Source organism: Triturus cristatus, chromosome 1_2 (genome assembly GCF_964204655.1).
Source record: "Triturus cristatus chromosome 1_2, aTriCri1.1, whole genome shotgun sequence".
Lineage (NCBI taxonomy): Eukaryota > Metazoa > Chordata > Amphibia > Caudata > Salamandridae > Triturus > Triturus cristatus.
Genome location: NC_140580.1, coordinates 869,553,451 through 870,695,333, shown reverse-complemented (window position 1 = coordinate 870,695,333; position 1,141,883 = coordinate 869,553,451). Strand labels below are relative to the sequence as shown.

The 1,141,883-nt window shown below is 44.0% G+C and overlaps 1 protein-coding gene across 2 annotated transcripts; it reads right to left on the bottom strand.

The window, feature by feature from the left end:
- Positions 1 to 254,677: 254,677 nt before the first annotated feature.
- MMEL1 (membrane metalloendopeptidase like 1) lies at positions 254,678 to 1,082,460 on the bottom strand. Of its 2 annotated transcripts, none has more exons than XM_085609192.1 (23): positions 1,082,324 to 1,082,460; positions 899,074 to 899,237; positions 564,175 to 564,234; positions 537,009 to 537,170; positions 532,769 to 532,849; positions 492,560 to 492,655; positions 445,721 to 445,839; positions 401,885 to 401,950; positions 390,384 to 390,518; positions 388,965 to 389,054; positions 386,808 to 386,944; positions 381,159 to 381,252; positions 376,747 to 376,875; positions 369,014 to 369,112; positions 336,758 to 336,841; positions 323,727 to 323,830; positions 313,797 to 313,855; positions 273,864 to 273,983; positions 273,590 to 273,723; positions 270,411 to 270,476; positions 258,963 to 259,058; positions 258,414 to 258,490; positions 254,678 to 255,398 (listed from the first exon to the last, which is right to left on the bottom strand). In XM_085609192.1, exons 2-23 carry the CDS (start codon positions 899,225 to 899,227, stop codon positions 255,299 to 255,301), a joined length of 2,262 nt encoding a protein of 753 aa, XP_085465318.1. In that variant the 5' UTR covers positions 899,228 to 899,237; positions 1,082,324 to 1,082,460; the 3' UTR covers positions 254,678 to 255,298. The 2 variants fall into 2 exon arrangements, with proteins under 2 accessions (XP_085465318.1, XP_085465314.1); XM_085609188.1 differs by lacking the exon at positions 1,082,324 to 1,082,460 and adding an exon at positions 900,542 to 901,327.
- Between the last annotated feature and the right edge of the window lie 59,423 nt (positions 1,082,461 to 1,141,883).

Sequence of the window (1,141,883 nt, the reverse complement as noted above, 5' to 3'; positions counted from 1 at the left end):
TACTTGCCTTTTTCTTTAAGTACAGTGTTTGTGTGGTGCACATGGCTAACTTATTTTTTTTTTTACATCACTAAATTGTGTTCTTAGATAGCTATATTTGTACATAATTTATGGTAACTGGACGAAGAAGGATTAATTCTTCTCACTGGTGTGCCCATAGTTTGTAAACATGGCAGCTGAAAAAATATAAATATTAGAGAGATGACCTTTTGTGTTCCGCCCAGTAGGAAGAAAGAAGTTAAGTATCAGTAGGTTTCCACTTGCAGTTTTTGAAAATCTAGCATTGTTCAAAATAACAAGCTGAGCACGAACTGACTCCTTCTTGCTCCTTTAGACACCATGCTTAAACAAGCATTTGCAATGCACTTGGTCTCACATTTGCAAGAGTTTGAGCTATTGGTATTGTAAATGACCATGCCTTTTATGTGTTTTGAAGACCTGCAAGCGCTGCATAAAAATGCACTTTGTACTTATAGTTGTTGCTTACGAGAAGCTTGGGAGGCAGTAACTGTGCCTCTTTAACTGCCAGCCATGCTTCTCGTAAGCAAGGACTTTTATTACAAAGTACATGTTTATGCACCGCTTGCAGGTTTTCAAAACGCATAAATAAAAGGCATTGCCATTTGTAATGGCAATAGTTCAAACGCTTGAAAATGCGAGACCTATTGCATTGCAAATACTTGTTAGGTCTCGCTGAGCCCAGCACATGCGCTGGCTCGGAGACACATTTTGTATGTGAGTTTTCAAAGTCCTGCTGGCTGGCCTAGCGCTTGCGTTCACTTGACCGTGCACGTGCGAACCGCTGGCCTTCAGCAGCACTTTGAAAACTCGTGCGCAATCGCGATCACTTTCACTTTCAGAGCGATCGCGATGACGCACGCTTTCAATGCTTGTTCCATATGGACCTTACGTGATAAGGACGACTGCTGGTTGATAAATAAGCCATGTGTGGTGCACTGTCTATATCTATATAAAATGAAATAGTTACCTTTTGGAGTAAAAAAGGTACCGCTCTTGTGCAAGATGGCAGCATGGTTTAGAAAATCTAAAAACTCCATGGTCAAGGAGCATAGTGGTTGCGACTAAATAGTGTACTTCAGCGGCCATCTCAGAATGTACACACCTACGAGAAACTCAAGTAAATGATATGTATATGTTGACTATCAGTTTCCTTTCTAAATGTAATAACTACATGCCCACGTGTATTATTTGATACACGTCACGCTTGTTAATATATGCATAGTTTTAAAATATTTGCATACTTCTTATTTCTTCATGGTGCTGACAAATATTCGGAACCTTGATAACGTCAATACTGTCTTGAGAATAAAAAAAAAAATCACAGACCGCTTTCGTGCAGGATGACCTAGATTCTCTCCCAGGACGTTCAAGAGACACTATCCTACCCGTACAGTGCTCACTTTGTCTGTCCGTCCTTGGTTTCCATGCTTGACGTTCCATTACCTAAAGAAGCATGGCTGCCCCCTTAACCATCATGAGCAGGACCATAAACAGAACCCTTTTGTAACGTGCTTTTCTTTACAGATTTCTACTGAAGTTATCGCACTGCTAACTGAAGAACGTTATTGTCCGCTGCAGCAATTGTAAACACTTGCCAGTGTCAGGGTGGTACTTTCCTGTTCCAGCACTTATTTTCCCTGAATTTTCTTCTTCCTGCCTGTTTGATTTGCATCCTTTGGTTCCATCTAGTCTTAGATGTACCTCCCTAATCCTTTCCCTACCCAGACTCCATGAAATGTTGTCTTTTTTCCTGACGCGTTTTTTCCCTGCATATAAAATTCTGCACTTTGCACATACTCGCATTTGTTCTCCCTGCCCATTAATGTTGTTGTTCGAGCACTTCTCATCTATCTGTCCTGTGGTTCTTGCTACTGGCCTTCACTTCCCCATGCCCAGTTCTTCTGCTGAAAAACTTGACATGTATTGTTCCTAGAGTATCCAGAGATTAGTGCCTGGACACACGCCGTGATGCACATGGCGCTAACCATCCTGCCAGGTCTTGCAAGGCTTCGCCCTATTCAGATCAGTGTACCCTATAGATATCTTGCTCAATTAGCAGGGAGCAGGAATAATGATGACCCCTTACCAACATTCAAGTATGTTGGCGATAGGGCCAAAGAAAGGACAGAGTCTTTGTCCGGGGGTTCTCTTTCACAGGGGCCCTCGGTATTCCGAGCTTTGTGGTCCCGGACACTGGCAGGAAAACACCTAAGAAAATGCAGGTTTACTCCGTACCGATTGGACGTGAATGAGAAAGTAAGTAATGTCGTCAGTCACATTGCTACCCCATAAAACGTGACATTGCCAGAGAAAGTCCTGCATAGTGGTTGTAGGGTGACCAGATTTTGAACATCAAAAAGTTCAACATTTTTGCATCGCCAGTGGTGAAAGAACGACTTAAGTAACAAAACTCACCAACATAGAAAATACAGACAGATGGAGCAGTCTGTGATATTTATCGAGCATTATAAATAACACTTTTGAGAGTGAGTCTCTGCAATGCACACATGGTTGCAATACAGGGGAAACGGCAAATATTTTATTCTCCTAGGCTAGTTGTGGAAGAAATCATTTTTAATCTTCATCGATGATTTGATACTGTCAATGTTTTTGAAAGACCCCAATTGTGTTGAATCTGTCCCAACGTGCATGCATTCTCTTTCCCTCCTCCAGCTCCCCATGATTTCACCCACTCTCCAGTGTCTTTCTCACCCTCCTCCCTCAAGTTGCTTGACCCCATTCAAACCTCTGTGCAGTTTTTCTTGTTTACATATTGCACAGAAGGGCAGACTGTTGTGCAAAGTACTATGCGCAATCAATGCTCGCCGTGTCCTAGTGCTTTTTGCTGTGAAACATGTAAAAAACCTTGACTCATAGGCGAAACCTGTGGTCTTTGCTAATTCTTGTTTTAAATTGCTGTTCCCGGAGGGGATAGGGAGATACCATTGCTTTATTCCCTCCTGTGTTCCTTCTCTGCCCCTTTTTTAGGGGCCAATAACATCCTCTCCACCTTCGTCTCCCATTTTAAAAGCTCGCCTAATTTCACCCTCCTCAGTGCTCCTTCTTTTTCGCTCTTCTCTTTTTTTGTGGCAGACTTATTCCATACCCTCACTAGTATACTTAAACCTTTCCATATCCTTTCTCCCTCTCATTTTGTCTTCTTAATTCTATCTCACGTTAATATTAAAACTACGTTCACTTACTGGGATTTGCTATGGGTGTCCACATTTGCTGTCTTTTAAAACAGTATATAAAAAAAAAATATTTTTTAAATCTCCTTGCTCAAATCTCCTTATTGATAAATGTTTAAAGTTAGGTACAATATATGCTTTGTCATACAGAGGCACTGGAGATGGACATAAACACTAGACAGAAGAAAACAAGCATTGGCATAGCCAAAAGGTCTCGCCTTTGGGACCTTATAAGTATTTAATTATGCAGCACAATATCCTTGGTGCAACATCAACTGTTGCATGGCTAAACACTTATAATGTCCCAAAGGCGAGACCTATTGGCTATGCCAATGCTTGTTTTTTTTCTGCCTCCAAGGTGGAGTATACATCATTCAGTTTTGACTGGGCCAAGGACAAGGGATGTGGAGGTAATATAAAATATATCCATCTCCCATTCTTTTCGTCAGTGCACGCACATGAAAACAAGCTGCCCACTTTTTCTGGGATCCAGCATAGTTTGTTTGAAAAAAAATCACAATGGCAGAAAGCCATTTTTAAAAGAATTTTGCCTTGGTTGGGTTTTCTGACCTGTCTTCTTGCAGTCAACGTATTTTACTTTTAAACGTGTTTTTTGTTTTTAACCAAGTACGTTGCATCCCAATTGAGACCATCTCAAAACTGTTTTTTATTCAGTGAAGTTGTTTAATGCGAGGGAGGGCTCTTAAACACACAAAGCATGTGATTTGCAAGGTATGTAAAATGTTGAAAATGAGACCAGTCCCGGTTTTCTGCTGGAAGTTTAGTTCCCTCTAGTGGACAATGTAAGAAGCAGCACGAATTCTGTTTGTCCTGAGACTCGAAGAAACAGAACCATTAAGTCCCGTTTTCAAGAACCGTTTTACCGAACATAACATGCAATAGGTCTCGCCTTTCATTAAGTTAAAGCCATTTGCTTTGCAATACATTAGCAAAGCAAATGGCTTTAACTTAATGAAAGGCGCGACCTATTGCATTTTCAATGCTTGTTTTAGTGGTATTGGAAAGGAGTTACCAGCTGAGCTGTGAGGTGTGTGCTTTTTAAATGGGCGTTACACAGCCCTCTGTGCCGAAGGAGCTGCAGGGGTCGGTGTTATGCTCCTAACTATTCTCCACTGCTCCAATCGGGGTTCAATTCCTGGCTGTCTGGTTACAGACACAGACCCCTGCAGTGCATGAACTAATGGAGGTTTCATACGAGCGTGCATTTCCCACTGATTAACTTAATTTAAACTTAATTTAGATTTGTGTGTTATTTTACATATACTTACCAGAAGGTGAAAGACCAAAAAAAAGTTACTGAATATTTTTTTTTTTACCCACGCCTTTGTACCCGCCCCCATTGTGCCAAACATTACAGTTCCCTTAATTTTTTAATGCACTTTGACAGCTGGCCTAATGACAGGGTTTAGACAGAATCCTAACACAAGGTAATTTATAAAGCCGTGAATTAACCTCGAGGTATTCGTAGTGTGACCAGGTGTTCCGGATCTGCCAGGACAGTCCCAGGCAAAATTTACTAACTATAGCACGTTTCGTTTTTTAGGTCTCGACCTGCGTAGGCTGCGCTTGCGCAGTCTCGCCGGCGAGATCTTATGTTTCTTAGTGTGGGGCTTGAACCCGCCCCTCTTCTCCATTGGCTGGCTTCCTAAACGGAGGCCAGCCATTGGAGGAGAGGGGCGTCTGTCCATTTAAGCCCCGTCTTTTTCGGATTTGGGAGCGTGCTTTTTAGTTTCTTTCTCTCCTCTGGAATGTAAACATTCCAACCAATGGGAAGAGGAGAGAAAGAAAAACACGCCCCCGAATCCGAAAATGACGCTGCGTTTCTCCGAGGCATTTCTGCTTGACCTCGGAGAAAGATGGTGGTGTTCATGGCGTCAGCGAATTAACACGGTGTCTGATCTTCTGTTCCATCAACCTGTTGGCCATTTCGAAATGGCGTATTTTCCTGTAGAATGTGTATTGTAACCGGACAACTACGTTAAACGATTCTAGATTTATAGAAATATATAAGCACAAAACTAGAAGGGGGCACCGCTACCAGCATATCGAAGCTGACACTATTCTGCAAATACAGCTTTACTAGCTAGCTTGTCATTATGAGCTACGATATAGTTACATATAAGATTCCTATCCCGGGATCTAAACGTTTCTAATGATGGACTAACATTTGTTGTCATAAGAAATCAAAGGACTCTTGGACTCTTAAAGATGGCCGATGTGTTGTACGGCACTTCACTACCGTACCGCCTCTTCGCCGTGGTCGGAAGCGCGGCGATCGCACAGCTCACTGTCGCGCGCTTGGGTGTACTGGTTGCACGCGCCCAATCATGCACCGGCCCATAGCCCCCTTGTAAGTCTCCACCCCTCCCCCAGCAGCCCGTGAGTACGTCTGCCCCCCCCCCCCCCCTTTCCCCAAGGTTCCGGAGGAGCGTGGCCTCCCGGACCCACATCGACTCGGCAACCCTACCCGTCCCCCTCGACGGACCCCCTCTTCTCCCTCCTGCGCCCCCACCCTGGAGCCAATATTCTGGAGAAGAAGCGCCCCCCCCCCCTGCGGAGCGCGGCCCCGGATATGGAGGCGGGAGGAGGGCCCAGTGAATCCCGGGGGGAAGATGGACCTCCGACCGGTGAGTGACCCAGAGAACATTGGGAGGGGGCCACCAGAGGCCAAGGGGAGCTGACTCAAGGAATTGGGGCCTCCGAGGTCGTGGGGGACCAACAGACATGGCAATTGCGTGTGTAGTTCTGATTGAATTGGGTGGTGGGGACTAGCGTGTGGATTTAAGTATATCTTGGAAGGGAATCTTGGGATCTACAGTAATGCTCCTGATGGGGTCGGGCCCCCGGATGAATGGTACGTATTTAGTGATTGAGATAGTCATGCAAGGCAGTTAACGGAGCGAGGTTTCTGGACTGGGATTGGGGATGGGAGACCTAAGGAAAAACACTGAAGGGGTACGGATTTTTTGTGAATGGGAGGGCAGATGTGGTGTCAGTTGTGCACAGAACCAGTTCACTTTCTTTGTTGCGTCTTGGTGGTCTGTGACTCCTTTTGGCATCGGTCTTGGTGGTGTCTGTGCGTCCACTTGGTTGCTCGTGGTGGCATGTGCCTTCCTTCGGCGCCCTGGTGAAGTGCATGACTTCCTTGAGTTGGGTCATGTAAGGATGCACTCCTGTCCTTGAGTTGTGGTGCCGTGCATTCCTCTCCCGGTGTGGATCACAGTATTGTGCGTGCATCCCCTTGGTTTGGGTGTCATGGGCTCGTCTCCTGCAAGCCTTTCCTTGGCTTGTGTCTCAGCTTGTGATAGAGCCTGATGGCATGCATTCCCTTTATTTATTAAACTTTATCATATCCCTACGCCAGTTCAAAATGTGGAGGGATCCCCCTCACTTCACTTCTTCAGCCCCTCCGATCAGCAGCTAATGCTACGTTAAAGATAGCGGTGATAACCAGTTTGAAGTTGAAATCTCTTGTTCTTGTTGGAAACTCGGAAATATTACTCCCCATAAACTTGTGTACATCTGTTGCCCTCCCACCTTTGACATTCATTTTTAGGTCTCGGCCTGCGAGATCTTATGTTTCTTAGTGTGGGGCTTGAACCCGCCCCTCTTCTCCATTGGCTGGCTTCCTAAACGGAGGCCAGCCATTGGAGGAGAGGGGTGTCTGTCCATTTAAGCCCCGTCTTTTTTGGATTCGGGAGCGTGTTTTTTAGTTTCTTTATCTCCTCTGGAATGTAAACATTCCAGCCAATGGGAAGAGGAGAGAAAGAAAAACACGCCCGAATCCGAAAATTACGCTGCGTTTCTCTGAGGCATTTCTGCTTGGCATCGGAGAAAGATGGTGGTGTTCATGGCGTAATCCCCGGCCACGGCCCGGGTGGTGCTCGTCCCCTCCCCCTGCTCTCGGCTCCCTCTGTGCTCCTGTGTCCGGCTGCTGCTCTGGTCTCCTTCCCCCTGTCCTCTCCGGCTGGCGCTGTTCGCTCTCCTCCCCCTGGCGCTCGCTCCCTCTCCTCGGGCTAAAGATGGTGGTGTTCATGGCAGGCCGAAGCTACCCCGTGACGTGACGCGCAGCTCTGACGGATGGGCCTGCTCTGGGAGAATCTGCGGCCTGCCGCTTGGGTGATTTGTCCCCTCGCCCTCTCTCGCCTCAGCGCTGCTGCTTACTCTCGGCCCCTCATTCTCCTGGGCTCTCCCCCCCCCCCCCCCACCCTACGCTCCTGTCCGGGTTAAGTGAGACCCTCGGGGTCCCGGCGTCAATTTATTTTGGAGGATGCCCAGGTGAGTCAGCAACTAAATTCCTGATCTTTAGCAGCAACAATTTAGTTTGTGTTGAGAACATTTGAACAGGAGGTGAAGTGGGTGCCACTTCTGCTTTGGCTCCCAAGATCAATGTGTATGTGTCTAGATCTATGTGTGTGTGTGTGGCTCTCTGTGTGTGTGTGTGTGGGTGTGTGGCTCTCTCTGTGTGTGTGTTTGTGTGTGTGTGGCTCTGTGTATGTATGGCTGTGTGTGTGGCTCTGTGTGTGTGTGGCTCTGTGTGGGTGGCTCTGTGTGTGTGTGTGGGTGGCTCTGTGTATGTATGTGTGTGGGTGGCTCTGTGTGTGTGGGTGGCTCTGTGTGGGTGGCTCTGTGTGGGTGGCTCTGTGTGGGTGGCTTTTTTGTAGGTGGCTCTATGCGTGGTGGCTCTGTATGTGTGTGGGTAACTGTGTGTGTGTAGGTGGCTCTATTTGTGTGTGGGTTGCTCTATGAGTGGCTGTGTGTGTGGGTGGCTTTGTGTGTGTGTGGCTCTGTGTGTGGGTGCAAATGCAATAGGTCTCGCATTTGAGAGTGATTAAGCTATTGACATTGTAAATAACAATGCCGTTTCTTTAAATGTTTTAAAAACAAAAACCTAAACAAAAATAATGTCATGAGCAATGCCAATAGCTCTAACTTTAACAATGCCGAGACCATTGCATTGTAAATGCTTGTTTATACAGGCTCGACTGAATGAGGATGGAGGCAAGTTTTTAGGTGTTGCAGTACAGAAAGAATTAGTATTCAGCACAAAAGCAATTTAGCTTACACTAATTATGTTTATAACAGTGCGTTTTATTCCCTTAGAGTCAGAGGTCTTCAAACTGGGGGGTGGGCCACCCTAGTGGGTTTAAGTGATGCCAGGGGGGGGCGCCAGTCTCCGGCCATAAGAAACATTATGCTTTATTTTCAGCCCAAAAAATGAGCTGCAGTAAGCTTGTTTGTAATGGGCCATCATTAACATCCTTTGTCATTTAAATCCTGGCTGGGAGAAGGCGTCAAGAGGAAAGGGACTCCAACTTTTCTCCGAAACCCCCAGTACCATTTCGAATAATCACACTGTGGATACTATTACACATTAGTAAGGCCTGCCTCACCAGAATAGTCTGTTTGGAAATTCTGTATTTGTTTGCATTTCTAAAACAGTGACAGAACTTAGCTGCAATGTTTAAATAAGTCTAGAAATATTTAAACATTGCCAGTTAAATAGAATAATTGTGAAAAATGTTGAGGGGGGTCCCGGTGATTTTTTTTTTTCTACACTTGGGGGGACACGGAATTAAAAAGTTTGAAGACTACTGCCTTAGAGTCTTCGTTGTTGAGCACTATCATTCTATAGCCCTCCATGGATGCGAAATTGTAGTCCTACTTCTATGTTTGTGGAATGTTTAAAAAAACAGTCACACGATATCCTGACAAAATAGAACAAATGTTCATTGTTACCCAGACCAATGGTAGTTATTTGCTCGACCCTGGGAGAATGAAAGGCTGAAAAGAACTTCATAGGAAGGGCAAAATGAACAGAGGTGCCCGATCATCTGTGGAATCCAGCAGTCAAAGTGCATTAAAAAATATTGACCTGCTATCATGAGTGCAATTAGGATGGGGTCTGTGAGTGTGGGATTGGGGTCACAAGCAATAACTAAAAGAACAAAATATTCTGTAACTATTATCACTTTCCAGGAACTGCTTATAAAATTACACACACCTAAAAAAACATGCTAGTTAAACTAAACACTGGAAAATGCACTATTTTACATTCTGAAACCTCTATTCGTTAATTCGATCACTGTCTGCGTGAGTAATCAGTCACAAAATTGAATCCTGGTTAGTGCAGGGAGGAAGAGTGACTTGTGAATTAGTAGTGCTTTGCAGAGGTGGGCGAGCGAGAACATTTGTGGGAAGAACCGTGCCAGAGTCAAGACAGGGCTCTGGCTTGGCTCTAACAGCCTAAGAACGAGCCGAGCCCCAAATAAAATGCTTCCACAATGTGTAACATCTATAGCTAGTAATGCTCTTATAGAGCAAGCTTTCGGCCTCTTGTTCATACCCACACACGTTTAGTACTCTTTGATCTCTCAAACACACTTTTTTTTTTTTTTTTAATTCTTAACCTCCTTTTCACTCGTTTTCTCATCACAGGCCTCACACTCTCTCTCTGACTCTTCATCACCAGATCTCTCTTTCTTTTTCTTTCTCCTCTTTTCTCTGCTCTCCTTTTCCTCTGCCCCTTCCCGGAGTCCTGCAATGTTAAAAAGAAAGAAAACAACACCCCTTAGGTGTGCTAGTTTCAGGATGTCCGCACCGCAGCATCTGAAGGCGGGATGCAGCAGAGGCCGAACACTTCTTCTTGACCTGCATCCAATGACAAAGTCTCGCGAGGAAGGGTGGAGGATTGCGTGACTCCAAGTAGAATTCCAAAGCACAGTATGGCCTCTTCCTGGAAAGCAGTGATGCAGGTGCTGATGAGCTCGAGGTAAGGCATGTGACATTACACCATGGTAAACACATATATGCATGTTCAAAGGTGTTCGGTATGGCGGTGTCATTGTTGAAAGGGAAACAAAAGAGAACAAAACGTTTGAGTGTACGGCCATGTTATCAGATTCCCTTTCTCTAAACCGTCTGTTATCAGCACACCTTATACATCTTGTTGCGTTGTTAGTGGGTGCTTATTTACCCTCTCTCGTGCTACTTTCACCCTCCTATTGCTTTCGCTCTTCTCGTTCCATTCCTGGAACACAGAACCCACCCAGTCAGAACCTGCAGACCCCTAGAGACGGGGCTGTTGCTGAACTGCGCTGCCCAAGCTAAGAGACGGCCGGGCCACTGACAGGGGTGAGGAGTTGCAGCAAAATGGCAGCCAGGCTATTTAACTGATAGCGTACAGGGGACGTAAGAGGCCCCTTGACTGTGCCATGACTGCGAGAGGGGCCAGGAACGACTCCCACGAGGGGTGGCTGTGCCTGCATTGCCGGGCGACAGGAAGAAATGTGCTGCCGAGATCCAGGAGCAGAAGAGGAGCAGGGAGGCGGCACCTTGGCCCTGGAGCGGCGGAGGGGGAGCTTCCCCCCCTTGGTCCCCATATGGCCTGGTACTACCTATACCCCCTCCTCCATTGTTCCACCCCACAAAATATCAAGGAAACGGGTATTTTAGTTGGAAAAGGGGGTCGTAGATAACCCCCGGCCATATTTTTATTCACAAAAATTCATCAAACATTAAATATTAATTTTCATCTTTACGCAGACAATCATAATATTGACATTCGATTACATTGATATGTACAGATATCAGATGGCTAACCTGGACATCACTCTAATACAAGTTATTTCCTATCCGAATCTAAGCATACATCATCATAATGGCAATCATTTTCTGCGTATCCATGCTTGAGCCTACGGCAAGGTCAATAACTGGTGTCAGATCCTTATCCCTTAAACCCCGCCCTCCAGCCTGAGTGCGCATGCGCAGAGGGCCCGTTCACTGTGAGGGTACTCCCCCCCCCCCCCCAGTTACCCCCATACGCCCTGTATACTCTCTCCATCGGGGGTCCTTGCAGTTCTGCACCCTTTACTGGCGCCATTGTGCACGTGCGGGATGGCCAACAGCCTAGGAAAAGCGTAACTTTCCCCCGCACCCATACAGCCACAACGGCTGTAACTGCCCCTAGAGAGTTCTAGGAGTGGACTCCCTTGGGCAACCCCATTCAAGGAATGGCACCGCCACCCTAAGGACCTTAAATTTACTGCTCACCAATCATGATCTTACCGCCTGACAACGCAAATGCACTAAAATACGACAATTTTTACCTAAAAGAGAAAAAGGGGAAAACACAAGATATTTACACCTCACAATCTGAAAAACAATAAGACAATTATATGTATAAAACACAACCTTTCGCTCTAGGGGATGGTGGGTGGGCAAATATTATCAACAGACCTCCTAAGGAGGTCACACAATAAGGCTGGGGAGCGCGGAAGGCAACAGAGGAAGATTCCTCTGCTCCCCAGCCTTTTATTTATGGCGAGTACTCGCCCCTCGAGAGGGGCGGGCCCTGGCCACTTCCATGACCCGGAAGTGGAACTTCCACTTCCGGGCCTTGTCTCACTGGGGGCGTATAAGAGGTCGAGCCCGTCGCGTCACCAGGGACGCGACAAGCCCGCCTCCGGTGTCGTCGGGGCCGGCAGGACCGCCATACCATCGGCAGGTCCGAGGCTGGCCCCGCCTTGCTAGTTGGGCAGCCTGGTAACTGCGCGGGCAGGGCGCCCTCAGACCGCGATTGGCAGTGCGGCGCTGGAGCCTGGTGGGGGGTGCGGGCCTCTTACTGCGTGGCCCAGAGAGTGAGCGGACCGCGAGTGGAGCTGGGGCATTAGTGCCCATGTCTGGTGACTGCCTCACAACCTGCCCCCCCCCCCCCCAAACAACACCGCCACAGAACAGCACAGCACTATAGAAGGCCCACAGCATAGTGGTGCAGGAGACCTGCTGCCACCCAGGGAACAATATTGCAGCAGGGCGAGATCCCAAGGTCTGGCTAGAGGGCCTATGCCCGGAGCTCTGGGAGAGGAGGGTCCCCCCTCCCCCACTGCCAGCTGAGAGGTGGCGAGGCCGAGCTGGTGCTCGCTGGGGGCTGGCAACAGAGGATGGTGCCAGCCAGAAGCGCATCGCCAGAGATGAAGAAAAAACCCCACAAACTGCGGTAGGACAAGGTGGACGGCCAGAGATGCGAGATGTGCTTCAACACGGTGGTCCCCAACAGAGCGCGAAGAGCCGACGACCAAGAGGTGTCATAGCATGCACACTAAGGAGACGTCCATAGGGAGAACAACCACAGCCGCGCGAAAGTGAAAGCGATCGCGCTAAGGCCACGCTATTTAAAAGCAGGCCCGAGCTATGGCAACAAAATGCTATGGGACTGTCCACTGTCCCACGGACACGCGCATGCTGTCTGCTATGGACAGATGGCGAGAGCAGCCATCTTTGTCCATGCAGGCGCGTGCCTGAGCCCACAGCGGAGAATCTATTGCAAAAGGTCTCTCTGACGAGGGCAGCACATGCCCTGCTTTTCGCCAGGCGCCACCTAAAAAGCATTTGCAATGCAATAGGTCTCGCATTTGCGAGAGTTTAAGCTATTGGCATTGTAAATGACAATACCTTTTATGTATCTGTTTTGGTAATTAACACATAAATAAAAGGCCTCGTCACTTGCAATGCCAATAGCTCATACTCTTGTAAATGCGAGACCTATTTCATTTCAAAGAAGCAGCTGCTATATCCCAGGCTGCTTGGAAAGTAAAAGCGCGCGCGATGCACTGAATGTTGCAGGAAAGCATGTTGTGCCTGCAGTAGGAGAAACTCATTAATGGAAATAGTACTTACAGGCCAAAAAAGACATACCATGTAACAACGATAAACGGCCATTACAACGGGGCTGTTACCCCGCAAGTCATTACATCGCATGCGTTACAACGCATGCGATGTAACAACATATAGCCATTACTACGCATGCCATTACATCGCATGTGCTTTTACAATGCATGCAATGTAAAGGCTATCCACATCGTTGTGAGAAAACTGAGGCTGTTCCGTTTCCTCACAACGACGTGCACTGGGACCAGGAGAGAGGAATCACGAGGAGAGAGAGGTAAGGGGGATTGCGTTTGGGGTGGGGGTTACTTTTTTAGGGTTTAGGGTAGTGTCGAAGTAGTGTTGTAATGTTTGTGTAGTGTAGGGTTGTGTTTTAGGATTTAGGGTAGTGACGGGGGGGGTCGTGCAGGGTTGTGTTAGACTGTATGGACCGGACTGGGGGAAGGGAGAGGGTCGGCTGGGGGTAGTGTTTTAGGGTTTAGGGTAGTGCTGTGGTTTTTGTGTAGTGTAGGGTTGTTTTTTAGGTTTTAGGGTAGTGACTGGGGTCATGCAGGGTAGTGTTTGAGTGTAGGGACCGGACTGGGGTTAGGGGGAGGGTCGTGCGGTGGGTAGTGGTTTAGGGTAGTGTTGTTGTGTTCGTGTAGTGTAGGGTAGTGTTTTAGGGTTTAGGGTAGTGTTGGGGGGGTCGTGCAGGGTAATGTTTCAGTGTAGGGACCGTACTGGGGGACGGGGTAGGGTCGTGCTGGGGGTAGTGTTTTAGGGTAGTGTTGTTTGTGTAGTGTAGGGTAGTGGTTTAGGGTAGTGTCGTAGGTCGTGTAGGGTAGTGTTTGAGGTTAGGGACCGGACTGGGGGTTGGGTCGTGCTGGGGGTAGTGTTTTAGAGTTTAAGGTAGTGTTGTGGTGTTTGTGTAGGGTAGTGTTTTAGGATTTAGGGTAGTGTCGGGGGGGGTCGTGCAGGGTAGTGTTATTGTAGGGAGAAGACTGGGGGTCGGGGGAAGGTCGTGCAGTGGTACTACATTAGGGTGTAGGGTAGGGTGGAGTCCCTTACCTTACAAACGTTTACCATGAGTATACCTTTACCACGCATGCCTTTGCATTGTAATGGCATGCGTGATGAAGGCATAGTCGCGGTTAAAGTTTGCGTTGTAATGGTATGTAATTGTAATTGACATTGGGTAGTAATACCCACGTTGTAATGGCATGCGTGGTATTGCTATGCGATGTAATGACTCATATTCTGTAACAACAGAAGTAAAGAGGCCAGTCTGCATGGGAGGTTACAAATGAAGACAGAGCGGTACTAAGAAGGGACTAACAAGTCTATTAACGAATCAGAAGCCAGCATGTGCAATGGACAATGACACAAGCCAATGACAAATATGGGCGGAGATTGGGCCTGGCTTTGAGTCTATACTTGAATACAGCATGCCTCGCAGAGCAGCGCATGCGCTGCCCAGGCTCGACCTAAAACAAATTAGGGAGGAGACTCACAAGAGCGAACAAGTTGAGCTATGTATGGTTTATCTTTCCAAACCATAAAGAAGGGAAAAGGACTTGCATATAAAATGACGAGTCTTTAATATATTGAGACAATTTACTTTTTCGCGAAATCACATTTATTTACTTTACAATTTTTGCTTTCAACCATACTAGAAGATTTCACTCTATACTCTATTCATCACTTTGCTCCTTACTTTTCTTTATGGGTTTTCTGTACACATACACATATGTGCATAGAAAAAACCCCGAATTTTTCACATAACATACCAGCAAAATAATGATTTCAAGAATATTCAATAAAGACCAAAAAAAACGAATCTGTCTAATCAAATGGGAATTGAATAAATGTGTTTCGAACTATGTTCCATGACAACCCACATAGCTACTTGTTTTGCTGATTGGATGAGTAAAAATCATGAGCGCAACAGAAAGAAATTCAGAAATAGCCTTGAAATGCTTTATTAGTTTTATACGTGTTTTAAAGCAGTTAACTGCCAGAAGGGGATATCACTGCCTTGCTCCTTTAATGACGCCTCAGAGGTTTTGTTGCTTCGTTCTGCTGATGATTTATAGCCATGAAAGTCACATTCTTTCCAGATAAGTTTAACTGGGTGAAATGGTATTTTAACAGATAGGGCAAAGGACCCTGCAACTGTCTCAGTTGTCAGGCCGGGTCTGCAAGGCATCAGGAGCCTCCAGAGAGAGCTGGGATTAGTGGGCAAGTGTAAATAACTCTGCTGTGCCCTCTGAACCGGTGTGGAGGAAGGGTGAAGGAGGAGGGGGCTGAGAGAAGAAGGAGCAGAGAGGGTAGGCGCGGGCATTCATATTCAATCCTGGCTTTCTCCGAAAACCTCGCACATCCAAAATAAGTGTGTTGTGCCAGTTGCAGTAGAAATGTGTCTCGGAATCGTTGTTGTAGCTTCAGCAGTGCACTCCGGAATATCTAGATGAACCTGATTTACAGAGCATGAGTGCTCTGCAAATGAAAACGGAAGCTTTGCCAAACAAAAGCAGGAAACCAACAAAATAAAGTCCCCTAAAGAACACATAAACATGACAAAGCATAATGTTACAGTAGTTAGTCCTTGCTGTGTGGGAGGAATGAAAGAGAAAAAGAGGGACCAAGCGGCAGGACTGACCACTAGCAATCAAAGATTTATAAAGCACACTGCAACAAACAAATCAAAAGCAGGGGGTTGGCTTTAAGCCCACAAGAGGAGTATACTAAAGTATGCAAGAGGTTGTACGCTTGCGCTCAGCCGAAAAATAAATTAAAAGTGTTGATGCAAGGACAGGTTTAGACACATGGACCATTTGCTGGAGGGAATGCTGAAGCATGGAGTTACGACTCCAGATCCGAAGACACAATAACGTATACAGGTAGGCGTTGCATGACTTGGCACATTGCAGAGGACATACTTAACCCTACTCTTAGACAACTGGTTAACATTTATGTAGGAGCCAGTGGGATGTGTGATGAAATAGGCTTGTAACATATGTACCGTTTGCTAGAATCTTTATATAATTATTGATGAGCTGTTTATAATACTTAGTAATTTTAAACTTCATGATTAGTAGCAAATATTAAATAATAAATACCCAGAGTAAAATATCAATCACTGTGTGCTTGTGGATTACAGGGCAGTGCTCTGTGGGCTACCCATGCATGAGAGATTCTCCAACAGGCTTGTCTTACTCCTAACATTCCTCCCCTTTTGAGCTGAACTCAGTGGGGGTGGTGTGAGAGATACCGGTTGGTTCATATTTTCTATCACTTCAGGAGTTTAAGGGTTAGTCAGCAGTAGAATATCTGGTAGGCATTTTTTAAAGTCCTTTATACTCGTTTTACAGTCAATAAACTCTGGCAGGGAAGAGAGTGGAGTTTTTCTAGGACGGGTTGCTGCAAAGTTAGAAGCTAGACTACTGACCATCAAGATGGTGGGACATTTAGGTTATCAGCCACTGCCAGGTTAATTGAGGGAGAGTTGTAATAAACACCCATACTTTAGTACCCATTTGTCAGCAAAGTTACGCAGTTGCCTTGGCTTCCTGCTTCGATTGTTTGTTGACCCCCATTATCGTCCTGCACGTTTGGTGTGTTTGTCCATCTTGGTTCCGTCAGGTTCCCTGCCGTGTTTTCTCTTATTGTTGGAGTTTGTCTTGTTTATCTGGCATCAGCCAGGTGCTGGTAAATGGTCTCCGAAATCTGGGCCTTTTGAGGAGCATCACCATTATCTGGCTCAACATCGGCTCTCACGACTCCAAGACCCACTCAGGATTCAGTATGTGTTTTTATTTAGGGGTCTTGAGCACATGCAGTATCATTAAATGCCTTTGTTACAACCTTTTGTCTTAATTTCCTTTCCTTAAACTCAAACAGATCATCTCCATGTTGCTACTAGAATGAATGTTGTGTCTACCTACCAGTATCCTATACGTGCAAAAGAGGCTTACCATACTATAGCGGTGAACCAGAATCCAGGACAAATTTGAGCAACTCTGACTTACAACAGTCACAAGCGGTGATGTCTCTCACTGTTTTCGCTGTATTATCTTTCATCACTAGCAATCGGACACATCTGGAGGATAGCTGGGACTCTCTACTAATCCAAGTCTGCTGTAGAAGCTTGACAGTTTGCCGGGCTGCATTTAGACCGGGCCGGCTTTAACACTGGTGGCACCCTGTGCGAAAATGTTTGGTGGTGCCCCCTCCAACGACCACCTCTGCTCAGGAATTCCCTCACTAGCGCCATTTAACAGTGCCCCTCGTGTCTCCATATCCATTGTCTCTTAGATTAATTTATTTTTATAGCACCACTCATACCAGTGCAAGGTGTCAGAGCACTTTACTTCACACACACATTGCACTGACACAATCATATGTGTGTAAATCAGTGTGTAGGAAATGTTGCATCAGACAGCACTACAAGGTGTAGTGTAGGAGTGACATGTCATCGATACCGGCAGGCAATATAGTTTACGAGTCCTTATTCTGGAAAAGCACAAATTCAGAATTTGAAACATAACCTCATTGTTAGGGGTTCTCCTTACTAATAAGCATTGTTTTCTACCCAAATGAACCCATTTGGCAAGGTTAGGATAATGAAAGACTGGGCAAAAAAAAAAACATAGTTCTACAATATACTTTGCAGTTTGCATGCAGTTCATTGACAGTTAACAGCTCAATGTTCTATATTAGGATTTTGACTTCCAAAAACGACAGGTAACAAAAGGAGCTCTCTTACAGAAGCAGTAACCCACAGACTTTTTTACATTATATGCACTTTATCTGCATGGTATACGTTCTTAGCAGCAGGAATTTTAACCCTCTGCGCTACCTTCGGATCAGTCAAAACTTCCAATATACAAACCTCCAGGAAGACAATTAATCACTGGACTTATCTTGACATTTTAATTGATGCCTTAAAATTGCTACAGGCTAGAAACATGTCAGCAGGTGCTTTTAAATGATGATATACTTGCAAAAATGACACCCCCACCCCAAGTCAGTGCCCGGTGCGGTGGCACTGATTGCCCCGCCCTAGAGCCGGCCCTGCATTTAGACATGGGTTTGGCGAAGAGCTCCTTTCAGGAAATAGCCCAGGCTGTCATGAAAATTCAGTGTGGTATTATTGTTGTAGTTGTTTGTTCTTTGTACACCTGTAGAGATACAGGTGTAAACCAGTTACCAACAGATGACTTTCTTTCCAGTTGGTAAGATACATGCACTTAAAACTTTGGATATTCGCTCACCATTCTGCATTGAGGTCTCGGTATGAGCTCAATAATCCATTCACATTAGGATGTTGAACTTTATGGAAGCAAGAGACTGCAATAGGAAAAAAATTGGACTATTTCAAGTAACAAAGACTCATGATTATAGTAAATGTTTGTAACATAATTGTTAATAGTGTTAATTTTAAACACACTTTCTGAGAAAACGCGTACTACTTGAAGGTTAATGTATGGAATCTCCTATGGAGAAGTATTTTCAGCACAGCACCATGCGCTTTGGGGCTGCTCATTATACAGAGTATTTCACGGATCAGCTAGATCAGGCACTAGGTTTTTCTGTATTTGTTTTATCGACAGAGGCCGACCAAGCTTTGAAGGAGTCACTGTAGACCTGGGTTAATGCAGTTACGCAGGAAAAGTCCTGAGCGTCATAGTGGTGTGTTTTTTTTTCTCTCCTTTTTTCCCTAGATACTGTCATCATCTGCAGGGTGTGTTTCTGATTCTCGGGTGGGTGCAGAGCTCTAGGTGGCATAGGGAATCAACTTCTGGGATATTCGTCTCACTCCTACAAGACTGCACAGCCAGCAAGTACATTGGTTGTGCTCCGACTTTACAGAACCCTACTTTTCTGCATGATTCCAGGACTCTCAGCGTGACTCCAAGGGTAAGTTGGGTGGTCTCCTGATCTGAGCTTCAGGAACAGAAATGGCTCCAACCATCTGAAACCCACACCTACACCAGCCTGAGTCATCCCTGTCCCCTCTAGTCCTGGACCCTTGGAAGTGGTGCTAAAGTTGCCCAGATCACCTCATACTTAAACACTTTTCAGCCACCTACCTGCTGGCCGATCCACCCAGAGTGCATCGCCGGTTGGCCTGACTTTGTGGAATCTTCAGCTATGATCTTCTCTGCAGCAGCAAATTCTGTTGCGGAAGAGGGATATCTGGCCTCGTGTAGCCCTTGTTGGCTACAGCCTGCAGCTTTGTCCCACTAGAGATTTCTGACTTCCAAAAAAGATGCTAAGTCCCAACAGAGAAATCTTGACCTTGACCTTGTCCAGTGGCACCGTGTTGAGGATGGCTCCTCCTTGGAGACCGCTGCCTGCCTTACCCAGCAGAACTTTTCCTTCTCCAACATTCTTTCTCAAAAATTCTTCTAAGTCCGAAGGTAAGCGGAGACTGGGCCAAATCCACTTAGTGTGTCTGATCTGCGCTCCACTGTGGTCCACCATAACTTTCTGCTTTGCCCCAGTCTTGTGCAACTACATGTCTGCGGTTGTAACTTTCATCTTTTTTTCATATTGAACTTTACAAAGTCATAACTCTGGTTCAACTGATTGGATTTTAATCATTTTGGTTTCAAATAATTTATAAAAATGTTCTCTATTTTTCCAAATCTGCATCTGATTTTTCCGTGCTGTTTTCACTTTGTTGCTGTTCCGAGTACTGCAGAAATATTTTACACATTACCCCTGTGTTAAGCCTGACTGATTTTGTGCTAAGCTACCATAGTGTTAAGTACTGGTTAATTTGGTGACTTTGTGGTTCACCCAGATAAGGGTTGAGGCCGTTGCTTGAGAAGGCCCACACCCCCACCCCATAACCAACAACCCAATATCTCACAGAAGGTAAGAGTAAGTCACCAGGCAAATGAACAAGAAAGGCCATTTGTGCTGCAAAGAAAACCTTCATAAAATCACCCTTCCTTCCATGCCTGGATATGAATATTCATTTTACTTTAGGAACAGATGCCTCTTCCTTTGCTATAGAGGCAGTATTAACACAAAGAACTCCCAACTCGTACACTTTACATTCTGTGTCTCTCTATAGTACGGAAAATATCTAAACAACTTATGACAGGCAGGTCTTAGCCTTAAAATAAGCCTTTGCACATTGGATGCATCATTTACAAGGAAACAATCACAAGGTTAGGGTATGGATGCACCTCAAGTACCTCAACTATGTCATGACAATGAAGTGTACCAATGCTCTTCATACTAGGTGACTGCTCTTCTTCTCCTCTTTTCATTATGAAATTACTTTTCGTCTTGGTCATAGATTTGGTAAACGGACACACTGTATAGACAACCAGGAGCAGAATACCACTATCTAGCAATTTGGCCACCAATGTAGGATAGAAAAAAAAATTTCTGCCAAAGGTGCTAACAGCTCCATCAGTAGCTCTAACTAGTTGAATCAAGTGCCCATTTAACACCTAAGAGAGACCTGTTGTATAGAGGAGAAGCTTTGTGTCTCCCTAGTAAAGACTTCTAAAAACAAGCACTGAAATGGTGTCATGATTTACCCATGGCAGGGCATCCTGGCCGATGACAAACCCTTGAGTTAACCAGTAGACAAATTTGTGACCAGAAATGAGAGACTCATTAAAGACTTTTGTACAGCGGAATAACATTTGTTCAAAGGCTAGGCCTTATTGCAGGAAATTGGCAGGATTATTCCCGACCCTCACTACACCATCACAACTTAGATTTGCTTTGTCATTATAGTTTATTGTAGACTTATCATCTTCCTAAGGATTCACTACCAGCTAATGATTTTCATAGTTTTCCAAAATTATGACATTTTATGGAGCGCAAACAGCTTCCCTCAGCAAATAAACTGGCTCAGATGTTTTTGGACAGTATCTTTAGACTTGAAGGATTCCCAGAAACTATTTCTTATGGGGGGAAGGGGCATCTCAATTTACAGTTCACTTCTGGGTAGAATTAATGATAAAATTAGGAGCTAACAGTTACCACCCACAGAGGGATATCCCAGCACAATTGGTTAATCAGTCAATTGAACAGTACCCCAGGTGCTTTCTTATGCACCATCAGTCCAACTTGGTTAATTGGTTAAGTTTGCAGAAATTGTATATAATAACTCTTTGTACACCTCTTTAGCTCTCAGTCCCTTTCACTTCACCTATGACTTGTATCCCCCAATGTTTCTGGTCAGGATACAGTCAATGTTCCTGTGCAGTGGATAGTGTGTTCACCTCTATTACCGTCCAACACATTTGTTGTGTTTTCTGTTTTTCGTTCCCTCATGTTCCCTGCCCTGTTTCCGTGTTTCTTGGAGTTTGTCATTGTTTATCAGGAGTTGGAAAGCTGCTCTAATGTGGTCTCCGATGCCTTGGGAGATACTTTCCTGGCATCACGGAAGGAAGGCTCTGTCGCTAATCAAGGTAAGTAGGACTGTGAGTAGCTTTAATAAGTTACGATCGTCATTTGCATTAATTCGAAAATTGTTCAGGGGAAGGAGGAGCAATGGGGTATATCTTTTCCCTATGTGGTCTTTAGATTCCGGACTGATCTCCTTAATAGATGAGGCAATGTAACTATTGAGGAACATGGTACAGGCAAGATCACGGACTCATTGTCAGTAAAATTGCTCTCCCACCCTCGCGGCTCCACCATTAAGTGAGGCCTCCCCGAGTCCCTGCACTCTCGAGTGTTGGTGTTCAAGGCCCTCCTTCACCAGCAGGTTATACCTGTGCATCATCCCTGGTGGTCCAGTGGACCTCTGTCTCCTTTCTCTCGCTCCGCCTTCCCTCTCTGTTTCACTCGTTTTACCCTCATTTCGACCTCTCCGTCTCACTCTCCTATGTCTTTCCTCCACCTTTCTGCTTTATTCCACTTTTTATTCCTCTTTTCCCTTTCCACCCGTTTTCCCCACCGCTGCTGCCCCCGCGGCCCCTCCCCCCCAGCATGACCAGCGCGACTGGCCCAATCCAGCTCCCCTCCCCACTCCCAGCTGTTCAGCCCTACCCGACCCCTACTTCATGGCAGCCGCTGCAGGGAGAGGCGAGTAAGACCACTGACTCATTGTCAGTGAAATTGCTCTCCAACCCTCGCAGCTCCACCATTAAGCGAGGCGTCCCCCGAGCCCTGCACTCTCGAGTGTTGGTGTTCGAGGCCCCCCTCCACCCGCAGGTTATACCTGCGCCTCATCCCTGGTGGTCCAGTGGACCTCTGTCTCCTTTCTCCCGCCTCCCCTCTCCCGCCTCCCAGCTGTCCAGCCCTCCCCGACCCCTACTTAATGTCCGCCGCGCGCAACGGGCACGCCACTGGCCGCGCCAAAGGCAAGCCCATCTGTGCCTGTACGCGACCCAACCGCGACCAGCTCCAGAACCCTGGACCTCCGCACCACCAACGCTATGATCCAGCAACACTCCACGCACTCAACCCAGGCGACAACAACAACTGCAAGCTAGCATCACCTGCCGACACCCACAGACTCTTCAGCTGTCACCGATGCCGGCACACCTACAGGACCGCCAGGAACACGGGCCCAGCACAACCTGCCTGCAAGAAAACACCTGAACCGAAGACCCTACATGCATCCTTCTCAACGTCGGATCACTCCACAAACACGCCACCGAAATCTGGGACCTCCTCGACAGTACCACCCCAGACGTAGCATTCTTCACAGAAACCTGGACCAACATCACCTCGGGGCCGGACATCACCATCGCCATTTCCCAAGGATACAAGATCTCCAGGAAGGACCGCCCCACCCGCCCGGGAGGAGGAATCGCCATTGTCCACTAATCCACCCTAACCCTGAACACACTCCCGACGAGCCCACAGACCTGATGGAACACCTACACTTCAAGATACTGGCCAGTCCTACCACCACCCTCCAGGGAACCCTCATCTACCGACCACCTGGACCCCGCGGACCATTCGCCAACTCCATCACCGACATCATTTCCCCGCATGCCATTGCATCCACCAACTATACCCTGCTGGGAGACCTCAACTTCAACCTCAACAACCAACTAGACCCCAACACAACATCCCTCCTGGACATCCTCCACAACATTGGACTTCGCCAGATCGTGACCGAACCCACACACTCCGTGGGACACACCCTCAACCCCCTCTTCACAACAGGAAACTCCATCACTTTCAGCCACACCCCCGAACTCCTGTGGACAGACCATCGATGCATCCACTTCACCTTCAGAACACCCACCATCAACAGACACCAGCACCTGCTCCCACGAAGAAACTGGACAAAAATCACTGACGACCAGCTCACCTCCTCACTCAGCAACTCCACCCTGACCACCGTGGAAGACGACGCCCCCAACACCGCCGCCCGAACTCTATACAGATGGATCACTGACCGCGTCAACACCATAGCCCCCCTCAAGAAGAACAACAACGCACACACCAAGAAGGCCAGATGGTTTACCCCCGAACTCCGAGAGCCCAGGCGCACCTGCCTCTGCCTCGAGAAGACCTGGAGGAACTCCAAATCCACAAAAGCCCACAACAACTTCAATGCCTCCACCACCGCCCACCACTAGCTCATCAGAAACACGAAGAAAACCACGATTGAAGACAAAATCTCCACACACGCACACAACAGCAAAGAGCTCTTCAACATCATCAAGGAGTTCGCCCAACCCACCAGCGAGCCGACGGACATTCCCCCCTCTCAAGACCTCTTCAACAAACTCAGCACCTTCTTCCACTGCAAAATCAAGAACATCTACGACAACTTCGACGAAGACAACCAACACACGGAACCCCCACCAGCCACCCTGATGCCAACGATTGACAGCTGGACAGCCCTCACCACCGAAGACACACTGAAGACGATGAAGTCAATCCACTCCGGGGCCCCCACGGACCCCTGCCCCCATCACATCTTCAACAGAGCCGCCAACACCATCGCACCCATGCTCCGCCACACCATCAACCGCTCCATGGCAAATGCCTCCTTCCCTGACGACTGGAAGGAAACACACCGAGATCAACCCCCTCCTGAAGAAGCCCTCTGCAGACCCCACTGACCTCAAAAAGTTCAGACCCATCTCCCTGCTCCCGTTCCTAGCGAACGTCATAGAGAAAGCCATCAACAGCCAACTCGCTACCTTCATCGAAAAGCACAACATCCACGACCCATCACAATCCTGCTTCAGAAAAAACCACAGCACAGAAACCGCCCTCCTCGCCACAACAGACGACAACGGCTCCCTACTGGACAAAAGAGAAACAGTAGCCCTCATCCTCCTCGACCTCTCAGCGGCCTTCGACACTGTATCCCACTGCACCCTAATACGCAGACTCCACGACGCAGGTATCCAGGACAGGGCCCTCAACTGGATCTACTCTTTCCTCTCCGGCAGAACGCAGCGAGTCGGATCCCCCCCACCCTCCCCCCTTTCCTCTCGGACCCTACACCAACCACTTGCGGCATCCCCCAGGGGTCCTCCCTCAGCCCAATGCTCTTCACCATCTAAATGGCTCCTCTCGCCCCCATTGTCAGAACCTACAGACTCAACATTGTTTCATATGCAGATGACACCCAACTCATCCTCTCCCTAGCCAACGAAGCCAATGCAGCCGAACACAACTTCCAAGAAGGCATGGAAGCTGTTGCCAAATGGATGAACAGCAGCTGTCTACAACTCAACACTGACAAAACAGAAGTACTCATCATGGGCCCACACCCCGACGTCTGGAACGACACCTGGTGGCCCCCCGCCCTCGGTAGCCCACCCAACCCCACGGACCACGCACGCAACCTTGAAATCATCCTAGACTCCGTGCTCAAAATGGACCGCCAGATTAACTCCGTCACATCCTCCTGCTTCCACATCCTCTGCCTCCTATCTAAGACCTACAAACGGATCCCCCCCCAAGCACAGAAAAACCATCACCCACGCCTTCATCGCCAGCAGACTCCACTACGGCAACACACTCTATGCCGGAATAAACAAAAAACGTACCCGCAAGCTACAAAACATCCAGAACGCTGTCGCAAGACTGGTCCTCAACCTACAACAACACTGCCACATCTTCCAACACCTGCGCACACTCCATTGCCTCCCCATGGAGGCTAGAATAACCTTCAAGATCATCATCCACGCACACAAAGCCCTCCACAACACCGGACCAGCATACCTCAACAGCCGAAACAACTTCCACACACACCAAAGAACCCTACGATCAGCCCAGCTATCATACGCTGTAGTCCCCCGTGCCAGAAAGACCAGATCATGAGGCTGCTCCTTCTCCTTCCTCGCGGCCAGAGCATGGAACACCCTCCCGCTCCACCTCAGGCAGACAACATCACTCCCCATCTTCGCGAGAAACCTCAAAACCTGGCTCTTCGACAGACCCCCTCCTTAATGGACTGGAACCTGCACCTCCCCTCCTTCCCAGCGCCTTGAGACCCTTACGGGTGAGTAGTCTCGCTTTAACAAACCCGTGATTGATTGATTGATCGTATTTCTGGGAGCATTTCCAGTACCTAATCAATGTCTGCCCTCATCTCTGCAACATCCACTCAAGATTAGGATCAACATGTTTGCTTGGGAGTTTGGGAGTACACACAGTATTATTGCATGCCTCACTTATAACCATTTGTCTTACCTTCCTTTTCTTATACTCAAACAGATCCTTACCATAGTGCTTCCACAGCAAGTTGTGTTTCCAACTAGGAGTATTCATCTAGGAGCACTCAATATGTGCAACAAAGACTTGCCATAGCAGAGCACTTACCCAAGGTCTCTACCATCTCCAAACCACAGCTGGTGTCTCTCTCTCTCTCCCTTCTCTGTTTTCCCTTGTTTTCTTTATTTTGTTGGGTTTCTCTTGACCACCCACCTCTTCGAGGGGGTTGACGAAAGCCTGGACTCTCTGCAAATTCATTCCTTACTTTGAAGATTGCCATTTTCTCCAAAAAGATTGAATTTTCTTTTTGGGGATTAGGGGATCTACGAGGTGTGACACCAATAAACTGGGGCTAATACAGCAATATAGATAGATATGATTACTATAGGATTCTCATAATTCACCAACTAGCTGGAAACATACTGCAAATCGAAATCATTATATGTATGTAAATCCATTGATTAAAACTTTATGTATATCTTCAATATAAGAACAGTTAAGTGAAATGATGAGTCATAAATAATCAGTTTGGGAACTGAAGGCTCCTTCTCATCATTTTGTGCTCAAGGTTACAATGTCTACTTCAGGCATTTGGTGTACAATCATTGAAAAGACTCACTCAGGAAAACAATAGAAGCAAAGGAGCTTTGTGTATGGATAGCTCTGTTTAAAAGTCAACTTTCATTGGTGGACTTCCAACATAAGCTGACAGGCTAAAGTGAGGAATTCCACTCAAAAGACAATTCAGATGCTGATGAGCCTATAAAATCTGCAGTTCAGGTACACAAAGTAGCAGCAATAATTTGGTCACAGACTAAAATCAACTGAGAAATAACATCAATGATACATGAACACAATAAAGCAGCCCGGCCTCAGGCTTCGGAGCGAAGTATGTTTACTTCCTGGGACAAGCTGGTTCCCAAAGGTTACAATCCCAGGAGTAGGTGGACGTGTTATTCCAAGTGAATCGGCACAATTTGATTGAATTAGGGCAGCTTACTAGGGGACAGTTTCCACATGCACTAGAGTCTCAGTCTTTTAGCACAAATTACTTGAGTGTTATTGGTGGGCTCTATATGGAGAAAGCAACCTGGTATAAGCATTGCAGTTTAAAATACTACAGTTAACAGAACCTTCAATGTTTGCATGACCTCCACAAAAGTCTCCCACAAAAGCAAGCAAACCCTTTCAAATAATTTAAGGCAATTACATTGGTCAACTCCCACCAGTGAATAAACACAAACTTCATATGAGATGCCATGGCTTGTGTATGTTAAAATTTGTAAAACGCATGTTTACCCTTGGGTGTCTTGATGCTAGCAACAGCTTGTGCACAACTGGAAGAGCCGTAACTTAATTTAGCTATTAGAAAGCCAAGTTTAGGAGCTTACTAAAAGCAAGCAGAGATGTTGCAGTCCTGATGTTGGAAGGCAGTGTTTGGTAGCTCCAGTAACACAACTACTTCCTCCCCATTTCACTCTCTTAAATCTAGAGGACACAGCTTTCTTTGCTCCTCTGGATCATACATTCCTGTTGGGTTTGTACCATTTGAATGCTTGTTTTAGGAACTCTAGGCCATTGACATGCAGGGCTTTGTAGGTTATACAGAACGCTTTGAATTTAATACGGTTTCTGACTGTCAGCCAGTGAAGTCCCTTTATTGCCTGCAAGACAAATTGAAATTTGGGAATAACCAAAATCAACCTAGTTGCCACATTTTGCAAAATCTGCAGTTTGTTATGGTATTGTTCTTGTGAATCTAAGTGCAACCTGTTGCAGTAGTCACTTTTTGATAAAAATAAAGTTGAGATTACTGTTTTTGTGACCTCAGGTGGAAATGGAATTTCTTTATTACCCTCAGGGTATCAAATGAGAAGGAGACTACATGGTTGATTTGACTGCAGAAGTTCAAATTGTTGTCAATTACAACACATAGGTTTTTAGCCTTTGTTACTGGAGTTGGATGTGGTCCCATTTTCATTGGATAACTGGAGGGATCCAGAATTGTGGACTGTTTCCATAAAGAATAACCTTGCCCTAGTTTAACTTTAGACAATGATTGCCCATGCAGACACCCATATATCTCATGCAGCCGTGATGCTTGGAACCTATAATGTTAGCATAATTAAGAGCTGACAGCACAATTTGCATGTCGTCTGCATAGGAAGTGAGGGAGAGTCCAAAGGATTGACTCAGTGAGGCTAGCTCTATTACATATAGGTTGAAAGATGTGGGGCTAAGTGAGGACTATTGCGGGACCCCACAAGGAAAAATCAAATGGTTTAGAAATATATTTGTCAAATATCACCTTTCAAGCCCGTTCTCAGGTGTGGAAGAGCCTTCTTTTTTATGCCTAATGCCGCAAGGCGGTAGATCAAGGCAGAGTGGTCGACCTTATCAAAGGCCGCCGACAAATCAAGGAGAAAAAAGGCCCTAGTTCCTCCTTTAACTAGAGCCACCCTTATTTCGTTGGTGGCCTGTTGCTGTGTCTAGGTCTAAACCCAAACTGTTTGGGGTCTAGAAGAGGGTTTTCCTGGATATATGGGGCCAATTGTAGATTCATTATTTTCTCTACAAGTTTTGCAGGAAGTGGTAACTTCTCTAAGTTACCACTTCCTGCAAAAATTGTGAAATTGTAAATTGAAAATGTGACCACTTCCAACTCCAGTTACAAAGGCTTGTAATTATGGGGCAATAATTGTCAGGATCCTCTGGGTCAAGATTCTACTTCTTCAGAAGAGGAAGATTTGAGACCTTTTTCCTTATTGACGGAAAATGTACGACCACAAACGTGGAGTTGAAGATGCTGGTTAAAATTAAAGATATTGGCTCAGTGACCAATTTTACCACTGAAGATGGGCATGGGTCGTAAGGAGACCCTGATTTGATGGATTGGATTAGCCCAATCACCTGCTCCAGAGTAACAGGAGAGAATTCAGTGACTGTCCTCCAGGGCATTAGAAATGTTGATTGGGCTAAAATTAGTATTGTTGGAATCATCCATAGCAGAGGAGTTATTGATGATCAGGAACCTTTGGTAAATTTGGTCAACCTGATTACGAAAACAGTGGGCAATTAAGTCACAGAAGGTTTGAGTACTGCTTGCTCCCTTGTTATCAGGAAGTTTAGAAAGTTTGGTAATCACCTGAAATAATTCCCTAGAGGAATTGTTTGAAGATTCAATCTGTATAAAAGGCTGTTTTTCTTTTGTAAGTAGCCCTTTATTTTTGGTTTGGGGGAGTTTATATATTCCATTCTCCTGTGCATCAAAGTGAGACCTCCATTTTCTCTCAAGCCTTTTAAAGTTTTGTTTTTCATGTAGGAGTGCCTCTGTAAACCATGGTGCAGATGGTTTCTTTCTGTCCGATTTAGGAGATTTAAGGGGATCTAGTTTGCAGATGGCAGAATTGAACCAATCTGAATATTCCATGGTGGCTAATTCTGTTGTGTAATTTGTTTACTATTTAGCTTATTCAAAGAATGGTAGCTGGTAGGTCCGCCTTGTGCATTCTTAGATTGGATTATATTGGAAGTATTAAGTAAAAAAATTATAGCACGGTGGTCAGACCAGGGTAGTGGCAGAAAGTCTCACTGTGATAGGAGGGCAATTTGAGAAGATCCCATCTAATGTGTGACCAGCCAAGTGGGTAGCTTTATGTAGTAGTTGCGGAAGACCAAAGGCATCCATGGTTTCTAGTATGGCCATAGTGTCTTTATTGTCAGGGACGTCAAGATGGAAATTGAAATCACCTATGAAGGTGTAATCATTTGCGCAAATCCTGTCTTCTAATTGTGAGTTTAAGGATTTTATACAGCAGCTCTTAGGACCCGGAGGGCAATAAACAAGCAACCCTTTAAAGGATTGTTTTTTAGTTGGCTGAAAACAGAAGATTTTAGCCAGTCTTTATAAATATTGCATAGCCCCTGCCCCTTTTAAAGGGTCTATCCAACCTATGAATAGAATAACCAGGAGGGGTTGCATCAATTAAATCAGGACCAAACTATTCATTTGTCCAAGTTTCTGTAACAAAAAGTATGTCGAGGTGGTGACTATCAATCAGCTCAGCTGGTTCTAGTGCATGTTTAACTATGAAGTGGGCACTTATGAGGGTGCTTTGTATCATTATCAATGGGTTTGGGCTTAATACCGCAGGATCGTGCTGTAGTTGAAAGCCACACTGAACTGGGACGTGCTCACTGAATTCCAGGCACCAGTTTATTCTTCACAGACTCAGTCTCCCAGGTGGCATTGCTCTCAGAAGGGAGGCGGCAGCATCCGGCATCGCGCATAAAAGCGCCAACAAACATCGCGGCGCGGGCCGCGCTCACTGAATTCCAGGCACCAGTTTATTCTTCACAGACTCAGTCTCCCAGGTGGCATTGCTCTCAGGAGGGAGGCGGCAGTATCCAGCATCGCGCATAAAAGCGCCAACAAACATCGCGGCGCGGGACGCGCTCACTGAATTCCAGGCACCAGTTTATTCTTCACAGACTCAGTCTCCCAGGTGGCATTGCTCTCAGGAGGAAGGCGGCAGCATCCGGCATCGTGCATAAAAGCGCCAACAAACATCGCGGCGCGGAACGCGCGTGGGCCGTGCCCGGGCGAAGCCCGGCCAAGGGCGGGCCCGTCCTTGCCCGTCATCGCCAGTAAGAGCCAGGGCAGGGCCAGCCCCCTAACTCACGGGCCCCTGTGCTTACACTTGGATTGATGAGAAAGGTATAGTGATCATCTCTGTTGTTTCTACGTGGGAGCGCTTATCAGAACCTAATGATTGAATGCTGAGAATGGCGTGCGGCTTGTGAGGATCTCAACCAACTCACACGGATCCACACAATATTAGCATTGAAAATAGGGTGATAATAGGTGGAAAAGTGACCGGATTGGGGTGACTGTTGAGACTGTTGAGATAGTGCGCAGGTGGGGGTTTAAGGCAGTGTCATCAAGGTTCTGTGTTTTTGTGTTTCCTGCGTTTTCCTGTGTGGGGAGGGCCGATAATATTGACGCTCTCTACCTGAAGGAGGTCTGTGTAGGTCTGCGTGGGACTCTCAGTCCCAGGAGCCCGGTGATTGCCTCACCTGAACTCACCTGAACTCACCTGAATTTGGGCCTCTTCAACGCCCATTGACTTCTGGTTAAGAGGCTACCTAGTTGGCGCGCTGGAGAAAAGCCCGGGGCAAGGGCGGAACTATTTGAACGCAAGCTTGTGCCCCGGTGTTAGGGGCTGTGTGCATTATTATCAATAGCATAATTTGTGTTTTTGCATTGTTTATTTGATTTTTATTTGCTTATGGCAGGTAGCCGTGAATCAATTGGGAGAAGCTCTAACTTTGGTGTTGCTGGGACATTAGATAACTTCATTATAAGAGCTACTTAGGTCTTGGAAAAAGAGATCGCATTGGCGGAACGCCGAGTGTCTCTGGAATTGGAGTATACTAAACGTTCCTCGCTGGAGATATTGGCCAGAGTTCCCTCCCCGGTTCAACCTCCACCTGATGGCCTAATTCAGTCCCACCTGGTAGACTTAGTGTAGTAACTTCCTGTAAGGTTAATACTGTTCTCCTGTATCTTGTAACTAGCTACTCAACCAGTGTGAGAGTTCTATGTGGAATGTTGACGTGACTGGAATGTTGGAGGTTGGTGTGGTGTGAGACAGTTGAGAGGATGGGCTGAGCAGCTAGCAGGCTGCTCCTGGTGGGGCTATTCTATGGACTTTACTAACTTAATAAATACGCCTAAGATCTATCCTGACAACATCTGCTGTGTCACATCAACCTATGGAACCAGGTCACATCACTTAGCTCTGTCCCTATCTGATCAGATTGTTCATCCAGCAATTGAGGGATTACCACAGAGTTCTGCTTCAAATCCTGTGACATCAAGGGTGTCAACGGGATCTACACCGCATTTGTTACCAAATAAATCTGTGTCCTCCCCCCTAGGTGCACATGCAGGTAAACGTAAACGGGGTGGAGGCTTATTTAGACAGACAAATGCGAAAGCTGGTAAATCAAACAATGGTACCAAAATAGGGAAAGGGAAGCATAGTGATCCTCCTGATCCCCCGACCAATAATGCCACCCCGGGCTAGGTGCAGATACCACCACCCAATGAAATAAGGGATGTTCCATCTCCAAACTTAGGTGCTAGATTCTGGGAAGAAATGGAAAATTTGGTCTCTTCAATTGTCTCTCCTTTAAATGAGCGGCTAACGTGTATTGAAGAGATACTTCGAGCCATAGATATGAGGGTGGGCTCAAATGTTGAAGCGGTGAATATATTAACAACTAAGGTGGTGAGTTTATCCGCACCGATGTCGGTGCCATGTCAGCTATCCTCTTTAAATAACCCAGGGCTACCAGTTGCGCAAGCAGGTGTTTTACCATCTCCCAATAACATTCCTATTACGAGGTTGGTTGCCGCACCTGTTAACACTGATGCAGCGGACAACATATCGCTTGAGAATAGGGGGTTCCATCCTTCTGCCCCTAGAGTTGCTAGTACTGGAAGCCAACTGAGCAGTGCTCGAACTGTAACAAAGCCAAATAAGGTCCTTTTGGACTTACCCCCAGATTGTGCACCCTATGTTGTGGTCTTGTCTGGGGTTCCTGAGCTTGGTAGTAATACCCCAGAATCTTATGACGAACTTAAGAACAAATCCTTATATTGGTTGAACAAACATAGACCCTTACCTTTACATGTGTTTAGTGAGATCATTCATGTGCGTAGAGTAGGTTGGGTGGGTACCCGAAAGAAGGATTCTACAGGTGATTGTATTGTTCTCAATTTTAGAGATAAACGAGCTGTGAAATTTATCTGTGAACGGGGAATTGAGGGTATGGCATCTTGCATTAAGTCTCATCCTCTCTCTTATTTTTACCCTCATGGAAATTACTTGGGAAGGCAGAAATGGTCGGCCCCTGTTTACGACATGAGGGAGCGAGAAAGGGGGTGGTTAAACGATTGTTTATATAACATTCCTATAAACAATAGTTTTGAGGGTTTTGGATCAGGTGGATTGACTCTCCCTTTCTACAGGGAGTTCTGAACCCAATGTTGGGATGGCTCTTTGTGATGGTGGGGGTGGTAATAGGCCGGAAAATATTGATGGTGAGATTTTTGGTGGTTTCACAATGGCTTTTGGTGAATTAGAAAGGCCGGACACTGTGATCCCTGTGTATGAGGGTTCAGGTTTGGGAAGGGAAAGATCACAGGGTCAAGTGGTATTGGAAGCCCACACACAGTCTGTAAATGCTCACTTTTTGCCAGGCCAGAGTAGTTATCCTTCTTTGTTCATGTTTGCTTCCTGGAATATTGCAGGTTTACAGCGTAGACTCCCGGTAACTGAGTGGTCAGACTTTGTGGAGGAGTATGACATCTGGGCTTTTCTGGAGACATGGGCTGTCGAACCCACTCACCGCCTAGGATATCTAAATTGTTTTAAAGCAGCAGTGAGAGGGAAATTAGGTAGGCCCTCGGGGGGCCTTACACTTTGGGTTAGGCAATCAAACAACTATTGTCTGGAGGAGATTCCTACAAATAGCCCAGATATCCTCGCTGTTAAATTACACCGTCCTGCCCTACAGGATATTCTTATTGTAAACGTATATATGCGAGGGATGCCAGGGGGGCAGAGTTCGAAAACCTTTGCTGATTTTGACTCCCTTTTTGATTTAGTGGGGCATGATTGTATTACGATCATAGCGGGGGATCTTAATTGCACATTTGAACCCCTAAACCATGAAGGGGAAAATATCATGGATGAGGAGGACGCCAAGTGGAATATTCCTCCTCTCGATTTACCACCAATAAAGAAATGGTCTGAATCGGCCTTACAACTGCTGGGCCTTTGTTTGGAACGTGGCTTTAGGGCAGCCAATGAACGATCAACTTCAGACAAAATGGGTAGGGCCACTTTTGATAATGGTCTGCATAAAAGCAGAATTGATTATATTCTAATCAAGATTGAGTACTGGTCTATTTTAGGTGACATGATGATCCTTGATCGTCCAGAAAGTGATCACAATCCTTTGCTTCTTAGTCTCAATCTTATTGTAACGTCTACTAGTAGTGAACCAACAGAGGTGGCCACTGCTGATGCCCTACGAACTAACGATTTACATAGGGTTCGATAGGCAAGAGTGTTTGATGATATGGAGGCCCTAGAAAATATAAGATCAGAGGTTGTACGGTCATTGGTTATATTGCGATCCTTTAAAACCCAGGCTGAAATTAATGATAGTATCTCCAATATCCATGAAGATCTATTTTTGAGTTTAAAAACCCATTTTTCTAGCACCACTAGACCCCAGAAAGTAATGAGTCAGTGTAGAGATAAATCATGGTACAATAAGTTGTGCCGTGAATCTTACAAACTTTTGTCTCTGGCAATTAGGTCTAAACTAATGCCTAATATTAGGACGGCCAGGCGAAACTATAGAAAAGTCTTGCATTGTGCCAAAAAAGAATGGGATGAGCAGCATTGGAAAGATCTTCTCGATGCTAGTAGATTAACAAACATGGCCAAGTTTTGGCATATTGTGAAATGGGGAAACGGTATACAATCACAATCCCCCGCAAATTATGTTTCCCCAGACGACTGGGTAAATCACTTTGGTGCCCAGTTTTCTGTGTCAGGGGTAGTGACTGATCCCTTGCCGTCTGACTTCTTATTGGAGTTTAATTTTTGTACTCAAACTAATAAACATATTATACATTTTGTCAGTAAGTGGTAGGGCCTCTGGCATGGATTGTGTTCCTGTGGATCTTTTCAAGTATGATACTGCCAACTGAGTGCCCTATATAGTATTTATTGCGAATGCAATAGCTAATGGGGCACGCATCCCAGATTCATGGCGGGGAGCCGAGATCTTGCCAATTTACAAGAAGGGTGACCGCTCCAATCCAGGAAATTACCGTCCGATCAGTTTGATCGATTGCATACAAAAAATAGTTGCAAGGATGGTTCTTGTAAGAATACAGAGCTGGATGGAGCTTGAAGATATATTGTCCCCACTACAGGCTGGGTTTCGACCATGTGTAGGCACCATCGAGCAAGTCTTTAGGTTTTTATTGATTTATTGGCGTGTGGTGAGTTTGGGTGGTGGCACCATCTATGCCGCCTTCATTGACCTCAAGTCTGCGTTCGATTTGGTGCCTAGGAGTAAGCTATGGGGGGCACTGAGCGAAATGGGGATGCCTTCGGATTTATTGGCCCTAGTTATTAGGCTACATGAGGAAAATTGTGCACGTGTTCGCTGGGGTCTACAAGGGCAGGTTACAAACAAATTTATTGTGTCACGCGGGGTTAGACGGGGTTGTGTCCTAGCGCCAACACTCTTTTTGTTGTTCATCAACAGGGTAATGGAGTACTTTTCTGCTTTTCCAACGGATGCTCCATCCCTGGATGGCACCAAAGTACCATTACTTATGTTTGCAGATGACACTCTCTAGTTATCTAAAACCCAGTCGGGAATGCAACGGGCACTGAACAAATTTGAAGAGTTCTGCTCTGAGAATGATCTACAGGTTAATGTTGATAAAACCAAATTCATGATACTCTCTAAGAAAAAGCAAGTGGATGGCTCTGTAACTATGAATAATACCAAGTTAGCCCAGACCAATGTAATGACCTATTTAGGAATTACATTGGAGTCCAAATTAAAATGGTAACCCCAGATTGATGTTTTTTCCCTCAAGTTCGCCCAGTTGACAGGATGTCTAATCAAAGAACAGCGATCGTCCCTGACCAAAAGGATAAGTCCTGCCCTTAAAATGTACAATTCTAGGATTAGCTCTGCGATTCTGTATGGAGCAGAGCTATGGGGCTTCTCTGACCTATCCATGTTGGTTAAGGTTCAAAACAAATTCTTGAGGAATCTGACAGGTCTTCCTGGTTCTACTCCATTAAAGCCCCTCTTAATGGATTTGGGATGTTATTCCATTGAGGATGTGGCACGTTACAAGCCGCTGGCTCTTTGGCGGCGGATATGGATTACCCCAGAACTTGATCTATTTGCCAGGGCAATCCTGGATGTTAGATCAGTAGCAGTTTCAGGAAACATCCCATGGTTTAAGGAAGTTAGAACGCTTTTGGTGGATATGGGGATGAGTAACCTGTGGTTAGATCCTGTTAATAGCCAATTTCCCACAAAAAAGGTCTTTAAAGAAACATACTGGGCACTAGTATGTCACAAATATATAATAAAGACTGAGGCTACTTCCCTGATTGGACTATTCTTCGAACACAAGATCGTCCCCCTTATGGAGGACTATTGGGATATTATCACTAGGTCTTGTGATCGTAAATTGTATCACCAATTTAGGGTTGGTAGCCTGCCCATCAAAACCTTCACCAAATCTTGGAACGGCCTGCAGGATGATGTATGCAAATGGTGTATGGGCCAAAAAGAATCTATCGCCCATATATTCTTTGTATGTCTAGCCTACACTGCCCCACGCAATCAGTGGCTGATACCTATTTGCCGAAATTTAGGCACACGTGTAGGCTCTGAAGCGCTGAGGATTCTGAGAACTAACACTCAGGAATCCCTGGTTATAGCGGTTGCTAAATTTCTCGGTTGGATGTGGATTATTAGGTCCGGGAATATACAAACAACAATAATCTAATTTGGGGTCTTCCTGATTGTTGCTAATAGAGCTGTTTCTCTGCCCTCATTCTGATAACTGACGTTATAGGACTGATAATAATCGTGTGGTTTTAACTTACCGAGAATTTTATTAACAGTTTTATTAACATTTTTATCTTTATATTTGTTTTTCAAGAAATCTGGATCTTATTGTATGGTAATATGCTTTATGAACAAATTGGAATATATTGTATGGTATTTTTAATTATGACTGATTGTCATTTTTACTTGTTCTCTTGTTATTGTTATGTCTTTTATGATGAAATATCGAAATAAAGACTAATGAAATGAAATGAAAGCCACAATTAGTTCAAGTGGTGACCGCACCAGGTAGGTGTCACTCAAATCTAAACAAACAGAGCCCTATTTGTGAGGATTGAACAAGCGTAGCTCCTTACTGGAGTAAATCTTTCTGGTGTGCTGGTACAGTTCATAACCGGCAGGGGTTCTTGCGCGATACGGGTGCAGATGGGCTTGCCTTCGGCGCGCCCGCAGCGTGTAGGTCCACTGTTCCGGATCGCTGATGGGGATTTAAATAACCCTCCATATGAGGGGGCATGTCTGACACGCCGGCACTAGCAGCGCGAACAAACCGCGAAAACAACTGTTGAAATAACATGGGAGCAAATCCAGGGTCCAGCCACCCTGCAGACCCACACAGGCTCCCCTGTGAAGCAAAGTTACTGAGAAGTAAAACAAAGAAAGTAAAATGATGAGAAATTAAAATCAATAAATGATTAAAACAGAGAGCGAGCTATTTCTAAGATGGTGCCTGAAATCAGGGAGCCAGGAACCTCCAACCGGGAAGGAGTGCCTAATGCACCCAGCACCTACAAGGAAAATGACAAGTAATGCAGGTAATGGTAGTCTCAGTTGTGCTCTGCTCTTGAACAATCACAAAAGATCTGTTGTGTTTATTAGCAGTAGTACAGGTGCTCTTGGGTCAAGGGCTATATGTTACATCCAAAGTGTTTACGGAGGCACTTGCTGAAATGGGAGAGATACTCTAATTCTTAAATCCAGGGGGCTCCGGCCTTTGCTGCTATGAGAGTTACTTATGATAAATGAAAATCATCCATAGCTACTAATATTATGAATGTTGTAATAGTGACAACATCAGACAATATTACATCAGTGGCCCCCATTTGTAATATTAGCATTGATGGCCTCCGTTCATCAGGCATGGTTGAAAGCACTAATGCATAGAACACTTTGTTCATGTTGAATGCCTCTTGGCGAGTAATACATAACAGTCATAGCTGCAGTGTCCCAGCACAAATGTAATAATATTAGGAATAAATCTCCCCAGCACATTATTTTTAAAATACAGTCATTTTTCTCCAAACAGCAGCTTATAAATTTCTGAAATTGGAAACATTCTCGTCTTGAAGTTTGGTTTGCATATATGAATTCAACCAATGCATTATTTCTAATTTAGTAGGCTTAGCTGCATACAGGAAATCTACTGACAGGTAGTTGGAGAGCTACTGGCAGCTCACAAGCTACTTGTGGGAGAAGCTTGTTGTAATCTATTCAAGAGCAAATAGCTGAAAGTTAAGTTTTTTTGGGTGCACTGGGAAGGGGGGAAGATGGCGACTTGTGACTAGTCACGGTCAGGCCTAAGACCCTCCTGAATTGCCTGGGGCTCATGCTCTCTCGCTACCTTGCCCTCTCCGGGGGTGATTGTTGATCTGCTGGTTTCTGTGTGCCATCACTGTGACCCGGGTGGATCGGTTTGGGTCGTTCTCGGGCAGTGATTACCAGAGAAGGCAGTGTCCTCCCTTGGTTCACTGTTCTGCAGAGGGTGTGGCATCTCTCTCCCATGGCTGGAAGCCCCTCGGCGGCTTCGCTGGGATATACCAAAAAGACCGCCTTAGCATTTTCATGCCGTCGGCCGGATGGATGAGGCTGTGGGATTACATTCCTACTTTCACTCGCTACACTGTTCCTGTTGCAGTGGGATGAATTGTTTTACAGATGGCAACATTGTTGCAGCGTTTCATGGAGTATCAATGTCAACTGGAGCAGTTCAAGGTAAATTCATCTGGTACTGTTTGTTTTCTGGACACTTCTGCTCGCATTTACTATTTGAGTAGTGGCTCGCTCTATTAGGACAAGGATGCCGATTAAGGTAGCAGCAAGGGGTTGGGGGCGGCCTCCTGCAGTCACCCCTCTTAGCCCACAAAGAACTGGAAGAAAAGAGCTTCTGCTAGGCAAGGTGGACATCAAGACAGTTGATAGTTCAGGGGAATCCAGAGTCTGCTCAACCTGCTGCCTCCAGCCTTTTGGGCACTTCTGGTGCTGATTCGGGCCTGCCTGGATTGGACAGGAAGAAACAGAGGGACAAGCCTAACCTGCCAACTGACCCTGGCACAACATTGACCTCTTGAGGAGTAATAGGAGCTGGTGCTGGAAGGGTGACTACGTAATTTCAGAGGACCATCTCTCCTCTATCCATGGTTGTGAGGAGTAATGGTGGGTTGGTGTTGCCACTCTAATGATAGATCTAGTGCCTTGGGTGCCGCAATAAGTCCTGTGATAGTAGCACAAGTTCTGATGGAGTTATCAGCTAGTGCCAGCTCTTCTCCATTAATTTCTACGTCCCCACAGGCTGAACCTCCTTCTCAGGGAAAGGATAAATACTCTCCCACCTAGACAATTATCTTGGGGACGGATACATCTCTGGTTCAGTAAAGGCCCAACCGCCAGCACTAACGAACCTACAGTCACAGACCTGCTGGCAGAAGGTGGCAATTGTTTGGGTGTCATCTCTGCTTGCCGCTACTGTGCCAGACTCTCAGAAGGCATTTTTTCCCTTGGATCCAGGCAGCCTGTCTGATACTGATGACCAGGATCGGGGCCTCAAGATCGAGGGATGTCCCCAGCGCTAGTCGGAGTAGCAGGCTACAGGCTAGTATTGGTCCTATAACAATGACCCAGCTGGAGAATCTGTCACGTCTGCCTTTGACCAGGGTGTCCCAGACCTTGCTTTCCCCCTAGCTGGGGAAGACCTGCTCTGGGACCTAGATGGGATTGAATTAACGCCCACTAAGCCTCTTCCACCGGCTTCTGGTCCCTCTATTACCTCCTCGGCCACAAACATGACTGTCTCTAAGGTGTTGGCTTTGGTTGGTGCTAGAAGGAGGCCTCATCAGCTCCGGATGCCCCAACCATGGTGGTTATTTAAAATGTTCTTCTGCAACATTGGGAGAAATACAGGAAATACTCTCCCGCATTTAAATCAGCCTATCTGAAAACTCCGGTACCTACCCCGGTCTTGGCCCCTAGCACAGTGGAGTCAACTGTGTAGAAATTTGAGAAAGCCGTCAAGAAATATGGACATTATTCAAACCTGTCTGCCCTTCACATAGCTGTTCGTGAAAACCGATCATCTATTCTCCAGCACAAATCTCAGTTCTCCAGACTTTAACTAAGGTTGATGATCTTGAGAATGGATTAGGTAAATATAATATCAGCGGTTGGGCATTGCTCAGTGGTCAGAAGGGGATGATCCCAGAGGTTATGTCACTCATCAGTTTAGAGAATGTTTTCCTGCACTAAGCAACTGGGACATGCACAGTATGATACAAAGAGCATGTTGCTTTTTATTATGGTTGTCTAGCAAGGTTGCTCCCCACCCTTCGGGATCCTTGTGCAGTCCTTATTTATGTTGGCAATTTTATAATAAAACCGGAGATCTACTGAGCAGCCCACCCTAATTTACCTATTAATACCTGTGGGATTGATTTATTTATTCGCTCTGATTTCTGTCACCTAACTGTCGGCAGTGGCAGCTTTGGGAGCATATCTCAACTCTACAAAGATTGGGGTGAAAATCTCCCTCATGAAGCCAGCAACATTGCGAACTAAATATGATCGGAAAATGCATTTTTGCTGTGATGGACCAAACGTTTTGGAATTGTTCGCTAAATGGCAACCTGTGAAATGATTATTTTTCTTCACTAGTCTTGTCTAGTATAACTATTGGCTTGTGTCCTTATATGTCCTCTCTCTGATTTCTCTCTTCCGTTTCTTTTTTTGTATGTAGGCTTGCTGCCCTTTAACTCTGCACACAATCTATTTGTTTTGGGGTCCCAAACAGTGGGTGGTACTGCCCTTATTTAGCTTTGGAAGATTGTTTTTGCATAAATAATCAGCAGGCGTTCCTTCCTCCTATAGGTCAGAATTCACTCAGAGAGGGTTCCAGTTCTGTTCCTATCCATGAACTTGAGCAATCTAGGTCACTGGTTGGCCTCTGTGGGTGATGGCCCATTTGTTAGGGCATAGATTTGGGGGGCTGGGTGGTCTCCTTAGTTGTGGGGTGAGGGGTGGGTGAGAGAGACTACCTGATGTCAGCGTTGTTGGCTGGTTTTGGTTTTGGGGTAAGGGGGTGAAAGGTCTAGAGGCAAAAATTGGAGCAATTAACTTTATGGGACAGTTTTAGGTTAACAGTGTCTTTAGAGGAAGCATCTTGCTAGTGCAGAGACAGAATATTGAGTAAAAAATATTGAGTTGCACAAATATCAAGTCATTATTATCGTGGTTCAGAAACATTGGCAGCAAGAATATCGTGGTCAAGAATATCGACTTAAGGTAAGGATTTAAAAAATATCGAAGTGTTTAATATCGTTTGCAAGAATATAGTTGTTAAAATATCATTTTTTGTAATTAATTTTATGTATTTTAGTATATATTTTATATGTATGTGTTGCATTTTTTTTGTATAAGAATTGTTTGTATTTTTAATATCTGTTACATTTGTAGTAGTTATTAATTTATTTTTATTTGAATTTTCGTGTTTTGTTCCGTAGCAGGTTGTGGGTTTATAGGGGAATAGGGTAGAAAGTAATTTAATTATATAAATGTATTAATTATTTTTTATTTATTAATATTTTGTTTCATTGAGATGTTATAGGGTTAAATGTGTGAAGTAATGTATTAATGAATAATTGTTTGTTAATTATTTTTTATTTATTAATTGGTAATTAATTATGGTAATCGTGTAATTAATTGTAGGTGTGTGTTGTGGTGTTTATAGATGTAAAGGGTGGGAAGTAATTTATTTTTAATTTATGAACTTTTAGTTAATTAATTTTCATTAATTTATTGGTAATTATGGTAATTGTGTAATTAATTTTAGGTGTGTGTTGTGGTGTTTATAGGTGTAAAGTAATTTATTTTTATTTGATAAATTCATAATTGGATGTTAATTACTTTTAATTAATTGGTAATTAATTATGGTAATAGTGAAATTAATTTTAGGTGTGTGTTGTGGTGTTTATAGGAGTAAAGGGTGGGAAGTAATTTGTATTTAATATATAGTTAATTAATGTTAATAATTTGATATTTATTTTTGGTAATTGTTTATTTTGTGTGTGTTGTTTTTACTTTCAAAGGGGTAAAGGGCGGATATTAAATATATTTTAATTACTTAACTATTAGTTGTTAATAGTCATAGTTTTTAATTTAAAAATATGTTTTAATTGTGTTTTCTTATTATATAGTTTAATGTAGGTGTTTTATGGATGTCATACTGTTAAGGTGTGTGTTAGTCAATTAATGTTTATTAGTTCTTTTTTTTAATAATATTTTTTAATTGATTATTAATTATGTTACTTACAGAAGTAAATGTAAATAATGTTGAAGTGTTTTGTTTTTGATGTGGGGTTATAGGATAGGAAATAAAATATATACATTTATGTATTAATTAATTTTTTGGTTTGTACATATTTTCAAGTTTAAAAGAATTATTGTTTATAAATGTCTTTATTATTTTATTTGATATATTATTTGTAGGTTTTTGTTATATGTAATTAATATTATAATATGTTTTCTTTGTATATATTTAATATATTTGATTTTTTATTTTTTAAATATTGTTTATTCATTTTTGTTAACATTTAAAATATTTTTTATTTTTGTTTTAACTGTTTGAGTGTCTCTCAGCTATCCAACACTTTCCCTAATGTTGCACTCACTGGAGGGGAAATAGTAATTTTTACCTCTCCGCTATCCAGCACTTTCCCTACTGTTGCACTCACCGGAGCGGGAATAGTAATTTTTACCTCTCCGCTATCCAGTACTTTTCCTACTGTTGCATTCACCGCAGTGGAAATAGTAATTTTTACCCCTCCGCTGTCCAACACTTTCCCTACTGTTGCACTCGATGGATTTGGAATAGTAATTTTTACCCCTTCGCTATCCAACCCTTCCTCTACTGTTGCATTCACTGGAGTGGGAGTACATTTTTTTACCCCTCTGCTATCCAACACTTATCCTACTGTTGCATTTAGTGGTGTGGGAATAGTAATTTCTGCGCCTCCGCTATCAAACACTTTCCCTACTGTTGCACTCTTTAGAGTGGGAATGTAATTTTTGCCCCTCTGCTATCCAACACTTTCTCTACTGTTGCTCTCACTGGAGAGGGAATAGTACATTTTACCCCTTTGCTATCCAACACTTTCCCTATTGTTGCACTCTTTGGAGTGGGAATAGTAATTGTTACCCCTCTGCTATCCAGAACTTTCCCTACTGTTGCACCCTTTGGAGTGGGAATAGTAATTTTTTCCCCTCCCCTATCGAACAATTTCCCTACTGTTGTACTCACTGGAGGTGAAATAGTAAATTTAATTCCACCGCTATCCAACACTTACCCTACTTTTGCACTCTCTGGAGTGGGAATAGTTATTTTTACCCCTTTGCTCTCCAACACTTTCCCTTCTGTTGCACTGATTGTATTGTGAAATTTAAGTTTAAATATTTTTTAATAGTTTAATGTTTTAATTTGTTATGGATTTTGTTTTTTTATATTTCATATCAATAATGTATATTTTATTTTTTATTTTATTTTTAACTTTTAACATAAATTAAAAATAATCGTTTATTAATAGTTTTAAAGTAAATATAAAAGTATAAATTATTGTTTGTGTCTATTTTGTAATAAGTTTATTTGTTATATTTTATTAAAATGTATATTAAGGTGCCGATTCCGATCCTGTAAAACCCGGGTACGAACCGTCGGATGGAGCGTTTTCTCCGTCCGACTCGTACCCGGGAAAAACACCTTACAAACCCGCAAGTACGATTCGTACAGAAACACCATTTCTGTACGAATCGTAAAAAACACCGACCGGCTAAAATATACCCACAATTCCGATCCGGGACACCGCGTACGCGACATTCGCACGGAGTCAGGCAGCGTTTTACAGACCAGCAAGTACGATTCGTACCCACAGCACTTCGCACGGCAATATTTTTACGGGAGCCAAAAAGTGCCGGAAAAGCTAAGTACGCCACGATGCATGGCGAAAAGGGGGCCCGGTACGCACCGTACCCCCATCCTTACACATCCGCACCATACCCCCAGCCCCCCCCATGTCCGCACCATACCCACAGCGTAAGCGCTGGGGGTCCGCACCGTACCTACGGGGGTGGGGGTGCGCTCCGTACCTACGGGGGTGGGGGTACGCTCCGTACCTACAGGGGTGGGGGTACGCTCCGGACCTACGGGGGTGGGGGTACGCTCCGTGCCTACAGGGGTGGGGTGGGGGTACGGCGCGTACTTGGGGGGGCTGGGGGTACAGCGCGTACTTGGGTGGGGCTGGGGGTACGGCGCGTACTTGGGGGGGGTGGTCTGGGGGGGTGTTCGGCACGTATGCGGGCACATGTTTGGACGTCTCCATGGTTGCCATGGGAGTTCGCTCCGTACGGTGTTTTTTCCATACGGTTGTGCATTCGGACGGACGGGACGGATCGTACTTGCGCGCTCGGATTTCAGTTTACCGATTCGTACGTAAAACTGTCCGGGGACGTGTCGGACACTTTTTCCGACCCGAGGACGTGTCAGGGAATTTTCCCATTGCGATTCCTATGGATTTTTTAACATACGAAACGTACTTGCCAGTTTGTACGGGACTTGTACGATTCGTATGTAAAAAAATCCGGATACGATTCGTACGGGGAATATTTTTCAAGGATCGGAATCAGCACCTAAATGTAATTAATTTTGTTAAAATTATATTTAGTATTTAAGATATTTGATATATAATATTTTATTTTATATTTTGTTAAAAGTCAATATTTTATACATCTATATTTTTTTGTCAATATTTTTGTACTTACTTGTTTAAGTATAGGGGTCGATATTTTTGGTGTCTAAATTTTTTACTCTATATTTTTTTACATCGATATTTTTTACATCGATGTCGAGTCAGTGATCCATCTTGGATTTGACACATTGGGGTAGTAGCTAATAATGATATTAGCGCCCGCCGCAATGCTCAAAATGCATGTCGCGCATTTCAAAGCGTAATGTGACAGGCACTGCATGGTGCCTACCACGTTGTCTATTGAATTGCAGGGGGGGCATAGTTACCCCCCATGTGCACCCCCTACCCCCCAGAGTCCCTGGGGGCCCGCAAAGGGGCCCCCACAAGCAATTCCCGCATGCCTTTCCATGGCAGCAATGCCGCCACGGAAAGGCATGTTTCCGCGCCCATAGTAATATGGCTGGCGGTGTCTCACAGACACCACCACCATATTAAACTCTTTTCCACCCGGTCGACTTGTTGACCGGGCGGAAAAGCGGCGGACGGTCTTTCCGTCCACCACGGTCCCCCATAGTAATATGGCGGGGGAGGAAATGGGTGGCGGGAGCCATGCGGGCGGTGGTGATCTGCCCGAAATCCTAATGGGCCTTTAAGTGTGTCAAAGTGCCCTATAAGTGTAGGATAGTCAAGGAAGAATTACATAGTCTAAAACCAGAAATGGTCTGTCTCCAGTCATCGGAGCAAGCATCATTGTTTAATGAGGTGGGTTATAGAGTCTTATGTACTTCCTGCTCTACTTCAGCACAGAGCTGGTGTGGGATAACAAATGGGTTGTTGATGTTCCAGCCCCACTCACCTGAATCACAAGCACTGCGGGAACAAAGAGAGTCCCATTCACCCCTACCCTGTGACTCGACCCTTCGTGCCAATCAAATAAGCACGAGCAGACAATGCCCCGGGTGGGGGGGGTGATAGGATGGTGTAAAACACAAAGAGGTTTGAGAGAACACTGGAAGGCTTCCCTTAGGATTTCGCCAAGACTGCAGGCGCTCCAGCAACACATCAACAGATACTCTCTGTTTAAAGAAAACACAAACATAAGTGAAAAGGCCAAAAGAATCCAAAATAGTACCCCTCCTGAGGATGTGCTTAGTGAAAATGCATGAAATGCGGGAACAACCGCATTGCGACCGCCCTAAATCCTTAATAGCAAAAAGTGTTGCAGGGATTTCATATACAAAAGAAACAATAAGAATCAGTGCACTGACAATAAATACAATCCACAATAACGAGGAGTTAGCTCCCCGCTAGTAGTAGAAGTTCCAAAATGTCCAGGAACATTAACGAGTTCTCTTTTGTCCCAGCCTGAACAAAACCAAACAACTGTACAAAGAAAACAACGAGGACATCCACTCCAAGGATCGTAGTCTTCTTTATTCAGCCGGGCGCAAGAACGCCGACGGCCAGAATCCTTCCGGGGCAAGGAACCGGAAGTAAACCCAAGCAAGGAAGTGCGGGGAGACGCGACTCATATACGCCTCATCCTGCCTTCTTCACCCACCGCGGTTGTGCAGGAAAGAGGTAACAGCGCAGCCCACGGAACACAACAAGAAGGGAAAGCCCACCCTCGGAAACGAAAGAGCAGGCAAGAGAAAAAGGACAACCCGCCAGCCAAAAGGAAAACTGGACAACAGCAAGGTAAGAGGGAGGAAATACGTCAGACCACAACAGTTGTGAGACAGAAGGGTGAAATCGGCGGACAATGGCTTATTGTGACTGTACGTAAAGAAGGCATGGGATTCCTCTTCTAGGAAAACAAAGGAAATTAGAGCCTGGAATAAGGTAGGAGAGAAAGAACTTACTGAGCTGCTATTTTCAACACAGGTTTCTCTGCCCTTGGAGGCGGAGGAAGCTTCCGTTGCGTACACTGCTTGGATAGATGATGCCTGTCACATCTTAGCTCCTAAGAAAGTAATTACTCCCAAAAGGACACAGCCCACTGCTCCTTGGTACTCTCAGGAGCTAAGGACCCAAAAATTGAAATGTAAACAACTGGAACGGTCCTGGAGGAAGGATTATCATCCAACTGATAGAGCTTTATATAAACAAGGCCTCCTACACTATAAACAGATGCTCTTTGAAACTAAATGCAAGTTTTTTGCAGGACAGATTAAATTAGCTTGCAACTTGTCTAAGGAACTATATAAAGTTGTTACCAGACTTGCACATCCACCGCCTGCAATTATTTCAACCAGCCAGGCACTCTGTGAAGAAATGGCTACGTTCTTTCAATCCAAAGTGGAAGCTATTTATAGCACTTTTAAGGACCCTGTCGGTAGTATATCAGCGGATTTGTCCCATGACGTTGAGGCAGGTCCTGGACTAAAACTTAGCATGGATAATTTTCCTCCAATATCCTACCTAGACACACTTAAGCTTCACGTATCTGCTAGATCAGGCTCACCCCACGATCCGTGTCCAGTAGCAATTGCAAAATTGGCTTCTGAACCTTTAGCCGGGACTCTTACACCCCTTTTTAGGTCTCGCCTGAGCCAGCGCTTTAGCGCTGCTCTGGCGAGAGCTTTAGTAAACGGGGGATTTGGAAGTGCAAACTAGTGCTTTTCAGGCCTCCAAATGCAGTGCATGTGCGCCGGGCGCGCGCACCATTTGGCAGCCTGCGTGATCATTTCGCGGCCGCTTTGATGTTCTCAGTGAGCCGCACGGCCACTGAGAACATCAAAGCGGCCGCGAAAGTGCACACCATTTGCCAGCCTGCGTGCCTCTCTCCCCTTAGAGGGTGCGACGTGCCCTACCCCCTCCCTTATCCCACTTCCTGCTTGTCCTTGTTCTCTCCAGCAGTCTATTGCCTCCTGTCTCACGCACGTCCTCCTTTTCCCCTGCCTTCCTTCTCCCATGCTTTCCTTCCTCCTTCTTTCCAAGACTGGTGTCTTACGGAACGCCTATTATCAAAAATTATGTCAACAAGCAATTTTATGTGTAAAACATATACCATGTGATAGTGCTAGTAAGCTATCAGTTTCAAAGAGCAATTAACCAGTAACGTTGTGTAAACTGCATAGATTAAAAAATATTTCCTCCGAAATCTTAAACATATCCTGATATTAAACTAGTATCCTGTTACTAATGAATTTAAAGCTTCAGTTGCTTGTTTAGGGCTGTCTTTACAGCCAGCCTTTTTGCTCATACACACGTCCCTAGTCTGTAGACTTGTTACATCAACAGATAAGGCCGTGGAATGTCTCCAGGGCTGACTCTGTTTAGTTTCACCACAGCCCCTCCCCCCCACCCTGCCTTAGGCTATTTCTAGGCAGTCAGACGAGGTGTTTGTAAGAGGCCGCGTCTCCTATGGTGCGTTTATAATGCATATATGTTGTTTGGGTTCACGAAAGCAAACAAAAGCCCCAGCACTCCTGGCAGCGCCACTGTAGCCATACAGGGGTTTAATTTAAAGTGGTATTTGCCGGGATGCTTTGCAGCAAAAGGCATTTACACATGCCATATACCATGTGATAGGGCGGTTTATAAATGGGCTTTTCAACTCAAAGATTTTTTTGGGTTTGCTTTTTGTAGTGTGCATTCTTCTCTCTCAGCCCTACCCTTGACTATCTTCTTTAACACGCCGTTCTGTTAGGGTTGGTCTGGGCTAAAATACAGATGTAAGCAGGCCTAGTGAAAGGTAAGGGAAACATTGTGGCACGCGTGAGCACTTGCCTCTGACGCGCATATGAGTGCGTTTCAACTGTGTACCATTAGTAGCGTGCTGTGCGTTGTCTTTTCCAATGTTGTCTTGGGTGTAAATTTTTATAAAAACGGCCATATTTATAACACAAATCAAGTTGCCCCGTGGCACAGTGCCTGCTGTCACCATCCCATTGGCATTCGCCGTGTTAGCCTCAGAATGGTCTGAGGATATACCACTGTGCAGCATGCATATTATATACAAACTACTGTAGTGAACACTAAACTCGCTCATCTATCCTAACAGTTGTAATAATGCAATAACTTATTAGAAATAAATAATTTAAAGAAAAAGCAGCTAGGTTAAGCACGTATGCACTGCCTGGACATGTCACTTTTCAGTAGTGAGAGTATTGCCCACCTCAAATGGCCAGCTGCTTAAAAGACCATAAAGGATAAATATATACACAAATGTATGAGAGGCAACACAAAACAAATTTAACTAAGACAATGTACTACGAAGAAGGTTGTAGAGTCCACACAGAACTTGTAAAATTTCAAATTTTCTTTATTCCATAGTTCGACACTGTCACATTTACAGCCAACGCGTTTCGCCCAAACATGGGCTTCTTCAAGGCTGTTGGAGATCATACAAAATAACAAAATGTCACAAAACTTTATATAAAGAAATAATTTGTTTCAAAAACATGTTATTTCGGGCTTCAGTGCTAGGAAGACTTCAATTCATTCTCATTTCTCTTTACTTATGTTCAATTCTAGGTCTTTGGCTTGACAGACATCTAGGTAATGGTGTGTTGTCTTTCCCTATTTTTTCATAATTCAATCTCTTGTTTGTTCTTCAACTTTTCTTTCTACTTTATTACTTTGTTTTTGAAACAAATGATTTCTGTATATAAAGTTTTGTGACGTTTTGTTATTTTGTATGATCTCCAACAGCCTTGAAGAAGCCCATGTTTGGGCGAAACGCGTTGGCTGTGAATGTGACAGTATCGAACTATGGAATAAAGAAAATTTGAAATTTTACAAGTTCTGTGTGGACTCTACAACCTTCTTCGTACTACATTGTCTTAGTTAAATTTGTTTTGTGTTGCCTCTCATACATTTGTGTACTTATTAGAAATAACTATATGAAGAGCACTATTTAAGGTAAGATGTGCTTTCTGTCTTTGGCAGAAACAACTTTACAAAACTTCATTACCGCCTTCTTTTTACCATACCATCTGAACCTTTATACTATAACACAAATCCTTACATTGTGCATTGCTCTCACTGCTACCACATCCCTCCTCAAGCAGCATATATTATTTGCGCTACAGGCCGCCATATCCTGCAGTGCGATTCCTTCAATGGAAATACCTACAGACGAATTCACACTCAAACATCAACATTTCGCTACCATCCACCTAGCCATCTGCAGGTTACAGGCGCCACATCAATTAACCTACTAAACTTCATCAAAGAACTCAACAATTAACAGGACCAACCGCCATCTAAACAAAAACAGTGCTACTAACACCCTACTGCTAATGTTTTCACTACTTCCCCATTCACACCACGACTGGCTTCATCTTGCCCCAGGTCATGTAGCCAGGATCTCTCTTCATCCTGAAATATGTAACCCCGCTCTACGATAGTAACCGGGAAATCATAAGTCACAGTTCAAAGTTGTTTTCATCACCCGCTCTCCCCCTATTTTTTCCTGCCTCCGCCGTTCTTTTTCTCTCCAACACTGTATTACCTCCTGTCGCACGCCCGTCCTCCTCTTCACCTGCCTTCCTTCTCCCTAGCTTTCCTTCCCCCTTCTTTCCATCTCTTCTGCTCTTTCCCCTAGCTGCCTCTTCTTTTCTCTCCCACTCTTAAACCCCCCCTTCCCCCTTTCTAGGGGCTTTTAACGTGTGTTTGACGGAACACTTTTTATTAAAAAGTATTAGCAGTTACAATCAGATAAGTAAGTTTTACAAACTCGGGTATACATTTTTCAAAACTGTAGAAAATTCTATGGGCTTCAATAAAAATGACTTGTTAATTCAGGTATTCATTGATGCAGTCGTTATTGCCATGTATGTGGAGTACAGCCTAGCTGGGAAACAATTGAGCGCTGCGTTGATGGGTTTGGCAGAAGGGAAGCCTCTTACTATTGTTAAAGTTTACTCAAGGTGCAAAGAGATGTACATTTTAGTTGTTACGCTTTCTTTTTCTCCCCATCTTTTCCACACAAATCCTTTAGAAACTTCCAGTGTATGTGTGAGCAAGGGCAGTGACTCTGAGTCACAGCTACCATCTGGCCCCAAATCATAGCGTGCTTTTGCCAGCCCTAGGTCATGTAGCCAGGATCTCTCTTCATCCTGAAATATGTAACCCCGCTCTACGATAGTAACCGGGAAATTATAAGTCAAAGTTCAAAGTTTTCATCACCCGCTCTCCCCCTCCTTTTTCCTGCCTCCACCGTTCTTTTTCTTTGCAGCTGTCTATTGCCTCCTGTCGCACGCCTAATATGCGTCGCTCTTTTTTCATTTTCTGCCCCCTCTACCTCCCTCTTGCTTTCATCACCTGCTCTTCCTCTCTTTTTTCTTGCCTCTGCTGTTCTGTTTCTCTCCAGCAGTCTATTGCCTCCTGTCACACGCCCGTCCTCCTCTTCACCTGCCTTCCGTCTCCCACGCTTTCCTTCCCCCCTTCTTTCATCTATCCTGCTCTTTCCCCTTGTTGCGCTTTTCTTCTCTCCCACTCTTAACCTCCACCCCCCCCCGTTCCAGGGGCTTAATTTTAACAGGTGTCTTACGGAACGCGTATTATCAAAAAGTATGTATGTAATCAATTTTACATGTAAAACATACCTGGCTTCCATCACATGCTAAACAAGCATTGGCATAGCCAATAGGTCTCGCTTTTGGGCCTTATAAGCGTTTAACCATGCAACAGTTAATGATGTTGCACCAAGGATATTGTGCTGCATAACTAAATACTTATAAGGTCCTAAAAGCGAGACCTATTGGCTATGCCAATGCTTGTTAATGCTATGTTCTCCGAAGGGCTTTTCCCTAAACTGTGGAAAACTGCTTCTGTCCTGCCGCTTTAAAAAAAAACCTAGCCTAGATAGTAAAGACCCAAGTAGCTTCCGCCCCATTTCACGCCTCCCTCTGCCCTCCAAATTGGTGGAAAAATACATGAACATTAAATTGAGTTCTTACCTATGTGAAGCTAAGATTTTGGATCCCACCCAATTTGGGTTTAGAGAAGGTCACAGTACTGAAACGGCCCTCCTTAAATCCACGGAAGAGATTAGGATGAGGGCTGGACCAGGGAGGAATGGCGGTGTTGATCTTGCTTGATCTCTCAGCTGCCTTCGATACGGTCCATCATGGTGTATTGATGGATTTATGGGATTGAGGAGTGAGAGATAAAGCCTGGTCTCTCCTTAAATCCTTCCTCTCAGACAGATGCCAGACTGTCTCATTGGGTGAGTTTGTTTCCAAACCTTTTTCTCTTCCTTGTGGGGTGCCTCAGGGGTCTTTCCTGAGCCCTACGCTTTTTAATGTTTATGTTCCCTCTTTGGCCCCCCTGATTGAATCCTTCGGCTTTTGCTTAACATCTTATGCCGATGACACCCAAATTGTCATCTCCTTGCAACCAGGTCAGGAGAAGGCAACGGGTGAGAGGCTTCATGACTGTATGGGGGCAGTGGGAGGCTGGATGTTTCAAAACTGCTTAAAGTTGAATCCTGGCAAAACAGAGGTGATTCGGTTTGGGAACAACGTTAATCTCTGGACTCCTAGTTGGTGGCCAGAGGCCATGGGGACTCTTCCAGTACCCTCCAGAAAAGTTAAGAACCTGGGGGTGGTGCTGGATGAACATCTTGACATGCGTGATCAAGTAAATGCCGTGGTCTCTGCTACCTCTTACACCCTCAGGACCATGAGGAAAATTCTGCCCCTTCTGCCGGCTGACTGCAAGCGTACAGTGGTTACGGCCTTGATTATGTCAAGACTTGACTATTGTAACAGTCTTTACTTAAGTATCCATGAGCGCATGTAGTGATGGTGTATGAATCAGGAATCAGACGAGGTAGTATATTTAGAAGTTTATTCCAAGTAGAAGATGGAAGCTTATGCAGAGACCCCACCAGGAGCAGTATGTTACTTGCTCAGCCCAGCTCTCAACTGACTCCTAGAGTCCACTATCCCAACATTCCAAGACATCACATGAATGATAACATTCCACAGGATAACTAGAATGGCTAAGCAGAAATGCAAGATACTACACATCTTCCCCTTTATAAAAACATTAAAAATGCAAAGTATAACCATAACAATAGAAACAGAGTGAACGATGAGGAAGGAACATTAAGAAAAAACTACAAAGCATTAAGAAAAACTACAAAGCAGGAACACCAAGAATAAAATGAGAAGACAACACTAAATACATAGAATATAATTAAATGAATAGGAAGAGCAATAAACGAGTACAGCAAGAATAAGAAGGGAAGAGAACACTAATTACATGAGGTGAATAATTACAAAATGTGAATAAGATGTGACGCACAATACGAAAAACATAGCAAAGGTAAGAAAAATAAAACAAGGATGAAAGAAAGAAGACACAACATCTTCTCTTTCAAAGACAAAAGAGAATTAAACCATACGTTCAAGGTACAGCAAAACACACCAATTGGCCAGACTGGTATGAAGGCGAGAACCGACGAACGGAAGGCAAAGAAGAGAAACACAAAAAAACAAGAAAAGTACTCCTAACAGGAGAAAACAACAAGAATCTCCCAGAAATAAAGAAAGAAGAAAGGTGAGAAAACTACACCTAACAGGAGTACAAACCATCTAAAAAATGGAAAAACCACAATTGCCAGTAAAATTTCTAGAAAGAAACCCTTACACAAGGTAAAACAGAAACTGGCAAAACATTTGAAGAAGAATCATACAGAACTGTTGAAGAAAAATCATACAGAACTTTTGAAGAAGAATCACAGGAAGAGGTTTCGTGCACAAAACCAAGAAAACTCATGAGTACAGAATAAATACAGAATAATGAAAATGCAGGTGACAAACATCAAGAAGAATATGCGAAAAAATTCTAACATAGTTTGAAGGGTCTAACCTGCGAAGAAAATAACGAGTGTCATTAAACATCATTAATCAGAAGAATGTGAAAAATCAATTTCAAGTGATGTACGTCTACACACAAGAAATTGCACAGATCATGAGAAATAAACTGAAGGCAGAAAATGAAATGTGAAGCACGAAAAATGCAGATGACAATGCAGATAGCAACCAATGTCAATTATCACAGATTTGCAAAAAAAAATTGAAAGTTACAAAGCTGGAATTGCGAATAAACAATTGTAAGAAATAAGCAGAAATTAGTAAAAACAATTAAAGCTTGTAGAACAAAATTTGGAATACAACAATAGAATCATTAAGTATCCATTAGAAAATTACAACAGCTACATAATACTTACAGGTGAGCGAATTCTCAACCGATAAGTGGGACTGTAGAAGAAAATCATGCCAGAACATAAAAATTAAGGTGGAGTGGAAACTTGAATAAAATTAAATTAACCATGTATCACACAGTAAATGTCTCCAAAATAATAAGATAAAATAAATAAGGTAGTCACCGTTGTCCATTGGCGAAAATAAAGATCTAGTATGGTGAATCCAAGATTAATATCAAATTTAATATTCAAATAAAAACCAGTAGATGGCGCTGTTGAATTAATTCAGCTCATGTAGTAAGTCAAAGTGGTGGAAGAAAATACCGAGTGAAACATGAAATAAGTAAATCATCAAATGCTGACCTTGAAGTTAAGTTCCTTGCTCTTAAAGTTTGCCTCAAAAACTTAAAAATTAATTGTGAGGAGAAGGCATCGTAAATCATAATATACAGTACATGCTGCATGAAGAGGGAGTTGACATTGCCAAGTGGAAACGTGGTTGGCAGGATGGTTGGCAACAAGCAGTAGAAGGCAATGTAACGTGAAAACTGTGCCTTATGCATAAAATGGCGGCACGTATTTTACGCTGCGCCGGGTGGCTCCCGGCATCATCGTACTCTAAACGTCAATAATGACCAGAAGCATTTTTTAATGAAGAGACGTCATGAAGACAGAACGGCATCGGAGCTAGAGGTGAGAGTGCTTGCGCTGTGTGAGAGCATGCTGTCGAAGGCTCATGCGACGTTTACAAAAAACAAAAACTAAAATGTCAGTCGAGGCAGTTAAACTGCCAAAGGAAGGTGCGCACTGTGCCATATTGAAAAATAATAAAAATAAGTTCAAACTCACCACGAATGTCCCGAATCAGGTGACGGGCCTCTTTATAATGCATGACTGTTCATTGGAGATTTAACCTTTACAAAACGTCTGGGAAACAAGGTTAAAAATTCAAAGCAGAAATGGAAGTCGCTTGAATGGAAGGTTTCCGTTAAGACCTTTAAGACATCCGGGCATAAATTGCCGATTTAGTAGAAAACACTTCAAGTTCTTTTTGCACACGACAATCATTTCTCCCTCGACGTTGAATTCATCACGATAACATGTCATTAACAAAAGTGCACACGACAATCATTTCTCCCCCGACCTTAAATTCATCACAATAACATGTCATTAACAAAAGTCTTCTCCCATATGACTCATGGTTGAAATCATGAATGAAAGAAGAAGTAACTCTGCACATTAGGGCCGAAACTCTGCCGAGCAACATCACGACGAAGACCTTGTGGAAATTCTTTTGAAGGAACAGGCATCTGTTAGAAAACGCTCGTTTCAGGGCAGCACAAAAGGAAGTAAGCAGTGCTGTAGTCATGTAGTTGACAGAAAGGATGTCAAACAGCAAGTAGGCAGGAACGATTAGTAGCTTTGGAAAACTGGCCATTAAAGAAGCAGGGAATGGCAGGAATTTACAGATTTTTGAAGAAGGATTAAGCAGGGACTGGCACTTAAAGATTGAAAGGCGACCGGTTGAAAGGTCACTGGTGGGGTTCTTATGCTGAGGTGCCAGTATGCTTGTGAAAGATAATTGAATGAAAGCGAAGTTCATTACCTTGAGGATTCCTGGTCTTGAAAATCTTTTTAGTTGTAGGCTGAAGTGAAATACGTCCAAATCGTCGCCAAAATTGTAGCGATGGTGTATGAATCAGGAATCAGACGAGGTAGTATATTTAGAAGTTTATTCCAAGTAGAAGATGGAAGCTTATGCAGAGACCCCACCAGGAGCAGTATGTTACTTGCTCAGCCCAGCTCTCAACTGACTCCTAGAGTCCACTATCCCAACATTCCAAGACATCACATGAATGATAACATTCCACAGGATAACTAGAATGGCTAAGCAGAAATGCAAGATACTACAGCGCAGTTTAAAAAAACTTCAGATGCTCCAGAATTCAGCTGCCAGGCTGCTTACGGGAACTCCGAAATTTGCTTCCATCTCGAGCTCAATAAAAAAACTTCACTGGCTGCCTGTATAAAAGCGAATACTTTTTAAATCCCTTTGTTTGGTTTTTCGAGCACTTAAGGATTCAGGCCCATTTTATCTGAAGCAACAATTCCAGTGGTATGTGCCCGGAAGATCGTTACGTTCATTAGGAGCAAAACTCACTGTAGTACCCACCACTAAGAGAGCTAGATGGGGAGGCAGAAGTTTTTCCGTTGGGGCAGCCAAGGCCTGGAATGAACTTCCTTTTAGCTTAAGAAATTGCAATGACCTATTTGCTTTTAAGAAAAGCGCTCAAAACATGGCTGTTTTAATTCCTCTGGTCGGAACCTTAGTTAGGAGGACTGCAGCAAGTGCCGGGACACCTTTGGGTAGCTGTGCGCTATATAAGTTTTACTTACATAACATAACTATATGCATACTTTACGGCCCAAATGAGGATGCCCCAACAATTTGTGACTTCCTATTGGCCGAACTTCATTGTTGGCCGTCACCTCTGGTCTTTTGTGGGGACTTTAAAGTTGCATTGTGCCCTCAGATAGATTCCACACATCAGGGGCCGGGAACTCTAACTTGGCCAATAGGGTGAAGCAACGACTCAGAGGGGCGTTAAAAAAAAGGATGGCTTCCTATACACTTGGTGACATTTGGCGACACGGTAGAGCTAGTGAATCTGGATTTACTTTTTAGTCTGCCCCCCACAAGCCCCTCTCATGTATCGATATGTTCTTGGTTAGTGATTCTTTTGAGTCGCTATTGAAGATTCAGGCTTATCCATGAATAATATCTGACCACAATTCATTATACTTATTTATGGAAACGGGAGGGCTTTTCCAGTTTCTGGGGCTGCGAGGCTGGACTTTTGAGTGAAGACTGCTTCTTGAAGACTACTATATTCACTCAATGAACTTGTTCTTCAGAGAGTACTTGGAGGCTAATGTTGGCTTGGCATCTATTGTCATTTGGGATGCGGTTAAGGCTTTTTGCTGGGGTCACACACTGAAATATGCTACCTATATATGTAGGACAGCGACTTCGGAGTATACTCAAGTGCTGTAATTGTTAGCTTTAAAGAGTTTAGCTTGGGGCGCAATATAATTTCCCAGGGCAGACAATGCACTTTATTTATTTGCGAGGAGATAGCTGCCCTGCAAACGTCCTTCAGGAAACATATATGGAACAGGGTGATCAAAAAATGTTGCAGCTGTTAGGCTTTGAAAACAAACAGTGAAGAGATGGGCTGGTCACTCTCCTCAGGTCCAAGGACTAAATTAGCATTAAAACCATGCAGTGAATTAGGAATGAAAAGGATGACTATGTGGTGGATCCAGCAGGTATTAGAGAGGTTTTATGACTATAATATCAAAACCTCTATCAGGAAGATTATTTAGGTTTCCACAGAGGCTGTGGATCAATTCATAGGTGGGCATTTTCATTGCAGATTGAATGAAGCTCAGCAGGCAAGACTGGAAGAGCCTATAACATTGTCTGAGGGAGCAATAGCTGTTACGTCACTAGCTAAGGTAAGGCTTCAGGCCTGCACCAAATTCCTATGAAGTTTTACGCGGTCTTTTCACATATGTTGGCATCGGTTCACCAGGATCTCTTTAACTCTTTTGACTCATTGTGACAGGTCATTAGGAGAGACTGGTTTTGCCATTTTTCTTAAAGAAGGGAAGGACCATACTCAATGTGGCTCATACCTTCCGATTTTTTTATTAATATTGACTCTATAATCTATACTTGTGTCCTGGCTATTAGGGTATCTGTGGTGAATTCGGGCTTAGTAGATTTAAATCAGCATGGATTTATTCCTGGATGCGATACAATCTTGCATGTCAACACTGCTATTACAGCTCCTGAAGTTGCATCCGTGGACGGGACTTCTGTTGGGAAGATCCTGCTAGACACAAAGAAGGCCTTCAACCGGGTTATCTGGTCATTCCTCTGGGCGGCCATGGAGGTCTCTGGACTTTGCCTTTTGATTTTTATACTGGGTACGTCACCTTTGTTGACTTGAAGGCCAGGATCTACTGCTCTGGCTTACTCACTAGCCCTATCAAATTCTCCTGAGGTACTCGGCAGGCTGTCCTCTGTCACCTCAGTTGTTTGCACTATATATCACGCGATATATTCATGTTCTTAAAGGGTCTGAGGATATTCATTTGCTGTTCATACATCAATTTGAAATGAAGGTTTTAGCTTATGCAGACAACTTGGCAGTTCTAACTCCTACCCTTAGCACAATGAAGGCAACTGTTCAGGAATTTGATGCAGTCTTGGGATTCAAATTCAGCCTTGATTAAAGCAGGTTTTGCCTAATATTATCTCCCCACTCATGATAAGAGGTGGGTACATTTGTTTACCTATTTGGAGCTAGAACTGACCTTGCGAATGGAGGATATTATTGAATATAATTATGGGAAAATCTATTGACATTCAATTGCGGTCTTCAACAAGTGGAACCATCTACATCTTGGTTTGATAGGGCTGTGTCATCTTATTAAAATGATTATTCTTCCTGTGATTTGTATCTCCTTAGATGTATACCCTGCTATCTCTCAAAGGCTTTCTTTAATAAGATCGAGGCCTGTTGGCAGAAGTTCATCTGGAGTTCTAAGAAACCCTGTTGTAGTATACAAGTATTTTAGACACCCCGGGATAAAGGCAGGGTCTCCCTCCCGACAGTGCAGCTGTTATATTTGTCTGCCTTTTTGTCACGCCGCCGGCTGGTTATGGGCAGGGGAACATGTGTCTTTGGGGCACATGTTCCTGGATTATCTATCCTTGGGGATAGATATCACTCCCTGTATTGGCATGTTCGACACTGTGTACTTTCAGAAGACTCAATTTAAGACCTTGAGGGTGTTTCATATAATTTGGGGATATCTTAAACTAGTATTTCCAGATACCACCCTTTTCAATTGATTTACTTATCTGTAATATAACCCTAACTTACCTCTCTGTATCCACCATAGCTTCCGCGAGAGCTGGGAGGCAGCTAAACTCTACACTCTGGGAAAAATGTTTGAAGGTGATGTACTTCTTCCCTTTGCGACTGCAGCAACTATTCTCTCTTCCCCATATTGGCTATTTCAGGTACTTACAAATCCAACATTTTATAACTGGTATTGGAAAAGTTGAGATCGGCTGCTCACAAATGATTCTTTTAGGTTTTCCAATGAGAGCTCCTGAGAAGGGGAATATCAGCATGACATACAAGTTAATTTCTTCTGTGGAGCTGGAGCAATGAGTTGATCTCTTCCAGCTATGGGCAGATAAATGGAGCAGCCATCTCGGTACAGAAGTAACAGTGGATAATATGAGGCTTAACAACTCTTTTGCGGAGAGTGTCCTCAATTTTTCTCGCATAAAAGCCCATCACATCAAATGTATTAATTACTTTTATTATACGCCCCACTGTTTATTTTCAATGGAGCTTAGAAGATACGAAAAGTGCTTTAGGTGTAGGACTGATGGGTCAAATGCAGTTAATATCTTTGCTGCATGTCCAGTGTTATGTAATTATTGGGCCTTTGTTTTTGGGAATCTTAACAGCATTTCTTATGTTGATATTGTGTGGGATTCCAAATTAATTATATTGTGTAATTCACCTGCTTTTCCACCAATTATTGTAAGGTTATATTTTTTCTCTACCATTCCATACTGTTCTGGCAAGAAATTGGTTACTAAACAAGGCTCCAAGTCCCTGGGTCTGGTGGCATGAATTTTTGAATACATGTTCTCTGGAAAGTCTCTGTTAGATAATGATGTTTGTAGAAGGAGACTGAAAAGAATTTGGGACCCAATCAGGCTTTAGATGTGCCAACCTCCGACTGACCAAGACATCATGTCTGTACATTGATGAATTCTTTTATGTCTTAAAGAATTTGTTTTTGCATGAAGCTTCCTCTATTATTGTTTTGTCATATTTCTATTTTTATAGCCCAGATTCTGCTGATACTACTTTTTCAATTATTCCTATTCTTCTCTTTTGATCGGCTAATGTCCTCCTGTATTTGGCCGCTCCTATGAAGAGCTGATAGCAGTGATGGCTACAGAAGGTACATGAACTGTCTGTCATAACACTGCTACTGCCTAGATCCAAGAAAAGAAGTCAGATGTCAGTGGAGTTGGTCAAGCCATAACTTGTGACCTATTTTTTCACAGTCACTCAGAAATGACACCACAGAATATGCAAACTGCAGCACTGGAAGAAAACCCCCATTAATTTGCAGCCATTTCAAGGATCAACTAACAACAGGTAAACACTGGTGGCTGAAAATGAAAGAGTTAGGTTCCCTAATCAACTCCGTGAATGGAGATTGAGAAGCGGCCGTTGACTGTGTCTGATCTACCACCTGAGGTTGTTGATGTCATCCCTGCCACCAGGCCTTCCTCCACAAAGTCCATATACATCTGGGATACATTTGTGGCCTGGTGTGGAGTCCACAAAATGGACCTCTTGTAAGTCAAACTCTCAGGTGTTCTATTGTTTGTTTTGTCTTTCACCCAGCAAGGTCTGACAGTGGACCCTCTTGAAGGTTATCTTTTAGCCCTTTTTCCTTTCTGCATTTTCCGGGCCAACCATCCTTGTTTAACTCACCTGTTGTAATGGTCTTTATTAAAGGTTTCTCCCACAAACCTTTTGTGACGCCACAGTGGGATCTTGATTTGGTCCTTATGTTCCTCATGTGAACCCCTTCAAGCAGATGCACAGCTTTTTCTTGCATCTTCTGACACTCAAAACAGCCCACCTCCTGTTTCCTACAGAAACTAGAGTTCAGGACTAGGGTAGCCTTTTTGGCAAACGACTTCACTCATTTTCACGTTGGGCAATCCACCACCTTCCCAACGGTCTTTACTCAGCCTTAGCCATTGAAAGAGAAGGAGAGACTCCATCAACAGGTCTTATGCTTTTACATCAATAGCCTCCAAAAGACGATGGGGTGGATGATCATCTTTTTGTGGGCTACTGTGGGTAAATAAAGGTAGGCATGCTTAGAAACGGGCTCAATTAAAGTAGGAAATGCTATAAAAACCCTTGACAAAGATCCCCAACAAGGTGTGCAATTTTAAAGATGGGCAGCACAAACAGCCAACCTTCACAGCTAGATGTGGTACAATCGGAAAGATTTAGCCATGGCAGTGGGAGACTTGACGTTTAATCCTGGTTTGCCACTTTCCCAAAAAATGCTAGTTGTGAACTCTATAGTAAAGGTCTGGGCAGGTTCCACAACACAGTGGCATTGTTTTGACAGGAGTAGTTAATGAGTCATACCACTGGAACCACTCAAACCCCAGTTGTTGTGTAATGAGCAAGATGGAAACTATGGAGCCAAAAGACATGGGGCCAGATGTACGACACTTCCAATTTGTGAGTCGCAAATTGCATCATTTTGTGACTCGCAATTTGTGAATCGCAAAATGGAATTTACAACAGTGTCTCAGACAGTGTTTGGTATTCCTAATGGGGTCGCAAATTCCTTGAATCATTATTATTCATGAGGCAGGTGACATTTTCAACCCCATTGGGACTAGCTAGCACTCCCAGGGATGTTTGTTTGCTGTGGTCAGCAGACCACCATGTCTGTGACTGCTTTTTAAAATAAAACAGTTAAAAAAAAATGCATCACGTTTTCCTTACAGGAAAATGGAATGCATTTAAAAAAGAAAAATTAAACACTTCTGTTTCATTTTTTAAGAGTAGACAGTGGTTCGTGGGACCACTGCCTGCTCTTATAAAATAATTTAACTGCCAGTCACAAAAAGGAAGGGGTCCAATGGCGACCCCTTCCTGTTTGCGAGTGGCTTACCACCTTTTTGAAATGGGTGGTAAACTGCTAGTGTTTTGCGACCGCAATTGCAGTCCCAAAACATTCGTACATTGAAGAATGACTCGCTATTACGTAGGGACACCATTGGCATGCCCCTTCCTAATAGCGAGTCGCGAACCCCATTTTGCAAGTTGGTAATATGTGATGTAGTGAGAAAGTCATGTCCCTTGAAACAAAGAGCCCTGCACAGTGCCTTTAAATGCAATTATGTAATAGAGGTGGGTGAGCCACTAAAAGCTCAAGCTAAATCCCAGATGCTTGGTTCTGGCTCAGCCTGAGGTTCTCTTTGATCCATGAGTCCCAAACAAGCTGAGCCTCCATGTGGCTCTTGTTTACCACACACGCTCTAACCTCGTGTGCCAAAAATTAAAGACAAAGCATTACCTTTTCATGTAAAATGAGACGGGGTGGAGATACCCATCAAGTGGCTGAATTGTGCAATGTAAAAAGAGAAAACCTGGAATCAATCACAATTTCTCCGCTTCACCAAATTGTGCGATCCTAGGCAGTTGTTTTATTTCACCTTCCCTCCTTTTTCTACATTATGACATATGGGAGTACTTGAAACACATGAGTTCTTGATGTGTGGTGCCCAACAACTGCTTCTGTTTAATCTAATAGACTATAATTGTGTGAATAATAGCCTGGGCCACACAGAGGGTGAACATGATAACTAACTTGCCTCTTTTTCACTAATGGCATTGTCATCAGAGATGGACGATGGCATGAAATTCTAATTTCATTTTTGAAAGCTATCAGTTCTAATAATTGGCATTCAGTACAGTGATACAATCTGATGTACTGAGGTGAAACACACCCACATGTTTGAAAAATACACTTTATTTTCATACTGAAGAGTTTTTATCAGTCTAACCTGTTTGTTGCATGATGTCTTTAAACCTGAAGTTGTCAAGGTGTTTCTAAAGACAAGTGGTGCTGTACACCTTTGTGTTTCTTTTTCTGTACTTCAGATAAGGAGTAAATAAATGCTTGCCCATTTGTTTAACATCTTTTTGAATGCCAGAGCTTGGTCAAATAAACTTCAGATCAGTGATGTAAAGGTCATATGGCCCACATACTACCCCCATCCCATACAAAGAATATCCCTGAAGTAATACAATCTCATACTTTTACAAAAAAGATTAAGAAATGGGGGGAAGATATATGAAACTGCTTTGTAATCGTTCAGCCTGCAATTTGAGAAAACACACATTTTGAAACCGCAAAACAGTATGTGCAGTATACTAAAGCTTCATTGTAAGTTGGAAAAGTTTTTTTTTCAGCGATCATTTCTGGGAACATGGCGGCTGTCAGCTAAGCGGCCGCTGGCGGGCAGTCCTTGGGCGCATCCTTGACCTCTTTGGGGGGGGTTCCCACACCCTATAATGGTATGAAGTGTCTGCCCTACCTTGTCCGCGCATCATGGTGACTCCAATTGTTGTGCCTCTCTTCCTTTGGGTCCTGACTCCTGCTTTCCCGCTTCACTTCCGATGGCTGCGGAACTCCGGGGAGAAACGCCAGTGCTTCTTGCTTCACACTGGGAGTGCGGGGCCCGAGAGTGGTGCCGAAGCCGAATCGCATGTTTCCTGGTCCGGGCCATGAGCGGTAGAGTCAGCACCGGAGCCTCACTGGGGGGTTCAGGCTGCAAGTGGCACAAGGCGGGGGAGCAAGTCCCACAGCTAAACCTGAAGACTGGGTTAAAGATGCATCCAAAATGGATCGATTAGACCAGGGAGGAGGAAACGAGAACTGTTTGAACATTTGGCAGGCCTTTACAACGTGGGGTAGAGGTCTGGGGTTATTATAACTACCTTTGGCTCATCTTGGTCCTATGGTTACACCAAGCCACCAACAAAGGGGTGGGTCTGGTTACCGGCACAGACCAAAGCGAATGCAGCAGCCGCGGGGTGCATAGGTTGGATGGGCGGCTTTTGAAGAATTGTAGATGCATATTTAGTGAGATAAAGACAACAACAAAAAAAGGTGTTTTTTGCTATCCCTACCAAAAGACAAGAGTGCATGTAATGGGTGTTCAGCTCTCTTTTGCGAGTTGCTGTCCATTGTATTAACTCTTTGTGATGCATTTGAAATCAGAAGTGATTCATCGCTGCAGACACAAGAGATGGGCTTACTTTAAGTTTTCCCGTGACAGAGCCCCGTGGGCTCAGTTGAAGGAAAACTTCCTTTGACCGCCCGATAGAGATGGGGCCATCGGAAGTAGTACATAACAATGCCTGCCCTATCTAGATGGGATAGTGTCATATCTTATTTTCCTTTATGTCACCGCCAGGAAAAACCTTGCAGCGAGTGTAATAATGTGTAAATGACATTATGATGTCACTTAGTTCCAAAGGATGTTAAGGATGTTAAGTTTAAGGAATGCACTTGGGGTATTCAACTGTTGTACTAGGATTGATATGGAAGCTGATTTACAAGCTCCATTAAAAGACACTACTAAACCATAATTATTGTGTCTGGAAGACTCTTTTACATTGGCGACGAAATTGGGATAAGAACATCTACAAAGAATGAAGATTTCTCTGCCAAAAGAAACGTGCTGTGGGAATTTCTTAAAGAAGTTCTTTTAACTGACTGTGGCTGAGCGCTGGCTGTTTGGAAATTTCAAAGTGCTGCAAGCTGAATTGTATGGTTCTAGGAGTTACATGGACTACACAAGACATACAAAAAAGGCAGATTACTGAATGACTTCCATCTAAAAAGAAACTCTTCAAGGAATTCTGATGATGATCTTGATCTGTGAGTAATCTAAAAATTGACTTTGGCAAGGCTTATTTTAAATTACAAGCGAGAAGTAGGATTTTATTTATAAAAAAAAAAAGAGTTATTTTGCTGTCATTTAGATAAAAACAAGAAGCTTAAAGATGTTCAAAATTGCAAATTAATCATATGCATGTGAAGTTTTATATTAATTGGAATAAACAGCATAAAGTTAAGTGCTTTAGAAATAAATGGAAGTATCCCTTTTCAAAAATAAACAAAGCCTACAGGTCTGTACAGCTCAGCATGAAGTAATTAAAAGCGGAGGCTAAGTAAAGCATTGAATTGAAAAGTAAACATTGTCTTCAGCGCGTGTGTTTCAGCGCGTGTAACCAAGCATAAAAGGAATAAAGTTGGTAATTGATTAAAAGCGGAGGCTAAGTAAAGCATTGAATTGAAAATAAAACATTGTCTTCAGCGCGTATGCTTTAGCGCGTGCAGTCAAGTGTGAAAGCTGAGTAAATAAATAAAGCTTTCAGCATAAGTTCCTTCCTAAATAAACAAAGCGTGAATCACAGGCAACGCGCGTGTGAAGGCATAAACGTGTGAAGGCAAGAATAAAGGCATTTAAAATAAATGCTATTTAAAGTAAACATAGCGCGAGTCAAAAGCAACATGCGTGTGAAGGGAGAAATTGAAATACAAATAAAGCTTGCTTTAAAGAAAAATCTATACCTGTGGCAGTTGAATTGAATTTAAAAGGAGTTCTCTTCCCTTCTGCCCCTTTTCTTCATGTGAAGCCTCTAGTCTAATCTAAGGGAGTTAAAAGAAAGAAAGGACTTTCAAGTCAAAGCTTCCTGTTTTGTGAACCAAAGAGACTTAAAAGAAAGAAAGAACTTTCAAGTCAAGCTTCCTGTTTTATAAATCAAAGGGAGTCAAAAGAAAGAAAGGACCTTCAAGCTTATATGTTGTGAAACAAACAACAGACTCTCAAATTATTTTTAGAAGAAGAAGCACATTTTCTTTTATTCTATTGATTGAATTATATTAAAAAAAAATATATATATATATAGTAAATAAATAACGATTTGAACCAATACTCATTAAAACATGACTGGAGAGGAAACAAGTGATGTTATTGTAAATATGAATTTAGACATATATAATTAGGAAGATGCTAATGAAAGCATTTCAAGTACCATTTTCAGAAGACCATTACCTTTTAGTTTATCTGAACAAGAAAATATTGCACAAAGGGGGGAAAAATGGACTAGAAGATTTAAACATTTTTTAAAAGAAACATGCAAAAAATACTCAGATGAACAAGCAAAAGACCTATTGCTCAACCTTGTAGGTGAAGATGATGAAGACTTAATAACTACATTTCCAGAAGAGGAAAAAAACACCTATGAAGGAATTATGAAATGTCTGAATGCACAATTTGATCCTCAGAGAAATTTAGATTTAGAAAGGTACAATTTTAATATAGCATGCCAGCAAGAAAATGAAACAATGGGCAATTTTGTCACGAGACTTAAAAAATTAGTTACATTTTGTGAATTTGAAAAATTTAATAACGAAGAAGCTATTCGACTAAGCGTGATATAAGGATGTAACTCAATAAAAACTTTTAAAAAACTTGGAACAGAAATATGATTTTCAAGAAATAATTTGCATGGCGAAAACAGAAACACAGGCTCAAAACATGCTACAAATATGGAAGAAGGAAGAATCAAAGCAATCGAACAAATTAGAGAAATGAAACACAATGTAAAGGGAAAAAATCGTGCTACAGGTGGTATAATCATTTTGCAAGTGTCTGTAGATTTAAAAAAGAAAATAAAGAGAGTTGGAAACAAGTTAATCCGATTAAAAAAAAAAAATTGGTAGCGCAAAATACATAAGACATGGAAGAAATTGAAGGAGAATCTGAAGAAGAAATTGAGCAATTAGAAAAATTATAAATGATGCAGGAAGGTAACACAATGCAAGAAAACTACATTTGTCAACAAATCAATATGATTAAAAGAGAAAATATTTTAAAAACTACATCTGTAAATGTATTAGTTGGGTCACAAGAAGTCCCTTTTGTATTGGACAGTGGGGCAACATATAACATAATGTGCGTAACTGAATATATGAAAATGAAAAATCAACCTATTTTGACGCCATCAAATGTTAGTGTTTTTCAATGGGGTGCCAAACATCCAGTTCTATGCCTGGGAAAATTTTAAGAAATCTTAAAATATGGAAATACAACAAGTAAAGACGATGTGCATGTGTTGTAAGGTGAAGTTCTTGTTTATTGAGCAATGTAACTGCTCAACTAATGGGTTTATTGGCAATGAATTGTAGTATTTCAACAGGTCATCCAATTTTAAAGAAATATCCTAAATTATTTGAAGGACTAGAAAAATTCAAAGGAAAGGAAATTACCCTACACATAATTGAAACAAACACATAGAAGAGTACCAATCCATATGCAAGGAAAAGTTGAAAAATAAATAAATTATACTTGAGCAAGACATAATTGAAGAGGTAAAAGGACCAACGCCCTGGGTAAGTCCTATTGTCATAGTTCCAAAAAATGATACTGATGACATCAGGATATGTGTGGACATGAGGATTCCTAATACTACTATTGAAAGAGAACATTATCCAGGCCCTCATTTAAATAATATGATAAGTACCATAAATGGAGCAACAGTTTTTTCGAAACTTGACCTATGTAAAGAATATCATCAGTTAGTAATTGATAACCAGTCAAGGTACATAACAACATTTTCAACACACCTGGGATTATTTAGGTACAAGCAATTGAATTTAGGAATTTGTTCTGCAGTAGAAGTTTTTCCAAGAAATCATAAAGAATGTCATAAGACCAATACAAAATTGTATGAATTACAGTGATGATATTTTAGTCTTTGGAAAAACACAAGAAGAACATGATCAAGCATTAGAGAAAGTATGTCAACAACTTGAAGAAGCGGGATTAACTTTGAAAAGAAATGTGAAATAAATGAGAATGAATTAACATTTTTTGGTCACATATTTTCAGAAAAGGGGATGAGACCAGATCCTATCAAAAAACAAGTCTTGAATGCAATGCAAAGACCAAAAGATATAGCAGAAGTGAGATCTTTTCTTGGAATGGCAAGTTGCTGTGCAAGATATATAAAAAGATTTGCGACCATAGGTTCACCTCTGAGAGAGTTAACAAAGAAAGGAAAAAAAATTCAATGGAATATTGAATGTGATCAAGCGTTTGAAAAAATAATGTTAGAAATAACCAACGCAGCAAATTTAAAATATTTTGACCCACATCTATGTACAGAACTAATAGTGGATGCCAGTCCTGTAGGTTTAGGTGCGATTTTGGTACAGCATAAACCTGGAAGAGAAAGTCTGAGATATGTAGTTTCGCATGCCAGTAAAAGTTTATCTGAAATAGAACAAAGGTATTCACAACCAGAGAAAGAAAGTTTAGCCGTTGTTTGGGCATGTGAACATTTTCATGATTTTATCTATGGAAAGTCATTTGTGATTGTCACTGATCATCAGGCACTAGTCTCTATTTTGGGAAATCCTAAAACGAAAATGCCCCCGAGAATTGAAAGATGGGGAATGAGGCTCATGGATTATGACTTCAAAATTATCCATAAACCAGGTAAAGAACACAATCCAGCGGATTATTTGTCAAGGCATCCAACCAAAACAATAGATGAAGATCAGCTAGAGGTGGAAGAATACATACATTTTATAGTAAGGTATGCAGTTCCAGGAATTGTTAAAGAAAGTGAACTAATGGAAGAAACAGAAAAAGACAGTACTCTCCAAGAAGTAAAAAAAATCTTGCATGAAAACAAATGGAGATTAATAACAAATGGAAGTCAATTTCATAGAAAAAAATGATATACTAGCGTTCAAAAACATAAGTTCAGAGCTGTCCATAACCTCATCAGGAATATTACTCAGAGGAACTAAAATAATAATACCAGAGAGTCTTCAACGTCGTGTGATTGATCTAGCTCCTGAAAGCCATCGAGGTATCTCAGCAACAAAAAACTTTCTAAGAGCAAAATTATGGATTCCAAGATTAGATAAACAGGTAGAAGAAATTATTCAATCTTGTCATGTTTGTCAATGCACTGTAAAAGAAAAAGGAATTGAAGAATTACGTATGTCAGATCTACCAGGTGCTGTATGGTCAAACTTAGCAGCAGAGTTTTATGGACCATTAGAGTTTGGACATTATTTGCTAGCAATAGTAGATGAGTATTCTCGTTTTCCAATTGTGAAACTAATATCTTCCACCTCCACTTCAACAGTGCTTCCAGTATTAGATGAAATATTCTCGACATGGGGAATACCTAATGTATTGAAGACAGACAATGGGCCACAGTTTAGCGGAGAAGAATTTGGAAACTGTATGAATTACTTGGGAATAATACACAGAAAGATCACGCCAATGTGGCCTAGAGCAAATGGAATGGTAGAAAGATTGATGGCAACTTCAAAGAGCGAAACTTCCTCAAATTTCAGTAAACCAAGCATTGTGTCAAATCCTAAGAGATTATAGAAATACTCCGCATATATCTACTGGAAAATGCCCTTCAGATTTAATGTTTGGGTAATCAAGGCGAACTCGTCTGCCCCAGTTGCCCTCAATTCCTCCAAAGGTACACAATGAAGTACTAGAAAAAGACAAAGAAGCAAAACAAAAAATGAAATATTATGCAGAAAAAGGAAAGAAATATCAGAGTCAAGATTATCAAGTTGGTGACTTGGTATTAGTTCGATAACAACAAGTAAAAAAAATCACAAACCAGATTCCACCCTACACCTTTGGAAATTACAAAACTACAAGGTACAGCAATGACTGCAGAAAATGATAATAGAACAATAATGAGAAATAAGTCTTTCTTTAAAAAAGTTACAACAAATGTTGAACAACGAGTTACACACTCAAATGATCAACAGGATAAATGGATGCAGAGAAGATCGGAAAGAATTTCAAAAAGACCAAAAAGACTAATCGAACAATGTTGATCTATTTACTTTGTAGATATTATTTATCTTATTTCATTCTGTTTTAGGGGGGAGGGGGGAGAATGTAATAATGTGTAAATGACATTATGATGTCACTTAGTTCCAAAGAATGTTAAGGATGTTAAGTTTAAGGAATGCACTTGGGGTATTCAACTGTTGTACTAGGATTGATATGGAAGCTGATTTGCAAGCTTCATTAAAAGACACTACTAAACCATAATTATTGTGTCTGGAAGACTCTTTTACAGTGTGTGCCAGAAAAAATGTTTTTTACCCCACACCCTGTAAGAAAACTTCCAGGATTGGGGTCATTAGTTTTTTTTGTTTTTACTCCTACTTTTGATATTTGTTTCAGAAAAACAAAAACTGTTGGAAAGTTAGATGAATCAGCGTCAAAACTGATGGCGACTGTCCACTTGCCTTTTGGTACATTGAAAGGAACCAACTTGGCAGGGGTTTCTTTCAGAGATGGACCCTGGGCCTGCAGTAACCTGTAAATTTGTCGGAAGGTGGTCTGTCAGGGTAGCTGAGGTAATGCCCTCTGCTACCCTGACTGATCGGGTTCTGTTCATCAAATCCTAAATAAGGTCCTGAGTCCTAAAATGGTGTGGTAACAGATTTGCAAAGTGGAAGTTGCCTATGAGGCACAGCTTCTTCTTTGTGATTGCTGGTTGCAAGCTTTGGAGGGGGGCAGACAGTGGTCAGAGGGTGAGCTTCATTCTCCACTGAGTAATGTTACCTGAGTGGCAATTTATATTTTAGAAGGTATCCACTATTTCGTTGCAAAAGGGCTCCTCATACATTTAACAAGTCACACTTTTTAGCAACCTCTATGAAAGGAAATTTTGGGATGCAATTGATTAATACATCAGTCACAATGCAAATTGGGGGTCATGTCGGAAACCAGTTTGTGTACCAAAAGAACCTCACTGGTTTGTGTCTTGACCATATTTCAACAAACCAAACGAATCAAGTCTGTGCTATTTCTTTTGGTGCTGTTTTCCGACAGGAAAGAGTGTAGGTCCCATACAATGGTCCACTGATGTACCCGATGCCTTACTATTATGGCCCACCACCTCCGCCCCATATGCAGCAACTGCCTTTCACACAAGGGGATGCACGAGTGGGCCCCTATCAAGTCAATCAAAGACAGCCTTTTTTAGGGAAAGGTCAAGGCCGCATCAGAGGCAAAATGAAGAGAAGAGGCCAGGTACAATGGGCCCCACCACCACAGGAAACAGTGGGGATGATGACCAGGAGCAATGCATGGGAACCACAACCAGGCCCGAGCAACCGCCCAGTCTAGTCGTCAGCCTAACTGGAGAAAGTCTCACCCACCCACATATGCAGGTTCTAGATAAATGATTGGGTTTTGTACCTAAGACAACACTGGATAAATTCAAATTAAACTGAAAAATCAATGAGTTCCTGAGAAGGATTTGCAGACAAACCTTTTAAATCAGACACACAGGGCGATATAGGTTTTAGGATGAAATACACCTTCACATCACCCTCCACGGCAGTTTCGGTTGAAATTGTGCCTTGTGAAAACAAAAGGCCTTCCTGAAGGACATCGTGGAAATTGACCCCAGTCTGATCAAAACATTTCACAACACAACAAAGGATGGAAAGGCAGCTATCAAGGAACCAGCAACAGCAAAGACCAGGTGATTAAACCTGCAGAGAAAGGGGGAGCAATAGTCATCCAATCGACTGAGGCGTTTAGCCAAGAATGCTCACTACTCCTTAATGATGAGTGGAACTATGAAGAACTGCCCACCAATCCGACTGATTTCCAAAGAACAAAATTCGGCTGTATAGTTGAGTAGGTCTTGCCAATTATTGTATATCACAGAACGAGGGAGAATCCCTGATTAAGAACTCACACACAATATCTAAAATTCGTAAGAACCGGCAGCATCCTCCAGGCTGCCCAATGGTGTCAGGGATAAGCTCTATTTTGCAACCTTTGTCCAAATTTGCTGATGCATTCCTCAGACCCTTAATTCAGAAAACAAGTGTGTATCTTAAGGATGCTAAATATGTACTATGCACCTGAAAGATATCACTTTCAATCTTGATACCTACCTCCTACCGGGTCTTGATATAGAAAGTCTTTCAAGGAGTCTCCAACACACAGAGACCTTGAACATCATCGAGGTGCCCTGTTTGAGAAAGATTGTGACCACCTAACAGCCAGAAATTTGGTAATGGAATGCTGCAAATGGGCCCTCACCGAAACTTTGAGTTTAAGGGGACCTCCTACCTACAGAAACACGGGACCAGTATGGGCAGCACATTTGCGCTGAGCATAGCCAACCTCTATGTCCACCATCTGGAAAAACAGAAAATCCTTAATCCACATAATCATTTCCTTACACATATAAATCCTTGGAAGAGATACATTGATGACGTCCTCGTTTTTTGGGAAGGGGAATGAGCACACAGCAAATCAATTCATGGTGTGGCTCAATGTACAAGATGCATTTCTCAAATTCTCGCACACAGTCAGGGATAAAAAAAATAGTTTTCCTAGACCTGAATATAATAGCTGAGCAAGGCACATTGAAGACAACCACACATGAAAAACCAACGGCAAAACAGACAGTTTAGCAAGGAAGTTGAAAGCCAGAAGATACCCACACAACATTGTACAGAGAGCCATGAAACAGGCACGCAACAATAACAGGTAAGCCCTATTGGAACAGATGCCACCTAAACTAAAAGAGGAAAGACCCATCTGCGTTACCACATTCAATGAGCTGACAACCAGGTGTGCAAAATCATCAATAACCACTGGCATATCTTGAACAGTGGAACTCTGAATTTTCCCAAACCTATGTTCTCTCACAGATGGGTCTGTAGAATTCAACGGCGGTTACAAGAAAAGTACAAGGCACCATATCCCAAGTGGTGGGCCACCACCTTTGAGGTGGATGCAGCCTATGTCATCTTACAAAGACAACAGCAACAATATCCTTCATCAATAATACTATGTGGGAACTCAGGAGTTTCTCTAATTGCAATACCAAGTGGGTGGTACACATGATTACTTAGGCATGACGACTAGAACAGTGACGACCTGAATTAGCAAACATCGCAGTAACCTCAGGTGTGGTAGAAACACAACTAAAATGTCAACTCACTACATTCAGGTGAAACACATAGTACAGGACTATCGATGGCTGGTTATGGAACAACTTGTGAACACAACCAATTATACATCCAAGCAATATGAGAAAGAGCAACATTGGATGTTCAAACTAAAAACACATATTAGGGGCCTTAATGCCAACATCCAGTGGACTCAGTTCACTACAAAAATACCTACTATTTTTTACCAACCCACATCGAGATTCAGTGTGTTGAGTCCATTCCCTCCCACCCCCCCCCCCCCCCCCTATTTACTGAGGCTGCCAGAACCATCTTGTATACGAATGTACACAAGGTGCACTTAGTGAATGCTACAGTTATTTTGGGACTTCATGAAGGTCACATATTTATGGAGAAGAGTTAGGCTCAATTTAGGTGACAATCTTCCACACAAAACTTGTTTCCAGTCATTATATGTATTTATTTCATTTTTTTTGTTTTGCCATATTTCTATAGCTTTTCCAGACATTAATTTTCCAAAAGTTAGTGCATTTTGCAAGCTAAAAGCTTTTTTTAAATTTTTTAGTGAAAGCAAGCACCTGGTCTCTCTCTTTTTTTAATAAAAAATCCTTTATATAAAAGAATCCCCGTTTCTATTGGCATGAGGAGTACCTCTCCCTGTATTTATACCATTTTATTCTATGTGGCCACGTTTTTCCCACTATTTCCAAAATTCATATCCAAACACGAGAGGGACAAGGAAGTGATTCCCCTTGTGGCCCCCGTGTTGAAAAGTCAGCGGTCCAGTCTTTCACCTCGCTGGACACGATGCAGTGAGCACACGCTGCCCACGTCCCTCGAGAATACACTGGTAGGCTATTTTAACACCGGGTTGAGAATGAAATGGTAATATTGGGCCCCGAGGAGTCAGTACCTAGGATAATGCTCTAAGGTGCCACTTTAGTGTTGTAAGTACAGCATAGCCGACATGGTATCCTTCTCTTGTTACTTTACCAAATCAGATGAATGCTTACTATGTGATTAGGCAACTTTATTTTTACCATGTAGAGTGTGACTACAAGCGTACCTCACCACCGGAAGACCTATGAAGCAAATTTTGGCCATTTACATGTATGTGATGGTTTTTGTGTTACGTGTCTGTGTGTCTAGCATGCTCTAGGCTGCAAGTTCAAAAGGGTATAATTACCACACTAGATGTGTTCACCTCAATACATGTTATAGTTGAATCCACATGATTGATCACTTTAAGGTCTGTGTTTGCCATATCGCATGATTTTACAAAGCACACAGAAAGAGATTTTATTGAAAAACTTTATTGACAAAAGCGTGTGAAATGACTTATGCATCCTGCCGGGTCTCCTGCCAGTTAACTCTCCCATTATATATTACAGGTATGAAGCAGTATTCCAAGTAGGTATTAAGCAACAAAACAGGTGCAATCAATCTATATTCATTATTTTTGCATGCAGAGTGTGTGCTGGAGTCATATTTGAGAACTACCTTAGGGGTGGAATCAGGGAGCTAATTTCCTTGGTCTTGATGAAAAGCCTTGGGGGTAGGCTTCAAACATGTAGACCCGTAGGAAGGCAGGCACATTATCATATAGACTTCCCACTTTCTCCCTGATTTTTAGGTCTCGGCTAGCGAAGGCTGCGCTTGCGCAGTCTCGCTTGCGAGAGATAATGACTTGGAGAAGAAGGGCTTGAACCCGCCCCTCTTCTCCCCTCTTCTCCCCTCTTCTCCATTGGCTGGCCTCTTGAATGCTGGCCAGCCATTGGAGAAGAGGTTCGTCACTCCGAACAGGCCCCGTCCTTTTCGGATTCTGGGGCGTGTTTTTTGCAACTTTTCTAATTATCTCCTCCAGCCAATGGCAAGAGGAGAGAAAAGAAAAACACGCCCCCGAATCCGAATCCGCCGCTGCCTTTCTCCGAGGCATTTCTGCTTCGCCTCGGAGAAAGGCAGTGGTGTGCTTGTTCATTGCACTTAACAGTAGCGTTCAGTCAACTACTGTCAAACTCGGTATACAAGTAAGGTTACCAGAAGGTTCTATTTCACAGAGAAAGCTGTGTTCCAGTCCTGGGATTCCGTTAAACAACCTAAAATAAGCATTCTGGGAATTGTAGTCTTAAATTCACTTCGGCTGATTCAATTGAACTGCGCCCCTCCTGAAACAATGATATATGGCCGGGTCTAAGCCTTGTTTTCTTTCTGTGTTTTTTTCTTCACCTTTTCCGTTACCCCTTAGCAACAAACTAGAGGCTGTTGAAGCTTCACTCACCCTCCTTTGGAGAGTGTCGCTCTCCTTGCCCTGCCGTCTAAACAAGCAAAATGTTTCTCATTCTTACGAAAAACACCTCCCTGGCCCTCCAAACTAAAAACGTCATCATCATTGACGTCAATGCCCCCCCCCCCAAAAAAAAACCCATCCTGTCTCACCCACGTTAGGAAAACAAAAGTCTGATAGGTGGAGTTTACGGTCGGACAGGGGGTCAATTATAGAGGGCCAAAGTGTGTGTCATTTCATTTCCGCCACAACTACTTTGGGGTGCATCGCGGTCCGTGGAGGCCGGGGACGGCTGCTTCACGACAACACCCTAGACTTAGAAAGCACGTGTTTTCATTCCGGGCACGAGGGGGGCGGAAGAGGCACGGATGAGCCATGGAGACGTGGATTGCACAACCGGCGTCTGCATGAAATCTGTCTGGAATGTCCTCTCAAAGGACGCTCTCTTCTTCGTGGGCAGATACACAGGTTTCAGGGCGCTTTGAAGCGTGGCGCTTCAGACTCTAGCAGTGCCCTGACACACGCAGATCCAGAAACGGGAGCTATGAGAAGTGAGGGGGCTCTGTTCCAGGCCCGCTTCCGGGCACTGACTAACGCTGAGCTCAGCCGGGACAGCTTATTTATACAAGGGCCTCCGCTCCCCCATCCCCTGCCCGGAAAGAAACACATTCTCAGGTGCGATAAAGGAAGCAATTGGGCCTTTTTCATCTTTTCAAAGATCGCTCCCGGGGCTGGCGGGGGACAGGGGCCTGTGAGGCGCGGTGACTCAATCGCCCGGCTTCAGGAAATCAGAGGAGATTAAAAGTAGTTCTTAGCGACTACACATGACATGAGCCGAGAGAGTAAACACAGCGCGTGCCTGTGACTCACTGGGGGTTTTGATGTACACACCTCCAGGCCGGTGCCCTCTGCGACGAGGGCAGGCAGCAGCGGCCAAGGATGTTATTACTAGAGGGCTAGTGGGCACAGAAAGGAGCACTGGTAAAACCTTTGTGGCCTCTATTGAAAAATAGTATATTGGTTAAAAAAAAAAACACAAACATTACAGAACATGGCGTGGCCACTAGGAATGTTCGTGCACTTCTTATGTGTATACGTTTGATTCAGTGTTTTTAATAGTGCTGGCATGTGACCAGCAGAGACTTCGCAGCGCTACAGGTAACAGGTGATTGCTGTCCTTCCTTCATCCATGATTAGTGAGACACAATTCAGTCGAAGGTGGGACGTTAGGTCATAGTAATCGGTCAAATATCAGCTCAGATATCCTGAGGCGAGCAGATTTGGGCTAGCTCCAAAGTAAGGCGCTAATCCGCGCGCAAGACACTAACATGCGTTCTAATCTGCTCTGAGCACGAAGGAGCCGTTAGGTACCCGTTCTGGGGTTACTATCCAGGTTAAGGTACAATTCATAATTTATTCTGATCAGATATTTGACCGATTACTATGACATCACGAACAGGATAAGGAACCGAGTCAATTTGTAGTGCAGATAGATGCTCCGGGTCCTGAAGAATCGTCACTAGTTCTCACTGGATTTACAGAGGCGAAACATGTTGACCATATTCAAGATTACACACCATTTAGTCTTATTAGGACCATTGTATCCTGTATAAGCTCCACATTTTTAACTAGGATAGCGAGTTCCATCTATACCTATTTTAAATCACTTCTGTTAAAACTTTCACACACTACAAAATTCACCACCACTTCATCATACGGAATATACAAATGACCTCCGGCAAAGAGCCTCCTCGGGGGTGCCCGTTGTGCACTGCAGCTCCGGCCCGACAAGGAGCCTGCCCAGTGATGAAGCATGAAACCCCTTGGGTGTGTAAAGTTAGGCCTACTAATGATGTTACATATGATATAGAGCCACGTAGAAGATGTGTACATTGATATTTGTTGTAGGAATGTGTACGTGTGAAGCACAAACCAAGTGAAAAGGCAGCAGAGCATTACAGTCACTGGAGCATAACTCCACTAACTTCTATTGTAGGGAAATAAATCCACCTGGTTCTACTGTAACCACAATAAGTGCATCTTTCCTATATTGCTACAAACATAATGCAATACAAAACAAATGAAAATCTGACTCTTTTGGGCTAAAAAATCGAAGACGCATCCAAAATACTACAGGTTGTCCAATGGTTGCCAAATTACTCCAAAGAGTTGTCTGGTTGCTCCAAGATAGCAGGGCACCAAGTTTCCAGTCACTGTCTTTTATTTAAAAAATGAGTGTATGCTCGGAGTGGTAGTCATAATTTACTTTCACTGAAGTTACAAGCAAGCGCAAAAACTCAATATTAATGATGCATGATAAAAAATTACTTCAGGGAGCGTTCTAGCAACCCTCATGTGCCCAAAAGCATGGCACTGCTTTCTGAATTAATACCCCCCACCCCCAAAAAATCTCCTGTCCTCCTTCATCTGTGGTCCTTCCCTCTTCGCATGCAATCAAATGGTTGAAATAAAGATAAAGAAACATCCGCTCTCACCAAAAGATCGCGAGTTCCAACTGTGACAGGGCCTGCTCAGCCGTTCATCTTTCTCAGATCAAGAATTTAAGCAAAGTTTGGGTATATATTGGCAGATATTTAAAGCCCTCCTAAAGACAATAACTGCTATGAAGTGCAATACAAAAATATATTATTACAGCAGTGAAACTAGCATGCCGCCCCTCCCTCACTGCTTCTCTAGAGCTGGGAGCTACAGGTCGGTATGAACAGCGCCTCCCCGCATCCAGACTCCCGCCCGCCTTGCTGATTGAACTATACGTAAACTAATTAGGCCCACGCGCCATTCATCACAGGACTTGACGAGATGGGATGCGTAGGAAGGAGTCTTTGAATATGGAAGCGGTTTGCCCGCTCCTGATCTCACCCCGTGCAGAAGACATAACAGAAGCCAGTAGCAGGGAAAGCAGGCGGGGCCTACCTCAGAGCCTCCAACCCCTGTGCCTGCCTAGGGCCCTACCTCACAACCCACACCTCTGTTCTGTGCCTGCCCGGATGGTTTCTGCGTCCACGGGTCTGACATCACATGCAAGGCTTGGGTCAGCCGCAGATGTCTGACGCTCTGAGGATGGGCTGGCGCGCTCTCCTGACAGAGAGTAAGAAAGTGACATCAAACGCACTTCCCGCGCTCAGGGGATGAGGTCACCTTGAGGGAAAGGGGATACGGCGCGCAGCCGCCAGGCCCTGCCTGCAGGGCGACCTTTGATTTCAAGGAGCATATATGTGTTTGGGAGGCTCTGTGTGTGTGTGGGAGGCTCTGTGTGTGTGTGTGTGTGTGGGAGGCTCTGTGTGTGTGTGTGGGAGGCTGTGTGTGTGTGTGTGTGTGTGTGTGTGTGTGTGTGTGTGTGTGAGGCTCTGTGTGTGTGTGTGGGAGGCTCTGTGTGTGTATGTGAGAGGCTCTGTGTGTGTGGGAGGCTCTGTGTGTGGGTAACTCTGTGTGTAGAATGCTCTATGTGAGTGGTGGGGGTAACTCTATGTAGGTTGCTCTATGTGAGTGGCTCTGTATGTGTAGGTGGCTCTGTGTGTTGGGGTGGCTCTGTGTGGGTGGCTCTGTGTGTGGGTGCAAATGCAATAGGTCTCGCATTGGAGAGTAATTAAGCTATTGACATTGTAAATAACAATGCCGTTTCTTTAAATGTTTTAAAAACAAAAACATACAAGAATGTCATGAGCAATGCCAACAGCTCTAACTTTAACAATGCCGAGACCATTGCATTGTAAATGCTTGTTAATCATACTGCCTAAAGCTTAGATTAAAGGATTCACCAACCCACTAGGCAGGAATTTTTAACTTCTACTCAAGACCCCTCTTACTCCTATTCACTTCTGTCAACTTAATATACTATTCAGTGCTCCCACGTACCCTGTAGGTCACAGCACGCTCCGTTCTGCAGTGGAACGGGAAGAAACCGATGATGAAGCATGCCATCAAAGGTCATCTCTGGTGGGCAAGGGTTATCTAAAAAAAATAGGTTTTTCCCATCATCCTGTGGAGGCTTAATCTACGACTGAACGGACAGGCGTTCTTTTGTTTGTTAGAGCTGTTGTACATTATGGTGCAAGGGTGCGAGCATTGGTGCTAGGCTGAAAAAACCGCACAAGCGCAGGGGGGAAAAACAGGAATGCACCTTATGCCATAGATGCCGCGTATTCCTGCCCTTTCCTGCTGTGCCCTGTGCCAAAATCTCATAAATCTGCCCCTGGGTTTTTGCCTTGCTGTGAAGTTATGTCATTCTGATTGGTATTTGATCTTTGCTGTTACCTTTGAGCATACGCCAGTTGCTATTGTCCTATTAAAAGGTTCATTGCGTCTGGAACCCCTTTCTCCATCTGTGTTTTTAATGATGTATGCTGTTTTCAAGTTTAATTGTTAAATGCTGTTATACAAGGCGGAATACGACAATGGCCTCCATTTATATGGATAGAAATTTAAAGGAATACTCATTTAGAGAGATGCTGTTAAGCTCTTACGGAGGAGACAGCCCTTGTTTGTTCTTTAAGCCAATTTCTACATTGAGCATCTGTACTTCGTTTGCAAAAAGGGTAGTGTTAATACACATAGAATGTTGCACTGGATTGTAGAGCAGAGGCGATAAATCCAGTTCCCTTGACTTCGTTTTGCACGTTTTTATGTCTGGCTTAACCGTGCTATTGTCTGCAATACATATTCTTAGCAATTGTTTAAAATATATAGATTTGGCTCCACGATGAGTTTATTCTCTCATATCGAGCTGCTAAGTTTTTGTTGTATCATCTCGCCTTCCTTGCATGCATGCATGAGGAACTATTTTACTCCCGAATTCATTTTCTCCGTTTGCTGCCTGTAGTGCTGTTCCACTTATTCAAAACATAAAGCTTTGCTTTTTTGCTACATTTTTCCACCAATGTCGTATTTAGGGTCGGCCTTAACGTGTCTATACCACATGTAAACAGAATGTGTGACTGCATGAAACCATATTTAGATCATAAACCAGAAAGAAAGAAAGAAATAGGAAATTGTAAGGCAACACTGCCACCTAGAGTCAGATTAAGATAAACCCCCGAATAATTGACCGTGAGGATTTGTTCCGTCATTTCCTTTCTAAAAGGAAGAGCGGGCAGGTTCTTGCTTTTATTCTCAGATCTGCAGCTCCATCAGCCCGCATGTGTATGTCACAAGAAAGGCAATGACCCTTAAGTTGTTTTGTGATGTTAGTAATATGTTAATTATGGTGATTTATATGCACACATTTGACAAAATAAGCATCCAAGGACATTCATTTCATAATCGTCAAGTTAACATGCGGTAGCCTGAGTAGACCACGAAAATACCGACAATTCTACCTTACACTTAAGTCGTATTTCATAAGAGCGCGTGCCATTCCTTGGGCCGGCGTAGGTGTGAATCATGAAGAGTTCTTTACAAGTGTTAATTTATTGTGAAAGCTATTTATAGCTCAGTGTTCCCATAAAACCAATCCAAAATGGATGCCCATTATTGCTTCTAAACCAAATACTTATTTGCGAAGAATCAATCGGGACGTCTTTGTGTTAGGTGTGTAGTCATGTAGGAGAAGAGTGTTCTGCTGGGGTAACTGACCATCACAATACAAAAGGGCCAGCCACATAAAAAGTTGTATTCTTCGGGTGCGAGAGGGGAAAGGGGGGGGGGGGGGGGGACCAACCACAGGCAAAGTGTTGGGTAGACCAATGTGTGGTGGATGTTGGCTAGCGTAAAGGAGACCCGTTTACACAATGGCAATATATTTTTGCGATTTAACAATGCACTTTGTTGACGTCCTCGCAGTGCGAAAATGGGCAACTTATATCTTGCGTAGCATAAAAGTAAGCAATGTTCATGTTAAAAAAACAAATGGTGCAATTAGCCTTTGAAAGCCCACTGTGGCATATAGGAAAGTATGCTGAAAATATGACAATCTTTTTCTTTAATGCCCTCAAGGTGCTTTGCCCGCCTCTTTGTGTTTGTTCTCAACTAGATCACAAGGCCCTACCCCCTGGTCTGCACTATCGGCTATTACCGCAGAACTGAAACATCCTTCAAATCTCTGGCAATCAGTGGTCGATGTGGGGATAAAAAAGTAGGGGAACTGTGGGCGTAGAATCAGAGGGCGGGAATAACCCGAGGACTGGGTCAGTGGCAGAGTTAGAGGTGTGGCCAGCAAAACATCCCAATTTTTAGTATTTGTTAGGCATTCCTCTAACAAGTTACAACTAAATGCGTTATTTAATTCAACCAATGGATACACATGTTTATATAAGGTTTAATGTGAATTATTGACATTAAAATACATTCACAAAGTGGGATGCTTTTCAAATCACAGAATGTCCTAAATATGCTTAAAAGTGGAATCACAAGCCGTTTGTCTCCGAGCCATGCAGTTTCTGTCATCAGCACTTTTCCTCAATTTTTCCACAAAAGCAGTTCAAACATGAATTGCAAAATATCCTAGTTTGCAAATGTTTTCCACATAAGTATGGCTCTGCCATATTTGCCACATAATACATCCTCTGCTGCATAAGCTGATGGTTTTAACAACAAAAAATGTTTGTAGATCAAAAGGATCAAATGTTACTAAAAAATGTACCTTGTATTGCTGTGAAGTGGAGGGCTCTTTGCAAAGGTTGACTGGTCACCTTTCTCACTGCTGCATTTGTATGTTAATGCAAAAACAACAGTTGATGGACAGAATGCAGAACAATGTCATACATTCACCCCAGTACAGAGATCTGGGCCTAAATCCATCGTTTTTTTGCTCACCATGCCATTCCAGTTTCAACCCAGCCATATGCAAATCAGTCTTGACCCTGTGCCTCATGGGAACAGTCCAGCCCAAACTGCCAAGCCAGGTCTTCACTGGACTGGAACCAAGCATCCTAGGACCGGTTTCGGGATTTCACCCCTCTTCAGCCAGGATAGCTTGATTCCAGTGGCATGGAGAGCACGGGAATCACGTCTGAGCATACCCGTCCCACTCGGGGCGACAAATGCAAAAACAACAGTTGATGGACAGAATGCAGAACAATGTCATATATTCACCTTAGTACAGAGATCTGGGCCTAAATCCATCGTTTTTTTGCTCACCATGCCATTCCAGTTTGAACCCAGCCATATGCAAATCAGTCTTGACCCTGTGCCTCATGGGAACAGTCCGGGAATATAAAGAATGGTCTGAGTCTATCTTCAGTTTTGAAATCAATTCAAATATACTAAATATGTGTTGTGTCAAAGGCTACAACACTGGTATTGAATCCCAAATGTAAACCACTACGATATTGCAATATTTTATAAATACATATATTATGTTATCAACGCGCCAAAACACAAATACCATTTGTATGTATTTATTTTTATCAAAACATACTTTTATACATTTGGTAATAGGTTGCATAGAAAAAAGGCAAAGGGATATAGGACGTGCATTTGTGGGGTAGTGAAGAAAAGAATCATAGATTCAGAAATAGACAGTTGAAATTATTTGTAACAGTTAACTGGTAAGGAAGACCAGCATTCACAGACCTGTCCATAATATAAACATCTATTTACAAAAATGTTTTAATTTTAGTCATGCAAACATGCATATTCATGAAAGGGTAAAACGGGGTAACCGGTACAGGTCTAAGGTGGAGAGCATCGACGTTTCGACTCGACTAATGCAAGGAGGGCAAGTGGGGACCGCAGCTGCGAGTCTTCATCAGGACGCCGGCCACACGCTCGACCCCCATCTTCTCCTCAAGCCCGCATGTCTCCTTCAACCACACCACCGAACTCCCCTGGACCGACTACCACTGCATCCACTTCTCCTTCCAGAAACCCACCACACACCACCGCACCCAACTGATCCCCCGCCGCTGCTGGAGCAAAATCACCGAAGATCAACTTCACGCAAACCTCACTCTCAGCCCACCCACCAAACCCTCCAACGCCGACGACGCTGCCCACAGCCTCAGACGCTGGATCGAGGACTGCGCCAACACCCTGGCCCCGCTGAAGAAATCCTGCCACAGAGACACCAGCAAGAGGGCCAGCTGGTTCACCCCAGAACTCCTAGCCTCCAAGCGAGCCTGCCGGAAGCTAGAGAAGAAACAGCACAGCGAACAGACCCCGGACAGCTTTGCAGCACACAAGGACGCCATCCGCAACCACCACCGCCTCATCAAGGCTGCCAAGAGGACCTCCTTCAAAGACTGCCTCGACAACAACGCACATGACAGCAAGGAGCTTTTCAACATCATGAAGTAACTCTCCAACCCCAGCTCCAACACCAACGACATCCCGCCGTCACAAGCCCTGTACGACTCCCTCGCCACCTTCTTCCACCGAAAGATAGCAGACATCCACGACAGCTTCAACACCCAGATCGCCCCAACATACAGCAACACAAAACAGACTCTCCTCACATCATCGACTACGACCCCCTGCTAGCCTGTGCCAGCGTGAGCATCGATGACACCATCAAGACCATGAGCACAATCCACTCCGGCTCTCCGTCAGACCCATTCCCGCACCACATCTTCAACAAAGCAAGCAGCTCCATCGCACCCCACCTGCGCAACGTCATCAACCTCTCCCTCGAGACCGCGACCTTCCCAGAGAGCTGGAAACACGCAGAGATCAACGCTCTTCTCAAAACACCCAAAGCAGACCCAAGAGACCTCAAGAACTTCCGGCCCATCTCTCTGCTCCCGTTCCCGGGCAAGGTCATCAAGAAGATCATCAACAAACAGCTAACCCAATACCTCGAAGAAAACAGAATCCTGGACCCTTCTCAGTCAGGGTTCCGCAGCAACCACAGCACCGAGACCGCCCTCATCGATGCCACCGACGACATCAGGACCCTGCTGGACAACGGTGAGACCGCAGCACTCATCCTCCTAGACCTCTCCGCCGCCTTCGACACCGTCTGCCACCGCACACTACGCGCACAACTCCACGCAGCAGGGATCCGAGACAAGGCTCTGGAATGGACCACATCCCAGAGCGTCCGCCTCCCCCCATTCCGATCTGAAGCCTCCAAGATCATCTGCGGCGTACCCCAGGGCTCCTCCCTCAGCCCGACACTGTTCAACATCTACATGGCCCCGCTTGCACACATCGCCCGACAGCACGACCTCAACATAATCTCCTACGTCGACGACACCCAGCTGATCCTCTCCCTCACCAAGGACCCCATGACCGCCAAAGCCACCCTCCACGAAGGAATGAGGGCTGTCGCCGACTGGATGAGGGCCAGCCGCCTGAAGCTGAACTCGGACAAGATGGAGGTCCTCATCCTCGGCTCCAACCCTTCAGCCTGGGATGACTCCTGGTGGCCGACGGCACTAGGGACATCCCCGACACCCACAGACCACGCACACACCTGGGTATCATCCTCGACTCAACGCTCACAATGACCAAGCAAGTCAACACCATTTCCTCCTCCTGCTTCAACACCCTCCACATGCTCCGCAAAATCTACAAATGGATCCCAACGGACACAAGAAAGACAGTCACCCAAGCCCTCGTCAGCAGCAGACTCGACTACGGAAACGCCCTCTACGCGGGAGTCCCGACCAAACTCATCAAACAACTACAACGCATCCAAAACGCCTCGGCACGACTGATCCTCGAAATACCATACCACAGCCACATCACCCCTCACCTGAGAAACCTGCACTGGCTCCCCGTCAACAAGAGGATATCCTTCAAGCTCCTCATCCACGCACACAAGGCACTCCACAAGACCGGCCCTGCCTACCTCAACAGCCGACTCTCCTTCTACATCCCCAACCGCCAGCTATAATCCGCCGACCTCGCACTTGCCACCGTTCCACGCATTCGAAGAACTACCACCGGCGGGAGATCCTTCTCCCACCTCGCCGCCAAAACATGGAACACCCTACCGCTGAGCCTACGACAGACCTAAGACCTGCTGACCTTCAGAAGAACACTCAAGACCTGGCTCTTCGATCAGTAGCAACCTCCCCCCCCCCCCCCCAGCGTCTTGAGACCCTCGCGGGTATGTAGTGCGCTTTACAAATGTTTGATTGAGTGATTGATGGGGTAACGCAACCTGGGGGTAAAGGCCCAGGGGGACTGACGGCCGCTGGCACGGCGCCATCCCTGCCTGCCCGTCTGGACTCTCACCCTCTAGGAGATGGTGCTGCAGTCCCCGTCCCCTGGGAGCCCCCCCACCGTGCCACCTGGTGGCAAGCTCCGCCATGCGTTACCTCGAGAGCACCTCCGCCGGCGACTGGTGCTTTCTCTGATCCTCTGCGAGACGTCTGCGAAGTGCGGGGCGAGGCTGAAAAACAAAGCAAGGGAGTGAGGGGGGTGGGGTAGCTGTCACCGCCTGCCATGGCCACTCGGGGGGGGCGGAGGTGGGGTGGTTGACCCAGGTCCACTTGACCACGTGGCACGCAGCCCCATGCCAGATGGAGACACCCCCGCCGCGGACTGCTGCTGTCTGCCCCTTCATATTCCCTGCCTAGGGCAGCTCTTACTCTTTTCCTGTGAGGTCCTAGCGAATCCTTGGGAGTGGAGGGGATACGGGGGGGAGGCCTTGCATCGGTCCCTACCTGGATGGAGAAATCAGATCAAATGAGTACATTCGCAACGGTCGAGGCAGTTTCAAATAGGCAGAAAGGATAACCTCCGCTGGCGCACTGAGCACGGCCGGCCTGACCCACAACTGCACGGGGAGTACGCTAGATGTGCACTCCCAGGGGAAGGCCCTATTGAAGTACCGCCAAATTTATTTATTTATTTTTCTACGTGTACTTTGTGTGCTCTTGTAACCTGCACATGTCACCTTTTCCTTTTGTAACGTTTCGTTTGCTACCTCTTGTAATTTGTTTGCTCTTGATACTTGCACAATTGTCACTATTGCCTTCTGTAACGTAACGTTTGCTTTTGTAACATGCTCACTTTGTAATTTTTCTCCTTATGTGTCATTACTGTTCCTATTGTGAAGCAGTCTGACACCTTCGGGTAAAGTCTGCGCTATATATCAAATGCATTAAATAAAATAACAAATAAATAAACTGCCCCTATACTGAAGGACCCCCGGTGGCTGTGCATTAGGAGCCGGGCTGAGCCATGGACAGACCAGGATAGGACACCCCAAGTTGCCGTGAAAGCGAGGGTGAGGCCAAGAACATTAGGCCGGGAGAACTCCACCCAAGGCGTGGCTGTGATCGGTGCCCGAGCTTAGATCACGCGTTGTAAGGGTGTTGTGAGTATCGCCATGAGCCCACAAATAAGCCGGGGGTGTCGGGCCCACAACGCGTGAAACAGCACAATGCCCCCAGTGCCGGCCGGCGAGCACGAAGGAGGCCAGCCTCTCAGCCGCACTCCAAGCCAGACATGCCTTGCCCCAGCAGGCATGGGTCGAGGCCTCCTGCGCCGACCGCGCCCGAGGCCACAGTACTCCTAGGGGGGGCTGGTGATAAAAACCTTCATGGCCATTGCGCCGGGGGCGAGAGGCGGGGTGCGCGACACGGGGCACCCCACGCAGGGCCCACCCCCAACAACGCCCATACCTCGGAGGCCCCACCCCCGCAGCGGCAGGAAGCCTCGGGGCCCACGGCCGGAGCACCAGCCCCGTGGCCGGCCGCCAACGCCGGGAGCCACCCGCGAGAAAACCGGGGACGCCAGGGCCGAGCCGTGGCTCGCTGGCAGGGACCCCCGTGCCCGAGAGGCCCCCACCACACCGGCAGGCCCCTGCTGGTGAGTCTCCGTGCTGCATGGGAGGGGGGGCGCAAACGTCCGCAATCTTGCAGTTAAACTTGCCATTGCTCTGCGAGTCCAGGCAGCCCGACCAGGGGTAGGACCCCTGACCCCGGGCACTGCTCAACCTTCCACACCAGTGACCGTGACCCACCTGGCTACCGCGCTTCACGCGGAAGCCATGCCCCCAGTCGCCACCCTGTGCACTGCCCCTGAGGCGGCCTGTGGTCTCCTGCACGACCCGAACCCGCCTCCATGCCAGGTCGGCCTACCTACCCGCTGCTGCACTAGGAAACAGAGCAGAGAGGCCTTGGATGTACAGGGGGGGGGTGGGGAATAAAGCACGGGCCGCGCGCACGACCCCACCCACAGACCCCACGACCCACAAGCAAGGCAGGGGGTACGGGGGCGCCGCGCAAGGACGAGGGGCCCCATGCACTAGGACAGTGGCGAGAAGTGCGGGGGCCACATCCCCATCGCAGGTGGGCCCGGGCGAGGCCGGCTGCTAGCCCGCGGACCCCGACCCAACCCCGGAGCTACCCTGCTCCAGCCCGACCCCGTCCCTGGCAGCCTCCAGCATAGGCTGCACCGCCCGTCATAAATCACCCGCAGTGGGGAGATACGGCTTTGGGGCGGGGTAGGGGGGCAAGGGCCGAACTCACCGCCTACGAGTCAGCTCCAGCGTGTTGGAGGCGAGGTGTCCACGGTGCGTCCGGTGTGGGAAAGAGGCAGAGGAGGGGGTGGGGGATACCTATGTACCCCTCACCCCACCTCGCACACCGGACGTGATGCGGGACACCCGCGACCAAGGTGGGACTCCTCCCTAGGACAAGCTCCCCCCCAAGGAAAAGGGGGGGGGGAGAACCGACGAGGAGGGGGGGGTGGATGTCCGATGCCACTACAGGGCCGCCCTTCTGAGTGGCCCCCTGTGGTGGCCTCTGGCAGCCGCATTTCACTGGCAAACTCTGTCAAGTGGTGCTAATGTGTGTGGGTGTGAATAAAACCAATCTGGCCACTCTGCGACCACCCTGGCTTGCTTTATTTAGTTATTTTTCGAATTTTTAACCATTTTTTCCACGGCATACCCGAGCCTGGACTTTGGAATAGAAAATGTCAGAAAAAGACGACATTTCCAGCAAAAGTATTTCTTTCTTTTTTGGATTTATCTCACAGGGGAACGAATGAAGGAAAGGAGACGAAAGAAAGAGTATGACCCGTTTCTTGAAGTCACGGTTTTCAGCAAGTGAGAAGGAGCGAGACAGAGACAGAAAGAGGAGGAAGAGAAAGAAAGGGAGAGAGGGGGCAGCTGTCCGTGGCAGAGCAGGAGAAGTGGTCATTGTCATCTCTGGGCAAGAAGGAAAAGACAGAGTCCTTTTCCTTCTCTGCTTTCTGCCCATCCACGAACGGCCGAGCCTTATCTAGGCCTTGGCTATTTCTGCCGTCCTGGGATCCGTTTTTAAAATAAAAAAGTAGGGGAATGGATTCTATTAAATTAAAAAAGTTAGGGCATACTGTGCCCTGCCGATCGTGCCCACTTCGACCACAGCTGGCAATGAGCCATTTGTTCCTCGCTACCCCAGCTTCGGAGAGGGTTTAGTAGGGCTTTACAAAAACCCTTAATACAGTAAGTAAATATTGTAACCTCAAAAGTCCACTTGTACCTTGTCCACCGGTGTTCACCATTATCTCACTGCATAGAGATCTACGGAGCTCTCACTGCTCACCTGTATGGTGGACTCCAAGCTTTGGAGCATATGTCTCGTCTGGCCTGGCCTGCAGGACCAATAGGTGTTCTATTACTGAAAGAAATACGGAGCCCCTTCAATGCACTCTTTTGGATGTCCCATGCACCCACCTTACAGTACTGAAGCGAAACACCAAGGAATACTGCTAATAAGGGCTACTCTAGCACACAATACACTGCAGCAGGGGCTGACCCAGCACACACGACAGAGCTATGATAGTTCATCTGTAATAAAATACTAACAGCAAGGGGTAATACAGGTCACGGAGCCTGCCCACAACATGTGGCTCTGAAGAAAACAGAATAAACTCTAAATCACGTTAGTTGTGGAAAAGGTTAGCATATGGGAAAAGGTTGTTTATTTTCAGATACAAGTTATTTAGACAAAATACGACTCCGTCTGCAGCAAAGCACCCCCCAAAAATTCCCCAGAGACATGCAGTGTAAGGTGGAAGACTGAACTTCAGACCCCCGCCTCCCCCAGCGCCTTGAGACCCACACGGGTGAGTAGCCGCACTATACAAGACCCCTGATTGATTGATGTGTGGCACAAGCCCAGGAGTACAAATGGAAGAGGGTTAAATAGTGCAGAGGATCTTGACATGTATCAGCAGACAATGTGCTTAGTAAGAACATGGGGGTGCACAGCAAATAGAAGCCAGGTACGTCAGCAAACAGTGGGAAAAAAGAGCAGATAAGGGCTGCACAGTGCCTAGAAGCCACGACATCTTAAGTGCTCTTCAGGCTGTGACAAGACATATCTACTAATTGGAACAAGTGTGAATTTATGACTCATTTTCAGCTAATTCAAATCCTGATGAGGCTAAACAAGACAGAATTATATATTACATTTTAAGAAAGAAATGTGGGTGTGCAAAAAACAGCAGAAAGATCATGCTTCCTGATAGCACCAACAGAAAGCTGAAACAGGATTTGAAAATGTGTTTCTTTTTGCTCTTAGCTTTAGATTTGTTTTGATTGTAACACCATTTTATGTGAAATTCAGGGGTATATTTACTAAGCATTAGCACCGTGTTTTGTGATGCAAATCCATACTAAAACTTTTTTAAACTAATGTAGGGGCTAATTTTCAAGCCCTTTGCGCAACCGGTGCCTCACTTTTAATATGGGAAAAATTGACGTACCAGCAGTGCAAGGGGCTTGTAAAGGAGGTCCTTACTTTCCCGCATTAAACTTTAGCGCTGGAAAATCACTTGAAAGTAGCACAAAGCAGCGCATAGCACTACTGCCCATTACCTAACGCCAAGGCGTACCATGGATGATGCATGCAACCACTTAAGGTTTCTGATGCTAAACTCTATTTACTTAAAACAAGTAGACAGGGTATAGCATGAGAAAAGAGTGTCCATTTCAAATAGGTGCTATGAATAGGTGCTGTGAAGGACAAATGCTTTAATTTCACCTTTCTTTTCCAACTCTGTGTGTGCTGCACTGTACAGCACACAAACAAAGTGGGAAAAGGTTTAAAGTCCGTCTAAGCATGGTATTTTGTACTGGAAGGCTTCCCTTCCAGTACAAAATCCATGCTATACTCACGGAGACACCCTTGCACTAAGGTGCAAAGGTATGTCCTTGGCACACGGCAGCACATTTCTGCACCAGCATTATTGAGAGGGGAGGAGAGTGCTGTATTTCTGTAAATATGGTGCTCTCCTGCTCTCTCACGCAGCACAGTGCAGCATTTGCGGCTGCTGCACTGTGCTGTGTGAGAATCTAGTAAATCGGCACCACAGTGTCTAAGTAGACTGTTCCTCCCATTGTAGGAAAGACACAGTAAAGGTGACATGTTGAATGTTAAGCAGGCAAGTGCATAATTGAAAAATCAAACATAGGCACATACTGCTTGAAATTATAGCTTTAATTGTTAGTTATTGTTAACCACCCTTTCCCATCTTCCCAGATGTCATTCTTGCTGCAATAAAGAAAATCAAAACATCATGCAGATGATTTTCATCATTCCATTCCATGAAATTTGATATTTTATCCTTAATGTTCATCCCCTGCTTTGTCTCTGATCTCCTCTTTCTTTGCTTACACTTCTCTGGCTCGCCATTGACCTCCGAGTTTGTTGAGTAAGAGAAATTGAAAGTGTGAGAGACAGAAGGACTGAGATGTAAAATGAATTGTGTGATAGAAGAAGAGAAGCATAAAACGATGGGTGCTATAGATATAGATGAGGAAGAGGAAGAGCCATAGGTCAGACAGATAGGGCTCTTTGGTAAAGATTGGCAGGCTGGATTGCCAGACGTAAAGCCACGAAGAGGTAGAAAGAAGAACGGAAGAGGTGGGTAGAGAAAGTGTGCTAGCGTGATGGATCCTGTTTTAGAGAGAAGTTGAGAGGTAGGCTTAACAGGAAGAAAGGAATTTAAAAAGGGAGAGGAATGGGCAACATCAAGATGTGATGTAGACAGAGCAGAAAGAGAGGTGAGCTAGAGAGAAGAAGAGGCAGTGAGAAGTAGATGTATAAAGTTAGCAAGGTGATGCAGAGAGAACAGTATAGAGCAGGCTTCTCCAACGAGTAGCTGGAGAGCTACTGTTAGCTCTCCAGTTACCTGCGAGTAGTTCTCCTGTGTCCAGTTATTCCTACTAATTTAGAAGCTTTTGCTTAACTGAATTAATGTATGCATACCAACATTTAAAAGTGTATTCTAGGCGAAAAGTTATTTTCAGAACTCATAAATTGATGCTTGGGAAAAAATGTATTACTTATGTGAAGGCATTCCAAACAAAGCCTTTTTTACTTTACTGCTCGTGGCTCTGCCTGATGCATTGAGGTTGTCATCGCTAGTAATCTTTAATGGGGTGGCTACTAATGCAATCTTGTCTGATGTGTCACTATTACAACACTAATAATATTAATAGCTTGGGATGATTTTTATTGATCATAATTAGCTCTTATTAAAGAAAAGTTTGGAGACCCCTGGTATAGAGAGATGCAAGGTTGAGGGAGATGCAACATGAGGTGGTATAGAAAGACAGGTCAGATAAATAGTTTAATGAGACAGAGAGAATAGTAGTGAGATGTGCTTGAAAGAAAGATGAGATGTAGAGAAAAAGAGATATGGATACAAAAGAGAGCTGAGGATGAGGCAGAGTTAAAGACAGAGGGGATGAGGTAAAGAGTTGTGAGACAGGGAAAGAGCCATCTTAAAACTTTTTGGAGTCAGTGCAAGACATCTTTTGAGGCCTCCTTTTCAGAACAAGTTTAAATAGTCACCCTTCCTAATAAAACAATATTTGTAACATTCTTTTATGTAGAATTCAGTATCCAGAGAAAAACAATGGTTATCCCCTGGCCAAAATTAGAGGCTATGCTTTCAAAAAATGCCCTGTCAATAGTAGAAAAAAGGAACAAAATAGTTTTTCTTTTGTTAGAGCCTCACCCACTCTAGTAGTGGCATGCTTCATCATTGGGCCTCATTCTTGTCCCTAAAAACCAAGATGGACTTGACCATGTAACAGGGAGCACTTTGGATATTTTCACTGCCGGGTTACCTATAAGGATAAAAATACCTCAAACCAACCTTGTTTTCCCTGTATTATAGGTTATTTGGGTATGGTTAAACAAAATCTCAATTGGGAGTAAGGATATTATGGTCCTCTAACCCTAACAATTTGTCGACATGTTCCAGCCCCTACACCAAGGCCACTGGGGTCCAAGGCTTTTATAAGGATGTCACATAAATACTGCCCCAGATACACAATCACTCCACACAATAGCATGCAGCACTATCTTGCATGAAAGGTGAGTTATTACTCAGCTATCTATAACCGTAATAGGTCTTGATTCCTATGGTAAAGAATATATATATATATATATATATATATATATATATATATATATATATATATATATATATATATATATATATATATATATAAAATATTTTCCCCAACCTTCTATGATTATGACAATGGAGAAGAGGAGAAAGCATATGCGGAGGGGGAGGTTCAAACGCTGAGAGCTGTAGCTCTCTTGGTGGAGACTGTGACTCCTCTGCTTAAGAGCATATCCTCACCCTGGTATAACCACCCTTCCGATGTAGCTGGACACCGCAAATCGCACTGGCCAGGGAAGCGGTGGTGTCATGGGAACTTACTACTGCTTATCGAGACTGGTTGCACTGGCCACACGGACTTGAGTTTTAGCAGCATGAAGCCGTCACCGTGAGTCCTTCTCCCTGGTAACTTGATCTTCTTGTATTCACTATTGAGGTGTTTCTGGGTAGAAAAGTAAATTGCCATCATAAACGGAGACAAGTGGGAGAAGTTGATAATAATATGCAGAACGACTACGCTGGAAAGAACTCTGTCTACACTGGCAGAAATGCGTAACTTTTTGGGCTTTTAAAAGAATATTATTGGGATGCCATCTTTCAATCTAAGGACGTGCAATAATCCAGTCCGGGCTTTGCGAGTGACGTAGAAATGCATGATGGGACTTTTGAGTATAAAATGAACTGAAAGACTTAAATCCTCAGTAGCACAGGTGGTAAAAGAACAGTGAAGTAATGTTATCTGTAAGCTTTACCCTGTTGCGACTTTTTCTGAGCATTTATAGCTGTGTATTTTATTTTGTATACAGTACAGTGAAATTCTCCAAGTGCTCCCTGAAAAATGGTCGAACCCATCCTGGTTTTTAGGGACCAGGATGAGACCTGCTGATGAAGCATGACACTACTAGAGTGGGTGAGGATTTAACAAAAGTAAAAATATTATTTTCCTTTTTTCTGATATTGACAGGGTATTTTGTGTTAGCATAGCCTCTAATTTAAGCAGGGGTTACCCATTTGTCTTTTTTCTGATTTAAGTAGGGAGAGTCTATCCCTTTCCTGTTTATTTAAGGTCTCCCTTCCCTTCTCAGGAGTCAGGCCACGGTGTGGACCCTACTTAAGGGCTTTTTGCTTTGGGAGAATTTAGGGCCAGATGTACGAACCTTTTTTGCGCTTGCAAATGGGAGATTGGCCCATTTGCGACCGCAAAAAAGGCTAATGGCATGGTCCAACGCTATTTTGCAAGTCACTGACTCACAAAATAGCATTTGTGACTTTACGCTATTAGGAAGGGGCGTCCCTTCCTAATAGCGGGACTCACTGCCATGTACCATTGTTTAGCGACCATTAATTTAATTTTCCTAAATTTTCTTTCTCGATCTGAAAAAAAAGAAAAACAGTATTAATATTTAACAATACATTTTAGAATACAGTACACATATTTTCATATTTAACAAAGTAATTTTTTGCCCTTTTTTTGCTGTTTTCAGAATATATTGAATTTCACTGCAAATTGTGAAACCAATTGCATTCATCACTTAACAGCGGGCAAAAAAATTAACAATCTGAAAGATTGTTTAAAAAAAGCCCTGAATCTCTTCTCAGTAAAACATACCTTGATAGAAATGTAACATATATAATAAAAATATCTTCTAAGAACAATAACTATTTGCAATAAATAACGTCTGTAAATCTTGTTGCTTTAGCACATACACCAAAATAATATCTGTCAAAGAAGTCCACAAGAGAAATTTTTACCTTTCCATGAGGCCAAATGGTAATTTTTTTATTCTTTTTTGGAGAAATAACCAATGGTAATCCAATGAAATCAAAATAATGGTTTGTTCAGATGCTGCAATTTGTATCTAAAATTTTGGTTTTAGAAAAATTAAGTAGGAATTTGGTAATTCTGCAGGCAAACGTTGCTTGAAAATCAATTGAGAATCATTACACAGTGTCCAGACTTTTTCACATTTTAGATAAACTGTGTAATGACCAGAAGTTATAGAAGGTCCATCATGGAAAATTATTGCAACTGCAACAAAAGTTTTTCCAGATATTGATAATTGATGTCCTGTAAACTTCTTTATTAAAGTGTCCAATTTTGTACCATCAGCTACTGTCCATATTTATTTAAAAATAACGTTGATAACATGTCTGATTTACATTGAGAACATTCCATGTTGTGATTTGCATCTTTAACTAATTTACTAAAAGTCACTGATTTACTCTCTAGTAATGTTAAATGTATGAACCTTTCAGAATCAACATTAGTGCTGGATGTGTTCATACAGTTTTCACATTAATGTTCCCATTTATAAGAGAGACCAAACATATTTTCTATTTCTACCCCTTCATCTTCCAGTACCATAAGCATATACATTAAGAATTCCTGTGCATCTTGCTGGACATTTTGAGTAAACTGTGTACATCCTGAACATACATCTAAAAGTTTTCTAACATCAGAAGCACTTTCTATTTTAGTTTTATCATTACTCAGCTTCTCAAAAAGAAAACTCAGCAGAGAACAGAATCTTTTTTCATGATTTAGTATTATCTGCTCTTGCAAACTTTCAAGATAAAATACAACTTTCAGCACTACATTAGCGTAGCAGTTGACACCAGAGCTATTTTCAAAATGACAATCAACAACCTCTTCAACATTGTCCTTTTTCTTTTTGCTTGGAATCACATCACTCTCCTTTTGTTTTCTCTTCTGTACATCCTCGTTACAGATATTCTCAATTCTCCTTTTCCGACAAACAACACGTTTTTCAAACACAGGATACTGACCTAAATGAGGAGCATAGCTTCTTCTTAATCTATTATATTCCTTTACACAGTTTGCATCAGCACTAACTTTTGAATCATCAAAGTCTATCATGAATAAACCAGATAATTTTTTCACGCATGACAAAGCAACATATGCCATACCTTCTTTAAACACAGTAGATCCAATGTTTACAAAAGCACTATCTACAGTTAATCCTTGAGATTTGTGAATAGTTACAGCATATGCTAGAGAAAATGGAAACTGCTTCCTACGTACATATAAGTCTTTCACAAGCAAGAAACGAACGGAACAACGACAAATGTCTTTAACCTCTTCAATCTGATCAAATTTTATTTTTAAAAATGCAATTCCAACTTTTTTCTGGTAATTAACAAAACCCACAACTTTACCCATAGATCCATTCACTAAACCTTTTTCTACATCCAAATTACGTCTTAAAATTACTCAACAGTTCATACATACATAAAGATTCTTTTCTAAACCAGCTGTTTTCGAGATGTTTTTCTCTAGAGAATCCAATTTAGTTGTCAATTTGCTTGTCAATATAATAGTTATTCCCTCATGTTGTATTTTATCCACAGCTTCCAGTTTGACAATCTCTTCATTTTCCAATTTCAAAAGTTCTTGGTTGAATATAGAGCATTCATGTAGTGTTGGCATTAAGCAGATTACAGTATTTTTCCAGCAATTTTCTTGTATATTTTCTCTGGAACTATTTGTTCTGTTGGGAACAAATTACATAGCAATAGACTCTGTAAAGCTTTTCTGCCATGTTCTGTTAGTAGTCCAATTCTGATATCTTTGAGAATACTTGCATAATCATCATCATTTGCCTGCCGCATATTGGTAATGAGTTCTTTATACTCAAAGTATGTCCAAATATTCACATTACCTATACTTCCTAACGACTTTTTTGTTTCTTCATGTGTAAGAGTTTGAAATACTGGTTGTCCTTTAACTGGAGTGAGCTGCAGAAGATCCCCAAAAACTATAACATGTTTTCCTCCAAATAGCACGTCATAGTTTGTCTTTGGAATTTGCTGCATTCTTAAATGCACAAAGGCAAGCATTAAGTTTGATACCATGCTTACCTCATCAATGATGAGAACTTTCATTTTTTTCAATACTCTTGAAACTTCAAAACATGCTTCTCCTGTTAGCTTGTGGTATTGTATTTTGTTCTCATGCTCTACTGGTAACATTAGCAAACGATGGAGGGTAACTCCTTTTATGTTATATGCTGCTAACCCAGTTGGAGCAGTAACAACACAAGACAAAGTTGAATCAGTTTTTTTCTGTAGGTAGCTTCTAATTACTTTAATCAAGAAACTTTTTCCAGTTCCGGCTTGTCAACTCACATACATTCTGATTGGTTCAAATGATGTGCATGAGCACACTTTATTTTCATGTAGTAATCCATGATCAATTTGTTTTGTGACTTCCTCATAAATTTGTTGTTGTTCATCATTCAGTTGCTGTTCCAAATTTGGTAAGATTATTAAATCTTCCTGAGCTTGATTCATAGCTGTTTCCACTTCAGTCATGGCTATTGCAGCTTCATTTTCTACGATTAGTTGTCCTAGGGGATCTTGACTGAGCGTCCCAGAACTTTGACTGTCTTGAGAACTGTCTCTAGCCACTTCAGCTGCAATTGTTGCTTCTTGTTCAATTTCTTCATTTAACATTTCTACATAAGTTGTGAAAGTACTGCATTCGATGGTATCTTTGCATGCATTAAAGGAATCTTCATAGCTTTGAAAATGTCCAAGTAATTCATCCTCTGAGCGCCATGGTTTAAACAACTGTAAAAGTGCTAAGTGGTAAAATTCCTTCTTGTCAGTAGTGTCGCAACTCAGCTTTCTGTGATTAATCAAACTTCCTTTTGTTTGTTTTACCAAACATCCTTCCTCACCAATGACTTTATATTTTCCATTGTTGATGTCTTCTGTTGCATTCCGTTTATAAATGTAGTTCTGCAGCACTTCATAGAGACACATGTTCTCAAGATGATGACTTCTCTTTGGGTAATATGTGTCCAACATGTTTGTTCTTAAAATGTCTGTACTTTCAGGTTCGAACTCAGCTAAATATTCAATTTCTCGAATAGATTTCAGTACCCGATTTCTCATTCCTGCAAGGCCTAAACTTACCCAAATTATTCTTCTGGATTTGGAGTACAGACTTGCAGATGATAACCTATCTGAGCATTCGTAGGATCCAATTTCTCGATGCGATAACATCTTTAAACTGAAACTGTATAGCTTTTTAATGTAGGTCTTCTTGTGAGAAATCTCTTCCCACATTTCTTTCAATTCCGTTTTCTCAGATTTAGTGATGTAAGATGTGACATACCGAGCAACAGCAATAGAATTGTCAGCTACATACTGTATATCCATGTTAGCATTCCACATGGATAAAATGACTGGGTTGTAGTCATTTATATATTTTGACTCTTCTTTTCTTCTTAGGTTATAGGTATTCTTAGGCGATTTTCTTGTAATAGTATGTCGCACAGCTGACATAAAACTTTTTACTCTTCCTTTTGAAAGAACAGGTCGTGGAAATCCAAATCGACATTTTGTGTAGAATTTATCTTTACTCTTGTACTTTCTTCGACAGTATTTTCCACACCGATGACTTTGGAAACGTAAAACTTGCTCTTTTAAGTTTTTTTCTTCTGTGCTTTTAGGTATAGCACATGTTGCATATCCTTCAATGAAATATAAAACTGCATCATCAGAATCTGTTCCAACTTTTGGAGCATCCTTGATCCACAACAGCATATGATATGAGGAGCACCTCTTGCTTGGTACTCTTTTCTCCAAAAGAAATCCACAACTTCTCCAAGAGGTGGATTTTTTTTATTGCAGATGAAGGACATCATAGCCTCAAATCTGTGATTGAAATATCTGCAAACATTAACCGGATCCAATGAGCACAATTCACCTGCTGTCTTGTATTGGATATTTTCAATATTTGAATTTGCCTCTCGAAGAAAATCCAGTAAATCATCCCAAGCGTACTCTGCACACGCTTAGGGTAAGGAACCATGTAGGAGTTCCTAAATTCCGTAACATACATTTCAATTCTCCATGGCGTCGGTACCAATATTCATTAGTCCCACGCTGACAAGCCATCAGATTAATTAATTGTGATTCCAAATGATCATCTCGCTGTTGCACTTTGTTCAGAAAATCCTTTGCAGACACATTATGTAGATGTACTCCAGTTTTCAAAATGTGATTTACTGCATAAGATAGTGCTGATAAGTCACTTTCAAATAAAAGATGGAACAAATAAGGAATACTTTGACGAAATCTTGGATCTTCTGCATATAACCTTGTAGTCCGATACTCAGAAGCAGGAATCTGTACTGGACGTTCATCATATCGTCCACCTTTTCCTGTAGGAAACAGCTGGGGAAAACAACGAGCTTCCAAGCTCTCCTCCCATACACTCACTGGAGTTCCTTTTGCTTTTTTCATCTGAAAGAGATCAATATTGTTTCCCATAACTTCTTTAGAATGAAGAGGATGTATGCTGAAATGTTCATAAATTTCTTCTTCTTTTGACTTATCCACTTTTTTCAATTTGCCCAGTTGGTATTCCTGAGTCTCCTAGTAAATCTTCTTCATCTTCTTCCATATAAATTGATTCATACCATTTATTATTTCTTTTCAAATATAAATTTGCTCTTTGTACTTTTCGTACATCCACCAGCTCCTGCCAAATTTTCTTGTTCTTTGTAGGTACACCATTAACCAGAATAACTAATGGTTCAGTTTCCAAACTATCTGCATCAATTGTTTCAATATTTTTTTTCAAATCCAATGGCAAATAGACAACTCTTCCTTTTAAACCTCTTTGTAAATCCAAAGGAGGTAATTTGCCTGTTTTGGGCTCCATACGAACTATAGTCTGAAACGGATGGACACATTGAACGAGTATAGACTCATACGTATTTAAATCACTAAGTTCTGCAGGAATATCAACCAATTCTAAATTATTATGTACAGCTCTAGCTGGCATTTTATTTTCTTCTAACTTGTTATAACAGTATTTACAAATACGGTGATATTCACCCAAATCAAAACAATTTTCCAGAAATAAATATGTAGCAAAATCCATCCACTTAGTATTATTTTCTTTTTCACTTTTTTTTATAGAGATCAACATACCTTGTTAGATTTTTATAATGGCTTCTCCGGCAACAAATACAAGTAATATTTGGTCTTTCATTAGAGATGATAGTAAATTTTGTCATTTGATCTTCAAATGTTTTACTAACAGTGGGTTCTACATTCTCTTCCACATTTTCTTCAATAACTGTGTCATTTCCTGCACTTTCTTGCTCTGGACCAAAGCAACAAAACTCAATATCCTCACAAACCTTCTTCACATCTGTTACAGATCCACGGAACAGAGCATTATTCAACTCATTTAACTTTAAAGCTGGACTTTTAGCAGAATACAATCTTCTCACAAACTTTCTCATTTCAGTATGATGAACTGCCAGCATCCTAAAATGGTGAAAAACACTTTGACAAACTTTCCTAGAAAGACAAGCCAGAGAATGTCCTTGCAAACCAGTATTCTCTCTCACTCTGCATGGATCTAGTCTTTGAAGCACCTTAATCTTCTGTTTAACACTTTTTTTTTACTATATTCTCTTAGAAAGTCACGAAATTTATCAATAGATTCCTGTCGTACAGTACAAATACTACTACAATTCCAAGTGTACACTGGGGCTTTAGGACGTCTCCCCATAACCTCATCTGCTAACACTTCTTCCTCATTTCTTGGAACCATTTTCTCCTTTTCCATTACACAACCATCCTTATCTTCATATGCTCGACCACTGGTGTCAACTGCATGCAGCAAACTATTACTTTGAAGATAACTCTCTTCATTAAAAAATGGTTCAGTACTTGAACTATGCTTCCATTCTCCTAAGAACACTTTACAAAAGTTTTTTTTTTACTTCTCTTTTTCTTTTGCATTTTGACTTCATTACATTCACTAATTTATCTAATGTACGGATCCTGTTCTAAATTAAAATGAATAGTTTCCTTTTTAACTCCAAAGCCTTGGCAACAATTGTTTCAATATGTTTTTTTTCTTATAAAATTTGGCTTTCTTCCTATATTTTTTCACATCCTTCAGCAAATCGAACATCACTCTTCTCTCAAACATTTTTCTACGAATGTTTTTAAAATTTATTTTTCTTTTTAACTCATTCTTTCTTACTTCTGTTTGTACATTACCATTTAGTATATTCTGTCGATTGTCTGGTTGTTTTCTACTTGAAACACTATTTCCAGTGGATATATTTCTTATATTTTTTCTTTGCTTGAAGATATTTTTTTACAAATCCTTAGTCTGCTTACCAGAAGGCTTTTTCTTTTTTCCAACATGAGGTTCTTCAACTATTTGTTTTTGTCCAGTTGTCTTCAAATATAGATGTTGTTGCTGTTCTTTTCTCTTTCTTGATTTTATAGGCATCTTTAATTTATTTCAGTGTTGTTCAGCAATACCTGAAAGAAACTAAAAAAAAAATACCTTTATGTAATTTAAATATATTACTATATTTTTTATGAGCTTGTCAAAACACATCATATGAGCTATCGTACGACTGCAAGTCTTACACAATAAAAGCGACACAAATTAAATCTCTGACAACAAATTCCTGTGTGCACACAGACTCATGGTCTGATTCTAGGCAGAAAACGATTTTTCATTGGCAATTTCAAAGCACATTTACTGCAGTGGTTTTGCAAGTGATAATTACTGTAAGAGCCTGACACATTTTCCTTATAGTTTAGAGAGGCAGAAAAGAGCACATGTCCAAACAGCTATTTGAGAGCATGAGCATGTTGAACCTGGGTGAGTGATTAGACTAGAGCAAAGGAAATGAGTCTTGGTGATGTTGAATGTGGTAGCGTAACACACTACTCTCTAAAATACCACACAGTGCTGAATACTTAGCATGGGAGTGCAGCAGAAGCTACTGCCTGAGTGCTAAGAGTGTGTTTCTGGAGACTGTGTATTGTCAGGTGTAAGAGAGATCTGCATGGACGCTTGCAGAACTGCATGAAGATTGCACAGATGTATGTAAGAGTACATGTGGGGTAAGGGTTAATTGCAGTTTTGAACATGTTGGATCTACCTCAGCCATGGCAGGTGTGGAAGGAAAATCTACCCTGTTGTTTTCAAATGTGTTGGCATTTGCCTCTCATTTGTGAGATAGTGATTTCTGCTGAATGCAAACCATCACAGTTAAAGAATACAAGCTTCCTCTTTCCTACGAATGCAAGTCTTACAGAACCAGACCAACACGAATTAAATCTCTGACAACAAATTCCTGTGTGCACACAGACTCATGGTGTGATTCTAGGCAGAAAACGATTTTTCATTGGTAATTTCAAAGCACATTTACTGCAGTGGTTTTGCAAGTGATAATTACTGTAAGAGCCTGACACATTTTTCTTATAGTTTAGAGAGGCAGAAAAGAGCACATGTCCTAACAGCTACTTGAGAGCATGAGCATGTGGAACCTGGGTGAGTGATTAGACTAGAGCAAAGGAAATCAGCATTGGTGATGTTGAATGTGGTAGCGTAACACACTACTCTCTAAAATACCACACAGTGCTGAATACTTAGCATGGGAGTGCAGCAGAAGCAACTGCCTGTGTGCTAAGAGCGTGCTTCTGGAGACTGTGTATTGTCAGGTGCAAGAGAGATCTGCATGGACGCTTGAAGAACTGCATGAAGACTGCACAGAGGTATGTAAGAGTACATGTGGGGTAAGGGTTAGTTGCAGTTTTGAACATGTTGGATCTACCTCAGCCATGGCAGGTGTGGAAGGAAAATCTACCCTGTTGTTTTCAAATGTGTTGGCATTTGCCTCTCATTTGTGAGATAGTGATTTCTGCTGAATGCAAACCCTCACAGTTCAAGAAAACAAGCTGCCCCTTTCCTACGAATGCAAGTCTTACAGAACCAGACCAACACGAATTAAATCTCTGACAACTATTTCCTGTGTGCACACAGACTCATGGTGTGATTCTAGGCAGAAAATGAATTTTCATTGGCAATTTCAAAGCACATTTACCGCTGTGGTTTTGCAAGTGATAATTACTGTAAGAGCCTGACACATTTTCCTTATAGTTTAAAGAGGCAGAAAAGAGCACATGTCCTAACAGCTACTTGAGAGCATGAGCATGTGGAACCTGGGTGAGTGATTAGACTAGAGCAAAGGAAATGAGTCTTGGTGATGTTGAATGTAGCAGCATAACACACTACTCTCTAAAATACCACACAGTGCTGAATACTTAGCATGGGAGTGCAGCAGAAGCAACTGCCTGTGTGCTAAGAGTGTGTTTCTGGAGACTGTGTATTGTCAGGTGTAAGAGAGATCTGCATGGACGCTTGCAGAACTGCATGAAGATTGCACAGATGTATGTAAGAGTACATGTGGGGTAAGGGTTAGTTGCAGTTTTGAACATGTTGGATCTACCTCAGCCATGGCAGGTGTGGAAGGAAAATCTACCCTGTTGTTTTCAAATGTGTTAGCATTTGCCTCTCATTTGTGAGATAGTGATTTCTGCTGAATGCAAACCCTCACAGTTCAAGAAAACAAGCTGCCCCTTTCCTACGAATGCAAGTCTTACAGAACCAGACCAACACAAATTAAATCTCTGACAACTATTTCCTGTGTGCACACAGACTCATGGTGTGATTCTAGGCAGAAAATGAATTTTCATTGGCAATTTCAAAGCACATTTACCGCTGTGGTTTTGCAAGTGATAATTACTGTAAGAGCCTGACACATTTTCCTTATAGTTTAAAGAGGCAGAAAAGAGCACATGTCCTAACAGCTACTTGTGAGCATGAGCATGTGGAACCTGGGTGAGTGATTAGACTAGAGCAAAGGAAATGAGTCTTGGTGATGTTGAATGTAGCAGCGTAACACACTACTCTCTAAAATACCACACAGTGCTGAATACTTAGCATGGGAGTGCAGCAGAAGCAACTGCCTGTGTGCTAAGAGTGTGTTTCTGGAGACTGTGTATTGTCAGGTGTAAGAGAGATCTGCATGGACGCTTGCAGAACTGCATGAAGATTGCACAAATGTATGTAAGAGTACATGTGGGGTAAGGGTTAGTTGCAGTTTTGAACATGTTGGATCTACCTCAGCCATGGCAGGTGTGGAAGGAAAATCTACCCTGTTGTTTTCAAATGTGTTGGCATTTGCCTCTCATTTGTGAGATAGTGATTTCTGCTGAATGGAAACCATCACAGTTAAAGAATACAAGCTGCCCCTTTCCTACGAATGCAAGACTTACAGAACCAGACCAACACGAATTAAATCTCTGACAACAAATTCCTGTGTGCACACAGACTCATGGTGTGATTCTAGGCAGAAAACGATTTTTCATTGGCAATTTCAAAGCACATTTACTGCAGTGGTTTTGCAAGTGATAATTACTGTAAGAGCCTGACACATTTTCCTTATAGTTTAGAGAGGCAGAAAAGAGCACATGTCCTAACAGCTACTTGAGAGCATGAGCATGTGGAACCTGGGTGAGTGATTAGACTAGAGCAAAGGAAATCAGCATTGGTGATGTTGAATGTGGTAGCGTAACACACTACTCTCTAAAATACCACACAGTGCTGAATACTTAGCATGGGAGTGCAGCAGAAGCAACTGCCTGTGTGCTAAGAGCGTGCTTCGGAAGACTGTGTATTGTCAGGTGCAAGAGAGATCTGCATGGACGCTTGCAGAACTGCATGAAGACTGCACAGAGGTATGTAAGAGTACATGTGGGGTAAGGGTTAATTGTAGTTTTAAACATGTAGGATCTACCTCACCCATGGCAGGTGTGGAAGGAAAATCTACCCTGTTGTTTTCAAATGTGTTAGCATTTGCCTCTCATTTGTGAGATAGTGATTTCTGCTGAATGCAAACCCTCACAGTTCAAGAAAACAAGCTGCCCCTTTCCTATGAATGCAAGTCTTACAGAACCAGACCAACACAAATTAAATCTCTGACAACTATTTCCTGTGTGCACACAGACTCATGGTGTGATTCTAGGCAGAAAATGAATTTTCATTGGCAATTTCAAAGCACATTTACCGCTGTGGTTTTGCAAGTGATAATTACTGTAAGAGCCTGACACATTTTCCTTATAGTTTAAAGAGGCAGAAAAGAGCACATGTCCTAACAGCTACTTGAGAGCATGAGCATGTGGAACCTGGGTGAGTGATTAGACTAGAGCAAAGGAAATAAGCCTTAGTGACATTAAGGGCCTCATGTAGGAAGCCAAATACCGGCCGGTAACGGCCGTAATTCGGTAAATATCCCGTTACCGACCGGTATTTAGGCATTTGCGATGTAGGTGGCTGATTTTCTGGATTCGGTATTTACCGATTCGGAAATTAAGAAATCGGTAAAATACCGATTCGGTAAATACCGAATTCAGAAATGCTATGTAGGGGGCACTCAAGTGAGTGCATCATTGGTGTCTGGATTCGTTATTTACCACCAACTACTAGTTGATGGTAAATGACGAATACCTTTCAAAAAGCATTTTTGTGCTATTTGAAAAGTGCAATGTGGCAGACATACATGCCCTTAGGGCATGTATGTGCGCCACATGTGCACACATGCACAAATCAGGGGTGCAACAGGGTGTCAATGTGACACCCTGCCACCCATGATAATGCCTCCCCTATTACCGATTCGGTATTTACCGAATCAGTAATGGTAACTGGCTTCCCATTCATTCCTATGGGCCTCCAGGCCCATAGGAATGAATGGGAAGGGATGCATTATTACCGATTCGGTAAATACCGATTCTTAAATACCGATATTTACAGATTTGGTAATAATTACCGATTGGTTACCTACATTACATTTACCGATTCATAAATACCGAATCGGTAAAATTCGGTATTTAAGAATCGGTAAATATAATTTACCTACATATGGCCCTAAATGTGTCAGCGTTACACACTGCTATCTGAAATACCACACAGTGCAAACCATCACAGTTCAAGAAAACAAGCTGCCCCTTTCCTACGAATGCAAGTCTTACAGAACAAGAGCAAAACAAATTAAATCTCTGACAACAAATTCCTGTGTGCACACAGACTCATGGTGTGATTCTAGGCAGAAAACCATTTTTCATTGGCAATTTCAAAGCACATTTACTGCAGTGGTTTTGCAAGTGATAATTACTGTAAGAGCCTGACACATTTTCCTTATAGTTTAGAGAGGCAGAAAAGAGCACATGTCCTAGCAGCTACTTGAGAGCATGAGCATGTGGAACCTGGGTGAGTGATTAGACTAGAGAAAAGGAAATCAGCATTGGTGATGTTGAATGTGGTAGCGTAACACACTACTCTCTAAAATACCACACAGTGCTGAATACTTAGCATGGGAGTGCAGCAGAAGCAACTGCCTGTGTGCTAAGAGCGTGCTTCTGGAGACTGTATTGTCAGGTGCAAGAGAGATCTGCATGGACGCTTGCAGAACTGCATGAAGACTGCACAGAGGTATGTAAGAGTACATGTGGGGTAAGGGTTAATTGTAGTTTTAAACATGTAGGATCTACCTCACCCATGGCAGGTGTGGAAGGAAAATCTACCCTGTTGTTTTCAAATGTGTTAGCATTTGCCTCTCATTTGTGAGATAGTGATTTCTGCTGAATGCAAACCATCACAGTTCAAGAAAGCAAGCTGCCCCTTTCCTACGAATGCAAGTCTTACAGAACCAGACCAACACGAATTAAATCTCTGACAACTATTTCCTGTGTGCACACAGACTCATGGTGTGATTCTAGGCAGAAAACGATTTTTTATTGGCAATTTCAAAGCACATTTACCGCTGTGGTTTTGCAAGCGATAATTACTGTAAGAGCCTGACACATTTTCCTTATAGTTTAAAGAGGCAGAAAAGAGCACATGTCCTAACAGCTACTTGAGAGCATGAGCATGTGGAACCTGGGTGAGTGATTAGACTAGAGCAAAGGAAATGAGTCTTGGTGATGTTGAATGTAGCAGCGTAACACACTACTCTCTAAAATACCACACAGTGCTGAATACTTAGCATGGGAGTGCAGCAGAAGCAACTGCCTGTGTGCTAAGAGTGTGTTTCTGGAGACTGTGTATTGTCAGGTGTAAGAGAGATCTGCATGGACGCTTGCAGAACTGCATGAAGATTGCACAGATGTATGTAAGAGTACATGTGGGGTAAGGGTTAGTTGCAGTTTTGAACATGTTGGATCTACCTCAGCCATGGCAGGTGTGGAAGGAAAATCTACCCTGTTGTTTTCAAATGTGTTGGCATTTGCCTCTCATTTGTGAGATAGTGATTTCTGCTGAATGCAAACCATCACAGTTAAAGAATACAAGCTGCCCCTTTCCTACGAATGCAAGACTTACAGAACCAGACCAACACGAATTAAATCTCTGACAACAAATTCCTGTGTGCACACAGACTCATGGTGTGATTCTAGGCAGAAAACGATTTTTCATTGGCAATTTCAAAGCACATTTACTGCAGTGGTTTTGCAAGTGATAATTACTGTAAGAGCCTGACACATTTTCCTTATAGTTTAGAGAGGCAGAAAAGAGCACATGTCCTAGCAGCTACTTGAGAGCATGAGCATGTGGAACCTGGGTGAGTGATTAGACTAGAGAAAAGGAAATCAGCATTGGTGATGTTGAATGTGGTAGCGTAACACACTACTCTCTAAAATACCACACAGTGCTGAATACTTAGCATGGGAGTGCAGCAGAAGCAACTGCCTGTGTGCTAAGAGCGTGCTTCTGGAGACTGTGTATTGTCAGGTGCAAGAGAGATCTGCATGGACGCTTGCAGAACTGCATGAAGACTGCACAGAGGTATGTAAGAGTACATGTGGGGTAAGGGTTAAAAATCTACCCTGTTGTTTTCAAATGTGTTAGCATTTGCCTCTCATTTGTGAGATAGTGATTTCTGCTGAATGCAAACCATCACAGTTCAAGAAAACAAGCTGCCCCTTTCCTACGAATGCAAGACTTACAGAACCAGACCAACACGAATTAAATCTCTGACAACTATTTCCTGTGTGCACACAGACTCATGGTGTGATTCTAGGCAGAAAACGATTTTTTATTGGCAATTTCAAAGCACATTTACCGCTGTGGTTTTGCAAGCGATAATTACTGTAAGAGCCTGACACATTTTCCTTATAGTTTAAAGAGGCAGAAAAGAGCACATGTCCTAACAGCTATTTGAGAGCATGAGCATGTGGAACCTGGGTGAGTGATCAGACTAGAGCAAAGGAAATGAGTCTTGGTGATGTTGAATGTAGCAGCGTAACACACTACTCTCTAAAATACCACACAGTGCTGAATACTTAGCATGGGAGTGCAGCAGAAGCAACTGCCTGTGTGCTAAGATTGTGTTTCTGGAGACTGTGTATTGTCAGGTGTAAGAGAGATCTGCATGGACGCTTGCAGAACTGCATGAAGACTGCACAGATGTATGTAAGAGTACATGTGGGGTAAGGGTTAATTGCAGTTTTGAACATGTTGGATCTACCTCAGCCATGGCAGGTGTGGAAGGAAAATCTACCCTGTTGTTTTCAAATGTGTTAGCATTTGCCTCTCATTTGTGAGATAGTGATTTCTGCTGAATGCAAACCATCACAGTTCAAGAATACAAGCTGCCCCTTTCCTACGAATGCAAGTCTTACAGAGCCAGACCAACACAAATTAAATCTCTGACAACAAATTCCTGTGTGCACACAGACTCATGGTGTGATTCTAGGCAGAAAATGATTTATTATTGGCAATTTCAAAGGACATTTACTGCTGTGGTTCTGCAAGTGATAATTACTGTAAGAGTCTGACACATTTTCCTTATAGTTTAGAGAGACAGAAAAGAGCACATGTCCTAACAGCTACTTGAGAGCATGAGCATGTGGAACCTTGGTGAGTGATTACACTAGAGCAAAAAAAAAGAGCCTTGGTGACATTGAATGTGTTCGCGTTACACACTGCTATCTGAAATACCACACAGTGCAAACCATCACAGTTCAAGAAAACAAGCTGCCCCTTTCCTACGAATGCAAGTCTTACAGAACCAGACCAACACTTTGTAAATCTCTGACAACAAATTCCTGTGTGCACACAGACTCATGGTGTGATTCTAGGCAGAAAACGATTTTTCTTATGCAATTTCAAAGCACAGTTACTACTTTGGTTTTGCAAGTGATAATTACTGTAAGAGTCTGACACATTTTCCTTATAGTTTAGAGAGGCAGAAAAGAGCACATGTCCTAACAGCTACTTGAGAGCATGAGCATGTGGAACCTGGGTGAGTGATTAGACTAGAGCAAAGGAAATCAGCATTGGTGATGTTGAATGTGGTAACGTTACACCTCTCTTTAAAATACCACACAGTGCTGAATACTTAGCATGGGAGTGCAGCAGAAGCAACTGCCTGTGTGCTAAGAGCGTGCTTCTGGAGACTGTGTATTGTCAGGTGCAAGAGAGATCTGCATGGATGCTTGCAGAACTGCATGAAGACTGCACAGATGTATGTAAGAGTACATGTGGGGTAAGGGTTAATTGCAGTTTTGAACATGTAGGATCTACCTCACCCATGGCAAGTGTGAAAGGAAAATGTACCCTGTTGTTTTCAAATGTGTTAGCATTTGCCTCTCATTTGTCAGATAGTGATTTCTGCTGAATGCAAACCATCACAGTTCAAGAATAAAAGCTGCCCCTTTCCTACGAATGCAAGTCTTACAGAACAAGAGCAAAACAAATTAAATCTCTGACAACAAATTCCTCTGTGCACACAGACTCATGGTGTGATTCTAGGCAGAAAACGATTTTTCATTGGCAATTTCAAAGCACATTTACTACTGTGGTTTTAGAAGTGATAATTACTGTAAGAGCCTGACACATTTTCCTTATAGTTTAGAGAGGCAGAAAAGAGCACATGTCCTAACAGCTACTTGAGAGCATGAGCATGTGGAACCTGGGTGAGTGATTAGACTAGAGCAAAGGAAATAAGCCTTAGTGACATTAAGGGCCTCATGTAGGAAGCCAAATAACGGTCGGTAACGGCCGTAATTCGGTAAATATCCCGTTACCGACCGGTATTTAGGCATTTGCGATGTAGGTGGCTGATTTTCTGGATTCGGTATTTACCGATTCGGAAATTAAGAAATCGGTAAAATACCGATTCGGTAAATACCGAATTCAGAAATGCTATGTAGGGGGCACTCAAGTGAGTGCATCATTGGTGTCTGGATTCGTTATTTACCACCAACTACTAGTTGATGGTAAATGACGAATACCTTTCAAAAAGCATTTTTGTGCTATTTGAAAAGTGCAATGTGGCAGACATACATGCCCTTAGGGCATGTATGTGCGCCACATGTGCACACATGCATGAATCAGGGGTGCAACAGGGTGTCAATGTGACACCCTGCCACCCATGATAATGCCTCCCCTATTACCGATTCGGTATTTACCGAATCGGTAATGGTAACTGGCTTCCCATTCATTCCTATGGTCCTCCAGGCCCATAGGAATGAATGGGAAGGGATGCATTATTACCGATTCGGTAAATACCGATTCTTAAATACCGATATTTACAGATTTGGTAATAATTACCGATTGGTTACCTACATTACATTTACCGATTCATAAATACCGAATAGGTAAAATTCGGTATTTAAGAATCGGTAAATATAATTTACCTACATATGGCCCTAAATGTGTCAGCGTTACACACTGCTATCTGAAATACCACACAGTGCAAACCATCACAGTTCAAGAAAACAAGCTGCCCCTTTCCTACGAATGCAAGTCTTACAGAACAAGAGCAAAACAAATTAAATCTCTGACAACAAATTCCTCTGTGCACACAGACTCATGGTGTGATTCTAGGCAGAAAACGATTTTTCTTTGGTAATTTCAAAGCAGATTTACTACTGTGGTTTTAGAAGTGATAATTACTGTAAGAGCCTGACACATTTTCCTTATAGTTTAGAGAGGCAGAAAAGAGCACATGTCCTAACAGCTACTTGAGAGCATGAGCATGTGGAACCTGGGTGAGTGATTAGACTAGAGCAAAGGAAATGAGCCTTAGTGACATTAAATGTGTTAGCGTTACACACTGCTATCTGAAATATCACACAGTGCAAACCATCACAGTTCAAGAAAACAAGCTGCCCCTTTCCTACGAATGCAAGTCTTACAGAACCAGACCACCACAAATTAAATCTCTGACAACAAAATCCTGTGTGCACACAGACTCATGGTGTGATTCTAGGCAGAAAACAATATTCCTGGGTGATACTAGTACACCTTTACTTATGGTGAAGACATACTCCATAATATCTGACAAGTTCAAGGCAGTTAAATATCTTCCAAAACATAAATTGTAAAACACAACTTTAAAACAAGAATCTCATTTCTATTTTTTATATCATAATGCACCTCATACATCCCCTCTCAAATTCATAACTCACCTTTAAAAGTAGTTAGTTGAGGAAGAAATGTGGCACTCACACAGCAGATTATCAGAGCCAGAATCTCTGAACTGTACACCTCTCAGCAGAACCAGTAAATGGCAATGTTTCCCTCTCTTTTTTCACACATATACATGTCAACTTCAAATCACTGTGCTTCCCACATTTTTTCAAATGGAAATGCACATTTCTATTGGTTGCAAATTCCAACCCTTTCCAAATGATCCCTACCCCCCACATGACTTCTGCCTCCTACCATAGCAACAGGTCATGGAACACTGGTGTGAGCAGAGAGGTCAAAAGTTCAGCACACAATGTTTCTAATCCAAAGAGCAAGAGTGCTTGACTTTTCAAACCTAACAGCAAATCCAAAGTAATGTTCTGTGGGAACACATTTTTCTAAACCAATACAAAACATGCTTTTAAAAATTGAAACATACAGCCTAGTTTTTAGTGTTGAATGGTCTGAAACAGCCAATGAGTTCTTTTTATTTAAAAAAAAAAGTATGTAAGCCTCCATTTTACAACTATCTTTCTTTTCATATTGCCATTCTACTGAAAGACACCTTCTGAGTGCATCCAGATCTCCTTGAAAGATGTTCACAGTGTGGATTGTAGGTCATAGCTGTGTCTTCTGGAGTGAAAAGTATGCAGAAAAAAGAGGTATTTTCAAATACCTTGCTTTGCCAAATGTAGACATTAAATGGATTGGTCAGAGAGGGTTAAAGTGGCACCAATTAATGCCCTTGGTGAAATCTTTTCTACATCTCCCACAGCCTGACCTTATAATTGAGCACTGTGGTGGAAATGACCTAGGCACTTTAACTGGGGTAGGTCTGGAAATGCTTGTTAAGGACACCTTTGTGCAATTGATGTCACTTTTTCCACAAACTACCTTTGTATATTCTAATATATGCCAAAGGCAAAAGTGGAACTGGTCCAACCAATATTGTCCACAGATTGACAAAGCAAGAAAGCACGTCAATAAGTCTGTTTCTGCTTTCCTCAGAGACTATGGTATGGGTTCTATATACCACAACAACTTGCGTTACAACATGCAAGGCATTTATAGAGGAGACGGTGTTCATTTCACGATGAAGGCAACAGAGTCTTCCTCTTGAACTTTAAACTCTGCATCGGTACTTACTTGTAGGTACAAAAAAACACTCAATTAACACAACGGCTCTTTTTAGAGCCAACCACCATCTAAACACTTATACTTGATTTTTTAATCTATTTTATTTATGTTTTTTTTGCCACCGTGCGCGCACCCCGCGATTTTTTGAAAAAAAAATAAAATGTTTTTTTTCACCCTTAATGGTCCTTCATTGACCCCATGACAAAGGCTACGGGGTCAGGAACTCTCTACCCTGCCACCTTTTCACGTTCTCCACCTTTCTTTTTCCCTGTCACACACACAACACACAAAATGGCGGCCGACACTTCCTGATTTTGACCGATCCGAATGTTGACTGTCATGAATCCACCAATCAGAATTACGCTCGCGCACGTTATGGTGCGCGCACCGTGCACGTGCGGTGCGCGGACGGTGCGCGGCTATAGATATGTATGTGCTTTTAAATGCAATTTTCTCAGGAACTACTGAACAGATTGACTCCATATATGCAAAAGGCACATCCCTGACTTGAGGACTACCTCTTTGCCAAATTTCAAGTAATTCTGTTCAGCCGTTCGGGCTGTACCTTCGACTAAAGGTCCTATGGGAAAATGCATGGGGAAAACGTGTTTTGGGACCCCCCTTTTTTCTCGGCCCCCGCTTGACGAATCACCCCGAGACTTTCAGGGTAGGAGCTGAGCGGAGCGTCCCATTAGTTTTGAAAATTTTGCGAGGATTCGTCAACCGGCGCCAAAGTTATTCAAAATAGAATTTTGAGATTTCCTATGGAAACACGGTCCTAACTATAACTATCTACTGGCGACCGCCAGTAGATAATATACACACATAAATATCTATCTATATATCTATATATATCTATATATAAAAAAAAAATTTCCACAAAGCCCTGTTTTAATCACTGCTTCACCAGGACCAACAGAAGGATGGCACACAGAAATCCTTTTGGTGAGGCACTTTATTAGGCTTCAAAAGCTACCATGTGTCATGGACCAAGTAACCTGCAAAGTGCAAGGTGTATATTAATCCACAGACAGACCTACGCGTTTCGGCCGTAGCCTTCTACTGGGACATATATATATATGAAATCTGACTATCTTTTAGGGAGCAGCGAATCGTGTTTGTACATGATCTTTCACTAATGGTGATGATCAACAATTGCATTTTACTCAGTGTCAATACTGAGACACTTCTATTGTGCATGCAGTCATGCACAAATTCAATATCCACGCAAATATTATACTGTGAATATTACATGTGCCACACTCTGTGTGCATTATTGTTCCATAGCTCCAATACAGTCAGCATACCATGCTCAGTGGTAAAAGTGTTCTATTGCATAAATCAGTGCAATCTCATTCCTATATTGGGACTTATCCTGCTGGGAATCTTAAAAAGTCACATGGCAGGAGGGGGAGCATGCCCCTGTGGTCACCCACTAAAAAGGGGTAATGCACCATCAGCAGAAAGAATGTACCAGAGACCCCACATTGTAAAAAGTACAAAAAAGTGAAATAGATATTAGAACACTGGGTCACTAAATTCAGAAAGAAGTAATCCCTGGGACATGGGAGGTGCAGCACTTACTTCATCATAGGGTCTTTTACCTAAATTGTAGGTCCACTCACATCCGCCTCGATGTACCGGTGTTTCAGAAACTCGGTATTTGTTTCTCTTCAGCTGCATTTAGAAGCGTACCACTGAGCGTACCTGGTGATATCTGTGGCATGATTAAATCATGGGGTTTGTAATTCCACAACCTTTCATTTTATAATTCAGAGTCAAGTATACAGATCTTATAGAATTGGGATATAAGGAATTCAACTGATTCCACAGGATTTTCCCACTAAGGCCCTTTTTATTAGTTTTTAGTCAATAACCTAATGTTGCGCTTTCTCTAAATGTATCTTTTTCACGTTGTCAGTGTGTGTCACTTTTTCTATTATGGTCCAACATATCTGCCAGTCCTTATGTTCCTTCTCAGTGAAGTGTGCTGTTAATCTAGTTGGTGTTTTTTTTGCTTTTTGCAATGGATGTTTTTAAGATGTTGCCCAATTCTGAACTTAATTTTTCTTGTATTCGTACATACTGTAGTTTACAGGGGCACTTAATCAGATAAGCAACTTTTTCCGAATTGCAATTTGTATGTTTGCGTTGTTCCCAGGGAGTTATTAGGCCTAAATCCAAGGTCTTGGTTTGACTAGTAAGGGGCAGGCCATACATTGGCCACAGGGATAATGGACAGCAACTATATGAAATACCAGGGGGTGTTCTGGAATTAAGGGAAACCATGGTTGGTTTGAGGTACGCCGGCATAAAATTCTCCAAGTGCTCCCTGAAAAATGGTCGAACCCATCCTGGTTTTTAGGGACCAGAATGAGACCTGATGATGAAGCATGACACTACTAGATTGGGTGAGTATTTAACAAAAGGAAAAATAATATTTTCCTTTTTTCTGATATTGACAGGTTATTTTGCGTTAGCATAGCCTCTAATTTAAGCAGGGGTTACCCATTTGTCTTCTTCTGATTTAAGTAGGGAGAGTCTATCCCTTTCCTGTTTATTTAAGGTCTCTCTTCCCTTCTCAGGAGTCAGGCCCCGGTGTGGACCCTACTTAAGGGCTTTTTGCTGTGGGAGAATTTAGGGCCAGATGTACGAACCTTTTTTGCGCTTGCAAATAGGAGATTGGCTCATTTGCGACCGCAAAAAAGGCTAATGGCATGTTCCAACGCTATTTTGCGAGTCACTGACTCACAAAATAGCATTTGCGACTCTCACTATTAGGAAGGGGCGTCCCTTCCTAGTAGCGGGACTTACTGCCATGTACCATTGTTTAGCGACCGCATTTGCGACCGCAAATCACTTGAAGTTTTCCACGTACTTCACGTAGGTGGTAAACCACTCGCAAATGGGAAGGGGACCCCAGGGGACCCCTTCCCCTTTGTGAGTGTGCGATAAATTATATTTTAAGGGCAGGCAGTTATGCAAGGGACCACGGCCTGCCCTTAAAAAATGAAAGTGAAATGTTTAATTTTTGTTTTTTAGTTTTTTTTAACTGTTGCACATTGCATTTTGCAACTCGCAAATTGCGAGTCGCAACGCAATACAATTTGCAAGCCGCAAAATGCATGCTTTGTACATCTGGCACTTAGTATCCAGCCAGCCTGCTCCTCCCATTGTAGTAAAGAGAGGGGAAGGGCGACTTAGTAGATGGCTAGCGGACTAGTGTATAATAATAGAATACGAAATGCACACATCACTTGAAAGTGTATCTTTAATAGTAAGATATTCATGATCACAAAGAACCTCTCCATTTAAGAACTATTATTGTCACTGCAGCAGGGAAAATCAAAGCACTGATCTGAGAATTTTTGTAATTCCTGTGAGTGAAATTAGATACTTTTATCCTCTTCCTCTGCCTTGTCCCTCCATTGTTTATTCTACATATATGTTACTCTGACTAGACATTAATCTCCACCTATGTAGAGTAAGAAAAACTGTAAGGGGCACAAGAGAGGAGAAGGACTGTGGGATAAGGAGAATTATATAACAAAGAGAGAGAAGGGAAGTAGAGATATAGAGTAGTTAGAGAGATGGGGGATGTAGGGAGAGACCTATGGGACCGAGACAAAAGGTAGTGAGAAAGAAATGTACAGAGGTAGCTTGAGGAAGAAGTAGGTAGAGAAAGAGAGGAATAGGTAGGTAAAGTTTCCGAGTGGCGTAAAGTAAAAGTTAAGTGCACTCGAAGTAGGGAGAGTCAAATGTAGAGAGAGGGGTGAGGTACAGAGAGCGAGATAAAGTAGAAAGAGAGGTGAGCAGCGGCAGCTCCTCCGTAATGGCAGAGGAGCATTGCCCCACTGCCCAGAGCCAGCAGATGATAAAAAAATGATAATAACGAAGTGCTATTACCATTTTATTTATCGCTGCCTGAGCCGAGATGGAGACGGAGTCCAAGCAATTAGTATAGAGCGGGGCTGGGCATGGCAGGGAGGAGGAATATTGTGCACTTGCAAGTATGTATGGCAGACTTGCCTGCTGTCTTAGGCCGGCCAAACAGACATGCACACTTATGTTTCTCCAACCCAGCTGTGTTACACAATCGATTTGGAGAAAAGCCACAGACTCACAGGCGGTGTTTGAGCGGCAAATGAGGCCGCTCAAACCAATCCTGGCACTGCTGCTGTCATAGGATGAGAGCAGCATCTTCATTGGGTTGGGAGCCTGTGCTTTAAGGGCCCATTCACTACCAGCTGGACGAGAGGAGTGACGGGGCAGCCAGCAGCATCAGCAGAATAGGACCGGCAGGTACGTTTTTGTATTGTTATTCATTTTCCCAACCCTCCACCTACTCCGACGACCCTACCACCTTAGGTAGGCGGCAACTGCCACTGGAGGTGAGTTTGTGATTCCAGAGGCAGAGAGAGTAGGCAGCAGATAGGTGAGGTAGTGAGAGAGGTATTAGGTGTGAGGTAGTGAGTGGTAAGGTGGAGGGAAGGGTAATATAAGAAACGAGTTACAGAAAGATATGTCATGTAACGAGAGTAGTGAGTCAGAGATGAAGGTGTAGAGAGAGGGGATGAAAGGGGTTAAAGAGAGATATGTAGAGATAAAGGGTGGAGAGAGAGAGAAGGAGTTGTAGTCAATAAAGAGAATCACCTTAACAGTTATTGAATGCCGCAATAAGCTGAAGTTCTGACTGTTCCCTTAAGCCAGGCCCATCTAGGCGCAAACGGTTTCTGATTTTTTAGTGTCAGCATACCGTCCCTGGTGAATCCCTAGCTTAACAAGTACACGTAACGTAACACAACATATAACATAACATATAACATAACATAACATAACAGAACATAACATAACATAACATAACATAACATAACATAGAGAGAAAAGGTTAAGACAAATGAGACCGAGAGAAATGATGAAAGAAGAATGAGGTATAGAATGATGATGAGGTAAAGTGAGGTATATAGAGAGATGAAGAATAAGAGACAGAGAATTACAGAGGGTGAGATGGAAACATAGCAGTGAGGTCCATAGGGAGCACACTGAGGAGGACAAAGCCACAATATATCAGTAGAGATGTAAGGACAGAAAAAGAGAATAGTTGAGTGAGGGACAAGTTGAGCTGGATCTGTAGAGATCTTAAGTAGAGAGAAGTGCATTGAAAGAGAGGTGAGTTAGACAGAGGTGAGGTAGAGAGAGCAGAGCTGGAGAAATGGGATGAATATATAGCGATGTAGAAGTAAGTAGTGAGAAGGAAAGAGAGGGGAGAAGTAGAAGAGGTGAGGTGAAGTAAGGAGAGAGACATGAGGCTGAAAGATAGTTGAGGCAGAGTTGAGTTAGAGGTTAGTAGAAAGTGTTGACAGGTAGATATAGGGATGGGAAGATATACAAGGTTATAATGATTAGTGAGATGGAGCAAGAGATTAAGTGCACCAAAATAATCCATGCCACATAATTTATAGTAATAGTCTTAAAGGGGATTGGGACTCACACACACACCTGCAAACAGGGGTGCTGTTAAGTTTATAAAGACTTACATGCTTCATTATTGTTACTCGGGTCAAATTGTTGTTGCGTATTTCAGATAGATTCAAAGTAGGCTTCAAACTCAACTTTCAAATAAAGATGGCCACTTCTAGACTTTTCGACCACAATACATGGTTTTTGACACAAACCTCACGCCTCACCAAAGTGAGTGACCGTGGGCAAATCATTGTACCTCAATGGGCCTTGGTTCCTCTATCCATCCAAAACTGAGAGTGCTTAGTGGTGATTTAAACAAAAATGAATAGCAGATTTTGGAGTCACTAGGGGCCACATGTATCAAAATAGAGTTTTGCGATTCTCAAATTGCGATTTTTAGCGAATCGCAATTAGAGAATCCCAAAATGCAATGTATGTAGGATTTGATAACAATTTTGCGAATCCTACATAGTCCTTATTTGCAAATCGCAAATTGAGATTCACAAATATGGAATACCTTCCCATTCATTCCTATGGGCTAGAAGGCCCATGGGAATGAATGAGAAGACATTCTCAATTTGCGATTACCAATTAGAAAATCGCAAATTGAGAATGCAATTTCAAGGTTTCAAGGGTGCCAAAAGGACACCCTGTTGCACCCCTGAAATATGCATGTGTGCATATTTTGCACACATACATGCCCTAAGGGCAGGTATGTGCGACATATGGCACTTTTAAAAAATCAAAAAAGTGCTTTTTTAAAGAAAATCGCAAATTACCACCAATTTAAAGTTGGTGGTAATTTGCAATTCCTTAAGACCAAATAGCAAATTTCTGGTGTTTCCAGAATTGTATTTAAGGAATCGCAATTTGCAATTCCTTAATTGCATTCGCAAAATAGAGAATCGCAAATTTTGCGATTCTCTATTTTGCAATGGCCTTTTGGGATGATACATCCCAAAAGGCTTCTTCCCATTCGCAAACAGGCAGATTCTGAGAATCTGTCCGTTTGCAAACGGGAAAAAGGCTTGATACATATGGCCCTAGGTCACTTATGACTGGCAAGAATACGTAGAGGCCCATTGGATCTCTAACAGTGGGGAGGTATTTAAGGATTTCCAGGCAAATATATATGAAGTTTCTTTCCTGAAACTCAAAGACAGAGAATTCCAGACCTGACTACCTTATCTGAATTGTCATACTTAATCCTTTCCTATTAACCTTTGCATGTGTTGTTTACTTGATTCTCATTGTGGCACGCCATCATCTTTAAATCCCATAAAGTAACAAATAACAAGGCCCTTTTACGTTTGACACAAAGAATCTGCTTTAGCTGCTTTGCCAGAAAGTATGCAATATGCAAAACAAAAACACATAGTGAAGAACCTTGTTTCAGTTTCCTTGAGTGGCTTGTTTATTGAAAGTGTAATTCATATGTTCTAGCAGTCCACAGAAGAGCATACATTGAGTGGAGCAAGGGGTCAATCCCTTTCAGCCATTGTTTTGCTGGGAGTGTCAATCACATTTTGGATCAGTCCACAAGCCAGCAGGTTGGAGTTTGTGTGTCATTCATTGTGAGGGATGTCATTTTGCTTGTTTTTGTTTAAATCCATATTTGAGAGGCATAAGCCAAAGGAGTTCCACTCCAGCCACCATCATGAGCAAAGCACACTGCCCCTCATGAGAGCTATTGTTTGAAGCACAGAAGGTAAAGTCAGAGATAACAGATGGCCCAAACATGGAAGCTGACTGTAGCTGACAGTAAGATAAGCCGTCTCCTAAAAGCATAAACGGAGTAATGTTCCGCTGCTGATCGCGACTGTACTTGCATCAATAGAGGAAACCAGGCTTACAGTTACTGAGGCTCAGATCAGCAGGAAGAGTGTGGAAGCTGGCACCAGCACAGAGAACTCCTTCCAGACTAGACAGCACCATCATGGGTGCAGCACCACTAGCCTGGCATAAGCCAGCACAGATATCCTTGGTCTGGGAGCCGTATTAGCAGACCCACATCACAGAGAGAGCTTCCTTCAGTGGTAGACGTTCTGCTGATGAAGCGGGTGGTGCAGGATGTGATGTAAAGCCCCTAAGGTCAAACTCATATGACTTTATTCTAAGTAGGCCCCATTGACATTTTAGATCATGGAGGACACCATATTTTTCTATTCATGCAGAAACATTGTCATGTCTGCCATTTGACGCAGATGTCATCTGACCTTATTGTTTCTAAGAGCAGTGAAAATGTTAGGCCATTCAACGGATGAAACAGATGAGACATCAGTCTGGGTCAAATGTCTACCAATCACCATGTCTAGGTCAAATAAGAACAAATACACACATATAGTCAAAATAGTGTGGTCTGAATGGCTGTCCTCTTTTGGCAGAAATGTCACTGTCTGATAAGATTTAGCATGTCAGGACTGCCGTTTAACCACTTAAGTGAGAGATTCTTCACTCAGATTATTGCCTGAGATTCTGCCAGAAGATTGTCTCAACTACTGCTGCCACACTTTGAAGATGTTACATCTCAGTCAGTGCTGACAAAGCTAAGTCAGCAAGGAAGGGTGCTTCCTCCGCACATATGTCGCTTTTGCAGGGAACACTGCCTTCAAGCTTCTACTAATAACAACATCCTTTGCTGTCAACAAGGTATGCAGTGCGTCACTTCTCCCTAAGAAACTCTGGACTGCAAGCTGTTGCGCTTTCCATGCTCTCTCACTGTAGTGCATAAAAGTAGGTTTTAGGAAGTTAGGTTTGATATTACATTTTTTTTTTAAATAATTATTTTTATTGAACACACAAGAAAAAAGGTCATGTTGTACAAGTGATCATTACCAATTCCTATGGTACAGTGTCTTTAAACGGCAGTAGCATTCTACATTATTTTAGCGTACATTACTACGATGTTCACATTCTGTTGACTTCAGGGCGTTAAGGGTTTGTCAAGGGAGGGGACAGATGGGGGCTCACACACATTTCCACTATACACATTCCAGTTAGCCCAGAGCGCTATCCATTTTCGGGGACAGCCACGGGCCACATACACTGTTTTCTCCCGTGCCATACACCAATCCAAGTCCTCTCTCTGGCATTGAGTGTCGGTGGTGCCGCTGCTCCCCAGAGTCGAGCTATATTTCGCTTGGCTACCATCTGTCCAAGCGTCACCCAGGTTTTGCCCTTTGCATTCAAATCTGTGGGCTCCCAGATGTTTAGGAGACATCTTTTGACCTCAAGTCTAAGGTCAACCCCCCAAACTGTGCTCATACACTCATGCACTTTTTTCCAGTAGTTTTGGATTAGTGAAGATTCCCATAGTATGTGTAGGAAGGTCCCCTCCAGGCCACACTGCCTCCTACACATCCCATCACCACTCCTGCCCATTGGGACTAGTCGCTGTCCAGAGAGGTACACCCTGTGTAGTTTAACTGGATCAATCTTAGTTTCGCTGAGATGGCGACTTCCCTAGGGGAAGAGAGTGCTTCTTGCCATTCCTCGTCGTCTATTTCTAGACCGTCCCTCCCCCATTTCTCCCTCAGTGCCAGTAAAGGATCTGGAGTGTGATGTATCAGCTTTTTATATGTAAGGGATATGCCTCTCTCTGGCAGGTGTCCATCAAGTAGTCTGTCCTCCAGAGGGGAGGACTCTGGAAGCGATGACCCAGCTGGGATGTTGGCCTCAAGGAAATGTCTGACTTGTGCGTATCTAAAGTATTCCGAGTCCGCCAGCTCGTGTGTCTGCTGTAGTGAAGTAAAGGACACCACTCCATGTGGTCCCCAGAGGTCTCCTATATGGGAGATGCCTATGAGGTCCCACTTGTCGAATCCCTTAGACCGCCCCAATGTGCCCAGACGATCGGAGTCCCAGAGTGGAGTTGCGAGTGTGAGTCTATTAGCCCACCCCAAGCTACGGTTGACCACATGCCAAAGTTGTAATGAGTGTCTGGTAGGCCCTGTGAGGGGAAATCTGGTTGGTTTAGAGTAAAGCGCCCTCGTAAAGTCCCCACCCGGGAGAATCCACCTATCCATACAATAGGCGGGTCGTCCCCATTGCTGTACGTACAGTGGTTTATAGCGGATAGGTGTGCTGCCCAGTAATTCTTTCTAATGTCAGGGAGGCCAATACCCCCATCGTACCAACCAAGAGTTAGTTTTTGGAGCGCTATGCGTGGTTTCCCGTCCCATAGTAGGTCCCTTTGTGTAGCTTCAATGTCTTTAAAATACGCATGTGGGACTGGATCTGGGTAGTTCTGGAGGGCATAGAGGAAGCGTGGCAACGCCATCATTTTCAAAAGTGCTGCCGGTCCTAGGAGGGACAAAGGGAGTGTTTTCCAGGTGTTGGTATCACGTCTGAACCTCTGCAAGGGCGGGAGGAGGTTCCGCTCGTAGCGGGTCTTGGTATCAGTAGTAATAAATATACCAAGGTATTTAAATCCTTCTGTGACTATCTGAATGGGGCAGTCCTTTGGCATGGAAGGGGGACTCCCATGTAGGACGTATAACAACGATTTGCTCCAGTTAATTTTATAGCCAGAGTTCCTTCCGAAACTGGTGAATATGTCCAGAACCACCCTTAGTGACTTTTGAGGGGAAGCAAGGTAGAGAAGGATGTCCTCTGCGTATAAGGAGATCCGGTCCTCCCACCCTCCTGCCCATTTAAGTCCTTGGAGAGAAGAATCCCTTCGTATCCAGGCCGCGAGCGGCTCAAGGGATTGTGCGAAGAGCAGTGGCGAGAGTGGACAACCCTGTCTCGTACCCCTACCGAGTGTAAATACTTCAGAGATTTTGTTGTTTACTACTACTTGGGCTTATGGTTCCGTATAGAGGAGCTGCACCCATCTGATAAAATTAGGGCCAAAGCCCATCTTTTTTAGTACCGCCATTATGTATGCCCATTCCAGTGTGTCGAACGCCATTGTTGCGTCCAAAGAAACTACTATTGCATCTTATTGAATAGTGGAGCAACGCCCCAACACCCCGTGAAGACGTCGCAGGTTAAGGGCAGTATTGCGGTGAGTCATGAAACCTGATTGGTCTGGGTGGACCAGTTTAGCTATTATTGGCCGGAGTCTATTTGCTAAGAGCTTGGCAAGTATTTTGGGTTCTGCGTTTAACAGGGAAATCGGTCTATATGAAGCACATTTGTCTTTTGGCTTCCCCTCTTTAGGAATGGCCACCAGCGTGGCGATACGTTGGTCTCTTGGCAGTAGCCCCACCTCTCCACTGTCTTCATACATACGTTTTAAGTAGGGTGCCACTCTATCTGGTTTGAGCTTGTACAGCTCAATTGGTAGACCATTGGGACCCAATGCCTTGCCTGGTCGGAGGTCCTTTATTGCTTTAGCCAATTCATCATTGGTGAGTGTGCTCTCTAATGCTTCTCGGTCCGGGTCAGAGAGGGTAGGTAGTCGGATGTCTGCTAGTAAATTGGAAGAGTCATCTTCCGAGAGTTTCGAGCCCCTTTGGTACACCCGCTCGAAATGCGCAGCGAACTCGCAAACTATGTCGTGGGGTTCACTAAAGACAGCGCCTGCACTGCTTTTTAGCTCCGATACTAATCTCTGCGCCCTCTCTTTTTTGTCCATCCAGGCTATAATTTTGCCCGCTTTGTCTCCCTGGTCGTATAAGCGTCCGTCCCTATCTCTTACAAGAATTTTTGCAGTGTCAGTTGCTATTGCTTTCTATTCAGCCTCGATAAAGTTAGGGTGCCAGGTTTGCCCAGCTCTTATGTCTCATGGCGGGTGGCGGTCCATCAGGCCTGATACAACCGAATTGAAATCCCTCCGACTATAAGTTGTCCCTCCGGTAAGGAGAGCAGGAGCGCACCAAGATCCTTGTAAGATTGCGTTTGGAGACCTGGTGGGATGTAAACTGTTAACAATGTGAGTGTGCGTCCCTCCCATTGTCCTGAGATCGCTGCAAAGCGCCCCAGTGGGTCAGTCCAGGTGTGTTAGATACTTAGTGGGAGGGCACGTCTGAGTAAGATACCTACCCTCCGAGAACCCGATGTGAAGCCGGCGTGCGCCACCATTGTGTATCCCCATCTGTTAAGTGCCTTACAATTATTTCCGATTAGGTGCGTCTCCTGGAGCAGGGCGGCATCTGGGAGGTGGCGCTTTATATGTTGGAGCACAATACTTCTTTTTATTTTGTCTCCCAACCCATTGATGTTCCAACTCAATAGTTTCAGACTTTTATACCAGTGCGTACTTATTGTGACAATGGACAGCTCTGCACAACCTGCGACACATGCCATCGGCTCGCAAAACTTGCATGACCAGTGTGTAACCCCCCCGCTCCCTCCCCTCCAAAACCAACAAAAACAATTTACAACACATTTGACCCTTAATCCTCCCCTTCTCCCACCCCCCTCCATGCTACCCTGCCATGTACGTTTGAAACTACCCACATCCCCAACTAGCAGAGTGCCTATCGCCCTAGAAACTAGTCAACAATGACCTGGGGAAGTGGGCTAGTACCAACTCCGGCCGCTAGAGGCCCCCCCCTCTTACTTTACAAAGTTTTGCCAGGTTTGAGATCCCAAGATAGTAACTGTCCCATCGCAAACAACATTGTTTTCACCCCCCTTACTGCCAGGAACCTGCATTACCATTAGCGATGCAAAGTTAGCTTATTAGTCTGGTACACCCCAAACGTCGCTAGGAGTTTGTTCAAGATTTGGAGCTGCCACCTTTCTACTAGTCCGAGCCTTACGGGCCACCCCCCCCCCACATTTTATCAACAAGACAAATTATACATTACGGTTTGTCGATATAGTCCCATCAACTCCAGCTCAGTAAACCAGATTCAGTCTGTCCCTCTGGGTTACTGGCAATCCCGGGCTACTTGATCTTGATCTCGAGGAACGCAGGCTGTGCCTTTCTGTGTCTGATCGTTCTCCTGTCAATTCCGATGAGCGGGCGTGAGACTCTCTCCAGCCAGCCCCGTTCCAGATGTCTTCTTCTGTACTGCCTTCCCGTCCAGCCAGTCCTGCACCTCCAGCGGGGTGGCGAAGAAGAGTGATTTTCCGTCTGCTATTACTTTGAGCTTCGCTGGGAAGAACATCATATACTTGATTCCTCGTTGCTGGAGAGCTGCCTTCACCCCCTCGAAGGATCGCCATTCCTGCTGGACTTTAAGTGTAAAATCCGTGAAGAATCGGATAGTCGAATTCTCGTATTGTAGATCTCCCTGGACTCGAGCTGCCTGCAATATTGCGCCGCGGTCTCTATAGTTGAGGATTTTTGCGATAATAGTCCTGGGGGCCGCACCCGGTTTAGGCCTGGGGATCGGCGCCCTCTCAATGGTGAAGAGCGAGGAGAGCCGCTTCGGTTTGAGGTGATTTAGGATTAGATTTCCACGGCCTCCGGGACCCCAACCACTCTAATGTTACTTCGGTGGGCCCGCCCTTCTTGGTCTTCGAGTTTCAGGGCCATTTGACGGTGTTCATGAATCAGGGTGTAGACCCGTTCTTCAAGCTTTTTTGTAGAGGTCTGAAGTTCTAGGGCGTTAGCTTCATTAGTTTTAACTTTGTCGGCTGTTTTGTTCATATCAGCTCTCATCAAGTTCATTTCAATGGACATTTTATCAATTTTTGTTTTGAGGGTGGTCCCCAGCCCCTGGATAGCTTTGTTAGATTGCACTGCTGTGGCACCCTTGGGCTTCATTGTGTAGTTTCACTGATCAGGCCCACACTGCAATAGAATGGCACCCTTCCTCGTGAGGTTCTGCCCCCCTCTCGAAAAGCTGTAGGCCACCTGAGCAGTAGCCGCCCGTGACCGCCATCCACGGCCTCTGCGCCAGGATGTGTTGCAGGAAGAGAAGCTCTCACCGTGGTCTCCAGGGGTATCCTCGCTTATTTGCCAGGTAGTGATTTCATCTGGGACGCAGGTTAAATGGTTGAGAGTCTCTGGAAACAAGCCACCCCTCACGGCGCTCGTCACGTCTGCGGGCACCAATGAAGACTCACCACGTCAGGCGGTAAGGTCGTAAGCCCGTTGCTCCCCAGTCCAGAAGAGGGAGTGACCTCTTCTATTAACTTCTGCCTCAGGCACGGCTCGTATAATCACTTCAGGGCGCCCTAAGCAGTTCCGCAGTTCTTATTGTTAAGTCTGCTGTCCCCGCCTCGGGAGGGGAATGGAGCCCTCTGTCCACTTGCTCCGCGAGCGCCGTACACCCCAGTCAGTCCACCTCGCCGCGTTCTATCCTTCCCTGGGGTACGAGGGTGCACCAGGCCCGGGGCGGTACAAGAGGGCCTCCGCTCACCTGGATAGTCCAACGTAGTTGTGGGTACACCGTGCCGCCACCAGTGGCCGTCCCCGCCCGGCGTCCACAGTAGTAGGAGCTTCTTATCTGAAGGCCCAAGACCAGCAGCCCCTCCCCACAGGTGGTGTCAACCTCCGATCGGGCCTCCCGTGTTGATGGCGGGCGTCCGCTGAGCCCCACAGATGCCTTACAGGGGGGTGGGGAGGTGGAGGGGGGGTCAACAGCACAGCCCAGGTCCCCTTTCTGGTGCGCGGATCGAAGTGTGCGGCGTGGATGCCAGCGGCCGGCCACGTCCCACTCAGGCCGCACTCAGTTATTCAGGCTGCTGCTGCGGCGTCTCCCGGAGCGCTAGGCCGCCTCTCTGCCCTCCATCCCGCCTCCAGATACAAGGGCGTGCCGGGCCAGGGGGCACACTAGAGAGCCTCCGCTCACCTGAGAATTCCGGCCAATGCAGGATCCGCTACACCGCATCGCCACCAGCGGCAGCCCCCGCCCGGCGCCCACCGCAGCAGGAGCGTCTTCTCGGAGGGTCCGGGGCCGGCAGCCCTTCCCCCAACAGCCGATGTCGATGCCCGTAGCGGGCCTCCCGCGACGCTGTCAGATGCCCGCAGAGCGCCGCAGGTGCATCCCAGGGGGGTAGAGGGTCTAACCGGGCAGCTCAGTTCTTCGTGCAGGGATGTTAAAAAGTTTTAATTTATTTTCATTGCTTACTAAATGCCTTTTTAATGTTTTATGATATCCTGTTTGGTTGTTTTAGATGTACTGAGAAACAGGTTACTCATGTCATAATAAACGCTTTTATTTAAAGTGTCCTTTCTTCTTTGTGTGTGTGTGAGATACTGTGAATGACGAAATAGGTTTCTTTCTGTTTCCACGGTGCCCCTTATCCCTTTATAGGGATTGTTAGTAACCTAAAAGCAATAACTCTATTTCAACAATATATTGGATAGAGTTTTGTGGGGCTACAATGACCTGAGTTTCACATTCAGCTCTAGTGCGTTGAACTGTGTTCACTTGTGTCACCCTGGGTGGTAAAGCAAACCTTGTAGAAGTACATCAAAGTTGTAGTTTATATAACAGATGCTTGACTATAATTGATTAGAGACTATTGCTTGTTGCATCACCCAACATTGCTCCATTATATGATGTGTGAGCCATTTGACTCCCTTTGGTAAAGGAGCACTTGGGTTCTGTGGCTTCTAGAGTTCACCTTTCTCATTCAGCATGGAAGAGACAGGAGGCATATCAAACGTCTCACATTGCCCAACTGTAATAGGGTAGGTGGGTGTTGGTTCAGGGCAGGACATTTAGGATTTTGTTTTTTTTGTAGTGGGGAGCAGGAGATGAGATGGAGAATGTTAGAACTGTCATCTTTAGGATAGTCTTCCTCCAAACTGTTTGCCTGCTTTCCTCCACTTTTTACTGTATCGTTTTGTTGGCCTTAGGACTCTGAGCACTTTACCACTGCTTACCAGTGCTAACGTGCATGCGCTTATCCTCTAAAACATGGTGACATTGGTGTATACCTGATTGGCTTATTTAGTTTACTATAAGTCCCTTGTTAAGTGGTATACCATATACCCAAGGCCTGTATTATAAATGCTACTAGTGGGCCTGCAGCACTGGTCGTGCCACCCTCACATGTAGCCTTTCAAACCTGCCTCAGGCCCACCATTGCAAGCTTGTGTGTGCAGTTTACTGCCACTTCAACTTGGTATTTAAAACCTTTTGCCAAGCCTTAAACTCACCATTTATTACACATATATCACCCCTAATGTAGTCCCTAGGTAGCCCTAAGGGAAGGGTGCTGTGTTAGTAAAAGGTAGGTCATGTACTTTTAAGATTGACATGTCCTGGTAGTGACAAACCGCTACATTTGTTTTTCACTGCTGTGAGGCCTACTCCTGTTGTAGGCTAGCAATGGGAATTCCTTAAAACACATTTAAGGTGTGATTCCAGATTTGAAAGGAGTAGCTGCATCATATCTTTGGAATGGTAATTATAAATATTGTTTGCTGGTGAAGTTGGATTTAAAATTACTGTTTTACAAATACCACTTTTAGAAAATGGACATTTCTCTGCTCTTACTGCTTTGTGTGCCTTGCAGCCTGTCTCCAATACATGCCTAGAGCGGGTGACAGCTACACTTTTGCATTCCCTCTAGACAGCCACAAACTCAGGAAATGTGGTTGACAGAGAACTCATCTGCATTCATCTACATTCTGATGATAGCTCTTGCTGGGCTAGAAGAAGGAGTTGAAGCTGACACTTACACCTGAATAGGCAGTGTACTGTGTTCCACACAAAGGGCTGATTACCCCCCAAAGATAGCTCGGCAGATAGGGTTGGGTTAGGAGACATGTGCACTTCAAGGGCCTGCTTTTAAGTCATCCCCCACTTCAAATGCACATTTGGGTATAAGTACTCAGGCTCGCACCCTACCAAGACAGTACACTACTGGACCTGTGAAGAACACTGCCAGTAGTAAGGGCTAAGTGCTACAATGATTGCCACTTTGACTGCTGTGCTGAAGGAAGTGCTTCCTGCTGCCTGCTGATCGCTGCCCTGCTGCCGACAAGGACTGGGCCCATTTCATTCGAACTCAGGTGTCTCCAAGGGCTTGCTGGCTTGTCCCCTGTGCTGGAGTCTCAGGGCCATCAAAGACGTCCTTCAACTCTTCAGCAGCACTGGGCCTCAGTAATCTGTGAGTCCGGCCCTGCCAAGTGATGCCAATCCAGTCCTGGGCCCTTGAAAAGTAATTTCTGCCATCTAGACTTATCAAAATCGACGCATTGATGACTTTGCACCGATTGGAACTGACGCAGTGCCCTTTGATGCAGGAGGCGATCAACAACATCGCTTGACAGATTGAGCGGCTCACCAATGACGGACAGTGCAGCTCAAAGACGATGCAGTGCCTGCATCATAAAGTGGTTTGATGCCCAAGCCTTTATTGACTGTGCGGATTGGCGCCAATGCTCCGCCTCCATCCACAGTAACGTTTTAGTGCTATTTGCTTCTAAGCACTATTTTTTATTTATTCTTTAAAAAATCATAACTCAGGTTCTACTTATTGGATTTTTGTTGTTTCAGTCTTGATTTATTCATAAAATAATTCTCTATATAATAGTCTAAACCAGTGTGGAGTCTTTATGTGGTGGTTTCTTTGTGTAACCATGTGTGTGTGTGTGTGTGTGTGTGTTGCACAAATAATTCAAACCTTGCCTCTTTAGATAAGCCTGACCGCTCTTTGCAGAGCTATCAGAGGATGAGCACAGGTTATCTTTTAGTGTGAATCTAGCTTACCCTAACTAGGACTGTGATCCCTTTTTGGACAGGTTGCATACCTCTGCCAAATAGAGACCCAATTTCTAACAGAGAACAAGAAGCATTGTGAATTTTTAGTTTTCTTTGTCCTAGGCATTCCCTATTTGAGGTACATGTTCTAAATAAGTAATCCAAGTACTGAGCACACATAATTCTTATGATACATATTTGGTTTATATTATTATGTTATGCAGACTCTGTCCCTTTAAAAAAAAAAATGAGTTCCACATGCTACCGCTCCCCTTTGCAATAACAGTGCCCTTGACTCTGATTCTAGAAAGGAAAATGAGCTCCCATGCCATTTTGTAAAGTAAGACAGTAATCACACCCTGGGCCCTAGTGTCACTGCACCTGATTAACTTATACTAGCTTCTGCCTTGCAAAGGGGGCTTTCTCTTCTGCTCTTTGTTAAAAACATGGGCCCCACTTTGCCCATTAGTCCAAAAGCCCAAAGCAGCACACACACTGCCTGAGTGCAGTGGGCACTAATGCAAGTAAGGAAGGATAGTAAAACAGTCATAACTGTGGTTTAGTTAGCCCCTCACAGTCCTGGGCCTTGGTGCCACTGCACCTGTAGCATAAGGATACCTCCAACCTTATGCTGTGAAGCTGAGGGAGGAGCAGAGAGGAACAGTCTTTTACAATGAGGTGCCTGCTACCTGTGAGAAATGTAAACGTGAAGGGTGCTTGGGAACTAGTTTAGGTTTTAATTGATTTAACTCATTCAAATCTTCATAGGGACAAAGATTTATCCTTTTGAGGGGTGATGTAAGGATGTACCAGATACGTTCTGGAGTGCGTCTTGATAATGGACACGTGTAACAATGTTGTGCTAGGTACTGTCTGATAATAAATTACTAAAATGTATATTTTACTTTCTGTCACAGTCTTAGACCTCATCATAGATCTGTACGTACACATCACTATTCTCCACTGCTCCGACCAGAATTCAGTTCTGTGACTCTCTGGCCCCACACACACACATGCAGACATCCAAATGTCATTGCATTAACCATCTGATGTTTCATAACGTAAAAGAGTGCATATCCTACCGAGTAGTTACACTGGCATTTATGTTATATTTCAGGTGTTTGCCTTGTTTAATATGCAGATACCAAGGGCCAGATGTACGATGGATGTTTGCATGCGCAAATGGGTTTCAGACCTGTTTGCGCATGCAAAAAACTTGTGGGCCATGTACTAACCCTATTTTGCTATTTAAATAGCGACTCGCAAAATAGGGTTAGCGACTCGCTATTAGGAAGGGGCATTCCGAGGGCGTCCCTTCCTAATAGCGAGTCAGAACCCTATGTAAGAATGTTTTGTGACCGCAATTGCGGTCGCAAAACACTTGCAGTTTACCACCCTCTTCAAGAGGGTGGTAAACCATTTGCAAATGGGAAGGGGTCCCCAGGAGACCTCTTCCCCTTTGCGAATGGATGCACAATTTGTTTTCAGAGCAGCCAGTGGTCACAGGGACCACTACCTGCCCTTAAAAAATGAAACAAAAACGTTTCATTTTTTTTTAAATGCATGCCATTTTCCTTTTAGGAAAACAGGCTGCATTTAAAAAAAGAACCTGCTATATTTAAAAGCAGTCGCAGACATGGAGGTCTGCTAACCCCAGCAGGCCACCATCCCTGGGAGTGCCAGCCATTCCATATGGGGTCGCGAATTGCAACAGACTCATTAATATGCATGAGGCATGCAACTTGCGACCCCATTGGGAATCACAAACAGTGTCTCAGACACTGTTGTATATTGGCAATTGCGACTCGCAAATTGCAACTCGCAATCTGGTGCAATTTGCGAGTCGCAATTGCCAATGGACGTAAATCTGGCCCCTAATGTGAAAAAACAACAAAATAGTCACAGAATATTGTGTTCTTTGTAGCCACTTCCTTCTCCCCTCCATCACAGTCACTGTTCCATGGCACGCTGTATCAAAATGTCCATACTTTTTTTTAGGGACAAACAGATCTTGCTTGTAAATGTAGACAGCCTGGAAATGCAAAAAATAAACAAGTTCACGTTTCGAGGCCATATTTGTGGTAATGTTTGCACCCATTTGATAATACAGACACAGGACATTGCGCTCAACAGTTTGAAGACCTCTGCCCTACATCTACGTGAAATCAAATGGCAAAGCAGATTCCAGAAAGGTGCATTTCTGATGCACTAGACCTGTGTTTCCCAAACTGTGGTGAGTCCAAGCAATAATTAAAGGTGCCTTTAAATTCTGTATTTATCTAGTCACATTTGCTGCGCTTTAAAGACAGAGAGTTCAAGTGTGAGACTATGTCTTCTGACAATTAGCTGCTTATTTTGTAAACATGGGGATTGGTGTTTTCAAACTCCTCTCAGAGAAAGAAAAGTAAAGTGAACTATGTGACAATCTTGCTGGGCTACAGAGACTGGAAAAAGGAAAGTCTGTAGGTTGTCATTTTTTTGTCATTTTTCTGTTACACACAACAAGATGTAGATACTTGTAAATGATCAGTACACATTCAGCAGTTAGAAAAGCAAAAATGAAGCTCATTGTTTTGTAAATTTGAAGTGGGAAGGAAGCAAAGATTCAAACAGGATCAAAATAATATCAAGACACTTTACTTGGTGAGGCACAAATGATAAATATTCACTGAAACCCGATTTCCACACTTTATCATTTGTGTACAATATAGTTTTATCAGTAAATCTGTATGTCTGTGCAGATTTAGTGGCCATTTCAACGGAAAATGTGATGTGTATAGATGACAGTGTGCTACCACAAATGCCTTAGTTCCATTAAAAAACATGCCTGTCTCTTGTCTGTTAAAGCTAGGGGTGCGGCAAATTTTTGTAGTTCTAAAATGTTGGTCATGGTCATGGCAATAAAATGTAAAGCACTGAACTAGACACACATCTTGCACTGGTACATTGTCTGTTACATATTGACAAGCATTGGTAAAGCTAAAACCTTTGACTTTTTAAAAAACATGAAAATGCTTCTTCCCTGATTAGCGTATGTGTTTGTGAACTGTTGTCAATAAATCTAAAAAATTAATCAATCCGCAGGTGAATGGATGGGTATGTGACTGCATGGTTGGATGAATGCATAACATTCACACCTGCATGCATCCATTAATCCATCTATGTCCGGTCACTGACCAGTTCATCCATCCAATCACCACTGCCACCAGCTTATATTATAAACCTCACAATGAATGACCTACCCATCTATACAACCCTACACAAACTTGCCCATCCTTTATCAAATTCTTTCACTGTGTAAACTAAGATGTTTTGTCTTTGACCATTCTTTTTATGTCAAGCCTACACAACAGCACAGCTGCCTCTTTGCGAAAGACATATTGAAGCCTTAGCCCAACCAGTGCTTAACTTTGATTGGATTTCCTGTCCCTCTCATTTGGCTGATTCTTATTGGTGTTCCAGCTTATCAAAATTGTATTTGACCATTCTTTAAAACAGAAATCGATCAGCATTTATAAAGCACAGCACTGGTACCCCTAGGGTAATCTGGGCACTGAGGATGCAGAGTCTCTGTCAAAAAAGCCAGGTCTTGAGTCTCTTTCTGAAGTCCTCCAGAGAGGGTGCTGTTCAGAGGGGGAGGTCATTCCAGGCATATGCGATGATGTAGGAGAAGGAGCTGCACCTGCTGTGGCTTCAAAGGATGCAGGGGATGTGGGCGAGAGCAGGTGAAGAGGAGCACAGGTGTCTGGAGTTTTGATGGAATTTCAGTCAATGGTTGATTAGGATGGTCCTTGATCATGGAGTACTTTGTTGGTGTGCATGAGGATCTTGAACTGGCATCTCTTCTGGATGTGGAGCCAGTGGAGGTTTCTGAGGTGGGGGTGATGTGCGACAACTTGGGAAGGTCCAGGATGAGTCTGGCTGCCACGTTCTGAGGAGCTGGGTGGAGTTGCCGGCATAGAGAACTTTGCCGTGGTCAAGGGGCTAGTGACGAGAGCCTGAGTGATGGTCTTTCTTACGTTGATAGGGATTCATCTGAAGATTCTGCAGAGCATGCAAAGAGTGTGGAAGCAGAAGAAGGCAACTGGGTTGACCTGTCATCTTATGGTTAGTTAACTGTCAACTAAGCCAACTGGTATCGACACCTACTCGCGACAAAAGACATACATTGGACCTTATATTCTCCAATGACCCCCAGGTTATGGTATATGATGTAATCCCAGTCCCCTAGTCTGACCATTGCCTTATTCTTTTCAGGTTACCCAGACCTGCCAAGCAGGCCAAGGTTAAGGCTGCGACCACTAGGAGTTAGTTGAAGCTTGAACCAAAAATCTGGTCAACTCCCCTGAAGAACCCAATCCCAAATCTCATAGGTAGCTTAGAGGAGGACTACCAGCAGTGGGAAAACTGGATTGGTCAGGCTCTGGACGCATGTGCTCCCTTGAATAAAATACCTAATCAAAAACCACATACTAAGAAAGCGCTATGATACAACAGCCATCTTACCGTATTGAAAAAACAATATAAGAGACTTGGAAGGAGTACTTCCCAGACCTTAAAGTAAAATACAAAGCCGTAATAAGATCCTACCACAATGAATTAAAAAATGCACAGTCTGAATTTTATGAGGATAATAATCACTCAGGCATTAAACTCATCAGTGGAACTCTTCAGAGTGGTCAAAATCCTGACCACCCTTCTCGAAAGTAGTGTGTTTCCTCATGCCACTAAAGAAAAGTACAATGAAATTGCATCTTTTTTCACAAGAAAGTGACAGATATCTATAGCCTTTTTCATGACATCACTGAATAGTCGCAAGAGGGGTTAAATAAGGTCAGTAAACCAGCTCCAGCCCCCAACTCTTTCACAATTCCCCAGGCTCAAGGAAGAAGCTAGCCTCAACCTAATAAGGTCCACCAAATCAGGATCCCGTTAGACCCATCACCCCCTCATGCCCTACTCAAGGTGACAGAGGTTATTCTTCCCCAACTAATGGTGCTACTTAATAAATCACTAGATTCCAGCCTGGTACCAAAACATTGGAAGCATTGCTGTAATCAGACCTATTTTGAAAAAAAAAAAACTTGATCGAGCTATACTTGGTAATCTGCGACCCATCTCGCTACTGCCTCTTCTTGGCAAACTCCTGGAGGGACATGTCAATCAGACATTAGTCAACTATCTGGAGGAGAATAAAATTCTCCACCCAACAGAGATGGGCTTTCGTGTTCACCACAGCACAGAATCATCTCTCCTGGTAGTGGCGGAGGAACTCACAGCCCTATTAGCCAATGGAGGGTCCTCCGGCATCATTTTGCTCGATGTCAGTGTGGCATTTGATACCATTAATCATGCCATTTTAAAAGATAGACTAAGAGAAATAGGAATCCAGGATAAAGCGATGGACTGGCTTACCTCTTTTTTGGAATACCAATCCTACCAAGTGATAGAAAAAGACTGCTTCTCTCAGCCCTTCGCTATTTAACATATATGTGCGACAGCTTGCCTCTATTGTGCAGGAGTTTGGCATTTCGGCTGTATCTTATGCAGATAACACCCAGCTGTTTGTCTCCCTGTCTAATGGCCCCAATCAAGGAAACCAACAACTGGCCCCCTGCCTGAACAAATTGTCCCTCCGGATGTCGAACTGTTACCTAAAGCTAAACGGAGAAAAGACAGAACTAATGATATTAGGTAACATGTCCGTACCCAGACCACTGAATAGTTGGCCAGCAGGTATGGGTAATCCGCCTGATCCCAAACCCGTTTGAAAAACTTTAGGTATCTGGATAGATAGTACCCTTGCAATGATCTACCAAGCAAACAAATTGTCTGGAATCTGCTTCGGGCATTTAAGGATGCTCAGAAAAATACTGCCACTCATCCCAGAGCAGTAAAAAAAAAACGTCATGCAGTCCTTTATAGTCTCGCGCCTGGACTACGGCAACTCTCTTTACCTAGGCTCACCAAAATATGTTATAAAGAGACTTCAGGTTGTGCAGAATGCGGCAACAAGACTCCTGCTATACATCCCTAGCTACGTCTCCATAGGAGAATCTCTTAATCAGCTCCATTGGCTGCGGATTCCTGCTAGAGTCAAATTCAAATCCTTATACTTTACACACAGGACCATAAATAATAAAGGCCCAGAAATTTTTTGAAATCTGGTATCTGCCCACGCCCCCACCAGGCTATTAAGGTCCTCCTCTTCTACACCTTCTTCGCACGACTATAATCAAAAGATCGAGATGGGGAGGAAGATCCTTTGCACACCTGGTACCTAAATGAATGAGCTCCTGCTTGATCTGAAAGCTTTGCAAAACGAATTCACCATTAGGAAAAAACTCAAGACCTGGCTGTTTACCCTAAGTCACTAATGGGCTCCGCTCTCACTACAGCACTAATCAGCGCGGGGAAGCCCTCAGGCAGCCATGCGCCCTACAAATCACAAATCAAAGCAAAGATTATCCCTAGGTTGCGTGCATGGTCTGTTGGTGTGGGAGTTGGTACAAGTTCAGCGGACCACCAACTGTGGTCCCAGGCAAAGGGTTTGTTCCCAAAGATAAGTACTTCAGTCTTGTTAGAGTTCAGTCTGAGGCAGTTGTCTGAAGCATAGTATCTATGCCAGCTCTTTTGATTATGGATTGTCAACTTCTTTGTTACCACTGCACAACTTTTTCTTTAGGGTTAAGAACTCCACAATAGTGCATGTGGTCTGGATTTTCTGTCAGGTATTTCCCTACCCCTGCACTCTACGTTGCTCCCCTCCACCCACACCCTCCATGTTGCTCTCCCCACCCGTTTAAAAAAACAATCTTTAGCAAAAATGTTTCTCTTCATTAGCTGACCCAACTTCGATTGGCAAATACACAGGAAAAAGGCGGCCTTGTCACAGGAGTTTTTCCTTCCTGTTCAATCATGCTGCAAAGCTGTATTGTATGCCTAAAACCACGGATTTGCCAATGTTTGTTAATTACGGAACTAAAAGTCTTCTTATTTTATCTAGGCAATTGTGCAGAGTGCTGTTTACTTGTCACAGGTGAAGCAAGATATGGTTTGACAAAAGTGGAGTGTTTGAGTTGCCTGTTGCACTCCAGTCTGCACCTTTGTCTTTGTCCTTACTGCTCCCCCTTCCATCCTGTATCCATCCACCGCTCACCTCGTTCTACTCTCAAGTGTTCCCTATCATGTAGCACCTAAATTCTCTTCAATTAAAAAGCAAACCCTATAAATAAATACATAGGTAAACTAAACAAATTAAATAACCTCCCCAGAGTAAATGCTACAAAACGAAACTTCAACAGAAGAAACCGAGGTTCAAAAGCAATGGATCGAACGTTAAAAGAGCTATTATCTAATGAGCGGAGGTGCCCAGCAGTGATGGGAGTTCCACTAGATTTGAATTAAACCAATGATATATTCACTGAAAAAGTTAGGTGAAATGTTCAGTAACAACGTAACGCTTCAAGCGCTAGAAACCACTGAAAATCACCAGTTATAGTCATATTTATCTCAAGTAACTATAAGTCATGTGCTAAGGTAACTATAACTTGCACAGCTTTCTCATCAATAATTTAATTGTAAATGTTGCAGTGATATTATCAATGATGTCATGAGTAATGTAATATGTGGGGTATTTAGCAGTCCAAGGCGAATGCTCGAGTTATGGTTACCTTAGGGCACGGGATATAGTTACTTGAGATAAATGTAACTATAACTGGTGAATTTCAATGTTTTCTAGAGTTTGAAACGTTACGTTGGTACTGAACATTTCACCTAACTGTAACGTGAATTGCTAGGGTTTTTTCAACGTAAAGTAATATTTAATTACAATATGTAAAACCAACCCCCACTGTGCATGACCTTCTGATGTGCGGTTTGGGAGAGGGGGTTGGCTGCAGGGCCAGGCTTGTGGCCAGGCCCTGCGGCCAAACCCTGTATGCAGCCAACTCCACGCTGCGCACATCTGTTGGCCGTGTGCAGCGGGTAGGCCTGTGACCCGGCCCTGTGGCCAACCCCCATAAAGACAGCCAACCCCACACTGCACAGGGCCTTCGGTTGTGCACGGTGAGGGTTTGGCCACAGGGCCTGACCTATAGCCAGGCCCTGCAACCAACCCCAATGCATGCAGCCAACCCCTCACCGTGTGCAGTCTTCAGCTGTGCACAGGGGGTTTGGCCACAGGGTCTGGCCCTGGGGACACCATTTCCCAGGACCTTTTTTTTTAAAGGGGAAGGAGGCCATGTGGACCCCGTTCCTGCACTTATAATGTCCCTGGGGACCCTATCCCCAGGGTCATATATATATATTTTAGAGGGCAGGGGGCTGTGTGGCCCCCCTCCCAGTGCCTCACTAGGCCCTGGGGACCCCATCCCCAGGGGCCATATTTATTTTAAAAGGCAGGGGGGAAACATGTGCCCCTCCTTCAACCTTATTAGGTCCTGGGGACCCCATTCCCCAGGGCTTTTTTTATTAAAGGAAAGGGGGGCTGCATGGCCCTTGCCCAAGTCTTATTTGACCTCCGGGACCCCATCCCTTAGGGCTACTACTTAGAATAAAGAGGAGGGGGCTATGTGGCCCCCCTCCCTGAACCTTATTAGGCCCTGGGGACCCCTCCCCGATGCTGTTTTTCTTGAATTTAAGGGCGGCCACATGGCCCCTCTCCCCAAGCTTTGTTAGGCCTTAGGGACCCGTATCCCCCAGGGCCATTTATCCTAATTAAAGGGGAGGGGGCCGCATGGCCCCCCTCCCTGGGCCTTGTTAGGGCTTGCGGGCACACCAAAAATTAATGGGTAGGCATGGCCACCATTAATTAAAGGTGGGTGCACTGGTGCCCAACCAGGGCACCCACCATATACTCGTTGGGTGCTACGGAGGAAGCCCAAGGCCTCTGCAGCGCCTCTGCAGCACCAGCCTGCTCCCCACATGCAGCATGAGCAGGCATTGCTCCCGCCACAGGAAGCAACTACCAATGCTGCTCCTTCCAGCAGGAGCAATATTTTGATCTGTTTCCCTGCCCACATCAGTGCGGGCAGGGAAAAGTCCGCTCCCTGCTGGTGGGAGTCTTTTCGAAGCTCCCGCCCACTGGGAGAAGACTTTGTGTTTGCTTCCACATGGCAGCAGTTTTAAAAATGCTCCCACCAAGCCGGAGCAAACACAAATTTCCCTGACCGTGCCAGTGCGGGCAGAAAAACAGCTATGTCCTGGGGGTGGGCTGCCTAGCATAGCTAGTGAGTCGGCCCCAGGAGATTGTGACCCCCGGGTCATTAATGGCTTAGGGAAGGGGGCCTTTCCCTTTTCAAGAGTTTAGCATCCCCAGGGGATTGGGTCACCTTACAAAATACATCTGACCCTGGGGGATGTGGTCCCTGGGTCTGAAAGTGGCCTGCGTGCCCCCCTTCTCCTCAAAAAGACATCAGACCCCCGGGGGATGAGTTCTCTGGGGCTGCAAGTGGCTCAGGTGGTGGGGTCACATGCCCCCATACCCTCATAAATAATTCAGGGCATGGGGTACCTGGGGCTGAAAACAGCCTGGGGGTGTATGACCCCATCCCCCTAAAAACACATAGGCCCTAAGGATGGGGTCTTCAGGGCTACAATTGGCCTGGGGAGGGGGCCCACATGTGCTAACCTTTACAAAAATATATTAGATGGCAGGGTAGGGATAACCGGCGCCCCTAGGCCCCATGGGGGGAACTAAAGGGACCCCTTGGGGCCATAATTGAAGACAATGGATTCCTGTGGGATAGGAAAAAAATAAAACAAATTGCGACCCGTAGCTGCATTGTTTAAATAAGGGGAGGGAGCACGCGGCTCCCCTCCCCGAGCCATTATAGGCCCTGGAGGGCCCACCCCAGGGTCTCATTACATAAGGGGAGGAGGTGTGCGGACCCTCTCCTCGAGCTTTCAAAGGCCCTGGGGACCCCATCTCACCAGGGGTCAATATCTTTAAAGGGGAGTGGGCTGCGGGACTCCCCCTCCCCAAGCCTTTATGGTAATATGGAAGTTACCCACAACTAACTAAACTATAAAATGTACTAGCACACTCATTGGATGATGTCATCAATGATATAATCCGTGATTTCATCAACAATGTCATTTGAGATGTCATCAGTGATGTTATAGAACATGTTATGGTGATGAAATATGTGAGGTCTTAATTAGTGCATAGGAGGGATATTATCAGAAGACAGTGTCTGACAGCAGTAGACAGCTACAGGAGATGCAAATTCCGGAATCCAAGAGTTAAGTTTGGAGGTCGACACTGATTAGGAGGAAGGTCTCCAAAAAGGGCTGAAATGTACAATATCCTTGGTACAAATAGTAGAGGATGAGTTTAATTTTTTACGAATAGACAGAGGTTGGAATCTGAGACCAAGAGGAGAGCAGAAAAAAGACCAAAAGGAGGAGGAAGCAGCAAAGGAGAAGATTAAAGAAATTTGAAGAACTAAGAAGGGAGCAAGTAAGAATGGAGACGGAGGAGATAGATTGTGCTCATAACTCAGTAATTAATTTATCAAATGCGAACCTTACAAAAGCAGAGGAACAAATATTGAATTTTGACTTTTGTTCTGCATAATAAATCATTGAACTATGCACGACAAAAGTGGATGTTTACAAATTTATTAGAAAGTGGATATTGTAAAAATACAATGCAAATACTACGCAAAGCAAGTGGGTAAAAAACCAAAAAGATCATCCGGGGGAGAGGCACATGAACATTTAAAAGTATCAGGTTTTGAGTTAATGAAAGAGTTGCAGGAATTAGAAAATAAAATTCTGGGCATTCTTGTTTATGGAGAGGAAAAGACTGACTTCAAACCATTCTCAACATTTTGCTCAGTAATGCAGAGGGATGTGATTAACTTTTATTCAGAATTGGTGGCACAGTATATCAAGAAACTCTATGTTAATATTTGTGCTAAAAGATCAAATGTGCAACATAAAACTAAACAATACATAGAGTTACTACAAAGATAAAGGAGGGAACATTGTTTTCTGGCCTTTAAAAATTTACATGGAAGAAGCTTATAACCAGTTAAATGATAGCACATGCTATGTCAGGTCCACAAAGGAAGCAATAACTAAAGCAAGAATCAATTTTCATAGCGAATTAATGGAAAGGCGTATTATGGATTTATTGAGTCAAGATGAATACATGCTCCTACGTAATGATTACATAAAGATGCCAATGTTCTGAATGATGCTGAAGATCCATAAGAGTATCACAAACCCCCCGGTCGGCCAATAATTCCAGCTAATGATGAGATTTTTGAGATCACATCTAGATTTGTTGATTATTTCTTGCAGGATCATGTAAAAAATCTACCCTTTTATATATTGATGACTTCTTAAAATTGCTTATTTGATATACCTTGGGAAGATGACTATATGCTGATGTCTACATCGCTGTATTTCTAATGAGGATGGGTAAAACACTTCCTGCGCATAAGATCGTTTAAATGTACACAGATGTTACTAAGTATGTTCAAGTCGTGCCTCACTAACAATTTAATTCTTTTTAATAATGAAGTGTTCAGCAGCGTATAGGCACATCTATAGGCACCTTTGTCACCCCCAGCAATGCTAATTTGCATATGGGCTGGTGGTAGGAGCAGGTGCTGCAGACAGATCACTTTGAAGATTGAAACAAAATATACCCTGTGGAGAACACCCTCCTATGAAAAGAAATTTGTAGTGTGAATTAGAAGTAGAGTGTTGCCCAAGAAGAATTGGGGAAGAGATGTCAACAAAGGGGGTATTTCCCACAAGTGATAGAGAATGCTAGACATAGAGCCAGACATCAAAAGAGAGAGACGATCTGATGTTTGCTAGAAAAAACAAAAAAGATTTTGGGTCTGTATGTAAAACTAGGTTTATAACCACATTTTCCAGGGAAGGAAGACAGTTAAGATGGGTAATATGCCAACTTTGGCACTAGATTAGGCATGACTCTATACTTGGTAGTTTGTACGTAGGAGGCCAGGGATTACATATAGAAGCCCTAGATCCATGAGAGATGACTTGGTAAAGGCCAGCCCAGACATGACAGCAAGATTACATTGGTTGGTTTAGAGGCTTTAAGTGTAGTAAGTGTAAAGCTTGTCAAAATGGCAGTCCTAAAACATAGTTCTCCTCCCCACTGTAAAAGAAACCCATGAAAATCTTGGGGACATACCATTGTAAGACTGATCACGCTGTATATATATTAACTTGCCCTTGTGCTTTGGTATATGTGGGATACGTCATCTACCAAGTACATCAGTGGATTTTGCAACATGTTAGGGCAATCCAAGACAGGAGCTATCTGATGGCAAGCCTTTACGCAGAAGCGTATTCCGAGGATGACAAACTATTACAATGTTTGATATCATGCTGAGACAATACAGATGTGGCAATAGAGAGGAAGAATTGTGTAAACTTGAGTTGAGATATTTAATGGAACTGGATAGCAAGACCCCATGTGGGCTCAATATAGATGAAGACTGCGCACATCTCTCCAGATGCGTCAGATATGCTACGCATTCAGAAGTGCTGAAGGCGTGTCTTTCAGAACCGTGAGTAAACCGGTTCTCTAATTGGCCATAGGTTAGGGTGCACCTTAGTGAGTGCATACCGCCATGGTCCCTGGTCCTGAGGAAAGCCTCGCAATTGGCACACAGAGGCTGAAACATGTCGACCTAATGTTTTAATTTTGGATGTGGCTGATCAATCTAATCAGTCACAACGTCCACCATACAATTTTTTAACCTAGTCTTACTACCCTGTCATTAAAATTTGTTTAAGGAGTAGTAAAGACTATTTTAACATCACTTTCTGCACCATCACTTGCACTCAACATTAAAAAATCCTGCTCCGCTGTAATCAGGCGTTGAAGCATACCGGGGAGGCATTCGGCCTCTCTGGTGGGGGTCCAATGATGAAGCATGTCACCAACCAGGTTGGTGAGTGAGGACCCTTTTAAAAAACATGAGTGATTTTTGTTCATAGCCCTTGACATTTTGGCTTCACTCTTTTGTTGTTTATACGTATACATCTGGGGATTAAGATTGGAGATAAAGAGATTCCCTCTCTCTCTCTCTTTGTTTTGATATATAGATGAAGACCTGCACATGCATCTATCATGCTGTACCTATAAAGTTTGAGGATCCCTGTAACTTTGCTGGATAGGCACCTGCATTAATGCTATGAGACTGTGATTGTAAGGAATAGAATCACTGGACTTTAAGAGAATAGGGATGTAACTATTTTCCATTTGAGATTGATTTATTTGATATATACTGGGTACAACTCAAGCCAATGCTACTGATTCATTTTTTTAACATAATTTTGACTTAACTTGCAGTGTGTTTTAGTGTCAAATTAATCATCACATGATTTGGTGAAATGTAGTATTTTTTGTTATTTTCATATTTGTCAGAAATGTTGCAAAAGTATTTGTAAATTTTTCTATTTTTTTTTATTTGGTAATTGCACTTTAATGGCTGCATGTGGTATGTTTTCTAGTTCTGTGATTGGTTCATCACATATAAACGTAAGGAATTACATGACATCCTGTGTGTGTACATAGCCGAAACACATTGCAACAGCTTTTTGGAAACAAACAACATCATTATTGCGCGGCTTTGGTGTGTCAGTACCTGTTTGAATACAAATTGGATGGGATTTGTGTGTGTGTATATATATATATATATATATATATATATATATATATATGTGCACTGGGTGCCTTCTCAAGCGGTGGTGAGCTGTTTACGTATGCAAACACAGCAGCGGACCAGATATATATATATATATCCTACAGGGTTAGCCAGTAGGTAGTTATAGTTAGGACCAAAGTTTCCATGTTAAAATCATTTTTTGTTTTGCCAATAACTTTGGCGCCACTTGATGAATCTTCACAAGATTTTTACAAAACTTTCCCTTTTTGGTTCAGCTGCTGCCTTGATTGAAAGTTTCAGGGTGATCCGTCAAGTGGGGGCCGAGAAAAACTTTCCCTTTGTGGTTCAGCTGCTGTCTTGATTGAAAGTTTCAGGGTGATCCGTCAAGTGGGGGCCGAGAAAAACTTTCCCTTTGTGGTTCAGCTGCTGTCTTGATTGAAAGTTTCAGGGTGATCCGTCAAGTGGGGGGCGAGAAAAACTTTCCCTTTGTGGTTCAGCTGCTGTCTTGATTGAAAGTTTCAGGGTGATCCGTCAAGTTAGGGGCCAAGAAAAAAAGGTGGTCCCAAAACGTGTTTTCCCCATGATATATCTATGGGGATTTTTCATTTTTTGAACACAACTACAGCCCGAACCGCTGAACCAAATTACACCAAATTTGGCAGAAAAGCTAGATGTTGGTCCATATGGAGATATTAAAGTTTTAAGAATATAGATATATGGGGATGCGAGTCCTTGGACCTTAATGATAAAGAATTGAGAAAAGATGATTTGCAATATTGATTGTCAGTGTTATATTATTGCCCAATGGAGGGTTGAAAGGTGATGATCACAAAAATAATGATATGGTTACAATGAGAAACAAAATGTGAATCAATATGAATATGCTTAATATCATACATATAACTCTGAAAATAGAAATGAGTAAATTCACTTGTAATGAATATTGGTTGAAAATTGAAACGGTATGTGAAATCAGAATGTTTTAACTAAAAAACCACAATTACCAGAATGCAAAGTGGCGCTGTAGAGGAAATGATGTCATCATGTTTAAATATGGGGTTGTAATGCCGCACTTTGTGTTTGTTTGATCCCCGTGAACAAGGTCTCAGGGAAGACTGAAACGCGTTGGGGTAGCTGGTATGCTTTAACAATAATAAAACATCGGAAAAGCAACATAATCTGGAGCGAGATTATTTACGAATACTGCGAGGGCGCGAGAATTTCTCTGAGAAAAGAGTGTTATGCAATAGTTAACGGCAAGGCTCTACCGTATCTCGAACGCACCGCCGAAGAGTGCCCCTAGGACCGGAACAGGGTGGCCACGGTTTGGAAACAATATATATATATATATATATTCACTGAAAAAACCATAGGTTTCACACACGTTATAGTTAGGAATTAGCATTTAAAAAACCTTGCAAATTCACTGAAAAAACCATAGGTTTCACACACGTTATAGTTAGCTGGACATTTCACTCGAAAAAAAACATTGAAATTCCCCCGTTATAGTTAGTTCAGCTAACTATAACTCGAGCGCCCGCAATCCACTGCTGATGACGTCACATATTACATCACTCATGACATGGTCAGTGACATCACTGAGGACATCACTGATGACATCACTGATGACATCATCCAGTGACTGTGTGTTTCTGTAAAATTTAAATATGTTTTATATATTTATAGTGAAAGGCCTGTGGAAGAATGAGTGGCTGTACAAGTGTGTGAATGGATGATTTTCTATGTGCGTAATTGACTGGAAAAGTGAGTCATTAAATGTATCTTACTGCAGACTAGTGACTAAACTGTGTGAATGTCTTCATGTTTCTGTCTGTTGGTGTATAAGTGGCTGCATGTTTTTGTGAATAGCTATATGAGTGTCTATATGGGTTATCGATTGGTTGTCTGAGTATCTGTATGGGTGCTTGAGTGATTGTGTGGGTAGGCTGTGTGTGACTCTGTGCATAGATGTGCGAGTGGGTGATTCCATGGGTGCATGGTTTTAACAGTGCATCTGTGATGGACTGTATAGTTGAGTGAGTGTATGTATGGGTGTGTTAGGGATTGAATGTATATCTCAGTGGTACATTTGTGACTAACTACATATGTGAAAGGCAGTATATATGCGTGTAAGAGTATATGAGTGGGTATATGTGAGAGTGTGTGATTGTGAGAGTGGCTGTATGGATGAGTGTGTGCTTGTATCAATGATTGTATAAGAGCGTAAGAATGTGGTACTATTTTTATGAGTAAGTGAACTTGTGTGTGTATAACTGCATAGGTGAGTAAATGGGAGTGTGATTAATTATTTGCATGACTGACTAGGTGTGACAGTACCTCTATGGATGATTGGTGGTGTGTGAGTGTCTATGTAGGTGCATAAATGCATATGATAGTCTTGTACGGAGTGACTGTAAGTATGAGTGACTGTACATATGAATGAGTGGAGGTGTATGTAAACCTAAGAGTTAATAAGTGGGTATGTAGTTATTGGTATAGGAGTATCTATGGTTTTGAGAATGGACGTCTGAAATTTTGAGTTTGTGTATCATCGGTTAAATTAGGGTGTGAGAAGATGCAGTAATTTATCACATTGATGATGTCATCAGTGATGTCATCAGTGATGTCATTTGAGATGTCATCAGTGATGTCATCAGTGATGTCACTGACCATGTCATGAGTGATGTAATATGTGACGTCATCAGCAGTGGATTGCGGGCGCGCGAGTTATAGTTAGCTGAACTAACTATAACGGGGGAATTTCAATGGTTTTTTTCGAGTGAAATGTCCAGCTAACTATAACGTGTGTGAAACCTATGGTTTTTTCAGTGAATTTGCAAGGTTTTTTAAATGCTAATTCCTAACTATAACGTGTGTGAAACCTATGGTTTTTTCAGTGAATTTGTAAGGTTTTTTAAATGCTAACTCCTAACTTTAATGTGTGTGAAACCTTTGGTTTTTTAAGTGAATTTGCAAGGTTTTTTAAATGCTAATTTATGAATGTTTTATTATATTTTTTAATTATTTATTTTACAATAAGCTACCTATGTATATAATTATAGATTTACTGTATCCTGCAATATGGAATGGCTCAGCTTTTTTATTTTTATTTTGGATATAGTTGAACAGCATAGTTAATATCTTCTATAAACCTCTAAACATATATATATATTTTTTTAAGGGTTTTTGACCGTGCGCGCACGGTGCTTGCATGCGTACGTGCTCCGTGTGCGCATGCGTACGTGCTCCACGTGCGCATGCGTACTTTGTATGTGCTCCGTACGCGCATGCGCGTGTGCTACGTACGCGCATGCGCGCATCCTCTGAACGCGCGTGCTCCGTACGCGCATGCGTGCTTGTACCGTGCGTGCTCCGTGCGCGCACCGTACGCGCTCGGTGCGTGCACACCAAAAGTCATGTGATCAATAAACAACACTTTTCATTGGTTTATAGTAGTTTCAGGTCATGTGATTAAGAAACAACACTTTTCATTGGTTTATAGTAGTTTAAGTTCCAGAAACTTCCAACACCACACCCACTCCCCTCATTATTACTTCTGATTCCCTGGGAGAAGGAGCTGAGCAGCTTTTCTAGTACTTCAGTACTTCAGAATGGCAGAGCAGCAGTCATCTTCTGGGAGTGAGCAGCAGACCCTTGTGAGACAGAGGAAACAGAAAGACTCTTTTATATGGCAATTTTTTATATTTCCACAGGGGCAGAAGAAAGTGAATGCTCCCAAAAAAACCTGCACTCTTTGTGATCGTGTCTTATCAAGAGGAGATTCTAAAAAAAAATACTCTTTTAGTATCTTCACTATGATCAGGCACGTTAGAGATGTACATCCTGTGGCTTATGCTCGAGCTGCTAGAGAAAACCCTCCAGCAGCTCAGCCGAGCACATCCGCAGCAGCTCAGCCGAGCACATCATCGGCAGCTCAGCCGAGCACTTCATCTGCGGCGGCAGCTTCACCTTCTTTGGTTCCTCTGGATATACACCCTCTGTTTGAGAGGGTGCATATACGGTGCAATGCGTGTAATGCTCTTCTCTCTTATGCGGACACCAGCATTCCGCTAATAGAGAGCAAGATACAGCAGCACACGTGCGGCACCCTATAATTTTTGCCATGTCTTTTTTTTCCTCTGTCCCTCAATTAACACAACGGCTCTTTTTAGAGCCACCTAACATCTAAACACTTAAATTTGTTTTTTAATTCTATTTTTTTAATGTTTTTTTTCCCGCCGTGCGCGCACCGTGCGCGCACGGTACGCGCACTCCACGATTTAAAAAAAAAAAAATGTTTTTTTCACCCTTCATGGTCCTTCAGGGACCCCCTGTCAAAAGCTAAGGGGTCAGGAACTCTGTACCCTGCCCCCTTTTCACGTTCTCCACCTTTCTTTTAAATGGAAACACACATTTCTTTTTTTTTAAATTTCAACCCTTTCCAAATGATTTCTACCCCCAACATGACTTCTGCCTGCTAGCATAGCAACAGATCATGGAACACTGGTGTGAGCAGAGACGTCAGAAGTTCAGCACATAATGTTTCTAATCCAAAGAGCAAGATTGCTTAACTTTTCAAACCTAACAGCAAATCCAAAGTAATGTTCTGTGGGAACACATTTTTCTGGACCAATACAAAACATGCTTTTAAAAATTTAAACATACAGCCTAGTTTTTATTGTAAAATGGTCTGAAACAGCCAATGAGTTCTTTTAAAAAAAAAAAAAGTATATAAGCCTCCATTTTACAACTACCTTTCTTTTCATTTTGTCATTCTACTGAAAGACACCTTCAGAGTGCATCCAGGTCTCCTCCTCACTCCCTGAAATACACTGCTGTTCTACCATTTTCAATTAAAATTGATTGCTGCTCAGCTCCTTGTCCCAGGTAATAAGAAGAAATAGTGAGGGGAGTGGCTATGGTGTATGAAGATGCTTCTGAGCGCATCCAGATGTCCTCCTCACTCCCTGAAGTAGAGTGCTCTTCTGCCATTTACAACTAAAATGTATACCTGTTCTGCTCCTTGTCCCACGAAATAAGAAGAAATAGTGAGGGGATTGGCAAGGCATTTATAGAGTAGACGGTGTACATTTCACAGATGAAGGGAACAGAGTCTTCCTCTTGATCTTTAGACTCTGCATTGATACTTACTTATAGGTACCAAAAACACTCAATTAACACAATGGCTCTTTTTAGAGCCAACCAACATCCAAACACTTAGGGCCTCATGTAGGTAGCTAAATACCGGTCGGTAACGGCCGAAATTCGGTAAATATGCCGTTACCGACCGGTATTTAGACAAGTGAGATGTAGGAGGCCAAAAACCAGTTTTCGGTAAATATGAAGCGGTAAATACGGATTCATAATTACCGAATTCTAAAATACCGATTCATATTTACCGAATACATATTTACCGAATCGGTAAATATGAAGTGGTAAATATGAATCGGTAAATATGAAGTGGTAAATATGAAGTGGTAAAACTGGAAAAGACATGTAGGAAAATTCGGTAATTAAGAAATCCATGAAATTCGGTAATTAAGAGTCGGTAATTAACACTGAGTGAAAGCAGGTGGTAACCATCAACAGAGCATATAAGCAATCCCAAAATGCAACAGCGTGGACAACATGGCCGCTCTGTATGTCATTGCAAGGCGCCTACGTCTACAGGCAGCAGGTCTGAGGATATGGAGACGGGAGGAAAGCATCTACAGACAGCGCATCACACTCTTCCAACTGACTGACGCAGAGATACATGAAAGGTACAGGCTACACCCCCAAACCATCATGGACCTGATAAGGGACCTGCACCCACTCCTGGACCAGCCAACAAGAAGGGCGCATGCCATACCACCACATGTGCAGGTGCTCTGCAGCCTACATCTACTGGCATCTGGCAGTTACCAGGGGGTGATAGCTGCGGTGGGCGGTGTATCCCAGAGTTGCCTGTCCCGTTTCTTCAGGAAGTTCCTGGATGCCATGATGCAGAGAATGCACCACTACATCAGCTTCCCAAACACACAGGCTGAACTGCAGAAAACTAAAACTGACTTTTATCACATGGCACAGTTCCCCCATGTCATTGGCTGTATTGATGGCACACACATCTCAATCTGCCCACCAGCTGACACTGAGCACATCTACAGGAACAGAAAGTCCACCCACTCCATCAATGTGCAGGTAATCTGTGATGCAGGGAACATCATCACTGACATTGTAGCGAAGTTTCCTGGGAGCACCCACGACTCTTACATCTTCCAGAACAGTGGGATCTACACACGACTGATTGCCGGAGAATTTGGAGAGGGATACCTGCTAGGTAAGTAACAGTGACGCCCCATGAAACCTGCAAATCATAGTGTATAGAGGCATGTGACTGATGGTTCCCTTTTACTCACCTAGGCGACAGTGCATATGCCTGCCGGTCATTCATCCTCACTCCCTACCTACACCCATCAACCCAGAGTGAGAGACGATATAACGTGGCACATAAATCTACACGCAATGTGGTGGAACGCACGTTTGGACTACTGAAAAGCAGTTTCCGCTGCCTCCACAAGAGCGGAGGCGCACACCAGTACACACCGATCAACTGCTGCAAGATCATTGCCACTTGTGCAATGCTGCACAACCTTGCCACGAAGAGAGGTACAGAGGTGGAACTAACAGATTTTGAGGACAACGAGGATGAGTCAGGCCAGCCAGAGGGCAACGCAGCTGGAGTGCCAACTGCAATAGATGGGAGAGAGAGACGGGCAGAGATCACATGCAACTATTTCTGAGTAAGTAAGGGGACACAGCCAGTTGTGGTATGTCATGACGTAGTTTTAATGCGGCACTACGCCATTACAACAAGATCAAGCCAATCTGGCAACATAGCATATTTACAAGGGGTAAGTCCAGGGTTACGTCACCCATTGGGAATTGGCTACGCAGGGCTGCATCAATGTTTGCGCACACGCGCTGCAGTGTGGGATGGCACGGATTGAGCATCCTCACTACTGCCAACCCCAAGCCGCCTGCTGCTCCTGCGTGCTTCTGGGACGGGGGGTGTGATGCTGCTCCTGCTGCTGGAGTCGATGCTCTCCGCAGCATCCCCTGCAGCAGTTGTGGCCACCTGACTTGTTAATAGTACCTCAAGTGCACTTGTGACCTGCACCATCCCCCGAGACACGTCGCTGCAGCAGTGTGTCAGGCCCTCCTGCATCGCCACAGAGCGCCGGCAGAGTAGAGAAGTGGCAGTTGCCAGACGGTTGAGTGCGCTGGTGTTAGTGTCCCTCCTCTGCCGTTCCCGGCACCGTGCATCTATGTCAGCATCTAATTTGCTGCACAACTGCTGGATTGACTGGGACATGTCCCGAATGCCCGCTGCCATTTCACCCATCCCCACTGCCATTGTGCTGATGTTCTTGTCCATGTTGACAAATGTTGATTTCATGCACCGTATATGCCTCTGGACTGACATGACTGCCTTTGTTTGCAAGCGCTGTTGTTTTAACATTTTGCCCTCGAGCCCCGAGAAGACACCATGGCTGTCAATGTTTGCTGGTGGACTCTGGACACGCGACCTGCGGCGCCCTCTTGCACCCGTCTGTTCTGCCTGTGAGGTGTAGGGCACAGTGGCATGGCTCCCATCCTGGGGCATAGTAATTTGCTCTGGGCCCCTGCTGTCGTCAGACGAGGTGTCTAAGGCTCGCAGCCTGGCGGCAGCACGCCTCCTCATTCTCACACATGCAGGCGGTGATGTGGCCGGTGACTCAAACATGAGTGGCGATGCTGGCTCTGGGTGAGGTGATGCTGGCTCTGGTTGAGGTGAGGCTGGCTCTGGTTGAGGTGAGGCTGGCTCTGGTTGAGGCGAGGCTGCCTGTGTTAGTGGTGCGGCTGCCTGTGGCACTGCTCCCTGGGCTGAACTTGTGCTGGCCAGAGCTGATCTGTGTGGCCGGTGTGCCCTCTCTCCTGCAGCATTTCCTGTCCTGCGCGATGTCACATCTGTGGACAGAAATGCAACATCGGCTCAGTGTACCTGAAGGGCTGCATTGCAAGCATCACAATAAAATCATGTTACACTCTCACATTGTCCTCTGCCTGCTTGTGGCTAATGTGTGTAACATGCCTTGTTGTCCTGTGCTATTTACTTCATGGTTGGGGTTTCCCTGACTACATCTCCCAGAATGCATTGCCTGTCTGCACTAACACATGGACTGGAGTGGGATACTCATTTCACAATGGGGGATGTGGGATAGGGGTAGGGGGGGCTACATTGCTGTGCATTCGTCTTACCTTGTTGGGTGGCGGCTCTGGCAGAGCTGTCGGCATCCCCAAGGCCCACGACGCTCTCTTGCTCGATTGTGGCCTCCACCAGCTCCTCCAGTTCGGTGAGGGCAGGTGCACTGTTGGTTCCACCTCCAGTCTGGCTGGCCTCCTTCTGGATTTCCCCCATCTTCCTCTTGGTTACAATCCTCAGGTCATACCAGCGCTTTTTGAGGACCTCTATGTCCCTGTGGGTCACTCCCACAGCATTGACCTGCGCCTGGATGGCCAGCCAAATATTGCGCTTTTCTGCCTCAGGCACTTGCAGGGACTGCCTCCCAAACAGCTTCTGGTGCTGCTTCACCACCTCCTCCACCAGCACCTGGAGTTCCTTGGGGCTGAATTTCATCTTCCTCCTCCTTTCCCCTCCATCTCTCACTGTCCTCTGTGTCGACATGATGTTTTTGTGCTGCACAAACAGGCACTGGCTCCCTGCCTCTCCTCTGCACTCCAAGCCTCTCCAGAGTCTGTTAATTGTGTGCACCTGCCTGGGTGTGGCCACTTCCGGGTTGGGTGGGGTGTGGTTGCACAGGATTGGCTGTTTCATCCAGTCATGTGATTTTTTTTTCCCGATTCGGTAAATACCGATTCGGTATTTACCGATTCGGTAAATTACACTTTGGAATTTACCGATTCGGTAAATACCACCTCGGTATTTACCGATTTGGTAAATTCCGATTCTTGATTACCGAATGCTACCGATTCGGTAAATATTACCGAATTATTACCTACATATAACTTACCGATTTTTAAATACCGATTCGGTACGGTTCGGTATTTAAGAATCGGTAATTTTTATTTACCTACATGAGGCCCCTAAACTTTATTTTTAATTCTATTTTTTATATGATTTTTTTGTCGCATCTCTATGCTTCCCCTGCGCAGGTGTACAAACTGCAGCCATGCGCAGGCTCCCTTGCACCATGGTTCAAGGATGCCTGCGTGGTGGGGAGATTGTTCTTGTGCAGGAAGGGACACCTTCCTGCACAAAAACAATCACAAGAGGCTTTTTCCTCTTTCAATGCATGCTGTAGAATGGAGGACGCACTAAAAGAGGAAAAAACGAGGAGAAATAAAAACATTTCTCCTCGTTGTGCCTCGCAACACCACCTCTAGGGTGGCGTAGCATTCACACGCATCTTCAGAGTTACGATTTCTCATAAACCTGGAGCTGTGTCTAGTTCTTTGTGTGTTGCGTGGGAACACCCACAACAACACCCATGGAACGCCCCTTCAACGCAGAGTGCTGCGTGTGAAGTGGCTGTATTTATGTGGAGAGGAAAAGTCCCGCAGGGTGGCTTTTCCTCTCCTTGTAAATATGGAGGAGCTCCCTGCGTCACCAGTACGTTATGAAAAGTGACGTAGTGGTGGCGCAGGGGCCTTGTTAATCTTCCCCAGAGATGTTAAGCAAATTAAGGGTAAGACAGACAAAGGGAGAGAGACAGAAACAGAGACAGAGAGCAAGGAACTGAGAAGGAGTAAGGCAGTTAGAATGACTGAGACACATGGAGACAGGGAGAGATACATGGTTGAAAAAGTAGTGATGGAGGCAGTAAACCTAGGGGAGTAGTATAGAAGGAGGGAGGGAGTTACGAAAGAGCAGTAAAGGAAGAAGAGACAGAGAAGGGGAATGAGAAAAGCAGAGTGAGGAGAAGTGAAGAGAAGGGAGCATGAAAGTGAAGGGGTGAGAAATACAGATATTTCAAACTTACCTCACCAACAAAATAACTTAATTATAAATAAATGTTTTTTTTTAATTGCTAGAAAAAAGGATTCAATTTCCTAAATTTTCTTTCTCGATCTGAAAAAAAAAGAAAAAAAGTAGTAATATTTAACAATACATTTTAGAATACAGTACACATATTTTCATATTTAACAAAGTAATTTTTTGCCCTTTTTTTGCTGTTTTCAGAATATATTGAATTTCACTGCAAATTGTGAAATCAATTGCATTCATCACTTAACAGCGGGCAAAAAAATTAACAATCTGAAAGATTGTTTAAAAAAAGCCCTGAATCTCTCCTCAGTAAAACATACCTTGATAGAAATGTAACATATATATTAAAAATATCATCTAAGAACAATACCTATTTGCAATAAATAATGTCTGTAAATCTTGTTGCTTAAGCTCATACACCAAAATAATATCCGTCAAAGAAGTCCACAATAGAAACAGTTACCTTTCCATGAGGCCAAATGGTAATTTTTTTATTCTTTTTTGGAGAAATAACCAATGGTAATCCAATGAAATCACAATAATGGTTTGTTCAGATGCTGCAATTTGTATCTAAAATTTTGGTTTTAGAAAAATTAAGTAGGAATTTGGTAATTCTGCAGGCAAACGTTGCTTGAAAATCAATTGTGAATCATTACACAGTGTCCAGCCTTTTTCACATTTTAGATAAACTGTGTAATGACCAGAAGTTATAGAAGGTCCATCATGGAAAATTATTGCAACTGCAACAAAAGTTTTTCCTGATATTGATAATTGATTTCCTGTAAACTTCTTTATTAAAGTGTCCAATTTTGTTCCATCAGCTCTACAACGTTGCATCATTAAAATTACATACTGTCCATATTTCTTTAAAAATAACGTTGATAACATTTCTGATTTACATTGAGAACATTCCATGTTGTGATTTGCATCTTTAACTAATTTACTAAAAGTCACTGATTTACTCTCTGGTAATGTTAAATATATGAACCTTTCAGAATCAACATTAGTGCTGCATGTGTTCAAACAATTTTCACAAGAATGTTCCCATTTATAAGAGAGACCAAACATATTTTCTATTTCTACCCCTTCATCTTCCAGTACCATAAGCATATACATTAAGAATTCCTGTGCATCTTGCTGGACATTTTCTGTAAAATGTATACATCCAGAACATACATCTAAAAGATTTCTAACATCAGAAGCACTTTCTATTTTAGTTTTATCATTACTCAGCTTCTCATAAAGGAAACTCAGCAGAGAACAGAATCTTTTTTCATGATTTAGAATTATCTGCTCTTGCAAACTTTCAAGATAAAATACAACATTCAGCACTACATTAGCGTAGCAGTTGACACCAGAGCTATTTTCAAAATGACAACCAACAACCTCTTCAGCATTGTCCTTTTTCTTTTTGCTTGCAATCACATCAGTCTCTATTTGTTTACTCTTCTGTACATCCTCATTACAGATATTCTCAATTCTCCTTTTCCGACAAACAACACATTTTTCAAACACAGGATACTGACCTAAATGAGCTTCTTCTTAATAGCTTCTTCTTAATCTATTATATTCCTTTACACAGTTTGCATCAGCACTAACTTTTGACTCATCAAAGTCTATCATGAATAAACCAGATATTTTTTTCACGAATGACAAAGCAACATATGCCATACCTTCTTTAAACACACTAGATCCAATGTTTACAAAAGCACTATCTACAGTTAATCCTTGAGATTTGTGAATAGTTACAGCATATGCTAGAGAAAACGGAAACTGCTTCCTACGTACATATAAGTCTTTCACAAGCAAGAAACGAACTGAACAACGACTAATGTCTTTAACCTCTTCAATCTGATCAAATTTTATTTTAAAAAATTCAATTCCATCTTTTTTCTGGTAATTAACAAAACCCACAACTTTACCCATAGCTCCATTCACTAAACCTTTTTCTACATCCAAATTACGTCTTAAAATTACTCGACAGTTCATACTTACATAAAGATTATTTTCTAAACCAGCTGTTTTTGATATGTTTTTCTCTAGAGAATCCAATTTAGTTGTCAATTTGGTTGTCAATATAATAGTTATTCCTTCATGCTGTATTTTATCCACAGCTTCCAGTTTTATAATCTCTTCATTTTGCAATTTCAAAAGTTCTTGATTGAATATAGAGCATTCCTGTAGTGTTGGCATTAAGCAGATTACAGTATTTTTTCCAGCAATTTTCTTGTATATTTTCTCTGGAACTATTTGTTCTGTTGGAAACAAATTACATAGCAATCGACTCTGTAAAGCTTTTCTGCCATGTTCTGTGAGTAGTCCAATTCTGATATCTTTGAGAATACTTGCATAATCATCATCATTTGCTTGCCGCATATTGGTAATGAGTTCTTTGTACTCAAAGTATGTCCAAATATTCACATTACCTATACTTCCTAACGACTTTTTCGTGTCTTCATGTGTAAGAGTATGAAATACTGGTTGTCCTTTAACTGGAGTGAGCTGCAGTAGATCCCCAAAAACTATAACATGTTTTCCTCCAAATAGCACATCATAGTTTGTCTTTAGAATTTGCTGCATTCTTAAATGCACAAAGGCAAGCATTACGTTTGATACCATGCTTACCTCATCAATAATGAGAACTTTCATTTTTATCAATACTCTTGAAACTTCAAAACATGCTTCTCCTGTTAGCTTGTGGTATTGTATTTTGTTCTCATGCTCTACTGGTAACATTAGCAAACGATGGAGGGTAATTCCTTTTATGTTATATGCTGCTAACCCAGTTGGAGCAGTAACAACACAAGACAAAGTTGAATCAGTTTTTTTCTGTAGGTAGCTTCTAATTACTTTAATTAAGAAACTTTTTCCAGTTCCAGCTTGTCCATTCACATACATTCTGATTGGTTCAAATGATGTGCATGAGCACTCTTTATTTTCATGTAGTAATCCATGATCAATTTGTTTTGTGACTTCCTCATAAATTTGTTGTTGTTCATCATTCAGTTGTTGTTCCAAATTTGGTAAGTCTATTAAATCTTCCTGAGCTCGATTCATAGCTGTTTCCACTTCAGTCATGGCTATTGCAGCTTCATTTTCTACGATTGGTTGTCCTAGAGGATCTTGACTGAGCATCCCAGAACTTTGACTGTCTTGAGAACTGTCTCTAGCTACTTCAGCTGCAATTGTTGCTTCTTGTTCAATTTCTTCATTTAACATTTGTACATAAGTTGTGAAAGTACTGCATTCTATGGTATCTTTGCATGCATTAAAGGAATCTTCATAGCTTTGAAAATGTCCAAGTAATTCATCCTCTGAACGCCATGGTTTAAACAACTGTAAAAGTGCTAAGTGGTAAAATTCCTTCTTGTCAGTAGTGTCGCAACCCAGCTTTCTGTGATTAATCAAACTTCCTTTTGTTTGTTTTACCAAACATCCTTCCTCACCAATGACTTTATATTATCCATTGTTGATGTCTTCTGTGGTATTCCGTTTAAAAATGTAGTTCTGCAGCACTTCATAGAGACACATGTTCTCAAGATGATGACTTCTCTTTGGGTAATATGTGTCCAACATGTTTGTTCTTAAAATGTCTGTACTTTCTGGTTCGTACTCTGCTAAATATTCAATTTCTCAAATAGATTTCAATACCCGATTTCGCATTCCTGCAAGGCCTAAACTTACCCAAATTATTCTTCTGGATTTGGAGTACAGACTTGCAAATGATAACCTATCTGAGCATTCGTATGACCCAATTTCTCGATGCAATAACATCTTTAAACTGAAACTGTATAGCTTTTTACTGACAGTCTTCTCGTGAGAAATCTCTTCCTACATTTCTTTCAATTCTGTTTTCTCAGATTTAGTGATGTAAGATGTGACATACCGAGCAACAGCAATAGAATTGTCAGCTACATACTGAATATCCATGTTAGCATTCCACATGGATAAAATGACTGGGTTGCATTCATTTATATATAGGCTTTCCTGTTCTCAGTTTTTATTTTTGGTAAATTCTGGTGGGGCTTTTTCAGTTTTTTCAATACCTTAAAAAACAGTGGTTAGCAGTGGTTACACTTTTTTGCGCAATTAAAAACAACAGAAACAGTGTTTTTCCGGTGTTTATGGAATTTTAATTTAATTGTAATTATTGCTTGCTTTCTGCACTGATAGTGCATGAGTATAGGTAGTGTGTGCAGAGGGTATATGAGGACCAAATAAATTTTTACTGCACCAGAATGGACTACTAAGTCAATAGCATTCTTCATTAACTCTGAAGATTGTAAAGATGCTTTCAGCATACCATCTAGCAAGTGACAAGGATCTCTTACAGGGAAGCACTTCAGCTCAGGTATCGATTTTGACAGGTCATCATACAACTTGTTCATATACGTAGCTGAATTACTGCAAATGCAAAAATATCAATCCAATCTTAATTGAACTTGGTAGGAACTTTTTTCAGCAGCATTCCAAGTGACACTGTGTTCCATGTTTACCAATCGCCTGGTGTCATGTTTTCACCACTATCTTAGATGCTTGGTGACAACATTCTTTTCACACATACCTGTCACTACATCTTGCATTGAATGTTTGAAAACTGGAGTGTTTGGCAATTCACTTACAATCAATACTGACTCACTAGAAAGGGGGGCAGATGTATCAAAGGATTTCACCCATTCTCTGTCTGTGGGTAAATGTGATGCTACATATTAGGAAAGATTCTCATTAAACCAGCCATTTTACCTATCAGTGAAGTAAAATGTAGCCAAAATTTCAAATATGATTTTGATATTTCCCGATTCTCTACAGTTTATAAAATAACTAAATAAGACCTACAAATGCATCTAAACACTGCATCTTTAGACCAAAGACCACACACCTAAAAAAAGCAGAAGGAAGAAGAGACAATGTTTCAGTGACATCCCTAAACAACAAAACTCAAGCAGAATAATGTTAGCCCAGTCTCTCTTGATACTACCTTGTATAACAAAGTTACATTGTATTGGCCCCTTAAGGAGAAAATAAAAATGACTCTTTCACTCATCTTTTCCTTTCTTTGAATGACACTTAGTTTTTGGTTGCAAAGGTGTTTTTTCAGTGTTTATATGATTACACCAGTGATGGCTATTTTTCTTTCGGTGGGGTTTTATCAGTTTTTATAGGTTTAAACCTAAAACCAAATAGCCTATTTATATATTTTGACTCTTCTTTTCTTCTTAGGTTATAGGTATTTTTAGGTGATTTTCTTGTAATAGTACGTCGCACAGCTGACATAAAACTGTTTACTCTTCCTTTTGAAAGAACAGGTCGTGGAAATCCAAATCGACATTTTGTGTAGAATTTATCTTTACTCTTGTACTTTCGTCGACAGTATTTTCCACACCGATGACTTTGGAAACGTAAAACTTGCTCTTTTAAGTTTTTTTCTTCTGTGCTTTTAGGTATAGCACATGTTGCATATCCTTCAATGAAAGATAAAACTGCATCATCAGAATCTGTTCCAAATTTTGGGGCATCCTTGATCCACAACAGCATATGAATATGAGGAGCACCTCTTGCTTGGTACTCTTTTCTCCAAAAGAAATCCACAACTTCTCCAAGAGGTGGATTTTTTTTATTGCAGATGAAGGACATCATAGCCTCAAATCTATGATTGAAATATCTGCAAACATTAACCGGATCCAATGAGCACAATTCTCCTGCTGTCTTGTATTGGATGTTTTCAAAATTTGAATTTGCCTCTCGAAGAAAATCCAGTAAATCATCCCAAGCGTACTCAGCACAGCTTAGGGTAAGGAACCATGTAGGAGTTCCTAAATTCTGTAACATACATTTCAATTCTCCATGGCGTCGGTACCAATATTCATTAGTCTCACGCTGACAAGCCATCAGATTAATCAATTGAGATTCCAAATGATCATCTCGCTTTTGCACTTTGTTCAGAAAATCCTTTGCAGACACATTATGTAGATGTACTCCAGTTTTTAAAATGTGATTTACTGCATAAGATAGTGCAGATAAGTCACTTTCAAATAAAAGATGGAACAAATAAGGAATACTTTGACGAAATCTTGGATCTTCTGCATATAATCTTGTAGTCCGATACTCAGAAGCAAGAATCTGTACTGGACGTTCATCATATCGTCCACCTTTTCCTGTAGGAAACAGCTGGGGAAAACAACGAGCTTCCAAGCTCTCCTCCCATACACTCACGGGAGTTCCTTTTGCTTTTTTCATCTGAAACAGATCAATGGTGTTTCCCATACCTTCTTTAGAATGAAGAGGATGTATGCTGAAATGATCATAAATTTCTTCTTCTTTTGACTTATCCACTTTTTCAATTTGCCCAGTTGGTATTCCTGTGTCTGCTAGTAAAACTTCTTCATCTTCATCCATATAAATTGATTCATACCATTTATTATTTCTTTTCAAATATAAATTTGCTCTTTGTACTTTTCGTACATCTACCAGCTCCTGCCAAATTTTCTTATTCTTTGTAGGTACACCATTAACCAGAATAACTAATGGTTCAGTTTCCAAACTATCTGCATCAATTGTTTCAATATTTTTTTCAAATCTAATGGCAAATAGACAACTCTTCCTTTTAAACCTCTTTGTAAATCTGAAGGAGGTAATTTACCTGTTTTGGGCTCCATACGAACTATAGTCTGAAACGGATGGACACATTGAATGAATATAGACTCATACGTATTTAAATCACTAAGTTCTGCAGGAATATCAACCAATTCTACATTATTATGTACAGCTCTAGCTGGCATTTTATTTTCTTCTAACTTGTTATAACAGTATTTACAAATACGCTGATCTTCACCCAATTCAAAACAATTTTCCAGAAACAAATATGTAGCAAAATCCTTCCACTTAGAATTATTTTCTTTTTCAATTTTTTGTTATAGAGATCAACATTCCTTGTTTGAGTTTTATAATGGCTTCTCCGGCAACAAATACAAGTAATATTTGGTCTTTCATTAGAGATGATAGTAAATTTTGTCATTTGATCTTCAAATGTTTTACTAACAGTGGGTTCTACATTCTCTTCCACATTTTCTTCAATAACTGTGTCATTTCCTGCACTTTCTTGCTCTGGACCAAAGTAACAAAACTCAATATCCTCAGAAACCTTCTTCACATCTGATACAGATCCACGGAACAGAGCACTATTCAACTCATGTAACTTTAGTGCTGGACTTTTAGCAAAATACAATCTTCTCACAAACTTTCTCATTTCAGTATGATGAACTGCCAGCATCCTAAAATGGTGAAAAACACTTTGACAACCTTTCCTAGAAAGACAAGCCAGAGAATGTCCTTGCAAACCAGTATTCTCTCTCACTCTGCATGGATCTAGTCTTTGAAGCACCTTAATCTTCTGTTTAACACTTTTTTTTACTATATTCTCTTAGAAAGTCACGAAATTTATCAATAGATTCCTGTCGTACAGTACAAATACTACTACAATTCCAAGTGTACACTGGGGCTTTAGGACGTCTCCCCATAACCTCATCAGCTAACACTTCTTCCTCATTTCTTGGAACCATTTTCTCCTTTTCCATTACACAACCATCTTTAACTTCATATGCTCGACCACTGGTGTCAACTGCATACAGCAAACTATTACTTTGAAGATAACTCTCTTCATTAAAAAATGGTTCAGTACTTGAACTATGCTTCCATTCTCCTAAGAACACTTTACAAAAGTTTTTTTTTTTCACTTCTCTTTTTCTTTTGCTTTTTGACTTCATTACATTTACTAATTTATCTAATGTACGGATCCTGTTCAAAATTAAAATGAATAGTTTTCTTTTTAATTCCAAAACCTTTGCAACAATTGATTCAATATGTTTCTTTTTCTTATAAAATTTGGCTTTCTTCCTATATTTTTTCACATCCTTTAGCAAATTGAATATCAATCTTCTCTGAAACATTTTTCTACGAATGTTTTTAAAATCTATTTTTCTTTTTAAGTCATTCTTTCTTACTTCTGATTGTACATTAGCATTTAGTATATTCTGTCGATTGTCTTGTTGTTTTCTACTTGAAACACTATTTCCAGTGGATATATTTTTTACATTTTTTCTTTGCTTGAGGATATTTTTTATAAAATCCTTAGTCTGCTTACCAGAAGCCTTTTTCTTTTTTCCAACATGAGGTTCTTCAACTAATTTTTGTTGTCCAGTTGTCTTCAAATATAGATGTTGTTGCTGTTCTTTTCTCTTTCTTGATTTTATAGGCATGTTTAATTTATTTCAGTGTTGTTCACCAATACCTGAAAGAAACTAAAAAAAAAATACCTTTATGTAATTTAAATATATTACTATATTTTTTATGAGCTTTTCAAAACCTATCATATGAGCTGTCCCTTTCCTACGACTGCAAGTCTTACACAATAAAAGCTACACAAATGAAATCTCTGACAACAATTCCTGTGTGCACACAGACTCATGGTGTGATTCTAGGCAGAAAACGATATTTGATTGGCAATTTCAAAGCACATTTACTACTGTGGTTTTGCAAGTGATAATTACTGTAACAGCCTGACACATTTTCCTTATAGTTTAGAGAGGCAGAAAAGAGCACATTTCCTAACAGCTACTTGAGAGCATGAGCATGTGGAACCTGGGTGAGTGATTAGACTAGAGCAAAGGAAATGAGCCTTGGTGATGTTGAATGTGGTAGCGTTACACACTACTATCTAAAATACCACACAGTGCTGAATAGTAAGCATGGGAGTGCAGGAGAAGCAGCTGCCTGTGTGCTAAGAGTGTGTTTCTGGAGACTGTGTATTGTGAGGTGCAAGAGAGATCTGCATGGACGCTTGCACAACTGCATGAAGACTGCAGAGATGTATGTAAGAGTACATGTATGGTAAGGGTTAATTGGAGTTTGGAACATGTAGGAACTACCTCACCCATGGCAGGATTGGAAGGAAAATCTACCCTGTTGTTTTCAAATGTGTTTGCATTTGCCTTTCATCTGTGAGATAGTGATGTGTGCTGTATGCTAACCATCACAGTTCAAGAAAACAAGCTGCCCCTTTCCTACGAGTGCTAGTCTTACAGAAGCATAGCAACACGAATTAAATCTCTGACAACAATTCCTGTGTGCACACAGACTCATGGTGTGATTCTAGGCAGAAAACGATATTTGATTGGCAATTTCAAAGCACATTTACTACTGTGGTAGAGCAAGTGATAATTACTGTAACAGCCTGACACATTTTCCTTATAGTTTAGAGAAGCAGAAAAGAACACATGTCCTACCAGCTACTTGAGACTATGAGCATGTGTAACCTGGGTGAGTGATTAGACTACAGCAAAGGAAATGAGCCTTAGTGATATTGATTGTGTTAGCATTACTCACTGCTATCTGAAATACCACACAGTGCTGAATACTTAGCATGGGAGTGGAGGAGAAGCAGCTGCCTGTGTGCTGAGAGCGTGCTTCTGGAGACTGTGTATTGTCAGGTGCAAGAGAGATCTGCATGGACGCTTGCACAACTGCATGAAGACTGCACAGATGTATGTAAGAGTACATGTGGGGTAAGGGTTAATTGGAGTTTTGAACATGTAGGATCTACCTCACCCATTGCAGGAGTGTAAGGAAAATCTACCCTGTTGTTTTCAAATGTGTTAGCATTTGCCTCTCATTTGTGAGATATTGATTTGTGCTGAATGCTAGCCATCACAGTTCAAGAAAACAAGCTGCCCCTTTCCTACGAATGCAAGTCTCACAGAACCAGACCAACACGAATTAAATCTCTGACAACAATTCCTGTGTGCACACAGACTCATGGTGTGATTCTAGGCAGAAAACGATATTTGATTGGCAATTTCAAAGAACATTTACTACTGTGGTTTTGCAAGTGATAATTACTGTAACAGCCTGACACATTTTCCTTATAGTTTAGAGAGGCAGAAAAGAGCACATGTCCTAACAGCTACTTGAGAGCATGAGCATGTGGAACCTGGGTGAGTGATTAGACTAGAGCAAAGGAAATGAGCCTTGGTGATATTGATTGTGTTAGCGTTACTCACTGCTATCTGAAATACCACACAGTACTGAATACTTAGCATGGGAGTGCAGGAGAAGCAGCTGCCTGTGTGCTAAGAGCGTGCTTCTGGAGACTGTGTATTGTCAGGTGCAAGAGAGATCTGCATGGACGTTTGCACAGCTGCATGAAGACTGCACAGATGTATGTAAGAGTACATGTGGGGTAAGGGTTAATTGGAGTTTTGAACATGTAGGATCTACCTCACCCATTGCAGGAGTGTAAGGAAAATCTACCCTGTTGTTTTCAAATGTGTTAGCATTTGCCTCTCATTTGTGAGATATTGATTTGTGCTGAATGCTAGCCATCACAGTTCAAGAAAACAAGCTGCCCCTTTCCTACGAATGCAAGTCTCACAGAACCAGACCAACACGAATTAAATCTCTGACAACAATTCCTGTGTGCACACAGACTCATGGTGTGATTCTAGGCAGAAAACGATATTTGATTGGCAATTTCAAAGAACATTTACTACTGTGGTTTTGCAAGTGATAATTACTGTAACAGCCTGACACATTTTCCTTATAGTTTAGAGAGGCAGAAAAGAGCACATGTCCTAACAGCTACTTGAGAGCATGAGCATGTGGAACCTGGGTGAGTGATTAGACTAGAGCAAAGGAAATGAGCCTTGGTGATATTGATTGTGTTAGCGTTACTCACTGCTATCTGAAATACCACACAGTGCTGAATACTTAGCATGGGAGTGCAGGAGAAGCAGCTGCCTGTGTGCTAAGAGCGTGCTTCTGGAGACTGTGTATTGTCAGGTGCAAGAGAGATCTGCATGGACGTTTGCACAGCTGCATGAAGACTGCACAGATGTATGTAAGAGTACATGTGGGGTAAGGGTTAATTGGAGTTTTGAACATGTAGGATCTACCTCACCCATTGCAGGAGTGTAAGGAAAATCTACCCTGTTGTTTTCAAATGTGTTAGCATTTGCCTCTCATTTGTGAGATATTGATTTGTGCTGAATGCTAGCCATCACAGTTCAAGAAAACAAGCTGCCCCTTTCCTACGAATGCAAGTCTCACAGAACCAGACCAACACGAATTAAATCTCTGACAACAATTCCTGTGTGCACACAGACTCATGGTGTGATTCTAGGCAGAAAACGATATTTGATTGGCAATTTCAAAGAACATTTACTACTGTGGTTTTGCAAGTGATAATTAGTGTAACAGCCTGACACATTTTCCTTATAGTTTAGAGAGGCAGAAAAGAGCACATGTCCTAACAGCTACTTGAGAGCATGAACATGTGGAACCTGGGTGAGTGATTAGACTAGAGCAAAGGAAATGAGCCTTGGTGATATTGATTGTGTTAGCGTTACTCACTGCTATCTGAAATACCACACAGTGCTGAATACTTAGCATGGGAGTGCAGGAGAAGCAGCTGCCTGTGTGCTAAGAGCGTGCTTGTGGAGACTGTGTATTGTCAGGTGCAAGAGAGATCTGCATGGATGTTTGCACAGCTGCATGAAGACTGCACAGATGTATGTAAGAGTACATGTGGGGTAAGGGTTAATTGGAGTTTTGAACATGTAGGATCTACCTCACCCATTGCAGGAGTGTAAGGAAAATCTACCCTGTTGTTTTCAAATGTGTTAGCATTTGCCTCTCATTTGTGAGATGTTGATTTGTGCTGAATGCGAGCCATCACAGTTCAAGAAAACAAGCTGCCCCTTTCCTACGAATGCAAGTCTTACAGAACCAGACCAACACAAATTAAATCTCTGACAACAATTCCTGTGTGCACACAGACTCATGGTGTGATTCTAGGCAGAAAACGATATTTGATTGGCAATTTCAAAGCACATTTACTACTGTGGTTTTGCAAGTGATAATTACTGTAACAGCCTGACACCTTTTCCTTATAGTTTAGAGAGGCAGAAAAGAGCACATGTCCTAACAGCTACTTGAGAGTATGAGTATGTGGAACCTGGGTGAGTGATTAGACTAGAGCAAAGGAAATGAGCCTTGGTGATGTTGAATGTGGTAGCATTACACACTACTATCTGAAATACCACACAGTGCTGAATACTTAGTATGGGAGTGCAGGAGAAGCAGCTGCCTGTGTGCTAAGAGCGTGCTTCTGGAGACTGTGTATTGTCAGGTGCAAGAGAGATCTGCATGGACGCTTGAACAACTGCATGAAGACTGCACAGACGTATGTAAGAGTACATGTGTGGTAAGGGTTAATTGGAGTTTTGAACATGTAGAATCTACCTCACCCATTGCAGGAGTGGAAGGAAAATCTACCCTGTTGCTTTCAAATGTGTTAGCATTTGCCTCTCATTTGTGAGATATTGATTTGTGCTGAATGCTTGCCATCACAGTTCAAGAAAACAAGCTGCCCCTTTCCTACGAATGCAAGTCTTACAGAACCAGACCACCACGAATTAAATCTCTGACAATAATTCCTTTGTGCACACAGACTCATGGTGTGATTCTAGGCAGAAAACAGTATTCCTGGGTGATACCAGTACACCTTAACTTATGGTGAAGACATACTCCATGATATCTTACAAGTTCAAGGCAGTTAAATATCTTCCAAAACATAAAATGTAAAACACAACTTTAAAACAAGAATCACATTTATATTTTTTATATCAAAATGCACCACATACATCCCCTCTCAAATTCATAACTCACCTTTAAAAGTAGTTAGTTGAGAAAGAAATGTGGCACTCACACAGCAGATTATCAGAGCCAGAATCTCTGAACTGTACACCTCTCAGCAGAACTAGTAAATGGCAATCTTTCCCTCTCTTTTTTCACACATATACATGTTAACTTCAAATCACAGTGCTTCCCACATTTTTTCAAATGGAAACACACATTTCTATTGGTTGCAAATGTCAACCCTTTCCAAATGATCCCTACCCCCAACATGACTTCTGCCTGCTACCATAGCAACAGGTCATGGAACACTGGTGTGAGCAGAGAGGTCAGAAGTACAGCACACAATGTTTCTAATCCAAAAAGCAAGAGTGCTTGACTTTTCAAACCTAACAGCAAATCCAAAGTAATGTTCTGTGGGAACACATTTTTCTGAATCATTACAAAACATGCTTTTAAAAATTTTAACATACAGCCTAGTTTTTAGTGTTGAATGGTCTGAAACAGCCAAGGAGTTCTTTTTATTTAAAAAAAGTATGTAAGCCTCCATTTTACAACTATATTTCTTTTCATATTGCCTTTCTACTGAAAGACACCTTCTGAGTGCATCCAGATCTCCTTGAAAGATGTTCACAGTGTGGATTGTAGGTCATAGCTATGTCTTCTGGAGTGAAAAGTATGCAGAAAAAAGAGGTATTGTGAAAGACCTTGCTTTGCCAAATGTAGACATTAAATGGATTGGTCAGAGAGGGTTAAAGTGGCACCAATTAATGCCTTTGGTGAAATCCTTTCTACATCTCCCACAGCCTGACCTTACAATTGTGCACTGTGGTGGAAATGACCTAGGCACTTTAACTGGGTTAGGTCTGGAAATGCTTGTTAAGGACACCTTTTTGCAATTGATGTCACTTTTTCCACAAACTACCTTTGTATATTCTAATATATGCCAAAGGCAAAAGTGGAACTGGTCCAACCAATATTGTCCGCAGATTGACAAAGCAAGAAAGCACGTCAATAAGTCTGTTTCTGCTTTCCTCAGAGACTATGGTATGGGTTCTATATACCTCAACAAATTGCGTTACAACATGCAAGGCATTTATAGAGGAGACGGTGTTCATTTCACAGATGAAGGCAACAGAGTCTTCCTCTTGAACTTTAGACTCTGCATCGGTACTTACTTGTAGGTACAAAAAAACACTCAATGAACACAACGGCTCTTTTTAGAGCCTACCAACATCTAAACACTTAAACTTGATTTTTAATTATATTTTTTAATGTTTTTTTTGCTGCCGTGCGCGCACCGTACGCGCACCGTGCGCGCTCCCCGCGATATTTTTTTTAATTTTCTTTTTGTGACCTAAGGGGTCTTTCATGGTCCTCCTGAGAAGGCCTAGGGGGTCAGGGACTCTCTAGCCTGCCCCCTTTTCACGTTCTCCACTTGTGGTTTTAGCTCTCTTCAGCCTCTAAATCTCAAAATGGCGGCTGGGGGGTGCGCGCACCGTGCGCGCACCCCGCGATTTTTTGAAAAAAGATAAAATGTTTTTTTCACCCTTCGGGGTCCTTCAGGGACCCCCTGACAAAGGCTAGGGGGTCAGGAACTCTCTACCCTGCCCCCTTTTCACGTTCTCCACCTTTCTTTTTCCCTGTCACACACACAACACACAAAATGGCGGTCGACACTTCCTGATTTAGACCAATTCGAATGTTGACTGTCATGAATCCACCAAGCAGAATTACGGTCGCGCAGGGCACCGTGCGCGTACCGTGCGCGCACGGTGCGCGCCTATAGATATGTATGTGCTTTTAACTGCAATATTCTCAGGAACTACTGAACAGATTGACACCATATATGCAAAAGGCACATCCCTGACCTGATGACTACCTCTTTGCCAAATTTCAAGTAATTCTGTTCAGCCGTTCAGGCTGTACCTTCGACTAAAGGTCCTATGGGAAAATGCATGGGGAAAACGCGTTTCAGGGTAGGAGCTGAGCGGAGCGCCCCATTAGTTTTGAAAATTTCGCGAGGATTCGTCAACCGGCGCCAAAGTTATTCAAAATAGAATTTTGAGATTTCCTATGGAAACACAGTCCTAACTATAACTATCTACTGGGGACCGCCAGTAGATAATATATATATATATATATATATATATATGTATATATATTTCCGAAAGATGCACCAGCAAGTTAAAGCCGGTCTCCAACTCCAGGTAAGGAAACAACCTTTGTTTTATGATAGGCAGCTTCCCATTCCGTTCGTATGTCCCAAGGTGTTTCAAGGATTCTGTCTTCTTCATCAGAAGCCTTTGATTCAAAACGGAACGTTCTGTGCATTTCCCGTGTTACCCTGCGCATTTTTCGCTTTGGATTAGTGGCCTCAGGTGTGCCTTTGATGTCAGTTCTTTCCGTTGCACGCTGGTAATTGTGGTTCATTTTCCGCACCTTTTACGCCCTCCAGTGGGCCCAATTTGAAGCAATTTCTTTGGGGACCATTTACAGCCCACATTGGGCTCACGAATAGGACTCTGCCTGCTCACTTAAAAGTACCTGCAGTGCCATAACACAAGAAGATTCAAACCGCATGGCCCCTTTTGATGTTGCGGTGGGGGGTGTGTTGCTTTCACGGCCTGGAGCGCGACGTATCAAGTATTTTCCAAAGTTGCACCAGCAAGTTAAAGCCGCACTCCATCTCCAGTAAGGAAACAACCTTTATTTTAAAATAGCAGGCAGCTTCCCATTCCGTTCGTATGTCCACAGGCTTAACACGTTTCACGGATTCTGTCCTCTTCATCAGAACCCTTTGATTCAAAACGGAATGTTCTATGCATTTCCCATGTTACCCTGCGCATTTTTCACTTTGTATTAGTGGCCTCAGGTGTGCCTTTGATGTCAGTTCTTTCCGTTGCACGCTGGTAATTGTGGTTCATTTTCCCCACCTTTTACGCCCTCCAGTGGGCCCGATTTGAAGCATTTTCTTTGTAGACCATTTACAGCCCACATTGGGCTCACGAATAGGACTCTGCCTGCTCACTTAAAAGTACCTGCAGTGCCATAACACGAGGTACTATATATACACACACACACATATATATACACACACATCTATATACACATACACACATATATACACACACACATATATATATATATACATACAGTATATATATATATATATATATATATATATATATATATATATATATATATATATATATATATTATATATATATATATATATATATATCCACAAAAAAGAACTCTATTTTACCAGGGGCCACCAACCTTGCAGAGCGGCTTCTGCCATCAGGAACGGAGAATCCTGTTGTAGCATGCAGTGCGGGAAGAGAATACAGAGGCCCAATTCCGACTTAAATTGTGACATTTATTTATACATCGTGTCAGCAAATTCACTCCTTCAGTCCTTACTCATTTCGGGAATTGATGCCTTGATCACAGGTGAGTGTATTTAAAGCCAAGTGGTCACCTGACCTGAGGTATACTTCCTCCAGGTCCCAGAATGCACCAAAATAGATCATTTAAAGTTCGTGATGTGGTGCTTTTTTTCTTTATTGTTCAATAGCTTTTACTAAACACCAGAGTCCGAATTACACATGGTTATTAATGGTGCAAGCTGTTTTTAGATTGCCAAGTGCATATTGTTGCTTCCACTAAACTTACTTGCACAGAATGCGGAATCTCCAGAGGGAGAAAAACCTCCCTCATCTCTCTTTCTCACTCGTAAAACCAGAATACCACTGAAGTCCAATGTCTGGTATGTCAGCAAGCAGGTCTTGCCCCCTCAATAATATCCACAAAAAAGAACTCCACTTCACCGGGCGCCACCAACCTTGCAGAGCGGCTTCTGCCATCAGGAACGGAGAATCCTGATGTAGCATTCAATGCGTGAAGAGAATGCAGAGGCTAAATTCTGACTTAAATTGTGCCATTTATTTATACATCGTGTCAGTGGCAGCAGATTCACTCCTTCGGTCCTTACGCGTTTCGGCATTGAACACAGTTGGGTGTATTTAAAACCACGTGGTTACATGACCGGATTCAAACTTCCTCCAGGTCCCAGAATGCACCAAAATAGATCATCTAAGTTCATGCTGTGGCACTTTTTTTCTTTATTGCTCCATAGCTTTTACTTAACACCAGCGTCTGAATTACACATTGTTATTAAGGGTGCAAGCTGATTTTAGATTGCTAAGTGCATATTGTTGTTGCCACTCAACTTGCACAGAATGTGGAATCTCCAGAGAGAGAAAAAATTCCCTCATCTCTCTTTCTCACTCGCAAAACCAGAATACCACGGAAGTCTAATTTCTGGTATGTCAGCAAGCAGATAACAGTAGGTAGATATAGTTAGGACCTATTTTCCATAGGAAATCTGCAACATTCTATTTGGAATAACGTTGGCGCCGATTGACGAATCTTCGTAAAATTTTCAAAACTTTTGGCCAGCTCCGGTCCGCTCCTATCCTGAAAATTTTCACGGTGATTCGTCAAGTGGGGGCTGAGAAAAAAGGGGGGTCCCAAAACGCGTTTTCCCCATGCATTTTCCCATAGGACCTGTTGACGCAGCTACAGCCCGAACTGCTGAACGGAATTACACCAAATTTGGCAAAGAGGTAATCCTCAGTTCAGACTCGTGCCTTTTGCTTAAATGGTGTAAATCTGTTCAGTAGTTCCTGAGACAATTAGAGTTAAAAAGATAGATATATCTATGGCCTCGGAGGATCCGCGCACCCTCCCGAGCACGAGCTGAATGCTAATTGGCTGCCAACACTCTGAATCAGGAAGTGTTGGCAGCCATCTTGTGCCTCGGTAGAACCGAGGCACAAGAAAACCGAAAAAAACCCCGCAAAACTTGATAAGGGGGCAGGGTAGAAACACCTTGACCCCCTAGGCCTGCTCAGGGGGTCCCACAAGGACCCCCAAGGCCCCAAAAAAGCCATCCCGCTGACGGAAAAAAAACGAAGTGCGGGCTTCTGTGCTTCGTTTTTATTTAGTTCCCGGGGGGGCCAAGTCCCGGGGGCAATATGTAAATGATAATGGGGGCCCAGAGGGGCCCCAGCCCCGGGGACCGCCACCCCCGGGGCTTATGTGAATTATGGAGGGGGGCTCTCAGCCCCCCCAGACCCGTGGACCGCCACCCCCCGGGGCTTCATTATAGATGGGTGGAGGGGCTCAAAGGCCCCCCTAAGCCCCGGGGACCACCCCCTGGGGCTTTAAGTAAATGTATGTGGGGGGCTCAGAGCCCCCCCGCAGCCACGGGGACCGCCACCCCCGGGGCTTATTTTTTTTTTAAAACCCTGTGTGGGGGGGCTCGAGCCCCCCCACACGCCCAGGGGACTGCCACCTCCCTGGGGCACTAATTATTTAAAATAGGGTGTCCGTTACGGACCCCCAAGCCCCGGGGACCACCACCCCCTGGGGATTTAAATTAAGTGGTAGGGGGGCCGCCACCCCCCAGAGCCGGCTCCTGCAGTGTCCCGGGGGGCCCACCCCCGGGACACTGCTGTTTGCAATGGCAGGGCGGGAGCCTCGCAGCTCCCACCCTGCCATTGCAAACTGCTTTGCTTCATTGAAGCGAGAGCAGGGAAACCTGCTCTTGCTTCAATGAAGCAAAGCAGATTGCTTTTGCACATGGGGAGCAGCATGTTAGCTGCTCCCCATGTGGAAAAGCAATGCCGGCTCCCGCAGGAAGCGGGCAGCCGGCTGGGACCGTGGGGGGATTGGGAACCCCCCCTTGGTCCCCAACGAGGTGGCCAGGCCCCGGCGGATGGGGTCCCCGGGGCCAGTAGTGGCCCGGGAGGGGGGCTACGTAGCCCCCCTCCTAAAAAAAATTAATAAAAAGAAAATGTCCCCGGGGAATGGGCTCCCCGAGGCCAAAAGGGGCCACAGGAGGGGGGCAAGGCAGCCCCCCTCCAAAAAACAACAACAACAAAAAATAGGGCCATGCCCCGGGGGATGGGGTCCCCGGGGCAAATTAAGGCCTTGGGAGGGGGGCCACGCGGCCCCCTTCCCGATTTTGTTTTAAAAAAAAAATTAAAAAAATTGGGGGCAGGCCCTGGGGGATGGGGTCCCCAGGGCCAATAAATTAGAAAAAGAAGGAGGCTACACGGCCCCCCTTCTAAAAAAAGAAAGAAAAAAAAGGGATTGGGCCAGAGGCCACGCCCCCTCCTTGCACCACTCTGCAAATGCCCCCCCTGGCACGTTTGCAGAGGGGGATCTATTTACTCTTGAATACTGGGGGTCCCTGGGGGCCAACTAGCCCATCATGAACCTCCAGTATGCACCAGGGGGCTGTGTTGCAGAGAGGTGTAATGAGGCCATGCCCCTTTTTACACCTCTCTGCAACGCAGCTCTGTGGCGCTTACTGGAGGTACCTGGTGGGCTAGTTGGCCGCCAGGGGACTTCTGGATTCAAGGGGACTTAATCTCCCAACTTAAAATGCGCCACGGGGCGCGTTTGCACAGTGGTGAAGGTAGGGGACAGGGCCTGAGGTGATATGTGTGCAAACACGCCCTGTGGCGCATTTTAAATTGGGGAATTAATTCCTCTTCAATCCAGAGGTCCCCTAGGGGCCAACTAGCCCACCAGGTACCTCCGGTAAGCGCCACGAAGCTGCGTTGCAGAGTGTTGTAAAAAGGGGCATGGCCTCTGAACACCTCCCTGCAATGCAGCCCCCTGGCGCATACTGGAGGTACCTGGTGGGCTACTTGGCCCCCAGGGGACCTCAGGATTGAAGAGGAATTAATTCCCCAACTTAAAACGCGCCACAGGGTGTGTTTGCACCTCAGACCCCGCCTCCTTCCTTCACCATTGTACAAATATTCCTCTAAAATCAGCCGAACTACGAATTCGGATTTACTCACCTGTTATCAGGAGAGAACCCAGGGCTGCATCTTTTAGACCAGCACTGACTCTGAAAAGTAATTCTAAGCGTACTTACCAGTAACTTGTATTTCCTTCCATAGGAATCCATTGTGTGATTTTCAGCAGACCATTTTCAAAGTGTCCATTTTTGAAACGTACAAATATTCCTCTAAAGTCAGCCGAACTCCGAATTCCGATTTACTCACCTGTTATCAGGAGAGAACCCAGTGCTGCATCTTTTAGCCCAGCACTGACCCTGAAAAGTAATTCTAAGCGTACTTACCAGTAACTTGTATTTCCTTCAATAGGAATCCATTGTGTGGTTTTCAGCAGAACATTTTCAGTGTCCATTTTTTAAACATACAAATATTCCTGTAAAATCAGCCGAACTACGAATTCCGATTTACTCACCTGTTATCAGGAGAGAACCCAGGGCTGCATCTTTTAGCCCAGCACTGACTCTGAAAAGTAATTCTAAGTGTACTTCCCAGTAACTTGTATTTCCTTCCATAGGAATCCATTGTGTGGTTTTCAGAAGAAAAGTTTCTAAGTGTCTATTTTCACAAACTAAAAATATTCCTAAAAAATCGTCTGTATGACTTAAACACATTCTTTCAACTGTTTACAGGAGGTTGGCCAGTGCTGGATCCAGGATCCACCACTGAGTAAGAAAAAGTAACGATAACAATACTTACCTGCTAAGTGCATTTTCTGCCATCGGATTACATTGGTGATTGTATGTGAAAAATGTTCTAAGTGTCAACTTTTAAAATACAATAATAATCCTTAAAAATCACTACTGTAACCAAAACGCTTTTACTCAACTGTTTACAGGAGATGTCCAAGGACTGAATCTAGGATCCAGTCCTGTGGTTAGAAAAGTAATCCATAAATTAACTAATTGCATTTAACTAGAAATTCACATTGAGCTCAATGTTGCTCTGTGTTTGAAATTGTGTTGCCCATTGCAACAACTGTAACTACTGTACTTAAAGGTCTGTTGCCTATTTGCCAAGTATTTAAACTAAAGCAATTCATTCTGAGAAAGTATATTTTGTATTGTAATGTATAATGTAATTATAATGTAATTAAAAAAATATATCTAAAAATAAATAGTTTAAGAAATGTAGTAAATCAGTATCAAAAAAAATCAGTATAACAATTAATACATTAAAAATTGTCATTTACAAAACCTTTGAAATTCACTGAAAAAACCATAGGTTTCAGGCCTGATATAGTTAGGAATTAGCATTTAAAAAACCTTTGAAATTCACTGAAAAAACCATAGGTTTCAGGCCTGGTATAGTTAGGAATTAGCATTTAAAAAACCTTTGAAATTCACTGAAAAAACCATAGGTTTCAGGGCTGATATAGTTAGGAATTAGCATTTAAAAAACCTTAGAAATGCACTGAAAATACAATAGGTTTTAGGGGTGTTATAGTTAGCTGGACATTTCACTCGAACAAAACCATTGAAATTCCTCCGATATAGTTAGTTGTACTAACTACATCTCGCTTGCCCGCAATCCACTGCTGATGATGTCACATATTACATCATTCATGACATGGTCAGTGACATCACTGATGACATCTCAAAAGACATCACTGATGACATCACTGATGACATCATCCACGTGACAATCAGATACACCTCATCATACACTAGTATAACCTTTCATCACTCACTGTAAAATACAGAGTTTCAGATTTAAAACCATTGACACACCAATACAAGTTTCTAAACACCCACTCAGTGATTCCTAGATCTATACACACATCTAATCACTTACCTATGGATTCACTCATACATGCTGTCAATGATCAATAGAACACTATCAAATATACTTATTCACCTATATCGACATTACACACCAGCACACATCCTAATCACTTATGAAGTCATCCTACTCACTTATGCAAACAATGGATCATACTTACTTTTACTTAGCTATACACTTATAAAAACACCACTTCATCTATTCATATAGATAATAACTCATACTTAGTGAGTTATAAAAACACTATTACATGTATACAGTTATCCATACAGTCACTCATACAATCACTGAGTCTTATGTATACTTATTTATATACAACAACTGACACATTACACTGGCTTTTATTTTCCTAGTTTGTTGTATACATAAATTCACTGAAAAAAACATAGGTTTCAGGGCTGATATAGTTAGGAATTAGCATTTAAAAAACCTTAGAAATTCACTGAAAAAACAATAGGTTTTAGGGGTGTTATAGTTAGCTGGACATTTCACTCGAACAAAACCATTGAAATTCCCCCGTTATAGTTAGTTCAGATAACTATAACTCGCGCGCCCGCAATCCACTGCTCATGACGTCACATATTACATCACTCATGACATGGTCACTGGCATCACTCATGACATCACTGATGACATCATCCTTGTGATAGAGTGGCGGTCGCGCGAGTTATAATTATCTGAACTAACTATAACGGGGGAATTTCATTGGTTTTTTACGAGTGAAATCTCCACCTAACTATAACACGTGTGAAACCTATGGTTTTTTAAGTGAATTTGCAAGGTTTTTTAAATGCTAATTCCTAACTATAACGTGTGTGAAACCTATGGTTTTTTAAGTGAATTTGTACGGTTTTTTAAATGCACCCCGCGCTTTAAAAAAAAAAAAAATGTTTTTTCTCCCTTTGGGGTCTTTTAGGGACCCCCTGACAAAGGCTAGGGGGTCAGGAACTCTCTACCCTGCCCCCTTTTCACGTTCGCCACCTCTCTTTTTCACTCTCGCACCCACAACAAACAAAATGGCGGCCGACACTTCCTGATTTCGACCGATTCGAACGTTGACTGACATGTAACCACCAATCAGAATTACGCTCGCGCACGTTAGGGTGCGCGCACGTGCGCGGCTATAGATATTTATGTGCTTTAACTGCAATTTTCTCAGGAACTACTGAACAGATGGACTCCATATATGCAAAAGGCACTTCCCTGACCTGAGGACTACCTCTCTGCCAAATTTCAAGTAATTCTGTTCAGCCGTTCGGGCTGTACCTTCGACTAAAGGTCCTATGGGAAAATGCATTGGGAAAACGCGTTTTGGGACCCCCCTTTTTTCTCGGCCCCCGCTTGACGAATCACCCCGAGACTTTTAGGGTAGGAGCTGAACGGAGCGCCCCATTAGTTTTGAAAATTTCGCGAGGATTCGTCAACCGGCGCCAAAGTTATTCAAAATAGAATTTTCAGATTCCCTATGGAAACACGGTCCTAACTATAACTCTACTGGCGACCGCCAGTAGATAATATATATATATATATATATATATATATATATATATATATATATATATATATATATATATATATATATATATATATATATATATATATATATATATATATATATATATATATATATATATAGCGCCTACGGTTGAACCAAACCGTTGGATATCGAAAACACTCTCCTCAAAGACAAGAAATGGTCGCACTCCACAAACGATGGCAGTTTTAATAAAGACACAGCATCGGCAGTCCTAACATGTTTCGGTCATCTTTGACCTTTATCAAAGGTGTGCCCCAGACATCATGCTGAGCAAAGAAAGCCCAAGTCAATTGCAATTATTTATAGTATCGCCCCCTGGTGGGTGCCCGAATAGGTCAAAAATGTTGCATGCTGGCACTTGCGGTTTCTTTGTTCATTAAATTCAGTCCCTCTAGTGGCTGATGTCGTCAAGATTTCATTACTGTTGCCTTTTAAGAGTTTGTTTGTGTCTCAAAACAAACCCATTTTAAAGGTTGCCGAGTACCATGCCGAAGTTCGTCTTCGGCGGCACCAGTTACCCTTTACACTTCTGTGAGCACAACACCTGGTTCACTGTCCGGCAACTCCGGCGCTCTTGCTGGTGGTGCGTCGCCTACAGTTGAACCAAACCGTTGGATATCGAAAACACTCTCCTCAAAGACGAGAAATATATATATTCAAACAAAGTTCCAGTCCGCTTGCAGAATCATGCGGGGATCTTCTGGCACGGACCTCTTGGCAATCTCCATCAAGAAAAAGAATGAAGCCACACCAGGATTGCAGTGTGCAGTGCAATTTTTATTCCAGCATATAAATCCAGGAATGTTCGGGCTTAGTGCCCGCCAATGACGCGTTTCGCTCGCCTGTGTGAGCTTGATCACATGACGCGCTAGCAGACGGGAGGTACTAAATACAAGAAAAGTGCACTATTGGTTGTGAAAACTGACTACCATGTGGCTAAACATGAAAAACAGACTGTGGACATACATGACTGCCGATAAACTGCCCACAGATCTTCAGAAAGGAGAAATGAAGGCGATGCAAATTAACACCTAGTATTTAAACAAACATTTGAATTCAATCCTGAATAAAAACGTGCTCATTACAAAGTATGTCATGAGAAATAATATCAGCAATTGATACACATAGGTGCACATTACTTATGCTTTCGAAAATTACAGAAGTCACATTTAAGAATATCGGCTGCCTGTGCAAATACTCGCAATTAATAATGCCTACATGTCAATTTGGCCTAATATTCTATGATCTATAAAATAAAGTGCAAGTGCAAAAAATTTTATTCGAATTCCCAATATAATTGCCATGATTAGAGATAGAGCGGTGTCTATGCAAGTGCTATTTGACAATGAATTCAGCTATCATTCAGCTATCATTCTCGCTGTAACAATTAAAATCCATCTGTAGGGAATGAATAAGTAAATAGCAAGTAAAGTGCAAGTGCAGAAGATTGTCCTGATGGCCAGAGGTTATAGGATGTCGAAATGGGCAGAGGTTATATGTGTTAAAACCCAAATGTAAACATTCAAAAAGTGCAAAAGGCATGTGTTGACATAACAATGTGCGGATAATGTTAAAACCAGGAATAAAATCACATACGCCTATATTTAGTAATCTAATTTCATACAATATTGAAGAGAGCTATCAGGTCTAAAAATCGGCATACATGGTCTAATCCAAACAGTCTGTAAAGTGCTATAGTGCCAATACCTGTGCAAAAATAGTGCAAAAAATTCAGAATCATATAAAATATAATATGAAGCAGCATATATACTCTGTCCAAGCCTGAACAGATTATCCTCATATTGCCAAAAATTTAAGAAGAAATAAAAAATTAATTATATATGTATACAAGATCAGATTTTCAGAATATGATTCAATTTAAAATGAAACGAGAGACATTAATGATGGGGTAAAAGAAAAAGGGGAAGAAAAGGGAACACAGTAGGAATGCATTTATAGAAAGTTATGCATGTCTTTTATTGAGGCCGTTTGGCATCTTGGTATCGAGGGACAGTATAAAATGTGTCTTCAACTGGCGAAGAGTCTTTTCTCGATTCCCACCCCGTCCGGAAATGGGAAAACCCCTTATAGCTGTGTATTCCAAGTCTTTCAATTTGTTGTTGTGAACCAGCTTAAAGTGTCTCGCCACTGGGTAATTGGGGTCCGAGTTGACAATGGCCCTCACATGTTGCAGGATAAGTTTGTGTACAGGGAGCTTTGTACTGCCAATGTAATCAAGTTGGGAAAAAGGGGGTGGTGATGGACAGAGTTTCTGAATGATGCAGAATACTCTTACCAAGTCAAGAGATCATGGTTTTAATCCATCACCGTTTTTTAGATCACTGCACCATCCCAGCTCAGAACCTGGCTACATGCAAATTAGTCTGTACCTGTCCCAGTGCATGATGGGAACAGGGCAAACCAAACTACCAAGCCAATTCTTATACTGGGAAGGAAACAAGCTTCCGGGGACCGGTTTCTGGCATCACAGCCTTCGTCGGCCCGGCTTGCCTGAATCCTGATGGTGCAATGAGCAAGGGACTCACGTCTGAGCATACCCTCCCACACTGAGTGTGGATAAAATCGATTTGGGAAAAAGGGGGTGGTGATGGACAGAGTTTCTGAATGATGCAGAATACTCTTACCAAGTCAAGAGATCATGGTTTTAATCCATCACCGTTTTTTAGATCACTGCACCATCCCAGCTCAGAACCTGGCTACATGCAAATTAGTCTGTACCTGTCCCAGTGCATGATGGGAACAGGGCAAACCAAACTACCAAGCCAATTCTTATACTGGGAAGGAAACAAGCTTCCGGGGACCGGTTTCTGGCATCACAGCCTTCGTCGGCCCGGCTTGCCTGAATCCTGATGGTGCAATGAGCAAGGGACTCACGTCTGAGCATACCCTCCCACACTGAGTGTGGATAAAATCGATTTGGGAAAAAGGGGGTGGTGATGGACAGAGTTTCTGAATGATGCAGAATACTCTTACCAAGTCAAGAGATCATGGTTTTAATCCATCACCGTTTTTTTAGATCACTGCACCATCCCAGCTCAGAACCTGGCTACATGCAAATTAGTCTGTACCTGTCCCAGTGCATGATGGGAACAGGGCAAACCAAACTACCAAGCCAATTCTTATACTGGGAAGGAAACAAGCTTCCGGGGACCGGTTTCTGGCATCACAGCCTTCGTCGGCCCGGCTTGCCTGAATCCTGATGGTGCAATGAGCAAGGGACTCACGTCTGAGCATACCCTCCCACACTGAGTGTGGATAAAATCGATTTGGGAAAAAGGGGGTGGTGATGGACAGAGTTTCTGAATGATGCAGAATACTCTTACCAAGTCAAGAGATCATGGTTTTAATCCATCACCGTTTTTTAGATCACTGCACCATCCCAGCTCAGAACCTGGCTACATGCAAATTAGTCTGTACCTGTCCCAGTGCATGATGGGAACAGGGCAAACCAAACTACCAAGCCAATTCTTATACTGGGAAGGAAACAAGCTTCCGGGGACCGGTTTCTGGCATCACAGCCTTTGTCGGCCCGGCTTGCCTGAATCCTGATGGTGCAATGAGCAAGGGACTCACGTCTGAGCATACCCTCCCACACTGAGTGTGGATAAAATCGATTTGGGAAAAAGGGGGTGGTGATGGACAGAGTTTCTGAATGATGCAGAATACTCTTACCAAATCAAGAGATCATGGTTTTAATCCATCACCGTTTTTTAGATCACTGCACCATCCCAGCTCAGAACCTGGCTACATGCAAATTAGTCTGTACCTGTCCCAGTGCATGATGGGAACAGGGCAAACCAAACTACCAAGCCAATTCTTATACTGGGAAGGAAACAAGCTTCCGGGGACCGGTTTCTGGCATCACAGCCTTCGTCGGCCCGGCTTGCCTGAATCCTGATGGTGCAATGAGCAAGGGACTCACGTCTGAGCATACCCTCCCACACTGAGTGTGGATAAAATCGATTTGGGAAAAAGGGGGTGGTGATGGACAGAGTTTCTGAATGATGCAGAATACTCTTACCAAGTCAAGAGATCATGGTTTTAATCCATCACCGTTTTTTAGATCACTGCACCATCCCAGCTCAGAACCTGGCTACATGCAAATTAGTCTGTACCTGTCCCAGTGCATGATGGGAACAGGGCAAACCAAACTACCAAGCCAATTCTTATACTGGGAAGGAAACAAGCTTCCGGGGACCGGTTTCTGGCATCACAGCCTTCGTCGGCCCGGCTTGCCTGAATCCTGATGGTGCAATGAGCAAGGGACTCACGTCTGAGCATACCCTCCCACACTGAGTGTGGATAAAATCGATTTGGGAAAAAGGGGGTGGTGATGGACAGAGTTTCTGAATGATGCAGAATACTCTTACCAAGTCAAGAGATCATGGTTTTAATCCATCACCGTTTTTTAGATCACTGCACCATCCCAGCTCAGAACCTGGCTACATGCAAATTAGTCTGTACCTGTCCCAGTGCATGATGGGAACAGGGCAAACCAAACTACCAAGCCAATTCTTATACTGGGAAGGAAACAAGCTTCCGGGGACCGGTTTCTGGCATCACAGCCTTCGTCGGCCCGGCTTGCCTGAATCCTGATGGTGCAATGAGCAAGGGACTCACGTCTGAGCATACCCTCCCACACTGAGTGTGGATAAAATCGATTTGGGAAAAAGGGGGTGGTGATGGACAGAGTTTCTGAATGATGCAGAATACTCTTACCAAGTCAAGAGATCATGGTTTTAATCCATCACCGTTTTTTAGATCACTGCACCATCCCAGCTCAGAACCTGGCTACATGCAAATTAGTCTGTACCTGTCCCAGTGCATGATGGGAACAGGGCAAACCAAACTACCAAGCCAATTCTTATACTGGGAAGGAAACAAGCTTCCGGGGACCGGTTTCTGGCATCACAGCCTTCGTCGGCCCGGCTTGCCTGAATCCTGATGGTGCAATGAGCAAGGGACTCACGTCTGAGCATACCCTCCCACACTGAGTGTGGATAAAATCGATTTGGGAAAAAGGGGGTGGTGATGGACAGAGTTTCTGAATGATGCAGAATACTCTTACCAAGTCAAGAGATCATGGTTTTAATCCATCACCGTTTTTTAGATCACTGCACCATCCCAGCTCAGAACCTGGCTACATGCAAATTAGTCTGTACCTGTCCCAGTGCATGATGGGAACAGGGCAAACCAAACTACCAAGCCAATTCTTATACTGGGAAGGAAACAAGCTTCCGGGGACCGGTTTCTGGCATCACAGCCTTCGTCGGCCCGGCTTGCCTGAATCCTGATGGTGCAATGAGCAAGGGACTCACGTCTGGGCATACCCTCCCACACTGAGTGTGGATAAAATCGATTTGGGAAAAAGGGGGTGGTGATGGACAGAGTTTCTGAATGATGCAGAATACTCTTACCAAGTCAAGAGATCATGGTTTTAATCCATCACCGTTTTTTAGATCACTGCACCATCCCAGCTCAGAACCTGGCTACATGCAAATTAGTCTGTACCTGTCCCAGTGCATGATGGGAACAGGGCAAACCAAACTACCAAGCCAATTCTTATACTGGGAAGGAAACAAGCTTCCGGGGACCGGTTTCTGGCATCACAGCCTTCGTCGGCCCGGCTTGCCTGAATCCTGATGGTGCAATGAGCAAGGGACTCACGTCTGAGCATACCCTCCCACACTGAGTGTGGATAAAATCGATTTGGGAAAAAGGGGGTGGTGATGGACAGAGTTTCTGAATGATGCAGAATACTCTTACCAAGTCAAGAGATCATGGTTTTAATCCATCACCGTTTTTTAGATCACTGCACCATCCCAGCTCAGAACCTGGCTACATGCAAATTAGTCTGTACCTGTCCCAGTGCATGATGGGAACAGGGCAAACCAAACTACCAAGCCAATTCTTATACTGGGAAGGAAACAAGCTTCCGGGGACCGGTTTCTGGCATCACAGCCTTCGTCGGCCCGGCTTGCCTGAATCCTGATGGTGCAATGAGCAAGGGACTCACGTCTGAGCATACCCTCCCACACTGAGTGTGGATAAAATCGATTTGGGAAAAAGGGGGTGGTGATGGACAGAGTTTCTGAATGATGCAGAATACTCTTACCAAGTCAAGAGATCATGGTTTTAATCCATCACCGTTTTTTAGATCACTGCACCAGAATTACAGAAGTCACATTTAAGAATATCGGCTGCCTGTGCAAATACTCGCAATTAATAATGCCTACATGTCAATTTGGCCTAATATTCTATGATCTATAAAATAAAGTGCAAGTGCAAAAAATTTTATTCGAATTCCCAATATAATTGCCATGATTAGAGATAGAGCGGTGTCTATGCAAGTGCTATTTGACAATGAATTCAGCTATCATTCAGCTATCATTCTCGCTGTAACAATTAAAATCCATCTGTAGGGAATGAATAAGTAAATAGCAAGTAAAGTGCAAGTGCAGAAGATTGTCCTGATGGCCAGAGGTTATAGGATGTCGAAATGGGCAGAGGTTATATGTGTTAAAACCCAAATGTAAACATTCAAAAAGTGCAAAAGGCATGTGTTGACATAACAATGTGCGGATAATGTTAAAACCAGGAATAAAATCACATACGCCTATATTTAGTAATCTAATTTCATACAATATTGAAGAGAGCTATCAGGTCTAAAAATCGGCATACATGGTCTAATCCAAACAGTCTGTAAAGTGCTATAGTGCCAATACCTGTGCAAAAATAGTGCAAAAAATTCAGAATCATATAAAATATAATATGAAGCAGCATATATACTCTGTCCAAGCCTGAACAGATTATCCTCATATTGCCAAAAATTTAAGAAGAAATAAAAAATTAATTATATATGTATACAAGATCAGATTTTCAGAATATGATTCAATTTAAAATGAAACGAGAGACATTAATGATGGGGTAAAAGAAAAAGGGGAAGAAAAGGGAACACAGTAGGAATGCATTTATAGAAAGTTATACATGTCTTTTATTGAGGCCGTTTGGCATCTTGGTATCGAGGGACAGTATAAAATGTGTCTTCAACTGGCGAAGAGTCTTTTCTCGATTCCCACCCCGTCCGGAAATGGGAAAACCCCTTATAGCTGTGTATTCCAAGTCTTTCAATTTGTTGTTGTGAACCAGCTTAAAGTGTCTCGCCACTGGGTAATTGGGGTCCGAGTTGACAATGGCCCTCACATGTTGCAGGATAAGTTTGTGTACAGGGAGCTTTGTACTGCCAATGTAATCAAGGCCGCATGTGCAGCGTAGTTTGTAAACAGCATATTCAGTGCGGCATGTCAAGTGATCCTTAATGGGAATTTTTTTCTCATTAAAGGCTGTGGTGTAATCTACACTATTGGTAGCAAACGTGCATGCCTGACATGAATTACACTTAAAGAAACCATTCTTGGTCAGCCAGGTGTTTTTGGGAATGATTTCTGGGCTGGATTTAATGAGGGCATCCCTCATAGAAGGAGCCGGTCTGAGTGTAAGAGTAGGTGTTTCTGGTAGGATTGATTTAAGTGTCATGTCTGTCAACACTATCGGCCACTGAGAATACATATTGCTGCGAATTTTGCTCTCTTGCTGACTAAAGGTTGTAATAAGTCTTACATTTCTTATGTCAGTATCAGCATCAAGTGAAGGCGGGACTGAAGCTGTTAATTGGTCTTTTTTAGGAATAAGTAATTCCTCCCTAGGTGACAAGTTTGCTTTAGTTAGGAATTGGTTTAATAATGTTTTGGTGTATCCTCTTTCAAGAAAACGGAGGAAGGCCTCATGTTGGCATGTATCGCATTCAGATTTCTCACTACAGATGCAGCAAATTCGAAGGAATTTGCCGTAAGGTATACTGCGTATAGTGTGATGGGGATGTGCACTTTATGCATGCAGAATGGAATTGCCTGCGATTGCCTTACGGTGTAGTTTGATATGTAATTCTCCCTTATTCACATACAGAGATACATCAAGGAATTCAACACTTTTATCATCAATGTTGGCCGTAAATTTCAAATTCAGATCATTGCAGTTGATGGACTCAATAAAGTCATTAGCTGATTGTCTGTTACCTTTCCATATCATACATATATCATCAATTTAGCGGCAGAAAAACATCACATTATTAGCCCATTCTGTCTGATATTTTTCCCTGAGGACATGTTCCTCCCACCAGCCTACATGGAAACTGTTGGTAAACGTCACAACCAAAGAGGAAATGATTGTTGTAGAGGCATATTTCAATCATGGCTATTAGCATGTTATTATGTTCCCTCATACCAATACTTCTTTCAGACAAATAATATTTCACTGCTGACAGACCAGCAACATGGTTGATGCTAGTGTATAATGATTCTATGTCCATACCAACTAGCAAGAAGTCCGGCTGCCATACAACATCCTTGATTTTGCTTAAAAAGTCAGGGGTATCCTTGACAAAAGATGGTAAGGCAGAGTCGTGAGACTGAAGATATTATAGGCCTGCCAGGAATGGGGACCGTCTTCTTATGTACTTTCGGCAGGAAATACAAAATAGGGATTACTGGAAACTCCACTTTCAAAAAATTGAGTTCATCTTTAGTTAATAGACCCTGCCTTTTCCACTGCATGAGGCTTTTTGTCACTTTGTCTTGAGTCAGGCAGCTCTCTTGTCTAGAAAAGTTTCTGGAACAGGAAGTGTCAGAGAGATGTCGTTTAGCTTCTGTAAGATATTGGTCTTTATGCCATAAAACAACATTACCGCCTATATCAGACTTATTGATGATAATATTGTGTTTCCTCCTTAGTTTATTCATTAGGGGATGATATTGGTTGTTTTTTAAATTTCTGCTTTTGTATTTGGAATTCACATTAATGTTAAGTAATTTTAGCTCATCAACCACTCTTTCACTGAAAATGTCCACAGCATCTCTTTGCATCAAAGGTTGGAAAGTGGATGATGGATGAAAAGGGTCTGGGTGCTAGTTGGTTAGTAATAATGCCCATATTTCTCATATCGTCTTGGGTGGACTTACTATTGACATCATTAAATTCAGTGTCAGAGAGGTGGTGTACAATTGTAGCAGAGGAACATCTTTTACTTGCAATGTCCCATCAGAGATAATGTTGGTCGATACTGTGTTGGCAGAAGGAGAATATTTGTTCAGTTAGAAAAATGTCATCAATTTAATTATCCTAATGAATTTGAAAATATCAATTCTCATTTGGTTATAAGAAAAGGTGTTAGTGGGACAGTATGTAAGTCCCAAATTTAGAATGTGAATTTCAGCATTAGTTAGATTTTCGTTGGTTAAATTGATCACTGTGTTGTTTGGAATGTTCTTTGATTTCTCCATTTCTTTCCCGTATTCCCTCTGTTGGAAACTTTTGCGGCATTTGATCCGCCTCTCCCTCCTGCTTCGGTTGAGATTTGTCCTTGCTGCCCTTGCTGTTGATGAGGATTCCTCGGTCGCAAGGTTTGTCTCCGATCCTCGCTGATAAAATTAAGTTCCTCTGCTGGTGTTAGATTGTTGATATTCACTATTGCAGTACTTGAAATGGTACATCCACTTTCATCTGAATCACTATTGGAAGTCACGGAATCCTTATCTGAATCTAAATTGACAGTTGGTTTGGCACCAGTGGGCCATGCCATTGATTTTGGTGCTCTGCTTGTGAGTGCTTGACGTTTGTAGTTATCAAATTTTTTTGAGAAAGTAAACATTTTTCCTGTTATATAGTCATTGAGGTCACGTGCAAATTTAAAGGCTTTTCAAACTTTAATAGTGTCCTCGTGTTTTTTGATGCAGATATCAATATCTGCACGTCCTTTGATAACCAGTTCCTTATCACCAGTTGCATCAAGTAGCCCATTAATACGCTCAATTTCCAAAAGAATAGCTTCCCTGTCAATTTCCGCGTATTTAATGAGTATATGGACCATATTCATGGATGCTTGGAGATTGTTGTCAGCCCACTCTTTCAACATTGCAGGGTTAGGGTTCTCAAAAGTGGGCGCAATGAGAACCAATAACCCCCTAGGTACGCGATTTGCATCTCTATTTTTCTAGACTTTTCTTTTCCCACCACTTTGTGAGCTCATTTCTCTAGTAATTTTAAAAGTGATCTTGTGTCATTAGTTGCAGTGTTGCTAGTTGATGGTTTTTGTGCCATGTGGACACTTGGCAAGTTGAGGAAAAGTGTCTCTGCCGCCGCTTCCCTGTCTCTAAGCGCGTCATTGGTTGACATATTTCAGGATGGAGAAATTTGCACTGTTTGTGCACCGCTGTAACAATATGTACTCTCTTTCTCTCACAGGAGTTCAATCCCACACCCGAACTCGTCAGAAAACGTAAACCGCAGCAAGAATCGCTCTCACCGGCATGGGCTCCGCAGTCCTCACAAGTCCTCCGACTTTGTATGTTCAACGGCATCCCTGACGCCGTCCGAGCGATTTCCTGCTTATACGTAGATGCACATATATATATATATCATTACCGAATCTGAAAAAAGATATAAAAGGCATCATCACTCCTTGGATGTGTGTTTCATTGGTGTGGTGCGATACATACAACACACACATATATGTACACAAACAAATGTGTATATTTACATATACGTTTATTTATATACACACATACACATACATAGATGTAAATATAGATATTACCACAAAAATGCGTGGTAAAGTTCCACGGTTTAATGCAATGTGTTGTAAAAGTCAATGCACCTCCAGTAGCGGCCAGTTTGTGACGAGTGGCGGGGCGGGCGTGAGGGGGGAGAAGGGGCAAAGGGGTCACAAAGGAAGGGGGCAAAATAAAAAATAAAAAAAACGTATCTTCAGCGGGCCGCGTCTCGTGTCGTGCTCCTCTCCTTCAGATGCAGGCTTCCAGCCTGCCTTGCTGTCAATCCCAAAGCCGCTCTCACTTGGGAGTCTGTGCCTGCTCTCTCCAACCCAGCAATGCAGCTGGGGTTGGCTTCAACGCGCATGATGGCCAAAGGTCATGCATAGCGAAAGGAGTGCACTACCACGCCCCTCAGTGCTGTCACCCTCTAGATGCTGCCCCCAAGACTTGGCAGGAAAGGAGAAATAAAATGAATGTTGTTTTTAGGTCTCGCCTGGCGTGGGCTGCGCACATGCGCAGTCTCGCTGGCGAGATTTAGTGATTTGGGTATTTTCTGTAAAGCGCATTAAGCCCCACCCCTCTTTTCCATTTGCCGGCGTCACTGTTTATGCTAAACGGTGGCCAGCCATTGAAAAAGAGGTGTTGGTGACGTTTTCGTTCGGCTTTCTGAGCCGTCCCATTTGGACGGGCTCGTCTGCTTTCCTTCTGCTGTGAAAGCTTTCTTATCTTTATGGGGCCATGTGTTTCAAAACACATGGCCCCATAAACATAATAAAGCTTTCAAGTGAAAGCGGACCGTGCTTGTTAGCTCTTCCAGGCTTTAGCCACTCGGGTTCACTCTTTCAGCCAGCAATAAATCTCACAAATAAAGTCTGCTTGCAATTTACGGGCCGTGCCGTGCCAGAATCAATTGCCGTAAATTCACTAACTCAAAGCATCAATACATTAAGACTTACCTACCGTCTCGCGACGGAGGATCTTCCATAAAAAGATCCGATATCTCCGCTTTGTTTTTTCGACTCGAAAGTACTTAACCAATTGAAGGCAGAGGAAGCCAATCATAAAGCTTGCTCGTATTGAGTGACAGGCAATGGGCAGTAGTGGAGCGGGCAGCATTTCTACACCTCCCCATGAAGCCAGCAATTTTTTCAAAGGGAAAGGTACGGACTCATTGAAGACAACCCCTTTCCCAGTAAGAGTACCGCCCCCGCCGACAGGAAGTGACCTCTAAGTCGCTGGTGCACGAGGGAACCATTCCAGGCTGCATGCGCTGCTGGTCGTGCAGAAGGGGCTCTCTGATAGGCTGACATCGGGGAAGTCAGACCTCTGTGGCACATTTTTTACGGCGGGGTGTTCAGTCTTATGAAGCTCTGTGTATCTTGATGCCTTATTTTCTTGTGAGCGCATGTGCCTGATGATATGCATGCACACTGAAATATTCTCTTTAAAACCTGTTTTTCACAACTCCCCAATCGCTCGGCAGCGGAAGGTTAGCAAATAACTAGAGCATTTGATAGCTTTGTTTTGATGCTTGGAAGCTGAGAGGCCAGACAACATGAAACCTTAGATGAAAGTAGAAAGACAGTAACAAAAGATACGGAGGAATGCAAAAAATGGAAGAATAATACAAGATCAAAATAGCCAAAAAGAGACCAAGATTCAGAGAATGTAAGAAGGCTGTAAAGGCCCGGAGAGGAGAAGAAAGTTTTACTGAGCATCATTAAGTGACATATAGCATGCACTGCAACAGCACAAGCTTCCCTTAAAGACAGTGAATATGCCCATATAGGTGACAAAGCAGTCCTTTCTCAAATCTACCTCTTCTGATAGACCCTCAATGATAACCTAGAGCAAGTTGCATTTCAGGACGTATAGTTTGCATTTTACCATTGAAAGTAAAGCCTCGCAAATTACAGCAACGTAAGAGCTATTTACTTAAATGTCAGCACAGTTAGATGGTGTCAGTCATGGCTACGGTTGCCACATCCTGTGTTTTTTTTGCAGCATGACCAGTATTTTAATGTCCTGATCTGTCCGAAAAATTATTACAATTGCTAAGACCGATATTTTCCCCTCATCAGTACACACTTTAAGCAGTAAAGACGAAATGCTTTAAAAAGAGTTTAAAGCTGCCTTAATGATCCCTGACTGATAATCGAAGAAAACGAAGAAAAGTCATGTTACAAATGAATACATACGATTTTCTGTAAATTCATGTATAACTATCATGTCCAAGCCTTCTTCTAGGATATTACTGTTTGCTTTAGTCCTCATGTACTACACTCTTGTATTGCTTTTCTCCACATTTCTATTGGCTACACCTGTAGCTCCCGCATAAGCATTAACTTTTGCTGCCCATATGGGTGTTGATGGAGACAGCGGGATGTTGAAGCGTTATAGAATAACTCCTCATGGTATCTACTATATATTTAATTTTTCAAAACGACAAAGTTTCTTTTTTATAAACTGTCATGTCCAAGCCTTTGCAGTATTTTAAAACGTAAATTTATGGTCAGTATTTTTTTTCTGGGAAAGGTGGAACCCTACACATGCCATTGAGTCACTTGGAAGGTATTCCCATTCAGATATCAAAGCAGCAGCAGCAAAAGCACACAGAGTAGTTACTGTCAGGTGTTCCAGTTACAGGCGCTTGGCAAACAAGGCAGTTGCCTGGGCTGAGAGGCCAGATTAAAAGGAAAAAAGCATAGCCTTGATCTGGATGGATATATATGAGTGGTATTTGTTTAGCACAAGCCCCACCAAAAGGCAGTTAAGCGCTGTACAGGTGTCACAGGCAAAGATTCCGCCAATGAATGACTGGAGGAATATCTGGATCCCGGGAGCCAAAATGAACTTATATGTCATGCTCTACTGTTCTTTTAAAAGAAGTGTGTCTTTGCCTCTTTTCTAAATACAATTGGGACATTACTGATATCAGAGCTGCCAAGTTGCAGATTGCTTATGTGCGGCATTGCCATGGTTTAAGTGTGGTTATGTGTGACAATCCATGCTTTCATGTGTGACACTATGAGTGAAACCTAATTGAAACTAAAACCAGGAAGAAAAATCCCCGTAAAGATAAATATCAGAAAGTACCCCACTTGGTACCATATGAAGTGCTAGAAGTAAGTGCCAATTGCTTTTTGTTCAAATATACTTGCACTGAGGTAGTGCTGCACACTGCTATTGAATTTAGTCACCTGCGTCTGCAGAAAGCAGGGGCCACCCACCATCAGCCTGGTAAAACAGTGCACACTGTCTGAGGTTTAACAAGGGTAGCTGTTAATATTTTGATACCCTTCATCATCTCTCCTGGCTACAACACTGGTAGCAGCTAAATGCTGAGCTTCAGAGTATTCATCGGGGTGCTGACAAACAGCTTCTTACTGCTGCTGAGTGTATAGGAACTCTCAAAATTGTCTGACAAAATGTTCAAGTGCAGGAATGACTAACGCAGTGGTGCTGGAACAATTTTCACAGTGGGGGTGCAGGAGAGTGGTATGGGTGTGATATGTAGTGTGTGTTGCATTTAGGAGCACATGGCCACAAATATATTACAAACCATGGGCACTTGCAAACATTTCCCCGGAGGCTGCAAAGTACTGTCTGTGGTGTGCCCGAGGACCGCACTAATGCCAGCAAATGTGAGGATAGGGGTGATGAAAGGTGGGCGTAGGGGGGATGCGAAACACATGCATGGTGTGAAAAACAATCCTAGCCTTCATGTAACTTCTGTCTGCCACCAACACTCTATTCTCGTGCACCAAGAATTGACGTCAAAGCATTAACTTCTAATGTAAAACGAGAGAAGGAAAGAGATAATGGCTGAATTGGAAAATGTAAAACCAGAAAACCTGGCATTAGTCCTGGCTTCCTCACTTGATGAATCTGTGTGATCCTAGGCAATTGGTTATTTTCACTTTGCCTCCTATTTCTTCATCACCACATATGACAGCCCCTTAAAATATACAAGATGTGTGTGTTTTATTTAATAAACTATAATGTTCAAATTATATAACAACCAAGGCTACACACAAGGTTCACCTGTCAAATTACTTGCCTCTTGGTTCACTAATGGCATTGTTTTCAGAATGGGGGCGACACAAATGTTTCCAAGATCATGTTTGATAACTATTGCTGCTGATAAATGCCTCTCAATGCAGTGATATAATTTGATCTATTAATGTAAAACGCTCAAGCCTGTTATTAAAATACACTTTTTTAAGTTAGTAGAGAGTTTATCATGTTTTTATATGTTTAGTGCAAGATGTCTTTAAAACTAAAGGTGTTCCTAAAGATAAGTTGTCTAGGACTCCTTCTTTTCTTATTTACCGTTACTTTAGTTAATTGTCAATAATGAATGCCGATTTGTTTCACAGCTTTCTGAATGTTCCTGCTCTGTCAAGTAAACAGCAGGCTGCAGGCGGGCGTCACTGAGCAGCTTAGAGGCACGAAGAGTGAATAACGTCATTCGATAATAAAGAAAGAAGGACGTCACCATCACGGAGGATCCGCACGACGCTGGGGAAACGGTGAGATGCGCGTGCAGGGGCTTCGAATTCAAACGATGAGCTAATGTTTACCAAGGGTCCACTTTAAAAGATAAATCCCCGAAAATAAAGTGCTCCATTTCACCAGAAGACACACGATCTCACCCAAGGTGCCGCTACTCGTACAGTGAATCACTCTGCCATTTCCACTAGGAAGAATTGCTGTAAGCCGTTTGATGTTGTCACTGTCCCCATTAAAGCACTGCCCCAAATTACACACACAAAGGGTGCTTGTTGTGAAGGTTCAGGCTCCTCATTATTCAAAAGACCAGTCTCGCTCAAGACACCAGGTTACTCTCACTGTGAACAGTGTAGACCTTGTCTAAAAACTGCTGTCAGACTCCGACTCCCCACACAGATTTGGGCCCAAGTCAGACAGGCAAACACAACAAGAAGAGCAAACCTGTAGAGGTGTCCAGATGAGAGCAGTGTTCTCATTAAAGTGAAGACAGACGCCCTGGCTGCAGGCTGTCCAGATGGTACAGGACACTGGTGGGGCTGACCAGGGCGTTACCCAAGTTTCAATTGACGTCTTGAAAATTATTAAAGTCTTTAGTTCCTCTTGCTATAGTTCCTTGGTTCCTCAATAGTCTTAACTCCTTAATGCACACGTCAGTTCTTCATATCGTCGCCAAAATTGTTGTAAAGGAAGCTACATAGTCCATCTGTACATGTAGGTTACTTCTTTATTAGTAGCTTGGTTCCAGCATAGGTGGTCAGGATAGTAGGAGAAGAAAGATGGTACAAAGATAGCCCCACCAGGAGCAAGCTCCCAACAGCTCAGCCTGAGTTGACCAACTGCCACTCTAACCCAGAGAGGCACACAGGCATTCTATGATGTCATGGAACATTCTAGCAGAGCAGTACAGTGGAGAACAGTAGACAAGTAATTTACTTCACAGCCCAGTGCTGTTCACCAGGGGGTCGCAGTTAAATGTCAGGAGGGCGGCTTGTGGCCCTCGGCCATACTTTGAGTATCCCTGTTACGAACGCATGGTGTGGTGGCACACTCATTTAAAGACAACACATTTCCATTGAAATGATCAGTAAAGTCGCACAGATATGCAGTTCTACTGATAAACCTGTTTAGTGCACAAATAATAATGTATGGAAATTTAGTTTCAGTGATTTTGTCATTTTCACATCACATAGTAACATTTCTTGACTTGTTTTGATCCTAATAAATTTTTTATTTTCATCACACTTCAGAATTAGAAAAAAGAGATTCATTTGTGCTTTTCGATCTGTTTATTTATTTTGAAATATTTTTACAGTTCATTTGTAGGTATTTAAATTGTGTTGTGATTTAGAAGAAACTGACATCCTGCAGCAATTTCTTTCACACGAGCCAAATTGTCACATAGTTCACTCGCACTTTTCAGTAAGAAAAGAAACAAGCATTGGCATAGCCAATAGGTCTCGCTTTTGGGACCTTAAAAGTATTTAGTTATGCAGCACAATATCCTTGGTGCAATAACATCAACTGTTGCATGGCTAAAAACTTATAAGGTCCCAAAGGCGAGACCTTTTGTCTATGCCAATGCTTGTTCTTTTTCTTTTCCTGACGTTTTTAGAGGGGTGGGGGACAACGTTCTCCGCCATGGTGTAGGTGCCGCCACTGCTCACTTCTGCAGGTGTAGATCAGTTTCTGTCATACTAGTCAGCACTTGCTGAGTCTGTCTAAATTGTTACTGGAGCTTAATACTGGTGTTTTTATTTGAGCCGTTTGAAAAACCTGAGGCACAGGGAGATAAAACGTTTTGCACAGGGTTAAACGGTATAATCAAATGGAAAGTGAGGATTAGGACTCGGTCCCATAATTCACACTTACTAATTAACTCGCTAAACACAGGACTACCACTCACGACGAGAAAAACACTTCCCACATGATCTCTAAACAAAAACAACACTCTTCCAACCACACCTCCTACACGGGGTAACTTGCTTTCCGTGTGTGTAAGCGCCACATGCCCCAGCAGTTTAGATAGAAAACTTGTCTTTGTAATAAGAACAGACTTATCCTGGATCTGTCAATTTATGCCTAAAAAAATGTGACATTTCTATTATGGAAGTGCGGTGAACCAGCGATAAAGATAACAATTCACCTTTATTAAACTGACTTCTGGGTGACTCCAGACATAATGTAAACCAAGTTTTCGGCTTTAAATCCCCATGTTTTGATGATTTAGGTGCACATTAGTACCCTTTAGTTTCTTTTGTAATTCCCAGATTCTGAGAGCAGCAACTGAATGTCTAGAAGTCAATAAACAATTAATAAAACCTCAGCCTTCCAGACCTTCATCAGGGGTGTCCTATGCATTCACCTACAAAGGGAAAGTTCCTTGTCCAAAACTTTCTTCCTGCAGTGCCAACAGCTTTCGTGTCCTAGAGTTTCTCTCCTCTTTATCTGGAGATAAGTAAACAAGAAGACACTAGAGTGCTGTTTCTGCTGACACCATTACCATGGGTCATCTTTTGTGATGGAGCCAGTTATTTCTGTATTTCACAATGATCAGAGTACCTCATTTTCCTGCACCTATGTTAATGCTCAGATATCAAAATATAGCATATTCGGCTTATCTAGGTTAATAACAACAGCCAAAGGCAAGTCACGTTTTTTAATAATGAAATCTTAAATTACAAGTACACCACCTAGAAGCACGCTTCTTTATAACCCAATGCTTTCTTCATCTCGGGGCATGGACCATTTACATAGGATGCTCGAAGCGTGAAGACAAGGTGACAGAGGAAGAGAGATGCAACTAGGCAGGTTTGCATGCGCCCACACATATATTTACCTCTACAGAGAAAATAGGCCTCAACCTCTCAATTAATGAAAAGCAAAGAAATGAGAGACCAATTCAAATATGTGAGGAGTAAAGGCATTTTTCAAATGTGTATAGAAAAGTGGAGGTGGGTCCAGGCGACATTCTGAAAATGGAGGTAAACTCGATTTATGATTGAAAATGTGTATTTTTTCAACATAAAACTACAGTATGCAACATTTAAAAAAAAAATGTTTACGCAGAGTTCTGCCATGGCCCTTTCAGTGAGTCTCAAGAATCAATAATCCACAGTTGAAGCAAATAAGGTCCGGTCTTCTAGGCAGCCATGTATCAGGAAACTGGGGCCGAATTCTTAAAAAAGCATAATCTCTGTTTCAGCACCCTGAAATGAAAAAAGCATCTCTTCTTCCCCCTACTCGGGGAGTAGGTGGCAGGCCACCACGGGCCTGCCACGTGGTGGCAGGCCCGTGATGGATGCAAGGCCTCGGGTGCCACTAACCCTGTGCAAGCCCTGTCAGTGCCACGTGGTCAGGGGCCGGAGTGGATACTCCTGCCGCATTGTGGGGCACTGACACACCAGGGGGGGAAGATGTGGATGGTGTGGGGTCAGCAGCATTCATCAGCGTCACACCTTGTGGCAGCAATGCTATGATGATAGTCTGCAGGGCATGGTATATCCCAGCTACATTTCGCTGATGTACAGTGGTGGCTGCCATCATTTCCGCCTCCATCCGCACCATGTCCTCCATGAGCCTCCGCATGTGTGCTAGCTCACAGCTGCAATCGCTGGAGCCCCTCTGAGCGGACAGGTGTTCTTCTCTCTGGGTCAGGACTCCAGCGATGTCAGCCAGGGTTCATTGGAGGCCATGGAGTGGGCCTAGACACCCATGGATGGTGTCCAGTTTGGTAGCCATGAGGTCGAACCCCACACGCACCTGCTCAGCCGTCTCCCACTGGGTCTCCAGCACACAACGTTGGAAGGCCATGTGTTGTTCCTGGGGGTCTTGGGAGACCGGCGGGGCCATGGGTGCCTCCTGCTGGGTGGTTTGGGTGGTGGGTGGGGTCTCCTCGATGCAGCTGGTCAGCCCTGATCCTGGATGTGAGTCGCGGATGATGTCAATTATGTCTAGGAGGGCTTGGGTGTCGATGCTGGGGTTGTCCTCCTCGTCATCAGTGAAGAGTGGCTGGGACTTCTCTGCAGGGGGTGTTGACGGTGGCCCTGCAATGTGAAGGGGAGATGGTGTATTGCAATGTGTCCACATGTATGTAGCCGCATTGTACATGTTGACAGTGAGACAGCATGGCATTGTACATTGTGACAGTCTGTGGATCTGGACGATGACCCAGAGTCATTGAGGGTGTGCACTGTGCTCTGCTTGATTGTGCATGTGTGCCATAATGGCCATCTCCACCCATCCCCCCAGTACCTGGTGGTCACTCACCCTGTTGCGGTTGTGTTGTGTCCTGTCGAGCAGTGTCCGGTCCCCCGACTCCAGCCACAGTATCCACACTGATGACTGTCGACACCAGCTCCTCCATGTCATCCAGCTCGAGCTGTGGCGCTGGGCTCCCACCTCCAGTCTGCATTGCTGCCTTCTGGTTGGCTGCGAGTTTCTCCTTGGTCTTTCGCTTGATTTCATTCCATTGCCTCTTGACCTTGTTCATTGTCCTCTTGTGCTCTCCGACAGCATTCACCTTGTCCATGATGTCCCGCCATATTCCAGTTTTGATGCCCAATGACACGTTGGAGGTGATGGTGTTCCATCACCTCCGTGACTATGATCCTGTTCGCCTTTCGGACTGAACTTCGTCTTCCTCTTCTTCTTGCCCTTGCCCTTCCCTGTCCCCGAGGTCCTGAGCTGGTCGTCCGGGGTGCTTGTAGGGTTGCGCTCGTCCTCTGCGCCTGCTCCGGCTGCCTCCATGGTGCTTGGGTGTTGGTCACTTTGTGTTTGGGTGTTTTTTTCTACTTTTATGGAGATTTTTACCGACGGCCAGGCGCTGCTTATCGCTGATTTCCTCATCGCGCTTTGGCCCATTGCAGGTTTTTCGGTGTTGTGGTTTGTGTTTTTATCTCCATCGAGGTGGTTGTGTCACGGACATTGTCCACGGTTTCGGAAGACTATCGCATGGTACCACCTTGTTGTGAATTTCACGTTGACACTGGGTTATTTTCCCGCGATGGGCTGTGATGTTGACAGTTGCGTTAAGCTACTCTTGCGGTAGTTATCACATGTTCTTGTGAATATACCCCTATATTTCTTGATACGTGATCCCTCATCAGCAGATAACTCACCCTGTCCCCTTTCCCTGGGGCTAACAGTGTATCCCTCCATTCACTGAGATTGTGCCCTCAGAGACTGGCCCCCAAATCCTCCTTAGGGGCCTGTGCATCTCATGGACAACCCCATAGGCCTCAAACCACTTATCTATATCATCACCCACAACAAAGTTAGGCATCAGGTCCTGGGTATGTGGACCCTCCTGTCTCCATTGAACACTTTCATGTCACGACCACCATTATTGCTGGAATCTTAGGCTTGCTTGAGCTTTAGCTCCAGCTCCTTTATACTCAGTTTATGAGCCAACAACACTTTCTCTCCTCCATGGCTCTCTCTGCATTAGCCTTCTCCTTTGCCAAATATTCTTCCTGCCTCAGCCTTTATCTCCTCCACTACGGCTGTTTCTGCCTCAACTTTTCTCTCTGCTGCAACTAGTCTTGGTAGCTGCAACTTCAGTTGAATCATCAGTTGAATCATTGAAGAACCCCACCACAGAGTGTCACACTGTTAGCCATCAGCGCTAAACCGGCCCTGGCCCTCCTTGTTATGAGAAGGCCCCTGCCTGCAAATTGCTGCAAGGTGACCTTGTCTTTCAGATTAGATCTCAGAGGTTCTGGAAGTAATACATTGCCTGCGTGAAGGACTATATTGATTTTTCAGGCTTTCCTGTGTTAATCACCTAATGATTAGTTGATTGAGCAGTATAGGGATTGTAAGGCTTGACAATACAAATTGTGGCGTGTTTAGAGGATGACATGATTAACAAACATTATCTTCCTTGTTAAGACATCAATACAAAAATTTATTTTCGACATGCCTACAGTGTCTTTTTTTGCACAGTGATAGCGTGACTCATTAAAAGTGAGTCTTAAGTGCACTTTGACATTTTATATGCAGAATCTCTAATTGAACTTATAACTCACACTTAAATAAATGCCTAATTATAATTAAGTGGCTGGGTATCCTGGTGCACTGTAAGCTCTTCATTTACTATTCTTTAAAAGCTAATACAATTGAATATATAATGAAAAAAGTCCTGTAAAATGCACTGTTTTTGCTATTTTTCCCTAAATTGTCTTGGGGGAGAACATCTCCAAACCCCTTGTCGCCAGCCAGCTAACTTGTTTTGTTCAAAGATTTGAACTTTATCAGTGCTCTTTTAAACAAAACGTGTTGGCTGGCTCTTCTCTTGGCTAGTTTTATGAAATATATGGAAAGTGCAAAAGAAAGCTTCAACAAGATACAGAGTTGTGGACCTTTTAAGTTTTTGGGTGCACCATTCCATGTTACTATTTCCATTTGTCTCTTCTTAGCAGCAGTATCATGCAAATGCTGGTACAGTGAATGAAGTGCACCAATACTTGATTGACAGGAACTGTGTGAGAGGTGCGGTTGTATGTGCCCGCAGCTGTTGTTTGGTTCTTTAAACAATATATTATCTAGGTAATTAAGGAGCCTCACTACCACTGGTCTGGGGAGCTACTGCATGTGGTGGGCAGCATGGGATCCTGTGTGTGCGTTCAATTGAAAAAGTTTAATTGCTTGTCAGCCAATACTGTGTGCATCAATCATTCCTTTAAGTAGAGATCCATGCTGGGATCCACCACACTCTCTGGTAGCCCAACGATGCACAAATTATTTCTACATGAGTTTTTTTCAGTGTCATCCACTTTTATTTTGAGATATTGTACCTCATCCAGAGAACCTGGAACTGTGGCTGTACTTTGCACATAGAGGGCCACATCAATGCAATAGTGGATTCATTGGTTTCCACCCTGTTGGATAGTTTTTGTGGTCTGCTCTTAGCAGCCCTACTTCCAAGGCCACAGTTTCAATTTAAGGCTTCAACATATGTTTGAAACCAAGGATAGCTTGCAGAATAGTCTCAAATTTGTCTGTGTGCTCCTTCAACGTCTCAGTGCCCACATTAGTGGAGGCCGGCTGGAGGTTCAGGCTGCTAGCTGTGGAGTCAGTGCCATCTTGTGTGCCCCCCGGGGCCCTTGAGTTTGCCATTGACTGTTTTCCCACCACTCCCGGTGTTGATCTCCAGTATCCTTCACCACATGGGTAGGTTTTGTCACTGCCAGGCTGACAATCTGGGGATTAATCGCTGGTGCTTTGCGGTGTATGACAGCAGCCACTAAGGAAAAATCACAAACCACACACAACGCACTGCCCCTAGTTCACAAACCACCCCCCAAAGTTGGATTGCTGGCTTCGAAAGGCCCACAAGGTGTAATTCATGGTTGGGATCAGGAGAGGGGTTGATGGAAAAGGAGAAACGAGGCTCCATTATTGGGGTGCATTCACGTGCTGGTTGTCTGCCCCACAGAATGTGGAAGGATGTTGTCGGGCCCTTCCCAAGTCCATAGGGGGTGCCCCACAGTATCATTAGTGGCTGCCAGAAATCAACTTCGGGTGCTAACCAACCAACTCCAGCCAGCAATGGAAGCTGGGGCTGCAGGTGCAACAATAGGCTGCAGAGGCCATCTGTTCTCCTCCTTCACCCGGTGCACATGACACCTCCTGCCACCTCAGTATGAAGCTCACCGCAAAGGGGAGGGAAAGGGAAGCTCTGTTAGTGGGGCACAGTCTCCTGCATGCTGTGTGCCCCCCTATGACTTTGAGGACCTTTGTCAGGGTTATCCTGGGCAAGTGCCAAACACCCTGCTTCCAAGGAGAGCTGGCTGATCCGCTGGGCCAGTAGCAAGTCACTGATGATGGAAGGCAGGATTGGCCCTTAGTGTTCTCCACCCAGCTCCGGGTGACAGCAGAGGTCAGGCTGCGGGTGTGATGGTTATCCATGCACGTCCATGGCCCACACCCACCCCGGTGCTCATATCACTTACTGCCGCAATGATACAGAGCATGGTGCCATCTAAAACAATCGGAGCTGCCCGTTAGGGGAAGGTTACAAGGGCAACAGGATACTGTTGATGGGCGACTACAGCACAGCTCACTGCAATGTAACTTACTCGTCCTCCATTATGTCCACACCCCTGTGCACAGTGTACTTTACAAAGCGCATAAAGATCATGATCTGAGCCAGCTCTTACGTCATGTGACTGCAGCCCATCTCTTTATGCTCTTGCACATAGAGGACAATTGGGCATGGCTGAACAGCAATGCCATTTGCTCATTACATGAAGATACATCCTTTTCCTACATATGAATCGTGCACTGATTATGGGTGAATACCATGCTTTTATATGGTCTACATACAAGTGTGCACTCTGCTCATGTCTGTAGCAAGCACAAAGCATACCTAAAGGGCATTTTCTGCACACAATTCATAATAGGCTAAGACAAATAACCATGTGTCCTGACATAAGAGTTTATACCAAATGAAAAGTTAAGATGCAATCTACTGCCATCAGCTTGCAGACTTTCATAGCCATCCACAACTCCCTGAAAATGTTTACTGCATCGTTCATGTCCTCCACCCACACATGACCTTTGGCCACTTTCTCTTGTGATGATAGCTCTAAAGATGGCTTATTTCCACACATTTCACAGTGTTTCTGACTCCTTCTGATGTCCCAGACCAGACACAAGCTCGCATTTCGCTACATTTCAACTCTCCCACTCACAAACCATTGTGTCTGAGGGCTATTTATCTTCCATCCACCTCAATGCTATACCTGTGTAAGTGCATGCATGGCTTGAGGTCGCTTGCTGTCCCACCTCATGACGTTAGCACTCAAAACTCACTCGATGCCTACTCCCTTGTCATAAACATGCATCACTTCCTTAAAGAACTCTCCACATGGCAATATCGACATCATTCTTACAGACATCTGCAAAGAGGAAAAAATAACAGGCATGGCTAATCAGCTCTCACATCCATCTCCAGGATCACTGACCTTTGAGCACAAATCCAGTAACCACCAACATCAGCAAGATGACCTGAAGATACTCTCCATCCCTCATGCCTCTTCTACAATGAAATCTTCTACACAAAGAGAAATTATTGTAAACTGCCACCACCTACACCTACATGGACACTTTTACTACTATGATGACACACAACAACTCATCTTTTACATAACTCATTTGCTATCCCTACTGACAAAAGCTCCTTTACGCAAGTCCTTTCTCTTCTCATGTTCATTTAGGACATTTATTAGGCACATAAGAAATCAGTTGAATAGGCACTGTACAAATCATGCTCTCATTATCCCTGAGACCCCTCCAGATCCCAATATTATCCTGACATTCAATGCCACAGAAAACAACACCAAGTAAAGCTCAATATGATACACAAAATTCAAAGACACGAAAGACCAGGAACAATACCAGAACTGTCTGTTATGCTAACACACGGGATTGGGAATTTACAGAGACTAATCCTCATGTCTGCCTTAACTATATAATGTAATACTGCTAATCTGCAACTGCTAAACTTGCAGCCCCGTCAGCAATACCTCACAGTGAAGATACTGTCATCCTAGGTTGCTCTGAGACCTCGCTCACTGATTTCCCTTGCCACCTGTAATTGACATCTTTTTGCTTTTAGGACCAAGAGATCAAAGGATGTATAGTGGGCCTCTTCAGTATCCCTAAGAGGTTATTCGCTTCTCAACTAGCTTGCTCTCACACAGCACAAATTACCTGTTTTTAACATTGCTTTTTGACTAAAGATATCACAAAACTATTTCCAAAGTTAAATTAAAATTTTAAAACTTAAGTGAAAAATAACTTTGAATCATAGCTCCAGCATTTTCCAGCATAGAAAGAGGGATTTTAAATCATCTATATCTAGGCCTGTTTCTTGAAAATAAAGCTTTACCTACACTGTGAAAACAGCATTTGGGTAATTGATCACTGTGAGGGAATACTATTCTCATTTTTTTATATTAAGCACCCATACTGTGGGCTTTCGTTATGTCTTAGCTAAGGTATAAAATAGGTTTTCATACATGGCAAAGATTATTTTCCCTGCCATGTGCCGCTGAATCACTTTTATGCTGCAGACCAGCCAAGCACAATGGTACTCTATAACGCCATATATTGTTGTCAAATATGTTGTGGTGTAGATGCATACTGAAGATTTCAGTTCTACACCAGTGCAATTTCTGCATGTTCTCACAATGACATTACTGGTAAGTTAAATACACCAATTGGGTGAAACCAGTTTTACAGTACAGTTGTAGTGACAGGGCACACACGCTGTGGCAATGAATATCAGTGTCACAGAGTGCAGAGTTAAAATACCACCAAAAAATGGGTGCTTAAAAAGGTGATAAATCCGAAGTGTCCATGCAGGAAAGGTGGATTAGCCACACTGTCAAAGAATAACTTGAAGAGCATTGTCAGGCCAACAATAATATTTACGCATAGGATATGGTAATGTCTTTTTCATTGTATTTCTTAAGGAAATACACTGCATATTAAAGTCATTCTTAAATTTGCTTTCCGACTGTTCACTGCACCTGTACTAACTAACCTCTAATAACTATTCTTGAAAGATTGCAGTGCACCGAAGCAAATTTATATTCCATACAAAACATTCCACATTGACACTCCAGTGCACCTTAAAAAAAATCAAGAAGTCTAGAAAGAACAGAACTTCTAGAAGCAAATCTCTTTTTTAAATTGCAGTCCGAAGGTTCAGGAAAAAATCCAACCTGAAAGTCTTCGTTTCTGGCAATTCCTTTAAAGACTGGAACTCAGTGACAACCAACATGTAACTGGCTTTCACTTAGAACGAATGCAAAAATGAACTACACAACCAACATCTAACTATGAAGCAAAAACTCCTAAATGCACTCCGGGCTCGGCTTGAACGCAGTTTGTTATCCTAACATAGGGTGTTTAATCTCACCTTAAGTGGATAACCACTTCTATTATAGGGGTGCTAAACTACACTCCAACTTTGTGTGCTCATTGACATTTACCCCAATTCTATTGTGAGCTTTCCCACGCATTTTTTAGCCTCAAAAAATGATCTTCCAATATTTTTGCCTTTCAGGCTTTATCTTGTGCTGTTTGTATTCTTGTTTGTCTACAGCCAAGGCTGGCTTTAGCGTTGGTGGCACGTGGTGCCACAATGTTTTCTGGCACCCCGCCATGACCTCCTCCTCAGATCCCCTCACTACCACCCAGCAAAAAGGGCCCACTTCTCTCAATGCCCCTCTCCCACATCTGTTTCATTTGTTTTAAAACGCTAGTAATTGCTGGTTTTACTAATCCACATAAAATGCAGATCAGTTCTTTGCAGCAGGCATATTAACCCTCTGCGCTACTTTATGGCGAATCCAAATTGCCCTAGACAAAACTCTGATTTCTCTTTCTAGGAGGAACACTAATTACAAGAGTTATCTTGACATTTTTATTGCTGCCTGAAAGCTGGAGGCACAATAACTCTGCAGCCAGTGCTTTTAAAAGTTATTTCTAAACACAGTGCTCCCCCTGAGGTTAGTGCCCCCCCTCCAAGTCAGCACCCTGTGTGGCTGCACGGGTTGCACCACCCTAAAGCTGGCTCTGTCGGCTGCTCTTATGGTGGTGAACATGCTAAGTGCGCATGACGGTTTGGCCGGCCAAAGATGGCGACAAAACCGTCATTCACACATTTTGTGCAGCAACCACTCCTCCTCCCTGTGAGGACAGCAAGGCACAGCCCGCCCTGACCTGGCTCAGGCCTCGGACAAAAAATAAACTGATAATAACGTAACATTATTAATGTTGTTTTTTTATCATTCCTGTGAACTCAGTGGGGTGATACTCCTCCACCTTAGCTGAGGAGCCGCCACTGCCAGCCAGCCATCCAGCCATTTGTCCGTACGTCAATCAATGGCATTTGCTAATCTGCAGTGCAGTCTCTCAGCTGGTGTCCTAACTGCTCTACGCCTGCCTTACTCACTTCTCTCCCCTCTACGTCCCCTCTTTCCACAGATGAAGGCTGGAACGCCAAGGTAATTGAGACTCGGGAGAGCGTCAAGGCTGATCCTTGATATCCGTCCAAAGCACAGCTCAATGAACCAAGAAGCAGAGGCTTTTGTTGTAACAGATTTATCCTCACGTTTGCCACAGATTCCGACATCTTGTTCATATTAACATTTTGTTTAGGCAACTCAAAGAGCAGAGCGCACTAGTGTACACGTACATCATGCCCTGGGGTCACAGGGAATTTTTCTCTTCCTTCTGCATCAAAGATTCTGTTTAGCCCTGTGGTCTGCCAAGCAGATGTCCTGAGTTTGAGGCGCAAGGCAACTGAGAGAGAATCGATAATACATGGGAATGCAAACTCATACCAATCACTGGGACAAATAGCGAGTGTTGCTGCATTGAAAAGGTATGAAATGTTATAGAACCTGTGATGATCGCATGAAAAGGGGCTGTGTGATATCTGTGGCTGAGTGGTCTCATTGGCTGTAAGATAGATGAGAGAGGATTGCTGAAAATGTGTGCAAGGAAAATTGGGAGTAAATACTACACAAACTGTGCTAGGGAGGATTGGAACTCTTTATGTAATGGGGTCGGGAAGGACATTGGAAGCTGATATGTCTAAGTAGTTCATGTATGTGTGGGAAAGTACCCCTTTTTGCATGGTCACCCCCATTTTTTGTGGACTGATACTGCTTGTTTTTGGACTCATAATTTCCTCACCCCTGCCACTATCACTTTGCTGCGTGGGAATTCAGGTGAGCTGTCAGTCACCAGACAGAAGGTCAGGAATATTGGGGTCAAATGTCAGAGATTTGATCAAGTAATGAAGAGCCAGATGTACTACCCTTTTAAGCGGTGGCAAACGGAGAATCGGGCCTTTTGTGGCTGCTGAAACGGCTTGTACAATGTACCAACCCTATTTTGAGAGTCGGTAACCTATTACTGACTTGCAAAATAGGGTTTGAGAGTCGCTATTAGGAAGGTGCGTTTTAAGGGCGTCCCTTCCTAATATCGAGTCGCAGTGGTATGTATAAATGTTTTGCGACCAGAATGCAGTCACAAAACATTCATAGTTTACCGACTTCGTGAAGGAAGTAGTAACCCATTGGCAAATGTGAAAGTGGGTCACAATTTTTTTTAAGAGCAGGCAGTGGTCCCACAGACCATTGCCTACTCTTAAAAAAATGAAAAGGAAACCTTCCATTTTTCTTTTTTAAATGCATCCTGTTTTCCTTTAAGGAAAATGGGCACCATTAAAAAAAATGCTTTATTTAAAATGCAATCACAGACATGGTGGTCTGCTGACCCCAGCAGGCCACCATCTCTGTTAGTGCAGTCCATTCCCAATGGGTTGCAAATCGAGACCTATCTCATGCATATTGATAAGGTAGGTCCTTGCGACCCCAGTGTGAATTGCTAAATGTATCTGGGGCACATTAGTAGATTTCATTTTGTGAGCCTCTAATTGCAAGTTGCAAAAAATCGCAATTAGAGACTCGCAAAATGAAATGGTCGTACATCTGGCCAGACATGCTTTGCTGAATGTGTTTTCTCCATGTGTTGCAGTGAAGTGATGTAAATTTTAATGTTATGCACTGTGATGCCATTTATTATGAATACAATGTTTGAAGCTAAATGTTCCTTTCCATTAGGTGTGGAGAGTAAGACTATTTTATGTCCGAATACTGAATGCAATGGTGCCCAAGAGGTGTTTAGCATATCACATAAAACTTTAGCAAAATGTTAGAAGCATAATTTATTTTACGACAGCGCAGTTGTGCTGATAGCTTTATTGGGTGGTTATAACATGCCCGTCTTAACCAGTGAAAAAATGCTTAATCTTTGAATATGACAGCAATATATTTTGCCTGCGGTTTTATACAGCGCAAACCTTACACAAAGGTATTGCAGCACTGTTACAACTCAGGGACCAGAGCTTATTTTTCATCATCAGACTTTGACCCAGAGCAACAGACTCAGCTCTGGCTCGCAGTAGCGGCCATAACGCTGGACGAATGGTGAGGCGGGCGGGTGGGGGATGGTGAGTTATAGGGGTCGTGGGTAATTCAAATAAATATAACAATAAAAAAATGTACCTGCAGCTGGCCGCGTCATGCTCTTCTGCTCCTCTTCTCCAGGCAACACAGGCTCCCAGAATGCCCTGTGGCCAATCCTGAAGCTGCTCTCACACATGAGAGCAGCACGCACCTACGAAACGCGGGGCAGACGAAGGAGCAGGAGGGACAAAAACCACCAAGGGGCTCCAACGGCCAAGGTAGTGAATATTTGCAATCCAGCTGGAGCTTACCTAATTGAACACAAGACGCAGCAGCTAGCATTGAAGTAAGAGGGGGGACTGCAAAAGAGCAGGGCCTTGGCCAAATAGCTATCCAATACATTGGGCGGGAGAGAGGCTCAGCGTAACCCCAAGTCACCCAAGAGGCGCCGCCAAAGACCAAATTAGAGAGAAAAGACTATTAGGGCTCCAAGTGACAGTTCTACCACAAACCGAACACGGAGTGATAGAGAGCTACAAGTGTGGGGAACCTGGGCGTAACCCTGACAGGCAGCAGGGGTTGTTTGCCTACTCCTGGCAGGCGGCAGAAGTGCACCCGGGGACTACAAAGGAAGACTGCCTAGGGCGGCTTGTCCAAGCTGAGAAGATGTCCGGAGGTAAGAATACTAAGAGGTCCCACCAAACCAAACTGGATAAGTTCAGCCCAGGACCAAATACAAGAATGCCCTACACTTGAGACCCAGGCAATACAAAATAATGACACTCTATCTCTGCATGATATAATGGCTGCAATCCATGGCGTGCAAACAGCGCTGGAAACCCAAATAGACTCAGTGACGATCGATAGAGGTGTTCCTAATACGAGTGGACCTGCGCAACATGGGGGCGAGAGTGTAGACGGTAGAAGACTCCACGAAAACTCTGCTCCAAGACACCTCAAGTCTTATGGCCCAAATGAAAGATCTGCACACATGAACAGCCCAGCTGGAGGCCAGGCTTGAAGACCAGGAGGGGATATTGTGAAGGAACAACGTCCGAATCGTAGGGGTCCCTGAAAAGGCAGAAGGGGGGTCACAGTCGACCTCTTCATGGAGGAACTGATTTTGGGGCAGCTCCAACCGAAAGGTCTCTCAAAGTTTTTCTCGGTGGAGAGAGCCCACCGGATAATGAGTGTTCGTCCCAAGCATGGGGCACCACTTAGACTCATCATCGCATGCCTCTTTAATTATAAAGATCGATGTATGAGAGCTATGTGAAAGGGAGGAGTGTGTTAAAATTACTAGATGGAACCCTGAATCCGCTTTTTTCATCACAATTTTTTTATCCTTATCACTGGTCCTGACGAAGCGCAAATGGATCCCTTATGGACCACCTGAGTGCGCGAAACATGTTGACCCAATCACGTGTTCTTAATACTATCACATTTATCCTGTGAGCAGCAGCTAGTTATACACCTGCCCTCAAGATTCTTTTCCGTAGAGGTACTCCAGGATCCACCCCATTTTAATTTACAGACCGGACCCGTGAATAAAAACTTCGGTTAATGGTTCCATCTAGTAATTTTAACACACTCCTCCCTTTCACATAGCCCTCATACACCCACGCACAACTGCGGCGACTCTTTAAAAAGATCTCCGTGAAAGAGCCCTCTTGCGGGGCCCGTGAGGAAAAGCAGCGCCACCCCCACGAGGAGCATCGCCGTATGATGAAGCATAACACCCGCTAGGGTGTGTGAGGGCCCAATAAATTATAGGAGCAATTCCTCTACCACTCACACTAATTGACTCTATGTGAGTGTCACTTTCATCTACCTGGTCTTGATTCTCCTTTTTAGAGGAACAGTTACCCCTTTGTTTGAAGCCTAATTAAGACCACCTTATTACAAGTGTCAAAGGCTGGAAAGAACTTGTAATATGGCAGACAGGTCATCCACCACACCTGCAATGTTGTATCCTATCCAACAAAATCTAAATAAGGCCTTATGCATTAATAATACAATGGCAAGATTACATATATGTTTCAATTGCAGGTCACTTTCATTGGATGACATAATTTACAAAGGGAACAGGTGGAGAGTTATAATGTGCACACTATAGGTACTCCTATATTCTTTGAGTTGAGGAGCCAATTTGTTAGAGAAGTCTCAAAGAATGAAATTTATCTTCTATGTCCAGAAATATTATATGTGGAACTTAATCAAGATCCGTCCTCTGGTAAGGAACTGGTCATTGCAGATTATCTCATTGTAAGGCCAACATCACCAGTACAATTCCATGCTCATGCACTTCTCAACTACTAAACAATAAAAGGTCTGGCAATGATAGTACACAAGAACTCCAGTTTTGTAATGTCCACTAGAACTCATGGATGATGAATACAAATGCAGTAGTTTAACAACTCAGCCTGTAGTTGTGGTACTATTTTATTGCAGAACGTATGAAGAATTCTGACTCAAATATTTCTTGCCATGTGCTTTGGCTTCCACCCTTTTAGGATACTAGTCTGGCCAGGGTCTGTGACCTGACGGTGCACCAGACTGGTACTCATCCACCTTTAGGAGCCTTTGGGAGCATGGAAGGGATTGGAACATGACCCCAGCTCAAAATTGTTTGCCTCTTTCATTGTAGTAGGAGTAGTTAAAATCTAGGCCTTTAAATATTTTGTTGTTTTGTCTCAGTTTGTCAAGCGTGGTTCTGAAAACACAGATAAAACACAGACATGCATTAGGGTGCACTATGTATTAGGGCACACAAAAAATTAGCATGACCTACCCTATAAGTCATTAGTAGTTAATAGGGCAGGGGAATTAATGCTACCTACAAGCCCCTATTATATAATAGAGCATAGCAGTTTAGAGGCCAGAGCCCTTTCTGCACTTGCCTGTGTGTACTGCTGAGCACCTGAGGTCATTTTAAAAGCAGCCCTACATTGCTGCACTGTTTTTGTAAAAGTATATTAGTTGGAAACTTGACTTTGGTGGTAGGAGCACTTAAAAAGTGATAATCTACATTATTTTTACATATTAGGTACCCCAGGATCTCCCCTAGGTGTCCCAGAGGTGGTGGGTCATGTAATCATAAGCAGAGTCCCTATAAAATATGCTTTATATACCCTGGTGATGGAGACATTGCCCATTTCATTTCCCCCATTGTATATGCCTAGACATATAGGATAACATTTGAATAGTTTATGAACACATAAATAAGTAATAAGACGTTCTTGTCTGTAAGCCAAAATTCAGCCTTCCTGAAGTCTTCCCTGATTGGTCAAAGTTAACAGGATTAGCCAGGCTGCTTTGATTAAGTGATAAGTGGCTCACCTGGGGAGAGGCTATCTGCTGGAGAGGGTTCTGCTACATAGGAATGCCAATGCCGGGGGGAGGGTTCGTAAAGCAGGAGGCTTCAAATGAGGAACAGAACAGGCAGAGAATGCCAGGTCTGCCTACCCCCATCCCCTCTGACCCAGCCAGATAGGAGGCTTAAGGAAGGAATCCTCAGATGTTAGTGGGTGGAGAGCTATGGAAATGGGCCACAGTGAGAGTTGGTTAAGTTAGCTCTTTATACTCTGCTGAGATTTCAGCCACGATGCATTTTGGAGGAATAGTGTTTTCTGGGAGAAGATTAAGCAATGCTTTGGAGGAAGTGGTCATGCTATGGGGTGTTGCCTTGCACCTCATTTGATAGGGGTGATCCCTTGCTTGACCTCAGAACACTCTGAATAAACATGTGGGAAGTGCAGAGCCTCTCAGATCTGCTGCCTGAAACTAAGAGAATAATAAGAATTGCCATGGTGGAAACTTGATTCGCACCACCATACCCTGCATTCTGACTGACTGCGTCGGCTGCACTATCTGGAACTACAGCCCTGTGGATGTACCTTGCTTCAAAAGGATTAAAAAGTGGACTCCCTGCAAGCTACAGGCTAGCGGAGCTCACCACCAAGAGACCCCAACCTGGAGTGCATTCAGTGGACTTTTAAGGATTTGGCCAGGTGCATTGTGGTAATTGTGGTCCCAACCTTCCAAGGACCATCCAGGAGATTCCAGTCCCTTGGATTTGTGTTTTGGACAATTCAGGAAGACCTTCCAGAAACACCTCCTGAAGTCTGGAGAAATTTTGGGAAAAATCTCCAGAAAAGCATTTAAGAACGAAGGTAACATTTTGACCGGGGCCTCCACCTTAGTGTATCCGGCCATGGCTCCATCGCGGTTGGCCTGAAACCTTGATTTTGTCACGGTCAAGCGTGACCAGATGTCTCAGAGTGGAGCTATAGGCTTTTAACCCCTTCGATGCGTCAGACGGCCAGGGGCCGTCTGACACACCAGTGCTCATGTGCGTAGGATGGCCCGCGGCCGTCTCATCACATGGCACTGGGAATCCCTCAGGTGCGGGCGAGCTTCCCCAGCTCCCGAGGCTGTGTAGATGGTTTCCCTAAATGACGATCAGCGCGCACATCGCGCTGACATAATTTCAGTGAAACCGAAACTGAAATGAGCCTTGAGGCTCATTTCAGTTTCACTTTCTACGTGCTCAGGGGGCTATCACAGCCCCCCGAGCACGTAGAAAGACAGGAGAGGTATCATTGGAAAGGGAAGAATCCTTGCTAGTGGATCCCTGCTTGGAGATCACCCCAGGAAGGCGATCCCCTAGCAGGGATCCACCTACTAGGCAGCAGGGAGGGGGAGCGGCCCTTGGGCAAGGGCCTTTGCTCCCCCAATAATTTTTGGGGTGAATTCAGTATTTCTGCCCCCCCGGTGGGGGGGGGCGAAAGCCCACTAGAAACCAGGGATTTATTTTACTATGTAAATTAGGGGTGGGGGCTGCCCAATATGGGCATGCCAATGCCCCCACCACCCCTGCACAATTAGAGTTTTCTGCCCCCCCGGGGGTCAGATGGGGGCAGAAAGCCCACTAGACACCAGTTTTTTTTTACAATTATTTTAGGGGTGGGGGCTGCCCAAGATGGACATGCCAATGCCTCCACCCCTCCCCCCCCCCAAAATAGTCCAGTCTTTCTGCCCCCCTGGAGCAGAAAGCACCCTAGACACCAGTTATTATTTTTTTTTATAGGCCCGGGGTGGGGGCTGCCCAGATAGTTCTGGAATCTGCATGGATCCACAAATTTCCTACCACCCAGCGTTCCCTCAGGCCTCCCAGTAAAAATGGTACCTCACTCGCGTGGGTGGGTCAAGTACCCGCGACAGGCAAGGGCCCAAAACACATTGAGGAGACATCAAAATGACCTATCACAAAACAACGTGGTTTTGCAAGGGGGTCACCTGGGTTTTTGGCCCCAGGCTCGGCGGCCATCTTGGGAAGCTACCAAACCAACACATTTTTGAAAACTAGACACCCGGGGAGTCCAGCAAGGCATGACTTGCGTGGATCCCCCAACGTATTCCTACCCAGAACCCCTGCAAACCTCAAATGTAGCTGAAAAGACCTAATTTTCCACATATTTTTGTATTTAATTACCATGACGGCACAAATGTCCTACCCCACAGCATTCCTCTCAGTCTCCCAAGTAAAATGTGGGGTAGGACATTTGTGCCGACACGATGATTCCACACATAAATATGTGGAAAATGTGTTTGTTTCAGCTAAATTTGAGGTTTGCAGGGGATTCTGTGTAGGAAAATGTTGCGGGATCCAAATAAGCCATACCTTGCTGGACTCCCCGGGGTGTCTAGTTTTCCAAAATGTGTGGGTTTGGTAGTTTCTCAAGATGGCAGCCGAGCCCAGGGCCAAAAACCCAGGTGACCCCCCTTGCAACACCAGGTTATTTTGTGATAGGTAATTTTGACGTCTCCTCAAAATGTTTTTTGCCCTTGCCTGTCGTGGGTACTTGACCCACCCACGCGAGTGAGGTACCATTTTTATCAGGAGACCTGGGGGAATGCTGGGTGATAGGAAATTTGTGGATCCATGCAGATTCCAGAACTACCCCACACAGAAATATGAGAAATATTTGATTTTTTCAGCTAAATTTGAGGTTTGCAGGGTATTCTGGGTAGGAAAACTTTGGGGATCCACGCAAGCCATACCTCGCTGGACTCCCCCGGGTGTTTCAGTTTCAGAAATGTGTGGGTTTGGTAGTTTCCCAAGATGGCCGCCAAGCCCGGTTCCAAAATCCCATGTGACCCCCTTGCACAACCAGATTGTTTTGTGATAGGTAATTTTGATGTCTCCTCAATAGGTTTTGGGCGCTTGCCTGTCGCAGGTACTTAACCCACCAACATGAGTGAGGTACCATTTTTGTCGGGAGACTTGGAGGAACGCTGGGTGGTAGGAAATTTGTGGATCCATGCAGATTCCAGTACTTTCCCATACCGAAATGTGAGAACAATTTGATTTTTTTCAGCAAAATGTGAGGTTTGCAGGAGATTCTGGATAGGGAAATGTTGCGGGATCCACAAAGACCATACCTCCCTGGACTCCCCCGGGTCTCTAGTTTTCGGAAATGTGTGGGTTTGGTAGGTTTCCCTAGATGGGCGCCAACCCCGGGGCCAACAACCCAGGTGGCCCCCCTTGCAAAACCAGGTTGTTTTGTGATAGGTTATTTTGATGTCTCCTCAATACGTTTTGGGCCCTTGCTTGTCACGGGTACTTGACCCACCCATGCGGGTGAGGTACCATTTTTCTATGAAGACTTGGGGAATGCAGGGTGGGTGGAATTATGTGGATCCATGCAGATTCCATAACTTTCTACCACAGAAATATGAGGAAAATGTGTTTTTTTGACAAAGTTTGAGGTTTGCAAGATATTCTGGGTAACAGAACTTGGTGAAAGCCAGACAAGTCGCCCCATCCTGGATTCCCATGGGTGTCTAGTTTTTAAAAATGTATAGGTTTGCTAGGTTTTCCTGGGTGCTGGCAGAGCTAGGGTTCAAAATCTACAGCTAGGCACTTTGCAAAAAAAGGGTCAGTTTTCACTGTGAAAATGAGGTGTGTCCACGTTGTGTTTTGAGCCGTTTCCTGTCGCGGGCACTAGGCCTACCCACACAAGTGAGGTACCATTTTTCTCAGAAGACTTTGGGGAAAGCGGTGGGTGGAATTTTGTGGATCCACATAGATTCCAGAATTTTCCACCACAGAAATGTGAGGAAAATTAGTTTTTTTTATAAAGTTTGAGGTTTGCAAGGGATTCTGGGTAACAGAACCTGGTGAGAGCCAGACAAGTCCCTCCATCCTGTTTTCCCCTGGGTGTCTAGTTTTCAAAAATGTATAGGTTTGCTAGGTTTCCCTAGGTGCCGGCAGAGCTAGGGTTCAAAATCTACAGCTAGGCACTTTGCAAAAAAAGGGTCAGTTTTCACTGTGAAAATGTGGCATGTTGCATTTTGGGCCGTTTCCTGTTGCCTACCCACACAAGTGAGGTACCATTTTTATCAGGAGACTTAGGGTAACACAGAATTGTAGAGCAACTGTTATTACCTATTGACTTTTGATGCATTTCTGCCTTCTAAATGAAAGACAATGTGTAAAAAAGAAGTTACTTCGAAAAATGCTCTAAAATTCTCATGCTAGTATGGGTTACTCACAACTTCGGAAATGCGCAAATAGCTACTGTTTCTAAACTCTATATTTTGTTCCAATTTCAGAAATACATAGGTGTCTTTCAACCCGATTTTTCACTATAGATATTTTCCCAAATTATTTGCTATATGCCCGGTGCATTATAAAAAACCATTGCAAGACCCTGCTCAGTTATTGGCTGTGGGTTCATCGGGTTCTTGGTGAATCTATAAGTCCTATATATCACCACAACCGGAAAGGTCCAGTGGATGTAATGGTATATTGCTTTCATACATGTCTCATTATTAGAAGAAGTTACAGGTGAAAACGTTGGCACAAATGGCTGTTTTTTTCAACTCATTATCAATTTTTCCTATTTTCAACTGTTAGGGGGATATTCTCAAGAATGTGTGATAACTACCGCACAATTAGCTTAACGCAACTCTTCACATCGCAGTCCATCATGGGAAAATAACACCGTGTAAACGTTGGATTCACACCCCGGTGGCACCATGCGATAGTCCCATGATAACGCATCAAATGACTGCGCTATGCCCCAAATCGCGATTCAAAAATCAGTGACAACCAGCCACAGACCTGCAATTCCCATGCGTCATGTGGGAAAATGCACTATAAAGCAAAAAAGAACACACCAAAACCCATTCAAACTGCGTAGCACCATGGATGCACCCGGACCCAGTGCAGAGGACAACCCGAACTCCACAAGCCCAAAGGAGGACCAGCCAGGAACACCGTGTTCGGGGAACGGCAAGGAGAAGAGGAAGAGGAAGATGGGGTTCAGTCCGCAAGAAGACCGGATCATCGTCACGAAGGTGATAGAGCACCACCAACAACTGTTCGTCACCTCCACTGTGTCATTGGCAACACAAACGGAAATATGGCAGTCCATCATCACCAACGTGAATGCAGTCGGAGTGTTGAGGGGGTCAATGGTGAGATCAAGAGACGCTGGCATGAAGTGCACAGCCAAACCAAGGAGAAACTCCCTGCCAACAGAAAGGCAGCAAAGGTGACTGGAGGTGGGAGTCCTGCACCACAGGAGGAGCTGGATGAGCTGGAGGAAATAGTGGCCACAGTCATCAGTGTGGAGACGGTGCAAGGAGTTTGGGGTCTAGACACAGCTCGATATGACCTGACCCAACAGCAAACAGGGTGAGTAACGACCATGGACTGGGGGGGCGGAGGGAGATGGGCACAATGGCACACATGCACAATCATGTACAGCACACTGCACACCCACAATGAGTGTGGAACATGTCCCTGATACCCTTGGCACACTGCAGCACACATAGAAACACCAAGTAGGCCCCTGTCCACAATGTTCACAAATGGGCCCCGCTTCATATCACCAATGCCACAACCTACCCATGCAAATGTGCTGAATCCAGAAAAGCAGTGGCTCTGTGAGCCACACTGACAATGCAAGTGACACTGCATGACAGATAGCATGGCTTCAGTCACAATACATGACATGGTGCACAAGTAGACATTGAGGTGGCTGAGTATAGACCACATCCGTAAAGGAGCAGGCCACATTCTGACACATCTAAGTGCACCTGCAACCCATAACGTCAAAAACACATCTGCAGACAAACAATGCAGAAAAGTACAAAATCTGTCCAAGAGCACAAATGACCCAAGTTGCAAACATCCCAGCACCCCAAAAGCACACAATTCAAAGGCACATCTACTCAAAGGGATAAGGGGCCGCCAAATCAGAGCAGCAGGGGCGACTCGCCAACAATGCAGCACACACATATAGCAATCACAGTACATCAACATTGATGACAATGTGGTACAAAGTGCAACCCTCACACCACAGGACAGAGGACACAACTGGTGCCGCTCGTACGTAGAAACTGGCTAATCACATCTGGCATTGCATGACACTGTGAGATGAAAATATATGAGTACAACCACACATCCGTCATGTACTCGAAATGGCCACTGTCTCCCATCAAATAGCCAGCTTCACCAAAACAGCCACAATGTACATTGTCATACAGTCTGAATGTAAACATCTACAATGCGTCAACATACATGGAACACACTGTTAACCTGCATCGCCCCGTTACATTGCAGAGGGACAGTAACACCTCCTGCAGAGCAGACCACACCTCTCTACAGTGATGATGAAGAGGATACCCTGCACATTTGCCCCAACACCCTCCAACGGCTCATGGACAGCCTCCACACCCCACCCCCAGAAGCAGGCAGCCCAGCTGCATAGCGGTGACCCCACACCCTGCACAGACCACACAGCAGGAAGCACACACCACCATGGCTGGCTCACAGAACCCCCACGACCAACACATGGAATTCCAACGCCGTGTGTTAGGGTGCCAGGAGTAGATGGCTGATCAGCTGCGGGTGGGATTCGACCTCGTGGCAGCCAAACTCGATGCCATACGTGGGTGTCTGAGTCCCATCAGGGACCACTTACAGTCCTTAACAGACACCCGCTGTCCGCACCACGCTCACCAACAATCCTTGGCTGACCTCGCTGGGGCCATTACTCGGATACAAGAACTGTCTAGTCAGACAGGCTCCAGCGATGACAGCAGACAGTTGGCACAGATGCGGAGGACAATGGAGACCATGGAGCCGATTCAGCCTGGAAGTATGGCTGTCACGGCTGAACACCAGCGAGACATAGCTGGGATCTTCCATGCCTTGCAGATCCTCATCTTGCCATTGCTGCCACTGAGTCTGTACTAGATGAGTGGTGCAGGAACCTCGACACACACACATCTCCACCCCCCTGATGTGTCATTGGCACACAGTGATGCAGCCTTATCACCTTCGCACCCTGATGTGTCAGTGGCACACAGTGATGCAGGCATAACACCACCACACACACCTGACACACCGGACACAGAATACGTCTCAGAGGAGTAGGATGTGTAGGCTAATGACTGTGTGAGGAAGGAGGTAGTAGCATCCATCCCCACCACATGACCTGTCCCTGCCTGGTTCTGCCCCATGCATCATGCCCTGGAACAACACCTCCCACTGTCCCCCCGAAAATCTCCGACATTCACCTGGACCCCGACATGGACTGCCATATCTGCTCTGGTACCAATGACACAGCAATCTGGCTGCGGACCAAACTCTTCCTCTTCAGATGAACTCTGCATTCCCCCAAGGACTCTGGTTGGCCCACCACTGGGCAACCATGTTATGTGGGCGTGAAATGGCCATGTACTGCTCCAGCTCCGCAACTCCCCAGAATTTGAATACAACATTCCAAATCACACATATGTGTCATGTCTATGTTCACTCACGTATGAAAGTATGGATGAATGTAGGGACATTGATTGCACAAAAAGGTACACCCTGGTAAATGTCATCAATGCACATGTAAGACCCTGACCCACGTGGCCAAATGGATGACTGTGAAGGTGTGAACTAGCTGTGGCCTCATTGCACATGAACGACAATTATGCAATCCCCCAACGTAGCCACACATCTATGTATTAATTAGGGCTGTGTGTAGATATGGCAAAATCTGTAGCACGCCTGAAGTAGTGTCCCCCATCACATGTGGCCACAGAACATTTCTTCGAATGACCTACTCACACACATCAGTGTGGACACAGCCTGTTTTGATGGATCACATTGATCCACATGGCAAGGAGTTGGACACCATACTCACATTGCTGAAGACACGTAAGAGCACAGGTCTACCAGCAACTATCCCAGACACAATGTTTGGCTCACAGAGGTGGAGCTGCCAATAGGGACTCGCTACCAATGTTCATGCGTCAGTCTGTCCCTCCCTGTGTACGGATAATGCTCATTGAGGCACACGATTTCTCATACTAATCAACACTCATCACAGTTGTACACTGGTGAAGTTGCATAGACTTTATTAGCATGTGTGTGTCAGTACAGGCAAGGAATGGGCCACAACATGCAGACAAATGCTTAAGACACTTAAAGGCAGCATGGTATCGTGTCGAGGTGTAAGAAATGGGGAGGCAGAAATGAACACAAATCATTACGGATGGCAATGGTCTCAGCCCACTTTGCCTTGCTGGACGAGTTATGTGATGTATGGCGTCTGCTCATTGCCCCGTGTCAGGGGACATGACTCACAGCCCATGGGATCTGCATGGAGCAGTACCACCGGACTACGCCGACTGTGTGCTCTGCTGACACTAAGCAGGTGAAAGGGACCGACAAGGTCACATTTCGTGCTACATTGCCATGTGTGTAGTCTCACTCCAGCAGTATGTCAGATTTAGGAACGTTCCAAACGATGCTGTGCAGCTCTGCCCATGGGGCTGCATCACCTTGCACAGGTGTGTGTCAACACGCATAGGTGCATGCACAGGCATTCTGAGTCGGGGTGAATGCAGACATGTCCACTGTTGTTCTGGGATATGTGGGCATTCCTCCACGATGCAACACGGTGTTGGGACATGTGCTCTGGGTGTCAATCAGTTGTGGCTGCAGGAAGGTAGTTACTCGTCCATGAATGCGAGTGCAGCTTCATAGGCAATCAGTTCCAGAAGTACGTCGTTCTCGAGTTCGAGGAACACGATGGAGAGTCAATCCATTAACTGGTCCGGACAGATGTGCTCCGTCCACGCAGTTTCACCAATCCGCAACACAGCCCAATAGGGGAGCGCCTCGATGTGGTCACTGCACACGATGACTTGTGCAATCTCCCATCCACTACTGCCAGCACATACCCCACATATCAAGGCATCCCATGCACGGGTATCTCGGTTGCACTCCTGTTCGTCGGCCAACAGGCGGCGCACACACAAGTCATAATCCAGTTCAGCTACCATTGTGTTGGATAGGCAGACATCCATGGGCCACTCAAATGTGCATGATCGACAGTGGAACCAGGGCTGGACGCATGTGACGTACACAAAACGGAAACTCAGACGGTAACTGATTCGCAAAACTGCCAGTGGCAGTGATCCCAACGGATGCAGCATTCGTGCACGGTACAGTTCCATGTGACAGGGTTTGTGCATGTGCCCGGGATTGCCAGCCATTGGGTTTGTTGGTCTCGTACCACCTGCTCTCCTCAGACCGGCGGCAGTTCTGTGGAAGATATGCCACAGTTCGGAGCAATGAGTCGTATGTGTGTTCAACGTTTGGACGTATGGGTTATTTTTTACCAATGTATCAGGGGCATCCCGTGCAGGTGTACCTCGAGCATGGACAAGTGTGTGTGGGGTGTGGACAAGTTGGTCTTTCATTAGCGTCGTTCGTGGTGTGGAAGTCATCAGAGTCTGGTATGGTATCTCACTCAGGGAGTGCCAGGCGCATTCAAGACCAAGGTCGGAGGTTCGGATGTCCTTCCGCCTTGTGTATTGAGACAGAGGAGCTTTCATGCCTAATTTTAGTGTGACTACTGCTTGCATTTCTGAAATGTGATGTGGACTTCGCAGTGGAATTGAAGCCAGGCCTTAGATTTAGGGTGCAGGTTGTAGTCCGACTTTGCACCAGGTCAGAGCAAGTGTTAATTTCCTGCTGCTAACGCGCCATATTGCATGTTTTGGGGTCTTATCGCCGATCGGGCTGGCCGTTGAGAATGTTGCGGAGTGGTGTTGTCGTGGCTTTTTGCTCGGGAACACCTACTCTGCATCTCATTAGTGACAGTTGCCGGGGTCATCTGTGGCCATGTTTTTTGCGGATGCTATCGCAGGTAAACTGGTGATATTGGCTGTTGCTCCACCTTTTGAATGGGGCGATAAATTTATCGTGACTTTGGCTGCTATGAAGTGCGGATAACTCGGCCATAGATCCTTGAGAATATGCCCCATACTGGCACATGCATCAAGCCAAAATGTGCTTGCAAAATTAGCGATTATCTAATTGCGAGCGCATTCAAGCGATTCCCCATGCATCAACCAAATAACCAATATTCGCTAAAATACCGACTCGCAAATACCGGTAATCCAGATATAGCAAATCGGAATTAGCGCAAACCTGAATAGCGGAAGCAAATAAGGAATCGCAGAAAATAATTGCTAATGGACGCATCAAAAATCGCTAATAGCGATTTCCTCAAAATTCGCATTTTAGCAAGTGCAGATTAAGGAGAATCAGAAGCAGGTGGTAAAAATATTTGTCTGCCATTTAACTGCAATACAAATGATGGAGCTGGTGAGGGCCATTGCAACTAACCAATGAGTCCATAGAGGACGCACACAAAGGCGGCACACTACTTGTTTGTGATGAGGATGAGGACCCATGCAGCAGGCCAGGGCAGAAGGAGTTTCCAGGAGAGGGCATTCTGCCTGCGCATCACTCAGATGTGACACACTGATGAGGAGATATATGAGTAGTACATGATCAACGCTGTCATACAACTCAACCACATAGCTGAATTGGAAACACCAATGCAGCGCAAAACACGTAGGACCCATGCCATCCGTCCCCATGTCCAGGTGTAATGTTGCCTGCACCTACTTGCATCAGGAGGTGTCCAGGGGGTAGTGGCATTAGCGGGAGGGGTATCACTAGGCTCCCACTCACGTGTCTAGAGAACCTTCCTGGCTGCCATGATGACTCAGACCCACGACCACATCAGCCTCCCCAAAACCCAAATGGAATTGAACCCACCCAGACTCCATTCATATTGAATTGCACTGTTCCCTAATGTGATATGAATGCATAGATTGCACACACGACCCATATGTCCACCATCAGTCAATGAGTAGAGCTTCTGTAACCGGAATTGTTAGCACTCCATCAATGTCCAACCAATGTGCATGACATCATGTCGGACATCGCAGCGCAATATCCTGGGAGCATCCATGATCCATACATCTTCCGATACATTGGCATACACACACGCCTGCTCAGGGGGGGATATGGCGAGGGACACCTGCTAGGTCAGACAATATACTTATGCACACCAAATCATTCTGTAATGGCAATGCAAACCTGACACATACACATTCCACACTACCCTGTAGGTGACAGTGCATGCGCTGTGAGGAACTATATCATGACTCCATAGTTGAACCCAGGCGCCCAACAGGAGCAGCGGTACAACGCAGCACACACCAGGACAGGTAATGTGATTGAACGGACATTTGGATAGGTCAAGAGTCGCCTCCACATCCTGCACAGACCTGGTGGTGCGATGCAGGACCAGCCGGTGACCTGCTGTCGGATAGTGGCAGCATGTGCAATGTAGCCCATCGTAGCTCCCACGATATGCATACCCATAGATGGCCACGGCACTGCGGACAATCAGCCCCCTGTACACCCACCACACCCGCATCCTGCAAGCTCTGCGGAGGGGCAGTTGATACGTGCCCACATCACCCAACATCACTTCAAAGGTACGTAATCATGAGACAGAAACGATCATTCTTCACATGCAAAGTTTTTATTTGCACTTGCACATGGACTCTTGTGTGTCTAAACATACACGTAGCCTAAGGATACATTCACGTCATGTACCGAGGCACTATTAGGAATAAGGTTTTGGACTCCATGAGCAGTCCCTCTGTATGTCCTGACCATGGTTACGCCACCATGGCTAATTGTCCGGAGGGATGTGAGTGCTCAGCGCTTCCTCCCACGCACACCGAGGCGTCTATCTCCTGCAGCGCCATCCCCACCCATTGGTGCAATTGTAGGTGTCGAACGGTGTGCACTACACCTTCTGCCGGTGCTGACTGGCGCAGACATGCTGCTCACGCTGGATGCCCCCTCACTCCCCTCATCTCCAGTGGCATTGCTGAGGCCACCTGCACCAGCCTGGAGCTGCTCAACAGCTGTGGTAACTTGGCCAAGGGCCCTGGTCACGTCCCCACAACAATGCCCCATGTCAATCTGCATTGCCACCGACCGACGTGACAGCAGTGCAGTGGCATTGCACAACTTGTGGTTGGAGCGTGTAAATCCAGCCAGGCGCCCCATGAATTGCCGATGCCTCCTCGCTCGGTGTTCTGTCCCTCCTGCATCACACGCACGAGCTCGTGCAATGTGGCGTTGGTGTCCCTGTTGCCCTCCACAACTGCTTGAGTGAGTTCACTCATGCGATCTGCCATGGTGGAGAGGTTTCTGTTTAATTTGGCCATTTGCAGGCTGATGGCTCCCATGTGGCGTGCCTGCAGGCGCTGCACCCTTGTCATCTGCAGCTCAATGGCTCCCCAGACATTTGGAGTCGATGCCTCCTGTGCAGTTGTGTGGCCCCTTGCCCTGCGTCTTCGCATCGTCGGGACCGGTGTCTGCGGAGTGGTGGTGGTGGACCTGACACGAGGCTGGCCTTCTGCAGTTGCCCTTTCAGGTTCAGGAAGGCACTCCATTGGCTGAATGGGAGGGACTGTAGCCCTGCGTCGTGTGGGTGCCTGGGATGTTCTGGGAGGTGTGACTGGTCTGGCGACGGCAGGCTCTGCGGTGGACTGGGTGCTCTCCCTGCATTCGCTCCCATCACTGTCTCCTTCCTCAGCACCTGTGGTGTGAAACAGTGCAGGTTTAAAATTTCATTGGATAATGTTTTGCTACATGGTGATTATGTCTGCTCTTACGTTCTCACTCTCTGTATTCGCTGTCTGTAATGCATATTGGGCACAATGGTCACACAAAGTGCAATGTGACTCACTAATTGGCTCAGGGGACTACAACTCCCAGGATGCATTAGTAACTGTATATGGACTGTGGACTGGGGTTGGTTACAGCTGCCTGCCTTCTTATTACTGTATGGGTGCTATTTTAATTTACATTGATGGGTATATTATAGTGCCTCTTACCTTGTGTACTGCAGGCTGCGCCGGATGTATCCATATGCGTCACCCCACAGCAGCTTCCGGCAGGATTGTGCCCTCCACCAGGTCCTCCAGGGCTGTGTTGTCCGGGACTGTCGAGGGTCCTCCTCCGGTGCTCTTTGCCTCCCTCAGCCTCTGGGCAATTCGCTCCTTGGCACGGCTCTGCAGATCGTACCAGCGTTTCTTTAAATCATCAATGCTGCGGTGTGTCTCACCCACAGCATTGACCCTTGACTTGATCTTGTTCCAGAGGCGTCTTTTCTCAGCCTCTGGGACTTTAAGGGAGAGCTTCCCAAAGAGCTTGTCATGGCTCTTCACAACCTCTTCAATGAGGTACTCCAGTTCCCTCTCACTAAACTTTCTTTTTCTTTTTCTGGCACCTGCCCTCTCCTCTGCTGATGTGTTGGCCATTTCCTGTGTTTGCAGTGGTCTGGATGCCAAGTCTTCCTCTCCACAGCTCTCCACAGGCACTTAACTTCCTGCTCTGGCTTTCTATGGACACAGACTGCACCATGGGAAGAGTTACTTCCTGGTTGTGATGTCATCAGGCTGTTTCCAATGCGACTCGGTAAAAATGCGAACTCGCAATTAGCGATTTCGCTAATTGCGACCTCGCTAATAGCGATCTCGCTATTTGCGAGATTGCAATTTGTGAGTTTTCAGCGATTAGCGGTTTTGGGCTTTTTTTCGCCTACGCGTTTAGCGATCTTTACCGAATCGGTGTTTTTTCGGTATCTGCGTCATGCATAGGAGATAGCGATTCCTTATTTGCGATTCCTTAAAATTCGCAAATAAGGACTCGCTATTTCTTAGCTTGATGCATGTGTACCTTAGTTTCTATAAAGAAACCTTGAAGGATCTACACAAATGGCCCCTTGCTGAATTCAGAATGTTGTCTACTTTTCTAAAATGTATAGCTTTCCAGGATCCATTATTGTTTTCATACTCATTTCTACCATTAACTGGAAGAAGGTTGAAAGCACAAAAGATAGCAAAAATAGGCTATGTCCCAGTAAAATGCCAAAACTGTGTAAAAAATTTTGGTTTTCTGACGAACGTCTGTCAGTCCCTGAAAGCTGGGAAAATTGTGATTTCAGCCAAACAAATCCTTTGTTGATACCATTTGCAGTGAAAAAAACAGACACTTTCATTTGCAGCACTTTTTTTCCCATTTTTCAAAAAAACAAAAAACAATAGCTGTATTTTGTGTATTTTGGCCAATTTCTGGGCCCCCTCCAGGGGAATCCACAAACCCTGGGTACCTTTAGAATCCCTATGGTGTTGGAAGAAAAGGACGCAAATTTGGCATGGATACCTTATGTGGTCAAAAAGTTACAGGGGCCTAAGCGCGAAATACCCCCAAAAAAAGGCTTAGCACGGGGGAAAAGGCCTAGCAGTGAAGGGGTCAAGTACTATTAAGTGGTAATTCTTTAAAAATTCATATCTCCAGTTTCCTACATTAGATTTGTATCATTTTGGTGTCATTTAAAAGATAAAAATATCCCTTATTTTTATAAATTGGTGTGGGACTTTTATTGTGTGTTTTGTCTCAATTATTTACTGAAAAGGTGTTTTTAGATGCTTTTCATACCTGTTAGCTAAGTTAAGCATGCCTGCTTACAGCTGACCTACCAAAGGTTGAGCATGGCAATAATTTATTGAGACCTATACTGAGCTCTAGACTGTGTCAGTGGCCTTATTGCCAGTGGTAGATGTGTATTTACTACTACTAATAATCCACTTTCCAACACACATCTATAAAACTTCCTTCTCACTTCTGCTTCAGTTCATCTCTCCGATGACACTTGAGCATTTCAGAATACCACCGGCCACAGATTGGTGTCATCACATTATATTCTCTTATATACTTCCTTGAGGAATGAAATGCCCTCTTATTAATTGCTAAACTACTACCCACCTATGAGTACATTCCAGTGCACTTACTCTATGTAAGTACATCCAAACACACTAACAAATCATAAATGTAGTTTAAAATCAATACAATGGTCAGTCAGAACAATGAGACCGTTTCCTAGAGGTCTTTCTGTAGAGTGGTCTCTCACATGCACTGGTTTCCTTCTGTCTCTCTTCCCACATACTACTAATTTCAAATTCCATAGTCTTGAATCATCCATCTTAATAACATTGTTCAAAAGCTTGACCTTGGATAGAAAGGTTTAGCATTTCCCCTACATTCTACTGGCAACCTTATTATCACAACATCTCCAACTAACTACTTTTTGTCTTTTACTGCTTCTCTCGTGGTACTGCCCCTTCTTTGTATCAATTGTCTTCTTTTCTCTCAGTTTCCATGCATCCTATGTCTCTTCCACTTCCTTGGCATAATTCATCTATTTATTTGCCATCGCCTCGCCATATTGGGAAATGTTCGTTTCTCTGGAAAAGATGGCTATCAACGCAAAATTAACATGAATCTCTTTCTAAAGCTTGTTCTAGGGTGGATTCATGCAACGATTATGAACCGGGTGTGATGTCTAAAAAAGATGATGGATCACTATGGGCCTGGCTAGCTGGTTGGTGAAACACCCGCTATATGGCGGCCCCAAATGTGAAGAAGCGGAGTGTTTAGTAGTGGGCCTCCTTCCTTTAAAATTGTTTTTCAATAATAAATTTAAACCATAAAATTGTTTTTAACGGATAGAGCGGGCTGCTGGAATAATCTGGTTGAAATCAAGAATTTTGATTTATTGGGTCCTGAGGTAATCTGCTTGCAAGAAACATGGGCTCTGTGTGCCTTTGAGGTCGAAAATTTCTACGTAATTTGTTGTCCTGCTGCAAAATCAAAGAGAAGCCAGGCCAGCTGTGGCATAGCCACACTATTGTCTACAAAGTTTACTGGGTCCTATCAAGAGTATTTGCTTGAACAGTCTTGATATTCTATCATCTTATTCAGGCAATCAGGGGAATATTTACAAGTCCCTATTGCCACCACAGCGTCAATTTTCACAACATTGTTGTGGCGATTGGGGCTTCGCCTAATTTACAAGGCAGCAGCTTAACGCTGCCTTGTAAATAAGGCACCCTTTCACACTATACTTAGCGTAAAAGGGGAGAGCAATGGGTGTTGTGGTGGGCATTCCACCACAACACCCATTGATATTGACGCTGCCCCATATTTACAAGGGTGGCGTAAATATGGGGCATTGCCAAAATTAAAACCAGGGAAAACCTTGTCTTACCCTTTCGCAATGAGGAGAAATGTTTAATTGCTCCTCGTTTTTGATGTTTTCATGTGTGTGCATTGTGCAGCACACATGGAAACAGCAAAACACCATTGATTGTTTATATGCAGGAAGGTGTCCCTTCCTGCACATAAACAATCATCACAAAAATGACGTTTTTCAACTTCTATGTGTGCTGCTTAATGTGCAGGAAGGAACAACTTCCTACACATAAACAATCTTCCCCTGCAACGCAGACACCCTTGCACTATGGTGCAAGGGTGCCTGTGTTGAAGCTTGGCAGCTAAATTTAGCAGCAGCGCAGGGGCAAACGCAGGGCTGCACCATATTGTTGTGAATATGGTGCAGCTCTGCGTTTCAGAAGTGGCGGAGCACAGCGCTAAGCCAAAAAGCCTAACACCTCACTCTGTCACTTCTATTGTACATATGCCCCTCAGTTCCTGAGGGTTAATACAAATACAACAAAGATTATGAGGTTCTGTACAAAAGGGCGTCATACAGATATAAACTATAAATGGATCTATAATATTTCTGCCTTGAAAGTTGAGCAGTTTTATTCTTACCTTGGAAGAATTATGACCAACTCCCCATGTGCATCCGAACCCCCCATGGACCCACACCCCACATTGTCTATATTTTTGTCCTTTAAAAAACAAAACCCTCCCACTATACTCCCTCTTGACCATGCAACGATCCGCGCTGGATTGTACAGTACATCAAGGGAGGCCTCACTGGCTCTCGCAGGAGGATTGCTGGACCATCAGCATGAAAGAAACCTAAATGTGTGCCCCACTGGGATCCCTCACAAGGGCAAGGGAGTCAGGGTACCTCCGCCGCTGCATATTTTATATTTTTAATACTTGCAGGACACAGTGACCAAATCTCATTGTCCTGTTATATTGCCTGCAGCATTGGGGAAAATGTGTTTTTGGGAATCCCCATTTTCTCAACCCCGCTTGAACGATCACCCCAAAACTTAGCAGGAAGAAACTGAAGAGGATGAACTTTATTTGAAAATGTTTGTGAAGTTACATCTAAAGGCAAAACAATCAGCTCTGTTCCTATGGAAACTCTGATGTAACTATAACAACAGAGTAGTGCCCGCCACTGTGTAATACATAGCTAGATCAATAGATCATAAAAAGACATACACTGTATATTCCTATAATGCACATATATGTAGTAGACACAAGTCACAAATAGCATGGGAAGTTTCCCATCAATGTTTTTACAAGGTATGTGCATGTATTGGAGAAAATATTTGGCACTAGAGTAAGCAGACAACCCGACTCTCAAGGAGTTCAGTAATGTCCGCTGTTAGTGTAACTTGTCCTCTGTTATCATCTTGTACAATTGTAAATTCATTCTTTGCAATGTCACCTTAGTTGCATAAAATGTTCCCTTAGTTGGATTGTAGTAAAAAAAAGTTTTAGAATCCTTAGTAATTTTTCTTCCATTATATTAACATTTTATGTATCTAATGCACACTTATCTTTATTACATTAATATTAGTAACATCAGTTTAATTTTGTGTTAGAATTGTTTGAGTAAAAAATTTCTAACCAAGACTTAGGCCACCATTTGATATCTGCCGGTTGGGCCGTCAACCACCAGAGGTGCGGAGTAAATTACTCTGTCGCCCTGGCATAAGTTCCAACTGTCAAATTTGAAAATGTCTGTAGGGCAGAAGAACATTTCAACTATTGGCAGCAACTGCCGTCAAGGCAGTTCCTGCCAATGTATTCTAACTTTGCCGTCTGGCTTTGTCATACATGACAGAACCCTGCGGCAAAGTTACACTGTTTTTATTTTCAAAAACAAATCCCCAAAGCGGGATTTTGATTTTGAGAATAAAAAATAGGATGCCCCTAGCTCCCATGGCTAGGGGTGCATGTTTCAGGTTTCCTTGCCCAATACAGTGAGGGTTTTCCACAAGCTGACGGGAAGTGAAAACTGACCTGTGTATCCGCCCATCTAAATTAGAATGGCAGACCTACAAGTCAACCTCCAACTGCTCTTACTCTGTTCGGCAGTTGGAGGGTGTAACCACAATGGAGAGAGAGAGTAGGCTCTGCTGTGGTTACCCCAAATATCCACCAAAATTTAAATTGGGAAGGCACACCATTATGTTGGTTGAAAGTGGACTCCATCGCTATTGCTATGGAGTACCCTTCCACTAACATATAGATTGGGCCCTTAGTCTAAATGTTCTCATAACCAAAATGACACCTTTTCAATAGATTGTCTTAAAATTTAAGGTTTACTGTTGTTGTATTTGATATTTATTTTTATTAAGCGCGATGTATGCCTGAAGGCGTCGTGGCACTGGCGCCTTTACCAAGGAGGATTATCTGCATTTAGGAAGTGTTTGCATCTACATAGAGAGTGGGAAACAGTTTTGAGCTGTTTCCGAAATATCAGCAGGCTTGACTGCCTTCTTAGGTGCCAGGGGAGTAGGATCCAGAGTTTGCAAGCTGAGTGTATAAAAAGTCTGCTACATCAAGAGGCAGTATCAATTCTTTGTATCCTGACATGTTTGGAGATCTCTGAGCGAGGGCATCTTCCTGGAAAATGTGTTCTTAAGTTATTCTGGCCTGAAGCTGTGGGGTGCTTTGTGTGCGCTGTGCACAATTCCTTAAATGCCTCTCTTTTTTATTGGGAGTCAGTGCACTTCATCCAGGGCCTTTGAGACTGGGTCAAATATGTTGATGTTTTTAATCAGCCTAGCAGCTGCATTCTAAACTCTCTGTAATTTCTTGAGAGAGCCCTGAAGCTTGGCCAAATACCAGGCATTACCGTAGCCTTGTCTTGATAGGTCCAGAGAAATGACCACGGTCTTTTGTAAAGCTTTTGGAGTAAAGAGCAGGATTTTCCTGAGTGTTTTTATTCCATAAAAACAGGCAGATGTGAGTTTATGTGTTTGTTACGTAAACAAGAGTTTGGAATCAAAATGATTCCAAGATTTCTCACTTTAGAAACTGGGGTCAGGATAGGTCCCAGTGTCTGTGGCCAACAAGAATCACTCCAGAAGGAGGTATCCTTCCCAAAGAGAACTACTGCATTTTTTCCTAAATTCAGCTTAAGAGAATGGTTGCTCATCCAGCTAACCACTGCTTCCATACACTTGTTGAACCGTTGTGCCACCTTCTCAATGTTGCTCATGATGGACACCACAATTTGTGTGTCTTCAGCGTAGGAGATTGTTGAAAAGCTGAAATAAACAATGAGTTTGGCAAAGGGGGGCACATAGATATTAAATGGGGTGGGACTAAGCGATAATCCCTGTGGAACGCCGCACGGCAAGGAGACAGGATTTTAGACAAAATCTACTAGCATGACTGTTTGCTCTCTATCCGAAATGAAGGAGTGCAAGAGATCAAAGGCTGGCCCGACAATTCCTATCTCCATTATCCTTTGCATCAGGACTGAATGGCTTTCAGTGTCAAAGGCTGCAGATACGTTCAATAGGACCATCGCAGCTTTGCCTCTATTATGGCCCCAGACGTCGCCTTTCTGACAGAGACCTGGCTGAACCCCTCCTCAGCACCCGACATCGCCATAGCCATCCCGGAAGGCTACAAGATCACCCGCAAAGACTGCACCAATGGAGTAGGAGGAGGAATCGCCATCATCCACAAGAACACTCTCAAAATCTCGACAGACACCGTTGACACCCTGAGCACTGCCGAACACCTGCACTTCCAGATCCACACCGACCCCAACACCACCCTCAGAGGGACCCTCGTCTACAGACCCCCCGGACCCCGACAGCAGTTCAGCGACACCATCGCCGACTTCATCAGCACACACGCCCTCGCCTCCACGGACTACATCCTTCTAGGGGACATGAACTTCCATCTCGAGAACAACAACGACCCCAACTCCTCCACCCTGATCGACAACCTCGCCAACCTCAGACTCAGACAACTCACCACAACACCTACCCACACCGCTGGCCACACGCTTGACCCCATCTTCTCAGCAAGCTCCCACGTCTTCTTCAACCACACCACCGAACTCCACTGGACCGATCACCGCTGCATCTACTTCACCTTCCGGAAACCCACCACACACCACCACACCTAGCAGATGCCTCGCCGCCACTGGAGCAAAGTCACCGAGGACCAGCTAACCACCGCCCTCGCCCAGAGCCCACCCGCAGACCCAACCGACCCTGACGCTGCAGCCCATAGCCTTCGACAGTGGATCGATGACTGGGCCAACACCCTCGCCCCGCTCAAGAAGCCCTCCAACACCCACACCAGCAAAAGAGCCAACTGGTTCACTGAAGACCTCCAGGCCTCCAAGCGAACCTGCCGAAAACTCAAGAAAAACTGGATCCGTGAACGAACAGCGGACCGCTACACCGCACACAAAAACGCCACCCGCAGACACCACCACCTCATCAGATCCGCCAAAAGGACCTCCTTCAAAGACCACCTAGACAACAACGCACACAACAGCAAGGAGCTCTTCAACATCGTGAAGGAACTCTCCAACCCCAGCTCCAACTCCAACGACATCCCACCTTCACAAGATCTGTGCAACGCGCTGGCCACCTTCTTCCACCGCAAGATCACAGACATCCACGATAGCTTTGACGCCGTCACCACCCTGGCAACAGCTGGAGCCCCCACTCCCATGACCACCACCCGCACCACCCGCCTGCTCGCCTGGACAGACATCACCGACAACGACACCATCAAGATCATGAACACTATCCACTCCGGATCCCCGGAAGACCCCTGCCCCCACCACATCTTCAACAAAGCAAGCAGCACTATCGCACCACACCTCAGGAAAACCATCAACATCTCCTTCGAGACAGCGACCTTCCCGGAGAGCTGGAAGCACGCAGAGATCAACGCCCTACTCAAGAAACCCAAGGTGGACCCCAAGGACCTCAAGAACTTCCGACCCATCTCCCTGCTCCCGTTCCCGGCGAAGGTCATCAAAAAAGCCATCAACAAACAACTGACCAGCTTCCCCGAGGAGGACAGCATCCTGGACTTGTCCCAGTCTGGGTTCCGCAGCAACCACAGCACCGAAACTGCCCTCATTGCCGCCACCGACGACATCAGGACCCTGCTCGACCAAGGAGAAACCGCGGCCCTCATCCTCCTAGACCTGTCAGCCGCCTTTGACACGGTCTGCCACCACACACTACGAACACACCTCTACAACGCCAGAATCCAAGAGAAGGCCCTGGACTGGACCACCTCCTTCCTCTCCGGCAGAACACAGAGCATCCGCCTCCCCCCCTTACGCTCCGAAGCCACCGAGATCATCTGCGGCGTATCCCAAGGCTCATCCCTCAGCCCAACGCTGTTCAATGTCTACAAGGCACCACTCGCCGATGTCGCATGACACCACGACCTCAACATCATCTCCTACGCTGATGACACCCAGCTGATCCTCTCCCTCACCAAAGACCCCCGCACCGCCAAAATCAACCTCCACGAAGTAATGAAGGCCGTCGCCGACTGGATGAGAAACAGCCGACTGAAGCTGAACTCGGACAGGACGGAGGTCCTCATCCTCGGATCCACCCCCTCGGCTTGGGATGACTCCTGGTAGCCGACTACACTAGGAGCACCCCCACACCCACCGACCACGCACGCAACCTAGGGGACATCCTTGACTCCACCCTCTCCATGAAGAAGCAGGTCAACGCCGTCTCCTCCTCCTGCTTCAACACCCTCCGCATGCTCCGCAGGATCTTCAAGTGGATCCCAACCGAAACAAGAAGGACGGTCACCCAGGCTCTCGTCAGCAGTAGACTGGACTATGGAAACGCACTCTACGCAGGAGCCCCGGCCAAACTCCTGAAATGACTCCAACACATCCAGAATGCATCCGCACGCCTGATCCTCGACGTCCGTCGCCACAGCCACATCACTCCCCATATGAGAGACCCCCATCAACAAGAGGATAACATTCAAACTCCTCACCCATGCACACAAGGCTCTCCACAACACCATACCAGCGTACCTCAACAGCCGACTCAGCCTCTACACCCCCACCCGCCAGCTCCGCTCCGCAGACCACGCCCTAGCCACCGTCCCCCGCATCCGAAGAGCAACCACAGGCGGCAGATCATTTTCCCACCTCGCCACCAAGACATGGAACACCCTCCCCATCCGCCTACGCAGACCGAAGACCTTCTAACCTTCAGGAGACTCCTCAAGACCTGGCTCGTCGACCAGTAGCAGCTCCCCCCCCCCAGCGCCTTGAGACCTTCACGGGTATGTAGTGCGCTTTATAAATGACATGATTGATTGATTGATTGATTAATGATGTCCCTATTTTTTTCTGTGGCCACTATGAGTGCAGATTCGGTACTGTGCGCCTTTCTGAAGCCGAATTGGGCTCCATCCAAAATCTCATTTCAGTGAAGATACATGAATATGGTGATGTTGATGTGATTTTCCAAGAATTTTGCAGGGTAGTGAAGGATTCAATGAGGGGTTTTTAAGGAAAGGCATGATGGAAGCTTTTTTCCTCTTAGTTTGAAAGGAGCTTGTGTTGATAATGTGGTTTAATACTGTAGTGAGATGGTGCGTCACAGTGCTTGCAACCTCGTGGAGTATTTTGGGGGGGACAGGGGTCAGATGGGGCACCTGATTTTGTTTGTTTGACCAGGTCCAGTACTCTCTTAGTAGAGAGAGAAGGAAAATTAAGGAGCCTAGGATAGTAAAGTTCCTCCAACTCATTTACATCACCAGGGGTCCTAGTATTTGTAATAATGTTGAAGTCCATATAGATGGTCTCAACTTTGTTTTTAAAGAATTCTGCCAAGTTATTGCAGAAATTTTGGCTAGGTACTAACATATTGCTGAAGGACGAACAGGTCAGTTGTTGAACCATTTAAAATAGTTCCTGACTTGAATCATGTGCCCTATTGTTCTTTTCTGTGTAGAAGGCAGTTTTTCTTCATTAATCATGTTTTTATAAACCTGAATTAGTTGTTTATATTTTGCTTTGGCGTCAATGGAGTAGTTACTCTTCCAGTCTACCTCCTGCTTTCTACAATTCCTTTTCAAGTCCCTAAGTTTGGGGGAAAACCAGGGTGCAGTTATCTGTGTTCTTAAGATTTATTAAATTTGGCTGGAGCCAGTTTATTGGCTGCTAGATTCATCCTTTCCGTGTAGCCCGCAGCAGTGGTTGGGAGGAGTCTAAGATATTAATCATATCTTCTTTTTTGATTTTATTCCAAGCTCTCACTAGCTTGGCTTGGCCTGAGTTTTTGGTGACTGGTTTCTCTAAGCGTAAGTTGATACTAAACCCAACTGCTATATGGTCTGACCATGTGAGGGGAAAGATGTCTCCTAACCGGAGATCAGAGAGATTTGTGAAGATGCCATCTAAAGTATGTCCAGCAATGTGGGTGGCCGTATTGGGCAATTGCCATAATTCAATGGTCGCTCAGTATAGTGTAAACGTCATTGATCATTCTAGGATTCACCTTCATGCTGTTTTTTCTAAGTATACATTAATTTCCAGTATAATTACAACAGTATCATCATTTTAGTAAGTTCTGAGTATTATGATATGTATTTAGACTGGTCTATATCTGTAAGCCAAATTAATTTTTTATAAGCTGGTCTGAGCATATTTAGGTTTTCTTCGAATAGAGAAGAAGATGTTTCATTTCATTGCTAATCTATCATACTTTCTGACACATCTAGAATTCATGTGAGATGTACAGGAAACATGCCTATGCATATGCAGCATGAAGATAATATTTTTTTGCGTGACTACATCTGTTCCTGTTAGCCATTCCATGTGCAGTAATGCTGATGGTCAAAGAATGAATTTGATCTTCTCTTAAGGCCTGATTACGTACGAGTTTGGTGGTCCATCGGACTGCCAAACTCACGGTGGAGGTGCAGTTGTGGTCGGGGATTGCCGCACCAGTGGTTTGACTGCCATATTCCGTATACGGCGGTCGGAGCGCTTTGGGACAACTGCAACTGACAGGGATCGGCGCGGCAGTCTGGGGAAGCAATATGCATGGCGGTGCCGCTGTGGCACCGCCATGCATACTATCAGTTTCACCACCGGCAGCCTTAAGTTTTCATCGAGGTGAGCTCGCCATGAAAGGGCTGGCGGTGGGGAAATATGTGGGCCCCTACGCATGGGTGTGCATGCAGGGTGCACCCCTGTTCCTGCACAGCATGAACTGCTCATTCCATGCCGTGCAGGAACGTTCATTGGCAGTCCTGCGGCAGTGCACTTATAATGCTTACTATGAGCCTTCAAACTGCGTCGCACAGGACCTCCACACCACTCACCCACCAGTCAGTGAAAATATTCGTAATCAGGATTTCCGGCGGTTGGCTTTGTCGATGTGGGAGCGAGGCAGTGGCATGGCTGCCTGCTGCCACACCTCCAAACTCGTATTCAGGCCCTTAGCCTCAAGAATGTATGAAAGTCCTGGCAGAGAGACAAGTGTGCTCTAAAGAACCAGCATCAGTAATTTAGTATCAGCCAAAAACTAAATTCGAACCATAGCTATAATTTAGTTGGAATAACTGCAGTTTAATGTTGAAATGTTTACAGCAGAAATTGTGAAATTATATTTGTGGGATTTTACAAATGCAAATTTCACTTATGACAATGAAAACATCAACAACTAAGAAGATTCTCTGTTTAAGGATATGGAAACAATGTGAAAGAGATGAGTGTAGGGCACTGACAATGTTAAAAACCATGACATTTTGGCGGGCGGGGGGTGTTCACAAACATAAGTGTTGTGTTTTCCAAATATAAATGCAAACATATATATAGTTCCCAAAAAGGTGGAGTAAATGTAAATTTAGTGTGTGAGAATTGTCAAAAAACCCCAATTTTTTAGGGATTTGTTTGATATACCATGTAGTGAGACAATAGAAAAAATTATGTTTTAATACACATTTACCCCAAATGAACACAGTGTATTGCTGAACTTTGGACAAACCACCTGGCCCATTCATAATGATCAAATTTGTGTTTTAACCGTGAGAGCATACAACTAAGGAAATGTTAAGACTAGTAGATTTAACACAATAGAAAACCACATGGCTAATGTCCGATTGATGGCGACAATGGTACCCAGGAATGTTGGGGCAGAATTACTATGACATTATGTCAGGGTTGCGACACCTGAAAATGTGTCAAAATACTACGCCTCACCAGTAACGAGCAACGAGGATTAATATATTTATTTCTCCTTGTTACTTCCTCTTCCTATGTGTGTTGCATGCTGCAGCACACATAGAAGCAGAAATATGCCTCTAAGGATTGGTTTTGTGTATCAAGGTTTCCCTTCCAGCATAATGCAGAAACCCTTCCACCATGGTGCAAGAGTGCCTCTGTTGGTTTTAGGCAGCCTTCAGTGCACCATCGCAGGGAGAGCGCGGAAAAGCGCCTTATCTTAGTACATTGGTACTCACAAACATTTGGCTAGGGACCACAACGTATGGTCTGTGATGTGACCCGGGGCAGCACTATGGTGGTAGGGGGACCTGGGTTGTTCAGGGATTGTGTAAAGAGGTCTAAGAAATGTTAAATAAACGAGCAAGCATTTATTTGCAGGTTAACTAAAGTTCAGTGGTTCAGGACACCACAGTAGTTACTTTATTTGACTTGCAAATAAATGCTTGCCCATTTATTTATTTAGCATTTCTTCTGAATTTTAGTACTCAGCGAGTAAACAGCAGCTCGTACTACTGTTCACCAGGGGGGCCGCATGTGAAGGTCAAGAGGGCAGCATGTGGCGCCCGGGCCATACTTTGCGTATCACTGTCTTAGTAGATATGGCGCTCTTCAGCTCTTTCCCATGCACACAACATGGCACAGATACTTGCCTTGCTGCACTGTGTTGTGTGAATTCTAATTAAATCTGCCCTTGGGGCCTCATTTATGAGGTTTTGACGTGGGGCAGCACCGCAAGGAATCTTGCAGCGCTGCCCTAGGTCAAACCAAAAAGGCAGGAAGGGCCAAATCTATGAGATATGGTGCATTTCTGTCCTTTTCCCTAGCATTGTGTAAGGGTGCCTACATTGTGGGGCTGATTGATTTTGTTCAGGAAGGGCCACCTGTGCCACTGGAATGTCAAAAATGTGACGCTCCAGGGGCACAAAAGTGCCAGTAGGGCCTCATTAAATAAGGCCCTTAGTGTGTTGATGGGTTGCATCAGAGATATTAAGATGGGGTATGGAATCTGGTCTAAAGGCATATTAACCATCTGTGTTATTTATGATTTGATTCTGTTTTATTATACCTTTTGAACATGATCTAAGGCATTCTCCTGATCAAGGTACTGTTTTACTGTTGAAATGCATCAAGAAGATTCATAAATGACTGGGAAATCATTCATGAGAGAGACAATTGGTTTACAATATTTTAATAATAATATTTATTGGGGCATGGCTTGGAGCCCGGGAAAGATGATGGCACCTGAGTGAGACTCCTCGGAGAGGCGTGGACGGAGGGCAGCAGACAAATGTCTCAGCAGGGCAGGTGAGACGTCCTGGATGGCGGATGCCTCCCTGAGTGGGTGGTGTCCTTTGCAGCTGTTTTCTCAGCCCCTGGAACTGCATTTGCTTGAACAGGATTCCGGCATCAGTACAACGTGTTAGATGCAGCCACCATTTTAAATGTAGGAAATCTCCGGTGACGTAATCTCCTCACAACATTTTTCAACATTGCATTTCATATCTATTGAGAATGTATTATGGAACACTCTTCAGAACTTCTGTGCCATTAACAAAGGCTATGAGCATTTTTCACCATTAATGTCCTGAAACTCACTCCTTGGGATAGGCTTAGTGAATCTGTTGGGATTAATGGCCGCCATTTTAGATATTCCTACCATAGGTTCACATGCTCATATGTGTTATTTTTTTGATAATGTCAAAATCTCTTACTATTACATCTCTTTTATACACTAGTCTGTGAGGATACCTACCCGGAAGGGAACGCTTCACTCCTTGATTGCACAACAGTTATTCAGCTTTGACGTGGATGCCCTTCGTGTCAGCACTGCTGCGTTCATTTAAATATCATTCTTTCTTATCCTATTAACCTTTATGGGAAGATTGAAAAATTGAGCTCGCCCGCTTCATGTTATACACTGTCCTTTGTCAAAATCAAAGATTTTTACTGAGTTTTCTAAAATGGAGGACTCCCTATTATCTGTATCTAAGGGACTTCCACCTTCTACTCCTATACCCTGAACAGCGGGGAAGGGAACTACAAAACGCTTGAAAACAGATCCTCCTTCTTCGCCAAAGCCGTCTTCTTCTGTTTCCTTGGACATTCTGCTGGAGGAGATACACGCTCTTAGACCTTTCATGGAAGAAACAAACACCAAGCTGCAGTTCCTCACAGACAACTGGTCCCAGATGAATGACAGACTCACGGCGGTGGAGCAACACATATCGTCGCTTGGATGCACTGACGCTAAAGTTACTATATTACAGACACAGGTTTCCTCACTTCAAAGACAGGTCGAAGACCTTGAAAATCGAAATAGAAGAAATAATATGTGCATTTATGGACTGCCAGGGGGAACAGAGGGCTCTGACCCCCTCCTTTTCATCAAGACGTTTCTCCCTAAGTTACTGAAACTACCGGAAGAGACTCTGCTCAATATTCAACGTGCCCACAGGTTGGGTCGTCAAATAACTGGCATATCAAATTCACGAAGGCCGAGAGGAGTCATTCTGTATTTCCTAGAATACACAGACTTGATGAAGGTCCTTGCGGCTGTCAATGCAATTCGAACTGTGTTTTCTTGGTGCGTTTCTTGAAAATGTCTTTAAGGTATTGAATACCATGTACAAATCAGTTGTCCTACCCGACAGAACCATTTTTTCCTCATTTTGTATAATTACCCAGGTTCTGTGGGACACAGGGTCACCCCATTATTTCTAATGTCAAGGCAATTCAGCGTTCAATATGGTCCGGCTCAACCCCATTATTTTCGCTGGACTATTCAAAAGCTACAGCATACAGACGCAAGGAGTTCCTCAACATGAGACCTGAAATGCATTCTTTAGGTGTACGTTACGGACTTTTCCACACGTGTCTCTTTAAAGTCACTTATAAAAATAAAACTACAACATATGAAAATCCTGCAAAACTACAGATCTTCATCAACTCTTGTAAAGCGGAATCTATGGATTTTTCTGGAGCTTCAACATCTTCGACTTCCTGATGTCAACGAACTTTCAGGAGAATCTCCTTCGTTCTTGTTAGTAATGGGATTACTGCTTGGCTAGGGCATGCGCCTAAGCCAGGCAGAAACCACCACTCTAGTCAGGGCAAGGGAGTTACACAGTGAAGATAACCCCTGCTCACCCCCTTGGTAGCTTGGTACGAGCAGTCAGGCTTATCCCAGAGGCAATGTGTAAAGCGTTTACGCAACACACACACACAGCAGCAACACACTAGGCACACCACAAAAGAAACCCCACACAAGGTTATATAAAAAATAACCTTTGTATTATCCAAAACACATTAGAATCATAATCACACATATACACTGTGCCAACTGGCACCAGGTCATAGTTTATAGGGGATTATATACATGACAGGGTCCATCGGGACACTGTCAGCACCATCAGAAAGTACAAGTAATGAAAAAACCAGTAACTACTGGCGAGGGTACACTTATCACGAAGGCATTAGACATAAAATATTATTGGCAGCACATCAGACCCATAACACATCATGCCCCTCCTAGGCATAATCATAACTGCACCTAGCGTGAAGTATTGGGCATGAACCTCACCACATGACACCGTATAGCATACTATGTCAATACATCTGGGTGCCAATGCACCATCACTGCACCTCATCAGTAGGCCCCACCATTACTGTAAGTGCGTCTAGCGCAAAGCATTAGGTATGAATCCTAATCATCAGAATAGCACATCATGAGTAGCAATAGTGCCTCCAAACTACCCTCTTCCAAAGGGCACCACATGTGCGCAGGGGACCACTTCCAGGGCTCACATAAGGCAAAAGATTTACAGTAGAGCACAAGTACCCACATTTCATACATACTTCAGCAGTGCACCAGAGTACCCACAAGTAGCGTGCACATACTACCAACTCAGCCTAATAAACATTACAAATGAAGGCAGGGTGCCTATGAACCTACCCTGAGCATGCTCAACAGTTCACCATTGTTCTCCCCCTTACAGGCCGTACACATTACTATGTGGGGTTCCGCAGCTGTCCTCCCTGTCCTGGGAGGCAGCTTCCAAAGTACTGCGCGAGGGCCCATTCTGGGCTGGCCCCAAAATGCTCTTGTCCCCTAAAATGTCTCCACTGGGACCGTGGCCCGCCGAAGTGGGCTCCACTATGGTCACAGGCGCAGTGGCAAACACGGGGGCGTTGTGCCCTGCCCACCTCTGTAGGTCAAAACTCAGCACCCTTCCTGCTCGCAGATTCAATAGGGGGGCTACACACAGCACACGGCACAGCTCCGGTCTCCTCTCTCCCAACTAGAGAGCCATAGAGGGGTGCGAGCACACCGTCACTGGGTGCCCGCGCTAATCAGGACAACGGGGCTTCCAGCTCGCAATTCACAGATAATGCAGCTGCTCCAGCGGAAAAGGGCAAATTTACATATCCTCCCTGCGTCACAGACCTTTCATCACACTTACTCATTCATACACGCATTCATTTGTGGCGCCCATAACACCAACACTCACAAGTCTCACTCGAATCTGCACAGAGGAGGGAAAGAAGCGCTGGACATGTGGGGGGTACCTTGTTACCTATCAGGAGAAAACTCTTTACACTATATACATTATATACATCCGTACCTATAGAATCCTAACTTTAACATCAAGGCACTCCACCACTTGGTCGATGGACCAATTAGTTGGACTGGTTGATGGTGATTTAGAACCAGGTAAAACACATTTAAAGCTTTAGAACCTTTCAATTAACTTTCAATACCTTATTAAAGAATCACAGACTCATTTCTGATTAATCAATGTGTAGTTTATCTAATTAATTCACTCTGTGAGCATATTCAGAATTACAGCTCATATCAGTATTTTAACAGCGATTTTGATCTTTGATCTCGAAAACAATCTACAGAACATTCATATTTACCTAAATTTGAATATTGGCAACCGTTTCCAGAAGAACCCGTCAACCCACGGCATAAATCCAAATCCCTTCAGATGTAATCGTCCCTTTAATCAAAGAGAAACCCAGGTAAAACCAGGAAATCTCCCTCTGCATGACGCAGTCCCCACAATTTAGCCAAGGACCAGGCGATCGCACCAGCAAATCGATCCTCCACACCAACAAGTCACCAACGGAAAATGATACAGACTTTTTTCCTCATCTAAGTTCCCCCCTTATATACCCTTTTTCTCCTTACTTTTAGGACAATGTGCAGAAGTGTTCTGATTGGCGAAATCCTCTGAATTTTGCAATACTTTTCAATATTCTCAGGTTTGCCTGTTCCCATGAGACCGTGTATGACATATCCCTAATTGTATTCTTTTCTGCAATTTCATAGGCGAAAGTTCCGAAGTAACAACGTATAAACCTTCTTGTATAGGTCGGTATTGTCCTTTCAGTCATTCACACTAGTTTGGATTTTGGCAGTCCTCCACGTTCCTATCCTTGACAAGTACATCTCGTCTTTCTTCGGAGGTCGCCTGGAGATCTTCAGAGCCATCCGAGTCTACGCAGTAGACATCGCGCTCACATGACGGTGGCCACATCCGAACTCCATTTTACGTACTGCGGCCTAGTAGGCCCGAATGCCAACTTACACAAAAACAAACATAACAGTAATTGATATATGGAAATGAAGATTCTAATGTTAAACCCACACTAATCCCAATATGTATTAGTATTTTCCTAGCCCGTAGCAACATTTAAAGCAATAATTATCACCATTCTGCTACAATAGAAGCACAAACCATCACAAAGGCAACATAAATCATGCAATTCTCAATTTTAACACATCCTACAGTTAGTTTGCGTACCATAGTTAATCATTGAATTATTTAGCCATGCAATTTAGCATTTTAGTCCCACGTGTATCTTGTGTTTATTAAGGTGCAAGAGTTGGTTAAATATAACACTCCACACTATTAGTACGAATTAATATTTAGAATGATTACATAATTAATATTTTCATGCAAAATAGAGAAGGTATACACATTTTTGCTTTACCTGCTCCATCACAGCCGTGTAGAAATTTAGCCCAGCACCTCTCCTGCGATCCTGCAATCACCGCATCTTCCGGGGAAGCCCTCAAACTCAGGCCTCACTCTTGGGCAGCATGCGAGGCTCTCACTGCCTCACAGGAGCCCAGCCCCCAACCAGGGGTCCTCTGCCTGACTCCTTACGCCGTTTCCCTTGGCAGCTTCCAGGCAAAGCGCGGGGCTTCCCTTTCCTCATGGGAGCCCTGCCCACAGACAGGCACAGATTTGCCTTACTTCCGGTTCGCTAGGCAACGCTCAAGGCTCCTGCGGCACTCCCTCACCTGACGAGCGGCCGCCCTTGGTCTTCAGACATGGCTTTGGCCTAGGGTTCCTGATACATTTAAAAAGGCTCCTCATGTCGTTCAGGAGTAAAACCGGCTGCATAATACAGCGCTCACCACGCGCTTTTGTACACAAGAGCGCTTCTTCCACGCTCTCTCTGCTAACCCACGGGAGGAGGGGGGGAGACTCTCTCGTCCCTGCACTGCGCTCAACACGCACTGGATCCAAAATTTACAGAGCGTGGGGCACAGGCAGGCCAGCACACCAGGTCTCTCAGCAGAGGGGAAAGTCCTTGAAGTTCCCCCTTTCAGCAGACCTGCAGGTCAATCCTCAGTGGCTGTTTCTCCTGGCAGTCCAGCAGCCTACTGGCTGCAAGTAAGCATCAAGCAGTTTAACAGACATGGGGTTACAGCCCCAATATTTATATTAACCAGGTCTTTGTTCTGCCCTGGCACAGGGCTTGGGGAATCCAGTAAAAACCAGTTCTGGTCTGGTAGGGCACTCAACATTTTATTTACAGTGCCCAACAGCTCCCTTTGACATCGTAGGTCCTGGCCCCAGACACACCGTAGGGGGGCGGAGCCAGGATCTGCCCATTCAGCCTAGCGCTGACTCACCCTGCCCTCCCTGGAGCCACACACACCTTACCAGCCCCTGTCACTCCAAAGCCAGACATGCAATCCACATCAGGCAGGCAGACACATAGCACACAGAAATTCCAACTTCTAAAAGTGGCATTTCTAAAATAGTGATAATAAATCTGTGCACACCATTGCGCAGCATTTATTATTACTATTCCAACTATACCGAACTTGACCACGCTGCTCCTCTCATATCAGAATTACCACCGAACCATTTATCAGGGAATCCCCAATGCATTCCTATGGGAGTGCAGCCTCACAGCAGTGAGAAACCAAAATGGCTGTTTGTCACTACCAGGACATGTCACACACTTATGGTACATGTCCTAACTTTTACCTACAATGCACCCTGCCCATAGGGCTATCTAGGGCCTACCTTAGGGGTGACCGCCATGCAGCAAAAGGGGGGTCACAGACATGGCACACACTTTAGGTGCCACATCACGGCGGCAGTAACACTGCGCACACAGGCCCTTCAATGGCAGAGGCATGAGACGGGTTTGAAAGGCTACTTTGGTGGGTGGTGCAATCAGCGCTGCAAGCCCACCAGTACCATTCAATTTACTAGCCCCTGGTATCTGAGATACCACTTTACCAGGGACTGACAGGTAAATTAAAATATGCCAAACAGGTGTAGACCAATCTTACTATGTTTACCACAGAGAGCACACCCACTTTACACTGGACAGCAGTGCTAAGGTGCCCAGAGTTCTAAAACCACCAACACCATGTCAGAAAATAGGCTAGGAGGAAGGCAAAAAGTTCAGGGATAACCCTGCAAAAAGGGCCAAGTCCAATAGTTCTCTTTTATTACTTGTTGAGATCCTAATCTACAGTTGGTTAGTTTAATGCTACTGTTATGACATATGTTAACATGTTGTTCTGTTGTGTCTGTTCACCAATGTTTATTTTCTCTCTTTTTCATCTTCACAGGTGTATTGATACCTATATCTCCATTGTTGTTTTGTCACGTCTGGTGCGGTCTTTCTTCGTCCTCCGATCTGTTGAGTTTGAGTGTGTCATATATTCCTTGTGGCTTCATCCCCTCACCTACCCTTGTTTGGTATTCCTAGGTATGTTTCATCTTTCATATCCCTACTTTTTTCTCTCCTTTGTCTCTCTTTTCCTCTTTTTACTACCTTTACCTTTTCCCTATCTTAATATACTATGCAATATCTTTTTCTTTTGTTTACTTCCTCTCTCATATTCACACTTTTATCTTTATCTTTCTCTTATATTTATTTGGTATTGTTCGTTCAATTCTACATACAGTTGGGTTGTTTTAGGATATGTTTTTTTTGTTTAAAGATCTTCCTTGATTGGTGTTTTCTATTTCTTTATATATACCTTTCATGTCTTTGAAATTCGTCTCCTGAAAGAGGTTTGAATTCTACTATTAAAAGACTGAGGGGCATATTCTCAAGGATCTATCGCCGAGTTATCGGCACTTTAGCGCAGTGCAGCCAAAGTCGCGATAAATATATCGCCCCATTCACAAGCTGGTGCTAACAGACCATATCACCAGTTTACCTATGATGGCAGCAGCAAAAAACATCGCCACAGATTACCCTAGCAACTAACGCTAATGAGATGCAGAGTAGGCGTTCCCGTGCAAAAAGCCACGACAACACCACACCTCAACATTCTCAACGACCAGCCAGATCGGCGATAAGAACACAGAACAGGCAATAAAGTGCATTAGCTGCTGGATTTTAACACCTTCTCTGACCTGGTGTAAAGTCGAACGACAACCAATAGGGCAACAACACCCACCGCCACCACCCCCATGACCCCTCAAATGCCCCCCCCCCACAAAGAGATATCACATCAACTGTACAAAATCCGGAACAAAACAATTCGCCTGATGTCGCACAATCACAACACCTAACATACATGTGTGGACAGAAAAAGCATTCATCTTAGAATATCCAAATAATTTGTTTATTACAGAATAAACCCAAAACAACAATTCTGAAGAGTCATGGCGGGTCTTCTCAGGACATTCTGTAAGTCACAGTCTGCAAGACAAAAACCTAGATAAGAAGGTGTGTCATGCGCTCATCAAAGTACAGAGAGAGAGAGAGATAAAGAGTTAAAGAGGGAGAGAGAGAGGGAGAGAGGAAGGGAGGGAGAGAGAGAGAAAGGGAGAGAGAGAGGGAGAGAGAGAGAGAGAAAGAGAGGGAGAGAGACAGAGGAAGAGCGAAAGAGAGGGAGAGAGAGAGGGAGAGAGAAAGAGAGGGAGAGAGACAGAGGGAGAGAGAAAAAGAGGGAGAGAGACAGAGGGAGAGCGAAAGAGAGGGAGAGAGAGGGAGAGAGATAGAGAGGGAGAGAGAGAGAGGGAGAGAAAAAGAGAGGGAGAGAGAAAGGGGGAGAGAGAGTGCTGACACTGGGGAACCAAGTCCTCACTGCTCACCTGCTGCCACCGGTGTGTCTCCAACCACGTCCCAGTACACACTGCAGTCCCCCAGGTCCTCATCGGAAACAGTTTCCAGAGACATGAATGGCAGAGTCCATACAGTAGCACACGCCATCATCGCTTGCCCGCCCCTGCACACACAGGCTGATGCACCCCAGCCCCTCCCGCCGCCCAGCGGTGATTGCCCGCGCCCGCTCAAGCAGGCCTCACTGCTTACCTTCCGACACCGTCATGTCACCAAGAGGGCCCATCACATGCCGGTGGGAGCTCCAAGCCTGGGCCCGCGACCATGGCACCCTCCACATCATGCAGCCCCACACCGCGGGGCACCAGGTCATGCACTTGATTCTGGGTCTTGATTTTACTATGGCAGGGAACATATCAGTGCACACGGCATCATCGCAGGCTGCACAGCCCGCTGGCTCAGGCCTACTCTGCGGTCCAGCAGGACTCACACTAATCATACCGGTACGGACTGCCAGGACGGAGCATCATCGCAGACTGCACACCCGCTCAGCACTTAAGGTGCTTCTACCTCAGTGCACCAAAAGACACCGTCCCGTGGCGGTGTGCCTGTGCCTGCTGCAGTGTATCCGGTGTCACCAAGTCTGTGCACCGCAAGCCATGGACACTTTATGATTGAGTCTCATGCTGTGGACGCCATCCTGTCACCCCCGGCACTGTGCAATGTGCTGTGGCAGGGCCCTGGGCCCTCATGCATAAATGAGAACCACACGGAGACACCCAGTTACAGAGTGGACATGGCGTCCAGCATGTGCACCAGACCCTTATATTGGCAGGGTCACATGTCCTGGATGGGTGTGGTGTGGGTGTAAACCAGCCATGAGGGAGTGGCTGTGGCATGCTGACAACTAGACCTGTGAGCAGCAGATCCCTACAGGGAAGACCTGGGACATGTAGCGTTGTCGCCTCCCCCCCCGTGAGTGTAAGCCGAGTGGGCTGGCCTGGTGTATGCCAGTCCAGTGTAAGGGTGTGAACAATGATCCCGGGGCGCTGGGCATGGTTCCGTTCTGGGCTGGACAAGGAAGTAACTAATGCGTGTGTCCCCATTGTAGTGTCCGCGCCACCCGTGCCGTAATCGGCAATGTGTCACCCGTGACCCAAGTCCCACAACATGAGCAACATGGACGTAAGGGGAATCACTGACCCTACATTCATCCATACTTCCACACTTGAAAGATCATAGGCATGACACATCAGTGTGACCATGAATGTTTATTGCACAATCAGTGGAGTTTTGAAGCCGGAGCAGTACAGGGCCATGCAAACCCCACTTCACATTGTTGGCCCATGTAGGGCCAGCCAGAGTCCTTCAGGGAATGACAGGTACATCAGAAGAGGAGGAGTTCAGTCCGTAATCTGATAGATGTGTCATTGGTAACCAAACAGAATATGGCAGTCCATGTCGAGGTCCAAGGTGAGTGTTGCAGAGCGCATCGGGGACAGTGGAAGGGGATGATGCAGAGGGCAGAACCAAGCAGAAACAGGCCATAGGGCGGAGATGAATGCTACCACTTCCTTCTCACGACCAAGGCAGATTCATACACTTCTTCGTCCACTGATGTTTCATGTGCCTCACATGTGGGTGGTGGTATTCTGTCTCCAGTACTGTGTGGCAGTGACACCTCAGGGGCCGGAGGTGGAATGTGTGTTGCACTGTGTGGCATTGATACATCAGGGGCCGGATATGTGGATGGAGTGGTAGCAGCAGCATGCATCAGTGCCAGGCCTTGTGGCAGCAATGCCATAAGAAGGGTCTTTATGGCATTGAGGGACCCAGCTACCTCTCGCTGGTGTGCAGCTGTGGCAGCCACTCTTTCCGCCTGTGTCCGCTCCACGTTCTCCATGAGCCTCCGCATGAGTCCCAACTCCCGGGCGAGCTCGCTGGAGCCACTCTGACTAGACACTCGTTCTTGTCTCAGAGTCAGGACTCTGGCGATGTCAGCCATGGTTCGGTGGAGGGCATGGAATGGACTGTGGGTGTCTGTTAGGGACTGTGAGTGGTCCCTGATGGGACTTAGACACCCATGTATGGTGTCTAGTTTGTCTGCCATGCGGTTGAACCCCACCTGCACCTGTACAGCCAGCTTCTCCTGGCACCCCAGCACACGGCATTGGAAGACCATGTGTTCGTCATGGGGGACCTGGGAGGCAGCCGTGGTGGTGGGTGCTGCCTGCTGTGTGTTCTGTGCATGGGTGGGTTCTCCTCTGTTGGAGGGTGTCGGAGTCGAAGGTGTGGTGGTCCTCTTTGTCATCAGAGAAGAGAGGTTGGGACTGCTCTGCAGGAGGTGTTGGATTTCCCCCTGCAATGTGAAGGGGAGATGCAGTCTAACATTGTGTTCACATGTATGTTGACGCTTTGTACATGTTTACATTCAGACTGAATGACAGTGGACATTGTGATTGTTTGTGGGGAGCTGCCTATATGATGCGGGACAGTGGACATTTCGACAACATCACAGATGTGTGTATGTACTCGTACATTGTCAACTCACATTTCCCTGCGATGCCATATGTGATTGGCCAGTTTCTGCACACAATCGTCACCAGTTGTGTCCTCTGTTCTGTTGTGGACGTGTTGCGGTTTGTACTACATCATTGTCAATGTTGATGTGCTCTGCATGTAATGTGTGTGCTGCATTTTGGGGGAGTCACCCCTGTAGCTCTGATTTGGCTGCCCCTTGGCACGTACTTGAGGTGTGCCTCTGGCTTCTATGCTTATGCAGTGCTGGGATGTTGCATAATTGGGTGCATTGGTCTCTTGGTGGGAGTTGGGGGTCTGGGGCATGGTTTGTCCGCAGATGTGCTATGCTTACTTGTGCATGTGTGCCATTGTGCCTATCTCCCCCGTCCCCCCAGTCCCTGGTCGTTACTCACCCTGTTGCTGTTGTGTCCGGTCATGTTGAGCAGTGTCCAGGCCCCGAACTCCTGCCACCGTCTCCCCACTGATGACTGTGGACACCATTTCCTCCATCCCGTCCAGCTCCTCCTGTGGCGCTGGACACCCACCTCCAGTCTGCATTGCTTCCTTCCGGTTGTTTGCGAGTTTCTGCTTGATTTTACGCTTGACATCATTCCAGCGCCTCTTGACCTCTTCCATTTTCCTCTTCAGCACTCCGACTACATTCACCTTGTCGATGATGGTCTGCCATATTCCATTTTTAGTTGCCAGTGACACAGTGGAGGTGATGAACAGTAGTTGATGGTGCTCTATCACCTTCGTTATCAGGATCCTGTTTTCCTGCGGACTGAACTACTTCTTCCTATTCTTCTTGTCCTTGCCCTTCCCTGACCCCGATGTCCCAGGATGGTCCTGCGGAGGGCTTGAGGGGCTCTGGTTGTCCTCTGCACTTGCTCCGCCTACCTCCATTGGGCTTCACTGTTGTTTGGCTTTTGTCTGTGTTTTTTTCCGACTTTTATGGTGCATTTTCCCACATGACATGTGGGAATTGCATGTCTGTGGCTGGTTTTCGCGGATTTTTGTATTGCGATTAGCCTCATCGCAGCTTTTTTTGTGTTCGTGTTTTGCACTTTTGCGGCGTCGCGTTGACTATATCGCGGTCATTTGACGCATTATCGTGGGACTATCGCATGGTGCCGCCAGGTTGAGAATACCACATTAACATAGATTTATTTTCCAGCGATAGACTGCGAAGTGAAGAGTTGCGTTAAGCTGATTTTGCGGTAGTTATCACACGTTCTTGAGAATATCCCCCAGAGGGCTCTAACCCACCTGGCCAAATTGGAAACGGACATGGCTTGTATACAAGAATCTCATTTACCAGCGGAGGAATCTTTAAAACCAAAGAGGGGCTGGGTGGGGGAGGTCTTTTTTTCTCCCGGAGATGGTAAACGTAATGGGGTTTTAACTCTTTGTCGCAAATCGCTTTCTGTCAAAGTATTGTGCCAATGTTCTGATGAAGATGGACGATGGTTATTCGATGGTTATTTACCAAACTGTTGATTGGGATGGCTCCGGTCTCTTTACTTAATATATATGCTCCTACTGCTGGGGATCCCTCTTTTTGGACATCCTTGGTTCAACAAATTTCAACTTGTATTGAAGATAACTTTATCCTTGCAGGTGACTGCAATCAAGTCATAGATCATAACTCAATGGTCTCTTTTGTCCCACATAAGGCTTATAAACTTTTTGTCCAAACCATCAAACAGTACAAGCTTATTGATGCTCGAAGACTTTGTAATCCTACTACACCAGAATATACTTATTACTCTCCGACTCACCATACCCAATCTTGTATAGATTATTTTTTTATATCTCATAATATTTCCCATTCATTCGTAGCTGTGGATATTCACTCCATTCTAATATCCGATCACTCTCCTACAATCATCCAATTGCATATTTTACCAAAACCTAATACCCCTAGAAGATGGCGTTTTAATAATGCTCTCCTTCTAGATCCAACATTTACTTCCTCTTTTATCTCCTTCTCCAATTAATATTTTTTACTTAATCAATCTGACAGCTTACCTCTTCCTGTTATATGGGATGCTTTCAAAGCAGCGGCTAGAGGTTTTATTATTAACTATGTCTCCATGAAGCAAAACATTTTGCGTGAATTAACCAAAACTATCTTAACCAAGATAAAGAGATTGGAGCATTCCTATTATTCTTCAAAATCAAAAGATTGTTTAACTGAACTTATAAATGCAAAGTTTAAATTTAACAATTTAACAAGGAATCGACAGATAAGGCCACAACATATTTCTTAAAGTCAAGCGCAAATTTTTATGGTGGCCAGAATAAAGTTGGGAAAATATTAGCAAACTATCTAAAAGTTAAACATAACAAAACTAATATGGAATCTATTATGGATGAGAAACACACATTGAAATTGAAAGACACTGACATTCTGAATGAGTTTCTTCACTTTTATAGAATGCTCTATACCTCAGAAATCCTCCCTTCAGACCTCCACATTTCTCAGTTTTCTCGGGTATTCAACAACCCTCTGAAAACAGACCAGATCTTACTCTCTTAGAATTCGACTTGTCACAAATGGAACTCCTCACCGCTTTACAGACACTACAAAAAGACAAAGCCCCAGGACCAGATGGGTTTACTGTTGAGTTTTTTTCACATTTCACACAACTGTTATTTCCCAGATTACACACCTCTTGGATTTCTTTCTACACTCAGGCAGATCCTCTAGCTCTTTTTCAGATGCTCTAATCTGTCTCATCCCCAAGAAGGGTAAAGATTTTCCAAAAATTACAGGCCTATTTTATTAGTTAACATTGACTACAAATATTTTTCAAAAGCTTTGGCTTTATGTTTAGAATCCTATTTACCCAAACTATTATTGAAGGAACCATCTGGGTTTGTTAAAGGTCGTCTCATCACGGATAATACCCGTTTAATTTTGACATTCTGTCTAAATCATACCACGTATCCTAATCCTTGGCAGCAGTGGCCTTAGATGCAGAAAAGCATTTGATAGAGTGGAGTGGCCCTACGTCTTCAATACACTCAAGTTGTTTGATTTTGGTCCTAAAATGATATCTTTAATATAAATTCTCTACTCTAACCCAAGAGCGGCAGTATGTGCAAATGGTAGGTAACACTTCTTCGTTCTTTGATTTGGGTAGAGGTGTACAACAGGGGTGTCCCTTATCCCAGTTTCTCTTCAATCTAGCTCGCAAACCTTTTTTATCCAGAATTCGTCAGAATCAGGATGTACATGGTTTTGTTTTTCAAAACACTCACATCAAATTAGCAGCATATGCGGACGATGTATTATTATTATTTATGTCACAACCTCAATCCTCTATCCCATACAAGAAGTTGAGTACTTTGCTTCTGTTTCAGGTCTAAATTGAATGAAGATAAATGCGAAATACTACCTCTAACAAAATATACTTTTAAGGATGATTTTTGTGTCTCGAATTTCACATGGAGCCCTCATATTAAATATTTAGGTATATATTTCACTTCCTCCATCCCGGATAAATTTCTCGTTGAATGGATAATTGTCTACAAAGGATCTTCACATTAAATGCTAAATGGCATCCCTTATACCTATCCTGGCGGGGTCATCTAGACACTCTAAAAATGATGCTGACCCATATAATAATCTTTACAATCTCTAATATTCCAATTTCCATCCCTTCAAATTTTTTAAAGAAAATAAATTCTATTTTATCCTCTTTTTTATGTAGTAATAGGAAATCACGCATGTCATTATTAAAATTGATACGTCCAAAATCTGAAGGAGGATTTCCCTTCATACCATAAATCTTTTTTAATCCGCCGATCTTTGAGATGGCTTGTTGAGTCTTTAATGGATTGTCCTTTATTTGTCGAACTTGAACGTTGCTTTATTTGCCCCTTCTCATTTCAAGAATATATATCTTTCACCCACAAGCCACAATCTATATCCACTCCAATACTCAAACACACATGTAAAATCTTGGAATTCAACTTCCCATCAACTCCTACAGATTTAGACTCTTTCTCCAGATCTACAGTTTGAAATAATAAATTGGTACTGATACGAGATAAACCTGTGTATTGGAAATCTTGGAGACAAAGGTTTTTTTGGGGATACATCAATTATATGTACAAGAAGAGATCAAGTATTTTGCTCAAGTCAGTGGACTTTTTAACGTACCCTCATACTTTCAATCCAAATATAACCTCTTGAAGCAAGCTATTTTATCTGCTTGTGACAAGTTTATATCACCTATTGCCTCCAACTCCTCTCCTGTTAATACATGACACACCCTCCTTCGTACCAATCCTAAAGCTTCTATTATCTATAATTATTTACACACCTCATGCACTACATCTCGAAACGTTTCCGGCTGGCCCTACTGGGGAGAAAAACCCCGCATTGTGGATTTAGTTTACCTGCACCGCTTGTGAGGCATGCATGTGGCTGGAGGGGGAGGGGCCTGCGGGCCTGACTTGCTGTGTCCCCTGGGACCGAGCCCGCGACTGGGAGGTACGTAGACTTTGGTAGCAGCCATGCTCCGTCCCACTACATGCAAAACACTCCTCTGAACGAGACGATTCCAGACCATCCACTGCCAGGGAATCCTTTCCTATGCTGCGTTCCCCCTCTGACTGTACTCAAAGGAATCCTGCTCTCTGGGTTCTTCTTCCGCATTCTTGACTTTGGTGACTCTTGTGCATCCCGCCATTTTTGGAGATGGTCTCTGTCTATACCCACGACCCAGACCCACCATTTTGTCTGACCTTTGTTCCATTCCTTCTTCCCTCCCGACTCCTCCTGATGACTCTCGATAGTTTTTCTCTTTTTTGCTGGACTGCTTAATATATATATATATATATATATATATATATATATATATATATATATATATATATATATATATACCACCACGCTCAGCTCGCCTATCGGAGCGAAGCTGGCGCTACATAAATCTGGACACTGACAGCACCTGTTGTTGGAAGAGGCATCAGAAGAAGGAACTCACTCCGAAATGCATCATGCCCGGTCAATAAAGCTGCCGATTACCTGAAAGCCTGTGCGTGTGCCTAATCCTTTCATCAGAGGGGACTTGGTCTCAAGTTGTTGGTGCTTCGGCCACTCAGCACCTGGGCACCCCATCCTACAGCAGCGCAGCAGAATAAGTGGCAGCTTTGGTGATTTTCAAAAACTTTGGAAAACTGCTGCACCGCCGCCATTCCTGCATCCAGCAACACTTGTTGGGGCGGACTTTGATTACTCAATCCATGCCGGGATCTTTCGAGGGCTGGAATGGCGGCAGGATGAAGGCTTCTGGGAAAGGTAGTATTGTGCGCGAAGCAGTGGTGATTCTGGCGGGAACGAGGTCGCCACCCACTTGGGGAAGGTACTTACCCTGGATGCCTCAATCCATGCCACTCCCACCACGCTCAGCTCGCCTATCGGAGCGAAGCTGGCGCTACATAAATCTGGACACTGACAGCACCTGTTGTTGGAAGAGGCATCAGAAGAAGGAACTCACTCCGAAATGCATCATGCCCGGTCAATAAAGCTGCCGATTACCTGAAAGCCTGTGCGTGTGCCTAATCCTTTCATCAGAGGGGACTTGGTCTCAAATTGTTGGTGCTTCGGCCACTCAGCACCTGGGCACCCCATCCTACAGCAGCGCAGCAGAATAAGTGGCAGCTTTGGTGATTTTCAAAAACTTTGGAAAACTGCTGCACCGCCACCATTCCTGCATCCGGCAACACTTGTTGGGGCGGACTTTGATTACTCAATCCATGCCGGGATCTTTCGAGGGCTGGAATGGCGGCAGGATGAAGGCTTCTGGGAAAGGTAGTATTGTGCGCAAAGCAGTGGTGATTCTGGCGGGAACGAGGTCGCCACCCACTTGGGGAAGGTACTTACCCTGGATGCCTCAATCCATGCCACTCCCACCACGCTCAGCTCGCCTATCGGAGCGAAGCTGGCGCTACATAAATCTGGACACTGACAGCACCTGTTGTTGGAAGAGGCATCAGAAGAAGGAACTCACTCCGAAATGCATCATGCCCAGTCAATAAAGCTGCCGATTACCTGAAAGCCTGTGCGTGTGCCTAATCCTTTCATCAGAGGGTACTTGGTCTCAAATTGTTGGTGCTTCGGCCACTCAGCACCTGGGCACCCCATCCTACAGCAGCGCAGCAGAATAAGTGGCAGCTTTGGTGATTTTCAAAAACTTTGGAAAACTGCTGCACCGCCGCCATTCCTGCATCCAGCAACACTTGTTGGGGCGGACTTTGATTACTCAATCCATGCCGGGATCTTTCGAGGGCTGGAATGGCGGCAGGATGAAGGCTTCTGGGAAAGGTAGTATTGTGCGCGAAGCAGTGGTGATTCTGGCGGGAACGAGGTCGCCACCCACTTGGGGAAGGTACTTACCCTGGATGCCTCAATCCATGCCACTCCCACCACGCTCAGCTCGCCTATCGGAGCGAAGCTGGCGCTACATAAATCTGGACACTGACAGCACCTGTTGTTGGAAGAGGCATCAGAAGAAGGAACTCACTCCGAAATGCATCATGCCCGGTCAATAAAGCTGCCGATTACCTGAAAGCCTGTGCGTGTGCCTAATCCTTTCATCAGAGGGGACTTGGTCTCAAATTGTTGGTGCTTCGGCCACTCAGCACCTGGGCACCCCATCCTACAGCAGCGCAGCAGAATAAGTGGCAGCTTTGGTGATTTTCAAAAACTTTGGAAAACTGCTGCACCGCCGCCATTCCTGCATCCAGCAACACTTGTTGGGGCGGACTTTGATTACTCAATCCATGCCGGGATCTTTCGAGGGCTGGAATGGCGGCAGGATGAAGGCTTCTGGGAAAGGTAGTATTGTGCGCGAAGCAGTGGTGATTCTGGCGGGAACGAGGTCGCCACCCACTTGGGGAAGGTACTTACCCTGGATGCCTCAATCCATGCCACTCCCACCACGCTCAGCTCGCCTATCGGAGCGAAGCTGGCGCTACATAAATCTGGACACTGACAGCACCTGTTGTTGGAAGAGGCATCAGAAGAAGGAACTCACTCCGAAATGCATCATGCCCGGTCAATAAAGCTGCCGATTACCTGAAAGCCTGTGCGTGTGCCTAATCCTTTCATCAGAGGGGACTTGGTCTCAAGTTGTTGGTGCTTCGGCCACTCAGCACCTGGGCACCCCATCCTACAGCAGCGCAGCAGAATAAGTGGCAGCTTTGGTGATTTTCAAAAACTTTGGAAAACTGCTGCACCGCCGCCATTCCTGCATCCAGCAACACTTGTTGGGGCGGACTTTGATTACTCAATCCATGCCGGGATCTTTCGAGGGCTGGAATGGCGGCAGGATGAAGGCTTCTGGGAAAGGTAGTATTGTGCGCGAAGCAGTGGTGATTCTGGCGGGAACGAGGTCGCCACCCACTTGGGGAAGGTACTTACCCTGGATGCCTCAATCCATGCCACTCCCACCACGCTCAGCTCGCCTATCGGAGCGAAGCTGGCGCTACATAAATCTGGACACTGACAGCACCTGTTGTTGGAAGAGGCATCAGAAGAAGGAACTCACTCCGAAATGCATCATGCCCGGTCAATAAAGCTGCCGATTACCTGAAAGCCTGTGCGTGTGCCTAATCCTTTCATCAGAGGGGACTTGGTCTCAAATATATATATATATATATATATATATATATATATATATATATATATATATATATATATATATATATATATATATATATATATATATTATATATAAATATGTATTATATAATTGTCCAAGCCCAATTGCTTTTAAAATGTAATCCTGTGTGAATTTACTCTAACCACTAGCATATGTAGATCTTTGTACTTACCACCATTCCTATGTGATTTTAGAGTTTATCTTGTTTGTATCTCTTCCTTGAGTGACTTTACAACTTGTACATGTGCAATCAATTGTTTCCTGTTTATATCTCTTCCTTGAGTGACTTTACACCTTGTACATTTGCAAAAAATTTTCTGTTTGTATCTCTTATGTAACTCATGTAATCCAAAGTCCTTATGTAACGCAACTGGTTCGTTTGTAAAGTGCTCTGACACCTTCGGGTAATGTTCGCGCTGGGGAACAACCTTTACAACGCAACTTTTACAACGCACTACCTTTACAACGCATTTTTTACAACGCATAATCCATTACAACGCATGACATTACAACGCATGACACTACAACGCATTTTTAAAAACTACCTTTACAACGCATTCCATTACAACGCATACTACCATTACAACGCATACCATTACAACGCATAATATTACACTACACTATCCAACACTTACCCTACTGTTGCACCCCCTGGAGTTAGAATAGTAATTTTTACCCCTATACTATCCAACACTTACCCTACTGTTGCACCCCCTGGAGTTAGAATAGTAATTTTTACCCCTATTCTATCCAACACTTACCCTACTGTTGCACCCCCTGGTGTTAGAATAGTAATTTTTACCCCTATACTATCCAACACTTACCCTACTGTTGCACCCCCTGGAGTTAGAATAGTAATTTTTACCCCTATACTATCCAACACTTACCCTACTGTTGCACCCCCTGGAGTTAGAATAGTAATTTTTACCCCTATACTATCCAACACTTACCCTACTGATGCACCCCCTGGAGTTAGAATAGTAATTTTTACCCCTATACTATCCAACACTTACCCCACTGTTGCACCCCCTGGAGTTAGAATAGTAATTTTTACCCCTATACTATCCAACACTTACCCTACTGTTGCACCCCCTGGAGTTAGAATAGTAATTTTTACCCCTATACTATCCAACACTTACCCTACTGTTGCACCCCCTGGAGTTAGAAAAGTAACTTTTACCCCTATACTATCTAATACTTACCTTAAATGCAATTTAATATTATGCGTTGTAATGGTATGCGTTGTAAAGGTAGTATGCGTTGTAATGGAAATGCGTTGTAAAGGTAGTTTTTAAAAATGCGTTGTAGTGTCATGCGTTGTAATGTCATGCGTTGTAATGGATTATGCGTTGTAAAAAATGCGTTGTAAGTGCATGCGTTGTAAAAGTGTGCGTTGTAACGTCATACATCCGTTCGCGCTATATAAAATTGCATTAAATAAATAAAATAAATAAATAGAACTTTCCTGGGAATAGGATCTAGGGGTATGTTGGTCAACATCCTTTTGTAACAAAGATTGGACCTAAAATTAGGAAATCCTCCAGAGCAGCAAACTCTACACAAACACTCTTTTATATATACAACAGAACATTTCTTTGCCCTGTTACTTTAAACAAAATGCACACTGATCTCCCAGATACTTATTGGACATGTTCCTCCCCACATGCTGATTTACATCATCTGCTTTTTACCTGCCCGCTTATTCACAACTTTTGGAAAAGGGTTTGGTCTCAAATTATTTTAATCTTTGAATCTAAATGCCCTTTCTCCATTTCTCATGTGTTTTTAGGAAGCTTGTCCCCTGTTTGGACCAATTGAACTCTTAACATAAAGATTATAGATTTATTGATAGAAGTTGCCTTTCAACAAATAACCAAAAATTGGAAGGTCTTCACCAAACTATCTTACCAAGCATGGTGGTACGCCATTTGTAACAACCACAGACTGGACACAACTTTTGTACATCCTATTCATATGGCTACAAAACGTTTGAATTTATGGTTACCTATCACATTGTTTATTGATGCTAGCGCTAAACGCTCCTTTTCCCAAACCCCTCTTCAACAAGAGGTTTCTCAACCTCCATGACTTTCCTTATATTGATACTATATTAATTAGACCATTTTGAGACTTTTTATTGTATTTTCTGTATAGATTGTAATTTTCATATCCCTTTTCATGTTCTCCTTTATACATTACTAACCTGACATTTATATCCAACTGTTTTGTGCCTAAATTATTGCTTTAATGTAGTATGTATTGATACCTCATTTCCTTCAATAAACTTACTTTTGAACTTAAAATAATAACATTTATTTCTAAGATCATCGAATAACCTTAATAAACTTACACAATTTGCCTATCTTGCGAGTTGGTGGATACTTCGATTGTTTAATTACAATCTTCAAAAGGTTACCGCATGTGGCAGCCTGGAAATGTGGTACCACAATAAGTTGATGCTTTATATTGTATTTTTGATGTGAGCTATGACGATTAGCTGAATCATGGTGTCACAACATGTCTTTATGTTAACACATTCAGTACAGTGAAAACTCACAAAGAAAAAGTTGTCCACAACAAACCACGCCCAGGCAGCTGTGTATTTCTTTCTTTTTTATTTATTTATAAGGGAGGGGAAGAAGGACCACGGAGGGAACATTGAAAAGTACTTGAAAAGCACAAAAATTCACTGACTTTATCTTCAACATCAAAAATAAACCACTCCAAACAGAACAAAGACACATGTTTGCACATATTTTTCAGTAATGAAAAAGCAGTCAACAAGACTTATTAAAACTTTGCAAGGGGGCGGACGGACAACAGACATGCCAATGGAGGGTTAACACTCTTTTCTTAAAAATAATTCCATCTTTCCATAAGTAGTCTTGGAAACCCCTGACAGCAGTGTGTGTGTGTTTAAATAACAGTCAGTATAAGCCATTAAAAACAGTCATTTCCCCCATTAAAACAGTCATTTACCCCATAAAGCATATCCCTCAGCAGAGAGACCACCATCCAACATACGAAACACTTTGCATATATTTTCGCAGAACCTTTTTTAAAGTGTTAAGCTCGACTAGCTGCACGATAAACCTTGGCTGTGACTGAATGGGGAAACATCAGTCACGCTGTTGGCTCGTATACTGTTCGGTATCCCTCGCCAGGCTAGCCGACAGCTTCAGGCTGTGGAGTCCAAGTGCAATGTATGGTCTCTCTTTCGGCTACCAGACCCGACATGTCTCTACTGGGTGCATCTCTGTGCCCTTTTTGCAGTGGAATGCTTCAGAGAAGGCCTCAAAGTTCTGTAAGGAGCCCATGACCCTGCAACAGAAAATAAAAATACATTTATGATGTGTTAGCAAGGATCTTCTTGCGACCAAAGATGTGGTATAGGAAAAGCAGGTTGAAGCAACAAGTCTTTATTTCACAACTGGAAACCCTAGGACTAGTGGGCGAGGCAGGAATTTGGAATGGGTAGTCGAGGAGTTAATTCTTGGACACATTCAAATAGAATGAAGGGTTGTGAGTATATTGATTTGTTTCCAACTGGATTGGTGGGGACAAAACAATCTAAAAACAAAATTCGGGTCATAAGCCAGGGTTGTAAAGCACAGGCCCGGAATGGCTAGATCCAGGTCAAATTTGTATAATTTGCATATAAAGTACATTTGTATGTATTCAAATTGAACTCACTTACATCTGCCGTGTATCATCTGTTCCTGCACACACCTGGTAAACATGCTACTATAGAAAGCCAAAATCAAGCATACATGTGGAGGCTAGCTCTATTCTGATGTTATAAAGCAGACAGGAAAAAAGAAACATTAGGTGAGCCTATGGCATGTCCTAATTATTAAAGGTTTTGTTTCTTTAATCCACGGGTACTAGCTGACAGTTCTCAAGTGCCTTACCGAAGACATACTATCAATGCTGGTTGTTCTATCAATGAATATACTAATGATGCACACTGAGGTATGTTTCATGGGAATGTATCTCATTCATAATAATTATGGAGATCCTAAATGATAGACAGGGATTCTATTTATATATGTAGTTATCATTTATCACGAATTGAGAGCTGTGACATCCATCAAGAGTATTTGTGCTACTGCAAGAGCAAATTAAATTATACAACAAACAGTTGTTGATATATCCAATCTAATAAATTGAAAATGTTTGTAGAAGTGCACTAGATAGGAGCAATGGCCTATGTCTCAGCAGACTAACGCATCCACTGCAGGGCTTTCTCTCTGACTCCCAGGATGTAGGTTTGATTCCTGGTGGGCTCAGTTAGCCTTTAATCTGCCTGCAGTTGTGGAAATAGATATCAAGAAACATCACTTGTCACAGGGACCCGGACTGGCCAAATACCCCAGGCTGTGGTTGGTGGTAGGAGTGGGGGTTGCAAAGCAAAATGTTGCATGGACTTGGAGATCTCAGTTGCCTCCAATAGTTGCTGATTGGGAACGGGACATGGACTCGTGCGAGCAGGCAGAGAAGGTGGTCTATCAGACTAGGGGGTGCCCCCACAAATGGGAAAAGGTGTGGGGAAACTGTAACAAAAATCGCGGGCATGGTGGGCTCTAGATGTGGTTCGCATAGGAAGCATTGTCTGATCTGGGTGAATGGCTTGGACTATATAACTATTGTGATAGTTCAACCTTGAGTTATTTAATCTTTTTCATTGCCTTACGTGTTTATATTTGATCAGCAAGTTTATATTGTTATTTCCCCCTTTTTTCTCATCCTTTTGTATTTCTCCTTCCTTCCCCCTTTTAATATACAAAAGTATAAACAGCTTTCTTTGATATCATGATATTAATATGCATACATTGTTCTTATTTACTTTTGTTATTATGTATACTCACTTTTATGCAAATGTACTTTTAATAAAGCGGATTACATTTAAAAAATACTTAACGGGGCCCTCCAATTAATGACGTCATAACAAGTCTAAAAAAAAACAGCTAACATCATCAAACAATGAAAAATTCTAGAAAACCTATTCGTGGTGATTGTTAATGATGTATGACTGAGAAAGGAGAATTTTTATTTCACTTAACTGGATGGCCCCTTTAAGCAGAAAGTTTCATTGGTTCATATTTTTGGTCACATGTTTAGAGGTTTTACACCAGAGTTTTGCAAGTGGATTGCATAGTCTTTAAAATCTATTGTTTTTCCCAGCGCACTTTAGTAAATTGTGTCGCCTTTGAGTCCATGCTGATTAGTTTTTAGAAGCCTGTTCATCCATATCACCTAACGCAAATGCAATGCTACAGCAGAGCTGCATACACATTCAAAGAGAAACTTGTCTTAACTTGATTACCCACAAAGATCTGCCCCACGTTCTCACTTTTTAATATGACTTTATTTATAGTTCCTCTATTAATATTTTCTTCTTAAGATTTATGTGTTAGCACCTTGAGGAAACTTAACTTCAGATTTATGAAAACCGGGCGTTGTATCAATGGCTGAGAAGTTTGGAAAATAGGTGCAAGTTGTCATGGATGTCATTGGTGTAAGGGAGACTAGAAATGGCCAGTTGACCAAAGAAATTGCATTATTGCTGGGCATTAGGACCCGTATTACAAATAGGGCTCACTTTTCTTATGTGCGCCTTTAAACAGGAGCGCCAGGTGCAAACAACGAAAGTGCACCCTATTATGACGAATGCGCTGCCCTCAGGGCAGCCGCAAATTCAGGCTGCCCTAGGGAAGCATATTTAGTGAAACACAGAGTGGCTGATTAATAGTCTCTCTGTGTTTCTCTGTGCAGGAGCCAGCCCTTTCAGTGCGCCTCCTAAGGCCATGTTAGCCTCTGCGTCCGCATCTGTAATATGTCACTGGAGCACAGGCAAAGGGATTCCCTCGTTTGCATGGGGCCACACCCCCATGCAAATGAGGGAACACCCTCTCACAATAGCATTGGTGATGCATATCTACCAGCGCTATCATATCACAGAAGGTGCCGCACAAGCATCTGCAGTCCTTTCTGTAACACCAAAGTGCCGCAAAGGGCGCGCAAAACGGGGGCAAAACTCCTGCAGCACAAGGCACTTTCTGTAAAATGGCCCCCGAATTCCACGGCTGGAAAATGCACATAGGGAAAAACAAAGGTATAGACAGACAGCACCAGAATGGATGGCCTACTACCAGTCATTGGGAAACTCCAGCACTCTGAAACCAAAACAAATATCTATGTGATTCAGTGCTATATATATGATCTGAAACCAATTCTGCACCCTCATTATTACGTATAGATCTGGGAATCGGTTTTGAACCCCAAGAAGCCATCATATTAAGATAGTACACATATTTATCAATGTCCTGAATTTACCTGTATTTCAAAGGACTGTGGACATCTGTTTTGATGGACTGGCTAGCGTATTCTGGCCTATAGGAACCACACCAAACCTAGAATGGAAAATTAAATAATATTAATTTAGATTTAGCACATTCTATTTCCTACTAAACTTCATAAGATATATGACACCTTCCAAGAGGCAAGGCAGAAGAGCAGAGATTGGGGCAGTATACCAATTGCCACCACAGATGTTATAATTGACCACTGCATCATCTAGTGATGGAGCAATGTTAGCACCATGCTACTAGACTAGCCTCAGCAACCTTATTCCATGGGAGACACACTCTAGGATTCGCCCGTAACAGAAAAGACAAATAACACAATAATCCACAATTTGAACGAGAAGAAATATCTATTTTGACCATTCAGGTACTTTGAGGTTTTACCATTTCCCCAGCAATCACTATACTTTTGACTGAAAATAGTAAGATGCTGTGTTTTTGCTGTGTAGGTACATTACTGTTTTACAAAATAATGAATCTTATAAGAACAACTCATTGAACACAGCAAAACATTCCCTACCTGAGCAAAGTTGAGGAAGAAGAGCTGCTTGTGTGTAAGATTAAGTCCAGGCAGTTTGGGCTCCTTCCCCTCACGTTCCACCCATTTCAGGTAGGCCTAAAAAAAGAGACACATTTTGAGGAAAAAGTTATGCTTGACATGTTTTTCCACTCTAAGCCATTATCTATTCTCTCCCTGCCCCACACCTAGAAGCGCTGGAACGAGGAGCTAAAGCGGCGATAATTTTAACACCGTGCTTGATAATATGATACGCAATTCTCAAAATGTATGTAAGCAGCGTGACACAATGTCATGGCAAGCGTGCTATGGCCCAAAAGGAACCAAGGAAAATAGGCCAGTTGACGTTGATGCTCAGCACCCCCACTTTGAAAATTGGTCCAGTACCACTGCCCACAACATAGTTCCATTAATAGAAATGGGATTAACTTCTGCTCCCATTTATTCCCCCTTAATGAAGTGGAGTTGTATCATTTTGTGCCAATATGTGTGGTTCTTCTAGTTTGGAATCTGATCCACCTATCCAGTATTTCACCACGCACAGGCAGTTAACCCATTGAAAATATTTATTCAAACGTTTTGGTTAATGAGTACCAACCAGTTTAATATTGCATAATTTTGTATACCCTTCCTAGTAGTCTGTAGACCCCCATGAATATTTTCATGTATGATATTCCATTTTTAGGTTGAGCCTGGACAACGCATGCGCTGCCCTGCGAGGCATGCTGTAATTTAGACTGTGGCTTAAAGCACCTCCCATCTTTTAAAATGTGTTCAAGTTCATGCCCTTCAAAAATGTATACTTTTGGTTGGTCAGAATGCTTAATTAGTCCCGCCTTTTTGTCTTTCAAACGTTCCTAGGAGACTGCCCTAGTTACACGTGGCCTTTTTTATATAGGTTCTGGTGTGCGCACTGTTATTTTTCTTATTTGCCTCAGCTTGTGTAGTAGCACAGCGTCCACTTCGCAGACGCTGTGCTTTATGTTTCAGTTGCAATTTGCATCGCAGCTTTAATTATTGGTTTACTTGGGAGGCCATGCCCCTTTTAATGATGTGCCCACTTTCATTTTCACAATGGTGTCTTCTTTCCTGCAGTCTCTTCCTACCCCTTCAACCCTTCACCCTGCCCCCACCCCAACCACCCTTCTCAGATCGTTGCTTGTATTTCAAGTAATTTGACCAGAATCACAGGATGTTGAGCCGACGCCGAGACTCGAAGTCCAGAGTCGGCAGCCCTGACTGCACACCCTTCACAGCATGTTTGAAGCTGTTTCATTGCTGTTTGTTAAATGTTGCCAGATGGAGTAATTTATAAGCTCAAATGATGTTCAAGTCACATTTACGTGCTGTCCCACCCACCCCCTCACTGCTTTTATTTTCACCAGCATGTCTTGTATCCTGCTCGCCTTGTGCTGTCTCTCCATACCCCTTTACCCTGCACTCACCACCCCTCAGAGATCGCTGCTTGTATTTTAAGTGATTTTCTCAAAATCACAGGATGTTGAGCCACCACCGAGACTTAAACTCCTGGGTCCACAGCTCTGACCGCACGCCCTTCACAGCATGTTTGATGCCGTTTCATTGCTGTTTTTTAAATGTTGCCAGATGGAGTAATTTAAAAGCTTAAATGCTGGTCCAGTCACATTTCGTGCTGTCCCTCCCACACCCTCACCTTTTTCATTTTCACCATCGCGTCTTGTTTACTGCTTGCCCTGTGCTTTCTCTCCCTACCCCTTAACCCCACCCCACCACCCCTCCGATGTCGCTTCTTGTCTTGGAAGTGATTTGTACAAAATCACAGGACACCGCTTGCTCCTCAGTGACTTGGCACCCTGAAAGCTCCAGGGCCGCACAGTATACTGCATTACTAAATCCTTATAAGGTTCCAAAGGTGACACCATCATGCCTTTTCATAAGGACCAGGGGGCATATTATCAAGCACGGCGTTGAAATTATCACCGCTTTAGCAGCAGAAAACTGCCGCTAAAGCGGAGATAATGGGCTTGATAATATGCCGCAGAGAATTCCAATAGAAGCCCATGTTTACACCAGAACATGGGCTTCTATGGGAATTCTCAAGGGCATATTATCAAGCCCATTATCACCGCTTTAGCGGCACTTTTCTGCTGCTAAAGCGGCGATAATTTTAATGCCGTTTCTTAATAATATGCCCCCTAGCAAGGTTGCCAAGAGCACTAATGTAGATTTAGAAAATGGACTCTGCCACCACGCTTCCCTCTCCTAGAGAGTGCAAGCTGTGGAAGCCCAATCTCCCCCAGAGTGTACTCTGCATTTATCCCCAAATAAAAGCAGTCTTTCAGGCACAAATTTTGCAGTCCATTGTGCACGCAGTCAGTCAATATATAATGGTCACCATCATGCCTCCCTCACAGAAGTGTATCAAGCTTATCAAGAGCCCTAATACAACAATAAAAAATGGACCCTTCACCCTGCCTCCAGCGAACACAAACTGAGCGAGGCCAATCTCACCCTGAGAATATACAATCTATTTAGCCTCTTTTCTACAAGTGTTCTCAATTTCTACTGCCTCTACAGAGACAGCTATTGTTTCAAAGTTAACATATACAGCTCAAATGCTCATGCACTAATCTTGTAAACTCATGTTCATCCTCACAGTCCCAAGTTTAAGCTTCACATTTACCACAAACATATGCTATTGATCGCCACTTGAGGCTCAGAACAGCCACTGCATGCCAGGTTTGACATCTGCATGCCAGGATTCTGACAAAACCTCTGAGTTGTCACCTGTGGAGATGAACCATACATACAACACAAGATTGGAATGTGTTTCTCATATCTTTCCTCACATGGGTACCATTGAGTAAAACTTCATAATAATTCAATTACAGAACAACGTGAGGTCCGATCGATTGGCAACAACCTCTCATCATCACCCCAGGAGAAACTGCTAGCACCTTGAATTTCATTCACTCAGGGGCTCCAATGGACCCCTGCCCCCACCACACCTACTCCAGAGGACTGCAACCCATCAGCACCATGCGCACACCCATTGTGACTCCCTCCCCTTCTCCCATGACTTTCCTGAATGCTTGGAAACACACAACTGTTGTACCATTACTGAAGAAACCCTCTGCTGACCCTTGAATGCTCTCTAACTATAGACCATGCTACCATTCCCGGCCAAGGTCTCAGAAAAAATCACCAACAGACATCTCACCAAATACCTCAATGACCACCAACTCCTCAAAAACACTCAGTCTTGTTTCCGACCCAACCATAGCACGGAAAGAGCCCTCATCGCCACCACGGATAACATTCACATGCCCCTTATTTTCCTGAACTTCTCTGCAGCATTTGACACAGTCTACCACCTCATTCAATGCCTACACAACATTGGAATCCAAGGACATGCACTCTGATGTGTCTGCTCCTTCCTGACTCAAAGGACCCGTCAACCTGGCACTGTATACCTAGGACTCCTGCAACCTTATCTATGGAGGTCGGCAAGGTTCCTCCCTGAGCCTGACTCCCTTCAATGCATGCATGATCCCTCTAGCCAGCATCATCTGCTCTCAAAATATCAAAGCACTCTCCTACACTGATGAGATGCAACTCAATCCTTCCCTCACAGACAAAATGCTGAGTACCCGGATTAAGATCAATGCCTGCATGGCTTAAACTGCTCACTGGATGAATACCAACTGATTTCACAATCCTTCCAGACACCTTCGCTCATTGGAACTCCTACTTGCACAAATCCCGCACATATGAAAAACCAGATCCGGAAGTCGAGCCTTCTTCTACATCGGTCCTAAAGCATTGAAAAACCTACTGCTACACATAAGAGCCTCCTCCTCACTTCTTGAATTCTACAAGGAGATGAAGTCCTGCCTTTTTGAGTAATCTCACTAGGCTCTAGGTGTGCCTAGACTCACACCTGCTCAGTGCCAGGATGGTGTGGGATGGTAGTACACACTACAGATCTTCATAACATAACATAACTATACCAGGGCATACCAAATCAATTCATTTGATGCTGCATTTGTTGCTTGAAAACACCAGTTCGGCATAGTAATTCTGTTCAGGAATCTTGTCTAGTTCTATCCCTATACCATACACAAGTAATCTGCCCCACTGTTCCTGATCCTTTTCTCTCAACAAACAGGAATAATAATCTTGAAGGACCACTGAAAGTCCTAAATCTAATGTGATTTGAAATACTCATCCAGGTCAGTATTTTCTGGTACTGGTAGTCTTGTATTCATAATTGTGAAAACAAAACATGAGTACTACAATATCAGAAGGAAACCATCACAGATAAACTAACCTGAGAGTACTGGGTAGATCATAGTCTTATGGCAATTGTTTAGTTAATAAAGGGACACCTTCACATTGTGATGAGGTTGCCAATAGGGAGGCTAGGGGTTAAGCATTGCATGCAATGCAACCGTCTTTATAAGCAACAATGCATACCTGACCCCTGCCCAATCTGTTTGAGCAGGATGTCTTCTACTGGGTTTTCAGTACCTTACACCATGCCTGAATATATGGGTCCCAGTAAACAACATACATTAAAATGTGGCACAATTTTCATCAGCATTGCAAATTCCAATCACATTCACAGAGCAGGTAAACACATGAAGCAGTTGTGATGTCCTCCACATGAACACAGAGAACAGACACATTATGTAAAGTTGCAACTCATGTTCTCCTCATACATAAACATGCATTGGCAAAGTCAATTGGTTTGGTTTTTGTGAAGAAAAAATGCTTTTGCCAAGAAGCAGCATGACCTTGAGTAGTGTAATCTTCCTTAACACAAAGTACAGGTACAGGGCTTTTGTACGTACATATGTGCACAAATAGAGACAGCAGGAATACGGAGAGAGATGCCAAGAAATACAAAGGGGTGGGGATTAGACCAATAAAGAGAAGGATTATCCAGACAGAGATAAGAAAGTGAGGAGAAAAAGCAGAGGTAGGGAAATAAGGTGAGGAGGAGAGAGGCGGAAGTGGAGAGAAGGGTGAGACAGAGGGAGAGGATGGTTAGGTGGAGAGAGAGGAAGGTAAGGCACACAGGGAGTAAAGAATAGTACAGGCAGATTAGATACAGTAGAAAGGATTGACAAATTGTCCAGATTTCTTTCCAGAATACGTCCGGGAAAAAGGCTTTCTAGACCCTCTGGCAATAAGGACTTTGTCAATGTAACATCTTGAGACAGACAGCCCAAATGCACTGCAACCAACCAACCCCAGTTGCGTTTCGCTAACACTCTATCCCGATCAGGAAGATCTACGACAGCTTCTACACCCAAGACCCTGCCACTATGCGCGCCACCACCACAGGCAACCACGCCGCACCCCAACAGATCATGCTCAACTGGACTCTGCTCCTCACAGATGACACACACTCAAGACCATGAAGAGCAACCACTCAGGAGCCCCATTGGATCCTTGCCCGTACCACATCTTCCATAGAGCAGCCGCATCCATCACTCTCCAGCTTTGCTGCACCATCAACTGCTCCATCGAAACTGCCACCTTCCCCGATGACTGGAAACACGCAGACATCAAACCCCTGCTGAAGAAGCCGTCTGCGGTCCCGACAGACCTCTAGTACTTCGGACCCCTTTCCCTCCTCCCCTTTCCAGCCAAGGTTATCGAGAAGGCCATCAACACCCAACTCTCTGAGTTCATCAAAGAGAACCATGCCCTGGACACCTCCCAATATGGCCTCCATAGCAACTATAGCACTGAGAACACACTCCTCACCACCACCGCCGACATCCGCTCCCTCCACGACCGGGGCAAAACCGCAGCCCTCATCCTACTGGACTTCTCAGCCACCTTCAATACACCCTAATCACGATACTCCATGACACCAGCATCCGCAACAAAGCACTGGACTGGATCCACTCCTTCCTTACCGGCTGAACACAGTGAGTCCCACTACCCCTTTCCTCTCAGAATCTATAGAGATCAGCTGCGGAGTGCCCCAGGGCTCCTTTCTGAGCCCCACCCTCTTCAGCGTCTACATGGGCCCTCTCGCCGTCATCTTTAGAATCCATGGATTCAACATTGTCTCCTACACCAAAGACACCCAGCTAATCCTCTCCCTCACCAATGAGCCCACAACCGACAGAATCAACTTTTACAGCAGAATGAAGGCTGTTGCCACCTTGATGAAAGACAGCTGCCTCAAGCTCAACTCTGACAAGACGGAAGTACTCATCCTGGGACCCAACCCCTCAGCCTAGGATGACTCCTGGTGGCAGGCCGCCCTAGGAACCCCTCCCACCCCTACGGACCATGCATGCAACCTTGGCATCACACAGGACATCTCACTCACCTTGCAACGCTCAAAACAACGCAGTATCCTCATCCTGCTTCCTCACGCTCCACCTGCTTCGAAAGACATTCAGATGGATTCCAACAGAATCCAGAAAGACAGTCACCCACTCACTCATCACCAGCAGACTTGACTACAGCAACGCACTCACCCAGAAACAGCTCATGAAACTACAGAACGTCCAAAACGCTGTAGCCAGACTGGTCATCAATATCCCCCACCGCAGCCACATAACACAACACCTTCAACAACTCCCAATCAAGAGGAGAATCACCTTTGAGCTCCTCACACATGGCTACAAAGCTCTCCACTACGCAGCAACAGAATATCTGAACCACCACTTCGTACGCCACATGTCTGCCAGACAATACCGTTCCGCCCAACTCGCCCTGACTTCCATCCTGCAGATCCACAAGACCAGAATCGGAGGAAGATCCTTCTCCTACCTCACCGCCAAGACCTGGAATACTCTGCCCCTCCATCTCAGGCAATCCACGTTATTGACCCAATTCAGGAGGGACCTCAAGACCTGGCTCTTCGACTGAACCTCCACACCAGACGGATCTGCCACCCCTCTCTCAGCACCTTGAGACCCTCATGGGTGAGTAGCCATGCTATACAAACTCCCGAATAATTGATTGATCCTGTGAGATATAACAGGGATAACAACCCAAAGGCTCCTAATAGGGCAGTTTGCCCCAAACTTTGTTTACAAAAACATACAATCACCAGAAAAATACAAATGTATAAAACACGCCAATGCTCACCCCAAAAAGGATACTTTTTTACAATGCGCTATAATCTTAACCCCTGTGCACAGCAGGGGTTTGTAAAGATAGTGCATCATAAAAAATCCTAGAGAATTCAACAAAAAACACCGTTAATAACTAGGAGCCCAATTTAGACTTTGACTGACAGGGTACTCTGTTGCAAATGTGGCACAATACCCTGCCTGCCAATCCCTCAGTTGGCCCACCGAATTTAGAGATGAGCAGTCCTTAAGTATTTTATTGATGGAGACTCCGTAAGCTCCATCAACAAAATATTACCTCTGACAGCCGATAAAAATAATGACCTCTAGACTCTCAAAGAAAACTTCCAGGGCGAGGGGGTTATTCATTTTTTCAGCGTTTTCAAAACCAAACTTCTGCTTTCAGGGTTTGTTTCCAAAAAATACAAAAGATTAAATGGTGAATGGCTATGATGGAGATTCCTTTCAAAGTAAAGAGATAACCACTAGGCCTGTGGTAATCTCTAAATTTGACAGACGGTAGTCCATGAGGATGGCAAAGGTAAAATCTTCAGCATCTCCAAGTTTAAAGGATGGTAGTCTATCACAATGGCAGAGGTAATCACTTCTGTCACCCTGATGGTAAAACTAATAGTAAAGCCTGCATCCAGGCCCTGCACCCAGCCCCCTGGATTGTCCAATCCCTTCGTCCGGGGACTTCATGGGTTGGGCACAGGACCTGGCCTGCAGCCTGGTCTTGGACCTTACCTGCTGCGTAACAGCCTAATCCTTTAGCACACTGCATTTTTAAGATTCATTTCAGAACCGCGGTACCAGTAACAAAATCAGCATTTTATTTAAATTTAAGTACCAGGCAGGGGTCCCTATAGATATTTCTGGTCATTTATGGTCATATTCACCTACCTCCCTCACTGAGTTTTGCTTTTGACCATGCACAGTAGGAGGTTGAGCACAGAGTCTGGCCTATGGCCAGGCTCTGCAGCCAAACCCCAGCGAGCGGCCTTACCCAGCCATGCATGGGCAGTTGCCAGGCTAAGTGCCCAACCCCCAATGGGCACCAACTTCACATTTTCAATGTTTACATTTTTTTTCATGTTCCTGTGGCACTTCAGCACATGTGGCACTCCAATGTACTGATTGATAGTTCAAGCTTCACTTTTTAATGCTTGCACGGCCCACAGTACCCATGGTATTTCCATGGGATCACATGGGGGGCCACGCTGCTTCTCGTATGAGTCCATTGGGACCACACAGGGGTCTGGTTTGGTCCCACAGGGGTACCACAGTACGAGCGTTATGGATTTTTTAAATTTTTGGGATTCAGTGGGTCCTTCAGGGTCCCACCAGAAGGGCCGGGGGGTCAATGTCCTCCTACCCCACCCCATTCTGTCTTATTTTTTTACATACTCGGGACATGGTGACTGAATCCCTGAGTCCTGAAATAGCAGCCTCAACATTTCTGTTTATGTTGCAGCCAGCCAATCAGATTGTTCGGAACTGGTACCAGTCACATGGGCCAGGTGATGGCTGATGGGAGAAAAGCCCTCTCAACCAATCTGCTCTCTGCATTTTTTAAATGTTTGGTACCACGGGAGTACAGCATTTGTCCCGCTGGAACAACTGTCCAGATATCGCTATATTTTGAACATGACTTCATAAAAAAAGGGCTGAATAGATTATCACCAAATTACAAAACACGTGTTATCTGAGTAAAGATCTCGCTTTCTGCCAAATTTGGTGTAATTTAGTTCAGCCATTTTTGTTGTATAGCTTATCAAAACCCTATGGGACATTGGATATATATTAAAAAAAACTGTTTTAGGATACCCTCTTTTCTTGAGCCCTCATTTGATGGATCAACCCCAAATTTTTCGAGGAACGACCTTGAGGTAGATGAACTCTTTTTGGAAAGTTTCATGAAGATTTGTCAAACGACACCAAAGATATTGTCAAAACAAAAAACGCTTTTCCTATGGAACCTTTGACCTATCAGTGATCACCACTGTGTAATTGGTTTAAAAAATATAAAAATAAAAATAGATGTGTATATATATATATATATACACATATATTTATATATATATATATATATATATCTATATATATATTACCTACTGGCGGTCGCCAGTAGGTAGTTATAGTTAGGACCACGTTTCCATAGGAAAACCTCAACATTCTATTTTGAATAACTTTGGCGCCGGTCGACGAATCCTCGCGAATTTCTCAAAATAGGTGGGGCGCTCCGCTCCTACCCTGAAAGTCTCGGGGGGATCCGTCAAGCGGGGGCTGAGATAAAAGGGGGGTCCCAAAACGCGTTTTTCCCATGCATTTTTCCATAGGACCTTTAGAACGAGCTACAGCCCGAACCGCTGAACAGAATTACTCAAAATTTGGCAGAGAGGTAGTCCCTAGGTCAAGGAAGTGCCTTTTGTAGGTTTGGTGTAAATCTGTTCAGTAGATTCTGAGAAAATAGCCTTTAAATCAATATATATATCTGAGCCCGCTTACGGTACGCTTACCGTACGCTTACGGTAAGCGTACGGTGGCGTGCGCGTGCGCGATTCTGATTGGCTCTTAGATCTTAGTAAACATTCGAATCGGCCGAAACCAGGAAGCGGCGGCCGCCATTTTGTGTATTTCACTCTGAAAAAAAAGAGTGAAAACAAGGAAAGGGGGCAATGAGGAGAGTTACAGACCCCCTAACATTTGTAAGGGGGTCAAAGAAGGACAGAAAAGTACAAAAAAAACATTTATTGATTTTAAAAAAAATCACGGGGTACGCGTACGGTAAGCTTACGGTAAGCGTACGGTAGAAAAAAAAAAAAAAAAAAATGAAAATCAGATTTAAGTGTTTAGATATTAGGGGGCTCTAAAAAGTGCCGTTGTGTTTATGAAATGATTTTTTAGTGGTACCTACAAGTAAGTACCGATGCAGAGTCTAAGGTTCAAGAGGAAGACTCTGTTCCCTTCATCATTGAAGTGCACACCATCTCCTCTATAAATGTCTTGCATGTCATAACGCAAGTTGTTGTGGTAAATGGCACCCATACCATAGTCACGGAGGAAAGCAGAAACAGATTTGTTGACGTGCTTTCTTGCTTTGTCATCGCACCGCGTGCCCACCGTGCGTGCACGGCACTAACTGCGTAAAGTGGGCGCACGGTGCGCGAAGCGCACCGCGTGCTCACTGTGCGCGCACGGTGCGCGAAGCGCACCGTGCGCGCACGGAACGAACTGCGTTAAGTGGGCGCACACGCCACGAATGGCGTAAAGTAACTTAGCATTTAAAAAACCGTACAAATTCACTGAAAAAACCATAGGTTTCACACACGTTATAGTTAGGAATTAGCATTTAAAAAACCTTGCAAATTCACTGAAAAAACCATAGGTTTCACACATGTTATAGTTAGCGGAAATTTTACTGATAAAAAACCAATGAAATTCCCCCGTTATAGTTAGTGCAGGCAACTATAACTCACGCGACCGCAATCTTCTGCTGATGACATATGTGTCTTTATGAAAAAAAAATATTTGTAATATATGTATAGCTAAAAATGTATGGAAGAAGACATGGGCAAATAAGTGTCTAAATACAGTATTAGCATCAGCAGAGGATTGCGGTCGCGTGAGTTATAGTTGCCTGCACTAACTATAACGGGGGAATTTCATTGGTTTTTTATCAGTAAAATTTCCGCTAACTATAACATGTGTGAAACCTATGGTTTTTTCAGTGAATATATATATATATATCTCGAGACAGAGACAGAGAGGGAGAGAGAGAACAGAAAGGGTTAATTTCCTGAGACCTCAAGTAAAGTTTATTTCGGTGCATAGGAATAAAAAGTCCATCACTGGTGGGTAACTATGACAACACATGGCTGTGGATGATGATTTGGGCCAAACAGCCAGAACCACAATCTAGGCGAAACAACACAAGGGCTTGCACATCCTCTCAAACATTTGAGACTCCATGAAGGGTGAGATTAGGTAGTTTTGGAGTGCAAGTCCTTTGAAATCAATGGGGATGCAGGCATTTGATAGTGGCAATGAAGATTTTCAGTGTGGATGATCCCAATTGAGTTTATGGGAGGAATTTTGCTTGTTGGGAGGGTAAAGGTGAGCCGATGAGGCTGCCTGCCTCCAAGTAAGGATGGGTTGAGATGATTGTGCTTGCATGATTTTCCTGAGGATGTGAAGCTGTCAACAAAATTGGCATTAAAATGCTAGAATAGGTCAAGTACTGTGAGTGCTATCAATTGTCAATTTCTGTTTTCATTGTAGACCTTCACAGACAATTGATTTTCCCAAAAAATGAAAAGAATGGCTACTTACAATTCATCTAAAAATTAACAAAACTGGCACAGATTACCTTGTACGCCTGTCTCACTCCACCGTTGTCCGCAATGTTTTCTCCCAATGTGCTAATCCCGCTGACCTGTGTATCAAGTAATGACCATGCATTAGAACAAGTATCTCAACATTCAGAAGCTGACAGTGTTTACACGTCCAAAAGTTTGACTGGTGGCTGTGGCAGGGCAGCCTATTCTTATCCAAAGGGGTTAATACTTTATATGTTTCTACATGCTGGGAAATGTCAGCACCACAAAGTAAGCAGAGATCAAATCTTGGTCCCGGCACTCCTGTGGTTAAGGTAGAGCCCTTCATGGCCGAGGGCCTTTGTAAATATGTGATTGGCCTCCCTAGGGAAGATTTTTTGGTCTCTCACCAACATCTGACCTCTCTTTTTAACTCCATGAGTTAACAAAGTTTGCCATTGATCCTCCTGCCCTACCCACTTGTACAAACACTTGCTCACCAAATTAATATGCAGGTGGTGTGCTGCCAAGTGCAGGATTTCCTACCACAAACATAGTTTCCCAGGGCAAACATCTGCTATCTGAGGGAAAGTCTAGAAATGGGTTAATGCGGTGTTTAATAAATTGAGACTGTTCCCTGAATTTGGGTTCGAGACAGATTACTTGATTGAAAGAGCTACTCTGAATAGAAAATCAGGCTCCTTATGCACCCCGCAGTGACTCTGTTACGATAATATTGTTCCTGAATTACTGCCATAACCGCAAGAGTAAAAAGTGCAATATTACCTCACCGTTATGGGAATTCATCTGTGGAATGGGGAATAAACACGGGAACAAATGTGTATTTTTCACAGTTTTTGCTTTATTTCAGGCAACTTTTTCGTTTTCGCCAGATTTTTCAAGTGAAAAGGGAAATATCAAATATACTGGTTTTCTCCCCCAAACCGTAATCCAGGTGCCAAGAGAAACTGCTGGTAATGTCTTTACAAGAAACCTGCAATGAGGGTAGTGCTTAATTTGTGTCGGTAGCTGCAGTTGGTGGGTACCAGCATGTTTATTTTTGGAGACCTGTACTCATAGAGGACCTGAATCTGATCCAGAGCAAAAGTGATGTGAGAAAGGTAGAAAAGGGAGAACAACGAAGGAAGAAGTAGATAGAAAAAGCGTGCCAAAGGGATAAAGCAGTGATCAAAAAGAACCTTCAAATGGAAATAAAAAGACAGAAGTGTAGGGTGCTGGAAGAAAGAGGTTTGAGAATCAACACTATGATTTAGATTTCGGCAGACAGGTTACTCCTTCAGAATGGTGATGGATATGGCGTCTGCCGAAATATAAATCCAATAATATCCTATGGGATCCTATGGGTTTTAAATTTCGGTGGATGGGATAACCATCACCGTTGTTATGGAGTAACCCGTCCGCCACAACCGAAATCAGACCCAGTGTTTTAGCTGGTTGGGAGTAAGTTCAATTCATGAAGCAATGGACGCTTATCTACAGGGCATCGATCAACAGTTAATTTGTCGGTTGCCTAAATATCTGGGTTTAGCAATTAATTGAACTATGGAATATGAATGTGGCACCACATAGTCCCCGATGTTGACAGTGCCAACTCCTTCATAGTCAATATCTGGGAGCAGGAGTGCGATTGATATACTGTAGGAACATGTAATATTACTTTTAACATCCTGATTTAATATGCAGCTGGCAGTTAATGAAGTATTCTGCAATTTTGCAAATGGTAGACTGGTAATGAGTCTAAAGCTGTAAGCTGCATTGATTGGTTTACATAAGCTTTGTTCTTAATTGTTTGCCACATTGAGCTAGTTTTAAGTCCTTATTCTGTGGATGAGTTTGAGGGCTCAATGAACCAAGAAACATAAGTGAGGTAGTTAGGTCTAGTTAGGAGTTGTTGTATTGTAAGATGCAGAGTAATATTTCTCAAAGTTGTTGACTGAAATAGTTTTGAAGATGTATTAGGATGAATTGCCTGTGTGTATTTAGGATGCACATTATTTCGTTCATATGTACCTAGTATTTAGCGATGTATCATATGAATTTCTCACATGGTAGTCTTAGAGGGAGTTGCAAATACTTTATAGTGGACTAATAATTGATTGGTTTACACTAAGCACAGGACACTTTGGTTTTAACTGCTTGTCCCATCGAGTTGGTTTAAAATGTATGTATGAGGTCGTGTACGAGGGCCCGATGATTCATGGAACATAAGTTGCTTGTGCATTTTAAGAAGTATATTATTTCCTTTTCCTATTTCCATAGCAGATGAATCATTCATGTATTTTACCTTTTATATCAAGTTTTGACATGTTATTGCTCATTGTCATGTTTTTATTAACCACACGAAAAAACTTTGAACTGTACTGAACTGAATCAAGACTACTCAGCCCTGGTGTCCGGCAACCCAGGCATTAAGAGGCTCCTAAGAAGATGCAAACATACATTTGAAATTAAAAGAGGCATGGACTAGGGGGACCTGCAGGGTTTTTAGGCGGGTCCACCAGTTTAAATCTGTGAAAAAATGTTGGACATGTAGGCTAGGAGAGGAGTCCTTGCTACCTAGCACAGTGCAATGCAAACTAAAAAGATTACCAGGATAGATTGTCCTTCTGACTTTATCAGGCCGCAGATTTGTGTCGTAATTTAGAAACGTGGATGATGCCTTGTGCTCTTCTTAAGATCTTCATACTCCACATCTTACCTTGAGCCTCAGGCGTATCCTTTGCTGCCCCTAATTAACACTCACACACTACTCTTTTTAAAACTCTTTCAAACAGGCATTCCTATATTTTCCCCTGGCCTTTCTCTCCTGTAGCACCTTCCTTTATCCATTTACAGTGCTACATTTGCACCAGTCACACCTACTCTGTCCATCACATCTCCTTTTCCTCTGAGCTGCTTACAATGTGGAAGAAATAAAAGACGGAATACTGCACCCTCTTGCCTCTCGTGTTGAGATGATCCAGCTTTTTATGTTTGTCAATAGAGGCTTGGGAGGCAGCTGGTCATGTGGAGGTATGCACCCCCGCATTTTGGGCAAGTGGTGCAGTCCAGACAAACTTTATGATGAAGGCTTGTGAAGCTCATAACAATGGTCAAGATATATATGTCAACAACAACAATACTAAGTCATTATCATGTGAATAATAATACTAAATCCAAGAATACTACTAATAGCTTCGAATTAAAATGTTTTCCAAACTAATCTACTCACATTTTGCCCTCCCGCGAGCTCCCATGTGTAGTTTCCGTACTGGTACACCATGCAGCGAGACTGGTCCTTGAAGAGTGTTGCCGAAAAGTTGCTCCACCAGTCAAACATATTTCCATCCTTGTCAAAGTTTCTACCTGTCCATTAAAACATCCATCAAAATAAAAAAAAGAAGAAAACGTTGAATGAGTTTGTGGACACGCCCTGCTTTCTCAAACAGACCCTCGTTCTGGGCCTCCTGCAAATTTCAGGACAGGCGTAGTGAATGTTTCCCTACCATTGTCGTCAAAGCCGTGGGTAATTTCGTGGCCAATCACCATGCCGATCCCGCCAAAATTCAATGCTTGTGGCTGGTGCTTACTGAAGAAAGGAGGCTGCAGGATGCCGGCCGGGAACACTAGGAAGAAAGCCAAATGATGGTGTTGGTCTGATGTACTCAAGCATTTTACGTAAACATCACCCCTCTCTTCAATGGTATGCCCTGAAGCGGACCATTTGGCCTGTAAGGCTCTGCAGGGTATGGAGCGCGCTTAGTGGAAGTCTCACCCTGTGCTTCTGCGGCCTAATCCTTATTTGCTGAGATCTTCGATTAGTGTACCAACCCAAGATTGGGTACTGAGCCAACAAACTGGCACATTGAAGAGAAAATGTCAGAGTGTGAAGCTTCTCCAAATTTGGCAGTGCAGCGCGCCGATATTTTCAAAACACAGGGATGCGCCATATTCACAAGAATACGGCACACCCCTGTGTTTTCTTAGCTGCCTAGTGCAAACACAGGCACTCTTGCACCATAGTGCAAAGGTGCCTGCGTTGCAGGGAATGATGGTTTATGTGCCCCTTCCTGCACATAATGGCGATGTGTTGCCTCTATGTGTGTTGCAGAATGCAGTATACATAAAAGTAGCAAATTGTCTTTATTTAATGATTGTTTATGTGCACGAAGGGACACCTTCCTGCACATAAACAATAATTAATTACATTTTGCTCGTTCTATGTGTGCTGCAGAATCCAGCATGCTTAGGAAAAGCAAAAATGAGGAGAAATAAAAGTATTTCTTCTCCATTTTAACATTCTAATACCCGTTCTTGCATGGCGTTAGTTTTTGGCGCTGCCTCCGATTTACACCTCCTTGTAAATCTGGGGCAGCATCAAAAGCAATGGGTGTTGCGGTGAAACGTCCACAGGAACACCCATTGCACGTCCCTTTGCCGCAGAGGACTGCGGCAGAAAGGGGCATATTTACAAGGTGGAGTTATGCCACGCTAAGTGACTCAACTCCACCTTGTAATTATTGAAAACAGCACAATGCCAACGGAGTGTCAAAATATTTGATGCGCTGGTGGTGATAGGGACTTAAGTTGAGGGGCATATTTACAAGGAAAGTATGATGTTACTACACATACATTCACCATGCATGGCTTTACAACGCTGTCGTTACAACGACCGCGTTGTTACCACACGTGCCATTACATCGCAAGTCGTAACAACGACTTGCTGTAGGGGGCATGCCGGACTTAGGCCCAGTAAAATTACTATTCCTACTCCATTTTGTGCAACAGCAGGGAAGGTGTTGGATATAAAATCCAACACATTCCCTGGTGTTGCACGCACCCTACAGCAAGTCGTTGTTACGACTTGCTAAGTAATGGCACGCGTGATAACAATGCGATCGTTGTAACGACCGCGTTGTAAGGCCATGCGTAGCGGAAACAGTGTTGTAAACACTGTTTCCCATTCACAATGGGATATCGCCACCAGGTCTTCTATTTTAGAGATATTCTGGTGAAAATTGTCCCTTCTCCACATTTACAAAGCGGCATTAGGCCACCAGCGCATCAAATATTGTGACACTCTGTTGGCATTCTGCTGTTTTCAATATTTACAAGGTGGAGTTAAGCCACTTAGCGTGGCATAACTCCGCCTTGTAAATATGCCCCTTTCTGCCACAGTCCTCTGCGGCAAAGGGATGTGCAATGGGTGTTTCTGTGGGCGTTCCAATGCAACACCCATTGCTTTTTGACGCTGCCCCAGATTTACAAGGAGATGTAAATCTGTGGCAGTGCAAAAAAGTAACGCCATGCAAGAGCAGGCGTTAGAATGGCGTTGCAAAGGGGAGTGGCATGAATATGGAAATACCAACAATAAGTGGAAAGAGAAAAGGGAATGTTAAGGATGGACACAGACCATGCAAAAACAAAAACCCATATACATATTGGTAATTGAGTTGAAATTCTCAAGAGTAACAACCACATCTGCTCCAGTAATACTATAGCCCAAAGAGGCTCAGATCTACTCTAGATACATTTTGGAGTGAGTCACACACTACACAGGGCCTCCCAAAGCTACTGAGAAATAATCATATGGGAATTCACTAGGACAGGTTAAAATGCTCGCAATTCAAATTCTAACAACTAAATAAATAAATAGAATAACAAATGCAAACATTGCAAAGAAATTACAGGCACCCATATAAGTCAGACTGTAAAATGTTTTCATTTAATTAAAAAACAAAAGAAATAAAGGTAATTAAAAATATTGATATAGTTTTAAACATTGCAGACACCCATTTACATCACATTGCGAATGTTACATTGTGGGCTGTATTTATATGCTTCCACTATTGTTGACAGTCAGGTGTGTATTATTTTCCTGAAGTGATGCCTGTTTCCCTTTTATTTTCAATTCGTAGTTCTATGTAGGAGTAGGTGGAGATCTCTACTTACGCTAGGGAAAACACAATTTGGTGGATATACACCATGAATTTGACTGTAAATTTATTTGTAATAACTTTGAGGCCATATTTTGAGTCATATTGGTCCCAACACACAAGCTCCTATTACTGCTGTAAATCTCCACATGGAGTTGCTGAATGGCATCTAGGGGAGATATATACACCGACGAGGAATATAATTTGTGTGTGTGCAGATTGCTGCACGTATTTACCTTGTGATGTGGGCCCAGTGCCCTTAGAGTTGCTTTTGAAGTGATGTTTATCTAATGTTAATAAATCATTATGAGTGTGTGCCTCTGCACAATTTACACATAGAATATTACTTCTGCCACTGGTGGGGTAATTCACATAGAGAGAGAGCAACCAGCACAAGGTCAACATCGCCTTCCTTTTCAGAGAAAGAGGAGTTGTTAGTTTCAGTTACTGTGTTTGTGTAGATACCACCTAGAGCCTTTGGGGCAGATTTACAAGCCCCTTGCGACACATTTATGCCGCCGTTGCATCACTTCTGTGACGCAGCGGTGGCGTAAACCATGCGCCATGTTGCGCCTTATTTACAACGTGACGCATCTAGGGAGATGTGTCACGTTGTAAAGCCCTGCGCCACATTAAACCTGCGTTAGGTTTAATGTATGCAGGGTGGGCGTTCCCTTGGATAAAGCCTCGGAAATGTGACGCAGTGAAATCTACAAGATTTCACGGAGTCACTTTTCCGACGCCGCTGCGTCAAAACCCTGCGCCTGCTTGGAGCAGGCGTAAGGCGTGATGCAGCATGTTAGATATGGGCAGCCCCTGAACAATGCTGGAGTTGCGTCGCTCTTGCGACACGACTCCAGCAATGCGCCGCCCGTACGCCATCAGATGCGTCACGCATCTGTTTATCCTTGCGCCGCGATGTGCTGCATTGCAAATGCGGCGCATCTGTGGTGGCGCAAGGGTAAACTTGCGTGGCGCGTCTTACCTGGCTCATCCCTGCTGATATGCAGGGATGCGCCAGTCCTTGTAAATATGCCCCTTTATTCTTAGCTACACAAAGCATGCACTCACTGCGTGCGATTTCAATTAATTTATTTTTCAGTGCAATTAATGGAAGATTTGTTTTCTATTTGAAATAAAGTTATACGGTTTCAGCACTGAGCTTTCCTACTGGTTCACTTAAGCCATTCTGGCAAGCCTGCATGTACATAAAAGGTCTCCCATCGAATTTTACGAGTTTTGCTCACTGTGAAGTGGGAGAGATCAAACAGCTGGGATTGCATGCAATAAATGTAAACACCAATACAGCGAAGAAAGGTGCAAAAGAATGGCTAGAGACTTCCATGGCGTTGTAGGGGGAAACTTGAGGGTAGCTTTTTGTTTTCTGTACGTTTGATCATTCTGCATATGCACTCAACCGATTTTTTCTAGAATATCTTTATTATACCTGTAGAAGAGATCAAAACCTTTCTTTTTGGTAAACATCACTTTGTGAGCTATGTCCCCCTTCTGTAATACCAATGGAGCAGTTTGGTCAAAATAAAGGGATCATATGTCCCATTTCTCAGATGGCTCTACTGGTTTTCATCGCCCATACTGTCAAATTATGACACTTTCCCTCACAAGTGCCTGTCTGGTTAAGGTACATTCTTGTTCCAAAAGAAAAACTCTCTTTACACTCAGAACAGACTGCATGAATGTGAAAACCTCCACTACCATCCAGATATTTCAAATTAGGTGATAATAGATTGGTGAGATTGTCAAAATCTTTGACAATCAGCTGTAGTCTTCCATTTAATTTACTGCTGTTTTCGTGCACCGTACTGCCTTTGTGCACACCGAAGGATATTTTAGTTTGCTGAATATACAGTGCAAGCCATGTAAATATTCACATCAATATGTCATGCTTATTTTCTTTCATGTCCTGTTTACCTTTGTTAAATAGTAAGGGCCAAATTTATCAAAAAGTTGTGTTGATCTTGTTTACGTAATGGGGCACAAGAGCGGCACAACTATTAAGTTAGATTTATCAAGCTATGCAAAGCTACTTTGCGTGACCCTGAGTGGCTTCATATATCTAGAGTAATGTAACGCAGCGCAAGTTAAATCCATCATCATTCTTTAGCTCACTCCACCACCCCAGTTCAGACATGGCATATGCAAATCAGTCTGACCTTGTGCCTCATGGGAACAGTCCAGCCCGAACTGCCAAACCATGTCTTCCCTGGACCGGAAGCAAGCATCCTGGGACCGGTTTCGGGTTCATAACCCTCGTCAGCCAGACTATCTTGAATCCAGTGGCACAGGGTCAAGACTGATTTGCATATGGCTGGGTTCAAACTAGAACGGCATGGTGAGCAAAAAAACGATGGATTTAGGCCCAGATCTCTGTACTGGGGGGAATGTATGACATTGTTCTGCATTCTGTCCATCAACTGTTGTTTTGCATTTGTCACCCCAAGTGAGAAGGGTATGCCCAGACGTGGGTCCCTTGCTCTCCATGCCACTGGAATCAAGCTATCCTGGCTGAATAGGGGTGAAACCCCGAAACCGGTCCTAGGATGCTTGTTTCCAGTCCAGGGAGAACCTGGCTTGGCAGTTCGGGCTGGACTGTTCCCATGAGGCACAGGGTCAAGACTGATTTGCATATGGCTGGGTTCAAACTGGAATGGCATGGTGAGCAAAAAAACGAGGGATTTAGGCCCAGATCTCTGTACTGGGGTGAATGTATGACATTGTTCTGCATTCTGTCCATCAACTGTTGTTTTGCATTTGTCACCCCGAGTGGGAAGGGTATGCCCAGACGTGGGTCCCTTGCTCTCCATGCCACTGGAATCAAGCTATCCTGGCTGAAGAGGGGTGAAACCCCAAAACCGGTCCTAGGATGCTTGTTTCCAGTCCAGGGAGAACCTGCCTTGGCAGTTCGGGCTGGACTGTTCCCGTGAGACACAGGGTCAAGACTGATTTTCATATGGCTGGGTGAGCAAAAAAACGATGGATTTAGGCCCAGATCTCTGTACTGGGGTGAATGTATGACATTGTTCTGCATTCTGTCCATCAACTGTTGTTTTGCATTTGCACTACTGTGCCCCAGGGAGGCGTTCCATGGGTGGAGGGTGGGTGTTCCCATGCATCCACCCATGGATTTTGGCACGTTGCCTGATTTACCATTACTGGTTGAGCTGGTAATGCGTCAAAATGCTACCCATCCCCAGTCGAGGCGTAACGTGGAGAAAATATCCTTATTTCTCCCCCTTGTGCCTCTTTCTATGTGTGCTGCCTTCACCAAGGTGCAAGGGTGCCTGTGTTGGCGCTAGGCAACACATTGTGCGCCAGTGCAGGGAAAAGACAGGAATGAACTGTATAATGTTAAATATGGTGTTTTCCTGCCCCTTCCCTATCAAGCAGGGCAACAAGGTGGCTTGCTGCGCTATGTGAGTTTTTGATAAATATGCCCTTACCCTCTAACACGGATAGTTAAAAATGCTACTGACTAACAACAATAACAGGCAAACTACCTCTTTGCTCACATACCTGTGATCCAGCGTAGCCCATCCAAATTTTGGCAACATGAAACTTATTAGTTTTGTATTGAAAGGCCATATTCTGTTCCTAGCAGCTCCCAGGCACATCTAGCAGACATTATCCCTCTTGAGTCTTGGACCACTACCAGGCTGAGCCCTTTTAGAATGTGAGACTTTCCACTTAAAGATTCTCCTTATCATCTGTAGGTTCAATATCAATGAAGCTCTTAAAGGAAGGTCAACAAAGGAACCAAAATGATGATAATATCATAAACTCAGACAAGAGGTCTTTAATTTCTATCATGGCCTGTCTGCATGTCAAATGTTCAGGTCATTAATGGATTGCACAGTAATTCTTTGCAGGCCTGAAGAAGTTCTGGGCATAAGCAAATGATGTGCTTAATTGTTTCCAGCTCTACTTTTCAAAGCCTGCACAAGTGGTCTGAATCTTGTCTTTGCAATCTGGAGCCATAGTCCAATGTTGGCAGTTCTCGTAGGCGGTATGCGATGAACTCACTCTTTATAAATTTTGAGTCGATTATCATTAGATATCTTTGGCCCTTTAGTTCTGTGTGCGTGCTTATTGCCATCCATGCATCTGAGCACCGTGCAGTTTTGTTTTTATCCTTCAGACTGCTTATGACCACCAGATACTTTTATTCTCATTCCCTGCTTATCTTTTTCCTATTAATCGACCAAGTATTTTGTGTAATACTTGTTGATTGAGCTTTGAGGACCTATTTTCATTTAGTTAAGCATGACAAGGCCGTCCGTATTGAGTAAGTGATTAAAAGTGAAACATAGCCTACATTTACAGGAACAATAATTGGCTTTAATAGAGTGAGTTTTTTGAAGCATCGCTAATACAAAGAGAACAGGTACTCCACTGGGAGCTGTAATGCAACCTTCCCTTACACACAGAATAGGTACAGCCTGGCAATCGCAGCACAGGTTCACTCGCATACCCAAAAGGTACTGCAAGGCAGTAACAGAGTAAGATTACTACAGACAGAAAAGGTATAGTACAGCACTAGATGTTCAAGAAACTCTCAAATATAGATCACATGTGCAGTAGGCAGAAACAGAACAGGCACAACATAGGGCCCGATTCACAGAACTAACTTAAGACAAAATCCTAAACTTACTACCATTTTGGTATTCACAGAAGGCACTTACTCATTTTGGTATTCACAGAAGGCACTTACTCATTGATGCGTAAGTGCCTTCTGTGAATACCAAAATGAGTAAGTGCACTTACTCATTTTGATATTCACAGAAGGCACTTACTCATCAATGAGTAAGTGCCATCTGTTAATACCAAAATGAGTAAGTGCCTTCTGTGAATACCAAAATGAGTAAATGGTAGTAAGTTTAGGACTTTGTCTTAAGTTAGTTCTGTGGATCGGGCCCATTGTCAGCAGCAGTGACAATTACATGTGTCACAATGATTGCTTCAAACTGCATTAGGTAACACATCTTTTGTCTCTGTAGTGGGTGCTACAATATGAAATTCAATAATGTTGACTGCTTAATCCTTTATTAGATCGCAATAAGAGACTGCATTTATTACCTTGTCTTACACTTGATGAAATAAGGCGGTTATTTTGATGATTTTACCCTACTAAACTAAAACACGAGAGTACTCATATTACATTAATTTGTATTAAATTGCATAAAGAGATTTCATAGATTACCACACATTAAATTACAGAAGTCGAATATCTTCTCTATCCAGCATTACATTACTTAGAGTAGGTACTAAAATTACTATGCCCTGTTTAGACTCCAGATAAGGTTATTCTTTACGTGGCATTCCACTGAACCTACAATGCCCAGTATTTGAATGCAATATTAGATGAGACCACTATATTGACTATTTACTGAAATATATAGAAGAGTACTTTGACTGATTTTTTGAGTATTTGATTAAAAAAGGGATTGCTAAAATTAATTTACTCTGTAGAAACAGATAGATTTGATTAATTTACCTTCAACTGAATTAGATTTAAATTCCTCTCATTAGTTTTCCCTTTTTCATAGTGATAGAGCACAACTTTGCTCTTCATTTGTAGGGGTGCGTTATAATCATGGTTAGTCCGCATCCACATGTAACTCGTTGTATCATGATATTGGAACATGAATTGTAATAACGTGTAAGCAAACGTTTTAGATATTTTCACTATGTAATCAAAGAATTAACTTAGTAAATGCACAAATTTAGGTAATCATATATTGTGAAGTATATTCCTGACTAATGGGCATAGCTCTTATAAAGGCTTCTGTATTGTGTGTATATTAATGGTTTATATATGCATGTATTTTAAATGTGTGCACTGTTCCTGTGTTAGCTGAAAACTTTGTAGGCCTAACTTTCGTTTCTCCCTGTTTGCTCTTGGGTTGAAGGTAACTAATTAGAATTGATGTGCTTGTGGAATTTTCTCCTTTCATGTCTCCAATGCAGGTGCAGGAATTTGTCCTCGTTAGTTTGAATAGAGCCTTAGTTTTAGGAGTCGGACAAGACTTAGGAAGGAGAGGATGCCTTTGAATGAGCGGTGCCGATAATGTAGAAGGAGGTCGTTCGTGTCTGGAAAGGCCTAGGAACCAAGGTCATCGAACAAGAGGCTGGATGAACATTACCTCATGGAAGGTTACCTAACAAGAGTGGTCTAATTGGATGAAGTGGTCTCGTTATGTATTCAGGGGTGTGATTTTTGGCTTTTTGTATTAGGGTTAGGGTCAGAGTCTGATCACTTCTGTCTTACCCGAAGAGAGGAGAGCATCTTAGAACGAGCTCTGTGGCTTTACGCTACTCAACCCAATTGATGTGAGTGCGCTCCTTAGGAAGTATTCACGTGCTGACACCTTTCAGGGAACTTGCCTGGGGAAAGCTAAGTAGGGATGTCACATTAGATGTGGTGTAGGGATAGATTTAATGCTTTTACTTATGAACCGCAAATAAAGAAATCTCTTGATGTAGTCTCTATAATCATTTGTGTTCTGATGCTGGAATTGGTGACTTTGTGCCTGTTGCACAGACTAAATTTAGTTTGTAGATTTGGTTTGTATTAGTCGCCAAGCATCTTTACACTCTCGTCATGAGGTGTTTGTATTTTCAACTTTTCTTGGCACTGTAATAAATCAACTAGAACTGGATAACGAGTTTGTATTCCTTCAGCGACATGGGCATTGTTAATGTATAATTGAAAATTGAATTTCTGTCCCCTCCGCACTTACAAGCAGGCAACAAAAGAGCCATCAGGCAGGGGTTCCAGAGGAAGTATAGAATGTGGAACCCTGCTCCATCAGTTGGTAACAGAGTAGGATGGTTACCTCTTGAAGTGAGGGGACAATCCCAAAAATCTAGAATAGATTTAGACTGTAGAACCCCAAATTAAAGCCCAATGATTGAGAGCGGAGAAGGACAGACTTTGGCAGAAGCCGGCGAAGACTGGCGGTGTGCGAAGACAGCGGTGAACGGTGGCATGAGTAGGAACAGGGATGTGTTTATTAAATTGCGGTGATTTGATTGTGTGATGTCTTGCGGAGTTGGGATGATAGTTGAGTGAATGTGGTTTATCAGGCCGAAGGCGCGCGGTCCATGTGTTTCGTTTTGTTTGTTATCCCGGGATAGATTTGTAGTGTAGAAGACACCGATTTGTTGTAATTGTTTGGTCGTTGGTGTGTTGGGAAGTCGTGAAGGAATATCGATGACCCGCCTGAGATAGGGAACTTTGGGTGAGAGGATTTGTTAAAATCACAAATGGAAAGCCTTGTGTACTGTGGTAGACCACAGCGATTTGAGTGGCCAGCGCAGGTTGTGGGTCACGGTGCATGTATGTTCTTGAGGGAGTGAACACTATCAAACTTTTAGTAAGACAGACAATTACTTGCTTCATAAATGTCCAGTCATTTGCAAGACAGACAGTTACTTGGTTTCATGAATGCGAGAGTGAATGCGTACGGTGTGATTGTGTAGGAGGGGTACTTTTGCAAGGAGTAAAAGATGACGTCAGAGTGCGCCGATCGGCGATAGGTCGGTTGAGGTAAGTCGCGCTGGGATTGGTGAGCTGTCATCAGGAAGCAGAAACAAGAAATTTGTTAGCAAAAAGAATTAAATGCACACTAGCCCCAGACTTGCTGGGGAAGGAAACTAGAGGCTCGCCAGGGTAATAGGAGACGGCCTGCCTTCAACACAAATTGTAGGATGCCTTTAACGTTAGTCTGTCTTTTTCTGTTTGTTTCGGCCAAACCATGCTGCCTAAAACTGTTCTTTATATGCTTACCTCTTCAGAGTTTGACTAAAGGTGTTCTCTTTTACTTCCTCTCCCATAAAGTACATAGGGTTAAGGCTGTAGGTAAGAAGTGGGAAGTAATTATCCCCTTTGTTTTAGTCACCTGTGTATTCACGTATGTCAGTCACGTGTTATACACTTGCACCACGCGCACTTAAATATGTGAGTAGTGGCTTTTGTCTTTTCGTGAATGACCCCCATACCTAACGGTTGCTGAGTATGTGTTGTTTATTTATTTTTATTTTTTGCAGGGTACTTATGACCCATAAAACAGCAGAGAGTGACTAAGGTCACCCCACCGCAGATTTCCTCTAACCACAGTGTTGGTAAGAGTGGAGCCCTGGATTTGTTTAAGTACTAAGGTCCTGATGAATGCCGAGTACGTCTGTTGACATAAGGCAGAAACATGTCGACCCAATTTCAGACTCAATTTCATACGGCGAGGGGATAATAACTCTCCCAATTTCGCCGTTCACCTGTTTTTATATACCATATAGTCTCCTAGATCATTAAAAAGTAAATGAGGTTACTATAATGGTTTTTAACTTCACTCACTCACTTTGGGCCCCACTTAGGTAGAAGTGCATCCCTGTTGACAGGTGTATGCCTGCCCTCTATCAAACCGAGTTTTTAGAGGGCGAGGACTGGCCAATGATGAAGCATGACACCAGGTGGTGTGTGAGGCCAGTCCGTAACCTTTTGTGAGATGTCCACACTCACATTCACATAACACTACTCAGCACTTTTTAGGTCATTCCAATAGGAGCGGCCCCATTTGTGTTTAACAGCAAAAGAATTTGTCTTAATCATGCGATGCTTTAGGGTGCTACGAGATTTGTGTAGAGGAGACAGTGGTGTGGTAACTCAAGTGAGTGAGGAAGCACCGCCCGATGATACTCCGGCCCACTATATGGCAACGAATGTGGGTCTCCATACTATTGTTTGGCTTCAAAATTGGCATAAGATTACTGGTAAGGAGGGAGAATTGTCTTTTCCACGGTATAGGTCATTCCGATTGGACGTATTACAACAGTTGAGGGGAGTGATGTCTTCAGTACGACCCCCACCCAGACCAACACAGTTTGAGGCATAAGATGCTTGGATGCGATCAGCACACACGAAGAATAGGGAAAAATCTCAGAAAAGGGTTAAAAAGGTAATAAAGGCACATCAGGACGCATGATGGGATGCACAGTTAAAGAGGTGGACGGTGGATACCATTGAGGGAGAAAGGCTGTATCCACTATTAGTGGATGCAAGAGGAAATCAGAACAGAAAGGGGGATGATGGAAGTGATTCAGACGACAGCTTGATAGACAAACTTTTAGCAGAGCGTCCTCCACCCTATAATCCCTTTACAGAAGAGGGAAGACGGGTACTGGCAGATGCAGTGAGCACGGAGCAAACGGAAGCGCCACAGCCAGCCGCTAGAGCGAGGGAAGTGGAAAGGATTTCAACAGGGGCAGAAATTACAGAAAGGCCAGCGTTTCGAGAGGCAGCAGCGTGCGGAGACAGTACTGCCATACGGTTACCGGAAGCTCTTACGGTACTGGTCACCATTGGACCTATAGTTTCGATGTATGACCCGAGCATCAGGGAAAGCAGCAGTCAGCAACAGTCAGGAGCAGGAGAAAGAATCAACTTGGGGGTTAATGTGACAAAGGATGGGAAGAGTACATTTCTAGTGTCCGTGGAGACAAGCACACCGCAGACCCTTCAAGGGTGTGTGTGGGGGTCTAAAACACCACAGACAGGTTCAATGGTGAATTCTCAGTCAGATCTGAAAGTGTGGGAACCCCTGATAGAGGACACATGGGAAGGATACCGGAGGTAGGAACAAGTCAGGGAGCTTTCGGAGATCAGTCAGAGTTGCGAATGTGGGAACCCCCAGCTAGAGGGCCTATGGGGAGGATACTGGAAGCAGGAACTAATCAGGGAGCTTCAGGATGTCAGCATGCCCCACAGAGTATAGGGTCAGTAGATAAACTAAGGAATCAAAGTTGTGAAAGGGAAGGAGAGACAAGTGTTACGAGTTAGGGAGCGGTCAAAGCTGCAATATGGGAAAAATTGTTAGACATGGTGAAATTGAAGGCAGAATTAGATTAGATAATTGAGGGAGCCTTGCTTTTGGATAGGATAGAACTATACGAGCAGGGTGAGCTGTTATTTGTGGCAAAGGTCCTTACTCGTAAGGCAAAGCGAGCACATGAGAAACTAAACCAACTGGCCCAACGGTATAATGTGGACCTAACCAAAACTAAAATGTTACAGGGAAGTCATAGACTGAATTACAGTTATCAGTAATTGTAAGAGAAAAGGATGATGGGTTTGAAGATGCACATTCGTGAGTTGGTCATAGGAATACGTACCTTGTACAGGCTTGACAAGTGGGAAGACAGGTGGTCTAAGAAGATAAGTGTCAAAAAGGGAACAGGAGATGTGACGCCTCCTGAAGGGGGCGCCGCTGGATTGGAGGCTTACCCATTGAGAGATGTACCGAGCAGAAGATATGGGCATGTGCCTTGGAGCAGAGGTGATTTAGCTTTATTTACAAATGAATTTCCTCGGCTAAGGGAGAAACCTGCTGAATGGTACAAGCAAGTCGATCACTTTGTAAAACTTTCAAAAGTGTTGTGGATTGATTTGAATACCTTGTTTGATATTGTGGTCCCAAGTGGTTTATGGGTGGCATGTAAAATTGCTGTTGAGTGGCCTTCTGTTGAACCAGAAAGAAAACCAATAACACGTGGACCTTCACCTGAGGTTATGAAAATGTTTGAACAAGTAATCATGTGGTTTCGGTCGAAGGATGCGCCACAGAATATTGATTGGGTCAAGATAGCCTAAGGAAACAGTGCATGCCCATTATGAGAGGCTTTTGCAAGCCTTCAAACAGTATAGTAGGTTGGATACTCTAGACCCCAAGGATATGGGACAATTTGTTTCCAAGTTTGTATTAGGATTGAGACCAGAGATTAGTTTTATGATCCAACAACACTTGATTTGCTGGCAGAACAAATCCATAGAAGAAATTCTCTGTTATGCCAGATACTGTAGTGATGAGGTGGAGTATAAGTTAATGCTGGTGCAGATGAGAAGTGCAGAGAGGGAACAGCAGACCCAGACGGTTGGAGGAACGCTGGGTCGGAGACAGGGAAATAACCAGGGAGGAATGCAAAATGTGTTGGCTCCTATGAGACTGGGAGAAGAAGGGGAACAGATCCTAGGTCAGGAGTAGACATAAACACTTTGAAGAAGACCACTGCCTGTCATTATCATCATAAATTTGGCATTGGAAGCGGGAGTGTAGAACAAATCCAGTAAATCAGTTGCAAGATGAAGAGATAGCACAAGTGCCCTATGTTATGAATACTGTACTAAGGCCTAGATCTATGGTTGGGGGAGGTTTGAGTCAGCAAATGCAGGTACCCCAACCTCCGAGATTCCCACAGACTAACCAAATGTACCAATAGATGCTTTCAGAGGTTTTCGATGATTTCAATCATGACCTGTCATTAGGACGGTGCCCAAAGTGGGGAGGAAGATTGCACTCTTAGAGCAGTCTCGGAGGTAGAGCAGAGAGGACCGTTTGTGGAGGCAGATGTGGACGATTCTCCCATCACATTTTTGATTGATACTGGTTTCTTCCCGTTTTACTGTAAGATCTGCAGTTGTCCCAAACCTACCCCTCTCGAGGCAATCGATACAGGTTGTAGGAGTTGCCAATCAGAGGATGACAAATCCTTTGACAGACAAGCTACCTGTAAGGATAAGAACATTCCAAGATCGGCACCAGTTTGTGGTGTGCGATTCAAGTCCAGTCTGTTTAGTAGGACGTGATCATTTGTGCAAATTAAATTGTACCATCTATTGCATGCCCAAAGGCATAGAATTACAGACTAATGATCATGATGTTGCATTTAAGCTGGTGAATCAAAATCTCTGTGCAGAAATGTTTCCTGTGCTAACAGTGGATGAGCTGCCATATGACTTGAGAGACGCTGTCCCTCCTTTGGTGTGGTATTTTACAGGTGAAGAGATAGGATTGATTCAAGGAGTGGAGCCAGTTCAGATACAAATTAACCCCAATGCTGAATTTCTGAGAACACCGCAATACAGCCTGACCCCTGAAACATTGGCAGGAATAAAACCTGTAATCAAGTCCATGATCGCACAAGGCATTCTAAAGGAGATTAGAGGAAGCCCATGCAATTCGCCCATCATCGGATTGCAGAAGCAGAGTGGCAAGTATAGGATAGTGCAGGACCTAAGAAAGGTCAATGCAATTGTGATTCTATGTTCTCCGGTGGTCAAATCCAGCTGTGATCCACTTTCAAAACACTTGTGAAGCAGAATGGTTTACTGCCATTGACTTGTGCCAAGCATTCTTTTCGATACCACTCCATGAGGAAAGCCAGTTTTTATTTGCTTTCCAGCTGGAGAATTGTGTGTTAACGTGGTGTTGTATCCCACAAGGGTATATGAGAGTCCCTCTATCTTTAATCAGATCTTGAAAAAGAATCTTGAGAGTCTAATGCTGCCGCAGAACTCAGTACTGGTGGAATATATCGATGACCTCCTGATTGCTTCAGAGACTGAGGAAGCTTGTAGGATTGATACTGTTGCTCTGTTAAATCATCTGGCAGAGAATGGGCACAAGGTGTCCCCAAGCAAACTTCAGTACTGTTTGCTAGAAGTCCAGTATTTGGGTCATCAGATTGAGAAAGACAAGAGAAAGGTGCCGCCTGACCGCATTGAGGTGCTCATGCAAATGAATCCGCCAACTACACAGAAAGAAATTCAGATGTATGTGGGAATGGTCGGCTACTGTCAACAGTGGATTCCCAATTTTTCATTGAAGGTAAAGCCTTTACTGAGATTGACACGCAAAGACGTGAGTGATCTGGTACCATGGGACAAAGACTGCTTGGTCGCTTTCCTGGAGCTGAGAGAGAGCCTGTGTTGTGCTCCGGCTTGAAGGAATGCCTGATTACAACAAAGCGTTTTTGCTCTTCTGAGAGGAAAGGGAGGGTTGTGCCATAGCCGTACTCACCAAGACACATGGGGGTGTCTGTAGCCCAGTGGCCTATTTCTCAGCTACATTAGATCCTGTAGCTTCAGCGCTGCCCGTATGTCTCAGATCCATTGCTGCAACAGGTGTCAGCATTAAAAGGTATAAAGGTATTGTAATGGGTCATCCACTTACTGTTTATGTTCCATACTCAGTTGATTTCCTTATGATGAGAACCAAAACACAGCATCTGAATAACAATAGACTTACCCGTTATTTGCCCTCTAAGTAATGTTACCTTGAAGAGAAGGTCTATGTCAAATCCTGCTACCTTGATGCCTATTCCAAATCTTGAACGGGAAGATTGTGAGGACTATGACTGCCTGGATGTGGCTTAACGTTGTACCAAACCAAGGCCCGACATTGTTGATGAACCTGAATCAGATCAAGTCCTTTTTGTTGTTGGTTCATGTTTAAGAGACAATGAGAGTTATTTGAGAGCAGCATTTTCTGTCTGTACCATTTCTGGAGTCATAGAAGCTGTTTGTTTACAGGGAGTACACTCTGCACAAGAAGCTGAGATCATTGCCTTGACACGTGTATGACTTGGTTCGGATTAAATCCGAGTCATTATCTATACTGATTGCCAGTATGAGTTTGGCGTAGTTCATGACTTTGGACAGCTATGGTCACAGGGGGGTTCTTAACGTCATCAGGATCTCCTATCAGGAATGGGGAATATGTGAAACCACTGTTGGAAGCTCTGCAGCGGCCAAAGGAAGTGGCAGTAGTAAAATGCACTGCTCATGGAAGTGGGGAGGACTTTGTAATGAAGGAAAACCGCTATGCGGATGAAGTTGCTCGTTTTTGTGCTGTACATGCTTGCATCTTCAATGGAGAATACATAGGAGAGAGCACAGAAAAGACCGAGCTCAGCATGATGCTAGACATAGCGGACACTTTGCATGCGGTCAAGCGTCAGCAGGAAGAAATGTCAGAACAGGAGGAAGCTGGTTGGATCAAGGCAGGTTGTGAAAGATGAGATGATGGTATTTGGGTTTCAACTGATAGTAGAGGAGTAATACCAGATTGTTTGTTGAGTCCTATGGCACGGCAGATTCATGGAACAGTACATCATGGGAGAGATGCTATGATGCGACGGAACTTGGTTCAACCTTAAGTTCCGTGTGTGTGCTGAAGCAGTGTGCAACAGACGTGTTACGTGTCAACAGATGAATGCTGGAAAGAAAACTGTGGTTGCGTTGAGTCACATTGGGAGGTCCGGAGGTCCCTTTAACAGGATCCAGCTAGATTTCATTGAGATGCCCAGGTGCAATGGACTGGTGTGTGTCTTTTCACGATGAGTTGAGGCATATCCAACTAGAAGGTGTGATAGCCTCACTGTGACAAAGTTATTGCTCAGAGAGATGATAGTGCGGTTTGGATTTCGGACCTCATTGGAGTCGGACAGAGGAACGCATTTTCATAGTGAAATCGTGAAATTGTCATGTACTTCCTTACAAGTTGACCAGAGATTGCACTGCAGTTATAAACCGTGGGAGTCAGGGCTTGTGGAGCAAGTAAATGGAACTCTCAAGATGAGGATGGCGAAGGTGTGTTCCTCGACATCTTTGAACTGGCCTGATGCACTGCCCTTAGTGCTGATGAGCTTGCGTAGCACTCCAGATAAGAGAACAGGAATCTCACCCCATGAAATTCTGATGGGGAGGGCGATGAGCTTGCCTGCGGTGCCAGCCAAAGCTTTGATAAACATCACCGATGATTTGATCCTAGAATATTGTAAAGGATTGGCTTATGTGGTTCGGTCTATGTCTCACCAGGTTGAAGCTACGACTGCACAGACCTCGAAAGACCTCTTGCTTGACCTATGCCCAGGGGACTGAGTACTGATTCGTAAGCAAATGAGGAAGAACTGCCTTGATGCACAGTGGCGAGGTCTGTATCAGGTGATCCTAGTGACGAACATGGCTGTGAAGTGCGGAGGCTTGCCAAACTGGATTCACGCATCCCACACCTGAAGAGTTCCAGAACCCTGGGAAGAAACAGCACCTCTTCCTGAAGAAAGTCCAGCTGTGGTTGCAAGGCTGGTGGAGAGGGCAAGTCATGCTGTGGGGGTTCTTGAAGAGGCTGGTTACCCACCAGGTAGAGCTGACGGGGGTCACACTACACAACGCCCAGGTATAGTCTCTGAGGGAGACGGTAACGTTGTGAGTGGTATAGAGTCTGACTCAGCTGAAGAGACTAGTGTGGGAAGTGGTTGAGTGTTGCGGAGAAGAACCAGAACTGAAAGAGAACAGTGGCCAGTGAGACAAGGAAGATTGAACTTGAGACTAGCATCTGAAAGAGATCTCGCCCCAGTGTCTGAGAAGTCCGAATCAGAGCAGAGTGATAAAGACGAAAATCAAGGGAGGTTGACACGATCAAGGAGAGCCATGGTACCCTGCCAGAGATATGCTGACCCTGAGTGGTGATGGAGCTCAGATTTCACCTATAAAATGTAAGCATTATTATATGAAACCATGAAATGAGTCAAATGTATTCTTTTTTAAGTGGTAGATTTTGGTGCGTGAAAAGTGAAAACATGAATCAGATGCTTTTAAAGGGTAACACTTCTGGTGCCTACAAGTGAAAATATGAAATAATGCTTTCATGTAAAAACATGCTCAATTAATTAAACAGCCATGTTTAAATGTGATTAATCAATATGTAATCTCACTATAGAATGCACATTAATTTAGAAAATATATTTGCACTTTCAAAATGGCCTATAATTGTACTGAATTAACATGTATTTTTGCAAGAGTAGAAATGTGCTGAAATGTGTTTTACAGTGTAGAACACCACGTGATTTCAATGTGCTTTAGTAGACTCAGCTTACTGCAGTTTTGCCCTTGAAGATTAGAATAGAATGTGCTCCTCTTCCCTACCAACTTTCAATGAAAGGGCTTTGTTAATAAATCACGCCCTCCTGTTTCCGTCTCTTCGACCTTCACTATGTTGCATACTTTTGTTAAAGAAAAATGTAGTTGTTGTTAAAGTATAAGGATGTGAAGTCATCTAGCACAAGACAAAAATTTGAACAGGAACACGCCTGATTAATGACGTATCCAGTCAGCCCATGGGGAGATGATGTGTCTTGAAGTTCTGATTGGACCAGCTACGAGGACCAAGCACGTGGACTTTTGCTGGAAATATGACTTACAAGTGGGAGTGGTGGCTTTTTGATAATTTTTCCTGAGGGCCAGGCCCAGCTTCTGTGCTGGACACAGAGACGGGGAGGAGAGAGAAGGAGGGGCTGCGTCTGTGGGGGCTATTTTGCAACCTGAGACAGACCCGCAGAGCGAGGCAGAGAGAGAGAGTTGAGAGGATCAGAACAGGTTTAGATTTAGGTGCTAAGCTTTAAATGTCATGCTTTGACTAACTGCTTTTGAAAAGATGTATTTGTCCTATGCATTTATTTCTCTTTATGGGAGAGTTTTGCCATTATCAATTATTGATTAGCCTTGCAAGACTCACTCTTTTCTTAGAAACTCTTTAAGAGTTTTGACTGACATTTTGTGCCACTTTTCTTTTCTACATGTGATGCTTATATGCAGACTGTAAAATGTTCTGTATTAATGCTATTTTCCTAATTTCCAAATTCTGTAACCTGATTGATATTTGACTAATGAATAAAGGGTCAGAAAAACTTCACTTTTAACTAAGAAAATAAAACCCTTTAAAAATACTCACAACTCTCTTTATTGGTTTAAATATTAAATGCATTTTTGATTTTTCATGTTTCATCATCATCATCAGAAATCTTTATTCGGCTATATTCCAAGCCATAAAAGAATACATTATGAAACAATGAATTTCTGATTCACACCCAATAATTATACTAAAAAAACAGAAGAATCTACATTCCTGGTGTCATATGACAACATTTTTTTTTAAAAACATCAGTAGATATAAAATGCAATGAAGAAATACAATATGAACTCATTTCCCAACAATATTTCTGAGTCGAACTGAAGAGGAGATATATCTATAAACCATCAGACAAATAAATTCATCCTTTAAAAGCTGGAGATAGTGCAAAGCTGCCTGGCATCTTCTTATTTTCAAATGTTTTAAAAGTGGTATTAAAAAGGTACGCCTTGGAATGATATAAAGATTGCAAAAGAACATGCTCTGCTTCGATTTTGAATCACAAGGGCAGACATCCATATAAACATTTCGTGGATATGAAACCAATAGATGTGAGGTTCCGAACCTAAACCTTATAAGGTAAAATAATTTGACATGACTAAAGTAAAAAGAAAGGTAAGGTTCGGTCCCCATTGAGCAAACCAAAAGTGAATGGTCAGAAACCCTTCTTTCTCCCATCTCCTGCATATCTCTTTCCAGGTACAAGTGCGCCATATATTCTTTCTTTAACTTAGCCCTTGGTGTTTTAGCAATATTTACTGGGTTGTCGAAGCAATCTATCACACCCAGATTCCTCAGCTGGGCTTTGACATAAGAGAGCCAAGGGATTTTACTTGCCCACTCTAGTTTTAAGCAATCTGTGAGAATGGCACGATTCAGGACTGTTTCTTCTTTTGCCCAGATATTGTACCACAGTAAGAGAGGTGCTAGTTGTATTCGAAAGGATAAGGGAATCACACCAAGTTCACTATGGCACACGGTAGCTGGGGTGCTTCGTGGAAGGGTCAGCAAGCGTTTCAAAAACATATTTTCCGCTCGCTGAAGACCTAAAATATTACATGAGCCCCAGACTCCCGCGCCATATAAAGTGGCAGTGCACATGCGAGCCTTATAAATCTCAATTATTGCATTTACAGGGCATGAGCCTAGCTTTTTACTAAATCTAAAAATAGCTTCCAGGCTTTGATTAAAGCTCCTAATCTTTGTCTCCATTAACTGGAACCAAGTGCTTCTTGAGTCAAAAATAACTCCTAAGTAGGAAAAGGTGGGCACATGAATCAATTTCTCACTGCCTATAAAAAATTTCTTTACAGCGGTAGGATGTTTACCCAGCACCATAATCTGAGATTTTGCAACATTAGTCTTGAGGCCAAGATCACTCATAAAATCGTTAAAACCAATTAAAAGCCGTTGCAACCCCACCCGGTTCGGGACATTAAAACACAATCGTCTCCATATAATAAAGCCGGTAGTAGCCTACAGCCTATCTGGGGTACATCCATGTGCCCATTTAAAATAGAAGTTTCCAGATCATTTATGTACAGACAAAATAAAAATGGGGCAAGCACACAGCCCTGACGGACTCCGCGACTCATATTAATTGGAGCAGTAAGCTCCCCGCCTGATCCATTACGGACCCTCCCAGTGACCTCCCAATGCATAGCAGCTATAAAATGCACAATTGATGGTTCTATGCCCATCCCCAACATCTTCTCCCAGAGCATTCCTCTCTGCACCCAGTCAAAGGCAGATGTCAGGTCCATAAACCCTAAATAAAGGGAGCCTGGCTTGGCTAAGGTATATTTGCCTATGACCAGGTGCAGATTAAGGCACTGTTCCACCATCCCCAGGTCTCTCCTAAATCCATATTGAATGTCAGAGAGCTTACCATTCTCTATTACCCAGGCCTCCAGTCTTTCTAGAATTACTCTGCCCATGATCTTACAGGTGCAGGCAATCAAAGATACTGGCCGGTAGCATTTTGGATCAACCCTATTACCCTTTTTATAGATGGGGACTATTGTCACAGTTCTCCAGGAGTCAGGGGGTCCTTGAGCTGCATAACAGGCTAAAATATTTGTTAGTAATGGAAGCCAGAGGGATGTATTGGCCAGGAACAAATCTGCGGGTATGCCGTCAGGGCCAGAGGCCTTATTTCTCGCTGTTTGACTTAAGGCCCTTTCTACCTCGACTAATGTCGGAGGTGCCATACTTAAAGCCCCAAAATTAATATTAATGCTAAAAACAGGATCACTAGTAGTTTTGTATAAATTTGAGAAATGCTCAACCCAAGTCTCAGGCATAATTGCCGCATCAATTTTGCCCCCATTGTTCACATTGAAATAATCCTGGTTGACAGTTTGCCAAAAGACTTTAGAGTCTTTGGTCTGACAGGCTATGTACAGTTTTTCCCAAACTTCCTGTCTAATTTCTAGCTTGCGTTTCTTTAGGGCCTGCTTATAGTCAAAGCGTAGCTGTTTTACCTCTGTTGGATTTTGGGGTTTTATTTTCATAATCTTAATTAATTTGTTATGACAACGAGTGCAATCTGCATTAAACCATCTTTTATTGTTCCATTTGCTAGATTTAGAGTTCTTGGTTAAAGTAGCATTTACAGTCTGAATTATTGCCATGAAAGATGTTACCATAACTGATGGATTTATAGTGTCTTCCAGGCAAGCTAGAACATGAGTCAAGTTTACTGTTATAATTTCATGTAAAACCCGATCAGGATTAATAGTGGACCACTTTCTAAGTAGCCCTTTATTGTTATCATAAATTAATGGGTCTGATCTAATGAGTGCGGATTGCATATCAGTCTCCGTCACTATCTCAAAAGAGATGGGATAGTGATCGCTGTAATGAATTTTGTGAATAGTAAAAACCAGGGAGGGGGATTTGAAATACTCTGAAAAAGCAATAAAATCAATTAGTGTGCTCTGGCCTCTCCCATTATATGTTGACATATACGTTTCTGACAAATCCAATAGATCCACAGTGAGAAAGAGAGAAAATCTGAATAATATTGAATTAAAAATATTTCCACATGGATTATGATTAAAATGGCAACTGCCCACTGTATTCCTAGGTACCAGATGGCAGACCCCCTGTTTTGAAAGAGGGCATAATTTACAGTTGAAATCACCTCCCCCATTACTATGAACTCTGTTTTTATCTCCTCAATATGACTGGACAAAGCGTGTTCCAAGTCTAAGGCAATGCCTGTATTCCTGGCGTTAAAATTATTATGATAGAAATTTACAAGTATCAGTATCAAATTTCGCCTGAGGGAAATATTGATAATCTGAAAATGCGGAGAAACACACTTGATCTTACCCATCCTGCCATTCATTGTTGTTGAAACCAGTGTTAGTAAGCCACCTTTGGCATGCCCGGCCAAGGAGACCATGGCTGGGGTAAAAATTGAATAAAAACCATTCATATGGACAATGTCACGCGACCATGTCTCCTGAAAGCATACTATATTGTAGTTTTCAATGAAAGCAACCCAATCCTTGATTGCTGGTTTAGTCGACAACCCTGCGATATTCCAAAAAAGGCTATTACAGGTTGCCAAGATGTTCGAACCAGTAGGCCCCCTCGGTAGAGTGGACGAGAGTGAAACATTGCCCTCTTCAGGCCCAATGTTATGTGTTGCTGCCTCAAAATCCGGCTCTCGACACAATAAAGCATTAGATGATAATACATTACTCTCTGAAAATGCATGGGGCATACAACCAGCTGAATCAAAAAATGTGGGTGAAACGGGGTCATCAGGGCTGCACATATTAGCATTTGGCATTTCTTCTCTAGAAGTGACATTATGGGATGCCAAGAAATTCCCTACAGAGCGGTCACTATCGGTCATGCTCATAACTAGTGTTATGACAGAGCCATCCTCGATTTCTCAATATTAGACAATGTATACAGTGGACCATAATTTGCCCTGGTCAGGACCCTACCTGCAAAAAACGGTCAATCTACACAATCCAATAATGAAAAACGATTGAAAGTTGGGATAGCAAAGGCGGATGGCATGTTAGCAGCTATGTGTATGGGGCCCGGGCCTCTTAATGTTTCTGGCTTATAGAAAAACCCCAAGGGAAACGCCTCAATGGGACTTCTCCCATTGCCAACCCAAGAAAGTCTATCCTAAGCCAGTGGGCCAGGGATCTGTCCCTAAAATTAACAACAATACAGTCCCCTGAATCTGTTTTTGCCTGAGAGCCTACCCATGACACCCGTTCAACATTATTTATGTTGTAATACAATTCACTGCTACTAGTCCAATCCGCAGTTTTTGCCAGCCTGGGGACAGTTTTATTCTTAAGCTGCTTCCAGTCTTCATCTTTATCTGCTGGCAAAGGTGACACATTTTTCTAAACAATGACATATGGTGTGGCATCTGGCGGGAGGTGTAATATTCTTCTAGCGTTTTTCCGATTTCCACTAAAAGATGTAATATGTTGGCCATCTGCAGGGTCAGATCCTCCAGGCTCTTTTTGCCTAGGTATTAGGCTTGGCCGCCCCTCATGCCGAGTTTGCGCTTCTGCTGGCTGTGGCAAAGCTGTGTGAGTGATGATCTGAGGCATACCCTGATTTGAGTTTAAGTTTGAAGAGGGGTCAAGAGCGACACCCGTGCCCGAGAATAACTTGGAGGCAGTAGCACCAATTAATATATTTAGAGATGTGTTAATACTGTTCAGTGCTCCTATTAGTGGCTCAAGGAGTGATTTGATAGTGAACTCTAGTGTACGAGTGAGGTCTATCAATGGCACAGACCCTCCTGTAGACTCAATTTTCTTTGACCCATAACTGATGTTTGAGGCTATCGCCTTATCCCCCTTACGTGCAGAAGAGGCCATGGTTCTCTTTCTTGTTGCAGGTGGCTGAGATGGCAAGGCATCTTTTTTGACCCTGCTGCATGCTTTAGACTTTTTTGAAGGTATCGAAAAAGCCCCCCTGGTGTACATCACTTTTACTTGCATTGATCGTGGATGTGCCCAAGTCAAGTGGAGCAGGAGTACTCCCATCTCTTTCATCTGTTCTAACACTCACATCAGCCGGAATACTCTCCATAACGTGGCCTTGCTCAGGAACTTGTGTCGACAGTGTCTCACCATTTAGCACTCTTTGTGTCGCCCCCAGTCTCTCCTCCACAGAATCAATCTCTCTTGTGATCACCCCCATAGCTGTTGTCAGGTAATTTATAATAGAATGATGTTAATGGGCGATCTTTTACGGGCATCACAGTTTTACGTTTCCCCATTTTTTCTTACCTTCGTTGCTTTGCTAGATGACTGTCCTTGCCCTTCTTTTGTGGAGCCAAGGGACCTGGCCCAGCCCAGCCTTGTCCAGGCGCAGACGGGCGCAGATGGGCCCACCCTTGGCCCGGGCTTTGCCCGGACCCGCCCGAACATGTCCCGCGCTCCGGGAGCCCCGGCCGCTACTAAAGCGCCTCCTGGCACGTGCAGTGACGGCGATGAAATGCGCGCCATAGAGCAGGACGGGGATTGTAGTTCTCGCGTCCCTCAAAGAATCTCCTGCGGTGGCAGGGAATCTGAGCAGGCAACAGGCACAGACACAGGCGGTAAATGAAAGAAGATCTCCCGCGCTGCGGGAGCCCCGGCCGCTACTAAAGCGCCTCCTGGCGCATGCAGTGACGGCGATGAGATGCGCGCCGTAGAGCAGGACGGGGATTGTAGTTCTCACGTCCCTCAAAGAATCACCTCCATTGGCAGGGAATCTGAGCAGGCAACAGTCACAGACACAAGCGGTAAATGAAAGAAGAGCTCCCGCGCTGCGGTAGCCCCGGCCGCTACTAAAGCGCCTCCTGGCGCGTGCAGTGACGGCGATGAAATGCATGCCGTAGAGCAGGATGGGATTGTACTTCTCGCGTCCCTCAAAGAATATCCTCCGGTGGCAGGGAATCCGAGCAGGCAACAGGCACGGACACAGGCAGTAAATGAAAGAAGACCTTTCATGTTTATGTAAAGTCTCCTGAAGGTAATACATGGTGTCAAGGGCCCAACACCTTTTCAGCGGTAAATAGAGGTAAATGAGGTTTTGAATTGGGAAATTACCATGAAATTACCGCTCCATCAGTGGACATACCGGATTGCAGATGCAGGGAACATCGAGAACCGGGAGACTAAGTTCCAGACAAGTGAGGTGCACGATCTCAGTGCTGGAGATTGAAATCTAACTGTTGGTCCCTGGAGTAGAAACCTACGGACTTCTGACACTGACTGTACCAGATCCTCCAAGACTGAGTGGCTTGCGATATATGATTTCAAGCGAAGTTTAATTTCCACATTTTGTGCGTCTGTCGTCAGTTCAGGAGTTGACTGCCTTAAAGAAGGAAATCTTGCAGTGTGGTGTTATTGAAAAACTTGGCTCTGATTTCATACATGATGAAAATTGAACTGTAAATAAAGCTGAGATTTCAAGAAGATAACCTAGGCCCGAGTGGAAGAAGAGTAAATTTAGGAGACATTCCGTAGAAGAAAAAAGAGGGCTAGGGAAGTCGTTGAACTATATCATAAATGGAATTCCAGGACTTCAATCTATTGCACGAACATTGTGTGCAACAAGTGAGAGGCAGAAAAGGACTTTGTTTGAACCCTTTGGAAGTTACAACTCGAATTTAATCCAAAATGAAGTCTGAAAGTTCTACAGAAATGTATAATAGGCACACTAGATAGGCACACAATGGAGTCTGGAAATTAGACAGAAATGTATAATAGGCACACTTATTGTAGCAGAGTTATAGTAATAGCCATAGTCATTACAATATCCATGGTTGAGTCACAGAAAACAAGAGTTGAGGGGTGGGAGTACAAGGGAAATCTACACTTTCTACTTACAGCACAAAGGAAGGTACATCAAAATCTGATAGGGCTATGATAGAAGAAACTAGTCGTATGCTGCACATAGATTTGTCTAGCGCTGATTTCACATTGAATGCATATGAGAAGCTGTTGTATGAGTATGTGAGTACAATGGATGTGAGCGATTGTTATGTGTGCATGCAGTTGACTGCGTCGGTAGAGGAAGGCATTAGATACCATCACCTTCCCCTGACATATGGAATCATTTGTAGTGTATTGCTTAGTATGTTCTATGGAAAAGAGCATTTCAAATATTATTTTTCTAATTATGATGTAGTGCTTCAGAGGTCCCAACTTATAAGCACTTAAACAAGTACGATTACTATAAACAAGAAGAGAGAATGGCCAAGTTCTTTGTTCCTATTGTTACATTCGATACAGCTTATGCGCATCGACACAACCTGACCTGCATGTTGACTGACATAGAAAAGAAATTTGTAGACCAGATAGAGGATAGGCATAGGCAATCACTATTCAGACCAGACATTAAACACCACAAGATTGAGTGGACTAAAGAGGAGTTAATGCATAAGGCAAAGGGAAGTAATGGTCCAATAGCTCTGGACTTCCAGCAGCGAGGAAGGCTATGCATTAGACAGCCCCAGACATATTATGAAAAGGTATTTGTAGGAGGGAGTGTATGTGATCACATTTTTCTGATGGAAGATTCTGTGAAGAAGACCTTGCAGGACGCAATAAATGTGGTGCCAAGTGTGTATTTTGTGTGCGGAAGGAATGTGTATGTTCGATTGCCTCCGAATTGGTATGGCACATGTTATATGGCTGCTCTGTTTCCTAAGATTTACCATGTGGATGATTTGTGGCCATTGGAAGGGAAACAGTTGCAATGAAGGAAATGGGATACAAGTGCAGGGGAGATTGTGGGAGATGCGTTTAGAGAAATAATACCGAGTTTGGGGGTGGTTCTGAATGATGTACAGATTAGGAATTTGTCGATTTTGTAGGATAAGTTGTCAGTGAATACAGCTCAGTCTTTGTTGCTTATAGATGGAGAGATGAATTCGATCAGGGCTATGGTGATGCAAAATTGTCTTGCATTTGACATTTTGCAAGCCAAAAAAGGTGGAGTCTGTAAAATGTTGAGGGTTCAACAGTGCTGTACTTATATCCTAGACCATAGTAAGGATCTGAGGAAATATATGAGTAACATCACTGACAAACATCATGAAATACATGATCTGGCAACAGAGGGAATCTGGGATAAAATTGGCCAAGTATTTGGGAAGGTTGGAAGTTGGCTTGCAAATCTTGGGAAGGGAATTCTTGGTTACATCTTGAAGTCATTTATAATAAATGTGGTCAGTGTTATCATATTACTAGGTGCCATTAGAGCATATAAGTGGCACAGAGTGAGGCAGAATGACAATTCTCTCAGACGGGAGGAAAGAAGAATGGAGAGACTGCAGGACAGTCACTATGAGAATCTCAAGAATATGGAGAGGTTTAGACAGGGACAGATGGCTACTACCTCTGTTTAGGTCAGTCTTTTCTGCAGGGAGATCATTCTGTAGAGAATATGTACTGATTGTGATGACACTAGTCATAAGAGGGGGGCTGACAGAGCACCACTTTGATCTTCATTTTTAGGGGTGAGTTATAATAATGGTTATTCTGCATCCACATATAACTCGTTGTATCATGCTATTGGAACGTGAATTGTAATAATGTGTAAGCAAAAGTGTTAGATATTTTCTCCATGTAATCAAAGAATTAACATAGTAAATGTACACATTTAGGTAATCATATATGTGTGAAGTATATTCCTGACTAATGGACATATCTCTTATAAAGGCTTCTGTACTGTGTGTATATTAATGGATTCATATATGCATGCATTTTAAACGTGTGCACTGTTCTTATGTTAGCTGAAAACTTGGTAGGCCTAACTTTCGTTTCTAACTTAAATTCTAATTAGCAACCTTTTGTTGAAGGTTGCTAATTAGAATTTATGTGCTTGGGGAATTCTCTCCTTTCATGTCTCCAATGCAGGTGCAGGAATTTGTCCTCGTTAGTTTGAATAATGTCTTTGTTTTAGGAGTCGGACAAGACTTGGGGAGGAGAGGATGCCTTTGAACGAGTGGAGCCGATAATGTAGGAGGATGTCATTCATGTCTGGAACGGCCTGGCAACCAAGGTCATGGAACAAGAGGCTGGATGAACATTACCTCATGGAAGGTTTCTTAACAAGAGGGGTCTAATTGGATGAAGTGGTCTTGTGATGTATTCAGGGGTGTGATTTTTGACTTTTTGTATTAGGGTCAGGGTCAGAGTCTGATCACTTCTACCTTACCCGAAGAGAGGAGAGCATCTTAAAACACAGAATGAAATTATTTTGATTGCTTTCATATATGGTATAATTGAGCAGGTGTTTGCACAGATAACTTCCCCTTGCATAACACCACACAAAATTACTCTGATGAGGTAATCTTGAATTCAGTTACAGGAGATTACTCTGATTATTTTATCCCAAATTAGATAACAGAAAATGAATCTAATTATTTTATCGTGCACTGCATTTTACCTTAGTTGCCTTACCATGCATTAAAAGATTACAGCAGCTCATTCCTCCAAACCCCTGCACTAGATTATGAAAGTAGAGTACTCCAATTATTTATAATCCAATAAATTACAGTGGCCGATCACGCAGATTACTTAGCATTCCAGTTGATTGTAGTAAACCACTTTACCCTGCATTTCAATACACAAAAAGATTACTGTGCTCATTGTACCCATTTCTAGATTAGAAATGGGGCTGGCCCTTATTGTTTTACTCTGCATGGCCCTGCATTAGAGCACAGAAAGGGATTACTCTGACTACTACATTCTGCATTAGAATATGGAAGGAGAGTATTCCAGGTATGTTACTAATTACTGGATTTTGAAAAGAGATTGCTTTGATTACTAGTGCTGCAATTAATTACAAGAGTAAATTAGTTTGATTCCTTTACTCTTTTCAGCGCAGCATAAGGGGATTACTCTGGCCACTTTACTTTGCTTCAGTTAAAGTAGTTTACTTTATTTGCTGTTCTCTGCATTTTGTTTACAGTTATGGAATACTCAAGTATTTTACCATTTGCAGGATTATAGGAGGCTATTTTAGCAGACTACTTCATCATGCATCTAATTATAGAAGAATATTACATTAGTAAACCAATCTGCAAAAGATTCAGACAAATAAGATATACATATATGCATATTTTTCACAGCATATCACAGCACAGGCAGTATAAATGCAATCCTTTAACACACACCACAGGTACATCATGAACTGGATAGCATCAGTATAGTTCCTCTTATCTAGAGCACAGGTGAAGCATAGGCCACAGATAAACAAGCGGCCTTATACACAAGGTCCTGTACTAGCAACAGAAGTGCTAGCTTCTTTTACAGACAAAATAAAACCAAAATCAATACTGTAATGTAATGTAACCAATGCTTATATAGCGCACTGTGACCCAGCGGGTATCCTGGCGCTGTGAGACGGCGGCCCTGTGACAAGGGAAAATTCGCATTATGCTCTAGGAAAGAGCTGTTGGACCTGACATCACTGGCGTGTTTTCCCCCCAATGTTTTGCCTTCAAGCTGACTTTTCTTTTCTCGCCTTAGGACTCGGCACACTTTACCTCTGCTAACCAAAGCTAAAGTGTGTGTTCTGTCTCCTTTAACCATGGTAACATTGGCTTATAACCAATTGGCTCTTTTTATTTACTTGTAAGTCCCTAGTAAAATGGTGCTACATGTTCCCAGGGCATGTAAACTAAATGCGACTAGTGGGCCTGTAGCACTGATTGTGTCACTCACTTGAGTAGCTCTTTAAACATGTCTCAGGACTGCCATTGCAGCCTGTGTCTGCAGTTTTAAAATGCTATTTCGACCTGGCAAAATAAATATTTTACCAGGCCCAAACCCTCCTTTTTATCAATACATTTAAGTCACCCAGAGTAGGCCCTGAATAGCCCAGAGAGCAGGGTAAAGTGTATTTAAAGATTTGAGCATGTGCTTTTAAGTTTTACATGTCCTGGACAACCAGGATTTAATGTGCTCTTATGGAGTGGGCCTAATTGGGTACTGTAGCCAGGCCTTGCTCCATCAGCTTAAACTTGTGACTTTGTCCCGGTCCGGTGCGACCAGATAACCACAGTTGGTGGTTTGTGCATTTTCGGTGCTATTTTCACTTACATCTTTAAAATTGCTAATCTCCGATTCAATTCATTGAATTTTTGTTGTTTTGGTCTTAAATGATTTATAGCATTTTCACTATTTTTCTAAATTTGTGTAGGATTTTTCTTGTATTGTGTTTTCACTCTATTACTGTTTTAACTGCTGCATAAATACTTTGCCTCTAAGTTAAGCCTGACTGCTTTTGTACCAAGATACCAGAGGGTTAAGCACAGGTTAATTTGGGTTCTAAATATAAAACTATGCAGCCGTTGTTAAGGGCTAAAAATGCCCCATGTACATTGAAATTTTCTTTAATAAACCTCTTACCAGGCTCAAGCATTTCTGTAAATAGCCAAGAGGCTGCATTTATAGCATAACAAGAGAGTATGGGCACCATGCCTTTAAAACCTCCAGGACCTCCTGTAACTCATCATGCCCCAAAGGTGACAGGTCAGTTCTTTATTTATTTTTTACGGTGACATGAGTAAACAGAACGCAGATATGTATGGACAGCTCCATGTAAGACTCATCTGGGGAGGTGGGAGGGTTGCTTATGACTTTGTTAAGGATTCCACTGGAAGAGAACTAGCATTATCCTTCTCTTCCAAGGGATCCTCATTAATAGTCATTAGCATTAGAATAGAGTAGCAAACCCATCCAACACCCCTGTGGACGAGTCAAGAATAATTAAAAGCAGTAGTCATCATCACTGAAATAGATTTCTTAAGGAGGCATGCACTACTTGGGTGTCTGCCTTAGTGTCAGAATCTAGACATTAGCAGCATATTTTGGAGATGGGGCCATTTCTAAGTATGGCTGCTGTTGCCACCTCGCTCCTTGTAGAGTGGGTTTGGGTCTGGAGAGTAACTGTTTGTTGGCTAACTGATAAGTTAGCAGGATACAAGAAGCTATCCATTTAGAAATGACTTTTTAGAGTATGCAACGCCTGCCCCCATAGGGCCATAATTAACAAACAGATGGTCAGATTGTCTAATGGTTTTGGTCTTGTCCAAATAGAATTTCAAAACTCTTTTGAGATCTAAAGAGTGTAATGCTCTTTCTACTGGTGTAGAAGGGTTTGGAAAGAATGTAGGGAGAGAAATAGTTTGGTCAATGTGGAAATTCGACACTAATTTGGGGGGGAAACTCGGATGAGTACTCATCACCAACCTGTTAGAATGGAACACTGTGTAAGGCTCTTTGGCGCAGAGGGACATTGCAGGTAAGGTGCTGTAAGTTTGACTTATTTATGGGTTCTAACGGGAACCCCAAAAGTTTTGAAAGTACCACATTCAGCTCTCAAGGGGCGAAGGTGACCCTAATGGTAGGAACACCTTCTTCAATCCCTCTAAGAAATCCTCCACTACAGGAATCTGGAAGAATGATCTTTGTGTAGGGGACATTCTATAAGCAATTATGACAGCAAGATGTATGTTGGACCCGGCCTCGTCGCGTGGTCCCGAACCCTCCTACCTGCCAAACGGGGGCAACCCCAACCCTTCGAAGCCCCCCGAGATTGTACCCCGCTACCCGCATCAGCCTTCGCAACGCGGCCTGCCCGGGCCTCGGTCCCCGCGAAGCCCCGACATCGAGGCGCCAAGACCCGACCCAAGGGGGTCGAGTGGCCACTCCACAGATCCCGGATTAGGGGAGTTTCGATGGGGCCTCCCGCCGGCCCCCGACGCTTGGGCCCGATCGCCCTCCGGCCTCCCTGGGCGATGGCCCCACCCCCCCGCTGGGTGTCTGGACTCTCCCATCCCGGCCCCTCCAGCCCCCCCGGCGTGAGGGTCCGGACATCAAAGGGCTCCAGCCCTATATCTGGGGCAACCCACAACCAGGACAGTAGTTGTATCCTGGAGTCGAGAGCCCTGCTGATCGAATCGCGGCTGACCCTACGGAAAGAGACTCATTGCCTGAAATGCGGACCTCGAGCCCTGCTGACCTCGTCGCGGCTCAACCTCGAAGGAGTGACCATCGGAGCCCTGCTGACCTCGTCGCGGCTCGACCTCGAAGGAGTGACCATCGGAGCCCTGCTGACCTCATCGCGGCTCGACCTCAACGAGGCAACCCTCCGAGCCCTGCGGACGACGTCCCGGCTCCCGGAACCCCCCCAGCTCGAGGATTGAGAGCTGAGCGCAGGGTGTTCCCGTACCAGGCTGGTACTGAGACTGTCCCGCTACCCCGTCCCTGAACGACCCCGAGACTCTTTGGGATCCCTCGGTCCACCTGTAAATATTGCCACAGAAACCTGCCTTTTGCAACCGATAAAGACTTGTAAGATTTGATACCCTTGTTGTGTTCCTTTGTGGTGGGGGGGATTACTTGGCTGTACGATCCTAGGCGAAGGACCTCGCCCAGGAGGCTTCTCAGCGGCGCTCGGCTACTTCCCAGCGGAACAGTGCCTCTCGGGGTGGTCAGTCCGACACCATCTAGCTCCCCGGAGGTCGCCCTTCTAACATTGGTGGCCAGCGGTGCGATCCGAGCCCGACGCAAATCGTACAGCGAGTAATTCGCCCACTACCTACCCAGACACAGAGTAACTATGAGCAACCAAGAGACAACCCCAACCGCGGAGTTCCAACAAGAACGGTTGGAGGAATATACCCATAAGGAACTAAAACAGTTTTGTAAAGACAAAGGCATCGCGACCACCGGATTAAACACAAAGGAAGACCTGCAAAAAGCCCTAAGGGCCTGGGTAGAGCCCGAAGCGGCTTCCCCCCAAACCGAAGAAAACCCGGTGCCAAGCGTGCACCAGCAACCAGCCGCAGCCCCAGCAGATGGGAGAAAAACTAGCATGGAGACCGGCCTCTCCCCAGAAGAGATGCGAGAACGGGAGAGGGTCCGGACCCACGAGTTAGAGCTCGCCCGACTCCGCCTGGACGGCGAACTCCTACTAGCAGAAAAGAAATTGGCCCTGGAGCAACTGTGGTTGCAAGAAGAAATAGAAGAGAAAAAGCGGCACCGAGAACTGGAAGAGAGGAGGCTAACCCTCGAGCATGAGCGGGGCCTTAAAGAACTTGAAATTAAGTCCAAAAATAGAGAGACCGGCGCCCCCGGAAACAGGGACACCCCTCCGACGGCCGAGGCAAAAGTACATATCCCCAAGGATGTCGTCAAAGAGTACTACAAGAACGACGACATCCAACAATGGTTCAAGGCCTACGAGGTAGCCATGACCGCCCATCGGGTACCCCGGAAAGGGGGTGCCGGCCTATGGGGACGGTTCCTCAGCGAAGGCAGAGACACCCTGGTACAGCTCCCAGACGCAGTGATGACCTCTTAGGACCATATGAAGGAGGCCCTGCTCACCCGCTATGGTCTCACCTCAGAGATGTACCGCCAGCGCTTCAGGGACTGCAGGAAGCTCCCCGGCACCACCTGGGTGGAATACGTAGACTTTTTCAGCAGGGCCCTGGAAGGGTGGATCAAGGGCAGCAAAGTCGCCTCATACGAACAGCTGATCAACCTCATTGTATGGGAACACCTCGCCAACAACTGCTTTGTCGAGCTGAGACAGCACCTCCTCGACAGCAAGCTGACCGAGCCGCGGAAGCTCGCCGCCGAGGCCGATCGATGGGTGAACACCCGGGTCCCTCGGAACTCGATGGGGGAGTACCAATGGAACACCACGGGGCCCCCCCGCCAGCGCGGCGGAGGAGGGGGAGTGAACTGGAACAGAGACTTTCCAGCCGGGCCGCCCCGGAGTCCTCCCCGGGGTCCACCCCCGAACCGCACGTCCCCGTCCCTCGCCCGAAGAAACGGCCCCCCTAGCCCGACCAGGGCCTCGACCGACGGTAACGTGCTACAACTGCCAACAGCCAGGGCACTATGCCAGTGACCCGACCTGCCCCGTGAACCGACGAGCCGGGACCACCGGGCCACCCTCCCGCCAGTTGACGACCGCGGCCCTGGGCGAAGGGGGAGAAGATGAAGAGAACGACGACGCAGAGCCCACCGAATGGGAACCTGCCACCATGACTTTGGTATGCCTGGGCAGCCGGGAAATGGTGCCCCGGGCTCCCATCCCGAGCAACACCCAGAAGTATCAACAGTGGATCACCATTAATGGACGCCAGGCCGAAGCCCTCCGCGACACCGGAGCCAGCGTGACAGCCGTCCGCTGCCACTTGGTGACCTCCGAACAGATCCTGCCTAACGTACTGTGCCCCGTCCGGTCGGCAGACAACACCGAGAGCTTGTGCCAGATGGCCCGGATTCCCTTCAAGTGGGGGGGAGTGTCGGGCATGCTGAAGGTGGCCGTCCGCGATGACGCCCCCGTAGACTGCCTCCTGGGGAACGACCTGGAAAGTTCCCCCTGGGCCCACGTCGAGCGCCGAGAGCATCTGGGAATGCTGGGACTGCCCGAGTGGGTTTGCGCAACCACCCGGTCCACGACAGCCCGGGCCATCCAGCCGAGCACACCTGCTCCCCCCGAGGAGCCGGAGTGGCCCGAACCGCCACCCCCGCCCCGTCGAAGAAGAACCCAACGCTCAGTCCGGGCCGCCAGAATTCCCCCCGGACGAGGTTGCCGTGCTCGGCGACCTACCCGAACTCGCCCAATGGCGCCAAGAAGGTGGCCCCACCAGGGAGCAGTTCTGCCAAGAACAGAAAACCTTCCCCTCCCTCGAAGGGACCCGACAGCAAGCAGCCGCCCAGGCCACCGGAGAACAAACAGGGACCCACTGGGTCTATTGGGACAATGACCTCCTCTACAGCGAACAGAAGACCGCAGAACTGGGGGCCAGCCGGGTGCTGGTGGTCCCCCTCCGATTCCGAGACTTCCTCCTCAATCTGGCGCATGATGTGCCCCTCGCCGGACACCTGGGGCAAGACAAAACCTACAGCCGCCTGGTGACCCACTTCTACTGGCCCCGAATGCGGAAGGACGTGGACAACCATTGCCGCACCTGCCCGACCTGCCAAGCCAGCGGGAAGAGTGGGAGAAAAGTCAAAGCCCCGCTCCAGCCCTTTCCAATAGTAAACACCCTGTTCGAGCGGGTGGGGATCGACATCGTGGGGCCCCTGGACCCCCGAACCTCCCAAGGACATCGCTTCATCCTCGTCCTGGTCGATCACGCCACCCGATACCCTGAGGCCATCCCTCTCCGAACAGTGACAGCCCCCGTAGTGGGCCGGGCCTTAATGGGAATCTTCACCAGATTGGGGTTCCCCCGGGAGGTCGTGAGCGACCGAGGCACGAACTTCATCTCAAAGTACATGCGGTCCCTGTGGCAACAATGCGGGGTCACCTACAAATTCACCACCCCATACCATCCCCAGGGGAACGGACTAGTCGAACGATTTAACCGGACACTGAAAGGAATGATCAAGGGCCTGGAGGAGCCCCTCAGACGCAAATGGGACGTCCTGCTGCCCTGCCTCCTGTTTGCCTATCGGGAGGTCCCGCAGAAGTCTCTGGGGTTCAGCCCCTTTGAACTCTTGTACGGACACCCTGTCCGGGGCCCCCTCAGCCTGGTCTAAGAAGGCTGGGAGACTACCGTCCAGGATGCTCCGCCCGACGTCTACTGGTACCTCCTGACCCTGCGAAATCAAACCCGGAAATTCAGGGAACTGGCCGAAGCCAACCTCGAGGCCAGCCAGGAGGAAATGAAACGCTGACATGACCAGAACGCCTCCTCCATCGAGTTCGAGCCAGGCCAGCAGGTCTGGGTCATGTTGCCCGTTGACCCCTGTGCTCTCCAGGATAAATGGACCGGGCCCTTCAAGGTGGTAGAGAAAAAGAGCCCCGTCACCTACCTGGTCGACATGGAGTCCCCGAGGAACCCCCTCCGGGTCCTCCACGCCAACAGGCTCAAACCCCACTTTGCCCGAACGGAACTTAGCCTGCTGATGGCTACGGACGATGGGGCCGAGGACGACTCCGAGCCCCTACCCGACCTCCTGAGAACCTCCGAAAGGACGGCTCCGTAGAGGGAGTCATCCTCTCCGCCACCCTGACTGCGGAACAGCGCCCAGAGTGTCAAGAACTGCTGCATCACTTCGCTGCTCTCTTCTCCCTCACTCCTGGAGTCACCCGATGGTGCGTCCACGATGTCGACACCGGGGACAGTCCCCCCCATGCGACACCGAGCCTACCGAGTCCCCGACCGGGCGCGGGCCTACATCCACGCCGAGGTCGCCAAGATGTTGGCCCTGGGGGTCATCGAGCCCTCCGACAGTCCCTGGGCCCGCCCTGTGGTCCTGGTGCCGAAAGCGGCCGCCCCGGGCACCACCCCGGAGCTCCGGTTTTGCGTGGACTATCGGGGATTAAATGCCGTCACCAAAACCGATGCCCATCCCATTCCTCGGGCAGATGAACTGATCGACCGCCTAGGAGCAGCCCGCTACCTTAGCACCTTTGACCTCACCGCCGGGTACTGGCAGATCAGGCTCACCCCGGGCGCCCAAGAGCGTTCTGCGTTCTCCACCCCCGATGGCCACTACCACTTCCGAGTGATGCCCTTCGGCATGAAGAATGCCCCGGCGACCTTCCAAAGACTAGTGAACAAGGTACTGGCCGGCCTAGAAGCATTCAGCGCCACCTACCTGGACGATATTGCGGTGTTCAGCAGCCACTGGGCCGAACACCTGAAGCACCTCTGGGAGGTTTTGACCACCCTCCAAAGGGCCAGGCTCACAATAAAAGCCAGCAAATGTCAGATAGGCCAAGGATCTGTAACCTATCTGGGACATCAAGTGGGGAGCGGCCAGGTGGCTCCCCTCCAGCCAAAGATCGACGCCATCATGGCTTGGGAGCCCCCAGCCACCCAAACCGCTGTCAGGGCCTTCCTGGGACTCACGGGCTATTACCGGCGGTTCATTAAGAACTACGGAAACATTGTGGGCCCCCTCACGGAGCTCACCTCAAAGAAACAACCAAAGAAGGTGCACTGGACGCCCCTCTGTCAGGCGGCCTTCGAGACCCTCAAGACAGCCATGTGTACTGCCCCCGTGCTACAAGCTCCCGACTACAGCAAAGAGTTTGTGGTACAGACTGACGCCTCGGAATACGGAGTCGGGGCTGTCTTGTCCCAAGTGAACTCTGAGGGGATTGACCAGCAGGTGGCCTTCATCAGCCGGCGCCTGCTGCCCCGGGAGCAAAGATGGAGCACCATTGAACGGGAGGCCTTCGCCGTGGTGTGGGCCCTCAAGAAGCTCCGGCCCTACCTCTTCGGCACCCACTTCCGGGTCCAAACCGACCACCGGCCCTTGCGGTGGTTAATGCAGATGAGAGGCGAGAACCCGAAGTTATTGCGATGGTCCATCTCTCTGCAGGGGATGGACTTCACTGTAGACCATCGGCCCGGCAACGACCACGCCAACGCCGACGGCCTATCTCGCTTCTTCCGCCTCGGCGAGGAGAACACCCAAGAAGATGGGTGACTCTCCCTGCCTTCTGCTGGGGGGGACGCCTGTTGGACCCGGCCTCGTGGCGTGGTCCCGAACCCTCCTACCTGCCAAACGGGGGCAACCCCAACCCTTCGAAGCCCCCCGAGATTGTACCCCGCTACCCGCATCAGCCTTCGCGACGCGGCCTGCCCGGGCCTCGGTCCCCGCGAAGCCCCGACATCGAGGCGCCAAGACCCGACCCAAGGGGGTCGAGTGGCCACTCCACAGATCCCGGAGGAGGGGAGTTTCGATGGGGCCTCCCGCCGGCCCCCGACGCTTGGGCCCGATCGCACTCCGGCCTCCCTGGGCGATGGCCCCACCCCCTCGCTGGGTGTCTGGACTCTCCCATCCCGGCCCCTCTGGCCCCCCCGGCGCGAGGGTCCGGACATCAAAGGGCTCCAGCCCTATATCTGGGGCAACCCACAACCAGGACAGTAGTTGTATCCTGGAGTCGAGAGCCCTGCTGATCGAATCGCGGCTGACCCTACGGAAAGAGACTTATTGCCTGAAACGCGGATCTCGAGCCCTGCTGACCTCGTCGCGGCTCAACCTCGAAGAAGTAACCATCGGAGCCCTGCTGACCTCGTCGCGGCTCGACCTCGAAGGAGTAACCATCGGAGCCCTGCTGACCTCGTCGCGGCTCGACCTCGAAGGAGTGACCATCGGAGCCCTGCTGACCTCGTCGCGGCTCGACCTCGAAGGAGTGACCATCAGAGCCCTGCTGACCTCGTCGCGGCTCGACCTCAACGAGGCAACCCTCCGAGCCCTGCGGACGACGTCCCGGCTCCCGAAACCCCCCCAGCTCGAGGATTGAGAGCTGAGCGCAGGGTGTTCCCGTACCAGGCTGGTACTGAGACTGTCCCGCTACCCCGTCCCTGAACGACCCCGAGACTCTTTGGGATCCCTCGGTCCACCTGTAAATATTGCCACAGAAACCTGCCTTTTGCAACCGATAAAGACTTGTAAGATTTGATACCCTTGTTGTGTTCCTTTGTGGTGGGGGGGATTACTTGGCTGTACGATCCTAGGCGAAGGACCTCGCCCAGGAGGCTTCTCAGCGGCGCTCGGCTACTTCCCAGCGGAACGGTGCCTCTCGGGGTGGTCAGTCCGACACCATCTAGCTCCCCGGAGGTCGCCCTTCTAACAATGTACCTTAATCAATGAGAATTACAGGCCAGATTTTGCTAAACAGAGAAGGTAAGATAATATTACATCCTCCTGCACTGAAATTAGATGGAAATCATTTTGAACACACCACGTGTAAAATCTCTTCCACTTGAAAGTGTAAGAGTGTCTGGTTGAGGGCCTCGTGGACTCCCGAAGAATGTCCATTCACTCCTGCTAAAGGCCTAAGTGTCCATACTGCAGGAATTCAGGAACTATGCTGTGGAGCTCAGCGAGGGAAGGTTGGGGTGGAAAATTCTTCCCTCTGAGCTTGTAGAGGAGATCCGGTCTGGATGGGAACCTTCTGTGTGGTCTTTTGGACGGATGGAGGAGAGCCGGGTACCAACACTGGTGAGGCCATTCTGGTGCTGTTAGGATCATTCTGGTCCTGGCTCTGTACAGCTTGTTGATGACTGTCGGTATCAGGGGAATGGGAGTAAACGTGCACAGAAATGTCCCAAATGGACGTTCAGTGGCTTAACACCACCAATACGGTGGAGGAGTTTACGCCACCAGAACGTTGGAAAAAGTGATTTTCTTGTGGCGTTAACTGCTTGTAAATATGCCCCTGTGTTTGGGGAAGTTGTCAGAGTCAAGTCAAAAGGCATTAGCTAAAATAAAAATATTTTTGTCTTACAAAGCATACATTGCCAATGTGGTCCCTGACATTAAAGGAAACTACTTTGTGTATGGATGTACTCCTTGTGAAAGAGTAGAATACCTTCACTCACAGTAACGTTAGTCAGTGGCTGGAGAGAGGTGACCCACTGCCCCATGCTGTAGGCTGTAGTGTTTAGAAACAAAATAGGGATGACATAAAAACAGACCAATGGATGACGATGGAAGACTGGATGTACCTATTGCTAAGTATATTACACATATAATTTTTGTAAAATCAAAATGCCTTGCCTACCTGCAGATGTAAATGTCCAATTTAGTTGAAAGTCATTCCATCTATAGCTACATTTAAATCACTATTATTCTAGTTACATTTGGAAGCATTGGACTTGTCATTGTGTGCTGTCACTTGCTTCAAGAAAACAGAAAACATTTCTGAAAATGTGATGAATTTACGTGATAATTCCAAAAGGGGAGCTTGCCTAGTTTTTAACCATCACTATGAAGTATAAAAACAATGAATAACGTGACAGAGTCCAGGTGTCTCTTTTCATGCATAGATAATACTTTCCATAAATAGTTGGCTTCAGAAATCATCCGTTCGCTTCATCTTGGTCATTCCTATGTTACAGAGCGCAGTGAAAAGATAACTTTAAATAAATCACTGAAGATGAAAATGAAAAGAAGGCGACCCAAACTACAGGCCTTTTGCAACATACCAATCTGGTTTCGGTTGGGAGAATAGAAGGCATTGACCACAGCAGCGCCAATTATCCATCTGCAAGAGAAAGGGAAGAAAGGCACGTTTTTAGTCGCTGTTCAACTATGTGTCCAGAGGAGCAGAGGGAGATTAATGAGCGTCGCAGGCACATCAAACTCCTATCTTCGTTCGAGAAGGCTTCCAGCCTCTGCGCTTGACTGCCTCGTGTTATCGCTTCAACCGCACCTTATCTAATGACTTCAAGACCCATAACGTCACGGGAATTCGCCTCTGGACCAGATTCCTGTGTTTTTTATAGCATGTTTCTCAGTTCACCTTTTACAAAAATCGATAGCATATTTTGGTACAAAACCTGTGATTGTGGCATTTTTTAAGAGCAGAGCGCGCAGTTTTCCCAGTTGAATCAGTAAATAGCTCATCCAGTCCTGATCACATCTTTGTACACCTGGACCTGTAGTATTATTTATTCTATAATGAATTCAGGGCTTAAACTACCAGGTTGCAAAGAAAAAATATTGATTGGATGAGTGACTCACGCATGGAACCGGGAAAGAGGCAATTGTTATAGTGCCGAAAACATAATTAGAATTATACGGGTTATATTAATGGGCAGAGGATGTCGTTTCTCTTCTTCCATCTTCCAGTTCCTGCCCTTTCCCCCCTCTTTCTCCTTCCCTCATCCCATACTGCCTTCTCCCACCATCTATGCATACACATCCATCCATCCCCTCAAGTATCCATCCAGCCACCCTCCCACCCATTCATGAACATTCATCTATCATGCTCTCTTGCGAGTGTGTTGGTGTGATGTGGATGTGTGTGTGTGCATCAAGGTGAAAATGTGTGTGTGTTTTTAAGTAAAATACATTCTTTCACATTTTTAAAGCAGACACGAGTTTGAACTGCTCCACAGTTTTCAAAATAAATTAAGCTCATTTTCGGGGCAAGTAATCACAATTACTAAATTTGAGTGCAAAAATACACTTGCATCTGGTGTTCAAAGTGATTTAACACCAGGAGCTAGATTTATCAATCTTTCACGCAACGCAATGCAGAAAGAAACCTTGCTGCGCTGCATGAAAGGGAGAGAGCAGGAATGTGCCATATTTACCAATATAAGGTGCATTCCTGATCTCTTCTGGCGGCGGCACACAATCTGTTTGCTAGCGCCAATGCAGTCTCTCGGGCGCCGTGGCACAAGGGTGCCGGCGATGCAGGCAAGAATGGTTTTGTGCAAGTAGGGACAGCTTTCTACACAAAAACAATCCTCAGAGCCTTTTTCCTCTTTCTATGAGCCTGATTTTGATGTTGGGCGCTCTGGTCACCGGCAAGCCGTTGGTGGCGGTGCGACCGCCGATATCCCTTCAGTCCAACCATCGCATTGTCATGCTGGCGGTTGGACCACAGCTGTCGGATGAAAGACCGCCACCAGGATCAGAGATCCTGGGGGAGGGGGACAGTCGGAGCATCTTCTCAGCATTGGACTTTCATATCCCTTTCCGACAGCTTTTTCATGGTGGGAACACCGCCATGAAAAGCTTGTTGGAAAGAGATATTGGGGGACCCAACCAGGGCCCCTGTCCATCGTGGGCCACTGAAAAGTGGTCTTGTGGGCACATTAGGTCCCCCCACTCACCTTCGTGTGCCATGCACAACAAGGTGCATGTAGAGAGTCGGCATGTGCTGCGGCCCTTTATTTGGGCTGCAGCATGCCCCCGACGAGTTTGTGACCGACAGCCTTGCGGTCGCATCCAAATAGGTCGGTCGGACCGCCTGCATGCTTGTCAGTGGTCTCCTGACCACCGCAATAGCGGACGACGGTCCGACAGCTTGGCATCAAAATGATGCCCTAAGTGTCCTGCAGAATGCAGCACACTCAGAAAGAGGAAACAACAAGGAGAAGTAAAGATATTTCTCGCCATTGCGCCTCCCTTGGGGAGGCATAGCATTTCGACACATTCACAGGTTTACCAGCCTTGGTAAATCTGGGAATGCTCCAAAATCAGTGTGTGGGTGTGAGGGAATAACCATGCTCAACTCATGAAGCTCCTTCCCAGGGCAGAGTAACGCAAGGCAGCAACTTGCACTGTCTTGGGTTACTCCAGATCTACCAAGTATTGCAGGGCAACCCAATATGGCCTTGCCTTGCTTAGTAAATCTGACTTTAGTATTGCATTGCCCTTGCAACACCATGCATGATGCTGGGCCAAAGCAATACTATGATAAATCTGGCCCCAGATTTACAGACCAGGTAAGTTATGGACAATAACAAGTGCAATCAATATGGGTTCAATTCACAAAGACATTTTTCATGTAACCATATGCTCATTGATTAAAAAGGTCCAGTTTACATGTGCCAGATAAGCATGAAGGATGGGCTGGACTGGACGTAGCGGTCACCAGACATGTCCCCGGTGGGCTACCAGGGTGGGGGCCAGTTTTGGACCCATGGGGGGTGCGTTTTTATTGCAGGGAGCCAGTTTTGCAGCATAGCTGCAATATCTTCCCCCTGTACCAAAAGAAAAGAGCAGCTGCAGTGTTTTCTATGCACGCGTAGCCCCCACCCACTGCCCTCCTCCCCCGCGGCCGGTCTGACTCAATTGCCAGGGCCGGTTTGCGTATCCAGTCCGGGCCCGCCAAAAGGTCTAAATCCATTCACTACTGCTTACTTGTTATTTATAAAACTGGATAGCTAAGCAGTAGTAAACCCACCCCACACGAGGTGTTGGAAGTGGGTGGCTCAAAACATTTTTGCTCCTGAGCTGTAAGCATTCACAAACTCCTTGATCTTTCCCTCACCTTGAAATGGTTCACACACCTGTTTTAGCAAAGGAATGCAATACATTCACTTACAGGGTGGGAAGCAAATGATGCACCCCCAAACTTTGCGGGTGTTTTGGGGAAGGGGTTTCTCGACAAGGAAAATGTTTCCCCATGGAGAACAAAAAGGAAAAAAAAAGAATTTCTAAAGCAGGCTTCCTATCCCCAATTCAGAATTGCACTGTGTTCACTTTGGGAAATAGCAATACCTTAAAAATCTCACACGGACAGTAGTACCCCAGCAAACCTCTGATAAGTGCAATTGTCCAAATGCACTACTGGAAACTACAATAATTCCAAAAGTTAGTAAATCTTCAATAATTTCGTAGGAATACTTCTGCTGCCATAAATTCACTACCTTTTTGTGAATTTAGTACGACCATAAAATACAGACTTCATGGAAGTCAATATCTATCTATCTATCTATCTATCTATCTATCTATCTATCTATCTATCTATCTATCTATCTATCTATCTATCTATCTATCTATCTATCTATGGATCTAATATATCGATCTAATCTATCTATCACATATAATAGGGCTAAGGACCTATTATGTTATGAGAGCTTGTATAGCGCGCAGCTGTCTGAGCTACGGGACTTCCCAGGGCTGAACCCAAAAACAAAGAAACCGAGACTGCCTGCACCAAGGGGGACAGGTGGAGAGGGAGATAATTTGGGATGAGCCAGGTCTTAAGTGATTTCCTAAAGTGCAGATGGTTCTGGATCTTCCTGAGGGAGAGAGGGAATTTGTTCCATAAGGTCTGGGTCAAGGCTCAAAAGGAGCAACCTCCCTATCTTCCTCTCTTGACATGGGGAACAGAGGCCAGATTGAGGTTGGCTGATTGGAGAGATAATGATGGCAAATGGGGTGATATGAGACTGTCCAGGATAGGGGGTGCTCTGGGAGTGCAGGGTCTCGTGAGTGATGCAAGAGGTCTTAAAGTGCATTTGCCTGTCCATAGGGAGCCAGTTTAGCTTCAGGAGAAGCCCGAGGCGGAACAGAGGAAGGAGAGTAGCCTAGCCACAGCATTTTGGGCTCTCTGAAGCCTCCTTATGACAGCCCTGTTTGCTCCTATATAAAGGACATTACAATAGTCGATTATGCAACAACTGGAAATGAGATTCAGCGAGTGCAGAATTGATATCTTCTGATGTTACTCCTCAACTTTGGCTCAGAGTATTAATTACAAAGAAAAGTGGGATCTATTTTTGCCGCGCCAGTTTAGCATGGCACAAGATAAAGGGCGAGGACTGCCCCCCCCAGACAGTGGAAGTGTATTATCTGCCTTTCTATGGCTGGATGGTAGAGATCCAGACACTGAGGTGAGAAGCATGGTGAGTGGGCTCCTTTCAGAAAGTCAGTGAACAAACTACTAAAACAATGTCGCATGGCCTGAAGACTCCTTTATCAAAAAGCCAGAAAAATGTGTCATTCAGGCTCATCCTAGTAGTTGCTTGAGATGACAATAATATTAGACCGCACCGTATACAGCTCAGCTGGTGTCTCACATTCAGAAGGAAGAGGAGCAGTTACCGTTCCATCATGAGGTCAGGCTGACTCTTCTCGTGCCAGTCCTGCGTGTTCTTGCCACCTAAGGTTTGCATTTTACCCCGCTGCTTTTCTCTTAAATCCTAACAGAACCTTTATCAGTAACAGATTCCCCTTTTCCTTCACTATATGTCCCATCCTTTACATATATTTCACTTCATGCATCAGCTGAATTAAGCAAAGCTTTTCAAAAGATGGAGTCCCAAATTAGTACCGTATCTTTTTTGGGCCCATTCTGTACTGTGATGATGATATATAAGTAGGAACTGTTCTAACTTGTTGTGCAGACCTTTATTAATTCGCGAATTATATGGAAATGTTGACATTGTGAGCACATTAGGATAACTTAAGGGAAATCTATAGAAGGAATAGTGACTAGGACCATGAGGCTGGGCCACTGACACCTTTCAACACTGTCTAGCTGCAGTGCTGCCACTGGGGTAGTGCTTTATTGGAATTTGAAGTCAGTTTAGTTAGAGGCTGGGATGAGCAATGGCTCAGCCCACTGAAGCCCTGATGCACATATAGAAAACTATCACTCTTCATCCTTCCTTTGTAAGTCCTCGCATGTGTGCAGATCTACGACTTTTGGGACTCACAAAGGTTTCCAGAAACACACCTGGAAACTGAGATAAATGCAAGTTTCCAGACGTACTGCTGTTGCATCAGAAAATCTTTTCTCCATGGAAAAAACATTTCTCCCAGTGGTGGGACCCCTCCACCTACCACGTCCTCTCCAACTCTTACGGATATTCTTTTGCCAGATCCAACTTGGAAAGCGATTGACTCTCGCCCTTGACTAAAAGTCTGACCTTTTCCAGGGTGAAAACCTTTCCGAAAATGCTTTGTAAATAACCACAGATTGAGTTTCTGGCAGTTGACAAACTTCCAGGGCCTTCCTGTTCTCGAACTCCCGCTCCATATCCACTGACGGAAATCTACTTACACAGGACCTCTGTGTTTGTAAATCCTTTTACAACAAAAAAAACCTGCTTTCATTAATTGGAAAAGTGATTCTGGGCTCGTAAAAATGCTATTTGTGTGCGCAGGCTAGACTTACTAACGTAAATATCTTTGTGAATTGGCTCTTGAATTTTTGTAGGTAAGCGGCCCAGCTAGCATCTTTCACTGACCCAGTAGGCTCTCCCCCTGTTCCACAAAACTATTTCCGGGAGCCTCTGTGGCTTCTTCTAGGGTCACAAGCACAGAAAGGAGAGAGGAGCCTACGTCAACATTTAAGAATATGATATAGAGATTGACACGAGAAAGAAAGGAGGGCTTAGCCAGGAGGTGCATGAGGAAACTGTGACAATATGTTTCCTCTAGCTTCAGATCCAGAGTTCAGGAAGGATAAAAATAATCAAATACATTGACTGCTTTTTAAAAATATTTTTTATTGAATAATTTTACCTTTACATTCAGAAACAGTAGCATACATTTTCACTGTCGTTACCATGGATTTGCTAGGGGTTTCCTCCAGATTTTACCTCTTTTTATCCCAGTAATCTGAACATATCTGTGCAGTTTCTAATAGTTATGGTATAGGGTTAGGACTGCCTCTAATCTAACCAAAAGTGAGATTTCGGTCTCCTAAATTTGAAAGAAGTGGTTGCAAGGAATGTAAATAATCAATTACCACCTAAACAGACTGCAGAGCTGGATTATACATAAACGTGGCAGTCGCCCAGAAAGTGAGTGACACATGTAAGGGGTTGTAAAGAACTACTCAGTACCTGCTAAATTTGTGTTATAATTGCATATAGCAGGGATCACCAAAATAAATTCTGGAGGGCCGTATCCATGCCAGATGTGTACCATAACCCCATTTAGATAAATGTAATTATCTTAAAGATCTGGCATGGATCCGTCCCTCCTGGACTGACTTTGGAGCACCCTGGCATATAGGGATGGCATATAGAGCAGCGTCCGTTCATGTCCACTAGAGGGAGGAACTATCAAAGCACATCTACAGTAGTAATCACTTACTTTCTTCATAAACGAATAGCTGTAGGCATTTGAGGGCACTTAAGAAGTCTCATTGAAACCACTGCCAGCTTTAAAGATGAGAGACTTCACGACAGTCCCCATAAAGGAGAGGGCGCTAGCCTTTCTCCTTTGTGTGAGAAAGTCACTATGGGGCATATCAGCAACACCCGGCGATAATTATCGCTCAGCGCTCTTAGCGTGAGGATAATTATCGCTGGGTAACGTGGATTTCTATCGCTGAGATAGCGTGCTATTAGCAACGCTTATCTCCTCAGCGATAAAAATCCTCACGCTAACTGCCTAACGTGAGATTATCGCTGGAAACCCAGCGATAATCTCACGCAGTGTGGCGTTAACTTGCTGATAGGGACTCACAAACTTAGCCATGATATCCACCTTCCATAGAATATCATGGCTAAGTCAGTCCTGAAGCAGGCGTAAGGAAAGTAGCGATAACAGGGGCTATCGCTACTTTTCCTGCCGCTATACTTCATAGTGTGGGGCTTGATGATAGGAGAAATGTAGCTTAGCGACATTTCTCCTGTCATGTTAGGTCAGAAACGCCCACATTGCATCTCATTAGAGATGCAAAGTTGGGCGTTAGGAATCCCCACACTAAAGCAAGGTTTCACGCGTTAGCGTGGCCTTGCTAATTAGGCGATAAAATTATCGCCGCTTTTCGGCCGAAAATGACCGCAAAAGCGGCGATCATTTTTTATCGCCAGCTTGTAAATATGCCCCTATATTTGCAGGAGCTGGGCTATAACTTTCAATTAATTCACTGCTTGCTGCATTGGGTCCAAGGTGGACAGCAGTGTTTGATTGGCCTTTCGGGCAGACTGGTGTTGACATATGGGTCAGCTTGAAAGGGCCAATGAATGAGCTGGTTTTTTCGTTTTTGGTTCCGTCACAACCCACAGGGAATGACCACACACTGCCTCTTTCAACCTGGCCCATATAGCAGACAGACTGCCATTCTGCCTTAAAAGCCAGTCCAACACTGACAAATAGTTTATGAAGATGGTCGATGTGTTGAGAGGCATTGTGGGATTAGGGCTGATGTCTTCATGAGTCATACATACTCCTTCAATGCTCAACACCTTAATAAATATCATTCATAAAAACAAGATACAAGATACATTTCCAAGTCCAACACCAGACAGAGGAACAATGCACAGCAGCTGACCATATTTGCTTCAAAATAACATGTTTGCTGTCTGGCTATAGACAGCTCCGGCTTTCTGTATGAGACAGCCCTGTATACAGTACTTCACAGAGTCAATCCTTTCTCAAGATTGGATGACTTTCTGATCAGTCTTGGTTGCTTTGTTGCCATTTTTTGCTGTCCTGTTTTTCTGCGTCTTACCCATTCACAGAAGTTTTATGGTTTTCGCTTTAGTAGATTCTCCATTTAGATTGATCTGAACGCAGCATTGGAAAGAGAACAACTTTTAAGCAACATGAGTTTACTGCTTTTCAATGTTACCTAGTACTCACATAAAAAACTGCAGCAGAAACGTGGAAGATCCAACATTGATCTTGTAAGACCGAGAAGGCTACTTTAAATAAGCATTGGCTATGCTAATCAGTCTTACTTGTATGTAAAGGTGAGCGAGACTGACTGGCCTTGCCACTGCTTGTTTTCGCTTGCGCTTGCTACCACTTTCATGAAACCCAAAGGAGCTGTGATCCTGTTGTCTACAGTCTCCAAATGTGGCCTCTGCTGCTGATGTCCTAAACAAAACTTGAGTCAATAATGGTTGCAGGAACAAGGAGTTGAAGTTCCTTTCAGAGTGAATGATTTGATGGGTGGCAAAGCTTATTGTAATCATGAGTAAAAAAAAGCTGAATTGCTACATCAAAAACCAATTGCGAGGCGCCACACCACTCTCCTGATGCCCTGATTTCCAGGACAGTTAATTGAAAGAAATATATATCCTTAAAGTCTACGGAGACCTGATGTCATCAGTGCCAATCGAACACTTATTAGTGCATTTCTAGCAGTCAGGCACAGGTGTCAGAAAGGGATAAGGTGGTGCCCAAACCAGGCAGGCAGTACATTGGGCTTTGAGGTCAACTCCAAATATGTGTAACTCCGGTCTTGCTTCACAAGCATTGAACGCGGTACACTCTGTCAATGGAAAACTTAACTCAGCATCCATCTCTGCTATGCTATGAATTTTGATCTTAATGCTTCCAGATTTTTCAAGAATAGGACATTTGAAACAAAGCTGATCATACCTGATCAACCATGTTAACGCTGACCCAAATATTTGTCGATCCCACTTCCAACTGTATTGTAATTGGTTAGAGTAGATTTCGCTCTGATGCTTATGGGCGGCAATCTATTGGCTCCGAGGCTGGCCTCTATCTGCCTGAGTGCATTGCGGCCACCAATTGGCTTCTGCCCGGACAACTGCAGAGCATGCGCAGATCAACTTGCATTATATCCAATGCGTTGGAGGCTCATGTGTGATGAGACTGGAGTACCTTTTCAAAATAAATATTGCAGTTTACACTTCAGCATACTTAGGGAAGGGAGGACATACAACAAACATTGAAGTAGGAAGTCTCCTCTCAAATAGGTCGAAGAAGACCCGCATCAGGGAAGATATGATGTTAAGCAAGATGTCCCAGAGAGAACCTAAGGGGTGTCATTAAGATAAAAATAATTAACCAGTTTACATAGACCACAACTTTGGAGGCATATGTGTCAGGAAGTTATAGGTGTTGTAGTCATCAAAGTGAATGCTCATTTAATCCACCAAGGGAAAGCTTATAGACTGATTGAGCCCCATCAGCTTTCAAACCCACAACCCGCTCTAGAGGTCACAGCAGATGGTCCATGAGCATACCTATACATCTGATTGTCTCAGTTAAAGAATATACAATGAAAAGTGGTGAAGGAAACTCTGAATTTATAGCATAAATATTCCCTGGATTGATATAATGTGTTCTGAGCTTTTACTTATTTGTAGAAGTTTACCTGACATAACTTTACATAGTTTGGAAAGCAATAGTGTGTATTGACCCATGCCTCTCAACAGGCACGTGAGAAGTATTTGCGATGCCCATTCCTGGGCAACAAACTCAAACCACACAGGAGGAGGACCTGTTTGAGAGGATTTTCTAAAAGGGACCTGCAAATGAAACAAGAAAATGGCAGATCCAAGATGGTATTAGCCATATGACCTTTCTCATCATTAATAAATATAGCAGCTTGCTTTAAACTCTATAAACAAATGCGACAGCCCAAGCCCGGAACCCTTAAAAGGAATAGGGCATGGGGAATAATGACATCTGCTCCCCACTTCTTACAAGTCTTCCTCCTAACTTGGTGGTCTGTCAAAGCAAACCATTTGGGAATACCAAGAACAGTGTGGACAGGTACAGTACGATGAAGGGGAATATTTGGTGGAATAGTGTTGACTTCGCCCCAGATTTGAACATGGGGTTAAACACTGCCTAAATATTGTGCATTCCTTTTGGCTTCTCCTCAGCCTGGTTGCTACAGTTCCATATCTCCTCTACTAGTACAGTTTGCAACAATATGTATTTAGAATACATACGCATCTTGGTCAACTTTCTCTCTGAGCTTCTTCAAGCTTTTCTGAGCTCCGGCCTGCAGGTTTTCTAGAATGTTTTCAAAGTACTTGTGTTCGCTGAAGTTTAACTGAAAAATAAAACAAATGTCTTTAAAAAAAAAATCACCTTAATTTTATATTCATATTTTTCAAATGACAATAAGAAATTAACACTTGCATCAAAATTCGCTCAAAACGTGTGGGCAAACTGTAAAGAACAGAACTGTTTCAAATATGTAAAGTATTGCAGTTGTTCAACAAGAAGCAGAGACCTATAAAACCTTGAGGGACCTGCAATGTTTTCAAAAGCTACTGCAGTCTCCAAGACTTACCAACCATAGCCACTACCGTCTCCCCTCTTCCACATTTACTGCAGTTTCCTACACTAAACTGTCTTCTGTTCTTAGTGCTATGTCTTGTACTCTACTACATTCAAAGCAGACTCTTACACCTATGCCCACTCTATTCCCTGTAGTCTCCTACAGCTCCTTCAATCTCACACACTGTCAAGCTTTCCCTAATCGCTTTATTTAAATGGGGGTCTGAGCAATGTCAACTGTGAGAGTGCAGGTTCCTCTTAAGTGCGAGTTTCTTGGCATTCACAAATTCCTTTTTGATTCTTTCTCACCCTGCAATCGCTTGAGGGTTTACTCCAGTATAGGGCTTGAGAAACACTGCTTTCAAGAAGGCAAGGAAAAAGTAACAGTCCCAAAGTTTGTGGAAGTGTGGGGGTTTCGGGTAAAAGGATTTCTCCACAGAGGACAAAAAAAGTGCTTTTGCACAGCGGGTTGTCTTTCTCTGTCACACAGTTGCACTCTGTGAACAACTCCATAGTGAGAAAATAACCAATGTCACATAATAATAATAGTATCAGGGTTGGAAAACTACAATTGAGGCAACTTTCTGGGCATACTTGTGGGAACGTTTGTGAATTCTCAAGACTCGTATATCTGCACCCATATGTAGGAGTACGGGTTCAGTTGTGGATCTATGAATATATATTGTGACATGGAACCTTGCAACTCACTCTGCAATCTAAAGCTTGTCTATTAAGCTTCCTTCATTTTCCTGAAAGTAGTGGATAAATTGATACGGTCTAGCTCAAAGTCTTCCACAACAACCGGTCTTTAGCACTGCTACAGTTTCCTTATTCATTGCAACTTCCAACAGTCTCTTTCACTTACTACAGTCTCCTACACCATTGCCCCTGATACAGAGTCTTATACCAACTATGCATACTACACTTTCTAACACTGATTGCAAACTCCTCCAGTGTTAGCTGTTTCTATACATTAGACATTCTCTATAGCTACTAGAGTCTTTTATTACCGCTTACGTCTCTTATACTTTTATCAGTTGCAGCATTTTATTAGACCTATTGACTCTCACACAAATTCCTAAATTTTCTACATTTATAGCAGTCTCCTACAGTCACTATATTCTCCTGCATCTACAAGTATCATCTGCTCTGAGCTAGGTCTACTGCACCTACTAGATTTCCTTTGACTTCTTTAGACACCTATATCAAGAAGCGTTTCAAACACCTTTCTCATTCACCTATACTTATTAAAGTCTTCTACACCTACTGCAGCCTTTTCCACCTAAAAGACTCTACTTCACGCATTAATGCACCTTCATAAGACTCTTAACCATACCTTCAAACAGCTATGTTTACTACAGTCCCTTACACCTCGTCTGATCTTCACATTTACTCGACATCTACTATATTCGTCTACTTATACTTCATTCTACTAGACCCACGGCATATACTAAACTCCTACACCCACTTCAGTTTCTTACACTCACATGAATCTCTTATGCTTCCTACAGTCTCCCACTACAGTCCTACTACAATAGCATGCAGCTATAACAACCTTCAGCTTCCTACAAACTCTTATGCCATATAAGTGCATTTATAAATTGACAAATCCTACCAGTAGGGTAGAATGATGCACTTTTAAATTAAGATAAGGGCAGTTTTGTGTGCAGGCCCACATGCAAAAGCAAATGAATAGACATACTGAAGTAGCTCTTCAAAATGGTTTCCCAGTCTGAAAACACACACAAATCTATGCCTGTCAGGGCCAAAGTAAACCTATTTCCAAGATGCGGATACAGCATAGTGGAGGGGTTTCTCGATGGGGAAAAATGCATTGCTTTTGGAGAAACAAAATAAAAAAGTTTATTGTGCCGATACACATTTGCATCAGATGTACACATCTAGATTTTTCCCCAGGTTGGTAATCTACTAGTATAATCTTTGCGAATCGGAGTACTTAAAGAAAATCAATGATGCCGAAGATTAATGGTTTTCTGGGAGCAAATCTCTGAATCCTAAAGCCCTGCGTTAGGATTCAGGCCCTGGAGAAAGAACAGCAAATTCTGAGGCAGGGGTTGTATTATTCTATGAGCTTACATGCCTGGTTACAGCTCAGATAATCCATAGATCTTGATTTCTAATTGTTAGAAATGGGATTTCTGGTTGGCTAGGGCTTGTGCCAAAGCCAGGCCGAAACCACCACTCTAGTCAGGGCAAGGGAGTTACACACTGATGATAACCCCTGCTCACCCCTTGGTAGCTTGGCACAAGCAGTCAGGCTTCTCCCAGAGGCAATGTGTAAAGTGTTTGCGCAACACACACATACAGCAGCAACACACTAGGCACACCACACAAGGTTATAGCAAAAATAGCCTTTGTATTATCATAAACACATTAGAAACATAACCACACATTTACACTGTGCCAACTGGCACTAGGCAATATTCACAGGGGACTATATACAGGACCAGGCGAATTGGGCCATGGTCAGAAACATCAGAACAGGTAAGTATATATAAACCACAACCAGTAACTACTGGTACAATAATGACCTAAGCACTATCACATTAGCTTTAGACACCATCCTAAAATATCATAGCATGACATTAGGCAATAAGTCACATTAGGCCCAAACCTCATTAGCATAAACACATTACGCACTAGGCCCCACCAGCATAAACACATTAAGCATAAACATCCTAAACAGAAACACATTATGTTATAGGCATCACAGGCATAAATCACATTACGCAATCACATTAGGGCCTTGCGCCCTACCAACCTAGAACTGACCCCAGGCCAACTGGCCTTTCGCTGCGGCTCAAATGCCCTCTGTCCAAAATGTCAGGGCTTGGGCTGCCAATGCAGCAACATCAAGAGTGCACAATTGCGCTGCCCTAAACGTTGCAGCTGCCGCTAATTGCGGTGCAGCTGTGCAGAAAGCTGTAGGCACTGGCACTCACTGTGCCCTCTGGAGCCCCCACTGGGACTCTTTAAAACAAATGTGGCCAACGTTGCAGTTGTTCGCTGCGGCGGCGCAACTGAGGGAACAAAGGGTGGCACTGGCACTTCTGCGCCCGCTGGGCCCTACCAGACAAATGTGGCCAAAGGAAAAATGGTGCGGGCACCCCAGGGCCTACAGAGCCCCCACTGGGGCCCTGAAACCAATGTACCCCAACGATGCAGCTGCCCGCTGGCAGGCAGGGCAACTGTGGCAGAAAACAGCGACACAGGCACCTCTGTGCCTTAGGGAAGACCCAAGGGGGAGGGCACAGACAATGTGCCCCGACACACCCACTTACTCCTAGTTAAAGATAAAAGTGCCTCCAAAGTTGCAGCGGCCCACTCCCTTGCGGGACCAATTAGGCACTAGGCACTGTGCCTTGACTGACACTAAAAAACTGAGTGCGCCGAGAAATGCCCCTAAGCCCCATGGGGACTTTGTAAAACAAATGCAGCCTCCCGCAAGAGATAAGCCCCCACTCACCGGGGCATCCAAGGGATCCTCCTGTTGTCTTCTCAGGCTGGGGAGGACGTTGACGACCTGCACGTGGAGCTCTCGAGGCTCCGGACGGATTCCTCTCTACTGCAGGGGGAAAGGCACCAGCAAGGTGCCTTGACACCCCCCCTCCACCGTACTCCCAACTCGGCCTTCCTCACCGGCTCTGCAGGCTCTGCTGGTCTCCTCCATGGCAGGGGGAGACTCGGCTCTTCACCCGGTCCCCTCCTGGGACACAGGTCTTCAGGGTGGAGCTCGCGAGGCTCTGGACGGCCCTCGGCGGCAGCGGGACTTCTTCCTTCCTGCTCCTGTGTCTCGGCTGCTGGAGGCTCCGCCCCCAACTAGGCGAGTTGCCTGACTTCCGAGGCCGCAGTGGTGACTTCTCTGGCAGCGACAAAGTGCAGGGTGGGCACCCGCCTTAGCAATATTCCTATAAGCGGGGTGGGCACCCGCCAACTAGCGCCGCATGCAGGGTGGGCACCTGCTACTTAGATAGGTATAAAGCGGGGTAGGCACCCGCTTCACGGAGGCACCAAACAGCGGGGTAGGCTCCCGCTGGGACCTGGCAATAAACGGGGCGTGGGCACCCGCTCACGAAGGCACAAAACAGCGGGGTGGGCACTCACTGAAACCTGGCATAAATGCGGGGTGGGCATCCGCTCCCCATGCTGTGCAGGTGAAGCTCCAGGTCGCAGCCCAGTGCTGCAAATCCACAATAGAAGCGCTACACGAGGCGCTAGGTCCTGGGTAAAGGTAAGGGGGCACAAGGCTGGGCTCAGGAAGGCCAGCACACAGGGTCCTCCAGCAGAGAGGTAGTCCCTCGTGGCGGTTCCTCCTGGAGCCCAGCAGCAGCAGCCCCCAGCGTCGGAAGAAGCACACCTACATTGGGTCACAGCCCCTACATTTATAATAACATTTCCTTTGTCTGCAGTAAAGGGCTTTGGGGGAACCAGACGCAACTGGTTCAGGGGGGAATTGGAGCACTTTGTTTACAAGGCTCCTCTTCCCCTTTGTCAGGTGGGGGCTCGTCATCAGACACACCTCGGGAGGCGGAGCCAGCATTGTACAGGCTAGACACAGGCCTATTCAGGGACCAGGGACTACTCCTCCCACTACTCCAAATGCAGATGTCCCATTTAGCCTAGTGCTGACTCACCCTGCCCCTCCTGGAGCCACACACACCTCACCAGCCCCTGTCACTCAAAAGCCAGACATGCAATTCACATCAGGCAGGCAGACACATAGCACACAGAAATGCCAACTTCTAAAAGTGGCATTTCTAAAATATTTATAATAAATCTGCGCACACCATTACACCATTGTGTTGCATTTATTATTACTATTTCAAACATACCAAGCTTGACCACATTGCTCCTCTCATATCAGGAATTACCACTGATACACTTATCAGGGAATCCCCAATGCATTCCTATGGGAGGGCAGCCCCACAGTAGTGAGAAACAAAAATGGCTGTTTGTCACTACCAGGACATGTCACACATTTAAGGTACATGTCCTATCTTTTACCTACAATGCACCCTGCTCATAGGGCTAGCTAGGGCCCACCTTAGGGGTGACTGACATGTAGTAAACGGGGGGTCACGGACATTGCACACACTTTAGGTGCCACGTCACAGCGGCAGGAACACTGCAATGGCAGAGGCCTGAGATAGGTTTGCAAGGCTACTTTGGTGGGTGGCGCAATCAGCGATGCAAGCCCACCAGTAGCATTTAATTTACCAGCCCATGGTATATGAGATACCACTTTACAAGGGACAGACAGGTTAATTAAATAGGCCAAACAGGTGTAGACCAATCTTACCATATTTAACACAGAGAGCGCACACACTTTACACTGGACAGCAATGCTAAAGTGCCCAGAGGCCTAAAACCACCAACACCATGTCAGAAAAAAGGCTAGGAGAAAGGCAAAAAGTTTAGGGATGACCCTGGAAAAAGAGTTAGGGATGACCCTGAAAAAAGAGCCAAGTCCAACACTAATCATGCCTACTTTGAACTTTCAAAAGATTAATAACACAGCACCAAGTCAATCACATAGCAATGCAATCAATGTTCTTTAGTATTGGTGGGTCATTACAACTTTGCAGTTAGAAGAAAGATGGTTTGATGTACATACATTCTACTTTTAGATATTCCTTTCATGCCACTCTTCTTACAGCCCCCTCCCATGGCCCATTTTGCCCACGCAGTTATGTCCTGCTCACTCCCAATCTACAACTGACTATGTGTTGAAACCTTGGATTCCCTTGACTCACCAGAAGCAGTTCAGCAATTACATTAACTCCTCTGTTTTTGCACCCATAGGGCACACATGGGTCACTCACTAGAACCCTTGGGTCGAAATCTGACCTATATTCAAAGATGGCTTGTCAGTGAGCCATTATAATGCCCTTCTGTGCTCTGGGTGTTTAACTTGCTGTCATCATATCACATTGAGAAAAATTGAGGATTTTGTTGTCGCACCACCTCGTGAGACACATCATAAATCACGTACTGTCCCGTACTGGGGACAAGGATTTAGCAATAGGAATGACCTATTCTGTCCATAGATTCACATCACTCGTGATTTATGTTTAACTTGCTGCCCTCTTTTGGCAAGAACCAAAAACAGAAGTCGGTTCTGACACTTATAGAAGATTAACAGGGCATGACTAGGATCAAAGAGTTCTTATACTGCTTACCTTTAGCTTTGGATAGTAATTTAGGACCAAATTTATCGTAGTGTTGTGCCACCCTTGCACCAAGCAATGGGGCGCAAGGGCAACGCAACACTGAAGTTAGATTTATCAAGCCAGGCAACGCCACCTTGTATGGTCCTGAATGGCTTGATAAATCTAGAGTAACGCAGCGCAAATCCCTTTGTTGGGTTTCTTTGCCCCACGGAGGTGTTCCATGGGTGGAGCCTGGGTGTTCCCAAGCATTCACCCATAGATTTTGGTGCATTCCCAGATTTATCATTACTGGTAGACCTGGGAATGTGTGGGAATGCTATGCCTCCTCCACATTTGAAGCCTAACGAGGAGAAATATCTTTATTTCTCCCAGTTTTTCCCCTTTCTTGCATTTAGCAGCACACATATAAAGAGGTAATTGTCTCAGATGATTGTTTTTATGCAGGAAGGTGTCCCTTCTTGCACTAAAACAATCCTGTCTGCAACGCAGACACCCTCGCACCACGGTGCAATGGTGCCTGCATTAGTGCTGCATTGTGAACCAGTGAAAGGAAAGGACAGGAAAGTGTTGTATAATGTTAAATTCAGCACATTCCTGCCCTTTCCCTTAGCTCAGAGCAGGAAGGTGGCTCTCTGTGCTGCGGTGTGTGAAAGTTTGATAAAAATGCCCATAAGTGGCCAGTTTCTTTCTAAAACTTAATTGTGGGAGATGGCATGTACCTAAGTCTTTTCAGTATTCTCTGCTCCTGAGGACCCTTCTTTACCTCTGCTAACAGTAAATTAAGCCCTATACAAGCACAGCCTAAATAATTACTCAGCCTAAATCACAACCCTGTTGTCAAGCTAGTTCTCTGGGGCAACTAGAAAACCACTGTAACAAGTAATGTTTGTTCTGGAAACCTCAAGAATGGTGAACTAACTGAATGATAAGAATCTCCTTTCAGGCTCTCAGAGGATAGTGTTAGCGAATTGGGGGGCAGATTTACAAGCCCCCTGCGCCACCAGTACAACACTTTTCGTGACGTACTGGTGGCGCAGGGGGCTCCTCCATATTTACAAGGACAGGAAAAGCCACCCTGCGTGACCTTTCCTTCCCTTGTAAATACAGCCCCTTCACATGCAGTACTTTGCGTGGAAGGGGCGGTCCATGGTTGTTGCTGTGGATGTTCACACGCAACACTCATGGAACAAGACACATCTCCAGATTTACGAGAAATCGTAAATCTGGAGATGTGTCTGAATGCTACACCACCTTAGAGGTGGCGTAGCGAGCCGCGACGAAGAGAAATGTTTTCATTTCTCCTCGTTTTATCCTCTTTCAATGCGTGCTGCATTTTAAAGCGTGCATTGAAAGAGGAATATGCCTGTGGGGTTGTTTTTGTGCAGGAAGGTGCCCCTTCCTGAACAAAAACAATCTCCCCACGACGCAGGCATCCTTGCACCATGGTGCGAGGGTGCCTGCGCCAGTGCATGGCTGCAGTTTGTGCGCCAGCGCAGGGGGAAGCACAGAGATGCGACATATTCTTGTAAATATGTTGCATCCCTGTGCTTCGGAAGTGCCGCAGCATGGCGCAGCCAAAGGGCTTGCGGTGCCACGCTGCGGCACTTCCTTGTAGATCTGCCCCTGGGAGTGCTTACTCTTGATAACCAGTGTGGGGTCCAACGCTCAGCTACAGATACCACCAGAATGTGATTCAAAAAATGCAATGTCTGGGCAATATTTTAGCTTTGGAAAATAAAGTATAATACTTTAGTAAACATTGAAGTTTAATTAGAGTAGTAAAATGCCTTTTGTAACAGTAAGGTTTGCTCAGCAAAAATAATTTGGACAATCTGTTTTTCCCAGATATCTACTGTTGAGATTTCAGCGAAATGTGCAAACGTTCTGTGCCATGTTTTTACAGAGTCTACCTCTCTGTAGATTGGTGAGCATCAGCTACCAGTGATGCTACTGGGACCTTTGGGGATAGAGCCTTTTCTGTTGCTGCAGCACTGGAATAGAAATATCTCCCTTTTTAAATCTATGATCCATTTCCACTAAGTCCGCATTCCATAAGAAACTCAAAGCCTGCCTTTCTTAACTGGTGCATATCTATCCTAGTTTATTTTTTATATATATTTCTTAGGGTTTGCTTTGTTTGCATTTTCGATCTTATTTAGTTCTTTATCTTTTATGTTCACAAACAGTGCCAAGAAAGCTCAGTGGATGCGAATAACATAACCCACCTTCTTGGGGCTGCACCTTCATTGCAGGAGCCCACCACTTCAAGTGAAGCAAGTGAGGGTTTCCATTTAAGAGAGACCACATATATTTCCAAGGGAGGTCCAGCCCTTCAAGTGATATACAGGCATAATGGCCTTTACTCTATGAATATTAATCAGCTTCCACCAATAGTTAGCCATGTTGACGCCTGAACATGATGATGGTAGTCACCCATATGAAAAATATATTTTGTTTGCGTGTTAATTACTATCTCCATCAGAGTCAAGTACTCTGCTCCAGAGCAACTCACTTAAAAATAAAGGAAAGCATCGGTCAGTTGACTCATTTCATGAGGAGACTTACCCGACAAATGTGTGATGGTATTCTGCAACCCGGGATCATGCTGTGCCTTCACAGCGCCGCCATTAGAACGAATGTGTCTTTAATACGCATTCTTTCAGCACTATTCGAACTCCAGTAGGTTTTGGACTTTAAATCCAACAGCATTTCACCAATGTGCCCCCCTAAGGCAAGTCGTTATAACGACTTGCGTACTGAACGAATGCGTACTAACGACGCGTTAGTTATTTTGCTGTAAAGGCACAGTGAGATTCCGGCTTCGGTATGAAGGACGTTTCCCTTACGCGGAATGTCGGGTATGGTAAAATCAAGAGCAGGATAGCACAATGATACAACACTGAGGCTTTTATCATGCAGAAATCCACAATCAATAAATGACAATCTAGATGTACACGAAGTTTTGCAACTGTTTAAGATGCCAATGAATTGCTCACCACCAGTGCTTAATTTAAGCTGGTGGTTTCTGGTGCTCAGCACTGGCACTTAATCATCAACACTGGTGTTTTTCATGAGCAACAGTTGAAGACACATTCAACTATGGCGAGATTAAGTGATTTGCCCAGAATCACAGGATGTTGAACGACGCAGAGACTTAAACCTGGTTCCCCAGCTCCAAAGTTGGCAGCTCTGGTCATTACGCCACTTCCTCTCCCCCATTTTCTTTGTTGGCAGTTGCTTCTGTTTTAGGCAGCGCAAACAGGAAAAATGGGGTGGTGCAAGCTGCCTCCTGACGAGAGCCCCGGCGCATATATATGTTTTTTTTTACACAAATGAACCGCTGCTCACAATTACACTATAAAAAAAGCTTGTTAAGGCCTTATCACATGTAAGGGACTACAAGGAAGACCTATTATTTTTAGGGTATCACATTGCAGCAGCCAAAGATGCTGTGCTGAATTGCAGAAGGAGAGACAGCAGCGCAGAGCCAGAGCAACCTGACATTCTCTATAGGCTCTGGGGTGAAGTAGGATAAAGATGATGGAAACACTCACCTAATTTTATAATCAGATATCCCAGTGTAGTGTAGGTCTAGCAGTAATGGATTCATTGTTCATAGACATAAAGTGGCCTCTGAAATTATTCTGTACTCTAGGTTATTGGAAGGATCTGTGTTGCTTACTCTTGTCTTGCCCTAGTGCCTGCCGTCTCTACATGTCTGTGTCATAATAGTGGTTCTCCACAACTTTGCTTTCTAACGATCTCTCAATTTTCAGTTTTGTCTCCACATTCCCCACGTCGGGCTCTGTGGATAGGGTGTCTCACTCTGTTAGTTATGGAAGGGGAATGAGACACCTCAGGGTGCAAGCCACTTCTCCCAGAAACCATGCCCTCTCCTTATTCTGGGTTCTGATGCTATGAAGAGTGACAGCTGCCTGCCAGGAAGGGAGGCGGTGTTTCTGTGGATGAGTAGATACTACAAAAAGCAGAGGAGAGGCAGCATATTTTATATTTTGCTTGGGTCCACAAATTACCTATCCCTTTTCCTGCCTGCTGTATCTAGGCTGTGCAAAAACCACAGTTGATGGACAGAATGTAGAACAATGTCATACATTCACCCCAGTACAGAGATCTAGGCCTAAATCCAGCGTTTTTTTGCTCACCTTGCCGTTCCAGTTTGAACCCAGCCATATGCAAATCAGTCTTGAGCCTGTGCCTCATGGGAACAGTCCAGCCCGAACTGCCAAGCCAGGTCCTCCCTGGACTGGAAACAAGCATCCTAGGACCGGTTTCGGGGTTTCACCCCTCTTCAGCCAGGATAGCTTGATTCCAGTGGCATGGAGAGCACGGGACCCATGTCTGGGCATACCCTTCCCACTCGGGGTGACAAATGCAAAAACAACAGTTGATGGACAGAATGTAGAACAATGTCATACATTCACCCCAGTACAGAGATCTGGGCCTAAATCCATCGTTTTTTTGCTCACCATGCCGTTCCAGTTTGAACCCGGTCATATGTAAATCAGTCTTGACCCCGTGCCTCATGGTAACAGTCCAGCCCGAACTGCCAAGCCATGTCTTCGCTGGACCGGAAACTAGCATCCTGGGACCGGTTTCGGGTTCATAAGCCAGGTCCGACAGGGTCAGACTGATTTGCATATGGCCATGTCTGAACTGGGGTGGCGGAGTGACCTAAAGAATGATCATGGATTAAACCCAGATCAGTTGACTGTGGGTGAGTGTTTGATTTGCTCAAGCGCTCCGTCCATCATCCCCCTTTGGTATTGCTTTGTTCGCCCTAAGTTGGCAGGGTATGCCCAGACATGGGTCCCTTGCTCACTTTGCCACTGGATTCAAGATAGCCTGGCTGATGAGGGTTATGAACCCGAAACCGGTCCCAGGATGCTTGTTTCCGGTCCAGTGAAGACATGGCTTGGCAGTTCGGGCTGGACTGTTCCCATGAGGCACAGGGTCGGACTGATTTGCATATGGCCATGTCTGAACTGGGGTGGTGGAGTGAGCTAAAGAATGATTATGGATTAAACCCAGATCAGTTGACTGGGGGTGAGTGTTTGATTTGCTCAAGCGCTCCGTCCATCATCCCCCTTTGGTATCGTATCTAGGCTGTGTGCAGAGGCAAACGAGGAGCAAGATGTGGAAACAAAGGATAACTCCTTCCTCTAGGAATGGGAGAAGATTTTGCAGCACCCCAGGGCAACAACCTTATGGGGCATTCCATAGCGTGAGGATCTTTTTCTAACCTCCGAAATATATATCTGGATGTTAAAAGAAAACAATGCAGATTCAACATCTGGTACCATATATTGGTATTAGCGGTGTGAGCTGACTCATCATTAATATACAGAGCAGGTGTGTGCTAAAATCTATAACTAAATGTTGCTGCATGGTGTGCGGCCCTGAAGAAGAACTGAGACTGGGGAGTAATAGCCCCAATCCCCCTGCCTCCTTAGAGCCTTGAAAGCCAAACATAAGAGTCAAGATAACTTTCCATTAGAAAAGATGGTCCATTTTGTGATAAATATATCTTAAACTTCAGTAACATATGTATGTATGTATGTGTATGGGTATATATGTATGTACAGGCATTAATATATCACAAACCTAGCTAGAGAGCGTCAAAGCAGGATATTTGTCAGTGGTGCGTCTCATCTAGCCAAGCTGTAGTGTAATCTGAAGAGGTGGGTCTTCTGCTCCTTTCTGAATTGCAGAAATACCGTTGACTGTGACTCTAGGGGGTCACATCACAGGGACATTCTACATTTTGGGTGGACACCCATCGCCCTGCTCTTGGTCTAGGGGCACTGAAAGAGTCCTTGTTCAAAACATTCTTCACCTCCAACTAACTGTGTTCTATTGACGTATCCCATCACATCACACCGTATTCTTGTTTGGTTAGTGTCTTTCTCCAAGTACTTTCCTTACTGTTTGTACTCATGTTGTTGTCCTGTGTAAAGTGTACCTCTACCACTTAAACAAAGAAATCAATCTTGAGGAGCGTGTGTTTCGCATGGCAGCTACAGCATAATTCTCAATACACAACATCGAAAATTACATTTAATTGTCCTGATTAAACACATCTGTGAACAATCGAACAAACATTGGCACTGCGAGGGTTCAGTAAAAGTTACTCAGTTAGTGTTTCTGGTGGAAAATTAAGCAACTTCAATTTTATTTCTAATAACAAAAATCTGAGCAACTGTGATCAAAGGTTAAGTTTTAGGAAAAATCCCTTTTTTCAAAGATCTATAACACAAAGCAGTCATAGTTGAAATTGCCAAGTTGATAAAATAGGAGCACACAGTGAACTAAAAAGTAACAACATTTTAACACTTACTTCCATCCCAAGCCCATGGCTGTCTATCAAACCACCCCTGAATAGAAACTAAATGTCTGGGAAAATACTCTAAAACATTGCTTCAAGTGATTAGAAGGAGAGGAAATTGCAAGCAGATGCCGCTTGACTCTGGAACCCAAGGGTTACTCACGTTTGTCGATTCCTGGTCCAGTTTTTCGTTCTGGTCTTCCAAGATGTAATCAGGGTAGCCTATCTGCTCCTTGATTGCCACTGCCTGTGAGAGATGGATGCATGGCAAGATTGTCAGCGGTTGTGCATATGCATTACTGTGGGCTACTAAAGACATAAAACACACAGTGCAGAGAGTTTAGAATTAACAACGCGGTACAGTTGATGAACAGATAAACACTCTTGTTTTGTTCCAGGGACTCAAAGTGGATCCTGTTTTTGACTTGCAGGGCAACTGGTCTAATGCCACATATGTCTTTAAGGAAACAATAGTAGAACATTGGAATGTTGAGCGCTCTATTGAAAACAATGGAGTGCTCTGGGTTTCTAATGGCTGGGAGAAGCCCGGAGCATCAACATTCCTAAGGAAGCATGAGTTGCCTCTTTCATTAGTAAGTGACTGTGTGTGCCTGAGTTTTGCAGTAGGAATGGGCAAGTCCATCTGTTAGAGCATATCCTTCACTGTGTGATGCCGGACGGCTCTGAACCCCTACGATCTGCACCCAGCAGTTTTCATTGGTGCAGTAAGCAACAAAATCCATATATTGTGCACCATTTTGAAGGGCAAAACTAGTAAATTTAGGTAATTATCTCACTCGTGTTTCTGATTTTTCTGGGTGCAGTAATTTTCTCAGTCCGTCACCCCCACCAACACCCAGTTCACATGTAATTTGCTCCTAGACAGTATAATTTCGCTAGCTCAGTTTATCTACCTTGGAAGGGCGCAAGACTTAAGTGGCCCTGACATCAGTGCTTAATTTGAGCCGCTGGTTTCCGGTGCTTGGCACGGCACTTAATTGTCAACACCGGCACATCTGAGAATCTGCCATATGGTGGCGCAGTTTGTCTAATTTATAGATGAGCATAACAACAGTTGTTCATTAATTCAATATATATCTTAAACATGACTAATGCCTGCCACCCAAGCAATTCTTATAGCTTTGGGGGCCTGGCGTTGTCAGCAATTTAACACTTGTTGGAGTGTGACGGTTAGTAGTTGTGTTGGTACTGTAATTGGCAGCGTTGGCAGGGGCAATGGGTGGTGCAAGATGCAGTGGCCTCTTGACGACGGCCCTGGCACGTGTTTGTTTACAAATTAAGCACTGCCTGACATGACTCAACATCATGCACAGATCTTCGCAGTAGGGGTAACTAGCACATGATATTTCCATCTATCAATTCTTCGGTGAGAGAGTAGTCATGCTGGGTGGAGATATAGCACTGATGCTTATTATTGCACAGTACTGACACTGAAGGATGTGATATGGATTGCTGATCACCCAGTACCAGTAAATAATTATCTAATGTACAATTTGATTGGTCCAATCAACATCTATTTCAAATTAAAAACATTTAATAAAGAAACTTTTCACGATTGTGGAGAGTCATTTAAGAAACCAAGTACAAGGAGTCCAAATAATCCCCACACACCTGTATTTTACTCCCTTGACGCTTTTACAACTCCCCAAACTCATCCTCTTATTTCATGCAGTTCAACCTAGACCAATCTTTAAGAAGAAGCCTCTTGCTGCTCTAAAACGAGGAAAATAGCAAACCTGGGGCAATGAATCACTGCAGCTCGGAACCAAAACTCCGAATTCAAAGATTATCAGCAGGCAAAGTTGGCATGGGCAGGACATTGGCTTCTAGGATGATGATTTATCTATTGCAGAGCACGGTGAGTGGTATCATGAATATTTACCTCTTCACTGACATGGCAATTGGCAAGGAAAATGGGTTAGACAAATGTGCTGTGCACCTTCAAGGAATCAATGTTGGGATGCTGCACAGCTGAGTCTGATCTCCGCCTCACTATGTGATATTTGCATATGGTGGACACCGCACTCATGGTCCATTGGAGAATACGGCCTGTATAAGTGGGTTCAGCTGTGAACCGGGGCGCAAGTCAGCCTAGTAGCACATGTTCTGATCTCGCATGTCTTTATGTATGATTCACTTGTGGCTTACTAGCATATTGGCTTCAAAGCCGAGTTGCTTCGGGCATAGCAATAAGGCTACATATTACACCAGTACTCAGATCTCTCCACTAGCCGCTCACCTATTCCAGAGTCCTTTTCAATGCATTGACTATTATGCACAATGCCTGACACGAGAAAAATCCCACTTTTCTGGCCAGCAAATGTATTCCCTACAGGTCTGCCCCCCAGCTCGGAGAGCCAGAGCAGCCACCTTTGGAGGCTGCTTTTGCACTGGCGGCTCCTCCGCTAAGGAGGAGGAGCGTCGTCCCACCGCTCGTTGAGCAGTGGAAAAAAAAATAAAATGATAATACCAAGAAGTTATTATCATTTTATTTTCCTTTGCGACTCTGGGCGGGGCAGGGCAGGGCTCCCCGCAGAGGGAGCAAGAGATGTTTGCACTCCCTCCTTACATGCGCATGACGCTTTGACCGGTCCTCTAGGGCCGGCCAAACAGTCATGTGTAGTTGGCATGTTCACCATTGGGCTGTGTTGCACAGGCCCGTGGGGGACATGCCCACCCACACCAGCCACTGCCTAAGCGGGCAAACAGGCCACTCAGACCAATCGTCGTGATTGGCTGGCAGAGTCGGTAGCCTGGTTACTTCCGGTGCAGGCTGCAGGCAACAGCCAGGAAGAAGACAAGAAGGCGGAGGAGACGCAAATGCAGCAGCAAAGCAGGTAAGTTTAATTATAATTTTTTTTCATCCTGATCCCTCCTCCACCCCCTGCCCTATCACCCCCGTTCAGAGGCAGCCGCCACTGTGCTTTTGTAACTTTGAAGCTGGAAATCTCTACAACTCTTTAGCTCTACGATGAGCTAATAGTCCCGACTTCAGGTGTTTTTTAATAAATAATCTTGTTTACTGTCTCTTAACTGGTCTTATCTTTATTTTGTGTTCTCTTTCATGCCTAGAAGCTTTGCTTTGGTCCGGCTCTACAAATGAAATTAACATATCCTACCACAATAATACTAGCTGTCAGTGCTCGACAGCCTGTGGGACGTTTAACTTTCAGCACCCCAATACCACCCTCCACCCCCCTCCCCACCATAACCCTTAGACCTACTCACTGGGCATAAAGATCCTGCCTACAATATAAGCGTTTACATTTGCATTGCTATTCTCAGCGTTCCACAGATGGTCCTATCAGCCCTGATTTCAAATGGGCCAGATAGTTCTGCAATTTTAAATGGAGCCAAGTTAATGCACTCAGCAATTACAGGATTGTGATACAATCTGTTTCCCATCCCTCCTGTAATGCACCATTTTGAAGGGCAAAACTTATAATTACGAATAATTATTGAACCCACTCTACTTCTATTAGGTGCAATAATTATTTCATTGCTTCACCACCCATTCTCAACTCCAGGGCACTCGAAATCTCACCTGGCCAACTCATTTTACTACCTTGGAAGGATGCAGGGCTGATTTGGCCCCGCAAGATTTAAGATTGTGCTCAGATCTTTCCAAGGAGAGTTCGAAAGGCCTATATTGGCAGACAGTTGTTTTAACCCAGTGGGACCAGTTACAGTAGCACACAGTACTACACATAGCCTGCCAAAGAGACATGAGTGATTCTGTACCAAAAATATCAATATCCTGGAAATAAAAATCCAAACAGACGTAACTTTATTATGAATGCGTCCATCCATAATCCTTAGCAAATCAACACGGTTTCATCCAATTAGGAGAGATATTAGTTTCCTTCTGCCACCCAGTTGCCGATCGAGTATCCATTTACCTTTCAGTCTTTTTTAAGCACATGAACCTTTCTCGCTTGCTGTGTGTCCTTTAAATATGTTGATGATTGGAGATCTTTCCTGGGCTAAAGAAGTCACTAACTCAACCCTTGAACGGAACACATGGAACAGAACTCCTAACATACATCTAACATAGCTACCATAGCCCATATTGTCCTAATCACGATGGGGCTGGTAATAGCCATTCATGTACTCACTTGTGATCCCCTATATCTTCAGTCCCCCAGGGGAATCAACTGTCCCTGGTATTGATAACTCCAGGGGATGTGTTACAGAAAGTTCCCCAAGGGCGCAATGGACATGTGAGCCCACTTTTTGCGCCCCGGGGCACTTTGGTAGTAGATAAGTGGCCACAGACGATGTGCTGCTCCTTCTTTAAGACTCATTGCGCTGTCGCACATGTAATGCCAGCGCTATCGCAAGAAGATTTTCCCTCATAAAAATAAAGGAAACTCTTTGCCTCTGCGCACATGCCATATTATAGACACGGGTGGAAAGGCAAAGAAGCTGTCAGGAGGTGCACTGAAAGTGCACCACAAATAGGTAGCACACTGTCAGTGCGCTCCCCTAGGGCAGCCCTCTCGAAAGATGAAAGTGAGTCCCCATGCATCCCCCAGACATCCCGCTGCAGGTGGTTTAGTCACTCAATGCACCCACCTGCTAAGGGATCTCTAATCCCTATTGAATGTGAAGGCGGCTGCCCTGCAGTGGGAAACACCAAGTGGCTTTGAAGCATCCACTCCGTATTTCACTTGAATGCACTGGCCCTAGGGCAGCATGAGTTTGTGGCTGACATGAGGGAAGCACATTCAACATAATAGGGTGCACTTTCCCTGTTTATGCACCTTTTTGAAGGTGCACCACGGTGCAAACAGAAAAAGTGAGCGCTTATCATAAAATAACCCCAGGAGGCCAAAACTAATAGGCCACTTGTAAATGACAGCTTCGTCACAACTAGCATCTGCAGTCTGGCCCTTAATTAATTTGGGCGGTTTAACACGGATATTTAAAAGAAGCATGATATCAGCAATTTGGCGATATCCCACATTCATCCTACTAGATGCAACTCTATAGTATCCTGACATAATGGGGGATCTGTATAACAATCATATTCTACAATGATTTATCCTCCAATACTGGTTGCTACCAGGCGTTGGTCCTGATTATGACACTGTTTAAAACAGTTTTAGTAGTGTCAAAATGTTGACAATTACACTCATCGCCTGATATTAATCATGATAATGTACACACTATACTCTTAGGGGCTCATTATGATGTCAATCGGAATTGCCTCTGACCGACATCGTCTCAGACTTGGGATTGACCGACCTCCGGTCGGCAGGTCAAACCTCCTGATTGAGATGCAACCGAACACTGTTAGGTCGGATTTCCATTGTTCTCTATGGGAGCTTGTGTTACAAGAGGGGATGCGTGGAATCAGTCTTACACCATTCCAACGTTTACGTTGTCCAACAAATGTACAGTTCCTACTGAGAAAGTGGAAACCATACGACATGACCTGGGATCGCCTTTGGTGACAAATTGACGGCTCAGAATGGCACATTTTGAGCATTTTGCCAATTTGGAGAATACGGCCTGTATAAGTAGGTTCAGCTGTGAACCGGGGGGCAAGTCAGCCGAGTAGCAAATGTTCTGATCTTACATGTCTTTATGTATGATTCACTTGTGGCTTACTAGCATATTGGGTTCAAAGCCGAGTTGCTTTGGGCATAGCAATAAGGCTACATATTACACCAGTACTCAGATCTCTCCACTAGCCGCTCACTTATTCCAGAGTCCATTTCAATGCATTGACCATTATGCAAAACGCCTGACAGGAGGAAAATCCCACTTTTCTGGCCAGCAAATGTATCCCCTATAGGTCTGTCCTCCAGCTCGGAGAGCCAGAGCAGCCACTTTTGGAGGCTGCTTTTGCACTGGCGGCTCCTCCGCTAAGGAGGAGGAGCGACGTCCCACTGCTCGTTGAGCAGTGGAAAATAAAAATAAAATGAAAATACCAAGAAGTTATTATCATTTTATTTTCCTTTGCGACTCTGGGCGGGGCAGAGCAGGGCTCCCCGCAGAGGGAGCAAGAATTGTTTGCACTCCCTCCTTACATGTGCATGACGCTTTGACCGGTCCTCTAGGGCCGGCCAAACAGTCATGTGTAGTTGGCATGTTCTCCATTGTGCTGGGTTGCACAGGCCCGTGGGGGACATACCAAGCCTCTCCAGCCACTGCCTAAGCGGACAAACAGGCCACTCAGACCAATCGTCGTGATTGGCTGGCAGAGTCGGTAGCCTGGTTGCTTCCGGTGCAGGCTGCAGGCAACAACCAGGAAGAAGACAAGAAGGCGGAGGAGACGCAAATGCAGCAGCAAAGCATGTAAGTTTAATTATTATTTTTTTTCATCCTGATTCCTCCTCCACCCCCTGCCCCATCACCCCCGTTCAGAGGCAGCCGCCACTGTGCTTTTGTAACTTTGAAGCTGGAAATCTCTACAACTCTTTAGCTCTACGATGAGCTAATAGTCCCGACTTCAGGCGTTTTTTAATAAATAATCTTGTTTACTGTCTCTTGACTGGTCTTATCTTTATTTTGTGTTCTCTTTCATGCCTAGAAGCGTTGCTTTGGTGCGGCTTTACAAATGAAATTAACATATCCTACCACAATAATACTAGCTGTCAGTGCTCGACAGCCTGTGGGACGTTTAACTTTCAGCACCCCAATACCACCCTCCACCCCCCTCCCCACCATAACCCTTAGACCTACTCACTGGGCATAAAGATCCTGCCTACAATATAAGCGTTTATATTTGCATTGCTAATCTCAGCGTTCCACAGATGGTCCTATCAGCCCTGAATTTCAAATGGGCCAGATAGTTCTGCAATTTTAAATGGAGCCAAGTTAATGCACTCAGCAATTACAGGATTGTGATACAATCTGTTTCCCATCAATTTTTCAAAGGAACTCTTTACTGGTGCATAAAGCACCAACATCCTCCTGTAATGCACCATTTTGAAGGGCAAACCTTATAATTACGAATAATTATCGAACCCACTCTACTTCTATTAGGTGCAATAATTATTTAATTGCTTCTCCACCCATTCTCAACTCCAGGGCACTAGAAATCTCACCTGGCCACCTCATTTTACTACATTGTAAGGATGCAGGGCTGGTTTGGCCCCGCAAGATTTAAGATTGTGCTCAGATCTTTCCAAGGAAAGTTCGAAAGGCCTATATTGGCAGACAGTTGTTTTTAACCCAGTGGGACCAGTTACAGTAGCACACAGTACTACACATAGCCTGCCAAAGAGACATGAGTGATTATGTACCAAAAATATCAATATCCTGGAAATAAAAATCCAAACAGACGTAACTTTATTATGAATGCGTCCATCCATAATCCTTAGCAAATCAACACGGTTTCATCCAATTAGGAGAGACATTAGTTTCCTTCTGCCACCCAGTTGCCGATCGAGTATCCATTTACCTTTCAGTCTTTTTTAAGCACATGAACCTTTCTCGCTTGCTGTGTGTCCTTTAAATATGTTGATGATTGGAGATCTTTCCTGGGCTAAAGAAGTCACTAACTCAACCCTTGAACGGAACACATGGAACAGAACTCCTAACATACATCTAACATAGCTACCATAGCCCATATTGTCCTAATCACGATGGGGCTGGTAATAGCCATTCATGTACTCACTTGTGATCCCCTATATCTTCAGTCCCCCAGGGGAATCAACTGTCCCTGGTATTGATAACTCCAGGGGATGTGTTACAGAAAGTTCCCCAAGGGCGCAATGGACATGTGAGCCCACTTTTTGCGCCCCGGGGCACTTTGGTAGTAGATAAGTGGCCACAGACGATGTGCTGCTCCTTCTTTAAGACTCATTGCGCTGTCGCACATGTAATGCCAGCGCTATCGCAAGAAGATTTTCCCTCATTTGAATGGGGGCATGGCCCCATAAAAATAAAGGAAACTCTTTGCCTCTGCGCACATGCCATATTATAGACACGGGTGGAAAGGCAAAGAAGCTGTCAGGAGGTGCACTGAAAGTGCACCACAAATAGGTAGCACACTGTCAGTGCGCTCCCCTAGGGCAGCCCTCTCGAAAGATGAAAGTGAGTCCCCATGCATCCCCCAGACATCCCGCTGCAGGTGGTTCAGTCACTCAATGCACCCACCTGCTAAGGGATCTCTAATCCCTATTGAATGTGAAGGCGGCTGCCCTGCAGTGGGAAACACCAAGTGGCTTTGAAGCATCCACTCCGTATTTCACTTGAATGCACTGGCCCTAGGGCAGCATGAGTTTGTGGCTGACATGAGGGAAGCACATTCAACATAATAGGGTGCACTTTCCCTGTTTATGCACCTTTTTGAAGATGCACCATGGTGCAAACAGAAAAAGTGAGTGCTTATCATAAAATAACCCCAGGAGGCCAAAACTAATAGGCCACTTGTAAATGACAGCTTCGTCACAACTAGCATCTGCAGTCTGGCCCTTAATTAATTTGGGCGGTTTAACACGGATATTTAAAAGAAGCATGATATCAGCAATTTGGCGATATCCCACATTCATCCTACTAGATACAACTCTATAGTATCCTGACATAATGGGGGATCTGTATAACAATCATATTCTACAATGATTTATCCTCCAATACTGGTTGCTACCAGGCGTTGGTCCTGATTATGACACTGTTTAAAACAGTTTTAGTAGTGTCAAAATGTTCACAATTACACTCATCGCCTGATATTAATCATGATAATGTACACACTATACTCTTAGGGGCTCATTATGATGTTGATCGGAATTGCCTCTGACCGACATCGTCTCAGACTTGGGACTGACCGACCTCCGGTCGGTAGGTCAAACCTCCTGATTAAGATGCAACCGAACACTGTTAGGTCGGATTTCCATTGTTCTCTATGGGAGCTTGTGTTACGGCCGTAAACCGGCCGTAACACAGGCGCCTATGGAGAAATGGGGGGAGGGTGCAAGACCCTGCACCCTGCCAAAAGGCACCCTATGGTGACTGACACACAGTGCTGTGTTTTACAGGGGGGTACCTTGGGTACCCCCTCAGCTATCAACTGTAGGCCGCAGGGAAAGGAGGCCCTGCCAGGGGCCTGCATAGTCACTTTCCGACAGCCTTTCCACATCAGAATGGCCGGCACGGAAAGGCTGTCAGAATCCAACATCGTAATCCCGACGGTGGAAAACGCCATCCATAGGGGGTTACGGTTTGGTTCTGACCAACAGGAATACTCCGAGGACTGGTCGGAACCGAGTTAGAATAACTGGCCGATTTACATTCCGATCGCAAACATCGTAAACGGGAGGTCGGAACGCAAACCGTCCGAGTCAGTCAGAAAGCCTCAGACGTGGTCAGAAAGGCTGCGACTGGCGGTTGGAGTCTTTCTGACTGACATCGTGTTCCCCCCTTAGTCAGAGTTGTGTACTGAAAAGAAACATTTGTTTCTGCCCATAGAATTGTATGTATTCTTTGTATATAACACCAGCACACATCCTTTCACTTATGTCACTATTTATCTTCACTGGGCCATTTTGTTGGAGCACCTGAAACATGATACTGTGTGTCTTTTGTATATTAATGAAATGACTACACAGTGAATTCAAATAACTGTATATTCACAATTCAATTGCTGTTATTATCTCATTAGCCAAGGGAATCAGTATCCTTTATAATATTGGAATACAGGGTTGGCCCATAATATTTTTGTGTATGCACTTCTAAGAAGGGCCAGAGTGGACTATCATGATGCTGAAAAGCACCTTACAAGAAATGAAAAACCACTGGTTCCATCTGCTGGACAATGATTATGTGATGTCAACCAAGATCCGTAAGGAATAACTCAAGTCCTCTGGCCACAACTCCCAGACACCACAATCAAATACACTTCGCTCTGTAAATAAGACATAGCAACCCATTTGAGAGATCAACTAGAACTCATTGGTTTGACATCACAACCCAAAACCTACACCTTCATATAATGGAAACAAACAATAGCAAAGTGAACACTATGCAAATGATATAACATAATTGAAAAATAAACAAAAATAGGTTTGTGTATTAGGCTTATATCTTGGGCCAGGTTATCATGTGGCACATCTAAAAATATTCAAAAGCTGTGGTTTGATGTGTAGATCATGGTATGTTATGTTATTATTTTGTTGTATGTCTTTGTTGAGCTCTTATGCTTTTTGTCATGCAATTGGACTGTTAGACCATGGCACAGGGAAAACTGTCACGTCGGCACAGGGAAAACTGTCACGTCGATAAGTTCAGCCCTGGAAGAAACACTGCCATTTTACATGTACACATTTCTTAAATTGCCTTCTTTTCTACATGATTACTTTTGGCACACATGTGCTTGCAGGACAGTGCAGGATTAGTTTCTCTGAAACCAAATTGCTTACAATTTCACTTTGGAAGTACACTATCATGACACCTTGAACATTTAGTAGAAGGCCTGACTACATATTGTGCAAATGTTATTGCTTGTTATTCATCCATGAGGTGATACATGTCTATCACAAAGTCAATAAACAATATCGACCCGGCTAGAACCTCGACACTGAAGCATGGATGATGTTATTATGAATACACATGCATTTCCATGCTCAAATCAGAGGAGCACTCTGCTGTCATTGCGAGGTCATCACTGTGTCAGAGTTTCAGCCCAGCTGATTCATGTTTGCCCTCTGCGAGGAGGGATGTCCAACTTGCCTTCAGGTAATCAGGAGTTAAATCATCATGTAGGGGATTCTTGGCAGGACACCCGCCCTCGGAAACTAGGTTAGGGAACGCACAGTAGGACACTATACCCAGTACTTATATGCTTGCATATATACACTGTTTTAACAAAATGGTGAAATCGTTCATCCTTTTCACTGCTATTATATTGCTATTCACTTTTATTTGCTTCTGCCTTTTAATCATTGCAGTGCATATATTCTATACAGGAATCACATAGTTCATTAAATATTGAAATGCCCCTTTGTTTATTTCTTGTGTATCTTCCTGAGTAAGCTCGAGTGACTGAGCAAAAAAGTTCTAGATCTGTTATCACAAGTCCTTGGGGAGTCAGGGGAGTCATGTTCTGAGGCTTCCCAAACCATTTGATACCTTGCCAGGTTTAGGGGTACTTATGAAGGTGCTGTGAGCTAGCAGGTCTATACCCCAAAATATCCTGAGGGGATGCGTGGAATCAGTCTGACACCATCCCAACGTTTATGTTGTCCAACAAATGTACAGTTCCTACTGAGAAAGTGGAAACCATACGAAATGACCTGGGATCGCCTTTGGTGACAAATTGACGGCTCAGAATGGCACATTTTGAGCATTTTGCCAATTTGGAGAATACGGCCTGTATAAGTAGGTTCAGCTGTGAACCGGGGGGCAAGTCAGCCGAGTAGCACATGTTCTGATCTTACATGTCTTTATGTATGATTCACTTGTGGCTTACTAGCATATTGGGTTCAAAGCCGAGTTGCTTCGGGCATAGCAATAAGGCTACATATTACACCAGTACTCAGATCTCTCCACTAGCCGCTCACTTATTCCAGAGTCCATTTCAATGCATTGACCATTATGCAAAACGCCTGACAGGAGGAAAATCCCACTTTTCTGTTCTGCAAATGTATCCCCTACAGGTCTGCCCTCCAGCTCGGAGAGCCAGAGCAGCCACTTTTGGAGGCTGCTTTTGCACTGGCGGCTCCTCCGCTAAGGAGGAGGAGCGACGTCCCACTGCTCGTTGAGTAGTGGAAAATAAAAATAAAATGATAATACCAAGAAGTTATTATCATCTTATTTTCCTTTGCGACTCTGGGCAGGGCAGGGCAGGGCTGGCTCCCCACAGACGGAGCAATAGTTGTTTGCACTCCCTCCTTACATGCGCATGACGCTTTGACCGGTCCTCTAGGGCCGTCCATACAGTCATGGTGTAGTTGGCATGTTCTCCATTGTGCTGGGTTGCACAGGCCCGTGGGGGACATACCAAGCCTCTCCAGCCACTGCCTAAGCGGGCAAACAGCCCACTCAGACCAATCGTCGTGATTGGCTGGCAGAGTCGGTAGCCTGGTTGCTTCTGGTGAAGGCTGCAGGCAACAACCAGGAAGTTGACAAGAAGGCGGAGGAGACGCAAATGCAGCAGCAAAGCATGTAAGTTTAATTATTATTTTTTTTCATCCTGATTCCTCCTCCACCCCCTGCCCCATCACCCCCATTCAGCGGCAGCCGCCACTGTGCTTTTGTAACTTTGAAGCTGGAAATCTCTACAACTCTTTAGCTCTACGATGAGCTAATAGTCCCGACTTCAGGCGTTTCTTAATAAATAATCTTGTTTACTGTCTCTTGACTGGTCTTATCTTTATTTTGTGTTCTCTTTAATGCCTAGAAGCTTTGCTTTGATGCGGCTCTACAAATACAATTAACATATCCTACCACAATAATACTAGCTGTCAGTGCTCGAAAGCCTGTGGGACGTTTAACTTTCAGCACCCCAATCCCCCCCTCCACCCCCCCCCCCCACCATAACCCTTAGACCTACCCACTGGGCATAAAGATCCTGCCTACAATATAAGCGTTTACATTTGCATTGCTATTCTCAGCGTTCCACAGATGGTCCTATCAGGCCCTGATTTCAAATGGGCCAGATAATTCTGCAATTTTAAATGGAGCCAAGTTAATGCACTCAGCAATTACAGGATTGTGATAAAATCTGTTTCCCATCAATTTTTCAAAGGAACTCTTTATTGGTGCGTAAAGCATCAAAATCCTCCTGTATTTTTTCGGGCCAGTTCACAACAGAGCCTGGCGGTCAGTCCTTCATTTGCTCGTGGAAGTACGGTTTGTGCCTGCTGCCTGCAGGGGACCAGTACCTCTAGTGCTAGGGAGTCCTGGTGAAGTCTTTGGGTCACAGAGGGGTTCACATTCCTTTTGGAACCGGTCTCTGCCCATGCCTTTTGTCTTATGACCTATGAGAGTGATAGCACTCACCTGCACGAAGTCAGACTTCTGTGTTGGTGGCAAATGGTTCAGAAAGTCTGCCAAGGTGTAAGGGGACTCTGTAACTAGGTGGGCACCCTCCAAGGGTACCACCTGGGTGCATGCCAGCTCACCCCTGACAAGAAAATCATGTTGGGGATGTAAAAGCTAAACACAACCAAATTTGGTGGTACCATCGTGAAGCTATCTATCCCAGTTTTGTCCTGTAGCCAGTCCATGTTAACCTATAGTCCGCCATTCGCTTATAGTAAACTTGAATGGCAAGGTTACTTTAGAGGTGTATATATCACTACAGATATGTCTTCACCATTAAGATAATTAACCCTGCCTCCAGGGTTTAAGGAGGACAACCTTAGAGGATGACTTACATACCTTAAGGCAGTGAGGTGACTGTCACACATGGTGTGTGCAGAGTCCTACTTGAGCAGAGAAATTGCTCATACATTGCAGCCCTGCAGACTTAAATTTTACTCGGGTCACTCAGGGTGGCACAAATAGTGCTGCAGCCCTACTGACCCTTTTAACACCCTTGCCCTGGATACCAAATGTACCCTATACTAGAGACTTATAAGGGATATTAAAGCACCTTGCCAATTGGGTGTACCAATTCACATTTCCTTTTGAGGGAAAGAGCACTGGCATGAGGCCTGATGAGCAAGTTTCAGGGCACCTTCAGTTCTGAAGCCACAGCGTTCAGAGCAAAAAGGGGGGGGGGAGGTAACCATACAAAAAGCGCACTTTCCTACAGTATTCCACTGTTTCATTTCTCGGTTGTTTGATTTGATGTGTTTTATTTCACTTAGGTCTTGGTCTCCGGCTTCAATGTCAGTAAGCAGGAGTCTGATGCAGACTAATACTTATTAAAGAGCTTTCCCATCTTCCTATGAAGTTGAGATATTGAAAAGTGAAAACCTGAAAAAAGCCTTCCAATGACCATGGTGTGGAAAACCTCTCTATCAAACAGATGTGGCAAACAGCATTGGCAATGTGTTTTATTTATTGACTACTGCACAAAGAGTGCTTGAGGACACTATAGCATGATTCAGACCCAAGAAAGGTTTGGTATTCATTTGTTCAAATTGAATAAACAGCTCCTAATTTCACACAACAGAGAATTGATTTGTGGAGTCCTTTGACCCAAGTTTAAATTTGTGTCTTTTTAAAAAGTGGTAAATTAATGGCGAAGATGCTTGAATTGATGCTCACATCTTTTATCAATCCATATCCAGCTAGAGGTTTTCCTCACGTGTAATACTGTAGCAGCTCCCCCTTCAAATACCATCTTGAGTTAGACCCCTTTCCTTAAAATGGTGTAGAGAAACCACCACATAGAATACATCAAGGAAACTACTAGGGGCATTAGTTCTTCCTTAGAATTGGAGTACTGCAGAAATGTGATATTCTATCAAAATGATATATTCATTGGCTATAATCTTAAGAATTATGTTCTGCAGAATTCATAAGCATATGTTTTGGGGGCTACAGATCATTTTCTGCTATAATTCGTTTTTAGGAAAGTGTAACACATCAGTAATATTTGCAAATTGGTACTCATTGAGTGAAGGCTAATGGCTTATGAAAAGCAAACTGTCCACATTTTAATGCCCATCAAATAGGGAAATCATGATTGTGTGATAATCACAGTTTTGTCAATGACTTTCTTGTAAAACTGCCACGATTACTACCCCAATTTCAGGTGGAATTTGCTCCCATTCATGTGAAGAGAGATTGACTTTCTCCATTGTAGATTAATGGCTGTATAGATGGATTCGCATTGTTGTAAATCTTGGGTGAATCTCAGGCTGTGGAGGCCTCACCTCCATTTGACCACTTGCTGATCAGATGGTGGATCCTGGTCTGCAACCAATCGCTCCCAAAGATAAATTACTCCGTGGGAGGTACCCAGGGGCACCAGAGTGGCAATGGGTGACCTTTGGTGAGATACTTCATGTCACCATGTAATCGTCATGGGGCACATGCTTGAGTATAGGCACCTCTCTAGGCTGTGGACAACTTGCCTTGTCTTGGGGGCTTGCTGGTGATGGCCATGGATCTGGGACCTGGAGCTTCCTGATGGCCCGCGATACTGTTTGTGTCTCCTCCTCCACCATACCTCACCAGAGATTATGAAATGATGGTGGCCTGTTAGCCAATTGGTACCTTCCTAAGTTTCCTCCTGGGGGACTGAAAAGCTGACAACTGTTAAAGACATGCCAGTGGATGAGCTGTATTAGTAGTGGGCTGGAAGAACTCTCCAGTCACCTTTCCTGGGCCCAGTATTGAGAGATGGTCCTCAGGGAGTAGTAGAAGGCTGTTAGGCTATCAGTTCCATTGGCCTTCTGATCTGGACAGCATACCTGAACTCAATAACAAGTCTATTTTGGTGTCAATATTAGGGATCATTTTGGCTTCCAACTCATAAGAGACGTACAGAGAAATTTACACAGGGATGTGCAGGCACTTGTATAATGCTGCACAATTTTGTGCTGCACCCTCAGGTTTATATTATAGTAAGTAAATTGACTTGATGCTTTGCATGGCATAGCGCCATGCGAGTGCCCATGCAAAACCTTAGTAAATAATCCTTTTCTTCTTTTAATTGCAAACTACCTGAAAGCAATCAAGGAGAGAAGATATTCCAAAGCAATTAACTTGTGTCAAAGAGATGGCCTGAAACTATAGAGATGAGCGGCATACATTTTCCTACCCCTATTGCCATCACTATGGTCATGGAGACCTATACTAGGAGGTGACAGATGAAACAGAACAGGAGGGTTGGTGGCTCATTGGCAATCAGCAATTTATGCCTAGTGAAACAGCAGACTATATATCTGAACACATACATCCTATAGTTTTGGCTGGCTTGATGGCAGAGAACGTATTTTACTAAACACATTCCGGTTTGCTTATTTTTTGCATCCTCAATACTTTGTCATGAAAGTTACTTATGTGCTTTTATATTCTAACAGTTTGTATATAAAGTGTTCAGGTACTCTCAGGTCTTGTTCATGCTATACAGAATGAAATTATTAAAATAAAAGAAATACATTTTTATGAAGGGTTCAGTACTTGAGTTGGTGCCACCGTAAGGAAAAACTACAAGTCAACAAAGATCCCAGCAAGTCCAACACAAGAGCAGTAAAATAAGGCCATCTTTTGCTCGTCTAGTCCCTATTTCACACTACCCCATTATAAAAGGGCTCTATCATTTGTGTTTATGGTGCCTCCTGTGTTACCCATTTTAATTGAGCAACTAATCAGAATAACTCAACATTGATGATGTAAGTTAAAACAAAGGTGTGTGAGACGTATGTTTATCATGGGAGGGTCTTGTACACCCTCTCTCTGTATAGGTCCAAACAGACCACTAAATCTGAGTGCCCAATTGATGGTTTATCCAAACTTCAAAAGATCCTCAATACAAGAAAATCCATACTAACCAGGGGCTTTCTTCTTGTCACATAATGACAGAGGGGTGTATTGACTGCGTGACTGTGGATAAATCAAACTCTCAACCATGCGAAAACGATGGCCCTAATGGATGGTAGTAGCAAGGAGGTACCAAATGAAGAACCATGCTACTGGATGTTGGTGAGTATAACTGTACTTTTTTGGGAAAATCCATTGCAAGTAGATAGTATCTGGTGGGTTTGCTTCCACCTTTCTCTTCTACCTAATTTAGGTGATCTCTTGTGTGAAACATCCATTGAGCACTTTGATACGTTGGTTTGTCAGAATTGTTGATGCCATTGTACAGTGCACTTTGTATAACAGTATGTATCAGGTGGTCTAGCTTTGAGATGGTATGGTACCAGAATATCGTAGCCAGAATATTGTCTGACATAAATCTAGTCCTAAATATAGTTTACATAAATACAGCCCATTGGGGTTAATCATGGAACATCTATAGTCAATAAGATGAAAGTTTGTAGATCATATTTAGGACACAATGCCATTGTCAATGTTAATGTTTATATCATGTCATATTTTTGTATACAATACACAACAATCAATCTTTGGAGTTTGTGCATATTTTGCATAGTCATGAAAAATTGTAATTATTGAAAAAATTATGTTTAATTTATGGCTGAATTTGAGATGAAAAACAACATAAGAAATATTTTTTTCAAAGGAAAACATGTGTTAGCTGTACTATTAAACATATGACTGTACAGGTCAATAGTAATCTCATTAAAACCACCGGGCAATAAAGATTGCTGAGCCGTTCTTCTCTTCTTAGAGTAGCATTAAATAAGAACACTAACTATTATCTAATGATGTTCAGGATGTTCTCTCCCACTCTCACAGGACTGCAGGTATTATCTCAATTGGATAATTGTAAACTTTTCCACACAATAGAACCATTGAAAGAAATGAAAAACCCCAAATGCCCTGAACATCATTTGCAAAAAGCATAAGACCTGATTTAGAGTTTGGCTGACGGTGTTAACTTCATCGGGATCGCGTAGGACAATACCTATCCCATGCTGAGGACCCTTTGTCTGCCAAATTTAGAGTTGTCCACCATCCCTGCCGTCAACTTTCTACATTGAGTAGAAACACTGTCATGGTGGTTCCTACCAATGTAGGAAAAGTTTGACTGATGACACCATCAACCATGACAGTTGACTGTCAAACTTTGATAAAGTGGTTTGGTTAAAAAAACAAAAAAACTAGGGGGCGTGGCCAAGATGGTGAGCTGGTAAGACATGTTTCCCTTCGTCTCCCCGCTCCTGGCTGCCGAACCCGTGCATAAAAGCAGTCAACATACCTGGGGCACCACCGGAGGTGTGTAGCAAGGGGCAGGGTGTACGATTGAAGGACGCAGCAGGACCAGACCAGCAGCGAGACCGGATCGAAAATGGCGCCCAGACCCGGACGGGCTTGCGGACACTAGTAACAGCCTGATGATAGGCAGCAGCCCTACCTTGTACACCGAGGGCCTACCGCTGCGTGAAGAGGTTAGTGCGGGGCTGGCGAAGTGCATGGGTGGACTGGCGGACGGGTAGCCCGGTGGCAGCACAGACACCGAGTCAGCAGGTGGGGGCCCTGTGCGGACTGTGACCGGCGAGGCCTGCTAGGCCGCGCCACATAGCAGCAGGTTTTTGGGGGTGTCGGAGAAGACAGATTGCCAGCGCGCTGCAGCTCTCCGCAGCGGAATACCGGCCAGAGGTATCGACTGGCGGGGGAGGCGAAGAGAGCTCGATCGCACTGCAGGGGAGCCTAGAGAAGGCTCAGCAATGGAGGGTGCAGCCTGCATAAGATCCGGCGCCGACACCAGCGAGGCCCTTAGAGGGACGGAGGGTCGTGGTGTTAAGTGGTGTCCCTGGGAGTGAAGAGGAACGAAAAGTGGGACAGAACAAAGATTCTGTGACACCCCGTGATCCATCGGCCTGAGTCCGCGGCTGTCACACGAGGGCATGGTGGCGGCTTATAAGAACCCAGGGCCCGGGAGCAGCAGAGGTGCCCGAGGGGCAGTGTAGGAAAGGTGAAGCAGGATTGACCGGGGTCCCATAGCTATCACCCCGGTGGAAGATTAGAGGAGCCGTTGGGGGCTGTCAGATAACCAGACTTAAGGGGCGAAGATAGCAGCGTAGACGGCGAGCTGCAGCAGCCCTGTGGATCGGGCTGAGGTTCAGGCTTACAGCAGGCCCCCTGGACCGAACACGTGGTGGAAGCACGCCGGGCCTGGTCCATTCTGCACACAAGAGAGAGAAATGTGCAGCCCGGTTAGGAACGAGCCGCAAGAGTGACTGCCTATATTCCAAGGGGACGAGGCCTGCATCGCTAGGCACCCCCCGGATCAGTCCCGAGCAGAGGTGGTGGGGTGACCCCTGTGGCCCGTGAGGCCATATCTGGGAGAGGGGCCTGACGCGGCCTAGCAGCGACTGGACATAGTGCACCACATTGCGGAGACTTCAAGGGGGAGGCCCAACGCAGCCGCCAGACCCACAGAGCACCGGCCAGAGCATCCGACTGGTGTGGGACGCTGGGGTGACAGCTTAGCTGATACGGTGAGCTGGTGTGGCAGGACAGGTCCCGTAGCACTGCCGAGAGGGGGGAGCGTGGCTGGGACCCGGGACCCCATAGTGAGTGCCTGCACAGTGGTGGTTGGAGGCCTTTAGCCCTGTGTACAGAGTCCAGCACGAGCACCGACCAGAGCGGGGCCTAGAGAGGCTTAGCAGCGCAAGACGGCATTGCGGTGATATACGGAGAGAACCGCATTGCTGGGGGCCCCACCCCGCGCCATTTCGGCTAGGGTTACCGACTGGCAGGCGGGGGGCTGGGGAGAGAAGAGAGTGGCACCACACTTGGAGCAGACCCCAATCAATTGGAAGGTAGCTAACTAAGTGGAGCACTGAGACGACGGATCAGGCATCCCTGAGCTTAAAGCCCAGGTGGAGAACAGGGCGGGACTGGTTGGTGACGCGGGAGGTCTAAGGTCCCAGCACAGATTGAGCAGGCCCAGCGGGCAACGGGCGCAGCAGCTGGAGTCACAGTATTCCGGCCAGACACATTGGCTGGCGAGCGCAGTACGGGATAGCGGCCTAGGAATACTGGGGGAGCAGAGTGTCTGAAGTAGATCAGGGAGCAAAGGTGAGCGGCCCACTCCTGGACTCCGTCCCCATACCACAGACATGTCCTCGATGAGAGGGAAAAAGACCGGACACTGAAAGATATGCTGTCCAAAAGCCCACAGTCTGGGGACAAAGAGGGCTGTCACTCCCGACAGCGAAACTGCATTTGGAGCCGGAGGGTGCAGACACCCCAATCACTCGCTCCTTCCTAAAGACACTCTTTAATACTTTGAGAGAGGATTTCCAGACACTTAAAAGCAAAGTGGCAAGGTAGGTGAAGGAGATCCGTCACGATGTGGATGCGTTTGGCGAAGGAGTAGCCAACGTAGAGGAACAGGAGCAGGCCAGAGAGGAAGAGGTGATGCAGCTCCAACAGGAGGTGATTCGATTGTGGGAACTGCAGATCGATCTACAGGCACACACAGAGGATCTCGAATACCACTCTAGTCGGAATAACATCCGCTTGAAGGGAGTTCCTTCAGACAAAAAGGACTCTGACATAGTTCAATATCTGCAGGGGATGTTCCACGACATCCTGGGAGTCCCGCTGGACTTTGAGATCCGTATCGACTGTGCGCACATTTTGGGCTGGAGAAGAAGAGCTCCCGCGCCTCCGCCGCACATCTTAGCCTTCCTCCCAGACTTTCCCCTCAAAGAACGCATCTTGAGAGAGGCCAGGGTGAAGCAAGTGGCCACGTATCTGGGGCATCCAATGGCTCTCTATTAAGACTGGGCCTCCATCCCTCTGCAGAAGAGGAGGGAGTTTAAGGGGATGAGGGAAAAGGGGGTGGCTTACTCTTGGGGCCATCCATTTCGATTGATTTTGAAATGGAACAGTAAACTTTATCAGGTCAGATCTTTACAGGACGCCTGCAAGATTCTAGGACTGGAGCTTCATAGCCCGGAAGAAACAGCCAGTCGGGAACACAGGCCACCTAGGGAACGGCGGCAGAGATTTGGACGGAGACGCTCACCTAATCACGTGCTGGGGCCAGATCCCACAACCATGGTGCAGGAGCGGCAGGCGACTCTGGAGACGGTCCTCAAGGACACAGCACCCCAAGACAGCTCAGGATTTACGAGGGGGCTGTTATACGCAATGAAGATAAGCAGGGCCGGGAGGGGGCTGCTGGGAGCAGGGAGACCGGGAACCTTGGACCACAGCATGCTCCTTATTCCTTCTTTTTCCAAGTGCCCGTGGCTTCGGTTAGCGGGCAATGGACAATTTTTGGGGGTGGGGAACTCTAGGTTGGGGTTAGGGAAGGGGCGGGTAGGTGGGTGGGAACTGGTGTGCTACAAAAAGGGCTAAACGGAAGGGGTTCGATGCAGGGACACTTAGAGCAGCGGAAGCCCACACACATGTGATGGGATTGGGATCCCATGGGCCAAGAAAACAGGCTATACTATGACCTCATGCCACACTCCACACTACAAGTAGTCACCCTCAATGTGAAGGGTCTTAACAACCCTATTAAATGGAAATCCATACTGTCCTACCTGGAGAACCTGGGGGCAGATGTGTGTCTCATACAGGAGACTCTTCTCCTCCCCAAAGATTGGCATCGGATGAAGTCCAGGGCCTTTCCCCAACAATTCTTTTCTTCCACAACAGATAAAAAAGCGGGAGTGGCCATATTAGTCGCTAAGTGATTTGCTGCGAGGGTAGGGGATAAAGTGGCTGAAGTTAAAGGTCGCCTCTTAGCCTATAAACTCTGGATAGGGGGATCACCCTTAGTGGTGGGATCCATCTACGCGCCCAATTCGGGGCAGGAGAAATTTCTGACGGCGGCTCTCTCCAAGGTCCTGAGCACGCAAGAGTGATGGTTACTGGTAGGTGGGGATCTAAACTTAGTCATGGACACCACACTAGACAGATCCAGCTACCATTACGCCCAAACAGGAGCACTGTCTAATGTAGGGAAATGTTGGCTGCAATCTAGAGGACTGGTGGACATCTGGCGGGTGGCTCACCCACAATCCTCTCAATTTTCTTTCTACTCACACGCGCACCGTACTTATGCCCGACTTGGCTACTTGCTAGGCACTACCAAACTGAACGACGTAGTGGGTGATGTTGACATCATCCCGGCAGCACTCTCAGACCACAACGCAGTGACTCTTCGGCTACCCCCGATACATAGACAGAAGGGGGGTTGGCGACTTCGAGAAAGCCTGCTGCACAGTGAGGTGGTGATGAAACAGATTCATAAATGCATTACAGACTACCTAGAACTGAACGACTCTCCTGACATGTCCCTACCCACTTTATGGGAGGCTCTCAAAGCGGTGGTGCGTGGGGAACTGATCACCATCTCTGCAGCTGAGAATAGAGAGCGTAAGGATAAACGGGAACATCTCACGGCTCAAGTGCTAAAGCTGGAATGGGTGCACAGCAGGACCGGTGCGCCTAGAGTTTGGCGCCAATTGAAGGCGGCACGGGCCCAACTTGCAGGGCTCGATTTGGATAGGGCTGAATATGCGGCCCTTAGGCTCAGGCACTCCTACTATATCGGGAAGGACAAGACGGGGCGGATGTTGGCGAGTAAACTCAGGGCCCGTACACAGCAAATGAAGGTCCAGTCTCTCCAGAATGCTAAGTGGGAGGTGGTGGAAGGGGACGCTGAGATTGCGAGGGCTTTTCTGGAATTCTACTCTGCCCTTTACCAGAGGGATGCACACCCAGGCCCCAGCATAGACACATACCTACAAGGAGCAAACACGACGGCACTAACTAAGGAGGAGGTGGACGCACTAGAGGCACTGATTTGGATAGAGGAAGTTATAGGGGCGATTTCCCACCTCCTTGAAATCGCCAGGCCCGGATGGTTTTTCGGCGGGTTTTTATAAATGTTTTTGCCAGCTCTTAATCCCGGTTCTGATGCTGCTTTTTAACTCCTTCAATTGACGTGGGACAATTCCACCTGATATGCTGGCGGCCTTTATCATGGTGCTTCCCAAGCCCGGGAAGGATAAAACCCTTTGCGGCTCCTTTCGTCCGGTGTCCCTTCTTAATGTTGACTTGAAGCTGTTCACTGGGGTTTTAGCGGCCAGGCTGGGCCCACTGATGCAGGGCATCATTGAACCGGACCAGTCTGGATTTATTCACAATCTGCAGAGTAGCGATAACACGAAACACATTCTTCATCTCGTCGACAAAGCCCACCGCACGAATATGGACGCCCTTCTGCTGTCGGTGGATGCCGAGAAGGCATTTGACCGGGTACACTGGGATTTTTTGGATAAAACTCTAGCTCACTTCAGCCTAGGAGACCGGTACACAGCCTGGGTGACAAGTTGTTACAGCGCGCCCACAGCGACAATCAGGGTGAATGGGATATCGTCTAGCTCTTTTGAGATCCAACGAGGAACGAGACAAGGGTGCCCGATATCGCCCCTTCTTTTCGCGCTATATATTGAACCATTGGCGCAGAAGATACAGGACAACCCCGATATTCTGGGCATCCCCTTTGGCGGGGAAAGACACTCCGTGAGCCTCTATGTGGATGATATCATTGCGGCGCTTGAGACGCATGAGCGATCTGTGCCGGCATTCTTACAAGGACTGCAGTCCTTTGGACAGGTCTCTGGTTTTCGGGTACATGTCGGGAAGCCAATGATTCTTTGACTGGACCAGCGAGGGGGGACATCAGGGACGGGAAGGGAACCTTATGCAGGGATACAAGCAATAAAGTTGATCCTGTATCTGGGGCTTGAACTGGCTCTGTCCATACTACAGGCGGTCAAGCTAAATTATTCCAAACTACTCGCTCGGGTCACTAGGGAGCTACAGCACTGGAAGCATCACCAGCTGTCGCTGCTGGGATGGGTCACAGTGATCAAGATGTCCATCCTTTCCAAAGCACTGTACTTATTCCAGACGTTACCGGTTTGGCCCCCACCAGGAACTATCCACAAACTACAGCGTGCGATACAGCAGTTCATATGGGCTGGGGCGCGCCCCCGTCTACGAAGGGAACTAAGCTATAGGCAGCCTGATAAGGGAGGCCTGGGGATTCCGAATGCGCTGGAATACTTTAGAGCGGCGCTATTAAGGTACTTAGTAGAGTGGAGTCGACCGGAATCTGAAAAAAGGTGGCTATTCCAGGACAGGGCGCTGGGGAAACTCTCTCTGTGGAAAGTCCCCTTCTTGTAGAGGGCAGATAGGCCACTGAATCTCTTTACTGCAAGTTTGGGATGGGGTGGCCACTAGACGAGGCTTGACATCCTTCCCCTCCCCACGACTCCCTTATTTGATAATCAGGAGTTTACACCAGGGATGGACGAAAGAGCGTTTGCGGCATGGGGAAAGATGGACTGCAAAGCGCCAGGGCACTCATTTGACCTGGAGGGGATACTTCCATTTCCTGACGTACGACAAGTTTATGGCCTTCCGGAATCAGAACGGTTCCAGTACCTCCAAATTTGTCACTGGCTTCTTCAGCCGGAGGTGCAGCCAAAAGTGAGTAGGACATTGACAAAATATGAAAAGTGGCATGTGACGAAACATACTGACAAGAAAATGATCTCTGAACTGTATGCTATGTTGTGCCCGCCAGTCTCTACACAGCTTACTGTCAGCCAGAAACGATGGGCGAGTGAACTGGGGTGGGACCTTACGGAGAAGGAATGGAGAGACATATATTATAGGACTAACCATACGGCATGCAACACTGCCAGCAGGGAATCCGCCATCAGGATAGCCAAGTACGGGTACTTGACGCTGGTACGATTGAACAAAGGGAACCCAGACCATAGGCCCGACTTGTTGGCGGGGATGCAGGGAGGAGGGAACGCTGGTGCACCTGCTATGGGACTGTAAGGATCTGACAGGTTACTTGACCAAGGTACTAGATGACGTGGACCGACAATTCGAGACAGAAATACCGAGGATCCCAGCCTATGTTGTGTTAGGATTGCCTAACCCGTTGTCTTACACTTTAAAGTCTAGAAGGGGGAAACAGATGGGACTGGCCCTAGGGGCAGCAATTCAAAACATCTTATTGCATTGGGGGACACAGACACGACCGAAATACAAGGGGTGGCTACATAGATTATGGTACATCTTGGGGATGGAGTGGATCCATGCTTCCCTCACTATCTCCGCGGGTGGATTCAGAGAAATTTGGCAGCCGCTAGTGTCCCTATTGGCTACCGAAATGAACCAAGTTACCTGCCCGAAATATCTTTACCTTCTCCGACTCACAAATACAGACGAGCCACATTGGGATCCCTGATTGGAACTCTGGATGTTGACCTCCATATTGGCCAAAACTGAGGTAGGCCCTAAGCACACCAGTTCGTGGGTGGGAAGGGTGGGGGTGTCGTTGTTGTTCTTTTATTTCTTTGACATTGTTGTGTAGGGAAAACCTCTTGATACTCTGCAGCAGGTAACAACCTTAAAGAAGTACCCTATGGACATTGGCAGGACCCCACAGGCCGCACACAGACACCCATTGCTGAAATGTATGCCCAGGAGGGGGGGTAGCAGGGAAACCAGGAATGGGTTTAACAGATGTGTATGCGGTTACCTTATTGCAGAATGTCAATCAAAACAAAGTTAAACATAAAAAAACTAATGCCCAAAATTGCAAAGTTGTAATTTGTTTAAAAAAAAAAAGAAAAGAATGGACCCACACAGTAGTAGTTTTCGCTCAGCATGTGGGGGTTATTTTGTTTTCTTTCTGTCCCTTACTATCAGGTTTTTCCTGTTGGTGACGGACAGAAAAAAAAGCCTTTGCATCGTCCGCCCTAAGTAGGGCTGACAGAATACAGTCCTTCCTCCTCCATCAGGCCATCATCAGAGGAAGTCAATATCACCTTACCTTGTTTCACTATCAACCACTAGTCCTTACATATAGAACTGAAGTTAGCATACTAAATTATCCCAGTCATAAAATGTATCTGTTGCAAAGTCATCCTGTGCCCTGGGCACCCCCCAGATGTTTGCTGACTGATACAGGTGGTAACTGACTCTGACTGACCCTGGGCTCTGACTAACCAGGCCCAGAGCCAGTGCTATGCTGAAAGAGACACATTAGAATACAGTCAAAACACCTACATACACTAGGGTACACAATGGTATGGTGGGGTACCCCTGTGATTGGCATGGCCTCCCCTATAGGCCCCTAGTATATAATAGAGCAGTGGGATTGGAACTACCTAGAAGTCCCAAGTACCCTGGGGCATGGCAGTTTAGAAGCCAGCAGCCTTTTTTCTGCACTTGCATGTGTGCACTGCTGAAGCCTGAGGTTAGTTTAAAAACAGCCCTGGGTGCCAGGACTGCTTTTAAAAGCTAAATTGTGCCCAAACTCAACTTTGGTGTTTGGGGCACTTAAAAATGGATAACCTACACTGTTTTAGCATATTAGGGACTCCCAGGGTCTCCCCTGCAGGGGGGAGAGTCTAAGTAAATTAGACATCCTAGGGGTGTGTTTAGCCAGCTCTTTCCTCCTTGCTGGAAAATCAGCCATTATGGATTTGGAAGATTTGATGCACTCACTGATGAACGAGGAATAAGTATCAGAGAGAGGCAGAGCCCTCCAGATATGCTGCTTGAAAGTTACTGAAGCAAGAAGTGCCCTGTTGAGAAGATTTGCTGTGCAAAGATTTCTAAGGCCTGACCTCTGAAGACTGCACCATCTGAAACTACAGCCCTGTGGATTATCTTTCTGAAAAAGAACTAAAGAGTGGACCCCCTGAAAGCTACAGGTTAAAAGAGCTCATCTGGACCATCACCAACTAAATCTACACCTTGGAGAACTACCAGTGGATTTGTAAGGGTTTTGTACCAGTGCATTGTGGGAACTGACATCCTCAACTTTCAAGGACCATCTTGTAGCTTCCAGACCCTTGGAGTGAGTTTGAGACACTTTGGGACCCCTTGAGGAACTTCAGGAAGAAGTTCAAGAAGTTTGGAGAACTTTGAAGCAACTTTGAAAAAAAGCTCCATAAAGGGACCGACTCAACCTGGCCAGCCTTCAACTGCGAGCCGGCCAAGCCAACCAGGTTCGTCCCGCTGAAAGCTCCATCGCTCCAACTTCCAGAGATTGACCGGGACTAGGGAAAATCTGAAGCTGGCGAACCCTCAACAGATCTGGCTACATGAGGAGCATCGAGAGACCCCGCAAGAAAAAGCTCCAGAAAACTTTCCAACTGCGCTCGTAGAAAAGGTGACCGGGAGCAACCACGAGTGCCAAGCCATCTGCCTTCCATCGCGTACCGGCCTGGATTCCTGGGTTGCCCTGCTGAAGCGTTAAAGGAAAATTTTCTAAATCCGCTCCAGGGAAGTTGACCGGGAGCTCGTAGAAAGGCAAGCCGGCGAACCCTCACTGGATCCGGACTGGCTAGGAGCTTTGAGGACTCTCGAGAAGAAAAGCTCAAGAAAAGTTTCTAAGTGTAAAGGTAGAAACTGAGACCGGGACCTGCCGCGTGCTGTAGCCACTCAGGGCTCCATCGCGCCCGGCCTGAAACTTTGACTTTGGATGGTCTATCGCAAGCAGGTATCACAATATGGTGCTATAATCTTCTAAGTGCTATATTTTTATAATCTGTGAAAATTCATATCTCCAGTTCCCTACATTGGATGTTTGTCGTTTTGGTGTGATTTTAAAGATAAAAACATTTCCTATTTTTGTAAATTGGTATTGGATTTTTATTATGTGTTGTGTCTTAATTATTTACTGAATTGGTGTTTTTAAATGCTTTATATACCTGTCTTTGACGTTAAGCCTGTCTGCTCGCAGCCAAGCTACCAAGGGTTGAGCATGGGAATAATTTTCTAAGACCTATGCTGAGTCCTACCATGTGTTAGTGGCCTTGTTGGCAGTGGCAGACCTACCTTTGCCCCTACCAATAATCCACTTTCCAACAGTATCCTTAGAGAGTTTTACTGGATTTAGGAATTTGACAATTTATATTTTAGAGTCAATGCAAAAGATATTTTCACAATCTGTTTATTCACAAGGAACCATAAATCAGCTTCTCAGTTTATACAAGTCAGATTACAGCATTCCAGCTTTCATCTGCTGGAGCAAATAATAGAGTTCAAACTTCTATACATAGTACATGATGTCCGGATGTCCCTAAGGGAAGACGACCAGCAAAAGTTGGGGTCATATTTAGAATGAAGTAACTGAGTGCGGCGTTAGCCTTCCTGGCTTAACGCGGCACTCCGTCACTTCAGAAACGCAGGGCTGCACCATATTTACAACAATCCCCCTGCACTGACGCTTAACTCAGCAGCCTAGCGCCAACGCAGGCATCCTTGGACCATAGTGCAAAGGTGTCTGCGTTGAGGGGAAGATTGCTTATGTGCAGGAAGGTCTCCCTTCCTGCAGAAAAACAATCTTTAGATTACGTTTTGTAACTTTTATGTACACACAGAAGTTACAAAATTTTGTTTCTTTTTTTGATTGTTTATGTGCAGGAAGCGACACATTCCTGCAAATAAACAATCAATAGCAATTTGCTGTTTCAATGTGGGCTGCACAACACAGCACTCATGGAAACAGCAAAAACGAGGAGAAATAAAGCATTTCTCCTCATTTCGAATGTTTAAGACAAGGTTTTCCCTGGTCTTAATTTTTGCGCTGCCTCCTATTTACGCCACCCTTGTAAATAGGGGGCAGCGTCAATATCAATGGGTGTTTTGGTGGAACACCCACAGCAACATTGATTGCCCTCCCCTTTCACGCTAAGTACAGCATGAAATGGTGCCTTATTTACAAGGCAGCATTAAGCCACGTTAAGTGTCTTAACGCTGTCTTGTAAATAAGGTGAAGCCCAAATCGCCATTGTTGTGACAGTGATAGGGCTTGTAAATATGCCCCCTAGTTTTCAACTAGGCCCGATACCCAAATTACTTACACAAACTAACTCCAGGCATAAACACATTAAGGAAACCTATCACAAAGCAGTGTGGCTTCCAAACTTCAACTGAAGGAAAATAGAAAGGCAATTATCCTTGGGTTTTCTTCAACGTTCAGAAGCAATTATCAGCAATTATATCTATATATTGATCACCAGGACCCTTCATTGGGGTTTATGAGTGGGGTATACTTGGTGATTAATAAATAGAAACAATAGGCCCAGAACTTGCTTTATGACTGTTAATGAGCAGTCATCTGTTAGCAATGTGTTTGGTACCTGATTAGTCAATGCCAACGCTGCTCACTTATGCAGTCCTTGTTACCTGTTCATTGATCAAGAAAAGCCATCCACTCAGAGTATGGTTGGAGTCTGTTTCTTGATCGATAGCGATCATCACCTACAAAGACACTTGGGTGCTCGTTCCCGAAAAGAGATAGAAGAGTTACTGATACATAGGTACATAATTTATGCTAGAGTAAAATGTGTCTGATTCATAAAATGTGACTGAAGTCTATAATGCATGGGTATAATATGTGTTATGAATGTGTACATTAAATTCTGAAAATGGGTATCCAATTTTTGGATAAAGCCAAGCAAAGTAAAATAACAGCCTCCACCTACAAAACTGCAAATTTCGAAGCAAGATACCCAAAGCAGCAGCAGCAGATTTCCATCTATTTCTTCAGTAGTAAGAGCTTCCTGCTTCAACCGGTCCAAAATCAGGATTTTTACCAAAATTGCAAAAGTCGGAAAACATTTGCTAATTTGTAATTCTCCCCCGTGAGAGAGATAAACCTACTTTATAAGGGCAAAAAATAAAGAAAAAGTTTTTTCCAATAGGCATTGAACCTTTGTGCATTGGCTCCTTGATGTCTGATTATCGTTCTTGCAACCGTTAGTTGATTACAGGGACATTGTTGTTGTCTCTGAGAATTATCAATCATCAAGTGGGAAGGAGTTTGACTTATGTTTGTCGATTACTATTACGAGCTTCCAATATTTTGGTGTCTTCCAATTGATCACGGGCTGAAAAGATGTTCAGACATCATTCATTGGTAGGCAAGAGACTTGGAAGGCAGAGACGTTTAAGACATGGGCTAAGTGGGCCCTGGCCCAGGGCCCCAGCCTTTTTGGAGGCCCCTTTATAGAGCCTGCAAAAGATTGCTTTAAATGCTGTTTTCTTTAAGTTTATTTTTAATGTGGGTGGTGTATGGGCGTCTATAAGAGACATCTTACAGAGAACTTTTTATGTTTTTCAACACCATCCAGCATCCATAAACAAAGTTCATTTTTGATCAAAACAAGCCTCACATATGAAAAATGGGCAGAGGTCACAAAGATTTTTTGTGTAATAATATTAGAGAGATGCTTCTGTATAATAATATTGAAAACTCAAGTCACTATCCTTAAACATTTGATGTAAACATATTTATGATGTGGACTAGTGTATCTGTGCACTGTCAGTGACCTGGCCGAAGAAGGCATGAAAGAGCTGAAATAGCATCATAAATTCAAAACTGTTCCGAACAGGGGCCCCAAAATTACTTTTGGCCCAGGGCCCATGAAATCCTTTAGATGTCCCTGTTGAAAGGTGTAGAATGCATGATCCTGCACTCTGGTAATTGGGCTCAGGTGGAGTAAGATAAGTTGGGTCGATTATCACAAAGAATTCCTATTGACAACGACCTGCACCAGGGGTGCGTTTTAGCACCCCTGCTATTTAGCCTATTTTTGGCCGACCATCCCACCTTATTTTCCCAATCTAAGTCTTTTTCCCCTAAAATCGTGAACAAGCACATTGTCTGTCTGCTTTATGCAGACGATCTTGTATTACTGGATTATACCCCTATTGGTCTGCAGAGGAAACTAAATGCTCTGGCAACTTATAGCAAGCAGAACCAGCTCCACATTAATTTGGAAAAGACCAATATTTTGGTCTTTGGAAAAAAAGTAAATAGCTTCACCTGGAACTTAGGTACACGGGAGGAGGAGGAAGCCGATCAATATAAATATTTGCGCTTAACATCCAGAAGGAATCTGAATTGGGGTACGCACTGGGACGGCACCAAGCTGAAGGGCCTGTTGCAGGCTAGTTGTCTATCAAGATTTAATAGTAGATTTGAGGGACTTTCCCATATTCCATTACTAAGGGCTTATGAAGGGAAGGTACCTCCGCTAGGTCTGTATGGAGGAGAGGTTTTTTTCCTTGATCCTACATGTGAATGGGACAGATTAAACGGGGTAGTGCTTAAAAGGCTCTTATCACTCCCCCAAGGCACCATGGTTCAGGCCATAAGGAGAGAGTGCAACCTGGTCTCTTGGAACCTGGCGGCGTCTACGCGTGCTCTTAGATACTTTAACACACTTTTGGAGGATGATGAGGTGGTTAAAGTCTCCAAATTGTGCTGGGAAGAGATCCAATGTAGTGAAAGGATGTGGGGAAAGGCCGTAAGAACCAGACTAACTGCACTCAAGAACCTCCATTCAGATAGTGGTACAATTACATCTTGGTTCCCCTTCAAAGGCAAGCATGCATTGAGAGAATCTGTTGCTCTGGTGTCTGAATCAATTGACCTATTGTATCTAAGCAAGAAACCATCCATTAGCCTTTCAATATCTACACTGGGCCAATACACTATTTTTCCTTATTTATTGCAGTTACCAGACCCACGATTGAGAAATGAAATATTAGGTGGGATGTAATCCAATCTATTCATCCCTCCTACACAAGACTAGGGTGCAGAATAATAGTGGTCTCTGCCCCTGCCCCCTGAAAGTTAAATGCTCCCTACTGCATATTCTTATGGACTGCGTCTTTTATCCTGCAAATCGAATTAAGGTTTTAAGACCTTTGTTTTTTAAATATGATGTTTTTCATAGGTGGAAAGCTGTGGAGATATTGTCAGAAATGCACTATTTAGATGTGGCATTTGGAATTGCTCAGTTTTTACGGTCTGTTGAACAGAATTTTAATGATGAAATGTATTGGGTAGTTAGGAGGGGGCCCTTTTAATGATTTTAATTGTCAACTGAGTCTTTAGCATGTTTTATGGACAACTGTTTTTCTACCTACCTACCTTTAGATGTCCCTGTTAAAAGGTGTGGAATGGTGAAAGAGAGAACGACAGGTGTCAGTGTGATCATATGTATGACCATTCTAATCTGACATAGTACATGTGCAATGTACACGTGTAATGTGATGACATAATAATGAAGGAAAGGAATTAGAAACAGGGGGCCTGATGTATGAAATGCTTTTCACCCTCATAATGTTGAGACGCCCACACTGGCAGGTTATGTGAGGGTGAAAAACACTAATACTGGGCATTAAAATGACATTTAATTTCACATGCCTTTGGGGCTCAATGACACCATTGTGATTCCTTGCGATTTACATTGGAAAAGGGCAGCTCCGTTTCATGCAATTTGCTATAAAACTTATCAATAGTTTGATAATGTCTGTCAGGCACAAAACACTGAAAAATTACTGAAGACCCTTGTAAGTTGTTTCCATTAGCAAAGTAGAAGCTGTCCAGGTGGAACAGCTTGCTCTGCGAAAATAGCATCCAAGGGCATTGTGAGGCACAGACAGAGGTCTCATGGATGGTTGCCTCCACTGATGTCCATAATGCCTTGTGCCACTTTTTAGCATTGCAATAACTTTCCCTATCAGGGACAGAAGTTGCACCTTGATGGATGTAGATAAGGAGCTCGGCTCTCCCACACCAGCCTCCACCTCTCGAATTGGAGCTGCTGACAAAAGATTCACAGGAATCTTGCCTCATGAATATTGATCAGATAGGATTTCTGAAATCTTTACCATCATACTGGTTGCACTATGCCTGTGTGACACATCTAGCACAGCACATAGAGTTAGCCAGAGGGCATTGCAGATACTGTGCAAATACAACATTGTGATGCCCCATGCCGAATAATACATCTCACCCATGTTGTGGTAAACTTTGCCACCAGCGCAATAGGCCAAGATGTCTCACCTTCTCCCGAGCTTTCCCTTTTGATGCACTGTCCATCCATTGCAGTTCATCCAGTGTCTCAATAAACACCTCTCGGATCTTTTCAATCAGGTCCCGGACCTGAAAAACAGTGATAACACAGATTATATACTGCGGTCATGGTAATCCATGGTTCTCTGCAAAATAGGTGAGAGCTTGTCATCAACAAGAACCATGTAATGTTCCAACTATATTCCATATGAATGGAATCTGAGATTGCTTGAGGCAGAAGAAATTAGAATTGGTAGACCCTCATAGGATCTCTCGCTCATCTGCTGTATTGTGGTTTTGTAGGAATGAATCATCCAAACAACAATGTTCATAAAATGGAAATAATTGCATGATTTAAGTGTTCACATTACATTGCTTAGTTGCAGGGAATAGATTTTCCCTTAAATATGTTTTCTATTTTTTAAAGGATTAAAGTGCATTTTCATTACAGAAAGGATAGCTTATTAAACAGATCATTATAAATGTCTTCAAAAAGGGAGTATATTTAAAAAAAATAAACCCAATATTTAATAATGTTTTCAATTAAATGATACACAGTTAGGTCATCTGATGGGATACAATGATAACGTTAGACACTACTTACTCTTTTTTTTACTCTGTGTAAGGAATGTCTCATTGCAAGCTATACTAAAGTTAAAAAGTAAATTCTGTATAGATAAAGTGAATCGTATTACTTTCCAAACGACTCCCAGTTTGGCAAGTGACGTTGCTGGAATTAAAGAATTAAAGAAAAATAATATGGGAACCACAGAAAGATCAGCATAATGGGGATTGATGCTTGAGGAGTAAAGTCAAGGAAAATCAGCCTATGGTCTGCCAGTACATGTATACTATTTTTACAAGTGCCGCTGTAAAGAAATTGGCAATAAGGAGAAATGCCACAGAACTTAAGCATGAAGCCCTATTTTTCAAAAATGGTTGGTAGGATATCGAATTTGTTCATGTGACCATTAGGACCAGAGTAGGAAAGAATCCTCACACTCATATAATGGAGAAATATGTCTAACAAAGGCACACAATAATAGAACAGGCCTGGTGTCGGGTTGCTTTATGTGTTCTGCAGACAGGGCCCTTTGAAATGTAATCAATGAAGGGTACAGCCCCTCCCCAGCATTCAGTCTGAAAGACCCTCTACACTCACCCTTTGTCTCACTGCTTGGAAGCAATACCCAACCCACAACAGCAGAGCTTTCACAGTCAGGTGACCCATGACAATGGCAGAAAGGTACAGTTGGTTTGGCCAGAAAAATGCCAACTTTCTAAAAGTGGAATTTTTTAACTTAAAACCTAAAATCCAACTTTACCGTTAAATATTATTTAAAATTACAATTCATTTGAATGGAATCATCATTTCTCTACCTGCTCCCAAACTAAAGTTAGCACTTATTGCATGTAATAGGAAACCCAGTTTTAGTCTATAGGACAGACTGAGCTTGTAAACAGGAAAAATGACTTAGGAGTTTTTTTACTGCCAGGACATACAAAACTTAAACCCACATGTCCTACTGTTCAAATACCACGCGCCCTGCCCTATGAGCCAGTAGGGCATACTTTATGGGTGACTTATAGCTCTTAAAAAGGAAGGCCAGGCCTGGTAAAAGGTTTTTTTGCTGGGTCAAAATGGCATTTTAAAACTGCACGATGGCTGCAGTGGCAGGTCTGGGACTATTTTGGTTGACCTACGTTTATTTGGTGGTACAATGAGTGCAGCTGCCCACTAGTACCATTTAACTCACTGGCCCCGGGTACAGGTAGTGCCATTTACTAGGGACTTACAAATAAATTATTTGTACCAATTAGGTGTAGTCTAATTGTGTCATGTTTTAAGGAGAAAGCACAAGCACTTTAGCACTGGGTAGTGGGGGAAAAGTGTACATGGTCCTAATACCATCAAACATCAGGGAGTGAAACCAAAAGGTTTGGGGGAATATCACACCATGGATGTCAGGTCTAACACTCTCTATCCCCGGCCACTTCAGTTTCCTATCCTACACCGCAAGGTGAGATGACACGTGGTATTGAGATCACCTTGTTCACAAACAGCACTTTCATTTTGATTGTAATATGTGGAATGGGGGATACTATGTCAATGTGCAATTCTGATAAATGCTATCAGAGGTGTAAGCTATGTTATGCACACAGAGGCACTCATTATGAGTGGCTCAGTAAATGGACTTGGTGTTCCTCAATTTTATAGTTAACAATACTGGTCTAATAGTATCTCTAGGAGTGGGGGAAATCTGGTACACTCTGGATTGTACCCCGAGGATCCACAAAGAAATCACCAGTGGAATTGGTAATTCAGGGTCAGATTCCCATAATAATTCCTCATTTTGGGTGAGACGTTAGGAAATTTCTGGTTCAAAGTTAGGAGAGCCGTAGAGTTCCTGCAGATCTCCTAATTCCGATGGGGCCAGTAAGTGCTGATACTGGACTCATCGACATTAAGAGGCCACTCATAATGGGGGTCAGAGTATGCAGTTTCTAACGTCCCCTCTCTGAATATACATAATAGTGTTTATTCCCTACCACTCAAAGAGACAGAATTCTCTGACTGACCAGTCAAAAAGTGTGCATGAATGTTTTCCTGGCTCATTTTCTTTTCAGAAACTAATTTTGCTGTCAACATTTATACCCAAACTAAAAGTAAATGATGCACCACATTTGTGCCTAATGTATATCCGATGTACCATATTTTTGCTACATGTACAGCCAGTATTGACAAATATCCAAGACAAAAAATATTTTTCTTTTCCCCCCCAATCAATCAATCAATTAATCAATCAATCAATTAATCGGTATGAAATTACTAAATTTGTAAAGCACTTTAATACCTGGCGCTAGGTAAGGAAAAAAGACCTTAATGAAAGGGATTATTGAGCGTATAGCCAGATTTTCAGATCATTTTGGTAGCAAAAAAAGGTCAAAGTGTTTCACAAGCTCACTATTAGCATATTCCCCATCTTTTTGGCTGCTACCGAAATGGATCTTGCCCTCAAACCAGTACTATTGCTCTTGATGGCAGTGTAAGAGTAACTTTAATAGTGAACTGATCAGTTCTATTGTCCTGATATCAATATCTAAGATGGATTCACAAGCAAATCTCGCTAAATTGGAGTGTTCTATACTATAATCTTTAGAGAGGTAGGATTTAAACAAAATGCACAATATTTAGTTAGAGCTCCCCAAAAATTCTATTACAATACATTTCAAAACCACTCTGAGCATAATATTCTCTTAAAATGAAGTTTTTATGAGTAAACATTTGTTTTTGGCTTGTTCTACAACCGGTGTTGAAGAGTATTGCACAGACTATTACAGTATTAGGTAATTTACGTCTGTTTACCATCATCTCTTCAGCCAAAAATAAGAATGTCTGCATATAACAGCAGACAAAATGTTTTCACTTAAACTACTCCAGTAGTATAATTTTATTATTCAATGATTTGCTTATTGCAGATTTTTGTGTATGGCAGTTCAATTTCTATAAGTCAATTATTCAAGTGTTATGTTAAAGGTGTACATATGCCTACCATAACTGATTGTGTAGTCCAGTTTATAGCTCACCTGGGATGCACAACCACACAAAGGGCCATGAGATACACCTGGCATGCAAGCATGTCTAATAATACTGTACATCTTCAAACTAATAACATACCTTGCATATTTATTTTATGCATGAGTGTTAGAAATGGGATTACTGGGTGGCTAAGGTATGCACCCAGGCCAGACAGGGGCCACCACTCTTGTCAGGAGAAGCAAGATACACACTAAAAGATAACCTGTGCTCACCCTCTGGTAGCTTGACACAAAGCAGTAATGCTTATCTAAATAGTCAATGTGTAAAGTATTTGTGCGACACACACACACACACACACACTGTAACACAATCAATATATCATAAAAATACTTCACACAGGTTTAGAAAAATAGATTATTATATTATAAACAAAACAATTCCAAAATAACTAAAATCCAATGCATAGAAGTTGAGATATTGAATTTTAAAAGAATAGATACAATAAAGCGCTTAGAAGTAAGTAATGCTAAAAAGGTTACTTTAGGTCGTGCTGGACTGGGGCAAAGTAAAAGTTTGGGCCGACCTAGTGGAAGTGCTAGCCTGCTATAGGACCCACAAAGGCCCTGGTGAACAAAGTACCTTTCATGGTCGCAAGCAACAAGATGCATCGATCTTGTCCACACACTGGAGGCAATGCATCAGTTCCGAAGATGGGTGCCAGAGTCAAGAGACAATGAGCGATGCTCCGGATCCTGCCACGCATTCAAAGGGATGCGTCAATTTCACCAAGCTGCAGTGATACGCTGTTCGATGTGGCGATCTCTGGAGGCAAATTGCTGATTCAGATGTGATGCGTCTTTTTTACCCCGCAACCTGGCCAATGCGCTTGTCTGCTAAACGCAGACAGGAGATGCATCGAATTCCATGTTGCAATTATCTGGATCAAATCCAGTGAGCTTGGCACAGGAGCAGGGGTAGAGACTTTGATTTCCCTGATTCTCAAGCAACAGGAGAAAAGACAACAAGCCATTGCAGATCACTTGGAGGGAAGGCAGAGTCCAGGTCTCCTTCAGCAGAGTCAGAGAGCAGCAGGACAACAAACAGAAAAGCAGGCCTTCAGCAGTCCAGTAAAGTACTTTAAGCAGCACAGCAGTTCTACTGGCAGTGCTTCAGTTACAAGCCCAGTAGTGTCTGATTTTAGGGGTGTCAGATTCCCAGTACTTATATCCAAAAGTGCCTTTCATGTGGGGGTGACTTCAAAGCAGCTCTCTGAAGTGCAGAAGTATCCCTTTCAGCCCAGTCCTGCCTGTCTGGCAATATGTGGGGGGTAATCAATATTTTGTGTGGGGACAGGACACAGCCTTTCCAAGTGAAGTATTAGGCCAGCCCTTCAATCCTGCCCAGGCAAGACCATCATAATGGTGATGTATGTAGATGGGTACTCATCTATCCTTCCTGTGTTGTGGCAGTCTAGAGGGAATGCACAAAGTCACCTACACCAGATGTGTATTGGTGACGGCTGTCAGGCACACAGAGTAGAGAAATGTCCACTTTCTAAAAGTGCCATTTATATAAAATAGTAATGTTAAATCCAACTTCACCAGTGAGGAGGGATTATCATTACCATTTCAAACATATGAAACATGAAAAAGCTACTCAGCTCTAATCAATAATTACAACTTAAATGTGTATTAGGAAATCCCAATGCTAGCTTAAGAAAGTAGTAATTCTCACAGTAGTGAAAACGAAATAGGCTGTTAGTCACTACCGGGACATGTAAAACATAAACACAAGTCCTACCTTTTACTTACATGGCACCCTGTCCTTACGGTCACTTAGGGTCTACCTTAGGAGTGGCTTATATGTAATAAAAGAGGAGTTTATGTAGTTTGAAATGCCAAGTCAAAGTGGCAGTAAACTGTACGCACAGGCACTGCAGTGGCATGCCTGAGACAAAATTAATAGGCTACTTCTGTGAGCAGCACAATTAGTGCTGCAGTCGTCAGCAGCATGTAGAGTACAGACCCTGGGTATATGGTATACCATTTTACAAGGGACGTACCAGTACAACAAATATGCTAATCAGGTATACACCAATGTCATCACGTTTAGGGGAGGAGCACATGCACTTTAGCACTGGTTAGCAGTGGTAAAGTGCTCAAAGGGCTAAGGCCAACAAAAAGAATCAGCAAAAACAGGAGTGAAAAGGCCCAAAACCTGGGGGGATTCCCACCCTTAGGATGCCTGGTCTAACACGTGTCCCCCCAGCTGAAAGTGGGGGAATCTACCCAACCTCTAGTGAATTCTCATCACTAAGGTAGAAAAACCGAGATGGACCGTCAGCATTGGCGTGTTCTATCCCAGGTCTGTGTTCCACCCTGAAGTCCATACCCTGTAGGGAAATGGACCACCGCAAGAGTTTTGGAATCTAACCCCTCATCTGCATGAGCCACCTGAGGGGTCTGTGGTCAGTATGAATCAGGAAGTGAGTGCCAAATAGGTATGGACTGAACTTCTTCAGTGCCCAGACCACAGCATAAGCTTCTCTTTCCCTAGAATGCCACCTCTGTTCCCAGGGGTGTAACCTCCTAGGGATGAAGGTCTAGGCCCTATTCATTAAGCTAGGATAGTACTGCCCCTATGCCATGGTCTGAGGCATCGGTATGAACGATAAACTCCTTGGATAGTCAGGGGCCTGGAGCACAAGAGCTGTGCACATTGCCTCCTTAAGGTAGTCAAATGCAGCAGGTGATGCCTCTGGTAGTTACCACATTTACTGGGAGTACAGCTTCCATTACAGTGAGCCTAAAGCCCCTGGGCATGGGACATCAAGGGCCTTGGTGGTCCCCCAATGCTACAGGGCCTTCCTACTGGAGCTTGCTCCCTGTCAATCTTGACAAGCTCTGGCTTGAGTTTCCTCTCCTCCCTCCTGTCTGCGAGCTCCCCCCTCTGTAAGCTGCATGACAAGACCCTCTGTGAGGTCCTGCTCTGATCCTTCCTCAGACACAGATTCCTCCTCCTCATCAATTTCGCCTTCTGGGTGGGCTGCTGTCCATGCTCTTAGGCTTACTGAAGCTCTGCCTTCTTGGCACTTCCTTTATGGAACACCGCTCTCTCCTGTCAGAACCCCTTGAGCTGGGCCACTCTGTATGCCTCCAGATTGGGTAGCTTGAATTCCATATTGCCAGGCAGGAGCATAGACATTGCAGAGAAAATCGGACTCATTTAATGGTCAGTGGCTACCCTGAGAATCGGGTACAGATCTGATCCTCCTAGAGTTATGTTCAACACCACTGTTGTCTAGTGTGTAAACTTGCTCTCTGTCTTTGTATTCTACCCCTGTGCCATCTATGAGGCTAATAGGATTTTTTACTCACTTCATATGTATAGATCTTTATGTTGATTAACTTATCATGACTGTATTTGTCACAAATGGCTTCTGCAGATGCTGGACATGCCTGCATTTTACCTCTGTTTATCTATGTTTTAAGGGAGTTATTTACCAGCCACAATCTCTGGTGGTATTTGTGTTATGGTGAATCAAGCGATGGGGCTTTGTGCTTGGTGTTGTGAGCTTTTCTGCCGGCGTAAACTGTTTTTCACTAATGGTTTGCTTACCACTGGCATTGTTCCGTGGTTGCCATAAAATCACAGATTTTATTTATCGTCCATTTCGGAAGTTATTCAGCTCTTCTTTTGTGGGGGGTGCTGGTGCTGCTACTAGTACTTCTGCAAGTGATATTACTAACAACCGTTATCTAGACTATAATTGATGGATGTGTGGCACTTCGAAAACAATAAATAAATAAAAAATGATGCATTGTATTTGTATCCACATCAACAAACATGTCATACCAATAAATACAATGTATAAAAAAAACTACTTGTACGCAAAAATATATATGGAATAGCATATATTCTTGCAAATATTCTGCACACATAAAACATTGTGCTAAGTTCACAGCAGCAAAATCTTTTTGAATTTATGGTCTGTTGTGCATTTTTATGAAAAATTCAAGATTACATTTCAATGCCTGAAATTCTTTGTGCATAACCTCGAATATATTAATCTGACATAGTATGTATAAATGACTGCATAGTCTACTGGGAAGAGCTATAGATTCAACAGTACGAAATACAACACTCATTTCACAGAGGATATATTAGAAGTTGATCTACATACCATCCTTTTGCTCTCACCAGCAAATGTCTCCCTCACGTACAATGCACCCACAGCATTCTCCATGTTGCTGTTGACGTAACTCACGCACTCCCTCCACCGAGCTTCCTCCAAGGTGGTTCCATATAGAGCCTAGGGCAAAATATGTTTCTAATTAGCTTTCGACAATGAGCATCTCTTCAATTTAACTGGGGTTTGCGAGTGAACGGTAAGATGTCTAGGAGGCAAAAGAAAGCTCGCTCACAGTGCTTTGCTCCGTTTCACAAGAGCTTTATTTTATGACAAGGAACTAAGAATTTCCACGTTTATTCATCTTGGGAGCAGAATGCTTCTTTGCTTAGGGCCTCTAATATTCAACAAGAAAGAAGCACCCTGCCTCTATTTGTGTTTAAGTGTGATTTTTAGAGGTGGACTATAGTGAGGTATTTTCCAAAATGTGGCACTTGCCCAATCTGACACCCTCCCAGTTCCATACCTCATTTAGAAGTAGGGAATCAACTGTGTTGCTGATTGCAAAATCACCGCCAGTACTGATGACGTGAACACTCTCTTCGATGGGGTAACTACTGGTATTAAACAGCATACATAAATGGTTTTGAAAGGGGCAAAATATATTTGACAGACCTTCGGACAGCAGCTGCATGTCACAATACAAACCACAGAGTAACTTACTGCACAAATATTATTGCAAATGTATCAAAATCCAACATATTGAGGCAGTAAGTATATATTTTCTGTTCTTAACTCCACATCTACGTGCTTTGAATATATATATATATATTGTCAACGTACATATATGAGAACTTAAGTATAACAAACCTATATTTACCTATATATACTTACCAAGTTGGTATGTTGGCTATCAATATGTTTTGCTACAATATTAAGTGGTAGTTGTTTTGGTACCATACCTGTGACATCATATCAACTCTATTTTTTCTTGAACAGAACACACAGACGTGTCTCCTAGTTCAAGACATGAGAAAACAATCAACTTCCCCCATGTTGCTGAGAGAAGACTCCCAGTGCATCAAATACATTTATTTTGTTCTTTTAAAAAGCATAATCTTACAGAGGGGACATTTGTATCTCCCCGACGGTGGAGCTGCAGAAAGAAAGGAGAACCCAGTTGACAGCAGAGGTGATGGCCTCTCCTCCTTAGGAGTAGTATCTCTGCGACCTCCAGGCCCCTGCCATCTGTTGCACTATGATCTGCAGCCCTTCGGGTACCACTGTATCTCATGGTTGATTGGACATTGTATGGACATAGTGCTCTGTAATGATCCTTACTCCATTTATATGTGGCTGGTAAATGATGATATATGTATTGGAGAGATTTTTTTTTTAATGGTGAACTTGTACTGTATGTGCCTGTACCCGGTTGTTATTGGAAATAAAATAAAAAGATTTCTAAAAAAAAAAAAAAAATCATAACCTCACCCTTTTACAGTTTGCCTTTGGTGAATAAAAGTTGACCAGCCCTCCATTGCACCATAGAATGTGCGACCTCCTGGTAATGTGCAATTTAACTGTTTAGCCGATGCAGGCATCTTCAAAAAAGTGTTGAATGCCCCAGCTGCCAAAGTCACGGTTCACCTGCTTTGTTTAAAGGTGGGAAAAACACCAAACTGTATTTTGTAGTATGTTTAGTAGCACTACAATAATAGTCCTAAAGTACTGCAAGAGGATATATACAAACCTACACGTGTAAATCTCCACCTCAACCTTTCCGATCTTTTATAGGAAGAGCTACTCACACATATACGTTTACATCTTAGTAGTAAAGTGGGTAGAGAAGAGTGAAGAGGGGTTCAGGTAGGGCCAGAATGGATTAAAGGAGGACATCAACCCACCCAGAAAATGGAAAGCCGATTGGAATTCCCAAGCTGTACTTATAAACTTTCTACAGCCAAAAAGGGACCAAAACAGTAGTTCAGAGCTGGAGTAAGCCCAGCACCACACAAGGCCAATCCCTTGGTAATACAACACCCTCCAATAGAACATAAAGGCGGTAGGGACTTAAAATAAATCCCCAATAGTCAGTAATAATGCTAAATAAATTCAATTATTTTAATTATTCAAAAATATAAATAAATATAAACTAATGTTAAAAAAATTAAACATATTTTATTATTTAATTATAACAACTTTTAACAAACTGTTTTTTTTATTTATAAATTAGGGTAAAATATTGTTTGCTTAAAATATAATTCAATTAGTTTTAATTAGTTCTATACATCGCCTTTAAAAATTATAAATGTATAATAAAAAATAATTCCTGTACTTTATGTGGGAATTTATTTTTAAACTTAAATTTCAGAAAAATAATTGTAATTTAATTTAATACATTTAAATTAATTAAATATATAAATAAAACTTAAGTAAATTGTGCAGTAGCATTTTTTAAAATTTGTTCTACATTTTAAATAAATACATAACATTAATTTACATCACTATTTAGCATTAAAATATGTTCTTTGAGTTAAATAAACTTTTTTACTTTTCCCTATTATTTATCATAGGGAGACTCCACAGTTGGGGTGGAAATCTCCATATGTAAAGTGTAGGGAAATATCAATCCACATTAGTGCCCTAAAGGTGACAGATACACTCATGGAGAAATGTCTCTGACATAACTAAGGTCTGGGTTAACTCAACTACACACAAGGTCAGTGCAATCATCCAGTACTGAGGGGCAGGTCCAGCAAAATGGCTGATTCAATCAGTTCAATGGAGTCAGTATTTGAAATGGTGATGTAAACAAATCAATACATGCCCAATCTACATGTTGTGGTGAACAAATGCAGACAGTTAGTTAACGTATTGTGCAGTGGTATTTGTAATAGATAATAGGCGCATATGGTGAGTACACCTGGTATCTGTAAGATTCTTAAATCAGTGACGGTGCTAAAGGGTAGGGGAGAACCACCAGCCTCCCTAATAATTGCGGTAAGACCACATAGAATCAAAATGAGGGTACCCAAGCACACGTAGAAATCAAGGTCATAACAGTTAGAATGTAAATAAACATGTAACACAAGTGAATCTTCGTCTCTTTCTTTTGAGTTTCTTCGATTTAATATTCTTTTCTCAGAATGTATTTCACAGTCTTCACAGTGGTTCCCAAGCCAACACGTGTTTCGTCGCCTCTAGTAGTATTTTACATGCGACTTGTTCACGGCTGAACACTGTTTTATACGCATAATGTCCAGTATGACGATAATTCCAGGTCATACAGTCAAACAACGGGGGAGGGGGGGGTTTTAGAATTTCTTCAGAGTTAATGCTTTCAAATCTCAGCTGTGCTCGGAATTCAAGCACCCCGTCTCCGGGTAGGACAAGGATGTGGCCACGGAGTGTATCTGCCCCCAACCGCGTCTGGCTCCAAATGCAGACAGTTACAAGGTAGCCCACTTTGGTGGGTGGATCGTGCATGTCCAAATTTGCTGGCAGCAATGATAGACATTGCTGGAAATTCTGTCAGACCATTTATCCCCACCTTGGCTCTCTATCGTAAATAAAGCCCGTCTACTTTTGAAAGAGTTGTTACCCCTGCATTGGAGCGGCTATAAATTCTATCATATTTGTGGATGGAAAGATCCCTAGTCAAACTCCAAGTCCTCCTCTGTTCTGTTGTGACAACCTCAGCTTGACTGACTTGGAAGTTCAAACTCTCCTTGATCAAATCCTGTTTATCACTAAGAACATCCCACCTCAGAGACCTGCCAGCTACAATCCATATCCGTGACTTAATTTAAGCTTACTTGGATGGCTTTCAACAGCATTTATCGATCAGTTTGGCTACTTCGTGTGGTAAACACCATTCTTGATCTACTTATGGTCAGTCACACCACACAGAAAGATCTTTGTAACCCGAGGCAAAGTGTCACCCATGTAGGTGAAAACATAAAACCCAACCCTGAAATAAGCCAAATAGAGATGTATATATTATCTGGTGAGGATGAAGCATGCGTGGCATAAGGTAGATTTTTGTGGTGTAGAGTCACACCACATGGCCTTGATGCCAGAACATGTTTCACAAATTATAGCTAGATCTCCGAAGATAGGCTGTCGGAACCAAAGTTTGGAGGCTGTGCCGGGTGCAGCCTGACAGGGGCTGGGTCTCCCACACTTCTGTATTAAAGTCTCTCAGAGTGAGCAAGCTGTGCCCCATCTTGTTATCTCCCTGAAGTGTTGTTTGTGCCTACCTCTGACAATCATGTCTGCTGGGGATCCTGGGATTGCTAGAGATGAACTACTGCGATGGGAAACAGAATTCTCAGCCATTCTCCTTTTTTTAACCCATTAATATAGTTCTGTTTATTCTATTTTATCTATTTAGCTGTAAATGGTGTTGCTTCTTTAGGTAAGGGCGAGCTTAGAACATGCAAATATTGAACATTGATGTGGATTACCTTTCGATAGTTGGCTCGGGCATCTTTAAACCTTCGGCTCAGGCTACTAACCCGGTCAAGTACCAGTCGCCAAACGAGGTAGTTCTGGAGCGTGCTGCATTTTGAAACAGACAACAATTTACACTCTTTAGGGGAAAATATTTGGTGGCCAAATTTCCACCAATCGAATGGCACACTCAGTTACAATTACCAACTAGCAGTAATAAAGCATTTTTAGCATTTATTTGAAATATCCCATTACCTTAATGTTAGGTTTATGAATATAGGCAACATACACCAGACCCTGTCTCAGTTCCATGCATGACGTGTCTCTCTGGCACCAGTAAACGTATAAATCTCTGAACTAATGACCCTCGGTGAAAACTGAGTATTAATTTGGATAGCTCAAATATCAAAGCTGACACCATTACTACACCAGTCTCTGTCAGACTATATATAATGTAATAAAGAGAATATCAAACGCTGAGACGTGCAGTGTGGCCCTGCAGAGGCTACTTGCTAGGCAGAGAGGTGTGTGTAATATTATTTTACATTTTTATATTGCAAAGCTGCAATATAACAACTTTTGGCATTAATGAGGGTTGCAATTTTAACAACCTCACAAAGAAAATAAATACTTTTACCTGGAAACAGCAACAACATCGTGTGAAAAGTGTGTATATGTGTGGCTTGTTGACAGAAATAAATGAACCATGGGTTGGTAAAGCGCGTGGGGTTAGTTATAGGGTGCAGGAAGTGGAGAGAGAATGTTTCAGTTCATCGGCAGTAACAAAGAGAAGACTTCGTGGAAGAATCAGTTCAAGCGTTTAGGGAATAGAAATGTTTTTAAGCCCATTCTGAAGGAGAGCATAAAACAAAAAAAGCCTTCGATCCTGCTATAGAAGCCCGTCTGTTTGACGTCCCTAGTTAACTGTAATAACAAAATGACGTTGTTACTCAACTGTAATACATTATTACAGTTGAGTTCGGACTTCATAATGGCTGCTGAGCCAGCTTTCAAGGTAAAATGCAGGTCTCAGAGTTTCATTACAGGTGCAGTTAAAACAACCGAAAACTAGAAATGGAAGTTCGTTATTATAATCTTTTATTCTAAAATTGAACAGTGATCAGCAGAAACTAGATACTTTTAGCAACCTGTTTATTTTTTGCAGACTAGAGTTCATTACATTAAGGAAAGAAGCTCTCTCTTTTTTTCTAATTCGATTGACATTCAATAAAATATTTTTGCAACAAATTACTAACTCATTTTAGGTGTGATTAATTTTATAATGCATATTCTACTTTTATTCTTCAATTTTGCCACCTTACTATCTACTTCATATGGAAGAACAACACACCAAAGATTTAAGCTTTTTGTGAGAAGGTAATTAAGTGTGGCCATGTGTTGTAGCAATAAAATACTCTTTGCTGTTTGTTAGAAGAATATTGCAAATCACATCAGAGATTGACCTTATAAAGGAACTGCTGTGTGACTTCATTAGCCTGAAGGAAAGTATATTAGTATTTTAGAATATTACTCCACATTAAATCAAATAAGAAATCATTGTTCATAGTCACACTCAGAAGTGTCAAAACTAGTTCAGATTGAATATTCACATAGCAATTGTTGAAAGAGGGCTATGATCAATTTGGTGCAAGACGATTTGTTAAGGATATTTGAATAAATCAATCAATCCTAATGCTAGAAGAAGTGTTGGTTTGGGCTGCACCAGCATGCTGTGTTGATGCTACTGCATAGTCATTCAAGGAGGAAAAATGTGTTCTACTATACCACAATGAGGCATAATGTACTCACGTGAATGCTGTGTTTTGGAAATAGCTTATACCTTCGAGTTACAGTTGATCTTTCTACAATTTACTGGGTTGATTTCAAACACATGCAATGGCAAGGCCAATCAACTTTGTTTGTGTGACCATCTCTCTGGTAGGTGTTGAGGCCCTCCTCCACCCGCAGGCTCCTGCCTGCGCCCCATCCCTGGTGGTCCAGTGGGAGAGCCTTGCTCTTCTGCTGGCCGCTGCTGTCTGTGTCTGCCTCTGTGTCCCCCTTAGGCTTTCTGTCTCTCTTGTGCCTGTGTGCCTCTTTCTGCCTTTTTCTGACTTCTGCCTACTTTTCTGCCTGCTGCCTTCTGCCTCCGTTTTCTGCCTCCATTTTCTGCACCTTCTCTGTCTTTTATTCTTCTTTTGTGGCTGTTTTTCCCCCCTCTGTTCGGGACCGTTGCTGCCCCTGTGCCCCCCTGCCGTTGGCGCGCCAAAGGCAGGCCCATCTGAACCCATCCGCGACTCGACTGCGACCCTGGTTCTCTGGCCATCCTCCGCTACAACTCCGCCGACCTCCTTGCACTCAACCCCGGAAGAAACAACAACTGCCAGAGATCGACGACGAACACCACACACGGCCAGTTCTCCTGCCGATACTGCCGGCAATCCTTCATCATCAACAGCCACCCACGACTGCTGATCCCACGACGGACGCCCAGACCACCGAAGCCCTGACGTGCATACTTCTCAATGTGCGCTCCCTCCACAGACACGCCACAGAGATCTGGGATCTGCTCAACACCATCTCACCAGACGTCGCCTTCCTCACAGAAACATGGACCAACGCCACCTCCGCCCCCGACATCGCCACCACCATCCCTGACGGTTACAAGATCCAAAGTAAGGACTGCCCCCACCGCCCAGGAGGAGGACTCGCCATCACACATAAGAGCTCCCTCCGGCTCTCCACCTCCAGTACGAGCTACTCCTCCTCCAACACAGAGCACCTTCACTTCCAGATCCAAACCAGCCCCAGAACCACGCTACATGGCACCCTCGACTACAGACTCCCCAGGCCTCGTGCCTCTTTCGCTACCACCATTGCCGACCTCGTCGCAACCCATGCCATCGCCTCCACAGCCTACATCCTCACCGGAGACCTGAACTTCCATCTCGAAAACCGCAGTCACCCCGAATCCACCACCCTCCTTGACAACCTCGCCAACCTCGGAATGAAGCAGCTCGTCACCACCCCCACCCACAGAGCTGGACACACCCTCGACCACATCTTCGCAGGAGGGACAAACATCCATTTCAATCACACCACGCAGCCCCTCTGGACAGACCACCATTGCGTACACTTCACCTTCAACACCACCATCACACCCAAACCCACCCGCGCCCTCCCCGAAGGATCTGGAACAAGATCACAGAAGATCACCTCAACACCAAACTCCTCAACGACCCCCCCTCCGCCACGACCGATGCCAACTCCGCAGCCAAAGAACTACACCACTGGATCTCCAGCTGCGCTGACAAGCTCGCACCCCTCTGTCACCCCGTCAATCAACGCCCCCTTAAGGCCACCCGGTTCACCACGACCTCCAAGAAGCCAGACGGTCCTGCAGGCACCTCGAGAAACTCTGGCAGAACAAGAAAACAACCGAAGACCTGAGCCACCAAGAGGACCTTTATCAAGAACAAAATCCATCTAACGCAAGTAACGCAAAATAACTCTTCAACGTCATACAGCAGTTCACCAAACCCCCCAGCGAAGCAACGGATATCGCTCCATCCCAGGACCTCTGCAACAAGCTCAGCTCCTGCTTCCACCTGAAAATCAAGGCCCTCTACGACAACTTCAGCGAACAGAATCCAGACACTCCCACCCTCTCCACCACCGACAACCGGCCGACCATCACCACCTGGAAACCTGCTACCACTGAAGACACCACCAAGACCATGAAGAACACCCACTCAGGAGCCCCAGTGGACCCCTGCCCACCTCACATCTCCCACAGAGCCACCACTGCCATAGCTCCCAAACTAGGCCGGACAATAAACGCCTCCCTCAAATCCGGCATCTTCCCTGACGACTGGAAGCCGGCAGAAGTCAAGCCCCTCCTCAAGAAACCCTCGGCCGACCCGACGGACCTGGAAAAATACCAGCCCATCTCCCTCCTTTCCTTTGCAGCCAAAGTCACCGAGAGGTTCGTCAACGCCCAGCTGACCACCTCGTCGAAGAGAACGCCATCCTTGACTCCTCCCAGTCTGGATTCTGCAACAGCCACAGCACTGAAACCACCCACCTCGCCGCCACCGATGACATCTGCACGACACACGACCAGGGCCACACTGCGGCCCTCATCCTACTAGACCTCTCCGCAGCCTTCGACACCATCTCCCACCGCACTCTAGCCGCCAGACTCCATGACGCTGGCATACGGGGAACCGCCCTCGAATGGATCCGCTCCTTCCTCACCGATCAGACTCCCGCCCTTCCTCTCTGAACCCACAGAGATCAACTGCGGAGTACCCCAAAGAACCTCGCTCAGCCCCACGCTTTTCAACATCTACATGGCCCCCCTCGCCACCATCGTCAGACAGCACGGGCTCAGCATAGTATCTTACGATGACGACACCCAGCTCATCCTCTCTCTCACGAAGAACCCCGAAGACACCAGACTCAGCTTTCAAGAAGGAATGAAAGACGTCGCAGCCTGGATGAGTGACAGCTGCCTAAAACTGAACTCGGAGAAGACCGAGGTCCTCATCCTTGGTCCCTCCCCCATGGCGTGGGACAGCTCCTGGTGGCCCCCTGCCCTTGGAAACCCACCCACCCCGACGGACCATGCCCGGAACCTCAGCATCATTCTAGACTCCTCCCTCACCATGACCCGTCAGATCAACGCCGTCGCCTCGACCTGCTTCAACTCCCTCTGCATCCCCGCAAGACCTTCAAGTGGATCCCCCACGAATGTAGAAAGACCATCACCCACGCTCTTGTAACTAGCAGACTGGACTACGGTAACGCCCTCTATGCCGGAATCAACAAAACCCTGCTACACAAGCTCCAAACCATCCAGAACACCGCAGCCAGACTCATCCTCGGAGCCCCATGAAACAAGCACTTGACCCCACACCTACAAGACATCCACAGGCTCCCCATCGAGAAGAGAATAACCTTCAAGCTCCTCACCCATGCCTACAAATCCCTCCATAACATCAGATCTAAATACCTCAACGAAAGAGTCTCCTTCCACGTACCCAAAAGGAAACTCTGCTCCGCCGACCTCACCCTGGCAGAGACCCCACACATCTACAGAACCAGAGCAGGCGGAAGAGCCTTCTCCTACGTCATAGCAAAGACTTGGAACAAGCTCCCAGTCAACATCAGATGCTCCCCCACTCTGCACACCTTCAGAAAGAACCTCAAGAACCATCTTTTCGAATGATATGTAGCTGGACAAGCCCCCCCCCCACCTCCCCAGTGCCTTGAGACCCTCACGGGTGAGTAGTGCGCTTTATAAACCCCTGATTGATTGATTGATCTTGACCTACATGATACAGAGTCCAGTACATAGTTTACCACTATATCATTATGGTAAGCATATTGAAAATATTTGCACCTTCACGTCATCTACCTTACCCTAATGACTTTCAAAGGACTTTATTGAGCTTATAATCACCATGCATGTAGTGGTTAGGTCGATGTAATATTATTGTCATGTGATATAATGCATGCAATGTAGTGGTGGTGGAGGGTACTGTAGCTGTCATTCAGGTCTCCTTTTAGTATGCTATATATTAGACTATAAATTATATTCTAAACCCTCAAGAAGATCCCCAGCCTGATACTTCACATTGCAACAAGCTGTGTCATCAATGTACCTTGCAGAGTAGTTGGAAATAATAGCTTTGAGTTGCTGCAGGTAGGGTACTCCATACACAACCACTTCCTCTTCAGCCTGAACCTGGATGTTGACTGAAGACATAACTCCTTGTACAAATAGTGTCCAGTTGAAGTCCTGGAGAGGAAAATTAGAGTTGTGTAATGTCATTGGAATCATTCTTAGAGGCCCAGCAATAGATCATTTTTTTATTTCAAATCCAAGCTTGCTAGAAGAGATGGCGCCAACTACTGCTCCACTGTTATAGACTTGGGAAGATGACAGTGAGCATTCATTAATGTACTATTTTTCTCATTACTCAGTTGGTAGACATTGCTGGAAAGTTCTCCTGTAGCTCAGACATGGATGATAATGATAACAAGTGGCAGTCCCAAAACGTTTTTCTAAATGACTGCATCAATTTTCAGTGTAAATACATGCCTACTGTCTGGATATTGCTAGTGATAGTTTCTGTATGTAACCTCTCTCTAAATAGTAGGGTCATCTTGACTTTTGAACTGTGTGTAATGTCTGTTACTCTGGCTAGTGCTATGAGTTAAAGCTCTGGAATACTGCATGCCTCTTTTATTCCCTAACTCTATGTCCACCTTCTGGTACATGTATTACACAGTCATGATCAGAAACATTGCTTCTTAATGAGGGCTGGACTGGGTACCCAAAGGAGTCCTGGCAATGTTAGCTGATCAGCCCCTAGTGAAGTACTGCCTGACCCCCAGAGGCTGGAAAGGCTTGCTTGCTGCTTTTGTTACTGGGGACCAATATTGCAGAACTGCTGCAAAACCGGCCCACAACCCTGCAAAAATGCCCCCACCCTTCCAGCCTCCCGGCAAAATGCCTGATGCCCAGTACAGCTAGTCAGGCCTTGTTCCTAATTTATAAGCATGATTCTTAAAATCTTTACGGTCTCTCCAAAATAATGTGAAGCAGAAACTATGCCAGTGAAAGAGTGCCTATTTCACATTAAGACATAATATGTTGATTACATGATTATATACCTCTTTTAAAATAGAAACTATAATTAATTCATGTCATGTGGACTGTGCAGATATCAGCTTATGTGGGAGTCTGGTGTTTGCTATTCTCTTCTTAAACTAAGGCACCATATTTTACAAACATTTCACAGCCACCAACATATAGGCACTGATGCTCAAGTTTTGCTTCATACCAACTGAGAAATGGGACTGACAACTCTGGTATAATTTGCACAAAAAAAGTAGACGAAAAAGAATAGTTGAAATCAGAACATCAACAGACATCAAATAAATGATAATTGAAGACTTGCTGTGCGATCCAAAAACCTTCGGACCTTTGTTCGAATGTTAGTGAATACCAGAGGGTGAAAATGATTGCCTGCACAAAGGTGTGTACAAAACCCTCACTGGATGGGCAAGGTGATGAAGTTTGGGTTAGGTCAGACATCACCAACCTTTTCTGCAATAAGAGCGACTTTAATTCAGCGAAAATCATCCAGAGTTACTAGTATTCCTGTAGTAAGAGCGACACGACAACATCAGACAAGATTAACTTAGTGGCCGCCCTATGCAAGATTACCATCAGTGACAACCTCACTGCACCAGGAGGTTTGCCAGCAGTAACGTAAAAAAGGCTTTGTCAATGTGGAATGATTGTACGTGGGTAAAACATAGCCCTAACTGCAATTCCCCAGGCACTAAGCTAATAATATTAGTTTGAGTCTCCCCATCACCATGTGTTATCACTCATATAAAAGTTTCAAACACATTTTGGGAATTCAACCATTTTTCTCAGAACATCAGCTTATTTGTTCTGAAAATACACTTTCACATCTGAAATACACACCTTTGGTATACACATATTCATTCAATCAAGCAAAAGCTTCTAATTTAGTAGGCTGGGTTACACACATGAGTACTAGTTACAGGTAGCTGGAAAGCACCCAGGAGCTCACGAGCTACTCATGGGGGAAGCCTGGGTAGATGACTACTACATATGGAACAATGTACTTTAATAGAATCCAAATAAGTAAGCAAGGATGGACTCCTAGATACGTTTCTGCGAATAGCAGTCTTTGTAAGTGCCCTTCAAGTCAATCCAATTCAACTCAATTCAATGTAATAGTTTACTTCCAGAAGGCCTTGTGCCACAAGCCACAACTTACATTTAGTGGAAACTTCTCTTGCAGTTCAGAGAGGGTCATTTTGTTGTACAACAGCGTGACCTCGTGCCTTTCTTCTGGGGGAGCAGTCGCCTGGGGAAGTTACAAACATTACAGTTTACACATGACATTGGCACATGACCATGACAGTGGGCAGGGGTGTCTGTTATTCTATCAAATAAGTTGGCTCAAAACTCTGAAGAATAAGTTGATAAATTAATCAGCTTTCCCACTCCCGGTGCTTAGGCATAGGCAAGCATAATTAAAGGGAACTTGAAATACTGCTTCCTGAATGTAACAAGTGAAATTGCCACAAGATCACATTATTTGTGACAAAGATGCCTAGATATTTTTAAGGGACCAAGGGGCATAAGTATCAAGCCCTTTTCCCGTTCGCAAACGGGCCGATTCTCAGAATCGGCCCGTTTGCGAACGGGAAAAGGCCTTTTGGGATGTATCATCCCAAAAGGGCATTGCAAATTAGAGAATCGCAAATTTGCGATTCTCTATTTTGCGATTGCATTTAAGGAATTGCAAATTGCGATTCCTTAAATGTGATGTAAAAAGCACCCAAATTGTGCGATTTCTCCTTAAGAAATCGCAAATTACCACCAACTGGAAGTTGGTGATTTCTTTGAAAGATGCACTTTTTGCCATATTTCAAAGTGCCATGTGGCGCACATACATGCCCTTAGGGCATGTATGTGCGCCACATGCGCACACATGCTCATTTCAGGGGTGCATCAGGCTATCCTTATGACACCCTTGCACCCTTGAAATTATTCTCAATTTGTGATTCTCTAATTGCGAATCGCTAATTGAGAATGTCTTCCCATTCATTCCTATGGGCCTCCTGGCCCATAGGAATAAATGGGAAGGTATTCCTTAGTTGCGATTCGCAATTTGCTAATCGCAATTAAGGAATGCCTAGGAATCGCTAACAATTTGCGAATTTTTACTTACATCTCGTTTGCGATTCCCAAATAGCGATTCTCAAAAAATCGCTATTTGAGAATCGCAAATAGAGAATTTGATACATATGCCCCCAAAATGTGAAACAGTGTGCATCTTATAAAATGTTTGGCAGTGAGAAAAATGTGAAACAATAAACCTTTGATAATAATTGAGTTCCCATCATGAGATATTACATATATATTTTTACTTTGTAGGTATTCTTGGAACTCTACTGCCTGCCCTCTAAACCTATGCAAATAAATCGTGCTATAAGGATTTCACGTAAGGCCTCAGAATTTCATGAAAATATAATCTATGGGAGAGTATCCTTGAATACAAGATCAAAATGTAGACGATTTATTTAAGGAAGTAAAAAACAAAATTACCTAACATTTGCTGTCTGCTGTTCCCTGCATTCACATGCACCCAGATCTCCTCCAGAAATAACACATTTAATAGAAAACTAACATTAGCAATGAATGTTTCCAGCTCCATGATCCGCGACATTTCCTCCTGGACGAAGTTGTCATCTTTGGTCAAATTCAGGTCCTCTCGAATCATCTTGGCGATAGTGATCATGAACTGCAGATAGGCTTCTCTAACCTTCCAAAAGAGACAAAGCCCTCACATGTTACCATTCAGAAATAGGTCAAGGCACAAAGGAGGCAAGTGATGTGTAACAGAAATCATTGCATAACGACAAATACCAGTGTATTATTACCACCGCGGCTTGAATGGGCAACAGCAAAAACTAAATTATTTAAACACAATTTTGAGATTTCAAATAGATGGTAAAAGTCTAATAAATTGCACAGATTAAGAACGGTGGAGAGTGATTCACAAAATGTTAGTACCCTTAGAATTTCACTTTATTTTTGGATTTACAAAAATCAGAACTTGTATGCACAGAAATTTAAGAAAAGCATATATTTCTAGGTTTATGTCTGTGTACTCTAATCTGGGCAATTTGCCTGGCTAGGAATGGGATAAACGCACAATGCCACAGATATTTGTTCTAATTTTGGAAATATTTTCGATGAAGAGAAATACCTTCTCTTAGCCCCCATAGAAAATAGGGGTGCTTAAGTAACTTATACAGCCTAAAAGCATGGTTATGTGTACATTTTTGGTACTAAATTACGCTTTGGGACTGTTTAAGAATACACACAAAATTCTGTCCTAGTGTGTGTTTCAATTACTGATTTCCTCTATTATAAGTGAAGATTATGAATCGAGATGTCCACAAATCCGGATTAATTTTGATCAAGATTTTTCAATTCCTTACATACATTCAGCCGTCCCTAACCATAAGTAAACATCTACGTTTCGGTGCAGGTTTGATAATTGGCCTTAGTGAGCAAAATTGGCCAAATGACGATATAGAACTGTGATTAATTAATGTAAAAGTATTTAATTATAGGTGCTCTCCAAATAGAGTGCAGGCTAAAACACACTCTGGCCAGTGCCGGCCGGCACGGATCAGGGTGGCGCTGAGGGTTGGGGTGTAACGGGGTGCAAGAAAAGAAAAACTTACCTTATTGCCGCATCTCTCCCACGTGATCTCTCCTCCACGTCCGGGATGAACAGGAAACAGGAAGCACGCAGTCTCTCCTGAGCCGATCACATCTGCAAGGTAGTGTTGTGATTGGTCTGAGCGCTGTGTTTTGATGCTCAGCCAGGTAATGGGAACCTGGGCATGTTCTCCACCCAGGCTGTAATGCAGTCTGGGTGAAGAACATGCTATGTGTGCATGACGCTTTGGCCGGCCCGAAACAGCTGGCCAAAGCATCATAAGCACTTCGAGTGTGCTCCCAACTCATCCCCTGCCCTGCTCTGTGAGCAGAGCAGACCCTCCTGCCCTGGCAAGTCGACACAGCAGGGACAAATAAAATGATAATAACATAAAGTTATTATCATTCAATTATTCCTTTCTTTCACTGCTTCTAAGCAGTGGGGCGACGCTCCTTCGCCTTAGCAGAGGAGCCACCACTGACTATGGCCCAAACTTACTAAGGCTGTACACCATTGCTAGTGCAATTCAAAGCAAAACAATACATTGTTTTTGCTGTTCAGCACAAAATGTATTTTCCTGCTAGAAAGGTTCACTGTTCATAAGACAAAACAGCTTAGCATTAACAGGGTGTTACTGGGACAGATCAAAGCAAATCCAAATCTGCTAAAGTAGCCAGCCATACTTTGTATCGAAAGCTAAAAGCTATTTGAGGCAAGTGCAAACAAGGAGAAATATGTTCATATGTTCCAGAATAGGCATTGGAAAATTTGTTCTTAATTGGTTCCACTTTTTCCCGATTACCAGAACTGAATTAAGTGAACATGCTGCATTCAAATCATCATCTCTTTATCTAATAATCCTTGTTTCACAAGGATGGTCCCTCTCCCCCTACCTCTTTACCCTCCACTTAGAGCCCCTGTCAGAAATGTTTCTAGTGGAAAACAGAATATTATGCCTACGCCTACCATATCAAAAGCTACCTTACGGTATATAAACCCTCACACGTCAGCAACCTGAAAACTCTCTTCAACAGATAATCAGTTGGGCATCTGCCTTCTTCCTGAAGCCTGGACAAGACTGAACTAATGCTTCTACATTCAAATAACCCTTACATGATTGAATTAGCCTTCTCAGATATAACACTCAGTGTCCCACAAGTACCCAAGCCTCATGGACTCTCACTTAGCATCTCTTGGAAATCCAATCACATCCACAAGAACAGCAACATCCCTACACCTTCTTAAGACATCTCTATTCTGCCAGAAGACCTCAGACCCCCAGTACAATCATGAGTTCTTTCACATATTGACAGTGGAAACGCCACCTTTGCTGGTCTCCCTAAATCATCTATCTCACCTAGCAAAGCCACGCTGAACATTTCAGCTACTTTGGTAACAAATGAAAATCAGAACATGTACATGTTACACCAATTTTTAAACAACTCCCTTAGCTCTCATTAGAAGCATGCATCACCTTCCGAATTACCCGTATAATTTGCAAAGCCATCTACAGAGGGCTTTCTTCATACTTAAAATATCAACTGAACAAAGAGACATAAGAGGGAAAAAACACTAATCCTACAGATTCTTGCAGCTAGAAAAGCAAATCTGTCATCTTGGCCTTCTCATGCCTAGCTCCCAAACTCTGGAACCAAATACCAGAGGACATAATAACCACCTCTAGGCTACTTACCATACTTTCAAATCCGCAAAACTCCCCCACTGAAGGCTCCACCTTCCACAGCTTCCCTGATCCCTTCTAGTTAATTTGGTACCAACTCCTCTGTTACTTAGGGCCTGAGTTAAAGTTTGGTGTCTAGGTTATGGCAAAAGTGAAGGAGTGTCCTGCTTGCCAAACTCTTGGTCTGTCCACCTCATTTAGAGATGGGCAGACCCTGTTGGTTGCACCGATGGAAATCTTCCTCTGATGACTCGACAGAGTAGGGTCCATTAGAGGACAGGCGTTACAACGCCCACTCTATTTATGATGGATGGTGTAGAGTCCTATTTTCTGTCTCTCACCAATAGATCTAAAAACAAACGAACAATGATCACCTCAGAACCTGGAGATAACTCCCAAGTGGTGGTAGTCATTATTGTGTTTGAGTTATGGGAACAAAATCCCTTTTTGGGAATCTGTTCTGAAATAAATGTTTGAAAGTTTGGAGGATAGCTGTCAAAACCTCTGGTGGGTATCCGCCAAACCTTTTGCACTTTGAAAGGAACTGGCATGACATTGATTCATTTCAAGATACAGACAAGCCCCCCACCATCCTGACGAACACTATTCAAAGACAAAACCAGGTCCTTAATTTTCGGATTGTATTGTAATTGCATTTATATGGCTCTTACTACCCCTGACGAGCTGTCAAAGCGATTTTTCGGTGAGTAGGTCGCTACTCCAGTAGCCATAAAGGATTAATGGTAAATTAGTGTAGTGAAAATATGAAAGTAATTTGAGTGGTGAATATGTTAGTCAGTTATTTGGATTGAGAAGGATGGCGAAGGGGAAGAAGAGGAAAAAAGGTTTGTATTCATATAGCGCTTGCTACCCCTGATGAGTTGTTAAAGTGCTTTTTCAGCGAGTACCATGCTACTCCGGAACTATATAGTCTATAGCATGAACTGAGCCAAAAAGACAGGGGCGAAGTAGATAGGGTTAGAGGTTTGGACAGTCCAGATGTGGCCAGGTATCTGGTTTTTGCATTGTGAGGTAGTGTTAGTTAAAGAGGTGTGTCTTCAACTCTTTAATAAATTAGACAGCGTCGAGGCAGTCATTATAGACACAGAGATGAGGTCAAGATTTGTATGTTTCTATTAGAATTTATGCATAATAAAATACATTTCTTTAAAAAACAGATGCACAGCATGTATGCTGCAGTGCACAGCACACGTCCAATGCCTAGAAATCTTCTGAGTGTGTCTATGCATTGGAATTTATAGGGGAAGGGTATGTGTCCAATACAAATCCTATGGTACACAATGCATGCTCACCTTTCCTGTGCACTATGGAAGAGCCAGGAGGACTAAGCATGCCAGGGCTGCAAACATACTTCCTTGATATGTAAGTTGCTTTGAATTGCAATGTGAGGGGCCGGGCAATGTACCTTCCATAATGCATTAGGTAAATACATTGCCCATCAACTCACATTGCTGCAAAAAGCAACTGTGCTTTCTGTTGTTTCTTTCCTAACCATAGAGCACTGGACCAGCCCCAGTATTGCGAATACAGGAAACGCCGCCGGTGCACATTTTGAACCACCTCTTGTTGGGATGGGAATGCCCAATGTATGGTTTTGGGACCATGCACCAATGCCTAGAGTTACTCAACTGGAAATCTATACGTTGTGTTGACATTGTTTAGTCCTGCACACCTGACAGTCATGCGTTTTCAGTGGGACTCAGGTTTAGTGATTAGTAGTGAAGAGAGACCCAGAGCAAGGATTTGTTGATTGTTGGCTGTGAAAAAAGGACTTCTGTCCTCATGCCATCTCACATAATCTTGGCAGTGGTAACAGCCTACTAATGACTCAAAGGTGATGAACAGGCCTTTTTCCGTGTTAATTGCATAGGCGTGTTAATTGCATAGGCGTGTTAATTGCATGGGGGGTGACCTATTGGCTTTACCACTGACGTTTTGTTCAACATGCAACAAAATCCATCTGATACATGCTTGTACATGACTAGAACATGTGTATGGTAATAGGTGAACGGTGGTGTGCGCCAGTGAAGCATTCAGGCTCTAAGAGTATCTGTCAATAAAATCAGTTTTGGAAAGCCACTGTCTGACTGCGGCACAAATGGAGGTCGGTTGCAGTATGCCAGTCTGGCATTGTGTATTACTATCATTCATGAGCAACAGACTCTGCAGTTTGGGAGCATGGAGACAGGCCTCCTATAGAAGTGCAGAAGTGACTTTTTGGTGTGGTCCTGACTATTTTACTTTCATAGGTGATTACCATTAGCCTGAATGGATTGTATGAGGAGGAGAAGACAGTGGTCTCTTTTGTAAGGTAGGATGAAGCTTTGAGATCAGGGGCTGCCCTTGTAACCCCAATATGCTACACCCAAAAGACCGATAGTGGTCAGTTGTGAGGTGTCACTCATCTTTACGCTAGTGTAATGGGTGCTGTCCAGGGAGACTCGCCATGTTAGCATTAGCTGTCGAACAATCGCCTAAAGACAAAGAGCCTGATTTAGAGTATGTGGACGGGTTACTCCATCAAAACGTGACATCCCGTCTGCTGTATTACAAGTGTCATAGGATAGAAAGGTCGAAGTAATCCATCCGCCAAACTCTAAATCAGTCATGTTTGTGACAGAGTAACCCGGTCCGCAAAACTCTAAATAAGGCCCAAAGACTGTGCCTGGTCTGGAGAGGAGGAAACCACTTTGAATGATGCCAAAGTGAAGCTGCCAATATCTGTGCCCCTAATAGATATATGTTTACATTGAAAATGCATCCTTTAACATGTGCTGTTGTATTTTATTGATCATTTGCAATGTAATTTAAAACAAGAATGAACACCGCTAACATTGTGCACATTTGCTTGCATTGTAAATGTACTATGGTTGTGTAACTCCTTGCTGTATAATACACATTGTATTGAACTGTGCTAGTGAAGTTAGTATAGCATCTTTCTCAAATTGACTCAATGAACTGAAGATTTTAAAAAATAAGAGTCATCTCTTGTTATTATTACTTGTATTTCTCTCTCAAGGACCTCTCAAATTCCTTCACACAAACAAGAACATTCTGTAATCTTCTCATTAGTAGCTATTTACAAATTTCTACTTGTCACATGTTCCCACTCGTTTTTACTTGCATTGAGAGAAAGTGTATCAAATTGATTAATTCCCGTGTAGGTCCTAGCACTGTGAGTTGCTGCAAGAGGGGGGCTAAGCTAGAGGATTTCTGGATGATGCTTTACCTATGGTCCAAAAGGGGGTGGTGATGGACGGAGCATCAGAACCAATCAAACACTCACACCCAGTCAACAGATCTGGGTTTGATCCATCACCGTTCTTTAGCCCACTCTGCCACCCCAGTTCAGACATGGCCATATGCAAATCAGTCTGACCCTGTGCCTCATGGGAACAGTCCAGCCCGAACTGCCAAGCCATGCCTTCCCTGGACCGGAAACAAGCTTCCTAGGACCGGTTTCTGGCATTTCAGCCGTCTTCAGCCAGGCTTGCTTGAATCCAGTGGCAAAGTGAGCAAGGGACTCACGTCTGAGCATACCCTGCCAACTTATGGTGAACAAAGAGGTACAAAAGGGGGTGGTGATGGACGGAGCATCAGAACCAATCAAACACTCACACCCAGTCAACAGATCTGGGTTTGATCCATCACCGTTCTTTAGCCCACTCTGCCACCCCAGTTCAGACATGGCCATATGCAAATCAGTCTGACCCTGTGCCTCATGGGAACAGTCCAGCCCGAACTGCCAAGCCATGCCTTCCCTGGACCGGAAACAAGCTTCCTAGGACCGGTCTCTGGCATTTCAGCCGTCTTCAGCCAGGCTTGCTTGAATCCAGTGGCAAAGTGAGCAAGGGACTCACGTCTGAGCATACCCTGCCAACTTATGGCGAACAAAGAGGTACAAAAGGGGGTGGTGATGGACGGAGCATCAGAACCAATCAAACACTCACACCCAGTCAACAGATCTGGGTTTGATCCATCACCGTTCTTTAGCCCACTCTGCCACCCCAGTTCAGACATGGCCATATGCAAATCAGTCTGACCCTGTGCCTCATGGGAACAGTCCAGCCCGAACTGCCAAGCCATGCCTTCCCTGGACCGGAAACAAGCTTCCTAGGACCGGTATCTGGCATTTCAGCCGTCTTCAGCCAGGCTTGCTTGAATCCAGTGGCAAAGTGAGCAAGGGACTCACGTCTGAGCATACCCTGCCAACTTATGGCGAACAAAGAGGTACAAAAGGGGGTGGTGATGGACGGAGCATCAGAACCTTTACCTATGGTCCCCAGTTACCATGTTCTGGATTTCTAACCAAGCTGAGTACTTCGAAGAGTATGTAGTGAAAAGAAAGAGGGAGATCTATCCACCAGAGCTTAATGAACAGTGTAAAGAACTGGAAGCTAATCAGGAGCGGATGAGACTAAAACGGGATGAACTGCTGTTGAGACATCTGGAGAAGGAGCAGTGACATCACGTTTACTCAATATATTTCTCTTTCATATGAAACCAATGAGGGAAATGAGGTTAAGTTAGGTGAGATTTGAAGGTTTCATTTCTCCCAATCCCGGCACCATTGCTTCTTTACCTCATGTTTAAATTATTTATAGTGGAGCAGGCAGGTTAGGAAATCTCCAGATAGGATAGGAAGCCCTCTTCAGAACAGACATTGTGCGCAGACTTTGTGCAAATTCTTACATTGTAAAAAATTAATGGGTTACTTTGTAATGAACTCTGATTCTCCTTTCTACTAAATCCAGATGCATTTTCAAATCGTTAACAAGTTTAAAAAAAAATTTGGGCAGTTTTTGAAGGGGTAGTGGCACCTCACTGTTGAGAAAATATCTGCTGTCTCTGGAGATCCTTTGAATGTTTATGTGACCTCAAAATGAAATTACTTATACATGATTAAAATTTGTATGAATGTTAAAGTTTCAAGATACAATTAATCAGAACCAAACCAACGTTGGCGGTGCCATGCCGTGTAGTTCCTAAAAAATAGATACGATCTGCATGTTTGTGGGTAACATAAACTAAGGGATTGGCATCTAGACTGATTACAGATACCCCTAAAGGATATGTTAGCCTTTAGACCAGCTATCTCACAGTGCCACCATAAGCCCCCTAACCTTACCAAGGGGTGAATAGTTTCTGACAACCATTGAACATGACAGCCCCTGATCCTTCAGGGATCGGTGAAACAGTATAGTACTTTTTGCTTAGTCAATCATGCTCACTTAGTCTCAGAGAGATACACAGAATAAACAGTGGGGAAATTTTCAATAAGCATTTATTGAACCAGTGTCATTCTAGTATAAAACATATTTGCTGTGACAATCATTAGACAGAAACAAATGTAAAAAATTACAAGCACCAGCAGATTAAATAGAAGGTAGAATTCTGCCATGGTGCTAAAACAGTGAATATATGCAGGCATGTAAACATGACAGTAATCAGACATACTCCTACGATGCGGACCCTACCTAAGTGTACCTAGCATGTATGTAGGTGTCAAGCCAAGAATCCCCGAGGAAAGAGCCAACCCCATTACCTGATGGGAGAGAATGAAGGACCCTGTCTTGGTCTTGAGTTGGACACCCCGGAAGGGATGTCAGACCATTGCTTGTTGAAGCTTCAGCAGGCCGGGACCTCAGTGTCTTGTGTCAGCGTGGAAGTTTCTCCTCTGCTAATCTAGTGAAGGTATGGTTCTTTTATGCCACAAAGATAGCCTTGGGGTTCCTGCCACAATCGATATGTTGTGAGTACGATTATGTAAATGAGCCTAAATCAATACTTGCAATTATGCAAAGTAGTTCTGTCGCCCTAGGATGAAGATGACCGTGACGTTTACATTGAGTATGTTAATCCTGTTATATACGTCATGTGCAGGGGACTTTTCTAAGAATTCTCCTGCATAATAAATGATGCTAGTTTCAAGGAAACCAATCAACATTTATTCAGCACATAACTTGATAAAAGGTCAGTGCTGGAACCGTTATGCAGAGCAAGGTAGGAGAAATGTAGTTGCAAGGTCATTTTGCTACTTAGGCCTAGGTTGGCTTGCATCATTTTTATTGCTCTCTGGCTATTTTGCTTTAAACATATTGGACATTTGTGGCTGTCTTTTGTTTTCTTTTACAATGGTTTCCTGAGCAGAGCATGGGGAATCAACAATCCCTGTGTGGCAAAGCAGTATAACAGAAGGACTGAACTCTAGAACCCAAGCTTGCACTGGAAGGCACCCCAAGTGACCTTTTGACACTCACCATCATGTGACAGGGGACCCCAGAGTGCACAATCCGGGGCCAATTCTATTCTCCAGGCAGACTCCTGAGACTTTACCTGTTAACCTGTGAGTGGGCTCTTCACCTGTGTTTAGGTGGTGGGTTTATATTGTGCCTCAACCTCACTAGAAATTATGACCACTTCTCATGTGCAACAAAGGCACTTACAACCTCACCACCAGTGACTTGCATGAGTAAGCACTGGAATGGTCACCTCCCTATCCTGAAAGTCAAGTGCTCAAGGGGTGTACTTGGTGCTCAGTTATAAGTAGCTATAGTAGGGCAGGCACTGGGACATTAGCGCTAAAATGATTCATCCCTCATGGTCAAGGGAAGAAAGCTCTGTGCCCTGTGGTCTCAAATGGGTTCTGCCACCCCCGACTTTTGAAGAACATTAGCTGGAACTTCCAAGTGCCCTCCAGTGGTTGAATTGTAGCCCACACCCATTCAGGAGTGCTCTGTCCTTTCACAAAATCAGGCATATAAGGGGCAGATGAAGTTCGATGTACAGAAAAGGCCACAATGGTGGATGCTAAGCAAAGGGGTGAAGCTTGGACTTGTTTCAACCTGAACACCTGAGGCAGAAGCATCTTCAGCTGCATGCAAATATAAAGGATGTAAATCCCAAGAGATGCACAAAAGGCAGATGAAGAAGGTTCAATATAGCATGTTCACCTATAAACTGACAGCGATTGCTGTCATCACTAACATTATGAAGGGATTGTGCTTGCCTATGAAACAACTGGTCCATATTCCCATTTGCCCTCAATGGTTGAATAAGAACATGCTGCACTGGCATGGCTCATGCATTCTAACCAGTAGGGCAAGAACTTTTAATTTGGACTTCCACAACCTGCCATGATATATTTTCTGGACTCATTGCAATGCCCTCCATATTTTCATTATGGCACATAGGGCCACATGTATGTAGCTATTTTGCGTTCACTAACAGGCTGGTTCACAGAATCAGCCCGTTTACGAATGCAATAAAAGGCTTTTATCATGCATCAAACCCTATTTTACGATTCGATAACCTGTTACCGAATCGCAAAATGGGTTTGTGATTCTGTATTTGGACGGGGCATGTTTCCAAGGGGGTTGTATGTTGCGATCTACCTCATTACTATTAATGAGGTAGATCGATTTGCGACCCTCTAGGAATCGCTAATTGAAACTATGTGTTTCATACATTTGGAATAGCAATAACCTAATTGGGTAATCGCTATTCCATATGTTGATCCATGTGGCCATAGTGACCTATCCAGTTCTGCCTATACTTGCTCCATCCCATTCTCTGATGCCTCCTGTCCTTCATATATGTTAAAATATCAGTCTGTGGCTTCACTCTTCACCCTGTTAATCTCCGACATCAGACTCAATGCCTGACAGACTCAGCCTCCTAATGGACCCTTGTGAGCACCAGTATGCTATAATTTGTGTCTTACTCTCCCCACAGCTGCCTATATATATTTGTTTAATGATGGGAACTCAGCTGTATATTAATGCATCAGTGGAATATGCTTCTACATCATATATTGGCGATCGAACTCCTATTTGCCAAGTAAAATGACTAATTACTAATCCCCAAATCCAGTGGGTATCTGATATCTAACATTCTGTCCTCTTACTTATTTACATACTTATTTACAGAGCCAATCGCTGCAGCAAATGCCCCAGTAGAATTTCAATCCTCAGGAATAGTTTGCCTTGTTCTTTCTTCATCTGACATGGTGTTTGTGACAGCATCCTGGAACATTCACCTGTGTTAGACGTTGTGCAATGTAGAGGAAGGATGGGAGCCACTTTGGTGCACATGGTCCTCAGCAATGGGTGAGGATGATCAGAAATGGGGCCTGTTAGAGTCTGGTAATTAGTTATGGATGCATGTCGCTGGATGGACAGATGGAAAGCTAGGGACGTCATGGGGCATACAGTTCATACCTTCACCAGGATAATGATAAATACTTTCCTTTTCAAAAGTTACATCATTGCCTGCTTTACATTCACCTTCACCCAAGCAAGGTTGCTTTCCTGGGTTGGTAGAAACGTTTCACCACACAGCGAAATAATAATGTCCCTCATCAAACCAAACTAAGCAGGAAAATGTATTTAGTTGATATCGTGTCTACAAAGCTTAGCAAAATGTAAAGTGCATAGATTTTCCAGCTGGTTCGGTTTCATTATACACTTAAGGCATTTCCATGTCTTCTGAAAACAGGCACATGATTCACAGATATGTCTATGTCTCAAATAATGAGAGAAAAGGGCTGTCCCGGTCTATTGAGTGGTTAACCTACAGGAGTTCTGAATGCTTCTGTTGTGGCTAATTAGTAATTATCACCACCATTTCACTGACATACACCTATAAATAAATGGAGAAAGTTTTGTTCTACATAGACATTTCATAACTAATTAGAGGGTATGGGTCTCCTTGCTACACCATTGCTATATTAAAGTAACCTACAACATTTACTTACCCTTTGATAATTTCCTCCATTAAAATAGTAATCCCTGGAAGGCATTCCCAATACTGGCTGGTCAATCTAAAGGAAAAAGAAAGACATGTCAATTGGTCTTACGAGTACCCTGGGTAATGATCATTTCACTTCTTAGCAACCAGCAAGAGTAGCACCAACATTTCATATAGTATCAAAAACCAATACTGGGTACCTATTTAGCTCTACAAACATCTGAACTTATACTCAATGAGATAACAAACCTTACTATCATGAAAGCCAATGGTACTCATTCAAATTCAAACAACCATTCCAGAATGGGAGGCTGAATAGATCCATTTGGGTTGTAGCTATGACTTACAGCTGGGAAACAACCATTCCAATGCAGTAATGACAACACACTACCTTTACAACGCAGTCATTACAACGCAACATCCTTTACATCGCATGCCATTACAATGCAGCCATTACAATGCGTGTCACTACAACACATGCCATTACAACACATGCCACTACAACGCATGCCTTTACAACGCATTATAAGGTAAGTAATGGGAAATAGTAATTTTTACCCCTACACTATCCAACACTTACCCTACTGTTGCACTCACTGGAGTGGGAATAGTAATTTTTACCCCTACACTATCCAACACTTACCCTACTGTTGCACTCACTAGAGTGGGAATAGTAATTTTTACCCCTACACTATCCAACATTTACACTACTGTTGCCCTAAAAGTATTATGTGTTGTAATGGTATGTGTTGTAATGGAATGCGTTGTAAGTGTAGTTTCTAAAAAGGCGTTGTAATGGTTGTTGCGATGTAAAAACCGTATATTAAAGGCATGTGTTGTAAAAGTTTGCATTGTAACGTGTCCTATTCCTTCCAGCTTACAAACATTCCTTTTTCACTTATTTTATTCTACAACATGTCATTTTCATTCGTTAAGACCATGTAGACCATCATAGGACCATTTGGTACTAGAAAGAACCTGCTACTATAAACCACTCAGCTACTTTGTGCAACACAAGAAGTGTCAGATTTTTATTTACTTTTTGAAGCCCAAAGAATTCCGAACAATAACCACAAGCACATGTCTCCATTACTTTTCTGAGCTACTCTAAATAGCGATAAGGCACATACCTATTATACTAATGGAGTGTACTCATTAATGAGAACCCAACACAAACAGGTAGATGGAGCTGTTGGATGGTAGTAGGTACGTTAATCTATTTAGTTATCTTATTGAGAGTTTTAGAAAGTATTTTTTTTAAATAGCTTCCTAATTTGACAGAGGATGGGCAGCTAAGATCCTAAATAACAGCAACCACCACTTTATTTGTATTGAGATTTCAGCAAGGTCATACATACTAAAGTGATAAAAAAGTAAAGACATGTAATAATGCATCGTATCATATAGTCTAAATGTGAAAAAATAATTAATAAATAATATAAAATAAAGAGAAAAGAGAGAAACAAAATACATCACTAGAGCCAATTAATCCTCAACCAGTTGGCTTAGATTCTTACACCCACATAATGTAGCCTAGGTGACCATTAAAGCAAAAAGGCCTCATGGCTGTGGTATAGTTTTCTTGACAAACAACTAATCACTTCCTGGAGCCAAAACACAGATGATGCTCTTTTTTTATTATCAATCTAGCCCTTTGAGACCACATGATGTGCAATCACAATACAGTTAACCACAAAGGGATTGACTTGCCTTGAAAATATTTTATTGCGATTGATTCCACACATAATACATGTCCTATCTGGGTACAGCAATACTGCCTATTTGAATAAAAATCTATTACAAAAATGTGTTAATTTCTGGGCAATCATAGAGCATATAAATCAAATCTGGATTTTTGCACCAGGAGACACAAAGATTTTGACCCTAAGCCCCTGCAGCCTAACCATAGAGGAGTGCAATATTCTCAGTATGGTATGGTATGACTGACTACACAAATTAGAATATTAGAATATTGAGCGCACCACTGAAGACTATGGAGTAGGGTTGAAGACCGGAGCATCAACGTTCCAATGTTTATTCACAGCAATAGCTGTGAACAAAGGCCTTATGGAGCCCAGGGGATTTCAACCCCCTTGGGCTGCGTGAGGCCTTTTTTTTTTACGAATTAGAACATTCTGGATTGTTCTAATAGCCTTAGAGCCCTCGGTAGTGGGCTCTACCAGCCTTCGCCTCGGGCCTTTAACACTGGAGCGTGCCTTCAATGGGCGGTAGTGCCTGCTACGGCGGGTTCTAAGACTATATTAGATGGTTTAATGTAACACAACAATATCAGAAAATACATCGGGGGAGTGCATGTAGTTCTCTTGTCCAAATAGCTGTAAGTTGCCCTAAACAGAATTGCCAAGAGTCAAATAGTATGCTGAGATCAAGTTGGTGTTCAAAAAAGCTATGACCATTGGGAATTCTGGATTATTAAAGTGGGCATGCTTAAACACTGGTAAGGTCGACCATATCACGCTTGTAGTTCCTCGAAGGTAAGCAGCTTATTTCCACCAATCAATTGTCGGGTCAAATAGATGCCAGGTTGTTACTACACGAAAGGGATTATATTATAAATCTATCATTAATCAACAATTCACCATTTTTTACAAACATGCTTACATAAATGGCATTTGCACAGGCAATTTTCCACAGCTCGAATCAGCTCCCTGATTTCACATTTGCGCGGTACATTACACTTAGCACAACGATTTCTTTAACACTTTTAAACAGTATTTTTCAAATAATTATGTGGCAAAACACTGACTTTATTGCCATTAGAGATGCTCATAGTTGTTTCTCTTGCATATAACAGTTTATTTAGGACTTCCCCTGAAAGCTGATCAGGTCTCTCACCATTATTGATCCTATTTCTTTTTTAGCGTTTTATATAGCACGAACTCGACCTGAAAGTATCAAAGTGCTTTACACGAGCACCAGTTATGTTACAGACGTACACATTCATTTTTTATAGGCACGGGGAGATAAGTGATTTGCCCAGAATCACAGGATGTTGAGCGTCCCTGCCGAGACTCGAACCCAGTCCCCAGCTTCAAGGTCGACCATTCTAGCTATTAGGCTACATACTCCCCCCTCCCCATGCTTCAGACAGAACAAATGTAATAGACTAACATTATTATCGACATACGACCACAAGGGAAATTAAATAAATAATTAATTTTCCCTCATCGCTGTCTGTTGAAATCCCCCCCCCCCCCCCTTTCCCTCCCCACTCGGTCCCACCGCCCCACCGCTTTACCTGCACAGGCCACGGCTGTGAATAAGAATGTCTATAATGCGCAACGAAAGGTGAGAAAGTGGACAGAAACATTTACATTATGGTTGAAACCCATCATTGTTGAAACCAATGCCCTACTCTTTCCATATAAGTATAAGAAACAGTCTGCTCTCATGAAATTTGCCCTGCTGTCCATTTTACGCTAGAGGTCCTCCATTTATCTTCCTTGATGTATTCTTCCATCCCCTTTGCTCTTGTGTGTTCCTGTTCTCAGTTAGCTATTGGAAATCTATTCATGCCTTAATTCGATTCCAGTAGGCCTTTCCATGTCTTTCCAGGTCACTAAAGCATGCATCATCATGCATCACCAGGTCACCAGGTCTCTGTGCAGCTTCCCTTGAGGTCACGGCTGGTGCACCACTGGGAACAATAGCTCATGTCCGGATTGATGCCGTTCTTTTTTACAGTGCCTGTGCCACTTGAAACACTCACACTGCAAATGTGTGGTATTGAGCACAGCATCTGCTACAAACATAGCTTTGCTGTGCATATTTTTAAGATGTTCACTAGGATGCTACAAAGTACAACTGGGACTGAGGTAATGTTCTCTAATTGTTGCCCCTGTTGTACCTTTCCCCCCTCCTGACTTTTTTCACCATCTCTTCTGCCCTCTCAGACCCACATGACCCTCTCCCCCGCCCACCCATTGCCATAGGGAGGGATGGCACAATCTCGAAAAACAATGCAAGAGTGTACAGAAGGCTTAGTGCAGACTGACATAGATGTACAGAGCAAACTAAAGGCCACCATAATACAAGAGAACAATTAAGCCATAAAACCTGCCTCACTGAAAACTATTTAAATTGTTCAAAGTCCCCTTAATAATCTTTTGTTGACCAGCTAATTGTCCCAACTTCTTTTAACTGTTTTCCCTCACAACGCCTTGTTTGGTCCTCTTGAGCTCCCCTACTCTTCTTAATTTATTCTGTAACAGCATTCGAGCTCAACACCATCACCTCTGCACCTTCAGAGCTGGCTTGTTGCTGTAAGGTCCAACCCACCTAAAATTTGCAATAGACAGCCTACCCAGGAAAGATTCTACCCTGGTGGGTGATTTTTTATGTAAGTAAAGCATTGGCTGGTAGCACACAGTTATTTACAAACAGCACATTTTCCAATTAAATGACCCCTAAATGTGCACAGACATACAGTACACACAGTTTAACTGATAAAACTAGATTGTACACATATGATGATGTGTGGAAATCGAGTTTTAGTGCATAATTATTCTATGTGCATCACCAAGTAAAGTTCCTTGATTTGTTTTGATCCTATTAAAATCTCTGTTTTCATTACAATTCAGAATTATAACAACTATGCTTCATTTTTGTTTTCCTGCTACACAAATATATACCCTACAGTCTTTCCTTTTAACTTCCTGCCCCCCCCCCCAGATTGTCACATAATTCACTTCACTTTTCTTTCTCTGACTGCTAAGTGGGAGGAGTTTGTAAACACCGATCTCCATGTCAAAAACATGAGCAGAAACTTGCCAGAAGACTAGCCTGACATTTGACCTCTGTCTGTGAAAAGGAGCAAATGTGACCCTATAAGTAACCAATGTAAAGGCAGGTGTATTTATTGCCCCAAAAATCGGCTTCCGACCCTGAAAGTTTGGGAAACACTGAACTGGCGCACCCCTTGCCCTCCAATCAAATACTCCTGTCCCTAGTCTTTTCTTCGGTCACTGCCCTCATTTCCACAGTTACCTTAAACCCAACAGAACTGCTGCCCTGTACGTTCAGTAAACCACAGACCTGATGAAAACCATCTCACTGCCTGCCCACTATCTCCCCTTTCCTCACCACTCCATATAACATGTCTTGTTCTGTTTTTTTATGACACTATATTGAGGTCATTAATATTATGTCTATGTAGGGATATTTATAAAGCGCAACTGCTACTCCAAGGATTGTCCTGGTGCTGATTAATATTACCCTACAATAACATCACAACCCCTACATAGGTCTGGATCTACATTGTAAGGTAAGTATATCTTTACTTGTCTTAAGACCACCCATATTTACCTCGAAATATGAGTATAAGTGGAGGTAAGAACATTAATTATACACATACATTGCAATCCATTAGAAGGACGATAAAGTGCATTTATAATTGCCATTCATTACATAGAATGCAATATAGTGACCCCCCTATCAATACACAACATGAAGCCCTCAACGCACGGCCTGTCCTCTTTCTCCCTTCGAATATTATCAGTCATCACCTAAAAACCGCTATCCGTTGCAACCATCCCATCTCTTAGATTCACCACTCACACAACTCCTCTGCTCCTCCTAATACGTAATTCAATATAGGATGACTGGTAAAGCCTCTAAACCTATCTCTTTTCTTCCACTTCACCCTCAATTGAAACACATCTTTAAGAATTCCAGACCAAGTGTCCCTGACTCATCATCACTGGTCTATTTTCATGTCTGATTATCTTCCCCACTAATCTGTACATATTTGCTGCTTCAAAACTTCGCCTCTGCCCCATCCGGTATATGGTCTGTCTAAAGGTTGTAGGAGGGAGAATAGATAATACGCCATTCTACCTGCTACTTTAAATCTCATCTAGGCTACCATAACTCGCATCCTCAGTTGACCCACCATCACTCCTATAACTGGCCTCTCATTACCTCTTCATCTGTTGCTTCCAAGTTGTGCCTGCCAAATTGTTCTCTCAGAAACATCTAGATCCCCTATACTTCAAAACACCTTTGAAAATCCACACTAAATAACAATACCTATTTCATGCACTAATATGTCTCTGCTATGATCTCCTGTCTGTTGCAAAAAGCGTATGTCCCTATTACTCCACTTCGTGGCACTAGCTGCTCTCACATACACTACTTTATACCCGCTTAGGGCTTCACATTTTCTTTGCTATAAACATTTTAAGACTGCTGTCACCTGACAGTTTCGAAATGGTGTCAAAACCTGGGCGTCATCTTCCAGACACTCAACCAACAATACATACTCCCAGTCATACCACACCCACAAAACCAACCTTTGCCTTTCCCCCTAATTGCTCATACCACCTCTCTCCTTCTGTCCATCCACAACCTGCCCTTCACATGTGCAGCCTTCACACAATCCAAGCCAGATCTTCTGCTGTGGGCTAGAATCCTCTAAACACACTTTGGGGCATATTTACAATCCCCTATCGCCACCACAGCACCACTTTTAGTATTGTTGTGGTGGTGGCTTTGCCTTATTTACAAGGTAGCGTTAAGCCACTTAACGTGGCTTAACACAGATTTAGAAATAACGCATCCTTTCACGCTGTACTTAGCGTGAAAGGGTAGGGTAATAGGTGTTGTGGTGGGCGTTCCACTGCAGCATCCATTGATTTTGACACTGCCCCCTATTTACAAGGGTGGCATAAATAGGAGGGAGCACCCAAATTAAGACCAGGGAAAACCTGGTCTTAAACAGGCGAAACAAGGGAAATGCTTTACTTCTCCTGGTTTTTGCTGTTTCCATGTGTGCTCTGTTGTGCAGCACATATAGAAACAGCAAATTGCCATTGATTGTTTATTTACAGGAAGGTGAACCTTCCTGCACATAAACAATAAAAATAAAAAGACGTTTTGCAACTTCTATGTGTTCTGCACTAAGCAGTACATTTAAAAGTTACACAACACCATTTAAAGATTGTTTATGTGCAGGTAGGGGCACCTTCCTGTACATAAACAATCTTCCCCTCAACACAGACACACTTGCACTATGGTGCAAGGGTGCCTGTGTTGGCACTAGGCTGCTAAGAGTCTAGCGCAGGGGAAAACGCAGTGCTGCACCATATTGTTGTAAATATGGTGCAGCCCTGCGTTTCTGAAGTGGCGGAGCATGGCCTTAAACCAAGGAGGCTAAGGCTGCGCTCTGCCACTTCGTTGTAAATATGCCCCTTTGTCTATACAATACACCATCAGATGTGCTATCAAGAACCACCCTATTGTTATGCTACATTTTCAGGAAACTGCTTCTTACTCCACTTTACCGTTCTTTGCCACCTACCATATTAACCTCTAATACCCTCCTTCCTTTATGCATTACGGCCATAATGCCACCTTCCTTAGTAACCTCCTAGATGCCATACGCTGTCCCTCATTCCCTGTGCAGCTCTCTTAACCCGTCACTCCACAAGCCCTACGAATCAAGCCACAATCTCATTCCACACCCACCAAAAACAACCTTGACGTTCAGCAAACTGCTAAACAGACTGCTGTTCGACTGCCATGTCACTTTTCAGCAGACATCAACATGCTCCCTTAAAACAACACCTCCACTTGCATTGCTGCTCTCCCTCACCTACACAGTATCCCTAGTGCTTGCCCCGTGAAAGCATCACATTCTGATGTCCCCTCAACGGCCTCCATCAAACAGCCACTCTCACCCACCTCTAACATCAACCCTAGCCAGCCTTACCGCAACATCACCTAATTCAACCTCTGCTGTCTGTTTCCCTGTTTCGAGCCAACAACCTCAGAGGTTCCACTCCACTGTTATTAAGGTCTATCCTGTCCAAGATTCCATCTTTAACTGTATCTGAGGAATTGGGGTAAATCCTGCAGCCATCTGGCAAAAGGGAGAAGCAGCTATAAAATCAAATCTCCAACCCAGTCGTCCTCTCCTCATAATGCCTCAAAGCGGCATCTCTGCTACAATGCCAACCTTTCTCCTCTGCTCCGCAACCATGTCCTAGACTGCTTTCGCCCTTGACGTATTCCGAAGGCTCCATAATGTGCCCTTCTCAAGTAATCGCTACAGCTAGATCAGCCACTGACCATGAATTATAGGTCTCTCTTCCACTATACCTTCTTCTGGCTTCTGTGGCACACCTCACCCCTGCTAGAGCCAATAACTTAATTGAAACCACTGACAATCTCCATGAAAACCCACAGAGGAAACTACCACAACCATTTCCTCTGTTAAAAACCCAAGCCTAAAAATAATGTTTGATTATTGACATGTAGATCCTATGTCCATAACATTCCTTTGTCCTCACAGCATCCCCAGACCCTGCAACCGCTCTTTCCTAGTTCAACACGCTTATCCTTTTTATCCCTCACCCTCTCTTTGCCCTTTGCTATATTCACCCTGTATCCCACTCTGTTCTCTAACTTCTCCCATCAACATTAACATGATTACCCTCTTTCTCTTCTGGACTCACCTTTTGGCACATTTTTAACATTAAAACTGCCATTCACGCTTTGTTATTTCCCAACAATCCTCAGTCTAAAACCCCAGCCCTTGCCCCCTCTAAAATCCAATTTGCCCCCCTTGCCACTTGCTGTCCTTACTATTCCTTCATGACACATTTAAGGCTAGCACTTGATGTCCTTCACCTTCAGCAACTTTTCCCCGTTTTTTAATTCACACAGTGAATGTGGCGTAAAACAGAGAGGGGCCCCCAAACTTTCAATGGGGCCCCATTCTGCCGAAGGTCAATTAAAATTTGTGAGATATAGGACACTCAGGCGACCCTCGTCAAGTTCTGCAGGAGGGGTGGTGCGGGGTGGAGGAGGGCATAATTTTGTGCTAAGTGACTCGCAGTGAAACCTTGTGGCACGCCATCTGGCTGCATACTTTAATCTTTCTACCTAGTCAATGCCAGTTTTTATTTTTTATTTTACGTTCATTTCAGTTGAGTATAACATGGTTTTCAATTCAATTCAATTCTTTATTTATGATTCGGAACTCCAATGAGTTCCACATAAAAGATATACGAGTAAGAAGAAAACATTTCGGTATATAAGATCATATTAACCAGATCATCCTATAGTCAATGCCAATAGCCCATTCCCAGCTGTGGCTCTTATCTTGATCCTTTTAGTAAGTTGCCTCTGTTGCACCATCACCAAATTGTCTACACAATGTCATGCGCTATTCTAATTCATGTACACAATGTGCAGTTCCTTGAGAAATATCATGCCGCCTTTCCCAATAATTCCTGGTACCTCGCTCCTTCACCAATATATATCCCCCAGTACATCGCATGTTTGATCTCCTCGTGCAATCACATCTCCAGCAGATCCTCAAATTGAGGCCATAACAGACACTGGCAGCTCCAACTGGCTGCTGGTGACTCACAGTGCATCTACTGTGACCTCTTCTGCACGCCCCCTAAAAATAAATACACATTGTGGTCTGCCATTAATACAAAATAAAGATCCTTGAGGGACAGCCAAAAGTCCCTGTCACCAACCATGCCTCAGCTGGCATGCCACGGTCATGCCAGAACAACACTGTGACCACAAAGCCCCAAAACCACCTGACTCAATCCCTGGCTGCTAGCCACAACTCTCACTCAAATATGCTACTTTAGCTGCCATTCATGGAATGACCTGTGAGCTCTTGACAGGATCACTTCTTAGCCCCACCTCAGAAGCCTAATGATTCACCCGCCTTCCTTTTTATCCCGCCAAGTCTCACCAATTCTGCAATGCCCAATCGGAACCAGTCCCTCCTCCCCTGCTTTCAGAGAGTCATGCGACACCCCAGCACCATCTGTCTTCATTCCACCTACCCTGTCTGTAACCGTGAAATCCAATCCACCCAAGCCACTGAAATCTTGGTTACTCACCACCCCCTTCCCTGCTGCAATCACTGCATCTACCCCTAAATATCTCAACATGAAATTCTCCCCAGCAAAATAATAGCCCTTTAGGGACACATACAAAAAGCAAATCAGGAAGCCTTACCCTGTGCATCTGAACTTACACCACCTTAAAACATACCACTATTATCCCCAAGCCTATCTTCCTACAACTTGCCTCCCAAACTGCACCACCCTCCTGAAATCCCTAGGGGAAACAATAGTATCCTCATTCCTCAGGCAGTGTTGAACTATAAAGAGTCTTTTCTCATTGGTAATTATCCTGAAGCTCATAGAGCTGCTTTGCACAGTGCATGTGACTACTGCCCTCTCTCTGGGATAGTTACCTGCTTTCTTAATCTCTTCCCAGGGTGTTCATTCTAAACATCGAGGAAAAATGTGTCAGTGTAGGAAACTGGCTCTATATATAGTACACCCAAAATGTTATACTGTGCAGAGAGTCCAGGTATCCCTTCTAAGTAGGTCTTGCTCTAGCAATCCCAAGGTGCTCTCTTAACCCCTTCCCTGCTCATGACGGAACCGTTCCGTCATGAGCCACGGTTGTCGTGTGCTCATGACGGAACGGTTCCGTCATGACAATCCTGCCGGCGGCCGCTCCGCCTGCGCGGCGCTGTTTCCCCGCCTGTGCGGGGCGACAACGCAAATGGGCGGAGTCATGACGGAACCGTTCCGTCATGAGCACAGCTCAACTGTGGCTCATGACGGAGCGGCTCCGTCATGAGCACAGGCCCGCCGCGCTGCCCCCCTGCCCCCCCCAGCGCTGCAGCGGAATGTCCGCAGCAGCGAAGGGGTTAAAGGGTAGTGTGGTCAAGCAGCCTTAGGCTTATCAGAGAGGAGTGTTAGACATCTGCTATACACATACAGTCATTAATGGTACGAATTACGCAATAAGGAAATGCACACCAATTCATAAAAATAACACCTATCTTTATATATATATTTAGGCTCCAGAGTCAATACGATAAGTACGTTTCGAGCTAGAATTATTAGCAGTTTTCAAACTCTGGCAGCATTTTTGTAGAGGTGACAATGTTATCCTATGGAGGAAAAACAAATACTGCAGACAAGTTCCTAACAGTGACTAATGAGAACAATATCCTGGACTTAAGGTGAGTATGGGGCAAGGTCAAAGGCACCACCAACTGGTCACCTCAGGCAGCACTGAGGCGGCTGGGTGCAGAGGTGCAATACAGAGTCCGGTGCCCTGTTGAAGTCAATGGGGATTGGTCCGGTCAAAAAGAAGCTGCCGGATTGGACTGGAGGGCCACTTCGGCTGCACTAACAGGGGGTTCAGATCTTATGATGCTCGGGATGTGGGAAAACCTTTAGTCCACTTCTCTTTGGGCCGGGGTGGTGTTGGGTTCACCTTCCATTTTCTGAACGTCCGGAATTTTCGTACGTCAAGAGAATGGAAGGAATCTTTTGGTGCCGGGGTTCTTGGTCAGTTGAAGGAATTTTACCTAGTAGACGGATCGCTTCTCCGTCCTGTATATTTGACAATAAATCCTGAATTCATCATACCTGCGTATCGACTTCTTTACACTGGCGACGGGCTGCCAGTCAGCAGAACATCCACCTGTGTCATGCGATTCGTTTCCTGCTGTTCGTTCCTGTGGTACCAGACACAGCCTTCAGTCCTGCTCTTCAAATGGACAACTTCCTCGGCTGGAAAGACGCATCCATGCAGAAAGACACCGCGCTTTTCCCTATTTCACAAAGTTTGTAACTTTCCCAACTGCCATCACGGTAGTGTGTGAGTGCACCTCGCTGCCGGCATTCTATCTCCATCTTGTTACTTCTGAGTGCGGCCCACGGTGATCCGCACACCACGGCCATACGTCACACGTTTGACGTCAGCACCCTCACGCTCGGCAGCCATTTTTAAATCAGTCGATACGCAGGTATGATGAATTCAGGATTTATTGTCAAATCAACAGGACTGAGAAGCGATCCGTCTTTTACCTAGTAGACGGATCGCTTCTCCGTCCTGTTGATTTGACAATAAATCCTGAATTAATCATACCTGCGTATCGACTTCTTTACAGGTTGCTGGGTGCAGAGGTGTCCTGAGGCTTTGGGTTTTTGTCACTGGAGACACTCGTGGTAGATGGGTCCTGCACAAAGAGGCTGCAGGCCGTGTCAGGAAGTCCACAGCTGGGAAACGCAAGCTAGGCTTCGAGTCTGGAGGGTCTAGGGACCACGCTGGCACCATTGACCTCCTTCAACTCAGGTTGAGGGGAAAGACTAAAGTTGTGCTTTCTGGTGTTGGGTTTTTTGCAGTCCGTAGTCTTCGCTGCTCTTCTGGGGTGCCTGCAGGATGCAGGGGAGCAGCTCCACTACTTCACAAGAGTTCCTGGGTTTTTAGCTGAAGGCTGGAAGTGCTCCCAGGCTTTTGGAGTCACAGGCAGATGCAGGACGAGTTGTCCTTGGCGCATCTGTCGAGGACAGCTGACAGTTGCTGGTCTTCTTGCTTCTGCAACTCTTCAGCATTCGTCTTCTTCTTTCAGGTTGGCAGGACCTGATTTCCTGGTGCCAGGGACCACCCTAAATAATACATGTGTGGGTTCCAGGGGAGTGTAGGGTAATATTAGCCAATGGACTAATTACCCCAGAGGTCACTATGCCGCCTATATGACCACTTCCAGTGGTAACTGGGCCTAGCCGAAGACAGTCTGAAATTTCATGTCCACATTAGGTAGCCCACATTAGGGGTGGAACTATCCTGAAGGTGAAAACACCTATCTGACTACTAATTTTCCTGCCTGCCCAGATACTAAATGGTACCTGGTCAGGGGGAGTGGCATCCCTGTGAAGGAAGCCAGATTTGCATACCAAAGGCAGCAGTCTCCATAAAGCCCCCTGCCTTGGAATGCAAATTTACAGGTGATCCCACTGGAAAGGGGTGTGAACACCCTCCACTGGCACAGGCTTTGTTTCTGACCTCCTGAGAGCACTGGCCATAACCTCTGGGGGTCAGAAACTCATCTGTGGTGGCAGGCCGGTTGGGACTGGTCAGGTAGCACGCTAGTAGTTGGTAGGCTTTCAGGGGGCACCGGGTGCATGTATTAATAAATCTATCACCGGGATCAGTGTGGCTTCATTAATACAAGATGTTTGATACCAAACAACTTTGGTTTCAGCAATCATGTGGCTAGGTAACTCGTTTTCACTAGTGCCCTGCACATGTACTTAAAATGCCTCACCTGGTCACTTGTACTGGTAGTAATTGAACTGGCCAGAACAGGGACATATCAGCTCGTGCAGATATGTCTCCACATGCAGTATAGTGCACCCTGCCTTAGGGCTGGAAGGCCTGCTGTAGGGGTGACTTACATATACTGTATGCTGTGCCTGTAGACATGGCACACAGGGCTGCATTCCATGTCATGGTTTCTCTTTTGCCTGCACCAAGACACGCAGCCTGCAATGACCCTGCCCTAGGTACCTGGGGTACCATTTATTAGGGGCCAAAGGTATTGCAAATTGACGGAGCAATTGTACAGTTTTGGGAAAGAGATCTGGCACTGGGGACCCAGATAGCAGAAACCCAGTGCACTTTCAGTCACTTTCCTACTGTTAGGTAAAGGTCATCTTCATATGTAGTCATTGCACTTTGGACCTTTGAGGGCCATGTAAGACCTAGGGTTATCAACCCTAATTTCATTGCCACTACACCCAACACAGAATTTAACCTCTCTCTTCCCTCCCATTTTTGTAACCCAAACTGCCCCCCCAACGAAAACACAGTTTATGCTTTCTTTACCGGATTCATTTAATATCAAGTGCACAAATGGGCTTTGCCATCGCCATTCCAGAGTGACTTCTGCAATCCAGTGTATGTGTGGTGCTTATTGATCCCTTTGGTCACCCCCTGCTATTCCCTGTGTACTCCTCAGCCCTTTCACTATGGCTGGTTGTATAGTGCCCATTTCTACAGGTTCCTCGCAGGTGCACTCTTGTGACATACCATACGTCTGCCTACTACACTTGTCGCTCTGGGCTGGACCCAGTTAAGCCTGTACCAAGACCTTTTCTTACAGATTGCTTCCTCCCACTCATCTGGGAACTCCACAGGCATTTTCTATGACTGATGCTATAATGGTTTGGTGGACCTATCTGAGCACATTGTGGTTGGTTGCCAATTTTTACAAAAATAGATGCACATCAGGCAGTGATGTCTGCCACAGGACAAACAGATTCTGTTTTAAACATTGTGCCCGCATCGAAAACATGGCCATTGAAAATCCTGTGCCAGCAGAGATAATACCAGGGTTAAGTTATAGTTTAAGACATAGTGTCCTTCACTGTTCTTGTACAAGTTAACAACGCATAGAAATACAGCATTTTTAAGGCGCTATAAATATATGTGCAATGTTCTTACTCATTGGTTTACTACAATAAGAAAGTTGGCTGTGTAAGACATATTTGCAAATATTTGATGTAATAAATGCCAAGTGGTATATTTATTAACACAACATAAAACAACATAAAACAAAAAGCAGAGAATTACCATGCGAATAAAACCTTCAGGCCCTCAAATATGGGGATTTGGCATTGGTCAGCCCAGCAATTTAGCTTTCTGCGCTGCCCTACACCAAAGTGAAAGGCCAGGAATGCACTGTATTTATGCAATAAGGTGCATTCCTGTTCTTTCCCCCTGCACTGGCGCTGTTTCGGCAGCCTAACACCAACGCAGGCACCCTTGCTCCTTGATGCAATGGTGCCTGTGTTGTCAGCAGGATTGCACCTTCCTGCCCAGAAACAATCCTAAGAGGCATTTTCCTCTTTCTATGCGTGTTGTAGAATGCAAGATAAAGAAATTTCTCCTCGTTACTCATCAACCTTGGGAGGCGTAAGGATTTGGCCTTCCCCAGGTTTACTTGCTCTTGTAAAACTGGGGAAGTGGGTGTTGCGTGGGAAAACCCACTGGAATGCCCATGGGACACCTCTGAAGCGTAGATTGAAGCAATGCAGCGATTTGCGCGGCCTTGTCTTACTCCATATGTATGAGTCCATTCAAAGCCACAAATAGTGTCTTTGCGTGACCTCATAGATATGATTTTGTGATTTGTGCTGCAGGAGCGTCAAAAAAGTGATGCTCCGGCGGAGCAAAGGGTTTGTAAATGTACACCACATAGTCCAGAGCAAAATTGTTTTGCACCATGTAACCACTCGCACAAACGTTAGTAAATCTGCCCCTCAGTATCTTTGGAGCGTGTGCAGCAAATGAGTGCATGTGATATTTGATGCTGGCTCCCTATGAGCAGTTTACTTTGCTCATTCATGCTCTTTTACAGTTTCCCTATTGTTGTGTTTAGGCACTTTACTGTTCTTTCCTGCTCACTCGGCTCACCGAGCTTTTACTTAACACTATAACCTTTTGCATTATTGTTCAGTGAAGTTAAATTGTTTTTGCTGTGTTTTGAAAAGTGTTAAATGGTAATTCAAAATTTACAGTTACTCAGCATGTTTTCCTTCGCAGCCTTTCACTTCCCAGCTGTTTTTAAATAATTTAACGATATATGTTTGTTCAGGAATTATTTAGCAATAATGTTGCAAAGAACTATAAACAGCATTTCATTTCCCTCTGGACCTTTATTGGCTCAAACCCAGGATAATTATTGGCTCTAAACCTTGGATAATTTAGGTTTAACCAGCAATGCAGAACTCAGAAATGGAATTGTTTTGTTCGCATTGGAACAATAATTTTGTGTCTAGCTAATTAAAACATCAATTAAATGAAAGATAAATCAAGTTAAGTAACTCCCAAGATTAGAGACACTTAATTTTTGTCTGCAGCTAATTAAAACACTTGAATTAAATGAGGGATAGATCAAATTAAGTAACTTCTAAGTACTGAGACACTTAATGAAACTAAGGGCCTGGTTTAAATCCTGGCGGACGGCCCATGGATCGGCCAGGGAAAGGGAGTAAATTGCCCTGGTTGTAAGGACTGCCCACCAGATTTATAAATGACCGCCTGGAAGCAATGCCGGGAACCGCCGTGACGGCTACTCTCTGCTACGGGGCTACAGCAGCAGGATGCAGCCCTGTATCACAGAGTATTTCATTTTTCTTTATAAAAAAGAAAATCCCGAATATGATTTTCATTTTGAAAAAAATAATACTAATGCTCTGATCGCCATGGGAGTCTTCTCCCATGGCAGAGGGGGCATTATCATGATTTTACCGTTCCTTACCGCCAGGTTTTACTCGGCAGTAAGAAACAGTAAAAAAATGACTACATATCCGCCCATCTAATCTGGGCGGGCGGGCATGTATCCATTTTTTTGACGGTCTCTACTCCCCAGTGCCGTCAAAAAAGGTTGAATGATACAACCACGTATGCCTAAACAACGCGGTCTGAACCAGGACTGCATCTTTACTAAGCATGCCTTCACCACGCATGCCTTTACAATGAATTGCGCTGTAAAGGCATGATTGGTAAAGGGATGAGTGGCACAGTGCACACCCCAGCCCCCCACCATGCACCCTAAAAACCCGATACCCTAGCCCTGCAACACGCGCCTGCCCACAAAACTACCCCGACCCCAGCCCCACCGCCCTTAGCCCTAAAACTGACCACAATCCCTGAAAACTGCCCCTCCGCCCTGTCCTGAGCCCTAAAGTCAGCCCCCAGCCTTAAAACGTACCCCTCCAACCCCCTAAAGCCTGGCCCTAGCTCCTCTTACCAAGCCACGTCCCGGGACTTCCTCTCCTGATCCCTCCTGTTCCCCTCCCTGCCCACCCGCACAACTAGACCGCTGACTGCCTTAACCAGGCATATGCGTGGTTGAGGCACATGAGTGGTTCAGGCAAGTGCTGTTCCGTCTGCCATTTCCCCCCAAAAAAGTTTGGCCACAGTGGAGTCAGAGGAGTCTCTGCAGAAGGCAAAACTTTTAGGTCCGCCCATAATTACATTTGACATGCAGACCACTATATTGGCGGGGAGGGATCTTCGTCGCCGTTGCAACGGACTACCCTCTAAGCCAATATATAAATCAAGATCTAGGTCGGATTTTAGGTACAGTAAAACAATGTAAATAATAGCAATAACACAAGCATTTGTAAAGCACATGTTCCCTCATGAAGGGTATCTCTAAACTGAATGACATGTTTAGTGTTACCCACCTCAATGGTGCTTATTTTATGAACTTCAGAATGATTAGAGGGGGAGTGGACATGCTGGGATTTGAACCTTGAGGTCAAACACGTACCCTTGCACTGGGTACATTAGTCCACTGATCGGCCATGATCTCTTTGGAAGCTCTGACGCCATGGGTAGTTCACAGCGGCTTTTCACAAAATGTTTCAGGCGTCAGGTTATATTGCCAGCAGTGTCACTTCCACAGCGTTGAAAAGCATATCAATTGCTTACTTTGAATATAGCAAGAGGGCATCATCTTAAGATTTTCAAGAGTTTTACCGGGTGGAAGTCATCTGTGGATGATATTTAGCCTCCATCTGGGACGGTGTACCCACCCTTTGCAATGAGCAGTTCTGTCTCCCTCAGCATAGTTTCCCTTCACATTAAGATTCTCGGCCAATGGGCGAAATGCTGTATTGATTGGATTACTCACTGTTAATTATCCCTATCCCGATCCCTTCCCTCCATCCCGTATTTTCTTAATGAGAGGCCATACCTCCTTTGTCCAACACCCCATATCCAAGTTTCTCTAAATTTCCATGTTGACCCATTACCTCACCCTGCCCAATGCAGAGCCATAGATGGCTCCGGAACCTACAAAACCCGATGGAGGGCTGCACACATACCAAGCCAACATTACAATGAGTGCAGATAAAGCACCTCTAGAGGAGAGGACAGCAGTGTAACTACTGGGGCAAGGAAGGGAGAGTCTTGGTAATGACGATTAACAGTACGCAATCCAGCATATATATTTACTCATTCTCTTTATTTTAACGCTGTGTCTTGATAATATGCCCCAGAGTTTTTTCTCACTAATCGCAGGCTTTGGGACTGCAAAATGGTATTGCAAATCTGGCCCTTAGAGTTTATTGACATAATAGAATTCAACATTAGCTGTTTCTTCCAATGAGCTCTTGTATACTACCTTTTGCAGTAGAGGTTGCTTCTCTATCTGGTGACGTTTCACCAGGGTTTTGTGGTCTTATTCATATTCATAGCAGCCATTTTTTTTAACGGGTCATGCATTCAAAAAGGAAATCCATTTTTTTTTTTACTCAGTCTTACATCTTTAATAATCATGAGCAGTAAGCATTCTAGAATGCTGCTTTGTTTGATGATGTCTGCTTGGGTTTTGAGATGCATTGTCAGGGCCGGCTCTAGGTCGGTGCGATCGGTGCCACCGCCCCGGGCGCTGACTTGGGGTGGGGGCGTCATTTTTGCAAGTGCATTATGATTTTAAAAGCACCTGCTGCCGTATTCATGGCGTTCAGCAGTTTTCAGGCATCAATTAAAATGTCCGGATAACTTCGGTGATTAACCGCCTTCACTGGAGGTATGTCTAGTGGAAGTTTTATCCCAAGGTAGCCCAGAGGGTTAAAATGCCTGCTGCTAAGAACGTGTCCGATGCAGATAACAAAGTGCATATAATGTAAATAGGTCGGTGGGTTACCGCTTCTGTCAGAGAACTCCTTTTGTTGCTTGTTGTTTATAAGTCAAACTCCTAATGTAGAACATTGAGCTATTAACTGTCATCAAAGAGCTGCATGCTAACTGCAACGTATATGTTAGAGTTATATGTTTTTTTGCCTAGTCTTTCATTATGCTAATCTTCCCAAAACTGTTCATAATAATTTATTATTAAAGAGAACCCTTAACAATGATGTTATGTTTTAAATTCTGAATTTGTGCTTTTTCAGAATAAGGACTATATTGCCTACCAGTATTGATGCCATGTCACTCCTACACTACACCTTGTAGTGCTGTCGGGTGTAAAATTTCCTACACACTGATTTACACACATATGATTGTCTCTGTGCAATGTGTGTGTGTTGCAAAGTGCTCTGACACCTTGCACTGGTATGAGTGGCGCTATAAAAGTAAATGAATCTGAGACACAGTGGTTTTGGAGACTCGAGGGGCACTGTTAAAGGGTGCTAGTGAGGGAATCCGTGGCAGAGGTGGCCATTGGGGGGAGACGCCAACAGACACTATCGCACAGGGCGCCACTAGTGTTAAAGCAGGCCCTGTGCATTGTGACACCATTAACCAGCTGGCCCCTTTAAGGACACTTGTCTCCTATTCTATCTTAATTTTAGGCACCATCTTGGAGAAGGGCGGCGCGCTGAGCTATTCTCTATTGTCATGCCAGATATTCTGGTCGGACGTAGCTTTTTGTCTGAAGAGAATAACCTGATATGTTCTAATGGCAATGACAGCTATTGTTCAGCAGCTGGAGGAGGGCGAGCTGTCAGTCAAGGTGATGAGCGCATTCAGCTAGAGCGCGCGTCACATGAAAAGCCCAGGAAAAGAGGAAAGGGCTTAAAATACACCAAAAGTCTGGGAAACATTTAGTATTTCAAAAAACTGACAGGGTTCTCCCAAAAATGGAAATTTCTCAATGGTTCCTTTGATTTAGAAGAAAAGCAGCGCACAGTAGGGAAGGGAGAGGTGTTCTATTTAAAACTGCGGCAACAGATGTAGAGTGCCCTTGATAATGGCACCGAGCGTCTTTGCTCTTTAAGTTACAAGGCAAATAATTTTCTTTAAAGCAGTGATACTCAAAGTACGACCCGCTGGCCGCTTGCGGCCCTCCTGACCTTTCCATGGGGCCCCTTGGTGAACAGCAGCACTGGTAAGCGGTTTACCTTGACTCAGCACTAACATTCAGAAAGGAAGTCCTGCAGCTCTTAACTTTAGAAACCCCTTCATTTTTTCAAGACATTTTACAACAAACTTAACAAGCATTTGCAATGCAATAGGTCTCGCATTTACGGAAGTTTGAGCTATCGGCACTGTAAATGACAATGCCTTTTTTTTATGTTTTGGGTTTTAAAACATAAATAAAGGCATTGTCATTACTAATAGCATAAACTCTCGCAAACGCGAGACCTATTGCATTGCAAATGCTTGTTTATGTTTGATCTGCTTAGCTGGGACGCTGTTCTGATAATGAATTTGCTCCTCCTCTCCAGCTTTACATCGGAAGTAGCAGTACACTTGTAGCTTTCTGAAAAGCTGTCAAGCGGGGGCTCGAGTGGGCAGACTGTCACTCTTCGAGGGAAGGATGGTTGTGAGGAATGTGCGCTGCTGTTTCTCTGTTCACACAGCTCTCCATTGCTTGCTCTCAAAGGCCGATAAGGACTATGATTGAGGGTGCATATTCTGCTTGCTCATGTTGTACCTAAACAGGACATCCTAGATGGAGCAACAGATCTTTGACTAAACAATAAGCTCTTCAAAACAAGCCCAAAGAAGGGGGACGGCGGAGATTTCAAAAATGACAATTAAAATAATGTAAGCGTTAGTAAAGGCTATAAGATTGCCTTTTTATTCAAAGGATTTATTATAGATAAGAGAGTTTGCGCATGTGAGTGTCTTTGGGGAAATGTGTGAACGGCTGTGCGAATCTATTATTGGGTGTGCATAGATGGATATATGAGCAAGTCACTCATGGAAGGATGGTTGAATAGATAGTTGAGTATTTGCAAGAGTAAATGAGGTACAAGTATACGAGTGCATGAATGAATGAAAGGGTGGCTGAGTGCATGGACAAGCGAGTGAATATAAATGAGTGCTACCTGGGTAGATTAGTGGATTATTAGGAGAACGCATAGATTACGGACTGGTGAATCTATGGAGTGATTACTAAGTATGCGAAAATCAATAAATGAATAATTTAATGAGTGCATGGATGGACAAGAGCGCAAGTAGAGGAGACTGGATGGTTATATATGAGTTAGTGAGTGAATGGACATATTTACAAGGATGAATGAGTGGGTGGATGAATGACTGGATGGATTACTCGATGCATAAGGTTATCTTGAGTTGTTGCAGTTTGTGGCAGAGGAAGCTACAAGGTTGGTAGGATATGTAAGACGGGACAATCCAGACCAAATAACACAAGTAAAAGAGCACAGCAGGCTATTCAGAGGCTGTGTATGTGCCCCTAACACACTTTGGACCCAGCTTCATCTCTGTCACATGAACTATTGCGATGCCAACCACCTATCATTAGGGGTTAGACTGGGTCATAACATTATTTGATCACATGTTCATTCAAACTGTAACCTCTTGACAGAGCGCACATAATTGTCACATGTGCAACTGTAATTACCATACACCGGCGGCTATCAAAATACCACCAAATTCAAGAAAAGGAAATACTGTATTTACAGGACGGGGAGTTGGGGGGGGGTTGTAGACAGCACAGTGAAGGGGTGATGCTAGGAAATTAATAGAGAAAGTAAAAATAGCGTAGAAGAGAAAGGATGTATGAGATCTTACTAATATTTAGTATTGTCAGAACTGAAACAATTTTAATTATGTTTAATCACATCAAAATCATTGTTTTTACTCACGGATTGTTTCATTTTTTTGTGGAGTTTTATATAGCGTGAACTAGACACGAAGGTATCAGCGCGCTTTACATGAGCACCAGTTATGTTACAGACTGATTTGAACTGCTAACCAGCATTGGCAACGCGAGTAGGTCTGGCTTGTTTGAATCGCATGTTCTGTGTGATAGGTCTGTATGCAATAGCTCACTTCACAGAGGAGTGACTTAAACACTCGAAATTGTTACTGGAAGTGTGTCATTTCACATTAGAATGTCACTCATAACTGAAACCATAGAAACAATAACAAATAGGAATTAAAAGGCCAGTCTGGGATAAGTCTGGTCTCCAGCTCTGCCCTTGCTGTCCTAGGCTTACTGTCCTATATGCCCCAGGCACGAGCATCAGTTGTGTTCTGGACACATCTGTGCACCTCAATGGCATAACATAGCCCCCCTCCTCCACCCGCCAGACCATGGCCTAAAACCTCTTGACTGAGTCCGGAGGGGGCCCCTCCCGGTACTTTGCAGAGTGTGGGGCGTGGCTCAAGTTTTGTTACATCACGGGTGCGCCTCAAGCGCGTGACATGCCTCCAGTGTGTTTGCGTGTAGCGGGTCTAAATGCACAGTTTATGTGCAAGCTGTGTGTTTTGTTCTGTGAATGCCTGGGTGTGTTTATTTGTGTGCGCGCCTCTTTATGTGGCAAGGCGCCCCTTCTACTTGTATATATGGTGTGCTACGAGCCCGTGCTGGTTTGTGAAGAATTCCATCTAAGGCTGTTGAGATAATTCAGTGGCATTCATGCCACAGGATATGCTTGCAGGTCACCGGTTCGAATTCCAGGTAGATAAAAGAAGTGTGCCTAGAAGCTATTCACGTTATGATATGTGCTACATATACAGCAATTATTGAAATGGAACGCAGGGGTGCATCCTTATGTTATATTTTAACTAGTATTTTTTATGAGTACTCGTGACCCAACAGCATGGTAGTGTTGATCGCTCATAATTTACTAACAAAAGCAAATGATATTAATGCATGTTCTAATTAAGATTGAAAACTGTGGATTCAAATGCCCAGGATTTACACAGAAGGTTTAGGCCCGCGACCCACTGGTAGCACGGCCTGGATTGAAGTAGGTTGTCACGCTGCAAAGGAATGACTGAAGGGTTGTTGTTCAATTACACAGCCGCTCATGAAATATTTCAGTTACAAGCAGGAAGTGGGATAAGGGAGGGGGTGGCAAATGGTGGGCACTTTCGCGGCCGCTTTGATGTTCTCAGTGGCCGCGCGGCTCACTGAGAACATCAAAGCGGCCGCGAAAGTGATCAGCAGGCTGCCAAATGGTGCGCGCGCCCGGCGCTGCGTGTAGCGGGTCTAAATCCACAGTTTATGTGCAAGCTGTGTGTTTTGTTCTGTGAATGCCTGGGTGTGTTTATTTGTGTGCGCGCCTCTTTATGTGGCAAGGCGCCCCTTCTACTTGTATATATGGTGCACTACGAGCCCGTGCTGGTTTGTGAAGAATTCCATCTAAGACTGTTGAGATAATTCAGTGGCATTCATGCCACCGGATATGCTTGCAGGTCACCGGTTCTAATTCCAGGAAGATAAAAGAAGTGTGTCTAAAAGCTATTCACGTTATGATATGTGCTACATACACAGCAATTATTTAAATGAAACGCAGGGGTGCATCCTTGTGTTATATTTTAACTAGTATTTTGTATGAGTACTCGTGACCCAACAGCATGGTAGTGTTGATCGCTCATAATTTACTAACAAAAGCAAATGATATTAATGCATGTTCTAATTAAGATTGAAGTAAGTTGTCACGCTGCAAAGGAATGACTGAAGGGTTGTTGTTCAATTACACAGTCGCTCATGAAATATTTAAGTTACAAGCAGGAAGTGGGATAAGTGAACTAAGAGGCAAGTCAGTTGTCATGTGCACCCTCTGGGCCGTCTGGGTTGCTATTATAAATGGACAACAGCATAGTTTATTAAATCAAACACAAGAGAAGGAAAAGGAGTCAAAGTGAAAAAAAAAACTGCCTAGGATCAAACAATTTTGGCCAAGTGGGGAAGCCGGGATTGAACCCAGGTTTTCTGGTTTCGCATTGTGCAATTTCGCCACGGCTTGTACATGCTTTGCTGCCCCTACACCCACCTTACAAACCCCATATCTCCCGACTGCCACCCTGCTGGTATTAGTGTGGCCGACAGTCACACCACAGACCATAATTGGTGGCCACTCGGAAAATGTCTGTGAATACCCATGCTTTAAAGTACGTATTTAGATGTTTTTAAACTGGCTTTTCCTTGTTCCCTGTCCAGTTCTCATTTCACATAATGGTCTTTGAAAGCAGAAGAATCAATGAGAACGTGAAAGTAGACAATGATTCGTACATAGCACGTTATGTTAGGGCTTAGCAAATGTCACAATTCCCCACATTTTTTAAAATATGAGCTCTGGGAAGCCTACAGCCTTAACTGTTATCTCACAGATTGTTCATGATTAGGGCTCAGGTCTCCTTTTTTCCCCTCAGTTGTCAATTTAGTGCCCAATTTAGAGGAGGAAAGAAAAGGAGAATATACCAGAAATGGTGGATTTTCCATCTAAAGCTCAGGCCACTTAGGGCTTTATTTTGAGTATGATGGATAGGATACTCTGTCACAAATGTGCAGGATCTCCCTTCCGCCATTTTAAAAGTACATCATAGCCTATGGCACTTCTGATGCAGTGGACGAGACATCAAACTCTAAATTACGCCCTTAGTCACCCAGTTATCAGTCCGTACATGACGGACATTGCACTGATGGTGAACCTCCGACTCAGCCATGTGGTCTGATAATGTGTTATGCTGTGACACTGATGGAGCTGCTTGTCCTTTACCATAAGTGGTAATGTTAACACCAGTCGCGGTCCGTGCAGGTAAGAGCGGTGAGGCGGTTGGGTCAGGTGGGGGGGATTTCAACATACAACTGTGAGGGAAAATTATATAAATAATACATTTTCCCTTGGTCATATGTCGAAATCCCCCCCCTTCAAACCTCCCGAAACCCCTTCCCGCCCCCCCCCGACCTGGCCCCACTGCTCTTACCTGCACGGACCGCGGCTGGTTCACACCATGAGAGATCACCATGGAAATGATGATGGACTTTCGCAAAATAGTTTTGCTCATTGTGAGATTTATTTGGAAATGCTAATTGTGTTTTATTCTAGTTCGCTGTACAGGAAATTTAAATTAGCCACACATATGCTAAATTTTTATATTGCGAAATGGAACAAGAGCTTTCATATAAATTGTATGGGTGGGTTTTCTGAAAAACAAGAAATTTAATAATGGATCAAGAAATTTTAAGAAAATGCTAGTAACTGTTGTAATATAGGATCATGAATTAATTAGTGTTAAATGCCCTTAATGAAGAGGTTGAACTAATTTATATGTGGTTTCTACTGTAGGCATATTGTGAAGTAAGGATTTAACGTTTAAATTGTATGGACATAAATGTGTTATTAATATGTATGATTTTTAAATGAAATCTGCTTATAAAAAGGTGAGTATGGCGTCCTTAACTTCCTGGGAAACACTCCCCACCATGTTATGGAGGAGAAATGTATAGCCATCAACATGGTACCTCGACTCTGGGGTACATTATTAATGTCCAAGTTGAATTGTGATAATTTCCAACACCTTACATGGACATTGCAGTAAAATTACCTCAAAGATTTTCCCACAAAGACACATTGATGCAGAAAACTCTACTGCCAAGGCAGCAACCTCAAAATGCAGCAATTTTTAGATTTCCAATATGGCAGAGCACGTAGATTCGCCACACTAGTTGATGCAATTGCATCACCAAGGGCCAGATGTACGACCATAGCATTTTGCGACTCACAAATTGCGCTCATTTGCGAGTCGCAAAATGCTATGTACAACAGTGTAAGAGACACTGTTAGCGATTCCCAGTGGGTTTGCAAATTGAATGCCTCATCAATATTTATGAGGTACCCGCAATTTGCGACCCCATTGGGAATGGCTGGCCCTCCCAGGTATGGTGGCCTGCTGGGCTCAGCAGATCTCCATGTCTGGGACTGCTTTCAAATAAAGTAGTTTTTTTAGGTCTTGCCTGAGCCAGTGCATGCGCTGCCCTGGCGAGACATTTAGTAAGTGGGCTTTTAAAAGTCCTACCACTTGCTTTTTGTGGCCTCACGCTTGCAGTTACGCGTGCGTGCAGCCGCCAACTGGCTTTTTCTCATGGCTCATTAAGCCTTACAGCGTGCGAATCACTTTTATTTTAATGCTCCTCCACCGCCTTGCTCTCTGCTCTCACTACCCCCTCCCTTCTCCGAAAAATGTCACTGCGCAAGAGCAGGCCCTATGCTGACTCCAGCGTCACTCACCTTTGGATGTTTGTTTTAATATTGCTACGCCACCGCGTCCCTGCACACGCTGTTGTCCCTGCCATCCTCCCACGCCTGTCTATGCGCGCGTCGTCAGTATTTACACTCTAATTTGTTTTAAAACTGGCCCTTTTTTCCATTAATGCCCGACCTTCTGTAGCAGACCTTTCCCTGCCCTCGAAGCCCAGGCCTTAGTTGATTCCATGCAGCAGGTACCAGAGATCTCCAGAGGGCCAATCCTTGTGCCTAATTCAGCACAATGTTATGTTATGTTAATAAAATTTGTACAGCGCACGAATACACTTGGGTGTTTCAGCACAGAGGTCACAGCGTGGGGAGAGCACATGATTCCAATTACATGTCCCGGCCTCAGTGCACGTCTGGGAAGATATCACAGGTTACGCCACGTTTTTTTTCTCCTTCCTTACCGCGCTGTTTAATGAGACACCGAGCGAGCGAGTGAAGCAGAGACCGCGTAAATATTTAATATATTTCTGCAGAATATATAATGAGTGTGCTTAGCCTCAGTTGGTAATTTTCTCCCTCAGCAGATGTGAAAAGAGGGTTTGTTTTGCAGAACGCTCACTCGGGTGCAGCCTGCGGCAGTCTTCCCTCACTGTTTTGTATTTTTTTTTTTTACAAAGCTTGCGTAGACGTCTACAAAGCTGAAGTGAGAGGTTATCGTTCCCACGTTTTTAGATGGTGTTTTTTTTCTAACAGATTCTGCTGAACAATAACTAGATAACTGCAGACAAATTCGACGTTTAACATTCGAATGACGTGGCCAAAGCATGTCATCTGCACAGTCGAATATCAGACATTAGTGTTCCAGCTTGTTTTTTTGCAGCACATGTACTTAAACCAAACATTGGCACAGCTAGTAGGGCTGGCGTTAACTGCTGCCCTCTTGGTTTTACCAGTGCTTATTATGTTTGTGAATGGTTTTGCATGAAGACCCATCGTATGAAAAAACAGGCATTTCCCAAGAACAAATATATGTATATTTATATGCAAAACCACACATTGCGCTAGAAATCCCTGGCGCTGAAGGAACTACTTACTGTGTGGACATGCACATTGAGCAAGATGAGATGTCCTCACTGAAGGAGCTACTTATTGTGCGGACGTGCACATTGAGCAAGATTAATTATGTTCTCACTGAAGGAACTACCTATTGTGCGGACATGCACATTGTGCAGGATGAGAGGTCCTCACTCAGTGCCAGTGGCGGAAGTTGGGTGACCCTGTGCCCCATGCTGTATACTGTGGTGGACGAAAGACAAATGTGAATGACACTGCAACATTCCAATGGGTGAATAGGACCAATTTAAATCCCCTGTAAACAAATAGGTATAGTTTAGATTTTTTTTATTTAAAGCAAAAGTTCTTAGCTAGAGGTAGACCTAACACGAGCAGGTTCTTGCACTACAGTAGTCTTACACAAAATCACTCACGGGTTCTTATAGAAAGTGAAAGATAAAGCAGATTAAGAAAAAAACATTAGGACGTTCCTATGTGAACAAGCATTGGCAAAGTCTCGCTTTTTTGACACATTTTCTTTGCTACTGCTTTTTGCTGATGCTGTGCAACACCGGCAAAGAAAGCAATAAAATTCATATGCACATATATGCTTCATTACATATGGTATATATAAACAAGCATTGGCATAGCCAATAGGTTTCGTCTTTGGGACCTTATAAGTGTTTAGTTATCCAGCACAATATCTTTGGTGCAACATCAAGTGTTGCATGGCTAAACACTTATAAGGTCCCAAAGGTGATACCTATTGACTAAGCCAATGCTTGTTTTAAAATGCAGCCCGTTTTCCTTAAAGAAAAATGGGCTGCATTTAAAAAAAGAAAAATGAAACGTTTTTGTTTAATTTTTTAAGGGCAGGTAGTGAATTTGCGAATGGGTTACCACCCTCTTGAAGAGGGCAGTAAACTGCTAGTGTTTTGCGACCGCAATTGCGGTTGCAAAATATTCTTACATAGGGTAGGACGCCTTTGGAACGCCCATTCCTAATAGCGAGTCACAAATCCTTTTTAGCGAGTTACAAAAAAAATCCGACTCGCTAAATAGGGTTTGCACATGGCCCTATTGTATTTTACATGCACAAACGGGTCTCAAATCCGTTTGCGCATGCAAAATAGGGTTGTTCATCTGACCCCAAATCATTAAATCATCTGCTTAGACAGTTCACTACACTGCATCTTCTTTTTTTGCTGAAGAGATTTCGTTTTTTTATTTAAGTTTTTAAATGGTTAGTGCGGGGTGCAAACCATGGTTTAAAATGGTACCTCTCTGATATTAGATGCAAAAAGTGTACATTTGACTGAACACCTCCAACCAAACTTTAAGACTTTGAAAGGAGTTGAAGATGTGGTCACCAAGACACTCTAATGTTCCTTGACTACTCAGGACCTACAATATAGTAAAAATCTAGAAATGCTTCTATCTTCTCAAGAATCCAGCAAGGATGAATTAGCCCAGAAGACTCAGCCACACTTAGGGTTACCGGAAAAGTGCCACAGAGGTCCTCCATTTCACTGCTGGTTTTTAACTACTACATTCTCTCTTTGGCGTGGACTGTTGTACAACACGATATGCACTTATCAATGTACACTACCGAGATGTAATTTCATGTCCCAGTAGGTCAGAAAAAGGTTACCATATGCCACAGCCATGTATATAATGGCATACAATACAATTAATTTTGTCTGTAGTGTAGAGAGTGATCCCCACACATGGAGGGACCCTGTGCCTTAATTGTTTGCATGGCCCAGTCACATCGAAGAAGGCAAAACATATGGGAGTGATAGTGAATGTAGACTGCACATTTTCAAAACAAGTCAGCCATGTGGTCAAGGACCTTAATCTTCAGTTGTCCATGCTTTGGAAAATCCTCCCCATCTTTCACACAAACGACTGAGAGGAACTGAAAAGTACAATAAAGTCTACATAGGACTTTCCAAAATGCTCTTACCGTCACACTGCAGAGATTGCTGAACCAGACAGCCAAAATATGGCCAAAACTACAGAAATGCTGCACACATGAAATCACAATTTAAAACACTTGATTTACTCTCATTAATGTCCTATACGACATTAGTTACTGTCTGCACTAAGCACAGAACAAGATGTAGGAAAAGCACATGTTCATTGGAGAAATACGGACCTTAACACGTACTATCCAAGGGTATATCACATCTGCTCACACAAGAGCCCTCACCCTCATTACCACTCATCCTGCTTCTGCTAGATCTGCTTACATACATGCATGAATGATTTGCCTGACCTGAGGATGTTCACTGTTTCTAAAGTTGGATGTTTCTATTATTGATATTCATACCATGCGTATTTAAGAAGGTGCCTGTTGTCTACTTAAGCATCAGTCTGGATCTTTTGCTGCCAACCATGCATGTGATACCCTGACTTATGTGGAGTACACCACTGCCTTGCTCGGTTAGCTCCAGGAACATAACAGAAATAGGGTTCAAGTGAAAATAACCTCCTTACAGACCTTCAGGAGCTGCGGTCCAAAAATGCTGGAGCGTCCCGAGCACTGTTGTCATGGAACAACCTTAATAATCGAGCATGTGGTATGCCTCTGTCCTGCACTCCTTGACGATCGAAAGATCTTGCTGAAGAGCGAATGGAACAAACTTGGCATCCGCACGTGTCGACAAGCTATCCTTGCATCAATTAATCCGGATAACCCACTGCTTAATATCCGGTTCACCAAGTTCGTCACAAGAACCGTAAAAAGATTTATAAATAGTGAGAGCCAGCAAGCGAACAATTGCTAATCACAATAGGGAGGATTAAGTCCAATGTTGTTTTGTTGATTTACCCACTTCTCCGTACCACTCAACAGCAGTTGATTACGGCCTTTTGCACATGGACCATTTTGCTTTCTTGTGTGCCCCTGGATCCTTTAAACTATTAGGGATCTTACCTTACAAACAGAATTGCACTATTAGTGGTATTAGTCATCAACTCCACATAAACTAATGTTTTGTCCTGTGGTCCCGGCAGACGCCAAATAAGAACGGACAACCACGGCTCTTAACTGCTTCTTAATCATTTCTTAAAAAGTCTTATTGTCAAGATGAAGTTAATATTTTACTATTATGAACAAATATAAACTTCCAGGTCTTTTAACTTTTTATTGATGAACTTTACATTTTCCTATTTTTAGATGTGGCAGTACAAATGCACTAAATGGACACATTTGGGTGGATTCCAAAAAACTGTAACCAAAAACCCCGGACAAAGATAACGCCCTTCTTCTGTTCTATGTGTAAATATTTTAGCAATTATTTGACATACGTTTTTATTAGCGACGCATGTTCACCATTGTAATGATTTTTATTAATCAAACAATAAAGTATTTCTACCACTTCTTAATAAAGGGTGTTGGCAAAACGGAATTCTCCATGTTGGTTTTTAACTGAACAGTCAATGGGTGGCAAAATATCATGGTGTTGCATCCTCACGTCTGATTAGAGTACTAACTACCTAAAATATGTTCCAGCTTTAATCAGAACAGGAACATTTCTACTGCCAGAGAGTGTTCTGAAGTGGGTGTATGGTGATGCTCTATAAAACCCCAAACATAAAATACATGACAAAATACTGATCTCATTAAAGGACAGGATCTATCGGCACAGAAACAGACTCCTAAATTGTCCTTTTCATGGTCTTACAAGAAGCACAATTAATTGAATATACATTTGGAACATAGCCTCTCACTGAAACCTTTAAGACGTACCTTTCTCCATCAGGCAATGACATTCAAAGGACGTTTCTATGGTGCTTTCCGAATGTTAGGAATCTCTAACATGCAGCCACTGCAGGTAAGAGCGGTGGGGCCGGGTGGGGGTGGAGGGGATTTCGAGAGACGACCACGAGGGGAAATTAATTATTTATTTAATTTTCCCTTGTGGTCGTCTCTCGAAATCCCCGCCCCACCGCTCTTACCTGCAGCGGCCGCGGCTGCCAACATGTTTGTGAAGAAGGGGAAGATTCACAAAAGCATCTATAAGTATGGGATGAACCACTACAAAAGTGCTCTTTTACACATATTTACGTGCCTTTGAGGATCAGCCCCAAATGTCCAATTTGCCATTAATTAAAGTGCAAATAGGACTCAGTCCTGTCTATCTGTACTAACCGAATATGAATATTCCTTAAATATTCCAATTTCAGGGGTAATTCACAAAGGCATATAAGAGTGTGTAAAACAGCACTATCGGAGTACCACTTTACATATTCCAAAGTGCCTTTGTGAATAGGCGCCAATGTTTTCAACCTTGAATTAGCTAGGATGTTTTCCATAAATGCCCATAATATTAACAATCCTGCTAGAGATATTTTGGCACTACCATGCTAACTCCAGTGTATCACGGAGAGCAGGGATTTAATGTGTGCTAGTTTAGTATGCACATTGGAAGCTACATTCCATGTTTATGATTACTGTTGTTGTGGAAAAAGCGGCCCCAAGAACAGTCTTTAGATAGCTATGCTCAACCTGTTGCAGGGCTAAAAATGCATTGTTGCTCCTAGTTTCAGATTCCCAGAGTGCCTCCATTAGGTGTTTTGAAAATTAGCTGAGTGACTTACTCTGCATAATATATGAGAAAACGTACCTCCAGGTGCACAATAGAAGGATATTGCAAGACACAGAGGCTATAGTTCCAGCAAGTGCATATAATATGCACATATCAAGTCATCAAGGTGTACTGTGACATACAAGGTATGAGCCTGCAGAGCAAGTGCCTTTATACGGACATCGAGCCATGTAGTCCTTGGTAAGGAACATGAATTACGGGCCAAGCATGAAGATGTGTGAGTTACACTGTGTGTGATCTGTCATCTGCTGCTAGTAGTCCGCTTGTTTAATGATCAGGTGGTGTGGTAGGGCGAGGAGCTCTGTGTTTTTAGGCCCATGTCACATTCAGACTCTGAGCGATCAAACCTCTGGGTAAAGACAAGGAACAAAAAGAACATCTTACCAGTGGCTGCTCCAGAGGACGTCATTTTCAATGGAAATGTAGAAAGGAGGCAATCTAATTAGATGCTACAAGTTACCTTGGAAATATAGTTGGGATCTTGGAGAACATATGACGGACTGAATGAGAACAAACACTGCAAACCACCTTGAAAGGAAAGTTTTGAGAGTCTTGGTGGGGGGATGGTGTTGCAGATGGTAATGAACTGTTAGTGTAATTGATTGCTGATACATATTGACCAATTAATAAGATGGTCCAAAACAGGAAATGGAATCAAAATATTCAAAGGATGTTCATCCATAAATTCCATGTGAACTTTAATTAAAATAGTGAAAGAGCATTTATGATTTGATGAATACATCATTGAAAAATAACTAAATACATGTATATCCTGCATTGTTACAACTCACATGGATCTTTTACCTTGGACAGTTGTAATAATTTAAGTGATCGTCATAGCGGCCTGCCCGCTGCAGTAGCACAAAGGCTCTCCTTCATCCCCTGTGTGATTGACAAGATAGCCGTTTTGCATCTGTGGACTTTGCCTGTCTTTGCCTTCCCGTGCCAGCAGCGCTCCTCCCCTTACCGTGTTCCCGTCTCCCGCCGCCGCTACCACCAACTGCGGCCGCGGAGTGGGGACGGGACCACACATCCCAGCATCCTTTGCGGCAGGGGAGCCGCCGACGCCGTTTTCGCACCAGGAGGCGCACAAAAGATCGCCGCAACCCCGGCAGAGCGGGTTCCGTTTTGCATCTGTGGACTTTGCCTGTCTTTGCCTTCCCGTGCCAGCAGCGCTCCTCCCCTTACCGTGTTCCCGTCTCCCACCGCCGCTACCACCAACTGCGGCCGCGGAGTGGGGACGGGACCACACATCCCAGCATCCTTTGCGGCAGGGGAGCCGCCGACGCCGTTTACGCGCCAGGGGCGCACAAAAGATCGCCGCAACCCCAGCGTCGTGGGATCGCGCGCGGGCGGCGCCGGGCTAAGCCCGGGCAAAGGGCGGGCCGTCTGTGGCCGTCCGGGGCAGGAGGAGGCAGGGCTGGGCCCACTCCCTGAGATTCGCGCAGTCTTACGAAAGCTGCATTATTAAAACATCATTATGACAACACGTACTCCCAAAAGTAGACCATCACAATTGGGAGGCTCAGTGCGAGGCACGCTGGATAACTTTATCACAAGGGCCGCCTCAGTTCTCGAGAAGGAGATTGCCATGGTGGAGCGACGCCTATCGGCCGAACATTTGCAAAGTAAGCGCTCCTCGCTCGGACCTATTCAGATGGCCGTTTCACCGGGTCCTGTATTGCCTGTTCCCTGTTTATCAAACAATTCTCGGACTGCTTGTAGATCTTTCTCGCCCACTCGAGACTCTAACACTATGACACAGTCTCATACACATGTAACACCGCCTGCTTCTAATCCCCATGTTAACTCTCCTTCTGACTGTATACTATCAGATTTACAGCTTTCAAGGGCCACTACCATTGCCACTACTGATAGTCCACAAAGGAAGGGAAGGAGAATTATTAGTGCAGGTCCCCCTCCTCTGAAAAAAAGAAAGAAGGGAGTAAAGAAACATAGCAAAATGAACCCACTTGGTAATAATAAGAGCAACCAAGTGGAAAATGCTATGATTCATCTCCCTTCAGTCGTCACACTATCACACGACTCCGAAACCCAGACGAATTCCCACAATTATGACCCATTAACGAACGAAATTGTGGATCGACTGGAGTTACTTGTCAAATCACTCCTTCTCCCACTCCTAGAAAGAATGAAGGGCATATCGAAACAACTTGGGTCAATGGAGAAGTTGATCGTAAAAAATACTGACCAGTTAAAAGAGTTATTGTCTAATACAGTGGTATCCCTAAATAGCACCATCCATTCTAAACCACCCTTAGCGACAAACGATAATCAACTTAGTCTAGAGGCAATTAAAACTAAAACTCTACCATCCTCAGTAAACTCAACTAATTTGTCACCTAATCGAAAGAACAACACTGAGTTAGACTATGGTCAGACAACTGTTAACTTACGAACCAACGGCCCCGATCCCAAAACACACAACGTCTCTGCTGTCGCTGCTTCGAGTAAAACTTATGGTGTTAACTGTCACCATATAGATCTGCCTCCGGAGGTGGTCCCTTATGTCATACTTTTGACAGGAGTTCCAGCACTGGAAACAGGGAAGAAAGAAGGCTATTATGACCTAAAAAACAAAGTCATGCATTGGTTAGGACGGAATAGGCCTTTACCTCCCAACATCAACGGTGAAATCCTGAATGTCCGTAGACTTGGTTGGGTCGGCTCACGGCCGAAAGAAATTGAAGGCGATGTGATCATTGTCAATTTCAGAGACCACAGGGCTACCAGGCATATAACTAATTGGTTTCAAGGTCAACACGAGAGTGCCATTAGAACCTATGACCTGACTTATTTCTATCCACAGTCACTAACTAGGAACTCAACACAGTCCAGTACCCACATTCGGCCCCAAGCAGGGTCCTTTAATTTTAACGTACCCACTTCCAATCGTTTTTCCCCACTTAGAGGATTAGAGGAAGTCGACTGACTTTCTTTGGGAGATCATACTTGGGGCCCTTCTAGTAGCATAACGAAGACACAAGTAAAAAGTGACCTTTGTCTTCTTCCATTAACCCACACTGTACCGGACATTAAGAACTCGCTACCGTTGGTATTAAGTATTGATCTTCAATCGATAGACGAACTGTCGACATCCACGAACCCTCCATCATACCCTACAACTACATGCGATCAAAAGACAAGTAAATCAAAAATAGCGGTCGTATTTTGGAACGTAGCTGGTCTACGCTCCAAACAAGGGAACGACGTTTGGACTAATTTTATTTAAAATTTTAACATTTTGTGTTTACAGGAGACATGGCTGACAACAGCGATTCATTTGGATGGTTATAGAACATACTTTTCACCTGCCCAACCTTCTAAGTCTGGCAGGGCTAAGGGTGGACTAACCACCTACATATCAAATCTGATCAAGATGGATGAGATAAGGATCATAAAACTCGACCCTAACTTTCAGCTTTTTAGCCTTACACTAAACGCGAGAGATTCCTTCCTCTTGGTCAACTATTACAATAACCTCTCTGACCGAGATGCAGTGGAAATAATTAATTCCATCTCTTCTCTAACAACATCTATTATTAAGAAATCACCCAGAGAGATGATTATTATATGGGGTGGTGATTTTAACCAGACTATTTGTGGTGCTTCCAATCAATTTCTATGCGGCTTATACGATGAGGATGACAATCCTATTCCTCATTTTACCCACTCGTCTCTAGGCAGTTCCCTAAATGAAATCATGTTCAGGTTAGATCTGGGAATCGCGAATAATCTGTTTAATTTAAACTCGTTTCCGGCCCCTACCTATCATGGGAGGGGATGTAATTCCACCATCGATTACATCTTGATTTCTAATGGTACAATAAAGAGGGATACCACATTTCATATCCATCAGATTGTATTGAGCGATCATTATCCTATCAGCATTACACTTTACCTTTCCAATAGGCCCAACCCCAAAATCCCTAGTCTTTTACACCCACACAATTTAGAACTATCCAGATTAAACGGTTACTCTTTGAAATGGGCTTTAGTCGATCCAATTGAAACCGTTAACACTGTGGTCATTGGAGCATACACGTCCATCATGAAATGCTTGGACCTGACTTCTTCAGACGCAGATGTTATCACTAATTTTGGCACTGTGATTCAGGCAGTCAAACAAGCCCTAATGGCAAAAAAGACCCATTCTATAAATAATAGACAGGGCTGGTTTAATCACACATGCACAGCAGCCTATTCCAAACTAAAATTCGCTTTGCGCAAAACAGTTAGGGATTCCGTTGAAATATCTAAATTGAGGAGGGCCTATAACCTTGCAATAAAGGAAAGGAAATCGGAGTTAAAAAAACAACTCTGGGACGAACTACATGCGAGCTGCTCTAGTAATAATAATATCATTTTTTGGAAAATGGTAAAAACGCCTTTTCTCACTGACAAAGGTAATCTCCCAAGATTGGAGGTTGCCATAGATGAAAAGGACTGGGTAGATCATTTTTCAATTTTTTTTACGATTAATCCATCATCAATTGACGTCAGAAATAATGATCTTTATCGTCAAGACCCTCCGCCCTTCCCTATTGACATATCCATTACTCTCGATCAGGTTACTCGGGCTTTAAGTGCAAGCAAAAAAGGGAAGGCCCCGGGTCCCGATGGGGTCCCAATAGATTTCTACAAAACCCATGTCGATCTTTGGATCCCTCTTTTGACTAGAGTTTTCAATGCACTGTGTGCCACCGGCATTCCGGAATCCTGGAAAAAATCTATCCTAGTACCGATCTTTAAGAAAGGGGACAGGAATTTAGTCTCCTGCTACCGCCCCATCTCCCTATTGGACTCAACGGGGAAAATGATGGGGCGGATAATACTTGATCGTTTGCAGGAGTGGGCAGCGGAAAATAACATTCTATCCGAACTACAATATGGGTTCCGTGAAGGCCTGGGGACCATAGACCAAGCCTTGAATCTATCACTCTTGATAGACAAATATGTTAACATCAAGGCCGGAGCACTCTATATGGTCTATGTAGACCTGTCAGCTGCATTTGACTGCGTTAGCCACTCTAAACTCTGGTCCATCTTATTAGATCTAGGGATGGACCAGACCGCAGTCACCTTTATGAGAGAACTTTACGCCGATGCAACTGCCAGAGTGAGATTTGGTACCAGTGGAGAACTTACTGCATCTTTTGGGGTGGAGAAGGGCGTGAGACAAGGATGTGTCCTGGCTCCATTCCTATTCACCCTTTATACTAATGGTCTGGAGAGGGAGATGCTGAGAGGAGCCCAGGACCTTCCTATGGTAGCCAATCGCCGCATACCAGCTCTTCTGTATGCGGATGATGCGGTGATATTGGCTCGCACCCCAAACGAACTTCAGAGGGCTCTAAATAGCTATGCACTTTTTATGGCTAGCCTGGACCTTAAAGTCAATATAGGGAAAACCTTCGTTATGAAGGCGGGCGTTGGCAAGAATAACAAAACCAGACCTATTTATCTGAATAAAGAAAGATTAGCGACCACTGACAAATATCCGTACCTAGGTGTCATGATTGATAAAAAATTAAACTGGAAACCGGCAGTTGAAGTGAGAAAACTCCAATTTGCGAGAACCACTTCCGCACTTGTGAGTTTCTCCAGGAAACTGGGGAAAAAAGCACCTGCGGAAATGGTTAAAATGTATAAAGCCAAATGTATATCAGTGGCCCTATATGGAGCGGGTGTATGGGGACATGCAGCTGTGAGCCCCATCCAGACAATAGAGAATGTTTTTTTGAGATACCTTCTCGCTCTACCAAATACAGCCGCAAACTATTCCTGCCACTTGGAACTAAGCCTTCCGTACGTGACAGACCTGGCGAGAATCCAGCCCCTTTTATTATGGCACCGAATTTGGTCATCAGAGAAAACAATCTTTACCCAAAAAATCATTCAAGATTGTAAGGACCTTGATAATGCACCCAGATCTAGGTGGTTAGTTTATGTTAAAAATTTTTTAACTGATTTATGGCTAGTTAAATACTATTATGACCCTTCTCTGATTCAGGAGTTAACAAGGAAGGTCTTCTACAAACTTTGCCATAATCATCTTGAAGACCTAAGACTTAACTCAGAGGTTATGAAGCAAACAGTAAGGCACAGTCTAACAGTCCAGACGGTGCTCGGGATCCAGCCTTACCTAACTTATAGTATTACTTCCTATGAGCTGTTCCTTTTGGTTAGGTTTAGACTGAATCACTTTCACCGTCTAGTAGTTTTTCCGTTGAGAAACAACTGGGCCAAAATACTTCCACCTTGCCCTTGTGATGGGAGTTCCCCCCAGTCCACAATCCACACCATCTTTTTCTGTAAATATTACACGGATCAGCGGAGAAAATTACTAATCCCCCTATTAAAACGCTTGGGCTTTCGTACCTGCCGCCCAGCTTTACTCTTTTTACAGTCATTGGAGGGGGAGGGGCTGGTCTACATTGTTTCTAACTTCCTACAGAACATCATGCGACATAGACCGAACCTAGGCTGATTTAATCTATTTTTGATTTTACCGTTAAATTAACTGTATTAATCAAATTGATGTTTTTTACCCAGATATTTTCTCTGCATTGCCACCTCAAATTTGTGAATTGATATCACTGTGATCACTCTTGTATCCGATGAATTTTAAAATAATGTGATTTTTAACGTGACTTTTTATCATGTATTTGTATCTGCATCTTTTATGGCTTTCTTTGGAAAGTCGAATAAAGAAAGTTTTGATTGATTGTTTGATTGATCGTCATAGCTGTGGTCTATTAACTGCACTTCTTCCTTCAGCATCTTATCAAGGTCTTGAAGACATTTGACTACTTCACCTCATCACTGAAGGAATTACATATGCTCCACTTCCAGGTTGACATCATCTTCAAGAAAAATTGGATCACCTAAGAAATATTTCCCACCATATCTGGTGATGAAATCAACTACCTCAGGTGGCTATTGCCAGAAGAGGAGCAAGGACATCTCGAGACTAGAAATAGAAAAATGCAAGAAATCAAAAACAGATTGAGCCCTTTACTTTCTATGCTTCAAGGATGTGGAAGAGCAACCCCAATGCCATCAGAATTTCTTTAAACCGCCTGAAATTTATAAAGAAGTTGAAGGCTCACCTTTTCAAGGAAGAGTCTCACCACATTTACTAGGAACAACTTTATCTACTCGAAATGTATGACCTTTAATTGTACTCCAGGCTTCACCTTGTTCAGTGCTCATTTCCTTTCCAGCTATGCTTGTGCTATACAGATAACCCTACCTACAAACACACACCACCACGCCGCCGCCCTGCTCGAGACTGCCAAAGCCATAACAAAAAACACCAGAACATGACTTTTAAAGTTTCTGGTGGACAGTTCTTTGGAGGTCCCAGTGCAGTGCCTTTGAAAAAGGCACCGCAATGGGAGGGTCAAAGGAAGTTCCTGCATGGCATGGACTAACAAGTCCATGCCTTGCAGGACCTGGGGGTGCATGCAGACAGGGGGCCACATGTGACCACTGCATGCACCCCATGGCGCAGAGGCACAGGAAGGCCGTGTAGAACCCTCTTTGTTTCCTTAATGCAATGAAAAGTGTAGCTGTGAGGAAACTCATCATATGTTTGGCGGGGGGAACAACCTTTACAACGCAACTTTTACAACGCACTACCTTTACAACGCATTTTTTACAACGCATAATCCATTACAACGCATGACATTACAACGCATGACACTACAACGCATTTTTAAAAACTACCTTTACAACGCATTCCATTACAACGCATACTACCATTACAACGCATACCATTACAACGCATAATATTACACTACACTATCCAACACTTACCCTACTGTTGCACCCCCTGGAGTTAGAATAGTAATTTTTACCCCTATACTATCCAACACTTACCCTACTGTTGCACCCCCTGGAGTTAGAATAGTAATTTTTACCCCTATTCTATCCAACACTTACCCCACTGTTGCACCCCCTGGAGTTAGAATAGTAATTTTTACCCCTATACTATCCAACACTTACCCTACTGTTGCACCCCCTGGAGTTAGAATAGTAATTTTTACCCCTATACTATCCAACACTTACCCTACTGTTGCACCCCCTGGAGTTAGAATAGTAATTTTTACCCCTATACTATCCAACACTTACCCTACTGATGCACCCCCTGGAGTTAGAATAGTAATTTTTACCCCTATACTATCCAACACTTACCCCACTGTTGCACCCCCTGGAGTTAGAATAGTAATTTTTACCCCTATACTATCCAACACTTACCCTACTGTTGCACCCCCTGGAGTTAGAATAGTAATTTTTACCCCTATACTATCCAACACTTACCCTACTGTTGCACCCCCTGGAGTTAGAAAAGTAACTTTTACCCCTATACTATCTAATACTTACCTTAAATGCAATTTAATATTATGCGTTGTAATGGTATGCGCTGTAAAGGTAGTATGCGTTGTAATGGAAATGCGTTGTAAAGGTAGTTTTTAAAAATGCGTTGTAGTGTCATGCGTTGTAATGTCATGCGTTGTAATGGATTATGCGTTGTAAAAAATGCGTTGTAAATGCATGCGTTGTAAAAGTGTGCGTTGTAACGGCATACATCCGTTTGGCGGGTGCCTCAGCGGCCTGCCAAGAATATTATGGCCCCAAGACTGTCGCAACACTGCCAGAGATCTCTCATGCGGTGGTGCCAATGCAGTCCAACCACCCAAGTTGTAATGGGGGTGGTCGGACTGCCGGTGCGGCGGTGTCCGAATCCAACACCATAGTCATAATAAGGCCCATAGTCTTGAAGAACTGTTCAGGCAATGAAGTATTAATCATTCTCAATAAGTAGATGCTTAAAAGAGTTTATTTTAGGAAACCAGTATGAAAATGGTGTCTTAATAGTTGAACAATCAAAGGAGGTGAGTTATCTTCAGAGCTTATAAATACTTCACAGTCTATATAACGAAGAAGAAACTAGATTTAAATTACTGAATGCACAATTTTATTTTTTGTTTGAGATAACAGTCTTTTTAAAGACAGTCAACCAATATGTTGTATGGGACTCATGCTCTTGCAATCAGTAAGTTGGATGGGTATGCCCAGATGTGGGTCCCGTGCACACTGTGCCACTGGAAATAAGCTATCGCCTGCTGATGAACCCATAATAAGGGTGAAACCGGTCCTGGGTTGCTTGTGTTCTGGGTCTGGGGGATTAGGCTTGGCAGTTCATGCTGGACTGTTCCCATTTCAGTATAGTCAAGACTAATCTGCATATAGCTGGGTCCAAACTGAGGTGGAATGGTGGGCAAAATAACAACGGATTGGGATGCGGCCTGAGTGATTACCAGTGGCTGAGATCAATTCAAGCATTCTATCCATTACTTTTTGTATACATGTACAAATATAGCATTGGGCAAACAAAACTGCAATAGTTTCATAAAACGACACATGGACAGAGAATTGTTGCATATTATGATCATGCAGCAGCTAATTTGAAATGATAAGATTCAGGACGACATTTAAACTGGAAGGAGGTTGGAAATTTACCCTCACAAATTTCAGTTCCCACAACTGAAGTTAACAGTTCCTCAAACACTCGGCATGGTTTTACTGGTTGTGGCTCTTGTGAAGGGCTAGAGGCAAAGCATGAGTCTGACCCCCACCCAACACACTCCTACACAACTGAGTTAGCATGGAACCCTCCCACTGCCCAGACATTTGTTACACCTGGCATCTTTTGGCATGGTTTCCAAGGTCTTTTTGCTTCTAGCCTCCTGTTTTTGTTTGTGTGCTGGACATCGTTTTTGCTGGTGTTTGGACTCTGTGCACTTTACCACTGATGAACAGTGCTAAAGTAGTTGTGTGCTGTGCCTAAAATTTAATGGCATCTGGTTTCTCCAAGATTGGCATATTTGATTTGCTAGTAAGTCCCTTGTACAGTGCACTGCATATGTCCAGGGCCTGTAAACCAAATGCTACAAGTGCACTGATTGTGCCACCTACATGAGTAACCCACCAACAGTGTGTCAGGCCTGCCACTTCAGAGCTTGTGTGGGTGTTATTTAATTGCCATGTCGACCTGGCAAGTTCGCCTACTTGCTGGGCCCAGATTTTCCCTTTAACTACATGTAAGGCACCCCTAAGGTAGGCCCTAGGTAGACCCAGGGTTGTTGTGTATTTAAAAAGAGGGACATGTGCTTTTAAGTTTTAAATGTCCTGGTAGTGAAACTCAGCTAAATTCGCTTTTCACTACAGCAAGGCCTATCTCTCCCATAAGATGGCATTGGAGTTGCCCTGTTGTATTTTACACTGGTATCTTATAATTGGGAGATGGTAGAAAATTTGAGTTTGGTGTCTCTGGACTGCCAATTGAAAAACACATCTTTTAGTGAAGTTAATTTTTAAATTGCAGGTCTGAAAATGCCACTCTTAGAAAGTTGGCATTTTTTAACTTTAATCATTTGGTGCCTCTGCTTGTCCCTAGAATACATGTCTGGGTTGGATGACTTATGGGATTTGTGAATTCACTCTAGAAAGTCACACGCAAAGGGAGCTGAGGTGTGCCCTTCATATCCTGATGACCCATCACCATGCTGATGGGTCTTCCTGAGCTAGAGAGATGGGGGGAGTTGACACTTGCACCTGAGTATGGCTGTGCCTGTCCCCCGCAACGAACTGCATACCCCCCTGTAGTGTGTCTGCGGCCAGGACCAGGAAAGGCAGAGTCTTGTGCTTTACAAAGACTTTCCTTAGAAGTCTCCATAATTCATAGGCCAAAATGGGTATAAGTACTGAACCTCTGACAACATAAGGGAAGGAACACCTATGGAACACTTCTTTCTTCAGCAAGGAAGAAGAGCTGCTGGACTGTCATAAGGGACTGCTACTTTGATGCTTGCTTTGCTGAGTTGGTCTGCTGTTTCTTGATACGGAGTGAGAGGACTGGACTTTGCTCTCTGCATCCTGCTTTCAAAAGTTGCTCCAAGGCCTTGAGTTGAGCTTGCCTCCTATTGGAAGTCTCTGGGCCACCAAAGATTTCATCTGCATGGTGCTACCAGCACCTGGGTTCTTCTGCTGTGAGTCCTGACCTGCCAAGTGGTGCCAAGCTCAGTCCTGGACCCTTGGAGGTGATTCTGGTGCTGCAACCAAGAAATCCATATGTTGACTCCAAGTGTCCTTTCTGAACTGGTACAGCTCAACAACTCTGCACCACCTCCAGGAAACGGCTCATTACTTTGCTACAGTGACGCCTCACCGCTTGGCTCAACGCATCGCCAACCGAGCTCCAACGTGCCAACGACCGGCATAACAGTAAGGAACTGACGCATCTCCTGCCTTTGCAACACCTCACCTTCTCTGTGCATTGCATCATCTTTGACTTTGTGACACATCCAAGGTACTGGAGTCGGGTCTGTGTGACTCCTGCAGCTGGCCTGTGCTACATTCCGGTCGGACACAACCTGTGGATTTGTCTTGGTAAAGCTCGACCAAATAGCTCCAGTTGGAGATATTGTTTTCTAAATGCTATAACTGCATTTAATATTGAAGGATTCACATCCTGACTTTTGTATGATGGATTTGTATTGTTCTGTCATTTCTTTATAATGGGAAATATTGGCTATTTTTATTAATTGGTGTGGAGTATCTTTGCGGTGTTTTCACTGTGTTATTGTGTGTTTACAAATACTTTACACATTGCCTCTTTCTTTTAGCCTGACTGCTCTGTGCCAAACTACCTAAGGGTGAGCACAGGTAAACTTAGTGTGTACTACACTTACCCTGACTAGAGTGTGGGTCCCTACTAGGATCGGGTGCAAACCACTGCTAACTAGAGACCCCATTTCTAACAACTTTCCATACATGTTGCATCTCCTACCAACCCCACGCCCAAAACCCAAAGTGGCAAACCGGCTGTCATTCACCTCCTGCTTGTAACAGGTGGTAAATGTCAGTGGAATTGTCCATGGAATCACGGATAACCATAGGAAAAGCACCCAGTATTTACAAGTCCACATGGCTATTTCCCATTCCGGAGACAAATGCTCATAATTACTTGATTTTTATGGGGAGATACAAGCTAGAATCAATGAATATACCCCTTTAGTCCCATGTCACCAACCTGCCAAATAAATCTAACAGTAAATACAAATAATGTAATAAATAAATAATAAGAAAATAAATAAATAAATTATATAATACATGTAATGGCAATGGAAATTAATCTGTAATGAGGCCTTCAATAGTGAGAGAAGGTAGGTCTGCCCTTTCCAACATTCTTAAATTTGTTAAATATCTTTAAATGTAAATATACATGTAAATAAAACTGTAATGAGATCTTTAATAGTGAGAGGAGGTAGGACTGCCTTTCCCAGCTGACACAGAATCCCAGTTCTGCATGTTCCTTACATAGATGATGTGCCTGCTGGAGTCTCGGTCATCGTTCCACACAAACATGTCGATGAGCACGCGCTTGTTAAATCTGGAGTTCAGGATGGCTAGCTGTTCTTCTAAGACCCAGTTTGACTCTAGAGAACAAAAAGAAAAATGCATCATAGAGGAGCCATCAGCACAGATTTATAGTTTTTTTCTGCAATATTTTGGAAACAATATTCTATATTTAGAATATGTACCTTTGGTGTGTCCCTATATTTATCTCCACTCATTCTGGAAGTCGCAAAAACTCTCACTGGCCCAGTAATGAGGGGTTAATGTAAATCAGGGCTGTCAAGTGGAGTTTAAGCAGGGTCAGATTTGTGGGAGATTTCCAGGATAACTACTAACATGTAAATGTGGATCCACATGAGTTTATCTTATATGGAAATCCTCAAAATGGGGCATGGATCAGACCCTCCTACTTTGGCACTATTGGATTACATGAACTATTTCTAGATTGGTTCATTAATATATTGTTGAAAGACAGAGACAAGTCTTGCACATCAGTACAAACTGGAATGTGGATATTAATAGCAATAGTATTTTATTTTTCCATTCTTGTCATAGTGACTTCCTACTTTTTTTTTCACAACAAATTTGATTATTAACAGGCAATATGAGCCCAGGAACGGCCAGGGCAATACATCATATACATGGAATGGCACTGATAAAGATGTCAACATTTTACCATAGGTTCGGTGAAGAATAAAAGTTACATGTAACCGAATCAAACAAAAGAAAACATCGTAAACCAGGAAGAACAGTGTCACAGCGTACATCCATGTAATTTGTGGTAGTGACTCCAATCGCAACATATCAGTGTCTGAGCACTGAATCAAGATGCGCATACCCAGTTGCTGATCATCATAGCAAATCTTCGGCACAGGTGGCTGGGGGGAGAGGTTCACAATATATACCTCGATAGTTGGCTGATCGCTTCCATATTTTGGGATGTTTCTGGGGACATTCCCGCGCTTTGAAAATACGAAGTTCTAGCCCCATGGAGAAATCTGCCTCTCTTCCATGCCCCAGCAGAGAATGGGAGAGTCGCCTTCCAAGCTCTAGCAATATCGCATTTAGCTAAGGTAAGCCCCAGAAACAGACGGTGCCTTTTGTATCTTTTATCTCCGATCCCATTGGCAATATGGATGAAGGTTAGGCGCGGACACCGCGGACTAACCCACCCCAAGACCTCAGAGAGACAAGTCAATACCCTGCACCAGAACCGCGATAGGGTGGTGCAGTCCCATATATTGTGAAGGAATGTACCCTCCGCCTGTCCACAACGCAGGCACAAGGGGGAGTCAATCATGCCTGCACGCCAAAGCCCGTAACGTGTCAAGTAAACCCGGTGGAGGTATTTAAATTGTATAAAGCGTAGGAGCGCCGCAATGGCCGCACCCCGCGGGGAATCGAGACCCTCCATCCCGTCATCTTCATCGAGCGGACCCAGGTCTTCCTGCTAGGCCTCTTTAATCTTGTGTAGTGTGTTGGGGATATTAGTGACCAGGGTGCAGTATAGCGCTGTGATTTTGTGTGTGCCCATCACACACATAAACACTTTGGCTTCAATGGGGTTGAAATCGGGTATTGTGTCTTGTCGCGCAAGATAAGGAGATAGCGTGTGGCAAAATTGAAGGTATTTGTAAAATTGGGATCGGGGCATTTAGAAGTTGAATTGTAATTGTTGGAAGGATTTAAGGGTCTTGCCTTGGAGAATAGCTCCAATCATTGAGATGCCAATGGAATCCCAGCCCGCAAACCCGGAAAGATCTAGTAGTTGTGGTAAGAGGCCATTGTGCCAAAGTGGGGTCTCCTTAGTAAGTTTGCCCCACCACCCGATCCTGCGCAGAGTCTGCTGACAAGTCACAAAAACGGTCCGGGTCACAGGTGGCAGCGACTTGAAAGTTGTGTTGGCATGCAGAATCATGTGTAGCGATTTAGAGCCCATCAGCCAACGTTCGAGCGCATAGGCAGGGTTACCACGATCCCCGTACCACCAATCTTTAAGGATAAGGAGATTTAATGCTGCGTGGTACAACTGATTATCTGGGGTCGCAAGGCCCCCGCAGTACGTGGACTGATAGCACGATCGTAGGGCGACTCGCACAGTGCCCCCCCAAGAGAAAATTGAGGATCGAGTTTAATTGCTGAAACCAGGCATGTGGTATGGGGTAGGGATGATTTTGGAGTTGATATAGTAAATAAGGCAATGAAACCATTTTGAAGATGGCCGATCTGTCAAGCAGTGTCAGTGGCAACTGTGACCAGGAGCTCGCCTGTTGTTTAGTCCGGGGCAGCAGTGAGGCCAGGTTTTTAGTCCAGGAGCCGGATTGAGAAGAGGACAGGAACACCCAGAGGTATTTAAAGCCATCTGGGGTCACCGTGACCTGTTGTACCCAGGTTCCGAGTTGATCACCCATACATAGAGGCCACAAATAGGACTTGCAGGCATTCATGAATAGACCAGAGCTTTGGCCAAAAATGTCCATTATTCGAAGCAGGCACGGACCAGATCTGTTAAGACGTGTAAAAAAGAACAGCATGTCGTCGAAATAGAGCGCTATGCGGTCGGTTACCTCACGCGACCACTCAAAACCATATAGCTGGGCGTTGAAACGCGATTTGTTTCATAGCGAGTTTGAACACGTATTGGAGAAAGAGGGCATCCCTGCCTAGTACCTCTTCCGATACGGAACGGCTGCAAAGTGGCATCAGTGATTCTTACCGAGGCTGTAATGTCAGTGTACAGGAGGCGAATATATCTGAGAAGTTCAGGGCTAATGTTCAGGCAGTGCAAGAGTGCGAATGCTGGAGCAGAGTTTTCTATTGAAAATTTATTGAGATTTAAACTCCAGTTTATGTTTATATGTCATAATTTAAATTACTGATAAATTAATTGTTAAATATTAATCTTGTTCAAAGTTTCTGACTAATCAACATTACTAATGAAAGAATTACACGCGGGAATGCATATATGTTGCTTTATTAATACGTGAACTAAGTCAGTGAGCGAATTAATTAAATATGTGTGGCTACAGTGCTATTTGTTTCGTGATTGCGCTTTTTAATAACGTGCTTTAATGCTTTTATATGTCGCAGGTGGCTAGATAATTACATACACATAAGGGTATTAGTGGGAATTAACACTGTTTAATCATTACGATGTAGTAACGTTGTTTTGTATTTCTTTTAATTAAGATGGTCCGTTTTGGCCTAATCCAAGATGGCCGATATTTACAGCCTGCATTTGAGTTGCCGAAAAATGAAGAGAGGCCTCGCTGAATATGGTTAGAAACCACCTGACTTCGGCCTCTGTCTGTATTAAAAGTTTCCGTGAGGACAGCAGCTCCAGGCATGCTGCCAATTGCCCTTGGAGAAGAATAAAGCCACAATGAACTCTGATAAACTTGCGGTGGCTTCACTATGGTTCCGAGGAAGAGCATTCATGGATGTTTCATTTTTTCAGCTTGAGCTTCCTTCTTCCGTGTTTTTATTTTTGTGATTTTCGAGAGCGGAGATTTTCTAAATGTTGCAAGTCAACATCCTTTCCTGCTCGCTCTGCTCAGCGGCTCAACGGACGTTTAGAGTTTGTTTGTTACTTTTAATTTGTTATTTTCACTATAAATATGTTAGACTAGAGAGGGTCTAAGGCCACTTCTTCTTGAACCTATGCTCGAGAGGATCGACGCTGATTGAGAGGACGGCGACTCGGGAGACTTTTACTGAGATACCTGTCCTGATTCCAGTGTCGGGTGGTTATTTCCTTGTCATTTATTGAGTTTAAAATGTATTTCCTATGTTTAAAATCATGACTCAGGACAATTTCTTTAGGTTCCATTGACCTCGTTTTAGACGCAGATTGTTTAGGTTTCTCCTATATATTCAGTGTGGATAGAGTAATAGAATGAATGTTAGTGTGATGGGCCGTAGCGTATGATGAGTGCATGTGCGCATGACTGTGAAATTACTCTGTCCGTGGAAGTAGGGAGAATTTATATGTTCCGATCTGCAGCAGTTTCCTGGTAGCAGTATGATGGTTTGATTATTGTCTTGATCTGATAGATTGCTTGTACATAGGCTTTTTGATTCATTGATTCATTGATTGATGTTGGTATATGTACTAATACTATATGTTGAAGTCGTCGTATTGAGTTCTATGTAGTGTGTACGGCTTCTGGAACGTAGGGAGCTGGTGACGGTTCCGTAGTGGGGCAGAGGGAAGTGAGTGCTGCTCTCGGGAAAGACGGGATTGTTGGCCCTGTAGGTATGCAGGGAAAAGCGTGTAACAATTGAAGTTGCGCGTCACATTGTCTGGGTTCGGAATCAGTGACATCGTCGGGTGTTACTATTAGAGACATATTTTCAGTATAAAAGGAGTATGTATGGTAGTGAAGGTTATCTGTGAAACTCTAGTCTTAAGTCCCAGGGATCCGTAAGGTTTGCCGTTAAAGCTTACTGCTGGAGAAGTAATAGGTATTCTCTGAGCTTGTCTGAAGGACTGGGCAGAGGTAAGCGCTGCTTGGTTAATGTGTGTTATAATTCTGTAGTGGGACAGACTGTTCGCTGTTCTCGGGAAAAGCAGGATTCTGTGTGGATGTACTACATTTTCTGGTGTGAAAGTGCGTGAATGTATGAGCATTTAGTTGATTGTGAAACTCTTTGGAGCATTCCTGGAGGAAACAGTTAATGGATGCATGTTAGAAGGGCAGAGTAGAGGGATGTGCTACTGTGTCAACGAAAGTAATCATTCCGTGGTAGAGCAGAGGCAAGCGCTGTTCTAGAGAGAAGCGGGATTCTTGTGAAAAAGAATTTTCTTTACTATTCTGTGGTTAGCGAAGCAGACAATGGAGATGTTTATATGTTGTAACTAATAGATTTTATAGAATCTAAAACGAAGTCTACTGAGAAGGCTTTGTAAAGGAGGGGTAGACGAGTGACAGGAGACAGAGTAGAAGCGACTGCAGCGACTACTGACGTCATACAGACCGCGCTGTGATTGGGCAGTGGATTGGAACAATGCTCGCGCTGTGATTAGTGCGTTGGTGTGAGCCGTGCAGGGATTGGAAGGAGTACAGGGTGACGTAGACGCTCCAGGATTGGTGCGTTAGTGTGAGTCGCGCTGTTATTGGACAAAAGATCGTACATTTGTGGAAAGGACTAGAGGGTTGTAGTAAACGCGAAAATGTATTATCAACCGGAGGAAAAGAAGAAGAAATCCTTGTTCGGTAAAATTAAAAGATGGTTCGACAAGGATAAGAACATAATAACTAGAGAAGGGGAATTGCTACCTCCGACAAGAACTCCTGCATCCTTCATGGTTGCGAAATATGGGTATCATACCTGTATTTGGTTAGACAACTGGGCTAAGTACACTAAGGACGATGGTGTTTTAGCGTTCCCGGAACATGGTTCATTTAATCTGGCCGTGTTGAGAAATTTACGGGAAAAGATGATGTGTCTAGAGCCTAGACCAAGGCCGACACAGTTCGAGGCGTTGGTGGAATGGGAAGATGAGGTGCATGAGCGAGAAAAGCAGAGGAGTGGAGGCAATTATAGGTATATTTTTGGGAGGAAATATGATCGTGAAACTCATCATGATCGAATGAGGAGATGGCGAGATGCTAGTATGTCAGAGGGATTATATCCTATGAGAACTGTTGAGGAAGCGGAAGGGAGAAAAGGTGCAGAAAAGGTGCCTGACACAGAAGTGAGAAGGTACGGGGCTAATGATTATGAGGATGAGGTCTTGGATGATATGATTTATAAGAGACCACCTCCATATAGACCAGAACCAGAAGAGAGAATGCCGGTTGCTACTCCCATAAGAGATACTTTACGAATTGTTAAAACTGAGATTGTGACACCTGATTTGAAAAGTGGTAGCTCTTTCACGGAAAGAGAGAGAGAGAGAGAGCGAGAGAGAGAGAATCAAATCAGTGATGAGAAAACAAGAGAATTAGCCAGAACCACATCTGAGCTGACTGAGAAAATTAGAGAGCTGACGAAAAATCTAGAAGCTGTTACAGTACCTGTAACCATTGGTCCGGTTGTGCCTATTTTTGATAAGCAAAGAATGGGTGAAAATGGTTTGACAGTTCCCTATGTAGGAAATGGTTTGGTTGGTTCTTGTACTTTGGAGGGATCAGGAATGAGGACGGGAGAAAATAATTTGAGACAGCTGAGACATGACACATGTAGTGGAGGATCAGATGTACAGCCTAATTCAGGATTGAATACTGGTTGTTTGGGAGGAACGATCTTGGAACCACAGAGGATGGTAGAACAAGTGAGTGCAGTGAAAAAGTCTACTGAAATAACAGCTGAAGATTTGAATGATTGGTTGAAAGTTCTCCAAAAGAAAGATAAAGATTCACAGGCAATTGATGTAGCCAGGTTGCGCATAGAATTGGAGGAACTTATTGCGGGAACAATTCCTACAGAAATATTGAAAAACCATCATGATGGAGAGTTGTTATTTATGTGCAAGAGTATCACCTGGAGGGCTAAGAGTACACATGACAGGTTAAAAGCAATAGCGAGTGAACAAGGAGTTGACATGGATAAGGTGAAAGCTTTGCAGAAGCCTTACAGGGTGGATTTCTCCGACAAGGACATTGAAAATCTAAATGGTGTTGGCAGAACAGGGCAGATTGAGGAAATGATTGCCTTATTGTGAAAATGGGGTGATGTGGAAAAATAGAAGGATAGATGGTACAAGAAAAGGGAAGATTCAGTAGACAGGACTTACTCAGCTTTTCCCATGAGAGAAAAGGAGAAAACAGTGGATGCTTATCCTATGAGAGAGATTCCTGGAGGAGGATATGTACATGTCCCATGGACTAGACAGGATATTTTGTCATTTACGAATGATTTTCCTCGACTGAGAGAAAAGCCCGTCGAGTGGTATAGGCAGGTAGACAGGTTTGTGAAATTGTCAAAAGTGCTGTGGATTGACCTGAATAGTCTGTTTGATATAATTGTTCCAGCAGACTTGTGGGCAGAGTGTAAGATAGTTGTAGATTGGCCTGCTAAGGAGTACCCAAGAGATTTGAAAACAGGAGCACCAGACCCAGAGGTGATGAAGAAGTATGAACAGGTTATTGTGTTCCTGAAAAATAAGGTACCCCCGAAAGAGACAGACTGGGTTAAGATAGATCGAACACATCAGGAAGCAAAAGAATCAGTTCATGCTTTTTATGAAAGGCTGATACTGGCTTTTAAACAGTTCAGTGGAAATGAACACCTAGGTGACAAGGATTTGAGTCATTTTGTATACAGGTTTGTATATGGCCTGAGACCTGAAATCAGTGAAAGGATTAGAGAGCATACAGTTGGTTGGTGTAGCCAATACACAGATTAAGACTCGTCTTACCGAACCAGTAAGGGTAAGAATAGGGAAATTTTCAGACATGCACAGATTTGTAGTCTGTGACACTAGTCCAGTGAACTTGTTAGGTAGGGACTTATTGTGTAAGATGAATTGCATGATTTTTTGTACTCCGGATGGAATAGCTTTTGAGACACCAGATGAGGATGTTTTGTACAGGATGACTCTAGATAATAGAGAGAGTGAGATTGTTGGTACGTATGCTGTGTTCAATCCAGATGATTTGCCTCAGGAGTTGAGACACACAGTAAAAACAGCAGTTTGGGATTTTACTGGAGAAGATGTGGGATTGATGAATAATGTAGATCCAGTCAAGATTTCAGTGAAAGAGGGAATCGTTTATCCTAATATCCCACAGTATAGATTGACACCAGAGATAATTGAGGGAATAACCCCTATAATTGATAAGATGATTCAACAGGGTGTTTTGAGAGAGTTACTGAGTAGCCCGTGTAATTCACCGATAATGGGGCTAAAGAAACCTAATGGAAAGTTCAGGATTGTACAAGATTTGAGAAAAGTTAACAAAATTGTGGTGGCATGTTGTCCCATTGTGCCAAATCCGTCAGTGATTTTGTATCAGATTCCTCATGATGCTGAATGGTATACGGTGATTGATTTGTGTCATGCTTTCTTTTCAATTCCATTGCATCATGACAGCCAGCCGATTTTTGCATTTCGGTTTGGACAGCGTATTTTGGCATGGTGTCGTATCCCACAGGGGTATACAGAGAGTCCTTCGATATTCAATCAGTTATTGAAGAAATCATTGGAGAGTTTGATCATGCCTGAAAGCTCAGTAATAGTGCAGTACATCAATGACCTACTTGTGGCATCGAAGACACGTGAAGCTTGTGAAGTAGATACCATAGCTTTACTGAATCATCTGGCAGATGGAGGGTTAAAGGTATCTCCAGCCAAATTGCAATTTTGCAAGAAAGAGGTGCATTATCTTGGACACAATATTGAAAGAGGTCTGAGAAAGGTGACCGATGACAGGATCAAAATTATCAGAGGAATGAGAGCCCCAATGACTCAGAGAGAAGTGAGGATGTTTCTGGGGATGGTGGGTTATTGTCGTCAGTGGATAAGTAATTTCTCCCTGATAGCAAAGCCATTGATTAAATTGACCAAAAGTGAAGTGAAAGACCCATTGGAACTGAATGCAGAACAAATGGCAGCATTTGAAGAGTTAAAGAGCAGAATGTGTGAAGCTCCTGCTTTGGGAATGCCAGACTATGAGAAAGAGTTTGAGTTGTATTGCAGTGAGAGAAATGGATGTGCACTTTCAGTGTTAATCCAGAAACATGGACAACTGAGAAGGCCAATTGCGTACTTCTCATCAACACTTGACCCCGTAGCTGTGGGTTTGCCAGGTTGCCTGAAAGCAGTAGCTGCTACATGCAGAAGCTTGGAACAGAGTGAGGGTATAATAATGGGATATCCTGTAAGGGTATTCGTACCTCATGATGTGGCAATTCTTTTGACAAGAAGCAGAACTCAATATATGTCCCATAGTCGGCTGACTAAATATGAGAAAATCATTCTGGGAGCATCAAATGTGACTCTTGAGAGATGTGTGAATGTGAATCCAGCAACACTCTTGCCAGATGCTGAAAATGTGAGTGTGGGAGATGATGTTGATCATGATTGTTTGGATGTGCTTGACTACTGCACAAAACCTAGACCAGACATAAGAGATTTGCCATTACCTGAGAGTGATCATGTGCTGTTTGTGGATGGATCATGTCTGAGAACTGATGATGGTGTGCTGAGTGCAGCATATGCGGTGTGTAAGGTTTCAGAAGTTATGGAAGCTTCGTCTTTGAAAGGAGTAAGATCTGCTCAAGTGGCTGAATTGGTGGCATTGACAAAAGCTTGCAAGATTGGGAAGAATTTGAAAGTGACTGTGATGACTGATAGTCAGTATGGATTTGGAGTGGTTCATGATTTTGGCCAACCTTGGCTACAGAGAGGTTTCTTGACGTCGAGTGGAACTCCCATAAAGAATGCTGAAGTGATTGGGAAGTTGCTTGAGGTGATACAGCTGCCTAAAGAATTAGCGGTTGTAAAATGTGCTGCTCATGGACAAGGAGATGATTTTGTTACTCTTGGAAATCGTTTTGCCAATGACATAGCACAGTATTGTGCAAAGAACAATCATTCGATTAATCGGGGACGAGAAAGGGAGATGTCTTTTTGTTCTGTGATGTTTACTAATGTCCTTGAAACGTGGGATGAAGTGAAACAGTTGCAGGATGAAGCAGGAGATGAGGAAATGAGAGATTGGATGTAATGTAATGTAAAAGAGCATTTATAGAGCGCAAACTGTCACTCCGCAAGGAGCCTCCTGGCGCTAAAAGGACGGAGTGAAGAAACTGAAATAGGAAGAATGTCAGGGAGAAATTAGATTAGTGCAAAGCAGAGGTCATCTGGACATTTATAAACCCAGGTTTTGAGTGCTTTCCTAAAAGACGTCTCTGATTGTTGCGTATGTAAGCCAGAAGGGAGTACGTTCCATGCCTTAGAGCCAAGATAGGCGACTGTTTTTCCGCCTTTGGTGGCAAGTCTGAAATGGGTTGGTTTTAGTAAATTGGCTGAGGAGGATCTGAGGGTCCTGGTAGTGATGTAGGGTGCGAAACGAGCTGCAAGATATCTGGGGCCTGTCCGGCGAGTGGCTTTAAAGGTGATCAGAAGCATCTTGAAGAGAATCCTTTTATGAATGGGGAGCCAATGTAGAGTGTTTAGAGCCGAGGATGCTGATGAAGTACGTGGGAGCCTAAGAACCAGGCGGGCTGCAGCGTTTTGTGCTATTTGTAGTCTTTTAATTGGGATCAAGGCAGGTTGTGCCCCAAGAGAGACAGATCATGTTTGGATCTATAGAGATGGAAGACCAGTCATGCCTAATTCAATGCTATCAACAATGGCAAGAATGTATCATGGCCAGGGACATCTGGGAAGGGACGCTATGATTAGGTCCTTTAAACAAACCTGGTACAATGCAAAGTTCAGGCTGATTGCAGAGAGCATCTGTCAAAGATGTTTGATTTGTCAACAGTTCAATACAGGAAAAAAGACAGTGGTGAGCCTAGGAACAATAGGCAGAGAAGGAGGTCCTTTTACCAGAATGCAAATAGATTTCATTGAAATGCCCCAAGTGAATAAATTGAGGTATGTTCTAGTGGTAGTCTGTTTGTTCTCAAGATGGGTGGAGGCCTATCCGACTAGGAGGAATGATGGAATAACAGTGGCAAAGTTACTGTTAAGAGAGTTGATTCCTAGGTACGGGTTCCCAGTGACAATTGAGTCAGACAGAGGTGGACACTTCTACAATGAGCTCATGGGTTTAATTTGTGAAGCATTGAGCATACAGCAGAAGCTACATTGTGCATATAGACCAGAGGCTTCTGGTGTTGTTGAACAGATGAATGGCACAATCAAAAACCGAATTGGTAAGATGTGTTTAGCCACTGGAATGAAATGGCCTGATGTCTTGCCTCTAGTGCTAATGACTATTAGGTCTACTCCAGATAGAACCACAGGGTTGAGTCCACATGAAATATTAATGGGACGTGCAATGAGACATGCTTTCGTGCCTGTCAACAAGTTGATGACAATAACTGATGACATGATTTTGGATTACTGTAAAGGCCTGGCTGACGCAGTTCATTCTGTGTTTCACCAGGTTGGAGAAGACGCCACCACACTTGAGAAGAAGCAAGCCCATGATCTGAGTCCAGGGGACTGGGTGAGGATTAAGGTGCACAGAAGAAGAAATTGCTTGGTTCCAAGGTGGGGAAGGCCAAGACAAGTTATTCTGACTACGACAACTGCAGTAAAGTGTGCTGGTGTGAAAAACTGGGTTCATGCAAGTCATACTCTAAGAGTTCCGAATCCAAAGGATGGGACTGGTAAAGAGTATTTTGAAGAATCAGATTCCAGTGATGATGCGGAGACTGAACCAGTGAGAAGAAAAAAGAATCCTGAAAGGGGAGAAGGAGAAAGAGAATCAGTCAGGTGATTCTTTTTTCTTTCCAAGAGAGACTTCAAGAGAAACATTGAGAGACTCAGGGGAGAGATCGGATTCTGTAAGAGTGCCTGAAGTTCCAACAAGCAGTGCAGAGGAAAGAGGAGGAAAGAGCAATTCCACAGAGACTACACCTGAATCAGATGAAGAGGTTGAAGATCCACCTGAGATTGTTTCTGAAGAAGTAGGGTCAGAAGGAGATAGAGAGGGACAGATTGCGGAAGACCCCCGAGGAGGTGTAGGGAACATTCCTGATAAGCTAGGTGAAGGGACAAGTAGACAGCAAGAAGATTGCGTGTCGGAGACCCGAGGAGGGACAGTAACAGGGAAATCTCAATCGGTGGGAAAGAAGTCTGTGGATCAAAAGAGAGTTATTGAAGAACCAGAGGCAAATGAAACAGAATCAGATGAAAGTGAGAATGAGAAATCAGAGGGTCGAGTTCTGAGAAAGAGAACTTGGATCGGAGAGTGAAATAATAAAGAAGTGAGACCGAAAAGGAGTGTAAGAGGTGATCTTTGGCCTAACAAGATAAAGAGGCTAAGTTACAGACTGACACGAGCAAGTGCAAGTTCAAGTTCATCGAAAGCTGAACACGTGAACGAGGTGTCGAGTCAGAATCAAGCAAAGGGTGATAAACAAAAGGTTTCAAAAGAACCAGAGGAGATCAAGAGAATCAGAAAACCTAACCAGAAGTATAGGTCACCGGAATGGACGTATGTGGCACTGTCTGAAGGTGAAGATGCAGAGAGTCAAGGAAATCCAGAGGGGACCGTACGAGATGTGGTTGAGGAGGAGAAAACTGTCGGAGTCCTGAAGGCTATCTTGACTGACATTGGAGAAGAGTCAGATGCTCAGGATGTTGAAGATCTGAGACAATTTGATGTTGCTGAAGAAGAAGTAAAAAGTGATGAAAATCCAAATTGAGTGAACGGAAGGAGTCACTTGGAGAAAAGTGAAAAGAAGAAAATCAAAATTAGCTGTTTGAAATAATCTAGTGTTCTAGTGTTTCAGTGGTGGAGTAGAAGAGGCTAAGTCAAAAGACACTGCCAAAGTAGTAAAATGGCTAACACAGAAAATAATCAAAGTAGATGTGCCCTCTTGAAAAGAGGGTGTAGAATGTGCTGCTGCTGTACAGGATTATTAATGCTGTTATGGGGTGTACTTGTTTTATTAGTTACCTTTAGGGTTACAATAGACACTTTTGGAATACACACTGAGAATGTGACTAACATAGAGAAGAGTTCACAGAAAGTAGTGCCAACTAGAAGTAGTAACATTTACATACATAAAGATAGGTCGATTAATGATTTTTCTAGCAATGTTTTTTCGAAGTTGTTGTACGAATATGTAAAGACAATGGAAGTAAGGGATTGCTACGTTTGTATGCAATTGCATGCATCCGTTTCAGAGGGTGTTACTTATCACCATCTACCAGCCACGTATGGGATTTCATGTAGTGTGCTAAGTAGTGTTTTTTATTTGTTAGGGAAAATAGATTATGAGATGTCTAACAGAGATAACATTTTTGGACAGTTACCTATGAATAGAAAGCTGAATCCAGCTAAAGAAGCTAACATTTTTGGTGAGATTTTTATTGAAACAGAAGAATTAACATTAGATTACATTTTTAGAAACAATTTAACTTGCAGTTTGAAAGAAGAAGAAAAGGCTTTTCTGGACATGGTAGAGAAAAGGAGAGTGAGCATGCATGAAAAGGCAGGGAAATATAAAGTGAGTGAGACAATATGGGATATTGAGATGGGAAAGGAGTTGAGGAATGGGGCCAGTCCAACTTTGGCTTTAGATGCACCACAGAAGGGTAAATTATGCATTACCAGAAGGAAATCCCAATATGATAATTACTTTGTTGGGACTAGTGAGTGTCATGATACATACTTTATTGCAACAGGATGGGGTTTTAAAGGTGGAGAAGATCCAGTTTTCCCGGGAGTGTATTATATTTGTGGGAATAAGGCTTATTACAGGTTGCCTGACCATTGGTATGGCACGTGTTATGTTGGCCTGGTCTTTCCAAAGATTTTTCATATAGATAAGATAGAAGATGTAGAACACATTAATTTACTAACACGCTTTAAGAGAGAAACTTGGTCAGAAATTGTAGGTGATATCTTTGGAGCTTTAATTCCAGCAGTGGGAATTTCATTAAATGCATATGGAATTCGGAAACTGTCAACAGTGGTGGATCGCTTATCGACAAGTACCGCTGGGGGGTTTCTTTTGGTAAATATGGAGATGATTGCCGTACGTGCCATGTCTATGGAAAATCGACTTGCCCTTGATATTCTATTGGCCAAGGAGGGTGGAGTCTGTGGAATGCTGAAAGTTCAACATTGTTGCACTTACATTCCTGACGAAAGCAGAGATCTGAAGATCTATATCAAAAATATTACTGATTTGCATGAAGAATTAGTACCACTGGAAGCTGAAAGTATCTGGACTAAAATGGCTAATAAGCTACTTGCTGTTAAGAGTTTTATTGCTAAGATAGGTAGTACCATTATTGGTAAAATATTATTTCCTTTGACATGTGTAATTGTTGCTTTATTAATGCTTAGATTAGGGTGTTTGTGTTGTAAAAACAGGGGAGGGAAAAAGAGAATAATTAGAGGAAATACTGAAAAGAAACAAAAGAGGTCAAGGAGAGACCCACAAGAAATAGAATTAGAAGAATTGAGGGAGAGTGTTTACTTGGAGTCGAAGAGGGATGATGAAAGAGAGTCTGGTGTGTAGTGTCGTAAAAAAGACATTTCAATTTCTCCTAAAAATGGGGACAACATTTTTTTTTTTGGGTTGGTTTTTTGTGGTGATATATATCACCAAAGGGGGGATTGCTGGAGCAGAGTTTTCTATTGAAAATTTATTGAGATTTAAACTCCAGTTTATGTTTATATGTCATAATTTAAATTACTGATAAATTAATTGTTAAATATTAATCTTGTTCAAAGTTTCTGACTAACCAACATTGCTAATGATAGAATTACACGCGGGAATGCATATATGTTGCTTTATTAATACGTGAACTAAGTCAGTGAGCGAATTAATTAAATATGTGTGGCTACAGTGCTATTTGTTTCGTGATTGCGCTTTTTAATAACGTGCTTTAATGCTTTTATATGTCGCAGACGGCTAGATAATTACATACACATAAGGGTATTAGTGGGAATTAACACTGTTTAATCATTACGATGTAGTAACGTTGTTTTGTATTTCTTTTAATTAAGATGGTCCGTTTTGGCCTAATCCAAGATGGCCAATATTTACAGCCTGCATTTGAGTTGCCGAAAAATGAAGAGAGGCCTCGCTGAATATGGTTAGAAACCACCTGACTTCGGCCTCTGTCTGTATTAAAAGTTTCCGTGAGGACAGCAGCTCCAGGCATGCTGCCAATTGCCCTTGGAGAAGAATAAAGCCACAATGAACTCTGATAAACTTGCGGTGGCTTCACTAAGGTTCCGAGGAAGAGCATTCATGGATGTTTCATTTTTTCAGCTTGAGCTTCCTTCTTCCGTGTTTTTATTTTTGTGATTTTCGAGAGCGAAGATTTTCTAAATGTTGCTCGCTCTGCTCAGCGGCTCAACGGACGTTTAGAGTTTGTTTGTTACTTTTAATTTGTTATTTTCACTCTAAATATGTTAGACTAGAGAGGGTCTAAGGCCACTTCTTCTTGAACCTATGCTCGAGAGGATCGACGCTGATTGAGAGGACGGCGACTCGGGAGACTTTTACTGAGAGACCTGTCCTGACCCAAATGACACTTAGCTAGAATAGGTAATTATGAGAATAATGATTTCGCTATTGATTGATTTTCCCTTTGAACTAATTTAGATAAAAGATAACCTTTGTTTGAATTCCAGTGTCGGGTGGTTATTTCCTTGTCATTTATTGAGTTTCAAATGTATTTCCTATGTTTAAAATCATGACTCAGGACAATTTCTTTAGGTTGCATTGACCTCGTTTTAGACGCAGATTGTTTAGGTTTCTCCTATATATTCAGTGTGGATAGAGTAATAGAATGAATGTTAGTGTGATGGGCCGTAGCGTATGATGAGTGCATGTGCGCATGACTGTGAAATTACTCTGTCCGTGGAAGTAGGGAGAATTTATATGTTCCGATCTGCAGCAGTTTCCTGGTAGCAGTATGATGGTTTGATTATTGTCTTGATCTGATAGATTGCTTGTACATAGGCTTTTTGATTCATTGATTCATTGATTGATGTTGGTATATGTACTAATACTATATGTTGAAGTCGTCGTATTGAGTTCTATGTAGTGTGTACGGCTTCTGGAACGTAGGGAGCTGGTGACGGTTCCGTAGTGGGGCAGAGGGAAGTGAGTGCTGCTCTCGGGAAAGACGGGATTGTTGGACCTGTAGGTATGCGGGGAAAAGCGTGTAACAATTGAAGTTGCGCGTCGCATTGTCTGGGTTCGCAATCAGTGACATCGTCGGGTGTTACTATTAGAGACATATTTTCAGTATAAAAGGAGTATGTATGGTAGTGAAGGTTATCTGTGAAACTCTGGTCTTAAGTCCCAGGGATCCGTAAGGTTTGCCGTTAAAGCTTACTGCTGGAGAAGTAATAGGTATTCTCTGAGCTTGTCTGAAGGACTGGGCAGAGGTAAGCGCTGCTTGGTTAATGTGTGTTATAATTCTGTAGTGGGACAGACTGTTCGCTGTTCTCGGGAAAAGCAGGATTCTGTGTGGATGTACTACATTTTCTGGTGTGAAAGTGCGTGAATGTATGAGCATTTAGTTGATTGTGAAACTGTTTGGAGCATTCCTGGAGGAAACAGTTAATGGATGCATGTTAGAAGGGCAGAGTAGAGGGATGTGCTACTGTGTCAACGAAAGTAATCATTCCGTGGTAGAGCAGAGGCAAGCGCTGTTCTAGAGAGAAGCGGGATTCTTGTGAAAAAGAATTTTCTTTACTATTCTGTGGTTAGCGAAGCAGACAATGGAGATGTTTATATGTTGTAACTAATAGATTTTGTAGAATCTAAAATGAAGTCTACTGAGAAGGCTTTGTAAAGGAGGGGTAGACGAGTGACAGGAGACAGAGTAGAAGCGACTGCAGCGACTACTGACGTCATACAGACCGCGCTGTGATTGGGCAGTGGATTGGAACAGTGCTCGCGCTGTGATTAGTGCGTTGGTGTGAGCCGCGCAGGGATTGGAAGGAGTACAGGGTGACGTAGACGCTCCAGGATTGGTGCGTTAGTGTGAGTCGCGCTGTTATTGGACAAAAGATCGTACATTTGTGGAAAGGACTAGAAGGTTGTAGTAAACGCGAAAATGTATTATTAACCGGAGGAAAAGAAGAAGAAATCCTTGTTCGGTAAAATTAAAAGATGGTTCGACAAGGATAAGAACATAATAACTAGAGAAGGGGAATTGCTACCTCCGACAAGAACTCCTGCATCCTTCATGGTTGCGAAATATGGGTATCATACCTGTATTTGGTTAGACAACTGGGCTAAGTACACTAAGGACGATGGTGTTTTAGCGTTCCCGGAACATGGTTCATTTAATCTGGCCGTGTTGAGAAATTTACGGGAAAAGATGATGTGTCTAGAGCCTAGACCAAGGCCGACACAGTTCGAAGCATTGGTGGAATGGGAAGATGAGGTGCATGAGCGAGAAAAGCAGAGGAGTGGAGGCAATTATAGGTATATTTTTGGGAGGAAATATGATCGTGAAACTCATCATGATCGAATGAGGAGATGGCGAGATGCTAGTATGTCAGAGGGATTATATCGTATGAGAACTGTTGAGGAAGCGGAAGGGAGAAAAGGTGCAGAAAAGGTGCCTGATACAGAAGTGAGAAGGTATGGGGCTAATGATTATGAGGATGAGGTCTTGGATGATATGATTTATAAGAGACCACCTCCATATAGACCAGAACCAGAAGAGAGAATGCCGGTTGCTACTCCCATAAGAGATACTTTACGAATTGTTAAAACTGAGATTGTGACACCTGATTTGAAAAGTGGTAGCTCTTTCACGGAAAGAGAGAGAGAGAGAGAGAGAGAGAGAGAGAATCAAATCAGTGATGAGAAAACAAGAGAATTAGCCAGAACCACATCTGAGCTGACTGAGAAAATTAGAGAGCTGACGAAAAATCTAGAAGCTGTTACAGTACCTGCAACCATTGGTCCGGTTGTGCCTATTTTTGATAAGCAAAGAATGGGTGAAAATGGTTTGACAGTTCCCTATGTAGGAAATGGTTTGGTTGGATCTTGTACTTTGGAGGGATCAGGAATGAGGACGGGAGAAAATAATTTGAGACAGCTGAGACATGACACATGTAGTGGAGGATCAGATGTACAGCCTAATTCAGGATTGAATACTGGTTGTTTGGGAGGAACGATCTTGGAACCACAGAGGATGGCAGAACAAGTGAGTGCAGTGAAAAAGTCTACTGAAATAACAGCTGAAGATTTGAATGATTGGTTGAAAGTTCTCCAAAAGAAAGATAAAGATTCACAGGCAATTGATGTAGCCAGGTTGCGCATAGAATTGGAGGAACTTATTGCGGGAACAATTCCTACAGAAATATTGAAAAACCATCATGATGGAGAGTTGTTATTTATGTGCAAGAGTATCACCTGGAGGGCTAAGAGTACACATGACAGGTTAAAAGCAATAGCGAGTGAACAAGGAGTTGACATGGATAAGGTGAAAGCTTTGCAGAAGCCTTACAGGGTGGATTTCTCCGACAAGGACATTGAAAATCTAAATGGTGTTGGCAGAACAGGGCAGATTAAGGAAATGATTGCCTTATTGCGAAAATGGGGTGATGTGGAAAAATGGAAGGATAGATGGTACAAGAAAAGGGAAGATTCAGTAGACAGGACTTACTCAGCTTTTCCCATGAGAGAAAAGGAGAAAACAGTGGATGCTTATCCTATGAGAGAGATTCCTGGAGGAGGATATGTACATGTCCCATGGACTAGACAGGATATTTTGTCATTTACGAATGATTTTCCTCGACTGAGAGAAAAGCCCGTCGAGTGGTATAGGCAGGTAGACAGGTTTGTGAAATTGTCAAAAGTGCTGTGGATTGACCTGAATAGTCTGTTTGATATAATTGTTCCAGCAGACTTGTGGGCAGAGTGTAAGATAGTTGTAGATTGGCCTGCTAAGGAGTACCCAAGAGATTTGAAAACGGGAGCACCAGACCCAGAGGTGATGAAGAAGTATGAACAGGTTATTGTGTTCCTGAAAAATAAGGTACCCCCGAAAGAGACAGACTGGGTTAAGATAGATCGAACACATCAGGAAGCAAAAGAATCAGTTCATGCTTTTTATGAAAGGCTGATACTGGCTTTTAAACAGTTCAGTGGAAATGAACACCTAGGTGACAAGGATTTGAGTCATTTTGTATACAGGTTTGTATATGGCCTGAGACCTGAAATCAGTTAAAGGATTAGAGAGCATACAGTTGATTGGCAGAGTAAAAAGATTGATGAAATCTTGAGACATGCAAAGTACTTCAGTGATGAGATTGAGGCAAAACAAAGAAAGCTGAAAGAGAAAGCAATGTGGGCACAGGTGAAGGTTGCTGAAAGACAAGAAGCACAGATGGTGGAACAAGCAAATAATCCAGGAAATAGGCCCAGATATGGTGCAGGAAAAGGAAAGGGAAATTTAGAGGAGGCCAAGAAGAAGTTCCCATGTCACAACTGTGGACAATTGGGGCATTGGAGATCCGAGTGTACCAATCCACCATTAGTGAGTAATGAGAATAAATCATTGAATCAACAGGTGCAGAACGAGGGGTGTAATCATCAGCAACAACAGCAGAAGGTTGTCAGACAGCAGAGTCAAGAGCCAAAACCGCCCTTGCCGCAGAATAGAGGGTCCCAAAAGTATAACCAGGACTCAGGATTCTACAATGATGAGCAGGTAAACAAACCGAGACGTACTAACCTGGTACAGCAGTACTGGTTAAAGAATGAGGGGAGTGAGTCTGAAGGGGACTATTGACGGTACAGAAGAGAGGAGGAAGAGTGCATACTTGGTGCAACTCTAGAAATAGACCAGGCAGGACCATTTGTAGATGGGAAAATAAATGGGGAGAGTGTTACTTTTTTGGTAGACACAGGAGCGACGAGATCAACTGTCAGGTCAGCAGATATAAGAAATCTTCCTCTCTCGGACGAAGCAATCCAAGTGGTTGGTGTAGCCAATACACAGATTAAGACTCGTCTTACCGAACCAGTAAGGGTAAGAATAGGGACATTTTCAGACATGCACAGATTTGTAGTCTGTGACACTAGTCCAGTGAACTTGTTAGGTAGGGACTTATTGTGTAAGATGAATTGCATGATTTTTTGTACTCCGGATGGAATAGCTTTTGAGACACCAGATGAGGATGTTTTGTACAGGATGACTCTAGATAATAGAGAGAGTGAGATTGTTGGTACGTATGCTGTGTTCAATCCAGATGATTTGCCTCAGGAGTTGAGACACACAGTAAAAACAGCAGTTTGGGATTTTACTGGAGAAGATGTGGGATTGATGAATAATGTAGATCCAGTCAAGATTTCAGTGAAAGAGGGAATCGTTTATCCTAATATCCCACAGTATAGATTGACACCAGAGATAATTGAGGGAATAACCCCTATAATTGATAAGATGATTCAACAGGGTGTTTTGAGAGAGTTACTGAGTAGCCCGTGTAATTCACCGATAATGGGGCTAAAGAAACCTAATGGAAAGTTCAGGATTGTACAAGATTTGAGAAAAGTTAACAAAATTGTGGTGGCATGTTGTCCCATTGTGCCAAATCCGTCAGTGATTTTGTATCAGATTCCTCATGATGCTGAATGGTATACGGTGATTGATTTGTGTCATGCTTTCTTTTCAATTCCATTGCATCATGACAGCCAGCCGATTTTTGCATTTCGGTTTGGACAGCGTATTTTGGCATGGTGTCATATCCCACAGGGGTATACAGAGAGTCCTTCGATATTCAATCAGTTATTGAAGAAATCATTGGAGAGTTTGATCATGCCTGAAAGCTCAGTAATAGTGCAGTACATCAATGACCTACTTGTGGCATCGAAGACACGTGAAGCTTGTGAAGTAGATACCATAGCTTTACTGAATCATCTGGCAGATGAAGGGTTAAAGGTATCTCCAGCCAAATTGCAATTTTGCAAGAAAGAGGTGCATTATCTTGGACACAATATTGAAAGAGGTCTGAGAAAGGTGACCGATGACAGGATCAAAATTATCAGAGGAATGAGAGCCCCAATGACTCAGAGAGAAGTGAGGATGTTTCTGGGGATGGTGGGTTATTGTCGTCAGTGGATAAGTAATTTCTCCCTGATAGCAAAGCCATTGATTAAATTGACCAAAAGTGAAGTGAAAGACCCATTGGAACTGAATGCAGAACAAATGGCAGCATTTGAAGAGTTAAAGAGCAGAATGTGTGAAGCTCCTGCTTTGGGAATGCCAGACGATGAGAAAGAGTTTGAGTTGTATTGCAGTGAGAGAAATGGATGTGCACTTTCAGTGTTAATCCAGAAACATGGACAACTGAGAAGGCCAATTGTGTACTTCTCATCAACACTTGACCCCGTAGCTGTGGGTTTGCCAGGTTGCCTGAAAGCAGTAGCTGCTACATGCAGAAGCTTGGAACAGAGTGAGGGTATAATAATGGGATATCCTGTAAGGGTATTCGTACCTCATGATGTGGCAATTCTTTTGACAAGAAGCAGAACTCAATATATGTCACATAGTCGGCTGACTAAATATGAGAAAATCATTCTGGGAGCATCAAATGTGACTCTTGAGAGATGTGTGAATGTGAATCCAGCAACACTCTTGCCAGATGCTGAAAATGTGAGTGTGGGAGATGATGTTGATCATGATTGTTTGGATGTGCTTGACTACTGCACAAAACCTAGACCAGACATAAGAGATTTGCCATTACCTGAGAGTGATCATGTGCTGTTTGTGGATGGATCATGTCTGAGAACTGATGATGGTGTGCTGAGTGCAGCATATGCGGTGTGTAAGGTTTCAGAAGTTATGGAAGCTTCGTCTTTGAAAGGAGTAAGATCTGCTCAAGTGGCTGAATTGGTGGCATTGACAAAAGCTTGCAAGATTGGGAAGAATTTGATAGTGACTGTGATGACTGATAGTCAGTATGGATTTGGAGTGGTTCATGATTTTGGCCAACTTTGGCTACAGAGTGGTTTCTTGACGTCGAGTGGAACTCCCATAAAGAATGCTGAAGTGATTGGGAAGTTGCTTGAGGCGATACAGCTGCCTAAAGAATTAGCGGTTGTAAAATGTGCTGCTCATGGACAAGGAGATGATTTTGTTACTCTTGGAAATCGTTTTGCAAATGACATAGCACAGTATTGTGCAAAGAACAATCATTCGATTAATCGGGGACGAGAAAGGGAGGTGTCTTTTTGTTCTGTGATGTTTACTAATGTCCTGGAAACGTGGGATGAAGTGAAGCAGTTGCAGGATGAAGCAGGAGATGAGGAAATGAGAGATTGGATCAAGGCAGGTTGTGCCCCAAGAGAGACAGATCATGTTTGGATCTATAGAGATGGAAGACCAGTCATGCCTAATTCAATGCTATCAACAATGGCAAGAATGTATCATGGCCAGGGACATCTGGGAAGGGACGCTATGATTAGGTCCTTTAAACAAACCTGGTACAATGCAAAGTTCAGGCTGATTGCAGAGAGCATCTGTCAAAGATGTTTGATTTGTCAACAGTTCAATACAGGAAAAAAGACAGTGGTGAGCCTAGGAACAATAGGCAGAGAAGGAGGTCCTTTTACCAGAATGCAAATAGATTTCATTGAAATGCCCCAAGTGAATAAATTGAGGTATGTTCTAGTGGTAGTCTGTTTGTTCTCAAGATGGGTGGAGGCCTATCCGACTAGGAGGAATGATGGAATAACAGTGGCAAAGTTACTGTTAAGAGAGTTGATTCCTAGGTACGGGTTCCCAGTGACAATTGAGTCAGACAGAGGTGGACACTTCTACAATGAGCTCATGGGTTTAATTTGTGAAGCATTGAGCATACAGCAGAAGCTACATTGTGCATATAGACCAGAGGCTTCTGGTGTTGTTGAACAGATGAATGGCACAATCAAAAACCGAATTGGTAAGATGTGTTTAGCCACTGGAATGAAATGGCCTGATGTCTTGCCTCTAGTGCTAATGACTATTAGGTCTACTCCAGATAGAACCACAGGGTTGAGTCCACATGAAATATTAATGGGACGTGCAATGAGACATGCTTTCGTGCCTGTCAACAAGTTGATGACAATAACTGATGACATGATTTTGGATTACTGTAAAGGCCTGGCTGACGCAGTTCATTCTGTGTTTTACCAGGTTGGAGAAGACGCCACCACACTTGAGAAGAAGCAAGCCCATGATCTGAGTCCAGGGGACTGGGTGAGGATTAAGGTGCACAGAAGAAGAAATTGCTTGGTTCCAAGGTGGGGAAGGCCAAGACAAGTTATTCTGACTACGACAACTGCAGTAAAGTGTGCTGGTGTGAAAAACTGGGTTCATGCAAGTCATACTCTAAGAGTTCCGAATCCAAAGGATGGGACTGGTAAAGAGTATTTTGAAGAATCAGATTCCAGTGATGATGCGGAGACTGAACCAGTGAGAAGAAAAAAGAATCCTGAAAGGGGAGAAGGAGAAAGAGAATCAGAGTCAGGTGATTCTTTTTTCTTTCCAAGAGAGACTTCAAGAGAAACATTGAGAGACTCAGGGGAGAGATCGGATTCTGTAAGAGTGCCTGAAGTTCCAACAAGCAGTGGAGAGGAAAGAGGAGGAAAGAGCAATTCCACAGAGACTACACCTGAATCAGATGAAGAGGTTGAAGATCCACCTGAGATTGTTTCTGAAGAAGTAGGGTCAGAAGGAGATAGAGAGGGACAGATTGCGGAAGACCCCCGAGGAGGTGTAGGGAACATTCCTGATAAGCTAGGTGAAGGGACAAGTAGACAGCAAGAAGATTGCGTGTCGGAGACCCGAGGAGGGACAGTAACAGGAAAATCTCAATCGGTGGGAAAGAAGTCTGTGGAGCAAAAGAGTTATTGAAGAACCAGAGGCAAATGAAACAGAATCAGATGAAAGTGAGAATGAGAAATCAGAGGGTCGAGTTCTGAGAAAGAGAACTTGGATCGGAGAGAGAAATAATAAAGAAGTGAGACCGAAAAGGAGTGTAAGAGGTGATCTTTGGCCTAACAGGATAAAGAGGCTAAGGTACAGACTGACACGAGCAAGTGCAAGTTCAAGTTCATCGAAAGCTGAACAGGTGAACGAGGTGTCGAGTCAGAATCAAGCAAAGGGTGATAAACAAAAGGTTTCAAAAGAACCAGAGGAGATCAAGAGAATCAGAAAACCTAACCAGAAGTATAGGTCACCGGAATGGACGTATGTGGCACTGTCTGAAGGTGAAGAGGCAGAGAGTCAAGGAAATCCAGAGGGGACCGTACGAGAAGTGGTTGAGGAGGAGAAAACTGTCGGAGTCCTGAAGGTTATCTTGACTGACATTGGAGAAGAGTCAGATGCTCAGGATGTTGAAGATCTGATACAATTTGATGTTGCTGAAGAAGAAGTAAAAAGTGATGAAAATCCAAATTGATTGAACGGAAGGAGTCACTTGGAGAAAAGTGAAAAGAAGAAAATCAAAATTAGCTGTTTGAAATAATCTAGTGTTCTAGTGTTTTAGTGGTGGAGTAGAAGAGGCTAAGTCAAAAGACACTGCCAAAGTAGTAAAATGGCTAACACAGAAAATAATCAAAGTAGATGTGCCTTCTTGAAAAGATGGGGTAGAATGTGCTGCTGCTGTACAGGATTATTAATGCTGTTATGGGGTGTACTTGTTTTATTAGTTACCTTTAGGGTTACAATAGACACTTTTGGAATACACACTGAGAATGTGACTAACATAGAGAAGAGTTCACAGAAAGTAGTGCCAACTAGAAGTAGTAACATTTACATACATAAAGATAGGTCGATTAATGATTTTTCTAGCAATGTTTTTTCGAAGTTGTTGTATGAATATGTAAAGACAATGGAAGTAAGGGATTGCTACGTTTGTATGCAATTGCCTGCATCCGTTTCAGAGGGTGTTACTTATCACCATCTACCAGCCACGTATGGGATTTCATGTAGTGTGCTAAGTAGTGTTTTTTATTTGTTAGGGAAAATAGATTATGAGATGCCTAACAGAGATAACATTTTTGGACAATTACCTATGAATAGAAAGCTGAATCCAGCTAAAGAAGCTAACATTTTTGGTGAGATTTTTATTGAAACAGAAGAATTAACATTAGATTACATTTTTAGAAACAATTTAACTTGCAGTTTGAAAGAAGAAGAAAAGGCTTTTCTGGACATGGTAGAGAAAAGGAGAGTGAGCATGCATGAAAAGGCAGGGAAATATAAAGTGAGTGAGACAATATGGGATATTGAGATGGGAAAGGAGTTGAGGAATGGGGACAGTCCAACTTTGGCTTTAGATGCACCACAGAAGGGTAAATTATGCATTACCAGAAGGAAATCCCAATATGATAATTACTTTGTTGGGACTAGTGAGTGTCATGATACATACTTTATTGCAACAGGATGGGGTTTTAAAGGTGGAGAAGATCCAGTTTTCCCGGGAGTGTATTATATTTGTGGGAATAAGGCTTATTACAGGTTGCCTGACCATTGGTATGGCACGTGTTATGTTGGCCTGGTCTTTCCAAAGATTTTTCATATAGATAAGATAGAAGATGTAGAACACATTAATTTACTAACACGCTTTAAGAGAGAAACTTGGTCAGAAATTGTAGGTGATATCTTTGGAGCTTTAATTCCAGCAGTGGGAATTTCATTAAATGCATATGGAATTCGGAAACTGTCAACAGTGGTGGATCGCTTATCGACAAGTACCGCTGGAGGGTTTCTTTTGGTAAATACGGAGATGATTGCCGTACGTGCCATGTCTATGCAAAATCGACTTGCCCTTGATATTCTATTGGCCAAGGAGGGTGGAGTCTGTGGAATGCTGAAAGTTCAACATTGTTGCACTTACATTCCTGACGAAAGCAGAGATCTGAAGATCTATATCAAAAATATTACTGATTTGCATGAAGAATTAGTACCACTGAAAGCTGAAAGTATCTGGACTAAAATGGCTAATAAGCTACTTGCTGTTAAGAGTTTTATTGCTAAGATAGGTAGTACCATTATTGGTAAAATATTATTTCCTTTGACATGTGTAATTGTTGCTTTATTAATGCTTAGATTAGGGTGTTTGTGTTGTAAAAACAGGGGAGGGAAAAAGAGAATAATTAGAGGAAATACTGAAAAGAAACAAAAGAGGTCAAGGAGAGACCCGCAAGAAATAGAATTAGAAGAATTGAGGGAGAGTGTTTACTTGGAGTCGAAGAGGGATGATGAAAGAGAGTCTGGTGTGTAGTGTCGTAAAAAAGACATTTCAATTTCTCCTAAAAATGGGGACAACATTTTTTTTTTTGGGTTGGTTTTTTGTGGTGATATATATCACCAAAGGGGGGATTGCTGGAGCAGAGTTTTCTATTGAAAATTTATTGAGATTTAAACTCCAGTTTATGTTTATATGTCATAATTTAAATTACTGATAAATTAATTGTTAAATATTAATCTTGTTCAAAGTTTCTGACTAACCAACATTACTAATGAAAGAATTACACGCGGGAATGCATATATGTTGCTTTATTAATACGTGAACTAAGTCAGTGAGCGAATTAATTAAATATGTGTGGCTACAGTGCTATTTGTTTCGTGATTGCGCTTTTTAATAACGTGCTTTAATGCTTTTATATGTCGCAGACGGCTAGATAATTACATACACATAAGGGTATTAGTGGGAATTAACACTGTTTAATCATTACGATGTAGTAACGTTGTTTTGTATTTCTTAATTAAGATGGTCCGTTTTGGCCTAATCCAAGATGGCCGATATTTACAGCCTGCATTTGAGTTGCCGAAAAATGAAGAGAGGCCTCGCTGAATATGGTTAGAAACCACCTGACTTCGGCCTCTGTCTGTATTAAAAGTTTCCGTGAGGACAGCAGCTCCAGGCATGCTGCCAATTGCCCTTGGAGAAGAATAAAGCCACAATGAACTCTGATAAACTTGCGGTGGCTTCACTATGGTTCCGAGGAAGAGCATTCATGGATGTTTCATTTTTTCAGCTTGAGCTTCCTTCTTCCGTGTTTTTATTTTTGTGATTTTCGAGAGCGGAGATTTTCTAAATGTTGCAAGTCAACATCCTTTCCTGCTTGCTCTGCTCAGCGGCTCAACGGACGTTTAGAGTTTGTTTGTTACTTTTAATTTGTTATTTTCACTATTAATATGTTAGACTAGAGAGGGTCTAAGGCCACTTCTTCTTGAACCTATGCTCGAGAGGATCGACGCTGATTGAGAGGACGGCGACTCGGGAGACTTTTACTGAGAGACCTGTCCTGACCCAAATGACACTTGGCTAGAATAGGTAATTATGAGAATAATGATTTCGCTATTGATTGATTTTCCCTGTGAACTAATTCAGATAAAAGATAACCTTTGTTTGAATTCCAGTGTCGGGTGGTTATTTCCTTGTCATTTATTGAGTTTCAAATGTATTTCCTATGTTTAAAATCATGACTCAGGACAATTTCTTTAGGTTGCATTGACCTCGTTTTAGACGCAGATTGTTTAGGTTTCTCCTATATATTCAGTGTGGATAGAGTAATAGAATGAATGTTAGTGTGATGGGCCGTAGCGTATGATGAGTGCATGTGCGCATGACTGTGAAATTACTCTGTCCGTGGAAGTAGGGAGAATTTATATGTTCCGATCTGCAGCAGTTTCCTGGTAGCAGTATGATGGTTTGATTATTGTCTTGATCTGATAGATTGCTTGTACATAGGCTTTTTGATTCATTGATTCATTGATTGATGTTGGTATATGTACTAATACTATATGTTGAAGTCGTCGTATTGAGTTCTATGTAGTGTGTACGGCTTCTGGAACGTAGGGAGCTGGTGACGGTTCCGTAGTGGGGCAGAGGGAAGTGAGTGCTGCTCTCGGGAAAGACGGGATTGTTGGACCTGTAGGTATGCGGGGAAAAGCGTGTAACAATTGAAGTTGCGCGTCGCATTGTCTGGTTTCTCCTATATATTCAGTGTGGATAGAGTAATAGAATGAATGTTAGTGTGATGGGCCCTAGCGTATGATGAGTGCATGTGCGCATGACTGTGAAATTACTCTGTCCGTGGAAGTAGGGAGAATTTATATGTTCCGATCTGCAGCACGAACAGATAGGTGCAGCTAGGGGAGTCGACTGCCTTACCCATATCTGCGAGAAGGAGCGCAGCAGGTTCATGCAGTCGGTCGACGGAGGCAATCGCATTATGTGCACAACGCATATTGTGACTGGTGGCATGGTCGGGCATAAAACCTGCTTGGTCAGAATGGACCAGTGTAGTGATATGTCAATAATTTGGGCCACGAATTTGGCTTTGATATTGAGTAAAGAAATAGGTCCATACAACGCGTGCAGGTCTGGGGGCCTGCCCGGCTTAGGGAAGACTACTACCTCAGCATGGCGCCAGTCAGCCGGGAGATGGCCGTCCTCTGCGGCAGCTTGTAGAGCAGCCAAATTGTGCACCGAGAGCTGGAATGAGTATTTCTTATAAAACTCACACGGAAAACCATTGGTACCCGGTGCCTTACCTGAGCGCATATCTGCGAGGGCACTTTGGACTTCTTCTGCGGTGATTGGAGCATCTAAGTCATCGCGCACTGAGTCTGGCAGGGACTGCTGGGGCAAGTCAACCGAGAAGCGGTTGACGGTGGCCGCTGGAAGGGTCTACAGTGGGGCCTAAAGATTCGTATAATACTCAGCAAAGCTGGTCGCGATGTAGGCCGGGTCTGTGAGCACCTCGTCCGACGGTCCTCGGATCATGATGGGCTGGGAGGCGTATGTATGGGCTCCTTTGAGCTGAGCCTGTTGGATAATCATATCCCTGTTTCTGTAATCAAGAAAGCAGGTGATCAGCGGACGGGACGTGCCCCCGGGCGCGGCTTCTGCTGCAACACACGATGCGCCCGTTCGACGATGAAACAAGAACAAAGGGTGTCAACCGCGAGCCACTCCATAAGCCATTTAGTTAGGAAGGCCGCGGCATCATTGGTTTCACAGCCCTCCGGAAAGCCCACAAAGTGGATGTTGTTTCGTCGAGCTCAGTCCTCCGCGTCCTCCACTCTAGCTGCCAGGCCGCACATCAAAGACTCCAGGTTCGATACCTTCTTTTGAAGGGTGGTCACGGTATCCTTCATCGCGGAGATCCGTGTTTCTGTTTCTTTAATTTGTTGGACCGCATTGCATAGGTTGGCGAAGGAGCATGACATCGGACCCCACCGCATCAATTTGGCCTCCAAGGCATCTCTCGACTGTGTAATAGCAGCCAAGAGTGCAGCATTGTCAGGGATAGGCGCTGCGTCCGTCTCAGGACCCGGCAGCAGCCCCCGTGTATTTGTCTATGGTTGACGGCTTGGATGTGGCTCCGGTAGGCTTATCCTTAGCCATCATGAAGCAGGTGGGGGGGAGATAATTAAGCATGCAAGTCCAGAACAGGTAGTGTGCCAGTAGGTCTTCAGACCTCAACTCGAAGGGCAGGAGAATACCCCATTGCGGCCGGGAGCAGCAACCAGGGGGGACCCGACACCCACAAACCCCACCAGGAGCTAGCCCGGCCGCCTCCGTAGGTGGTGAGCCCCCACGCCCCCTAGCGGGTGTCCCCAGCCCTGCACCGTGCAGCAGACTCCAAGCCAGATCCACCTCCGTCCAAGCAGGTAAGGAAGTCCATGGGGCACACAGCAAAGAGCAGGGCGGTGGTGTCCTCTGGCCCCAGACGGGCAAGACAATGCATAGGCTAGGAGTCCCCAGAGTCAGCACACCAACTGGCACCAGGACTGGCACCCGGTCCCCCAGCAGAAAGAGACAGCAGCAGAGGATGCACGGGGGACCAGAATACTCACCAGAGCCCCACCAGAGAAGTGCAGGCCCCAGACCGCGCACAAGCTCCACACCAAGTCACCACTGGAGTAATGACTCACAGGGGGCACAGTCAAGACAGCCCCTGAGCACTGCTGTTGAAAAGTCCGTAGTCCAGCCGGGGCCTACAGGGTGGCAAACGGTTAGCGCAAGGCAGGTGAGCCAGGAAGCGGCAGGTCGTATGCTCAGGGCCCCACTGCAGGCAAGAAGAGAGGAGGCGGGAGGGGGGGGGCCCGGATACCCAGGCCCACCGCAGCACTTCCCGCGATGGGCTCGGCCGCCCAAGGCAAGTCCGCGATTCTGGAATCTGCACCCAGAGATGGAAAGTGAGGCAGCTGATTTGTGGTCCGATCCGACCGCCGACGTCGCACCGGCACACCTCGGGATCAGCCGGGCAGCGGTAATGCCAGAGGGGGGCATTTTCTCTGATTGAGTGTAGCGGACGGGAGGTCTACTACTCTACACCTACCTGGCTGAGCACTTTTTCCCTGGGCCGCCGACGCTGTGGGTCTCCCCTGCTGCCACTGACACCGTTGGCCGCTGTTGGGGGAGACTACAGCTCCCAGGGCGCACAGCAACACTTCCTGTCTTCCGCCGCCAGCGCGCCCGGAGGTGCTTAAAGAAGAGAGGCTCCCTCGGTGGAGCGGGGGCATTTTCTCTGATTGAGTGTAGCGGACGGGAGGTCTACTACTCTACACCTACCTGGCTGAGCACTTTTTCCCTGGGCCGGCGACGCTGTGGGTCTCCCCTGCTGCCACTGACACCGTTGGCCGCTGTTGGGGGAGACTACAGCTCCCAGGGCGCACAGCGACACTTCCTGTCTTCCGCCGCCAGCGCTCCCGGAGGCGCTTAAAGAAGAGAGGCTCCCTCCGCGTCGCGGGACGTGCGCGGGCGCAGCCGGGCTAAGCCCGGGCAAAGGGCTGGCCATTGTGTGGCCGTTAGGGGGCCGGAAGAGGTCGGGTCAGGCCACCCCCCTAAGCCGTGATGAGACAATCCCTGCTGCAAGTAGTCGTACTATGATTGTATAAGACACACTTTGGGTTCAATCTAGTTGTGCTATTACGTATCTAGGTTGTATACTCTTGTCAGATTGTGATATTGTTTGTTTATCCTATTGGGAGTATATGTGAAATTGGTAATCTATAAATACTATTGTGTGTTATATTAGCTCTGTAAGGGCCGCTGTTATTAGCTAGTATTATTGGCCACCCCTAGCAGTTTTTTGTGATTGATAAACACGTGACTTGTGGTTTTAAATGGCCAAAATTAAATCTACTATGGATAACTACCTGGTCAAAATGGTGAGCAAGATTAATAATGAAAGAAGAAAATCCCTAGGAAAGGAGTCCATCACAGAAACCCTGTTCTCACCTATAGACGTCGGTAGTGGTCCTAATATGGCAGATTCTCCTAGTATTGAAGCTCCTCCTTTAGAGAATTCAGTCATTTTACCTTTAGATCACGATGTATTAACCCAAGTCCCTGTGGAGTCCCCTAGTGAGTCTGTATTACTTCACTCTCCCCCTAAGGGAGCTGTTAGAAAATGTAGAAAAACTCAAACTAAGCGGGGGTGTGCACACCCTAAACCAATGTTGGAACAAGGTCATAAAAGCACTGTGGTTCATAATGAGATTATTAAGGATGATGCGAATTGTGCTCTCCTGGGTCACATTGCCAAGTTATTTGAGGCAAAATTAGATCTTATGACTAAACCGCTTGTGGAAAAAATTGATCTGTTATCTATGGAGGTATCTAGGTTGGGTGGTCTTTTAGCGAAGTTGAGTAAGGAACAGATTATAAAACCACCAGAGTTATCGGTACAATCTGGTCATCCTGCTCAGTCGGCTGGAATAGAGGGGGTAAGTTCCCCTAAACCTCGGGAGTTATCACAAATAGTTGGTAGTTCTACTCAGATTAAAGCAGCCCCATCTAGTAGTGTGAGGTTCACTACCCTTGCGAACAAACCAAAACATATTAACCTCCCGCCAGACTGTGAACCTTACATCATTGTTCTCGCAAATGTTCCACCTCTAGACCCTGTAGCACCTAATTTCCGAGAGGAACCTCATGATTCACTCAAACGGAAATCAGTTGCTTTGCTAAATAAAAATTGTGGATTCCCCCCAAACTTTTCCGATCAAATACTGTCTACTAGACGGGTCCCTTGGATCGGCAATACAAGGAAAACATGTAAGGGGGACTGTGTAATTATTAATTTTAGACACCCCCAACATGTCGCAACCGTCCTACTTAGAGCAGCATCTCTGGTTGTGGGGGAGACTGATGTGGGTGTGCACCCCTTGAGTTATTTTTATAGACACTTAGCTAGGGCACCACAACTTTCCAACAAACGCAGGCCCTTGACTAATAGTGGAAGTACAATTTTTCATATCCCAATTGAAAATAGATTTACGGCATTGAGCTCATTGGATCAAAATGATTGACTTCCACAGGCTGGGAAATATACTACAGAACTACTAGCAGATACCCAGATGTGGGGGCATAACCAGAGCATAGAATACTTAGATTCCAAACTCTTAGTAACACTGAGTCCCATAGATGTACAGTCAGATGAGTTGGCAATAAGCGACGAATCTACTTATCCTCTGTTGAGTGAGGTAGTCAGATTGGGCATGCCTGATAAGTGCCTTATAGTGGCCATGGAGGGTAAGGAAAACAACAAAGATGACAACCTAGTTGAAGAGGCAAATTCTCTAGCCACATTGGAGGATCACATAGATAGAGACAATACATTAACAGGAACAGTTTTACCTTGTGTAGAAGAAAATTCAAGTACCAGATTGATATCCTGGAATATAGCTGGGTTATCTAGAAACTTAAAGGATGTGGTATGGTGTTCTTATATTGAGAACTACGATATCATACTCTTACAGGAAACTTGGATGGTAGAAACTCCCCATAGGTTAGGGTATAAAACATTTAGCACCAACGCAACACCATCGACCAGAGGTAGAGCATCAGGGGGGTTGGTTATCTGGGTTAAAGTTACCTTGGAAATAGATGTTATCCAGTTATCCATCCCCTCCCCAGATCTATTAGGCCTCAAAATTGTTACAAGAGGAAAAGAAGCCATATACTTAATTAATATATACAATAGACCGTACCCATCTAATAAGGAATCAAAGGTGGTAGAACTCTTGGATTCCTTTTTTTCGACACATTAGGACAAAATGTAAAGGTGTTAATTGGCGGGGATTTTAATTGTAAATATGAACCTGTCCTGGGCCTGGAAACATTATTTGATGAGCAAGATGCTGCCAACGACATCTTGCCCTTAGAATCAGTAGGATCAGTTAAAAGTACAATAGCCGCCATACAGATCTTACAGTTGACTATGGCGCATGACCTAAGGGCATGTAATGGCCGCTTTCAATCTGATAGACCAGCAGCCCCAACTTATTTTAATGGAAACTGTAGGTCTCACATAGATTTTGTAATGGTTACCCGGAACATATGGGATTTGTTAACTGATATTAAATTAGACCACAGAACGGAGAGTGACCATTTCCCACTCCAACTATGGCTAGACTCCCAACCTTTCATTACTAGACCTGATGGAGAGCCCTTATTAAATAATTCGGTTGGGGAGTTACAGATAACTAACAATAGGCGAGCTCTAAGATGGCCATATATTCTGGGAACAGAAAAGACGCTGATAAATATCTATAATGCATTTACTGAAATTGTTGGAACATCCCGGTTGCCCTTAGTGGGTACACAGGGTGTTCTTAAATTACACTACAAGGTGGTAGATGCATTAACTCCCCTATTGAGTAAAATATATAAAAAAGATGGAAATAGGAAAATGAACCATCTTGAGTCAGTGAATCCATGAAATAACAAAGATTGTCGTATAGCAAAGTCAAGGTTGATCCAGGCAGTAAAATCCGGGAATCGACTGGACATAAAAAATGGTAGACAGGCTTATAATAATACCATGGCACAAGCAAAAAAAGCATGGGATGAAAGTATATGGGAGGACCTCTTGAGTGCAGCCAAGTTACGCGACCAGAGTATGTTCTGGAATTTAATCGCCAAGGGAAATAAGAAGGGGAGATCGCCAAAGGATATTTTCTTTGACGAAAATACATGGTGTGATCACTTTACTAAGCTTTACGCCAATAATAAGGAGAGTTTGCCCTTCGGGGACCAAGAGATAAATTTAGAAATGAGTACTGCTCTATTACACTTCAGCCTAGAAGAAACTATCCAGGCATTACAAGCTGTTAAAATGGGTAAAGCACCAGGCCTTGATAAAATTCCCAGCGATTTACTAAAACATGATGTGGAAGTGTGGGGGCCATATATACATTTTCTGAGTAATTCGATTGTGGCAGGTACACCGATCCCCGATTCATGGAAAGGGGCAGAAATTATAACAATTTTTAAAAAAGGAGATCGCTATGACCCAAGTAATCACCGCCCAATAAGTTTAATAGATATTTTACAAAAGATTTTTGCCAGACATATTTTAAATAGGCTTTTAGACTGGATTGACTAAGATACTAACCAAAAACCAAGCTGGTTTTAGATCAAAAATCAGTACGGTCGATCAGGTGTTTAGGTTTATGTGTATTTGTTGGAAGTATATAAATATACGGAAGGGTAGTCTCTGTGGCGTTTGTGGATCTAAGGGCCGCCTTCGACCTTGTCCCGCGCAATTTGCTGTGGATTACACTAAGGAACATGGCGGTCCCAGGCGAGTTACTTAAAGAACTTATCAAGCTACACACAGAGAACTATGCAAAAATTAGATGGGGGAAGGATGGCGAAATCTCAAGGGCCATAACTGTGGACCGCGGTGTGCGCCAAGGTTGCGTGTTAGCACCTACACTCTTCTCGTTATATGTTAACGATATTCCGAGCTATTTAAGGAATTGTGTGCATGACTCCCCGAAGCTAGGCGGTGAGTTGATCACGGCATTATTATTTGCTGACGCTACCATCCTTATTTCTCAGACACCGAGAGTCTTACAAAACTTAGTTGACACCTTCCAGAAGTATTGTGTAGGGAAGGGGTTAGAAATAAATCCCACCAAAACCAAATATATGTCCATAAACCCTAAGAAATCCCTTAGGAAAAATCTGTTCTTAGAGAACCAAAAACTGGAACAGGTAGGGAGTTTTAACTATTTAGGATTAATGTTGGATAACAACCAGACCTGGAAAGGGCAGATGGACAAAAGCACCTTATTACTCAAACAAAACTCAATGCCTATTTTAAAAGTGCACGGCGCTAGTTATTCTAAAGCAATTTCACCGGCACTTGAGGTATTTAAAGCGAAGGCACAATCGGCCGCTCTTTATGGTGCCGAGGTTTGGGGCTACTGTTGTAAAAGTAACTTTGGAAAGGTGGAAAACCATTTTGTACGGCGGCTGCTCAAAATACCGACTAGAACCCCTCTAGTCCCTGTATTTCTTGATATTAACCTTAAAAGAACAGAGTATCAAGCTACACTAAGACCACTGCTGTACTGGGTTAGGTTATCGATAACCCCGGAGTTGAGCGACTATAAGAGTGGATTGACTGAAAAAATCCAAATTGACGGCCATATGAAAACCCCATGGTTAAAGTATGTATCTAAGTGGTATGAGAGATTAGGGCTTTCCCATCTATGGGAGGTTCCCCAAAACATGACACGGTCTTCTAGAAAACTTGTAAAGGATACCTTCTGGTCCTATGTCAACGGTGAGTTAATGCATAGTTCTACAATTGGCATATTGACCCAGACTTTTCTGAATATAAAAGACATACCTAACTTTGAACATTTCATGGATGAGATTGGCCCACCACTAGCAAAAACACTATATTTGCAATTTAGGTACGGGGTCCTACAGATTAGTACACACACGTGTAGTTGGGGGGGGGGGAAAGGTTCTGATTTGTGCACTCTTTGCTCTTTAGGGGCTAAGGAAGATGTTGCTCATTTACTCTTCTTTTGCCCGACATATAAGAAACCGAGGGTTCGTTGGATCAAACCCCTATGTAAATACGTGGGGGCTAGATCCTACAAAGAAGCAGAGCGCTTAATCAAGTCTAATACTTCACAACTTGTGGTGTTTGGTACTAGTAGATTTTTATTTAATGTGTATCTTATTAGGAAACGACTTGGTCACAAACTGTAATTTACGGATGGGAGTCCTTTCTTTTCTTCCCCCTTGTATAGAAACATGATGCACTGTCCTCTTCAGTCCTAACTGTTTTTAGTTCTGGCTTTTAATTAATTTAAAATTGTTATTTATATTTTTATAAGCGGTATTGCTCATTCATGGAGATAACCAAATATTTCTTGCCAATTGCATGTAATAATTTTACTGATAATTATGGAGATGTATATATATATATGTTGTCATTTATTTCTTGTCTTGGCTTTTATGGCTATATTAGCCGAAATAAAGTTTAAACAAACAAACAAAGAGGCGCGTCCGGCTGCCAAGGCCATCCTCAGTGGTCCACTCAGCGCGCGGACAGAGCACGGCAGGATCTCCGCCTCCGGGCCACAGACGGTCACGTCTATGTTCAGGGCACCCAAAGCCCGCGCCAGCCCACACCTTGCGGAGACAGGTCCATCGTCCGGGCGCAGGACGCACGCAGGCCAGCTCCCGGGCCCAAGCACGGAGACCGGGACAGCCAACAACGCCGGTGTCTCTTAACTGCGCCGCTTCTCCGAAATGCACGGCGTAGTTTAGTGGCCTCAAGATGGCAAGATTGATGGAGGATTGCTAGTGGGTTACGGGAGCGACGTTACAGCGCGTCCGCCATGTCGGACCGCTTGGCCACGCCCCCGTGACTTCCTCCTTTCACTGCTCTAAATCTGGCCCTAGTTATCATATTTAATACACGCATTACCGATAAAAGAATTCTAGGAAAATAATGTTTTGGTTAGGACTCAATTAAAAATATGTCCTGATTTCCTTACTGGTTTCTCTCTTTTCATCCAGTACTATATTTACAGACATGGTTCTGAAAATATTCTGCAGTGGAGCACAAAACATCATGCTCATGTTCATTAAAGAGCTTGGCAAAGGATATTCTCCTGCCACAAGAAGTCTGAGAGTAGAAGCAGATTGGCCATTTATTTCATCGGCAGAGTTCCCTGCAGGGGCACAGACACTGGAGGACACATTTTCATGGTAGACCACTATAGCTCTGTCTCCAGCTTTCTGGGGGTTATGACACCAGGTACAGCAGCCAAAAAGCAAAAAGCGAGAAAAAGATAGGGAGCTAGAGATTGTGAAAGAGACAGTCACTGCTCGTGTTGGGAAAAAGAAGCGGGGCGGGGTGGGGGGGGAGAAGAGGGACAAGGGAGATAAATATAAAAAAGAAAAAAGAAATTACCTACTGCCCTCCACCATCACGTCGCAATTGCGTGCTCCTCTCCCATTCCTAAGGCACAGGCTCCCAGCCTGCCCTGCTGCCAATCCTGAAGCTGTTCTCACGCATAAGAGCAGCTTTAGGATTGGCCTGAGCGCTCTCGATTTGCACTCCAGGACAGACTGGGAGTCTGTGCCTGCTCTCTCCAACACCGCATTGTTGCTGGGTTGGAGAGAACTTTCACTGCACATGATGGTCTGGCCGGACTCAGACGGCTGGCCAAACTGTCACGTGGAGTGAAGGGAGTGCACATACCACTTCCTTCAGTGCCTGTCGTCACTGTGACACTGGCCCCCCAAGACTCAGCACAAGGAAAATAAAACGAAAATAAAACAGGTGTTAAACCCGTTTTATTATTGATTTATTTTTACACTTTTGGAGAGTACTGGCCGACGGGTGGGGCGGGGGGGTGGGTGGGGATAGGTGGTAGTGGTGGAACCATCCTCTGCTATAGCGGAGGAGCCACCCCTGGAAAGAGAAAGACTGGAAAGAAACTAAGATACAGGGAAGAAAGAGACAGGAAGGGAGCAGGGGCTGGTGTGAACATTTTGCCAGGGCTGCTTTTGACTCCCAGTCTGGTCCTGTCTGTGACCTTCCATGTATCCACACATCAAGGGTATTGATATAGCAGCAGCCTCACTATGGTGGCGAGATAAAGAACGCTAGTGCTGAGTAGGGTGTATGCGAATACCCACATGAAAATGACATCACATTTCATTTTCATCCATTGCCTGTAGTACCAGCTTTAAGGCATACTTTCAATGCAATCTATATAAGCCTTGTTCTGATTCCATTTAATGCTGGTTTATCATCACCTTGACTCTTGGTGCAGTGAACATATGAAGTGCAGCTTGTGTGACATTCAATTGACAAAGTAAAAATTGTGCCAAATGTGAGGCAAGTAATGAAAGAAGGGACCATAATAAGACATACATGGCACTTATAATGTTGTCTAATGAGGGTATAAATACAACAGTGGGCTCTACTCACAGCAAGTTTTTAAATATACATTAACTGGGGTTTGAGGGAACGCGTTCACACATTATTTTCAATTCCATACAAAAGTTATGGTATAGTTAGGGCACCAAAACTGCCCTGATCGTTATCACAATTCAGGGGGGAAACAGCGACCCTGAACCTCCTCGACGTCTTAGCAGCGATCAACACTGTATCCCACCACACCCTTATCAATCTTTCAACTCGGAACATAAGAACATCATCTGCAGCATTTCTCTAGGCTTGTCTCTCAGCCCTACACTGTTCAACACCTACATGACCCCCCTTGGCCAACATCATCAGAACACATGGACAAAACATCATATCCAATGAGACATCACCCAGGTCATCCTCTCACTATCAGAAGACCCCTCCACCACAATGGCTAACTTCCACAGGTGAATCACGAGCATTGCCAGCTGGATGAATGACAGCTGCCTAAAACTCAACACAGATAAAACAGAAATGCTGCTCTTCAGGAGCAACACCTCCCTGTGGATCAACTCCTGGTGGCCTTCCAAAGGTGGACTCTCACCCACTCCAACAGGTCATGCCTGCCACATTGGCATTATTCTGAACAGCAAGCTCATCATGAAAAGTCAGACCAACGCAGTCTCTTTTGCTTGCTTCCTCACTCTTCACATGCTCCGTAAGACCTTCAAACAGCTCCCCGTCAGCACCAGATGAACATCCACTCAAGCCCTAGTCACCAGACAGCTGGACTACGGAAACGCACTCTATTCTACATAGTAATCACCACGTACCTACTAAAGAGACTGTAGACCATACAGAATTCAGCAGCCAGACTCATCCTCGACCTCCCCAAACAGACCCCCATCACCCCCACCTCAAGAAGCTCCACTGGCTCCCCATTCAGAAGAGATGCCAATTCACGGTGCTGATCCACACCTACAAAGCCCTTCACATTCAAGGACCAGAATACATCAACCACCGCATGAACTTCCACCAACCCTCCAGACACCAGCGCTCCGCCTCCATCTCACACACCCCCTGCATCCATCATAGCAACAGTGGAGGACACTCCTTCTCTTACCTTGCTGTAAAGTCGTGGAACAACCTCTCCCTTCAACACCGGACCTCATCCTCTCTGCTGGAATTCAGGAAACAACTCAAGACCTGGCAGTTCAACTGAACCCTCACATAGCAGGAAGGCTCTCAGCGCTTAGAAATCCTCGTGGGTGTGTAGCCGCGCTTTATAAATCCTGTTTGATTGAATCCTGTCTGATTGACTCCCAGATTGCTAGTGGTGCACAACAGCATCTAGCCAACACTCATTTTTGTCATTGAAAAGATATTATGGAGTTAGACAAAACCTACATGAACATATTCCAGGACCACAGCATTGTGTGAATTCCTCATAACTGATTAGAATTCGGGCTGGACAGAAGAAATTTTGAGTTGATGTTTTATTTCTTCAGTTGCCCATATGAGGATCTTTCAGATGCCCCCTTTTCTTGCCTTCTTTTAGTATTGATGGTCTACGCATGTTGTAATAACCCACTCGCATCTATGAGTTAGAAGACCCTTGCATGATAGGACTGCACCTTTAATTATATATGGGCACAGTGTAAAATAAATATATTACACTACGTAGGAATTACATTTACATTGATCACTATCTGTATATTTCAAATAAAATGTGGAGGTATTGATTAAGCAGTTCCTCTGGTTCCCTTGTGGTTTCATAATTTAGATTCTAGGCGTTTATCATCATTACACACAGAACAGACCAATTTTTTATGTTTTCCACAGAGTAAAATTCCCAGACGCAATAGCAAGTACAACTCTTTCTCCTAGAGGTTTACTTTGCTGACAGGTATCTCGCTATCACATCTTGCTACTAGAAACTTTATGCTCAATTTATTAGACCTTACTGATTGCAGGATTCATTCATGTATTTTACCCCAGATTTAGAGTTTTGCTCTTGTGAAAGAGACCTTTTAAGTTCTAAGGAAATAACTGTGGTCCTCATTTAGAATTTATAAGGAACTGAAAATCTTCCAGAGGAAACACTCATTCTGGAGTAAAGTCCACAAGTAAAATTCCTAATGCCATTTGGTCTTTATATGTTTATAGACTCTCCCAAGCTTTCTGATAGGAGCAACATGAATGTAAAGTTGTGGAATATTTTCTCACCTTTAAATGTAGCTGTAGCCATTATTATGTTGCAGCATAACCCCTGACCTTTTGGTCATCTGCGTACCTCTCCTGCTCCCCCCCTAGATCCTTGCTGACTGGGACTGTGTTCGAGTCCCCACAGCTGCCAGTTCAGTCCGGCTACCAGGAGGTCTGCCTGGTTTGGCTTCAGACTCTTTAACCTGTGTGCATTTATTGAATTAAATCCCTGCTTAGTAGGTTTAATTTTACTGGGATTATTTTTGTTTTACTTGGTTTAATCTTGTTTCACTGGGTTTAATTTTGCTTACTCCCCCACCACTTCCTGCCGTTTTTTTACCGCCCCATTGCTATTCCCACTCTTTGCCCTCCTGCCTCCCTGACAGCCCCTCCCACCTCCCAGGGCTACTTACGGAGGCCACTGCGTGGCCGCACCGCAGACGCACCAAAGGCACACCAAAAGCAAGTTCATCTGTTCCCCCCGTACCTGGAACTTGCCCAGCACCAGGACCCCTGGCCTCCCGGCCACCAGCCAATACACCACCAAGGAGCTCCTGGACCCAGACACTGAAACACCAGCTGCTTCACTTCCTCACCACAATCTACCAAAGGACCCTACACATGCTGATACTTCTGCTTCTCCTGGGACACAGCCCAGATGAATCCCACGCCACTTCCACTCAGATGACCACGGCCAGCCCTGAACCACTCCAATGCACCCTGATCAATGCCTGCTCCCTCTGCAAATACACCACGGAAATCTGGGACACCATCACCACCTCTCCTCGGACACTACCTTTATTACCGAAATGTAGCTCACCCTCTCAAACCCCGACATTGCCATAGCCACTCCTGACGGCTACAAGATGATACACCAAGACAACATCAACAAACACGGTGGGGGCGTCACCATCATCTTCAAGGAAACCATCCGATGCGCCATCCCCAACGACGACCCAACACCTCTTATAAAACACCTCAACTTCTAACTACAAATCAGTGCTAAGATGGCGACAAGAGGCACCCCCGCCTACAGACCACCTGGATCCCAAGCGCCTTCTTCGACGCCATATCTAACCTCATCACCCCCCCTTGCCATACATTCCCTCCACTACATCCTGCTCGGCGACTTCAATTTCCAAATTGATGACCCCTAGAGCCCCAACTCTACCATCCTCCTCAACAACCTCAACAACATTGGCCTCAAACAACTGACCACTGAAACCTCACACAAAGTCACACACACACTTGACGGTATCTTTACTTCCAGCTACAAAATAAAATTCACCTACATCACAGAATTCACCAGGTCCAAACCAAGCCATCGTTCACTCTACCATCAATGACGACCAGCACACCACCACCAAGCACTGTAGCACCCCCCAACACAGATGGTTTAAGGTAACTGGGACCGTATGGACACAAGTCCTCTACACCAAACAACCTGAAACTTCAGCAGAACTTGACCAGCGTGCCCAGAACTTCTTCACCTTGATCAACAAATGCACTAACACAGTCACTCCACTTAAACCAGCGAAACCCAACAAAACCTTGAAACAAGACAGCTGGTACACCCCTTAGCTCAGAACACCAAGCGCAACTGTTACCAACTCACCACCAAGGACCCCTCAGACAGAGACGCCCACAAAGCAGCCCTCAGCAATTACCACCTGCGCATAAAGGAAGCCAAGAGAGCAGCCATCATCGCCTGCATCGACACTGCAGCCAACCACATGAAGGAAATTGTCAAAGAATACTCCAACACGACAACCACAGGGAACACCATCCACCCCTCCCAAGAAATCTCCGACCGTCTCTTAGATTACTTCCACAGCAAGATTACCACCATCTACAACAATTATGACACCAAACCCCCCACTCTCAGCCTCGACAACCATGATCAACCAGCGAACACCAGCCGAATGACCCAGTCTCTGTTCACCACTGACACCATTACAGCCATCATGTCGTCCGTCCACTCTGGGGCATCCAACAACCCCTGCCTCCACCATCTCTCCAACCTTGGAGCCAACCGATCAGCGCGGAACTCACCAGCATCCTCAATACCTCCATCTACACAGCAACCTTCCAAGACAAAAGGAAACAAGCAGTGGTCAGAACCTTCCTAACGAAGCCCTCTGCCGACCCCAGCAACCTCAACAATTACCAACCGATCTCCCTGCTCCCCTACCCAGTGAAAGTACTCAGCAAAGCCAACAACCAGCAGCTCACCGAATACCTAGATCCAAACCACCTACTTGACACCTCACAATTAGGATTCCATGCCAACCACAGCACTGAGGCCGTGCTGATCGCCGCCATCATAACTCTCCTTGATTGCGGAGAAACTGTAGCCCTGATCTTCCCCAACCTCTCTTCTGTGTTCAACACTTTCTCCCACAACACTCTCTTTTCTTTCAGGACGCACTCATAGCATCCAACTGCCCCTCTTCACCTCCCCGCCCAAGAACATCCTTTGCGACAAACCCCAAGTATCATCCCTCAGCCCCACCCTGTTCCACATCTACATGACTCCCCTCACAGATGTCTTCAAATCCCATGGACTCATCATAATCTCCTACACTGACGACACTCAACTAATCCTCTCACTCGCCGAGGACCCCTCCAATGTCAAAACCAACTTCTGCAAAGCCATGACCATCGTGGAAAAATGGACGAGAGACAGCTGCCTCAAACTCAGAACTTGAACCAACTCTCACACCAACAGATTATGAGCGCAACCTCTACATCATCCTCGACAGGCAATTTACCATGAAACGACAAGTCAACGCAATTGCCTCCTCTTGCTTCAACACCCTCCACATGCTCTGCAGACTCTTCAGATGGATCCTCATCAAGACCAGGAAGACCATCACGCAACCCCTCATCACCAGCTGCTTCGGATTTGATAATGCTCTCTATGCCAGAATCTCCACCCATCTCCTCAAAAGACTTGAGACCATACAGAACACCGCAGCCCTACTCATCCTGGAGCTCCCCAAATGGTCTCACATCACCCCTCACCTCAGAAACCTCCACTGGATCCCCATCCAGAAGAGATGTCAGTTCAGGATCCTCAGATACGCATTCAGAGCTCTCCATTATCAAGCCCTATCATACATCAACCACTGAATGAAGTTTCACCTGCCCACAAGACACCTGAGCTCTGCCTCTCTCACCTTCGCACACCCCCTGCATCCATCACAGCGGGGGACACTGGTTCTCCTTCATCACAGCCAAGACCTGGAATGACATGCTTCTCCACCTCTGAACAGAACCCTCACTGGCGAACTTTGAAAAGAAACTCAAGACCTGGCTTTTCGACGGAGACACTGCACCCTCAGCGCTCAGAAGCCCTTAGCGCTGCACTATACAAATGCTGTTTGATTGATTGATTGTAAACAATGGTCTATTCACCCTTAATTACAATCTATGGAGACCCCATGGTGTTGCCTGATTTACACTAGTGATCCCTGAGCTCATCAGCTCATTAGCTCAAGGTAGCCTTTTCAAACGAAAAAAGGGTGGGCACACAATGCCACACATCCCCCCACTCAGTTTGCCCCAATGCATCATGATAAATGCAGTGCATGATAACAGTTACATCTGGGAGCCGTTATATTTCATCCTTTTTGGTGCAGCCAGTGGTCTGTATCTCTAGACATGTGTTTCAGAATAGTGGCACTCCTTCAGTAGAGAGCAACACATTCTTTTGGGGGTGATGGAAATGCTGCCTAAAATCTTCTCAGGTCTCTGTACCACTCACTTGGTTCAGGGGACTCAGCCAGAGCTCATCAGCTCATTAGCTCATGGAAGCCTTTTCAAACTAAAAGAGCACAGTGCCTCACATCTCAGCACTCAGTTCGCCCCCATGAATCATGGTAAATGCTGTCATGATAACACTTACTTCAGCAACAGTTTTGAGAGCATATGAGAATTCAAATTAGAACAGCCCAGACAAGTTTGTTCTTGCAAAACCACTTCTTGCTGTGCTTAGAAGGTGGATGAACAGTTAGAAAGCAATGGGTGTTCTAATTATGGATGCACAGAAATAAATTGGCGCTGAAAAGGGTTTTTGAGAATTTCCTCCTTTTATTTTAGATGTCCTTTCCGAGCTTAACAGTGCTTTAAGAAAGCTTTGTAGACATAAACGCTATGTCTAATAGTTTTTATGAACATGCCAGCTCTTCAACTGCCCTTCAAAAATTCATAAATGCTATAAATAAGGGGGCAATTCTGCATGTTAATCGTCTGTTGTAGAATGTGAAGATACAATAATGTCCAGATGTGCCAACCTTAGTATAACTGGTATTCCTGTGTATCATGCTTGGGCTGTGGACTCGCTTTGTCTACTAAAGTTAGTTAATAATTAATTTTAGGCATATGAAATAAAAAGAGATTGTACTAAAAGCCTCACCATAGACAGAATCATGGATCTGAGGATCAAAAGTCAAAATGTTTTTGTATTTTCATGTTTAAGCACTTGCAAAATATTTAGGGAAAAATTGCTATAAATTACAATGGATTAGTAGATCCTCTTTGGGCACGTTTAGCATTTTTAATACCTTTTGCAGCATTTAAAAATCTTCATAAACCTGCCCGAAAAATGCGTTTGTCGGAGACCTGAATGTTTTGCAGTATTTAAGCAAGAAATATATACAAATTACAGTGGGATCTATCCACAGTTGAGCCTTTGTGCTTTTTGGCATTATTTTAACTGAAATCTTTCAACTTGTAACCCTCCGGTTCTAAAGGTTTATTTGTGTGGGATTCTTCTTGTGTTGTGTTGCAACTTTATTATTGTTTGATCTGCTCCGTAAATACTTTACACGTTGTCTCTAAGTGAAGCCTAACTGCTCTGTGCCAAGCTACCAAAGGATTGAGCACAGGTTAATCTGGGTCTGCTTGTGCCTCACCATGACAAGGATTATGGTTGCTGCTTCAGTAAGGTTACACATCCCCCCACGACCAGTAACTCAATTTCTTATTGAAGTGTATAGTTGGGATGCATTTGGGAAGAGGTAGGGACAATACCCAATAATGAGCTTTTTCAGAGGTTTTTAATAATTTTATATACCCTTAAACGTCTTAAATCTAAGTTGTGTCACTCATGTATATAAAAAATTAAGGAATTATCTAACAATTGTGTCTTTGATACACCAATATGCTACAACTGCAAACACATTATACAAAAAGAACTAATCAAAAAGTGTTTACATTTATTCATTAGTTATATGGAACACTGAGTATGTAACCACCTGTCTGCATTGAGCAAAAGACCGGGGCTTGAAAAAGCCCTGAACAGTTTTGAGGTTGAAACATGTCGGCTAGGTTTGAATGCATTTGCTATAGCTTTGTTTATAAATAAGTGGAAATGATTTTGATATATGATTACCTGTCTTACTATCTGATATACAGAACTGATCATCCAACAAACTTTAAAGATATTCTTATACTGTGAGCAAACTGTGATGTTCAACACAGCACAGATCTGCAATAGAATTTTGTAAATTTAGCAGCTTTGTTTTCTTATTTAAATCATTGGTGCTAAAATTTATTGTGAATTCCAATATTTTCCTTTTCTTCTTCAAATGTGGAATTATTTGTTCTCTAGTAATTATTCTTTAAAAAAGTGTGTCTTAAGATGAGCAATAATTGTAATTATTGTTGCTCTGTGGCAAGAAAAACAGGTTGCTTGGGCCAACCTTGTACAGTTTATTTGAGTGAATGTCTTGTTGCTGAAAGGTCTAGCCCCCCTCCTGATTGTCCTAGAATAGGAAATCTCCTCCCAGGAGCCATGGTGCCACTCTACACAAAATAGAATACGTAAAAGGTATCAAGAGCCTTTTCTAAATGGTTCAGTCAGGAGGAAAGATCCAAAAAGGGTTAAAAAAACATTGTGCAGTTCTTGATTTAAGATCTCGATTAAAACTGAAGAAATCTCAAAGTACCAAACTCACCTGGACCTCAGAAAGGACAAAGGAGCCAAGGAACAATTGCAGGGTAGGAATTCAGAAAAATAAAGCAAAATGCCAGAATCAAAAGTCTGGGGCAAAAATAGTAGCAAGTGGGCAAAGAACACAGAACAAAATGAGTTGAATGCGTTTTGATGCATGTTCCTCTTATGATTGCGTCCTTTAAACGTTATTCAGACAAGAATTCATATCACAGAAAAGACTCTACTTCATTTTAGACTGGGAACATTTAGCATCCTATGGACAGACAACCATATTGGCAAGCGCCGGTTATAAGGCTTGTCCATGCCCCATTGCCAGAAATGTATTGAATTTACTTGCTATATGAAGAAGCCCCAGTTTAACATCCTTCATTCATCACGGGATTCTAGAGTCCTGCCCTTTATTCTTGGTGCTCCAGGCAGTTTCTGGGACAACCTGCAGGTAGCATGGAGACACCAGAACTATGATGTTGGCGCAGATTCCCAGTCAAGCACTGAGTACTACATTAGGGTTGCATGGGCAAGAAGTGCCATCTTGAACATGCCCAGTCTTCAGGACATTTTTGACCCTGCTCTTGGCATGGACATAATGGCAAACATACATTGTAAATGATGACAAGACACAAAACATACATTGTAAATGAATCTCAAAGACATGAGCTGACCACAAAATACCCTTATGCCATATTCAATGCCTTTGAACTTCATCAACCCTTCCACCTCTAACACCCCTAACACCCCAATTTAGTGCTCCCTCAGACAAGATAAGATTATCTGATTTTATTTGTCAGCATGAGCAGCAGTATCATATGTGCACTAGTTACCTTTGGTGATATTCCAATTAGGAGAGGCCACTGGCCAATCTCCAACTACGGCAATGAGTTCGAGGAGAGGAGAGGAATCCCTTTGTTCAATGTAGCCTGGAACAGAAGCACAGGAAGAATAGTTAGACTTCACACATTGTAAGTCGATGTTAGCGTACTCTTAATCATGAAAGGTTCCATCTACCACAGTATGAGAATGTATGAATACATATATACATCTTGAATGATCTGCTTACCTCCATTGGTACCTTATGGGTTAATAAGAATTTTTTGAGTGGCAGTTTCCCAAAGCAGCAACTGTGGTGTTATGTATAGTCTGTTTCCAATATTTCACTGCTGTGGGCTCACGCTAGTGAACAACCAAGTGAGTGGCCATTGCTGTGACCCCACACAACCCACTAATGGAATCCAATGATCTGTCTCCCCTCTTGTCTTCTTTTACCTCTGCTGGATTCAACAAATCCAAAGGAAGCAATTAAATTGTGGGTTCCAGGTCATGACCATCTGCTATATCATCTAAATACCTTGTGTCTTACAGACACTTGGGAATCAGTGGATTACTGTTGGACTTGGCAGAAACTCTGTCACAGCTGCTACTGAGCACTGCAGCTGCTCCCTACTTGGAAATACATGGTGGCCTAGGTGTGCTTTCTCAAAGAGAGGAATTGAAGGCCAAATAGCAGAAAGCCTCATTATTTTAATTTGTAGGATGGTGAAGAACTTCAAAGAGAGATGGGTAAGAGAGACAGGAGGTTGGGCATCTTCCTATACATTTATGTCAAGCTTTTTGAGGGGAGGACCATATTTTCTAAGGGTTTCCCAAAACTCCTCCCCAACTGCTCATCTGGTCCATTCAGGTCTCCTGTAGGTGGAGGGTGGATCAGGAGTAGTGCCTCCACAATAAACATTTGTAAATCAGTATGTTGACAAAGGGGTGTCTCAGAACAAGGGATTAAAAGTACAGCATGTCAAAAAAAGCTTAGTTACCACTTTTCTTTATAAAAGTGACTTCCCTGAAAGGTATTATTTGCTTCCAATCTACAAATCCAATTATTATACATTTCAAGGAGGAGCTTAATCTGTTTGTCTACACCCATCCTTTGGATTTCAATGGACTGAGAATGCTCCAGACAGCGGTCAACACCAAGGTAAGCATCATGTGCAGGATTCAGAAACCCCAAGATGTGCATCTGCCTGGTCGCGTCAGACTTTAACAACGTCACTCATCCCCTTCTTCAAGCAATAGGATCAGCTTAAAAAGAAAGACTGAAGGTGATTATCAATCATGTTATTTTAAACAGTAGCAGTTGCTGACAGATACAACTGGTGAGGTTGATTCATATTTTGAACACTGGTTAGACTATGAAATCAGAAATTGCTCCAATTCCTAGACTTCTAACTTTCCATGGCACTGTCCCTAAATGTCAACCGGCATCATGGAGAATAGATCAGAGGAAGGGACCACTGCAGCACTTACAGATTTTAAAACTACTTTCTGAACCTCTCTAGGACTAAAAAGTGCATGAACATCCCTATAGGGTTTATGTGCCAATGTTTCAATGGAACAGAGATCCTTTTTTTTATAATATATTTTTCTCCTAAAAGGTGCACCCGCCACAATCAGTACCAAAAAAAAAGGTTTTGGAATGTGAACCAGCTAAGGTTGAATATTAACAAAGCAATTCTCAGTTATATGGCATATTTGTAAGCAGCTTACTGAAGAATGTTTCCTGGAACACAACATTTTATTTGCAAGGAGTCAATTATGAAAAGGATTATCGGTCCGATGTTCACAAGGAAAGTCAGAAATTTGCTCCTCCAAGGTTATTTCATGCTTGGACCAAATGTCTGACTTTCTTGGATTTTACAAAGAACTCTATGAGCACTACCAGAAAGCTGTAACAGTTGCAGCATCACGGAAGCATGAATATTTAGGTATACAATTAAATAATTCCTGCATTTGTACTTTTTTTCACCACAGGGAAAACCTTTGTCCCGTTGGACAACTCCCTCCCCTTACACCACTGCCGTTTTAGGTGGGGTCGACTTCCCTTTCTCACTCTGAAAACTGGATCATGTGTTCTAACCTGGTTAACATTTTGGCCCAAACAAAATATTAAGTGCACAGAGATGTTTAGGGAAATAATACAAACTGGTGATCTTCCCTTAAGAGAATAATTACTATTAGTATTGCATTAAGATGATGACTACTAATCAATGCGTCTTTTTACGTTCATGTATTATGATGTAAGGGATATCGAAACCCTTGCCATACATGATATATATATTACAAGTGACCAAGGAGTTCCATAACCATATAGAGGAATGAGGCCGAAGGCCAAGTTCCCTGATAAGGTTATGGAACTCCGAGTTGACTTGTAATATACTTGTCAAGTACGGCACAGGGTATTATATTTCATAAATTACATGGTGACACCATCATCTTTCCGAAAAACCACTGAAAACCTTGGTGTGCAGCTCTTTTATATGAACATGTTTGCAAACATGAAGAATACAAATAGAACCTCTTGTGCAAAATTAAACACATCAAAAGCCTGTTAGATATTTGTTGCAAAACATATTAGAATCAGTTCAATACAGGCCAGTTTTTTTGTTTTGTTTTTAAAAAAAAAGGCTGCAATAGCTCGGAATTTGTAGAAGCATGCAGAAAGGTTTTAACTTTTCTATAATTATCTAAAGAGTGCAAAAGATAAACAGATTCTTTCTGCTAGAAAACAGAGCAGAAGATACAAAAACAAATATTCATTTGTGTAGCTTTAAATAGCTGCTTTAATTATGCTCCATGATCTGACCTGCCTTTCACCTTGGGTGTTGACTGTGGTTACATTAGAACTAAACTGTAATAGGTTATTACAGTTAAGTTCTTGCATCTTTTCTTTATAATCAGTGACTAGGTGCGCCACAAGTTATAATGTAATTAGTGATGGGTGTTTATACAGGGATTGCAGAATCCCATGTTTTATAAACAATATTATAGTTGTAGATAGATACATACATGATGTTTCCCCTTCCTTTAGTCTACAAGACACCTATGCGAAAGAACAGTCAGTAATATTCATTTATGTCAGGGTGATTTATGTATTTAAGGGATATTCTACAGCACCAACAATTGTTTTGTGTTTATTTTGAAGTGATTATACCTACATTGATACATTTACTAAACATACAATTTGGGGTTGGAGAAGAGAGGATTTGAGATGACGCCTACGCTTGGAGAATGTAAGAAGTACTACTGGGACCTTTGCAATTGGAATTACATGGTCTGGTTAAAAGCATTTATCTGTAAAAGATGGTAGTATATTGGGGGTGTTGGGGCTGCATGTAGTGTACACATACTTTGCAGTGTTCTCTGTTTGAATCCAACTTAATTGGCTTTACCATAAGGTCTTGGAAAAAGTTTGTTTAAAAGCATCTTTAAAGAGTTCACATTTTAACATCTATGTCCAAATGAGATTTTTTGTTTGAGGTTGTATTGGCCAATTCACAGATCTCCTTAACAATGAAAACTATATCCAGGTCTTTAAGAACTGTGGGGCTGATTACGATGTCGGTGGGACAGACACCGACATACCGTTGGTGTCGGTCCCACCGACATCTATACCCACAATCAGACAGCCGCCTTATGATGCGTTCGGTCGGAGCGCATTGCTCCAGGGACCGACCAACAGCTGCCGATGGGCTCAAGGAGCCTGTCAGGGGGTCAGTCGGATCGCATTCCCCAAAATGGAGGCGGTACCTTCTCAGGCACCGCCGGGGGTATTATTTACGATCCACCTTTCCGTAAACCATTTCACATTGGTACTTCCGACGGGAAAAGGCTGGTGGAAAGGCTGTTTAGGGGTCCCTATCAAACAATTTAACCAACTTTCATCATCAGTCCATCTGAGATTTGACAGTGATTTCAAAACAGTATTCACAAATCTCCCAATTTAAGTATTTACATATTTGCATCATACTTAACAACTCGTTAATAGAGTCTTATAATGGCCTTCTAATGACAAACAATGACATATGAAATGCTCCTTGGTTTCAGGATATTAGCGTTACAATACCATGTATCAGTTACTCTAGAAGCATAGGAAAAGATACCTCTTAAGCACACTCTTGTAGGAAGGTAGAGTACACAAAATCATACGAAGATGTCCTCTAAACCAATATCATAAAGTTACATTTTCATCTTTTTAAAAATACCATGTGCTTAATAATCAACAACTTACTCTCCCAGTGTACCTTTCCCACCTCATGAAAATCAGTACAATTGCCAAAATCCTGAAAAAAACAAATTGTGATGCAAAAATCTTAGCTAACTTTAGGCTTGCCTCCAATCTGCTCTGACATGAAAAATCCGCCAAATCTGTATCGCTAAACAACAAACTAATTATATAAAATAATCCACTTGCTCACTGAATGCAAACAGGTTTTAACTCATGGCTCAGCTCCAAAACAGCCACATTAAAGGTACTTGTTAACAAGCTTCATATTGTAGATAATCATGTCTTCTAATGTTCCAGGATCTTTCATCAGCTATTAAACTGCCAACCTCTATGTGGATACGCTTGTTAATGCATACGAAAAAAGAAAGGGCTTCTGTGATCATGTCTTAAAATGGTAATGCCCTTTTTTTTCATACCAAGACCAATTTGTGAAGATTGAAAAACACATCTTGGGCAGCTCAGCCAGTAATGCAGCGTTCCATAAGGCCATATCCTGGCTCCAACAATGTATAGCTTAAACCTTGATCCCCTAAGCAGTGCACTGTCGGATTTCAGAGGAACCATACACAAGTAAGCTGAATATGTGCAACTCTACTTAAAGACCTCTTCAAGTAGACATCCTCATACTAAGAAGATGTCTAAAAAATGACATCTTTGGATGTCTAAGAACTGTACAGTGTTAAGGGTGCAAAAACACATAGGGCCATATTAGCAAGGGCAGTATCGCTGCTTTAGTGGCACTTTTTGCCGATAAAGTGGCGATATTTTATTGCCCTATTAGCAAGCTGTCGCTAACAACTGTTAGCGACAGCTTAATGGCGATAGCGGCCGTTTTTTTACCGCTTTGAATGTCAGCGATATTCATCGCTAATGATATGCAAAGTGGGCGTTGCACACTAAAAGTAATAGGAAGAAGTCGCTAACACAACTTCTCCCTATTAGCAATGCCCGCGAAGCGATAAAAAACGCACGCTAACCGCGTTTATCGCTGGATTTTAACACCTGCTAAAATCCTGACTTAGCCATTGTTTTCTATGGGAGGTGGCTTCTACGGCTGAATCCTCACCTGCCTATTAGCGACCTTTTACTTAGCGATAGGCATTCATCCCTGGAATTACCACGTTATTGATGGAGAATTGCCGCTATCGCTGGTTTATTATCGCCTTGGAGATAAACGTTGATAATAACGCGTTATCTCCGCGATCTAAACCAGCGATAGCCGGCGATAAAAAATACAGCACTAAGCGCGCTTTGCGATGATTATTGCAAGTCTTTGCTAATATGGCCCAATGTTCATAATTAGCTCTCCCAAATATCAAATCTGACTCCATTTTTACAAACTGAAGTCAATGTTGATGGGCTTTATCCCTCATTCACTTTTACAGTTACAACCCAGGTGTTCACCACAGATGCCACATTGCTAGTACCTCACATTAATTCAATATCGTAACATGCAGCTATATTTCTTCACTCGCTGATTACAAACAACTCCTGACCCTCCTCAGCAACTGAAGGCTACTGCCCATGAACTCATTGTATCTCAACTCAGTAGAAATAATTCCATTCTTGCCTGTGTCCCACAGTCCTCGTTTATTCCAGTTAAGGCTGTTCTCCCAACTAAAGTCCATCTTTTATTTGTGCCCCATATCAGAAGTTCAAAATAACCTACAATAGATCCCAATTGAGGAATTCCAGAATTAAACTTTACGTATGGCTGCTTCAAATATAATACCCTTCATCTACGTAATGTACCCTACTTAGCCAAAATTCTTTCCATTTTTATGAGGCATTAGGGCCTAAGGAGAAAGATGCTTTGCTACTGGAAACACTAAGGGCGTGATTGACAAAGTAAATGTAGGCCTGAAGTCTAAGTTTAGACCTGAAGTCTAAACTTAGACTTCAGGTCCAAAATTAGACTTCTGGTCTGAAGCTAGACTTCAGGTCTAAAGTTAAACTTCAGGTTTAAACTTAGACTTCAGGTCTAAAGTTAGACTTTACGTCTAAAGTTAAGCTTCAGGTCTAAACTTAGACTTCAGTTCTAAATTTACCTTAATTTACCTAAATTTAACCTAAGTTTAGACCTGAAGTCTAAGTTTAGGCTTCAGGTCTAAACTTAGACTTCAGGTCTAAACTTAAACTTCAGGTATAAAGTTAGACTTCAGATCTAAGTTTCCTTTTGTGATTTGTAACCTTAAATTCTAAATATAACTGGCCTTTAGCTAACCCTTCATGTTTGCAGCAACCAATATTAGGCACTCACTGCTCCCTGCACCCTTGTAAAAAGTAGATCCATTACTATTGCCATCCATTTTGTTGATATATGCCATTTTAATAACATGGAAATGTGAGAATAATTAAATAGGGGCCTCTAAAAATCTAAGTAGTTATGGACTTATCTCTTAGGCAGCTTAATTAGCGAATATTTATAGCAGGCTAGCAGTCAAGAGAATACAGGATTCTATTGATTGTATTGAGGAGCGTAATATTATTTCAACAACAGAGGCAGTGTTAAAATGAACAAATTTGAGAGGGATTATGTTTTTCATGGGAGGGATGGCACTGAATCAAATGGAGGTATTTGTTAAAGAAAAAAAATGGGAAACAGCATGACGTGGGCAGAAGGTCTGAAATAATCCCTGTATATTTTGAGTATTTAAAACAGAATTGAACTGATTAGTTTCTAAATATGACTATGGTGCCTGTAGTTAAAAAGTAATTAAAATTTCAATTATGCCAAACACCAAATAAAACTTTTGGAAGCATATCGGAAAAGATGAAAGATATCAGAAAATTTGAAATTGTGTCCCTGGAAAAATGGGCAGTGGATGAAAATTAGCAATGTTGATTCACCTCCTGCCTCCATTTATTTGAATGCCCATGAAGTCTGTTTGATTAGGAGCGAATGTGAGACCAGCAAAATCAATGTACACCTTATGAATGCTTTACAGGGGTAAATGTAAATGATGTATCTAGCTTATGTTCCACCTATTTAGCAAGCACTTTATCAAAACCCCCTATTCATCTTCCTGGTTCCTTCAACTCGTCTGGGTCCGCTACCGCCGTACTTCGCCCGTTAGCTGACTCTCTGTCCTCCTGATTTAGCTGCACAACTGCATCTAGTTACACTCACCCTGTAAGTTCACTCCCATCCATTTTTGGCAAATAACTCAACACAATCCTCATAATACATCTCTCACATGTTTTATGTCTTCTATGAGCCATTCCACAGCTTTTTAGTATAAACCCTCAGACTAAGCACTACCAAATGTAAATTGCTTCTTAATTCTTTGTAAGCATGAGCTAGTCTACCTTTGTTAAATGTGGCTTTTCTCTGCATTATTAGTACAAAACGTACTACAAAGTGCAGTCTGAAAATTAGGCCCACAGAGTGAAAGTGGACTGTTATTGCATCACAATATCGTGTTCTTTAAAGAGGTGAGTCTTCAACACTTTCCTAAACTTCAGCAGGATTGGGGTAGTCCCGGTTGATATTGTGATGTTGTCCCAGATCCAAAAATTCGCTCCGGGGGAAAGGCCTTCTTCTATCTCGTCCCAGAAGACCGATACAAATTCCCTCAAGCCCTCCGAGAGACGCCCACATACTGTAGATTTAGGAAATTACTAAAAGCTTACTTATACTGATTTCTCCCTGGGTCACACCTTCCTGTCAGGATCCGCAACAGCGCAGAGATGCCCCCTTGTGAGTCGTGCGCTATAGCAAATAATGTTAACATAACATAACAAAAAGGGATACAGCTTATTGTCTTATTTATTTATTTATTTTTACACTTTTTCATCTTCAATCTGATGGTGTTGTGGCTGCGAGTGTGCTGAGAGCTGAAGATGGCAAGGCTGTCTGCCAGATAGTGCTGCCGGTTGTGATGGCTTTGTAGATGACACAGATGTTTTTGACAATGAATCAATAATACATGCTCATGATTTTAATTGGACTGAAGTGATGTTTTGTGTAAGAAAGAATTTGGTTTATGTTAGTTTTAAATATGTAAGAAAAAATATTGAATTATTTATCATATTTTTCTATGATATTGCAAAGGGTGATTTCCACACAATAAATGAAGAGTATTAATGAATGTGTCTGTTAGATGAGGATGCCACACACAAAGCCAAGAACTCATGCTAATTATCCTCCGAGTGGGAAAACAACAAGGAGAGCAATTCTGCATCAAAAGTACTTTCCAGTACAACACATAAAAATAACTCTACTTGATGAACGGAAAAGAATATTATTTCTTACTCCATGTGCATTTTCGAATTAACTTAAAAATGTAGCATTTGGATTGTAATCAACAATAAAAATTGTGCTCTAAATTTGGCAGAGTTGGGGGCTTTCGCCTCTTTGTCACAATCTTGAAAACTGTGATGCATAATAGGAGATTTTTACATGCAATGCTTCAGGGAGATATGCTGCTAAAGCAGTTTTTAAAATGTAATACTCAAGATGTTGCAGAAACTACTGGCAAGGCATTGCAATATTAACACATGCATTTCATATGGGCAAACGTCATTTACTGCATGCTTCCATATGCAGAAAAAACTGAATCTTAAGCATGGTGCCTCTCACTAAGTATATTGATTTATTTATTTGATATTCTAGGATCACTCCTTTTCATATATGCCCTTACAGTTAGAATGAAGGTCTACACAGTTTCAATTTCAATAGTATCCTGAAAGAACCGTGGTTCGGTTCAAGTCTTTAGAACAAATCAAGTATATTCAACAGTATTGGGCCTTGCAAACTCAGGAGGCTTGCTTGGTGTTTTACCCTTTTTTTAGGTCTCGCCTAGCGTCTGCAGCGCATGCGCTGCTTTCGCCTTGGCGAGACTATTGTTGTCGGTTTTGCTAGCGAAGGGAGACAAACTATGTGCACGCACGGACAGGCGATGTGCACGCACATGGCGTCTCCTCTCTGTTTCAAAGGCTCTCAGCGCGCGCTTCATTTTTTCAGTTTGAAGAACAGAAACCGAAACAAAGACGGAATTGGGAGAAAGAGGGCACTGACAATGACGTTTCAGAGCGGCGACGTGTTCCTGTGCGAGGGATATGAGTGTGTTCAAACGGTGAGTAATTTTACCAAATTCCAGTTCTGCAAAGATGAAAAACAGAGCTGGATTTGTTGTTAAATAAAGTGTGCATTACCCTCATTCGCTTTTCTGTGCTCAGATCTCAGACGAGCCCTTTCTCTTCTTCGTTTGCTGATTAATCAGACAGACCCCCGCCCCATACACTCCCTTCTATTCCAGAACTTTTAAGCTTCCCAGATCCACTCCTTCTGTACAAGTCTTAAGCTTTACGTTTTTGGATCTTGTAGTTTTCATTTTATAATGGGATCATAGTGGAATAGTTAGGTCTCACGTTACTGAAAATTAGAGCTGTTGGTGTTGCATTATTATTTGCAACGCTAAACGCTCACTGATGTGAGACCTGTTGCATCGCAAATGCTTGTTGATGAGTCTTGTTGGATCAAGTTGCCAAACAAAGAGAGGAGAGTTCTGGCTAGCGTACAGCATCGGCCTACCTTCTGCAGATAATTCTATCTTTTTTCTCAGAAGGCTTAGTGTATGATGCAGACAACCTTGAATTAAACCTGTCTTCGTCTGTTAGCCAGCAAAGGTGATTTAGAGAAGAACTGACATGGTCCAATTTGAGATGGTTGAGGCACATTCTGACAGCCTGAGGGACAGTTAATGGGCAGGTTTACTTTGTCCCATTAAGATATTCTCCCTTTAAGAGCAGAGGTAAGATGTTTTTCTAAGAACGCTTTTGGTAATATGTACCAGGGCTCTCGAGGTGTGAATAGCAATCATCAGCTGAGATTGTGCAGGGAGGTTGTTCTAAGATGCATCTCGTAGACAGAATAGATATCTGACAAAAACACTAAGCATCGGCCAATTTGCGTTCTGGTTATTGTTGTAATGATGACATGATATATGTGCCATGCATAAAACACCCTGTTGAGCAATACATATAAGTCCAACATGCGTATTATCAAAGCACACTGATATTAAAAAGACGGCATTTATAAGCAGTATTATTAAAAGAACACAAACTAGAAATTGTATGTATATCTCCAGATGTTATCTTCTAACGTATAATTGGATGTAGCTCACTTTTGCTTACTCAAAGGGGAAAAGCCAAAGGGGTTCTGAGATCAAAGAAGAAGACAGAATAGAAATATGCAGTGAATGCTACAGATGGGGTCTTTGTATTGATAAAGGTACCATTGAACAATATGGCCACTTGCATTTCATATAGAGGATTTGCCTCACTGAAGAGCAACCAAGTGTCCATTTACCATGTGTCTTCTACGCATTTCCATCATGGGCACCAAGTGAAAATCGTGTATAAGGATTGGTTCAAACCACTAATGCTCAGATTATGTACTGGTAATGCCCATTTACCAACACCACACTGAGGTATGGATCATAATGTCAAAAGTTAATAGACAGCATAAACTAACAGAACCTGGACAAAGCAAACTGACAAAAGCGGCATGAGGTCACCTATGCATGGCTTGGCAGTTCGGGCTGGGCTGTTCCCATGAGGCACAGGGTCAGACTGATTTGCATATGGCCATGTCTGAACTGGGTTGGCAGAGTGGGCTAAAGAACGGTGATGGATCAAACCCAGATCTGTTGACTGGGTGTGAGTGTTTGATTGGTTCTGATGCTCCGTTCATCACCACCCCCTTTTGTACCACCTATGCACAATATCCTGAAGTAGGAATATACGTCGACCCAATGACTCAAACTTCTGCAGTAATTGGCCAGTAGAACTTCACAGAGTTAGCTTAACACTGTCCCTTTATAGGAAAGTCACATCCTTGGCTGTGACTTGACTCTCATTTGTCCATGTACACATCCATTTGATCATGTTGCAACCTAAGCAGGAGTCAGTGACGTAAAAGACCTTTTCGTCATTAAAATGACTTTGATCACTTTGTTCACGCCTTAGTGTGAGCAAGAATTGACTATCTGAAAACTGAAAACACATCTGTTCAAAACTGTATTTTTAATCAACCTGTATCCCTGTTATTGTCACCCACTGATTTTCTTTATATGATCATACTTTATACTTCATCCCATCCAACCTCTTTCTTTCCTTACACACTTTGTTTTCCCAGCCTCTTTTGAACCTATGCAATAGATCTAATTTTTAAGCCTTTCCTTCCCTGAAACATCTCTGCTCCGTTTCATGCTTGCTTCTACTTCCTCTATAACTCACCCCATTTGTCTTTCCCCTTTCCATCTTATTCGCTATTCTGTGGATTACCTATAGAAATTTCATGTTAAGTTCTTTATACATTACTGAAATACATTTCTCAGTTGTTTGTGAAAGATGACCACATCTCATATTTTGTTGGTTTGCATAGGCCACTGACTCTGCTCGGTTCACTGGCGCTTTTATAAAAGTGCAAAAATAAATACATTAGAGGACGCAAAAACGGTATCGCGCAATAGCAACTACTGATACTAAACTAAAAAATGTGTATAAATGCATAAACACTAATGTAAGTGTAAAGAACTAGGGAAGAGCACCTGGCCATGGCAGACAACTTCATGAAGGAAGCTACGATGTCAAGGACCTAACCCCAAAACTAACATGCTAAAGAAAATAACTTAGATGAAGGTGAGTAGAAGGAGAAACTAAGCAAAACTGCTCTGGCTTCTGTTGTAAGAGCAGTACATATGGTGTGGCTCTCAAAGAACACATGGTGAAAGAAGCAGTGTGCAATAGGATTAAAAAATGGTTGGAAACCTGGATCCTGGCCTAGCTAATTTGTAATATAACAGAGACAGCATCAGTGCCACAAGCCCTGGAAGACCCCTGCAGTCCTATCAGCTAATTTAGGGCCAGATGTACGACCAGTTTGTGCATGCGCAAACGGGTTTGCGACCCGCTTGCTCATGCAAAAACCTATATGGCCAATGTACTAACACTATTTTGTGAGTCGCAAAAAATTGTGACTCGCAAAATAATGTTTTGCGACTTGCTATTAGGAAGGGGCTTTCCCTTCCTAATAGCAACTCACAAGCCATATATGAAAGTTTTGCAACCACAATTGCGGGAACAAAACACTCGCAATTTACCGCCCTCTTCAAGAGGGTGGTAATGGAGTCGCAAATGGGAAGGGGTCCCTAGGGGACCCCTTCCACTTTGTGACTGGCTCTAAAAATATTTTTTAAGGGCAGGCAGTGGTCCCAGGGACCACTACCTGCCCTTAAAAATTAAATGGAAACGTTTCCTTTAATTTTTTAAAATGCATTCCGTTTTCCTTTGAAGAAAATGGGCTGTATTTTTTTTTTTTAAACTGCTTTATTGAAAAGCAGCCCCACACATGGAGTTCCGCAGAGCCCAGCAGGCTACCTTCCCTGGGAGGGCCAGCCATTCCCAATGGGGTCGCAAATTGTGAGTGGATCATTAATATTCATGAGCCTCACATTTTGCTAACCCATTGGGTGTCTCTGCCATGTTGTACATTCCAAATTGCGAGTTGCAATTTTGAAATGGTCGTACATCTGGCCCTAAATCTAGTTTGCCCATCCAGAGCATGTTGCTCCACTCCTCTATTTTAATAAGGAACTTTAAAAAGAGCAGTGCTTAATTTGTGCCGGTGGTTTCCGTTAATCAGCACCAGCACTTAATTGTTAATACTGGGCTTATGGCAGTCATTGTGGCACTGTTTGTCTGAGTTAGAGCTGAGCACAACAACAGTTGCTTTTTAAATCGAAATATATTAAAAATGACTAACACCTGCTGCCCAATCCATTCTTATAGCTTTGGGAGGCCTGGAATAGTCCGAAATGTCACACTTGTAGGAGTGTCATGGTTAGTAGTTGTGTTGGTACTGTCATTGGAAGCACTGGCTGGGGCCATGTGTGGTGCAAGCTGCGGTAGCCTCCTGAAGAGGACCCTGGCACTTACTGTTTTACAAATTAAGCACTGAAAAAGAGTACAGAAACGGTACCATTTAATCAGTCATGAAAGGCAGGGATGCCCACAAATCAAATAAGCCCATGAGAAGGAACACTCGAACTGGCTCTCTGAAGACTTGTGAATCAAAGCATGGCATAAAGTTAAAAAAGCACAACCAAGTTGTCTCAAAACAATGAAACACACTTTAAAATAGAAACGAGCTGATGCTTCTGTTCTAACCAGGAGGCCAAGTCAATTTTAACCTTGAAAACAGAAATGCCAATAAACATGGTAGAGATAAACACTGGTAACCTTTGCAAAAGCTGTGGCAGAAGGATTTAAGCACCACTACAACATTTTCCACGTGTTAGCACAGAACAGCCTTCCCACTCGAATGCCAATAAATAGATGCAGACAGAACGATCGAACGCGACAGGGAGGCTGATTCAACCTAGACAAGAGGTTAAGACTCCCATTTTGTTCAAAACAAAAATAAAAGCACTAGTCTTTGTGCTCTGTAAAAGTGTTTGCCTTACAGCTGCTTATTAGCTGCACTACACCCCCTCCCCACCACCCCCTCACGAAATGTAGGATTGGATGATCACTGTGAAAGAGCCTGATGAAAAAAGAGAAGGTAGATGGGCATCCTTTATGGCATGAGCTTAGCTGCCATCGATGCAGTACAAACAAAGAAGCATTGGCAAAGCCAACAGGTCTCACCTACCGAGCACTATTAGCTTTGTCATAGTTTTGCAGCCATCATATAGAACAGCACGTCTGCTGTTCAGCATGGCTAAAAGTCATGAAAAAAGTGCTATAATGAGGCCAGCGCAGCTTCATAGGTTAGCACAAAGCATTATTTATTTTTTAGAAAATACTCACATAATCTTTAATTTAGTCATTGACATATTTTTTGGGGGGGCAGTTTTAAACGCGAAAAATTGACCCATGTGCATCAGAGCACTGTACATGAGCACCAGATTACATTGCACAAGGACAGTTTTTTAAATCTTTTTTTAAGCATCGTGGGATTAAGTGATTTGCCCAGAATTGCAGGATGTTGAGTCAATGGGACTCAAACCTGGTATCCTAGTTCTAAAATTGGCAGATCAGGCCATTAGAACATGGTTCTTTTAAATGTACATCCACCAAGCAAACCTATGCCATCCGTCCCCTGCGATTTCACTAAGAGAATATTTCTGTTGGCCATCACACTGTACAGCGTGTGATGGCCTCTCCTCCCTCCTACCATCTGGCTATTGCAGGTTTAGCATTGTTTATAGCAACAGAAACAAAAGCAGTCTTCCACACTCCTCGTTTTCTTTAGGCTTGGCTCGTTATTGCATTGCTCTCCACAGTGTATTGCTAACCCCCACCCCATGCGTTGTTTATTACATTGCTCTCCACAGTGTATTGCTAACCCCTACCCCATGCGTTGTTTATTGCATTGCTCCCTGCCGTGTATTGCTTGCCCCTGCCCACTGTTTATTGTATTGCTCCTGCGCCATGTATTGCTTGCCTTCCCGCCTGGACCACTGCCTGCCCTTAAAAAATGAAACTTAAAAGTACATTTTTTATTTTTTAAATACGGCCTGTTTTCCTTTAAGGAAAACGGCCTGCATTTAAAAAAAAAAAAGCTTTATTTAAAAGCAGTTTCAGTCATGGAGGTCTGCTGACCCGATCAGGCCACCATCCCTGGGTGTTCCAGCCATTCCCAATGGGGTCGCAAATTGCGACAGCCTCGTTATTATTCATGAGGTATGCAATTTGCGACCCCATTGGGAATCTCAAACAGTGTCTCAGACACTGTTGTGTATTGACTTTTGCGACTCGCAATTTGTGAGTCGAAAAGTCAATGGTCGTACATCTGGCCCTATGTTACTGATGAAGCCTGAGTGGGCGGAGTCAAGGTTGCTCTCATTACCTGCCTGACTCCGGTTGCAGTGGATCCAAAGACGCAATGCGGTGGTGGTGTAGGGCCCAGGGATCAAGGAGGTCCTTGCCCGGACCAGGGCACCCGCCCTGGTGCAGCTGCTAAAGGAACGGCCCTTGGAGCCGTTGCGTTTACTGGAGAAGCTCTTCGGGGGCATGGCCCGGGGCGAGCAGGCGCCTTACAACAAGATGTGAGGGGGCTTAGGAGCAAGATGAGCCAGGTGTAGCAGCCCAAGAGCATGCAGTAGTAGTACATAGCGGGCGTTAGTTGTATGTTTATTGTTGCATGTTTGTAGAGCGCCTCTCTTGACCTCTAGTCTACACACATGTGAAACCCCAGCAGCAGTTCCTGGTTTTGTAATGGTTTGGCATGTGGGCAACATGTTACAAATTTAACACAGTTCCACATTTCTCAAGTTGTCAGCTATGTCTAACAAATACATGAAAAAAATCCCACCCTTACCAGCCAGGTCAAAACTCAATCAGACTTTGTTGTTGGATTATTTGCAGGTGTTTGCCATTTTATTTTGAGTTTGGTTGGCACTGGAAGAGCACACCAAACTTTAACCACTGCTCCCCTGCTTAATGGTCGGCAGCTTTGGCTGTTATGTTACATCGTTTTCCCAAAGCATTCTGCATTTTTTTTCATTGAAACTCACCTCCTTCCAATACATTTAAAAACATAATAATTGGGGGCTTGGCCAGGATGGCATCTATGCAGACGCAGCTTGAGGAGATCAGTAGTCCAGCCGTCCAGTATCCGGCATTTCTCCTACCCATCCCACCTCTGCACACCGACACCGTCACCCCCAGATAGTGCTGAGAGTGGGGGATTGAGCGGCAGGGGCATAAAAATAGCCCCCGCAGCCCCTGCGGTGCGGGGGGCCACCAAGCTCCAGGGGGCCCCCTCTGACACGGTGCACCATGGTTGGACAGGGCCCGGGAGGCTACGAGGGTGGAGACCGGTTTCGTTTCTGTAGGCCGATTTTGCATGGTTGCAAAATGGGCCCCAGGGGCCAGTAACAACAAAATCAGCAGCCCAGTCACTCTCCAGCCCAGGCGTCAGGGCAGTGCAGGTGTGAGTCCGAGACAGCCAAACCAAGGTCCCTCTTTATTTCACTACATCAGTCATTGTGGAGATAAAAGACAGACAATGGCCGCTATGCTCACTTGGTGACAGATGGTGATGCGGGCAGTAGTAGAGAACAGAATGCCATTGCTTCGCTTAACGGGAGATGGAAATGCTGCCACCTGGTCATACGAAGGAGGAACAGTTCCTTGGTCTATTTTGTAACGAGGAATGAGATTGGACACTGGTGGGTAAGTGATGGAACACATTTGACTTTTTGTCATTGCAGGCCCTATTTCCTCTAATGCATTTGAGAATATTTTCTGCATTACCTTAAGTTAAACCTATTGACGCATGTCATCAAGGTCATTTGAACGCTGTTCTTTTACTCTCTCTGTGCCTCGTTAAATTGGCACAGCCCCCTTGCTAGATGAAGCCATCCATAGTGTCACTTGGGAAAAGCTCTAGATACTCCCTTGTGTGCACTGTGTGGGCTAGCAGTTAGAGGTGGGAGAGCCAACAAATGAACGGAGTGAGCCAAGTCAAGGGTCTGGCTTGGCCCTAAGAGCTCATATACGAGCCAAGCCCTCGAAATGTTTCCATGTAAATCATGTCTTAAACCTCACGTAAAACATGACAAAGTCTATTCAGAGTTCTAAAAAGTGTATTTCTTTAACGTGCGGTGCTTTGGCATTACATTACATTATATCACTGCACTGAAAAGGTACTTATTAAAAGAGATATTTTTAAAGCACAAACCTAGGATCGTTCCTGCACAACCTTGGCGACAATGTAATTAAGGAACTAAAAGGCTAGTCTGTTATGTACACCCTGTATGCCGCCCAGATTCTTACAGATAAATGCAACATTATTGTCTATTAAATTAAACACAATTATTTTTAGTACTGCTGTTCTGAAGTCTTGTATTTGAAGGTGCTTTCATATGCGGCAAGGATCGAGGAAATGACATATTTGACAAAGACCACACAATTAAGTGGGGAAGCTAGGATTAATCCCATGTTTTCTAGTTTCACTTTGTACAAATCAGCGACTAAATTGGTGTCTCTTGTTCCGTTTTACCTCAAATATTGATGCTTTGCCTTTAACTCTGTGTGCAAGAGGATATAGCGAACACGGAAGGCAAAAACAACATGAAAACTCAGTACATTTTGCCTTATGCTACCAGGAGGGCCTCAGGTTGAGCCAGAGCCATGCATATGGCCCGAGCTTCGAGTTGCTTGCCCACCTTTAGTAGTAGTTGTGCTGCTGCTCTGTATTTTTTGTGTTGTGATGAACATCACCTCAGACGTCACTGATGGAGCACTTGCTTCAGAGTCACATCCAGCGCCGGAGGGGCAGTAGCAGGTACCGGACCTTACCCTGGGAGGCTGGAAGGGTGGTGGGGTCGTTTTTGTGATGCAGGCTGATTTTGACTGAATGGGTGGCCGCCACCATTCACTTTCAGCCTCCAGGGGACTCAAGTGAGTCGGGCCAAACTCTGTGCTGCACAATACAATCCTGCCACCGCGGGGAATATTTACAACAAAGTGGCGGAGCGTGGCGCCACTTCTGAAACGCAGGGCTGCACCATATTTACAACAATATGGTGCAGCCCTGTGTTTCCCCATGCGCTGGCACTAAATTTAGCAGCCTAGCGCCAACACAGACACCCTTGCAAATTTCCTGCACATAAACAATCTTTAAATGGCGTTTGGTCTCTTCTATGTGTGCTGCTTAATGCAGCACACATAGAAGTTATAACATTTATTTCTTCTTTTAAAGATTCTTTATGTGCAGGAAGGTGTCCCTTACTTCACATAAACAATCATTGGCATTTTGCTATTTCTATGTGTGTTGCACAAAGCAGCACACATGGAAACAGCAAAAACGAGGAGAAATAAAGCATTTCTCCTTGTTTCGCCTGTTTAAGACAAGGTTTTCTCTGGTCTTAATTTTGGTGCTGCCTCCTATTTATGCTGCCCTTGTAATAGGGGGCAGCGTCAAAATCAATGGGTGTTGTGGTGGAACGCCCACCGCAACACCCATTGTACTCCCCTTTCACGCTAAGTGTAGTGTGAAAGGGGGCCTTATTTACAAGGCAGCGTAACGCTGTCTTGTAAATAAGGCGAAGAACACATCCCCACAGGAACGTCACTAAAAGTGACGTTCACATGGCGATAGGGTTTTGTAAATATGCCCCCCAGTATCGCATTTAGAGGTCCTCCAGCATCCTCCTCGGCTCACGTTAATGAGGTTAGTTAGGAAGCATGTGTTCTGAAATTCGAATCGTATTAAGCACGCTGAGAGTCATGTAACTGTTAAGTGTTTCTGTATGACGTTTCATATCCGGAAAGCAAAGGGCTTTTACTTTATCACTTAATTCAAGTTAATTGGACTAGTACAAATATCAACAAACTAATTTGGATAATTATGAACTGTGGTGCCAACATTGCAGAGTCCTCCTTGCAGTGGTCAGGCCCGCTCACTGCAATTGCTCGCTGCTTACTATATAGGGGCTATGCTGACAAAATTTGCCAAGGCTGCTTTGGGGTCCCACTCCTGCCCTGCTGTGCACGGCGGCAAGCCAATGGCCTGAGAGCTCCTTATTGGGTCCGGAGTGTGGGGAGCCCCTCCATGTAGTTTGCAGGCGGGCCCCCTAAAGTTTCGTTACACCACTGTCGAGCGGAGAGGAGTTGTGTAGCAGGGAACATCGAATTTGCTGCTTTCCGGGATCTACAGCCTGGATGGATCCGGGCGCGCACCAGCAGTGACCGACCCAGCTGAGCCCTGTGTCGGAGGCTGGACTGCTCGGAATATAGAAGTTGCTGTTTCCTGAAGTCTGCGGCCCGGACAGATCCAGGCAAGCTCCAGTAGTGATCGGCACAGCTGGACCCCATGGTGGAGGCTGTACTGTGCTGGGGCTAATTCGCTGGAGGCAAGGGCGGATCGTGAGTGGACTGCGGGCTGGGAGTTTTCTGAAACGGGGATTAGCCGACAGAGCCCGATGCCATGGAGGTACACCAGAGGCTTACTGGGACAGAGACCTCCCCCAGCAGGGACACCTCTGGGCAGAGGGGACTGTCATATTTTTGCTGGGTTGCGAAGCCTGCACACTGCCTGCCCGGACACCGTGATTGAACAGTGCAGAGAGGGGCTTGTGGGTCTGCTGAGTGCGTGGGCAGACTGGGCCATGACTTGGTGGAGGCCGTAGAGGCCGATGGGAAGTCACTTTGTACAAATCAGCGACTAAATCGGTGTCTCTTGTTCCGTTTTACCTCAAATATTGATGCTTTGCCTTTAACTCTGTGTGCAAGAGGATATAGCGAACACGGAAGGCAAAAACAACATGAAAACTCAGTACATTTTGCCTTATGCTACCAGGAGGGCCTCAGGTTGAGCCAGAGCCATGCATATGGCCCGAGCTTCGAGTTGCTTGCCCACCTTTAGTAGTAGTTGTGCTGCTGCTCTGTATTTTTTGTGTTGTGATGAACATCACCTCAGACGTCACTGATGGAGCACTTGCTTCAGAGTCACATCCAGCGCCGGAGTGGCAGTAGCAGGTACCGGACCTTACCCTGGGAGGCTGGAAGGGTGGTGGGGTCGTTTTTGTGATGCAGGCTGATTTTGACTGAATGGGTGGCCGCCACCATTCACTTTCAGCCTCCAGGGGGCTCGAGTGAGTCGGGCCAAACTCTGTGCTGCACAATACAATCCTGCCACCCCGGGGAATATTTACAACAAAGTGGCGGAGCGTGGCTCCACTTCTGAAACGCAGGGCTGCACCATATTTACAACAATATGGTGCAGCCCTGTGTTTCCCCATGCGCTGGCACTAAATTTAGCAGCCTAGCGCCAACACAGACACCCTTGCAAATTTCCTGCACATAAACAATCTTTAAATGGCGGTTTGTCTCTTCTATGTGTGCTGCTTAATGCAGCACACATAGAAGTTATAAAATGTATTTTTTTTTAAAGATTCTTTATGTGCAGGAAGGTGTCCCTTACTTCACATAAACAATCATTGGCATTTTGCTATTTCTATGTGTGTTGCACAAAGCAGCACACATGGAAACAGCAAAAACGAGGAGAAATAAAGCATTTCTCCTTGTTTCGCCTGTTTAAGACAAGGTTTTCCCTGGTCTTAATTTTGGTGCTGCCTCCTATTTATGCTGCCCTTGTAATAGGGGGCAGCGTCAAAATCAATGGGTGTTGTGGTGGAACGCCCACCGCAACACCCATTGTACTCCCCTTTCACGCTAAGTGTAGTGTGAAAGGGGGCCTTATTTACAAGGCAGCGTAACGCTGTCTTGTAAATAAGGCGAAGAACACATCCCCACAGGAACGTCACTAAAAGTGACGCTCACATGCCGTTAGGGTTTTGTAAACATGCCCCGCAGTATCGCATTTAGAGGTCCTCCAGCGTCCTCCTCTGCTCACGTTAATGAGGTTAGTTAGGAAGCATGTGTTCTGAAATTCGAATCGTATTAAGCACGCTGAGAGTCAAGTAACTGTTAAGTGTTTCTGTATGACGTTTCATATCCGGAAAGCAAAGGGCTTTCACTTTATCACTTAATTCAAGTTAATTGGACTAGTACAAATATCAACAAACTAATTCGTATAATTATGAACTGTGGTGCCAACATTGCAGAGTCCTCCTTGCAGTGGTCAGGCCCGCTCACTGCAATTGCTCGCTGCTTACTATATAGGGGCTATGCTGACAAAATTTGCCAGGGCTGCTTTGGGGTCCCACTCCTGCCCTGCTGTGCACGGTGGCACTGGCCTGAGAGCTCCTTACTGGGTCCGGAGCGTGGGGGGCCCCACTCCATGTAGTTTGCAGGAGGGCCCCCTAAAGTTTCGTTACACCACTGTCGAGCGGAGAGGAGTTGTGTAGCAGGGAACACCGAATTTGCTGCTTTCCGGGATCTACAGCCTGGATGGATCCGGGCGCGCGCCAGCAGTGACCGACCCAGCTGAGCCCTGTGTCGGAGGCTGGACTGCTCGGAATATAGAAGTTGCTATTTCCTGAAGTCTGCGGCCCGGACAGATCCGGGCAAGCGCCAGTAGTGATCGGCACAGCTGGACCCCATGGTGGAGGCTGTACTGTGCTGGGGCTAATTTGCTGGAGGCAAGGGCGGATCGTGAGTGGACTGTGGGCTGGGAGTTTTCTGAAACGGGGTTTAGCCGACGAAGCCCGATGCCACGGAGGTACACCAGAGGCTTACTGGGACAGAGACCTCCCCCAGCAGGGACACCTCTGGGCAGAGGGGACTGCCATATTTTTGCTGGGTTGCGGTGCCTGCACACTGCCTGCCCGGACACTGTGATTGAACAGTGCAGAGAGGGGCCTTGTGGGGCTGCGGAGTGCGTGGGCAGACTGGGCCATGACTTGGTGGAGGCCGTAGAGGCCGATGGGAAGCCAGGGGATTTCCCCCGAGGGGCGGGCAGTGCTGTGGGTTTCCGGTTTGCGGCTGAAGGGATGCCGCTGTGGGCACTGCCCCCCTTTCGGAAGCATCAAACGCCACTGGAGACCAGAGGAGGGCAGAGATCACCTGGACAAAGACCCTTGGTCTCTACTGTAGGGGGTAGGGAGGGGTTCATGCCTGAGGTGGCCATGGACTTTGGATTTTTTTTTTCCCCAACTGTCTCACCTGTGATTGCATGGCTGATCCTCAGAGCTCCTTGTGGTGAGAGCTACTGTTGAGGGGCCCTTCCTTACTGTTGGAACTATACCACCGGACTGGTATGGTGGACATGAGACAGTTGGGGTAGCGGGGACGTATTGCAGTTATTAATTGCATACTACTATACATACCCCACCTGGCTTTGCCTAAATTGCTCCGATCCTTGCAATTTGGACCGATTGTCTGACCCTGCATTTTTGCACTAAAATCGTAACGGAGTTGTTGCTGCATGAAAGCCGGTAGGTGCACTGAACTGATTTTGGAGACCACAGGCCGAGCATTGAGGGACAGTCACGGTGTGCTGCACTGGACTCTACGATTACTCTCCTGAGTCGGTCCCCCGGATGAGCAGCCGGCCCCTACACAATGTGTCGTGCTGTGTAGATAGAGGTGCAATATCCATGAGTCATTGGATCCGATTTTCCCTCTGCTGCCACTCAGAAAGTATAGTCATAGCTAAGGAAAGGCCACAGAGAGGGTCACAACAAACGAAGACAGTTCAGTACACAGCCCAGGCAGATCATCCCCTTGGGTCGCTCCCAGGGGGTGAAAAGCCACAATCTGACCGTACTGGTACCCAAATACTTGTAGCTTTAGAGGCCTGCTGTGCAGCCATGCAGGCCAAAATCAACGCGATGTCCCTGGACGTCAGACTTCTGCAAGTTGACTTTCGCACTGTAGCGGAAAGATCCCTTGCCACCGAACAGGCTGTGGCTGAATTGCTGGATGCGGTCTCGACCCTGAAGGCGTCTCTCATTGACTTATCCACTAAATCTGTGGCTCTGGAATGCCACGCTGAGGATGCAGAGGGTCGCTCCCGAAGAAGTATTCTTCAATTTGTTGGATTATCAGGAGGGGCGGAAGGGGGTACCCTGGGACTTTTTCTTGAGAACTGGAATAAGGAAGCATTCCCCACAGCGGAACTCTCCACAATCTTTGTGATTGAATGTGCACATCAGGCCCTTGCACCGCCACCCCCTGCGAGTGCCACCCCCTGAGAGCCCTTATTGGGAAGGTCCTCAACTACAGGGACCATGACTGCATCCTCGAAGCCGCCCGCTGAGATGGGGACCCCACTTTTGAAAATCACACAATCTGAATTTTTCTAGACTACACTCGATTAGTACAGCAACAGAGGGTGTCATTTGGAGGGGTGAAGCAGACATTGAGGGCGATGTATCTCTAGTATATGCTTCTTTATCCTGCTAAGTTGAATGTCATTCATGATTGGGACCGTGCCCACTTCTTCACATCCCTGGAGGCCTCATGGGACTGGTTGAAGGTGTGAGGTTAAGGGAGAACTCTAAACCGGGAGGGTGAGGCTGCAAGGAACTCTGGTATCAAAATGTCATGGAAAGATGGAGGATGGGGTAGACGAGGGAGGCGAGCTTCCTGTTCGACGCAGTGAACGGTGGTACACCAAGATGGTTCCCTGGACATGGAACATCCAGTTTCCAGTAAAGAGGACAGATGGTTGCTCAGAGTAGATCTGCCGTTGCAGAATGCCGAGCGTGAGGCTTCGAGAACCCTGGTGGAAAAAGTCACTGCTTCCAACTCTGATACCAGTATGGGGAGTGTAGACTGGTGATCCATATGTATGGGTGATTGCTTGCTGGAGGGATGAGCCCTGTGCCCAGCCTTGGAGGCAGGAAGTCAAGTTGAATACTAAAAAATTCTGCGCTGGGGGCAGTTGATCCCGGTTAGCATACGGTGTGACTGGGATGAGCGCTACTAAATGGCGATGGGATGCCCAATCCTTCCTTGCTATTTCCTTCTTTTGTTCATTGCATATCTTCACTTCCTTTCCTCTATTTTCCTCACCATATCTTTTGCAACAGAGTATGTCAGCTGACTGTTTGGATGTATGCCTGTATGTGGGGGCCGTGGTGGCTGAGTCTGGGAGGGTATTGTTGGGGCGACTCACATTGTGACCGCACCGCACACCAGCCCAACCTGGCGCTAAGCTTTTTTCGAGGGCTGATTGTAAAGTGCATGGGACCATGTTGGTTAGCGCAGTTTGCTGTCTATTGAGTGTCTGGATGCTATCTGGTGCTGTTTCATATTTCCTCCAAACTGTGATTTCTTGTTCATCCTTCACCATGGTTGGGTGTGCAGGGATGGTTTATGTGTGTCATTGGGGACTGGGGACATACGAGGATATCGAGGGAGTCGGAAATGATTGGGGATGCATGACTTGTTTTTCAGCTGTGTTAACCCGGATGGAGTGGGGATTCAGTTTTAATCTTATGTTATTTGATGGCAGTGATGGTGGCCCAGCGGTGGGCAGATGGAGCGGGGGTGACCCCTGTTTATGAGAGATGGGGAAACTTAAATTTGAAACGTGGAATGTGCGGGGGCTCAATTCTTTTGTGTACCGCAACAGTGTACAGATCTACTTATGTAGACGGGGCCCACATGGCGTTGTTGTAGGATACACACCTGTCAGACAGCGAAACTCAGAAGCTACATAGGAAATGGAGGGGACAGATGTTCTCAGTCACTTATTCCACGTATGCCGGAGGGGGCATTGATTTGGGTGGCCCCGCAATTCCCATTCCAAGTACATGGCTACACAGCAGATATTGAGGGGACGTATGTGGTGGTGCATGGCACGATGGATGGTGTGGAGGCCTGTCTGATGTTTGTAAATACCCTGAATGTAGACGATGGAGAGTTTTACCTGGATCTAGAGAAGATGCTGTTCCCGTACATGGGGGTGCCGATAACATGGGCAGGAGATTTTATTTGTGTGCTTGATGGCAATCTGGATAGACATTCCCCAAGGCTGCAATTTAAGCCCAATATGTTGGCAGCTCTGCCGGACGTGATGGTCCGCCTGCACTCTGTAGACATATGGCCCCTGTAGCAGCAGTGCAGACTCATTTTTTGGGCCGATTTTTGTTCGAGCATGCCCCGGTGCTACTGGAATGGGGGATAGACTGCAGCAGGCCAAAGGTCCCATTATGGCACCTGTGTCCAGAGACCCTCCCCGATGCAGTGTTCTGGAAGGAGCTTTGGGGGGTCATCGTGGAATTTTTCTACACCAATTGGTTGTCCACTTCCATTAGGGGAGTGGAGTGGGATACCTTAAACGTGGTGACCGGAGGGCAATGGCTGTCTAAAATTGGGGGTACATGGCAACATCCGGAGAGGGAACTCACTGGCAACGGAATCGTATGATCGGGAGAAATTTTGTCCCAGCCCGGCTAGGAACCTCTGTGGGAGTGGCCGGTGAGGTTGCCACGGAGAGGCAAGATGGCCGCTGCAACGTTGTGCTGAGAGGTCGCATCCTCCCCCTCTCCCGCACCGGATGAATGAATTGCTGAGTAAGATGCTGTGCTATCCGTGAAAATTACCCCTGATGGAGATCGTACGATGGTGGCATAAAGGGATATCCAAAGCTCAGCACATCAAGAAGCAAGCGCTTCGGATCGGACAGGATTGGATCCGAGTTAAGAAAGCAATCACGAGATTCCTAGACGGACATCCCATGGCTCCTAAAATACCCGCCCGCGCTGTAAATCAAGAGAAGGCGAGTGAGAAGGGAAAAAAGATATCGGACCCTCCAGCAGCAGCGAAGACAGGAACAACTGCTAGTCTAAAAAGAGACACTCCCGCAGGGAAGAACACCGGCGCGATCAGGAAAGTATTTCCCCCCCCTCTGCCGGAGAAAGTAAAGAAAGGAGATACGCGGAAACCGAGCGTGGTTGCTAAAAATAGCAGTGGAAGTACAGGGGATGTCCGCAACGCGAACAAAGTCAACCCCGGGAAAGGAGACGAAAACAGGAATCGGGACACGGGAATGCGGCAACCTACCATGACAGAGATCCTGTCAGTGAAGATCCTCGAGACACCAGATACCAGATCCCCTCTGTGAAACTGACGACGCTGTCATTCTGGCCTCGGGAAACGTCCTCGAGGACGTAATTGACGGCGAAGGCTCAGAGAGTCTGGCTGCTAGGCAACAAGTGGAGCCAGCGCCGAAAGTGAAACAGAACACTGCAGAAGCGCAGATACATGCGGCAGGCGGATTAAACGCTGGAGGTGAGCAACAAAATGAGACTAAAAGTGGAGGTAAAGGGGAGCCCAGAGGGGGCCTGGCTACTGGTATGAGGAATACGGGAGGCACGACTGCTGACATGCTGGGAGCTCTAATGCTTGTGGAAGAAGAGATGAATGCCTCTAAGAAAATGATCGGCACCTGGGGCAGCAGGGACAGCTTAGCAAATCAGAACTTCTTAGGGGAATCAAACACTGGCAAGCACCCTCAGGGGGGAGGGGACTGTACCTCTCTAGAAGGGGAAGGAGAATTTTATTCGGTAAATGAAGACTCGGGGTCAGTACTTTCATTAGAGTCTAATACAGAGGAGGATGACCAGGATGATCAGGAAGGTACTGAGTCAGGTACCAGTACATCAGGGAAAGAATACACAATGAAGAAAAGACATGCAAATTTAAGGAGACAGAACCCTGATTCAGAGAAACGGCTATTGTGGGATTATTCTGCGACCTCGCAAGTATACCAGGAGGATGATAATCCCGGCAATATTGCTGAGGGGGCGGCAGCTGGCTCTACCCCTCCCCAACGGGATCCCTTTCATACTCTGTTTACCACTCTTAAGCAGATGCAAAGTGAAGCAAGGGCAGAAAGTCGCAGAGCGAGACAGGCATCAAAGAAAATTCAGAGCAGCTTAAGGAAGGTTAATAAACTATATGATGAACTTGTGGATCGTGTAACAGAGGTTGAGGAGCGCACCGGCAAACTTGAAGATGATGTTGGGAGCTGGCAATCATTTAAGACAGAGCAGGAAAAAATGGCTGAGGATATGCGCTGGAAGATGGAGGATTTTGAAAATAGACAGAGGAGGAACAATGTCAGATTGCTGGGTGTGGCGGAGGGGTCAGAAGGACAGGACGTTAGACAATTTGTGATAAATCTCTTGAAGGGAACCTTTCCAGAATCCCAGTGGCAGTGGGAAACAGAAATACAGCCAAGGGCAATATTAGTCTACGTTGGGAACTTCTTGCTCAGGGAGGAGATTATGAGTAAGGCAAGGCAAGATGGCAGAAGGACTTTTGATGGTAACACTTTCTTTGCCAGGCCTGACTTCTGTCATTTTACCGTAGAGAGGAGATGGAAGTTAAGGCAGATGATCGCTCCCTTTCAAGCCTTAGGCTTGGAAGCATATTTACTGTACCCTGCTAGGCTTAAAGTGGTTGTGAGGGGAAAAATCTGGATGTTCACCTCTGAGATTAAAGCCGAGCTTTTCTTGGGGGAAATGAGGAAGCAGAAGGGGGTTAGGAGACATGGGTATCTGCACACATAAAAGTGTCACCTGAACATAGACAAAAGGGCTAGGGATAAAAGGGTAACACAGCATAGTTAAGGCACTTAGCGGGAGAGGGATGCGACTTGCACAACCTAAGGCGGGCACACATAGGTCACTGACCTATTTGCCTGTAAAGGGGAGGGGGGCGGGGAGGGTAGTGCAGGGGGGGAGAGGGAGGGGGTGGATGCAGGGGGGGGAAACAGCAACAATTTTTTTTGTTATACTATAAGATTTGGCACATTGTTACTTATGTAGGAAACACTGGATGTACACAAACTGGTTTGATGATGGTAAATAATGTTCATTTTTGGTTGCATTTACGAATATCAGCGATATGGCGTGCAGGATAGCATCAATTAATGTATGCGGTCTCAATGAGTCGAGTAAGAGGATGAGAGTTGCAGCGTACCTAAAAACTATGCGATTGGACTTGATATGCCTACAAGAGACTCATATAGAATCGAGTAAGACATACCTTTTGGAGCAACTAGGGTTTAAGGTGTTGGCAAGTACTAAACAGGGGACTAGGACTAGAGGGGTAGCAGTCTTGGGTAGGCAAAGGGATGTGGCTGTAGGGAAGAAGAAGGAAGATCAATGGGGTAGATGGGTTATTCTGGAAGTATGCTTTAGGGGTCAGAAAATAACTCTTGTTACAATTTATGGATCTACGGAAGACGATCCAGATGTATTTCAGTTCCTTGATATAGAGCTAGCCCAGTAGCCTGAGCCCATAGTATGCTGTGGAGATTTTAACATTCATGATCTAGAGAGCTCATTTACACGTCCAGATGCGATATACCGGGGTAGAAAGAGGAAAGTATTTAGGGCATTAGCTGCTATGGTCACACACAATGCCCTGGTGGATCCATGGGTAAAGTTACATCCCCATTTAGATGGAAGCACCTTCTTCTCCGCCCCACATAAAGTAATGGTTAGGCTTGATTACTTTTTGATATCTAATTGTCTACTCTCTGGGTCGCAAGTGGAGAAGCTACCTAGGGTGATTTCAGACCACAGTCCGGTGATTCTCACTCTTAAAATTAGCTAAACACCAAGAACACCCTCACAGTGGACCTTCGAGAGAGGCCTGTTAAAGGATCCTGTATATAGGGAGCACATGACAGCCTTGATTAAATGTTTTTGGGATATTAATAGGGGGACAGCAGCTCCAGGAGTGGTTTGGGACACTTTCAAGGCAGGAGCACGGGGAGAAACAATTAGTTTTGTTTTGGGAAGACAAAAGAGAGAAAGAGATAAGAGAGAGCAGGTTGGGCAGAGACTATTAAAAGAGGAAGGAAATTTAAGTAGGGCCATAGCACAAAATCCACCTTTAGAAGAATACCTGCTTAAAATTATAGCTCTAAAAGCTGAAGCGGTGGAAGGGTTGGCTAGGCAAGCTGCAGATAATTTCCTGACAAAGAAGGAAAAGACGTATGAACTTAGTGAGAAGGTGGGGCGAGTGCTGGCAATTAGAACCAGGCAGAGAGCGGCTGCAGCGGGAATAAAAGAAATTAGGGATGCATATGGGAACATGGTTATGGATCCTAATCTAATAAGGGAAGTGTTTAGAAAGTTCTACGCAGATCTGTATACCCCAGAGGACCCAGTGAGCTTACTAGAGGTTGAAAAATACTTGAGAAATATTTCTCCACCGATAATGTCCGAAGAAGATAGGGAGATATTAGATGGACCCCTACAGTTGGAAGAACTTAACGTGGCCCTCGGTAGTTTACCAGCTGGTAAAGCAGCAGGGCCAGACCAAATTCCGGTTGAATTTTACCAAATATTTAAAAATGTGCTTTTGGCAGATATGTTCCTAATAATGCAACAAGCGCAATTAGGGGAATCCAGTCCGGAATCATGGGGAGGGGCTGATATAATTGTAATTTTGAAAAAGGGGAAGCCGCCAGAAGTACCAGGGTCATACAGACCAATCACATTAATGAATTCTGATATTAAAATATACTCTATAATCTTAGCAAAGAGGCTGGCAGGGATCATCGAGCAGCTGGTAACCCCCATACAGCATGGATTTATTCCTGGAAAAGGGACAACGCAGCATGTTAGGACCGTTGTTACTTTGTTCGACTCTGCAGGTATCCTAGGGGATCCTGTCGCAGCACTTTTTTTAGACGCTGAGAAGGCATTCGACAGGGTCTCCTGGGATTACCTTTGGCAGGTCATGAGGTGGTGTGGGATGGGGGAACCTTTTATAAAAGCTATACGGGTACTCTATAGCATCCCAACAGCGAGAATTAGAGTGAATGGAGGGCTGTCAGATACAGTAAAAATTGCTAGGGGGACCAGGCAGGGATGTCCCTCCTCTCCCCTCCTTTTTGCGCTATATCTCGAACCGCTACTGCGACGACTCGAAGCTAATCAAGAGATACCACCAATGAGGGTAAACAGCTGCACGGTGAAGACCTTGGCCTATGCAGACGATGTAGCTATTCTAACCCCGTACCCCACTCTAGCTATAAAGGAGGTTGAGACAGAGGCCCAGGTGTTTGGACAGATATCGGGGTATAGTCTAAACAGATTAAAAACGCAGATTATAAAAAACAGGTATACTATATGTAAGGATGATAGGGTGGTTAATTCAGCAGTGTATTTAGGGGTGTCATTAATGGCGGTCCTGGATAAGATTGTAGAAATGAATTTGACCCCTCTGATCGATAAGGTGAAGAGAGACCTGGAGAGGATGAACAATTTACATCTCTCTCTTATGGGGTGTACTAACGTGATTAAAATGTTGATTTTGCCCAAATTTTTATATTTCTTTCGCTCTATCCCTTTGGTTTTTGAAGTTAAGTGGTTTAATCTGCTAGAGAGAGTACTGAACAGGTTTATCTGGGCGCATGGGAAAACCAGGCGGGCTTACAGGTATATGACTCTCCCAAGAGAAAGAGGGGGATGGGGGGCCCCTGATTTTAGGCTATATCAAATGGCTGCAGCATTACAGTATATGCAGGGGCTAATTGGGGGTGGGGGACTCGACACAGGGGTTACGACCATGTCCACGGAAGTCTACTCTATAGTATTGGGGGCAGAGGCAGAAAATAACTTCTTAAACAGAGTTGAGTTTGGATACCATAAAAGGACCAGATTCAAGACTGTAGTGGCAGCATATAGGATTTGGAATGCCTTCCTAAAAAAAAATGGGACTGGGAAGATATAATAGATATGTCAGGCTTTATAAGAATAAATCCTTCCCTGCAGAAGTATTTGCTGATTCGACAATGGCGAGATGGACTCAAAAAGGGATAGCACAGATTGGAGATTTAATGGATGAGGAGGGGATAGTCCAGTTTGTAGACCTCACCCTCAAGTATGGTATTGAGAGAAAGGACTTCTTTAAATACCTACAGGTAAGGAGTTTTCTTTGTAGTAAGCAGGGTGGTAGCGTAGGGTTTAACAGTAATGAAGTACTGGAGAAAATAAAAATAGGAGGGGACTGTACAATTAGATCCTTCTATGCATGTCTAGCAAAAGGGAAGATAGATGATATGGAAAAAGTTAGTAATAAGTGGGTCGAAAAACTGGGGGTGGAGCCTGGAAGCTTTCAAGAATCCTTGGACATGGGTCGTAATATTTTATGTTCGGGTCCCCTGCAATCGCAGCACTACAAGACTCTATTTTCATTGTATCACACCCCCGCTAGAATAGCTAAGTGGGGAGGCTCCACTGGCACCACCTGCCCCCGATGTAATGCAGGGGACGCAGATATAATTCATATGTTTGCTACCTGCCCCCAGCTGTATACCTTGATTAAAAATGTAGAAGATTTTCTTGGTAATACACTCGGTATACGAACAAAATTGTCACCTATGAGGATCCTGTTCGGGAGAGACAATCAGGACGGACCTGAACACAAGGAATTTATGTTTATGGCCACCGCAGTTTTGAGACTGACAATAGCAAGAGCATGGTTAGATAAGATACCCCCGGGAATGCAAATATGGCTGGCAAATTTATTAGCTAGCTACAACCTTGAGAAAGCAATATATGCACGTAAGGGAAAAAGGGGAAGAAGGCTAGGGTTAAAAATCTGGGAACCAATAGCGAAATGGAAAGAGAGTATGGCATTGCAGGATAATCTTATATAATATGAAATATAGGTTCTATCAAATTCCCTTTTTTTTTTTTTTCCTGTTGCTTAATTTGTGCTTTATGTTATTTTGTATTGTTTAAATCTCAAACCAGACAATGTAAAATTATGGATGTTAAAAAATTGATTGGAAAATGTACAAACGTATGATATGTAATACAATGTGTATATTGAGAAAAAGGGGTAAAACAAAAAAAATAAAAAAAATAAAAACGGAGAGGGAACTCACTGAGGCAGAGGATGTGCTGGCCAGGCTGCAGTATAGCAGACAAGAGCCGGAGCCGCGAAACAAATCATTACTACAGGCACAGCGCCAAGTTGAGGTGGTGTGGAACAGGCTGGACTGCTTTACCAGGCGAGAATACCACCAGGTAATACATAGGGAAGGTGAAAAGTTGGGCAGACTGTTGGCGTGGCTGCTGAGGCGAAAGCGGCCTCCCCCGCTTGTACTGACACTTAGGTGCCCAGATGGAACCACTGTCACTACACAGGCCAGGGTTAACTTCCTGCTACGTGACCATCTGGCTGTGATATATCAGGACGACCCTTGCGTTACTCCAACCGAGGTCTTGGGGTTTCTGAATGATGTGCCCCTTCCCCGCCTTAGTGGGGAACAGGCAACTGATTTAGGCATAGCGATCCAACTTGATGAACTGTAAGAGGTGGCACAGAGTATGGCAGCTGTAAGTCCCCGGGACCCGATGGCCTTCTAGTAGAGTTCTACCAGACATACGCTGACCTTTTACCTCCTCGATTATTGGAGACCTTGAAGAGGCCTAGCATATAGGAGTTTTGCCACAGTCCATGAGAGAGGTGCAGATTGTTATGCTCCCAAAGTCAGGTATGGATGCATGCTACCCTTGGCTCATACAGACCTTTGTCGATGTTGGGGGTCGATGCCAAATTGCTTACCACGTGTTGGCCGCATGTCTGGGCAGAGTGGTAATGCACCTGGTCCATGAGGACCAATGCAGGTTCATGCCGGGAAGAGGGACCCATATGAATATACGTCACCTCTCACATGTACTGCACTCGGTGGCAAATAGTGATACCCGGACGGCAGTCATCGCACAGGATATTGAGAAAGCGTTTGACACCCTGCGGTGGGAGGTCCTGAGGAGAATGGGGATGGGGCTTGAGTCAATATCATGTGTCAGCTTCCTCTATTGCCAACTGAGGGCTCAGGTCCGTAATAGCAGGCTGATGTCGGAAAGACTGTATATAGAGAGAGACACAAGGCAGGTTTATCCATTGTCCCCACTTCTTTTCACTCTGGCGATGGAACCATTGGTGATCTGGCTGCGGCGGGATATGACCCAGTGGGCCATCACTGTCCATGGTTGCACCCATGTAATCTCATTGTATGTGGACGATGCACTTCTCTACATTTACCAAACAGAGGAGGCAGTATCTGCACTCCTTGAAATATTGGCGTCTTTAGGAACAATCGCAGGTCTACATCTTAACCCCCGGAAGTCAGTCATATTTCCTCTGGCAGCCTTGTCACGAGGAACGTAATGGATCTTCCCACTGTAGGGATTGGCTGGGAGTGTGGTAATTTTCAGGAGTCATTGTGGGTCGGAGGGAATCGATCTGGTTCTGGAACAGACTCCCCCTCTCGGTTGTGGGACAATTGGCCCTGGCGAGGATGGTTATGCTCCCTCGTTGTCCTTACAACCTCCAGAACTACTTCTGCTGTACCCTTAAATCCATGTTTGACGCATTGAACAGTCTCCTGGTCTCGCTGGTGTGGGCCGGAGGATGCAGCAGGGTAAAACTAGAGATACTCTAGTTGGATATTGATTCGGGGAGCCTGGGACTCGCGGACTTCAGACTCTATTACGTTGCGGGGCTGCTGCATTGAAGGCATTGCTGGTGGATTGGGGCAACAGGATGAAATTGCCGAGATACCTTATGATGGGCCCCCGGACTCCTGCGGAGTGCCCGTTTGTAATCCGTTAGGTTGCAGAGGATTGGGAGCAGGCTGTTACCCTGGTTATCCGCAGAGCCCGATAAGCTCAATCGCTCCCCCTCCAGTGGCTACAGGGCTTTCCCCTGATCCAGTCAGTCATGGATCTCACAAAATGGTATGAAGGGGGCATGCTCGATAGCTGGAGATATGTACGTGAAGGGGACCTTTTTATCCTTCGACGAGGTGAAGGAGTGGTTCCAAGTGCCGGATGGATATTTCCTACAATATGCAAAATTATCACGCACAGTTTGTGATATATGGACCTCGTTTCCGGAAGAGCCGGAGGAGACATGGACCTTAGCGTTGCTGCTTGACCTGGGTTCCACCACCAGAGGACTGACGTCCTGCATCTATATAGACTTGAAGGAAGATCGCACAGTCAAGGTGTCAAAAATGCAAGACAGATGGATGGCAGACTTACCATCTCCACTCATCCTTGGACATTCGCACAAGTTCATGAGATAACCAGCAACGCAAGATTAAAGCTTAGCCAGTTTTTCTACCTGTATTGTACGCATTTATGCCTCAAAGGTTGCCATGTTTTAATGCGGAGCACTCCTCAGCATGCCCCAGAGTCTGGGTTGGCCCGGCAACATTCATACACATGACCTGGACTTGGAACCACCTACAAATATATTGTCAAGGAGTGCTGAATATACTATGAACAGCTACAGGGGTGTGCTAGAGGCATCAGTTAAGCAATGCTGACTAGGCTTGCTCCCGACCTCTAAGAAATGAATGAGCATGAGATATAAATTTGCTCTTCTGGGCCTTGTCTAAGCACCATATCGCCATACATTGGACCCATGACAGTTTGATCAATAAACATAGTTTAATAGCACATGGCGTTGTCTTCCTTGTGCAAGGATTGTTGCAATTGATTGGATTTTCCTGCAAAATCCTCGTGACGACGTGCCCTTCGTTTAGGCGTACAGCGAGCAAGTGCAGGAACCAACCAAAATATATATATATATATATATGATTTAAAGAAAATAACTTTAAAAGCATAACGTACAGAACCAAAATATTCACCAATGTATTAAACACAATGTTTTTGGAATCCCTATTAATTGTTTTTTTGTTTATTAAGCAACTCCACTACTTTTTTAAATAGAATGTAGACAACACAAATTCTCAACTGGTCACATAATAACTTTGCTCCATATGACGAAATTCCAATTTAAATAAAGGTAAATGGCCTTAATGTGCTTTGACGTCAGCTTCCTTTCAATATCTGCAGGATTGCTTTAAGGGACTGCATCGTTATCTTCGCTTTGTTCCATTAACCACATTTTATACACATTTATGCTCCCCCTAAAATAACATGAAGCACCTTCTTCACAACTAAAATACGTCTGTGTTTCAAGTCTTCCCACGAACGACAAATGCCATACAACGGTGGCTTGGCGAGGCGGGAATACTTCATTTGCTTTCTGATGTGTTTTGGGGTGGATAAATACATACTGTTTTTCGATATGTTCAAAACAAATAAATATACCTGGCTCAATGCACATTGACCTGTTAACTTTATCATCTGCCTCCTTTCAGGGTATGTACACTTTCTTTAGGGGAACACATCGTTTTGTTTTTTATTTAGCTTTGTTCCCTTGATTTGAGTCTCTGTTACAATTTGTCGGAACCTCAGCTCCAGTCCTACAACTGTGGCTTCCAAAGCGGTAAAACTTTGTTTGTTTGCACATTTTACTTTTTGGTAGGAGATACATATTTACTGCTTTTAGAATTCTCGTTCAACACAGAGCGCCATCTTCAAAGCTGGATTTTGTTTGTGTTGCCAATTTATCCATGAAACGCAGATGCCATAAAACTGCATCGTGGCCTATGATAAGCCTATATAATAACTCTTCTGTGTGGGTTGAGTTGGAGCTTTTACTGCCTTTTTGTTGCTTCAACGATCCAAAGTGACGCAGAAGAGGGAAGGTACATGGTTTTATAATATGTACCTTCCTAGTACTTTGCAGTCGCACACACAATGTTATAGTGCTGTTCGTGTACATTGAGGCACTTGTCTTTCTGTCTGTGCATTAAAAAGCCTTGGAATATGTCTGAATGTTTTCTAAGGCAAGCATGTATTCCTGAATCACACTGGAGGACCCAGTGTGTAGTAATTGTATAGCTCTTCAGTCCCTGTGTGCACAAAACCCAGGATAATGTGCTGCACGGCTAAACACTTATAATGTCCCAAAGACGAGACCTATTGCATTGCAAATGCTTGTGAACAACTGATACCCCTTAGTGCATGGAATCAATACATGTGATTTAAAACACATAAAATGACTTTTACGTTTTCTTTTCACATTTTCATGGATCATAAGAGCTAGTTTATTTTTGCTTTTGTATTGTGCCAACATATTCAAGAGGCTTCTTCAAAATAATAACCTAATAAAACAAGACAATCACAAACATCTGAATTCTGTGGAAGACAATCTGCTCACAATTACCACCCTACACTTTATTTAATGAGCCATACATAAATGTGTGGGTTACATCTCTAGGGGACTTCCTCGATTCCACCTGACTTGGTTTACTCAGGTTCCTGAAGTCACTTGTGAACAGAGCATGTCAATTCATTTCCCCCATGCTGACATTAAGCTGCACCCCTAAACAGGCAATGGAGGACCACCACTACCCATCAGCAGCTGTGCATGACTTTTTGAGAAACAAAATATGGCAGACTACACAGAAAACCTATCACATGCTTTTTTCTAGATTGCTTGTATGATTGCAGACCTTCTTTGTGCCAATGATAACAACCACATTAAAACTGTTTACGAGCAGAACATTGGTAGTGCTACGTGGTGGAAACACATTATTGCATTTTACTTTGGGGCAAAAAAGTTCCTGCTATGGAAACCATGTATTGTCTCCTTGAGTAACTTATGAAAGTTGCAGGGACATCTTAAGTATTTTGGGTGCCCTGGCTGGGGCGGCCAGCATGGCTCGGGGGTGGGATGTGGGTGCGGGGGGGGGGTCGCAGGCTGCTTGAAAGAAAAAAAACTTACCTTGGGTCCTGCGACTTCTCTCCTGCTCGCTTGTGTCCAACTCCAGGTTGGAACAGGAAGCAGGCAGGCTCGTATATAGCACATTATATTGCGTGCTTTTACAACGTGTTCGTTTCAACAACTGCGTTGTTAGTACGCGATGTAGTTACATCGCAAGTCGTTACAGCGGCTTGCAGTAGGGGGCGCGCTGAACTTAGGAATAGTATTATTTACTATTCCTACTCAAGTTTGCGCAACAGTAGGGAAGTTGTTGGAATTAATTTCCAATACCTCAGCACCCCCTACAGCAAGTTGTTGTAATGACTTGCGATGTAAATGCATTGAGTACTAACAATGCGATCGTTGTAACAACCGCGTTGTATTAGTACTGCGAAGTAATGACAGTGTTGTAAACGCTGTTTCCTGCCAGGCTCCCACCCCTAAGCCAATTACAATGCTGCAATGCAGCGTTGTGATTGGTGTGAGCGCCGTGACAAGCCAGACACTGGAGGGGTCGGCATGTTCTCCATGAAGGCTGTAATGCAGCCTGCATGGAGACCAGGGAAGTGTGCATGCCTGTTTTGGGAGGCCTGAGAGGGCACCCAAACATTCACTGTGCACAGGAGTGTTCTCCCTTGCAGCTCCGCCCCAACCCCTCATGCACTGCTGCAGCAGGAGGAAAAAAATAAAATGATAATATTATTCTGTATTAACATTTTATTTTTCCCTTTCTTTGCTGCTTCTGGCAGTGGGGCAATGCTCCTCCGCCTTAGTGGAGGAGCCACCAATGAGCGCCTGGTCTAAACATATTTTTGGGGCCCGTTATCGGAACACGTTTGAATTTACTATCCAATCCAGCTCTTTCATGTCCTCTTTAGCTAGGTCACTGACAGTGCACAGGCACACTCGTCCAAATTATAAATATGTTTACACCTAATATTCAGGGATGGGAACGTGTGTTTTCAATTTTGTGTATCCTCAGTTCACCTATATTACTAAAAATAATCTTTGTGACATCCTCCCATTTCTCATATATGAGGTCCTGTTTTAATCTAAAAGAAACTTTTTTTATGGATGTTGCATGAAACATAAACACAACATTTCTCTGCAAAATGTCTGTCATAGTCTCTAACACATCACCCACATTCAAAATAAATGAAAGGAAAACAGTATGTAAAACAATCAGAATGATTTAAGGTCATCAAGTCACGACTCTCTGCAGAACAGAGGTGGCTCTAGCAGGGGCCCCTCTGAAAGACTGCCCATCCCATGCCTTAAAACTTCTTAGGAAAGTTGTGTTGCTGCTGGCGGTCAAACTGGATTCCTGCGACATTGTCTTAGTCCTCACCATGGTATCATCGCGCCTGGATCATTGTGCAAATACTCTTACTGGGTCCCTGAGGAACTTGTCCCAATAACTGCATACAAAAAAAGCAACCATAATCACCTGTGGCTTACGGTGCAAAGATTACTCGACCCAGCCTTCAGTTCACCACATTGACCATCTAATAAGGAGGCATAAAGCCCCGCAAGGCTTTTCCACCTTTGAGGCAGTGAGGGGGATATGTACAATAAAGTGGAGGAGAGAGGCGTTAGCCTTCCCGGCTTAATGCCTCTCTCCTCCACTTCTGAAACGCAAGGCTGCACCATATTTACAAGAATGTGGTGCAGCCTTGCGTTTCTCCCTGCGATGGTGCTAAGTTTAGCAACTTAGCACCAACGCAGGCACCCTTGCACCAGAGTGCAAGGGTGTATGCGTGCAGGGGAGGATTGTTTATGTGTAGGAAGGAGTCCCTTCCTGCACATATGCAATCCTAGAAATGCCATTTTGTCACTTTCATGTGTGCTGCTTCATGCAGCACACATGAAAGTGTCAAAAGGGTATTTTTTAAAAAGTTTGTTTATGTACAGGAAGGGACACCTTCCTGTACATAAACAAACAATGGCCCTATCGCCACCACAACGTCAATATTGGTGACGTTGTGGTGGCGATAGGGGCTTGCACATATGCCCCTGAGATCGCTTTATATGACACGTATTCCAAGGCTGGCGAATTCCAAGTACTATCCTCAGGAGCCTCACATGACCCAGGGCCTCCCCATAAGTGGTGTGCTGCTGCTTCACTGGTACAAGTGGCCCTTGGCACTTTAGGCTTACGCACTGCAGTGCCCAGGGATACCCGTCAATTAGGGCCTCACTGACCGTTCCCCACTCTGTGATAAGAAGATGGGAGAGGATGAGGGAAAAAAAGGAAGACACTGATAGCTTAGAACCTATGCATAATTGTGCAGGATTCCTGCATTCAGGTTACTGCTTCAGAGGTAGGTGGGAAGAAGCTCTATTGCTGCCCCACGAGTTTACCGGGCACCAGTTGCTGAAGAGGGCCATTATGGGCAACTGAAGCTCAGTGGAAAAAAAATCTGACATTTTTTTTAATGTGTGCACATATGTGTGTGTATGCGTGAGAGTGTGTGAGCATGACTATGCATGAGTATGTCTGTGTGTGCATATGAGAAGGATTGACAGAGGAGTCAGTGAGAATATCTGACACTTTAAATGTGAGTTAGAATGCATGAATGTCAGTGAGTGAGAATAAAGGAGACTATGTTAGAATGCGAGAGTGAGAGTTAGTAAGAGTAAGTGTGAGTGTGACTGAGAGTGATGGAGTAAATTTAAATGAGAATAAATGAGACAGTGTGTGAGAATGTGTGTGAGTGAGAGGAGGAGGAGTGAATGAATTAGTGAAAGTCAGTGGAACAATGAGTGAGAATCAGCAAATGACAATAGAGTGAGAATTAGAGTGTGAGACTGTAATAGTGAGTGAAAGTAAGAGTTCGTGAGAATGATAGAGCGAGTGAAAATGAGTGTAAGCTGCTTGAGAGAGTGTGAATGCGAAAGAATAAGGGAGCATCAGTGAGTAAATGAGAATTATTGTGTGATTGAGTCTAAGAGTGAGTGAATATAAGTGAACGTGAGTGAATGAGAGTGTGTGTGCACTCCACTTCTGAATCTGTCACTGGCCCTGGAATACTGGAGGTAATTCTTGGAATAAGGGGCAGCAGGGTTCAATTCTGGCATTGTCACATTAGATATAATTCTTGACTTTGGGGACATTTGTGGAAAAATACTGGTGCCGGCATAATGGATGTTATTCTTCGCATAAGAGGAAACCATGGCAAAATGCTGGCATATTGGAGGTAATTCTTAGCTTAAAGGGCACCTGTGGCAAAATATTGGTACAAGTGCATTGGGGTGACTTCTTGATAAATAAATGGAGCATTCTGTGGCAAAATGATGAAACTGGAATATTAGATGAAATTCTTGGAACAAAGGGCCATCATGGCAAAATGCTGGTGCTGGCATACTGAACATAATTCGTAGTATATCGGGCACCTATGTCGAAATGCTGCTACTGACACACTGCAATTAGTTCCTGGCATGTGGAACACCCATAGCAAAATGCTGGTGCTGACATACTTGAGATAATGCTTGGTCGTAGGGAGGATAACCATGGCTTGGAGGAGGGGAAGGCAGGAATCCATGACAAAATGCTGACCTTGAGCACATTTTTGACGGATGGTACCCATGGTGTATGGATTAAGTTAATGACAAAATGTTAACACTTAAATATCTTATGTAATTCTTGAAATAAGGGGTACCCAAAACATGTGGGACATCCATGAGAAAATGCTGGCTCAGGCACAGTAGGAGTAAGTTTTGGCATATGGTCGACACCTGTACATCATGAAGGCACTACAATATTTTATGAATGCCCTCTCCAAGTCTATGGTACCAGAGCAAATTTATGTGAAAACTGTTCTTAAAAACGCTATCTGCTAAATATTTTCAAAATGTTCCCAATATTTGAATGCTCGCATTACACCTGACCACTTTAAAAAATCAACCGCCGCTGCAGGAAATCAAGAGGAAACAGTGTGCAAGGACTTACTTTCATTCATGCAAGATCTATAAAGTGTTTTAGCTTTCTTGAAGGCATCTCGGTCCTCGTGGTCTGGCATCTCAAGCACACCTAGGGAGAAAATGCCAAAAACAAAAAAACAAGCAAATAAGAGGTGCCTTGTTTGAGATCATCAAGGACCTTTTGAACAACTTTAAAGAGTATGCAGTATTGAAAGTGTTCACAAAATGATTAGCCATTGATGGCCACATCGATCACACAGAAACAAGGCAATGAAAATTAAGGAAAAGTAATGTTGGAGACCGTGCTCAATCTGTGTCACAAGAACTCAGAGGTAAATTGACATCTTGGACTGCCTGGCTAATCTAACATTGCAGTCACATGCTGTGGTTTTATATTTCTCTCCTACACAAGTCACTAAAAAGTCACAAAAAAGTGGACTAAATACGTTAGTCATAACTCTAATATCTTACAACTCTTTGGCTTTTCACATTCATCGCTTCAGTGTAAAAGCCAACCATTTAATTTTATAGAAAATGGTTCCTAAAATGTTATCCTTTATTTTAGACAGAATTAGATTTTAATTAATTAGCAAGAGCATTCACTATCAATAGCTGATTCAAAAAATGAAATAAATGATTTGTGTGCAACAGAAGTTGCTTCTCCAATGTTACCCAGAACTTTGAGAAAGTTTTGTTATGTGAATGTAGTCTTATGAAGTTCCTGATTATTGGGCCTGTGTACTCACGTACACCTTTCAGTCTCTAGTGTTAGTTGCCCCTTCCTGCACAAAAACAGTCCTGACTGCAATGTTGGCACCATTGCACTATGATGCAAGGGTGTCTGCATTATATGGCACCAGGTAGCTAAAAGTGCACCAGCGCAAAAAGAGAGCAGGAATCTATCAAGATATGGTGTATTCCTGCGTACTCCCTTTTACGCACCATAGCAAGTTGTCTTTCTGCATTGCATGAATAAATGATAAATATGACCCAGAGTTTGTTGGAAATTTTGCTTCTGAACGTATACCTTTCTTAGGTTTCCTCTGGTTGCTCCTTGCTATTATGCTTCAATGTCTCATACATTTCTCGTGCCATATATTGGGGCCTATTTACAAACTGTGTTCTGTAGTACGTTTAGTAGTACAAAATCCTACTCATAAACCTACAAGTGTAAATCTCCTCCTCCATCTCCCCTATCTTTTCTATGGGAAGATCTGAACACATGTAAGCTAACTACATAGTAGTAAATGTTGGAGGGGCAAAAGAAGGGGCTTCAAAAAGGGGTAAACTTACTGCTAAATGCAAGGGGTTTAGGAAGGAGTATGGAGGGGTTTAAGGATACGGAGGGGTTTAGACAGGGACATGCACTCACCCACTAAAGAATAAGTCCATTGCTATTTCAAATTACACTTTTTAAAGTTACTACAGAGAACCCAAAAAAGGACTCAAAACAGTAGCGAATTACCCTGGCTTAAGGCTGGGGTAAGTCTAACACCACACATGGCCAACTGCTGGTACTGTAACACTCTCCATCAAAAATAATGGAGGTAGAGACTTAAAATAAAACCCTATACTAAATAATGTTACATTTATTTAAATTATTGAAGATTGCTAAAAATATAAATAAATATAATCTAATGTTAAACAATCATTTAAAAATAGTAAATATGAATTATTTAATTGTGACATGTTTAAATCTATTTTTGTTAATTAAAATCTATTGTAACCGTATTTGTATTAACATTTTGTAAAGTACAAATTAAATTACTTTTGTTTAATTATGTACATCACTTTTCTAATAATAATTAGTATATAATAATAACGTAATTTAGGTGGGAATTATTTTTATATTTAGATTTGATAACATTATTTTCTAAAATGTAATATATATAAATTAATTAAAGATTCAATTAAAATGAAGTTAATAATGCTGTAGCATTTGTTTTCATTATATACAATTAATTCATATTATTATTTAACATAAAAATACTTCTCCAGTTGAAAACCCTGTGATTAGACACTTTTATTTACTTTTTGCACATTGGATATGTGTTGTACAGTGCAGCACACATACATACAGTGAAATGTTTGGAGAACTAATGCATTTCTCCTGCTTAATGGCTGCCTTTATCATGACTTTGTATATTTTTCCATTACTTGTCATGAGTTTTCAGTTATGCAGAGTTTTGATTAATTAAATCTACTTCCGGATGTTTAGGATTCCCAAAAAAGCGTTCTTAGTTTAACTTTGAGCAGATTACAAATATGCAAAAACTATGCTACCTTGGAATTAGAATATTTTTATACAAATTAACATGCGTGGAAGTGAGTGAATCTCTTTCCCAAACACTCTCCATCAGATATGTCTGAAAAGTCCAGTTGTAACTTAAGTCTGCAGATTGTTTTGTAAATACGACAACAGATGCAGCTGAATGGTCCATTGAAAAATATTAGAATGTAATTTGCCGAACCATACCCCTGACACACCTTTTAGGTAGCCCAAAGTGGCACTAAAGAGAAAATGTAAGAGTGCATATGATGTGCACAAGTAGATTATGCATTAACATAGCAGATATATGCCAGACTTTGAAATCTTGTAACTAAAGTGCTCCCCAATAATAGACTGATAAGCAAAGACATAAATCAGGTCCTCTATGTTTTAATTATGTTACAAGGCTTGGAAGCCCCATATTACCAGGAAACCTAACTATGACTAACTTGCATAAAATACCAATTTTACTCATTTTATTTCACTAACTCCCGAAAAGCTTATGTACCTATATAGATTTTATTGTGGGATACCAACCGTCATCATGTAAATCACAATCATTTCCTCAAATAAAAAATGTACCAATATACATAAATCATATATATTTACTGATTTGGTAAACTCATTCAAATGAAATATTCCACGTTCTATGCACCATATGGACGCCACACTTCCCAAGACTAAGGTCTCACTTTTCTGCATGAAATTTTACAATAGAACTTCACTCACAATCTACCCTATATGAGACACTGACACAAATAATTTTCACTGCAACCGTCAAATTCATGGCATATATTTTATGCTTTGTAAGATTTTTTACGTGAAACATAAACATGAACCAATATTAATATAGCCCCGCTTGTTCACATGGTTATCCAGGGATAATCATTTAAATATGTTTTTTCCAATTTTATAAATACGAATTTGCAATTTATTTTTGTAAATATATTGGGCAAACTGACGCCCTAGATGAATCTGACTCTTCCAGCATAAAATCTACCCAAGAGAAACAACTATATTGATGGTTATAGCAAGTATTTGTAAATGCATAAAACCATATGGCCTATAATGTTAATGAAGTGTGAGGAAAACCAATGGCTGCTACAGTTTTAATTTTCAATGGTTGTGTTTTTTTTTTTTTAAAGGAACTTTCAAGCCCCAACTTACCCCATAATTCCCATCCTGCCTCCCCTTACCCTATTTACTCTATCATTCGCACTTCCTTCCCATGTATTCATTAACCACTGAATCCCAACTCTTGGCAGAGATTTTAAGTTAAAGCAATACTCTTCATACTACCCTTTTTTCTTGAATAGTAACTCTCGACCGTTTCCTTTGTCTGACCACCGATGATTTTCCCAGAGTGCTAAAGAGAATTTAGAAGTAATTTATCCAGGAAATATTATTGTTGTGTAACAAGTTAAAGGCTGTACTCCATTCCATGAACTGCCTTTTTCCTTTGAAGCAGGAAATCACACGAGAGCAGGACAAGTTACATGGTATTCCAATACATTACTGCAGCAAATATGGACAGTTAGATGCTGAGTTTTCCTTCCTCTATAAAGAAACTTCAAACTGTTTTACCCTTACAGAGAGAAAGAAGCTACACCTATTGCTTCACCAATTTCACAGGAATGAGGACATTGACATTGCATCTTCTGCCTTCTTAATGTCATTCCAGTGAATGCACCCCAACTCAGAGGTCAGTTACTAAAACCTTTCATTGGTGAAGTACAGTTTTGTACATACTTAATTATATGCATTATGATCTGCCCCTGCAAATGTTACCTTCACACTTGTCTATTGATGCAAATTATTCATCCTAGATCCAGATCTTGTTAAAGCTTATTGGTGCATGACTTGGCTGGTAACATACACAGAAAACTGCAACAATGCATCTGACCTAAGTGGCACTCCCCAAAACAATACTTGAGTGGCACTCCTCTAACAAACTTGCAGCTGTATCCTCTTGTAGTAGTTATGGTTAAGCCTTTCTCACCTTTTAGGACAATCTCCAGCTCATCCCTCAAAATGTCGAAGATGCTGTAACGGGAACTGGTTTCCGGAATGACGTGTCGGTTCAGCCAGCCCCCGCAGGCATACTGGTAAAACTCTTTGCAGGGCTCAGCTGTGGGGTCCATGTTCTGAATTATTCTGGAAGCTAGGAGCACAAAATCGATGTTTGATTTGTAAGGCATGTTAACATTTAAACAAGCAACCTTGTACAACAGGGGCAATAGATTCTACTGATGGATCACTAGAGCTGTGACAGTCGCAAACATTAGATGCCGTCTTTGTACAATTAAATCTGCAGAGATTATTCTGATTTCAAAGTAGTCTGGTGATGTAGGAACATGATGATTCAGTTAAACTGGGGAAATGGGGCGGGAGATAAAGAGATGCAAAGAGATGGCGATTGCCACCATTTCCTTTACATAAAGCTGGCATGGGTGGCCCTTTAACACAATCATATCTCTCCTTTCTGGAGGCAGTCATATTAATAACCTGAGTCTGTGCAAGTGACCGAGAAATATATATGTATAGAGATTGTATCTGCATTCCTGTTGGGTTTCCACATCATAACCCATAAAACCTTTCTATGAATTTGTGGCTGGTTGTAGTGGCATCAGATTACCAAAAGCATACAAGTTCAGCAGCATCGACAGGCAGTTGCCTGGTATACAGGCCTGGAGGAGAACCAGGCAGGCTTTAAAGCCCGCCAGTTAGTGGTACATGCCAGAATAAATTTAAGGAAAACAAGCATTATGAAAGACAACCAGTCTTGCTCTGCTAATGCTTGTTTGATTCTGGTCTTGCAAATACTTCTAGAATTGTAGTGCAACCACTGGCAAGGCCAAGAAAGGCAGGCAACCATCATGTAACAGCATGTGTTGTACCATCATACAAACATCAGCAAGAAATAATCTTGTGATTTGTGGTAGATTGGTAAGTGGCTTTTAGTGTTTCAGGATCCGGACTACTCCAGATTTGCAGATGAATCCTGAAGAACAACCAACACCAACTTGAAGCCAGTGGGACTTTATGCTTATAAAATTAATTATGTCCTGTATCTATCTAAAAAAGCATCCAAGTCCTTAAAACACAGACTCCTCAAATCTCATCTAGAAACCCTGGTTTCCAACCCCTACTTTTGGGCAAATAAAGGAGCTATATTAAGTGACCTTATTGTTCAAACAAATAGACAAGCACAATGGAGGAAAGGTCTCAAACTGTTGGTAGCCCCTTCATCGGCATGCAGAGCAGCAGCCACCATCACCATCTACAACAATGGCATTATCCTCATCCAATCTTCAGATCACCACCTTAAACTATTCGAGGAATGTTCCCCCTCATCAAAATAAATGCATCAAATTCTGATTCCTCTGCTATTCTAGTCCATACTAATGCTGTAGGCATCACTAACTCACCTCCATCATCCTGTGGGTTGGATACCCCGCCCACCACACTAGATTACACTCTTATCCCACATCCAGAACTATTATATCAGAGTTACACAGCCAAGTTACCCCGACTATACTTTTGACCCACCCACCTGCCTCAACCAAGTGCTGATCTCCCATGACATACCATTGGCACTTACTTTCTCCTGTCTTTTGAGCTCTCCCCCTCCTAACGTCGATCTTACATCTACACCCAATCCACCCTCCCATATGTCTTCTCCACATTACATCAGCACCCTAACTCCACTGCCCTTGCCTCCTGATCCCACTGCTTAAAGACCTGAAAACCCACACCCATACCTTATTAGAAACCAGACTGGACGAGATTGCAAAAAATCTTGCAAGATCTCAAAGCGGACTTACATAGACTCATTTACTTCACAATAGAGACAACTTTCACTATCCTACTAGGAACAATAGGATGAATACTTCAACCACTCCGCCTTATCTCCAACACATCTCCCTTCTAACCTAACCTTTCCTTCCATGGCACCCAGTTGGAGAATTAGATCCTATCCCAATGCACCCACACGACCGATTAGACGGAAAGTCCCTCTATCGGACAAAGATATCCAAACCCTCCTCTTGTCACATAACTCTCCTCACCCTGACAACAATGATAATCAGGGAATAATCTATGCCAGCCCGGCGAACCCTCATAGAGCTCCTAGGCTCAACTATAGAGCGATCAACACAACCTCAGGTGAGTTGTCCTCACAAAGTCTACCCCAGCACAATACAAACCCCCATTTGAAATGCATGCTAATCAACTGCAGCTCAGCTTCAAAACATGTTGGGGATATTGCTGAACCGATGCTCACACATGCTCTTGACCTTCTAATTCTTACCAAAACCTGGCTAAATGACTCCTCTGCTCCTATCACTAACATATTTGCCCCCCCTAACCATGGCAATACCAGCTTGGATATATAACCAGTAGGCCAGGTGGTGACATTGCATACACAGCATCAACATGACTTAACGGCGGCGTTTGACACCATTTCCCACTCCATCCATATCAGTAGATTGATGGATATTGGCGTCACCGACACTGTTTTAGCCTGGATTAAGTCTTTCCTCACCGATCGCTCACAAACTGTCACCCTAGGCCCCTTCCACTCGAAAGAGAAGATGGTCTCGTCTGGTGTACCACAGGGGTCCATCCTGAGCCCCCTCCTTTTCAATATTTATCTCATCCCACTCCTATCCCTGATCGATTCCTTCGGTATACCAGTCACCTCGTACGCCGATGACACACAACTCAGCGTGCCTCTAGAGGACAATTCCACTGATGCCGAGCTCAACCTTAAACTCTGTTTAACTGAAGTCTTCCGCTGGATGGATCGCAACCATTTAAAATGCAATTCCAGCAAAACTGAGATCCTTCCAATTGGAAAAAACGCGTCCTTCTGCCCAGCCCTCTGGTGGCCAGATGATTCAGCTGCTCCCCCACAGACTGTTACATCCGCCAGAAATCTTGGCGTTATCTTTGACTCTCTCCTTTGACATACATGCTAGAACGGTAGCTGGCAAATGCTTTGGAACAATCAAATCACTCAGAAAATTCTTCAACTTCCTTCCTACCGATGCCAGGAAAACTGTGACAGTAGCGCTTATAATTTCCCGCCTAGACTATTGCAACGGCCTTCTTGCAGGGGCAAAAAAGAACACGCTATCAAAACTTCAAAGTGCTTCGTGCAAATCGTGCTTCACTCCGCCGCACGATTGGTACTCAGGCTACCTCGCAGATCCTCTATCTCTGCTGCCCTCCGTTCGCTACACTGGCTACCTCTCCATAAGAGAATTCTCTTCAAAATACTGATCATTGCCTTCCGTGCCTTCAACAAAACCGTCCCTAAGTACCTCTCCAGACGCTTTCCCCACTACACCCCCAGCCGTTCCCTCCGCTCGTCTCTTGACAATCTCATCCTCCCTGCCAAATATAACCTAAAGACTAAGGGCGGCAAAACCCTAAGCTCTCTGGCCACTAAAGCATGGAACAGCTTGCCCAAAACTCTCCGACATCAGACGCTTGAAAAATCCTTCAGAAAGCTCTTAAAGACCTGGATCTTCAACCTCTCCGATGATTACGCCAAATCGGCCATCTAAACCCCCCTTCAACCTCAGGATTGATTAGTCAGGATCTTCAGCGCCAAGATGCTCCCTCCGGAGCGAACGTCGCGCTCTACAAATAACCCCTCAAATATCAAGTATCAAATGTCAGTTAAACACGCACAAACCCCCGTTCTATCCACCTGTGAATACCTATGCCTCGATATCACATGCAACAATTTATTTCCAAACAATTTGCGGGTATGCTCCATGATCTGCACATCCATTTAAATCCTTGTTCAGTTTGTCTCAACCATGTCTTTTAGAATCACAATATTTTAGGGTGCTCTCAAGGTGTCAAAATACCCACCCACCAGGGTATAAATCAACTAGGATGGAAAAACAGCCTAGATTCCCTAGAACAATAGCTAACCACAAACACCAAGGCACACCAATTGAGTGTTACTATCATCCACTGTCCATATGCAATGCTGAAACCCGTCACAAACAAATGTCCTTTGAGTGAATTTCCACAACAGACGTTGGATCAAATTCTTTGCTTGTTTTATTCCATTTCTTTCGTTAATCCGATAAAAGATGCTGCCAGTTACGAGCAGCCCGAATCGTCACAGAAACAAAGAGAGGACTTATCAAGGTCCACAATCTGTCAATAGAGAAAATTCTTCTACCACATATCAGGACGGAATTATCATACTTTGATACAAAAGTAGACATGACTACTAATCGGGCTGATATTCCACATCTTTTATCGGATTAACGACGAACGACCACATGCAGTTGGATGTTTACATAATATTGAATGCAGTGTTTTAAATCAAAAGCCTTGAGAAAGCCCAGGGGGGCGGAATGTACGTCGGCTGCTGCTATTTTCTATTAAGAAATGGAATAAAACAAGCAAAGGATATCATCCAACGTCTGTTGTGGAAATTCATTCAAAGGACATTTGTTTGTGATGGGTTTCACCATTGAATATGGACAGTGGATTATCGTAGCACTCAATTGGTGTGCCTTGGTGTTTGTGGTTGGATCACATGCAACAACCGACCTCCAGGAAAACTACACACGATCTACCACCCTCCAGGAGAAATAATTTTTTTCATAGAACAAAAATCATGGAAACCATTGCAACTAACACTGGTCAGCAATGTGCTAAAACTTTCCTTGGTAATCAAAACCTCCACTAGAATGATCTGAATGATCCCGCAGTTAAGAGCTTCAAACCCTTCTTTGCTGACCCAATTTTGTGACAGGCCAACACATAACAAAGGGTCGGCTTTAGATGTTATCGTTGTGAAGTCCAGTTCAATCAACTGGAATCTATCCTCCCCTGTGATTGGACCGACCACCACCGCATCGCATTCCTCATCACGGATGCTGTGATAACCAGCGCAGCTCAACTAACAAAACCCAGACGCCGGAAAAGAAGCATGTACCACATCAACCGTAATGAACTGACCTCTCTCAGCCACAACATTCTGCCTCCTCCCGGTGAGAGGTCAGATGTCCATGAACCTGCGAATCATTTCACTTGCTCCTTGGAGACTGTTCTTAACTCAATGTTTCCATTCCAACTAAAAAGAGTTTCCACAAAAGACTCCAAACCTTTGTATAATTGTAGGCTCTATACAGAAAGATGTAACTTCTGGCTAGCTGAACATCAGTGGAGATCAGCTCCATTCCTTTAACACCTCAAGCATTTGAGATCATTGAGGAACAGAGACTACAAAAGCATCGGAAATTCAAAACAAATGTCTTCAGGAACCAGCTGGATCAAGCCAGTAACCGTCCCTAAAACATTCTTGAGCTCATAAAAATCAAACTATGCACCCAATCTGTCCCTTGCTCTATCGAGTTCACTACCAAACTGCAAGGAATTTGTCTCCTTCCTTCTTCAGAAGACAGAAAGCATAAGAAATTATCTGCAGATGGCCTTGGAACAACGTCTTCTCCCACCTGAAACCATCCTCTCCGCCTCCCGGACTACTGTTCCCTCGTGTCCCACTGGGCACTTCTCCAAAAACAACACCTCATGGATCTTTTTCAAAACTTTGAGAAAAGTGCCATTCACAAGATTCTAACATCGCTGAAACCCTCAGACCATTTTCAAGACCCTCTACCTTCCAATTTCTTCAAGGAGATGATACCCTCGGTACTTCCACTTTGGATCAAGTTTGTTAATGCTTTCCTCCTTCAAGGCACTATCCCTGTCTGCCAAAAGTCCAGTCAGTTTTTCCCTCTTTTAAAAAAACAAAACTACTTCCGACCTATCTCCAATATTCGTACCCTTGAGAAGCTCCTTGAAAAATGTGTTTGCATCCAACTCTGAACCACATCGATCAATTCCGACTAATAGACCAATTTGAATCTAGCTTTCGTCCAGGCCCCAGCAGCGAATCGGCTATGACACACATAGCGGACGATGCACTAAAAATGCTGGATCAGAACCAATCCTGCCTTTTAATCCTCCTTGACCTATTGTCGGAATTTGATGCGGTTAAGCATGACAGCCTACTATGCCTTCTGGAACACCATCTGGGGCTAACAGGAACAGTCCTTAACTGGTTCACCTCCTATCTTCAAAACAGGACTTAAAGAGTCAAGGTTAATCACTCCCTATTGCAGACCACTCCAGTCACTTTAGGTGTCCAACAGGGCTCCTAGCTTACGCCCACTCTCTTCAACCTGTTCATGGAGCCTCTAATGGAAATTCTGAGCTCATCCAACATTCACTTCCACATGTACACTGACGATACCCAACTATACATAAAAGTCTTCACCCCAGAAGACATCAGTACCCTCAATACAACTCTACAGAAAACTCAAAAATGGCTAGCATCTAATCACCTCTAACAAAATTCTCATAAAACTGAAGTCCTCTTAATTCCCCCACCCAACCGTTGACCTGTCGTTGAATAATGGTTGAAACATCTAACAGCCCTCAATTGCATTCCACAGGTAATTGACTCAGCGAGATCACTGGGATTAATTCTCGACAAGAACCTCAACATGCAGAGGCACATCAGTGCTGCCACAAAAGGAGTAAATCACCAAATGAACATTCTAGGAAAATTAAAACCCTTCCTCCCCTCCAACGACTTAAAGCATGCAGTGCAAGCCCTAATGATTCCCAGGTTGGGCTATGGAAGTGCAACACTCTCTGGACTGCCCATATCCAAACCGTCTCCCCTAAGGGCCTTGCTCAGTGCTGCTGCAAGACTCATCACCGGCTCAAAAAGAAACAACCACATCACCCCGTTCTGAAATCCCTAAACTGGCTCCCATATGAAGCAAGAATCCAACTGAAAATTGCCTGCATGTCACATAAAGCCCGCCACTTCAAAACAACTAGGTATCTCGCACAGAAGCTCAAACTTACTGGTGGCTCCAGATCATCCAGAAGCTCCAACACCTTTCTTCTGAAACCACAGAGATTCTACAGGAAGAAAACTTACAGCCAACCTTCCTCTGGGATTTCCCCAAAAATGTGGAACACCTTGTCTACCTGAAGTCAGAATTAATCCCTCAACTGTATCCTTCAAGAAATAAGTCAAAGTACTCCTTAAGACCATATTACTTCCCTAGAAACTAAGATACCCTTCTTTCCTCAGTCACACTCATGACTACTTCTCACTGGCGACTTCAGTGTTTTTGGCTTATCAGTCCTGAATTTACCCTCCCTTTTCTCGACACTGCCTGATCCTATAGTTTTCTTGCCTACGATGCTTTGTTTTTTATTGGTTTATCTCCTCTGCTCTCTGAACCTTGTAAGGCATAATTTCCCTTTTATGGGTGCTACCATTATCCTGTATTTTTCTTCTTCGAAAATTATATCATTGTTATTATTTTGCTGCACTCTGTAAATTTGTAAAACGCTCTGATACCGGCAAAGGGTATGCTCATGCTATAAAATATCTAAATAAATAAATAAGGCTTGTAAACCCAACATACTTTGAGAAATTTAAAAAGTGAGGGCAAGACGGACACTGCATCCAATTTTCCCAATGCATTCTGGTAGATGAAGTTTTCAATAGTGTTCATACTCCCAATAAATCAAGTGTTTGCTACTCATTTTTGATACAGCAAGTGCTGAATATCCTTGGACACACTTTTTAACTTTTAATTAAAGATTTGGTTACAATGCTGTCTGTGACAGCTTCTGCTCTTTGTAGCGAGACTGTGAAAACTTGCTCATGAAAAATTGAGAGAGTTCTAAAGGGAAGTGGGTTTGAATGCCAGTTGAGATAAAAACTTGTCAAGAAAGACTGCAGGCCAAGCTTTATCGAATGAGTTGGTACCAGTTAAATTCACTACTGAAGTGAAGAGACATGGGGCAACCTGCCCTGGATTAAGGACCATACAGTTTTGCGTAACAATGTTGCATATACAATACCTTGCCCAGAAATTGAATGTTTTATACTGTTGACAGAATAGTTAGCAACTGAGATATGAATGATGATTAACTGCATACGACATCCCATTAGCGCAGCCCAATGTCTTCCCCTAAAAACATTTGCGCAAGAAAAACGCTATGGGCCTGATTTAGAGTTTGCGGGATGGGTTACTCTGACATAAACGGGACGGATTTCCCATCTGCCTTTTTGCCAGTTAATTATATCCTATGGCAGATGAAATAAGGCAAACGCGATGTCCATCATGTGATGACGGAGTAACCCATCCACCACTCTGTAAATCGGGCCGTATGTGAGTTGGTTCCTTTTCAATTGCATTCATATTGATAGCAGGTGCTATATTTTCCCAAACAACAGTGTGGATGCACTACATGAATCCAAAAATCAAGCAAGCACTTTTGAGCAAATAAATCTCAAGAAGGATGAGCTAGGAAGTCAGTGGGCTCATGGGGTCCGAACTCAAATGTTTTAGCACCACAGAAAACTTTATCCTCTGCTTCTAGGCAATGGCATTTGGCTTTCCTGTTTTGTGGGTGCTGCGTTCAGAAACCCAAAGAAGAAACTCGAGATGAAGAATGTCTCATATTGATAGCTATTTTCCCGAATAAGAGGTAACAGGGAGATTACAAACCGCTACATTTTGAGGGACGTTTCCAACATAAGAATCCTTACTGACATTTCCAGCCATAATTGATTAATAGCCCTTAAAAGGGTTTTCCTAAAATATTTCTTTAAAAAAACCAGGATGACATGTTTTTATTACAAACTATTTCAAATAATTTACTGGATCACAGATTGAAAAGTCAGTCATTGAAAACAGCTGGAAGGAGTGTTCATACAGCCTTCGTTGGTATTACGGGTGCCAGGTAGCTCCTTTTTTGTTGCTGGATTTCTATTTATAAGTCACTGTTATGAAACTTTTGCCTGATTGCTTCAATTGAATCAAACATAGACTCCAAGTCTCAAAACGCACTGATTTCTTGAATGTAAACCTCATAAACCAACATGGAGCAATCTGGTAAACACAATCTCCATTGAATCATGCAACTTTGTGGACCTTAGAAAGGTTCTATAACTCAGACTACGGGTGCAGCAGTTCTCAGTAAAACTCACAATGGGAAAGGTTAAACATTGCAGTTTTCTTAAAATTGCTTTGAGTGGAAATCATGTTCTTGAAAACACTTATGTGTGTTGTATTGTGCTGCATTATGTTAGTCCATGCCTGAGGATAGACAGAGAGGTGCTCAAGTCAAACAGGCACCAGGCTTTAAATCCACATATTCCATTGGAAAAGGCAATTTTATATAGTCATAAATTGCCCCTAAAGTAAGCCTTGTAAGCCCCGGGGTAGCATGCAAATACATATAAAAATGGTACATTACATATTGTTGGAATGGTGCTCTCACAGTTAAATTAAACCTCAAAGCGATTTCACTGTTTTGGCTTTGTTTGACTTTCACAGAACAGGTCTAGATGGTATTAAAATATTTATTTCCAATCTGTATTTGGAGAAATGCTAGAAAAACGCTTTAAAATTCTTTCCTACTTAATTTTCAAAATTGTATTTAATAGTGGAATCAGATTTTTGATTACTTAACTAAAAAAAGAACTTTGTAAAAATTTACTTTGGGGTGTTTGAGCTAGAACTGGTTTAAAAACAGTTCTGCCATTCATCAAACCTCCAAAGATGGATTACACATCTTTGGGTAGGAGAGTTAACAACTCTAAGAGGACAATCGCCTACCTCTGTGCCAAGGAAGAACAAAGGAATGTTAATTACCAAACACTTATCAAAAAATCTAGATGTAGGCAAGAACAATTAGCTGAATAAAGGGCAGCTTTATTACTTCCTCTTGTGACTTGGAGATGCCTGAGAGTGCTTCTTCCTAGTAGTTCCCAGGACCCTTCCAAACAGTCACACTCCAGTTATAGTAGGGGGTAAAACAGTTTTCACCCTGTCAGAAGGGAGGAGAGCTCCTCCTGAAAGAGCAGTGGTTGGGGAACTGAAGACATGGTCTGACTGGTGTCAGCAAGGTTATTTTATCCCAAATCATATGCTCCTAGGTAATCTAATAGTAAGGCAATGGTAGACCCAGCGGTATCCTGCTGGCTGGGATGCATTGAAGGTAGTCAGAATCCACTGTCCATGATACGATGAGTATGATACACATGTTCATTGACCTGTGCTCACCCTTGAGTAGCTTGGCACCGAGCAGTCAGGCTTAACCTCAGGGCCCAAAAGTATTGGCCCAACACCACTCTCGCAACAAACTGCGTACTCCACAAAAAGACTCCACACCGATGTATAAAATATGGGTCTTTGTATTAGACACACATTAAAATCAAAATGAGATGCACATTATATGTACACTTTACAGTTAGATGCAATTGTCGAACTTTCCCGTTAGCAGGATAACAGCATGAACATATATGCCCTATACAGAGGTGTTCATCCAACACAACAATCCCCAATAGCACATGTGCGAACAGTTGCAATGGGCAAGCAATCACAAGTCTTTGACCCAGCCGCTCAGTCACTTGACTATACCAGCCAACGATAAACGTTGCCCCTTCTGGTGCCAGGTTGATTAGATTGTTGGAACCACCTACAACCGAACCACCTATCCAGTCTATCTGGATTAGACCTCCAGGAGCCCAGTTGCACCTTCACGAGTGTGGTATCGCTATCCCCCCTAGACATAAGGTTGTTACCCAGGATGCTGGCACGCTTCCAAGTCTGGAGAAATGTTTCCCTCCCAAGTGGAGGTGCGAGCTACCATAGCTCCCGACAGCCAGCCGTAGGTGCCCACCAGGCACAACAAAACGCCCCTCTGGCCCATCACAATGGTCTCCACAACAAAGTTCCGTGTAGTATGGGTTCAGGGAGAGAGGGAGGCTGCGATGTCAGGCACTGTCATCCTTCCAATCTGGGGGATGAAGACAGTCTCAGCTCGCAGCTCAGGTCCCCCAACACCCCTTGGACACCACACACTCTGGAGTTCAAGCTAGCACGGGTCCTCTGACTCTGTAAGATTCCTCCGCACTCCTCAAACTCCTCACGTCCTGGCAACTCAGGTGGGCTGCTGATCTTGGTGAGCACACTCCTCTACACAGTGTGATGACGGTGTACTTCAGGACGGTCCTTGCCCTAACAGACGATCACTTCCACCCATTTCCGCAGCACCCTGCGTGGTCCTTACAATCTTGGGGAAGCGGGGAGATCCTTTGTGTCCCTGGGATCTCGTGGACAGGAGGCCACCTAACTAGTTCTTGGAGAGTACTTAGGGACCCGGGCCTTGACAGTTGCCACTTAGCTGCAGGCCAGCAACGTCCAGACAAAATCACCCATGTTATAGTCCCTATCCTGGAGCATGCCAAGCTCTAGGCCATCACAGGTCTGAGGATAATCCAGATCCAGTCCCTCTTGCCCTAATGACTCATCTTGTCGATGTCCCAGCGTCAAACCAGTGTAGTATGGTTTCAAATCCAAAAGCATCTTTAACTTCTGAGGCCAGAGCCCCAGTAGTTATATCCACAATGTCATCTGAAGATACAATCAGTTCAAAAGACCACCTTTGAAATGCACAGGCCCTCTCTAAATTGTTTCCTATCTGCAATTGTACCCCAGGACGTTTGACAATTAACTTTAGTGGGGCCAAGACCCTGCCCCTTGGAATGCAGATCCCAATTCTACCACCACCTAACAGTCTCAGAAAGGATCCTCAGAGCCAGAGGTCTGCAGTTTCCCTTGAGCCTCTAATTTATGGCCTTCGATCAGGAATGCACAGATGTAGCTGTCCCCCCAGCACTCAGTTGTGAATTAGAGACAGGCCGACAGGCACACAGAGAAATGAGCATAGAAAAGCCCACTTTTCCAATGTGACATTTCTACATACATAATGTTGGATCCACTTCCACAACTGGAGAGGATTTGCCATTACAAACTAATTGATACCAAACACTATACTGCTCCTGTTCTGCATGTAGGGAATACTTCTTAATAGCCTTTCCCTACATCCCCCATGCTAATCCAATGTGAGAAGCAGGCCCCGTCTGAACGAACACACTATTTGGTGCCATTCACTTCCTTTGCATGTAACTTACACATGCCCTACCTCTTCCCAACACCACACCTTGTCACTAGGGAGAACTCCAATAAAGCAAGAGGCTTGCAGAACCTTGGGACATAGCTTTTTAAATGCCAACCCTAGTAACAGTAACCTGGGCACACAGGGCCCACCAGAGCAAACCTGTGGCACGATCAATGAGCTGCCTCCGTGGATGGCACAACCAGCGCTGCAGGCCCACAGAGGAACATTCGAGGTACATGCCCTGAGTATATGTCTTACCTCTAGAAAAGAGACTTACAGCTAACTCCAATCAGCCAATAATGTACACACCAATCACCAGTATGTATATGTCAAGCAGAGCCCTTTGGGACTGAATGACAGTGTCAAATGCGTTCAAAGTTCTAACAATAGCACCTAGATTAGCAGAAAACCTGGAAGGAGAAAAGCAAATAGTTGAAGGAAATCACCCTAGAAAGGGCCATTTCCAACAGGCAAGGAGGATGTAGTTGGCATAAGAAGAGGCAGAGCACTGTGAGAAAATAGCTAGGATTCTGTGGTAGGTTTTCTCTAGCCATAGGCTGGAGAGAGACCTCGTGCCTGTGATCACAGTCCTGAGGTGTTAGGGGCTACAGGACTCATCAAGAGGAAAGTTTCCAGCACTTCGAAAAAAGGTGGGACCTAGTCATTTTTTTCACATTCAGAGGAGCAAGACGGGTTGCTTACAGGGGTCACATCCAAGATGGGTGAGAAAACCTGGCTGGTACTGCTTACAGCTTTTTGCAGGCCGTTACAGCCAAGATGTCCGGCCTTGTCGAGCCCAACTAGAGTTTTTTTGTCTTCCAAAAAATGACTATGTTCAGAGGTGAAAGCTTGTACCAGAGCAAGGCGGCAAAACTATCTGACCTTCAAAATGGTCTGTTACAAAACCATGTCTGTCCACTTTGGAATTTTTGGCACCAAAACAAACAGCTTCAGCGAGAGATACTCTAAGGCCACAGCCTTGGACTTTGCCTCGCAGGGAGATTTTGACTTCTATTTCACAAACTAATAAAAAAATAAAAGCCTTGACTCGGAAAACCCACTTGGTGTATCTTATCTCTGATGTATTGCAGTTGACTTGAAATCATGTCTGGGTCAACCATGGATAGTGACTTTTGATTGGTACTTAATTTTATCTGGGCAATGTTTGCATTAAACCTTTAACATTTTATATCTCCAGTTCTCCTTAACCTATGTTAATGATCTTAGTGTCTTTTTTCTCTTGAATATTTTCTCCATGTTTCTAATATGGTTTGGAAATTTGATAGTGTTGTGTTCTCGACTTTAAAATTGTTGATACTTCTTGAACTTAACTAGCACTTCTCTTGGCATTGGCTTCTGCTGTTGTTGTAGCTTCCATGGGTTGAGCACAATTTACTTCAGAACTGTGTTTTGACCTAACCAGTGTGGTTTTATTGCATTGGTAGGGGAACTGCCCTCCCAAATACAATAACCCACTTTCTGATTTATTTCACTGTGCATCCTTCTTTTTCATCATCACATAGGCATCAGTTCAAGATGTGCAACGTACAGACACTACTTTTGTATATGGTGCAATAGACTACAATGTTGCTCAATCTATAATGCCAATCTAGGCCACATGTAGGGCACAACTGGCTTGCCTCTAGGTCTATGAACGCAATCATCGTCGGGTTGGTTTTGGCCACCATGAACGTTTATAAGTCCATGTTGAGAAACTATTAGTTCTTGTCTTTTCCAACAAATACCACACAGTGCTGTGAAATACTCTAATGTTGTTCTGCATATAAAATAAGTGTTTTCTTCTATTGTGAAAATCCTTTGACATAGTTTTACAAGACATTTGTTACATATTTTATATGAATTTTTTTTTGAGATCTTGGCTCGTGCTCTGGGTCTTGGAGACATCCAGACCCATGTCTTAGCTTCGTCTTGGCTATCCCTTTTAATTTCCTAGCTTACTTACAGCTACTCTAGGGAGGACATTTCTGCGGAGCGACCTCATGCAAAACGTAGGGGATGCCAACACTACCATTAGCTAAGAAGGGCAAATTAAATCCTGTGTTACATATAAGCATTTTTGTAGAATGATCTAACGTATGTGAACAGAAATTGTTTGTAACCTTCCTAGATTGCACCTTCTCATGCACAAGTCCAGCACTAGACTTCTAGTCAGTTAGGCAAAGTGGGCTGCAGGGGTGCCAGATCATGAACATGTAGGTTATCTAAAGGGACACCAGGGTACCTGTATTTACATGACTAAACTCTCTAAAAGGCATACATCTGACCTTCTCCAAGTTAGTATATTTGTTGCAGACAGCACAGATTGAAAACAGTGCATGAGGGTCATTAGTTTTGTGTTTTTCAATAAGAAACGGTCACTCTTGGAGTTTGTTTTGGGAAATCAAAAATGTTTTTAGGTTTGGTGGACAGCCCTCAAAACCAACAGGGGTTGTCCACCAGACTTTATGCACTTTGAAGGGAACTTCTATGACAGTTGTTCATGTGTCTCTCATCCCTAGATAGGACAGACTGCAGTCTATTGGATTGGTGGACATTAACCTTAGTTCATTTCAGTTTTAGCATACCCATCTCACATCACCACAGACCTACCACCACCAGAACAGCCCATCACAACTGGAAAAGCATCAAAGAGGAGTGGGCTTCCACCCTATTCACGAACAGGCCCAAACACACAAGCAACTTGCTGAAAGCTATCCAGAAGCTCAACAGCTGGATATCCGAATGCACCGACACCCTGGCTCCCCTCAAGCACAACCTAACAACAAGAGCCTTACACGCCATTTGGTACACAGACAAACTGAGGCTGACGGAATGCAACTGCAAGGAACTGGAACACATCAATGCACAAGTGTTGGAGGCCAGAGTCCCCGTGTTGCACCACTGTCTCAGATGCGCGACCCGGGACTCCTCGCTCAACGTTAGGCCATGTAACGATACCGCTTGAGATAGCTCTGCTCACCCACTTAGTAGCTTGGCATGAGCAGCCAGGCCTATCTCCAAGGCACGAGTGTACAATATGTGCAACCAGGCCCACAGCACCCCACTGGTGACACCACAAACGGACTCCACACGAGTTTGATAAAAACTAGTATAAACTTTATATAAAAAGATATACAATCAGACCACACAATACAAAAGCCAACATACAATAAAAGGTAATATTTGTTCCGGCTGGCTGGTAGGTTCAAATCCCAAACACCACTTTCAAAATGCTATGCTGGTCGCGATGCTAAAATCACACACGTTGCAATGGACAAACAATAGTGCGCTGCGTACCGCCACAATCATGTACTGCGCAATGAAGGAATAATACAATGCCTCACACCCCAATCACGTCGTTTCAATGGAGAAATAGTGCAATGCACACCGCTACAATCATGTACTTTGCAATGAAGCAATAATGCAAGCGGGCCGCTACAATCCTGTACTTTGCAAGGGAGAAATAATGCAATGCGTAGCGCTACAATCATGTACTCCGTTATGCAGAAATAATTTCAGGCATCCTAAGACAGTCCGGCAGTTCGTTAGCAGCAATATTGGCAATGTGTTATTACAACAGTCAGCCTCTTCGATAACAGTTGCCCCCCACACGTATCAACGATGACGTAAAGTACAGCTTCCCACTTGGGCCCCAGTACTGCCACTCCTTTGGTCAGTACGGGCCCCAATCTGAGCCGAAGCAAAGGCTCACATCACCAGAAGGACTGAGAGGCCGAGAGAGTGTCCCTCCAAGTCCGCACCCTGCCCAGGCAGTGATCCACATTACCTGGGGGCACGACACCACTCTCCTCTCCTCCTCCAACAAACTGGGCCTTCCGTGTAGAACTTTCTCAATGGGCCTCAGCGCCTTGGCCTGGCAACTCAGCTCCTCCGGGCTGCCGGTCCAGGCTGCAACTGTTAGGAAGGTCTCAGGCGGTCACAGGGCACACGTACCCCACGCCTCTGAGATTAGTTTACTCTGGGTGCACTTAAACCACAGCACCCTCCGGGTCTCTTATGGCACGAAGCCACGCACACAATGCTGATGGGACTTCCCGTCGACTCTGGATGCACATTCACCAGGCACTCCTTCCTGCAGTCTCAGTTGGCACCAAGACCCGCACACCCCGCTGCAGAGACACACTTTCTTCCGGTGCACACGATGATCAGCCGATCACCTCCACAGTCCCAGGTTTCACCAAAGCACGCACACTGCTTCACTGAGACTTGCTCCAGCTCCGGTGCCCCAATATCCATGCGCTCTTCACCAACGCCTTCAGCCGCACCTCGACACGCTCACCCTGTTTGAGCCTCACTTCTCCCGCAGTACAGTCGATGACCAGGCGCTCTTCACCAGTGCCTCTGGTGCACCCTGACACGCACCCTGCGCATCCGAGACTCTCTCCACTTCCGATGCACGCGTTGACCAGGCGCTCCTCGCCAATGCCTCCTGTGCACCACGACATGCACCCTGCGTGTCCAAGACTCTCTTCGCCTCCGACGCACCTGCTGACCAGGTGCTCTTCACCAGCGCCGGCGGTGCACCACGACACGCACCCTGCACGTTTGAGTCTCACTTCACCTCCGATGCACACGCTGATCAGGCGCTCTTCACCGATGCCTCCTGTGCACCATGACATGCACCCAGTGTGTCTGAGACTCACTTCACCTTCAATGCACACGTTGACCAGGCGCTCTTCACCCATGCCTCCTGTGCACCACGACACACACCCAGTGCATCTGAGTCTCGCTTCTCCTCCGTGTGTCTAAGATCACAGGGCACACCTTCCGAGGGGTTCAAGCTGCCACAACATGCGCCCACCGCGTCACTTGAAACTTCTCCGGAAACTTTTATGTTCCTGTGTTTCCAAAGAGGGAGCCAGCTCACCTCTGGCCCTTGGGGTTACAAGACAGAAGCACAAAGCACAGTCTTCTTCAAGCAGGGGGACCCAGCGCACGAAGCACAGTCCCAACAGCCTCTTCCTTGGTTAAAACAGCAAACTGCAGACCAGCCCCAGATCACGAAGCAAGAGGTGATCCTTCCCAGCAGTCTATTCAGTTGTTTGTTCCTTAGCAGAGGTTCCTCTTGACCACGAAATGGGTCTAAGTCTTTTCAGTCTTAATCCATTTCTATTCCAATGTTCAGGGGTTTCAGCTCTAATAGTTATACCCCCAAATGTCTTTGAAGTTTGTTGTGCTCAGGGGTCCCTGACCCCTGCCTAAATACGTTCTGGGTGTCTCCCTCCCAGTGTCACCTTTCCCCCTTTGATACTGGGGGTCTGGATCCTTAATCACTCAGCAGGAGATTGGTCAATTGTTTTATAGCCTGCGACCCAGGCCTCTTCACCTCCCGGGGTTTCTCCTCGCATTCTCTCCAGATGCTAGTCAGCCTGGTGCAATCTCAAACCCTCCCTTCTCAGATCCAGACAGTCAATCCACATTCAGCAGAGACACACAGAAATGCTGAAATCACAAAACTCAGCCACTTTCTAAAAGAGTAGTTTCTGAACACACAGTGACAAAACCACCTTCACCGAAAGATGTGTTATGACACTGTGAGTGCATACATACTAAACTTCACCTTTCCATTTCAAACTTATGAGAAACTAGGCTAACAAACACAATACTCAGCCAACCCCATTCTGTCCTATGGGCAGGATGGCCTTTCACCAGTGAAAAATGAAATGGAGTGTTTTTCACTGTCAGGACATAACACGCACCTCAGTATATATCCTGCCTTTTACTTACACTGCATCCTGCCCAGAGGTTACCCGGGACCTACCACAGGGGTGCCCACTGTGTACGCAAAAGGGAAAGTAAGGCCTGACAAGTGATTGCACTTGTCAGGACAACATGCTAACTTACCAAACTGCGCGCAGGCCCTACTCTGCAGGCCCAAGTTCCCTTCTCCGCGCACCTTTGCATTACTAGCCCTGACACACACAGTGCACATCACTAGGGACTTTACTAGTAATGCAAACATATCAATCATGGCCAACCAATTACCATTACACTTTACACAGGGAACACTTGTACTTTGACACTGATCAGCAGTGGCAAAGTACCCAAAGCATCTAAATTGGCAACTCTATGTCAGGAAAACTGTCTAGGGGAAAAGCAAAAAGTTTAGGGAACTTTAGCCAAAAAGCCCAAGTCCTACTACCAGTAATGAAGACATCTTCAAATCAGCCCTAAAGAGGCTACCACCACCATATATGGAACACCAATTGAGCATCTCTTGCAGATTGCATTGATGCTGTCACTAACAACAGCAAGGAAATCTTTGCTATCACCAAAGATTCTGCTACAACTTCTAGCACCTCAAGTAACATCACCCCCTCACAAGACCTTTGCACTAAAATCTTTGAATTCTTATATAAAAAATGTACACATACAGCAACTTCAACCCACAACTGGACCCTATCAATGTCAATCAATCAATCAGAACATTTGTAAAACGCAGTACTCACCCGTGGGGGTCTCAAGGCGCTGGAGGGGGGGTGGGGGGGAAGCTGCTACTGCTCGAATAGCCAGGTCTTGAGGAGTCTTCCGAAGGTTAGCAGGTCCTGGGTCTGCCGGAGTAGGATGGGGAGGGCGTTCTAGGTCTTGGCGGTGAGGTGAGAGAATGATCTGCCATCGCAGGTCGCTCTTTGGATGCGGGGGACGGTGGCGAAGGCGAGGTCGGCGGAGCTGGCGGTTGGAGGTGTAGAAGGTGAGTCATCTGTTGAGGTATGCTGGTTCGGTGTTGTGGAGTGCCTTGTGTGCGTGGGTGAGGAGCATGAAGGTGATCCTCTTGTTAATGGGGAGGCAGTGCAGGTCTCTCAGGTTGGGTGTGATGTGGCTGCGGCGTGGGATGTCGAAGACCAGGCGTGCAGAAGCGTGTCACAACTTCCCATCATGGAAGAAGAACAAACCTGACCTGGTGACCTGTTGTCACCACCGTCAAAATCGCTGCTACCATCAAGACCATCCACCTGGTGCACGGTGTGACCCTTGTCCCCACCACACCTTCACCAAAGAAGGACTCCTTCTGATCAGCAAAGCACTAACACACACCCTCAATGCCTCCATTGACTCAGCCACCTTTCTGGAATCCTAGAAACATGCCTCTGCTCAAGAATCCATCCACTGATCCATCCACACTTTACAACTACAGACCCATCAAAGGTCTTAAAAAAATTAATCAACTGACCCTCACCAACTACTCCAGCAACCACCAGCTCCTCGAAGCCATGCAGTCTGGATTCAGACCCAACCACAGTACAGAAACAGTAGTAATTGCCTCCACAGATGAATCTGCATGATCCTTGACAAAGGAGAAATGGCAGCCCATATTCTTCAGGCCCTCTATGCAGCATTTGACATGGTCTCACACCTCATGCTCATCAGGCGCTTGCCCCATATTGACATCTAAGGACCTGCTCTCCACTGGATCTGCACCTTCTTAACGGATACAACACAAACCGTCAGCCTCACACTTTACTCCTCAGAAGCACACAAACTCATCTGCAGAGTGTCACCAGGTTCATAATTCAGCCACACACTCTTCAATTCATTCATGATACTTCTGTCAAACCTCATTCGTGCACACAACATTAAAATCCTCTCCCACACTGATGACACTCAACTGATACTCTCCCTCTCGGATAAGACCCCCCAAAACAAGAAACAAGTTCACCACCTGCATAGCTATATTTGCTAGCTGGATGAGAGCCAACTGTCTCAAGCTCAACACCAACAAGACAGAAGTAGTGGTCTTCGGCAACAACACCTCACTCCAACTGTGGCAAGTCAAACTCAGACCCACACCCTGCAACAAGACCAAGAACTTTGAAAATTTCATTTAATGGATATCAAACTAGACATCAGCAAAAGGAACGATTGATGGGCGGAATGCTAAACAATGCAAACATTCACCCCCAGTCACAAAGATCTGGGTATCCATTGTTTTTTTGCTCACCACTCCACCCCAGTTTGAACGAAGCCATATGCAAATCAGTCTTGACCCTGTTCCTCATGGGAACAGTCCAGCCCGAAGTGCCAATCCAGGTCCGCTATGGGGTGAATGTTTGACATTGTTCAACATACTGTCCATCAGTTGTTCATTTGTGCATTTGTAACCCCAAGTGGGACGGGTATGCCCAGATGTTGGTCACGTGCTCTCCATGCCACTGTAGTCAAGCTAGGCTGACTAAGGAGGGGTGAAACCCATAAGCCGGTCCCAGGATACTTGTTTCCTGTCCAGGGAGGATCTGGCCTAGTAGTTCGGGCTGGACTGCTCCCATGAGTACCAGGGTCAAGACTGATTTGCATATGTCTGGGTTTAAACTGAAATGGCATGGGGAGCAAAAAACAATGGATTTAGGCCCAGATCAGACTGATTTGCATATGCCTGGGTTTAAACTGAAATGGCATGGGGAGCAAAAAAACAATGGATTGAGGCCCAGATCTCTGTACTGGGATGAAAGTTTTACATTGTTGAACATTCTTTCCACCAATTGTCCTTTTTGCATTTCTCACCCCAAGTGGGATGGGTATGCCCAGATGTGGGTCCCATGCTCTCCATTATATTGGAGTCAAACTAGCCTGGATGACGAAAGGTTAAACCGGTCCCAGGATGCTTGTTTCAGGTCCAGGGAGGATCTGGCCTAGCAGTTCGGGCTGGACTGTTTCCATGGGGAACAGGGTCAAGAATGACGTGCATATGTGTGGGTTTAAACTGAAATGGCATGGGGAGCAAAAAACAATGGATCTAGGCCCAGATCTCTGTACTTGGGTGAATGTTTGATATTGTTTAACATTCTTTCCATCAATTGTCCTTTTTGCATTTGTCACCCCGAGTGGGATGGGACTGCTCAGACATGGGTCCCATGCTCTCCATGATGTTGGAGTCAAGCTAGCCTGGCTGATGAGGGCTGAACCCTGTCCCAGGATGCTTGTTTTAGGTCCGGGTAGGACCTGGGTTAGCTGTTCGGGCTGAACTGTTGCAATGGAGAACAGGGTCAAGACTGATTTGCATATGGTTGGGTTTAAACTGGAATGTCATGGGGAGCAAAAACACTATGGATTAGGCCCAGATTTCTTTACTGGGGTGAATATTTGACATTGTTCAACATTCTGTCCATGAATTGTTCTTTTTGCATCAAACTAGACATGAAAGCACAAGTCAACGCCATCACTGCCTCTTGCTCTCACACCCTGTAGATGCAGAGGAAGATCTTCAAATGGCTCCCAAGCAACACTAGAAAAACTGCCACCCACACAAGCTGGACTATGGAACACCCTTTATTCCGGGGTCACCAGGCAACTCACTAGAAGAGTACAAGCCAACCAAAACTTGGCAGCCAGACTCATCTTCAACCACCCACACAGAAACCGCATCACACCAACTTCAGGGAGCTCCACTGATTTCCGATACACAAAAGCGCTTGAAAGAAATTGGGTAATTGATTCCACCCAGGTCTATTGGGCCAGTTTTTGACTGTTCCCGAACTTCTGTCTGTACTTTTCTGGGGTCAGAGAATACTTCCTGACACAAGCTTCCTACATTGGGGATACCTCATTCTGTCCTCCTTCTCTAGGGCCAGTAGGGTGACCCTCCACTCACTAGGGATATGCCTCAACAGACTAGACCCCCAATCCTCCTCAGGGAATCTGTGCATCTGTAAACGAATCTCACAAACTTCAAAATACCTGTCAATATTGTCTCCCACAACAAAGTCAGGCACCAGACCTTTCGGGATGTGGACCCTCTTGTCTCCAAATGGCACTGTAGAAGTGCTGCCACCATCACTGCTGGACTCTGCCTGTCTGGCCTTGATTTTCAGCTCTATGAGCCAAACGCTCCAAGATACTTCTCTTCTCCATGGGCAGTTTCCTTTGCTCTGCATTCACGGCCTGCTTATTTTCTTCCATTTTGGGCTTAGCCATCTCCAGCTTGTCCTCCACCTTACTCTCTGCCAGTTCCTGTGGTACAGGTTGCGGAAAGTCACACTGTTCCTTGAACGTGAAGGTCGTAGTGCAAGACCCTCTTGTGGGTCTCGTTCTGATCCTTCCTCATCCTCCTCACCCACCTCATCATCTGTTTCTGTTGTTGTTGCCAGCGATTGGAGGGCTTCTTTTTCTCAGGCCCTCAGCACCATTTACTGCTCCACCTTACTGTTGTTGCTTCATGCGCGAAGCTCCCTCTCTTTACAGAACTCCTTGAACTGGGCCACATTGTAGGACTCCAGGTTAGCCAGCTCAAACTCCATACTTGTAGAGGTGGGTTCAGGCACAACAATCTGAGAAAGAATTTAGAAAAAGCAAAAATGCTAATGATGTAGAATTCAAACTAGAATTGGTCTTAGATATGGGATTGTAGTGTACACCAAATCACATTATAGCACTACGCAGACACAAGTTCAATCCCCACTGCTGAACACTGGTGTACAAAATCAGGTTGTTGTTTGACTGGGGTGCGAGCCCTGGCCAAGCACCAACCACAATCCTTGTCAGAGTAAGGCACAAACAAACCCCAAATTAACCTGTGCTCAACCCTATGGAAGCTTGATACAGAGCAGTCAAACTTAACTTGGAGGTAATGTGTAAAGTATCTGTGCAACACTTCAAACAGTAACAAAGTGGAAATATGCCACAAAATGGTTTCAAACCAGTTGAGAAAAATAGAGCAAAATGTAATAAAGAACGCATGACCAAAATGACAAATATCCAATCAGTAGAACCAGAGCTATGAATTTTTAAAGAATAAAGTGAAAAATAGTGCCTCAACGCATAAAGCGCCAACGGGGGATATCTGGTTGTGCTGGACTGGTTCAAGGTCAAAAGTTCAGGCCAACCACAATGGAGCGTGGGTTGAATACAGTCCCAGATCAGTCCCACTAAAGTTTTACTTTCTCATGTTTTGTGCCAAGAGTCCCATTTGCGTTGGAGAGGATAGCGGGCGGTAGTCATTGTGACGCAAAGAGCAGGCCGGGCGTCCCAGATGGTTTTGCTGGAGCTTTGCGTTGGCAGTCCTCCACAGGATATCGATGCTTGCTCTGCAAAGTGACAGTCTGGATGAGGCTCACACTGATTTCTGGTGCAAGTTGCGTGGTTCTGGGGCAAATGCGCTGTTCACAGTCACAAGGAGCCCCAAAATCTTGATTTCAAGAGCTTTTGAACCACACCAAGGGTACAGCTAGGTCAAGGGGCTCTTTGGCGTGCATTTTATGTCTCTGAGGCTCAAATCAGTGAGTTACTCTGGGGTCCTGGGCTCAAGATGGAGCTACAGGTCCAGTTTTACTTCCACAGGCAAGGGGGCAGCAAGCAGCAGGTCAGCACAGCAAGGCAGCAGTTTCTTTAGAGCAGCAGTCCACCAGAGTGGCAGTCCTTGTAGCAGCACAGCAGTCCTTCTTTCCGGTAGAGTATCTACAGCTCCAGAAGTGTACTGAAGAGTTGGAGTCTAAGGTCCTCTTTTAATACCCCTGTGCCCTGGTTCTGGAAGGTGGGGCAAGCTCTAGACAGTGGCTTTGAAGTACATTGAATCTACTGCCACTCATGCCCTGGCTCCAATTAAGGGTTGTTAGGCCCTTTGTGTGAAGGCAGAGCACAGACTATTAAGTTGCATGTGGGGCTGTGCTCAGCTCCTCCCCACCCTGTTAGCAGATGGCTCATCCAGGCACATCTAATCCTACTATTGTGAATGCCTGAGCAAGGAATTCACAAAGTCTAACTGTCAATTACACACAGTCATGTGACCCAAGGCAGCTACAGTCAGAAAAGGGCAGGAAAAGGACAACTTTCTTAAAGTGTCATTTTCAAAATTGTAATTTAAAATCTGACTTCACCATAAATTAGGATTTTAAATTCCAATTCCAGAGACACCAAAAATGAAATAAGTACCTGGTCCTATTTGGAAATTGTAAGACGGACACTCCAATAGTATCCTATGGGAACGATAGGCCTCTTTAGATAGAGAATTAGTAGAAAACAATTGGGCATCTGTAAAGAAATAAATGTTATAGTTCCATTGTATAATCCACTGTTTAATATGGTGAAACTAAGTGAAAGTAAGGTGACTGGTATTGTGCTTTCTCTTCCTTTAGAACAGATTACATCTAGAATATTTGACCATGGAAATGTGTTGCCAAGGTTACTTGTTGTATGAGACCTAAAATACCAAATGGTAGGATATTTGATCAATTTGCCTTTATAGTGTCTGTATGGGCTGTAAGTAAATGGTTCAAATTGATAGTCAAAAGAGTTTCATTTTGATATTAATCAAACCGTCCATCATGCACTGGGTGGTAATATAACATAATTATATTGATGATTATTAATTAGACAAGTACAATGTAATGACTAAAGTTCAACATGCCTGATAATGGAAGGACAACATTCATGAACACTAGATTTAATATAAAAATACTTCCAGATAGTTCCAGCTCCTCCCTCTTTCCCAAGCAGACAACTATGCTTCATCAGTTTGATTCTAATTGATATCAGGTAACTGAGTAGAGAAGCGATCATTTTTTAAGACACATCTCTAAAATAAGTAGAACTTCTTACGATTGGGTGGAGTCGCTAGACTTTAAGCTTGTACAGGCACTAGCAAGCACAAGCAAGGACTGGGTGTAGTAAATTGTAGCTTCATTTGTTAATATTGAGGTTGTTTACCGTGGAGCTTTAATTCTAATGCATAATTTCTCACAGCCAATGTATATAATCCTCCAGTTGAGTTGTTAGTATAAAGCAGATGGTGTCTCATTCAATAACACAGCCACTAGAGATCAGATTTTGACTCAGCTGTATATGGAAAATGTAGATTTTCATCAGCCTTGATGGACAGAAAATCTGGATTTTATTAAAGACTCGGAGGCTAATATTATGCAATCCTCTTTATTGCGCCACCGCAACAGCAGCATCTCCAAGAACATAGAACACAACAAAGTTCTTTAGAACATAACAAAGAGCCAGAACCTCCATGACTCCTCCTTCTTTTGTGCGCTGCATTAAAACAATATGAGTCCATATTAAATCCACATTAAAACCAGAAAAGCACATAATCCGAAATTGAACAGAATCCGTCTTCCTGCTTCATTGTTGTCCCCGAGCTGAAAAAGAACAAATAACCATTACCAACCTGGGTAGGGTGTGTTCTCAACACTTCCATGTTTCGCACGATTGCGAATTCCTGAATCTGGGTAGGCTGATTTCGCCTTTTTGCTCCTCAAAACATCAGTTTCCACATTCTTTCTCTTTCTACTCACTTTCCCAGTCTTCTTTGATAATACTGGTCCTTCACCTGCGGACCAAATGTATTCATCCTGGGATGGTGACCACCACCTCTTCTCAACTCATCAAATTTCTTTTCAAACTTAGAATCCAGATCGGATGCAAACTTGCTCAACATTAACGAGATCCTCTCTTCCAATCCCAAATTGCCCTGCGAACTTACGTTTTCCTCCAGCCAGCCAGACACAAAACTTTTCCTCACATTAAAATATTGACTTCAAATATTTAAATGTACTCCACAAACAAACTAAACCTCCAATACTATCTTAATTCAGCAAAAACAAAACACTGACAACAGTGTTCTAAAATAAATAAATATCTCTAACAATTTTTCCAACCTAATCAAAACGATCTCAATCTCCTTTAACAATTCCGCTAATAGATATCAGCTCCGATAACATGAACCACTTTAGTTTACAGTTCTGTCAGTTTCCTGATGACAGACTGTGTCTCTTTCCTCTCGCACGCGTCATACCGACGTGCGAGCAACACAAGCATGATCAACGTGAACAAACGTAAAGCCTGTCACTGCCTGACTTAAAATGGCCACCATGCATTATGACGTGCGTGCCTTGCATCCATGCTTCAACGGTAAGCTCCCACGTTTAAAATTAAACATCTTCCCCTACATTTATTTCAAGTTAACCTTAAACCTATATATGCGCATTCATACTACGCGCGGACTTCCTATTAGCATATTCCCTCAAAAACAATTGAAGCGAGCTACACGTGCGGACTTCCTTTTAGCATATTCCCTCAAATCCGGCACAATATCCTTCACGATCTCTAAACACTCAAAACCGACTCGAACATGACTTAAACCAACGAATCCTTATCGCTTATTACCTAACATCAAAGAACAAAACATAAATTCAAAATAGTCGAAATAAAACGTTATTTGAAAAACTTACTAAATTAAATTAAGCTATTAAATATTAGCCATAATTGTCTAAACATTTCCTTTATGTATTATACATGACATGTATAAACAGGCATCTTACACACAATCATCACTCATTCAAGAATATATCATTCCAAATTAAGAGAGCGAAGACATGTCAGACTTATCTCTGGGGCAGCAGCAAAAAAGAAGGAAGAGTCATGGAGGTTCTGGCTCTTTGTTATGTTCTTAAGAACTTTGTTGTGTTCGATGTTCTTGGAGATGCTGCTGTTGGGGTGGCGCAATAAAGAGGATTGCATAATCTTAGCCTCCGGTCTTGCCATAAAATTCTTCAATTTCCGGAGACCCACCAGTGCAATGTCATCCAATATAATACCTCTATGGTGGAAGACATCGCATCTTTGATTCTTCCCCAGAATTAAAATGGCAAACAGGTGTGATACCACATTATTGCTGTTAGGGAACATAATCTGACATTACTATTCTGTCCTAAATTTAATTTATAAATATCACCCCTATTGAAGCTAATAATAGATATATTATTCTAAACGATTTTCTGGACATGATATTTGATCTAAATATGTTCTTTGACGCTCAGGCTTCAGATCTTTACTCATTATTCCTTCTTTGTCTTTTGGTCGGTAGACTCATTAGTATCTCTTTAGGAACGTTTACCAAAGGTATAGACGATTTAAGGGTGTGAATACATTTTCTAAACCTTTGACCCGCCAATGCATCAATAGTAGAGGGGCTACATGGCTGTGCTCCAGAGCTAGAAGAAAGAACATAGAGGCATCCACTGTTGCTGAAGACACCCTATGTCTCCATATATTGTGGTGGGTATATGGCTACCGGGTGTATACCTTGATTCAATATCCATATGACATACTCATAATGCATCACTACACTTAATCATCACAATTATATATTTGTGCATGCTAAAATTTAGAGTTACCTGCTGTAACACATCCAGGCGTAGTACATATACTTTCAGAATTAGTAGAAAACTGAGAATCTGTAAGGAAATAAACAGAAAAAGACATTATTCTTCTATTGCATAATGCACGGTTCATATTGCAACTTATATATGTGAACGTTTGTTAGTAAGCAATATATTATATATATAATTAGAAACACAAATCTACAGCAAAGATCGTGGAATGTCAGTTTCACACAGAACCTGCCAGTTTTGGAAATAAATCTAGTGTTTTGCATATCTATAATATTTGATCTGTCTGCTGACAAAACAATGGCGTTGCCAAATAGTGCCAGTTTCAATGATATCTTTGTGACATTTTTCTACTCGAGAGTAAAATTTTCCTCATATAGTACCAGGGAAAAAACCCTCTAAAACCAGGAAAATATAGACACAATTGTGGCTTGCCTGACGCCTTGTCACACTGCCGGCTTTCAGCAGGCGGTACACATTCTCAAGTTTGCAGGCAATGGTAACAGAATTCTACAGGAGCAAATTATTTTTGGACACAGAAATTGATCCCTCATTCAAGTTATGGTTGGAAGTTGGACATCTGACATGGCCGCACCCTCAGTTCTGCGGCACGCTAGATCTTGTGACAGGAAGTCTGTCACCTCACCAAGATGGAGGTTGAGGCGCGCAGCAGAGCGCATGAGGATAAGGAGAGGTGGCATGTGTTGGGGTTTAGTTTGCTCGAAAGAGGCATTGTAATAGGGGATTTTTCAAAGATAGAGTGGAATATCTGCAGGCTCTAACTCCAGACTAAGCCTGGGTGAACTTTCATTTATGCCAGTTTAATCTTGTGTAATGTCCAACATTTTGCAATACGTCATTATGCCACGTTTTGTGATTCAGATGTCGTTTGGATAAAACTCCCATCACGGAGCACAGAAACAATGTGAAAGAACAGTATCAAAGTGGCTGTTGTGCGAATCACGTGCAATTTTGAATTTTCTTTAGTGGAAAATGGACATAAAGTTGCATTTCAGCTAACAAATAGTGCAAAAAATGCCACACTAGCATTTGTAGTAATTTTACATATTTTGGTAAAACTGTTTGGCCTCTTTGCCTAGTTGCCAGGGTTGCTAGGGTTATAAGAGAGAATTTATTTGTAAGGAGTCGTCTCTGTATTTCAATGTACTCTTGGAAGACAGTAATCGGAGCATGGTGTTTGAGTGTATGATTTCAGGGGTCCCCTGTGAGTGGGCATCAGCCAGATTCAGCTTCCAGGCAAAGAGGAAGACGTAGATGTGGAACTACTGCGTCTGAACTCATAGGGGTCCCTAACAGGGCTAACTGCAGATGGTTGTGGGACATGCAAAAGAAATCTGGAATCCATCTGTGAGTCAGCTTCAAAACCTTAATGGGGTTTTGCCCACGGAGAAATTCTGGTAGGGCAGAGGAGGCAAAGTGTGCACTACATCACACAGTCAGTTGGGAATTGCTACTAAAAGATTATTGGAATGGCAAAGGAAATACTTTTGTGATTATTCTCCAGATTTAGCACTTTCTCAATTAATTCAAATACCTCCCATTCTCACTCACCTGTAGATCAGGCCCTTTCATCTGCACGCAAAAAAAGTCATGACACAAGCAATAAACCCCAACTGAGCCAGACTACATGCAAGGACTGCTTGATTTGTCACCTCACACTTTATATTGTTTGCTATTGTTCCTCTACTTTTTTACAGAATTACCTTAAGCAAAGGATTGCAGCATGTTAACAACACTCATCCATCTTAATGCTACTGAGGTACATAGTAAAAGTCAGGCCACTACATAGAAAACCTTGTCACATACATAATAAGTATTTTCAGTAAGGCCTATCACTACTTTGGTATTTAATAATCAATTTTCTGATATTTATTGGTTGGTGATCTACTTCTACTTTTTCTTCTAAATGACCATTGTAGCCTTTAGGTCGATGATTATGGATTTTAGGAATATCAAGCAGTGATATGAATGAATTTGACTCCTTCCAGTATTTTGTTAAATGTTTCTACGAAACAAAAAAAGACATATAAGGCCAATTAGACTATATGGGGAGTTCTGCCATAAATTTGTTGAGCTCCCACCCTGCTTAATGCATGCTTACCCTGCCTGTTTAGGTGCATAGGAGCTAATCGGTTTCTCGTGACCCAGTGATCCACACGCTACAAGACCGCTGGTTCAGAGTGATTGCCACTCCATTCTATTTAAGGTAGGATGACCATGCCATTATTTACCCTGCCTGGCTCTGTCATGCAACGTATGGCAGGTGGAGCAGAGAAAACGAACAATACACACATACAAAACTCCTTGGGCATGAGGACCATAGTTATCTGAATTTTAGAAACACCCCCTACTTTGGGTGAATGTTACTGAAAAGCAAAAGGGAATACCAAGTAGCCCACAAAAAACATGGCATGTGTTGTGCATTTCAGTCACACCAATGAATGCTCTTTAGACACAGAGATCCCTGACAGACAGGGAGGAGTGTCTAAATACAGCATGCAGTCCTCTGCCAATGGGTAGAGGCCTTGACCTCTACCGACCTGATGGGCTAGAGAGCCACATCTCAGGGTCTAAATGTCCCAGATAGCTTTTAGCCATCTGCAGGACCAGCAGACAGAGTTCACTTTCCCTGTACACGCGTATGAATTCCCCACCAATGCCGTCATGACCCAGCACTCAGAAACAGACCTTGAATCAGCCCCACCAAACTCCTCACCCCGCACCTTTTTCCAAATTTGATGAAAAGGCAGCCTGGCAGACACTCTTCATGTTCAGTTCAGGCAGCCAGGCGCAGTACTTGCACTAAATACGCAGGTGTATGGTTGCCTGAGCTGAACTTTGTTGGGCTGAAGATGTCACAGCCCTGAGGGCATCACCTCCTCAGCTTGGCAAAGGGCTTGGTGGTCCTGCTCCTCATGACTAGGGGGAGCATCACATATAGCCTAGGATCTGGGCACTTCACTTTTAAGCCCTGATGTGCCCAGTGCAGAGTGGGTATCAGTGACCCTTGTCACAGAGTGGGGTGAGGTCAGCAGTCGCATTGGCCCCATCCCACTCTGTGACGAGTAAGGGACTGCCACCTCTTCTCACTGACTTACCCCTCACAAGGTCAACCAGTGAAAGGAGCCGGCAGTCCCAATTGTCAGGAGCCACAGAGCTTCCCTCTCACCACCCGAGATCACGACTGCAGCCTTGTGTTTTTGTTTGGTGCACGCATGTGTGTATACATGAATGTATTTGTGAATGCATGCTGTGAATGAGTGTGTGTTTGGGTGTGCGTGAATGCATGGGTTTGAGTCAGTGAGTGTGCATGTGTGCATGTGTGGCACGCACACTCGAATTACCAGCTGCCTCTTCCTTAGATCCAGTGTGGAAGTCTATGCACTGGTCCATTTCTTCAATGGTGAAGCGCTTTATTAGGAGAGAGAGAGGCATGCCCAATCAGCTATGTGTTCAAACAGGATATTGACAACTTCATCACCGGCATGATATCACTGATGCTACTCGAATTCTCTATGAATTGTAACATAGGCATGTACACTGGCTAAATATGGTGACATGTACCAGTATGTATATTTGTGAAAAGCATATGATGGGGCTTAATTAAGTAAATGAAAGGGATCCATGAACAGAAAAGGGCCACAGGAAGATATACTAGGTGTCGGTAAACACGTGTATATGATTTTAGTATAAAAACAATCATGCGCTGTTGTCATAGCACACTGTCGTATTCAGCTAAAGTGGGAGCAGGAGTAGAGTTTGAAGAATGTGCATGTGGACCACTGAGTGCACTTAGGTTTACGCTGCCTGACAAGAATGGTGTGTACATGGCACAAACTGAAGGGTCTACATATGGGTTCATGTAGGGATCGTGTACGATACGGACACGCCCGGTGTTTACATTCACGGGGCACACCCTGTACACAGGATGACCCTTGTCTATACCATACCATATACACATAAACCACCCACTGTACGTATTACACATAGTGCTAATCCAGATTCCATGCCTCGTGAGCATTTCATTCACACCATGAGCCAGGGTCCCATAAGCACTGTGCACAGGGCACAGCCATGGGTCATAAGATTTATGTATTGTGCTCAAGAGATTCTTCTATACATAGAACACTTAGGACATGCTTGTAGGCCATGGCGACCTTGCCTTGCCATGTACATACTGTGCAGAGAGAAATGCAGCATGTTAAGTCCTGTATATATTAAATATACATCACGTGTGGCAGTATGTGCAGTGTGTAAGGCAAACTGGCCACTGCGTGTCCCGTAATATGAATTTTTTCACAGTTGTACATCCATAGCTTTATCTTTCCCAAGTCCTAATTAAATCCCAGCTTATATTACAATTGGGAGCATCAATAGAATTGCACTTGACATTAACATTCAGTTCACTGACGAGATCACACATGCACACAGGACAGAGTGTGACTGTCTAGACGAGGCTATTCTTGGCATGCACAGCACACAGGGCATGACTGCTGCCCTTTTCCTGGGTGCAGTATATACAGCCATGTCCTGTGTTGACTATTCACAATACATAGGTACAGGCAGTGCCATGTAAGGACGGTAGACTAAGAGTGACAAGAGGTTATGTCCAGTATACACACTGCATGCCATGTATACAGAATGTCACAGTCACATGCAGTATTAGCAGAAAATGTTTTGGCCCAGGCCATGACCTGCTATTAGAGTATACATGGCATGACTGAGGTCATGTCTCCTAGAAACTGCACAGATTAATTTAATAACGTGATGGGGGATGTCTTATTTGAAATAATCAATGATTTAAATTATGTCCGCTATGATATCAGAAGTAGGACTTGGGAAAGCTGTGTTAGAGTACTTTGCTTTAACTGATGATGTCTGCATTTGTATTCTGGCAGCTAGAATGCTGAGCAAAGTAGCTCATAAGGGCTGCAGGGTCTCGGGACAGGGGCACACATAGTGGATGCAGCTGGCACGGGCACAAGGATAGGATGCAGGGTAGGTGGGAAACACAGAGGTGCTGCTTGGCCAGTGTGGCACATAGGGGCTAGGAAAGGGAAGCAAACATACAGATGCTTAAGGACGCCAGGAGCACAAAGGGGAAGGCTGAAACAGACAAGGGTGCTGCTGGAGGACACATAGAGGGTCTGCAAAGGGTGGTGGGTGCTCTTAAAAGGCCTGTAGCTGTAGGGGATCTACAAAGGAGTTGCAGGGTGATTGGGGCTTGTAGAGAGATTTTAGAGGTTTGGCTAGGCACAGAAAGGGCAGGCCGTAGAAACACAGATGGACAGCAGAGGGGTGGGGACACACCAATCATCATGTGCTAATAAAGAAACCAACACACCAACCACCATAGACCAACGCTACCACTTTAATATGTCAACAAACCCACCATCATAAATCTACACTACTAACATCATAAAGAAGCTATCACACCCACATCACACATTCACACAACCAACATTCTGCGTCAACACACCTAATATCATTAGTTGATATATAACCATCAGCATACAACACACCCACTTTTATATGTCCATACAACCAACATCATACAACAGCACACCCTACATAATATGGCTGCACAACTGACATCATTTACAACACCCACCTTCATACTTCCAAACAAACAACATCCTGCATCAAAACACCCAACATTTTACATCCATTCAACCAACATCATAGAACGGAACCAGCACCATATGTTTCTATAACACACATCACACATCAACCCAAGCACCATCATCCGTCCACACAACCAACATCCTACTTAAGCACACTCGCCATATTATGCCAACATATCTTCATTACAAGTCCATAAAATCAATGTCATGTGGCAACAGGCTCACTGTCATATGTTGAAACAGGCAACATCATATTCAATACATCCACCATACTATGTCAAGATAAGCAACATCATATGTCCACACACCCACAATCATTCATCCCCACAATCAGTTATCTTCTACACAACCAACATCATATGCTGAACACACTCCTCTTTATAGATCCATACAAACCACATCAACATAAAATACAAAAAGCCTATGGAATTTCCTAAAACACTGAAGTTAAAAGGAAGTTAGGGTAGACCAATATATTAAAAGTGCCTTTGCAATAAAGAATAACACAGTCATGAATTTCTATGATTAAGCCTCTAGTTTCATCTCATTTTTCCAACTGCATAGTACTAAGTCACCCTTAAGTCCCATCCATGGTATACTCTCTTCAAAAGTTACACACCTTTTTAAACAAAAAAAAGAAAAACAAGCTACACATTATAGAAGATCATTAACTACTAAAACCAATATGTCAACAAACACACCACAATGTGCAAATGCATTAACCTCCATTGGGCATCCTGCCACCATCATATTACAAGTCACCATCATACAGCTGAAAAAGCCATCAGGGGTAGTAAGCATATATAAATGCAATTACAATACAATACACGTGCATATCCATCATTATATGTCAGCAGAACCACCAGTAAACACCCACATCCATCCTATTATGCAACTAAACGGCCACATTATTATGCCACCATCAAAAGGCCACATAGCTTCCACATACACCCACAGATACACCATCATACAACAACATATAGGTACAAATGACGATGATATGCCATCACACTGACCATCCTGCACGCACACAACCAACATTTACCAATACACTACAGTGCCACTACTAGAAATAAGTCATGCAATCATACATCCTTTAACACAGTTAGAAAGATGATTAATGATTCTCTCACACACATCTGAATAATTTGATGTTTTTAAAGCAATAACAAGGTAAAAGTAGTGCCTTAACACAAGAATTTTGTGACTTCTTAGCTTTTATGGGGCAACTATTTTAAATTTGTAGTCAACATTAGCTCCCTTTCAACTTTTGTATTTTTAGGGAACATATAGATGCTTCGCAGCTTACCAAGTTCAAGAATTGTATTTTGTGGTATTCTTAAACATCAAGATAATAGGTTGTTCTTGTACTTTTCAAGCTGCTATTATGCTCCAGAGAATTCATGCTGTGGAGATTGAAGCATGTTCTTCCGCTCCACACTTGTCGTGACTTTCCCTTCAAAAGGAACCAAAGTTAGCTCTGCAGGTGGAAATTCTCACTTCAGAGTTCCATTGGCTTTAATGCAAGAAATAGAAGTTTTGTGCTCCAGGGCCAACTCTGAAAAAAATATTCTGCTCGGTATTTGCTGCTCTGCAACAAAACCTTCTCTGCCAGGCCAGCCCCCTCCTCACTCCCTTGATTCTTCTGCCAAGTAGAGAAGTCGATAGTGCGTATGACGTGTCCGACGTAAAAGACATTTCAAAGCAAATACAGAGTGTGACTCTGAAACCATTTATCCCCTGGCGCAGCGGGAAAAGATGCCATGTTGTCCCTTTGAGGTTTATGAAAATAGCAGCTGAGAGGTGAAAGGTTCTGAGGAATACAGACATTGAACTTCACAGCAACCTGTCCAGCTGCTCTGCGTCCAAAAACATATTCTGTGAAAAACTGCTGGAGATCTTCTGCCTGTTGCCTGCTCAGATTACACAAGTTGCGGCATCTTGTGCGGTCCACTGAGCACTCTGGGGCAGCCCATCCACTTGGAGAGCTGCCTGTTTAAGGGCCTTCTTTTAAGTAAACTTCACCACCAATCCAAGCATTGCCCCTGTGCAGATTTCGCCAAGTAAAACCTAGAATAATACGCGTGGGGGAAAAAGTTCAATGAGTGAGCAAGTCTGCAGTAGCCAGGAGCCCACACTCCAAATCCATTGGTTATTCCTCATTCTGATCGCATTATTAACTAGAAATTAGAGATATGCCAGTAATTTTGCCCTGGAGTGCCACTGGAGGTGGTAACAGATTTACTGTGGAGTGAATTTATCGGACAGTATATTTGGACAAGAAGTAATGCGGGCTTTTATGTCTGACATCCTTCACTGTGCAGGTATAAATTAAGGCAACTGGGATGATACTGCCACCATCGGATTGGGGGGAGGGAGGGAGGGAGAAAGACAGAGAGAGAGAGAGAGAGAGAGAGAGAGAGAGAGAGAGAGAGAGAGAGCGACGAGAGATCAAACAGTGTACTCTCAAAAAAGGAAGTTGTAGAAAATAAGAGCCACTGGGACCTGGTAGAAAAAACATTGATATGATACAATATAATATAATAAAATATACAAAACCGGGTCTTCAAAACTACAAAAATACACCTTACAAAAGTGCCTAAATAATTATAAAAATAACCCTTATACCATCTACATAAATTTAATACCTCACCAGATCCAAGAAGTAAAAGAGACTTGGCATTTTGGACCGAGAGAAGTGCACCTAGGGAAGGGCCATGTGCTCAATGTTTACATTTTTACAGAATGGAGACATCCATTTTGGCAGATACGGAGGCAAGGAATAGATAGAATATAAAAATAAAATTGTGTTTACAGCAAACTTGTGCCAAACAAAAAAAACAATGACAACCATAACCAAGCAAATAACCAACATTCATATGGAAAATATGAGCCTGAGGGGTCTTCCCATTAGCAGTATGGAGCTGAAGCACTAGAGAATGGGACCCTAGGTCCAAATGTATGTCTTTGCATGTGTGCGAAGGTACAGCGCCTATACTTTCCTTCTTCTCTTCCCTGATGCTGAAGTCATAGACTAAGCTTCTTCCCAGGTCTTTCTCATGACCTTTTCTGTCTGAAGCTGCTTTCCTGGGCTGCCAGCTTACTCTTTGCACTGGGACGCGGGCCCTTTTCATCCTTCTCCTCTTTCATTTTTCCCTTAAATACATTGTTACAGCCCCACACCAGTTACAGGACTCTAGACCAGTGTTTCCCAAACCTTTGACTCCTGTGGACCCCCACTAAGTCACTACTGGAAGCCAGGGACCCCCAAGCAATTTATACTATTTAAACTTCAAGCATTAAATCAGTAATTTTCGCAAAAAATACACAAACAAGTGCACACCACACAAATACTCGAATTACTAAAGGCTTTATCATATATTGTATATATATATATATATATATATATATATATATATATATATATATATATATATATATATATATATATATATATATATATATATATGTTTGCAAAAAGGAGTTACCCAAGAGGCTGGCACACCCAAGGAAAGTTTGACGCTTCTGAAATCCAGCGGCAAAGTCAGGCAAACCCTCTCCGTTAATTTCGGTCCGACGCGTTTCTGGCTCATAGCCCTTAATCATGGACCAGAAGAACGGTGACAGCAGGCAAGGTTACTACTAATGAAATCCCTCTTTTATTTCCAATTTCGGCAGTTGAGATTCAAACAAGTATGCATGCATCTTGGGATTAGTAGTTTTCTTCAATCAGACCCCAGTGGGTGAGCTTGCACGCTGTCACAGTCCTTTACATAATTATAAATCGGGAAACAATTGTCCTTCTTTCCGCGATGCAACAATCACCAGAGCACCCCTTCTTTCGCCCTCGCAAATCACACGAAGGCAGACCCGCATCATAAAAGCAGTGATGCCGAGCCGTGGCCTGGGTGGGCCACTAATGTGTTTGCAAAAAGGAGTCACCCAAGAGGCTGGCACACCCAAGGAAAGTTTGATGCTTCTGAAATCCAGCGGCAAAGTCCGGCAAAACCTCTCCGTTAATTTCGGTCCGACGCGTTTCTGGCTCATAGCCCTTAATCATGGACCAGAAGAACGGTGACAGCAGGCAAGGTTACTACTAATGAAATCCCTCTTTTATTTCCAATTTCGGCAGTTGAGATTCAAACAAGTATGCATGCATCTTGGGATTAGTAGTTTTCTTCAATCAGACCCCAGTGGGTGAGCTTGCACGCTGTCACAGTCCTTTACATAATTATAAATCGGGAAACAATTGTCCTTCTTTCCGCGATGCAACAATCACCAGAGCACCCCTCGTTCCGCCCTCGCAATTCACACGAAGGCAGACCCGCATCATAAAAGCAGTGGTGCCGAGCCGTGGCCTGGGTGGGCCACTAATGTGTTTGCAAAAAGGAGTTACCCAAGAGGCTGGCACACCCAAGGAAAGTTTGACGCTTCTGAAATCCAGCGGCAAAGTCAGGCAAAACCTCTCCGTTAATTTCGGTCCGACGCGTTTCTGGCTCATAGCCCTTAATCATGGACCAGAAGAACGGTGACAGCGGGCAAGGTTACTACTAATGAAATCCCTCTTTTATTTCCAATTTCGGCAGTTGAGATTCAAACAAGTATGCATGCATCTTGGGATTAGTAGTTTTCTTCAATCAGACCCCAGTGGGTGAGCTTGCACGCTGTCACAGTCCTTTACATAATTATAAATCGGGAAACAATTGTCCTTCTTTCCGCGATGCAACAATCACCAGAGCACCCCTCGTTCCGCCCTCGCAATTCACACGAAGGCAGACCCGCATCATAAAAGCAGTGGTGCCGAGCCGTGGCCTGGGTGGGCCACTAATGTGTTTGCAAAAAGGAGTTACCCAAGAGGCTGGCACACCCAAGGAAAGTTTGACGCTTCTGAAATCCAGCGGCAAAGTCAGGCAAAACCTCTCCGTTAATTTCGGTCCGACGCGTTTCTGGCTCATAGCCCTTAATCATGGACCAGAAGAACGGTGACAGCAGGCAAGGTTACTACTAATGAAATCCCTCTTTTATTTCCAATTTCGGCAGTTGAGATTCAAACAAGTATGCATGCATCTTGGGATTAGTAGTTTTCTTCAATCAGACCCCAGTGGGTGAGCTTGCACGCTGTCACAGTCCTTTACATAATTATAAATCGGGAAACAATTGTCCTTCTTTCCGCGATGCAACAATCACCAGAGCACCCCTCGTTCCGCCCTCGTAATTCACACGAAGGCAGACCCGCATCATAAAAGCAGTGGTGCCGAGCCGTGGCCTGGGTGGGCCACTAATGTGTTTGCAAAAAGGAGTTACCCAAGAGGCTGGCACACCCAAGGAAAGTTTGACGCTTCTGAAATCCAGCGGCAAAGTCAGGCAAAACCTCTCCGTTAATTTCGGTCCGATGCGTTTCTGGCTCATAGCCCTTAATCATGGACCAGAAGAAGGGTGACAGCAGGCAAGGTTACTACTGGTCCATGATTAATGACTGCGCTGTGCATGTCCTGTTGAATCCGGTCTGCAAACTGCCAAATAAATCAAGTTTGGACTTATCTGAGTGTTGTGGCTTCTCTCCGCTGGGGCGTTTTGGATGAATTTAAATAGCGGTTGTTGCCCAGCCGCTTAGGAGAGGGGCCCGCCGCATATGAAGTGGATCCTGGACACATGCCCAGACCCACTTGGGAAAAGACATTGTTTTTTATTTGCACTGAAGGAACGGACTCACTGTAGTCAATATGCCGTGCACTACAGGACCCAGAAGGCCAGGTGACTGGCCATGCCCACTGAGGCAGGTTCCCGGTTTAAAGAGAGTGCAGGCAATCTGTTCTTTTCACTCGCATCACAAGCCACTGAGGAAGGGAATATGAATCCTGAAACGCGTATGGCTGACACTGCGCTGTGCATGTCCTGTTGAATCCGGTCTGCAAACTGCCAAATAAATCAAGTTTGGACTTATCTGAGTGTTGTGGCTTCTCTCCGCTGGGGCGTTTTGGATGAATTTAAATAGCGGTTGTTGCCCAGCCGCTTAGGAGAGGGGCCCGCCGCATATGAAGCGGATCCTGCGCTAGCATCTATCCATGCTGGCGCTCTGGAAGGAAACACCGTTCCGTTTGGCAGCACAAAGCAGAGACTGGTAATTCGGCAGACACATGCCCAGACCCACTTGGGAAAAGACATTGTTTTTTATTTGCACTGAAGGAACGGACTCACTGTAGTCAATATGCCGTGCACTACAGGACCCAGAAGGCCAGGTGACTGGCCACGCCCACTGAGGCAGGTTCCCGGTTTTAAAGAGAGTGCAGGCAATCTGTTCTTTTCACTCGCATCACAAGCCACTGAGGAAGGGAATATGAATCCTGAAACACGTATGGCTGACACTGCGCTGTGCATGTCCTGTTGAATCCAGTCTGCAAACTGCCAAATAAATCAAGTTTGGACTTATCTGAGTGTTGTGGCTTCTCTCCGCTGGGGCGTTTTGGATGAATTTAAATAGCGGTTGTTGCCCAGCCGCTTAGGAGAGGGGCCCGCCGCATATGAAGCGGATCCTGCGCTAGCATCTATCCATGCTGGCGCTCTGGAAGGAAACACTGTTCCGTTTGGCAGCACAAAGCAGAGACTGGTAATTTGGCAGACACATGCCCAGACCCACTTGGGAACAGACATTGTTTTTTATTTGCACTGAAGGAACAGACTCACTGTAGTCAATATGCCGTGCACTACAGGACCCAGAAGGCCAGGTGACTGGCCACGCCCACTGAGGAAGGTTCCCGGTTTTAAAGAGAGTGCAGGCAATCTGTTCTTTTCACTCGCATCACAAGCCACTGAGGAAGGGAATATGAATCCTGAAACGCGTATGGCTGACACTGCGCTGTGCATGTCCTGTTGAATCCGGTCTGCAAACTGCCAAATAAATCAAGTTTGGACTTATCTGAGTGTTGTGGCTTCTCTCCGCTGGGGCGTTTTGGATGAATTTAAATAGCGGTTGTTGCCAAGCCGCTTAGGAGAGGGGCCCGCCGCATATGAAGCGGATCCTGCGCTAGCATCTATCCATGCTGGCGCTCTGGAAGGAAACACTGTTCCGTTTGGCAGCACAAAGCAGAGACTGGTAATTTGGCAGACACATGCCCAGACCCACTTGGGAACAGACATTGTTTTTTATTTGCACTGAAGGAACAGACTCACTGTAGTCAATATGCCGTGCACTACAGGACCCAGAAGGCCAGGTGACTGGCCACGCCCACTGAGGCAGGTTCCCGGTTTTAAAGAGAGTGCAGGCAATCTGTTCTTTTCACTCGCATCACAAGCCACTGAGGAAGGGAATATGAATCCTGAAACGCGTATGGCTGACACTGCGCTGTGCATGTCCTGTTGAATCCGGTCTGCAAACTGCCAAATAAATCAAGTTTGGACTTATCTGAGTGTTGTGGCTTCTCTCCGCTGGGGCGTTTTGGATGAATTTAAATAGCGGTTGTTGCCAAGCCGCTTAGGAGAGGGGCCCGCCGCATATGAAGCGGATCCTGCGCTAGCATCTATCCATGCTGGCGCTCTGGAAGGAAACACTGTTCCGTTTGGCAGCACAAAGCAGAGACTGGTAATTTGGCAGACACATGCCCAGACCCACTTGAGAACAGACATTGTTTTTTATTTGCACTGAAGGAACGGACTCACTGTAGTCAATATGCCGTGCACTACAGGACCCAGAAGGCCAGGTGACTGGCCACGCCCACTGAGGCAGGTTCCCGGTTTAAAGAGAGTGCAGGCAATCTGTTCTTTTCACTCGCATCACAAGCCACTGAGGAAGGGAATATGAATCCTGAAACGCGTATGGCTGACACTGCGCTGTGCATGTCCTGTTGAATCCGGTCTGCAAACTGCCAAATAAATCAAGTTTGGACTTATCTGAGTGTTGTGGCTTCTCTCCGCTGGGGCGTTTTGGATGAATTTAAATAGCGGTTGTTGCCCAGCCGCTTAGGAGAGGGGCCCGCCGCATATGAAGCGGATCCTGCGCTAGCATCTATCCATGCTGGCACTCTGAAAGGAAACACCGTTCCGTTTGGCAGCACAAAGCAGAGACTGGTAATTTGGCAGACACATGCCCAGACCCACTTGGGAACAGACATTGTTTTTTATTTGCACTGAAGGAACGGACTCACTGTAGTCAATATGCCGTGCACTACAGGACCCAGAAGGCCAGGTGACTGGCCACGCCCACTGAGGCAGGTTCCCGGTTTAAAGAGAGTGCAGGCAATCTGTTCTTTTCACTCGCATCACAAGCCACTGAGGAAGGGAATATGAATCCTGAAACGCGTATGTCTGACACTGCGCTGTGCATGTCCTTTTGAATCCGGTCTGCAAACTGCCAAATAAATCAAGTTTGGACTTATCTGAGTGTTGTGGCTTCTCTCCGCTGGGGCGTTTTGGATGAATATATATATATATATATATATATAAATTCTTTGATCCCCATTGGTATATTATCTACTGGCGGTCGCCAGTAGATATTTATAGTTAGGACCGTGTTTCCATAGGAAATCCGCAACATTCTATTTGGAATAACTTTGGCGCCGATTGACGAATCCTCGCGAAATTCTCAAAATAGGTGGGGCGCTCCATTCCGCTCCTTCCCTGAAAGTCTCGGGGGGATTCGTCAAGCGGGGGCTGAGAAAAGGGGGGGTCCCAAAACGCGTTTTCCCCATGCATTTTTCCATAGGACCTTTAGTCCGAGCTACAGCCCGAACGGCTGAACAGAATTACTTGAAATTTGGCAGAGAGGTAGCCCTCAGGTCAGGGATGTGCCTTTTGAAGGTCTCGTGTAAATCTGTTCAGTATTTCCTGAGAAAATAGCATTTAAATCAATATATATATCTATAGGCGCGCTCCAAGCACGTACCGTAAGATTTCCGTACGCGCACGCCGCCGTGCACGAGCGCGATTCTGATTGGTTGTTAGATCTCAGTAAACATTCGAATCGGTCGAAACCAGGAAGTGTCGGCCGCCATTTTGTCTCTCGCAGTCTGAGGGGGTGAAAAACAAAGGTGGAGAACGTGAAAAGGGGGCAGGGTGGACAGTTCCTGACCCCCTAGCCTTTGTCAGGGGGTCCCAGAAGGAACCCCAAGGGCAAAAATTAATTTTAATTTTTTTTGAAAAATCGCCGAATGTGCGTAGCGTACGCGCACGGCGTAAACGGAAAAATTCCGCGAGAAAAATTCCGCGAACTTCGCGTAACTATTCTGCGATGACGCGTACCGTACGCGCACGGCAAACATTTTTTTTTCAAAAAGGAAACCTTAAAAAAAAATAAAAAAAATTGTGAGGTAAGGTTGGCTCTTAAAAGAGCCGTTGGGTTAATACAGGGATAGAGGAAAGAAAGAATGGGAATATTATGAGCGTCTACAAACATGCTGGTCTATCTTATTGTTAATAAGGGAAACACTGGTCTCCCCAAAAACAATAAGACCACAACACGTTGTACACCTCATTGAAACCCTCCGAAATCGAGGGTTAATGTCCAGAGGAGCAGAAGAAGGTGATGCTCCCACCTCAGAGGAAGGGCTCAGCTGAGCTGCCGATGATGTACTCGGCTGAGCTTCTGAGGTTGGGCTCCGGTGACTTACTGAAGAGTTTTCTTCAGTATGTCGAGCAAAGGTCCTGGGATGTTTATCCCTAAGGTGTCTCATCATAGAGTGATTTCCAAAGGAATACTTCTTCCTTGGATCTCCTCTAGATAAAACACGGTCACAAAGTGTGCAAGTGACCAATGGAGCATTGACCTTTTTCTGCCCCTCTGGAAAAGTAAAATACTCCCACACAAAAGAATCCTTTTGTTTCCTCCTTCTCTGTCTGATGATGGTGCTGCTAGGCTCACTCTCAGAAGAGGTCTGCTGCTCTGCCATTGTATCTCAATGTCAATTCAGCTCCTTCTCCTAGGGGATCTCAAGCAGTAATGAGGGGAATGGGTGTGGTGTGGGAAGTTTCTGGAACTGAAAGTAGTTTCAACCAATGAATAGTGTTCTTTGTGGATCACATGACCTACCGTGCGTGCTCCGTAAGCTTACGGTACGCGCTCGTAAACAAGTACGCATGCGCAAACGTGATGCTTACGGAGCGCTTACGGAGCGCGTACGTAAGACGCACTCGCGCATGCGCATTACATGCCCCTGCGTAACCGCGATGTTGCTTCCACGCAACGCGCATGCGTGTACGCGTACGTAACATACGTATCACGTAAACGCACTGTACTTATGACGTACGGAGCGCGTAGCGTCAGCTTACTGTACGCGCATCGTATCACGCAAGCGCACCGTACTTATGACGTACGGACCGCGTAGCATCAGCTTACCGTACGCGCACGGCAAATAATGCATAAAAAAAAAATACAAGTTTCAAGAGTTGTAGAAGATAATAACTGTGATGTACAACTGTATGTAAACATTCATTTTTAAAAAATTAACCATTCCATAATGCAGGATATAGTACATATATTATTTTATACATAGGTTGGATATTATTTTTTACCAAAAATCACAAAAAAAAATGTGCATTTAAAAAACCGTACAAATTCACTGAAAAAACCATAGGTTTCACACCCGTTGTAGTTAGGAATTAGCATTTAAAAAACCTTGCAAATTCACTGAAAAAACCATAGGTTTCACACATGTTATAGTTAGCAGGACATTTCACTCGTGAAAAACCAATGAAATTCCCCCGTTATAGTTAGTGCAGGCAACTATAACTCATGCGACCGCAATCCTCTGCTGATGATGTCAAATATTACATCACTGATGACATATGTGTCTTTCTGAAAAAAAAATATTTGTAATATATGTATAGCTGAAAATTAATGGAAGAAGACATGGGTAAATAAGTGTCTAAATACAGTGATGTAATATTTGACATCATCAGCAGAGGATTGCGGTCGCGTGAGTTATAGTTGCCTGCACTAACTATAACGGGGGAATTTCATTGCTTTTTCACGAGTGAAATGTCCTGCTAACTATAACATGTGTGAAACCTATGGTTTTTTCAGTGAATATATATATATATATATATAGTTATACTGTGCAAACGTATTCTTTACACAATGTTACACCCTCATGATATTGTTTTTTGCACAGGTTCAGTCTCATTAAATTACTCTCACACATACTTCCAAACTCTGATATTTACATAGAAGAGATTTTCTTTAAATATTCACAAGCCATACATTTTACTGGCTATTTTAAAGATATCTCACTCTACAACACCTCTTATCGCTCCAGTTTATATCAAATTGTATGAGCCTTTTAATAGTCTCCATTTAAGGGAATACAGATAGTTTCCGTATAACCCATAAATTGCATAGACCTGTTCAATATGTCTTTCTCTATGTGACTATCTCCATTTCAGTATCACCCATCCACTTACATACTCATACACCCACTTACACACCTGTACAACCACTCACCACTGACTCACACACCCATACAGCCACTCACAAACCCACTTAGAGACCCAGAGAACCACTCACACACCCACTCACAGACCCACAGAGGCACTCACACACCCACTCACATACCCACGTACACATCCATACAGCCACTCACACACCCACTCACAGACCCACACAACCACTCACACCCACTCACAGACCCAAACAGCCAGTCACACACACACTGACACACCCATAACACTCTCAAACACCCACTTATACACTCACACAACCACTCACACACCCTCTCACACACCCAGGTTACAGGGACATTACAGTTAGAAAATAGCTTTAATAACTGTATAGAGTCACTGAAAAGCCAAAGGTTACAGGGATGTTATAGGTAGGAAGTAACATTTTTAAAAAAATGGAAATTCACTAAAAAAGCAAAAGCTACACAGACATTAAAGTTAGGTTCCGATTTTACACAGTTACAGTTAAAGGCATATTTCATAGCTGCATGTGCTTTTGTCACATTTTTAACTGCACAGTGACATACAAATTTGCACTTTATGATCATAATTTATTTTGACTCCTTGGGTGTTTAAATCACATATTGCACGATAAAAAGACTACAATCCCCACAAGCAAGAAGTAGTCCAGTGGATGCTCAGAGGTATAGCAGAGGCTAAAGCAGATAATACTTTACTCTCTTCTACGGTAGTGCTGTTGAGCAGTCAGGCTTATCAGAGGGTAGTGTTAAGCATTTATTGTACACACTCAGGCAAGAAATGATGTCACACACTTGAAGACTGAATCCAGACAAATTGTTTGTATAAAAAGTTGTTATTTTGTTGCTTTATTTCTAGACCCGAGGTCTGCTTAGTAGCAGGTAAGTGATACCTTCCATAGAATGTTACTTTTCAAAAGAAAGAGAACAATTGTTTAGAAGGAACATTCAGATTACTTTTGCAGTTGAGAAAATGCTTTGTAAACTGCGCAAAGACACTTTAAATTTCTTCCAGATTACTTTTAGATTACTTTGCAAATACTTTTCTAGTTTGACATACAAAACTCATACACAGTCTAAGAAACACAGGACATTAAGAAACTGGTTAACTCTTTTGCAGACACTACGTTACTTGGTTGTGTTACACAACCAGGTTCTTCACAGAGCATTTTTCAGAGACCCCCCCCCCACACACACACAATCCTATGAAGAAAAACAAAGTCAAATGGTTTATGGTTTGAGTGCTGAACCAGGGGTCAGCAAGGCTCGGTTCTGCTCCGCCAGAGGCACTAGGGAGGGTGGATGCAGAGTGCAAAATTTGGTACCAGGGCCAATGTTAGCCAATGGGGCTAAGGGTACAGCGTATTGAGGTTGCTCATGGGCAGGACAATTGGACTACGAAGCAGATCTATTGAAGTTTAGGTGAGGGCAAAGGAGAACACAAGTCAGCACCAAAACAGCACCACCAGCTGCACTGGAGCGGCCAGGTGCTTACATGGCATTGGGTGCCCACTGCTTTTCAATGGAGATCCTCAAAATCGTTCTTGGGCTGCAGGCGTCTGTCAGATAGCCAGACGAGGGAAACCAACAGCCAGGTAAGTAAGTTTGAATGCAGGTGGACATCAGGACACCTTTGGAACTGGTCATTAGGACCCAGGACCGAAGGCTGCAGGGCTGTTTTTAGACGTCAGATTTCTCTTTACTGGGCTAGTCGCGGTGGAAGGGATCTTGATGTTGAGGCTGCAGGCGTCGACACACAGGCTTGGAGGTGACACTCCTAACTGCATTCAGACTCAGGACAGCTGGGGAACCTCTTCTGGACCAGTGGGCCTCCTGGACTCGGGCCATGGGCGTTGTGTACAGTGGTAGGTCCAGAAGGTGGGTTTTAACGGTCCTGCAGGGTGCGAGGTCTTTGTCTTAGTTTTTTTTGTGGACAGAGCTGCTATCCTAGGGAGCCTTGGAGTCTTTGTAGAAGTGGGTCAGTCCTCTCAAGGTTTGTGGAGGTCACTGATGCCTGTCTCGACAATCTCTTGGCTGCAGGGGTTTCCAAAGGTGCAGCCAGGCCAGTAGGGCTGGGGCCAATTCAGTTGTTGCCTGCGTCTTCTCTGCTGCTTCGTCTTCTTTGGGCTAATCTTCGTAGGGCATCAGGAACTGCTTTCTGGGTTCAGGGCTGCCCCCTAAATACTGCATTTAGGGGGTGTTTTAGGGGTCTTGAGGTCAGTAGCCGATGGCTACTGACCTTAAGGTGACTACACCCATGGTGTGCTCAACCCACGTGGGGGAGTGGGCACAGTCCCGGATTGGAGGGTGTCTGCCATTTGCAAGATGACCAGCACTGAGGAGTGGGCTTCACCTCTCCTCCCCCACCTGAGGGGTGGGGTTGACAGAGGTGGGCACACCTTATGGGCTGTTGTCATTTTTACAGCCTGTCTTCTTGCTGAAAAGGGGGAGAAACAGGATGGGGGCTTGCTGCTGATGGCAGGAGAGGCTAGGGGTCATGTTACAAAGGCAGCAAGGCCTTTGAAGGTCCCCTGCCACAGATTGCCTTTTCCTGACCTGGGAGAGTTGTGAACACGCCCGCTCAGGAAAGGCTTTGTTTCTGGGCCCTGGGAGAGAAGGCACCCACGCCAGGGGTCCAGAAACCTGTCTCGTGGTGGCAGGCTGATGTTTACCTGTCAGGAACCCACCAGTGGTTGGTTTAGTTCAGTGGTCCCATCTAGAAGGGACCCCTGAGAGCAGAGAATAATAAATATGACACTAGAATCAGTGCAGGTTTATTATTCTGAGATGTTTTATATCAAGCATCTCAGGATTCAGTAAAGTCATTATGGTACTAGGAAGCTCATAGTGACCAGTTTCCAGAACCTATACTCAGTATGGCTTTAATGTGCACTTATAATATCCAAGAATGGCTTTATATATTAAAGGGGCCTGTCTGCTCATGCAGATAGGTCAGGGGCGGCTCCTCCATGTAGGCAGAGGAGCGCCGACTCACTGCTTTCTCGCAGTGCGAGAAGCAGAAACATAAAATGGTATAAATACCATTTGATGTTTCTGCTTCTCACACTGCGAGAAAGCAGAAGAAGGGTTTGGTTGGTTGGGTCTGTTGGAGTCCAGGGGAGGAGTGGCTAGCCCAATGTTGTGGATGCTGACTGTTTGGGGCCAACCAAACCAGTCATGCACACTGTCCCTTTTCTCCATGTGGCTGAATGCAGCCTACATGGAGAAAACGGCCTCCCCATAGACGCCAGCGGCTGATTCCTGTGAGGATGAACTGACGCTGGACCGGACCAAACGCCGAAGGTAAGGTTATTTTTTCTAATTTAAAATTACCCCCCCCCCCCCGCTATCCCCACACCCCACCCGCAAGTCATGCTGGCCGCGACTGAGATAGGTCCTCATATGAGGTATAGGGAACCCTGCCTTAAGGGTGACGTAACTATGCCTCATGCAGTGCTGGGCAGTCATGGCACACAGTGATGTGTGCCATGTCGACTCTTCACTTTAGCTGCACCAAAACACGTAGGCTACAATGGCACATGTTTCTGGTGAGTGGTCTTTGAGGGTGGCATAATACATTCTGTAGCCCCTTTCTCTGTCTACCAGGCCCTTGACACAATAGGTACCCCTTACAAGGGACTGACAGGTAGGCCAAAGTTGTGCAAATTGTGGGAACAATGGGACAGGTTAGGGAAAGAACACAGGCTGTGGGAACCTGATTAGCTGGTGCCCAGGGCACACTTAGTCAAAGTGCATCAGAAATCTAGTAAAAAGTGTGTGTGGGGGTTACTGCAACAGAAACCCACTTTCCCACACAAAGGCCAGGAAACTCAGCCAAACCTGGGAGTCTTCCTAGTCTTTAAGGGGACGAACGGTAGAGAAAGTGGTTTGAAAGTTGCAGGGCCTACTCTGCCTTACATCCTTCTGTCCAAGTCAAGTCAAAGTGTATCAGAAATTGAGCGCAAAGTGGGGCATTACTGCAACAGAAACGCACTTTCCTACAGTGCCTCTTCGGACCAATTCCACCTGAGCCACCACATAGCCATGCTTTACCCTGCAGAATGTTCTTTAGGTTGAGCCTAGAGTCAGCACACATGCGCTGCTCTGTGAGGCATGCTGTAATCTCTCTGTGCGGTTAGACCACGCCCACCATTTTCCATTTTCTGTTTAATGGGCCCTTCAAAATTGCTTTCATTTTATTGGTGAAATGCTCCTCTTTGTCCCACCTTTGGATGTGTTTTCACTTTCTTGGCGACTGCCCCTTTTACATGTGATCTTACATTTGGGTTTATGTATAGTTTGTTCAGCGCACTATTTTAGTTATTGCTTTCAGTGGTCCCGTGGCGCCTCATGCTTGTCCGTGGCTGCTCTCGTTTTCGCTTCACGCATAACAAGGATCAGCTGTTGCACTAGCGGCACGGAGGTATCAGAGGCGGGTGTTTTTGAATGTGTAGCCTCTTGCTTTCATTTCCCTTCACACATATCTGGGATTAGCTGTTACGCTAGCAGCATGGAGGTATCAGAGGCGGCAGTGCCCTGTGTTTAGCCTCTGTGAAGCCATGTCTGGGAGCGCTGCTGAGACAGCCCATAAGCGATGCGCCCGGCATACAGGCAGCAGTGCAGCCATGCATGGTGCTCTGTCAGAGCTGGCCATCAAATTCTCGCAGTCTGTCGTCATCTGCTCATATGTGGTCTTCTATAAAGGGTTCCAGGACCCTGCTGATCTTCTTTGACCTAGTCTGGAGGCTCCAAATGAACTTCCCTCACATCTACGTCATTGCGTCCATGATGCTAAATGTCAGGCTGCAGGTAGGCAGGCAGGGCACTCGTGCAGTGTGTTGTGGGGGACATGGAGTAAGTAAGCTTGTCCAAAGGCATGTATTATATGATCATTAGATTTCAAAATGTTTAATCCCGTGTCCCCAAACCTCAAATAATTTCATCTTCATTTAACCTATAACATGATAAATACTGCAAGCAAGCTGAAATTTCTAACAAGTAATTGCATTTTTTTAATTTGCCATATGAAAAATATATGTAGCAAAACATAGAAACCAAAAAATATATCTCATGTGAGTTTCCTGGGTAGAGAGGTATGAAAATATAGCCCAAAAGCATTGTTCTGTTTTTTTCTTATAATTAATTATGTATGTGAAATTAAAAACGTACAGTAAGCAAGACATTAGAGGGCAGTTGAATACATTTTGACAGACATTGATGCTCATTCTCACCTTATATTGTTTCACATCACAATACCCAAGTGGTAACAAGCCATGCGTGACACCATCAGCCAGTCTTGGCTAAAACACTTTGCTTGTTTAGATTTTTTTGCTTATATTTGCATTGTTAAACCTGTTCCAAAATGCAGTATTCCTTTGTCAAAAACACTTTGACAGCTAATAAGGATGAACAAGAAATGGGTCCACAATGCAAATTTAATGTTTATTACACTGCAGTTAGATTTAGCAATTCCCTTTTAAATGTGGATGATTGCGAACATGCTTTTGGCTAATGTTTCACTCTGAAAGTTTTAACAGCCTACCTACCTCGCGTATTTTTAGGGCGCACTCAACAAGTTGTGTCGCCTATTGGTGTGACCTCTGACAGAGAACATGTCACCCAAACATCTCCTGTGTTTTGATTAGCTTGTTGCACCTAAGCTGCATGAGCGGGTCAGGAGCATTAATTTCTAGGGCTCTGTACAGTCATCCATAGTAAAATGCAGCATAGCTAAATACTTATAAGGTTCCAAAGGCGAGACCTATTGGCTATGTCAATGCTTGTTTAATGCTATTGTGCCTGCTTTTAATACCTGGGCTGATGGTAAATTTAATTTGGGACCCTGTCCCCAAAAGAAATGACTGCCATTCCCTGCTTTTCCTTCAGGTAAACTGTTGCTGTGACCCATGAGGAGAACCCTCTTCAAAAAGGGGGGAAACCCAAATAACCCTCCGGCATCTGGGTATATAAATGATATATAGAAAAAGATAATGCCTCGGGACTGATACTCTCACATAAGTTTAGGCGAAGAGATAGATAAATTATCTCTTCCATAGAGTAATATTTTTTTCTCCAACAAAACCTGTATTACTTTATTTTATGACCAAGTCAACGGCGATTCCAATGAAAACCAAAAGTATATAAATTAACTTTTTTGTAAGTGTAAGGATATTTATTTTATACCACACTCTTTTGAAATTCTTTTGAAATTCTTTTGTTTTTAGACATATATATACAAACAAATACAATATTTACAATACTTACATATAGCAAAACCACTGAACATATACATATCAACAAACGCCCTTTGTTTATACCAGGATGCTTATGGGCTTTTTTTGAAACAGCATTCCTATATATCGAAGATCACTTCTACAGAGGCACTACGAGATTTTATCGTTTACAATCTCCTAATTATTTTGAGTGCTCTTTCAAAAATCATTCAAAACACAAAACATAATCCAGCGAGTGTCTTCAAAATAAGTGTCGACGCGTTTCAGCCAAATAACTCTTTCGGCCTCATCAGGACTAGGGCATCCGAACAAATAATTTTCAACCTATAAGAACAAATCAATTGTCCCTATTAATATCCATCTTATTTCTATATACATTATATACACAGGAACAAACGGAACAATATTAAAATACACTATATTACAATTATATTACAAAAGTTCAAAACTGAAGTGGCGGCCCATACAAAAAACCGAAGAGTTTTAAATAAAACACCCAAGGTGTGTGACAACCTTATTACCCGATCTGACATATCACCGACAGTGAATATAAAGAAATTAAGTGAAGTAATGCATAATTTGCTAAATAAACCTAAAATGCCTTATAACGGAAACTGCATATTACCTATTGTCCAATTAGAGTCTCATGGGACAAATGGTCGTCTTTTCCTTTTTTCTTTTTTCTATAAATTATTTTTGTATATCTTGGCGGGCTAAAAGCAATCAAAGCCAAAAATTATCTCAAAGGCAAATCCATCTACCTATAATAGATATATCTACTTTCTAATCACAGTCTCACAAGTCCGTTTCCCATTGTATCGGAATCTGTATAGTCTCAAAGTAAACAGGTAACATCGTTACTTAGAACGGGAATCCCCAAATATAATTAACACCGTGAGTTACACCTATTGCGTTAAGTAGAACATGCATGTCGTTGAAAATATGTAGTACATACCTTGTAAATTATTATTCAACCATTCCGAAACAACTTATTACACGGTTCTTGTTTTCCGCATTTGTTGTGCACATGCAAAGTTTTAGCACTGCTGGAGGTCGCGTAACTATCACCTCTGTCAATAAATCCAAAGAAAAACATAAATCTGAGTACCGATTCTCTTTAGCCTTAATGAAACAAACAGGTCTATTTTAACGTGTGCCGAGTCGCCCGTCTCCTTACCTCCAAGTTTATACACGGGACCAACTTCTAACGTTCCATCTCTCTCTCCAGTCTGCAAGGATCGCGTCCGCAATCACGTGATGCGGAAGTCTATTTAAACACTGCAGAAAAGGCCGTAAACATAATAGAGGGACCACTTTCTTAACTACGAAGGAAGACTAAGACATTACAAACCATAAACCTAGTGAAAGGACTACTATTTGACTACAACAGAGGACAGCAAGTGTATACACATGGAAAAACGTGAATAACAAAAAAAATAAATACCAAAAGTATGATAAAGGAAATTTCTATATTTTTTAACTAATTACCGAAAATTCACCAGAATACAAACCAATTATTAACACATGCTATTACCGCCATATAGGAGAGACCTAATTAGGTCCTCCTGTATTCAATTTAAATGAAAAATGGGGCTGATTTTAATGTAGACTCCCGGAAAGGCCATTGGCTAAATAATATCGAATGCGCTAAAATTAGGGCTACAAGTACTTCTTTCTTATACTCATTTTATACCTATTTAAATAGGATTGAAAATAAAATAAAAATAAAAATAAAAATAAAAAGGTCACCTTATAACCCAGTATGTTACCGCCACTCCTTACATTCTAGCCATCCATAATACATTATTGTAGGTTAGTACGAACCAACTATTGCAAGAAACATCGTCTGAAGAACATGTAAATCATTTACACAGCTCCATTATTGTAACAGAGCCCAGATCTCATCTTTATCATTAAGGCCTAGCGTTGTGGTATGATATTTAGCTATTAGTCTGGCCTCTAATCTGTTAAGTTTTGTTTGTAACTCAGTTTTTTCAAAATTACCGACTAAACACATTACTGACCATTTTAAGTCATCCTCTGAATGCTGATGATTCTGAAAATGTTGTACCAATGGGGCCCCCTGAACTTTACATTTAATCCTTGATTTATGTTGCAATATACGTTTCTTTACATGCTGTGTTGTCTGGCCTATGTAATATTTATTACAAGGGCACTTTATGCAATAAATTGCATTTTTTGAATTGCAATTGGAAAATGTCTTTTGGTAGTGCGTAAGGCCATTAATCTCCAACTGTTTGGAGTCTTCTGTTAGATTACATGCCAAGCAGTTTTGCCTTCAAAAAAGGTAAAAATATCCGACAACAACTCGTGAGGGCTACAAGACAGACAGAAATACCAAGAAAATATCTGCGGAACCTCCTGAAATTACCACCTGTATTTGGCCACTTCCGATGCCAAAACTGCTTGGCATGTAATCTAACAGAAGACTCCAAACAGTTGGAGATTAATGGCCTTACGCACTACCAAAAGACATTTTCCAATTGCAATTCAAAAAATGCAATTTATTGCATAAAGTGCCCTTGTAATAAATATTACATAGGCCAGACAACACAGCATGTAAAGAAACGTATATTGCAACATAAATCAAGGATTAAATGTAAAGTTCAGGGGGCCCCATTGGTACAACATTTTCAGAATCATCAGCATTCAGAGAATGACTTAAAATGGTCAGTAATGTGTTTAGTCGGTAATTTTGAAAAAACTGAGTTACAAACAAAATTTAACAGATTAGAGGCCAGACTAATAGCGAAATATCATACCACAACGCTAGGCCTTAATGATAAAGATGAGATCTGGGCTCTGTTACAATAATGGAGCTGTTTAAATGATTTACATGTTCTTCAGACGATGTTTCTTGCAATAGTTGGTTCGTACTAACCTACAATAATGTATTATGGATGGCTAGAATGTAAGGAGTGGCGGTAACATACTGGGTTATAAGGTGACCTTTTTATTTTTATTTTAATTTTATTTTCAATCCTATTTAAATAGGTATAAAATGAGTATAAGAAAGAAGTACTTGTAGCCCTAATTTTAGCGCATTCGATATTATTTAGCCAATGGCCTTTCCGGGAGTCTACATTAAAATCAGCCCCATTTTTCATTTAAATTGAATACAGGAGGACCTAATTAGGTCTCTCCTATATGGCGGTAATAGCATGTGTTAATAATTGGTTTGTATTCTGGTGAATTTTGGGTAATTAGTTAAAAAATATAGAAATTTCCTTTATCATACTTTTGGTATTTTTTTTTTTTGTTATTCACGTTTTTCCGTGTGTATACACTTGCTGTCCTCTGTTGTAGTCAAATAGTAGTCCTTTTACTAGGTTTATGGTTTGTAATGTCTTAGTCTTCCTTCGTAGTTAAGAAAGTGGTCCCTCTATTATGTTTACGGCCTTTTCTGCAGTGTTTAAATAGACTTCCGCATCACGTGATTGCGGACGCGATCCTTGCAGACTGGAGAGAGATGGAACGTTAGAAGTTGGTCCCGTGTATAAACTTGGAGGTAAGGAGACGGGTGACTCGGCACACGTTAAAATAGACCTGTTTGTTTCATTAAGGCTAAAGAGAATCGGTACTCAGATTTATGTTTTTCTTTGGATTTATTGACAGAGGTGATAGTTACGCGACCTCCAGCAGTGCTAAAACTTTGCATGTGCACAACAAATGCGGAAAACAAGAACCGTGTAATAAGTTGTTTCGGAATGGTTGAATAATAATTTACAAGGTATGTACTACATATTTTCAACGACATGCATGTTCTACTTAACGCAATAGGTGTAACTCACGGTGTTAATTATATTTGGGGATTCCCGTTCTAAGTAACGATGTTACCTGTTTACTTTGAGACTATACAGATTCCGATACAATGGGAAACGGACTTGTGAGACTGTGATTAGAAAGTAGATATATCTATTATAGGTAGATGGATTTGCCTTTGAGATCATTTTTGGCTTTGATTGCTTTTAGCCCACCAAGATATACAAAAATAATTTATAGAAAAAAGAAAAAAGGAAAAGACGACCATTTGTCCCATGAGACTCTAATTGGACAATAGGTAATATGCAGTTTCCGTTAAAAGGCATTTTAGGTTTATTTAGCAAATTATGCATTACTTCACTTAATTTCTTTATATTCACTGTCGGTGATATGTCAGATCGGGTAATAAGGTTGTCACACACCTTGGGTGTTTTATTTAAAACTCTTCGGTTTTTTGTATGGGCCGCCACTTCAGTTTTGAACTGTTGTAATATAATTGTAATATAGTGTATTTTAATATTGTTCCGTTTGTTCCTGTGTATATAATGTATATAGAAATAAGATGGATATTAATAGGGACAATTGATTTGTTCTTATAGGTTGAAAATTATTTGTTCGGATGCCCTAGTCCTGATGAGGCCGAAAGAGTTATTTGGCTGAAACGCGTCGACACTTATTTTGAAGACACTCGCTGGATTATGTTTTGGGTTTTGAATGATTTTTGAAAGAGCACTCAAAATAATTAGGAGATTGTAAACGATAAAATCTCGTAGTGCCTCTGTAGAAGTGATCTTCGATATATAGGAATGCTGTTTCAAAAAAAGCCCATAAGCATCCTGGTATAAACAAAGGGCGTTTGTTGATATGTATATGTTCAGTGGTTTTGCTATATGTAAGTATTGTAAATATTGTATTTGTTTGTATATATATGTCTAAAAACAAAAGAATTTCAAAAGAATTTCAAAAGAGTGTGGTATAAAATAAATATCCTTACACTTACAAAAAAGTTAATTTATATACTTTTGGTTTTCATTGGAATCGCCGTTGACTTGGTCATAAAATAAAGTAATACAGGTTTTGTTGGAGAAAAAAATATTACTCTAGGGAAGAGATAATTTATCTATCTCTTCGCCTAAACTTATGTGAGAGTATCAGTCCCGAGGCATTATCTTTTTCTATATACCATGAGGAGAACCCAGCACATAAATATTAATGGGCTTAATATGCATGCTGGTCATTGAATTTTTAAACAGTATTAAGTTTATACCCTACTTCAGGAACTGGCAGTAAACCTCTGTTGTGGACTGTTATTTGCGAGGAAATAGAAGACTAAGGTGTGATTGCAAGTTGGCTCCGTGGAATGATTATTGAGGTTTGAAAAGTATAAGGTGCAATAATGATTGCATATTCTGAGGTTTGGGGGAATAACACGCAGAATGTGGTGCTGACCACACTGAAAAATCACATATCCGGGTAAATACCAGGCCTTTCCCCTAGTTAAATTCTATGTAGGTTTGATCTGCTGAAATTTCACAAAGCATGCAATCTTCATCCCACTTCAAAATTAAGAAGTGACACTTATAACTGTGAGCCCTTCACAAAAAAGTGTTTGTGCAGGGCAAGGATTGCAATGTAATAAGCCACTTCTAATCAGGACCTCAAGAGAGCTGGTGGTACTTGCCAGTCCTTTACTTTATAGGCAGAGGTCGAAGTGGACAGGCTCGGTGGGGCGCGATGTGCTGTACTTTTTTGATTTATGAAAAACTATTCCCCTAATTTTTGTAAAAAGACAACCGGACTGGGGTGGTTAATGCCGACAGTTTAAATGCTTCAGCTGAAGTGTTATTCGGTGAGTTTCATGTGCTGTGAGACCGAAGCCAGGCAGACAGCTAAACAAGCCTTCTTGCCAGGGTGCCAGTCTGACTGAAAGAAATACAAATGTGTGCAACGAGTTAATCCGCAAATGTAAAGGGTAATCTGCAAAGGACTCATGGGACCCCGCACTGGCTTTAATTGATGAAATCACTCAAAGCTTCGTGATGACAAAGGTTTATTCGTTTTGAGTGGCAGTGCAAAGAGTTAACAACTTATCTGCGAAGTGCGTGCTTTTAATTGTAATCGTATTCACATAGGGGCATATCAACAACAACCGGCGATAATTATCGCTGAGCGCACTTAGCGCTCGGATAATTATCGCCGGCTAGCGCCGATTTTTATCGCTGAGATAGCGTGCTATTAGCAACGCTTATCTCATCAGCGATAAAAATCCTAGCGCTAACTGGCTAACGTGAGATTATCGCTGGAAACTCATCGATAATCTCACGTTAGCTAGTTGATAGGGACTCACAAACTTAGCCATGATATCCACCTTCCATAGGATATCATGGCTAAGTCAGTCCTGAAGCAGGTGTTAGGAAAGTAGCGATAACAGGTGTTATCGCTACTTTTCCTGACGCTACGCTTCATAGCGTGGGGCTTGATGATAGGAGAAATGTCGCTTAGCGACATTTCTCCTATCATGTCAGGTCAGGAACGCCCACTTTGCATCTCATGAGAGATGCAAAGCTGAGCGTTAGACATCCCCACGCTAAAGCAAGGTTTCACGCGTTAGCTAATATAGCGATAAAATTATCGCCGCTTCTCGGACGAAAATGGCCGCTAAAGAGGCGATAATTTTTTTATCGCCTCGTTGTAAATATGCCCCTCAGTACTTTCTACTCCTGAAGAGGTGTTGAAGGGATAGTTATGTAAAAAAATTGCATTATGTACAGTCTAGGTGTTACTAAAATCTATATTTTGGAAGCACCATTTTATCATAAACATTTTTACGCATTTTGTAGCCGTCTATCATATACTGTGTGTAATGCAAGTTTAAAGTAATGAACTACATATTCACAGTTCTTTCTGTCACAGGCTCTGACCTTGTAGCACTGAAAATACACAAGTCACTATTCGCCACTGCAAAGGATGTGGCTCTCTGGTTACACACAGTCCTCTGCAGTGCATTAACTGATTGAGGTTTCGCAATGTATTATAGTGCGGTTCCCACTGAGTAACAACTTTTTAAAATGTATTTATATTTAATCTGCACTTTTGCAGAATATTTACTTTTTTTAGCCACACCTTTGATCCCGACCCACACTCACTGACCCCGTTTCGTTGCATGCAGCATCACAGTTCCCATACCTTTTTTAAATCACTTTGACCACTGCATGTTGTAGGTAACTAGCAGCAGTGTTGTAAATGTGTGGGAACTCACCAGATGCCAGCAGTTAATCTAGCCTGCCACTTTGTTCTGGGACAAGGGTTGACACACCCATGCGACCACACAGCACAGGTGAACAGAAAACAAAAGGAATAATCAACATTCAAGAACACTTTGCTGATAATTTAAAGTTCTGCTGCAGAAACACCTTTCAGGTTTGAAAATGGTAAAATCTCATCTCCGCTGCTCCTAGAGTAGATCTTTAAATGTTTGTTTGTTTATTGACTTTGAAAGCTATGAATATATTGCCAACTGTGTATGTCACTTGTTTTTCTCTCCATAAAATTTCAGTCAGCCAAATGTAGGGTGAGAACGTAATTTCCTATGGTCTGAGAGTTAAGTGGTGAAACAAGTATGAACATAGACCCTATCCCCCATTAAGAGGCACCACTTTTTAATTTCTAAATGTAAATGCATTCCTTTTGAACCTGGAACCTGCATGTCTGTGCTCCAATCCCGCCTTTGGTTTTATGACTTAAACTCATGCGATTGTTTCGGTTGTTACTAATGTTTTGTGTACCAAATGTACCTTGCAGATTATCAATTTCTATAATGAGCTATTTTCATATGCGCAACTGATCTATGTCGGATACTTACTGACGAGGTACTTTGAAAATGCAATAAAATATGTTTTCCAAAAAACCTCATGCGATTGCGAGAAAAGCTGTATCTCCCTGTACCTGAATTGTTAATATGTGTAATGCACACACATGTCTAATTTAACTGTAGAGTATTCTGGCTACTGTTGTGCCAGTTACATTTTTATGTCCTCTACTCATCAGACTCTTTTTTTGGTGCCCTGGCTTTACCCAGACCAAACATTAAAAGTCCTGTTTTATGTTCAGCACCTCAGGTACAATTCATGCAAGCAACACTGCATATTTAAGTTTCCGCTCCTTTGCACTGAGAAAATACACGCTGTTACTACGTTATCGCCTGACCCAGTGTCCAAAACTTAGCATGGTGTGGTATAATTGTGCGCCAAAGAAATGCCACATCCGGTGGTATTGGTATTTTCTGGTGTGCAATTGCCACCTGGCGTTGCCCTAGAAGTATAACAAGGCGCCAAGCCAGTAAAGTTCAGTCTCTTGCAATCAAAGGGTCCATTTATAATGCCCAATGTACCCAGACCATGGAACAGCTGAAGACATCCTGGAGTTTTATTACAGGAAATATCCCCCTAATTTTGTACATGCTCTTAAAAGACATGATGATAACATTTCGTCCAGCCAAACCCCTGGAGAGCAAGAATAAAGCCAAGCAATTACAATCTTTTTCAAATCACTGTAAAACATCCAAGAAAAATAAACACGGCCTGCTCTCTGCCTCCATACAGATTGATGTGAACTTCACGGCGCAGTCGCCAAATCTGTCAGCATTCTCTATGTCAAAGCTCCCAGCTTGCATCAGAGCAGCTCTCCATGGCAGTACGCTCTGCTCACCACTGGTGTGGCATGCAGATACGCTTGTAGGGACTGTAGAACAGAAAGATCCAAATGCAGTACTCGGTACTTCTTCCTACCAGTTCATATTAAAGCTTTAATGAACTGGTAGAAAAAGTGGTCCTTCATTTACCGACTTTTAGGTGGGCGCCCAAGTGACAGCAAGGCACCCAAAAAGTGACCCTTCTCCTGGGGGGTTCGGTGTTTCTTTCTGGAGCAGGACCTAAAAACCTAAAAATCTCTCCAGATTGGACTACTGCAACTCTCTCCTTGCTGGCCTACCCCAAACCCACCTTTACCCTCTTAAATCCATCCTCCATTCAGCGGGATGTTTTGTTAATGGAGCCAAAAGAAATGATCACACCCATACTGTTTTCTCTTCGCTGGCTTCCCCTTGAAGCAAGGTCAATTTACAAGACTGCCTGTATCACCCACAAAGCCTTGCACACATCCACCCCTCAAAATCTCAGGCGGCTCTAGACGTTCACGCAATGCTGAAACGTACTGCTCGAGCCCCCTACTTTCAAAACGGAAAAGATATGGCTCAATCCTTCTCAGGCAATGCGGCTAGAATCTGGAACTCGCTTCATCCAATCCTCCGAAATACCACCTCTATCTGGACTTTCAAAACAGATCTCAAATCTCTTCTCTTCTCTTCCAAAGACACATCCAGGATTAATTCAACTCTTTTTCATGACCCTCAAGGCCGCTTGGCATTCACTTGAGCTCAACATTGTAAATATGTATTCTAAACCTGTATTAATCTAATTTTGCCACCTCTTACTTTATTTTAACTTTTTTAATTATCCTGATTGTATTTGTAACTTGCTAGTGTGTAAATCTCCTTATATAATATACTTGGTTCTATTGTAAAGCTGACACCTTTGGGTAAAGTCTGCGCTATATAAAACTGCATAAAATAAAAATACAATTTAAAAAAGTCACATCAATTTACTTTCCGTTATAGAGCCCTGAGCAATATAGTGGCGTAACAAAACTTCAGGGGGCCCATGGGGCTGCTGGCCCCTATGTTACGCCACTTGCTGAGCAAATTCCTGTAAATGAGGGCCTCGGAATTATGTTCGGTAGAGTTTTTGTGTACGTTTACTCTTTTTCAGTTTTGCTGAACAGCAGTGGCATAGCTGGGGGTGCGGGGGCCTGGTGGCACTTGTTTAGGGGCGGCCAGTGAGCTGAGTAATTTCAAAACCGGTGAGCGCAAGTTAAGTGGTTTTCTTTTTTTAATTTTATTTTCCCTTGTCGTCTGTTGACTCCCCCTCTGCTCTTACCTACACCAGCCGTCACTGGGCGGCAACCTCAGGGACCGCCCCCGGCGGCAAATGCTCTAGCTGCGCTACTACCAATCTGCATTTTAATATTACCTTTACGAGTGCTGAGACTCTGCAATCTGGGCGGGGAAGTCCACACATAAAAAGATAGTACAGGCCTATTTTTATGTGCGGAGTTCGCCGCCCGGACTGCGGCGTCTCAGTACTCATAAAGGTACTGTTAAAATGCAGTTTGGTGAATACTGAAAAAGTGTAAATATACACAAACGTGTACGTTCACCTTTGTGAATCAGGCCCTGGGTTTGCGTAAAGGGCTTCTTTTGTCAATTGTAACAAAAATAGACACTGTCTGGAACCAAGCACTTGTGCAACGGATGCTTTGGAATTAATTGAGCAAAACATTTTCATTCACTATTGGAAGAAAGCTTGACTTTGAGCAGAATCGTGGCGACCCCCTTCCCTGAAGCAGAGATGCATTCAAGATGGCTTTTTCCCATAACCAATGATAAGTCCACCAAAAACCACAGCTCCCCCAAGACTGTCAGGTCCTTTGACTTCTCATATGTGAGGTGTGCAGAGCCAAAGCAGTTTTTGCATTGAGGCTGCTACCTGTCTGGAGTCGGCCTTGTTGGGTCAGCATCCTATATATCAGCTGACTCTCCTTACTATGTTGGACTTATAGGCCTCGTTCATCCTCAATAGATCCAGAAACTGGTTTTTAACAGAAATATTTTGCCCACTTTTTTATGGCCTATGTGCTAAAGGCAAAGCAGTACAAAAGGGGGTGGTGATTTGCATATGGCCATGTCTGTACTGGGGTGGCAGAGTGGGCTAAAGAACGGTGATGGATCAAACCCAGATCTGTTGACTGGGTGTGAGTGTTTGATTGGTTCTGATGATCCGTCCATCACCACCCCCTTTTGTACCACTATGTGCTAAAGGCAAGCATAGGTAATGATTCGAAAGGGTTATGAATTGGTGACTCTGCATTTGTTTAACACATGCAAGGGTGAGTGCTGCCATCCTCAACATCATTCCGCAATAGCAACCTGCTCATTGAGTTTTACCAAACAAAGTTATGTCATGTGGCTCATTATTGTTTTCTCTTCTTGCTTTCCAATACACATATTAAACTTCCGATCATGGCGACTGTAAGGGCAAATGTCCCTAAAACAACCTGTAAAGAAATGTTGACTTCCCAGAAACTAGATAATCATGATAAACTTGCATACCATGAAGTACCAGCTAAAGCCATAACAACATAGGAGCAGTGCTTTAAATGGGAAACAATAGTTCAGGTGCTCATATAAATGTGGCGAGTAGGCGGGTCTAGGGGCGGGGCCAAAGGGAAATACATGACATACTTATTGACTTCTATACTAGTTGTAGCACATACCAAAACACATGAGAAATGGTTTCTATGACAAAAATAGGTTAAATCATTACACAAAACAAAAGACAAACGCAGTGATATTTAAACATTTCCTTGTTTTGTAATATTTGAAGCTTGAAAACTGTTATTTGCTGTCACTTGGCACAATACTATATATTCTCTATTATGCATACACACACAGAAAGAAACAAACAGATATGCACATATCAAGCATTCCACACATTTCCTTTAATATTTCCCCAAGAGTGTCTCAATTTCCTACCTCTTTTGTCTCACACGAAAACACACATAGGGTGGGATTAAAGACATTTCAACCACCTGACCTCCCATGGCTTTCTCAATTGCACTGTCACCAGGCTGCCTCTATTCCTTACAACACAGCATGATGGTTATCATCCGGATATCATGCAAATGAGCCCACGCTGAATAATTCAGCGGGGGCTCGGCTCAAGGCTACAGAAGTGTTTTTACTGTCATAGACAGGTGACCAGCCCTAGCAGCAATGCACCCAACCTTTAATGAGTACCGGTACTCTGCTCGGCAGTAGAGAAGTGCCGGTACTCAAAGTGATAACAATAAGATGTACTGGTACTCAGGTACTAAGTACCTGTGAGTACCGGCCCATTTAAAACACTGGAGGAGGCACAGTCTGAAAGCCCAGATCTGCATACTTCATCTATGAAGGACAACATACAACTTTTGTTCCAAGAAATAGATATTTCAGCCCTTAGACATATTTTTCGAAGGCACAAACTGATTCTAAGTTAAGTCAATATTTAATGAAATTTAAATGATCTAGAAGAATAGCCACATTAACGAGGATTAGTGCACTTAAATCTCAACACAAAATAACTTTTTAATTCGATGGAAGATGGTGGAAACGGCTCTTGGAAAAACATTATCCGAATTCAAGAACAGTAGTGTTTCCAATTGTGATATGCAAAGCTATGTTCAAAGTTTCTTCTGGCCACTACTTCAGGCCTAAAACGATTGTGAAATCGTTTTCACCAAGGTTTTCCTCCTTATATTTATTTATTAAATCTTCCACCATAATTAGAAGACACAAACTTGCACTCTTACATCTTACTTCTATTTTTAAAACAAGTACTTAAGTTTCTAAAAAAGACCTCTTTGTGGTATAATCATTTGAATGAATGAATGAAGTAGTTTTAAAGAGCCACATTACCCAAGGGTGTCTTAGCACTGAGCTGTTCAAGAGCCGAAAAAGGGGCAACAGGCTGAGAGAATAACATGGGTGACTGTTATTTAAAGTGGAAACAGCCAGGTCTTTAACTGTTTTTAGGTCTCGTGAGCCAAAGGCTCTAAGAGACATTTTATATCTGGGCTTTTCAAAGTGCTGCCATGGCCTAAAGCTACAGTGCACGTGAACGTGAACGCGCGCAGCGCCATGTGTCTTTCCTCCGTAGTGATCGTAATCACGATCACTTTCACTTTCGCGGGCTCCTCTGTTGCTGGCATTCCCCCCTCCCTTCTCGCCCAGCCCTTCTTGTTTTTTTTTACAAACTAAGCACTGGCGCTGTACCAAAGGTTCTTCACTTTGTAAATGAATAATACTTTGCTCGTTGAGTGGCACAGGTCAAAAACCACAAGACTCACAACACGCAACGCATTCATGATCCCTCAAAAGAGTCTTTGCTCTCATTCGTATGATAAATATTTTTGTTAAATCACCTAGCAACGTTTAACTCAACGTGCAGTGGGTTTCCTTGCCTGCACGTATGACGCAAGACTACCTTTAAATTGTAGACGTGGCCTGCACATCAGCACTTGCATTATGTTACATCAATTTAACAACCGATTCAACTCTAAATGGTTCACATTCAGCAGCCGGAGTTAACCATTGGTGGGCCGCAAAAAGAGAAACAACTGTATCAGTGCCCCTTTTTGCAACATTATCTGTCAGATGATATACGGACCAAAGTGCCTGTTGCTTCGCCTCTGCTATCATTGAAATACCAGATAGTAGATAACAGGGGCGCACTCAGTAACACATCAGTCATTCGTGGTTAACATCATTTCTTATCAATAGAACTCTTAGCAGCAACACTCAGCATGAATGTATTACAGTGACGTGTCCCAGCAACATGTACATTGGACTATATGAACGATGATCGAAAGAATGCCTGCCCTACCCAAAAACATTTTCTGGCTTCCGGTTTCCAGCAGACTAAAAGTTCATGTTCCTGTGCTGCTGGTAAACCAAATTATGTTTGGCCACACACTGCAAGACACGTAAAATCTAAACGCTCTGGCATGGTGTTCAAGGGGATGGTTAATTTATCCAGTGGTTAATTGGTAAAAAAAAAAAGCATAAGTGCTGGGGCCCTCGTCAGGAGGCAGCTTGCACCAGCCCATTTCTCCTGTTAGCGCCGCCAGTTAACTAATTTACTCTGTTTGAGGACATACGTTGCCTTGCGTTGCATCTTTTCTTAGTTTGCAACTTGCAATAAAGGCGCTGGCCTCACTTTTCTCTTGTGTATTAGGGATGGTCCCACATCAGACAAAAAGTCATCTTGCCCCTGCACTCTTAGTACACCATTGCACACATGCCCCGTCATAATTTGCTCTGTTGCTTTACTTGTCATGTCAGTGACGCTCTTCCATGTTAAACTGTCATTACCCCAGGTTGCATTTGTCACATTTAGAAAATGCCTCTTGTTCTGAGAATCCTACAGGAAAATGAGGCATGACACGGGAATCGTTTTTTGACTCGCCAAATTCTGCATGTTTTGCCTTGTTCCAGGCCTTTTTCAGTGATAAATTTGGACCGGCACGGCCTGCCAGAATTTATCAATGAAATAAACACGAGGAGGGTAATTCCGATACCTGTGAAAACATGTTTGAAGTGCTATCAGAATTCAACCCTTAACTCGCAATGAGGACCTTAGACTGTGCATTCATTCAAGCACTGGCTTTGTCCCTGTGTTTGCTCTTCTCATTTATTTCATAGCCCTGTTCAAACATGAGAGGAGATGTGGACTTTTGACGCGTGGCCTGTTTGAAAATGGTGCTTGCATGACTTGATTTCAAACGAGTAGTGAGTGGGGAGTCTCTGGAAGTAGTCGTGTTTGGGCAGAGCAGGCGTGGTAGGGTGTGTGTGTGTGTGGGGTGGGCGGGAGGGGATTACACTATTTTCAGTCAATCAGAATGACAATCCTGAAACGGGTAGTCGAAACACAACACTACAACTCACCTCGCCGTATGCACAAACACATAACTTTTTTTAACCACTCTGCACGTTCTATCATTATTTTCCTAAATTTGCAGAGGATGTTTTTGCCATTCTCAAGTTCTTATTAGGGAATCGCACACAATGATTGGGATGCTGATTGGGATGCATCATTCTTATTAACTGGCCACAGCCTCGATGCTTTATCTGTTCATCAGCCTGCATGTGCATGTACTCTCAGTACAACAGGCTCGTGGTAGGTCTAGTTCAATTATAATCGGCCATTATCATTGATTTGCAATTGATTTGTTGACCCCTAGCAGACCTTTCATTTGAATTACACCTGCATGTGGTTTCTCGCCTAATGAGTGATCATTGTGGATTTTTTTGGGTTTTTTGTTTTGCTATTTGTGTTAACTAGAGCATAGCTGTCAACAGAACAGATACAAGAGGCCAATAAAATCCAAAGCAACAAAAATACTCTACCCTATTAGGGATCAAAAATACACACCAAGTTGAAATGCGCTGAAATGATTAATGATGATTCAAACAAGAAAAACATATCAAGTGAATCTTCATCCTAGTTGTGTATCTCTAAATGTTGACGTTTATTCATTTATTTATTTGTGAGGAGTTTTGTAGGTCTCTAAATGCCACAGAGACTATCACAGAGTGCTGCAGCAGCAAAAAAGACATATCTCTCACTACTCTTCCTCCGTTTACATGTCTAGGTGCAGAGACCTAAGTCAAGTTAAGAGCACCACTCTGGTTACTATCTCTGGTCACCAGTTCAACCTCTCATGTTCAGGCAGGGTTCAGGCAGGGCTCTCTCTCTCTACCTCTCTTTCTCTACCTCTCTACCTCTCTTGCCCTCTCTATCTCTCTACCTATCTACCTCTCTCTCTACCTCTCTACCTCTCTTCCTCTACCTCTCTACCGCTCCCTCTCTACCTCTCTCTCTCTCTACCTCTCTCTCTCTACCTCTCTCTCTCTACCTCTCTCTCTCTCTACCTCTCTCCCTCTACCTCTCTACCATTCTACCTCTCTACCTCTCTCTACCTCTCTACCTCTCTATATATCTCTACACCTCTCTCTACCCCTCTCTCTACCCCTCTCTACACCGCTTTCTATACCCCTCTCTCTATACCCCTCTCTCTACCCACTTCTCTCTACCCACCTCTCTCTACACACCTCTCTCTCTCTCTACACACCCCTCTGTCTCTCTACACACCTCTCTCTCTCTACCTCTAAGTGGCAGCCGGAGGCTGATAACACTGCTTGTCCTTTTATAAAAAAAAAAAACAAGCATTGGCATAGCCAATAGGTCTCGCCTTTGGGGCCTTCTAAGTGTTTAACCATGCAACAGTTAATGTTGTTGCACCAAGGATATTGTGCTGCATAACTAAATACTTATAAAGTCCAACAAGCGAGACCTATTGGCAATGCCAATGCTTGTTTGAAAAGCTGCAGGGTTGATTGTGAGTGGTGGGCAAGAGGCAGGGAGTTCCATAGGTTTCCCCCCTGGTATGCAAGCGTTTTACCGTCCCAGTTTGCTCTAATAATTCTTGGGACCATGACCATATGCGCAGAGCGAGATCTAAGGTTTCTGCTAGGAGAACCGTTCTTGGAAAAAAGACGGACTGGTACAATAAGTGCATTAGACACAGAGCCTTGAATGAGATCCTCTTCTCAACCGGCAACCAGTGAAGGCTGTGCAGTAAGTGGGAGACTGGTTTGAACTTGGGAATCTGCAGTAGTGTTCTTGCTATGGCATTCTGTAAGGACTGCCATTTTTTTTTATCAGGTATTTGGAGGTGCCTGGATAGAGGGCATTACAGTCAATTACAGTCAATTTTAGAAGCGATGAGGGCCAGCATTACCGTTTTCTGTAAGTCAAACGGGATGAACAGGAGAATTCTCTTGAGAACCCGCAGTATAAAAAAGCCACCTGAAGTCACTGCATTAATTTGAGAAGGGAAACACAATTTAGTGTAAAAAATGACTCACAAGTTTCTTGCCTTCTGCACTGGCTTGGGACAATTGCCCATCTCGATAATAAAACTAGGTTTTGCTGCTTCTAGAGACATGCAGGAATTTTATTACTCACATGATAGTTTCCTGGCAGATATGTTTTTATCCTGCTTCGAATTGCTAAGTAGGTTTTATTGCCTCCCTCGGAATATATTAAATATGAATTATTATGTCACATATTTTGCACTGTTTTTTCTAATACTTTACTGGTAGATACAATTCCAGATCTCGAAACTTGTTCATATGTTTTTAATAACAGTGGTCATACTATTTTTTTAAATATATATAAAATTACAATATTCTGTAACATCTATGATATCTATGATTGATAATTTCTGGAATAGTGAACTTTCTATAGCTATTTTTTTTTTTTAAATGGCAACGGATACGGTTGTCTTGTACCTCAGGTTCATTACTAGTCATTTTAAATCAGACTAATATCTGTATATAAGGGAACTGTCGATGGACACCACAAACATTATTTAATCCACAGTAAATGATTCTTCACATTGTTGGCATTGTAAGTCATTTGAGGGTTCTCTGAAACATGTTCCATGTGTTTGTTTAAATATTTCAAAAATCTAGTCTGAAGGTTGGAATATTGTCACAAAGATTCTTTATATTCCAGACTTTTTATCATATAAATTAATTATATGTAAATAAATCTTTTGTATTAACATCTCAAGTTTTTCTCACAATCACAGGAGAGTGTTTCACTTTTTAATATACTCAGCAATTAAATTGATCATTTCCAATAGGAAAGGTATCATTCAGCTTTCAGATTATAGATGGGGGTCTTGGATAATATTTACAAGACAAGTGGCAAAAGGCTCTTCTGTTGGCTCCCTTAAAAATTTATTTTCATTGACAATGTTTTGTAATCCAATTGATGATTCTATTGATACATTGTGCTAGTTTCTATAAAATGGTTTGAAAGTTTGATTCATAATTGGGTTTTAATTACACTTACATACTGTACAGGTCGCTCTTCTATTTTATTTTATTTAAATTACCATATCTTATTTCTTATATTATTTTTCACATATGTGGAATATTTCATTTATAAGATATCAATCATTATAAAAAAGCATTTATACATATTACAATTCTTATTTGCATATTATATGTTGTTTTATTTTTCTGTATTGCCTACATATAATGCCATAAAATAAATTCAAGTTTAAATATAACAGTCAATGTGAAAAGGAAATCTTTAACATTTTGAACCCCAAGTGGCCTGTTGATACTGCCGAAACGCCAAGTATGCATGGAGAGTGGCAAAGTCAACACTAACAGAAAATGCAGCTCAACTAAATGTTCTAGGTGTCAATGTGAAAAGGGTTTCCTCACTCAATCATTTGAGGCTAGTTGTTGGCTGTCTAGTCACTTTTTGGTCTTTAATTCTATATAGAATCAATATGACAACTTGCATTGCTATGATGTCTTGAAACTTGTCCATGGTTCCTTTGATCACAAACTAGTATATCAAAGATGCGAGATGAAGAGGCTCACTTTTCTCTGATGAACCTATACCAATGTCTGTGACTTGGTATTTTAAGTAGGTGGGGAGGGCACACGGTCTGTGTGGCTCTTCAATAGCTGTCCTTTAAATGTTTATGGTCCCAATTCGGTAACACTTTAATGCAAATTTTTTTGGTTTTGCAATATTATTTTTCTTATTGATCATCTTACTTCCACTGCGTTTTGATTTATATTGGATCTTATTAAGTTTATGCTGTGTGTTACAGAATATGAGACATCATGTTCAGCTAGCTCAAGCCAAGAATGTCAAATTCTCATACTGCAGTTTATGGTCTGTTTTGAAATGACCTCATAGGACGTTGTCAGGGAAGTATGCACACTGTGTAACAATACTTCATGTGACGCTTCAGACAATGAGGACATCTCAGGTAATTTATCAATCCTCCTGCAACAATTGCACCGTGGTCCTGATTTAGTAATGTTTTGTGTAATGGCTGCACCACTTTTTGGGGCAGCTACGATGAAAAATGTATTGTGGGATTTACAAAGCCACTCTAAGGTTGATTTGCTTGGCTTTGTAAAAACAATTAACGGAACACATTGCATAGCAATGTCTTGCTTTGTTTTACATCTGAGAGGCATTACATGGTTGGAGACTGGACTTTACATTGCATTCACCCATGCATTTTGACACAAACCCAGAGACTAAAAGCTGTAAACATGGGTCTGCGCAAAAATAGTGCACCTACTCAGGGTGGCATAAGGAGGATAAATGCCTTTATTTCTTCATCTTTGTATGTGTGTGTGATATTCTGTAGCGCACATAAACAGATAAATACGTCTCTACTAATAGTTTTTGTGCAGGAAGGAACTTGCTGCACTGTGTTACATGATAAGAGTGAGCAGAGCAGAAATGTTCAATATTTACTAAGAATGCAGCACCAATAATTGTCGTACTCAAATGTTAATAAATCTCGGCTTAAATGTCCAGGGCCTCAAAAGGAAGGTTTTGTTGACATGGTTGCATCTCACAGACATCGACATAAAGCTGCTTTAAGAGATGCATCTATTTACAAATGACACACCCCGTTATGGTACTATTGGTATCAGCGAAAGTTTCATTTATCAGGTTGAAAAAACGAAGAAAGTGGTGATCCTTCTTTTGCCAAGGAATAGCCTATAGCATATAGTGCAATTATTTAGATAGGGTAAGCAGGATTTTAGGGCTTCAAGGATTATAGAGACAACCATCAAGCTATTAGCAAGATTTGGCCTGAATAAAAATAAAATTTATACAGATCTGCTCCCAGTTGAAGCAAATTTAACTAGAAGTAGCTGAATAATTAGCAGCAGCTTTAATGTTATCTCACACTGTATAGAAAATGTATCCCACAGTTCACCCTAATTGCCAGCATGTACCATATTTTCTCCTTCAGGGCGTAACTGAATTAGTTTTACTTTATAAATGGCAGACTCAACATCCAGGAAAACGGAATTATACCATTTCCTTCTACAATGATAATGTCAGGGTAGACTTGTTTTAATTATTAGATTGTTGATAACTTCAAAATTGTTGACAGTTATTGTGTCCCAGTGTTTGTCAGATCATATCCAGGTGTACCTAATCTTTGACACAGCACAGCCTATTATACCCTTCCAGAGGCCATGGCACATCTATGAAGTACATTTAAGAGATCCACACTGCAGGCATCAATCTAGGAAACACTGGAGGACTACTTCAAAGAAAATGACAATGAGGAAGTTACTTCTGACATGGTATGGGATACAGCAAAGCCTTTGGTCGGAGATTATAAAATTGCACACACAGAAACCTTGATGAGACTTTCTGAAAAATAAACTTGATTCACAACATAAATCTAAGTGTTTGCAAAAATATACAAAGAACGGTGAGGGTGGAATTAGAACAGCTATAAATGAAGGATGCGGCTAAGTAATTGGTGTGTATGAATCAGAAATATTATTAGAAGTCGGCAAAGCTAGTCAATTACTAGCCTATAAACTCATATCAATCCTATCACTGATACTGATGGCAATCATTATAATGATACCACATACATCATTAGAATTTATCCACTATTCCTTGATCAATCACACAAGTTAGACCCCATTTTCAAGAAAACTATTGAATATTTTTTACTTTTCCATGGAAAGATTTCCTTGACCGTGCCTCATTTGAAGCAGAAATCACCAAAAATTAAATAAAAGCACCCATAAAAAATCTTTTTTTAAATTCTTTTATTGTGTCTTCCATTTTTTTTTAGGAAATTATGACAAAAGTGCCACCTTACAGTTTAATACATGACAACATTAGGTAGACTGTCATTATTCAGTATTTGTGCAGTTGATAAAGACATCATTGTTTTCATATTATGGCACAGATAACCTTATTACATGTTCCAAGATCCACACACTTTCCCACATTTTTTGGGCAACAACAACTATCTTTAACAAACCTTTCCACCTCATGTATCCGTTCATTTCTCTTCCCCATCGTTCTAATGATTGAGGCAAAGTTAAACCCCACAGTTGGATAACATTACACTGGGCACCAAACATTTCAGGATTACAGAACAACGTTTTCACCACAAACCTCCTAGACATACAGCTTGCTGATGGGGTTCATTGAGATTAGAGCAAAAAGAGAGGCGTCTCACAAGCAAAGGGACAGGACAACTCAGTAGACTGTAAAGTCAACCAATTTCCCTTTGGAGGCTTGATATTACACACTACCAGAAGCACAAAAAGCAGTCATACAATCGTATACCATTTCCCTGCCAGCACACTGATATTGCCACTAGTCAAATATAATGTGGTACCGCAGACGTATTAAATTACATAGAGTTTTAATGTCACATATGAAAATACATATAGTTCTACGAGACCATAAGGTTACATAGCATGACATCTTCATATCAGTTGATAGATTTAACAATGTTATCTAACACAACTAAAAACATAGGCAGCAAAATGAAGGCACATACACTTAAAAATACTTGTTTCTATAAATCATACAAGTTGGTATTTAGTTTTTAACCCCTTCCGTGCTTCCGTCGGCCAACGGCTGTCACGAGCACTAACTGACTAGTGCTGCGCATGTCCGTTGGCCGACGCGCCACGCCCACTTTTTCAAACCGCTGCACCGCGGCGGAATTCGTGCTGCGGTTAAGCGGTTAAAACATGTAAATAAATTGAACCATAACAAGGGAGACAACCACATATGTCTTTTCATGCTACTAATCTGTTTGAGTCATTGGTTATGACACATGACTTTTCTAGTTTCTAAAATGCATCCCAAAGATCATCAGATTTAGTTTGTACTATACATTGACGCATTTCGGTGGATGACTGAATATACGACCACCTTTCTCAGGACAAAATGATATCTCCCACTTTTACATACATAATGACAAATTAGCAACCTTTTCTACTGTGCTATTAATCTTTCAATGTGGAAATAGGACTGGATCAATGGATCCCAGAGTCACTGAATGATTATTCACAATAATAGAGGGCACCTAGAAGAGAGCATAGGCCCATCCGTTAACCACCACCAGTTGTAAGATGCCCAATAATATTTCTTCACATCTAGTGGGGAAATCCCACCTTTGTACACTCCTCTAGTAAGTTTGTTAAGCACAATCCATGGTAAACCATCTTTCCATAGTAGCTGCCTCAACTCTGTTTCTATTTCCTTGAAGAATGCATCTTGGATCAATGTGTTGTATTTTGAAAGGCATGTGTACATTTTGTGAACTATATTGTTTCAAACAGCACTGCCCTGCCCATTAGCGAGAGTGGCAACTTCATTCAATGTCTGTCATCTTTTCAGAATTTAGTGAGAACAGTATGTAGGTTTTTCTCCATGAAATCTTCTTGGTTCCATATAATATATATTCCCAGATACCAAACTCATCCCCCCCCCCCCCCCTGCATTTTCCTGCAATTATTCTCTGACTGGGGCTTTGATAGTCCAAGGTGTCAGAGCGTAATTCATAGGTTTTGTCCATTTAATGCAGACTCACTATATTTTGCAAATATATCAAGCATTTGTGTATATCTGTCATAACCTCTGGTTACACAACATATAGAAGAACATCATTGGGACATATTGAAATTCTTTCATCTCCTCCGATGTACTATCTCAACTCTCTCAGAAATGCAATCCTCCCTTATCCAGCACAATAGAATCTCCAAACCACAGCAACATCCTGGGGGGAAATGCACATCCCTGTCTGGTATCCTTTCTTGGTGTTAAGACACAGAAAAACTTATATATTTGAGTGCTAATTTAAGGCTTTTTAGCACTCCAAGCATATATTCATTAAGGGACACCACAGTTGGTTCTCAAATCCCGTTATTGTTTGCCATGCATTCAAACAGTGCCTAAGATTTAGTCTGGTACTTCTCCTGAGGATAAAACCCAACTTGTCATGGTATACTAAAGTGTCAATCACTCTACCAAAGTAAGTCACTAACACTTTGGTGAGTATTTTCTTTCAACATTTAAGAGTAAAATGGGTCTATCTGGTGAACAACTATCATGCAGTTTACTTTTCCTGTGTATGTCAGCTGTAGTTGACATATCCCACGGGAGACATACTTTATATTTGGGCTCTGAGTTTATGTTTATGACATGCTCTGTCAGTTTACTGGCTAGGAATTGATGTAGCTTAACCAGCAGTCCATTGGGTCCTATGGTCTTTCTTAAATGTAGAGATTTGATCAGTCCCTCAATCTCCTGCATAGTTGGTTCAGTCTCGAAGCTGTCCCTGTCAGTGGTGGAGAGGCAACAAAGCAGTAGTGGCTGGTGTGTTTACAGAGTGGTGTGGCGGGCAGGTGTCCCCTGTCTTCTGCAGGCACAGGGTCCTAGAGTGCACTGTGGCCAATCCTGATGCTGCTTTCATGCTGCTAAATGCAGCGTCAGGACTGGCTTGAGCGCTGATGATTTGCGCTCCCATTTATGCCGGGAGCCTGTGCCTGCTCTCTTCAGCCCGGCAATGCAGCTGAGGTTGCAGAGAGCTTCAGTGCGCTTGACCGGCTGGCTGCCTTGAGATGGCTGGCCAGACTGTCATGCACAGTGTGTTGCGGTGGAACGCCCAATGCAACACCCATTGCCCTCCCCTTTCACGCTAAACACAGCATGATAGGGTACCTTATTTACAAGGCAGCGTTAAGCCATGTTAAGTGGCTTAGCGCTGCTTTGTAAATAAGTCGAGGCCCCTCTCGGCACCGTGCCGATAGGGGCTTGTAAATAATGCCCCCAAATAGATGCATGATTCTTGCTAAAAATGGTGCTGCACATTTTTCACAGTTTAAACGAACAAGGTTGCTGATTTTCACGCCGCACAGTGTGAAGTGTTGCACATGTGGGTCATTTGTTTCAGCTTGTGCTGCAAAGAGGAGGGCAGGCATAGCCACAGCCCTGCATCTCCATTGCAGAGAACAGGAACAGCATATTTTGCTGCTACGTTTTCATACCCTCTGTAGTGAATCCTTGTCAACAAAATGGGAAATAAATGAATAATCACCAGGTTTTCTTTTTTATTATGCCCACCAAGGCTCTTAAGGGAAATAAAGCAATTGTTCTGCTAAAGACACTGCATAAATGCAGTTCGGCTGCTTAATGGATAAATAATGTACCTATGAAAGTCCCATACTCTTATGGAGCTCTTTAGCACGTAAGTAGGGTGCAGTCATATGTGCTGCATGAAATGGCTGGAATGGGAGCTGGAGCTTTAGCCTGTTCTTGTGTACCAGTTGCCCATTGTGCCGCTGGTGCGTCAAAATATTGTAAATAAGGCCCTACGTGTTTAAATGTTTGTGCAAACTTGGACCTTGCACTACCTTGATGAGCGTGTAGGTCTCGTGGAACTATGCAGTTCTGAAGTGCGTTACAATTGCCCCAGATAGTCACTTCCAGACCTGGGGCCATTCAGATGAGAGGCAGTTGATCCTTATGGGAGTCACCAGTCACAGCCACAAGGTACATGCAAAGCCATCACTCAAGCGCCAGTGGGACTGCAAGGTCGAGTCCTCAGTGAGGGCGCGAATCGGGGACGGGGGTCACAGGACTATTTCAACCAATGAAAGCAGGTCCTTGCTATAAGCGTGGAACATCCACCAGGAGGAGGAATGTAAACACCAGCTTCCTGCCCTGTACTGATGGGGAAGGTTCTCTCCTGGGTCTTGTCCAGGTTCGGTGACCATGAGTCAGAAGATCAGCCCATAGTACCAAATGCAAGCAAAATTGCCCTAGAAACCAAGAACACAAATCCGCTGTTGCTTTCCAAATTCGAGAGGTCTTGCCCTTGCCAGTGGGGCACAGCTGCACACTCATGCAAATAGAAAGAGGACACCCGGACAGCGGTCGCACAAGCACATGTAGAATCTCAACTGTTCACAGAAAAGGCTTCAGATATCATATGGGCAGATGAATATGTTTTTTTTACTATCTGGCAATAGCATGAATCACACAATAATTGAAACTTTAGGAAAAGCTATGAATTTTCAACTTTGTGGGTTTTTTTTGCCTTCTTGTTGAAGTGTAAAAAATCCCCACGAAACAGGTGTGAAGATTTTGAAATATTTTGACAGATGGGTTTAGGACATTGATCCAGGCACTTGGCAGAGCAGCAGTGTGCTCTGATTTTCTGGATCATAATTCTTCTCCAGTTGGAGGGCTCTCAAGTTGTATTTTTCAAAAATGCCTCCCTCCATGTCTCGTATTTGTTTCTATTATTTTTATATAGGACAGTTCTAATGTCACAACTCACATATTTATAAGCTGCCGCATTCAGTTCAGGGTGTGCTTTGAAATGGCATCCGAGATTTTCTAAATCAATGCCATCACATACTAAAGATACAATGTGGCTTCCACAGATGATGCCCATAATATATGTATGTGATATAGCAGTAGAACAACACGGTTGTAGTCTCCCGCAAGCAATGCAGTATATAAAAAAGTGATGGATAGAATGCTTGAATTAACCTCAATCACTGGTAATTACTTGGTGGCCATATCCCAGTCCATCGCTATTTTGCACACCATGCGACCTCAGTTTCGACCCAGCCATATGCAAATCAGTCTAGTCCCTGCCCCAATTGAGAACAGTACAGCCTGACTTAAGAGGACAGATCTTCCCCTGAACTGGTACACAAGGAATCCAAGATCGGTTTTGACTTTCTTAGGACTTAGGAGTCGGGCACAGCTTGGTTCCAGTGGCACAGTGTGCATGGGACCCAGGTCTGGGCATACCCATCCCACTTAAGGCATTACATTTAAGTATACAAACAAATTATGGATGGAATAATTACATTCATTTCAGCCCCTGGTAATTAGTTGGGGACCGCATCACAGTCCATCATTATTTTACACACAATGCCACCTCTGTCATATGCAAATCATTCATGACCCTGCGCCATTGGGAACAGTCCATCCATAATGTTATTGTGTACTTCAATGTTTTGCAAACACCAGAGGAGTGCTTTATGTGTCTAGTATAAAAACAGAGAGTCCCCAAATGTAGTGAGTCAGAATGCCAGCAGTCAATGAAATTAATCAATCCTGTGAGGACGTTTTAAAATCTAAATTGCTATATCTTTTCATATGCGGACAAATGTAGATTCTCCACATGAGCATAAATGGAGAATCTGGATGTAATTAAAGACCCAGAGGCTAGCACTATTCATATGTCTTTTATTTATATGTCTCAGCAGCTATTAAAAGAAAACATCAACAAAGCTCAACATGTTAGAATCAGAAGAAACAGCCACTCCATATAATTCCAGTAACAACACAATCCATTCTATTTCTTCAGCTCTGGGACTTTCTTTCCTCATGAGGATAAAAAGGCTTTGTTTTTTCATCAACTTCTACCTCATGAACGCCTTGATCACACTGTATTAACAGAATCATTGAGCATCTGTTAAACATGAATATGAATTAGCAAAAAGCACAGATTCTTGAGTGTACTAAAATCAATCAAAACTGTTGACAACTGTAACTAAACAGATAACCCTTGCCAACACACCCATTTGACAGGTTGGGAGGGATAATTCAAGGCTCAGTGTCTTTAATGGCTTCCAGATTCTTCGTTTATGTTCATAGCGTTAATCTACATTTCATGTCAAGACCGTAGGCTAGCATTATGCACGCTCAAAGCCCTTAAGAGTCATGCTGGAAACATGTTTCACAGGTTTAACATAAAACCTTGCAAGCACATCGGTTTTAGACCAATCTGCTGCCGTCAATATCTCCTGCAGTCGCCACCAGACATGAACACCTAACTCGTCATAACATCCGTCACTGAATGAGCAGCAAGCAATCCCATTTCCATTGCAGCCACGCGCATAACAGTCTTCACCCATCTGCTGTAGCTGGAAATGATACCAGGCCATAACACCTCACATAAGAAAAAAACAGTGATTAAATACAGCAGATTGAAATTCACTCATCCTTTACTCATATTCTTTCAAACACCTCGCCATAGAGAGTTCTGGATGATTGTCAAACCTTGGATAACACATAGATGAAGTCATAGTCTGAGTTCTGTGAGCAACAGTAAATAAATCTATGAGTTCCTCAAGTGCTCTAAAATCACAGACTCTTCTGAAAGAATGCAAACATAACAAAGTAGCTAACATAGCAGGTACTTAAGCCAAAGTCAAATAACTGTACCCCGGCCACCATGCAAAAAAAGATAAGAGCAAAATGCACATGCCACAACATGTTATAACAAGACTTTGAAGGCCTGCGGACCCTAATGCTTTTCATAACATGGCAAACTAAAACATCCTTACCAATAGATATGCCCAACAAAACAAGGTCTTCCATTCCCCTCTATAATTATTCCTTGTTTTGCAGCCCAGGATTCACAAATGAGTTTTAAAGCCTCATTTGAAAGGCCATTATCTCTCTAACCCTTCCCCTGATATCCTCTAAGCAAGAAGATTCAGGGCCACGCTGGTCACTAAAAGATGGTCTTCTTCTTCCAGCCCTGTTAACAAACCTCGAAAAGCTGGAATTAACCATGGATTCTCCATCACTAACTCTAGCACTCCTGGAAATCAGGGTTGAGATACTCAAAATGTAGCCACTAACACTACCAGACACTTCATTCTCTGAACAATCAAAGTGACTCTTTGAAACATGGCAAAAGGAGGGAAGGCATAGCCCTTTATCCCTTACCAATTCTGTTGGAAAGCGTCTACTGATTCTACCTCTAGAACAAGTAAGCTGAATTACTTCTACAAATGACACATCAGACACAGTGCAAAATGATCTACTTTCTAAAAGTCCCCAAATCTCTAGCAATCTTCAAAACACTGTTCGAATGAGACTTCGATTGCTGTCATCTCTTAAACTGTGGGAATTCCAATCTGTGACACAATTGCGTTGACCTGGCAGATATTCCGCTCTCAACCCTATGTTGGGTTCCAAACAGAAACACCACAATTCCTTCTCAAACTCAGTCAGAATGCATAATCTACTGTCACAGAGTCGACCTATATACTGCAGCGCTGGCACATTGTCCATTCGTAATTTCATCTGTCTACTGTGTTCTCGAAACTGTTCAGGGTAAACAAACTCACCTTCACTTCCAAGCAATTGAAAGGTAACTCCTTCTCCTCTAGACACTAATACAAAATCTGAGGCCTCGTCATAAATTGCTCTTCCACGCTTCTAAGTTCTCTCACCATGAAGACAGCTCTCCCCTCACTTTATCTGTAGGGGACACCTGATTCCCATACAATAGACCTTTCCACATAACTTCAGCTTTCAGATGCTGAAAAGCCCTGTAATACTGAGGGACCGGCAACACAGCTTGAACCGAACTCGAAAAAAGCCCTACCACTTGCGCCACAGTTTTTAGGAAAACCAAATCCTTGTTTAAAAGGTTAAAATAACTCTCACCTCTGCTTTTATCATCTTCACTTTATAAACAGGACTCAATTCTGCCATTTCCTCCTTTAAATTATCTGTCTGGAACATAGATACTCCAACTGCCTGCTTGGTTCTAAAATTGACTTTTCTTGGTTCACAAAGAACTCTTGTCCTACCAGAAATTCCACTGAGTTTGCAGTAGTTCTGAAATTCTCCAGAATCTTATGAAATGCCAGTTTCACCAGCATGTGCTGTATTTCTGAATATACTTTAACTCTGAACTTCTGAAAAAATAACCTTTTAAGTCCCCTCTCTTAAATCATATCTCTCTATACTCTATTTCGTAATCAGCCACTGTTTGCACAATCCTCTGATATTTTGTAATGTTCTCCTTACTCTGTCTAAAATTCCTCAATCTCCATTCTACCTTTTCGAGGTCAAAACTAGGAGTCGTCATGCAAACCTCGGAATGCCCCAGTTTGCTGGGCTCCCCGAGGAGAAGCTTATCCTCTACCAGGGTTCCCTGTTGGGGAAAATCCCTGTAGCAGATTGCACACTGTAGCAGATGGGGGTCCCCTGAAGGACACTTATAGTGGGACCCTAAATGCCAATGGTCTATGCTTTGTACAGAGCTTTGAAAGGAGAGACACATTTCACTACTCCTTTCACTAACACTTCACCAAAATAGAACCCTTTTGGGTTTTCATTATATTCTATTTCAGCAAAGCCTCCTGCATTGGATTTAACTTTATTAACCCACTTCGCATCTTTAAACAATCAAATCTACATTAGTATTCCCTAGAAAGCATATGGTATGCTGGGTCAAACCTCTTGAGAGATGAACATTAACATTTACTCTCTTTAAGTGAGCCTCCTCAACCATGTCAATGATTTAGTCAATGGCCCAATCACATTTAAAAGTTTTTCTTGGCACGGCTTTAGTGCCATTCCTGATCCTTTTCTAGGATCACATTCCAACCTGAAAAGAGAAGTGATCAAGTCTAGATAGAAAGCTGGAGTTGAGCAAACCTTATTCTTAAAAGCAAGTCAAGAACGTTCTGCTCACATGACCTCTCTTGCCTCCTTCTCTAAAGGCGTTTGTAACAAGAGCTTAATAAATTCACCTCCATGTTGTGAGGACCACCAATCTACACTTCTAGGATGGAGAATCATGTCCGGGGAAAACATGTTATCACCTCGAAGATATTTCACTAAACCTTTGGCTTTCTGGTTACTCTACCTGTTGTTACCAGTAATCAAAAATATACTCATTTAACCAGGTTGAGCCTAAATCTCTTTTGTGCCACTGTCGACACCCATCAAAGTACCTTGAAGGGCACCATCTGCCTCTGAGGTGGTATGGCCACCCACATCCAAATTGCCCAAGCACACCTCACAATTTATCGGCAAATTATTTATTTTCATTCCCTTTTTAAAAGCTTTACTTGATTCTTTTTTGTTACCCTCACCACAGGGCCAGAACTCCTCTGCAGCCTCAGATTCATTCTCAAACTTTTCTTTAAAACAAACCCACTCATAACATCCTCCTTTACGGAGATCTACGCCTCCTAAGAATCAGTTTCATAAAACTTCTTCCAGAACATACTCATTTGAAATACTTCCCTCTTTGTCCATGTTGCAATATTGTACGTGCCTTTTTGCAGTCAGTGCTCTAAAATAATACCAAGCAAAACACTAGAGAATAACCTTTCTTCTAAAAACAAAGGGGAATATTATCAAGGACGGCGTTAAAAATTATCGCCGGTTTAGCGGCAGAAAACTGCTGCTAAAGCGGTGATAATGGGCTTGATAATATGCCCTTGAGAATTCCAATAGAAGTCCATGTTCTGGTGTGAACATGGGCTTCTATGGGGACTCTCCAAGACATCTAGACATCTAAATACTTAGCATTAGTACATAAAAAACACAAATACAAATCTTAACCCACTGAGTAGGAATATAATCAGCTGTTGTGGAACTATCAAGGAGCAGTAAAGAAAAGAGGATGGTATCAGTTCTTACTGAGATTCCATTGACGGACTATTGGTTCTTATTCTAAAATGTTGCGTTTTGCTGAAGTTTCCTTTTCATAGCTGCTGAGGCATAGCAAATGAAAACCATTTGCATAATGCTATTCTCCGAACTTGACATGAAATCTGAAACCCCAAATAAGAGTTTAAAGTATGTCCACCTTAAGGATATTGTGCAGGGTATGGTGTATATTGCACAGATGTTAGTATTTGCTCTAATTTTTTTTCAGACTGTGGTCATAATGGATGTTTGGTAAGGCGATCACATCAAAGTCTGGAGGTAAGAAGTCCAGCTGTGCTCTTCATATAGAACAATGGATGTAAAGGATCCCACATGGTCAAGCATGCGTGAGGGTAATGCTGCATTTTGCTGAAAGCTGTGAAGGTGTTTAATTGTTTTGCAAGACTGCTCTGTACACAGTGGGATTGGTGTCTCTGATGAGCAATGAGCAGAGACAGTATGAGATCTCGGTAGTAGAAGGAATGAGACATCTTTTTAATAAGGGTGAGGGCTCATAATCTCCCCTTTTGTTAGCTACATGTGGTGGAGGAAGCATTACTTCGGTGTTAGGTCCTGAACATTTTACTGTGACTTCCTCAAGCAGGTACTCGCAGTGCTTAATTTGATCCGGTGGTTTCCGGTGCTCATCACTGGCACTTCACTGGTTTACGGTGCTCGGCAACGGTACTTAATTGTCAACACTGCACTTAGGACAGCCTGCCTCATGGTGGCGCTGCTCATATAATTTAGAGATAAGCAGAACAATGGTCGTTTATTAATACAATATACATTAACAAGGACTAATACCTGCCTCTCCAGCCATTCCTTTAGCTTTGGGGAACTGGAATAATCTGAACTGTGGCACTTGCAGGTGCGTGAGATGGTTAGCAGCTGTTTTGGCAGCGATGACTGGGGCGATGGGTGGTGCAAGCAGCATGGTCTCCTAGACAGGGCTCGGGCACTTATTATTTTACAAATTAAGCACTGCACTCGTGCCAGGAGATATGGGGCCCGATTCACAGAACTAACTTAAGACAAAATCCTAAACTTACTAAATGAGTGCCTTCTGTGAATACCAAAATGGTAGTAAGTTTAGGATTTTGTCTTAAGTTAGTTCTGTGAATCGGGCCCAAGGTCTTCATGTAGATAATGGATTGTATAGGAGATGGCAGAAAAGAAATGTGTGGTCAGGGCCAGAAGTCTAGAAGCATGGCTGCCTTGACCTGCGGCCTGTTACCTCCAGCAGGCTGAAGCTGGGAAGAGCATAGACGACTGCCACTAGCTTTATGGGATGAGATTAGTACCAGTGTTGTGTGCAGGAAGCACCATAGCCCTCTGAAGCAACATCCACTAAGATAAGAATTGTCAGATGATAGAGATGCAAAAAAACAAACTAAGGAAGAGGTTTCCTTTTTCTGATCCTGCTGCTATTAACAAGCAGCTGATGTTCCAATTGACTGATCTAGTTATGTGCATAAATGAGGATCACATAGCCACATTTACAAAGATGACCTTTGTACCAGGCAGCACTGCAGTGGTAGAACTCTTGTACAGTAAGTCAATTTGCTTTCATTTCTTGCTGTACCACCCACATTTCGCCATTGCACTAAAGACCCATGCTGTCCACACTAGAAAGCATTTTACAAAGTATACATATATTCACAAAGTAGTTGCCAATGATTAAGTATTTTGATGCAAAGTGTCCTATTACTGCCACGTGGGTGGTAAAGATATAAAGCATACAGCATAAACGTACCAAGTGGATCCTCAGAGAAAAACAACAATGGAGGTCATCTGTTCTATCAGGTTAGTAAACGGCGAGACACATCATAGATGTAAGCTTGATACATGGACATGATATGTGCAAGTGCTCTATCCAGGGTGCTGAAATGCATGCATACAGAACCTACAGATGTAATTATGGCACTTGCTAATCCTATGCTTAAAGACAGTGGGCCTCATGTAGGTAGCCAAATACCGGTCGGTAACGGCCGATTTTCGGTAATTTTACCGTTACCGACCGGTATTTTGGCTAATGGTATGTAGGGGGACAATTTTTGGTGTCGGAATTTACCGAATCGTTAAAATTACCGAATCGGTAATAATACCGAATCGGTAATGTTACCGAATCGGTAACTTTTCCGAATCGGTAATTTTACCGATTCGGTAAATTCCGACACCAAAATCGAGATGTAGGGGGAGTGTGTGGGTGTGTTTTAGAGTCGGTATTTACCACCAACTTTTAGTTGGTGGTAAATAATTAAAGTATGTATTTATGCATTTTTACGCGCGTAGCAGTGTGCAATGTGGCATACATACATGCCCTTAGGGCATGTATGTGTGCCACATGTACACACATGGCTGAATCAGGGGTGCAACAGGGTGTCAATGTGACACCCTGCCACCCATGCAAGTGTTCCCCCCATTACCGAATCGGTATTTACCGATTCGGTAATGAGGCATACCTTCCCATCAATGGGAAGGTATGCCTCATTACCGAATCGGTAAATACCGATTCGGTAATTACCGACTAGTAACGAATCGGTAAAAAATACCGACTCATTACCTACATACGAGTTACCACTTCTAAAATACCGATTCGGTATCGTTCGGTATTTTAGAAGTGGTAACTGGTATGCTACCTACATGAGGCCCTTTGTCACTTCCTAGCTTGGCATGGATGGTACTGGGCTGATTCTATGCTTAAAAAAACTGCTAGTGAAACAGACTTTTGATGTGAGCATATTTGGAGTGTCAGTGGGGTTGTAAAGTGTTCCATTTAAAAGAACTGTTCTCCACCTAAAACTTGAGAACAACCATGGGATCCCGATCCCTTTTGCATATTTGCATAATTTATGCAGCACTCTTGGTCTGAAAGGGCATTGTTTTGACTTATACTGGTTGCTCCCGTGTATTTGGGCAACGCTTGAATGCTATAACTCTCTGCTAGCTCTAATAAGAGGAAAACACGTGTCAGGGGTTGCTTTATCCATTCCATGTTGGGCTGGATGTTTTTTTTAAAATCCAAAGTAAACATTATGTTATTGTGCTGCATCATGAGTCATTGACCATTAGGTGACATTTACGGATGGCATGACGGCACAGTGGCACTAGTGGGTAGTGGCTAAAAGATGGTGCCACTGCAAAGAATGCCTGGATTTGGGTGGTCGAACTTGAGAAAGATGTTCAATGGACCTATGGACTGCTGTCAGCAGGAGTGACTAAAAGAGTCCCAATCTCCTAAAAGACGTACCCACAAACACAAGTTAAGCCCTGTATCTACTCAATGATTGATTAGGTTCTTGCTCTAGAAATGTCACAAAGGAATATATGTAAAGATAGCACAAAAACCCATCTTCCAGTAATACAAGGAACAAAAATAATTTAAGGAAAATTGAGAAGGAATTTATTAGAATTAGTAATTCTTAAATTGATTTAATTGATACTACTATAAACTCAACCACAATGCAGCAAGAACTATTTTGAAACTATGTTAACTCAGGGCAGTTTGTGACCATCTCTTGGAGCTTTAATTAAAAAAAAAGGAACTGAGAGATTATCAATAGAAACATGTGTTTCATTAATGTGATGATAGTATTGGGGAAGCTATTAAAATTATTAAATAAATTGTATAGTCCACTGAGAAATCATGAACGTAGCATTAGAGAAGCAAGAAAAATGTAATAAATTATTACAGACTTCTAATATTTCAATTTTTAGTCATAAATCGATTAGGCATCTGATCAAGGATTTGAAACCAAAAACCTGCAACATAGTTTGGCAATCAAATTCATAGCTGGATAAATGAAATGAATATGAGAATTAGGATAAGGTATTCAGATATCTCCTCCAAGAAGTGCAGAATAACCAATAATCAGCCAAGTCAAATACAACGGGCTTATTTATGAGCCCTTGCGTCACTTTTGCGCCGCCGGTGCGACACTTTTTGTGATGCACCAGTGGCGTAAAAATGCGCCATGTTGCGTCATATTTACAAATTGACGCATCTAGGTAGATGCGTCACTTTGTAAACCCCTGCGCCACATTATACCTGCGCCAGATATAACGTATGCAGGGTGGGCGTTTTGACGCAAGTAAGCCTCATAGAAGTGACGCAGTGAAATCTATGAGATTTCACTGCGTCACTTCTAGGACGCAAATGTGTCCATATCTTATGCCTGCCTCACAGCAGGCGTAAGACTGACGCAGGCCCTTTCACATGGGGCTTGCCCCATGTGAAAGGACACATTGCTGGAGCTGAGTCACTTTTGTGACACACTCCAGCAATGCATCACTTTTGCGCCTACAGATACGTCAGAAATACTGACGGAATCTGTAACTCCTTGCGACATGATGCGCCATACAGTAAATATGACGCATCCCTTATGTCTCAAGGAGGGCGCACTGAGAAGTGACGCATCGCTGCTTTAGCTGATGTAGCTAATATACTAACTTATTTATATACTTTGAAGTAGACTATTATGGAGCAGAAGGATATTGGATTTCACTTAGAACACATTTAAACTTTCTGTTTAATACAAATCAGATAGTATGCATACCAAAATGAATCTGTCTATGCATATGTTCTTATGACCCCACATCCTGATCAAGGAAGAACAGGTGCAGATCTATCTATTCGTCATTGCATGCCAAGAAATTAAGAACATGATGAATTAAAAAAAATCCTTAAGAACAGTGGGAGAGTGATAATGGGAATATGTGCTGTGAAGCGGTATCTCCTCATGAGCCCACTGCTCAAGCTATCACTGATGGCAGAATGTTCCTAGGTTTTTGATGCAGTAGTTGCACCCAAGGAGAGATCCTGCTGACTTCCATGCGTAAATTAAGTCCAGAGGTCTGGGGTAAAATAGAAATGATTTTTTATGCATGTTTCAGATGTCTTCAAGCATTATGAGCATAACTTTTTCAATATGATCACGGTCATCTGAAAGTATTCGCATAGGAAATGCTATGTGAACACCAATAGCGCAGTTGCCTCCCAGGTTACTCATAGATATTTGCGAACATGTATTTATTTGCGAAATGGAAATTGGATCCTGCCCACAGCGTAAACCGAGACTACTTTATAGAGTACTTCTCGTTTCTCTTCTTGTCCATAGCTTCCAGGGCAGTCAGGAGAATACTTGGCCACTGATATACATTATGGGAATATAAAATAGCCTTAACATACATTTCTCTGACATTCTGCCACAGCCTGATTGGCTAGTTCTTTAAACCTGGGGATTACACTGACTACACCCTGCTCATATTGGTGCTTCCAGGAAGTTGAGCTGGGTGATACCCATTTCTTGGATGCTGGGAGGAATCCTGAAGACCACTGCTGAAGCTGTGGTGGCCTCCCTTACTATCGACGCCTGTGTAGAAGCCCCAAGCAGAGACAGGGGCGTAGCTCTCGCTACCTCTCACCAGAACCCATAGTACGGCTGCAGATGAAACAATGAGCAAGTAAACAGTTTGCTGTCTCTGCCAAGTGAGCAAACTACTTTCTTGCAGTGCCTTTTGTTATCGTGTTCTTCAATTAACCTGCTGTTTTGGAGGTGTACCAGAAACCAGTTGGCTTGTCAGCTAGTGAGATGAGAGAGAGGGGTATTGTCCAATTCAAACCCTTGTTTCCTGTGGACTTGTATCCATTGCTGGAAGCCCTAAAGCCACAAGGTAGCAAGATATCCAATTTTAGGGGTACAGCATCTCTCACCCTAAACCCAGTAAGCTTACTTCTCTGGACCAAGTAACACGGTTTTCCGAACTCTGAGACTTTGGTCCTTCACTTTCAGGTTAAAGGTGAACTCTGCTATGATTTCCCATTGTGTTTTTTTTTATTCGTGTTTGCAAATACCAAATACTAGGGTCAAATCGAGTAAAGATTAACAGATTTGTACAAACCAATTTGCAGGAGGACTGCCACCATCCATCACCCTGTGAGGTAATGCCAATCTGTAAACAATCATGGTCTCTATATGTCTGGAAACATTGTTGAACCATCCCACCATTCTCTTGTGTTATTTTGTTTATTCTTCCAGGTTTGTATGGTTGCTGTGCTCATTTAGTGATAGTGCTAATTTAGGGGCTCATTACGATGGCGGACAGACTGAAGTCCGTCCACCATCATTTTGTATTTGGGACTGCCCGCCTGCAAGGCTGCAGTCCCACAGTACGAATTACGATGCGACCGCCACCGTGGCGGTCACATTGCCTATGTTTTGCATTGTGGCGCGTGCTGCTGGCTGCAGCAGCCGCTGAAATGCAAAAAAGGGACAATTTACATATCTCTGCACTACGTGGCAGGCACCATGTGGTGCCTGCTACATGGTGCAGGGATATGTAGGGGGGCACCATAGGTGCCCCCCAGGTCCAGTGTCTGGGGGCCAGGGGTAAGGGGGGCCCGCTAGTGGCTCTCAAAGTCCCTTTCTGCCTGCCTGGTCATGGCGGGTTAACCGCCTCTGACAGACAGGCGGAAAGGGATATCATAATCCCTAGGCCAGTGCCTGGCAGGCACCGCCGCCATTCTAGGGATAGCTGGCAGTCCAACAGGCAATCGGAATCATTCCGAGTGCTGGACCCACCATGCATCTGCCCGCCACTGTTATATGGCGGGTGGTAAAGTTGGTTACGATGGCGGAGAGACCGCCACCGACAGCCTGTTGGTGGTAGTCTCCCCGCCATCGTAATAGGGCCCTTAGCGATTATAAAATTTTTATAGTGCTGATAGCCCGGGGCCCTTGTTTTTCCACTTGTGTTGCAATACTATTTTATTCCATTTTATGTATACTTTCCACTATGTTCATTCTCATTTGTACTGTGAATATATTTGCATATATTGGGATATTATTAAAGTGATGTATACTCAAACTGTGGCTGGACATTCACATCTTTATTGCAACTCTTATAAATGTGTTGTGGTAAACCTAGACTAGGAAAGCCTAATTTACCTTCAGATAGTCCTTAATTACTCTCCCACAAGGAGATCGACTCTTTCTGCTAAAATATGATTTCATAAAACGGTAGAATATTAGACTGGAACTGCATTCAAAGTGAAACAAAGGTTGCGCCAGGCTGAATTATCCAATTTATTGCAAATAAATAAACAAACAAAAGTTTTACCTGTTTGGCAAGATGTTACCAAAATAAAATATAAAGAGAGGAGCTCTGACATAATAAAAAGGACTAAAGCAACGTTCTGATATTTTCACTGTATTCTTGAATTCCCAAAATTTGGGGGCATATGATCAAGGACAATATCGCCGCTTTAGCAGCACTTTTTACCGCTAAAGCGGCGATATTTTTATCGCCCTATTAGCAAGCTGTCGCTAACAGCTGTTAGGGACAGTTTACTGGCAATAGCCCCCGTTTTTTTGCCACTTTGCATATCAGCGATATTTATTGCTAATGACAAGCAAAATAGGCGTTCCTCACTAAAGGTAAATGGAAACAGTCGCCAAGACAAGTTCTTCCTATTATCAATGCCCGCGTTGCAATAAAAAAAGTCGCGCTAACCACGATTATCGCCGTAAGCTAACGTCTGCAAAAATCCAGACTTAGCTATACATATAATGGGAGGTGGATTCTATGGCTGAATCCACATCTCCCTATCATCAAGGTTTTCCCTATCGCTGCAGGAATATCACTGGATTTTCAGCGATATTCCTGCATTTCACCGCTATCGCTGGATTTTTTATCGCCTTGGAGATAAGCGTTGATAATAACTCGCTATCTTGGCGATGTAATCAAGAGATAGCCGGAGATAAATAAATTCGCGTTAAGCGCGCTTAGCGTTAATTATCGCTGGCTGTTGATAATACGCCCCTTGGTTTAGAAGGTGAATCACACTTTTACTTGGCCAAACCGAACTGAACTTCGTCATTCCGCTGAAGACGTGGACTGTGCTTCGGATTACCGCTAAATCATTTATTGCACCAGTATTCATGTTATTTCACGCATGTGGATGTAACTGATGAGTATTGTTTGCATATATATTCTTTCATTCCTAATGCAAGTTTCTTTAGTTTCACAGGCCATATCAAACTGGCTATGTTCCTTTGTTTGATCAACATAAAATCAGTCTCATAATTTATATTTTTTATGTGTGATCTTTAATTCAGTTTAACCAGAAAGCAGAATCTGAACCCAGCCAGGACAGAACTCTTCCACCTTGCTAGCACCACTAAACAAGTTCAGATCAAGATCTGGCTCGTCAACAGGAAACTGGACAGGTTCACTTCGCAAGCAATAGCACCAGAAAGACAATATTATTTGGTTTCACCATCAATTACAAATTGCCTTTCAAAACCAGATGTATAAAAAAGGGGCCTGATAGGAACTCTCACGCCTTCTCGAATTGAAGCCATGCTTCTGCGAACCACCAAACAGACATTGCGTCTTTTCCACTTGAATGATGAGAACACCCTATGGATCAGCATCCCTTACCTCACCATGACCCAGCTGAAGAGCATGTTCTTCACTGCTGCATCTCTGACTAAAGGACTTCAGGTTACCCCCAAGACCTGCATAATCTTCAACACCTGCAGCATCACAGAGGGTGTTATCTTATTATTTATGCACCCTCCAGTGTCGGAAATGGCAGAAAAGCTGAATAAATTAGTAGACTAGACGATGGGATATTGCGGGTAAGAATAAAAGTGTTAAAAGAAGAAAAAACACACAACTACACAACCAAATCTGGCGTGACATCCCTCTGCATTGCGTGACATCACACTTGCAACTTCTGTTTTGCACTTCGGAAAAGAACTAAAGACATATGTTTCATATCTGATCCACCACCAACTAGGGGCTTCCCAGTCCCTACCACACCCCTAGGTTCAGTACTAAAAAGACCATCCTTTGCCATCCTCTCCCTGATTTTTGTATACATTAATATGTCTTTTTACCTCCTAATGTACAGTGCTTGGTTGCTTTCCAGCTGAGCTACATAAAAAACAATAATTACATTACATACCTCAGTCAGCACAGTGACCCTAAACTCAGAGAAGTGTCCTTCACTGACTAGCTCCCTCCTTGCCACGTTTCTAAAATGGAAGCACATCATCACACCGCGTGGATCCCACAAACATAAGCAAAAAAAACCTCAAATCTCTAAATGCCTGATACAGATACAAGAAATAAGAACAAGCTGTGTTTCTACATCTTTACTTCTTTTAACCACGATGTTATTGCAGCTTGTCTGAAGTTGGATGATTCCCATAGGATACCCTGGCTTATATATATCAAAAAATAGGTGCTGACTTGTTGTGACAGATTTTTATCTGAAACCCCTGAATATCAATAGGAGACGTTTGGGAAAAGAAGGATGGTGTAAGTCTCCTTAGACTGCACAGGGAACAAGAGGAAGTTAAGAAATCGATGTCAGAAATTGTTATTTTGCTTAAAATTTCACGAGGCAGGAGTTTTATTGAACAATAGCCTTCTCCAATTATGACAGAGGGCATTATCCAAATTTAAGGAGTTATTATGATGGCAGTGAACCTGCCACCGGCAACCTGCCGGTGGCGGGTTTACCGCCATCGTGCAACCATTCTCCACCCACCAGATTAGGATGGTGGGCGGTGTGCTGGCGGACCGAATGCCCGTCCGCCACAGTTCAAACACAGGCAAGCGTTGCGATTGCCTATCGGACCCGGCCAGCATACCTACAATGGTGGTGGTGCCTGGCAGGCGCCGTCCGCCACATTAGGATGCTGCATCCAGCCAGCCTGTCAATGGCGGTTCAACTGCCATTCAAAGGCTGGCGGAGATGTACTTTGGTGGCCCGTTGCCGTTTGCCCTTGTGCAGGGGCATGGGAATTGTGCACTTGGGGGGCACCTATGGTGCCCCCCTACAGTTCCCTGCACAAGGTGGCAGACACCGCTTGGTGCCTGCCACGTAATGCAGCGAAATGCATAACATTCATTTTTTGTGCCATTGCGGCGGATGCTGCAGCCAGCAGCAGCCGCCGCAAAGGTAAACATGCACGATGCGATCGCCACAGTGGCGGTCACATTATAATTGCATGTGCGGGACCGCCTCCATATGGGCGGGCCTTCCTGATTTCCGGGATGATGGCGGATGGACTTAAGTCCGTCCGGCATCATAATCACCCCCTTGGATTGGGCTCAATTTACAATATGTTGCACTTTTCCTACAAACCCTGCCCTTTTTTTTTTTTTTTCATCTCAAAGTGTTTTCCATTTCCTTTTTTGTGAGTGTTATAGCAATGCATGTGCCAAATACTTGACAACTATCTTGCATCTACTGCGTTTTACAAAATGTAAGCCAGCTTTGTTGTAGTTACAGTTATTAGACATACCTTTTGCTTGTTATTCTGTAAGTTGTCTTTTATCTGCTGCAGACAATGAAGGAATATGTTATGATAATTGATTCCCTCATTAAAATGCATACTTTTATCTTTTTTTTTGTATTTTGTATTTTAGATCTATTTATGATCTTTTTGTTGAAACTTTTTATGGAAGTTATTAATATTCAAAATAAAATAATTGATTGATTGCTAAAAGCAATGACAAAACAAGCATTAAAAAGCCAAAAGGCTGGCAGCCAACGCCAGACTTGTGGGATTCACGAATGTTTAAATGTGTGATAGAGTGACCCTTTTTTTTAGGTTTGCCTGGACAGTATTGCACTGTGCTTGTAAAATCTCTTGTATTTAAAAAAGTATCTTAAAAGGGGCTTAGAGCCCGCCCATTATTTACCTGTACTTACCCATTTGCAGGCTCCCACTTGGATCTTGTTTCCTTGCTTCCTATTGGTCAGTACCTCCTGGTCGCCTCCTTCTTCTCCTGGGCTTTAGTCATGTGTCTTCCTACTGTCATGGAAAGTTGCGGCCCTCATGGCTCATGGGTGGTGGGGCGTGCGGGGAGGGGGGTCGTGTGGGGACCAGGGAGTTTTAATGTAATAATAAATAATTTTTAAAATGTACCTTTCTGCTGGTCGGGTCCTGCGTCTTCTCAGCTCCTGCTTCTGCTCTCCTCTGGCAGGAACAGGAAGCAGGCAGCCTCCCTCCCCTCCGGTAAGCCAATGACAACTCTGCAATGGGAGCGTTGTGATTGGTGGGGACGCTGCCCAGCCAGGGTCTTACAGGGAGGCCATGTTCTCTATGTAGGCTGCATTTGCAGCGTGCATGGAGATAGGGCAGAGTGCGCATGACTGATTTGGGCGGCCCCAGAGGGCCGACCAAACAGTCATTGCTCCCTCAGTTGTGGGCACACCACTCCTCCCCTGCTTGCAGAGCAGCCACGCCCACCCACCCACAACTAAACATAACGGAAAGTTATTACCATTTTATGTTTTTGCTTCTCGCACTGCGAGAAAGCAGTGGAGCGACGCTCCTCTGCCCTAGTGGAGGAGACGCTCCTGGTCATGGAGCCTGGACCAAACAAGTACTGCTTCCACAGGAGAGTGCCCTTACACTGCAGGCTCATGCAGGTACTATGGGCGTCAAGACGATGGCGGACGGACTTCAGTCCGTCTGCCATCGTTGAGGGGAGTAGGACCAGCCGCCTGTAAGGCGGCGGTCCCACACATGAGATTAGGATGCGACCACCACCATGGTGGTTGCATCTTGTACCTCTAACATTGCGGCGGGTGCTGCTGGCTGCAGCACCCACCGCAATGTTTGAAATGCACTGTTTGCATTTCCCTGCTCTACTTGGTAGGCACCATGCGGTGCCTACCATCTGGTGCAAGGAAATGTAGGGGGTACTGTAGGTACCCCTCCCAGTGCACAGCCAGACTCCCCCAGCACAAGGGAAGCCCGCAATGGGCTGCCAAAGTCAATCTCCGCCAACATTTGAATGGCAGAGAAACCGCCATTCAAAGGTTGGTGGAATGCAGCATACTAATGTGGCGGACAGTGCCTGCTAGGCACCGGCACCATTCTAGGCATGCTGGCTGGGTCCGACAGGCAATCGTATTGATTGCCTGTCGGACCCATGGTGGATGGGCTTTCCGTCCGCCAGCACTCCGCCCGCCATCCTTATCTGGTGGGCAGAGAATAGCCGCAGGCTGCCGGTAGCGGGTTCACCGCCATCATAATCAGGCCCTATGTTCGAGTTTTGGTGTCGCTTTATTTCAAATTTAATTTGTAATGTACGTTATGCCAGTGGCTTTGTGCAAGTGTTTATTTTAATTGGAGTCTCCGTGTCACTTTAACATTTTGTAATTATGCGCGTATTAGTTGAGGTCTTGGTTCGGTTCTAATGCTTTTTCTGTGCAGGTGTTTATGTCTGAACTGGGGTGGCGGAGTGAGCTAAGGAATGATGGTGGATTAATCCCAGATCAGTTGACTGTGGTGAGTGCTTGCAATGTTCAACACTCCATCCATCATCCCCTTTGGTTTTGCTTTATTTTAAACTGACTTTTGTTTGCGTGGATATTGCATTCCGATTAGAAATCCATACATGGGAAATGATCAGCCATGTTTGAGTTTTGCCTCGTTTGACATTTTCTAATTTTGTGCGCATTAATTAAGGTCATTGTTTTTTAATGCATTTAGTGCTAGTGTCTGCGTGAACGTGGTTATTTTATTTTGTTTTTAATGTACTCTGTGCCAGTAGCCATGTGCGAGTGTTTATTTTATTTATTTAAACTGTACTATGTGCCAGTGGCGCTGTGTGAGTTTTTTATTAGCTGTGCCTGGTTTTATGAGTTCATTCATTTTCGAAGCACGTTTTCTATTTGTTTAAATGCACTGTGCGCGACTGCTTGGTAAAACCTAGGTTTAATAATTGACATGGTTCGCCGAACAAAAATCATAGCATGAAGTGTCAGCACCTGGAGCATCGACTTTCTCTACTCCTCCCCCATCCTCGCCACCGCCCCCTTCACCGGCATCACCACTGGTGCACAGGGAGCTACTTATGTAAGTGAGGGATACCCTGGGAGAGGTTAGACGGCACGGGTCCACATTTCACATTAGTTAGAAGCACCACTCCAGTCTCACCGCTGCAGCCTTTGTTACAGCGGGCCAATATTGCAAAACCGGCCCGTGTAACAAAAAAACGGCCTCCCAGGGGTCCATAACCAGCCCCCACCCTTGCATCCCACCGGGGAAACGCCGGGTGCTGACTACAGCCAGACTGGCCCTGAAAAAAATGCAGCGATGCATCACTGTATAGATCAGATGTGACGATTGCTTAATCTTTGTACGACTCATGGCTCTAATGACCGAGGCGCATTCCTTCAAACATGGCAGCCAGGGTTGAACTCAGAGAGAGAGAAATAGACCCAGGCCCTAAATAAAAGTGTCCCCCCCATTTGTGAATAAGATAAGTAAAAAAGTGACCCCCTTTTATAACTCAGGGCTGTTTTAAACGTGTAAAGGCGTTGTGTATAGGTTGGTTTGCAAAGTATGGGAGACTGCCTGCATTGGTGCTTGCTTCAGGCAATGTTTGTTGTAATATGAGAGATATCAACAGTAAACAAGCTTTTGCAATGCAATAGCTCTTGCATATTACAATGTCTTTTACCCATTTGTTTTGGTTTGGAGTGTTGTGAATGTATGTGGTGTGCCGTGGAATTATGTGGGTTGTATTGGAATTGTTAGTTGTGGAATTGTGTGGAGGGAAATTGTGTGGTGTGTAGTGTATTTGTGTAGTGGAATGATGTGTTATTATGAATAGATAGGGGTGTGAGCTGCACAGAATAGATAAAAAGGAACTTAGAGAGGGTTAGGTAGTTTGTTCACAAAGTGCTGAATAAAATCGAAACAGAGGAGCAGAAAGTGTGTGAGAAAGAGAGAAAGAAGGGGAGAGCAGGCTACAGACGCATAAGTAGGGAGCACCTGTGTACATAGAAAACAGCCTAAGAATAGGAGGAGAGCGTGGGTTTGAGGGACGTAAACCTTGAAAGGGTATGGGAAAGAAACTGTGGTTGAAGCCCTGAAGTAAATCATATGAGAGAGGCGGGAACAGTGCATGAGAGAGAGATAGGGGGTGAGAGAGAGTATGAGCGACAGGGGAACAAGTGGGAGGGGTGCCAAAAGGGCGATGGGTAAGCAAGAGATTTACCAGTGCACAGTATGAGATGGTACAGGAGGTAGCTTCTGTGAGCAGGCAGTATAGAGAGGCGATAGCGAGTGTGAGAGAGGGAGGGGAGAGAGGGCTTAGTGGGGTTGCAAGATGAGAGGGGGTAGTGGGAGTGTGAGGGAGCGATGAAAGGGGAAGTAGGTGTGTGGGGGAGAGATGACAGGGTTGGTGGAAGTGCAAGGGAGAGATGGATGGTATTGTAAACAAGAGATGACTTTATGGAAGAGCACTAATATCCTAGCCAAATGCCCCAAGATGTACCATAGTGTTCCCAAAAAAGAAACCTTTAAAGCTTTAACATGCTGACTTAATATCAATTCAATTCAATTCAATATTGGCTTTATTCGATTTTAGACATTTTAAAATCATAAAAGCACAGACATACAATAAAATATGTTAAAAAAGAGTTATATAAAAACGTTAATCTATTCAAGTAAATCAAATTATATAAGTGTTATAGCAGCAATCACGAACAGATTTTAAGCAGTTAGACTTTTTCTAATTCACATAATATTTTTCAGGAAACCAGACATAATACTTATTAAGAGCATGTTATCTAGGAATTGTAGACGTAAAAACGCTGGTCAACATTGTCTCAGGCCAATCCGTTTTAAAAAGGGAAGGATCCATCTTGTTCTTTCTTTTCCGTAAAGTTTACAGAACAAGATCACATGGAGAGTTGATTGTGTAGATACATTGTCACAAGGGCATGCAGGTAGCTCTCTAGACCAGTCATTTGTTTCAGGATAGCTGACCAGTCGATGAAAATTGTTAAACCTGAAGCGGGTTAAAAGGTATCTATGGTAGCCCCCCATGCAGCATACGAGATACAGTTGCATGCCATAAAAAGATAAAGTCATTTGATGTTGAACCACCATTTGCTTATTAGACTCTTTTAAAAATCTGAGTAGGTCCAGGTGAGCAGAACATCTTATTTTAAGATCCTTTCTAGAAATGGAATTAATTTTCTCGGGGGTGGAATAAAACTCCGGATGGCCGATATCACTCAAACTTCTTACATATTGTAACCATGTGATCTTATTTACATGGTCCAGTTTCAGTGAGTCCTTAATTATTTCTTTATTCAAGGACATACTATTTGAAGTCCATACACGATGCCAGAGCAAAATAGGTTGCATTTTTATGATGTCAGAGACATAGGGAATACCTAATTCGCTATGGCAACTAAGAACCGGGGAGCTTGCTGGTACGGCTAAAATATATCTTAAAAAAGCATTTTCTACACGTTGAATTGAGGACACATCATAAAAGCCCCATACCCCCGCCCCAAATATTGCTATGCTTAAGCATTTGGCCTGATACATTTTGATTAATATATCGGGGGGTCTTTTTCCCGTTTTCTTTGTGAAGTTAACGAGGGCAGCAGTCGCCTTCATGAATAGCAAACTCCTACTTTTCACCGCTGGGCCCCATGATCCTGTATTAGTGAATAAGACGCCCAAATAGGAAAAGGAGTTTGTGCATTCTACTCTTTTATCCCCCAAGGGGAGGCTATTGCTTTTAACTCTCCCTTTCCCATAACTCATCACAAAGGTTTTTTTTTCATTTAGTTTTAGGCCTAGTTTATTCATAAAACATGCGTAATTTAAAAGTGCTTTCTGCAGACCAAGTTGTGTACGGGCCATTAAAACCGCGTCATCAGCGTACAAGAGGGCAACTATCCTTAATATCAAAATGTAATTAGAATACTGAAATTTAAAAAAAGCTCCCTTAACTATATTGCTTAAACAACATGTAAAAAAAGAATTATCAAAATTTGCAAGCCCTTACACGGCGACTAAAAATACGAAGGTAATTCTGATAACGAAAATAAAGAAATACAATTAATAAACACACATCCAAACAATGTAAAGCTTCAAAGTATGAAAACTGTAAGTGCCATGGTATATCTGCCAATAAGAAGATTGAAAAGGGTGAGTCACAGAGTTAACAAGAAACTCACACATTGAAATGTTCAGATGTGTTTGGGAGGTAAAAACAATCACTTACAAACAATTACATCTACAATGGTTTCCGTATGTCCGTGCTCTGCAGCCATGCGTGCTGAAATCAGCGGCCATGCCACGTCTCTATGTCACAGTTCCAATCCCCCCAAAGCAGAGCATGATGGGAGCATGTCCATTCCTCAAATTAAAAAAATAGCCTAGACAAGTTTTAAAGGGCTACTTTAGTGGATGGAACAATAGGTGCTGGAGGCCTAGTAGCATGTAATTTACAAGATCTGGGTACAAGTGGTGCCATTTAATAGGGAATAATAAGTAAATTATATGTGCCAATTAGATGTAGGCTCAATTTACCATGTTTTTGGAAGAGAGCACAAGCAGTTTACACTTTTTAGCAGTGGCAAATTTCACAGAGTCCTGAAGCCAACAAATTTGAATTCAACGAACAGGCAAGGTGAAGGCAAAAATGTTTGCGCGTGACCCTGAGGAGAGGGCCAGGTCCAACAATTGCACTGACTGAAATGCTGTCCTGATGGTGCCACTCAAAATAAACAACTAAGAACACCCCTTACTTGGGACATAGAGATTGTTCCACTATAACAATTGTTCTTAGTGTTTTGACTGTGTGGACTCCCACTGAATCATTACTGGAGTCTAAGGACCCACATGGAACGAATACTGGAAGTCGGAGACCCCCAGCCTAGGCAATTCCTACAATTTGAACCTCAAAACAATACCCAAAAAAACCAAACACATGTATATACCAAACAAGTGTCCAAAAATTGGTATAGTTAGTTTAATTCACAATCAAATTTGGAAACGTTTTGAAACATTTTCAGTTTTGCTCCTTTTTTTGTATATACTTTTTACATTTTCATTACATTTTTTTAATATTATTAAAATGTTTTATGCATCCGTGGACTCATAAAGAGGTCTCGCAGAGCCCCAGGGGTCCCTGGACCATAGGCTAAGAACCTGTGCACTAGAAATGTTTTCATAAATGAGAATACCGAACTGGGTTGCATGAGTAAAATGTTCTCTATATGGAATGTGAATCTCCAGGATTTTTTCAAATCTTTATTACACAATTCAAATATTCGGAGCAAGTGAGAAAGTTGTGCATTTCTAACTCGTGTGTATGAGCAGAAACATTAATATTTGTGAAGCTTCTTTAGAACTTACTAATACAATGTTTGTTTTTTGCTTTATTTGGTTTGCTTTGAGAGCGGCCTTATTACTCTATATCATACAATTACAAGAGTTTGATAGGAAGTTTACTTATGTTTAGGTCTTCGAAACAGAGTACATTCTAGGAGTCATTGCATAGGTGACAGGTAAGACAGACAACATTCTTGCACATGTTATTTGTCAATTGGTAAGAGCTGTAAAGCATATCATGTAACCATGGTCACTTCAAAGTGCTAGGAGTTAAACCTACATAATAAATAAAATGCCATGGGAAGGGGATTTGAGTCCAGCTGGGTTCTGGGAGTACTCTAGATCTGATATTCTTTGATTAATCCCCTTGATGAGGTGCATTCTTCAGCATAAGGATCACAGAGACCATTTTTCCATGCAGGTGGTTCAAGATGCACACTGTTTGCTCCTCACCTCCAAGCTGACACCACCCATGTGCCACTACTAGTCATGTGAACCCAGGAGCAGCCATATTTTAAGGAGTCACTCCACCCATCCTAGATGGGGTGTCCCGAACATGGCGAAATGATATAGGGGAAGCAGTCCATGCAACACTTGTTTTGTACTTTTAGGTAAGTGAAGCACATCAAGCATAAGATGTAAATCTTGATAAATGTGTTATATCATTCTGGGCATCGATTACACACCACCATAAGCAGACACTGCAGGATTAAAACAATATTTATTTTAATATCTCACATTTTTTTGGGGAGAGAGAGGGCCAGGGACACTTTCACAGGCAAGCAAGATAAGGCAGCGGGCTGCTATGCTAGGGGTGAGGCCTGTGCTGGACGGGTTGGAGGCAGGGCTGTCGCTGTTTAGCAGGCCAAGCTACAGGAGTAATGCGCATCTCTCAGGCAGGCAGACCCTCGCCACTGTAGACCAGAAGTGGCAATGTCCTCCTCTGACTGCCACCCGCTCTCTACCCTGGAGCAGCCTGCCTGGGAGCTGCTGTGTTAAAGGTTGCAGGCTGTGTGGAACTGCCTATCCGTGGCTCTGCCCATCACCAGCATGCACACGAAGGACCTTAACACCCACGGGGTGTGGGACAAGCTGGTGTGTAGCTCCCCAAGAGTGTGCTGGCTGCCATCACTCTGCACCACCCACCAGAGCAGCTGAGTCACCCGGAGCCCACCAGGACCTGGGGTAAGTGCTGCTGGGGAGAAGAAACTGTTTGAAATGGGTAGGAATGACGTAGAAAAAGATCCACGTCTGCATACAAACACAGCCTACATCATGCTCTTCCGGACCTCATCATATCACTTTCTGTAACCGTGTCATAACAACCGGAATCAGTCGACAAGCCATCTCTGTGCCGCAGTTCCTATGCCCCCAAAGCAGAGCATGATGGGAGCATTTCCACCCCCTCCAGTTAAAAAAACAAGCCCAATCCCCCTGAAAAGGAAGGCCAAAACCTAAATTCTTACCAAAAGAAGCCCAACTGATGGTCAACATAGACATTTTGGAAAAAAGGCCAAAATGATAACAAAAAAATGCAATGGAGCAGGATGCGTGTGAGGCAGCGCTAGAACAACTGCGGCATTAAGAGGAAGTGGGAAGGAAGAATGCTATAGCGAGGAAGCTGAGCAAAGGCAAACAGTAACAACGCAGGAAACCAAGAAAAAAATGGTTCACCAAAGAACAGATAAAGAAACGTAGGGTAATGAGACAGCACTTAGTTCCTCCACCCTGGGAGGTATGGAAGAGAAAAAGGTCAGACCACTAGCAAGCAGGGGTTTTTAAAGGACACTGACAAAGACAAATGAAAAGCAGAGGCAAGCGGTGGGTGGAGTTGGAACTCCACAAAGCATACACAACAGGTCGGTGAGCAACAGTGCAAGGGCGGTCTAGACTCGACCTAAAAAGCAGCCCACCAGACTCTAAAACAGGTCCACAGACAGTCAAAAATCTATCCAATGCCTTTTAGGCCAGTCTGACCATGATGGCAGTCAGACACCACTCTGTAAGGATGTGGCCACTGTGTCAGTTGTATGTTGGACGGCGCTTGGCACTCTAGCTCCTTTGTGAAATGCCCTGATATATGTTAATATCAATGACTCGCCAACTTCCAAAGTGCATAAAGCAAATAACAGATCAATTTATGCCCTAAATCCCTCTATAAAGTACATACAACAATAGTATTTGCCTGCCAACGGGACTCCCAGCAGGACACTAGTACAATAGTACATTGAATTGAGTACTGGACATTGAGAAGGCTACCTGCACAGCTGAGGACGAAAAAACTGAGTGATCACTGTAATCCAGTGTTGTATACTGTGCTGTTCTATCAAGTGGAATCTTACATACAGCCCCAACAAGACAACACATATCCATTTTGGATAGAGGTCGGCAAGAGGGTTGCAACCCTAAGACCCAGATTATGGGTCATTTTGTTTTTGATGTGGGGAAAATAGAGGTCTGGAATCCCGACTCCAGCACTCTAGTACCCTCACAAGGTAAACAAGCGATTACAAGTTTTCCCTTGGAAATGGGAATAACCAGAGGAACCCAGAGATACTGAGTCCTTTTCTGTGTGTTTTTTCCTGATTCTGTGGGGAAAGCGCTGATATTTCTTTCTCCCCTGCTTTGAGCCAGAGAGCAGTGAGGTCTGGGTGAGTGGTATGGGTGTTCAGTGACACATGGCAGATTGAGCCTGTATGGGGGAGCACTGGCTGATTCCTTGTGCTTCTGCAGGAGTCAGGTAGTGAACTGGCTGGGCTCTGCTCCTATTCATAGCCCCTGCCTCTGCAGCCTGGAGCAGGATCCAGGGTCTCTGGCCTGGAATTATCAGATCCCAAATTTGTGCACCTGATAATTCCAGACCTGGCGATACTTGCAGTTGTAGGAGGTGGCATTCCTCCCTGAGTTATCATTCTGAGGATAATTCCACCACTCATAATCAGGGTTTTAGAAGTGATAATGTAATAATGTTAACTTTTGTTATGTAAACACATATTAGATGGAAATGTGGGTACTTTTTACACACACAAACGCAAAGCAAACCAGACATCAGCCAATGTAGACAAACCTCCTTATGAGTTCTCTGGATGGGCTAGAAACTCAAATTTAGTCTGTATTAAGGATTTCAAGTTATTTTTCTTGGAATGACGAGTAGCTCACGGATCCAAAAAGATTCAGGGACTATAACATGCCCAAATCTGCATCTATGTACAACCTGCTACCTTTTGAGGGTGATGAAGTGGGTGGAGAGGGGATGGAAACCATGGGAGAATATGTGTGGGGGGAGCTAGGGTGTCTTTACTGTTCTGTGCACTACGGAGGTGGTGGGTGGGTGCGTGCTGGGTGTCTCAGCTGTCTGCAGCCCCTGCAACACCACTAAATGCTCCAAATCCAATGCCTCTAATCCCAGGATTACCTTGTTCAAAATCTGTAGACCACATAATTATGGGCCCAGAGATGCAGGCCATGTTGGAATGGCCCGGAGTGGGATCCTTTGGATGTTTTCACCCAAGGCTACTCTTAATGAAGGCTACATAGGAAAACTGACAACCAAACCACACAACCACACTCATAAACACACAAACAAACCACACATATATAGGGTTTGATTCACAAAGGGACTTACGCGTAGTAAAGTTATGATTACAGAGTCTCCACACTCATGTGGAGTCTCTGCACTCGTAACAAAATCTTCTTGCCATTGCTGAGGTTTGTGGAATGGCGTGTATCAATTACGTTTGTTCTCGGTTTCCCTCTTGCCATTAGTTATGAAATATTTACAGTGTGAGTGTCCTGGTCTTGATGGGTTACCAACACAATTCCTTGCAGGATGCATCTGGTGTTAGAGGGTCATGCAGGTCCAATGTTTCTCTGCTGCCTAGAACTTCATTTCCTGGTGCAAGGTGTTGAAGACTACCACCTTCACTCTCCTGCCTGCACATTCTTCTGCCTCTTCAAATCAGGGATTAGTGAGGGCCATTGACAGTGCTTGTAATGTTAAGTACATGTAAACCTGCAAAAATGTGTCCCCTTGAAAGACCCAATATGAAACGGGCTCCCGTGGCAGGAATCGATGTTTGTGCTGGATTTTTATTCATGGCTGGGGGAGCCATGGTCTTCAGCTCCAGAGCATCAGCAGCTGATCACAAATGCTGCACACAAGTGGCCAGATGATTTAAAGATACCTTGGGCACATGCCAGCCACTTAGGTTGGGTTTTAAACATGTGGGTCCTGGCGGTAGTATCCAGCCAACAGGTCTACTCTTTAAGAAACCACTGACGCCTACAATATCACAATGATTACTGTAACCTTTTCACACCCTCTAGGATCTCTGCTTTCTCTTCCTTGGGAGCAGCTCAATGTAGAGGCCTGGCCCTGCCATTATTTCCAACACTGGAGGTCTCCTGATCCTGGTAGCAGTCACAAGGTCCTCCAGGCCGTGCCGATAACTGAGACCTGGTGCAAGTACCTCCTGTGGCTATGCATCTATAAGGATTTGGCTAACTGGACTTGGGTTGAATGCTTACTGGACACATTGGCTCACATTTTTCACAAGACATTGTAAAATCAAAACACAAAGTGCAGGTTCCATCAGTATGAGGTGCATTGAAACATGTGGCCATTGACAGACTTTATTAGCAGCTCTCTCTGGACACACTCTCTACCTAGCCTCCTGCAGCAGACAAACTCTTCTCAGAAGATGAGCCCATTTGGCCCAGCAGACCACAAGACAGGAAATTGGCGCACCCAGAAAAGAGCTAAAGGTAGATGTTAAAGACAGAGCTAGAGACAACCCGTGATCCACTACCAATGTGGTGTGGTACACACTAAATAAATACCAGAATAAATCAAATAAATAAAGAAAAGTACTCTCTCTATACTTCTCAGGTAGGCCGTACGAAATGCTGCGCAGCAAGCAGAGAAATGCTATTACCTTCTTCATGTAGTTTGACTTGTTGGAATGGATCACGCAGGACATTTTAAGTGTAAACAAGTCAGCTTCTGATTATGAGGCCACGATATTCCCATACTTTAGGCACAAAGTTTCTGATCAAAGTAATGTATTTTCTTTCCTTTGTTCCAACAAAATGTCCACAGAGTTTTAGGGGGACCAAAAACAAAATTGGCGATTCTCTGTGCTAGATGTTTGGAGTTCTCCCCTGTCCCAGCCACCCAGCTCCTGAGTCTGGAGTAGTCTGTTCTCTGAAGAGAAATAAGCTATAGAAAACTTTTCGAGTGTATATGTCCGATTGGCAGTCCAAGTGGTAACTCCCTCCTATCATGGCTAGTCTGTGGCCAATCCTGTGAAGTAGATGCAAACAGGCAGACTCAAACAAATTTGCTATAATCCCAGATAGAAATTTGTCTGCCTTTTAAATGCAATTAAATTGACATCAGGCATAAAATAATCCATATACCCAGGCTGATATAAAAGTAATAAAAATGTAGCTTCATGGAGGGTTCTTTAAGCCAATGTTATCTATACACAACAAGTTTGTGTTTAGTAGCATTTCTCTGTTAACAGTAAGAGGTTTGAAGTGTTAATATGATTCTCACAGTAAGGTTCAGCCTACAATAGTTAAATTATAGAGCAACATTTATGCCAATTTGAAAAAATAAATAGTTGCCCTTTGAAACATCACATGTTGCGGGCCTTTTAGTTGGCCACATACACAGCAGAGGTTCTGACACACAAGCATGGTACATGTTGGTGGTAAGTCTGATTTCACAGTTTTCCAGAATTATGACCATAATCTGAGTGAGTAAGCACTGCAGTGTACTGTAGTATTTCTATAGTGCTTACTACCCTTAAGTGGGGAGCTGAATTGCTTGCATGGATAAGTTGCATGCTCCTTTGGTAGGACAGGTTTTGTATTTTTCCTGTATGGAAAGTGTTTCCATGTCATGCCTGATGACCACAGAGGTGTGGTTAGCATGCTATGGTTTGCAGTGTGATGGATGAGGAAGAGTGAGAGACAGACATGCAGTTTAGGGTTTATAGCATGCTGGCAGCTTTGATCAGCTCTGCAGGCTCGATTTCTAATAATATGTTTTCCTTATATACTCATTCCAGTTAGCTTTTAGCAGCACAGGATCAACCACTATGAAATTTTATGGATCTGTGCAAACATGGGTGGGAGGGAGAGAAAGGTCAGAGGTCTGATACGGTGGACTATGTTATAGCCAACCCTTCTCTGACTGTCTTTGTAATTTATCGAGTAATGATCAAAGTATGTGCTATGGTGGACTATGTCAAGGTTCTCCAGTGGCCAAAAGTGTGTAGCAAATCTCTCCAGTCATTAAGTGCCGGTCTGTTTGGAGTGAAGTGGATAGCTGCTAAAGACTGGTAGAGGAAATGAATGTTAGACATTACTTTAGCATTTACGTCTGTGCAGTCTGACTTGAATTACAATCATCAGGTTGTGGAACCACTGTTAATATTAATTCCTGCCTCAGGAATCATCGGCTAGGCAGGCAAAGGTTAGTTATCAGGTAAGAATGTTGGTTGGAGAATATCAAGAAGAGACTTCTTTAAAAGGTTTATTTAATCTCTATAAGAATAACCTCAGACTTCTGTCTCATCAAATCCAAGTCAAATACAAACATTCTTAGAATCCCTAGTACAGAACAGTCCACATCCAATGGATGCTTAGAACACCACATCTCACTAACTAGGACGTGGATTTTCATGTGTCAAATGTTGGCTGGTAGGTCAAAAGTGATTGTCCATTAACAGGTGGGCTCAGTATTTAGACCATCTACATCATATCAGATAGAGATAAAGAGGAATATATTACTGGGCCTGAACTAACCATATGCGTCTACACTTGAAATGCACTTCATCTAAGAAGATGAAGAGCATTTCCAAAAACTGGATGCTTGTAATCCTAAAATGTGTTCCAAACAGAGGTTAACGTGTTAACATACCATACCATAACATAAAATAACATAGCATAACATAGCCAAGGGTATTTTTAGGGATTTTGGTGGGTTTGGGTTTAGGGTGGCATGGGGATTTTTAGGGTGAGTTTAGTTTCTTGGGGTGACAAGGGAATTTTTAGGGTTGAGGGTGGGTACAGGGTTTTGGGTGTCAAAGGAATTTTTAGAGTTTAGGATGGGTTTGGGGTGGCAAGGGAATTGTTAGGGTGTGTTTGGGTTTTTGGTGGCAAGTTTTTTTTAGGATTTAGGGTGGGTATGGGTTTTTAGGTGGTATGGAATTTTCAGGGCTTAGGATGAGTTTGTGTTTTTAGGTAGTGAGGGAATTTGTAGGATTTAGGGTGGGTTTGGGGTAAGGGTTGTGGGTTGTAAGCGAATCACAAGGTCACAACGGGGAACATGTCGGGAGACTCTTTAATCCACAGGTACAGCATGGCATGGTGCATTTCAGCGTGTCAGCCTTCTTCAGACGCCGCTGTTACCCCACCTTCACCTTCTACCTCCTTTGTACATCCTCTGGTGCTCCCATTGGTGGGAGATCAGCTGACCCAGCTGCGAAGGGGTTCTACAGGCAAATGTGAGCCTACAAATCCCAGCGTGCATCTGTTCAAGTAAGTGCGGCAGCTGGATCCGATGTTTTAAAATTATAGCTGAAGTTTGCCTTTGCAAAGGAGGGGCTGTGTAGCAGCAGGTAAGGACATATTGTTGGTGTTAAAAGGGCTCCCTCCAGTCCCCTACGTCTGAGCCTCAGAATAGAAGCAAACCGGGCTGTGAGGTGAACTGTGATCATGCTCACTTCCCCATGTAGTCATAGGCTGCCATTGGCAGCAGCCACTGGCGTGGTTCCTTCTAGAGGCGGTCCGGGGGCTATCAATCACTTGATATACGAAACAGTCCATTTGCCAGACTTTGCCCAGGAGACTTGCAGGACGGGTCCTCGTTTCACGTTGCTGGCGTGCTAAAATATATACTGGGACTAAGGTTATTGATATTTGATATAAACAGCAATGTTTGGCAGCATGGACTTTTAAGTATATTTTAATCAAAATACTTGATATAGGCTACAAAGGATTACGAGTTTGGCTGCAGATATTATATGCCTACAAAATTCCAACTGTGGCGAAATGTAATGCACATGTGTTGTTTATCACTTACGCTGTCTGCTATAATGGGATTTCCCATCAGTTGAATTTATACATTTCATGAAATATTTATAAAGTTTACGTTATGTTTTTCCTGATATGTTGCAGACATCTAGCTGTACACCGCACACATATGCATTATTCGGGCTTTATGATGATTGCATACACGAGAATGTGTTTTCTATGTCCATTATGAGGTCCGGTGGGAAGGGCTATATAATGTGCTTGATTAATCTCGCCAAACTAGATTGAAAAATGCCTCCGTGTAGGCCGAAACACGTCTCTTGTGCCTGGGATTGAGGGCAACTTGATTCATCAAATTGATGCCGAATCCTGAACCACTTCGTGTCTGTGCCTTCCTCCATGGAGGTTTCTTTGTGGGAGCTGGATTTTTTGTTCATATATATGTGTATATATATATATGAAATATGAATTTTATTATATACATGTCTAATAAAAATATGTATTTTAAATTCACAATGAAAAAAGTGCAAGTGCATTATTGCTCAAACAATTTTGTTATCAAATTAAAGTGTTTTGTGCATAGATTGATAATCAGCAGTACTGATGTAAACAGCATCATTCAAGACACTAAAGTGCAAATGCATTATTGCACAAATTAAATTCATGCAATAAAGTGCAAGTGCATTATTGCTAACCCTGGGTGTAGTGTGCGTAGCGGGGCTACGTGGAGGGCCACGGAGTTGAGAACAAACTCCATGGAACTCCTCTCCGCCACCTGTCTCCACCCCTCCTATTGACCATTAATTGTAAATAACATAAAAGTAAAGAAATACCACTTACCTGGACTGTGGCGTCCCCAGGCTGCCCTCCTCCTCTTCCTCGCCGTCTCTGTGAAAACTGCGCATGCACACGTGCCTGCGCATGCCCATTTCTTCCAAGAAATGTGCATGCACGGGAGTGCGTGCATGCGCAGTTTTCGCAGAGATGGCGAGGAAGAGGAGGAGGGCAGCCCGGGGACACCGCAGTCCAGGTAAGTTGTTTTTATTTACTTTTATGTTATTTATAATTAAGGGTTAAAAGAGGGGGTGGAGGCGGGGGCTGGCCAACTCCGCTCCGCCATGGAGTGTGCAGAGATTTGCCTCCTCTGCATTCTCCGTGGAACACGGAGGAGGCAAATCTCCACACATTCTGATGGCGGAGCGCAGGTCTCCGCCCGGGCTTAGTTATTGCACGATTCACGACACACAATTGCAATAAAGTGCAAGTGCATTATTGCACAAATTAAATTCATCATCCACATTGAAGTGCTAATGCATTGTTATAGGGGTCGGCAAAATTTCCTATACACAACTTCATAGAATCTCACGGATTCTCCATAACAAAATGCAAGAATAAATAAAGTAAAACCCAAGCTTAAGTTATGAGGCTAGTGCTCAGGGATACATTATTGAAATCGATACTTCTTACTCAAATTCCTTTTTCTTACCTGATAAATATCTTGAGTTCTTGCGTGTGCACCAGTAGAGTACCCATCCTTTCCTTGTGTATTTAAAATTTCTGGGATATTTTCTCCCTAACTCCTTACACCCTTGAATTTACTTGTCCTGATACAACAATTTGCAAGTGCATGTCTTTATATGTTTTAACACAAAATGTGCCTTTCCTTAATTCATTAGTTCCGAGATAAAATCTTCATTATTCCACTTTATCATTTATTCAACTCTCTTGTAGTCTTCTGCTGCCCCACTGAAGCAACAGAGAAAGCTTCTCCTTAAATGTGTACATACATGTCCTCTTCAGAATTTAAGCCATACTGAATTTTGGTATTGAGAATTACAATGTGATTTGACTCTAATTGTCTAAGTTTCAGTTCTCGATTTTCGCCTCTTCTGAGTAAATTACAAAATAAAAAAGCTCATTAACATTACCCCCATGTATCTCATTAATATGCCTGGCGACTGGATATCTTTTGTCGTTATTTTTCACTGCCCTTATGTGCTGGAGAATTCTCAAATGAACCATGTGGATAGTACTCCCCACATACATTTTAGGACATTGCAGGATGTAAACCACAAAATTACTACAGTTAAAGAAGTGGCAAATGTTCTACTGACTTTTTAGTAAGGATGATTGGATTTCTTTCTTGTTAAGGCCATATTTACAAGCTTTAAATTTCTGACATTTTACAAAGCCCGAACTGGCCCTCAATCAACCGTCCGTGTGTACTAGCTCCGGGCTGCTCACCACTAGTTCCTGTCTCATGGATTTAGCCCTCCTAAACGTTAAAAGAGGTTTGTATGAAGTGATGCTGCCTAGTATAGGATCGTTCTTCTCTAAGTGCCAATGTCTATTCATGCAATCTCTCACCTTAGCAAATATATGTATGTGTGATTAAAAATACATATAAATATACATATTTATTTTAAAAAATGCATATGCCTTTACCACGCATCTTTATACAATGAAAATGTAAGTATTTCACAGGTAACTAAAATGCCACCAAATACACACATATATAAATGTATATATATATATATATATATGTGTATATATATATATACATATATGAAGTTATAATACTTACCTGTTTAATACGTACATTTTCGTTTTAAAGGCATATGCGTGGTAAAGGCATGCGTACTAAAGATGCAGTCGTGGTAATGACCATAAAAACATGAGTTATGATTGCATGCGTGCTTCCATTACACAAAATTTATACAGGACATAGATCCACTTGTCAGTTATGTTTTAAAATGTTACAAAGTCATCTAGTCTATCTCAAAATCTGCTTGTTTCACAAATATATCCAAAAGTAAACTCTGCTCAGATATTTTGTGTGGGTTCACTCTTTCATGTCATGCATTAAAATGGGCATTGGCAATACACATTTTTTGTCTTTTGTGTAATGGTAAGCTTCATGCTGAGCTTCACAACACAACAAAGATTTGAACAGTAGTAGCCCAGCTATCACTAACACAAAGAATAAGTAAAGAGCAGCTGGCAGTAGCAGAAAGAACCTGATAGAGCGTCATGTTATTCTGAAAATTGTAGGGGTGCATCATATTCACTGTTAGTCAGCACCCTCATATTAATCGATGTAGGTTAAGTGTGCCATAGAAATGTATTATTAGAATCATTTAACATAGAGGTGAGTAGAAATGTAACCATGCTTTCCATGACAAGTAATGCTGCAGATTATCGTGAATGTATTTTAGTAAATGCATAATGATTAGTTTTCATGTAATGCAATGTATTAGGTTAAACGTGTGCCATGTTAAAGTTGCACGTGAAAGTTTGCTTATTCATGTATAAGGGGTAATGAACGAATGCTTATAGCATGATTTGGTAATGTGTTTAACAGTGTAAAGGCCTGATCGCATATACGTTTAAAGAGAAGTCCTGTTCATTTCCTCATGTTAGCTAAACGTTGTAGGCCGAAAACGATTTCCCTTTGTAAAGGCTTTGGGTTATAAGATGAAGGAAAATCTTAGAGAAGTGAAAAGTTTTTTGTTCCCATGTTTCTGTTGCAGGTGCAAGGACATTTAGCTCGTTAGTGAGACTAGGTCTTTGTTTTAGGAGTTAGGATGGTACGAGAAGCAAACAGGGGAGTACATTGGAATGTGCAGATGATACTTTCAGCGGAGAAGGTGCCTGGGACCCAAGTTCAAGCTAACCGTCGCTGGATGGGATACAAGTTTTCCTGGAAAAGTACTGAAAGAAGACCTGGCTGAAGAGGTGTGCCGAAGGGCGTGTTCTAAATTTTGGGGATTTTGTATTAGGGACAGTGCCCCGTGGGTTGAGCAGTTGAGGTTGAGATGGAGAACTAAAAGGAGCATCTTAGAACGAGCTCTGACTAAGTGAATGCACTTCATAGGAAGTCTTCACTTCTGACACCTTTTTATACTCTTGCCTGAAGAGGGAAATGCTAAGTAGGGATGTCACTTTAGAGATAGAGTAGGGAAAGATTAACTGATTTTCTTTTTGGCTAATGGTTTCAGATATAGAGATTGGATTAGCTATTGTTTTATTAATGCTTTTGGAATTGATTATCCTTTTTATTCTGCGTCGCATGAGACTCTTGCGTAGGATTTCCTTTGTATTAGTGCCCATTTATTTTCTTCACCTTGTTTTGAGGTGTTTGTATGTGCATTTATTTTTGGTTGTAATAAAATCTTAAAAATCTAGATTCGGAGTCAGTGGTCCTTTAGAGAAGAGATTTGATTTTGTTAATTATGTATTGTGATTTGAATTTTCTCCCCTCTACACTATTTAGTAGATAAAAAGATCCTGGCAACCTGAGAGGATTCTTGGAGATAATCAGGTAGACAAGAATCCGGTCCTATCAGTTGGTAGCAGAGTAGGGTGGTTATCTCTGATAGTGATGGGAGATCTAGATCAGGATAAGAGATTCCAGAGGCCCATAGAAGTCAAGTGATGGTGATTCGTCGGATGGTGAGCAGCGGACGACAGCAGTTGATGGAGATTGATGGAGAGTAGCGGTGCGGCGGAAAGCAGCAGTTCGTGGAGGAGTGAGTATGAATAGGGTGAGATGTTGTAGATTGCGGTGCTGATTTGAATGTGTGATGTCTTGCGGAGTTGGAGTGAGTGTTGAGTGACTGTGAGATCAGGCTGTGAGTGCGCGCAGCCCGGGAAAATCTTAGGCTCGACGAGTAGCTTAAGTGATTGTGGTGTAGAAGACACCCAAGGTAGATTTTGTTGACCACCGAAAGGGGATCGTGAGACGTCATCGATTACCCGGACCGAGATAGGGGGTGCGAATGTGTGAGTGTGTGACTAACCGACGCTGGTCGTGGGTTGTTGTACGTGGAATTTGAGTAATTGAAATCTATCAATTGAGGCGATTATCTGGTCATTTCGCTGACAGACAGTTACCAGTTGAGGTCGACAACTTCGAGAGACTGTGGACGGACAGTCAGGGAAGTAACTTGTTTGGGACAAATGGTTATTTCAGGGTGTGAATGGGACGAATGCAAGGGTGAGACGTGAATTGTGAAGGAGGGGAGCTGCTGAGAGTGGAGGAAAAGTGACGTCAGAAGGTGTCGTGCTGCGATAGGTCGGTTAGTGTGAGTCGCGCTGCTACTGGTGGAATTGGCATCAGGAAGTAAACAAAAACATCGCGTGCGATCGAAAATTGTTGATCATAAAATGTTTTAAGGTTTTCCGAGAATTATGTAGAGGTGATAAACATGTGGTTACTCGAGGGGGAGAAGAAGCCCCTCCCGAGGATACTACGGCGCATTATATGGCAAGAAATGTAGGATTGCATACCATAATTTGGCTTGAAAATTGGCATAAAATGACTCATGGTGAGAGAGAACTGGCTTTCCCGCGATATGGTACTTTCAGGTTGGAGGTGTTGTATCAGTTGAAATCTGTAATGTCTTCGTTGCGACCTTTGCTAAGACCAACTCAGTTTGAGGCATTGCATACCATAATTTGGCTTGAAAATTGGCATAAAATGACTCATGGTGAGGGAGAACTGGCTTTCCCGCGATATGGTACTTTCAGGTTGGAGGTGTAGTATCAGTTGAAATCTGTAATGTCTTCGTTGCGACCTTTGCCAAGACCAACTCAGTTTGAGGCATTGCAAGCATGGATTAGAGCAGCGCATGACAGGCAAAGAGACCAAAGTCAGGAAAGGGTGAAGAAGTCAATTAAGGCAGTGTTTCCCAAACTGTGGTCCGCGGACCCCCAGGGGTCAGTGACACATTCCCAGGGGGTCCGCAGGAGGCAGTTTTAAAAGCACTGCAAAGTTCCTTGTTTAATTAGCAGTTTTCGAGCAACAATAAAAGTGTCAAAATAAAGCCAGTGATTAATGCACCTGCTGGAAAGATGAGAGTTTTGTCCAGTGGCAGCTTTGAGTTATCTAATGTAGAACAGAGGGTTAATATGCCTACTGCAAAGAACGTGTACCATGCATTTAAAAAAACAGTATTTTATGTGCATAGGTGAGTGTGTTAATGCTTTTGTCACAGAGATTTTTTTGTTACTGTGCAGTTCATAAGTGACTACCGAAATCTAGCACAGTGACCTATAAACTGTGATTAAAGAGCTGCTTGAAAACTGCATGGTACTAGTTAGTAACTTATGTTTTTTCCCAGTCTTTCATTATCCTGATGCAGCTAAAAAGGTTTATTTGGGCGGAAATACATTTTTATTGTTAAAGTCAATGCTAACCACTAGGTAATGTTCTGAATCCCATGTTTGTGCCTCTGCAGACCAAGCACTCTTTAAAAATGCCTACCAGTATGAATGACATGTGAATCCTACACCTTGTAGTACCCTTTGTCTTATGTAACATTTTCTATACACTGATTTACACATATGATTCATTGTCTCTATATGTCTGTGATGTAAAGTGCTCTGACATCCCACAATGGTATGAGAGATGCTATAAAACAAATTAAATACATGTGATGGAGAGGCTATGGAGAGATGAGAGGCACTGCTGAAGAGTGATAATAAGGGAATTATTGAAGAACCCCAACAAAGATTGTCGTATCCTAGTGCATAGTAAGGTCTTCATTTACTATTTGTTAAAAGCTAATACAATTTAATATATAATGATAAATGTGTTTTTGAATACACCACTGTTTCCTAAAATTCTTTGGGGGAGAGCCTCCCAAAGCCCCTTTTGTAGTGGTCAGGCTCACTCACTGCACTTGGTGTGCACCATATGGCGACTGGTTTCAAAACATTTGCCAGGGCTGCTTTGGGTTCCCAGTCTGGCCCTGGCAGGAGCAGGAGTCTCGTACTGCGAAATAAAACCAACCAATTTAAAGTTAGTCACGGAGTTGCAGTACCAACCTTCCCATTAAATTGTTTTGTTTTTTGCAAATTCTTTGAATATTAAATACTAAGGGGGATATTTACAACAGAAGTGGCAGAGCGTGTCGTTAGCCTCCTTGGCTTAACGATAGGCTCCGCCACTTCAGAAACGCAGGGCTGCACCATATTTACAAGAATGCGGTGCAGCCCTGCGTTTCCCCCAGTGCTGGCACTACACTTAGAAGTGTAGCTCCAACACAGGCACCCTTGCAAGGGTATGTGCATGCAGGGGAAGATTCTTTATGTACAGGAAGGTCCCCCTTCCTGCACATAAACAATCTTGAAATCCTGTTTTGTCACTTCTGCTTTTTCCATGTGTGCTGCACGAGGCAAGCCACATGGAAAAAGCAAAACCGAGGAGAAATAAAGGATTTCTCCTCATTTTGCCAAGTTAAGCCCTGGTTTTCCCTGGTCTTAATTTTGGCGCTGCCTCCTATTTATGCTGTCGTCATAAATAGGGGGTAGTGTCAAAATCACTGGGTGCGGTGAACCGCCCACTGCAGCACCCACTGCCAACCCCTTTCACGCTAAGCATTGCGTGCCAGGGGGGCTTATTTAAAAGGCAGCATTAAGCCATGTTATGTGGCTTAACGCTGCCTTGTAAATAAGGCAAAGCCTCTATCACCACAGTAACGTCGCAAAAAGTGTGCACATGTGTGTTTATTTTTTGGGGAATAACCATTTTAATGTTTGAAATTTAAATCATACAAATTGATTGGGGGTCCCCGGCTTCCAGTGGTGACTCAATGGGGGTCCTCAGGAGTCAAAAGTTTGGGAACCACTGAATTAAGGCATTCCAGGATGCGAGGTGGGATGCACAAGAGAAGAGATGGAGAGTACAAACGATAGAGGGAGACAGGCTGTACCCACTACTGGAGAAGACAGACAGTGCTAAATCAAAGAGTGTAGATGACGATGACAGTGATACAGATGACAGTCTAGTAGAGAGGTTATTGTCTGAGAGACCACCTCCATACAATCCAGATTCCTATGAAGGGAAGTTGGCTCAAGCAGAAGGGACTAGTGGATTACAGACTCAGTCAGAGGTGAGAGTAGAAGGGAAAATCTCGACAGGAACTGAGAGCATGAAAAAGCAGTCTGTAGCAAGCACAGAGGTTGGGAGAGGTGTAAGGTTGCCGGACGCTCTAAAGGTACCGGTTACCATTGGACCTATTGTTTCAGTTTACGACCCAGATCAAGAGACGGTTGGGGGTTTAGTACAGTCAGCTGTAGGATCGAGGAGTGTGGTAGAGGGAAATGGAACGGTGAGAGGAATGGAACAGACCCCAAAACCTATAGAATGGAGTACGCCATTGCCAGCTACAGCAGACTCTTCTAGGGGACAGGGGGATGTGAGGTCAGTGAGACTGAGGTTCTTGGTCGAGTCAAGATCAGATTTGCGGATGTGGGCACCACCGTGAGGAATCAAAATCAGAGTGAGAGAACTGTGGAAAGTGAGCAAGGCAATTTAGGAAATCGTTCTGTTTCTTGGAGCATGACAGACGGGATTAGACCTCAAGAGCAGGAATGCGAGTATGATGAACGGAATGGGGCAGCTTGTCGAGAAATACTGAAGGGGGCCTTGAAAGGGAGAATGCTAGATGTGGTAAGGTTGAAAGCAGAAGTAGATGAGATAATAAGTGGAAATTTGCCTCTTGAGAGAACGTACATGTATGAGCAATATGAGTTACTTTTTGTAGCGAAAGATGTGACTCGCAAGGCAAGAACTGCACATGAGAAGTTGTCAGAATTGGCTAAAAGGTATGATGTGGATCTGTCTAAAACAAAATCATTGTAGGGAAGCCATATATTGCAGTATAGTGACCAAGAATTGGAAGAGAAGAGGGTCATGGGATTGAGGACCCATATGAAAGATTTGATTATAACAATGCGTGCCTGGATCATGCTTGATAAATGGGAAGAAAGGTGGTCTAAGAAGAAGAGGTCTAAAAGGACGATAGGAGAGATGCCACCTCCAGGTGGGGGGTGATGGATGTAGGAAACTTCCCTTTACGAGAGGTGCAGAATGGAGGATATGTGCATGTGCCTTGGAGTAGGGTGATTTGGCTGCATTTACGAACGATTTTCCCCATTTGACGGAGAAGCCTGTCGAGTGGTACAAGCAGGTTGATCGGTTTGTCAAGATCTCAAAGGTGTTGTGGATTGATTTGAACACATTGTTTGACATTGTGGTTCCGAGCGATTTGTAGTCGGCATGTAAAATCGCTGTTGAGTGGCCAACTTCAGAGCCTGACAGGGATCCTGTTTCAAATGGTCCGTCACCCATAGTTATGAAGAAGTTCGAACAAGTGATTACGTGGCTGAAGTCGAAAATTTCACCTCAGGATATTAATTGGGTCAAAATAGATCGGACAGTGCAGGAACCAAAAGAGACAGTGCATGAGTTTTATGAAAGACTCTTGCAGGCCTTTAAGCAGTACAGTGGATTAGATGTATTGGATACAAAAGACATGGGACAGTTTGCTTCGAAGTTTGTGTTGGGACTGAGGCCAGAGGTTAGTCTCACGATACAGTAACATTTGATTTGTTGGCAGAATAAGCTGGTGGATGAGATTTTGCGGTATGCCAGGTACTGTAGTGATGAGATAGAATCGAAGCACCGGAAGTTGAAGGACAAATTGATGCTTGTTCATATGCAAACGGCTCAGGGACAGCCTAGTGGAGAGACGTTAGGAAGGAAGCAGGGACATAACCAAGGAGGGAATCAGAATGTCCAAGGACAAAGAAGACCAAAGTCAGTTGATCCAAGACAGGGATGGATGTGGCGACATTGAAAAAGACCACTGCGTGTCATCTTTGTCACTAGGTTGGACATTGGAAACGCGAGTGTTCCTTTAATCCAATGAATCAGGTGCAGCAAGAAGTAGAGATTATTCACGTACCTGTACCTGAAGTAGTTCCCACAGTGACTAGACCTAGGATGGTCAAAGGGGGGACTAGTAGTCCGCAGGTGCAAGTTCCTCAGCCTCCTAGGGTTCAAAATGTTTAACAAGGAGTTCGAACTTACCAACAGATGCCCTTGTTCAAAGAGCGTGAGGAGTTTGGTCCAGATCCGTTGGCATGACGGTGCCTGAGAGGGGAGGAAGACTGCACACTTGGAGCAGTCTTGGAGGTAGACCAGAGGGGACAATTCGTAGAAGCAGACATTGATGGTCACCCTACCACTTTTTTGGTTGACACTGGTGCTACCCGGTCTACTGTAAGATCAGCAGTAGTCCCTAACCTACCCCTCTCAGGACAATCGATCCAAGTCGTTGGTGTAGCAAATAAGAAATTGACTAGCCCATTGACAGAGCCAATTCCTGTGAGAATCGGAACTTTCCGAGACCGACACCAGTTCGTGGTGTGTGACTCGAGTCCAGTTTGCCTGTTAGGAAGAGATCTGTTGTGCAAGTTGAATTGCACCATCTATTGCACACCGAAGGGAGTTGAAGTGCAAACAAAAGATGATGATGCGACCTTTAAGGTTGCAAATCGGGGGAGGAGCCTAGCGCGCAACCAAGATGGCCGCGTAGGTGCGAGGCTCCCGAGGACCTCCGCGACCTCCTGCATAAATCCTGACCATATCCTGTCCTAGACGAGGGGACTGTGTTCGTGAGACCGAGCTGAGGTGCCACCCGTTTTCCGTTTCCAAATCGGACCTCGGACACCGGCGGGAGCATCGATTGAGGTTTGCGGCCTTCTCCACGCCGGCCCCCCGGATTGGAGTTGTGGGGCGATCCGGAGACAAAGTGAACAACAGCGGCGGGCGCGGCTGGGCGATTCGCGTACCCCGCACTTTCACTTTCGCTTTCGCGCCCTCCTTGCTGCCAAGCGAGGTAGGGTCGCGAGGCGGCGTGCGGTGGTGTGGCTTCATCGGGGTGCCCTGCCGGCCCGCCAGCTGTGATCCGCCCTTCGGAGCCGTGGTCGCCCTCCCCCGGGGCCCGTGAACTGGTTTGTCAGCCCCTTTCAAGGAGATTGGCACGATTTGGGGACTGGAGCCATGTCCACGAAACAAGATGGCGACCGGGCAAAGGTGAAATCGACCCGCCGTGGCGCAGCCCCTCAGTCTAACAGCATGGATCGCTACACCCTCCAGAAGGGTTCTCCAGAGGCGCCGCGTAGGTCCCCTGTTGGCCCGACTGATGCTCCTGCTCTGCCCGCGGATCTGACCCTCCGGGACGTCATGGGCGCCATCGCCGAGATGAAGGCCTCAGTTGACCAGCGCTTTGACACTCTGGCGCAAAAGATTGACTCGGTCCTCATGGATGTGGGCCTGGTGAGGGCCGATCTGTCCAAGACGAATGACCGGGTCGACTCTTTGGCCCACACCACCTCGGGCCTCACAACGGACGTGGCGGCCCTCCAAAAGGAGGTGCGCCGACTGGGCCAGGCGAGCGCCCTGATGGATCGTCGACTGGAAGATTCCGAGGGTCGGGCCCGGAGGAACAATGTTCGCATTGTCGGGGTGCCGGAGGGACGTGAGGAGGAGGCGGCGGATCTGTTTGTGGAGGACCTAATCCTCACCCGTCTCCAGCCCCGGGGGCTGAGTAAACTCTTCGCAGTGGAACGTGCCCACAGGGTCCCCGGAGGGAGACCTAAGGTCGGAGCCCCTCCGAGGCCTCTCATTGCCCGGATCTTCAACTTTCGGGACAGAGACGCTATCCTGCAGACTTCTAGGCAACAAGGACCGGTCAGACTCGACAATATGGACGTCAACTTCTATCCTGATTTTACTCCGGCGGTCCAGAAGCAGAGACTGAGTTTTCTCGGAGTCAAACGTCGCCTACGGGACCTGAACCTCAAGTATGCGATGCTTTTTCCAGCGAAGTTGAGGGTAGAGGTGGATGGCCGCACGCACTTTTTTGATCGTCCCGAGGCGGCCGGGGACTGGTTGGACACTTTGCCCGGGGATCGGGGCCGGGGGGGTGGGGTGGGCGCGGTTGGTGGGGAGGGCTTGCCGGATCAGGACTGAGGGACTAATAGTAGGCCTTGCTCTGGACAACATTATTGTCATCATCGACTGATTGAGTAAGTTCCCCTCCCGTGGAGGTCGTACGGGGTCTCTTGGGGGCTTTCCCTCCTCCTCTGGGGGACTAGTTAGTGTTTTCATCTATGGGGCGACAGGCACACTGCACTTTGGGGGGGCTGTTTGGGCTCATGCAGGGGTGCAGGGAGGGGGGAGTTCTGTTGGGACGGGTGGGTTGGGGTGGGGTGTTGTTCGTTTTTACCGCAAGGCAAACCCTTTACTGTATTGGTGTTTTTGAGGTGCTCTCGGGGGGACGAATGATGGCTTCTATATGTGATGGGGGGTAGGGATTTGACTTTGTTGTCTTGGAACGTTAATGGACTGGGGGATAGGATTAAGCGAGGTGTGGTCCTGCAGTATCTGAAACGAATTTCGCCAGATGTGGTCTTTCTGCAGGAGACACACCTTATTGGTAATTCCTTTTGTGCCATGAATCGGCGTGGCTATCGTTTGGTGGCCCACTCGGGCTTCACGTCTGGCTCGCGGGGGGTGGGCATCATGGTTAAGAACTCGCTCCCGCTGGAAATAGATGAGGTGCGCCATGATGAGTGGGGACGCTACACTGCCTTGGTGGGGAGAATGGAGGGCAAAGTGGTTGTCTTTGTTTCAGTGTATGTCCCACCGGGGCTACAGTCCACCACTTTTGCGGACCTGGGGCGCCTCCTCCTTGACCTTCCGGGGGGGCTTCTGGTGGTTGGAGGGGATTTCAATGCGGTGGTTTCTGGGACTATGGATCGTCACCCCCCTAGGGACCTCCCCCGGGCGCAGGCGTGGCTGTCCGGCCTCTTAGATACATTGGGATTGGTGGACTGCTGGCGCTTAAAACATCCCACGCAGCTGCAATACACCTTCCATTCGGGTGCCCATGGTAGCCTCTCGCGGCTTGACCATATCCTTGTCCCTGCGGCCTATGCTGGGAGGGTGGGAGAGGTGCGCCATCTGGCGCGGGGTATTTCAGATCACTCCCCGCTCCTGTTGCACTTTGGTGTCCTCCCGAGGGGGGAGGGCAGGGTAGCTCCAATCAATGCCTGGTACCTGCGCGACCCCACTATTCGTGCTGACCTGTTTAAATCCTTGCAGCGGTATTTTGAGGAGAATGTGGGGTCTGTCCCTTCGGCTATCTCCCTCTGGGAGGCCTTCAAGATAGTTATTAGGGGGGAGGCCCTCTCCTTCATATCCCATGCCCGGAGGCGCGAGCAGGAGGAGGTGACCCGAGTGGAGGCCGAAATTACTGAACTAGAGGGTGATTTGGGGAGTGGGGTGACGGATGCTGCACTGCATGTTCTACACCTTAAGCAAGCGGCCTATAGGGCCCTCGTCACGGAGGCAGCCAGGGGCCTCTGTAGAGAGCAACAGGGGCGACTGTATGATGTGGGTGATAAGGCTGGTAAATTGATTGCGTGGTTGGATAAAAAGGAGAGAGCGAGTCGTGTGGTTCCGCTGATTGAGAGGATGGATGGGGTACGTGTCACCGAGCCAGAAGACATTGTCTCTTGCTTCGCGGATTATTTCCGCGAGGTGTATTCCCCGGTTTCTCCCTGCTCGGAGGCGGATTCTCATGCCCTGCTTCGAGATATCGCGCTGCCCTCCCTTTCGGTGGAGGACGGGGAGTCGTTGGATGCTGCTCCCACCTCGGACGAAATTGCCCTCGCTATACGCTCGGTCGCATCTGGCAAGGCCATGGGCCCGAACGGCATCCCTATCGAGTTGTATAAGCTGCGACCGGACGTACTGGCACCCCACCTCCGCGCGATGTTCCTGGCGGCCCACTCGCGGGGCTCCCTCCCGCCGGACCAACGTCTGGCTACAATCGTGGTGATCCACAAGGAGGGGAAACCCCGAGACCGGGTTACCTCCTATCGGCCTATCTCGCTCTTGAATGCAAAGCCCAAAATCCTTGCCAAGGTGCTCGCCAACCAACTGGTCGGCGTGGTGGGCGATTTGGTCCACCAAGACCAGTCTGGCTTTATCCCCCATCGCAACACGGCCCTCAATCTGCGGTGCTTGCACGGGGTGCTCGCACGTGTTCCGTTTGTGCGGGAGCCGGCCATCTTGGCGTCCTTGGACGCCACCATGGCGTTTGACACGCTCGAATGGCCATACATTTGGGCGATGCTGGCGAAATTTGGATTTGGACCGGGATTCATCAGCTGGGTTAAATTGTTGTGCTCGGGCCCGTTGGCGCAGGTGGTGGTGGGTGGGCGGGTCTCGGCCCCGTTCGCGCTGGGGCGGGGCGCGCGACAGGGTTGCCCCTTGTCGCCGCTCCTGTTTGCATTGGCCTTGGAGCCCCTGGCGGAGTGGCTGCGGTGGCGCCCTTCCGTCCGTGGTCTCCGTTGGACCCCCGAGTGTGAGGACCGCGTGTCCCTCTACGCTGACGATATTCTTTTGTGCCTGGCCTCCCCGCGCGGATCACTGATTGTCCTGGTTGGTGTCCTGCACTCCTTTGGCCGTGGCTCGGGCCTTGTCATCGGCTGGGCTGGATCATGTGTCTGTGTGCTTTCCGGGGGGGCTCCCGTCCTCCCGCGGGGATGTCCGGTCCGGGTTGCCTCGCGGGGGTTTCGGTGCCTGGGGGTCTGTGTCGCGCTGGACCCGGAGGCCCGCTGCGGGCGCAGCTTGCTTCCCCCCCTCCAGCGCCTGAAGGAGGACGTCGCGCGCTGGTGGCGCCTGCCGCTTTCGCCGCTCGGCCGGGCGGCATTGTTTAAGATGATGTTGTTGCCGCGCTTCCTGTACGCTCTCCAGAACACTATGGACCTAGTCCCGGCGCGCTACTTCCGTGAGGTGGAGAGTCTACAGCGCCGCCTGTTCTGGGACGGGAGGCCGCGTATAGCCCTGGCAAAGTTGACGCTCCCGTGGTATGACGGGGGGATTGCCCTCCCGGACATTAAGCGGTATTACTGGGCCTCCCAGCTAGCTGCAATTGATCGCGGCCTCTGTGGGCCCGCCTTGGGCCCGGCATTTGAAGTGGACGGGATGCTCCTGCCCGGTGGCGACTACAATCGGGCGCTCTGCTCTGGCGCGCCGGATCCCCGCTTGACGGGGCCCACGCGTGTCGTGGTGCGGGTGTGGCGCGCGGCCAATGCAGCTATGGGGTGGAAGGACCGTTTGACCCGGGCGTCGCCGTTGTATGCGCCTCAGCGGTTGGGCTCCCTGTGGACCTCGAAGGGTTTCGAGAAGTGGGACACGATTGGCATCAGTAGAGTGGGGGACCTCTGGACGAGAGGGGGATTTAAAACATTCGAGACGCTGCAGGCGGAGTATCAGCTGCAGGGCAGTGAATACTTTCGGTACTTGCAGGTCCGTCATGCGCTGGGCTCCGTCTTCCCAGACGTCGCCTCCATCCCGGAGTCTTCCCCCCTGGAGGATAGAGTGCTGGATGGCCACGTTCCGGATAGCACGATCTCCCTCATTTACAAAAAATTGATTAATGACCGCTCGGACCTGCTGACCGGCCTCCGTGAGGCTTGGGTCGCCGACGGGCTGGAGTTGGACGACGAAGACTGGATTTCCGCGGTGGCCTCTCCGAAGGAGGTGGCCATACCGGCTCGCCTTCGCTTCGTCCAGCTTAAGATACTCCACCGGGTTTACGTGACGGGGCCAAGGCTTCTGCGTATGGGTTATGCCGAGGATGGGTTGTGTAAGCGTGGGTGTGGTGCTTTGGCGACTTTTTTGCATATTTTGTGGGAATGCCCGAAGGTGGAGCGATTCTGGCGTGGTGTGCACGAGGTCCTGCGTCTGGTTACGAATGTCGCGCTGTTGCCTGAAGCGAGGAGATGCTTGCTGAATGTGTGGGAACCAACTGATTACTCGGTTCCGCAGACGCGATGGGTGACTCTGGGATATATGATTGCTAAGCGTGACATCGCTCAACTGTGGGGATCCCAGCGGCCCCCGGCGGTGTCGGCCTGGAAAGAACATATGGATTGGTGCATGTTCCGAGAAAAGGTGGTGTATGTGGCGAGGGGCAAGCCTGGGGCGTGGGTGAAAATATGGGGCCCCTGGAATGCCTACCGCGGGGGTATCTGCGCGCCACCACTGCTGCCTGCTGCCCCACCGGCTCCGTCCCCCTAGTTGACCCCCTCCCCCAGCCCCGGGCACAGAGTTCCCCCAGTCCTGGACTTGTTTCCCCTCCCCCTCTTTAGACTCCTGTGTATGGTTGGGGTCCCTCACTTGAGGAGCATGTGTGGTTACCTTCGACTGCGGGTTGCCTTGCGGGTGTGGTTTTTCTATGTTGGTGTGTTTGTATAAAATGAAACCGTATTGTGGGCTTAGAGTCATGTGGCCCACGTTGTTGATGCCTCCTGCTTTACTTCTTTGCAACGCCAAGTGCCCTTTTGTAAGTTTGTCAGATGCTCCTGTTACTCTAGCGGCCGGCCGGAAGGTTGTAGGCCCATACTTGTATATACTTGAGATTGCAATAAACGGTTTCAACAAAAAAAAAAAAAAAAAAAAAAAAAAAAAAGGTTGCAAATCAGCACGTGTGTATAGAAATGTATCCGGCGCTGACAGTGGAGGAGCTTCCACTTGACTTGAGGGATCCTGTGTCAATTGATGTGTGGGATCTCAGTGGAGAAGAGATCAGATTGGTCAAAGGTGTAGAGCCAGTGAAGATTCAGGTCAAGCCGAATGTAGAACTTCCTAGGACGCCCCAGGACAATTTGTCATCTGAGACAATTGCAGGAATCAAACCTGTAATTGAGTCTATGATCAAGCAGGGAATTCTGAAAGAGATCATGGGTAGCCCATGCAATTCACCTATAATGTGACTACAGAAACCGAGTGGGAAATTCAGGATTGTGCAAGACCTGCGAAAAATCAATGAGATAGTTGTTCCATGTTGTCCGGTGGTACCGAATCCATCTATGATCCTGTTTCAAATTCCATGTGAAGCTGAGTGGTTTTCAGTGATTGATCTGTGTCAAGCATTCTTCTCGATACCACTCCACGAGTAAAGCCAATTTCTTTTTGCTTTCCGGCTGGAGAACCGTGTGTTAACGTGGTGTCGTATCCCACAGGGGTACACAGAGAGTCCATCGATCTTTAATCAGATCTTGAAGATGAATCTTGAAGGTCTTGTGTTGCCGCAGAACTCCGTTCTGGTGCTATACATTGACGACTTGCTTGTTGCCTCAGAAACCGAAGATGCTTGCAGAATTGATACCATTGCTTTATTGAATCATTTGGCTGAGAATGGACACAAGGTGTCCCGAATAAATTGCAGTACTGTCTGAGTGAAGTGCAGTATTTGGGTCACAGAATTGAGAAGGGCAATAGAAAGGTGTCACCAGATCGCATTGAGGCTATTATGAATATGCTTGTGCCCACCATCCAGAGAGAAGTCGGAATGTTCTTGGGGATGGTTGGCTACTGTCGCCAATGGATTCCCAACTTCTCCTTTGAAGCGAAGCCTTTGCAACGGCTGACGCACAAGGATGTGAGTGATCCAGTACCATGGGACAATGACTGCTTAATGTCATTTTTGAGGCTGAGAGAATCCCTGTATCGCGCTCCAGCTTTGGGGATGCCTGATTACAACAAGGCATTCACATTGTTCTGTTGCGAGAGAGAAGGTTGTGCATTGTCAGTCCTGACTCAGAATCATGGAGGTGTCCGTAGACCAGTTGCCTACTTTTCAGCTACTTTAGATTCAGTAGCTTCTGCGTTGCCCGGATGTCTTAAATCCGTTGCAGCAACAGGTGTCAGTATTGAAAGATGTGAGAGTATTGTAATGGGACATCCACTTACAGTTTATGTGCCACATTCTGTTGAACTGTTGATGACAAGGACTAAAACACAGCACCTCACGAACAACAGGTTGACCCGTTATGAGCAAGTTATACAGAAAATGTGACTTTGTAGAGGTGTTCTGTTTTAAATCTGGCAACATTGATGCCTATTCCAAATGCAGATGGTGAAGATTGTGAGGATCACGATTGTCTCGATGTGACTGAACTATGCACCAAACCGAGACCAGACATTGTTGATGAACCGCTCCCTGACCCTGATGAAATTTTCTTTGTGGACGGTTCATGCCTAAGAGACGATGTTGGTCGATTGAGAGCAGGGTTTGCTGTATGTACCATCACAGGAGTGGATGAAGCTGCTTGTTTAGAGGAAGTACACTCCGCACAGGTAGCTGAAATCATTGCCTTGACCTGTGCCTGTTTGTCTGCTGATCAGATTCGGATAACGATTTACACTGACAGTCAGTACGGGTTTGGTGTTATTCATGACTTCGGACAGTTATGGTCACAGAGAGGGTTCATGACATCTTCTGGTTCGCCCATCAGAAATGGGGAATATGTGAGACAGTTGTTGGAAGCATTGCAATGTCCGAAAGAGATTGCAGTTGTCAAATGTTCTGCCCACTCCAAAGGGAGTGATTTTGTGTCTTTAGGAAATAATTACGCTGATGAGGTTGCCCGGTTCTGTGCAGAACTAGGATGCATATTTATTGGAGTGTATACTGGAGAAAGCCAAGAAAGAACCGATCTCAGCATGATGTTAGCCATGGCTGATACATGGGAAGAACTAAAGCGATTGCAGGATGAGGTTACTGATCAGGAACGAGATGGCTGGATACGAGCAGGATGTGAGAAGGGAGATGTGGATTTGTGGGTTTCAAGTGATGGAGAGCTGTGTTACCAGAATGTCTGTTGAGTCCAATGGCAAGATTGATACATGGTGCAGTACATCTTGGCAGAGATGCAATGGTGCGAGTGTTCAGACAGACATGGTACAATCCGAAGTTTCGTGCAGTTGCTGAAGCTGTATGTCAGAGGTGTGTTACATGTCAGCAGATGAATGCAGGAAAGAGAACTGCTGTAACTTTCAGTCACATTGGGAGGTCAGGAGGGCCTTTCAATAGGATGCAGTTGGACTTTATCGAGATGCCAAGGTGTAATGGGTTGAGGTACATTTTAGTTGTGGTATGTGTCTTTTCAAGGTGGGTGGAGGCTTACCCAACACATAGGTGTGGCACACTCACTTTAGCTAAGCTGTTGTTGAGGGAACTTATCCCTAGGTTCGGTTTTCCGACCTCTTTGGAGTCGGACCGAGGGACACACTTCCATAGTGAGATCATGAAATTGCTCTGTGCTGCTTTGAATGTGGATCAGAGATTGCATTGCAGTTATCGACTAAAGGCTTCTGGGATTGTGGAACAAGTTAATGGGACTTTGAAGGCGCGGATGGCAAAAGTGTGTTCTTCGACATCCCTGAAATGGCCTGACGCACTGCCCTTGGTCCTCATGAGTCTTTGTAGTGTTCCTGATAGGAGAACGGGGTTCTCACCACACGAGATCCTGATGGGGAGGGCACTGCGATTACCAGCGATACCTGCTACTGCTTTAATTAGCATCACTGATGACTTGATTCTCGACTACTGTAAGGGACTGGCTGACGCAGGTGCAAGCAGCAACTGTTCCAGCCCCAAGTGACCTCTGCCATGACTTGTCCCTGGGGGACTGGGTGCTTGTGTGTAAACACGTGAGGAAGAGTTGCCTGGATGTTCGTTGGTGTCGTCCGTACCAGGTAATTCTGGTCACGAACACGGCAGTGAAGTGTGGGGGACTGCCGAACTGGGTGCATGCCTCCCATATCCGCAGAGTTACAGCACCCTTGGAAGATACAGCCCCTCTCGTGAATGAAAATCCAGCTGAAGGGCAGGGCCATCTGAGAGGGCAAGCCAAGCTGTGAGGGTTGCTGATGCAGTTGGTTGTGCACTAGACCGAGCTGAAAGGGGTTGTGCAACCCGAAGCCCCGAATTTGACTCAGACAGAGAAAGTATTGCTGTGGGAGGAGTAGAGTCAAATTCTGCCGAAGAGGGAAGTAGTGCACAGGGTACCCAAAGGGAGAGCAGAAGTGCCACGGAAGCAGAAAGAGTTTGGCCCGTGAGTCAGAGGCGGCTGAACTTGAGATTGGCACCTGAAAGAGATCTTGCCCCGGTTTCTGAAAAGTCTGAATCTGAACCAAGTGATGAAGAGCAAGCTTGGGCCAGTCTGAGAAGATCCAGGAGAGCAAGAGTGCCGAGTCAAAGGTACGCCTCACCAGAGTGGGCATACGCTGTGACTGATGCCAGGAGTGTTGAGCTCAGGGAGACTGAGGTCTCTGACGCTGGTCGGCAATTCTCTGAACCTGAAAGTGGAAGTGTTGCTGTTGGTTCCAGGGGTGGAGATCGAAGGAATACTGACTCTCAATATTCTGAATCCACCACTTCTGAGCAAGATTCGTGAGCTTATTCTGGTGAGATTGGTCTTTCCGACCTTTGGCGGAGAAAAAGACTCTTAATTGTTGCTGAAACCAAGAACTTTGAGAACTTTGCAAAAATGGCAGATGCTGGAAATACTCACCGTAGGTCTAAATTAGTGATAGGTACACTTATAGGGTTGGTGATAGTTTCTATAGTCGTAATAGTTGTAGCCTCATATATCGTTTCACTTGAGCAGGAGGGAGAGGTACAGGGAACACCTACACCTACCATTTCTAGCCAAAAGGACGTCACTATAGGAGCTAAAAGAGCTTTACTAATCGAAGAGAGTCCTAGATTTCACAATGGCATATCTAGAAGTGATTATAAGCTTAATGCGTATGCAAAGCTATTGTACGAATATGTGGATGCGATGGATGCGAAAGATTGCTATGTGTGCATGCAGTTACCTTCTTCTGTAGATGAGGGTATTAGATAACATCACCTTCCACTAACATATGGAATTTCTTGTAGTTTGTTGCTTAGTATTTTCTATGAAAGAGGTCAGTTTGAGTATTTCTTTTCCAATTACGATGCAGTACTTCCTGAAGTTCCAGCTGAAAAGCATTTGAATAAATACGACTATTACAAGTCAGAGGACAGACTCTGGAAGTATTTCATACCATCTTTGGAATTGGATACGGCTTATGCTCACCGACATAATTTGACATGTTCATTGTCAGACACAGAGAAGAAGTTTGTAGGCCAAGTAGAAGATAGATATAGAAAACTAACACAGACACGAAATACAGGAGATAGTCCAGTAGATTGGACTGATGAGGAGAGATTACACAGATCTAAGGGGAGTTATGGACCTATAGCATTGGACCAGGTGCAAAAGGGGAAGTTGTATTTGAGACGTCCTCAGATCTACTATGAAAAGGTTTAGGTAGGACAAAGTACGTGTGATCATATCTTTACAATGGAAGATTCAGTTAAGAACTTTTTTCAAGGCTCGGTGCAAGTGATTCCAACTGTGTATTATGTGTGCGGAAGGAATGCCTATGTGAGGTTGCCCGCGAATTGGTATGGTACATGTTATTTGGCTATCATTTTTCCGAAAATCTACATTGCGGAAGATTTGGAGCTTTTGGAGACTGGACATCATTCTAAAGCACGGAGAGCTGTGAGTGCAGGAGCAGTGATTAGTGATGTCTTTGGAGCAATGATACCGAGTTTGGGTGCGCCAATCGCCTCAGCCAGCACCAGCGCTTTGCGAGGACTTTAAGTCCCAGGGTGCCCTGCTCCCAGGAGGGAGGAGACAATTGCCGCCGTCGCGTTAAAAAGCGCAGAAAACCACTGCGGCGCCGGACGCACCAATCGCCACAGCCAGCACCAGCACTTTGTGAGGACTCTAAGTCCCAGGGTGCCCTGCTCCCAGGAGGGAGGAGACAATTGCCGCCGTCGCGCTAAAAAGCGCAGAAAATCACTGCGGCGCGAGACGTACGTAGGCCGCGCCCTGGCGCAGCTTGGGCCAAGGGCGGGCCCGTCTTTGCCCATCATCGCCAGGAAGAGACAGGACAGGGCCATTTCTCTAACGTCTAGGCCCCCGCATTTAACCTGGACCGACGTGCAAGGTACTGTGATTAACTGTTCTGAGTGTCCCTCTATTCATAAGTGGCTAAAGACTTTGAACTTTGACATATATTGGTGCGACTAAACAAATTGCAATTTGCACCCCAAAGACTCTTGCTGCTAGTATATTTGGACCATGTATCCCTTTGTATATGCACGGTTAATTCTTTTTAATAGTATCTTAAGAGTTTTTCTAGCTCTGGTATAGCCCTGTGTAATTATGATATTTTAATAAGGAGTGGATGATAATTGTAATTTACGGGCAATACCTGCATTGTCTTCATTTGGATTTTGATATTCTACCAAAGGGTAAAGCACTTTGTACTTTACATTTAGCGGGGTCGAGCAAGTGTCTAGCTGGTGCACCGGTTGGGTGCCTACTTCCTTGAGACTCCTGAAGTCATAGCTTTATAAGCCCTATAAACATCATAAGTAAATAATTGAGTGATCATAATGGGGAAAAGGAAGCAGGCGGCGAGTCATATATCGAAAGCACCAAGTAAACATAGGAAGATTAATATGACTCTGTTGAATTACTTAACAGGGGCTGTCGGGGATATAGAAAGACAGATTATCTCCGTGGAGGAAACACTATATTGAAACGATAGACCCATTATTATCACAACAAAATACAAAAACGGATAACACTGCGCCAAGTGACGTAAGGGTGGTAGAGAAAGATCTCCCTTATAATGTTATCCATGTGCAGCAAAAAAATGGATGCATTCAGGAAATTCCCGATGATATTTCTGATGGGACAATAGATAGTGATCAATTACCTCCTTTAAAAAAAAGCTGCAAATTACCTAACCTGACGATAGCAAATAACACTGTAGAAGATACAGTTGCAATCCACCCGATTCTCATTTCCACCCCCAGATTAACTAAAACCCACCCAAAAAAGCCACAGGGGAAATTGCAGGGTGCTAAAAATACAATGCAGAAGGAAATGGGCACTGTAAGCGCCCTGAGGGGGAAAAAGTCTTGTAGTGAACCTATAAGTGAACCGGCAAACTTGTATACAATCATTAAGGACCCAATGGAGTTTGTTACACAAACAATTAATACTCTTGCGAGCAGGCTGGATAAAATAGAAATAGGCCTGAATTAAGTGCTAGCGGCCCAGTCTAAGGCCACACAAGAAAATCAGAAATTACTGGGTGTTCGTGTACATCCAGAAAAGGTAGTTTTAAAAACGACACCCTGGCCAGACAAAAGAGCATCAGCAGTAAGTGAACAGGGCGGCCGCCAGGATTTGTGTCAAAATGTACCCGCGATTATAGAAAATAGCACCACACTAGACGGTAAGGCACATAGACACAAAGAGTTGGGCGTGGAAGGTCACAAATCAAGTGAAAAACAGAAGGGTGGGGAAAGTACAACTATGGCGGTGGACAATGTCCCTGGGGTGAGGCATAGCGCACAAACACTCAATCTCCCACCAGCTGCCATACCGTACACTATCATCTTAGCTAATGTTCCTAAACTAGATTTAGCAGCAATGGAAACCTGACCTGCCCTGAGAAATAAAACTATAAATTGTCTGGGAAATAGGCCAGGTTTAACAAACGCACTTTTTAGGGAAGTTAAGATGGTGAGGAGAATTGATTGGGTAGGCAACAGCAGTAAACTTTATGAAGGAGACTGCATAGTCCTCTCGTTAGGATCACCGGCTTTGGTTAGGGAAATTATATTGAGAATACATCACTCAAACCTAACCAATACTAGTATCCAAGTTCACCCACTGGACTTTTTTTATCGACCATCAACCACAAATACCCCCGAAGATCATGGCCATCATAGACAGAATAGGGTTGGCCCTTGCTATAACTTAGCAGTGTCAAACAGATTTGGGCCCCTAACTACTTTGAATGAGAACGAAGACAACCAACTAGTAGGTATCTGCCTAGGAATTTGAATGTTTTTACAGCTGAAAACCCAGGTGTATTAACCATGTAGGACTTGATCCTGGATGAGCGAGTGGATGAAGGGGAAAGTAACCCAAATAGGGACGATGTTTCTGAGAGGGATCTTATGGAAACAATTGACCATGGGGCAGGAGTATGCAGTATCCTTTTTTGGAATATTGTAGGCCTAAAGAACAAAGCGAACGACCCGGTTTGGTTGAACTTCATCAGTAATTTTGATGTTCTGTGCCTGCAAGAGACCTGGGTCATTGATAATGTACACATTAATGGGTTTAAAACGTATCATACATCTGCAATTCAATCACCTAGTGGAAGGCCAAAAGGGGGGCTATGCGTTTATGTTTCAAATTTGCTGGGGGCACATAACATCGAGATGGTCAGTTCAGAAATCTATTATCAAATTGTCCTAATACATATGGATTCTAATAGTACATTGGCTTTGATTAACTTTTATAAAAATGTGGAAAAAGGCCAGCTGGGAGTTATACTAGAGAAGCTTAGCGAGGATATCAGCAGCTCAAGACTAAAAGGTGACATTGATTTTATTCCTATTTGGGGTGATGATTTTAATATTAGCCTGTGCCCATTTGCTGAAATAGGGAAGTGTGGTTTAACTCTGGCTAAGGATGACCCCCCGATTCACTTCCAACACTCAGACAAAGGAGCGCTGTTTAATGATATTATGTTTAAACACGACCTTGGATTTTCAAACCGTTTATGCACGCCTAAAGCGGATTTTGGTCATACATTTATAGGTAGAGGTGCTAAATCAACTATTGATTTTATTATTATGCCAGATTGCCATGCAAGTTACGTGAAAGGGTATAACATCCATCAAAATGTCATGAGCGATCATTTGCCAATTAGTGTGAACAAAGGGTAAACAGCGTTTACTACGCATGCGATACTTCGCATGCCATTACAACGCAGACGTTAGTACGCACGCGTTGTTACTTAGCAAACCTTTACTACGCAAGTCGGAACAGCGACTTGCGTTAGGGGGGAGAAGGTGTTGGATTTAAAATCCAACACCTTCCCTAGTGTCCGCATAGACTGGAGTTGGAACTAAACGCATGCTAAGTAACATCATATATTCTGAACATAGGCTTCTCAAAATGTGTATTAAGGAAAACTTTTAATAAAGCAGCATGGGTGCAGAATGTAGAATTGGGAAGGAAAAATGGTTATGCAATCCGCTGGGCTAGCCGGGACTCTGCGGAGTTAAATAAAGAAATAGTCATAAAGGCATTAGACCCAATTCTAATATGTCTAAGCGATAGTCCAACACATGAAGATGTCTTTAAAACTTTTAATTGTATTACTGAGATGGTCAAAAGCATGCTGTCAGTGGAATGTAAAGGCACATGTAACTCCAGGAAGGGATGGTTCGACAAAAACTGTACTAAAAGCTATTCAAATTTAAAGAACGCCCTACACAGAGTGGTAAGAGACAATAGTGAGATCAGGGTCTGTAGAAAGCTATATAATGCAGCCAGGAAAAATAGGATGAATGAGTTGAAAGACAAGGCGTGGAAGAACCTTAGTGATGCCGCTGTGAGTAAAGACAGCCTGAAATTCTGGTTGGCAGTGAATGCCCCATTCCTCAATAATAATTTAGATGCACCATCAATTGAGGTGGCTTTTGAGGAAAGAACCTGGATAGACTTTTTTACAAATGTCTACTCGAAACAGAGAGCCACAGAGGAAGTAGACCAGAGTCAAGATATAGAGAGGGCAAAACAGAATTTCATGCCTATTAACTTTCATATTTCACTCTAAGACGTTAATGCAGCAGTAAAGGCAAGCAAGAGTAGCAAGACTGCAGGCCCAGATGGGATACTAATCGATCTCTATAAGTCAAACCTGGAGGTATGGGGCCCCATTTTAACTAGAGTTTTACAAGCGTGCTGCGAAAAGGGATTTATAGGTACATGGTCTGAATCAATTATAGTCCCAATTTTTAAAAAGGGTGAGCGGGAGAACCCTGCGAGCTACCGCCCAATATCTCTGTTGGACTCCCTAATGACGGTAGCGGGCAGGATTGTTTTAGATCGATTACAGGCATGGACTGAAGAAAATTGTCCATGAAAAGCGACGTCCAGTATGGTTTTAGAGCCGGTTTAGGAACTAACGAGCATATTTTGAACCTTAGCATCTTAATTGGTAAATATACGCAGGCTAAAACAGGGACATTTTATTTGGCTTTCGTTGACCTCACAGCTGCTTTCGATTGCGTAATTCATAATAAGCTGTGGGAAGTCCCTAACAAACTAAAAGTTGACCCTGTTTTAATTCAGTTTTTAAGACAGTTATATTCTGGAGCCACTGCAAAAGTCCGTCACGGAACAAAGGGTGAGTGCACTGCGCCATTCAAAGTGGAGAGGGGCGTAAGGCAAGGTTGCGTTTTGGCACCACTCCTGTTCTCATTATATACTAACGCTCTGGAACAGGAGTTGGTGTCACACACTAGGGATCCACCATCTGTAAATACTCGCCCGATAGCCTCTCTCCCCTAGGCCGATGACGCGGTACTTATGGCTCGCACTCAGATTGGCCTGCAGAGGGCGCTTTCCTTATACACCAGTTTTATGGATAGGCTCGGTTTAAAGCTGAATACAAAGAAAAGCTTTGTTATGTCATGTGGGAGAGGGAAAAACAATTATAGAAGTTACAAGGCGAGGGGGGAGTAGGGTGGAAACCAACAACTTGTTCAGTTATCTGGGTTTCCTTTTTAACAGAACTGGCTCTTGGGCTCCAGCTGTCAAGGCCAGGAGCTACTCTTCATGAAGTCCATCGCGGCCTTAATAAATTTCACACAAAAATTGGGGGAAAGGCCACCTGAAATTTTATTAAAAATTTACCAAGCAAAATGCGTGAGCATAGCAGTTTATGGGGCCGGCATTTGGGGTTTCCAAGAATGTACATCAATTCAACGTATTGAAAATGCCTTTTTAAGGTTTATTTTAGTCGTCCCAGCTAGTGCCCCAGTTTTTCGTTGTCACAGCAAATTAGGAGTTGTATATATCTCCGATTTAATTAAGGTTCAACCGATTTTGCTGTGGCATAGAATTGGGACTTCGGCTAGTACTGGCCTTAACAGGGAAATAATAATGGATGCAACGAGATTAGATAATGCCTGCAAAATGTTATGGCTTAAATATGTAAAAAATGTTATGCAGGACATTGGACACCCAGAGTTTTTCACCTCACCCGATAACATGAACTCTATCAACCGGAAGGATTTAAAAACAGTTTGTATGACCCACCTAGAAGAAAATAGGTTAACTCTCAAGATGAATAAACCTATGGTGGTTAAACACCAAATAATCACTATAACATGTGACATCCAACCATGTATGTTATGTGTTATGGGCGGATACGATAGATATCTGTTAACAAAATTTAGATTTGGGACTTTCCATCGTCTGATCACCCATCCAGCCATTAATGATTGGTCAAGGGAACTTTGCAGATGCCCTTGTGATAATAATTCATTACAATCTACATTACATGTAATCTTATTCTGCAAATTTTACAGCAATGAAAGGCGTAGATGGATAATACCCCCATTAAAACAGAGAGGATGGAGGCAATGTCGCCCCGCCCTCGTGCATTTACAGATGTTGGGAAATTTTTACTGTAATGGTTTCTTGGTGGGTTTTCTAAAGAGTGTGCTGAGGACTAGGAAACACCTAAATAACTAAACCGCAAGATACGTAACAGGTTGGAATTATTTAGTGTGAGATGGTTCGTTCTAGGAATTATCGATTGTCTACATGCACTTTATGAACTTTTAGGATCTTATACTCATGAGATGTGCATTGATGAATTTTACATGTAATTTATGATGATATACCTTTTTAATATGCCTGCTTTTATGATTTTAATGTTTAAAATCAAATAAAGCTTGTTTTGACTTTGACTTTGGGTGTGGTTTTGAATGATGTGAAGATAAGAAGGTTGGCGACTGTGGTTGATGAGTTGTCAATGAATACAGCAAGATCTTTGATATTTGTGGATGGAGAGATGTTATCGATAAGGACGATGGTTTTGCAGAATCGCCTTGCTTTAGATGTATTATTGGCAAAAGAGGGCGGAGTCTGTAAATTATTGAAAGTTCAGGAATGTTGTACGTATATTCCAGACAATAGCAAGGATCTGGAGACATATATAGACAACATTACTACGATTCATCAAGAGATTGAGGATTTGACTGAAGAAGGTGTGTGGGAAAAGATTGGTAAAGGATTTGGATGTGTGGGAAGTTGGTTTGCAAATTTGGGAAAAGGGTTCCTTGGGTTCGTGCTAAAACCCCTCATTATTGTTGTGGTTTGTGTGATCTGCTTGTGGGGTTTCATCAGAGCTGGCAAGTGGTACAGAGGAAACAGAATTGAAAGAGCTGTCAGAGCGTGTGAAATGCGAATGGCTAGACTGCAGGACAGTCAATATCAGAATATCAAGAATATGGAGAGGTTCCGACGGGGGAGGATGGCAACAACTACTGTTTAAGTCGGTTCTTTTTCCAAGGGAGATAATTGTGTGATGGTGTGATGACATTTGTCATCAAACGGGGGAACTGATAGAGCGTCATGTTATTCTGAAAATTGTAGGGGTGCATCATATTCACCGTTAGTCAGCACCCGCATATTAATCGATGTAGGTTAAGTGTGCCATAGAAATGTATTATTAGAAACGTTTAACATAGAGGTGATTAGAAATGTAACCATGCTTTCTGTGACAAGTAATGCTGCAGATTATCGTGAATGTATTTTAGTAAATGCATAATGATTAGCTTTCATGTAATGCAATGTATTAGGTTAAACGTGTGCCATGTTAAAGTTGCACGTGCAAGTTTTCTTATTCATGTATAAGGGGTAATGAACGAATGCTTATAGCGTGATTTGGTAATGTGTTTAACAGTGTAAAGGCCTGATCGCATATACGTTTAAAGAGAAGGCCTGTTAATTTCCTCATGTTAGCTAAACGTTGTAGGCCGAAAACGATTTCCCTTTGTAAAGGCTTTGGGTTATAGGATGAAGGAAAATCTTAGAGAAGTGAAAAATTTTCGTTCCCATGTTTCTGTTGCAGGTGCAAGGACATTTAGCTCGTTAGTGAAACTAGGTCTTTGTTTTAGGAGTTAGGATGGTACGAGAAGCCAACAGGGGAGTACATTGGAATGTGCGGATGATACTTTCAGCGGAGTAGGTCCCTGGAACTCAAGCTAACCATCGTTGGATGGGATACAAGTTTTACTAGAAAAGTACTGTAAGAAGACCTGGCTGAAGAGGTGTGCCGAAGGGCGTGTTCTACGTTTTCGGGATTTTGTATTAGGGACAGTGCCCCGTGGGTTGAGCAGTTGAGGTTGAGATGGGGAGCTAAAAGGAGCATCTTAGAACGAGCTCCGACTAAGTGAATGTACTTCTTAGGAAGTCTTCACTTCTGACACCTTTTTATACTCTTGCCTGAAGAGGGAAATGCTAAGTAGGGATGTCACTTTAGAGATAGAGTAGGGAAAGATTAACTGATTTTCTTTTAGGCTAATGGTTTCAGATGTAGAGATTGGATTAACTATTGTTTTATTAATGCTTTTGGAATTGATTATCCTTTTTTTCTGAGTCACATGAGACTCTTGAGTAGGATTTCCTTTGTATTAGTGCCCATTTATTTTCTTCACCTTGTATTGAGATGTTTGTATGTGCATTTATTTTTGGTTGTAATAAAATCTTAAAAATCTAGATTCGGAGTCAGTGGTCCTTTAGAGAAGAGATTTGATTTTGTTAATTATGTATTGAGATTTGAATTTTCTCCCCTCTACACTATTTAGCAGATAAAAAGATCCTGGCGACCTGAGACGATTCTTGGAGTTAATCAGGTAGACAAGAATCCGGTCCTATCAAACCTCACACAATTTCATTACAAGACTGGAGGCATCCATTAAACAATAAACCTTTTCTGCTGCACCAACATGCAGCCCTTTAAAGAACATCACACAAATATATCACAACGCATTAATTCAATTTTAGAACGTTCAAACAGTATATATGTCCAAGAGACACAATCATCCTCCTCTTTTGTTAGCTGCTCCTACCAGATAAGTACATGCATGCTTTTCTTACATTTAAACAAAGCAATGTCTATACTGTGTTTTGCTTTTTCAGGTTAACCTTTTCAATTAATGGGTTGGTCTTTATTATTATTTTACTATGATTTATAAAGTTTGTTACCCCTTTGTTATATCTTATGAATGATAATTTTGGTTAAGTAAGGAACGCTTGCACTTTTAAGGAATACTTTCTTTTCTGTTAGCCAGTGCTCTGTGTGTTCTTATGTTTTAAATGCCCAAAAACGGTGCTATTCTAGCTCAGGCCCTGCTATGAAGAGCGTGCCCGAACAGGAAAGAGAGCTCCTCGGCCACATTGTTTGGTTTTGGGAGCGGCAGCAGGTAAAACAACAACACGATCACATGAGTGGACTGCTCCACCATCGATCGCAATTGTATTTGTTTGACTTGGGAAATCAGTGCAATTGCGCGAGTGGACTGCTCTGGTATCACAGTAGTATTCTTTTGGGAATTGTAGCTTCGGCTGTTTGTGGCAGAAGCTTCTTCAATAATGAAGATGCTTACAGTTTCAAACATCTGGGGGCAAAGTACTGTAGTGGAAGGAGGACTGGAAAGAGGTCCTCCATTTTTAATTGGGAATTGTGTGCTAGGTAATGCATGCAAGTTTAACAACGCAGTACCCTAGCAACAATCTCTGCATTTTTCTTAAACAGCAAGAGATTCCAGAGTCTATTAACAACTATTAACTGCCCCCCCCTGACAATTTTTTACTGCAGGGCCTGAGCAACCTCTACTGTGTTTTTGAGGTAGATCTTTCATTCTTAAAGTGGGAGTATAGCAAAAACAGGGAGATAAATAAGATACACATATATATATCTTTTGTGCCACAGCAGGCACCATTCAATATTGCAGTGCTAAGGCTACCACAAGCAACTTTATTATTGTCAGCTTTCTCTATAAGTTTTTTTGGGGGGAAACTTTTACACTCTTTTGAGGATTAAAAGTAGAAGGGACATCCTCCTTCGAGCAAGAAAAATAATCTTGCTCTGAGTAAATGCCCTCCTTTCTTTTAAAAAAAAGCAGTCTCCAAAATCTCATTAACAGAAGATCTCATTTCTTTTTCAACAAATTTCTTAAATGAGTACCTAATCAGTTCAACCATTGACTGAACCTAGTGATTGGTATCATCTGTCATCCTTCTTAATTTTAGTGAAATATATATGTGTGCGTGTGTGTGTATATATGCATACACACACACGCACGCACACATATATATACTTTTTATATATATATTACCTACTGGCGGTCGCCAGTAGGTAGTTATAGTTAGGACCACGTTTCCATAGGAAATCCGCAACATTCTATTTTGAATAACTTTTGCGCCGGTCGACGAATCCTTGCGAATTTTTCAAAATAGGTGGGGCGCTACGCTTCGCTCCTACCCTGAAAGTCTCGGGGGGATTCGTCAAGCGGGGGCTGAGATAAAAGGGGGGTCCCAAAACGCATTTTTCCCATGCATTTTCCATAGGACCTTTAGACACAGCTACAGCCCGAACGGCTGAACAGAATTACTTGAAATTTGGCAGAGAGGTAGTCCTCAGGTCAAGGAAGTGCCTTTTGTAGGTTTGGTGTAAATCTGTTTAGTAGATTCTGAGAAAATAGCCTTTAAATCAATATATATATCTGAGCCAGCTTACGGTGCGCTTACGGTGCGCTTACCGTACGCGTACGGTGGCGTGCGCGAGCGCGATTCTGATTGGCCCTTAGATCTTAGTAAACATTCGAATCGGTCGAAACCAGGAAGCGGCGGCCGCCATTTTCTCTCTCGCACTCTGAGGGGGGAGCTGATAAACAAATGCCAAAAACATATAAAGGGGCTGTTTAGACAGTGCCCATGCACATAATCATATTAGTTGAGTCTTCAAAGATCCCCCAAGGCAAAAAACTGTAATTTTTTATTTTTCGAAAATTTCGCCGATTACGCTTACCGTACGTTTACCGTACGCGTACGGTAAAAAATAAAAAAAAAACAAAATCCACACTCTCTCCACCCCGTGTGCAAAAGGTGGCCGAAGGCCACCATTAGTGCATGGCTTCTAAAAGCACAGCATTTCCCCAAAAAATTTCAACAGATTACCTATCACAAGGAAGCGCATAATATGTCCTCCATGTGCGCACGGTGCGCGAAGCGCATCGTGCGTACATGGCCCATCTAGCGTAGCGAAGCGCACCGCGTGCTCACTGTGCGCGCACGGTGCGCGAAGCGCACCGTGCGCGCACGGAACGAACTGCGTTAAGTGGGCGCGCACGCCACGAATGGCGTAAAGTAACTTAGCATTTAAAAAACCGTACAAATTCACTGAAAAAACCATAGGTTTCACACACGTTATAGTTAGGAATTAGCATTTAAAAAACCTTGCAAATTCACTGAAAAAACCATAGGTTTCACACATGTTATAGTTAGCGGAAATTTTACTGTTAAAAAACCAATGAAATTCCCCCGTTATAGTTAGTGCAGGAAACTATAACTCACGCGACCGCAATCTTCTGCTGATGATATATGTATCTTTATGAAAAAAGAATATTTGTAATATATGTATAGCTAAAAATTTATGGAAGAAGACATGGGCAAATAAGTGTCTAAATACAGTATTAGCATCAGCAGAGGATTGCGGTCGCGTGAGTTATAGTTTCCTGCACTAACTATAACGGGGGAATTTCATTGGTTTTTTAACAGTAAAATTTCCGCTAACTATAACATGTGTGAAACCTATGGTTTTTTCAGTGAATATATATATATATATATACGCTTTCGTGTGCCCCTCAGCAACAACTGCAAGGAACATCGCTTTGCCTGTCTCCGTCCTTACCCATTAAAGACCTGGTTGTCAGCTGTTGTGGAGTGCGTTCTTGTTGCTGAGGGGCACACGGAAGCATATATTTTACACGGCGGTCCCTGCCGTGAAGAACGCACCACCCTGTGATCATTGGGGGCCATGCGGCTAGGAATGTATCGAGCCGCAAAAAATGGGACAACAACTTTTGGGATCATGGGCGGCCAGACATCGTGAGGCACATCCAGGGCTTGGAAAACGTCACACTTTGCAGAGCCAGCGCACTACAAAGCCCAGGAATCAATGCAGCCCATATCAGGGCGGGCTATTTATTTAAATATAAGGGCGTGGCAGTATGGACACTACAAACAGTTTTGTCGAGCCTCTGAGGAAAGCACATCAAGCGCTGAAACGCGTCAGTCTATATCGACTTTTGGAACTGCAAGGAACATCGCTTTGCCTGTCTCCGTCCTTACCCATTAAAGACCTGGTTGTCAGCTGTTGTGGAGTGCGTTCTTGTTGCTGAGGGGCACACGGAAGCGTATATTTTACACGGCGGTCCCTGCCGTGAAGAACGCACCACCCTGTGATCATTGGGGGCCATGCGGCTAGGAATGTATCGAGCCGCAAAAAATGGGACAACAACTTTTGGGATCATGGGCGGCCAGACATCGTGAGGCCCATCCAGGGCTTGGAAAACGTCACACTTTGCAGAGCCAGCGCACTACAAAGCCCAGGAATCAATGCGGCCCATATCAGAGCGGGCTATTTATTTAAATATAAGGGCGTGGCAGTATGGACACTACAAACAATTTTGTCGAGCCTCTGAGGAAAGCGCATCAAGCGCTGAAACGCGTCAGGCTATATCGACTTTTGGAACTGCAAGGAACATCGCTTTGCCTGTCTCCGTCCTTACCCATTAAAGACCTGGTTGTCAGCTGTTGTGGAGTGCGTTCTTGTTGCTGAGGGGCACACGGAAGCGTATATTTTACACGGCGGTCCCTGCCGTGAAGAACGCACCACCCTGTGATCATTGGGGGCCATGCGGCTAGGAATGTATCGAGCCGCAAAAAATGGGACAACAACTTTTGGGATCATGGGCGGCCAGACATCGTGAGGCCCATCCAGGGCTTGGAAAACGTCACACTTTGCAGAGCCAGCGCACTACAAAGCCCAGGAATCAATACGGCCCATATCAGGGCGGGCTATTTATTCAAATATAAGGGCGTGGCAGTATGGACACTACAAACAATTTTGTCGAGCCTCTGAGGAAAGCGCATCAAGCGCTGAAACGCGTCAGGCTATATCGACTTTTGGAACTGCAAGGAACATCGCTTTGCCTGTCTCCGTCCTTACCCATTAAAGACCTGGTTGTCAGCTGTTGTGGAGTGCGTTCTTGTTGCTGAGGGGCACACGGAAGAGTATATTTTACACGGCGGTCCCTGCCGTGAAGAACGCACCACCCTGTGATCATTGGGGGCCATGCGGCTAGGAATGTATCGAGCCGCAAAAAATGGGACAACAACTTTTGGGATCATGGGCGGCCAGACATCGTGAGGCCCATCCAGGGCTTGGAAAACGTCACACTTTGCAGAGCCAGCGCACTACAAAGCCCAGGAATCAATGCGGCCCATATCAGGACGGGCTATTTATTTAAATATAAGGGCGTGGCAGTATGGACACTTCAAACAATTTTGTTGAGCCTCTGAGGAAAGCGCATCAAGCGCTGAAACGCGTCAGGCTATATCGACTTTTGGAACTGCAAGGAACATCGCTTTGCCTGTCTCCGTCCTTACCCATTAAAGACCTGGTTGTCAGCTGTTGTGGAGTGCGTTCTTGTTGCTGAGGGGCACACGGAAGCGTATATTTTACACGGCGGTCCCTGCCGTGAAGAACGCACCACCCTGTGATCATTGGGGGCCATGCGGCTAGGAATGTATCGAGCCGCAAAAAATGGGACAACAACTTTTGGGATCATGGGCGGCCAGACATCGTGAGGCCCATCCAGGGCTTGGAAAACGTCACACTTTGCAGAGCCAGCGCACTACAAAGCCCAGGAATCAATGCGGCCCATATCAGGGCGGGCTATTTATTTAAATATAAGGGCGTGGCATTATGGACACTACAAACAATTTTGTCGAGCCTCTGAGGAAAGCGCATCAAGCGCTGAAACGCGTCAGGCTATATCGACTTTTGGAACTGCAAGGAACATCGCTTTGCCTGTCTCCGTCCTTACCCATTAAAGACCTGGTTGTCAGCTGTTGTGGAGTGCGTTTTTGTTGCTGAGGGGCACACGGAAGCGTATATTTTACACGGCGGTCCCTGCCGTGAAGAACGCACCACCCTGTGATCATTGGGGGTCATGCGGCTAGGAATGTATCGAGCCACAAAAAATGGGACAACAACTTTTGGGATCATGGGCGGCCAGACATCGTGAGGCCCATCCAGGGCTTGGAAAACGTCACACTTTGCAGAGCCAGGGCACTACAAAGCCCAGGAATCAATGCGGCCCATATCAGGGCGGGCTATTTATTTAAATATAAGGGCGTGGCAGTATGGACACTACAAACAGTTTTGTCGAGCCTCTGAGGAAAGCACATCAAGCGCTGAAACGCGTCAGGCTATATCGACTTTTGGAACTGCAAGGAACATCGCTTTGCCTGTCTCCGTCCTTACCCATTAAAGACCTGGTTGTCAGCTGTTGTGGAGTGCGTTCTTGTTGCTGAGGGGCACACGGAAGCGTATATTTTACACGGCGGTCCCTGCCGTGAAGAACGCACCACCCTGTGATCATTGGGGGCCATGCGGCTAGGAATGTATCGAGCCGCAAAAAATGGGCCAACAACTTTTGGGATCATGGGCGGCCAGACATCGTGAGGCCCATCCAGGGCTTGGAAAACGTCACACTTTGCAGAGGCAGCGCACTACAAAGCCCAGGAATCAATGCGGCCCATATCAGGGCGGGCTATTTATTTAAATATAAGGGCGTGGCAGTCTGGACACTACAAACAATTTTGTCGAGCCTCTGAGGAAAGCGCATCAAGCGCTGAAACGCGTCGGGCTATATCGACTTTTGGAACTGAAAGGAACATCGCTTTGCCTGTCTCCGTCCTTACCTATTAAAGACCTGGTTGTCAGCTGTTGTGGAGTGCGTTCTTGTTGCTGAGGGGCACATGGAAGCGTATATTTTACACGGCGGTCCCTGCCGTGAAGAACGCACCACCCTGTGATCATTGGGGGCCATGCGGCTAGGAATGTATCGAGCCGCAAAAAATGGGACAACAACTTTTGGGATCATGGGCGGCCAGACATCGTGAGGCCCATCCAGGGCTTGGAAAACGTCACACTTTGCAGAGCCAGCGCACTACAAAGCCCAGGAATCAATGCGGCCCATATCAGGGTGGGCTATTTATTTAAATATAAGGGGGTGGCAGTATGGACACTACAAACAATTTTGTCGAGCGTCTGAGGAAAGCGCATCAAGCGCTGAAACGCGTCAGGCTATATCGACTTTTGGAACTGCAAGGAACATCGCTTTGCCTGTCTCCGTCCTTACCCATTAAAGACCTGGTTGTCAGCTGTTGTGGAGTGCGTTCTTGTTGCTTAGGGGCACACGGAAGCGTATATATATGTCATGTGATCAAGGCTCAAGGGGAGCCGAAACGTTATGGCGACATCAAGCAGTTGAGCGAATAAATTCCTTGCACTAAAGAAGGTGGTCCGTGTTTGTGTTGTTGCACGGGGGTTACGAGGAGGCTGCCCTGCCAGGAATGCAACTTAACTGATATATATATATATATATATATATATATATATATATATATATATATATATATATATATATATATATATATATATATATATTACCTACTGGCAGTCGCCAGTAGGTAGTTATAGTTAGAACCTAGTTTCCTTAGGAAAAGCGTTTTTGTTTTGCCAATAACTTTGGCACTGTTTTGCAAATCTTCGTGAAATTTTCAAAACTAATCGCCCGCTCAGGTCAGCTCCTGGGGTGATTCGTCAAGCGGGTGGCGAGAAAAAAGGGGGGTCCCAAAACGCGTTTTTCCCATGTTATTTTCCATAGGAAAAATTGGAACAGGCTACAGCCGGAACTGCTGAACGGAATGACACCAAATTTGGCAAAAAGGTAGGTCTTGGTTTTTGTTAAATGGTGTAAATCCGTTCAGTAGTTTCATGGAAATTAGAAAAAGAAAAATATCGATATCTGAGCACCAAGGAGGGTTCGCAAACCTCCCGAGTACGAGCTTCACTCCGATTGGCTGCCAACACTCCAAACCAGGAAGTGTTGGCAGCCATCTTGTGACTCGGTAGAACCGAGTCAGAAGAAAACAGTGCGAAAGAGTTAAAAAAAAGTAGAAAAGAGGGCAGGTTAGAAAAACCCTGACCCCCTAGGCCCGCTCAGGGGGTGCCACAAGGAACCCCAGGGCCAAAAAAAGCATTTAGTTTGTTTTTTAAATGGCAGAGTTCGTGTTGGGGTCACGAAGCCCGCCGAAACTTCAGCCTGTGATTCATTTTAATGAGGCCCCCGGGTGGGCCAGGTCCCGGGGGCAATGCTAAAATGAAATAGCGGGGGCCCGTGGGGGCTCCCGTGTCCCCTGGGACCACCACCTCCCTGGGGCTTCTTAAAACATAAATGTGTGGGGGGTCCCACTCCCCCATGCTGCCCCAGGGACCGCCACCTCCCCGGGGGCTCTGTTTTGTTTTAAAAAAAATAAAGTGTGGGGTGGCAAGAGCCCCCCCACATACCTGGGGGACCACCACCTCCCCTTTTATTCAAATTTGGGGGTCAGTTACAGAGCCCCGGGGACCACCACCTCCCTGGGGCTTTGCAAACATGGGGAGGGGGTCCACACGGCCCACCTCCTGGAGCCTTTGATGGCCCTGGGGACCGTCACCCCCCAGGGCCGGCTCCTGCAATGTCCCAGGGTGCTCACCCCCAGGACATTGCTGTTTGCTATGGCAGGGCAGCAGCCGTGTGGCTTCTGCCCTGTGATAGCAAACTCTGCTTTGCTTCATTGAAGCAAGAGCAGGGAAATATGCTCTTGCTGCAATGAAGCAAAGCAGAATTGCTTTTGAGCAAGGGTAGCTGCATGTTAGCAGCTCCCCATGCTCAAAAGCAATGCTGGCTCCCACAGTAGGCGGGGAAACAGCGGGACTGTGGGGGCATTGGGGCTCCTCCAAGGGTCCCCAATGGAGAGGCCAGGCCCCGGGGGACGGGGTCCCCGGGGCCATAATTGGCCTGAGGAGGGGGCCACGCGGCCCTCCTCCAATTAATTAAAAAAAAAAGAATAAAAAAAAAGTCTGGCCATGCCCCGGGGGATGGGGTCGCCAGTGCCAAAATTGGCCTCGGGAGGGGGGCCACACGGTCCCGTTCTGGTTTTTATTTAAAAAATTGTAGAAAGGGGTCAGGCTCTGGGGGATGGGGTCACCGGGGCCCCAAAAATGTAAAACAAGGGGGGCCACGCAGCCCCCCTTATTGAAAAAAGTGAAAATAAAAAAGCCGGCGGCCACCCCCCTTTATCCACCACTCTGCATACTCGCCCCCTGGTGCATATTAAGGTGGGGGATTAAGTCCCCATAAACACTGAGGGTCCCTGGGGGCCAACTAGCCCACCAGGTACCACCAGTATGTGCCACAGAGCTGCGTTGCAGAGAGGTAGTCCGAGGCCATGCTCCTTTTTACACCACTCTGCAAATGTGCCTCTTGGCGCACCGGTGGTGGGGCGATGAGGTCCTCTTGTGTCCTGAGGACCTCAAGACACAAGTGGAATTCATCCCCCGAGCAGCAGTGCTCCAAGAGGCGTGTTTGCACAGTGGAGTAAAAAGGGGGCATGGCCTCGGGCCACCTCTCTGCAATCCAGCTGTGTGGCGCTTACTGGAGGTACCTGGTGGGCTAGTTGGCCCCCAGGGACCCTCAGTATTCAAGGGGACTTAATCCCCCAACTTAGAATGCGCCAGGGGGCGCGTTTGCAGAGTGGTGGAAAAAGGGGGTGTGCCCTTCGTCCACCTTTCTGCAATTGAGCTCTGTGGCGCTTACTGGAGGTACCTGGTGGGCAAGTTGGCCCCCAGGGACCCACAGAATTCAAAGGGAATTCATCATCATCAGCAAATAAACTTTATTCGGTTTTTGTTTGCAAAACCATAAAAGTTACACAAGTGCACATACAATAATAACAATTAAAAAAGAAGTTAATACATAATTTGAGACAATTATTCTGTACCGCTAGTGAATCAGCTATATTAATAAACATGCCCGGTTACATCATCTTTGCACATCCATACAGGACCTGGATTTCACAGAAGCTTTTAAAAACCCTACTATAAAAAAATTCAGTCTTCTTTCAGGAGTTAAAGATACAGGAGCGCTCGGTGAACCTGTCTAAATTCATTCTTTTTAAAATAGGTACCAGAAAGTGCTTACGTGGAAATTCATACAGTTTACATAAAAACAAAAAGTGCAGCAAATCCTGTGGAGACTGGCCATCACAGCCACAGGGAGCTAGCACTTGACCTCTGCTAAAACTCTTAGGTCTGACTAACAAAAAGTGGAAGAGGTTCATCCGGAACCTAGTTAGCAGAAACTTCTCGTATGTTGACAGAGACCGCAAAAGATAAGGTTCCGTCAACGGGGTTGTTTTAAGCATTAAATACATCCGGACCCTAGGTTTCAGAACCTCCTTAGCTTCCCTCTCCGCTTTCCTTAAAGTCATAAAAGCTATCTTAGTTAATTCCACGTCCTTCTTGACAATAACGTCAGGGTTAGTGAATAAATCTCCCCGCCCTATCCCTTCAAAACTTCTTTTAATATACATAAGCCACAGAATAAGGGCCGAGTTATCAAGAGACATACACTCTCTTAGTATTAAATGATTAAGAGCTAAGTCTTTATTCAGCCAACACTTAAGCCAAAAGATCAGGGGTCGCAGGGCAAGAGCATCACTTAGGTAGGGGACCCCTAATTCCTCGTGGACCGCTAAGTTAGAGGTTCCACGGGGAACACATAGTAAGCATTTCAAGAAGTCATTCTCCACTACCTGCAGGGAATCTACAGCAGTGTATCCCCAAATGTCACTACCACAGGTGGCTATGGCCAGACTTTTAGCTTGATAAACTTGCAACATAGCTCCTGTAGGTTTCTTCCCTATTTTCCTAATTCCACAACTTATAACACGGCAGGTGGCGTGTTTGCAGAGTGGTGGAGAAAGAGGGCGTAGCCTAGTATGTGAAGTTAGCAATCCAGCTGTGTGGGACTTACTAGATGTAATAGGAGGGGTAATTGGCCCCCAAGGTTGACGCTGGGGGCTAATTACCCCTCCTGTTACCTCCAGTAAATCTCACACAGTGGGATTGCTAATAGGTGTTCCGAGTCCACGCTCACCTTTCTCCGCCACTCTGGAAACGAGAGTGCTATGTTATAGTTAGAAATTAGCATTTAAAAAACCTTTGAAATTCACTGAAAAAACAGGTTTCAGGGACGTTATAGTTAGAAATGAGCATTTAAAAAACCTTTGAAATTCACTAAAAAAACCAAAGGTTTCAGGGACGTTATAGTTAGTTGGACATTTCTATCGTACAAAACCAGAGAAATTTGGCCGTTATAGTTAGTAGAGCTAACTATAACTCGCCCCCCCTGCAATGCACTGCTGATGATGTCACATAGTACATCACTCATGACATGTTTAGTAATACCACTGATGACATCACTGATGACATCTCAAATGACATCACTGATGACATCACTGATGACATCATCCAGTGACTGTGTGTTTTCATAAAGTTTTAATATGTTTCACAGTCGAAACGCGTTTGGTAGCGGCAGAAAATAAAATTTAAAAACCACACACGGCGTCGTCATTTGTGTAAAGGATTTATAAGGACCTGTTCTTGAGGGGTTTGAGCGACGACACAACTCTCAATCAGGAGTGGCAAGGAATGCTCGAGGAGAACAAGAGAATATATATATATATATCTATATATATCTGCCAAGGTGTATTGAAGAATGAGTGGGTGTATAAGTGTCTGAATGGATGATATTTCAGTGATATTCAGTGATTCAGTGAATTTCAAAGTTTTTTTTATGCTTATTCCTAACTATAACGCCCCTGAAACTTATTTCTTTTCAGTGAAAAAAAATAATATATATATATATATAAAACCCTGATAGAAATGGGGATGGGTACACTGTGGGAGAACCCAGAAAAGATTCCGTTGCCGACAAAAAAAGAGCTTAAAGCAGTTTACATGGACATGGTGAAGACAAAGCGTTTTTCTTCCATCACAAGGCCAACTCTGACCAGGGATTTTCTGTCGATTAAACATGAGCTCGGGTTTGAACCATATTGGGATTTTATTCTAAAACCGATGGACAGGAAGCTCTACCACCAGTTCAGGGTAGGTTCCTTTCCGACTAGAGCTTTTTCCAGCAGATGGTTCAAGCCAATGACAGAATTGTGCCAGATGTGTTTAGCACAGTCTGAATCAATCGCCCATATCCTATTTGTTTGCCCGGCCTACAGGTTACCAAGGTTGAAATGGCTTAAATCCATCTGTATCACCCTTGGCACGAGAGCTGCTAAAGAGACCCTGAGGATCCTTCAGACATGTACTCAGGAATCCATTGTTGTAATGGTAAAATTCCTGAGTTGGGTATGGGCGATACGGGCTAACAAATTAAGGGTCTATTGTTCTGACCTGTCTCAATCTGTTTTGCGCTAATCTTATGGGATGTGTGGCAGTTTTGAATTTGCTACCCAGTTGAGTCTTGAGGTAGGGCTATTGATTTTATGAATGACCGGGGTAGCCTTTTATCTTTCAGACTGCTATACCTGTCTGGTTTTACCGCTTTCTTTTTCCCAACCAACTAAAGCTGTGCGGTCATATTTTAATTCACATTCTCTTAAATAATTGTTTTTATAGTATATTAGAGTCTGTTGATCTGTTGGATTATTATTTTATTTTAAACATCTCATTGCGATTGCTTCATAATAATGTTATTTCTGTCTTGACTCAACCCATTTTATAAGCATTTTTACCTTATTTGATGTTTAAGTGATTGCAATGTCTTTTATGGTTTTATAATCAAAATAAAGACTTAATGAAATGAAATATATATATATGTATATATATATATATATATATATATATATACATATATATGTATGTATATATATAAAGGAAAAGGAAATTATATATATGTGTGTGTGTGTAAATACATATACACACACATATATATATTACTAAAATTAAGAAGGATGACAGATGATACCAATCCCTAGGTTCAGTCAACGGTTGAACTGATTGAGTACTCATTTAATAAATGTAGTGAAAAAGAAATTAGATCTTCTGTTAATGAGATGGTGGAGACTGCTTTTTCTAAAAGAAAGAAGGCCATTTATCTTTCTCCAAGGAGGATGTCCCTTCTACTTTTAATTCTAAAAAGAGTGTAAAAGTTCCCCCCCAAAACACCTTATAGAGAAAGCTTACAATCATAATTTGCTTGTGGTAGCCTAAACACTACAATAGAGAATGGTGCCTGCTGTGGCACAAAAGGAAAGGGCAACTTTAAAGGGGCATTTGAAAAAGTGCTTAGCGGCATAATTAGAAGGAGAGACCTTGCTGGTACAAAGATGTTCAAGTTCTCCTCTAGTATTGAAAAGGAACCATATGAGTCAGAGGACTTGGAATTCGATGAGTATGTATTTGATCCACGAGAGAGTTTGGACCTATTTGAGAGCCATCATGAGGATTTGGATCGCACAGCAACATCAAAAGGAGTAAAGAATTAATATGATCGATCAAGCCTCCTCAAAGGTTGGAATGGTGGCCCATGGTTCATGTGGCGAAGTATATAAAATGCTGGATGAGAAAATCCTTTGAGAAGGACACCCGCAACTTGTTAAGGGCAGAGTGCCCAAAGCCATCTATTGGGGATAAAACCTGGGCAACACGGAATCTTGACCCAGAGGGCCTATTTATGAGGTACTTACGCTGCAGTTGCATCACTTTTTGCGACGCTGTGGTTGCATAAAGAATGTACCACACTGCGCCTTATTTACAGAGTATATTGTATGCAGGGTGGGCGTTCCGACACAGATAAGCCTCGTAAAAGTGGTGCAGTGAAATCTACGAGATTTCACTGGGCCACTTTGACGGTGTCACTAAGTCAAATCCTGACGCCTACTTGAAGCAGTCATAAGGGGTGACACAGGCCTTTTCACACGGGGCTTGCCCTATGTGAAATGACACATTGCTGGAGTTGCGTCTGTTTCCAGACACACTCCAGTAATGCACCATTTTTGTGCCGACAGATATGTCAGGTTTCCTGACGTATCTGTAAATCCTTGTAACATGGAGCGCCATACATTAAATACGGCGCATCCATAGTGTCGCAAGGATGGCGCACTGAAAAGTGTTGCATCGCTGTTTCACCCCAGTGATCCAACACTTTTCATAAATAAGGCCCAGAATTTATAACATTCCTATTTAAGTTTGGAAAAGATACCAGAAAATGGCTAGAAAGATGCCTGAAACAATGCCAGGATAAAGTTCTGGATGTGCTGCAGCCCTTATCTCGTATCCTTGATACGGCTGAAGAAGTCAGATGTAATAATACAAGGGTTGATGTGGAACTCCTAAGATGATGGGCCCAACATGCTTTGTGCAAGCTGGAAATGCAAAAACAGGCTTAATAATGGAAAGGAGGAAGGTAATCCTTATGAAAATGAACCCCAAGTTGGCAGACTTGTCAAACAGAGAGTATATGCGGGACCCATATGGCCTTCTCTTTGGAGAATATTTTGTGAAATAATTAGGTAAATATGTCTCCACATTTACTGCCTTTGGCTTAGCCCAGAATAACATGAGGCATGTTTTTGGTACAAGAGTTTTTGGAAGGGTTGACAGAGGGGACTGGCTGTCAGCCACGGAGTCCTCAGGTCCCACTATTCTTCTCAAGAGCCCAGAACCTATGGAAACTATGGAAGGAATTATCATTCCAACACAGCTATCTACCTTCAGAGAGTAAAGAATTTGTGGTATCGTTGAGATCTCAAGAATCAAGAACATAAGGTGAGTCAGAACAGTCCAGTTGGTTCTTTTCATTTAAAAGTTGGGGAAAGACTAAGGTTGTTTACCCACAACTGGGCAAAGATTACAAGAGATAATTGGGTGTTGGATACTGTAGGTGGTTTGGAAATACAGTTTTGGGGAACACCTGTTTAAAACAGACAACCAAGATTGGATGTGGAAAAGATGAAGCTAGTAAATTCAGAAGTTTCTCAAATGTTGCAGAAAGGGGCATTAACACGTGTAGCAGAGTCAGAAATAGGAGAAGGTTTTGTGAGTACGATTTTTCTCGTAAAGAAGAAGGACAAGGGTTGGAGTCCTGTAATAAATCTGAAAGAATTAAACAAATTCCTGGCATACAGACATTTCAAGATAGAGGGGACCCATCTATTGAGGGACATGTTGCAGGAAAGATACGGGTGAGTGGAATTGGATTTAAAGGACACATATTTTACAATACCTACGGAAAAAGCCTCTCAGAAATATTTACGTGTTCTATATTATTTCCTTTGCCTACCTTACCCTAATACCACCACTCAGCCCTTTAGACTATTTCATTCACTATCTGACAAAGATGTCCATTCTCTCCTCCTATCCTACAACTCATCACACTTTGATAACATAGACACTCAGGGCCAAATCCAACTCATTCCTGCGAATTCACACAGAAAATTAAAGCCTAACCACAGAGCGGTAAACACATTTTTTTTGTTGAAGCATTTTTTATTATTTTCCAAATCAACAATGACTGTTCATTACATCACGGGTCCCCGTGTTCATTAAGAGTATCTTCCCTCCCAACCCCAACTCGTCCCCTCCCCCCCACCCCCATGTCAGTGCGCCTCTGCCCCCTACTTCTCCCCCGATGTGTCCCCCCTTCCAAGGAGCTCATTTACAGTTGCTCACCCCTTCTCTGCGTAAGCAAATCATCCCTCTTGTCCAGGCCTCCGGTATATGCCTGGGGACCTCCTTCATTTCCATCTCATCTCATTCCCCAGTTCCCCTCGCCTCCTGCCGATCCGAAGTGCTCCCTCCTTCCCCCACCTCGGACATCAGCAGAGCGGTAAACAAATACAACCTTAATTGGAGTACCTTCACTCAGAGCTCCCCTACCAGAGAAAATCTCATCTGAAATGCATGCTACTCAATTGCAGAATGGCTGCAAGACATGCGGTGGATATTGGCAACCTTATCCTAGCACACAACCTCAACCTCCTTTTCTTGACTCAGACATTGCTAAATGCTTCCTCTGCACCTATCCTGGACATACTAGTCCCTCCTAACTGCAACATCACCAGATCTGACAGACCCAGTAGACCAGGTGGAGGCATTGCCTGCATTCACCGCAAGAGCCTCTCAGTCAAATACTCTCAATCCCCTGTTTTACCCGCATGCGAATACCAATGCATTTGCATGCAGCAACAATCCCCTTTGCAAATTACACACAATCTATCACCAGCCTAGAGATAACCTTTATTTTACAGAAGAAATAATGGAAATCATCGCATCAAATGCTGGCCAACACAGCACCCAAATCCTCCGTGGAGACTTCAACCTCCACTGGAATGACCCGAAGGACCCTTTCGTTAACAGCTTTAAATCCTCTCTTGCTGACCTCAACCTGACCCAATTCTGCAACAGCCCCACACATAACAAGGGAGAGACCTTAGATCTTACCATTGCAAAAGAGAACTCCATACAACTGGAATCCATCCTCCCCTGTGACTGGTCTGACCACTACATCATCACATTCCTCATTTCGGTAACAGCAAAAACAAATACCACTCAATTAATGAAACTCAAAATATGGAAAAAGAGCATGCATAACATTAACCTTAATAAACTGACAACCCTCGTTAATAACACCCTTCCTCCGGCTGGAGACATGTCGGATGTCCAAGATCTCACAAACCACTACACCAGCTCAATGGAAAACATTCTAGACACAATCACACCCTTATGGATATAAAGACTGTCCGCCAAAGACGCTAAACCAAGGTACAAAATTAGCTTCAACACCGAAAGATGCAACTTGCGACTAGCAGAACGAAAGTTGAGATCATCACCTCCCTTGAACACCTCAAGAATCTGAGATCACTGATATTACAAAAGCATTAGAAACTTGAAAGCAATTTCCTTTAGAAACCAACTAGATCAGTCTAAGAACCGACCGAAAAAACTATTTGAGCTCATTAAATTTCAACCAAATAGCCTACCCTACCCTTCTCTAGCTGGATCCAGGCAGCTACCAAACTGCAAACAATTTGCCGCCTTCTTCCTTGAGAAGATGGAAAATATTAGAAAGGAGCTGCATATGGCATAGGAGCACCACCCTTTCTCACCCCACTCTAAACCTTCCCCTTCCCTGTGTGCCGTACCATCATGCCAACCGGAGCACATAATCAAAAACAATGCCTCATGGAAATCTTCAAAACCATGGAAGAAAACGCCATTATCAAAATTCTAGCAGATCTGAAACCCTCAAACCACTTCTGTGACCCGCTTCCCCCAACTTCTTCAATGAGATCAAAGGATCGTTACTTCCTCTTTGGTCCAAGATCGTTAAAGTCTCTCTACTTCAAGGCACAATCTCTGACTGCCTAAAGTCTGGGCAGGTCACCCCTATCCTCAAAAAAACAGCAGCTGATCACACGGGCCAAAATAACTTCTACCCCATCTCCAACATTCCAACATTGGCAAAGCTCCTTGAAAAATGTGTACATGTATTGTAATTGTATTGTAATTGCATTTATATAGCGCTTACTACCCCAGACGAGGCGTCGAAGCGCTTCTTCGGCAAGTAGCATGATCAATTCTGTCTGCTTGCCCAATTCCAATCTGGCTTCCGTCCGGGGCACAGCACTGAATCGGTACTTACACATATAGTGGACGATGCGCTGAAATTGTTGAATCAAAACGAATCATGCCTCCTTATCCTCCTTAACCTATATGTGCATTCTATACGGTAAAACACAACTACCTACTTGACTTACCGGAATATAGGATGGGACTTTCAGGGACCGTCCTAAGCTGGTTCACAACGTTTCTCCAAAACAGAACTCAAAAAATCAAGTTTAGTCAGTCTTCTCTAAATCCGCACCTGTCACCTTAGGAGTCCCACAGGGTACCTCTCTCTTACCCACCCTCTTCAACCTGTTCATGGAATCACTAACAGTGCTTCCAACATCCACTATCACATGTATGCTGATGACACCTAATTATAGCTTAAAGTCTCCTCCCCTGAAGACATCAAAGCCCTCAACTTAACCATTCCAAAAACGCAAAATTGGCTGACATTCAACCATCTTCAACTAAACAGTCTCAAAACTCAGTTCCTCCTAACCGCCCCACCCAAACAGTTACCTGTCATTAACCAATGGATGAAGCAACTACCAGACTTCAACTGCCTGCCTCAGGTCATTGACTCAGTGAGATCACTTGGAATAACTCTCGACAAGAACCTTAACATGCAGAAGCATATTTGTGCTGCCACCAAAGGAGCACACCTTCAAATTAACATCTTAAGAAAATTAAAGCACCCCTAGGACTTTAGCTCTACTGTCCAAGCACTAGTGATTCCCTGGTTGGACTATGGAAGTGCTACCCTAGGCGGCTTGCCCAAATCCAAAACGGCCCCATTAAGGGCCTCCTGCTGCAAGGATTATCACTGGATCGAAAAGAAACAACCCCATCAACCCTGACGTAAAAGCCCTCAACTGTCTGTCCTATGAAGCAAGAATTCGACTGAAAATTGCATGCATTACCCACAAAGCCCTGCACTTCAATTTCCATAGCTACCATGCTCAGAATCTCGAGCTCTCAGATGGCTCCAGATCTTCTAGAGGCGCCAGCACTTTACTTCTAAAACCACAGAGATTAGCTAAAAAGAAAACTTACAATAGGGCCTTCTCTGACATCGCCCTAAGAATTTGAAACTCCCTCCCCCCGGAAACCAGACTGAATCTCTCAACGGCATCCTTCAAGAAAGAAGTTACACTACCACTAATAAACAAATGTATTCCTTAGATTCTGGAACTTGTCTCTCTGAGCCTTTCAGGACTCAAGATTACTGCTAGCCTATTATACTATTGTGCTTGATCTATCTATCTTATCATTGAGGAGATCCTGCCCTCATCTAGGATCTGCCATTTCATGCATTTTATCTCAGCTATTTAATATTGATATTATGTTCTCTGCTCGTTAACATGTGTAATGCGATCTGATACCCACCAGGGTCTTGTTCGCGCTATATAAAACCTTCACTTAAATCGATAAATAAATACCTTTCCGTTTGTCTTCAGCTCCTTGGTGCGTTACCAAGGTGTTGCACCCTGTAGTGGCCTTTCTGAGAGAAAGAGGAGTCCAATTGATAATCTATTTGGACGGCATATTGCTAATGTCTCACAACAAGATCGAACTGCTAAAACACCTTCCGTGGACAAGGGACCTTTTAGAGAGTTTAGTGTTTATAATAAATGTGGAAAAGTCTTTTATGGTCTGTTAGACCTGTCATCCTCAGGGTGGTCTTCCCCCAAACCATTTTCCTCTTTGCCTCCTTTTTTTGCTGATTCTTTTTGTTGGCCTTAGGACTCTTAGCACTTTACCACTGCTCACCAGTGCTAAATTGCATGTGCTTCTCCCTTAAACATGGTAATACTGGTGTATTGACAATTGGCATCTTTAATTTGCTTGTAAATCGCTTGTAAAGTGATATACCCTGTACCCAGGATCTGTAATCTAAATGCTTCTGGTGGACCTGCAGCATTGATTGTGCCACACACACAAGTAGCCTTTCAAACCTGCCTCAGGCTTGCCATTGCATGGCCTGTGTGTGCAATTTACTGCCACTTCGACATGGCATTTAAGCCAAGCCTTGAACTCCCCACTTATTACACATATGTCACCCTGAAGGTAGGCCCTAGGTAGCCCAAAGGACAGGGTGCTGTGTAAGTAAAAGGTAGGACATGTACTGTTAAGTTTTGCGTGTCCTGGTACTCACAAACACCCACATTTGTTTGTCACTACTGTGAGGCCTACTCCTTTCATATGTTAACATTGGGAATTCCTTAATATCCATTTAAGCTATAATTCCTCATTAGAAAGGAGTAGCTGCATCATATTTTATATCTTTGGAATGGTACTGAAAATCCACTTTACTGGCAAACTGGAATTTAACATTAGTATTTTAGAAATGCCAAAATTAGAAAGTGCAAAAACTGAAAAAAATGTTCACTTGGAACTCATTTATGAGAATCTGATTTCACAGACTTCTGTATAAGAGATTGTATAATAAACAAGACTACTCTAAATTGAAAAAAGATGACGTCATTCTGTAATGACTTAATCTTTTTTCAATTTAGAGTAGTGAACAAACAACGATTGTCGATTACATCATTATCTAGATATCAAATACGATCCAACCAAACTGAAATTTATTTTAGTGACACATTGTAAAGAATTCTTATTACATTGATAGTAGGGTGAGTGGCGAGAGAATTCTAAGAAGCACCCCAAGTGAAAGAACCAGAACCAAAAATGAAGCGAAGTGACCAGTTGAGTGTGCATGAATAATAAAATGTTATCTCAGGGGAGACAGCCAGTTCTTTTACACATGATAAGTACCAACAGATGAATACACTATGTGCGGCATACACACAGCTATGGTCTGTCTCTTTGTTTTTGTTGACGCATTTCAACCCTATTGAAGTATACCAGGGTCTCATCAGAACTGAAGATAGATATGGAGGATGGTTGTGACTGTAAGCTTGGTCTATTAATTTATTTTATATTATACCCAAGTTCACCTGGACATATTGGGTCGCTCTTGTTTCTGTTTTACTAGACTTTTAGAAAGTAGGCATTTCTCAGCTTTTACTGCTCTGTGTGTTGCAGCCTATCTCCAATACACATCTTGGGTGGGTGACAGTTACACTTTGTGCATTCCCTCTAGACAGCCACAAACACAGGAAGGTTAGGTATGTTTGCTTACTCATCTGCATTCTGATGGCTTGTCCTGAGCAGGAAAGGAAGGAGGAGCTGCCACTTATACCTGAATAGGAAGTGTCCTGTTTCCCAAACAAACGGCTGATTACCCCCTACTGAAGTCTGGAGACATAACTGGGAAAAAAGGACCTGTGTCACTTCAAAAACCATTCTTTGAAGTCATCCCACTTCAAAGACCCTTCTTTAAAGTCACCCCTACTTCAAAGACACCTTTGGATAGAAGTAATGGGTCTCAGACCCCACCAAAGCACACACTTCTGGACCTACAACTGCACTCTGTCAGAAGAACTGCTGTGCTGCATCAAGGACTAACACTATGCTGGACTGCTGACCTGGAAGGCCTGTTTTTCTATTGTTCTGCCCTGCTGCCAGTTGCTCTCTGACTCTGCTGAGGAGAGTTGGACTCTCTCTGCCTTGCACTGAAGTGATCTCCAAGGGCTTGCTGGCTAACCACCTGTTGCTTGAGACTCAGGGATATCAAAGTCTCTACCCCTGCTCTTGGGCTTGATTCACTGGAAGTGGACCCAGATACTTGCAACAGAATTATCGATGCATCTCCAGTCTGCGTGCAGCAAAACTGGGGCATTGACCCTGTTGTGGGAGTAGAATCAGCGCATCACACTCGAAACTGCTACATCGCAACCACCGCTTCGCAACCAACGCATCCCTACCACTGTGTGGAGATTTACCCATTGCCCCTCCAATGTGGATTAACCTGACACATCACCTTTGGAACGCTGCACTCAAGACCGGCACTTTGCTCAATGGACTTGATGCATTGCCGCCACTGTGTGAAGAAAATTGACACATCACCTCGACTGCGGGCTCGACATCCACGCATCACTTGTCTCCACCTCACATCTCGCTGTTGCGACCAGGATAAAGGTACTCTGTTCACCGGGCCTGCATGTCTCTTGTTCCCGGCCTTTGCTCCATCACAGTCAACTTGAACTGCTGACTTTAACCCAGTCCAACACAAACAGATAACCCCCATAGGTGACTATTGCCGTGAAGCGCTAGAACTCTTTTTTTCCTTAAAAATTCATATCCCAACTTCTACTAATTGGATTTTTTAGTTTTGGTCTGGTTTTATTTATAAAGTTTTTGTCAATTTCCATAAATCTGTGTGGAGTCTTTTTGTGGTGTTTTCATTCTGTTACTGTGGGTGTGTGTTGCATGAATACTTTACACATTGCCTCTTTAGATAAGCCTGCCTGCTCTGTGCCAAGCTAGCAGAGGGTAAATACAGGTTAACCTTTAGTGTGTATCTAGTGTACCCTGACTAGGATTGTTGTTCCTGCTTGGACAGGGTGCATACCTCTCCTAAACAGAAACCCAATTTCAAAAATGGTCCCTACACAGAACCTAGAATTGTGGGGTTTTCAGGTGGATAATTATCCCAGCTAATTCTTACTCAAAAAAAGTTTAAAAAGATAACAAAGGAGATACAAGTTGTTTTGTAAAAGAAAGTGGTTACCTTGAGAGACCTAGTGAGAGCACTTGGACTTCTATCAACATCCATTGAAACCATTTCCCCAGGTCCATTGCATTACAGAGCTCCTCAGAGACTGTAGGCTTCAGGTTTGAGGAAAGGCTTGTGGTATGCAGACCCAATTTCATTATGAATGGATGCTCAGGAGGATCTAGAATGGTGGTTAGACAAACTAGAGATTTGGGAAGGGAAAGCCATTTTTGCAAATGTTCTCGTTTTTTCTTGGAGTCGGATACCAGCAACTTGGGTTAAGGAGCACATTTGAACAAGTTAGAAACAGGGGAAAATGGTCCAAGGAGAAACAAATGCTATACATAAACTGTTTGGAAATGTAACTGTTTTGAAAGAACTGATGAGTTTAAAAAATGTATTGCCGAACAGTGTAACCTTGATTCATTTGGACAATTTCACAGCTGTTTCATACATAATTTGATTGGGCGGCGTGAAACCAAAAAGATTTGCAGATTTGGAAGAACAGATATGTTATTTTTGTTGGGAACACAGAATCCTTTTAATTTATTCAAGGGCAGGAGAATGTGAGAGTGGATTGTCATTCCAGATACCTGAGGGATTTCGTTGAATCCAGTAATGTTCAATACGATTCAGAGGTTATGGGGACCAATTCAGGTGGATTTGTTTGCGAGCAGACTAACCTATCAAGTACCCAGATACTTCAGTTGGAGACTGGATCCTGGGACAATGGCAGTAGACGCCTTTCTTCAGGATTGGGGAAGAAAAGGAGGTTATGCTTTTCCCCCATTCTCAATGATCCATAGAGTATTGATGAAGGTTTGGTTAAAGAGATGCAGAGTCATTCTGATAACTCCATATTGGAGTTCTCAGGTTTGGTTCCCATGTGTAATGGAAGTCACAGTAGAGATGCCCCATCTGGTTCTGGTTACCCTGGGTCGTCTGGTAGATTCTGAGGCAGTGATGCACCCTTTGGTTTTAAAAGGGTTTATGAACCTTCTTGTTTGGAAGATTTCAGGTGTACCAGCAGATATTCCGCTCCTTCAGGAAAGGCTAAAGACTTATTGAAGTAGTCCTGGGCTCTGGTCACCAGAAAAAGATACAAGGGAGCATGAAAGAAATGGTGCCGTTGGTGCATGGAAAGGGGTTTGAATCCCGTTGAGGCTCCTGTAGCAGAAGTAGCAAACTATCTGGCAGATTTGTTAAATTCAGGTCTTTCTTACAGGCCAATTAACTGCTATAGGTTAGCTGTGTCAGCAAGACATTCTTTAATAAACAATTTTGCACTCGGAAGTGATCCTTTCAAAAGGAGAGTGGTGAAAGGAATTGGGTTTAGGAGACCTCCAAAAGCTTGTTTTGATTCATTATGGGATGCAGGATTAGTGTTTAAATTATTCACATCATGGCCAAGCAATAATGATCATTCCCTAAGACAGATATCTCTGAAGCTAACAACTTTACGGTGTTTAATTTCCTTTAGAAGGGTTTCAGATGTTAAAGCCTTGGAGATTTCTAATAGATATTATTTTCTAGAGGGGGTACACTTTGATTTTGGAAAAGAACTAAGGGCCAGATGTACGACCATTCCAAATTGTGAGTCGCAATTTGCGCTCAATTGCGAGTCGCAATTTGGAATGTACAACAGTGTCAGAGACACTGATTGCGATTCCCTATGGGGTCGCAGAATGCGAGGCTCATGAATATTAATGAGCCACTCGCAATTTGCAACCACATTGGGAATGGCTGGCCCTCCCAGAGATGTTGGCCTTCTGGGCTCAGCAGACCTCCATGTCTGGGACTGCTTGTCAATAAAGCAGTTTTTTTTTTTTTAAAACACCCCGTTTTCCTTAAAGGGACCACTGCCTGCCCTTAAAAAATATTTTTGGAGCCAGGGACCCCTTCCCATTTGCGACTCCTTTACCACCCTCTTGAAGAGGGCAGTAAATTGCAAGTGTTTTGCGACTGCAATTGCAAAACATTCATACATGGCTGGAGACTCACTATTAGCAAGGGAATGCTCCTTCCTAATAGCAAATCGCAAAACACTATTTTGCGAGTCGCAAAGTAGTGTTTGTACATGGCCATGTAGATTTTGCGTGCACGAACGGGTCGCAAACCCGTTTGCGCACGCAAAAACTGGTCGTACATCTGGCCCTAAGCCCATGTCTGAGATTATTTTCTACCCCTATTTTCACAAATTTGTCAAATTATTTGTAGTAAATTGCATGAAGTTATACGAAAACAAGCTGTTCGAATATAGAGCGTATGGAGAGGTACAGTTATTACTGTCACATGTGAAGCCTTATAGAGCAGTACAAAAGCTACATTGTCTAGATGGGTAAGAACAGTTATGAAAGAAGCGGGAGTAGTGCTTTCAAGGTTTGGAGCTCACTACTCTAGAGGTGCAATGGCTAGCAAAATCTTCTGGGCTGGTGGTTCTCTTACAGGGGTTTTGAAGGCGGCAGATTGCTGAAATGCAAACACTTTTGCAAAATTCTATTCAAGACCTGTGGACCATGTGAGAAGTCTGACACTGGATTGGTTTAAACGTGCATAATAGTACCCTCTGGTCTTCTAATGAAAGGGCAAGTCTCCAATTAACATGCAAAGCAAATCTTGATTTCATTAAAGACAACGGAGGCTAACATTATTCCACCATCCTCTCCCATTATGGTATGAGGAAATCAATTAACTGTTCCATTTGAACATATGAATAAGAAGAAGTTGGTTTTTAACATGTGTTGAGACATGTTTTGTTGTGTATGAAGAAATTTGTGAATAAATATATATATATTTTTTTTCAGATCACTCGCAATAGAAATTTTGGTTTCAAGATGAAGTAAATATCTTGTTTCTTTGCAGCATAAAATGGGAATATGAGTGTGTGTCTTGGACATATATACTGTTTGAACATTCTAAAAAGATGTAATGCTTTATGATGTAATTGTGTAATGTTCTTAAAGTGCTGCATGTTGGGGCAGCAATAAAAGGTTATTGCATAATGTTAGCCTCCGTTATCTTTAATGAAATCAAGATTCTCTTTGCATGTTTATTGGAGAATCACCATTCTCTCACACACACAGGTAGCTAACACACCAAACAGGGAATGAGTTGAGTTATAGGACTGTTCTTCACGCTCCATAAACATACATAAACACACAAGAATCACAATGCACCTGGAAAAAGAGCAAAACCTCTAATAGAATTGCCAAACATTTGTTGCTCATGTAGGATGATGGAAAACCACCTAGCTACTGTACATGGTTTATCACTGGGTTCCACATCTAGCACTGTGAACAGCTAAGAGTACTACTGTTCAGTAGTTGAACAGTCTTCCAGTATCCTAGATTTGATAAGGTTATGTCCCTATGTCAACATTTTTGTTCCTATAATAAAACTGTGTGTGGATAAACTAAAGATTGTGCCATTGTGAACCCCCAACTTTCACAGCTTAAACAGGGGGAGTGTTGATGCTTATTATTTTTGAGTCTGTTCTATCTGCTACTCTGCACACAAAAGCTCTTAAAACCACAAAGTATTGGGAAACCATAATGGGTGTCAATCATAGTAAAGGAGGCCCAAAAGGTGCAATGATGAGAGAATGAGAGGGAAAAGACGTGCAGGACTTAGCTCCATTTTTGCAGCAGTTACAGTCACTGGATCTCGGAGACATGAGGGGCCCACTGAACACAGTTTATCACTGTATTTTGCAATTGAAGTAGCAGCCAGGGGGCATTTCCTTCCTTGCACTAGGGTCCACAATACACTGGAGATGCTACTGAGAGTGTTTGTGAGAAAGACAGAGATGGGGGGGGGGTGAAGGAACAGTGAAATGAAGGACATATTAAAAGTAGAAAGAAACTGTGACAAGAAAAAGGGATTAAAAGCATACAAATTATTATTATTATTATTATTATTAATATTATTATTATTAGTCCAATTTGTAACACGCATGGCTGCCCCAGCAACGGGGCGTCCCAGCGCGACCCCAACCAAGACCAGCATCCCGGAGACAGAAGCAAGGCATGCGCTAAACAGATGTTGATTTAACAGAGCCGGAGAAGAGCCAGGTTTTTATGGATTTGCGAAAGGCCAAGTGCTTCTGAAATTACTCTGATAGAAGCAGGCAGTGAGTTCCAGCGTTTGGCCGCCAAATTCCGAAAGGAACGGCCGCCTGCTCTAGCTTTAAAGACACGGGGGATACAGACCTGGGCTTCGCCAGCCGATCTCAATAGGTGTTGTGGAGCATACAACTTGAGTAAGTTGGACAAGCCCACAGGGGCCTGACAGGACAGGATTTTATGCGCCACACATAGTGCCTTAAACTGAATGCGTTTTTCTACAGGCAACCAGTGCAGCTTATGGAGCAGAAAGGCCACTGAGCTAGACTTTGGGAGTGCTACCAGCAACCGCGCAGCAGCATTCTGGACCCTCTGCAGGTGCTTAAAACTGGCCTTATCAGCACCGAAGTAAAGGACGTTTCCATAATCCAGCCTTGACAGGATTAAGGCCTGGACGATGGTTTGTCGCACTTTATGGGGAAAGAAACCTAAAACCGGTCTTAAACCCCGTAAGAGCCCAAAACACACCCCTGCCACTGTTTTAGATTGAGCTACAAATGTCAGACCCTGATCAAGCCATATTCCTAAGTTCTTCACAACCTTCTTGGGAAAGGGCGCAGGTTTAAGACGCTCAGGCCAGCACTGTTCGGACCACGGTCCTTCCCGAACAGTAAGATCTCTGATTTGCTGGCGTTAAGCTGCAAGTAGTTGGCCGCCATCCAATCAGCCACTGCTAAAAGATCCTCCTTGAATTTCTCCAGATTGTCATCACAATTCTTAGAGAAGGAGATCAACAATTGGGTGTCATCAGCGTATGACACCAGTGCAAGCCCTCTATTTTTTGCTACCGCAGCCAGGGGGCGAACATAGATGTTAAACAAAAGCGGGCTCAAAACTGAGCCCTGCGGTACTCCCTGATGCAGAGCAAACTCCTGAGAATGGAACGGAGGCACACACACTTGGAAGGACCTTCTCTCTAAGAAGGAGCGGAACCAGCCCAAAGCCACACCCTCAACACCAATTTCCTGCAAACGAGTTAGTAAAATTGCATGTGAAATGGTGTCGAAGGTGGCACTTAAATCTAAAAGGACCAAGGCCACTGAGTCACCCCTGTCCAAACTATCCCTAATGGCTTCCGTTACTGCCAACAGTGCAGACTCTGTCCCATGACGCGCTCGGAAGCCATGCTGTTCGATGTACTCAGAAAGGACAGACTTTATATGAGATTCAGCCACCTTTGCCAGAAAAGGCAGCTGAGAAATTGGCCGATAGTTGCCTGGTTCCACGGGATCCAGGGAAGGTTTCTTAAGCAGTGGGATGACTTTGGCATGTTCCCATACCTTAGGAACCACTGCAGAAGACATAGATAGGTTCACCAAACCCAAATCCCAAGGGGAGATCACGGAGCGAAGCTGACGAAACAAGGCAGGTGTCAAAGGGTCTGCCGGAGATCCTGACTTGATTTTCAGGCAGAGTGCGTCAAATTCGTTGGATGATAGAGATGGAAAGGATGCCAGACTGTTACCCACCATAGGGCCAGGAATATTCGGAACCTCCCTACCAGCATACAGATCTGCCATCGGCAGGTTAGAATAGATCTGTTCAACCTTGTTCAAAAAGTAATGAGCCAGCTCGCTACACTGTTGGTTAGAAACAATCGGGGAGGATACCACTGAGCCTGCGCTTTTTATACCTTTGAGTAAGGCAAATATCGACTTAGCCGGATTGGTACTTGCCAAGATTTTTTTAGCCACGTACTCAGCTCGAGTCTTCCGGATAAGTCGATGATACTGCTTAATGGCAGCCCAGTATTTTAACTTAGCTGTGACGTCGTAGGATAGTCTCCAGATACGTTCAAGCTGCTTACACCCCTTTTTGGCTGACATAAGTAATGTGTCAAACCACGGGTTAGAAGGCCCCCTACTCCTCACTCCCAGATGGGCCGGGATACAGGTATCCAGACCCAATACCACCCAGTCATGGAAACAAGAAATTGCTGAATCCATGTCTGGGGGTAACAAAGGCCTATGGTTGGCCAAACAAGCAGATAGTTGACAGAGGTCTAATTTGTGCCAAGGATGTTTCAGCACAGGGGCAGAAAGTAAGGGAACAGCTTTTCCCTGCAATTGTAGCACAAAAGAAACCAGGAAATGATCCGTCCAGGTCTGGGGAGCCGGAGGGAAGACCTGTAAAGGGCATAGATTGGAGAATATAGGGTCCAATAAGTGCCCTGCCACGTGCGTACTCTCAAGGACGCATTGCACTAACTGAAAGGCCTCCAAATCTCCCAGCATGTTTGAAATCTCCGCTTTCTCATGCATCTCAAAATGAAGGTTAAGATCCCCCAAAATAGTAAAATTCGAAGCCCTGCCCGCATATTGTGCGACTTTGCTGAGGAAATCCTCCCTAAAACCAGTTGCGGGGCCAATAAACTAAAAGGCCGGACATAGTGAAGTTAGGGCTCAACATAACTTTGAACACTGCACTTTCACATTCCGCAATGTTCTCTTTAATAAAACTACAGTTATAAACATCTTTAATGATCATTGCAATGCCACCACCCCGCCCCCCCTCTCTATTAACTGTCTTCAACACATATCCCTGGGGAAGGGCCAACCAAGGCACAACCACCGAGTCCTGCGTGAGCCAAGTCTCTGTTAAAAATAAGGCGTCTGGGGCCTCGTCAATTAACAAGTCGAACACCTCCGCATGATGTTTCATGAGGGACCGACAGTTCAAACTAAGGAACTTGTACTCCGCAGCATCTGGGGGGAATGGTGCCCTATCCACCCCTGGCAGCTGAAATGAACAAGACTTACACTTGAAGGAGTCAGCCTGGTGCACCCAGCGAGAAGCAGAGCACTTGGCTTCCAGCCCCATAAGTTCCTCACGCGAATAACTAATAAAATCGGTGGGAACTCGGGCAGGGTGCCTGGTGACCGGCGACTGACGTGCGCGGACGGGCGCAGACGGGCTTACCCTAGGAGCACTATTGGCGCGCCCGCGGCGCGCCCGCTGAGCGCGTCCACTGCGCGGCCGCAGTAGTGCCGGCATTTAACGTCACTTGAACAACAACTAGCCCGCCAACCCTCACTCCCACCAAGATGGCACCTGTCCTCCTCCAAGCCACTCCTGCCTCAGCAGCTGTCAGCGGACCTCGTTGCCCCCCGTGAATGACTCTATGCGGCAGAAAATGAGGTGATGTGGAATGTATTATTTTTTAAAAAACGGCCTCATACAGTGCTTTAAAAAAAAGCCTCACACAGTACACTGGATTTAAAATTAAGGGCAGAGAATATACATACAGGCACAGCGAACAACACGCAACACGCTACCCAATTCTGTCTCCCGGCTCAAGCCTCAGGAGTCAAGGGTCCTGACAAGATTAGACAAGACAAAGATTAATGCAATGGAGAAAGGACTGGTGGACAAAGAGTCAAACAACATTTGCATGGATGCGTGGAAGAAAGAATGGCTGAATGAATGGGCAGATGGGTGAATGGAATCTGGATATATGAATGAATTGATAAAAGGAGGATAAAATGATGTATGGCTGAAAATCTATGGATGAGAAAAGGATGGACGAATTGCTGGAAGCATGAGTGGAAGGATAGAAGGATGGATAGAAGAGTGTAATGATGAAAGGATGAATGGAATGGTAAATAAAGAATGGATAAATGAATGTTGAAAGTATGGATGGATGGAAGCATGAAAAGTTGAGTAGATGGATGAATAGATTCATGAAAGGCTTAAAGGAAGGGACAGAAGTTGGGATGAATAGACCTCATCTAGGGTGGGTAGGGCTTACTCGCTTCGCTCATCCGATGGCATCCGAGGTGTGGTTCAAAGTGGGGGCTATTTTAATTTTTTGGCTACTCCGTTCACTAAAAAATGTTTTTACTTGTGTCTCCATGTCATGATAGTGAGGACAAGAACTTTCTCTGGACTACAAGCATGTCACATCAAGTATTGTGAAAAAGTCCCTGTTTGTAGGGCATGATATGCAAGTGCAATCTGTAGATGCTTTTTAAATTCATAAGCCATGGAAACTCCTTTGTTCTGCAGTCAAAACACCCCTTCTTCTTAGAACAGGTACATCTTTAGCAGCAATAATGCAAGCATGTCTCCTTCAGATTACATATATAGGTAGGGCAGTAGCAAGCTTTCTCCATTGCAGGTCACATACACATCAGACAGCAGCAGGGCAGGTTGTGCTTCCCCATACAAAGCAAGCTTCCCACACTAACTGAAGGTAGCAAGTGCAATCTTCCATTTCCAGTAGACCAAACCCAGCAGGCCAGACTAGTACAAGCTTTCATCGGTCAGAGGACATGTACAGTTAAGGCAGGAGTGACATGTAGGTTAGAGACAGATCACTTGAGCGAATGCTTAACTCACTGAGGCGAATGTAGAAGTGGATGAGTGAATGAATTTGTGAGTTCAAATACCATTCTCACTTAGGTGAAATTTCACATCAACATCTTGAAAGTTCCAAGCTTTCCAAATATTGTAGCTGTTAAATCGTAGGTCATTGTTATTTGGTACAGACCAGCCACAGCCTAAGTAATTATGCTCATGACAGGTGCACCTTGGGCAACCTCTTGGAAAAGAGTTTGTTCAATCTGAGCCTCGGTGCTTATTTTTTCACATCTAACATTTACAGAGAACAAGCGAGGGAAAACACACAAAGGGAAAGACAAAGGAGGAAGCTGTGAGAGAGAGATAAAGGGGCAGGGAGGGGCTGGTAGGCAAGAAATTGATTCAAGGCTCTCAGACTCACCCACATTAATTGAACCGGTTGCAGGATTCCAATGCCTCATTTTTTTAAAAGTTGTGTACTGCAATTACCTGAAGGTGAAAGACCACCAAAATAAAATGTTGTCCTTGTTAGCTACATCTTTGACCCCCCTCTTACTGCCCATGTCAGATTGGAAAGGCAGGCAGTCAGGCAGTGGGCGATGGGCTGGTGTCTTAGGTTGGCCTGGATTTTTTAGGGCTTCTGTTAACCAGCCCATGGCATTCCAGGGCATGGCCTTTGTTTCCTTCCTCCCCTGACAGGCCATCGCACTTCAGGTTACGATGGGCGGGGAAGGGGGTGAGTCTGAGATGGGGGCTTGACGGGCCAGGTGTTGGGCCATTCTGTGGGACTCGCCCTGCCCAGAAGCAGTGTCTTTCCATCTGACACCCCTGCCCCCCAGACCTCCTTCCCTCTCGACTAGGTTATTACATTCAGAGTATGGTGGTAGTTATGCAGGGCCTCGTGCTGTGAATGATGGGGGAGGGAGTGCAGGTTATTTTGTGACCATTGGGTTATTTTCACCTCAGTTTCCTGGAGTTGCAACTATGTTCTTTTCTTGACCCCTCCCCTGCCATGCCATCGCCCTGAGGCTAAGGTGGGCTGTGAGGAGGCGAGGAAGAGAAGCGGCATTGGCCTTGCTAAGGGCCACGTTATTTTGTGGCCCTTGGGCCCCTCCTTCCTGTTACTGGAGCAGTAGCAGCTGTGTGGTTTTTCTGACCCTTTCCCCTGTCCCCTTGGCCCCAATGTCTTTCAGGCCTTAGTGGATGGGTGTCCGAGTTTGCCTAGGCCTGTTGCAACAAAAACTTTCCCACAGGAAAAAGAAAAGATAGGATGTGGTGTTAAGGTCAGAGCTGCTGACTTGAACTTGGGACGACGTTCGAGGAGTCCTGGCCTCAGCTCAACGTCCTGTGATTTTAGGCAAATCTCTCTAAGCCTATAATAAAAATGTCTTTGATTTTGTGTAATGTAAGTCATCAATTGCTCTGGTGCCATTCCACTACAATCATGCTATATAAAACTATAAAAATAAATAATCTGCTATTCGATCATGTTTTAAGATTCGTCAAAGGCAAAAGCATGATAATTAAAGAGGGCTCTTTATATAAAAACGTCTAGATTTCTGGTTTTTATGCCTTTGTTCAGTTTAACTATCAGTGATAAGGAAACTTTAGAACACATTTTAAAGTGCTTTTTCCTTATGTCTACTGTTTAAAGTGCACAGTGATGAGAGGGAAAATTGCCGGCTTTGGGTGATTGTCTTTATTTTCCTAACAGCCAGGTCATTAAGGGGCTGATTATGAGTTTGGCGGTGTTGCATCGGGCCACCACACCAGCGACCCACTGTAACACCGGCAAACCGTAGTCAGCCTGCCTGCTGTATTCCGACTGGAATACGGGTCAGGGGGTCCTGCAGCGGCAGTCCCACGGTGGTGCCTTTCTAAGGCTCATAGGAGAGCCCTAGTAAGGCACCGTTGTGGGAGTGCCGCAGCCTGTTCCTGCACGGACTGAAGTGCACAATGTTGCGCATTTCGTTCTGTGCAGGAACACAGGGAGCATACAGGCAGGGGGGCACTCCATGTGCCCTCCTACATGCACCCCCATGCACAGTGGCAACAGGGGGCCCCTTAGTTTCCTCACTGCCACCCTTATCATGGCAGGCTCACCGCCATAAAAAGGATCGCAGTGAGTAAACTCGTAATATGCTTGGCGGTGGCGGAGTGGCACCACCAGGATATTACAGCCTCACACCGCTGCACCACAGTTGCAGGATCGTGGATCCACGGCGGTCCTGTGGTGGTCCCACAGCCGTAGTTGTAATACGGAGGGTGGACCGCCAGTCCACCACAGGTTCGTACCGGTCGTGTTGCAAGGTGGCAACCCTAGCCTCATGAGGTGTTTTGGCTCTTTGGCTGTTTTTTTTTTCGACTGGCCAAATAGAATGTTTTGGGACTGCCCGGCCTAATTGTGATCTCAATCTGACCCTGCCCACTGGCCCTGACCCTATTGCACTCTTGATTGCATTTTAACCGCTGGTTCCAGACCTCACTAAGCTCCAAAAACTCATGGATAGTCCACATTTGGTGAACCGCTGCGAATGCTGCCATTGGAAACCACGGTAAGATTGTAAGGGCGGCGAACGTTTCCTGATCCATTCACTGCACATCCCGCGATTTACTGGGCTGGTGGGGCCCACGCAACGAGCGACTTGTTAGAACAATCCGATTGGGTGAGTGCGCGTTCTCGCGCGCTCACTTTCAACAACGCGCCTTTTGCTGTCTGAAGCACATGTCGTGATGACGCCCGTGACAGCTCCTGTCAGCATCAGCTCGCTGCCTTTTCCACGTCTCAAGCCCGTCTCGGATTCTCTCGCTTTCCAAGCAGGCTTAGAATCGCCCGCGCCGAGGCCTCCCGAGTCCTGTCCAAAAACCTGTCAGATAAATTGCCTCCAGAGCGCCTGACAGGCTCGATCGGAGGAGAAATGTGTTGGCAGGTGAGATTTCAGGCCCCCGTGAAGCTGACTCGCTGTGATGACAGCTTCTCGGGTAGAAAAGTAAATTGGGCTTGGGGAGCTTCATGTATGCTGTCTGTAGGATTCATGTCAGTCTTGAAGATAGCTCGGTGGGATATTTTACCTGCTGTGACGATTGGCATGTAACCTGGGCTTCTTCCATTTGAAAGGAAAAGTGCCTGCACTTCTCTCTGGGAGCCCAATATATTTAACGGGAAAGTACCAGCAACTCTCAGTAGCACGCAGGTACTCACTGCCAATGAGTATCAATACTTCTGCACTTCCATTTCAACTACTGTTATTATCTTTATTTCTAAACTGTGTTAGGTCAGTTTCACCATTCATCTTTCTGGAAAATTGCACAATAATCTTTTGCCAGCTGCGTGCCATGTGCTGATAGGTCATGGCTCTAAATATCCATTGAGAGAGGGTCATAAAACTTCCTGCATAAAGAATACCAATTAGGCACACTACAATTTACGACCCCCTATGATTGGATTCAAATGCAAACCACATTCCTTACTTTTGAGGGAAATCTCTCTTTTAAAACACCGGGCTATTTCTTCCAGTAGCTACTGAGATGTGCAGGTCTGTTGATTTTTACATGGGTTTCTCCTACTGAAGGAGGAGAAATCTCTGGTAGAGATTTACAAAGATTTTGCACCGCAAAATCTTTTTTTTCAAATAACTTTCCAGCGCTGGACATAACGAAAAATTAATGCAAAGCAGCGCATGGTGTTGCTTTACATTACTTAGCGCCATGGGGGCATGCCAAGTGTGAAGCATGGGCGTTCCTATGCCACCACCCAAGGTTTCTCATGCAAAACCCAATTTACTAACTAAAATGGATTGGGTTTAGCGTGAAAAACTGCACCTTTTTAAAGCAAGCGCAAGAAAGGAGAAATGCTTTCATTTCTCCTTCCTTTTCTGACTTTGTATGCGTGCTGCACTGTGCAGCACGCATACAAAGTGGGAAAGGCTTTGCATCGTGTCTAGGCATGGTATTATGTGCAGGAAGGGTACCCTTCCTGTACAAAACCTATGCTAGACCCACTCACACACCCTAGCGCTGTGGGGCTAAGGTAGTGCTTGGCGCACGGCAGCTGTGATCAGCGCCGGCGCAAAGGGAAAGGGAAGGAGAGATATGGCGCTCTCCTGCTCCCTCCCTGTCGCGCATGGCTGCGCAGCCTCATGGGGAGCTGCGCTGCATTGCGTGACTTTTTAGTAAATCTTCCCCTCTGTGTGGAAATCTGCAGATAAGTGAGGAACTACTGGGCAAATCAGACCCAAGATTATCAATTCCCCTAGTAATTTCTCGTTTCTAGGGGGACCCCCCTCAGTAACACCGGCTCCCAAGAGTTACTGCTATACCAGTGTCGGTGACTCGTTGTTTGAAGTTACCAGGGGAATAGAAGGGTCACTCAAAATAAGGAATATGGTTGAGGGATCTTTCCAATCTCTTTCAATCAATGTGGAATGCTAAAACCAAATTCTAGGTTATCAGCCAATGTAGGATAGGGAGCCATTGTCTATTCTTGTTCACTGATATGTTTACGCCTCTATCAATTACTGCACCAGCTTTTTTATGCACATGGTTTTAATCATGGACATCATTTAGAGTTTGCCAGGGGTCGCAGCTGTGACCCTGGCTTGTCCCTTGCAAACCCTGGCATTGCCTTTGTGACCTGTGGTGTCGGAAGTGGCAAAATCAGTGACAGGAAACACAAGAGCAGCTCGCCCTTATGGAAGTCGGTTGGGAATCCACTTTCCTTGATTCTGTAAATTTGTATTACACTAATAGTGAATAATATTTTACTATTCACTATTAGGGTATTAAAGAATGAAGTACTGTTAGCTAGAATATGACCTTCCCTGCAGCTGAGGTAAGAAAAAAATGGGTTTAAATGTATGTTGTGTGCGTTCTGACGGGTGACAGTATGTTCAAGTGAGAGCGAGTGTGTGCATGCGGGATTGTATGTGTAAGGATTCATGTGTGGGTGAAAGTAAAGGTTAAATAGCGTATAATATCACTTCCGCAACCACTGGCATTTTGGTGAATTGACGATCATGGTTTTAATTACTTCAAAGCGCCTAAATGCCTTTGGATGCTAGTGTGCTATCAAAATAACATATAAATAAATATAAGGGCATTCTCATCTGATTTTTACACACACACTCACTTTACCCATGAGCAGTGAGGAAAAAAAGAAGTGAGCTTAATTATGTCGCCAGTCATAGTAAACTTTCCTGTCTTTTGTAACCTGCAATCTTTATTTTCCTTCCTGATGAGAAATAACAGAGGGACACCTATGGAGTGACAGTCATCTAACAGCATCCTCTACGGATATAAACTCAATAAACTGAGAATTTGTCATGTTGTTATAAGAGACAGTGAACGGGTGAAACCCTGTCACTAACACTGCCAATGGTGTATGCCTATTTCGCTTCTATAAGTGCCTAACTGTAATTTAAAGGAAAGTTCAACTCAACTCTTGCGTGACATTGAAGCTCTGCCAAATTGCTACCAGTGATTGTAAGTTTAAAATACTTTCTTACAAATTCCCTAAGAGTTTGCTCCTCTGAGACAATGAGTTGGCAAAACTACAGGCGTTTTTTTCAGCCCCTGGTTACTCAATGTGCCTGTCCACACCTCCCTCGGCGGGCACACTGATGAAATATGTGAATGCATTTTCTCCCTCTGTCTCTAGTGAGAGGGTCTGCCATTCTGGGGAAAGGTCAGTTTACTTCATTTCAGCTAATATTTACATATTTCTCTTTTACTGCAGATGTAACAAAATGTCAGTCTTTAAATGGAAAATTGAGGCCAGCTCTACCTTAAGGCACACATCTTCAAGAACATTTTCAAGAGTGTTTCTCTCTATATGCCGCGCAAAACAGCCAAGAAGGAAGAGACGTATGTTTAAAGAAAGCTGAAACAGGAAAAAATATCATAAGTTCCAAGTTAGTGGGCTCAGCTTTTCTTGAAAATAGGTTTAGAGATTGAAAAGGGGGTTGCAAAGTTCAACTTGGAATGGGGCATAACTCCCTTCTATATAATTTACTTTTCCATGGAATGATTTTTTCAGTTTTTTGGAATTTATTGAAGGGCCAGTGCGTAATTTGAGCAGGAGGGGCTCACCAGCACTCATTTTTGGGGACCGGCACATATTGTTCCTGAACAAACATTAATCCAGAGCAGCAAGATAAAGAAAAATACAAAAAAAAGGGGAAAGGAGGAGGAAAAGAAAAATGGAAAACAATGACAAAAGAAGAAATCATCCATGAAAAAGTACTTGCAAGAGTGAGGTAAAGAGTCAGGGAGTGTCTGGTTGTGGATTAAAAAGTCAAGAGGGGGAGTGAAGGCTATGAAACCTTGGCATTCAGCACCTTGACCTTTGAAAGTGTCTCTAGCAGGCTCCTGAGCAAAACCTTGGGCTCCAGCACTTATGCTTTTACAAATTAAGCATAGTGAAGGACTGAAGTGGGGGTATGTCTGCTTATGCTCTTTGCTATGCTAAGGGGTGAATGGAAATCTCTGATTTAGTTATTTATATGTTTGTTTATTGCTGTTTCATATAGTATGCACAAGAACCACTCGGATAGCAGAGCGCTTTATGAGAGTGATTGAATTCTTTTTAAATACAAAGTTCAGGGGTACAGATTGTAACATAGAAAAAGTTAGGGACGTGGATTAAACAACAGCGCGGAAAAATAAAACTTAACATAAAGGGCATGTTCAGCCATTGTGTCAGATATGAGTCTTGGTGAAACTCAGTGTGGAAAATACATTTTCAAGGAGATCAATATTGTAAACATCATGCAAGTGACTACATTAGGGTCAGTTCAGGAGATTGTTTTGGTCAACCCCTTCATGACCACCATTTACATTCATCTTATTCATTATTACATCTATAAGTAATGTTGTGAAAGTAGGATATTCAGTTCATTCTAAAAAAGGTAAAACGTAGGATTTGTCCTTATGGTCACTGGGACGGAGTTCTAGATTTTGGGATAGTCCAAGGGAAGACTTGTGTCAGGGTTCACACTTCTCTGACGTATTGGTTAATAGAGTGAGAGTGTCTGAGCTTCCAAATGAGCAGGTAATGCACTACATATTTGTTCATGTGCTAGGTAGTTTGATGTTCACCATACTTTGCTTTATGAACAACATTGAACAGCCTGAATACGCTTCTGGCCTCTGTGGGGAATCAGTTTTTTATAACCAAATTTGTGTTGGCTTTTTTGCACAACACAACACAAAGTGAGAAAAGTACGTCAGATACACATTACAAGATCCGTCAAGCAATGACAGTAGAATGAGTAAGGTGAAAAGAAGGGAGTCATGTTTCGCCTTCAAGACACTAGTATATCATAATGAGACCACGACCTCCACCAAATTGTCCATGTTTGTGTGTGCCACCCTGTGCCCGAGATATTGATTCCTCCAGTTTGGTGAATAAGTCCATTGCTGCCCTCCATTTGGCCAGAGAAGGAACCCGGTTAGATTTCCAATGTTTTGCATTGTCTTGGTTAGGCAAAGTAAGCCCAATATTCACAGGTACGCATTTCCCTCTACTACCACCCGCATCATCCAGGATACCCAGAAATGCTATGCATAGGTGCAGTAAACCGGTTTGTTCTATGATCTTGGACAGCATGTAAAAGATTTTGTGCAGTATCATACAATAATATACTGTTAGTTCATGGCACAGCTGTAAATATTTATAAAATTGAGACTTGTGAAGCATAAATTCTGCCTGCAGTTCTGTAAAGACTTACATCTGTGAACCAACCCATACATCACCCAGTTTGGAGATGCCAATGAGGTTCCAGCGGTTAAAGACCTCCTGTCAAGCCATGTGCAAAAGTCAAGTGCCATACTGTAGAGAGGTTTCCTGTGTGGGTCTAGGGTCCAACCGGATCCAGCGGAGAGCTGCTTTCCAGCATAGGAGAGGCACATGTGTCTCCCCGGGAACGATCCCGGTATGGGGCTTCCATACAGTAGCCCTTTTTTGTTTTGATGTCCAAGCAGGAACATTTCAAGTTGGAAGACTTGGTCTTCATGGCCTCCGAAAATCCAGTACTTTATTAATTGGATCTGGGATGCCCAGTAATAGAGGTGCGGGTCAGTAATGCGCAACCCACCATCATATGTGGATTGTATGCATTTATGAAATGCATTCTTGTGGTTTTCTTTTGCTACAGAAATGCTTGTATCTTTGCTGCAAGTTATTTCAACCAAGTATCTATTGCAATATGTATAGAAACTAGGGTAGGATCATAACTTTAAAAAGAGCTCTCTATCCGAGGACTTTGAGAGGTAGGTTTGCCCCTCTAATCATGTCTCGGGCAGCACGGGTCATTATGGGATGGCGGTTAAAACTCCAAGTCAGCCTGGGCTATAGGGCTATTTGGACGCCCTTATACTGGAAGATGAGGCGACATATTGGGATATGGGACTGCCAGGCAACCACTGAATTTTCATCTTTAAGGGGTACCAAAAGCAATTTGTTCCAGTTCATTTGCAGCCCGGAGGTTTCACCGTAGAAGTGCAGTATCTGGAGAAGTTGGGCATCTGAGTGACACATATAGAAAAGGACATTGTCTGCATACAATGTTATGAGGTTTTCTAAGCTGTCATGCAAGCGAAATTCCCAGAATTGCACATCACATCTAGTCCACATTACCATTGGTTCAACCACCAAGGTGAGTAGTAGTAGTGAGATGGGGCATCACTGTTGGGTGTTACGGCCAATGGCGACTGTGTGGGATAGGACACCATTGACTCTCAACTGCGCACGTGGTTTGGTGTTCAATATTCTAACAATGGAGAGGCAGCGTGGCCCAAAGCCCATCCAGGTGAAGACCTGAAAGAGAAATCGAAGGCCTTTTTAAAATCAAGTTGTAGGAGTGCTGCAGAGTCTGGGAGCGTAAGGTGATGGGTGAGTGTGGCATGGCTCTGCGTAGGCAGCATCGAATGCTACGGTGCAGCATGAAGTCGCATTGATCGGGTTGGATGAGTGCAGGGATCATTGGCTGTAATCTGCCAGCCAGTATTTTAGTATAGATTGTCAGCTTGGTGTTGATCAGTGAAATCGGGCAGTTATGGGGAGCCAGTTTGAGTGAATCAAGAGCATGAAAGCCATGATTCGTACTCACTTTATGGATGCATATTAAAAATCAATCAATAAACACTTAGTTTGAGTTTTTTGATACAAATCCTACATGTATACAAGTCAAAAAACATAGTGTTAGAAATGGAGGCCTCTAGTTGGCAGAGGTAGGAACCTTTGTCCAAATTGAGACCCTTGCTTCTTGTCAGGGTAAGGGAGATACACACTTTAGATAACCCCAGCTCATCCCCTTGGTAGCTTGGCATGAGCAGACAGGTATATCCCAAAGGCAATGTGTAAAGTATTTGTACTCAAAACACACAGCAGTACAGCGAGAACACCATCAATAAACTCCATACCAGTTTAGAATAAGAAACTATCTTTATCTAAACTCAACAAGACCAAAATGATAAAAATCCAACATACATGTAATAAGAATATTACTTTCAGAAGGGTTCAAGCAACTTGGTCCATAGAAAATTATGGATGCGTGATTCTAAACAAAGTACCTGTATATGCGTCAGAATTCACAATGCCAAACAGCCACAGAGAAGTGAAGTATTGAAAAACAAAGGGATGCGTCAGTTCCTGAGTCCTTGGGGAGGCGATGCAAAAGTTCTGCTGCACGCAGGTATAAGTGATGCGTCAAATCCGGACTGTAGGGGGAAGTGATGCATCGACGCAAGACGTTTCTGGTCTGCAGATGATGCATCGGGAAAACTTGTGTGGAAATACGGGATGCCTTGGTGATCGATAAGGCAAGCAGTGCTGCGTTGGTTTCTTCAGCTGCGTTCCCACGATGCATCAGTTCTTGCAGCTGCGACAGGTCGTCTCTGCAGCAGCTCAGCAGTGCGTGGAGATTCTTCTCACACGGCGGTGAAAAACAGCTGCAAAAAGGGTGAAACATCGTTTTTCTCAGTTCTTCAGGTTTTTTCCAGCTCCCAACAGCAGGAACAACTTCCAGAGGCCCAAAACTGGAATAGGCACTTCCTGGCAGGTTAGAACTCTCAGCAGCAGAGTTAAGTGGAGCTGGGGGTGAAGTCTTTGTGTCCCTGAGACTTCAAAACAGGAGGCCAACACACACAGGCCCTTAGAGATTCTTCTTCAAGCATGTTCACACAAAGTTCCAGTCTTTGTCCTTTGCTTGGCAGAAGCAGCAACTGCAGGTCAACCCCTCACAGCACACAACAAAGGGGCAAAACTGCTCCTCCTCACAGCTCTTCATCTCTTCTCCTTAGCAAAGGTTCCTCTTGAGTCCAGAAGTGATCTAAAGTTCTGGATTTTAAGGTCCACTACTTATACCCCATTTTGTCTTTGTTCTTCTTTGTGCAAGAGTATCTGAGCCCAATTCAAACCAGTTCTGTCCTCACTGGTGCCGTATGACCACTGGGGGTGGAGACAGCACTGTGCAAGGGAGACAGGCCCTATTCAGGAGCAAGGAAAACTCCTCCCACTACTCTAAATGCAGCCAAGGTCTATTGAGCTCAGCTTTGAATCATTGAGGAAAGGGTAGGCACACCCCAACCCACCCACTGGCTGTCAACAGTGAATGCACATCCCCAGCTCCTGTCACTCCAAAACCAGACAGTCAATCCACAAACAGGCAGAGGCACACAGAATGGTTAAACAAGAAAACGCCTACTTTCTAAAAGTTGCACTTTCAAATACACAATTTAAAAACCATCTCTACTAAAACATATGTTATTAAATTATAAGTTCAGAGAGCCTAAACTTTAGGCTTCTATCTTGTCCCAGTGGGAAGTTATGCTTGTAAGATGTTGCAAAGTATCTCTCATGCTATCCTATGGGACAGATAGCCTTACAATAGTGAAAAACCAAAATGGAAGTATTTCACTATCAGGACATGTCACACACACCAGTACATATCCTAACTTTCACATACACTGCACCCTGCCCAGGGGGTACATTGGGCCTACCTGAGGTGTGTCTTACACATGTAAGAAACGGGAAGGTTAGGGGCCTGGCAAATGGTTGCACTTGCCAGGTCGACATGGCAATTCAAAACTGCGTGCAGACACTGCAGGGCAGTTACAGGGCTACTCATGTGGGTGGCACAACCAGTGCTGCAGGCCAACTAGTAGTATTTGAATTACAGGCCCTGGCACACTCAGTGCACTTTACTATGGGCTTACCAGTAAATCAAATATGCCAATCACGGATAACCAATTATGTTCACAATTTACACAGAGAGCATGTGCACTTTAGCACTTATTAGCAGTGGTAATGTGCCCACTGAATCCAACAAAAACAGGCCAGGAAAAATAGTAGGAAGAAGCAAAATGTTTTGGGATAACCGTGCAAAAAGGACCAAGCCCAACACATAGGATCATCAGCCACGAAAAATAGAAAAACATATATTAAACGTGCATAAGTAAAAAATATGCCAACAAGAAATTTAAATAGAAAAACAAACAGAAACACTGAAATAGCCATTGACAGAATATCAAACAAGGCAATAGATGTGACCAGGACCTGGAATCACAGTGCTAGTGACTTGCATTAAGAACACCAGCCAGGATCAAATAACTAAAAAACACAGTTTGGAAGTAGCTAAAATTTGCAAATATGGATATACAGGTCTGATCTGTCTAGAATCCATAGATATCAAGATGGGCGTTAAATATTTGAGATGGAGGTTGGAGAACTGCGGGCAAAAACTTCATATATGCATAGTTTCACAGACTAAAGTGCTATTGCAACTGGAAGGAGGCAGCTTGGGTGGTTTAAACCAAACTCCTTTTGGAAACATTAACTGATGGAATATATGCAGCCTGAAATATGCCAAAAGGCGATGATGATGGTTGGGCATATCCAAAAGGGGGTATGGCTCAATCCCACTGACAGATTTAACCATTGTATATTTGCGCACCGACTGCTTGAGTAAGGCAGAGCTCTCCCATTCTGCTGCCACACTCAGGGAGAAAGCCTGCTTCACCCAAGCAAGATAGTTTTTTCACAATACCCTCGGGTCGGAAAAAAGACCTGGTCACTCTAAGTCATTGAAAGATGTTTAATATATTGTACTCCAGAATCTGAGATACATTATCCAATGACAAGCAGCCCTGAAGTATAAGCCTGTTTCATTTTAGCTCCTTCTTGTACCATACAGAACACCAAAATAAAAGCTGTCAAAGATTAATAAAATCAGTGATAAAAGTCATTCTCACTACTTCGTGTATAATTTCAGCAGAAGTTCCTTGTACCACAGCAAGCAAACTCCTCAAATGCCTATTTTTGATCACCTGGACATGATCAATAGATGCGTACCTCCAAATTCCATAGCCCAAAGTGGCCATCGGAATACATTTGACCTTATATGTGTCTAGCAGGAGTATTGGAGGCCTGTGCCGAAAACGGCTAGCAGAAACATTTAGACCAGAAATGGCCCTTTGTAAAATCCCTACATTTTTCTTAATAAAAATTTCCAGCTAAAACCAGAGTTAAAGTACTAGCCTCCAAGTAGGAAAGGTTTTCCACCCTGCATAGAGACTGACACTGGGCTGAAAAACTGCATGTGTTTGCATTCTTGGTACCCGTCACCATAAATAATGATTTCGTAAAATTTGTAGATAAATCGGAGCTGTCCATAAAAGCAATAAATACATCTAAAAGCCACTGAAGGCTCAAGGCTGTACAAGCTATTAAAACAGCATCATCAACACTGGAATTGCTCTTCCGCCAACTCTGGGAACATCAAGGCCACTATTCAATAGCACACTGTCCTGCCGATCGATACACATAATGAATCGAAATGGCGCAAGGATGCAGCCCTGGTGAGCACCTCATTTTAAATTAAAAGGCTGAGTACATTCGCCATCAGATCCATATCTAACCACCCCTGTCAAACCATTACGGAGGTCTCTCATAAAGGTGACGAGTGCCTGATCAGCCTCCAAGGCCCGCATTTCATCCCAGAGTTTATCTCTATTAACTTTATCAAAGGCTGAGTTGAGGTCCATAAAGGTCAGATCTACTGAACCTCTTCGTGGCTTAGTGTATTTGGAGATCAAATGTATAGAGTTAGATTCTGGTCAACCATAACCCTCCCAAATGACTATGATCCTGACTTGTACATCAAGTAGAAAGATAGGCCTGTAACAGGCAGGGTCTGCTCTACTTTTTTATATACAGGGACTATTGTCGATCATCTGATGGGCGCGTTAACATGGAGAGTAATGATAGGGACCCATAAGTCCACTAGCGATTCCATCAAGTCACCCGGAACCCCATTAGCTCTGGGTGCCTTGCCCAGGGCTAGGGATAAGAATGCCTCTTTCACTTTCTCCCAATGGATTATAAGCCTATTAGCCCTAGGGGTTGAATAAGGTGAAAGCTCAAAACACTTACAGTCACAGAGGGCAGAAAAATGATTCACCCAGATATGAGCAGGCACTGTAGCGGCCTGAACAGATTGTTGATTTTTTTTTTTTTAAATGGAGTGGTTCATAACCCTCCAAAACTTGGTGCTACCCTTCAAAGTGCAGGCTATCACCAATTTATTTCACAATTCATTCTTTAGCTGTTACTTCCTGCTTTTGAGTCCAGCTCCGTAGGCTGCCCTGCACCTTTTAACCTCTGCCTTGTCTCGTGGTATACTTGGTAATGATGCCAAGTGCTTCTTCTTCATCCTAGAGCAAATCTTGCCAAACCTTCTACTGGGCTTGATAAGGGATAGATGTATATATTAACAAATCGAATCAAAAGCTTTTCAAATTTGGACGTCTAGGGCCTCATCATCTAATTAGGTCCTAAAATCCTCCATACATGCCAGTACCATTTCAGCATTAAATATCTCAGGGATAACATTATCCCGTTTAAGCCTTCATCCCTGCTCTTTGGTGCTAGCTAAGATTTTGAAAAGGGCACTTAGCTTAACAAGCTTAACAAAGCGAAAAAAACTCTTAGACACAAAAATATAATCAATAACTGATCCCAATATTGAGCCTTTGAAAGTTGGCACACCCTCCACCTGGTCAAAGGATCTTTTACAGAGCAAGCTGACCAGCTTAAAATCTGCAGCCAGATCATTTCGAAAATCCCTCTGAGCAGTGTGCTAAACATGACCCTGATCAGATGCAGAACCCTCTGAGTTCTTGGAATCATACAGATAACAATTCCTGTATGTATGAAGATTAAAGTCCCCTGATAACATTATTACAGTATGTTGTATGAAACAAGAAAGAAAGCATTAAAATAACTTTCCAAGTTCATCCAGAACATCAAGATTCTCTTTTCCATGAATTACATAATAGATATTGATAGAGAGAATGCTAAAATAGTAATCAAAAGACAACAAGACTCCGAGAAAGAAAGAGGAGTTGGAGGGAATTTCTTCAGGGTTGCCATCCAAATCTAATTTGACAAGCATAGTGAGCCCACCTCTTGCTTGACCACTAGAGGATAGATTGTCCTTCACACTGAAAGATATATATCCATCTAGCTGTAGTTCCCCTTTTGTATCCCAGGTTTCCTGTAAATTGATAATGTCATGGCATTTGAGAAAGTTAGTCCATTTAGGGTCCCCCTATTTGCCCTGAACCCCAACTCAAGACTTTTAACATCCTCACTAACCTGAACCATATTTGTTTAATCTGCTTACTGGCAGCATCATCTCACACATGGAGCTTCACTCCAGGTTGCTTCAACAAAAGCTGATCCGAGGATATAGGCCCTACTTTGGATGTTGGCTGCAAAGTGGTCCCTAATTTCTTCTAAATTTAAAAGCATGCTGACTAGGTCCAGCCAAGGCAAAACCAAGTCTTACTGATGACTTGAAGTCCTGCTAAGAGCCATATACCTAGAAGAATTTCTGAACATTTTTGGTTTCTCACTTTAAATGGCTCCATAATAAAGTAATAATTTAAGGGTGCCTAGCCTGTTTCTCTACAATGGTTTACTTATTTTTTCTTCCATTTCTATTTTCACCATTGTACATTTACTGGTATCTATTTAATACTTCTACAATGGTATTTATATTTATCTTAGTCTAGAATCTAAAGTCCAGATATGCTATGGTTTAAATCAGAATCCGTGCGATGAAAAGCGGCGCAAAATGCAGCTTGGCTCAGCTTTCCTAAAACATATTTTGCACCTAAAATTTAAGCTAAAATATATGTACAATTAAATAGAACAATATTCACTGCTTTTAATAGAACTTATTTTCTAATCTAAATGTGAAACCAAAAGAACCTATAGTATAGCACGAGTGCCCATGTTGAATATATTTTGAAAATGGAACATTGAAGTAAGATGCCAAACTCTCTTTGTAGTCTGTTCCTTTCACATCGTTACTCAGATTTTTCATTTTTCCTCAGACATTCAATGATTTGTCAGAAAACCATATTTTATTTTACTCATATCAGGTATTCATTCAGCTGTGCTTCTACTCTAACCATAGTGGCAATTTACAAACCAAGGGCACGTTTGCAGAGGTGGCTGAGGACTCCCGGTCCCAGGATCCTCTTGGGCTCACAAGAGGAGGCCTTTACAACTCCTGCACCCGGCGCTATGAAGGGCAATCAACCTCCCCACTGTTTGAGGGTTCAGTGACAGAATGATGATGTGAAAATATAGATGAAAAATATAGGGGCTGATTACGATGGTGGAGGTCCCGCCACCGCCAGCCATGCGGTGGCGGGCCCTCCACCATCTGACAGCAATTTTCGCCCCGCCAAATTACGATGGCAGGGGTAATCATTAGGGAAGTGTGGCGGTCGCAAAGACCGCATGCCACGGTTCCAAAAGGCGTTCCTCTTCCCCCCCGCCTTGTGGAACCAAAACATAGGGCAACATTGCAGCTGTGCCTTGCAGGCACCACTGCAGGGATTGCGATATCCCTTTCCGCCGGTCTTTACGCGGCGGTCATTCCGCCACGAAAAGACATGAGGAGATGGATTTGGGGGCCTGTAGCGTGCCCCCCTTGTGTTGGGGGGAGGTTGTTGTGCACTGGGGGGCACCGCATGGTGCCTGCCACATTGTGCACGGAAATGCACGACATGGCTATTTAGCAGTGCGGTGGGTGCTGCAGCCAGCAGCACCCGCCCCAATGTTAAACTGCTGGATGCGACCGCCATGGTGGCAGTCGCATCATAATATGGGGTGCGGGACCGCCGCCTTACAGGCGGGCGGTCCCAATGCCCGTTACGAAGGCGGGCAGACTCAAGTCCGCCCGCCATCGTAATCGGCCTCCTAGAATGCAAAAATATTGACTCCCTATACCTAAACAGGTAAGTACAAAAATATCGGAAAATTATCGATGTTAAAAATATAGTTGTGTAAAACATCGATTTTTATATATAAATAACATAAAATAAATATTAAATATATTAAATAATTAAATTAATTCAAAATGAATAAATTAGATTTAATATATTTTAACAAATATAACAAATAAACTTAATTAAAAAAGTTAAACACACATACATAATAATGAATAAATATAGATATATATTTACTTTAAAACAATTAATGAACTATTCTATAAAAATTTACAGGGTAACACCACAGGTACGGACCACCAATGTATTCCAAAAAGTCCAAAGGCACGGGTTCATAGTTCCATAATATGTTTGATTTTCACCGAAGTGAAACAGACAAGTGTCCGCCCCAGACGCGTTTCGATCACCACAGCGATCTTGATCACCTGACGCGCTGGTGATGGGTCACTACATTTAAACTCAGTGCAGCTAATCATAGCAAAGGATTGGTAAATTAGTGAAAGGAAAAATAGAAAACATACTATTTTACGGAGCATACAATTGGAAAAAAGCCTTTTTCTCAAATTGGTATTGCTTATGTTTCACATACTTCAGTATCAACGTTAACAATGCAAAGCTACCTTGAACTCTAGGTAAACTTTCAATATAAACAAATGTTTTTTTCACAGGTCGAATGTACGTACGTATAGTTTGGCATAAATAATAATATCCTATAACGAAGTCTAAGCACCCAATGGCTGGCTTCATGGCTGGTGCCCACAATTAATGTAACGCCAAAATGATATCTCTATCAACCTATTTTTATATATAAAAAAGACCCTTCAATGTTTAAAAAGTCTTTTAAAATATACCAAAGTTATTAGATGGAATAAAACTCGACATTCTCATATTGTTATACATGCAAAGTCATAAATAAGCATCAACTAGATTAAAAAAAGCTCCATCAAAATATGCAAAAAGGTGCTGGTAGTGCTAACATAAAAAAATTAAAATTCCCCTAGTAAACATTGGTAACCATGAAGTAGTGGGGCTGTGCAAAAAGGAACAAATAGTACTATAAAAGACAAAACCTGCAGGTTTATAGTTAAAAGTGCTAATGCTTAATCTGTAAAGTGTTGGTGCCCAAATAATACAGTACAAATGATATCAGTTATGCATGTGCAAAAAACGCAATATAGATTCATAATTACAGTAATCAGATGGAAGAAAAACAGGTAAACACTGGTTTATAAAAATTGGATAACAAGAACTTGAGCGGAAGAGACAGTGAGTTCATACCCCAAATGTGCATTTTACAGCCCATACTATAAATAGTTATGCAGGTCCTCGCTGGTATTCAAAGCATTTGGCATCCTTGTATCAAGAGTTAAAATAAAGAATGACTCTAACTGTTGCACCTTCCTCTGTCTGTTTCCCCCATGAATAGAAGGAGGAACTGGCCCAATCACAGAGTATTTAGGATCACTGACTTTGTTATCATGGATGGCTTTAAAATGTTGATAGTTGGAGTCTGAGTTAACGATTGCACGCAAGTGCTGTAATATTCGATTGAACACTGGCAGTTTAGTACTGCCAATATACTTAAGATGACAAGTGCATTCAAGTAGGTACACAGCATATTCAGTCCGGCATGTGTAATGATCTGTTATTGGGACTGGAATGTCACTAAAAGCTGTTCGGTACATAGACAAATCGACTCCAAACTTGCATGCCCGGCAAGACGAACATTTAAAAAAGCCAGACTTAGAAAGCCAAGTGGTTTTAAGTGTTAGCTCAGGGCTCGATTTGACCAAGACATCCCTCATAGAGGGTGCCCCCTGAAAGTGATGGCAGGGACGGTTGGTAACACAAATTTCAATGTTAAATCCGTCAGGATAATAGGCTAGTGTTTGTAAACAATTTTTCAAATGCTTTTTTCATGTTTACAGTAGGTGGTAATTAATCTAATAGGTTGAGTGTCAGCTGGTGTAGATTCAACCAATGTTTCTGCATTACGTTCTTTTTTGGTTTTAAGACAGTGCTCACGTGGTAGTGAATTGGCCTTATCCAAGGCCAATTGTAAATTAGAGAATTTGTACCCCCGGGCCAAAAAACAGTCAAGAGCCTCTCTTTGACACTGTCTTAAATCAGACTCAAGACTGCATATGCGACATAAGCGAAGAACTTCACCATTGGATATGGTGTGAATAAGATGGGGAGGGTGGGCGCTGGTGGCGTGTAGTGTAGAGTTACCCGCGTATATATATATATATATATATACCACCAACATAAAATCTATTGAAAAAAATTCTATTATAAATTAAAATGTTAAACTATTAAAACAAGCTTTAAACTTAAATTTACCACTCCAGTCAATGCAACAGTAGGGAAAGTGTTAGATAGCGGAGGGGTAAAAGTTACTATTCCCACTCCAGTGAGTGCAACAATAGGAAAGTGTTGGATAGCGGAGGGGTACAAATTATTATTCCCACTCCAATGAGTGCAACAATAGGGAAGTGTTGGATAGCGGAGGGATACAATTTACTATTCCCACTCAAGTCAGTGCAACAGTAGGGAAAGTGTTAGATAGCGGATGGGTAAAAATGACTATTCCCACTCCAGTGAGTAAAACAATAGGGAAAGTGTTGGATAGCATAGGGGTAAAATGTACTATTCCCACTCTAGTTAGTGCAACAGTAGGGAAAGTGTTAGATAGCGGCGGGGTGAAAATTACTATACCCTCTCCAGTGAGTGCAACAGAAAGGAAATTGCTGAATTGCGGAGAGATAACATTTACTAATCCCACTCCAATAATTGTGACAGTAGGGAAAGCGGAGAGGTCAAAATTACTATTCCCACTCCAATGTGTGCAACAATAGGGAAAGTGTTGAATTGCGGAGGGTTAACAATAAATATTCTCACTACAGTCAGTTCAAAATTAAAAACAAACAAAATATTAACAACAAAATTAAAAAACAAAATAAATAGAAATATATATATAAATATGTTAAAAATTTCAATACACATTTATTTAATATTAAAAATTAAAAATTAGCAAATTATAATGATAAAATACATATGAGAAATACCTACAAATATTATATTAAATAAAATAAAACATAAGTTTGAAACAAATATTTTTAATTAGAAATTATTTAGAAACAAAAACATTAATAATTAGATAAATTTACTTTTTTATATTTCCTACCCTATAACACCACACAATTCACATCTCACATCTACATTTTAAAAAATGTACTTGTTTAACATAATTGATTACCTATTAAATAAATATTATTAATTAAAAAGCAAATTAAAACTCATAAAAATTAATAAACTTCTCACACTTTTCCCCTATATGCCCCACAACCCACAGCTAAAATTAAACTGTAAAAAAAATAATTACACAAACAAAACTTATTTTCAATAAAAAAACTAATAGTATTTAACAATTAATTATAAAGTAAGTAAAATTAATTTACTCCGCACCCTTTACCCCTATAAAAGTAAATCCCACACACACAAAAGTATAAACAATTACCCTAATTAAATATCAATGAATTAATTAATTACTATTAATGATCAACTAATTATTGATTAATTAAACATAAATTACTTCCCACCTTTACCCCTATAAACCCCACAACCCACACCTAAAATTAATTACACACTTTCCATGTTTAATTTTCAATTAATTCATTAATATAAATTAACATCTGATTATTAGTTAATCAAAAATAAATTACTTTCCACCTTTCACCCCTATAAACCCCACAACCCGCACCTAAAATGAATTACACCATTTTCATGCTTAATTTTCAATTAATTATTAATTCATTAATATAAATTAACATCTGATTATTAATTAATCAAAAATAAATTACTTCCCACCTTTTACCCCTATAAACCCCACAACACACACCTAATTTGTTTACAGTTTACACAATTACCATAATTAATTATCAATTAATTAATATTATTAACAACTATTTATTATTCAATCAAAAAATTACTTCTCACCCTTTACCCCTATACACCCTACAATCCACACCTAAAGAAATTACACAATTACCATAAACAAGTATCAATTAATTAATATTAATTAACAACAAATTCATAATTAATTAGAAGCAAATTACTTCCCACCGCTAATACTGTCATATCTCAATTAAATAAATATTAATACATAAAAAATAATAATTAATTTATAATTATTAAATTATTTCTCACCCTATTCCCCTATAAACACACAACCCGCTACAGAACTAAAAAATGCAAAATGTAATTAAAATAAAATTGACAACTACTAAAAATGTAACATATATATTAAAAAAAACAATACTTATGTGAAAAAGCATACATCACATAGATTTAAATATAAACTAAAATATATAACACTAATTACAAAATCAATATTTTAAACAACTATATTTTAGCAAACGATATTAATAACTTCTATATTTTTTTAAACAATATTTCTTACCTTAAATTCGATATTCTTGACCACGATATTCTTGCTGTCGATATTTCTCCATGCCACTGGAGTCAAGCTATCCTGGCTGATGAGGGCTGAAAGCCCGAAACCGGTCCCAGGATGCTTGTTTCCAGTCCAGGGAGGACCTGGCCTGGCAGTTCGAGCTGGACTGTTCCCATTGGGTGCAGGGTCAAGACTGATTTGCATATGGCTGGGTCCAAACTGGAATGGCATAGTGAGCAAAAAAACGATGGATTTAGGCCCAGATCTCTGTACTGGGGTGAATGTATGACATTGTTCTGCATTCTGTCCATCAATTGTTCTTTTTGCAGTCGATATTTCTGTGTCACGATATTTCTAACTCGATATTTGTGTAAGTGGACATTTCCAACTCAATATTCTTTCCGAATACCCTGGGTGGGACACTTTTGCAGCAGCATCAGGAGACTACCAGTCCTAAGATTTTCTGGGCCTCGTAGGAAAAGGCCCTTACAGCTCCTGTGGCTGTAAAGTACATTCAACCTATCTCTTGTGCGCGACACATTTGAGGAGGTGGCAGGGGACTACCAGTCCCAGGATTCTTGGGGGCTCATAGGAGGAGGCCCTTACAGCTCCTGTACCCGGCACTATAAAGCACATTCAACCTACTCGCTGTGCTGGACAAGTTTGTGGAGGCGGCAGGGGACTCCCAGTCCCAGTATTCTCAGGTGCTCATTCTCTGGCCCTCATAGGAGAAGGCCCCTACAGCTCCTGTGGCTATAAAGTGCATTCAACCTACATGCTGCATCTCTGGAGGAGAATTTTCTTAGTGCATAGGTTATTAGAGTCCTGTTGGAGAGACCATAATCCATTGCCCTACTCTTTAAGATTTCTACAACAGAAGCGGCCATTACCAGCACCTGCCTCTTTATATCTTGCAACCGCTGGTCAGGGGAGAGAGATGAAATGGTCAAATGTAATCCCAGACATTTTTTGGGTCCTTTTTTTTGTCAGTGGAGTAGTAAGATGGAATGCTGCTTTAGTCCTGACTCTGACCCTAAGGATGTCTTCGTGCAGCGGTGAGCGATGCCCTTACTGTCCCTAGTAGAGACCGTACTGGCATCAGGGTGGAACAGTGGTTTGATCTAACATGTTCCTAAGCCCAACTTCATTTAAAGAAGGCCCTTTAACATATTCCTATGGATGGTGCGGAGATGAGTTCCCTACATAGCCTTTATAAGAAGCCAATTAAGGAAAGAATCCCTAAAGGATGAGGCTCTGGATCAATTGTTAAATGTCTGTGATATTCACAACAGTGCCACCTTTTGGGTTGTCAAAAGACCATTTCTAGGGTTAGAGGGTGGACCCTCTTTGATTTCTGTGATTGAAGAAGGAAAATGCTTTGACCATTTCTCTCATATATATTCATTGGATTAGGGATCATACTTCCCTCCCCAGTCTATCATGCTGAAGCCGAACCTCTCTTCCTGGTTTGCTGAGGTAGGGGGGATATCATAAGATTTAATACAGCTCGTTAACCTGATTGAGTACCTGCGATCCCTTTAGGTCTGAGCCCTTTATTTGGGCACCCTTGTTATCTCAGGTACTAAATACTGCGGTGATACACGGCTCGCCAAGTTCGTGGTCACAGTCTATGATTGTCCCTGTTTGTAAAACGGGTGACCGAGCTGACCCGAGATGTTAAAGGCCCATTTCCCTGATTAACAGAGCTGTCAAGGTTTTGGGTCAGGTGATCCTGGAAAGACTAGCCTTATGGGCTAAAGATAACAGTATCATATCTGACTTACAAGATGGGTTCAGGCCTGGCCTTGGCACCATCAGCCAGTGCCAGAACCTATATTTAATAGCTCAAAAGTGAATTGTGGCCAAAAAGGGCACCCTATTTTTAAGTTGCATGGATCTTACTTCAGCATTCGATCAAGTAAACCGTTCTAAGTTATGGGCCATGATGCTGTCACTAGGGGTAGATCGGCATTGGTGTTGTTTTTGGGGGATTTACATAGGGACGTGTGAACATCTATTAGGTTTGGACTAGATGGTTGTTGCTCAAAGTCTTTCCAAATAACCTGTGGTGTCAAACAGGGATGCATCTTGGCCCCTTTCTTGTTTATGATCCACATTAATCATCTGCAGGCGGTGTTCATTTAGAAGAAATGTGATGTTCACCACATAGGTCATCATGCTATACCTGTTCTGCTTTTTGCAGATGATGCCGTCCTCATGTTGAGGACTGCTATGGGGATGCAACCTCTACTAGACACCTTTTCTGATTTTATGGATCAATTAGATCTCTCCATAAACATACAAAATCGGTTGTATTGGTTGTGGGGGCTAATCCTACCAAACAGAAAGCTTTTTAGTATAACAAATGTCACATTGTACAGGAACTCACTTTTAACTATATGGGTATTTTGTTTGCCAATAGGAATGCCTTGAGTCTCCTTCTCACATCCAATAGATTGTTTGCTCACACATGGGGAGTGGTATTGGATTTTGGTGTCAGGTTGGGCAGAAAAACGATTAAGTCTCTCCTTCAAATTTATGGCACAAAATGTGTGTCCGCTGCAACCGATGGCCGTGATATCTGGGGGTATAAGGATTGTCACATGATTCAGGTTGAGGAGAACCAATTTGCCAGGCGTTTGTTGGTGGTCTCCCAGAGTACCTCAACTTCTATTGTCCATGAAGAGCTGGGTTTCAAATATATTTCAGATACCATTGATTTGAGACCCCTGTTATGATGGCTCTCGGTGTGGTACAAAAGTGAGCCATCCCTGACTAGACTGATCATTAGGGATTGTCTCTTACTGGAGAATATAAAAGCAATTGCTTGGCTTGGTTATATAAAGACAGAGGTTACCAGCATTGACCGTCCGAACTTATTTTTTTCACTGGCAGTAATTTCCAAAGCAGACTATGACTGGGTTAAATGCACCTTGCTCACTCGTGCTGCTGCCCTGAGGGGGAGAATTGAATTAATGAAATCTGTTCCCCAAGCTTTTTGCTTAGTAAAAACAGTCCCTCCTACTGAATCTTCTTTGACATGGGTGACTAATGTTTATCATTAGTTATTGTTAACAAGGTTTAAGCTTAATGTATTTGTACAACTGATTAGTTAACAAGGTTTAAGCTCAATATATTTGTACAACTGTTTAGTTTTCCTAAGGAGTGGTCCGTTCAAGGTGAAAGCTGTGGAGTAGAAAGCCACACCATGTATGCAGTCACACAGTATGTGTGGTAACAAGGCGGCCACTGTCTCACTGTCCCCTACTCACCTCCCAGTCCCTGAATATCTCACTGGCTTTCCACAGCTGAGAATACTTTGGCCCAATAACATCCTCCTATAAGGTAATGCGGCACAGCGATGTAGTGATACCAGTGGCGGGCGGGATGGGGGGGATGTCAAGAGAAGACAGAAAAGGATTTTTTTATTTACTTAATTTCCCCTATTCTGTCATCTCTCGACATCCGCCTCCCCCACCACGCTCACCGGCACTGATCGCCACTGGGTGATACTACAATGTAGGGTGCCTGCCAGTAGCACTGTAGGTGATGTGGCGTGGCCACCTCCACCCACAATGTGTGCCTGTTTATTCATATAAAAACAAAAGATATGGCCCAGTTTCTTTGCTTGCATCAGTGCCAATGACATTGAAGTTGCAAATTATAATTTGTTTAATGATTGGTTATCCCTTCCTGCACATAAACAATAATACATGGCGTTTTGATGTTTGTATGTGTGCTGCATACTGCAGCACACATAGAAACAGCAAAACCGGGGAAAAATCACGCATGTCTCCTCGTTTTGCCTTGATTTTGGCACCGCCCAATTTTTACACCACCCTTGTAAATATAGAGCACTGTAAAAAATCAATGGGTGTTGCGGCAGAACACCCAAATCAACACCCATTGCCCACCCCTTTCAGGCTATGTATAGCATGAAAGGGAGCCTTATTTACGCGGTGGCATTAAGCCACATTAATTGGTTTAATGCCGCCTTGTAAATTAAACAAAAGCCCTTATCGACACATGACCTTCGTAAAAAGTGACATAACTGTGGCAATAGGGGCATGTAAATAAGCCCCTCAGAATCTTGTGGTTTTTATCTGCACATATATCATCAGGGTTTCCCTAGAAAAATGCATGTCCGGAGAAACCTGAGGTTCTGTGCAAAGTTTGAGCATGAATTGTAATCTTTATTTGGGTGCTAACTTGGAAAACAGCCCATAGAACTGCTCTGACGGCTTTCCTGACCCCTACTGAGTATCACAAGGTTAACCTGGATTTGATTTATGTTTCATGACCATGCCAGAATCAATTCATTCATTGCATACTAAGAAAGAAAAAGGTTCTGAAACCTAACTTTGTAATTGCACACAACCAGTGTCAGCCCATGCCCTATAATACAATCATCAATATTGTAAACGTATCAGAGTCTGACGTCTTTTCTAACAGTTTTCTCCGAATGTGGGATCACTGGAGTGCATTAAAAAATCATCTGCTATTCCCTGGGGAAATATATAACAGTCACCTATTCATTTTCTCCGGCAATCATAGAAAAGCTTCATTGTTTTAAGTGTCAGTCTTGAAGCTCTCACTTCATATTGCTTTATAGAAGTTGTGAAAAATAGCATCTGCTGATGGGTGATACATGCTAATCAGCTAGGGCTGATGGTATGAGAGGCAGTGGATGAATATTTTTTTACATGTTTCAAAAGTGGGATTTGAATGTAGGTTAACAAGCTGACAGCTGAATAAAGAAGGACTTTCGTAGACGTTACTTCTTTGCAAACATTTTGTATTATAAGAGCTGTGGGATCTAATGCATTAGTAATAAGATGGAACGGATATCCCTCAATTTTATGAGAGAGTTTCCTATCTGCCAAACTAAAACTAGATCATAAGTGGTTAGAAAAAGATGATGATACGCATTACAAAATGGGCTATTTCACACTAAAGATCTAGGGTCAAGTAATCATGAAGTTGTGGATGCCGGTAAAGTCACCAACAGACACATGTAACAACACTAAAAGTAAGTATTGGCAAGTGGCTGATTCAACTTTGATGGTAAATGTTGAGAAAATGGGGAAAACAAAGTGCCTTATAACAAGTTTGGAACCACATCCGCCCATCAAAAGCCCCACCCTGTCAACAACCCATGGCGCTGGAGGTCCAAAGAGAACCATGGTGCCAGCAGTGTTTATGTGGAGATCTTGTGGCGCTGTTGAGTACTTTTACAAAATATATCAATGCCTCTGTGTACATTTCGACTGCCTATGTGTCAGATGCACACTTATGCATGATACATGTGGAAAAATACCATCTACCCATTGATGGGGCTTGGCCCATATGTGGCAAGTCCCGGCAATGGTTATGAGGTACGAAAACAACTGACCTGTAGATCGTCACACACAGGGTTGTAATCCTCAGGGTGAAGATTGTGCTGTGAAGGGGGACCCGAAGAAAGGTATCCATGTTGGACTCTGCCTGGAAGAACAACAAAGGGGTGAGCACATGCCCCAAATCCTTTCTCACCGCCACCTGGAAGCAGGTGGTTGAAATACCACGGTCAGCTCGTGGACAAGGCAACTCATAATACGGATGGAGGTGCAGTTCCCATGTACGGCCCTATGGAAGCTGCCTATCCCCGACTGTGAACTCGGCGGTCTGCTAAAGGTCTTGGTGGTTTAGCCATGATCTTCGCAAAGGCAATCTGCCCAACTCATAGTACGGTGGTCAGACAATCGAGCTCTACATGCTCAGACCACCACCGCCGGTACAGCGGTCCACGAGACCGCCAAACTCGGAATAAGGCCCTAAAACTTTAAAGCAGCAAATCATTTATTCAGGTATTTGATACAGAGCAAACTTCAGTGCACCAATCCCTCACCCATGAAACATTCATTGTATTACCCATTAATTGAGCATCCACACTAGGTGACACAGAGCTAGTGTGCATTCCAAAAGCCCATTTGACCATTGGCACATGTTGGTAATTGGTAATGATTTCGGGGACAAAGGCATTCCCTTATTGGCATGGTGCCACGCTCACTTGCAAATGAACATGCATCCCCTTCCGTTTGCCTACATACAACATATGCATCCACGTGATAGGTATTGCAGGACTCCAGAAGTGCCCCCACGGGCCAAGAAACATGAGTTTCAGCGCCTGCTATGCCACTAGGGAACTTGTGCAATATGCCCTTGGACTTTCAGGTTACATGCACAGGAAGTGACCAACTAAATCGAGCACAAGGTGAGTCACTTCTTGCTAGGTAGAAATAAATTGAATTTTAATTTCAATGTGTGAATAAAGAGCCTTCGAAAAGTGACACATATTAGAAAAGTCGAATGCACATCATGCTTGCCTTGAACCCGGGCTAATGCAAAGATTTTTTTTGCCCTAGGTGAAACAACATTTTGCCGCTCATATACCTTAGGAATGTGGCTATAATTGATACTTCTAGAAGCAATCTGGTGTCCATCTGCTACTTGCGTTTTAAGTTGCTTTGCAGGACAGCTCTAAAGTAACAGTGGCAAATTTTTAATAGGTTATGTGGGACCCTCAAAGGCAAACATTTCAACACTGTTTTATTCACATCTTTGATATACAAATAAATCAAAGTCCTAGATTCACCAAAAACTCTGAAATCTGCATCTGTACACGTCTTCCAAAGAGGTTTTATGGATTTGCGAGTTTTAGCAATTCCCAAAACTCCCCAGTAGCGCGCCTGGAAAGTTGTGCCTGTCACATCTCCCCAGGCATTTCCCTGGGATAGTCATGTGACAGTTTTTCACGTCTGCATTTCCCCAATGCAGACAACTGTACCTCCAATACAATTCATCATGGCGGAAAGGAAGCACTAATGGGCAATAAGACATTTATTTATTTTTCATACATGTTTTTCTCCACAGGGAAAATATATTTTCCATGTCGAAACTCCTTTCCCCTACACCCCAGCCACGTTTTAGATTCTCCGTTTCCGTTCCTACTCTGACAAGGGATTTACTACAGCCATCAAACAGGTGTAAATTTATGATAATTACTAGGGCGGGAAAAAGAGCTTCTGAATGTTTACAGACTGATGTATTTTTCGACATTCACCCACTTACAATGCAAACCAGCCTTCAATCAGCCTACTCCCACCCCTTGGTTGGAATCTACTCCTGTGTAATATTACATAACTGTGGCTAATATTTTTGGGGGATAAGGTGGATCTATGTCCTCTTTTGATCAAAAATGGCTCTGTGAATCTGGGCCACACTCTTTACAATTGCTCTTACTTTACATTTGCATGTTTTACTCTTCTGACAATCGAAGAAGAAGGAGGTGACAAGATGTCCAACAAGACCCCTCCATCAATTGCACCCTAATAAATAAGTTTACTTATAGAACAATCACATATAACCTCTCACACCCCAAACTGTTACTCCCCAGACCTGTGTTTGGAGAACCTACAAATATTCCTTGGATCTACTTCCACTTAAGATTCTTCGTGTCTTTGCTAATTATGTTTTAAACAAACTATTTCGGGGGGAGGGTGGTGTAAATTTCTTGCTCTTTTTCCCTGCATCGCCACCTTTTTCGCCCACCTGTTTAGGGGGAAACTCTTAAACTCGTTAATCTCTGTAAAGACTGCCTGGGCTGCTCTAGTCTCCGTGACTGTTGCCTGCAGAAGGCTCACTTTCCCTGCTATATAACCAGGCTTTTTTTTCCTTTCCGCCTACATACAGGGTCACGTTTTGGAAGCAATGCCGGGAGGAACATGGATAGAGGAACCGTGGTGGATGTAGGACATTTACACCCACTGATTTCTGAAAGTGAGTCATGGGGACCAAAGTCTTGCTAAGAAAGAAAGAGTGTAGTGTGACCAACTCACAAAGAGGCAGCATCTGGGCAAATTGTGGGACTGTAAAAATTCTGCCGAAATAAACCATGACATAAGCTACATTTACACATTTGTTATGTTATGTTATGATGCATGCATTTGTAGCGCGCACGGATACTCAAGAGTGTCCCGGCGTGGAGTGCTATTGGAAGCAGAGGAGGCAGAGCATGCCTAGGCATAAACAAAAAACAAGATTTTGAGATGCTTCTTGTACAGCCTAGTGTCTTGGATGTTGTGGATGTTTGAGGAGATCTCACAATTCTTAAGTAGACAGCTGTAACAAGTACAAGCCAAAATATGTTTAGATTCTTCAGTCTGATCAATACTGCCTTGAATTATACAGGCATTCATATCTGTATTTGGTCTTCTTTCAGGATAAAAAAAATTAACAAACATCCACACTGAACGTAGTTTGATAGCTACTGCCAGGAACTGTTCACAGTTCTACCCCTGTACAGTAAGGGATAGTGCCAGAAGAAGCACTCCCTTGCTGAAGTGGACTTAAAACACATCAGCAGTAGTACTGCTAGTTTAGATTGACCTATTTAAGGTTTACTTTTATTAGAGCTGGCAGATCTAAGGAGGTCTTTGTTATCAAGAGCTAATGAATAGACGTCATAGCAGGAATATTTCAAATTAACCTGGATCTGAAGTTCCACTTGAACAAGTTCAATATTCCACATATTTTGTGCATGAGTCTAGGTGAATTTCATTTTCCCAAAAACCCTCTTGGTCATTGCATCTCCGCGAGACATTGAAAGTATAAATAACACAAGTAATTTTGCATGTTAATTTCAGCTGGCAACTGTAAACAAGCAGGTTGCCATTTCTGTGCACTGGATATGGTGTTGCCTGTGACAGCTCACAAAACAGTAGCAATTAAACAGTATTTGTTGAATACGTACTAGAGTACCAGATAACGAATGAGGATAATCACATCTGCAGCTTTGTACAGTTGCTTAGAGGTTGAGGGAAGTCAAAGACGTCTATAGAGATAGAAGCAGTGCTGCACTGAGGCCAATGTTGACAGCTTCTTTACAGAGCCACTACAAATGACCAATGAGATTTTAACATATGTCCAGTATTGTAGCTAGACACTTTGCTGCCCGTGGTGGTCCCTGCCATTGCCACCCGCGTCAGCCACATGGAAGAGCTAGGAAGGTGCTGGTGATTCCTGAGTTTGCCGCCCTGCGGCAAACGTATGTAAGAAGAGGGCACTGCCCCCAAAACTCGTGCTGCCAGAGGTGGACTGCCCAACCCCCCTTGCTACACCACTGCATATGTCCTTGATAATAAAGCATAGGCAGGACCATTGGAATTATGTGGCAATGGATGACCAGATTATGTGGCAGAGATGACTAAATTATACGCCCAGAAAGGGCAAATTACGTGGCATGTTACAACATATTTTGTGACAATATTCATTATTTTATATTTTTAATGGGCATTAATAGGAGATGGGTAACCGTCTCAACTCATTAGTTGCAGTTTTACATGTGGATATATCACTCATTATCTAAAAGGTGATCTATCAGCCTATCCAAATGTTTGAATGCATGAGGGACTGTAACGTTTAATTAGTTGAGTCAGAAACGTTTTTGTTAAACTCATCAATTTATGCATTAGAGGATGGATTATGAAGAAAGTGTGGTAAATCCATGATTATGAGGAATATGGACGGCTGTAGAAGCACCAAATTACAGTAGCACAGAAACACCAAAGAGTTATTAGGTCTCGCCTAGCAACGCACATGCGCTGCGGGCAAGACTTATTGTAAGGGGCTTCAGAAAGCTCACCACACGCGAGCTCGTGCGTGTGTGGCCTATTGCTTGCGGTTACCTGCACGGCCGCCATGTGATTTGAATTGTCATGCCCTGACGCGTGCGCGATTATTCAAAACACATGGATTGCTGTGGCACGCATGAGCACCCCTCGCGTGCTTGTTTTGTTGTTGTTTTTTTTTAAGAATGTGAACTTCGCTGGCTGTGCTGTTTTGATCACTCGAGTACATGTACGCGAGAGCAGGGGCGGTTTGTTCAAGATCTACAATAGCTTTTAGAATAGAAATAGCAACTCCCCAGCACACTTTCCAGCCTGCTTGAATAACACGCTGTTTTCTGGCTGAGCGCCATCCTCCGTGGGAAGTACGGAATTCAGGCACATGCCAGGGGCGAGCTCCTCCCAACACAAGGATCTCATTTCAACGTCTCGCGACGGCCACGGGCTGACACGACTGTCAAACGCAGGGCCTAAGATCCCAAAACCGGGGAACCGGGGAGGCGCAGTCTGCTTAAAACAAGTTACCGATGTGCCAAGTCTCATGGAGAAAAACATGCAATACCTTTCTGAATCCTGGGACGTATTTGAATGCCAGCCTTTAAGATGGCTCGATCCAGAGCACACGGTTTGTGTCACAAAATGAATCACAGCTCCAGTGTGTCAAAACTGTTCATTGCATCGTTTTCATAGTTAGCAATATCAAATCTGGTGCAAAAATAAATTTGTGATTTTTCTCTCTCGGAAACCTGCACTTTTCCATTTGTAAGCTATTGCCTACAATTACCACGCAGGGGTTTAATTGGTTCCCAAGACTTTCTTCTGTAAAATAATTGTATCACTTAGCCACAGTTGATTCAATTGCTCTTCCGTTTTTCAGACTAGTAGCAAGTGTTGAAGCAAGTTAAATGAGGTAATTGGAAGAAATTCCTTCCTAGACAGCACGCCTGAGACTGCTTAAAGTTTGCAGCTGCTTCAAACATGAGTAACTATTAAAACAAGCATTGGCATAGCGAATAGGTCTTGCCTGTGGAATCTTATAAGTATTTAGTTATGCAGCACAATATCCTTACTGCAACAACATTAACTGTTGCATGGCTAAACACTTATAAGATCCCAATGCTTGTTTTACATCAGTAAATGGAGTAAATGCAAAACAGATCACAAAAGCTCACACACACAACCAACAGGATAAAAGATCGATATACCGAGCATTGAAACACAGAATAGCTGCAGGATGGAGTGTCATTGAGAGAGACAATGTAATTGTAACAATATCTCAGCAGGATTTATTGAATTATTTGTAGTCGTATGTACAAGACATTACAAACACACAGAGAGAAAAAAGAGGCTGCAAATATTTCGATTAATGCGCCCATGGGCGTCATATATTTAGGAAAGATTAACGAAAGAGTCAACAGATTATAACCAAAAGATCAAGGAGCGCCAAAAGGATTTGGAGCTGATGGGCACAGGTCGACGACGTTTCGATCCTTAATAAATTTGGATCATCCTCAGGACCAGGGTCGTAAATTTCAGGGAGTGCTGTGGCCCGGGGTAGGGGGACTCTGTCAAGGAGGGTTCCGGGTAGAATGATAAGAACCGAAGCCTGACAGGCTTCGGTTGAGCTCCGCACACGTCTGTGGCGGCTTGATGTACCTTCGTGAAATTTTGGACCACGACTCCCCTGACCTGCTTTCTAAAACACTGAAGCGCCCTTCTGCGCCCCTCCGGTTCCGCAGCTCCGCTCTTGCCCGCGAGACGCTTGAACTAAACTCGAGTCCTCTGATGTCTCTCCTGGACACATCGTGATCTTATCATTCTACCCGGAACCCTCCTTGACAGAGTCCCCCTACCCCGATCTTTTGGTTCCCTTGTAAAAAACTCCTTGAGAACTTTCAAATGAACAATTGAAATTGTTGCTTGGAACCTTGAATTTGTACATACTCTGTATATATTGTGTTGCGCCCCTTGCTATGGTTTTCTTCACGTTGTCACTTGCGCCGTCACACTTATGTCACGAGCACATTGTACACCTTTTCCCTTAGGGTTGTTTTTGGTATTTAAACCGAACAGTGCTGTTATAATCTGTTGACTCTTTCGTTAATCTTTCCTAAATATATGACGCCCATGGGCGCATTAATCGAAATATTTGCAGCCTCTTTTTTCTCTCTGTGTGTTTGTAATGTCTTGTACATACGACTACAAATAATTCAATAAATCCTGCTGAGATATTGTTACAATTACATTGTTACTACCCTGATCTCAGTTTGGTCTACGGGTTACACTCCTGTGGTTTTGTCTATATTGAGAGAGACAGACATAGTATAGTTCTTTGGGGCCTGGTATATATTAAAAACTTGTTTCCAGGAAGAGTGCCAATTAAACATTTTTGCTTATCAATAATGCTTATCAAGTTGTTACCTACTTGTACAATTCTCCCAATAAAAACACAGTTTTAGACACGTGGCTGCAATTTGCAACTACCCCTTTATTGAATGAGCCATGATATTATGTGTAAGGAGCAACAGACTTTTAAGTAGACACATGACTTTGGTGACAGTAGGATTCAAATTCTTGACCTTCAGGATGAGAGTCTTACACAGCAACCATTAGGTCTCAAAAAGCATTCAACTTCTGTAGATGAAACTATTGCATACAAAAGTCAATACGAGGGAAATAAGGAAGTAACTTTGATCTTTGAGTCCTGCCATACATTAAAAACAGATATTTCCAGGCAGAGTGTCTATCAAAATATTTGTTTATCAATAAATGTCTTTTTTACCTAATTCTGCTATTTTGATATTTCCCCACTAACAAACACAATTTTAAACCATCTTAGAGCATACCTGTTAGGCCGCAACCAGCATTCTACTTTTACAAATAACACCTTCCATACAAATGTAAAGTAGTTTTGTTCACTAGGTATTATATATAATAAAACACATTTTTCAGGAGAGCTTGCCAATTAAATTATTTGCTTATCTATAAAGATGATCTTTTACCTAATGCTCCTATTCTCTTATTAACAAAACAGTTTTAAACATGTTGTTTGAGTTTGAAAACATGTATCTGTTTATTGAACGTATCTTGACAACATTCTTTGTAATACAACTGCCACATTATCATGAAGAAAGCAGGATTCAAATCCTTAACATTGTGATTGAGAGCTGAGGACCCTAACCGTTAGGCCACAATCAACAAACTACAGAATGTAAATAAAGGGTAGTAGTCACCCTATAAGAAGGAGTAGAAGCAGTTTAGTTTCCAGTATGGTCTATGCAAGAAAATCTATTCATTCTAATGCAGCAGAACCAGGGCTGTAGCAGGCACCAGGTGTTTTCCTGGTAGGCCGGAAGGGTGGGGGCTGGTTTTGGACCCAGGGGGGGCGGTTTTGTTACTGGGGGACAGTTTCGCAGCATTGCTGCAATATCAGCCCACTGGACCAAAACCGGGAGCGGTGCTTCTCACTAGCACAACCCCCTCTCTCCCCACCTCCCCACCCCCCGCTACCGGGGCTGGTCGAGCAGATTGCCATGGCTGGTTGCTGTTCCTGTCCGGCCTTGGCAGCACCTGTCAGTGCTGTAAGATCCAAGATAGTAGCATTCTTCCTCCACAGTGCCTTCTCATTGCTAGAGACCTCCGGCAGTGTGAGATTTGTGCTCCCCCAGCAGTGCCATCTGAATCCTGGAGACGTTTAGGAATGTGATCTTCCACCATCAAAGCCTTGTGTGCACAAGAAGACCTGTGCAGTGTGTCCTTCCTGCTCTTCTCTCTGTTCTATGCTTTAGGAGCCCATCTTTTTAACTTCCTGCAATAATTCCTCCTAATTGCTTCATCATGTCAATGAGTTTAAGTTTTTCCTTGCTCTGCCTTGTTAGTGGGAGAGTGTTCCTTCGAGGGGCAGAAGTTCTATGAACCACGAGAGGGTGAGCTACATCCACCATCGCTATCTCTGCACTTTAGATTCCCAACTTGTGCCTCTTTGTCCCAGAAGGTCTTTCTCAGTTCTAGAGCACTTTATTAGTATCAGAATCTCTCCTAAGTCCATTCTCAATGCAAATGAATCCTATTATTGTGACATACAGAGTCATCTTCAATGAGCAGTGAGTTCTCATTGCTAGAGGCCACCAGCGGGTTGTATTTCCTTCCTTCAGCAGTACGTTTCCACTGCAACAATGCATACTTCCAAGTTATTACAATTTGACACAGACTATTTTCATTGTTTTACCATTTTAATTCAAAACCCTGCAGTTTTTCCATCTTTATAAATGTTTATAAGGACCAATCCCAAGTCGCCCACCAACGAGTTAGGTTTGGTCAGCACTAGTATCTCTGGTCCCAATCCCCGCAAATTTTAATGTCTCTGAAAACCCAGTTGATGGATTGGAAACAAAAAGTGCACAGCAAGCTTTCGCTTCTGCAAAACTACTTGCCTCAAAACGTGTGAAAATGTAATCCTAAAAGGGGAACTAGCTCCCCTCCCCCACAAAACAAAGTCTTCACCATTCTATTTGAAGTTACCTCTAATAGCTGAGTATGTTGGATAAGTAAGGCTGGACAAGAACACGGTGGACAAAATCCCCATGTCTGATGCTTGGATAAAAAAAAAACCAACAGTTTAGAACGGACCATTGGAATCAGAAACAAAAGTATTAATTGCCCATCATTTATCAGTCATCCTTAAGGATAACAGTCCTCTCTGAAGAGCTCTAATGAGAGCAAAACACGTGTCAGGGGTTGCTTTTATTCATTTTGTATTGGCTTGGATGATATTTTACCAATCCAAAGCTGTAATACTGTGCCTGGAGTGGTAAAAGGCTGTGGTCATTTTACAGCTAATCCTATGCTTAAAGACTTTGCTGTAGAAATGGCAAAATACTTTGTCTCTTTCTATCTCGGCGTGGATGGCACTGTGCTAATCCTATGCTTAAAGACTTTGATAGAAAAGCAGACATTTGAGGTGAGCAAATGTAGTGTGTCGCTCATGTTGAGAGTGCTCTTTACAGGAGCTGCTTTCCACCTAAACTTGAGAACTACCCAGAGTTCTCTTATGCATCACTCTATGTCTGAAAGGTAGTGTTTCCTGAACTTTTTCTGCCTAGGTTTTGCTGATTCTCTAATGGAGCCTCCTGGCTCTGCACACTTTCACACTATAAATGCACCTGAAAGTGTGCGCCTTTCCTATCACTGTTAGGTAGTGGCACTAATTCTATGTTCTGAAGGGCACACTACTCATAAGCCCTTTGTGACTACCGAAAGTCATAAAGTTAGACTTTTGTCTACCTTTACCTTTATGAATCGGGCTGTAAGTGTCCCTCCTGCCTTCGCAGGCTAGTGTGTGCAATAGTCCATGTGCACCCAGGTAATAAGGAATACCTATGTGTGTTTTCACTACCTATGAGGCCTGCTCTTCCCTTAGATTAACATGGGGAAGTGGTTGACTTTGTTTTGGACGGCAATAGTGAATTGCAGTGGAGCAGCCTCATGATGTTTCATATCAATGGACTTGCAGCGCCAAATCCTTTTCATTGGTAAAGGGGTTTTTGGCATGACCTGCTTAGAAATGCCACTTATAAAATATGAACATTTCTATGCTCCAAGAGTCTCAGGGGCCATGATGTCTGGCTCCAGTGGATGCCAGGGGTCAGGGGGAGCACATCTATTCATTCCCTAGTCGACAGCCATAAACTATGGGCATCCCACAGGAACGGCAAACCTCTGCCATTTGAGGGCCGAAAGGCATAGATTGAAGATAAAGGTTGGGACACTTAACCTACAGGGGCTGGATCATGGCCCTACTAACCATTAGGATCAGCAATTCACAGCCCTATGGCATACAGGCCTACAATTTAGGGGAGACAGTTGTGGTTCAAAGGGAAAACCCCTAAACTACCCCGAACTTCAAAGACACATGACAGTATAACTACGGGTGCCATCCTTCAGCATAGGGTGAGATATGCTTGTGGGGTCGTGGGATCGGAGAACCCACTTTTCTGCGGTGCACATTGTCAGAGGACCTACTGAAGTGTGGCGCCCTGAAGTGTGCTATCCATGGGCCCGACCGAAGGCATCCTGTTTTCTTGGAGATCTTGGAGATATCAAAGATCTTCTGCAAGGGACCTACACCATCTTCCTGTGACATCTGGAGAGCGGTGCCCTCTCAAATGCTCACCGTGGCTACTTAATCTTAACTGATAGCGTGGTGCAAGTGTGGAACTAAGACTTGTGTCCTGAGACCGGACTGTCTAGTGTAGAGCCCTAGAAATTGTGTGTGCATCTCAGACGTGTGGTTCCTGTACTTTGGGGACACCAACACTCATAAGCATCTAGTTGGGGTTCAACAGATATACTGGTTGCGGGAGCCCATGTGGCCCATTTCATCGATCGTGACGCACTTGATATATACCACATGTACACTTAGTGGGAGACAGGCAGCTCCATGACCAGCTACAGCACGCATGCAGTTCGAACGGTCGAATTTTGAGAAACACATAGATAAAAGAGGTGTGTGCTATTTGCAACCCCAAAATTTTTTTGCCAACAAAATATTTTGTGGGGGAACTGGAGTAGTGCCACATTCTACCTAATGTAGCTCTGCTGAAAGTGTGCCTCTTTGCAACTGTATCATCGTGCACTGATAGTGTAACTCCTTTCCCGGGAAGTATGGAATTGCACCTCTTCGCTGTGTCTGACCGGAGTTGCCTGGTGCAATCAATCTCAATGTGCACCAGTCATTGTGCCTCCATTCCCGGGAGGAGCGGAATTTGCAACTCATTGTGTTTGAAATCTGAAGTGCTTGGTGCGACTCATACCATTATGCACCAAGTGCTGTGCCCGGATTGCCTGAGTACGACCTGAATAATCGTGAGCCTATCGGTACACCTCATCCTGTCAAGAGGCTGGCCTGTGTTATTCCCCATTAATCGGTTGTTCCCTTGTTGACCCTCATCACGGCGGACCAACTGCCCTCTCCACACCTGGCCACTCCCAAAGACGTATTGGCACCAGGTAGTAGTAAGAGAGATTGACTGGGTTGAAGAAACGCTTGAAAAAATCAAAGGTAAAGGGACGTTATTGGTAGACTCAGATTTCATTCATACAAAACCAGTGAAATTCAGCAGTTATAGTTACCTGAGATAACTATAACTTCTGCCCCCACAATTAAGTGTTTATGACCTCACATATTACATCACTCTTGACATGCTCAGTGACATCACTCATGACATCATCCAGTGAGTGTGTTTTGTAAACATTTCTTAGACTTAAAGATATATACTAAGCTACAGCTTAAGTTGAATTGCTATCCTTTCTATACTACTAATGAGTGATACTGTTTCTAACATACGTCATCTGAGTGGCTTTGTGACTGTCTGTATCAGTGTGAGAGTGTGTGTCTGAGTGGCTGGATGTTTGTGTGAGAGGGTATGTGAGTGGCTGTATAGGTCTGTCACTGGGTGTGTGAGTGGCTGTTTAGGTCTGCTAATGGGTATCGAAGTGGCTGTATGGGTCTGTGAATGGGTTTGTGAGTACTGTTTTGGGTGTATGAGTGGTGGTATGGGTGTGTGAGTGGTTGTATGGGTGTGTGAGTGGTTGTATGGGTATCTGAGTGGATGTATGATGGTTGGGCAGGAATGTGAGTGGATATGTGAGTGGTTTTGTGGGTGTGTAAGTGGGTGTGTGAGTGGTTGTATAGGTGTGTGAGTGGGTGAGTTGGTGAGTGAATGGTTCTATGGATCTGAGTGAATCTGGGAGTGGGTGTGTGAGTGGTTGTGTGGATGTGTGAGTAGTTGTGCGGGTATGTGAGTGAGCATGTAAGTGGTTGTGTGAGTGGTTCTGTGGATGATGTCTTCAGTGATGTCATTTGAGATGTCATGAGTGATGTCACTGACCATGTCATGAGTGATGTAGTATATGAGGTCATAAGCAGTGCATTGTGGGGCGCGTAAGTCATAGCTAGCTCAGGTTAACTATAACTGCTGAATTTCACTGGTTTTGTACGAATGAAATCTGAGCCTAACTATATCGACCCTGTAACCTATGTTTTTTTAGTGAATTTCTATGGTTTTTAAAATTTTATTTCCTAACTGTAACCTTTGAGAGTGGGTGTGTAAGTGGCTGTATAGGTCAGTGAGTGGGTGTGTGAGTGGGTGTGAGTGGCTGTGTGGGTCTGTGAATGGATGTGAGAGTGGCAGAATGGGTGTGTGAGTGGGTATGTGAGTGGTTCTCTGGGTCTTTGAGTGGATGTATCAGTGACTATATGGGTGTGTGAGTGGGCGTGTGAGTTGCCATATGGGTCTATGTGTGACTGTACGAGTGTGTGAATGGCTGTGTGGGTCTGTGAGTATATGTGAGAGTGGCTGAATGGTTGTCTGAGTGGGTGTCTGAGTGTCTGTGTGGGAGTGTCATTAGCTGTGTGAGTAACTGGGCCAGAAGGGAACCTCACCTGCCCCTTTATCTGAGAAGATTCCACAGTTTAGCACAAAATGTCTACCCAACTAGAGTACTTTCTACTAGTTAATTAGTAAGTGCAATCTCATTTGGTAATAACTAGTGCATATTCTACTCTACAGCTGCGTAATGGAACATGAGGAAATGTCTCCACTGACATTCTGTGCATGTAATTTTAACCATGCGATTGTTTTATAAGGGTGGGCGGCGTTGGCGGAGTTAGCGGAGTGCCACTACGCAGAATTCCACGGAGTTGCCTAAAAACTCAGTGGAATTCCGTTCCGCCCTAACCTGCATGCAGGCAGCAGACCCAGAGGGCTCCTGACCCTCAGACTGCCACCTGCTTGGCTTACCTGGATCTGGCGTTCTCCGCTGTGCCTGGCCTGTCCTCCTCCTCCGGTCTCCTCGTTGGTGCAAAACCGCTACGCTGTACGTCTTGGGAGGACTGCGCATGCGCTCATGCATGTGCATGCACAGTTCTCCCAAGAAGTACAACGTAGGGGTTTTGCACCGATGAGGAGACAACCAGGAGGAGGAGGACAGGCTGGGCACTGCAGAGAATGCCAGATCCAGGACCAGGTAAGCCACAGCGGCCTTCCTAGGGGTGGGTGGCAGAGGCAAACTCTGCCACGCCACAGAACCTGAGTTTTTGCTGAACTCCACGTTCCCAGCGGAGCGCAGAGTTGGTAAAACTCCACAAACTCCGCTGGCAAAGCGTAGTTTGCCACCCACCGTTAGAGTGTTGTTCAACAAATCTGTGATAGTGTGTATCCTTGTCTAGAGAACAGGACGAGGCAACAAAGAGGGGAATCTCCACAAAGCAGGGGTACTTCCTCCTAACTATATGAAGTAAGTGTGAGAAAGTGCCATCTTTCTTGCATGGTATGCCCCCACTTTTTGCTGAATTGCTGATGTACTTTGACTGAGTGTGCCCTGGGCTCCTGCCAATCAGGTACCCAGGGCCTATGTTCCTTCCCTAAAACTGTGTTGAAGCCTAAACCCAATTGGCATCTCTGGCCACATGTCAGCCCCTGGTAAATGGTACACTAGATACCCAGGGCCTTGTGACCAGAGAAGGCCCCTAAGGGCTGCAGCACTTATTGTGCCACCCTTAGAGGCCCTTTACCCTGACACACACACACTGCACTTGCAGGCTGAGTGTCTGGGTGCAGAACAAAACAGAGAGTCGACATGGCACACATCCCTGTGTGCCATGCCCACAACGCACACTGCCCTGGCATACATCAGCCACCCTTCTAGCTGGGTGCCCTATGCCAGTGGTGTGGGTACAGGTGCATGTGCCCTGTGCCCCTACAGTACCCAGGTCCATTCCTAGGCACTGTAAGTGCAGTGCTGCCATTTAACAGTATATGGTGTTCGGAGATTATCAACACCAACTCCACAGCACCATGATGGCTACACTGAAGACTGAGAAGTTTGATGTCAAACTTCTCAGCACATTAAACCTGCCCTGATGCCGGTGTGGGATTTAATGTACAATGCACGACAGAGGGCATTGTAGAGATGCCCCCTGAACCTAACCTACAATCCACATCTTGTCTGAGGGGCTGCCTAGGCTACCACACAGCAGACATGTGCTGGACCCCTGGGTAGAGAGAACATCCGCTCTCCTGGGCCTGCAACAATGCACATCCTGGGCGAGGTGCTAGGTCTCCTCCCCCAGGATGGGCAGGGGAAGCTTCAAAGGCATGCCGCCTTTGTGAGCTTCTCCAGGCCACTTGCTGTACTCAGCAACTGGCCCCTACTGGTTCTGACCCCCAAACTGGCGGGAAGACTGGCCGGAAACCCCAAGGAAGGAAAGGGGGTGTGCCAGCCTCTGCCAAACCCACCCCTCAGGTGGGGAAGGCGAGGTGAAGCACATCTCCGGGCTCTCACCATCTTGAAGATCGGGAGCCCTGCCCAATCAGGACTAGCTACTGCCCCCCTCCCACAGGAGAGTGGCAGGATAGGGGGTGTACCCACCCCAGGAAAGGGACCCATTAGTCCCTGCCCTTTACCTACCTGTAACGCCCATGAATTTAGTATTTAGGGGCACCCTGAACCTTCCATACTCAGATCCAGATTCCAAAACAAGAAAGAAGAACAAGGAACAAGAAGACCTGCCGTGCAGCTGCTAACAAGAGGAAGACACCAACTGATTTGGCCCCAGCCCTACCGGCCTGTAGACCCTCGAACCTGCTCCTGCTAAACCCCGGCATCTCCATTGGTCAGCAACCTCAAAAACCCAGGAGGACCTGACTGCCTTGTGACTCTAACTACCTGGGACTCCCACGAGCAGTGGTACTGCTTAAAGCAAGTAACTGATCCCTGGCATGAGCCAGGAACAGCGAACCCTGCAAATTCTGCACCCGCCAAGCCTGGCCTGTGCTGGAGTGAACAAAGACCACGAGGACATCCCCCCAGCGTCTGTGACCCTGAATCCAGCCCCCAAGGACCCATCTCGACGCTCCTGACGACGCCTGCAGCCTCAGAACCAGGGGCCCCTCCAACCGCGACCAGCAGAGGGTAAGATTTCCTGACACCAAAAGGCACCCCTGCACCTGGCGCCCTGCGGCCCCCTCTGCCCAACTTCTGGGTCCCTACCTATCCTCCAACTACCCAACTTACCTTTCGAAGTGGTGGTCGCACCTGAAGTATCTTCGTCCCCGAGCTTGCAGCCTTTGTTCGTTCTTGAGCTTCTCCATTGAAATCCATTGAGCGCCTGACAGCTCAAAAGCACCCTGCAGCCAGCCGCCCGAGTGCCCCTGGAAGTGCAATCTCTACTCTAATCTACTTCCCCATTTGCCCTGAGCAAGTGAACAGGAGCCCAGCTCCCACAGCCACGTGGCCTGCTAGCCAGCAGCCACCAACCAAAGGCCCCCCTGCCTCCCATAGGATAACATTGGGCCTAACTCACTCTGCACCCGGCTGCCCCTGTGCCGCTGAGGGTGTAACAACTGTACCTACCTGACCCTGGGAGACCCCTGAGTCTCGGCCCAGAACGTTAACTCTGCCAGTCGAATACTTACCCAAAAGCCGATAACTCACTTTTCTTCCATAGGGTAACATTCACTGGTTTAACTTGGAAATTTTTCTGTTGAGTTTTGAAACTTTAAAATATTCATCTAAAATCAGCCGAATTACGAAAACGAATTTACTCACCTGTTATCAGGAGAGATCCCAGTGCAGGATATTGGTGCCCAGCACTGACCCTGAAAAGTAATTACAATCGTACTTACCTAGAAATAGATTTTCCTTCCCTAGGATAACATTGCCTGGTTTTCACCAGAAATTCTTCTAGGTGTTGATTTTGCAAACTTACAAATATTCGTTAAAAATCGCCAGTATAACAAAAACACATTCTTTCAACTGTTTACAGGAGATGCCCCAGTGCTGGATCCAGGATCCAACACTGAGTTAGAAAAAGTAACAATAACACTACTTACCTGCTAAGTGAATTTCCTCCAATAGGATAATATTGGTGATTCTATGTGATAAACTGTCAACTTTTAAAATACAATAATATTCCTTAAAAATCACAACTGTAACCAAAACGTTTTTACTTAACTGTTTACAGAAGATGTCCCAGGACTGAATCTAGGATCCAGTCCTGTGGTAAGAAAAGTAATCCAAAAAGTAATCAATTGCATTTAAGTAGAAATTCCCATTGAGCTTAATGTATAATTGTGTTTGAATTTGTAGTGCCTATTGCAACAACTGTATCTATTGCATTCAAAAGTCTATTGCCTATTGAAAGTATTTATCTAAAACATCTCATTCTGAGAAAGTATATTTTGGTACCTATTGTTGGCTCTAAAGTAAAACAACTAAATATTTTTGATACAAAACCATTGGCCTAGAGTTCAGTTCTTGAGTGTGTGAGACCATTTGCTGACTGAGTGTGTACAACAAATGCTTTGCACTGTCCTCTGATACTGCCTTACTGCTCGACCAAACTACTACTTTAAGGAGTAAGGTTATATCTAACTTTTGCCTCTGCCAAATCTCTGGGGACTGTGGACTCTGTGCAAACAGTATATACAGAGCCACTATCTTACAGTAAGTGCTTGTTTGTTTGGTGGAGATGTCCTCAAAATTCCTTTGCATCAAGAACACGTCACCAAAATCCATGGGAAATGCGCTCAAATGCCTTTTGCTAAGCTGTGCATCAACATGGTAAAAAGTGGGAAGACTATTGCATACTACTAAGGAAAACTGGGTGATGCCATACAGGCGGCCCTTGCAGAGGATTTTGGGCATTTACGTACTCCAGTCAATTAAAAGGGAGAACCATGGACTCTGCTCTCAAGACAAGAAAAAAACCACGCGTCACAGTCTCTACAGATCAGATTGCGCTCCAATCGATCAATGAAGCATTAATTACAATTAAGGATTTCAGATTGTTTTTCAATGTGGAAAACGAGAGGAAACACATTTGCTTTCCCTTCGCCAAGCCCAAGAAGTTAGGATTAATTATGTTTTACAGAAGTGGAGCTTCAATGGGGCACCTGCTGTGTTTATATTTGTAACTGTTTCCCATTGAGGTTTAATTCCTGTGAAATGAGCATCAGGGCCAGAATATTACCTCATTTTTTCCAAGAAGAGTTCACAGTTTTGCTGAAAATGTCTACCCAACTGGAGTACTTTCAACTGGTTAATTAGTATGTGTTACCTCGTAGGGTAAATGTGTAGTGCATAATCTACACTACAGCTGTGCAAACATGTATTTTTGGCAATGTGATTGTTCCTTCAACGTCTTTATCCACAATCTGTGATAACATGAATCTTCAACATGAGAAGATGAAAAGACTACAAAGAGGTGAATCTCCACCAAACAAGAGTACCCTCTCCTAACTATATGAATTAACTGCCTGTTTGTTTAATGGAGATGTCCTCCTATTTCTCTGCAGCACATATGCATCACCAAAATCAGCGGGAAAGGCACTTAGGTGGCTTTTGGTAAACAGTCCATCAGCATGGGAAAAGGCAGGAAGACTTTTGCATACTACTAAGGAGAATGAGGTGGGGCTTAATGAGCGGAGCTTACAAATAATTTTGGGCATTTGCATTCTCATGGTAATCAAAAGGGAGAACCATCCTCTCTGCTTTATAATTTATTTGAGGGGCCACATAGCCCCCACACCGGGCCAATTTTGGCCATGTGGATCCCATCCCCCGGGGCCCAGCAAAAACGTAATGGGGGAGGGGGCCACATGGCCCCCCCTTCTCAGGCAAATTCCAGCCCCGGGGATCACATTCCCCGGGGTCTGGCCTCTTCATTCTGGGTGCCCTAGAGGCCACGCAGGTCAACCAGTGTACAACATTGGGAACTGCAGGGGGAGACAAAATGTCCCTGCGCTCTTTGCCAGCTCCCCCCCCCAGCAGGAGCCAGAATTGCTCCCACACTTATGGAGAGGCTAAAAACGCTGCTTCCTGCATGTGGGAGCAATCTTTTTATCTGTTGTCCTGCCCACTTGACAGCGGACATGAAAACAAATGAAAAGTCCTGAGCGTACCTCCCTCTGTTGGTGCCTGCATTGGATTGTGAGGGGCATGAGTCCTCTACTTCCAAAACCTAGCAGCGTTTTTCTTCAAGTGATCCCTTCAGCATACATGTTGGTGTTTTTCTGAAATGTAAATTTAGTAGTACAAATGGGTATTTTACTGGCAAGGGAATATGAAGATCAATGCCCTAGTCCTCAAAAGTTACCTTTTTGGGCCCACACTGTTGCAAGGATTCTGCATGCGCAGAACTGTGCCTTCGGAAAGCAGAATGTCAGAATGCAGGAACTGTGTCTCTCTGCCACATCAGTGCTTTTTAGCCCAAATTTCATGGCTAGCTCACAGCGCCTTACCTGAACTCCTAAACTTCTCAGAACAGCAAGTAATTTGGGAAACTTAGATAGCAACAACACTCGAGTCCCCAAAGGAACCATGGAAACAGATCATCACCTTTTACTTCTCACTAATGCATGCCCATAATAAACAAAATATAGACACAAGGAAAGATTCCAAATTTTATTGAAAATCTCGTGCTCTATCATAAAGCAAGTGTGCTGCAACTATAAAACATATACAACTAACCAAAGCAATAAACATTGCTAGCAAACTGCACACAATGAAAATCCCTAACATGGTAAATGATATGGATATATCAGTGATCTCTGGGATTAGCACTTGACCCCATACCTGGTATTTTGTAGTTAGGTGGTCTGCATCGTAAGTGTAAACACAGTTTATGCAAGGCTGGGGTGCCCGCTCTATGACCTGTCACTCGGCAAGAATCCTCGTTCCTGTTTTCAAAAAGGCAAGTCTCAGTTTACATGATCAGAAGTGCCGTGTTGGAAAACAGTAGCTGTGCTTTTGTGTTGTGTCCAAAACATTGGGAGATATTGCTACCCGATCACATGAAAACAGTGCACCATGTTGTTTGACGTTGTGCAAAATGTTGAGACTGAGTCCTGAGAAGGAGAAAAACATAACAAATAACAAGTGCAACGTACTTCTAAAGTAATGTTGTGGCACAAAAACAAATGTATTATATGTGGCTGTACGACGCAAAAGGCAACCTAAAACGTTTAATATGCAGAACTAAGGGAGAACCAATGTAGGTCCAGGAGAGAATTTTCCCAAATGAATTTAAAAGAGGTGGGCCAAATTTAACCCAGTCGAGGTCCTCTGAGCTTAAGTTCTTTAGTGCAGTAATGTGACTAAACAGCCGCAGCTGATTCCCTCTATTGAGTGTGTCTATGGGGTTACATCAGGGAATAAAGAGCAATTCTTGGTGAGTACGCCGACCTCCTCACTTACGGGCTGGATGATGGACTGCTGCTCGTCTAGCTGTGCAGTGGAGAGTCCTCTGCTCTAAGACCCGGGCGGAGCTAAAAGACTGTTGATTGCAGCACTTTTATGCTCATGTCTCTCTTGATGACCAAATAGGGCAACCCTGCAGGCGGTTTCCAGTTGTGGCCCTGTGTTTTCTGTGGTCAGTGGTGGTCTCTCACTGCTCACCCTAAGGAGGTCAGCTGCACTCCTGCGTTTTGGTGAGCTCTTGGATGAACCCCATGGGTTGTGACCTGGCATTTCTAACTCCTCCCAATCGGATTGTGCACCTTGGTGTTTCATTTCTCTTTGTATACCTGGGGACCATGTTGGTCTTGTCATTTCTCCTGACGGTGTTGGAGGGGACCCCTTGTCCAGCAGCTGCCCCTTCCAACGGGTCTGAGTTATAAAAGTATTTGCGACTGTCTGGCCAGCAGGCTCCGGAGCTCCCTTTTCGGGAGCTTCTCCTTCCCTTAAATGGGTGCTAGTAATGTTGTGATGGTGGGCATCTTGCTGGAGATCGGAGACTGAGATTTTAACTATGTCGATGGAATGAAAATTAGAAAATGTTTGCAAGAGTTCATGTCTTCTTGTGCTTTGGTGATTTTGGGATGTTTGTGCAACAGTGAATATCTTTTATGATTAACATCGCATCTTTGTTTGTTTTTTAAATTTTTTTTGCCCTTCTTAAAAGACTCGGTGTTGAGAGAGGCTCGGATGCTGTCCCATTGTCAGTGGCCTCATGTGTCCCTCTAATGTCTGCTGTCTCATTATACGACTAGGAGCTTCTCCTCTTGGGCTCCCTCTGACATTCAGTTAGCATTGTAACTGGCAAACTACAGAATGCCTCCTCCAGTGTGTCAGTTAGTTGTTTCGAGAATTTCAAGGGAATGTCAATAGCAGCGGTGCTATAATTAATTTGACTAACACCCTCCGCTGTGGTAGCATTTAGATACCTTGGCCTGTGGGGCTGTTCTTGTTGTGTACTCCTTAATTGTGCCAACTAGTACCCCTAGTGTCTCAGTTAAAGAGCTTAGCTTATCAGTGATTGGGGAGCATGGGCAGGGTTAGTCCATCTCAATGAATTTTACTTGGGACTCGAGGAAGTTTAGTTTGAACCCAATTTTTGCCAAGTGAGTTGCCAGTGATTGTATCCGGTCCAGTGCTTAATTTGAGCCGGAGCTTTCCGGTGCTGAGCACCGGCACTTAATTGGTTTCCCCGTGCTCGGCACCGGCACCTAATTGTCAACACCACACTTAGGGCAGTCTGCCACAAGGTGGCGCTGCTCATGTCATTTAGAAAGGAGCAGTATATCAGCTATTTAGAGAAACAATATACATTAAAAAATGACTAATACCTGCCTCCCCCAGCCATTCCTTTACCTTTGGGGACCTGGAATAATCTTTACTGTCGCATTTACATGCGAGAGAGAGGGTTAGTAGTTGTTTTGGCAATGATGACAGGAGCGATGGGTGGTGCAAGCTGCATTGGTCTCCTGGTCAGAGCCCTGGCACTTAATATTTTACAAATTAATCACTGATCCGGTCTAACTGTAGTTCCATCATATTTGACTGCCAGAGCAGTGCCCTAGCTATTGGATCCCATGACTCTCTTATTGCCACCAACCCTTGTGTGTTAGATGTAGCCAATCATACCGAGTCTGACTCAGTGTCTTTTTCTACTGGTCTCCACACCACTAGCGGGGTTTGCCCGAGTGTTTCATTTATTTGTGCCTCAATATTAGACAGAGAATGTTCTGACAGGTATCCCAGCTTCTGGTCCGTGAAACTGCCCCATCTGGGTGGTGTACAAGTGTTGTTTAAGTTTATAGGTGTCTCACTCATTTGCTGTGTCAGGACTGGAGGACTTTATCAGCTCTGTAGTCCATTCCAGAACTCTGTCAACTTGAGCGGCAATCGTGATTCTGTTTGGGTTTGGTTCTGTACTTGTTAGGTCCATGTTATTAACTGTTTTAGAGTGAGACTTTCATCACCCCATTCATCAGGTCATACCGGCTAGTCAGGTCATTCTTTGGCTAGTATAATTATAAAACTGGCTCTGAAATTGGGTCTGTGATTAGATCCATTATTGATCCACCTGTTTGTAAGCTGGGGCATGATTGTGATCTATGTGATCTAGAGCTCCCTGCAGTCGATGAATCATTGCTTAACATTAGTGCAACATTCTGGAGGCTGCTGGCATGGCTACTGGCATGGCTATGTGAAAGCCTGGAGCTGTTTAGGCCATTACCTGTAGTAGCCCCATCTCAAGTTGCATTTGGTGCTATTTCCAATGCCTTTTGAAGATATCGCTTAATGGTATTCTTCAAAGAACGCAGTTCCTGTGGTGGGGTAGGGTAGAACACCTGCTCGGCTCCGCCTTGGGTACCACTTTAGTAGCAGCTGCCGTGACAGACGTCAAGCGAGTGTTGTGGGACTAGGTTGTCCACTGTGTCATCCCCCAGGCCTCTTTTGTGTGTTGGGTGCTTTATTCTCACCATTTCCAAAGGAATATAGTCGTTTACATCGCATGCGTTTACCACACGTGATTAGAACGTGGTTGTTACAATGACTGCGTTGTTACATCACAGTACCATTACAACGCAAGTCGTTACAACGACTTGCTCTAGATGGCACGCTGGACTTAGGAATAGTATAATTTACTATTCCAACTCCAGTGTGTGCAACAGTAGGGAAGGTGTTGGAATAGTAAATTATATTATTCCTTGGTTTAGAGCGCCATCTAGAGCAAGTCGTTGTAACGACTTGCGTTGTATTGGTACTGCGATGTAACAACACTGTTGTTGTAACAACCGTGTTGTAATCACTATGTATTGTAACGTGCGATGTAATGGTTGTTTCCCTTTCCAAAGATTTTGTACTTATACCAGAATCCACAAGGCTGTTGTATATTGTCTGACTCCAACCGGAAGCTGTGCTATTTTGTATTAGTTTGTCTTGATTACCCTGGCTCCGCCGCAACACCTCCTAAGAATTATGTAACTGTGGAGGGGCATGGGCCCGCAGCGGGTGAGCTTTACTCGGTCTGCTCTTCCGAGAACTTTTTACGGTTGCAGACTACACAGAAACGGTGCTCAGCTGAAACTGTACCTCCTTCCAATCATTTGAAGAACTAAGGATGCAGGTCTTTTGAGGTCTGAGCTGCGTTCTCTGACATGACCTCACCAGTCCATTTTGCCCAAATCTTGGAAGACGATAATAACATGAGGGCATAATCAGATCAGAGCCACCCTCCTCATTTACAAGGTTCCGGACCATGATCCCCCAGGCGCAGACACAGCTAAACTGCCTCCAAAGTGACACCAGGATTGCTCACATAGGGTCATATCATTAGAATTATCTGGCGCTCGATTTTAATCTCCTTAGTGAAGCTATACTGTCAATAAATTATCTACACATGCTCAGAAGGGGGGAGCAATACTAGCAAGCTCCAACCAGTCCTGTCTAGCTCAAATCCTTATTAGAACAGACACCGTAAACTCCTTCTAAACAGACTAATGTCGCCGGACGTTATTTGTTAGGAAATTATATTACACGTGGTAGCTCCCTCCATACGTCACGGTTTGTGGTGCTCACTGCATCGGATGCTTTGTAATTTGATAAGGTACAGTGAAATAGGTCAACTTTTGTTGTTGTCCTTGAATCCCTCTGTGAAGCAACATTGCCACTGAGTGGTCCTGTATCACACACTACGAAAAATGTATTTTGATTTGTGAATTGATACCATATTTAAACTCGCAACCAGGATTACCATGAGCTTCACTTACCAATTATTCTGCATAATGCTAAAACGTACTTGGATTTTAATTTGCATAGATTAGAAATGACAGGGTAGGCATCTGATCTTTCACCACACTGAAGTATCCCTGGAGATGATGCACTACCCAGATTCAATTGCAAGGTTTTTGATACATACCATTCTATAAGCCATACTTTGTTTATAGAAGTCTAGAATACCTTACCAAGTGGGAAATGTGTTCTGCTCTCTAGAAAACCAGGGCCATTTTCAGATTTTAATTCAATTGGATATTGACTTTTCTTTAACCATGACTACAAGATTTTGCCCATTGTTGGTTTCTACCTGACCCAGTGGCGGGCCACAACATGCTTCATCTTGGATGCAGTGACCCAGATCTTCTGGGAAGAACCTATTTGCTGCCTCAATTAAGGCTCTGCATTACTAAGCCTCAAAGTGTCAAAACATCTCGTTCACCAGTACATATGCTTTGTACTGGCAATACTAAAGTTGTTTTAAAATATATTCCATTTAACAGTATGTGTTGCTGTAATTGTTTTTCATACCAATACATTGGGCACTCTTCACTTCACATCATATTGTTTCACTGAATCACTTAACCAAATTGTTTGTACATGATGTAATTTGAATGATGTTACAGCTTCCTCCACATATCCATCATAGAAAAGTACATGTGGTGGTCCTTTACATTGAAGGAACCTATCCCTTTCCAAAAGCCCTTTGCAAGTTTTTCTTGCAATTTTAACTCTGCACGTGTCACAAAAGATGTAATCTTGGAAAGTTGCGAAGAAACCTTACCGGATTTTGCAGAGTAAAACTTTGCAAATGTTCACACTTAGAACAAGTCTACTGTTAAACACGCTGACATGAGGGCTATCCTTGCTTGAGTCACAACTGATGGAATGAGCTATTGTAGAAATATTTCTTTTCCAATTCACAAGGCCGGTAAGCAGTTTTTTCCTGCATACAGGGTCACCTGTATTTAAGAACTAGTGCACCACACCACACACCCTGCAGTAGGGTCCCATGTATGTTAGATAGCGATGCACAAGAAGAAATACAAAATATGGAAGGAGAGCAGAACGGGAATTAGCGATGTTGCATGGGTCTATATTTTCTGCACAGAATGGTCCAACTGAACAGTGAAATTCTCATAAAAGGAAAACACAATTAAAAAAACACCCCACAATGATTGAATTGGACACTGAACAGGTCAACTTGGTAATCAAAGAGATTTATACAATGCGGTAATCACAAGTTCACAATTTCAATGGTTGCTCCAAAGTGAAAAGGCGAATAAGGCGCTAGATGTAGTGCTCTTGAAAGGGTGGGGATGAGATAGTAAGGTTACAATTATCAATATTTCCAATATGTACAATAATGAAGGAGACCTGTCTAACAATGTATCAAGAGACTGACTAAACACCACAAGTAATGCGATGCACGAATGCATAATAAATAATCCGCTTCCGGGCTCGGTGTATAAGTACAGGTCTGCGTTTAAGTAAAGTCGACGTTTTGACCCCAGATACTAGAAGAGGGTGATTCAACCCTTGCAAAGGGGTCTTCATCAGGACCATTGGAAGAGCAACCTCAGTGGAGCACTGTCCGGTCGACAGTGGAGTTAAAGCAATGCGGCTGGGTCGCTCCAGGGACATGAAAATGCTGTACAAGATCGTGGGCTTTACAGCAATTATTAAATGTAGGCCATGGTGATACTCAGGCATGAAGGTCTATATCCAACTAGTGTGAAAACCTTCTTCCAAATTTCAAGGGGGTGCCGAGTGAATCAGCTAGGTTTGGAGAGTGATGAATCACCGAAGGCGTCTCTCGTCTCGTCATGCCTGAGTATCACCAAGGCCTACATTTAAAATGTGCTTATGAGTATGCAAAATAATAATAATATGTAGGTGAACACTATACCCCAAGTAGATGTAAACCTCTCAAGCTACGGGGAAACAAGTTCAGGGTTTTCTTAAATATAAAAAATGGCCCTATTTATAGTCAAATTGTTGCGATTTTGTCGTTTAGCTTATAGACCATTTTCTCAAATTTTGCCACATCGAACATGTCCTCAAGCCAGGATTGGATCGTCGGAATTATCTCTATCTTCCAAAAACGTAGTAGGTTGACTTTAGCTAACTTGAGGGCTCTGGAAAGCTATTTAAAAGTATGAATGATTATGGGGGGCAAATCTGAGGTGTCATGTAAAAGTAATAATTGCAAAAAGTACAATTGATGGACGGAATGCTGAACAATGTCATACATTCAACCCCCAGTTCAGAGATCTGGGTCTAAATCCATTGTATTTTTTGCTCACCACGCCACCCCAGTTTGGACCCAGCCATTTGCAAATCAGTCTTGACCCTGTTCCCATGTGCCACATGCACTGCCGCTTACCTCGTGAACGCTGCCATGGACCCGAAAGAAACAGAGGCATGATTAAAGGTTCTGGCAGGCCGCATGTTATGAAGATGTGCCAGAGTATCGCAAGCATTACAGAGGTGGTGGCTAAAACAAGTATAGACCGGAAAGACGAGATATATTGTCAAAACAACTACATATCCCATGAGGCGGTGTGAGTGCCTCTTGCCTGTTTAAATTGGTTACCGGTATAGGCGGGCTATAAGAAGCCCGTTGACCTAAAATGTGCTGCAGATTATTCAGAAGTACAGCATGTCTCGCTGCTGGTTTCTCCGTGAGCTGTTGGATTTAAGTGTGCCTCAACATCAATTCTGTTCCTGCCATTGCCTTATGTTGTGCACCTGAGACGATTTGCTTAAATGTGTTTGGTTATGTTTTGGAATGTCATCAATTTTGTTCTGGGCAGGACCTAGCATGTGACCCCAGCAGTCGAGGAAAAGTATGGATTCAGTTGGTGGACTGGATGCAAAACCTGGGATCCAATGATTAAGCCAATGAACAGCTGTTGGTCCTTTTTCCCCTTTTATGCTACGGGCACACCAGTGAAGGGTGGAAGTGGAAACAGCTTTTTACTCTTGAGCGGAATGACTCTAACCCGGCATGGTATACCAGAGAGGGGAAGGGAGTATTGCCAACAAGAAAATTGGCAGAATGAGGACTTACAAAAGAAAAAACAAATTGTTCTGGGCAGTATTTAGTGTCTCGACTGCCTTATTCGTATCTTTTGCCTTATCTTATTCTGCCTTCTGAGTCACTTCGGATTATTGGCAGTTACTTCTCGTAATACGTTAGCCGAATGATCACATTGGAACTAGATGTCTGTACAGTACTATCACTCAGGTCTAGGGCTTAGAGCTGTGTGGATAGAACAGTGTGGCCTTTTCTGGGGGAAAAAGGGCCAACCAAGTAATAGTGGAATCACTGAATGAAAGTGCCATTGTTTATTGAAGATCCTGAGGAATATTTCCACACAAAGACGATATACAAATATAAATATTTTGACCTCTGCAGGATTACATTTTATGCTATGCGGATTACAATAGCATTTACAACCAGTAGCTACATTGCACATATTTATGTTCTTTGTGCTCTGCTGGAAAACTAAGAGCCTACGAGAAGAAATAATTTTGATGTTTTCATGTATGCCATTTAATGGGGGGGGGGTGGTCATCATAGAGTGCGGTGTCATTCTCTTCTCCTGTGAAGTCTACCATATGCATTTTTATGCTGGATACAAAAAGAGCAGTACTGTAGATACGTTAACCAGTATGCATGTATTGATCATCTATATTCTTCCTTCTGTGCAGAAGTATCCCCCATTCATAATTTGGTTGGGACAGAAGTTCATGGTCTGCATATCCATATAAATCATGGATGATATTTCTGCTACAGGTATTTGCTTAGGGAGGAATCATGCATTTAGGTGTTAACAAAAGTAACAGTAATTATTTATGGTGTTGTTTTCTTCCTAGGTCTCCTTTCCTGCTGTTCCCATACTTCCCTTGGGGCTATGATTGGCTGAATTTAATTTGGACGACGACCAATGTAGTATTTTAAAGTAGTTACATTTAAGATGGGAATCTCTATGCCCTTTATTGTAGTTTTCCAATATGGTATCCCAGTCCTTGTCCGAAAGCTTCACGTTCAAACGTGAGGACCACCAGAGTCTTAGATTATTTGAGATTTCTATAGAAAGGAATGATCAATTAGTATGGCATAACCACCAGAGACAATTCCCTTAAAGTTTTTCAAAATATGAATGTACCATGCAATTGGGGATTGGGAGGTTCTATACTGGGTTTTTGCCGTACATAATTAAAGGGCAGAAGAAAGCTGAGTATATTTATTGATTTGCAAAAAAGGGAGTCTAAATTTGTGTTGCAAACACGAGAATAATTTTAAAGAATAATGTTTTGTGAACATGTCAGTAACGTGGTTTATTTTATGTTTGGCCCAAAGAGGCCAATTGAGTTCAACCTCCTTATATGTAATATCTGCATTGTTCCATAGTGGAGCATGGGTTTGTGATCAAGTGTGAGTGTTTGTGCGAGTGTGAGCCTCGCCAGGCTAATTGTGATGAATAAATGATGGGAATAGTGGAATTCGTAAATCATGGGCATTTAGTATAAGCTTAGAATTCACAAAAGAATCCACACAGGAGAGAGGCCTTACAAATGTCTGACTTGTGCCAAGTCCTTCATTAAAAACGCACACCTTAAGGTTCACCAAAGAATCCACACAGGAGAGCGGCCATATCTATGTATTGTGTGTGGGAAAGGTTTTACGAAGTCCTATCACTTAAAGGTTCACCTGAGGATCCACACAGGGGAAAGACCCTATAGGTGTCTGGAATGTGATAAGACATTCAGCGTTAATTCCCACCTTACTGTTCATCAAAGGACTCACACCGGGGAGAAGCCATTCCCATGCCCTGACTGTGGGAAAAGCTTCAGGCAGAAAACAAGTCTCATAGGACATCAAAAATCTCACCATAGGTATACCGAAAGGCAAAGGAAAAGCGAGAGGAGAATGATTGATTGAATCTTTAAAACAAGATTCAACTCATTAAAAAAGGACTCATGTTGCCAGTCAGTCATTTAGTATAATAAATTGCCAGTTCCATGTCGCATTTGAGTAATGACTGATCAAACTTAACCCAGAGGGGAGTGTTCCTATGAGTGGGTTACATATAAGTAGAATGAGCAAGTTGTTTCACAATCTAATAGTTTTCTAAATGGGGGAGACAAAGCCCCCTTTCGCTGAGGGCAAGTGTAATTTTGGGCCATTCAAGCGATGTCTATCACCACCCCATACACACTTAGAATTAGTGGAGTTCGTTGTTTTGAAAATACAAAACGTGGTATAGGTAGTGATGTTATTCCAAAAATGTAGTTGAATTTGAGGATCATTTTAATTTTTATGAGCTGTACTCTACCCCAGAGTGATAAATTCAGAAGTGACAACCAATGAAAGTCTTGTTTAATTTGTTCAACTATGGGATTTAGGTAATCCATAATCATATCTTTCAGGCCTTGATTGATGAATATTCCTAAATATTTTAGTTTTGAGTTTAGCCATTTAAAGGGGAGGCGGTTAAGTGAAGCTTTAGTAGTAATGGGAGTCAGTGGTAGGGCTTCGCATTTAGTCCAATTAATTTTATAGTTGAAAAGTTGCAAAATTTGGTCAGAGAGAATAAAGAGGTTGCAGATATTTTTGGATGTGAGAAAGTCAGAAGCATATCATCTGCATAGTAAAAGGCTTTAATTTCCCCCACAGCAGCATCAATACCCTTAATATCAGCATCATTTCGTATGGCTATAGCTATTGGTTCTAGGGCCAAAACGAATTATAATGGCAACAACTGACATGCTTCTCTAGTACCGTGATAGATGTAAAAATATGGAAATTTAAAGCCACTGCGTTTAATGGCTTCTATGTGTACGTTATACATGCCTCCAGATCAGTGATACTCAAAGTACAGCCCGGGGGACACTTGCGGCCCTCTTGACCTTCACATGCGGCTTCACCTCTGGTGAACAGCAGATGACCTGCTGTTTAGTTGCTGAGCACTAATATTCAGAAAATAAATTCAAATAAATGTGCAAGCATTTATTAACCTGCAAATAAATGCTTGTCCATTTATTTAACATTTGTTTAAACCTCTTTACACAAACCCTGACCCACCCAGACCCCCTCCCACCACCCTCCTGGCATCAGTAGGGCCCTCGGTCACACCACAGATCGTAATTTGCGGCCCCTGGGCAAATGTTTGTGAGTACCCATGCCCTAGTTAAAGTGATAAAATCTTTACCAAAGCCCATCCTTTCCATAGTACGGAACAAATATCTCCAGTCTACTCTGTCTAAAGCTTTTTCCACATTCAGAGAGAGGAGAAGTTTCTCTTCAGTAGCATGCCGCAGTTGACATAACAGGTGTGAAATAGTGTGGAGATGATTAGTAGAGCAATGTCCCGGAACAAACCCCACTTGAGATGGATGTATTAGAGAGGAAATTAGTGAATTAAGACGATTGACCAGAACATTGGCCAAAAGTATAACATCCGAGTTTAATAGCGAAATTGGTCTATAACCAGAACATTCTAATGGGTCTTTACCTTGTTTGGGGATAACCTCAATACGGGCCCTTAAAAAATCAGATGGCAGATGTCCCAGTAGTAGTCCCTCGTTAATGACAGTTCTTCGAATCGGGATGGTGTACTGTTTGGTAATCTTATAAAATTAGATAGGAGACCCATCTTCCCCGAGTGAGTTACCAGTGGCCAAGCAATCACTTGCCTTAACTATTTAGTCAATTGGGATTTCTCCTTCTAATTATTTTTTCTATCCCAGTGTAAGTTTAGGGAGATTGAGTTGGAAAAAAGTCATTTTCTTCTGTCGGATCTAAAAAAAATGTATAAACGAGTAAAGTGTTTCATAATAATTCTGAAATTGTGACAGAGCCTCTGAGTGGAAGGTGAGTAGTTTGCCATTGGAGCTTCAAATAGCGGGATTCACTCTAGATGATTCTTGCTGGTGGAGCTGGGGAGCTAGCAGCCTCGTAGCTTTTTCCCCTTATTGGTAATGGCACTGATTGATGCAAATTGAACATTTCTCTGCATGTGCTGTGTGAAGAATATTAAGAGCAAATTTTGTGGAAAGCAATTTCCTCAATATGTCTGGGGACTGTGTTTGGGAGTAGGTGGTTGCAAGAGTTAAGATTTCCTTTTCCAGACAGATTCTAGCATTGTTTGTTTGTTTTATAGCAAGTGCTGTGTCCTTTGTTATCAAGCCTCTCAGCACTTCTTTTCTGGCTCCCCACGATATATGAGCACTAGATGCCGAGTGTTTGTTGTCCTTAAAAAATTGTTCTACATATAGGCATACTTGCCTTTTTTCTTGGGTCTCCTATATGAGGACAGATTGAGCCTCCAAGGAGGTTTAGGGTGTTAGGATAGTCCTAGATGCATGTGAATATCTAGGAGCTCATGTTCATATATGCTACAGGGAATGAAATTAGCATTTGTTACCAGTTGTAAAACAGAAGAGGAGACTAAAAAGTAGTTGATTCTTGTAAGTATTGAGAGTGGGAATTAAGCGAATGTGTAGTCCCTCTCATTCAGGTATAACAATCTCCAGGGTTCCTGTAGTGCATGATCTTTTAATGAAATTCAGAAGCATGTGTCAATGTCAATCTTTATAGTCATGGGTGTCGAGTTTGCCTGATCTGCTAATAAACAGATCAATGGTAACATTCCAGTCTCCCCCATTAATTTGTGCGATGACCCGACGGGTGTCAATAATCTGCTAAAGTGGGATCAAAGGTAGTTTTAGAATCCATAGGAACATAAATTGACTCCACTATTAAAAAAGTATTGTGAATGTGAAGTTTGACGAACATGTATCTTCCTTCTATATCTTCCCATTTGTGCAATATTTTGTAGAGCAGATATTTGTTGAAAAGAATGGTGACCACATTTATTTTCTTTGTGGTGTGGTGTGGTTTTGTCAGGTTTCTTATTTGATATAATGCTTGAATGCACAGCTTAGCCAACCCAATTCCAATTTAATTTTTCACTTTCCCGTGGGGCATGGTGAGTTTCTTGCCATTATGCAATGTCTAGTTTTGTTGTGGCCAATATATGTGAGTATTTATTTCCTTTTTGATAAAGTGTGTCAGACCATGTACATTCAGGGAGGCAAGATTTAGTGATCTTGTGCGAGTTGACTGTATGAGGTTGGGCAAAGTGTTACAAATAGATGGTAGGGTGAAAGGGTATGTGTAAATTAAAAAGATATATATGTTTATAGTAATTTTTAAGTTTTGTATTTGAATCTATATAAGATAATCGTATTTATAGTGCGGGGTATATTGTTGATGTGAGACAGTAGACTCTAAGTCAAAAATATTTCACTAACAGTTACTTCGTGGAATAGATGTTCCAAAGGTTATGAGAATAGCAAATATAAGAATAATGTATAGTTGTTTGTCCAACACCAAGGTGCCGATTCCGATCCTGTAAAACCCGGGTACAAATGGTCGTACGGAGCGTTTTCGCCATACGACTCGTACCCGGGAATTCCACCGCTGTCCAGGATCGGTATTGTATGTATTTTTTACGATTCATACGGAAATGGTATTTCTGTACGAATCGTACTTGCAGGTTTGTACGGTGGAATTCCCGGGTACGAGTCGTACGGAGAAAACGCTCCGTACGACCATTTGTACCCGGGTTTTACAGGATCGGGGTGGGGGTACGGCGCGTACCTATGGGGCTGGGTGTATGGTGCGTACCTACGGGGGGCTGGGGGTACGGCGCGTACCTACGGGCCTGGGGTGCGGCACGTACAGGTGCGGGGGTGTGCTACGGTGTTGGGGTACGGTGCAGAGGGGGGGGTACGGTGCTGCCATACGGGAGTATGGTGCTGACATGTGTGGGGTGAGGGGGGCTGTATGACTCGTATCCGGGCACAAGTTTACCCGTGTACATGTGTGCTACTGCGTTTGCTCCGTATGGGGCCTTTTACATGCGGTTGTGTATTCGGACGGGCGGTACGGATCGTACTTGCGCGCTCGGACTTCTGTTTTACGATTTGCACGTAAAAATGACCGGCTCCCTCTCGGACACTTTTCCCGACGCAATTCGTATGTATTTTTCACGTACGAATCGTACTTCGCACTTTGTACGGTACTTGTACGATTCGTACGTGAAAATATACGGATACGAGTCGTACGCAAAATTATTGTCCCGGATCTTAATCGGCACCCAAGTGTCTAGACAAGGATGTACAATCTGCTTACACATTTAGCTTGGTGGGGTGCTTATAAAATTACATGGGATTGAGGGGAAGAGAGACCAGCAGCCCTAAGAAGATCAAATAACAATACCCCATGTGTAAACTGAATATTGAAGTAAAGTTTCAAAGATAATATAGTGGTAAGCAATATAATGATAAATCATTTCCCAGCAAGCAATAAGGAAAAGGAAAGCATGTATAATAAAGCAATTAAAAGACTATGGCCTAAGAAGATTCACCCTTAAAATGCAGAATAGGATGGAAAAATGAGAGATAATGTAAATGATGCATTAGAAGATTTTGGGACTAGGATATTGGAGTTATATAAGTTGTCCATGTTCATGCTTTTAATGGTGATCTTGATTTATCTCTTGGTGTCGACACCTTCCAAGCTTTAAGTTTGCCGCCGTAGGACCAGTTGCGAGTCACAGTTTCCCATCTGCAACGTTCATCTAAGTGTAAAGTAGTGTTAAGATTCAGTTCAAACATGGATAGTGGGGAAGATTCCTTATGTTTCCTCTCTGATTCGGTTTCATCCAAGTCATTTAGAAAAGTTTCTTGATCATGTGGGTCAAGATATTACTTGGTTTTTCCTCTGTATGTTCTGATGATTGTTGCCCATTCCAAGAGCCCTTATTTGATTTCCCTTTTCTTTAATCTATGCTTCCTCTTAAGGTTAGTGGGAGCATAAAAGTATGCAGTAAAACAACCTTGGCTTTGTTGTAGGTGTATGGACTGAGTTTCCTTGCTTCTGTGATGATTTGTTGCCCCTGCTGGGGATGTAGACAACAAGACAGGATGTTACAAGGTTGTGGGTAGAGTTTCTTGAGTGTACTCAATGGGCATGTTGAAATTCGAGTTGAGGAGAAAAATTAAGTTTCAGTGTAGTGATTAGATTTGTGAGGAATTGAAAGATGTCATTCTTTTCCAGGTGTTCTGGATGTCCAAAAATTCTGATGTTATTCCTTCTGCTGCGATCCTCCAAATCGATTGTTCTTTGTTGGAGATACCAAACATCTTGACTTTGTGCGGGGAGTTTGTCAAGTCATGTTGCAACATCTGTGAAGTTTCTGTCCATTGTTTCCATGTGTGATTGAAATTGATTGAATCCGCCCCCCTTAGAGATTGCACTTCCAGGATACTTGCAGTTACTGTATTATTTAGTGAGGTCATCAAGCTTTTAATGTCTGACAGTTCTTTAAGTAAAGTATCCATTGCTCTCAGGGGGATATCCTGCAAATTTGCCATGATAGTTGAGGAATCTTTGATGGCTAGGTTAGTCGTTAAAGCTTAACTGTACGATAGATGTTTAGTGTGCTTACATTTTGACCTGGAGGGAAATGTTCCTCCTCCCTGGAGTATGAGAGTATTGTATGTATTTTTTCCACTATTTTCTTCCCTTTAAAAAAGCCCAAACATGTATGTGGTACAACAGGAATTCTGGGCAAGTAAACCATAGGAGGATGTAGTGTAACAGCCAGAGCTGACAACTATAGAACTGAGGAACCAGGTTAAGAGTCTTACCGTCGGCTCAGCATCCTGTGATTCTGGGCAAATCATGTAATCTCCCCGTACTTATACAATAGAAGCAAGAATGCAGCAAGGGGCATGCAAGCGCAATGGGTGGAGCAGCAGGATGGGAGAGTGGGTTCAACAAATAGTACCTCAATCATGTTGGGAGCAGCGGACGAGCACAGATTAACTTGAAATAATCTGTGCTTGGTCCCTGCTCTACAGCAAGCATCAGAAGTGACGATTCGGCTACACTTGCCAATTATGGAGCCGGTAAAGAAGAAGGAGATGAAGAGAACAAATGGTAAGCAATGGGTGGGCTTTGAGCACTTTTCTGTATACAAAAGTGTCTCGCAAGCGAGACGCATGTGCTAGCGCATACACTTGCAGGCTTGACCCTAAAAGGGGGTGAAGCCAAGACTAGTGATAGAGATGCAAGAAATAAAGTTGGCTTGAGGATGATTCCCAACTCAATTCAATTCAAGAAATCTTTATTCAGCCAATCCAGGTCATAAAAGAGATGTACAATACAATAAAAACAAGTAAAATAAAAATAGTATGACAGCCAAAATCTGCAAACAGATACTGGCAACGGCATATGGATCGAAGAACAATCAACGTCAATATATAGTGCAAAGTGCATGACAAAACTATATCACACAATTGAATATGATGCAATATCTAAAAATCATAAAATACAGTTAAAAGCAATATCATCATAAGACAAAGCATACAGTTTATCCAACCAGAGTAATCCTCACTTTAACTGCCGCCTTAAGAAAATAAGTCCCACTGCAGCAAATAGTTGGGGTGTTTAATAGTTGTTAGTAATGCAGTGCCTCTGACCATCTCAGGTATCCCAACAATTTTAATAGGAGTTTGAGAAAACCTTTGCAGGGATAGCCAAAGTGATTACAGAAAAACACATAATGCAGGGGTGATTGTGAGGAGACCCCGTTGCAAGAGCATACCTGATTAGTGCCTCCCAATACATCGATATGCATTCCAGTGCTCATATGGTGCCAAACTGAACCAGACCTGAAGTGGAAGAGGAGAGATCTTTCCCATTGTGTTAGGTCTAGTGTAAGATAAAAGATTGGCTTGACACTAGCAGGGGTCCGGTAAAATTAATCACAAAGATTTTCCCCAGCTCTACTTGCATCCTACTTTCATCACACTTTTCCAAAAAGAGGTGCTTTACCTGTGATTTATCTTGTTTGATTATTTACGTTGGGTACCAAAACAGGGGGGCCGGCCTCAACACCTAAAAAGATGTAGAGATGAAATTCAACAAGGGAATGAGGCTCTAATTATTCAAACTGGTACAGTCTAGGATAACATCTCTACAGAACTTTGCTACGGGTTTCATCCATATACTCACACACAGAAGCAAAGCAGCTAATTGCACGGAACCCTCAATATAACTGTTTTAACTCTGTGTGTAGGATGAAACTAGAGGTGCCCAGGGGGGGAGATGAATCTTCTACAAATGTGGTTTTCTTCTTTTTGAAGGGGGAAGCACATATAGTGGCCCCATATTCCTGCCCCATACGTGGTGGCTGAAACACGTTGAGCATTGTAAATTTTTAAAAGAGGTAAAATAGTCCCCTTCCTCCTTGATTTTGATATATTAAAAATGGCTCAAGCTGACCTACTAAGGTTTTGGGCATGAACTGGTAAGTTGAGTCTGCCAAGAATCCAAGGAATTTAAATTAACTCCCAAGTGAGTAAAAATGTTTATGCGATGCAAACGCTGGGTTTTTATTGCGATCCTAAGAATTTCAGTCCTCTCTGGACCACAAACCATAATATGAGATTTGCTATAATTAGTAGACAAATCAAGACTGTCCATAAAGTGGACGAAGTGGTCCACCAGCACTCGTAGAGTGTTAGGCGTCCGGGCTAGTAGGACCGCGTCGGCCGCGTATAACATCGCAGGCACCTCTGTAGCAGAAACTCTTGGGCGTCAACCTGAACCAAAGTTAAGTGAGGACAAAGGTCACTGATATATAAAATAAAAAGTATAGGGGGCAAAATACATCCTCAGTGTACACCACGCTTAAGGCTGAATGCCCAAGACAAATCACTGGCCTGGGTCAAACGCACCCTAGATGGTAGGCGGTTTGCGTCATACAGGAAATTCACGAGACTCATGTTGACACCTAAATCGAACAGTCTCAGCCACAGCTTAGCTCTATTGTCAAATGCTGTTGAGAAATACATCAAAGCCAAATATAATGGACAACGCTTGACTGAAGCGTACATGTTGACTGTTAAGCTCAAGTTCAGACATTGCTCAGTAGTCCCCAATCCTGGGTGAACCTCAAATTGAAGTGGGGACAAAGTACGCTGCACCTGTGTCCAAGCTGCAAGGTGATTATATATAATGTTACTGATTTTTATAGTGCTATCTAAAAGGGAGATTGGTCACAAGCACTTAGGGGACATCCGATCACCTTTTATAAAAATACGTACAATGGTTGAAAGTTTCCATAAGTAGGAAATAGATCTATTCAGCGAGCCATTAAAAACATTGGTGATCAAGGGACCACAAAGAGCGACAGTACATTTAATTAAATCAATCGGGTCCCATGTGGGCCTGGCGCCTTGCCGCTTACACTCTTGTGTATAGCCGCTTCAATATCTGGCAAGGATATAGTCATGAGAGTGGAAATATTTAACTTGCCTTGTAAGAAACCAATCTCCTCACCATCCTCCTCTAGCGGAGAATGGGTCTCCCAGTCGGAACCTAAAATGTTACATTGCAACACAGACTTATCTAGGGCATTTCCAACGGCAGCTGAGTCTAGGGTTTCCCAATCCACTTTATGCAGGGCGTCCTTTCTAGCTTTAAGGGTAAGTTTATATGTTTGGCGTGCTGACCGGACACCAGAGAGGACTCTCTGGGAAGCACTCAAGGCTAATCTTAAATGTAAATTTGCAGCTGAACAACGTTCATCAGACCACCGGGGTCCCCTTTTCTGACCGCACAGGTTTGAAGAGAGAATGTTTAACAAACTGAGTTAATGCATCGAAATCAGCTAACATAGTACTCCCAGAGGCTACTAGCAAATTAATAACGAACGGTCGTGGTGCAGAGCTACAACAGAACCAAGGGTATCTAATGCCATACGAGTCTAAGATCATTCATAGAGTGTTGTGTGGTTATCATATTAGCAGTTGGTTTAGATCTTCTTACAGGGAGCCAGCCCAAGATGGATTTTGTGTTAAGACCCCCCTACACTGTTTGCACAACCTCCCCCTAGAAAAAGCAAACAATAACATTTCTTGTTACAAAAGCGCAGTCATTAGTAGAGGCACGGCCATGGACCCTCAAGGTGACTGCCCAAGTTGTATGTTGGGGGATTAAATCATATTTTTTAATGAAAGCCTAAAAGTCTGGGTTATCCACTTTTCCTCTAAGCCCTGTCACATTCCAGCTTAGAAAGGAAAAAGTGTGTAGGGTTTTATAACCAACTAAATCTCCTTCTAATGGAGCACTGATCTGATCTGGACCAATAATAGTAGATGCAATGGCCTCGATCAGGAGTCAGTCAAAAATAAAATCTGCTAGGATATCAAATCTGTTTGCTGTGGGAATGCTAAAGACCACAGTAGGCCCTTGTGATACACCTATGGGACCTTGGAAAGGGGCCCATTCAACATACCTAATTAAAGGGAGTTAAATTGGTGTGGGGAAAATGGTCTCCAAGGATCTCTGGCAGCATTAGGGTGGTTAAGTTCCAAACCCCTGGGTATGGCCATCTTGTGATAGTAAAGAATCTGTTCCTTGTAAAAAAAAAAAACAATAGAACCAGGATAACAGTATTTTTTATAATACTGGGCAGACAATATCCAAGCAACAAATTAGAAAGTAAATACGGGATTCTAAAATTAATAATCAGACAGTCACTGCTGGGGTCTCCACTGTCAGGTCCAATTAATTTGCATCTGCACACCATTAAAATGTCTTTGGCATTTGCTAAGGAGAAACCTTTATGCCTCACTAGCCAATCAAATGTTTTGTTAAATAGCTCCTCATAAGTTTCGGTCTGGCCCTTGTGCAAAGGTGGAAGGTTAGTAAGAACAGCCACATATGGGTGTGCTGCAGGTGGGAGGTTAACTACAACCCGATTTGGTGCCAGTTCATCCCCTGATGATCCTTTGGTTGGGATCGGGGTTAGGGTGGTCGTAGTAGGGATCCCGGTGTCAGCCATTGCCAGGATGCTGTTTAGAAGGGATTGCCTTTTAGCCCCAGGCGGCATACACCTCTGCTAGGCTTGGCTAGTACATTTTTCACATGAGAGGTTTCTGACTGGGACTAGCGCTGTCGTCCCCTCCGCAGTAGAAGCCATGATAGGGTTATCCATAGCCGGAAGGCTTAAACTTGCACATCCCAGAGCCTTTGTGTGATAGACGTCATTTTTACAGATAGGAGATGATGGACAAAAACACAACATCGCAGAAGCCAATTTAGTTTCCAAATATAATAACAGAGGAGAGAGTTCAGATTTCAACCAGGTCTTAAATTGATCAAAAAAGCCCTCCAGGTGCGGTGATAGACTACCAAACAGCAGTTGCGGAGAAATCTCGCCACTTTAAGAAAATGTAGAAGTAAGGGGGGGGAGAAAAAGGGCAAGTCCTCAGGGCATCAGTCTGGCAGGAGATTGACCGGGAAACCACCAGGTCTGGGACGGTGTTGTCTCTACACTGCTTACGAGTCCCCTGTTTAAACTTTCTAGGTGGAGCTGTGGACTTTGATGATGACAGTGAGGGGATTGGCAACTTCAAGGTGTGAAGACATAATGAAGACGTAAAATGTGGGGAACCTAAAGCTCCTGTATCAGTGGCAGAAGAACAGTCTACCAGTGAGGAGCTCGGCAGACCAAGGCAGGCACTATTGGTCTGAGCGTCACCAGCACTTAAAGATAATCTCCTCACTGCGAGCGCAATCTCCCCGCTGACAATGTTCAAAGCCCGCTCCAGCAAATATAAATACATTCACTATTCTTCAAATGTTTAATCTCAATCATTACATTTTTAGAAAGTACGATCTTTCTCATAATTGGGTTCGATAGTGGACTTACTGATGTATGAAAATGGGAAGCCCCTGCACTCAGTTTCCTAATAAACAAGGGGTCATTCACTGGTGGTGTGTCCGTTACTTACTCTGTACGTGGGTGTAACCCCATCTCCTTGAGGTCATTCCGTTCTCCCTCACCTTTCTACTTTTATCGAACAGGGATTGGACACTGTGCTCCTTTTTCTGGTGCAAATAATAATTTTACACCCATTAAAACAATTTCCCTGTAGATTTCTTTGACTCCATTCTTCACTCGTTACATTTTCTATGGTCTTTTACAAGTTTTAAATGGCTCAGACATTTCTCCAAAAGCTTTAGGAATCAGTCTTATGTTTATCCTCAAACTCCTTTCTATATCTGACTCTTTCTCAATGTTCCAAAAGAGACCAGGGCTCTGGCATGAAGTCTCATCTGGATTTCACAGTTTCACCCTGTCCTCCGCCCTTTTCTCTATCCTACCAGTTTGCACTGCTCTCAGTTTGATTTCTCTCTTTCTAAATTCTCGGTGCTCTTAAGTGTTTGCTACTCTAACCCACCCACGTCTGCTTTATAAAACAGTCCTTTGTTGATTAACTTGTGGATAACAGGATCTGAGGGTAGTTGGTCAATGGTAGCAGAAGCAGCCAGTACTATCTTATTGTCCAGATGTGCAGACAGGCGCAATCTTAAGGCATTCACAATAGGCTTATGATGAAGCTTGCTGGAGCAGAGTTTTCTTTTAGAAAATTCTGGGGCTTTTTGAAGCTCTGGCATGTCTATGCGTTTTATTAATTTATTAACAATTACCAATTAATTATTTGTCTTGTGCAAGTGTGTTTTACTAATCAACCTGTTTGTCCTAACATAAGAGAAAGTTACATGAGGGTTAGCTTATTTGTGCTGTTCTTGTATTTACAATAACGTGCAAGTTTTCATGTTTAAACGTTGCTGTGTGCTATTTATTTGAGCACAAAATGCTGTCTGAATTAATGCTTTTTATGTCGCAAAGCTAGATAAATGCATACACATAAGGGTATTAACCTGGCCTCGAGTGAATATTTCTGTGATGTGGCAAGAGAGACCCCTGCTGGAAAAAGGTCGAAGACAACTGACCATGGTCCTTCTATGAAATTTTCCATGAGGACGGCAGCAGCTTTGGGTGTTCTCCAAGTAAAGTGAAGGTGTCCTTGGTAATCTCGAAAGGACAAAGGAGCCTTAGAGGGAAACTCTGAACTGTGGCTCGATGGCCGAGGAGGAATCGGATTAAATGTGTTACATGTTTTATTTCCTTGGTTCCTGTTCCGTAGTTCACGTCTTGTGACTTTTCCTGAGCGGAGATTTACAGATGTAGCAATGTTACATTTCTTCCTTCTCGTTCTGCTCAGTGATACAGTTTATTCAGCCAACTTTATGTGTGTTTCTATTGTATTTTTCACTATAAAAACTGTTAGTTAGGGAGGGCTCTCCCCACTCTTTTGGCCACCTTCACGCGTTGCTGAGGATTGATGCTGAGGACTCTGTCTTGACAGACTTTACCGAGAGACTGGTCCTGACCCGTTCTGACACTTAGTTAGAATAGGTAACTATGAGAAATGATTTATTCTGATTTACTTTGACTAATTTTAGATAAAGCAATATAACTTTAAACATGGTGTTGAATATTCTTTCTTGTCAATTATTGAGTACATTTTGATCATTGTTGTATAGTTTGTATAGAGTATGATTAAGGAGATAACCATCATAATTAGGTCCTATCGTCCTAGATATAGATGCAGGGTTTTCTTCCCACAGGTCTTATGCTGGTAGAGTATTTGAGCGTATGTTAGTGAAATGGGCCCTAGCGTATGATGAATGTATGTGCGTGTAACTGTGAAATTACTCTATCCGTGGTAGTGGGTTTATTTTAGGTACCCTGATCTCTAACAATTTCTCTGGTAGCAGAGGATGGTTTTAGATGGTTGTCTTGATCTGATAAGATAAGATTGCTTGTAAATTAGCTTATTGATTATTGATTTATTTTGATGTTGTTGGTATATGTACTAATACTATATGTTGGAGTTGTCATGTTGAGTTATATGTAGTGCTTCTGGAATTTGGAAGCTGGAAGCAGTTCCGTAGTAGAGCAGAGGAAGGTGTATATGCTGCTCTCGGGAAAGACGGGATTGTAAGGAATTACGTGTGACAATTGAAGTTGCGCGTTCACATTGTCTGGGTTCGGAATCAGTGACATCGTCGTATGTTACTATTAGAATATATTTCTGGTATATAAGGAGTGTGTATCGTAGTGAAGGTTACCTTTGAAACTCTGGTCTTAAGTCCCAGGGATCTGTAAGGATTTCCGTTAAAGCTTATTGCGGGAGGAGTAATAGGTATTCTCTGAGCTTGTTTGAGGAACTGGGCAGAGGTAAGCTGCTTAGTTGTTGTGAGTTATAATTCTGTAGTGGGACAGATTATGCTGTTCTCGGGAAGCAGGATTCTGTGTGCATGTACTATATTTTTCTTGTATGAATGTGCGTGAATGCATATACATTTATTGACTGTAAGACTCTTTGGATAAGTCCTAGAGGAAACAGTTATGCGATGTATGAAAGTTGTTGATTCTTGAGAAATAGACTCTCTTTTACTATTCTGTGGTTAGCGAAGCAGACAATGGAGATGTTTTTATGTTGTAACTAATAGATTTTGTAGAAATTTTGACACACGAAGTCTACTGAGAGTTTTTGTAAAGGAGGGGTAGACGAGTGACAGAGACAGGAGACAGAGACTGCAGCGACTGTTGACGTCAGAAGGTCCGCGCTCTGATTGGATAGTGGATCAGAATAGGGTTCGCGCTAGGATTGGTGCGTTAGTGTGAGTCGCGCAGGGATTGGAAGAGCTGTTTAGTGACGTAGACGCTCCAGGATTGGTGCGTTAGTGTGAGTCGCGCTGCTATTGGTTGAGAAACCTCGTATTGTATATTTATAACACGGAGAGAGTAGAGAGTTTTAGTAAGTGCTAAAATGTATTACCAAGAAGAGAAAAAGAAAAAGACGTTCTTTGGAAAAGTTAAAAGGTTGTTTAGCAAGGATAAAGAGGTTAAAACGAGAGAGGGTGAGTTGCTACCTCCAGCGAAAACACCTGCATCCTTCATGGCTGTGAAATATGGATTACATACCTGTATATGGTTGCAGAATTGGGTTAGGTATACTAAAGAAGATGGTGTTCTAGCATTTCCAGAACATGGTTCATTTAATTTGGCCATGTTGAGAAATTTACGGGAAAAGATGTTATGCTTAGACCCGAAGCCGAGACCTACGCAGTTCGAGGCTTTAGTGGAATGGGAAGAGGAAGTTCATGAGCGAGAAAAGCAAAGATCTGGAGGGTATTACAGGTACATGTTTGGGAGGAGACATGATCGTGAGACACATCATGATCGAATGAAAAGATGGCGAGATGCTAGTATGACAGAGGGATTATATCCTATGAGAACAGTGGAAGTTTCTGCTCCTTCGGAAGAAAGGGTTCCTGAGTCAGATATGAGAAGATATGGAGAGTATGAGGATGAGGTCTTAAATGACATGATTTATAAGAGACCACCTCCATATAGACCAGAACCAGATGAGAGTACACCAGTTGTTTCTCCGATAAGAGATACAGTTGAGAAAGAAAAAATGACACCTGAATCAAGAGGTAGTAGTTCTTTCAGGGAGAGAGAGAATCGAGGTAGTGAAGAAAATGCCAGAAAATTAGCAAAGACGACAATAGAACTGACTGAGAAAATTAGGGAGTTAACGAAGAATCTGGAAGCTGTTACGGTGCCTGTAACAATAGGTCCAGTTATGCCTGTGTTTGATAAACAAAGAGCAGGTGAGAAAGGACTGGTAATTCCATATATTGCAAATGAATCGACAAATTCAGCTGGTCCTTCAGGAGATTCAGATAAAAGAACAGGGAGAAGTGACCTGAGACAAACCAGACATGATACATGTAGTGGACTATTGGATGTTAGTGAACCTAGTTGTTCAGGGATGCCGATTTTAGAACCACAGAAAAAAGTGGTTCCAGTGAGAAAAACTGCTGAAATAACAGTTGATGATTTGAATGATTGGATGAAGGTTCTTCAAAAAAAGGATAAGGATTCACAAGTTATTGATGTGGTTAAGTTACGTATAGAATTAGAAGAGCTTGTGACAGGAACAGTTCCAACAGAAATCCTGAAGAATCATCATGATGGTGAGCTAATGTTTATGTGTAAGAGTATAACATGGAGAGCAAGAAATACACATGATAGACTAAGAGCAATAGCAAATGAGCAAGGAATTGACATTGATAGAGTAAAGGCTTTGCAGAAAACGTACAGGATGGATTTCACAGAGAAAGACATTGAAAATTTGAATACTTCTGGTAGAACAGGACAGATTAAAGAAATGGTGGCATTATTGAGAAGATGGGGTGATGTAGAAAAGTGGAAGGATAGGTGGTATAAGAAAAGAGAGGAATCTGAGGATAGAACAACTTATTCAGCATTTCCAGTGAGAGAAAAAGAGAAACCAGTGGAGAATTATCCCATGAGAGAAATACCTGGAGGAGGATATGTACATGTTCCATGGACCAGACAGGATATTTTATCATTTACGAATGATTTCCCTCGATTGAGAGAAAAGCCCGTCGAGTGGTATAGGCAGGTAGATAGGTTTGTGAAATTGTCAAAAGTGCTGTGGGTAGACCTGAATAATTGTTCCAGCAGACTTGTGGACTGAGTGTAAAATAGTTGTGAGTTGGCCTACTGAGGAATATCCAAGAGATTCAAGAACAGGGGCACCAGATCCAGAAGTGATGAGGAAGTATGATCAGGTGATGGTATACCTGAAGAGTAAAGTTCCTCCAAAAGAGACAGACTGGGTTAAGATAGATCGAACACAACAGGAGGCAAAAGAATCAGTTCATGCTTTTTACGAGAGGCTGATACTGGCTTTTAAACAATTCAGTGGAGATGAACACCTGGGTGACAAGGATTTGAGTCACTTTGTATACAGATTTGTATATGGCCTGAGACCTGAAATTGGTGAGAGAATTCGTGAACACACAGTGGATTGGCAGAGTAAAAAAGTAGATGAGATTCTGAGACATGCAAAATACTTTAGTGATGAAATTGAAGCAAAACAAAGAAAGCTGAAAGAGAAAGCGATGTGGGCACAAGTGAAAGTTGCAGAAAGACAGGAAGCACAGTTGGTGGAACAGGCAAATAATCCAGGAAATAATGGAGGAAATAGACCGAGATTTGCAGGAAAAGGAAGGGGAAGTCTTGAGGAAGCCAAAAAGAAGTTCCCGTGTCACAACTGTGGCCAACTGGGACATTGGAGATCTGAATGTCCTAATCCACCATTAAATGAGGGTAAATCCTTAAATCAACAGGTGCAGAATGATGGGAATAACCAGCAGCAACAACAGCAGAAAGTTGTGAGACAGCAGAGTCAAGAGCCAAAACCGCCCTTACCGCAGAATAGAGGGGTACAAAAGTACAATCAGGATTCAGGATTCTTCAATGATGAGCAGGTAAACAAACCGAGACGTACTAACAAAGTACAGCAGTACTTGTTAAAAAGTGAAGGGAGTGAGTCTGAGGGTGATTATTGACGGTGCCGAGGAGAGGAAGAAGAGTGCATACTTGGTGCAACTCTAGAAATAGACCAGGCAGGACCATTTGTGGATGGGAAAATAAATGAGGAGGGTGTTACTTTTTTGGTAGACACAGGTGCGACAAGATCAACTGTCAGGTCAACAGATGTTAAAAATCTTCCTCTCTCGGATGAAGCAATCCAAGTAGTTGGTGTAGCCAATACACAAATCAGAACACGTCTTACTGAACCAGTAAGAGTACAGATAGGGAAATTTTCAGACATGCATAGATTTATTGTCTGTGACACGAGTCCAGTGAACCTGTTAGGTAGAGACTTATTGTGTAAAATGAACTGCACAATTTTTTGTACACCAGATGGAATAGCTTTTGAGACACCAGATGATGATGTTTTCTACCGAATGACTCTAGAGAATAAAGAAAGTGAGTTAATTGGTGCATTTGCAGTGTTTAATCCGGAGGATTTGCCTCAAGTGCTGAGAGACACAGTGAAAAGAGCAGTTTGGGATTTTACAGGAGAGGATGTGGGATTGATGAATAATGTAGATCCAGTGAAAATTGCAGTGAAAGAGGGAATTACATATCCTAACATTCCTCAGTACAAAATGACACCAGAAATAATTGAAGGGATAACTCCTATAATTGAGAAAATGATTCAGCAAGGAGTCCTAAGAGAACTATTGAGTAGTCCGTGTAATTCACCGATAATGGGACTGAAAAAGCCCAATGGCAAGTTCAGGATTGTGCAAGACCTGAGAAAAGTTAATCAAATTGTGGTGGCATGTTGCCCCATTGTGCCAAATCCATCAGTGATTCTGTATCAAATTCCACATGATGCTGAGTGGTATACAGTGATTGATTTGTGTCATGCGTTCTTTTCAATTCCATTGCATCATGACAGCCAGCCGATTTTTGCATTTAGGTTTGGCCAGCGTATTTTAGCATGGTGTCGTATCCCACAGGGGTATACGGAGAGTCCTTTGATATTCAATCAGTTATTGAAGAAATCGTTGGAAAGTTTGATCATGCCTGAGAGCTCAGTGCTAGTACAGTATATTGATGACCTACTTGTGGCATCAAAGACACGTGAAGCTTGTGAAGTGGATACCATAGCTTTACTGAATCATCTGGCAGATGGAGGGTTAAAGATATCTCCAGCCAAATTGCAATTTTGCAAGAAAGAAGTGCATTATCTTGGACATAATATTGAAAAAGGTCTGAGAAAAGTGACTACTGACAGAATCAGAATAATCAGAGAAATGAAAGCTCCGAAAACCCAGAGAGAAGTGAGAATGTTTCTGGGTATGGTGGGATATTGTCGTCAGTGGATAATTCATTTTTCCCTGATAGCAAAGCCATTGATTAAATTGACAAAAAGTGAAATGACAGATCCGTTAGATCTGGATGCAGAACAAATGGCAGCATTTGAAGAGCTCAAAACTAAAATGTGTGAGGCCCCAGCTTTGGGTATGCCTGACTATGAAAAAGAATTTGAATTGTACTGCAGTGAGAGAAATGGATGTGCACTTTCAGTGTTAATCCAGAAACATGGGCAATTGAGAAGGCCTATTGCATACTTCTCATCGACACTTGACACTGTAGCCGTGGGGTTACCAGGTTGTCTGAAAGCTGTGGCTGCGACATGCAGAAGCCTGGAACAGAGTGAGGGGATCATAATGGGGTATCCTGTAAGGGTATTCGTACCTCACAATGTGGCAATTCTTTTGACAAGAAGCAGAACTCAGCATATGTCACATAGTCGGCTGACTAAGTATGAAAAAGTGATTTTGGGAGCATCAAATGTGACTCTTGAGAGATGTGTGAATGTGAATCCAGCGACACTCTTGCCGGATATTGAAAATGTGGGTATAAAGATGGAAGATGATCATGATTGTTTGGATGTGCTTGAGTACTGTACGAAACCAAGACCAGACATAAGGGATATTCCCTTACCTGAGAATGACCATGTGTTGTTTGTGGATGGATCATGCTTGAGAAATGATAATGGTGTGTTATGTGCAGCATATGCAGTATGCAAAGTTTCAGAGGTTATGGAAGCATCACCATTGAAAGGAGTGAAATCTGCGCAAGTTGCTGAACTAGTGGCATTGACAAAAGCTTGTGAGATTGGGAAAGACTTAAGAACAACTGTGTTGACAGATAGTCAGTATGGATTTGGAGTGGTGCATGACTTTGGCCAACTGTGGCTACAAAGAGGTTTCTTGACATCGGGTGGAACTCCGATAAAGAATGCTGAGTTGATTGGAAAATTGCTTGAGGCGATACAGCTGCCTAAGGAGTTAGCGGTTGTAAAATGTGCTGCACATGGTTCAGGGGATGATTTTATCACTGTTGGTAACAGATACGCAAACGATGTGGCGCAGTATTGCGCCAAAACAAACCAATCAATTAACAGGGGTAGGATGGAAGAAATGTCTGTTCTTTCTGTGATGTTTACTAATGTCCTAGAAACGTGGGATGAAGTAAAGCAGTTACAAGATGAGGCAGGAGAAGAAGAGAAACAAGATTGGGTTAAGGCAGGATGTGCTCCAAGAGAAACAGATCATGTTTGGGTCTACAGAGATGGCAGACCAGTAATGCCAAATTCAATTTTGTCGTCAATGGCAAGGATGTATCATGGCCAGGGACATCTGGGGAGGGACGCGATGGTAAGGTCCTTTAAACAAACCTGGTACAATGCAAAGTTTAGGACAATTGCGGAGAGCATCTGTCAAAGGTGTTTGATTTGTCAGCAATTTAACACAGGGAAAAAGACAGTGGTAAGTTTAGGGACAATCGGCAGAGAAGGAGGTCCTTTTACAAGAATGCAGATTGATTTCATTGAAATGCCCCAAGTGAACAGACTGAGGTATGTTCTAGTGGTAGTCTGTTTATTTTCAAGGTGGGTGGAAGCTAACCCGACTAGAAGAAATGATGGATTAACAGTGGCAAAATTACTGTTGAGAGAGTTGATTCCTAGGTACGGGTTTCCAGTTACAGTTGAGTCTGATAGAGGTAGACACTTTCAAAATGAACTCATTGGTTTAATTTGTGAAGCATTGAAAATACAGCAGAAGCTACATTGTGCATACCGACCAGAGGCTTCTGGTGTGGTTGAGCAGATTAATGGCACAATCAAGAATAGGATTGGAAAGATGTGTTTAGCCACTGGCATGAAATGGCCAGATGTGTTACCTCTAGTCCTGATGACAATGAGATGTACCCCAGATAGAACTACTGGTTTGAGCCCGCATGAAATAATCATGGGACGTGCAATGCGCCATGCATTCGTGCCTGTAAATAAATTGTTGTCAATAACTGATGACATGATTTTGGATTACTGTAAAGGCCTGGCTGACGCAGTTCATTCTGTGTTTCACCAGATTGGAGAAGAAGAAGCTACCACACTTGAGAGGAAGCAAGCCCATGATCTGAGTCCAGGTGACTGGGTGAGGATTAAGGTGCACAGAAGAAGAAATTGCTTGATTCCAAGGTGGGGAAGGCCGAGACAAGTCATTCTGACTACGACGACTGCAGTAAAGTGTGCTGGAGTGAAGCACTGGGTACATGCAAGTCATACTCTGAGAGTTCCAAGCCCGAGAGAGGGAACTGGTGAAGAGTATTATGAAGAGTCAGATTCCAGTGATGGTGAAGATCCTGAAGATACGGAATCAGTGAGAAAAGAAGCAGAGAGAGCTTCAAGAGATTCACTGCGAGTATCAGAGGGAAAATCAAATTCTGTTGCAGAGCCTGAAGTTTCGAGTAGCAGTGGAGAAAAAAGAAAAGAAAAGAGAAATCACACAGAGACTACTCCTGAATCAGAAGAGGAGGAGATTGAAGAACCACTTGAGATTATTCTTGAAGAAACAGGGTCAGAAGAAGATAGAGAGGGACAGATTGCGGAAGACCCCCGAGGAGGTACAGGGAACATTGATGAGGAGCTAGGTGAAGGGACAAGTAGGCAGCAAGAAGATTGCGTGTCGGAGACCCGAGGAGGGACAGAAATAGGGAAGTCTCAAACAGTGGTGAAAAAATCTGTGGAGAAAAGAAAAGCTACTGGGAAACGGAAACAAGAGGCACTTGAAACAGATGATGAAGATGAACAAACAGAAGGTCGAGTTCTGAGAAAGAGAACTTCGATTGGAGAGAAGAGTGTTAAAGAATTGAGGCCGAAAAAGGTTGTGAGAGGAGATCGTTGGCCTAACAACCGAGTGAAAAGGGTGAGATACAGAGTAATAGGAGCAAATTCATCAAAAGCTGAACAAGTGAATGAAGTATCAAGCCAAACTTCGAGAGCTGAAGAAGAAGAATCAAAGAAATCAAAAGAACCAGTAGAAATAAGAAGAGTTAAAAGACCCAACCAAAAGTACAGATCACCGGAATGGTCTTATGTGACACTGTCTGAAGAAGGAAAAGAAGAAACAGTGACTCGAGATAATCCGGAAGTGGTCTTGAGAAAAGTGGTTGAGGAAGATACTGGTGAAATTCTGAAAGTACTTTTGACTGACATTGGAGAAGAGTCGAGTACTGAGGATTCTGACGTTGGAGATCTGATACAATTTGATGTTGAAGAAATTGAAGTGAAAAATGACAAGTATCCAAACTGAGTAAAAGAAGGATTCACTTGGATCAAGTGAACGAGAAGATCATTTGGATAAACTGAAAGCTGAAGAATTGTTGAAGAATTGAAGAAGTTCAAACAGTAGTGGAGTAATAGAGGCTAAACTAAAATGGCTAACATAGAGGAAAATAGAAATAGATGTGCCTTTTTTAAGAGGTGGTGCAGAATGTGCTGCTGTTGTACTGGATTATTAATGCTTCTATGGGGTGTTTTAATTTTATTAGTAACTTTTAAGGTTGAATTTGGAATGGACACAGAAAACATGACTAATATAGAAAAGAATTCACAAAAAGTAGTTCCAATTAGAAGTAGTAGTTACATACACAAAGATAGGTCAATTAATAATTTTTCTAGTAATGTTTTTTCTAAACTGTTATATGAATATGTGAAGACGATGGAAGTAAGGGATTGCTATGTCTGCATGCAATTACCTGCATCCGTTTCAGAGGGTGTTACTTATCACCATTTGCCAGCTACATATGGTATTTCTTGTAGTATTTTAAGTAGTGTTTTTTATTTGTTAGGGAAAGTAGATTATAAGATGTCTAACAGAGATAGTATTTTTGGGCACTTGCCAATGAACAAAGAGCTGAATCCAGCTAAAGAAGCTAACACTTTTGGTGAGATTTTTATTGAGGAAAAAGGACTAACATTAGATTACATTTTTAAGAACAATTTAACTTGCAGTCTGAAGGAAGAGGAGAAAGCTTTCCTGGATATGGTTGAGGAAAGGAGAGTGAACATGCATGGAAAAGGGGGAAAATATGAAGTGAGTGAGACAATTTGGGACATTGAGATGGGAAAAGAGTTGAAAAATGGGGCTAGTCCAACTTTGGCTCTAGATGCACCGCAGAAGGGTAAACTATGCATTACCTAAAGGAAATCCCAATATGATACATATTTTGTGGGAACTAGTGAGTGCCATGATACATACTTCATTGCGACAGGTTGGGGTTTCAGAGGTGGAGAAGATACGATTTTTCCAGGAGTGTACTATGTTTGTGGGAACAAGGCTTATTACAAGTTGCCTGACCATTGGTATGGCACATGTTATGTGGGCCTGGTTTTTCCTAAGATTTTTCATACAGATAAAGTAAAAGATGTAGAAGACATTAACCTATTAACACGTTTTAAGAGAGAAACTTGGTCTGAAATTGTGGGTGATATTTTTGGGGTTTTGATTCCAGCAGTGGGAATTTCTTTGAATGCCTATGGAATACGGAAACTGTCCACAGTGGTTGATCGCTTATCGACAAATACCGCAGGAGGGTTTCTTTTGGTGAATACGGAATTAAGTGCCGTACGTGCCATGTCAATGCAAAATCGACTTGCCCTTGATATTCTTTTGGCCAAGGAGGGTGGAGTCTGTGGAATTTTGAAAGTTCAACATTGTTGCACTTACATTCCTGACGAAAGTAAAGACTTGAAGGTCTATATCAAAAATATTACTGATTTGCATGAAGAATTAGTACCACTTGAAACTGGGAGTTTATGGACTAAATTAGCTAATAAGATGATAGCTGTTAAGGATTTTATTGCAAAAATAGGTAGTACTATTATAGGTAGAATATTGTTTCCTTTGTCTTGTATAATTGTTGCTTTACTGATACTAAGATTGGTGTGGGTGTGTTGTAAAAACAGGAGAGGGAAAGAGAAATTGAAAAATGAAAAGAAAAACAAGAATTCGAAAATTTCAAAAAGAGAACCAGAAGAGATTGAACTAGAAGAATTGAGGGAGAGTGTTTATTTAGAGACAAAGAGGGATGATGAAAGAGTGACTGGTGTTTAATGTTGTGTAAGGGGAAAAGACATTTCTGATTTCCTAAAATGGGACTAAAATTTCACTAATTTTTTTTTTTTTTTGGGTTTATTTGGTGATAAAATCACCAAAGGGGGGATTGCTGGAGCAGAGTTTTCTTTTAGAAAATTCTGGGGCTTTTTGAAGCTCTGGCATGTCTATGCGTTTTATTAATTTATTAATAATTACCAATTAATTATTTGTCTTGTGCAAGTGTGTTTTACTAATCAACCTGTTTGTCCTAACATAAGAGAAAGTTACATGAGGGTTAGCTTATTTGTGCTGTTCTTGTATTTACAATAACGTGCAAGTTTTCATGTTTAAACGTTGCTGTGTGCTATTTATTTGAGCACAAAATGTTGTCTGAATTAATGCTTTTTATGTCGCAAAGCTAGATAAATGCATACACATAAGGGTATTAGTGGGGTTAACACTGTTTAATCATTATGCTGTAGTAACGTTGTTTTTATTTCTTTTAATTGAGATGGTCTATTGTGGCCTATGGAGGCCTAATCCATGATGGCTAATTTTGAGAACCTGGCCTCGAGTGAATATTTCTGTGATGTGGCAAGAGAGACCCCTGCTGGAAAAAGGTCGAAGACAACTGACCATGGTCCTTCTATGAAATTTTCCATGAGGACGGCAGCAGCTTTGGGTGTTCTCCAAGAAAAGTGAAGGTGTCCTTGGTAATCTCGAAAGGACAAAGGAGCCTTAGAGGGAAACTCTGAACTGTGGCTCGATGGCCGAGGAGGAATCGGATTAAATGTGTTACATGTTTTATTTCCTTGGTTCCTGTTCCGTAGTTCACGTCTTGTGACTTTTCCTGAGCGGAGATTTACAGATGTAGCAATGTTACATTTCTTCCTTCTCGTTCTGCTCAGTGATACAGTTTATTCAGCCAACTTTATGTGTGTTTCTATTGTATTTTTCAGTATAAAAACTGTTAGTTAGGGAGGGCTCTCCCCACTCTTTTGGCCACCTTCACACGTTGCTGAGGATTGATGCTGAGGACTCTGTCTTGACAGACTTTACTGAGAGACTGGTCCTGACCCGTTCTGACACTTAGTTAGAATAGGTAACTATGAGAAATGATTTATTCTGATTTACTTTGACTAATGTTAGATAAAGCAATATAACTTTAAACATGGTGTTGAATATTCTTTCTTGTCAATTATTGAGTACATTTTGATCATTGTTGTATAGTTTGTATAGAGTATGATTAAGGAGATAACCATCATAATTAGGTCCTATCGTCCTAGATATAGATGCAGGGTTTTCTTCCCACAGGTCTTATGCTGGTAGAGTATTTGAGCGTATGTTAGTGAAATGGGCCCTAGCGTATGATGAATGTATGTGCGTGTAACTGTGAAATTACTCTATCCGTGGTAGTGGGTTTATTTTAGGTACCCTGATCTCTAACAAGCTCAACAAATTAAAGGGGAGCAAGGCATGCTTTACCAGCAGTGTCAGAGGCAGCTTCTGACATGGCTTCACACAGCATCCAGTAGCAGCTTACAGACAATTCAGGGTGTTGTGTCAATCCACTCAGCATGATCATTTGTTGCGACTGATCTGCACTGATGAGTTCCACCCCGGTCCTGCTTCTGGGCAACAAGGGCCTACCCTAATTGCTGAAGTAAAAGAAAGCTGTGGAGTAGAATGCAACACCATGTACGCAGTCCTACAGTATGTGGGGTAACAAGGTGGCCGCTGGCTTCACTGCCCCCAACTCACCTCCCAACCCCGGGATAGCTAAGATACTTTGGCCCAAAAACGTCCTCCTATAAGCTAATGCGGTAATACCGTACAGAGATGTCGTGATACTGCAGCTGCCAATAGCACAGTAGGTGCAGTGGTGCGGCCAACTCCACCCATAATGTGTGGCCGCTTTTTCAAATAAAACCAAAGGATAGGGCCCAGTTTCTTTGCTTGCATCATTGCCAGTGGCAACCTTTCCTACACCACTGAACGACAGGTTTGCGTTTGGGCTCATTGGGAGCTGCAAACTCAGAATCTCGTGTTTTTTATCTGCACATATTTCATCAAGGTTTTCCCAGCAACATGTTTCTTTGAGGAAAAACCTGCGGGTCTGTGTGAAGTTTGAGCATGAATTGTAATCTTTATTTGGACTCCAACTTGGAAAATGGCCCTTAGAACTTCACTGAAGGCTTTCCTGACAGAGTATCACAAGGTTAACCTGGGTTTGATTTATGTTGTATGACCATGCCAGAATCAATTCATTCATTGCTTACCAAAAAAGAAAAAGGTTCTGAAACTTAACCTTTTAATTGCGGACAACCCGTGTCAGCTCATACCCCATAATACAATCATCAATATTGTAAACCTATCAGAGTCTGACGTCTTTTCTCATAGTTTTCTGTGAATGTGGGATCACTGGAGTGCATTAAAAAATCATCTGCTATTCCCTGGGGAAATATATAACAGTCACCTATTCATTTTCTCCGGCAATCATAGAAAAGCTTCATTGTTTTAAGTGTCAGTCTTGAAGCTCTCACTTCGTATTGCTTTATAGAAGTGGTGAAAAATAGCATCTGCTGATGGGTGATACATGCTAATCAGCTAGGGCTGATGGTATGAGAGGCAGTGGATGAACATTTTTTAGATGTTTTAAAAGTGGGATTATTATGTTGGTGAACAGGCAGACAGCTGAATAAAGGACTTTGGCAGACGTTACTCTGTTATTAAATTGTTTATTATAAGAGCTGTAGGATCTAATGCACTTGTAATAAGGTGGACGGGATATCCATCAAGTTTGTGATAGAGTTTCCCATCTGCCAAACTAAAACTAGATCATAAGTGATTAGGAACGAAATAAAAGACTGAAGATACACATTACAAAATGGCCTCTTCTTACACTAAGAATCTGTAGTCAGATAATCAAGACGTTGTGGATGCCAGTGTAGTCACCGGCAGACAAATGTCACATCACTAGAAATCAGTTTTTATAATAGGCTGATTCATCTTCAATGGTAAATCTTGAATAAATGGAGAAAACTAAAACTTTAAAGCCGCATATCCTTTTTTCAGGTGTTTGATAATGAGCAGACTTAAGTGAACTTTTGCCCTCACCCATGAAATACTCATTGTAATACCAATCCCTGGACAACCGCCCAAAAGACAGACCACCAACCCAAGGCCTTTAAAGAGGATAATCAGAAGAACAGTTGGAGACAATCTCTTTTGGTATTCACTGGGGGTAGCCAGTTTGTTTACAGTATGTGTATTCGTGACACTCCTAGTTCTCTCCTCTCAAAAGGGTCCATTGTGGGTACCATTAATTGAGCATCACCACTAGGTGGCACAGAGCTAGTGTGCATTCCGTAAGCCCATTGGGCCATGTGCACTTGTTGGTAATTGGTCATGGGTTGTAGGGGCAGAGGCGTTCCCTAATTTGTATCGTGCCACTGCCACATGCATGTGAACAGGCACCACCGGTTTGCTTAGGTATAAAATATTTATCCACGTGATAGATAGGTACTGCAGGACTCCACAGAAGTGCCCCACGGGCAAAGAAAAATAAGTTCCAGTGTCTGCTATGCCATTAGGGAACTTCTGCAAACTGCCCTCGGACTTTCAGGTTACATGTCCAGCAATTTAACATTTAAAACAAGCACAAGTTGAGTCACTCCTCGGTAGTTAGAAATGAATTTAATTTTAATCTCAATGTGTGAATAAAGATCCTCCCAAAAGTGCCACTTAGTAGAAAAGGCGAACGCACAGCATGCTTCTAACCTGGGCTGATGCAAAGATTTGTGTTGCCTGAGTAGCAATCTGGCGCCCATTTGCTACTGGCGGTTTAGGTTGCTTTGCAGAACAGCTCTAATTTAACAGTGGCATTTTTAATACTATATATGGGGTTCTCAAAGGCAAACAATTGATTCACATTTTTTATAAACAAATAAATATACAAATACATCAATGTGCTTATCGGATTTCGATGAATATGCTTTAGTACAGCTATGACATGATTCACAAAAAATGTGATATCTGCAGATGTACACATCTTCCTGAGTAGTGGCATGGATATACGAGTTTTAGCACTTCACAAAACTTCCCAGTAGTCCGCCTGGAAAGGTGTGCCAGTCACATCTCTCCAGGCATTTCTCCGGAATATTCACGTGACTGTTTTTCATGTCAGCATTTCACCAAAACAGAACTGTACCTCCCATACAATTCCTCATTGTGGAAAGGAAACTCTAACGTGCAATAAGACATTTATTTCTTTTTCATATTTCTCTCCCGAAAAGAAAAGCACATTTTCCCATGGAGAAACTGCTTTCCCCTACACACCTGCCAAGGTCTAGATGTTCTGTTTCCATTCCTACTCTGGAAAGGGATTTATTACAGCCATCAACAGGTGTACATTTATGATGAATACTAAGGTGGGGAAGATGTTCACAAACTGATGTGTTTTTCGACATTCACCAACTTACTAGCTTTTATTCAATCTACTTGCCACTCCTTGGTTGAAATTTACTCCTGTGTAATATAACATAACTGTGTGGTGGTATTTATTGGGGATCTATGTCCTCTACTGATCGAACTTGGCTTTGTGAATCTGGGCCACAGTCTTTACAATTGCTCTTACTTTACATTTGCCTGCTTTACTCTTCTGGCAATCAAACAAGGAGTGGGTGATGAGGTAGGGGATGAGGAGAAGATGTATAAGACGACTCTTCCTTGAACTGCACCCTGCAAAAGAAGTCTTCCCATAGAACAATCACCTATAACCTCCCACTCCCCAAACAGTCCCTTCCCAGACCTCTGTTGGGGAACCCACACATATCCCTTGTGTCTACTTGCAGTTCAGTTCTTCGTGTCTTTGCTAATAAAGCATTAAACAAACTATTTCATGCGGGGTTTACATTTCTTGCTCTTTTTCCTTCCATCTCCACCTTTTTCGCCCACCTGTTCAGGGGGAAACTCTTATACTCGTTAAAATCTGTAAAGACTGCCTGGGCTGCTCTAGTCTCCATAACTGTTGCCTGCAGAAGGCTCACTTTCCCTTCTATATAACCGTGCCTTTTTTCCTTTCAGCCTACATACATGTTCACTGTTTGGAAACAATACCTGCTGGAACATGGATGGAAGAACCATGGTGGATGATATATTATTTAGCTTGTATAATGCAAGGCAGTATCGATCAAACATTCATATGTATTTGGACTTCCTTAAGGATAAAAAAAAAGAATACTGAATACAGCTCGATACCTAATGTAAGGGACAGTTCAAAATTCTATCCCTGTACAGTAAGGGGTAGTGCCAGAAGAAGCACTCCCTTGCTGAAGTGGACTTAGAACACTTGGGCAGCAGTACTGCTAGTTTAGATTTACCTATTGAAGGTGCACTTTTATTACAGCTGGCAGACTTAAGGAGGCCTTTGTTCCCAAAAGCTAATGAATAGAAGTCAGAGCAGCAATATTTCAAATTAATCTGGATTTGAAGTTCCACTTTAACCAGTTCAATATTCGACCTATTTTGTACATCAGTCTAGTTATAAACATCATATAGTTACCTTTCACATTAAAAAACACAATGAGGATAACTATAATGATTTTTAATCTCACTCACTTATACACGGGCCCTCACTTAGTTTAGAAGTGCATCCCTGTCGTCAGGTGTATGCCCGCCCTCTATCAAACCAAGGTTTTAGAGGGCGAGGACTGGTCAGTGATGAAGCATGACACCAGGTGGTGTGTGAGACCAGTCCGTTACTTTTTGTGAGATGTCCCCACTCACAATATAACTCAAACCTTATAGTGGTTACCACTTTAGGAGCAGATCTTTTGTGGTTAAACATTCATAGTTGGAGGCTGCTAGTGCCTAAAACCCTGCGCCTCTTGTTCCCTCCTCCACACAGTGTGGAGCTCATGTGTTTTTGCATACATTAAAAACAGACATTTCAAAGCAGAGTGCCTATTAAAATATTTGTTTATCAATAAAATATGTTGTTACATAATTCTGCTATTTTCGCACTAACAAACACAATTTTAAACAATCTTAGAGCACACCTATTAGGCCACAACCAGCATTCTACTTTTACAAATAACAACTTCCATACAAAGCAAAGATGTTGTGCTCATTGGGGAATGGTATATATTAAAACACATATTTCTGTAGAGAGTGTGAATTAATTTATTTGTTTATCTGTAAAGATTAGCCTTTACTTAATGCTAATATTCTTTTAATAAGAAAACAATTTTCGACATCTTGGTCCAGTCTGAAAACAGGTATTTATTTATTGAACGCACCTTGACAACAATGTTTCTGAAAACAGTTATTTATTTATTGAACGCACCTTGACAACAATGTTTATAACACAACTAGCACCTGATCATTGAGAAAGCAGGATCCAAAGCCTTCACATTGTGACTGAGAGCTGTGGACCCTAACCAGCAGGCCACAATCAGCAAATTACAGCATACAAGTAAGGGGCGGGTGGTCACCCTATAACAGAGTCTTCAAACTTTTGTACGTTGAGCCCCCCCAGCTGAATTTCTTTAGATGTTGCCCCCGCCCCCACCACCTGACAGAAATTTCTGGAATCGACCGCCATGCGCATATTCCGGGCATATCCAGCAAATAATGTTCAATACAATAAGAGTGTGTAGTAAACTGAGGTTTGTGAGTGGGGGTGGTAAAATGACAGAGGCTTATTACACAGCTCAAAACACCACTTTTCAAGATAAAATGTGCGCAGATTGTTTTTACTAGGATGCTTTGTTTTACACATGACGTAGATTGATAATAACACCCTCAACATACATGTGACAAGGTGTGCCTGTTTTTCAGAGACGGTCAATCTGTGGATGGATTTTTGCTATTGCCATCCTCAGATTGTGCTCCATATCCAGTCTTGAACGGTACTTAGTATTTAACACCGCAAGTGCTGAGAACCCAATCTCACATAAATAGGACAAGCTGAAAGACAAGAGAGTTTTGATAGCAGTTTCTCCCAAAGCTGAATATTCTGCAGACATTTTCAGCCAAGACAGGGACTGTAAGGGAGACAGTGTTCGATTTTTCGAGCACTCCCTAGCTCAGAGCTGGTACACGAGAAACAAATCTTCTCTAGAAATCATTAACAAACGTTTTAGGCAGCATTATAATGGGAAAATTGCCCACCAACCAGTTATGGATCCGAAGACAGTTGAAAGATCACAGAGAGGGCGTTGAACGGACACCTAATTGAGAATTCCTTAGTGTTACGATAAGTTGCTTGCCTGAAGCAGTGGGAGTTTAGGACACGTCGGGCTTATGTTTAAAAAAAATAGAACTAATAATAAATTAATGATGTTGTCTATTTTACTTTAGAGTAATGTTGTCTGACAGACTTTGTGATGGCATGGACATGTTAGTAATTTTGGGTGCCCTGGGCCAAAACTATTTTGGGGGCCCCTGTTCAGTACAGCTTTGAGTTTAAATGATTTACTTTCAGCTCTGCCATACCCTATTTAGCCAGGCTACTAACGGTGCACAGGCGCTGTAGTCGAAATTCTAAAAGCGTTTACATCTAATATTCAGAGACAGTGATGTGTTTTCACTGTTGTAACAAAGCAGCAGCCCACTAATTTTACAGTGAATAATATCTGTGATATCCTCCAATTTCTCATATGTGAGGACTCGCTTGGAGCTAACTTTTTTATGGTTAACTTTTTTATGGTTGTTGCATGAAACAAACACATTTCTCTGCAAATAGTAATAGACTCCCTCACATCAATCACACTAAAAAGAGATTAAACAAAACGGTATTTGCAAGAATCTGTTTAGGAATTATTCCAGGCCATCAAGGCAAAAACAGAACTGTCTCTATCAAGGAGCCCCTGGAAGTCTGGATTGCAGTGCATTTAGATGTCTCCTTTTGTAATTTAGGACGAAAACCTTGATGGGGCAGGACATGCCCATACTTGTGTACAGGGGTGAGTGAGATGACCATATGAATTTTGGTGTGCATGTTGGTGCAGAGTGGGATGAATGAATGTATGGTTAGTGGTGGGCTTATTTGAGTGAGATTGCAGATTGAACAGTGAGGGGGACAGTTGTGTGAAGTGTCACGAGTGCAGGTTGAGTCGTGGGCTCGTGTGACTGCAGGGTGAGGTACAGGGTGAACAGCGCAAGTGCATTGTGAGTGCAGAGTGATCACTGTGAGTGGAGGGTAAATGGGTCAATGGTGTGAGTGCATGGTGATCAGTGTGAGTGCAGGGTGAGCGGGTGAATGGTGTGAGTGCATGGTGATCAGTGTGAGCGCATTGTGATCGCTGTGAGTGTAGAGTGATCACTGTGAGTGGAGGGTAAGTGGGTGAATGGTGTGAGTGCATGGTGATCAGTGAGTGGAGGGTAAGTGGGTGAATGCTGTGAGTGTATCGGATCAGTGTGAGTGCAGGGTGAGGTTGAAAGTGAAGGGCAAGAATGAGGAGCGAGTTGTCTGAATGCAAGGTGCAATCCCAGACACTTGAAGTAACTCAGCATGTTATTGACAGCAGCATAGGGTTTCAAATGTGTTAAACTATTGCTATTATGGCAGTAACCAGGGCTCAGGGTGGAGGAAAGAAATAATGTGCTGATCCCTCAACAAACTTCCAGTCTTATGATTAGGGTAGCCAGCTCATTATTTTGATGTCACAGATGGTATAAAAATAAGCAGTCACCTAAAGCCGTATTTTCAGCACTAGTCTGTGCATACTTTGAACAGCAAATATAAATAGAAAGAACTTTTAATTGTTTTCTAGAGCTGCCTGAATGATCCATGACTGATGATAAAAGGGAACAAAAACAGAAAAGTCACATTACAAATGAATACATACTACTTTATTTATAACCATATTTAGTGTCAAGGCAAGCAATTTGCAGGCTGTTTAAACAACACATGGCTGGCTGGCATTTTGCGCACCTGCCTGTGTCATTTTAAAAGAAACTTTCAGGGACGTTTTAAGGATTTTGTGGGCCCTGGGCCAAATGTATTCGGACCAGCTTTGATTTTATGATCCAGTCTCAGCTCTTTCATGCCTTCTTTGGTCAAATACTAAATGTGTGTATGTATGATATTCAGGGATAGTGATGTGTGTTTTCAGTATGTAACACAACAGCAGTTTACAAATATTACTGCAAATAATCTCTGTCACACCCTCCCATTTCTCATATGCGAGGTCCTGTATTGATCTAATATAACTTTTTATATGGATGTTACATGATGCATAAACAACTTTTGGCTGCAAAATGTCTGTAATAGACTCTAACACATTAAAAATGAATGATAGAAAAAAACTATTTACAACATTGTGTTTAACAAAATGTCAAGGTCATGAGGGCAAGACTCTGTAGAACAGAGCAGGCTCTTTCAGCCACCCACCCACTTTAAAAGGCTGGGACCCTGGGCCAGAGCCCACCTTGCCCATGCCTTAAAACATCCCTGGAAACTTTGTCTCCTTTCTGGGAAGAGCTAACTCTCCCAGGAGGGGGTTAATTCTTGGACCTGAAATGCTTCCGCTGCAGTGGGAGGCAAGGGGTCTCCTCTGCTTTGATATCCCATGCCAAGGAACAGGACTGTCTGTTCGTTTGCTTTTGGTTTTAGCAGAGGAGACATCCTGCCTCCCACTGCAGCTGAAGTGCTTCAGCTCTATGAATTAACCCCCCCCCCCCAGAGTTAGCAAGACAAAAGCATGGGCACCTAAGGTAAGATTAGAGAGGAGTGCGCGCCCCCCCCGAGATGGTGTCGCACCCCTCCAGGGGGGCGCGCCAAAGGTTGTGGTAACTTTATAGTTAGTCTCAGATTTCACTCGTAAAAAAAACAGTGAAATTCAGCAGTTATTGTTACCTGAATTAACTATAACTTACACCCCCACAATGTACTGCTATGACCTTACATATTACATCACTCATGACATGTTCAGTGATGACATCACTGATGACATCTCAAATGACATCACTGATGACATCATCCACAGAATCACTGAGGCACCCACTCACACCCCATATAATCGTTCATACACCCACCCCCACACAACCATTCACGAACCCAATACCAGACCCATACAAGTACTTACACTCCCACTCACTCACCACAACAGTGTCAGTGACATCACTGATGACATCTCAAAAGACATTACTGATGACATCATCCAGTGATTATGAAAGTTTCCTAAAAGATTATGGGTGTTAAACATATATACTAAGGTACCACAAAAGTGGAATGAATATACTTTCTGTACTACCAATGAGTGATTCCATTTTTTAACATAGATTATGTGAGTGACTGTGTGTATCTGTGTGTGAGTGTGTGTCTGACTGTGTGTGTGAGTGGGTGTATGAGTGGCTGTGTGGGTAATGTAGTGGCTGTGTGAGTGACTGTATTGTTGAGTGACTGGGTGTGCCAGTGGCTGTATGGGTGAGTGAGTGGCTGGGTGCGTGAGTGGCTCTATGGTGGGGCAAGTGGGTGTGTGAGTTATTGTATAGGTGAATGAGTGGGTGTCTGAATGGCTGTATGAGTGAGTGACTGGGTGTGTAAGTGGTAGTATGGGTGAGTGAATGGCTGTTTGAGTGAGTGTTTGGTTAAGTGAGTTAGTGTGTGAGTGGCTGCCTTGAGAGTAAGTGTCTCTGTGAATGGCTGTATGGGTGAGTAAGTAGATATGTGACTGCTTGTATTGATGTGTGATTAGGTATGTAAGTAGTTGTGTGGGTGAGTGAGGAAGTGTTTTAGTGCTTGTATGGGTGAGTGAGTGGCTGTGTTGAGAGGCTGTATGGGTGAGTGAGTTAGGTTGTGAGTGGCTGTATGTGTAAGTAAGTGGGTGTATGAGTAGCTAGCTACATGGGTGAGGATGTGGCTATGTGACTGGCTGTATGGGTGAGTGCCTGGTTGTATGAGTGAGTGAGTGTGTGAGTGACTCTATGGGTGAGTAAGTGGTTGTATGAGTACTTGTATAACTCTATGAATGGGTATGTAAGTGATTGGGTGGGTGTTTGTAAGGTTGTAAAAGGGTCCAAGTAGGTGTGAGAGTGGTTCTGTGGATGATGTCATCAGTGATGTCACTGACATGTCATGAATGATGAGAGAATATTAGAGGTCATAAAGCAGTGACTATAAGTCTGAGCCTAACTATAACATTCCTATAGCCCTTGTTTTTCAAAATTCTATTTCCAAACTATAACGGCCCTGAAAACGTTTTTTAAAATTTTTATTTCCTAACAATAATGGCTCTATAGTCATTAGTTTATTTAGCAAATTTCCAAGGTTTTGAAAATTGTATTTGCTAACTGTAACCTGTGACCTTTGAGAGTAGGTGTATGAGTGGCTTTATATGTCAATTAATGTGTGTGTGTGTGGCTGCATTGCTCTGTGAGTGGGTGTGTGAGAGTTTTAGCGTTTGTGTGAGTGTGTTTGTGAGTAATGTATGGATCGGCCAATGGATGTCAGTGGCTGTATGGATCTGTGAGTTGATGTGGGAGTGGCAGAATGGGTGTGTGAATGGGTGTGTAAGTTTCTGTGTGGGAGTGTTAGTAGCTGTGTGAGTGACTGTGCCAGAACGAAACTTCACCTGCACCATTATCCTACAAGAGAACACAGTTTTCAACAAAATGTCTACCTAATTGGAGTACTTTCTTCTGTTTAATTACTAAGAACTACCTCATTGGTTAAATGTCCAGTGTGTATTCTATATTACATCAGCGTAAAGGACCACAAGCAAATGTCTCCAGTGACACTGTGCATTTCTGCAATGTAACTGTTCCTTGTGCATCTAAATCTGTGATGAAATGAATTCTCCTATAGAGAAGACAACAAGGCTAAAACAGGTAAATCTCCACTAAACAAGGATACTTTATCTTAACTATGTGAAGTAGGTGCTTCTTTGTTTGGTTAAGATGTCCTCATATAGCACCGCATCAAGAATGTGAGTCACCAGCACCCTGTTGGTTTTCACCTGCCGTCTTGTGAGGCCACCCATTTCCTCTCTCATTGACCTCCCCCATGCCTCCCTCCACGTGAGTGCCTCTCTCAGTTCACTTGCAGAGCTGCACTATTGTGAAGACAGCGGATATTATGGAGGGGGCATGAGGAAGGCCTCCAGATATCAACAGGGTGTGGGACATGGGGTGCACTTGGTCTGGACCAATTCTTACTCCACCTCTCCCAGAACAGCCTCCCAAGGGAAGGAACTGGGTCAACAAATTGAGGTGACCCTGTGATGAACGGGCAGATGTGGTATCAATTAATGGCATCCCTAGTCCACCTTACACGGGTAACCGCTATATATTCTTGACTGAGCATCGCAGCTTCGGGTGATGGCCTGGGCCCTTGTGCTCCGTTCTGCAGCTGCATCTCCTGGTGCATATACTGGTGGAAAATGGCCCCCCAAGCACAGGTGAGGTAAAAAAGGGCTAGTGACCCCAAGTCCAGGTAGTGTATTGTCCCACAAAGCGGAATAGCAGAGGCACTTTTAGCGCTGGGGTGATGGCCCAGCCTCCTTGGGCTTTGTTCTGCGGTTGCACCTCCTGACACACATCCTGGTTGGATATTGGGTCCCCAGGCACAGGTGAGGTTAAAAGGGGCTAGTTACCACCTCTTTAAATTTAATTGTTGCCCCCAGGCAGGTGGTGGACCTCCTATTTAATGTTAATTGTAGCCCCGGGGAGGCGGTAGTCCCCGGGTCTGGGGGGGTCACGAGGCTCCCTGTATTTTAGATTAACATAAGCTCCAGGGAGGTGGTGGTCCCCAGGATTTCAGGGGGGTCCCCCCTCTATTCATTTTATTTTTAGCCCCGGGAAGGTGGTGGTCCCTGGGGACTGTGGGGTCACCATGGCCTCACCTCCAAATTTTTGTCATAAGCCCCGGGGAGGTGCTGCCCCCATGGAGGTGGGCCACGTGCACCCACTCCTTTAATATAATTAACAGGTATGCCCCCGGGAACTGGCCCACCAAGGAGCTTTTTTAAAAACCGACGCTGGAGACCATCCTTGTTTTTGTTTTTTATTTTGCCACAAATTCACGGATCCGCCTCTGATTTTGCGCCAAAATTTAAAAAACTAAATGTTTTTAAACCCCAGCTGCGTGGCTCTTGGACCCCACATCTAGCTGGTCAGGGTATTCCTACCTTGCCCCCTTTACTATATTTGTAACATATTTTTGTGGGACTCGACTCAACCCGAGTCCCTGGTTGAAGTGTTGGTAGCCAATTATATTTCAGCATGGGGACTGTAGGATCTGCAGAGGATCAGCACCTCTAGATATACAAATTTGGATTTGGGTTATTATCTCTAAAACTACTGAATGGATTTACACCAAACGACCAAAAGACACTTCTCTGGACCAAGATCTACCTTTCTGCCAAATTTGGTGTAATTCTGTCCAGTGTTTTGGGCTGCATTCGTGTCTAAAGTACGTGTGGGAATTAACATGGGGGAAAACATGTTTTGGGACTCTCCCTTTTTCTTGGCCCTTGCTTGACGAATCACCTGAATCTTTAAAGACAGCAACTGAAGTGACTGACAAATTTTTTAATTTTTTTAACAAATCTTTTTTATTGAATATACAATTATGCAGTGTGCAGTACAGTAACCAAAGGAAATGGATGATAGGACATTTTATAATACAGTTCCACTTCACAAACAATTAGTTCATTAGATCGCAGGACTTACATCACTAAACGCCCAAATGATAAATTATTTTTGAAACTTTTGTAAAGATTAATCAAATGGTGCTTATTAGCAAAAGAAAAAATGCTTTTCCTATGAAAACTAAGTCCTAACTACAACTACCTACTGTCGACTCCCACATATTGGATCTGTATTGCTGTGTTTATTTAATAAAAGGAGGGGAGTGTGTCTCCGTTCTCTTTGACAGAGGTGTGGATCTTAATGTTTTGGCTTGTCAGCCAGGAGATAGCACCACCGCAGACTCAAGCGGTCCAAGGGGCAGAGGAATGGAGCCCCTGATGGAACTTCCGGCGATTTTATTTCACAAGAGACAATCTGGGTAAAGCGTTTTTATTGCTGGACATTATATTTACCTATTTTAGGAGTCATTAATTTTATTAGAAGGCTGTGAACACTTGATCCCGGAATGCATCACTTAGAAAACTGCTATGACGCTCACTGATTGATATTATGCAAATGAATTGATAGTATGCAAATGAGGAACTTGAAAAGCACGGCAGCTTTGGGAGTGTCTATTGGTGGCCTGTGACCAAGAACTATATGAGTTCGAAACACGTTGGACCCGAGCACCTGTATCGGATTGCTGTGTTTATTTAATAAAAGACACTGTGGAGGGGAGTGCTTCTCAGTTCTCTTTGACAAAGGTGTAGATCTTAATGTTTTGGCTTGTCAGATCAGTGATGTCATACAGATTTTCACACAGTTTAGTCACAAACCCATGGATTCAGTAAGACACATTTAATCACTCACTTATACAGTCAGTTACGTACCTACTAAATCCTCCATGCAGACACTTATACACCCACTCATTCATCAATACAGCTTGGCATATATATATAAAACAAAATTAAACTTTACAGAAACACACAGTCACTGGATAATGTCATCAGTGATGTCATCAGTGATGTCATTTGAGATGTAATCAGTGATGTCATCAGTGATGTCACTGACCATGTCATGAATGATGTAATATGTGACGTAATCAGCAGTGCATTGCGGGGGCGCGAGTTATAGTTAGCTGAACTAACTATAACGCCGGAATTTCTATGGTTTTGTACAAGTGAAATGTCCAACTAACTATAACGTTCCTGAAACCTATGGTTTTTTCAGTTAATTTCTATGTTTTTTTAAATGCTAATTTCTAACTATAACGTGCCTGAAACCTATGGTTTTTTCAGTGAATATATATATGTATGGTCAGAGTGGTGTCTAATTAGGCTGGAGCAGGTGGCCTCAGTACTGCAAAAGGCACTGGAGCACTGTGCCTGCTCTCCAACCCAGCTATCTAAGACAGCTGGGTTGGGGAGCTTGAACTGCGCATGCCAGTTTGGCCGTAGTCGGCCAAACCAACATGCCCACTTCAAAGTGAAGGGGCCACTGATCATTGCTGCCCCACCCTGCCCTCTCTGTTCGGCTGAAAGCTGGAAAAGTTAAATGTTAATAAAATAATTTGTATTACCATTATATTTTTCCAGCTTTCTACGCAGCAGTGGGTGTGTGGGGGTTACACTCCCCGCTCATATGGAGGCACCAACACTGGTATTCTGGAGAAACTATTACTCATGCCATTAAAGAACTTCAAGAAATGACTCATGGTTTCTAAACATAGGTTAACTATAAGAATTAATATAACTGCTGAATTTCTATGTTTTTGTGCGAGTAAATTCAGAACCTATAACGTCCCTGTAACCTTTGTTTTTTTAGTTTATATACATATATATATTTTGCAGCAGCCTAGCCGTGGGGAGGGGCACCATTACCAGCTGGAAAAGAAATACAGATTCCAGCAAGGTGGGGCTGTTGTTTTGCACTCTCAAGACGTTTTCCAGCACAGCGCTTCAAATGCTAATTAAGCCTGCCTAATGCTCTGCAACCTCCTATAGGATAAAAATAAGGCTTAATTCAGCAAAAGAACATTTGAACTTACTACAAGTGAACAAGGACACTCGCATCATGAGCTTTCTGTTCCAGCATGCACCAGGAATGTGCACTGAGCACACGCCCACTGAGCAACAGTGATGTTAATAAAGCTGCAATTTAAAATGAATGCGAGGCTCAGATGTCTTTTGTGGCAGCCCAGGAAGAAGGGGTTTTCAACCTTGAAACGCGTTGGCAAGTACAATTACGTAAAGGAACATTAAAGCAGGCTGCATCATGAAGCTGTATGGCGAAGCTCTGTGAGTGACCTCCCAATGTTAAAGGGCACTTTGGTGGATATATATATATATATATATATATATATATATATATATATATATATACGTATATATATATATCCAAAATATCTGCTAATACGCAAACGCACTCTCAGTAGCTGTAACAAGTTTAATTTACACTGTTACGCGTTTCGGGAGTCACGCTCCCTTGGTCACACTTGGTATATATATATATATATATATATATATATATATATATATATATATACATATATATATATTACCTACTGGTGGTCGCCAGTAGGTAGATATAGTTAGGACCTATTTTCCATAGGAAATCCACAACATTCTATTTGGAATAACGTTGGCACCGATTGACGAATCTTCGCGAAATTTTCCAAACTTTTGGGTCAGCTCCGGTCCGCTCATATCCTGAGAGTTTTGTGGTAATTCGTCAAGCGGGGGCCGAGAAAAAAGGGGAGTCCCAAAACGCGTTTTTCCCATGCAATTTCCCATAGGACCTGTTGACGCAGCTACAGCCCCAAATGCTGAACGGAATTACACCAAATTTGGCAAAGAGGTAGTCCTCAGTTCAGACTCATGCCTTTTGCTTAAATGGTGTAAATCCGTTCAGTGGTTGCTGAGAAGATCAAAAGTAAAAAAATAGATATATCTATGACCTCGGAGGATCGGCACACCCTCACCGCACCCAGCGCGCACCCTGCCGTGCACGAGCTGTATTTTAATTGGCTGTCAACACTCCAGATCAGGAAGTGTTGGCAGCCATCTTGTGCCTCGGTAGAACCGAGGCACAAGAAACCTATAAAACAAACGCGAAAAACGCGTCAAGGGGGCAGAGTAGAAACACCCTGACCCTGACCTCCTAGGCCTGCTCAAGGGGTCCCACAAGGACCCCCAGGGCCAAAAAAAGCATTTTTTTTTTAAATCACCGAGATTCGCGCACCCAGCGCGAATTTCGGCCTAAAATAAAAAAAAATTAAGCGCTGGGCTCCCGCGCATCTTTGGTAATTGGCCCCTGGGGGGGGCCAAATCCTGGGGGCAGAATTAAAAAAAGTGTGGGGGGTCCCAATCCCCCCCCGCAGCCCCGGGGACCGCCACCCCCGGGGCTTATTGAAAATGGGTGGGGGGGCTCACAGCCCCCCCAGCCCCAGGGACCCCCACCCCGGGGCTTGAAATTATTTGGCATGGGGGGCTCTCAGGCCCCCCCAGCCCCTGGGACCGTCACCCCCCGGGGCAACTTGTCAGTGTGGGAGGGGGGCCACGCGGCCCCCCTCCTGGAGCCGTGAATAGGCCCTGGGGACCGCCACCCCCCAGGGCCGGCTCCTGTAGTGTCCCGGGGTGCCCACCCCCGGGACACTGTAGTTTGCAATGACAGGACAGGCGCCTCGCGACTCCCGCCCTGTCATTGCAAACTGCTTTGCTTCATTGAAGCGAGAGCAGGGAAAGCTGATTGCTTTTCCACATGGGGAGCAGCATGTTAGCTGCTCCCCATGTGGAAAAGCAATGCCAGCTCCCACAGGATGCGGTGAGCCGGCTGGGACCGTGGGGGGATTGGGTCCCCCCCACGGCCCCCAACAGAGGCCAGGCCCTGGGGGATGGGGTCCCCGGGGCCATAAGTGGCCTGGGAGGGGGGCCACGTGGCCCCCTCCCCAATTAAAAAATATGAAGAAAAAAAAACAATGGCCTGCCCTGGGGGATGGGGTCCCGGGGGCAAATTATGGCCTCGGGAGGGGGGCCACATGGCCCCCTTCCCGATTTTTTTTTTATATACAAAAATTGGGGGCAGGCCCTGGGAGATGGGGTTCCCAGGGCCCAAACAATGGAAAAATACGGGGGGCTACACAGCCCCCCTTCTAAAAAAAAGGGAAAAAAAAGACTGGGATCGGGCAGAGGCCACGCCCCCTCCTTACACCACTCTGCAAACGCGCCCCCTGGCACGTTTGCAGAGGGGGAACTAATTCCCCTTGAATACTGGGGGTCCCTGGGGGCCAACTAGCCCACCAGGAACCTCCAGTATGCGCCAGGGGGCTGCGTTGCAGAGAGGTGTAATAAGGCCACACCCCTTTTTACACCTCTCTGCAACGCAGCTCCATGGCGCTTACTGGAGTTACCTGGTGGCCGAGTTGGCCGCTAAGGGACCTCAGGATTCATGGGGACTTAGTCCCCCAACTTAAAACGTGCCACGGGGCTTGTTTGCACAGTGGTGAAGGTAGGGGGCGGAGCCTGAGGTGATACTGTGCAAACACGCCCTGTGGCTCGTTTTAAGTTGGGGAATTCATTCCTCTTCAATCGATAGGTCCCCTAGGGGCCAACTAGCCCACCAGGTACCTCCAGTAAGTGCCACGGAGCTGCGTTGCAGAGTGTTGTAAAAAGGGGCGTGGCCTCTGAACACCTCTCTGCAACGCAGCACCCTGACGCATACTGGAGGTACCTGGTGGGCAAGTTGGCCGCCAGGGGACCTCAGGATTCAAGGGGACTTAATCCCCCTACTTAAAACACGCCACGGGGTGCGTTTGCACAGTGGTGAAGATAGGGGGCGGGACCTGAGGTGATATGTGTGTAAACACGCCCTGTGGCGTGATTTAAGTTGGGGAATTAATTCCTCTTCAATCCAGAGGTCCCCTAGGGGCCAACTAGCCCACCAGGTACCTTCAGGAAGCGCCACGGAGCTGCGTTGCAGAGTGTTGTAAAAAGGGGCGTGGCCTCTGAACACTGCTCTGCAACGCAGCTCCCTGACGCATACCGGAGGTACCTGGTGGGGTAGTTGGCCCCCAGGGGACCGCAGGATTGAAGAGGAATTAATTCCCCAAATTAAAACGCGCCACAGGGCGTGTTTGCACAGTTACCTCAGGCCCCGCACCCTTCCTTTACCATTGTACAAATATTCCTCTAAAATCAGCCGAACTACGAATTACGATTTACTCACCTGTTATCAGGAGAGAACCCAGGGTTGCATCTTTTAGACCAGCACTGACCCTGAAAAGTAATTCTAAGCATACTTACCAGTAACTTGTATTTCCTTCCATAGGAATCCATTGTGTGGTTTGCACCAGAAAAGTTTCTAAGTGTCCTTGTTTGAAACGTACAAATATTCCTCTAAAATCAGCCAAACTACCAATTCCAATTTACTCACCTGTTATCAGGAGAGAACCCAGGTCTGCATATTTTAGCCCAGCACTGACCCTGAAAAGTAATTCTAAGCGTACTTACTAGTAACTTGTATTTCCTTCCATAGTAATCCATTGTGTGGTTTTCAGCAGAAAAGTTGCTAAGTGTCCATTTTTGAAATGTACAAATATTCCTCTAAAATCAGCCGAACTACGAATTACGATTTTCTCACCTGTTATCGGGTGAGAACCCAGGGCTGCATCTTTTAGACCAGCACTGACCCTGAAAAGTAATTCTAAGCATACTTACCAGTAACTTGTATTTCCTTCCATAGGAATCCATTGTGTGGTTTGCACCAGAAAAGTTTCTAAGTGTCCTTGTTTGAAACGTACAAATATTCCTCTAAAATCAGCCTAACTACCAATTCCAATTTACTCACCTGTTATCAGGAGAGAACCCAGGGCTGCATATTTTAGCCCAGCACTGACCCTGAAAAGTAATTCTAAGCGTACTTACTAGTAACTTGTATTTCCTTCCATAGTAATCCATTGTGTGGTTTTCAGCAGAAAAGTTGCTAAGTGTCCATTTTTGAAATGTACAAATATTCCTCTAAAATCAGCCGAACTACGAATTACGATTTTCTCACCTGTTATCGGGTGAGAACCCAGGGCTGCATCTTTTAGACCAGCACTGACCCTGAAAAGTAATTCTAAGCATACTTACCAGTAACTTGTATTTCCTTCCATAGGAATCCATTGTGTGGTTTTCACCAGAAAAGTTTCAAAGTGTCCATTTTTGAAACGTACAAATATTCCTCTAAATTCAGCCGAACTACGAATTACGATTTACTCACCTGTTATCAGGAGATACCACAGGGCTGCATCTTTTAGACCAGCACTGACCCTGAAAAGTAATTCTAAGCATACTTACCAGTAACTTGCATTTCCTTCCATAGGAATCCATTGTGTGGTTTTCACCAGAAAAGTTTCAAAGTGTCCATTTTTGAAACGTACAAATATTCCTCTAAAATCAGCCGAACTACGAATTCCGATTTACTCACCTGTTATCAGGAGAGAACCCAGGGCTGCATCTTTTAGACCAGCACTGACCCTGAAAAGTGATTCTAAGCTTACTTAACAGTAACTTGTATTTCCTTCCATAGGAATCCATTGTGTGCTTTTAAGTAGAAAAGTTTCTAAGTGTCTATTTTCACAAACTAAACATATTCCTAAAAAATCGTCTGTATGACTTAAACACATTCTTTCAACTGTTTACAGGAGATTCACCTGTGCTGGATCCAGGATCCACCACTGAGTAAGAAAAAGTAACGATAACACTACTTACGTGCTAAGTGAATTTTCTGCCATAGGATGACATTGGTGATTCTATGTGAAACAATTTCTGTCAACTTTTAAAATACAATAATAATCCTTAAAAATCACTACTGTAACCAAAACACTTTTACTCAACTGTTTACAGGAGATGTCCAAGGACTGAATCTAGCATCCAGTCCTGTGGTTAGAAAAGTAATCCATAAAGTAACTAATTGCATTTGACTAGAAATTAACATTGAGCTCAATGTTGCTTTGTGTTTGAAATTGTATTGCCCAGTGCAACAACTGTAACTACTGTACTTAAAAGTCTATTGCCTATTTGCAAAGTATTTAAACTAAAGTAATTCATTCTGAGAAAGTATATTTTGTATTGTAATGTATAATGTAAATAAAAAAATAAAATATCTAAAAATAAACAGTTTAAACAATGTAGTAAATCAGTATCAAAAAAATCAGTATAACAATTATTACATTAAAAATTGTCATTTACAAAACCTTTGAAATTCACTGAAAAAACCATAGGTTTCAGGCCTGATATAGTTAGGAATTAGCTTTTAAAAAACCTTTGAAATTCACTGAAAAAACCACAGGTTTCAGGCCTGATATAGTTAGGAATTAGCATTTAAAAAACCTTTGAAATTCACTGAAAAAACCATAGGTTTCAGGCCTGATATAGTTAGGAATTAGCATTTAAAAAACCTTAGAAATTCACTGAAAAAACAATAGGTTTTAGGGGTGTTATAGTTAGCTGGACATTTCACTCGAACAAAACCATTGAAATTCCTCCGATATAGTTAGTTGTACTAACTACATCTCGCGCGCCCGCAATCCACTGCTGATGATGTCACATATTACATCATTCATGACATGGTCAGTGACATCACTGACGACATCTCAAATGACATCACTGATGACATCACTGATGACATCATCCACGTGACAATCAGATACACCTCATCATACACTAGTATAACCTTTCATCACTCACTGTAAAATAGAGAGTGCCAGATTTAAAACCATTGACACACCAATACAAGTTTCTAAACACCCACTCAGTGATTCCTAGATCTATACACACATCTAATCACTTACCTATAGATTCACTCATACATGCTGTCAATGATCAATAGAACACTATCAAATATACTTATACACCTATATCGACATTACACACCAGCACACATCCTAATCACTTATGAAGTCATCCTACTCACTTATGCAAACAATGGATCATACTCACTTTTACTTAGCTATACACTTATAAAAACACCACTTCATCTATTCATATAGATAATAACTCATACTTAGTGTGTTATAAAAACACTATTACAACTATACAGTTATCCATACAGTCACTCATACAATCACTGAGCGTTATGTATACTTATTTATATACAACAACTGACACATACACTGGCTTTTATTTTTCTAGTTTGTTGGACATGTACCATTGAGACATATATTGGCTCATCGCCACACCCATAAAGATATTCACTCACCCAAACAACTGTTATAACATGTAGTTTTAACTTCAGATACCTACTTAATCAACTATTCACACATCTTTGGGCAGTCACACACCCCCCACCGAACCACACACACATTCACTCAGTTAACTAATCAATAAATAATATAGACTTTCACATAGCTAGTAACCAACTGGTGCAGCAGTTTACACAACAACTGACAAAGTGATACAGATTTCACACAGTTTTGTCACTATCCAATATATTTAGTGAGACACTATAAATTAGTCAAGTAAACAGTCAATCACACTGCTACTAAATCCTCCATCCAGATATTTATATTTATATATCCACCCATTCTTCAATGCAAATTGCTATATATATATAATACATATTTAAATAACTAACCAAACCACATTCACTGGATGATGTCATCAGTGATGTCATCAGTGATGTCATTTGAGATGTCATCAGTGATCACTGACCATGTCATGAATGATGTAATATGTGACATCATCAGCAGTGGATTGCGGGCGCGCGAGATGTAGTTAGTACAACTAACTATATCGGAGGAATTTCAATGGTTTTGTTCGAGTGAAATGTCCAGCTAACTATAACACCCCTAAAACCTATTGTTTTTTCAGTGAATTTCTCAGGTTTTTTAAATGCTAATTCCTAACTGTATCAGGCCTGAAACCTATGGATTTTTCAGTGAACATATATATATATATATATTCACTGAAAAAAACCATAGGTTTCAAGCACGTTATAGTTAGAAATTAGCATTTAAAAAACCTTTGAACTCCACTGAAAAAACCATAGGTTTCAGGCACGTTATAATTAGAAATTAGCATTTAAAAAACCTTAGAAATTCATTGAAAAAACCATATGTTTTAGGAAAAGTTATAGTTAGTTGGACATTTCACTCGTACAAAATCCGTGAAATTCTCCCTTTATAGTTAGTTCAGCTAACTATAACTCGCGCCCCCGCAATGCACTGCTGATGACGTCACATAGTACATCACTCATGACATGGTCAGTGACATCACTGATGACATTACTGATGACATCTCAAATGACATCACTGATGACATCACTGATGACATCATCCATGTGATAATTTGATGCATCTTCTCACACCCTAATATAACCTTTGATACACCCACTCTAAATTGCAGACTGCCGTTCTCAAAACCATAGACACTCCAACAGCAATAGCTACATACACACTCACTGATTCTTAGGCTTACACAGACATCCACTCACTCATACTTATGGTCACTCAGTACAGGACTATCATGCACTCATACACCTATATAAACACTCACACACCACCACTCATCCATTGAGGTACTCACACACCTAGTCAGTCATGCAAATAATTAATCACACTGCCATTTACTCACCTATACAGTTATACACACACCAGCTCAATCACTCATACAAATACTAGCACATTCATACACTCTTTCACAATCACTGATACAAGCACACACTCATCCATACAGCCACTCTCACAACCACACACTCTCACTTATAGCCATTTATAAACTCCAACACACATATATACTGCTTTACACATATGTAGTTACTCACACATGTACCACTGAGATATACATTCACTCACTAACACACCCATACACACACTCACCCACCCATACAGTCCATCACAGATGCACTCTTGAAACCATGCACCCAGTGAATCACCCACTCACACATCTATGCACAGAGTCACACACACCCCACCCACATAAACACTCAGGCACCCATACAGATACTCAGACAACCAATCAATTACCCATATATATTTTGGGAAAATCTCAGGGTACAAGATTAATAAGCAAAAAACTGAGGTTATGACTTGGAATCAAACAGCAGATGGAATAAGATGCACAAAAGACATGAGATACTTAGGGGTAAGGATTACACAGGACATCACTAAGCTCACGGAAGTAAATTTCGAAATAGTTAAGAAGGAAGTGGTTACCCTGTTGAAGAACTGGGCGCATCTCCCTCTGACCCTGTTTGGTCGGGTCAACCTCATAAAAATGGTAATCCAACCAAAGTTTACTTTTCTATTTGAGGCTATTCCCCTCCCCCTCCCCTTCTGCAAAGCTTGTTTTTTAAAATTCCAGGGTCAGATCAGCTCCTTTATTTGGGCCTCTAAGGGGCCAAGAATTTCTTGGAAGAAGTTGAGAAGGAGGCTGGAAAAAGGAGGCCTAGCGCTACCCAATCTGCTTTTGTATTCCTGGTCTTTTCTGTAAAAAAATGGGAGAATGCTTTTGGTCACACCCTCTAATTCAGAAGTGGGTAGACTTTTTGAAGTCCAGTTGAGAAGCCACAACCTGATGGAAGGAGGTTTTATGTTTAAGTACGCAGACCCAATATACTATAAAAAAGTTAGATTACAAATGTTAAGAGGTATGGCTGAGACATGGTATAGAGTGTGGAGAGCTGTGAAATTACCATATTTTAGTAATTTCCCTCCTATCTGGGATTCTCCGGGGTCCCCTGAATGGGTCAAAGATGCGTTGCCCATATCATTGAGGGAAGCGGGCATAGTAGTTTGGAATCATCTTCTACATGAAGATCAGTTAATCTCTTGGGAGGATTGCAATCAGAAATCAAATCAGAGAATATCAAGATTCAAATATCTCCAAGTTTTAAGCTGGTTTCAAGCATCTAGCAAAAAAATTGGAGGCTATAATGAATTTGAGGAGAAACTGATTTCCAGGCAGTCTCCAATCAAGGAAATCGCACTTTGGTATTGGTTCATGGTGGAAATGGATGATGGAAATTTCTGCTTCCCAAGCAATCTATGGGGCAGATGCTTGCCGTCAGCTACGCTTGAAGATCAATGGCAAGTATCTATGCTACTTTATATAAAATAGTAAAACCTGCATACCTGAGAAGGAACCATCTTTGGCCGAGAAGGAGATGTGGCATGTCCAAAATGTGGCAGCATGAAGGAAGACGACCTCCACATGTTTCTACTTTGCCCAAAGATCCATCCCTTTTGGTTGGCCGTGAGTAAAGCACTATCTGATTCTTTGAAGATTCAAGTTAAGGTAAGCGCTTTACTAGTTATTTTTGGGCTGTTGGACACTGAAAACGTAAGCAACAAGAATCATGTGAATTTGGTATTTTATACGATCTTATTGGCCCACAGAGAGATCTGCAAATCGTGGGTATCCCAGATTCCACCAAGTTATGAAGATTGGTTATCATCTGTAAAGAATGTGGCAAATCTAGATAGGTCAATTAAGGGCCGTTCTAGGCAGGAATTCTGGGCACCTATTCTGAACTGATGGAAGTACTTTTCATTTAATCTATTCGATCACGGGTCCCATGATTAAGCCCTTCTCCGCTTCAGCTGATAGCACCTTTTTCCATTGTGGTAGGTTTCTTCCACTTGGTATTGGTGTGCATTGGGTTTCGAATGGTGGGAGTTATCATTCCAGGGCATCTCCTAGCGACTCCACCTTTAGTAACTCATGTCAGCAAATGAGGTGATGGACATTTTGGCTGGTAAGAAAAGCGAAATGGTGCGATAAAGGCAAATGAGGACAAAAAAGTAAGTAAAATAACCCATATAGACACTCATGTAGCTATTCACAAACCTCTGTAGCCGCTTACACACCAACAGACAGACAGATACAGACATTCACACAGTTTAATCACTAACCCATGCATTCAGTAAGATACGTTTAATCACTCACTTATAGAGTCAGTCACGCACCTACGAAATCATCCATTCAGACACTTATACACCCACTCATTCTTCAATACGCCTTTCCCTATATATATTAAACATATTTAAACTTTACAGAAACACACAGTCACTGGATGATGTCACCAGTGATGTCATCAGTGATGTCACTGACCATGTCATGAGTGATGTAATGATGTAGTGATGTCAGCAGTGCATTGCGGGGGCACGAGTTATAGTTATAGTACAGTAGGACATGTGAAGAAAGAAGAAAAAACGCACAGAAAGAAGCAAAAGAAATGCAGAAATAAGCAACAGAAGTCCACAAAGACGAAGAAAAGTGCAAGAAGAAGCAAGATATGTGCAGAAAGAACCAATGGAGGGGCAGAAAGAGGCCTTGTTCCAAAATCATCCTGTGCCCACAACTTTTTCAGACGGGTACTGGTGGTAACTGACTCTGACTAACCAGGCCTAGAGCCAGTGCTATGCTAAAAGACACTTAGAATACAGTGAAAACAAATACATGCACTAGGGAACACTATGCGTTGGGGTACCCCTGTGATTAGCATGACCTCCTCTGTAAGGCCCTAGTACATAATAGGGCAGGGGGATTAAAACTACCTCTTAAAACGCGCTACGGGGCGTGAAGGGAGGGGGGGCCTGAGGTGACGTGTGCAAACACGCCCTGTGGCCGTTTTAAGTTGGGAGATTAAGTCCCCTTGAATCCTGATGGTCCCTGGGGTCCAACTAGCCAACTAGGTACCTCCAGTAAGCGCCACAGAGCTGCGTTGCAGAGAGGTGTAAAAAAGGGGCATGGCCTGGCCCACCTCTCTGCAACGCAGCGCAGTGGCGCTTACTGAAGTTACCTGGTGGGGTTGTTGGCCCGCAGGGATGCTCAGGATTGAAGAGGAATAAATTCCCCAACTTTAAATGCACCACAGGGCGTGTTTGCACACATGGCACCTCAGGCCCGCCCCCTTCCTTCACCACTGTGCAAATGTGCCCCGTGGCGTGTTTTAACTTGAGGGATAAAGTCCCCTTCAATCCTGAGGGCCCCTGGGGGCCTACTAGCCTATCAGGTACCTCCAGTAAGCGCCACAGGGCTACGTTGCAGACAGGTGTAAAAAGGGGCATGGCCTGGACCACCTCTCTGCAACGAAGCACAGTGGCACTTACTGGAAGCACCAGGTGGGCTAGTTGGCCCCCAGGGGCCCTCAGGATTGAAAGGAAACTAATTCCCCAACTTTAAATGTGCCACAGGGTATGTTTGCACACGTGTCACCTCAGGCCCTGCCCCCTCCCTTCACCACTGTGCAAACGCGCCCCGTGGCGCGTTTTTAGTTGGAAGATTAAGTCTCCTTGAATCCTGAGGGTCCCTGGGGTCCAACTAGCCCACGAGGTACCTCCTAAGGCCTCTAGTATTAGCCCCGGGGACCCCATTGCCTGGGGCTGTGCCTCTTATATATTTATTTATTTAGTTATTTTGATGGAGGGGGTCATGTGGCCCCCCTCCTAGGCATCTTCTGGCCCCGGGGACCCCATCCCCCGGGGCCTGGCATCTTCGTTGGGGACCGTGGGAGGAGCCCCAATGTGCCCAAGGTCCCTGCCGGCTCCCCGCGTCCTGCAGGAGCCGGCATTGCTTTTCCACACAGGGTGCTGCTAACATGCAGCTCCCTGTGTGGAAAAGCAATCTGGTTTGGATTTTGAAAGCGAGAGCAGGTTTCCCGGCTCTCGCTCTCAAAACCCAAACCACAGTTTGCAATGACAGGGCGGGAGCCGCGAGGCTCCCGCCCTGTCATTGCAAACAGCAGTGTCCCGGGGTTGGGCACCCCTGTACACTGCAGGAGCCGGCTCTGGGGGGTGGCGGTCCCCAGGGCCATCAAGGGCTCCAGGAGGGGGCCACGAGGCCCCCTCCCAATGTTTGCACAGCCCCGAGGGGTGGTGGTCCGTTACGGACCTCCACATTTAAATGTTAGTGCCCCGGGGAGGTGGCGGTCCCCGGGGAATATGGGGTGGCTCGAACCCCCCCACACAGGTCTTCTTATTTAAAAAAAAAACAAGCCCTGGCGGTCCCAGGGGCTGCGGGGGGGGGGCCGTGTGCCCCCGCAAAATAATTAGTAAAAGCCCCGGGGTGGCGGTCCCCGGGGCTTGGGGGGGCCTTGGAGACCCACCCACCCCTTAAAAATGAAGCCCTGGGGGGTGGCGGTCCCAGGGGCTGCGGGGAGGCTTTGGGCCCCCCGCAACTCTTTAAACAAGCCCCGGGGAGGTGGCGGTCCCCGGGGCAGTGTGGGGGGATTGGGGACCCCCACACTTCTTTTTTCACTGCCCCGGGACCTGGCCCACCCGGGGACTTCAATCCAATGAAGCGCAGGAGCCCACGCTTCATTTTTTAAATATTTTCTTGCCTGATTCACGCACCCAGCGCGAATTCGGACGATTCTTTTTTTTAACGCTTTTTGGGCCCTGGGGGTCCTTGTGGGACCTCCTGAGCAGGCCTAGGGTGTCAGGGTGTTTCTACCCTGCCCCCTTTTCTTGTTTTTTGCGCTAGTTTTACTGTTTTCTTGTGCCTCGATTCTACCGAGGTGGAGGTGAAGGTGACCTGAATGAGTTTTGCTCAGCCAGTTGTCAGCCAGTTGTCCTGGGAGAGAGGACACTGGTGGTGGGGCCTTGAGGAGTCTTAAGTGCACAGTGGGTCAAATCTGGGCAAACCACAGTGTTGAGGCTGCCGAGCAGGACAGCCAGAAGTGGGGGCCCAAACAGAAATGGAGACCGCCGGTCCGGGACAGTGGTGGCGTTTGGCTGCTAAATTTCAGGTGTGTACCAATCAGTCATCAGTTATTAGTTACTTGCATCAGGCGTGTGCCTCTGGTGTGAGGAGGGAGGTCTTGTGATACCTTCAAACTGTACTCTCAACCCCTACTGTCCTCGCCAAGTAATTAATTCTATAAATAAGACATATTTATTTAATTCCACAAGATGAGATCGGGCTGGGTTAGGCAAGCACGCCGCCTTCAAAAACTGGTGTTTCAAAAGAAATTGAGCACAACTGGGGTGGCAGCACTAAACAGCTCGCAAAGGGCAGCTGGTCAATCCAGCCCAATAATTTCAGCACTTGAGCGTATTTTGGAAAATCAGCTAAATCAGAAATAAATGATACATTTTCCTTCTTGAAGGACCCAACAGCAGCAATTTTTTCCCAAACGGGAAATATAAAGGGTTTGCTCACCCCCCTTGCGCCGCAGAAAACAACCTTATTAAAAACGCAAGAGGATCAGCAACCAAGATCCTGTATATTTATTTATTTATTTATTATTTACTTATTTAACTTGTATGGCGCAACAGCTACCCAAAAAGGGTTTCCCGGCGCCTGGACGGAAATACTGTAAGGAAAAAACTTTATTGGTTGAAAAGCCAGGTTTTAAGGGCACAGCGAAAGTATGAGTAGGATGGCTCTCTGCGCAGGGCAAGAGGAATCGAGTTCCAAAGAGAGGGCCCCAAAACAGAGAAGGATTTACCTCCCATTCTAGAGAGTTTGAAGCGAGGTACATCAAATTTTTCAAGTGAGGAGGAACGGAGAGAGCGGGTAGGTGCATACTGGCGTACAAGAGTCTGGAGGTAGTCAGGTGCACGGCCCCATTTGATTTTGTGCATAAAGGAAAGGGCCTTAAATTCAACACGTTTGTCAATACAAAGCCAGTGCAAAGCACGAAGATGGGGGGAGATAGAGGTGCGTTTAGAAATTCCGCACAAAAGTCGAGCAGCGGAGTTTTGCACAAGTTGCAGCCTTCGTGATACTGCTCTGTTTGCACCTAGAAACAAAACGCCCGAGCCAGCAGACAGTGAAAATCAAGCAAAAACCCACCTGCTAACAATAGAGCCACCAGAAAGTGAAAATCAAGTGCAAACCCATTTGCTAAGAAGTAATAAAATTACTGTTCAGGCGGTTATGCACTCCACGAACAACTGTAAAAACGAATTGGAACTTAGTAAGCAAACAATCACAGAATCCGTTGAAAAAAATTCACTCCATTGTGAGTGTGAGCAAAGATCAAAACTTCGGATCATCAACACTCAACTTCAAATAAAGATAAACAAGCTGATCTAAATCAACTGCACTATCATGCCATAGCACCTTATAATAACAAAGGTTTAGAGAAAGATGATTCACAAGTTTCTTGGTTACATTCTACCATTCTACATTAACAATGGACAAGGCAGAACTTTTAAAAGCCTTGGAGACAAAAACAGTTAAGCGGACAAACTTTGAAATCATTCCCGCTACACTGCAAGCAGAAATTACAAACCAATCTTACAAATTGAAGTAAGTCTTCGCAGCAAATTCGATTGATAAATCAAAAAATCAGGATATAATTTCGATCATAGAAATTCCTTGTCGTTCTTCAGCACAAATTAAAATTGACTCAAAATACAGTCCTATAATTGGCACAGCGTTTAGTTCAAAGCAGGATCAATCCGACATTCATACAGGGAAAATGCCTAGCAGCCTACCAGTACAGCAGAACAATATTAATGTAGGAGGATATGAAACCTATAAACCTAAGAAACACAGTAATCAAATCAACACTGAGAACATATCCTTTTTACATTCCTCATTACTAAGTATTTTACAAACGTCGATCTCTGTATTAAATATGGAATCTGATAAACTTGACCTTCAGATCGGTCTCTTGAACATCATGGCAACATATATCTCCATTATTAATACCAAAATAGCCATAGTATCTCCACAGCTCGCAAAGGCACAAGCACTTAAGAGTACAGATCCACAAGGTAATTGCAAATGTGATCAAATAATAGACAAATTAAGTACCTTGCTGCTCATATTAATGGACATATTGAAAGAAATGAGAAATCAGGAGGACCAAACATTTTCTAAAGTACGTATTCCAGAGCTACAGACACAACAGCAAGCAAATTTAATAGCAAATACAAATAGCAAATACAATGGAACCTGAAATACAGGAGCAACCGGGAGAATGACAAAAAAGTCAATGCGACAATACAAATGGAAACCAAAGGGGGGCATCCCCGATAAATCAAACAAATTACATCCAAACAAGCTGCATTTTCAAAAAAAGCAGCCCCAAAAAAATGGATCACACAGGATTGGTCAGATAACCTACAATTGGAGACATCAGTATCTGATGATCAGGATCCAGGAAAAGAAACATCACCAAAGAATACAAAAGACCGAGATTGACTTAACCTACTCGATAACCCAAATATATCATCAAGTAACCTCCCAGAATTGAACAATTTGGAAAGGGTCATACCCATCAGTAACAATTCAGCAGCTGTTTTAACTGCACCAATGATTTGCACAAATCATAACAACACAAAAATACATGAACGTATAATAACATCAAGGGCAGACAGGTCCATTGTGATTACATGCCGCTTATCAGAAAACAACATTGTGGATATGTAATACCTTAAAAGTGACATTGTTCCTGCTCCCACTGACGACAAGGAATTAAGAAGTGATAATGTAAACAATGCAGGTAGAGTAAAAAATAAAAGGAAAATGCAGGACTATCTAAATGAAACATCACACAAACTGTCTGGACGCTCCTTATCATCTTCAGTTAAGGATAGCGATCAGTGGCAAATCTCACTAATACCTCAATACATCTCAAGAGGCAAGCAGGATATTCTAAATGGAGGAAATATTTTGAGGCTGTTAGCCGAAATACGACCATTGCGTTATATCAAATTGACCGATCTATTATCTTTCTTAGGTTTCTGCCTAATGAATACAACAACCATTCAGAGCTAACTTTAACATCATGGAAGTCGGAGGAAATAATCAATCACATTTTTTGTGTTAAAGAGCAATTTGATTTATGGGGTATATAGATCATGAAACCCACACTACAGCGTTATCCATCTCCACTGGCCCACCGGGAACACGGGCAGAGCACTCTCTCTCCTGTATACTCAATTTTGCAGAGTGCCCGAGGACCAATGGGCACAGATACTAAGTACACAGCATCACTAACGGAAAGAAGCCAAAGCCAAAGGCACTGGTTAGCTCCAGCATTAAAAAAAATCAAAACCCCAAAGACCAATCATTGAACCAACATGTGCCTCAAAAGCCGCTATGCTAAACATGTATTTCTGGTACACTGCAGGCTCAAAATCTAAACTCATAGACAGTACACTACTACTAGAAACCTAGGCTACATGTGACATAATAGCACTGCAAGAGACTTGGTTGTCAGGTCCATACCAACTACGGGGTTATACATTACATCAGGTGGATGCTGAAAAAATGAGTCCATTTGGAAGGTCGAAAGGTGGACTATCAGTCTACATATCAGACATCCTCATGGTAGATTCAGAACAGCTGTCGGCGACCACTACAAACATACAGATAATTTTTTTTTTTTTTTTAAAACCTTTATTTTCAAAAGTCTGGACACAGCTATTCAGCCGACAACCCGGAGGTTCGGCAGCTTCGGTAAAGAGGAACAGAGATGCGTCCACAGTACAGTGAAGGAGGAGTGCAAAGATTCCATTTTTTAAATAAACACAAAACACACAACAACCCCCAGCAAGGCAAGAACACTAAATGCCCATGGTGATAGCCCCCCAGGGGAGGCAGGACCCCAATCATCTACCGTTTACAGTACTGTGAAAAGAGGAAGAAGGGGGACAGCAGAGGCCAAAGAAGTCCATTAACCATACTGAGCTGGAAAGAAGGTTAGGAGGAAAGCTGTTCCTCGGGGGGATCCAAATCAGGGGCAAGACAAATTCCCCCCCTGTATTGGTTCCACCGCCCCCAGATGGCGTGCCACTTCCGAGGGCGGCCTCTAGCGCAATATACCGTCTTCTCCCTTAGCATACTCCAGTCCATATTTTCTTTCCACGCGGTCAATGTGGGGGGCCCCACGGATCCCCACAATCGCGCTATATCTCTCTTAGCGACCATGTTACCCAGAGTCACCCATTGGGTCTGCGCCGCATTATGATCAGTGGGCCCCCAGACATTCAGGAGACAACACCGCGCTTCCGGCTGCATAGCAATGCCCGTCACCTCCCCCATCACTGCATGGACTCTCCGCCAGAATTCCGTGATGACACCACATTCCCAAATGATATGCAGGAAAGTACCCACCATACCACATCCCCTCCTGCATAGGCCGTCCTCCGAGAATCCCATGTGAACCAGCCTTGGCCCCGTCACATACACTCGATGCAGTATTTTAAGCTGCACCAGCCTCAGACGCGACGGGATCGCAACCTCCTTAGGAGAGGAAACAGCAGACTGCCAATCCTCGTCATCCAACTCGAGGCCATCCCTAGACCACTGGTCCCTCAACCCCAGAAGCATATCCGCCCGGACGTTGATCAGTTTCTTATAGATGAGCGAGATCGTGCTCTCGGGCATATGGCCATCAAGGACCCGGTCCTCCAAAGGAGAGGACTCAGGCACCTTCTCACCCTCTATGAGGACTGATCGGAGGGCGTGACGCACCTGAATATAGCGGAAAAACTCAGATGGCCCCAGCTCATACTCCTTCTGCAACTCTTCAAAGGACTTCACCCTCCCCTTAATCAGGACATCTCCGACCCTGGAGATGCCGATCAAGTCCCATTTGTCAAAGCCTTTTGTGTGCCAAAGCCTACCCAGTCTCTCAGATTCAAACAGCGGGGTAGCGAGGGTGAGCCTATCCTTCCAGCCCAGCGAGTCAGTTGCCATCTTCCACACACGCACCGCCACACCAGTGGGCCCCGTGAGGGACGAGTCCAGGGACCGCGAATACAACGCCCTGTAATAGTTACCACCACACAGCAACCACCTGTCCATGGCATACCCAGGGCTGAGGGCAGGGCCATAAAACCCATGATTAATCGCACTCAGCTGGGTGGCCCAATAGTACCGTCGGATGTCTGGAAGCGGAATACCCCCGTCGTACCATGGGAGCGTCAACTTTGCAATAGCTATTCGCGGCCGCCCGTCCCACAGCAACGTTCGTTGGAGGCCTTCGACCTCCCGAAAGTAGTTGGCCGGTACCCAATCCAAAGTATTCTGCAGTGCGTAGAGGAACCGGGGAAGAGACATCATTTTGAACAGGGCCGCGCGCCCAACGAGGGAGAGCGGCAGCCTCCGCCAGCCCTCCACATCCCGCCTCAGGCGAGCTAGGGGGGGGAGCAGGTTCCTCTCATATCGCACGGCAGAGTCCATGGAGATTAAGATCCCCAGATACACGAAGCCCTGCTGAGCAACCTGGATCGAACAAGTTCGAGGGATCGGTGGAACCTCGCCACTAAGAACATATAAATACGATTTACTCCAGTTGATAATGAGACCCGAGTTCCTACCGAAAGATGTGAGTACGTCACAGACCACTATAAGTGATTTCTTGGGTGAGGCAAGATACAACAGGATGTCATCAGCATAGAGCGATATACGGTCCTCGTGTTCAGGCGACCATCTAAGTCCCCGTATATCCGGGTGCCAGCGTATCCACGCAGCCAGCGGCTCAAGGGCGAGGGCAAACAACAATGGCGACAGGGGACAACCTTGCCGAGTACCCCTCCCAAGCTGAAACGGAGTCGACGCCCGGCCATTTACCACCACACTCGCAAGAGGGCCCTCATACAGCAACCGCACCCAGCTCACAAAACCGTGGCCAAAGCCGAACTTGGTCAACACGGCCCACAAATATGCCCATTCCACCGTGTCAAAGGCCATCGTGGCATCGAGAGACGCCACAATAGCTGGTTCACGCAGCGTGCCCGCCCTGGCGATTACACCATGAAGGCGCCGAAGATTTAACGCTGTGTTACGGTGCGGGATGAATCCGGATTGATCTGGGTGGACCAAGTCACCGAGTACCCTAATCAACCGGGCCGCCAGGATTTTAGCCAGAATTTTCGGCTCTGCGTTAAGGAGTGAGATAGGCCTATATGAGGCGCACTTGTCTCGGGGTTTGCCCTCTTTGTGTATAACCACAATCGTCGCCAGTCGCTGATCCAACGGGAGGGCCCCACTCCCCCGCGCCTCCACGAACATGGCGCGCAGGTGAGGGGCAACCCTATCCGGAAACAGCTTGTACAGGTCGACCGGCAAGCCGTTCGGACCCGAGGCCTTGCCCGAGTTCAACGCGCGGATAGCCCCCGCCACCTCATCGACCGTTATGTCACCATCTAGATCGTCCCTATCTATATCAGAGAGACAGGGCAATGCAATATCACGCAGGAGGTCACGCGAGTCCTCGGGCGGCCTGTCCGACACTGAGGCATAAACCATGCGTAAATAGTCCGAGAAACACTGCACAATCCTCTCAGGTTCCACAATCACCTCTCCCCCCTCTCCCGTCAACTCCGGCACTACTCTATTGACCCGTTCTTTTTTGTCCAGCCAAGCCAGGAGTTTCCCGGCCTTGTCACCAACTTCATACAGACGGCCCTGCTGTTCCCTACCGAGGGTCTTAGCGGCATTTGTCACCAGGTCCTTATACTCGGATTGCTTCAAGCACAGCTCATGCAGTGAGGCCTCTGTAACCTCCTCCTCCAGCGCTCCCTCCAAAGCCGCGATCTCCTCCTCAACCTGCAAAACCTCGCCATCTCTCCGCCGCTTGGCAGCCACTACAAGGGAGAGGGCTTCCCCTCGCAGCACGGTCTTAAATGCTTCCCACAGCGACACTGCCGAGTCCACGGATCCCTGATTGTCCTTGAAAAAATTATCTACTGTCTTTACCAGCGCGCTGCGCATCTTGGGGTCTCGGAAATACCAAGGGTTGATAGGGGCCACCCTTCCCCCTCCCTCTCGACCCAGATCCAGCCTGACCCACACCGGCGAATGGTCAGATATACCACGCGCCATGTGCCTGGCCTCAGACACCAATGAGGCATGCGCAGCCAGAGTGAGTAGGTAGTCAATCCTAGAAAGGCTACCATGCGCCCCGGAGTGGAAAGTGTATTGGCTCTGTGTGGGGTGCCAGAGCCTCCAGCAGTCTGTCAGGCCAAGCATATCTAGAAAGTCTGGAAGCCACTTCTGAGCCCCCCCAGTGTCTCTGGGCGGGTATCTATCCAGCAGACCGGAGCCAACAGCGTTGAAATCACCTCCCACTACAAGCATACCCCCCGGGAGATCCAGCAGGGCCCTACCCAGATCTGTGAACGTGGAGGCCTGCAGGGCCGGCGGGACATAAACCGAAACTAAAACCAAAGTTCTTCCTTCCCACCGCCCCGCCACCGCCACAAACCTCCCCCTATCATCAACAATGGTGGAGTCCACCTCAAATGGTAGCGAGGCTCTGACTAGGATGCCCACACCCCTGGACCCAGAGGAGAATCCCGAATGAGCTATGAATTTATAACCCTTCCTATTCAGGGCATAGCACGTATTACCTATAAGATGCGTCTCCTGCAGCAGGGCAACATCCGGCAATGACCGTTTCAAGAATTGCAAAACAATCCCACGCTTAATGCGATCCCCCAAACCATTAACATTCCAGCTTATAACACTTAAACCCCTACCCCCCATCCCCAAACGTAAAGAGGCCCACCCCACACCCGAAGAGCCACCATGGAACAGTCCTGGAAATAATCACTATGCCTTGCGGAAACAAACCCCCCAACAACAAACCCAAAATCCCGGAAACCCCCCCCACCCTGCACCCCTGCTGCAGCTTACAAAGCCCCCCCAACTTGCAGTGTGCCTGTCGCCCTACCAAACCCAAAATCTACAAAAAGTACCCCAAGGGAGGAAAGAGCTCCCCTCGTCCTCCCACAACCTCCGTATTTACTGCAAGTCATTATCTAAAGTCAGTCCGAGTCAGTCCGGTTCCGAAGACATCAACCTTGTTCATCCCGGCCACTGTCCCCGTCTACGGCAGTGTCCTCTTCCGTGCGTCGTCGAGGCAGAGCATCCAGCCATTCATCCGCCATGGCAGGCGACTCAAAGAAGAATGTTCGGTCTTCAAACACCACACGTAGTCTGGCAGGGAAGAGCATGGCGTATTTCAGTTCCTTCTCCCGAAGCCTCCTCTTCACCCCCAGGAAGCCCTGCCGCTGCCTCTGCACCTGCTGGGTGAAGTCAGGATAGAAATTCACCGACGCGTTCTGGAAGGGGACCGGGCCCGTTACCCTCGAGGCCTGCAGGATAGCGTCCCGGTCTCGAAAATGAAAGAGCCGGGCGACGATCGGCCTCGGTGTGGCTCCCACCTTGGGCCGCCCACCCGGCACTCTATGGGCCCGCTCAACTGCGAAGAACTTCCCTAGACCCTTAGGCTGCAGATGATTGAGCACCAAGTCCTCCACGAGCAGGTCCACTGAAGTCTCGTCCGAGGACTCCGGGACCCCGATAACGCGCACGTTGTTGCGCCTGGCCCGGCTCTCGAAGTCCTCCAGCCGACGGGCTGCGAGATCATTCTCGGTCCGCAACTTACGGACCTCGGTCTGCAGGTCCGAGACATCATCGGCGAGGCCCGTGGTCTTGATGTCCAGAGATTTGACCCGTTCATTTGTTTTGCCCAAATCCGCGCGGATCAGATTAACATCCACCAAGATGGTATCCACTTTGTGCGCCAGGGCATCAAACTGTCTCCCAATCGAAGTCTGCAGCCCGTCGAGTGCACCCATGACATCCTGCAGTGAGAGCTCCGGGGCCAAGGGTGAGGCAGTCTTCTGTGTGTCCGGGGACTGGCTCGGTGCACCCGGTGACCCCTTCTGCTGGGCATAGCGGTCCATGTTATTGGCTTGAGTGTAGGCTCCCCGCCTGGTGGCCTTGGGCTTCGGCCGGTCCACCTCTGCTTTGCCCGACATGGTGGGCTCAAGCAAGTCGGGTCAAACAGGACTGCCCTCTCTCAGCGAGAGAGATCAGGAGTGCTCCGTCTTACGATGGGTCGCCAGTGTGGCATGCAGAGCGTCCAAATGATAATAAAGCAGACGCGAGCACTCCCTGGGCTGGGCAGACAAAGGGCGAGAAAGTGAAAGTGAAAGGATAGGGACCTCCGTCCGGCAGTTCACACCTCGCCCGGCTGCTGTTGTTCAATTAGAGGTCGGGCATCCTGCCAACTCGAGCCCCTGGCATCCCTCGGAGATGGGCCTCAATCTTCCGCCATGCATAACTCCGGTTCCCGGTGGGCGATTCGACCTCGGGTGGCATCGATCGCCTCCCTGACAAGTCATCTACACGATGCCATGCATACAAACAGGATTATATACAGGATAGACGACGGAGGGCACGAGGGTCTCGGGAGCTCAAAGCTCACGCGGCCATCTTGGTCAAGCGCTAGGCTCCTCCCCAGCAAACATACAGATAATTAAACTCAATTTTGGAAGAGATCATTGGACAAGGTCGGTAATCCTGTCCAATATCTATGCCCGTCCAAACACACAAGACAAATCTGTAACATTCAAAAAGTTAATACATGAGATAGCTGAATTAAAATACAACACCCCAACCTGGGGAATATTGATAACAGGAAACTTTAATACACACCTTATTTATACACCAGAAGACGATGACCAGCTAGCAGCGGAAAAATTAATTTGGTCAGTAAATCACCAAGGAAGCCATCCTTGGAGGAAAGCAAAGAAAGTGGGTAAAGAACTGGTTACCACCTTTGAATATTTTGGTTTGAGAGTAATCAATGGAAGAACACGGGATGATAATCCTCCAAATTGCACTTATTATGGACCAATTTAAGGGTCAATAATTGACTACACCATTCTTTCCATACTATTACTGCAACAACTAAGCTTTTTTAAAATTAAATGTCCCACAGACAGCGATCACGCAATCCAGCAAATAGCTATAAACATAAACCGAGACAGACATCAGTTAGCACCAATAATCAGTGAGGGAAGTGAAGAAATAACTCAAAAACGGCTGAACTGGTCATCTCGCCTACTTCCAAAACTTGCAGATAAAGCAAAAAAGATCATGGAGGCCAGTATAGTGTCATTATCAATGGTATTAAATGTCTGGACTGAATTTGTGACTCAATTGGCAAAACAAACTCCTAATTTAACAACAAGAGGGTTCAAAAACAACGTTCGTACATTATCACAGAAAACCAGAGAATTAAAGAAAGAATTGAGAAGAGAGATGAGGAAGGCCCAAAAAATCTGAATACAAAAGACTACATAGGAAAAACTAAAACAATTTAAGAAAAAATATAAGAAAAATGTCTAGCATTAAAAGAAATAAATGACAGAAGAGTTTTGGATTACGCTACTCTACAACTGTAAACGATCAAATACCAAATTCTTTTGGAAGATTATAAATGGCATAGGCAAGGAAGTAAAAGTAACAACATCATTAAATGTCACGGAAAAAGATTGGGAAGATTATCTGACAAACGTTTTTTCTAATGAAGAGCAGCTACAAACCGACAAAATCAGCAAAGTCATCGAGACACATATAATAAATAGTACCAAAACATTGTCTTGTCTTGAGTACTTAACATTCTCAGACCATGCAGCTTGTACTCAATCAAGAGTGGAAAAAGTGATTAAAGCTGGCAGAAGTGACAGTGTCCAAAGCCCAAACGGTATTCAGCAAGCAATATACAAATGGGATCTAAAATATTGGGCTAATCCGATAACGACTCTGTTTAAAGGGGTGGAAAATATGGACATGGTCCCAGACAGTTGGAGGGGATCAATAATAAACCCAATCTTTAAGGGGGCAACAGAACAAAGCCTGTGAATTACAGATTGATAGCGCTTATCGACTCAGAAGCTAAATACTACGCTACATTAATACTGGAAGATCTAATCGAATGCTCAAATACCAAGAATCTGATTCCAAACCAATGGACAGGTTTGCGGAAAGGGTACGGAACCACAATTAACATGTTAACAGTTCCAACAATTACGGAGAAATGCAAATGTCTAAAGAAAAAACTGCAACTCTGCTTTATCGTTCTGAAAGCAGCTTTTGATCAGGTGGACCAACCCCTCTTTTGGGCAAAATTAAGACTATGGGGCATTCAAGAAAAAACGTTGAGAGCGATTGAAATGTTATATACTGACACATGGATTCAAATCAAGGTGGCAGGTGGTACAAGAATATCCAGAAAAATACCAACTGCAAAGGGTCTTAAGCAAGGGTGTGTGCTCGCACCACACCTGTTTAATCCCTTTACGTCCGATTTATCCGCCCACCTGGATCTAGTAAACTCACATGTTCCAAGACTAGGTCCATTAATGATATCTCATCTGTCATACGCTGATGATATTGTGTTGCTGAGTCACACAGTGGTGGGACTACAAAGATTAATTAAGGAAACTGCGGCTTTCACAAAACTCAACAAATTGAAAATTAATATCACAAAGACAAAAACCATGTCAATAGGAAATATTCCCAAAGCTCCTCTGAAAATCAAACTGGGTAACGCAACCATAGAAGAAGTCAGCATGTACAAATATATAGGTTTCTATTTTAACAAGAACTTTAACTTTCAGAGACACCAGCTGTATATGGTTAGAAAAAATACCACCTTAATACATGCCTTGTGCGCACTTGTAAAAAAACTGGATGAACTCTCTTTTCAACCATTGCTTGCTGTTATCAAAGCAAAATTGCTTCCCACGTTAACTTATGCAAGTATGGTGATGCATGGTAAAGATTTTAAAATGCTGAATAGATTGCAAATCAAAACATATAAACGTGTTTTTGGTCTTCCTAATAATGCTTCACCTCCTCAAATCCGATCGGAATTTGGATTGATCCAGCAAAACATAGCAAGAAGATACCACTCAATCAAATCCTGGCATAAAATACGAAACAACCTGTCTAGCCATCTAGTCAATGCTTTATGGCAGTCACTGATTAACGATGCAACCTCGAGCTACAACAAATACTTGTTATCTTCATTAAAATAACTAATTCAGTTGACGTATGGGATCTAAATGTAATGCATTCTAGTTTCTGTCATGCGCTCAACAAAGCAGGAAAAATTCATTCGCTAGTCGAGGATAAAAGTATATTTTTGCTGTGATCACACGCCTGGATGACAATTCAAACATACGTCACCTTGAAACGGCCAGCATACATTCTTTTAACTTATCTGGCACATCTCAAGAAAACGTTATTGGCTATACGCTTAGGAGAACTGCCATCCTTAGCAGACAAACCCCCATGGAGATACAAAGGCCCAAAAATGTGTAGGATTAGTGGCGCCGCTAAAGAGGATTTTTTGCATTTGGTCTGCATATGTTCCATACTAACTAATACATATTCCTAAAACACTTATTTAATGAGAGGAGGATTCGTACCTGCAGAACAGCAATCATAAGGAGCCTGGACTCTACGGACCCTCAGCTAAATTGAAAACTTTTGAAGTTTTTACAATTACACGATAAGTTAATCAAACAGAATTCCAAGGGTGTAGTAGCTCCAGTGCGAGAAATTCGGTCTAAAAAAAAAATAGTTGAAAGCATTTAATTTTTACACTGATACATATGCCACTTACCTTACAACAATTTAGTTGAATGTGATTGATCACAATTGAAGGAAACACAACAAAATGTTGAAATGCAAAATGTTTTATTATCTCGTATTCCTGTAATGTCAACTTGCACATTTTAGAACTGATTCATTTTCAAAAGCAAAGTATTTTATTTTAAACAGGTTCCATTATTCAGTATTAATTGCAAAATAATGCGCAGGGATCAATTAGAAACGCAATGTATTTTACTGCAAAAAACCATTTTATTCTGTATTAATTGTAAAAATATTGTGACGGTTTTTATTAACTTATAACAACAAACAATAAACAAACAATATTTCATCAAATTAGCCACGGCCACTAACTTCTCTGAAGTGTTGTGTCCTGAATGGGTGGAGTCAAGACCAAAAGAAGTATTTCATGCAGTTCAAAAGAAGAAGAAAAAAAATTGCACAGTGGACATACTAAAGGAACAAATTAACTTAGAATTCTATTCATTTTAGTTTCTAGTATGGGCACAAGGAGACATGCCTAGCGATTATGGTCTCCACAAGGGCGAAATAGTATCAGTGAAAGTTATGGTTTTGTTCGTGGGACAAGGCTGAACAAATGCATACATTCACTCACTCATTCACTCACACATGGACTCAATAATTCTCTCACCCATTCACTCAATTGCTCACTCACTCGCACATTCACTTATACACACACACACTCACTCACATACTCTATCATTTGCTTACTTTCTCACTCACATTTCCACTTACTCACCTGTTCATACACTTGCTCGTGCGAGCAATATTTCCCAGAACAACCAGAATGAGACCCTACTGTTTTGATGATCAAAAAACTAAACCAATTACCCTAATAAAACATAGAAAAACGACATATATATATACATATAAATACATAACTAAATATATATATATTTTTTTATATATATATATATATCTATATATATATATGTATATATATATATATTCTGCATCAACTAGGAAATGCAGCTAGATGAAACACCCACCTATCTGATTAGCTGACCTGCTGCTCTGTCTGAAATTTGGAGTTTTGTTGAAATTTCTATGTTGACTTCTTGTCAGTACCTAATTTGAGCTGGTGGTTTCTGGCACTCAGCGGTGGCACTTAATCATCACCACTGGTGCTTTTCATGAGTACCAGTTAAGGACACATTTATTTTTGGTAGGCACAGGGAGTTTAACTGATTTTCCTAGAACCACAGCATCTTGAGCCGAAGCTAAGACTTGAACCTGGACGCCGAGACTTGAACATGGTTTCCCAGCTCGGAAGTCAGCAGTTCTGGCTTTTACACCACATTCTTTCCCCACTTTCATGGTTAGTAGTTGGCTCTGGTTTAGGCGGCACTAACAGGAGAAATGGGCTGGTGCAAGCTGTCTCCTGACGAGAGCCCCATGTTTTTTTAAATTTTTTATTACAAATTAACCACTGCTTCCTGATGCAGGTAATGCATTGGATTGTTCGCTCGTTGTAGCTTTCTTAATCAATGCCTAGCTACTCAAAAAAATAGCTGTAGCTTTCTTAATCAATGCCTAGCTACTCAAAAAACAAGAAAAACAATGGGAATGTGACACCTGAACCACGGATACTTGGTTTAATTGAAAAGAGCACTGCACCTTCAGCCTACGGTGCAAACGCTCTACAATTTAGTAATCAAGCTCATGTCCTGGTCTTAAATTCTATGACCTAAGCCAATGGTTATTGCAAATAACAAACTCGATTATTAAGCCCATGAAATGGCGACCCCTAGTTTTAGAAAATGATTGAAAACAAATAATGCATATTAAGGGTTTAAATTCATGCCCTACAAAGGTCCATCTACATCCAGAGTCCATTATGGCAATTATCCTAATTAGGCAATGGCATTTGGAACTACTTCTGTTTTGCCTTGCAGAAAATATAGACGCATGCTACGTAGCTAATCTCCGTTCTGCTCTCCTTCCATAGTTTGTATTGCTTCTTGTGCATACATGCGACCCTACTGCGGGGTGTGTGGTGTGATGCACTGGTTCCTAAATACAGGAGACCTTATATTCAGAATTGTTTTTTTTTACAGGCCAAGTGAATTGAAAAAAAATATTTCTACAATAGCTCATTCCATCAGTTGTGACAGAGACTCAAGCAAGTATATGTGTTCATGTCAGTGTTTAACATTGGAGTTGTGTCTGTTAGGTGTGAAAAGTTGCAAAGCTTTTCTCTGCAAAATTTGGTAAGGTTTCATCACAACTTTCCAAGATTACATCTTCTGTGAAACGTACAGAGTTTGAATTTCAAGAAAAACTTTCAAAATAGATTTTTGGAAAGTGACAGTTTCCTTCAATGTAAAGGACCAACTGGACTTTTCCCTGATGGATCATGCGGAAGCACCTGCAACATCATTCAAATTACATCCTATATACAAAATTTGGCGATGATTCAGTGAAACAATATGATGTGAAATGAAGAGTGCCCACTGTACTGGTATAAAAAGCAATTACAGCAACACATACTCTTGTATATAAAATTCTAAAGAACAACTTTAGTATTGCCAGTACACAGCATGCGTCCGGGTGGATGACATGTTTTGACTCTTTGTGGTTAGTAATGCAGAACCTTAATTGAGGCAGCAAATACAATCTTCCCAGAAGATCCGGATCACTACATCCAAGATGAAGTATGTAGTGGCCCACCACTGGGTCAGGTAGAAACCAACAATGGGCAAAATCTTGTAGTTATGGTTAAAGAAAAGTCAATATCCAATTGAACTGAAATCGGAAAATGTCCGTGGTTTTCTAGAAAGCAGAACACATCTCTCACTTGGTAAGATGTTCTAGACTTCTATAAGCAGAGTATGACATCTAGAATGGTGAGTATCAAGAACCTTGGCAATGAATCTGGATAGAGCATCATCTCCAGGATACTTCAGTGTGGTGAAAGATCAGATGCCTACACTGTTTTTTTTTTTAAATCCATGCAAATTAAAACCGAAGTACGTTTTAGCATTATTCAGAAAAATTGGTAAGTAAGTGAAGCTCCTGGTAATCCTGGTTGCGAGTAAAAATATGTTATCAATTCGCAAATACAAATATATTTTTTGTACTTTTTGATACAGGGTGGGTCAATGGCAATGTTGCTTTACAGAGTTATTCAAGCAGAACAAAAGCAGTTGACCGATTGGACTGTACCTTACCGAATTACGAAGCTGTTGGCATCAAAAACCATGACGTATGGACAGGGCTGTGCGATCGGTATCCACCGCACCGGGCGCTGACTTTGAGTAGGGGTGTCCTGTTTGCAAGTATATTTTTGTTTTAACTCCCAAGTTCCTTGCTTCCAGCAATTTTCAGCCATCAATAAAAATGTCAAGATCATTAATGATTCTATTGGAGAGAGAGTGGAGGTTTGTCTAGTGTAAGTTTTAGCTCATGGTAAGGTAGTGCAGTGAGTTAATATGCCTGTTGCAAAGAACGTGTATCATGCAGATCACAAAGTGCATATAATGTAAATAGGTCAGTGGGTTACTGCTTGTGTCCCGCGGATCCTTTAGTTACTTGCAGTTTATAAGTTAAAATTCTAATATAGCATAGTGAGCTATTAACTGTCATCAAAGTGCTGCATCCAAACTCGAAAATATATATTAGAGGTATATGTCTTTTTGCCCTGTCTTTCATTACCCTAAACTTGCAGAAAGGGTTCATTTGGGTAGAAATCAATTATTATTAAAAAAGAACCCCTAACAATGATATGTTTTAAATACGGAATTCGTGCTTTTCCAGACCAAGAACTCAAACTATACTGCCTACCAGTATTGATGACATGTGGCTCCAGCACCTTGTAGTCCTCTGTGTTATGCAGGGGCGTAACAATAGCCCCGCAGCCCCCGCGGTGCGGGGGGCCCCAAGCTCCAGGGGACGCCCTCTGACACTGTGCACCATGGCTGGACATGGCCCAGGAGGCTACGAGGGTGGAGACTGGATTCGTTTCTGTAGGCCAATTTTGCATGGTTGCAAAGTCGGCCCCAGGGGCCAGTAACAACAAAATCAGCAGCCCAGTCACTTTCCAACCCGGGCGTCAGGGCAGTGCAGGCGTGAGTCCAAGACAGACAAACTGAGGTCCCTCTTTCATTTCCACTACATCAGTCATTGTGGAGATAAAAGACAGACAATTGACTCTATGCTCACGTGGTGACAGATGGTGATGCGGGCAGTAGTAGAGAACAGAATGCCATTGCTTCGCTTGACGGGAGATGGAAATGCTGCCACCTGGTCACACGAAGGTGGTACAGTTCCTTGCTCTATTTCGTAATGGGGAATGAGATTGGACACTGGTGGGTAAGTGATGGAACACATTTTACTTTTTGTCATTGCAGGACCTTTTTCCTCTAATGCATTTGAGAATATTTTCTGCATTACCTTAAGTTAAACCTATTGACGCATGTCATCAAGGTCATTTGAACGATGTTCTTTTATTCTCTCTGTGCCTCGTTAAATTGGTACAGCCCCCTTGCTAGATGAAGCCATCCATAGTGTCACATGGGAAAAGCTCTAGATACTCCCTTGTGTGCACTGTGTGGGCTAGCAGTTAGAGGTGGGAGAGCCAACAAATGAACGGAGTGTGCCAAGTCAAGGGTTTGGCTTGGCCCTAAGAGCTCATATACGAGCCAAGCCCTCAAAATGTTTCCATGTAAATCATGTCTTAAACCTCACGTAAAACATGACAAAGTCTTTTCAGAGTTCTAAAAAGTGTATTTCTTTAACGTCCAGTGCTTTGGCATTACATTACATTATATCACTGCACTGAAAAGGTACTTATCAAAAGAGATATTTTTAAAGCACGAACCTAGGATCGTTCCTGCACAACCCTGGTGACAATGTAATTAAGGAGCTAAAAGGCAAGTCAGTTATGTACGTGTTAGACCTGACATCCTTGGCGTGGGTTTTTCCCCTATCTTTTGCCTCTGCTACCTGGATTTTTGATGCTGTGCTGGATTTCATTTTGCTGGTTTAGATGCTTTGGACACTCTGCCACTGCTAATCAGTGCCAGAGTGTAAGTGCTCCCTGTGTAAAATATCATATTGATTGGATATACCTGAGTGGCATATCTGTATCACCATGAAGTCCCTAGTAAAGTGCACTGTGTGTGCCAGGGCTGGTGATGACAGATGCTACTAGTGGGTCTGCAGCGCTGATTGCGCCACCCACCTGTGTAGCCCTAAAATGGTTTCTCAGGCCTGCCACTGCAGGCCTGCCTGCAGTCCCCGGACTGCCATGTCCTCCTGGCCAGTGTCCACACTGACCGGGCCTAACCCTTCCCTTTTTATACACGTCAGTCATCCCTATGGAAGGCCCAAGGTACCCCCCTGGGCAGGGTGCAGTGTATGTAAAAAGTAGAGCATGTACTAGTGCAGGTAACATGTTCTGGTAGTGAACAACGGCCATTTTGTGTGTTCACTGCTGCAAGGTTATCTTGCTCCATAGGCTAACATGGGGGAGGCTGGTGCCAATGGCCATCCGCCTATCTTCTCATAGGAACAAGATAAGACATGAGTGTTTGATATCCCTGAGCTCAGCATTTAATAACGCATCTTTTAGGAGAGGTTGTTTTTAAATCCTGAGTTGGAGAATAGTACTTTTTAGAGAGTAGCTGTTCTCTTGTCTGACCCTTCTGTGTGCCTGGGCATGCTTGTGGATTGACTGTCTGGCTTGAGAGTGACAGGGGCTGGGGATCCCCCAGGAGGTTGGTTGAGTCAGCCCTCTGCTGAATGGCGACATTTGCAAGGAGAGTGGAGGGAGGAGATAGCACCTGGGAGTGAATAGGGCTGTGCCTGCCTGCCACACTGCTGGCTCCACCTCCTGCTGGGCGGCTGACGACTCTGCCCCTCACTCTGAAAGGAAAGCAGAAGCCAGGAAAACAAAGTGCTCCAGCAACACCCAGAACTGGATCAGACCGAGCTCAGGACCCACTTGCACAAAGACTTCAAAGACTTTTAGGGGTATAAGTACAAGACCCCTGACAACAGATTTTGAGATTCTACCATCAAGAGGAACCTCTGCTGAAAGACGGACCGCTGAAGAACTAAAGGAAGATTGCCATGCTGTGTGCTCTAAGGGCTGACCTGTTCTGCTGTACAACTGAAGCTGAGGAGGAGAAGGGGTCTTGCTGTGTGCTGACCCTACCCACTTGACCAAACAAGACTTTGCTGTGTGCTGTGTCTTAAACCGAATCTCCAAGGGCCTGAGAAGAGCTGGCCTCCTGTTTCGCAACCCAGGGATAGAAAGGTTGCCAAGAACTCAAGACTCTGCTGTGTCCCCCCTGCGCTGCTGTGTGCTGCAGGGACCGTGGACTGTTCTACCAAGCTTCTCAACATCTGCCTGTGAAGTGGGCTGGCTGCTCTCTGTCTTGCTGGAGAGTGCCGCGCTGATCCAGGCCTGACACCGGTTGCCGCATCAAGAAGACCGACGTGCTCATCGGCACGTGCCTTGCCGCGACCCGGAGGCCTGAAGCAGATCGAGAGTCGTACTTCCCTGCTCTACGAAGCCGCACTGTGAGTGGCTGACTCCGGTGACGTCGACATCGTCACTGGGGGCTCGTCGAGGGAGTTGTGGAAACCTTGCACCGAACAGCCAGAGGAGCGCTTTTATAACGAGCGCAGCGACACCGCCGGAGCAACGTAGCTGCCTAAACATCAAGAGCCTACAAACTGATTCATTCTCAGTGAGTATCGAATCACGCAAGAGACTAGAGACTATCATCTTACGATCCCGACCAACCAAGAAAGCGAATAGTGTGTAAATCTGTGATGCTTGATTTTAACTGCGGAAACTAGATAAAGATATATTATTTTTGATATAACTCACCTGTGTGGTCTAAGTCTGTGGTGTACGGAGGGGGGATCATTGTGGTGTCTATGTGCAAATACCTTACACATTGCCTTGGGGATAAGCCTGTCTGCTCGAGCCAAGCTACCTAGAGGGTGAGCAGGGGTTATCTACCGTGTGTGTCCCTGTACCCCGACTAGAAGCAAGGGTCCCTATTTGGTCTAAGGTGTATACCTCTGCCAACTAGAGACCCCCAGATCTAACATACACCCTGTATGCCGCCCAGATTCTTACAGATAAATGCAACATTATTGTCTATTAAATTAAACACAATTATTTTTAGTACTGCTGTTCTGAACTCTTGTATTTGAAGGTGCTTTCATATGCGGCAAAGATCGGGGAAATTACATATTTGACAAAGACCACACAATTTGGGTAAATGGGGAAGCTAGGATTATTCCCATGTTTTCTAGTTTCACTTTGTACAAATCAGCGACTAAATCGGTGTCTGTTGCTCCGTTTTACCTCAAATATTAATGCTTTGCCTTTAACTCTATGTGCAAGAAGATATAGCGAAAACAGAAGGCAGAAACAACATGAAAACTCAGCTCATTTTGCCTTATGCTACCAGGGGGACCTCAAGTTTAGCCAGAGCCACGCATATGGCCCGAGCTTCGAGTTGCTTGCCCAACTCTAGTAGTAGTTGTGCTGCTCTGTTTTTTTGTGTTGTGATGATCATCATCTCAGCCGTCACTGATTGAGCACTAGCTTCAGAGTCGCATCCAGGGCCGGACTGGCAGTAGCGGGTACCGGACCTTACCCTGGGAGGCTGGAAGGGTGGTGGGGTCGGCTTTGTGATGGGGCTGATTTTGACTGATAGGGTGGCCACCACCATTCACTTTCAGCCTCCTGGGGCATATTTACAACAAAGTGGTGAAGCGTGGCATTAGCCTCCTTGGCTTAACTCCACGCTCCGCCACTTCTGACACGCAGGGCTGCACCATATTTACAACAATATGGTGCAGCCCTGTGTTTCCCCCTGCGCTGGCACTAAATTTAGCAGCCTAGCACCAACACAGACACTCTTGCACCATAGTGCAAGGGTGTCTGCATTGAGGGGAAGATTGTTTATGTGCAGGAAGGCCCCCCTTCCTGCACATAAACAATCTTTAAATTGTGTTTTGTCTCTTCTATGTGTGCTGTCTAATGCAGCACACATAGAAGTTACAAAATGTATTTTTTTTTAAAGATTTTTTATGTGCAGGAAGCTTTCCCTTACTTCACATAAACAAACATTGGCGTTTTGCTATTTCTATTTGTGCTGCACAACGCAGCACACATGGACAGAGCAAAAACGAGGAGAAATAAAGCATTTCTCCTTGTTTCGCCTGTTTAAGGCAAGGTTTTCCCTCGTCTTAATTTTGGTGCTGCCTCCTATTTATACTGCCCTTGTAATAGGGGGCAGCATCAAAATCAATGGCTGTTGCGGTGGAACGCCCACCGCAACACCCATTGCCTCCCCCTTTCACGCTATGTGGAGCGTGAAAGGGGGCCTTATTGACAAGGCAGCGTAACGCTGCCTTGTAAATAAGGCGAAGAAGATATTGCCACAGGAACGTCACTAAAAGTGACGTTCACATGGCAATAGGGTTTTGTAAATATGCCCCCCAGTATCGCATTTAGAGGTCCTCCAGCGTCCTCCTCTGCTCACGTTAATGAGGTTAGTTAGGAAGCATGTGTTCTGAAATTCAAATCGTATTAAGCACGCTGAGAGCCATGTAACTGTAAAGTTTTTCTGTATGACGTTTCACATCCGGAAAGCAAAGGGCTTTCACTTTATCACTTAATTCAATTTAATTGGACTAGTACAAATATCAACAAACTAATTTGTATAATTATGAACTGTGGTTCCAACATTGCAGAGTCCTCCTTGCAGTGGTCAGGCCCGCTCACTGCAATTGCTCGCTGCTTACTATATGACAAAATTTGCCAGGGCTGCTTTGGGGTCCCACTCCTGCCCTGCTGTGCACAGCGGCAAGCCACTGGCCTGAGAGCTCTTTACTGGGTCCGAAGCGTGGGGGGCCCCACTCCATGTACTTTGCAGGGGGGCCCCCTAAAGTTTTGTTACACTGCTGTTATGTAACATTCCTATACACTGATTTCCACATGTATGATTGTCTCTGTGCCAATGTGTGTGTGATTTAAAAATGCTCTGACACCATACACTGATATAAGTGGCGCTATAAAACCAAGGGGCATATTATCAAGAAACGGCGTTAAAATTATCGCCGCTTTAAGGGCAGAAAACTGCCGCTAAAGCGGCGATAATGGGCTTGATAATATGTCCTTGAGAATTCCCATAGAAGCCCATGTTCTGGTGTCAACATGGGCTTCTATTGGAATTCTCAAGGACATATTATCAAGCCCATTATCGCCGCTTTAGCGGCAGTTTTCTGCCGCTAAAGCGGCGATAATTATAATGCCGTGCTTGATTCTATGCCCCCAAATCAGTCTGAGAGAGAGTGGCTATAGAGACTTGAGGAGCAGTGTTAAATGGTGGTAGTGAGGGATTCCGTGGTAGATGTGGTCATTGGGGGGCGCCTTTAAACATTGTCGCACAGGACGCCACCAGTGCTAATGCCGCGTATGGAGGAGCCACCACGTGTCTTTTGGCCGCAGCAAGGAGGAATGGGCAGGTTGGTGGCTGGATTGGGCCTTGAACCCTTCGTTGATGTCTCGGCATTGCAATGAGAATTCATGTGAACTGTGAAATGTCATTTCCTAGCAAATAGAGGCCGGCGGCATGAGTCTGTCTAAACGGAGTGTATGTGGTCCATTCTAATAAGGATTTGAGCCGGACAGACCGGTCGGGGCTGGCCCGTGTTGCTCCCCACTGCTGAGCGCCTGTAGATAATGTTCCCGCAGTTTAGCGTCGCTAAGAAGATTAACATCGAGCGCCAGATAATTCAAAAGATAAGGTCCTGTGTGAGCCTTCCTGGTCACACTTTGAAGGCAGTTTAGCTGCGCCACTGCTGCGCCTGGGGGATCATGTTACGGGGGCGTGTGTCAATCAAGTTGATGGCTCCTACTCTGATCTGATTATGCCCTCATGTTATTATCGTCTGCCAAGATTTGATCAAAATTAACTGTTGAGGTCATGTCAGGGGATGCAGCTCAGAGCTCGAAAGACCCGCATCCCCATTTCTTCAACTCAGTCTTTATTTTCCTCTGGTCGCTTCATTGACATTTACGTAATTGCAAAATTAGGAAGCACGCGGACAACATGGCCTTACATCTGTGTCCTATAGAAGACCCCCCACGGTAGAGAGTGATCAAAGAGAACAAAACACCGGGCAGAGAAGCGATTCCATCTATGGACAAAGGGGCGCAGAAAGGAAGGACAAGAGAGAGAAAGACCAAGTGTATCGGCAAAACTGAAGAAGGGAACTTGTGATGGTATGTGAGGTTGGTAGTAGTACAGTACTTAACCAGGGCCACTGGAAATATGTGATTGTGCGGCCGTGGGGTGTTTCTGCATAATTGTAGATTTGCCACATTTGCCACATAATCCAGCATCTACCGCATAATCTGTAGATTTTAACAACAAAAATTGATTCTGGCTCAAATAGTTTAAAAGTGGAAGACCATTGCGAAGGTTTCATGGTCACCTTTCTGTTGCTCATTGCTATATTTGTGTGTTAGACTGGTACTAATGAGGTGCAAACAATGCCCAGACATTGTTAATGTGTAAAAATGAATAAATAATGAAGTAAAACTATCACAAAATGTGGTGCATGATACTGCATAATTTGCCTTTTTTTGTTGCATATTTTACTCAAGCCTGCCACATAATTTGGTCCTCTCCTGCCGTATAATTCCAGGGCCTGGTGCTTAACATGATGTTGCGACATCTTCAAAGCCCTTCTGGGTGCAGGAGTTGGAAGTAGGGAACAAACTCAAAAGAGAATGGAAAGGAGAAATCAGCTTGTAGGGTGTAGTGTAAAAGAGAACATGACAAGAAGTACTGTGAGCAACCCAGCGAGTCAATGACATGTTAGTTTGTTTTTGTTTGGAACACTTCGATCATAGGTATTGACTCACCAAACCATAACAAAGGACTACATGGGATATATATCAACGCTTTTGTTCACCGAAATATGGCTTTGGTGTGCAAAAAAGGAATTTGTGATACTAAATTCCACATCTTACTAAACAAAATTTTGCTACGTTGAGTTTTACAATTATTAAGCCGCCTTTACAATTTTGGAATGTACACTAGCATTGTAGATTTTGTACCAAAGTAAGTTTAGTTTTAGACGATGGAAAGAAGGAGAACCGGGCGAATGGAAGAACATAATGTGGGTTTTCAAATCTGTTGTATGCCTCAGCTATTTTTCTTGGCCATTTTCCAACCTGGATTCACACATGAAGTAGCTCTTGATATCGTGGAGTAAGTACATGTGTTTGTCAGCTGTGACTAGATATGAAACATCGCCAAATGTCTTGGTGGTGTAAAGCAAGGGGTTCCTCCACTGGTTAAACTAGCATTGAAAAAGCCAATAGATCTGGTGATAGCCGCTAGACTTTTGACAATTCTTGTTTTATTCTGTCATGGCTGTTGCAAAACTTTGTTTTTGGGTAAGCTGCTAGGCCTTCACTAATCTAAACAAATATGGCTACAGGGAAAAATCTTTTTGCAGTAAGATAGATACACAGACATGGATGAGTGGATGAGTGGATGAACAGATTTGTATAAAGACAGACATGTAAACAGGTAGACAGACTGACAAATAGACATATAATGATGCAAAGATAGATAGATAGATAGATAGATAGATAGATAGATAGATAGATAGATAGATAGATAGATAGATAGATAGATAGATAGATAGATAGATAGATAGATAGATAGATAGATAGATAGATAGATAGATAGATAGATAGATAGATAGATAGACAGACAGACCATGGAATTTGAATGAACAGCACAACTGTTTTTAGAAATATTGTAATAGTAAAATATCTATATAAGCCAACACACAAGAGCACTAACAGCAGTCTAAGCACACAAGCAGGACATGCAGACTACATTGGTTTACAAGTGCAGCGGTAATCTACAATTAAGATATATAGCAGCATGCCATAAAAGAGTGCACTTATAAATTAACTTGATTGTGTTCATACTAAAAAGAGGAACAGAACAGTTTCAATTGGACACTGTAGTAAAATCAAAAAGTATTGGCTAATGCCCGTCGCAAAAAGTACAACATAGTACTAACATAGTGGAGACAATGCATGAGTAGATATATGCGACTATTACCACTCCATGATATTTGAGGCTGGTGTAATTTCCCAGGCCTATTGAGAGCTATGCTTTTGAATCCTCAGAAAATCTGAAATCTTGTCCAAAAGTGGGAGGGAGTCGATTTCCACTTTTTAGAAGGTGTGGGAAAATATGATCTGATCCACTCAGCTCCCTGTTTTGTTTTAGATTTTTGGACTTTGCAGTTTTTCAGCCACTGCTAGTGAGTCTTCCTGAGGATCACTCACTGTAAGCTCTGTTTAAAGGGTTTGTGAGTTCTAGCTGCCAGTGCCCAGTTTTTAGGTCTCACCTGCGTGGGCTGCGCACATGCGCAGTCTCGCTGGTGAGTTTTAACGTTTTGGGTATTTTTCTGTCAAGGGCTTTAAGCCCCGCCCCTCTTTTCCATTGGCTGGCGCCACCGTTTATGCTAAACGGGGGCCAGCCATTGGAAAAGAGCTCTTCGTGACGTATATGTTTGGTTTTTGGGCCGTCACACTTGGACGGGCTCGTCTGCGTTCCGTGCGCCTTTACTTTTGTCGCAAAAGGTTTCTTATCTTTATGGGGCCATGTGTTCAAAACACATGGCCCCATAAAGACAAGAGATGCGAGTGCTTGTTTAGGACTTGTGCCCTGGGTGAGCTCTGTTTTCTGTGTAACATGCTGATCCCCGCAGGCCGGTCAGCTCATGCCGCTTGAAGTCCCAGCCCACGGTCTGGCAAAACTTGCCTTTTACAACAATGAGAATCCTCCAAACCTTAGACACAACCCCACGACTGTTTGCACCCGACCATTTAAATGTGGGAATTATTTCTGACCCGACTATGTCTGTCATAGGTGTGGACTGCAGTCAACTCCTTCCTGATGTGGTTCAGTAACTGTTTCCTAACTAGTGGCATAAAGTCATTGCCCCCTTCAGAGACACCCAGACTACATGTGGCCTAGCCCGGCCTTTCAAAATCTTCGTCACTAATGGGACCACTAGTCTCCATTCCATTACTTGAACCATGTCCGCGACGATAAGGGCCAGTTCTTTGAATGTCTATTGCCCAGCTGAACTCCACTATGCCCAGGCATGTATGTTTGTGTCTTCATCATCACACTGTCTTCTTGCCACCCTTTCTATCTCCACGAGTCGCACATCAACACCAATCGATTCTTACGCAGCTGCTAAATGCTCTGGATTCCCACTTACCCAGATTCATTACGTCAGCCCCTTGCAGACTGAGTTGGGCTGTTGTTGCTCCTGTTCCATAGGAATGTGTTGAAACCCTCGAGTGAATGGCCAGCTAATTGTACAGCCTTCAAAAATATGCGGGAGAAATGAAATCTACCCGAGAACGACCCATCTAGGTGTATAAATAGGGTAAGACTTCTGCACGTCCTGACTGGTATACAAGTCTTTAGCAGACGCAGAAATACTCCAGTTCCTATGCAGGCCACGCAGGATAGTTCGCCCCTTGCATCCTGGTCTGTTTTAGACTGCTGAAGCTTAAGTACCATGTGCCTGTCATGGAGGACCAGTCCCTTAGCTGCAAGCATTCACTTCCAGCCTCGGACTTAATAAGGCCTACCAGCACACTGACCCTAAAGAATGCCAAGGCGAAGGCCAACTTTGATAGTATCACCTCACATGGGGGCTACATATTGTTGAAAGGACTTTCAGCACACCTACCCAGGCTAAAAACTGATGGGAGTTAGCCATCCTTTGGGGCAGGCAGAACGCGCTCCATTTCTTCAAGGCCATCATGCAGTAGTGGTTGCTTGTGCGATTCACTCCTGTGTCCAACTTGGCAAAATGCGCCACTGCTGTCAGGTGTGCCTGTGTCCATGCCTTTTCCCATGGTTGCAGGCCCTGAATATGTATACAGGGTGTTGCTGATGTAAGGCCCATTCCAGACAATAAGGAAGCTCTCGAAATATGAGCAAGAGATGCATGAGTCCATGGTAAGTATTTCTCAGTTATGATACTATTTCAGTTAGAAGTGCGCTATTAATAAGGCTCCTACTTTTCCGTTTTCACTGATTTTTACACATTAAAACTGACAGAAAACCATCTATTTTCCTGTCTGTATTTTTTTAAATATATAAAAGTACGTGAAAGCAGGTTTCTTATGGACGATTTTTAATGCTGGCTTACTCGAAAGCTATGCAGTGTGACAGGTAGGGAACTTAAAAAGAAAAAGACTTCTTAATGAAGGTTAAAGAACTGCAATAGTATAGCTGTTTAAGCCGTTATGTAATGCAAATGCTTTCAGTTGACTGTTTTTTACTGTAAATGGCCAAAACCCATTGGACATTCAAACATGAGTAAACATTATGTTGTTAAATGAGTGTGGAAATATACCCTCTTCTGTGTCATTAGGTCGAGCATTCGAGACCTCTTGTATATACTTTGGTATATACTTATATGTGAATGTACTTTGTGGGCTCTGAATATCAGCCCTAGGACTTGTATGCCTCCGCTTAGGGACTTTTTTTTTCTGTTCAACTGCCTCTATTTAACTGTCTTGATAGAAACGACCAGTAGAGGTCAGGAAAATACCAGACTAAATTTAGCCTTCTCTAGATTCCAGTCCATAGAAATGATCTTCCAAGAGCACCCGTAGACAATAATATTTTTTTCAAATCTTGTATTTTCAGTGATATGACCACCCAAGGCCCTGATTTTATATTACAAACAGAGTTTTGGACTATCCCATTTTCCGCTGAAAGGTAATATTTCTCTCCATGTGTTCCCATACCTGGCGTGTCACGCAGTTTGGTGCTTACTTTCCCTCCATGTTAAAGAACAGACAATGTTTCAGCACCCAGGCTAATGTGCTGCATAGCTAAAATACATGTAAGGCCCCAAAGGCGAGACCGATTGCATTGCAAATGCTTGTTAAAACATGGTCTGCTGAATTTCAGCCAGATTTAGAGGCTCTGGGCTGGCTGCATGTGTATACATGCACAAAGTGTGCACAGATGTGTAATTTGAGAAGTCAGTTTTACCACTGTCTCTCTCAGCACAGTATCTGCACACAGGTAGACTATAACAGAGGGAACCCTTCATGGATTCGTAGGGCACTGGGAAGGCTGTATATCGTGAATACATACATACACACACACACACATCTATCTATCTATCTATCTATCTATCTATCTATCTATCTATCTATCTATCTATCTATCTATCTATCTATCTATCTATCTATCTATCTATCTATCTATCTATCTATCTATCTATCATCTATCTATCTATCTATCTATCTATCTATCTATCTATCTATCTATCTATCTATCTATCTATCTATCTATCTATCTATCTATCTATCTATCTATCTATCTATCTATCTATCTATCTATCTATCTATCTATCTATCTATCCACACACACACACAAACACATGCACACATATATATATATACTTTTAGTTAGGAACTAGTTACCATAAGAAATCAATGTTTTGTTTTTCCAATATCTTTGGTACAGTTTGGCACATTTCCATGAAACCTTCCACAAAAATTTTTCATCTACCTTAGCTTCTTCCTTAAAAAGGTTTGGGGTGATCCATCCAGCAGGACTGAGAAAAAGGGGTATCCCTACATGCATGGCCCTTATGCAGTTTCCATAAGGATTTTTCAAGAGCACCACAGCACAAACGGCTGATCACAATTTCACCCAATTTGTTAATCTTTACCCAGAATAGCTGCTTGTTGTGATTTGGTGTAAACATGTTAATTAGTTTTTGAGAATTTAAGATTCAAACTTTATGTATTTCTGGGCAGTTGGGCTCATGGGACTCTCACGGGAGTCCTGCAGGCATGCAACTTGCAATAACAGAGCTGTCTGATTCGTCAAAGGGGCTTTTTTCCCATCAACCACCTCACTCACTCCTACTTTCAAAGGAAACATCTCATCATGATAATTTCTATATAGGACAGATGACTATGTGACCAGGTAGTTACCCATGTACATTAGCTTGATAGGCCCCCAAAGCCTATCTATAATGTTTTCAGCAGAGTATAAAGGGTGTGGGTAGTATGACCTTTAGCAGATTTAGGCCTTGGGTGTTTACAGTGAGTAGTGTCTCTTTGGAGAGGGTTTGCATAGAGTGAAATCTATTCTAAGTTATACTGTTTAACAATATGTGGTATATTCCTCATGCAAGTTTAGCTGTCTGCAAACAGTGTGGCTCAAGGTAAACTCTCTGCATAGGTTACACACTGTTTATAGGATCCACTTTTCTACTCATGTCCCCTTAATTTCTCACAGTATGTTTGCTAACTGAAGGGTTTGATACAGGGTGAAGGTTGTCCTTAGCAAGGCATTACTAATGTAACAGGGCTTGAGTGCCTGGAGGAAGTTGGGTTTCTCTGAACAGTTGTATATGGCTTGAACACCATGTCCCAGTAGGGGTTACCTATCTATGTGTGGCTGATTGTCACCATGAGCTCAGTTACCCATTAAATGTATGATATAAGGTCAATGTTGTACATAGCCCAAGCTTGCTTCACCTAAGGGGGCTATGTGTGATGATATTAATTATGCTTCATATTATTTTGAGCTATTTTGTACTTCATTTCAGACCTCTAATACTTGTTTGAAGACTAATGTGTACAAAAGGCGCTTGCATGATGTCATCAGTGATGTCATCAATTGTGCCATTTGAGATATCATCAGTGATATCATAAATTATGTAATAGAACATGTCATTAGTGATATTATACCTCACATAAGCAGTGCATGGCAGAGGCGCAAGTTATAGTTAGCTCTCTAATGACATTAATGATGTTTTTTCAGCATTCCTAAGTTTTTTTTTATGTAACGTAAAATATAATAACAATTCATACCAAATACCAAGGTGCACATAGTAGGATGTGGGGAGGAACTTTCCTGTCCACACATACCCCTTCCTAGGGGAACATTTGTGCATGGGAGGGTGTGAGGAGAGATTGCACTCACCTTCGAAACCTCTGTGTTGAGTGATATATGAGCATAATAAGATATGATGAAGGACTGCCCTCTCTGTTTAGAGTCCTCCCCAGAAAGATGGGTGTATATACTAGAATGCGAGCAAAGAGTGGCCTCTCTCCTTAGATCTCTGACTAAGTAGATGGATGTGATAGTACGGTGTAGGGAAGGTCTGGTCTCTCTACACGGTCCTCACTCAAGGAAACTGCTGAGCATAGTAGGGTGTGGGGAGAGCCTGGCCTCTATGCTGAGACTTTTCTCTTGGATGACAGATGTGATTGGGTTCTCTGCTGAGACCTCTCAATTAAAAGACAGATGTGCATTGTGAGGTGTATGGAGAGATGGGTTTCTCCACTGAGACCTCTCCCTGGGACACAGGCTGTGTGTTGTAGGTAGGGAATGGTATTTCTGCTCAGACCTCTCTCTTGCATCACATCTGCCTACTATGGTTGTACAGTGAAAGGCCTCTCAACTAAGATCTTTTTCTTGGACAATGGGTGTAGTTAATACCGTGTGTGGAACGGCTGCCTTCTGTGCTCAGACCTCTGCCTTGAAAGGTTGGTATGAGTAGTAAGGTGTGGAGAGGGACTGGCCTTTCTGCTGAAACTTCTCTATTGGATGATGCATGTGCATAGTAGGGTGTGGAGAGGTATTGGGCTCTCAGTTGAGACCTCTCTCTTGGATGATGGATGTGCATAGTACAGTGTAGGGAGGAACTGGCCTCTCTTTGAGATGTCTCTCTTAGATGATGGGTGTGCGTACTAGAGTGTGGAGAGGGATGGGCTTATCCACTGAGACCTCTCTCTTTGAAGACAAATGTGCGTAGTAGAGTGTACACAGGGACTTGCCTATCCACTGAGACCTCTTTCTGAGATGACGGATGTGCGTATCAGAGTGTGGAGAGGGAAGGGCTTCACCGCTGAGATATGTCTCTTGGATGATGGGTGTGCACAGTAGGTTGTGGGTAAGGACTGGCTTCTCCAATGAGACCCCGCTCTGGGATGACGGGTGTGCATACTACAGTGTAGAGAGGGATGGGCTTTTCCATTGAGAGTTATCTCTGTGATGATGGATGTGCATTGTAGGGTGTGTGGAGGAACTGACCTCTCCACTGGCAACTATCGCAAGGCAATCAGGTGTGCATAGTAAGGTGTGGAGAGGGACTGATCAATCAAGTTTCTCCCTCGGATGACAGGTGTGCACAGCAGTTTATGGAGAGGGACTAATCTCTCTGCTGAGACTGTTCTAGAGTGTCACAAATGAGAATAGTAGGGTGTGATGATGGACTACCGCTACACTGAAACTCTTCCCTTGGGTGACAGATGTGCATAGTAGAGTGGGAAGATAGATTTTTCTACCCCTTCCATTTTTTTATAATGCTGAATGAGTCCTGCAGGATCACTACATTTAAAATTAAAAAAAGATTTTACAATGTGCTTCTTCACAGTACCTATGCCTTATAGTCCTCTTCTCAATTAATAAGGGACAAGTTGCCTTTATCTTGCCCTCAATATAACTTCTTCAATAAAACACATGCAACATTTTTCAATCTTCAGTAATGGCGGACATTTAATTTCTGCTCCACCAAAATCCAGCCAATCAGAGCGCTCGCTCTTGGTGGACTTTTGAGAGCCTCTTACTCCCATGGCAGGAAGACGGAGATGAGGAAAATGGGGCTCTCAACCGATCAGATGGTTCAATTTTTAAATCTGCACACCTGCCTGACACCCGCAAGACCCCGCTAATGCAACCGTCAAGATATGCAAATATTTTGACCCTTAATATCTCAAAAAAGGAGCACAGAATTACACCAAATCACAAACAGCATACTTTTGGACCAAGATCCAGCTTCCTGCCAAATTTGATGTAATTCCGTTCACCAGTTATTGCGATGTTACTTTCCAAAAAAGGCGAAGGGAATGCATAGGGATTTTGCATTTGGAACCCCCTTTTTCTCAGCCCCACCTTGACGGATCACCCCTAAACTGTACAAGCACAAACAAGTCACAAACTGGCACTTATATGAAACGTTTTATGAAGATTTGGCAGAGGGTACCAAAGTTATTAGCAAACCCATAAAGCATTTCCTATGGAAATGCTGACCTAACTATAATTTTACCCAGTGGTGACTGCCACTGAGTAATATATGTGTATATTTACTGAAAAAAAGAAAGGTTACAGAGAAGTTATAGTTATAGAATAGATTAAAAAAAACCTTATAAAAATTCGCTGAAAAAAATAAGTGTTACAGGGACACGTACAAAACCATAGAAATTCAGCAGTTATAGTTACCTGAGGCAACTATAACTTACAACCCCACAATGCACTGCTTATGACCTCACATATTACATCACTCATGTCATGATAAGTGACATTATAGATGACATCACTGATAATATATTTAATGACATCTCTGATAGCTGTATAGGTCGGTGAGTGGGTGTGTGAGTGGTTTTGCGGGTGAGTGAGTGGGTGTGTAAGTGGTTGTATGGGTCTCTGAGTGGGTGTGTAAGTGGCTGTGTGGGTCTGTAAGTGGATGTGAGAGTGGCAGAATGGGTGTGTGAGTGGATGTTTGAGTGTCTGTGTGGGTGTGTAAGTTAGTGTGAGTGGTTCTCTGAGCGGATGTATTATTAGCTGTATGGCAGGGTGAGTGGCCATGTGGTTCTGTGAGTGGGTATGTGAGTGGTTATGTGGGTGTATGAGGGGGTATGTAAGTGACTGTACAGATGGATGTCTGAGTGGGAGTGGGAGTGGCTGTGTTGGTGTGTGAGTGAATGTGAGTGTGTCTGAGTGTCTCTGTGGGTGTGTCAATAGCTGTGTGAGTTACTGGGCCAGAATGGAGCCTCACCTTCCCCTTTATACAACAAGAGTCCACAGTTTAGTACACATGTCTACTCAACTGGACTATTTTGTATTGGCAAATTAGTAAGCGCTACCTACTTGGGTAAATGTCTTTTGCATAATCCACGCTACAGCTGTGTAATGGACCACATGGAGATGTGTCCAGTGACTTTTTGTGTATGTCATTTTGGAAATGTGATTGTTCCTTGAGGTCTTGATCCACAAATCTGTGATAACATGAATCCTTGCTAGAGAAGACGACAAGACGACAAAGAGGCAAATCTCCACCAAACAAGGATACTTCCCCTTAACTTTATGAACTAAGTGCTACTTTGTTTGTTGGAGATGTCCTCTTATTCCTCTGCATCAAGAACGCATCACCAATATCGGCAGGAAAAGCGCTCAGGGGCCTTTTGGTAAGCTGTCCATCAACGTGAGAAAAAGTGGCAAGGCATTTGTATACTACTAAGGAAAACGAGGCAGGCCAAATAAGTGCGGGTGCCGATGGCTTTTTGGCATTTTCATACTCAGGGTAATTAAAAAGTAGAACCATGGACTCTGGTCTCACTAGGAGACGGCAACATACTTCCTTTGCCTTCGTCAATCCCAAGAAGTTGGATAATTTGTGCTTTACTGAGGAGGAGCTTCAACTTGGGTATCTGTTATGTTTGTATTTGTGAGTGCTTCATATTAAGGTTTAAATTCTGTGAAATGAGCTTCAGGGCCGGATTGGAACCTCATTTTTTCCCAGAAGAGTCAACAGTTATACTGAAATGTCTAAACAATTGAGTACTTTCTCCTGGTTAGTTTGTAAGTGATACCTCGTTGGGTAAATTTCTAGTACAAATTATCTACACTATAGCTGCCTAAAGTACCACTAGGTAATGTCTCCATTGACCTTGTGCACATATTATTTCGGCAATGTGATTGTTCCTCCATCGGCTTCATCCACAAATCTGTGATAACATGAGTCCTCATCAACAGAAGATGACGACAATACAAAGAGGTGAATTTCCACCAAATAGGGGTACATTCTCTTAACAATATGAAGTAAGTGCATCTTTGTTTGGTGGAGATGTCCTCGTATTCCTCTGCATCAAGAACGTGTCACCAAAATCATCCCGAAACATGCTTGGGGGCCGTTTGGTAAGCTGTCCATCAATGTGGTAAATGGAGGGGAAGACCTATGACCTTTGTAAAGTGTGGCGGGGCCAAACAGGCAGAGCTTGCATATGATTTTGGGCATTTTCATACTCAGGGTAATTGAAAGGAGAACCACTGTAGCTCGGCCTCTTGATGCTGGGTGCCCTGGAGCCCACACAGTGTGCAGGTTTGGGAACCACGGGGGCCTCAATGCTCCTGCGGTCCCTATCAGCTGCCCAACTCCAGTGGGAGCCGGCATTGCTCCTGAATGCAGGAAGCAGCCAAAAATGCTGCTCCCTGCATATGCGAGCAATTTCTTTCCTGCTTCTGCCCGCTGAGAGAAGACCTACTGTTTGCTCTTGCTTGGCGGGAGCTCTCAAAGCTCTCAACAAGCAAAAGCAAACTTCTATCTCTTTAAGGTAGACACCTCAGGAATTAGGAAGCCGACACTGGGGGTTTGTGGTCCCCAGGGCCATTATTGGCTCCTAGAGGGAGGCTGCACAGCCCCTCTCTTTTCGGTTTGGCCCAGGGGCAGAGGTAACTTCCCCTTTATTTAGAGGTGTTGCCCCGGGTTCTACAGGGATAAGGAGGAGTGTAAGCGTGGCACCCCTCCAATTTAGTTATCAAGCCCCGGGGAGACAGTGGTACCCAGGGCTCCTCTGAGGCACAGGAGGGCGGTCCGTGTGGCCCCCTCCTATTTTTCATTAATGATCAAGGGAGGTGGTCCCCATGGCACTTAGGAGCATGAGATAGAGGTCTGCGCAGACCCCTCCATTATTTACATAAAGCCCCAGGGAGGTGGTGCTTCCTGGGGCCCATAAGAGCCCAAGGAGGGCAGTTGCATGCGCTCCCGTCTTAAGTTTACTATATAGTCAATACCCCGGGAATGGCCCACCCCTAATCTTCAAACAACTGTCGGTTACCACGCTTATTTCTTCTAAGGTTTTTGCTGCAGATTCACGGTTCCTCCCGTGATTCCACACCAAGATTGTTTTAAAAAATCTTTTTTTGCCCTGGCGGGGTCCCAGAGGGAACCCAGCACCAGGTCCAGGGGGTCATTGTATTCCTACCCTCTCCCCCTTTTTTTTCCTTTTTCATTTATTTTTGCTACTTGGCGGAGCCCAAGTCCCAAAATTAGGCCTGAGTGGAGGTCACCAAGATGCACTCTGTGGAATTCCGCGGAGTTACCAATACACTCTGCAGGATTCCATGGAGTTCCGCTTGAGGGCGGAGAGGCCCGAGTAGTGCTTGGCAGTATAAGCACATGGTTCAATTAAAATATCACTAGCACAAAGGAACTCTCTGTTTTCCACCTTATTAAAATGAGCATTATGTGTACTACACAAGATAGGCACTCATTCCTTTAACCCCCACCTACCTCTGCTAAACACATCTACACACTTCAAGAAACAGAACAATCTGAGGCAGGGACAGAGGCGCCGAGAAACGCTGCCTCCTGGAGAACCCGCAGGAAACTAATAATTCTGGATTTAAATGCGAAAACAGCAAGATGCGCCACGATGTGGTGGAATTTAAAGGAACAACGGGGCAGCCACTGCCAACCCGTGCAAACAAACACTGCAGCTATCGCTGGACCTGCATGAACAGTTGAACACTGTGTCACAGAGCAGAGCAGCACGCATTAAAACGTCACTTTCTTGGTAGGTAACTCAAGTGTTGTGCTATGAGATCAGAAGGAAGAGCGTGGAGAACGCTTCACAATTATTTTTTTTCCTATAGTTCAAACCCCACTTTATCAATCAGATACAGAAGCAACCTCTGGCCAAACTGTAATAAAATTAATTAATTGATCTAAGGGCTTGATTCACAAAGCCACCAGCACAGACAAACCCAGATTTGGCGTGCTAATGGCACACAAGTGCAAATTCACATTTGTGCTCTGAGCATAAGCCATGGTGGTTTACCTCGAGGTCCTGCCCCAGGCTATATCTCTCCCTTCCACTTTTCCATTGTCTCATCTGGTAGCAACAAGAAGACCACGCCATGGATTATCCCACTGCCAAAGCTGCAGCAACAGTCATTGGCAGGTTTCCCAATTGAGCGCCATACTGATTCAAGAATCCTGCACCTTGGAAGGAGGTCCTCATTAAAGGATACTCCGCTGTGCTGTGAGGTACTCTACTCATTTGGGAGCAAGATCGGTGCGGTGTATGTATGACTTTGGCAAGCGTACTGTTTGACAGTGTGTGTAAGCCAGCACACACAGACAAAGACGCAACACAGTGTTGTCTGCTACAGAATTCTTGGTGGAAAATGCAGTCTTCCGCGCTTGTTTTTTTTTAGCTCGCTGGGCAGGCTGTCCTTGGGGGAATTCTTTATATGAATATAGTGAAGAGGGGTGCATGTGGCCTCCATCCCCAGCCACATTTCAGCCCCTGGACCCCATCCCCTGGGTCCCGGCGCAATTAGAAAGGGGCCACACATCTCCCCTGCCAGAGTCACTAATGGCCCTCGGTACCCCATACCCCAGGGTCAGCAACTGCTCTGTCCCTAGGTGCCCACCTCAGGACATAGCAGTTTCCATGCCAACACTGGTATGGGCAGGGAAATATGTGTTTGCTCTCACTTGGTGGGAGCAATTCCAAGCTCCAACCAAGCGAGAGCAAATGCAAAGTCTGCTCCCAGCTGGCTGGAGCTTTAAAAATGCTCCTGCCCGCAGGGAGCAGCATTTTTTGCTGCTCCCTGTCGGTGGGAGCAATGCCGGGTCACAGGGGCCTTTGGGCTCCCCCAGCAGCCCCAAGCCGGTATATAGTAGATGTTCTGGGTAGGCACCAGGGCATCCACCCTCTGTTGACTGGGCCTCGGGTATGCAGTCCACAGTGCTGAAATCGGCCTGGAAAGAAGGTCTGCATGGCCTCTTTTAATAATTGGATGGGCCCTGGGACTTGGGTACCCATGGTTGAAATTGGCCTCGGAAGGGGGGCCGCATAGCCACCCACCCTCTTAAGAATATGTCCGGGCCCTGGGGATTTGGGTCCCTGGGGCTCAAATCGCCCAGGGAGGTGGGCTGAGTGCCCCCTCCCCATTTAAAAAGGTGCTGGCCCATGGGGTATTGGGCCCCCAGGGCCAAAATTGGACCAAGGAGAAAGGCTGTGAGTTATAGTTACCTTAGGGCTCAATTTTTAGTTACTTGGGATAACTAACTATAACTGCTGAACTTCAATGGTTCAGTGCTTGTAAAATCTGAACCTAACCATAACGTGTCCCTAACCTTTAAGTGTGTTCTAGTTCTATATCCTAACTATATCATCCCTGTAACCTTTTTTCAGTATATATATATATATATATATATATATATATATATATATATATATATATATATACAGCGGCAGGCGAGGGGATGTTTTTATTGACGGCTTTTCCGCACTGATGACGGCAAGAGCCAGAAACGTGTCTGCGGATGTTTTATAGCCGACACATACCCCGTGAGTGCTCCGGACCTTGGGAGTACCATGAACTCCTTGTTTTTGCTGTGTAATAAGTGGTTTCCACCACCACTTCCCGGTTGCACCCGCCGCGAGTTCGGCTGGCCCCAGGTGGAATACTGTGTTTTGGATTCAATTTGGTCTGCTGAACCGCCGCTTACGGACTCTGTTGACCTATTCAGGTTGTGGCTTATACAAAGCTAGAGTGCTTCACCATATGTGGGACACTCACAGAGTTTTCGTTCTAACAGCGGCAGGCGAGGGTATGTTTTTATTGACGGCTTTTCCGCACTGATGACGGCAAGAGCCAGAAACGTGTCTGCGGATGTTTTATAGCCGACACATACCCCGTGAGTGCACCGGACCTTGGGAGTACCATGAACTCCTTGTTTTTGCTGTGTAATAAGTGGTTTCCACCACCACTTCACGGTTGCACCCTCCGCGAGTTCGGCTGGCCCCAGGTGGAATACTGTGTTTTGGATTCAATTTGGGCTGCTGAACCGCCGCTTACGGACTCTGTTGACCTTTTTAGGTTGTGGCTTATACAAAGCTAGAGTGCTTCACCATATGTGGGACACTCACAGAGTTTTCGTTCTAACAGCGGCAGGCGAGGGGATGTTTTTATTGACGGCTTTTCCGCACTGATGACGGCAAGAGCCAGAAACGCGTCTGCGGATGTTTAATAGCCGACACATACCCCGTGAGTGCTCCGGACCTTGGGAGTACTATGAACTCCTTGTTTTTGCTGTGTAATAAGTGGTTTCCACCACCACTTCCCGGTTGCACCCTCCGCGAGTTCGGCTGGCCCCAGGTGGAATACTGTGTTTTGGATTCAATTTGGGCTGCTGAACCGCCGCTTACGGACTCTGTTGACCTATTCAGGTTGTGGCTTATACAAAGCTAGAGTGCTTCACCATATGTGGGACATTCACAGAGTTTTCGTTCTAACAGCGTCAGGCGAGGGGATGTTTTTATTGACGGCTTTTCCGCACTGATGACGGCAAGAGCCAGAAATGTGTCTGCAGATGTTTTATAGCCGACACATACCCCGTGAGTGCACCGGACCTTGGGAGTACCATGAACTCCTTGTTTTTGCTGTGTAATAAGTGGTTTCCACCACCACTTCCGGGTTGCACCCGCCGCGAGTTCGGCTGGCCCCAGGTGGAATACTGTGTTTTGGATTCAATTTGGGCTGCTGAACCGCCTACGGACTCTGTTGACCTATTCAGGTTGTGGCTTATACAAAGCTAGAGTGCTTCACCACATGTGGGACACTCACAGAGTTTTCATTCTTACAGCGGCAGGCGAGGGGCTGTTTTTATTGACGGCTTTTCCGCACTGATGACGGCAAGAGCCAGAAACGTGTCTGCGGATGTTTTATAGCCGACACATACCCCGTGAGTGCACCGGACCTTGGGAGTACCATGAACTCCTTGTTTTTGCTGTGTAATAAGTGGTTTCCACCACCACTTCCGGGTTGCACCCGCCGCGAGTTCGGCTGGCCCCAGGTGGAATAATGTGTTTTGGATTCAATTTGGGCTGCTGAACCGCCTACGGACTCTGTTGACCTATTCAGGTTGTGGCTTATACAAAGCTAGAGTGCTTCACCACATGTGGGACACTCACAGAGTTTTCATTCTTACAGCGGCAGGCGAGGGGCTGTTTTTATTGACGGCTTTTCCGCACTGATGACGGCAAGAGCCAGAAACGTGTCTGCGGATGTTTTATAGCCGACACATACCCCGTGAGTGCACCGGACCTTGGGAGTACCATGAACTCCTTGTCTTTGCTGTGTAATAAGTGGTTTCCACCACCACTTCCCGGTTGCACCCGCCGCGAGTTCGGCTGGCACCAGGTGGAATACTGTGTTCTGGATATATATATATATATATATATATATAATGACATGCCACGCCGTTACTAACTTCTGAATAAATCTTTGTGAAGCACGTCTGGTGTCCGTGTGCTTTCCTCCTCGCCCGCTGGGAAGTGGAAGGATGCGCTTGATATATATATATATATATATATATATATATATATATATATATATATATATATATATATATATATATATATATATATATATATATATATACTGTTCCACAAGTTCCTGACGTTCAAACCTTTATTTGATACGAACAGTAGCCCCCTTCCCGATTCCTTTCACAGCTGTTCCATCAAATTGCCTGAAGCGTTTCAAAGTTGATTACTCCTTCTTCAGAGGCTGATGGTGAAGACAAATGTGCATTTCCAGGCACTACCTCCTCATTAAATAGTCCGTAATTGCACGCCCCTAAATGGGCCGCCTAAATAAGTCATGTGCAAGGAATTATGGGCTTGGTAGTCCTGGAAATATATATATATATATATATATATAACCATAAAAATCTGTTTCTTGTGGTCCCCAACTAATCAAATTAAAACCTAACTCTAGTGCCTTGTCACGACTGCAGGGCAGCAGTAATGCAAAGAATATAGATTTTTGCTTAGTTACTGAACAAAAGATGGACCTCCTATGCCTTAAAAGGGTGTGACCTATTCAATACTTACCACTAATATTAAGCAATCATGTGAGTGTCCATAAACCTCTATTTAATGTTAAAAATTGAAAAATTATAACTTTCCAATGTCTCTGGATGGAAATGTATTCAGCTGGCACTCTTCAGAGTCAAAGTCCTCTGTAATATATATATACATACACCCACACATTCATATATACATATACACATATATATATAAATATATTAAATTAAAAAAACAAAGGTTAAACCTTTGTTATAGTTGGAAAAACTTGATTAATTGTATTCTTTTTACACAAACCAAGCTTAAACTGCCCAAACATTAAACATTCTGCAGTTATTGTAATACATTCAATTCATAAATTATTGCAGCACCTTTAAATTGCTATGACTTTATTTATTTATTCTTTCAATACAAACCAAACTTAAACTACACCCAATTAAGAAATTCTAAAGTTATACTTAGAACTTGGATTTGCACTTTAACCAGCACCTTCAAACTACTATTACTCACCCACCTCCATACACAGTGTATTGAACTTGGTAGCCACTACAGTTAGCTATAACTTCAGCCTTCTACCTGCATTACATATATCCTTTCAAATTATATCATTTATACCATCTAAACCTATAGCATTTACAACAGCATTTATGACCTTACAAATCCCATCATTTGTGAGAACACAGTGCATGGTAGAGTGCCGAGTTATAGTTGATGTATTGTGTTTACCGAGTTCAACAGTATGGCGGTGCACAAGTAAAGTGGTGCAGAATGGATTAGCATAAAGTGGAGTGGCACAGACTGGAATAGCATAGGGTGGAGTAGCATAAAGTGAAGTGTTGTACAGTTGAATAGTGTAGGGTGGAGTAGCATAAAGTGAAGTGGCGTACATTGGGGACGGTGTAGAGTGGAGAAGAGTGGAGTGGTGTACTGTGCACTAGCGTTTAGTGGAGGGTCGTAGAGTTGAGTTGCATATAGTGGAATGACATAGCATAGAGTGATGTAGAGGTGAGTGGTGTACAGTGAAGTGGCATACAGTAAAGTGGAATAGAGTGGAATGGCAGATAGGGGAGTGGCGTACAATGGAGTGGCATAGAGTGGAGTGGTGTACGGTGTAACTGCGTACAGTGGAGTGTTGTAGAGTAAAGTGATATAGAGTGGAGTAGTGTACAGTGGATTGGCGTACACTGAAGTTGCTCATAGTGGATGACGTACATTGGAGTGGCGTAGAATGGAGTGGCATAGAGTGGATTGGTGTATTATAGTGTAATCCCATAAAGTGTAGTGTAGTAGAGAGGAGTGGCATATAGTAGAGTGGAGTACAGTGGAGTGGTGTACAGTGGAATAGCGTACAGTAGAGTAGTGGAGAGTGTAGTGGTGTAGAGTGGAGTGACATAGAGTGGAGTGGTGCACAGTGTAATAGCATATACTGGAGTGTTGAAGAGTGGAGTGGCATAGAGGGGTGTACAGAGAAGTAGCATACAGTGGAGTAGAGTAAAGTGGAGAGGCATAGAGTATAGTGGTGTTTAGTGGAATAGTGTATAATGGAGTAGCAGACAGTGGAATAGTATAGAGTGAAGTGTCGTAGAGGGGAGTGGCATACAGTGGAATAGCATACAGTGGAGTAGCATAGAGTGGAGTGGCATACATTGGAGGAGCATATAGTGGAGTGGTGTAGAGTGGAGAGCCATAGAGTGAAGTGGTGTAAAGTGTAATAGCCTATAATGGAGTGTCCTAGAGTGGAGTGGTGCATAGTGAAGTGGTGTACAATGGAGTGGCATAGAGTGGAGTGCCGTAGAGTGGAATAGCAAAAAGTACAGTGGCGCAGAGAGGAGTGGTTTAGAGTGAAGCAACCTGGAGCTGAATAGCATAGAGTGGAGTGGTGTAGATTGGAGTGTTGTACAGTGGAATATCATAGAGTGGAGTAGGGCATAGTGGCGTGGTGTACATTGGAATAATGTATAGCAGAGTAATAGTGTACAGTGGAGTGAAGTAGAATAAAGTGGCATATAGTGGAATAGCGTACAATGGAGTGCCGTACACTGGAGTGGCATAGAATATAGTAGCATAGAATGGAATAGCGTAGAGTATGTTGTCGCAGAGTGGAATTTCATTCAGTGCAATAGCATAGAGCTGAGTGGTGTACAAAAGAGGGCCATACAGTGAAGTGGCATAGATTGGAGAGGCCTAGAAGGGACTGGCGTAAAGTGTAATAGTGTACAGTAGAGTGTTATAGAATGGATTGCCGTAAAGTGGAGTAAAGCGGAGTGGCATAGAGTGGAGTGGTGTAGAGTGGAGTGTGGTGCTTTAATCAGATGTGGTGTGAAAGTGGGTGAACATATGTAGATCTAATGTGGCAGGAATATAGATTATGGCTTGCAAATGGTCATTTTTGGTAACAGGTGTGTAAAGTTTAATTAGTGTGAAAGTTAAACTTGTAAAAATACTTAGTTATGTATTGTGCTGCAGTAGTTAGCGATAACTTCACGTTATACCGCGGTACATGTCTATGACAAGGCAGTATCAGATTGCCCAATGGCTATCTTTGCAAAATATAACAGGCTGCCATGTAGTTTTCAGCACATTTTGGCTGCGTTCTGGGCTAGGGCCTTAGATATAGGTAAGTATTAGGTTTTATTGTTGTTTCCTCCCTAATAACACTTTATTAGAGTAGTAATAGGTAAAGACATTTATTTATATTTTTCAATATACTTTTGAAACACTTTATGGAGAACTGCGCTTTAAAAAAAGAAAAGGTTCATATAGGGCTGAAATTTGTAGGTATTATCCCGGTATTGTATAGACTGTTTTGTAAAGAATTATATAAATATGAAAAAAAAAAGTACATATACTGTAGTACACTATATTTGTGAAGTATAGTGTGTTTTTACATATTAATTTTGTAATTTGTTTTAAGTACCGTGTACTTCCTAAGTAGTAAAGTGATACTCCTTACTTTTATTTAAAATATATAGAAATGTATACTTTTACCTACCTCTTACCGAATATGAGACGTTATTTCACATGCCATTACTTCGCATGCTTTTACTACGCGGTTATTACTAAAGGCGACGCGTTGTTACATCGCATGCGTACTAACGCTTGCGTAGTAATGGTACGCGACAAATGTCCGCATACTGATGGATGTTTCCCCCTTTTAACACTTTATAAAAGTGGTAAGAGGTAGGGAAACCCCAATACTTACCTATATTTAAGGCCCCAAACGGAAAATGGCCAAAGTATACTTAAAACAACATGGCTAATTTTAACTTTAGTAAAGGCAGTCATTAGCCATTCACATAATGCCTTATGATCCGAATGTATTGTGAAATTACTGTGGTCACAGATATCACTAAGGTAAAAAGCCTTATAACTTAAAAAAATATGTACCCAACTTATCTGCAGTACCAAAAAGGATAATCTGTACACCATAATTAGTAATTCTGACAAATTTTATGGAAATCTGATTGTCTGTTTTTGTTCTACCTATAATACAAAAGTCTATGGAAAATGCATGGAGAGAAAAAATGACTAAAACTCATGCCCCTGCCATGCACAGTGTTCTCATGAATGACTAATTGCAGATGTTGCAGTGCTGTGAATAATGATGTCCTAGATCATGTCATGAGTGATGTAATATGTGGGGTAATTAGCAGTGCATGGCGAGGGCGCACATTATATTTACTTCAGGGCATGAGCTATAGTTCCTTGAGATAATAACTGATAAGTTTCAGTGATTTTGTTAGTTTAAATCAATATCTTTTACCTGACATTTTCACCTAACTATACCACCATCCCTTTTAACTTTGATCTTTTCAGTGAATTTCTAAGGCTTATTTTTAATATAAAGTAAGATATAATTGCACTACTAACTTAAATGTCACTTTAACTGTGGGCCTGGCCTACTCCTTCATGGCACACTGCCATCAGTGGCGGTGTGGAGTTGGCCACAGGAATCCACCGCAGACATGAAGACCCAGCCCAATGTTGTAATATATTTTTTTACCTCCGACAGTGTCTCACACAACCCAAGCATGCGTGAGACTCTGGCGGGAGTCTAAGTGCCCCGCCGGCGCAGCAGGACGTCCGCAATCCCTACTCAATTTTTTTTCCACTCTAGGGGCCATATGTAGGTCATTTCTATTTACCGATTCCTAAATACCGAATTTTACCGATTTGGTATTTAAGAATCGGTAAATAGAATGTAGGTAAACAATCGGTAAATTTTACAGATTCGGTAATATTCGTTATTATCGATTCGGTATTTACCGTATCGGTAATAAGGATAATAAGGAATACCTTCCCATTCATTCCTATGGGCCTGGAGGCCCATAGGTATGAATGGGAAGCCATTCACTAATACTGATCCGGTAAATACCAAATCGGTAATAGGGGGAGCATATTCAAGGGTGGCAGGGTGTCACATTGACACCCTGTTGCACCCCTGAATCATGCATGTGTGCACATGTGGCACACACACATGCCCTAAGTGCATGTTTGTCTGCCACATGGCACTTTTAAGAAAGCACAAAATTGCTTTTGGAAAGGTATTTGGCATTTACCACCAACTTGTAGTTGGTGGTAAATAACGAATCCTTAATCCAAAAATGCACTCACTTGAGTGCTCCCTACATAGGATTTAAGGATTTGGTAATTTACCGATTCCTTAAAATAACGAATCGGTAAATTACCGAATCCTTAAATCCAGCCTCCTACATCGCAAAGGGCTAAATACCGGTCGGTAACGGGATATTTACCTATTTTCGGCCGTTACCGACCGGTATTAGCCCACCTACATATGGCCCTTGGTCTCTTTATGTTGTGGCCAGCCAGTCACAGCATGAGCTCCCTCGAGACTCACCGAAGCCTTTTGCTTCCACGGGGGTGAAATGGCCGATCAGAAAAAAAGCCCTCTTGACCAATCAGATGGCTCCAGAATTCAATTCACATGACCCCAGGGACTCTAGCGAGTCTCTAGCGAACACAGTAATCCAGGAATACAAATATTTTGTAACCTTAATTTCTCAAAAACAGCTGTATGGAGTAACAGCAAATCATAATAAATGCGCTTTCTGTACCAAGATCTACGGTCCGTACAAATTTGGTGTAATTCCATTCAGCCATTTCGTCTGTAGCCCTTTTAAAAAATCCCTATGGAAATTACATGGGGAAATTGCATTTTGAAACCCCTCCTTTGTCTCTGACCCCGCTTGATAGATCAGTGCTCTGCTAGGCAGGAAGCAACAACAAAGAGGAAAATACAATCAACAGTACAACTAAACCACACCAAAAGTAACATCCTCTTTTCTTGCTGCAAATAAAGTTAGGTATGTGACAAGCTTGCTGTGATTTTTTACTTTGCTTTAAGCGTTGTGACAGCTTAGGTTAAGGTAAAACAGAGCGTGGTTTGTTGCTTTTTTATCTTCACCTGCAGGAGCCGTAGCAGGTGGCAAATTACTTTGATACTGCATCTTTAATGCGAGCAACACATTGTATCTAGGGGATGTGCAGAAGGCTACATTTTGGCAGGAAGATTTGGTTTGCTCTAAAATGCTGTTCTTGTGGGGTTCAAGAATGGCTCTTCTGTTCAAATTAAATCACTGTAATTGTGTGCAATATTTCTAATATAATTTGTGTTTTACTGAATGCAATGGTCACGTAATCCAGTTGCAATTGTGATTCTGTGAAAATGTGTGTGTAAAGATACACAGTTGTCCAAATATTGGCAAGGCAAAAGTAAAAGAAACTCCTACAAAAATTTGAATGGATAAAGTCTAACTTAATTTGTGCATGGAAAATACTACACATTCACAGTGGCGGCCAGCATGTCTCACGGGTGGTGAGTGGGCGGGGTCACGTGAGGATGCACATAAAATAAATAAATTAACTTTCCTTCCCGCAGGATCTCGCCTCTCTGCTCCTGCTCTCCTCAAGGAACAGGAAGCACAGCCAGGCTCCACTGACCAATTACAACAATGCAATGCAGTGTTGGGATTGGTTTTGAGCATCCTGGTTCGATGCTCAACCAGGGAATGGGGGGGCTGGGTATGTTCTCCATGCAGGCTGTAATGCAGGCTGCATAGAGAAGGGGGAAAGTGCGCAAGACTGGTTTGGGTGGCCTGAGAGGGCCGACCAAACAGTCATTGCGCACATAGGAGTGGGCAAACCACTCCTCTTCTACCCTGCTTCGAGAGGAAAGCAGCCCTACCCACCCACCAGCAGAGCAGTACAAACGTAAAATGATAATCCCTTTCAGTTACTTTCATTTTATATTTCCTCTTCTCGTACTGCTTGAAAGCAGTGGGGCAACGCTCCTCCACCATGGCAGAGGAGCCGTCACTGCACATTCATAATTTTGCAGCTCAGAATGGGGAAAACACGATATAATAGCAGTATCCCCAACTCTGCGCTGCAGGATTCGGCATAGGGCGGTAATCCAACACCCAGTAATTACTGCACCAGTGGAATCTGTATATACCAGATATGGTATTTCTTATTAAGTTGACATGCAACCCATAATGCAGCCCAGTAAGAGTGGAAATGAATTCCCCAAAATTATAAATAGTGTGGCATTGTTCATGGAAGGCACAACATTCATTTTAATTGACAGGGAACTTCGAGGCCCAAGTGGTAGGACTTGGACTATGAACCATCAGGTTCATGGAGTAGGGTCACATCTCAAACGTGTCATCCAGCCAGCTCTTGAGGGAGTCTTTCAATTTCCTTACTCCTTTGATAAATTAGTAGTAATGAGTTGGCACTTACAGACCACCAGACAGTATCTTAACTATGGCAGATGAGAGTACCGCAATTCCTTCGAATTTATTTAGCATGAGCATTTTTTATGTAACTTGTTATAAATGCCAGTATCCTTCATATTAAGTACTCCAAGAATGACACTAGCTATTTCTAACAGACTGACGATAGCATTTGTTTTTCAGTTTTGGTACTTACATTTCAGTTGAGGCAACTTAAAGGATTTATCAACACAGCTTTCAACCTCATGGAGGTTACATTTTAAACTAGAGAAACTGTTTAATTAAGAGAGACGTGAGATTTCTGCACCCAGCTGCCAATTTCTGAAACTTCTCCGTAGTTCTGCTTCCACAAGGCAATGTTTCCCTGACTTATGTTATGTTAAATGAATATGCTTACCATTGAATTGCCAATGGTATGGCCTCAGAGTGCTTGTCATTATTTAAAGTGTTAGGCCAAATCTTCAGCCTTCTTATTTGCTGTGTTAATGTCTAGAAACTTTACAAAGGGCATGATGTTCAAACTCTATCACCTTGAATGAGTCACACAGCAGAGGTGCCTAGATTTGATGCATGAAGTTCACAGCTTGGGCTACATAAAAAATGCTTTGTTGCTTCTGCTGTCTTTATTTGTATTTTCAGCATTTATTGTAGTCCTTGACTGTCAGCTAACCATAGTGATAAATTGTTCCATTTGATAATTGAGCTAGTGCTATGTGAGAAATAAAGTCTTATAAATTGGGTGGGAAGCTCAAAAGCAGCCTCAGAATCACAAAAAGCTTGCAATCAGGAAGGAGGCTGCCCTTTTTGTGATGCATGAAGATATTTGTATACAAAAAATGTTTTTAAAAACATTTTGGTAAAAGCATCTTACAACTGTATAATTTGAACGAAGAATAGAAATGCCTAGCAGGGCCACCGTCATCTTGCTGTCAGCCCTACCGCTAGTTTACCAAAAGAAAGTTTGCACATTACAAGGGGAATTGTGCACATACAAGGTCTTTTGCCGCATAGGGACAAATGTAATTAGAGGGAACATTGATGAAGACCAAATTGAGAAAAATAATGAGGCAGAGGATGAAGTTTTTAAGAAAACCATCTGTGTATATTTGGACATATCCATGTCTAATTCAATTAAGAAAGAGGGTTCTTCATCACTTAAAAATATGACCACAGACATCGGTGACTCAGTGTCAACTGAAATAACAAGTCCTTTATCAGTGCAACCTGGGGGGAAGAAAGTGATGGAAAATAAGCACTTGGTGATGCTCGACAACATGGTGAGCTATGAACCTAATATAATCAGTGGTGATTTAATTTCAAAAGGTATATCGACTTAAAGCCCTTGTGAAGAGATTAAAATATGAATAAATCTGGTGGTCAAAATATAAGCCACTTAAGGATGCAAATGATTTATATTTGGATGATATGTATGATAATGATGCTTGATTACGACAATCCTACTATAGCTAAGAAAGTAAAGGTTGATAAGCTGCAAATGGTGATTCTAGCTGCAGAAAGCAATTCCATGTTTTATCCAGGACAACTAAAGCACGCAAATTCTGGGGAATAGTTTCCTCAACCTTTTGTGGGTGATGATGTGAAAGTTAGGATTACATATCCTATTGACTGAGCCACCAGAGAAAAAGTGAGGGCGGAGTCCTTGAGTCCATCTATCATGGATAAAGCGGCCTTAACCTCAACGTTTGATGTGAAAACTGTCACCTTTTTAAGCAAGGGAATTAGGAGCGCAGAAGGAGTGTGGCCAGAGTCTGGGTATCATGCAACAATAAGATTTAGACACACTGGGTCCTTTGGCAAAGATCTTGTGCTTGACTGAGCAATCAAAAAATGCAGGTGACCATCTTGATTCTGAGGTCATTTCCAGTAGGGCCCAGAGGGCAGTGTGATACTTAGCCAATGGAAATGCTTCCTGTTCAATAAGAAGCATATTGACAATAGACCCCAAGTTGGGTGAACTAACTGGGTCAGAGGATGACTTGAATGCTCAAGTACAAGCTTTTTGTGTCATTGAATAAAGCTCAATCCTTACTCGTTATGGTGTTTGATTGGGTTTCTCCAAGGGCCGGCGGATACAGGGATCGCTGTGCTGGCTGTACAAAGTGCTCCAGGTACTCTTTTATCTGTCAATACAGATATTCCCAGCCAATGTTCTTTCTGCAAAGGAGAAGGGGCGGGTGTTTGTGTTGAAATAGGACAGAAGGGGCAGGAGGATTTAAAGGTATTAGTTCTTTCCTCCTGCTTGGGAAAGTAGGAGGCCGATTAGCCCTTTTTGTGCAGGAGTGGGAGTTATTTCAAACAACCCGTAGATTCTTCAAACAGTTCTATGGTTCCCAATAGATTTTTATGACTCACCAGTCTAGTTGAGACTCCTTGCTCTGATGCAATTCTTCCAGAAGTCTATATATTTAATATCCTTGGAGGTGCAGGATTTGTGAGTAGCATGTTTCCGTTTTTGAGGAAGAACAAAGCGATAAGACCAATGTAAAACTTGAAAGATCTCAAACAGTTTTTGCTTGATCACTATTCCAAAATGAAGATGGTATTCTGTCTCTTGGACATCCTGCTTCCTGAGGATTGAATGATTTGTTTGGATCTAAAAGATGCCTATTTAACAGTGCCTATATTTCACACACACAGGAAGTATTCCCAGTTTCTCAGACCAGAGCAAATGTGCAGATTCAGGTTCAGGTCCCCGCCATTTGGCATATCCTCCCCTCGTTAGTCTCTCACTAAGCATTTAAAATGAGTATCTGCGGCTCTCAGGTCCCAGTGGGTGAGGGTGGGAGTAGTCTGGACAAAATTATATTCCTTGGCCAAGAGAGGAATCTTTAACTGAGGGAGGAGCAGGAGGCAATATATCTAATTCAGAGAAGAGGGTTTATCATAAATAGACAAAAATCAGACTAATACCCTTGGAAAATATAGATTTTCTAGTGTTCCTGGCAGATTCAGAGAAAGAAGAGCTTTTGCTCCAAAATTCAAAGTTAAAAAGGAGTGGGATGATGTTGGCTCAGTCACAGATTTCCCTCTGGCACTTGGCAAGGATAGTGGGTAGTCTCTAGTCATCTACTCAGGAAATCTTTCCAGGACCATTTTACTACAGGGCTCTACAGTGACTGAAGATAAGGCATTTACAAAGTGTGCAAAGAATACTCAGAGATGGTTTACTTAGACTCAGAGGCATGGGAAGAAGTAAGTTTGTGGTTAAATCACATAGTCACCTGGAAAATGAAGCTCATCTTCCCTATGTATCCAAATCTATTACTAGAATCAGATACAGGTCTCTGAAGACGGGGTACCAGTTGTGCCACCTTGTCAGCTGAAGGAAAATGGCCCAAGAAGGAGTCTTCAATGCACATAAATGATTTAGAACTTCTTGCATGCTCTTTTACAATCCAGAGCTTAGTGAAAGGCATGGCAAAGTGTGCAGTTCTTGGACAGCCCATGACAACCTGACTACTGTCCGTTACATAAACATGTGGGGGGGAACAAGGTTGAAACCCTTAGCTGAGTTGGCCAGGGTATTGTGGGAGTTTTGTCTTCACCAGGGGATATCATTGATAGTGGAGCAGCTTCCAGAACCATTTAACAGAGAGGCAGAATGGTACTTGAGAAACCTTTACGGTAGCAGCGAATGGAGTCTAGGTTGACAGGTTTTCAAAACTTTGAATGAAGTCTGGAGTCCAATTGATATAGATCTGTTTCCTTCCAGGCAGGCTGACAGTTCAGAGGAAGAACTTTTTCAGCTGGAGAGGAGATCTGGAAGCTTGAAGGATGGACAATCTTCTTCAGAAAAGGTCTGGTGTAAATCACTATGCTTTTCCTCCCTTCACTATCATTTTTAGGTGTTTGGCACAGGTACATAGGCAATCAGTGAGGGTGGGTCTGGTGACACTGCATCAGAGGTCTCAAACCATGGTACTCTGGTAGATTAGAGCTGTTGGTGGATTGCTCAATCCTGTTACCCGTCTTCCTACAGATTTTTAGGAGTCTTTATGGCCAGAGTCTCTATTTTGTCCTAAGGGGTTGATTAGCCCTGGTGGCATGGAACTTTTCAGGGTGTTCACAGACATGCCAGGACTTTCGGATTCTACTTCCAAATATACCAAGGCTTCATGGCCACAAGGCAAGGTCAAGGCCAGGAGATCAGCCTGGAAAATACAGAGTGTGGTGTGTTGAACAGGGTATTGATCCAGTCTCATTAGATGTCACATGGGTGTTACATTTCTTGGCAGATGGGCAACATTTGCTCAGGACAATCAATGGCTACTGATCAACAGTGTGGGAAGGGCTAAAAAAGTTGAGAGGAAACCAGCTGGGAAACACCTGTTAGTTACTAGGTTATTGAAGTGGATCCGATACATGAACCCTCCTAAGCCTAGGGACTCCACAAAGTGAGATATTGATTTGTTTTTGCAGTTGTTCCATTCATGGGAGGATAATGAAAGCATATCATTGAAGTTATTGGACACTAAAATGGTAACATTGTTATGCTGGGTGTCCTTTAAGAGGGTGTCAGATTTTAAAGCAATGGATATTTCAATATCACAATACTTCCACATGTGTGATTTTCCCAACTTTCCCTTTGCACCCCAAATATTGTGTGGTGAGAGGCCTCAAATGGTATCTTCTTATAACTAAGAACCTGAAGACCAATACTTGACAATTGTTAATCGATTTGCCCTAGCCAGTCGCTATAGTGACCTCAACTACATTGAGTAGATGGTATAGAGAGGTGATGGATTTGGTAGGAGTGGACATAGGTCAGTATGGAGTGCACTCAGCCAGGGAGCTATAGTTCTCAAGGCATTTTGGTCTGACTCTATTTTGGAGGACATTCTGAAATCAGCATATTGGTCTATGATCTCAACTTTTAAGATCTTTTAATGTAAACTTGTTTAGCATGGGGCAATGATGGATATAGATATGCTTTGAAAGTAGATAATATAAGACTCTATTCATGTAATAAAATGTTCACTTCTTCTAGTCAGTTGGCGAAGAAGAGTCCCGATTTCATTAAAGACAAATGAGGAGAGTATTATCTGCCACTGAGGTTACCCACCCTAATAATGGTCATAATGGTGTCTGTGATTGCTCCTAGTGCCAATCTCAACCTACCAGGGTACAGTCTGAGATTTCAAAGACTGGATAACATGGAGAAGATTGGTCCTTTGGGATGGAGGGTATATTTCATGTGAAAATGTGCCTAGGAAGAGAACTCGTGTGGTTACTTCTTGGTTTTCTGTTATTTTTGATATTTTGTTTTTCACATGGACATAGAATATATTGAGATCATCAAGAAAAGAGGAAATTACGTAAAATAAATTGAGTTATTAGTTGAGGCAAGTGAGAGCCCTACTTGAGTAATTAACACAATCATTGCCCAGATGAACCAAAAAAGTCACTAAACAAACACTGTGGTAAACAACTGGTAGTTTGATACAAAGCAGCCAGGTTTGACTTGGGGCTAATGTGTAAAATATTAAAGTAGCACTCAAAGAGTAATAGGTGTAAACATAATGCAAGAAAAATTTCAAACCAATTTAGAAAAATTGAGAAAATTTTTTTAAATAAAAGGACACCAAAACAACAAAAGTCCAATAAGTAGAACTGGAGATAATTGCTAAGAGTTTCAGTAGAAATAGTGGCTAAAAGCACAAAGCGCCAATCTGATCATGTTTGACTGGGTCAAGGTCAAAAGTTAAGGCTCACACAGATGAGCGCGGGTCAGATACAGCAACTACGTTTGTCCTGGTGGAAAGTTTACCTTCTAAGTTAGTCTAGAATAATTCAAGAAACAATCTTCAATGTGGACCTCAGCTGCTGGGCTGCAGGCTGGATCTGGAAAGGGGCTCCTTGGCGCTGGGTTGCTGAAGTACCCAACCTTGGTCATACATTCGTGGTGGCAGTGCGGACATTGTCTGTGCAAAGAGTTGCTGTCAGTAAATAGAGCTCTAGGTGCAAAGTCTGGGGTTTGTGTCCTGGAAGGTCATGTCGGCATTCCGAAGCAGGTTCCACGTTAGTGCCAGTGAAGTCTGCTAGCGAGGAGACTGGGGTCAGCACTTTTAATTGCGAGGCACCCAGAGCCCGTTGTTTTGCTCCTGGAGTCCAGTTATCGCATCTTTAGGGTTGGAGGAGAACCCTCTAACAACAGCCAAGAGTCAATGAACTGGGAGGCAGCTCTTGAGGGTTAGAAATCACACCAGGGCAGTTCAGCAGTAGCAGGGTTCAGGCAGGTCCACTGGGTACTGTTTAGCTGGGCAGGTGGAGGGAAAGGTCTCTAGTAGTTTGTTGTGTCCCTGTAGTGTAAACAGGAAATTAACCAACTGACCCTTGGAGTCATTTCAGGGCTCCTGTGTCCAAGGCAAGCAGGTCAATTCTTCCTTCAGGCTAAAGACAGCAGGGCAGTCCTTATTCTGAGTTTTCACAGGATCTGAGTTCTTCTCCTTCCCTCAGTTTGGCTAAAATCTATCTAGGGAAACAAAATTCCGGCAGGCCCAGGTGTGGGCTGCATCTGCCACTGACAGGGCAGGCATCTTCAGAGGTCAGAAAAGGGCTTGGTACCCTTCGAAACTCAGGAAGAGCTGATTACAGCTCCCAGGCCATTTGCCTCAGGGTAGGAACATCCTTCCCATACCTAAGGCACTTTTGTCCCCTGTCTGGAAGGATACAATTCTTATTTAGTTACAAATTCATGGTTAAGGACATATATTAGTAGCCAAGGTGAAATATTCAGTCTTAACTACTAAAGCCTCCATCACTAAGAGAAATTGACTTATTTGGAACGGAGAAAAAAGAGTAAATAACCAAGACTTATCTCATGAAAGCTTTACCTTTTTCAGGCAAGGTCGGCAGATGTTTAGGAAAGGATGCATTAAGGCAATTAGACACTGTTGAGTCAGAGATATTTATCAATCCACTTTTAGCAAGTTTCTCTTAACTACATAATTTGCCATAACAAAAATCCATAATACTGTATTTACCATGGATTCATTTCGTATGCAAAGGCAGCTTGTTTCAGCAAAAAATTATGTTTACACATATTTTGACACATGATGTCTAATTGAATAAACTGCTGTTAATGGATACAGTCCTCAATGCTTCAAAGCAAGTTTAGAGATGGGTCGTCTTAAGCCAATAGAAAGCTTGCTACTTTTATAATTGCTTTAATGAAAGAGGGCTTAGTGAGTGACAGAAGATGAGTGCTTGTGTAATGCGCTTTACCACACTGTTACAGTTATAATTAAGAAATCTGTTCCTTTTTGAGTAGCAGTATAGAGAGGTGGCTAAACATGAGGCATCTGTTTATATACAGAAAAGGCAACCACGGCCAGATTCTATTCGAGATGTATCTCTGAGCCTCTTAAATTGAGCTCACACTGCAAGTGAGGGCATGAGGACAATGCTGCTTCCATGTCATTCCATTCAGGGTCTGCATCTTGCAAAGTCATCTAACGGATTAAGCCCTTTGCGCCGCAGGTGCGTCACTTTTTCCAATTTTAAAAGTGGTGCACTGGCGGCGCAAGGGGCTTGTAAATAAGACCCCTAGCACCTATGTGGCTTACGCCTTGTGAATGAGCAGCCCGCTCAATCTGGGGATTCAATGATCTTGTTTGAACCAGAAAACACTATTTGATTTAGAACTCTTATTGGCTCAGCTGATGGCCTACGCCTTGCTTAGACTCTCGTACGGTAACTGGTTACCTCTGCAGTTACAAAAAGTCTGTCTGGATAGACTGCACAGCTGTCTCCTGACCTCAAGTTAGCAAAAAAACAGAGGGTTTAGAAGCATGGGAGAGAGATTTGCTTTGGCTTCACTTACATGTTCATCTTCCACCCTACTGCTTTGATTGACTGAGATGATGTACTTCCACTGAAAAAGAGTGCCTGTTTTGCACAGATTATTTTCAGTACAGTACAATAGACCTGAGTTCATTTAAATGACACGTCAATGATAAAGGCAAGGGGCCTGATGGATTAATTGGAAAACGAATGTGTTATGACACAGTTCTGATATGGGTATTATGAAAAATTCTGACAAAGGCAATATACCCAAATTATTTATTGTGAAAGCCTATGTTAAAGTAAACAGGTCTAAATGTTGGTACATATTTGTACATTTATGACTGTATGCTTGATGGCTGCCCTGTAAAAAATACGCATGTGCTCAATACAGCAGGCCTGAGCTGGTAATGGTGACAAACCAATGTTGTGGTCTAATGTGTTTATTTTGAAAAGCTACAACAGAGCTGTTAGGCCTGACCTATTCACTGAGAAAACATATACAGAGTTTTACGGCTACAGTGTTATTTCACTGTGTTAAAGCTTTAGAAAATAATGTTGTTACATGGACACAGACAGCTTACTGACTGATCATCAAAATATTCAAGTGTCTTGGTTATCCCCCTCTGACAAACTCTGTTTTTTTTAAACCCATTGTTTTTTAGGTCTCGCCTGACCCAGCGCATGCGCTGGGCTGGCGAGACTTATTGAGAGGGCTCCAAAAAGTGCTACCAGGCCAGCCTAGAGCCACAGTGCATGTGCACAGGCGCACGCGCCGCGCTTTACCGCCATTACTTTCGGTTTCACAGCCGCACGGCCGCTTTGATGTTTGATCGTGATCACTTTCACTCTCGCGGCCGCACGGGACCTTATAAGTATTTAGTTATGCAACTGTTGCATGGCTAAACACTTATAAGGTCCCAAAGGCGAGACCTATTGGCTATGCCAATGCTTGTTTAGGCTTGATTTGACACTGCAGCTCTTGGGTAGGGCTTGAGTGATCGCTAGACAAAAATGTTTGAAAAGGTAGCAGTAAGAGACCAACTGTTGCTCTGTACACATCCTGAACTTATTTCCAAGTGTTTGATTTCAAGGTAATTCTGTTAGCCTGCTTGAGAAGTAATTCCACCGTTCATATCTGCTAGGGACATTGATAATGCAGACTCCAGGTCAAATACAGTAAGAAGGGGCTTTGCATGGTGTAAGTGGCCAATACAATCGAAAGGGGTTTCATATTGTGAATTCTCTGACCAGAACAATAGGAAGGGGTTTTACATTATGAACGCTCGACAAGCACCAGAGGCAGGGCTTTACATTGTGAACCCTCTGACAAATGTAGTAGGAAGGGGTTTCGTACATGTATCCCTTGTTACCCATGGCCACAGTAAATGCCCAGTGTTTCTGGAGAGAAAGTTAACATTCATGTGAATGTATTCCTTGTATCTGCCTCGATTGTTTGATGAGTCTTCCAGGAAGAGATGGCTGTGTGATGCTTATTTTCAGGTTAAAGACAACAGGATTGCTGTATTGATCACTAAATATTATGACAAGGGCAGCAGACGTCTCAGTGTACACTGTAAATGAGTTGACAAAACCTGTAGGCTTAACATTTTGATTGTGAAAAGGATCATGGTTTCCAATAGGCCCATGTAGGTTTATTACAAACTCTCTGATAAGTACAATAAGCTTGGGGTTTACATTGTGAATTATTTGCCAAACACAATAGGCACGGCTTTACATTGCGAACCCTCTGACAAATACAATAGGAAGTGGTTTTATGCTGTAAACTGCTTGGTAAACAACACAGGCATCAGTTTACATTGTGAATTCTCAGACAAATGCTATAGGACAAGGTTTTATGGTGTGAACTCTCTGACAAATTCAATGGTGGGGTGTAGAACAAATATCCCTTTTGAGGTCTGGCCAGAGTAAATGCTTGGAGTTTCTAGAGAGAGAGTTAATGTTATTGACAATGTATAATTTCGGTCTGCTTCAATTGTTTGATGGAACCTTCTAGGCAGGATGACAATGTTATGTTCATGTTCTTATTAAAGACAACAGTCCTTTTTATTGATCATCAGTAGACATGTCATATTATATTGTGAGTGACCTGCGTAAGTCTTTAGTCTTAACCTTTCTGATTCTTAAAACCACATTGGTTTCGAATTGAGCCCTATAAGTACATTGCTGGTTATTATGCCTAGCGTTTGCTGGTGTGAAAATTGTTGCTTGGTATCCTATAGATAGTGAGAAAATGTATAGGTCTTTACCAAACATGGCCCTTAAGCTAATTGACTTTAACTGGAGAGCATATGCACTGTTTTCTTCATTTTTAGACTTTTTCAAACCATCATGAATGAAATCAATGTTCATGTAAATCCTTTTGTTGGAGTGTTTCTGTATTTAGCCTTCAGATTGTTAGTGAATGTGCTTGTTAATTTCTTGGTAGTATTAATTAAACATTTTCAGTCCAGCCGCTGATAAGCGGAATGGTGCCTCTCCAAGGACTTCTGTCTTGCCTCTGGCTTTAAAGCTTTGTATTGGGTCCTGAGGAATCTTAGCTAAAGTGCATTAAACAGATGGACTTTCCTCAATTCCCACCCACGAGCTCATGTCATACCCACAAAGCTGATGGATCAGAATAGGGGAATGGATAGAGGTTTAGCATGCTTTACCTGAATTTCCTCAATACCCAAATTCTGTTCTCTGGTGTGTTCTGGCTCTTACATTGCTCAGGATTTTATATTTACATCTTTCATCAGTTTTCACATAATCCTGGATCCCTTCCTTAGGGATGTACACCCTCCCTTTCCCAGGAACTGACGACAAACTACCACCATTGGAACTGAACTCCACACTCTTGGCTTTTATGTCCAGTTTTTTCAAATTCGCTCATGCTCTAAGAGCATCCTCTTTTCTTCAAGGACCAGTTTCTGCCTCTCTAACTCCAATTTCTTATTCTCCATGTCACCCTCTTTTCCCTACCTGAGATTTGCAAGCTCCAACTCATGCACTCTGCTTCTCTCTCCGTCCTCCAGCTCCTCAGGAGACAGACCTCTTGAAGACACCCTGCTGCCCTCCCTGAAGAGCACCCTCCTTCCAGGCCGAACCAAAGGCCCACCCTGCTGCCCATCTAAATTCTCTGCCTCCACCATAGGCTCATCGGCATGCTCACTGGCATTCCTTGATTCAGCCAGCCCCTCAGCGCCTTTTGGTATTCCTCCTTTCTGGTGAGGCTTCTTACTGAGATTTTAAATTTCTTGCATATGGATTTCAATTGTGGCACAGTATAGGCTTCCACCCTATCCTCTTCAAACTCAATATCCACAGAAGCAGTTGACGCTGGTTTTATCATGGTGAAAATTGGCAGTTCACAAGTTGCAGAAAAGTCCAAAAAGAAAAAGTTCAACCAAATGTATGTGGTTGTGTAATGGTCTGCACTATACTAGTGGTGTACACCAATCACTGTATGTAAGGTACATATGCAAGTCCAGATCCTCACCGCTTACCACCAATGTTAGAAATGGGGGTTTCTAGTTGGCAATAGTTTGCACCTTTGTCCAAGTAGAGACCCTTCTTTCTAGTCAGGGTAAGGGGGATACGCTTCTAAAATAACCCCTGCTCACTCCCATGGTAGCTTGGCACAAGCAGACTGGCGTATCTCAAAGGCAGTGTATAAAGCATTTGTGCAGACATACAGTAATATAATGAGAACGCTACAAATGGACACCACAGCAGATTAGAAAAATACATAATCTTTATCTAAACCAAACAAGACAAAAAGTACAAAAATCCACAATACAATAATCAAAATATTACTTTTAGAAGGTAAAACATATCTGTCCTTAGCAAACTATAAATGCGGCACTTTCAACAAATAGTACATTGGATGCGTCAAAATCATAAACAAAAACAGCCCCAGGGAAGGTGATGCAACGGTTCCTTACTCCAGGGGGGGTGATGTGTCTGTTTCTTACTGCGACCCCAGCATTGATGTAGACTTGGCACCCAGGTGCAATGCGTGGGAATCGGGGATGCGTTGGTTCTCAATGTGGCAGTGGTGGCAAGGGCGCTGCGTTAATCTCTCCAGCCGTGGTTCCGCGATGCGTTGGTTCTTGCAGCAGCAGAGACTGCGTCGGAATCAGTGCGGTGATCTCGGGCATCAGAGATCGGTGCACTGGATTCGGCATGCACGATTTCTCTAGCTGTGGGCAGGCGCGGTGTCGGTTTCTTCTGTGATGCATTTGAAAGAGGTGTGGATGCATCACGCTTCTCGTAGTTACATCTCTTTTCCAGCTCCCAACAGCAGGAACAACCTTCAGAGGCCCAACTCAGCAACAGGCACCCAGCAAAGAAGTTCAGGGGAGCTAGTGGTGAAGTCTTTGTGTCCCTGAGACTTCAGAACAGGAGGCAATCTCTACTTCAAGCCCTTGTAGATCTTCTTCAAGCAGGATACACAGCAAACAGCACACAGCAAAGTCTTTGTCCTCTCCTTGGCAGAAACAGCCACTGCAGGCCAGCCCCAGAGATCACAAAGCAAAAGGGCAGTACTTCTCCTTCAGCTTCCCCAGCTTTTCTCCTTGGCAGAGGTGCCTCTTGAGACCAGAAGTAATTAAAGCTCTGGGCCCCAATATTTATATTCCATTTCTCTTTGTTCTCTGGTGTCAGAGAGGCTCTGTGCTCAGTCAAAACCAGTTCTTTCCTCCCGGGTCCAGCTTCCTGGCAGGAGGAGGAGACAGCATTGTGTAAGGCAGACTAGCCCATTCAGGTGAAAGGAACCCTCCTCCCCCTACTCTAAATGCAGCCCAGTTCTATTCAGCCCAGCCCTGACTCATCCAGGAAAGGCAGGACACACCTCAACCCCCCAGTGGATGTTTACAGTGAATGCACATCCCCAGCCCCTCTCACTCCAAAGTGAGACAGCCAATTCACAAACCAGCAGAGGCACACAGCACAGGATGGCTAAGCAAGAAAATACCCACTTCTTAAAAGTGGTATTTCAAACACAGAATGTAAAATTCCTCCTTACTAAAAAATGCATCTTTATATTTTGAGTGCAGGCATACTAAACTTTACATTCCTATCTTGTCCCCATGAAAAGTTATATTTATCAGATGTTACAATAAACTCCCATTCTATCCTAGAGGACAGATAGCCTTTCAATAGTGAAAAACGAAATTCCCTGTAGTTCACTATCAGGACATGTCACACACATCAAAACATGTCCTACCATTCACAGACACTGCACCCTGCCCACAGGGGTACCTTGGGCCTACCTTAGCGGTGACTCACATTTAAAAAAAAGGGAAGGTTAGGAACTGGCAGTTGGGTGCACTTGCCAGGTCGACATGGCAATGCCAGACTGTGCACAGACACTGCAGTGTCAGGTCTGTGAACCTTTTGCAAGGCTGCTTGTGTGGGTGGCACAATTAGTGCTGCAGGCCCACTAGCAGCATTTGACTTACAGGCCCTGGGCACACACAGCGCACTGTACTAGGGACTTAGTAGTAATCAAAACATGCCAATCATGGAAACACTAATCCATATTCCCAATTTACAGAGGGAGCACTTGCAGGGAGCACTTGCAGTTTTGCACTGATCAGCACTGGCAAAGTTCACAAATCATCTAGACCAGCAAAACCAAAGTCCAGCACACAGCAAAAATACAGGGGAAACCGATGACAAGGATGCCAGGTCTAACATATGGGCAATGTGCAGGCTAGAGTGTTGCTTTAAAGAGGCACAAAAAAGCATATTGCAGGGGGAGCAATGTCGACTGTTACTAATAGGAAGGAAGAGCAATGCATGAAAGGAAAGGATTTGGACTAATACTTGATTGAGCTAGAAAGAGTACCTGTGGGGGTGTAAACCTGACCCAACATGTAATTGAGATTAGAGAACCATGGTAGAGAATGAGGACAGGATGTAGGTTTGAGCATTGAGGTATGTTTTTATGACATTGGAAACACAACAGACAAGTTAATCATTTGACTTAATAAAAGGGAGACTGTGGAATAATAGGTATGAAACTTTGAACTTCACAGGGTAACATTGTGACGTTGGGTGCTGACACATTATCAATGATTGCAAATAATGACTGTTCCCTTTACACCTCCCAATTAACCAATGAGGTAATGGGCCTTTTGGCTTTCTCAGGGGCCTCTGCATAACTCCCAGGGTAATTTGATTTCTTAAGGGTAGAACTATTGGAAGACACAATGTCACACCTTTGAAGTGGCAATGCTCCGAGTCTCACTGCTTTAGTTTCGAACTATTTTGCAGAACATTGATTCATATTTTGTATGTAATTGAGAACACAGAGAGGGAATTATTTCCCAAGGTATGGCGGTGATAACAGTTATACATCAGTAAGGTAACCTGGCAGAGGATGGACTCCACTCCTAATGAGGATCCAAAAATCTAGAAACCACTTTTAGTCAGTAGCAAAGCTTAGCAGGATTGACATAATAACTGCATGTGGCAGGTTGGTTGGAGATTTTTCTATGGTGAGGTGTGTGTAGTCAAGCGTGTCCATGGCAAGGAATGATTCAACATATTTCATAGAAGGCTGTCTTTCCTTGTCTGCTTCCAGTAGAGTCAGAGGAAAAGCAGAATATCAATCAACATGAGGGTCTGTGTGCATATTTGACTTGCCAGATTGTCTTGCAGACATGGTTGCAAATTTCCAAGCAGTCTCTGGAGACTACGGGGAGAACCTGTGGCATGATTTCTGAGCAGACGCAATAATTCTGCCTTGGCATATCTGGCTTCACGTGTTCTCCTTATGAATGTGATATGTTGCTTGATCAGAGTAGTCTTTGCGCAGGGATGTGACTTTTCTTGAGTTGTTCACATTTTACAAGTCGTGAAGAAGTGTATTTTTTACTTCCGTTGACATGGATTGCCGAGTTTTTCCTATTTTGTACATATTAGCTCATCCTGCCTTTGCTTTAATAAATGCCTTTATTAGCTACGGTTGTCTGTCCTGTGTCAGTTGCATTGGTTGTTAATAACATATAAGGGGGCAGATTTACAAGAAAGTGACTCAGTGCTAAACCCAAGCCATTTGGCTGTGCAGCACTGAGTCTTTTTCAAAGCACAGGGATGCAACATATTTACAAGAATATGTCGCATCTCTATGCTTCCCCCTGTACTGGTGCACAAACTGCTGCCATGCGCTGGCACAGGCATCCTTGCACCATGGTTCAAGGATGCCTGCCTCGTGGGGAGATTGTTTTTGTTCAGGAAGGGTGTCGTTTTTTAACTCCTATGTGTGCTGCATTAGCACACACAGAAGTGAAAAAACGTCAGTGTTTCAATGATTGTTTATGTGCAGGAAGGGAACCCTTCTTGTACATAAACAATCATTAGAGGTGATTTCCTCTTTCTATCTGTGCTGCAGAATGCAGCACGCATAGAAAGAGGAAAAGAAAACAAGGAGAAATAAATACATTTCTCCGTGTTGCACCTCCCTACGCCTCCCCTGGGGAGGCGTAGCATTCACACGCATTTCCAGATTTGTGATTCCTTGAAAATCTGGAAATGTGTCTGTTTCCATGGGTGTTGCGTGGGAACACCCACAGCCACACCCATGGAATGCCCCTTTCACGCAAAGTGCTGCATGCAAAGGGGCCATATTTACAAGCACAGGAAAAGTCATGCAGGGTGGCTTTTCCTGTCCTTGTAAATATGGAGTAGTAAAAGCTCTCCACCGGTGCGTCACAAAAAGTTACGCACCGGTGGCGCAAGGGGCTTGTAAATCTACCCCTCAGTGTTTCTTGCTGAATAAATCGAGCAGTTAATTCTGCTGCTTTGGGTACCATGCATATTTTGCAAATTATGCCTTCTGCTTTAACTCACTGTAATTGGAGTGGTCATGCACGTGATCTTCCACTAAGCTTGCAGGATTGTAGCTGTTGTCTTAATGAGCTGGCCTGGTCATGCTAATGTCATAACATCAGTTTAATTTACCAAAATATTCTGTGGCAGATTTACAAGGTCCTTGCGCCACTGGTGCGTCACTTTTTGTGACATATGGGTGGTGCATTTTTCTGCTCCATATTTACTATGACAGGAAAAGCCCTGCGTGACTTTTCCTTTCCTTGTAAATATGGCTCCTTTGCATGCAGCAATTTGCGTGATGGAACCAGACACATTTCCAGATTTACGATGAATCGTAAATCTGAAAATGCGTGTGAATAGAGAGGCGCAACGAGGAGAAATGTATTCCTTTCTTCTCTTTTTCTTTTCCTCTTTCTAGGTGTGCTGCATTCTGCACATAAACAATCACTGAAACACTGACGTTTTTCAACTTCTATGTGTGCTAATGCAGCACACAAAGGAGTTGAAACAGGGCATTTCAGATTGTTTTTGTGTAGGAAGGGAACCCTTCCTGAACAAAAACAATCTCCCCACGATGCAGGCATCCTTGCACCATGGTGAAAGAATGCCTGTACCGGCGCATGGCAGCAGTTTGTGTGCCAGCGCAGGGGGGAAGCACAGAGATGCAACACATTGTTGTAAATATGTCGCATCCCTGTGCTTTGAAAGGGACTGGCTTTCGTTCTGGACTCTCTTGTAAATCTGCCCCTCTGTTGGGTATTTACTGTGCAGTGGACTCTCCCTTCAAAATTTTCTCGTTGCGTCTTTTACCAACAAACTGTGATTTTTTTCTTTTTGCCAATTAGTCCTTCGTGTTACAGTTTTCATTAATAATTTTTATAATTATTTAATGAAACACTACCCCTTAGGCCAATAGGGACAGAGTTCTTCAAGAGTCACATCACTGCAGAATGTACAGGCCACAAGAGTAAGTGATAAATGACACGAGAATACCTTATAGAATCAAGTCATGTGACATTTGAGCTGTACCCGAGTTGAGAAGACAAAGGCTTGTTGATGTGCTCGGGAAGTTTTGAAATAGGACACTGGAGGTCAAGAATAAGTTTAGTGTTGAAGGCAGATCAAGGAACAAGCTGCTTGTTAATAGAAAGGCTGTTTGTGTACCTTTTCAAGCACCCCTCATGTACGTACAAAGGCTGTCCAATGTCACCACAGGATTATGTGCTCGGGGAGCACGAGTTTGCACGAGTCACGCGCCTTGAATCTTTAGAATTCTTCAGCATGTTTCTTAGTTTTTATAATGCATAGCCAGGGGCACCGTATAACGTATGTCATGTTCGGATTTATATGCATAGCACATGGATAGCATCCTCGCGCCTATGTCCAAATGCATCAAGGCTGCTCAGGTGCTGCCCTCTCTCTTGGTTTTCAGATTCCTGAATAAAGTTGCCAAAAGTTGGCCTCTGCTGATAGCGACATGGAGCCAGGTGGATCATTTGATTTAATCAACCTGCTTTGGCATTTCAAAGATCGTTTTTTGCTAGGCATGATGGCATACATACACCACACAGCGTCCTCTGGAGCATGTGAAAGTAAGGTGAAGAAAGTGAACCATTAACCTGACACGAAGAGATATATTGAAGCATTGCAAAGTTAAAAAGAAAAATCATGGTCGCGATAACAAACGCCCGGTTAATTGAAATTCGTGTGGGTACTGGAGTTACCTTCATAATTCTGAATTTAATGATAAATATTGGCTGGTTCTCGGAAAAATGCCTGGTATTAGAGGACCATGCTTATTTTGTTTAGGTAAGCACCAACATTTGCATTTTTATCCCCAAAAACGTGTAATTGGCTAGCATTTTATCTGATTTTATCAGATACGATAAATAACACATCAGTTAGTGGTCCACTCATATTGAGGGCCATAATGAATTGAAATCGGGGTAAATATGCGTAATTCAAAATAATGTCACTCATTATTCATAAATTATTAGTATTGTGAAGCAATTGTTACTTTGTCACAAGGCAGCTGAAGCTATACTGAGGGTTTCCAACATTTTCTGCAATAAGAGTGTTAGACGTGGCACCATTGGCGTGGGTCTCCCCTGCATTTTTTGCCTTTGCCTCCTGTGTTTTTGCTGTGTATTGGACTCCGTTTTGCTTGTCTAGATGCTTTGGGCACATTACCACTGCTGTTCGGTGCCAAAGTGCAAGTGCTCCCTTTGTAAATTATTGTTATGAATTGGTGTTTTCATGATTGGATATTTGATTTGCTAGTCAATCCCTAGTACAGTGCACTGTGTGTGCCCAGGGCCTGTAAATCAAATGCTTCTAGTGGGCTTGTACCACTGATTGTGCCACCCAAATAAGCAGCCTGTAAATGTAACTCTGCCCTGCCATTGCAGAGCCTGTGTGCAGTCTGGTACTGGCAAGTGCACCCACTTGTCAGGCCCTAACCTTCACTTTTCTTGCACGTTAGTCACCCCTAAGGTAAGCCCAAGGTACCCCTTTGGGCAGGCTGCAGTGTATGTGAAAGGTATGATATGCCCTGGTGTGTGTGGCATTTTTTACTATTGCAAGGCTACCTGTGCCCATAGGATAGAATGGGGAGTTTGTTTATAACCTCTTATAAACATAAATACCCCTGGGAGCAAGGTAGGAAAATAAAGTTTAGTATGCCTGAACTCACAATGTTAAAATGCATCTTTTAATGCAGGTGATTTTTACATTCTGTATTTGAAAATACGACTTTTAGAAAGTAATTATTTTCTTGCTGAGCCATCCAATGTGCCTCTGTTAGGTTTGTGTATTGCATGTTTGGCTTTTGGATGACAGGGGCTGGGGAGGAGCAGTGGTTCCTGAGAACCTGATGAGTCAGGGCTGGGTTGAATAGACCTAGGCTGCATTTAGAGTAGGGGGAGGAGATTTCGTTTCACCTGAATGGGATTGGTCTGCCAAAGACAATTATGTCTCCACCTCCTGCCAGGAAGCTGCACCAGAGAGGACAGAACCGGTTTCAACTGAGCACAGGGATTCTCTGCCACCAAATAACAAAGGTTTTTGTGACATAAATATTGGGGCCCAGACCCCACAACTTTAGATCACTTCTGGGAATCAAGAGGAACCTTTGCCAAGGAGAAGAGCCGGAGACGCTAAGGAGGAATACGGCCCATGTGCTGTTTTCTGTCTGGGGTTTGCCTGCAGTGGCTACTTGCTGCCAAGGAAAGGAGAAAATGACTTTGTTGTGTCCCCTGCTTGAGGAAGATCTCCAAGGGCTTGAAACTGAGCTTGCCTCCTTTTCTGAAGTCTCAGGGACACAAAGACTTTACCACCAGCTACCCTGAACTACCTTGCTGGGAGTTCTGACCTTGCAAAGGAGTGCCTGCTGTTGTTTTAGACCTCTAGAGACTGTTTTCCGCTGGGAGCTGGAAAAATAACGCAACTTCGAGAAGCGAGACGCATCCGCACCTGTTCCCGATGCATCGGTGAAGAAATCGTCACAGCGCCTGCCCGCGGATCGAGAAATTGGCACACACTGCATTGAGTGCACCGATCTCCGATGTCCGAGATCACCACACCGATTTCGACGCAAGGCCTGCTGTGCGGCTCCAAGAGTTCACGCATCGACCCGAATCGTCGTATCACATCGAGGCGCCAAGTTTGTCGCATCGTTGGGGACGCAGTAAGAAACTGACGCATCACCTCCCCACACAGTAAGAAACCTACGCATCACCCCCTCTCCAGTAAGGAACCGACGAATCACCTCCCCTGTGCTGCAGTAAGGAACCGACACATCACCTCCTCCGGAGCAAGGAACTGACGCATCAACTTCCACGAGTGTAAGGAACCAATGCATCACCTTCCCTGAGGCCCGTTTTATTTGTTTGTGTGACGCATCCCAGGTACTTTGTGAGAAAAGTGTTGCATCTGCAATTTGCTTTGAACTGAACTATTTCTACCATCTGAAAGTCAAATTTTTATGACTGTATTGTGGATTTTTGTTGTTCGGTCTTGTTTTGGTTTAGATAAAGATTACTTCTTTTTCTAAACTGATGTGGTGTCCATTTGTAGTGTTTTCACTGTATTACTTCCACTGAGATAAGCCTGTCTGCTCGTGCCAAGCTACCAACGGGGTGAGCATGGGTTATTTTAGAAATGTATCCCCCTTACCCTGACTAGAAGCAAGGGTCCCTCTTTGGCCAAAGGTACGTACCTCTGCCAACTAGAGACCCCCATTTCTAATAAAGAGCAACTTATATTCAATGAAAATTATTCTGATCTATTAATATTATTAGTGTTGTAATAGTGACCCCGTCCAACAAGATTACATTTGTGCCACATTGTGGAAGATTACCAGAAGTGATCACATTTTTGCATCAGGCAGGGTTGCCAGTGATAATGTAAAAAAAAGTGTTTGTCAACTTGTATGCATGTACATGGGTAATACTTAACAGCCATAGCCATTGGTAATAAGCCTTTCCAATGGGATATGATTTATCACTACTGTTGGACCCGGCCCTTTCTGCAGTGTCACCCCAAATATTAGCGCCATTCTACCTTTTTGCTGAATTAGTTTTTTGCTGGCCTTAGGACTCTGTGCACTTTCTCCTCTAAATATGTTAGATTGGCTTATGCATAATTGGAATCTTTGATTTACTTGGAAGTCCCTCGTAAAGTGGCACTACACGTGTCCAAGACCTGTAAATAAAATTTTACTAGTAGGCAGTAGCGGCCCGTGGTGGGAGTGCTGCCGGGCGCTAACGTGGGGAGGGGCAGAGTGGGGGGTAGTAAATTACGGATTACGGCCGATTAGAGGTAAGTAAAAAATATAAATAAATAAAACGAATTTCGTTGCGCGCGCTGCATTGCATTTGGTGATGCAGCACGCGCAACAAAATTTGTTTTATTTATTTATATGTTTACTTACCTCTAATCGTCCGTAATCCATAGTTTACTACCCCCCACCATGCCCCTCCCCGCTCCACATCAGCGCCCAGCAGCACTCCCACCAGGGGCCACTACTGCTAGTGGGCCTACAGCACTGATTGTGTAATCCACTTAAGTAGCCCTTTAAACATGCCCGAGGCCTACTATTGCAGAACCAGTGTGGGCTGTTTTAAACCGCCATTTCGACCTGGTAAAATAAACCTTTTGTCAGACCCAAACTTCCTTTTTAATGCATATAAGCCACTCCTAAGGTAGCCCCGGAGTGTTTATATAAAGTTGGAAATGTACTTTTAAGTTTTCCATGCCCTGGTAGTGAAAAACTCTTAAATTCATTTTTCACTATTGCAAGGCAGATCTCTCCCGTAGGATAACACTGGAGTTGACTTATTACATTTTATAAGTGTAATTTCCAAATAGGAAGAGATAACCAGTTTGATATCTCTGAAGTCACAATTTAAAATCCTAACTTACGGTGAAGTCAGATTTTAAGTTGCAATTCTGAAAATGCCACTTTTACAAAGTTGCCATTTTCTTTCTTTAGCCATGTGGTGCCTGTAGCCTGTCTTGGGTAATATGATTGGGTGTATCTGACAGTTAGACTTTGTGAATTCCTACCAGACAGTCACACAATAGTGTGATTAGGTGTGCCTGAATGGGCTATTTGCTGGTAGGATGAGGTGATGAAACTTAGCACAGGCACACTTACAACTGAATAGCCTGTGCTCTGCCATCATTCAAAGGGCCTAACAACCTCACATTGTTACTGCAGCCAGCTTGAAACGTGGGCAGGGGAGGCAGAATATTCCATGCTCCTTCTATAACCTTCCACCTTACAGAACCAGGACATCAGGGTACAATGAGGGGACCTCAGACACCATCACTTCAGGACACTTCTAGACCTATGGCTATCTTGTCAGGTAGAAGGACTGCCGCTCTGCTATACTGCACTCTGCTGGACTCCTGCTTTGCAGTGCTGCCTGCTGCCCTTTTGCATGGGTGAGAAGGAATGTACCTGCACCTGTTGAGCCCAGAACCCAGAGTGACTCCAAGGGCTAGTTGGCTGGCCTCCTGATTTGATGCCTCAGGAACATAACAGCCTTCCAACAACCTTGCTTCTGCACCTGGACTATGCCATCTGTGATGTCTACCCTGTTAAGTGGTGCCACCCCAGTCCTGGACACTTGGGCGAGGGATTAATGTGTTTTGCCAGCCTCTGTGGATCAGCGGAACTGACACATTTCTTCTGCTGTGTGGCACAACCCAGAGCAGAGCTGACACATACCCGCTGCTGCGTGTATTGGAGCCGTTGCAGAGTCACATCACTGCTGCAACCCACATCACCTTCAGAATGGCTGCTGCATGATGCATCCTCAGCACAGGCCCTCACATCTCTCTTCAACGGCAGCCTCAACAATGTCGCTGGACTCTGCATCATAGCCTCGCAGCTTTTCAGAACAGATGCATAGTTCCAAATGCGTTGCAAATTCCCAACGCTGGACTTCGCATCGCAAGGCCCGCCAAAGGGATCCTTGACGTCACTGCAACAGGACCACACACAGCAACCTCGTTGCATCCTGGAATTGACACATCCCCTCAGCTGTATAACGTATCTTTGGCGTGGATCCACGCAATGCTCCTCAACCTAGGGTTTGAGGTACTCTGTTCAGCTGGCCTAACTGGTCCATTTATCCTTGGCTCGCTGCATCTCTGAGTTGGCAATGCAGCGAGCCCAGGCTAAATAGTTTTATTTATTCATTTACTTACTTTACTCATGCCTGTCGTATGTCCGAGTCCACTACCCCCCCACCCCGGCCCACCACCCCACAGTACTCTCTCTGTGAGCAGCCACTGGTGTTATCTGTGGGCATGGAGAACAATACCTTATGCGCTCAACAAATTAATGCTCAGAATATGAAGCATAAAAGTTAAGTTTTTTTTCTTGTGGTTCTTTTTTCAGTTTTTAATTCCAACTCCGAGTTGTCCAGTTGCTTCCCTTCAAAAACACGAAGGCATAAAAAACATACTAAAATATTTGATTAAGTACTAAGCATCGAGCATTTATAAATGTTTTGCTATGGCTTTATTTACTGAAATCAGATTCATCGAACATAGCAACTATAAGATCTAGACATAGCCTATAGTTACTCGATACAGCCTATGTAAAAAGACATACGTCACAGCACAAACTGCAGGGGTCAGCAAACCCCCACTGTGCAAGAAAGGTTTATTTCAGAGCCTGGCTGAATCTCCACAGGAACCGACCAGCACCACACTTGGGGTCAGCCATTTCTCTCATTCACATGGCGATGTTCCTGCAAAGTGGGCATGCTTGTGCAGAACCACCAGGACATATCCTTACTCAACCACCCTGGGGGTTGGAGGCAGGACCTGGCCTTCGATCCTGCCCTTTGCCCATATGTTCCAGGGATCAGACAACATCATCACTGGGGCAAGCCAAACCCCGCTCTACATAATGTTAAGCTATGAGCAGCTAACAGCCCTGAAGAGGGATGAGACCCCGAAGTCGGTCCCAGGATGCTTGTTTCTGGTCCAGGGAGGACCTGGCTTGGCAGTTCAACTGAAGTGTTCCCATGAGGAGCAGGGTCAAGACTGATTCGCATATGGCTGGGTCTAAACTGGGGTGGTATGGTGAGCAAATTGAATGATGGGTTTAACCCAGATCTCTTGACTGGGGATGAATGTTTGATTTGTTCTGCATTCCGTCCGTCATCTGTGTGTCTTAAACTATGAGCAGCAGCATCAACCTCTGTACCACACCTCCCCAAGGATCAGCTACCTACTCTGCACACAGCCTTTAGTCATGTTCAGCTGTGTGCAGAGGAGGTTGGTAGCAGAGCCCGGCGTTCTGCCAGGGCCTGCATGTCAACCCTACCTCACACACCTGTGCCTACACACAGTGGAGATTGGACTTAGCTTGCCATACCCTTTCCCAATTATCTCCAGGATTATCCATTCCCGCTATACACAGCCTTCAGCCATGTGCAGAGGGTACAGGCCCTACACCCAATAAAAAGTGTGTGAGTTGGATGCATGGTTTGTGCCCACAAACACTGGGTTGGTTAACCCCCTGTACATGACCAAAGGGATAATTTTCTTCCATTGTACATTGTAGTTTTGTACAACGAACCCAGACTGTAATATATAAGCACTCGGATTGATTGGCAGCCGCAGGCTATATACATCAACCTAGAAATGGCTTAGCAGTGTGGACAGAACAGCCTGGATCTTAGTATTATATACATTTTAAATGTTGTTACCCTCTAACTTCAGTGGCGGCTCCTCTGCTAAGGCGTAGGAGCATTGCTCCACTGTGCAAAAAGGAAAAATAAAATGACAATAACATGTTGTTATTGTCATTTTATTTTTCCTGTTGCATGCAGCCTGTGTGCAGTGTGGGGTGGGGCTGGGCAGAGTAGGGGAGGAGTTGTTTACACTCCCAAAGTGCGCATAAACTGTTTGGCCGGCCCTCTTGGGCCGACCAAACTGTTAACGCGCACTTTGCATGTTTCTACCAGGCTGCATTACACAGCCTGGTAGGAACATGTACAGGCTCCCCGTTCGAGTCTGAGTGCCGATTTAAGGGCACTCAGACCAATCACAAAGCTGCATTGCAGCATTGTGATTGCTCAGGGGAGCCTTTGTGCCGGGTGCTTCCTGGACTGCAGGTAGGAAGAGGACAGAGGAGAGGCAGTGGCCGGTCGGCCGTTCTAAGGTACATTTTATGGTGTTGTTATTTAACCTCCCTGCACCACCACCCCTGTTCGGTAGCAGCCTAACTTACTTTTCAGCCACAGGAAAGATGCAGCTGTGGTGTCTGTGCTCAGCCCATGGTGGGTTAGCTCTTTCAGTAACATCTCTTGCAGAATGGACCCCATGCACCTTCTGGCCCTACCATCATGTCTGTTGTCCATCAGGCAAAGCAATGTAAGTTAAAACTCATCTCTTTGTTACACTGATTCACAATTTGATCACATATTTGCCCTTGCTCATCAGGGATGGAGCCACAATTGGTGCAGGCTGTGAAGTGGCACCGGGGCCCATTAAACCAGAACGCAGCTGTATTCTACTACCCCAACTGCGGTCAACAGTGCATTTTCCTTGCTTGCACCAGGGCTCATGGTATGCTTGCTACGCTACTGTTATGCATAACACCCAACTTTTCACATTAAGCCACATTACAACCATATTCTTTCCAGCCATAATTTAATGTTCCGCCGGCAATCGTCCGGATGAGGCAGAAGCAGTATGAGGCCACATCAGTGGCATCAGGGCGCTATACACTTAAAAGATACATCTTCTAAGCCCAGCAGTCAATCCAGTGCCAATCTTTGGTCCAGGAATGGCATGTTGGCCTTCAAAATTTGCTGCACAGTGTGACTCAGGCATAGTCTAATTCGAAAGCACTGTTTTCATTTCCACTTTTTCCTGTTGATAGATCACATTAGATGGATGATTCTAACCAAACTGAATGCAAAATTTCCAGGCCGACCCTAGCCAATTGTTTTTTGTTCAAGAGAACTCACTAACCCAATGTAACTTAGCACACTTATTGCCCTATTCATCAGCATCTTTCCTAAAAATGAAAATAAAAATAAAAATTCAAAACTACATGAAGCAATTATGGATAACATATGTTGTTGTATGCAGCTATATTTACACAGAATCATTTTTTTATTTTTCAAATTATATAACAAGTATAACATATGATGTTCTATTTTTCCTTTTCTATATGTGGTCATCCATTTGTAAAGTGCTCAGACATCTTGTGGGTGTGCCTTGTGCTATATGCAGCTGCTAGTAGCAGAGTAAATAAATACATTAGTCCGAGAGACTGTAGACACTGTCGGTAGAGTGAGAGCGGGACTTCAGTACAGGGCAGAAGAGTGTCTAGAGCTAACTCCGTTGGACCCTTGTAGATGTCCAAGGGGTGAACCTCGTCATAATTAGGATACAACAAACAAGACACCCACTCGACCTATGACCTGCACATGAAACTGATCACAGTAACTAATACAAGCGTTGTGGGTACCAGCTATTTTTTACTTTGCATTATCCCCCAAAAATGTATACAATCACAAAGAATACTCCATCTGTATGTTTTACGTGAAGAAATGGTCACAGCATAAACTGAAATAACATTGACACATCTAAATAATAAATAAGATCAAATCAACTTGCAAAGTTTTCCTAAAATGCCCAGAAGGGCCCTGAGAAATAAATTATCCATAAAGATCAGAAAAGCCTATAAAATATCACATCAACAAATTGGACGTAAAAACTATTAATTAGGATCTCATTGAAAAAAGTCCAAATTTACATAAAGTAGTTTGAATCATGTGGTGGTCAGACTTAACTGGTTGAAACAAGTTCACCTCCAAAGTTGGTGATTTCAGTTCCCATTTCAATGAACAGATCAATATCATAACGATGGGTGAACACTACTGACTTCTTGAAAGCAATACGTCACTGAAATATTAATCAAGTCCAACACGCTGCCTCCCTCGAAACAGGTGATGCGATTCCACCCTATCAGTGCAGTTTGAAGGGAGTCATTAGGAGAACACCCATGCAACTCCACCGCATGGGTCTCCGCACAGATGCTAACTGCTGGAGATGTCCCTCCACTCAAGCCTCTTTCCTGCACTTGGCCTGGCACTGCCCCCGATTGCGAAATACTGGGCAGACATTTTCTGTACAATAATTAATATACTTGAAACCCCTGTGGAGCCTTCACCCTTACTGGGGCTTCTGGGGTACACTAAAAATGCCTCAAGTGAAACCAGTTGGTTGCTGGCAATGCTACTACTACTGGTCAAACGCAGGGTAGCCATGCACTGGGGGAGACCAAAAGCTCCAACGGTTAAGACATGGATATTAGGTGTGACCCACTGCCAAGAGCAACTTTACACCTTCTGGGAGCTGATGCCAGCAGCCTCTAGGCCACTTGATATTTGGAGCCCTTTTTCGGCCTGGGCTTACACAAGCCGCTTAGAGAACCCTTGAACACCAACACCTATTGGTCACATACTCGCACTCCGCCGCACTCCCGGGGCATGTCTAGAGCCGCGACATCGCGGGCAAAGTTACAGCATGGTCACATCTGTCTCCTTAGCCTTTGACTTCGATACTGTTCCTCTCCTTTTACCTTTGAAGCGGCCCACGCTATACTTGCTGATGCATGTTCGGTGCTTGAGGATCTCTGTATTCATGGATGGCTGCCATGTTCTCCGCTAATGTTTTTTGGTTGGTTTATGCGGGATTTAACTGTTGAATATTGATAATGAGACACTTGCGGTGTACATTCTGCTCGTGACTATGTTTGCGATGTGCTTAAATGCCACCAAATTCTTTTTTTTTTAAAGAAAGGGAGTCATCAGGACATTGTCTGACCTACTATTGTGAAATGAGAATCAAAAAGAGTTTGCCTGAGCCATACAGAAAAAGTACATTCCAGGCAAAATGTATGTATTAACCTTAAAATAGATGATTCCCTGTTTGGTGATATAACTAACATCCGTGCCTCCATGTCCATAGTGGCTCCTGTTGTGGTTGTGGACCGGCATCCTCGAAAAACAAAAAGAGCCAAAGGTGGTCCCACTATGTATGAGGCACGAGGGTCCCCAAGAGAAGGGGACAATGCACTCAGCGAGGAGAAAAGCTGCAAGTTGCGGCCATGGTAGAATTACATTTTCCCAAATATCATCTGACTTTTAGAAACTAATAAAAAACCTGTCTGTTTCCAATTCAACTACAAAGTTGGTCATTCGGTGTTATGTTTTTTGATTATTGAGTTCCAGAAAACTTCCTGTTTCAACAGAACACTCTGCAAGACACTGATAACCCAGCATTTCTCTAAGGCAAAACTTGTTCCCACCCTAACGAGAACAAGTCCACTAAGGGTGGCAAATTCTTCAACTCAATTGCCTAGAACAGGAGAAAAAGCACACACCCATTTCGTTAGGAACAAGTTGAAAACGTGATGATCTTCAAATAAAGTACTCAAAATTAATCTTTTGAGCTCCTTTTCACTTGTTGACTTTATCTCAACTTTTCACAGATAACCTGGTCAATGTGTCTCAACGACTTGTCTTTCTGCATGCCATCGATATGTGTCAACCACATTAATTTTAAAGATATCATTACATAGCATTACAATTCTTTCAACAATCTGCCGATGGATTTCCCTCAGCCTAGATGAAGAGCTGCTACACAACAATATTTACAAAAAGGCGAAATGTCTAAAGTTGAAAAGTACACCTCTCAAGTTCCAAATCCTCTTCTGTATGCAATAAATGAAGATTGTTGTGAAATGAAAACAACAATGGCATTAAGCTCGAAAGAGAGATCAGTAAAAGAACTCCAGTACTTTGCATACATTTAGAAACAATGCTTTACTTTATACCTTCATCAAGGTTGTATCCAACTATTGTCTAGTCATTTCATTGTCATAATTTATAGTAGGTTTTATCATGCATAATCAGCAGAATATAGCGAAATCTGTCTAACTACTGTAAACTCTATTGGACCAATTCACTAGAGTAACTACACAATTAAGTGACATTGAGGGTGCGTTGTGAAAAAATACCATAATCTATGAGGGGAAATTTAAAAAAATCACTTCAGTGATTCACAAAAAAATGAATCTACTCTGGTAAATAGATATCTCACATCCAAAGTCCCACTATTATTCCTGGTTTTTCAGGATCAGTAAATATCCCTGCAGGGATTCATTACTGGACAAATATTTTTCGTATTCTCAAAAATTTGGCAGGTGCATTCGCACCCTAAATGTGGGTACAAAGACTCAGTAAGGGGCAGATTTACAAGCCCCTTGCTGCGCCGGTGCATCATGTTGCGTGACGCACTGGCAGCGCAACCTGCTGCTTGATATTTAGAAGCACCCGTAAAGCCACTCTGCGTGGCTTTACCTGTGCTTGTAAATATTGCCCCTTTTCAAGCAACACTTTGCGTGTTAGGGGCGTGACATGGGTGTTGCTGTGGGTGTTCCCACGCAACACCCATGTCCACTGATGCATTTCCAGATTTACGAGCAATCGTAAATCTGGAAATGTGTCAGAATGCTACGCCACCCTAGGGGTGGCGCAGCGAGGTGCAACGCGGAGAAATGTTTTAATTTCAACCCACTTTTTTCCTCTTTCAATGTGTGCTGCATTTACAGCATGCATTGGAAGAGGAAATCACCTCAATTGATTGTTTTTGTGCCGGAAGGTGCCCCTTCTTGCACAAAAACAATGTCCCCACGACGCAGGCATCCTTGCACCATGGTGCAAGGGTGCCTGCGCCAGCGCATGGCAGCAGTGTGTGTGCTAGCACAGGGGCAAGCACAGTTGTAAATATGTTGCATCCCTGTGCTTCGAAACGAACACACCGCTCTGTGTTTTTGTTTCTTGTAAATCTGCCCCTAGATTTCCAAATGAGCACATGCTTGCATACGTCAGTTGTCATGGTAATCTCTGACAGCCCTAGGTTTCCAGAGGTTGCCCTGGAATTTTTTGTGAACTAGAGGAAAGTTAGAAATGTATGCCAATTGGATGCTTAAGACTACATGTCCTACATTTCATACTTTCTAGCATGTCCATAGATTATTTGTTGCAGTTTCACTAATAAGGTTCCTATTTTTTGTCTGTGCATCGAAGATATCATTGTTACCTACGGTACCTTTGTCTCTGGGTACTTAAGCTTTTGGTTACAGATGTGTTATCTAATATCAAAAGTCGATTGGGTGACAGCTTCTCGGGCCATAGTGTGATTGTGAGCACTAAAATTTGATTTGATGAGTATTGCACTGAAAACATCATTAAAGGTAACACATTGATGATACCATATAATGTATTCTCAGTGAGATTTCATAGGCAGATGGTGGCGAACTTCTGACTGACCTGGTCGCAAAACATCAATACCCACACTTGGTATCAGGTACAAATCAGTGAGCTGTCTTGCATATGCATTTTCAAACAGCTGGCATGAACTGGGAATACTTGGAGTTTGCAAGTCCAGGCTTTGCTTGTAGACATATGCTGACGTAGACATTGTTGATGTTGCCCTGCCCCCTGTTGGAGCCACTGCAGGAGCTGCTGCCTCACAGCCTTGCGGCTCACCACCATCTCACTGCTGCCTCGTGGCTTCACGGTCTCGCTTGCTGACCTTGTGCATCTCAGAGAACTGTGCCCATATAGTGCCCCTCCCGGGACTAATGCAGAAGTCACTCGTGCGTGTAGGCCTAGATGGGAGACACAGAAGCGAGGGCACGCACTGGGTTAAATGCCGCTATCGCAGCCTCACCTGCGTAGACTGTGTGGGTCAAGTGCAAGTGCTGTGCACATATTTGCCAGAGGGTTGGGAGCTGGGAGCCACCACCAGCTTGACTCCAGACACTGACACGGCGGCCTCTCACACTCATGGAGGGTGTGGTTGAGGACGTATAGACAGCTGCAGTTGTGAGACATCGCAGCCAGTGAGCAGGGGCAAAGTGCAGTGGTGGGATAAACAATGTACTGGGGAGACCCAAGACATCGGGTACACTCGGGCTGGCCATCATCAAGAAAGGCATAGAGGTACGGAAGCAGGTTTAATCCGTTTTTAGTGTTGGAGGTGCCAGATAATTGGAACCATGGTCCAGGCACATTACGTCTGTTCTGCCCTCCCTGGTGGCAGCTGGAGTCGGTGTTGGTTGGTATTTGAAGTGATAGACAGGGGCACGTGTGTGGAGAGGTGTGTGGATAGGTGGCTCAGTGGCTCCAAGGTCAGCGTGGCTTGGCCAGGGTGGGCTAGCCTAGGCTCCTATGGCCTTCTGGAGTGCGGTGGAGGCCGTCATGTGTCTGATGCGGCTTCTACCTACGGGGAGCAGTAACCCATGCCCTTAGTTCATCGTCACACCGCCCTCCCACCACCACCTCTCTCAACGATGACACTCTGGAAATTTTGCTCTGGGCACCTAATTCTATCCACTTCAAATAAAAAAACTAAGAAATCTACAAGTTGAAATAGAGGCTCCCAGCAGCAACTTTACTAATCAGATTGTTCTGTTTCTGGTTTCTTCTGAAAAATAGACAAAGTTTTGCCCAATGAAGCCTTCAGTTCCTCTCTAACAGTGCTTTCAGCTTTGGCTGTGCCTTCTTCTTATCCAGGCCCGAATATATACTTCTACATCACATGCGTTTACAAGGCATACGATTACAACGCGGTCGTTACAACGACTGCGTGGTTACATCGCAGTACCATTATGACGCAAGTCGTTACAACGACTTGCTGTAGGGGGCGCTGGATGTTGGAATAGTATAATTTACTATTCCACCTCCAGTGTGTGCAACAGTAGGGAAGGTGTTGGAATAGTAAATGATACAATTGCTTATCTTAGAGCACCCCCTACAGCAAGTCGTCGTAACGACTTGCATTGTAATGGTACTGCGATGTAAAAACACGGTCGTTGTAACGACCACGTTGTAATCGCATGCGTTGTTATGCATGCGATGTAATGGCTGTTTCCTCCAGGCCCTAATGTGTGAGGGTATACTTGCCTCTCGACCCTAATAATACAAAGGAGATGCTAGAACTGGTTATAGGCAGATTAGTAGAGGGCAGTGAGTTCTTTGGGTCTTCGTTAGTGTCTGGAGTTTCTGGGGGCTCGGGTCTAGAGCCCCTAGACGACATATTGACGGTTGCCCCTTCAGTTCAGCCTTTCGGGGTGGGGGCTTCTCTGATAAGGGTTCTGGAGTGTGTCCTATGCCATCTCATTCACTTGTCAGGATGGTGGCTCATGAGTAGGTCCAGAAGCTTCCCCCATAAGTGGTAACTGCGTTAAAGCAGATGATGAGGAGGAGGTGGTCCTTGTGGAAGACTTCACCTTGCCCAACATTGACTGTGTTTTTTGAGCTGGGAAAGGGCAAGGGATTCCTACCGGTTGTTCTCCTGTGAACTCTATGGAGGTTGTGGGTCATTCTGTTATGAGTCCATCTACTCGCTCCCCACGTCCATCTTTACCACTCTTATATCACAATTCATCATTCCTTGAGGGGTCCCTCTCCAAATCAGATCATGATCCCTTTCGATTTCCTAGCACACAGTTGAATAAAATCAACGGAGAAGTCGGAAGTGGTGTTCCATCTGAATATCCGTTTTGTATTGAAAAAATCTTATTCTCCATGTTGTCTCTATTAGAGAAATCGGTGTCTAGTTCTGATCATGTATTAGAAAGGTTGTCAGCAACTTTATTGGAAATACAGAATGTAAATATGCTAGGTTCCTTGAATATAAATAATATTGCACACAATGTTAATATTAACAATAATGTTAAGACTTTGTGGCAGTCTGGAGGGATAAAGGATGACTTTGTCTAAGTGGGTAAACAAATGCAAAATGTGGGATCCCCAAAAAATGTTGTTTACATGGCAATGAGGATCTCGGCTTAAGCTGGCTGTTTGGGGACCACAGCCAGAATGTCCCCTCATTGGCTGATATGGTCGAGATTTTTCCGATGTTTAAAAAAGGGGCCAAAAAAGGAGTTAAGAAATCTGTGGAGTAGATTGGATCAGTGGCTCAAGCAAGAGCAGGAGACAGTGCTGAGTGCAAGGTTGACGCTTCAGAACAGGAATCTAAGGCAAAGCCCTCGTTGCCAGGGCAGGTGGTGGCTACAAATGTAAATATAAAAAGACCAGAAGAATTACAAAACATAAAAATGAAACAACTGCATTCTCTTAATCGTTTTTACAGAGGGTGTCCTGGTGATTTGACACCAAAACGCTATTGGGAGGCAGCCCCACCTCTTTCCCCAATCAAGTCATTCCAGGATGCTCGGAATCCTATGGTGGAAAAGAGGGGTGGGGTTATCTTAGCTGATCCTTTTACTCCTACAGCAGTTCCCCTCTGCCACCTGGGAGTTCCTCATCTGACACCAATTGATTCACTTGTCTCATCGGTGGAAGGGGGGCTCGAAAGTGTGACTTCTCAACCACTGCCTGCTGTAGAGGGGGAGGAATGCACTGTGGCCCTTTCAAACTCTGCTGGCCTGCATAAAGAGGGAAGTACTTCCTTGGGAAAGGGAAATATGAGCAACCAAGTACCTTACTCTTTGAACACCCGAAGTGATGGCAAGCAAGCTGCTAGAATAGTTCCTGATATTAAATCGTGCCCTTTGCTCAATTATGGGGCAAAGGTTTTTGTTCTGCGGTCTAAGCAGTTTGCAGAGGAACACGTTGTTGGTTCTTCCTCACAGGTGGGTTTAGAGTAGAGCCATGTGTCTTGGATTTTATTTTGTTATTTGATAATGAGTCTCCCCTGGTGAATAGAAGTTCTATCCTAAATTATTTTTTGGAGAAGTGTGACTTCTCAACCACTGCCTGCTGTAGAGGGGGAGGAATGCACTGTGGCCCTTTCAAACTCTGCTGGCCTGCATAAAGAGTGAAGTACTTCCTTGGGAAAGGGAAATATGAGCAACCAAGTACCTTACTCTTTGAACACCCGAAGTGATGGCAAGCAAGCTGCTAGAATAGTTACTGATATTAAATCGTGCCCTTTGCTCAATTATGGGGCAAAGGTTTTTGTTCTGCGGTTAAAGCAGTTTGCAGAGGAACACGTTGTTGGTTCTTCCTCACAGGTGGGTTTAGAGTAGAGCCATGTGTCTTGGATTTTATTTTGTTATTTGATAATGAGTCTCCCCTGGTGAATAGAAGTTCTATCCTAAATAATTTTTGGGAGATTGAAGCATTAAGGCTGGTAAAAAGCAGTGATATCAAAAAGGAGGAAATTTACTCCTTTGTTCCGACCTCTTTTTCTAGAATTATATTTAACTCCTTGTCATCGCAAACCTGGTTATGCAAAATTGTGATTACTTTTTAAAAAGGGGAATTGATGTTGTGCCTGTTTTGGAGCAACTTGAGACCCTGTTTCATAATTTGAATACACAAAAAGAAAATGGGTCAATGATGGTTGCTGCAGTGGGACCTACTAATGTTTTACAACAGGGGTTGCCTAAGGATATAGTTTTCTCACTTGGACAAAGTGGACGAGTGTTTTAAACCTTGGAGGGTCCTGTGGCTAATTAACAAGCTCTTGAATCCAAGGATGGACTCTATAGGTGGAGTTGGGTGGTGGGAGTGCTGAATAATGCCCGGCCTGCTGTAAAGCAGGGTAAGCCTTTGAGGTAGCCCGGGTGAGTTGCTTCCGTCTTGGAATTTGGCTGGGCTGTGACATGATGAGGCAAAGCTGAATTTTTTTTAAGTCTCTCAACCTGTTAATTATATGCTTGCAAGAAACCTGGTCATGCTCAGAGTTTTTAATTGCAGATTATTTTGTATTTGCAATCTTACTTACAATACGGTAAACTGGAACCGAGTGGTTTTTGTTCATCCTTCGAATTTATGCCTCTGTTTGAAGTTGGCTTTTAGTAAGAGGTTGCCCCTCCGTTTTTTCTATTAGCAAATATGTATATTCCTCCTAGAAATTTTTTCAACAACTTGATGAGTTAATTTTTTGCCTTTGTGCATGATATTAGTACAGCCGAAAATGGTCCCCTGGTAATAATCATGGGTGATTTGAATGCAAAGGTCTCTAATGTGGCCTCCACGACTTTTGCTAATGTTGAAAAAGATGAAAAAGAAGAAGTCTGGTTCATACCAGGGATCTCTTTACTAGAAAAATGTACAACTGACAAGCATGGTTTTTAATTACTTGAATTTTGGGAGAAGTACGATTTTGTTACCTTAAATGGAAGAACACCAGCAGGTGTTAATGCTGCTGCTACTTTCCATTCTAACTCCTCACATAGTTTACTTTTAGCTTCTTTCAGATGTTTGGGGCCTGTGAGGATTTTACTGTGCATGCTACTGTTAAGAGTGATCATTGCCTAATAGGTAAAATATATAGCCTTTAACCTCCTGGAATTAGTTTCCATGAATCCTTCTTTGAGTCGGAATTGCATTAGCAAGTCGAATGGTCATATCTTCTGGACAGCCAAGAACATTGTGTACATAAGCTTCAAGATAAAAAGTGAATGCACCATTTTGAATGAGTCTGAAGGGGATGGCCTCAAATCCATATATGAATCCCATATGGAGGGGTTTTGTAAATTAGGCCCTTCTAATGAAGGCCCCCGGCAGCTGAAAAAATGGAATCTTAGATTGAAGGTGTCAAATAAGGAAATAAATCTCCTGAAGAAATAGCATTTGTTCTCCAAGATTAAAACCTTTATATGGGGTTCGGCTAAACCTCGTCTTGCCGTGACAAAATTGAAAGCTCACCAATTCTATGGAGGAATGGGCCTCCCATTTATTGAACATTATACCCTCGCATTACACATCTCTCAAATATCTTATTTGTTACCAGGAATCAATGATGCTACACAATGGGTTCATATAGAACGCCACCTTTTATCCACAGAGTCAGGTCTTTCTATTTTGTATGGAAGCTGCACTACTCGTTCTGACCCCAAAAATCCGATTCTATCCGCTATGTTTAAATCTTGGCAAAGGGGACATTGTTTACTAGATTCAAACCCGCGTATCCACAATAAGGCTCCCCTTTGGAATAATTCAGATATACGTATTAACGGTCGAACTCTATCTTGTCCTTTGTGGCAAACAGCAGGCATTCACTCTCCAGATCAGCTTCTTAATAATGGTGATTTCAAATCATTCTCGCAACTAATGGAGGAATTTAATCTTCCCGCACAACATTCTTTCAAATACCTTCAACTCCAACGGTGTTTGAAGAAACATTTGGGATGGCCCCCTTGGTCGTTTCGAATCTCACCAATATTATGCTATTTAAATACATGGGGGAAACATAAAGGAGTGACTTCTGGCCTTTATAAAATCTTCACGTTTGACCTCTTTTCACAATCCCTCTCTCATAATCTTCACCTTAAATGGCAATCCCGTTTATCAAACTTTTATACAGATGATGATTGGGAACAGCTATTGGAGAATCTGCAAAAAGAAACCGTGAAGCAAGGCTTAAATTTTCTTTATTTAAAATACTCCATGATTGGCATTGGTCTCCAGTCAAATTGCATAAAGCTGGCCTACTTTCACATACTAATTGTTGGAGATACTCCAATTCTGGCTGCGACACAACTCACATTATCTGTGAATGCCTAAATATATAACCTTTTTAGAACTACGGAGCATATCATCAAGGGCTTTATCTCTGCTTTTCTGTCTTTAAAAGCCAGAAAAGCAGAGATAAAACCAACGCCCTATCAGCAAGAGGGTGCTAACATGCGAATACGCATGTTAGCACCCTTTTACACTACGCCTACCTTTGTATCTCTAATGAGATGCAAAGTGGGCGTTACTGACATACACTACATATTAGGAGAGCAATAACGCGTATTTGCGCTATCTGCAAGGATTCCCTTGCATTTTAGCAGATGTTAATTTTTGGAGAAAACTGCTGTTTTCTCCAAAAACTAACGTCTGCTAAAATCCTGACTAAGCCACCCCTAACATTGGGGGTGGATTATGCTGATACGACCACAGGGTCGTATCAGCAAGGTTATCGCCCTTTTGCAGGGAACATCGCTGGAAAACCAGCGATGTTCCCTGCAAAACGGCGATAACATCGCAATCTCTGGAATTTGTATCGCCCTGGAGCAGCGCGTTGATGATAACGCGCTACCAGGGCGATGAAAAGCAGAGATAGCCAGCGATAAGAAAATTATCGCTACCAGGGCGAGCGATAATTATCGCTGGCCGTTGCTGATATGGCCCTATGTTAGTAAAATTTTGCACTCCATAATGCCCTTACATTTACCACTCACACCAGCCAATATTCTTTTACATGATCTACGTCATTCCCCAAAGCTCTCTAAACCACAACACCGTCTTTTCCACACTGCATTGGCTACAGCTAAAATATGTATTCTACGTCATTGGAAATCATCCTCTCCACCCTCACAGGAAGAATGGTTAGTATCCATGATACAAACGGCTTCACATGAACGAACAATCTATAACCTTCAGGATCAAACTGACATTTCTCCAAACCTGGTCACCTTTCTTAACAACAAAAGTTGCTGATACTACTAATTCTACTATTACTCTCACTGCATCCAACCGAGGAGACTAACTCATTGTTCTACATCTTTGTTTATTATGTCTTTCCTATTATTAATTGCCTTTTTTTTTCTCTCTCCCAGCTCTCCGAACCCTGGCTCCACATTATCCTTCATATTTTATTCTTCTGTCCTTTTTTCTTACTTACACTATTTTACTATTCTCTCCCAAATCTACTTTGTCTTAAACTTTTAGCAAGGTGAGTGTTTTCCTATGATAACACCTTTCTCTATCATTATTATGATGATCTCAAATACAGTCACTGACTCATATTTATATTTGATCCATTTATATTTAACCAAGTAATAAAATATGCTATTTCAATTTCTTATTTATGCCATTTACATATCCATTAATTATTACTCTTCTTGCATTCTCCTCCCCTCCCCTTACTTTTATCTTCTCCTTCTCTGCTTTTTTACTATTTCTCTATTTTTCTATTCATTATTTAACTATTTATTCACAACATGTCTATTTATAGGCTCCACATTTATATGGTTTTATTCATCATCAAATGTCATGTATGTATCGTTACTTTTTATTTTTATAGAATTTCTCATTTATTTATTCACAATTTATTACTGCCTCCTTATCATTATTCTCTTGATGTATTTTCATTGTAAAATTCAATAAAAAGTTTCAAAACAGAAAAAAGAAATAGCATTTGTTGTTTTCCTTGACAAGAAAGCATGAAATAGATCGTCTTAAACATAGAAGTTGTAGTTTTAAAGCACAAGAGCACGGGAGGGAATGGTATGCTAAGTGGATTCATCTAAGAGTGGCCGCAAACTCAAGGGATTCTGGGATATTCTGGTGCATGGTTGCTGAATACAGTGATGCTAAAGTGACTGCAGATGCTATTCATATCCCCGAAAACATATGGGTGAGATACATCTCTGAGTTGTATTCTGAGGAAGTTGATCCAGAGGTGCTCTGTGTGGATGATGAGATGACTGCGCCATATGGTGCTCCCTCCGTAGCCGAGATCGTTGATTTTATAAAGAATTCTAGAACTTCTTGAGCAATTGGCGGTTTGAGGTTCCTATTGAGGTTATCAAAAAGGAGGCCGCAGATTGGGAATCTTTCCTTTGTCCACTTTTTGAATTCTGTTTCTGTTATGTAAAGGCATTGATATTGTTTGGTTATACAAATACAGACCTAAAGCTTCTCCTGCAAGCTTCCGACAGCACTATTGGCTGCAACTGGAAAACTTTTTGCCAAGAGTGTGCTCTCCCATTTACAAAATTGGGTGGAAGAAAATAACAGTATTCTCCGGGGACAAGAAAGCTTTAGGACAAATCATAATACCATTGATAATACTGTCCTCCAAGCAATTATTAAGAAATATTCCCATCTTCGGGGCATGCTTGTGTACATGGTTTTCATTTATTTCTCCACAGCGATTGATAAAGTTGATTGTCAAAGGCCGCGGAGAAAGCTTTTACATCTGGGTATCCCGCACCACCTTTTGAGGCTTATTATTGTACTCCACTCTGACACTTGCAGTCAAATTTTTGTGGGAGGGATTCAGGGCTTATCTTGAAAGGTTAAAATGGTTTAAAGCAGGGCTGCTTGTTGGTCCCCCTGTTGTTTTCCCTGTTTTCCCTCTGTAGATACGATCTTCCTGATCTGGGGATCGTCCAAAGGTTGGTACAATGTTTATTAGTCTCCTACTGTATGCACATGATGTGGCAATAATAGATTTAACCCCGATTGACTTGCAACGTCGCCTCTCCACCTTGACGAAGAATGCAGAAGTTCACTTATTGAAAATAAGCATTTCCAAATGTGTAAAATCTTGATTTTTTTTTTAATAAGGATACAAGGACAAAGGTGAAGTTCAACTGGTTTTTAGGGGAAGATAAGCTAGAAAAAGGTGGAGTTCTTTATTTTATTTGGGCAAGATATTTCTAATTAGGTAGTGGGATGATGACCATATAAATCTCTGTTTGAGTAGGGCCCTTTCCATACAAATGCCCTCAATAGATTCTATAAATTGTGCGGGAGAAACCATTTTGGCCATATTATGTCAATCACTAGGGTTAAAAATTATTCCACCCTCATTACGTTATGCTTGTGAGTTGTTGAATATGAGATGCTGAGGCTATTTTCGAGGGAATTGAAGGATTTATTTTCCATTAGATTTGTATCTTGATTTTGCCTGCCGCCCCAATGCCTTTCGCTTGGAGTTTGGTTTATCCTCTTTTCTTTTTGATTTGACGGCATTTCTGAGGTGGGGCAACTCACTCCTGGGTGAAGAGGAGGGAACCCTTCATGCAGCTTTGAGGTTTGAAATATGTTATCTTTAGAAAGAAAAGAGTGCCATCTTTAGGTCTTGCGAGGTGGAAAAGGAAACTTTTGGATTTGCTCTGAATGTAGGCTCTTTTATGTCCAAGTCTCTTTTAAAGAGTTACATAAAAATCTCCATTAAAATAAGTTTGGACAGAGAAACTGTTTTGTGCCAGTCTAACAGGCAAAACCAGGTGGTCAAGGACAGTGCCCTGGGGAACCAACCTCAGCCTTCTCTACCTTGGAACCTTACTTATTGGGTCAGAAGACTAATCTTTTTAATGTGAATGGATTTGATCCCCCTTCATTTGATTAGTGGTATTTGGGATACAGTCCAAAAAGGAGAGAATATCTGAGTTTTGCCATCTTTATATTGAAGATCTAAACCATGTGTTATTTGTATGCCCTGTGTTGCACAATGCATGACTTTACATTTTAAAGCCTTTGTTTCTCAAACATAATATACACTCTCTTTGGAGGCACGCAAGTGCCTTACATCTCCCCCTAATGAAATGGTTTGAAACAAGAATTTTCAATTTTTTAGACATTTTTTAAATGTGTTCTAATGAATTTGTATGTACTATGAGTCTGGTTTGTGATGTCTAATGTATGTTGTCATTTTCATGGTTACTGTCCTTCATACAGTTAGTGATCTGTTTTGCATGCATTGTAAGTTTTTAAGAATGTAGTTCCTGTATATTCTAAAACTGAACAATGCACAATGTCACTTTCTAAGGCTGCTGCCTCCTTTGAATCATAACATTGGAATTTCAGTGGAGGCGGAATTGTTGAAAAGTAGTGCATCTATCTCCTTTTCTATACTACTTTATCCTGTGATTTAAAATGTGTCACCAAACTCTAGAATGATTGTCTCAATGTCTGTAATTCCACTGTCTTTGGAATGTTCCTGATAGTTTACTAAGATCTGATGTAGAGCATAGAAGTTCTACCCCATGGATTAAATAGTCAGGTTTTCTTAAGAAATTGAGGATATTTTTAAAAACATTGGTGGAAAACTTGATAAATGTAGATAAAGGAAAATACAGTCAAAACTGTTCATAGGGGAGCAAATGTTGTTGATAGTCATTCATTCATGAAATACATCTGATTTTGTATTAAAACAAACAACAAAAATTGAAAAAGTATGAATGATTTAGAAACATTTGAGATGATCAACCTGAAGATTTCTATGGAAATAGGTTTACCCATTTGATGTACTACATTCTGAATTGGCTGGAATATTTATATAGAGGTGTTCAACCTTTATCTGGAGAATTCCTCTCTAATGACTATACATACGCTTGGATTGAAGCTGGTAGGGTGGTCAGTGTAATTAGTTTGCACCACGAAAGATGATGAATACTTTTATTTAATTAAGGATAAATTAGTTATTTTCCATAGATGAGTTTGAAAAAGAGATATCAAGTAGAATTTTACATTCGAAAAATGAATGCTTAGCTTAACAGAATTTTATATCCCATCTTGCACTTGTACTCATCTTGTAGAAAACTACTCTCATGATCAAATTGAATTTTCAATGAGGAAGGATGCTCTGAGGTTATTTGCACACAAATATATGACTGTATCGCTCTGATTAAAAGCACTCCAGGTACATTATATGTAAGACCTTCAAAGATAATTGTTAGAGCTCTAAAGTTATTTTGAGCTAGAGTCTTTACCCAGTACCAGATTTGTAAACTACATTATGACTTTGTAGGGATAAGAGAAGCAACAGTTTAAAACACTCTAGGATTTTAAGCAAAGGCTTAGAAGAGACACAAGAATTACAATTCTCAAAGGAGTGAAAGAGTGAAAGCAAATCAGAAATCTTCAATGTTGTAAACTTTGACTTCCTTGCTAAATAGAAGCATTTTGTGCTATTCATCAAATGCTGTTACAATAGACCAAAATGTCCAACCAAAGATCATCAGATAGATAAATATTAGGTTGCTTTTATTGTTGGTGGCTGTTGCTGATACAGGATTGGGTAATAAAAACCAGAGGCCTGAATCATGAAAAAAATAAAAAATCTACACTGATATATCCTTACACCTATTTTTGGGAGAAGATTTACTTTTTATCAACAAATTTCTGGGAAAATGCTTTCAAAAGAATATTCATGTGACAATATTTGCACCTGCGTAAGTGCAGAAGATTAATATTTACACATAAGTAAATACTTACAATTAGGAACAGCGCTGATATTCGTCCCCCAATTCCAACTATGGCGAAATTGAAAATATACGCCGACAATATTATGCTTATTATTAAGCCCGAGATAGAGGTTCAGGCAAAAACCTTTAAGATTTTTGAGGAATTTGACGTTTTAGGTGGGTATAGAATTAATAAAAAGAAATCTGAAGTTATACAGTGTGGTGGAGTGGGCTTGGATTTGCACCCTGATATTCTCTCTTGTGTAAACACCAAACCAAGAGATATTTTGGTGTTTATTTTTCAGAACGCATAACTGATTTATATCATTTGAATTTTGTCCCGCTTTTACGAAAAATTCAGGATCTGTTCTCACTTTGGAACTCTCTTCCATTGTCTATTTTGGGCAGGGTTGCACTGATTAAAATGTCTGTTCTTCCACTTTTTAACTTTCTTTTTTTGGCCATCCCATGTATTTTATTAGGTTCTTTTTTTACCCGAATAGCATCTATGCTTATAACTTTTCTCTGGGCAAAAAAAAAAACGCGAATTACACTTAGCACTCTATGCGAAGAGTTGGAACAGGGAGGTTTAGCTCTTCCGAATCTCAGGGATTACTATTTTGTGTACTTTGCACAATATATATCCAGATTTAAGCCTCAACAACAATCAACTCTTTTTATCAATAGTTTTATGAATTTAATGTGTAAGGAAAGCCAGATCCACTCCCCTTTATCAATTTTTAAGTCTCCTAAATTGGTACGGTATAAGTGCCTACAATGGTTTTTTTAAAAGCGTCAGGCTCTCTACAAAAGATATTCCAACCCTGTAATTAATTCCTCAACTTCGTTATCTGGCCCTATGGTATTGTCAGGGATTAGAAAATCCTCAGAATTTACACTAAAGTGGGACACTGCTGGATCCCGTAAAGTCTCATATTCTTTGAGGAATGGTAGATGGTTGAGTATAGCGGAAATGTCACAATTGATTGTTAATGATTTTCTTCTTTTGGGGTCATATAGCATTTTTAGAAAATTCCTTAGTGAATTAGATTTAACCCAAATTTGTGATCAACATCATGTAGTCCATGAACTTTTTGAGGATACGGTTGTTAAAAAACCTGAAGAATGGAAAAAGCGTTTAGCCTCAGTTAAGGGCCCTGATCTTGGGCAGAAGGCAATTGCAAAATGGATGAAACATGAAGGATTAGAAATTTCAGCCAGTATGTGGTCAGCAATTAATAATCTTAATTTCAGTACGCTAAGAGGAGCGAATTGGCGACGGATGTTGTTCTTCAGTGAATTGCAACTTTATCGAACCCCTCTTTTCCTCTCTAAAGTTTATACCAATCAATTGGTGCAGTTCTTTCGCTGCATTAATCATCTTACAGCCAATTCGTCACACATTATATTGCAATGTCCTATGATTCAGAGGTTTTGGAAGGACATTTTCTGTTATTTGGAAATTTTATGCAGTATTGTATTAGGACTGAATAATTTGTTAATAATTTTAGGTTTTGATCCAGATCTTCTCTTCCCTGATAAGCTTGTTAAATTTCTATACATTCTAATGGCGGTAGCCAGATCGCTTTTGTTGCAAAGATGGTGTACAGATCTCATACCCTCTGTCCATGAATGGGCCCGAAAGATGAAATCAGTTAAAAAAGTGAACAAACTTATGCTTTACGAGTAGGGGGGCTCAAGAAGTTCGAAAAAATCTGGGCAACCTATTTTGATTAAAAAAAATTGTATTTTCTTTCTATGTTATTCAGAGTGGACAAAAATTTTGAGATTTGAATTGATGTGTAGGCTACGCCCATGCTTGGGAGTGGATACTGCTTTATGCTTGTGGAAAAAAGGCTTAATTCGATGTTGTCTGTTTTTTTTTCATTGTTCATGACTTCTCAGTATATTTGTGCTATAATCGATCTTGTATTTCTAATATTTTACCTAAAAGAAAATTCTTTATGGATGTATTTATGGGTTTTAAAGTGTTTGTAATTTGGACTTCAATAAAAAATATTTTTAAAAAACATAAGTAAATGCTTAGAAAATGTCCATTTGTGCATGTTTTTTTTCAGTACTTGGATTTCTCATTGGAAAAGCCCCTTCCCATCCTCATTCTAACCCTGGATACAGATTTACTCCTGTCCATGACAGATAGGCCTCAATTAAGGATAAAACAAACACAAGGAGATGATGTTGTTTGCTTTGATCAATTAAGGATAGCCAGTAGTAGCAATTGCTGCACCTATGTTGCTCTCTCTGGGTTCCCCACTCTGACGTCGCTACTCTCCTGACAGAGGCCTGGGTGGCAATGATTTTAAAAAAACACATAAAAAACAGTGCTCTAATTGCATGCTTACTTTCTGTAATTTCTACACTTCTCCTTTCTAATAGCCACTCAGCTCTACTAGGAGGCTATTGAGAAGAAATGAATGGAACAAGTCATTGGCATCTTGTGTTGTGGTACTTCTACTGCCCCTGGAATTTGGTTTAATCCGTGTCAATGCACTGACAGGAGTAGTCTCTAATTGTATTCAACATGGGAATGTGGCTTATAAAATGTTATAGAACCCCACAAACTCATAGCTTGATTGATGTTCCTGTAGTTTGCAAGGTATCTTGTGTCACATACTACTTTCCCCTGGAAGAAGATATACTCCCACGCAACATTACACTGCACTAATGTAAGACTACAAAGGGTAGGTATGGATTCACAAATTTAAATTCATGTATCATAGATTTCAAAAATATGTTTTCACACATGAATCATGCCATTTGCACACTGAGGGTCACCAAACTCACAATGGATGTGGTCCAGCCACTGTCGCTCAGGCAGTCCGACCGCCCTATTGCAACTTGGGCAGTAGAGCCTCTATTGCACCACCGCAGACATCAGGGATCAGAGATCCCCGGCGGTGACGTAGAAGTCTGATGTCTGCAATATGCTTGGTGGTGCCCTGAGGCACCACAAAGCATATTAAGACTTTCCTCACCACCAGTGGCCTCATGGAGGTTCTTCCTTCATGAAACTGCTGGTGGTGAGGAAAGAAAGGGGGCCCTATGGGGCCCCCTCTTGCCCCTGCGCACGGGGGTGCATGCAGGGGGCACATATAGTGCACTGGCAGTCCCGCAGTGGTGCAGTTAAGTCTCACCATGGGCCTTTAAACTGCACTGACATGGGACCACCAAGCCACCCACCCGCCAGACCACATTAATACTTATCTGGTGAGCGAGCGGCAGTGAGTTTGGCGGTGCGGGAGCGTGTCAGTGACGTGCCGCCTCCTCCTGCACCACCAAAACTTGTAATCAGCCCTTAATATGATCTTCAGTGAAAAAATGGCAGATTGATTCGGAGCCTAGAAATATTCATAACGTTCATAAAGTGACCTCTTTACATGAGAGCATCCAGTAAATGTTGTCAGTAACACCCCTCAAAATCCAACATGGCCTCATTAAGTGAGCAAGAATTGCCAAAGTCTTGTTATTTGCGATTGCTGGTGATTGAGGATTGAGTAAATCATTGTTAGTTTTTATCCTTTTTTGCACTTGATTCGATGGCGCCTTTAAGAGGGACATCTACAGATTAGTGAACAATGCATCCAAAACTGCAGCACGACAAACACAGGGCCATCCTGATCTCTTTATTGCTGCAGGCTGTCAGTTATGCAGGAGTGGGCAAAGGGGACTATTTTACTCATTTAACTAGATGGGCCCTTTAATTGTTTGGTTTTAGTACACAACTGCAGATGAAAGCATTACCAATTCTTGTAGTACACGTTTATCCAGTAAAATTGTCATGCAGAAATAAAATAATGCTCTCTTATATTCAGCGGCACATTCTGCAGAGGGAAGATAAAATCGCCCCCTGCTCACCTCCAATATCTTGCTGTGAGACCTGCACGCGCGGTCTCCGGGATGCAATAAAAAACACGGGTTGTTTTCGGCAGGTGCTGCGATTTCTCGGGCAACGCGAAGAGAAATGCGACTTACCTCGGCTGCTTGTGTACAAGATCACCAAGGCCACCACTGCGCAGGTCATGAGGAGAAGCAGCACCGAGAGTCCGATCTCGGCCAAACTCCAGGATTTCTTGCCAGCTTTTGTCGATTTCTCCACAATATCCATCTGGCTTTCCGATTTCCCCATTATTGTAACTCTAGGAGGAATTAAAAATATGACTCAATAGGAGAAGAAAGGTTTCAAAGAGAATGAGTGAAGCAGCGGAAAGGGCAAATAAGGTGGAGAAGGAACGCAAATAAATGGAGAATGGGAACGACGGATGGGGGAGGTAAGAGGAAGGGAAGGAGGAAAGGGGTGGAGAGAAGGAGCAACCAGAGAAGAGAGGAGTTTGATAGAGATAAAGGAAGGGATGGAAACAAGCAAAGAAGGAGAAAGGAGAAGTAGAGAAGCAATGGAGAGAGGGTTATCCATGAATGAAGGTTAACAAGGAGGGAAAAGAGAACAAACGTATGGGAGGAATGGAATGAAAGTGAGTAATAAAGAAACATGCTACAAGAAGAAGAGAGAGTGGGAAGAAGAACACGGGAGTAAGTAAAGAAAGAGGAAAAAGGAATCGAAGCACTGAGAAAAGTGAAGGAAGTAGATGAAGGAATGATGCAGAAATTATTGAAAGGGAGGAATGGAAAGGGAAGAATCAAAAGCAGAAGCTAAGGGAAGAGAAAATGTAACAACTGAATGAAAGGAAGGTGAAGGAAACAGATAAAGAAGAGAACAGAAAAAAGAACTTGTGAACAAGAAAAACAGAGTAAGTGAGGAAAAGGGGAGACGAGAAGGAAGGAGAAAGGGATGGAAAAAGGAAAAGGAAAGATGAAAGGAAGAAACAAAACGTCATAAAAAATGAAAAAGGAAGGACTAGAAAGGTGAAGGAGAATAGGGGTACCATCAAGGAAGGAGAGGAAATAAGCAGTGAGAGAAACACAGAAAGGCAAAAGGAAGGAGGTCGAGCAAGAGATGAATGGGGTAAGGAATGGAAGAGAAGAAAGAGTGGTTAGAGTAAGAGAAAGGAATTAAAGGATTGGGTGCCGGTGTAGAAGGAGCAATAAAGGGATGAAAGAGAGGCAGAGCTCCAAAGAGGAGAAAAAAGTGCGAAGGGAAAGGAGAGAAAGAAGGGAAGGAAGGTAAAGGAAAGATTGAAGGAATCCGGGAAAGGTATGAAGAAGTAAGGGAGAAGAAAATGGATACAGAGAGAAGAGAAGGGAAGGAGAAATAGCTGAGAGAAGAAAACTGATAAAATAAATAAGATGAGGAGACATCAACATGAGTTGTATTACATGATGAAATATTAGGAAACAAGACCAAATATAACGAATTTACAGAGATGAGTGTTGTTAAATAGATTAAAGAACGCTGTTGAAAACTGCCTTTAATAAAGGAAAGGGGGGGGGGGGCAGAGCAACACAGAAAAAAGGTCTTAAAAACAATTTGGTTAACCATATTTACATATATTTTTCCATTTGGTTGTCAACAGACTTGCCAATGTCATTTTCCATCTCCAGTGATTAAGGCGCGCGCCAGGGCGCAGGGGTTCTCCTCTGATCTTCAGACGTACGAGCCCCAGGTAGAAAATGCCCCCAAGCAAAGCGAGACCCTTATCTTGACGCTTCTTCGAGTCAATCGTCAACAGGTTGTAGGTCGATAACTCCCCCACCCGTAAACCAGCTGAACGCAGTGGGTGGTGTTCAGGGAAATCCCCCCACGCTGCCTCCTGGCTGCAGGACCCTGTCGCTGCAAGGAAACTCCCCTTCATTCAGATGCGCGGAACCCCCTCCCGAGTTAGTAGTCTCCAGGTGCTGAAGTAAGCCGGTCCCAATAGCGTCATGGGTCAGGGGGGTTCTAGAGGGGTCTGGTCCGGCAGCCTCTGCTCCCTGTGGATTCAGATGTGCGTCCGCTGGCGAGGCACCGGAGCAGCCCTCTTCAGCATCCTTGCCTCAGTCCCATCTCAGAAACTTCTCTGCTGGGGTGAGGCGCTCTGCCCCGCGCGCTGAGAAGTGGTGTCCGGAGGGAGGGGGCACTGGCAGGGGAAGACGAGGCAGTGGACATATATATAGCCAGAGAGGCAGGCAGTAGAAACATCGCAAGCCTCTGGCAGCCCCGCTAAAGTTTTGCCTGATCTGCCGGGGATGCGCTCATTCTGAACTGCGACTGCCTTTCTTCTGCGCGTGCAAGAGCTAAGAAAATTCAAGCGGTTCCTTCCGAGCAGCCTCTTGCGGCATCCCCTGACCCACTGCTCATGTTCGAGAATTTTAGAGAGCGGCTCTGCGCTTGTGGTGAGAGAATAACAGCCGAGCATGCGACTGCTAACAGGAAAACGCTACATTGCCTACACTGCGTTGTTACTCTGCATTGGTCATTTGGTGAGCCTGCCATGAAAAGGGTGGCAGAGAGGCAACAAAGGGGGCCGTAACAGGGCCCCCCTGCCACTCCTGGGCCTGAGGGGGCATGTTGTGCCCCCCTGGATTGCACCCCTGTTCCTGCACGGTGTGGCATGCATGCCACCCCATGCAAGAACATGCTGCAGGTGCTGTCACGGCGGCAGGCTGCATGCTAATCTCTCCAATGAGCCTAACAGCCCACCGTCGTGAGACTGCCACAGCACCGCTCTCCTGACCAGGATTAAACTCCTACTCCTGCAGGCAGGCGCACCATGGTTTAGTGGTCCTCCAGCAGACAGCGGGTGGCAGCAGCACTGCGGGACCGCCAAAGTTGTAATAAGACCCTTAGCATGTTGAGATTACTCTTGGTATTTTCAAATTCGTGCATGTCAATCAAGGGGGGAGAGTAATATTTGCAAATCCCTGCATATCGAATAAGGGGGGGGGGGCATTTGAAAATGGGGAGAGCAAAAATTGTCAATTTGCTAATTAGTTTTGCACTCTTTGATGAATCTGCATCAAAATTGCCAGAAAATTGGAAAGATCATTCTTTATTTGGTATGCGAAATTTAGTGCCAATCAATCAAGTGGGGACAAAGTAATGGGACGGCAATGTAAATTACATTTGCTTATAAATGTGGCACTGTTTAATGAATCTGCATCAAATGTGTCAGGAAGTTTGCCACCCAGTAAAGGTATTTCAGGTTTCCCGCAGATCCCATGTGAGGGCATAGTTAAAGAGGGTGGTCAGAATCTTTTTAAGTTACTAATAAATTTGCCACTGTTTGAATGAAGCGGAGCAGCCCTCTTCAGCATCCTTGCCTCAGTCCCATCTCAGAAACTTCTCTGCTGGGGTGAGGCGCTCTGCCCCGCGCGCTGAGAAGTGGTGTCCGGAGGGAGGGGGCACTGGCAGGGGAAGACGAGGCAGTGGACATATATATAGCCAGAGAGGCAGGCAGTAGAAACATCGCAAGCCTCTGGCAGCCCCGCTAAAGTTTTGCCTGATCTGCCGGGGATGCGCTCATTCTGAACTGCGACTGCCTTTCTTCTGCGCGTGCAAGAGCTAAGAAAATTCAAGCGGTTCCTTCCGAGCAGCCTCTTGCGGCATCCCCTGACCCACTGCTCATGTTCGAGAATTTTAGAGAGCGGCTCTGCGCTTGTGGTGAGAGAATAACAGCCGAGCATGCGACTGCTAACAGGAAAACGCTACATTGCCTACACTGCGTTGTTACTCTGCATTGGTCATTTGGTGTTCCTTGGGAATGCTTCATGTTGTGCTTATTTCTTCAGATTTTTAGTTGATTTACCTCCCCCTTTACTGTAGCTGTTAATTTGCCATGAAATGTACACTATTCAGCGTTTTGCTATCTCGCTGGTCAATAATTGGACATTGCTTTTCACAGTATTCGTGTTTGGTCGCTCTGCTATTCTTTCCTGATGCAGAACGTAATCACCATGCTTATAAATATTTCGTGTTGGTTGCATTCTTTTGCTATTCTTGTGGGTCCTGATGCACCATCTTCCTTAAACAGCACAGTATTGTCAGGGGCGTAGCTTCAGGTGTGGGGGAGGGGGTGTTTGGGGTGTTACATCCCCTCCCCCCAAAGTGTAAAACTAGACATGCAGGTACCCTGTACCAGAGTACCTATTTGTTTCAGAGAAGTGCAGGTACTCTCCAATTAAAGCTATTATGTCGCTCTTGAGAATTGCAGGAACTCTCCCGCTCAAAATAAAAAAGTGCTGGTACTCAGTACCGGACAGTACCGGCCCATTTACAGCACTGCACCCCCTAATAAATCAATTTTCTGAGGAATAGTTGGGTACATGTGCTTTCAGTCGGGTACAGTGACGTCTCTGTCGGATTTCACCTGGGATTTTTGCAAGTACACACTCACAAACACACACACACACACTCTCTCATCTCTGATTTGAAAGTCCTACATTTTTTTGATTATTTTACAAAATGTGTTTTCTCTCACTTATTACTCATACCAATCTGCATTTCTCTCCCTTTCTATCGCCCCTTAAGACCCTCTCATTTGCTCTGCTTGCCTTATTATGTCTTTTAACATTATACACCAGCGTAATTGTAGGGAAATCTGAAGTTCACCGACCACCCCAATCATACTGACCAAGTTACGCCCTTAGTATTGTCCGATGGATTTGGAAAAAAAAAAAAATAAAAAAAAAATATATATATATATATATATATATATATATATACATTATCTACTGGCGGTCGCCAGTAGATAGTTATAGTTAAGACCGTGTTTCCATAGGAAATCTCAAAATTCTATTTTGAATAACTTTGGCGCCGGTTGACGAATCTTCGCGAAATTTTCAAAACTAATGGGGCGCTCCGCTCAACTCCTACCCTGAAAGTCTCGGGGGGATTCATCTAGCGGGGGCCGAGAAAAAAGGGGGTCCCAAAACGCGTTTTCCCCATGCATTTTCCCATAGGACCTTTAGTTGAAGGTACAGCCTGAACGGCTGAACAGAATTACTTAAAATTTGGCAGAGAGGTAGTCCTCAGGTCAGGGATGTGCCTTTTGCATATATGGAGTCAATCTGTTCAGTAGTTTCTGAGAAAATTGCAGTTGAAAGCACATACATATCTATAGCCGCGCACCGTGCGCGCAGCGTGCGCGCACCGTGCGCGCACCCTAACGTGCGCGAGCGTAATTCTGATTGGTTGTTACATGTCAGTCAACATTTGAATCGGTCGAAATCAGGAAGTGTCGGCCGCCATTTTGTTTGTTTTCAGTGCGAGAGTGGAAAAGGAAGGTGGCGAACGTGAAAAGGGGGCAGGGTAGAGAGTTCCTGACCCCCTAGCCATTGTCAGGGGGTCCCTGAAGGACCCCGAAGGCAGAAAAAAACAATAAAAACATTTTTTTAAAAATCGCGGGGGTGCGCGCACCGTGCGCGCACGGTAAAAAACCATTAAAAAAAATTTAATACGTAGTTTATTGTTAAATAAATATAAAAAAAAATAATAATACATACATAACTTAGCATTTAAAAAACCGTACAAATTCACTGAAAAAACCATAGGTTTAACACACGTTATAGTTAGGAATTAGCATTTAAAAAACCTTGCAAATTCACTTCAAAAACCATAGGTTTCACACATGTTATAGTTAGGTGGATATTTCACTCGTAAAAAACCAATGAAATTCCCCCGTTATAGTTAGTGCAGATAACTATAACTCGCGCGACCGCCACTCTATCACAAGGATGATGTCATCATTGATGTCAAGAGTGATGCCACTGACCATGTCATGAGTGATGTAATATGTGACGTCATGAGCAGGGGATTACGGGCGCGCGAGTTATAGTTATCTGAACTAACTATAACGGGGGAATTTCATTGGTTTTTTACGAGTGAAATATCCACCTAACTATAACATGTGTGAAACCTATGGTTTTTTAAGTGAATATATATATATATATATATATATATATATATATATATATATATATATATATATATATATATATATATATATATATATATATATATATGGTTTATTTCATGTTTTGTTTTCATGTGCATAAGTAAGAAACAAAGGTATTTAACCAAAAACAGACAACAAGGGGTTACATCCACAAGGTAATAACCGATGAACTGCCTTCTGTTCTGGACATGGGTCAAATTGTTTTCACGAATAAAGTGATCTTAACTGAAAGTGTGCAAAATTCACGTAATTAGCTTTTTTATAGTTACATAAAATTCAACAAAAAGACTTGAAATTACCTGAAAGGATGACAAATGCAAAACTGCAATTTTGCTCTAGATATTAATCCAAAATGCATCATCGTGCCCATTACGGAAATGAGGATGCATTTTGCAGTGCTTTAATGGGCAGATACTGTCCAGTACTGAGTACCTGCACTTTTTTATTTGGAGAAGGAGAGTACATGAACTTCTCAAGAGTGACGTAATCCTTTTTTAAACATTTTTTATTAATTTTTATTAGCATTTTAAAAGTACATGCATTTCTCTTAGCATAGACAATAGAGACATCTTGCATTACATCATCAATGGCTTGTCTCACTTCATGAACATTCACATCTTTAACACTGTGGAGGCAAGGAGACCTATCAGGAACACTGCAATTATAAACTTGCAACACAAGTGATTGAAGAGAGATGTCTAGCCAAACAATACCTGGCTGCTAATCTCACTTGGCGGCTTCTATTGCTGGTGCCGGAGGTGATAATCTTATCAAGGGGTCTCTACCAGAGGTCTGTTATCCTGTATATCATCTGGCAACAAGTTCGCACTCTTACCAGGGCTATTTGCTCTAGTTGTGTCCGCTGTGCTTGTGGTCACGTAGCTGTGATAGAGCCCCCAAATGTTTTTGGGACGGCTCCGGGGTGGTAGTAATTCACAGTAAAGTTCTGTGTGCGTATTGCAGTACACCATGTCTTTGGACCAACACACCATTGTGGAAGTTGGGCCGCAGGCCCAGTTGATAGCTACTCTGCGCCTAGCAAGTAGTAGCCCCACATCTACTAAGCGTCTCACTGTCTTTGGGAGTTTTTTGGAATAACCTAACCACTAATTGAGGGTCCTGGGTCAATGCCATGGATGTGATTTCTCCCAGAGAATAAATATCGAGTCCCAGAAATGGGCAATTCCTGGGCACTGCCATGCTAAGTGGAAAAAAACCCTGCTGGGCTAGCTTTGCAGCGCTCACATTCAGCTGTTTCCCGGAGCCCATATCTATGCAGTCGTTCCGGGGTGTAATAGACCCTAGTTATGAATTTGAAGTGAATCAGTCGGTGTCGCCCGTTTAAGGAGATGCGCTTTGTGTTTTCACAACAGTATTTCCACATGTCGTCATCTAGGCTCTCCCCCAAGTCTACCTGCCATTCTAGCTTGGCTTTAGTGTACTGATTTTTCCATTAATCCTGCATGATCTTGTATATTCTGTAAACTATTTTTACGGGGAATCTGACTTTATTATGTATGTGAGTGCAGTCACATCAGGCGGCTCCTCTAAGTCATTTCCTAGTATGTCTTTCAGGGCTAGTCTCATCCTATGGTAATGGAATCTTGTAAGCATTGTGCTTTGCTGCTCTCCCATTTCGACGTCAGACCACTCACTCTCTCACTATGCCGTCCTGGAACATATCTCCTATTGTTTTTATATTCACACACATGTGTAACTCCTTTTTCTCCGCATAGCGGCAGCCAATGGCACCATGCTATTGGCGTCAGTGGGGAGTATAATATGGGTCACGCCTGTAGGTTGAGTAGTTGCTGCCAGGCATGTGCAACCGCATTAACGGAGTCCAATACCCCGGTTCTGCGGGTAAGGGGTTTGACAGTAGTGCTGGCAAAGGGAGGGGAGCTGCGACCATCTTTTCTATTTGTACATGGGAAAGCCCTGGCGTCTAGTGTATCCAGTAGCGGGCGTGAGAACTTTGTGCCGCCCTGTAATACAAGTCCAAGTCTGGGGCACCTAGGCCACCCATACTGTACGGTAATGTGCACACGCTCCAACGGAAGTGACGTAATCCTTTTTATTGGAGAGTACCAGCACTTCCCAGAAGCAAGCAGGTACTCTGGTAAAGGGTACCTGCACTTCTATTCTTCCATTTCAAGCATTGATTTTGTGCTAAAAAATATAATGCAAAAGACACAAGGGGCTTAATAACAGCAACTCGCGTTGTGGTGGTTTGCATGATTCCGGTGCTCCTGGGTAATTTTGGCAATTTAATTTAACAAGCGCAACATGAGATTCACAAAATTACTCAAAAGTGTGCCAAAAGAATTTCAATTTCATCAAAGCCTACTTTAAATTTGGAATCAAAGCTACAATGGCACTGATTTCTCAAGCTAGGCTGCACTTTAAAAGGCCTTTTTGATTTGTCTTTTACTTTGGCCCCATAGATGGATCTGCCCCAAATTTTGCAGCAAATGTCCAGCATGTCAAGTTTCACCGAGTTCTGAGTAGTGGAAAAAAGTTGTAGAGAGGTTTTTCGATTTTAGCCTCTATAAGAAATTTTGCTCACACCTACTGCCAACATCCCTGAAAGGCTTCTCACAACCTAGGGATGAAAATAAAACTTTACTTAGAAGTGTGAAAGTGTGCTTTTGTTGGTTTGGTGGAAATTCTTGTAGCAGTTTTTGAGAAATTAGTGTTTGAAAAAAGTAATCGGTGAGCTTGAACACGTTAACACGTATTTTGTCAGTTGAAAAGTGATTTGTTGATTTGCTAACAACTTTTACACTGCTTGAGCAACATGCATGAACACTGGCAGGCACTAAGGGCATTGCTACAAGTGCAGCGGTCCGTAGGACCTCCGTACTTGCGATGGCATTCGGACCACTGCCACACTGCGGGCCTGCCCGCAGTTTTACAAGTTGGGCGGTTAGACCGCCACAGGACCACTGATTCAGGATCCTGCAGCGGTCGCGCAGTGGTCAGGGAGCTGCCATATGCTGGCGGTGCTGCTGCAGCACCACAGACCATATTACGAGTTACCTGTCCGCCACCCCTTCTATGACAGAGAGCCTGCCATGAAAAGGGTGGCAGAGAGGCAACAAAGGGGGCCGTAACAGGGCCCCCCTGCCACTCCTGGGCCTGAGGGGGCATGTTGTGCCCCCCTGGATTGCACCCCTGTTCCTGCACGGTGTGGCATGCATGCCACCCCATGCAAGAACATGCTGCAGGTGCTGTCACGGCGGCAGGCTGCATGCTAATCTCTCCAATGAGCCTAACAGCCCACCGTCGTGAGACTGCCACAGCACCGCTCTCCTGACCAGGATTAAACTCCTACTCCTGCAGGCAGGCGCACCATGGTTTAGTGGTCCTCCAGCAGACAGCGGGTGGCAGCAGCACTGCGGGACCGCCAAAGTTGTAATAAGACCCTTAGCATGTTGAGATTACTCTTGGTATTTTCAAATTCGTGCATGTCAATCAAGGGGGGAGAGTAATATTTGCAAATCCCTGCATATCGAATAAGGGGGGGGGGGGCATTTGAAAATGGGGAGAGCAAAAATTGTCAATTTGCTAATTAGTTTTGCACTCTTTGATGAATCTGCATCAAAATTGCCAGAAAATTGGAAAGATCATTCTTTATTTGGTATGCGAAATTTAGTGCCAATCAATCAAGTGGGGACAAAGTAATGGGACGGCAATGTAAATTACATTTGCTTATAAATGTGGCACTGTTTAATGAATCTGCATCAAATGTGTCAGGAAGTTTGCCACCCAGTAAAGGTATTTCAGGTTTCCCGCAGATCCCATGTGAGGGCATAGTTAAAGAGGGTGGTCAGAATCTTTTTAAGTTACTAATAAATTTGCCACTGTTTGAATGAAGCGATAAAAACATTTGGCTTAGACTTAGCATGATAAGCCTTCTCTTGGTCATCTCAATTTTGTGCAGGTCAATCAAGGGGCAGGGACAGATATAAAGGTGGATTCAAAGAAGTGTTGACCTACTAAATTATTGGACATGGTTTGATGAATCTCCATGAAATGTAGCAGGTTTAGCTTTCTGTTGCGAATGTCAAGCTTTGAGCAGACCCATCTGGAGAAGAAAGGATATATAGAGACAATAAAAGTTTCATTCACAAATAAATGTAGTGCATTTTATTGAATCTGCATGAAATCTGCCAGCCAGTTAGCAAATTTAGCACAGTGCAAGGCCATGCAGGCCAATTCCCACTGGGCATGGCCGAATGTAGTTTGCAGCTGGCCTGGCAGAAACCTGTGTGCAGTGCAGGCAGTTGATTACAGTGTATCTTAAGAAACCCAAGAGATTCAATACAAAAAACAAATAACAGTTAAAGTTAGTTATGAGTCAGTAAGCATAAAAATGAAAAAGCCCTGAAGATTGCTGGTTGTGGCATGAAAATCACACTGCACACCATAACTCAGTAGCAGGCAAGAAGGGGGAAATATACTCCAAATGTGTTTGCACAGACTCTTTTTCACTGATAAGGTCAGCAGCCTCTGCAGAGTGCTAGAGCTATCTGGACTGAGGCACTACATGCCATACCTGAACAATGAACTACTTTTCCAAGCAGATCGTGAACTCCCATGAAGTCCAAAGACGAGGCAGCCCTCTTGGTTATCTGGGAATAACTTCCCTCATGATGTCTTGGCAATCATGATTTTATTTTGCTGAATCCTGGATCTTGCTATGCGCAGATAGGATTAATTTTACTAACAACCAAGGGCTTCTTCTGGATCAAATGCTTCAACAAGTTCTGATATGGGGGTGGGGGCAAAGGTAAATGGATGGGCAAAGTAGAATCTGTTTGCAGAGAAGTTTGGCCAGGCGTCTGGTATGCTTGTTGGACCAAGGGCAGTACACAGAGGGTGCTGGCCTGACTCTGTGGAATGCCTGTCGGGCTTAAGGACAAAGTCAGCAGAATTTGTCAGGCCAAGCCTTGCACCAAACATTACCGTAGGCTGCCATCCTCTACCATGCACGACCTTCAGCTTTGCATAGCAAGTGATTTCAAATGACCTGGCATCTGCTAATAACTCAATTAATCAGCATGACATTTGACAGGAAATTAGCAAGTTAAGCCCAAAGCAGGACTCTCAGGTTTCTGGTAGATCAAGCAATTGTTTATTTCTGTATCAGGAAGCAAGGATTCCTATGGGGGTTAAAATGGGAAATGCTGCCGACTTTTTGATTACCCAATTAAGGGAGATATTCACAAGGACTTATCTCCGATTTATCTCCACCTTAACGCATCAAAAGTGGAGATAGACCTAACACCCAATTCACAAGCTGGTGAAAACTGCAGATAACGCCAGTAGTCCCGCGATAACTGCCCCAAAATGTATCACCACGGCGGACACCACCAACTAACCCTAATGAGATGCAGAATAGACGTTCCTGTTCAAAAATGCACGAAAAAACCACAATACCACTTTCACAACGAACTGCCAGATCTGCGAGGCGAACCAAAAACAGGCGATAAGCCGTGGTAGCCGCAGGTATTGAACACCCGCCTCAAGCAGGTGTAAAGACGGATGACTACCTGCAGTAGGCAACAGAGCCCCGCACAAAGCCACACCCAAAGAACAAACAACACCATGGAGCTACTCATCATGCAGCTCGGAGCCCCAACAGGGCCACAACACCCACCGCCACCACCCCCCAGGACCGCCACCACCCCTAGGACCTGAACCCGCCCCCCCGGACCACCACAGAGGCAGCGCAGAGTAAGACAGCGGACCTACCGAAAACGCACCACTCTCACAGACCTAACGCCCGAGGAAGTCATTGCCCACTACAGGCTCAAAAGGGCAACCATCCTCCGCATCATGACCCACATCGCCCACAGGCTGACAGTCCCAACACAGTGGAGAACCAACATCCCTCCGCAGACAAACCTGCTGGCTGTGCTGCACCTGTTGGCCTCTGGTACCTTCCAACCAACAACTGCCAGAGTCGGAAGGGTCTCAGAGCCAGCCCAATCAAAGTTCATCATACCTGTCCTAGATGCCATCCTCAGCTTCACACGCCAGTACCTTCACTTCCCCAACACTGCGCAGGAACAGCTGGAGACAAAGCAAGGCTTCTACGCCATAGCCGGATTCCCGGCCGTGTTGGGGGCAATCGACTGCACACATGTCCCACTTGTGCCCCCTGCGGATACTGCACACCACTACGGCAATAAAAAGCATCAGCATTCCATCAATGTGCAGGCAATAGTGGACCAACGGGGACTCTTCACCAATGTCGTCGCCAACTGCCCAGGCAGTGTGCATGATTCCTTCATCTTCTGACAGTCCATCATCAACCAGTGCTTCCAGGATGGCACATATAGAACAGGACTGCTCGTTGGTAAGTGCCAAATCAACACATCACACACCCCAAAGCCACCAACACACAATGCACAGTGTGGGAATGCACACGTGACCAAACCACATACAACATTTCAAACTAAACAACCACCTACCAGACACGACAACACCACTCCATGGTCATCCTGGCCTACCCCTGCACCCAATACAGACATTTCATGGCACCACAGCCACACAACAGCTGAACGTGTGGAGATGCGGAATGCAGCCATGTGCGAGGATGCAAGTGACCCATGAGTGGGAATGTACACAACGAGAAGTGAGGTTTGGATGTGCAGGACAGACCTGGGAATGCAAACAACTGATATGTCCATGCAGACCACAACTGCTGGTGACTGGAGAGTAGTGAGCAGTGGACACAACCATGTCACCCCAGGCCGTGGGACAGATAGCGGAAGTGTCGCACGCTGCGTCCCCCCCTCTGTGTGTGAGTGTAGTGGTTTGGCCCTGAGTAAGCCAGGGCTGCACAGGGGTGTGGTGACAAATGCCGTTGCGCAGGGCATGGTCCACTCCCAGGAAGGCCAACGTCACTGACAGTGCGGCACCGCGCATCCTGCCACAAGGCCGATGTCGTGAGCAGCGGGGCCTTCGACCCTGTGCGCCTGCTACACCCCAGGACGCTGATGCACAGACCAGGCCTGCCCGCCCGAGCGTACCAGGGCCATCCTGCTCACCTGCCGACACCGTCGTGTGTCAAAGAGCACCCAACACGTGCCGGTGCAAGCACCAAGCCCCAGTCCCACGAACTCTGCAGCCTCCGCAGCCCATCGCTGGCCCCCCCGATGCTGGTCCACATCACTCCTCACTAATTTACATGCTCCACTGACGTCATCTTCGGCCCAGTAGGTACCACATATGGAACAGTGTCCTGAGTCCTGAATGGCAATGACCCCAAGGCCGTGGCAGCAGCCACAGCACAAGACTCCCTTTGATCAGTGACGCATAATTCCATATCGCAGGCCTGCGACACGTGGTGCCACTAACCCTGTTCAACGCAAGCCATCGACACGTGGTGCCCCTAACCCTGTGCACCATGAGTGACCGTCATCCTCCGGCGGAACATCATTGGTGTCTGAGCCTGTAGCCTGGGGGTTGTCATCAGCAAAGGACAGGTACGGACTTGGTGTCTGGCCTGGGTCTGTGGCATTCATATCCGCCATGTTGCCGGACACAGCTGGCATGTGCCCTCTGCATCATGCCCTGGGGGTAGGCCTCGCCCGTGACACTTCGCGGAAGGCTCCCATGACACATGTGAGGCCCTGCTCTGCCCTCATGACCCTACCCCAGTCTCCCGCAGGTCAGCGTCCCGTGGCAGTGGGCCCGTGTCAGCCGCTGTTCATCCAGGGCCACTAGCCCTGTGCGATTCGAGTCATTCCCCCTTGTTGTACTGACATTGCATTTCTGACTGCCTGATGACTAATGGAGTTGTTGCCAGCACCAGCTATTCCCTGAGGGCTGGCTTACACTCACCCGACACACAGCCAGCACAGGCGTCACTGTATTAGTGAGCCTGCCATCACATCCTGCCAAACCAAGTATTGACTCTTTTCTCTCTGCGCTGTCACAGCTGATCAAGGATATGCACTCTGCCCTTGGATGATGACACCCCTCCAAGACCCGGACACACCCGCCCAGAGGCAGTACAATGCGGCCCACATACGCACCAGGGGCATTGTTGAACACACATTTGGCGTGTTGAAGTCACGTTTCAGGTGCCTGGACAGAACAGGTGGAAAGCTCCTGTACATCCCGGACATCGTGTGCAAGATGATCATTGCATGTTGTGTGTTGCACAACATCTGTGTCCGCACCAATGCCCCATGGATCCCAGTTCCAGAGGTACTGGACGATGATGGTGACGATGGGGCAGGTGGTTCACATCCCACTGCAGCTACAGCAGGAATGGCCCGTAGGAACTCCATCATTGACACTTACTTCTCATGAGCACGTCACATTGTGGCCATCCATGGCAAGCATGGGACAATAGAAGATGTCCGATTGCACTGCATGTGTGATTAAAACATATTTGCAGGTTACAGGTTGTACTTGTACATTGTCCTGTTACATTTTCCTGTGGTTTCAGATGTGATTTGCCATGTTGTGCACATTTGCGGAACCAGTTGTGTCCTAGGTTCAGTTGTGGAGGAGTTGCTGTTTGTACCAGGACGTTGTCAATGTCGAGGTGCACTTCTGCTTATGTGCGTATGCTGCGCGGTGGGCGAGTCGCTCTTGCGGCTCTGATTTGTCTGCCACTGGTCTCTTTCATACGGAGTGCCTGTCGGTTCTGTTCTTCCACGGTGCTTGGATGTTGTGGTGTACATGTTGTCCTCTGCTGTTGGTCAGGGTGCATCCATGGTACTCCGCTGTTGATGTATTTTTTTATGTGGCATTTTGCGTATGCTCTTCTTGTGCTTTTTCCTGCATTGCATGTGAGTATTGCTGCACTCACGTTGGTTGCCACTGTTTTCTTATCGCGCTTTGGCCCATCGCAGGTTTTTTGGCGTTGGGGTTTGTGTTTTTATCTCCGTCGAGGTGGTTGTACCACAGGCATTGGCCGCGGTTTCGGCAAACTATCACATGGGGCCGCCTTGTTGTGAATTCCACGTTGACAAGGGGTTATTTTCTCACGATAGGCTGCGATGTTGAGAGTTGCATTAAGCTACTCTTGCGGTAGTTATCACACGTTCTTGTGAATATACCCCTAAGTGTTCCCCTCTTGACAGATTTGTATAAAACTCAAAATATCAGGAGTAAACTACCCACGGTAAGTGTCTGCTATGTGTTGTGGAGACTAGTAAAACTGTGACAAAGTTAAAAGAAAATAAATAATACTATGACTCCTGTTTAACTTCCTGTCCCCTTGCATGATATGTATGAAACCTGAGATTCCTGCAGTGAGGTGCGGGGGCGATTTCGACAGATGATGATGAGGGAGAATTTAAATAAATAATACATTTTCCATCATTGTTGTCTGTCCAAATCCCCCCGCACCTGACTCCACCACCCCACTGCTCTTACCTGCACGGGCCACGGCTGCACCAAGCCAAGCAAATGTGCTTCCTTGAGTAAAGTTCTACGGACATGCCGAGTTTGGTGTGATTTTGTTCATCTATTCTTTGTGTACTAAGGATCAAAGAAAACTATGGGAGTTTAAATGTGAATTGTCACTTCTGAGATTGTAAAATATATTTATAATAATTCATGGGGTATTCGTCAACAGTGAGGAGGTATTTTGCATATGGTATAGACAAAAAGATTGTGGTGCAGTGGAGAGGTAATACAGAACTGGAATTTCAGCCATCAACAACTTGGATTTTGTGTAAGACCCCTGGGGGTATTTCTATCCCAAAACTAACAGGTAAAATATAAAGGAATAAAGGATCACACATGGTGATTGGAATTAAATAAGTGGTTGTTGGGACTACATACATCATATTTGGAAGTGCATACCTTGTAATCAGGGTGTGCAAGAAATTTGGTTATTTGTTGTGCTGGATGTGAGTCATGAACAAGTGAAATGTCCAGAATGGACTTCTTACTTAGAACCAAGTACTCCATTGTGGAATTTGACTCTCTCAGGGTAGTGAAGCACGGTAGTCCAAGGCCTACTCAGGAGAGGTGGTGTGGGCTAGTGATCTAAATTCATTGGAACGCAACAAAATTCAATAAAAGAGTGTCCAGTCAGTGCTTTTTTTTTGAAGTAGGAAAAGTGCATTTATTACATACACTACAAAATACTATGCATTAAATTACAAATATATACAGCAGGTAGATGACAGTACCTTAAATGACTCTCTTAAATGATATTTCACCTTTGTGGGTTCTGAACCCTATGATAAGAATGTCCTCACCTATACTAGATGCATAATCACAATATAAGGGTTTGTCATAATTTAAAAATCCTGCCTATTGGGTTTGTCATGGGATCACCACATCATTATATAAAGCCAGTCTATTAGATTGTCAAGGGATGACCACATTAAAATATAAGGGAGACCTGTCGGCTTTGTCAAGGAGTCATTACATCAATACCTAAAACAATCATATTGCCTTTGTCAAAGGGTCGCACCTCATTAATTAAAACAATATTCCCATGTTAAGATAGATCGTTAAAATCAATAAAGGTCAGACCCTTTCAAATACAATCATCACAAATAAAAGAATTGTACTGTTTGAAAATAAAGTAACGACGTTCAATATACCCACAACATGTGCACCAGAGTCAACTTTTAAAGTCTACACAATGCAACTGTAGAACCCACCACAAGGAGTACAAGCACTCCCAAGCTGAAAAGCAAAGGCTTTAACTCTGGGAGAACTTGGGGACGTCTCAATTTCAATGAGTCTAGAAACTTAGGGCTAGTTCCCTCAAATTATTTCTGGGTCCTGCTGTGCTGCATGCAGACTCTGCCCCCACAACACTTAATTCACTCGTTGGTGGACCCCTGCCCCTTCTTCGGGCACCACAGACAACAACAAATATGTAATTATGTGCTTGTAAAGCATACTGATGCCCTCCAGGACCAAATCAGTGAATATACAATCAGCGGGTTTGTCCGCTTTGTTGTTTTCTGTTGACTGCAGCTGCACTGAGTTGCCTTTTGTTTTTCTTTCGTGTCCCGGGTTCCCGAGTGTAACCCACATAATTTTCTGTAGAGTAATTGTGCGAAATTATGCAATGAGTGTAACTCTGCATTTAGCTCAACTTTTTTAGGGCAAAATGAACCAGAGGATACATTTGCGCTAGAAAATAGTACTAAATTCAACAGAGCAGGAACTGCAGCAACCAGCAGATACTTGCATTCTGTGTCTGTGATCTTAGGTAGGCAAATTTTAATTATGCTAGTGTAATCGCGTAATTTTCAGTAATTTCGCGTCACAAGAGTAACGCGAAATTCCTAAATTACTCAGATTACACTAGCATAATTAAAATTTTACCCAGGCCGAGCAGGTGCCTGTAGATGGATCGGTGTGGGAAATCCAGTCCTGGCTGCTCCAGCCAGCTCCCCACCTGGGAAACATTGTCCAATGCCGGCGCGGGAGTCGACCAGCCAGTAGACGATGCTGGGCATCCCCTTCTCCCCATAGTCAGGAGCACAGGAAGCAGGAAGGCGATACAAGGGTTTGTGTCGGCATGGCAGTGCTCTGGTCCCGCGAGAAAGGGCACTTGGGCCCTAAAGCGATGCACAGCAAACTGCTGTATCTTTCTCCTAAGGGATGAGGTCCCTAGTATATCATTGTGCCAGGCCCCGGGGGATGGCGCCTCTGGGGCCAAAGGAACCTCTGAGGAGGGGGCCATCATGCACCCCAAACCCAATTTAAACATCAACAAGTAGGGTTTGCTTTGACCCCTAGGGGCTTGGTGCTCCCTGGAGGATTCTTGAAAATAGAGGCAGAGACCTCATGCTCTGTTTCTTGTGCCTTTTCAGGGGCCAAAGGGCAAATCTTTCCATTTGCATAACCATTGCCCCCCCAGTGACCCATTTAGTCCTGGGGTCAGCTGCAAGCAGAGAACTTAGCAGGTCATCAGGTGGCTTCTCCTTCCAGATGTCCATTACTCCACTGTTTTCATCTTCCAGGTTGAGGGTCTTGTTCTCTGTCTCTCATTTGTACAGGGTTTTGTGAGAAGAGGGGGTAGAAAGTTCTAGATGCTAGGTGCTCCTCGTCAATCCTAGGATGCCACATCCTTCCTCAACTCCACTCTCAACCCTTCTACACTACATTTTGTGACAACCCAAAATGAAGCTCTCAAGTTTTCTCAGTGAAGAGCTCCTCTGAGGTCCCCAGCTCCACCTCTATTTGACTTCACTGACAGATTCCTTCCCACCAAAAATAAAAAGGGGCGGCCTTCCTGTTTTGGCTCCCTTTGGTCTGTGGGCCTGGATTGACCTGGCCCAGTTGCAATGTGACAAGCTTTTGATCTGATGGAGATTTCTCCACAAACTTTCCTCTCCAAGGAACTGAGTGAATCACCGATGATTGATCACATTGCTGAGGAGCAGAGTAATTAAATTGCCCAGCAAGTGGGACAAAGGCCTAGTTCTGATTATGAGGTCAGCCAGAGAAATGTCTTGACTTCACATAAGATATATGCATATGTAGTTACTGGGACCTTCAAAATCAAACTCGGTGTTCAGGTTTTGCCACAGTTTGACATGTTACTAGACTGTGTAGGTCTAAGTGGAGCGAAACTTCACTTTAAGCCAAATTTCACCAATATGTATAATACAGTGGAAGCACTATAGATTTTCCAATAAACCCTACTGACCAATCTATGAATGCCCACAAATATCATAGGACCTGCAAAAGGTCAGCACCTAAGGTTTACCAGAGTCCCTTCTGTTCCAGGCTACCTGTGTAGAGTATCAGGCTGCGCACAACGGTAGTCTCACATGTGCAGTCTGCACATGTGTGAACACCTGTTCACCTGTAACCAGGCCAGTAGCCCTTACCCTAGCTGCACTATTGTGGTCTTATCTTAAAAGGCAGACACTGGCGGTAAACACAGTGCAATGACTGTGAAATTACAGTGAGTGAGATTAATGTAGTGAGACTCACCCACAGTACAGGTCCAAATCCAGGTGATCAAAAGCAAAAGATCCTAGTGGACTAAATGGGTAGAACCCATTTGCAACAGGGTGTTCACATAGTGATCAGGAGTGCATACATGGTAAGCTGGTATTCTTTGATGGCGATTAAGCATTTATCCGTTGCTCAACATTTATCTGCTCTTTCTTGGCAAACCCTCCGTTCCCACTTTCCTCTTCAGGGCAGAGATATAGCTGCCTGCTCCCCGGTTTCACGTAAAAAATGTGAACCAGCATCTTGTGTTAGAGATGGTGCACTCAACTGTCTCTCTCCCGCCGTAGCCTTTTGCACTCAAAGTAGCTTGAGAGGCTTGATAGCACAAATGTTAATTGAGCAAATGTTACTTGCAGACAGCAGAGTCATCTTGCTAGCACATGAACTTGAAGTTTTTGATTCCCTTATTCATCTGAATGGACCCACAACTAGGCTGTGCATCCTATTGTACATTGACTGCAGTGGCAGATTGACAAGATGTTGCTAGCATATGGCAGATCCCTCTTGTCAGACCTTTTCCCCAAATTCCAGAAGGTTGTCTAAATAAATATCCTCCTGTGGCAACAAGGCAGCAGGCTTTGGGAGCACGGCTGAGCAGTGTGTGGTGATGGAGGTTCCTTCAGGTCCCTTTGAGACATACCAAGTCATTGTACTTCTCTCATACAGAACATGAGTGTATAAACCAGACCCCAATTGTTACTAAGGGCTTCCCATTTCAGACTATCATGAAAGAGCTGTAGTTGTTGCCATTTACCTACCTTTGCACGGAACAATGAGTAATACTGCATATTTCCAACTAGAAATGTCCAGCGGTTGCAGCGAAAACGTTATGGTCTTGTTACCACTTTGGCAGGCTCTGGAATGAAAGCAGAATGGGCCATGATATCTTCTGCTGGAAATGTATTGATATTTTATTTATCTTCTGTTTGAAATATGAAAGATATTGCAATTTACAGTGGTATGACCATGCGGATCTTATGTGATAGACTTAATGTGGAACTGCAGAGTTTGGAAATGCATGGAGCTGGACAAAGAATGGATGCTCTGCATGTCACATGGAGTTGAAAGTTCTGCTCTGGGCCCAGATATTGTGTCTTGTCTGCTGCAGGAACTAGTCCATAGGATATGAAATTGTAAATGAGGGAATATCCATATATAACATGCCTGTCAGGATTGTACATTGCTAGATGTAATGTAATCCCCTTGTGGACAGAATGTGAATAAAAGCATGTCTACATAGGGCTTTGAACACGTCAGTTGGCAAAGTGCAGGCTTGAAACCAAGTGCTGGACTGCAAGGGCCTCCATTCTGTGGCTAGCAGCAGATGGCTGGTGTCTGAACTGGATAAACAGTCGTAGCTGGTGTGTAGTCTTGGTGTAGAAATGAGACATGTCAGGTATGATTGTTACACTTGTAAAAGAATGTAGATGATGGTCCAAAAGACCACACCATGATGTTGACGGTAGGATGTGAGCGTCCCTGCAGAGTGAATATTGCTTGGATGCTATGATTTGCCGCAGGAGCTGATGACATTGTGGGCTTGGATGAGCTGTGTGAATGGTCCATTCACTCCTTTAGGTAGCAGTGCTAGACATGGCCTTGTAGGGGTGCAACCATTCATATGTTCTCCAGAGACAGGAGGGTGGTATGATGCACCATGTGAAGGTGTGCTTGGCTAGGTGATGTCTTGGCCTGGATGTCCTGGGAGGAATCAGACACAGAAGAGTGCTTAAAGAGGACAAAAGTCTCTTTGGAGGCTAGTTTTGTGGCAACCTCAAGGGTGTGTTCCTGTAATGGTCCTTGCAGTGAAAATTCTCCCTAGAGATTCAGTCAAAAGAAGTGCCTAGCTCAAAATCCGAACAAGTGGATGATAGCATTACCCTGAGCTGCTGGCAGGTGTTCTGAAAGGTCAGATGGATGCCCCTAAACTCCAAAGGATTATTTACTCTGTATCTGGCAGCAACACACCACCTCAGACACCAGATGAAGAAAAGCAAATAGCTGTACATTAGGATCACCAACATGGTGGGTGAATGTGGTCCCTAGAATGTGACTTATCTATTTCTGGGTAGGTACAAGACCTTCATGATGCAGGAATTCCAGTCATACGTCTCCAGCAAATCAAATGTAAGCAGCCACGGACATCAAATTGTGGTGTCTTTTTCCACGGAAATGAATAGACTGATTGTCTCCACATCCACCAGTTTCCCTTATTCTATCTAGCTTGCAAGAATGCTTCTTTGGTGCAGAGTGTTGGGAATGGTTTTGTTGGAGAGTTGCAGGTGCCAGCAGTAAGGACATCTGAGAGACTTGCCCAACCATATTATGACCCATAGATGGAGAGACCACCATGACTTGAATAGAGTGAGATCTCGCCTTGAAGAGGATATGTGCTGTGTAATAAAGGCTAGTCCAGGAGGTCTGTTTGGACCTCAAGTTCCAAAATGAATCCTCCATGCTCTCACATACGACTCCAACACGCACATATTTGTGTATCGCCCTCATGGGTTTGGCACACAGTACCAGTGTCTGTGCTCATTTTGGGAGTTGGAGTTGAGGGCAATTTCTGGTTTCTCAGTCCAAGGTGAAGACAATGAAATATATAATGCGTTCAGCAAGGATGCATCGTCTAGGAGACTGTACACAGCCTCCCTCCATGCTTAGGCACTCATGGTGGGCAGGGAACTGCATGCTGGCCTATGCCATCTTTACACATGGGGAAACAGGAGGGTATTAAACAAAAGGATACAAGCGAGGAACAATCGCAGGCACTGGATCCGCGTTATAAAACCAAACAATACACCACTGTAGTCTTATATTTGATGTGCACAACAGGATACATTGTGTCAGTGCCTGATGGTATATGTGGTGCATGCGCTCGCTCTTGTACAGAAGCAGGTGATAGTCGAATTATATTACATTAGCTACCAGGAGCAATACTCATGTTTTAGATCTATTGTTAGTCAAAATCTTATCCTTTTATTAAAATTATTTGTCAAATATATGTTTGTAGGAGCTTTCAGTCAGCCTTTTCCACCCAGTGGTCAATTATTGTACCAATCACATTTTTCTTTAGTGTACTACAGTGTACAGTATCAGGCAATCAGTCACCCCACTCCATCCATTGGATAGATTCACTGAGAGCAACATAATTCAGTCCTTTCGTAAGGAGCACATCGATACACAATGTACTTGCAGGGATTTTTTTAGACCACTTTTGCTTATAGCCAATTCTTTTTTTTAGATTGATGAGGGCCCTGCAGCTCCTCCAACAATAAAGCTTTGATTCAACCATAACAAAATAAAACAAGCACTGACAGAGTCAAAGTGCAGTGTCACTGCCAACATCGGATTTACTGGAGTTGCCAATGCTTGTTTTTCCTAGAAAGCATAACATACGATTGGAAGTTTGGTTGCCTCACACATCTTTTTCACTGCTGCTGCTCATAAAATTGACAAAGACACGAAAGCCGCAGTGGAATGCTATGTTTTATTTTTAGAAAAGATATTCCTATAAAAAAGAGAACGCAAGAGCCTGGATGGGGGCAGGGGAACGTCTTTGTAAATCTCACACGCTTTAATTATGTGAACATTTGCAGAGAGAGGTAAGAGCTGGAGAAAAGATCGAAATCTAACAGATGCCGGCGCTTGTATGGATCAAAGATTTTCAGCAGCAGCTGTGTCAAGACATCTGCCTGAACCCAGACCAGAAATATAAGGTTGTTTGCTCACATGAGCAGGTTTCCATCATAGTACATTTCGCCAGAATATTGACTACAAAATATCTTGGATCCAAAATATCGAGGCCTAGATATTGAGGGCCACAATATCATGACAATAAGAATATATAGAGGTAGGTTTACCATTTATAACTTTACATTTATGTACCTTGATGAGATAAATATATCTCCAAAGGACATAGGAGTGGGTGTAAGAATAGTGAATCTATACGTACATGTATTAACTTTCTGTCACAATATTTTGATCCTCGCTATTTCCGCCTCAATAGTTTGATCCTGTGATATTTTTAGGCGCAGTATTCTGACTTGCAATCCAGCCACGGCCCGTGCAGGTGAGAGCGGTGGGGCGGGGTAGGGCGGGGGTCGACATACGACGACGAGGGACAAAAAAAAGAAAACCACTTAACTTGCGCTCGCCGTATCGCCGAGTAAGGGATGTGGTGAACGCAAGGTAAGTGTTTTTCTTTTTTTACGTTTATTTTCCCTAGTCGTCATCTGTCGACTCCCCCCCCCCACAACCGCCCTTCGCCTCACCACTCTTACCTGCACGGGCTGCGGCTGCTGCAATCCCCACATAGGCTATTCTCCAATTCAGGCTGCTGCAATCCCCACATAGGATATTCTCCAATTCAGCACCCTTCCAACCAATCAGAACCCCATGGGGTACTCGTTCTGGCTGGCATCTCCATCCCAGTACGGAGATCTGGGCTTGAATCCATCGTTTTTTTGCTCACCATGCCATTCCAGTTTGGACCCAGCCATATGCAAACCAGTCTTGACCCTGCTCCCAATGGGAATGGTCCAGCCTGAACTGCCAGGCCAGGTCCTCCCTGGACTGGAAACAAGCATCCTAGGACCGGTTTCGGGCTTTCAGCCCTCATCAGCCAGGATAACTTTACTCCATTGGCATGGAGAGCACTGGACCCACGGCTGGGCATATCCGTCCCACAAATTAAAAAAGAACAATTGATGGACAGAATGCAAAAAAGTGTCATACATTCACCCCAGTACAGAGATCTGGGCCTAAATCCATCGTTTTTTTCTCACCATGCCATTCCAGATTGGACCCAGCCATATGCAAATCAGTCTTGACCCTGCGCCCAATGGGAACAGTCTAGCCCGAATTTCCAGGCCCATAATCAAGGAAAATATGTAGGACACTGATTTAACAAGTCCAATTCGGCATGCTTTCCCTTATGGCTGACCAGTTACTACTAGTATTCCCCCCCGCAGTAAAATTTAAATTTGGTAGGACTGTTTCTCCCGACTCCTAATGACACTCTGTGTCATACTAACTGAACACTAAATACAGTTCAGAAGGTTGCAAGGGACTGGATTTTCTGCCGTACTTAAAACAATATCCTCAGCCCCATCCTTGGTCTGAAAAATGCAAATGGACCCACCATTGTGATAAGGCAGCATTACAGCAGGAGGATTTCTTTTATTCATTCTAATGTGTTAACTAATATAATTCATGCACATTTCTTTATTTACACGTTTATAGATTTATTCACTACATATATGCAAGGACCCATGATAAAAGTAAAATGATCTGGCGAATCATAAGTATCGATCAATCCAATATTTCCATCATGGGTGTGGGATGAGGTGGCATGGACACATAAACTTCATTTAGGGGTGGCTGGGGTCGTAGCTGCGGCCAATGGCTTGCCCCTTGTGACCCCTGGCACCGCCTTGTGATCCCTGGACTCAGAGGGGGGAAATAATGTAATAAACAATGAAGCATACTTAGATGGAACTGGCTCTTTTGTGGAAGCATGTGAGAAGTTGACCTGGTATATGCTGTCCACTATTTATAGGGGGCACCTTGCACCAGTCCAAACAACCCCTTATTGATGATAGGTTAAAGACAACCTTTCTTGAAAGCTATCCTAGTGGTAGCTATGTAGAGCAGCCTTCAGGCTAAGTCTTGACGGAATGTAAAGCAGCTTGTTTTACCAGTCTATAATCTCTTCAATGACCAAATGAAAGGCAACCACACCAGATATATATATATAAAATATATGTATTTATTTCTAAACACACCCTACTAGTCTCTTTATGAGGCTAGAGGTCCAAACACATAAGTTACACTTCAAATATTACAGTAAAATAGCACAAATACACGTCAGGCCCTAGGGGCGAGCCAAACCATATACTAAAATAGTAGTATAGGAACCACGACTTAACTAGACACAAGGCCTAGAGCCTGTAGAGTCACTGGGACCCCAAGGAACCACCCAAGGTAGTGACACAGGGGACCCACGGGGCCGTGTGCCATGTGAGAACACAGCCGCGAGCTCCCTTTAGCTTCTATGGGGAAAGTCGCGGTTAGATTTTTAAAGATTAGGGACACTTAGAGATGAGCTAAGACCAAACCCTTTTGGACATAGGAGGTTGGAGGGTCAACACCCACGGGAGCACCGGAGTACTCGAGTTACCTCACCCAGGGAAGCCGGGTGTATAGGTGTCAAATGGTGTCGGGTTGCGTTGTCGTTTTCAATGGGAGCTGGCAAAGAAGTGCTGCTGCCGGGAAGATGCGAAGTGTCCGAAGAGATCCAAGCCTGGATTGGAGTTGAGAAGAACCTGAAAGCAGAGGGGACAGAGTCTGGGTCACTAACCAGTGACCAGGAGCACGATAGGCAAATGCCCACCGATGTCAGGTGATTACAGGTGAAGAAGGTGAAGCTTGACTCTTCAGCCACGAGGACCAGGAGATGTCGAGGACAACCAGGAGCTGGATTTGAGCTGCCCACAAAGGATGTCGAGTGCTGCAGCGTCGGTGCCCAGATTGGACACAACAAGCCTTGGTGACAGCAACCCACGCAGAAAGGAGAAAGATGCTTCGGTGCAGACCAGCAAGGTCTGAGGGACTCACCACTTGGTAGGGAGTCAGGGCACATCTGGAGCAACCAGGGAAGCCCAAGGTAAATCAAAGTTACCTTCACAGGGACCCACCAGTCGATGGACCAGGGATCGCGAAGGGACCTTGAGAGGAATCACAAGATGGCGGCCCACGGGTCACTCGAGGTGACTAGGCCAACCATCTTCAGTGGATTCTTTACTCGAGGTGGGGGCTACAAGTAACCCCAAGCACGACTTCAAGAGACGTCGAGAAGTTAATGCACTTGCAAAAGTGCACGGTGACCAGGAGTTCCAGTTCCACGTTACTCACGAGGGCTGTGGGTCTCAGCTTTGCTGGGGACTCGGGTCAGCCTCTGAGAAGTCTGGAAATCCTCTTCCTGTGTTGCAAAGTCTTCAGAGTCCGGCGAGAGCTTCGAAGAAGCAGATGGGCAATTGCTTTGTTGGTGCCTGCCAAGCAGGGGAGTCACTCCTTGACCCCAAGGGAGATTTCTTCCGTCCTTTAGTCTTGAGTAGAGAGTCGAAGTTCCAGGATTCAGTTGCAGAGTTTCATCCAGGGATATCTAAAGTCCTGTTGCCAGGGGTTCCTTACTTATACCTAAGGAAGGGATTGGATTAACTCTGGGGACCCACCTATGGGAGGGTTTGGAAAGAGGGGTGGCTACACCCATTTCCTTTGTCCAGTTTCGCACCAGAGCAGGGGCTGGAAGCCCCTGAACTGGTTTGAGCTGGACTATGCACAGGGACACCAAATGTGCCCCCAGTGCAGGACTTCAAAGCACTCTGAGAGTGCTCCCACCCAGCTCCAATACACATCAGCCTGTCTGGGAGGTGGTTACACCTCCCTGAAACAGGAAACATATTGTCCAGGCCTCCCCTGCCGGAGTTTCGGTCAGCAGCAGGAGGCCAGACCCTTGTCTGTGGCTGCAACATCCATTTTGTGATCCCAGGGCTCTGTTAAGTTGGTACCGGGTATACCAGTGCTGTCATGTCTCTCCCTCTAGAAGGGTGGGATCATATTTTCACATCAGGAATTGATGTGGGGGTATGATTCCAAGGTGTTTGACACCAAACACGACATGTTTCCGTGCAGCCAGTCCAAAGTTAGCATTAACCGTTTTAGTTATAATGCTCTTAAGAGTATATGGTCAGGCTGCACCACTAACAACCCCGGAGGATAGATTCCGAAGGCTGCAGAGGGACTCAGCTCATGCCTGAGCACCCTCTCATATATAACCAAGCACCATGCCTTCAGGATTGATAAGGCCTGCCATAGGGGTGACTGATAGGTTTCTATGTGCAGTGATAGGTGAGATATAGTGAACCTCTATCTAAGTAAGGGGTACATGCACCACCTTACCCAGGCTGCAGTAGCAGACCTGTGGTGTCATTTTGGAGGGCTTTCCAGGTGTGGCATAATACATGCTTCAGCCCCTGGTAGGCCTCTGGGGTACGTATGCCCTAGGTACACAGTATACCATATACTAGGGCCTTATAAGGGCACCTCAGAATCCAATCTGTGATGTACCTAAGGTACATGGAATCAATTTAGAGAGGAAGCAGCTATGGCTGGGATCCTGAATAGCAGGGTCCCAGCCAGACTAAAGTCGAAAAACAGTATTACAGCAGCAAAAAGTGGGGGTAACCATGTGAAGCAGATCCTATTCTCCTACAGCTTTGGTAAGTAAACATGATTTTATATGTATGCCTTGTGCTTGCTTATGGGTGAAAGAGTGTTTATGTGAGAGAGGGCATGTGTATGTGTGAGCATGCGTGTGAGTGAAAGTGAGTTAGAGTCAGTGACAGGTGGTAAATTAGACTGTATGAGATTGAAGCCAAGATTTAATAGTCTTTGATGCACAGCAGCACTGTACCAAAGATGCTGCTCTGCTGCATCAAAGGGAGGGAGAAAAGACCAGGAGCATTGTTTCTTCCCTGTATGCTGGTGCACTTTTACAGCCATATGCCAACGCACACACCGTTGTGCCACAGCGTGAAGGTGTGTACATTCTCTGAAGCATAGGTTTTGTACTGGAAGGGTTTGTTTCATGAAAATGCCATGGGTAGCTCAAGTGACAGCACATACCGTTTGACCTTAATGACATCATAGGAAGTGACATCATATGACCGCTGGGTCAGAGAACAGATTGAATAGTTAAAAAACGAATTTCTCGTATGTTGCTAACCTCAGTGGCGGCTCACCGAGGGAGTGCTGCAGGGCGGTGGTGCGGGGGACGGACAGGGTAGGGGGTAGTAAATTCCGGCATATGGAGGGACGGAGTTAAATAAATAAATACATAAATAAATAAAACAATTTACATTGCGTGCGCTGCATCGCCGAGTTGGCGATGCAGAGCGTGCAATGTAAATTGTATTTACTTATTTACTTAACTCTGTACCTCCATATGCCGGAGTTTATCACCCCCCACCCTGCTCCTCCGCCGCCCCACCACCCTGCAGCACACCCTCAGCGAGCCGCCACAGCTAACCCTGCAAATGTGGAATGTGTCTTTAGCTAGTCGTGCATGTAAAATAGTAAGGAAATTGGCATCTCACTTTCACATATGAAGGTGCGGATCCTTAATATCAAACAGGAACTATTGTGACACACTAATATTGTAGACAAAATATCGAGGACCACAATATCGAAAGGTACATATGAATAGATTTTCTATACCTAGGACTCTCCAGAAATATACCTTGACGATATATAGTCAAGGTACATAGACGTAGAGTTAAGAATAGTAACACTATACTTCCCTATATGAACCTTTCTTTCGATATTTTGGTCCTTGATGTTTTGTCTGCAATATTAATCTGCCACTATATTCTTGTACTCGATATTCCAGAGCACAATCCATGGCACGCAATGTATGACTGACATATACATGTATGGAATGTGTGTGCGTTTATTGATCAGTCACAAGGAAATTGTAATGAAATTAAGCTTTGTGAAAATTACTAATTTTCACAATATGTTTTAATAGGATTGCCCGTTAAGAAACTTCTCAAAACACCAAATTATATCACTGGGGCAACATATGAACTAAACCAAACACTTGAATCCATTTATCCAAATTTAATAAAGGGGGAAGACGTTATATTATTCAGCCTCTTGCGTCTTCCTGCATTAATCCATCAACCACCTGTCTGAAATTTGTTTGATATGTAGAATTCTTCAAAGTCTGCATCTCTACCATTTTAGAATTCTCCTTTGGTGTGATTATTTTTTGCAATTCTAGGAAATCTGATAATGTGATTAGATGTGCACATTTTACATATTCAGTACAACAGATATTTTAAATGATATGCATCTCAAATATTGTTGCCCTGAGTGGGGACAGTGGATATTAGCCAAAGTAACTGTGTCAGTTCCTGATTTGTGGTATTGACTGCATTTATGTCCTCTAGCGACCCATATATAAAAAGATTACTACTAATATGTCAAGGCCAGCGTTTTATCATGGATGCCAGCCCCTTTCCCAATGTGCCATGGCTTTCCTCCTTATTACCAAAGATTACCTCTAATGTACAGGCCCTAGCTTTTTGCAACAGTTGACTCATTTGCCAAGAATCACACCCAGCATGCCAGTACCGGTATTTGCCACAAGTGCCCATTATGCTAAATATTACCAAGAGTATGTAAGCACCAGTATTTTGCAAAGGGAGCCTGTTATGCCAAGAACTCCCTCTAGTATGCCATCATGATCATTTTGTCATGGGTGTCGAATAGGCGATGGATAACCTCTAGTGTGCCAGAGACAGTAGTTTGTCAAAGGTGTCCAATTTGCTAAGGATTACAGCTGAGTTGCCAGCACCAGCATCTTTACATGGGTGCCTCTGCTAACTAAGAGTTCCTTTCAGTATCCCAGGGCCAATAGCACACTCTCATGCCTAAAACCACTTTCTCACTCACTCTCACTTACATGTACTCACACGTGTTCTCCCTCTATCTTACTGTTATTCATACTCACTCATTTGTCGATATCTTTCACACACTCTTACTCTCACTCCCTTATTCTCACTCACTCATTCACTCTCACTCACTTGCATTCACTAGTTCTCTCACTTCCTTATTCTCACTCACTCATTCACTCTCACTCACTTGCATTCACTGGTTCTCTTACTCTTACTCTTACTCACACATTCTCACTCACTTACACTCACTTGCACCCACTCTTACTCTCACTCACTCATTCTCAATGAGTCTCAGTTATATTCACTCACTCTGACCCACTCATTTTCACTCACTCTAACTCATTCTCACTCACATTCATTCTCACTCACTTACAACCCCTTCATTCACTCCTGCATGCACTCTCACACTCTTCCAGACTCATTCTTACTCATTCATCCTCACTCACTGTCACTTGCAGTCACTCTTACTCATGCTCACTCATTCTCACTCACTGTCTACCCCTCATTCTCACTGACTCTCTTACTCTGACTCACTCTCTCAAATTTTCACTCACACCTGCAGGCTCACACACCCTCACATGTCAACACACATCCATACACTCTTTCTCTCTCTTCCACACACTTTCACCTGCATGCATGCATATAGCATACATTTTAAATTATGTTTTTTGTTTGACTTATCTCAGCTGCCTGTTGAGGTTCTGTTTCACCTCCTTGTGCTCCACAGGCACACCACTCTTGATTTTCACCACCCACTTTCCTAACTTTGTAATTAGATGAGAGAGGATATGGTGACTGCTTCATCACAAGTGGCAAGTCCTGAGATGTGTCAGGCCCAGTAGCCTAGGTCTAGGACTTCACCATACCTGGCTGATGGCTGGTGCAGATGTAAGTGCATCTATGCACCTGTGTCAGCAGAGGTCACTGCCTGCCTCAGGCTGCATGAGCATTCTTCAGAACACTAATAGTGAAGAGCCCCAATGCCCATTCCGGCAAGCAACCCCCTGTTGTGGCACAAAAACCTGATATTATAAAATTGCTCACAATGGATTGACGCTGCCAAATAGAAGGCTACATTTGTTAGCAAAGAATGAGAATTAAAGTAAGATTTTGGAAAGAGGAGATAGGAGATGTAAATCAAAGGTTATGTAAGAATGCTCCTAGCAAGATGAATATACAGTCAGAGTAAGCAATTTGTAAAACAAAATAAGTGCAGATGCCCTCCGTTTTTTTTTAGCCCATTGCTACAGCTACTGAGTTCCAGGTTTGCAGAATACCACCCATGCCTAAACTTGATTCCAACTCATGCCTCTGTCTTCCACTCGCAAGCACTTCCTGCCTCATTCTCGCTCTTTCAGGTTCATCCTCATCCCATTTTCTCCATATAGCGATGTTCTTCTATATTTCTCATCCCGATTTCTTGTCCCTTTTTGGCCTCGCTCCTGGTCCTCATCAAAGTTGAGGAAGAAAAATAAGTCCCTGTCTCAGAAATTCTGACGTAAGTTAGGTCCTGCCCACCCCAACCATATGTAATACACAAAATAAAGTTGTTCAGATTATTTTATTTAAAGGAACGAAGCAGTGAATCAGATGAACCTATTTTAAATCTTATGTTAAGGCAGCTAGATCATGCATAGCAATAGATGTTGTGCGGTAGCCTGGGGATATTAAATATAATCTTATTGAAAGATACTAACCAATATAAGGCTGATGAGGCCAGCATTGCGTTTGTTCTACTTTGTAAAAAGTTCCTACCACTTTAAAACTTTCGAGGTGGTTACTGTTAATACTAATTATTTTTTATGTTTTATTTATTTATTTAAATCTGTTTTATTGATTTTTAATGCACAGGCAAATAAAAGGAAAATCAATTGCAAAATACACAGTTTGACATGCTTCTTATCTTTTAAACAGGAATACTCTCACAATACTTGCCAATTCGCAGCCTCAAAAGCAAAATAGTGAGTGGGATCTGGGAGCTGGAAAAACATATAAGTGCCAACAGTTCAGTAAAGATTGCTAGGGATCCTCCGCCGAGATCTCCTATCCAACGTCCATGTGACAGTCCACCCGCAGCTGTCTACATAATAACACAATAAAAGAAAGAGGGGAAGGAACATGTCCAGAAGGATCATCATGCCCTCGAGTGAAAGGGCAAAGCAAATAAGAAAAAAGAGAAAAAACACAGAACGAAAAGGTGCCTTGTGTCCATAAAATCAGCAAAAGCGAAACTGCACAAATACCAAACAACACACCGAACAACTGCCAGGGGTCCATACGCTCCTATATGAGATATAAGAAATGTAATAATACATCATGTGGAAACTGTTAATACTCATTTTTGATAAAATCTGTATTTTTCGAATTATTATACGGGCAAAGGCTGCTGCTCAGATTACTTGATGGCAACAGAGCAAATGTAGCTAAGGTGCCAGCATTTGTGCCAACTTTGAGTGATAGTTTGACATTTTGGTAGCTGTATTGATTTAACTGTTGTAGTTATTTTGTTTCTAATCCTCTTTTTTTTACCAGGTCCCCTCCTTCTGGAATTCTGTACCCAACTAACTGAGGCTTGACAAGGGCCCCTTCTGATTCACAGGAACCCTGAACGCACATTTCACATTGGTTAATCGATAATCATGCTGTCCAGAAGCAGCATCCTGCAGTTTTATCTTGGCACAAAACATTGGATGCCTAAGATCATCATGCTCCTTACGCCTGGGCTCAGGACATCTGCATGCCCCAGACACTGACATCATTGGAAACCTTTTAATGGGATTATTAAGTGACATAGTAATTGAAGGCCAAAATGGGATTTTTATTGTTATTGTTATGCAGCGTTGTAGAGCACACCATCACCCAGGAGAGTGTCCTGGTGCTGATCTGGTATGAGCCTAGCCAGACCTAAAACCTAGGGCCATATTCGCAAGGACCCATCTCCGATTCATCCCCACATTAACGCACCAAAAGTGGAGATAGAATTAACACCCCATTCACAGTCCGGTGCAAACTGCAGACATCGCCGGTATTCACGCGATAACTGCATCAAAATTAAACACCACGGTGGACACCACCAACTAAAAATTAATGAGATGCAGTGCAGGCGTTCCAGTGCAAAAACACCCGAAAAAAACACAACACCACTTTCACAACAAACTGCCAGATCCACGATGCAAGTCAAAACCACGGGATAAGTCGCGTTAGCCGCAAGTATTTAACACCTGCCTCAAGCAGGTGTAAATACGGATGACTCCCTGCAGTAGGCAACGGAGCCCCGCACACAGCCACACCCGAAGAACAAACAACATCATGGAGCTACTCATCGTGCAGCTCGGAGGTCCAACAGGGCCACAACACCCACCGCCACCACCCCCAGGACCTCCACCACCCCCTGGACCCGGACCCGCCACCCCCCCCCCCCCGGACCACCACAGAGGCAGCACAGAGTAAGACAGTGGACCTACTGAAAATGCACCACTCTCATAGACCTAATGCCCGCGGAAGTCATTGCCCACTACAGACTCAAAAGGGCAACCATCCTCCGCATCCTGACCCACATCGCCCACAGGCTGATGGTCCCAACACAGCGGAGAACCAACATCTCTCCGCAGACAAAGCTGCTGGCCGTGCTGCACCTGTTGGCCTCTGGTACTCTCCAACCAACAACTGCCAGAGTCGGAGGGGTCTCACAGCCAACCCTATCCAAGTTCATCACACCTGTCCTGGATGCCATCCTCAGCTTCATACCCCAGTACCTTCACTTCCCCAACACTGCGCAGGAACAGCTGGAGGCAAAGCAAGGCTTCTACGCCATAGCCAGATTCCCGGCCGTGTTGGCAATCGACTGCACACATGTCCCACTTGTGCCCCCTGCGGATACTACACACCACTACCGCAACAGAAAACATCAGCATTCCATCAATGTGCAGGCAATAGTGGACCACTGGGGACTCTTCACCAATGTCGTCGTCAACTACCCAGGTATTGTGCACGATTCCTTCATCTTCCGACAGTCCATCATCAACCAGCGCTTCCAGGATGGCACATATGAAACGGGACTGCTCGTTGGTAAGCGCCAAATCAACACATCACACACCCCAAAGCCACCAACACACAACGCACAACTGTGGGAATGCACACGTGACCAACCCACATACAACATGTCAAACTACACAACCACCTACCATACAAGACAACACCACTCCATGGTCATCCTGGGCTACCCCAGCACCCAATACAGACATTACATGGCACCACAGCCACACAACAGCTGAACATGTGGAGATGCGGAATGCAGCCATGTGTGAGGATGCATGTGACCCATGAATGGGAATGTACACAACGAGAAGTGAGGCGTGGATGTGCAGGACAGGCATGGCTATGCAAACCACAGACATGTCCATGCAGACCACAGCGATGGTGAATGGAGAGTAGTGAGCAGTGCAAGCAACAATGTCACCCCAGGCCGTGGAACAGATAGTGGAAGTGTTGCACACTGTGTCCCCCCCTGTGTGGGTTGGCCGTGAGTACGCCAGGGCTGGGCAGAGGTGTGGTGATAAACCCCGTTGCACAGGGGGTGGTCCACTCCTGGGAAGGCCAACATCACTGACAGTGTGGCACCGCGCGGCCTGCAACAAGGCCGACGCCATGAGCAGTGGGGCTTGCGACCCTGTGCGCCTGCTGCATCCCAGGACGCTGATGCACAGACCAGGCCTGCCCGCCCCACGGCCGCACTGCTCAGCTGCCGACACCGTCCTGTGTCGAAGAGGGCCCAACATGTGCTAGTGCAAGCTCCAGGCCCCAGTCACGCGTGCTCAACAGCCTCCGCAGTCCATCGCTGGCCCCCCCGATGCTGGTCCACATCACTCCTTTCTTATTTACATGCTACACCGTCGTCCTCTTCGGACCAGTAGGTCCCACATGTGGAACAGTGTCCTGAGTCCTGAATGGCAGTGACCTGAAGTCCGTGGCAGCGGCCACAGCACCAGACTCCCTTCGATCATTGAGGCATAATTCCATTAAGCAGGCCTGTGACACGTGATGCCACTAACTCTGTGCGCCATGAGTGTACGTCATCCGCTGGCAGAACATCATTGGTGTCTGAGCCTTTGGCATGGGGGTTTCCATCAGCAATGGGCAGGTATGGACTTGGTGTCAGGCCTGGGTCTGTGGCATTCGTATGCACCATGTTGCCGGACACAGCTGGCATGTCCCGTTCTGTGGCGGTGGGCCTGTGTCGGCCACTGTGCATCTGGGGCTACTAGCCCTGTGCGACTTGAGTCATTCCCCCTTGTTGTACTGACATTGCATTTCTGACTGCCTGATGACTGTTGGAGTTCTAGCCAGCCCCAGCTACTCCCTGAGGGCTGGCTTACAATCACCCCACACACAGCCAGCACAGGCATCACTGTATTGGTGGGCCTGCCATCACATCCTGCCGAACCAAGTATTGACTCTTTTCTCCCTGCACTGTCACAGGTGATCAAGAATATGCACTGTGCCCTTGGATGATGACACCCCTCCGAGACCCGGACACACCCACCCAGAGTTAGTACAATGCAGCCCACATGCGCATCGTTGAATGCACATTTGGCGTGTTGAAATCACATTTTAGGTGCCTGGACAGCACAGGTGGAAAGCTCCTGTACAGCCTGGACATTGTGTGCAAGATGATCGTTGCATGTTGTGTGTTGCACAACGTCTGTGTTTGCACCAATGCCCCATGGATCCCAGTTCCAGAGGTACCAGACGATGATGGTGACGATGAGGCAGGTGGGCCACATTCCACTGCAGCTGCGGCAGGAATGGCCCGTAGGAACTCCATCATTGACACTTACTTCCCATGAGCACTTCACATTGTGGCCGTCCGTGGCAATCATGGGACAATTGAGGATGTCCAATAGCGCTGCATGTGTGATTAAAACATATTTACAGGTTACAGGTTGTACTTTTACATTGTCATGTTACATATTCCTGTGGGTTCGGATGTGATTTGCCATGGTGTGCACATTTGTGGAACCTGTAGTGTCCTGTGATCTGTTGTGGAGGGGTTGCTGTTTGTACCGGGGTGTTGTCAATGTCGAGGTGCACTTCTGCTTATGTGCGTATGCTGCACAGTGGGCGAGTCGCTCCTGCGGCTCTGATTTGTCTGCCACTGGTCTCTTTCAAGCGGTGTGCCTGTCGGTTCTGTTCTTCCACAGTGCTTGGATGTTGTGGTGTACATGTTGTCCTCTGCAGTCGGTCAGGGTGCATCCGTGGTACTCCGCTGTTGATGTTTTTTTCTGTGGCATTTTCCGTGTGCTGTTCTTGTGCTTTTTCCCGCATTACGCGTGTGTATTGCTGCCCTCGCGCTGGTTGTCACTGTTTTCTTTTCACGCTTTGGCCCATCGCAGGTTTTTTGGTGTTGTGGTTTGTGTTTATATCTCCATCAGTGTGGTTGTATCGCGGACATTGTCCTCGGTTCCGGCAGACTATCGCATGCTACCGCCTTGTTGTGAATTCCACGTCGACACGGGGTTATTTTCCCACGATAGGCTGCGTTGTGTAAAGTTGCGTTAACATTTTTTGGTGATGTTTAGCACACGTTCTTGTGAATATACCCCTTAGTGGGACTACTTGAAAAGCGAGGTCTTCAGCTTCTTACATGATTCAAGAGGTGAGGAGGAGCCTCTTATGTGTAGTGGCAGATCGATCCACACTTAATGAGTGATGTAGAACAAGGCTTGACTGCCAGACCTTGTTTTCCATATGCGTGCGATGTGTAGTAGTCCGGACTAGCGAATTTGTGTGGCAGCCGCGATCCGTGCAGGTAACAGGGGTGGGGCATTGGGGCCGGGTTAGGGGGGAAAAGAAGGGACAATTCAGACTGGAAATTAATTATTTATTTAATTTCCCCTCTGCATTGTCCATCGAAATCTCCCCTTACCCAGCCCCACCGCCCCACCGCTGTTACCTGCACGGACCGCGGCTGTTGTCTGGAACGTTTGTGAAAATAGGTGTGGTTTTTGAGGTATGCTGGACCAGTGCTATGTAGTGCTTTGACAGAATGGGTGTGGCATTTGTATTGGACTTGTTTGTGTGTGGGGAGTCAGTGGAGCTCCTTCAGGGGTGGTGTGATATAAGCACTGAGTGGAAGGTTCAGAGAAATTCTGACCCCTAAGCTCTGAATGGTCCGCAGCCTTCTGGTGAGTTTTTTGTTGATCTCAGCATAGAGGGTGTTCTCATAGTCCAGCTTGCTTGTGACCAGGTTGTGCATGATAGTTTTCTGGGTGCTGATTTGGAGCCATTCCCCAGCATCTTCAGGGTATGGAAGCATGAGGCAGTGATGGCGTTGACTTGGGCTGTCATGTCATGTTTCCAAAGATCACAATTTTGGTCTTGTCAGTGTTCAGCTTTAGATAGTTGGTCTTCATTTTGCAATTTCAGTCATGCGGGCATTGAACTTGTTGCTTGAATTTGAATTTACCTTAAAAAGCAAAAGACAAGAGGTGTTCGGCAAAACAGGTACAGTTGGTTTAATTAAACACTTTGGCTGGGAGTACAGCTTACAGAAACGGGTCGGAGGACTGTCTCAAAGTACTATCAATCCGAGTGATTTTTATACAGTTTTGGGTGTCATAAAAGTACATCCGGCAAGCATTATTTGGTAATACTCTACACAATCCTGCCTTTCTTACCCCCTTAGTCATTGGTACTTCCCAATACTTCTGATGTGTTATAGATTATTGAGCAGCGCACAGCTGTGGGTTTAAAATCCATTCTCCTGAGATCACAACCGGTTTTCTCAGTTATTTGAAAAAGGAAATAGCACAGCACCTCCGTCTCCTTCACTAGTTTTTATACCACCACTTTAATACTCACACTGTAAATCAACATACATACATCACACTCCTGCCATGGCTGAACAACTAGGGATTGGTTATACAGACGAGATGGCGTCTGCCATTTTAGCAGGACCATCATTACTTCCAGATACCAACATTGGTCAGAGTCTCTCCCAAGCACAGAATTGGGACGAATTAAAAGAACTAAAACGCTGTCAAATGAGGACCCTCCTGCACGGAGCGATCATGACAGAATATCTCCGTGGGAATATAGCACCAACAGGCTTGTTGGTCACGAATGCACCCAGGATCTTCCTGGATGACCCCCTTTTTAAAAAAGAGTGGTCACTCATTGCATGGCGCTGTTCAAGGGATTGGCTTATCCTGATAATTAACACTGCCAAGCGCCTATCGGATGCCATACTAATAAAGATCAAAACCAGCGAAGACCACCTCATTACAGAAATTAAACTATCACTGTACAAAAAGAAGCTTGAAGAAGTGAACAAAGAGATCATTGAACACAAGGAATATCTCATGCAAAAAAAGATTTCCAAATTACAAAAAGACCTTAAAAAATTTAGCCATGAGAAGGTATACCCTTACATAAAGGATGATTACAAAGGAGAGGACAATTCAGACTCAGGTTCCTCACGCAATGACCGGTCGGGATCTTCTGATTCCGAACAGGACAGTTGGTCTAGTGATGGCTCATACAAAAATTGGCAAAACAAACCAAGAAGACCGCGACGCGGGAACTTCAATCAAAGATTTGGACACCCACAAATGTACCCATGGTCTGGCCCATTTGGTCCAGTCCCATTTCAAGGACCGCCACAATTTCCAATGGGTCCTTACTTCCAGCCTGAATTTAACCAGCATTTTTTAGGACAGGGTGGAAGGAGGGGGAAACGAGGAAGACGTGGCAACAGAAGAGTGCAATGGGAGGAGGACAGGCCAGGACCGAACACAAGGAGCAACTCCAGAGACCAACCACAACCAGGGACAAGCACAATGAGGGATTAGTAGTTAACTTAACAGACATAACCCTCACCGCAGATGAGATGTCAGTCTTGGAAAAAGGCCTCGGATTTGTTCCAACTACCCACCTAGACAAATTCCAGTTACGCTGTGAACTTGGGGAATTTTTTAGGAAAATTAGACTCAAGGTTTTCTTCCAAGACAAGGAAGAAGTCATTAGCGATGGGGAATACACTGATCTAAGACCTAAATCAACCTTTTACCCACCTTCAAACATGATGCCACCAGAAGTACTGGCCTTTGAAGAAGCAGTTGCCAAAGAGGTAGAGGAACTACAACCCAGAGCTGATTCTTTCAATAACCTGAGCAACAAAGAACGTTTGGCTTTGACTAAATTGAAAAATCGCACAGAAATAAGAATCAAACCCGCAGACAAAGGGGGTGCCACAGTCATCCAAAGTTCGATGGCATACAAGACCGCATGCCTCACCTTGCTGGCTGACACTAAATTCTACAAAAAAATCAACAGAGATCCCACAAAGAAACTAAAGACAACTATATCGGCTCTGACATCAGATGCACTTGGGAAGGGATGGATCACTAAAAAAGAACACACGTTTTTGAACCAAGAGGAACCCAGAATTCCGCTATTTTACACCATCCCCAAGATCCACAAGGGTAAGGTACCTCCCCCAGGGAGACCCATAGTGTCAGGAATTGGCTCGATTTTGGAACCTCTATCCCAATATACCGACTGGTTCCTGCGCCCTCTGGTAAAACAGATAACGTCATATGTACAGGACACAAAACATCTCTTGAATCTTCTGACCAACATCGAGTATGACCCAACAAATTGCTTCCTAGTAAGTCTAGATGTGGAAGCACTTTATACAAGTATACCCCAGACCGAAAGCATTGGAGTCATTGAACAACTCTTGGAGAATGAGGAATGGCAATGGACTGCACCAAAAGAATGGATCATTACATTAATGAGAGTGGCATTAACGGAAAATTTCTTTAAGTTCGAATCTCAGTTGTACTGGCAAATCCATGGAACTTCTATGGGGAGCACCTTCGCTCCTAGTATAGCATGCCTATACATGAGCCATTTTCAAAACCAACATATTTGGAATGCTAACCCATATACTAATAACATCTGCAAGTGGTATCGCTACATTGATGATATCCTTATGGTATGGCGAGGCGATACCCAGAGCCTTTCTAACTTCACTCTGTGGATCAATGATCTTAACCCCCATTTACGATTCACCATCAACAAAGACAGAGAAACGATCCCGTTTTTGGACATCAACATCATTGCTAAAGATGGCACACTGAGTAGCTCGCTATACACAAAACCGACTGACAGGAACAGCCTGTTGAGATTCGACAGCGCCCATCCACGATCTCTCAGGGAAAATCTCCCGGTAGGACAATTCCTACGCATACGTAGAAATTGTTCTGAAATTCGAGACTACAAGAAAGAGGCAAAGATACTCACTAACAAACTGAAACAAAGAAACTATCCAACTAAAATAATTGAACAGGCTAATAAAAGAGCACGGAATACTCCCAGAGAGGCCCTGCTCGAGACTCAAGAAAGACAACAACCTCAAAATATGATCTGTGTTACCACTTTCAACTCGTCCTCTAACGATGTTAAAAAGATCATAAATAAAAGGTGGTCCATCCTCACCTCCAACAAACTCTCATTTAACAAACCCATGTTCTCCTTTAAAAAGAACCGTAGTCTGAGAGATACCCTGATCCATACAGACACTTATGGAAATGTGGGTCACGTCCAAACAACACTATGGGATACGCCCCCAGTGACCGGACATTACCCTTGCGGGTCCTGTGTAGCTTGTGAATTCACTAGAGCTAGCAAAACACTTGAACTCGGCCTCAACACCCCCTGGGAACAACGATCTCATACCAACTGCAATTCTGAAGGAGTCATCTACCTCATAAAATGTCCATGTGACTTGACCTACATAGGCATGACCAGCCGCAAAATAAAAATTCGGATAAGTGAGCATAGAAGTACCATCAGACGCATGATCACAGCTACCAGACTCACCACACATTTTGTCGAGAAACATCATAAAGACACTGATATACGATGGACAGTCATTGAGAAGATCAATGGCACCAGAAACCTACAGAAAAGGCTCCTCGAGAGAGAACAACGTTGGGTTTATCGTTTGGGAACACATGAAACAGGATTAAATGACTCTATACCGTGGAGTCAACTTAATAAATAATCACCCCATGGATCCTCCACCTGTTGACATTGAGCTATAGACACCCTGTCTGAACTACTAATTAACACTACTGATATTGCACATCCCCGTTTTCAATCCACTTAGATGCCGGACGGGTCTTGATTATTACCAGTGCGACAACATATTCCATCACAGAGGCACTATAGCACTCAAGCAAGATGTCTTTCGCTATGTTACGTATGGTCATTACTGAACCAACTATTCAGCCCCCGCCTCTCAACCTCTGTTTTCTATTAATAGACCAATGTCTAACCATATGCAGACTTCTAACGACAATGAACCAATGACTAATACCAATCTTTTAGTCTTTACATCTGGGCATCATTGGCTATTTACATTTTATCAGCGGCGCTTTTAAATATTATGTTCTGTTCATTTCATGTCCCTTCCGCTGCTCACCACACACGAGCGCCTAGACTTGCACTCGTATCTTTTTTGACACTCTCTGGGTTATATCGTTACAAAACCCAGCGTAGATCGACTACCATCATTCGAGCGCTAAGACTTGCACTCGTATTCTTTGTGACCCTCTCTGGGTTACATCCTTACAAAACCCAGCGTAGATCGACTACCATCATTTCAACATTAAACCACAACTCCCATCTACCCCACACGCCGTGACGTTTTACGTCACTTCCTGTTACTGAGGGGCGTGGTTTTCAATCAGCCTGAGATTCCGGCGCGCCTTCCCCGTTATTTATACTCGTCCCAGGCTTTACATCATTGCGAAAGCCGAGGACCAGAACCAAACAGGTAGCGGGCAGGGCGATTGATCTTAACGAAGTAAGTACTTTTACCAGCACGATGTCCCACTCCCTGTGTGTCAGCCTCCGTTTCATGACCCCACCAATACGGAACGACCTGCTGTCATTTTTCCCATTCTGCCCCGTGACACACTGTTCATTCACGGTTCCCCCAGGACCGCCCTATCTGGCCCCCTGGTCCTGAGAGATTCAGTCTACCTCCCCGATTTGGGTAAAGTATAACTGTAGATATATCACGTATGAATGTGTCGTATGCATGTGTTGTATGTAACTTTTCAGTCACTTATTCATCTGCCCACCCGTAGCAAAGTTCTTGGAATCACCAGGAACATACACGTTTTTATTGTGCACTAGTACCTGGAGACACTGTGTGCACGCTATTTTCAAAAAAACAGACATCACGCTGTTATCGCTAGAATGCGAATCATCTCGCCACGCTCACAGTATGTCTGTCACAATTTCTACGATATGTTACAGTCATTAAGAGTGGCATGATAGGAGGACACTCCTCCCCACGAAGGCATGCACACAAGGATACACGCATGTTCACGGGCGGTAAACACTATACCGCTTTAAGAGAAATGAAATAAGCGGCAACCCGACCGCTGGTATTTTTATATGTTGTTTGTCTCTACTTCTTCTTTTACAGATGGAGCCTGGCAGTTGACATACATCCACTGTTAATCAAATCACGTGGAGCAGCTTCTCTGCCCTCACCATACTGACAGGATAGGGACACCCCGTAACGAGTAATTGCACACACATAGGGGAGTTACTTTTTTGCCCTGAAGAAAGTCCCGGACCATTTTTTGGCCCCTTTTTGGACTGAAACATGTCGGCACTAGGGTCCTAGGACCATAACACTCCTAAAAGACCCATTTTTTAAGTATTTTAATTACCCGGACAGACCCAAGAATAAAGGGATACTGGGGATCTGTCTGAGGTATTTTATCTAGTTAACTCCCTCTGCCGTATAACATATTAAAAGCACTCCCAACACTGTGGTCGAGCCCACCCGGACTTCTAGGGGTCTGGGTGACCCGATGATGAAGCATGACACCACTAGGGTGTGTGAGGGTAACTTAAAGAAACACTTAGTTTCCCCACGACCACGGTTGTATTAGGCACAACCTCGTGTTATGAGTTCTCATTTCTCTCCCCCCATTCCTTTATTTTACTAGATCTCCTTTCAGATCTGTTAGAGTATTTTTTGTGCATATAAAGAAATGTGGGCCTTGTCTGAGGAGTCATAAATTAAAGGTTCCTGATAACAAATGCAGGTTTTGCCACGACCTCGGGTGGACACAACATGTGCTAGAGGGTAACGTGTCCATATGTCCAGCATGTGGGGTGCATGATCACTGTGTGTACTGTGTGTGCTGTGTCCTGATTGGCTACGTGTTCCTAACTTCATGCGACATCTGACTTTATGGTGTTTTGGGAATGCGTGCACCCCTCTGGCAATGTGTGCTTTACTGGGGTCAATTTCCATGGACTATTGTGGTGTTGCTGCGCTTATCTGGAGGATGGACCTACATCCTAGACCTAAGCGGGTCTAGGATGTAGAGCCTGCCTGATCACATATTTCTGAGTCAGAGTTGATGGAGAATTCATGACAGGCACATTTGATTATAGTGATGCGATTTCATTTGTGTTTCCATGTGTACGATTATAAGCATTAGCATTGTTTTTTTTAATATCAACAAACTTGATCCAGGTACTGAGTGTCTTGTCCATGAGGGAGTAAAACAGTTGTGTGTCATCAGCATAGGGAAGGACGTTGATGTTGTGAGCGCAGATGATGCTGGCAACAGGGATCATATATGCTTTGAGGAGGGTGAGGCTCAGGGAGGATCCTTGAAGAACTCCGCAGATGAGATCATGGGCGTCCGAGGTGTAAGGTGCCAGGCTGACTGACTGGGTCTTTCAAGTAAGAAAGGAGCAGATCCATCAGAGTGCTTGTCCTTGGATTCCAATGTTGGCTCGGCATTAGATGAGGATGGGGTGGAGACTGTGTCAAATGAGGATGTCCTCTTGGTGGTGATGAGGGCATTTTTGTAGCTATGGTTGGGTCTGAAACCAGGCTGAGGAGTTTCAAGGTGTTGGTGATTATGGAGGTATTCGGTGAGGAGTCTGTTGATGATTTTCTCTTGGACCTTGGCAGGGAAGAGGGGAGATCAATCTGTAGTTGGCATATGTTAAAGAGTCAGTGGGAGGTTTCTTCAGCAATAGGAGGACAGTTGCATGTTTTCAAGTATCTGTGTAGGTCACAGAAGAGGTGGAGGTATTCAGAATAGTTTGAGCATGGCACTGGTGGGTTTCAGTCTTCCGGAGTAGGCATAGTGGGGGTAAGTGTCTGATGGTGCTCCTGAGTGGATGGGCTCCATGGTGGCGGCAGTTTCTTCTGAAGTGATGATGGGCCATGTGGTTAGCATTGTGTTGCGAAGTCCTCCTATGCCGTGGGCACCCCCTTTTTTTGCTGACTGGTACTGGTAGTAACTCACTCTGACTGTCCCTGGGCTCTGCCTTACCAGGATCAGGGCCATTGCTATGCTGACAATACACTTAGAATACAGTGAAAACACCTACATACACTAGGGAACACTATGGGTTAGTGTACCACTATAATTGGTATGACCTCCCATACAAGGCCCTAGTACATAATAGGGCAGGGGGATCAAAACTGCCTTTAAGTCCCTATTATATAATAGGGCAGGGCAGTTTAGAGGCAAGCAGACCTTTCTGTACTTGCATGTGTGCACTGCCGAGGCCTGCAGCCAGTTTAAAAGCAACCCTGTGTTGCAGGAATACTTTTAAAATGTAAATTGTGCCCAAACTCGACTTTGGTGTTTGTGGCACTTTAAAATAATAAACTGCAATATTTTAGCATATTCGGTTCCCCAGGGTCTTCCCTGGGTGTCCCAGGGATGGAGGGTCAGGTAATTATAAGGAGGATTCTTATCAAATAGATTTTACATGCCCTGGGATAGTGAAATTGTACATTTCACTTCCATCATTGTAGTAAAGTGCTTCACAAAATCTACTTTTGTGCTAGGAGCAATGTGGGGTGAGTATCTGCAATATTTTTTACATATTCAAAACCCCTAATGTCTCCCGTAGGTGATCCAGGGTAAGGATACCTGTAGATAAAGGCAGGGTCCTTATAAAAGACATTTTATAAGCCCTGGTGTTGGAGAAATTGCCTAGTTCATTGTTCCCATTGGAGATCCCCATCAACATAGGTTAACATTGCAGTCAGTTATTAATTGATAACTCCATTAGGAATTACAGTAATAAAAGTCATTCAAGGACTTAGAAAAATGGCATTGATATATCCAACAATATGCTATTGTTGAATTTATCCTGAAACATACAGACACGAAGTTATAAGACTTTCTTGTCGGCAAGCCAAATTTCAGCCTTTCAGTAATTGGTCCTGATTTGTCAGAGTTAAGTGGGTTAGCCAGTCTGCTTTGATGAAGTAATAAGTGGCACCTGGGGTGAAGAGCAATTCTGGGAGAAGAGGGTTCTGCTGCATACGAATGCCAGGGCAATGGGGAGGGGTCGTAAACCATGAGCGTCAATGGCCCAGGAGGACAGGCCAAGAAATCCAGGTCCATCTATGCCCACCCCCTATGAACCCAACCAGATGGCAGGCAGAAGGGAGAAATGGGGCAGGAGGAGGGAGACTATGGAGATGAGCCATCCTGGAGGTTGGTTTAGCCAGCTCTTGCCTCTCTCCGTATTGAATTTTGGAGAAATACTGCTTTCTGGGAGACCATTGTGCCACGCTTTGAAGGAAATGGTCATGCTCTGGGGTGTTGCCCTGCACCTCGTTGGATAGGAGTGCCCTTCTTTGTGACCCCAAGGAACACTGACTAAGTATCTGAGAGGGGCAGAGCCTCTCAGATCTGCTGCTTGAAACAAGAGAAGATGAAGGGTCCATGCCGGAAGTTTGATTTGCACCAACCAGACCCTGCGCTCTGACTGACTGAGCTTGCTGCACAGTTTGAAACTATTGCCCTGTGGACCTAACTTGCTTAAAAATGACTAAAGAGTGAATTCCCTGCAGGATACAAGCTCACCTGGACCATCACCACCAATAATCCCCAGCCTGGAGTGACTCCAGTGGATTTGCAAGGGTTTTGTCCAAGTGGATTGTGGGAATTGATGTCCCAAACTTTCAAGGACCATCTTGGATCTTCTAGACCCGTGGAGTAAGTTTTGACAATTTGGGACCCTCCGTGGAACTTTAAGAAGAAGTTCCAGAAGTTTAGAGCAACCTCGGAAAAGAGCTCCATAAGTGAACCTGGCCAGCCAAACCGGCAACCCTCAACTGCAGGCAGGCCTGCCCTCCATGTTCGTCCTGCTGAAAAGCTCCAGGAGGTCCAACTTCAAGAGTTTGCCGAGGAGCTGGTCGAAACCCAAACCAGCGAATCCTCACCAAAACTGGCCTGGTGAAGAGCATCGAGGGACCCCTGGAGAAAAAGCTCTGTAAACCTTTCTATGTCCGAATGTAGAAGAGTGTACCGGGACCAACCACGAGAGTCAAGCTGCCCATCTTTGACCGCGAGCCAGCCTGGATCCCTGGTTTATCCTGCTGGAAAGCTCTAGAGGTATGACTTCGACAGGTTTGACTTGGAGCTCATCACAAGGCAAGCCAGTGAACCCTCACCGAATCTGGAGAGGTGCAGAGCTTTAAGGAACGCCGGGAGAAAAAGCTCCAGAAAAGTTTCTAAGTCAGAAGGTAAAATCTTTGACCGAGGCCTACCGCGAGGAGGAGTCGTGCAGGGCTCCATTGCGGTTGGCCTGAAACTTTAACTTTTTCCCGGTCTAGCACGACTAGATATCCCAATGGGCGCTATAGGTTTCTATATTCTATATAGTGCTAAATCTTAACAAATCCATATCTCGAGTTCCCTACATTGTATTTTTTCATTTTGGGGTCATTTTAAAGATAAAAATATTTCCTATTTTTATAAATTGGTGTTAGATTTTTATTGTGTGTTGGGTCCTAAATATTTACTGAATTGGTGTTTTTAAATGCTTTACATACCTGTCTCTGAAGTGAAGCCTGCCTGCTCGCAGCCAAGTTACCAAGGGTTGAGTATGGGAATAATTTTCTGAGACCTATTCTGGGCCCTATATTGTGTTAGTGACCTTATTGGCAGTGGTAGATATATATTTACCACTAATAATAATTCACTTTCCAACTCTTTGGTTCTTTGGATAAGACAGGGGGGCATTTGGCAAAGTCTGTCAGAATTGTAGACCTTGCAACTTCTTAATTTATATTTTTTTACTTTTCTGAATTTGTGAGTGAAGCTGGTTGAATTAAATAAAAAAAAAACACACACATAATGGGAAAAATGGGCCCCAGCTGGCAGTGGGGCTGTTCCTGTTGCTGTGCAGGGCCACAAGTTCACCACTTGCTAGCCTTTTCCCCTTGTTCGACTGGAGCAGCATGCATCTCCTTTCTTTGCTGCGAAGCTGCCAGCAGGGTCTTGAGCATGGTTACAACATATCAAGAGCGCCTAGTTTAGCTTCCACCCCAAGACTCATCCTTTCTCCCCTCAACGCCTCCTTTCTCTTTATCTAAGTTTTGCAGGCTCTTGTTAATCTCTTCTTTTTCCATTTGACAATGTTTCCAAACATTTTCTTCCACCTTTTTTCCTACCTTTCCTGCCTTTCCCTCTTTTGCTCAATGTCTAGTGGAAAATAAGTCCTGTTCCCAAAAATGAGTGACTGTGCTCTACATCTACTACGCTCAGCACAAATTAAGTACCACAGAGGACTCTCTTCTACACCTCTGGTGAACTCAGGCACCTTATTTTCCCAATTTAAAACGTCATTCAGTGCAGTTCTACATATATAATCATTTTCCTTAAATAAACATAAAAGCTATTGCATGATGGTTATTTATATTCCGTGAAAAGTGTTTAAAAATCCAATTTTCTATAACATCTGTTTGTTTATTTATTATTTTGTCATTAAAACCCTAGCTGGTATTTAGAAAAATACTGCTAATATTTAAAATACACATTAAAATAATATGATTGCTTTGATGAGGTTCTTTCAAATAAACAGCCATTCTTGTGCAATACCGCCTGAAGGTATATTGCCCTTTGAGACATGAATTCAGAGAAAACTTGAAAAGCCATTTGTCTAGCAATTTGAGAGCAGTATTTATTACATTAAGTATGAGATGTTAAAAAGATGAATTATATTGTCAGGACATCATTACATCCCTCAAATTGATGTTGATTGTTCTTTTAGAATCGAGTTTATAGAAAAGGGAATTAGAATTGAGGACTTCTTGGAATCCAAGAAAGCCGCTGGTATCCAGTAAGCTTTATTGTACTGCCATCAACTCTTTGATGTAGTAGTAGTGCTGAGAAAAGACCTGTGTTTTGAGCTGTGGTTTTGAAGTTTAAGAATGTAACTTGTAACTTGTGTAAGGCACACCACACAAAACCTCTTTCAAAGCTCACGGCTGTGAACCAGGAAAAAACAAATGTGTTCAGATTTTGAAAACTCCCAGAGCATTCAGATCTTTATTGCTTCACCCACATATTTAAATCACTGTTAACATTTCTAAATAATATTCAATCATAAAGGAAAGACTACGGGTCTGATTTATAATTTGGCGGACTGCCCATTCTCCTCCGGGGTGACAAAATGAATTACTCCATCACCCTGTTGGAGGTGCCACCTGCCAATTTGGAAATGTCTGCTGGCCCAGCCGACATTTCAAGCATAGGACCTGATATATATCTTGGCAGAGAGGGAACTTCGTCACAACAGCTATATAGTTCCCTCCCTGTTAAGACTATGATTGCCCTCTCAATTTAAATTCGTGTGGACCATAGTTTGACGACAGCAGAGACTACTCCGTCTTTGCTTGCCATGGTCAAACTCCTCCTACAGCCTGACAGCATAAGCGCCTTTGGTGAATTGGCTATATGTCCACCCGCCTAATTTAGATAGGTATACATATAGCCATTTTTCAATGCCCATCACCGCCAGGAAAAACCTGATGGTAAGGGGCACTAAACAGCTCTCAATGTACCCCTCAACAGTGGAGGAGTTTGACCATGGCAAAGACTGAGTAGTCTCTGCTGTCTTCAAACTATGGCCCACCCAAATTTAAATCGAGCAGGGGGATCCTAGTTTTGACGGGGAGGGAACTTTGTTGTCATTGCGACAAAGTTCCTTCTCTGCCAAGATATAAATTAGGACCTATGTGCATTAAAAATGCCACCCATATGGAAGATAGTTCTACAATGAAATCAGAGTGAATCACTTAAAGGAAAAGCATAAATATCACATTTAAGTAGCTCATTTATAGTTTCATAGACCATTGCCTGCGGCATGACAGGGATAAAGGAGGTCCCGTCTCTTCCAGCCATCTGCAGCTGACGTGCCAAATGTTGAAATTGGCCCTTTATTTGCAGCCCTCCTCTATTTTAATGCAGCAGCCATCTCTGTAGCAGGAACTGGCTCAGGACAACAAAACTGATGGAACGACCACCCGGCCAAGGTGGTCCTTTTAGGACTTTCTTGTTTTTCTTAAGACAGCCCCCCATTCTGACTTCCCCATCATAAAAAAGCAAATCTTGGGTTCCTCCCATGTTTGGGTTCCCCATTTTCCTGGGTGACATTTGTGAACTTTTGTTGTTGTGGACTGCCATGATTTCCATGGCAGTCCAGGATATGGAACATGCCGTCAGACCTGGCATTGGATGAGACACTCTAAATAGAATTTCCCAAGGTTGACACTTCCAGTCGTCAGTTACCCTGTGCAACTAATGCTCCCAACAGTGGACGGGACCATCAGTCAATTCATATTGGATATGCCATTAGTAAACACTTCTCAATGGTTTTACAACAGCACAGAAAACACAGGAGAATGATGAATTTAGTGAAAGAATTTGTTGACTCTGAGCCTTTAGATTATTCCTGGGTCTGCAAAAATGTCAGAGGCAAGAAAAATAATTATCATGCATAACACCAACAGCATATCTGCGCTGTAAGTTGGTGAAGGAAATATATGCTACAGCATGGGAGATTATCTATCTGTCTATCTATCTATCTATCTATCTATCTATCTATCTATCTATCTATCTATCTATCTATCTATCTATCTATCTATCTATCTATCTATCTATCTATCTATCTATCTATCTATCTATCTATCTATCTTCTATCTATCTATCTATCTATCTATCTATCTATCTATCTATCTATCTATCTATCTATCTATCTATCTATCTATCTATCTATCTATCTATCTATCTATCTATCTATCTATCTATCTATCTATCTATCTATCTATCTATTTATCTAAATATCTGTCTGTCTGTCTGTCTGTCTGTCTATCTATCTATCTATCTCTATAAATATCTATAAATATACATATATATGTATATATATTCACTGAAAAAACCATAGGTTTCACACATGTTATAGTTAGCGGAAATTTTACTGATAAAAAACCAATGAAATTGCCCCGTTATAGTTAGTGCTGGCAACTATAACTCACGCGACCGCAATCCTCTGCTGATGCTAATACTGTATTTAGACACTTATTTGCCCATGTCTTCTTCCATACATTTTTAGCTATACATATATTACAAATATTTTTTTTTATAAAGACACATATGTCATCAGCAGAAGATTGCGGTCGCGTGAGTTATAGTTGCCAGCACTAACTATAACGGGGCAATTTCATTGGTTTTTTATCAGTAAAATTTCCGCTAACTATAACATGTGTGAAACCTATGGTTTTTTCAGTGAATTTGCAAGGTTTTTTAAATGCTAATTCCTAACTATAACGTGTGTGAAACCTATGGTTTTTTCAGTGAATTTGTACGTTTTTTTAAATGCTAAGTTACTTTACGCCAGCACAGGGGGTGGGGTCAATGTGGATAGTGTTTTTTTTATTTCGATTTTATAATTTCATGTTGCCAAAATATAGTTTTTTTACTGATGTAATAAGCCGTGTAATAAGCCGTGTACATTTGGTGGCCTACGGCCACCAAAAGCACAGGGGGTGGGGTAAGTGTGGATAGTGGTTTTTTTATTTCTATTTTTTACCGTACGCTTACGGTAAGCGTACGGTAAGCGTACTCGGCGAAATTGCCGAAAAAAAAATAAAACCGTTTTTGCTCTTGGGGGATGTTTGGGGACTCCCTCAACATGACTATGTGGGAGGGAGTTGTCAAAACAGCCCCGTAACATGTTTGTGGGCATCATGTTTGAAAAATAACACTCAGTGCGAGAGACAAAATGGCGGACGCCGCTTCCTGGTTTCGGCCGATTCGAATGTTTACTAAGATCTAAGAGCCAATCAGAATCGCGCTCGCGCACGCCACCGTACGCGTACGGTAAGCGTACGGTAAGCGTACCGTAAGCGGGCTCAGATATATATATTGATTTAAAGGCTATTTTCTCAGCATCTACTGAACAGATTTACACCAAACCTACAAAAGGCACTTCCTTGACATAGGGACTACCTCTCTGCCAAATTTCTAGTAATTCTGTTCAGCCGTTCGGGCTGTAGCTCTGTCTAAAGGTCCTATGGAAAAATACATGGGAAAAACGCGTTTTGGGACCCCCCTTTTATCTCAGCCCCCGCTTGACGAATCCCCCCGAGACTTTCAGGGTAGGAGCGGAGCGTAGCGCCCCACCTATTTTGAGAAATTCGCGAGGATTCATCGACCGGCGCCACAGTTATTCAAAATAGAATGTTGCGGATTTCCTATGGAAAAGGGGTCCTAACTATAACTACCTACTGGCGACCGCCAGTAGGTAATATATATGTATCTATATATCTATATCTATATATGTGTCTATATCTATTATCTACTGGTGATAGCCAGTAGGTGGTTATAGTTAAGACCAAAGTTTCCATAGGAAAAGCGTTTGTTGTTTTGCCAATAACTTTGGAGCCACTTGACGAATCGTCACAAATTCTACACAAAACTTCCCCTTTTTGGTTCAGCTGCTGTGTTGAAGGTTTTGGGGTGATACGTCAAGCAGGGTCTGAGAAAAAGGGGTGGTCCCAAAACGCATTTTCCCTATGTTAGATCTATGGAGATTTTACATTTTTTTAACACGACTAGAACCCGAACTGCAGAACAGAATTACATGAAACTTTGCAGAAAGCTAGATGTTAGTCCAAAAAGCGTGCTTTTTGTGATTTGGTGTAAATTCATTCAGTAGTTTTTAAGATATTTAGGTTTAAAAATACAGATATCTGGGACCCCAAAATCCTACTGAAATTCCACAAAAATTTGATTGGTTGGCAACACTTTGGCCAGGAAGTGTTGCCAGCCATCTTGAGACTCGACTTGAAGCCAAGTCCCACACATTTTTTTTTTTTAAAAGGGGGCAGTGTAGAAATACCCTGACCAACTAGGCCTCTTGGGGGAGAGTGGTCAGTCCCACAAAATAATTTAAAAAATAATAATACGGTGGGATACTGCTGATTCATTTCTTATTGGCCCCCAGGTGAGCTAGGTCCCGGGGGCATTGTAATAAAGAAGGGGGTGCATGGCAAGGACCGCCACCTCCCTGGGGCTTTAAGTTTAAAGAATGTGGGGAGGCACATGGACCCCCCTCAGCCTCGGAGGACACTACCTCCCCGGGGCTTTAATACAAATAAATGCTGGAGTCTTTGGCTGAGACCCTTTGGGAGGCCCAGGCAAACGTCGTTAGTGTAGTCAATGCGGGACATCACTAGTGCAAGTACAATCTGGATGATGGCTTCAGTTGAGAAAAAATGTCAGACTTTGGTTATTTTACAGAGCTGAAAGAAACAGGAACAAGTCACTGCTGCAATCTGCGGTTTCATTGACAGATCTTCGTCAACAAGTATGCCAAGGATCTTGACCACCTTTTTAGGAATGGGAGTGGGGTCTAACTCCCAGGGCCAAAAGGAAGGACTCCAGCAGTTCAGTTTGTTTTAACCATCATCACCTTGGTTTTATCTCAGTTCAACTTTAGTTGATGACTGTCAATCCAGTCCGGAATGAAGACTGTGGTGATATGGAAGAATGCTGTTGAGTCAGGAGTATCCACGAAGTTAAATACTAGCTGCATATCATCAGATTAGTTGTATATTTTTACTTTCTGCTTTTGTAGGGCATTTACCAGCGGGCGAATATAGAGATGGGCCTGACCTTTGTGCAACTTCTCTCTCACGTCATCTGCTACAGAAAGAATTACAGATTCTGTGGAGTGAATGGGCCGGAAGCCCGCCTGATGTGAGTCTAAACATTATGAGCCTTCGCTGAAAGAGCAGCGATGGTGAATGATATGAGCTTCCTGGATCTTGGCTAGGTAGTTGAGGAGGGAGATTGGGCAGATGGGGGCATATGTATCAAGCGATTTTTTACTCGCAAACGCTGCGAATCGCAAAAAACAGCGTTTGCGAACAAAAAATCGCTAAACGGTATGTATGAGCCATGTTTCAGTGCTAATTTAAGGAATCGCTAATTTTGCGATTTCCTAACTTTTCGCAAGCATTTAAGAAATCGCAAATTGCGATTTCTTAAATGACATGTAAAAAGCACCCAAGTTGTGCGAATTATCCTTAAGAAATCGCAAATTACCACCAACTTCCAGTTGGTGGTAATTTGCGATTTCCTTTCAAAATGCACTTTTTTTAATTTTACAAAGTGCCACATGGCGCTCATACATGCCCTTAGGGCATGTATGTGCGCCATATGCACACACATGCTAATTTCAGGGGTGCATCAGGGTGTCATCATGACACCCTTGCACCTTTGAAATTATTCTCAAATAGCGATTAGCAAATTGCGATTCGCTATTTGAGAATTACTTCCCATTCATTCCTATGGGTCTCCTGGCCCATAGAAATGAATGGGCAGGTATTCCTTAATTGCGATTTCGCAATTTGCTAATCGCAATTAAGGAATTTTAAGAAATCGCAAAAAGTTTGCAATTTTTTAAATAGCGATTCCTTAAAAATCGCTATTTGAGAATCGCAAATGGTGATGTTGATACATATGCCCCTAATTCTTTTAAATAGTAGGGTTGTTTTCCACTTTTTTCAAGAGAGGAAGAACCACTGTTTCTTTAAAATTAATAAGGAGAGAGTCCTGGCTCAGGTATAGGTTAAGTATAGCCATCGCTGATTCAAGAAACTTTGAAAAAATGGCTATTTGAATCTAAGAGGGGGAAAATGTCATTGGGAGAGGCAAATATGACCTGCATTAACAGCTTTGACAGATGATCCCGAGTGATTGGGGGTATGGTGTTAGGATAGAGGGGAATTCCTCTTTTCCAAAGGAGATGGGCTGACGGGGGGACAAGGAGGAATGCTGTCTTTGATTGCGCTGATCTTTTTGATGAAGAAAGAATTAAATTCATCACATAAAGCTTGTGTGGGGGCCACTGGGATGTTTAGTTGGTTGGGTTTAGACAATTCTGAGACTGTTTTGTAAATTACTTTAGTTTTATTTTCAGAATGTATTAGCTTGTTTGAAAAATAAGTGGATTTGGCTTCTCAGATAAATTTCTTGTACGGCTTTAACTGCAAGAGGAATTTAACTTTCTCTTCGGAGTCATATGCTTCACGCAATTTGCGCTAAGGTTTCCATAGAAAGAATTTATTTCTTTAAGGCCATCTGAAAACCATTTGGATGCCACATGGCGATGAATCAGGCTTGTTTTACGCAGAGGGGCATAAGTATCACTTGCATCTTTGTACCAGTTCGTCATTGTCCCCTCAAGTTCTTCAGGAACGCACGCTGGCTGTGAAGGTACTTTGCCAAAGAGTTGCAAAAGGCAGTGAGACCTACATGGGAGGGGTCCTAAAAGAGGGAACACCCATTCTAAATGTAATTAAATGATGGTCTGACCAACAACAGGGAATGACCTGAAGATTGGAGATGTGAAGACTCAGCCCTAGACATGGGTGGCTGTAGACAGATTGGAAGATATGGGGCCCTCATTAGGGTCGTTTGACCATAGATTCAAATCTCCAATCAGTAATATTTTTGCATAATCAATGGCCAGGGCCAACACTGTGTTAGTCAGGGCAGCCGAATATTGTGGGTTGTGTCCTGGGGGTCTATACAAGATGATACATATCAGACAGGAGGTGGTTGAGCCTAGTTGAACTATGATTTTTTCTGCAGAAGAAATGGGCAGAGGAGTGTGTTTGGTAAATGTTTGTTGTTTATATATGATTGCTGCGATCCTCCCTCCTTTTTTACCCTGAGGTCGTTTCATGTTCAAAATGTAAAGGTTCTCAGGGAGAGCGCTAAAACAACACGCGTAGAATCCTTTGTTAACCAGATTTCTGTTCAAAAAAGATATGGAGAGATTCTGACTTCTGGAAGGTCATACACCTTGAGGTGATGTCTGACCAGGGAATGTGTATTAAGATACGCAATGTTTAAATCTTTGTTAGTGGGTTTAGACAATAAGCGGAAATCAGATTCCACCCTGATATCCTGTCTTACTTTTCTTTCTGGTGATAGAGAGGGTGGCTGATTATAACTGAATATGTTTAATCGGTCTAATTTTTGTAGCACAGAATCCTCCCAGTGGAGTTTATTGCTTCAAGCACATTAGAAAGCAATAACTTAAAATTTGGGAAAGGTGACTGGCCCTTGGTCCCTGCCAGCCGTGGACAGGTGAAGACGGGCTTGCCTTTGGCGTGCCTTCGATGCACCGGTGACGCGGCCGCAGTGCCACCATCAAGATAAGGGCCCAGAGCCCTGACTGACTCCAAATACACTGGCCCTGATTGGCTCATCCCCTCAGCTAATAGAAATGCCCCCAGGACATCTTAACAGCACTCAAAAGATAGCAATTGGAAATCACAATACAAACCTTAAAACGATTCCATTTTTAAATAAAAGCATTCAAGAACTGTGCAAAATCACCTGTTAGGGGTGTGCAGATGCGCTGCTGCCACCATGTGCTGTGCGGCTACCCTGCCACCTCGAGGTAAGGGCCTGGGGCTCTGACTGACTCAACCTACACCAGCCCTGATTGGCTCACCCCCACAGTCAATAGAAATGCCCTGCCCCAGTGCTCCTTAACAGCGCACCAAAAAAGCGATGTGAAATCACACTCTAAACTTAAAAACTATTCCACTTTAAAAGAAAACATAAAAAGCCTGTGCTAAGTCACCAAATAGGTGTGCAGACACGCTTCTGCCGCTATGTGCAGCGGGCCACGCTGCCACTATCAAGATAAGAACCCGGAGCTCTGACTGACTCCGTCTACCCCATCCCTGATTGGCGTAAGCCCTCAGTCAATAGAAATGCCCCGGGTGCATCTTCACAGCACGCAAAAGAAAGCAATGTGAAATCACCCTTCAAAAATTAAAACTATTCCATTTTAAAATAAAAACTTACAAAAACTGTGTAAAAACCCCAAATAGGTCTCCAGACACGTTGCTTCTGCTATGTGCTGTGTGGCTTCGCAGTCACCATCAAGAAAAGTGCCTAGAGCTCTGAGTGATTTTGTCTACACCGAACCTGATTGGCCCACTCCCTCAGCCAATAGAAATGCCCCCTAGCACATGCGAAAAAAAGCGATGTGAAATCATCCTCTAAACATTGAACATGTTCCACTCTAAAAGAAAAACGTACAAGAACTGTGCAATATCGCCAAATAGATGTGCAGACGCGCTGCTGCCACTATGTGCTGCACGGCCACTCTGCCACCATCAAGATAAGGGCCTGCAGCTCTGACTGTTGCCTACACCATCTCTGATTGAATAATAATTTATTTTTTATTTAATAAGCCCCCATTCCCGGGCCTATCTCGTGCCCCGGGGCCCAGGCATGGCTCTTTTAGTGCCCCCTGGGCACTCAGTATGCACTAGGACCACGGGGAGCCTGAAGGCCCCCGCGGTCCCTGCCGGCATCCTGCCACTTGCAGGAGACTGCATTGCTTTCACACACAGGGAGCTGCTAAACATGCAGCTTCCTTTGTGTGAAAGCAGACGAAGGCTTTGTTTCCAGCAATCTAGAACCTTACTCTGCCCTCGCTTGCTGGAAGCAGAGTGTTTGCTGTCTCTTCTTGGGAGCCGTTAAAGCTCCCGCCACGCCACAGCAAACAGCTATGTCCCCGGGGTGGGACATAGCAGGAGCCTGACCTGCGGGATAGTGGTCCACCGGGCCATCTTTGGCTCCAGGAGGGGGCCCCCCTCCTTTCCTCAGAATGGGCCGCCCCGGGAGGTGGTGGTCCCCATGGCAGAGAACGGCCCTGGATGGGGACTGCATGGCCCCCTCTTCTTTTTTAAATACAGAATGCCCCGGGAGGTGGTGGTCCGTGGGGCATGGGGCTCTGCGTGGCCCCCCTGATGAATTTAACAAATACCCCGTGGGAGGTGGCAATCCCCAAGGCTGGGGTGTCAACACGGCCCTACCGATTTTTTAAAATAGCCCCGGGGAGGTGGTGGTCCGTGGGATCCGGGGGAATCCGTTAGGTCCCCGCAACATTTAGAATATGAGCCCCAGGGAGGTGGTGGTCCCCGGGGAATAATTAGCCCCTAAATGAGGGGGGCTCCATGTGCCCCCAACTTTTACTTCAGGCATGCCCAGGGACCTGGCCCTTCCGGGGGCTAAACCTTACGCCATGCTTCTTTTTTAAATTATTTTTTGGTGGGACTTACTGGAGGTAACAGGAGGGCTTGTTGGCCCCCAAGGACCCTCTGCAGCCAAGGGGACTTCATCCCCCAACCAATAGTGCGCCAGGAGGCACGTTTGCAGAGTGGTAGAGAAAGGAGGCAGGGTCTCCTGCAATTTCCCGGTCCCGCAATTCTTTTCTAATTTTTTAATATTTATTACAGGAGGGGGCGGCATGGCCTTTCTTCACTGGGCCATGGAGACCCCATCCCCCAGGGCCTGGCCATTTTTCAATGGGTAGGGAGGCCGCACTGCCCTCCTACTAGGCAGATTTTGTGCCCCGGGGACCCTGTCTCCTGGAGCCCAGCCTTTTTTATTTATTTTTATATTTTAAATGAGTGAAAAGGGACTGCACGGCCCCCCTCCCTGGCCATCCCCCGAGGCCTGGCCTCTCTTCTTGATGCCCTAGTCCCACCCAGTGCACCCAGTTAGTTCTGTTGGGGAGCCTCAAGGCCCCCGTGGTCCCTGCCGGCTCCCTGCCTCCTACGGGAGCCGACATTGCTTTGACAGAGAGGGAGCTGCTGACCATTCAGCTTCCTCTTTGTCAAAGCACTTGTGCTCCACTTCTACCAAGCGAGAGCATTTTTTTCTGCTCTTGTGTGCTAGAAGTGGAGCACAGTTTGCTATGACTTGGCAGGAGCGATAAAGCTCCCGCCAAGCCATAGCAAACAGCTGTGTTTCAGGGAGGGGCACTCTGGGACATAGCAGGAGCTATTATTAGCTTGTGGCCCCCCTCCTTTATTACAATTTGCCCCGGGGAGGTGGCGGTTCACCGGGATGTGGGGTCGCGGGCCACCTGCATTCAAAATTACAAAAGCCCCAAGGAGGTGGCAGTCCCTTCCTGGTTTGAAATATTGACAGCCAATCAGACCTCAGCACGAGATTGAAAGGGGTCGGGGATTCTCCGTGTATCTAGATATACAACAGGAGATGTATTTAAATTACTGCAAAACTACTGAACGGATTTACATCACATCACAAAAGGGCACTTCCGTGGACCAACATCTACCTTACTGCCAGATCTGGTGTCATTCCCTTCAGCAGTTCGGGCTGCAGCGTTTCTAAATTTCCTATGGAAACTAACATGGGGAAAATGCATTTTGGGACCCCCCTTTTTCTCTGCCCCCACTACATGGATCACCCAGAATCTTTCAGGACAGCAGCTGGTCAAACCTGTTTTAAAAATTTCGCGAAGATTCATCAAACGATGCCAAATTTATTGGCAAATGAAAAAATGCTCTTCCAATGGAAACTAGGTCCTAACTATAACTACCTACTGCCGACAGACAGTAGGTAATACACATATATATTAACACTTAATACTTATCTAATACTTACATTTAAAATGCATATCCCTTTCTCATTCATGCCTTTACAACGAAATTCATTGTAAAGGCATGCATGGTAAAGCATATGTGTTGTAAAAAAAATGCATGGTAAAAGTTATGAATGGTAACGATACCTTCATTGTAACAGCTGCGTTCTAATGATTATGCGTGGTAATGGCCACGTTGTAATAGCTGTTTCTCACTTCACAATTGATGGAACATGGAAAGACAACAAGGATTAAAACTTTGAGATCCTCCTTCAAATGCAACCAGTAAGGATTAAGATACACCAAGATCCTCAGAAGTGATCTAAAAAAAAACACAGTTTATTTACTTCATGCATAGTGAACAACTCAATAAGCAACAACATACAGTTGAGTCCTACCCTTGAGTGCACTACCTTTCTAACTCTTCAGGAAGGGTGGTGGCCACTTCTGGTGTGGTCTTTGGAATCTTGATCAGTGGCTGATGCATGGTAAATAGGTCCCAATATGAGACGTAAATGTAAAGTGCAAGTATGCATCATTGGCTTGAAATCTGGGGGAAATAGTTACTGTTCTGAAACTTGGGAAAATGTCAGGAAAATCCAAAATAGGCAAACTCTTCTGGGAAAGGTAGGTGTACCAGATAGTGCATTCTGTCTACGTCAGCAAGGACTTTCATAGGGGTAGTCCTTTATGTCCTCCTACCCTTCAGATGACCAACAGCAATTATTTTTTACTTCTTTTAGTTTTATATAGCGCAATCTTGACCCGAAGGTATCAGAGTGCTTTACATGAGCACCAGTTACTGTTACAGATGGACACAATCATTTTGTTACACACGGGGAGATTAAGTGATTTGCCCAGAATCACAGGATGTTGAGCGTCCCTGCCGGGACTCGACCCCGATTCCCCAGCTTCGAGGTCTATCGCTCTAGCTGTTAGGCTACATCGTCCCCCCATGAAGACCAGTCCTCAAGAGGCACACATCCATTTTCCAATGTATACCTTAGCAGAGCTCCTCTCTCCTGATGATAAGGGTCACCAAGTGCTTCAAAGAGTTTTCACATAGCCTAAGAAACGATGAATCAATAGATGGTGATACAAAATCATTCAATTTGTTCATTTCCACTGTCATAATCCAGCCCCATGTCAGCAATTTCAGAGCCCTCCATACACGAGGGGCACAAACCAGGCCCTGTGGCTGAACCACGTATCTACCTTGCTTTGGGCCTATCCATGCATTGAGTTGGGTACAGCAGAAATACATGGATTTCTTTATGGTGGAAAGGCATACACCCCGTCCTCTTCATCCTGCTGAATGCCCAGAGGCAAGTGTTGACAGCACATATTTGCAAAGATCCAGTACCCCAAAATATGCTCAGAGTGAAGCAATGATGCTAGTCATTTTCACCTGGTGACAGTAGAGTGTCTTACACTGTCGATTACGAACATCAAGTTTAGAACTTTCAGTGGGTTAAGACACCTTTATACTAAGCTCTAGTGAATCCCAGCTGCATCGTGCTGTAAAGACAGGAGTCAATTCCAGATGATGTTCTGGCTGTTTTTTTTCCCCCTGGGGGAAATCAGAAGGTATCACTTGCCTATTGATGGAAGTGAGAACTAACATTTGTTATCTTCCTGCATGATTTCTGCAGGGAAATCGAGACATTTTTCCTAAAGGGAAAGAATAATTTGCAGAAACAAGAGGTATACTTTGTTGCACACATTTTACAGAAATTGCATGAGCTTATTTTTTGCTTGGAAGAGGCAACAGTCTTCTCCTGTTATTTCCTTTTTTTACATTTGTGGGTGATTGTCTTCTAGATGGTTCCTGAAAACCCCCAAAAACCCATGGATTTACAAAAGCCAAAAGATTTTGTTTTGCCCAATCCTCTCCCCAAAACAGGGACATTGGCAAACACATATCTGGCACCGGATTTTGGAGCGACGGTTAGCTATGCATGCGCATTAGCAAACTTTTGTAGGTGTGCTGCTCAATGCAAGGTCGCTAGTAAAGCCCATACTAGATTTTGCTGATTTTACTGAAGCAGACAAATCAGACATCACGTTCATCACTGAAACATAGGCAGACAATGCCTCTGGTCCGGACATGGTTTTAGCTATCCCAGAGGGGTTTTCCATCTCTTGGCTGAACAGAATTGGTAAGAGTGGTGGGGGATTGGTGATCATATATCACGATCAGCTCTCTGCTTCCGTCTCGAATAAGTCCAACAGCCCTGAATGTGAAGCACTTTATTTTCAAATAGCACTTACTAAGAATTACACTTTTAAAGAATCCTTGCCCTATCGCCCGTAAGAGCCGAGAGTCTCCTTCATACAGACTCTCAGCCCTTTACTAAAACCAAGCCCAAACTCTGCAAGTTTTACTGTATTGGGGGATTTTACCTTTTATTTAGACAATACTGCAGACAAGGACACAAAGCAATTAGTCAACACTATGAGCTCTGCTACCCATAAAACCTTCAATGGCTGAGCCTGGCACAAAATTAAGCCATGTACATTTAATTAATCATTATCCAAATCCAGCCCCTTGATGTTTGGAATTTGGAAGAAGCCATATTAGCCTATTCTACCTGAGTCAAAGCAGCAATAGACCTGCCTGGCCCTAATAAAACTTAGAACAAGTGGTGAAACATGCTGACAAATCCTAGGTTCTCAGAGAAATTGAGAGCTTTGAAACAGTGTTGCAGAAGACAAGACGGTAAGTGGAGGAAACGTTAAGATGCTTCTGAAAGAGAGACCTATAAAGAATATATTGCTGATTACAAAACATCTATTTTAAAAGAGAAATAATATTATTTTATTAATAAGCTACAAATCTCAAAAAACTCTTCAAAAGAGCTTTTCAGGGCAGTAACATCCTTGGCTAACTTGCCCGAGAAATAATCTTGACAACTGCACTCAAACATTTTGTAATTCCCTAGTGTCTTCAACACTTTTACAACACATATACAGGTTGCTACTGTTAGTCAGGATGAAAACTGCTCGCTTAGCAATACTGAAGTCCTAAGCTCCCTTTTACCTCTGAGTAATGAGCAGATACTAAGCCTGATGATGTCCATAAAATGCGGATCCACTCTGGACCCTTGTCCACCTAAGATCATTCATTTTGCCCCGGAGGTTATCAGTACCCATCTCATGGGAATATTTTATGAGATGATTAACTCTGGTTACTTTCCAAAAGGATGGAAAAGAGCGTCCATCCTTCCTGATCTTCAAAATTCGAGTTTGGATCCTCAAGATCCAAGAAGTTATAAACCTATCTCTCGTCTCCCATTCACGGCTAGAGTTATAGAAAAGGTGTTTAACTTTGAATTGACATCTTTCTTAGAAACCAACAAGTTCATAGACCCCACACAATACAGGTTTAGAGGTGGACACAGCACTGAGTCGGCACTTATTGCTGTCTCAGAAGATCTTAGAGTCACACTAGTGAAGGGTGATAAAGCCGCATTGATATTGCTGGACTTCTCAGTGGCTTTCGATAAGGTCAATCATGACCTATTGATTGACTGTCTTTTTAAGTTAGGGATTATGGGTTCTGTCCTGGCCCTTCTGCAATCCTTTTTTATTCAGGAGGGAACATTTCAGTGCAATGGGCGAATTTTCTTCTGAACCTTTTAACTTGCCTTGTGGGGTGCCTCAGAACTCTTCTTTGAGCCACACCCTTTTTAACCTGTATGTTGCTCCACTGACTAAACTTATTAAGGCCAATGGATTCTCTGTTACACGCTGATGATACACAAATTATGGTATCTGTAGCCAGTAATCTGGAGGACACAGGCTGCAAATTTAATAACTGTATGAGGCAAGTCAATAACTGGATGAGGATTAATTGACTAAAGTTTAACTCCGATAAAACTGAGGTGCTACTTTTGGGCACTGACACCACCTTTTAGACAGATAGATGGCGGCCTTAAGAACTAGGCCAGCTCCCCACTCCAGTGATGAAGGTCAGGAATCTTGGGGTCCTTTGTCAAGAAAGTGTCATTTGGAGATCAGGTCTATGCTGTATCTTGCTCAGTCTTCCTCAGTCTTAAAATCATTAGAAAAATCTCTTTTCACGATTGATGTTTGGAAAATGGAAGTGACCTCCTTGGCCCTTTACAGATTGGACTATTGTAAGGCCTGGTTTCGGAACATACAGCAAAGACATCTCCACAAACTACAGACCCTGCAGAATGCCTCAGAGTGGCTTCTATTGGGGCTCCTTAAGTTCCAATCAGCCTCCCAGGCGCTGGTTATGTTTCATTGGCTGCCTGTAAAAATGAGGATAGAATTCAAGGCTCTCTGCATTACCTATAACACTTTACATGACTCTGGCCCCGGGTTCCTTAGGGAAAAATGTATCTGGTGTGTTCCTTCCAGTAGGCTTCTCTCTTCCTCAGCCAGAAATATCACAGTTTCTAAGTTCAGGAAAACCTTATGAAGCGGCCGAAATTTTATGGTTAGCACTGCCAAATTGTGTAACTCTCTCTCCCTCAAGTTCAAGTTAAGTACCAATATTCCCTCTTTCAGAAAATCACTAAAAACCTGGCTTTTTGCCAAATAAGTAAAGCTTTCTGGCCTTCAGTTTGTTAGCAGCGCCAAGATGCCTCCGCGCATTTGTTGCGCTTTAAAAGTTTCATTTTCATTTTAACTTGTTACGTGTGTTCACTTGCACTGGTTCCTCTTTTTTATGAGCCTGCTTCAATTGTAATATATATTTTAAAAAATCCATTTATATTTATGCTATGACTGTGACAATATGACCACCTTAACGTACGGCCCATGTGTCAGTGCCAAGGATGCCCACAATATGTTAATGACTACCATTGTGCAAGGATGCCCATAATATCACAAGAATTATCAACATGCTGCCAAAACCATCACTATGCCACGGATGCCTACAATATTCTAGGAATTACTCAATTGTGCCACAGGGAAGAGTGTACCATGGTTGGACACCATTGTGTAATGGCTGCAGACAATATGGCAAGAATTGCCTGGATACTGCCAGTACAATTACAAGGTTACAACACAAAACCAGGACAGACATGTGAACACGCCGCCGGTGGTCTTATCGCGATTTAAAAAGGCGGATGACGTCTCCAAGAACAATTATATTGGAGTAGCAAATCAAGTACTGCTGTTGGAAAAAAACCATAACCGGAAATCTATTGATCGAATTTACGAATATTAGATTCTATACAAGTTCAAATCAAGGTGGAAACGGTCGCAGTGATCGTGTATATCACAACGAAAGAAAATATATAAAATAGGATGTCAATTATTGACCAGAGTTAAAGACAAGGCAAGGACGGCTGCTGAGATTAGGCCATAATTGCACACCGAGGGCTCAATTCTTACAGAGTGTCTAAGATTTGAAATACGGGAGTAACAAAATCCATTGTCTTGATAAAGGAGGTTCCATACGAATATCCCTTCAAAACGCGTCGACGCTTTTTTATGTAGCCACAATCCTGGTAGTATGAACATTTCCCTAGATATATAATACTTAAGAGACATCGGGGTTTATGTGGTCAAACAGATTCACCAGTTGTGGCAAATGATGACAAAGGGTATTGTCTAGGTAGTATACTCTCGTATGTAATATGCTGTGGATAGTAACTTGATGAGTTGGTTTTAATACTGATTATGTTGTAATTGCTTCACTGTCAAATTTGAGCAATAAATTGTTTTTATGAATTTTTAATTATTATTGTATTAATTTTAAATATTTGTGCCAATACGTAACAAATTCAGAGGGGTGTGTGTTTGACTCATTGGACCTAAATGAATGAGATTCAGAGAGCGAGTGAGGACTAATGTGTGGATAATTAATTCCCCAGAGGACATCTCTACTTAAAAAATATCGTTTGAACCCCAGTCCTTTGGGTTCCCAAGGGTTCCTCTCTCTCTTTTTATATATAGTACAATTATGATGCCAGAGATAGACACCACCATAACACAAAGGACAAAAATATGTTAGGAATGCCTACCATCATGGCAGGAGCAGTATTTTACCAGCATTGGACAACAGTACATGAATGCCCACAAGCTGTCAAAAATTGCCACTATTGTTCCAGAGCCAACATTTACTGGGAGTGGGCATCATATCATAGATGCCCAGGAGTTGCCAAGAATTAATACCATTGTTCGAGGCCCACCATTTCACTGTCGGTTGACAAAGGGTATCTCTTTCTATGGATGCCCACAAATGCTGCATGATTACACAAGAGAGGGGACCCATTATTGCACTGTGGGTGGCCTTGGGAAAAATAGTATTCAGTAGAAATCCACCGAAAAGCATATAAAAAGTCTAAAACTATCAAAGATCTTTAGAAATTTGACATAAATTGGTTGTGGCACAAGTGGGGTTTAAGTATATGAACAACCGCGCTGACTGATAGATTGAGACATAGATAACTTGTATCCTGGTATCATTTATGATATATAAATAGGAGTATTTCTAGAATCCCTGTGAATGCACTGTGCTTTTTTATCATAAATATATCAATAATAGGGTGTGTGAATAAAGCTAAGGTTACCCACCATCACAAACTTTAATCAATCTGGCAACTGAATGATTGTGTGGACAGCGATAGGACCATATTTGTTGATCTGTGACAATACCAGCACATATGCATGGATCATATAAGGTTGTCAGGAGATATATGAATATGCATTTCTCCCCATTTGGGTATAGTAGAAAAACAGAAGTAGGGGAAGTGTGTTAAGAGGACTATACCCTATGATGAGAATAGTGGGCAAGATTGGGTGATACAGAAAAATGCCCGCAATTGCTTGAGGTTAGTCTTACTCTCAGTTTTACAAACCCTTCTTTCATGTACAGGTGGAGATCTACAGTAACATGGACTACAGAATGTAAGCACCACCCTTCCTCTAGAGCTCAATTGCAAAGGAGGAGGTAATGCTTTGGAGACACTTACAGTCATTTAGCATAAAAAAGGAGGAGTGTGTGCCCACTTAATGGAATATCAAGGCAAAATAATATTGAGGACAAAATATTGGATCAAAATGATCGAAAAGTAAGTAAGGGTAGATTTTCTATACCTAAATCCACACATATGTACCTTGAAGATATACACCATATATAATATATATTACATAGATGTGGATTTAGGAATAGTAAATCTACAGTTCCTCTATATCCGCTTACCTTTCAAATTACATTTTTTGGTCTTCGATTTTTTGAGCAGGATGTTCTGGTACCATGATATTTATATCCTCAATGTTCAATAGTATATTCACCATTTGAATCTGGACCTTTTAGGCTGAGATTGAAGACAACTAAGTGGAACCTCGTCTCTCCATGAACGGGATGTCAACTAACCCCGGGCGGAGCTGGCGTAGTGCCACTACGCGGAGTTTCACAGAGTTGGGAAAAAACTCAGAGGAACTCCGCTCCCCTCCTCCACCCCCCTAATAACAAATATATGTGCCACAGTACAGGTAAGTGCATCTTTTCTTTTTAAATTTGTGTTTATATATTTTTGATTAGAGGGTTGGAGGAGGGGAGCCTTCTTTTGTCGGTGGCTGGCTAACTCTGCTCTGCTGCAGAGTCGGAGTTTTGTGGGCTAAACTCTGCACACTCTGCCAGCGGAGCGGAGTTCTCTGCCCGCCCTTAATGGCAACTCCTTCAATCTCATTCAAGGGAGTAGCCAGAAAAATAAAATCCCCCCACTTTGACCCATATGTAGCTATAAATGTGTGAGTAGAGTGAGCAATCCCAACCCTTCCTATGAAGTATCATGGGAATTGTACTTTTGTGGAAAATTTGGAGAAAATGATTAATATTATAACATGATCTTAAAGGCATTTGGCCACAAACTACACATTTACCTGTATTGACCTATTTCTCTCATTCATTCTTTCTATCTTCTTTCCTTTTATGCCCCTTTCTTTCCTTTTTTGCATCATCTTTGTTTGTTTTAGATTTTATTTCATTCTTTCTTTCAAACTTTCTTTCCTTCTGTCTATTCTTTTTTCATTCTATCAGCTCTTTTTCTAGCTTTCTATCCTTCTTCTTGTCAGTTTATTCTTATTTTGCTCCTAGCATTCTTTCAGATATTCTGTGCAGCTTTTCTTTTTGTATTCCTTCTATCTGCTAATTCTTTCTTTCTCTTCATTCCTTCAATCATCCATCCTTTCATTTTACATTTCTTCATTATATTTTTCTGCTCTCTTTCTTTCATTCCTTTTTATTTGTTTTCTTTGATTTTTCCCTTTCTCTTTTCCACTCTTCAGTCTTTCTTTTATTTATTTATACATTTTCTCCTTATTTCCTGTGTTCATTTGTACCCTCGTTCCTTCATGCTTCCTTTGCCTTCCTTCCTTATTTGCACTTTACTCGCTTTCCTTTCCGCTTTCTCACTCCATTGTCCTCTAGCTTGTATTTTTTTTGTAATTTTAATACTTTGTCTTTCTCCCTGTCACTGTTTTTGGCTTCTTTGAAAAAGATTTTCTTTCGATCTCCACCACATATCTGTAATGATAGTTTATTCTTTCAGAGTTTATTAGTTTTAATGTGTAGCTTGCAGTGAACTGCGCGCCAACGCTAAATTTTAAAAGCGGCCATAAAACAATGTATTCTGCCTCAGTAGAACCCCCTCTTGAGCTGGTATAGCGCGTGGTTCATGGGACCTTGGCCTCATTGCTCTTCTTCCCTTACTCTTCTTTCATCAATCTGTGACACAGAATCATGGGATTAGATCCACCCTCCAGATGATGTAGAACATGCACTTTACATACAGGTAGAGGGTCACTGGGTCATGGTACCTCATACAGTGCAGAGATGATGTACAGTCCGGCTCAGGCTGAACGCCATGGTGACTATTGGCATTACCGAGTTTCTTTATATCCTCTCTCTGTCTCTCATGATGGAAGGCCTGCTAAAAAGTATGCTGCCGGTGCTTAATTCTCAGAAACGGGAGCCCAAGGTCTGCCTAACCTGGCTACAGCAGAACGTGAGGCTCGATTGTGCAGAATGATTCAGAAGGACGCGCCAACCCCTCTCACGAGCCGTGGCAGGAGCATCGCTCATCCGGACAGCTCCATGGCAGGGAAAGGATGCACCTGCGTTATCTGCAGCACTTCAAAGGCGCCGAGGATTACTCAAAATCACCTTGATGCTCCGCCATTAAAGAAATGGGGATGCACACCTGCTGAAGTAATGGGAATACGTTTTTCATATTTAATCTTCATCCCAGTACTCTAATTGGCAGCGCGCGCGAACACGCACTCTGGGTACCACAATGCATTTTAAATTCAAGGCTGCAGAAGAGCCTGTAAAATAAAGGGATAGGCACATTTTGCATCACCTCTAAAAACACTTAGGTATCTAGATAATATACATAGGGCAGCTACAAATCTGTGCAAGTAGGTGGATGGAACCACACCTCCTAAATAAAATAGGGCTGCTCATGATATTGTGGAATGCCGTTAACTTGGATTGCATGGAGAGGCGATATCAATCCGGCAGTGTGTGGGATGTGACTTTTTTTTTTTTTTAATGCAGATTTATATAGCGCGAACTCGACCCAAAGGTTTTGGAGCGCTTTACATGAGCACCGGTTACGTTACACAAGACATATTAATTTTTTGGTAGGCACGGGTAGATTAAGTGATTTGCCCAGCATCACGGGAAACGGCCACTACAATGTGGCCGTTTCCACGCATACCTTAACCACGCATGCATTACAACGCATGCGTGGTTACCACGACAGCCTTTACCACGAATACCTTTACTACGAGATACGTAGTAAAGGCATGTGTGGTAAAGGCTAAAATTAGAAAAAGGGGGCTTGGGGGGGCCCTGACACCCTCTGAGGCGGAAGCCGGAGGTTTGACGCTCTTTTTAAAAACACTTACTTGTTATTGTTTTCTGTTTTAAACGACCTGAACTTGATCTAAAAGGACAGGCTACCACTCCACTTACAGCGGACATAGCGCTGTCAGGTGCCAGAGTCGGAGTACGAACGCCTCACCCTCGCGACACGAGGCCACGCCCCCAGCCAGGCCACGCCCACTTTTCCCACCTATAAGACTGCGCAGACCAATAGCGCGTCTTATTGAAACTGACACCCTCCGAGGCGGTAGCCGGAGGTTTGACACTCTTTTTAAAAAAAACACTTACTTGTTATTGTCTATCTGTTTTAAACGACCTGAACTTGATCAAAAAGGACAGGCTACCACTCCACTTACAGCGGACATAGCGCTGTCTGGTGCCAGAGTCGGAGCACGAACGCCTCACCCTCGCGACACGAGGCCACGCCCCCAGCCAGGCCACGCCCTTAACCTCTCTCCCTAAATGTGCCTCCAGCACGAGCGCAGCGGGAGCGCCGTTTGCGCGCCGAAGGCGCGCTTAAGGCAAGCCCGTCTGCGCCCGTCCGCGATCGCACGCGGTCTAGGGCTATACCCCATGTCCCTCGTGTGAACCATACACGGTGGAGTAAGTTAGAACTGCTAGCGCTTTGCCCTAGCACTACTGAGCTGTGCAAGCACAAACTAAAAGCAGAGGACAACATAGGTTGCGAACATTGTCACTTCTACTATGATCCTGGTAGGAGTATGGCCACTACGGACAACACCCTAGAATGCGGACTGATTAATGTCCGCTCTTTACGCAAACACAAGCTAGATCTATACGATCTACTTACTGAAACACAATGGGACCTGACATTTCTAACCAAAACTTGGCTGGATGAGGAATCCACGCCTGACGCCCTAGAGGCACTCCCAGAGGGATACACAATATACAGACAAGACAGACCCATAGGCAGAGGAGGGGGCATTGCAATAGTTGCACAGGAAAGTCTACGCTGCCAACTTAATCATGTGCCTATCCTGGACAGTGAGGCAGGGAGCTTCACAATAAAAGTGAATAACAACCACACACTGGAAGGAATGTTAATTTACCGACCCCCCGCCCCTCAACTAGGTTCGAGGAGAGTCTAGCTGAATGCATTATAGAGACCTCGATATGCAAAAATAAATTCATGGTACTTGGTGACCTTAACCTCCATTTCAACAACCCATCCGACAACACCAGTAAAAACCTCTGCCAAGTATTAGAAGCTTTACAACTAAATCAAATTGTAAGCGGGCCCACCCACCAGTTAGGGAACTTACTAGATCCCATATTTGTTAACTGGGGGGAAGTAGAAGCGAAGACTCCCATCCCTATCCCCTGGTCGGATCATCACCTGGTACCTTTTACCATTCAAATTCCTGAAGGTAGAGCCCGACAACCCACAGCATTATACCACCTAAGGCGAAAATGGGCCTCCTTCTCCCAGTCTAAGTTCTGCGAGGAACTAACAAAAGGAGGCGACCCAGGGGGAGATGATGCAGACACAGCTAACTCCAACCTCTGCAAACGCATCAACGATGCACTAGATCTCACAGCCCCGCTATCCGAAACTAATCCCAGTGACCGTGCTCAAAAAACTGCACCCTGGTTTACTACTGAACTGCGGAATGCTAAAACCTTATTGAAGAGAGCTGAAAGGCAATGGCGTCGGGCTTTCTCCAAAGATACTAGAGAGGTCTACCTGTCAGAGAGGCGAGTCTACCATGGACTGATTAGAAAGGCGAAAACTACACACTATGAGACTAAGATCAACGAAGCAGGTAACTCGACGAAGGAGTTATTTCTACTTTACAAAACTCTCTCTAGTGGAAAATCCGCCACTGTCCCTGATGACTGTTCGCCTGAATCTTGTGACATAATCGCAGACTTCTTTGCTGAGAAAATATCTAAAATTTACTCGGCTTTCCCAACTCAACCCACGAATGGGATAGAGTTTGTAGAAAACTCTAGGGATAGGGGAAACTCACCCACCCTTACCAACTTTGTTACCCCACCCACAGAAACTCTCCTAAAAATCTGCAGATCTGTAAAGTCAGGTTCCCCACGGGACCCTACCACTCCCAAACGCCTAAAAGACAGCCTGGGGGCCTTGGAGCCCTACATTAGGCATCTACTGGATGTGTCTTTTACGACAAAGACGGTGCCTAAAGAATGGAAAAAAGCGGTGGTCCTTCCTCTCAGGAAAAAACCTACCATCAGCTTTGATAAATTAGACAATTTGCGGCCCATCTCTCTCTTACCATATCTGGCCAAGGTAGCAGAAAAAACGGTCAATATCCAACTTATGGATTTCATAGACAAAGCTGCCTTACTGCACGACACCCAATTTGGCTTCCGCCCCCGCCATTCTACGGAATCGGCACTACTGACGGCTGTGGAATCCCTAAGACAGGGGGTGGATGAAGGTCACACTATGTCCCTTATCCTACTGGACCTGAGTGCGGCATTCGACACTGTAGCTCACTCCACCTTGCTACAGTGTCTGAATGATGGAGGTATAACTGGAGCCGCACTCCAATGGATCCAATCCTTCCTGACGGGGAGAAGTTTCCAGGTCCGTCAAGGGGACCACTATTCCCGAGACATAGAATTAGGTCAGGGCGTTCCTCAGGGTTCGTCCCTGAGCCCAACTCTTTTTAATCTCTATGTCTCCCCAGTGGCTCCAATTGTAGTGGGACACGGACTACAAATTGTTACCTATGCCGACGACACACAGTTAGTTGTATCCCTCTCGCGTACACCCGGCCTTGCTATGGACAGTTTCAGGGCTTGCATGCAAGATCTTGCAACCTGGATGTCCACCAATTGCCTGAAATTAAATGGCAACAAGACCGAGGTGCTCGTGGTGGGAGGCAGCCCATCTGTCTGGACGTCGGCATGGTGGCCACCTTGTCTAGGTGAGGCCCCCACACCTCGGAAAGAAGTCAGAAATCTCGGGGTCTGGCTAGATACTGACCTGTCTTTCGGACCACAGATCAACAGGGTGACGGGCATTTGCTTCAGCATTCTAAAAACTCTGCGGAAGGTCCTAATTCTCCTTCCTACGGCCGCCCGCAGAACACTGGTGCACGCCCTTGTCATCTCACGCCTAGACTTTGGCAACCTACTTTATTTGGGAGCTACCTGTAAAGCAATAAATCGACTTCAGGTGCTACAGAATGCTGCAGCCCGCCTTATCTTAAACCTCCCTAAAAGATCGAACTCCAAGGCCGCCCTCCAGTCACTCCATTGGCTGCCGGTGAGGAGCAGAGTTGAATTTAAGTCCCTCTGCACCTGCCACCGTATCCTCGCTAAGAAGGCGCCAGCACCACTCCAGAACCTCATTACAAGGTATGCACCAATTCGTGCATTGCGCTCCTCGCAAGGAGGCTTGCTTAAGGTCCCTAGGGTGAAAAAGGCCCGTATGGGAGGTAGATCCTTCCGATACCTGGCGGCAAAAAGCTGGAATAATTTACCTCTCAACCTCCGACTGGACCCCTCCGAATCTAGTTTCCGGAGGAAATTAAAAACTTACCTCTTCTCAAAATAGTGGGCTCCTCCCCTACTTCTCTTTCAGAGTGCTTCAGTTCAGCGCGGGGACACGCATTCTGCGTAACCAGGCGCTCTATAAATGCCCCTTAATAATAATAATAATAAAAAAAAATCTCACCTGATGTCACATCGAGAAGTGCAGGCAATCGGCATTGTTTGAGAGGAAACGGAAAGAAACTTCCACTTCCTCTTTACCACGTCCGACTTCACCACGGAAGATGGAGAGGAGACGACGTGAAGAGGTAAGGGGAATTTTAGTATTTAAAAGATAAAAAAGGAATGGGGGTTAAGAGCAAGGGTAAATATAAGAAGGATTGGGGGCTGGGGGGTCACGTAAGGGTACAGGGGAAGGGTATAACCTTTACCAAGAGTATGCCCTTACCATGCACACATTTACAACAAAAATCATTGTAAAGGTATGCATGGTAAAGGAATATTCGTGGTAAAGGTTATGCGTTGAAAAAGCATTCCGTTGTAACGCATGCGTGGTAAAGGCATGCGTTGCAACGGAATGCGTTGCAACGACATACAACCAGCATCACAGGATGTGGACGCACAAAGGCACAAACTCCCAGTGCCTGAACGAGCGTTAGTTCACCCTGCTCAGGCCAATCTAGGTACTGCTTTCATGTAGCATGAAAGAAGCGTCTGAAATGGGTGAGGAGTTTGGGAGCATTGCAGTGCAACGCAACGCAAAGAAGCTGGACTCCAGCCGCAGGTTAGTAATGTTTTTTTTCTATTGTTTTAAGCCTCTAAATCCCCTCCTCTGCCAGATCATTGTCCTGAGGCAGTGGACGGCTGGGGAGAGCTTGAGTAATTAGTAAACTAAGGGGACTTGCTGTTGTTCTATTGCTCAGGGTGTAGGCCATTGTCACTCTGGCCCAAGTGTCCTTCCCAGGAACAGTATCCTCCCACTTTCATGCCTTGAATGTACATAGGCATATGTGGCCTAAAAGTCAGAGTTGCAGAAATGGGGGATCAGGTTCGAATCCCAGCCCCTGCTCTTAACATCCTGTGATTCTGGGCATATCACTTCATCTTCCAGGCCCTTAAATAAAAAAATCTGATCTTGGGCACTGTAATTGGTGCTCATGACTAGCGCTCAAATAGCCTTGGGCTGAGTTCACACTATATAAAACTGTCAAAAGGAAGAACAACAATAAAAAACGATCATTGACAATGCCAAGAGGTCTCAAATTTGCAAGAGTTATGGCTATTGGCGTTGTTAAATAACAATGTGTTTTACCCATGTGTTATGGAGTGGAGTGGAGTTATGTGGCATGGAGAGGAATTATGTCGTTTGGATTGGAATTGTTAGCTGTGGAAACGTGTGGCATAGAATTATGTAGCATGGTGTGCAGTGGAATTATGTGGATAGTAATTATGTGTTTTTTTAGTGTACTAGAATTATGTAGAGTGGGATTGTGTGTCATGGAGTGTAATTATGTGGAATGATATTTTGTGTTGTGTAGTGGTATGTTGTGTAGTTTAATCATGTGGTGTGTTGTTGAATTTTGTGGCATGATGTGGTATTGTGTGGTGTGGATTGGATGTATGTGGTGTGTTGTGTAAATGTGTTGTTGAGTTGAATTATGTGGCGTGTTGCTGAATTGTGTGGAATGATAATGTGTTGTGTGGAACTGTGTTGCATGGAACTGTGCAGAGTTGAGTGAAATTATGCTGATTCGAATTATGTGGTATGATGTGGAGTGTTTCTTCTGTGTATTGTTGCTATGTGGGATCAAATTAATTTAAAAGCCACATTGCCTTTCAGATACCAGCGAAGCAGTTGTAAAAATGAGAAAACATAAATAAGACTAAGGGCTGTCTTTCATCCCACAGAAATGTATGCTTAATTAACAGTGGGGGCTCCTCCGCTAAGGTGGAGGGACATTGCCCCACTGCTGCCAAACAGTGAGAGAAAGAGCAAATACAATGATAATAACTCAAGGTTATTATCATTGTATTTGTTCATGCTGCTGAGCAGCTTTGGGTGTGGGTGGGGCTGCTCTGCTCTCTGAGCAGGGGCGTAGTCATTTGCCCACTCCAAGTATGCAATGACTGTTTGGCCAGCCCTCTGGGGCCGTCCCAAACAGTCATGCGCACTTTGCATGTTCTCCATGCAGGCTGCATTACAGCCAGCGTGGAGAACGTACCCTGGCCCTCATCCCCTGGCTGAGCGCTGATCCACGGGTGAAGAGCAATCCCAACTCAGCATTGCAGCGTTATGATTGGCTTAGGGTAGGGAGTCTGGCTGCCCCCTGTTCCGGCCCTGGAGAGGAGAGACTGAGACGACGTGTGGGAGGTCCGTGAGAAGATAAGTGTTTTCAATTTTTTTTTTGTCTCAAATCACCTCTCCCGCCCACCACCTATGATTCGTGCTGGCCGCTACTGTTTATTAACATATTGTAGATTGTATTTATATACCTCTTACTACCCCTGATGAGGAGTTGAAGTGCTTTGTTATGAGTAGCAAGCTACTCCGGAACCCAAGATTAGAGGTTAATAGTATATTGGTATTTTTTTTATCTTTTTGCATTAGTTACACATCTTTGCTGTTGTACTTTACAGTGCTGATGTCTGCTCATCCAGACATATACCAGCGACATTAAGGATGTGCACATCAAGACCGGAGACATTGCTGTACCATCCTGCAAAATCTGCATTTACAAAGGGTGCTTCTGGGAGCTACAATACACTCCAAGTACTGCAGGGGTACAGATACGGCATCCAGGTGCACCCCATGAGAGCACCATTCTGGGCTGCAGTGCTATCTGTATGGATCGCATTAAGGGATATGTACTAAGAAAGGAGTAGTGTTTTGTAACGGTGCCATTACATCCACATGGGAAGAATGAAAATGTTAGCAGACTGCAGGTTCCAACCTCCACAAAGTGTGTTTAACCCACTGAGCAATCCTCTGAAGTGAAAAGGCGGAGGAGGTGAACTAGTGGAATAAAGAAGTAAACAAATTATCTGCAAATAAAAAGAAATTAAATTCCATGTAGTGTGAAGCTCTTTTTATAAAGTTGAGCAGATGTTGGCAATTATGGCCCACAGAACGTGCTTCAGATTAGGTGCTGCAGCATGTGTCTTACATATGGAGGGCATGTGAAGACTTGTGAGGGATTGTTACTGAGATGGAATATTTAAACCAATATCACTAGTTGTCTGCAGGTCACTTGAACCATGATTCTGAGAACAGAGGGTGTTTATTGCTTCTCCTGAATTCTGTCTGGCATTTGATACATATTCTCTTTGGAAAAGTTAAAAAGGTTCCCTTTACAGGTTTGCATATGTTTTTCCATGACCATAAAGTATTACCTATATCTCTTACACCCATTATCTACCTACCTCTTCCTCTTGCTATGTACCTTTTCTTCTAGCTACCTGATCTTTCAGTATTTCCCTTATGTTTCTCACTATCACACCTATCACTACCTGATTACTAATTCTGCTTCACCTATCTCAATATAATGTCTCTTTACCTCTCTGTTCACCTCCTCTTTTTCCCCAACCCCCAGTTTGTACTACCCAGCAGAACTGGGGATCACTGCCTAACTAGAGTAGTGCACACAAAGAAAGAGGGGAGGTGGGACAAGGCGGAAAAAGGTACTTACGTTCACGGAAAAGTGCAAAATTTGTGAGGGAGCTAGATTTAATTTATTTTTGAGTGTTTTGCTGAATGTTTCTATGGCTTATACTTAAAATGTATTTCTTTACTGTTTGTCATTAGAGGTTCTAGTCTCCAAGGTAGAGGTTCAGAGCAACTCTTCCTCTTTTGTTATTACATGTTCTATTTCCAGAGATTCCAGTCTAACCCTTTCCCTTGACTTTTACTAGATGTCTGATTTATGTGATGATCAGAGTCAAGTACATTGCTGGTTGGGAAATAGCATCTAACATAAAAGCAAAGGACTTGCGAGGGTCAACTGTCTCCCCTGTAAGACTGAGTGACACTGGTAGTCTCTCTTATTGCCTTGTGGGTGACTCGACTTCACAACTAGAACCACCAGTAAAAAAGAAGAGAGGAGAGGCACAACAAAAAAAGTACCCAAAGATACCAAAGTGATTGGGGCAGAGGCCAAAACATTTTTACCAGCTGCCACAAATATGGATGAAGTATGTCATCGAATGGAATGTCTATTTTCCCCTCCTTCTACTGCCTGTAATAAATCGGTTAGTTTCTATTGAAGCAAATCTGGATAAATCAAAATAAGGCAATATCCCATAGCACGGCTAACCCACAACCCAGGGATTCAGAACTGTCGTGCCTATCGGGGCCAAATGACGACAGACACCGTGGTCTGGGTACAGGATCTTTATTAACACGTCTTCTCTCCTCCTTCACTTTTCCCTGACTGCCCCCGTCCCATCTAGCTCCTCCCTTTCCTCTCCACCCCTCTACTCCGCCCCTCGGACCACTAGACTGTCCTACGACTGTACATCTCCCCCTTTGTTAACAGAATAAAGAAACACTGTGTTACATCTCTTCAATTAACCTTTTGGGCCGTTGAATTGTTTGTCGTGGTCTGAGAGACCGACTTTCTGCCTCACCTCTGGGGGTGCCCCGTTCTCCCCTTTCCAGGCTTGTGGCACCCTTGGCTCGTTCCTCAGTCTGCTCAGTTCTCGGCGTCACTGCCCGGGACCCAAGGGCTTCCTGTAGGGCAGGACTACATTTGTGAAAGTGCGACACATTGCGAGTGATGCGCCTGTTGTCTGATTCTGCGGTCAGCATGGTGCCCTTTTGTCGGATGACGGTCAGGGGTTCCGCCCTGAACCTGCTGTCAGTCTTTCTGCTCTGCTCCTGCTTGACTATCACACAGTCCCCTTTCCGAAGGGAGAGTGACCGTGCACGTCTCCTGCCGTCGGCATACGCTTTCATACTGTCTTTGCAGGCTCTGTCTGCGACCCTTACTTCCTGATGTATGCGGTTGGGTGATACTGGTCGAAGGGCTCCTTCCCAGGTAGGTATCCTTGTCCGAGCAGGACGTCCTAACATGAGTGTCGCAGGACATTTGCCCGTGGTGGCATGGGGCGTCGTCCGGTATGACCGGAGTACATCATTGAGGGCTGTTTGCAGATCTCTTTTGTCCAACATGGCCTGTTGGAACATTTTCTTGAGGGTGGCCATGAACCTCTCGACCGTGCCGTTGGCTTGTGGCCATAACGGTGTTATCCGCCGGTGTCGAATATCCATGAGTCTCATGAACTCCCCAAACTCCTGACTGTTGAAAGGTGGGCCATTGTCTGTTTTCAGTTCTGTGGGCACACCCCAGGCTGCGAAGACTTCATCTAGCACCGGAATGGTCGCGGCTGCGCTGGTAGACGACACAAACTGAGCAATGGGGAAATGCGAGTATTCATCAATCACCACTAGAACATACTTGCCCGATTGCATGGGGCCATAGAAGTCCATGGCTAGCTCGCGCCACACACCCGACGGTAGTGGCGTCATCTGGAGTGGGGCCGGAGGGTCTCCCTGCCCCACCACCTGGCACTGCGGACAGTCTTTCAGGGTGAGTTCCACCATCCTGTCGAGAGAGGGGAACCAGACACGCTCACGAAGGGCTCTCTTGGTCGCAACTACACCTCGGTGACTTTCATGCGCCAAGTTGATGACTCCTTGGCGCAGTAGACTGGGAATGACGATACGGTGGTCTCGCAGTAGCAGACCCTCTGAGGTGACAGACAGCTCCTCGCTCACATTCCTGAACGCCTGCAGTTCTTGACTCGTCACCGGATCACTCCCTTCCTGGGTATCCTCGTGCCGCCATTGGTGTGCCTGAACCTTGCGAATCACTCTCTGTAATGTCTCATCTTGCGAGCTGGCTTGTTGGATGACATCCAGGGGGACAGCCGGTGGCCGCGCCTGGTCCACCACAAAGTGAACATATTCCTCAGCAACTGACGGTCTGGAGGATTGAGATGGCTCCGGGTGTCGCGACATGTAGTCAGCAGGGTTGGCTGACTTTCCCGGCTTGTGTACAATGGTGTATGTGTACTCTTGCAACCGAAGTCCCCATCGTTCGATGCGAGGCGGCATTTTGGAGCGTGGATTGCCAAAGATGGTGACTAGCGCTTGGTGGTCCGTCACTAAGGTGAAATGCTTCCCATATATGAACACGTGGAAGTGTTCACAGGCCCATACGACCGCGAGGCTTTCCTTTTCAGGTTGTGAGTAAGCTTTTTCTGTGTCGGGGAGACTCCGGCTGGCATGGGCCACTATGTGGCGTTGATCAGTGTCATCGTCGTATTGGGCTAGGATGGCACCTAGACCGACCGGGCTAGCATCTACTGTGATTTCTGTCTTGCGGCTAGGGTTGAAATAGGCTAGGCTCTCGGCTGCTCCGACCGCTTGTTTAATCTCTTGGAAGGCTTGCTCGCACTCAGAGGTCCATTCGAATTTCTGCCCTAGTTTGGTCAGGGTTCGGAGTGGGTGACTTAGTGTGGCATAGTCTTTGATGTACCTTGAGCAGTAGCTCACCATGCCCAGGAAAGATCTCACATCGCTGACGTCCCGTGGGCTTTTGGTGTCGTTTAGCGTGCTCACTTTGTCCGGGTCAGGCTTCATCCCAGCCCCTGAAAAGATGTGCCCGAAGAATTTCAGCTTCGATTGATGCAGTTCACATTTCTCTTTGTTGAGTGTTAGGTTCGCCTCTAGGAGGGCGTGACAGACTCGATCTAAGGCCGTGTCATGGTCCTGGACATTTGCCCCATACACTAGGATGTCGTCACTGTAGTTCAGTGTGTTGGGGATATGGTGAATGGTTTGCCGAATCGCTTCTTGGAATATTTCAGCGTCCGAGGAAATTCCAAAATTCAACCTCTTGTATCTGTATAACCCCAGGTGCGTCGCGAAGGTTGTAATATACCGAGAGCTGTCATGGAGTTCCAACTGGTGGTACCCTTTATTAAGGTCCAGCTTGGAGAATACTCGAGCACCATTCAGCGCAGCTATCATGTCACTTAAGTGTGGGCCTAGGTGACGCTCTCTTTCGATAGCGGTATTGGGCATCCGCATGTCCACACACAGCCGTACCTTCCCCGGAGTCCCTTTCTTTGGGACGATCACTACGGGCGACACCCATGGTGTGGGACCCTCCGTACGTTCAATGATGTCAGCTTGCAGGAGATCTTGCAGTTCATCCTCCACGGCTTGCTGAAGATGGAATGGCACCTTCCGGGGGTGCTGGGCGACTGGCTGGACCTGTTCATTGATGTGGAGACGTATCTGGTTTCTGTTCATTTTCCCCAGTCCCATGAACAGCTTCGGGAACTTGTGGACAATATCACTGTCATTGCTGACGCGGTATAGGACTTCCACTAGCCGGAGACGTTCGGCCGTCGGCAGACTAAGAAGGCAGTCGGCCTCCGGTCCTTCTATGACGTGTATCACGGCAGGGACAGATGTTGTTTTGTGTCGTAGTATGGTTGAGAACTTCCCGAGGCATGGGAGTGGCTTCCTAAACATCCAGGTGTAGACACGGACGTGCGCGGGGCTCAGTCGAGGACGGGGATTCATCTTATTGTATTCAGTCACTGGGAGGTAGTTTAGTGACGCCCCACTGTCCATTAGGAACTTTGTGTTGTGTTCACCGACGCTGATGTCCAGTCGGGGATATTTCTTGAGCTGATCTGGGTCAGCGATCATGTTTGCATACTCCACCGAGTAGTCTCGTTCCTCGGATGTCGATCTGGAATCCCGCGATGGCGACTTCCTCGACCATCGCGATGTCCGCGACTCCCCGCTGGAATGCGAAGACCTTGACGAAGACCTTGGGCGGTCATGCACCGCTCGTGCGTGGTGCCGGTGGGAGTCGCCTTGCGACGACTCGGGTCTATCCTTTTCCTTCTCGCGGCGATACTCTCCGCACATGGCCTCAAAGTGGTTGCTTCGACCACACTTGCGACATTGCTGTCCCATGGCTGGACATGCTCCGGTGTGTGGGAAATCATACCCGCATCTAGAGCATCTTCGTGCCGGTGTCTTTCGCACGTGGTCATGGCGCCTGCTTCTCCTCCCTGAGTCTGGCCTTCGATGTCCCGAATGACGAATGACGGCGGTGCGATGGCGGCCGGGTGTGACGTCTGTGCTCCCGGGACCCTCGGCGGGGCCGGCTGGTTCGCACCTGGCATATCTGTTCTCTGCGTTCCGTACGCCCTGCTTCGATGGTCTTGGTCTGCTCCTCGGCTTGATCATGCACCCTCGTCATTTCTTCGATCTCGTCGAGGGTGTGACTTTTCTTCAATAACTTCCTCCGAAGGGTCTCGGACAGGCAGCCATCAATGACGCGCAGTCGTATGGCATCATCCGTCGAGAACGCTTCAAAATTGCAATGTCGCGCCAGCCTGCGCAGTCGTGTTATGTAGGTATTCATCATCTCATCTTTTTCTTGGCGCGCCCGCTGGAACACATACCTTTCGTAGTCCACATTTTTCTTATGCAGGAATTTCTTGTCTAGGGCCTCCCGTACCTTGGCGTATGTCCCTGCATCCGCAGCCGGGAGTTCCTTGATCATTTTGCTGATGTCTTTTCCCGCTAGGTTGCGAAGCGCGATTGTTTGGTCTTCATCGCCAATTACTTTGGAGCCTTTGATGTAGTCTTCAAAGTCTTCAATCCACTCCTCCCAGCGGGGGCCCATGCTACTCCCGACCACAAACGCTAGAGGCTCTGGAGGACGCAGGTGAGACAGTCCCATCACGACGGGCTTCACCTCTTGGCGTGCAGGCGACCCTCGGTTCGACATCTTGCTTGGTACGTGTTTATGAGGTCTCTATAACTTGCTGTTGCTTATGCTTCTCTTCTTGCTCGCTTGCTCTAGCTCGTGCTTCTTTTTTTTTTCTTTCTATTGCCTTTGCTTGGGTTTGTTTGGCGCCTGACTCCAAGATGGCCGCCTACCTGTTTTCAGAGCACTGTCCTATGGTGGCCGCCTGGTTTAAAGATGGCCGCCGGGCCGGCTCCACACGGGGTGCTTGTCACGAGGCTGAATAATCCCTCGGATTCCTTCCCCTGCAGATCGCGCTACTGGCAGCCTCACTCGCTCGCTCCCTGGGCCTTCCTCATTACAGGTGAGCACGCGCAGTTGCTGTCGCTCCCTTTTGGCACACACGCGAGGCTCTGGCTTCACGCTGGGGCTCACCTTCCGCACGGCGGATTTCTCTTCACCCCGATCAGCGCTGCTCTCTGACACACGCAGCAGGGGTCAGGCTCGGGGCTGGGGTCTCACTTTCGTCCTGCTCTCTCAGGGCCTTTGATCCCGCACAGGTTCCGGTCGCGCTCCGGACGGGCCGCTTTCAGGCGTCTCCTCTTGTGCCTCGGCCAGGGTGCAGACCACGGTCTTCTCAGGGTTCAGGGGAGCATCACACGCATCCCACCCTCGTCGCCAGCTGTCGTGTCTATCGGGGCCAAATGACGATAGACACCGTGGTCTGGGTACAGGATCTTTATTAACACGTCTTCTCTCCTCCTTCACTTTTCCCTGACTGCCCCCGTCCCATCTAGCTCCTCCCTTTCCTCTCCACCCCTCTACTCCGCCCCTCGGACCACTAGACTGTCCTACGACTGTACAAGAACTACAGCAACTTACGCAAGCACAGCATTTATGTAATAAGGACAAGAAGGGGGGAGGTTGTGTGGAGATGCAGCAGCCTTCACATAACCCCTTCCAACACCTGCGGGCTAAGGAACTACAAGCTTCTGAAGTCAGTAGAGAGAGGGGTTTATCCCACTCACAGTTGTGCAGGCACAGTACAACCCTAATTCAAAGCCACGCACAATCTAACTGACCCCTGACTGCTAGCACTGCTTCTGTGGGTTCGGCAGGGCCAGGGGTGTTAAACCCCACACAAATGCCGACACCTACAGGAGGGCACAGTGTATTGGCAAGGTGGGAAGCAAAGTAAGGGGTCAGCACTTGGGTTTTGAGGGTAAGAAGGCTCAGGTGTTGGACCTACCCCTGCAGCATGCCCATACGTTATAATCTTGGCTAATGTCGACGAGTTAAGGCATTTGCAGAATGAGACAATAGACCAGCTGTGGTCTGGGGCATGGTAGATATTGATCCGCTCCAGTGAGCTGAGGATGCTTTTGGTAAAAGACTGCTAGCATTGCACTGAAGTTGTTCGAACTTCATATGTCACAGTGAGTTGGGCTTACAATACATTACAGACACTATTCGGCTCATGTCAATTTACTTTGGCACTCAATATGGCGGAGGGATCTGGTAACCTTGAACCAACCGTATTGAGGGTTTGTTTGAAACTTGATTTCACATTAAAGATCCCCTGGTTCCAATATATTAAGCGTTCCCTGGTGGAGATGGGACTTTTAGAATTATTTGAGTCTCCGATTGGGAGACAGCCTTTACAACGAAACTGTTACAACACATGCCTTTACATCGCATGTCGTTGCAACGCAAAAGGTGTGCAGCAGTGGGTAGAAGGTGTTGGATTGAACTCCACCACCTTCCCTACTGTTGCACACACTGGAGTTGGAATAGAAAATAAATCTATTCCAACTTCCAGCGCCCCCCCCCCCCCCGACAGAAAGTCCGAGTAAAAGTTTTCGTTGCAACGGCATGCGATTTAATAGCATGCGTTGTAACGTCACCTATTCCTCCTTCCACATGTTTGTTAATTACAAAGGCGAGGCGTAAGGAGATTTTCTTAGAAAGGGTTGCTATAAATAGATGGGAGACAAACAGGAATAAAGTCACTGTTAGTCTCTATCAAGCGTCTGCCCCATCTAAACAAGGTGCTCAGTTTTACCTAGAATTTGTCCAGAATTTGCAGCATCATTTTATTTTGACAAGATTCCACCTACATTATATTCTAATGAGGCTTGACTTCCCTATAAATTCTCATTCACCAAGTGATCTTAGCTTATGTCCCGGCAACGGCGTGTCAATACAGTCAGATTTACACTTACTGTTTTTGTGTACATTATACTCCACACAAAGGAACAGATTTATTGTCCAACTCTTGGGCATATATTGCAATATAATTTTAGACAGTGTCGCCCAGCACAACTTTGTATTCAACAGCCTGATGTCCCATTGGTGTGTCATACAGTAACGTCATACATTTGGGCTTGCTTGAAGTGCAGGCATTCCCACTAGTTGCTTGACAAATGTTAATGAGTTGGCTAGGTCACCCCCATGATAACTATGTCTCCTGATAAACTGTATAAATTAGATGCTCCTTTTTTAAACTGGCGCATTTTAAATTTATTACGTCCAGGGGCATATTCACAAGGACTTATCTCTGATTTATCTCCAGCTTAACGCAACAAAAGTGGAGATAGATTTAACATCCCATTCACAAGCAGGTGCAAACTGCAGACATCACCAGTATTCCCGCGATAACTGCCCTAAAATCTAATAACACAGCGGACACCACCAACTAACTCTAATGAGATGCAGAGTAGGCGTTCCTGTGCAAAAACACACAAAAAAACAACAACACCACTTTCACAACAAACTGACAGAACTGCAAAGCGAACCAAAAACAGGTGATAAGCCGCCGTGGCCGCAGGTATTTAACACCTGTCTCAAGCAGGTGTAAAGATGGACGCCTACCTGCAGTAGGCAACGGAGCCCCGCACACAGCCATACCCGAAGAACAAACGACGCCATGGAGCTACTCATCATGCAGCTCGGAGACCCAACAGGGCCACAACACCCACTGCCACCACCCCCAGGACCGCCACCACCCCAGGACCCGGACCCGCCCCCCCGACGCACCACTCTCACAGACCTAACGCCTGCAGAATTCATTGCCCACTACAGGCTCTAACGGACAACCATTCTCCGCATCATGACCCACATCGCCCACATGCTGACCGTCTCAACACAGCGGAGAACCTACATCCCATCTCAGACAAAGCTGCTTGCTGTGCTGCACCTGTTGGCCTCTGGGACATTCCAACCAACAACTGCCAGAGTCAGAGGAGTCTCACAGCCAGCCCTATCAAAGTTCATCACACCTGTCCTGGATGCCATCCTCAGCTTCATACCTCAGTACCTTCACTTCCCCAGCACTGCGCTGGAACAGCTGGAGACAAAGCAAGGCTTCTACGCCATAGCCGGATTCCCAGTTGTGTTGGGGGCAATTGACTGCACACATGTTCCACTTGTGCCCCCTGCGGATACTGCACACCACTACAGCAACAGAAAGCACACACATTCCATCAATGTGCAGGCAATAGTGGACCACCGGGGACTCTTCACCAATGTCGTCGCCAACTACCCAGGCAGTGTGCACGATTCCTTCATCTTCCGACAGTCCATCATCAACCAGCGCTTCCAGGATGGCAAATATGGAACGAGACTGCTCGTTGGTAAGTACCAAATCAACAGACCACACATCCCACAGCCACCAACGCACAAAGCACGTCTGTGGGGATGCACATGTGACCAAGCCACATTCGACATGTCAGACTACACGACCACCTACCTGACACGACTACACCACTCCATGGTCACCCAATACAGACATTACATGGCACCACAGCCACACACTGGCTTGACGTGTGGAGATGCGGAATGCAGCCATGACACATGTGAGGCACTGCTCTGCCCTCATGACCCTGCCCCAGTCTCCCGCAGGTCAGCGCACCGTGGCGGTGGGCCCATGTCTGTCGCTGTGCATCTGGGGCCACTGGCCCTGTGCGACTTGAATCATCCTCCCTTGTGGTTCTGACATTGCATGTCTGAGTGCCAGATGACTGTTGGAGTTGTTGCCAGCACCAGCTACTCCCTGAGTGCTGGCTTACACTCACCCCACACACAGCCAGCACAGGCATCATTGAATTGGTGGGCCTCCCATCACATCCTGCCGAACCAAGTATTGACTCTTTTCTCCCTGCACTCTCACAGGTGATCATGGATATGCACTCTGCCCTTGGATGATGACACCCCTCCGGGACCCGAACACACTCGACCAGAGGCAGTACAATGTGGCCCACATACGCACCAGGGGCATCGTTGAACGCATATTTGGCGTGTTGAAGTCACGTTTCAGGTGCCTGGACTGCACAGGTGGGAAGCTCCTGTACAGCCTGGACGTCGTGTGCAAGATGATCGTTGCACAACATCTGTGTTCGCACCAGGGCCCCATGGATCCAAGTTCCAGGGGTACCGGACGATGATGATGGTGATGGGGCTGGTGGCTCACATCCCACTGCAGCTGCGGCAGGAATGGCCTGTAGGAACTACATCATTGACACCTACTTCTCATGAGCACGTCACATTGTGTCCATCCGTGGCAATCATGGGACAGTAGTAGATGTCCAATTGCATTGCATGTGTGAATAAAACATATTTGCAGGTTACAGGTTGGAATTGTGCATTGTCATGTTACGTATCCCTGGGGTTACAGATGTGATTTGCCTGGTTGTGCACATTTGCCGGTTCAGTTGTGTCCTGTGTTCAGTTGTGGAGGGGTTGCTGTTTGAACCGGGATGTTGCCAATTTTGAGGTGTACTTCTGCTTATGTGCGAATGGTGCATAGTGGGTGTGTCGCTCCTGCGGCTCTGATTTGTCTGCCACTGGTCTCTTTCATGCAGTGTGCCTGTTGGTTCAGTCCAGTGGTGTGCATGTTGTCCTCTGCAGTTGGCCAGGGTGCATCCGTGGTACTCCGCTGTCGCTGTATTTTGTTCAGTGGCATTTTCCAAATGCTGTTCTTGTGCTTGCTCACGCATTGCGCGTGAGCTTGCTGCCCTCGCGCTGCTTATCCCTGCTTTCTTCTTCGCGGAAGGGCTCATTGCAGGTTTTCTGCTGTTGTGTTTTTATCTCCGTTGGGGTGGTTGTATCGCGGACATTTTCCGCGTTTTCGGCAGACTATCTCATGGTACCGCCGTGTTGTGAATTCCACGTTGACACGGGGTTATTTTCCCGCGGTGGGCTGTGATATTGAAAGTTGCGTTATGCTACTCTTGCGGTAGTTATCCCACGTTCTTGTGAATATACCCCACCGTGTTTACGATTCTTATGGAAGTGATTTGATGATATCCTAGGCACGCTGGGGATAGCACTGTTTTAGTAAAAATGCAAATTTTATCCATGTATTGCCTCGATGAAATTTCCTTTTAATCCTTTTTAAAAGTAAAAGAATGTGAAGTTATAAGTTTTCTGCTATAAAATGTTAATGTATGAATTTTTATAATTGGTCTCAGCATGGTCACTATTTTTTCACTAATATATCATGCTTGTTTTCGATATGGACTTTTTATGCATCAGAAAAGTAAAATAAAGATCTTTGACTTACTGACTGAATTAATCATTTCTACTTATATTAGAATTCAGTGTTAGAACCAGGCAAGATGGCTCAGGGAGTTAATGCTCCGTTTTGATATCTGATATAATTTTCAGGACGTGGGTTTGGTCGCTAAACTGAGTACAAAGAAATTTGATAATAACGACACCTGTTATTCAGAGTGTTTCCAATAGTAGATGTGAGGAGAAACGTTCTGCACTGCAACAAGTTATATCAGGGTTGTAGAAGTTGCACATGTTGTGGTACATTTACATTTGTTAAAGTATTTGAATTTCGCTTAAAAGGTAAAAATGGGTGTTTGATTTTATGTTTAAGTTTTGTAAATTGAAGATAAAATACAATAATACATACAATTATTTGCACCACTTCCTTTTTAGAGCTGGGTTTTAAAAGTGAAACTGTTAAACAGACCCGTTGCTATCAATATACATAAAAATGGGCTTCAGATCTGCAGCTCTCAAACATAGACTTTCTTCACTCAGCCTCTTTCAGTCATTAGCTTCAGACTCGTCGGTCACATCTTGGCTCAATTAGTAGCGTATTTATCCCTGACCTAATGCTATTGGCTGTTTGAGTGTATTGTTCCGCCTCAGCTCAAGTGCTTGCATTGCATTGGAAGACGGCTAGTTTACAACTACAGCTCTCTCTGTTAACTCCTGTGGCTCCCTTCTGTGTACCTTTCTGTGAAAGTCATTACATCACAGGAGTAACACCGGGTGTCTTTATATCACAGTTACATTTACATTCTTTTACTTCACACATTTTGACTTTACAAGTACATTATTTTTTACCTATTTAAGTGACCTAACAATAATATTACATATGTATATTTGTATGTTTTTTTGTACATATAAATACCCACAATAAGTGTATATTTAATATATATATCTATATACATACAGATCTTTTTACACATTTACGCATATATGTAAACACGTATATAAATATACATTGTTGAGGTTGTGAGTCTTCAATTTGTAATACTGTTTAGAAATAAAATTGAAATTTAATACATTTGAAAATTATAAATACTTTATAAATATAACCTATAAATATTTGTAATTTAAAAACATTAACCACAATTTAATTTAGATACGTATGAATGTTGATCATTTCTAATTATGAATTGTTTAAATATTTTTTTCAATTTAAGGGCTCTATTACAACTTTGACAGTCCTTCTGTAGGATTGCCACATCCGCACCCACAGGAGGACTGCCAAGGCTGTGGTGCACCCCCCGCACCGGATTCTGAGTTCAATCTATGGCAGGCAGGCGGCAGTCTCATGACAGTGGTATGTTAGACTCGTAGGAGAGCCCAACATATCAGACCACCGCCGTGAGCCCGGAGACTGCACATTCCTGCACGGTGTGGCATGAACCATGTTGTGCATGCTACACCGTACAGGAATGAAGGTGTACTTGTAGGGGGCCCATGTCTAGATGTGTCCGGGGGCCCTGTCAGGGCACCCTTACCTGCATCTCCGCCACCCTTTCCATGGCAAGCTGCCCGCCATGAAAAGGGCGGTGGAGAGATAAGTTGTAATATGCTTGCCATTGCCAGCATCAGCGCCACCAACATATTAATTTCCCTGTCCTCACTGCCAACGCCTTGAAATCCCGGTACCCGGTGGAGGCGGCGGTCTGGCTACTACACTTGGAATACTGCGGGTGGGCCCACAGTGGCTGCGGTGTTTGGACTGCCACTGTAAGTACGGCAGTCCTCAGGACCGCCGTACTCATAATAAGACCCTAAGTGTTAAGGGGTGGTAAGGGGTTTTAGGGTTCAGGGATGGGTAGCGATAAAAGGAAGCAATGATTTTTAGGGTTGAAGTAGATATAGTGTTAAGGGGTACTGTATTAATTTAGGGTCAGGGTTGGATAGTGTTAAGGAATGCTAAGAGGTTTTTAGGGTCAGGAAATGGTACTGAAAAAGCACAAAGCTCTAACTGTGGATTTCTGGTCGTAAACGGCCAGGGACAAAGCCATAAGTTCAGGCCGACCACAATGAGCATGAGCTGACTATAGGGATTCAGTTAGGTCTTCTGAACAAGAGTGCGGTAAATCCTGGTTGTGGATCTTTGTGATGTCCCTCATCAAGGATGTGTTGTGAAGCCGAGATGATGCGATGTCCGGGTCGGAGATGAGTCACGTGAATCGATTCCGGGAAGCTGCAAGGCTGCGATGCGAGGTCCTGTGTCATCATCGTGGAGGACTTTGACGAGGGAAGCCTGTGATGCGAAGTCCTGCGTTGAGGATGTGTTGTGCACTGGCTGGTTCTGAATAGACTGGGAGCTTGCAATGTGAAGTCCTGCATCATCGTCGAGGCTGCTGTCAATGAGAGGTTTGCAATGCTAGGGCCTGTGTCAGGGATGCGCCGCCTAGCAGCAGTTCCAATGAGGCTGCGGGCTGAGAGGTCAATGCGGAGTCCTTGCGCTGGAAGAATCCTCACAACAGAAGCATGTATCAGTTCTGCTCAGGGTTGTGTCGTGCGGCAGAGGAGATGTGGCAGTTCTGCTGGGTCCACATATGGGATGGACTAGCACATTCAGGCTCACTTTCAAGGATCCAAGGTTGGGGTGGCACCACTTGGCGGGGTAGGACTCACAGTTGCAGAATCCAGATGCTGGTCACCAGAGACTAGCCCTTGAAGTCACTCTGGTGGCCCTGGGTTCAGGTTAGAGGTCCAGTCCTTCTCATTCAGGCAAGAAGGCAGCAGTCAGCAGGTAAGCATAGCAGACAGCAGACATTCAGGGCAGCAGTCCAGCAGAGTGGCAGTCCTTTTGGCAGCACAGCAGTCCTTCTCCCTGGCAGAATCTTCCACAGTACTTCCATGTATTGAAGAGTTGATGTCTGAGGTTCAATAATTATACCTAGTGCATACTTTGAAGAGGGAGACGTTTCAAAAGGGTTCCCGTTGAAGTGCACAAGTTTTCAGCTTCCCTGCCCTGGCTCCAGACTAACTACAGGGGGTACGCAATCCTTTGTATGAAGGCAGGACACAGCCTATTCAGGTGTAAGTGGGGCTGTGCCTAGCCCCACCCTCCCATCCTGCCAGTGATGGCATATCCAGGCACACCTAAGCTATCTATTGTGTGTGGCTGTCTTGGAGGAATACACAAAGACCAACTGCCAACTACACCCAGTCATGTGACCTGGATACAAGCTGCAAGCACTAAATGGCTAAGGCAGGATAATGAAACTTTTTAAAAGTGGAGTTTTCAAAATTGTAACAAAAAATCTGACTTTACCATAAAAGAGGATTTTTAATTGCAACTCCAAAGATCGCAAACATGAACTGTTCACCTCTTCCCATTTGGATGTTACATCTTATAAGGTAACTTCAATGTTATCCTACGGGAGAAGCAGGCCTTGCAGTACTAAAAAATGAATTTAAGTGTTTTCACTACTAGGACATGTAAAACTTAAAATTACATGTCCTAGTTTATAAACAAATTGCACTCTGACCTCTGGGCTGTTTAGGGCCTACCCTAGGGATGAATATATGTAGCAAAAAGGCAGGTTTGAGTCTAGTGAAAGGTTTATTTGGCCAGGTCGAAATGGCAGTTTAAGACTGCGCACACAGTCGGCAATGGGATATCTGAGACAGGTTGGCGAAGCTACTTAAGTGGGTGGCACAACAAGTGCTGCAGGCCCCATAGTAGCATATAATGGTACATTAGTACCACATTACTAAGGACTTGTAAGCAAATTAATTATGCCATTCAGGGACAAGCCACTTTTGCCATGTTTGAAGGAGTGAGCACATGCACTTTGTCACTGGTGAATTTCACAGAGTTCTAAGGCCAACACAAATTAGATCAGAACAATATGGAGGAATAAGGCAGAACATTTGGGGAAGACCACCATCATGCTCACAGGACTAACATGTGCCCTTCCCCAGCTGAAAGTGGGGAGAACTATCCAACTTCTTGGGAGTTCTCATCACTAAGAAGGAAGAACCTTGATAGACCATCAGCAGTGATGTGGTCTGACCCAGGATGGTGTTTCATCATAAGCAACAGTTTTTAATTTTTCACCCCTCATATGCATGATCCTTCTGAGGGGCAGGTGGTCTGTCTGAACTCATATGTGAGTCCCAAACAGGCATGGTCTCAGCTTCTTCAGTGCCCATACCACAGCAAAAGTCTCCCTTTCAGTCGCACTCCACTGTTACCAGGAAAGTAACCACCTGCTAATGAAGGATACCGGTTGGTTTTGGTCCTCCTTGTTTAAGTGTGCTGCACTATTATGCCTTGCTCTGAAGCATTTGTCAGCACAATAACCTCCTTAGAGGAGTCAGAAGCCTTGAATACTGGTTCTCTACACATGGCTTCTTTGACGGTATTAAAGGTATTCAGGCAGGCCTCTGTCCAGATCACCTTTCTGGGCTTCTTCTTGGATGTCAGTTCTTTTAAGGGGCAAAAATGGTGCCATATAACCAAACAAACTTCCTATAGTGTCCTGCAAGGCCTAGTTAGGCCACCTCCTCAGTCTGTGTTTTGGGAGATTGCCAGTCCAGGATAGTTACATATCTGGCACTTACTAGCCTTGACAGTGAGACGCACCTGCTGCAGTGCCCGAAGCACCTCTTGGAGGGGATACATGTGTTCCTCCCAGCTAGAGCTGAAGGCAGCTATGTCATCCAGGTAGGCGGGACAGAATGCATCCTTCCCAGCTAGGACCCTGTTGACCAACCTCTGAAAGGTGGCAGGGGTGTTCTTTAAGCCAAGGAGCATCACCCTAACATGGAGGTGGCCCTCTAGGGTTCAGAATGTAGACAAGATCCGACAAATATGGAGGAGTAAGGCAAAACGTTTGGGGGAAGACTGCCCTAAGGCTGACAGGTATAACAGGGGTAGAAAGAGGATTAATGGGCTCCAGGATGGATAGTGTTTGTGGGGTAGTAAGAAGTTGTAGATTTCAGGGAAGGATAGTGTAGGGCAGTAAGGGGTTGTTAGGGCTCAGAGATGGGTTTTGTTAAGGGGTAGTAAGGAGTTTTTAGTGTTTAGTGATTGGTAGTGTTCAGGGGTAGTGAGCGGTTTCAGAGTTCAGGCATGGGTAAATCAAAATGACAGTATATTAAATAAACACATTTATTTAACTAAACATATAAATTAAAATTCAATTCTCGTACCTTTTGACACCCAGATAAAGCTAGTAATCTTTGATTGTTTTTTTATTCTATTTTCTGCACAATTTTGATGCCTAAATACCTCATTTCTTCCTTCACACAGCTGAATTGTGAGTTAATATTCCACTTCATTGAAACCGTTTTATTTTCGTTAATCTCATAGCCTGAGAGCCGCCCAAACCGTGATGCCAAACAGTACACTCTTGGTAATGGTGTGTTAAGATCTGAGGTGTACACCACTAGATCATCGGCATAAAGCCCTACTTTTTCCTCCCATCCCCGAAATCTAAATGGGAATATGGTATTGTGTCCTCTTATCTTTTCAGCTAGTGGGTCAATGTACAAATTAAAAGGTAGGGGGGACAACAGACACCCCTGCCTAGTCCTCCTATAGATGTTAAAAGTATTTGAGATGTTTCCATTCACCAAAACCCTGGCTGCGGGGTTCTTATATAAGAGTGCTATTGCCCTACAGAAGTTCTCCCTCAAGTTAGATAATCGCAAAATTTCCTGCAGATAAGACCAATTAGACTTTAAGAGGGTCAGTAGGATGGCGGGTGGACTTTGTCCGCCGGCCATCCTGTCGGAGAATGGGACCGCCTGCCATTGGTACGGGGGTCGCGTTGCAGACATTAGGATGCACCCGCCACACATACGGGTGCATCCTGCATTCCTGACATTGCGGCGGGCGGTGCTCTCAGCACAGCCTGCCGCAATGCCAGGTAGGCACTTCCATGCACAACGTGGCAGGCACCGCGCGGTGCCTGCCATGTTGTGCATGGAACTGCAGGGGGGTACCATAGGTACCCGCCATGTGCACCCCCCAACCCCAAGAATCCCTGGGGGCCCGCTACGGGCATAGTAATATGGATGGTGGTGTCTACCAGACACCGCCACCATATAAACTGCTTTTCCGCCCGGTAGGCAATCAGGCTCCTACCAGCGGAAAACCGGCGGACGGTCTTCCCATCCGCCGGGGTCCCTCCCGCCAAGGTAATGTGGCGGGGGAATTTTGAAGTGGGTGGTGGTTTTTAGTGGGCGGATCGCCACCGCCATTCGGGCGGTGGCGATCCGCCCGCTATCCAAATGAGCCCCTAAGTTACCAGCAACACTGTGGGAAAAGAGCTTGCCAGGACAGCAGTTGACAGACCTATGGCAAGTATCTTGTGACATGCTAGACTCCATGGTATGTGCTGCAAATTTAAGGCGGAACCACCTTTTCTGTCTCCACAGGGTTTACTGGACACCATATAAGCTGGCAAAATTTGCGAAAAGGCGTCACGCCAAGATGCCCTAAATGTGGGAAAGAAAAAAGTGATGATAAACATATGTTCTTGGATTGCCCGGAGCTCCAAGATTTTTGGCTGGATGTGAGTAACACGGTATCTTTAATACTTGGCGGGTCGCTCCAGGTAAGCAAATCTCTTGTTTTTTTGGGGCTCCGGGATAACTATGAATCTTTATCACAAAGTATAAAAAAAAAATAGATTTTTTATTTAATATTGCTTGCCCATAGGGAAATAAGCAAAAATTGGATAAAAGCTACGCCCCCGAATAAAGTAGAATGGTTGGCCTCAATAAAATATACAGTCAGTTCTGGCTTCCCTATGAGAACTGGGTAAATTCCTGTGCACATTTATAGTCCGATGATTAGGCCTTTATACCATTTGTGCTTGATTACTCGGGTGGTGGCCTCAGAGAGGGTCTGGTCAATGCAAGGCCTCCTATGGTCGGAGTACGAGAAGCAAGGCATAGAGTGACCCATCTTAGGTCTAATAACGAAAGGGCTCCAGGCGGTGCTACATCCAGGGTGACCCCGGAGTATGGTTCTTTTAACCATTTGTAGACCTGGGCTGATGAGGACCAAAATATATATATATATAAATTAATATTCAAAGTGCATTAAATATAATACTGCTCTTGGGATTTTAAAAACAAAAAGAAAAATCACATTTATATGTGTGTGTGTGTGTAAGAAACACGATCTAAAGGTACTCCTCATGTTCTTACCTGGATATAAAGAATGCAGATGTAAAGGTTGGTGATATAACAACTCTTCATATCGCTCTAATGTCCTACCGCTGCCTGATGGAAACGGCCTTAACAATGTGGGCTGAGCCACACGTGCCGGTTCCCCACAAGCCGTTCCACGCTTGCCTTAACCACGCATGTGCCTTAACAAAGCATATGTGTGGTTAAGGCAATGTGCTGTCTAGTTGCTGAGTGGAAGGGGAAGACAGGAAGAGGAAGACTCAGGACTTGGGAGAGGACACAGTGAGGTAAGTCGGGCTGGGGCTTGGTATTGGGGGGTGGAGGTGGTAGTTTTTCGGGTGGGGGTAGGTTTTAGGACTAAGAATGAGGATGGGGTAGATTGTAGGGTGGGGGACAGTTTTTAGGGCTAAGGGCAAGGGAAAAATGGACAGTTTACAGGACAGGGAGCAGGGTTGGGGTAGTTTAGGGATGTAGGGGATAGATTTTAGGGCTCAGGGCAGGGGGGGTGGTTGGGGTAGTTTTTGGGGTGAGGATTTATTTTTTTAAGGATCAGAGAAGGTGGAAAAGGAACAGTTTACAGGGCAGGAAGCAGGGTTGGGGTAGTTCAGGGATGTAGGGCATACCCGTTTACCCATCATGTCTTTATGACAAAATTGCGTGGTAAAGGCATGTGTGGTAAAGGCATGAATTGTATCATCATACAACCGCTGCCTGAGTTAGCACATTAAACCCTAACATATGGGTTTGGCATTTCATGTTACTTCTGCATTTCTGCCCCATATTTACAAGGACAGGAAAAGCCACCCTACGTGGCTTTTCCTGTCCTTGTAAATATGGCCCCTTTACAAGCTGCACTTTGGTGGAAAGGGACGAGGAGAAATGTATTCATTTCTCCTCGTTTCTTTTCCTCTTTCTATGTGTGCTGTATTCTGCATCACACATAGAAAGAGGAAATCACCTCTGGTGATTGTTCATAACAGGAAGGTGTCCCTTACTGCATATAAACAATCCTTTAAGTTAAGACGGGTTACAAGTTCCATGTGTGCTAATGCAGCACACATAGAAGTTGTAAAACACCATTTCTGATTCTGCATGTGCAGGAAGGTATCCTCTCCTGCACATAAACAATCATACCCGTGATGCAGGTATCCTTGCACCATGGTGCAAGGGTGCCTGCGTCGGTGCATGGCAGCAGTTTGTGCACCAGCGCAGGTGGAAGCACAGAGATGCAACATATTGTTGTAAATATGTTGCATCCCAGTGCTTCTAAACTAACACAGTGCAGCAAAATTACTTGCTGCACCGCGCTGCGTTAGTTTATTGTAAAGCTGCTCCAAAATATTTCAACATCTTTAAGTGATGCGATTTGACATACATGTAGGTGTCTGCACAATTTTCACTGAGCTCAACTATTTAGACCTGTGGGATTGGCAGTTAATTATGGAAACAAGGCCACAGAGGCCTGGCCTTTTATTTACCTATCCAGGCCAAATAAAGAGCAACCCCTCCAACCAATGGGACACTAGTCGGGTCAACAACATTTCTAAACAAATCCTCTTGGTAAAGTCAAACCATAGAATCCCTTTACACATCACCCAAAAAAAACACATCTGAATAACTCTCAAACACACTGTCTTATCTAAACAGGCCGATTATTAGAAAAAAGTTCAACATATATATTTGTCTTTAATTCTATTATATAATTTAAAAGCAATCAATTGAAATGACTTATTTTGATAGGCACAAATAGGTAAAAACACATAAGATAAGAATGAAGGGGTATATTTCAGAGACCACGCAATGTGTGCACCACTACTCCGTATGTCACTCAAGGTCCGTGCAGTTCATTGATAGCATATAGAGATCACTGGTGCATTGTAAAATTATCTTTTATGCTTTTATGTCCAGGATTTAAGATACTCTTGTTCAGCAGGCCTAGCTGGGTCCCTTCAACCAGTCTGCACTCCATCGTGGTCAGGCTGAACTTGTGATTTTGTCCCGGTCTGGTGCAGCCAGATATTCACAGTTGCCGTTTTGTGCTTTTTGGCTCTATTTCTCTTAATTTGTTAAAATTGCATATCTCTGCTTCTTCTGATTGGATTTTTGTCATTTTGGTTTTGATGTATTTATTCATTAAAATGTATTCTAATTTGGTGTGGCATTCTTCTTGTGTTGTGAGTCACATTATTACTGTTTGAAGTGCCTCATAACTGCTCTACACTGTGCCTCTAAATTAAGCCTGACTGATCTGTGCCAAGCCACCAGAGATTTGAGCACAGGTTAATTTGAGGTTTGCTTGTGCCTCACCCTGACAAGGTTTGAGTAGGGGTTTATGCCCCTCAACTAGTAACCCAATTTCTAACAGAGCCCCTGCCTGTGATTTGAATTATAAAATACAGCAATAATCAGGCTTGAGTGGGCCCATTAGGCCTGTTGGCCCTTGTGGCACAGCACCCGCTGCACCATTGGAAACTATGACATGGATGGCTAGAAGAAATCAGGCGAAGAAGAGACAACTCAATTGAGGGGCATGTGCTTACATTCATCAAAATGCCAGGAGCAACAGAAATCACATCACACACCGTTTACATGAACCCCCAAGACAACAGATAAAGTAACATTCCATGATATTTCACCTTGATGCCTCAAAAAATGAAGTTCGACTTTTGGACCTGATGACACCTCAGGAAGTAATATCAGTAAAGTTAAAAGTCTACAATAGTGCAAGATTAATATATTTATAAAAAAGTAGAAAAGATACAGGCTAATCTTAATTACCCCCTACAATTATTAGGGAGCTGCCATGATTTGCCAGTTGTTCAGCCAAATATGAGATAAGCACAGCCATCATATAATAGATGAGGCTTCATGTGCGAAAATACAGCCTTCACACCAACAGTGACTGTCTGTAGCGACTGGCGACGCAAGACCTGCATTTCTCACTACAGCAATGACAGCCTGTGATGTCCGCCAATGTGAAGTTACAGCAATTACCATCTGTGATGCCCAACTGGCTGGTCATATAATAGCAATGACCGTCCACGACGCTCAGCATCCTCCTTACGACATTCTGCAATGCACACAGAACACTTTCCGCTTAACTTGAGAAGGTAATTTTCAGCCGGGCTAATCTAGTCTCCGTATCCAACCCACACTCCATCGTGGTTGGCCTGAACTTGTGACTTTCACCTGATCTAGTGTGAGTGACCAGATGATTGCGAATGGTGCTTTGTGCTTTTAGGTGCTATTTTCACCTAAAACTTTAAAATTCATTATCTCTGGTTCTACTAATTGGATCTTTGTCATTCTGGTCTCATTTTATGTATTCAATCAATCAATCAATCAATCAATCAGGGGAACTTGTATAGCGCGCTACTTACCCGTGAGGGTCTCAAGGCGCTGGGGGTGGGGGGGGGTGCCGCTACTGCTCGAAGAGCCAGGTCTTGAGGAGTCTTCTGAAGGCGAGTAGGTCTTGGGTCTGTCGTAGGTGGGTTGGGAGGGTGTTCCAGGTTTTGGCAGCGAGGTAGGAGAAGGATCTGCCACCGGCGGTCGTTCGTTGGATGCGGGGGACGTCTGCGAGGGCGAGGCTGGCGGAGCGGAGCTGGCGGGTGGGGGTGTAGAAGCTGAGTCTGCTGTTCAGGTAGGCTGGTCCGGCGTTGTGGAGTGCTTTGTGTGCGTGGGTGAGGAGCTTGAAGGTGATCCTCTTGTCGATGGGGAGCCAGTGCAGGTCTCTCAGGAGGGGGGTGATGTGGCTGCGGCGGGGGCGTTGACGTTCAGTCGGGCGGAGGCGTTTTGGATGCGTTGTAGCCGCCGTTGGTGTTTGGCTAGGATTCCTGCGTAGAGTGCGTTGCCGTAGTCCAGTCTGCTGCTGACGAGGGCCTGTGTCACTGTTCTTCTTGTTTCGGTCGGGATCCATTTGTAGATCCGGCGGAGCATGCGTAGGGTGTTGTAGCAGGAGGAGGAGACGGCGTTGACTTGCTTGGACATGGAGAGGGAGGAGTCGATGATGAATCCTAGGTTGCTTGCATGGTCGGTTGGTGTCGGTGCTGTCCCCAGATCGGTTGGCCACCAGGAGTCGTCCCAGGCTGAGGGGGTGGGTCCGAGGATGAGGACCTCCGTCTTGTCCGAGTTCAGTTATACTGACTGTATTATGCAAGTTGGTTTGGATTTTGCTCGTTTTTTGTTTTTACTTCATTACTGTTGGTGTGCTCTATAAATACTATAAACATTGCCTCTAAGTTAGGCCTGAGTACTTTTCTGTCAAGTCACCAGAAGGTTAAGCACAGGTTATTTCAGTGACAAGGTTTGTGGTTTGTGGGGCTTCCAACCCCAAATCCATAACCCAAGTTCTTATTATAGATATACTTAATGCATGTCCAGTGTAGCCTAATTTATATATTTATAGCCTCAAATGTTCAGGTATGGCACCATGCAGTCTCATATTGGAATAGAAGACCCAATATGTTAACTGACACTGCATAGTGCATCATAAAACACATATGTGCAGTGTAGCCCTGATCTCTCATTTATGGTCCAAAATCTACATAGTAGCATAATATTTGCCCAACAAAAGGGATTTAGTGCTCTGTCAGTGGTTTGAAGTGCTTTCTAAATGGAATGCACTAGCATGAGTGGGCCTATATATGGCAGCCCTATGTTCACTGTGCATCCCCATATTTTCAGTATAGCCTTATGTCTTAAATCAGACATTTAAGTACTAGTGAGTACCAACCCTATGATACTTCCCTTTAAATAGCCTGATGCCAAGCTTTTACACTTGCACTACAAATCCATGCACTAGATAAAGGCATCAACATACAGTTTTACAGTCCCCTCCTGCAAAACTGCTCATTAGGTGGAACCATTGAGAGGCAAAGTAATTATTGTATGGTATTATAGCTGCAATACAATGTTGTTAAAAACCCCGGACCCGAGTTATAGGCCCAAGCCACAAGCACCAGCCTATAAGGAGGCCTACTACTGGTAGTTTAACCGAAGGCAGAGGGCTGTAAGGCTGCTAGAATATTCCACCCAATGAGGGTAGAATTTTCTGTAAAGGGAAAAACACAGACAGCCATTGGAATGATGGAGCAGAAAGCCAATATTTGCCCTGATCCACTCCATTGTTTTCAATGGCATGTTCAACATTCCAATGTTCTAATGTATTTTTAATTTGTAGAGAGCCTTGCTGCCAGTATTGTCTCAATGTAGTGCTGTTCAATGGTTACCTGTTTTGGTGCAAACAAGAGCCTGTACCACAATATCAGCAGTAGAGCGTATGGGTGCCATGTGACCTATTCCAGAAGCTTTACGAGTTGTGCATGACTGCCTGAGAGGTTCTCCAGTAGAGTTCTTCCAAAGTTGATGCCACTCAAACATTTGAATATTTTGAGGAGAATGGCAAGATTAATAAAGTTGTTGTCTATTGGTATATTCCTCTTTCGAGGTTGGTCCTTGGAGTTGTGTTCTTTCGCATACACACGCTTTATGAATCCTTCTGGTGCATAACACATGGCCTTATTCCTCTCCAAGCTTATCATCTGTTGGGTGGTTGCCTACTTGCTTAACATTGGCCTACTGTGATGATACAAGAAGGGGGACAGCCATGTCTTATCGCTCTTTAGAATTCGAGGTTGCCTGAGAGGCCTCCTATACAAGCTGGGAAGGTGTTCATTAGATATGTTATGAATATATGGTCCTCTGTACACAAGAGTATTGGTACTGTCATGTTGTGGATCGCAGCGGGGAGCACAATTAGACCAGGGACACTGCTGTGACTTTTTGCCTACCCCCACCAAAGGGAGTCTGCTATTTATTAACTCTTGTGTGCCCACCCCTGGCCTAAACCAATAACTTCATGCTAACGGGTGTGGCGTGTCAAACTCCCCTCTGTCTTATGTCATGGTGGGCCACCCCCACGTACCTGCGACATTATGTTATGTTATGTTACGCTATTTGTGAAGCGCAGCATATACGTGGAGGTGTCTTGGCGCTGATTCCGTTTGCCTTGGGTGTTAACTAGAAGGTATTATTTTTGTTTCAGGTTATTCCTTGACAGATTTTGAAGCTTTTGTCGCAGGTAGATAGTGAGGTGCCAAATGTATGACACAGGGAATGGTGAAGGAATGTGGACTCTAACAGTCATTGGAGGGATTGTAGGAGGGAGGAGATGTAGTCCCAAGATCATATTTGCAGGAGGAGTATGGCAGCAGTTTCTGGATCCACTGAATAGAATGCAGAACCCACGGCCTATGCTGTTGACAAAATAAAGCCTGCAGAGTATGAGTGTTATAGTTGTCTGGATCTGCTGTAGGAAAACCAGAAAATAAAGATGTGTCTCAGGTCCTAAATATTGAGACACAGGACTTAACTGTCTGATATTCCTGAGGTTTTAGTGGTACCTCTGCAATCGTGATGACTCAGAGATTCCTGACGTTGCTGGCAGCAATGAGAAATGCTCCAAGTTCCATGAATGACATGCAGTGTGAAGAAGGGCATTTTCCACATGTTGGATGCTACTTTTTCAATATGCTGATTTTCTGATGGTTTCAGTTCATCCAATTCTTATCTGTCAGGGGTCTGAGTTAGGCAGTGAGATGTAGGGTTATGTTGATCATGGAGCCTTTCGGGATTCCTTCTTCTGGTTCTGAGCCTGAGGCTGAAAGGGGCAAAGGGTGAACGTATGCACATCTAAACCGAAGAAAATGGATCGCATACTTGGACATTTTTCTTCGTTAGCCTATGTAGTATGTTGGACTTTGATAGTACCACAGGAAGGGCAAGGAAAATAACTACTGTCTGCCACTTTCTGGTCAACCGCTAACTGGGGGTCATCACAAATGGTGATCAGCGACTCGGTGCTGAGGTCAGGCCCAATGCAGTCTGGGCAGCGAAAATGATGTTATTATTTTTTTTAAGTATTTTGACCTTTGCTTGAAGGCTTGTCACTGGATCAGCTTGCTCATGAATCATCCTTTGGAAATGGGTATGGACTTGGCTTGGCTAACAGAATCTATTCCATGTATTTTCAGGTGTGGTTTAATGCAGACAGGCTTCTGAAAATTCAGGAACCATCTGAACAGAAGAGAGAAGTCATGGGTAGTCCTGGATGGGGCAGCTGCCTTCGAGAAAAAGCAGGATGTCCTTGATGATGCCCAGGGATGATGCCTTGTCAGGCCAGAAGACTGAAAACAAAGACGGGAAACCAAGACGGGCGCCTCAAGGCTGCCTAGGCCTGCCATGCAGATGGGAGGGTCATAGAGATGTTCACAGTGGCCCTCTTCATTGAAGAGCCCAGAACAGAAGCTTCCGTTGCTAATTGAGACTCTATTGTTCACAGAGTCTTTGCAAATGGTGACGCCCAAGTTGCTGGCATCAAGATTCCCAAATTCTGAGCAGTTTGTGTGTTTCATCTACTCTACGCAGAGCTCTGCTGTGAGCTATGAGTGCTCTTAGTTACATTATAATGCACACCTTTTATCGACACTCCGCCTCTGTGTTCTGTTAGGCTTTCTCCGCATAGCTGCTGTGTTAGTCACACACCGACCGACCCACTTCTGTCAGCGACAGGGGAACCACATACTCCTACAGGCAAAGCCCCGCGTGAGAGGCGCCATTCTTGTAGCAGATAAAGAAAACCTTTATGCTAACGGCCCCTTAAGCTTTCCCAGGTTCTGCCCTAGTAACATCATCCATCTACAACCTCCTGATGCAGGAAAGCTTTGAAGCAGGGCCATCTATAATAGCTCTCCGTGGACTGCTATTTGAACCACTTAGTAGGAAAAACTAAGTATTTTCAACTTTAAAGCACTTAAGCTTTTTTGCTTGTATCAATGATTGAATGGCAGGCTTTTAAAAAATATTGCTTTTATGTTTAGATCACGAATGTACATATTTGTTCAACGATGAGAGTAGTTTGGATGTCTGGGTAGGCGCACATACTGATCTAAAATAATCATTTAAACTGTTCTATATTTGGCAAGCCACTCTGCAAATCCTCTGGATCAAAATACAATGGATGAAAATTAAACAGTCCAGGTCTTCGACTTAGATTTATAATGTGAGACTTTTCTGGGCAACAGTGGAGTAGTAAATTAAGCACTTTCCACTAAATTTAAGAATTAACACAACCTTACTGTGAACAGATGATGAGATCGGTTTTTCTTGGCTTGGTAAAAGCAAGGGGCTGATTCTCAAAAGCATTTATGATAAATGTAAGTAATGATACAGGAGGACTCTTTTACATACTCTTGCATGATTTTGTGAATCAGCCACATAATGTTTCTTTACATAGCGCATGAATAAAAATATAGAAGTATGTAATGTAATGAATATATTTTATACATTTATGTAAACATAAAGTTATCAATCAAAATATGTGATCTGTTTTATAAAACAAGATCATTTTAACAACATAATATATAGTAAATATTTTGTATTTAAGTAAAAAAATATCTTTTTTAAATCACATTGTAACTTAAATCCAGTCTTTATTTTTAGATGTTTTATATTCATTATATATGTAAAATAAAACAAATTCATTATTTTTAGGTTGACTTTAATACATATGGGGTGTTTTTTATTTTAATTTGGCAACCATTGTTTCCCTTAATTGTAGAGGAAAGTATTTTAACGTTTATTTACTGTCTTGTTTTATTAATGTACTTTGAACGTTTTTGCCAGGGATGATTTTGTTTTCTAGTCCAGCCCTGGCAAGTTGTGATTATAAACAAATATTTTACCTAGTTCCTAGGCATTCTCTCAATTCCTTCAGTCTACCTTGTGCTATCTGTATTTTGTACATGCTCCTGGAAGATCTGAATTCCTCTGCTAAATGCATGCGGATGGAGGGAACGTCACCGCCTGCCTCGGGCTGGATGCACTGAGATAGAACCAGGCTAAATAATGCATTCTATGTTAGCTTCGCATGGATTTAGTAACCAATCTCCTCTTGAGTTGTTTAAGGCTCTTAAAGCTACAAACAAATTTGCCTCTCCTTACTCTAGACTATTTCTGAAACAGTAGAAAGTTGTTTTAAAATGCTGGTCGCGAACACTATCCTTTGGGACAGCTTTGTCATAATGTTTCTCAACAGGATTTGTTTATAAAGTTTTCTACAGTGCAAATATTACCCGTAAGGGTATCAGAGCGCCTTACATTAGGGGACGTACGAGATAAGTAGAAGACAAGAGAAACAGTCACATATATGAGAGAGGTACAAACAAACAAGATTAGCATGTTGATAAGTTTAACCTCCAAAGGAAGTCAGCAATACAGTGGTCATGGTCAACAAATGAGTCATAGTCACTGATAATATCATGAAACAACAGGAGTGATCTAAGAGCAAAAATGTGTTCATCAAAGGTGTTTCACTTGTTTTTTGAAGGAGGTGGTAGATGGAATCAATCAGATTTCCGGAGGCAGAGAATTCAACATTTTCGGGCGATACCTGATAAGGTTCTGTTGCACGTTTTCTTTTTATGGAAAATCTGTGGTTTCAGTAGCAGAGAGCTGCTACTTCGCAATGTTCTGCATCCGCCCGATAGTTCTAGCCTTTGTGCCAAATACCTAGGGGTATTGAAATGTAAGACTTTATGAGTCATGCAAATAATATTTAGTTGTATTCTTGCCTCATAAGGGAGCCAGTTCAGGGAGTTTTGATCTGAGGAGATGTGGACAAATAGATGATCATGGGAACTGGACTTAAAAAAGACTTTAAAAGACGTTCACCGAGGGTCCACCATTTCTAGTAAATGACGCAATGGGCCATACCCCGTCCACACCTTGATCACAGGATTTTGAAATTTGGATTCTAAATAATTAAGGACCCCTCCCCCCCCCCCCCCCCCACGAACTCTTTTGTAAATTATGGACTAAACAAAGATCAAACTCCTATTTGTTGTACATCACTTATCAATGGTTGTTCACTTTGGTGCTTATTCATGCTTTAGAGTGACTGGTGCCGCACTATTGGGGGCACATTTGTGCACAACTTGTGACAAATGTAAGCAGCATTGATTTTTACCTATAATGTGCTCCGATCTATATTGGTGAAAAACTACTGAAAGATGCTGCTATAAAAGAAATAACATTATCTGGTGGGTGTGCGTTTCAACATCAGACGCTTCTAAGGATTCCTCAGGACATGGGCTGGTGATTATTCTCTAAGGGGTAGGTGTTTAGACTAGAAAAGTGATTTGACACTGTCTTCGGAAGTAAATCTGTTATAGACATAGACTAAAATGTAATGGGTTCATTATAAATGCAAATAGTGAGATTCCCCCTTGTGACACAAAATGCATTATATGGGCATCAAACTCAATATTTTTGTACCTCAGTGTAAATTATGTGAGTAAGATGATTTTTTTTATCAGAGACAATGACTTGTAATTCACATATTCAGTTTCCCACTAATAAAAAGTATCTATCCACACAGAGGCTTCACTGGAGCAAATCTACTCACATAGATGGGGAATGAGTAACTCTGGCACGTCCCATTCTCCCCACGATTTACTTCTGTCAAGGGTAGAGTAAATCAGCTGCTTTTTTTGTTAAAAAGTAAGTTTTGGGGACCTTCTCAAAAGGCCCTTGCAGCTTGAACCATCCATTGCCCCTGCCAGCGCTGCCGATGACTGTACACTACAAAACTATAAACCATCCCACTCTTCCAAGTGTGATAAATGAGACTATTCCAGGCCATTCAAAATGATATGAATGCCAAAATTGATTGGAAAAAAGGTACAGAAAAAAGGTGAAATACGTGGAATTTGGTGTGTTAAAAACTAATTCTGCATGTTATGCCGCATTTTCCTCTTAAAAATTCTTAATAAGTGGTATTCATAACATGTGCTAATTACCTCACCCTGGTGTAATGTTTTTTACCACGTATGATAAATACCATACACCCATAATGAGGACCCTAGAGATGCCTCATAGTCTCTTGTGTTGCCCACTTTAGCCCCTGATCCCTTTCCTGTAATACTTCAGGGGTCTTCATGGAAAGCTCTTATGTGCAGTCAGTATATTCAACCAATGCAGCCCATGTTGCATGGTGGAGTGTGCAGTTCCACATCAGTGCAGATAGCATGAGGTCTTGAGCATCCTCAGAGATGGTATTCACTCCAGGTGGCCACAGCTCCTTTCCTATCTTGAGGCAAATGATTGATTGCTTTCGGCAACCTTGGTGAAATGGGTCGAGACAAGCCTTAAATACTGACTGATCAAAAATCTGTAACACAGTCCATTCTGGCCCAGCTGTCTTGGCAAAGTTTCTATGCCTTCAACATTACAAAATAATCTGCAGATCCTAATTAATGGCAATGAGACCCTGTGCCATCAGGTCGATGTTTTGATCAAGACACACCACTGTCACTTGAGAAATCTTTACAGAGTACTACCTAGATTCCCCTTTATGAGACAGCCTTTATGTGCACCTTCTCTCACTTCAGCACTATTACAGTCCACAGCAGCAGATTCCTAACTACGAACTGGAAGGACTGTAACTGGTCCAAAACATTGCTACTCTACTGGCTTTAGGATTTTTACTAAGAGATCATATTTCCTATGTTCTTTGGAAAATGCACTGTCTACCTCAGGAGTTGTATTGTGTCTAAAGCCTAAAAAAATTATCATATGACATTCACTGAAATGTTTACCCTTTCTTGCTAACCAGTTTATTCTTACGTACCTCTTTGTTCACTGTACTAAAGTCAACGGTTTATGATTTTGCTTTGCAAGGCCCACATAGTCTGCTGTGAACAGGCAACAGTGCTATTTCAGTTATGGCGGTTACATTCTAAGAATTCTGCTTACTTTACAACTATCACATGGAGTAAAGACAAGAGGGTAAGAGGGACACAATTGCCATTTCAAGATCTGATGGCCACTCTACAGTTTCTTACAATTCCAAGAAAGGGAAAAGAAGAAGGACTCAGCAGGGGATAAGATTTAGATAAATTGATGAGTTCAAACTCAGTGAAGTTAAAGTAAAAGTGACCAGCATGCATATTCGAGTGAGGAACTAAAGTTTACACCAGGTGAAAGAACTGTACATTTGTCAATTTTACCTATGCACTCAGTGACGGCTAAAACCGATATTGAACTGATACTGAATGTGCCGTGAAAGCAGTGAAAGATGCGTTGGAGGGATTGGCAGTGGCGTAACAAAACTTTAGGGGGCCCCCCTGCAGGGTACGTGGAGGGGCCCCCTCAGGATTCAATCTGGAGCTCTCCGGCTGAAGTGCGGTGCTGAGGGGGCGCCCTGGAGGTCGGGCCCTCCCGCACCGCGGGGGCTGCCGGGGCCTGTGTTACGCCCCTGATTGGCCAACAGAGAGTCAGGCATAGAGGGGGGACGAAGGCTAAATGAAGAGGAGGTTGCAAAAGTTGGATGGTCAGATACATAAATCATCCAACACTTTGAGAGAGTTGGACACTTTCAGGACTTTCAGTAACAATGAGATTGACAGTGTCACCTTCATAGGCAGTAAGATTGAGAATTTGGATAATCTACACCGAGGAACTGAAATGAGGGTGTCGAGTCTACTGTCGATGGTCCAAGCTGGTGCACTGATAATGGAATTGTGTCCTGTTCTCAGATATGTTTTAAGGCATGGGCAAAGTGAGCATTAGCACAGCCCCCACCCCCTTGCAAGCGGCCCCCAGGGAAAGGGAACTTTTTCTCTACCTCACATCTGTCTAATTCTCCATCTCAACCTTTAATGTAATATTCAATTTTGTTTGGCATCATCGGGCTTGAATTAGCAGAAAATAGGTAATACAATGCAAAGATGTTCCAAACAGGGACCCCTAAGTATGTCTTTCTTGATAGACCAAAATCCTTAAGATGACACATCCTGTTCTAGGTGAATCTCTGAGTAAAGACAGGAGGCCATACAACCTGTGATGTGAGGTGTGCTCAAAGTACCCCAGAGGCGTTGATGAGGCAACTCCGATCGAGGTGGCACTGTGACGAATACCTGTTATCTGTTTAGAGGAGTGAAAGAGTACTGATGGTGGCAATTGATAAGGTGGTCCAAGATGCAATGCTCCTTTTCTTCCCTGTTCTCAGTCCAGAGACATTGGCCAGTAAATAGGGTCGGATGAAAGGGACACACAGTTTGATGGCTAAAAGCATCAAAGAGACAGTTGACTTTCCAGTGAGACTAAGGCTGCATTTTGCTTATAAAGAAATATGTGTTCTTTCAAGTGGACTCGGCTACGAAACATGTAGAAAACGTCCAGCGAATAATGGGGGACGATAGAAAGTGGTGTGGAAACTAACAATGGGTTGTTGTTTGTTATGAGGGGCATTAACTATTAACAGGTACTTCAGGGTCTTCCACTGGTGGGTAGGAAGTGGGGGAAAGTTTTGGGTATACTTATAGAGTACTTTCTGTGATTTGTCTCTTTGCTGTACAGTGTCCCCTTGATTGTCATCGTGCCTGTTGTGACTAAAGAAAATACGAATAAGTAAAGGTGACAGTTGAATTGTCAGGCCAGGCCTAAAAATCTGTGTGGGTTATTGACTGCCCTCCTCCCATTTGTGCTGCTGCTAGAGAAAAAGAACATAAATTAACTAGCTATCCAAGAAACTTTGATAGCATTACAATTTAATGTGTGTGCCACTAAAGTTCAACCTTAGGCAGCTGGATAAATAAACAATATTATGACGGCTGCATGAAAGCACACAATGTCTGCCCAATGGAAATGTTCTCTTGCCTCCCAAAATTTGGACGGAGCAAATATCCCTCTCTAGTGATGCTCACATAATTGTCTGGTGACAGCTAAGCTGTCAAGCCAGATCATAAAAATATGGCCTATGATTCAACACTCCGGCATTATGTTTTTCCATGCTCTCCTAACAGATACTCTACAGTTATATCCTGAAGTTCAAAGTCACCCACAGGACCAAAGTTGTAAAAAGTTGAGAGTTCCCACCCCCATTCTTCCTGCAGTTCTTGCAAATGCTACGATTACTACTCTACTATCCTTAGCTAACAAATTTTTTAACATTTTGGTTTTCATTGTAAAATCCGCTATTTCACATCCCATTTGTTATGAGAAAAAGGAATTTTCAACAACCATCCAGTGTCAAAGTCTGAAGGAAAAATGTTAATGTTACAATGAAGAGACGCACGCAGTAATAAGCAGAGTCTTTTTTATTCCATCTTAGCACCATCACAGGTCAGCTGTGGAGTGTTCACACATTCTTACCTGGACTGTACCACTGGGGTGGAGGGCAGAGCGGTGGCGGGGCATACCAAGTGAGGATTACAACACATCTCCTTACATAGGGAAGGAAGGGAGGGAAAGGAAAGGAGGAGGGGTGAAGCAGGGGTACAAGGCAGTGACAGTACTACCTACAAGTTTGAATAATGAGGTTTCACAAGAGAAGGGTCATAAGGACCACATCAAGTAACCAGAGGAACACAGGTTTCGTGTAGTACAATAACATTTGAAGATCTCATGTGATACAATAATCTTTTGTCCACCTAGGCGCAGACGTCGGCTTTAAGAATCTCCTAGGAGCAACGTTTGCATTACCACCCCTTTGAGCATCGACTTGAGGGACCGACACTTCCCTATGAGGAACAATTCTGTCTATGCTCCAGGTTTGTCCATTTGCAAGCTGAACGACATTTCTACCCACTTTGATTACCTTCATGGGTTCTGAGACCCTTGTGGCCTCCCTTCTGCGTGGTTTAGGAAGGTCCACTCGGACCCAATCACCTTCTCTGACCGTGTGAGATTTTACATGTTTAGTTACATCATACCTGACCTTATACTTGGCATGGTGATCGGCCACTCATTTGCTAATCTCTTCACAATTCACAGCACAGGTGTTCTGCCTTTTTAGAGGAGGCGAGAGTCTGGTTTTGGGAACCCTACCCTTCAATGAACTAAAGGGGGATACTCCTGTGACTAAGTTAGGAGTAGTCTTGCAAAGAGTGTCTTGCAAAGTGCCTTCCGCCGAGATACCTAAGATCTCTGCACGCTGTATACACTCTTTTGCTAGGCGGTTCATGCGTTCCACCAACCCGTTGGCACGGGGACAATATAGGGCTATTTTGTGATGGGTGATACCCATTTCCGAAGTAAACTGCACCCCATTATCGGTTACCAGGGTGTCCGGGATCCCCTCCTCAAAAAATACATCCCTCAGGAAGCTTAGCAGTACCTTTGTGTCTATCTGGTGCACACACTTATAAACCACCCAGTATGAAACCTTGAGGTTGAGGGGACCAATTATGTCAAGGGCTAGTTTTGACCATGGACTATCTGGCACCGTAACAGGGGATAGGGGATTTCCTTGCCTGCTGTATTTTGTCTGATTGGCTGCACTCAAGACAGTCCCTCACTGTGTGTTCAGCCATGGTATTCATCCCCGGCCACCAGTAATCCAATCTTATTTTGTTCTTAGTAAGGCTACGCCCCAAGTGACCAATTTGGGCTAGAGCCACAATCTTTTGTCTAAGTGCTACAGGTGGGACAATTTTCTCTCCTCTACAAACCGTTCCCTCTTGAATGTTCAATTCCAGTTTCACGTCCCAGAAACCGCTCAATGGAGAGGCGACCTTACACTTCTCATTAGGTCACCCCTTCACAATAAGGCTTTTAAGGACCTTCATTTCCTCATCATTATGTAAGCACTCCTCCCATTCTTCTTTGCTTAGGCAAGACAGTTTAAGGATCATTTCATCAGCTTCAACTAAGGTTGCACAGTCATCAACATCAGTAGGTGAGCGAGAAAGGAAATCCGCTGCTACATTTTTTGAACCCGGCATATACCTTACATTGTAATTGCACCCTTCCAATCCCAAAATCCATCTTGCTATCCTTGGTGTGGGTTTTTCAGACCCCTTAGTTGTAAAAGCATATATGAGGGGTTTGTGGTCAGTCTTTACAGTGAAGGGAATACCCCACAGAAGGAAGCGGAAATGCTTGATGGCTCATGCACATGTAAGTGCTTCTTTTTTGACCACGGAGAAATTTACTTCTGCTCCTTCAAGGGCGCGGGAAGCGAATGCAACCACTTGTTCCTTGCTGTTGACGACCTGGGTGAGACTGGCACCAAACCCTTTATTTCTTGCGTCAGTGCACAGGACTGTGGGTTTAGTGGGATCTAATCTGCCCAATGATGGGGCGGAGGCAATGCTCTCCTTCACTGTGATGAACGCTGCTTGACAATCCTCGTTCCACACAAAAGGGGTCCTTGCTTTTAGTAATGACCTCAACGGCTCCACAATAATCGCATAATTTCTGACAAACTTAGTGTACTACTCAGATAGCCCCAATAATGATTTTAAGTCTTCAACACATGGTGGAACGGCTGTCCCCTGAATGGCTTCCACTAGGTCAACCTTAGGTTTTATTCCATCTTGAGAAATAGTATGACCTAGGTACTCTACAGATCCTGCCCCTATACGTCACTTATCCTTCTTTAATGTCAAACCTGCTGCTTCCAATTTGGTTAACACTCTCCTCAAGATGGTGTTATGTTCTTCAAGATCTTTTCCGTAAATGAGGATATCATCCTGGAAGCACATGGTACACAGGAGGTCCTTCAGTACATGTTGCATGATCCTCTGGAAGGCAGCGACTGCTGAGGCCAACCCGAAGGGCATGCGAATATACTGGAACGCCCCCAGAGGAGATATGAACGAGGTTAAGTGGCGGGAGTCAGGGTGCATCTCCTCCTGGTGGTAGGCGGACGAGAGGTCTAACACACTGAAGCAACTTGCACCTTTGATTAGGGTAAGGACCTAATGTATGCATGGCAAGGGATGCCTAGCCACCCATATATTATTGTTTAAGTCTCTTAGGTCCACACATAATCTAATCTCCTTGCTAGACGCCTTAGTCATAAGGACAATCGGGGCCAACCACTGTGAGCTTTCTATTGGTTCGATAACCCCCTGTGACAAGAGTTTGTCTTACTCAGCTTGGAGGGGTGTTTGCATCATGTGTGGTATGGGCCTGATCCTGTGAGCCACTGGTTTAGCATCAGTTTTGAGCTTGATGGAGTGTTGGTCGATTTTTAGTAGACCTAGCTTATCCGTAAAGACTTCAGGGAAGTCATAGCAAACCTCCGTACCCCCCACAGACGGGTCCACAAGGAGAACTTGGTCAGGGCTATTGGGGTCTAACTTGATGCCCAGTTCCCTCTGGTGTTTCCACCCCAACAAGTTGGATCCTTTCTGCGTGATGTAGATCTTACCCACCGTACTCCTCCCTTTGAACCCTATTTTCATGGTTGTCATGCCTATCAAGGGTATGGGGTCCCCATTGTAACCTCTGGATGGATGTCAGGAGGCTGCATGCCCTGTTGCCACGAGGGAAACATTTTTGCGAACGCCTCAGCTTCCACCAAGGTACAGGGTGAGCAAGAATCGGCAAACACCGTCACCTCTCTTTTGTCCAAGGTGATGGTACAAGATGGGAAATCATTAGTCTTGTCGTCGCTTTGTAACTGGAACACCAGTTTGGCTTCTTGGGGAGGTTCCTGTTCAATAGCCAGTACGGCTTTGGATTGTTGATCTCTACAGACCCTGGACAAGTGACCCCTCCTTCCACATTTGTGACAGGTGACTGATCTGGCTTGACACCCTACATAATTAGCTAGATGACTAGGGCTCCCACACCTGTAACATTTTAGCTTAGTTACTGCGGGAAGAACACTGGGTCCGTTATTCTTGCTCTCTTTGGTGACCTTTTGTCTGCTTATTGCATTTACCTCAGTACTTTTCTCCCCGTCCCCCTTCATGGCTACCATGCAATCTGCAGTGTGTTCAATACCAACGGCTATGACAATAGCTTGCTTAAGATCTGGATTAGCAACTAGGAGCCTCTCCTGTATCTTGGTGTTGTTGGTGCATCTTACCAACTGATCCCTAATGAGGGAATCTTACAAAGCTTCGAATTCTCATGTATTAGCCAGGGCTTTCAAAGCCCCAATGTACATTTTAACTTTTTCATTCTTCCCTTGTACCCTCGAAAAGAACTTGTGCCTTTCTAACACAACATTGATAGTTTTACCAAAATGCTTTTCAAATCTATTAACTGCGACTAAATACACATTATAGTCGTCATCGCTATCCTCATCTACTTCTGCCGATGCTGTGATGTTGTCGTATTTTTTATGCCCTTCAATCCCTAGGTTGTGAAGCAGTGTATGTAGTTTTTGCAGAGATGAGAATTTCTCCCCGCCAATTGCGATGAGATAAGACTCCAGCAGTCCAAACCATTGTTTCCACTGTAAGAGTGACTCCCCCCCTTCATTGAGGACAGAGGCTGGTTGCGACATATTTGTAATGGCCATTTTTGTAAAAGTTTAAACTGTTTTGTACTTCGAGAACACTTTATTTTGTCAACTTCTGGGTCAGGGTCCCACACGGTGACGTAAACAAGCAAAACTTAGCCCATCAGTGACATTCAGAATGAGAGGTTGCTGAGCCAATTCATCTCAATGAGCTTGGAGGTCAGTGTCAGCTGTGCCTGTCAGCGTGTGACGGGGAGACAGGCGTATATAACCGGGTATTTAACTTATGCCCATACACCTTCCATTCTCTGTACTTTTGCCCAAAAGAAGAACAATTCAGGGAAATCACGTTGTTAGCTGTGTCTGTCAGTGAGAGAATCGGAGCAAGCTTGAAGATATGACGGTGAGGAAAGGGTTAAGCTGCCTGACCTCCTCGCTGAGGAGCGCCTCTCTAACCCACTGCACCGCCTCAGGACGATGACGCACTGACGCGGAAGGCTGCCTCACAGAGGAAATCAAGACGTCGGAGCCCGCTTCCCGAGAGAAACGACGCTCTCGGCGGAGACCCGTTTCCCTTCTGACACCCAGGGCTGCCGCTCACATTCGATGAGTGTTCCTGAGCCTGCGCTTGCTCCTCATGCCAATTCCTTCACAACTGGGGTACAAGGCTAGGGCTGCCGCTCACCTTCGATGTGTTCCTGAGCGTGTGCTTGCGCCTTACGCCAATCCCTTCACACCAGGGGCACAAGGCTAGGGCTGCCACTCACCTTCGATGTGTTCCTGAGCTTGCGCTTCCTCCTCACGCCAATCCCTTCACAGCTGGAGACTAGGCTTAGGGATGCCTTTAGACCATCTCTGTCTGCCAGATGACCGGGCCCCCTTCTTCTCACACCGGCACACGGCAAACGTGACAGGACCCTCAGCCAATGCCACACGAGCGACACCAGCCTCTCAGCTCCGCAACTTCTCTGTCCCAGCTTAACTGCAGCACAATCTGATGTTCTTGACATAATGGGGGGCTATGTGAGGAAATTCTCACATTGACTGCTGCAAACTTTACACAGTGGGAGATCACACGTAGGCCAGAAGCTTTGATCGGAAGTGCTACGACTCCCAATGAATATGGCAGCGTGAAACTGTGATCCCACCAGCGGCATCAACTCAGTCAGGTAAGATAAGTACTCACTTTTTCCGTATCATTAGTGAAGTACTGGCTGTCACTGTAGCACGTATTGGAGGTGATGGTGAACCGTCCCCACCCGGTTGTCGTCGCCAGTGTTACAATGAAGAGACGCATGTAGTAATAAGCAGAGTCTTCTTTATTCCATCTTAACACCATCACAGGTTCCAGTCACCTGGTGTCAGCTGTGGAATGTTCGCACATTCTTGCCTGGACTGTACCACTGGGGTGAAGGGCAGAGGGGTGGCGGGACATACCAAGTGAGGATTACAACAGTTAACTTGTCAGAAAATGGCGCATCCATTTTCAGAAACTACAAGTACTTGAGCTGAATGAACATTGATACATGTGAGATAATGCGTGCCAGTTTAACGGGGAGGATAACTACAACAATTCAAAGACACAGCAAGAGTATGAAACTACTGAGACTACAGGTAGGCCAGTTATTAGGATCTATGCGAGATTTTGTTTGTGTAATAAAGACTTTGCTCGCCACTAAACAGGACATCATGTAAAGCCATGCTCTAAATGACCACTAGATGTCACTACAACTGTAGTGTCTCTTTGTCCCTTTCCTGTTGAAAGGTGGTTACATTTGCTCCCGGATTTCTGTTGTAGTTATTCCTAGAGTCTAGCAAGGCAAATTAGATGTACTGGATATTATAGAAAAGGCAATGTTTTGGGCATCAGACAGATTTTGTGAAAAACGGGTCTATGGTTTGCTCTCTGGTACACGTGACACAGAGCACAATAGTGGGGTTGCTACCCATGCAATCAGTTTATTCGACTTTATTTGTACATACCCATGAAGCTGTATAAGGGAGTGCAGTGAATGAGCCAACCCTCTCCCTTCTACAGCACGAGGTGTCATATCCACTTCATTTACCTCCAATGGTGAACAAATACCTAAGTATATGGAAAGAAATGGTTTGAATGTGTCACAATAGAGAGAGGTAATTTACGCCTGGCACACTCTCCATCAAAATGGCATATGGATGTTAATAAATTGCTAAAACAGCCACTTGATAGTAGCCTACGAATGCGCCTCGGGTAAGGGTGCGGTCTTAATATCATTTAAAAAGTAATGAGCTATTGCTATTTGATTTAATATCGCAAATTGAACTGTCAGTATGCTAAAAAAAAAAAAAGAATTATATGAACATTAGTTACATGTTTTGTAAAGATGAAACGCTGAATGCACTAAACAAAATATGTTTTTTTAATTAAAGGCTATGTTGGCCGGGAAAACTAAGACACAGATGAAGTAAAATCCATCAAAACTGTAACTACCTGAGAAATTCTGGATAGCAAAACTATATTGTTGTTAAAAAAAATCCACGAGGGTCACTGGTCGAGGACAAATGCTGTCATCTAACAAAAAACATTCCCAGAAGTCGTACAGTCCTGTGGAATAATGGCTCGCAGAATACTGGGCCCAAGAACAGTTCTCCTCAGATTATTGGCCAATACCATGATAAAAGATCAGTGGGCCAAAATGTTAAGGCTCAGATTGTTGTAGCGTATCTCCTGACAAAAAGACAATTGGGTGCGACACTCACTTGCAACATAAATATCAAAAGAAGTCCTAGTTACCTGGAAGCACATACAATATAAATCTGAATGGTAGAACGTTTTGTGAAGATTCAATCTGTTTTTGCCAATCCGGGCTGAGATAAAATGAGTAAACGCTGTGCTGTGATTGAATTAAGTGCTACTATTTCATTGTGCTAAAATAAAATTGTTTAATTCTGAGCCACGCTCAGAGTTCTGCTTATAATATTAATCCACCTCTGAGCTCTCTTGTAAAATCAGGAGTCCCTTAGTGCTATGTGCCACATAGCTCCACATTTGCTATTTAATCTGCTAATGCCCCATAATGACTCAGAATTTTTCTCCTGATAGTATCTAGAAACACACAGACTCTCCTCTTGATGATGAACTTGGGGATATATTTACTAAGATTTTGCGCTGTGTTTGTATTAGAAAAGTGATCTTTTTTCCCAATTTCCTTTCCAGAAAATTCACTTAAAAGTCATGCAAAGCAGCTCAGAGCTCAGCTTTACATTACGTAAAGCCAAGGGTGCATTCCATGGGTGGCACATTGACGTTAACCTGCAACCACCCATGGCTTTTGATGCAAAACCCTGTCTACTAAAAAAAGTAGACGGGTTTTGTGTCAATAAATAATGCTCCCTTCGGGCGCTATCAAGGCAAAATGCTTTTAATTCTCTTTCTTTTGGGACTTTGCATGTGTGCTGCATTGTAAAGCACACATAAAAGGAGGGAAACGTTTTAAAGTTAGTCTATGCAAAGTATTTAGCACCGAAGGGAATCCGTGCAGTACAAAGCCTATCCAAGCCTCACACAGATACCCTTGCCCTATGGTGCAGAGGTGTGTGTGTGGTGCTCGGGTGCCAGCTTGTGTGCCAGCACTAGGGAGAGTGGAGGAGATTGCCACATCTCTGTAGATATGGTGCTGTTCTGCTCTCTCCTTCTCATGCAGCCCAGGCAAATATTTTTGGCTGCTGTGCTGTGTGAGAATTTGATAAATAGGCCCTGCAGAGTTATGTAAAACACCAATATAAGCTCATTATTGCCCGATAAAAGACAAACGCTCAGAGCACTCAGCCTCTGGTGACAAACATATTTATTTAGTCAGAGCTCTGTTCTTTAAAATGCCCAAATTGGTTGATTATATATTTATTCATTTATGTCTTGATAATGTAGGCTTTTTCATGGCTCCTTTCATAAAAATATATAGAATCCTCCAGAGATCTGCTGTTGATAGCACCCAGAATCACTCAGAGATTTAATTGCGGTATTACCCAGTCTTATGTCATCCAGAGCTCTTGCCTCATAATGCCCACCGACATGCAAGGGTCTGTTCCTGGTAACAGCAGACACATTTGGGACACATTCAAAATTCTGCTTTTGAAAATATAGACTTACTCAGAGTTATGTTTGCAGTAATTTCTAGAATTCAACGAATGTTTCTTCTGATAAAGCCCAGACTCACAGCACTGTCGTCAGAGAACTCTGGACCTGATTCCAAAATAATTGCAATCACTTACTCTTGTACTTGTCCCAGCTTCAGTGGGAGCTGGTGATCATTGAAAGTTGCAAGGCATACTGCTTGACAGGAGTTCAGCCCATTTTCCAAAAATGTTCCCTTGCAAGTTCCTTTTATGTTAATAATTACCTTCATTGTGCCAATTCCAGCATTTTTGTCATGACTACTCCCTATTGCCAAAAATTACATACAATACTACAGTGCTAGCATTTCACAATTGGTGCTTCCCATGTACCATGGGTGGTCAATATGTCAAAAATTACCTCCAGCATTTCAGAGCCAGCATTTCATCATAGTTTGCTTCGACCAACCTGCTTCTCAGCCCCAATACACCATGGCTGCCCTCTCTGGGGCAAAGAATGTCCTTCAGTATGCCAGCACCAGCATTTTTCCTATGGTGGCATTCCTTACACCAAGAATTATGTACAACGTCCAAGTGCTAGCATTTTGCCACAGGTGCCCCCAAGCCAATAATTTCCTCCAATATGCAAATGCCATTTTCCTACAGGGGCCCTGATGCCAATAATTGCTCCTAGTATGTTAGGGCCTGCATTTGGCCATGAGTGCCCTTCCTTATGCCAAGAATTATAGAAATATGCCATCATAAGCCCAGAACTATATTGAATATGTCATGGCCATAGGCAGACTCACAATAATAACACATGCAAACAAACATACTCTTACTCGATCACACTCTGTCAGTTTCACTCATACTCACTCTATCTCACATTCATTCTCTCCCCTAAGTCCCATTCTCACAATCACAGTCAGTCACACACAAACATACTCAAAGTCACCTTTTCAAAATCTCCCAAACATACAATCACCCTTTCATACTCATTGACTGCATGCCTTGGTGCAACTGCCCCTTCTGCACCATTGATAGGTTTACCCTGACACGCTTCCACTCCCTCTCACAATCCCATTACTCACTCCTTCTAACACCCTAACACTCCCTCATTACTCCCTTGTTTTCATTTATTCGTACACTCTCTCAAACTCAGATTCTCAATCACTTTCACTTTAATTTGGCGCTCTCAAACACACACTCTCACTCAATCTCATTAACTCTTAAACAGTTACAAACACATTTACACATAGAAACACATAGAACACATTCTTGCTTGCCGGTAAGTTCTTCACACAAATGCGCTTGCGCGGACGCCCGCGCATGCGCGGTGTCTGCGCATGCGCATTTGTGTGAAGAAGTTACCGGCAAGCAGGGAGAGGGAGCCCCGGGATGCCGCACTGCAGGTAAGGTCTTTTATTTACTTTTTATATTCTTTAAAGTATTTTAAAATGAGGGCGGGCGGGCGGCGGGCAGCTCCACTTCGCAGCAGCGTGGGCGTAGTGCTGCCTGCTACGCCTACTTTGTAAACGGCGAAGCAGGCAGCGCTACGTGCACTCCGTGGGCGAAGCGGAGCACGACGCCCACCCTTAGCCAGGAAGCACAGCACTATTACAAGCTTGGGCAGTGCTGGGGATCCTGCCCCCACTGCTCTGTGTGGTTTCTCATTGGCCTCAGGGATGCACAGATGTGTGCATTGACAGCCACATTTTAGCAGATATATTGTACTGCATGAGGCATGTATAATATGTCTGCTAAATAAAATGGATTGTGCCTGTGTGAGGGAACCATAGTTGAACTACGCCCCTCAGACATGTACAATCCAAACATCTGCCGACATAGTGCCCGGTTTTTGAACATCTCTCTGTAGCTCGGTCATCGCTCATCCTCCTCTGCCCTCCTTCTCCACTTGCCATTAGAAGCCTGGAGACAAGGCAAACAGGGCTGACCTGGACGCTGACAGCATTCATGAAAATACAAATGTTGTGTTTTTGTGAACGCTGTTCAGTTAAGCAATTAGAAGTTGAGACGACTGTAGAAAAGTAGGATCTGCTTCTTATGGTTACCTCCACTGTTTGCTTGATGTGACGCTGTTTTTGACTAGTCTGATTGGGATCCTGCTAATCAGGACCCCAGTCTATCTGCATTCTCCCTAAACTGTTGTGTTCAGTACCTAGATGCATACCATATTGGATACTGGGGTACCATTGTCAGTCCCTAGTACATGGTACCCATGTACCCAGGGTATAGGTATACCTCAGAGGTCTCCCATGGGCTGAAGCCTGCATTATGACACCCATGAGAGACCATTCAAAATGGAACTCCAGGCCTGCCATTGCAGCCTGTGTAGGTGGGTGCATGCCCAACTTACTAAAGATATAGGTTTACCATATCTAAGGGTCACTGCACTTAAAACCAATAAGTCACCCCTCTAGCAAGCCTTTACAATCCTGAAGGCAGGGTGCTTGGCTCTAAGTGAGGGTGCCCCGGCATGAGCAGGACACCCCTGCAGCTTACGGAGTCCATTCTCCTGGGTTGTCAGTAAAAAGTAATGTACTATATAGAGGGGCATTGTTGGGCCGAACAATGACCATCTTGAAAACGGCTGCAACGAGTTCTATTATGTTTGGTATCAAACATGTTGGAATCACGCCTCCCACACCGTAAACGGTGTGGGAGGTATGATTCCAAGCACTGGGAGTGCCCTCCCTTAGGCTCACAGTGTTACCAGTACCAGTCTTCTAGTCCCGGACAGCACAAAATGGTTGTTGCCGACCAGAGACACATTTCTGCTATCCTGCTGCTGAGCCAAGCTTGAGCAGGGGAAGGCGGACAACAGGCACCCTATCACAGGGAGGTGTTACCACCTTCCAGACAGGATTTAGTGGATTGGGTGCACTTGCCAGCACCTGAAAGTCTGCATGAGGGGCACATTTGGTGTCCCTGTGCGTAGTCCAGTTCAAACCAGTCCTGGGACCTGTGGGCCCCTGCTCTGGCGTGAAACTGTACAAAGGACATGTGAGTAACCTCCCCCCTGTCCAGACCCTCCCCTAGGAGTGTACCCTGAATCTTCCCAACCCTTCCCTTAGGATACTTAAGGGCTTACCTGGGTGTAGGTCCCTAGATTCGTCGTTGACAAGATTGAGAACTGAAACCACTGTCTGGGCACTCTGGACTTCACTGGACTTCGTTTGGGCCTGACTTCATCTCCCTTTCAGTCTGCTGCAGCGTCTGTGCCTGTGCACCATACAGGATCTGTGCAGGACCTGTGTAGCATGCAAGACACTTGAAGATAATCTCCCTTGAAGTGAAGGAGTCACTTCCCTGCATTCGCAGGCACCTCAACACTGCTGACCGGTCTGCTGATCCCAAGCTCCTGCAGACTCCGAAGGGTTCAACAACACAGGTCATGGTTATCTACGTCCCGCGAGGCCGAGCTGTCCTCTCACCGAGTTTGAGGTCAGAATCCCTCGTGGGGGCTGCATTAACCGAACCCCTGTGCACCGAGTACTTTTGCAAGTGCATATGCTTGTTGGCAACAAGTAGCCCCAACCTCCGGCCTGCTTCTGTTGGTGAGCTGCTCGAGGTACTCTTGCGACTCCTGTGCCTCCGGCCTGTGGGTCAATTTGAGTGTCACCTTTGTTTTCCTTGGGCTCCTCTGATTTCTTGGGGCCTGCCCTGACTCCCCTGCTTGTGGTGAGTCTTCAGGATCTTGCTGGTCCCAACTGTGCACCTTCTTGATTTCCTGCATGGGTTGCATTTGCCAAGTCTTGTTGGTTCTCCCGCCAGACACCGACCCCTCAGCACTCGAATCCTTCATGGGACAGCTCGCATCTGAGTCCTTGTCATCCTCAGCATTGCCTGGTCCTCACAGCTGCAGAATCAAGGTCACTGTCGTTCTTCCTGAAGCACCCGACATCGGAGGGCATTCGTCTTCCAAGTCTCTTGGTCACCCCTGAGTGACAAAGACTCTGTCCTCTCTGCTTTCAGGTACTCCTTGTCAAGAATCCACATTTGGATTCCTCCAGACACTTTTTGCTCTTCCAGCAGCGGCACTTTCCTGAAGTCCTCGATTGGGTTTGACTGTGGTTTCTGACGTCAATTCACACCTATGCACCCGGCTACCCTGGGATAGGTAACTTTCCAACTGCGACTTGCGCATAGACTTGTACGGAGCACGCAGTTGTGTTTTCACACTGCACAAGCTCTCCGTGGGGTCCCTATCTACTTACTTTGGGTGGTTTTGTGGACCCACAGAATTTCTACGTCTCGACATTGTCCTGACTCAAGTTGTGGTTCTTATACCACTTTCTTAGTATATGGTTTGGTCGTCCTTGGGGCCCACTGAGTATTAGTGCTATTTACTGTGATTTCTTTGCTAAAGTATTGTGTGCTTTGTGTCTATCTCCGTGTAGGAGATACTGTAATGTACTAGAGAGAGTTATATAATAAATCAATATTTTTATACAGACTTTGTGTGGCTCGTTTTCATTTAATCTATACTATAAGATTGCATTCTGGTAAAACAAGCTGCTTTACACTCCTTCAAGACTAAGGGTGAAGGCTGCTCTCCACAGCTACCACTTGGACAGCTTTCTAATGTTGTCTGAGACCCCTTAAATCACTATAAGGGTTGTCTGGACTGGTGCAAGGTGCCCACTTACATTAGTGGACATCATATACCAGGCCAGCTTCTCACAGCGACTTACGGCAGTGCTTAATTTGTAAAAGAGTGTGCGCTGTTACCCAAAGCTCTGCTCAGAAGTTCGCAGCTGGTGCAATTAAATATTGCCACAGCGAATATCAAGGCTGCATTGATTTGACTCAACCTCATGCCTCTGTAATCAACTTTCAGACGCCCCCTGTTCCTTTATCTCACTTTTTGAGGTTCTTGCGTTTTTCCCTTTGTGACAGTTTTCCATCTTTCTTTTCTTCTGTCTTTCCACTTTGTGTGTGTTTCCCTCTCTTGCTTTCTGCAAGTCTCTGATGCGGAAAGATGAGTGCCCTTCCCTAAAAATGAATGCTGGTGGTCTCCACCGGCAACCACCAGCTCAAATAAGCACTGCAGGAAGTATGCCTGCACCCTGAAGCCCCTGATAACTGTGACAGCCTGGCTTACTCATGAATTGTAGGAGTAAACCAATAGGACAAGAGTAACTGAATCAGTCCCACAGGATCACTAGGAGCAGGGTAAGGCTTCTTAGGCCCTGGGCACCCTTGGCTTGCATTACCTAATTTGCGATTACCAATTAGCTGATGGCAAATCAGCTTAAGCAAAACCATTCACAGCTATGGGCCTTTAGGCCCATACGAATGAATAGAAAAGTATTGCCTAATAGCGATTACCTATTTATCGAATCGCTATTTGGTAATATTAAGGAATCGCTAAATCTTTGGCGATTCCTTATATAGATAGCATTTTGTGATTATCAAATAGTGATTCGGTACAAATCGCTATTTGGTAATCACAAAATGCTTTTTTGATACATATGGCCCCATGAGTTTCAAATTATCAATATATGTGATGCAAGTATGACACTGCCCATGGCACCTCTCTATCACATTCTCATTTATGTGTTCTAGTGTTAACCATACTACACATATATACACCACTTTGTGTGTGAGATTCTTATGACGCCATTGAATATGTTCTAGAGTTCTCTGCTGCTGTTACAATAATATTTCATAGTAGATTTAGCCCTGTGTGCATCACACTAAGTATTAATGTGTGCTAGCTTGTTTTTAGATGCTACTAAAAATATTTGTTGTTACCAAACTTAGGCAAGATGTATAATGGAGAAATATTAGTCTCCCACCCGCTGTACCATCCAAAATGGAGATGTGGGTCACCCCTTGTCAGCCATTCTCTAAGTTCACAGTGAGTTGGTAATATTGAAAAAGTCGATGTCAATATGAACAATGATACATTCATGTATAAAACGAAATTGCATCTTTATTGACGAATTCGCCCATTGTGAACTCCATGTCAACCTCGACTCAGAAATACATAGTCAGGCAAGCTCTGAGACCCAGGCCCGAGGTCACTGGTTGACAGGTGAAAGGTGGGGTGGCACATAGCGGGCAGACAAACACGCAAACAGAAATCCCAAGATCAATCCTACAGATAGGCGCAGCGAAATAACAATAGTCCAGGTAGATTGACCCCAATAAATGCATACATGGCTGGAGGGGTACGCGCTTTCCCAAAACACCATAAAGTCAGATGCCACCTGAAGCAAGGAACACATAGCCAATTAGGACACAGCACACACAGTACATGCAGTGATCACACTCTCCCCATTGCGGACGACGATGGCACAGATTTGGGAGAGAACGGAGAACAGCGCACTATCAGAGGAGGAGAGAATGACAGGAGTGAGAATGACAATGGAGGAACCCGGCCCCAGGAGCCCGGCCCGCTGTACTGATTCGTCTCAGGTCCATGTGAACTATAGACGCACCCATACCAACCCGAGGTCTGAGGCAGCGGTTCCCAGGAACCCGCGATACTACTGACACCCAGGGGAAAGGTGAAATGGAAAAGGCAGTTGTTATTCTTCCCAAGAGTTACTGCTTTAGGAAAGTGACATGGTAGGTGGCACGCACTGTGACATGGTGGCTGCTATCGCAATCATACCTGGTTGTATGACACGTTTTGTTAAGTTTCCTTTCTTAATGCTTTAATTTTTTTTGCTTTAATTTTTTTCCCTGCACTATTCTGGTTAAAATCCTCACCTGCGAGAGATGGATGCTGGGTAAAGGGAGATACGTGGACTAATCAATTGGTAAGGAAGCACATCAACTGGTTGACTTCCACACTGATGACCGAGTAGTCCGGTTTTAAGACTGAGGAATGTGTACGTGGGTTTCTCACTGGTCATATCTGTGGCAGGGGATCCTGTGTGATTAGTTAAAACACCTGCTGGTGATATTGGTGATGGATTACTCATTGTTACTGACTTTACCTTACATGCCTCTATCTTCTGTTTCCCCGAGGGTACAGTTTCAATATTGAAGAAGCAAGAAGGAGAGAAACGCCCTCCCCGAAGACCTCCAGAAATTAAAGAGAGGACTGTGGAGTACCAGTTGAATGTGTTTCCTGTATTGATCTTTCCTACTGGATAGCTTCTATTAAATAAAAACCCTTCTGATATATACCGGTTGGTGTGGGTTGTGTCTTGCCTGCCTGTGACACCTACTATTTAGAAGGTCTAGCATAATCTTGCAGCCCCATTTTAGTATAGCTTTCAGAACCAAGTCTGGCATATCTCAAGGCTTGATTATCTCATACTGCTTTTGTATCTTAAGAGTGATAATATTACATGGTTTTATGTAGAGCTTCATACCACATCTGCCATTTCTAAGCACTGTAAATAACAACTGTTATTATAACCCAATATATATAACTCTATGTATCAACCTTGGAAGGATGGATGGCTCAAGAGTTTGATCTCAAACTCCTTTTGCTTCAGCACAGTGACAGCTGACAGGATGGGAGCACCACTCTGGTCATCACTCAAGACACTAAGAGCCTGATAAATCAAGCAATTTTATGGTCACAAAGGTCAAATATGAGGCTTTACGACTACGAAATTGCTTTTTTAAATGTACCAAACCTATATTGTAATTCAGGTTTTAGAATAAATACAGAATCAGAATTTGGAAGTGCATTTAAAGCGCATCCCTTCCAACTACAGATTCTTTAGTTTATGCAGCCGCAAAACATAATTTTTTTACCACCAAATCAAAAGTGGTGGTAGCATTTGCAAATGGTACACCTTCCACTTTTTGAATGTCAACAAACACATATTTCACAAGCAGGCAATGGTCCTTGGGACCACTGACTACTTGTAAAACATATATTTAGAAAATATGTATTTTAGGAAAATGGGCTGCAGTAAAAAAAAGAAAAGATTCCTTCATTTAAAAGCAATCACAGATATGGTCGTCTGCGGCTCCCAGCAGGCCACCAGACCTGTGACTTTAACCAATCATAGATAGTCTCAAATTACGACGTACCTCATGCATAATAATGAGGTAGGTCGAATTGTGACCCACTAGGAATCGGTAGTTTGTGAACCAACCCATAAAAACTTGGTTTGGTTCACAAAATACCAATGCATTGAGAAGAAATCTGTGTGAAAATTGCACCCACTTCTGCCGAATACATTTTAGCAAATTGCTATTAAAATATCAAAAAATGCAAATATTATTCGATGCAATTTACATTTCTTAAAGGGAATCTTAAAACTTCAGGCCCTAAAACACTTCTAAACTGCACTAGAATTCTACATACTTTCAATGAAGTACACCCTACAAGGTAGGCTGGTACCCTTCCACTAATGCGCTTCCGCAGGTGTCAGAAGCACTACACAAATACAACTACAATAGAATAAAATACAATACAACAATAAGTATGATGTTAAAGAAAGTCGTTTTTTGGTAAGGTAGCTCATATGGTCAGACACTAATTGCAGACATCCGTCTAACCTGAACATTCACATGTTATAGTCCAACATTGATAGCATTGAGTTGGAAAATAACAGCACGTGTAAAGATAATTCAGTTTAAATGTGCTATTTAAATGTTATATTGTCTCTATTCAAACCTAAGGGGTTTTGTTAAGCCGCTGTGTAGAGTGGGTTTAATGATGCCCCATTAAAGCTTGGAATCCTCTAATGTCTTTGTGCAGTTTGCATGTGTGAAAACATACACTACACCCACATCATGTTCATATATTCCTATGTAATGCAGTGTTAGCAATCATGTCATATATTAACACTTTTAACGAAATATGAATGTTGTTTACTGTTAGTAAAACTGAACATGCTTGCTAAATGTTATGGCTCTAGTAGGCCCAGAAACCATAGGGCTCAGAATTGTACTTTTCACATTTCCTAGAAAGCATACCTTCGTTTTCAAACCTGGCAAGTGAAAGCAGTATGATGAGAGAATAATGAGGCTAGTATTGTACACATGAATGACATCGTCCCCTCAAGGGCATCCCACGCTTCCTTGCAGAGGGAGAGTCAGCCACTTACACAGTAGATGTGTTTACACGATTAAGCTCTATTGACGTGCTTTGAGAGAAAACATGTATATACCAGGTTGTTTTTCTGTGGCTTTCAGCCCTAGGCTCCTACTGACTAACATTAGTCAGTTGAAATGATAATCTTTGATCTTTTCATGTGCTGCTTGCTATTTTGCGTTAAACGCCTGTTGGACTTCAGGCTTCCCTTTATACTGTGTTCTATTTTTAACATGTCATGGATTATTTCTTGCATCATTAGGACAGTTTGGCAGGTTAATGCTAATGGTGCAGAGATCTGGGTGTAAACCACGGGTGAAGGTTTCCAGTTCCAGAATACCTCAGACGATGAACCTTCTCCTAGAATTGTGTGTAACCTGCAGGCCACATGTTCCAGTCCCAGTGTTACAGCCTATGTGTTAGTGTGCATGCTGCAGAAGCGTTTAATAGTTTATGTACCTTAAGCTTCTCTGATTTCGTTCCAAGGGGGGCCAACTCATACATTCATCCTTCTGCAGGTGGAATATGTGTTCAATTGACTTAGATAATAAAAGCAACAGATACTACAAGGCTTGACTATCTCACCACTTAGCACTTAATATACATAATAAATCAGTTTATAAACTAAATTCACAAAGCTGAGTGTGTGTCAGTTGTTCACAGTTCAATATTTTTTTTTATGAATGAGGCCCAGGGGCAGATTTACAAGAAGGTACTGCAGTGCGGCACCGCAAGCCCTTTGGCTGCTCCACGCTGAGGCACTTTCAGAGCACAGGAATGCAGCATATTTACAAGGATATGTGGCATTCCTGCTGGCGCACAAACAGCTGCCATGCGCCAACGCAGGCCCCCTTGCACCATGGTGCAATGATGCCTACGTCATGGGGCGTTGGTTTTGTGCAGGAAGGGGGACCTTCCTGCACAAAAACAATAACTACAGGCATTTTCCTCTTTCCATGCGTGCTGTAGAATGCAACACGCATTGAAAGAGGAAAAAAACGAGGAGAAATTGATACATTTCTCCTCATTGCGCCTCACTACGCCATCCCTAGGGTGGCGTAGCATTCAGACGCATTTCCAGGTTTACGAATCCTCGTAAATCTGGAAATGTGTCTGGTTCCCTGGGTGTTGCGTGGGAACACCCACAGCAACACCCATGGAACGCCCCGTTCACGCAAAGCCCTGCGTGTAAAGGGGCCGTATTTACAAGGACAGGAAAAGCCACGCAGGGTGGCTTTTCCTGTCCTTGTAAATATGGGACTGTGTAATGTGCTGCCAGTGCAAGTGACGTACTGGCAGTGCAAGGGGCTTATAAATCTGCCCCCCAGTGTGTTTCTTGTGTTAGAAAGCTTGAATGCCTTGTTAGTTGTTCTCCAAACAGTAGCCTGAAGTCCATTGCAAAACCGTATGGGCAATACCACTCTAAGGCCTCTGTCACAAGTGTAATGCAGTGTAATTCTCAGATCCCCCAGTGGTGCAAATTAGAATACTACTATACTTCTGAATTATAATTCCCCTAGTATCAGCAGTTCCTGGATACGGAAATGCCATGGCAATATTTTCCCATCCATAGGATGGAAGTAGGCTTTGTGACCTTGTCTTGCATTTTTTGCCTATGTATGTATGTATATGGTATTTCTATGGCGCAAACCAAGATGTATATTTATTTATTTTCTTGTTAGATTAAACCTGGATGATAATTGAGTCAAATAAAGTGCATGGGCAAAATTGCAATTTAAAACCACTGCTCTCAAAAGCATACTGGGAAAGACTTGACTTGACTTCAGACGGTCGAAGCACATCTTCCCTGAGCTGTCCACCGCACTGGCTCCCATTCAAGCAAGGTTTAGAACTCAAAACCCTTCGCCTTGTACATAAAGGCAAAGCTAAATTTGAGCCGGTGGTTTCCACTGGGGGCCACCGGCACTCATTTTTGGGGACCAGCAGTTATTTTTCCTCATCAGACATTGACCGTGAGCAAGAGAGGAAAACACACAAAAGGGAAAGAATTTGGAAGAGAATTTAAAAATAGCGGTCCTGGGTTTCTGACGAGAGCTTTAAGCACTGATACTTATTCTATGACAAATTAAGCACCGAACGAACTCCCTAACCAGCCCCCTTCTGCATCACCAGCTGACCAGTCTGCTTTCGCCGCTGAGCGAGGTTCAAACTTTAAAAGGAAAGATAAACATATTTTACAGTTGAATTCCCGTTTTTTTTTTTTTAAATAGTTCAACCACAGTCATAATCACAAGCTCTGGAACTTTTGATCGTCTCCTCTCCACGCGAGTCAAGAAAGATCATCGAAAGAGTAAGCCAAGGCAAATGTCAATGCAAAACATATGCAAAGACAGCCGTTAAAATATAGCATTAACAGCAGAGCGCAAGATAGACTTGACGATAAACGAGCTGTGCCGTGCTGCACATGTATTGGACCCCGTTTCCCTGGCAACAGTATCTGCAGCGCACTGCTCCTGTGCCAAGCTAGTCCATTCCGCCACTACCAGTAAGAAGGTGATTCGTACTGAGGGGGAGACATAGATGACAGTTTTATCGGGCTCCTCGCGCAGACATCGTAGGTGGCCACCGAGCAGATGAAAACAGTCCTGGGTGGCCTGCTGTCGACGGGCTATTTCGTGATAAATAGAACGGCACGGGACAATTTGACTCTGTTATTTAGCACCGTGCTATTGAGTTGTGTGCCCCTCATAAGAATTTACTGTCAACTTTCTTTTGGTCTCTGGGAAATTTCTATTGGCCTGCACACCATTGCACGTGGACGAGTCATTATGGTGAATAGTTCCGTCTGAAATGATACTCTATGATGAGAGGCCATTGACTGAATGGGAGGCTGACCCACCTTATACACCAATATGGTGAATGTATGACGTTACAACGCATACATTTACAACGCATGCCTTTACAACACAGTTTTTACATTGCAAAATCCTTTACAACGCATTATTTATTTTACATCGCATGCCATTACAACGCATTTTCAGAAGCTACCTTTACAACGCATTCCATTTCATCGCATTATACCTTTACAATGCATACCATTACATTGCATACCATTACATCGCATTTAAGGTAAATGTTGGATAGTATAGGGGTAATAATTACTATTCTAACTCCAGTGAGTGCAACAGTAGGGTAAGTGTTGGATAGTGTAGGGGTAATAATTACTATTCTTACTCCAGTGAGTGCAACAGTAGGGTAAGTGTTGGATAGTGTAGGGGTAATAATTACTATTCTAACTCCAGTGAGTGCAACAGTAGGGTAAGTGTTGGATAGTGTAGGGGTGAAAATTACTATTCTAACTCCAGTGAGTGCAACAGTAGGGTAAATGTTGGCTAGTGTAAGAGTACTATGCGTTGTAATGGTATAAATTGTAATGGCTTGCGATGTAATGCCTGTGTTGTAGTAACATGCGTTGTAATGACATGCGTTGTAGTGACATGCGATGTAAAGGATGTTGTGATGTAATGTCTGCTATGTAAAGGTAGTACGATGTATTGACTGGGTTGTAAAGGTTGTTTCCCGTACAAGGAAGTGGCGGAGAGCAGCGTTAGCCTCCTTGGCTTAAGCTGGGCTCCACCACTTCTGCTACTCAAGGCTGCACCATATATACAAGAATGTGGTGCAGCCTTGCGTTTCCCCCTGCGATGACATTAAGTTTAGCATCTTAGCGCCAACGCAGGCATCCTTGCACCATAGTGCAAGGGTGTCTGCATGCAGGGGACGATTGTTTATGTGTAAGAAGGTGTCCCTCCCTGCACATAAACAATCCGAAAATGCCATTTTGTCACTTTCATGTGTGCTGCTTCATGCAGCACACATGAAAGTTACAAAATAGCATTTTTTTAAAGGTTTGTTTATGTACAGGAAAGGACACATTCCTGTACATAAACAAACCATGGCATTTTGCTTTTTCCATGTGTGTTGCACAAGGCAGCACACATGGAAAAAGCAAAATGAGGAGAAATAATGCATTTCTCCTCGTTTCGCCAACGAGGTGAAATGCTCACTGCAACACCCACCGCCCACCACTTTCATGCTAACCATGGCGTGCAAGGGGGCCTTATGTACAAGGCAGCGTTAAGCCACGTTAAGTGGCTTAACTCTGCCTTGTACATGAGGCGCAGCCCCTATTGCCACCACAACGTCGGTAATAGTGACATTGTGGTGGCGATAGGGGCTTCTACATATGCCCCTTAGTTTGCAATTGTGCATCATTACGCATTAATTTAAATGAGATTTAATGAGTTACAAGTTCTACAATGAAGAGAAAAACTGGACCGGATGAACAATTCACACGTATTCCAGAAACTTGAGCACTATTACTGTCCCCTAAAAACAATGGGACCTATTCAAAAAGGTAAATTTGGCCATAAATGTACCTCTCAACAGGAGTCACTTTTTTATGGCAGCCAGGAGTTCACAAAGGGATACCTTACAGACGTGCCACCATTTACAGGGTGCCCATCTCTGCCACAATTGCTGTAAACCTCACACAAGGGGTGGGAAGGGGGTGTTCCCTGTCATTGTTTGCCTTGGAAGTATGGAAAAGCCTACACTATTCCACATTTGAAGGTATTCCCAAACGTCTCTCCCTCTCCTCTTCCTGCAGGCATGGGACATATACGTACACCTACTAGGGCACTCATAACGCACTAGTAGTGAACCAGCTTTCACCAAGGGAAAAAAATATTTGCCACATAAGAAAGAAAGGAACGTTTACATTTGCAGAAGGGATTCCATTTCGCCTCTGCTATGGAGAACTTTGCAAAGTGTGAACAGAATCCTGCTTTAAAAGTCACGTGATCTTTCCTAGGAGGAAACCAGCATTTATACTTGGATGTTATCACTGAGATTTTACTTATTTGTAGCAGAGTAGAAAAAAATATATTTGTATAGAATCAGTAGGGCTATCTTACAAGTTGTTATTTTGTACGGTTGTTATGTATGTTGTCGCACACTATGCCATTTCAAAAAGGTGCGTGCTGTACTTTTCAGGATTAACCATACCAAAAAAAAAAAGAATATAACAAAAAAGTAGCAAAAGGACAGGCCACATAATAAGTCTATTCATATATCTAGAACGAAGTTGATCCACAAAGTTCATGAGTCCAATACACTCAGTATATTTCCAAAAGCTATGCTATATTTCCATACACAATAAGTTGAGAAATACAGCCAACATCCCTCGTCCTGAAAAAAACAAAAGGAACTTCTTCAGGACTGTCAAAATCAGAAAAAAAAATATTCACAAATGCAATTGTAAAATTAAAGGTGCCTAACGACACAACCCTAAAAACTCATCATTCAAAGATAAGTCACCAGTGAGGTGAATTACCATAATCTAAGACACAAACCATGTGGTGGTATTCATTTTGTCAACAAGAAGCAATTTAAGCAGTTACAAATATAAACATAATTCCATCTCATATGAATAACTGAGGATAATGCTTATACATCCATATAATGAGAAAGTAGGAATGTTAGCCAACTAATTATATTAAAATTCAAGTCCCATCTTACACGCATATAGTTTGTGTAATTAACATCATTGTTAACATTCTTAAAAATATGTACTACAGAGCAGCAAGGGCCATCTGGCACCAAGGAAATAGCATCAGAACTATGCGACCCCAACTCAGCTTGAATTAGAAATCAAACATCACTTCTAAATACAGTTTGAGATGCAATATTCTTGCAGATTCCTATTATCTATTCCAACTATTAAGAGGGTAGGGTGAGGACCAGGCAGTTGTTACCTCATGCTACCTTTAAGGCTTGGGAGAAAGCCTGTTGCTACTTTGAAAATCCTACAAACTGCTAATCCCGACTACTGGAAATCCTCTGAGGGCTACTGTGGCACTCCATGACTCATATTATTATCGTCATCATCTATAATTTTTTTCTCCAAGCATCATCTTGTCATTTTGTGTAAAGCACAGACGCCTTCCCAAATATACGTTTTTCATTTTGGGTAAATACATCATATTCTCCCAGAAGACCTAATTTGGAGTCAAAATATCCTCCAATTTTTGAAGTATAAATATGGAGTAAATCCTACTTGTTAAATTTAGACGACAACATTATCACGATGGTGGAAAAAACTCAACGGATGGATTTTATTCCATATTTAAAGTTTCCTCCAGAATTATGGGGATTTACATTTCAAGACAAACAAAATGGGGCCCAGAATCCTGTACTTAAAAAAGTTTTGCCAGTGGGCCCCTTTCTGAAGGCAGTCATCTCTATATTATCCCAAAACTGGGTAAGAATAAAAGTTGGGAGAGGAAATTTCATTTCAAAGCAAATGCACACCAACAGGGAGGCAAGGATACGTATTGGCCCCCTTGCTAGCATCTACACTGCTGACATTTGCATTGCTTTAAACAGCGTCAGATCCTTCCCACTAAGTATTGCAAACCATTGACTTTAAATTCTACAATATGCCAATGATATTGTTATACTTGACCAAACTCGCAGGGCATGCAGGGAGCTTTGAATACATTACATTACTAAAGTGTTGAAACTATGTTGGAACTAAACCAGAATAAATCAAAGATGGTGATCTTTGAAAAATATACTAATAAAGAAAAAACGTGGCAGTCTGGCTAATTTCGTTTGGGCTATGCCACAATGTATAATTAGCTAGAAATATGAATAACAGAAAAGAGAATGGCAAGACACCAATTAACAGGTGTAAAACACAGAGGCATGTCTCTGTCCTTTGACATGTGCAGACTCAATCTGAAACTAAAGAGCTCTTCAGCAGCCACAATTTTAAAGATAACAAAAGCAAAGAGTCAATAAAATTAAAAATGCTATTAAATGTAATAAGGATGTGCTTTATGATGTTCTTCACAAAAGATTTAAGATCTTCATGGAATCAATACTCCACCTACTGTGCTATTGTCCAGGGATGAAGCAAAAACGGCAAATATTCATCAAACTGATTTCATTTGGCAAAAGAATAACAAGATGTATAGATACACTAAAATATTGGTTAAATACTGGGAATATTTCAAAATTATCCTGTTAATAATGGGGTCTCTGTTGGCAGAGGTATGCACCCTGTCCAAGTAGGGACCACCGCCTTAGTTAGGATTAGGGTAAGTCAGATGCACACCCTAACTTAACCTGTGGTCACCCTCTGGTAGCTTGGCACAGAGCAGTCAGGCTTAATTTAAGTGGCAATGTGTAAAATATTCGAGCAGCAAACTAATCACAGTAACACAGTAAAAACACCAAAAAAGTCTCCATACCAGTTATAGAAAATATTTATCGGATTAAAACAAGACCAAAACGACAAAAATCCAATCAGAAGAGATCAAGATATGAATTTTTAAAGATTTCTTTTTATTAAGTTTGTTTCAAATCTTTTTTTAATTAAAGATAGAATAGATTATCAGCAGTGAAACAGAAAAAGATCAGTCTCGCGTGGCGTCAGTGTCAAACAATTACAACAGCCCCACTTCTGGGTCAATTTACACTGGCCCAAATCATGTGCCTGATATACAATAGCAATGAGCTACTTAGCATACATTTAATTGTAATCCAAACACCTGGCAAGAGGGTGCCAGAGACTGCAGGAAGAAAAAAAGAAAATCCCAGATGTGGGAAAGGGGGAGGCAAGGGATCGCCATAATAGATGTGCTAAAGACTGGATATTGGGCCGCCTGATGTATATCAAGTAGTTCATCATCATGTTAGGGCGCATGACCATCTTCGAAGAGTTGCAAAGCCCTAAGTTTAGGTGTGGTTTTATTAAGTTTTAACTCAGGTACATAGAAGAGAGAAGAGCAATCTACAGTCCAGGAAATTTATAGAATTCTGTCAGTGCAAATTAAGCACAATAAGCTGACAGTCAGCTACTGCAACCACAATTGAAGTCAGTAGTATAGATACCATGGAAAAAGTGCGGTCAAAGCAAAAAGGGGGGAAGGAGAGGGAAAAAAAGGGGGCGATAAAGATGAGGGTGTGAGAGCAGTCACACAGAGATAGAGGAGTAAGTGGGTCCTCGCAGTGACAGTACAGGGCACTTCCTCTGAAGGAGTCATGCGAGGGTCTGCAAGCCCCCCTCAGGCCCAGTACCACAGAGGATCCTGTGTGTAGGGGGATGAGACAGATCTTGATTGGCTAGTTTGCATTGTGGGAGATAGGCTCTTCTTCCACAGCAGATCGCGGCCACAGGTTTGATTCTAGAGGGGACCAAATGTCTTTGGGGGAGATCGGACTGGCATTAGTTCCCAAAATGTCGTTAATTGGTCTTGGCAGTAAATTGCGTCCTTGAGCCAGTCTTTTAGTCGGGGGACTGGGCGACAACCACAGCCTCTCGTCTCATAGCCAGGAGGAGCAGGAGAGTCATTAACTTCTGCAATTCCAGGGGGGGACATCCTTAATATAGCCTAATAATCTGACTAGAGGGGTGTGCTCTGTCTGCGGGCCGTAATCTCATCAATGGCATCAACTATAGACTGCCAATATCTTCCAATTCCAGGGCACACCAAAGCTAAATGAAGAAAGTCAGCGCAGGCATCCACACATCTACGCAGCTAGAGTCATCCAGTAGGTCCATTTTAAACAATTACTTCAGGGTTCTGTAAAACATGTAAGAATTTGAAGTGGTCAGAAACACAAAAGAGAGGGATCCCTTGTATGCCAAAGGAATAGAATTCTCTATTTGGCTCAAATAAAAGCGTTCATTTTACCTTTGGCAAACTGGGTATAACCACACCACCCTTCTCATACTGTATTCATACACTCATCGGCCACACAACCAAGTACAAGGTGGAGGATACAAACCTTGACCAATGGAATATATCACTACACCAATCTACTAATGAAATTATGCAACTTCACTTATTAAATAACTTTTTGTTAAAAATATGTAATCAGTTCATAACAGTTAAAAATATTCATAATAAAAACATAATCATATTGCATACATTACATCCAAATAGAGTTATCGACACTGTGACAAATATAGAGCACAAAGCATGGAAAAGGGTAGAATCAAAGACAGAAGAAGAAAAAGAGAGTGCCCTTCAGACAATACACTTTGTCATAAAAAAAATCCTATTTATGACAACATGAAGCTGAGGCTGAAATCCATTTGTTGATCAATATTTCATCTGTAATGTCAGCCCACGTCACAAATCAAATGCGTCTACGCATTTCAATGGTATCTCCTGATTCAAACCATCTTCTTCAAGACTGTGAAATTGACTCTCTTTAAATATGCATAAGAACAGTCACTGTCTTAAACCTTCCGGGCCAAGCCCATCTGGTGTTAAATAATAAGCCTGGCTGAAATCCAAGTCTTTCTCATGGGGACCATTGAATCCTGTTTAACAGGGTTCCACAATGTACTAGTAGGGTTGGTAAGTCTTAAAAACTGTCCTTGTATTAAATGTAGGGTATATAGAATATGGCCCTTGAAGATAAAAAGGATCCTTCTTTGCTGGTAGCCCTTCTTCAATTAGGCCTGTCTCATAAAGTCAAGGTGCAGCACTGCGTCCTCTTCATGCGGGGTGACATTAAGAATTTAAAGTGCAACAGTCGGAGCATATAATTGGGTGATAATACTCTCACCTGAGCACATCAAAAGGTCCACTGGGCCTCAGAAACAGAAATGCCCAAGTGATTCTGTCATGTTTGGGGCACTGCAGGAAGCCAAACTGGTGCAGTGCGCTGCACAGGGGCGTAACACAGGTCCCTGCATCCCCCATGGTGAGGGGGGCCAGAGAGCTTCAGGGGCCCCCCTCATCACAGTAGTCGGGCCTGGGAGCACCGAATTCGTTCTGGAGCGGGGCCCCTCCATGTACTTTGCAGGGGGTCCCCCTCAACTTTCGTTACGCCAGTGGTGCTGCACACGTGCGTATAATCTGGTGATGAGCTCGCAAGGGGAGCGTTTCCCAAGCAGTTCCCCAAAGACCTGTAGCATGGGGGGCGCCCTGGGAAACGAGGCATGAAGTATTTGCATTGCTGCTGTCAAATGATAGTAGATAAACCTGTCTACGATAGTTGTGTCGTGATCTTGTAGTGCCAGCTGCAGCGTAATAAAAGAACCTGCCGGGTACACAGCTCCCATAGTGTTAAGTTGCAGCTGACTTAACCTGTCGAGAGTTCCAGCATCTTGAGTGAAGGGTAAGGCCGTGTTTCTAAGCAGTGGAATCGAGGGGCAAACAAAACATCCAGACCCGCACGCTTATGCAGCTTGTGCCATGCCCAGACAATGCAACCAACCGTATACAGAGCTTCTCGTGGTCGCTGTGAGGGCTGATATAATGCTATGTGGAGTGGGCAAGGCGCAGCATGATCATGTTCAGGTGCTGTGTGAGCAATGAACTGCGTTGGTTATAGCCAGTGGAACGCAAACTGTGTCTGCGCACTATTATAATAGAGATCCATGTCCACTGTACCCAGTCCACCCTGTTCAAATGGGAGAGTAAGAATTTCCCTGGGGAGCCTTGGCTGTTTCCCAGCCCACGCAAGTGTCATCTAAGTTGGCACCGAAAGCAACTAGGAAGTGGAATCAGGAGATTAATACAACCATTTTTTCAATTGCTAGTCTCCCAGCCATGGATAGTGGGAGTCTCGACCAGTGTGACATCTGGCTCTCCAGCCAGTCAATCAGATGACCATAGTTAGACCTCCAAAAGTCATCTGTGTTATGACTCAGCCAGATTCCCAGATATTTTATTGGACCACTCACCCACTGTGGAGGAAATTCCTAGGGGGATTCATCAGACACCTCAGTGAGTGGTAAAATCACAGATTTCGCCCAGTTGATGATGATCCCAGACAGCCCTCCAAACCTGGTGAGTTCTCTAATGAGTGCATCTAAATTCTCACCAGGATTTTTAACATATAAGGTGATGTCATCTGCGTACATGGATACTAGCACGACCTGAGAAGGAAAGTCCAGACCACAATGTGTATGGAGTTGCCGGAGTCAAGCCTCCAAGGGCTCAATCGCTATAGCAAAGTGGGCATCCCTGCGAACGTGGGCATCCCTGCCGCTTCCCTCGGGAGACAGAGAAGGGAAGGTAAATCACCCCCCATTGATCCGGATTAGTGGCATTTATTTTGGGTGTAAAATTCAATTAATTGGATGAATTTGGGACTGATTCCCAGGTGGGACATCAAGGTAAAGCGGTACATCGATTCAAGTGAATTTAATGCCTTGGTGGCATCAAGGAAGATTGCAGCAGCACTTAGGGAGGGTTCTATTGCTTGCAGAATTGCAAAGAAAGAGGGAATATTATGCCCTGTGGCCCTGCCAGGTACACACCCGACTGGCCCGGGTGAACTATTATAGGAAGTAGAGAAAGGAGCTGACATTCTATCAATTTGGCAAGAATTTTGCTGTCCACATTAATCATGGATAGTGGTCTATACGATCCGCAGCACTGCGGGTCTTTGTCCAGTTTTAATATAGTAACTTTAAGTGCCTCTCGAAGGAATGGAGGCAGCTGGCCTCGCTCTAGTCATTCACTAACCATGTTTATGAGGTGAAAGACCAACAGGGGTGCAAATTCTTTGTAAAATGCAATTGTCACGCCATCTAGGCCTGAGGCTTTGTCCCCAGGTAGGGCAGAAATGACCTGTATAACCTCCTACACTGAAAGGCTCATCTAACAAGCTGTGGTGGCTGTCTTCCAGTCAGATGAGCTGTCCTGAATCAAAGAAGGAGACAAGGTCTAGGAGGCCATATGGCTGAGTCGTGGTGTAAAATGAGAAGCAAAAATTAGTCATATCCTCCTGTACCTCCCTCAGGCCAACAACCAAGGTGTTCTCATCTGTACAAACTTAAGAAATATAGTTGCTGGCCCAGGGTTTGCGCAGAATTCCTGCCAGAGTTTTACCTACCTGATCTTCCTCACCTTAATGCCTGGCCTGCGCCTCTTTGCCGAGATCGAGTATCTCCCGGTGTGCTGCTTCCTTGAAATTGTTTATCTTGTTGCGAATGCTGGTAAGTGTGGACGTGCTGCGGTCTGCAAAGTATGTGAGTTCCAGCTCACGGATCTCATCTTTAAGTTGCTTAGGCTCCTCAAGAAATGTCCTCAGGACTTCGGCCTGTTTAGCTATACATTTCCCACGAATAACAGTTTTAAATGCCCCCCAAAGGATCAAGTAAGAATCAACTGTGCACAAAATATTCCACTGTAGCTGTACGGATGCTTTCCTTGAATACCTGGTCTCTCTGTGCTCCCGGTGGCAAGCGCAACTTGTGTGCCTGAGAGTGAAACTCAGGTGAATGGAGCCTAAGGAGAAAAGGGGCCTGATATGAAACAGTTTGCAGCACATGGTGTATCTTGATAGCTCAAGTGTCAGCATCCTGTGAGGCAAGCTAAAAGTCAATGTACGACCATGACACATTCGCTGAGGCCACGCATGTGCCATTCACACTGTCACTGTGCCTTCCTCTCCATATGTCAACCAGGTATATGCAGTTATTAAAGCTTGCAATTGGACTCCCGCTCACGGGTGGGGGCGGGGGAAATCGCCAGATATACCCAACAATGGATCTAGAATCATGTTTAAATCTACGCCCTATACAATTGCACCTGGGCCAACAGATTTAGCCAGCCTCCAAGACTCAACAAAGAAGCCGGGGTCATCCATGTTAGGACCATAGATGGAGATCAGCCTAAGGGGACTTCCCTGTAAAGTACCGACAAGCATCACATATATCCAGTGTGTCACATATAACACATGCAGCAAGGCAGGTCCTTCTTTTTGAGTATAGTTTTGAGTACCAAGCGGCAAGCCTTTCACCCAACCCATCCCGCTCACAGGTGTAGCAGTGTTTGATCTGTCAAATGCACTTCTTGTAAGAAGCAGATATCTGCTCCATGCCACTGTAGATATGCCATGACTAGTCTTGCTTTGCACCTATCATGTAAGCCACAAGCATTCCAGGAAGCAATCACCCAGCACCCTTGGGGACAGGGAAATCCTTTGTGTGAGGCTTCCAATATCCGAGGTTGCCTACGTTGCTGAAAAGACAATTTTATTTGTTTGGTGTCCGTTTTTCCCATCTTGAGGCAATGGCAAGACACTAAGTAGTGGCTTTTCCAGCTCCTAGTGTCCCTACAGTTGTCCCGCCACACCCTGCGCGAAGCACACCCGGGGGGCATGACCGGACCGCAAGTCCAAGGTACTGCACCATCAAGTGACAGAGAGAAGTGGCCTGATCCACCAAGGCCCCAGAGTGCACCAAACAGCAAATAATGGTTGAGTTTCAGAGGGAGCCAGGTATCACCTCCCTCAAGCAGACGTCTCCAGTGGGCACAGGTAGGTCAACCTTAAGGAGCTCCAGGGTGCCTCCTAGTCCTCAGCAAGTAGTGTATTTAATGTTGCACTGGAGGGCTACCAGCCTCGGGTGGCAGTGTCTGAAATGGGGGCCCCCCTCCCATCCAGTGTCTGGTGAGGTCTGAAATCGCTTGCGTGCTCACAATGAAATACTCCAGGGGTGTATCGCTCACCTCTGCTCTTCGTTGCAAAATCGGATGTCTGCCTCAGCCCAGGGTTGGTGTCTCACAGCTGCTCAGTGTTCCCAGCCTCAGGATCGAGCCAGGTCTCTTTGCAAAGGTCTACCATATTGTGCCAGCCAGAGGGCCAGCACGTCTCCAACAAAGCCCCTCGCAAGCCTCCTGGGTCCAGGGGTGAACCATCAGCTCTCCAGCCACCAGGCAGTCACACAACCCCATCCTGGATCCCCTGATGTCACACACACAGCCCACTGACTTCTGCACCATCCAGCAGAGGAGCAGGCGAAACACGGGAATGCTGGGCCTCCCATACTGTGCACACCCACTTTCTGCAGGCCTGAACAAGCCCCCCTTTCCTTTCATGCTAGTCTGTAGGGCTTATCACACTGGCTGGCGTTCCACGAGTCCTCAGTCTCTCACTGGGTTAGGGGGCTCACTCACCGCCTGTCAGAACTCCCCCTCTTGCATTCAGTGGCTGCGTTCCCTTCACACAGGTAATGCCTTCTCCAGTGCACCACCCAACGCTGCAGGCCGAGGTGCTTCTTGAATGCCGTGCGGCTAGGCTGAAAGCTCTAGTCATCAGTTAATTCCACTCTGGCCGTATCAGCATTGATAATAAGGAGGTCCCCACGTACAGCAGCAGGAGAGGTATCCCTGTCACTGACTGGCAGCTGCAGAAACCACCAGGAGGAGTAGATACATTTAGGAGAAGTTCTCGGACCAGCAGAGCATCATGGAGTGACAGCCATCTTGTGGCAGGGCTCTCTAGCACCCCCAATTTTTAAAGATCAAATAAAAAAACAGTGATCAGAAGTCAATAGCGATAAAGGGTTACTTGAGGTTGTGCTACACTGGGCCAAATCTGACAAGTCAAGCAGACCGTGATGGAGCACGGGTCAGATACAATTCCAAACAGGTCTCGTTGACGTTTTACCATCTCAAGTCAAGCTAAGAGCCCCGTTTGTGGGGAAAGAGTTAATTGAAAGCATGGTGACCCTCACTGGCGATGGTCCGTGGGTGTGAAGAGCTGCCGGGTGTCACGGACAGACAGGCTAGGGCCTTGCGGTCTTGATTGGCGATGCCGCAGTGCAAAAAGACAAACTTGCTCTCACTCGCCCTGATCCTTTGAGTAAGCACTGCTGTTTCCGGATCGAACAGGCCCGTTTGAAGTCATAAAGAGCCCAAAAGCGTGACTTAAAAGGGCTGCAGTGCTGGAAACCCACTTCTGAGGCCGAGGGTGGAAGGGGGTACCTCAGGCAAGGGCAGGCTTCACAGACAGCAGAGTCCAGTAGCACCAGCAGAATTGCAAGAAGTTTTTTGTGATCCTGAGACTTAAGAGAACAGGAGGCAAGCCAACAAGCCCTTGGAGAAATTTGGGTTCAAGGATGTAGAGAGCAGGTCCAGTCCCTCCCACTCCCAGGCAAGAAACTGCAAGGAGCAGGCCAACACAGCAGAACATGTGGCAACGTGACAGGCCCTCCTATAGCACAGCAGTCAGCAGGCAGCAGGCGAACACAGCAGAGCCAGCAGCACAGCAGCTCTTCTTCCAGGCAGAATGTCCTTAGTTCCAGTACAGTTCTGATTTGGTGCTTTCAGGTGTCCAGTACTTAAACCCAAATGCGCCTTTGAAATGGGGGAGACATCAAAGAGTCCTTTGAAGATCCCAAGTACCTGCCTTCCTGCTCTGGCCCCAGACACATTACAGGTGCAAGTGTCATCTCCTCCCTCAGGAAGGCTCATCAACCTGATGATGGAGCATCAGTATGCAAATGTCTCACCTCAGCTCCCTTTGAGTGATTGTCTAGGCGGAATGCACAAAGGTCGGCTGTCACCCTAAGCCAGACGAGTATTCAGAGACAGGCAGGGGCACAGAATGGTTAAAGTAAGAAAATTCCAACTTTCTAAAGGTGGCATTTTCAGACCTGCAATTTAAAAACCAACTTCACTAAATATGTGTTATTAAATTGTGAGTCTTATGACACCCAACTCCAATTTTCTATTTGCTCCCAATGGGAAATGACACTGAAAAGATGTTTTTAAAGGCAATCTCCATGTTAACCTATGGGAGAGATAGGCCTTGCAGCAGTCAAAACTGAATATAGCAGTTTTCACTACCAGGAAATGTAAAGCTAAACAGTACATGTCATAACTTTTAAATACACTGCCCCCTGCCCATGGGGCTAACTAGAGTTATATATCAATGGGGTGACCCGATAGACCACTGGACTCGGGTATATATAATGGTACACAAGAAGAAGTCCAAGTGGAAATAAATTCACACAGGTATGGAAAAACACATATCTTGACAAAGTATACAGATTTATGACAACACCTTATAAATGCAAAAATGACTAGATTTAATCAGTTGAACAAAAGTTAGGTCAAAACGATCAACCATTCAACAGACAAAATAAATGTCAATTTCATCTTTTTTGGATAGGCAGCTGCAAGTAAGGTGACAAGTGCAAGAAGTTGGGGTCAGTGCAAACGATGTGAGGGAGGAAGGTCGTGCATATAGATACATCCACAGTATATTCAGAGACTTAGCCTGCCAGTTTAGTGGCACGAAACACAAATGCAACAACATAAACAAAGAAAGCAGTTATACAATCACTGTCAATCTAACTTGATAGAAGTGAAAAAAAGTCGACGTTTCAACCCCTATTGGGACCAGCAAAATGAATGTCTTGAAAAGCGGGGTCTTCATCAGGACCGAAGAATGAAAGGGGGAGGCAGGATTACACCAGCATCAGCAGAAAAAATTAGTGCTGGAAAATTGAAGGGTGGGCCCACGTGGCTCCATTAGGGGGGGTTTTGTCAAGGGCCTTAGGAGAAGATTTTCTAAGGACATCTGAACAATCAGAACGGGCAGTGGTTCAAGCGTAACCAAAGCTCCAGGGCAGCGTCGAAGCATCTAGGGCCTATCTTAGGGGTAACTTACATGTAATAAAAAGGAAGGGTTGGGCCTGGCAAGTAGGTTAAATTTCAAGGTCAAAATGGCAGTTTAGTACTGCACACACACGCTCTGCAATGGCAGGCCAGAGCCATGTTTAAAGGGCTACTGAATGGGTGGCACAATCAGTGTTGCAGGTCCACTAGTACCATTTAATTTACAGGCCCTGTGCACATATAGTGCACTTTACTAGGGACGTACAAGTAAATTAAATATGCCAATTGTAGATAAACCAATGTTAACATGTTTAGAGTACAGAGCATATGCACTTAAGAACTGGTTAGCAGTGGTAAAGTGCCCAGAATTCTAAAGCCAGCAAACATGAAGTCAGCCAAATACAAGGTCAGAAGTAAGCTCGGGCGGAGAAATCCACTCAGCTCGTGGAGTTTGCGGGATTTGGGGAACTCTGTGTGCAACGCGGAGTTCCCGATAATTCTGCATTTTGCAGCCATGCGGAGTTTTTCAGCACAGTCAACATCAACAACAGCTTAAGTGTAGATAAAAATAAATAAATCCCCTCTGTGGTCAGCAGGTGGCACTGTACTATATGTTGAGCAGTGTAACATGACTCAGTAGAGATTAGAGATGGGAGGGAAAAGAGCATGGTCACATGACCTGCAGGCCCAGTGACATTAGCAGAAGCAGAGCAGACACTCCCAAGAAGCAGTGGGTTGAAACGAAGGTGCAGGAGCAGCGATACCGAGTTGCGGGCTTGCTGGTGGGTTCCATCAGTTGGCTATGGGGTCAATGCCTTGGGTGGCTTGCCTTGGGTGGTGATTGAACCCGCAAGCCACACCACCACTCACCCGGGCTAGATCACTCCCTCCACTGCCAGTGACTTGGGGGACCACACTATGTGTGGACTGCGGAGCCTCAGAGAGCCCCCGGGCCTGCCCTCATTCAGGCCAGTGCGGATCCTCATTCTTCTCTGTGTGACAGCACCCAGGCCAGACTCAACACAGCAGCAGCAGACAGTAAGACGGAACCTAACTTAGGCGGTTCCCCCAGAGAGGAGGTAAGAAGAAGTAAAAGAGAGTTGGGGAGTAGGATTAGTGATGTGGAATCAATTCAACTGACCGGGTTCAGCGTCCTAAACCTTAGCCTGGAATTCCCTGTTATGTGACTTTCTCTTGTGGTGGACGATGAGCTTTCTTTTGTGTAGTCTTGGGCTTATTGTGTATGATTACTTTAGTTGCTAACTGCGCCATAATACGCTCTTCTTGATGGATAGTGCTCACTGATGAAGTTCACATCTCCATTCTCCAGTGAGGCAGAGGCCTGGTGCAAGGAGCGTGAGCTGTACATTTAGTGATTGGTAAGTTATGCGATTATTAGGAAAGATGCACTTACAGAACAGTTATGTTACGGGGTCAGACATGGGAGCTGGTGTGTCCGATGGAAAGGACAGACGATAGTAATGCAATGGTTTAGATTCTGGGTGCATGGCGTGACCACCCTACGAGTGTATCATGGAAACTATGCCCATTTTTGATTCCTTTTAGCCCCTTGCAGGCGGTTTGTACCATGTGCCCAGCTCTTGCACCTCCGTGTCCACGGTATGTGTTGTACAGTGTTCATGCAGCACAAGGCGCTGCTCCAAGCTCACTAGAAATACATTGGAAATCCGAGATAAAGGTGTGGGGATAGCACCACTAAGTGTCTGGTATTGGTACTCCTGCCACTGCTCCAAGTATGACATTAACCCATTGCGTGCTTCTGTCGGCCAACGGCCGTCGCGCGCACTCCCTCCGTAGTGCTGCGCATGTACGTTGGCCGAGGCAACCCCGCCCACTCATCAAAGGTGCCGCACCGTAAAAGGGTTAAGGCTGTCAATTACGCCGCTTGCGGAACTCCTTGGAATCCCACAGAGTTTTTAGTTTACTTTGCGGAATTCTGCAAAGTAGAACTCTGCGAGCTCTGCCCACCCCTAGTCAGAAGGCAAAAGTCAAGGGAAATCACACAAAGGATGCCAGGTCTAACATGTCCCCCCAGCTGAAGGTGGGGCGAGATACCCAACCCCTTCGGAGTTCTTTTCACTAAGGCGGAAGAACCTGGAGAGACCATCAGCGTTGGTGTGGTCTGTGCCAGGATCAGGTTCCACCATAAAGTCCATTACCTGTCGGGAGGTGGACCCCCTCAACAGTTTGGGATTCTCACCCCTCATCTGCATTAACCATCTAATGTGCCTATGGTCTGTTTCAACCAGGAAGTGAGTGCCAAACAGGCAGCTCCCAGACCACAGCAAAGGCTTCCCTTTCATTCGCTTTTCACCTCTGTTCCCTGGAAAGTAGCCTCCTACTGATGAAGGCTACAGGCTGATCCAGTCTCTTTTCATTTAGCTGTGAGAGCATCTGTCTGTACACCAAACTCTTGGGAGATATCAGGGGCCTTGAGCACAGGTGCTGTGTGCATGACTTTTTTCAGGGTGTCAAAAGCTTTTCGGCACGTCTCTGTCCAGATCACCTGATGTGGCTACTATTTGGAAGTCAACTCAAGTCGATAAATAAGCTCATCAGCTCTGGGGATGGGGTGTGCATCAGTCCTGATGAATGCACTGAGCCCACGGTAGTCCATGCAGAACCTAAGTTCAGGTGTGACACCTGGAGGGGCAGCCTTAGGAACCAACACCACTGAACTGGACCGTGGACTGTTTGAGGCTCAATAATCCCTAAACAATAGCATCTTGGAGCACTCCTTCTTGATACTAGCCCTCGCCTTATCAAAGAGCCTGTACATTTTGTTCTTTACAGGTGTGCTGTCCCCAGTATCAATATCATAGGCTCACCATGTAGTGAGTCCCAGGGTAGGGGAGAACAAAGAGGCAAACTACCCCCACAACCTCTAAGGGAAGCATGCCCTTTCCCATAGAAACACCTTCCTAACTATAACTGTGTAACTATTTGTTTTAGAGAAAAAAAAATCTGTCACACAATTAGTCAATACTAGTCTCAAACTCTACTGTTACAAATATATTTTAGCCATTTAAAGCTTCAATAAACTTTAATATTAAAAACTTGTTAAACCATCTGATATAAGAAGGTGCTAGCCTTTCTGCTTCATGTTCAGACCAGAAAGGCAGGTATTAAAGCACCAAAGCCTTACTGACTCCTCTAAGATCTCTGGCAACTTAGTTGACTCCCTTTCCCTTAATGACTGGAGAGCAGTGGGTTAATTGGATAGTGGCTCTGCTGCTTTGGATTATGTGCATTATAGATTTTATGTCATGGACTGTCAGCACCAAACTTATTATCTCATCAACATAATCCTTTTATCTCTCGGAAACCAGTGCACGTGTCCTTATTGGAGATTTCCATGGATTACCATTGGCATACTGGATCGTAAGTCTTTTGAATTAGTTCCTTGTTTCACAATCATTTATTTTCTGATAAATGTCAGTTGTGTCATGTAGGACTTTTTTTGATGCAATGAAGATGGAACATTGAGAAATTAGTCCAGAACATATTGAAATGATTAGATTGTGCTACCAATATTCTCTCCAACTATGTTTTCTGTGTGTGTGAACAAAATGTTTGTGTGCAGCTTCACTTGGCTGTGTGCAAATTTTAGAATAGTGCCCAACTATTTCCGAGGGACACTGGGTGTGAGGCCGCTAATCATTGATTTATTCATTTAACTGCCAACAAGAAAGAGAGATCTATTTCCTGGGCGGCCCTCACAACATGCATTCGACCCTATCTTTAAGTGAAATAACGTGATCATAAAAACATTATAACTAAAACTGTTATAAAGGAAGGAAGGAAAGGGTAATTATATAATAGCATCCGCAGTTTAGGGTCTCAAGGCTGGTCCCTGTTGAAATTCATGCTCAGAGGTCCCTGACCCATGTGTTCCATGACCATCCATGGTCTCCAGGTCAGTTGTCAGTGACGCAAAGGGATTTTGGATTGATGGAAAATCTCAGCAACAACTTGTTTCTGTTCCTTAGCCACCTGTTCACGTGTCGGTCGTCCCCTGGGTTTATTTACCTCATCCTTGCCTCTTCCAATGCCACTCCCAAACAGGGGCACCCTTTTTCAATAGCCAGTTCCACACTTCCACTGGTGAAAGGTAGAAGTGTCTTGTGTCTCCCTCAACCACCTTAAGTTTTGCAGGGACTAAGAGGGTGTATTTCAGACTTATCAGTGCGATTAATTGTTTCACCTCCTCGTACGATGTGTGCTTCCGCTGCACCTCCGTGTTATTGTCAGAGTATGCCCAGATGGTATTGCCATTATACACTGGCAGCCACTTCGATTGGAAAAGTTGCAAAAGGAGATTAAGCAGGCGGGTGATCACAGGGCGTGGTACAGCCCCAAACAGTGGAGGATGTCAAGGAACCCAATGGGCTCTCTCAATAGAGGAAAAAGTAGGGACAATACCCTCCAAGACTGTGCTTAGCAGCCACTCCTCTAGAAACACTCCATATTTGATCCCTCCGATTGTTCGGAGAACCCCACTAGCAGGATAGTATTACGTCTGGAGCGCCATTCAGAATCCTTCGCCCTTGCCCTGAGCTGCTCCAACTCATGTTTGAGGCTATGAATCTGGATTTGTACTTCCTTTAGGGAGGTGTGTATTGAGATTAATGCAGATTCCATATAATTTGCACAGTCCATTAACTTTTGTGGTCCACTCTCAGCAAATTTAAGTCTATGGAAATTCTATATATCTTTACTTCTAATGCACTCTTTATGGCTAGGATTGCCTGCAGAATTGTGTCAAACTTGACCATCTGTCTTTACATAGTTGTCCCCATTTGCTGTAGGGGCTACCCAACAACAACGTGTGGCCCTGTTAATGCTTCCATGATGCCAATGGAATGGGGTGGCTAAGGCATCTTGGGTTTCACCATCATTCAGCCCACCATGCCCCAGATGCCCACCTCTCTAGCTGAATTTGCCTTCTTTAACTACTGACTGCCTTGCTTCCCGTTCCACTAGTCCATCCGGGTCATCCATGAAGGAGCCACCCTTACGCGCATTATGCCAGGGCAGGGATACTCCGTCTAGCACACTGGCCCACACAGAAGGGCCACACATGACTCCCCCATGGAAGTATTTCATATGAAGGATAGCACTAGTCTGAGGATAGCCCAAGTCCAGGGAAAAGTGTGCTCCCAGCAGCCCAGGGTACTCACAGTCAGTCCAATTGAGAGTCGACAGAGCAATAGAGATAGCGATGGGAGAGGGGATGAATCAGCCCCAACCATCTCTCACTGCCTACTGTGCTTGACAGCCAAGGCCCTGTTGATTGTAAGCCGTCCAAATTGAATTATGGGACAGCGCTAGTCCTTGGACCTCTTCCATGTGCTGCCCACCATCGGCCACCACTCATCATGGCACTAAAGGCCAGGCCGCTGGTCCCACCTAGCTTTTGCTGCATGGCTCTGATACCACCTAGAACATGTGTTTTCAAATTTAGCATCACTGTGGGAAAACCTGCCTTCACATCAAAAACGAAAACTGCATTTGAAAAGTGACACGCAAATATTTTGTGCCACAGAGAGAAAACAGGAGCTCTGAAATACACAGACTTTAGTCAGACACTTTTCAATGGGCAATTTATGTAACCCATGTGCAAGTAATTCATAACTTGATTTAAATGTATTTTAGCTTATATTTTGTTATCACTATGAAATGTGATTTCAAATTTGTGAAAGTGTTACAAGTGTGCATGAGTAGAATATAACTTGTATTTTAGAATTAGCAGGACATTTTATAATGTAGAAAACAGAACCCACTTTTAATTAGTTTTGCTCTTGGAAAGTTTCTGTTAGCCTTCAAGATAAGCAAACGAATTTGAAGAGGGAACAGCCTCATAATTTACAGCTGTGACCTCAGAGCTGTATCTCTGTAGTTGCTGGAAGGTATAAACAAAGCCTTTTTTAATTCTTAGCTTTAGCGAGAATAGAAAACAAACATTATTTAAGAGTGCATTAACATGTTACATTTAATGTTTCTTGCTTAATTAAAAAGTAGTTTTGCAGCTCAGGTATGTGTTTAGTCAGAAATAATGTGTTTTTAGTAGAAGGTTAGTAGATGAAAGTATATTAAATAAAATGCAGAATGTGCTGTGGGAAGGACTTTCGCCTGCCTGTCTGATGAGATGACGTATGCTGCCTGCCCAGGGGTGGAGTTGTCCTTGTGGAGAATGATGGATTCCGGTTGGAGGAAGATGAAGTCATGCTACATGCTTTGTAACATTATTCTTTGATAAATGCTTTCCTAGTTTAGGAGTTTTCCGAACACTTTCAGAACTCTTGCAGAGACCTTTGCGAGAGGCAGAAGCCTTGCAGACAGAGGTATGCAGAGGAGTTTCAGACTCGGATGCAGAAATGAGAGGAGAAGAGCAGATGTGATTTGCAGATGCAGGGAAGGAGAGGGCAGACTTGATGGATAGCATAACGGAGGCAGTTCAGATGTAGGTTTAGTTCCATTCTGACTTTTATTATGATCCTAAGCTTATGCTTTGACTAATTGGCTTTGTCAAGGCTTATTTGTTTTATGATTGACTTCTCTTCATGGTAGACTCTGCAATTATTAATGATTGATGTAGCTTTCTGCTACGCTCACTCTTGCATTGTGAGTTGTGGCTGACATCATTGTGCCTTATTGCCTTAGACAGGGATGGTTTCTTTATGGAACGCTTGTGTGGAAATTATTATGCTTGTACTAACTTACATTTTCTATTTTCAATTCTGTAACCTGATTGATATCTGACTAATAAACGAAGAGTTAAAGAACCTTACATTTTGATTGGAAGACAAATGGAAGATCTCTCCCCACTAGAATAACTCATTCTGTGACAGACCTGGAGTCTATGAGGAGGGGTACAGCATCTGCAGGGTGCCTACCATGAAGAATAATCTTTGGATGGTTCTGAGAGCTTGCACATAGTTCAGTGGAACACGTCCGCTGCAGCCACCATATTGGACACCCTGCACAAAGGACTCTTTATTTAAATGTCAACTGTTCCTAATTTAAGAAATTTAACTCTCTTGATTTTAGGGGTGCATATAATTTTTTTGACTTGAGCATAACCTGATCACTGCACTATCTACATTGCGTGTAATTTTTATTTTCTTTATGCTTACGTGGATCTCATAATATTTACTTGTATGTCATCTGGGTCAAGCAGAAAATGTTTTGCAGTGACTGTGAATCTGGATGTGTGCCATGTCCGCATGCGCTACCCTAGCAGCATTGATTGACTGGTATGGCTTTTTGCATTTGAGTGTAAACTACTGTACATACATAACATGTGTAAAACCTATAACTCCTGAAAGAATTATGTGTAGAGAAATTACATAATTTTGAACAAACCTTTATGTTGATCAACTGTAAAACATCTCACAATACATGACTGTGGTTGGGTGTGGAAGCTCTCAGTGGCAGATAAGAAATAAATACCAGTGGTGGAAATCTTAATTAGACTCGTTGGCCTTAAATAAAAACCCAAAATCGAAAATTTTGTGTGTACAAATCTTTAAATTGTCAAAAAATGTGTTACAGTGTGGGCCTCTTGGTGCAATTGGGGAAATACCACAAAGTCTGTTGGATTGTATGGGTATAGAGGTTGTCCAAAGTGTGAAATTACATTTGAGCAACTACCTAGTCTATCATCTGAAAGATTCAAAAGGGAGCTGAAAGGGCTGATACTCCAGCATCATTACTTACTATAATTTGGTATAGTAGCTTATCAGGTTTTGCACAGTATGCCAGATAACTGAAGTTCTGCATTTGTACAGCCTAGATTTCTACAGTGCTATTTAAGGGCATTTTCCTAGCAGGGGGAAAGCCAAGATTTGTATTATGGACATGGAAGCAAGCATAATATGCACTCATATGCTAAGCACAGCCTATCTTAGTCTGTCTTGGCAGTGCTCCCACAGCCCTGTCCAGTGAACAAAATAAGTTATATTTTATACCTTTCAGGCAATATTCAAACACTAGGGACATGGATGTAGCCCTCTTTGCGTCACACTAGAACCAGCAATTACATTGTTTCTCAGCTTGTGTCCAGTCCTGACAGGCTGGGTTACAGACACCTGAAGAATTAGTCAGACCTCGGCCCCTACACCTTCACCTGAATCTCCCTCTTCTAAAGGTCCTCCTGTTCATGGGAGATTTTTCTTTAGGCTTATTCTGAGCACCCTGAATTGAACTTCACAGGTGTGATTTTCTAGCGTTTAATTATTTCCATTTCTGTCTCTGTCCAACTCCCTTCTACCATGTCCAGTGGTTATTCAATGGGACCTGATTCTTCACTGTGCTTTCTCATGGTGATTATGTCTGAGGATCCTCATGAGGGATAGACCTGTTGTAATTCATGGCAGAATTTGCCAACAAGTCCTAGGCACCAGGACACACAGGACACAGTTGTGTCTATAAATCTGTCTGCAAAAAACACACAAATGATGGACGGAATGCGGAACAAATTAAACATTCACACCAGTCAAGAGATCTGGGTTTAATCCATCATTTGTTTGCTCACAATACCAGCCCAGTGTAGACCCAGCCATATGCAAATCAGTCTTGACCTTGCTCCTCATGGGACTAGTCCAGCCCGTACTGCCAAGCCAGGTCCTTCCTGGACCAGAACCAAGCATACTGAGGATGGATTCGGGGTATCACCCCTCATCAGCTAGGCTAGCTTGAATCCAGGGGCACAGCAAGCAAGGGACCCACATCTGGGCATACCCATCCCACTTAGGGCAAAACATGATGAGCAAACCAATGATAGGTGGAATGCTGAACAAATCAAACATTCACCCTTAGTCAAGAGACCTGGGTTAAATAAATTGTTTTTTTGCTTACCATGCCACCCCAGTTTGGATGCAGCCCTATGCAAATCAGTCTTGCCATCTTACCATGCATTAAGGAGGTAGCACAAGCACTTTAGCAGTGGTTAGAAGTCCTAAGACCAGCAAAAACAAAGTCAGCAAAACAGGAGGTCTGCGGTCAAAAGATTAGGGGTCAACCACATCTAGGATGTCAGATCTAACATCTTCTGTATGTTTTGATATTAAAGGACATCCCTACAGCTCCAGGTTGGCACACACAAATACCTTCTAGACCTTAATAAGCCAGTGGACCACTTGGCTAATACAGTGCTTACTGGGCTTTGAACCTGCATATTATTCATACCCCTAGTTATGCCTAAAACCTGGGGTTTTCCAAGCATAAGGAGAAAGGAAATCAAAAATACCATTAAAAACAAAGAAGCAAGTGTGAAATCCCTCCCTCAATCACTCTCATGGGGATGTTAAGCATGTTGAATTGTTGTTGTTTTTTTATGTTCATTAATCTGCATGTAGATGGGGATTTTTGGATGTGACTGGAGCTTCTTTTATCCTTGCTGTAATTTATTACTCTGGTATACAGCCACTAAGGAAGAGTGGAGCATAGTTGGTTGACCCTTATTTCTTACGCAGATGACACTCAAATCTTCTTTTCTCTGTTATTTGCACAAGACCATGGATCATCTGATCTGAACCTGGGCTTGAGTCGAGTCGTCACTTGGATGCACACCAGCTCTTGCAAGATAAGATGGAGGTCGTGATCCTGGGTAATAATCCAAAACTCTGGGGCCCTTAACATTGGCTGGAATCTCTAGAGACTCTCCCTGACCTGTCTTGCTGTGCTTAAGTGGGTGAAAAAGATCATCTGTATGATTCACCAATCAGTGGTGATTCAGGCTCCGATCTTATCCAGACTGGACTATAGGAACATCCTGTACCTGGGAATTGTTTATACATCCATTCAACGGCTACAGATGGTCCAAAACTAAGCAGCCAGAATTTTGTTTCAATTCCAAACATGCTCCAGTTTCTCATCTTTTTCAACAACTTAATTGACCTACAGTTACTAAACGTTTTCATTTCAAGGCTCTGTGCTACATGTTCAAGGCCAAAGCCAGGGTAGGACCACGCTACAGTCAGGATCTGGTGGTACCTTATCTGCCCAAACGTACGCTGAGATCCTCGAACCAGGCCTTGTGTATTGTGCCTAAGTTTCGTTTTACCCATATGGAAGGGGGGAAACAGCCACTACAACGTGGCCGTTTCCATGCATAACCATAACCACGCATGCATTACAACGCATGCGTGGTTACCACGCAAAGCCTTTACCACGCATACCTTTACTACGAGATACGTAGTAAAGGCATGTGTGTAAAAGGAAAAATTAAAAAAGGGGGCTTGGGGGTCTCCCCCCCCCAAAAAAGTGTGTGTTTCAAAAAGGGGATTTGGAGGGTCTACCCCCAAAAAACGCACCTGTTTCCGTTGCGATTTGGAGGCAATCGGCATCGATAGAGGAAACAGAAAGACACTCCCCCTTCCTCTTTATGACGTGCAACGCAGATTGCAAGAGCTGGAAGAGTAGAGGACGTGGAGAGGTAAGGGGGATTTTAGTTTAAGATAAAATAATTTAAGGGATGAGGGAGTTGTGTTGGGATTGGAGATAACCTTTACCAAGAACATGCCATTATCATGCTTGGTTTTACAACGAAAATCGTTTTAAAGATATGCATGGTAAAGGCATTTTCGTGGTAAAGATTATGCGTGGTAATGGCATTCGTGTTGTAACGCATGCGTGGTAAAGGCATGCGTTGGAAGGGCATTCTTTGGTAGTCTTGAGTCCGAAACTGTGGAACTCCCTTCCTGAACCCGTGAGAAATTGCATTTTTTTTCTTGCATTCCTTAAAGGGCTGATGAGCTGGTTGTTTTAAATTGTTAATTTGGTTTCTCTCTCTTTGTTTAGTGCCGGTAATCCCATTTGGGTAGCTGTGAGCTTTATAAGATTACAAAATAAATAAATAAGGCAGATAACTGGATTAAAATACAGTAACTCACTGCTATGACGTAGCTATAGTTGTTAACAGAAGTTGTTTCTCAATGTTCCTATGTCATGAAGGATTCCAGGCAGCTCTGGTTGGGCTCTGTAACAGCTTGTGAAAGCGGCATGAGAAACCAAGGAACACATTTTCTGGAGGATAGGGTACAGAGATTGGTTAGGGTGGGTGATAGATGGCCTGCTCTATGTTTTTTACATTTTAGACATGGAAGAAACACCTTATATCAGGTTCACCAATTACTTCTCTGCCTCTGCCTAGTAATTGAAAACAGGGATTCTGGGGACTATACATAACATAAAATTATAGATGAGTAGAAAGTGAACTACCAGGACTTTTTTTCACCTTGAGGTTCTGAGTGGCATTATAGACAACTCAAGCTTCACTCACATTGACTATTTGATGCTACTTGGAACTCCTGGGTGAAAAACACCTCCTTAATTCAGTTAGCCATCTCTAATGCTATGTACTGTCCTTCGACATTCAAGTTCTTCTTGGCCACAACTTCTTCTTCAAACACTGCAGTTCACGTCCATGATTGTGATGGTCATCTGATTTTTTTTTTCATATGGATGGATTTCTTTGCCAGGGTTGCTATGCATATTGAACAGAACCATACCTTCAACGATGGTATATTCTGTAGGTATTTTATTTAACCTTTTTGTACCTCTTGTAACATGTTCATGGAAACATTACTATTTCTGTTGTCCTTTTTCTTTTACCTTATCCTCTGTAGCGTGACGATATGCAATGGGTGTTGGCAATGCTATATAAACTGCAAATAAATAAATATGGGAAAGACGAAGTATCCACATGACTAAGATTATTACAAGAGACCACTATGATTGTTCCACCAGGAGAACTTCTCATAGAGTTTTGAATTCTTAACTGTGAAGGATGAATAATTGTAGATGATAATTTTAAGGGACATAGATGGAAATTATTATAGAGCCAGTGTAAATGTTAAAGCCCAGAGGAAGCAAAAACGAATATGTGACACTTGTGTTAGCTGCATGCTTAAATGTGTGAGATGAAACACATGCTCAGGAACAAATCCATATTGCTTTCTAAAGCTCTAATTTGGAGAGCGTGTGTCATCCAAAGACTGGCTTTATTGTATTGGTGGCTATCATAAACTGGGATCTTTAATGATGAATTTAATTGGTCACTCCATCGATTCTCAAAAAACATTTTTTTATTTGCGATGTACATCTCTATGTAGTTCCAGAACAGTCCCATTGAAACCAGTATCCAATAGTTGTACACTCACTCCAATTCGGGCACACAGTGCTGTGGGCATGTATCTATGCTGTATCACTGTGTGGAAACCTAGCCAAAAGGCAGTGAAGTGCTGTAGAGGGTATAAAAAAGATCATATCAACGGGTGAAGCTAGGTGGAGAGTGCTGGGTTCGTAGAGCTGTGGTTGACTCTTCAATGTGTTACACTGTTGTTTCCTTTGAAAAGGTGTAACTTCAGCATTTTCCGAAATGAAATAGGGTTTGGGCAGGTTCTGATTCATACAATGATGTCGTTTCAGGACCTGGGTTCATATATGGAGAGGGCATGTTGCCTAATTTTTTCTCTGTGGGTATTGAAAAAAACATTGGAAATGATGGGCTTTTTAGTTAGGTACATGGGCGTTCCCATTGCAATAGCTTCACAGATGATGCAGCTGGACTTCACTGTGATCCTGGCAGCCAAGGCAAGCCAGTGAAGTTTCACAAGTGTTCAATATTGGTGATCTTTTTGCCTGAGCTCAACACAGGATGTGGGGAATGGGCAGGCAACCCATTTCCATTGCTGAGGTGCTACTGGCCTCTTGAGTTTGAGTCCTTTGTTCAGGTGTTCCCTTTGTCAAGCTTGAGGATGACCATCTCTACCTACACTGATACATGGAACTGAACTAAACAATGTGTCCTATTTCATTGAGCTGGATCTTGAGTCAGAGCCAGACATGCAACGTGTGGATTGCACTGGTGGGTGTGTGGAGACAGGAGAGGAGAGAAGAGAGCAGAGAGGGGGAACTGTATGAGCCATAGCAGTCTCTATTGGGCACCCTACAAATCCTGGGCTACACACTTACAGGCAGCATACTATTTTATTGTAACCCACTTCGCAAATACACAATGGCACTTAAGTACATGTTACACACACAGAGAAAAGATGGAGCCAGCTCATCACACACTACATGGATTTACCAGGAAGGCAGTCTTTCCCCTCTTGGATACCTGACGAAATAAGATATACCACATGACTAACATTGATCTGCCACTTACCCTTAGCCAAGATGTAAGGATGATAGTCATTTATCGGTGTGGTAAAAATGCCGAGTTTGTAAGAATGTTGAAAGGCAGAGCAGGATGGCCCACAAATACTGCACTAGTGACTTTTAACCGAGAGCTACTAGACAAATATTTTAAGAGGAATGGGGGCACCATGCACAATGGTCAGTAGATAAAAATAATGGAGGAAGAGGCACATGATAGGAAAAAGACACCAAACAGTGAGTGGTCAGATCTGTCAATAAAGATTCAAAGAGTACTTGTCCAGTGTGTCTGGGCAGACATATGTTCAATCAAACCCAAAGTCACCGGAAGTTTCAAACAAAGCAACAGGTTTAGTTTATGATAAAATAAGAAACAAATGTATCAATTGCAGCAATAGTTGAGTTATTTGTGGAAATATCAGACACATTGTAACATATCCGCTGTAATGTAAACACGTTTGTAAATAAGAGTATACTTCTACAACCTTTATGAGGTTTTTTCAAAACTTTAAAAATAAGAGTTCACAAAAGTTTTCATTTTTAAAATAAAATGTTTTCGTAAATGTATCCTGAAGAAATAGGTTTTGCCACAAACAAAGCCCTAGAAGCACACTCTATTCCAAGAGACACTAGCCTCACAAACATTGTCCGAGAAAAATTATTTTGTACGTTTTTTTATGAAAATTATCACCTACAGCAACTTGAATGTCAATTCAGAAAAATGTGAGGGGTAGCGGAAGTGGCATCACATGGCAAGTAACCTTTACTTTCACTCACACACGTGCTTACACACACACACACACAACCACACACACACATACACACACTCGCTCTCACATAAACACTTGCTCTCACATAAACGCAAACTCTCAAGCATGCACACAACATACATTTAAAATCCTTTTTACTTATCTCAGTTGCTAGGGGGGGGTCATAGTCCAGCGAATTGTAATCTTTTCTTTACTACACTAATAGTGAATAACAAAATATTATTCACTATTAGTGTAAAAAACAAGCGGGAGAAAACAAAAAGGAAGTGGAGCACCAACCAACGTCCATAAGGGCAAGCTCCCCTTGTGTTCCTGACACTGATTTTGTCACCTCTGAGGCCAGGGTTCGCAAAGGCAGTGCTAGGGGTTGCAACAGCAACCCCCTTGAACCGTTAATAGCATCCATGTACAGCAAGAGGTTTTTTGGAGGAGACAAATAGGCAACTTAGTCAATTTGTAAAGTCTTTAACCCGTTCCCTGCTGATGACGGAACCACTCCGTCATGAGCCACGGGCGCCGTGTGCTCATGACGGAGTGGTTCCGTCATGCTGCGGTCGTTGGCGGCCGCTCCGCCCACGTGGCACTGATTCCCCGCCTGTGCGGGCGATCAATGCAAGTGGGCGGAGTCATGACGGAACCACGCCGTCATGAGCACAGCTCGCCCGTGACTCATTACGGCATGGTTCCGTCATGAGCATGGCGGCGCCGCGCTCACCCCGCACCCCCCCAGCGCCGCGGCGGAATTCGTGCCGCGGCGAAGGGGTTAAAACACCTCAAACTTTGCAAAAAGTCCATGGTTAAATCTAGTGCCTAATTTGCCCCCCAAAAAAGTGCAGGAGCCCAATGTTATTCCATAGGCACACGTTGCCATCAATGCTAAATGACTTGGTTGCCAAATACTAAAGTGCCTAGTCCAGATTCCACCTCATGCCTCTTTCTTCCACCACCGCGTACATCTTGTCTCTCTATATAACTTTTGCAGTTTCTTTTTTATCCATGCTTTCACTGTTTCTCTATCTTTCTCTTCCTCCTATCATCCTTTGCTAATTTTCTTCTCCCTTGCCTGATGATATAAATTAGGTTCTGGCAGGGCTTTAAGTGGGCCGGGTCTCACCGGGTCTGAGCCCCGGCAGTTTTTTTAAGCAGGGCCTCGAAACGGGTCTCTATCGGGCTCTGTTTTCTCCCCTGGCACAGGCGGCCTGTTTTTTTTTCCCGGACTGCAGTGACAGAAGGCACATCGATGTGCTGGTGGTGAGGGTTGTAGAAGAAGGGAAATCGTTTAGAGAGAGTTATTTTCTCTCTGGATTTCCCTTCTCTTTTTGAAACTCAGGAGCAGCAACATTGCCGTGGTGTCACCAGGGCTTTAAGTGGAAGTTTTATATACAACAAGCCATAGTTGCTGCTTATTTATCTTGCGCAACTAACAACCACTGACAAAGCCAATAGTCCTGACTTGTAGGTTTGATGTGACGTGTTGTATCATATATCTGGACGCAATGACAGGAACAGCAAAATACAAGTTGGGCGGCTGTTAGACCTGGCACCTTGGCGTGAGTCTCCCTTCCACTTTTTGTCGCTGTGCCTCATGTGTTTTGCTGGTGTTGGCTGCTCAGAGCACTGTGCCACTGCCAACCAGTGCCACAGTGCAAGTGCTCCCTATGTAAAATGTATATGTTGGTTGGATTCCATGATTGGCTTATTTGGTTTACTGTCAGACCCCAGTAAAGTGCACCAGGAGTGCCCAGGGCTTGTAAATACAAATGCTGCTGGTGGGCTTGCAGCACTGGTTGTGCCACCCACAGAAGCGGCCTGGTAAAATGTATCTAAGGTCTGCCATTGCAGAACCTGCGTGCAGTCTGGTACTGTCATGCTGACTGGGCAAGTGCACCCACTTCCCAGTCCCTAAACCTTCCCTTAACTTCATATTAGTCACCCCTATGGTAGGCCCAAGGGCAGGGTGCATTGTAAGCATAAGGTAGGACAAGCCCTGATGTGTGTGGCATGTCCTAATAGTGAATTACAGCGATTTTCGTTTTTCACTATTGCAAGGCTACCTGTTCCCAAAGGCCAGAATGGGTTGTTAGAATTGTTACATCCTATGATCCTAACAGACCCAGGGAACATGGTAGAAAATCGAGTTTAGTATGCCTGAACTCAGAATTATAAAATACATCTTTTAGTAAAGTTTATTTTAATATTCTGTGTTTGCAAATACCACTTTTAGAAAGTTGGCATTTGCTTGCCTAACCATTTCAGCCCGCCTCTGCTATGATGTGTATCTGCCTGTCTGGTTTGTGTGAGTGACAGGGCTGGGAAAACCCAGAGGGGCAGGGCTAGGTAGCCTGGTGGTGAATAGAGAGATTGACATCCAGATGGGTGGGAGGAGTGCACCTGGACTCTGAATAGAGCTGTGCTCTGCCACCACAATGCTGGCTCCACCTCCTGTGGAATGGCTGATGTCTCTGCCCTGCACCCTGAATAGAAAGTCAGAGTCATGTCAACAAAGTGCTCAGGAACTGGTTTGGACTGGGCAAAGGCCCCTCTACCCCAGAGGAACAAAGGAATTAGGGGTATAAGTATTGGGACCCTGCTCCCAAGAAATTAGATCCTGCTTGACAAGAAGAACCTCTGCCTGAGGAGAAGGAACCGGGAAAGCTGTAAGGAGGAGTACTGCCCCTGACCTGGGGGATTGGCCTGCAGTGGTTGCCTTGCTGCTGAAAGGAGAGGAGAAAGACTACAAAGACTTTAATTCAACTTGTGCTTCAAAATATCTCCAAGGGCTTGGAATAGAGCTTGCCTCCTGCTGAAGTCTCAGGAACAACAGACTTCACCCCCCAGCTCCCCAACGTTCTTTGGAAGTGCCTGCTGCTGTTGTTGGGCCTTCTGAGGGACTGCGTGTCGCAAGGAGCTGGAAGCGCGACTCAAGAAGGAGAAGCGTGCCGCCGTCGGAACTGCTGTCGTCGCATCACGTAAAGTGTGTCACCGCTGCAGCATCGCACCGAGCGGAAGCGTCTCGCATCATCCAAGAAGTGTCTCGCAACGCCGAAGAAGCGTGTCGCCATCGCAGCCATCGTAGCTGACGCATCGCACCGCATCAAGAGAAGAGTCTCGCATCGAGGAAGAAGCATGTCGCCATCGCAGCCATCGTAGCTGTCGCATTGCACCGCATCAAGAAAAGCGCCTCGCATCCACGGAGAAGCGTGCCGCCGACGGAGCTGCTGTCGTCGCATCGCTTGAAGGGGTGTCGCCGCTGCAACATCGCATCGACTGGAAGCGTCTCGCAAACGTCGGAGAAGAGTGCTGCTGCCAAGGCTGCTGTCGTCGCATCGCGTAAAGGGGGACGCCGCTGCAGCTGCCCAGGATCGGAATTGTATGTATTGTTTAGCCGTACTGTGTTTTTTACGATTCGTACGGAAATGGTATTTCTGTACGAATCGTAATTGCTGGTTTGTACGGTGGAATTCCTGGGTACGAGTCGTACGGAGAAAACACTCCGTACGACCATTTGTACCCGGGTTTTACAGGATCGGAATCGGCACCTTAGTGTTCATAATTGTGAAAATGTCACTTATTTTTGTTTACCTGATGTTAAAGGAAATTACATGAATTTCTACTGTTAGGTTAAAACAGAATACATGAAATGTTTACAAAACTCTTTATTAGTAAATTTTCATATTTTCCTGTGATCACTAAAGGCCCAGTGGAATAAATTGATGTAATGGAATGCGAGAAAAATAACACGCTGGGCCTCTTTTAAGCTGATGCCATTTTCAGTTATGCACTGTACTGACAGACATACGGGCTGTTACATAAACGGATGGTACCAAAATGCTTTCCCTGAGCACACAGATTCTTTTTAGCGCCACTATTGACAAGATGAGACACTACATTAGCAAGGGGTGCTATTGTATTTCTAAAGGCCTTGTATGACTCTTGTCTATCCGTCTAATTTAGTCAATCAGCAATCTCATGTAGCGCACCCTTTACCTCAATCTTTAAAGTCCAAATGTTTTGGCATGAATACATGAATTAAGTGGAGTCCATGAAGCAAAATCCAGAAACATATAGTAGAAATCAGTTATAATGGGAAACCCATTAAGGTACTCTTAAAGGCTAGGAAGAGGTGTGGCGCCGCAGCCAGGGCGACTGACTCCAGAATCTGGGGATCAAGGTTCGATCCCTGGTGCTGGCGGCAGATTAGACCAGCACCATGTGACTCTGAGCAATAGCTTGCTTAATCTTCCCAATGGCCCCCAGCGCCTAGAGACCCTTATGGGTGAGTGTTTGTGCTTTACAAATGTGGAATATAAAGGCTAGGTTCCATTGTGAAATGGAGATGTATAAAGGTGTTATTTCCAAATAATTTAAAAAACATAGCTAAATCATTGCTGGTTATTTCCTTAAAATATCAAAATGTGTGACGTTTCAAAAATTTTTGCAGCTATTTTGAAGTTTTGGAACTCAATTTCTATGGCCCTTATTACGATGCCGCTCGGACTGTTGCAGATCGAAATCACCCAACCATAGGTCGGTAGTTCCAACAGCAGAATTTGGAAACATCAATTTTTCAATGGCAGCTTGTGCAGTGGGTGGAAAAGGCCCACGGCACAAGCTGCCATTGAAAAAGTTATGGTTTTAAACATCCCTGCACCGTGTTGCTGGCACAATGCAGTGCCTGCCACATGGTGCAGTGATGTTTAGGGGGCACCAATAGTGCCCCGCAGTCCCAATAGCGGAGGACCAGGGGGAAAGGGGGCCTTGCTAGGGGTCCCCAAAGTCACTTTCTGACAGCCTTTCCATGTTGGAAAGGGTGACATGGAAAGGCTGTGGGAAAGTGACATCATAATCCCGACGGTAGAGTCGAGGCTGGCTCTGCTGTCATTATGGGATTATGATTCATTCTGATGCTTCGAGGGGCTCAATGAGCCACCGCCCATTGCCTACGCCTGCTGCATCGTAATGTGGGGGTGGACTGCAGGGGCAGATGTCAGGCGGACGCAACCAACTGTCAGTTGGTTGCGGTCCGCTCGACATCGTAATCAGGCCCTTTGTTTTATTTCTCGTTCCAATTGTACTGGAAATATGCAACAGCCCTCACACACCTTGGTAGCATGCTTAATCATTGGTTCTGCTCCACACTAGGTGGGCAGTTCAATGCCCAGCAGGCCCCTATTTTTGGATCTTTTATCTGCCCAGTTTGAGTGAGAGTGAGATGGAAATGTTAGTGGGTGTTATAAAAATATATTTAAATTGCCTGCAGAAATCACAGTGCATTTAATTTTATTTAATCTACCGCGGTCTACGACATGATTAAAAACATCGGGACCAATTGAACTTTAGTTGTTCGTGATCCTATATAATGGTCTACACGTTTCAAGCCTCTCTGCTTATTCAGGTCTATTGGCATTTCTTCACCATCCAAAAAACGTCATGTACCCTATTATCAGGAGAGAAACCTTTAGCAGGAAAGTAGAGTTGCCACGTGGTACTACAAAATCAGGTATTTTAACATAGCTTGTGTTATCTCTGTACACAACTCATGGTAAGATAACGTGCAACAGCATTTTAGCAGCAGGGAGATAGTACACTAGCACACATCCTGCTCTAAATGGTATACTTGCCAAAGGATGAATGGAGGTTACAGAGAAAAGCTCAGAGCAAGTGGGAATCTGTGTTTTACTCTTTGAGAGTGATGTTCAGTAGGCTTGTATCAGCAAATCAAAGTGAGTACTCACATGGACTGTGTGTAGTCAAAGACATTAGAAGCAATACTCCCCTAAGTGTGATGTTGCCTGTGGAATGGATCTGCTTGTCTGAGATACCAAAAGTTGCCCTGAAAAGATGTGGATAAGGATCGCACAGGCATATCGGACATATTGAACAGCAGCGTTTCAGGATCTAGAGTGGTTTCCTCAAACACATTTTGCCATAGGCGTGCCCAGTTTTGGCAAACTGTTAGTGACAAATTCTACAAGCAATAGACACAACAGTAGGTTTTGAAAAAGAAAGAGAGACAAAGTTGGGTCATCTACATGATTATATCTTTGATGGAATGACTGATTGGCCATATTAAAGTGGCTAACAATAACTATGTTAATAGCTAAATAAAATATTCTGAGAAGATAGGGGAGCCAGTTTCACCCCTGATAATACTATGGAGGGAATAAATAAAATTAATTTTCAAAGCACTAGTATTTGAAAAATATTTATTAAACATGGAAAAAAGAGTCATCAGATTTAGTATAAAATTAGGAACTAATTAAAAGGCGTATTCACTGTTTAATGGAAGACAGAGTGCTGATTGGGCTACTAGTACTCTTTAAATGATATTTGCACGTTTGGCTGACTTCTCTTGCCCTTCATTGCTATTTATGTTCTCCTTTTTCCCACTTCATCCTACTATGTTTAATATTCATGTTTGTTTTGATTCTTTAGTGGCCCTGTATTGTTCCTGTTGGAGGTACTGCAATGTACTGGGTTTAAGTGAAATTATGAATACAATGAGAGATTATACAAGAGTCAAATCGTTTTTTTAAATTACAGGTTTGCAGCAGTCCGGTAGCATTTATGTAGTTCTTCATACTGATAAATGGCTGACGAACCACTCCGATTTGCATCAGGTTCCTGGTTACCATTTTGAAGTGTTTGGCTGTAAAGGGAATTGGTAGCTCAGTGACCTAAAAGGGGAGTGAGTTGGGTGAGGTGCATTAGGGTTGTGGATGTGTTTAAAATACAGGTGTGTGAAACCTGTGGAATTTGCTGTAGCATAATTATGCAAAATTACACGAAATGTACATTGCACTCAGAAAAGTACCCAAGTGATCAGTCTTGGTTATAAAGTCAACACAAAAATCAAATTATCGATTGCTTGTGTTCAAAGCACTGTCGCTTGCATTCAGATTTGTAGTTTGGGTCTCAAAAATTGCCCGAACAGTCCATTTGGGTAAAAACAATCTACCTGAAATTCCACTTGCTTAAAAAAATTAAACAAACAATACAGCTCCTGCTAAATTATCTCATCAAAATTACGCATTCTGGCATAATGGCGTAATCTCTGTAATTCTGCATAAATGTAATGCCGCAGAAGTTCCAAAATGACACCAATTATACTGGTGCAATTATAATGTTGCGCAGGCCTACTTTAAACATGGTGTATCCTAATTGCTGTATTTAAGAATGAAGCAGATACTTACCATCTTTACGGTGGTCTAGATCGTAAACCGAAGACTTCTATGAATCCGTGTTATACACTATATGGTCCCGCTCAGGTGTGAAAAAGGCTTCACCTCTGGAAACTGTCAAGTGCTCATGGAGAGATATATAGAGTTCACCCTGGGGAATGTAAGGAATACACCCAAAATAAATAAGAGCCTAGCCTCTGGAGGCATGCTTAAGCAACCAGCAAATAACTGTATAGAATGGATCCAGACAGAGATTAGCCAAACCACTAGCAGACCATGTAAGCAGTCATAGAATAATAGTGAGTCAATCCAGGAGTGGCAAATGCCCCAGCTGTGGAAGAACAGCAATTCGAGTAGAGCCAAAAGTTACTGAAGTCTAGAGACATAGCTAGCACAATCAGCGAATAGCATATGGAATCGTCCCAATGCGGCAAAGGAATAACTATTATATAACCAGCCCTAATGTTAGCGCTCAGAAGTCCATTCAGGAGTGTTGGGGAGCAACTCAAAGAAATGGGCACTATAATTTCTGCCATGTTATATGAGCTGTGAGGTCCACCTATGCATGGTGCCAGCCCATCCCATTGCTTCAGGCGGCACTAAGACAGCCAAAGTGAGACAAGGTGCAATGAATGAATCTGTGCAAGAAAAGCATTTAGGTTATTGGACAAGACAAGGGGCAAAGATGTGGACATTATTCCACTACAGTGGCAAAACCTACCCACATTGTAGCAGAACCATGTGAAATACTATGTCCTCTCTGTACTTCTGTCTAGTCATGACTGGCAGCTATCACCTGTAGCAGACTAAAGGTTGATATCTGGGATTGGGATAAGATCAATGGTATATTTGATTGTTTCAAGAGCAAATGCACAAGAACTAAGACCAATGGCTGAGGATCCACCTGCCTGGGACTCTTCCACAACCAGAGATACGGTTATTGCCATGGTAGGTTCAAAGCAGGAACATTTGGCTGCCACTAGCGGAGCAAAGACACCATGGATTTAATTATGAGCAAGACAAATTGACTCCTCTGCACCTAGTGTGGTGGTACATGACAGTCATAATTGGGGTGCTCTGAGCTCTTCAAACCCCTGGCTCTCAATGTCACTGCATCTGCTCCATTAATGATCACTTAGGACCTGCTCAAGCCATACATTAGTGAGATGAGCAATTGATTGTAGTGTACCAATGGTTACCACAAATATGCTCCATGCACTTCACTTACCATGACTAATTTGTGCTCCTTAGTGGTGAAATTAAAGATGACTTCAGTGGTGACGTCAGCAATGACATCTCCTGCACTCCCTACACATGTAATGGCTAAATGTTGTATGCTTAGAAGTGCTGAGTAACCCACTATAATCCCAGTGCACGTTGGCAGTTGCATAACAGCCCACCATTCTAGAGTGCTTATTGGTTAAATGCCCTCGCTTCATTCTGTAAATCTCGCATTGCATATTAATGGCAACATGTAGAAAAGATGTCTCTCAGTCTCTCAGGGTAGGTGACGCACATATGGTTGTCTGAAGCAATTTCATGTGGCGTGAAAGATTCCTCAGTCAACCATTATCAAATGACGTCTCCTTCATGGGAAATTAATGCCTTTCAGAGAAGACTACAGAAGATAACATTAAGAAAGCATAACCCAGAGAAGCAGTAGAGCGCACTAAAATGCCCTAAATGGAAGACACTCGTCATATTTGATATTGGACCAACTTGGAACCTGGTTAATGTTTTCCAGGTGAACAGTTGTTGTAATACTAAATTATTTTGTAAAAACAACCATATTCTTGAGTGCAACAAGTACTGCGGCATAGAATCACTATGCACTTGCATTAATGTATAATGTATAAAGTTTTCGATGTAGTTCTCAGGGTCGCACTGGCCTATAGGAAAGCCGCAGCCTGTTCAGGTAAGAGCGGTGGGGCGGTGTGTCCAGGTGGGGGGGATTTCCATTGACGATGTTGACAGAAAATTAAATAAATATTTAATTTTCCATCGTTGTTGTCTGTCGAAATCCCCCCCACCCGGCCCCACCGCCCCACCGCTCTTACCTGCATTGGCTAGCGGTTGTTATAGGGCAATCAGGCAGTGCCGGATGGTCTACTCTGACAGATCAGTGCGTGGGCTGTGTTTTTTTGGCTGTTTGTGGGTGTTTTATTGTCATCTCGGCTGGGTTTTATTGTTGATTTCTCAGATAGTGAAACAAACATTGCCTGCAGCAAGCTTAAATCCATGCAATCTTTCACACTTTGCAAAACACTTCTACCCTGCATCTTTTCAAGTTCAAAACTGCTCAATTGTTTTAGCTTTCTAATTCACTAGTAGGGTGCTACTTTCTGTCTTAGTCCGATCCTGATTCTTATCTGCTTTGAATAGCAGGAGTTACTACTACCTGACTAAACATTACCTGTGTCCTTGTGGAAGAGTCTAGATTTTTAACACAGTGTGAGCTGAAAATATCTATGTGGGGGACATAGAACAGATGCATTTTACCTTACGGTAAATTATAGACTTCATAGCCTGACAATGTTTTTTTTATGTTTTTGCTTTAAAACATTCTCATTTGATTGTAAGCACTTTCAAAAGTCTCTAATATTTCTTATAATTATTTTGGGATTTAATAATGACTCAAAGTGCTCTAATCTCTAATTGCTCAACATATGGTCTGGTTTAGCCTAAGAATGTATATAGCGCTTACTACGCCTGGTGGGACGCTGAAGCGCTTAGGAATAACACACTATTCAGTAAGAGCCAAGTGTTACTGGTTACACTCAAGCATAAAAGTTAAAGGGGACAGTTAGTCATGTTGTATCCAATTCCTTATTCATGCATTTAGCAATATTGTAATCATGGCTTCCATACGTAGATGCTGATCTTCAAATGTCGGGTTAATGGGATTTTCCCCACTATTAGCAACAATGTCACACACGGACATTACAGTTGTCATACAATAATGATTTGCTTATATGCAAAGTGGATGTATGAAAAAGGTGGTAATTATATGATCAAATTATCACCATTCCAACGGTGACAACAATGGATGGGGGAGGTCTGGAGAGCAGCTTAACTAGACATGGGCCGCACCTGGGCTAATTGGTGTTTTATCAAGAGAACTCCCAGTAAAACCATGTAATGATATGCAATATGCTAGGTAGTTGGTAGAAAGTGCCAAGTTGCAGAAAGAAGAATGATATTAAACCATTGACTTTGTGAGACTGTCCTTGCTAAGAAGCACTCATTCTGTTCCATTAAAAGTTTATCTGTCAGGGTTAAAAGTATACTGGTATATTGGGCGGGAATATAAATATACCCGCCCAACTTGGATTTACTGATAATTTCCCTTTAAAAGTTAATAAAGGCAATGGTAGCCCTGCTGCTCGATTCCCATCTGGCCATCCGTGTGCTTATACCTATCCAGGAAGACAAAGTGGGGGATAGTTGGGAGATGTAATGACTACATAATCCTTAACTAGAGTACCTCGGTGTCAGGAAGGCACTTAGCACTGGGATGCCTCAGTGGCACGAAGGCCCCTTTGGAGGAATGCTTCAGTGGCAGCAAGTGACTATCACTGGACAGCCTCAGTGGTTGGAAGGTACCTATCACCAGAATGCCTCGCTGCTGGGACTGTACCCATCACTGGAATGCTCAGCTGATGTGAGCGATCCGCCTTATCATTGAAATACAATACTGCCGGAAGAGCCACTCATGGTGGAATGCTTCACTGGTAGGAAAGGCTCTAAGACTAGAACGTGGGCTGATATGAGAGTGAGTGTAACTGAATGACTTTTTAGCTGAAGATTGCCTATCACTCGAATTCTTTGCTATTTAGAGAGTATGTGATCCTGGAATTACTAGCTCATTCTCGTTGATTGCTTCAGCACAGAACTCAATATTTTATTTATTCATCATTTGCATAGCACCCAATCTACCTTTGCTATAGCGTCCTCCTGGCAAACTTTGTGGTCCGGAAATGACTTATCGAATGATTCCAAAGATTCCATCACAGATGGAATCTGATTCAGTTTGTGGTGATGTTCAGAGAAATGGCTGAGTGCACCTCTGCTAGGTGAGTGTGTCAGCCTTAGTGAGGTTTGGGATTGAAGGGGGAGGCAGTGCTCCTAACATTGGAACGCCTCACCGGCAAAAGTTCCCAAACATAAGAATGTCCTACTGGAAGGAATGATCCGATTACTAGTGCTTGTGCTGACATGAGTGTCTATGCCATTGTGAGCTCCGTAGCAGAAGCATTCCTATATAAGGAATTGCTTAGTAGAAGAAGTGCAGCTTTCATTTGAATGCCTCACATCGACCTCACCTACAGGAGTGTTCCTAACACTTGAACGGTTGTATGTCGGAACCATTCAGGCGTTAATTATGCCTGTCTTAATAATATGGTATGAACAACGAAAACATCTTTACAATGCATTCCATTACCACACAAGTTGTTATAGTGACATGCCTTAGGGAAAGCGCTAGAGTTGGAATAGTATAATTTACTATTCCAACTCCAGTCTATGCAACTGTAGGGAAAGTGTTGGACTTAAAGTCCAATATCAATCAATGCTTTCCTTGTCATTGTAACGACTTGCGTGGTAAAGGAATGCATTGTAAAGACACATTTGTGGTTTGCCCGTACTGTTAAGGCACTGTGTGGTTTGAGCCATGGTGTAAAGGCTGTTTCCTCCCTCGAACACTTCACTGGCAGGAGTTCTCCTATCTCTTAAACACTCAGTGGCAGGAGTGGCACTATTCTTCTTATGTCTCGAGTCTCCCAATCCTTCATATACCTTTATGGCAGGAGCATCACTATCCCTCGATCACATCACTGGCAAGAGAATTCACATCCTTCAAACGCCTCCCTTGAATACCTCCCTCAAATGCCTACCTCAAACGTCTCCCTCAAACGCCTCCATCTACACTTCACTAGCTGGAGGCTTCCCATTCCTTGTACACCTCACTGGCAGGAGTGCTCCTATTCTTCAACACTCACTGGCAGGAGTGTCACTATTCCTCATACGTGTTGTTGGCTGGAGCCTTCCCATGCCTCATACTCCTCACTCACATTAGTGTCCCTATCCTTCAACCACCTCAACTGCAGGAGTGTTCCTAACCCTTGAACATCTCACTGGCAGGAGTGCCCCTATGCCTCAAGCACTCACAGGCAGGAGTGTCACTATTCCTCATATGTCTCGTTGGTTGGAGTCTCCCAATCAGTCATATGCCTCAATGGCAGGAGCATCCCTATCCCTCGATCACCCTAAATGGCAAGAGAATTCACACCCTTTGAATGCCTCCCTAAAACGCCTACCTCAAACACCTCCTCCTACACCTCACTAGCTGGAGGCTTCCCATTCCTCGTACACCTCACTGGCAGGAGTGCTCCTATCCTTCAACACTTACTGGCAGGAGTGTCACTATTCCTCATACGTGTTGTTGGCTGGAGCCTTCCCATTCCTCATACTCCTCACTCGCATTAGTGTCCCTATCCTTCAACCACCTCAACTGCAGGAGTGTTCCTAACCCTTGAACATCTCACTGGCAGGAGTGCCCCTATGCCTCAAGCACTCACTGGCAGGAGTGTCACTATTCCTCTTATGTCTCGCTGGCTGGACTCTTCCCATTCCTCTTACTCCTCACTGGCAGGAGTATCCTTATCCCTCGATCACCTCACTGGCAAGAGCATTTAGATCTCTCGAAAGCCTCACTGGCAGGAGGGTTTCTATTCCTCCTACACCTCACTGGCTGGCGTCGCCCTATCCCTCGCACGCCTCACTGGCAGGAGATTGACTATCCTTCATAGACCTCCCTGGCCGGAGTGTGCCTATTAGCGGAATGGTTTGCTGACCTGATTACTTCTGTTACTGGAAGGCCTCCCTGTGCTTTCTCTGAACTGAAGCACATCAGTGATAGGAAGTGAAAGCCCTGAATGTCTTCCCAGCGCACATGCGACTTGACCCTGAACTGCCTCCCTTTTAAGGTATCAGGCAGCTCATCAAAAACACACCAATTTAAAAATGGGCAAATTGCCCTCGAGAGAGAGTGTTTATTGATTGCCCATTTTCTTGAGGCGTGGCGGCCATCTTTAAACGAGTTCCCCACAGGCCTCCACACACGCAAATGCAATTGTAATGAGCAGCCACTGCTAAACATGAAGATCTCCAAAGGCTAACTTAGTTATATCCCTCTCAATGAGGCTGTAAAAAACAATTAACGCAAGTGTAAAGAAAAGCACTTCTAGCTGTAATGTCCGGGTCGGCAATCTCCAGGCACTGAGGGCAGAGTTTCTAATTCATTTGTGTAATTTCAGCCTCCTTCCTCAATTATTCGCTCATTACCGCATACCTAACCCTGGTCAGACTGCTTATCTTATGCATTAAGTACCTAAACTTGTGTTATGAACATTGGCAATGACAATAACAAATACCTGGTCTGAGACATGCTCATGGGCTGTGGCTGCTGTCCACAGCACTACTGTACCTTTCTTTGCAGACTTCTGTCTCACTCTCTCTAAATAGGGTGCATTTCCCTCAAGCGAGGAAGGAAGTTGTACAGAACCTGCCCCCCTTCAGACAAAACACTGATCCCACCACAACCATCACTATTTATTGCAGTCATTGCTTTTTGTGGGAATGTCACAGAATGGGAGAGTGTGGACCCATCGCAGAGTCCCCTATACACTGTCTTTGGGATTCTGATTCTACGTTTCAGTAAGCACCTTAGAATGGGACCAGTAGCCCACAGGCATGATCCAGATCCCTTCCATGTGCAAGTGCTGGTCCTTTCCACTAAGGGCATTGCTTTTGGATCTATGGGTACTCTATGATTTATAATCCACTCAGGACTTTACGCAACTTGAGTACTGCCACACTACAGGATAGAAAGTAAGCACAAACTCTATATTGTGTATTTAAATTCATTACAATAAAACAAATAAGAGGTAAAACAGATGCAGGCAACCTAAAATGAACTTGAAGTTTACGAACATCATGGATAACAATTGCATATAAGAATAGAATTTTTTAAAATTCTGTTTTCAATCAATTTATCAAACAGCATTTGTAGAGCGCAACACTGTCACATCTAGGGGTATGTGGACGTTTTGTCTTCATCGAAGAGCCAGGTCTTGAATCTCTTTCTGAAGTCTGCCAGCGAGGAGGCTGTATTGAGCTGGAGGGGATGGTCATTCCAGGTCTTGGCAGTGATGTAGGTGAAGGAGCGGTCACCGCTGTGGCTGCGATGGGTGAGTGAAGAGGAGTGCAGCTGTCTAGAGGGTTGGTGGAAGTTCAGTTGATGGTTGATGTAAGCAGGTCCCAGGTCATGGAGGGCTTTGTAGGCATGCGTGAGGATCTTGAACTGCCATCTTTTCTGGATGGGGAGCCAGTAGAGGTCTCTCAGATGGGGGGGGCGATGTGGGTTCATTTGGGGAGGTCAAGGATTAGTCTGGCCGTAGCGTTTTGTATGGTCTGTAGTCTTCTGACTAGCAGGGTGGAGATACCAGCGTAGAGGCCGTAATCGAGGAGGCTGGTGACGAGGGCCTGAGTGACAGTCTTTCTGGTGTTGGTTGGGTTCCATCTGAAGATTCTGTGGAGCATGCGAAGAGTGTGGAAGCAGGAAGAAGTAACTGTGTTTCATGGTCAGTTGGCTGTCAAGGATAATGCTGATGATGCGTGCATGGTCAGTGAATGAGAGGATCAGTTGAGTGTCGTCTGTATAAGAGATTATGTTGATTCCGTGGGATCTGACGATGTCTGCGAGGGGAGTGTAGATCTTGAACAGGGTGCGGCTAAGGGATGATCCTTGTGATTTTGCCCCATATGATGTCTTTGGGTGTGAAGGTGAAGGGAGGCAGTTGAATGCTCTGTGTGCATCCTGTAAGGAAGGAGGTGATACAGTTGAGGGCATCTTGCTATATGCCTATGTTGTAGAGTCTGTTGATGAGGGTGTTTGGGAAAACGGTATCGAACTCTGCAGAGGAGTTGAGGAGGATCAGGGACACAGTTTCTCCATGGTCGAGGAGTGTTCTGATGTCGTCTGTGGCAGCAATCAGTGAGGTTTCAGTGCTGTGTTTGGCGCAGAATCCTTATTGAGAGGCATCCAATAGTTGGTTTTGTTTCAGAAATTTGGTGAGCTGCAGGTTGATAACTTTCTCAAGTACTTTGGCGGGTAGGGGAGCAGGGAGATCGGACCATAATTTTTTAGATCGTTGGGGCTGGCATAGGCCTACTTTAGGAGGGCCTGACAGCTGTGTGCTTCCATCTGTCCGAGAAGGTTGCTGTGGAGATGGAGGTGTTGACGATGCTGTTGGGTTGCGTGCTGATTGGGTTCATTGCAAGGTTGTAGTGGTGATGGGGGCAGGATCGGTGGGTGACCCGGAGTTGATGGAAGACACGATGGTTGAGGTGGCCCGGGCGGTCAGCGGAGACCAGTTGGTGGTGGTTTGGCTGATATTTGCAGGTTGGTTGCGGTAGTTGGGGTTGAGGGTGTCGGGCTGGAGTTTGAAATTGTTGCAGATGTTGGTGATCTTGCTGTGGAAGTAGTCTGAGAGAGTGTCGCAGAGTGCTTGGAAGTGGTGGATGGGTTCTCTATAGCTGTTGGGTTGCAGAATTCTTTAACTATTTTCAAGAGTTCTTTTGTGTAGTTGGCCGCAGAGTCGATGCGAGTGGTGACGGATGCTTTTATGGCTTCCTTGATGTTCGTGTGATAGTTGCTAAGGGCTGTTTGTGAGCTGCTCTATCGGCGGGATTCTTGATGGCGCGCCATTGTCTTTCGAGTTGGTGGCAGTTATGCTTGCTGGTCCTGAGTACTGGGGTGTACCAGTTGGCATGTTTGGAGGTCTTGATGGATTATGTAGGTTTCAGTGGGGGGACTCTGTTGGTGCCATCGCTGATCCAGGCATTGAAGTTCCGGATGGCCTAGTCGAGGCCTGCTGAGGCTTTGGGTTGGGACTTGGTGAGGGCCTGTGACCACTGAGTTTCGTGATCTTGCTCCAGCTGCAGTGGGAGGAGATCTGACGCCTGGTGATTGTGCGCTGTGCGTCGGGGATGGTGACGTGTATGATGGTGTGGTCAGTCCAGGTGAGTTCTGTGGTGTGGCTGAATTTGATTCTGTCGCTGGAGGTGAAAATGGGGGAAGTGTGTGTCCGGCTTTGTGCGTGAGTTTGGGGACCATTTGGGTGAGGCTGATGTTTTTCAGCTTCTCCATGAGGACGATGGAGTTGGTGTTGTTGGAGTCATTAATGTGGAAGTTGAGGTCGCTGAATAGGATGTAGTGGTGAAAGTTGACAGCAAGGAGGGCGATGAGGTTGGGGATGTGCGGAAGAATATTGCTCGGGGACCTGGGGGTCTGCAGGCGAGGGTGCCTCTTATAATGGTCTTCGCGATGGTTTTAGTAGGAAGTTGAGGTGTCCCATACGAGGCATTGGGTCGTCATTGGTGATGGTGCATCTGAAGGTTTCCTTGAAGATGATGGCAATGCCTCTGCCTTGTTTGTTGGCATGGTCTTGATGTTTCATCTTGTAGTCTTCTGGAGTGGTGGTGGTGATGTCAGGGTTCGAGGAAGAGTTGAAGAAGAGTTGAGCCACGTTTCAGTGATGAAGGCAACATCCGTTGAAAGGGTGGTGATGGTGTCCCAGATTTTCGTGGTGTGATTGCAGGGTGAGCGGACGTTGAGCAGTGTACAATGGAGCGGTAGTGAGGTGTTCTTTTCCTCTGGACATGAGTGGTGTGGGATCTTTCATAGGTTGTGTCGCAGGAGAAGTGGCAGTGTCTGCAGGTGAATGGTGCTTTTGTGGATCGTGGAGAGGGGGAGATGCAGCTGTTGTTTTGGCGTCCAGGTCCAGGACTTGCTTGGCAGTGTACCGTTGGGTGGCAGGGGTCCAGTGGTCCTGGTGCTGGGCGTTGTCTGACCAGCGGTGCGTTGGCAGCTGGTCCGCTGCATGACCGTGCTGTGGTCTCCATTAGTGGTCCTGGTGGGTGGTCCCAGTGGTCCTGGGTGCCGGACAAGGTCATGGAACTGGCAGCGCGAGGACAGCGACAGCAGACATTGCAGGGCAGGGACAACAGACAGCAACAGAGACAGCAGGCAGGGCAGGGGGGGACAGCAGGCATGGCAAGGACAGGAACAGCAGGCTGCGCTAGGGTAGGGGCAGCATAGGGGCAAGGACAGCAGGCGGCCCAGTGAGAGCAGGCAGCACAGGGGCAGGGACAGCAGATGGAGCAGGGACAGCAGGCAGGGATAGGAACAGCAGGCCATGCAGGGACAGCAGGCAGTGCACCGACAGAGAGAACGGGCACAGTACCTTAAGCTAAGAGTCTGGCAAGCCCACCCTTCTTCGGGCTGTGATGGGCGCACTTTTCCCGGGCTCCTCCTGTGCCTGTCCTGCGATGTGGGAGTTGTTGGGGGCATTTATCAGGGGCCGGGAGGCATGAAAATACAAAGTCCAGCTGGCCCCGCCTCTGGGGCTTCTGGGAAAAGAAGGAGGGACAACACCTCCTGCAGGGAAGAGCAGAATGTGGCTTCGCGCAATGTGGGAGCTGCCGGGGGCCTTTATCCTGTGCCGGGAGACACAAAAATGCAAAGTCCAGCTGGTGCCGCCTACGGGGCAGTTGGGAAATGAAGTGCTATGTGGTCTGGTGGTGGGAGAGTATTTGAGGCGCTCTCAGCACGGTGCGAATGGAGGCACCAATAGTAGGGGAGACACCTTCTGCAGGGACGGGCAGAAGGCAGCTGCGGTTTTAACACTGCAGTGGCCTTCTAACTACGGCTATCTACAGTTATAAGTCTGTGATGTTAGATTGTAGCGGGAAGCACACCCTAGTTGCTTCTCTAATTGTATGTAGCCAAGAGTCTCTAAAATATGGTAATAAATACTTGCTTCGAATATCACTCAAACCAGGGGAGATAAATAGAATGTGCTCTAAGGGTTCATCATAATTGTGGCACAACTTGCTGGATTTTTGTTTTGATGCAGCCTCCAGGTTGGAATCAATGTAGCACTGCCTGGGCGAAAAGTATGATATGATCACGTACTCTGTATGTTGCTATCTCAAAACCCTGAGCAGCTTAGTTGTCATGAGTGACGCCTGACGTCCTTCTCCAATTGTATTTATATTGGTTAGTTTTGACGTACTCAACAAGTCTTTGATAGACGGCTGGTAGTGTTCGCTAACCATAGCAGTAATGGTTTTCTCTGAGAGGAAGGTTGCTGCCAGAGGGTTACACATCAGTCCTGATAAATCTTTAACTGGAACAGGGTGGTATTGTGCTGTAAAATCTTCCCTAACACACAAGCCCTCTAACTTTGGCTGCAGGGCAGGGGGATCTTGAAGGCATTAAAATGTGTTTTTGTTTTACAGGAATCACACGCTCACATCAAACTCGCTCCAGTCACAAGAGGGCGAGCAATCAAGACCCTAATAGATATGGTGAAGTCGTCAATTATAAATATGCAAAGTATTTGCAAAGACTGATCAAAAACCAAGTTATTCCACAACAGGCTCATGTGAAACAGATCATTTTCCTGCCTGCAGGCATGCAACACCATCACAGCCAATGAGCTTTACCAATCAGAGCACGTCAACCAGTGCCCTGACTCTAAATAAGAGAATCTAGTTGGACCAGGAACCAAACTCTGCACCACTTCGTTTTCTACTTCTCTTTGGTCTCTCTGTGCCCTACACCACACCAACTGTGAAATCAAGAGGGTGATTAACAGGCATCAAGCATAATGTCCCATCTGACAGTCATTCGTTTTAAAGCAACATATAATGCAGGCACAAAATGTAAACAGTACAATAACAAAACTTGAAAATGTATAATCGTGCATGTCCATTTTCACATCTTGAGTTTCTTTAAATGTATCAGTCTTACATAAGGTCGTAGCTGGTAATTTTATCAATACGCATTTTATCTAATGCCCTAGTGAACAATGCTGACATATAGTTGGCATCCATCATTGTCTGGTCCTGGCACCTATTCCTATGGCTGAACCGGATCCAAGGTTAGTCAAGTTAACACTGGGACATATGCGGGGTACAATGCACATTGAGGGGCAGATTTACAATAACTGGCTCATCCCTGCATATCATTTTGCGTCACAGCAGACACCTCTTGCGCCACCATGGATGCGCCTCATTTACAATGCGGCACACCATGGGGCAAGATTAGACAGATGCCCCAGATGCGTCACGTTGTAAATACCCCGCAGCATGGCGCTGGCTTTGCGCCGCCGCTGTGTCACAAAAGTGACGCAATGGCAGCGCAAATGTGGCGTATGGGGCTTGTAAATCTGCCCCTGAATGTGTGCTTCTCTCAGTGGCGCAGCAGTCTTCAGGGTTATGGTGTACTGAAGTTCTTCTCTGCAGCCCTGCTCCATATGTGGCACATAAAGGAAAATCAGTAATTTATTTTGCCCACGTTTTGTGCAGCTTGGGCTCAGGGGTCTGAAGCCAACTGGAGCACAGCTGGAAACTATCACACCTCACTGCAGACTCAGATATGGATCAAGGAAACGAAATGCAGTCTCTGCTTTAACGTTTCATCCATAAAAAGAGAGATACATTTAGAGAGGAAGTGTTTTAAATTCTCAGTCTTTCCACATAAAAAGCTTATGGGTCTATGTGTGTAATTATACTGAGAAAACTACTGTACGCGGTACACACTTACATTACTTTTTGGACAGTAATAACAGCTTTTAACTGTTACCTATCTCAATGATGCTCATTGCATCAATATTAGAATTAACACAGAGGGCCTGACTCACACAGGTACACGTACATGTTTATGTAAGTTATCACTCTTTCGGTATTGACAAAATGACATTTTAATAGCAAGTTTAAGGGTGCAGAGAATCCGCAGTCGGGGCAGAGAACTCCACACATAAGAAGACAGGCCTGTCCTTGTGCAATATCCATTAACATGAGGTGCCTGGGTTGGGAACAGTCTACCACCACACAGACGCATTCCACTGTATCACAGGTCATCTTCTGTTCAGCAGTTGTCTCATCTCTGTAGTGGAACAGATAATTTGCGAGATTGTCTTACCCAGGTTGGTACACTACCTTGAACGAGAAATCTTGGAGATGCAAGATCCACTTTTCAATCAATGGTGCCAGTCTGAAACAGAGGTGTTAAGAGCTAGCAGCCTGAGTAGGTGTAGATGAACGTGTCTGCATGCCCATGATATGACTTCCCTATTATATCTGGGAAGATTTCTATTTGGTGTCTGCGAGTGGCCTGCTGGCATAGGCGACAGGGTCCCTGGTATTGTTGTATTGTAGAATGGCTCTGAGCCCGGTAGGGTTTGCATCAACTACCAGTACTGTTGGCTTGGCAAGGTTGTAATACTTCTCGGTGGCCGCTGAGGGTGGAGATGCTTTGCTCTGCTTGAATGCTTGCTGTTGATTTGGCTCCCATACCGACAGCAAATCTGTCTTGAAGTAGTCATGTAGTGACTTTGTCAATGCTGTGAGATTTTTATGAACCTACCAGAGTAGATGACCATGCCTAAGAAGCTCCTCATTTCAGGCATGTTCGCCGACAGGCACGTTTCTTGGATATCCTGTCCGTTTTGGGAGTTTGGGTAGACACCTCTATAGAAGAAGTGGTAGCAAAATAATTCAATATTCTTCATGAGAAATTGACATTTCTGTCGATTGAGTCCAACCGCTGTGTTCTATACTCACCAACTGGGCTTGTAGGCAGTCATAATGTTGTCCAACAGATGTAACAACAACTAGAATTTTTGTCACTGATGTTCAACACTCAGTGTTAGCTGGACATAATTTCCTCCATACATTTTTTAAACAGTTCAGCCTGCAGTAGCGCCACAGCTGTACATGCATCGGAAATGTTGCGATATGCTGTGACTCTTTTCTGAGTTGATCTGGTGATAGCAGGACTTTAAGTAAATCTCAGAGAACCACTTGGCTCCATTTATTTACTATGTCATCAACAGTAGCTGACAGGTGGAGCTCCCTTTTAATGGCTTTGTTGAGAGCCGCATATCAACACAGATGTGAACAGCACCATTTTGACAAAAATGGCAGATACCGATGGGGTAGGGCTATCAACCTATTCTATGATTCTGGCTGCTTGTAGTATTTGAGCTCTTGCTCCACTTCTGCTCGAACATTATACGGACTCATGCTGTGACAAAGAGATATTGGTTGGTTTGGGACAATCTTGACTTTGAGATATTTTCTTTGGAGGATGATGCTTGGAATACCTCAGTGAATTCTTCTGTCATGAGAGCGAAGGACTATTGTTGTACCCCAAATGCAAAGACGATGAGCATCAAAGACTCTGCTGCACTGCAGCTGATCAGCCTCATACCCTAGCCTTGGTTACAAAGAAGAGTGCTGAGTTCAACTCTTCCTGGTGTGTGACTTTGCGGTGAAGATACCTGCAAAGTTGATCAGAGTGGTGTTGTTATATATGTAGAGTTTGGTGTCCATAGGCCCTAAGGCCGGTACATGGTGCAATTTCAGCAGAGTTCCACTAATGGACGGAAATATGTATGTTGCTCTGCTCACACAGTTAGCTGATCTTCCCTTTGTTTTTGTTCCATAACTGCCCTATTTGTCGATGTGAAAAGACATACTTTTGCAAAGTGATTTTCCTTACTGCAGAGGGAGCATATATTGCCTTTTATGGATCACTGGGGTCCAAAAGGCATTGTATTGTCTCAATACCCCACATGGCTTGTTTTGTCCTTTATTAGATGGTTTTCTGGAAATTTCATGAGCTTCTCCTCTGGTTTCATCTGCCTCGTTCATGATCAGCTTGCACACTAGTGATGATTTAATGTGGACAGTTCACGCATCTACCAGGTCATGAGCATGTTCTAAGGTGAGCATCATGACCAACTGCATCTTATCAGGCTTCAGAATGTCCTTGTGGAGGACAGGTTAATGGCATCCCTAATAATCTGGTCACGCAACTCCTCTTCCAAGTTTGGAAACTTCCATGGGTTCATAAGCCTCTTGGGTGCATCTAGATAGTGTCTCTAACTTTGTTTCAGCTTTATCTTGGACAAATCGCTGTAGTCTGAATTTGCTTGCATGCTGAATTGCTAGATCAGCTGTTAGTCGTGGTAAATGTCAATATCTCGGAGATTAAGTAACATTCTGTGAACAACTTTGCCTACCAGGCTAAGGAAGATGGACCTTTTTATTACTGGATCCTTTTCTTGTGGCCTTAAGGTACTTTTTAAACCTAGTTACCCATGTCTTCCATCTATCTGCCACCGGGTAATGTGTCAATAGCATGTGAAGTGGCTCAATGGTTTTGGCAGTGTTGTGTAGCATAGTGGGCGGAGATAGGAGCTCCGGTGCTAGAAATAGTGACAGCAACTTGCCAGAACAGTGCTGGTGCAGACGTTATATGGCCTGCGGTGCAATCTGGGTGTGCTCCTGGGAGAGGCCAGAGAGGATCACCAGCAGCCACTATACCTACTCAGGGTGGAGCAGATTCCAATTCCAGCATATGGATGCCACCATAAATGCAGCTGAATGCCAGTATAGGCCCACCGAGGATCAGAGCCAATTTATGTTGATGGGCAAGATGGCCTGACTCACATGTGCAGGCTATGAATGCAATTGAAACCCTCCCCAAAGCCATGTTACTGGGGGGGTGCTACTAGGGGTAGCAAGAGAGACTGTTGCAGATTGTAAGCTCTCATATAAATGAAGTGAGAGACCTTGGATGTAGAATACTCAGTGGGGCTCGGAGGTCGTTGGCATTGCTGCACAGAGACTGCATGGGGCATTGATGGGCCTTTGCGTTCTTGCCCTCATTGCCAAACTGTTGTGGGCTCAAGGGCCTCGCCAGTACAATGTGCAATGAACACAAGGAAGCCTTGCACCCAGAATTTTACACTCGCATTGCGTCCTTCTTCTGTGCAGGCGCACTCACGTTATTTATTGCACTCTTGATGACACACTTGGGGAAGACCAAGTGCAGCCTCTGAACAGGGGCGTTGGTCGCAACTCCTGTCAAAGGACACTACACTCACACTTCGAACAATGGGATTACAATCCAAGACACAGGTACCAATATGAAGCTAATTACCAAGGAGACTCCATGCACCCAATCGTCTTTGGTGGCACATGTGCAACCCATCACCAAAGAGTAACCGGACCCATAGCGGAGCTGTTTAGGCGTGTAGTGCAAGTGCTGTGTCTCTGGCCTTTACCACTTTTTGATTCTTTGTTTACTTGTATAAACTTGAAGGCAAGAAGGCTGGGGTTTGAGTTAGGAATCGTCCAGTGCATTAGTTTGAAATTGTTTTTAATTTGTTTGTACATGTTGGTTGCTTTATAATTTCTGATTGTTGGGACACTGTGTTATCTTTTATATTTCTGCCAGTTCTTTAAAAATTGTTGAGCACTTTGATTTTTGAGTGTTAAAGCTTTTTTTTTTTTAACCTATGTACCTTTTGGAAAAGGCAGTTGTCGTGTGAGACAATTTGCTTGGAAGATTAAATTGTTTAGCATGTCTATTTGGGTCTGTTTTGGTGCTGAGTGCGTTACTCTTCCTATTTTACCAAAACTGCTTTTCTACAACTGTACATATAGGGGGCTTCAGGGGAGTACATCTCTAAAGCTCTCATGCTATTGGCTATTTGTTGAATAATTCTTGCACCTAGTGCGTGCTTCCATTACAATTCAAGTGGTGCTTGCTATCAGAAGCGGCAGTATCTGGTAGTGACTATTTTATGAACACAGACGCCATCATGTAAAGAACATGTCTTCCGATAAAATGGAAGGAACTACAAAAGAGGGACCCTGATAAAGTTCATGAGCGAGGAAGAATACAGGGATAAATATCATACACAAAACACAGGACTTCCTACGCTTATCTTTCAAAAAGGCAATATGTCCACAAATATTAACAACAACCACAGACCACGGTGTACAAAACAATGTTATTTCATTTATTAGCTCATTTTGTTCATTTTTTCATTTTTTCATTATTCTTTTGGGCGACATATACATATAGCGTCACAATATTGAAACAAAATTGTAACTAACCTTAACAATATAAGGACAATACATCTAAAAAACATATATACAACATAAATTCAAGGACATTCAAAAGCATTCAAGACAATAGGCCTGAAAAACACAAAAAAAATTTAAACAACAATCTAATAACGGTTAAAACCATGAGTTGTACAATTTAGACATGAGACCAGCTTGCTATCAGAAGCGGCAGTATCTGATAGTGACTATTTTATGAACACAGACGCCATCATGTAAAGAACATGTCTTTCGATAAAATGGACACATTCTACATGATCATCCATTACATACTTGAATACTCCTCTGTAATATTTACAAGTGGAAATCTGTATGGCCGGGCCATGGGGCTATTGTGCACCATACCCAGCACTGATCCTTCTAAACATTTCAAAGTAAAGAATAGAAACCAGGCCCAACACGTCCAACACTACATAATAGACCATACATTATGAAAATATGAGCAATATACAACTGTTAAGAAAGTAGATAATTTTACTTTGATACATAAGATGATTTGTACCATACACATGTCCAGTCCATAAAATGCAGTTTATAGTACAAAAATAGTGACTAATGATAATGTAATTTCATGACGAAGAACTCAAAATTCCTTACATACATGTGTACAATTACCACATTGAAATCTGACTTTCCTGTGTCTAAGATATAATATGGTAGCAAGGCTACAGTGCAATATAAGTGAAACGAGGAATCGACATTTCATTCTTACAAAGGAAGATTGCATAATAAATATATATGTATATGTATATACCTAGACTAATAAGACAACAGCTTGTGGAATGTGGTGCACAATTACCACCAGAAGAAATCCTTTTAGCGAGCTCTAAATGAAATTAAGTTTGATGTTAAGGCTCTTTTTCGTACCCACATTGTGGCGGCCTTAGGTCTAGATATGTGACCGCCAAGTTCTCCAAATCTCGTGATTGGTGCATATTTTCAATGTTGAGTTTAATTTATGTAGTAAACTCTAAAGTGACTTCAGATAACACGTGTTGCACTTAATGCGCATAATTAGGATCATAATCAGCATTGTATCTTGGGTAAGCACAAGCTACCCAACAGAACCATAAACTCTTACAATGGTCTCCCAACTAACGCAGTTATAAATTCATCACAGGAGCCTTTAAATACAATCGTAATATAGCACTTAGCACCTATAGAGAAACCACTTCTGTGCTACAGTGTGGATTGAATAGTGACTGGCATAATTCTTGCACTTGCTCTAGAGAAGTGGTAACCCCTAGCAGCATGAGTATGCTATTAAAGGGCTTTTACTTGTTCTATAGCATTGGTGACCCAAGGAGTCCTATTGCATCCATTTAAAGCTTGCACTTGGGTGACTAAATGAAGCATAATATATCTTGCTCTATAGCACTGGTGATGTATGGGCCCTAAGTACATTAATAAAAGACTTGCTCAATAACAAGGGTTGGATAGGATGAAACACGATGTCCTTGTACACTAATGTACAGATTGCACTTGTTCTAAGGCAGCGGTGACCCACGGCACCCAAATAAATGTGTATAGGACTTGTAGTTGTTTAAAGCATTGGTGACCCAGGAGAGTCCTTTTGCATTAGTATAGGACCCGAACTTCCTCATAGGAGGGGTTAGACATGATTGAGCATGTGGTTCTGGAACATTAATATAGAGACTGAACTCTTTCTATGGCAAAGGCAATACAAGTGCACTAGGCACATGAGTCAGTATATAGTTTCATTTACCATATAGCAGGGGTTGGATTAGATAACCAAGAGCTTCACCACCCTCTGCATTGCTATATTTCTATTTATTCTCATAGTTCATCAAACACGGATTTCAATATTCCAAATAAGTCCAAGAAATACATGTAATGCAATTTTTGATGTTACTGTAATATAGTTTCAATTGAAATACGAGCTCCTTATGTCTCCCTCTACTTGACAGCTAGGAGCTGCAAGGTGACACACACCTCTATATTAGTATCCTGCAAAACGTGTCACTGTCGTCAAACACGAGCAGTCTTAGCAGGCACCCAGCACTTTAATTATGGATTCCAAAAACGCACACATGTATGCTGAAAAGCATGTGTGAGTTGTTTTAGGTGTGTTTTCATGTTCTTTAGACATGTTTTAAAGAAACGAAATGTGCAGGCATGTAAAGCCATCAATATTGTCGCATAGGCACCCTATAAGAGGTGCTTCTGCTCAACAGCTGTGCATTAATTTAGTCATTGCAACGTTTTCACCCGTTTGATTTCCATTTTCACCCCAGACTGTAGCAAGGAGCAGTTAAAGGTTAACCAAAAAACCTTCTGCTGCTGTGTATCACCACTAGTCATTTTTGATCCATTTGAGCTATTTTTTTTTTAATTTGCAAATTAGTGAGCAGATGGTGGATTATGGGGAAAGTGTGGTAAATCCATAAGTAAGCAAAAAGTGCTGCAGCTGAAAAATCACATAATTTAAGTGGCACTACCCAGAGCTATATATATATTGTAGGTATTCAGACACATTTTTTAGGTATTAGATACAGCACCGATCTGTCTGCTAGGAGCAGCCAGGGCGCCTTGTAAAGAACATTTTTAGTACTGTAGGAGCAACTCAAACATGAAGTTCCCAGTGGTGAAGGATCAATTTTCAGTGTGAGGATGCTGCCATCAGTATAACATGAATGAAGCTAGAGGGATTTTTGAAAAATCCAAGCCTCATGAAAAGAACAAGCATAGCAAATAAGCCATGCCCATTCAGCAGAAGAGTGGTAAATGTATGGTATGTATGGTATGTAGCCGGTGGTGCAGTTTGGAGCTCACAGTTCCAAATATATTACTAAAGCATGGGTGAAAGCACACTGTCATTTCAGATGCCCATTTTCAATTGAAATGGCCACACAAATCACAGCATTTGCACTGACATGCTGTTTTACAAATAATAGTACATACCACACCAACAATATTGTGTATAAATCGGGTTGCAGCAAATATTTACTATTGGCACAGCATCAAGTAAATTGCTTTGATTTGCTATGATCCGATTAAAATCTTGGTTTGCATCACACTACAGATTTACACAAAATTTGCTTTATTTATGATTCTCTTACTGCTAATATAATTTGAAATATTTGTATAGTTCATTTGCAGTTATTTAATTTTTTTGTGTGTTAGGAAAAACTAACATCCTACAGCCTTTCCTTTCACACTCCCTGCACTGTAGCTGCATTGTAACATTAGAAAATCCTCCAACTTTGGAGTCAGAGAAAGAAAAGTAAACATCATTCTCAGTGTTAAAAGAATATGCAGGAATTTTACAGAAGAGATAGCCTGATTTAAAGCCATTGTTTTACAAAGTACTACAAATGTAAGAGATTTAAAACAAAATGTAAAGGCATCTTTTCTGACCTCCAGCATGGTTATTTTGGGGGTGCGGCAGCACCCTACACCCCTACTTCCAGTGCCTAGAATAGTGTCTGGGCTCCTGCAAAGACCACTTTCAGAAACCCAGATGCAATAAGCAGGGTTGAGAACATTTAACTGGAACAGGACTGGTCAGCACACCGTGCTCCTGGCCTTTTATATCACACATATTTATGTGAGGCACAGGCAAAGAGCAAAAGCAGGAGTAAACCGTTTTTGGGAGAAAATTGATCACAAAAACTTTGCATTAGTGAAGCTACAATTTGGCATCGACACTTTGTCAGACCTCTGCAAAAGCATTTCCAATGAATTGTCGATGCAAAATGTGTGTTTGTGCACTGCGCATTCTTTGCAAATATCGATTTATTTTAACAGGCTAGTCAATGGAACTGTCATTTTTTAACTGGTCGGTCAGTGCAAATGTCGTTGCAGAATTGCGCCATCTGGCACCTAGACATCTATTTAGTTACTGGACCACAAACAAACTCGTCAACCATTAGCTATCGTGAACGTTGTTTAATTAGAAACCCACAAATACACGTACACGGCAGCCAAACATCATAAAAACCCTTAAGTCCTTACATCCTGCAAAATGCGAACACAATCGTACTGTGCGCACGTGCAAACCATCTAAGATACCCGAATTGTAATTAAATGTACACAAATGAGGGTATGAACTTTTCTGCAACACATACAACAGTGCCTCAGATGTGCTCATATTAAGCAACTTTTCTTCAAAGAGACCACGGAAAGATGCCATTTTTAAAAGAAATCACTGGTCTAATGTTCCACATGAAAGGAAAAAAAAACGTTAGCATTTTCGTTTCATCTAATAAGAAAAGCACGAAATGTTTTCAATGCCGATACGGTTGATGCCGGGGTTCCTTACCTTGCACTTGTGAGGAGGTCCTCGGCTGCACGAGGCAGGTGGGGAGTGAGGTCCCTGAGGCGCGAGGCTGAGGTCTAGCGTTCTCAAGCACGAGGCAAGTGAAAGGCTCATTAACGGCAACGCGCTCCTTAATAAGCTTTTCCCAGGAAAATGGTTTTTCCAAAGTGCTGAGATTATAAATCCCCCACGCCCTCCCCAGCTCACTCTCTCTCTCTTCCTCTCAGTCTTTCTCTCTCTATATTCCTTTCCCTCTCGCTGGTGCTTACTCGCAGTCATTTTTTCATGTGTTTCTCTATTTCTCTCTAGTTTTCTCTCCCTCCTGCTTTCCTTCTTGCACCGTCGGTCTTCCCTCTCATTCTCGTTCTCTAGGGTTATTTCTCTCTGTCTATCTCGCTCTTGCTGTTTCGCTATCTCTTTCACGGGAACTCTAACTTTTTGGAAGTCTTTTTCTTCTTTTCTCTCTGCATCACTCCCCCTCTCGTTCTCTACCTCTCACTCAATCTTATCTCACTTGCTCTCTTATTCTCTCAGCCTTTTGCTTTTTCCATCTCATGTTCCACTGTCTCGCGTACTCTGTTTCTTTCTTTCTCCCTTTCTTACTTTTTTTCTCTTTGTTTCTTGACTCTGTTATTTTAATGTTTATTTGTCTCTCCCTTTTTCTTCTTTAATTTTTATTTGGTTGTCTCCTACTTTAATGTTCTCACTTTCTCTTTCTCTGTGCTACATAGCTGCAAGTTTCCCAGGTCCATGTGAGCAGCTCCTGTTCAGGTTTTTTCTGTGAATTCTAGGATTTGTAGTCTTAGTTTTATAATGGGATGAACGAGACCACAAGTCCCAAAATTCAAAGGAACATCCCCAAGACTGGAGCAGGTAGTGATATATGGACCTGGGAAGCTCATCAGGTCTATACTTTATGATTCAACACTGTAAGTACATAAGAACACACATCTCGCCAGTAAGTGCATTACCCACCAGAGTTATCTTACTCTTATTATTATCATCTGAAATATGCTGGGTACACATTAATCTCTGCAGCATTTGCCTGAAACCCAAAAATATTTTAAAACTCAGCCTCTTTTTCTCTTTCTCTCTTCCTCTCTTTCTTACACATTCAGTTTTCATGCGTATCTATATATATATATATAGTTGTGATCAAGGCTGGGAATTCTGCCGAAACACACCATAGCCCTCAAATCTGAAATAAAGTGAAATTGGAGAAACTCACCTTGGACTGCGATGTTGTATACTAGTGCGAGGAGGTAACGCGCTGGTTTTGTTCTGAATATATCTATCTATCTATCTATCTATCTATCTATCTATCTATCTATCTATCTATCTATCTATCTATCTATCTATCTATCTATCTATCTATCTTTATATATATATATATATATATATTACCTACTGGCGGTCGCCAGTAGGTAGTTATAGTTAGGACCCCTTTTCCATAGGAAATCCGCAACATTCTATTTTGAATAACTTTGGCGCCGGTCGATGAATCCTCGCGAATTTCTGAAAATAGGTGGGGCGCTACGCTCCGCTCCTACCCTGAAAGTCTCGGGGGGATCCGTCAAGCGGGGGCTGAGATAAAAGGGGGGTCCCAAAACGCGTTTTCCCCATGCATTTTTCCATAGGACCTTTAGAACGAGCTACAGCCCGAACGGCTGAACAGAATTACTCGAAATTTGGCAGAGAGGTAGTCCCTAGGTCAAGGAAGTGCCTTTTGTAGGTTTGGTGTAAATCTGTTCAGTAGATTCTGAGAAAATAGCCTTTAAATCAATATATATATCTGAGCCCGCTTACGGTACGCTTACCGTACGCTTACCGTAAGCGTACGGTGGCGTGCGCGAGCGCGATTCTGATTGGCTCTTAGATCTTAGTAAACATTCGAATCGGCCGAAACCAGGAAGCGGCGGCCGCCATTTTGTGTATTTCACTCAGAAAAAAAAGAGTGAAAACAAGAAAAGGGGGCAATGAGGAGAGTTACAGACCCCCTTACATTTGTGAGGGGGTCAAAGAAGGACTGTAAAGTACAAAGAAAACATTTATTGATTTTAAAAAAAATCACGGGGTACGCGTACGGTAAGCTTACGGTAAGCGTACGGTAGAAAAAAAAAAAAAAAAAAATGAAAATCAGATTTAAGTGTTTAGATATTAGGGGGCTCTAAAAAGAGCCGTTGTGTTTATGAAATGATTTTTTAGTGGTACCTACAAGTAAGTACCGATGCAGAGTCTAAGGTTCAAGAGGAAGACTCTGTTCCCTTCATCATTGAAGTGCACACCATCTCCTCTATAAATGTCTTGCATGTCATAACGCAAGTTGTTGTGGTAAATGGCACCCATACCATAGTCACGGAGGAAAGCAGAAACAGATTTGTTGACGTGCTTTCTTGCTTTGTCATCGCACCGCGTGCCCACCGTGCGTGCACGGCACTAACTGCGTAAAGTGGGCGCGCGGTGCGCGAAGCGCACCGCGTGCTCACTGTGCGCGCACGGTGCGCGAAGCGCACCATGCGCGCACGGAACGAACTGCGTTAAGTGGGCGCGCACGCCACGAATGGCGTAAAGTAACTTAGCATTTAAAAAAACGTACAAATTCACTGAAAAAACCATAGGTTTCACACACGTTATAGTTAGGAATTAGCATTTAAAAAACCTTGCAAATTCACTGAAAAAACCATAGGTTTCACACATGTTATAGTTAGCGGAAATTTTACTGATAAAAAACCAGTGAAATTCCCCCGTTATAGTTAGTGCAGGCAACTATAACTCACGCGACCGCAATCTTCTGCTGATGACATATGTGTCTTTATGAAAAAAAAATATTTGTAATATATGTATAGCTAAAAATGTATGGAAGAAGACATGGGCAAATAAGTGTCTAAATACAGTATTAGCATCAGCAGAGGATTGCGGTCACGTGAGTTATAGTTGCCTGCACTAACTATAACGGGGGAATTTCACTGGTTTTTTATCAGTAAAATTTCCGCTAACTATAACATGTGTGAAACCTATGGTTTTTTCAGTGAATTTGCAAGGTTTTTTAAATGCTAATTCCTAACTATAACGTGTGTGAAACTTATGGTTTTTTCAGTGAATATATATATATATATATATATATATATATATATATATATATATATATATATTACCTACTGGCAGTCGCCTGTAGGTCATTATAGTTAGGACCTATTATCCATAGGAAATCCACAACATTCTATTTGGAATAACTTTGGCGCCGGTTGACGAATCTTTGCGAAATTTTCAAAACTGGTGGGCGCTCCGGTCCGCTCCTATCCTGAAATTCTCAGGGTGATTCATCAAGCGGGGGCCGAGAAAAGAGGGGGGTCCCAAAACATGTTTTCCCCATGCAATTGTCCATAGGAACCTTTAATCGCAGCTACAGCCCGAACTGCTGAACGGAATTACACCAAATGTGGCCAAGAGGTACCCCTTGGTTCACACTCATGCCTTTTGGTTAAATGGTGTAAATCCGTTCAGTAGATGCTGAGAAAATCAAAAATAAAAACACATGTATATTTAGGGCCGCAGATCCTCCCTAGCACGAGTTTTACGCTGATTGGCTGTCAATATTCCAGTAGAACCGAGGCACAAGAAAACAGAAGAAAAAACATGCAGAACGCAAAAAGGGGGCAGGGTAGAAACACCCTGACCGCCTAAGACTGCTCAGGGGGTACCACAAGGATCCCCAGGGCCCAAACAAGCATTTTTTTTTTAAAAAAAACAATCGGCGAGATTCGCGCACCCAACGCGAATTTCGGCCGGAAAAAAAATAAAAAATGAAGAGCGGGCTAGTATTTAGGCCCCAGGGGGGTCAAGTCCCGGGGGCAATATTTTTAATGTAATGGGGGGCCCAGAGGGGATGCCCAGCCCCGGGCACTGCCACCCCCCTGGGGCTTTTCTCAAATATGTGGGGGGCTCTCAGCCTCCCCCAGCCCCGGGGACCACCACTCCCCGGGGCTTAAAAAAACATGGGTGGGGGGCTCAAAGCCCCCCCCCCCCAGCCACAGGGACCGCCACCCCGGGGCTTTATGCTAATATATGCGGGGTATAATGTATAAGCAATGGGGTGACCCTGTGTCCCTCAGAACCTGGGTAAGATTATTACAAGAAAACAATGGTTCTGTCGGGTATGAGTAAAACAATTACTTTGTTATGCAAGTGAATCAAGAAAAAGGTACGGAATCAATCAAGAGTTGACCACACAATCTAAAAGTACAAATCACGGTGAAGCTAGATTTGAAGGGTGTGATGTCATTCTTTATATATAAATTTCATAATTTATATGAAAACACCCATATCACTTGTCACCGAAGGTAGGAGACAACGATACTGCTAGGATCGCGGCATCGACGAGTTAGAGGTGCTACAATTAATTGATAAACATTAAAATGTTTAATGAATCGGCTCGCCGGGAGGCGGCGATTGACATGTTTAGAACCCGCTCGGCGGGGGATACGCAAAGCTCAGCTCGAGTACAGGACACAGTGCAAAGCAGTATCCGAGTGCAGTATCAACAATTTGAAAGGCTGCACGAAAGAGAGATAAGAAAATGGTGGGAGGCAACTTCGCTGCAACATTATGTCGATGCCAGAAGAGTTCCACAAGGTCTTCGTATTTATACGATACCATCCTATGAGAACCCGGACCCGGATTTACTAACTGAATGGGCGGAATTCACAGCCCATACATCAGAAGGCATGCTGAAAATGTTAATAAAATATGCATGGAAGGACCGGGAGAAAGCATTGAGGGATATTGAGTCCTTGGAGAAAATAATCCTGGAGTCAACGGAACAAACAAAACATGATGAAGAGAAGGAGCAGATGAAAAAAAGACTAGCCGCCTATGAGAAAAAGATACAACTAAGGAAACAACAGAAATTCGACCGGGATGCCCAAGATTACGAAAAAGGAAGGATCTTAACCTTCGCTAGGAAGTTTGACGCACCCCGTCGAAACTTGAGAGCACAGGCGGGCAAACCGATCGAAGCTGTAGTCACTTCGGAATCGGAGGCGACCAGCGCGGAACAATCGGAGGAGGAAGGCTCCGGCACCGCACCTCGACAGACTCAGCAACCTTCTTTTCACGAGGAGTTCGATCTCATCAGGCAATCCTGGCTAAGAGGGGGGAAAGGTCGTCCCCCGGAGCAATCTGCAAACACAACCGCATCCAGAGGAGGGGCGGAAGGAAACACAAGGGCCGGAGCAAGAGGCGCCAGGAATCGGAGGGGACGATACAATCGGAAATAGAAGACAATCTGAACATCATCAACCTTTCACCCAGGATTTTGAGTACGGAAGAAGAAAAGGTACTCAAACTTGGTTTAACTTTTTGTCCCACTGGCTGCTATGAGTACACCCAAACGCGAATAGACTTATTTAAATTCACACGAAAATTAAAACTAATGAAATTTTTCAAACAAAAAAATCCCGCGCCACAAAGCGAGACGATCCAAAAAGGGAGACGGCTTGTAACAACAGAGCCAAGTGAAATGAGTGTTCGCGATTTGGAGACACTGGCAATTTTGGAGGAGCTGAGGGAAGAAAGCGGCTCCCAGTTACCCTCAGCAAAAGATAACCGGCAACTTGCAATAGAGATGGGAATAATTCAAGTGGGGGATAAAACCCCCTTTAGACCACCTTCACGTTTCCTCCCACAACTTCCTATGGATGCCATAGATATATTCTCGGAATCAGTGATTCAGGACCTCAAAGAACTCAGAAACAGAGAGGGAAGTTGCAAAAGCAAAAATCAACGACAATGGAACTTATCCTTGAACCAGAGAAAGGCAATACAGAATTTACAACAGGATGCTTCTATAATCATAAAACCTTCAGATAAGGGCGGCAATGTCGTCATACAGACCTATACAGGTTATTGCAAGGAAGCTCTCCGTCAATTACAGGATGAAGCTAATTATGCCCTAACGACTGAAAAAGAATACAGGATCAGCATCCAGAATTATGCCAATTTGATCCAAAAGTGGTTCGAAAGAGGAACGTTGTCCAGGGAAGAATTATTGTTTTTACAAAACAAAAATCCGAAGATGCCTACATTTTATCATTTACCGAAAGTGCACAAAGACGCAGTGAACCCACCGGGAAGGCCAATAGTGTCTTCAATTGGAGGTTTGACTGAGAACATGTCCAAATTTATCGATTATTTTTTAGCACCTTTGGTTGTTCAGACAAGCTCTTATACAAGGGACACTAAGGACTTTCTGAAACAAATGCAGGGCATCACATGGGAAAATGATTTCCTAATGATAACTATGGATGTTTGTAATTTATACACGAGCATAAAACATCAGGATGGTTTGATGGCGGTGAAATTCTTCTTGGGGCAACGACCAGCGAGGCTTCTAGATCACAATGAAATGTTACTGGAGTTTATTGATTTTTGCTTGAACAATAACATCTTTGTTTTCCAAGATCAGAGGTATCGACAGACGATGGGTACTGCCATGGGCACCTGCTTCGCCCCCAGCTACGCGAATCTTTTTGTAGGCTGGTGGGAGAAGCAGGTAGCCTGGGCAGATGACAATAGCATTTGGGTGGACCAAGTTGTCTGCTGGCGTCGTTACATTGACGACCTCTTCATTATTTGGAAGGGGTCTAAACAATCAGCAGAAGAATATATTACTGCTCTCAATGTAAACAGCTTTAACTTACGATTTACCCATGAAATAAGTGATAAGGAAATACACTTTTTAGACATAAGGGTCTTTGTAAAGGCTGGTATGATTCAGACATCATTGTATAGGAAGACTACAGCAGGCAACTCTATTTTGCATGGCAGGAGCAGCCATCCGAGAAACTTGATAGGTAGTATACCGTACGGCGAGTTACTACGTATCAAGAGGAATTGCTCAATGGATGAAGATTTTGACCAAGCAGCTAATGACAGCGTTAGACGCTTTAAAGCTAGAGGATATTCACAAAAGGTATTGAATGAGGCACAACTGAAAGTAAAGGAAGTGACAAGACTAACCTTGTTAGAAGACAGTCCCAAAAAGAAAGATGAGGCAGGAAGCTTAAGATTAATTACTACTTATACCTCATCAGCAATGAGGATAAGACAAATATTACGAAGACACTGGAGGATTCTCAGAATGGATACTACTATAGGTAGTTCTCTGACTGATTATCCTCAGATTACTTTTAGGAAATCAAGATCCCTAAAAGATCTATTGGTACAGAGTCACTTAAAAAAACCATCTGTTTCCACCTTGGGATTGGGGGACCTTCAAGGTTCATTTCCCTGTCGGAAATGTAAGGCGTGCCAGGCAAGTAGAAAGACCATCATGTACACCATTCCGGGATGTGAAATCCCAAAAAAGATCACTAAATTCATAACTTGCACTACACCTTTTGTGGTATATTGCCTCGAATGCCCCTGCAACTACCGCTATGTAGGTAGTACGGTAAATGCGGTTAAGATGCGCATCCTAGAACATCAAAGGGCAATTGCAAATAGAGATGTCAATTACCCAGTTGCACAACACTTTGCCTCTCACCACAACAGTGATAGAACTCTCCTCAGTTTCTTCAGTCTGGACTGTATACCTAAAGATATCAGAGGGGGAGAAAGGGAGAAAGCTCTGAGACGCCTGGAATCCAGGTATATTATTGAACTCCAAACAAAAACACCTGAGGGGCTGAATTCAGGGGAGGAACTAATTACTCACTTATGAGAAACTATTTTGTCACTGTGTTCCAAAATTTGAGCTGAATAGAAATCAAGGAATAACTGTAAAATTTGTACAAGTATGATCAATGAAGTAATGAGATGTCTCGTCTGAAGTGCATTAATGATATTGTGAACATACAATTTGAGAGTATGCCCATACAGGGCTTTATATTTACAGAATATGATGAGAATGAGATGCCTCATTGAGAAAAAATTAATGAATTGTGAAACATACAATTTAAAGTCAAGAAATTGAATGAATTATAAGTTTAATTTGATTACAAAGAATGTATATCATGAATGAAATGTGTTTTTGCATGTTCAAAGATGGCGACCAAAGTTACATGGTACTGGTCCCTCATTTATGTTTATAGAATGAGTTAAAAGTCAATTTCCGTTTTGAACGCGAGCCGACACTGACGAAAGCTACGGCTGAAACGCGTCTGTTGCACTAATAAACCCGAATTGGGATTAAAATCTAACCGGAGTGCTGGTCCTTTGTTCTGGTTGTGGAACTTTGGAGCGTTATGTTTTAACGGCTCGCCGCCGTTGGACCTGGCACCCGCCGAGACAGAGTGCGGGCTTTTTGGGCGAAAACAACAGGAGCGGTGACAATTTGAGACAAGCCTGCACCGCCGCGAGAAACCGTTGCTCTCCGAAGGGTGAAGCGACAAGCATCAGGTTCCGCTACAGACAGCGAGCAGAGAAGACTTCACGAAGCCCGAAGGTAGGAGACAACGATACTGCTAGGATCGCGGCATCGACGAGTTAGAGGTGCTACAATTAATTGATAAACATTAAAATGTTTAATGAATCAGCTCGCCGGGAGGCGGCGATTGACATGTTTAGAACCCGCTCGGCGGGGGATACGCAAAGCTCAGCTCGAGTACAGGACACAGTGCAAAGCAGTATCCGAGTGCAGTATCAACAATTTGAAAGGCTGCACGAAAGAGAGATAAGAAAATGGTGGGAGGCAACTTCGCTGCAACATTATGTCGATGCCAGAAGAGTTCCACGAGGTCTTCGTATTTATACGATACCATCCTATGAGAACCCGGACCCGGATTTACTAACTGAATGGGCGGAATTCACAGCCCATACATCAGAAGGCATGCTGAAAATGTTAATAAAATATGCATGGAAGGACCGGGAGAAAGCATTGAGGGATATTGAGTCCTTGGAGAAAATAATCCTGGAGTCAACGGAACAAACAAAACATGATGAAGAGAAGGAGCAGATGAAAAAAAGACTAGCCGCCTATGAGAAAAAGATACAACTAAGGAAACAACAGAAATTCGACCGGGATGCCCAAGATTACGAAAAAGGAAGGATCTTAACCTTCGCTAGGAAGTTTGACGCACCCCGTCGAAACTTGAGAGCACAGGCGGGCAAACCGATCGAAGCTGTAGTCACTTCGGAATCGGAGGCGACCAGCGCGGAACAATCGGAGGAGGAAGGCTCCGGCACCGCACCTCGACAGACTCAGCAACCTTCTTTTCACGAGGAGTTCGATCTCATCAGGCAATCCTGGCTAAGAGGGGGGAAAGGTCGTCCCCCGGAGCAATCTGCAAACACAACCGCATCCAGAGGAGGGGCGGAAGGAAACACAAGGGCCGGAGCAAGAGGCGCCAGGAATCGGAGGGGACGATACAATCGGAAATAGAAGACAATCTGAACATCATCAACCTTTCACCCAGGATTTTGAGTACGGAAGAAGAAAAGGTACTCAAACTTGGTTTAACTTTTTGTCCCACTGGCTGCTATGAGTACACCCAAACGCGAATAGACTTATTTAAATTCACACGAAAATTAAAACTAATGAAATTTTTCAAACAAAAAAATCCCGCGCAACAAAGCGAGACGATCCAAAAAGGGAGACGGCTTGTAACAACAGAGCCAAGTGAAATGAGTGTTCGCGATTTGGAGACACTGGCAATTTTGGAGGAGCTGAGGGAAGAAAGCGGCTCCCAGTTACCCTCAGCAAAAGATAACCGGCAACTTGCAATAGAGATGGGAATAATTCAAGTGGGGGATAAAACCCCCTTTAGACCACCTTCACGTTTCCTCCCACAACTTCCTATGGATGCCATAGATATATTCTCGGAATCAGTGATTCAGGACCTCAAAGAACTCAGAAACAGGGAGGGAAGTTGCAAAAGCAAAAATCAACGACAATGGAACTTATCCTTGAACCAGAGAAAGGCAATACAGAATTTACAACAGGATGCTTCTATAATCATAAAACCTTCAGATAAGGGCGGCAATGTCGTCATACAGACCTATACAGGTTATTGCAAGGAAGTTCTCCGTCAATTACAGGATGAAGCTAATTATGCCCTAACGACTGAAAAAGAATACAGGATCAGCATCCAGAATTATGCCAATTTGATCCAAAAGTGGTTCGAAAGAGGAACGTTGTCCAGGGAAGAATTATTGTTTTTACAAAACAAAAATCCGAAGATGCCTACATTTTATCATTTACCGAAAGTGCACAAAGACGCAGTGAACCCACCGGGAAGGCCAATAGTGCCTTCAATTGGAGGTTTGACTGAGAACATGTCCAAATTTATCGATTATTTTTTAGCACCTTTGGTTGTTCAGACAAGCTCTTATACAAGGGACACTAAGGACTTTCTGAAACAAATGCAGGGCATCACATGGGAAAATGATTTCCTAATGATAACTATGGATGTTTGTAATTTATACACGAGCATAAAACATCAGGATGGTTTGATGGCGGTGAAATTCTTCTTGGGGCAACGACCAGCGAGGCTTCTAGATCACAATGAAATGTTACTGGAGTTTATTGATTTTTGCTTGAACAATAACATCTTTGTTTTCCAAGATCAGAGGTATCGACAGACGATGGGTACTGCCATGGGCACCTGCTTCGCCCCCAGCTACGCGAATCTTTTTGTAGGCTGGTGGGAGAAGCAGGTAGCCTGGGCAGATGACAATAGCATTTGGGTGGACCAAGTTGTCTGCTGGCGTCGTTACATTGACGACCTCTTCATTATTTGGAAGGGGTCTAAACAATCAGCAGAAGAATATATTACTGCTCTCAATGTAAACAGCTTTAACTTACGATTTACCCATGAAATAAGTGATAAGGAAATACACTTTTTAGACATAAGGGTCTTTGTAAAGGCTGGTATGATTCAGACATCATTGTATAGGAAGACTACAGCAGGCAACTCTATTTTGCATGGCAGGAGCAGCCATCCGAGAAACTTGATAGGTAGTATACCGTACGGCGAGTTACTACGTATCAAGAGGAATTGCTCAATGGATGAAGATTTTGACCAAGCAGCTAATGACAGCGTAAGACGCTTTAAAGCTAGAGGATATTCACAAAAGGTATTGAATGAGGCACAACTGAAAGTAAAGGAAGTGACAAGACTAACCTTGTTAGAAGACAGTCCCAAAAAGAAAGATGAGGCAGGAAGCTTAAGATTAATTACTACTTATACCTCATCAGCAATGAGGATAAGACAAATATTACGAAGACACTGGAGGATTCTCAGAATGGATACTACTATAGGTAGTTCTCTGACTGATTATCCTCAGATTACTTTTAGGAAATCAAGATCCCTAAAAGATCTATTGGTACAGAGTCACTTAAAAAAACCATCTGTTTCCACCTTGGGATTGGGGGACCTTCAAGGTTCATTTCCCTGTCGGAAATGTAAGGCGTGCCAGGCAAGTAGAAAGACCATCATGTACACCATTCCGGGATGTGAAATCCCAAAAAAGATCACTAAATTCATAACTTGCACTACACCTTTTGTGGTATATTGCCTCGAATGCCCCTGCAACTACCGCTAAGTAGGTAGTACGGTAAATGCGGTTAAGATGCGCATCCTAGAACATCAAAGGGCAATTGCAAATAGAGATGTCAATTACCCAGTTGCACGACACTTTGCCTCTCACCACAACAGTGATAGAACTCTCCTCAGTTTCTTCAGTCTGGACTGTATACCTAAAGATATCAGAGGGGGAGAAAGGGAGAAAGCTCTGAGACGCCTGGAATCCAGGTATATTATTGAACTCCAAACAAAAACACCTGAGGGGCTGAATTCAGGGGAGGAACTAATTACTCACTTATGAGAAACTATTTTGTCACTGTGTTCCAAAATTTGAGCTGAATAGAAATCAAGGAATAACTGTAAAATTTGTACAAGTATGATCAATGAAGTAATGAGATGTCTCGTCTGAAGTGCATTAATGATATTGTGAACATACAATTTGAGAGTATGCCCATGAGGGCTTTATATTTACAGAATATGATGAGAATGAGATGCCTCATTGAGAAAAAATTAATGAATTGTGAAACATACAATTTAAAGTCAAGAAATTGAATGAATTATAAGTTTAATTTGATTACAAAGAATGTATATCATGAATGAAATGTGTTTTTGCATGTTCAAAGATGGCGACCAAAGTTACATGGTACTGGTCCCTCATTTATGTTTATAGAATGAGTTAAAAGTCAATTTCCGTTTTGAACGCGAGCCGACACTGACGAAAGCTACGGCTGAAACGCGTCTGTTGCACTAATAAACCCGAATTGGGATTAAAATCTAACCGGAGTGCTGGTCCTTTGTTCTGGTTGTGGAACTTTGGAGCGTTATATATATATATATATATATATATTACCTACTGGCAGTCGCCTGTAGGTCATTATAGTTAGGACCTATTATCCATAGGAAATCCACAACATTCTATTTGGAATAACTTTGGCGCCGGTTGACGAATCTTTGCGAAATTTTCAAAACTGGTGGGCGCTCCGGTCCGCTCCTATCCTGAAATTCTCAGGGTGATTCATCAAGCGGGGGCCGAGAAAAGAGGGGGGTCCCAAAACATGTTTTCCCCATGCAATTGTCCATAGGAACCTTTAATCGCAGCTACAGCCCGAACTGCTGAACGGAATTACACCAAATTTGGCCAAGAGGTACCCCTTGGTTCACACTCATGCCTTTTGGTTAAATGGTGTAAATCCGTTCAGTAGATGCTGAGAAAATCAAAAATAAAAACACATGTATATTTAGGGCCGCAGATCCTCCCTAGCACGAGTTTTACGCTGATTGGCTGTCAATATTCCAGTAGAACCGAGGCACAAGAAAACAGAAGAAAAAACATGCAGAACGCAAAAAGGGGGCAGGGTAGAAACACCCTGACCGCCTAAGCCTGCTCAGGGGGTACCACAAGGATCCCCAGGGCCCAAACAAGCATTTTTTTTTTAAAAAAAACAATCGGCGAGGTTCGCGCACCCAACGCGAATTTCGGCCGGAAAAAAAATAAAAAATGTAGAGCGGGCTAGTATTTAGCCCTCAGGGGGGTCAAGTCCCGGGGGCAATATTTTTAATGTAATGGGGGGCCCAGAGGGGATGCCCAGCCCCGGGCACTGCCACCCCCCTGGGGCTTTTCTCAAATATGTGGGGGGCTCTCAGCCTCCCCCAGCCCCGGGGACCACCACTCCCCGGGGCTTAAAAAAACATGGGTGGGGGGCTCAAAGCCCCCCCCCCCAGCCACAGGGACCGCCACCCCGGGGCTTTATGCTAATATATGCGGGGTATAATGTATAAGCAATGGGGTGACCCTGTGTCCCTCAGAACCTGGGTAAGATTATTACAAGAAAACAATGGTTCTGTTATATGAGTAAAACAATTACTTTGTTATGCAAGTGAATCAAGAAAAAGGTACGGAATCAATCAAGAGTTGACCACACAATCTAAAAGTACAAATCACGGTGAAGCTAGATTTGAAGGGTGTGATGTCATTCTTTATATATAAATTTCATCATTTATATGAAAACACCCATATCACTTGTAACGCGAGGTTACCAAAGTAATAAACTGTCAAGTGAGTCAGTGAGTCAGTGACAAGGTGACATAAGTGACAGAATTGTGCATAGTATATACAGTGATCAAATACAGAAAAAACTTTTTATGTACACAATATACATGAGGAGGGCCAGTATCAAGGAAAATCACAATGACACCGTTTCACGAATAAATCAAAACATATATCATTTGTACCCACATCTGTTCCCGATTCCTTTAATGTTAAGGTTGAATTGCAACGCTTCTTCAGGAAAATCCGGTTGAAATATTATTTTTCGAAAAACATCTATGCCCCGGCTGCCACAGCCACACCTTTCAGACCTATCTCAACATTTACACCGAGTGCATACATGATGAGTGAAAAAATACTCGCCTATGAAAAGATTGTACTTGAGGAAATCATGGGCCTACTTGAGAAAAAGGAATATATCAAATAATTGTTTTACTCATACCCGACAGAACCATTGTTTTCTTGTAATAATATATGCGGGGGGCTCACGGCCTCCCGCAGCCCTGGGGCCCGCCACCCCCCGGGGCTTCTGTTTCTTTTTTTAAAAAAAAGAACAAAATATGTGTGGGGGGGCTCATGGCCCCCACAGCCCTGGGGCCCGCCACCCCCCGGGGCTTCTGTTTCTTTTTTTTTTAAAATGAACAAAACCTGTGTGGGGGTCTCAAGGCCCCCCACATGCCCCGGGGACCACCACCTCCAAGGGGCTTTAGAAATGGTGGGAGGGGGCCGCGCGGCCCCCCTCCTGGAGCCTGTGATGGCCCTGGGGACTGCCAACCCCCAGGGCCATCTCCTTCAGTGTCCCGGGGTGCCCACCCCCGGGACACTGCTGTTTACTATGGCAGGGCTGGAGCCTCGCGGCTCCCGCCCTGCCATAGCCCCGTGGCGACTTGTAAGTTGAGAAATTAACTCTCTTTCAATACTAAGGGTCCCTGAGGGCCAACTAGCCCACCAGGAACCTCCAATATGCGCCATGGAGCTGCGTTGCAGATAGGTATTCAGAGACCACGCCCCTTTTTACACCTCTCTGCAACGCAGCTCTGTGATGCTTACTGGAGGTACCTAGTGGGCTAGTTTGACCCTAGGGACCCTTAGGATGCAAGGGGACTTAATTTCCCAACTTAGAACGGATACAGGGTGCGTTTACACAGTGGTGAAGGGAGGGGACGGGGCCTGAGGTGACTTGTGCAAACACGCCCTGTGGCATGTTTTAAGTTGGGGAATTAATTCCCCTTCAATCCTGATGGGCCTTGGGGGCCAACTAGCCCTCCAGGTGCTTCCATTAAGAGCCACTGCACTGTGTTTCAGAGAGATGGCCCAGGCCGCGCCACTTTTTACACCTCTCTGAAACGCAGCTCTGTGGCGCTAACTGGAGATACCTGGTGGGCTGGTTTGACCCTAGGGACACTCAGGATTCAAGGGGACTAAATCTCCCAAATTAAAACGGCCACAGGGCGTGTTTGCACACGTCAGCTCAGCCCCCCCCCTCCCTTCACCAGTGTGCAAACGCGCTCTGTGGCGCATTTTAAGAGATAGTTTTAATCCCCCTGCCCTATTATGTACTAGGGGCTTACAGAGGAGGTCATTCTAATCACAGGTGTACCCCAACGCACAGTCTTCCCTAGTGTATGTAGCTGTTTTAACTGTATTCTAAGTGTCTTTTAGCATAGCTCTGGCTCTAGTACTGGTTAGTCAGAGGCAGTTACCACCAGTACCCTCTGAATAAATTGTAAAAACTACACCAAAACCCAAACACTTATCAATTCATCCAACCTCTCTCGTTGCAGTACTCTAATCATTCAGTCACTACCCAAGTACTCATGCACTGAGCCAGGCCTTAGCACATGGACTGCTTCAAACGCCTATCCACTATACATGCAGTCCTCTAACTACCTACACACTTGTCATTCACACCTTCAATTCCACAGTCAGTATACATACACTTCCAGCAAACACCCTGTCACTTCCTTTGCACTCCTCTAGTGACCCATTCAGCACCATGTAGTAATCCATTCACTGCGCCAAAACCCAACCACTTATAAATTCACCCAGGCACTCTCCTTGCAGTACTCTTATCATTCAGTCAGTACCCAAGTACTCATCCAGTGAGCCAGGCCTTAGCACATGGACTGCTTCAAACGCCTATTCACTATGCATGTAGTCCTCTAACCACCTACACACTTGTCTTTCACAACTTCAATTCCCCAGTCAGTATCCATACACTTCCAGTAAACACCCTGTCACTCCTCTTGCACTCCTCTAGTGACCCATTCAGCAGCATGTACTAATCTATTCACTGCGCCAAAAACCAAATATTTATAAATTCACCCAGGCACTCTCCTTGCAGTACTCTAATCATTCAGTCAGTATCCAAGTACTCATGCACTGAGCCAGACCTTAGCACATGGACTGCTTCAAACGCCTATCCACTATACATGCAGTCCTCTAACCACCTACACACTTGTCTTTCACACCTTCAATTCCCCAGTCAGTATACATACACTTCCAGCAAACACCCTGTCACTCCCTTTGCACTTCTCTAGTGACCCATTCAGCACCATGTAGTAATCCATTCACTGCGCCAAAACCCAACCACTTATAAATTCACCCAGGCACTCTCCTTGCAGTACTCTAATCATTCAGTCAGTACCCAAGTACTCATCCAGTGAGCCAGGCCTTAGCACATGGACTGCTTCAAACGCCTATTCACTATGCATGCAGTCCTCTAACCACCTACACACTTGTCTTTCACAACTTCAATTCCCCAGTCAGTATCCACACACTTCCAGTAAACACCCTGTCACTCCTCTTGCACTCCTCTAGTGACCCATTCAGCAGCAAGAACTAATCCATTCACTGCGCCAAAACCCAAACACTTATAAATTCACCCAGGCACTCTCCTTGCAGTACTCTAATCATTCAGTCAGTATCCAAGTACTCATGCACTGAGCCAGACCTTAGCACATGGACTGCTTCAAACCCCTATACACTATGCATGCATTCCTCTAATCACCTACACACTTTTCTTTCACACCTTCAATTCCCTAGTCAGTATCCATACACTCCAGCAAACACCCTGTCACTCCCCTTGCACTCCTCTTGTGACCCATTCAGTACCATGTATTAATCCATTCACTACGCCCAAACCCAAGCACTTATAAATTCACCCAGGCACTCTCCTTGCATTACTCTAATCATTCAGTCAGTACCCAAGTACTCATCCAGTGAGCCAGGCCTTAGCACATGGACTGCTTCAAACGCCTATTCACTATGCATGCAGTCCTCTAACCACCTACACACTTGTCTTTCATACCTTCAATTCCCCAGTCAGTATCCATACACTTCCAGGAACCACCCTATCACTCCCCTAGCACTCCTCTAGTGTCCCATTCAGCACCATGTACTAATCCATTCACTGCACCAAAACCAAACCACTTATAAATTCACCCAGGCACTCTCCCTGCAGTACTCTAATCATTCAGTCAGTACCCAAATACTCATGCACTGAGCCAGGCCTTAGCACATGGACTGCTTCAAATGCCTATCCACTATGCATGCAGTCCTATAACCACCTACACACTTGTCTTTCACACCTTCAATTCCCCTGTCAGTATCAATACACTCCAGCAAACACCCTGTCACTACCCTTGCACTCCTCCAGTGACCAATTCAGCACCATGTACTAATCCATTCACTGCGCCAAAACCCAAACACTTATACATTTACTCAGGTACTCTCCTTGCACTACTCTAATCATTCAGTCAGTACCCAAGTACTCATGCACTGAGCCAGGCCTTAGCACATGGACTGCTTCAAACCCCTATCCACTATGCATGCAGTCCTCTAACCACCTACACACTTGTCTTTCACACCTTCGCTTCCCCAGTCAGTATACATACACTCCAGAAAACACAGTGTCACTCCCCTTGCACTCCTCCAGTGACCCATTCAGCACCATGTACTAATCCATTCATTGCACCAAAACCCAACCACTTATAAATTCACCCAGGCACTCTCTTTGCAGTACTCTAATCATTCAGTCAGTACCCAAGTACTCATGCAGTGAGCCAGGCCTTAGCACATGGACCGCTTCAAACCCCTATCCACTATGCATGCAGTCCTCTAACCACCTATACACTTGTCTTTCACAACTTCAATTCCCCAGTCAGTATCCATACACTTCCAGCAAACACCATGTCACTCCCCTTGCACTCCTCTAGTGACCCATTCAGCACCATGTACTAATCCATTCAGTGCGCCAAAACCCAAACACATAAATTCACCCAGTCACTCTCCTTGCAGTACTCTAATCATTCAGTCAGTACCCAAGTACTCATGCAGTGAGCCAGGCCTTAGCACATGGACTGCTTCAAGCCCCTATCCACTATGCATGCAGTCCTCTAACCCCCTACACACTTGTCTTTCACAACTTCAATTCCCCCGTCAATATCCATACACTTCCAGCAAACACCCTGTCACTCCCCTTGCACTCCTCTAGTGACCCATTCAGCACCATGTACTAATCCATTCACTGCGCCAAAACCCAAACACTTATAAATTCACCCAGGCACTCTCCTTGCAGAACTCTAATCATTCAGTCAGTACCCAAGTACTCATCCAGTGACCCAGGCTTCAGCACATGGACTGCTTCAAACACCTATCCACTATGCATGCAGTCTTCTAACCACCTATACACTTGTCTTTCACACCTTCAATTCTCAAGTCAGTATCCATACACCTCCAGCAAACACCCTGTCACTCCCCTTGAACTCCTGTAGTGACCCATTCAGCACCATATACTAATCCATTCATTGCGCCCAAACCCAACCACTTATAAATAAACCCAGGCACTCTCCTTGCAGTCCTCTAATCATTCAGGCAGTACCCAAGTACTCATGCAATGAGCCAGACCTTAGCACATGGACTGCTTCAAACGCCTCTCCACTATGCATGCAGTCCTGTAACCACCTACACACTTGTCCTTCACACCTTCAATTTCCCAGTCAGTATCCATACACTTCCAGGAAACACCCTGTCACTCCTCTTGCACTCCTCTAGTGACCCATTCAGCACCATGTACTAATCCATTCACTGCGCCAAAACTAAAACACTTATAAATTCACCCAGTCACTCACCTTGCAGTACCCTAATCATTCAGTCAGTACCCAAGTACTCATGCAGTGATCCAGGCCTTAGCACATGGACTACTTTAAACCCCTATCCACTATGCATGCAGTCCTCTAAACACCTACACACTTGTCTTTCACAACTTCAATTCCCCAGTCAGTATCCATGCACTTCCAGCAAACACCCTGTCACTCCCCTTGCACTCCTCTAGTGACCCATTCAGCACCATGTACTAATCCATTCACTGCGCCAAAACTCAAACACTTATAAATTCACCCAGGCACTCTCCTAGTAGTACTCTAATCATTCAGTCACTACCCAAGTACTCATGCACTGAGCCAGGCCTTAGCACATGGACTGCTTCAAACGCCTATCCACTATACATGCAGTCCTGTAACCACCTACACACTTGTCTTTCACACCGTCAATTCCCCACTCAGTATACATACACTTCCAGCAAACACCCTGTCACTCCCTTTGCACTCCTCTAGTGACCCATTCAGCACCATTTACTAATCCATTCACTGCGCCAAATCCCAACCACTTATAAATTCACCCAGGCACTCTCCTTGCAATACTCTAATTATTAAGTCAGTACCCAAGTACTCATGAACTGACCCAGGCCTTAGCACATGGACTGCTTCAAACCCCTATCCACTATGCGTGTAGTCCTCTATCCACCTACACACTTGTCTTTCACAACTTCAATTCCCCAGTCAGTATCCATACAACTCCAGCAAACACCCTGTCACTCCCCTTGAACTCCTGTAGTGACCCATTCAGCACCATATACTAATCCATTCATTGCGCCCAAACCCAACCACTTATAAATAAACCCAGGCACTCTCCTTGCAGTCCTCTAATCATTCAGGCAGTACCCAAGTACTCATGCAATGAGCCAGACCTTAGCACATGGACTGCTTCAAACGCCTATCCACTATGCATGCAGTCCTGTAACCACCTACACACTTGTCCTTCACACCTTCAATTCCCCAGTCAGTATCCATACACTTCCAGGAAACACCCTGCCACTCCTATTGCACTCCTCTAGTGACCCATTCAGCACCATGTACTAATCCATTCACTGCGCCAAAACTAAAACACTTATAAATTCACCCAGTCACTCACCTTGCAGTACTCTAATCATTTAGTCAGTACCCAAGTACTCATGCAGTGATCCAGGCCTTAGCACATGGACTGCTTTAAACCCCTATCCACTATGCATGCAGTCCTCTAAACACCTACACACTTGTCTTTCACAACTTCAATTCCCCAGTCAGTATCCATGCACTTCCAGCAAACACCCTGTCACTCCCCTTGCACTCCTCTAGTGACCCATTCAGCACCGTGTACTAATCCATTCACTGCGCCAAAACTCAAACACTTATAAATTCACCCAGACACTCTCCTTGCAGTACTCTAATCATTCAGTCAGTACCCAAGTACTCATCCAGTGACCCAGGCCTCAGCACATGGACTGCTTCAAACACCTATCCACTATGCATGCACTCTTTTAACCACCTACACACTTGTCTTTCACACCTTCAATTCCTCAAGTCAGTATCCATACACTTCCAGCAAACACCCTGTCACTTCCCTTGCACTCCTGTAGTGACCCATTCAGCACCATTTACTAACCCATTCACTGCGCCAAAACCCAAACACTTATAAATTCACCCAGGCACTCTCCTTGCAGTACTCTAATCATTCAGTCCGTACCCAAGTACTCATGCAATGAGCCAGACCTTAGCACATGGACTGCTTCAAACGCGTATCCACTATGCATGCAGTCCTGTAACCACCTACACACTTGTCTTTCACACCTTCAATTCCCCAGTCAGTATCTATACACTTCCAGGAAACACCATGCCACTCATCTTGCACTCCTCTAGTGACCCATTCAGCACCATGTACTAATCCATTCACTGCGCCAAAACACAAACACTTATAAATTCACCCAGTCACTCTCCTTGCAGTACTCTAATCATTCAGTCAGTATCAAAGTACTCATGCAGCGAGCCAGGCCTTAGCACATGGACTGCTTCAAACCCCTATCCACTATGCATGCAGTCCTCTAACCACCTACACACTTGTCTTTCATACCTTCAATTCCCCAGTCAGTATCTATACACTCCAGCAAACACCATGTCATTCCCCTTGCACTCCTCCAGTGACCCATTCAGCACCATGTACTAATCCATTCACTGCGCCAGAACCCAACCACTTATAAATTCACCCAGGTACTCTCCTTGCTGTACTGTAATCATTCAGTCAGTACCCAAGTACTCATGCACTGAGCCAGACCTTAGCACATGTACTGCTTCAAACGCCTATCCACTATGCATGCAGTCCTCTAATCACCTACACACTTGTATTTCACACCTTCAATTCCCTAGTCAGTATCCATACACTTCCGGGAAACACCCTGTCACTCCACTTGCACTCCTCTAGTGACCCATTCAGCACCATGTACTAATCCATTCACTGCGCCAAAACCCAAACACTTATAAATTCACCCAGGCACTCTGCATGCAGTGCTCTAATCATTCAGTCAGTATCCAAGTACTCATGCACTGAGCCAGAACTTAGCACATGGACTGCTTCAAACCCGTATCCACTATGCATGCATTTCTCTAACCACCTACACACTTTGCGTTCACACCTTCAATTCCCCACACAACGGGAGAGGGAGAGGAAGAAGCAGCCACCTCATCCGCAGCTGAGGAGCCGGCTGCAGGAGGAGCAGGAGGAAAACCAGAAGGGCTTGGATTGTCCCCGCTGGCCAAACTCACCTGCAACTTGAGCATTGCAGGAACTGGGGCCGAAGGCTTGGAGATTCTGCTAGCTGTAATGGTAGCCGCCTGAGTCTTTCTGGGGACAGCTGCAGCCGGCGCTGACGCTGGAGGTGAAGGGTGAGCCGAAACTGGCGCCTGTGCCCCTGCTGCGGACCTCGCAGTGGCCCAAGCAGGGATCCGCGAATGACTCTTCTGGGGCATCCCAGGAAACGGAGCAGGCTGATCAGGCTGGGGGCACTGCTCAAGGCAGTAAGCAAACAAGCTAACACCGGGAGAGCGGCACGCCGAGATCCGAGACTGAATATCACGGCATAAGCACCAAAGCAACATCCGTCAGGTAAGGACTTCGCAGTTTAGAAAGATCAAGATTAGCAGCTCCTGATGGGGGGAGAGGACGCTAGCACCGGCTCACTCGGCCAAAAGAGTGGCCGCCATCTTGACTCCTTTTCATTCACACCTTCAATTCCCCAGTCAGTATTCATACACTTCCAGCAAACTCCCTGTCACTCCCCTTGCACTCCTCTAGTGACCCATTCAGCACCATGTACTAATCCATTCACTGCGACAAAACCCAAACACTTATAAATTCACTCAGGCACTCTCCTTGCAGTACTCTAAACATTCAGTCAGTACCCAAGTACTCATGCACTGAGCCAGGCCTTAGCACATGGACTGCTTCAAACGCCTATCCACTATGCATGCAGTCCTCTAACCACCTACACACTTGTCTTTCACACCTTTAATTCCCCAGTCAGTATTCATACACTTCCAGCAAACACCCTGTCACTGCCCTTGCACTCCTCTAGTGACCCATTCAGCATCATGTACTAATCCATTCACTGCACCAAAACCCAAACACTTATAAATTCACCCAGGCACTCTCCTTGCAGTATTATAATCATTAAGTCAGTACTCAAGTATTCATGCAGTGAGCCAGGCATTAGCACATAGAGTGCTTGAAACACCTATCCACTATGCATGCAGTTATGTTATGTTATGTTAAAAGAAATTTGTAACGCGCGCTATCACCATAGGTTTCTTGGCGCTCAATTGACCGGTAGCGTGATCCAGGAGAGAGGGTTAGTCATATGCAGAACGGAAGAGCAAAGTTTTTAAAAGTCTGCGGAAGGAATCATACTGAGGACAGAGACGGAGTGAAGGTGGTAGGGAGTTCCAGGTAGAGGAAGCCTGAACTGAAAAACTCGAGCCACCGTGCTTTTTCCTTTTAAATTTGGGGACCTCAAGGAGATTGAGAGAAGCTGAGCGAAGGGCCCTAGAGGGAGTATAGCGAGTCAAGCACGAGGAGATGAACGCAGGGGCTGCATTCGAGAGGGCCTTGAAGGTGGAACATGCCAATTTGTAGATGCAACGCTTGGAGATGGGGAGCCAATGCAGACTAAAGAGGAGGGGAGTGACGTGCTGATATTTGGGCTGGTGGAAAATCAGGCGGGCAGCTTGATTCTGCACCAGCTGAAGTCGGTGAAGGAGACAGGCCGGGACACCCGCATACAGCATATTGGCGTAGTCAAGCCTTGAGGTAATGAGTGCAATAACAACTTGGGTCAGAGCATCTTTGGTAAGGAACCTGCTGATCTTACGGATCCACCTGAGATGGAAAAAACAGGCTGAAGTGACCGAGTTGATTTGCGAATTCATTGAAAGATCTTCCGAAATGATCACCCCAAGGCTTTTGACTGAGCGCACGGGAGTCGGTGCCGCCCCCAGAGCTGTTGGCCAGTAGGTGGAATTCCATGGGTGGTTAGGGCCACCTACCAAGACAAGCTCGGTCTTGGTAGGGTTCAGTTTTAAGTGGCTGTGATACATCCACTCTGCAATGGTCAGCATGGTGGTCTGAAAATTAACACGGGAGGAGGGAAGGGAGTCAATAGGAAAAATTAACTGAAGGTCGTCCGCATAATTAAAAATTGTGGCCGGGGAGTTGCGGAGGGAGGCTAATAAGGGTTGGAGATACAAATTAAAAAGAAGCGGGGATAATGCCGAGCCCTGTGGGACTCCGCAGGGGAGGGAAGTAAAGGGTGCGGACAAAGTGGAGAGATGGACGGACTGTGATCGCTGGTGGAGAAAAGATCTGAGCCAGTCGAGGACCACTCCCTGAATGCCGGCATTGTGGACACGGTCGATCAGGATGGTATGATCGACCGTGTCGAATGCTGCTGAGAGATCCAGTAGGACAAGGGCCTGAGATATGTTATTATCAGCGCCCTTCCTGAGGGTGTCCAAGACTGCTACTGTGACCGCCTCGGTGGAATGGAGGGGTCTGAATCCCGCTTGTTGAGGATCCAAATAAGAGGATTTCTCTATAAAAGAGCTCAAGCAGCGGGTAACGTAGGTCTCCAGAATTTTTCCTAGGTAGGGGAGGAGAGAGATAGGTCTATAGTTGCTAAGTATAGTGGGATCAGCGTTAGATTTCTTCAAGATGGGTAGGATAGCAGCTTGCTTGAAGGAGAGAGGGACCTCCCCCTTTGCAAGAGAGTTGTTTAGTAAAGCAAGGGGGGGGCCAGGACAAGCAAGAAAGGCCTCTCTCAAAATCTGCGGGGGGCAACAATCGTTAGGGGAACCTGACTTGACTTTGAGAAGGAGTGAGGCGAATTCTTGAAGAGAGATAGGTGGAAACTCCGACAAGATACTGGTGTTTCTGGGAGGAAGAGGGGGGGGGGACAGGAGATACCGGGTTAGGGATATTGTTCCTTATGATTGTTATTTTCTCTATAAAGTAAGAATTTAGTGCGTTACAGAGGGTTTGGGTCGGCTGGGGCTGAGGGGTAACCCTGTCCGGCAAGGAAAGCTCATTTACTATCGAGAAGATGTCTTTCGATTTGTTGTTAGAGTCCAGGATTAATTGTGAGAAGTATGCCGTCTTGGCTGTTAAGATCGCTTGTTTATGGGTTTTTAAAGCCCCAATATAGACAAGTTTTAGCTGTGGGTCATAATGGTGACGCCAACGGCGTTCAGCTTGCCGCAAGGCAAGTTTATCTGCTTTGAGTTGGTCCGTAAACCATCGTTGTGCGTCATGGGGGCGCTTAGTTTTGATCTTGTTTAGAGGGGCTACTTTGTCACTAGCCTGACGTATCCATTCTTCAAGATTGGCTGCCTGAACCTCAAGAGAGGTCAGAGAAATAGGAGCAGTAGAGGCGAGAGTGTCATGGAATTCGGACAGGTTGGCTCTTTTCCAGTTTCGGGCCATGAGATTCTTGATGCGGGGGGGAGGACACAGAATGTGCAAATGAAGATAGAAAGAGATAAAATAGTGGTCCGACCAGGGGCAAGGAAAGACTAAAGGAGATGAAATATCAAGGTCCGATGTCCAGACTTGGTCAAGGATATGACCTTTTTGATGAGTGGGGGTGTGAATGTGTTGGGAAAGATTCATGCCTTTCAAAAGGTCAGTAAATTCGACCGACAATTGACTTTCGTGGGCATCTGAAGGCCAGTAATTAAAATCACCAATCACCACAAGGTTAGCGTGGTCTATTGCTAATTGGGCAATAGAGTCGCTAAAGAGTTTGGGGAAAAGAGGCATGTAGTCGGGGGGTCGATATACAAGAACACAAATGAAAGACGATTTAGGGGAAGTGAATTTCAGTGCCAGGAGATCCGATTTAGGGATAGAAGTCGCCGTAACCTCGGAGAAGGTGTGTGCCGAGCGGATGATGGCCGCCACTCCGCCACCAGTCTTCCCCGCAGGCCGGTTAGTGTGTATAATATAGTATCCCGAGGGGATTGCTGCAAGAATATCCGGAGCTGAATCTTCAGTGATCCAGGTTTCTGCTAAGAGAAGGATATCTATGGTACTTTGGTGCAGTAATTGAAAAATCTCAAGCTGATGGCAGATAAGGGAACGGGTATTGAGATAGTAGATCAGTAAGGAGGCAGAGATCTGCGGTGACAAAGGGGAAGGGTCATACAAAGAGTCCTGTGCCGGGAGGTCAGAAGGAATGAAAATGCCACATGCTTGGGCCGCTCTGACAGCACGGGCAGGAACGGGACCTGAGGATTTGAGTCTCATAAGCTCAGAGGAGGAATAAGAATAAGATTGGGCATTACGGCAGGGCCGTGGGCCTGGTCGGCCGCGGACGGGCGCAGACGGGCTTGACTTGTGCGCGACTTCGGCGCGAAGTCGGCGCTCCCGCTGCGCTCGTCCGCTGCACTTCCTCCAGATTGCCATTAAGTACCTGAGGCGAGGGAACACTAGACCGCTAACCTGCAAAGATGGCGTGCAGGGCGGAAGTGGTGTCGCGAGCAGGGAGTGAGATTCCTCGAACTGACCCTCCGCACAAACGGCACAAAGCCGGGACGGAACGGGGTCACGAGAGAGTGCAAAGCAGGTCAGTACCAGAGGTGCAATATATTGTTTTAAAACAAAGCTTTTTTAAACGTGCTCATTAAAATCATCAATGAAGTACAATTCCATAAGCAGAGTCCACATCAACATGCAACACGCAGCCTAGATCGCCGCGTTTTAGTCAATGGGCTGAAAGCTGTAACGGAGGCTAAATACCCTTCACGCTCGGCAGCACTAGACCGCTAACCTGCAAAGATGGCGTGCAGGGCGGAAGTGGTGTCGCGAGCAGGGAGTGAGATTCCTCAAACTGACCCTCCGCACAAACGGCACAAAGCCGGGACGGAACGGGGTCACGAGGGAGTACAAAGCAGGTCAGTACCAGAGGTGCAATATATTGTTTTAAAACAAAGCTTTTTTAAACGTGCTCATTAAAATCATCAATGAAGTACAATTCCATAAGCAGAGTCCACATCAACATGCAACACGCAGCCTAGATCGCCGCGTTTTAGTCAATGGGCTGAAAGCTGTAACGGAGGCTAAATACCCTTCACGCTCGGCAGCACTAGACCGCTAACCTGCAAAGATGGCGTGCAGGGCGGAAGTGGTGTCGCGAGCAGGGAGTGAGATTCCTCGAACTGACCCTCCGCACAAACGGCACAAAGCCGGGACGGAACGGGGTCACGAGGGAGTACAAAGCAGGTCAGTACCAGAGGTGCAATATATTGTTTTAAAACAAAGCTTTTTTAAACGTGCTCATTAAAATCATCAATGAAGTACAATTCCATAAGCAGAGTCCACATCAACATGCAACACGCAGCCTAGATCGCCGCGTTTTAGTCCTGTAACCACCACAACACTTGTCTTTCACACCTTCAATTCCCCAGTCAGTATCCATACACTTCAAGCAAACATGCTGTCACTTCCCTTGCACCCCTCTAGTGACCCATTCAGCACCAAGTACTAATCCATTCACTGCGCCAAAACCCAACCACTTATAAATTCACCCAGGCACTCTCCTTGCGGTACTCTAATCAATCATTCAGTACCCAAGTACTTATGTAGTGAGCCAGACCTTAGCACGTGAACTGCTTCAAACGCCTATCCACTATGCATGCAGTCCTCTAACCACCTACACACTTGTCTTTCACACCTTCAATTACCCAGTCAGTATCCATACACTTCCAGCAAAAACCCTGTCACTCCACTTGCACTCCTCTAGTGACCCATTCAGCACCATGTACTAATCCATTCTTTGCACCAAAACCCAAACACTTATAAATTCACCCAGGCACTCTCCTAGTAGTACTCTAATCATTCAGTCACTACCCAAGTACTCATGCACTGAGCCAGGCCTTAGCACATGGACTGCTTCAAACGCCTATCCACTATACATGCAGTCCTGTAACCACCTACACACTTGTCTTTCACACCGTCAATTCCCCACTCAGTATACATACACTTCCAGCAAACACCCTGTCACTCCCTTTGCACTCCTCTAGTGACCCATTCAGCACCATTTACTAATCCATTCACTGCGCCAAATCCCAACCACTTATAAATTCACCCAGGCACTCTCCTTGCAATAATCTAATTATTAAATCAGTACCCAAGTACTCATGAACTGACCCAGGCCTTAGCACATGGACTGCTTCAAACCCCTATCCACTATGCATGTAGTCCTCTATCCACCTACACACTTGTCTTTCACAACTTCAATTCCCCAGTCAGTATTCATACACTTCCGGCAAACACCCTGTCACTCCCCTTGCACTCCTCTAGTGACCCATTCAGCATCATGTACTAATCCATTCACTGCACCAAAATCCAAACACTTATAAATTCACCCAGGCACTCTCCTTGCAGTACTCTAATCATTAAGTCAGTTCCCAAGTATTCATGCAGTGAGCCAGGCCTTAGCACATGGAGTGCTTGAAACCCCTATCCACTATGCATGCAGTCCTGTAACCACCACAACACTTGTCTTTCACACCTTCAATTCCCGAGTCAGTATCCATACACTTCCAGCAAACACGCTGTCACTTCCCTTGCACTGCTCTAGTGACCCATTCAGCACCATGTACTAATCCATTCACTGCGCCAAAACCCAACCACTTATAAATTCACCCAGGCGCTCTCCTTACAGTACTCTAATCATTCAGTCAGTACCCAAGTACTCATGCACTGAGCCAGGCCTTAGCACATGGACTGCTTCAAATGCCCATCCACTATGCATGCAGTCCTCTAACCACCTACACACTTGTCTTTCACACCTTCAATTCCCTAGTCAGTATACATACACTCTAGCAAACACCGTGTCACTCCCCTTGCACTCCTCCAGTGACCCATTCAGCACCATGTACTTATCCATTCACTGCGCCAAAAGCCAACCACTTATAAATTCACCCAGGCACTCTCCTTGCAGTACTCTAATCATTAAGTCAGTACCCAAGTATTCATGCAGTGAGCCAGACCTTAGCACATGGAGTGCTTGAAACCCCTATCCACTATGCATGCAGTCCTGTAACCACCACAACACTTGTCTTTCACACCTTCAATTTCCGAGTCAGTATCCATACACTTCCAGCAAACACGCTGTCACTTCCCTTGCACTGCTCTAGTGACCCATTCAGCACCATGTACTAATCCATTCACTGCGCCAAAACCCAACCACTTATAAATTCACCCAGGCACTCTCCTTGCAGTACTCTAATTAATCAATCACTACCCAAGTACTTATGTAGTGAGCCAGGCCTTAGCACGTGAACTGCTTCAAATGCCTATCCACTATGCATGCAGTCCTCTAACCACCTACACACTTGTCTTTCACACCTTCAATTCCCCAGTCAGTATCCATACACTTCCAGCAAACACCCTGTCACTCCACTTGCACTCCCCTAGGGACCCATTCAGCACCATGTACTAATCCATTCTTTGCACCAAAACCCAAACACTTATAAATTCACCCAGGCGCTTTCCTTGCAGTACTCTAATCATTCAGTCAGTACCCAAGTACTCATGCAGTGAGCCAGGCCTTAGCATATGGACTGCTTCAAAGCCCTATCCACTATGCATGCAGTCCTCTAACCACGTACACACTTGTCTTTCACACCTTCAATTCCCTAGTCAGTATACATACACTCTAGCAAACACCGTGTCACTCCCCTTGCACTCCTCCAGTGACCCATTCAGCACCATGTACTTATCCATTCACTGCGCCAAAAACCAACCACTTATAAATTCACCCAGGCACTCTCCTTGCAGCACTCTAATCATTCAGTCAGTACCCAAGTACTCATGCACTGAGCCATGCCGTAGCACATGGACTGCTTCAAACCCCTATCCACTATTCATGCAGTCCCCTAACACACTTATAGTTCTGCACTTATAAATTCAACAACAAAAAAACAATATTTCAGTTTCAATATTTTAAAAAACATTTTTATTTCCATTTATATTAAAAAAATATAATGTAATTTAAAAAATAAAATATGCAAAAATAAACAGTTAAAGTACTGCATAAAATCGGTATAAAAAATACATATAAGTATTATTACATTTAAAAATTTTCATTTAAAAATCCTTCGAAATTCACTGAAAAAAACATAGGTTTCATACATGTTATAGTTAGGAATTAGCATTTAAAAAACCTTAGAAATTCACTGAAAGACCGTAGATTTAAGGGCTGTTATAGTTAGCTGGACATTTCACTGATACACAACCATTGAAATTCCTCCGATGGTTTTCTCAGTGACATTCTAAGGTTTTTTAAATGCTTATTCCTAACTATAAAATGTCTGAAACCCATGTTTTTTCAGTACATAAATATATATATATATATATATATATATATATATATATATATATATATATATATATATATATATATATATATATATATACAATCCAAGTCGGGTCTTTACTGAGATCTATCCCATTGCCAGTTGGCGCGTGTAATGCCGGTAACCCAAAACCGGACGGTTTCAATTTACACTTTCCAGAAGTCAATAATCACGCGCTCTCAGGGGTCCAGATCATACCAGGAGTTTATTCAAACCGTTACGCGTTTCAACACTCAAGGTGTCTTGCTCACACGATAAGGTCGCTTCAAACAAACGTGCATATGTATACAAAACTACTAGACATAGACGTTTCTGTCCATGTGGATCTCACAATGTGGGAAAGGCAGCGGCCATTTTGTAATGGGAGTGTTTATCAGTATAAACATTACATCCTGTGCTTTTACTCAGATGTGACAAAGATATAATAGTTGCATTTGTCAAGCAATCAATACTTAAATACACATTATTATTGCAAAAGGTATACATCATTATGGGTACAATCCGTGATAATAAGATTTACACGTACCAAGTTTGCCTGTGCTTAAATTATGCACTATACTGACGCAAAATCGATATATAGCGGAACTCATGTTATGCTACCATATTCACAATATTTACAAAACTCAGTTCCCAGTCAATTATTGGAGTGATTAATCACATAGATATTAACACAACGGAGTGCAGGCATGCTTCTATCTGAAAACTCATGATATCCGTAAATTCTATTTCAAGCGGACTAGTGCCTCTACAAATGACAGAATAAGCCATGAGAATGTAAAAACAGCATGCCGTGCTAAATCATAGATGTATATGATTGCATAATGATAATATATCTAATAAACCCAGTGGCACATTGGTCCGCTAATATCTAACTGTCCATAGTTTTGTTGAAACAAAGTGAATGTATAAACAAAACTTATAAAGAGTCTCCAGTGATATAAGTGCAATAATATAGAAAACAAGAATCTCTTAGCTTGCGATGAGTGCAGAGCATATTCTTCGTCGAAGAAAAGGGTAGGGAGCCCGTGTTGTGACAGTGATGGTTCCCTTCCTTTCCTCCTAAAACACAAGATAAGAGAAAGAGTTAAAATCTTCATCATACATCTCAAAAAGGTACATGTTCGCTTTACTCCCAATTCTTGTCATGCAATAAATACATCACGAAATACTGAAGAAAGTTCCTGAATTACACTAGAACAAATCAGTCTTCATGTAAGTGAGTTGCTAGCTCCTCATCAAGGTTGTGGCCCCCAGGGAACCTAGTCTCTAGCTCTAATATCCATTTGGATTCTTTCTTTCTCAGTGCTAATTCCCTGTTGCCTCCTCTGTTTCCCAACCTGATTTGTTCAATGGCAAAAAAGCGTAAGAGAGAGTTTTTAGATTGATGCTTTTCTTGAAAATGCCGTGCAACTGGATAGTGGGGATCCATGTTGTTGATGGCTCTAATATGTTCTTGGATACGTTTCTTAACCATAAAGGTCGTACTCCCCACATATCTCAGCTGACAAGGGCATTCTAAAACATAGATGACAAAACTAGTACTGCAGGTAAGGAATTGTGTAATGGTCCTATTTTTACCGAATCCTGGTGTTTTAAACTCTTTCACCTTACGGCTTGATTTGCAAGCTTTGCAATGTCCACAGGGATAAAAGCCCTTGAGGTTGTGCATATTGGCTTGCTGTACTTCAGTGATATCACCCTTGACCAACATATCCTTGAGACTTCTGCCTCTTCTATACGTAATCAAAGGTCTATCACTGAGATTGGGACCTATGACCATGTCAGTTTTTAGAATACTCCAATTGTCCAACAAATTTTTGTGGACTTGTTTTGATGGATGATTAAATGTAGTAATCACCCTTAGAGGTTGTACATTGGTACTCTCGTTCTCAGTATATGCCAATGTCTTGGATCTGTCTATGCCTTTGATTTTATTCATAGCTTTCTTGACAACCCACTCTGGATAGTCACGTTCTCTAAATCTTTTAAGCATATTATCCTGTTCCTTGGTGTAAGCTTCTTCTGTACTACAATTCCTGCGTGCCCGTAGTAACTCTCCATATGGTATGCTCCATTTTAATACATCAGGATGAGCACTACCGGCATGAAGGAGACTATTCCCTGCAGTTTCTTTGCAGTGTAGGCTGGTTGATAGTGTATTGCCTTCTACTGTAACCTGTGTATCCAGAAATTCCACACTCTTTTTACTGATCATATGTGTCAATGTAATGTTATATGGATTACTGTTAAGTCTCTGCACAAAGTCAATGATTTCAATTTCGCTTCCTCTCCATATAACAAAAAGGTTGTCTATGTACCTTAGCCAGACTACAATTTTCTCAAAGTCTGACCGAAAATTAACATTGTCATGAAGATCCTCCTCCCACTTACCTAGGAAGAGGTTCGCAAAGCTCGGTGCAAAACATGAACCCATCGCTGTACCTCGTATCTGTTTATTGAGGTCACCATCGAACATGAAGATGTTGTTACTGAGACATATCCTTATCATCTCTACATCTTTGTGTGTTCTAAGTAGCCTATGTCTCTTTTACTGAGGAAGTGCATACATGCCTCAATTCCCTGGGCGTGATCAATGAAAGTGTATAATGAATTCACGTCCAGGGTAATTAAGGTAAAACTTTCTTCCCATTTGATACCTTCTATTTTATTTAAAAAATCTTTGGTATCTTTTATGTGCGATGGTAAATCAACTACATATTCCTTCAAAAAATGATCTACATACTTGGATATGTTTTCATTTACATTGCCAACGGATGATACTATAGGCCTACCTGGTGGTACCTCAGGATTTTTATGAATTTTTGGTAAGAGGTATAGTATGGGTAATTTCGGATAATCTTTTTTCAAAAAACAATACTCATACCATGTAATCAGCCCTGATCTTTGCCACTCTGATAGTTTCTCCCAGGTAGTAGTGATACTGCTATTGTATATGGTAGTATTGCATTTACAATAAAAATCAGCATCATTCAACTGTTTCCTGGCTTCATCAACATACATTTGTTTACCCCATAGTACAATATTACCACCCTTGTCTGATGGTCTGATAACCATGCTTTATCTTGGGCCAGAGAGAGAATGATTTCCCTTTGCTGGAAAGATAAGTTAAACTTTGTTTTGTTACTAGTCTCTATTTTATGTTTTTTTCGTGTTAATTCCTTGGTAACCACATCGTGAAATGTGTCAATAGAGTCGTGTGGAAGTAAAGGGCAGAAGATTGATTTAGGTTTAAAATTGGTGCATGCTGCTTTGTCAGTGGTGATGTCTTCCTGATCTTCCAGTATTCCCCAGGTTGAACTTGTCAAGTTATCAAGTTCATACATTGTTTGTAGTGTGTTGGCATCCCCCACTGTCAAGACTGGTTGGCCCATGTCCTCTGATATACGGGTGTTGTTGTCAGGGGGCTTATTACTCTTCAACAAATGCCACTTTTTTAATTTCAATTTACGTATGAACTTGAAAATGTCCACACGTGTGTTGGCATAGTTGAACAGTTCAGTAGGGCAAAATGTCAGGCCTAAACAGAGAGTGGTTTTCTCTAGATGGGATAGAGACCGTGATGAAAGATTCACAATAGTTTTGTTTACCATATTCTCATGCATGGTTACTGTGTTTTCTTGTGGCCCCCTCTTCTGGTTCCCATTGGCTCTTTGTTTCTTTCTTCTCCTTTGTTTGTGCTTGAGTCGCCTTAGTTTGGTGCGCCCCTGCCTCATCCTCTTCCTTTTCCTCGACCACGACCTCGTCCTCGTCCTCTCAGCGATATGGGTGGTGTTGGTGTCACTCTCTCCCCTTGTTGTCTCGTTCGCAGAACGCGAAACTCGTCTAAAAAAGTTGCTGGTTTTGTGATTATTTCCATCTCAGAGGAAGTACTAGCAGTGTGCACAGAGTTATCCGTATCAGAGTCAGTTGCTGGTATAAGGTGTGCCAGATCATCCGTTGTAGTTAAACTATATGGTCTCTCCTGCTGAGCTGTTTGTTGATCATACAAATGGTCATACTTCCGACTGTATGTTAAGATGCATCCATTCTCGTAATCAGTACAGTCCCTATGTAACTTCCTCTGTTTTCGTTGTTTAATATCTTCTTCATGTTTTCTTAATCTTTCTTTAAGTTCTGCTTTGAATTTCACAATATTTTCTTGTTCGTTACTCTGTTTTAATTCATTTTCAATTTCTTCCAGCTCTTTCATGATTGTCCCCCTATCTTCCCATGCATACTTGCTAAGTATATCAAGCATGTTTTTGGAGCTCGCTGCTGAGTTCGCTGCCCCTTCTTCTAGCATCAATGGGTTGGGAGATTCATGTGACGGGGTTATATAAATTCTCAGACCCCTTGGCACCATTTGTTTGTCCACATAATCCTGGAGGTAGAAAGCCTCCCACCATTTAGATGTTTCTTGTTTTTTTAGCTTTTCATATCGTCTCAGTTTGGTATTCAGGGAATTATCTATTTCCTTGCCGCGTGTTAATCCTGGTAGCCCCCCTTTCCCTGGTGCTCTTGCGAAAAGGGCTTGTGCTGCCAAACGTCGCTCACTTTCTTCTCCCATGATAGAGTAATTTTATGAGATGTAGTTCTTACTTTTCTAAAACTCCACGCCCTGATTGCGGGAGAGTAACATAGCATTCACTTTGTTAGTTCCTTGAAGCACCCCTGGTATAACTTCACCCCCCGCCTTTATATAGGCGGTTCCTGATGCCACTGATTTTATCGCTGTTCGCCCATGAGGTTTACACCGAAAGTTAGAGAAGTGCACAATTCCAAGGCACAGTGCCGATTGACAATCCAATGGTTACAGCGCTCCTCTGCTGTGTGACAATAAAAGGAGGCAAGTACCTGACCCCCCCGGGGGGAAGCCTGAAGCACGAGAGCCCACCCGAGCACGAATGCACGTTCGCCCCCCTGCAACGAGCGCCGTAGGGGCCAAGCTTACCTCCACATGTCACAACGAGCATCCTCACCGGGATGAAATCTTTAATCTTTTCCGTAGTAGAAGACGGTGGCCGGCATCCGATCTCTCCGTAAATATATAATCCAAGTCGGGTCTTTACTGAGATCTATCCCATTGCCAGTTGGTGCGTGTAATGCCGGTAAACCAAAACCGGACGGTTTCAATTTACACATTCCAGAAGTCAATAATCACGCGCTCTCAGGTGTCCAGATCATACCTGGAGTTTATTCAAACCGTTACGCGTTTCAACACACAAGGTGTCTTGCTAACACGATAAGGTTGCTTCAAACAAACGTGCATATGTATACAAAACTACTAGACATAGACGTTTCTGTCCATGTGGATCTCACAATGTGGGAAAGGCAGCGGCCATTTTGAAATGGGAGTGTTTATCAGTATAAACATTACATCCTGTGCTTTTACTCAGATGTTACAAAGATATAATAGTTGCATTTGTCAAGCAATCAATACTTATATACATTATTATTGCAAAAGGTATACATCATTATGGGTACAATCCGTGATAATAAGATTTATTATTTTTTATTTCTGGAATTTGTAGAGCGCAGCATTCATCCCAAGGGATATCAAGGCTCTAAAAAAGAAAAGGCTGCTGAGGTTTAAGCAGGAGGGGTTAGTATTTGGGAAAGAGATGTGTTTTGAGTTTTTTTCGGAATGAAAGAAGGTTTACGGTATGTCTCAGGTCAGTCGGTAGTTCATTCCATCGTTTGGCCGCCAGGTGGGAGAAGGCCCGTCCTCCTGTCCTTGTTCTATAGATGCGCTTAGGTTTTGCTAGGGCTGAGTTAGTGGATCGCAAGTTCCTGTTTGGAGTATAAAATTCAATTTTCCCTTGCAAGATTGAAGGGCCTGTTTTGTGGAGGGCTTTGTGCGCATGACAAAGTAGTTTGAATGTGGCACGCTGGCGCATCGGAAGCCAATGGAGTTGTTTTAGGCATGCTGATGCCGAGTCACGTTTGCCTTTGTTGCATACCAGTTTAGCAGCCTGGTTTTGCAGAACCTGTAGGCGGGAGAATAGCTGCTCTTTCATTCCTTCGAATAGAGCATTGCCATAGTCCAGGCAGCTGACTAGGAGGGCCTGGGTAATCGTACGACGACAGTCGAGTGGGATCCAGGTGAAAATCTTAGCGAGGAGTTTCAGGATTGCAAATCCCTTACCCCACAGTGTGCGCACATGATCTTTCATAGATAGTGCGTCATCCATCATAATGCCTAGATTTCTGGCGTATTGTTTCGGGGTCGGGGCTGTTCCCAGTGACGGTGGCCACCATGAATCGTTCCACGATAGTTTGGCTCCTCCGAACAGCAGGATCTCAGATTTTCCGGCATTGAGCTTGAGGCAGTGGTTGCGCATCCAATCTGCCATTTCGGAGAGGCAACTGTGGAGTTTATTTTTGGTTGTTTCTGATCTTTCCGATCTTTCATCCATGGTCACCATCAGCTGCGTATCGTCGGCATATGAGCAGATGCCGATGCCCCACTTTCTTCCGATGTTGGCCAGAGATGATACGTAGGCATTAAAGAGAGTGGGGCTTAGGGAGGCCCCCTGTGGGACTCCACAGCCAATGGGACGGGGTTCTGAATGGAATTGGCCCATGTGCACTGCTTGGGTGCGGTTGCTCAGGAAGGATTCAATCCATTGCAACGCAGTGTCTTGTATTCCTTTACTCCGAAGAATGTTCAGTAGGCATTTGTGCGACACCGTGTCGAACGCTGCCGACAGGTCTAGCAGTATCAGAGCCACCGAGCCCCCTTGGTCGGTGATGCATCTGACACTGTCCGACACTGCCAGCAGCGTAGCCTCGGTGCTGTTGTTGGATCTGAATCCGGTTTGGGTGGGGTCCAAGAGCGAGTTGTCCTCCAGATATTTGGATAACTGTGAGTTAACCATTTTTTCCAATGCTTTGGAGAGGTAGGGGAGTTGTGAAATAGGCCTATAGTTCTCAGGGTTGAGAATATCGGACAAAACAAGGGAGCCTAGGGGGTTAAAGGGTAGGTGGCCCCCCTCTCAAAGTCATGAAATACAACAAAAAAAATACAACAAAACCTACCCCGTACACAAATTTATTTAAAAATTCTTAAGTAGTGCGCAGGTACTCAATGTCTGTAGTGCCTGCCTCGCTCTCACTCAATGGTGTTCTTACCACATATATATAAAAAGAGTTGTTGACCGCTATAACCGGGTGCAGTCACTTGGCGGTGGCAAAAACAACGTGATACTTAGTGTTAAAAAGTTTCCCCATCCTGTAGTGCTGTAAAAACCTGCTAGTGATCAGATCAAAACCAAGGAAGGTTAAAGAGGTAAAGAAGGTGTGATAGGACGTCAGCGCCTCACGGAAGCAGCCCCAACGAGGTATATGTAGACAGGTACTCGCCTACTACCTCCTGTTGTCATCATCGGTCGCTGCCGCCCAAACAGAAGCAGTAAAGGTGGAAAGGAAATTTATAATGTGCGTCACTCAAACCCTCGTGATAGTCCTAATGACTAGTGTCTACAGGGCAACCTATGTATTGAAATGGTGTATACTAATCTACAAAGAGCAGGAAGTGTCGACCCAAATTTGGTGATTTGAGCCTGATCAGGACTCAAATCACTCGAAAATAAAACCGAGCAGCACTACACTGGCTATACGGTACTTTATTCTCAGCTGTGTCGCTGCTCATTTAAAAACCGACATGTTTCGTTGCCTTATTTACTTTACCGGCAACTTCATCAGGGCTGGGGTCGACTGGTCTCTCTGCAACGCTGGTGTAAACCAGCAATAACTTTTGGTCAGCACCCTCAAGATGCTGTTTGGCAGCATACCTGCACCTTCATTGTGTAAGTGTCTGAGGTATTTTGCACCAACCCTTTGGCTGTTTCATTCAGAGCTGCGGAACTTCGTTTCTCATCAGTCTGAGCGTCGGTACTGGACTCACCCTCGGAGGGGGATCGAGGGTGAGTCCAGTACCGACGCTCAGACTGATGAGAAACGAAGTTCCGCAGCTCTGAATGAAACAGCCAAAGGGTTGGTGCAAAATACCTCAGACACTTACACAATGAAGGTGCAGGTATGCTGCCAAACAGCATCTTGAGGGTGCTGACCAAAAGTTATTGCTGGTTTACACCAGCGTTGCAGAGAGACCAGTCGACCCCAGCCCTGATGAAGTTGCCGGTAAAGTAAATAAGGCAACGAAACATGTCGGTTTTTAAATGAGCAGCGACACAGCTGAGAATAAAGTACCGTATAGCCAGTGTAGTGCTGCTCGGTTTTATTTTCGAGTGATTTGAGTCCTGATCAGGCTCAAATCACCAAATTTGGGTCGACACTTCCTGCTCTTTGTAGATTAGTATACACCATTTCAATACATAGGTTGCCCTGTAGACACTAGTCATTAGGACTATCACGAGGGTTTGAGTGACGCACATTATAAATTTCCTTTCCACCTTTACTGCTTCTGTTTGGGCGGCAGCGACCGATGATGACAACAGGAGGTAGTAGGCGAGTACCTGTCTACATATACCTCGTTGGGGCTGCTTCCGTGAGGCGCTGACGTCCTATCACACCTTCTTTACCTCTTTAACCTTCCTTGGTTTTGATCTGATCACTAGCAGGTTTTTACAGCACTACAGGATGGGGAAACTTTTTAACACTAAGTATCACGTTGTTTTTGCCACCGCCAAGTGACTGCACCCGGTTATAGCGGTCAACAACTCTTTTTATATATATGTGGTAAGAACACCATTGAGTGAGAGCGAGGCAGGCACTACAGACATTGAGTACCTGCGCACTACTTAAGAATTTTTAAATAAATTTGTGTACGGGGTAGGTTTTGTTGTATTTCTTGAGAATATCGGAACCAGCTTTCTTCAAAAGGGGGGTTACAGATGCGTGCTTCCAGCAGTCTGGAAAGGACGCGGAGGCGAGGGACTGATTGAATAATTTGGTGATGAGTGGGCATAGAGTCGGTGCAATTTCAGAGAATACAAAGTGCGGGCAGGGATCTGCGGGAGAGCCAGATTTTATTGCTCTAAGGACTGTTAACACTTCTTCTCCAGAGAGTGGTTGGAAATTGGATAGACAAGGGGAGTTGCCCAAGTCTAGGCGATCGTTGTCATAGTCGGATGCAGATGGGCATACGTCATCACAAGGGGGGACGGGATGGGAAGGGGTGAAGGTTGAATACATTTTATTAATTTTATCGGAGAAGAAGGTGCTAATCCGTTCGCATGCTTCTGTGGAAGGGGTGAGAGTTTGCGAGGTGCAGGATGGGTTGCTGAGCTCTTTCACGATTTTAAATAACTCTTTTGCAGAGTTATGGTTTTCGTTGATTCGTTGCACAAAAAATGCCTTTTTTGCCTCTCGGATGGCAAGAATATATTGTTTCCTTTTGGCAGTATAGTTGGCTCTGGTTAGAGGGTCTTTCGCTTGTCTCCATTGATGTTCTGTTTTTTGGCATTCCCTTTTAAGATTCTTGAGGGCGGGGGTGTACCATTTTTCGTTAATGGTTGTTTTTTTTCTAACTTCTCGTAAGGGTGCTATTTTGTCCAATGTTTGGTGAATTCTGGTTTCTATCCGGATGACATTATTACCGATAGGTTCATTGTCTGGTAGGGAGACGTCTGTCTCGTGAAAATGATTTTGGAAGTTGGAGTTATTGATTAAATTCCAAGCTCTCTTAGAGGTGAGGGGGGTGGATCTGGTCTTAACGGGTTTGCCAGGAAGTTCAAATGAAAATGAAAGCATGAAATGGTCGGTCCATGACAGAGGGAGAGTTTCCTTAAGGGTGGTCGATTCGATGTTCGTAAAAAAGAGATCCAGGGTGTGCCCAGCTATGTGCGTAGGGCCATCGACTAATTGTTTCAGTTGGAGGATTTCCATGTCATATTTGAGCTGTGCGACTCCAGGAGCATTAGGGTTTTCGTAGTGGACATTGAAGTCTCCAATAATCAGGTAGTTTTTGTGCTTTAAGCACAAAGGGAGTACTTGATTCAGGAGTTTAGCGCTGAGTTTGATTTGTTGTCCTGGTGGATTATAGACAACTGCGCCCGCTAACATAACATAGTTCTCGGCGAGAATTTTAAATGGTAATAGCTCATGTTCAGGATCCGCATTAGTTGTATCCGTTAGACAAGTTAGGTGGTCCCTGAAAATTACGGCGACTCCGCCTCCTTTCTTCTTACTTTGTCTGTTTTGTGTTATTATTTTATAGTTGGGGGGGAGGGTGTTAGCTAGGTCTGGAGCACTGACATCCGATAGCCACGTTTCTGTGACAAAAACTAAATCTGGCGTTTTTGAGGATAAAATGTCCCATATGTCTAATGCATGCTTGGGTAGTGATCTGGCATTAAAATATAGACATTTTAATTCATGCTGGGGGTTAGTAGGGATTATGTGAGGATCCGTTGAAAGTTGACCCAAGCTGGTCCATTGACATGAACGGCATGAGATGGGTCCGTAGGATATGCCTGGGCCGGTTTGGATGCAGTTTGTTGTTTCGATAGGTTTATGCAGGGCAAGTAAATCGCTACGGTTGTAGCGAATGGTGGCTACCTCAGGTGCGCTGGAACCTACAGGGGATATGGCCCCTGGTCCCGGTCGGTCGCGGACGGGCGCAGACGGGCTTGCCTTAGGCGCGCCTTCGGCGCGCAAAAGTCGCGCCCGCTGCGCACGTCCGCTGCGCTTCCTGGCAAGACACATGCTTTATGTTGGCGGGTCAGGCGGTTGGAGGGGCGTGTCCAGCCGAGGGGGCGTGTCTCGCCTCTCCCTCGGGAATGGCGGGGATCGTTGCAGCGAGTATCGCTGTTTGAGAAAGCCCAGTGATGCAGGTAAATGAGATAAAAACACAGTATTACAAGTACAGGTTTTAAAAAGTGGATAGCCCTGCTCCCGGCTTTCCGCCTCAGGAGCCAATCTTTAATGCGACGCTGTAGAGCGGCACACTCTACTTGTAGGTATGGCGGGGGGCGTGTCCAGCCGAGGGGGCGTGTCTCGCCTCTCCCTCGGGAATGGCGGGGATCGTTGCAGCGAGTATCGCTGTTTGAGAAAGCCCAGTGATGCAGGTAAATGAGATAAAAACACAGTATTACAAGTACAGGTTTTAAAAAGTGAATAGCCCTGCTCCCGGCTTTCCGCCTCAGGAGCCAATCTTTAATGCCAATTAAAAATACACGTACCAAGTTTGCCTGTGCTTAAATTATGCACTATACTGACGCAAAATCGATATATAGTGGAACTCATGTTATGCTACCATATTCACAATATTTACAAAACTCAGTTCCCAGTCAATTATTGGAGTGATTAATCACATAGATATTAACACAACGGAGTGCAGGCATGCTTCTACCTTTCACACACGTTGTAGTTAGGAATTAGCATTTAAAAAACCTTGCAAATTCACTCAAAAAACCATAGGTTTCACACATGTTATAGTTAGGTGGATATTTCACTCGTAAAAAACTAATGAAATTCCCCCGTTATAGTTACTTCAGATAACTATAACTCGCGCGCCCGCAATCCTCTGCTCATGATGTCACATATTACATCACTCATGACATGGTCAGTGGCATCACTCTTGACATCACTGATGACATCATCCTTGTGATAGAGTGGCGGTCGCGCGAGTTATAGTTATCTGAAGTAACTATAACGGGGGAATTTCATTGGTTTTTTACGAGTGAAATATCCACCTAACTATAACATGTGTGAAACCTATGGTTTTTTAAGTGAATTTGCAAGGTTTTTTAAATGCTAATTCCTAACTATAACGTGTGTGAAATCTATGGTTTTTTCAGTGAATTTTTATGGTTTTTTAAATGCTAAGTTATGTATGTTTTTTTTTTTATATAATTATTTTTCAATAAACTACGTATTAAAAATTATATATATTTTTTTATGGTTTTTCACCGTGCGCGCACGGTGCGCGCACCCCCGCAATTTAAAAAAAAAATGTAAATGTTTTTTTCTGCCTTCGGGGTCCTTTAGGGACCCCCTGACAAAGGCTAGGGGGTCAGGAACTCTCTACCCTGCCCCCTTTTCCCGTTCACCACCTTCCTTTTCCACTCTCGCACTGAAAACAAACAAAATAGCGGCCGACACTTCCTGATTTCGACCGATTCGAACGTTGACTGACATGTAACAACCAATCAGAATTACGCTCGCGCACGTTAGGGTGAGCGCACCGTGCGCGCATGGTGTGCGGCTGTAGATATGTATGTGCTTTTAAATGCAATTTTCTCTGGAAATACTGAACAGATTGACTCCATATATGCAAAAGGCACTTCCCTGACCTGAGGACTACCTCTCTGCCAAATTTCAAGTAATTCTGTTCAGCCGTTCGGGCTGTACCTTCGACTAAAGGTCCTATGGGAAAATGCATGGGGAAAACGCGTTTTGGGACCCCCCTTTTTCTCGGCCCCCGCTTGACGAATCCCCCCGAGACTTTCAGGGTAGGAGCTGAGCGGAGCGCCCCATTAGTTTTGAAAAGTTCGCGAGGATTCGTCAACCGGCTCCAAAGTTATTCAAAATAGAATTTTCAGATTTCCCATGGAAACACGGTCCTAACTATAACTATCTACTGGAGATCCGCCAGTAGATAATATATATATATATATATATATATATATATATATATATATATATATATATATATATATGTATATATAACCTATTGGCGGTCGCCAGTAGTGTCACGAATTCCTGTCATGCGAGGGGAGGAAAACGGTAACCAGCGAAAACGGACTACATCTCCCAGGATGCTTAGCGGTTGAGAGGTTATGTAAACAGGAGAGCTGTTACATAACTCAAGGAAAACACGCCCTTATGTAAACAGGAGAGCTGTTACATAACTCAAGGAAAACACGCCCTTATGTAAACAGGAGAGCTGTTACATAACTCAAGGAAACACGCCCTTATGTAAACAGGAGAGCTGTTACATAACTCAAGGACAACACGCCCTATAAAGGGAGGAACCGGGAGGTACAACGCTGTCGGATATTGTGTTTACACCGACGTACCTGCTTAGTGAAGAGCAGTGTTCCGGAGTGGTGCTCCAGTAAGGCAAGAACGGAGGTAGGTCGAGTCGTTACTCCCTGGGCCGTGTCTTGCCCCATCGTCACCTGTGAAGGACCCGGAAGCTCTACCGGATACCCATTGAGCTTCGCTTTTTGACTCGGCTGAGTCACAGCGCAGTGGCGCTTTTGCTGGTTGGAGTCGTAACTCCCAGCCCGACCAGAGATACAGGGACTGCCAGCTGTAACGCACACCAGGAGGTGTTTGCCGCGTTACAGACTCGGAAGTCCACAGGATCGATCGAGCGGCTGCTCTCGGTTCAGTCTTCTTTGCTTGTGATTGGGGTATCGGTGACGCATCACCAGGAGGTGACTCCGCGTCCCGGTGCAGTCTGAGGAAGAGGTTGAGCGGCTGCTCCCTTCAGGTAGAGACCCCGGCTGGGTGTTTCCCTGACTCCTCGATTCTCCCCAACACTCTTCGTGCCCCTCACAGCCTACCGATTGGCATTGTCGGCCATTTCATTTCTGCCCTCTGTTGGCATACGCCGGGATCGGCGTATATGCAGAGGACGGTTAGGACCATCCGTGCTGTGGGCTGGTAACGTACTTAGCCTGGAGGATTCCAGTGACTATAACCTTTGTTTATTCCTTGTATTAGTTTTGCCTTCATTAAAATAACTAAACCTTCACAAGTGGTTGCGTTCTCATTATCGTGTCTGTTAAACGATCCTGAGACGTTCAGGGCGTTACAAAATATCCGTCCTTAATAACACTAACTGTCTCCCGGTCGATAACAGACATGGCAACACTTGATGATGTGCTGGCTGCTTTAGCGACCGTGCAAATTGAATTGGCTGCCTCCAGGCAAAAAACAGCCGATGTAAAAGCCAGACTGGATGCTATCAAATTGGACCCACTCATGCCCAGCACCTCCCTCACGAACCAGACCCCTGCGGTAGTAGTGGAAATGCCGGTAGCCGTCCCCTTGGCAACACCAGAGAGGTACAGTGGGGATCCTAACACAGTGCAGGTATTCCTCACACAAGTGGCGCTACATTTATCGTGCAAACCAAGGGCGTTCCCCACGAGTCAGGCTCGTGTGGCTTTCCTTATCTCCTATTTGGCTGGAAACGCGGCACAATGGGCCGTACCTCTGGTGAGCAGGGACGACCCCATCTTATGTGATTGGGGTGCTTTTCGCGAGGAATTCCTGAAGGTCTTCGACAGAAGGGCTGACTCGTACACGGCGGACCGTGAAATGCTTGAGTTGAGACAGGGATCCAACGACCTGGTGCAGTATCTCAACGCGTTCCGAAGGCTGGTTGCGGAAACCAAGTGGCCTGTTGCTAAACAGACGGCGCTCTTCCATCACGGGCTGTGCGATGAGCTCAAGGACGCCGTGGCTCATATTGACCCACAACCCAAGACATGTGAGGGCCTTATCAACCTGGTATTACGAATGGAACATAGGCTAAGTGAAAGAAAGGGGGATCATGGGAGAAAAGGAAAATCCCTTCCATCCTATGTGACAGTGGGAAGTCCTGAAACTTCCACCGCATCCAAGGGAGAACCCATGGACATCGGCGCAATACGAGCGAGCCTCACAGCCACGGAGAAAGAGTCACGCTGTAAACAAGGATTGTGCCTATATTGTGGCAAAAAAGGCCACTACGTACGTGAATGCCCTGCCAAACCAAAGACGTCACGTTATCGGGCCAACCGGTCGGTAACAGCCGTGGTGGACATACCGGCGGAAAACTAGAGGACTCCCAGACCAAAGAAGGGGCATCTCGGAGTCACTCATCCATCCCTTCACTTTCCAACTCGGTCACTAAGGGACAACGACACCTGTTTCTCACGGTGCACGTGGGAGTGCATGACCAGTGGATACCCGTTGTGGCCATGGTGGATTCAGGGGCCACTGGCATGTTTATGGACCACAACGAGGCATGCAGGCTAGGGCTAGTGCTTCTTCCCAAAGCTGTACCCGAAGACGTCTATGCTGTAGACGGAAGGCGATTGGTGACGGGGCCTATCGGGCAGCACACGGGGGTCCTTCCGATGAGATGTGGGAGGAACCATTTGGAACAAATAGATTTTAACATCATCCGAGCGCCCCAATATGGCGTCATATTGGGATTGCCGTGGCTACAGAAACACAACCCCTCTGTGGATTGGCCAACACATCGCATCGAACTGACGTCACCGTATTGCATCCTGCATTGTGGAATAAGAACGGAATCCCTTGACGCAGATGAGAGCGGGAGTCAGACGGTGGCTACAGCGGCAGAAAAAGATGTGGCTCTCCCCCAGGCTTATCACAGTTTTGAGGATGTATTTGATGAGGTGAAGGCGGAAGTGCTACCACCACATAGACAGTTTGACTGCCAGATCGACCTGGTGCCAGGGGCCAGCGTTCCCAGCGGCAGGCTGTATGCCCTGACGGAGCCTGAAAACGTGCATCTCCGGGGGTACCTGGATAAACTCCTCAAGCTAGGATTCATCCGCCCGTCCAAGTCTCCGGCCGCCTCGCCACTCTTCTTCATCCCGAAGGCTAATGGGGAGCTGAGAGCCTGTGTGGACTTTAGGGCATTGAATGCGATAACCGTAAAGAATCGGTACCCCTTGCCTCTCATCAGTGTACTTCTGGAACAGGTCAAAAAAGCTCGTATCTACACCAAGTTGGATTTGAAAGGGGCATACCATCTGGTGCGCATGAGGGACGGAGACGAGTGGAAGACCGCCTTTAAGACCAGGTTCGGCCTTTTTGAGTACCTCGTCATGCCGTTCGGTCTGTGCAACGCCCCGGCAGCCTTTCAGTACTTTTTGAATGAGGTATTCAGAGAGGAGTTGGATATCTACGTGGTCGTATATATCGACGGCATCCTCATCTATTCGTCCAGTGTGGAGGAGCACGTACACCACGTCAAAGCTGTGCTCCAAAAGCTGAGGGAAAACATGCTGTTTTGTAAACTCAGCAAGTGTGACTTCCACGTCACATCCGTGGAATTCCTCGGAGTGATGCTGAGTCCAGAGGGACAGGAGATGGTAGAACGAAAGATCAAGGCGGTGAAAGAATGGCCGGTGCCCCAAAGCGTGAAGGACGTCCAAAGTTTCATTGGCTTCGCCAACTTTTACAGGCGGTTTATAGATGGATTTTCAGGATTGGTGGCCCCAATCACACAGCTACTGAGGAAGTCCAAGGAGTTTGTCTGGTCCCCTGAAGCGAACAAAGCCTTTGAGGCCCTGAAAAGCGCCTTTGGTAAGGCGCCGGTGTTGGCTCACCCCGATCCGGATCTCCCCTACGTGGTGGAAGCGGACGCATCGGATGTGGCGCTGGGGGCTATCTTGTCCCAACGCAACCACGACACAGGGGTGCTTCATCCCGTTGCGTACATGTCCCGCAAACTCAACGACGCCGAACGCAACTACCATATTGCGGAGAAGGAGCTTCTCGCAATCAAGGACGCCTTCACCGAATGGAGGCATTGGTTGATGGGGGCAAGACATGTGGTATCGGTGTACACGGACCATCGGAACCTACAGTTCATGACGGCCACAAGACACCTTTCTCCCAGACAGCTGCGGTGGATGATCTTCTTTGCAGGGTTCAACTTCCGCATCACATATCGGCCGGGGACGGAAAACCGGAAGGCGGACGCCCTGTCCCGTCAATCTGCAGTTAAGGAACCATTGCCTGCGACCGAGCATTCCATCATTTCCCCGAGGATGGTATTGGGGGTTATCCAACCGGATACTTTCCTGAGGGGAATAAAGAGAGGGATCAGGTCATTCGCATGGCGGAGGTGGCTCCTCAGTCACAGAGAATGGCAGCTGAAGGACGGGATACCCCTGAAGGGCAGGTGCCTATTGATACCCACGCCTAGGCTAAGGAAACAAGCATTCATCTGGTGCCATGACTCTCCATGCGCAGGTCATTTGGGCTTTGAAAAAACGGTGGCTAGCATGGGACGGCATTTCTGGTGGCCAACCATGAGAGTGGATGTCAGGAGGTGGGGACAGGAGTGTCCTACGTGTGCTACCATGAAGGCCGACCATGGCCGAACCCAAGGGCTCTTACATCCACTTTCGACCCCGGATAGACCATGGGATAGCATATCACTGGACTTCGTGGTGGGCCTACAGGTAGACCAGGGGATGACGGCAATACTGGTGGTGGTGGATTACTTGATGAAAATGGGGCACTTCATCCCCTGCAAGAGAGTCCCTACGGCCAGGGAATTGGCGTCACTACTCCTAAAGAATGTGGTACGACTGCATGGATTGCCTGGGGTGATCGTGTCGGACCGGGGGTCACAGTTTACTGCGCAATTCTGGAAGACTTGGTGCACTGCGCTGCATGTTAAGACCGCCCTGTCCACCAGCTACCACCCTCAAATGGACGGCCAAACCGAGCGCCTGAACCAAACGCTCAAACAGTATCTGTGATGTTTTGTGGACCAGGGCAGGGAAGAATGGGTCGACTTGCTATGGGTTGCGGAGATAGCCTATAACAACGCCACTCACAGCTCCACACAGTCATCTCCGTTCTATAGCAACTATGGCCAACATCCCAGGTTCTTGCCATTTCTACATCCGTTCAGAGAGGACAGGATTCCCGCCACAGCGGACAGGGTGGCACACATAAAAGACACGTTGATGCGCTCAAGGGCTGTCCTAATAGAGGCCAAGAGAAGATACAAGGCTGCGGCAGACAGGAAGAGAAGGCCCGGGCCACTGTACCGCACTGGAGACTACGTCTGGATATCCACAAGAAACATGAGGTTTCGAAAGAACAGTGTGTTCCGTCCCAAGTACATGGGCCTCTATCGAATTACCAAGTGTATGGGTCCCGTGAACGTGAAGGTGTGCTTGCCCCAGTCATTGCGGATACACCCTGTCTTTCATGTATCATTGCTCAAACCAGAACCCTCCAAGCCGTCTGGGACACCTAGGCCGGTATGCGTGGAGTCGGAGGTGGAGTATGAAGTGTCGGGCATACGGGCGTCCAAATGGCGCAGGGGGAAGCTGTGGTACCTGGTTGCGTGGAAAGGCTATGGCCCGGAGGAGCAGTCATGGGAACCGGCTGAAGGGGTTCATGCTCCGCGCTTGGTCTCCTTGTTCCATCGGAGTTTTCCTTCCAGCGCTGGACCCGTGGGGAGCCGCTGAGAGGGAGGATGTACTGTCAAGAATTCCTGTCATGCGAGGGGAGGAAAACGGTAACCAGCGAAAACGGACTACATCTCCCAGGATGCTTAGCGGTTGAGAGGTTATGTAAACAGGAGAGCTGTTACATAACTCAAGGAAAACACGCCCTTATGTAAACAGGAGAGCTGTTACATAACTCAAGGAAAACACGCCCTTATGTAAACAGGAGAGCTGTTACATAACTCAAGGAAACACGCCCTTATGTAAACAGGAGAGCTGTTACATAACTCAAGGACAACACGCCCTATAAAGGGAGGAACCGGGAGGTACAACGCTGTCGGATATTGTGTTTACACCGACGTACCTGCTTAGTGAAGAGCAGTGTTCCGGAGTGGTGCTCCAGTAAGGCAAGAACGGAGGTAGGTCGAGTCGTTACTCCCTGGGCTGTGTCTTGCCCCATCGTCACCTGTGAAGGACCCGGAAGCTCTACCGGATACCCATTGAGCTTCGCTTTTTGACTCGGCTGAGTCAAAGCGCAGTGGCGCTTTTGCTGGTTGGAGTCGTAACTCCCAGCCCGACCAGAGATACAGGGACTGCCAGCTGTAACGCACACCAGGAGGTGTTTGCCGCGTTACAGACTCGGAAGTCCACAGGACCGATCGAGCGGCTGCTCTCGGTTCAGTCTTCTTTGCTTGTGATTGGGGTATTGGTGACGCATCACCAGGAGGTGACTCCGCGTCCCGGTGCAGTCTGAGGAAGAGGTTGAGCGGCTGCTCCCTTCAGGTAGAGACCCCGGCTGGGTGTTTCCCTGACTCCTCGATTCTCCCCAACACTCTTCGTGCCCCTCACAGCCTACCGATTGGCATTGTCGGCCATTTCATTTCTGCCCTCTGTTGGCATACGCCGGGATCGGCGTATATGCAGAGGACGGTTAGGACCATCCGTGCTGTGGGCTGGTAACGTACTTAGCCTGGAGGATTCCAGTGACTATAACCTTTGTTTATTCCTTGTATTAGTTTTGCCTTCATTAAAATAACTAAACCTTCACAAGTGGTTGCGTTCTCATTATCGTGTCTGTTAAACGATCCTGAGACGTTCAGGGCGTTACAAGTAGGCAGTTATAGTTAGGACCTAGTTTCCATAGGAAAAGCAGTTTTTCTTTTCCCAATAACTTTGTATGTACTATGAGAGAGTGATTTGTTATTACTTTTTTCTTTTGATAATGAGGTATTATTCCCAACAAAGGGAACTACTGAATTGAGTATTTTGTTTGTTTCGATTGTAGTGCCACGAATCTTGTCAGGTGATGGGTGGTGTATTTCTTTAACTTCATGACAATGAGCATAACGTGATCATGTGAGCAGGGGCTAGGAGGCCCGAAACATGTAATGAGCAGTACACTTATCTAAATTATTGAATAAACTATATTTTTAGGCACCAGCAATACAAGTTGTCCGTTCGCATTTGGAGAGTAATTGTGTATATATATATATATATATATATATATATATATATATATATATATATATATATATATATATATATATATATATATATATATATATATATATATATATATATATATATATATATATATATATATATATATATATATATATATATATATATATATATATATATATACTTCCAGACGGAGTCCCAAACGCGCTCTCGGAGTGAATAATTATTTCCAGGGAAACGGGTGGTCACATTGACATTGATGGGTTTATTCACATCATAAACGTGTTTCACCCGCGAACGGGCTTGTTCACACAGCGTTTCTCACAATAATGCCACAATACATACTGTCCCGTTGAGAAATCAATAGCATAAACAGAGGACTTAGAAAATGTATGCAGTCTACCAAGTTGCGCTAAATGAGGCGCCATATTGTAATGTGTTTCACTGGTAGTAAGTTGAAAGCATCAAACAAATTATATCATTTAGCTTACTTATCTTCATGGTGGAATATATCTCAATTAAATAAGACTCAGATGCCATTCATTGGCAAAAAAATTCACATCAGTTCCAAATTGTGGCATACATTTCAAAATTATATGTATATCGATATACAAATAGCTTACACGCATGAGACCATATTTTAACAACCTCGTTTGATTTTGGTTTATGCAGAATAACGTTCATAATGTGAAACCTCTAGTTCAGAGTTAATCGTCTTTTGAATAAAACTTTATGTGTACGTATACTTGCAACAATGTATCTTCGGTCTTATGACCTGCGTCAGATCGTGGCATAAGCAATCTATATTTAAACCTTATCACATTGGACCACCGTCTTTTGAATAAAACTTTATATAAACGTATCATTACATTGTTCTGTCTGCCGTCAAGTGACCTGTACCTGATCATGATATGAGCAATCTATGTTGTATCTGATTCCTGATATGAATCGTGTCATATTACTAAGATAGTCACTTTGTTCTTACAATTGGCAAACCTAAGTGTACATTTTTTTATCTCCATCTTCAGACGGTTAATTACTCCAGCAATATCTCGCCCAATAGTGGCAAAGAGAGCAAAACTTCTGTTAGATGTTACTCAGTCTGTTAATTATATACATAATAGCTCGCCATATAGTGGCAACTGAAATATAACGTCTCTCATGTTATCTAGATTTGGAAAGGCTTATGTCTTCCTATTAAGTAAACTATGTAGAGCTTTCTTCATGTATTAATAATACTTTGAAATAAATGTACAGCCTCCAGTATCTACAACGGAACTATGTATGTGGTACATTGTGTTTACCCTGTTCAATATTACTTCCTAAAGAACACCCATCAGTGAAAGAAAAATGATATAAGAAGAAGAATTTGTGTAAAAAAATTCATATAAAAAAAGAGAGAAGAGGACAGAGGGGGAGGAGAACATCTTTGTTAGTTAAATAACAACCGGCAAGGTTAGAAATCAAGATCCTCATATATGCCTATTGGGTACATTATTAAGGCAAAGATTTGTTAATCTATACTCAGAACTTTAACCTGCAGTGAGTTACTTGATAGTAGTCATAACAGCAATATCTGGAAGGTGAATGAAGAAAAGGGTAGGGACCTCGTTGGCCCTTGAGATACATGGTCCCTTCCTTTCCTCCTGTAAAAAGAAGAACAAAAGAGAATCGAGTAAGAGGAAAGCAGAAAAATATTGTTCAGCATTTTACATTTGAGAATTCATCCGAATATTGTGCGACAGTTTTGCAAACATTAGAAAACGTTTTAAAATGAAATATTACATCTGAAGAGGACCTGAAGGGGTCTAAAACAATATACTTAGTATCATGATACCAGGTGAAGGATAAAAAGGCTATATCACATGCTGTTGGACGGTGCTTGTAACAATGATGGCGGTACTTGCAATACATCATTCAGTCTGTAGATGTATCGACATTTCCTCATCCAAATTATGTCCATTGGGGAACTTAGTGCACATCCCAATAATGTATATATATATATATATATATATATATATATATATATATATATATATATATATATATATATATCTTTCCTTTAGCTGAAATTACACGCAAACTCAAAGTATAATGCTCATAGAGAAGCTGATTTATTGCTCGCTATGCGTTTCGACAAATTAATGTCTTGATCAAGACATTAATTTGTCGAAACGCGTAGCGAGCAATAAATCAGCTTCTCTATGAGCATTATACTTTGAGTGTGCGTGTAATTTCAGCTAAAGGAAAGTAATTATTCACCGGTGCGGGCATACCGGCAAACGCACCACCTGACTTTGGGCTTAATCCCGGAATGACCCATTTTGCGAATGAATATATATATATATATATATATATATATATATATATATATATATATATGAAGAGAAAGAGTTGCCCCCCGATTGAGAAGCACTCCCAGGAGGTACATGCAGCACAGGGAAGATCTTGTGGTCACCGCATCACCTGACGCGTTTCGGGCTACGCCCTTCCTCAAAGGTATGTTGTGCACGAATCACCAAACACTCGAGTTCCAGTATTTTCCCTCCTTTATTTCCATTAGCATACTTGAACTCAGGTGAGTAAAACCAAGCATTATGGGACTGGAAGTCCTTGCATGTGACCCATGTGGGCTGCTGGTGACTCGTGGTTCCACAGTTCTTAAAAACACTGTTTCCACACATGGAGCCTTCCCCCTACTCCTGCTCCATATGCCGCAATCGTTTCCAACAGCAGCGGAGCCGCATCACGCGGCGGTGCCTCTCACGACCTGGGCTGGCCGTCAAATATGAGAAGAAAGAGTTGCCCCCCAATTGAGAAGCACTCCCAGGAGGTACATGCAGCACAGGGAAGATCTTGTGGTCACCGCATCACCTGACGCGTTTCGGGCTACGCCCTTCCTCAAAGGTATGTTGTGCACGAATCACCAAACACTCGAGTTCCAGTATTTTCCCTCCTTTATTTCCATTAGCATACTTGAACTCAGGTGAGTAAAACCAAGCATTATGGGACTGGAAGTCCTTGCATGTGACCCATGTGGGCTGCTGGTGACTCGTGGATCCACAGTTCTTAAAAACACGGTTTCCACACATGGAGCCTTCCCCCTCCTCCTGCTCCATATGCCGCAATCGTTTCCAACAGCAGCGGAGCCGCATCACGCGGCGGTGCCTCTCACGACCTGGGCTGGCCGTCAAATATGAGAAGAAAGAGTTGCCCCCCGATTGAGAAGCACTCCCAGGAGGTACATGCAGCACAGGGAAGATCTTGTGGTCACCGCATCACCTGACGCGTTTCGGGCTACGCCTTTCCTCAAAGGTATGTTGTGCACGAATCACCAAACACTCGAGTTCCAGTATTTTCCCTCCTTTATTTCCATTAGCATACTTGAACTCAGGTGAGTAAAGCCAAGCATTATGGGACTGGAAGTCCTTGCATGTGACCCATGTGGGCTGCTGGTGACTCGTGGATCCACAGTTCTTAAAAACACGGTTTCCACACATGGAGCCTTCCCCCTCCTCCTGCTCCATATGCCGCAATCGTTTCCAACAGCAGCGGAGCCGCATCACGCGGCGGTGCCTCTCACGACCTGGGCTGGCCGTCAAATATGAGAAGAAAGAGTTGCCCCCCGATTGAGAAGCACTCCCAGGAGGTACATGCAGCACAGGGAAGATCTTGTGGTCACCGCATCACCTGACGTGTTTCGGGCTACGCCCTTCCTCAAAGGTATGTTGTGCACGAATCACCAAACACTCGAGTTCCAGTATTTTCCCTCCTTAATTTCCATTAGCATACTTGAACTCAGGTGAGTAAAACCAAGCATTATGGGACTGGAAGTCCTTGCATGTGACCCATGTGGGCTGCTGGTGACTCGTGGTTCCACAGTTCTTAAAAACACGTTTTCCACACATGGAGCCTTCCCCCTCCTCCTGCTCCATATGCCGCAATCGTTTCCAACAGCAGCGGAGCCGCATCACGCGGCGGTGCCTCTCACGTCCTGGGCTGGCCGTCAAATATGAGAAGAAAGAGTTGCCCCCCGATTGAGAAGCACTCCCAGGAGGTGCATGCAGCACAGGGAAGATCTTGTGGTCACCGCATCACCTGACGCGTTTCTGGCTACGCCCTTCCTCAAAGGTATGTTGTGCACGAATCACCAAACACTCGAGTTCCAGTATTTTCCCTCCTTTATTTCCATTAGCATACTTGAACTCAGGTGAGTAAAACCAAGCATTATGGGACTGGAAGTCCTTGCATGTGACCCATGTGGGCTGCTGGTGACTCGTGGTTCCACAGTTCTTAAAAACACGGTTTCCACACATGGAGCCTTCCCCCTCCTCCTGCTCCATATGCCGCAATCGTTTCCAACAGCAGCGGAGCCGCATCACGTGGCGGTGCCTCTCACGACCTGGGCTGGCCGTCAAATATGAGAAGAAAGAGTTGCCCCCGATTGAGAAGCACTCCCAGGAGGTCGTGCAGCACAGGGAAGATCTTGTGGTCACCGCATCACCTGACGCGTTTCGGGCTACGCCCTTCCTCAAAGGTATGTTGTGCACGAATCACCAAACACTCGAGTTCCAGTATTTCCCTCCTTATAATGGTGGACTTTTTTGCACAGACTTTTGATGCATGCAGCCTTTGAGAAAGGAAGTCTCCTTCCGAAACGCGTCAGGCATTTGTTTGCTGTGTATGCATCTAACCTGAAGCTGGTCTCTGTGGAATAAAGTTTGTTGAAAGTGTGCGCTTCGCCTGGGGGCAACTCCTTTTCCTTCCATATAAGACGGCTGGCCCGGCCGTGAAGTGCACCACCGCGCTACTTTTGGGGGGTCGCAGTCTACCTATTTGGGCAGCAATTGCGGATCAACAGACCCCCTGAAATAGAGTGCTTTGAGGTGAGATGCATTGGCAAAAAGAAAATCGTTTTTGAACATGTGAAAGACTGGCAGCCCACATGGGTATTATGTTTTAAACTACCACTCCCAGGATGCTTTGCACTTGCCTTGAACTCACCTGAGGATAATGAGAGTCATATGATGTTATATAATGGTGGACTTTTGTGCACAGACTTTTGATGCATGCAGCCTTTGAGAAAGGAAGTCTCCTTCCAAAACGCGTCAGGCATTTGTTTGCTGTGTATGCATCTAACCTGAAGCTGCTCTCTGTGGAATAAAGTTTGTTGAAAGTGTGCGCTTCGCCTGGGGGCAACTCCTTTTCCTTCCATATAAGACGGCTGGCCCGGCCGTGAAGTTCACCACCGCGCTACTTTTAGCGGGTCGCAGTCTACCTATTTGGGCAGCAATTGCGGATCGACAGACCCCCTGAAATAGAGTGCTTTGAGGTGAGATGCATTGGCAAAAAGAAAATCGTTTTTGAACATGTGAAAGATTGGCAGCCCACATGGGTATTATGTTTTAAACTACCACTCCCAGGATGCTTTGCACTTGCCTTGAACTCACCTGAGGATAATGAGAGTCATATGATGTTATATAATGGTGGACTTTTGTGCACAGACTTTTGATGCATGCAGCCTTTGAGAAAGGAAGTCTCCTTCCGAAACGCGTCAGGCATTTGTTTGCTGTGTATGCATCTAACCTGAAACTGCTCTCTGTGGAATAAAGTTTGTTGAAAGTGTGCGCTTCGTCTGGGGGCAACTCCTTTTCCTTCCATATAAGACGGCTGGCCCAGCCGTGAAGTGCACAACCGCGCTACTTTTGGCGGGTCGCAGTCTACCTATTTGGGCAGCAATTGCGGATCGACAGACCCCCTGAAATAGAGTGCTTTGAGGTGAGATGCATTGGCAAAAAGAAAATCGTTTTTGAACATGTGAAAGACTGGCAGCCCACATGGGTATTATGTTTTAAACTACCACTCCCAGGATGCTTTGCACTTGCCTTGAACTCACCTGAGGATAATGAGAGTCATATGATGTTATATAATGGTGGACTTTTGTGCACAGACTTTTGATGCATGCAGCCTTTGAGAAAGGAAGTCTCCTTCCGAAACGCGTCAGGCATTTGTTTGCTGTGTTTGCATCTAACCTGAAGCTGCTCTCTGTGGAATAAAGTTTGTTGAAAGTGTGCGCTTCGCCTGGGGGCAACTCGTTTTCCTTCCATATAAGACGGCTGGCCCGGCCGTGAAGTGCACCACCGCGCTACTTTTGGCGGGTCGCAGTCTACCTATTTGGGCAGCAATTGCAGATCGACAGACCCCCTGAAATAGAGTGCTTTGAGGTGAGATGCATTGGCAAAAAGAAAATCGTTTTTGAACATGTGAAAGACTGGCAGCCCACATGGGTATTATGTTTTGAACTACCACTCCCAGGATGCTTTGCACTTGCCTTGAACTCACCTGAGGATAATGAGAGTCATATGATGTTATATAATGGTGGACTTTTGTGCACAGACTTTTGATGCATGCAGCCTTTGAGAAAGGAAGTCTCCTTCCGAAATGCGTCAGGCATTTGTTTGCTGTGTATGCATCTAACCTGAAGCTGCTCTCTGTGGAATAAAGTTTGTTGAAAGTGTGCGCTTCCCCTGGGGGCAACTCCTTTTCCTTCCATATAAGACGGCTGGCCCGGCCGTGAAGTGCACCACCGCGCTACTTTTGGCGGGTCGCAGTCTACCTCTTTGGGCAGCAATTGCGGATCGACAGACCCCCTGAAATAGAGTGCTTTGAGGTGAGATGCATTGGCAAAAAGAAAATCGTTTTTGAACATGTGAAAGACTGGCAGCCCACATGGGTATTATGTTTTAAACTACCACTCCCAGGCATTTGTTTGCTGTGTATGCATCTAACCTGAAGCTGCTCTCTGTGGAATAAAGTTTGTTGAAAGTGTGCGCTTCGCCTGGGGGCAACTCCTTTTCCTTCCATATATATATATATATATATATATATATATATATATTTATATATATATATTATCTACTGGCGGTCGCCAGTAGATAGTTATAGTTAGGACCCTGTTTCCATAGGAAATCCGCAACATTCTATTTGGAATAACTTTGGCGCCGGTCGACGAATCCTCGCGAAATTTTCAAAATAGGTGGGGCGCTACGCTCTGCTCCTACCCTGAAAGTCTTGGGGGGATTCATCAAGCGGGGGCTGAGATAAAAGGGGGGTCCCAAAACGCGTTTTTCCCATGCATTTTTTCATAGGACCTTTAGACACAGCTACAGCCCGAACGGCTGAACAGAATTTAATGAAATTTGTCAGAGAGGTAGTCCTCAGGTCAAGGAAGTGCCTTTTGTAGGTTTGGTGTAAATCTGTACAGTAGATTCTGAGAAAATAGCCTTTAAATCAATATATATATCTGTGGCAGCTTACGGTGCGCTTACGGTGCGCTTACCGTACGCGTACGGTGACGTGCGCGAGCGCGATTCTGATTGGCCGTTAGATCTTAGTAAACATTCGAATCGGTCGAAACCAGGAAGCGGCTGCCGCCATTTTCTCTCTCGCACTCTGACAGGGAGCTGAAAAATAAAGTGCAAAAACATGTAAAGGGGCTGTTTAGACAGCTCCCAAGCACCCAGCCATGTCGACGGAGTCCCCAATGATCCCCCAAATGAAAAAAGGCAATTTTAATTTTTTCGAAAATTTCGCCGATTACGCTTACCGTACGCGTACGGTGATAAATAATAATAAAAAAAAAATATCCATACTCTCCCTACCCCGTGTGCAAATGGTGCCTGAAGGGCACCATTCGTACATGGCTTATTATACTAAAAAAAAAACATATATTTTACCTGTCACAACGATGCTCATCATATGTCCACCATGTGCGCACGGTGCGCGAAGCACATCGTGCGTTCATGGCCCATCTAGCGTAACGTGGGCACGCGGTGCGTGAAGCGCACCGCGTGCTCACTGTGCGCGCACTGCGTTAAGTGAGCGCGCACGCCACAAATGGCGTAAAGTAACTTAGCATTTAAAAAATCGTACAAATTCACTGAAAAAACCATAGGTTTCACACACGTTATAGTTAGGAATTAGCATTTAAAAAACCTTGCAAATTCACTGAAAAAACCATAGGTTTCACACATGTTATAGTTAGCTGGACATTTTACTGATAAAAAAACAATGAAATGCCCCCGTTATAGTTACTGTAGGCAACTATAACTCACGCGACCGTAATCCTCTGCTGATGACATATGTGTCTTTATGAAAAAAAAATATTTGTAATATATGTATAGCTAAAATTTAATGGAAGAAGACATGGGCAAATAAGTGTCTAAATACAGTATTAGCATCAGCAGAGGATTACGGTCGCGTGAGTTATAGTTGCCTACAGTAACTATAACGGGGGAATTTCATTGGTTTTTTATCAGTAAAATGTCCAGCTAACTATAACATGTGTGAAACCTATGGTTTTTTCAGTGAATATATATATATATATATATTATCTACTGGTGGACGTCAGTAGATAGTTATAGTTAGGACCGTGTTTCCAATTCACTAAAAAAAGCCATAGATTTCAGGGACGTTATAGTTAGAAATGAGCATTTAAAATAAAATTTAAATTCACTGAAAAAAACATAGGTGATGTATAAAGTGCTAAACTCGGTAGATTGGGTCATATCTACATTTGGATATGTTTACATGTATATTACGTGCATTTATTAAGAGTCTGTTTTTTTAGCAGGAAGTTGAAAATGTGAATTGATAGTATGTCTTCTATTTCCTCTCCGTAATGTGATAGGGGTGTTTGCATTTTTAAACAGCGTCATACGCAAAGTTTGTCCCATATGATCAAGCCACTCTGGTGGCGAAACGCGTCATGACAGAAGGGAGACTCTTATACTTTTTCAAATAAAGAGTGTTCACCGACGAAGAGGAGTTCGTGTATTCTTGTTTATGGATAAACTGATGAATACTTCGTGCCTATATTCGTATCGTCAGGAAGTGGGTCTGCTTCCGGTTACGAACCCCCTCCCCTCAAGCAGGCAGCCGTTACCAGCCAACGTGTTCGAGAAGCGGTCTGGAAGGACAGTGAACAACGGCAGCCCCCTGTGTGAAGATTTCCTCATCCAAACCGACGAACTGAACAGCAGACGGGTCGGAGGACGTGCCGGCAGAAAAGTTGGTCGGATATAAGTGGTGAGTGGAACCGATTTAACTCACAGGTGGGGAGGTGTCTGTGTGTACATATAGTTTTCAAGCGCTGTTGGATTATTTCGGCGCTGGACTCCCATTTGAATTTCAGTATGTCAATGGACGCTTTGCGGGATCGTGAAGCAGCAGCTGATGCTCTCTTCAGTAACACGCCTGGTACAGCAATACCAAGTTCGAGTACCGTCACAACTGATATAAATTCTGATGTTACTTCTTTGCTTAAGCGTTAGGAGAAATGCATGAAAAGCGAGATTACAAAGTGGTGGGAACATAAGTCTCTACAGAAGTACGAGGAAGCGGGTAGAGTACCCCGCGGTCTAAGGATCTTTGTAGCACCATCTTATGAAAAACCCAACCCGGATATGTTAAAGGAATGGGCAGCAAATAATTTGGCTGCATCAATGAATATGGTCATCATACTCATCAAATACGCCAAAATTGATCGTGAGAGTTTATTGAAAGAAATTGGGGATATCAATGAACAATTGAATAAACTTGAACAAACCGAATACATTATTAAAACAAAGAAAGAAATTGGCGAAAGGATGAAAAAACATGAGGACAGAATCAAAATACGTAAGGCATTCAAATATGCGAGGGACAAAACTGACTATGAGTTGGGACAAATATTCACGTTCTCCCGCAAGTACGATTATGCCAAGAGAAACATGTCGGGACGCACAACTCAAAAAAATGTGGTACCAAGCACAGAAATTGCAGCAACCGGGAATGATAGAGGAGAATTGAGCTCCGAGACAGGCTCACTGACGAGCGAGTATGAATCTGATGATGGCATCAATACAAATCAAAGAGCGGGTGACCAGGTGAATATTCTTAGTCCGGCTGAGGAGCTTAATTTTTTAGCAGAGGACCGGCTACAAACACTGCGACCACGGAATCGGAACCTGCCGCAAAAAACAACAAGCAACAAAACCAGCGTCGCCGAGAAAGGCGCAAATGCAGGAAGAGGCAAATCAAAAAAGCAGTGGCGCAGGAGATAATGGCCAACAGCAATACGGTTGTCAATTTGTCACAACTTGTCCTTACCAAAGCTGAAACACAGATCCTTGCACTCGGTCTATATTTTTGCCCGGAGAGCAGCTTCAATTATGCAAAAACTCGCATCGACATCTACAAATATATTAGGAAGCTGAAATTACAAAAATTCTTTACCATCAAAGAGGGCAACACCACCTCAGCCCTGCCTGGCAATGTAAGCACGTCGAATATCAGCAACCAACCCAA

Coding starts and splice junctions, on each gene's coding strand:
- MMEL1 (XM_085609188.1), bottom strand. CDS start 900,591: ATGGAAAATGACATTGGCAAGTCTGTTGACAACCAAATGGAAAAATAT. Junction 445,840..492,559: donor TAATTGGAATATCACCAAAG/GTAACTAGTGCA, acceptor TTTGTTCTCTAG/AGTCAAACTGGGTCTTAGAA. Junction 270,477..273,589: donor AGCTCGCGGGAGGGCAAAAT/GTGAGTAGATTA, acceptor CTTGATACACAG/GTCAGCGGGATTAGCACATT.